Source organism: Bos indicus, chromosome 6 (assembly GCF_029378745.1).
Source record: "Bos indicus isolate NIAB-ARS_2022 breed Sahiwal x Tharparkar chromosome 6, NIAB-ARS_B.indTharparkar_mat_pri_1.0, whole genome shotgun sequence".
Classification (NCBI taxonomy): Eukaryota; Metazoa; Chordata; class Mammalia; order Artiodactyla; family Bovidae; genus Bos; species Bos indicus.
Genome location: NC_091765.1, coordinates 12,049,770 through 13,037,365, shown reverse-complemented (window position 1 = coordinate 13,037,365; position 987,596 = coordinate 12,049,770). Strand labels below are relative to the sequence as shown.

Here is a 987,596-nt window from a genome sequence, read left to right as displayed (position 1 = left end):
CATAAATATACAATGTTTCTTTTTCTCTTTCTCACTAACTTCACTCTAGGTCCATGCACTTCTCTACAAATGACCCCTTTTCATCCCTTTTTCTGGTTGAGTAACATTTCATTGTATATATGTACTATGTCTTCCTTATCCACTCACCTGTCGTTAGATGTTGCGATTGCTTCCATGTCCTGGCCATTGTGAATAGTGTTGCAGTGACGTTAGGGTTACATGTGTCTTTTTGGATTATGCCCCAAAAGTATATATGCTCAGTATATATGCCCAGTACGGGGATTGCTGGGTCTTACGGTAGTTTTATTTTTAGATTTTAAAGGAACCTCCATACTGTTTTCCATAGTGGCTTTATCAATATACATTCCCACTAATAGTGCAAATTCAGTTCAGTTCAGTCACTAAGTTGAGTCTGACTCTTTGTGATCCCATGGACTACAGCATGCCAGGCTTCCCTGTCCATCACCAACTCCCGGAGTCATGTCTATCAAGTCAATGATGTCATCCAACCATCTCACTCTCTGCCATCTCCTGCTCCTGCCTTCAGTCTTTCCCAGCATCAGGGTCATTTCTAATGAGTCATCTCTGCCTTTTCTAAATCCAGCTTAAACATCTGGAAGGTCTCTGTTCTTGTACTGTTGAAGCCTAGCTTGGAGAATTTTGAGCTTCACATAGTGCAAGACGGCTCCCTTTTTTCCACATCCTCTCCAGTAATTTATTATTTGTAGATATTTTGATAATGGCCATTCTGACCGGTCTGAGGTAGTATCTGTACTTTTGATTTGCATTTCTCTAATAATTAGTGGTATTGAGCATCTTCATGTGCCTCTTAGCCATCTGTATGTCTTTAGAGAGATGTCTGTTTAGATCTGCCCATTTTTTGATTGGGCTGTTTGTTTTTTTGATACTGAGCTGCATGAGCTGTTTGTATATTTTGGAAATTAACCATTTGTTAATTGCTTCATTTGCAAATATTTTCTCCCATTTTGAGGGTTTTTTTCATCTTGTTATGGTTTCCTTTGCTGTACAAAAGCTTTTATGTTTAATTAGGTCCCACTTGCTTATTTTTGTGTGTATTTTCATTACCCTAGGAGGTTAAAAAAAGATCTTGCTGTTGTTTATGTCAGAGTGTTTTTCCTGTTTTCCTCTAAGAGTTTTATAGTGTCTGGTCTTACATTTAGATCTTTAATCCATTTTGAGTTTATTTGTGTGTGTGGTGTTATGTAGTATTCCAATTCATTCTTTTACACATAGCTTCCAGTTTTCCCAGCACCATTTATTGAAGAGGCTGTCTTTTCTCCATTGTATATCCTTGCCTCCTGTGTCATTGATTAGGTGGCCATAGATGTGTGGGTTTATGTCTAGACTTTCTATCCTGTACGATTGATCTATATTTCTTCTTTTGTGCTGGTACCATACTGTCTTGATTGCTGTAGTTTTATAGTATAGTTTGAAGTCAGGGAGCCTGATTCCTCTGTTTTACTCTCTCAAGGTTGCTTTGCCTATTCAGGGTCTTTTGTATTTCCATACAAATTGTAAAATTTTCTGTTCTAATTCTGTAAAGAATGTGATTGGTGGTTTGACAGAGATTGCATTGAATTTCTAGATTGCCTTGGGTGATATAATCATTTCACAATATTGATTCTTCCAATCCAAGAACATGGTACATTTCTCCATATGTTTGTTATCTTAGATTCCTTTCATCACTGTTTTACAGTTATCTGAGTACAGATCTTTTGCATCCTGATCTTTTATTGTTAGTATATAGGAATGCAAGAGATTTCTGTGCATTAATTTTGTATCCTGCAACTTTACCAAATTCACTGATTAGCTTTAGTATTAATAATTTTCTGGTGGCATCTTTAGGATTTTCTATTTACTATAGTATCATGTCATCTGCAAACAGAGACAGTTTTACTTCTTCTTTCCCGATTTGGATCCTTTTGGTTTCCTTTTTTCTGTGATTGCCATGGCTAGGACTTCCAAAACTGTGTTGAGAAGAGTAGTGAGACTGGACATCCTTGTCTTGTTCCTGGTATTAGAGGAAATGCTTTCAGTTTTTCACCATTGAAAATGATGTTTGCTTTGGGTTTGTTGTATATGGCTTTTATTATGGAGGAGTAGGAGGACATGGAGTTCACATTTCCTCATAACTTAGGGCACCTACCAGATGCTGGTGGGGGACCTTGACACACAAGGGGACAAGAGGGACCCCCAAGTGGCCAGATAGAATGTTGGGGTGGGGAGGGGTGGGGGATAGGACTGCACCCCTGAGGGGTGGCTTGGGGAGGAGAGGTGTCCCCACACCTGGAGAGGCCCCTCATTGCAAGGGGATCAATGGGGATGGGGAGAGACCTTCCAGGATTCGAAAAATCTGGGAAATGCTGCTAGTGTTTCCCCCACTCTCAGGCCCTGGGGAGCCTGCTAGGGTCCTAAGTCCCACCCCCACACCCCAGGCCCTGAGCCTAGACCCGCCCCCTCCCTACACCCCAAGGCCTTTTCTGGTCCTCCCTTTTTTTTTTTCTTTTTGCTATTGTGGTTCTGTTTTACATTCCAGTTATTTTTTCATTTCTATTTTTCCTAATATATCTGTTAGCTTTATAATTTTAGTTTTTATTCTTTTGTATCGTTCTGCTCCCTTTTGTTTGCCACACTGTGCGGCTTGCGGAAATCTTGGTTCATGACCCCTGAGCTCCTGTGGTGGGAGCACTGAGTACAAACTGCTGGACTGACAGAGAGCCTCAGACCCCAGAGAACAGTAACTGGGGTGAAGTCTTCTGAGGGTCCTCATTTTGGCACCAAGCACAGCTCTGCCCAACTGCCTGCAGAGTCCAGTGCTGGAGGCCTCAGGCCAGATATCCAGTAAGACAGGAACACACACACGCACGAATGAGATGACAAAAAAACGTGTTACAGATGAAGGAGCAAGGTAGAAGCCTAAGGTCTATTTAAATCTCACCTGGTATGAGATAGAAAGCTCACTGGATCTGGCTTATCTGCCTGGTTGATTTGCAAGATCTTCCAAAATTGAAGTACCAGATATACTTGAAGAAAAAAGAATCAACATTAAAAGAATTTTTTCCAGAGTGGGAGTGGCTGTGTGACCATCCCATGTATTTCATGTGCTGTGCTTTCTATGGGCAGGAACTCTGAGCTTCCACTTCCTTGAGTCTGATTAGGAGATTAAAGCATCAGAGAATGTTCAACGTCTTCCCATGTTTAATTATGTGATTTGCAACCCCAAATAAAAAATGAGCAGTGATTCATATCACATTTTACAGAAAAATATTTAAAATGTGAAGTTGAGGGGAACCCCCTGGATGGAGGGAAGATTATGCACATCTCACAAATGACTTGAATTCACCATGGATAGATGCAGATCACCTATATGCACATTGATACAGACTTGAATTTAAACTTGACTTGCCCTTGTCATTTATGTCACCATGGAAGTTCTGGGTGTGGGCAAGTAGATAATAAGCACACAGTAAAACAGGTAAAGAGAGCTAAACAAATATTTAATGAGAACCAAAATCATTACAAGATTTTCTTGGTTCACAGAGTAAAGATGGCCTGCTTGTTTTTATTATGCTATAAAAAAGGCAGTTGGGAAGTCTGTCTTCAGTCATCACGCCCTGTTGAAAAACTACACTGTCCTCCCTTCAGTTAAGGTATGATTTTTATTTCCGATCTAATTAAAACTAGAATTACAATCTTAGAATGAATCACCTATGTAAATATGTAATACAACTTTTTCTCACTCAATATTTAAGAAAATATTTTAAAGACCTTAAGAAAAACCTGCATTCCCATCCAATTCCTACACACAATTTAAACTATTCTTTTTTTATTATTATATTCAGACTTCCTGGGAAAAAAAGAAGTACTCCCTTGTTTTGAATTACTCCATGGGATCAATATACATCAATATATTGATCAATATACTTTATATGTCAATACACATCAATATACTTTGGGCTCAGCTGTTATGTATGAGACTTGACAGTGGTATTAAGGTCTCTTCAATCATTGGAAATGTTCAATTGATAAATCCTTGATCTGTCTCCGTGGAGCAAAGGTTAAATAGATGACCGTGAATAAGCCTGGATTGGAATCAGCCTAGCTATGTCAATATTCATGTGACTTTGTGAATAAATAGGTTTATCCACTTGAATACAATTCCCTTATGAGTAAATAAGAGATAATAATCAGTTATCCCTCATTATCCTCCAGGGATGGTTCCAGAAGCTCCCCATGGACTCCAAAACCCACAGATGCTCAAGTCTTTTGTATAAAATTGCCTGATAGAGCCAGCCCTCCAAACCCATGGGTTCTGCATCCAGGGACTCAGTGGGCTACAAACTGATCCACAGTTGGTTGAATCCGAAAATGGAGAACCCACATAAGGAGGGCTGACTGTACTTGCCTCAGAATCCTCTGGCCTTACCAGATGCAGGGAAGGACAGCAAGTCCTGCCCCACTCGTCACCTTTAATCCAGAAACGCCACCATGCCGTGTGTGTCCTGGGAGGCCATTAGGCAGGGACCCATGTGTGTGACCTTCCACCTCTGTGGGAAGGAGTGAGCCTCTGAGTTGGAACTGAAGGTGGGAGCCCTCTAGCTTAGAAAATAAAGTTTAGCCACTTCCTCCCAGAGACTCACTGGACATGCTTGTCAATTAAGCCTTTGATTTACTTCCCTTCTGAGGAAGGATTCTTCAGGATCTTTTTGTTTCTCATCAGGTCCTTAGAGCACAGTTCTAGTTTCCAATCCTTTTTCAAACTTCCCGCACATACTCTATTGGTGGTTTTCTTTCTTTCCTTTTTTTTTTTTTTTTTTTTTTCACTTTCAAAACTGCAGAATTGGATAAAACCCCTCAAACTCCTAGGTCCAACTTAGCTGCTGTAGAGAGAAGTGCTGGTAGGGGCCTGAGCTGGACCGGAGGCGGGTCTGAACACAACAGCTGTCTTCGTGGTTGTGCAGAAACAACTGAGTTATAACGTCAGCATGAAATCCTCATCCTGCCAGTTTTTTCCGGGCATTGAACTCAGACCTCCTTTAAGCCATGATGTAGGCAGGGTTGGCATGACACCATTGTAGCAGCAACTTCTGCATGAGTTGGCCTTGTGTGCATTTTCTGAGTGACTCCTAAATGTCTGATACCTTAAAGAACCACCTCCCCAACCATACTGTGTCACTCAAAGTGCCAGAGGGACAATTTGGAGCATCTGTTGTTCTAAAGATGCAGTTACTGTTTAGACTGGTGTGTTCGTTTCCTAGGACTGTGATAAAAGAACACGACATATGAGAGGGCTTGAAAAGCAGACGTGTTTTCTGGCAGCTCTGGAGGGCCGGAATCAGGTCCAGATGTTGGCAGACTAGCTTCTCTTCTCTCTCTGTTTGCCTCCTTCTCACTGCGTCCTCACAGTTTCTTTCTTCTGTGTGGAGGTAGCCTGGCATCTCTCCGTGTGTCCAAATGCCACCTTACAGCACACCAGTCAGATCCAGCTGGGCCAACTATAGTGGCCTCATTCTAAACAAGTCCCCTCTTTAAAGGCCCTGTTTCATTTTAAACAAGTCCCCTCTTTAAAGGCCCTGTTTCCAACTACAGTTACATTTTGAAGTACTGCAGCTTAATGCTTAATTATAATCCAGTGTGAATTTTGGGGGCATACAATTCCAATCACAACAATTGGGTTTAGTCTACTTTAGAAGTACAAACATCTACTTCTGCTTTATTGACTACCCTAAAGCCTTGACTGCGTGGATCACAACCAACTATGCAAAATTCTTAAAGAGATGGGAATACCAGACCACTTACCTGCCTCCTGAGAAAGCTATATGCAGGTCAAGAAGAAACAGTCAGAACTGGACCTGGAACAACAGACTGGTTCCAAATTGGGAATACATCAAGGCTGTATATTGTTACCCTGCTTATTTAACTTATATGCAAAGTACATCATGTGAAAAGCTGGCTGGATGAAGCACAAGCTGGAATCAAGATTGCCGGGAGAAATATCAATAACCTCAGATATGCAGATGATACTACCCTTATGGCAGAAACTGAAGAAGAACGAAAGAGCCTCTTGATGAAAGTGAAAGAGGAGAGTGAAAAAGCTGGCTTAAAACTCAATATTCAGAAAACTAAGATCATGGCATCCGATCCCATCACTTCATGGCAAATAGATGGGGAAACAATGGAAAAGTGACAGACTTTATATTCTTGGGCTCCAAAATCACTGCAGATGGTGACTGCAGCCATGAAATTAAAAGACACTTGTGCCTTGGAAGAAAAGCTATGACGAACCTAGACAGCATATTAAAAAACAGAAACATTACTTTGCCAACAGAGGTCCGTCTAGTCAAGGCTATGGTTTTCTCAGTAGTCATGTACGGATGTGAGAGTAGGACCATGAAGAAAGCTGAGCACCGAAGAATTGATGTTTTTGAACTGTGGTGTTGGAGAAGACTCTTGAGAGTCCCTTGGACTGCAAGGAGATCCAACCGGTCCATCCTAAAGAAGTCAGTCCTGAATATTCACTGGAAAGCCTGATGCTGAAGCTGAAACTCCAATATTTTGGCCACCTGATGCAAAGAGCTGACTCATTGGAAAAGACCCTGATGCTGGGAAAGATTGAAGGCAGGAGGAGAAGGTGATGACAGAGGATGAGACAGTTGGATGGCATCACTGACTCAATGGACATGAGTTTGAGCAAGCTCCAGGAGTTGGTGATAGACAGGGAGGCCTGGCGTGCTGCAGTCCATGGGGTTGCAAAGAGTTGGACATGACTGAGTGACTGAACTGAACTGAAAGTCTATTGGGTATTTTTAGTAGGAAAGGGTTTAATGCAGGGAATTAGTTACTTATACAAATGTTGGAAGGCAGCGAAGTTGATGCTACTTTAAAGAAATTCGTAGGTGCAGAAATCAGAACTTCAGCCACTGACAGGTTCAGCTCTTTGCAGCAACAAGTGTGGGCTGCTTAAGAGAAGGCCTGGACGTGAGTGCAGAAAACCCTTCCTCTGTCTTCTGCCAAAGCCCAGCTGCTCCTTGACAAATAAACTTTTCCTTCTCTTTCCCTTTCAGACATCAGATGAACACATATCATTGGCAGAATCTATCACACAACATGACTAGAAAGGGGGTGCCAGGAAATAGAGTTCTGAGGATCTTCCCCCAGCCTGAAAGGAAGACTGTAGAGTGGAAATGATGCTGAGTTAGCAACAAGCAGAGGGGCTGAGCCACAGAATAATCGTGTTCCTCCATCCACTCATTCCTACATTCAAGCCCTATTCTGTTCCAGGCATTGTGCTAAGTCCTCACGGTAGATGCAGGCCAAGACAATCATGAGCTTTTCCATTGACAGTCACCATTGAAAGTGGCTTTGAAACTTCTTTAATCTCTGGCAAAACCTATGAAGTAGATACGGCTGAGGAAACTGAGGGGCAGAGAGGCTGGGTAATGCACTCAAGACCAGGCAGGTAAAAAACAGCAAAGTTGGGATAAAAATCCAAGCAATGACTCCAACAGTAACCAAGCTCCATCTTCAAAGGACACAGTCTCTACCCCTTGAGTTTATAATCTTGCAGTAGATATGGAATCACTAATTTGACAAATAATTAAAAATTAATTTTCTTCTAGAGAAATATCTTGTTCCTTATTTATAAGGAAATCAGCCCTGTTCAGTACCATCCTCATTTCGGCTCTTCTGCAAAGTCTCTCTCTTTCTCTTAAAGTCTACTTTCTCTTTCTCATCTACTTCACACTCAGCTGATGACCTTGACTCTGGTGGATAAGAGAGTAGATGTTAATGGGCATGCGTTACTTCAATTCTGTAATAGGGTTCTACAGAGAAACAGAAACTATAAGATGTATGCACAAATAGAAACTAATTATAATGAATTGGCACGTATGACTTTAGAAGCTGAGAAGTCTCACAGTCTGCAGTCAGCAAGCTGAGATCCAGGATGGTGTATTTCTAGTCCAAGAGCCAACAGGCTCCAAATCGAAGAGGCGGTGTCTCAGTCCAAGTCTGAAGGCAGGAAAAGACCAATGTCCCACCTCAAGGCAGTCAGGCAGCAGACAGTGTCTCCTACTTAAGGTAGAGTCAGCCTTTGTGTTCTGGGCTGGCCTCCAACTGCGTGGGTGAGGCCCACCCACACTGGAGAGGGCAGTTTGCTTTACCCAAATTGATGACCAATTCAAAGGTTAATCGCATCCAAAAGGACTCTCACAGACACTCAGGACAATGCTTGACCAGGTATCTACCACCCAGGACCCGGTCGAGTTGACAAAAAGTTAACCATCACAAACGCTTTTCCCATTCCTACCTCCCAAATTACTCGTGCTCACTTGCTCATGAGCCCTCACGGACCTCCGCACCCATGCTCTCCGCTGGCTGTGTCAAACAGAGGCACACACGCAGCTCTTTCCCAGTTTCTGAAAGTCATCCTACAACCTCGGCAACCAATTCTCTTTCTGCCTTTCCCCACATATGTTCCCTCGTTTCCTCTTTCACTATGCTCAAGTCTGGCTTCAAAAAAAATATCTACAAACTTAATGGATTAGAAACTATGTGTCTAAGCAGAGGTCACAGGAAAACTGAAAGCCTCAAACCAGGGGACATAATTCTTCCGCCCTGAACTGCCAGATAGGAAAACAACGTGTGGATTGTCTGGGCAAAGAAAAGAGCTAGTTAGGCCTGTGGCAAAGCTAGAGTTTGCCACATGTTATATATATTGAGATATTACAATAGAAAAAAGTAAAAATACAAGATATATCCGAGCTGTCTTTTGAAACAATAATACAGAATTGCCACTAACATAAATAAGAAGTCAAAGAAAAAGCAGAAATGCGCAGTGTTAAGAAAGAGAATGGATGAATGTGATATTGTGATATATAGTAAGAAATATGTTCGATCTTCATCTGTTTCTGGCACAGAGCTCCCCAAACCTTGGGAATTTCCTGAAGGACAAGAGCAATGGGAGCATCTTTTGTTATAATATTTGGTCGCAGTTCTTTAAATGGCTTCAGAGCCATAAACATGAAATGGATGTCTTGTTATTCTCAACAAGCCCTTTCCACCACACCTGAGTTTAGATTAATGAGGTGACTTTTGCAAAGTACCTAAGGATGGGGGCTGGTTGTCAGGGGAACCAACCATGAATATTGTTGCTTAGGAGCTAAGTCATGTCTGACTCTTTTGCAACCCCATGGACTGTAGCCCACCAGGCTGCTCTGTCCATGGGTTGAGTAGAGAGGTGGAATACTCAGTCCCACCCTAAGATTTCCAGGGAGAAGCGAGCGGCTGGAGGTTAAATGAGTTACCAACAGCCAGTGATTTAGTCACTCATGCTGTGTAGTGAAGCCTCCATAAAAAGCCAAAGGAAGGGGTTTGGAGAGTTTCTTGGTGGGTGAATGAACCCTGGCAGATGTGGGGAGACTGGGCACCAGGAAGAGAGGGCATGGAGGCGCTGTGTCCCCTCCCACACCTCGCCCCATGCTGCTCTATCCGTTGGCGGTGCCCGAGTTGTGTCCTTTTATAATAAACCAGTGGCCTAGAAAGCAAAATGTTTATCTGAGTTCTGTAAGGCACTCTGGCAACTTAATCGAACAGAACAAGGGGCTTGTTGGAGCCTCTATAGCTGGTTGGTCAGAAGCAGAGGGAACAACTTGAGCTTTTGACTGGTGTCTGCCGTGAGGGCAGAGAGGGTGGGTGTGTGGGAGAGAACAGTCTCATAGACAGGGATCTCAACCTGTGGGGTCTGATAGGGTCTCTGGGTAGGAATAGTGTCAGAATTGACCCCATCCAACTGGTGTTGGCGGATTGCACCCTAAGTGTGGGGAATCCCTCCAACACACACACACACACACACACACACACACCAATTGGGAACACAATCCCTTTAGGAAGAAATATTTCCGAGGGAGGAAATAATGATAAAAAAAAAAAAGTACCTAATTTTATGAAAGTAAATGTAGAAACCTGAATAAAAGAGATGATTTTGTTTAAAAATTGACTGCAGAAGAGATAGTAACGGTAAACCCCAAAGGGATGGTTCATTTTATCTGTCAGTTTGCCTGTGCTAATGGGTGCTCAGAGAGCTGCTACAACATGTCTGGGTGTCTGTGCAGCTGTTGGTAGTAGAGCATTTGATGGGTAGACTAAGTGGCATTTGATAAGGAGACCCCGCCTCACCCACGCAGGTGAGGATCATCCATTCCATTAAGGCTTGAACAGAACGAAAGGCAGAGAAAGGGTGAGTTTGCTTTAGCGGGCGTTCATCTTCTGCTCTTAGATGTCAGTACTCCTGGCTCTGGGGCTTTGGGGCTTGGGCCATACCTTACACAATGGACCCTCTGGTTCTTGGGCCTTTGGGTTTGGACTGGAGCCCCACCGCTGGCTTCCAATGGCTTCCAGCTTGCAGACAGCAGACCTCAGGCTCCATAACCGGGTAAGTCAATTCCTCACAGTAAATCTCGTTCTGTCGCAGAGCTATCGGACGCAAGAGGATGGTCAAGCCCCAGGTCTCAGGTGGGTCCCCAGGAGGGCTGCCCAGTGAGGGGCTTTTGCAAGACTGAATTCAAGAGCGAGTGAAGTGAAAGCAGGTCTGTGCAGAGAAATAGACATTCATAGATAGAATGAGGTCCAAGTCAGAAGGCGAGAGTGGCGTGGGATAAAAGGGCAGGGAGTTGTAATGGGCTGGGTAATTTCATAGGCTAGAAAATGGGAGGATTATTCCAGTTATTCTGGGGAAGCAGAGAGGATTTCCAAGGATTGGGCCACCACCTACTTCATGGTTTTTATGGTCAGCCTGGGAGCTGTCATGGCACCCATGGGTGTGGCATTTACAGGCTAACTAATGTGCTACAATGAGCATACAGTGAGGCTCAAGATCCACTGGAAGCTGAATTTTTCACCATCTTGAATCCAGGTGGTTCTAACCAGTTTATGTCATATCTGCCATGGCTGTGTCATTTTTTTAGAGGTTGTCCCCTGCCTCCTTCTCTCCTGTCTGATTTTTATTTATATATATATCCAATTGGTTCTGTTTCTCAGGAGAACACTGATTAACACACCCAACAATCATGAAAGAAATCAAGAAAATAGCCAAAGATTTGACCCCACAAGAAAGCTTTAGATCATCGTGGTGTCCCCAATGGATTATACTATGTTTTCAGTAAACAAATAATTCCAATACCATTTTAACTGCCACAGGGCCCTGGGAGAAAAGAAAATTTCCCATTACTATTATTTTTTTTTTTAACAAAGCATGTATATCTTTGGACAAAATGCAACCAAAAAAAAAAAAAAATCCAAAATAACAACAACAAATAAACCTCATAGACCAGTTTTACTAAGGCGTAACTGAAATGGCAACCCACTCCAGTGTTCTTGCCTGGAGAATCCCAGAGACAGCAGAGCCTGGTGGGCTTTCATCTATGGGGTCGCACAGAGTCGGACACAACTGAAGTGACTTAGCAACTTAGCAGCAGCAACTATGCAAAAACTCACAAAATAACAAACATAATTTGGCACATACTTTTAAAAATAATAAACTGTGACCAAGTGGCTTCATTCCAAGACAAAAGTGGCTCATTGCTAATAGCTCTTAATATACTGCTCATGTTCTATGTGCTCAGTCATGTCCAACTCTCTGCGGTCCCATGGGCTGCAGCTCACCAGCCTCCTCCGTTAATGAATTCCCTGGCAAGAATACTGGAGTGGATTGCAGTTTCCTACTCCAGGAGATCTTCCCGACCCAGGGATTGAACTCATCTCTCCTGCATTGGCAGGCAGATTCTTTACCACTAGGGCCACCCCTGGGAAGAACTGACTTATTGGGAAAGACCCTGATGCTGGGAAAGATTGAAGGCAAAAGGAAAGTGGGGTAGAAGAGGATGAGATGGTTGTATAGCATTGCTGACTCAATGGACCTGAGTTTGAGCAAACTCTGGGAGATACTGAAGGACAGGGAAGCCTGGCATGCTGCAGTCTGAGTCAGATATGACCTAGAAACTGAGCAACAATAACAACAGTGCTTCCCAAGTGGTGAAGTGCTCTTCCGGAGGGTTCTGAAGTCAAGAGCAAGTTTTACAGAGCGTTACAGGAGGCAAATCAGGAAAAGGGCATGACTGGCAAGGAGGTCGAGGATTTCCTTATAAGGCTGCTGCTGCTGCCAAGTCGCTTCAGTCGTGTCCGACTCTGTGCGACCCCATAGACGGCAGCCCACCAGACTCCCCCGTCCCTGGGATTCTCCAGGCAAGAACACTGGAGTGGGTTGCCATTTCCTTCTCCAATGAGCCAGGTGAGCCACCTGAAGCCAAGTTGAAAGGTTGTGATTGGTAGCCATTCCCTTCTCCAGGGGCATCTTCCCAACCCAGGGATTGAACCCACATCTCCTGCATCAGCAGGCAGATTCTTCACCATGAAGCCACCTGAGGAGCCCCTTGCAAGCAAACCAAACCTAAAACTTTGAGGGTTGTGATTGGTATATTAGCTTTTCTTGACAGTAAGGTGTTTCTTGGAAGTGTGGACTGACAGATTTGTGACATGGCTCAGACCACTGGGGCAGCCTCCACTCTGTGGGTCCCAGTGTAAAAATTTCCTTTACCACCAGTGAAAGCACTTTTTCCTTTTTTCTTCCCCTCAACCCCCAAGGCTTTTTTTTAATGAGATTTTTAAAAAATTGACCTGTCATACAACCTAGATAGCATATTCAAAAGCAGAGACATTACTTTGCCAACAAAGGTCTGTCTAGTCAAGGCTATGGTTTTTCCAGTAGTCATGTATGGATGTGAGAGTTGGACTGTGAAGAAGGCTGAGTGCTGAAGAATTGATGCTTTTGAACTGTGGTGTTGGAGAAGACTCTTGAGAGTCCCTTGGACTGCAAGGAGATCCAACCAGTCCATTCTGAAGGAGATCAGCCCTGGGATTTCTTTGGAAGGAATGATGCTAAAGCTGAAACTCCAGTACTTTGGCCAGCTCATGCGAAGAGTTGACTCATTGGAAGACTCTGATGCCGGGAGGGATTGGGGGCAGGAGGAGAAGGGGACAACAGAGGATGAGATGGCTGGATGGCATCACTGACTTGATGGACGTGAGTCTCAGTGAACTCCGGGAGTTGGTGATGGACAGGGAGGCCTGGCGTGCTGCGATTCATGGGGTCACAAAGAGTCAGACATGACTGAGTGACTGAACTGAACTGGTGTACAATGCTATATAAATTTCAGGTGTATAATATAGTGATTCACAATTTTAAAGGTTATATTACATTTTAGTTATTATAAAATAATTGCATTAGTCTCCATCTGTACAATATATCCTTGTAACTTAATATTTTTTAAATTTATTTTGGGCTGTGTTCGGTCTTCGATGCTGTGGGGCTTTTCTCAGGTTGTGGCAGGTGGGGGCTACTCTCCAGCTGCCCTGTGCAGGATTCTCACTGCAGTGGCTTCTCTTGTTGCAGAGCATGAGCTCTAGGGTACTTGGGCTCAGTACTTGTGGCACGTGGGCTCAGTAGTTGTGGCACGTGGGCTCTAGAGTGCAAGCTCAATGGTTGTGGTGCACAGGCTTGGCTGCTCTGTGGCATGTGGGATCTTCCCAGATCAGGGATTGAACCCATGTCTCCTGCATTGACAGGCAGATTCGTTACCTCTGAGCCACTAGGGAAGACCTATAGCTTAATTAAGACCTTAAGACCTATAGACTTATACCTAATAGTTGTACCTCTTAATCCCATCTTGTCCCTCCTCCCTTCCCTCTCCCCACCGTAACAGTTTGTTCTCTATGTCTATGATCTGCTTCTATTTTGTTTTATTCACTATTGTGTATTTTTTTAGATTCCACATACAAGTGATATCATACAGTCTTTGTCTTTCTCAGTCAGAATTATTTCACTCAGCATAATACCCTCCAAGTGTATCCATGTTGCTGCCAATGACAAAATTTCATTGAAAACATACATTTTTCATTTGTATCCAAGCTTGTCTCTCTGTAAGATGATGTCATGTATGGAATATTTATGAATCCTCACATGTAAAAATTTCAATATTAATACATTCATTAAATTATTTAAAGCGTAAGAACAGAAAAAATGTGCAGCAAATTTTGTTATGTATGTAATGCAGATAGAAAGAACTCACTTATGTTCTTCACAAATGATGCTGCAATTTTAAGCAAAATTTGTGCCTCATAGAAAATAACTTTTATTTCATTGCACAAGCTGATTTTTTATTTATTTATTTTTTTGATTTAAAAAAATATATATATGTTAAGAGCACAAAGGGGACACACCATAATTCATCTTGTTTAATGTTGAACACTGGGAATATTCCTATTTTAAAACTGTGAACAAGACAAAAAAGTCCATTATTTCCATTACTTCTTGATCAATTCTAGGTAGTATTAATGCAAATTCAAATGAAAAACAAAGAAATTAAAGCATAAAAGTTGGAAAAGAAGGAAAAAAATTACCAACTTATGCAGATAATATATTTGTGAAACCAGAAAAACATAGAGAAACTGAAAGAAAAATTAGTCAACAATTTTGTCACTTTTTTCAAAATTAACATAAAAAAAGTCCATTACTTTCTTTAACATAGAAAATCTCCAGATTAAAAATAAAAGTGAAAGAAATAGTAAATTTAATTTATAATAGCAACAAAAATGATTAAAATGTCTAATTATAAATTTAACAAGAAATCTACAGAGCCTATTAAAAATGTTTTAAAGGCTTTACTTAAATAATTGGATACATATAAACTGTCTTGTATGTAATTATAAAATATTGTAAAGGTGTCAGTTTTCCATTAATTTGTTTCCTAATATTATTACAATAAAATTTCTTGTAGAATTTTATTTTAATTTGAGTTTGTACGACAAAAATCAAGCATGTGAAATTAACCAAGATTCTAGGGGTTAAAAAAAAGAAATATCTATAGCAAGGTAGACCTACTAGATGCTAAATGTATTTTAATACATTCTAAAATAATATTTCTTTTTAGAAGTGGTGATAGTCTACGACTTCTAAAATAGTGTATTATTTGTGTAGCAAGTGACAGCAAGAGCAATGAAATAGCATGGGGAATCCAGAAAGAGAAATTGATCCCCCTCAAAATTGAAATTTTGTATATGATCAATGTCGCCTTTCAAATCAGCCGGAAAAGAGCAGATTATTCTATATAGTGTTAGGTCAAATGACTCATTATTTAGGGGAGGGAAAAAGCTAAATTCCTATTTGTTTGCTTCACAAAAACAAATTAGAGATAGCTCAATTATTTAAATGCCAAAAAAATTTTTAAAAGAAACCATATAAATAATAAAAGAAAGTGATAGCAAAAAAAGAAAAAAATCACCTTAAATAAAAAAGATCTTTGTAGACAAGAAAAAAACTCAGAAGCTTAGGTGAAACAAAACCCATACATTTGACTGTATAAATATCTAAACTTTCTATGCAGAAAAAACATTATAAGCAAAATTAAAAGATAGATGGGAAAGTATGAATTCACTCATTGTATAAGGAGACTGCACATATCAACAACCTAACATGAAAACAGAAAAGAATGTGGAGAGACTTCACACAGGCACAGGAAAAAATTCAAATAACTTGTTTACCTGAGAAAAAAGCCCCATCTGGCCTACAATTAGACATCATAAATTAAAACAATAAGATGCTATTTTTAAACCAAGTTGGATACACTTAGAATGTTCATTGGGCTTCCCTGGTGGCTCAGATAGTAAAGAATCTGCCTGCAATTCAGGAGACCTAGGTTTGATCCTTGGGTAGGGAAGATCCCCTGGAGTGGGGCATGGCAACCCACTCCAGTATTCTTGCCTGGAGAATCCCCATGGACAGAGGGCCTGGTGGGGTCCACGGGGTCACAAAGAGTCTGACATGACTGAGCGAATAACCACAGCACAGAATTTTTATTAAGACCTAGTATTAGCCTAGGTCTTAAGGCCTAAAATTAGACCTAGTATTCCAAATGCAGAAACATGGGGCTCTTATATGCCAGTGGAAATGAAAAATAATTTACAAAGCAACACCTTTCAGGATTAAATATGTACAAATCCTTTGACTCAACAGTGTTACCTTAAGGGATTTATTGATGGTCTCCATGGGAAAGGAAAATACTATACTTAAAAAAAAAAAAAAAAAACAGGAGACAAATTTTATATCCATAATAGGATACATATTGGAAGAGTATGTATCTGTTATCTTCAAGAATGTCTTTCATGAAGTAAAGTCCAGAGGAAGGGGAATGTTAATTGTATGCCCACATCTGTGTACAACTTAATTTATATGTGTTGGCGTGAGTGGGTGAATCTGTTGGCAATATTTTCCCAGGTTGTATGCACAGGAGACTAACCTAGCTTCTGGCTGTGTTTAACTTCTTTCTTCTTTTTCTAAAAACCACCTGCTGTTTGAGAGAGAGGATCCAGTCATTGTACAGGGAATTAAGCCCACGTAGAAATAGATAGGCTTCCCTAGTGGCTCAGCTGGTAAAGAATCTGCCTGCAATGCGGGAGACCAGGGTTTGATCCCTGGGTTGGGAAGATCCCCTGGAGAAAGGAAAGGCTACCCACTCCAGTATTCTGGCCTGGAGAATTCCATGGACTGTATAGTCCATGGGGTTGCAAAGAGTCAGACATGACTGAGCAACTTTAATTTACTTACTTGTGTATATTAAACACATTTTTGACTTACAATATTTTCAACTAACGATGGGTTTGTCAGCAAGTTAACCCCATTGTAAGCTGAGGGCAGTCTGTATACAAAAGAGGAATAATCTTTTAGGTGTGTGGAAGAATTTTAACTACTTATAAACATAATAAAACATCTAGTAATTTTAACTCTCATTTTATTATAGAGACCATGTATAGAGACTTTGGTCCATGCCTGTGGAGCTTTCTACAAAAAAAGTTCTTGCTATAGGGTCAACCTTGAACAACATAGGTTTGAACTACGCGGGTTCACTTAGCTACAGATTTTTCTCATTAGTGAACACTGCAGTGCTGCATGATTCTTGGTGGAGAACTTTGGATTTGGAACTGCAGATACTGAAGACCAGCTACAATATATCCCTGAGTTTTCAACTGCTTCTAAAGTTGGCACCCCTAACAACTGCTCTCTCATGTTCAAAGGTCAACTGTAATATCGTTGGGCTTCCCAGGTGGCGCTAGTGGGAAAGAACCTGACTGCCAAGGCAGGAGGCATAAGAGATGCGGGTTCGATCCCTGGGTCAGAAAATGGCAACCCACTGTAGTATTCTTGCCTGGAAAATTCTATGGACAGAGGAACCCGGCGGCCTGCAGTCCACGGGGTTACTAAGAGTCGGACATGACTGAAGCGACTTAGCACCACTATCCTTAGTACAAGATTCTTATCTATTAGCGTCCATAAGGGCGTCTGTGGTAGCTCAGCTGGTAAAGAATCTGCCTGCAGTGCATGAGACCCCGGTTAGATTCCTGGCTTAGGAAGATCCCCTCGAGAAGGGATAGGCTACCCGCTCCAGTATTCTTGGACTTCTTGGTGGCTCAGACAGTAAAGAATCCTTCTGCAAAGAGGGAGACCTGGGTTTGATCCCTAGGTTGGGAAGATCCCCTGGAGGAGGGCATGGCAACCCACTCCAGTGTTCTTGCCTGGAGAATCCCCATGGACAGAGGGGCCTGGCAGGCTACAGTCCATGGGGTCGCAAAGAGTCGGACACGACTGAGCGACTAAGCAAAAGCACATGGTAACTAAGAAAAATTCCCTAACGTGCCACAAGAGGGCAACAGAGGATCAGTCATTTGCCCGACTGCGCCAGGTGGCGGCTGCCACAATAGAGTGGAAATCTCCCAGCTCAGGAGCTGTGCGACTGGAAAAGTTCGGGAACTTTTCCAGTCTCAGTTTTACCAGTAAAATGGGGAGGGGCTGTGAAATAAAACCTCTGCTAGGTCTAACAGGACGTTATTGTAACTCGCAGTTAGATTCACTTAGTGACTGTAGCAACTATTAGAATTTAACCTTGTTAAACTTTACCCATTAAATAAACAAACCCGATTTAAGCCAAAGTCTATGTAGATACGATTCTATTCCTTTGGGGGGAAAAATGCTAACAGTTACTGATAGCATTTTATGAGCCAGGTACTGTTCTAAGCCCTTTGCTGGTACACAATCTTCCATTTACTGCTACCCAAGTGCTCCCATTTTGCAAAAGAGAAAGTTTGGGTATAAAGAAGTGAGATAACTTGCTCAAAGTTTCTCAGCCAGGTGGGGTAGGGCCGGAATGTGAGTGTTCTGATGCCAGAGGCTGTATTTATCATAACTGCTCCATCACACAGGAAACCTGTGCAATGAAAGGCAAACCCAAATGTCTAATAAAATGTTATTAATTGCATCTGGCTGGCAATTCATAGTTTTGTCTTTATAGAAAATGACTTTCTTGGGAGCTTTCCTAAGGCACATTACCATGCAACTGCATCCCATTCCTTGCTATTTGAGCACTGTTTTGTTACCAGAAGAGCACTGTAATCTGTCCATTGCCATGGCTGTTGGTCTTGGAAGCAATCTCTCCCCACCCTCCTCTCCACAGCATTGGCAATGTCCCTTTATGGCTTTTCTTAGCCCAACTTAAACTTGACTACAATCTGCTATTTCCCCCAAATACATTCCATATCTCTTCCTCCCCACACTTAAGGCCAAAATGTTTACCTGCTAATCTTGGATGGGTGGAGAGGAGCCCCTGAGGAATGTAAAAGCACCCCCAGGGAGGTGGGTGCAGGTGAGGCCTCTGCGGGGAATACGAATAGTTTTCACGACAGAGGAAGCTAGTTTTGGGGAACGATGAGAAGTAAATCTGAAAAGGTCTTTTTTTAAAAAATTAGATTACAGAAAGCAAGAGTTAGGGTTGCCAAACTGGTTTCTCAAGCCCAGACTGTCCTGGGATGGAGAGATGGCCAGGTGCCTGTAGTTCCTGCCTTCTGGGCTCACAAAGGCTCCAGGCTCTGAGTCAGCAGAAAACGACCCTTTAGCATCTGAGACACACACACTCACACACATATGGGTACACACTCCTGCTCACACTTACAGGCTTTCATACTTACACACATACCTCACATACTCATGAGGAATGGCAAGATGGACAGTAGTCATCTGTGAGTACAAAAATTAATTCTTATTCTTTTTCTTTCTGCTTTTCTGTGCTTTTTAACTTTTCTGCCTTGAAAATATATTTCACAAGTAACAAAATATTAAATATTGTAAAATGTAAGAAAATAAAGGCAAAATTAATTCTATATAATTCACTCAAATTTGGCAAAACTCCTCCGGGAAAGAATATTTCCTCCTGTATATGTTTAATGAGCCATTAGACTCATTTCTATTTGTGAAACTTTATAGTTTCATTCTTTATGTTGAAGAAATCTTACTTTTGTAATACAAAGTAGTGTACAAAGCTGTGAAATATTTATATATGTTAAGTTATTACACCTTTAAAAAGACTTTACAATTGTGCTGATTTCACCTTTGGTTGAAAATTCAATTTGGGGCTTTATAATGCATTAGAAATGAGTATGGTTCATAAATATTTATTTACAAAATCTGATTAAATCATGATTGCTCTTTTCCTTCGAACAGTCACAACAGGAGCCTAGAATCACACACATGACGTCAGCAGAACTTCACCCCCACCCCTGCTTATCTCCACACAGACTGCGGTTTCTGAACGTCCCCTCATTCCGGCCGCATGTGTCACAGGCAGCCACCAAGTCATCACCAGTGAAACTCACAGGTGATCTTGGATTTGGCCAACAACAAACTCAACAAACCATTCACAAGGGATATTGGAATTTCCACTTTCAAAATGAATTTTTGAAAACAGTTTTCATAAACCAAATATCTGAGTTTATGTATAAGGAAGTGAATATTCTTCCTTGATCATCCACCCCCCTGCTCGCAGCGAGTCACATCTCCTCTCCTCTGAGTTCTCAACCAGGTGGGAAAAGCTGCGGAGTGAAGATCAGCTTCACTTAGGCAGCCAGATAAGGTAGGAGCAGGCAGGGGTTTGGGCCAAAATTGGGCTTCCTTACTCTGTTCCACTTTTCCTTACTGATTTTTCCACCCAGTGTGAAAGAGTGGGTGGAGAGACTTACTTTTCATGTGGTGGCAGCATTCCTGATCCAAACCTGGGTCCCCTCACCCCTCCCAGGAAAGCCAATCTACTGGCATTGGGTTGTGGTGAAGGAGAGTGTGGTGTTTATTGTAGGGAGCCATACAAGGAGTCAAGGCAACTCATGTTTAAAAGGCCTGAACTCCCCTAAGGCTCTCAGGGGGCTTTTTAAGACAGGGTGAGGGAGATGGTGGTGGGGTGTGTGATGAGGTCATAGACTTTCTTCGGATTGGCTGGTGGTGAGGTGACCAGGGGTCAACATTTTCAGTCTTCTGGTTCCAGCTGGTCTGGGGTCTGTCTGTGTATTTGTGGTCAGCATACAGTTAACTTCTCCTACCTGGTGAGGGTTTCAGAATCTGCAAAAGATCTCAAAGATATGACTCAGAATATTATCTATAGCCCTTGAGGAGGAACTAAAGGTCCTCGACTTTGTTTAGTGACTAACCTATTAGTATTTTGTCTTCTTGACTATTTTCCTTTGTTTCTGGATTTTCTCACTTCTCTGATTAAATTTATTCTTTGGAACTCAGGAAAGGCCTGAAAATGAAAGTGTTAGTCATTCAGTCATGTCTGACTTTTTGAGACCCCCATGGACTGTAGCCCACCAGGCTCCTCTGTTCATGGAATTCTGCAGGCAAGAATACTGGAGTGGGGTGCTATTTCCTTCTCCAGGGGACCTTTCTGGCCCAGGGATCAAACTCAGTTCTCCTGCATTGTAGGCAAATGCCATCTTGAGTCACCAGGGGGCCCTGAAGCAGGGAAGGCCTAGGAGGGTAGAGTTTTACTACAGACAAGAAGCAGGGAGAGAACGTGGGTGCAGTGAGGTCTGACCTGGGAAGGCCCAGTAGGGTCCTGCTTGGTTACAGTATGTGTCCTGCAGGAGGATATGTGTCCTGCAACCTTTCAGGACCTGCCAAACCAGGGTGAGAGGAAAAACAATCATTTTCTTCAAAAGCTGTTCATTCACAGGGAATAGAGCTTGCCTCATTAACAATAGGAGGAATGTGGTAATAAATATCATGCTTACAACTGAACATATCTGAGTTCTTTCTTCCTGTTCCTAAAAACATAGGACTCTGTATATGAAATGGGTTTTATCAGTGGATTGCCTCATGCAATGTCCATGGTGTTTGTTTCAATTGCACTTACTTAGGATTTTATATATTTCCTTCCTTTGGATTAAATAAATGGATTTAATGATCATTAAAGTGAAGAGGGTAAATCATGAAGGGTTTTAAAATAAGAGTTCAGTTTCAGGAAGAGCTAACAGCAATGTTTATCGGGCTTCCTGTTTGGCTTAAGAATGAATGGAGTAAACAGATCATTATGGCCTCATGTCCTCCCCTATCAGGGAGAGATCTGGTAACTGAACTCTTCCTGAAACAGCCTATGAATCTTGCAACAAATGGAAGCTGATGAATAGAGGTTTTATTTGTTTCTGGCCTTGATTCCTCAATAACAGTCCAAGATTTTAGGCAGAGAACTGAGGTTTGGTGTGGATCCAGGGTTTTGTGTTAGGAGCCAATTTGAATCAAGAGCCAAGAGCTGAGGAAAGGTCAGATGCCTTGATTAGGGAGGAAGGCTGGGAGTGGAGACAAGGAAGAAGGCTCTCTGTTCAGCCTCTGTGTCCACAATGGCCCGGATCCTCCCTTGCCCTCAGCTCCTGCACTAGTGGAGGCCGACCTTGTCTCACAGAACACAGACAGATGTTCCATACGGGTAAAGTTCTTCATCTTCAAGGAAAAAGAGGAATGTCAACACTCTCAGTTCAGTTCAGTCGCTCAGTTGTGTCTAACTCTGCAACACCATGAACCGCAGCACGCCAGGCCTCCCTGTCCATCACCAACTCCCGGAGTTTACCCAAATTCATGTCCATTGAGTTGGTGATGCCATCTAACCATCTCATCCTCTGTCGTCCCCTTCTCCTCCCGCCTTCAATCTTTCCTAGCATCAGGGGCTTTTCCAATGAGTCAGCTCTTTGCATCAGGTGGCCAAAGTATTGGAGTTTCTGCTTCAACATCAGTCCTTCCAATGAACACTCAGGACTGATCTCCTTTAGGATTGATTGGTTGGATCTCCTTGCAGTCCAAGGGACTTTCAAGAGTCTTCTCCAATACCACAGTACAAAAGCATCAATTCTTCTGCGCTCAGCTTTCTTCACAGTCCAACTCTCACATCCATACATGACCACTGGAAAAACCATAGCCTTGACTAGACGGACCTTTGTTGGCAAAGTAATGTCTCTGCTTTTGAATATGCTGTCTAGGTTGGTCATAACTTTTCTTCCAAGGCACAAGTGGCTTTTAATTTCATGGCTGCAGTCACCATCTGCAGTGATATTGGAGCCCCAAAAAATAAAGTCTGACATTGTTGCCACTGTTTCCCCATCTATTTGCCATGAAGTGATGGGACGAGATGCCATGATCTTCGTTTCCTGAAGGTTGAACTTTAAGCCAACTTTTTCACTCTCCTCTTTCACTTTCATAAAGAGGCTCTTTAGTTCCTCTTCACTTTCTGCCATAAGGGTGGTGTCATCTGCATATCTGAGGTTATTGATATTTCTCCCGGCAATCTCGATTCCAGCTTGTGCTTCTTCCAGCCCAGCATTTTTCATGATGTACTCTGCATATAAGTTAAATAAGCAGGGTGACACTATACAGCCTTGACGTACTCCTTTTCCTATTTGGAACCAGTCTGTTGTTCCATGTCCAGTTCTAACTGTTGCTTGGTGACATGCATACAGATTTCTCAGGAGGCAGGTCAGGTGGTCTGGTATTCCCATCTCTTTACAGTTTGTTGTGATCCACACAGTCAAGGCTTTGGCATAGTGAATAAAGCAGAAGTATATGTTTTTCTGGAACTTTCTTGCTTTTTCGATGATCCAGCAGATGTTGGCAATTTGATCTCTGGTTTGCCTTTTCTAAAACCAGCTTGAACATCTGGAAGTTCACGGTTCACATATTGTTGAAGCCTGGCTTGGAGGATTTTGAGCATTACTAGTGTGAGATGAGTGCAATTGTGTGGTAGTTTGAGCATTCTTTGGTATTGCCTTTCTTTGAGATTGGAATGAAAACTGACCTTTTCCAACAAACACTGAATCCCTAGCACACAGTATGTATTCGATAAATGCTTTTCTACTAAATTGAAGTAGTTTGGAAATGGCTGTTTGAGTCAGGAGGACCCTTGTCTGATTCACTGCTGACTAGCACATGAACAATTATACAGTTATATATATATATGTGTGTGTGTATGTATATATAAAATCTGATATATATAGATGTATAATATGATATATATATATGTGTGTGTGTATATATATATATATGATAGATGGTAAAAAAGGAGATTGAGATGGTAAAATAAACACAAGCCTGGTCATTACTCCTTAGGACTGCTGAAAGCAGAGTTGATGAGTTGCAGCTAAAATGCACTTAGAACTGTTGATAATCATTCTTTGTCTCCTCCTGGTCTCATAAGCACAGATATTTGAGAGATGTCTGTGATATTAAGTAATGCTCTGACTTTATCACATATTCATATTAAGAGTTTAATTTTTTTTTCCTCTGTGTAACACTGTGTTACTATGATTTATAATGAGAAATACGTATTTGGTTAGCAGCAGAGCCAAAATGAGTTCAGTAGATCAAAGCTTCCTTTGGAAGCAGGCACCTTTATGAAAGATATCAGTCTCACATTGTCCAAGAGGATCCTCAGCCACGGTGACCTTGAATAGGAGGTGTGAGCCCCACTTTGCCCTGTAGAAATCCCAGCCATAAGAATCCGAGGTCTGTTAATCCCAGCAGGGGGAAAGCAGCTCTTTGGGACTTTGCATGTACATTAACTGACACATGGTGGGTGCTCAGTCGATAGAGAAGAACTCCTTTAAACATGCCCCAGAGAACAGCAGATAGCGGGTTTTCTGCACAAGGCTGGGAGAAAAGCCATTTCTCCAATAAACACAGAGAGGATAGGATTTGGTCTTAATCAATCCATCACATCGTTAGAGGGAGTCCACGAAAAGTTGGGAAAGACTTAAAGGTCATGCTCACTTACTCTCTTGGCGTTCTGATCTCTCCTCCCTTCCTACATGTGTTCCTGCCTTTTTATGTCCCCTTGTCTGTGATCCATGTCATAATCACTTTTCAGGAAATTTCTGATTCACTCATCTCACTAAGGAGAAAATAACTAAGAAAGCATTTATTTTATATATCCCGAGTATATCTGTCTTTTATTGGGGTTGGACAATGGAATAAACTGTAATCCAAAGTATGTTTCCAGCAGTGGAACTGAAGGTAGTGTATAAATTGGGACCAGCTAAACCCCAATGTACATGATCAAATACAACAATTTTTCACAGCCGGTTCACACAGCAGTTCAGTGTGTATGCGACTGGATAGCTTTCCTTCATATGGTGATTCAGAGACCCACACGTTGGGCCTTACTGGTACACTCAGACAGCAGTGGAAGGGAAAGAGGGTGGGTGCCCTGCTGCTCTGAAAAGTCTGGCCCATTAGAGTCTTGTCACCTTGGAAGAAAAGGGAGGATGGATTTGGGCAGACGACCAACAGTCTCAGCCAAAATCCCAGAGCGGGGAGCTCTGTTGCTCTAGCGAGTGCAGACATGAGGGAGGCTGATCTTTTACCAGTCAGGAAACCATGTCCTGTAACCAGTCATCACCTAAACTGGAGCCTCTTGCTGGTGCTGTGCTAAAATTCCCAGGATTTTCTGGGCAGATTCACTTAATGTCATTTAAACCTTTGTAGTTTTCCTCAGGTTTGTAACAGTAGAAAGTTACAGCATGGACCTGTGTGTCAGTGCCCACGGGGCCCAGAGCTGCTCACATTTCCTCCACTGCTCCCAGCAGATCCTGAATTCAAAGAGTAAACCCCATGAGCCCCTTGACTGCATGGGGCTCCTGCCCCCCAACTCAGGGCCTTTGCTTGTTCAGGACCAGCCTGACACCAGATTTCTCCTCCTTTGTCTGTTTCTTCTCTTTTCAACTATTTCTTCTCAACTACTTTACTGCTAATAAGCACCTGAACCAAATGCTGACGAGGCGCTGGAGATGAAGTAAACAAGCCTGTTAATTACTTCTTAACTTGGCAAAACTAATACAATTATGTAAAGTTTAAAAATAAAATAAAATTAAAAAAAAAATCATTACTTCTTAAATCTGGTGAAAACAATTGACCAGTTGCAGTTGAAATGCAGTTAGAACTGTGGATGAATCATCCTTTAACGCCTCGCGGTCTCCTAAATGCATATACTTAAGAGGCGTCAGTGATATTATTTAACGCTCTAAATGTATCACATATTCATGGGAAGAAGAGTTTAATGCATTTTTTCTCACATTGTGATACTGTGATTTAAAATAAGTCTATTTTATATCTTTGTCCCCTTTTTTGCTCAGAGCTCCTAAAACCATTAGAATTTCCTAAAGGGTAAGAATACAAGGTATTTTATTATGTTAATGAGCTGACCTTCGCAAAGCACTTAAGTGTTGAGGGGGTTGCCAGGTGGAGCCAATGAAGTAATTAGGTTAGAACTTTCAGTCCCACCCACTACCTTCCGGGGAGGAAAGAAAGGCAGGAGGTTGCGTCAATCATCATTGGCCAATGGACCCGTCAATCATGCCTGCGTACTATCACCGCCATAAAACCCCCAAAAGGGCTGGGTGAACTTCCTGCATGGTGCAAGGTACCTGGAGAGGTTGTGGAACCTTACCTTATGAGTCTTCTATGTGGATGTTCACCTGTATCCTTGATCACATCCTGTAAGAAGGCCCAGTAAAGGTAAGTAGGTCTTTCTGTAAATTCTGTGTGCTGCTTTGGCAAGCTAAATTCAAGGATGGAGTCTTTGGAAGCTCTGTTGTTAGTAGGTCAGAAGCACAGGTGACATCTGGGTTTGCAAATAGCATCCCAGTGAGGGGCAGCAGTCTGGTGGGACTGAGCCCCGACTCTGTGGAATCTGATGCTGTACTTGAGTAGATAGTGTCAGAGTTGAATTAAACTGTAGGACACCCAGCTGTGCTGGAGAAATGGGTGGTGTGGGGAAAACCCCAAGATATTTGGTGATTAGAAGTGTCAGAAGTGAAGTGTGTTTTTTGTTGTTGAGTAGTAAAGGAGATACACAGGAAAGAAAAACACAAGAGAAAGAGGCATAGGAAGAAAGGGCTGTAGGAAAGAACTGTAGGTTTTTCTTAAAGTTATAGCAAGAAATCATTGTAACAAAATCATAAGTGGGGTGCGGCTACTCCCTGTGCAAAAGTCAATAAAGAGGCCAAGCTGGTGGAAAGGGAAGTGTGCTTTATTTTGGATGCTGGCAACCTGTGGTGGGCTTGTTGGGCCCATCCAGAGGCCAGCTTCTTCCCATTAACAATCAGTGGGTAAGAGCTTTTATGGACAGAGTTGGGGAGAGGGGGGCTGCGTGCAGAAAGAGCACAGACAGCTCTGAGCGTCATCTTGAAATTGGTCACCTGTGGTCTGACCAGCATCATGTTGATTAAGTATTATTCATTTTCAATTCCAGAGTCAGTTTGTCCCCATTTCTTTCAGGCCAAGTCTCAGAATCATGGCAGCTTATGTCATGGTTACAGTTTGGTCATCATGTCGTTAACTTCTTCCACCTGCTGGGGGTTTCAGTATCTGTAAGACTGCTCAAAGGATGTGGCTCAATTTTATTTGTAGACTTTGAGCTGCGTGTATGCTCAGTCACTTCAGTTCAGTCATTCAGTCATGTCTGACTCTTTGCGACCCCATGAATTGCAGCACGCCAGACCTCCCTGTCCATCACCAACTCATGGAGTTCACTCAGACTCAGGTCTATCAAGTCGGTGATGCCATCCAGCCATCTCATCCTCTGTGGTCCCCTTCTCCTCCTGTCCCCAATCCCTCCAAGCATCAGGGTCTTTTCCAATGAGTCAACTCTTCGCATGAGGTGGCCAAAGTATTGGAATTTCAGCTTCAGCATCAGTCCTTCCAATGAACCCTCAGGACTGATCTCCTTTAGGATTGATTGGTTGGATCTCCTTGCAGTCCAAGGGACTCTCAAGAGTCTTCTCCAACACCACAGTTCAAAAGCATCAATTCTTTGGCGCTCAGCTTTCTTCACAGTCCAACTCTCACATTCATACATGACCACTGGAAAAACCATAGCCTTGACTAGATGGACCTTTGTTGGCAAAGTAATGTCTCTGCTTTTGAATATGCTATCTAGGTTGGTCATAACTTTCCTTCCAAGGAGTAAGCGTCTTTTAATTTCATGGCTGCAGTCACCATCTGTAGTGATTTTGGAGCCCCCCAAAATAAAGTCTGACACTATTTCCACTGTTTCCCCATCTATTTTCCATGAAGTAATGGGACCGGATGCCATGATCTTTGTTTTCTGAATGTTGAGCTTTAAGCCAACTTTTTCACTCTCCTCTTTCACTTTCATCAAGAGGCTTTTTAGTTCCTCTTCACTTTCTGCCATAAGAGTGGTGTCATCTGCATACCTGAGGTTATTGATATTTCTCCTGGCAATCTAGATTCTAGCTTGTGCTTCTTCCAGCCCAGCATTTTTCATGATGTACTCTGCATATAAGTTAAATAAGCAGAGTGACAATATACAGCCTCAATGTACTCCTTTTCCTATTTGGAACCAGTCTGTTGTTCCATGCCCAGTTCTAACTGTTGCTTCCTCACCTGCATACAGGTTTCTCAAGAGGCAGATCAGGTGTTCTGGTATTCCCATCTTTTTCAGAATTTTCCACAGTTTGTTGTGATCCACACAGTTAAAGGCTTTGGCATAGTCAATAAACCAGAAATAGATGTTTTTCTGGAACTCTCTTCCTTTTTCCATGATCCAGTGGATGTTGGCAATTTGATCTCTGGTTTTCCTTTTCTAAAACCAGCTTGAGCATCTGGAAGTTCATGGTTCATGTATTGCTGAAGCCTGGCTTGGAGAATTTTGAGCATTACTTTACTAGTGTGTGAGATGAGTGCAATTGTGTGGTAGTTTGAGCATTCTTTGGCATTGCCTTTCTTTGGGATTGGAAAGAAAACTGACCTTTTCCAGTCCTGTGGCCACTGCTGAGTTTTCCAAATTTGCTGGCATATTGAGTGCAGAACTTTCACAGCATCATCTTTCAGGATTTGAAATAGCTCAAATGGAATTCCATCACCTCCACTAGCTTTGTTTGTAGTGATGCTTCCTAAGGCCCACTTGACTTCACATTCCAGGATGTCGGCTCTAGGTGAGTGATCACACCATCGTGATTATCTGGGTCATGAAGCTCTTTTTTGTACAGTTCTTCTGTGTATTCTTGCCACCTCTTCTTAATATCTTCTGCTTCTATTAGGTCCATACCATTTCTGTCCTTTATCAAGCCCATCTTTGCATGAAACGTTCCCATGGTATCTCTAATTTTCTTGAAGAGATCTCTCGTCTTTCCCATTCTATTGTTTTCTTTTAGTAGTGAACAATTCTTTGTGACCTCATGGGTTGTAGCCCACCCAGCTCCTCTGTCCATAGGATTTCCCAGGCAGGAAATACTGGATTTGGTTGCCATTTCCTCCTCTAGAGGGTCTTCCTAATCCTGGGATCGAACCCACATCTCCTGCATTGCAGGCAAATTTTTTTTTTAATCCCCAAGCCAACCAGGGAAGACTGTAGCCCTTGAGAAGGAACTAAAGCTCCTTGACCTCACTTAGTGACTAAATTATTATTATTTGGTCTCCTTTGACTGTTTTGTTTCTGCATTTTCTCACTTCTCCAATAAAATTTATTCTTTGGCTAAATTTTTTTCACAGGCAAAAGGCAGGCTGAGGACCTGGGGGTCAAGGACCATAGGGTCCTGCTCCATTTCAGTTAACAGTAAATGTTTATGGAGAAAAATGTTTATGGAGAAATTCTGTGTCCAGCATGGTCTTAACTATTTTATGTACATGGTTTCATTTAATTCTCACTACAACCTTAAGTGGTAGATCCTTTTTTGCCAAATCATACACACCTAATAAGGGGTAGTGCTACCTGATTCAGAGCCCAAGAGCTGAACCTTTGTATTATTTACCCTCCATACTCTAATAGGCCTTCTCTGGTGGTTTAGTGGTAAAAAGTCTACCCACAACGCAGGAGACACTGGTTCGATCCCTGAATTAGAAAGATCCCCTGGAGAAAGAAATGGCAACTCACTCCAGTATTCTTGCCTGGAAAATCCTGTGGACAGGGGAGTTGGGCGGGCTACAGTCCATGAGGTTGCAAGAGCTGGACACGACTTAGCCACTAAACCACCATACTCTAATAGGAAACCATGGCATGCTCAATTTTAGGGAAAAAAAAAAAAAAGTATGGTGAATATGTTTTTTTTTTTTTTGAAAAAGTGAATTAATCTGTGAAATTAATCTTTTCTTCACAAAGTGAGAGTGGAATGAAATATTTCAACAGCTGAAATTTCCTATTCTGTGTTGATAACGCAGTCATTAAAGCCACACTCCCTAGACAGGCTTCATCAGAAGAGTGACAGTAGAGTACAGGCGTCCCGAGTTTTCCTGCAGTTCAATTCATGGTGCTTTGCAGATACCATGTTTATAAATCGAAGCTTTGCAGCAATCCTATGTTGAACAAGTCTTTCAGAGCCATTTCTCCAATAGCATTTGCTCACTTCCTGTCTCTTTCACATTTTGGTAATGCTTTACACTTTTTTTTATTACTGTGTTTGTTATGGTGATCAGTGATCTTTGTTACTATCTGACTCACTGACAGTTCAGATGATGGTTAGCATTTATTAGTAATAAAGTATTTTTTTAATGAAAGTGTATACCCTGTTTTCTTTAGAGGTGATGTAAATATAGCTTTTATATACACTGGAAAATAAAAAATTTTGTGTGACTTGCTTTATTGGGATTCTCTTTATTTTAGTGGTCTGAATCAAACCACAGTCTCTCCAAGGTGTGGCCATGTCACGGAATTTAGACAGCCCGGCCTACTATAAGGGGGAGAAGAAAGTTCACAGCAAGCGACAGTGGTGGGCAGAGGGAGGGCGGCGCCGTGTATGTGCCTTTGTCGCCCCAACAAAAGACAAAACTGTTGCCAGTTCTGTTCACTGGTCTATCCAGCTTATGAAGGAGCTCTCCTGAGAGGTGAGGTGGCCGCTGCGGGCTGCCATCGAGCCTCACACTAAATCCTTTTCTGCTCTTTCACTCCTGCAACTCAACAGATTGTAACCATTTCTCTAGCAGGCACTGAAGGAAGGCACAGTGAGGCCAGAGCAGGCAGCCGGGGTCACCTGGGGCACGCCAATAGCTGTGCCTAATGACAACATCGGAAAGCCCAGTCAGGCTCCAGAAAGTTCCCTTGAGCAATCCCTAACACTGTGAGGGACTTTTGTGAGGCCTCCTCAGTGTAGGGCACCTGCAAAAAGGCTCATTAGCTACAGGAAGTCTCTTTTGCTGTTCAACTGCACCTCCAGCTCAGAAACATCAGACTCTTGGCAGGTAGAGCCTGTCAGCAGCTCAGGGAAATCTTTCCTTTGGTTTCAGTTCATGAGGTTTAGCAGCCTCTTCAGTCACCCATGAAGGAACTGAATACCCACAGTAAACTGCAGTGAACTCATCTGTTTATTCGTATAATAATGACCATGCACACTGTTGTAGAGTTCTGAGCACTGTAAAGCCCTTTTGAGAATTAGCCTCTAGATTCAAATATAGAATTTGTATGTTTTTCTCCCCCACAGAGCTTGCCCTTTCTTCTTTCCTATAACATTAAAAATTACATTATCACATTTATTATCACTATTTGTTTTAGTTTGTTTGACTTGTCCTGCAAATAATTTTTTATGATATATTTTTCCTGAATATATACAGATATTCTTCACCTTACGATGGGGTTATGTCCTTATAAACCTCTTGTTGTAGCCACGCATTCCGGGAAAGTAATTAACCTCCAATTAAAATAAATAAATTTATATTAATAAAAGAAAAAAAATAAAATAAAATATACTGTCATCTCTTATTCAGTGACCAATAAATTCTTCTTGTGAAAATTTTTTTCAATTAAAAAAAAAAAGGACAATGCAGATAGTGGAGTGCAATTTATTACACCTGCGGGCCCAAGGCAGTCTCCTCTTAGCCAAGGACCCCGACCAGCATTTGTGAAAATCTTTTATACCCCACGTGGATGTGTCTGAACCCACCACTCCAAATTCCTTGAGACTTACATAAACCAAGGAAAATACAATCCCAATAACCCCATCATTCACGTGCTATGTACTCATGTGCTCAAAAAATCAAACAGTTAGCCAATAATCAATAAACCTGAGGTTACACTCCGATTGATACAGAAAAATTTACGGCCTGTCTGGAGGAAGGGGTGATTAGTGTATGTTTTCTCTTAAGCGATGAGTAACCTAGATATGATCTTCAAGGCTCCCCTGTCTGGAGGGGGTCTTATCCTTCTGTTGTTGTTTTCATAGGCACTAAACCCAGAGTTCAGAGTCCATTGGAAAGGTAGCCGAGCATGATCAGCATGAACAGGCCTAAGATGGAGTCCAGGCCCTATGAATTCCTTCTTCATTGTAAGTTCAAAGTATCCTAAGTGAAAAATACATTGAATACACCTAAGCTACCTATACATCATAGCTGGGTTTACCCATGCTCAGAACACTTAGATTAGCCTGCAGTTGGGCAAAATCTTCTAAGACAAAGCCTATTTTATGATAAACTGTTGACTATCTTGTGTTATTTGTTGAATACTGTGCTGATAGACACAAAATGCTTGCATGCGTCCAGAATGACTCAGTATGTTGGTAGTTTACCCTCGTGGTCACGTGGTTGACTGGAAAACTGCAGCTGCCACCCAGAATCATGAGACAGTGTGGTAACACATATTGCTAGCCTGGGAAAGATCCAGATTCAGAACTTAACATACGATTTCTACTGAACACATACAGCTTTCGTACCACCACAGAGTCTAAGAGTCCTTAAATGGAATCATTCTAAGTTAGGGACCATTATAGATTCCATTCATAGTAAAGCGACTTCAAGGATGATTGCAAAGCACATTTTCCAGTAAACAAGTCTCTCCTTCCGTCACACAGTCAGTCTTTATTTCCCGCATATTATATGTCTATATTCTTCTAGATCCTGGGAATATAACCGTATTTTGGATTGACTGGGCAGGGAAGGTTTCACTAAGGTGACACTTAAGTAAAGATATGAGGATTTCCCTGGTGGCCCAGTAGTAAAGAGTCTGTCTGACAATGCAGGGGACTCCAGTTCAGTCCCTGGGTCAGGGAGATCCTACATGCCACGGGACAACTAAGCCTTGCACCACAGCTGCTGAGCCTGTGCTCTGGAGCCACACACTCAAGAGCCTGCAGTCAGCAACGAGAGAGAGAAGCCACCACGGGGAGAATCCCGAGCATTGCAATGGAGAGTAGCCCCCTCTTGACAAAACAGAGAGAGCCTGTGCAGCATTGAAGACCTGGCTCAGCCTAAATAGATACAGATTTGAAAGATGCAAGAGTGTGGTTTACAGCTTGAGGGGAAGATGGGCTGGCCAGAGAGAAGAGTCAGTGTGGTTGTTTACATACACGGGTTGATTCCCTTTGGTCCTTGTGTTGCGAAGGAAGGGAGACAGTAGTTACATAAGGATTGGCTGTGTTTATGACTGAAACCTACTGCAGTGGATTGTGAGTTTGTGCCCCCCTCCCAGCCCCCAAACTCATACATTGAAACATCCCAATGTAATGGGTTCTCTAAGAGGTAATTAAGGGCTTCCCTGGTGGCTCAGAGGTTAAAGCGTCTGCCTGGAATGCAGGAGACCTGGGTTCGATCCCTGGGTTGGGAAGATCCCCTGGAGAAGGAAATGGCAATCCACTCCAGTACTCTTGCCTGGAGAATCCCATGGAGGGAGGAGGCTGGTGGGGTACAGTCCATGGGGTCGCAAAGAGTCGGACACGACTGAGTGACTTCACTTCACTTCAAGAGGTAATTAGGTGATGAGGGTGGAGCCCTCGTGAATGGGATTTGTCCCCTTACAAGAAGAGGCTAGAGAGCTCTCTTGCTCTTTACTTGCCTCTCCGGATACAATAGAAGTTGGCAGATTGTAACCTGGAGGAAGGTTTCTCTGGAACTGTACCATGCTGTCACCCTGATCTTGAGGTCTGCAGCCTCAAGAACTGTGAGAAATGAATTTCTGTTGTTTATAAGCTACCTAGATTATGGTAATTTGTTATAGTAGCCCCCAAAAGACTGAGGTACCTATATAATTAACTAATTGGTTTGGAAAGGTAACATACTGTGAAGAAATTTCAGAAGTGTTGGTCTAAAATGGCTATATAAACAAACTTGACTGTTTTATTTCAAGGCTTTGTTAAATTCAGAAAAAACCACTGTTTTATCAAATAACTGATTCAACTGTATTTCCTTTTGAAGCAATTATTTTTATGACAAATAACAGAAAAGCTGCTCTGTAGAGAGAAAAAGTATAGGTATGAGACAGTGATCAATAAATTCAGGTAAAATAAGAGAGTAAATCTCACGTTGAGTATGCTTCACTTCAGTCAGTCAGTCATGTCCAGCTCTTTGTGACCCCACGCACTGCAGCATGCCAGGCTTCCCTGTTCACTGTCTCTTGGAATTTGCTCAAACTCATGTCCATCGATTTGGTGATGCCATCCAACCATCTCATCATCTGTCATTCTCTTCTCTTCCTGCCTTCAATCTTTCCCAGCATCTGGGTCTTTTCAAATGAGTCAGCTCTTCGCATCAGGTGGCCAAAGTATTGGAGCTTCAGCATCAGTCCTTCCAATGAATATTTAGGGTTGATTTCCTTTAGGAGTGACTGGTTTGATCTCCTTGAGTCTCCAAGGGACTCTCAAGAATCTTCTCTAGTACCACAGCTCAAAAGCATCAATTCTTTGATACTTAGCCTTCTTTATGATCCAGCTCACATCTGTACATGACTACTGGAAAAACCATAACTTTGACTATATGGACCTTTGTCTGCAAAGTGATGTCTCTGCTTTTTAATATGCCATCTATGGGGTCACACAGAATCGGACACGACTGAAGCGACTTAGCAGCAGCAGCAGCAGCAAGGTTCATCATAGCTTTTCTTACAAGGAGCAAGCATCTTTTAATTTCATGGCTGCAGTTACCATCTGCAGTGATTTTTAGCCCAAAAATAAAGTCTCTGTTTCCATTTTTACCTGTCTATTTGCCATAAAGTGATGGGACTGGATGCCAAGATCTTAGTTTTTTGTATATTGAATTTTAAGCCAGCTTTTTCACTTCCTGTTTCACCTTCATCAAGAGGTTCTTTAGTTCTTCTTTGCTTTCTGCCATAAGCATGGTGTCATCTACTATCTGAAGTTATTGATATTTCTCCTGGCAATCTTGATTCCAGCTTGTGCTTCATTCAGTCCAGGATTTCTTATGATGTACTCTGCATATAAGTTAAATAAGCACGGTGACAATATACAGCATTGATGTGCTCCTTTCCCAATTTTGAACCAGTCTATCGTTACACGTCCGGTTCTAACTGTTGCTTCTTGACCTGCATACAGGTTTCTCAGGAGGCAGGTAAGGTGGTCTGATATTCCTGTCTCTTTAAGAATTTTCCAGTTTGTTGTGATCCACACAGTCAAAGGCTTTAGCATAGTCAATGAAGCAGGAGTATGTTTTTCTGGAATTCCCTTGCTTTTTCTTTTTTTTTTCCCCTTGCTTTTTCTATGAGCCAACAGATATTGGCACTCTGGTTCCTGTCTCTTCTAAATTCAGCTTGTATGTCTGAAAGTTCTTGGTTCATGTATTGTTGAATCCTGTCTTGAAGGATTTTGAGCATTACCTTGCTGCTGCTGCTGCTGCTAAGTCACTTCAGTCATGTCCAACTCTGTGCGACCTCATAGATGGCAGCCCACCAGGCTCCCCCGTCCCTGGGATTCTCCAGGCAAGAACACTGGAGTGGATTGCCATTTCCTTCTCCAATGCATGAAAGTGAAAAGTGAAAGTGAAGTTGCTCAGTTGTGTCTGACCCTCAGCGACCCCGTAGACTGCAGCGCACCAGGCTCCTCCGTCCATGGGATTTTCCAGGCAAGAGTACTGGAGTGGGGTGCCATTGCCTTCTCCGATTACCTCACTAGCACGTGAAATTAGCGAAATTCTGTTGTGATTTGAACATTCTTAGGCTTCCCTGGTGGCTCGTGGTAAAGAATACGCCTGCAATGCAAGGGCACAGGAGACACCGGTTTGATCCCTGGTTCAGGAAGATTCCCTGGAAGAGGGCGTGGCAACCTACTCCAGTGTTCTTGCCTGGAGAATCCTCATGGACAGAGGAACCTGGCAGGCTACAGTCCATAGGGTCACAAAGAGTTGGACATGACTGAAGCAACTTAGCAGGCATGTTGAATATCCTTTGGCATTGCCCTTCTTTGGGATTGGAATGAAAACTGACCTTTTCCAGTCCTGTGGCCACTGCTGAATTTTCCAAATTTGCTGACATATTGAGTGCAGCACTTTCACAGCATCATCTTTCAGGATTTGAAAGAGCTCAACTGGAATTCCATCACCTCCACTAGCTTTGTTTGTAGTGATGCTTCCTAAGGCCCACTTGACTTTGCACTCCAGGATGTTTGGTGCTAGGTGAGTGATCACACCACTGTGGTTGTCTGGGTCATTAAAACCTTTTTTGTACAGTTCTTCTGTGTGTTCTTGCCACCTCTTCTTAATATCTTCTGCTTCTGTTAGGTCTATACTGCTCTGTCCTTTATTGTATCTATCTTTGCATGAAATGTTCCCTTGGTATCACTAATTTTCTTGAAGAGATCTCTAGTCTTTCCATTCTATTGTTTTCCTCTATTTCTTTGCATTGTTCACTTAAGAAGGCTTTCTTATCTCTCCTTGCTATTCTTTGGAACTCCACATTCAGATGGGTATATCTTTCCTTTTCTTCTTGGCCTTCCTCTTCTCCTCTTTTCTCAGCTATTTGTAAGGCCTCCTCAGACAACCATTTTGCCTTCTTGCATTTCTTTTTCTTGGGGATGGTTTTGGTCACTGCCTCCCGTACAATGTCGCGAACCTCTGTCCATTGTTCTTCAGGTCTAATCCCTTGAATCAGATCTAATCCCTTGAATCTATTTGTCACTTCTACTGCATAATCAGAAGTGATTTAATTTAGGTCATACTTGAATGGCCTAGTGGTTTTCCCTACTTTCTTCAATTTAAGTCTGAATTTTGTAATAAGTTCATCATCTGAGCCACAGTCAGCTCCTGGTCTTGTTTTTGGTGATTTTTCAGTCCAGTCGCTCAGTCGTGTCCAACTCTTTGCGACCCCATGAACCGCAGCACGCCAGGCCTCCCTGTCCATCACCAACTCCTGGAGTTCACTCAAACTCATGTCCATTGAGTCGTTGATGCCATCCAACCATCTTATCCTCTGTCATCCCCTTCTCCTCCTGCCCTCAATCTTTCCCAGCATCAGGGTCTTTTCAAATGAGTCAGCTCTTCGGTGATTTTTACCACAGTAAAATAAAATGTTAGAAAATGAATTCAGGTGAAAGTCTTCCTTCAAGGGCAAATTAACCTGACTTCATTTTCCACCTTCTATTTATGAGTCAAATAAATCTAATAATTTGAGAGTGTTTCATTTTGCAAGCCTGATATGATCTATATCTCTGAATCTTCTGTTAATGGCTGTGAATATCCCTAAACTGTCTTATGTGTGGAGGCAAGCATTCTAGTCATCCTCCCCATATCTGAATAACCACAACAGGAGTCCTTCATTGCCTGTGCATTTATTATCCAGTTTTCCGATATGAGAAACTATAGGGAAGGAAATGGTAAGAAAACAAGGGCACTCTAAGCCTTCAGCTGGTTTTGCTCGATGGTGACATTGTCAAAGTCCCAGGAAGAGAAGGTAAGCACCCTTCATATCTGCCCTGTGTTGCAGAAGGATCCACACTGTCCTGGGCTTGTGAGGGTCCATCACCCCCTCACCTTCTTGGAAGGTCAGTACAGTTTCTGCCCTCAGCATGTGTTCAGGAAACTTTTCAGTGTGGACACAATGATTAATTTTGTCTTCGAGTTCAAAGGCTGGTTCTGTCATTTTGAGTGATGGTCCAAAGAGTGCAGGAAGAAAAGAAAAAACCTAAAGACTGGGATCCAGGCTCTCTGGCAGGGCAAAGAAGGTTCCAGATAGGGCTGTGCGGTGTGGTCAGGCCTGACCTTGTAGGCTCTGCCCCCTGAAGCATCTGAGCATGCAAGGTCACAAAAGGTCATGAGCCACCAGGCATTTAAAATCTCTCATTTAAACAGTGCCAACTTCCAGATAAGAATGTTTATTTTTTATTTTTCTAGCTCCTTTTAAACACAGTCGGTATTTCTTACTGTTTGGGGACAATAAAATTGTAATGGCCTCTTCCTTTGGTAGGAAGTTAAGAATCTGCCCGGATTTTCAGGGACTTCATGCTCTCCAGCAGTGGTTTTAAATTTTTGTTTTTCTGTGTGTGTTTGCTTTTAATCCAAAATGCGTTATGTGGCTTGTCATCTAAATGGTTCTCTCTATCTGGTGTGTTGTTCTTAACGATCCTCTGTGGCATCCTTTCCATTCCTCACTCCCCAATCACCAGAAGTTAATAACGGTAGAACTCTAAACAAATGAGCCATTATTTCCAAGGGACCATTTCTGCCAGCATTAGATTATTTTTGTATTGTATGAGATGGTTGCCTAGGAGGCTTTTATTTTCAGTAACCACAGTTTTTGTTGTTTCTTGATTTTATGGATGGTAGAAAACAGTTTTGGATTCTACATAGAAAAATTGTCTAAAATCTTCAGCTACACAGCATATGATTTCCTGTAAATTTCTTACTGTGAAAAAAAGAAGAGCCTTTTAATGGAAATAATCACAGGGGCTTTAATACAAAGCTTGTAGTGGAGAGAGCTTCAGTAAGCTAAATCCTGTATCTTAGAGCCCCTTTAAGCTCAGTGGATGAACTAACTATAATAATATGATTTCAGCCTGTAGACAGTAATTTTTCCAGACTGTTTATTCACTTGAGAAAGTCTCTAATGATGGAAAATGACTCTTAACTGGTGAGGTAACTATTTTTTGCAGATCAAAAATGGTAGAAAAGTAGCAGTTTTATAGGCCCGATTTTATAGAAGACTTAAAATGATAGTTTTTTTTTTTTTTTAAGGACAATGCTTGATGCATTCAAAGACCCGGAGAAGTGGGAGAGATGGGAACTATAAAAATAATACGTATTGAGCAATTGGGTGACCAGGGGCTGAGTCTCCAAATGTCTGCTCTTCTGCATTAGTTCAAAGTTCAACGCTCTCAGATTTTGTGGAACATTTACAGTGAGCTAGTTACTGTGCTAATTAACCTCTATGTGATCTACACATGCTGTTTAGAGATACAGTCTATCAGTAATCTGTAAGGTTTTAGGACAGTCAATCTGAGATATTTTTATTTTATCTATATGTGGGCTTCCCTGGTGGCTCAGATGGTAAAGAGTCTGCCTACAATGTAGGAGACCTGGGTTTGATCCCTGGGTCGGGGAGATCCCCTGGAGAAGGAAATGGCAACCCTCTCCAGTATTCTTACTTGAAAAATTGGGCTTCTCTGGTGATTCAGACAGTAAAGAATCCGCCTAGAATGCAGGAGACCTGAGTTCGATCCCTGGGTTGGGAAGATTCCCTGGAGGTGGACATGGCAATCCACTCCAATATTCTTGCCTGGAGAATCCCCATGGACAGAGGAGCCTGGTGGGCTACAGTCCATGGGGTAGCAAAGAGCTGGACATGACTGAGCAGCTAAGCACAGCAAATTATAATGCTGTGTTAATTTCTGCTGTACAGCAAAGAGACTCAGTTCCACACGTATGTATCATATGTATTCTTTTTAATATTCTTTTCCATCATGGCTTATCACTGTGTTTTTCACTGTCAGAGATGAGGGAATTGAGGTTCCCGTAGCTAAAATATCTCACGAGGCCAGACAGCATTTAAGCCGCGTCTGATGCTGACGTTTCTGCCCTGAATCGTTACGCCGTTTTTGTCTTGTGACCAGAAAGCAGGAGAAAGCCTGGGTGCTGGGGAGGTTTGTGGGGGGCTTTGCTTTGTGTGTTATCAAGAAGGAATCTACCCCCAGAGGAAATTCTATGGGGTTTCTCTTTTTCAGGCTACTCTTCTTTCTTTTCTGCATCAGAGCATTAAAACCACCAGGTGTCAGTCTTGCAGATTTTAAAGAAATCATTCTATTTCCTGCTGCACCCCGTAGATTTCTTTATTACAGCTAGGTGGTGCAGTGGTAAAGAATCTGCCTGCTAATTCAGAAGACCAGAGTTCGATCCCTGGGTGGGGAAGATCCCCTGGAGAAGGAAATGGCAACCCACTCTGGTATTCTTACCTGGGAAATCCCATGGACAGAGGAGCTTCGTGGGCTACAGTCCATGGGAGTCAGACATGTCTTACTGACTCAACAGTATTACAGTTAAAGGCTCAATTACAAATGCCAGCATTTATTTTTCTATTTAGGATGTATCAAAAGTAGATAACATAGCTCAGCTTCAAGAGTTATGGTTGGATGGGAATGGGGCAAGAGAATGCTAGGGAGACAAGTTTTCCTTTCCTCTTCTTGGTAAAAGTGTTAGTCGCTCAGTTGTGTCTGGCTGTTTGTGACCCCAGGGACTGTAGCCCTCCAGGCTCCTCTGTCCGTGGAATTCTCCAGACAAGAATACTGGAGTGGGTAGCCATTTCCTTCTCCAGGAGATCTTTCCAACCCAAGGATCAAACCCAGGTCTCCTGCATTGTGGGTAGATTCTTTCCACTCTGAGACACTAATGGGATTGTCTTCATTTCATTCCAGGCTCCTGGGGCACGAAGAGCATTTTAGGAGATGGTGGATGATAAACTCTCCCAAATCGCCATATTTCCTTTTCCAACTTATATCCAATTCATATTGTAAAAAAAATACAAATGTATTATACAAAAGGACACAATGTTGTCTGAAAATGGAGGAAAGAAAAGCCTTCAAATTTTTTTAAAATTTAAATTTAGTTTTTATTGGAGTATAGTTGATTTAATATATTGTGTTATTTTCAGGTATACGGCAGAGAGAATCAGTTACACATGTGTATACAACCATTCTTTTTAAGATTCTTTTCCCATACAGGCAATTACAGAGGGCTTCCGTGATGGCTCAGTTGGTAAACAATTTGCCTGCCAAGCAGGAGACCCCAGTTCAATTCCTGGGTTGGGAAGATCTGAATGGAGAAGGCTACCCACTCCAGTATTCTCAAGTTCCCTTGTGGCTTAGATGGTAAAGAATCCACCTGCAGTGCCGGAGACCTAGGTTTGATCCCCGGGTTGGGAAGATCTCCTGGAAAATGGAACAGCTACCCACTCCAGTATTCTTCTCCTATACAGACCATTACAGAGTATTGAGTAGAGTTCCTGTGCTATGCAGTAGGTTCTTACCATAGGTTAGTTATCTGTTTTATACACAATAGTGTTCATATGTCAATCCCAGTTTCCCAAATTCATCCCCCACTTCCCCACTTGGTATCCATATATCCATTCTCTATGCCTCTGTCTGTCTCTGTTTCTGCTTTGTAAGTAAATTCATCTGTCTTATTTTTCTAGGTTCCACATATAAGGGATATTATTAGATTTGTTTTTCTCGTTCTGATTTACTTCACTTTGTATGACAGTCTCTGGGTCCATCTACATCTCTGTAATTTGCACAAATTTGTCCCTTTTATGGCTGAATAATATTCCATTGTATATATGTATCATATCTTTATTCTTGTATTGATGGACATTTAGGTTGCTTCCATGTCTTGGCTATTGTACATAGTGCTGAAATGAACACAGGAGTGCGTGTATTTTTTAAATTATGGTTTACTCCAGGTTTATACACAGGGTTTACTCCAGGTTTATGCCCAGTAGTAGAATTGCTAGGTCATATGGTAATTCTGTTTTTCTTTTTTTAAGGAACCTCCATAGTGGCTGATTCAGTTTACATTCCCAACAACAGTGTAAGTTTCTCTGTACCCTCCCCAGGATTTATTGTTTGTAGATTTTTTTTTTTTTTTGATGGCTATTGTGACAGGTGTGAGATGATGCCTCATTGTAGCTTTGATTTGCATTTCTCTAATAATTAGTAATGTTGAGCATCTTTTCATTGTTTGTTGGCCATCTGCATATCTTCTTTGGAGAAATGTCTATTTAGGTCTTCCATCCATTTTTTCATTGAGACTTTTTTTGATTTTGAGTTTCTTGATCTACTTGTGTATTTTTGAGATTAATCCTTTGTCACTTGCTTCATTTGCAAATATTTTCTCCCATTCTGAGGATTTTCTTTTTGACTTGTTTGATTTCTTTTGATGTGAAAAAGCTTTTAAGTTTAATTAGGTCCCATTTGCTTATTTTTGGTTTTATTTTCATTACTCTAGGAGGTGGGTCAAAAAAGATCTTGCTTCGATTTTATGGCACAGTGTTCTGCCTATGTTTCCCTCTAAGAATTTTACAGTATCCAGCCTTATATTTAGGTCCTAAATGCATTTTGAGTTTATTTTTGTGATTGGTGTTAGGGCGTATTCTAATTTCATTCTTTTACATGAAGAGGCTGCCTTTTCTTCATTGTATATTCTTGCCCCCTGTATTAGGCAACTGTAGGTGTGTGGGTTTATCTCTGGGCTTTCTATTCTGTCCCATTGATCTGTATTTCTGTTGTTGTGCCAGAACCATACTTTTTCGATGACTGTAGCTTTTCAGTACAGTGTGAGGTCAGGGAGTCTGATTACTCCAGCTCTGTTTTTGTTAAGATTGCTTTGACTATTCGTGGTGTTTTGTGTTTCTATAAAAATTGTGAAATTTTTTGTTCTAATTCTATGAACAATATCATTGGTGATTTGATATGGATTGCACTGAACCTGTATGTTGCTTTGGATAGTATGATCATTTTCACAATATAGATTCTTTGAGGCAAAAACATGGTATATCTTTCCATCTGTCATCTCTGATTTTTTTCATCAATATTTTAGTTTTTTGAGTAGAAACTTTTGCCTCCTAAGGTAGGTCTTTTGCCTCCTAAGGTAGGTTTTCTGCTGCTGCTAAGTGGCTTCAGTCGTGTCCGACTCTGTGCGACCCCATAGATGGCAGCCCACCAGGCTCCCCTGTCCCTGGGATTCTCCAGGCAAGAACACTGGAGTGGGTTGCCATTTCCTTCTCCAATGCATGAAAGTGAAAAGTGAAAGTGAAGTCGCCCAGTCGTGTCCTCCATCCATGGGATTTTCTAGATAAGAGTACTGGAGTGGGTTGCCACTGCCTTCTCCAAGATAGGTTTATTCCTAGGTATTTATTCTTTTTGATGAAATGGGATTGGTTCCTTGATTTCTATTTTCTGATCTTTCATTGTTATATAGGAATACAAGAGAATTCAGCGTATTAATTTTTAAAGATTTTTCATGTGGATCATGTTTAAAGTCTTTATTGAATTTGTTACAACATGGTTTCTGTTTTATGATTTGATTTTTTTCATCTTGAGGCATGTAGAATTTAACTCTCTCACCAGGAATCAAAACTGCAACTCCTGCACTGGAAGGCGAGGTCGTAACCACTGGACCACCCCGAAAGCCCCTGTGTATTAATTTTGTATCCTGTCACTCTACCAAGTTCACTGAGCTCTAGAAGTCTTCTGATAACATCTTTAGGGTTTTCTCGTATGGTGTCCCATCATCTGCAAATAGTGATAATTTTAGTTCTTCTTTTCCAAGTTGGATTCTTTTGATTTCTTTTTCTTCTCTGATTTCCATGGTTAGGACTTTCAAAATTGTGTTGAATGATGTTGTCAAGAGTGAACATTCTTGTTTTGTTCCTGATCTTAAAGGGCGTGCTCTCAATTTTTCACCATTGAGAATGATATTTGCTGTGGGTTTGTCTTATATGACCTTGATATGTTGATGTAGGTTCCCTCTGTGCCCACTTTTTGGAGATTCTTTTTAATCATAAATGTATTGCATTTTGTCAAAAGCTTTTTCTGCATCTATTGAGATGATCATATGGCTTTTAGTCTTCAGTTTGTTGGTGAGACGGATCACAGTGATTGATTTGTGGATATTGAAAGATCATTCTATTCCTGGGATAAATCACTTGATCATGGTGTATGATCCTTTTAATGTGCTGTTGGATTTGCTTTGCTAGTATTTTGCTGAGGATTTCTGTGTCTGTGTTCACCAGTGATATTGGCCTGTAATTTTCTTTTTTTGTGATTTTTTTTTTTCTGGTTTTGGTATCAGGGTAATGGTGGCCTCATAGAATCAGCTTTGGCGTGTTCCTACCTCTGCAATTTTTGGGAAGAGTTTCAAAAGGTGTGTGTTAACTCTTCTCTAAATGTTTAATAGAATTTGCCTGTGAAGACATTTGGTCCTGAACTTTTGTTAAAAGATTTTTAATCAATTTCAGTACTCGTGATTGATCTGTTCATATTTTCTCTTTCTTCCTGGTTTATTCTTGGAAGACTGTACCTGTCTAACAATTTGTCCATTTCTTCTAGTTGTCCATTTTATTGGTATATAGTTGCTTGTAGTCTCTTATGATCCTTTGTTTTTCTGTGATATTCATTGTAACTTCTTCTGAGGAAAGGGTTTTTAAAAATTAAGGTCTTGAACACATCCCTAGTATATAGATTTATAAATGTAAATTCAGTTGTGAAAGGTTAGTTTCAGAAATTTTATAAGCTGTGAGAATGCCTTTAACTTCCCACCTACCACGCACACACGCATACACATTCCCCCTTCATGCGTCTAAGCTTGCCCTTTACTTTGAACATCTCATGTTTGAGAGTTGAAGTTAGATGTCTTTCTAAATCTTTCCTTAACCCATCCTTCCAAAACAAATCTAGTGAAGCAGATGCAATGCAGGGCTGAGATGTGATGGACCAGTTGGGCAGCAGCATGGGTTTCTGTACGGATCTAATACAGCTGGGAAAACTAGAAATTTTCCTAGAAGCTTGCGGGAGAAACTGGCTCTCCTTTTTCAGGAGGTTGGTTTATTGATTCATTCATTAGACGATTGGCTTTTTCATCGTCTCCTTTAAGTCAGTCGTTTTGCCGAGAGTTGTGGATACACAGATGTTCTTGACGTAATTCCTACCCTCAGTGAGAAATGACAGTGGGATTCAGACAAGTAGATTGTCAATGACACAGTATCGAGGGGGCTAGAAAGGAGCGAGGGGGCAGAGGATGCTACACTGCACCGTACAGGGTCAGGGGAAGCAGCTGTGGGGCACTGAGTTAAGAGGTCTTCATACAGAAACCTCACCCCTGGTGTCATGGCGCTGTCTACCGGGTACTTTCCTTCATGTGCATTATTTTTGCAACTGATAAAATAAATGCATCCAGGTGGCTCAGTGGCAAAGAATCTGCCTGCCAATGCAGGAGACTCAGGAGATGCAGATTCAATCCCTCGGTTAGGAAGATCCCCTGGAGGAAGAAATGGCAACCCACTCCAGTACTCTTGCCTGGAAAATCCACGCACAGAGGAGCCAAACAGGGTACAGTCCATGGGGTCACAGAGAGTCGGACACGACTGAGCTGCACAAACACGCACGACCGACATCAGACAAATGTAAAGACAGGTGACATATGGAGAAACAACAAAGAGAAGTAAGCAATCTTTTTAACTCTAAACACTTTTTCATTCATACGTTGTCAGTCAGAGAGAGAATAGACATCCTTAAGAACTGTAGCCAAGGGGTTGTATGGACCGAAGAAAAGAAGTGGTTTGAGTAACTTGTCTAGGAATTAGTGGCCATCTCTTCTACCCAGGGAGGGGAAAAATCCATCAGCCCTTTCGTCTGTTTCTTAGTAGCTAGTGAACCATGTAAGACTCCATTTTTGTACAGCAGGTTGGCTATAAGGAATACTTAGGCAATTAGCAGTAGTCAGCACCTAGAAGCAAACATCTCTTGACATAGTATGTGCTCAGTCGCTCAGTTGCGTCAAACTCTTTGGGGCCCCATAGACTGTAGCCCACCAGGCTCCTCTGTCCATGGGATTCTCCAGGCAATAATACTGCAGTGGGTTGCCATGCCCTCCTCCGGGTGATTCTTCCTAGCCCAGGGACTGAACCCAGGTCTCCTACATTGCGGGTGGATTCTTTATCGTCTGAACCCCAGAGAAGCCCTTGGCATGGTATAAATCATCTTAAATGGAATTAGTCCCTATCCTTCATGTTTTTTTCCTAATGTTAGGTCCAAGGACCAGCTGCATCGGCTCCATAGACGATGCTTGTTACAAGTACAGGTTCTTGGGTCTCTCTTACATTTGCTTACTAAGAATCCGTTTGGATAATGGCCCAAACATGCATTTTAAAAATAAAATTCGTTGATTTTATGCACACCACAGCTTAGGGAGTACTGGTACGGCAGTTTACAATCTTAGAGTACAACTTGGCATAGATACACAAAGAAGGTGATAACAGAGAGAGAAATATAGGGAATATATTTAACCCATGATAATAAACGTGGATAAAAAGAATAATACTTCCTATACTGCAGTTCCAGAAACCACTGAAGCAATTTATATTGAGCAAAAATGCATGAAGGAAACAAAATGATGCTTCAGAGTTTTTCTTGGACTTAAGATTATTAAAAATATCTTTCAGCTGGACTTGAAAAGAGTCTGAAAATCATTCTTTACTGAATTTTCTGAATCATAAAATAGTTCCATGCATTTGGCATGAAACTTCTAGACATATTGCATACATACGTGGTGGGAGGAAGGTTTACCATGGGTGAGAACAGAGACAAACTCTTCTTCCATGTGTCTGTCATGCCTTTCAGAGGAGGAGCAAACAATTTTGAATACACTACATGCCTTTCAGCATTAGAATCCTCTTTACTAATAAGTGCTAAGCACAGAGATGCTAATTGCTTATCAGTCTCAGATCCAGGAACTTCAAGTAGATTTTTCTGGTGAGCTTAATTGGCTTTTGTACTATGTTTCTCTTGCTAGTGGTAAGTTCAAGGTGTATTTCACAGCGCTTTATTGTAAGTACAAATTTCAAACCAGAGCCAATTTATTCCATGACAATAGGCTGGGGGTGAGGGGGGTGTCCCATTATAACCAAGAAGAATTGTGCAAATTTTAAAAAACATTTTTATTTATATTTGTATGGCTGTGCTGGGTCTTCCTTCCTGGGTGCAGGCTTTTTCTTGTTGGGGCGAGCAGGGGCTCCTCTCTAGTTGCAGTGCCTGGACTCCTCATTGCAGGGGCTTCTCTTGTTGTGGGGTGCAGGTTCTAGACTCAATATCTGCAGCATGTGGGCTCAGTAGTTGTGGAGCGTAAGCTCTGGAGTGTGGGTTCAGTAGTTGTGGTGTGTGGGCTTCGTTGCTTCTTGGCATGTGGAATCTTCCTGGACCAGGTATCCAACCCACGTTCCCTGCATTGGCAGGTGGATCCTCTACCACCAAACCACCAGGGAAGTCCAAATTGTACAAATTTTATCAGCAGCTTTACAAGCAATTTTTTAAACTAGCCAAGCCTAGGTTAATGGACTTGCAAGTATATAATCTCCACTTTCCTTGCCCACTATTCATTTCATGCTGATTCCTCTCTCACTTGCACTTAACTCTCCCTCTTTCAGGGGTTAAGCACTACATTTTTCTAGCCATCTGATCCACATTGGCTGAAGCTAACTTGATGAATGAGATAATTAAAAGGAAAAACAGAAAGCTTAAAAGTCTACATCAAGTTCTTGGATTTTCATATATAAAGGAAGAAAGAGTGGAGGAAGGGGAAAAGGAGAAGAAAAAGAAAGTTATATAAATATGAAATGAAAGCAAGATTATGCCAACTAGACATCAGATGACATTATCATTTTATAAAGGTCAAACTTGGAAGAGGAAATATTTTTACCTGTTATTAGGACTAACAGTTTTTCCCTTTCATTTCATGATTTGAATTGTGTGTTTCAACAATGAAGATGTGGAAGTCCTAATCCTCAGTACGTGTGAACGTGAATTTATTTGAAAATAGGGTCTTTGCAGATCAGATTAAGATGAGGTCGCTAGGGTTAGCTCTATTCAATATGACTGGTGTCTATAAAAAGGAAATTTGGGCACAGAAATAGAACGTGATAGAAAGCAATTTAAAGACGCTGGAGAATGCCTGAGGCTACCAGAAACTAGGAGAGACAGGGAACAGTGTCTTCCTTCCAGACCAAAGAGAGAACCAGCACTTCCAACACTTTAATTTGTGACTTCCAACCTCCAAACTATGAGACAATACATTTTTGTTGATTAAGCCAGCCAGATCATGGTAGTTTATCATGGCAGCCCCGGGAAATGAGTATACTTCTTGAAAATATTTAGAATGAAAAAGAATAAATTAAAATGTCATCAAATTGTAGACCTTTGCTCTGTGGGACATAAAAATTTTCTAAATTTTTTGGTTTGGTAAATGGACTGTTAGAAATGGAGAGTGGGCAATAAGGTTGATAGACAAGTTTGTAACTCAAGCTGAAGTCAAATTTTCTGAAAAGCAATGAAGATAGAATTACCATGTGCTGAAATAACAACACAAAAGCTCTGAGTCTCAAGTAAATCTTGGGCTGGATGTGGATTGACAGAACTGAGATGGCTATTAGAATCTGGCACAAACAACCCCTTCGCACATGAGGAAATGGAGGCCCGGGGAAGTTAAATTACTTGGCCAAAAAAATAACTCTTAGCTTACAAAGCTGTCACGCTGGATATATGAACAGACACTTGACACAGCAGAGCCGATTCCATATACTTTGTTACACAAGGTGGTTAACCCAGCCAGGCGTCCTCGTGTGCGCATGTGATTCCTGAATCCAGCCCAGGCTTAGGAGGCAAGGGCATTAGGTTTCTGCTGGGAGACTTTCAGTCAGTCATTAGCTATATGCCATATTTACTCAAAGGAGCAAAGAAATCAAGGTTTTAAGGGACAGAGGAGAGTAATTATTGCCTCTGTTGTCACGTTTGCTTGGAATGAGGCATGAAGATAAACAGGTGACGTCTCCCTCCTTACCTTCCTCCCCGCTTCTTATCATTAGATAATAAGCAGAAACTGTTTCAGAATCAACCAAGATTCATGGACATAGTGTAAGAATCTCTAAAATCTCAGATAGGATGGCTGTTTTACACAACAAAAAAAGGAAGTCTCGAATGCTACAATTGAATGTGAGCCCCATTTATCCGGTCTCCGTGTTTGGAAGTACTTGTTGGACATCGATGTAGAATGCCAAAATCATAATTTGATGAAGCGGTGGCTTCTTTTCTGAACAAATGCTAGTATTCACAAACTGTACTGGTATGCCGGTGAGTGCTTTGCTGAGAAAGTCTCATATTTATCAGATGTTTCCTAAACTAATCACTTGGTTCTAATTTTTAGGAGCTGGGCCTCAAAGAAATATACTTTTTAGGTTGACTATCCCACTGATAATGGTATTCTATACACATGTGTGTAGAATTAGGGCAGGGATTCTGTAATTTGGTCAACTTTTTTCTGTCAGAGTAAACTTTCATAACCCCTCTGTAACAGTAACTAAACAAACAAACAAAAACCCCTTATTTAAGATTTATAGGAAAAAAAAGTATACAAAGAGTTTCTGTATACTTCACATCTAATTTTCTCTGTTGTCATTAGCATCTTACATTAGTATGGTACATCTGTTAGAATTAATGATACAATATTGATACAGTAATATTAGTTAATTAGCTTATATACATATTAATTAATTAGCTTGCTCCTTGGAAGAAAAGTTATGACCAACATAGACAGCATATTAAAAAGCAGAGACATTACTTTGCCAACAAAGGTCCGTCTAGTCAAAGCTATGGTTTTTCTAGTAGTCATGTATGGATGTGTTGTTGGACTATAAAGAAAGCTGAGCGCCGAAGAATTGATGCTTTTGAACTGTGGTGTTGGAGAAGACTCTTGAGAGTCCCTTGGACTGCAAGGAGATCCAGCCAGTCCATCCTAAAGATCAGTCCTGTTCATTGGAAGGACTAATGCTGAAGCTGAAACTCCAATACTTTGGCCACCTGATGCGAAGAGCTGACTCATTTGAAAAGACCCTGATGCTGGGAAAGATTGAAGGCAGGAGGAGAAAGGGATGACCGAGGATGAGATGGTTGGATGGCATCACCAACCAAATGGACGTGGCTTTGGGTGGACTCTGGGAGTTGGTGATGGACAGGGAGGCCTGGCGTGATGTGGTTCATGTGGTTGCAAAGAGTTGGACATGACTGAGCGACTGAACTGAACTGATACATTTGAAATACGGTTAGATTATATAGTCACATTCTGCAGTCCATCTGTGGATCCCCTGATATCCTATGTGATAAATTTTTTAAATTTGCTTTATGATTCATTCTGTACTGTAAAATTCCATAAGTTTTGACAGATTCAGTGTCATTTATTCACTGGTGCAGTATCAATACAGAATTGCTTCATAACCTTAAAAAATGTCTTATGTTTCACCTGTTCAGTTCATCCTTAAACCTTTGCCAACCATTGATTTTTTGCACCATTGCTAGACATTTATCTTTTCCAGAATATCTTATAATTGGAATCACATATGTACCTTTTCAGACTAGCTTTCACTTAGCAATATAGAACTAAGAATTATACATAATTTTTTGTGATTTAGTACCTTGTTTTTAATCCCTCCACTAAAAACACATTCTATTGTAACACTGTAGCAGTTTGTTCAGTCATTTACCTTTTGAGGATGTCTTGGTTGCTTGTAGTTTGGGGTATGAATATTGCTATAAACCTTCTAATATAGATTTTTGAGTGGACATACATTTTCATCCATCTGGGTAAATATATAGGAGTGTGATTGCTGGACTCTGTGGTAAGACTACGTTTAGCTTTGAGAGAAACGAACGCACTGTCTTGTAATTTGTTTTACGGTTTTATATTCCCACCAGCAAAGAATGAGAATTCCTGTTGTTTCACATTCCCATCACCAATTGGTATCAGTTTTTAAAAAATTTTAACCAAATTGAGTGTGCAGTGCTGTCACTTTGCTGTTTTAATTTGTGATTTCCTAATGATATATAATGAGTCATATGCTCATTTGCCATCTGTATACATACTTTGAGGTGTCCAACAGTTTCTTGCCTATTTTTTTGCACTTACAGTTTATTTTATGATAGCGGATACAAAATTATCCTCTAATTTAAAGTGACTGTTTAGCACAGCAACTGTAATTTCTTGCAATATTATTAAAATGGGAGTATAGTGCTTTACAGTATTGTAAATTTAATTCCTTTTAATTGCTGAATAATATCACAATAATGAACGTTCCTCTGTTGATGGACGTTTAGGTTCCTGCAATGAACTTTGAGGTCTCTGTGTCTTTTTGAATTATGGTTGTGTTTTTCTGTTGTTGACTTTTAAGAGTTTTTGTGTGTTTGGGGTCCAAGTCCTTTGTTAGATATGTGTTTTGCAAGGTTTTTCCTCCAGTCTGACTTGTGTTCTCATTTTCTTAACAGTGTTTTTCACAAAGCAAAAGTTCAGCTGACAGTTTTTATGGACAGTCTTTTCATGTTTTATCTAAAACAAAAAAAGTCACCAACACAAAATCACATATATCTTTTTCTCCTAGAATTTTTATATTTTTAGAGGAAACTCGGACACTACAGAAGAAGTGCTATAGCTTTCCATTGTTTGGGGGAGGGGGTTATGATGCATTTTGAGTTAATTTTTATGAAAAGTATAAGGTCTATGTTAAGTTCATGTTTTTGCATATCGACATTCAATTTGCTTCAAATTTAGCATCCTTTGTTGAAAAAAAAATCCATTCTCCATTGGATTGTCTTTTCTCCTTTGTCAAAGATTCATTGACTCTATTTGTTTGGGTCTGTTTTTTGGCTCTTTAGTCTGGTCCAGTGATCAGTGTGTTATTCTTTCACCAATACCATGCTGTTATTGATTACTTGATTGTGTGTGTGTGTGTGTGTGTGCGTGTGTGCGTGTGCATGCACACGTGCTCAGTCATGTCCGACTCTTTGTGAGCCCATAGACCGTGGTCAGCCAGGCTCCTCTGTCTGTAGAGTTTTCCAGACAAGAATACTGGAGTGGGTTGCCATTTCCTACTCCAGGGATAACTTGATTACTGGAGCTTTATAAGAATTGAAATTGGATAGTGTAAGTCATCCACCTATGTTCTTCTTCAGTATTATGTTGGCTATTCTGCGTTTTTTGCCTTTTCATATAAAATGTAGAATCATTTTGGTATATATCTACAAGTTATCCTCCTGGGGTTTTGACTGGGTTGCATTGAAGCTATAGAACAAGTCGAGAAGAAATGACATTGTAACAGTATTAAGGCTTCCCATCCATGAAAGTGTCAAAGTGTCAGTTGCTCAGTCATGTCCGACTCTTTGTGACCCTCTTTGAGTCCACCAGGCCCCTCTGTCCTTAGGATTTTCTAGGCAAGGGTACTTGAGTGTTTTTCCATTTCCTTCTCCAGGGGATCTTCCCAACCCAGGGATGGAACCTGGGTCTCCTGCACTGCAGGCAGATTCTTTACCGACTGAGCTATTACAAACATGGAGTATCTCTCTGTTAATTTATATCTTTCTTGATTTCTTTCATCAGAGTTTGTAGTTTCCTGTATACAGATCTTGCATATATTTTATTAGTCTTTCGTTACTATGAATAGTATTCTTTTAAACTTCGCATCTCACATTGTCTATTGCTGCTAGGTAGGCAAGCAATTGAATTACTTGTATAGGAGAAGGCAATGGCAACCCACTCCAGTGTTCTTGCCTGGAGAATCCCAGGGACGGGGGAGCCTGGTGGGCTGCTGTCTATGGGGTCGCACAGAGTCGGACACGACTAAAGCGACTTAGCAGCAGCAGCAGCAACATTGTATTCTGCAACCTTCCAGTATTCACTTATTTATTCCAGGAGTTTTCTTGTCAGTTATTTGGGGGTTTTGACATCAGCAATCTTGCCATTTGTTAAAATTTTTTTTTTCTTTCTTTTTCCAATCTGTATACTTTTTGTTATTGTATGAGTTCCTTATGTATGAGTTTTTATGACAACTAGGAGTTGTGAGGAAGCACATCTTTGCCTTGTTCCTAATCATAGGGGATGTGTGTTCAGTTTTTCACCACTAAGTATGATGTTAGCTGTTGGTATTCTGTAGATTTCTTTACCAAGTTGAGAAAGGTAATTGCTTTTTCTTTTTCCCAATTTTTTATGATATATAAAAGTTGTATAGTTAGGTTGTACTATACGTTTTGATATTCATATACATTGTGAGATGACTACCACCATCAAGGTAATTAACATATTCACCAAGAGTTACTTGCACCCTTTTTGTGGTGAGAACATTTTGTCTTTACTCTCTTGACAAATTTCAAATGTATAGTGTTGTTGTTCAGTTATTAAGTCATGTCTTACTCTTTGGGACCCCATTGACTGTAGCACACCAGGCTCTTCTGTCCTCCACTATCTCCTGAAGTTTGCTCAAATTCATGTCCACTGAGTCAGTGATGCTATCTAAGTATCTCATTCTCTGCCACCGCCTCCTCCTTTTGCCTTCAGTCTTTCCCAGCATCAGAGTCTTTTCCTTTGAGTGAAATTTTCCATCAGCTGGCCAAATTATTGGAGCTTCAGCATCAGTCCTTCCTGAATTAGAACTTTCTGAACATTCAGGGTTGATTTCCCTTAGGATTGCAAGGTTTGATCTTGCAGTCCAAGGGACTCTCTGTCTTCTCCTGCACCACAATTCATAGGCATCAGTTCTTCAGCACTCGGCCTTCTTTATGGTCCAGCTTTCATATCTGTACATGACTATTGGAGAAACCATAGCTTTGAGTATATGAACCTTTGTTGGCAAAGTATGCAATGCATTATTATTAGAATAGTCATCATTAAGTCCATTAGGTCTCTAGAACTTATAACTGAGAGTTTGTCCCCCTGACTCACATCTCCCTTTTCCTCCTAGTCCCCAGACCCTGGTAACCACCATTCTACCCTGCTGCTGCGAATTTGGTTTTTTTCTTAGATGCTACATGTAAGTGAGATCAGGAGTATTTGTCTCTTGTGTCATACATGGCAATATTTCTTTCTTTTTCAGTCTTTACAATGTTCTGTTGTGTGAGAGTGTATAGTCTTTATCTATTCACCCATAGCTGTATTCTTAGATTGTTTCCATATCTTGGTGACTGTGACGAGTGCCTCAATCAACTGGGTGTGCAGTTATCTCTTTGAGATGATGATTTTATTGCCTTTGCATATATATCCAGAAATGGGATTACTTAATCATATGATGGTTTTATTTTTAATTTTTTGAGGAAAATCCACTCTGTTTTCCATAATGGCTATAAAAACACCAACAGTATACAGGGGTCCTATTTTCTACATCCTCACCAACACTTATCTTTTGACATTTTGGTAATAGCTGCCCTGACAAGGATAAGGTGGTACCTCATTGTGGGTTTTATTTAATTTTCCTTATAATTATTGATGTTGAGCATCTTTTCATATCAGTTCAGTTCAGTCACTCAGTCATGTCCGACTCCTTGCGACCCCGTGGACTGCAGCACACCAGGCTTCCCTGTCCATCACCAACTCCCGGAGCTTGCTCAAACTCATGTCCATCGAGTTGGTGATGCCATCTAACCATCGCATCCTCTGTTGTCCCCTTCTCCTCCTGCCTTCAATCTTTCCCAGCATCAGGGTCTTTTGCAATGAGTCAGTTCTTCGCATCAGGTGGCCAGAGTACTGGAGCTTCTTCCAATGAATATTCAGGATTGATTTCCTTTAGCATTGACTGGTTGGATCTCCTTGCAGTCCAAGAGACTCTCAAGAATCTTCTCCAACACCACAGTTCAAAACCATCAATTCTTCAGCACTCGGCCTTCTTTATAGTCCAACTCTCACATCCATACATGACCACTGGAAAAACCATAGCTTTGACTAGATGGACCTTTGTTAGCAAAGTAATGTCTCTGCTTTTTATTTTTTAGCTTTTTATGATTCTTTTTTATTTTATTTTTTTATTATTATTTTTTTTTTCACTTTACAATATTGTATTGGTTTTGCCGTACATGCATGTCTCTGCTTTTTAATATGCTGTCTAGGTTGGTCATAGCTTTTTTTCCCCCAAGGAGCAAGCATCTTTAAATTTCATGGCTGTTTCATATAACTGTTGATTATTTGTATGTCTTCTCTGGAAAAATGTCTATCCTATTCATTTGTGTATTTTTAAATTAGCTTTTATTTTGGTTTTGCTATTTTTTAAATTGTTTCCTTTGCTGTGTAGAAGTTTTTTATTTGATGTAGCCCTAATTGTTTTCATTTTTTGCTACCTGTGCTTTTGATGTTAAAGTCAAAAAATGCCTCCGCCAGTGTCAAGGAGATTTGCTCTATGTTTTCTTCTGAAGATTTTACAGTTTCAGGTCTTATATTCAAATCTTTAAATAATTTTGAATTGGTTTTTTGTGTATGGTGTGAGATAGGGGTCCACTTTCAGTCTTTACCATGTGGATAACCTGTTTTCTCAACATCATTTGTTGGAAAGGCTATCCTTTCTCCATTGCATACTTTTGGTGCCTTTGTAGAAGTTTAGTTAACTATATGGATAGATGGCGGAGAAGGCAATGGCACCCCACTCCAGTACTCTTGCCTGGAAAATCCCATGGACGGAGGAGCTTGGTGGGCTGCAGTCCATGGGGTTGCTAAGAGTCAGACATGACTGAGCGACTTCACTTTCACTTTTCACTTTCCTGCATTGGAGAAGGAAATGGCAACCCACTCCAGTGTTCTTGCCTGGAGAATCCCAGGGACGGGGGAGCCTGGTGGGCTGCCGTCTCTGGCGTCGCACAGAGTCAGACACGACTGAAGCGACTCAGCAGCAGCAGCAGCATGGGTAGATGGATGGCTTGTGATGATGTGCCTGACTCCTTGCGACACCTTGGACTGTAACTTACCAGGGTCCTTTGTCTATGGGATTTTTCAGTCAAGAAATACTGGAGTGATTTTCCTGACCCAGGGATCGAACCTGCATCTCCTGTATTGCAAGCAGTGTCTTTACCTGATGAACCATGAGGAAGCCCAGTTGATCATATATGCACGGGTTTATTTCTGAACTATTCTATTCTACTAGTCTCTGTGTCTGTCTTTTTGCCAGAACAATACTGTTTTGATTGCCCTGGCTTTACAATAGAATTTGAAATCAGAAAGTATGATGCCTCCAGCTTTGTTTTTCTCGCTCAAGAGTACTTTACCTTTTAGGGATCTTTTGTGATTCCATAAAAATTTTAGGATTTTCTGTGAAGAATGCCATTGGAATTTTAATGGGGACTGCATTAAATCTGTGGATTGCTTTGGGTAGTGTGGACATTTTAATAATATTCTTGCAGCAGATGAACACAGGATATTCTTTCATTTATTGGTATCTTTAATTTCTTTCATCAATATGTTGCAGTTTTCAGTGTACAGATCTTTCACCTACTTGGTTAAATTTATTCCACATTTTTGATACTCTTGTAAATAGGATAGTTTAAGTTATTTTTCAGTTAATTTGTTAATATATAGGAGTGTCACTGATTGCTGTTTTTTTGAGTGCTTTCCTTGTTCCTTCCTCTCTTGCTGTCTGTCTTTATTGTTTGATTTTCTGTAGTGGTATGCTTTGATTTATCTTTTGTGTATCTATTATAAGTTTTTGCTTTGTGGTTTCCATCAGGCTTGAATAAAACACCTTAGAGCTGCAACAGTGTTTTTTGTTTGTTTCTTTGTCTGACCTGCCATGCAGCTTGTCAGATCTAAGTTCCATAACCAAGGATCAAACTGGGCCGCCCTACAGTGCAAGTCCAGAGTTATGAACTGCCAGGGAATTCCCCTCTAACACTATTTTAAGCTAATAATAGCTTTATTGCATACAAAAACTCTACCCTTTTAGTCCTCTACCCACATTTTATGTTTTTTATGTCATACTACTACTACTACTACTAAGTTGCTTCAGTCGTGTCCAACTCTGTGCGACCCCATAGACGGCAGCCGTCCAGGCTCCCCCATCCCTGGGATTCTCCAGGCAAGAACACTGGAGTGGGTTGCCATTTCCTTCTCCAATGCAGGAGAGTGAAAAGTGAAAGTGAAGTTGCTCAGTTGTGTCCGACCCTCAGCGACCCCATGGACTGCAGCCTACCAGGCTCCTCCGTCCATGGGATTTTCCCGGCAAGAGTACTGGAGTGGGGTGCCATCGCCTTCTCTGTTTTTATGTCATAATTTCTTTTTATATTGTATATTCATAACTAATTATTGTAGCTGTTATTTTTGAACGCTTACTTTTATTCTTGTTTTTAATACTGTATACTACAGTTAATAGAGATTTACACATTATTACAGTATTACAGTATTCTAAATTAGACTATATATTTACCTTTACCATTGTTTTATACTTTCATATGTTTCATGTTAGTTATTCTCTTTTCATTTCAGTGTGAAAAGCTCCACCTGTTAGCATTTCTTCTAAGGCACGTCTTGTGGTGATGAAATCCCTCAGATTCTGTTTCCCTAAAAGAAAGCTCTATCGCCATCATTTTTGAATATAATTTTTAAAATATTTAAAAATTTTTATAGGGATATAGTTGATTTACAATGCTATGTTAGATTCAGTTGTATAGCAAAATGGTTCAGTTATACATATACATGTATTCATTCTTTTTCAGATTCTTTACCCACTCAGGTTATTACAGAATATTGAGTACTTCCCTGTGCTACACCACAGATCCTTGTTGGTTACCTATTTTATATATAATACTGTGTTTATGTTTTTTCTTCCCCCCATCTTTTCCCTTTGATAACCATAGTTTTCCCCCCAAATCTGTGAGTTTGTTTTTAGTTTGTAAATAAGTTTATTTGCATCCTTTTTAAAATTAGATTCCCCATGTGAGTGATACCATGTATATGTCTTTGTCTGACTTACTTCACTCAGTACGATACGATCTAGGTCCATTCATGTTGCTGCAAATGGCGTTATTTAATTAATTGTATGGCTGAGTAACATTGCATTGCATATGTGTACTGCATCTTCTTTATCCGTTCCTCTCTCGATGGGCATTTAGGTTGCTTCCCTCTCTTGCCTGCTGTAAATAGTGCTGTTATGAACATTGGGCTGAATGTATCTTTTTGACTTATGGGTTTCTCTGGATATATGCCCAGGAGTAGGGTTGCTGGGTCATATGGTAGCTCTATTTTTTGTATTTTAAGAAATCTCAATACAGTTCTTCCTATGGGCTGTACCATTTACATTCCCACCAACAGTGTAGGAGGGTTCCCTTTATCCAGCTTTTATTTGTAGATTTTTGATGATGGCCATTCTGACAGTTGTGAGGTGATACCTCACTGTAGTTTTGATTTGCATTTCTCTGATAGAGATTTTGAGCATCTTTTCAGATGCTTTTAAATCCTCTGTATGTCGTCTTTGGAGAAATATCTATTTAGATCCTCCACCCATTTTTCATTTGAGTCATTGGTTTCTTTGTTTGTTTGTTTTGACCTAGAGCTGCATGCTACTGCTGCTAAGTCACTTCAGTCATGTCCAACTCTGTGCAACCCCATAGACGGCAGCCCACCAGGCTTCCCTATCCCTGGGATTCTCCAGGCAAGAACAAAGGAGCGGGTTGCCATTTCCTTCTCCAATGCAGGAAAGTGAAAAGTGAAAGTGAAGTCGCTCAGTAGTGTCCGACTCCTAGCGACCCATGGACTGCAGCCCACCAGGCTCCTTCATCCATGGGATTTGCGAGGCAAGAGTACTGGAGTGGGGTGCCATTGCCTTCTCCGAGAGCTGCATGATGGCTTGCATATTTTGGAGATTAATCCCTTATCAGTTGCTTTGTTTGCAAACATTTTCTCTCATTCTGGGGACTGTCTTTTTGTTTGCAGTTTCTTTTGATGTGCAACAGCTTTTAAGTTTAATTAGATCCCATTTGTTTATTTTTATTTCCATTATACCAGGAGGTGGGTTAAAATATTCTTGCAATTTATGTCAAAGAGTGTTCTGCCTCTGTTTTCCTGTAAGACTTTTATAGTATCTGGCCTTACATTAAGGTCTTTAATCCATTTTGAGTTTATTTATCTGTGTGGTGTTAGGGAATATTTTAATTTCATTGGTTTAGATGTAGCTGTCCAGTTTTCCCAGCACCACTTATCGAAGAGACTGTATTTTCTCCACTGTATACTCTTGCCTCCTTTGTTATAGATTAATTGACCATAGATGTCTCCTTCATTTTGGAAGGACATCTTTGAAGGTAAAGTATTCTACAGTCACTTCGGTTGCTTAGTCGTATCTGACTCTGCAACCCCATGGACTGCAGTACACCAGGCCTCCCTGTCCATCGCCAACTCCTGGAGTTTGCTAAAACTCATGGCCATAGAGTTGATGATGCCATCCCACCATCTCATCCTCTATTGTCCCCTTCTCCTTCTGCCCTCAATCTTTTCCAGAATCGGGGTCTTTTCCAATTTGTCAGTTTTTTGCATCAGGTGGCCAAAGTATTGGAGCTTCTTCCAATGAATATTCAGGACTGATTTCCTTAAGGATTGACTGATTGGATCTCCTTGCAGTCCAAGGAACTCACAAGAGACTTCTCCAACACCACAGTTCAATTCTTTGGTGCTCAGCCTTCTTTATTGTCCAACTCTCACATCCATACATGACTACTGGAAAAATCATAGCTTTGACTAGACGGACCTTTGTTGGCAAAGTAATGTCTCTACTTTTTAATATGCTGTCTAGGTTGGTCATAGCTTTTCTTCCAAGGCACAAGTTTTTTTAAATTTCATGGCTTGATTTTGGAGCCCAAGAATATAAAGTCTGTCACTGTTTCCATGGTTTCCCCATCTATTTGCCATGAAGTGATGGGACCAGATGCCATGATCTTAGTTTTTTGAATTTGAGTTTTAAGCCAACTTTGTCACTCTCCTCTTTCACTGTCATCAAGAGGCTCTTTGATTCCTCTTTGCTTTCTGCCATAAGGGTGGAGTCATCTGCATATGTGAAGTTACTGATCTTTCTCCTGGCAATCTTGATTCCAGCTTGTGCTTCATCCAGCCTGGCATTTCGCATGGTGTTCTCTGCATACTCCTTTCCCATTTTGGAATCAGTCTCTTGTCCCATGTCCAGTTCTAGCTGTCGCTTTTTGACCTGCATACAGGTTTCTCAGGAGGCAGGTAAAGTGGTCTGGTATTCCCATCTTTTGAAGAGTTTTCTACAGTTTGTTGTGATCCACGAAGTCAAAGGCTTTCGTGTAGTCAATGAAGCAGAAGTAGGTGTTTTTCTGGAATTCCCTTGCTTTTGCTATGATTCATCGGATGTTGGCAATGTGACCTCTGGTTCCTCTGCCTTTTCTAAATCCAGATTGTACATCTGGAAATTATTGGTTCACATACTGTTGAAGGCTAGCTTGGAGGATTTTGAGCTTTACTTTGCTAGCAAGTGAAACGAGTGCAATTGTGCAGTAGTTTGAACTTTCTTTGGCATTATTCTTCTTTGTGATTGGAATAAAAACTGACCTTTTCCAGTCCTGTGGCCACTGCTGAATTTTCCATATTTGCTGTCATATTGAGTGCAGCACATTCACAGCATCATCTTTTAGGATTTGAAATAGCTCAACTGGAATTCCGTCACCTCCATTAGCTTTGTTCATAGTGATGCTTCCTAAGGCCCGCTTGACTTTGCATTCCAGGATGTCTGGCTCTAGGTGAGTGATCACATCATCGTGTTTATCTGGGTCATGAAGATCTTTTTTGTATAGTTCTTCTGTGTATTCTTGCCACCTCTTTTTAATCTCTTCTGCTTCTGTTAACCATTTCTGTCCTTTATTGTGCCCATCTTTGCATGAAATGTTCCCTTGATATCTCTAATTTTCTTGAAGAGATCTCTAGTCTTCCTCATTCTATTGTTTTCCTCTATTTCTTTGCATTGATCACTGAAGAAGCTTTCTTATCTCTCCTTGCTATTCTTCGGAGCTCTGCATTTAAATGGGGTATATCTTTCCTTTTCTCCTTTGCCTCTAGCTTCTCTTCTTTTCTCAGCTATTTGTAAGGCCTCCTCAGACAACCATTTTGCCTTTTTGCATTTATTTCTGGGGGGGATGATCTTGATCACTGCCTCTTGTGCAATGTTACAAACCTAATCCCTGTCCATAGTTCTCTATCAAATCTATCCTTTGACTCTATCACTTCCACTGTATAATGGTAAGTATTCTTGGTTGGCAGGTTTTCCTTTTAGATTTTTGAATGTATCATCGTATTCTATACCGGTCTACAATGTTTCTGCTGAAAAATACACTAATAAAATGTAGTGATAGCTTTATGGGATTTCCTTATATGTGAAGTTTCCTTTCTCTTGATGCTTTCAAAATTCTTTTTCTTTGATTTTTGACAGTTTTATTACAATGTATCTTAATGAAATCCTCTTTGGATTGAACTTGAAGACCTATGAGCATCATGTGCATAGATGTCAATGTATATCCTCAGATTTGAGATACTTTCAGCTATTCTTTCTTTAAATATGCTTTGTTCCTTTCTTGCTTTTACTTTATGGACTCCCATCCTGGTAGGCTGCAGTCTGTGGGGTCGCTAACAGTTGGGCACAACTGAGCGACTTCACTTTCACTTTTCACTTTCATGCATTGGAGAAGAAAATGGCAACCCACTCCAGTGTTCTTGCCTGAAGAATCCCAGGGATAGGGTAGCCTGGTAGGCTGCTGTTTATGGGGTCGCACAGAGTTGGACATGACTGAAGTGACTTAGCAGCAGCAGCAGCAGCATAATGTGTTTCACTGGATAATCCCCAGCAAAGTCCATATGTTTTATTTACACATTCATTTTTGGGGGGAATTTTGATCTCTTTGTTGAACTTGTTTGTGTATTGTTTTCCTGATTTTATTTCATTTTTTTTCTCCTCTCTCTTGTAGCTTCCTAAGCTTCCTTAAGATGATTATTTTTAATTCTTTGTTCAGCAGATCTTCAATCTCCATTTCTTTGTAGACAGTTACTATAAGTTATTTTGTTCCTTTGGTGTTACCATTTCCCTTGATTTTTTTCATGTTTCATGTAGACTTGCCCTTTTGTTCACACATTTGCTGGAACAGTCATCTCTTCCAAACTTTATGAATTGGCTTTAATAGGGAACGATCTTTATCTACCAGGGGGTGTGAGGGAAGGGTGTGGCGTGTCCAACACTGGGGAGGGTGTGGCAGCGTAGTCTCCATGCCCGTCTGTCAGCAAAGCTCCAGGGCTGGGGTGTGTGCTCTTGCTGCAGAGCTCATGCTCTGGTGTCCTAGGCACAGGCATTCGTGGACTGGCTGGCTGCTGAGTCAGGATTTATGGCATGGGCAGAGCAGCCACAGAGCTGAGCTCTTGAGTGTGGACATGCGCAGTGGCTGCAGCCTCAGACCTGGGGCATGTGCAGGATTGTGGGCTGGAGAAGGCCTGGTCCTGAGGTGGTGTAACAATGGCTTCTTCTTGGGAGTGGGTGAGCATGCAGCAATGTCCCCCTCTCCAGGGATCCACCGCAGTGATGGCTGTCATCGCGTCAGTGGCAAAAGCTGCTGGAGCAGGCCACTGGGCTTGACACTGATGAGCTCCGTGGAGCCCTAAGCTGTGAAAACTAGAGGGTGTCTGCAGCTGTCAGTTGTCACCAGGGCCACTGGAAACCAGTGTGGCACCTGATGCATGGCCGATACTGACAGTCTCCACATCTCTGTTTTTGCTCCTAAAATCAAATTCCAGGAACTGAGAATTCCACAAATCTTAGTTATGCTGATCTCTCCAGAGATCTTGGTTTGCAGTTACTCTTTTTCTTTCCGCACTGTGTTACTGCAGGTCCTTATTGTACTCTCGAGTCCTCCCAGGGTTATTTTCATTCATAAATAGCTGTCTCATTGTTGGGTTTGAAGGAGGAGCAAAGGCTTATATGTCCTTCTCCATCATCTTGCTGACATCTCTCAAGAAAGCCACTTCTCTTCCTACTTTGCTGAGACTTATTGTCATAAATGCGAGTTGATTTTTGTCAAATGCTTTTTATGCAACTAATTATGTTTTAAAACATTGATATGATGGGTCACATTAATTTTCAAATGTTGAAACAACCTTGCATATTTGAAATAAACCATTTGATTATAGTAAATAATTTTTACTGAGTCATTGGGTTCACATTGCTAATATTGTATTGAGGATGTTTATATTTATATTCATGAGGGATATTGGTCTCTAGTTTTCTGTTCTCATAGTGTTCTGGCTTTGATATTACGATAATGCTAACCTCATAGAATGTGTTAGAATGTGTGCACTCTGCTTCTGTTTTCTGGAAGAAACTATGGAGAATTTGTATTTTTCTTAAGTGTTTGGTAGAATTCACCAGTGAAATGGGTCTGGCACTTTTTTGTGTGACTTTTTGAATTATGGATTCAGTTCCTTTAATACATACAGCTCTATATAAATGATCTGTTTCTTTCTGTGAGTTTTAGTAGTTTGTGTCTTTAAAGGGAAAAGTCATTTTAATCTTTGTTATCAAATTTGTGCACAGAGAGATGTTTATAGTTTCCCTTTATCATTCTTTTGACATCCATGAGATTGGTAGTAATGACTCCTTTTTCATTTATGATATTAGTAATTGGTGTCTTGTTTTTTTTTCCCTTTGTAAAGGCAATGGCACCCCACTCCAGTACTGTTGCCCGGAAAATCCCATGGATGGAGGAGCCTGGTGGGCTGCAGTCCATGGGGTCACTAAGAGTCAGACACGACTGAGCAACTTCACTTTCACTTTCTACTTTCATGCATTGGAGAAGGAAATGGCAACCCACTCCAGTGTTCTTGCCTGGAGAATCCCATGGACCGAGAAGCTTGGTAGGCTGCAGTCCATGGGGTCGCACAGAGTCGGACACAACTGAAGCAACTTAGCAGCAGCCACAATAGCTCTAAGAATCTCTGAGTTTTAAAATTTATTTCTATCCAGGAAATCATTATTCACCTTGTCAAAATTTCTTTTATTTTAAAAATAAGCTTCCTTATGGTTTGTATTGGAATGGGTACCTCTTGATAAGATGCACAGTTCTTCAGATACCATTTTGTTCCAGGGTAAGGAGCATCCACTAGAGATGGATTCTAGACTCACACTTTCTAATCTACAGCAAATTAAAATCCCACTTAACTGAAGAAACATCACAAATAACCCTAACGCTTTTAATAAAGTGTCAGGGCATGTTTTTTTAGACTATATTCATTAAGTCATTTTCAGTCCTACTTTCTGGCATATTAAATCTTAGTGTAAAATATCTTCCCATGCATGCCTCAAAATGTTTGAAATTGTCTAAAGAAAAAAATAGTCTAAAAGTTTGTACAAATCCAACAATCTGTTGGTACATATATCTTACCTTTGTAAGTCTGTCTACTTGTAAAGTTTATTATACCTACATGCAAAGAAAATTTAATATCTTCAACTGGAAACATTGAACCACTGCCTTAATTCTCTTCAGATTTTTGGATTTCAGTGAATAATTATGTTATTATGCTAGTTGGGTGGTAATCTGCTTCCCAAAGTAAAGAACTAGATTAAAACTTGATTATCCAAATAAAATCAAAATGAATAGTTAGAAAATATGATTTAAATTCTCTTAAACCTCATGGAGGATGGGGCATGTAAAATGTGAAATCATCATATCGTCATACATAGTTAATTTTAGAACGGTGCCACTATATTAACACATGTGTTTTGTTCTGTTTCTACAACACAGGTAATGTACTCATGAAGCAAGTCTGGAATCAGAAAGAGATTGAATCATGGTTTTGATATCACTAACTCCGTAGTCCTAGACAAATTACTCAGTTCTGTCTAAACCTAAATTTTATCATACATAAAGTGGTAAAGTGAGTAATTGGTTTTAATGCATAAGGACATTTTTATTATAAGGTAAAAGAGATAACAGACTGAAAGACAAAAGAGATCTGGTCTATAAACCAAGAAGATGGAATAGATGGAGCAAAATCAATAATGGCAGCAGCAACAACAACAAACCCAACGTAAACAGCAATCCAAAAAAAAATTTAACTGAGAAGTATCCCTGCCTTAACGTGGAAGCTCATACAGAGTTTCAGAAATACTAAAGTCATGACAGCTCCCTCTTTGTCTATAACTAATATATACTAGTCTATAACTAATATATCACTAAAGTCTGTTTTTTTTTTTTAACTTTTTCCTTTATATTGGAGCATAGCTGATTAACAATGTTGTAATAGATTGAGGTGGACAGCAAAGGAGCTCAGCCATACCATCCATATGCATGTGTTAGGTCTCCCCCAAACTCCCGTTCCATCCAGGCTGCTACATAACACTGTGCAGAGTTCCTTGCGCTATATATATGGTAGGACCTTGGTTATCTATTTTAAATACAGTAGTATGTATATGTCAATCCCATGCTCCCTAACTGTTAGTATCTCTTCCCTCAATTCCTCAAAAGTGGGGAAGCAAATAAGTGTTGGTTGATATAGAAATGAGATAATGGATGCAGTGCATTTTAGATGAGTGCCTATAAATATTCATGATGATGATGACGTTGCTGATCGTAATGATGATTAATTGACTATGTTCAGACAAAAAACAAGTACATTTGCCTACCACACTTTAGTGGTGACCCTTGTTAAAACATTGAAATCTACATAGCAGACTATAAAACTCATTGGTTTAAACATTAAATTGGATGGTTTTAGTGTGTTTACAGAGTTGTGCATCACAACCATTGAAGTTTAGAATATTTTATCATCCCCAAAAGAAACTTCATTTATATTAGCAGTCATTTTCCTCGCCCCACTCCCAACCAAAGTCCTAAGCAACCACCGATCTGCTTTCCGTCTATATAGATTTGCCTATTCCAGATATTTATATAAAAGAAATCATACCCTTTGTGATCTTTTGTTGTTACTGTTCATTCGCTCAGTTGTGTCAGACTCTTTGCAACCTGTGGACTGCAGCATGCCAGACTTTCCTGTCCTTCACTATCTCCCAGAGTAGTTTGTTCAAACTCATATCCAGTAACCAACCATCTCATGCTCTGTTGCCCCCTTCTCCTCCTGCCTTCAGTCTTTCCTGGCATCAGGGTCTTTTCCAGTGAGTTGGCTCTTCACATCAGGTGGCCAAAGTATTGGAACTTCAGCATCTGTATTCCAATGAATATTAAGGAGTGATTTCCTTTGGATTGACTGGTTTGATCTCCTTGTTGTCCAAGGGACTCTCAAAAGTCTTCTCTAGCACCACGGTTTGAAAGCACCAGTGCTTAGGCTCTCAGCATTTATGGTCCAGCTCTCACATCCATACATGACTACTGGAAAAACCATAGCTTTACCAGATGGACCTTTGTCAGCAAAGTGATGTCTCTGCTTTTTAATATGCCATCTAGGTTTCTCATAGCTTTTCTACCAAGGAGTAAGCATCTTTTAATTTCTTGCCTGCAGTCACCATCCATAGTGATTTTGGAGCCCCCCAAGATAAAGTCTGTCACTGTTTCTGTTTTTTCCCCATCTATTTGCCATGATGGGACCATATACCATGATCTTAGTTTTTTGACTGTTGAGTTGTAAGCCAGCTTTTTCACTCTCTTCTTTCACCTGCATCAAGAGGCTCATTAGTTCCTCTTCACTTTCTGCCATAAGGGTGGTATCATCTGCATATCTGAGGTTATTGATATTCCTCCCGGCAATCTTGATTCCATCTTGTGATTCATCCAGCCTGGCATTTCACATGATGTACTCTGCATATGTTAAATAGTCAGGGTGACAATATATAGCCTTGACATCCTCCTTTCCCAATGTGGAACCAGTCCATTGTTCCATGTTGCTTCTTGACCTGCACACAGGTTTCTCAGGAGGCCGGTCAGGGACTCTGGTATTCCCATCTCTTCAGAATTTTCCACAGTTTGTTGTGATACACACCTAGGCTTTTGTATAGTCAATAAAGCAGAAGTAGATGTTTTTCTGGAATTCCCTTGCTTTTTCTATGATCCACCAGATGTTGGCAATGTAGTCTCTGGTTCCTCTGCCTCTTATAAATGCAGTTTGCACATCTGGAAATTATTGGCTCACATACTGTTTAAGGCTAGCTTGGAGAATTTTGAGCATTACTTTGCTAGCGTGTGAGATGAGTGCAATTGTGTGGTAGTTTGAACATTCTTTGGCATTGCCTTTTTTTGGGATTGGAATGAAAACTGACCTTTTGCAGTCCCGTGGCCACTGCTGAGTTTTCCAAATTTGCTGACATATTGAGTACAGCACTTTCACAGGATCATCTTTTAAGAATTGAAATAGCTTAACTGGAATTCCATCACCTCCACTAGCTTTGTTTGTAGTGATGCTTCCTAAGGCCCACTTGACTTTGCACTCCAGAATGTCTGGCTCTAGGTCAGTGAGCACAGCATCATGATTATATAGGTCATGAAGATCTTTTTTGTACAGTTCTTCTGTGTATTCTTCCCATCTCTTCTTAATCTCTTCTGCTTCCGTTAGGTCCTTGCCATTTCTTTCCTTCATTGTGCTTGTCTTTGCATAAAGTGTTCCCTTGGTTTCTCCAGTTTTCTTGAAGAAATCTCTCGTCTTTCTCATTCTATTGTTTTCCTCTATTTCTTTACATTGTTAACTTAAGAAGACCTTATCTCTCCTTCCTTTTCTCTTGAACTCTGCATTCAGATGGGCATATCTTTCTCTTTCTCCTTTCCCCTTCACGTCTCTTCTTTTCTCAGCTATTTGTAAAGCTTCTTCAGACAACCGTTTGCTTTCTTTTTCTTGGGAATGGTTTTGGTCACCACCTCCTGTACAGTATTACAAACCTCTGTCCATAGATTTTCAGGCACTCTGTCAATCAGATCTAATCCCTTGAATCTATTTGTCACTTCCACTGTGATATGGGATATGATTTAGGTCATACCTGAATGGCCTAGTGTTTTCCCTACTTTCTTCAATTTAAGTCTGAATTTTGCAATATGGTGTTTATGACCTGAGCACAACCTGCTCCCAGTCTTATTTTTGCTGACTGTATAGAGCTTCTCCATCTTCGGCTGCAAAGAATATAATCAGTCTTATTTTGGTATTGATCATCTGATTTTGGTGTTGGTCATCTGGTGATATCTATGTGGAGTCATCTCTTGTGTTGTTGGAGAGGGTGTTTGCTATGACTAGTGCATTCTCTTGGCAAAACTCTGTTAGCCTTTGCCCAGCAGCATTTTGTACTCCAGGGCCAAACTTGCTTGATACTCCAGGTATCTCTTGACTTCCTACTTTTGCATTCCAGTCCCTTTGATGAAAAGGACAATTTTTTTCTCCCCACTTCAGTGTTCTAGAAGGTGTTGTAGGTCTTCACAGAAATGTTCAACTTCAGTTTCTTTGGCGTTAGTGTTTGGGTCATAGAGTTGGATTACTGCAATGTTGAATGGTTTGCCTTGGAAATGAACTGAGATTGTTCTGTTGTTTTTGAGATTGCACCCAAGCACTGCATTTCAGACTGCTTTGTTGACTATGAGGGCTACTTCATTTCTTCTAAGGGATTCTTGCCCGTAGTAGTAGATATAATGGTCATCTGAATTGAATTTGCCCATTCCCATCCATTTGAGTTCACTGTTTCCTAAGAGGTAGATGTTTGTTCTTCCCAACTTCCATTTGACCATGCCTGATTTACCTTGATTCATGGACCTAATATTCCAAGTTCCTATGTAATATTATTCTAAACTATTCTATTTAGAATTTAAATATTCTAAATGTTATTCTAATATTATTCTGGACTTTCACCACCAGTCACATCCACAACTCTTGTTTCCGCTTTGGCTCACTCTCTTTATTTCTTCTGGAGCTGTTTCTCTTCTTTTTTCCAGTAGCATGTTGGACACCTACCGATCTGGGGAGTTCATCTTTCAGTGTCATAATTTTCACACTTTTCATGGGGTTCTCAAGGCAAGAATGCTGAAGTGGTTTGCCATTCCCTTCTCCAGTGGACCACATTTTGTCAGAACTCTCCATCATGACCTGTCCGTCTTGGGTGGCCCTATATCACATGGCTCATAGTTTCATTAAGTATACAAAGCTGTGATCCATGTGATCACTGGTTAGTTTGCTGTGATTGTGGTTTTCGTTCTGTCTGCCCTCTGATGGATGAGGATAAGAGGCTTGTGCAGGCTTTCTAATGGGAGGGATTGGTTGTGGGGAAAACTGGGTCTTGCTCTGGTGGGCAAGTTCATGCTCAGTAAATCTTTAGTCCAGTTTTCTGCTGGTGGGTGGGGCTATGTTGCCTTCCTGTACTTTGGCCTGAGGCCACCTCTTGCAAAAGACTTCTGTCAGCATGCTGCACCTCCCAGGACTCCTGTTGCCTGTGCCCCGACCCTTCGGCCAGCCCCTGTTGGCTCACACCGCCACTGGAGACTCCCAAAGCTCACAGGAAAGCCTGGCTCAGTCTCTCAGGGGGTCACCCCTCCTCTGTCCTGGGTTCTGGTGCGCACAAGGTTTTGTCTGTGCCCTCCAAGAGTCTCTGTTTCCCCGAGTCCATGGAAGTTCTGTAATCAAATCCCACTGACCTTCAAAGTCAGATTCCCTGGGTTTCTCCGTCCCTTGCTGAATCCCCAGGTTGGGAAGTCTGTTGAGGGGCCTAGAATTTTCACAACAGTGTGAGAACTCCTTTTGTATAATTGTTCTTCAGTCTGTGAATCGCCCACCTGGCAGCCCTATGGTGGGGCTAATGGTGACCTTCTTCAAGAGGACGTATGCCTCCCGCTGCCTCTCCCAGAGTCCCTGTTGCCGTGGCAGCCCCCTGCTGACTTGTGCCTCCACAGGAGACCCTCAGATACTCACAGGCGGGTCTGGCTCCATCTTTTTGGGTGGGTAGTTTCTCCTTTCCCTGGGTCCTTGTGTGCACAAGATTTTGTTTGTGCCCTACAAGCGTCTCTGGTGAGTATTTTGTTGTTTAATTGCTCAGTTGTGTGCAACTGTTTGAGACCCCATGAACTGCAGCATGCCAGGCTTCACTGTCTTTCACTATTTCTTAGAGTTTTCTCAAACTCTCCTTTGAATCAGTGATGCCAGTCAACTATCTCGTCCTCTGGTGGGTATGAAGTTTGATTTTAAATGTGATTCTGCCCCTCCTACCATCTTGTTGTGACTTCTCCTTTGCTCTTGGACGGGGGGTATCTTTCTTTGGTGGATTTCAACATTCTCCTGTTGATCGTTGTTCAGCAGCTAGCTGTGATTTTGGTGTTCTCGCAGGAGAACATGAGCACACGCCCTTCTACTCTGCCATCTTGTTCTTACCGCTCTGCTGTGGTCTTTTGTGACTGGCTTCTTTGACTTAGGCTTATGTTTTCAAGGTTCCATGTTGTAGCATCCATCAGCACTGAACTCCTTTTCATTGCCAAGTGATATTCCTTTGGGTGGATACACCACGTTGTATTATCCACTCATCAGTTGATGGGCATTTGGGTTGTTTCCTCTTTGGTACTATTACGAATATTTGTGTGGACATATGAGTCATGACCATTTTTAAGAGGAAATTCAAAATTTCCCTTTGATAAATGTGAAGAAGCACTGTCCAGATGCCTTTTGAAGAAAAATTTGCCACTCAGTTTGTGGAAAGTGTGATTACCAGACAATCTGATAATCTGTCAGCTCCTTCAAAGTCTGCCTCGTTGGCAAAGAAACCCCTCACTTAAGTCCATGCCCTTCCCAGGGCAGCCCACATAGAACAACTGACCAGAGAAGAAATACAAAAACCAGGCATTTCAGTTCAATGTGTGACATCTTGACAGGCCACGTTTGCTCAAGAGTTTCTGGTCTGCTTGGCCACGGTCTGCTGGCAAGTCCATTGTAGTTTCACTTCTTCCTATCCCCAGATCTATGTCCTCTCCTTTCCTTCATAGCTGTTGGTTCCTAATAAATAAATATCTTGTGCTCCAGCTCCATCTCATTGTCATTTTCTTGGCAGTCCAACCTGGCAGATTCTGGATGGGGATGTTATTGAGAAATAATGACAGTGATCACTTGATGATGAAGATCATGAGTCCTTCCTATCTCCGGTCCATTGATTCCAGGATCACTTTCAAATCATAAAACTGAGATATTCTGAATGGTGCCATTTTATAATCCTTGGTTAAAAGTAGAATTGAGAGATTTCAGATAAAGAGATCCTTACATATCTAATGGCAATGTAAATAAAAATGAACATCAAAACTACAAAGCAAAAATAGACCCTGGAAAATTCAAAGGATAAATCTGAGAATGGACTGACTTGGTTAAACATTTGCAGATCCTATGGAACAGTCCTTCACAAATTCAATACTGCTTGACTCCTCAAACTTCCTAACCTTAGTTCTATTGATCCAGATGATGCTAATTAGATATTTACCAGGAGATAAAAATGTAAAGATTATCTGAACTTGTCTTAGAGTCTTGTACTGCTTCACATAGGGCTTCCAGTTCAGTTTGTTAAGAAACAAAATGAAGATTTTAGACAACTAACTGTTTACCTGCTATTGAATATATCTCATGTATGAAAAGGGATTTCTTCCTGCATTTGTGAACATGCTTTATCTATGAAACAAACACCATATCCTTGATTTAGTTGGAACATCTATTCTCCTCTGAAGATCTTATGTAAGGTGGGTGAGGGAGAGAGAAACACTGATAAGCAATTCAGTTCAGTTGCTCAGTCATGTCCGACTCTTTGTGACCCTGTGGGCTGTAGCATGCCAGATTTCCCTGTCCATCACCAGCTCCCAGAGCTTGCTCAAACTCATGTCCATCGAGTTGGTGATGCCATCCAACTATCTCATCCTCTGTTGTGCCCTTCTCCTCCTGCCTTCAATCTTTCCCAGCATCACAGTCTTTTCAAGTGAGTCAGTTCTTCACATCAGGTGGCCAAAGTACTGGAGTTTCAGCTTCAGCATCAGTCTCCCAATGAATATTCAGGACTGATTTTCTTCAGGATTGACTGGTTTGATCTCCTTGCAATCCAGAGGATTCTCAAGAGTTCTCCAACACCACAGTTCAAAAGCATCAATTCTTCGGTGCTCAACTTTCTTTATAGTCCAACTTTCACATCTGCTCATGACAAAGTAGTGTCTCTGCTTTTTAATATGCTGTCTGGGTTGGTCTTTCTTCTAAGGAGAAAGCATCTTTTAATTTCATGGCTGCAGTCACCATCTGCAGTGATTTTGGAGCCCAAGAAAATAGTCTGTCACTGTTTCCATTGTTTCCCCATCTATTTGCCATGAAGTGATGGGACCAGATGCCATGATCTTCATTTTTTGAATGTTGAGTTTCAAGCCAGCTTTTTCACTCTCCTCTTTCAATTTCGTCAAGAGGCTCTTCAGTTCTTCATTTTCCGCCATAAGAATGGTGTCATCTGTGTATCTGAGGTTATTGATATTTCTCCTGGCAGTCTTGATTCCAGCTTGTGCTTCATCCAGCCCAGCATTTCTCATGATGTACTCTGCATCTAAGGTAAATAAACATCAGTTCAGTTCAGTTCAGTTGCTCAGTTGTGTCCGACTCTTTGCGACCGCATGAACTGCAGCCTGCCAGGCCTCCCTGTCCATCACCAACTCCCCGAGTCCACCCAAACCCATGTCCATTGAGTCGGTGATGCCATCCAACCATCTCATCACCAGTAGCATATTGGGCAAGTTAAATGCGAGTCTAAATAATTCAGATAAGCAATTAGCTATCTGAATTTCCTAGACAGGGTAGATATCCCAGGAAATGAAGTAAGGGGTTGCCAGTAGCCCTTAACATGGACAATGGGCTGTTAGTAGATCTGAGATACCACAGATTTTATCATCTTTACAAGCATTTTGCCATCAATCCCATCTTGTTAATATGCAGTCTTATTTTTAACTGCTGTGCTCTTTTCTGTGAGAAATTGTATATCTATTCAACTCAAGCAAAGTCAGACTGCTTTAGGAAATGTGAAATCCAATTGACTAGTACATTTCAGACTAAATATAGTCAAAACTGGCTCTTTATTCCTGCACTTGTTTAGTTTACAATTCACATTTGGGTTTTATCTCCTCAGTAACCACATTTTGTTAGAGGTCTCTGGAGCCTGAGTCTATTTTGTTTATTGGATTTCTTCCAGTGCTTTGTTTTGAGACACAGAGATAACTTTTGTCCAAGCAGCTGGGAACTAACTCACTGTTGCCCATTCAGTGTGTCTTCGACCTTAGAGGACCCTCTAAGATGCTCTCCACTCGCACGTGTATATGGCAGCTCTCAGCGCCATCCTGGATAGACTCCCTTTTGCTTAGCTTTTCTGTCCTTTTACCAAATAGTTCTATGTTGTAATGTTTTTGAGAATGAGATCATGTTCACATGAGCTCTTTAAAGATGCTCCTAGCTCTTCATAATTTCTGTTGACAAGTTATTAGCCTCTCCTTTCATCCTAATGAAGAGTCTTGCTGCTGCCATCTCAGTCCACAAGACGGTGTCTTTGGAACCAGAATCATTAGGAAAGGCTTCCATACAATAATACTGGCACAGTTGCTGTATTAGAGATTATAAAATTTTAGAGTGTCATCTTTGCAAGAAAAAAAAAAATGAGGCTTCAATTAACTGCTTGTGCTGAAGGTTGCCTATACATTTTTGTAGGGGGTGGGTAGTGGAAAAAATTGCTAGTTTGAACTTTGTATTTTCTATGCTGTGTGTCTGTATTTAACCCTGGGAAAGTCTGATCACTAAATAAGGATATTGGACTAATATTTGATATTTAGTCAAATATCCTTATTTAGTCAAATTTGAGCTGAACAGTTGCATTTTCTTATGGTCTCAGTTCAGTTCAGTCGCTCAGTCGTGTCCGACTCTTTGCGACCCCATAAATTGCAGCACGCCAGGCCTCCCTGTCCATCACCAACTCCCGGAATTCACTCAGACTCACGTCCATCGAGTCAGTGATGCCATCCAGCCATCTCATCCTCTGTCGTCCCCTTCTCCTCCTGCCCCAACTACCTCCCAGCATCAGAGTCTTTTCCAATGAGTCAACTCTTCGCATGAGGTGGCCAAAGTATTGGAGTTTCAGCTTCAGCATCAGTCCTTCCAAAGAACACCCAGGACTGATCTCCTTCAGAATGGACTGGTTGGATCTCCTTGCAGTCCAAGGGACTCTCAGGAGTCTTCTCCAACACCACAGTTCAAAAGCATCAATTCTTCGGTGCTCAGCCTTCTTCACAGTCTTATGGTCTAGCTCCGTCTCTTTCATGTATCTTCTTTTATTTAACAACATACCTACTGTTCCAAAAGCCACAAAGTTGCTTCTGAATGTTCCTAACTGACTCCTGTCCTCACAAAACTGTTACTGGGCTTCCCATTTCCTGTCCACTCAACCCTCCATTTCAGCAGCAGCAAGACACAGTCTCTCTTCTAACTCCAAATCCCTTTCGAAGAGGCATATTCAATTGGGAACCCTTCATGATAACAACCTTGTTTGTCCTTCAGAGATAAGTGTATGTTTAAATCAACATTTTCTTCTAACAACCAGGTGCCTCTGCTTCTTTAAAGAGCTTGGATTATGTATTTAAAGGGTTAATGTAGCTTTCTAGAGTTGTGGGTTTTGTCTTGTTTTTTAGTTGACCTTTCCTTCATCCAATGCAAAGTTGAGATTTGGAGTTATTTGCCATAATTCTCACTGCCTGGCTGCCCCATTTTACTCATTTGTTGAACTGAATTCTCTTTTTTTTTTAATACCTGGTTGTTAGCAGACATAAGGGCTATACCGTGTTAATGAGGCCAAAAACAGTGACTCATCCCTTGTCTGGAAGTACTGATTTTACCCTCCCGGAATTGAGAGCAGAGACCTCTTTAGTCAGAATGAGATGATCAGTCTTGCTGCTATGGTGATGGAAGCCTGTTTTCATAGGCAGGCAGACCTGGATGGCACTGCACCATCCCCCTGGGGAGAAAACACCGCTGCCAGCAGCTCCACCCTGATCCCAGGCGGTTTCAGGAACCAACTGCTTACGCCGGCCGGCGAGGGCTCTCGATTGCGAGTCACAGCAGTATTAGGTCAGGCATGTCTGGAAAGCTGCTGTGTCAGCCTTACACTTTTAAAACTGTGCCTGAGTAAATTTCATTTTGGTATTACTTTCCAATCACTCTTATTTTAAAAAATGACTTACTCATGAAGTTGCTTTTTATTGAAAAAAGAACATCTTCGAGCACAACTCTGAAAAAGCACCTGTATAACCCTCCACTTCTATCACCAACCCCTGGGAAACTAAAAGCTACTGTGTGAGAGCCTCATTGGTAATTATTATTATTATTAAGTAGATATTTGTTGAGAACCTACTATTTGCCAGGACATAGTAGTAATGGTTTATGTCTTAGAGATATTCACATCTAGTTATTAATAGCAAAAAATCTTAAAAAAACCCTTTTTCCTTATGTCAAAAATATCTTAGTGTAGAGCATTTGGAAAATTCAGAAAAGCATAAACTGTGACAGGAATTATCAGTAATACCAGTATTCAGACATGTTTATTAATATTTTAATCAATATTCTTCCATGTTTCTTCTATTTATATGGATGGTGGTTGTTACAACAATGGCATGATTATTCCATACATATGTGCTTATACTGCTTTTGAAATGAATGTATCAAATGTTGCTATTGATACATATTTTCCATCTTTTATAATTAGCCCCATGCATTAGTTAGAACAATACTACCTACTATTATAAATATTGGAGAAGGAAACAGCAACCCACTCCAGTATTCTTGCCTGGAGAATCCCATGGACAGAGGAGCCTGGCAAGCTACAGGACATGGGGTCGCAAGAGTCAGACACAACTTAGTGACTAAACCACCACCACCATTATAAATATGCTACCACATCTCAGTGGCTTAACCCAAGAGAAGTTAATATCTACATTGCCTGTCAAACCACAGTGAGAACCTCTGGTCTGTGGGCAGCTTTTCAGATGTAGACTCAGACATTTAGGCATCTTCCCTTGTGACTTGGCCTTTCTCTAGAGTTCGAAAATACTTTTCCTTCAGTACCAGAGGAGAAGGAGAACATGGAGAATGCACATCTGTTTCACAGATTTCCACTTTGAAAGTAAGCTGCCTCACTTCTAGTCTCATGGCATTCACATTCCTGGGACCAGTCCCAAGGCTTTACCTACCCTTGCAGGAAGATGGGAAATGTGGCCTCCAGCTGGGCAGCTGTTTCACAGTGATGATTCTAGGCCATGGAAGGGAAGCCCAAAATTTGTGATGATCAGGTTAAGTGTTTCCTGCTTGTTCCACCCATCTGGGCAGCCAGTATCCACATTCGAACTTCTTTCTAAACACAGAATAGCCCTACTCCCTCCCCAGGGAATTTTCAATCAAGGCATCCCCCACATCTTAGATCTCTGGATGAGGAATGTCTTCTTCACAAGTTTTTACGTTGTTCCTGTTGGTCTGGCAACATTTCAATTAAAAGCCACTCCCTGGCACCCATATCATGGTAGAGCGGGTACTGGTTAGCTAGGATAGTGAGAACTGAGACCTTGTGTCAGTGGGACTTAACTAAGCATTGTGGGCCACAGTTTTGTTGTCCGTTCCAGGAAGACTCTGACCTGGAAAGACGTGGGTGTAAATCAAGAAGTAATTTGATGGTTTGCTTTAGGAAATTCCCACAGATTTTTTGTTAAGATATAATGGTCTTGTCACCTGGGTAAATAGCTCAAATGTTGTAACATCTTACATATCAAGGATGTGCTTCGAGATCTGCCCTTTCACTGACATATACCTCTCCTAGACTGATCTAGCACCACTGTGCCTTGTCTCAAGTACTTCTTCACCTTGAATGACCTGCCCTAAACCAATTGATCCCAAACTTTGAAACCTATCAATATCCCACTTCTGACTTCTCCCTCCTGAGACACTCAAAACCTCCATTGAGGTAATCGTCTTTTTTTAACAGAAAAAAAATTGTAACATTTATTCACAATGCACAAGTTAAGATGAATAAAACAGCTGGCACTGGCATCTTTCTTCTGAGTTGGATTTATAAAAATATTAGTGATATATAAATATAAAAATATAATATAAAAAATATATAAAATATAAAAAAAATATAAAAATATAAAAATATAAAAATCAATTTGCTGTATTTTGCTGTTTCATTTGGGGAATGATGAAGAGAGTCTTTTATAATTATAAAGCTTGAAGCTTTGATGTCATTTATCACAGTATCATCTGGAATTCTGAAAATGTACTGTCTGGGACAACTTGGACATTTCTGGACTTGACATTTGAAAGAAGTTGGGTAACCAAATATCATATTGGTATCTTTTTCGTATGTATATATCCTGTCATTCAAGAAATGGAGTTTATCTGCAATGTCACTGCCAAATAAAACCAAAAACAGTCTGGAGGTATAACGATGCTGAGCCAAGAGCAAGTATGATTCCTTTTTCCTCCAAGACACATACCAACCATAGGTTTCTGCTGTGAGGGTTACCTGAAGAGTGCCTTCCTCTGGGTTTCAGTAGTCCCATTCAGGAAAATCCAGGAACTTCCTGAGACAAGCAGGGAGTTTGTCATTGGAAGTTTTCCTGTGCATGGCCTAACACTGCTCCTTTTCCAGAGTAACCACTTCTGAGCTCATAGCAATAGTTCTGAAGTCAGGCAAAGAGGTCCCCAGAGGCTGGAAGAGGAAGTACAGATAAAATACTGGTGCCGACTGGGTGTGTTCACCCATTAGGTTCTTCCGTAAACTTGGATTTTCTTCCATGGCTGTAATACCATCTGGTTCACTTTTCAGTCAATAGTAAATGATACTGAAGCAAGTAATTAAGTCCTTTGCTTTCCCATCATCAGAATTAAGTCCTCACCAAACCAGGGAAAGCCCAGACGCTAGAGCTGGGGTGATCAAGGGTTTGGAGTGTATAGATCTTGAAAAACTAAGAGTCCCATGCTAGCGTCCTTAAGTTCATCTGGGCCTCTCATCTAGCCCACAGATATGTTGTGGTTGCCTGGCCTTTCCTGGCCCCATGTGGAGCTCCGGCCTCACGCACACCACACCTAAGTTTCCCAGCTAAGAGTGCAATGCACCGGAGCAAGGTCCTGGACGCCCAGCCCCGGTGCTCGCCCTGCGCCCAGGTGTTCCGTGACTACAGCCAAATTCCGGCGTGGCAGGATGGCACCAGTGATGACCGCTTTTACTGCAATAAGATCTGAAAATTTTAGTTTTGTTTTAACAGACCTAAAAACACTGGGGCATTCAACGATTCAGAGGAAAAATGGGAGTCACACAGCAGTCCCTGCTCCCTGGCAGAGTTGAAATCATGCTGAGTTTGTGACATTGTGAAGTCCCTCTGTGCTGGCCAGGGGGTGGGTGGGAGGTGAGGGAAGTGTCTCTTGATTGAATATGGAACCAGCTCTCTGGAAGCAATTCTACTGGTGGAAATAGCCATGATGGAGTGAATGTTGGAGAATGTCCTTTGCCTCTGTTCAGCTTGCTGTTTGTGTAAATTTGGGGGTTTGAGGATAATGCTTAAAACATTCAGCAGGATTTTTTTTCATGGGCACTGAACTATTATTTTTTTTAATTTTTATTTTATATCGGAGAATAGTTGATTTACGTAATGATAGTTTCAGATGTATACATAGTGATTCAGCTATGTGTATACATAAGCAAGTCGCCTATAGACAAACGAGGTCCATTCCAAGAGTGTGTTTGTAAGTCCAGTTTGTTCATAAGTCCAACAAAATTTGCCTGAGTACCAAACTTCTACAGATAATGCCAGAAACATGAACTAACTTAAGTGATTGGACTTTGTGAATGCGCTTTTATGTCTTAGAAAGTTTATCGCTTGAAGGTTCATATATGGATAACTTACTGTATCTATTCTTTTTAAGATTCTTTTCCCTATAGGTTATTACAGAGTTTTGAGTAGAGTTCCCTGTGTTATACAGTAGGTTTTTGCTAATTATCTATTTTATATATCAGTTCAGTTCAGTTCAGTCACTCAGTCGTGTCCAACTCTTTGCGATCCCATGAATCGCAGTACGCCAGGCCTCCACCATCTCCCGGAGTTGACTCAGACTCACGTCCGTCGAGTCAGTGATGCCATCCAGCCATCTCATCCTCTGTTGTCCCCTTCTCCTACCACCCCTAATCCTTCCCAGCATCAGAGTCCTTTCCAATGAGTCAACTCTTCACATGAGGTGGCCAAAGTACTGGAGTTTCAGCTTTAGCATCAGTCCTTGCAAAGAACACCCAGGGCTGATCTCCTTCAGAATGGACTGGTTGGATCTCCTTGCAGTCCAAGGGACTCTCAGGAGTCTTCTCCAACACCACAGTTCAAAAGCATCAATTCTTCAGTGCTCAGCCTTCTTCACAGTCCAACTCTCACATCCATACATGACCACTGGAAAAACCATATATAGTTGTGTGTATATGTTAATCCCAACCTCCTAATTTATCCCTCCCCTGTACCTTTCCCTTTTGATAACCTTAAGTTTGTTTTCTAAGTCTGTGAATCTGTTTTGTAAATAAATTCATTTGTATCATTTTTTTTTTAGATTCTACATGTAAGTGATATCTAGTGATACTTGTTTTTCTCTGTCTGACTTCACTAGAAGAATAATCTCTAGGTCCACAAATGGCTTTATTTCATTCTTTTTTACGTGTGAGTAATAGTCTGTTGTGTATGTACCGCATCTGTATCCATCCCTTTATCAAAGGACATCTAGGCCGCTTCCATGTCTTGGCTACTATGAATAGTGGTCCTGTGAACACTGGGGTGCATGCATCTTTTCAGATTCTGGTTTTATCTTGTTATATGCCCAGGAGTGGGATTGCTGGATCATATGGTAGGCCTATTTTTAGTTTTTTAAGGAAACTCCATACAGTTCTCTATAGTGACTGTACCATAAACAACATTTTAATTCAGCATTCTGGGTTCTTTGACAGTATAACTTCCTCCCACCATAACTTAAAGTAGCTTCCTGTTCCAGGCAGTTTCATAGATGAGAACGTACGTCTAAACATTTATCCCAGACCTCATTCTCTGGTATGCTTTATTTCCTAGCTTTCTTGCCCCACATCTTTCTCTTAACTTAATGATGACTATCTTAAATCTATCTTAACAGGCTTAGATGGAAAGGAAATGTCCTTTATTCTGATTTTTGTTCCAGAACTAACTCATGTTGTTTAACTGAAAACATAAAGAACCTCTACTGTTCAAAACCTTTTCAGTTGCCTATTAGTGTTTGAGTTCTAGAATTAGGCAGACTTTACAATTGTGAGAAAACCTGGATAGCTGCATTCTCTGTATTTCCTTTCATGTTTGCTTGCAAACTGGTCAGTTCTTGCCTGAGTCCATCTTTCTTCCAACAGTGTGCTAAAAACAGCCAGTAATGAGCTATCACAACATTCTAATTTAGAGCTGCAAGTTTGGCAGGTACTTAGTTATTGGCAGCCAAGTTTCTTTCCAAATCAGTTGCCACTGCATAAATAGCTCTCCATCTTTCCAATTTCCTCCATCAATTTCTGCCATCCCCTGAATGATGGCGTTTGTTGCAGGATTCTGTTAGAAGAGCACTCTAGTTGCAGGACCAATTTTTAGGGTGAAAATAAATGTCTCAAAATAAGTGATCTGAAAAACACAAGTGTGTTTCCTGCTCCTCACACAGACCTATGTGAGTGTTCTGTGTCAACAAGTCACCTTTCATGTGGAGAATTGAGGACCTCCATTCATACTGTGGGGCTTCCCAGGTGGCTCAGTGATAAGCAATCCACCTGTCAACGCAGGAGTTGCAGGAGTTGCAGGAGCTGTGGGTTTGATCAATGGGTCGGGAAGATCCTCTGGAGAAGGAAATGGTCACCCACTCAGCATTCTTGCCTGGAGAATCTTACGGACGGAAGAGCTTGATGGGCTACAGTGCATAACATTGCAAAGAGGCAAACGGGACCAAAGCGACCGAGCGCACATACTGTGGCCCTGCGCCTGCTGCCCGCCCGCCACCTGGAGCCTCAGGATTCTCACTCAGCAGAGGACGGGACGAGTGCAGAGTGCACACCTGGAGTTTCAGGTCTTTGCCTTGGAAGTGACACACAGCGTTTCTGTTCACATTCTGTTGGCAAGGCGCAGTCACATGACCACTCCCGGCCTGAGAGGTGGGGAATGAGATGTGTAATCCCTCCTCAGGGTCAGGCAGCTGCTTTCCAGTGACGGCATTGTACTTAGGAAGGAGAACAATTTGTAGTGGTGAGTTGGTCATCTACCATATTCTCCCTTTTAGGGCACATTTCTTTCTGATCTGGATACCAGAATCCTAATTTTCTGTTACTGTTCAGTCACTAAGTTGTGTCCGGCTCTTTGTGACCTTGTAGACTGTAGTACTCCAGGCTCCCCAGTCCTCCACTATCAGCCGGAGTTAGTTCATATTCATGTCCACTGAGTTGATGATGCCTTCCAACCATCTCATCCTCTGTTGTCCCCTTCTCCTCCTGCCCTCAATCTTTCCCAGCATCAGGGTCTTTTCCAGTGAGTGGGCTCTTTGCATCAGATGGCCAAAGTATTGTAGCTTCAGCATCAGTCCATCTAAGGAATGTTCAGGGTTGACTTCCTTTAGGACTGACTGGTTTAATCTCCTTGCTATCCAAGGGACTTTCAAGAGTCTTCTCCAGAACTGTAGTCAAAAGCATCAGTTCTGTGGTGTTTAGCCTTCTTAATGCTCCAGCTCTCACATCTGTACATGACTACTGTACAAACCATAGCTTTGACTATATGGACCTTTGTTGGCAAAGTGATGTCTCTGCTTTTTAATATGCTGTCTAGGTGTGTCATAGCTTTCCTTCCAAGGAGCAAGCATCTTTTAATTTCATGGCTGCAGTTACAGTCTGCAGTGATTTTGGAGCCCAAGAAAATAAAAATATGTCACTACTTTAATTTTTTCCCCTTCTATTTTCCATGATTTGATAGGACAAGATGCTATTATCTTCATTTTTTTGAATGTTGAGTTTCAAGCCAGCTTTTTTACTCTCCCCTTTCATCCTCATCAAAAGGATTTTTAGTTCCTCTTCACTTTTCTGCCATTAGGGTAGTATCATCTACATTTCTGAGGTTGTTGATGTTTCTCCTGGCAATCTCGATTCCAGCATGTGATTCATCCAGCCTGGCATATTGCATGATATACTCTGCATTAACGTTAAATAAGCAGGGTGACAGTATACAGCCTGCCATACTTCTTTCCAATTTTGAACCATTCATTTGTGCCGTGTCCAGTTTTAATTGTTGCTTCATGACCCACATACAGGTTTCTCAGATGGCAAGAAAGGTGGTCTGATTTTCCAATCTATTGAAGAATTTTCTACAGTTTGTTGCAGTCCACACAGTCAAAGGCTTTAGCACATTCAATGAAGCAGAAAAGGTGTTTTTCTGAAATTCCCTTGCTTTTTCTGTGATACCGTGAATGTTAGCAATTTCATCTGGTTCCTCTGCTTTTTTGAAACCCAGCTTATATATCTTGAAGTTCTCAGTTCACATACTGCTGAAGCCTATATTGAATATTTTGAGCATTACTTTGTTAGTATGTGAAATGAGTGCAATTGTGTGGTAGTTTGAACATTCTTTGACCTTGCCCTTTGTGATTGGAACGAAAACTAACCTCTTCCAGTCCTGTGGCCACTGCTGAATTTTCCAAATTTTCTGGCATATAGACTGCAGCACTTTAACAGCATCATCTTTTAGGATTTGAAATAGCTCAGCTGGAATTCCACCACCTCCATTAGCTTTGTTCATAGTAATGCTTCCTAAGGCCCACTTGACTTCACATTCCAGGATGTCAAGCTCTAGGTGAGTTACCACACCTTCGTAATTATCTGGGTCATTAAGACCTTTTTTGTATAGTTCTTCTGTGCATTCTTGCCACCTCTTCTTAATCTCTTCTGCTTCCATTATTCCTTACCATTTCTATCCTTTATCAGGGTTAATTTCCTTTAGGATTGAGTGGTTTGATCTTCTTGCTGTCCAAGGGACTCTCAAGAGCCTTCTCCAGCTCCAAAATTAGAAAGCATCAATTCTTTAGCACTCAGCCTTCTTTATGGTCCAATTCTCACATCCCTACGTGACTACTGCTATTCTCTGGAACTCTGCTTTCAGTTGGGTATATCTTTCTCTTTCTCTTTTGCCTTTCACTTCTCTTCTTTTCTCAGATATTTGTAAAGCTTCCTCAGGCAACTACTTTGCCTGCTTGCATTTCTTTTTCTTGAGGATGGGTTTGGTCACTGTTTTCTGTACAATATTGTGAATCTCTGTCCATAGTTCTTCAGACATTCTGTCTACCAGATCTTATCCCTTAAATCTATTTGTTACCTCCACTGTATAATCATAAGGGATTTGATTTAAGTCGTACCTGAATGACCTAGTGGTTTTCCCTACTTTCTTCAATTTAAGCCTGTATTTTTTAATAAGGAATTCAATCTGAGCCACAATCAGTTCCAGGTCCCGTTTTTGCTGGCCGTATAGAGCTTCTTCATCTTTGGTTGCAAAGAATATAATCAATATAATTTCAGTATTGACCATTTGGTCATTTCCATGTGTAGAGATGTCTCTTGCTGCTGGAAAAGGGTGCTTGCTATGACCAGGGTGTACTCTCCATAAAAGTGTTAACCTTTTCCCTCCTTCATTTTGTACTCCGGGGCCAAACTTGCTGTTGGTCCAGGTATCTCTTGACTTCTACTTTTACCCCCAAACCCCATATGATGAAACTGCTAAGTTACTACAGTCGTGTCCGACTCTGTGCGACCCCATAGACGGCAGCCCACCAGGCTCCCCCGTCCCTGGGATTCTCCAGGCAAGAACACTGGAGTGGGTTGCCATTTCCTTCTCCAATGTGTGAAAGTGAAAAGTGAAAGGGAAGTCGCTCAGTCCTGTCCGACTCTTAGTGACCCCATGGACTCCAGCCTACTGGGCTCCTCTGTCCATGGGATTTTCCAGGCAAGAGTACTGGAGTAAGGTACCATTGCCTTCTCCACATATGATGAAAAGGACATCTTTTTTGGTGTTAATTCTGGAAGGTGTTGTAGGTCTTCATAGAACTGGTCAACTTCAGCATCAGTGGTTGGGGCATAGAGTTGGATTACTGTGATGTTGAATGGTTTGCCTTGGAAATGAAATGAGATCTTCCTGTCATTTTTCAGATTGTACCCAAGTACTGCATTTTAGACTCTTTTGTTGACTTGAGAGCTACTCCATTTCTTATAAGGGATTCTTGCCCACAGTAGTAGATATAATAGTCATCTGAATTTAATTTGCCCTTTCCCGTCCATTTTAGTTCACCAGTTCTTAAGATGTCAGTGTTCATTATTGTTATCTCCTGATTGACCATGTCCAATTTACCTTGATTCATGGCCCTGACTTTCCAGGTTCCTATGCAGTGCTGTTCTTTACAGCATCAGACTTGACTTTTGCCACCAGACACACACACAGCACAGTTGTTTCTGCTTTGACCCAGCCGCTTCAATTCTTTCTGGAACTATTTGTAATTGCTCTCTGCTCTTCCCCAGTAGCATATTGGCCACCTTCAAGAGACCTTGGGGGGCTCATCTTCCAGTGCTGTATCTTTTTGCCCTTTCATACTGCTCATGGAGTTCTCACTGAAAGAACACTGGAGTGGTTTGCCATTCCCTCCTCTAGTGGATCACGTTTTGTTGGAACTCTTTACAATGACCCATCCATCTTGGGTGGCCCTGCACAGCATGGCTCATAGCTTCATCGAGTTATGCAAGCCCCTCTGCCATGGCAAGGCTGTGATCCATGAAGGGGGTAACTTTCTATGGCTGCAAATAATAAATATCCAGTTAATTCATTGTTTTTTCCTCCATATGTACTGTTATCACCAGGGCTCAGGAGTTTCCATCATTCACCTGGGGGAACTGCCTTAAATTCCTAGTTGTATGAGTTTCCTACTGCATCTGTAAGAAACTCCCACCAACGTAGTGGCTTAAAGCAGCTCATATTTATTTTCTTACAATTATGAGAGTCAGAATTCTCCTTGGACTGAAATCAGTGTGTACCTTCTGAGGCTCTCTGACAGTATCTGCTTGCTTGCCTTTCTCAGCTCTTAGAGACCACTTGTGTTCCTTGCCTCCTATACCTTCCCCCATTTTCAAAGCCAGAAGTATAGGGTCTTCAAGTCTGTCCCTCTCTCTGATAGCTGGTTCTGTAATCACATCTTCGTTAATTTTTCTGCCTGTGTTTCTCCCTTTTTAAGGACTCTTGTGACTATCCTAGGTCCACCCAGGTAATCCAGGGTTACCTCCCCATCTCAAGATCCTTAATTTATTCACATCTGTCTCTTTTTTGCCATATAAGATAACATATTCCCAGGTCCTAGGGATTAGGACATGGGCATGTTTAGATGGTTATTATTTTGCCTACCCCAGAATCCACATCTCTCATCTTGACCCACTTCAGTATATGCTCCACATTGTACCAGAGTGATCTCTCTAAAATACAGAACTAGCCAAATCATTCCTTTTTCTTTTTTTTTAAGTAGTACATTTTATTACTAGACTGGTGAATTTTAGAAAATGACTTCTCAAAGCAAACCTAATGTGAAGAGTCAAACAAGGTCACACCAGTTGGAGAAAATGTATATAGGATATAGAAGCAGAAGCATTTTTAATTTCTCAGTTTACTTCATTGTGTCCTATATACACATGATTCAAAATTATTTATATGAAGTATAATCGATATGAATAATTATATTAGTGTCAGATAAACAGCAAGGCAATTTGATATTTGTATGTATTACAAAATGATCACCATAATATCTATTTAACATCCATCATCATATGCAGTTATAATTTTTTTTCCTCATAATGAGGACTTTTAAGACTATTCTTTTAGCAGCTCTCAAATATGCTGCTGCTGCTGCTGTCACTTCAGTCGTGTCCGACTCTGTGCGACCCCATAGACGGCAGCCCTCCAGGCTCCCCCGTCCCTGGGATTCTCCAGGCAAGAACACTGGAGTGGGTTGCCATTTCCTTCTCCAATGCATGAAAGTGAAAAGTGAAAGTGAAGTCGCTCAGTTATGTCCGACTTTTCGAGACCCCATGGACTGCAGCCCACCAGGCTCCTCCGTCCATGGGATTTTCCAGGCAAGAGTACTGGAGTGGGGTGCCATTGCCTTCTCCGCTCAAATATGCAGTTCTGTTTTGTTAACTATGGACACCATGCTGTATATTACATCCCCATGGCTTATTTTACTTCTAATTGGAGGATAATTGCTTTACAATATTGTATTGGCCTCTGCCACACAATAACATGAATCAGCCATGAGTATATTATGTCCCCTCCCTCTCGAACCTTCCCCCCACTCCACCTTGCCCCTCTACGTTGTCACAGAGTACTGTGTTGAGCTCCCTGTGCTGTACAGCGCATTCCCATTAGCCATCTATTTCACATGTGGTAGTATATATGTTTCAATGCTCCTCTCTCAACTTGTCCCACCCTCTTCTTCCCACGCTGTGTCCAAAGTCTGTTCTCTGTGTCTGTGTCTCTATCCCTGCTCTGCAGATGGGTTCATCGGTACCATTTTTCTCAATTCCATACATACGTGTTAATATATGATATTCTGTCTTTCTGATTTACTTCACTCGTATAACAGGCTCTGGTTCATCCATCTCACGAGAATTGACTCAAATGACTGAGTAGTAGTCCCTTGTATATATGTACTACAGCTTCTGTATCCATTCATCCGTCGATGGACATCGAGGTTGCGTCCGTGTCCTAGTGATTGTAAATAGTGCTGGGTACGTGTGTCTTTTTCAATCATGGTTTTCTCAGAGCATATGCCCAGTAGTGGGATTACTGGGTTATATTTATTCCCAGTTTTTAAAAGAATCTCCATACTGTTCTCCATAGGGGCTGTATCAATTTGCATTCCCTCCAACAGTGCAAGAGGGTTCCCTTTTCTCCACACCCTCTCCGGCGTTTATTGCTTGTAGGTTGTTTTTGATAATGGCCATTCTAACTGGTGTGAGGTAGTACCTCATTGTAGCTTTGATTTGCATTTCTCTAATGATGAGCAATGTTGAGCATCTTTTCATGTGTTTCTTGGCCATCTGTCTGTCTTTTTTGGAAGAATGTCTGTTTAGGTCTTCTGCCCACTTTTTATTGGGTTGGTTGTTTTTCTGGTATTGTGCTGCATGAGCTGTTTGTATATTTTGAAAATCCTTTGCCAGTTGTTTCATTTGCTATTATTCTCTCCCATTCTGAGAGTTGTCTTTTCATCTTGTTTATAGTTTCCTTTGCTGTGCCAAACCTTTTAAGTTTAATTAGGTCCCACTTGTTTGTTTTTGTTTTATTTCCATTACTCTAGGAGGTGGGTCAAAGAGGATATTGCTGTGATTTATGTCAGTGTTTTGCCCATGTTTTCCTCTAAATGTTTTATACTTTCTGGACTTACATTGAAGTCTTTAGTCCATTTTGAGTTTATTTTTGTGCATGATGCTAAGTGCTCTAATGTCATTCTTTTACATGTGGCTGTCCAGTTGCCCCAGCACCACCTACTGAAGAGGCTGTCTTTCCTCCCTTGTGTGTTCTTGCCTCGTTTGTCATAGATCAGGTGCCCATAGACGTGTGGGTTTATCTCCGGGCTTTCTGTCTTGCTCCATTGATCTATATGTCTGTTTTTGTACTGGTACCATACTGTCTTGATTACTGTATCCATGACTTATTTTATGACTTGAAGTTTGCACCTTTTGATTCTCACCCATTTCTCCTACCACCTCCCTCCACCTTCATCCAATCCGTTATTTGTATCTATGAGCTCAGTTTTTTTTTTTTTTTTAAGATTCTACATATAATCATTAGCAGGATGCCCTCAAGGTCCATCCTGTTACAAATGGCAAGATTTCCTCTCTTTTTTATGTCTGATAAACATTGTGTATATATACACCATGCTTTCTTTACCCATTTATCCTTTGATGGGCGTTTTGTTGCTTCCTTATACTGACTAGTGTGAATAGAGCTGCCATGAAAATGGGAATGTAACTATCTTTTTGAGTTCGTGTTTCTGTTTCCCCTGGGTAAATGCCCCGAAGTGAAATGACTAGGTCATATGTTCTATTTTTAATTTTTTGAGGAATCTCCGTACTGTTTTCCATGATTGCACCAATTTACATTCCCACCAGCAGTGTACAAGAGTTCTCTTTTCTCTCCATTCTTAATGCCTATTATTTCTTGTCTTTTTGATAATAGCCATTGTAACACGTCTGAAGTGATACCCCATTTTGGTTTTGATATGTGTTTCATTGATTAGTAATCTTGAGCATCTATTCATGTATATCTGTTTGCCATCTGTATGTCTTCTTTGGAGACATATGTTTAGAACTTCCACTAACTTTTTTTAACTGGATTGTTTGTTTTTTGTTATTGTGTTATATGAGTTCTTTATAGATTTTGGATATTAAGCCCTTATCAGGTAGACGATTTGCAGCTATTGTCTTGCATTTGGTAGGTTGCCTTTTCATTTTCTTTGATTTCCTTCGCTCTGAAGTTGATATAGTCCCACCTGTTCCTTTTGCTTTTGTTCCCTTTGCTTTTGATGTCAAATCCAAAAATCCTTGCCAATGCCAACGTCAGGGAGCTTATCACCTGTTTTCTTCTTAGGAGTTTTTATGGTTTCAGGCCTTAAGTGTTTAATTCATTTTGAGTTAATTTTTGTGTTTGGTGTAAGATAGTGGCCTATTTCTGGAGAAGGCAATGGCACCCCACTCCAGTACTTTGCCTGGAAAATCCCATGGATGGAGGAGCCTGGTGGGCTGCAGTCCATGGGGTCGCTAAGAGTCAGACACGACTGAGTGACTTCACGTTCACTTTTCACTTTCATGCATTGGAGAAGGAAATGGCAACCCACTCCAGTGTTCTTGCCTGGAGAATCCCAGGGATGGGGGAGCCTGGTGGCTACCGTCTATGGGGTCGCACAGAGTCAGACACGACTGAAATGACTTAGCTTAGCAATGGCCTATTTCATTCTTTGGCATGTGTCTGTCTGGTTTTCTAACACCATTTATTGATGAGATTGTCCTTTTGCCATTATGTATTTTTGGCTCGTTTGTCATAAATTAATTGATCATATAGTTTGGGTTTATTTCTGGGCTGTCTTCTGTTCAGTGAATTTATGTATCTGTTTTTATGCCAGTACCATAGTGTTCTGATTACCATAGCTTTGAATATAATTTGAAATAAGGAAGCATGATGCTTCCAACTTCGCTTCTTTCTCAAGTTTGCTTTGGTCATTCAGAATCTTTATAGTTCCATACCAATTTAAGGATTTTTGTGGAAAATGCTATTGGAATTTTGATAGAGATTACATTGAATCTGTAGATTGCTTTGGGTAGTGTGGACTTTTCAGCAATATTCTTCCACTTCTTGAGTACGGAATATCTTTCCATTTATTTATGTTTTCAGTTTCTTTCATCAATATCTTAGTTTTCAGCATACAGATCTTTTTCTTTCCTGGTTAAATTTACTCCTGAGTATTTTCTCCTAATACAGCTGTAAATGGGGTTGTGTTTTTAATTTTTCGTCTCATCATTTTTGGTGTATAAAAACACAACAGATTTTTGTATATTGATTTTGTATTCTGAAATGTTATTGAATTTGTTGATTAATTCTAACAGTTTTTTTGTTGGCATCTTTTGGGTTTTCTGTATGTAAAATATCATGTTGTCTGCAAATAGTGACAGTTTCACTTCATTTTCAATTTGGATGACTTATTTTTCTTGCCTAATTGCTCTGGATAGGACTTTGAATACTATGTTGAATAGAAGTGGTGAGCATGGGCACCCTTGTATTTTTCCTGATGTTTAGGAAAAATACATACATACCATACCCATACATCATTGGATATGATGTTAGCTGTGGGCTTGCCATATATAAACTTTATTATGTTGAAGTACATTCCCTCTATATTCACTGTATTGAGAGTTTTTATCACAAATATATGTTGAATTTTGTTAAATGCTTTTTCTGATCTATTGAAAGGATTGTACAATTTCTATCCTTCATTATTTTAATGTGGTATGTCATGTTGATTGATTTTCTTATGTTAAACCTTCCTTGCATCCCTGGAATTAATCCCACTCAATTGTAATTTATGATCCTTTTAATGTATTATGGAATTTGATTGCTAGTATTTTGTTGAGGATTTTTTCATCTGTGTTCATTCATTGGGGATATTGGCCTGTATTTTTCTTTATTTGTAATGTCCTTGTCTGGTTTTGGCATCAGCCTGATGCTGGCCTCATAAAATGAGTTTGGAAGTGTTTCCTCCTCTTCTGTCTTTTAGAAGAATTTAAGAAGGATTGGTATTAATTCTTCCTTAAATGTTTGGTGGAATGCAGCAGTGCAACTATCTGGTCCTGGACATTTGTTTCTTGGGAGGTTCATCACAACTCCTTAATGTCTCTCTATCCATTATGTATAAGTAAGTTCCATTATTCTTACCATACATTACGATGCATGTTATTTGCCATCTGCTACTTTTAGTAGATTTACCTGCCAGAAGAAAATGCTAAACCATGAGTCTCTCTAGTATTATTCCCTGGTACTTTCCCTGCTCTTCTAATTTTTGCTTCAGCAACTCTAAACTTCACATAGATTTCTGAATGTATCCTGACATTTTCGTCTTTCACTGTTTCTCCATATGTTGTTCTATCTACCTGAAACTCTTCAGTTCTGCTAGAAAGCTTCTATTAATATTTCAGATTTTAACATATGTATCCACTCAACTGAAGTTTTAGATAATTGCCTTGCATAAGCCCGACTAAACCCAATTATTGATTTGCTCAATACCAGCACCCACGCAGATGAACATAACAGGAGAAAAACATTTCACTGTGCTGGCGTCTCATATTTTGTGACCGTAAACTCTAGTGTGCTCTCAGAACTTCCTGTCAATACAACCATACCTCCCTAGTGTGTGCCCTCTTCTTATCCTCCCTTCCCCAACAATATTTCCTACCTTCTGTTCCTCTCAAAATCTGATATCCCTTCTTCCATCCTCACACTAGACTGGGGATTTCGCTTCCTCTATAAATCGAAACGGTAGGAACAAGGCAAAGAGAATTTCCTGCTGCTCATCTAAAACCTACTTTCCTGTATGTAGTGAGTTACTGTTATCCAGTTTTCGTTCTGTTATGTAAAAGATCTGTCAGTGCTCCCATCTGAGTCAACCCTCCTTGTGGGCACTGAAACCTCTCCTTTCAATGACTTTGTTCCTGCCGTTTCTCTCCACCCCGAACTCCTGTGTCATACAACCTGCAGATTGAGAAGCTCGTGAGCCCTGAGCACAAGAAACATAAAGGAAATACACATCACATCCAGACTGATATGGTTATATTTTTAAAATCAAATTAGGGGAATTTTGGCAACAATCTCTTCAGTTCAGTTCAGTCTTTCAGTCATGTCCGAGTCTTGTGACCCCATGGACTGCAGCACGCCAGGCTTCCCTGTCCGTCACCAACTCCCGGAGCTTGCTCAGACTCGTGTCCATCGAGTCGGTGATGCCATCCAACCATCTCATCCTCTGTCACCCCTTTCTCCTCCTGCCTTCAGTCTTTCCCAGCATCAGGGTCTTTTCCAGTAAGTCAGTTCTTCGCATCATGTGGCCCAAAGTATTGCAGTTTCACCTTCAGCATCAGTCCTTCCAATGAATATTCAGGACTGATTTCCTCTGGGATTGACTGGTTGGATCTCCTTGCAGTCCAAGGGACTCTCGAGTCTTTTCCAACACCATAGTTCAAAAGCATCAATTTTTTGGCATTCACCTTTCTTTATAGTACAACTCTCATATCCATACATGACTACTAGAAAAACCATAGCTTTGACTAGGCAGACCTTTTTTGGCAGAGTAATGTCTCTGCTTTTTAATATGCTGTCTAGGTTGGTCATAGCTTTTCTTACAAGGCAGCTTGTGCTTCATCCAGCCTGGCATTTCACATAATGTACTCTGCATGTAAGTTAAATAAGCAAGGTGACAGTATATAGCCTTGATGTACTCCTCTCCCAATTTGGAACTAGTCTGTTGTTCCATGTATGGTTCTAACTGTTGCTTCTTGACCCGCATGCAGATTTCTCAGGAGGCAGGTCAGGTGGTCTGGTATTCCTGTCTCTTGAAGAATGTTCCATAGTTTGTTGTGATCCACAGAGTCAAAGGCTTTGGCATAGTCAATGAAGCAGAAGTAGATGTTTTTCTGGAACTCTCTTGCTTTTCCTATGATCCAGCAGATGTTGGCAATTTAATCTCTGGTTCCTCTGCCTTTTCTAAAGCCAGCTTGAACATCTGGAAGTTCACAGTTCATAGACTGTTGAAGTCTGGCTTGGAGAATTTTGAGTATTACTTTGCTAGTGTGTGAGATGAGTGCAATTGTGTGGTAGTTTGAACATTCTTTGGTATTGCCTTTCTTTGGGATTGGAAACAAAACTGACCTTTTCCAATCCTGTGGCCACTGCTGAGTTTTCCATATTTGCTGGCGTATTGAGTGTAGCACGTTCACAGCATCATCTTTTAGGATTTGAAATAGCTCAACTGGAATTCCATCACCTCCACTAGCTTTGTTCATAGTGATGCTTCCTAAGGCCGACTTGACTTTGCATTCTAAAATGTCTGGTTCTAGGTGAGTGATCACATCATCATGGTTATCTGGGTCATGAAGATCTTTTTTGTATAATTCTGTGTATTCTTGCCACCTCTTCTTAGTATCTTCTGCTTCTGTTAGGTCCATACCATTTCTGTATATCTCTTAAATAATCTCTTCAAATTTTTTTTTATTTCCTTCTATGGAAATAAATCTCTTTTTATGAAGATTTCAGTTACACATGTTTTAGGCTTCCTGAAGTTGCTCACAGCACATTAATCAACTGCTCATGATTTTTCCAGTTGGTAAAGAACCTACCTGCAATGCAGGAGACACTGGTTCAGTTCCTGGGTTGGGAAGATCCCCTGGAGAAGGGAAATGCTGCCCACTCCTGTATTCTGGCCTAAAGAATTCCATGGACTGTATAGTCAATGGAGTCACAAAGACTCAGACATGACTGAGCGACTTTCACTTTCAGTGTTTTTTAGTTTTTTCCTCTGCTTCATTTTGCATAGTTTGAACTACTTTGTCTTTGTTAATTCATTTATTTTGTAGTGTTTAATGTACTCACAATCCCATCCACTGTATTTCAATCCCAAACATAGTTGTTTTTGTATCTCGAAGTTCTTTTTGGAACTTTTCCTATATATATTTCCTAAATATTTCCACTTAACATGCTCAAATCTTTCTTTTCTTGAACATATGAAGTATAGTAACTGTTTTAATGCTCTTCTATACTCATTTTATCATTTTGTGCCCTTTCTCGATCTCATCATTTTTGTTGATTTTTCTCCATATCATGGTTTGTGTTTTCCTGCTTCTTTGCATGCCTGGTGATTTTTATCATATGCCAGACACAGTGAATTTTACCTTATGTATTGCTGGGTATTTTGTACTCCTATAGTTAAAATTTTTTTCTGTGACTCAGTTAAGTTACTTGGAAAGAGTTTGATTCTTTTTGAGGCTTGTTTCTAATGATCTGTTTGTTAGGTGGGATCAGAAAATCCTTTAGGCTAATTTTCTCCCACTACAGGGCCAAGTACACTTTTGATACTCTATTGACACCTGAGTACTCTAATTCACAGGTGAGTCCACAAGGACTTCTCACTCTGGCTATTGAAATACAAACTATTCCCAGCTCCGTGTGGCCCCTAATGATTAGCTTTTAGGAATTTTCTCCCAGCCTTGCTAATGCTTACTCAGCTGAAGACTCAAGGAGTATCCTCTGCAAATTTCCAGCACATTCACTCTACAGTCTCTTCTTGGAACTTGACCCCATGAACTGGACTTGCCTTGGCTACCCTGTTCTCCTGTTTTCTTCTCTCAACTTAAGGAGACTATTGAGTAATTCTTGGGCCCCCACTCCCGCTTTGTATTATGGTTGGAAACTCTCTAGGCACTGAACTTGGGTAATCATAGGACTTACTTTGTTTCTTCCTGTTTCTCAGAGATCACTTCCTGTGGCAACTAATACCCAATGTCTGAAAACCATGGTTTGTTTTTTAGCCATTTTGTCTGTTTTTAAAATTGTTTCAAGCTAGAAGGTAAATCTAGTCCCCAGACTACATCTTGGCATACTTAATTTTGAATGCTTGACTTTTTTTTTTTTAATATAAAGACGCATAACCATATCAAAGTATATATTGGCTTTTTGTTGGTGTTCAGTCACTTGGTTGTGTTCAACTCTTTGTGACCCCATGGATTGCAGCATGTCAGGCTTCCCTGTCCTTCACCACTTCTGGAGTTTGCTCAAACTTATGTCCATTGAGTCAGTGATGCCATCCATCCATCGCATCGTCTGTCGTCCCCTTCTCCTCCTGCCTTCAGTCTTTCCCAGCATCAGGGTCTTTTCCAATGAGTAAGTTCTTCGCATCAGGTGGCCAAAGTATTGGAGCTTCAGTTTCAGTAATAGTCCTTCCAGTGACTATTCAGGGCTGATTTCCTTTAGCATTAACTGGTTTGATCTCCTTTCTGTCCAGGGGACTCTCAAGGGTCTTCTCCAACATCACAGTTCAAAGGCATCGGTTGTTCAGTGCTCAGCCTAAAGTTCTCACACTGCTGTGAAAGTTCTAGGTCCCACAGTAGACTTCTCATCCTGGGGATCTGGCAAAGGGACTGAGTATCCCGAACAAATCTGACTTTGAAGGTCAGCAGGGTTTGACTACAGAACTTCCATAGGACTGGGGAAGCAGAGACTCTTGGAGGGCACAAACAAAACCCTGTGTTTACCAGGACCCAGGAGAAAGGATCAATGACCTCATAAGAGACTGAGCCAGACTTGCCTGTGTGTGCTTGAGAGTCTCTGTCAGAGGTGTGGGTGGACAGTGACCTACAGGGGCGGGGGCCTGTCAGGGGCCCTGACTGCAACAGTCCTGGGAGGCCCAACTTACTCGCATAAGTCCTTTTGAATGAGATTGCTCTTACTGTCATTACCCCTACCATAGTTTGGCCTCAGGCCAAACTACAGGGAGGGAACACAGCCCCACCCATCAGCAGAAAATTAAAGACTTACTGAGAATGGCCTTGCCCACCAGAACAAGACCCAGTTTTCCCCACAGCCAATCCTTCCCATCAGGAAGCTTACACAAGCCTCTTATCTTCATCCATCAGAGGGCAGACAGAATGAAAACCACAATCACAGCAAACTAACCAAACCAATCACTTGGACCACAGCCTTGCATAACTCAGTGAAATGATGAGCCATGCTGTGTAGGGCCACCCAAGATGGAGAGGTCTGACAAAACATGGTCCACTGGAGAAGGGAATGGCAAACCACTTCAGCATTCTTGCCTCGAGAACCCCATGCACAGTAAGAACAGTACTGGCTTTTTAAAAATTAGTAGATGTTTTGGTTGTGCTAGGTCTTCCTTGCTGTGCACGGGGCTTTCTCTAGTTGTGGTGGGCAGGGGCTGCTCTTGGCTGCAGCACATGGGGCTCTCACTGCGGTGGCTTCTCCTGCTGTGACCACGGGCTCTAGGTGCACTGGCTCAGTAGTTGTGGCTCGCAGACTCCAGAGCCTGGCTTCAGTAGTTGTGCATGGGCTTTGTTCTCCATGGTGTGTGGATCTTCCCAGACCAAGGATCAAACCCACGTCCCCTGAACTGGCAGGCAGATTCCCACCCGCTGTATGACCAGGGAAGCCCGATGCTTGACTTCTTTTCCATCTTCCTCTCATTCTCCACATATCATATTCCTCTAGTCAAGTTTTGTGTTTGGCTGCATTTTCTCCCTCCTTGATTCTATCCAGATATATTTTTCATCTGATCTTATTGATAAATGATGACCTGTACTTTTTCTCATCCAGAGAATTAATTAATTCTCTGTTTAGTATCTAATCACCGTTTGTGTTCATCACCATAAATGTATTGGGCGAGAGTGGATTCCAAATAGCTTTGTTTGTGAAGCCTTCATTTCTGATTAGTTACTACACACTTTTTTTCTGATTTTTAAAGACCCAAGAACATCTGTGGGATCCCCGAGACATTTTCAAGGATTGTATAAGGTTAAAACTATTTTCATAATACTATTAAAGTCTTAACTGTTCTATTTTCTCTTGATGGCAATAGAATTTTCTAAAGGCTGTGTGATATCTGGTGACATTGCTCTAAGGGCTAATGGATGGTGTGGTGGTGGTGGTTTAGTCACTATGTCGTGTCTGACTGTTGTGACCCCATGGCAGGCTCCTCCGTCCATGGGATTCTCCAGGCAAGAATACTGGAGTGGGTTGCCATTTCCTTCTCCAGGGGTTCTTCCTGACCCAGGGATCAAACCCAGGTCCTCCTGCATTGCAGGCAGACTCAGTGCATTTGCACTGAGACTTCAATTGGTATTTTCCTGCCTTCTGACTTGAATGGAAACATGATTTTTCTTAGGTCTCAAACTCCTTGGCTTTCAGAGTTGAACCAAACCATTGACTTTTCTGGGTCTCCATCTTGCAGATCGTGGGCCTTAATCAGTCTCCATAATTACGTAAGCTAATTTTTTGTAATAACTGTATATATGCATATATCCTATTGGTTCTATTTCTCTAGAAACTCCAATTAATAGAACAAAATTAACAAGAAGAAGTTTTAATGGATCATGGGTTCTTTTGAGTGTTTATGGTCACTTTCACCAATCTGTCATTCCCAGACTGATAATCTAGGCTGATTAATTCCATCAGGACTTCCTAGGCCTGTCTATGTGTACTTGCCAGCCTAATAATACTTAAAAGCAGCTAAATGGTATTAGAAAAATAAATGTGTCAATTTTAAAGGACAAGTGGAAGAGAAAAAAAAAACAAACAAACAGAAAACCCAAACAAGAACCTAAACAGCAAAGTCCATATGCAGGAATATATGGAGATGAATGTAATTAAGTGGAAAGAACAAGTATTTCAAAACTAAAACTATGACTAGTAAGAATGTTCTGGAATTTCCCACCTATGCAATACCTGTCCTTCCACTATGGTGACCAAGGAGCTTTAGATGATTCGAGAGTAGAACATACACTAGACAAGAAATGAGAAACCTGGATTTTAGATACAATTTTGCCACTGAGAGAGCTTGGATATATAATTTAATGTATTTGATTTTTGCCATATAAATTATAACTGCTTTGTGAGACTAAAATTAAATGGATGACTTTTTTCTCTGGTAATTTTCTAAGGAAATAATCAAGGATCTGTGCAAAAAGTTAGCTATGAGAAGTTCATTACTTACTGTTGATAGAGTAAAAATGAAAAGAAGCATACGTACAACAATAGAGAAATGGTTAAATAAGTGGGATACCATTTAGGTAAATAGTGTGAGGTCACTAAAAGTAATGTTTATAGAAGCATACTGAAATGAAATATATTGTATGCTAGTAAGTGAAATGTGTCAGTACATTTGGAAAACTCAGCAGTGGCCATTGGACTGGAAAAGGTCAGTTTTCATTCTAATCCTAAAGAAGGATAATGTGAAAGAATGTTCAAACTACCACACAGTTGCACTCATTTCACATTCTAGTAAGGTAATACTCAAAATCCTTCAAGCTAGGCTTCAGCAGTATGTGAACGGAGAACTCCCAGATGTACAAGCTGGCCTTAGAAAAGACAAAGGAACAGAGATCAAATTGCCAACATTTGTTGGATCGTAAAGAAAGCAAGGGAATTCCAGAAAAAAAATTTACTTCTGCTTCATTGACTATGCTAAAGCCTTTGACTGTGGATCACAACAAACTGTGGAAAATTCTTGAAGAGATGGGAATACCAGACCACTTTACCTGTCTCCTGAGAAAAAAGCTGGCTTAAAATTCACATTCAAAAAACTAAGATCATGGCATCTGGTCCTATCAGTTCAGTCCCTTAGTCGTGTCTGACTCTTTGTGACCCCGTGGACTGCAGCACACCAGGCTTCCCTGTCCATCACCAACTCCTGGAGCTTGCTCAAAATCGTGTCCATCCGGTCAGTAATGCCATCCAACCATCTCATCCTCTGTCATCCCCTTCTCCTGCCTTCAATCTTTCCCAGCACCAGGGTCTTTTCCAGTGAGTCAGTTCTATGCATCAGGTGGCCAAAGTATTGGAGCTTCAGCTTCAGCATCAGTCTTACCAATGAATATTCAGGACTGATTTCCTTTAGAATGGATCTCCTTGCAGTCCAAGGGGACTCTCGAGAGTCTTCTCCTACACCACAGTTCAAAAGCATCAATTCTTCGGTGCTCAGTTTTCTTTATAGTCCAACTCTCACATCCATACGTGACTACTGGAAAAACCATAACTTTGACTATACAGACGTTTGTTGGGAAAGTAATGTCTCTGCTTTTTAATATGCTGTCTAGGTAGGTCCTAGCTTTTCACCCAAGGAACAAACATCTTTTAATTGCATGACTGCAAGTTACCATCTGCAGTGATTTTGGAGCCCCAGAAAATAAAGTCTGTTACTGTTTCCATTGTTTCCCCATCTATTTGCCATAAACTGATGGAACCAGATGCCGTGATCTTGATTTTCTGAATGTTGAGCTTTAAGCCAAGCTTTTCACTCTCCTCTTTCACTTTCATCAGGAGGCTCTTTAGTTTTTCTTTGCTTTCTGTCATAAGGGTGGTGTCATCTGCATATCTGAGGTTATTTATATTTCTCCCGGCAATCTTGATTCCAGCTTGTGCTTCATCCAGCCCGGCATTTCTTATGACGTACTCTGCATATAAGTTAAATAAGCAGGGTGACTATATAGCCTTGATGTACTCCTTTCCCAATTTGAAACCAGTCTGTTGTTCCATGTCCAATTTTAACTGTTGCTGTTTGACCTACATATAGATTTCTCAGGAGGCAGGGCAGGTGGTCTGGTATTTCCATCTCTTTCAGAATATTCCAAAGTTTGTGTGATCCATACAGTAAAGGCTTTGGCATAGTCAATGAAGCAGAAGTAGATATTTTTCTGGAACTCTTGCTTTTTCGATGATCCAGCAGATGTTGGCAATTTGATCTCTGGTTCTTCTGTCTTTTCTAAATCCAGCTTGAACATCTGGAAGTTCACAGTTCACATGCCTGACTTGGAGAATTTTGAGCATTATTTTGCTAGCGTGTGAGATGAGTGCAATTGTGTGGTAGTTTGAGCATTCTTTGGCATTACCCTTCTTTGGGATTGGAAAGAAAACTGACCTTTTCCAGTCCTGTGGCCACTGCTGAGTTTTCCAAATTTGCTGGCATATTGAGCGCAGCACTTTCACAGCATCATCTTTTAGGATTTGAAATAGCTCAACTGGAATTCCATCACCTCCACTAGCTTTGTTCATAGTGATGCTTCCTAAGGCCCACTTGACTTTGCATTCCAGGATGTCTGGCTCTAGGTGAGTGATCACACTATCATGGTTATCTGGGTCATGAAGATCTTTTTTGTACAGTTCTTCTGTGTATTCTTGCCACCTCTTCTTAATATCTTCTGCTTCTGTTTTAGGTCGATACCGTTTCTGTCCTTTATTGAGCCCCTCTTTGCATGAAATGTTCCCTTGGTATGTCTAATTTTCCTGAAGAGATCTCTAGTCCTTCCCATTCCATTGTTTTCCTCTATTTCTTTGCACTGATCACTGAGAAAGGCTTTCTTGTCTCTCCTCGCTATTCTTTGGAACTCTGCATTCAAATGAGTATATCTTTCCTTTTCTCCTTTGCCTCTAGCTTCTTTTCTTTTCTCAGCTATTTGTAAGGCCTCTTCAGACAACCATTTTGCCTTTTTGCATTTATTTTTCTTGGGGATGATCTTGATCCCTGCCTCCTGAACAATGTCATGAACCTCCATCCATAGTTCTTCAGGCAGTCTATCAGATCTAATCCCTTGAATCTGTTTGTAACTTCCACTGTATATTCTTTAGGGGTAATAGAGCTCATCATGTTTCTAGTAAGCTGGGAGGGGAAAGAGGAAAGAAACCAAATCTGTTAAGAATGAGAGCGGCCATTGGTGATCATGAAGCAGCCAGCAAAGCATTTTCTTTTGTCAGTGAAAATAATAAACAGTCTTCTATTCTTATTATAAAGTGTTTTATTTGAGCCAAACTAAGGACTAGCCTAGAAGCCTGCTTTCCAGATTACTCTGAGAAAATGCTCTCAGCACTTTTTGAGAAGCAGTTTTCAGCAGTTTTGTATCTTGTCAAAACAAAGAACATTAAACATGTCAGTGTTACATCAGGGTTTCTCAAGGTTTCAAAAGAACAGTCCAGCATGTACATAGCAAGTCAGTCTGGGCTTGCACCTGGGAAGAGAGTTATTATCCCCAAAGGAAGGCTGGCATTGGCATTCCAGAAAGAGGCATTTAATCTTTAAACGTGCACAATCTTTGTTTCTTGTCAGTGTTTTTTTGTTTAATAATTAAAACAGATGTACAATGCAAGTTTGATAGGCCACAAACAGGAACTTTAGTTAGCATTGAATTCAAGTTAAAGTGTTAGTTGCTAAGTCATGTCTGACTCTCTGCAACTCCATGAACTGTAGCCCGCCAGTCTCCTCTGTCCATGGAATTCTCCAGGAAAGAATACTGGAACGGGTAGCTGTTCTCTTTTCCAGGGGATCTTTCCGACCCAGGGCTCAATGTCTCCCGCATTGCAGGCGGATTCTTTACCCACTGAGCCATCAAGGACCCTGAAAAGGACCCTGATTTCTGTGCTGTCAAAAACCCTTGTATAACTTACAATTGGCTTTCCCCATAAACTTGGTTCTTCTATATCTGTAGTTCTGAATCTGTGGATTCAAGCAGTGGGTATCCTATAGTGATGTAGTATTTACTTAAAAAAATATATCTGTTGTAGCAGACCCATGCCCTTCAAACCTTGTTCAGGGGGCAGCTGTCCAAGGTGAGAATGCTTCTCCAGCCTCAAGGTTGAAACCCTGGGGATGGCTCTTAGGGGAGGAGTAACAGATTGGGTGGTGAAAGACCTCTTTCCTGACGTCTCCCAAAAGTAAGATGTGTTCACTTGCGTGAATTTTAAGGAGTCTGGTGGCCTTAGCATGAGCTGGAGAGCAGGGGAGCAGATAAAGAACGAGGCAGAAGCCCACAGTGGCAATTTCCCAGCAAGGGGCCCTCTCCGGGACAGGTTTATCACTGAGCCGTGACAGAGTGTTTCCTTCTGTGCTTTTCTCCTGCCTGTAAGGACATTTTGTCTTTTTTTGTCTTTCCCACTCATCACGTCTAATTGCCAGTGCAGTGCCTACTGGCCATCCCAAAGGCTTCATTTCCCTCTCACTTCATGTCTGTAAGCTTTGTTGTTTGGCCACTAAGTCATGTCCGACTCTTTTGGGAGCCTATAGACTGTAGCCCGCCCAGCTCCTCTGTTCATGGGGTTTTTCAGGCAAGAAGAATATTGGAGGGGGTCACCATTTCCTTCTCCAGGGGATCTTCCCAACCCAGGGATCAAACTCATGTCTCCTGCATTGGCAGGCCGGTCCTTTATCACCGAGTCACTGGGGAAGACTGTCTGTAAGCTCATGCCTATGTGTATTCAGTGTTTCCTCTTTCAGCAGAGTGGTCTCAAGGTGGATGAGCTAGTTTTCTTCCAAACTGAACGAGAGGAAGGTAGGAGATGGGGTTGATTATCACTTTTCAAATTGGTCCTCTTAGCCCTGTGCCCTGGAGGGAATGCCTCCCTCATAGTTTGAGTAATAGGGAATCGAATTCTTTTGGTTAGGGGTGAAAAAGGTCCTGAAAATATTCAAAGAGCAAATATGAGTGGAAGGTCAAGTCTGAGGAATTGAGGCTTTTGGAAGAAGGACTGTGGTGACTCCCCAGGCCCATCTTTAGTGGAAGATGCCTCCGAGTCCCCTGGATTTGTGACAGTGATACAAAACAGGGCACTGTACACATAACACCGCGTGGCCACGCACCAGTCAGCTGAGCGCTGCTTCCCACACAACAGCAAGTTGTTGCTTCAGCCCCTGCAGGAACAGGGTCTGGAGACGAACCGTCTGTCCTTTTGTTCGCTTTGTGAGCGGAATCTCGTGGGTGGATGGTGGATGAGATCTCTAGCGTTCACTTAGCTGTTACACTCCCCTGGCACCACACCCCACTTTCCTACTTTATTTAAAGTAATAAAAGAGAAAAGCAGAACTGAAGAAAACTGATTACTAAATGTGGTTTCAGGCACAGAGTGCCTTTTACTTCCTTTTTTTTTTTTTTTTTTTAAAGCTTTTCATTGAAGTTAGGGCAGGGCAAAGGGGCATCTGGAAGGGGAGGATGCAATCCTGGCTTAATGGGCCCTTTGTGGGACTGGAGTTTTTGGAAGAACTTCAAGTGGAATGAAATGACTAAACTTTTCCGGTTCCAAGGAGTTTTGTTGTGTGGGGTGGGGGGAGGGGGAGGGAGGGGAGAAATCCCCAGCATGGAACTCACTGGCACATTAGGAACACAGTGCGAGAGAGAACACAAAATACATTTGTGGGTGCGATGCAGAGTCTGGAGGAGATAATGACTATTTTTTCAGCGTTCCTGTTACATGTATAGCATAGCAGCTATAAAGGAGGACAATAAAAACAAACTTTTTTTTTTTTACTTTCCCAGTATACTTATTATATCAGACAGTGTTTCCTAAACTTCTTGAAAAAAACCAGTACAATCTGTGCAGCTCTCTTCCCTTCCCTGAATACCCATATGCGTGCTAAGTCACTTCAGTCACGGCTGACGCTTTGCGACACCATGGACTGTAGCCCACCAGGCTCCTCTGTCCATGGGTATCTCCAGGCAGTACTGGAGTGGGTTGCCATGCCCTCCTCCAGGGGATCTTCCTGACTCAGGGATCAAACCTGCGTCTCTTAAGTCTCCTGCATTGGCAGGCATGTTCTAAGGGGAATAGCCCACTTCTAGCTTTGGGGTACATCCTTACCATTCTAAGCTGAACAGGAATATAGCATGTGACCTAAGAAATGTTTCTTTGCTGAGGAGAGGGGGTAAGGGGTTAGGTGTAGAGGAAAGGAAGCAATCTTACCTTCCACTGGATGCTGTCCTGTCTGGCTATGACACTAGGGACCATGCCATGTAGTATTTTGGATGATGAAGTCTTTTAACCTGGATGATAAAGTTTATACTCTTGGAAGGACAAGCTGAAAAATGGGAAGAACCTGGATCCTTGTTTATATTGTTGAGTCACTGAATTTACCAGGTGGTTTATCTAGTTTATCAACCCTAGAACTAACTCATCTCTTGTTCTGTGAAATAATGTATTTTCCTTGTTAAAGTATTTGGACTTCAGTTTTCTATTTCTTGCAGCTTAAACAAGTTTCAGATTTGTGTATTGATGCTGAAAGTTTATTCTGTATAATAATATTTCCTTTATTTCCCCTTAAGTAATTATGATTTAGGCAGTTTACAATCCCTGGGGTTCAGTTCAGTTCAGTTGCTCAGTCGTGTCCCACTCTTCATGACTTCATGAATCGCAGCACGCCAGGGCTCCCTGTCCATCACCAACTCCCGGAGTTCACTCAAACTCAAGTCCATCAAGTCAGTGATGCCATTCAGCCATCTCATCCTCTGTCGCCCCCTTCTCCTCCCGCCCCCAATCCCTCCCAGCATCAGAGTCTTTTCCAATGAATCAACTCTTCGCATCAAGTGGCCAAAGTACTGGAATTTCGGCTTTAGCCTCATTCCTTCCAAAGAAATCCCAGGGCTGATCTCCTTCAGAATGGACTGGTTGGATCTCCTTGCAGTCCAAGGGACTCTCAAGAGTCTTCTCCAACACCACAGTTCAAAAGCATCAATTCTTTGGCGCTCAGCTTTCTTCACAGTCCAACTCTCACATCCATACATGACCACTGGAAAAACCATAGCCTTGACTAGACAGACCTTTGTTGGCAAAGTAATGTCTCTGCTTTTGAATATGCTGTCTAGGTTGGTCATAACTTTCCTTCCAAGGAGTAAGTGTCTTTTAATTTCATGGCTGCAGTCACCATCTGCAGTGATTTTGGAGCCCCCAAAAATAAAGTCTGACACTGTTTCCCCCTCTGGTGGGACCTCCATGAAGTGATGGGACCAGATGCCATGATCTTAGTTTTCTGAATGTTGAGCTTTAAGCCAACTTTTTCACTCTCCTCTTTCACTTTCATCAAGAGGCTTTTTAGTTCCTCTTCACTTTCTGCCATAAGGGTGGTGTCATCTGCATATCTGAGGTTATTGATATTTCTCCCAGCAATCCTGATTCCAGCTTGTGCTTCTTCCAGCCCAGCATTTTTCATGATGTACTCTGCATATAAGTTAAATAAGCAGTGTGACAGTATACAGCCTTGATGTACTCCTTTTCCTATTTGGAACCAGTCCGTTGTTCCATGTCCAGTTCTAACTGTTGCTTCCTGACCTGCATATAGGTTTCTCAAGAGACAGATCAGGTGGTCTGGTATTCCCATCTCTTTAAGCATTTTCCACAGTTTATTGTGATCCATATAGTCAAAGGCTTTGGCATAGTCATTAAAGCGGAAGTAGATGTTTTTCTGGAACTCTCTTGCTTTTTCGATGATCCAGTGGATGTTGGCAATTTGTTCTCTGGTTCCTCTACCTTTTCTAAAACCAGCTTGAACATCTGGAAGTTCATGGTTCACGTATTGCTGAAGCCTGGCTTGGAGAATTTTGAGCATTACTTGACTAGCATGTGCGATGAGTGCAATTGTGTGATAGTTTGAGCATTCTCTGGCATTGCCTTTCTTTGGGATTGGAATGAAAACTGACCTTTTCCAGTCTTGTGGCCACTGATGAATTTTCCAAATTTGGTTACTTTCAGACAACTCATATGAACCAGGAGCCTCAGCTTTTCTAACTGCAAAGATGAGAGCAATCCGTTATTTGTTCAACTGAAGATATTTTAGTTTATTATTTAAATATTTATTATTTATAGTTATTAGTCACTGTGTTCTAAACACTGTGTTCTAGAAGCTTGAAGTACATCATGAACAAGAGGGAGAAAAATCTCCACCCTCATAAAATAAACAAAATGAGGAAACATGTCAAATAGTAATCGTAAGAAGGAAAAAAAATTCAAGGAAGGAGGATATGAAGTCCTGTAAAGGAGTTAGGTGTTTGAAGTCTTGAATAAGATGGTTTGAAGTCTTATGGATAAGATTGTCAGGGAAGGCTTTACTGAGACAGTGACTTAATTTTGCAAACAAGTAAGTGGAGACAGCTGCTCGGATCTCCGAGGAAGGGTCTCAGCAGCAGCACTGAGGTGGAAGCAGCCCAGCACGTCCACAGAAGAGTGGTGACAAAGGTAATAGGGAGCAGTGTTGGGTCCAGCCTTGAAGGCTATGTGCAGGACTTTGGGTTTCACTCTGAGTGGTAAAGGGAACCACTGGAGGGTTTTGTGCAGAGAAGTGACGTGCTCTGACTTGTTTTAATAAGCTACTTAATCCCTGATGGCTGAATGGTGAAGAATCTGCCTGCAGTGCAGGAGATGCAAGATTCTGGTTTGATCCCTAGGTCAGGAAGATCCCCTGGAAGAGAAAATGGCAACCCACTCCAGTATTCTTGCCTGAAAAACCCCATGGACAGAGGAGCCTGGTGGGCTCCAGTCCAAAGGGTCACAAAGAGTCAGATGACTGAGTGACAGAGCACACACACACCAATAGTAAACAGAAGAGAGGTAAGGGGAGTGCCTGAGAGTCCAGGGAGGGGACTATTCCAACAGTATGGTCCCCTTTCCCTTCACTTTCTTACTTTCCAATAGTATAGAGAATATGATGGTGATTTGGCCCAAGGGAGGCAGCAGAAGTCGTTGTCGGAAGTAGTCAGATTCTGGTTGTAACTTGGTAAAAATAATGGGATTTCAAATGGTTAGTGTAATAAAGACACTGAGATTTCTGGCCTGATCGAAGGAAGAACTGAATTGCCAATTCTTGAGATATGAAAGATCGTAAAGGGAGCAAGTTTTGTCACAATTAAAAGCTCAGCTTTGCACATTCTTGCCTAGTAGATCTCCAATGTAGATTTCAGGTAGGCAGTTGGATCTACATGTTTGGAATGTACGAGTGATCTGGGCTGGAGAAACATATTTGAGAGTCAGTAACATAACTTAAAGCCATTGAGATTAGGGCCAAGTATTCTGAGAGTGAGTGAAGGTAGAAAAAAAAAGTTCCAAAATGTAAAAGCCAGGTTGAGGAAAAGGGAACAGTTAGAGACTGAGGAGTGCAGAGAATGGTAGGAGGAAAATTAGGCCAATGTACTGTCTGAAAGAGGAAAATGTTCTCTAAGATTGAGATGGTAGACTGTGTTAAATGCTGCTGAGAGATCGGGTAAGATGAAGACTAGACATTGGCCCCTCGAATTAATGACACTGGTAACTTTGGGTAGACTGCTTCGTGGATTTGTGAAGGAAACTGGAGTGGGCTTAAGGGGCATGAGAGAGAGAGGTGGCAGACAGCAAGCACACGTAGGCCTTTGAAGGTACCTGGCTGTGAAGAAAAGAAACGGGGCATTAAGTAGAATGTCCAGTGCAGAAGAAATGATTTATGACAAGGTGGGCTGGGGTGGGGTGGGGGGGACTTGTAGTGCCTGCCAGCAGGGGTGGGGTCAGCTGGAGGAGAAGGGTCTCAGCCTCTGCCAGGTGCATGAACTACTGATCCCCAGCAACAGGAGAGAAGGCAGGGTGCGGGGTGCAGACGGAGATGCAGAGATCATTTCTTGCTGTGGAGGCAGAAGCTGGGTCCTCGGAAGAATATGCCAGCTTATTTTTGAGAATCGTTTTGACAGAAAGGTAGAAGTACTGTAACTACTTCATGCTGCTGCTGATTATTCAGACCACGGACACATAGTTCAGTATGCTGATGTCCATTATCTGTCTTATCTGTTCGCACTGTTATCTGACGCAGACAACCATGGAAACAGTGAAACATTTGTATAAGTCAGTAGAATTTTATTTAACGAGATCACTCATTCAAAAGGTTGTGCTTTCTGTGTTTACTCTTACATTATATATAGTTTTTATTTATACAGAGATTCAAAACTTCAGTTACTTAAGGCCAAAATTCCTTGAGAATTTCCCCAGAATATACTGATTTACTCCCTTTCATTTTCCCTATTTTCAGCTAGATGACTACATCATTGTTTCTCATTTTTCTGCTGTAACACTTGAGCATATCCTTAGCAATATCAGTAAACCAACATAAACAGGGCAGCTCATAGCAAAATAAGAGTTATATACACGTCTAAGTAAGGAATAACCAGAACATTGGGAATATTAGTATCAGTGATTGGAACAATTATAGCTGCTGCTACTTAATATTATCCACCAAATATTATTCTAGGTACTCTTTATCCATTATCTCTAAACCCTCACATATCCTTATTAATTGGTATTTTTTCATTTTATAAATAGGAAAATGAAGGTTCAGAGGGAAGAGGCAATCGCTGAGAGTGTCAAAGACAACAGAGCCAAACGTTAAATCCAGGACTCTACACTGTGAGTTCCCCGGTTTTGGTTTGCCCACGGTTCAATAGTTACTAACATCTCATGTGGGTTCACAGATACACACACACGGTTCTTGCCTACAGAGAAGACACAAATAAAGATGTATTTCCAAAACCAAGGTGCTGGGCGGGAGAGGTGAACACCAACCATTATGCAAGTATTGAGAACGAGTGAGCTTACAGCATGGTCTAGGGAGGTTTGCTGGAGGGGATGTTATTCTAAATTGAATTTGAAAGAATGAGTATGAATTATGTTGAAGAAGTAGGGGAAGCATATTCTAGGTTAGAAACAAACCTCGTGTGGTAGGGCGTTTAATAAACTGAACAAAGTTCACTACTTATGTACACTCAGATTTAAGCTGGAGTAACAGGAGATGAGGTGCTTGCCTGAATATTGGCGATGATCCAGAAGTGTTACATAGTCAGATGTCAGATTTGAGTTAAAAGTGGAAGCGGGCTAGCAGCCATCAGGAGGAGGGCAAGTTCAGAAATTTTTAGGACTCTTGTGTCAAGTGCTTTGTTCTCAGAAAAACTTTCCTAGGAGAGACTGTTCTTTTGTGCACACAAATAACACAGTAAATTGTCATTATCGCCAAGTTCATTCTTAGAGGGAAGCTCAGTTCAGTAACTTCATCTTAATGTCAAAGGTGAATTCTGTAATAATAAGACCATATAGGATGTGTGGCCATTGGCACTAGCCAGCCTCACACATGCAGAAATAGAGTATCCCTGAAGAAATAAAAGTGGACACATTGTCAGCAGAAATCACAAATTTATTAAGTCTTAAATATATCAATCAGTCATTTACCATTATGGCAAGAAATATATACAGTGTCCCATGGTAAACTGCAGTGTTTCAAAATGAGAGAAGATAATTGTGTAATTCTGTTGTGGTGGAGAGAACAAATCACAATTTCCTCACATCTTAGTGTGGAAGACAAACTTGATCTACAGTAATACTTCAACACCACATGCTTAAAGTGTAAAAAAAAAAAAACAAAACTCTATACCTAGTATTTTTCTAAAATACATGTATGCCACGTATAGCCATTTCACAAAAAGGTAAAAGAAATTAAAAAGGGAAAAATGAGGCGATTACTTTTTCACAGATCTCATTGGCAGGTTAACATGGCTCAATACATTTACTGTATATATTTAAATATATATTGTTTTAAATTGTGTAATAATTATCAGAAAAGCTTCAATCCATCTACCATACATCCACTAGTAACAACATCTAAGGTGATTAGTAATCAACACAGAAACGTGAAATGAGGGAAAAGAGGGAGGGTTGATTTTTTTTTTTGTTTGTTTTTTTTTTTTTTTTTGCTTCTGCTTTAAAAATAGGCTTCTGAGGATTGTGAATTACTGCTGTTAAAATAAGGTTGATGAAGATACCATGCACTATAAAGCATTTCAGGGAGGAGAAAAAGCCCCACAGGAATGGAATAAACAAGGGAAAAATGAGAAGCACAAAGGAAACAGGGACATTTCCCTTTTTTTTTTTTTTTTTTTTAAGCAGGAAAATCCTAACAACTCCTAGAAGGGAAGCGTAATTTTACTCAGACTTTGAGAGTAGCTACAAAACCACGAGTCACAGAGATCGTGTTCAAAACACTCAGAGAGGCCTGCAGTGTTCCCCATCCTCTGAACTTCCAAAGCCTGGCAGTGATCACGCAGGAGGGGCGAGGCAGAAGAAAGTGCCTCTGCACAAAATCCAGATCCATGACCAGCTGGGCGCTGTCCTGGCAACTGCTCCACTCAGTAAGACATGCTGCAGGTGCAGGAGGATCCTACTTGCTTTCCTATACGTTTAAACTGTTCTAATATCTCCAACTTAGGATCCCTATGTCCGAATTAGAGCAGAATTACAAACCTTTGAGCGCTTCTTGACCTCATCTCTGTGGGCCCTGAAGATGCTCGAAGTATGAGTCCAGCCACCTCCAAGAGGCCTCAGTTTTTATTTTACCTCCATTATGCAAATTTCACTTTATTCACACTACTAAACAGGAAAAAAAAGATAAAGAATGAAAAAAAAAAGATACAAAAAGAAGCAAACAAAAGTGATAAAGAAATAGGAGAAAATGAAGAAAAAATTAAAAAGCACAGGTTTGAGAAAAGAACAAAAAAATTCAATTCGGCAAATTTCACCAGAACAGTAAGCGTATACCCTAAAGTGATCAAACTTGTCAGCGATGGGAGTTTTTCCAGTTTATGTAGTTTGACCAAAAAAGACATGACTTTAGATCATAGCAAACCCACTAATTCTCACTCCCACATTCATAAATGATTCAACCCACTTTGTGTAACAGCAACACAGCTTTCAGTGAAAAATCATCCATTGCAGCCAGGATCACACCAGGAAACTGAAGGTCAGTTTTTGTTTTTTTGACTTTTTTTGTTAAACAAGCTAAAACATATGAACAGCAAAGAGTTTTTAAAAATTTACTTTTCTCTTACAAACTCTCATTCAGAGAATGGTAATTCTGAAGTCTGTTAAGTCTTGGCATAAACAGAGAAACTGGATGACTAGATTGTACTCAGGAATATTGCGGAGTTTTTTTTTTTTTTTTGCTCACCTCCCCCTATTGTTTGCCGACAATGATTGAAGTTTGCATGGAACATCCCCGTAGTTGAAGTGTAAACAATGTATAGGAAGGAATCTATGACAAGGTGATGCATCACATAGGCATTACACAGAGGACCTTCACAACTTCATGCACTCGGAAACATGCATGAAGAGGAGGGAGGACGGCTCAGCGCTACCATCCAGGTGCCTTGAGAACAGAGGACTGCAGAAGTGGCACTGCTGATGTTTAGCTGCAGAGAGAGAGGGGAGACATAAACTGTTTTATGAAGTATTATCAGATTGCTTTGCCAAAGATGAGGCGAGGCTACGATTTTTATAGCTAAGTAATAGACTGAAAATACTATGTATAAGAGATCTTTGCGGCCGTTAAGAGAGAAAATGATGTTAGACAATACTGATTTCCTGCATTAATCTGTCAATTTGTTCACACAGAGCAAAGCTAAAAATACTCAGGCTGCAATCACATGATTAAATATACAGTTTAAGCAGTCATGCTTACCAGATAAATTAATAAATGAATCGTATTATTTGGTTGAAAGAGACTAAAAGTTTAACTTCGTCTTTTAGCTTTCGTCACTATTCTTAGACTCCACTGGATGTCAACCCTAAAAGTCAATTTTACAGCCTCAAGAATAGGGAATGTGGGATTACTCTTATTTAACCAGAGGTCTTCTTTCTTTAAACCAACAGCTGGGAGCACTATTTCTTCCAAGCTTGGACAAAGTTCAGGGCTTTGACTGGGGAACAAATTCACAATGCTGCCACATGTATCTGAATCCTTCCAATCCAAGGTAAGAAGCCAATCTTAAACAACAACACAGGCATGAATTTAACTACAGTCAACTTTCAATTATCCTCTGGAATTACTCACTTTGTGAGTTCTAAATTTCAGCCTGACTTCCTCTTTGTGGTCAAATACCATTAAACTTGGCCAGGCACAGCAAATTAATGTACTTATTAACCTTAGCTAAGTGCAGAACAGGAACTGTAACCTCCTGAAAAAACAGACATCAAAGGATCCTAGAGCCGGATATAAATTAGATCTGGATAATTGAGAGTTGTCTGAATTGACCCAGATAGAATTGACTTTTGATGTGAGAACTCCACAATATTTGAAATGCCACGATCTATATGCTGAAGGTAGGGTCTTTTCAGCACTTAATACCTTGAAAATAAGGGTTATGCTACACAATGTTGCCAAACGTTAGACTCAAGAGCTCATGCAGAAATGCTGTGGATTCTCAAAGACCTTTTATGGTTTTCATTGACTACAATGCAAGAAAATATCCTCAAAGAGAGGAAAAACAGCCATGCAGCTTTTCAGTCATTAGCTCCAATCACAAAGTATCACGGAGCGAGATGTTACTTACAAGACCCATATGTGTGAATGGTTTTCAGGCCTTAGATGTATTGCCACAAAGAGGTGCTTCCTGAGAAGTTTTCTTTCCCATTTGGAATACAAGGTGGCCTATTAAGAGAAGCCTCACTTAAGCCACCTGGCATAAAATGAAATTTTCTCAAGTAGGCTCTATCCATAAACACTACAGGGAATTGTAGAAAAACTAACCTTCTAGTACTGAATGAAAGTAATCCCTTCTGTAGTAGCTGGCAATTGGTACTGTACCTCTTTGGGGTAAAAAACTCAGAAATGCACAAAGATAGGCATCTTCATTATTGTTACAGTTCTCCTGTCTTTTAATTACTTATATATATATTTATATATATATTTTTTGGAGTGAATTTCAACCTTTCTTTTTTTTCCTTCTTGACCCACTTTGGACAAATCCAACACTGATACATAATAAGGCTAAACAGAAGGCCATGTGAAAACCACTGGTGGGACATTATTAAACTAAGACATCTTGATTCTCTGGAATGCATTGAATGGCTGTTTGTGTGGTTTTGACTACCCATCCCAAGGCCCCCAGATATGAATAGGTAAGAGAATCTGAAATGAGGTCAGCAGCTGGCTGAACTTCTACCGAGTCTGAACATGCTTTCTTGTCCTCATCTCACTACTCTTACTCGACACCACCATAATCCCCTTTACGCCACCTGGAGGTAGCCTCCTGGACCCACAGTCCTACCACAGGGAGCTGATGGCTGATGCTGAGCTTTTCCTCTTGATGCTCCTTGAACTTGGACTGTGTTCCTTTTGTTCTATTTTGCTAAATTCCACTCCTCACTTGAGACTGCTCAAAATTCTGTCTTCTCTACAAAGCATACTTCCAACTTGTTATAAGCACTTTGCTGCATGGGTTATCCATTCCCTTCTACTCTGAAGCTGATTATGAAGCTTTATTTTTTTCTTTGGTATTGGTGATATAACAGTGTCTTTCACCTTGCATTTTATCTGGCACAAGGTAAGCACCTAGATGATATAAATGGAAGAGCAACCATGCCCTCTGAGGTAGAGTGGTATAGTGAGAAAGATGCTGAAATATGTAATAAATACTTGCATTTTAAATGCTATGTTCCATAAGTTTCTAATATCCTAATAGAGTGCCAGTAGAAAAATCTATGAAATGAAGCTCCTTATATGATACAGTCAGCCCATAGTATCTGTGGTGGATTGGTTTGAGAGCCCCCAAGGATACCAAAATCTTCAGATGCACAAGTCATTTATATAAAATAGTGTAGTATTTCATATAACCTGCACCCATCCTCTCATGTACTTTAATCTCTAGAGATTACTTGTAATTGTTAATACAATCTAAACGCTATGTAAATCATTTACCTGCAAGGCAAATTTAAGTTCTTCTTTTTGAAACATACTGGAATTTCTCTACTACTGAAATTTTTTGATCCAAGACTGGTTGAAACTATGTGTGAGGAACCTTTGAGTAAGAGGTTTGACTGTTTTGGCCATTTTAGAAACTTTTTCCTTCCACGTCTCCTTCCTCTGCCAATATGTGACAATGAAGTTGTATAAATTGTTTGCCTTATTACATGAATTCTCCCTGATTTAACCCTATCTAAAATGACTGTATACTTTCTAGGGCAAGTTTCAACCAACAAATAGCTAGTCTGATCTTCCCAGAGAATTATAGACTGCTTCTTATGAAACATGGACTCCCACCAGTATAACTAACCACTAGCGTTAAATAACAGATGCTGTGCTATTCACAATGGAATACGTAAAAGACGCTGACCATGGGCGTATTAACAAAGAAGCTGACAGCCTGGAAATATTTACTTGATGGGTACTGTTGGCGACCCCGAGCGATGAAAATGAACGTTCTGCCACTTTCCATCCCGGCGGTGCCACACACGTGTCTCTTCCGACTGCATTGTTTTTGGCATTCCACTGCCATCCATGTACTGGGTGAGCCTAATGTACGCTATGCAGGCAGCATCGTCGCCCACCAGGTGCACATGAGGGTTCAGGATGATGGTGTGGATGGGTTTATTGCTTTTGGACAAAGCTGGAAGAGAAGAACATGGAAAAGAGAGCTTAGTTTCTATGCAGAGTAAACCGAAACCAATAACAACTTCCCTTGGGACCAATAAATAGAATGTCATTCATTCATTCAACTATTCACTAACTCAAAGAATTGAGTGCAAAGTATAAAGAAAAATAGCTGAAGTAGATACAGTCATTATTTTCTTTGTGGGTAAATTGTACGCCACTCAAACTTTGGGTGAAAAAGCTGGAGAGACATAATTATTTATAATGGGAAGTGGTTAGGAACAAGCCATAAAATGAACAGAGGTGGAGGAGGGCTGGCCCAGGTGCACAGAGCAGCTTATTTTTCCAATAAAGAACCGCTGGGACAGTTGACAGGATTTCCTGTGGGCTGTTGTTTTTTTTTTCCGCCAGTTGGTAAAGTACTTGGGGCAAGGGAAATACATCATGTATTAAGCATGGAGACTGCTGTCTTCTAAATAGGCTGGCCATGGTGTGAATCAGTTTCCCCATCTCATCCAGTGGCTCCTTTATTTAGTACAGTCCATTCCAGTAGTCCAATTATGGTTAGCCAGTAAAAATCCAAAATTTGGTGTTGGCCATATAGCCTGATTCTGATCCTCTAGCTCTCTCCTTGGATTGAGCAGCCCTCAGTAGGCTCCGTGCTTGCCTGGTGGCTCAGACGGTAAAGCGTCTGTCTACAATGCGGGAGACCCGGGTTTGATCCCTGGGTCGGGAAGATCCTCTGGAGAAGGAAATGGCAACCCACCCCGGTACTACTGCCTCGAAAATTCCAAGGACAGAGGAGCTTGGTAGGCTACAGTCCATGGGGTCGCAGAGTCGGACACGACTGAGCGACTTCACTTCAATAGGCTCCAGCCTTTGTTGTTTTGACAACATCTATTTATTCTGACTGTTCAATGACTAAGAGAGATGAAGATTTAGTGCAGATATTGATTGATGCTACTCTCTTTGATCACTAAAACAGGCAGAACTGTTTTACCTGTTATCCAAACATATCCTTCATTCTTAGGAACAATCTGAATTAATTACTTACTGCTACAGTCTGATAAAAAACAATATCCCATTATTATGAATATGTATTTATGGAGAGTAATGAAGTGCAGTGTTATGTTGAGGTAGGTTACAATATTAATGGGTTCATTATTCGTTTACTACAGATGAGGTGGTATCAAGCTACAGCCTACTGAAGGAAACATTACGACATGCTGTCAATCACAGCACGAAACAGAGAATATGAGAACATTTATTGAAGTTTTGTTAAGGCCAGTTTACCACATAATTATCTTTGTTTCCTTGCAAATATCTAGTGCATATAAGAAAAAGCAATTCATTGAATGTGAAAATGCGTGCCAACGCAAATATTCTTGTTAATGCTTATAATTACTGGACATAAACCTGATTATCTGAATCATTACTATGATTCCTCTTTAATTCATAAAAATTTTATTGCAAAAGGTAAATTTACTCCCTGCATCATGCAAATACCTTATACCTAATGTCTTTAGGAGAAGGATAAGAGGAACTTCTCTTTTATAGTTTTTTTGGTGACCTGGAGGATTTCTGCAGGTGTTTCTTTTATTTTATCTGATACCATTAAAATTCTTGTAATCTGAATAAATATTTACCTCATTACTCATCTTAATACACATTTTTACCTTGGAAATGAGCACTGATTATTATTCTTGAAAGCACCCTCTATGGCAAATATTCTGGCATGCTGTAGTTTCTCTTATTTTTTCATATAAACAATGTTTTGAAAACCTAAAATAATTAAATACTTTTTGGTGACTCATTTCACAGCGTATATTATATATTTACTGGGACTTCTATGGAGTGTATATAATCACCATCACTTTTTATATAAAATTAGGTATTTTTCAAAACATACCAAAGCTTATGGCTATTGTGTTTTTTTATTTCAAATTACAAAATTATGATGTAGGATGCTGGACTAAAGTAAGAATGCTCATTGCAGGAAAGAGCCAAAGAATCTAGAAATTCTGGAGAAGTTCAGAGAAGCTGGAAAAGGCATGCTATTAAAGTAAATGTACCATTTTCAAAGTAGAATCGATGAAAGTCCATCCCTTCCACTAAATTACCCAAAGCTTCGGGTTCAAAAGCAGTAAGGCCTGGGTCACAGATTTTTCTGTAGGAAAAAAAAATAAAATAAATGAGTTAATGTATTTTGTTGTTTCACACATATCCATTTTTAATTTATCAAACAGTCACTGAAGGAAAGAGTCTTAAAAAACAGTACAAACATAAAGTTTCTATCACAGGCCTTCCCAGGGTGGGTTGAAGAGAAAACCCTAAAAAAGAATTTTGCAGTGACCTCAGATAAGGGCAAGATAATACAACCAGTTCCAGCAGCTGATGATCTATAATGCTTTAGGAGTTTCCTTTGAAACATTTCTAATTTTTAGTTTGCAAGGGGAGTTCTCTAGGCTTTCCCGTTTTTATAATTCCCTAGTTTTCTAGTTATTATAAGTTTATTTTTGAAATGCTCTCCAAGTCTGAGTCAATCTCTAAGTCCTATAAAATACACTTTGCCTTGGAAATTAAATATTTTTGGAATAATGTGATACTATCTACATCATGCCAAACAGTCATTTAGACTGATGTGAAGGTAAGTGTCACATCTTGCAGTTTCTGGCAATGTCCTTAAACTTTAAATACAAGCTTAATTAACTTTTATAATTGAGAGATTCAGATGCACATTAGTTTACTTTTTAATCCTAGAATTATGATTCAAGAAAAAAGATACCATTTTAATGGTATATTCAGGGAAAGCCAATAGGCTTTCTTGAAAAAAATTCAACAAAGCATTTGTTAAATACCTACTATGTAGCAAATATTCTTTGAAAGAAACAGTTAATACTTGAGTGGAAATAAACACAAAGTGCCCGAAACCCAGGTCATATGTGAGAAAGGGAAGATTTAAGAGAGAATTTGAGCTGCACTTTCTGCAGTGAGAGTTTTCGAGGTATGTGGAGGGGTAGGCGATCTGGATTTCAAGAATTTAGTAGTTCACAAACTTAGATAAAAAGAATGCATACTGAAGGATTTGGGACCGTTAATTTAGTGAGGCTTCATCTAATTTCCTACAGAAATTCCCCATGTGGGAGACGAAAAGTTAAAATGTTTTTAACAAGAATACAAGTTTTAAAAAGATCATTATGGTTCTTAAAAGTACAGCTCATAGAATTTTGGAACTGATTCTTTTAAAGAATAGTTTTAAAGTAGAAAACACTCTTTAAAGTAAGATATCACAGTGGTTTATTCATTGTGGTAAAGAAAGCCTCAGGTGCGGATAGGGTGGGAGTGGGTAGAGATTTTAAACTTTAAACACCTCAGACTTCCTGGTGGGCAGGTATTAAAGCTCAAAGTTAAATATCTCTAAGAAGCAAAATGGCAAGAACAGCGTTCCCGTGGTAACGGGGCTTGTTTTCTGCCAGGGGCTATTACATTCTCTATAAATAGACTTTTGGCTGTCAACATTACTGAATCAAAATTTTTTATTACTTTATATCAGCACCAAAATCATCTGAGGATCACTGTACTATGATGGCTCTTTTTACCCAACCACTGAGTTTTCAACATAGTTGAAAACCTGTTAACGTGTTCTTTCTCTCTGTTTCTACGTAAGTAAGTAATGAATGTATCTCTCTCTCCTATCACAGGCTTTGGACTAATAAGAGTCACAAACTGCTCCTTGACCCGTGGGGGTACACACTTCAAACAGGTGTTCTAAAGACCAGCTGACAGCTTTACCAATACATCCTACCATCCCCAAATGGAAGGTGCTCTGGGTTAACTACTGGACCTGAGTATACAAAATCAAGCCAGAAGGTAGGAAAAGGAATTAGTGAGCTGAGGAACTGAATTATTTAAAACACCCTATTTTAAAGTGTCTGAGAATGCAGCAGGTGCTGTATTTCGCCACTATGGCCTGGCCAGCAAACTCCACTATTCCACAGGGGAAAGCTATCGACATATTTTCTTTAAGTGTATGTTTGATGAATCATATGGGTCTAACAAAGTTATATCAACCAAAAGAATAAAAGAGAGCTGGTCCTATGGTGCAGGATTCTAAACAACTCTTTAACAACTATTCACCTGTTTAATTTTCCAACAACAAATAATATGTTTTAAAATCCATTTTTTACTATTTATTTCATTCTAAATATACTCTTACTGGTGCTACTGCTGCTGCTAAGTCACTTCAGTCGTGTCTGACTCTGTGCGACCCCATAGACGGCAGCCCACCAGGCTCCCCCGTCCCTGGGATTCTCCAGGCAAGAACACTGGAGTGGGTTGCCATTTCCTTCTCCAATGCATTAAAGTGAAGTCGCTCAGTCATGTCCGACTCCTGGCGACCCCATGGACTGCAGCCTTCCAGGCTCCTCCGTCCATGGGATTTTCCAGGCAAGAGTGCTGGAGTGGGGTGCCATTGCATTAAATTTAACACACGTTAAATTTATAAGAGGCAGTCCTGGGATTAATTTAGTTCTTATATTCAGTTACTGTCTTCCATACTTTATATTTGGTTATCTGTTTGTAACTGATAAAAAATATCTTATTATATAAAATTTGGAAAGAAGCAAAAAAAAAAAAAAAAGCCCACAGTTTCATCTCCTAGAGGCAGTATCTTTTGTTCACAATTTTTGTCCCTGTTTAAAATTCAAAATCCATGCTCCTGTTAAATTTTTATAACTAGAAATACAGGGTTAAAGTAGTAATCTGGACCTTTATAAAATTTCTGGTATATAGTAATTGTGACCCACCACCATGGAAGTGTCCCCATTATACCCCGTCAACGGTGGGAAAGCCACTGGTGTCCTGCCCTCTGTGGTTAGCAGGGGTTTTGTTCCTGCTCATCTGAGGGGCAGAGAACCTCCTACATTCAGATCTGCACTTGATTAGTGGGCATCAGTAGGATCTCATTTAGTTTGTCATTTATATTTCCTCTTTTGCTAATGGTCAGATCAGGTCCTTTACCTATTTTTTCCACTTTCCAATCTTATTGTCTCAATATAAATTAATTTTAGGTACATTTTACAAATATTTTGTTAGTTTTATTTTGGCTTTAAAAATTAAAATAGGTAAGTTCTCACTCTAGGTAGCCCAATCATTTTCCTTTCTCATGTCTATGAGTCCCCTGCTTTTAAACTTACACCTTTCCAACCAGAGAGCAATCTCATTTTTTTAACATCTAACCCTTTCATTCAAGAGGACCTATCAGTTCAGTTCAGTTGCTCAGTTGTGTCCAACTCTTTGCGACCCCGTGAATCTCAGCATGCCAGGCCTCCCTGTCCATCACCAACTCCCAGAGTTCACTCAGACTCACGTCCATCAAGTCAGTGATGCCATTCAGCCATCTCATCCTCTGTCGTCCCCTTCTCCTCCTGCCCCCAATCCCTCCCAGCATCAGAGTCTTTTCCAATGAGTCAACTCTTCGCATGAGGTGGCCAAAGTACTGGAGTTTCAGCTTTAGCATCATTCCTTCCAAAGAAATCCCAGGGCTGATCTCCTTCTCAATGGACTGGTTGGATCTCCTTGCAGTCCCAGGGACTCTCAAGAGTCTCCTCCAACACCACAGTTCAAAGCATCAATTCTTTAGCGCTCAGCTTTCCTCACAGTCCAACTCTCACATCCATACATGACCACAGGAAAAACCATAGCCTTGACTAGACGGACCTTTGTTGGCAAAGTAATGTCTCTGCTTTTGAATATGCTGTCTAGGTTGGTCATAACTTTCCTTCCAAGGAGTAAGCGTCTTTTAATTTCATGGCTGCACTCACCATCTGCAGTGATTTTTGAGCCCCCCAAAATAAAGTCTGATACTGTTTCCCTGTCTATTTCCCATGACGTGATGGGACCAGATGCCATGATCTTAGTTTTCTGAATGTTGAGTTTTAAGCCAACTTTTTCACTCTCCTCTTTCACTTTCATCAAGAGGCTTTTTAGTTCCTCTTCACTTTCTGCCATAAGGGTGGTGTCATCTGCATATCTGAGGTTATTGATATTTCTCCCAGCAATCTTGATTCCAGCTTGTGTTTCTTCCAGTCCAGCGTTTCTCATGATGTACTCTGGATATAAGTTAAATAAGCAGGGTGACAATATACAGCCTTGACGTACTCCTTTTCCTATTTGGAACCAGTCTGTTGTTCCATGTCCAGTTCTAACTGTTGTTTCCTGACCTGCATACAAATTTCTCAAGAGGCAGATCAGGTGGTCTGGTATTCCCATCTCTTGAAGAATTTTCCAGTTTATTGTGATCCACACAGTCAAAGGCTTTGGCATAGTCAATAAAGCAGAAATAGATGTTTTTCTGGAACTCTTCCTTTTTCGATGATCCAGCGGATGTTGGCAATTTGATCTCTGGTTCCTCTGCCTTTTCTAAAACCAGCTTGAACATCTGGAAGTTCATGGTTCACATATTGCTGAAGCCTGGCTTGGAGAATTTTGAGCATTACTTTACTAGTGTGTGAAATGAGTGCAATTGTGCGGTAATTTGAGCATTCTTTGGCATTGCCTTTCTTTGGAATTGGAATGAAAACTGACCTTTTCCAGTCCTGTGGCCACTGCTGAGTTTTCTGAATTTGCTGGCATATTGAGTGCAGCACTTTCACAGCATCATCTTTCAGGGTATAAATGGAAAGTTGAGAACTGATTTTTATCTCCACTCAAATAGCTAACTTATAGACCCACATTCTTTGCACGATAATCCTCCATGCCCTATTTATTTGAAAGTTTTATTTGTATTTGCTCAAAGTGACTTCCTCTATACCTATAGTGTACTTTAACATTAGAACCCTTTCTTTAAAGAACATTTTATTTAAGAGACAAACTCCTAAAAGAGATGAAGATAAAGTTCAGCTGTACTGGATGTTGCCTCCTGATCTCTCTCTGTCCCATCACCTCTGCAGACGGTGAGGAAAAACACGCCTAAACCCAGATGCACTTTTTCTGTGCTTTCCTGTTGCTTGTGTTTTTAACCTCATGGACTGCTCTGCTTGGAAAGCCTTCTCTCACATGGAGATGAGCTCTGACAAAGAAATCCCCAGTTTTCCTGTCAGAAGTCTAATCTTCTCTGTCTGCATTCTTAAATACACTTGTTTCTCTCCTGGGGCATTATACCTTGAAATGAAGCTACTGTATCAAGCCTGGGTTGAATATACATGAGTTCAGGTACACTGAAGAATGCATTCATATAGAAAACACTTAGTCATATGCATGAAAGCAAAATAAATGTGCCTCTACTCACGTGTAAGCTTCAAAGTCCCCATTGTTGATAGCTTCGATCAGTTGTTCAGTGACTTTGATAATCTCTTGCTTTCGTGCTAAAGGCAAAGACAAAGAGTTGGGTGAGAATAAAGGGTAGAAGCCATATCAGATTATTCTAATGATACTGCTATTTTCCTCAAACAGGGTACTTCCCATTTAAGACAGCCCTCTCAGAATCGCGGTGTTTTCCTCTCTACAGTCTTGCTGCCCAGAGCTCTCAGATCAATGTTAGGTCTTTGTTCCGAGAGCCTGGCAGAAACAGCAAGAAACTGTTCTCAGGCCCTACTTCAGACCTGCAGATGCACAGTCTAACTTTAACAGGACCCCTGAGTGAGCAGGTCCATGTTGGGCAAGCACCACTGCATCCCCTTTGTTAGAAAATGACATTCACCTGGAAGGTCAAGGCTGTATTTTTTTTACAAATTAGTTTTTATTATCTTTATCTCAACATGATTGAGTTTATGAACCTTTTTCTCTTGCCATTAACAACTGTGTTATTTAAAAAGACAAAGTATCATGTTACTAATATGTCTTTCTTCATAGTATTGCTGAAATGCATTGAGGCATTTAATTTATATAAAATTATTTTACTGTTTAGCTCAACTAACTATGAAAGGGGACGCTAACACTGTAATTGCCCTCATATGTAGATAAATGGCCTTCCGTCAACTGTAAATTGGAAAAACAATGTGTGAATTAATGCTATGGATGGAGCTAGAAACCTTCCTATATAGCTGTCAACACTAACATCAAACATGATTTGCTTCTATTCCAAGCCCACAACTGGTAAAATTGTTAATATAGTTGACTTGGCTCAAATTCCACCTATTTCATCTGCCTCAAGTGTTCTTTTCCTTTTTGGAAAGCCTACTTTGTATTATTTGGCAATTAAGGATATACTGTATACCATGACAATTTCTTTAGTTAAATTATTACTAAACTTGGTTGACTCTCTAATGTCTTCCTAGTTAGATTAAAAGCTCCCTGTGGGCAAAGAACATGTTATTTCTTTGTATCCTCTAAAAAGCTTTATCCAATGTCTTTAATAAAACAGATGCTCAATAAGTTTGTGAATTTGGTCAACTGATGTTGAAAACCATTTCCTGATTTCAGAACATTATTCTCTTACTAACGAAATAAAAGCATGAAATATTTTAAAAATTAAATTTCACTGAATTTTAAGAACATTGTGGTACTTCCTTAAGTCACTGGAAATAAACAGGGTAATCACTAAAAGTTATTTCCACTCTATTATAGTGAGGTAATAGGGCTGCTGTTCATCATAGAAAAAACTGAAGTCTGGTTTTAGTTCTTACTGATTAAAGGCAACCAGTTTGCATTTTTAATGAATCTGATCTTTTTAAAGTACATTCTTAACCACAAACTTAAATGTTTACACTCACTTTCAAAACTCCAGGTTATCTAGGTTTAAATATCCCTTATTTAAAATAAATGTTCTGCAAAACCTAACTTGACTTCATTGAGACTATCTGAGACTACCTTATAAAATATGGTTTGTTGATAAAATGGTTACTAACAATGTCAAGGTTGATAGTATAAATAATTATCACCATATAGGGTAGATTCCATACTCAGTTATTTCATTTACATTGAAAAAAAATAACATAGAGTTTCTTAGTTCCTAAACACACTTAAAACATTTCTTTCCCATGCTCTTTTGATGAATAAATAGCTATAATATACCAAATATGAAAACATACTGACAGAGTTAGTGTCAGGGAATAATTCTATAACACGGATGGTGCCAATGGCATATTTTAGCTTAAATTTATTTAGGCAATAGGAACTTCCCTGGTGACTCAGATGGTAAAGCGTCTGCCTACAATGCGGATCTGTCTCTGGCCTCAACAGTGTGAACAACATCTGGCAAAAAGGCATGACAGCTGACCCGATTCCAGAATATACAGGACAGTGATGTGGGGGAGCTCAGAAAATGAAATTAGGAAAATGTGACTATACAAAACTTACTCCTTGTATTAAATCCTCATTTAAAACTAATAGATTCCCTAAGACACAGTGTGGCTAATCAGTAAAAACTATAGAAAACAATGTCAGTTTTTTAGAACAAAAAAAAAAGGAAAAACGGATGTAAGATTACTGCCCTTTGAAGAGCCTCATTAGGCCAACTTAGTTTACAAACTGTGAGAAGTTCAGAGTCACTCTCTGAAAGTCTCTGGGTTCCTTCACAAGCATAGTATGGTATTAGAAACACGGGGTATACATGGCCTCGTCTCACTCTGAACTGCTGTGCAAATACTCACTAGCTCTTCAACAGTTGGCATCCCTGCAACTGGCTTAATCTTCATCCTGCATAATCAAAGTGACACAAGTTGCCTTCTTAGTTCTTATGTTCAGAAACAGTGGTGCTGGAGGTGGCAGGACTGCAGATGGGAGGTGGCCAGGATGCCTCTGTGCTGCATCATCATAAAAACGTGAGGCTCTTGGCTTGGGAGGGGCCTGGAACTCAGGAATCTTTAGAGTGCTTATTTCCCCAGAGCAAAGGCGAGTGAGTCAGGGCAGCTCATGACAGCTGACTCTTTAAAGGAAAGCAGGAGGCTAGGGATGAATCATTTGTATGTAGTAGTCTGTTGTGGTTGGAATGGTTGCCACAGTGACTTAGAGGAAGATGGAGGGTTTGGTTCTAGCCAGGTCTCGTCTCCTCCGCAGTGAGGCTGAGGGATGCTCGCTGGGTGAAGTGCCTCAGTGCCTCCGTTCTGTGGGGAGGGCCATTTTCCTCTAGCCCACCCTCTCCCTGAGAGAACGTGATGGCCACTATGGAAGAAGTCCAAGTGGGGCATCTGGGATGTGTCACTAACTACACTAGAGGTGAGGGAAGAGTGTACCAGGAAGGTGTTCCCTGAATACCCGAGGCTTCTACCTTGTGGCTAACCATTTAATCACAGAGAACTGATTACTGAATAGTTTTAGTGATAGAATTGAGGTGCTCAAGCTTATACCCACAGGTCCTAAAGGAGACTTCCAGGTTCCTAGGGGAAAGGCAGGAGAGAAAAGCAAATGGGAGAAATATTCCAGATCCTGAGTACAATCACATCCCATGCAGTTCTGCAAAAGAATTGCAAATAGCGTCATGTTCCAATTCATATTTTTTGGCTCTTTATTGTTCTAAAGAAGCCTGGAAGAGTAAAGAGTGTGAATGGTCCAAGTATTCAAAACAAAACAAACATCCCTAGGAACTGAGAGTGATTATATGATAAAATAACTAATAGATTTCAACATTTCTCAAGCAGTATGAGATCTGGGCATCATGGCAGTTCCCTGAGATACGCAGACAGATGTTACCCCTCTTGTCAACAAAGAAGTCGAGAATACAGGTACTGCCCAAAGCCACAGAGCTTGCTGATTAGTCCCTTACACCATCTTGAAATATTCTCGTTTCACTTCTCCCAGCTTTTCTTATCAATCATCTGATCACAGCATCTCACTCACATTTGCCACATGGACTTTAAATGTTTCAGTTCCTTTTAAAAGGCACAGTCCGAGGCCCTCTTACCATATACTGTTATCCCTACAGTTCTGTCTATACCAGCGCTTTAAATCGCTGAATATCCCATGACTCCCAGGTTGTTCTAGACTGTTCCTCTAGGTCTGTATGTCAGCGCCTACTTTGGAATTTCCATTTGGATATCTCAAATGCATCTTGAACCCAACATACCCTAAACTGAGCATATGAATTTCTGTCACCTATTTGCTCTTCCAGGGACCTCATCCTGGTGAATGGCAACATCATCCATTTACACAAGCCAGAAAGAAACCTGAGAATCATTTTTGATTCCCTCATCCCACCTCTCCCAATCCAGTAGTTCAAGCCATACTGAGTTTGCCTTTTAAAGGCCTTACACATTAATCCACTTCTTTTCTTCTCATCACTCTAGTACAACCAACCATCATTTCTTACCCAGAATAAATAACTAAAGAGGGACTATTAAACCTTGTAAAATCTAAACCAGGGAAGCCCAGTTGTATATGTGTGTGTATAGATATACACTCACAATGTATACAAGTATACAATGGAATACTACTCAGCCATAAAAAGGACACAATAATGCCATTTGCAACAACATGGATGGACCTAGAGATTATCACACAAAGTGAAGTCAGAAAGACAAACGCCGTATGATATCACTGATACGTGAAATCTAAAATACGACACAGACGAACTTACCTATGAAACAGAAACAGACTCACAGACATAGAGAAAAGACCTGTGGTTGCCAAGGGGTGGAGGAGGCATGGATTAGGAGTTTGGGACTACAGATGCAAGCTATTATATACAGAATGGATAAGCAACAAGGTCCTACTGTATAACACAGGGACCTATATTCAATGTCCTCTGATCAACTATATGGAAAGGAATAGGAAAAGAGTGTATACGCATTATAACTGAATCACTTTGGTGTACAACAGAAATTAACACAACATTGTAAACCAACTGTAATAAATTGAACAAATATTTGTTCTGTTTAACTACTACTTCCACATTCATGGAGTTACTGGGTACTTGCCTGCCAGAGACTTGAAGGACACAGGTGTTGAGTGACTTGTTCAAGTCATCCAGTCAATTCAAAAGCTGTGCCAGGACTGGAACTTTATTTGGCTGAGGTGTTTGTCTGCTGTTTAATTCACTAATCTATGTTCTTTCCAGCCCACAGTGCCTAATTCAATATTTTGAAATCATAAACTTAAATGAACCACCTAAATGCCTTTGCACTTTCTCTGGCAAGGTGACTGACAACTTAATTACTGGGCCAGAGTTGTAATTAATTATTACACCAATTCAAAAAAATTGGATGTCCCATGGTTTGTCTTTTTCCATGCTGCCATTAACAAAAACAATGGTTTGGAATAGTTATTATCTTAGGAAAATATACAAATTAGGATCATTCTCATGCTCTTGGTAGTTTTATCGAAAAAGGTACCTGTCAACTCAGCTATGTTTGGAGTTTCCTGTGGAATTAACAGCTTGTTTCTTAGTCACTTTTTATTTCACTAATTTCATATATTATTAACAGTTGGGAGAGTAATTTCCATTATTTTGGCTTTTAAAATCAAAGTCAAGGATTCTGGAGTTGATTGGGTTAATAATTTACAATATTTTATTCAAATATAACACCTGGAAAGTACCAAATTTCTATTCAAGATTGCTTTCAAGTAGCTCACTTACCCAAAAATCACCTGTTCAATAACATCAATATTTCAGCCTTTTAATTGCTGGAGATCTTCAAGATTTAAAAGATACATTATTCAAATCATCTATGTACTTTGCTCTATAAAAAACTACTCTTAGTTTCAAAGTATAAATTGTTAATTGGGGAAGAAGTACTATTTAGTCCTGTTACATTGCTATGGCCTGATAATAAATGATTAACAAATATTTAAAAACAGAAATGTATGGCACTGAAATCATTTGGTGTAAGTGAAAGTATGTTTAGATTTTTTTAAAAAGGTTTGTGACAATATCATTGGGTTACAAAATATGGCTGTGTCGATGAGTTTGAACCTGAAGATGAAAAAAATTTACTATTTACTACTTTTTAAAAAGGATTAAAGTATTTGTAAACTATTTATGAGGATTTTCATTAAAAATGGCTTAGATACACGTTTCAGAGGCTAAAGAAGCTGTATGAGAGCAAATAGAATGTCTGCTGATACGAGAGCACTCAGTGCAGCCACACTTAAGTAACTGGGTAACAATTCTGCCACCCCAGCTGACCTGCAGAAGCTAGAAACAGGACAACATTATGAATATATTAAGATGTTTTATTAATAAGATTGGTGTCACACCACTTCCAGTTAAGAGTTGACTGGTTCAAAGATTCATGTCAACTGCTTAGATTGAAGATTAAAATTGTACTCTTTAAGTATCAGGCTTATATACTTGCATAACAAGAGAAATATTAAGCATTCTCTAGAGGTATTTCTTTCTTCCACTGCAGAACTAAATAAGGTGACAATCAAAACTATTGTCTCAAAAGAAAAAATCAGATTTATAGAAAAGACAATGAGAGGGTTTTTAAATATGTGGAAAGTTCTTTTTAGCCTTTTTTTTTTTTTTTTTTTTGAGGTGGTGTATTGTCATGAAGGAAATACAGCTTTTCCTAAATCTTGGAACTATAACGATTCCAACTAACCCCTCCAATCAATTTTACATGATATTAGCCAAAACAGGTCAAAAGTTAAGGTCAACCTGCTAATGCTCTGTCCTTCCGTATGAATATGCAGCAGTGTCAAATACTGAGAAGGGTTAAAATTCTGTGCAGCCATGAGGATAGGTATATTCTTCAATGATTTCTACTACTGTTGCTTAGCTTATAATTAATTTATCTTCTTTTAAATAACTTATTCTTTTATAAAAAGTATAAAATTAGTTCACACAAACACCGAGTTCAGTGAAAAAGAATTCACTATATTCTTAGACAAGTTTATTTATAACTACACCTTCCTGAATAATTTAATTGGTAGATTCATGAGTGCTCCCTTGCAACAAGAATGCAGGAGGGTAGTAAGACACAATCCTCTGTGTTACAGAACCATCTTATATCTTTTTTCATTTTGCAAAAGACAAAAATAAAAACCAACCAAACAAAAAGACCCATCAAAATTAATTGAAGTGTGGTTATCTTTGGATTTTTTTGAGAAAGAGCTAGTAAAGAATCCACCTGCAATGCAAGAGACCTGGGTTTGATCACTGGGTTGGGAAGATCTGGAGGAGGGAATGGCAGCCCACTCCAGTATTCTTGCCTGGAGAATCGCATGGATGGAGGAGCCTGGCGGACTGCAGTCCATGGGGTCACAAAGAGTTGGACACGATTGAAGCGACTTAGCACACAGAACAGCACAGGCTAACTATAGTTATAAAAATATGTTACTCTGTGACATTTATTGAGTCCCATATGATATTTTTTAAAGGTCTGTTCCCTGTATTTCCAGCTTCACCCAAGTTACTAATCATATTTCAGCACTGCTCGCACCAGTGTGCCTCCGTGAAGTTGAAACTAAGCAGTTTTCTCACCCACCACTGTACAGATTACACAAATACTTTAAGAACAGCATTATACTTTCTTGTGTAAAATAATATTCATCTCATTTTGACCCATTCCCCTTGACAAGACTGACAAGATAACTCAGCAGATTTTACTACCACCCAAGAAAACTCAGCAGCATCTGCTGTCATTGTAATCCCACACTTTCTTGCTAAAAATTTCTCATCTTCAGCAGCTTTCATTGCAAAGTCTATCATTATCCAATTCATGCTTCCTGAAGCAATGAATGGGAATTGCAAGGGCAGATCATGTCTAGTGTGGTGGAAAGAATAGAGGCCAATTCACAAAACATGTCATAAAACCCAGTCCCACCCATACATTTTTTAAAGACCTAGAGCATCTACAATCAACAGTAAATTAGGGAACTAATGAAAAAAGTTTATGGAACAAATAACATATTTAAACAATTTTTTTCAATTATGGGAAAATAATAGACTCTCAATATGTCAATTGTGTTAAAAAAATGAGTTTGTCAATGACATTGTAGATCCAAAGGCCAGGGCCCAATGTAATATATGGGCCTACATGCCTTAACTGATCATCTGAAGAATTTTATAGCCTTCTGAGATGCCACGCCATAGACTGAAAAAGCCCAGCAGTAGTCAGTCTGGATAAACTTATAATGGCTTATCACAACTTGCAAGATATACTTAGGTTTGGGAGAAAATAACTTCCCATTTTCACCACACACACAAACATATACACACATTCACAAAATGATGTGAGTTCCTGTGATTCTTCTGAAGTCCTCAGGCATTTGACAGAGAGCAGTGATAAGACTCTGAGGACCAAGAGTCATGTCCATGGTTGGTTGCTACATTTTTTTAAAACTTAATTTGGGAGGGTGAAAACAGCCTTTCAGACCAGAAGTTCTTAAATGGGTCCTCATGGCTAATGGTTTTTTACTAAAGTGATACCTCACAGTGGACTATGTCACCAGTTTAGCTCTGAGATTCTCTGCTCAAAATTCAGCTTAGAGAATTCATTTCAAATATGTGGACCCAAAATGTTGCCTGTCATTTCAGTAAAGTACCGTTGAGTAATTGTTGCTGCCATCAAGCCATCAGCCACTGCAGCCACCCCTCATGATGTACCCTGAGGGGAACACAGGATGGAAAACACCAGAACACTGACCCTAGATAATGACGATGCATATCAAAAGGAGAATTTTACCAAGTTCAGACTCCTGCATCTTCCCATACACAGAAAAGCACTAAAATCATTAACTTGAGATGTCTGGGTTTTTTTTATGATTAGTAGTAATCTTTTGATGTTCCACCACATTTCTTTTACTTTTCCAGCAAAAACTAGCTACCCTTCCTCCTTGCTTACTTCTTGAGAGCAGTTCCTCAGCACTATCTGAGAGGTTGCCTCCCAGGCTGCAGTCCTCAGAAAGGTCCTCAAACAAAACATTAACTATCAGCTTTTAAGTTATACATTATTTATCTAGTCAACATGTATTTATTGGAATATCCTGGTTAAATTTTATGGGACCAGTAAAATTACTCTTGTTTTAATCAATGCAAGTACAGTAAGAATTAAATTTATGATTCATATATCACTGAACTAACAGCATATGACTGTTTTATTTATTCTGCTGCTGCTGCTGCTGCTAAGTCGCTTCAGTCGTGTCCGACTCTGTGCGACCCCATAGACGGCAGCCCACCAGGCTCCCCCATCCCTGGGATTCTCCAGGCAAGAATACTGGAGTGGGTTGCCATTTCCTCCTCCAATGCATGAAAGTGAAAAGTGAAAGTGAAGTTGCTCAGTCACGTCCGACTCTTAGCGACCTCATGGACTGCAGCCTACCAGGCTCCTCCGTCCATGGGATTTTCCATGCAAGAGTATTGGAGTGGGGTGCCATTGCTTTCTCCGTTATTTATTCTAGGATGTGTTATAAATATAAATGATGGTAAGATGTAATTTATAGTAAATACATATTTGTGAATATGAAATACTGTTTTTTATTTGTTGAATTAAAAAAAGAACACTAATCAAAGACACCATTTAGGTTATTTGATGAATAATTAACAGTCCACAAATATAAATTTGGAAATCCCAGGAGGAGAGACCACTGGGAATGCCTATAAAGGTTATCTTTAGCACTTGCGTAGACAGATTATATACAACACATCACAAACCATCAAAGAGGAAATTCTTCAATAGTTCACAGCATGCTCATGTTAGAAAATTCAAGTTGTACTAGAATTTTAGACTCTAAGGACCTTAATACTCAGATACAGGGTCTTGAATATTTATCCCAAACAAATGTTTTATCTTCCATAACAAAAAGCACATTTCATTTTTATTAACTATTCATATATTTAAACAGCATTAATAAAGACAGTATGATATTGGCACAAAAACAGAAATATAGACCAATGGACCAGGATATAAAGCTCACAGATAAATTCAGGCACCTATGACCACCTAATCTATGACAAAGGAGGCAAGCACATACAATGGAGAAAAGACAGCCTCTTCAGTAAGTGGTGCTGGGAAAACTGAACAGTGATATGTAAAAGGATGAAATTAGAACACTCCCTAATACCATACACAAAAAGAAATTCAAAATGTGTTAAGGAAGTGAATGTAAGGCCTGACATTATAAAATTCTTACAGGAAAACATAGGCGGAACACTCTTTTGACATAAATCACAGCATGATCCTTTTTGACCCAACTCCTAGAGTAATGAAAATAAAAATAAAAACTAAGAAACAGGACCTAATAAAACCATAAACAAGATAAAAAGATAACCCTCAGAACGGGAGATAATATTTGCAAATAAAGCAACTGACAAAGGACTAATTTCCAAAATATACAGATGGGTCATGCAGCTCAATAAAACAAACAAACAAACCCAATCAAAAAATAGATAGAAGACCTAAATAGACATTTCTCCAAAGAAGACATAAAGATAGCCAACAAACACATGAAAAGATGGTCAATATCACTAATTATTAGAGAAATGCTAATCAAAACTACCATAAAGTATCACCTCACACCCCTCAGAATGGCCACCATTAAAAAATCTACAAACAATAAATGCTGGAGAGGGTGTGGAGAAAAGGGAACCCTCTTGCACTGGTGGTGGGAAGGTAAATTGATACAGTCACTACGGAGAACAGTATGGAGGTTCCTTAAAAACTAAAAATAGAATTACCATATGACCCAGCAACCACACTACTGGGCATATACCCAAAGAAAACCATAATTCACAATGACACATGAAACCCAGTGTTCACTGCAGCACTATTTACAATAGCCAGGACATGGAAGCAATCTAGATGCCCATCAGCAGAAGAATGAATAAAGATGTGGTACGTATATACAGTGGAATATTACTCAGCCATAAAAGGAACAAAACATTTGCAGAAATGTACATGGATCTAGAGACAGTCATAGAGTGAAGTGAGTCAGAAAAAGAAAAACAAGTATCATTTATTATAATGCATACACATGGCTAAGGTCCATGGGGTTGCAAGGAGACGTAACTGAGGAACTAAGCACAGTGGAATCTAGAAAAATGGTATAGATGATCTTATTTGCAAAACATAAATAGAGACACAGACACAGAGAAGAAATGTATGGATACCAAGGGGAAAGTGAGGAGTGGGATGAACTGGGAGATTGGGATTGACATATATGCACCATTAATACTATGTATAAAACAGGTAACTAAAGAGAATCCATTGTACAGCTCAGGGAACTCTTACTCAGAGCTCTGTGATGACCTACATGGGAAGGAAAGCCAAAAAAAAGAGGATATATACATATGCTGTACAGTAGAAACTAATACAACATTGTAAAGAAACTACACTAAAAATCAACTAAAAAATAGCATTAGTAAGTTGCAACTTAGTCTCTTTTATTATTTTTTTTAACTTATTAAGGTTATAAATGAAGAGCTTCTATTTCTTGAACAGAGATTTAAAAACACGGTTTCACATGCTCACACTGTTACTACACTGGTCACAAAACCTCTAAAAAAAAATTACAGGAGTCTCTTTGAAGTAAGCCATCTTTTCTGTCATTGAAGACTGTTAATCTTTTCAGAGGTAATTTTTTAGCAATATCTTTACATTTTTTCACCTTAACTCTATATAATACAATATTTGGTTACAATATTGTAATTCTCAGTAAAGTAGGCTAAGTGGAGAGTAAAAATACTCTGCACTCAAAATAGCTATCACCACAGCACGTTATTTCCCCCAGCTGAAAACATTTTCAAGTTCAAACTGAAAACAAATGACATTTTGGAGCAGAATTTCTTTCTTTCAAAATTTGAAAACACATAGTGATGATGGGTTTTTGTCTATTACTCAAACTTGCCCATAAATCTAAAATTCTCTTCTAACATTTGCCATCTGTGTTTTGCTTCAGATATAGTGTAAATAACCACATGTAGTGATGTTAACAAAGACACCAATAATCCTGTAATGAATTATTTCAAGAACCAACAAATAACAGATCTTCTACACTTAAGCTGTTAACTTCTGTCATGATGGTTTGCTTCTCTCTGAGGAATCAATGACTTGGGTAATCAGTCTCTAAGAGGGATATTTTATGTTATAGTTCTCGAGAGAGTTTGCTTGAGAAGTAATTTGGCATAGGCAGGCTCCTTTTAAAATGTATTTTACTTTTGTCAAAAACAATCAGTCTACATACTTTTCTTTTATTCTCATCAGGGATAATCAAGACACACTCAGAATAAGCCAATTTTTCAAAACACCTGAAAACATTCAGGGATAAAACAATCAGTTTAAATGAGGGAAGACAGAGTCATTACTTAAAATATCTTCTGTTTAATTAAAAACAGAATATGTCTCTCAAAAATTTTAAGAGTTTAAAACAAAATTAATCCAAAAACCTTATAATTAATTCATTAACTTACTAAGTGCCTACTATATGGTATCATGGAGGCAAAAAATGGTGAATTAAAATAATCTGTGTAAAATTCATGACAAGTTAATATTGTTACCTTAATAAAAGCTTTTTAAAAATATTGGCTTTTGTTTTAACCCAAAAGTGAATTTATTTTCTGTACGTGGGCAGCTTCTATGTTTGCTTATATATAGAGACTGGCTGGATTCTATATTGTGGATCTTAAAATTTACTTATCAAAATAAATGGCTTACAATATAGAAACACTGAAGCTACAGTGAAAAACACAGATCCCTTTAGATTTATAGACTCTTTTAATAATGAACTTCTGTGTGTATGTCATGTATTCACAGGAAACAATGGCCAGAGATCATGTAATTAATTTTGCTATCATGGGTCAGGCATTTAACAAATATCTGCTCTAGTCAACATGACCATGTTTTGATATTGTTATCATTGTTAGGTTTGAACCATATGAAATTACCACTTTTGAAGGTAAAAAATGGTTAAGTACTGAGACATCATTACCACCACTGTACACAGTGTGACTCAGAGAGGTTTACATGGGCAGCTGGATTGCTTCGCTGATAAAAGGCTGGCTGTAATTCAAACCTACTATATTTGACACAAAAACACCTGCTCCATCCAAACAGGAAAGAGGATCCTGTGACTTTTTCAATTTTCATTTTCTATATTTTTAGTTCCTAAATTATGGGGTAGAGGCAGGGAACATGTAGACAAAGGTCTATAAAAATAAAAAAGTTGGGATGTGATCATAACTTATAGAGAATTCTAGCCTTTTGAGTGGCTACTAGGACATGGTATAGTTGATTGTCCATCATGTTTCCTTCCTCCTTCAATTAAATACTTATTATTCCTACTATCAATAACCTCAGATATGCAGATGACACCACCCTTATGGCAGAAAGTGAAGAAGAACTAAAGAGCCTCTTGAAAGTGAAAGAGGAGAGTGAAAAGTTGGCTTTTAAAGCTCAACATTCAGAAAACAAAGATCATGGCATCCAGTCCCATCACTTCATGGTAAATAGATAGGGAAACAGTGTCAGACTTTATTTTTCTGGGCTCCAAAATCACTGCAGATGGTGACTGCAGCCATGAAATTAAAAGACGCTTACTCCTTGGAAGGAAAGTTATGGCCAACCTAGACAGCATATTAAAAAGCAGAGATATTACTTTGCCAACAAAAGTCCGTCTAGTCAAGGCTATGGTTTTTCCAGTGGTCATGTATGGATATGAGAGTTGGACTGTGAAGAAAGCTGAGCACCGAAGAATTGATGCTTTTGAACTGTGGTGTTGGAAAAGACTCTTGAGAGTCCCTTGGACTGCAAGGAGATCCAACCAGTCCATTCTAAAGGAGATCAGTCCTGGTTGTTCATTGGAAGGACTGATATTGAAGCTGAAACTCCAATACTTTGGCCACCTCATGCGAAGAGTTGACTCATTGGAAAAGACCCTGATGCTGGGAAAGATTGAGGGCAGGAGGAGAAGCGGACGACAGAGGATGAGATGGTGGGATGGCATCACCGACTCAATGGACATGGGTTTGGGTAGACTCCAGGAGTTGGTGATGGACAGGGAGACCTGGTGTGCTCTGATTCATGGGGTTGCAAAGAGTCGGACACGACTGAGTGACTGAACTGAACTGATTCTTACTATTGCCAAACACTGGTCTAGATACTGTGGCTAAAGATATGGACAAAACAGTCAAAAGTCTGTGCCCTGAAGAAATTTATATCCCAGTAGGGGAAAAGAGCCAGATAATGATATATCTAGGAAAGGAGGAAAGCAGAGAAGGAGAATGGCAACACTGGATTTGGAGGCTAACAGTTTAAAATTAAAGTCATCTAGGAAGATCTGAGAGGATATAACATTTGATCAGAAACTAAAAAAAGAGAAGCAGCAGCAAGCACATGGAATCTATATCAGGACATATCAGGCAGGAAATGGCAAGTGCAAAGGCCTTGAGGCAGCAACCTGTTTGCTATGTGTCAGGATAGTGTTCCTGAGACATAATAGGAGATGAAGTCAGATAGTAAAGAGAGGCATGACTGGAAGAGGTCCTGATCTCTGAGCATCCTATAATCCATTCTAATTGCAATAGTAGCCACTAAAGAATACAAACCAGAAACAAGACATGATCTGACATACTGTAAAAGCATCTCTTTGACTTTTATCTTGTGAACTGACCACAGGAAGGTAATACCAAAACAGGCTGACTGGCTAAGGAGTCATGTCAATAATGTAGGCGAATGATGTTCATGCTGTTGTGGACCAGGGTGCTGGAAATAGGTCTAGTGAGCAGCAATTAAAAAAAAAAAAGAACTGAGTGTACACCGATTTGACAAACAGGAAAATCTATAGGATTGACTGATTGCCAAGCCAACAGGATTTGCTGATATGATAGACCGGGTGTAAAAGCAAAACTGAGGAGACCAAAAATCCTCCAATACTTATAACTAAAACTGTCTTTTTGTAATAAATACAATGCTACTTTTCATATGATGTACTGGCAAACTTAACACTGACCAATGGAAAAATGTCACACTATTAAACATCAAAAGAAATAGAGACAGACTACCTAATTCACTAAGCGTTAATAAGGACAGACATCTTATTCGTGTATCTTGGAAGAAATAGTCTTTAACATAGAATAAAATTTGAATGCAAAACAGCCATTCATTAGGGAAATACATTAGCAGATATGATTTCATTAAACAATGTACTAGATGACTGATAACTCCTTGAGGGAAAGGGTAAGCCATCTTTTAGTCTCAGCCTAGTCTATCGTATCCAGTACATAGTAGGTGTTCAATGATTTTTTAAAAAAGAACTGCACGAATCCAGATTTTTCAAATATTTTGTTAGGAATCACATTTGTTACATGCAACTGAAATTTTCTGTACTTCCTCACATATGACTATTTGTAGCTATGTTCTTATGTTTATTTTTCGATGAACATATTATTCCTTGTTTCAGAGTTATCTGGATACAAGCCAAAAACAAAGAAACTATGTTATCATGCAGAATCATCTTTATCTTTTCTAGGCCTGCTCATGAGGGCAAGAAGTCTGGCTGGTGCCTCCTTAGTGCTCCTTACACTGTAAGTGTGGTGTATTTGTTGCACTAAATTAAATAATGAAAATACTATTCCAAAATAAAATAAATAAAAACCATTCACTTCTAGACCGTCTGCTCTATAAAGCATCTTCATTCAGTAATGCTTTCTCTGCTTCCCCTGTAATATTCTCAATATATGGGTCTGAAATGGACGGATTTATAAGCTGGTGGAATGGATTAAAAATGCACAGGACCAAGATTTGTTTCTCTGACCACTTTAGAACTAGTTTCTCCTGAAAAAAATCAAAGAAACTATTTTGCAGAAATCCATACTAAAAAAAAAAAAGCAAGGCCATTTCACTGACAAGATGAATCACTAAAGAATATAAACATATACTTTCACATAACTTCTAGATATGTTTAATTAGTAGAGAATAATACAAACTCAGCAAAGGACACTAAAGTGATTATTTTACTAAAGTAATTATTTTATTCTAATAATTTCAGAATTATAAAGCTTATAGTTAAAAATATTATTTAAATTCTGTATAGAAATGCATAAGTCAAATAATAGTTTTAGATATTAAGTAATTTTATATAGTAGATGTTTTAAAAACATGAAATATACCCCCAATAATAATTCTTACTGGAATTTAATTAAAGTACTAATTTTATAGTCCATTAGTACTATAATAACTTTGGATATACAGGTCAGTAGACAATTTTTTTCCCATTTTAATAACATTCCCTAAAACTGCAGTGATTTATTCCTATAAGCCCAGTGATCTAATTCAACTTTGAATTAAATGTCTATTTATAATTATTCTCAACAGTTTATATTATTAACATATATTACTTTACTATATATTATTTTATAATGTATAACTGAAAATACTTTTAAAATATGGACCTTACTAGTACTGCATTAAAGTGGTATAGGAAAAAACCCCTGCAATTCTGTATTATTGATTTCATCATCTCTAACCTGGGGAAAGCAGAGCCACAGAGAAGTTATGCAACTTGTTTAACGCAAGTTGTATAAAAGCTGGAACTAGAAACAGAGTGTAGACTCCAGATTCTACCCTGGCGAATTCCAGCAAAAATCAGATCTTTGCTGGTGTTTTTATATCAGTTAAAGAAAGTAATTAAGTTATAATCTGAAAAGATAAGGAGCCAGAGGGGAGTAATAAAATACTTGAGAACTTGTACATATTAACTTTAGCAGCTTATTAAATTTTTATCAGGTAATGGGAAAAATAGATAAGATAAAAGTTTACAATCAATATATGCAGCTGTATTATAATGTAAATTAGATCTTTAAAACTGATCACTAAAATTTTGATTATATAAACTGAGTTGATTACCTCCTATTATTTCCATATAAAGTAATATCTATGAATAGTAAATGTTGTATTTTTAAACTCTGAATTTTGAAAATAAATTCAAAGTTAAAAACCTGATGGCTGAATCAAGATTTAAAAACTGATAGAAGGGATCTTATAACATACGCTTTCAGAATTTATGAGGATTTAATAAAATAATGCTACATTTTCCCTGTGGAGTTTTCTAAAACTGCACACAAATATTTACAGACTTGCTAAGTAAAGCCATTTAAAGAAACTTTAAACTGAGGAATGGTATTACTATAGAATGAGCTTACGCTTTTCTAATGATAAAATTAGTAGCTACATGTTTTTATTGGTTGGTTTCATTTGCTTTGATTTGATTTCAGACTTTGTTTTAAGCTGGGGTTGGCAAGAGCTTTTGACCCCATACTATTTTGTCAGCAGGGCTAAATAAAGCTGAAGCTATCACTGACGAATTTAAGATTCAAATCTCACAGAAGGCAAAAGAGTAAAGAAAAGAAAAGCAGAGTGAGTACAGTGGTAGAGTGGAATAAATTCTGCATCAGTTCTGTAAGTTACTGATCCTGATACAAAAGATAAACAGGTAGACACACAATTTGCAAACAGAAATTTTTCTTACCAAATCTTTTTAAAAATCAAAGTTTGGATTAGAAACCTAAAAGAAGTTACTAATACACTGTTCTGGGCTTCCCTGGTGGCTCAAATGTTAAAGAATCTGCCTGCAATGCAGGAGACTCAGGTTCAATCCCTGGGTCAGGAAGATCCCCTGGAGAAGGGATTGGCAACCCACTCCAGTATTTTTGCCTGGGAAATCCCATGGAAAGAAGAGCCTGGCAGGCTACAGTCCATGGGGTTGCAAAGAGTTGGACACAACTGAGCAACTAACACACACACACACACTACACTACAGGTCTTCTAAGATACTTTCAACCTGATGGAGCAACATAATTATCCAAAGTCTTTAAATAAAATATCCACGAGTTGCTTGATTTGCAGATTCTTCTGAATGCATGCAAAGCAAGTACTGAGTTTCAGGCTTCATGAGGATGGGAAGGAGACTGGCACCAAGAGGGCCTCTGCCCCAGGAAAGCCTACACAGAAGCCCTGATCTGCACTAAACAGTTGAATCTGAGTGTTTAGTCATCACACTGTCTACTCATGCCCGGATTTACAAAAGACACACACAAAAATCTCAGGAGTCAAGTGATTCTGTGGATTAGCTGATACCATGACATCCAGGTGTCATCACATACCAGGCCCCACTCAAGAGATAAGGCTGTCAGCTCCTGTGCCCTTAAACTGGGCCTTATGCAAACATCCTATGCAGCTTCATTACCTGTGATTCTATGCAGCATCACTTGCTTGTCAGCAAAAGGAAAAAGAGGAAAAACAAGCCTGAAGTCTCCACATAGTGAAGTGAAAGTGAAGTCGCTCAGTCGTATCCGACTCTTTGCGACCCCATGGACTGGGGCCTACCAGGCTCCTCCCTCCATGGGATTCTCCAGGCAAGACTACAGGGGTGGATTGCCATTTCCTTCTCCAGGGGATCTTCCCAACCCAGGGATCGAACCCAGGTCTCCCACATTCCAGGTAGTCGCTTTAACCTCTGAGCCACCAGGGAAGCCCTGCTGCTGCTGCTGCTAAGTCACTTCAGTCGTGTCTGACTCTGTGTGACCCCATAGGTGGCAGCCCACCAGGCTCCCCCGTCCCTGGGATTCCCCAGGCAAGAACACTGGAATGGGTTGCCATTCCCTCCTCCAATGCATGAAAGTGAAAAGTGAAAGTGAAGTCGCACAGTCGTGTCTGACTCTTCACGACCCCATGGACTGCAGCCTACCAGGCTTCTCCATCCATGGGATTTTCCAGGCAAGAGTACTGGAGTGAGGTGCCATTGCCTTCTCCGAGGGAAGCCCTACCACAATACATTTTTGCTTGTAGTACAGAGCTCCACTGGCCTACAGCTGTAACAAAGATGAAATGCAGCAAGAGATCCAGGAGGCTGCTGAACGGTGAGCTGAAGTGAGATGCTGGAAGCAGGATGAGTGGCAGAGGGCATGTACTGGCGCAGAGGAGCTCAGTGTCGACAGGTGCCACACAGCTCTGGCATTTAGGGAAAGAGCAGCAGGTGGGCCGAACTGTAGCACACCTATTAGGAAGAAGTAGCTGGCTCTGAGCAATGGTGCTGTGCAGGCTAGGACGTGGAGAGGCACTGCAGCACACAAGGACAGGCCCGGGGCGATGGCCACAAACCATAGGATAAGTCTTGACATGTACACAGAGTTGAAAGGGCCACTGCTCCGTAGCACAGGCCTTAGGTACGCCCACAGCTATGGACAGCAGTACTGTCAGCACTGCCACTTCCTCATCAAAGGCTGCTGCCGCCAGCTGTTTGATAACACTGGAAATTAATTAACTCATGAGTTGCTAGAAATATATTCAAAATTGAATGACTATTTCAATAATTACGGACCTAAAAAAATCATATTTTGAAAACATAAATTCTATACTTCTTTAAAGTATATAATGGTGTGTTATCACAGTGCTTCTATGGCAATAAATGCTTCATTAAGATGCTTATTTGTTTTTAAACTATTAATATCTCTCCATTACACTCAGTTTATTGACATAGCATTAGAGATAATATTTGGTTTTTGAATCCAGGGCAAAATTAGGAAGTTGCTCACAAGGGCAATATTAGGAAGTCAAGTTGTTGTGCTGGAGAAAGAAAACACAGGACCAGAAGCTTTTCACAAACAAGAGCTGCAGAGCAACTCCAAGTTCCCTGAGGGTGACCATGAGCTTGGGGAGGAACATGTTGTGGTTCTCACTAAATGCTGAAGGTTTTTAAGGAAAAGAAAATAAAAGGACTTTTAGATATGAAGTGCCCATATCTTGGGCCTCACTTTTCCAGTTAAGTTTCCTTGAGATTTATTGAACTAAAAGTAAAAAACAGCTTAAATTATAGCACAGATTTATGTAAAGCACACAGAAGAGTAATTTGACTGAGTTGCTGAAAGCTCAACTAAAACTAGCTTACAAAGAGAAGTGGAGCTCAGACAAATAGCAGGCATTTAATAAATACTCCATTAGTGAATGAAGAAACTGAGATAGCCTAAATACAGATCAAGAGTAACAGGGATTGAGACCACTTGAAAGCCACAGGCCATTTTAAACGGAAACTAACAAGCAGAGTTGGAGGAAAATGGGTCTGTTCCAATCCTGGCTTTCCAGGTTCCACTGAATGGAAAGGACCATTAATCATCCACCAATTAAAAAAAGAATCCTATGATAAACCATAATGGAAAAGCCTATTTAAAAAAAGTCTGTGTGAAAAATGACAACTAATGAGAATTTTCAAACATCCGTAGATCCTATTACTGTAAATGCACTTCAGGTAATGTCGCGACCCAGAGAGTTAAAATAATTTAAAAAAAAGCTACACACAACTGCTAGTCTTTCTCTTCCTCCAGAAGAGGGCAGAAAATGGCACTCTGTCACTGGCTCCCCTGGTTTCCTCCTTCGAGTAGGTCACCATGCTGTGTTAATGTCCCCCACCCCGTTTTCTTTACAGCGTCCCCGCCAGGTTGGTCCTTGGGGACGGGACAGAATGTGATGCCACTGGCCCAGGAAGCATGTGATACAGTGCTCAAAGGATCAGCCATCAGCATGGGAAGATGCGAGTCTAGGTGCCGCCTTAGGTAGGACAACCAGAAGGAGGGGATGGGCATATGCGGCTGCACAGAGGAGTGTGCTATGGGACTGTGTCTTGAAGAGCATGTTAAAAGGTGTGGTGCTTCCCCTGATAACAAGGTTGTATACAGAAAGGAAAGAGCTGAAAAGTGTGTGATTGGAAGGCATGCAATTTTGTGGACAGGAGACAGTCTTGTAGTGAGCATATCATTTTGCTCAGGTTATACACCTGATCGGTCTCTGTGAGTTTCTGGACATTGTATGTGTACCTTTGGGTTCTAACAGAGCTAGGCCATAAACATATTGCCTACCAAGCTATTCAGAGCTACGGCAAACTCTGAGGTAAAGAGAAAAAGAGTACAGTCCTCAGATGAATAAATATATTAGGGTCTTCCTGAAAGACAGTGCACTGATAAATGCAGAGATCCCCACAGTCATATCATCACCATAGTCAGTTCAGTCAGTTCAGTTCAGTCGCTCAGTCATGTCCGACTCTTTGCGACCCCATGAATTGCAGCAAGCCAGGCCTCCCTGTCCATCACCAACTCACGGAGTTCACCCAAACTCATGTCCATCGAGTCAGTGATGCCATCCAACCATCTCATCCTCTGTCATCCCCTTCTCCTCCTGCCCCCAATCCCTCCCAGCATCAGAGTCTTTTCCAATGAGTCAACTCTTCGCATGAGGTGGCCAAAGTATTGGAGTTTCAGCTTTAGCATCAGTCCTTCCAGTGAACACCTAGGACTGATCTCCTCTAGAATGGACTGGTTGGATCTCCTTGCAGTCCAAGGGACTCTCAAGAGTCTTTTCCAATACCACAGTTCAAAAGCATCAATTCTTCAGTGCTCAGCTTTCTTCACAGTCCAACTCTCACATCCATACATGACCATTGGAAAAACCATAGCCTTGACTAGATGGACCATAGTAAATATGTTAAAAATATTTGACAGTTTTATATACCACCTGTCTTACAGTAAAAATGACAGCCTGAGTGATCGTTCAAAGAAGTTTTCTAGACTTAATGTTTTCTGATGTCATTCAATATTAAAAAGGTTAACCGCCAAAAGGCTGTTGAGTCTTAGAGAGAACACAAATGAAGCCTAATGCATTGTATCTATGACTCTGTGGCCACAACCACCCTAGGAAAATGAAACAGACATGTAAACTTATTCACTGAGTTCAAGGAAATGAACCAAAGCATTTTGGGCTCAGTTATCAGCAGGACATTTCTTTCGATCTTAATATTATGCTTAATTTCTCTAACATTTGGTGTGTGAAGACTCAGCCTAACTATAACGACAAATACTGTCTCAATTTGTGAAATCCCAGAAGAAAGACGAAACCCATATCATTATGACTTCAAGAGAAGAATTGTTTTCTGAGAAGTACTGACATAATTTCATTTCACCGAGTAAATATACGCTATGAAAGTGAGACTGTCAGGGACTCTGCTTATATATTAACATTTTCACAGATTAAAAGCAATCACCCTAAACTAATATGCAGCATAGTGAAGAGTCTGATTCAGGTGAGAAAGACCACATATTGTGATCACCTAAGAATAAACATATTCCTTGGAGGATGACTTGCATACAGTAAGGTTTTGGTATTCTCCTAATTTGATTCAGTTATTTAAAGATTCAGTCTCACCAGTGGATAATGCATAAGTTATTTCTTCCTTTTGAATCTTGCTCAAGAGAAGAATGTAAAAGTCATATAAACATTTTGCTTGACTGAAAAAACTAATGAATCCAAGATACTTATAAAGATGATGCTTTCTGAATCACTGGGAAAGCTTATTGGCACATCTGCTTAAAAAAAAATCTTTTTATCTAATATGACTGGAATCAATGATTCACAAAATTACTTCAGTTCAAATTTTAACTCAGAGGCAAGAGAGAGATGAATAGACCTACCAAATAAAATCCTTTTACAGCTATCCACCTTTCCATTGTAAAAAATAATGACTGACTACCTCTAGCAGAGCTAGGTCAGTGCGCTAGTAATATAGAGACTACACTTCAATAGTGTCAGCTGTTCTGCTTGACCAAAGAGGAAGAAGTCAGCAGAGGTGACTTGTGGTCTGTAGTCATTTTAATTTCCCAAATTGCCTGTATGTCTCCTTGACCTGAGAATTTCCAGGTTCTTTATTCTGCAACATGAAAACAAATCTTCAAAACTGTATCTTACCAATGCCACCTAAAGAATGAAAGCCTATGGTGATACTTTTGGTGATAGGTAATAATCTTTCCAGACAATATTTAATTATCTGATGAATCATTCCTCTTAATTTGTGTTTTACACTTCTTTTCCTTTAATACTTCTATTTTAAATATCCCCGTTTTTAACCATTATTTTTCTGGAATCACTTTTAGAGAGCAGCCTGTAGAAACTGCAGTTACATACAATAAATTGAGAAAAATAGAGTACAAAATTGCAGAAATAATTGCAGTGGAAGAATCTGCCCAACAATGCAGGGAACACAGGTTTGATCCTTGGTCTGGGAAGATTCCACATGCTGTGGGACAACTAAGCCCACGCTCCACAACTACTGAGGCCATGTGCCCTTGAGCACATGCACTGCAACGGGAAAACCCACTGCGATGAACAGCCTGTGCACCGCAGCTAGGCAGCAGCCCCTGCGCGCCACAATAGGGAAAGCCCAGATAGAGCAGCAAAGACCCAGCGCAGCCAAAAATGAATTTAAAAAGAAAAAACACAACTGCAGCAAGATTAACTTCTAAAACAACCCTGAGGCCCAAAACAAGAAAATTAATTGCAAATGTGTGTTTAGTATGCGTGTGCAGAGTCCCTGAGAAGACGCTAGTAAGGGCACAGGCAATGACTCCTATATGGAGCTAAGAGAACCTGTGAATGGAGTGAATGGCAAGTGAACTGAATGGAGATCAAGAATATAGTAGAGAAGTGCATCAAAGTCTAGGTTTAAAAGGCTGCTAATTTCAGAATTTCACTGAAGGCCACTTGAGACCACTGAAAGTTTAGAAAAAACGGTTATTCTCATACTCCATTTTTGAATGTAAGTTATTTTCTAGTCAGGCATAAATCTTTTGTGTTACCTTTTAGACTGATACATTTACAATTTGATATTATGATCCCAAACACTCATTACTAGTTTTAAATCACAATATCCTTGAATATACTACATGTTATATATTGTTTCAAGATAGAGAAAATAATATGAAGAAAATGGACAAAATCAGGATATATAATTAAAATAATGTACTTATTAAAAGAAAATTATTTTTGTGTTTTAGAATAGGCCTAGTTCCTAAACTTACTAGTTATTTGAAATAAATACTTTTCTTCTAATGTATATGTAGCTGAGTTGGGATTTTCTATTTCTGATTTAATCATACCTTTCACGTCTTCATCCTCAATTGTTGTATTTGAGCTCTCAGTTGACTCCTGTTGAGAAGAAAACACATTTAAAAAGTTGCAAATCATGAATAGCTTGACTTTTCTTTTTTTAAAAAAATTGGCGAGTGATGTATGTATCATGCAAAATTCTTCAGCAGGCTGTGTGCATATGCTGACATGCAAATGGACAAATCTGTTACGTGGTCTTAACAGAAATAAAATGCCAAATGCTGCAAACATTTCAAAAAGGAGTACTCTGGTTGCCTAATCCCTGAAGCATGATAAATTGAGGCGATGTGTAGAAGCAGCCAAAGTATGCAGCTTATTTTAAGAGCTGTGGAAGGACGTGCTGTGTTGCAGTGCCCCATAAGGTGCGCTTCCATACGGACTTATGAGAAGTGGAATATAGCAGACTAATGAATTTGAACCTTAAAAGGAACAGTTTTTTTCCCCGAAATAATTAGCAATTAGCCCCCTCTTTGTCTAAGGCACAACATCAAGCAGTAAATTTGTAGGCTATTTATCAGCCTGACTTCTTTGTAGAGAGAAAAAGCATTTCATTGAGTCATTTGATGAAAAAGTTAAGGGTAGTACTAAGAGAAACTGAAAGTGCTTTTGAGAAGAATTTCCATGTTTGTGATCAGCACAATGGAATTATATGAATAATTTACTTTCAAGGAAAATTAAATTTTTTCCCATTCATTTCTAAATCAGAAGCTGGCTGTTCTTGATAAGAAACCCGCTCCCATTATGAAAAGACAAAGCTATTTCTTTGTAAAACTACAAATGAAGCTGCAGATTTATAAGCACACTTAAATGGACACTGTAGCTGCCAGTATTAAGATCTGTTCCTTAAAATGGTTGATAAATTTTTTTCATTAATAACGTAGTAATAAAATATTTCTAGCCAAGAAATTTAGTAATATTCATAAGAAAGAAACAATTTTCTACTTAGGATGATTAAAGGCTACTGCTGAAAAAAATTGGAAACTTCTAACCAATAGATATATAGTCAGTGATGAAAAACAAATTTTGGAAAATGATGCAAACATTCAGTGCACTTTTAGAGATTCAATATTCAAAAAATGATTTATGTAACTATGATATATATTTACTCCAAAGGGACAGACTAATCAAATATATATCCAGAGTCTCCACACACACAGAACCAAAGCAAAGAGTCTTCATGCGTTTCTTAATGTGACCTAGTATTCAAATTTAAACTCAGGATGAGGGTAAACCCATGCACTGTAAAAATAAACTAATTCATGTAAGCAAGAAATATCATGCAACAGCGCTTACAAATGACATAGCTAGAATTATCCAAGTGTCCGCTCCAGCTGCTATGCTTGGTCTTTCACTTGCTAATGATATTGAAAATAATTGTTCTTATGTGTGATGCTCCTGACTATCTGGAGTCTTTCAGGGACTTTAGAACATTTTAAGTGTCATGACTCTAAAATACATCTCATGTTAAGGAATATAACACTTCATTTTTTTTTTTTACTTTAATGATTTTAATGTTGACCAACTAAATGTTCAATCAGAAGAACTGTTTTCTAAGACTTTAACACTGTTGATAATAGTAAGGAAAAGTAACCAGTGACTATACTTAACATTTGAGAAAGATCTGATGAAGTATTTTTTCCTTCCCTTAGAGATGTAATAATGGATGAGAAGTAATAAAGTGAAAAGATGGAATATATTCAGAAACTGTCTACTTTCATACTACAGATGTACTGTGCAAACAATTTACAGTGAATAGGAAACACTCTGGGGAAAAGTTTGGATTAGCCAAAAAATTCATTTGGGTTTTCCTGTACCATCTTCATGGAAAACCCGAACGAACTTTTTGGCCAAACGAAGAGTTAACTGTCTGTTTACTGAAATGCATATACTTCAACAAAAAACAAACATACTTCACAAGAACTGAAACTCCCTGATTCTCCTTAAATTCGTCCCAAACAACAAAAACACCACCAACAACAGGGAATTAAAAGAAAAAAAAACAACACTATGACAACAGAATTAAACTCAAAAGTAACATTAAATTTAAACAAATAACTATAAACTCAAGTTTTTTTTTTTTTTTTTTTGAAGACAGTGGAATGACATAGCAAGAAATTCTAAAATTTCATGCAGAATACATTTAAGATACAATGCACAGACAGGCATGGAAGGAAAAACAGATGGAATTGCTTAAGATACACAGTCATCTCGACATAAAGACTTGTAAACTGGACTTTTCCTGACTAATGGTACCATTCATTTCTCTTTTACGATGTCATTCATTTTTGTTTTGAAAGAAGTCTGTGTATAGTTCCAGATAAATCAGGCCCAAGAGAAAGTAAGGTAGAAAAGGGTAAGGATTTTCTATCCTAATTTGAGATAATGAATTAATTCTGCTTTGAGTATTTGATGAGATGTGTAATCTTGTTAAAGCGAGATGATGTTGGTTCTTTCTGAATACCTTGTTTCCATCAGGGTTGTGGATTACAGTAGTTTGGGGCTCCTGAGTGAGAACAAAATAGAGAAAGAAACAGTTCGCATTGGTAAGTACATTCTTAACTAGTGTAGGGACAGGGCAGAGTGAGCCAGCTGCCACAACTAAACAGTGACAAGAGCTTAAGCGATGTTAACTACCGTCAGAGGCTGCGGCTGGCAAGATCTCTGAGGAAAGATCTCCCTGGTGAGCCCACGAGATACAGTGCTTTGGTATGGAGCAGCAGCATGCAAAAGACCTTATTCGTGATCAGCAAACAGACAAGGCTTTGAAGTCTGGAAACCTAAAGAGGCACTTGCTGTTTCACAAAGTCCTATTAACAGACAGAGCTTTCCTTTCTTCTTTCACCACCTGGTAATATCTGTCCCATGGAAAACTGGCACTGGAGATTAGAACTCTCTGAGATGATCTCAAATTGTCTGTGAAGACATTTTTCAGCTGTATTAATCTGAGAACCAATCATGCTGTCATAACACACAGAAAAAAACTCTTAGAAAACCTAGACTCATTGGATCACACTTTGAAAAGGGCTACTGTAAAGAATGTATTTCAAAAGTCCATAAGAAATTATAAGGAACGTTTAAAGTGTTATGGAACTAATCATATTAATCACTATGATCTGAGATGTATTGCTGTTAAACTGTTAGTTGCTCAGTCGAGTCTGACTCTTTGCAACCCTATGGACTGTAGCCTGTCAGGCTCTTCTGTCCATGGAATTCTCCAGGCAGGAATATTGGAGTGGGTAGCCATTCCCTTCTCCAGGAGATCTTCCTGACCCAGGGATTGTACTGGGTCTCCCACACTGCAGGTAGATTCTTTACCATCTGAGCTACCAGGGAAGCCCCATATTGCTGTTAAATCCCACGTTAATTTATATGTAAGAAATTTCTGCTTTATAGATTATATACATGGAAGATTTGTCTGTGAAGTCATGCTTTTCCATGAAGAAAATATTATTATTTTTCCTATTGTTTCTACTAGAAAATTGAAGAAATATTCCCAAGTGGAAAATAATAATTAAATAACTGGTGTAAAAAAATATTCAGTGTCTATACATCAGTGGCATGTTCGGTACTTTCATTACATGATGCCTCAGTAACTGGGAGTTACTGCAACCCACAGAGAATGTGCTTCAATCAGAAGCACTCTGCCCACTCAACCATCTCATTGCCACCAGTTTATGCTGCAGTACTTTGAAAGCATATTTACTGCTTCCTTTCTTCCCTTCCTTGGCTAGAGGTGTGATCAACCTGTTTTTTTGTTAGTAAGTAATCTTGATGAGTCTGTCCTTCCTTCAGATGCTTTCAGGTTGCGCCTTCTGGTTAACCTTAGGTGAAATAATCTCATAACATTATCCATTCATTTGAAATTAACAGTACAGAGGACAGTTTAAAAAAAATAAAAAACATGTCTGAAACTCATAAGTCAAAACATGGAATAGTTTGGGGGATATATTATGGAAATAAGAACACTGAATGCCAGTATTCAAACTTTGAATTTTAACATAATAGGGTCTCACAGTATTACACTGATTGAGTTGTTAATACTGTGAATTTGATAGAAATGGACTAAACTCATGCCCATTGATAATTCAAAGCTCGGAGCTACGCAATTTCATTCTCTGGATTAAAGTGAAACAGTGATAATTTAATTTAAAACACAGCAAACAAAAAGCTTTAAATTATCCAGTGCCTCTTTATCTCAGAAAGTGAGGTCTTACAAAGCCCTGTTGTCTTAATAAGAGAGAATGGGAACTCTGAATAAGGTCTACATTTACTTTCGTCTAGCAATAGTCCTTTTAGCTCTTCTTGATGTCAACAGTTGCGTCATGAAGAGAAGAAACCACGGTTTGCATATCTACAGCTATCATCAGAAGGAGAGCTAAGAGAACCAAAGCGCATTCTACTGTATTTCTAAGGCAGCATGCAACACTTGTAACTACAGAGACCACAGCTATCATCCATACAATGGTCAACAATGAAATGAGATCATCTCATGTTAGAAACACACTGCTTGACAACTACCTTAACAAAAAGGAAAGAAATGAACTTTTTTTCATATCTTACAAAGCAAAAACAAGAACAAAATAAAAAAAATAAAGTAAAATATATACGTATTTATAGAGTGAAAGCAAATGAGAGAAACAACAAAAACAGTAAAGAACTTAAGAAGGGTTACAAAGAGTCCAGGTATACCAGCGCCGGGGTAGGAATATTTTCTTTGGGGCTGGTTACCACGTTGGCTTTGTTGTTTATCTGTAGGTATGCAGAAAATAGAAACAGAGATGCCTTAAACCCCTTGGTAGCCAATGTCTCCACACGCAGCATGTCTACATGGAGATATAGACATGAAAATAAAGAGCCACTGAAGATGAATGTGAAAGACACCGTGATGACTGACAGGAATGACGATCAAGCCTAGTCTCCGATGGTCACACCCAGGCTAGGACCACGTCTGTGATGGTGGAATGAAAAAATGGACTTGGCTGCCTTGGCTGAGTCACCTTAGCAGACAGACAAAGAGCTGCTTCAGCAGAGCTCAAATCAAGTGTCAGAGTATGAAATGAATGTAAACATTTTCATACTCTTCAAGTTGGATTCTGTTTCCCAGCTTCCAATCGTTCTCTGTTATGAATACATTGCTTTTTTTCATTTGATTCTTGAGCCTGAAGTCACACATAGACTGTCTTTCTCTGGGAAGCCATCGTCATTTTGTTTAGTAGGTATCCAATGAAAAACTTAGATCTTCTGAGGAAATGCAGGCTTTATAATAAATTTCTTAAAATGATAAAGTCTGGGTCTCCTTTAAAAAATACATCTTCAATTATAAATGGGCAAACTGAACTGTTTATTATGTGCTGGATGCAAAATGACTTTATTTTTCACAGTTGTTTGAGAGGAAACACCAAAGTGCTATGGCTATTGTTGAAGACTACACTGGCCATACCATTCCCTTGCTTTAACATAATTGGTTTTGACCTTAAAGAAAGATAATTATCACTACGGAATCCACGCTGTGAAAACAATTCAGGAGGGTCAATAATTATTGTAATGGCCCACAGAGAAGACTGTTGACAAGTGGCAACTCAAAAGTGAGTTTCAAGTACTGGATTGAGTTTGGGTACTAAAGAATCAAAGACTAATAATCAACATTCATTTGAACTCATGCATGACAACTTACATTGTGGTTATCAAACAAATGTAAATTAACATTCATTTCTTGCACTCTATTACCTATTTTCTTTACATATTATCATCTAAAAAGACATGCCATGATTGTAGTATAAATATACTTAAGGACTTAAAGAGAAAAACATTCTGCATAAAATAATACCAGATGAATACTTAGGATCAGTTATACCAATTTAATTGTTTAGACTTTCTGGGAATCCTTTTTTTCATATTTTATACCTATGGATCATATTTAAAGTAATGCCAAGAGGAGGATAGAAGGTTTAAAAAATTAACTTGGGTGTGTAATATTTTGCTTTTCTGTTCATTCCTATGTGTGTGATTATTTGGTGTCAGTACTATTTAAATAAGCTATAACACTGTGCTCGGTGACATGCAGGAAAAGAGAGAAAACTTGGGGCTCTTTACTGAAAAACTAGGAAACCATCAATCTATATTTTGTGCATAGTTTAAATTTTTTCCTTAAATAAAAGTGCACAGAACTTAACATAAAATTTGTGCAACAGCCAAAACAAAGAGATAAGAGAGAATGGAGTTTATTAAAGAGGGGTCAAAATTCAGTATTTACTTTGGTATAGAATATATAAGAAGAAGGATACACATGCAAATAATTTTCTATTTAGGAAGAGCGTTGGCAAAACACAGCTAACTTCTTACCAAATGATCAGAAGCACTCACGATTAAAGCACATGTGTATTTAATATACATTTAATTCATATCAGTGGTTGCAAAGAATTAAAGAGGAATATACTGAGATATTTTCTGTTTTGAGATATGAGACTTGATTTTTTCCTAGGATGTGCTTGTCAAGAACTGTTTTGTTTTAGTGGAAATGTCCCGTGTGCACACCTCTGCACACAGTTATCCGTACAAATGCACATCCCTCAGCACACCCCCCGACATGTGTTCACACATAGCACACACACACTGTCCTCTTTTCCAAATGAGGGCCATCCTGTCCGGATGAGCCATCCTTTATTGTCAGGCATGGCAAATGTTAGTTAAATGAATATGTGCCTCAACCACCACTTTTACTTGTGTTTAAATGTACAACTAAAAACTTTTGTTAAAGATCAGCTTAATGATTTTTTTTTGACTGTAGAAAATATTTTGAAGGTTTTTATAACATTAATTAAAGACAACAGGATAATTTCTAGGTAAAAGGTTAGGAGTATTTCCTTTTAAAGAGTTGAATATCAAGCATGGGCTCAACCACAGCTGCCTTTTAAATATACAAGAGCTCTGGCACTTTTGTCTTTGAAATGTATTTATTTTGTATTATGGATGCAGAGTATTATTTAAAAAATTAAATGAAATCAATATTTAAATGATGCAGTGAGTTATTCTTACAAGGCAGGGGCAAGATATTCCTATTTTTCAGGTGCTGAGTTCATTTAGTTTTGAGGTTAATAATTTTTTTTTTCAAAAGGTGCTTAACTAGATTGGGTCCATGGTAACATCACTTTCATGCTATTTATAGAACTCCATGGTGGATGCATTATGGTTTATCTGAGCTAAGAATCACTGCTATTTTGGTAATCATGCTTAACTATTTAAAGACAATCCTATAGTAGTTTTTCACTTTTCACAATAATTATAGACATTAACTCTGTCATAGTCTTTAGTTTTATAAAAAAATTGCACTGTCTTGTAAAAGACCCTTTAATAATATATGGATGACAGTGTAAACTTTTTACATGTTTCAAAAATTCCATTTCAAAGAAAAAAATGATTGAAGATGGGCACTGTGTTTTGATAGTTAATTACCATTAACTTGTAATGGTCCTATACTTTCTCCACTTACACTAACTTAGGTAAACAAGACTAGTCTATTCCTAAGCGTGAATTTTCACAGAAGGAGAAATCTGGCAGAGATCCTCACCATCATCTGAACACTCGAACTGGACTTCCTTTTCTGAATTGACCAGTCAAAAAGAAAGGAAAAGAAAAAAAATATGACCGGTTGAATTTTTAAAGTATCAAAGCATGGAGCACAGAATAATTTTGTCTTTAAAGAGGAACTGTAAGTTGACTGGAAGAAAAAAGTTCTGGAAATGTTTCTTTCTATATAAGAATAGTAGTGAAAATAAATATCTTAATAGAAACTATGAGCTCTGCATCACTGAATACCACAGAAAAACAGAGGAGAATAAAACATTTGGAAAATTTAAAATACCACATTTCCACCAATGTAGCACTGGGGAAAAAGCAGACATCAACAGTCATTACTGAAATTTCTGTTGAATAAACTAAGCAGAAGGAAGAGAATATTAGATTGAGGAAAGGAATTAGTAAAAGGTAAATGCCATCCTAATGGGAATCACAAGTGCATGATCATCATAGCTCTGGAAATTCCCAAGTCACACACAGACAGGTGGTGAAGAAATGACTGGGCATGAACATAAGTGACAGATGATATTCTCTGTTCTATATTCAAAATGAACTGACCACTTGACTTTGGGTCAAGTTCAAATGTTAGAAAATTAATTAATTCCCAAGAACGTTGAAGTGTTCATGAGGAATGTTGGCATCTGCCATTGGAAGAGAAAGAAAAAGATTAAAGAAATAAAACATTGAGGTAATACTCTAAAAGATAACACACATAATTCATGTATAAGGTTATATTCAATCAAAGGTAAATTCCCACAGGAAAAAAACCCCAGCATCAATAGAAAGTAAATTGTATTATTTTGTTTGGAAACCCAAAACTTTTAGAAAGTAAAAATACTCTGCTGCTGTCTTTCTTGGGGAAATGTCCTAATAATTGTTCAGAATATTCATGTCAATTCTGTCTCAAAGTCTTACGACAGAAGAATAGGAACAATTAAGACCTTTATAAATACTGTCCAAGCAGAGAAAATAGATTTTTGAATTTTGATTTCCTAGACTTGATTTGTTTTTTTCAGTCTATAAAATTCAGCAGCCAGAATTTTAAAAGAACACAACATAACTATTTGGAAAAACATTTGGTTTTCATGAATTTTCAGGTCATCATGACAGTTGGAGGCTATAGTAAAGCAGACAGGATTTACACACTCAATTTCTAAAGTAACGCCATATAAAGTATTGTTTTGTCATGATTATTTAATATATAACAAGTAGAAAAGATGTAGCTTTTCTTGGTATAAATATCAGTCATTTCTGTATATTAAATTATTTTATATTTCATTCTGCATCCTGTATCAGGAACTATAAAAAGTATGAGCTACAATGATTTAGAACTTATATTTAACATTTAAAAATGATCCAGCATCTGAAAGTCAGAAATGAGTTTAGGAGCAGCTGTTTAACTTACCTTTACTCCATCCGGTTTCTTCAACAAACTCTTGGCTGCTGCAAAATGAGGGTAAAAATCAGTTTAGTGAGTTATCCACAGAAACCCACAGCCAGGCAACAAAACAGGTTATTGTCTCCTTCTACTACCTTTACTGATTTATGGCCAGCATATGCCCGATTATCAAGGTCACACTGATGAGCGCGAGCTTATAGGACATTGAAATACAGTATCACTTTTCTTGGTCTTGTCACATCAAATTTAGAACTGAATTCTTATTTAGTTCATTGAAAATAATTGGACACTTTGTCCGTTACATTACTGGACTTTATTTCACAGTTGGTTGCGAAAAGGATACTGGAACTTTAACTGGACTATGCTTTTGTAATCCAGAAAGTTGATTTCAAGTCTTCAGACATCAGCTCACAGATTGTATTACATGTTCATTCACACCGAAGTATGGTGGCCATGTCAGTTCTGCCACTTAAGCCCCTCTTCCTAGAGGTTTAAAACTCATTTGTGAAAATCTGCTCTGGCTAAATAGCATTCTTTTTAATATGTATATTTGAAATCAGATCACTTCATTTTTATAAAAATATTATTAATAATAACTTTATTTTAAAGGAAATGGTATATTATTGGCCTAGAGCAAATATTTCACACACTTAGTGTATGAACTTTAAAAAAAGGTATTTTTTTTTATGCATCAAAATCAGAATACAAAGGCTTCATAAACAAAAGCCTTTTATGTTGAAAAACTAAAAAATCACAAAGTTGAGGCATGAAAGGAAACAAAACGAAATCTTCAGAGAATTTCTAAAGTGCATGGTCTTTTATGAGACTTCACTTTTTGGGAGGGAGCGTTCAGCATTCCTTCTGTTACTGAACTCCTTGAGTATATTAAAGAGCAATGCTGTCCTTTCAAAAAATATACTTATGAATGGGTACATACACAGTGAACAGATTATGTAACTGTCAATGACAATTAGTAGATCAAGTTTAGAACATTTACAAATATGTAGGACAAAGTACACATTTATGCTTCAATTTAATGTTAATTATATATATTTAAATATATCAGAATAGAATTTGGTATCTGAACTGGAAGTACCTAGCTATGATAGAACTGCATGAACATGTAATTTCCTGACATCTGTTTGATTTGGGCTGTTGTTTTGCTATCACGTTGGTACAATTTTAACTTTAAAGATACAAACATGTTAATTTTATTTAGCTTTTAGCAACAGAGCTATTAATTTATTATTAATGAGACTATAAGAAATAGTAGCCTTAGCACTAATGCTGTGTGCCTGGAGCTAAAAAGCAGTATTAAGTAAATCCTGTGGCAGTTAATAGGTTAGAAAGCAAACTCAGAATAATTAGAATTGCAAGAGCAAGCAAAGAGAAGACAATGAGTTGGGATAAGCAGCGATTTGGCCTGGGAGATGCAGAAATGTCCCTTTTGGTTACTATTTACCTTACCTCACAAGAAATACATTCCACATAAAGGGAGAAAAGAAAAAATAAAAACAACTTTATAACCATATACTCATGGACAAATTACTTTAAAAAAGAGCATGTTTGGCAATGAAACACAATGAATACTCAAAACTAAAACGCAATATAAACCACGAGATGCAGCTGAGTCTAATGTTATTCAGTTGGTTTTGAAATGATGGATTAAAAAAAAAGTTTGCTTTTCATGCTAAGACATTCAGAAACGATATCAAATCCACATATTAGTCATGAGTTTTTAGTTTACACGATGATGAAAAGAAAACAAAAAGTGAGGTAAACAAAAAGCGTCCATACATGGGTGTATTTATTAATAAAGGCCCAATTTATGCCTAACAGTGAATTTAAAATGGAAACAAAATATACAATCTTAATTCTGAAGTTTTTGCCCCTGTTAGTCTGTCATTAACTATATATATCATACCATCCTACGTTTTAGTGATTCACTAATTACTGGGCCACAGTGAAATATTAATTTATTTGAATATAGCACATATCAGTTAATATTTAATGAGATGACATTGAATTCACCCATATAAATGTAAAATATATTAATCAGCTGTTCATAAAACAGGTAACTTGGCAGCAGCAGTAACAAGTTTTACTACACCAAACAAACTGGACAAAATACATACAGCTGACTAACACAGTCCCTCAATTTGCAGCATTACTCATTGCGTCATCATCATTGGTGTTGTTTAACAGGTTAGTTATTCTTTGAAAAGCTTATGAAATCACATTATATACAATGGGGGATTAAAGGTGACCACCTAATAACATGGTAAACAATAAACAGAAATTGGTTGAGCAGCTTGGAAAACATGATCACGATACAGGTCACCGCCTGAGATCATACGACACGCAGGTGAGGTGTGCAGCAGGGATAAAGCACTTAAGACATAGCTGGGTAACTGGACGCTGCACCGCACTCTCATACAAATAGTAAGCAAACGAAAATGGTAGAATTTTTGGTACGATTGTCTGACAATGGTTCCAAGTCTAAATAGCTAAACAGTAAGTTTTTAGCTGTCTTAACGCTTCAGTCCCTCCCCATACATAAGACTGATTAGCTTTTACCAAAATTTAAGTTTTGGAAACCTGATCCTTTGAGGTAACCCATCAAAGAAGGGGGGCTCCAAAACTCAATTTCTGGAAATAGTATATACTTTATGTCAATTCTGGAGAGTCACACCTACAATAAAAGAAATAGTTTAGCTTCTTTCAGTCTATTATTTAAACAAACTTATTTTTACCAGGAAATCATTTCAAAGAATGTTTATTACTGGGGGATAGGTTCTTTGTAAATTCTTAGGTTTAGATACCTTTGTAAGTTGTCATCATTCTTATAGCATGTAATTTCAAAAGAACTTAGGCCTAACAGGACTGGGTTCCTCAATAATGGTCTTCTAAAAATCTTTCTTTTTGTGATTCCCTGAGAGAATGAGACACACGCAAAAAGACACTATTCATAGTTATTACTTTATGAGATATCAGTTAATTCTACATTCAAAATACTGAGCTTCAAGCTGGGAGAGTATAGTTACAAACTGTGTCAGCTTCAGCATGGAAGACAGCTGGGTTTCGAGCTCTGCTCCAGCGCTGACCAGTGGTGGGGCCCCCGGGTTGCTCGAGGGAAGAGTGTAGTCGTGGGCTAGCTAGCACCTCTGTGAGACAGCACCCTCGTAAAACCCAACACGGCAGTCACAGGTGTGGAAGGAACCCATGCCGCCTCTTTGCCATCCCTGAACAACAGTGTCTTATGTAATCACTAAAAATTTTAAATTCCAAAAAAAGCTACTAGAGAGGAGAGGAGAAGGAGCAGAGTTCTTAACACATGTACCTGAAAAATTCCTCGTAGCCAGCATAGTGGTCAAGATGGCACCCTGTCAGAGCAATAAGAATATAAAATTAATGCTGCTTTTGCAAATCTTTAACCTAACAAGTAAGTGTTTTTGATAACAAGTCTTCTCCTAATCTTACTTTCAGTCAGAAGATTTTTGTTTCTCTTCAGTTTTTGGTTTCCTCAGAGTAGCAGGCCTATGTTTCTCATAATAATGCTGGGACCACCCTGGTGGGTGCGGCCAGGTTCTGATTATTAATTTGCACAGATGTTTTTCACTGAATGGAGGGATCACATCACCAGTGATCCTAGCTCTTCAGGGTAGTTTTAATTCCAGTGATATTCCACTTCCCCAAGATCCAGAAGAAGAAGAGTTTTGAGGTTTAAACATTTTAAAGCCCTTTCTAATATAGTTCTGTTCCTCATACGGAATCCCACTTCTCACTCTGCCAAATTTCCCTCCACACAAAAAAGTAAAATTTCTTACCTTTAGTTTTCTTCTCGCATTGAATTTCTTCAAGCAGTCTACAGTCTCCTGTCTGTGCATCATGGAAGCAACAGTAGAACGTTGCTGGAAGAGGAGAAAAATAAACTTAATTGAGGCTATTTAAAAGATATTAAGCATAACAGTACCCTCAACTTCATCAAATTTTCATTAGTGGTTTCTGTACCCATCCGATGAACTTATAAGTATTCAATTACAAGAGTTTCCTAATAATGAAAAACTGATTTTTTCAAGATTACTTGTTAAAAAAAAAAATCAAAGGAGAGTATATTTTTCACTTCAGCTCTTGGGGTCTTTGGGGCACGGTCACTTACACAGATCCACGGGTGTTTCAGTGCCTCTGAGGCCGTGATGCGCTTGGCAGGGTTGATAGTAAGCATTTTATTGATGAGGTCTTTGGCTTCAGGAGTCACGGTGTCCCACTCTGGTGACGGAAACTTTAAAAATACAAGTTTATAAAGAGTTTAAAAAGATACACTCAGTGGGACAGGGAAGAGCCAAATATACTAATCATTTCCTTAAGTAGTGTGTTTCTTCATCAATTTACTTTTTGTAGAAGTTAAATTGTATCTACATGTAGACAAACTTTTTAACTTTTTAGTTTACATTGGAGGATAGCTGATTATCAGTGTTGTAATAGTTTCCCGTGGACAGCAAAGGGACTCAGCTATAGGTATACATGTAGCCAAACTGACATAGGTATGTATCTATTCCCTCTCTATGTATTTATCTATATATTAAGATATTGAGTGTAACTATAAGGGACAAAGATGTACACTAAATTGCCATGTTATAACTAGTGATACATTTTTAAATTTGAAAAAACAAAATGAATCTTCTAGTCCTCTAAAAAAAATCTTTAATCTGCGAATTCAATTTTATGCAATATTTCTCATAACTATTTATGCAATTTTACAAAAGTCAATAAAGCTGAGAAGTTGTCACATCATCATGCTACTATGCCAAGGTTCAAAATGATGTATTACATACTTCCACATCTTGTAAGCAGTAACAGCAGAGAAAATAAAACCGTTTCAATTCCTGTTCCAAATGGACCTATTAACTGTCACTATTTGGAGTACAGCAGTGAGACGAAATTTGAGACTATAAGAGCCCAGCAGGATTTCATTTTAATACTTCAAAAAGGTTAATCTACTTAATTATAAATTTCATCAGAACTAAGTTCATGAAAGTAAACCAACTCTCATAACTTTTATTAGTAACCATTTATAGTCATAAAGTAATTTATTTTAAATTTCTGTGTAAGCTTTTTGTTGATAACTATGCCACCTCATATTCACTTAATAAGCATATTTAGTAGAAACACTATTCTTGATGGGTTAAGAAGGATGCATATCCCATTGGTTTCTTACAAAATATTAGGTGGTTTTCCCAATTTATGAATTTGTATAGACAATCCTGAGAAAAAAGCCGTTGTCACTGTGCCCTAACGGACTTCAGCTGGTTCACTTTTAGGAGCCACGTGTGACTTGTGACGTGCGATTGTCAGTTGTGATCACGTGCGTTTGTGATCCACTGGCAAAATGAAACACAAGAAAAATGATACTGACTCTTTAATACTTGCACATTTTCGCCAGTTTAATAGCTATCATTTTAATTCCAGAAGTTTCCTTTGGCCAGTTGTAAAAACTTGCTAACCATCAGGAACTACTGAGGAAACACTCAAGTCTGCTTCTTCATGATGTGGAGATTTTCTGACCACAAATGAGGGCTGAATTCACCTAGATAAAAGTGGGTCCTTCTCTGAGTTTTCTAACTTTCACAAAGGCATTTCTTTACATCCACCAAGCAGTGAATGTGTAGAGTTATGTTTTTCGGGTGAAAAGTGAAAATGTTAGTGACTACTCTTTGTGACCCCGTGGACTGTAGCCCGCCAGGCTCCTCTGTCCATGCAATTTTCCAGGCAGGAATACTGGAGTAGGTAGTCATTCCCTTCTCCAAGGGATCTTCCCTACCCAGAGATTGAACCCAGGTCTTCTACATTGCAGGCAGCTTCTTTACCATCTGAGCCACCAGGGAAAAAGTGAAGCGAGGGATTCCTAGTTCTAGCCTGTAAAGATGGTGAATGCACTAAAATGGCCAGGTAAATCACAATTTGGATTAATTATGATTAGTCTGGCTAGAATGCAATGCTTCAAAATTATACATTTTAAATACCTGTGATACATCCATCTATCTACATGTTACATTTAGTCAGGGGAGTCCATGATACCTGATACAATACAATATAGCCTTCTCATAACTTCTCTCTTTACCACACTGCACTCTTAACTTGTGCTCACAAGGTGGACCCGTTATCGCCTACCCCTTAGTTAGCCCACTTAATAATACAGGAAAAGCATCTCCAGACCTGCATTCTGACTTCCAGAGGGCTGTGTGAGGTAAAATCAGAGGAAGTGGTAAATCATATTTATCAGAGGAGAGAAAATTACATCAAAGAGCACAAAGCTAAGCCATAAAGACAAAGTAGTTAAGGCCTTACTCTTCAATACAGACCTTCATTCATATGCCTAGTTTAAAATATACTAATGGTAAATTAAATGTATTGGAACTGTGATTTTCCAATATTTTTCAATTGTGAAAACCATTCTTCAATGAAAGGTTTCACAGAAGCTCACTAGATAAACAAAACAAAAACAGTCAAAGCTGACATAAAGGAACAATGTTCTATTTGATACATGGATCACTGCAAAATATTGTTAACATATAATTATGCAGTAAGCATTTGAAAATATAATTCAGCTAACAGGTAGTAACCAGTTCTAAAGCAAAAATACTTTAATTTTTATATATTTTAAAATGCACTAAGATTTAAAAGCTTTGACAAACAAGGTACTTCCTTAGAGACTTCATACTGTTTTCCTTTCGATTTTATGAAATAAAGGGCTAGAAGGAAATAGAAATTAAATATATATGTTACATATCTTATTCTTTTTTCCCAAAAGAGAGGAAAATAATAAGGGATATTATTAAAATAGCAATGAAAAATCTGTTTTTGGTAAATAAAAAAACCAAACCCAAATATAAAGCTATATGAATATTTATTACATACGTCATAAGCTCCAGCCTTGATCTGCTGGTAGAGTCTGTGTTGGTCTTCATCCCAGAATGGTGGATATCCAACCAGTAGAATGTAGAGGATGACTCCTGGAGGAAATGAGCATATTAACACAGTGTTAAGTCCCAGAAACTCCGAGAAGTTAAACAGGGCAGATCCACAATGATATTAAGCCACATCCGTTCGAAGACAGAAAACTAGATGATTGGTAAACTTCAGAGACATGTTATGATGCACTCTGAAGTGTTCCGTGGAGGGTGAATGCTGCTCCTCCTTTGCTCAAGGGCTCTGACAACGTGACAGTCCAATGCGTGCACCAAAGGATGAATTCTAAAGATGCACAGCAGAGCAACACCTCAATATGAAGCCCACCTCCACTGTGGCGACACCTGTGGCCTCCCTGAACCCTGTGTACACATGATCTCCCTGTGCTCTTATCTATTTAGATACCATGTGATTTTAGTCACTTTAGAGGTTGACATTTAAATATATAACATGTTATTATTTCCTATTAGTCATTTTGCTAATTAGGACAGTTTGTAGAGCAATGGTGCCCTGGTTACAGATTCATGCTCTAAATATCCAGGGTGCCTGGGAATGTGGGTACCATATAAGAAGATGAAAATCTTTTCTTCATTAATAATCTTAGTCTTCAAAGACAGCTTCTTCAATAAAACAACTAAACCAGTGATACTACAGAAGAGTATATACTACAAACAGGGAAAAGATAAGACTGAAATTGTGCATAAAATTCAAAGAGTTAAATGTTCAGCTTTAAGACAATGTAATATTTTTTTCATAAATATGTAATTATTGAGAAATTAATCAACATCCGATTTAATCTTTAAACAAAATTCTTGTATCCGGTAGTTTTTAACTTGCCCTGAAATCGAATCTGAGGTTTCAATGTCTCCTTGGATCATCGTCTTTGTCACCACATGTGCCTTCCTCCACTTTTGAAACATTTTATGACCCTGCTTAAGATCTTTCATTTCTAGCCCGCTGTCCCAGAGCAAAGTCTGCCGTTGCTCTGCTGTCTCCTCTGCTTTTCTCTGGCTGAGCCCCTTCACCAGGGAGGCCTGGGAGCCGTGGTAAGAGAGGTGACATGCTGCCTGGTGGGCCTGCATCTCCTGTCCCCCACAGCTGGTCTCTTCATTTCCTTACCTTTACTCTGTTAGGGACACTTAGCCCTGCTCCTGTTCACCAGACCCTACATATTTACATGACAGGCACTGTTGCAGCTAAGACGGCTTTAAACAAGGGTTTAATCACCCTAGGATTTTCTAACCTGCTTCAGGAAGACCCAGTTCAAAAAGCTGATCATGATCAGAATAAAGCATTTTAAACAACATTCTTAAATAAAAACCCAACAACGCTTTAAAATCAAGATCGAAAGGGACTTCACCACAGTAGAATTAAAAAAAAAGGACAGTGCAGAAAATCAAATATAATATTGCTACCTTACTTTGTAATACAAAAATGTTTTTTCTATCTTTCACTATATCACTCTTAATGTTCATTCATTTAAATTTATTTTCATATTTTTCCTATCTGATTTAACAGATGCATTTAATGATGATAATAATTATGATAATGAGTGTCTGGATGCAAGTAGAAAAGAGGATATACCTAATTAGCTTTAACCCTTTGCTATGGTTTAGGGGGTGAAGAAGAAAATCAGCTTTGCAATGGAAACAGTCTATAGTCATTTTAAAATACTCATTTCTCTAATAAACATCTGGAGTTAGGTTGTTATAAAATTATAAAACAGAGCCACATCTGCAACATTTAGCATTCTGGACCTGGGCATGGCCTGCTTCTGAAGCTTTGTTCTTGTGGGTTACATCTACTGGTTGACACTTGGTGTGGTACTTTTCTGGGAAGGGAGGCTCACAGACATTTCATTCCCTAAGAATCAGCACCCACTACGTTAATAAATGCTCATGATTTGTTTGATGGATGTCTACAAAAAAATATACTTTAAATACAATCACAGCATAAATATAGTAGATTTAAAAATACTTTCAGGCTACAAGACATCATTGAGCAGACTGATGTGAAACTGTCAGTTAGAGACGTGGGTTTGATCCCTGGGTCAGGAAGATCCCCTGGCGTAGGAAATGGCAACCTGCTCCAGTTTTCTTGTCTGAAAAATCCCATGGCCAGAGGAATCTGGTGGGCTACAGTACACGTGGTTGCAAAGAGTAGGACACAGCTGAGCACAGTTCTACTGCGCCTTCCTTAGTCTAAGAATAACTTATTTCATCAGCTGTTTGGTTACCCTGAGATCTGGCTCACAGAGAAAAGATAGGGTAATTAGTTTTTTCCTTCTTTAATAATCAGCTTTCAAAATAACACATTGGTTCCCCAAACATCCTCCAAAGGCCAGAATTTAGGTTGTATTTTGATTACTATTACTATGAGTGCATACATAAATTTAAAATTTTAATCCATTACTGTTATTTTTCTTATTTATCTTCTAACTGTCCTATCTTTAACCAGTCGAAGGCACTTCCAAGTGGCTCCTGAGTCCTGTTAATACAAGCTCTGTAGGCTTTAAGAGTTTCTGTTCTTTCTGGTCTCACCAGATGCTCTTGGATCATTACTTTTCCTAATCCAGATTTGGCATTAGCCACTTCTACAAGGAATCTTGACTTCTTACTGTGGCAAACAGTATACAGAGAGCAGACTGAGAAGTCTGAGGTGTGCTCTGTGGGAACTACACGTTTCTTCAACAAATAAATTGAGAAACAAGGAAAGAGGAGTGAGAAGAAGAGGGGGAGAGAGGAGCAGACCTTACAAATAACAGAGACTTAAGAGACCAACCTGGTAATGAAATTATGAGACAAAGGGGCAAAGAGCAAAATTACTACATATTTGATTATTTTAAACAATTACTATTACATGACATTTAAAAATATTTCTATATTATTAACATGTTTTTTAAAAAGTCATTTTCTTTTAGAGGTATTCATTAAAATATTATATTATTATATGACATTTAAAAATATTTCTATTATTAGCATGTTTTTTAAAAAGCCATTTTCTTTTAGAGGTATTCATTAAAATATTTATAGATATATTGATATGATGTTTGGATGTGACTTAAATAATCTTGGGGTGGAAGACTGAGTCAAGTGATGAAGACGAAATAAGATTAGCCATCAGTTCAGTATACTATTATCCTCTCTACTTTTGTAGAGAGAATTTTCTGTAACAAATTTTCCATAAAAGCTAAACTATTTGACACAGTCCACTTCATATAGCATTTTTTAAAAATGAAAATTAAAACAAGTTTTCATTATCTTATGTACACATTTGTGCTTGGAATATGCTAAGAGATGTTTGATTAATAAGAGTTGAGAAGCACTGATTACTGATTAGGTAGAAAGACTATATTATCAAGAACATTCAAAACTGATTTTAATAAAAGCTACAGCTTATAATCACATTAATGATCAAAACATTCTAAAGGCTGTTCTTATGAAAAAAAGGTGAAGCAGCAATGCTGAGAAACTCTTGGGAAGCCAGTGGGAAGTTAACGGAGCAGTCTAACAAGCACCCACTTCAAACTCTCAAAAATAAAGGGCACACCACGAGCTTATGTGCAAAATGCAGGTGGAGTTTGGAAATTAACTAGTGAGGGATAAGAACAGCTTCCTTTTATCCCTTACGCAAACCCAAAACCAAAACACAAAATAGGGAAATACTCTGGGACGTAAGGGGCCAGTGATGGGTAGAACAAAAATCTAAAAGATCAAGGCCAACAAATTAGCAAATTATTTTTCAGATGATGAAAACTATTTCTATCATGTGGTAGGGGTGGCAAACTGACAGGCTCTCTGGCATCAGGCTAAGGTGAATGCCCGTGCCTGCCGGGCAGGAGGGAGGGAGGGTGCCAGGGAGAGCCTGTGTCCATCTGTCTGGCAGTACAGCAGCCATGTAAGAACACAAGCATCTTGCTATTTGTTCTTTAAATTACTTTAGGGAAGCCAGAAACTGATAATTTCCAAAGAAATCTCCTGATAATTATATAATTTATTATATAAATTTAAAGATAAATGCCAATCCCCACCCCCATAAATGGTCCAAGTGTCTGGTCAATACAGCTGTAGATCACCTGTTTGCAATTTGTGCTCTACCGTCTAAGAATCCTAAATCTGCTGCCCCAAAGGAATTCGCAGCCAGCTGTGTTATGCAGCTCAATGGTGGTGTGCATCAGAAAGTTTGTGGAAATGCAAATTCCTGAACTTCATCACAGAGAATCTTATTCAGTGGTTTCATGGGTGGGCCCCAGAAAATTGTATTTTTCATAAGCGCTCAGGTAGGTCACCTTGAAGCACGTGGTCTGTGATCCACAGTTTGAAAAATATCAAGTCAGGGAAATAAATAAATACTATATCTAGAGAAGTATCTGAAAGTATGTCAGTTCAGAATAAGAGCATGTTGGTAGAGATTATGGGAAGAAAGCTCCAAGGGTTGAACACTAATGAAGACATGGGTTGTAAGGGATGAAGGCAGAGAGCCTTCTAAATGTGAGGCACAGCTGGATGGTCCAATGTAAGAGCCACAGAACTGGCGAAAGGAACACATGGTCCAGCAGGCTTGAGATTTCCAAAGGCAAATACTTTCTAAGAAAATGCTTGATGCTGACTTATTCCGGCTGAAATATGAAATGCTAAGGCTCAGAAATCACACAACTGCTGGAACTAATCTGGCCATGAAAGGAAACAAGGAACACATCCTCCTAAGATTTCAAAGGTTTGTTACAAGTTACAATATATTCTGTGACAGCCACTAGTTTATTATTACTCATAACTGTTCTGATATCTAATGCAGGTAGAGAAGTAACAAGACAAGCTGTGTGTCCACTATATTTTCAGACTTACATTTATTATTTTTTAAAACAAAGATGTAGAAGGAAGTTCAGTTAAAAACCAGTCATTCAGTGACATCTATAAACAACATTTGCTCACCCCACTATGGAATTATGAAAATAGTTATATAAGCAAGAAAACTATCTAAATCAACTTACTGTTGTTAACGGCAGAACACAGGACTATATTCTTGCTTCATTAATGTCTATCATTTACTTTCCAGTAATGGACTAGTAGCTTTCAAAGCCCAGATGTAAGTCAGGCTATATTCCGTGTGAGATCATTAAAGTAGTGGTGATAAGTATTTAAAATTTTCTGTGTATGGATTATTGTAGGTTTCTAATGAAAAAACTGCACAGATTTCTTTAAGCCATTATACCAAAGCCGTACTTCACTCTGTTCTGGGTCAATTGCCCAAAGGCAACCATGGTTGAGTACTTACAGAGTTTGATTCACAAAGATTACTTGCCATATTTCCTTTCTTTTCTGGGTTATCTCATTTTTTACCATACTATCCAATGTCTGCCTTTGCAAAGAAGTAGTTATTAAGAGCTAGTGTTGAGGGATGGTTGAAAAATAGATTCTCTCAAGATCTGCCATTACCTAAAAGCAGTAAATAAAGTATACATTACTTTGGCAGCTATTACAATAGGAATGAGAAAAGGTGTATCATCTTGTAAGTAAAGTGAATTTAATGTAACCTTCAGGACATATAATAAAATGATAAAACTATTCCAAAGAGCAGAGACCCAGAAATGTAACAAAAGGCATAAAAATCTCTTATTATGTTCCAGGTAGTGGGCAGTGTGTGTGTGTGTGTGTTTGGGTAATTTCCCCCAAATATGTAACACTATAATATCTAAGACACTTCTGCAGTTAACTATGTGATCCTAAGGACATTTTTCAGCATGCAACTAAAGGATGCCAAACTTTCTACAGAAAATAAGGGTTGGTGGCCCTAAATAGGGCAGGCTTGTCACAAAGGGATTTGGCTGTTTATAAAAAATTAAAAAAGCATGTAAAAAGAAAAGCTAAGGAGAGAACTGAGCAAAATGGAAGATAAGCCTATTCATGGGAAAACGAGCTGAAATCTGAAAGATGCCCTGTGGCTCTGAGTTTCTAGAGTCATTCATGAGATGTGTGTGTGTAAAAATTCCTCTTGGTAGTTCGAGGAGGCAAGTACCATTATCATCACCATTTTAAAAGCAGAAGCTGAGATACCGAGACTCACTCTGGTCTGGACCTGTCTGTACCACATCCTCTCTTCAGTGCTGGGTACCCCTCTAGCTGCCCCCCACCGCCCCAATAAAACCCATCCGCATCTGTCAGTCTCTTAACAGATCTGTGATGGAGGCTGATTTCTTACAAACAAAATATTTTGAGTTATCTGCCATTAACATGTAGACTTGAACAACAGCATTTTGTGCCTGTGCTTTCACCAAAAGGATTTTAGAGTTCCTGCTTAGGAAACAGTCTCAGGGACGAAGACAGAGCTTGGAGCTCACCTAAGACACTACCCTTTAAGTGACAATTCCAACTTTTTAGAATAATAATAGCCGTTTGCATTTCAAATTGCTTTATAAACTCTAAAAACCCTATTTGACCCTCATACAGATCTATGAAGGTCAAATACTTCTATTGTACAGGTAAAGAAGCCAACTCAGTGATGCTAAGGAGATGGGGTTAGCCAGTGCAAAGCAGACTTGAACTCCGGCATTGTGACTCTAAAAGCTGTGCTCTTCTCACATCTGCCTTCTTAGGCGTGGAAGTAACTCTAGAAGCCAAGATACACCCAGCTGGAGATCACACACCAAGTTGTTGGTTGTGCTAATGACACAGTGTCGGAAGCCTAGAGGGTTAGCTCCTGTCCAGTAACTCCAGCAGAAAATATTTCAGAATACCCCGAAGTACCCCTTTCATTTCAGTCTCCCACCTATTTGAAGTATATGCTGACACAGAAATTCTGCTATAAAAGCTGTGGTGGAAACTCTCCCCATTCTTTGAGCCTACACAGGCTACGTTTTGATTAGAGCTTGTTGCTAAAGGCCAGGCCTAAAACAGAGCCCAGTCCCCACAGGGCAATTTCATTCCTTTCCAAGATTCACTCATTTTCTCCTAATCCCTGCTGAGCATCTTGTGTTGCAGACAGGACAGCCGTGGTCAGGGCTCCCTGGAGGAGTTGAGAGGAAAGGAGCATAAACCCCACGCCCTCTGTGGGGGACACATTATGGCCCTATCTCAAAGTGCCTCCTGGGCCTCAGGCTTCAGCATCACCTGGGAACTTGTTAAACACGTGAACACTCTCGTCCCAGACCTACTGAATCAGAAACAGCAATCTGCTTTAACGGGCTCTCCAGGCGACTGTTGTAGGCTAAAGTCTGAGAACGTAACTCTTAAGTTGATTGCTAGAGAACATCAACCTCAGATTTGACAGATACTATTTTCATTGTAACAATAGTGGCATGCTGCAAACTTTGCATGAGGATGATTCCTTACCGCATGCCCACATATCCACTGGCTTTCCATAAGGATCTTTACGTAAAACTTCTGGAGAAAGATATCCAGGTGTACCAGCAAAACCTAGGGAAAACAGATGTCAATGAATGAAAACCAACTTGGCAAAACCAATATGAAATGGCGAAGGAAGAAAAACTTCTTTGAGCTTCTGTATCTGTTGATCTGTTTGTCAAGATAAGACAAGACTCTTAGGGAAATAAAATAACGTGGACGAGTTTCTCTCTGTAGCAGTCTTAACATCAATCTGTCCTGCATTGTAGCTAATTAGAAGAAACACATCTTTTTTTTTCCCCCAGATAGAAAAACCTTTCTATGGAGCGGCACAGTCAGTGTATATACTTCAGACTACTTGGTCAGCAGTTCTGATTCCTGTTCATGTGGAAGTTAAAACAAAACCTGTGAAAGGGTCAGAACATGCTACCCTATACCTGGGAAGAAATTAGGAGAAAACTGCAGAAGATGATACTTATCATGATGCCTACATAATATATTATGAGAGGTTGCTGTTGTTGAGTTGCTAAGTCATGTCTGATTCTTTGCGACCCCACAGACTGTAGCCCGCCAGGTTCTTCTGTCCATGGGATTTCCCAAGCAAGAATACTGGTGTGTGTTGCCATTTCCTTCTCTAGGCAATCTTCCTGATCCAGGGATCGAACCTGTGTCTCTCGCATTGCAGGTGGATTCTTTACCGCTAAGCCACCAGGGAAGCATTATTATGAGGCATATTTATCTATAAAGTGGGGCTTGCCTGGTGGCTCAGATGGTAAAGAATCTGCCTGCAATGCAGGAGTCTGGTTTCCGATCCCTGGATCAGGAAGAGCCCCTGGAGAAGGGAATGGCTACTCACTCCAGTATTCTTGCTGGAGAATCCCACGGACAGAGGAGCCTGGTAGGCTACAGCCCATGTGGTTGCAAAGAGTCGATATGACTGAGTGACTAACACTTATCTACAAAGTACAAGGATCCAAAACATAGATCCTGGGGATAAATTTAAAGCAAATTTTCAGTAAATATTTTTGATAGTGAGGTAGTCCATGAGAGGGGGTTGGGGCTGAAAGTAACTGAAGAACTCACTAGGAAAAGAAATGGGCTCATAATATATCAAAGAGCTCACTCTGTACTAATAAGCAATCACTGTGTACTTATAAGTGGCAACTGAAGAGAAGACTCAGGAATATTTAGATGAGTCACTACTGAACAAGTATCAGCTAGACTTTTAAGAGATGAGGTATGCGAAACTAGATGGCTAAAGAAAGTTTCCTATTAGATAAATCAGTACTTCCAAGAAGGTATACTTAAATGATAATTAATAGCTAGCATCTAGAGTAAAATACTTATTTATGAAAATAATGGTTTTCAAATAAAAAATATTTACTTTAAAAATTACCAAAAATAGCTATTGCTATTTGGAAATTTTCTTTAAAGGCATACGGAAATTGGAAAGTGTTCTTTAAAAGGATATATAATCAGGAATTTCTCTGACTACAAACCAGTGATGAAGCACATTGTGTATCTACTGGGACGCAAAGCATGCAAGAAAGGAGCTTTTCCCCGCCTCCAAAACAAATCTGTACTTAGAAACAAGCATATATGTAACAACACGGTTACAACAAAATTACATTTTGAGGCAAAGGATTTTGGATTTCACTTTTACCCCCTTTTTCATTGCCTGTCCTCTCCTCTGTTTGCTTTAGAGGAGGATGAGGAGGACAGTGAGAAGGAACTTCAAGAAAAGACCTGTATTGTTGTAGTTTAAGCTTTAAATGGACCACAGTGGATTCACCTCTACCTCAAACTTTGATAGAAATGTTTGTTCGGTAGTTGTGAGCTGGAAAGAACTATTGAGCAGCAGCGGTGGGTCCCCTGACTGACGTTCAAGGATTAGCTGAAGGAGTGATGTGGAAGTTTGCTACTCTAAGGTAGAGACAGGCACACTAGTTTCCAAGAGCTTTCTGGGGCTTCTCACTGCCGTATCTGCTCTCTCATTCCGACCATTCCTTTCCAACTCCTCCAAATGTTGAGACACAAAGGGAATCCAGTGGGAAACAGACTCCAAAGACCAGATTAAAGACAGGTCCCACCTGGCATTTTAAGATACTTTATCATCTGGTCCTACCCACTACTTCCCCTTCATTCACTCAACATAATATCTTCCTACTTCTGAGCACTTAACCTAAAAAATCTCTTTCAGATTTCTTGAAAATAAACTTTCCATTTTCACCCTTAACGATGCTTTTTCTGTTTCTTGAACCCTTGATTTTTTTGGTGTATGTGTGGGAGGGAGTACTTTTTCTCTAACATAGGGTGACTCTAAATTACTTCCATCTGCTACAGTTCTCAGTGGTCCTCTCTTTCTCTGAAGTGTGACTACCCTTTATATGCAATCTATAACCTCCCATCTAGAATTGGTAACCTTTAATGTATGTCTTAAATAACTTGGTAGAATACATGCCTGGAGTAGGAAATATTAACACTTCATCGAGGTAGAAAAGATAAAGAAGAAACCACTATGCAAGAAATGAAGTGATAATCCTAAGTGTAAATTATTATAAACCTCTTCTGGAGACTAAAATGCTAAGAGACACTTGCTCCTATTGAGCACAACCATCACTTGAGCAGTTAGGGGTCCTTACCCCTAAGAATAGCGAAGCCTACATCTACAATGCACAAATGTTAAAACAGTGCACTTTACAACGTGTTCTCATGAATACAGAAATACTGAGGGGAAGACAAACTAGGTTTGTTTTAGCATGAGATTAAACTCCTAAAACTCTAGTTTATTATGATATATACTATCAACGGGAATTTAATGGGAGCTTGCCTTCTTTAGAGACAGGGTATGTTTCTCATTCTGAAAAACCAATACGAATACCAGAAAGGATCAAAGAGAAAACAGAATTACTTACATACAGAATCCACTGCAACATACTGCCGTTAAAAAACCCTTAATATTTAAACAACAGACATAACAACATAATAGCAACCAAGCAAAATAATTCTTCCATAAGAAATAGATCATGGCAGTTATCCTTTTTTTCCTAATAGCAAAAAAAAAGAAAGAAAGAAATGGATTGCAAACAGCATATCCAATCCCACAGGAGAAACAGCTTATTCTCTTTGGTAAATCTCCTAGTCTACCTCACACAAGTGCTACAGGGTGCTACTACTTCTGGCCTTTTTGGCTCTGTACAAAAAAGACCGAAGAAGTAACACGGGAAAAACAAATATCTGAACTGGAAAATAAGGGAAAAAAATAACTGAACACAATAGAGAGCTTCTAGAGCGGCTTGAATAGTTTAATTTTTCTTATATGGAGTAGACCTCAAATTTATTAAAATAAAACTCTGTAGAAGCTCGAAACTCTGGCATTACACATAATGAAAAAAAGAGTTCTGCTTTTTTCTTATTAAAATAAATGTTTCCCCACTCAAAACCTTTACATCTTTTAAAATGTAAAATTAACCAAATACATGAGACTATGGCAGAAAACTGAATAAATATCAAAACAAATCATTCATACTAAAACATGCCTTTCCTCCTAAAACCTATCAGGCAATATTCCCAAAAGAAAGGCAGGACATCACATGCCCTTCACTTAGTTATCCAGGAGGAGTCACTGAAATTTGAGTTGAATGTGCTCAGTTGCTTGTTATGGCTGACTCTTTGCAACCCATTAAAAAAAAAAAAAAACAAACGTTAAAAGAAAGCTAAAAAAAGTATTCTCCTAAGCTTAGAAACTATGTTTGTTTATACTTATAAAATGATGGATTTTCTTAGACCTTAAAATGCATCCTTTAAAAGTCATTACCCTAATAGGTATCTTAGTAGGAACTTAACTGACTATCACCACACCAAAGAAAAAATGGGAATTTTACTTCCCATCTGTCCTTGTTTCTCTGAGACCAGCTTGCCTTGAGAAATGAATTATCACAATTTGAAAATTTGTGTACTTTTATATGGATGCTATTGCTTTCACTAGCCTGATATTTAGTCATTCACTCAACAACTTTTACTGTGTAGGCTGGTTCTGTGACCTGTTTCATTCCAAGACAGTTCTGAAAACTTACTGAATAGCTTTGAGAACCCAGGCATATTCCAATAGTCTACTTTAATGGTCTCGTCTCATAACAGCCTCATGAAAGAGTGTTTATTATTTCCATCTGCAAAAAGGACACTGAGCTTACAGAGTTAAAGCGACTTGCCTAGTGTTATGTAGTTGTTAAGAATCAGAGCCAGGATATCAGCTGCAGTATTTTAATTCAAAAAGCAGAAACTTTGTAGTGCACACAGTCCCTCAAACAGCTTGTGATCTAGCAGAAGAGATGAAATCTCACCCAAACAAGTGAGATTTCAGGAGCTCAACTTCAATACTTTTATAAGCATCATCCAAGTTGTCAGTGTTAAATTTGATCCTTGGCTCTGTAATAAGGCTTCTGGCTTATTCCTGATATCCAATTATCATCTTGTACATAGTTCTGGCAATCACATCCCTGCGCCCAAGTCCCTTTTTTGGTATCTTGTAAAGTGGGGTCCTGCTTTGTTCTAGAAAGGACTAGAGTTCTGTCTTGGAACCCAACTTGCAGGATTGTGACTTCCTCTACACAGATTCCCTTAAAATTCAGGGTTCTTGTCCTTTCTGCTTGTCACCTGGCGCTTGCTTGCTCCTGGGCACTTCTTAGCTCAAGCTGTCCTCAGGCGTACTTTGAACGCCCGCCTTATCTTAACTGGCCCCTTGCCTGAAGGCTATCCTTAAAGTCACCCTCCTACCAAATCTTTACTTAACAGAAACCCACTTATGTCCTCCTCTGCTCAAAATTTTTCACCAGATTCCTGAAACCTCTAAGATAAATGCTAAATCCTTCACAAGAACGTAAAATCCTTTCCTACTTCATCAGCTCCCCATCTTAGTATACCTTCTACTTTAGCTGTAATCAACCTATTGCTATTCCTGAAATAGAAAAAATTGTTTCATGCCTCTGAAATTTTGAATGTGCTGATCCCTCTGTCTGGAATGCCTTTATCTCCTTGCATGCCAGTGAACAAAACTCCCATTCAGCCACCAGAAAGGGGGAAGCCTTGTCCCAGTCACTGAAATTTCCACAATTCTTCTCTTGTGCTCCAGAGCACCTTACACCTGCTTCTGTTAAAGGTGCTCCCACGCTGCCTGCTAAATACTTATTGATAGGCAAATAGGAGTGTTTTGAAGGGCAGGACCTTCTAATTCATTTCTATATCTCCAGTGATTTGCTCCGCCCATCTTTGTGATAGCCCCAGTACTTCCTATTGGACCCCAACTCCTATAACTGTATGTTCTTTATCAGGGTAAATTATACTCTTTCCTAGGATAAAATGATGTCTCTGAATCTCAGATTTACAGCACTAATTCTAGGTCTACCTCCTTTCAGTTTGCAGTTAGTGGAATAGCTTTGTCCAGTTATATGACAAAATATGACACAACAAAGGACAAATTGGGAGGTATTAAGTTCACCTGGTAAGTGAGGACAACCTTAACGTAAAAGGCAGTATTCAACAGAGGTATCAGAGACAAGGATAATGGTCAGGCACCTCTGAAGCAGGACCAGCAGCACAAGATGAGGTCCTGAATTAGGCTGCCTTCAGAGGAGGTGGATAAGGCTGCCCCACCAGCCACTCCCGTTAAGTGGCTGGGGCAGATGAGAGAGAGACGGTGAATCCTGGGAGATCTGGGTGCTTTTCAGCACATGTGTATGTTTAGGGATACAGAAAACTACTTGTATAGAAAACAAAAGAAGCAAGCATTTCTTGAGCTCTCTTTCTATTTGTTGTTATTGTTTAGAGGATAAGCAATTCAAATTGAAGGGCATTTTGCCACTGGCCACAATGTGGATGGACCTAGAGACTGTCATCTTGAGTGAACTTAAGTCAGACAAAGACAAATATACGATATAGCTTCTATGTGTAGTTTAAAAGGTACAAATGAACTTTTTACAAAAGAGAAGTAGAGTCACAGATGCAGAAAACAAACATAAATTTGGGGTAAAGTACTGTAACATATTGGAGAAGGCAATGGCACCCCACTCCAGTACTCTTGCCTGGAGAGTCCCATGGACAGAGGAGCCTGGTGGGCTGCAGTCCATGGGGTCGCTAGGAGTCGGACACGACTGAGCGACTTCACTTTCACTTTTCACTTTCATGCACTGGAGAAGGAAATGGCAACCCACTCCAGTGTTCTTGCCTGGAGAATCCCAGGGATGGGGGAGCCTGGTGGGCTGCCATCTATGGGGTCGCACAGAGTCGGACACGACTGAAGCGACTCAGCAGCAGCAGCAGCAGTGTAACATATACACACTACCGTACTGCGAGTGGTAAAGAATCTGCCTGCAAATGCAGGAGACATAGAGACAGGGGTTTGACCCTTGGATCAGAAAGATCCCCTGGAGGAGGGATCACAAAAGGAGCCTGGCAGGCTAAAGTCCATAGGGTCACAAAGAGTCAGACACGACTGAGGTGACTTAGCATGCACGCACATACACACTGCTATTTATAAAACAGATAACTAATAAGGACCTACAGTATAGCACAAGGAACTCTACTCAATATTCTGTAATGGCCTATAGGGGAAAAGAATCTAAAAAAAGAGTGGATATACATATATGTATAGTTGGTTCACTTTGCTGTACATCTGAAACTAACACAACATTTTAAATCAACTATGAAAGTGAAAGTGAAGTCGCTCATTCATGTCTGACTCTTTGCGACCCCATGGACTGTAGCCTACAAGGCTTCTCTGTCCATGGGATTTTCCAGGCAAGAGTACTGAAGTGGGTTGTCATATCCTGCTCCAGGGGATCTTTCCAACCCAGGGATCGAACCTGGGTCTCCCACATTGCAGGCAGACACTTTACTCTCTAAGCCACATCAACTATGCTGCTGCTAAGTCGCTTCAGTCATGTCCGACTCTGTGCGACCCCATAGACGGCAGCCCACCAGGTTCCCCCATCCCTGGGATTCTCCAGGCAAGAACACTGGAGTGGGGTGCCATTGCCTTCTATGCACATCAACTATATTCCAGTTCTAATCTCAATACATTGGAAGCGAGAACAGAAGTAAGGTTGAAGCTTGTGGAGAGGTTATATTTTAGGACACCACGTGAAAAAACGGATTAATACTCGGAAATGGCAGAAAGAGAAGCATAAGAAATTCAGTGGGTAAAATAATTTATTTATCAAAACAATTCATAAACTTGAAATAATATAATCCAGAAATATTTAATACTATATATAATATAAATTTGTTTAATCTTGTCCTTACTTGCAAGGAAACAGAAATTTCATCATATAGAAATTTCAAAATTGTAGAGCAGAAACGGGCACTTTGATGAAACTCACACACACATATATAGATACATAACACCACGTATTATGTAAATTTCTCTATATATACTTTATAATATTTTAAAAATATTTCTAATCACAAAAGATGCAAAATATTGTGCAAATATGTACCTAGTTACATAGGAGATTTCAGCATCAAGTGAGGCTGTATTTGGACAATCAATTTTCTCTCAAATAAAGTACTCTTTGAATACTGCAATCCACCTATTAATTAATACAGCACCCATTTTTCATCAATTCTTTAAGAAAAAAAGTCTGGGTTACTGGCTTCTATTATATTTTCCCTTATTTTTAGACTTATACTTTTTTAATGTCACTAAAATTAGGTACTTATAAAAGTCCACTATCTTAAGACTAGCCAAGTTGTCAGAATGAACATTTCCGCTTTGTCGCGGCTAGTAAGTGGGATGGGACTGCAGCCCGAGAGTGAAAACGGCACGTGGGGGGAGAAGCCCTACTCACCAAACCACGCCTGCTGGTCTCCTTGGACTTCTATGGCTAAGCCAAAGTCGGCGAGTTTCACAGCTGCTCCCTTGGATTTGCTAGCTAAAAGCAAATTCTCAGGCTTTATTTAGAAAGAAAAGAGAGACTGATGTGAGAATCTATTTTAAGTGACTCTTCAAAACTAACATTTTGTAAGATTAGGAGGAAAAAAAAAAGTCATGCACTGTCCTCTCTTCCAGAGACTGTCATTCCTAAATCCCAGGGAAAATATGGTTAGAAAATGATTACAAACGATCATGTGTGCAGGCTTCAGACAGATGCATATATGTCCTGGAGAGATACTGGGCTGAAGAGAGGATACACTTGGGGAGAGTGCAAATGAATGGGAGCACCTGTCTTGACCTGCTCACATGCTTCCAAGTGCTGCTTGAAGTCCAGGCTTGGCCACGGACATTGGCTTAGAAGCCTAACAGAGCACAGGCATTTTTCAGCAGAAGGGAACTTGGCAAAATGATAACAAGAGTTGGACCAATCTACAGACATTTGGCAAATGAAACTGTGCAAATTAAATCCTAGTTGACTTCAAGAGTTTGGACCCAAATGTAGTGATTTTCATTCCTCACTGTTTCCAAACAATTTCTGTACAAATTTTGGAGTCTTATTCTGATTATGTATTAAAATTGCTGTCTTTAAGAATCTGTTTATTCTTAAAGGCAGAAAGCGTCTACTCTTATGTGCCAAATGTTATAGTTGGCTTTTTTTTCCCATAAGCTAGTTTTTAAAAACATAATGTATATGTCTTCAAAATATTAGTTATATATTTATTTTCACATGTCAGAATACTATAAGAGAGACACATTTTAATTTTCTCAGGTATTTATCATTACTCAAGGACACTCAAGGACTGCTAACTCAATCCTGGAATAAGGCTGTGTCTACACCACTGTTTCCCAACCGGGTCATCGAGACACATTGGTACTTTGAAAATAAGCACCATGACAAATTCTTGACTTTCCCTGGACAGCCTTTGTGGGTTTTAAGAAATGAAGGGAAAAGTTGGTCAGGAAAAGGAGGCCAATTAATGCATAATGTAAGTCTATCATCCTTGGATCCTTAGGTATCCGGATGAATGTCTTTCTGGATTGGTATGTGTATTTGGGAGAGTGGTTCAATATCTTCTAACCTTGGGCTAAAACTCAGCAAATTTAGAGGTGTCTCAGACTGAAAAAAGTTGGGAAACAATGGACTCTCCAAATGCCAAAACAACTGTCTGAAACATTTAAACATTCTGTTAATCAAATTGGTTTTGTTTGTATGTTAACAAACAACTGATTTCAATTTTTTTTCATGAAATTTGCTACTTTTTTTCCTTACTGAATTAGTCAATTCTGTTGTTGTTTTGACCTTGTGTAAACACAGCCTAAACCAATATTTAATTTATTAATTAAGCCAGCCATGCAAATTAGCAAAGACTCATAACCAGAGCTCAGAAGAAATTAGCTTAAGTCTACAAGAACTGAAGTGTAGGCAAGTAAGTTTTAATTGAGTACCAGACTTCTTCGGGCTATTGCTGCTCACTGCCATCAGATTCACCACTGTTATGACAAATGGTAATTTTAAGGAAAACTTTATAATGTTTTAGGGCTGACAGGGTTTAAACTAAATGCTAAAAACATGAAAACTTAATTTGGATGTTGGGATGAATATGTCTTATGAATATGAAAGATCCCCACACTAAAATAACTTTCAGTAAAATCTAACAATCAAAATTACTTGGAATTCTTGTGTATCTATTACTATACTATAGTATCTAACCAGGCTATATGATTAATATTTAACATTTTATTTTCACAACTAAAACTTATGGTCACTTCATTTATATACCTTTTCATTTAATCAAGAAGTGATTGCCAGCTATTAATTTATGGAATAAATACCTTGGAAGAAAACACAAACAATCGGTAATAGTTTATTTCTCTGTGACCTTCATATTCAAAAGCATTGAGACGTCAGAGATCTCTGCTAATACCCATCTGTCTTAGTTTGTCAAGCACAGACTCATTTAGGGAAAGAGTTCCAATTGCTTTAGAAATAGCAATCATTTTAGGTCTTTTCAAGTGGTATTTAAGTTTGTTGACCAAATGCCAGTGTCATCAATGAATAAACTTATAAACAATTCAATGTGCCTTTATTCTTCTTAATAAATCAAACAGTTCTGGGCAGTGCTGGGTGCATTATGCCCTTGTACACCAAGTATCTGCCAATTCAGAAGAAAGGGAACGCCTTGGAGTTTTCTGATGCACAGTCTCTGACTGAGGCAAACACTCATACCTAGAGACGATCTCTGTGACTTATCCAGGAAATAATAAATCCATCTGGATCAGTGTTTCACCTTATACCCAAGAAGACTGTTCAGCTGTAGTTATGCACAGGAAAAGGCACGGCTATTTCAAGGTTACTGTAGAGATTAAAATATTAATAGCACTGAAATGACTTCATGTTTAAGCATATCTTTTAGGCAAACCTAAAATATAGAATTATGGAATACAAACTGAAAAATGAGGATGATTACTGCCTTTATTAAAGGATTACTTGCTTTATAAAATATTTTATCACAAGATTGCTTCTAATGGCCAGCATCAAAGAAACATTAAAAATATCACATACTTTTGATTTATAGTCAACTCTTTGGAATATGTTTGTTTGAATAATCTTTTTATCATGTTCTGCAAGGATACAGGAGATTTAATCACCAAGATTTTCTAAAGCAGCATTTAAACCAGGGCAGTACACATTTATCCTGATTTTAATTGCTACCATTCAGATAGCTTCCAACTTAAGAACATATTGCACTACAAAAGTTCATTGGCAAGTAGATAAATTTAGATTATGAATGTCTACAGAAAGTAAGATAATTTGTGATTATATTCCACAAAAGCTGAAATAGTAGAATCTCTCACCAAATTAGTGGCTACTTCCTTATAGAAAGGGTCACCATTACACTATTAATTGCTAATATTCTACTATTCTGACCTTCTAAAACAAATCAGAGAGGTGAGATCAGAAACTCCAGTCTTCCAGCACAACCGTGTTTGAACATGGGGGTACAGCACTATGATCTAGATAGAAGAGGGAGACATGGGTTTATGTCCTGGGCCTGATTCTTACTAACTATGTGGATTTGGGCTATTCAGACCTTTGAAGCTAATTAACCAGTTCTTCATCTCACAAATGAACATTACAAATATATATTTTTTAAAATCTTATAACAGTATGTATAAAGTTATAAAACCCCATTGGATTTTATCACAGGGGTTTGTCCTTTGTAAGGGACATTATATGCATTAGTGATCAGCTATTACACTCCAGTGCAGCTGGCCATTTCAAATGTGCAGTACACTTAATATCTGTAATGAATGCTCATGACTTGAGAAACGTCTGCATTTCTAAATTAAGTGCAATCTATTATGTTAATATTTACACATTGAGATTACCCCTAGATTCTTATAATGCATCACTGTTTAGATTGGTTTTTAAATAGATTCTACTGACATTCTCACACACAGGTTCCTTCCCCACCCCATTGCTTCCTAATGATGCAGGATTTTCCACGACATCTGGTCTTGGTGTCAACAACCATTTATAGCATATCAGCTGTAATGAGCAGCAACTGTTTGCAAGTTTTGTTCTGTACTTCCATATGGATACAATGGCAACTTCTTTCATTGCGATTTGGGGTTTTCTTGAAACTGTTCAAGTATCTCAAAGTCCTGAGGCAAGTTTCTGGAATCACTTTCAGAATTGCAAGAGACTTGGGAGATAAACTAACTCAAATCCCTCTTTTTCTAAATGAGGTAGGGAGGTTCAAAAAGATGAAGTAAGGGCTTGAGGTCAGATTTCCTGATCCCCTCCTTTTAAAGATGTGATTGTGAGATATAAAAATCATTCATTTTCAAATGGTAATCCATTCAGTAGATATTTTAAGAAGAATTTAAAGTACTCAAAAATATTTACTACACATATTCAAACAAAACATGGGAAAACTTATGAAAAAGGCATAATTTAATCTTTGCTTCTTAAAAATATCACAAACATATCATGAGGATTTCTAAATTAGCATGATGTTTATTAAAGAACTGATTTAGCAGAGGTGATGATCATCTTCAACGTGGGTCATATAAACATCTTCAACATTAGTCATAAGACAGATTTATCCATGCACATGCATGATAACTAGCCAGTAAACTCAAACATATGGATCTTATGTTTAGTGAAATCATGTGTATTTTACTTTCTTTAAATGTTTTGTTTTTTATGAATATTATAAAACAGCAAGCTATGAGTTGTATTATTCTATATGATTTGATTCTTACACCCCCCTGGATATTGGCTTTTAAGAAGTGAAAATCTTTTTAAATTTCTTTCCTCTAGTGGAAAGTATCAATATTCCAATATGAAGTTAATCAGTCAGTGCTTTGGTGTGTTTTCAGTCACTTCTTTGCCAAAGAAGGTGTGAACAAAGCTCCTAAAATTCAACTAAAGGAAATCTTGCATGAACTGAAAAGCCGCGTCAGGCTCTTTCCCACATATGGTGGAGGTCCTCTGGTGCATATGGTACAAGTGACTTTTGCTTTGATTTTGCTTTGCTCTTCACGTGGTGGATGCCTGAATTTATGCACTCAGCATGGGGACCTTCCAGCTGAGGAATGCGCTCTAAGTCTGTCACGAGGAAGTTCTGTTTCTATCACTGTGCATATATGAGCAAGTTCAAAAGAATCACTCTGTATTACATTCCTGTTTCTTGATGTACTTCTAACATTAATTATCAGCACACACTATCAAGTAGATGAGAGAACCAGAGTGTAACCACAGTGGGACTTCACCAATCACCTACTGTTTCTCCACAGCCTGACATACACCAAGTACTTCATAAAGGAACAGTAGAATGACTAATGAATTATGGAATTTGTCACATAGTTTGTAATGTATCTAGATGTACATTAAAGACTGTGATATAGTCTTCAAGCTTTTATTTTTAAAGATGATTCTGTGAAAAGTGAAATACTTGTGATTTTGTAATCAAGGAAAATGCAGAAATCATTATTTCACATAGCTACCCATGGTGACAAGGATTTACTGACTGCTTGTCACATTTCCAGAAAATGAACTTCTTTTCTGGTCATACATTTAATTTTGTGTCTATGAAAGTGTTAAAAATCCTCCCAAATTTCCAGAATTACTATCTTCACTAAAATATATCTATCCTTCTATCTATGGACAGGGAAGCCTGGCGTGCTGCGGTTCATGGGGTTGCAGAGAGTCAGACACGACTGAGCAACTGATCTGATCTGATCTGATCGATTTTTCCATTAAATAACACTGTTCTTCAAGAGGTAGGCTTTAAGAAAACAATATTTTCTGCCAAGGCAATTCACCAGTGCCTATTTGTTGCTAAAAGACTCAGTTGTATGTATACAGCCTCTTATCCGGAGAAGGCAATGGCACCCAACTCCAGTACTCTTGCCTGGCAAATCCCGTGGACGGAGGAGCCTGGTAGGCTGCAGTCCATGGTGTTGCTGAGAGTCAGACACGACTGAGTGACTTCACTTTCACTTTTCACTTTCATGCATTGGAGCAGGAAATGGCAACCCACTCCAGTGTTTTTGCCTGGAGAATCCAGGGACAGGGGAGCCTGTTGGGCTTCCGTCTATGGGGTCGCACAGAGTCGGGCACGACTGATGCGACTTAGCAGCAGCAGCCTCTTATCCAGAGAGCTGCTCGTGAGGCGGTTTAGTAACCACTTCTGATACACTTTGAGCTGAAGAAATTTTACTACTTTGTGTGAAAAATGGTTATTTGAAAAAGTACAGCTATATAGCTGTCTCTTTTGCCTTACTTCCTTCTGTCAACTGATTCACAGAAATTGTATTCTCCAGGCTCTTACACGAGACAACTCATCTGACTTGATATTCATTTCCTGTGACATGGAGAGTTGTCACTTCTTACTGCAGCCTCTTTTCGACCTAGTATATTTCTGGAGGCAGTGCCTATCGGATGTACTTTCGTCTTCCTGGGAGGAGCAGCATGGATATATCTTCCACGTATGTTTAAGTGATCTTTAACTCATTGGCCTGTATGTTCCATGTACACAAGGTTTGTTTTTGTTTTGCTGTGTAATATATGCCTAAAGCTAAGACAGGGCCTTAGTAAGTGCTCGAGAAATACTTGATTAATGTTTGTTCTTCTCTTTTGATACCTGAATTTTTAATTATCAGTTTACACAAATATCATACCACATTACAGTAATCCTGTCTTCATAAATGATCTGCTTTTTAAGGACTCCAAAATGATTGTCTTGATGTGGCCTAAATTAAGTGTGGCAAATCCATTTCATTCTTCTCGATGTCTCATTTTCCAAAGGCTGTGGACAACGCCACCTTACTGATTTCCTAAACAGAACATTTTCACTTTTTACACTAGTCTTTTGTCAAAATTTATGTTTCCTCCTACTCTACATTATGTCTTAATTATTCCTTATTCTATTACTAATGATACAAATTTTGTATAGTTCTGAAAAGCCACAGATGGAGATTATTTTAATCTCTTGATTCACTAAATTTAGACCCATTCTCCCAAATAACTCTTAATGTTACTGGTAAAATTACTTTCCCATCACTGTTTTGAACTCTTCTTTGGTATCTATAAGGGTTTTCAATTCATTCATCTAACTGAACTGAGAAGTGATAGGGATTAAGCTTGCAGACCCTGGAGCCCAGCTGCTTGGGCACAAATCCTGTCTTACTAGCTATGCGCCCCTGAACAAGTCCTTTTCCTCATGGTTGCTAATCTCCTCTTAGGTAACATGGAGACAATCATGGTACCTTCCTCATGAAGTTATTCTGAAGATTTGTATGATAATACAGGGCAGGGTATAGAGCAACTGCTTGATAAATGGCAGCTATGGCCCTTTTATTTTTTAGTAGGTTCTGCCTTGATCCAAAGCCTCTCATATCCCTGAACTAGAGTCCTATGACTACGTCACCCCTGCTGGACCTCCCTAGTAGATCTACATCCACTGGCCTGACACTGAATGCACCCTAGACAAAAGACTGTGGTCCAGGAACCCACTGGATGCTGCCTGGGGCGGCCTGACATGTCTCCAGCGTCTCACCACCCTGACCTGTCTCCTGCTGTTGTCTCTGGGACACCTTCAAGTTGCCTCCTGTGCCCTAGCCTTGTCTCTAGGTCCTGGTAAGTTTCCATTTGGTGGAGTCTACTGTCTAAAGAGCCCCTCAAAGTGGCAGTTATTAAAATATTAAAAAAAGAGATCTTCATGTTACCACTGAATCAAAGAGGATATGCTTATCCTCTTTTATTCAGCATTAATTAATATGTCACAACAGCCTGTTTTACTCAGTGTTGGCTTTTAAGTGACAAGTGTACTTTGGGTTGAACTTTATTCATTCCTGAATTGAAGGACTATGCTGCAAGTGTTAACTAGGGACAAGGTCCCATGTTGGGTACTGGAAAGAAACACAAATGGCTATTATCCTCAGAGGGGTTTATAGACAACCTGTACAGTACTCCTGTGCTCACAGGTGCCTGATGATGATGCTGATAAAGGTAATACACCCTGTGTCTTTATCTCACTGATATGGACAAATTACACTGTGTCTATTGTACATGAATTAACATGTGAATCTTGCTCTGGAAGCAAAAATATATGGCCTAATAATTGTAAGGGCAACATTTTTGCTTCAAGCCTGATAATAGATTTCAGCAGCTGATCTTTTTCATTTTAATATATTAGTAAATGTGCTGTTACAAGTGGTATACTTATCAGATTATGCATCGTGGGTATAAAAGCCACAAATCAAAGCCAGCGACAGAACACACTTAAGCTGCCCTTTGTACACAGGTTCGGGCCTTTGTTAGTAAGTTTATATCATGGCCTATTAAGAACTAGACTTAACTGAGGTTTATCCAAGTCAGCGATTTGACAAAAACTAAGACAACAATTACAGAAATTATAACAAGCTTCATCAGAGGTTCATCTCTATCGTCTCCTTAAATCAGAGTAAGAATGGAAAGCAAAAACACTTTCCTCCCTTGAACGAAATCTCTGGGGTGATGCAGCAGGCTAATTGCTTTCAGCAGTAGCCTCTTCTGGAAATCACCCGCCGGAGTTTTTAACTAGTGACTTTAGCTCATATGTCAGAAAGTATCTTTTTCTTCCCACGCCACAGCCTAGGCTCACTGCCACCTCTGATAAAAGTTCCAGTCTTTGAAGGACTCAGCTGGGTTTGGACATTTACAGAAGTGCAATATCAAGACCTCAAAAAATATATTTCGAAAGTCCTGGAACAAAATGTGCATTTTTCATCATGGCTTTTAGAGTATACTTTTAATTATATAAAACGAAGTAAACTATCTCAAATGATAAATTTATTACACAGTAAGAACAGCACAAGCAAGGTGTATGTCTACGTACAGTCACTTAAAAAGGAAAGCAGCACTGTGAGCTCTAGGAAGTCACAGAAAGGGACACTGCTGTTATGTAGCTGCTAGGCAGTTTTTGAGGTGATTGCCATTTATAGGAATTTTCAAAGGAACACATTCTTTTTCCTTTTTCCTGATGGGTAAATTTGGCACAAGCTCTCAGACTCAGACTGAAATCAAAGGAAGGTTCTAGAAAAGGCAATGCTTTGCTTACAGATCACATCTTCAAGTAACTTGCTCTGAATCACTGAAGAAATATTCTTCTAGAACACAGAAAATGAACGGAAAGTACGGTGACAAAGGAAGTATGCCGAGGTCCTGCACACATTACAGTTTAAGACATTCTGACCTACCCTTTGCCACCTTTGTACAAAAGCCTGGAAAAGGCTGAGGTTTCAAATGAAAAATCACAGCTACACAGTGATCCCCTGCGCTGTGTTGCCCACCCAGGATTTTTCCTCCATTTAAATTTCTAGGTGTTCACTATTTCTCTGAAATGTCATCAGTAAAGCTAGAATGCTGAGAGAAGAGGTCAGAGAATTAAGAACAAGACAGTCATCTCTGAAATGTTTAATTTCTAAATGATCTAAACATTTCTCATTCTCAATGGTTATCAGAAACTGAGTCAAGTCTTAAAAGTACTAGTATGTAGCTATATGTTACATATATACTATTTGATAATAAGATTTGTTTTACCCTTTTTCCATCTGTTTTAAAACACAATAGTATCTTGACCCCTAGAAATATAAATAAATAAAAAAATAGGAAGACTCAGTGTCCTCAGAATTCCTGGGACTAATGTTAAGGGAAAAGACTTTACTACCCATAATGGAGGCTGTTAGCACCAATCTCGTGGGCCAAAAATCTACCTAATACATTCATCTCTATTAACTTTATAATTTTGATAACCACTTACAAAATATAGGTACATAAAGTATGAGTTTGATCAACAAACATGCCAATACGTTCACAGAACAAGTTTAAAGAGAAGAGGAGATCATCAGTCCTACTCAAAGTCACATTAAATGCTGTATCCTGTTTTTGGAGAAAGAAAATATAACCTGCTTATTGTTCGTGTTAGGAGATGATGTCTCTCTGGATGAAATGGGATTTATATAAGTCTCAACTGTGCATTAGAGAACTGTGGCGAGGGAAAGTGTTTTCATTATGTGTTGGAAAGAGTCCGCACAACTTTATTGCTCAGATTTTTGCCTTTACAGGCATAACTGCAGCTGAACAGTCATTAGGAACTGTGTGGTGGTTTGTCTTCTCCAAGGGCATTACTCACCTTCAGGTCCCGATGGACTACGCCCATCTGATGGCAGTGTAGCACAGCCTCCAGGATCTGCTGAATGCAATGACTGCATGCAAACACCAGGGGGCGTGTGTTAGTTCCAAGCTTACACTCACTGTCTGTATACCCTCAGAGAGACTGGGTTAAAGTGCAAAACTAGCAGACAACTGGGGTTGTGTTTAAACATCTTCAGTCACGTAAACATACGCTCGAGTAGAGTGACTACTACCTCAGGACAATCAGGATCTTGCCAGATGTGGGCCAAAATGTAGGTTCACTTGTTCTAGAAAAATCCATCTTAAAAACTTCGAATTCAGGAGCTCTTTTCCCAGTTATAAATCCTCACAGGAAATGAACTGGAACACAAGTATAGTTTTTATAGATTTTGTGTTCACCTTCACTCCACAAAAAAACAGCTGTTTCCCTCTTCTCTCCCATTTTTCTCGTATCATTTGAAAGCTGTCACATTAGCAGTCAAGGCTCCATTAAGGTTAAATTAGGATACGTAATGAATTTTTGATAAATCATTAACTTCGCATGCTTTAATTTAGCTGGCAATTATTATCTCTTGCCTGAGGGTTCATCGGACTCAAACGGAGCAATGAGGAACCAGTTGTTCTGCTACAGCAACCCATGGTCTCAGAACAGAAGTGGTGTTTAGCTCTACAGGCGGACATACATCACAGGCCAGGGTTATTTCCAGGCCAATGCTGGACATCAGGAAAGCCTGCCCCCAAACCGTCTCTCTGGTTTACTCCTCGGAACCTTAAGAGCTGTGTTTCCAGTGCTGTCCTTCCCTTTTTGCTATGATGTATATTTAGCCTGTAGATGAGCAAACTGAAAGAGGCATCATGCATTATTATGTCATCATTTAGTCATTTTAAGGAAAAGTTGGGAAAGGCAAGGGAACAATTGTACAACACCCACCCTCTGCCCTTTCCCCAGAAAAAAACAACACTTCCTCTGATTCAGATGTACGGACTCCATATACTGACCTTCAGATCCCTGTGCACTATGCCATTTAGGTGACAATGATTTACACTTTCTAGAATCTGCTGTATACAATGACTGCAAAGATACAAGGGCAGAATGGAAGGGAGAACATTTTAAAGGCACAGAATCACACTGAATACAAAATAAAATGAAAATCTGAACGAAACACAAACGAACAAAAATTATATTTTCCACATTTTTTAGCTTTACACTGGAATTAAATAATGCTGGATAAAGCTAATTCTGGCAGTAACAAAAATGACATCCAACACAGAATTTGTGACATGTTCAGACAAAACAATTTGAGCTGTGTTTTCTTTCATTGCAACTCTATTAATCATTTGTTTATAGAAGTCAAAATTTCCATATTCAGGGAGAAAACTTTTATAAATAATTCTAGGAAATTTTATAAATAATTCCCACCAAGTTCTGGGAAAATTCTTTAGTGAAATAAAATTTATGGGTATTTCTTATACACATCTAAACTGTTTAAAATCTGAGGTCACAATTAAACATAGGTGTTGAAACAAGAGGGTAACACAAATGAAGTGGCAGGTGAGACAAGGGTTAAAAAAAACGGAGGGAGACATTTACCATTTTGACTTTAGAAATGGTGCTGCTTATATAATACATAATAGGAAAACTAATGCACATCTCCAGTAATGGAAGGAGAATTTAAAGTAAATCCATGGTATTAAAAAATCCCCTCTTCAGTATAGCCATACTTTGGGGTAGAATAAAAACTTAAAAAGTAAAAATAAAATTTTCAATCCCCTGGAGCACTGGTGGTTGTCTGACACATTTCCATCACCTCAGTGAAAGAAAACTTTTATTCCTATGGTAAAATGTACAATTTATGCTATGTCAAATAGACTGCTAATTAAATATGAGGGAAGACATCACTGATGGGCATCGATAAGGTCCCATGAGCTGTCATCTGACATACAGTAACGCAGGACATATCACACTGATGAATTCTGCACAAGTTCACTGTGTGATTCAAACGCAGGTATATTATAGAACTGCATTCATTCATTCAAGGATTAAGCAAATACTTTAGCGAGGACATTTTCAATCATTTAATGTACAAAATACTACTACTCCAAAGTAAATTACTGAATTAAAAAAAAGTAATCATCTAACTGATTTATTACAACATAAGTGTCACAGTGATCATGATTGTGATTTTCTAGCTCTAACTCGATTTAAGTGTACCACTAAAAGAGCTTGAGATTGGTTGTTTTTGACTACACAGCTTCCTGGACTGTTGGTAATTATTTGCTAATCATATAGCTTTTTTTCCTTCTACAGTAATGTTCACATTATACTTCTTGTTAGGAATACTTTACTCTTTCATCTCAAGCCATTGGTATAAGTTTTTAGTCCTAATGAATAACAGAAAATAGAGAAGTAAACAATAATTAATATTAAATAAGCTTCACCATATGTGACTAGTGAGAATGAATTCAATTCTTAACTTCTTGAGGGCTAGTGCTAAACAGATTTTTACAACTTACTTACTCTTTATGCATATGGTTGACAAGAGAATGTTTCTTCTCCTTAATTATGTGTGAGACCTATCCTAAACTATCCTATAGTAAATTTCAAAATTTAATATAAGCATGTATATGAAATGATCCAACACTTAGGGTCTATCCTGTTATCTTAGGGCTGAAAATAGTCTCTAATTTCAACCAGTGTTTTGAAACACAATAACAACCTATTTAAAATAACTTTGAAAAGCAAAATAAAGGACATTTCTTAACTTTTTATTACCTTGATAAAAAAGATTATTCTCTTGGCAAGTGGGAAAATAGTTACTTCCAAGGTTATTCTGAAGTGCTTTTCAGAGGCCTAATGGGAGGATTTGGCTTAGACTGAACAAGCGATGATTCACTCATCCTAAGTGACATGGAACTTTCTATTTGACTTTGGCAGTAGAAATTCCATTAAAAAAAAGTAAGGAGTGTAGTCAGGTACAGATAAGATTCATAAAATGTCATCAACAGTAACATTAAACCAAGAAGGTGAATGAGAAGTTCAGAAGTGAGCCTGGGTATGCATGTGCTACTGTGGAGGGGTGGGGGCCTGCTACCGGCTGACTGATGCCCCGGGCCAGGCTGCCAGGGAGGCAGCAGCCTTAGGAAGCTCTGAGAGCGCGGGAGAACACAGGCAGGCACAGACCACCGTAACTGAATACACATAACCTCGCATTTACATGGCTAGTAAGGAGCTAATCACTCATGGCCAGATTTTTCAAAACGGGTTCTAACTACAGAATATATATAAGAAATGCCAAGGAAATTAATACCATGCAGTCTAAGTAATGTCTCCGCAAGTAAATTAATGTTATTTCACTCCAAAAACATTGCCTTTGTATAGCCTAGGAAGGCTCAAATGAGACAAAATGTTAGCCATTTTTAACTTCTGTAAAAATGTTGCCAATTAACAAGATTGGGAAATCTTCTTGAACCCTCTGAAGTACCTGAGTAAATATTTTTTCAAGTGAGAGTTCCAAGGACTTAAATGAAATTTCCAAAGAGTTAAATAGTTCATAATGTTTTAAGGAGACCCCTGGGGCTTTTGGAGTCTGTTTCTTTTTATGATCTGTGATTGGACGTGGGCTATTCATGGAATTTTCTGTGATGAGGGAAATGCTTTATATTTGCTATGTCCAGTCAGTTGCCACTAGGCACTCATGTAATTAAGCACTTGAAATGGGGCTAGTGCAACTGAGGAACTAAACTTTTTATTTAAAGTAATTGAAACTGAAATTAAAAGTCACATGTATAAACAACAAAGCCCTATTGTATAGCGTAAGGAACTATATTCAATAGCTCCTGTTATTCAGTTGTTAAGTCATATCTGACTCTTTGCAACCCCATGGACTACAGCACTCCAGGCTTCCTTGTCCTTCACGATCTCCCAGAGTTTGCTCAAATTCATGTCCATTGAGTCAGTGATGCTATCTAACCATATTCAAGATTCAAAAATTCATATTCATATTCAATATTCTAACTATATTCAATATCTTGTAATAAACCATAGTAGAAAAGAATACAAAAAATCACTTTGCTGTATTGCAAAGTATTGCAGAAATTAATACAACAATGTAAATCAACTATACTTCAATAAAATAAATTTTTTAAAAAAAGAGTCATATGTGACTAGTGGTTATCATACTGGGAAGCCTAGCATCTAGAGACCAGACAGAGGGTTTCAATTTTTTTTTATTCTCATAACTTTGATAAAAAGTATATTTCTTTATCAGAAGTCATTCCAGGTAGGCTTTTAAAAAAATAAATATATTCTAACCATAGATACTAGTTAAAAGTAAAGTTTACATCAGAGTCATAGATTTTTTTTCCCCAAAGAACCATCTTGAAAATCCTTAAGAGAGAGAGGACTTGTGAAAAGTCCAAGACGACATTATGAGATTCTCATAACCCTAAGTACCATGATATATTTGTAGAGATGTACTGAACAAGCATCACGTGAGTGCTGAGTCTTCTATCTCGTCCAGGACAAGTCACTTACCTGGCATCAGCTTCACTGTAATACTCTCTTGCCACTATGTCTTCAAACAGTTCACCGCCAGTAACTCTGTGAAGACAAACAAGATTACATTAAAAAAGAAGAAAAACCTAGGCATCAATAGATTTGCACCAATGTTCATATAGAATGTTGGTTTTCATATTATTATATAAATATAAAGTATAATAAATTATTATAAAAACATAAAGTATATTAAAATATTATAAGACTCCATCAGTTCAGTCACTCAATCATGTCTGACTCTTTGCAACCCCATGAACCGCAGCACGCCAGGCCTCCCTGTCCATCACTAGCTCCCAGAGTTCACTCAAACTCATGTCCATTGAGTCAGTGATGCCATCCAACCATCTCATCTTCTGTTGTCCCCTTCTCCCCTCGCCTTCGATCCTTCCCAGCATCAGGATCTTTTCAAATGAGTCAGCTCTTCTCATCAGGTGGACAAGGTATGGGAGTTTCCACTTCAATGCCAGTTGTGAACATTCAGGACTGATTTCCTTTAGGATGGACTGGTTGGATCTCCTTGCAGTCCAAGAGACTCTCAAGAGTCTTCTCCAACACCACAGTTCAAAAGCACCAATTCTTCAGCTCCTCAGCTTTCTTTATAGTCCAACTCTCACATCCATACAGGACTATTGGAAAAACCATAGCCTTGACTAGATGGACCTTTGTTGGCAAAGTAATGTCTCTGCTTTTTAATATGCTGTCTAGGTTGGTCACACCTTTTCTTCCAAGAAGTAAGCGTCTTTTTATTTCATGGCTTCAGTCACCATCTGCAGTGATTTTGGAGCCCAAAATAAAGTCAGCCACTGTTTCCCCATCCATTTCCATGAAGTGATGGGACAAGATGCCATGATGTTTGGTTTCTGAATGTTGAGTTTTAAGCCAACTTTTTCACTCTCCTCTTTCACTTTCATCAAGAGGCTCTTCAGTTCTTCTTCACTTTCTGCCATAAGGGTGGTATCATCTGCATATCTGAGTTTATTGATATTTCTCCCAGCAATCTCGATTCCAGCTTGTGCTTCATCCAGCCTAGTGTTTGTCATGATGTACTCTGGATATAAGTTAAATAAGCAGGGTGACAATATACAGCCTTGACGTACTCCTTTTCCTATTTGGAATCAATTTGTTGTTCCATGTCTAGTTCTAACTGTTGCTTCCTGACCTGTATAAAGATTTCTCAAGAGGCAGGTCAGGTGGTCTGGTATTCCCATTCTCTTTCAGAATTTTCCACAGTTTATTGTGATCCACACAATCAAAGTTTATTGTGATCCACACACATAAGATTCCATAATGGCTGATTTATATTCATCTAAACATTTTCCTATTTGCTTATGCATCACTAGATCCTGGCACACACTTTTCTGTACACCATAAAAATATTCAGACACATCTCTCATAGAAAGTGGTTTCTATGAAACTCATCAATTCTCTAAGGTCTGACAAAGTGTGTGCAACCATTCAGGAGTATTTTCTGAACAGAAAGAGAAGATTATACATATCATGGATGTAGAGTGTGAATTTGCAGGCTGTATTTCTTTGGAGGGAATTGTTTTTTTAAACTGCAATGGACATGTCTTTGTGGGCTAGAGGTGGCCTTCCAAAATGCATGTCACTTGGGGGCTGAGTGCTCACTTTCCGTGTAAAAACACCCTGATCTCCTTAGTCCAAGTCTTCACCAGTAAATAAGACTCAGGCTTTGGCAGTGTCCTGGGAGTCAGCGGTGATCCCTTTCCAACTAGGAAGGAGTCTATCTGTCTGTCCTTTTTAATAAAGTGAAGACTTTCCCACAACTCAGCAACTGAATTTGGTTACTCCAGGAAGTTCATTCAAATCATGGACTTTGAGGCTCTCTAGCGAAGGTGATGTAACTCTCTTTGGGATTCATCTCTTTTCCAGGTCTGATAGATATAATGATTTGTGGCCAGAATTCCTTAAGTGGTGATTCTCTGGCTTACGCTTTTTTTTTCTCCCTGCTTAAACAATGATTTTAAATTTTAAAGTCACAAAACTTTGTAGTAAAATTTTAAAAATATGGAAACATACCAAGTCCTCTCCTATCTCTGGATCCCAATTCCACTCTCCGGAATAAACTAGTTTTAACTTTGTGTGTGTCCTTTCAATTTTTTGTATGTCTTTTGACATTTATACTTCTCCCTTTGCAAACGCACACAAAGAACATTTATCTCACTAAAGTGCAATTGTGCAACCACAAAAAGTAGGTTAATTGTGTTTTTCATTTTACATTAAATCATGGGCACTCTTTCACGTCAGAAGCATTTTCCCCCTATTAAACTAAGTAGTGTGCGTGCGTGCGTGCGTGACCATGTGCATCTTTCAGAGTATTTCTAAAAGATAAATTCTTATAAGTAAAATTATTGGGTCAAAGAGTACCCACATTTAAAATTTTGTTGGGAAGACAAACTATCCCAACTTTGCTGGGAAGGCACATTATCTTCCCAAATCGTTGCACCTCCAATATTGTCAAAGTGCTGACAGGCCCCTAGATTGACTAATGATGGTTATGGTCAATTAACAAAAATGCCTATCTAATTGGGGAAAAGTTAGCTCATGTTAATAGGAATTTTATTATGAGTGAAATGAATTATTTTCTTATGTATTTGTCAGTCGTTCTTCCTTCCTTATTACGATCTGACTTGATTTTAAAAGAAAATTTCTGTTTTGGAGTTTTTTTAATTTTATTTTATTATTTAACTTTAGAATATTGTATTGGTTTTGCCGTATATCAACATGAATCCGCCACAGGTATACACGTGCTCCCCATGTTTTGGAGTTTAATCTTAAAATAGCTAACATTTGTCAAGTGCTTACCATGTGCCACACAGTGTGCTAAGCTTTAAGTTCATTGAGAAATTCTCATAATTTATGACGGTTTTACTACCAGCCCAGTTTATTGATGGGAAAATGGGAGTACAGAGAAGTAGCTTGCCCAACTTTACACAGCCCTGAGTGGCACAGGCGGGGCGTCCACTCCACAGCCCGCACTCGGCACCACTACACAGTACAGCTTTTCCAGTCATCACACTGTTCATCTCTCCAGAGGTTTAGAAGGTATGAGTCATCTGGTCAAGCACTGGGTGAAGATGTAAGGCTTGCTGTATGCAAGTGTGAGATAAAGTTACCCTAAAACTGGTTTTTTGTCGCTGCTCTTTTTTCTTTTTGCTTAATAAATTCTGAAACATCAAATGAAAACATTTTCTAGAGATCACCAGTTATTATTCTCTTCTGTATTTTCCTCTCCTACATGTAAAGATGTGATGCTAAAAACTATAGATTTGAAAGTTTATGTAACTTTCCCCCAGCTCCACTGCATTATGGATATTTGTAAGTTCTTTAATGTTGAGGTTACAACTTTTGACTCTATTATTTTTAGATATAAAATGGACACCTAAAATTATTTAAAGCTTCATAGGTGCAGACATAGAAAACGGACTTGTGGACACAGTGGGGGAAGGAGAGGTGGTAGGAGTTGAGAAAGTAGCCTGACATATATACACTACCATGTGTAACATGACAGCTAGCGGGAAACTGCTGCGGAACCCCAGGAGCCCAGCCCGGCGCTCTGGGACCACGCAGAGGCTGGGATGCAGGGAATGCGGGAGGCAGAGACAGGGGAGAGATAGATACACATAGTTATGATCGGTTTGCGTTGTTGTAGGGCAGGAACCAACACAACACTGTAAAGCAATTTTCCTCCAATTAAAAAATAAACAAACACAAGGAAAACAGAAAAAAAAATCCTGTAACAACAGAAAAGTGTCACATGAGCTTGTTATGAAAACTATGGTTACATATACATATAACTGCATTTACTGGCACAGCTAAGCTTTTCTCCCAGTTATAATCTATGATAATTTGTGCCCTAGACAAATTATAATACTAAGTAATTAAATATTAGAGAGAAAGTACTTCCAATAAATCTATTGTCTCTATAACGATGATAACAGTTTTGTGAGATTTCTTTCTTTGAATGTGACCAACATAGATATGATGCATTCTCACATTTATCCTTGTTTCTGACCACAGGTACCAAGAAAATCTGTATATATTACATACAATCTTGGATTATTAAAGTGCTTAACAAATATTAATTAAAAAGTCTACTGTCATTAATCAAATTGCTGCCGCATATATAGTAGCTCCTTAAATAGATTATCTGCTCCATGAGAACTGCTGGATCCTAAATTATTAATACTAGGATCAGGACTTACTGAGCTTCGTTATCTTAGTGCCTACCCTAGCAACTAAGACGTAACATTTATTCAATTAATGAGTACTGAAATAGTGATCAAATGAATTAACCAAGTCAGGAAACTATGCTACCCATCTACTATTACAAGTTTAGAATTTACATGAGCTCAAAAAGAAAAAGTAAATCCCACTAAAATTTAGCTACACATGATAATAGGTTCTATTTCTTGAGGGTTCATATCTAAAGAAGAATACTGAAAAATCAGGTATAATTATTAAACATATAAATATAAGGGGTATAGAGTTCTACACTGAGTTGGAGATTAAGTAGTCAACTGTCTCAGAGTACTCTTTCGCATTTTCTAGCATTCGTTTTTCTCATTATTTAAAAATATCCTTGTGCAGTGAAGCCATTTTATCATTTTGACTATATGTATGACAAACGTCTGAGAAGGCAAAAATGGAGTTCTAATAGAACACAATGCCTTAAAAAGAAATTACTATACTTTTTTCTATACTCACATTACTTGTTTATTTAATAGAGCACAAAATTAAACAGGAGTTATTACTGATTTTGGAAAATTTTTAGTGTGTGAAGTTTCATAAAATTCACAAATTAAATCAGTCTGATGAATAAATTGTTAAATTAATTAGAGATTTTGTGAATAAATTGATGTTAGGGATCTGTACGACATGAGGTATATCAATTATATATTTGAATCATTAACTATCCTTTATGAACCTCCAGAACATTAGAGCTTACAGGAAAAAAAGATAATTCTGGAAGTATGAAAAGACGAGGCTCCACATATCTTAGAGATGAATATTTTTGTTGTTGCTTTCGTTATTTATTGAGATGCTAAATCATTCTCTGTTATCCAGCAAGAATGATTTGTGCTCCTAGTATATTTGTGAGTTATATCAGAAATGCTTAAAAGTAGTTTCATCTTAAATAAAACCCTAAGTTTCACAAGGATTATAGCTTTGACTATGACACTGAGCAGCCGCTGGAGTCCAAGATGTGCAAGACTGGGCTTTGGAAGGGAACACGGGGCCACCCTGAGTCAGGAGCCAGCACTGCTGCAGAGACGGGCCCGGTGCCTGAGGTGGCAGGCCAAACCCAGGGAGCTCGGGCTGCAGTCACGCCGGGAACAGGAGCCCAGAGCGGGGCCCGGCGGATGCACGGTGAGGAGGCAGTGTCTCCGAGGCAGGGCCAGGAGTGTCTAAGGAAAAAAAGGAGTAATTCCCTATGGAACTCTAAGTACAGAGTTGAAGAACAAACCCAACGAGCAGAGGCCACCAGACCCGAAACCCAAGGCTGTGAACAGAGCCAGCAGGAGTCACGTTAGCGAAGAATCACCAGGGTCAGATGTTTGCCTGTCTGTCCCAAAACATTTCACGTGCTCCCTTGCACCTGGGTGACGGGTGTGTGATCTAGTGATCTCCAGGGTAGAAGCTGTGACGCTAACGTGTTTGTACATGTTACCTGCAAGGTGCCTGGCACACTGCTTTCCACACTGGTGAACAATAATGACACACACCCACTGGTGCCCACCACACACGAAGCCCCAGTACGTTCTAGGTCTCTTCGGGTTCTAACACAACCACCTCACGAGGCAGATACAAGTGCTCCCATTTGACACGTGAGCACACTGAAGCGGTGGAGGTTAAGGACTTCCCCAAGAACGCACAAAGTGAGAGAAAAAGGTTTGCGAGTTCTCATCGTGCTGCCCTAATCGCTGCCCCTTAGACACAACCTGCAGGGCAGGAGAGGGCGGGCCAAAGATGTCTGGAGAGCCCAAAGGATCACGTGGAAAGGCTGGGAATCACAGTGACATAAAGGCATTCCCACTTCTCTCTCTCTCAAATCCTGGACTAAAGGCAGACCAGATGCTGGTAAGGGCTGGTCAGAGTGAAGCTGATCAGGGTTTATTTACAGGAGTGTTACTGGTTGTTTTGGCCAGACAATCCTTCACCATGTGGACTGTCCCTTGCGTGGCAAGACTATTGGCACCAGGCCACACAGCAGGTGCTAGCGACACTACCTTGGCAGTGCGTCAACCCCACTACTTCCACCAGTCACCCCAAGGCTCCCCCGAGGCCCCCTTGAGGAGAACCACTGAGCTAAGGGAACAAAGTCTATGGAATACAACTGAAAACTCAGGCCTTCTTAACACATCTAACATACACAGTCAAACAAGCCAATCAATGGGCTTCCCTGGTGGCTCAGCTGGTAAAGAATCTGCCTGTAATGCAGGAGACCTGGGTTTGATCCGTGGTTGGGAAGATCCCCTGGAGAAGGGAACGGCTACCACTCCAGTATTCTGGCCTGGAGAATTCCATGGACTCTGTAATCCACGGGGTCGCAAAGAGTCGGGCACGACTGAGCGGCTTTCACTGTCACTTTCACCTTTCAAGCCAATCAGTGGTTCAGGGGCCTTTTGGGCAGACACTATGATGAACATTGTATCTTCAGTACCTTACAGAAGTACTGCCTGGCAGCAGAAAGCGCGTCATGAATCTTTGCTGGGTAAATAAATTATTAAATAATCCAGTGGATTAATGAAGACATATGCAGCTGTCCACAACTTTACGGTTTAACCTGTACTTAAGGTAAGATCTGAGGGGGAGAGGCCCAAGTACCTTTCATGTTATTTATCTACCAATCTCTAGACAAATCCTGCTGACTTTATCTCTAAAATGGATCAAGACTTCTTTCCATCTCCACCACAAGGTCACCGGTCCACGTCATCACTCACCTGCACCACTGCAATGGCCTCCTAAGTCACACCATGACCTCTCTTGCCCCTCTGCCGTCAATTATCCAGATAGCAGCTTTAAATGCACGTTGAATTTTATCTCATGCCTCCAGGATGCTCTTACATACCTGCGCAGCGCTCCTTCAGGCAAACTCCTCGCAGGACCTGCCTGTCTCCTGAGCCTCCCTGGCGCCCCTCTCTGTGCTGCTCCGACCACACTGGCCTTCCTCCAGTTCTTTAAATACACCAAGCTCCTTCTTACCCCTGAGCCTTTTCATGTGCTTCTCTTCTAGAACTTTCCCTTACTCTCTATATCCATTGAATAAATTCCTCTTATCCTTCAAAATTTGGCTTAAATTTCTTATCCCCAGGCCTCTACTCATCCAAGTTATCTTATTGCCTTAGAACCCATTTTATTCTCCGTAACACCAATCACCAATACTTATCATTACGAATTCGTTTGTGTTTGCCCTTGTTTAATGTTCGTCTCTCTACCTGTATGGTTGCTCTGGGAGGGTAATTTGCTCCTGCTTTTCCACTATAAAATATAAAGTGCTGACTCACAGTGCCTGTGACAAGCACATTAAATGCTTATTAAATGAATGAGCCCAGAGTTTTATATTTCACAGACAGCCAGATATGTGGGATGATTACATATCAATGCCATTATGTTGATATTCCTGACATCATATCATTCACCATTACGTTTTATAAGAAAGCAGGGATCTCTCAGGCAGTTTTTCCCTAGAAACCACGTATTTCACTTTTGGACTTACAGTATCTTTCCCATAAGACAGAGTTTGTCAGTGAAATAATCATGTCTGATCACAAATGCAAGAAGTATTTGTTGAATTAATTATAAAGGCACATACTTGGATTAGAGATTGAGCAAGATAACTAGCTATGCTTATATTTTATTTTTTGAAGAACTGAACCCATATATGTCTTTATTTACTATAATTGAGTAAACAGACCAGGAACATCTGTATGTTCAAATTCTATTTGACATTATGCCCCTCTCATATGCTCAGAAATGTTCAGAATCCTTGGTGAATGATGCGTTTTAAGACGAGTCGAGTGGTGTGGCCACGACCAAGCACAATCAGATGTGTCAGACAGTTCTGACAGGGTGGCAGTGGTGGGCGTGGGGGTGGCTGATGCAAACTGGGGATGACTGACGCAAAACACAACTCTGGTTCACTGCTAATGCCATTATTAGTATCCTTTTTTTTTTTTTTAAAGCTAAGATCAATTTATTCTGTAAGTTACTTTATAGCTGAATGTCCAGTATCTGATAACACCTCTGAAGTAGTAGATTATTTGAGGTTGTCCAGAAATGTTTTTCTGAATGAATTCCAAATTGTATGATGGAAATCAAAAAAGGTAGAGAGTTGCTTTAACAGAAAGTCCAAAGAGTTTCTTATTGATTCTGATGGAGACAGATTTGCTGAGTCATACTAAGAATTAGAATCAAGATGATGAAACTGAGACAAGCCATTGGAAGTGTTTCATACAAACCCAAATCAGGCCAGGAGGAAAGGCGCCGTGCTGGAGGAGGCCCCGTGAGGGATATTAGAAGCAGGACTGTGTTCATGGACACTGTCTAGCCTGAAGTGTCATGCACAGTGGAGCAGTGGAGTGGGATGGCAGGATCCTAAACTCTTCAAAGGAGAGCTTCCTTTACTCCCACTTTTCTAATCTCTGGTGGCTGAATCTACCCTTTCAATATCATTCTGGATTTCTGTAATCTCCCTCAGTTGTAAAACTCATGCCAGTTCTACTATACAATCCCGTCCTCATTCCATCTTTCACAAATGTAGGTGAAAAACTTGGACCACAATCAAAAGTTCATATTCTTAAAGTTGCTTTTCCTCTTTGATGAACAAGAAAAAGCATGAATAAAAGCAGCACTGCTAACCACAATTAAGGGCACATGGAATAAGGCAAACTTCCCTGGTGGCTCAGACGGTAAAGCGCCTGTCTTCAACGCAGGAGACCCGGGTTCGATCCCTGGGTCGGGAAGATCCCCTGGAGAAGGAAATGGCAATCCACTCCAGTACTATTGCCTGGAAAATCCCATGGACAGAGGAGCCTGGTAGGCTACAGTCCATGGGGTCGCAAAGAGTCGGACACGGCTGAGCGACTTCACTTTCAAAAATGAGATAGGTTATTGTTGTTCTGTTACTATCACAGACTTCTTCAAGTAAGCAAATCAGCCACTAAGCTTATTATATTAGTGTGTTTGTGTGGTTTAATAAGATACCTTAATCTAAGACTAATTAAATGCTCAGGCAATGTATTGCAAAGATGTATATATCAAAATGGATACTTCCTGAAGGCAAGAAATAGACTGTAATTCTATGCATTAAAAAAAGTTTGATGCAAATTAACATCACAGTGAGATACCAACTCACAGCCACTAGCGTGGGTTACCACAAAAAAACAGAAAAGAATACGTGTTGGTGAGGATGTAGAAAAACTGAACACTTGTACACCACTGGTGGAAATCCAAAATGGTACAGCTGCTGTGGAAAACGGTATGACAGTTACAAAAAGTTTTAAATAGGATTACCATATGAGCCAGCAATTCTGCCTGTGATTGTGTACCCAAAAGAATTGGTTCCTGAAAAGATATCTGCACTCCCATGTTCATAACTGTACTACTCACAACGGTTAAAACACGTTCATTGGCTGATAAGAGGACAAGCAAAATGTGGTAAATGCCGTCAATGAACCTAAAAAGGTAGTAAGTTTTGACATATACAACAACATGGGTGAATCCTGAGGACACCATGCTAAGTGAAATAAGTCAGATACTGATAATTTCACTTACATGAGGTCCTCAGAGTAGTCAAAATCAGAGAGACAGCAAGGAGAATGGTGATCGCCAGGGACAGAGGAGAGGGAAGAATGGGGAGTTATTATATAGTGGATGTAGAGTTGCAGTCCTGCGCAATAAAAAGAGTTCCAAAGATGGATGGTTGTCCAACAATGTACATGCGCTCAATGCCACTTAACTGGACACAGAGATGGTTCAGCAATTTTTATGTTATGTGTATTTAAAAAAAAATTAAAACAAATTATTTGATGATAATAATATGAGGACAATGAAAAAGAGTACAATGTGATGAAGACTAAATAAATATTGCTATTTCCTATTCCTTTATGAGTTCCAGAGAGATTCAGAAAGTTCTCCATACAAAAATCTTGAGTGCTAATGAAAAGTTCTATATCAGCTAGTTGTTAAAAGTGATAATTTGTTCCACTGTTACTTTTCCCTTTAGGCAGCATGCTCACGAGAATGAAGCAGATTCAACATAATAACTGGCTTGTTATTAGCCAACTGTGTGAGGTCAGGTCAGGCCAAGATTTTTGTGTGCTGTATTTTGCCTATTCATAAAATGCAAAGAGAAAATACAGCATTTTTCCCCCTATTCAGAGCCATCAGATAAGGGCTGTTACAATTTGTGCTCTACACAAAGGCACACGCCAAGGGAGCAAAGGGAGAGCTCTGACGCAGCCTTCCTCTACTCTCTAAGCAGCGCCTGTACCCGGAGCTTTCAGAATGGCACAGAAACACCAACAGGCTCTATATCTGACAAAGTTCCATGAGTAATTCAGTCCAGATTATCCCCTCCTCACCAAGACATGGCCACCACGACCCCAAAGCCTCTTCAGAATACCCAAAGACAGTCAGTGAGGCACACAAAATGTTCACGTCCTGGGAATATCCAATGTGAAAGTAAATGGTCTTTCTTCAGTGTCTGTGTGAGTCATTTCTACAATCCTTTGTAAGTCCTAACGGAAATCTTAAAACTGAAACTTAAGGCTGTGCAAGCTGTCTTTGGAGATCAGCAGAACCGTGTGCCCCTCTCATGTCTTATCATAGAACATACCTTTTTTGACTTGGGGTTGGTATCTTGAGGGTCCTGACCTAGGGATGGAGCCTGGGTCTCCTGCATTGTAGGCAGACTCTCTACCATCTGGCCACCAGGGAAGCACCCTGGCATACTCAGGGGCAGACTGTCTCTTTGGCAACTGAGGACTCGCAATTACACCGTTTGCACCAGTCCAGTCTTAGTTCACCAAAATCCTGCCTGGCACCTGAATGTATTTTCTGAGGATGGACGAGCTGGTGTAATAATACACTCACATCCCCAGAAGAAGACACAACAGTGGACATCACAGTGCCCGTGCCTATCTAAAAAGAAAAAAAACTGACATAACTGACAATCCGTCCAGGCAGACGCGGTGAGAGCCCTACTGAGGCATCAGGCTTCCTTGCCAAGCAGGGGCTCTGGTTCCTTAGATTTCCAGTCCTTGGAGCTGAAGCTGGGCCCAGGCACAAATGTGTAAGACATTCTTGGAGGTGAGGGATCCGGCTGAAGGGAGTTGGTTACAGCCTGGACCCCCCAGTTTGGGAACAATAATCTTCAGTTGAAGATACAAGAGCAAAGGAGAAATGTTTTTCAACACTCAGGTAATCTGCAGTATAAATAAATCGTAGAGAGAAAAATTCCATTCTTACTTAATTTTCTGCTTCACCTATCCAAGCTAACTGCATATCCTGGTCACATTTTAAAGAGAAGTCAATTTATATATTTATAGCAAGTTTTTTAAAAAAAATAATGAAGTCATTGATATTTTATGACATCAATATTTTTAGTAATCTATAAATTATATATATTAGTTTTGCATATATCAGATGTATACACACATTTTAGCTGTTTGTTGCTAAGTCGTGTCTGACTCTTTTGTGGCTCCGTGGACTACAGCCCGCAAGGCTCCTCTGTTCGTAGGATTTCCCAGGCAAGAATACTACAGTGGGCTGCCATTTCCTTCTCCAGGGGATCTTTCCAACCCAAGGATCAAATGTGTGTCTTCTGCATTGATGGGCAGATTCTTTACCACTGAGCCACCAGGGAAGCCCATATATATGTATAATGTCCCCCTTATAAAAAAATATATAGATTCTCATTTTAAGAAATGAGATTTCTAACATATCATACATGTATGATCAAGATGTATTTACAACATACTTGATAGGCCATACTCTAATGTGCATAAAAATAAAAACCAAAAACAAGAATGAAAGCAATCACCACTTATACATTTATATATCCTATAGATATTCTGAAGAATCATAAGAGAAAATGTACAAAGGCTTCCCTGGTGGCTCAGACGGTAAAGCGTCTGCCTGCAGTGTGGGAGACCCAGGTTCGATCCCTGGGTTGGGAAGATCCCCTGGAGAAGGAAATGGCAACCCACTACAGTGTTCTTGCCTGGAGAATCCCAGGGATGGGGAAGCCTGGGGGTCTGCTGTCTATGGGGTCGCATAGAGTCGGACACGACTGAAGCGACTTAGCAGCAGCAGCAGCATAGATATTCTGAAGAATCATAAGAGAAAATGTACAAAGGCTTCCCTGGTGGCTCAGACGGTAAGCGTCTGCCTGCAATGCGTGAGACCCGGGTTTGATCCCTGGGTTGGGAAGATCTCCTGGAGAAGGAAAATGGCAACCCACTCCAGTACTCTTGCCTGGAAAATTCCATGGACTGAAAGGCTCCCCAGAGCCTGGTAGGCTACAGTCCATGGGGTTGCAGAGTTGGACACGACTGAGCAACTTCACTTTACTTTACTTCACTTTATGTTTTTAAAAGAGTGTAAAAATCTACCTGATTAGAAACAGTTTGAGTACTGGGGAGAAATTCTCTATTAATTGAACAACTGGAATTCAGTAAAGCTATCAGAAGTACCACTACATAAAAGATAAACTAAAATCTTGATACTTTGCTATGCCTTGTCATTTACTAGAGTAAGTTTCAAGCACTACGACACGGACAAGATTATTCTAAATCTGCAGGTGTGCTAAGTAGCTTCAGTCATGTCCAACTCTTTGCAACCCTACGGATTGTAGCCCACCAGGATCCTCTGTCCATGGGATTCTCCAGGCAAGAATACTGAAGTGGGTTACCATGCCCTCCTCCAGGGGATCTTCCTGACCCAGGGATCAAACCATGTCTCTCTCTTACATCTCCTGCACTGGCAAGCAGGTTCTTTACCACTAGCCCCACTTGAGAAGCCCATTATAGATTTAGCTTCATATTAAAATCACTGCCATTAAATAATCTCTTGCAATACCACCATTTTTTGCCCATATTTTGTTATTTATTATGCCTGGATAACCAGAGAAAAATGATAATCACTTAAAAAAAAAAAAGATTCTGCCATTAACACTCTGATGAATGTTACTAAGTGATCATCATCACCTCATAAACTACAAATCATTAATCTTTTTACATATACGGAACCAGCCAAGGATTGCTACTGAGGTTCTACTGGATTTTCCTGTCAATTCCTATTTTCATTGTTAATGCCAAGACAACTGCCTTTGACTGAAAATATCACTGCAGCTACGTTTGGTTTCACAAGTTAATTGGACTGAAACAGTTTGTTTATCTCAGTGATTCATCTAAAAGTTGGCTTTAGCCACCAGAAGAATGGGCCTATATTTAGCCACAAAATGCTTGGATCACCTTATGAAAGCAGGAAAGTGACTGCAAACGATGGGTGAATTTATACCCCAAACCCAAATTCTAACATATTTCTGACCAACATTACTCCAGAAAGACTCCTGGACCAGAGATGACAGATGGGGGAGCCTAGTGGTTCAATGATTCATCCTTGTAAGACAATGCTCTAAAACACTGAGGTTTTCCAGGATGCCAGGTCTTGAATATTCAGAAGACCAGCAGACTCTCTGCTGGAGAGGACACAGTGTTACTGTTGATCCCTCTGGGTGTGCAAATGTTTACAAAGGAAGGACTCAAGCTTATGTGGCTGCAAGCTATTTACTGGTGGTTATTGTTTTGTGAATTCAGGGAATAACAGGAATTTCCCCACTGAATTCTCCAGTTAGAGACAGATGTGTTCTAACTTCTTCTTCCTGATAGTACAAATAACTATGAGGAGTTAGGCTTGTCACCTATACCTCAGAATCTTTTACAAGCTAATTTTACAAATATTACTGAACTGTATCTGTGATATGTATGAGGCTTGCCCATACCAACAGATAAGGATTTAAAGAATCAAATTGTAAGTTTTATCATCAAGCATTTGTTCTACTGAAAAAAGCAGAAAAGTAAATTGAAAATTATCTTTCTGTGGAATATGCTTCAAAGCATAGGTCTGTTTTTAAATCCTTAAGACCTGGCAAATCCTAGTAACTAGAAAATCTTCTCATTTACACAGGAACCACGTGCACCTGTAAGTAAAAAATGCTTCATCCAGTACTCATCTATTTTGGTGTGATGAAGAAAAGTTAGCATGAATGTGGACTCTGTTAAGAGCATACCGATAAACAAGTACCATCCACCCTGGAATACTACACTGATGGGTGCCCAATGTCAGTAACCCTGGGGGTCCTTTCACAGCTTGTCACCTGATGGAGCTTATGAACAATTCCTGCCACTTTCTCCATTTTCACAGAGGGCTTTACACTACTGCTATATGAATTCAAGAAGTCACACTCTTTGTATACAGGAAAAGTGAAAAGACAGGAGTGGGTAATCAAGTCACAGAAGAGAGAATTATAAATTCTTTCTGGGGGTCAGAGAAACCTTCAAGACTGAGAGGTTGTTGGAGAAGGCATTTATTAACACATAAATGAGGAAGAGCAGGCCAGGAAGAAGCACGGGACAGTAATGCCAAGGCAGAGATGGGAGTTTAGCTGGAGAAAGATGGAGAGAGAAAGGGGTCAAAAGGATTGGAAACAGGAATCTCAATCTCTTCTTATTGGGTCCCTACATTGTTTCCGTCTGTTGTTCACAATGGATACTCTGTATATACCTTATTAAAGGGATTTCCAGGTGCTAAAAAACTCCCTACTTTTAACAACATTCCTTTTGGTATGCTCTAGTGGTCATGCTTTCACACTGGAAACTAGTCATAAATTAATTTCTAATATCACAACATTTCCCCAAATACATGAATAAAGACTCAAACTAGAATCTAGTGTGTTTTTTCAAAATATAATGCTGGATTAATTTTCACACAGGTTACAGAAATAATGCTTCTTGAAGGGATGCCTGGGAGAGTAACCTTATTTTTACAAGTATACCAAGAATTAGTCTTGCTTATATTCCCAACTCTCTGATGCAGTCAATGGCAAATGAGTAATTTAGTACCTGTTTCCAGGTCTAGCACTCATCCTCACGAATTCTTCACGTTTAAGCTTGAAGACTCTACTGCCAATGCACCACACTTATTATTGGACAATGGACTTCGTATGTTTTTACTTTGTATTTTTTAGTTGGGTCTCTGGAATACTACAACGATTAATTGCACATGAGTATGCACACACTTGCACACACACCCCTTTACTTCATAAGTGAGAAAAACACAGAGCTCCATTTGCTATGGTAATGTTATCTAACTTTTTATTGGCTATACAATGCTCAATGAATTAAAAAAAAATGAGAATCATGGTAAAGCTATAGGAATTCAGAATAATTAGCTGAATAGCCACATTTCTAAATTATGGATTTTTTTCCTAAGGAAAGGAAGCTACATTTCTTTCAGATAAAATGGAATAGAACATTCTTTGCATCCTCTGCAAATGAGAAGCAACTCCTCTGGTTTTGGTAACTTTGTCAGAATTCCCTTAAGAAATAGCTAAGAATCTTACTTACATCAAAATGCTACAGGCAAATTATTGTGTTAAGTACTTGTTTGAAATCTCATTTATAATTACTTTCTTAGCATGTTGTTTATCTAGAATAGAAAGACCTAGATCATTCAATTACTGTCAATTTAAAAAAATGAATCACCTATTTGTGTATTTGTGCATTACCTATACTACCTTCCAAAAGGGATGTAAATCAGCTTATTATCTGTCAAATTACCTAAATTATCAAATTTTCTCACCTGAAGTCTAAGTGCATGTACTAATGTTTCTTATTCAAGCTAACATACAAAAGGAGTAACAAATTTGTACTTAATTGCTACCTACAAAAATCTACCCAATCTTAGATTGCCTCCATTTTTATCACAATAGCTCAGTAAGACAGGTGCTTAAATTTAATAATTAATTGTTCACTGAGTAAAAAATATTTGTTGCTTATTATGCGCAAGCTGCTGTGTTAATGCTTAATTTATTGGTTTAATCATTTGGTTAATGGGTTTTTCCTAAAATATAAAATTAGCCTCTCAGGAATATAAGGTTTAATTTAATTAATTACTGCAGAACTACAACTTCCTAATTCACAGTTAGTAGTAGTTCTATCACTAGTCATTAAGAAGACAACATGATCTTTAGATGTGCATTTAAAGATGAAATATATTCTTACATACATATTAAACACTGTATTTGTAGGACTTATTAGTGATAACAATTCATCCCTGGAATATAAATGCTAAGTAAGCATAATGCTAATCAACTTTAGCATGATGCCAGATGAAACCACACTCAGACGCTCTGGGCCCGAGGTTTCATCTGACACGTGGGTTTCCTTCCCCCAGAGCGTTCTCTCTGTTTCTGACACGCCTCACTTCTTCTTCCTCCTGTGCATCCTTCCCCTTCCCTGTCTCCAGCTCCACAGGGAAAAGGGTGTTGCAGACATACTGAGCCACTCTGTGGGATCCTAGGAAGGGAACCCCAGGATGCTTCAATGTCCAGCTCTGAGATGGTGGGTTGCTAGATGGGTATATTGACAGATGGTTACTCTGAAGTTCCCTAATGTTGAAAAGAAGGAAAGATGATTCATTAGGAGACACCTCTCAAGATCAGAGGGAGCAAAGGTAGTAGCGGAATCCTGTTTTAGTTAATTCAAGTCTGTGGTGTACCTATATTCAACTCTGTATAAAGAACAAGTCAGTGGGGATTTATATATAATTATGACTGATTCGTGATGATATGCAGTAGAGACCACCATAGCATTATAAAGCAATTATCCTCCAATTAAAAAAAAAGAACAAGAAGGAACAAGAAAATTCAGCATAGTGTCATAAATCCCCTAAATATTACTCAATGTTAAGATTTGTATTTTGCTTAAGCAAATTTTAACATTAGCAGTCCTTGGAAAAAGGGCAGGGAAGAATTTAGTGAAAAATATAGACTGTGATGGTGTAAAAGGAAGCCAGCCTTAGAATTTAGCAATCTCTTAGTGAAATCTATGAAATAAACACTCATGCTTCTTTTAAACTTCCATTTGTATCTATTAAATATCTACTTTTCCATTTATAAAATGTTACCTTATATTAATTCTTTACACTAAAACTGTAGGAAATTCTCCAAGAGATGGGAATACCAGACCACCTGACCTGCCTCTTGAGAAACCTATATGCAGGTCAGGAGGCAACAGTTAGAAATGGACACGGAACAACAGACTGGCTCCAAATAGGAAAAGGAGTACGTCAACACTGTATACTGTCACCCTGCTTATTTAACTTATATGCAGAGAACAACATAAGAAATTCTGGGCTGGAAGAAGCATAAGCTGGAATCAAGATTGCCGGGAGAAATATCAATAACCTCAGATATGCAGATGACACCACCTTTTTGGCAGAAAGTGAAGAGGAACTAAAAAGCCTCTTGATGAAAGTGAAAGAGGAGAGTGAAAAAGCTGGCTTAAAGCTCAACATTCAGAAAACTAAGATCATGGCATCTGGTCCCATCACTTCATGGCAAATAGATGGGGAAACAGTGTCAGACTTTATTTTCGGGGGCTCCCAAATCACTGCAGATGGTGACTGCAGCCATGAAATTAAAAGATGCTTACTCCTTGGAAGGAAAGTTATGACCAACCTAGATAGCATATTCAAAAGGAGAGACATTACTTTGCCAACAAAAGTCCGTCTAGTCGAGGCTATGGTTTTTCCAGTGGTCATGTATGGATGTGAGAGTTGGACTATGAAGAAAGCTGAGCGCCTAAGAATTGTTGCTTTTGAACTGTGGTGCAGGAGAAGACTCTTGAGAGTCCCTTGGACTGCAAGCAGATCCAACCAGTCCATTCTAAAGGAGGTCAGCCCTGGGTGTTCTTTGGAAGGAATGATGCTAAAGCTGAAACTCCAGTACTTTGGCCACCTCATGCAAAGAGCTGACTCATTGGAAAAGACTCTGATGCTGGGAGGGATTGGGGGCAGGAGGAAAAGGGGACAACAGAGGATGAGGTGACTGGATGGCATCACCGACTCGACGGACGTGAGTTTGAGTGAACTCTGGGAGGTGGTAATGGACAGGGAGGCCTGGCGTGCTGCGATTCATGGGGTTGCAAAGAGTTGGACACGACTGAGAGAATGAACTGAACTGAACTGAACTGAATTGAAGGAGGCAAAAGACCTGTACTCAGAAAACTATAAGATACGGATGAAAGAAATCAAGATGACATAAACAGAAAGATACACCATATTCTTGGACTGGAAGAATCAATATTGTGAAAATGACTATACTACCCATAGTGATCTACAGATTCAATGCAATCCTTATCAAATTACCAATAGCATTTTTCACAGAATTGTAACAAAAAACTTTACAATTTGTATGGAAACACAGCCATCTCAAATAGACAAAGCAATCATGAGGAAGAAAAACACAGCAGGAGGAATCAGATCAGGCTCCCTGACTTCAGACTATACTACAAAGCTACAGTAATCAAGGCAGTATGGCTCTGGCACAAAACCAGAAATACAGATCCATAGAACAGGAAAGAAAGCCCAGAGATAAACCCATACACCTATGGTCACCTTATCTATGACAAAGGAGGCAAGAATATACAATGGAGAAAATACAGTTTCTTCAGCAAATTATGCTCGGAAAACTGGAAAGCTACATGCAAAAAAAAAAAAATTAGAACATTCTTTAAATACCATATACTCTTTATTAAATACTATACACAAAAATAAACTTGAAATGGAGCAAAGTCCTAAGTATAAGACCAGATTTATAAAACTCTTAGAGGAGAATATAGGCAGAACACTCTGACATAAATGTTTTTTGATCCATTTCATTTATTAATGGAAATAAAAATAAAAGTAAACAAATGGGACCTAATTAAACTCAAAAGCTTTTGCACAGCAAAGGAAACCATAAACAAAACAAAAAGACAACTCACAGAATGGGAGAAAATATTTGTGAACAACGTGATAGATGGAATTAGCCTCCAAACTTTACAAAGAGTGCATGTGATTCACTATCAAAAAATAATCAACCCAATCAAAAAAATGGGCAGAAGACCTAAATAGACATTTCTCCAAAGAAGGCCTACAGATGGCCAAGAGGCACATGAACAGATGCTCTAACTGTATCAGAGAAATGAAAATCAAACTATAATGAGGTATCACCTCACACCAGTCATAATCACCATCATCAAAAAGTCTACAAACAATAAATGCTAGAGAGGGTGTGGAGAAAGCGGAACCCTCCTACACTGTTGGTGGGAATGTAAATTGGTACAGATTGTATGGAGAACAGTATGGAGGTTCCTTAAAAAACTAAAGAGTTACCATGTGATCTAGGAATCCCACTCCTGATTATATATCCAGAGAAAAACATGGTTGGAAAGGATGCGTGCACCTCAGTGTTCACTGCAGCACTGTTTTGCAATAGCCAAGATGTGGAAGCATCCCAAGTGTCCATCAGGAGATGAATGGATAAAGATGTATAGCGCAATATTACTCGGCCATTGAAAAAGAATGAAATAATGCCATTTGCAATAATGTGGATGGACCTGGAGATGACCATGTTGAATACTAAGTGAAGTCAGTCAGACAGAGAAAGACAAATACCATGGTATTGCTCATATGGGGAATCTAAAAAAAAAAAAAATAAAAGATACAAATGAACTTACTTATAAAACAGAAACAGACTCACAGACTTAAAGAATGAACCTACAGTTACCAGGAGGAAATGGTGTGGGGAGGGATAATTAGGGAGTTTGGACTGACATGTACACACTGCTGTATTTAAAATAGATAACCAACAAGGACCTACTCTTTAGCACAGGGGGCTCTATTCAATATTCTGTAATAAATGGGGAAAGAATTTGAAAAAGAATAAATAGTTGTAGATGTATAAGAGAATCACTTTGCTGTATACCCATAACTAACACAACATTGTTAATCAACTATGCTCCAATATAAAATAAGAATTAAAAAAGCACCCCTGCGTCTCGATTCATTCCTCCAAGCCCCCTCCTGATCTGTGATCTCATCGTCCATGCCACACTGAGGGGATGTCGCCAGAACACTCATCAGCACTCTCGCATCTCATTTATGTCACTCTGCACCTTACACTGGGTCTGCACTGCTTTTAACACTCCCCACCAATAGCTCCATATTTTCTTGTTTCCATGAGAGTCTGCTTCTAGGAATTTCCTATCTCATTCATAAACACTCCTTTGTTTTCCTAGCAGTCACCTCCTTAAATTTTGACATGGAATAAGATGATCTTTTGTGAAAACAATACTTCCTATGATTCAAACTGGCTATGCACGACAGTGAATATGGAGCTTGGATGTCCCAAAAGCACCTTAAATTCAATTAACTGTATTGTCTTTATAACAAGACCTGCTTCTCCTCTCATATCCCAAATCTCATTAAATAGTACAATGAAGTTAACCAAGCCAACAACCTGGCTAATTATGCTTGACTAACTTTATCCTTTTTTCTCTATCAGTTAATAAGCTCTGTTAATTTTGCCTTCTAAATATTTCTTGATTCACTCTAATATTTTTTCATTCTTCCTACTGCTGCCACACTCACATAATCTCTGAACTAGAGAAATACATCAGTTTTGTGACTGGCCACCCTCTTCCATTTTTACCTTGTCCCACATTGCAAGCAGCACAATCTGCCAAAAAAAGCAAATATGATCCTGTGACTTCCCTGCTACAAGCTCTTCCATGGCTACCCATTCTCTACGTCTTCTTACTAGGGGCGTTTTGCACATATGGGCCTCAAGAGCAATGTCAAGGCATGACCACTGACCTTCTTCCCTAAAGCTAAGACTCATTCAGTTCAGTTCAATCACTCAGTCGTGTCTGACTCTTTGTGACCCCATGCACTGCAGCATGCCAGGACTCCCTGTCCATCACCAATTCCCGGTGCCTACTCAAACTCATGTCCATCATGTCAGTGACGCCATTCAAATATCTCATCCTCTGTTGTCCCCTTCTCCTCCCGCCTTCAACCCTTCCCAGCATCAGGGTGTTTTTTAACGAGTCAGTTCTTCGCATCAGGTGGCCAAAGTATTGGAGTTTCAGCTTCAGCATCAGTCCTTCCAATGAATATTCAGGACTGATTTCCTTTAGGATGGACTGGTTGAATCTCCTTGCAGTCCAAGGGACTCTCAAGAGTCTTCTCCAACACCACAGTTCAAAAGCATCTGTAGCATATAGTTTCAAGACCTAACCACTGCATACACAGATCTCATGGGCTGGCTCTCTTGCAGAGCTCTTTTTATTTCACATAAATTGCCTTAGACTTCAGCTACATGCATTATATCTCCATGTGTTTTTAATGATTCCCTGCTGATAATGCCTAGATGGCCTATATTCTGTTTTCTTTCAGTTTACACTCTTCAAAAAAGAAGCCCAAGGCTTTTCCAGGAAGGCTTCCCTAAAACCCACTAACAACACACTGTGCTTGTTTGATTTAAATTACACATGACACTGAGACCATCTGCTCTACACCTAAATCCCTAACTGTATCTCAAGATCAGGAATGGCAAAGACCATGTCTTATTCATTTTTTTTCGTATCTCCTATGAGATACCCCAAAACACAGAGTAACACCAAAGTGTAACAGAATGCCCGAGACATATTAGTAGCTCAAAAACATTACTTGAAAAAGAAGCAGCTTAATAAACATTACTGGGAAAGAGTAGATGCAAATATGAAATCATTTAAAACAGAGAAGTGGAAGTATGGAGAATTTCTGTTATTAAAATTTTCCTTTAAAGAGGGGATATAAAACTTCTGTCTTTCCAGTCACTTGCACATTTATTTTTTTTTAAAACAAGTATTTACCAAGTGTCTACGTATGAGACATATATTAGTAGATGGATATGATGATCCCTAACCTTAAAAAACTAGAAAATATATAACATAGTAGGACATCATCAAGTACAATATAACCAAACACCCATGTCATATGTAAAAATACATCAATTCAAATTTTTGAAGCATAAATGCTTAGCTATTACTATAAATAAGTCAGTGGAAATATGAAATGAAAACAGTTAAGTTTAGAATCTTCAAAAAAAGAAAAAAAAAACACACACAACATTAAACCACAGGATGTGGTCACTCCCCAATCAGACCACAAATACCTTACCACTAGGTCACTAGATGCAGATAAGCCTATAATTAAAAATGTTTTCAGCTGGTGCCACAGTGTGCTGGTTTGCAAAGGAGAATCAACAGGGTAAGGGGTTGGTGATTAGACAGGGTCGTGGTCTGGTAAATTTACTCACATTTAGAAGGGTTATGCTTTTTTTTTTTTTTTTGGTTGCCAAGTATCTGGCAGAATACCTTTCACACAGAAGTGATATAATAGATGAACAAATGAATGTGTGCATGAGAGACAAATGCCACTGGACATGATCTCTGCCACCCAGAGAACAGATTCATTTAATCTGAATCACTTCTGGGAGTGCTGGACAAACAGTAGAGAAGGAGCTTTTCTGAACTCAAGAGCTTGACTTCCTACAGAACAGAAAAATTTAACACAGGCTAGTAACGGTTCCCAGATGTACCTCTGGAAGACTGTGTTGTGTTTGTTATCTGATATTCTGAAATACCAGAGTTTCTATACACTTTTCTCATTGCAAAATGTTTTAAGCTCTTCCAGTTATCCTGTGAGGTTGTCACATTTTCCTTTCAATATTATCTTTGGTTAGGACTAGGACAGAGACTCAGTCAGAAAAGGGAAGGATGGATGGAAGGGAAGGTTCTCCCCAGGGAAAATGAGCTGACGATGCTGTGCTGTAAGTGAGAAACTTGCTCTGCAGTTCTGCCCCAGTAAAAGGAGCAGGAATCCCGTTCTTTTAAATTCCTGTCCTTTTCTAAGCTCTGAATGTTCTCTATACATTTACTATATATATATATGTGTGTGTGTGTGTATATATATATATATATATATATATATATATATCTACAGTTCATTCCAAAAACTCCAATTTACCTTCTCAAGATGACACTGAAGTTTTTCTCTCTTTCTCACCTGCCCTTACTCAAATCACTATCTTTTGTTGTTGTTGAACTCCTGCAGTATCCATTTCCCCTGCTTCCATCTGGCCTCCTATAGCTGCTTCACCACACTACTGTGAAAGAAACAGATCCTTAACGTCCCAGCTCTAAGCTTTCCAGCGGTTTCTCACAGCACACAGCACAACAGCAGGTCTACTTTGAACTCTGGTGTTGGAGAAGACTCTTGAGAGTCCCTTGGACGGCAAAGAGAGAAAACCAGTCCATCCTTAAGGAAATCAACCCTGAATATTCATTGGAAGGACTGATGCTCAAGCTGAAGCTCCAACACTTTGGCCACCTGATGCGAAGAACCAACTCATTGGAAAAGACCCTGATGCTCGGAAAGACTGAGGGCAAGAGGAGAAAGGGACGACAGAGGACGAGATGGTTGGATGGCATCACCGACTCAATGGACATGAGTTTGAGCAAGCTCTGGGAGATAGTGAAGGACAGGGAAGCCTGGTGAGCTGCAGTGCATGGGGTCTCAAAGAACAATTCTCTTCTTTGGCCCTCAAGGCCTTTTGAGCTCTGTCAGCGTACCTATCTTATGCATTACTTTACAACCCTGTCCCCAAGTCCTTGTGATATTTTAAGCACTGACCTTCCTTTGACTCCTCACTGAGGTCATTCTTAGAACTGTGCCTGTTGCTTATTGTGGGTAGAATCTCTACTTCCAGATCTTCTCAGGCTTTGGGCTTCTGCTCCTAACACCGCACAGTGGCCCTTCCCTGGTCATCACCTTCAAGTCAGCCCCCAGTCACTTGCCACATACCATCCAATTTTCTTCATAGCACTAAAAAATGATCTAAAATTACCTTACTGGCTTTACTTGCTTATTTACTTATCTATTTCCTCTTTCCTCAACTACTACAACATAAGTTCTGTCTCTTCCATCACTGTATTTTCAGGGCTAGGAAGAACATATGCATATGGCAAGTATGAAATCTCTTGACTGAATTAATTAATGAATAATCAGATTCACTGGAATTAAGATTGGTCAATGAGGGGAAAAAAACAAATCAGAGCCAAAGAATGAACATTATAGCAAATACTGGATGGAACTGAAATTGGTTAAAATGACAAGCTTAGAAGCTAGCCATCTTGTGTTACAATTGCAGGTCTGCTACTTAGCTATCTCTGTGATTTAGGAAAGTTACTTAACCTCTCTGAGCTTTAGTGTCTTTACCTATAAAATGACCAAAAAAAAATAAAAAGTCCCTAGTACTATTGATGTAAGCATTAAAGAGTTAAAGTAGTTGAAGAAAACAAACAGTATCAGGTACCCAATGAACATTAGCTATAATGATTATCATTTCAACATAGTATGTCCACTTTTGTTCAGTTCAGTTTAGTCGCTCAGTCGTGTCTGACTCTTTGTGACCCCGTGGATTGCAGCACGCCAGGCTTCCCTGTCCATCACCAACTCCCCGAGCTTGCTCATACTTATGTCCATCAAGCTGGTGATACCATCCAACCATCTCATCCTCTATCATCCCTTCTCCTCCCACCTTCAATCTTTCCAAGCATTAGAGTCTTTTCCAATAAGTCAGGTCTTCACATTAGGTGCCCAAAGTATTGGAGTTTCAGCTTCAGCATCAGTCCTTTCAATGAATATTCAGGACTGATTTCCTTTAGGATGGACTGGCTGGATCTCCTTGCAGTCCAAGGGACTCTCAAGAGTCTTCTCCAACATCACAGTTCAAAAGCATCAATTCTTTGGCCCTCAGCTTTCTTTATAGTCCAACTCTCACATCCATACACGACAACGGGAAAAACCATAGCCTTGACCAGACGAACCTTTGTTGGCAAAGTAATGTCTCTGCTTTTCAATATGCTGTCTAGGTTGGTCACAGCTTTTCTTCGAAGGAGCAAGCGTCTTTTTATTTCATGGATGCAGTTACTATCTGCAGTGATTTTGGAGCCCAAAGAAATAAAGTCTCTCAGTTTCCATTGTTTCCCCATCTATCTGCCATGAAGTGATGGGACCAGATGTCATGATCTTAGTTTTCTGAATGTTGCATTTTAAGCTAACTTTTTCAGTTTCCTCTTTCACTTTCATCAAGAGGCTCTTGAGTTGTTCTTCACTTTCTACCATAAGGGTGGTGTCATCTGCATATCTGAGGTTACTGACATTTCTCCAAGCAATCTTGATTCCAGCTTGTGCTTCATCTACTCTTGCATTTTGCATGATGTACTCTGCATATAAGTTAAAAAAAGCAGGGTGACAATAACAGCCTTGATGTACTCCTTTCCCAATTTGGAACCAGTCTGTTGTTCCATGTCCGGTTCTAACTGTTGCTTCTTGACCTGCATACAGATGGTCTGGTATTCCCATCTCTTTAAGAATTTTCCACAGTTTGTTATGATCCACACAGTCAAAGGCTTTGGCATAGTCATAAATCAGAAGTAAATGTTTTTCTGGAACTCTCTTGCTTTTGCGATGATCCAAGGGATGTTGGGAATTTGATCTCTGGTTCAGACTCTGATGCTGGGAGGGATTGGGGGCAAGAGGAGAAGGGGACGACAGAGGATGAGATGGCTGGATGGCATCACTGACTCCATGGATGTGAGTCTCAGTGAACTCTGCGAGTTGGTGATGGACAGGGAGGCCTGGCGTGCTGAGATTCATGGGGTCGCAAAGAGTTGGACACGACTGAGTGACTGATCTAATCTGATCTGATCTGATACAGCAACCACATAACTAGGAATCATTGTATGAGTATTGTAAGTTTATAAATTCAAATGTAGAAGTAGTTAACAGCAGACTGATACTTAAAGTACAAGGTTTATAAATAGAATACATCCATATATTGTGGATAGATGTCTAACTTTTTTTTTACAGTAAAGTGGTTTTTCGTGGTGATAAAATATGCATAACAAAAAAGCTATTCTTTCAAGTATTTTCAAGGGTACAACCTATTGGTATGAAGTGCATTCACAGTATGTGACCATCACTACCATCCATTGGAGAAGCTTTTTTTCGGGGATACTGTTTTTTGTTTGTTTGTTTAATGGGTACCAGAACTCTGTATCCATGAAACAAAATCTCCCTACTGCCTTCTCTCCTTTGGCCCATGGCAACCTCCAGTCCACATTCCCCTCCTATGAATCTGCCTAACTACTTTGTATTGTGGAACTATATAGAGAACTATTTTTCCTTTTGTGTCTGGCTTACTTCACTTAGAGTAACATCTTCAAAGTTCATCATTCAAAATTTCAGTTATTTTTTAGGCTGAATAATATTCCATTTTAAGTATATAACATACTTTATTCATCTTTTTGTTTGATGTTGGACACCTGAGTTCTATTTTATAGCTAATAATACTGCTATAAACCTTGATATACTATTATCTGAGTCCTTGCTTTTAATTCTTTTGGGTAAACACTGAGAAGTTAATTGCTGGATCATATGGCAACTCTATGCTTCATTTTTGAGGAACTATCAGTTGTTTTCCAGTGGTGGTGGCACTTTACATTTCTGCCAGTAACACACAAGGCTCCCTAATTCTCAATGGCCCTGACAACACTTGTTATTTTCTCTTGTTTGTTGTTTCTCATATAGCCATTTTAGTTGGTATGAAGCAGTAACTCATGGCATTCTGATTTGTATTTCCCCTAAAAGTTAGAAATGCGGAGCATCTTTTTCATGTGATTATTGACCACTTGTATATCTTCCAGGAATACTAAATCCAATGTCATTAAGATTTTACCCTATATTTTCTCCTAAGAGTTTTACTGTTTTAGCTCTTGAATGTAGGTCCTTGGTACATTTTGAATTCATTTTTATATATAGTGTAAGGTAAAGGTCCAACTTCATTATTTTACATTGTGGATATCTAGATAGGCTCTAATAATTCTGGTATGCCATAGGAAAATGGTTGAAAGGCGATTAAAATTTTTATATGTCTATAAAGATTCCCAGGTGGCTCTGTGGTCAAGAATCCACCTGTCAATGCAGGAGGGTTCAATCCCTGGGTTGGGAAGATCCCCTGGAGTAGGAAATGGCAACCAACTCCAGTATTCTTGCCTGGAAAATTCCATGGACAGAGGAGTCTGGCAGGCTACAGTGCATGGGGTCGCAAAGAGTCGGACACAACTGAGTACGCACACATGTGCTAAGAAATCTTCAAGTTTCTATCCATTTATCACTATGGGACATTCAAGTGTTACAAAAATATGGCTATGGTGTTTTATTCACTATAATCAAATTAATTTTAGGGAAATAATATTATCCTTTTTTATGAAAAGACGTTAAGTATTAATAATCATCCTACAGAAAGACAAAACAATCAAATCCATTTTGAGATGTTTTATAAGACTGACTGATAAGAAGCAAAGCTATCAACAAGGAAAAAGGCATTCATACTTAGAGTAGCACAAATAAGTATAAGGAAGAGATGAACAGAAAATACAAAGATGAATGCCACCTAGAAATAATCCAGTAATAAGATTTAGTCACCCTGAGTAGCATTCGGAAGTGCCTGTCATCCATGGGGTGCAAGCTAGAGTTGGCTGAATGTTTGCACTACCATTTATTGTTCTCAACCTCTCCATCATTTGTATGTCAGTAGTTATTTTGGGTTTCCATATGATAAAGCTTATTAATATACACAGTAAACTACTTTGCATATATTAAGAGCTCAACAGTGTTATCTATTAAGAGCTCAACAATGTTATCATTATTACAATGTTAGAAAAGCATGGACTTTTTCTGTGTCAACCATCACTACCTCTTGCTTCTTTTCTAGATGCTTGAATAGAGATTTACAATAAAAAAGCTTATTTATAAACCAAATAGAATAAATTTGTGCAAAGGGAAGATTTAAAAAGAATATTATATCTTGTTCTAAATAAAAATACAAAGAACCATACATTTTTAGAACTTTTACCTGATCTATAATTTATTCCATTTGCCTTATTTAGCCAGAGACACTATGACACAGAGAGAAGATGGTACATCCAAGGACATACAAATAGGCTACATATTTATAATAAGCAAACTTATTTTAATCTCAAGGTTTCAAACTTTCACACTTTCTTTCTGGTCAGATTATCACAATAAAAGAAGTATAAAATGCAAATGTCTATATCCCCAGAGATCCATCAACACAGAAACTTATAAATGGGTATCCAACCTTGGTAATTATAAATACATTACTTCAGAGCACAAGAATTTCATCTTTCCTTGGTCCCACCATTGCTACAATTTTTTGTATCCAAAACTACATATGTGTATCTAGATGCCTCTTTCTCATTATGTTTTTTTGTTTTTGTTAGACCTATCAGCTGCTGAGAGACAAGCAGCTTGAATGGCTGAAAACAGCCAAATACCTGAGGTCTTTTGAAAGACTGGCCTACACTTGCTTGTTTTGGCCCACTTTCTGTGTCCTAAGTGGGAAATATACATACTTCTGCTCCCACAGCTGAGGAACTGAGCTGGTAGCCAACTATCAAATATGACTTTATGTTCTGAGGGTATTTTGCCATAACAGCCAACATTTAAAGACACAGATCAAGTTTATTAAACACTTGGCTTTCCTGGGTACTTTGTAAACATTTTCTTACTTTGTTCAAGCATCTTATGAAGAAAATAATATTTGATCTATTTTAGAGATAAAAAACATGAAGTTTGGTGCAGATAAGTTGCAGAAAATGACATAGCTGACCTGGGACCAATAAATGGGTCTTAATTTATGTAGCAAGCTCATAACCAATGCTTATTGCATCCTACTATGAATTACTTAGTTTTCACCATATTCCTAGGCATGGGTTCTTAATCTGGGCTGCTGCTGCTGCTGCTAAGTCACTTCAGTCATGTCCGACTCTGTGCGACCCCAGAGACGGCAGCCTACCAGGCTCCCCCGTCCCTGGGATTCTCCAGGCAAGAACACTGGAGTGGGTTGCCATTTCCTTCTCCAATGCATGAGAGTGGAAAGTGAAAGCAGGAAGTCACTGGGTCGTGTCCGACTCTCAGCAACCCCTTGGAGTGCAGCCTACCAGGCTCCTCCGTCCATGGGATTTTCCAGGCAAGAGTACTGGAGTGGGTTGCCATTGCCTTCTCTGAATCTGGGCTATATTATATCTAAAACCTCTTTTATATAAACTATAAATTATATTTGACACTAGAAAAAATATAGAAAATAAAAATGAAACAATTGTGAACTCTAAAATGAACATGAGGCAGAGACATTATAACAGACATTTATCTTGAAAGCTGGAGCCAATGTCAAAAATAAAATGTCAATGTCTGAAAAAGAAAAATCAGAACGTAATTATCAGAGTTCTGCTGTAAACAAGAGTCCTATACAGCTTTGCTCATGTTTCAGGAGGGAATGTAGTTTTGATAAATGGACACGTAAAGGTGACTGCTCAGCCTGAACTATGGGTGTTTTGCCTTCGAGGCTTAGGTTGACACTTCAACACTATCTCTTCTGCATCCTACCTTCTGACTGGGAAAGCATCTAGGTTTCAAAGGGGCTTCAGGCCCAGTGACCCTGTACATATAACAGGTCTTTATTCTCTGCAACCTGTATTAGTCCCCTAAGATCTTCAAAGAAAGGCATATTTAAGACCTAAGAAACTTGTAGGTCAGGTTGCTTCAAAGTGGCCTTGCAGAAAGTGCGTCGGACAACTGAAAAGATTTCAGATTAAAATCCTTATAGAAATAAAAATAAAGATATACTTTGTACTTTTGTATATATGAACAAAGAAAACTAATTGTTCTGAGATCTAGCCTCTGAATATTAACATAAAGAGTGCCAACTTTAAAAAGGCTGATAATGATAGGAAGAGTGCATTCATTAGAAGTTTATGATTTACACTAAAATCCTTTCCTTTATTAAAGTTATTCTTTTAAGTACACAGTTCAAAATTGCTAACAGTTCATCATCTAAATTGATAGGGAATTAGAAAACTCAATCTGTAAATGTTCATAATAAGTTAATAGAAAAAGTCCTGAAACTACATGAAGTTAAACCAAATGATTATGTTTCCCAATGGCAGTCACAAAAGCAGAAATGACAAGTAAAAAAAAAAAAATCACTTTAAAATTTCAATTATTTACAGACAGGTTTCTAATTTCTTTTCATAAAATCTACGTAAAGGTGTCTTGTGATATGCATGTAGACATACATACTTATGTATGTCTGTTAGTCTAGTTATCTATATTACACTTTTTCTATGGAGATGCTAATTTCATAAATGTTATTAACAGAATACAGGCTGCACTCAAGAAGTGGGAAAACCCATCTGGATGCAATAAATTCAATTAACTAAAAATACATATTCAAAAAACTTCAAGAGACCACATTAATCTTCCTTAGGTGGAGAGACATGTTGTCCCCAATTGCAACAAAATGATTTTACTTCAAAACAGGTAAAAACCAGGACCACCAAACAGTCCTTAAATGAAAAATATAAGTAACAGTCTCAATATCGATTATTTAAAAAAAAAAAATCTTTGGCTCTGGTATCCTTTAAGAGATGGTGCTTTCTTCCTCTCCACAGGATGGCTTGCTAAACCAGATACATTTATATATGAACTGTTTTACTTTGGAAACAGTTGGCAGATAAAGGAAAAAGTGCCTGAAAACACATCATTAGTTGACAAAGACTGGTTGAACTTCAACTCTTACTTTTACAATGAAAGCTCTCTGAAACCATTTAAAAGATTCAAAAAGTACAGCAAAAGTGGCTGTAACTCAGACCAAGAAAAGGATGCGTAAAATATTTACTGGTAGCAATTTCAATCTGGTAGCAACCTACCAGATTGATAAATTTTTTATTAAAATGCACACACACTAATTAAATTGATTTTATAAAAGGGAACCAGATAGTCTGAGGTGATGCTTGGAATACTAATTTGTTCAGAAACTATAATTATGTTTCTTGATTTTCCTGAGCATTTTAGTATTGACTTCAATTTTCTTCTTTTCCGAAAAACACAGTATATGAGGGCTTGAAGGAGTTACTAACCATTTCCTCAGCTGAACTCTTCCCCTCTTGGCATATCTTGGATATTACAATAAAACACTAGGACTCTGAAGAACCTGCTGCTGAGAGTCAGGGAAACAGTGAAGACTTTGGCTCAGCCACGTGATGGACAGTGACTCCAAACCTTTAGACTCTGTACGCTTAAGCAACCAGAAGCTTCCAGATAATACAGAGGTTTTGTAGAGCTTTGTACGTTTTCTAACTCCCACCTCTGAACTGATGTAAGCCCAAACTCACTCTTCCCACCTACCCTCAGGCAAAGAAGTCTCCCTCCTTTCAAAGTTAGAGGCTTCAGATGTATGAGTTTATTCCCGCTTTCTCCTTCTGAATCTTTCTCTTCAGTTTCCCCTGATTCTCACCTCTTTTTTCCTGGTCTTCAATATCCCCGTCTTCACTGATTCCTCATTAGCCTATCATGAGTCTTCCAACCAAATCTGTCTACTCTCAGTTTCTCTCCCATTATTACTCTCTCATCTTTTAACTAGCTCCAGCCAATGTCTCAAGGACATTTCATACTGTACATACATTTATTCATTTTAATCTACATCCTCGTAATGGACCTACTATTTACATAGCCCCCACTGCAGTCAAGCCAAGTCCCAGTCTCTTTCCTACCAGAGCATTCAGTGGTTCACTATGTTCTGCTCACCTCTAGTTCCAAAACACCTCTGGACTTGATCCTCTCCTCTCTGCTCCGTCCCAAAGTTACAGCTTCACCATGTCTCACGCAGACTAGCAGACAGCCTTTTATCTCTAAATTCGTCTCTACCTTCTCCAAATACATTCTCCACATTTCTGTTATAGTTACTGTTTTAAAAAGCAGCATGACCATGTTAGATTCCATGAATAGCCTGTGAATAAATTATAAAGTTTTAGAGTCCAGAAAGGGCTACTGAGATCATCTATTCTAGTAAGGAATAGTGGGGTAATATTTCTAATCACTAAGAAATCTCCATTAGAACTCAAATGTCCTGATTCCTCACTGCATACATATTAAAGCTTATTTTCAAGACTGAGTCTTAGTTTGTAAGTTGACATACTTCTTTCTCACTTTAAATAGAATGCAATCAGGTAGCACAGTGGTAAAGAATCCGTCTGCCACACAGGAGACGCAAGAGATGTGGGTTCAATCCCTGGGTTGGGAAGATCCGTGGAGAAGGAAATGGCAACCTACTCCAGTATTCTTGCCTGGAAAATTCCACGGACAGAGAAGCCTGGTGGGCTACAGACCATGGGGTCGCAAAAGAGTCAGATACAACTGAGTACCAACTGTTAAGTGCTTGGATCTTAGGAAGGTTTTGACAAATGTGTTGTCACTAGACAAATCTCATTGACGACAATCTTTCTCTCCGTTGATGTCATTGGAAAATCACAGACTACTTGCCAGCTCTCAAATTCTGTTAAATTTGCATTCAAAAATGGTTAGAGATCATTGTAAATGGAAATAATAACCTGATAAGCAGCAGAAAGATGCTGTCATTCACCATGATTAGATTTGAGAACTTCACAAAGGTTTTTATAAGCCCAGTTCTACCAGGATATGTCTTCCTTTGTCAACAGCATATGGCGTGATACATAGGTGGAAGGATTTGAAGAAAAAAATAAGCAGAGCATCTGTGCACTCACTTTTTCAAGTTTTAACAGCCAATTAAGTTTTCTACGGTAATATTTATAGCCTCACAAAATTCAGGTAATAAATGTACTCATTTTTCCCTTATGGAGAATGTAGGTTATTAAACTATGAAGTAGAGGGGTATATTCTATGCATTTTCTGTCTTAAGGAACTTAAAAAGAAGGGTAATTATTTATTTGAAGATTACCATCCACTACTTAGAAAGAGAATAGACAAGACTAATGCTATGTGCCTGTATGCTAATTGCATTGTTTTCATGCAACAAAATGTAAAACAATAATTAGAGAAATGCCTCATTTATTCAGCATCGTTAGGAGTGGGGATATTCAAGTTATTTTTCCAAATAATAAAAAAATTACTCCTTTAAGTTCCAAAATGATTTTTATGGGCATATCAAAATATAATTTAAGTATCTCTGAATTCTTAACTTAAATATTGCTGTTATTGTTCAGCTGATAAGTCATATCTGACTCTTTGTGACCCATGGACTGAAGCCCTCCAGGCTCCTCCGTCCATGGCATTTTCCAGGCAAGAATACTGGAGTGGGTAGCCGTTTCCTTCTCCAGGGGATCTTTCCAATCTAGGAACTGAACGCATGTCACCAGCATTGGCAGCTGGATTCTTTACCACTGAGCCACCAGGGAAGTCCCTATTTTAAATATACAACACATGATGTTTTAATGACTCAGGATCATAATTAGGATTATGGAATTCTGTGTTTTCTACAGTATGTGGTGCTTAAGAACTACAGAGGTGAGTAGAAAAATTTACTCCTGTGCTAAGTCCTCTCAAACCATGATGATGCTCTGGCTCTTGTTTCTCTGTTTTTTGTTTATTTTCTCCTCATTTAGAATTTGCTTACTTCCTCGCTCAGTTAGGCAGTCAGCTCTTTTTCTTCTTGTTACTACAATCACTCTATCACCTATCACTCTTTGGTCTGTACTTCTCCTCTCCAATTTCTAGCTTCTAATTATCAGAGGATTGGGGTATTACATTATAAAACCTGTTAAAATATATAAAAGTCAATATATTCTGGTGGAAAATCTAAGATTCTTTATAGGAAAAGAGTGCATGCATTTTAATGAATATGCTTTTTGACAAAAATTTTAATCACATTAAATATTTTTTGCTTACTGACTTCCTAATACATGGGAATATGAAACATAAACTATATGACTTTTATTTTTGAGAAGCCTTGCAGGTCTCTAATAAGTATCTTCTAACTAAAGTAAGATGATATCTAGACATGAGCTACTAAGTCCTTTTAATATTTTAACTTTTGACTTTAAAAAAAAAAAAAAAAGAATGGAATAAAACCCTACATTCACAGTTTCCCAAAGTTTAATCATGGTAACACCTTAACATATTGATGCATTTGCTTGCAACCTATCTTCAGTCTGTCTTTACTTTAAAAATAAAATAATAATTGCTCCATTATTTTCAGAACTCACTCAGTGGACATGAGTTTGAGTAAGCTGGTGATGGACAGGGAGGCCTGGCATGCTGCAGTCCATGGGGATGCAAAGAGTCGGACACGACTGAGCAACTGAACTGATTTTCAGAAGAGCTAGATATGCTCAGTACAGAGAATTAAAACAATGCAGAAAAATACAAAATAAAAGCAAAAAGAAGGAAAAAGTTATTCCAAACCCACAAACAAGAAATTGCATATGTGTGAGGGAATGTTCATGTATATACGTGAAAGAAGATAAACTGATGAACACAAAGACATTTTAAAAAATGGGACTCATCTGTTTATTAATCTTAATTTATAGAATATCACTTAAATTTGAAATGAATAGCAGTAATCAAACTGAATCTTAAAAACTGTTAGCAGGTATATTTCTTAAAAGACCAATTTTTTAAAAAAAGAAAATTTTGAAAAAAACTAAGACTAGAATAGTTTCTAACTACATGTTTAGTTTAGTTGGCATCAACTAACTCCCTGGTCTCAATGAGGGATGAGGATATTAGCATTCTCATGCTTCTTCCAAATTCTCCTCTGTAACTTTGCTATTTTGTTAATTATATTACCATTTTTAAATTGTCTGGATTTATATATTTATACTCTCTTGGTTGTCAATTATTCCCCAAATTGTTTAACATTCACATCATCTCAGAGAGGATTAAATGCTCACAGCCACATCTTTTATACAGTTTTTTCATTCATGAATTCTTCATTTTGATTGATTTACTGAATTTTAATTTTTTAAGCAATTCCTCCAGCTCTGCAAACCCCATCACATCCTTAAATACACACACAGTAAGAGTTCAGTGAATTTTGTATTTTTGGAGTATTTTTGATTTTGACAATTTTTATCACTGTCTTTTCCCTTTGATAGCATTTTGCTGCCTGAATGTCTAAAGAATTATTTTTCTTACGAGTGTATCAGCTTATCTAGGACACATCTCAAATTCATGTTCTGATTATAAATTTCCTGAAATATACTGTGTTTTTTTTTAATACACAGATTCAATGCTTCATTTTAAAGAATTCCTCCTATATTATATGATTTATTCCATATTTTGGGTCTTCCATTCAGGGACACAAATTACACTTATGTTGAATTAACTTTAGCTGTGTTGCATACCTGTAAGGTTCTCGAAAGCCAGTATTCTCATCTGTTTCATTCATATACACTATCATTATCACAGGTGATTTTACTATGTCTCTAAGACAATCCGGTGTTTACCTATTACCTCATATTTGGTTAGTCACTTAATCAATAATGATTTTCATTTGGTCCTCAGTTTGTTTCCTCAGATGTATTATGATATATCCCTTTTGTCTTCTAGGCTTTGGGATCTGACTTTATTGAATATGTGTTCTTATTAATTTGTTCTTTAATGTGAAGCAACTGTGAGATTTTCTTTGGGCTATTTGGGTTACAGTTTTCCTCTGGATTTTTTGGTGTACACTGTATTTATTTCATTTAGCTCTAGCAGGTTTGTATAACTGTTTGCACAAGTGCTATGATATAGATATATTTTTTGTTTTCTTCCTTCTGCACATGGTTGGTTTCAGTCAAGGTCTTGCATATGCTCTGAAAGACTGTACCTGATTTGAGTTTCTCTCTGGGCTTCCCTTGTAACCCAGTCGGTAAACAATCTGCCTGCTATAAACCTGTGATTCATGTCAATGTATGGCAAAAACCACCACAATATTGTAAAGTAATTAGCCTCCAATTAAAATAAAGAAATTAATTGGAAAAAAAAAAAAAAAGAACCTGCCTGAAATACAGGAGACCTGGGTTTGATTCTCTGGGTCAGGAAGATCCCTGGAGAAGGAAATGGCAACCCACTCCAGTATTCTTGCCTGGGAAACCCCATGGACAGAGGAGCCTGGCAGGCTACAGTCCCTGGGGTTGCAAGAGTCAGACACATGACTTAGTGACTAAACCACCACCACCATTAATAAGACTGGTACACTTCCCCCCCACTCTCAGCTACTAACTGATGGCTGATTCTGGTGCCTCACAATCCTACCATCTTTCCATAGCTTGGAAGACCTATACGGAGAAGAGGGATGTAGTTTAGCTATGTGGTGGTTATTCTTTAGTAGAATGATACCTGGACTCTAAGTAGATGCTTTCTACCAGAGTCCCACCCAGCTCACTGGGGAAAGATATTCTGCTTCTGTGGAAAGATATCCTCATACTTTGGATCATTTTCCCAGCAGTAAAACGCCCATTCAGTTCTTATCCACGTCTTCCCTTTCATTCATTTCTAGTAGGTCTCTGCTTCTAGTGCTTAGTCAAAAGAACAGAAAGATAAGGACCCACAAAATGTATTTCTCTACAAACGAGTATTTGTGAGAAGTATCAGAACTTAGTCAACTCAGTGGTACAACTCTAGAAGTACAGAGCGGATTTAAGAACTAAGCAGCACTATACTTCTCTGTTCCAATTCAGAGCTGTTCGTTTTTTAACTGGAGACAAGAGTTTCCCAAGTTGCTTTAAGGTATGGCTTATTATGGCTTCCCTGGTATAGCTCAGTCGGTAAAGAATCTGCCTACAATGTGGGAGACAGGGTTCGACCTCTGGGTCCAGAAGATCCGCTGGAGAAGGAAATGGCACCCCACTCCAGTATTCCTGCCTGGAAAATCCCATGGACAGAGGAGCCTGGTGGACTCCAGTCCATGGGGTCTCCAAGAGCCAGACATGACTGAGCAACTAACATTCACACACATGGCTCATTAGTTATTGATTCATGTTAGTTAAAAAAAAAAAGTTTAGCTCGTTTTGCTTATTTCATAGGTATTGAGGGAGAAGGGGAAGTTAGATTTTATGCTGTAGTTTCAATACCATACCTTAGGCTAGAAAATTTAATCATGTAACTAAAGAATTTTTCATAGAGCTAAAGAGAGAATTTAAAAATAGATGAATCCAAAGTGTTTTTTTCTTCATTTTTCTTAGTGTTCAAAAAAAAAAAGGTTACATTTTTAACTGAGAAATTTAAGAGGAAATAAGAGTTAAAGGCTATTTTCATGTCAGTTCACATCTTCCGAAGTAGTGAAGAATAATTTGAACAGGCTTGTCCTTGCCTTTCACAGAAAGCAACACGGAGCTATAGTTTGCTACCGCTGTTAAATGATGATTGAGTTAGCACTGCAATCATTGTACAGTAAAGCTGAGCTCATTTGAAGAATGAAAACTGATTTATAAAAACAAATCTTAGAAAATAAAAACTCCCTGGAACTTCCCTGGTGGCTCAGGGGGCTGAGACTTCATGCTCTCCATGCTGGGGGCCCGGATTCTATTCCTGATCAGCGAACTAGATCCCATCGGCCACAACTAAAGAGCCCACCTGCCACAATGAAGATGGAAGATCCTGCACTTCGCAACTAAGCCCTGGAGCCATCAAATAAACAAATAAATTAAAACGAAAACAAACCTCCCATTCTCTCATAAGTAGGGAGCTCCTCTTAGGTTTAACTATGAAAGCAAAGGACAAAAAGCACACTATAAATTAGAACAGAGGCCTGAGTTTTGTGTGCCAACTGCTTATATAGGTCAGTTAAAAAATATATTATTCTATTGAATGTTTCTAGAGATAGGAGTGCTGAAGACAACCTTCTCTGTGGACGGGAACATCTACACAGCAGTACACAATGGGCCTGGCACTGCTGCGTCGTTTCCAGTTTTGGGGGCCCTTTTCTCTGTCAGCACACCCATTTTTGAAGCAACATCAAGCTCTCCCATTTACTTCGCCTGTATCAAGTCAGCATTTTGGAAATAGTCTGACATTTTCAAACGGAAATTTAAAAAAACAAAATTTTTCATTAAAATATTTACTGAAAAATATTTATTTTATGAAATATTTCATTAAAATATTTTAAAAAGTCAACTTCCCCAACTCTAGGTTCCTCTTCCCAAGACTCCCAGCTGACAGCACAGAAGAGCTTTTTTTCACCCAAGTTTCTTATCCTCACACACAATTAAGGCCATACTTGATAATGGAGCTGCTTAAATAACTGTTGGGTTTCCTCCTCCCCTAGGTCCCAGGATCCACAATGAAAGACACTATTTTATTTTCGAAAACAAGGGAATAATCTCCTGATCATTTTGTTTTATTTCAAGGCCAAATACCATGACCTTTTACTAAACTTTTTTGCATTCAAATTTGACACACTTAGCCAATTTAAAAAGCAGTAGAGGATGACATCTTTGATGCCCTAATGATAATCTAATGCTCTTTTTTTTGGGTTCTTTAACATTTGGGATATTCTATAATGTCACAGTTGATAAATATTATCTGAAGATATAATTTATACACACAGTGGAACATATATAGAAATGGTCTTTCAGGGCATGCTCATTAATTTCTGTAACATACCGGCATACCATAAAAGATAAAATAATAAATTTAGCCCTGGTTTTATAATAATCACTAGTTGTGAGACTGACTACAATACATCTTCTTACACAGGATATAACCTTCTCTCTAGTTAAACAAGAGATTCAGAAAAATAATTAAAATTTTAAAATGACCTGATAATTTCTTCCTTATCTCTAATACACTAACATACTTTTTGTTGTGGTTAAGAGGTCAGAAGAAGATCTGTTTGGGCTAAAATTCAGGTGTTAAAACTTACTACTGTAAAGCTATAATTAACTTACTTAACTTCACTAAGGCTCATTATCTGTAAAATAATGATAACAGCAACCGCTTCATCAAACTGTTAGGAGAATGAAATGCAATCTGTATTCAAGGCCCTGAGCGGAGTGGCTAGCACATATTAGACACTTAACTCAAGTTGGTTATAATTAACTCTTAAAGCTACACTCCAATCTTTAGAGAAAAAAAAAAATTTTTTTTTAATCTTGTTTTGTTTTCAAAAAATGTATCAGTCAGCAAAAACCCTGTGTGAAAGTAGAGGTAAAATGGTTTTCTCACAAAGAGAATTTTATTAAAAAAGGCTAAAATCAATCACTGTGACTCTCTTTTACATTTTTGTATCTAAATAACTTTCCAGAAAGAAGAAAAGATACTTGACTTAAAAAAAGTCTGAAATTTCCAAATGAAAATTGAGCTGACAGAAACAGCGCAGGCTTCTGCAAAATTCCTCTTTCCTACTACCAGAGACATTTATTTCAGAACTATAAGCGGTATTTTATCAAAAATTGGTGTTTGTCTATACTTTTAGATGGAGAATATCATATGTAATTGGGTAATTTTCCTGTTCGTTATATAAAAACCTTGGAACTTCCCTGGTGGCTCAGACTGTAAAGAATCTGCCTGCAATACATTAGACCCGGGTTCGATCCCGGGGGTTGGGATGATCCCCTGGAGAAGGGAATAGCTACTCACTCTAGTATTCTTGCGTGGAGAATTCCATGGACAGAGGAGCCTGGTGTGCTACAGGCCATGGGGTCACAGAGACTCAGACATGACTAAGCGACCAACACTCTTACTTTACTTCACTATATACAAACCAGAACTGACCCTCACTCTTAGGCACACTCACTTGCCCAGTGACTTTTAAAGCACAAATATTGACTCTGGCCCCAAATCTATAAGAACTGACAGTTTTCAGACTCTGGTCTGTCTTGGGTCTAAATTCAGGTTGACCTAGCTCCAGTTAGGTGTCCACACCTAACCCAGTAAACTGTGCCCAGAAGGACAGAAGCATGTGGCATGCATAGGGGCTCATGCTGAGGTATTGGGAGGATTTGTTCTCCAAGAACAGGATGAGAGAAGGAAGGAAATTTGTGTATAAACCATATAAACACATAAGGCACTTAAATCTAGGACACATACTTCCATTTAGTATAGCTATCTCTTTGACCTGCATTTATCAAGTTATAATTTGCATGTGGCAAAATTCATCCTTTTTAGTGTACAGTTCTATAATTTTTGATAAACGCATATAGTCCTGTAACCATTCCATGTGATTTGGACAGAGAAAGTTTCCATCATTCGTTTTTATCAAAAAATTCTCAAAATAAATAATCTTTCTTCCCTTTAAGAAACAAGCCAATAAACAGCTATTACTTAGGGCTTTCATCCAAACAATTTAGTCTTTAAGGAATGACATAAAAATTGTATATATTGATACTGGGACTCAAGTGATGGGATCATAAGTAAAACAAAACAAAGGCTATTTCTACTCATAGTCTACTTCAGGTTGTTATTTACATAAACACTGAAGAAACTACCTTAAGGCTTCATGAAACAAAATGTGTAGGAAGTCCCACTCTCTAGGGATTGACTGACTTGCGTCTCAGGTAAAGTTTCTCTGTGGTATACATAGTACTTATTGTTATAAGTTTAGACAATGTCTGAATTTAGACTACAGCTTGCTGACAAATATACACTATCCCATGGCACTCTGCCAGTGGAGAGGTAGAAAAGCTTGGGAGATAATCAAAGGTCATAGCTTTATTTAACATCATCACACACCAAACAGGAAGACAAGCATTCCCTATTGGGACAAAGACAGTGTGTCCTCCAGTGACTGCTCAGCCCTTTAGCAGAGTCAAATCCTGCCTTTAAAAGGTGGGGCTCACCAAGTGACCTAAAACAAGTCTCATCTTTCACCAAGGGCTTCTAATTTTAAATTGCTGCCATGCTAAATTTCATCTTGAATATCTCTCTGAGTCTCCACCCACTTTGTTCAGATCAAACACTGGTTTTAGACAAGAATTTCCCAGGACTGTGGATTTCAGTCTTTATTGTTTAATGCACAGCCTGCATGGGATACAAAGCAATACAAGATGATTAAGAATTTGAATCAAAGCCTTATATACCCATTTTGAATATATATCATTAGTATACATAAGTTAATTTACAAAAATTCTCACCTCTGCTGCTATCACTGTGATAACAGAATCCGCTAGGAAGAAATTCACAACAAATACCAGTTTCCTAGGGCTCAAATTAGAGGTCCCTAAATGCTGTTTAGAAGTGCACTGCAGCAGTGTTATGGGTTGCTACTTGGACTCAATTGGTAAAAATGAGTAATATCACATGATAGGAAACTCAACCCCTCTAAAAGGCAAGGCTGCAAGATTCCTCAGGATAACTTTGCTCAGGACTAACATGTCTCCAGTACTACTGCCAGTGGGAAAATTCAGTTGATACTTACCATTAAAGTATTTATGACCTGAAATGGAATCATTTAAGAGAAAATGAAATTTCCAGTTTTATTTGCTACAGTTAAACTTACTAAAGACAATAGTACAATCAAAATACAGTCCAAGAGACATAGTTCGTACAATCAGCTACCCATTCAATTTTTTTTTTCACGTGTTACAGAATTCAGAGTCCAGCACACAGATTTATCTCACCTGAGCATGCATTTTATTCCATTTGTGGACAAACCTCCCAGTGGCTCAGTGTACAGTGTAGACAGACTAAAATGCCTGAATCAGGGCCAAAATCACTCTGAGGTGGCATGCTACACATGCCTGGTATGGACCTAACAGAAGCGGGAGATAGTAAGACGAGGTGGCAAAAATACACAGAAGAAATATACAAAAAAGATCTTCATGACCCAGAATAAGCATGATGATGTGATTACTTACCTAGAGCCAGGTATCCTGGAATGAGAAGTCAGGTGGGCCTTAGGAAGCATCACTACAAACAAAGTTAGTGAAGGTGATGGAATTCCAGTTGAGCTATTTCAAATCCTGAAAGATGATGCTGTCAAAGTGCTGCACTCAATATGCCAGCAAATTGGGAAAACTAGGCAGTGGCCACAGGACTGGAAAAGGTCAGTTTTCATTCCGATCCCAAAGAAAGGCAATGCCAAAGAATGCTCAAACTACCGCACAATTGCACTCATCTCATACGCTAGCAAAGTAATGCTCAAAATTCTCCAAGCCAGGCTTCAGCAATACATGAACCATGAATTTCCAGATGTTCAAGCTGGTTTTAGAAAAGGCAGAGGAACCAGAAATCAAATTGCAAATATCCACCGGATCATCGAAAAAGCAAGAGAATTCCAGAAAAACATCTATTTCTGCTTTACTGACTATGCCAAAGGCTTTGACTGTGTGGATCACAATAAACTGTAGAAAATTCTGAAAGAGATGGGAATACCAGACCACCTTACCTGCTTCCTGAGAAATGTGGATGCAGGTCAGGAAGCAATAGTTAGAACTAGTCATTGAACAACAGACTGGTTTCAAATCAGGAAAGGAGTATGTCAAGGCTGTATATTGTCACCCTGCTTATACAACTTATATGCAGAGTACATCATGCAAAATGCTGGGATGGATGAAGCACAAGCTGGAATCAAAGTTGCCGGGAGAAATATCAATAACCTCAGATATGCAGATGACACCACCCTTATGGCAGAAAGTGAAGAACTAAAGAGCCTCTTGATGAAAGTGAAAGAGGAGAGCGAAAAAGTTGGCTTAAAACTCAACATTCAGAAAACTAAGATCATGGCATCAGGTCCCATCAATTCATGGCAAACAGATGGGAAACAGTGACAGACTTTATTTTTGGGGCTCCAAAATCACTGCAGATGGTGACTGCAGCCATGAAATTAAAAGACACTCACTCCTAGGAAGAAAAGGTATGACCAACTTAGACAGTATATTAAAAACCAGAGACATTACTTTCCCAACAAAGGTCTGTCTAATCAAAGCTATGGTTTTTCCAGCAGTCATGAATGGATGTGAGAGTTGGACCATTAATGAAGGCTGAGTGCCAAAGAATTGATGCTTTTGAACTGTGGTGTTGGAGAAGACTCTTGGAAGTCCTTGGACTGCAGGGAGATTCAACCAGTCCATCCTAAAGGAAATCAGTCCTGAATATTCATTGGAAGGACTGATGCTGAAGCTGAAACTCCAATACTTTGGCAACCTGATGCGAAGAACTGACTCACTGGAAAAGACCCTGACGCTGGAAAAGACTGAAGGCAGGAGAAGGGGATGACAGAGGATGAGGTGGTTGGATGGCATCACCGAAGCAATGGACATGAGTTTGAACAAGCTCCGAGATTTGGTGAAAGACAGGAAAGCCTGGCGTGATGCAGTCCATTTGGTCGCAGAGTCTGAAATAACTGAGCGACTGAACTGAGCTGAACACATGCCTTTACAGACCTGAAAAACCTAAGGTACTCGTCAGTGAAATTTAATCATTAAGTTGGGCCGTGGAGAAATCTGATTCTTGTATCTGCATTATAAGGTCCAGTGGAACGCAGTATACGGGAGTATTTCCGGTATTTCCAGCAATCTCTCTCCACTGTCAGTAGAAAGGAGTTTCTCATCTATAGTGGGTCAAGAGTTGCCACAGTCTTTCATAGCTCAGAGGAATGCATCTTCTGGAATTTCAAGCTCTCAGCATCACAGTTTGGTAAGGCTGTGTAAAACCTCATGGGAATAAAGTGTGGAAGATGAGAAGGAACCTGGGAGTCTAGTGGTTGCCAAAAGCAGGGCTAAAGAAGGGCATAATAAAGTGAGTTCAAGTGGATTCAAAGCACCAGCATTGTGTGGGTTCTAGGATATGGCCAGAGGAAGTTCCTGGGCCTCCCCTACACCCCTGATGATGACGGGGCCTTTGCTGGCAGGCCTCCTCCTGGCCCCAGATGAATGGGGTAAAAGGCCTCTTTGGACAAACCTATTTATTGTCACCCAAATAAAATACACATCAATTCTCACTCTGGCTCAAACTGATCTCTGACTAGAATTCAAGATCACATATAGGTAATGCTTTTTAATTAATCCTCTAGTTTTAAAAAAAGGTTTTCTCCAAACTTCATGGTCACCTCTTATACATTTCTTATGGAATCTTTCTATCATGCATTATATATTACTACATCAACTACCAAAATCATATATGTGCAATTTGATGGCAGAAACAGTGCTATCATTTTGTATTCCCTACACCACCGAGCACAGTAACATCATGCATTAGGTGCTCAATAAACATTTACTGACACAATGTGGTAGATGCAATAGAAACTCTTTTTCCCTACACAGAGCTCAGACTGACAGTCACAGGTAATACCTATTAAGTGCAGACCCTGTCAAGTTCTGTTCTGGAAGTTTTGTATCAATCAAATCATTTGATTCTCACAGAAGTCTCAGAAGTCACGCAGTATAGCTATTTATGTGTAACAAGCAAGGAAACTGAGGCTCTGAGAGGTTAAGCAAATTGTTCAAAGTCAGACAGGAAGTAACCGCCAGAGCCGGGGGTCTGGTCAAGTTGGTGTCAAGAGTCTGGAGGTCTGTACCTAACCTGTACTTAATTCACAGTCTGCTTGGTAGACTAAGGACAAAGCTGGAGGCAAAACAGTTATTTCAGAAGAAAAGATGAAAGATAGCTCCTTAAGACTAGACAGGCTGAAGGATCATTTTTCTTCATTTTTCTCAATTTGCTTATTCTCTTCTCTGCTTTTCCTTTCTATTCTATCTTATTCCCTTTGCATTTCCTTCTGTTTCAACTAGGCTCTTCTGGTTGAAGGCCACAGAAAGCAACTGGCTTCTGTAGGAAGGAAAGGGGTCCACTGGCAGGATATGGAGCAGCTCACAGAATCAAAGGGAGGCCTGAAGAAGCAGGGTCAGGAGTCAAGAACCTGGGCGCCTTCCCCTTCCCAGGCCACTGGAACTGCAGCTTCCCTCCTAGGCTGCACTCCTAAACCACCGCAAGTCCACTCCTACACCATCTTTAGTCTTTTAGTTACTTGGCCCAGGTTTCAGATTGCAGAGAGAAGGGGAAGCACCTGACAGTCCTAACTCAGGTCATGTACCCACCCCTCAGCTAAAGGAGAGCAAGACACCTTCTAGAACAGAACCACGAGGCTAGACACAGTTGGCCCTCTATACTCACAGATTCCACATCTGCAAATTCAAACCAATGGAGGCTCAAAAGTATTCAGGAAACAAGAAAAATTCCAGAAAGTTCCATAAAGAAACCTTGAATTTGCTGTGCCCTGGCAACTATTTACCTAGCGTTTACACTGTATTTACAACCATTTATACAGTATTTACTTTGTATTAGGCACTATAAGTAATCTAGAGGTGATTTACAGTACAGGAGAATATGTGTAGGTTACATGTGTAAACTACACCATCTTATATAAGGGACTTGAGCATCTATCTGTGGATTTTGGTATTCAAAGAGAATTCTGGAACCGATCCCCTATAGATACTGAGAGACAACTATATAATGCACAAGGGTTGGTCGCACAGTTAAATTGTGACATTTACAAAAAAAAAAAAAAAGGCAGAAGTAAAAGATATTCACGATGCCCATCTTTTATCTTAAAAAAAAAAAATTTGTTGTTTAGGTCTTTATCCATTTTTGCATAATGAGCCACTGAAACCAGTGACGGCCTTATTCACTACTCACAGGTCCCTATGGAAGATGGAGCCACAGGCTGAGTCACTGTCTGCTGCTGGTTTTCTGGGTCCCATCCTGGCCTGCAGGCCTTTCTCATCAACATCACTGTAGATCAAACATAACTAGGGACTTCCTAGCTTATTAGAGTGGCATCATGTTAGTTAAACATGATGTTTTCAACTTCTTAAGAGTCTCCACAACTTTTTCACTCAAAGAGAGGAAACAACGCAGTCTAGAAATCTGACCTATTTGTTGACTGAATTATCTAGAGACTAAAATAAGACCAAGAAATGCTTGGATTTCAAACTCAAACTGAGGAATACATTTTAAAATTAACAAAAAATACTATATTTTGGTATGATCAGTATGAAATTTCAGGCTTAAAGATGAACCTCTAAAGTGATTTTTTTTCCCTATGTCTCACTGAATCTCTCTTCCCACCCTTTTGTGCATATATGGCACATACAAACATACATGCATACACCTATATACATGTATAGATGTAGATGCACACGTGTGCTCAGTCATTCAGTGGTCTGTCTCTTTGCGAGGCTCCTCTGTCCGTAGGATTATTCCAGTAAGAATACTGGAGTGGGTTGCCACTTCCTACTCCATGGGATCTTCTGATGTAGGGATCGAACCCATGTCTCCTGCACTGGCAGGCAGACTCTTTACCACTGACCCACTTAGGGAACCCATACAGATGCACATATATGTACATATATATATATATATGTATACAGATACACTATACAATAAAAAGTATACAACAGACCCAAGATAATTCACAGGTATTCTCTGATTTCATAAATTTTTATGTTACTTTATACATCTTCATTCTTTGACATTTTGAATCAGAAAGTCATATGATGAGAGGAAAACGCATTAAGCAGAAATCCATAAAGTCGTCTGAGTTTATCTAACACTGTGTAAACTAAATATGGGGGCTTCCCTGACAGCTTAGTTGGCAAAGAATCTGCCTGCAATGCAGGAGACCCCAGTTTGATTCCTGGGTCAGGAAGATCTGCTGGAGAAGGGATAGCCTACCCACTCCAGTATTCTTGGGCTTCCCTTATGGCTCAGCTGGTAATGAATCTCCCTGCAATATGGGAAACCTGGACTCGATCCCTGGGTTGGGAAGATCCCCTGGAGAAGGGAAAGGCTACCCACTCCAGTGGCCTGGAGAATTCCATGGACTGTATAGTCCATGGGGTCACAAAGAGTCGGAAAGGATTGAGCGACTTTCACTTTCAAACTAAGATTTAAAATTCCCAAGTATGATTTAGCACATAGACCTTTATGCTTAAAAACATAAAAGCAATTTAAAAACATTCATTTCCTGTTCTGCAAAGAGAACTTATAAATATCGCCTCCAGTATCAAACTGGAAGCCACCGTGTTTAAGAGGATGTCAACTGGCATGCAGCAAGCCTTGCTCTAACCTCCCAGCCCGTCTTCTCCAAACGCATTTCCCTCTTTGGTTTGCTTCCTGTCCACCTCTTCTCTTTGCCTGCCTGCTGTGGATCTCTTGTTTTCTGCCTACCTGCAATTATTTCTTCTCTGTTAACTGTACCCCTTTTCCCTTTCAGTAATCTGGCTTGACCATCCTCCCTTTTCAGTTCCAAAGGCTACTGTGTCATTACCTTAGTCAGAATAATTGGTTCAGGGATGTACAACACAACTCAATTTTGGTACGACTGTTGAAATTAAATGGAAAAAGAGGCTTTATTTGCAATGAGACTTAATACTATAAGAAAAATCTAAGCCTGGAATTCTGAGGGCCACCATATTGGGAGACTGTGCCTGAACAATGAACCATAAAAAACTGGGACTAGCTGAACTTGGGTTACTTTTGAGCCACATTTGAAACCAGATTTACTTTCACAACTTACTGTCATTACTTTTTGGCGAAACTCTCCCAGATGCTATCTACCAGGTGATTCTAGCTCTCATGGCTTTGTTCCCACTTCTCTCAACAGAAAACAGCCTTAGGATGAGAGGATCAGCTCAATTCCTCTTTACTCAGGCATCTTCTAGTTATGTGCATTTGGATTTAGTTCAGATAGGCCCAACTGTCATAAACTTAGGGTTTACCTCTGTACTCCATGAATGAAATATCTCTAATACTATTGATTGAGGGTTATAACATTCAGAGGCTTACAGAAAATCTACTTTTTTATAAACACTTCCTAGTTATAGTAAAAAAAAAAAAAAAAAAGCATGGGTTGGGGTGAGGATGAAAAATATTCTATTAGCTCCATGTTCAGGGCATGCAGTTAAAAGCACAAGTCTATGGAGTGTAAGAGGAGTGTACAAGTAGAGTCTGAATGAAAAATATCAGACTTCAGAAGGTCCCACATTAATATTTGGACTAAAGGTGGAGAAGATAAGAACAAATCATCCAAAACAGGTGCAAATATATGATACTCCAACATTTAAGCTTTGTTAAGTACAGAGCAGTATTTCACAGTGGCTCATAACACTGTCTTCAGTGTCAAAAAATCCGAGTTTAAGTCATAGTATAGCCACTTACTCTGTAACCTTGGACAAAGCAATTAATCTTTAGTGTCCCAATTTCTTTCCCTGTAAAGAAGTAAATGTTCCAATTTCCTTCCCTGTAAAGAAGTAAATAATACTATGTACCTCATAGAGTTACTGTGCAGAATAAAGGAGACAACATGTAACAACACATTTTGGGAAAGGGGGTTCATATTGCTTAACACATGTTAGTTCTGATTAAGTCAGGCATTCATTTTCAAAACCCAAATGATTTTCCAGTAATAGGATGCATTGATAAGGGCAGCTGAACAATACTCATTTAAGCAAATTTTACTTTCATATATACCATTTATTCAGTTTTAGTCACATACTCGGAGAAGGAAATGGCAACCCACTCCAGTGTTCTCGCCTGGAGAATTCCAGGGACAGGGGAGCCTGGTGGGCTGCCATCCAGGGGGTCGCACAGAGTCGGACACGACTGAAGTGACTTAGCAGCAGCAGTAGCAGCAGTCACATACTCTGTAACTTTGTTTCATATAAACAATGAGTACTTCAAATCAGCAGAGACCAAGTCAACACCATAGGTGTCCCTAAAACTCTCTTTATACTGCAACACTGAAAAGTGTGCCTTTTGTTTTTAATCCCTTTTTGCTTCTTTAGGTAAAGAGATTATATGAACAACCAAAGAGAATCTCCACATTGACGTGGCCAATAAGAGAAAGTTAATGATGAAGCACGGAGTCACAGAGGCAAAGCTTTAAGTCTGAGCACATAAGAAATGTGTTTTTCCTCCTCTAGCCTATCGGCAACTATCACTTACAAGTTTTTCCAAACTCCAGGGATAAGTTTCAAGAGTCTAAATATTGCAAGTCCTAAGGCACTATGCCTTATCTATTTATCATTTCACTCTATTCATGATCCCCAAGTGTTTCGGGTTTTATGACTGTCAGCCAGGCATGCCCTTAGTAAAAGTCCATATCATCACTCATTCTAGGACCAGAAACCAAATGCTGATGATGTCGATCATCCAGATCAGTAGCCTCTTTGTTCAAGTAAGAGAAGGAAAAAAGGATTTCTTACGGCCCATGTAAATGCCCCAGTTGGGTCAACGTTTCTGGAAAGGACTAAATAGTTTTCAAATTCCAAAATAAGAGATTAAAAAAGCAAACAAAAGAGGCTTTCTTTCCTCAGAGTCCAATGAAGAATGTGACCACTAAAGAAATGTTAGGCCGTGAACACACTGCATGTTTCATTCTCGGCACCTTGCAGGTCTGAGAAAGAGAATGACAGTGACTTCAATTGTCTAAATAATTATAGCCATTAACATCAGGCTCCCAGGGTAACTGAATATCTTACTTTGCTTGCTGGCTAAAAATAAGTAACCAAAATGTTCCCAAGAAAAAGTCAAGGTAGATGGTAAATATCAATTAATTAAGCATCATAATAATCAAGAAAAATTAGTATTTGAATTTAAGTACATCCTAATCATCATGCTGGAGAACATTACATCTGCTTTGATCACAGAGCCTTAACTACTTCACATTTCTTAAAACGTGTGTCCGTGATGTCACACTTGCTCCAAAGTAGATACTCAGCTAAACAAAATCTCCAATTTTAGTTTTAGTTAAAAATCCATCTCTATGACTCTGAGTTTGCCAACTATATTTAGGCAAGAACATACATGCTCAGTTATGTCCAATTCTTTGTAACCCCCTGGACTGTAGCCCACCAGGCTCCTCTGCCATGGGCCTTCTCAGGCAAGAATACTGGAGTGGGTTGTTATTTCCTCCTCCAGGGGATCTTCCTACCTATGGATCAAACCCACAACTCCTGCATTGCAGGCATATTCTTTACCACTGAGGCACCACAGAAGCCCTTATTAAGGCAAGAAGATCTTCAAATAACTAGCACTGTGGCACCATAAACACCCAAAGTAGCAAAGTAAATGAACGGAAACCTAAAATATTCACTTTAAACTCTCTAAACTCTTTACAAAATAATTTGGTATTCTTTCCAGAAGCTTCCTCATATGCTCTCATGCAAAGATAATTATTGAATACCTACTGTGTACAAGAACTATTCTCAGCATTGGGGGTAAAATAAAAAAGAGAAAAAGTCCCTGTATTCATGGTGCACTCTTGTGGGCGATGCAGAAAATTTGACTATATATATTAAGGTTAGTTTTTGACAGATTAGACAGTGATGAATGTTAAGGAAGGCGGGTGGGGAGCCAAGAAGGAGTTGGGAAGAGTTGGTAAAGAAAGAAGGATGACATTTAGGGACACAAGGAAGGTCTCCTAGAGAAAGAGACCTATAAGCAGAACCCTGAAGGAAGGGAGAGGTAGGTTTTGCTAGAAGAACACTGGGGGCCAAGGAAACAGGAAGAATAAATGTCTAGTTTGTCCTAGGCTATGATGAAGGCAGTGTGGCTGGAGCTGAGAAGGCAGGAGGAGAGGGGTAATCCATGGGACAATGTAATGCTCTAAGTTGTGTTGAGTGGAGATGCAGAAACACGGAGACTAGTCAGGATGCTTTTACAGTGATCCCGGCAAGAGATGACAGTGGTTTGGGCCAAGGTGGTACCAGAGCCATGGTGAGGCCCACTAACATGGTGATGAGTTACCAAATTCTGAATGTATTTTAAAACCAACAGGAGTTACTGACGAATCAGATACAGTATTTAAGAAAAAGAAATGAGTCAATAATTACTGCAATGCTTTTGGCCTAAGCAACTGCAAAGATGGAGTTGCCACTAACTGGTAGGAGTGAGTTTGGCAGTAGGGAGATGAGGAAGTCAGTTTTAGAGATTTTAAATTTGAAATGATAGTTAGATATCCAAATGGAGATGATGATTAGGTAACAGCACATGTCTGGAATTCAGGTCGAGGCTAAGCTGCTTAGTTTACAGATGAAACTGAATGAGAGTACAAAGAGAAAATGTAAGATGCCTAAGGAATATGTTCTTGGATCACTTATCAAGGAGATGAGGAAGAACCAGTAAAGAAGACACAGAAGGACAGAACAAAATTTCCTATACGATACATCTGAATGACCTCTATGGTGTTTTGAATATATGTGTGTTGCTTTAAGAATATTTAAAAAAAGCTTCAAATGCCTTCAGGAGAGGGACAAAATCTAACCCATTGTGGGCCATAAGGATCAGTACAGTATCAACTATATAGTAAACACCAAACATATTTGTTGAATGAATAAGTGAATGAATAAGTAAATTCAGGATTTTGACAGGTTCAGTTGAACTCAAAAAATATTTCCTGAACACTTTCTAGTTTCAGAAATTGAGCAAGACACTGAGAAAGAAAGATACATAAATAGACACCTGTCTGACAGAGAAGACAGATGAGTAAGTTGGTAGCGAACTGGTTTAATTTCCTGCCCAGGGCAGCATCAAGCTAATAAACATAAACATATCAGATATGGTTAAAAATAGTATATTCTTTAAAGGGAATAAGAGATCTCCCTTTAAATAACTTATTTGTTAAGATCTGATTCCCTACTTTCCTTTTTAGTAAGACACTTGAGAAATTACAGTGAAAGTCAATGGATAAAAAATCATAATTCAAGATATTAAATCCATATATAAAACTTTTCAAAAACCCTTCTATCATTACACTAAAAGAGCAAAGAATAAAAATGAACAAGATCATGAATTATTATAATTTTCATCAAAATTTATGTTGAAGTTTCTTTTGAGGGTTCAATAATGGACCTGTCAGGTTACTGATTTGGAATTCAAAAAATTCAAAAGCATTTGTGAAAAATCAGACTCCTATTTCTCACTCAAATATATATTTTTTTAAACAAAAGAGACATCTTCCTTGAAACGATTATTCTTGTCTGCCAACATCTTAAATTGATAGCCATACCAACACATACGAAACAAATACTGTACATAACAGACGCACACAAACAAATGGCTTGCTGGATGGCTAGAGTTTGGTGGTTAAACAGGAAGAACGGTGGGCTGAAAGACAGACAGACAGATACACAGACATAATAAATGTTTAAATACTCATACTGAAATTATATTATTAGTCACATATTATCCACAGAATTATTACTAAATCATGAGTGGCCATTTAAAATATTTCAGTTCTACTTTTCTAAATTAAATCAATTAGCAAACTGATAATTTATGTAAGTTTTATCCAGACTACTGAGAAAGAGTAACTCTGTTCAAGTAGATACCTGCCCTGATCCCCTCACAGAACTGGTACAACCCAGTATATACGTATACATCAAGAATGAATATATGCAACTGAAACCAACATATTTGATAATTGCTTCTATATTTTTTACTTACTTAAAATGTCAAATATTCAAGTCATTTATCCAATAAATATTTACTGAGTCCCTACTATGTTTCAGTACTGTCTATATCCTTGCTTTGGTTGGTAAAGACAGGATTTTTTCCTTCACAATGTGCTTGTTTGTCAAAAGTTACATACTTTTAGATGTTTTACTTATTTTATTCACATAGTCAAAATTCCAAAACACTGATCTGGTAACTATTTCTGAGTCTGCTAAGTGTCTTTTAACAGAACGTCATTGTTTTCAGTTCAGTCACTCAGTCGTGTCCAGCTCTTTGCGACCCCATGAATTGCAGCCTGCCAGGCCTCCTGGTCCATCACCAACTCCCGGAGTTCACTCAAACTCATTTCCATCGAGTCGGTGATTCCATCCAGCCATCTCATCCTCTGTCGTCCCCTTCTCCTCCTGCCCCCAATCCCTCCCAGCATCAGAGTTTTTTCCAATGAGTCAACTCTTCGCATGAGGTGGCCAAAGTACTGGAGTTTCAGCTTTAGCATCATTCCTTCCAAAGAAATGCCAGGGCTGATCTCCTTCAGAATGGACTGGTTGGATCTCCTTGCAGTCCAAGGGACTCTCAAGAGTCTTCTCCAACACCACAGTTCAAAAGCATCAATTCTTCGGCACTCAGCTTTCTTCACAGTCCAACTCTCACATTCATACATGACCACTGGAAAAACCACAGCCTTGACTAGATGGACCTTTGTTGGCAAAGTAATGTCTCTGCTTTTCAATATGCTGTCTAGGTTGGTCATAACTTTCCTTCCAAGGAGTAAGCGTCTTTTAATTTCATGGCTGCAATCACCATCTGCAGTGATTTTGGAGCCCAAAAAAGTAAAGTCTGACACTGTTTCCACTGTTTCCCCATCTATTTCCCATGAAGTGATGGGACCAGATGCCATGATCTTCATTTTCTGAATGTTGAGCTTTAAGCCAACTTTTTCACTCTCCTCTTTCACTTTCATCAAGAGGCTTTTGAGTTCCTCTTCACTTTCTGCCATAAAGGTGGTGTCATCTGCATATCTGAGGTTATTGATATTTCTCCTGGCAATCTTGATTCCAGCTTGTGCTTCTTCCAGCCCAGCATTTCTCATGATGTACTTTGCATAGAAGTTAAATAAGCAGGGTGACAATATACAGCCTTGACGTACTCCTTTTCCTATTTGGAACCAGTCTGTTGTTCCATGTCCAGTTCTAACTGTTGCTTCCTGATCTGCATATAGGTTTCTCAAGAGGCAGGTCAGGTGGTCATTGTTTTAACTGTTCTCAATTATACAGCTATCAATTAGCCAGTCAATGCATTAAAGAGATTAAAATATCCTTTTCTCTAATCAGATTACTGTAATTATTTTAGAAATGGAATTTTCAAACCAACAGTAGGCTTCAACAGAAGAGATTCAGGTCCAATTAATCACCATATATTACTTCTATCTCTTAAATTGCATGCAAAGCAGCTTTCCACGTTCTGCATTCCCACTGCTGTGCTTAGCTCCAGAAACTAGTATCTCATGTTAGGATGCTAGTGTTTCCCAACTTGTATCTGGGATGACTTTCCTAAAATACCTCATTATACCTCATTCCCCTTCATTCTCCCTTTTAGAAATCAGGTTTTAGTTCAAGGAATGAAAACGAGGAACGGGTTTTGAGAACTGGCCCCTGCCTGTTTCTTGAGTCTCACAGCCTCATGGTGCTTTCTCCCCTCAAATCAATGGCTCATCCAGACTGAGGCACACATCTACAACTGTCTACAGTCTCTTTCCTCTGGGGCACTGCACATGCCATTCCTCTTGACACTACAGAAAGGACATGGAGTCTGTGGCTGACTAAATTCTCCTTCTCCTGTAAGCCTCAGCACAGTCACCCCCCCCTCACCCCTGCGATCATCAGCACCGCTCTTTCCTATGAGCTCACCACATCTCAGGGCTCAGGGTAGTTTATTGCCTCTCTTCCTCATTAGGCTCTAAGCTCCTGGTGGGCAGGGACTATGTCTTATTCATGGTTTTAACTCTAGTATTTAGCAAAGTGCTTGGCATATAATTAGCACCCAATCAGTATTCTAGTCATTGGACGAATGTATGATAATAGCAAATCTATTTACAGAAAATGTCTAATGTGCCGAAGCTTGGGGGGAAACTAACAGCAAGCCAACAGCAGCACCTGCCACGCCTGGGTGTCTCAAGCAGAAGTGAAAAGCAAGCAGGGATCAAGTGGGACCTGGGCTTCCTGCCTACAAAGTCCAGGCTGGGAGACGGAATGGATGAGAGCATGGCAGAAAATATCATCACATCCTGAAGAAGCTGACTGCTAAACTTAGTCCAACATCTTTTAAACTGTAACTTTTCCAGATTCTCTTACGTAGCAGAATGTCACCGACAGTCCAGAGATGCTGTCTCTAAAATGACAATTAATACCCAAGATAGCAATTCCAGCTTTGTCCAAGGAGAAGCATCTGACTCAGGAGCTGAAGGGCATTTATTAAGAAGGCAACACTTTAATAAGCATCCAAGATTTTTGTTTAACAAACTTTTTGAGAAAACTGTGCTTTCAAAATCTGGATGAACAAAAAAGGCAGTAAATCTCTTTAATGACTTTGGGCAACAATTTCCAATGAAGTGTGATTAAGAATAATTTTCAGCTGTTTATTCTATCAATAAATAATAAATCTTGGTGGCTTATAGCATATGAGAAACACATAGCTCAGACCTCTAAAAATCTTAAAACGTGTCTAAAAAATTTAATTTCTAGCCTTGATTTCTGACCTCCAGCTGATAAATGACTATGCCTTGCTTGTCATTTCAATTCCAAACAATTTAGGAGTTTTTAATTAATTTTATAATATTCAAGTTTGTTTTTTTTTTTAAGTGTAGGGTTTTCTGGTTTTTGGTCTGACATGTAAGGAACTCAGAAGTTGTCACTTTGTTCTGAAAACAAGTAAAAAGTTACAAAAACTAAAAAAATTAACAATGCTTCATAGACCTGTCAAATAAGGTCACAAGGCAGACTGCTAGCCCCAAAACTGAAGAAACTGACAGGCACATACAGAAAACCACAACTTACTGAAACAGGAACCTCTGTAGGAACCAGTGTCAGAGTAGGAAAATCTGAACTATTATCGACAAAATGCTGACGGCTCAGGGTGGACGAGCCTGGAAGATAAAACCCCAGGGGCATCTGGTCATGGGAGGCCCCCGGTTATTGAAAGGCGGACTTCCAGGAGTTCTAGCAGGTCGTCACAGTGAATACTAGAGGAAAAATCTTCCTGTGCTTCCAGCAGGGAGATGGAAAAAGGAGCCATTTCGAAATATGGCAGAGCATTCTGTTCTTTTCAATGAGGGCTGCCTTAATTTTCTTGGACTCCAAAATCACTGCAGATGGTGACTGCAGCCATGAAATGAAAAGATGCTTGCCCCTTGGAAGAAAAGCTATGACAACTTAGACAGCATATTAAAAAGCAGAGACATTATTTTGCCGACAAATATCCATCTAGTCAAAGCTATTGTTTGTCCAGTAGTCATGTATGGATGTGAGAGTTGGACCCTTAATGAAGGCTGAGTGCCGAAGAATTGATGCTTTTGAACTCTGGTGTTGGAAAAGAATCCCTTGGACTGCAAGGAGATCAAACCAGTTAATCCTAAAGGAAATCAGTCCTTAAAACTCATTGGAAGGACTGATGCTGAAGTTGAAGCTTCAATACTTTGGCCACCTGATGGGAAGAACTGACTCATTTGAAAAGACCCTGATGCTGGGAAAGATGAAGGCCAGAGGAGAGGGGGACAAGAAGATGAGAAGATAGGATGGCATCACCGACTTGATGGACATGAGTCTGAGCAAGCTCTGGGAGTTAGTGATGGAGTTGGTGAGGGAAGCCTGGTCTGCTGCAGTCCGTGGGGTCACAAAAAGTTGGACATGACTGAGCGACACTGAACTGACTAAACTGAACGAGGAAGTCTTACCAGAGTCTGACTGACTCAGGGAGCAATGCAAATGGAAAAAGGGAAACATTGAACTCCAGCATTCTCTAGCCATTTTGTTCACCTGAAAGGGTAGGGGGGAATAAATAAAACCAAGAAGCACTGGTGAAGTTAACAGTCTAAGAGATAAGGCTCACCAAAGACTAAGACCTAATCACAGGACTATAGAACACTTCCCCTCCCCCAACACCTTACCAATACATTACTAAAGGTCCACTAACCACAATTCCTTTTACTTAGTACATCACATCCATCTTCCAACAAAAAATTATAAGACGTACCAAAAGGCAAAAAGCCCATTTTAAGAAACTTCCCCAGTAGCTCAGATGGTAAAGAATCAGCTTGCAGCAATTCCTGCAGCTCAATTATGAAAAATAAAAGACCCAATCAAAAAGTGGGCCAAAGAACTAAGCAGACATTTCTCCAAAGACGACATACAGATGGCTAACAAACACATGAAAAGATGCTCAACATCACTCATTATCAGAGAAATGCAAATCAAAACCACAATGAGGTACCATTTCACACCAGTCAGAATGGCTGTGATCCAAAAGTCTACAAGCAATAAATGTTGAAGAGGGTGCGGAGAAAATGGAACCCTCTTACACTGTTGGTGGGAATGCAAACTAGTATAACCACTATGGAGAACAGTCTGGAGATTCCTTAAAAAACTGGAAATAGAACTGCCTTATGACCCAGCAATCCCACTGCTGGGCATACACACCAAGGAAACCAGAAGGGAAAGAGACACGTGTACCCCAATGTTCATCGCAGTACTGTTTATAATAGCCAGGACATGGAAGCAACCTAGATGTCCATCAGCAGATGAATGGATAGGAAAGCTGTGGTACATATATACAATGGAGTATTACTAAGCCATTAAAAAGAATACATTTGAATCAGTTGAAATGAGGTGGATGAAACTGGAGCCTATTACACAGAGTGAAGTAAGCCAGAAAGAAAAACACCAATACAGTATACTAACGCATATATATGGAATTTAAAAAGAAGGTAACTATAACCCTGTATGGGAGACAACAAAAGAGACACAGATGTACTGAACAGTCTTTTGGACTCTTTGGGAGAGGGCGAAGGTGGGATGATATGGGAGAATGGCATTGAAACATATAAAATATCATATGTGAAACGAATCACCAGTCCAGGTTTGATGCATGATACAGGGTGCTCAGGGCTCGTGCACTGGACGACCCAGAGGGATGGGAAGGGGAGGGAGGTGGGAAGCAGGTTCAGGATGGGGAACACGTATAAACCCGTGGCGGATTCATGTCAATGTATGGCAAAACCAATACAATATTGTAAAGTAAAATTAATTAATTAATTAATTAAAAAAACAAAAAAAAAGAATCGGCTTGCAATGCAGGAGACCCAGGTGCAATCCCTGGGTCAGGAAGATCTGCTGGAGGAGGGAATGGCTACCCACCCCAGTATTCTTGCCTGGAGAATCCCATGGATGAGGAAACTGGTAGGCTACAATCCATGGGTTGCTAATTAAGAGTTGGACATGACTGAGCAACTAAACATGCACACATGCAAGAAACTTAACAAGAAGCAGACCCAAAATCAGATGTGGCAGGAATGTTAGAATTAAAAGACCAGAAATTTTAAAAACTATTATTCATAGGTTAAAGACATTAATGGAAAAAAGTAGACAACATGCAAGAATGTATAGGTAATGTAAGCAGAGAGATGAAAATTCTGAGAACAAAAAAGAAACACCAGGATAAAAAAGAAAACATTGTAACAATAATGAAGAATACCACTGATGAACTCATTAGTAAACTGGACCCAGTTGAGGACAGAATCTCTGTTTGGGGAAATGACAATAGAAACTTCCAAAAGAAGAAAAAAATGTGGAGGATAACAGTAAGAATATGGGAAGGAACAGTAACCAATATGGTACATATTAATTCAAATATATCAATAATCACTTTCCAGATACATGAAAAGAGACTGTCAGAGTGGATCAAAAAAAGGCACAAATAACCACAGTCAGTAAGCAATTCACTATGATTATAAAGACACATACAGATTAAGACTAAAACAATGGAGAATTATATGTCCTACTAACACTACGCAAAAGAAAGTGAGAATATTTATATCAATATCAGAGTAGACTTCCAGGCAAGGAAAATTATCAGAGAAAAAGAGGGGCATCACTTAATGACAAAGGGGTCAACACTCCAAGAATATGTAACAATTCTTAATGTGCATATGCCTAACAATACAACACCAAAATATATGACAAACACTTACGTGAGTATTACTACTCCTGTTTCTTTTGCTTTCCATTTGCATGGAATATCTTTTTCCATCCCCTAACTTTGCAAGGCAATCCAACCAGTCAATCCTAAAGGAAATCAGAAATATTCACAGGAAGGACTGATGTGGAAGCTGAAACTCCAATACTTCGGCCACCTGATGCAAAGAGCTGACTCATTTGAAAAGACCCTGATGCTGGGAAAGATTGAGGGCAGGAGAAGGGGACAACAGAGGATGAGATGGTTGGATGGCATCACCGACTCAATGGACATGAGTTTGAGTAGACTCCAGGAGTTGGCAATGGACAGGGAGGCCTGGCGTGCTGCAGTTCATGGGATAGCAAAGAGTCGGACACAACTGAGAGACTGAACTGACTGAGTTGAACTTTCAGCATGTATGTGTCCTTAGGTTTGAAGTGCATCACTTGTAGGCAGCATATACACAGGTCTCGTCTCTATATCCACTTAGCCAGTCTGTGTCTTTTGGTTGGGGCTTTTAATCCATTTACATTTAAGGTAGTTATTGATATATACGTTTCTACTGCCATTTTCTTAATCATTTAGGATTTGTTTTTGTGGGTCTTTTCTTCTCTTATTTTTTCCTGCTAGAGAAGTTCTTTTAGCTTTTGTTGTAAGGCTGGTTTGGTGGTGCTGAATTCTCTTAGCTTTTGACAAACACTGATAGAACTGTAAGAAAAAACTGGTGAATCCACTACTGCAGTTGGAGAGTTTAACACCTGTCTATCAGAAATGGACTGACCCATCAGACAGAAAATCATTAAGAACATAGCTGAACTCAAGAGCACCATAAATCAACTGGATATAACTGAGATGTATAGACTACTTCATCTAACAACAGTATAATACACATCTTTTCCAGCCCATATGGAACATTCACCAAGACAGATGACATCCTGGGTCATAAAACACGCCTTAACAAGTTTAGAAGGTTAGTAATCACACAAGGTCTGTTCTCAGAGTACAGTGAATTAAACTAGAAAACAGTAACAGAAAGAAAACTGAAAGATCCAAATACTAGGAGATTAAAAAAGACCTAAGTCAAAGAAGAAATCACAAGAGAGGATTTAAAATATTTTGAATTAAATGCAAATGAAATATAGAACTTATCAAAATTTGTGGGATTAACTATATATAGGGAAATTTATAACACTGAATGCAACTTCAGAAAGGAAGACATAAAATTAATACTCTAAGCTTCCACTAGGAAATAAGACAAAGAAGAGCAAATTAAATGCAAAGTAAGATGAAGTAATAATAAAAATTGGAGCAGAAATCAATAGAATTCAAAGTAAGAATTCAACAGAAGAAATCAACAATAGCAAAAAAGTTAGTTCTTTGAAAAGATCAATTCAACAGATAAATTTACTATGATAAAAAGAGAGAAGACATAAATTATTAATATGAGAAATGAAGGAGCAGACATTATTACAGATATCACAGATATTAAAAGAATAATAAAGGAATATTATGAGTAACTCTATGCTCACATATTCAATAACTCAGATGAAATGGATCAATTCTTTGAAAGACACAATCGGCCAAACGTGCACAAGAAGAAATAGACAACAGACAATCTGAATAGTCCTATCTAATAAGGAAACTGAATCAATAATTAATAACCTTCCAAAACAGAAAGCAGATGGATTCACTGGTAAGTTATACCAAACACTTAAAGGAAGAAATGAAACCACTTCTTTACAATTTGTTCCAGAAAACAGAAGCAGAGTGAACACACCGCAACACATTCTATTAGGCCACCATTACTCTAAATATCAAAATCAGATAAAACTTCTACAAGGAGGGAAAATTTAGGCTGATATCCCTCATGAACACAGATAAAAAGATCCTCAACAAAATATTAACAAACTGAATACAACAATGAATAAAAAGAATTATTCACCACAAGCAAAAGAAATTTATTTCAAATATGCAAGGCTGGTTTAACATTCAAAAATCAAGGTTATCCATCAATTACATCGACAGGCAAGAACAGTAAAATCACATAATCGTATCAGTTGATGCAGAAAAAGCATCCAACAAAATTCAGCATCCATCCATAACAGCAATTATTAGTAAACTAGCAACAGTTCCCCAACTTCATAAAAAACATTTTAATAATACCACAAGCTAACATCATATTTAACCGTGAGAAACATGAAATTTTCCCACTGAAATCAGGAACAAGGCAAAGATGTCCTCTTTCATCATCCCTTTCTGACAGAGTAGAAGTCCTCGCTAATGTAATCAGATAAGAAAAGGAAACAAATGGTATACAAACTGGGAAGGAAGAAATAAAATGGTCTTTATTCACAGATGACATGATTGTCTATGGAGAAAAACCCTAAAGAATTGACAACAAAATTCCTGAACTAATATAAGCAGGATAAAAGGTTAACATGCAAAAATCTATAGCTTTCCTACATGCCAGAAATGACCAAGTGAAATTTATATTAAAAACACTTTACCATTTACATTTTATTCCCTAAAAGTGAAATACTTAGATACAAGTCTAATAAAATATGTAAAAGATTTTTATAAGGAAACTACAAAACTCTGATAAAGACAAAAATAACTAAATAAATGAAGAGATATTCCTTGTAGATGAGTAGGAGGTCAAGATGACAGTTTTTCCCAACTTAATCAACATAATCCCAATCAAAATCCATCAAGTCCTTTTGTGGATATCAAAAACACGATTTTAAAGTTTATGTGGAGAGCCAAAAGACCAAGCATAATCAATGTAATATTTAAAGAGAACAATGACGCACTCACACCACCGACTTGAAGACTTACAATAAAGCTATATCCGAATAAAGAAAGTGTGGTATTAATGAAAGAATAAGCACAGATTACAAGAAAATAAAGCCCAGAAATGAACAAATATAAATGTAGTCTCTCATCTTTGACAAAAGAGCAAAGGCAATACATTAGAGAAAAGAGACTCCTGAACAAATGATGCTGGAACAGACACATATTAAAAAAAAAGAAGAAAGAAAAACCTAAATCTAGACCTTACATCCTTCACAAAAATTAACTCAAAATGAGTCACAGACCTAAATGTAAAACTAACTATATAAATAGAACTATAAAAATCCTGGAAGATAACATAGACTATCTGGCTGACCTTAGACATGGGGATGGCTTTTAGATACAACATCAAAGGCATGATCCATGATAGAAACAATTGATAAGGTGAACTTGACTAAAAATTTTAAAATTCTGCTCTGCATTAGACACTGTCAAGAAATGAGAAGACAAGTTATAGACTGGGAAAAATATTTACAAAAACATCTGATGAAGGACTGTTATCCAACTATACCAAGAATTCTTAAAACTGAACAATAAGAAAATGAACAGTCTGACTTAAAAATTGGCAAAAGATCTGAAGGATACCTCATCAAAGAAGATATGCAGATGGAAAATAAGCATATGAAAAGATGCTCCACACCACACATCACTAGGCATTTGCAAATTAAAACAAGATAACCACTACACATCCATCAGTGTGGTCAAAGTCCAAAACACTGCCAACCTTAAGTTCCTGCAGGATATGGAGCAACAGGAACTCTGCATTCATTGCTGACGGGAATGCAAAGTAATGCTGCTGCTGCTAAGTCGCTTCAGTAGTGTCCGACTCTGTGCGACCCCATAGACGGCAGCCCACCAGGCTCCTCTGTCCCTGGGATTCTCCAGACAAGAATACTAGAGTGGGTTGCCATTTCCTCCTCCAATGCATGCATGCGTGCTAAGTCGCTTCAGTCGTGTCCGACTCTGTGTGACCCCATAGACGGCAGCCCACCAGGCTCCTCTGTCCACAGGATTCTCTAGGCAAGAATATTGGAGTGGGTTGCCATTTCCTTCTCCAATCAAAATGATACATCCACTTTAAAAGACAGTTTGGCAGACTGTGTGGATCACAATAAACTGTGGAAAATTCTGAAAGAGATGGGAATACCAGACCACCTGACTGGCCTCTTGAGAAATCTGTATGCAGGTCAGAAAGCAACAGTTAGAACTGGACATGGAACAACAGACTGGTTCCAAATAGGAAAAGGAGTACGTCAAGGCTGTATATTGTCACCCTGCTTATTTAACTTCTATGCAGAGTACATCATGAGAAACGCTGGACTGGAAGAAACAAAGCTGGAATCAAGGTTGCTGGGAGAAATATCAATAACCTCAGATATGCAGATGACACCACCCTTATGGCAGAAAGTGAAGAGGAACTCAAAAGCCTCTTGATGAAAGTGAAAGTGGAGAGTGAAAAAGTTGGCTTAAAGCTCAATATTCAGAAAACGAAGATCATGGCATCTGGTCCCATCACTTCATGGGAAATAGATGGGGAAACAGTGGAAACAGTGTCAGACTTTATTTTGGGGGGCTCCAAAATCACTGCAGATGGTGACTGCAGCCATGAAATTAAAAGACACTTACTCCTTGGAAGAAAAGTTATGACCAACCTAGACAGCATATTGAAAAGCAGAGACATTACTTTGCCAACAAAGGTTCGTCTAGTCAAGGCTATGGTTTTTCCTGTGGTCATGTATGGGATGTGAGAGTTGGACTGTGAAGAAGCCTAAGTGCTGAAGAATTGATGCTTTTGAACTGTGGTGTTGGAGAAGACTCTTAAGAGTCCCTTGGACTGCAAGGAGATCCAACCAGTCCATTCTAAAGGAGATCAGCCCTGGGATTTCTTTGGAAGGAATGATGCTAAAGCTGAAACTCCAGTACTTTGGCCACCTCATGCGAAGAGTTGACTCATTGGAAAAGACTCTGATGCTGGGAGGGATTGAGGGCAGGAGGAGAAGGGGACGACAGAGGATGAGATGGCTGGATGGCATCACTGACTCGATGGACGTGAGTCTGGGTGAACTCTGGGAGTTGGTGATGGACAGGGAGGCCTGGCGTGCTGCGATTCATGGGGTTGCAAAGAGTCGGACACGACTGAGCAACTGAACTGAACTGAAACATACTCTTACCATATAATCCAGTAATTGTTTTCCTTGGTATTTACCCAAAGGAGCTGAAAACTTAAGTCCACACAAAAACCTGCACATGGATGTTTACAGCAACTTTATTCATAAATGCCAAAACTCAGAAACAACCAAGATGTCCTTCAGCAGGGAGTTGGATGAACAAACTGCAGCTCATGGCTGGAATTATTATTCAGTGCTAAAAAGATACGAACTATCAAGACATGAAAAAACATGGAGGAAACATAAATATATATAGCTAAGTGGAAGAAGCCTATCTGAAAAGGTTACATGCTATATGATTCCAACCATGACTTTCTAGATAAGGCCAAACTATGGAGACAATATAACAATTAGTTGTTTCTAGTCAGAGAGAAGGGTGACATGAAGAGTTGGAGCACAGAGGATTTTTAAGACAATGAAATTATTCTGGATTAAACTACCAAAAAAACCCAGTCAGTGTACAATACCACGAGTAAACCCCAATGAAAACTATGGACTTCGGGCAATAACGGTGGGTCACTGTAGAGCCCTCAACTGCAACAAATACACCACTGTGTGTGGGAAGTCAACAGTGTTATGCATGTTTGGAGATAGGGCTATTTGGGAATTTTCAGAAACTTCTGCTCATCTTTGCTTTGAACCCAAAACTCCTCTAAAAAGATATCTTATTAAAAGTATAATAGTTAAAAGTTTCCAAAAGTCCCAAATTGCATAATGTTTTCCCTACTTTATAAAGACAAATATGAGAATTGATATAGTCTCAAGAAAATCCAGATTTACATTAAAGAATGAAAATTAATTAAAGTGAACAAATGAAACAGCGATTAGTCCTTTGGAATTTAACACAATTATCCCTGACAATAATTCTAAAGAAGCATCAGATGATATTCATTTGAAGAGCCTCCTTCCTCCTGTACGTTGTCAACTAAAAAGTACTCATGAAACGAGGTTGCATCTTATCCCACACAAACTCGGTGTCTGTTAACATTAAAGAATTATGATGTGTGGTGAAAGGGTTGAGTTTGCCACCTTGGAGCAGCACCATAATACATGAGAAAAGTTGAGTGTTAGTTTTTAGCCTTTTACTCAGAAAGGAATCAAAAGCATATGAGTGTCTCTACCCCTTTCTATTCAAAGTACAGGATGTCAGTCATTTAAAATGTTTTTTGTTTTTTCCTAAAAAATGCACAGGCATACCCCCTGAAATACTGCAGGCTCTGTTTCAGACCACCACAATAATGCGAATATCACAGTAAAGCAAGTCACATGAGTTTTTTGGTTTCCTAGTGCATGTAAAAGTTATGTTTGTATTATTCTGTAGTCTTTTAGGTGTCCAATAGCATTATGTCCTAAAAGAAAGAACATACCTTAATTAAAAAATACTTTATTGCTTAAAAATGCTAACCTGAGCCTTCATCAAGACATAATTCTTTTGCTGGTGGAGGGTTTTGAAATACTGTGGGAATTATCAAAATGTGGCACAGATATATAAAGTAAACAAATGTTGTTTGAAAAAAATGAGACTGATAAACTTGCTGGATGCAGGGCTACATAAATCTTCAATTTGTAAAAAATGCACTTTCTTCGAAGCACCATAAAGCAAAGTAATAAAGCAGGGTATGCTTGGAACAGAATCATTACCATTTTATTAATTCTCCAAGAAATAGAACACTGAAATTATTTAGTATAACCTTGTGAAACCTGTATTTTCCCATCACTGAACTTCTACAGTTCTAGAATTATAGCTTTCTGCTGGAATGGACATTAAATTTCATTTTAATAATAGCCAATATGTTTTGATTTAAACACAATTCTGTTTTTGAAAACAAATAAAAAATACAATAACTTACAGCATCCAGAGTTTCTTTGTCATTAAAATACCCTCCATTTTAAGTCGACTGACTGTTTCTTACATATAAACTCCCAACTAAAAGCAAAATTCCACAGACTCAACTTTGTTCTAAAAAATATTTTCAGACAGATTTTACAGTCATCCCTCAAGATCTGTGGGAATTCCCAGCAGATACTAAAATCTGAGCATGCTCAAGTCTCTTATATAAAATGGTATCCTACTTTGCTTTGTGCTAGTTGCTCAGTCATGTCCAACTCTGCAACCACATGGACTGTAGCCTGCCAGGCTCCTCTGTCCATGGAAATTTCCCAGAAAAGAATACTGGAGTGGGTTGTCATGCTCTTCTCCAGGAGATCTTCCCAACACAGGGATCAAACCCAGGTCTCCTGAATTGCAGGCAGATTCTTCACCATCTGAGCCACCAGAGAAGTCCCCCATAAAATGATATAGAATGATCTTATACTATATGCATGTGCTCAGTCACATCTGATTCTCTGCGGCCCATGGACTGTAGCCTGCCAGGCTCCTCTATCCATGGAATTTTCCAGGCAAGAGCACTGGAGTAGGGTGCCGTTTCCTACTCCAGGGGATCTTCCCGACCCAGAGAGCGAACCTGTGTCTCTTGTGTACCCATGTCTCTTATGTCTCCTGCACTGGCAGGTGGATTCTGTACCAAGAGCGCCACCTGGGAAGTGACATACTATACATATATTCTCCATTATACTTTAAACCATCTCTTGATTACTTATAATACCTAATAAAATGCAAATACTTATAGTTGCCAGCTGCAATAAATTCAAGTTTTGCTTTTTTGACCTAAGATTGGTTGAATTTTGGGATGTCGAACCTGAGGATATGGAAGGTCCACAGTACCTTTTTACTTTATTCCTACCAACACCTTATACATTTCAGGGACTTACTATCGTCCACCTGGATGTTAGTAGACCAGGGTTCATCACGTTCACTCTTTTCTTCAATATGTGTACATGGCACAATATCATGGCACAAGGCAGCCTATGCTATAATTATTGATTTATTTTCTTTCTCTTGACAGGACTTTAACCTAGAGACTTGTTCTCAAGTACTGTTTTACAACAGAAAATAGTCTTCCACAGTTTGCTTCCACATTTTGGTCTGAGTGTGAAATTATTTTGCTACTATTGTTTGTTATCTACAGTGTTCTAGAGATGTAAATTAAAGGAAATATTATGCTTAGTAGGTTTTAAGGCAGATAAAATTTTCTGTGAATAAAAACAAAAGGTATTCAGAAAAAAAAATTAAAACTAGCCCTCCACCTTCCAAAAGAATTAATACTCATTGGAAAACATATGCCTTGTGAAATACTGGAGAGTATTATCAGCATAATAGAATTTTACCACATTACCATAAAAATGACCAAGTGACTAGGAGTATATACCAGATGTTTTAAGACACTATGAAACTTGTTATATTTGTGTGTGTGTTGTAAATTCTGCTGACCTGTTGGTTATATAACCAAAATATTCTAGTATATGATAAAATGCAAGAATATTTAGTTATGTTTTCTCGAAGGCAAAAAGTGGTCATCTGCCTTCCCTCCAACCAGCTCATCTGCAGAGCCTCGTGCAGAGTGACTACATACCGAGTGTTCCTTCAGCTCCCCACTATACGGGGTGTATTTTGAAAATTTTTAGCACTGTAATTTGAAATTTGTAAAAATTAAAAATATACATGTTTTCCTAACAACCACAAAACATGCAATTTGACCAGGACTTCGGACGAGTACATATATGATAAAATGGGGCAGGAGGACGAGGCACAGCATCTCTCAGAGTATTTCTTTTTGAATTTATCTAAATGGGGCATTTATTTTAAAATGCTCAAAAACACTGCTTTCTTCCTCTCTAAAGCATTAGACAAAGTATCTTGCTCTTAGCAGGCATCTATCACACATTTAATAAATAGAATTTCTTATCTGGGGACAAAAACACAAATGCTTTAAAACAGAGGGAAAAAAGTACTTCACGTATGAAGATGTGTGTTCACTAGGGGAAAAAATTGTTCTTTTCAAAGACACAATGATATCATTTTTCTCCAATAGTTAGGACTCGTAAGAAATTTCCTAATATTTAAAAATGGCATCAGGAGTTCCATTAATTCTACCAGAAATCTCAAATGGATGCAAAAAGCATTCTGGCTTCATAGAACAGAAAAGAACTTAAACGTCTAACAAGTTTTTCATCTGGTCCCATGGCCTCATTCTATTTGAGAAAAATGAAGCTTAGAGAAAAGAATGTAAAATGTTTAGCCCCAGGTAGCTCTGAGCCTGAAACTTAAATCTTTCCATTCTGGGTCAGCAGGCTTTCCAGTAAGCCTTAATTTAATTATTCTCTTAAAATATTTACCTATGAGTGTGATGTTTCTATACTTCATTGTGTATATTCACCCACCAAACACACAATACAGATCTCTTCTGACATGCAGTTCCTGAAATATGTAAGTCATATTCAAATGACTGCCCTTGTCAAAGCCTTATTAGCCATCAGTCCTAGAAATGGACTGGATCTGCTCTATTTCCTAAGGCCGATGGCTCTGCCTTTAGGCCCCTCCCTGAGGACTAGAATTCTAGCTCCATTACTTCACTGTCTTACCTTCCCTTAGATTTCAGATAAACCCACATCTCTTGCCACCCGGAGTTGCTGAGGTGTGCCTAAAAACCAGCTAGGGACAGACCTTGAGGAATATGATTCTAAAAAAATAAAGCAGTTCAGTATTTGCTGTGAAGATATCTTCACTTTCATGAAGGCCTTTCGCACTGATTCCTGAGTCTATTTGTAAAACTGACAATTAATACTTTGTAGTTGGAAACTAAGGACAGATACTTGAATAAAAAATGTAAATAATAGCAAAAAGAAACTAAGAACTCATGGCCCTTTCTGTTCTGCTTTTTAGAAAAGGAGAAGTATTCCACTAGAAGAAGCCTCAACACACCTATAAAAATAGAACTTCCCATTAGATTCTAAATAGCTGACATTCCACAGGAAGTATGCACAAGTACCACACTGCCAAAACCATCATCAAAAGGACAAACACAGAGAACATTCCATCTTTAGGAATTTAAGTAGTTATTTTATCTTGGAACTGATTGGCAAAGTAACTTCCAGTTTTTTCCATAAGTATTTCATCGATATCTTTAAGATTATACTTTTCTTAACTATGTTTTAAATGTGCATTTTTCTAAAGCTACTTTTCTTCTCCCTAGAATACCACCACAAATAGAGGATTATTTATATCTGTTATAATCTCTTTTTACTCACTGAACATCTATACTTTTAACTATTGTTTTCCAATTGTCTCTAAAGCTTGATGCTAACTTACTGGACTGTGTTTAACTAGTTTATTAATCTCACTTACTGGAAAAGGATTTTGATGAGAATTGTTGATAACTCTCCTCTTAAACTTTAAACATTGAAGAATAATTGCAACACATTTCATAGTAACAGCAGACATGTCTGGGTTCCTATCCCCAATAAGCAAGACTTCCCTTCCTGCTATGGACTGAACTTATGGTTGGTCAATGCCAATCGCTATTATTCTATCCCCTTTAATACTACTTGGTTCAGATATGTGCATCAGAAGCAATTCTAAACAATAATGCACTATCAGATATCTTCTGAGGGACTGCTGGGAAAGGTTTTCCCTATAAATAAAAATATATGAATGGGATTAATATTCCCTTTTTTCCCCTGCCTTCGCAAGTCACCATGGTAGCTGAAATGAGGCACCAAATGTGAGAACGTAAGAGGTATCTGAGAGTGAGGATAAACCCACAAACTACAAGGAACAGACTGAAAGATGGAATGAACTTGGTTTCTTAAAGACATCATTGGAGGACTGAACTAACCAAACCTAGTATTAACCTGTCATTAGACACATTTTAGATGAAATGATATTTTTTTCTTATCTATTCCCCAAATATCCCAATAAATGCTCGAGAGTAGTTCATCATATGAATGCACTATAATTAAGAAAACTGATTCTCCATTATTGGATCCTTAAGTTGGTTTTCTTCCCCCTCTTCCCAGCCTCCTATAAAGAACAATGCAATAAACATCTTTCAAGCTTTATCTGAATTTAGAGTAACAAGTGTCCATGGACATTGTTCCAAGAACCAAAATTACTAAGTTATACAATACGGACATTTTTGATTTGGAGTATCAATTTGATTTTCAGAAAGTATATTCTTATTTAACCCCAAGAAGTATTGTGTGTGGCCTGTCTCACTATATCCCATTCAGCCAGGTGGGATGCTATGGAGTGCTCCCCAAGAGCATGGTTTTCCCTTTATTCTTATTAATAGAACCTTGGTCTCCAATTCTTAGTGTAAGTAAATTTTGGTGTTTCCATTCTTCTTGCCAGTGACTGGTGAGGGGCAGGCATGTGACCTAGTCCTGGCCCATGAGGTGAAAAATGGAAGGCTTACTAGATGAATTGTTCATTCTTAAAAAAAAATACGGTACAATATCTTCCAGTTTAGGTTACCATGTCTGCATGTAGTAAGTTGAACCATGCCAGTCTGAGAACAAAGACAGTGAGCTGGGGTAAAAGATGGGAGTTTGATGATGTTGTAGAACCCCTGAAATAACACACCTCAAGGGTTCTTGAGTCTTCTTTTTATGTAAGATAGTTACAAATACTTTTACAAATTCAATGGAAAATTATACTTATGTACACTGAGGTGCATCATTGTTCACTCAGTTTACATTGTACATTGTAAACTGAGAACTACTTATGAGATCACAATGAACAATCCCAAAGGAAACCCTCTTAACTATTTCCCTTAGGAAGATTAACTTAAATTTTAAATAAACGATGCTGAGTATTCACCTTTTTTCAAAAGAATTACATTTGAAAATATTATCAGGTCATTAATTTGGACTCCTACTTGGAGAAAAAATGATCTTTAACTCAAAATCTTCAAATAAATAGCAAAAAACACACCAAACACAAAGTATGCTGTACTTACAAATCAAACACCAAGTAATGGAAGCCCTCTTCTGATATGCTGTCGTGAAGTCGCACTAAAACGGAAGAAAAAAGGAAAAAGAGAAGACAGTTTGTGTTATATGTATGCCAACAATCAACTTTAAGCCAGGCATTGAATAGGCATCTGTCTCCTAAATTAAAATGTGAGCAACACTATTTTAGCCTCTGATGAGTCAGAATCCTTTATTAGCAAGGCTTGGGTTCACACAGATCCTAGGTTTAAGTTCTGATTCTGATAATTATTAACTGTGTGATCTTAAGCAAATTAATTAACTTGCAAAGATAACAATACCTACACTTTACAGAAAGGTTGAGAATATTAAATAAAGGTAAAATAATTTGCATACTGCCATGTGAAAATTAAACATTAATAATTGCTATATCTCTGTATGTTCAAAGTTACCAGGCTTTGGGCCATTCGACCTCTGAGAGCCTCTCCCTGGCCATTCCCTTTGCTATCATCCTAGTTCGGGTCTTCAGGAGACTAGCGAGTGGTCTCCTTGCCTCTGCTCACCCTTTTTTCTGGGGAATTTCTATATAGCACTCCCCAGCTAACCTGTCAAAACAGTTTTTTTTTATTACGCTACTTCTAAAGTCAAGTCACCAAAATCCATTTAACAAGTCATCAGTCAAAAATGTAAAGCTAGATGGGGGAGAATGGATGCATGTACACGTATGGCCGAGTCCCTTCGCTGTTCACCTGAAACTGCCACAACGTTGGTAACCGCCTAGACTCTAATACGAAAGGAAAAGTTTAAAGTTTTAAAAATGTACAGCTAGAACTTTTAATAAGATAATCTACTAGCTCCTCAAATTAATACTTTAAAGTTTTCAGAGAGCTAAACAGAGAGAAACCAAAGTTTCTCTCTTTTGAATTTAAATGTGCTCATTGTTTACTATAAGATAACCACACATGTAAAACTCCCGTACTGTTCTTCCTTCTATTTATTTCAAATAAGCCCCCTGACTCCCCCAACTCACCCCCATAGATGGTAAATTCTTCCTATTTATATAATCACTTAGGGTAGCTTGGCTTTCACTGGGAGCAACAGAGGCCAGGAAAAGCAACCAACTCATAGGACACAATGCTTTTCAAAAGTCACCACAAAAGGATCATGACATCTATTAATATTGTGACTTGTCCTTAGTATGATCCTGGTGCAGTGATGACCACCATATGGAAAATGTGGTTTCACTAGGACACACACTGTCACACAAGCTATAGTAATCCACAAAGGGAGTCTGTGGTACTCATGAAACTCCCAAGCCCACAGGCTTAGTAGAATGTCCATTCTTTATAATCCAATTTCATCCCCTTAAGATATCATCCTTGGCCCACTATTAAAGTCTATTCTGAATTCCTCTCCAGAAACTTCTCCAAAGTAGAGAAAGAGAGGCATTTATTCCCCCATAATTCTGGGTTATCATTTGTAAAACGTGGATTTTCTATTATCACGAACGTGAGGAGGGGGCCCATATGACAGGCACCTGGGCGTGTAGCCGCTTCAGCGCAGCTCAGCTCCCCTGCTTGTCTCTTGAGCACACGGAATGTAAACATGCTGAAGCGTCCCTCTTACCTTGTTTCTCATAGTGTCACCTTCGAATTTAAGGATGCAGCCTATTTTATTTTTATTAACAAACTCGAATATCTGTCCTTTCTTTAGTACGCAGAATTTCTTTCTCAACAACACTACCAAACAGGAACCATATTTTAGAAGTCTTTGCATCCCACACAGACTTGGCAAATAGTAGATGGTCTTTCATAAAATCAGTTTTGAGCATTTACTATGTCACATGTTAGGCATTCTTCCCTCTTTTTGGATAAACATTTTCATCAAAGCTCAGTATACCTATAAATATCTAAAACAAAATCATCAAAGCTCAGTATACCTATATATGTCTGAAACAAAATGAGTAATGTGCAATTCTCTTGTAACTTTAATTGTGTGACAAGTATCTTTCAATTTGGCAATATCAGAAATCACAAGCTTCATCCATAAATTTGGAGTGACAAAGATGAAGACTGCTGTGTGCTTACATCTCAGGCATCTGTTTTTAATTTTCCTGCTACCTCTGCTTAAATTTATTCTGCCAAAGAAAATCAAAAGTTCGGCTCGATGATGAGTCTTCTGCTCATAGTCATTCAGCACAGTAAGGAAAGCCACACCATGGGTGATAACTCACTGATTTTCTTATATGACATAGTTGCACAGATACCTCATTGAGTGGCTATAACACAATCTGTGGGCTTTTTATATTTAATTTTTAAAAACTTTTTTATTTTGTATTGGGGTATGCCCAGTTTTAACAATGTTGTGAGAGTTTCAGGTAAACAGCAAAGGGAGTCAGCCATACACATACATGTATCCATTCTCCCCCAAATTCCCTCCCATTCAGGCTGTCATATAACCTTGAGCAGAGTTCCACGTGTACGTTGAAATAATGGTATGGCTACAGAGGTAGAAATTTCAGGTACAAGTGGAGAAGCAGTACTAATTTCTGGTTATATCTGGAATAACATTTCTTAGATTACCACTACCTTATTAATACAATACCTGGATATAATTATCATTTGGAAATGAATCACTTTTTGAACAAGTCAAGAGTTGCTCAAGCCTGATCATCAAACTTACATTATGTGGGGTCAAAACAAGTTTCACCAAAGCATTTTGTCAGGAAGCATATGATAATGGTTAAAAATAAACCATGTGATGAAGTTCAATCATTTTGCATTACACAACTCTAAAATGATCTCTACTATTTCTAACCAGCCATTTGACCAGGTGAGATTAATTGTGAATGAATTCTGCTATTGATACAGCAGGAAAAAAAATTAGCATTATCTTTACATGGGATAAATACACATTTTCTTTATACCTTCCCCATGATTTTCCTTCCTTCCTTCCACTGCCTTTTAAAAATAAACAACTAAAAACACATAACTAAATGAAATTACAATTTTCATTTATTAACAAAACTATGTCATACAGTCTTCACATGGATGTGCCATACGTGTACAATTGCTCTGAGGAAGGGTTTGCTTCCGTTTAAAACTTCTAGCTCTTCAACTATTAGTCTCCTGTTATTGATATGTTTGAGAGCCTGGAGATGGTGTTTTGCATAGTCAGACATCTCTCTTTCTCTCAAGCCTTCTCTGTCGGTCAAAAGTATCCATTCTTTTATCCTTTTTTCCTGTTTAATAGTTGCTTATGGGTTGAAAATCGTATTTACTTTTACAAAAGCTTACATAAATAACCCAATTCCTTTTCACACCAGAGGAATTATGGGATGCTCTGTTCACCACAGCTGGCAACCCAGACTGCAGAGCCAGCCATGAGAGCACCGCAGCTGCCGCACTAGGAGGCAGGCTGCCCCGGTTCTTGCTATGACTGCTCTATGCTATCGCCACAACCGGCCCATACGGGTGCACACAGCTAACCTAGTTACAGTCAGCCCCAAGATGCCTTTAGAAAGACATTTTAAAGAAGTTAGTGAGAAAAGTACTTGAGAAAAAAGGTTATCATCATTCTTTCAGCAGTCCTTTTTCCTTGACAGACAGAGTGTGTGTGTGCATTTAGTCCGGGCAAGAACACTGGAGTGGGCTGTCATTTCCTTCTCCAGGGGATCCTCCCGAGCCAGGGACTGAACCTGTGCCTCCTGCGCTGGCAGGTGCATTCTTTACCACTGAGCCACCTGGGGACCTTTGGGAAGTTTGCTCAAAGGTAGAAGCAAGTGTAATAGTTATCCAGGATAGACAGTTAAATTCTAAGGCATTAAGTAGGAGACCTATAAGGGTGGAAAAGGAGCTTCTGAGGCTAAAATGTTTCCAAATTTAGCTGACCCAAACCCTAATACTTTTCCTCTCTCTCTTGAATGATATTATAAATCCCTAAAACTAAACACAGTAGGGCAAAGTTATCATACTACTAAAAGAGTCACTCATGCAGAACAGACTGTATTGCATCCTCATAGTCCCTGTTTGTGAGTTCTGAGCAACAGTCCTGGTTATAAATGAGGGGAGCTCTGCATTTTTAGTTTTCTCTGTTGCGAGGATTGAGGTTGTAGATTTGTCTCACATACTGGGGTGCAAAAATGACAGCTTGTAAGTCAGGTACTTTTTATAGTATCACTGGCAGTTAATTACATATATTTCATGACCAGAGCAAGCATTAGCTAAGTTCAGTCATGCAAGACACCAAGTCTTCTCAAAAAAGTAAAAGTTTGAAGTCAAAGTTGCTCAGCCGTGTCCAACTCTGTGACTCTGTCCAATTGTATAGTCCATGGAATTATCCAGGCCAGAATACAGGAGTGGGTAGCCTTTTCATTCTCCAGGGGATCTTCCAAAACCAGGGATCAAACCCAGGTCTCCTGCATTGCAGGAGGATTCTTAACCAACTGAGCTAACAGGGAAGCCCCTCTCAAAAACAGGAATGCCAATATTTAGTTCATTTGTTAATTTAAAAACATATTTATTAGTCTCAGAATTATAACAGTCAAATGGCACTACTCTAGATAGAAATTTCAGCTCAACCATTACTCTTGGCTCTTGTGACAAAGCTTGTCATTTCTAGACAGCCAACTTCACAAATACAAAACAAAGAACCACCCAAAACCAAATGCAAAATAAAAGCAACATTTCTAGAAAACTGAGGGCAAATCTGCATAAATGCTTTGTTTTTCTTAATCTTTCTTATAACATGAGTAATACATTTAATAAAACACCATTTTAAAATTTTGTAATTAAATTTTACTTTTAGACAATTTGCTATGTAAATTATGTTAGCTTTCGTTCCTATGTACCAAAGGTAACGTTTTGCAAAACTATAGTACAACATAACCGGAGAAGGCAATGGCACCCCACTCCAGTATTCTTGCCTGGAAAATCCCATGGATGGAGGAGCCTGGTAGGCTGCCGTCCATGGGGTCGCTGAGGGTCGGACACGACTGAGCGACTTCACTTTCACTTTTCACTTTCACGCATTGGAGGAGGAAATGGCAACCCACTCCAGTGTTCTTGCCTGGAGATTCCCAGGGACGGGGCAGCCTGGTGGGCTGCCGTCTATGGGGTCGCACAGAGTCAGACACGACTGAAGTGACTTAGCAGCAGTACGACATCACAGCCAGGATGTTGACATGGATCCAGTCAGGATACAGAAACAACTCTAAGGATCCCTCCTGTTGCTCTCTTCAGGCCCTCCTAATCCCAGCCAATTACTAATCTCTTTCCCATTTGTACTGTTTAATCATTTCAGGAATGAAATAAAAGTGAAATAATGTATGTAATTTTATGGGACTCTCATTTTCATTTAGCATAATTCTCTGGTGGTTGTCCCCCGGTTCGATTCTTGTTTCTGGAAGATCCGCTGGAGAAGGGATAGGCTACCCACTCCAGTATTCTTGAGCTTCCCTTGTGGCTCAGCTGGTAACGAATGCGCCTGCAATGCGGGAGACGTGGGTTTGATCTCTGGGTTGCGAAGATCCCCTGGAGAAGGGAAAGGCTACCTACTCCAGTATTCTGGCCTGGAGAACTCCATGGACTGTATAGCCCACGGGGTCAGAAAGAGTCGGACATGACTGAGCCGCTTTCACTTTCTGGTTGCTGTGTCCATCCACAGCTCATCCCTTTTTACTGCTCATTATATGGATGTGCCATAGTTAGTCAACCATAGAAGGACATCTGGGCTTTTTTTTTTCCCTCTTAAGTTTTGTTTTTTCTGTCAATAACTGTTGTGAAATTTTGTGTGTATGTTTTGTGTGACCCTAAGTCTTCAGTTCTATGGGATAAATGCCCAGGATTATAATTTTAATAGTTGGCTTATATGACAGTTGCATGTTTGATTTCTGAAGAAACTACCAAACTGTTTCCCCGAGTGCTGGACCCTTTTTCATTCCCACCAACAACGTATACGTGATCCAATTACTCTGCATCTTCCCCAGCACTTGTGAAAACAGCATTATTTTAAAAACTGCCCCAGGATAAAAATATTAATTTAGGTTGTATGGATTTGAAAAATACATGCCCTCTATTTCTTTGAAATATGAATCCATGTATATATAGTTTATTTTATTTTAAATTAAATAAAAAGGGAAAGCACATAAAGATATACAGATATTTCTTTTGTTATTATTGTCAAAGTCAATAGTCATATACCATTCATAAGTTGATTTTTTCCCACTTGTCTTAACAAGAAACTTCTAAAATTTGGGTATAAAACATTTGGAGATTTGATTTAGCTGTCAAAGGCAAACAAACTGATCAGACACAAACTATAGTTTATTCTAATTTTAGATATTGGAAACATAAATTTCTAAAGTTGCTTGAGTTATGTATTTTGACAATATTCTGAGCAATATGCCTCATTAATAAATGCAAAATAAGCCACTATTCAGTACTCAAAAGTAAAATAACTTTAAAACCAGAAATTAAAAAAAATTTTTTTGGCTGCTTACTGTGTAACCTGCAGGATCTTAGTTCCCTGTCCAGGGATCAAACCAGTACCTGCTACATTAGAAGCACAGAGTCTTAACCACTGGACTGCCAGGGGAAGTCTCTCAGAATTTATTTTAATAAAACTTCAAGTTTTTTTCTGAAGTGACAAGAAAATCTTTGTAAACTTAGCATTAATTAACATTTAGGGCTTCGTTGGTGCTTCAGTGGTAAAGAATCTGCCTGTTAATGCAGGAGATGTGGGTTTGATCCCTTTGTCAGGAAGATCCCCTGGAGAAGGAAATGGCAACCCACCCCAGTATTCTTGCCTGGGAAATCCCATGGACAGAGGAGCCTTGGAGGCTATAATTTACAGGGTCGCAAAAGAGTTGGACATGTCTTAGGGACTAAACAACAACAATTAACTTATATTGTATTTAAAAGCAATTCATCACTAATACTTAAGACAAAGGAACTACAATAAAGGACTTATTGAGAAAAGTAGATATAATTATTATATGAAAATTCAGTGGGGAATGCCATCCATGTTAATTTTAAAACTATTCTATTTGTACACACAAAAACCCATTGGAACACAAGATCAATCCTTGAAAGTCAGAGCATATCAACTCTGTTGACCATGATCTCCATCCTTATTCTCAAATTCCCATCTGATTTCCTGAAGCTAATCTAAACTTGACTTTAGATTAGCTTCAATATCTATAGGATCAGGTTAGTAACATCCAGGGCTGACTAGAGGAAATCACAGTGTCTTCTAAGAGTTCAGATCAAGTTACAAGCTCACATTATGCAAAGGAGCTTCTGGCTGGTCAAAGAATTACAGTCTGGGAAGATGGTAAAAGTGAGGAGAAATGACCAATAACCACAACCTATATGGTCACCAGCTACACTGATCACATGACATCAAAATAACAGAGCGAACAATTCTTTTGCATGAAAGAACAGAATTTCCGAGATGTTTAATGAAATAGACAAATGGATAGTTCTTTTAATATCAGTTCATGCTCATTTTTAAAATACAAATATATATGTGAGAAGTTACAGACACTGTTAAACTGAGTAATATCTAGAAATATTCTTCGTTTTTTTTGAAGAATAACTTGAGATTATCTGGTTGTACATAGTCACTTCTTGGAATAGTCAGTCATCAATTCATGTTTCTGGTATTTAAAAAAATCTTCCCTCTTTCAATTCTGCATCAATATTATTGGTTTATATATCTAAATAAGTGATTCCAACTTTCTTCATTTTCTCTCTTTTTGCCTTATTTTTCTGCTATTCCACCTTCTAATACTTATGCAAAGCTAATCAGAGATCATTCATGTATCTCTTCAAGTAATAGGAATATTAAAAAGAAAAGAAGAAAAGCTATTGTCATGAGATGACTTGCATATTAAAGAAATCTCAAGATAGTGCACTTTCATATTGCACTTCAATTATAAGGTGTTAACAGAGGCTTGAGTTAATACTGTATTTCTGATGGATTTGTACAAAATGTGCACACCTATCTGCTATGTATTAAATGGGTAAGAATGTCCGGTGAAGAAGACAAAAATTGGCCATGCGTAATCCCTCTGTCCTAAGTACCTGAAGAGCACTGCTATAGTTCCCACTGCAGAGCCCAGTACTGTTCTACCTCTCAGCCTGCTATACTCTGGGTCAAAAAGAGAAGCCTGATTGCTGATCACTGCCCACCAGGCTGCTCACGGGGCTCTATATTTCATCAGCAAGACACCGACACATTAAATGTCTTAAAGTATTACAGTACTAAGCTACATTTAAGATTAAACAAAAGCTATGCTATTTATGATAAACTAGGGATATCACACTCGAAGGATTCTGCATCATGCCAAAGAATAGACCAGATAAAGATCCACCCACTCTTTTTTTTTCCAAAAGTTCAGATCAAGGCAGTATTTAAAATAAGAATAAAATATACTGAAGTGTGTTTCACATTTAAAGGTAACCACTTAAGCTTTGGGAAACTTGTGCTTGAGTTATATATATATTTTTATATACTTAAAAAAAATAACTATAGATCACAGAAAAATGCTTGATTAGTACTGGGTTATATGATCCTATTGGGCTTCCGCCTGCCAATGCAGGAGATAAAGGAGGCATGGGTTTGATCCCTGGGTCAGGAAGATCCCCTGGAGGAGGAAATGGCAACCCACTCCAGCCTTCTTGCCTGGAAAACCCCATGGACAGAGGAGCCTGGTGGGCGACAGTCCTTGGGGTCACAAAGAGTCAGACATGACAGCGACTGAGCACACGCACGCACATGAGCCTATAAGAGGATCCAATGTGAAGGAACTGCAAGTACCACTGACATACACACACTACCATGCGTGAAACAGATGGCTAGCAGGAAGCAGCTACAGAGCGCAGGGGGCTCAGCTCAGTGCTCCGTGACGACCTGGAGGGGTGGGGCAGGGGTGCAGTGGGAAAGAGGATCAGGAGGCAGAGTATCTACACACACACACACGTATATACACACACTACCATGCATGAAACAGATGGCTAGCAGGAAGCAGCTATAGAGCACAGGGGGCTCAGCTCAGTGCTCCGTGACGACCTGGAGGGGTGGGGTGCAGTGGGAAAGAGGATCAGGAGGCAGAGTATCTACACACACGCACACATGTATATATACACACTACCATGCGTGAAACAGATGGCTAGTGGGAAGCAGCTATAGAGTGCAAGGGCCTCAGCTCAGTGCTCCGTGACGACCTGGAGGGGTGGGGTGCAGTGGGAAAGAGGATCACGAGGCAGAGTATCTACACACACACACACACACGTATATATACACACTTACAGCTGATTCACATTGCTGCACGGCCGAAACCAACGCAACCGTGTAAAGCAATTATCCTCCAATTAAAAACTTTTAAAAAATTAAAAATATTACATTTTATTTTGGATCTATTTTAATAAATAACCAGAGAGAAAAACTTAAAACATTTCTTGCAACCAATTAAAATTAAGTCCTTTTAAAAAATGTACTGAGCAGATGCATTGCTTTTCTGATAATATCCCTTGGAGAACAGAATAAATGGAAAACTTTATTGTAAGTCATCCTCTCTTTGCAACTTAATACCATATTATCTTAATACTTGCAACCGACTTTTCCCTAGAGATTCACCAGCCCAAATGCTCTCATCTTTCAAACCCCTTTCTGAAATGCATTTCTTGAGTAAAGTATTTTTCCAAATTTTATTCACTCCATAAGCAGGAAATGGTCCGTCTAGTCAAGGTCTAGTCAAGGCTATGATTTTTCCAGTAGTCATGTATGGATGTGAGAGTTGGATTATAAAGATAGCTGAGTGCTGAAGAAATAATGGTTTTGAACTGTGGTGTTGGAGAGAGTCCTTGAGAGTCCCTTGGACTACAAGGAGATCCAACCAGTCCATCCTAAAGGTAATCAGTCCTGAATGTTCATTGGAAGGACTGATGCTGAAGCTGAAGCTCCAATACTTTGGGCACATGATGAGAAGAACTGACTCATTTGAAAAGACCCTGATGCTGGGAAAGATTGAAGGTGGGAGGAGAAGGGGACAGAGGATGAGATACTTGGATGGTATCACCAACTCAATGGACATGAGTTTGAGTAAACTCTTGGAGTTGGTGATGGACAAGGAGGCCTGGTGTGCTGCAGTCCATGGGGTCTCAACGAGTCGGACATGACTGAGTGACTGAACTGAACTGAAGCAGGAAATACATGAGTTTAAAATTCTCCTAAAATTATAAAAAAGTGCAATGTAAAACTGTATCCATATTATGGTATTTCTATATTTTTATGTAACTACTTTTATGCTGAAAGTACTTAAAGATATCAGTCTATCTCCTCTGGATAATATACACAAAACACAAAGCACATGAAAAAGAACATTCTCTAATTTTAGGTTCAAAAGTGAGGGAAAACATGAAAATTATTTATGAATTTACTCAAAAGTTAGATATCATAGTAATAATAAGGGATATTCATATATATAGCCACAGGCACTGGTATACTAGTCAGTGCCAGTAAGCATCAGGTGAAAGTGTGAAGTGTTTAGTTGCTCAGTTGTGTCCGCCTCTTTGCAACCCCATGGAATGTAGCCCGCCAGACTCCTCCCTCTGTTTATGGAATTCTGCAGGCAAGAACACTGGAGTGGGTTGCCATGCCCTTCTCCAAAGCACCAGGTACCTGTTAATATATTTTTGGTTAAGCATTCGATGGAACAGCTAGTTCACCTAGGTCAATAACTTTTTCTTTAAAGAACTGCCCATTTATCATGCAATTAAGGAAGTTATAACAAGTGTCAGACATCGCAAACATCTGGTGCATTTGCCTGCCTCATACACATCTCATATCAAACAAGCTCAAGGAACTTACACATGATCTTTTCCCTAAATCCTGCTCTATTCAGTGTCTTCCATATCTTCCCTGTTACTCAGGATAAAAATCCTCAATGTATTTTTGACTCATTTCTCTGAGGTCCAAAATCCAATCTGAAAGCAAATCCTTCAAAAGATATGTGGTGGGGTGGGGGGGCTAGGTTTCAGTCCTGCCTCCTCACTGTCCTTAGCACAGCAGCCAGAAGAAACCGCAGCTCAGTTCAGTGGCTCAGTCGTGTCCGACTCTTTGTGACCCCATGGACTGCAGCACACCAGGCCTCCCTGTCCATGACCAGCTCCCGGAGTTCACTCAAATCATGTCCATTGAGTCGGTGATGCCATTCAACCATCTCTTTCTCTGTCATCCCCTTCTCTTCCCACTGCCGATCTTTCCCAGCATCAGGGTCTCTTCAAATGAGTCAGTTCTTCGCATCAGGTGCCCAAAGTATTGGAGTTTCAGGTTCACCATTAGTTCTTCCAATGAATATTCAGGACTGATTTCCTTTAGGATGACTCTGTTTTTGCTTTGGCTGCATCCCTTCATTCTTTCTGGAGTTATTTCTCCATTGATTTCCAGTAGCATATTGGGCACCCACTGACTGAGGGAGTTCATCTTTCAGTATACTATCTTTTTGCCTTTTCATACTGTTCATGGCATTCTCAAGGCAAGGATACTGAAGTGGTTTGCCACTCCCTTCTCCAGTGGACCACATTTTGTGAGAACTCTCCACCACAACCCGTCTGTCCTGGGTGGCCCTACATGGCATGGCTCATAATTTCAATGAGTTAGACTGAGGGGGAACCTGGGTCTTCTTCTGATGGGTGGGGCCATGCTCAGTAAATCTTTAATCCAATTTTCAGGTGATGGGTGGGGCTGTGTTCCTTTCCTGTTATTTGACCTGGGGCCAAACTCTGGTGGAGGTAAGGAAGATAATGGCGACCTCTTTCTAAGGGCCCATGCATGCACTACTATACTCAGTGTCCCCAACCCTGCAGCAGGCCAGCCCCAACCCACACCTCTGCCGGAGACTCCTGGCCACTCATGGGAGAGTCTGGGTCAGTGTCTTGTGGGGTCACTGCTCCTTCTGTTTGTGCCCTCCAAGAGTCTGTTTCCACAATCCTGTGTAAGTTCTGGTGCTTCTATGGTGGGGTTAATGGCGACCTCCTCCAAGACGGCTTATGCCATACCCAGGTCTACTGCACCCAGAGCCCCTGCCCCTGCGGCAGTCCACTGCTGACCCATAACTCCACAGGAGACACTCAAACACAGTGTGGGATCTCTGGGTCCTGGTGTGCACAGAATAAACCTATTAAGGCTTAAATCTGATTAACTGCCCCCCACCCCCCCGCTCAGATTCTTCCAATGGCTCTCCAACTGCCTCTGTATAAAAGCCAAAATCCTACAGCCTATAAGGTCCCCCAAAGTCCAGCTCCATCCCCACACTGATCTGTCTGGCATCCGCACCACCACCCCTCCCCTGGCTCATGGCACTCCCTCCACAGTGGCCTCTTGGCTGCTTTTGGAGAAAGAATTCAGGGCAAAGTCCCGCCTTAGTCTTTGCAGTTGCCGTTTCCTCGGCCTGGAACTCCTTCTCCCCAGCTGTGGCTCACTATCTCGTTTCTTTCAAGTCCCGACTCAGCCTTTCACCTGTTTTTTGTAAATAAAGTTTCACTGGAACACATTGGTTTATATATTATCAATTGTGTTTTCAAGCTAGGACTGCGATATTTAGTAGTTGCAACAAAGACCCTATAGCGATGAAAATGAAATATGTCTATTTGGCCCCTTAGAGGAAACAGTCTGCTGATTCCTGAGTGGAAGGAAAAAAATGTTGAAAAGGAGAAGATAGCTTGTGAGAAGCCAGAGTGTGGCACAATCTCCATGACTAATTAAAGCCGCCAACAAGGATGGTTAGCAGTGGGGAATGAGAGACCATAGTAAGTCAGCTTCTATATGATACAATTCCCTGGAGAAGGAAATGGCAACCCACTCCAGTATTCTTGCCTGGAAAATCCCATGGACAGAGGAGCCTGGTGGGCTATAGTCCATGGGGCTGCAAAGAGTCATACACGACTGAGCACACACAAACACATATGATACAATAAATGGGGGTGGGAGGGGAACCAAGACAATGGCAGGAAACCGTGGCATTGAGAAGCATAAGATGTTGTAATCCGAGAAAACATGTTCAATGATGGGGTGCTGGAGCAGAGGAGGCATTAACAGTGGTTTTGCAAAAGCAGTGAAGAGCAAGAAAACACCTATGAACTCCCAGGTTCACAGGTACGTGGTGGACACAGAAAACAGCCGACACTTTCCAGCACACAACACACTCAGAAGAAAGCCAGACCGCAGTGAGCACAGGAAATGAGCATTCAGAGACCACCTGCCAAAGATTACGACACAGATTTGTTATTTTATCAATAAAGGGAAAAGGAAAGCCAACAAAAGGTGTTAAAGCTGGCAATTTGAAGATACAGCTTTAATCTGTTCTCAATGAAAACTACATGGCATTATTTTTTACTTTTTAACAGAAACTGGTTCTGCCATCTCTTCTCCTAAGCAAAATGTTGTCACATCGACCTTTAATCCTGAGCAAAAATATATAAATATATATATATATTTGAAATATCAATACATTTCCAAATTTATTAAATATTTTTACCTCTATAATCTTGACCATAGTCTTTATTCAGACACTCTAAGCCAATGGGATAAATGTTTAAGAAGTTTTATAAAGGTTGAAGCTAAGATTTTTAGGAAACAAAGTTCTTTGTAGAGGGGAGGAGTTCATTCCTTCAGCTGTTCAGCCCACTCTCCTGAAACTGCACGCTGGGGATGTAACTGGCAACAAAGTCAGCAGTGGTCTGACCCTCGTACACTTTTCAGTCTTTGGGACAAAACTGTCTTGCTGATTTTGTGACTCTAATTCTAGACGACCAGAGTCACAACTAAAGCATATCCCAATAGTTTCATTTTATGGTCACCTCATTGCCCACACCTATGGCAGCATATCAACATGTTGCTACGTGGCAACACATCTAAACAGGCCAAGGGCTCTAACCAAGTGCCCTATAGAATGTCTCCATCTATACCAGGCTACTAGAACAACAGTTTTTTATCCAGTGATCAATTGATTTCATCAAACATATCTCCCTGATTTTTCTTTTTCCCTGAATTGCCTTGCTATTGAGAAAACAAGTTATTTAACCTGAAAGACACATTTCCTAGTAAACATCAATTTAACATCCCCCGTGACTTACCAAATCCATATCCACAAAGCAGCCATCATTTCAAAATGCAAATCTGATTATATCATCTTTGCCCAACTTAAAATTCTTCAATGGCTACGCAGCCATTTGATTTGATGTTAAGGAGCAAACTCCTTGACATGACCCATTTATCATATAATTTATCATCCAAACTGGGACACTTTGAGAGTGAAAGAGGGTGATTAATTGTCACATCAGTAAACCAGGACGGCCCTGGAAAAGAGGTTAGCCTGGTCACCCACCCAGAAGCCTCTCCCTCTTCAACTTCTCTCATTTTTTCCCTCCAGGGACAGAGGTCCTCTTTCAGCTTAGACTCACCTCAGTTTCCTCCTGTAACAAGTCACAGTTTCACTGTGAACTCTGAAGCTTGGCATTCTCTTTCTTCCTCTCCAGGTTATTAATCCTTATCTATCCTTCACAATGTATTTTAAGCATTACTTTATCAGGAAAGTCCCCTCTGGCTCCCAAGGAAGCACTCAGAGCACTGCCCATCTCTCCTTCATAGGACTGGTCACACTTGCAATGATATCTTTGATCACATGGTCACTTGACTAACATTGTCTTTTCTGCTGAAGTGATCCCCTCAGATGACTAGATTCATGTGCCCTAAGAAATATTTTCATAGCATCAGACATCTGTTACAAAAATATATATACTCCAAATAGACAAAATGGATGTCAGTAGGAATGACTCTTATCTGATGGCAATGCAAATGAGTGTTGTGATATATTAATGTAAATGGATTCACAAAGGTTATAGTTTTATTGCCTGTAGAGCAATAATCATTTTAGTACTGCAGCGGTCTCATTCCAGAATTCTTTCTTTCCATGGCTATATTTTTTGTTATTTCTACATGTTTTTGAACTATCTTTGGCATCCTGCTAGTTCCCTCACTGATTAGTTAAATGAATCTTTGATATTACAGACAGACATGTAATGCTTTAATTGGTGTACAGTATGAAGTTGCCAACATTTGCTAGATCAAAGAGAAAGCAAGGAATTCCAGAAAAACATATACCTCTGTTTCACTGACATACTAAAGCCTCTGACTGTGTGGATCACAACAAAATGTGGAAAGCTCTTAAAGAGATGGGAAAACCAGACCATCTTACCTATCTTCTGAGAAACATGTATGCAGGTCAAGAAGCAACCGTTAGAACCCTGTATGGAACAACTGACTGGTTCAGGATTGAGAAAGGAGTATGACAAGGCTGTTTATTGTCACCTGGTTTATTTAACTTATGCTCAGAGCATGTCATGTGAAATACTGGGCTGGATGAGTTACAAGCTGGAATCAAGATTGCCGGGAGAAATATCAACCTCAGACATGTGGATAGATGGGGAGCTGTTTCCTTCAGCTAGAACAATCTACCAGCATCTAACTTTAAGAAATACTTCCCATAACACTGATTACAGAAAGGAAGATTTAAGCTTTTCTATGGAAATTTATTTTTTAAACGTTTTAAAATAATAGGCTTAATTCTACCCATGAATAAGGCAGCAGATTGTCACCTGGAAACTTTCCCTTATTTTCCTTAAATTATTAATTGCCAAAAGATGCTCTCTTTGAAACTCAAGGAAGTGGAAAAAAATACTTTTCAAATAACTATGCTATTTGTTCTGTGTAGAAATGCATTCCCTTAAAAGTGATTCTTTCATTTCAAACCAGTTTTCCATAAATTTTCACTACAACAAATTTAGATTGCTTAGTACAGTCACTTTTCATTGTTTGAAACAGGTGTGTTCTACAAAGTTGTTGCAAACATTGAGTTAGCAAATACTGAATCACTGCTCCCAGGTGAAATAATAGGCTTAGCTTCCTGTAAGCTTCCAATCACAACATTTTGGACAGCTAATATAGGACCTTGCTTTATGGATGTTTCTATTGAAAGACATCTTACTGAGTACATATTGCTGATTTATTAACTTTGAACTCATGGTCAACAGCACTATAACTCATGTCTTAAAGCAGCTGCTGTATAAAGCTTATCTAAGACATGTATTCCCTCAACTCTTCTCCATAAGGCACATCACAGCCTTTCCGAGCTCAGAAACGCTAGACAGCCCTTCAGCCCTATCCTTTGGGGCCATTTAAACAGCAAAACCAGCCACTACAGAGGTGGCGACAAGGCCTCCTGGCTTCAGCCCGAGAACTAAGAAGGCAGAGTGTCCGCTGTCAGTCCTCACTTGGGACTGCCGGGCACGCCCTGGCACACCAGGCGGCTCCAGCTCTTTGCTGCTCGGGTTATCTGTGAAGGTCTGAGAACGAACATGAAACCACCCTAAGTATTGATAAAATTACAAATGAATTTTAGCAAGGAGGTCAATTCACAGATATGGAACCTGCAAAAATAACCAACTTGTTTATTTCCTTGGTGGTGTAGTCACTAAGTAGTGTCCGACTCTTGCGACCCCATGGACTGTGGCCTGCCAGGCTCCTCTGTCCATGGGATTTCACCAGTAAGAATACTGGAGTGGGTTGCCATTTCCTTCTCCAGGGGATCTTCCCAACCCAGGGATTGAACCCACATCTCCTGCATTGCTGATGGACTCTTCGCCAACTGAGCCACCACGGAAGTTTATTTCTTTATGCAACTTTAATTGATCATGGGTCTCAGCTCTTTTATTATATTTACCTGCTCTTTAACATTATAATTGAGTGTTATTAATAAACACAAACAATCATTTATGAATATATTAAACCTATGTAGTTAACCATTTATAAATTAAAACTTTTTTAGACATCAATTATCATCTGATCAATCTACTTTATAAGCTTACATTTTCCAGAAAGAATCTTCCTAAATACTTCATTTTTTATGTATAATCATAAACACTATTAAAAGACTGGCTATGTATAATGACGCTTGTTAGATACCACATTAGCAAGTTACACTGCAGTTTATAAACTACTAAAAGATTGGCTTCCATTCAGGAAACAGAAGAAAGAGTAAAGGAGTAAGATACACAGCCTGGTTAATTTTAAAAAGCCATCTTTAAGATTAATATGATCTATGAATAACACTAAAGTGTGAAAACTGCACTTAAAAATGAGCAGTAAAGTCAGAAGTCTGGGTGACCTTTCTCCTGGATTCCTGCCATGGAACAGTGCCGTCTGAAGAGAGCTTGATATCCATCACCTTCTCTGATCCCTCTCAAAGGACTTATCTTTCTTGCTACAAAGCCTTTGAGCTTTAAGATTATTCATCATTTCATGACATATTTGGGGCTCCTTGGCAAAAACAACTCTCTAAAGAGGATGCATATGAATAAAGAGAGTAGAAAAGAAGGGTATATTATATAATTTTTTTAAAAAAGGGAGGTAATTTTTTCTGGTAAAGGTGAATTGCCTTCTTTATTATTTTCATTTTTTTTTTTCCCTTTTTAAGGGCAATGAAATCTTAGAAAATAAAATGTTATTTCAGTGTCATTTTGGAGAAGTCACAATTCTTATTATCTCCTAAACAGAAAGGCTTTTAAAACCAGGCTGAAGGCTTATATGCACAATCTGAGAACAGAAAAAAAAAAAGGGCAGCTGTATCTGGTCCTCGTGCTTCAAGTGAGAGTAACACAAAGCACAACAGCATCCAACAATGTCAGGCACGGTTGGAAAGCCACATCCACCAACCTAAAAAGTCCTATATTTCTAGAACTGGACGAAACAAAGTCTAAATAGTTTTAAAAAAAATCTTGGAAATCAAGGACTTGGAATTAAAGGACTAATGTTTTTAATTTTGAACATATTCTTTCAGTTACATAATTCAGTAAACACAAAAAACAGTGAGGAAGAGACTGTGCTCACTGCCAGACTGAACAGAGCTACCCAATGGGCTGAGTCTCAGAAAAGCTTTTATACGCTGCCGATGTAATTGAATCATCTGAATAAATAAGTTTGTAGCAGAAATTCCTAGAACCTAGGGTAATAATTTCTGTTGTGAACATTTGTGCCACAGTCAATTTTGAAAACCAAAACTGAACTCAAAGAATTTTAATAATTTTGCTTTTAAAGGAGCTATGTAGATAATCTTAACTAACTAAAAGTAAGCTTTTGGTCTTTTAAACTTTTTTCAGTAAGAAATGACAGAAAAAATTACATTTTATATAGTACATATATAAACAGAAATGCACACTCCTACACACAGAATGACACTTCACCTTACTACATGTAATACCCTCTGCTGTCAGTTATGTTTATTTCATTTCATCTAGTCGCTTCCCTGGTGGCTCAGACAGTCAGGAATCCGCCTGCAATGCTCCCACGTTGCAGATCGACCTGGGTTCAATCTCTGGGTTTGGAAAACTCCTGAGGAGGGTATGGCAACTGACTCCAGTATTCTTGCTTAGAGAATCCCATGGACAGAGGAGACATGGGACATGGGACAGAGGAGACTGGTGGACTACTGGGATTGCAAAGAGTCGGAGACAACTGAGCAACTAATCGCAGCACAGCTGTCACTAATGCACTGCTCAAAACACACTGGACAACCATATTTGTCATCTCTTTCCTTGTTTGGGGCCTCAATGCTAGTAGTGAATTGACTTAAGAGTGAAAAAGAATTTCATCTCTTCCAAACTTCCTTAGATGACAATATTAATGTATGTCATATAAATTTACCCTTGTCAATTAGATTGTGTTCTTAGTAAAAACTACAAAGGATGGAGAAACAAATTCTCCATTCTGCCATTTTACTTTGATAGTGTTCAAGTGCAACTTCCCTCAGGTGCACTTACATGAAGGAAATTACGTAGAATTCACAATGTTAAAAAAGCTCTTGGGTAGAAATTTGGGATATTGACTTAGAAGAGCAATTTAATTTGGAAGCATGATGAATCAGACCCTTGTTATCTATAAACTAGATAATTCAGACATAAATTCAACACTTTACCTAGGCTCACCTTCATCTTTCTTCCTATTCACATCTAATTCAAAACACTGTACTAAACAGCCATTTGTTGGGTAGCAAAAAATGAGTGTTATTTTCAATGGAAAGAAATGTTTACAGAGTTGGGGTGTGAGGGGACAGAGAATAAAGCATGTATAGAGGCAGTTTTGTGTTGGTGTAAAACTGTTTTGGAAAGCATTATCAACATATGTTCCGTAATGCTTACAGTCAGAGGTCTCACAAATACATATTTATGTCACCTTTTATAGTCTGTTCATTAATTCATCCACACTAAAATGATCAATACTAAATTATCAGATATAAGATATGTGGTCTTAAAGAAAAATGACAACACATTTATTCAATCAGGGTTCTTAAGACCACTAACTAGAAACATTTGAATGCACTCAATCTAAGAAATTTATTAAGGCAGCTTCCAGGATTGTTGAGAGGGCTCAGGACTAAGGTTCCAGGGGAAAAAAATTCCCAAACCAGGCTCCAGAACTGGCTCATATGAGAAAACAGCTGCCACTCTATCTGCCTCCATTCATACTCATGTACTGTAACTGCCAATGCCTCCAGGATGAACGTCGATTCTGTACCAAGAATTAAACATTACACAGCTGACACCTCAAACCAGAGCTGTCTACTACTAAACTCACTGACAAAATGGAAGTGCTTGTTTTCTAGTATCAATCCTCCAATTCAGTATGGCAAAAATCTGTCAGATTAGACATACCTCGGAGTCATGCCTGCAGCCCAGTGGGAAAGGAGGCTGGGAATTTGATTTTTGACTGCCCTGCCACATTGGTAAGATGGGACTCATAATGCTGTGATTTCACAACTTTAGAAAGGCTACTCAAAAGGTCATGGGATATGGCAGCTGTCCACCACACGTGTATTTTGTGTGACATACTGTTAACAAAGTATTTTTTAAAAATCAAGTCCCAGAATTTTAGACCTTACAGAGACCTTAAAAGTCAACCACAATCTAGCCCTTTGTTGTTCAAATGGAGTCTAGGGTGTTTTTTTTAATCCATTTAAATCAGAGCCACACACAGTTATTCCAAAGCAGATGATAAATTTGCATTTGACCATTCAAAAATTTGGGCTTCCCTGGTGGCTCAGATGAAGAATCCACCTGCAATGCAGGAGGCCGGGGCTCGATCCTTAGATTGGGAAGATACCTGGAGAAGGGAATGGCCACCCACTCCAGCATTCTTGCTGGAGAGTCCCATGGACAAAGGAGCCCGGTCATGGGTTCACAAAAAGTCAGACACGACTGAGCAAACACTTTCATTCAAAAATCTTCTCTTACTTCCCCCTGGCGCTGTGAGCAGATAATGGCTCAACTGAAAACACCGGTAATTATGTGGAAGGTGGTATATCTGATTTTAAACAGTATCCAGACTGGTTTCAGTTGATACCTCCAACATCCAACTCACACTGCCCTCACCTGAGAGACTCTGCTAGCCAGTGATTTTGTGAGTTGTTGCCAAGGAGTTAGAGGGCTCCTGGAATGCTTCTACTCCCACTACTCACCAACATACAAAACAACAAGTGAAATGACTCAGAGGGATGGTCCAGAACAAAAACAACATGTTAATTGGGTAAATACTGTCTTTGGCATCCATTTGCCTTTCATTAGGTTGGAACTGGGCTGCAGCTTCAGGGAGATGAGTCAGGGGAGGATGGAGGTGAAACTACGGTGCCTGCAGCCTGCTTGCAGTTAGCAAGAGGATATAAAAAGTAATTTAGAAAACGAGTATATGCACACAGTGAGGAGAGAAGCAAGTGTTCTAGATGACGGTCGTGGTTTCCTCCTATGATGGCGCAGTGAGAGTATCAGTAGACAGTCCTATTTAATTTCAAAGTTTTTAAGGAAAATACAAAAAGAGGACTCCAATGATAAAATGTAGCTAAAAGCCTACTTTTGTTAGTTTGAAGCATTATTATGTACAACTGGGAGGATAATAAGCATATGTTTGTGATGCTTTCTCAGGAGCTTTGGCATAGTAAGTTATGGAATAAATATAGTGGTTATCATTTTTATCCAAAGTTTCTATGAGGTAAACAAAGAGGTTCCTGAGCAAATTGAAAAATTTCCCCAAACCTATAAATTTCTTATCAAACTTCTTGCAGCTTCCCTTTCATTCTTGACACTAAGTGTCCTCATGTTTCTCTCTGGTTCTCAAATCCTTTTCTCTGCTATCAACTGGAGCATGAACCCCAATGGGACATTAAGGCTGAGCTTATTTCTAAATAGAGACAGAACTCACAGCAAAAAAGGAAACAATCTATCATCCATTATTCTCTGTGTTAGCATAAACTTTCATGCTCCCTGACTCAGAATTAAAATCTTTAACTTGCAGTAATTCGATTCACACATTTATAGGTTCTGATCATAAATGTACAACTTCAAAACATTTTGGAGTACTTTCAATATGAAAATAGACAGCCAAATACACTCCCCACCCTACACCCCCCAAAAAATCTAAAGGAGGTACAGAGAGCTAATAAAATACTCTTATGAGTTGTGAGTCATCATCCTGCCATAATGTGGTCACTCAATGGTACTTCTCCTGCTAGGTCTCAAACACTATAAACACTGAAAAATGCTTTTAGGAAGAAAAGCAATAAAATCTAGACAATTTCAGGCCCCAGTACCTAGGTCCTTCTCAGCATTGACTGGAATGTGACAAGACTGGCAAAGAAAAGTATCACAAAGCCATGGTCAATGCGTATTTCCTTAGGATGGGGAAATAATCTTTTCCGAGGCGTACGGCATATACAGTTTTCAGAAGGTAGCTCATTTCCTACAACCATCTGCTCTATGTGGAAGAACTTGTTGCTTTCTCGTGCAAACACCAAAGTGAGGAAATCTGGCCGTAAAACTACAAAGTAAATTCCACTGAAGACGATATTAGGGATTTCACAAGCAAGCTGGTATGAGAAAACCCAATCTAGGCAGTAAAAAGTACCCATAATAGAAGTTTTCATGGTTGTAAGATTATATATACACAAGAATAAATTTTTTCAAGTCATCTAATTCATTTGTCCATCTCTACCATTTTTGGCGTGTGCAGGGGGACAACCAAAATGCAATTCTCACTGCATGTGGGTATGGTCTATTTCCATTTGAAGGCTCTATCACCAGAGTTGCCACATTTACCTAGTTACTTATGAAGGCTACTTTCAAAGGACATGATTAAAATAGCCGAACATAGAAAACATTGCCAACGTGGAGAGGGGAAAAAGCCAGAGCATCGACTGCAACAGGACACCGAGCCCCATACCAGCAGTCACAGCTCCAAACACTGTCACTTGTAAATCAATTAAAAGCCGGATTCATAGAAATCAGACGCTCATTCAGTTTAACCAAACATAATCAAATCACACTTCCAAGGGAAATTAATGTCACAGTATATTACTACTACAACTGTCCAACAGGATAAACAAAGTAATCCCAAGCCTCAGCGCCACCACTGAGAGACACAGCGCAGAGCCGAGTGTGGGCTCTGCAGGCGCAATGCCAGCCTGCAGCCCCAGGCTTGACCACTTGCTGGGTAACTGTGTACAAGGTGCTTGTAGGCCTGAACTCGTTCCTTCATGTGTTAAAACTGAACATAATAACATAGCAACATATCTAGTGTGACTCTTACACAAGACAACGTACACAGTGTATTCGGCACAACGCCTGACACACGACATACACGCAATGCACTTTGAACAGGTGTAATGGTTTCAAGAATTAGGTTCAAAGAATTTACAATCACTAACAGTTGGAAAGGCCGGGGTAGTGTACATAGTTTATTAAGAAACCTTTCTGGAAAAAGCCTTTGTTTTTAAAAACAGGACAAAACGCACAGAAGACGACATACTATGATCCCTAACAGGGTCCTACAAAACACTGAAAATTTTTCACAGCCTTCCAGAGTGCTATTTGCAAAACAGCTGCCCCCAAGGTTTTTCTGTTCTTCTCTCCCTTTTCTGAGGCTCTATAGCTGTCCACATTTCCACATACATATTGTGGAGAAGAGTCGGTCTGAATCAATCATTGCTATGTCCACTGTTAGGCTCTGATATTTTTATTTAGGCTTGTCTGACCCATTAGAAATGAGATCTACTTTAAAGAGGGCCTATGAGTCCCTTCAAGGAAAGAAATCTATCTAATAGAAGAGAGAACTGAACAAGAGAGAACAGTGACTCAGTAATAAAATGGAGAGTACAGTATTTTCTTTACCTCTTTTACGAGGGAGAAAAGTAAGTAAAATTCATAATCTTAATGACGAGAGGAAAAAAACAGAACACTCAGTGCAACAAGACCATCAACAGTGGCAGTCACCGCTCCAAATAATGCCATTTGTAAGTCAGAAGCTGCACTCACAAAAATGAGATACTCACTCGGAGTCTGCCTCCCTCAAAATTCCACACAACAGTGAGGTACAATAGCTACTGATTGTATGCTTTGCTTCCATGTATTAATTTAACAAATTCTGAGCTCCAGTTTGTGTCAGGAAACTTTCTAGATATTGAGGAATCAACAGTAAGCAAAACCGTCTATGACCTCACTTTCACCCATCTGGGAAGGCAGCCAAGGCATTCTCCCCACCCTTCCCCAGAACAAAGTGGCATTAAGGACTAGAATGCACAGGATCTTAAGAAGCTTAGAAATCCAGACCCTCTGCTACTCAACACACACATGTACCTGGCCCTGTAATTAGCCTCACAAATGGGGTACTGCAGGGATTCCCAGGTGGCACTAGTGGTAAAGAATCTGCCTGCCAATGCAGGAGATGTGACATGTGTTCCCTCCCTGGGTCAGGAAGATCCCCAGGAGAAGGGAATGGCAGCCCACTCCAGTATTCTTGCCTGGAGAATCCCAGGGACAGAGGAGGCTGGACGGCCACAGTCCATGGGGTTGCACAGAGTCAGACACAACTGAAGTGGCTGAGCATGCACGCAGCATGGTACACTGCACTGGGCCCTGAAAAATCCGGGCAAGAAAGAAAGAGAATCCATGTTCTTATACCTTATCAACAAAGGGGACTCATTCACAATCACTGGGCAAATGCTGGGGCAAGCAAATATTTACATAAAGCTATAACTGAAAGCTAACACAGAAAGAGAAAGCACCTTTTCAAGTCTGATTCATGAGAAAGAACTAATCAAAATAAAGGTCTTTCCTCTGATAACCACTGATATTTCCTTTCGGTGAATATGGGTGTCCAAATATGAGTAAATATAAGCCCAAACACTTCTGAATGTAGGTTAGGTTCTAAATCCAACTTTGGTGGTATGACTATTGCTAATAATAATTCACTAGTTATTACTAAGAACAGAAGAGAAGGTAAGGTCCCTTCAAATCTTATCATAAATAATGGGCACTCTGATAGATCTTTTACATTTAGTGAGATAATCTTATTTTCAGTTTCACAGATTTTTGCTTTCAGTAAAAGGAAGGAAAAGGGGCTTGTTTCTGCAAACACAGGTTGTAGAATGGAAGATACAGGATTCCAAGTACTGGTTGGTTGTATTCAAAAGCCAGTACTTTCAAACTAGTCTTCAAAAATGTGTTAATACATTAAATGTTTCTATTTAACCAATTCCTAAAGGAAAACAGAATGCACATAATATGAATCAGGGAGTGGAAAAGTGAGAAAATAAATGTATTCTGCTCATACTTTTATTTTTAAGGGAAATGTATATTTATGGTGTGTCTGTAAAATTTAGTGTTTATCTGTAAAGACAGAGGGCCAAGTGGAAAAGGATGTCTTTGTCAAATGCAACCATATGTTAGGCTGATATTCTGCTGATAGGGAGCTGCTATGTCTATTGTTAAGCCTGGCACCTGTCCTAACTGGTTGGTTGGTACTCAGTCCATTCTAGTAGTTAAAGTATCATTCCAGGTTGCATGCTGTCAACTCCTGATTTTATATTTCCAGCCCTGACTTCCCAATGAACTTCAGACTCATATCTAATGACTATGTGACATCTCCACCTGGAAGTCTAACAGGCATTTTAAAATCTACGTGCCAATAATTAATCCTCTCATCTTCCTTCATAACAAGCTCCCACCCCAGTCATGCCCATCTCTACCTGGGGCAACTTCATTGTTCCAGCTTCTCAGGATTGATCATTGACTCCCCTCTGCCTGGGACAACTCAAATCCAGCCCTCAATATATTCAGATAGTCAAAGGTATGGTTTTTCCAGTAGTCATGTATGGATGTGAGAGCTGGACCATAAAGAAGGCTGAGCACCAAAGAATTGATGCTTTCAAAATGTGGTGCTGGAGAAGACTCCTGAGAGTCCCTTGGACTGCAAGGAGATCACACCAGTCCATCCTTAAGGAAATCAATCCTGAATATTCACTGGAAGGACTGATGCTGAAGCTGAAACCAATACTTTGGCAACCTGATGCAAAGAGCTGACTCACTGGAAAAGATCCTGATGCTGGGAAAGATTGAAGGTAGGAAGATAAGGGGACAGCAGAGGATGAGATGGTTGGATGGCATCATCGACTTGATGGACATGAGTTTGAGCTAACTCCAGGAGATAGTGATGGACAGGGAAGCTTAGCGTGCTGCAATCCATGGGGTTGCAAAGAGTTGGACACAACTGAGTGACAACAACCACCACCTTCAAAACAATTCTGAATCTTACCATGCTGTAAGATTCCATCTCCACTTCTGCTTTCCCTGTGCAACTTACTGATCCCAGTCACTGCCTCCTCACAGGTCTCCCAGCCTCTGCTTTTGCCCTTGCAGCCCTCCAGTGACGTGGAAGCCAGAGCGAGGTTCTCAAAACAAGTCAGATCAGCTCCCTCCTCTTCTCAGAACTCTCACAGACTTCCCATCTGTCTCAGTCAGCTCTAACAGTCCATAGCACGTTCTCACTTGCAGGGAAAGTGAAGGCCTCACCACACTCTCCAAGCTCCTGTCACTCTTCTGGTGGCAACGCTACAACTTGCTGTCCCCTCACTCCACACCGTGCCATGCCACACTGGCCTGTGTTACTCTCAGCTACGCCGGGCACGCTTCCAGCTCACATGCCCCAAAAGGCTCTTCCTTTGGGTGTTGCAAAGCCTGTTCCCTCATTTCCTCTTGGGCTTGGCCAACTTATCACAGTCTGACCACTGACAGGCTTTGTTTGTTTATCCCCAGCCCTGCTCCTGAGTATAAGCAGTAGGCAAGGGATTTTTGTCAGCTTTGTTCACTGTTGTAATATAGTATCTAGAAATGACCTAACATGTTAGATATATTTTTTTAAATATCAGCTAAATAGATGAAAAAAAAATGAATGAGGCTGATTCTGCAGGCCAACTATAATTCCAAAGCTACAAGGATTTTCCTACAATTCTTGAAATAGTTCTACATCCAAAATCGAGTATATTCTCAAGTGTTTAATTTTTCAAAAGAACGTAAAATAAAGTATACCAAGCAGAATAAAAGAGCTGAGGGAGAATAAAGTATTAAAGGGAGTTATTTAAAATCCCATTAGCAAGTTTCATAACTTGTGAGCCCTTATCTTTGGTTTCATTCATGTTTGATTTCAGAAATCCTCACTGAAAAAGCTAAATGCATTCTTTTGTTTTCGTTTGGGCACATAGTCAACAATCTTTAGCAGCAAGCAAGCCATAATCTGGCTATTCAGAAGATTCCTCTGAAAACTAGTCAACAGACCTACTGTGGGATACAACTTGAAGGCAAATCGCTAGAAAACATCTATCAAATAAGATGTAATCTGAGTTTTTTTTTTTTTTTCTTCAGAAACTGAAAGTGCATTTTCTTTGTCTGCAGGTTGATTTCTAGGCCTTTAGTTGCAAGCCTAGGCTACCTGGGCAAACAGAGTTGAAATGCTCTTAAAGTAATAATAAATCCTAAATCTTCAGAAATCAAGTCAGATATCAAGTCTTTGAACTGGTCAACTAGGCTCTGTGGCAGTTTGTGGACCAAAATAAAGAAAAAAGAGCAACACATCCCTGTCCACCCTGAGACAGAGACACAGCTCTCCAGTCCACCCTCCCGAATCTCATTTTAGTCATTCACCTCTTGTGCCTCCCAATTTGTAACTGCAGAGCTTGACCCACCAGTCATTCTTCAATTTCTAAATCCTCCAAGCAGAAGTAGGTGCTAGCAGTGTAATCAAATAATTCTGTATGTTTGTTCAGGCATAATATAAAGACACAAATTCAGAAGAAGAAAAGGGAAGCCTGATTGGAAAGATGAGGTTGAAAACTATGAAGCTTGAACAGCAACAGAGAAAATAGCTTTGGCTAGAAAGACAAGGAGCCGTGTGTGTGTGTGTGAGAGAGAGAGAGAAAGAGACTATGAGAGCCAGGGTGAAGACCTCTGGAGTACCAGAAGAAAAATGAGGTAGGTGTGAGAGAATGTGACTAAGGATCAGAGAGCTAAACAGGAAGCACCCTCTTCTCTCTTCTGAGGTGTGATTCCTACAGGTGCCCTCTTTCTCGGGGAAGGTGAGGTACTTGAAAGGTCATCATGTTTACAACATTCTCTCAGTTTTGTCAGATGCACATTTAGGAGAACAGTTTGGAGCTTGTGAGAGGTCGGAGGCAGCTGGACCAGTTTAGGACCTCAGCCAAGAGAGATGTAAGAAAATAAAGGAAGTTTGCTACACACATACCTGCTTCCATAAAGGAAACCCGTCAGGGCTGTGCCCCTGTCCAGCTCACCCTCGAGCAGCTCTAGAGAAAGTACTATTCAAACATCTCCCAAATCTGCTCCCAACTCAATACAGCCAACAAGAAAGAAAAGACTCAGAAAAACACAGGGAAGATCCGAAGTGTGCTGTTAGGGAGAGAATGGTGGTAAAGGCAGGGCTTCCCAGGTAAAGTAAAAAGTAACATTTTAGTTGACTTCATTCCCTTCCCAGGTAGCTAAGGAACCAGGCTTATTGTGAATTAAAAATTCATGGATTAATTTTTAAAATCCACAGTAAATTGTGAAAGCAATATTCATGAACAGCCATGATTACATGTCCCAGTTTGGCTAGGTTAATGACAATGTATGTGCTAGTCTCTGAAGATGAAATGTGACTGAGGTTCCTAAGGCCTAGAACCTGTCTTGGCGGGGATCTGGGTCTGTTGTAACCGGCACGGTGGAGCCAGAGCTGCTCTGGCCAGCACGGCACTTCCTGAACACTAAGGAAAGGCAGGCCTGTATCAGTCCTAACGCACCCCTTCCACCAGGCACTTCTGTCCACTGAACGACCTTCTTCAGAGGACCAGCGAGCGGTCAAGAGAGGCAGAGGGCTGAGTTCAGAGACAAGGCCTGCAGAAAAAGGAGGAAAGTATCCGGACAAAGGAGAAGAAAGAAAGAGCACTGCCCACCAAGAGGATAAATGAAGAGGCATCAAGAGAAACGGAAAGGCTTCCCTGGTGGCTCAGTGGTAAGGAGTCCACCTGCCAACGCAGGAAACATGGGTCCAGTCCCGGGTCCAGAAAGATCTCACATGCCGCAAAGCAACTACGCCCATGAGCCACAGCTACTGGGCCCTGCCCGCGCTACAGCCTGTGCTCGGCAGCAGGGGAAGCCGCTGCAGCGAGAAGCCCACACACCTCAGCCCGAGAGCAGCCCTGCTGGCCGCAGCTAGAGAAAAGCCCGTGCAGCAATGAAGACTCAGCACAGCAAAAGACGAATAAAATTTAAAAAGAGAGAGAGAGAAAATGGAAAACCAGAAACTGGGGTTGAAGGAGGGGAAGTGGTCTATGTGACTAGAGAGTAGAGGGCAACAGAGGGAGCTGAAATGTACCAGTTTCGCCAGAGTCAGGATTTTAGAATTTAGCCTTAGCAACTAGGGAGCCATGGAAAGACTGTAAGGGAAGGAATGACAGACAGATGGGATTTGCATTTTAAAAGTACTTTCTCAGAAGCAAGGTGAAGAACGGAGGACAGAAATGCTTATTTGAGCTTGGCCTGTGGTATGTGGGTAAAAAGAGGGGGAGAGACTTAAGAGCCATTAAGGAAGCTGAAGTGAGAGGCACTACTAAGTGATTATGTAAGTGGGCAAAGGAAACAGGTAGACCAGATGGCACTAGGTTTCTGGATTAGGCGAGGCTGTAAGGCTGAGGCAGGAATCCTAAGCAGAGGAGCAGGTCTGGGTAGGGGCGGGTGGAGCAGGGCTAGAAAACAAGGCCCCGTTCACAAGCAGCATTTCACCAGTAGGGTACCAGTACAACATCCAAGGGAACATTCCAATATGTAGTGGGAAGTGTTTTGGAGAGAAATGCTAGGCTATAAAAAATAGATTTGGGGATAAACACCTATGGTTGAGATGCCCCAGTCAGATTTAAGGGATAGACAAAGGTGGAGGAACTTGGGAAGGAAATTGAGAATGAATTGTTAGAGACAAAGAAGATATCCAGAGAACACTAGTGTTACAAAAGCCAAAGCAGGTGACTCACACTTTCAACTGTAGAGAGACATCAAGTAAGACCAGAAACTCAAAGCTTCCACTGGACTTGGGAATAAGGAGGCAACTGATAACCATGATGAGAGCAATTCCATTGGACCACACGAGGCCTGAGTACAAGGCAGATGGAATGGAAAGAGTGCTCCTTCTTCACAAAGTATTCAATGCAAAGGAAATAAGGGGGAATTAATTACATAGATAAATGGGCGTTAATAACCTCTAAATTGTAGAAGGATGACTGTTGTTATTGTTCAGTCACTAAGACACGTCTGACTCTTGGAGCTTCAAGGACTGCAGCACACCAGGGTCCTCTGTCCTTCACTATCTCTTGGACTTTGCTCAAATTCATGTAGTTGAGTCAGTGATGCCATCTAACTATCTCATCCTCTACTGCTTTCTTCTGCTTTAGCCTTCAATCTTTCGCAGCATCAGGGTTTTTTCCAATGAGTTGGCTCTTCACGTCAGGTAGCCAAAATATTGGAGTTTCAGCATCAGTCCTTCCAATGAATAGACGGGGCTGATTTCCTTAAAGATTGATTGATCTCCTTGAAGTCCAAGAGACTCCCAGGGGTCTTCTCCAACACCACAATTCGAAAACAAGTTTTTGGTGCTCAGCCTTCTTTAGGGATTTGCCAGGTGGCACTCGTTGTAAATCCTGCCAATGAAGGATATATGAGAGACACAGTTTTGACCCCTGGGTCGGGAAGATCCCCTGGAGAAGGAAATGACAACCCATTCCAGTATTCTTGCCTGGAGAATCCCATGGACAGTGGAGCGGCAGGCTACAGTACATGGGGTCACAAAGAGTCAGCCACGATTGAAGTACTTAGCATGCATGTAGCCTTCTTTGTGATGACCATATGAAGGGTGATTACCCAGCATTACTCCCAGAACAGACTCATTTCAACTTCCATGGTATGGGGGCAACATTGCTCCCAGGCCCTTAAATGTGTCCTTCAGGATATTCAAATCTGTCCAATATCCTGCATAAAACATTTCACATACAACACGGGAGCCTCTCTCTTCTCTATGTATCTAATTTGGGCACGTAATTTCACGCTCCCTTGAAATGTTAAGTGTTTTCTTGTGTAAATGTCCCAACTTCCTGCACAAGTAGGAAACCCCTTCCATGTCAACAATATTTGGTACCACACTGGTCACACTCTAGTGCTTTATTTAAATAAATAAGAAGTAATGCAGCTGCACAGAGAGCTCTCATGGCTTCAAGCAGAGGAGGAAGTGAAGAACAGGCTTGTGCAGTAGAAACCTGAACTTTGGAATCAAACAAATGTATTTGAATCCTGGTTCCACCCTTCATAAACTAAGTAGCCTCAGGCAAATGAATCAATCCCTTTGATACTCAAACTCTTCATGAGTGCAGTGCTCAGTATTTATTAGAGTCACTCAAACAATGGAGGTAATATTAATACCTGCAGAGCAACTGTTGAAAAAAATGAAATAAGGTGAGCATGCTAAGTGTTTAGACACACTAGGTTTCAGGTTATCACTACCTAAGAATCTTTTTGAATGATTTCGTTCTCTAGACTCAGCATGGAAAAGAAAGAATTCAAACTGGTGATTCACCACAGTTGAATACAAGTTTACTGGCCCAAAGTTTTACTGGGGATTTAGCTCTTTGTAACATCATCTCTAAAACAATACCATTTGTAAATGGAGGTCCCTGGAAATCTGTATCAGAAACACTTGGTGCTTGACTTAGGCAATAAGTAAATACACCAAAAAAGTAAGCAAGTAAATAAACGGCAAATTCCAAGAGCCCACCCATGGTTAATCTGTGATAGAGAAGCCTACAAATACGTATACACTTTTATCAAAGGAGTATTTTAGAGCCACCCACTAGCAGTCCAGCTCACCCCTGACTGTACTGTGTTCCAACAATACCAGGAAACAAGTTCAGTTTTGTGGTTTTGAATTATTCATTAGGATTCCTAACAGGATTCTGTAGAGCTCTACAGAGTTACTTTTATCTCAAAGAAGCCAGAATCTTCAAGATGGGTGAGAGGTAGAGGGATGGATATGAAGAACACAGAACTACAACCTTTGGAGTTGCAGCAAATCAAGGAGCATCTGGTCATCATCAGAACCTTCACTCTCCTGCCTCCCACACACATGCAAACACCATCAGAAACAGATAAATGAACAGCTCAGGCTGAATTAAACCCAAATGGATGACGTGCATACTCAGAAGGGAACTTCCCTCAGAATCCCCAGGATCTTCCTGGGTCAGGTGTGGCAGAGGGAGTGAGCCTGTTTATCTTTCTCTTCTGTGCAGTGTTCACCATTCAGCCTAAAGACTTATTTTCTTTTCCACAAAGAGGTTGTGAAACCAGAACTTCCCTCAGCTGTCTCTGGGAGCTGGTGAAGCTAAGAGAAATCTTCCTTTCACAAAGGGCACAGGAAGATTTCCTGATCCTAGATACAGCTGGAAGCCAGATCCCTCTTCCTGATCTCTGATGAAAAGGATCATCCATTTGGTGGGACAACCCATGGCAGCATAAGGAACTTAATTAGCTGATACAGATTAGAAGATTAGATTAATAAAATATCACTTATTGGAATGTATATTTTCAGTTCAGTTCCGTTGCTCAGTCATGTCCGATTCTTTGTGACCCCATGGACTGCAGCATGCCAGGCCTCCCTGTCCATCACCAGCTCCCGGAGCTTACTCAAACTCACGTCCATTGGATCAGTGATGCCATCCAGCCATGTCATCCTCTGTTGTCCCCTTCTCCTCCCGCCTTCAATCTTTCCCAGCATCAGGGTCTTTTCCAATGAGTCAGTTCTTCGCATCAGGTGGCCAAAGTACTGGAGCTTCAGCAGCTTCAGCATCAGTCCTTCCGATGAATATTCAGGACTGATTTCCTTTAGGATGGACTGGATGGATCTCCTTGCAGTCCAAGGGACTCTCAAGAGTCTTCTCCAACACCACAGTTCAAATGCAACTATTTCTTCAGTTCTTCACTCGAGAGTTATTAGTAGCTTTTTAGATCCCAAAGTTACCCAGTCATTCGCCAATATAACCATTTGAATGTCATGTGATATTGAAACACTCTATGAATGATTTTCATACTCTCCCAAGATACCTCTTAGAAAGGATATTATCTTTAGAAATAAAATGCTGTCAGGAAGTCTCAAATAATAGTAGAAAACATAAACACAGTAAATTTGCTATTGACAACTTAATAAAAATCATGATACAATTTGTGCTAGGCTAAGTAATGACCCACTCGTGGTGATTATTCAAGTTCTTGATTTGCAAAATGAACATAGGGCTAAAGGTGAAAATATATCTGTGAAATGAGACACACAACTTAAAATCAAGAACACGAGAACACTATATATAAATGCACACACACATACATATGTACAAACACACACACACATATACAATTGACACTTGAACTTCACCCACTGAACAGGAGTAAGGAATACCAACCCTTCTTGCAGTCAAAATTGCTGTATAATTTTACAGTTGGGCCTCCATATCTGTAGTTTCATATCTGCACAGTCAGTCAACCTCAGACTGTGTAAGTAATACATACTTACTGAAAAAGATATACCTGTAAGTGGATGCACAAAGCTCAAACCTAAGTTGTTCAAGGATCAACTGTTATACATACATACACACACAGACACGGAGCAGGAATAATCTCTATATTGTATAACTTAAGAACTAAAAAGTAATCTAAATACCAGATAAGTAAATTCACAAAAGTGAACATCCTTCTCAGAAAACGAGTTATATTTCTTCAGTCTATATATATTCAAATATCTGGTTAAAAATGTGATGTTTCAATGGAAATGAATAATTTTGTCTCCCAGGATATCAGAGGCAGACAGGGTAGAAAGGTCAAGCAGGGACAAGAGCAAGGACAAAAGTGTGGAGAGTCGGAACAATGGAAGCTGGATGCCAGAGACAGTTATCACAGTTTCAGGTCACAAATAGGGCTATCTGCAAAGTCATGCCCAGGGGCTCGTAAGCCCAGACTTTAAGAGTGTAGGACACATGGTCCGGGGCCCAGGAAGAGCAAGTCAAAAAACAAGAACCATGCCAACAGTATCAATCACCTGAGGCAGAACAGGGTCTGGGACTGTCAATGGTCTTTTGAGGCCAAGGAATTCAGATAAGTTGTCACACAAAGAAAGAATTGTTGACCGCTGCTGGCAGCTTGCAGTCTGCATTTACACAGGAGTAAAAGAGAGCGGGTCAGCATTTCCCACAGCAGAAACCAGCAGAATCCCCGTCCACTGCCCATCTTGATAGCCTGCTGGGATGGCTCGGGGCCTAGTTGAGGTTTGCTCATTTCCCTCGCCAGGGACACCTGTGCGCTACCTGAAAGGCCAGCGTGTTCAGGAGGCATCACCCTCCCTCCCTGAGCGATACCAGACCCTCTCAGCGCTCATGCTGCCCTGCCCCATTCCGAGTAACCTAGCAGAGTGTTTAAGGGAATGCAGGTCCGTTTCACAAGTGCAAACAGGTCCAAAGGATAGAGGGGATTCCCTCCTGATATCTCTGCACATGAAGATGAATATAAGATGCTCTCTTCTGCACTCTCGGAGAAGCAGTCCTCTATTTTACCAAAATTAGTTCATTATATGTTTTGTGTTATTAAGAAAGGCAAGCTCTCACTGAGGCCATTCCTCCTTCCATTTTATAAGTGGCACAGATTTTAGCAGACTCAGGATATTTCAGGAAGGATGGGGGAAAGATTAGATTCATAAAGAAAAACACCTCAAAAATATCAGAATAAACAGAAAAAATAATCTCCCGTCAGAGTCACATCCTAGAAGGCAGCGAATCTGTCAAATATGGACAAAGCTGGCCTGGGTTCTGTGTAATCCAAAAGTTTAGAAAGATGAAAAAAAAGTGAGGGGTCAAAACTGTTTTAGAAATAGTACTTGTATGTGTAAATACAAAGGTAATCTGAAACAGACAATCATGTTTCAAGTAAAAAAGGAATACACGTAAGCTGTGAGTGATGTCAGCCCAACCTCTAAACCAAATCCAACACCGACAGGTTACCTGGGTGTGATAGTTGGTGGACAAGCTGGACATTGGTGAACAGCTATCCAGAACCTCACTGCAGGGCAAGAAATCCAGGCAAGAGTCAACTAGGGACAAAGGAATCAGCAAGACCAACAGCGAGACTGAGAAGAAACTGAGCAGCAGAGTCAAGGCTTTTCATATCTCAAGAACAGACAGACCAAGAATCGGGAAAAGCACCACATCAGGAACCAGACTTGATGTGCAACTGTTTTCTGGAATTAGAGGAATTCAGATATGGAAAGCCATACAAGTCATTATTGCACTGAGATGTTTTAGCTTCTGTCCTCTGAGATTCAGAATATACAAGCTGGCCAAGAAATCAAGATGAAGCTGTTTCCTAGGCCCAGGAGAGAAAGCACTGGGGAGTCAAGCAGATATCTGAAGTCCAAGCAACCCACCCAGGAAGGTCTCCTAGACTCCAGAGTAGGGCTTAGCAAACTGCGGCCCAGAGACCAAATAAAGCCTGATGCCTAGTTTTGAATGGTCTATAAACTGAAAATAGTTTTTTGTTTGTTTTTAATGGTTGCAAAAAAAAAAAAGTCAAAAGAAGAATAATTTTATGACATATAAAAATAAATGTCAGATTTCAGTGCCTGTAAATCAAGTTTTATTGGAGCACAGTCATGCCTATTCATTTAGGAAGTGTCTATGGCTGCTTGGATAGCAAGGAGATCAAACCAGTCAATCCTAAAGGAAATCAACCTTGAATATTCATTGGAAGGACTGCTGCTAAAGCTCCAATATTTTGGCCAACTGATGTGAAGAGCTGACTTATTGGAAAAGGCCCTGATGTTGGGAAAGATGGAGCGCAAAAGGAGAAGGGGGTGACAGGATGAGACGGTTGGATGGCATCACAGACTCAATGGTCGTGAGTTTGAGCAAACTCTGGAAGATGGTGAAGGACAGGGAAGCCTGCCTGCTACAGTCCATGGGGTCGCAAAGATAAAGACATGACTTAGACACTGAAAAACAACAAATGGCTGCTTCGCATTACAATGGCAAAGTCAGAACAGTTAGGACAAGAGAAGGCATGGCCAGCAAAGTCTAAAATATTTCCTATTGGGTGCTTCATAGAAAAAGTTTGGCAATCCTTGCTCCAGGGAAGGGCTCCCAGAGGCCCTCAAAAGAATCACTGAGGACAGGACAAGCCTATTACAGAAGCAAGAGTAAGAAAGACAACCAACCCTCTTTCTTTACTCAGCAGTTTGGCAATTTCATCTGAAAAGTAGGCTTTTGCTTTGAAGAGTGAAGTAGTCAAATTAAGGGGTAGCCCATAAATGTCTAAGAATGAGGTTCACAACCAGATCAGTATGTGATCTGGCAAATGGGCACATTGGTGGCATTTATTGCTAGAACAGTTCTGCTTCCTGGGGTATCAACAGAATGCTCCCCAGGAAGATGCAGAAGCAGCCAGCAGTTGTAGGTGTCTGCCAGGGAGACCCTGAAACTCCAACAAAGATGCCTAAGATTCTCCACGCTGCACTGGAAATACTTCAAACGTCACCAAGAGGGGTATGGGCCAAGATTCTAGGCCACATGGTGGGGACTTCAGACTAAGTGACAAGGGATTATTAGGAAGACCAGGCAGGAAAAAGAGGTACGCTGCCATATGGTGTTTTGATCTGCCCAAAGAGATAGAAATCTTAAGTTTGCTCTCTGGTTTTAAAGTCTGTGTTTAGCTATGGTCTTGCCCTAAGCCACTGATATTACTTTAGCCAGAAGGATTCCAAAATTCTATAGATGAACTCAGTGCTTGAATAAAATAACAACATCGTAAATTAAAATTTATGTTTTTCTCATATTAATAGAAATCCTTCCTCAAAGCTCAGCTGGTAAAGAATCTGCCTGCAATGCAGGAGATCCAGATTAGATCCCTGGGTTGGGAAGATCCCCTGGAGAAGGAAATGGCAACCCACTCCAATATTCTTGCCTGGAGAATCCCACGGACAGAGAAGCCTGGCAGGCTACAGTTCATGGGGTCGCAAGAGTTGTACGTGACTTAGCGACTACACCACCACCACCATATTAATGGAAGGGTGTGTGTTCCCCTCTAGATGATCTAAACTTAAGAATATATGCAACCATGCATTGTTTAATCTCTGAAACATTTACTGAGCACAGACTCTATGTCAGAGGCTATTTTAGATACAAGGACATATAATGGTTAAAAAGCAAACTCCCTGTCTTCATGGGGTTTTAAATGCTGTGCTGTGCTGTGCTGTGCTTAGTCGCTCAGTCGTGTCTGACTCTGCAACCCCATGGACTGCAGCCCGCCAGGCTCCTCTTCCTTGGGGATTCTCCAGGCAAGAATACTGGAGGAGGTTGCCATGCCCTCCCCCAGGGGATCTTCCCAACCCAGGGATCGAACTCAGGGCTCCCACGTTGCAGGTGGAATTTTCACCTACTGAGCCACCAGGGAAGCCCTTTATATGCTAGTGGGGAGGAAATAATCAAAACTACAACTAAGCATACAGTATAGTGCTAAGTGTGAAGGAGAAAAAGGAAAGCAAAGAAGGCAGGAAAGAGTGTGTGGTGGGCATGTGGGGAGGAGGCTACCCTTTTACACAGAGCTGTTGGGAAGGCTTCCTCATGAGGTGATGGTTGACTAGAGGTCTGAGAGAAGCAGCCTGCAGGATTTCTGGAGGGCTAGTGGAGGCAGCATCCTTAGAAGGAACACAGGGCACAAGTGAGGAACCAAGAAGCCCAGAGCGGGTAGAGCAGACCAGCCCAGGGGTTGGGCAACAAGTGGAGCTGAGCCAAGATGAGGAAGGGAAAGCGGCTGGTGATCCCTGTGCAGAGGTTCAGGCCATCGAGGGGGCTGTAGGGCTTGTTCCCTGAGAAGCTGCTGAGCAGTTTCGGAGCAGAGGACAGACGTGGTCAGACCCACAGCAGACAGCGTAATCCTGGTAAAATTCACTATTGAAACATGAAAATGTTCCCAAATTAAAAACAACTCACTGCAACACAACATTCCGTTCATTTAGTCTCAAAAAAAATAAATCAATAACATTTTCCAGTTTACGGGAAGACCTCAGGAGAGTTACATTTTTTTTCGGTTTTATTGGGAGATGCTTTGCAACTGTTACATCATAGTAATGCATCACTGATTCAGATTAAATGGGAACAGGACCTGTCAAAATTAGTTAGAAGGCAGAATTATTCTATTTTATTTAAACAAATTTCATTGCCCTTTGGTATGTGAAGTAAGGAATCAGGTTTGCCAAGGTTGCCTAATAAAACTTGTTTTAATGAGCAGATTTTTAAAGGATTGCAATTAGCATATGTCAGCACCAGTCTCTGGTACGTTGGCTGCTGCTTACATTGCAATTTCTAGGCTTCACTTTAATTAGATACTTCTGAATTGTTTCAACAGCAGTTTATTCTCTTCACTAGATGCAGACTGAAAATCTTACATTATTCATTTTCTTAAAAAATTCTTTGGGGGGGATTAATAATCTAAAAGTACAAATAGGCATAAATAAATGTGAGATTAGCTTAGTTCCTGTCTAGGAGTTTATTTCTCAAATCAACTGTGTGGTAATTCTCCTTTTCACAGGCGGAAGCCCCATCTCAAAATGCATGCTTTATTACGATGGGAGTTGAGGTGGAGAGAACTGTGCAAATCATTTTATGTGAATTACAAGATCATTAAGAATAACATAAAAGTTACGTTTAAGAGTAAAAGGAAATTTCTTAGAAATAATTTTTTTGTTTTATTATGAAATCTATGGTTCAAAGGTCCATATTTAGGTTTTATTGATCTCTGTAAATACTCCAAACTATATGAAAATTTTGACGTCAATATGTTATTTTGTGAAGAGAATCTATAACCTATAGAAATTTATCCAAAGGCGGTTCAAGATCCAAAAGTGGTAAGAACCACTGTTCTAAATGACTCACAATGAAGACAAAATTATTTCACTAGAGAATTATATTTCTTTTTAATCTCCATTTATCTGATTCTTGGAGGGTATTGACATATAGTTTTCACTTTGTTTTAAATAAAAAACATTTCATTATACAAATACCCTTCTTTTAAAAAAAAAAAAAACTTAGAAAAAACAAAATCCTAATCGGTATTTCATCTTATTTACAGTTGACATTTAAACTAGTTCTTTTTCTACTTTGTTGTTGAAATATTTTAGAAACTTTTGCGTGCAGGATATTCTGTGCAAGTACCATTGCCTACTTGTCCTTCATTTAAGGGGACACATTGATTAAACTTTTTTAATGTAGGAAATTACAAGTATCCAGAGTTACAGCTAGTCTGGCTATTTGTCTTATTGTTAATGTTGTCACTCTTCCTTTAAACTGGAGTCTTCCAATCTACTCAATTTCATTTTAAAAATATTAAATTTTTAAATATTTATTTTTAATTGATTGAAGATTGATATACAATACTGGTTCGATTTCTGTCATACATTAATATCAATGAACCATAGGAAAATATGTCCCCACCCTCTTGAATCTCCCCCCCAACCTCCCGCCTTTTCCCACCCCTCTAGGTTATTTCAGAGCCCCAGTCATAGTTCCCTGAGTCATACAGCAAATTTCCATTAGCTATCTATTAACATTTTAGACCACATAATCCATTATCGTGAGGGGCTGTCTTTTGAACTGTGGGATATTTAGCAGCATTTGTGACTTCTAGTCAACTGATGCCATATGGGCACCCTCAACTGTGACAACCAAAACACATACTGCTAAACAGATCCAGGAGAAGGAGAGAGAGAAGGGGACAAAACCACCCCAGGCTGACAATCGGTGATTTTAAATCACTGATTCTTTGGCTTTCTGAGGGGAAAAAGGCCTTGTTTTATTTCTCTTGTCCATATTATGAATGGGTTATTAGAAAGTGATCAGGAGATGTAATTTGAAAGGAAGATTTGGATAAAGAATATCAAAAGAAAAGATCACTGAAATAATCTACACATATAAGAATGACATATGTTTTGAAAACCACGTTTTGTAAGAGCTCTTTTAGAAAGTTCCTAACAAAGAAATTTAAATATATAATTGGAATTACCAGCTTCTAAGTGAGAAATTGTTTGGGGAATGGCAATTGGCTAAAGAAAAAAATACCATCTTCAATATTGTAACTTCCTTACAGCTCCAATAAGTTTAAGCCTGTTAATAAAACATAGTCTTGGTAGTTACAAGAGTGAATTGATGTAAGTCTACCTAAAATCAACACATTTGAGCTATTATTGCTAAAAATGAAGTCAATATTACTTTCTTGTATATTTCTAAATAAGTTGTCCCCATATATAATTTCCTTTTATTTATCTAGGAAATTTAGTTATTTTATATAAACATTTTCTTAAAGCACATTGAGAATAAAGATAGTCACTGTTAAAACTCTTTTGAAAAGAAGTTTTTCATGCCCTTTACAAGTAGGGATTTATCATCATCTGCCTTTGGCCTCTTGATAATCCTCATACCACTGAGTGTGTTTATTCACTCTCACTATCCCCTACATGAGTGTTCATGCTAAGTTGCTTCAGTTGTGTCTGACTCTTTGCAAACCTATGGACTGTAGCCTGCCAGGCTCCTTTGTCCATGGGATTCTCCATGCAAGAATACTGAGTGGGTTACCATTTCCTTCTCCAGAGAATCTTCCCAATCCAGGGATCAAACCCGCATCTCTTATGTCTCCTGCACTGGCAGGAAGGTTCTTTACCGCTAGCGCCACCTGGAAAGCCTATCCCCTATATGTTCAGTTCAGTACATGTAGGCAAAGTCGGGTCCGACTCTCTGTGACCCCATGGACGATAGCCCACCAGGCTCCTCTGTCCATGGAATTCTCCAGGCAATAATACTGGAGTGGGCTGCCATTCCTTACATGTAAATGTCTCCAAATACGTATTCACATTTTCTAGAGCCCTCTGTCATGTCTCACGTGTAAGTCAGATAAGATATATCCAAATTAAAATAATTAAAGTCCTGAGTCAATAAAAGATACATGTTTGGCTGAGGCTTGAGGGACTAGTGAGAAATGAGCCTCGTTGAGAGACATGGGAGAAAGAACATCCTAGAAATGCTGAACCACACAGTTAAGTGACAGAGCGGACAGAAACTATCTTCCTTGTTCAGAAGACACTTGGAGAACACCTGACTGGTTTGACTTCCTCCATAAAAACAAAAGACCCCAAACCAAAAGTCTAGCTATAGTCATGCACTGGTCCAGGAGGGACGGTCATAATCACTGTCAATCACTTCCATCCTGAAGAGGAATGCCCAAGTGCTGAGAGGCTTACACTTTCTGGCAAAAAGGGATCAGGTTTTAGGTGGTGTTGTGTGCTCTTTCTAGTTTCCTTTTTTTTTTTTTTTTTTGCCCATGGTCCCCCAAAGGAGATACTTTCCAACCTTTAAAAAAATAATTTCATGTTCTCAAATTCAACTAAATTTCTAATCTCGCCCAACTTTCTTTTCCTGCTTTGTTCCCTAACTAGATACCTCTACCATGGTTCAGGAACTCATCATGTCTTATACATAAATTAATTCAAAAGACTCTTAAATGCTTTTCAACACATTTCTCCTGACACTAAACAATTATGTTTATTATTACCAAATTTGTCTTTCGGGGAAAACTGAGATAATCATGTGTGTCGACTAAATAAATCTTTAATTATTTCCTATTTTCTATAGATTAGTGATCAAATTCCCTGGCATAGAAAGTCAAGACTCTCCATTATTACTCCCAATCAATCTTTACAACCAACACACAAGATACACTCTAATCATTCCAGAGTTTCTATCATTCCTCAAGTGTGATAAGAACACGTATATCTGATCTTTCCCTTTGATGTCCTTTCTGTAATGTTATTGGAGTCCGATCCCTACTTCTTTATGGCAAAATTCTGTTCATTACCCAACGTATTTCAGTTAAACGTTTTAGCTTATTCCTTAGTGTTCTCATGGCCCTTAGTAATTGCTTCATTATAGTACATAACCACATTTTATTTTAATTGCATACATCACTATCTGCCCTCCTAAACTGTAAATTCCTTGTGGTTAAGGACTAGGTCTCACTCATCTCTGTTGCCTTTCAGTATTTTAAGTGCCAAATTAAATCAGTATCTTTAAATAATATTTTTAAAGGTAAATATTTTCAGAGCTAATCAAAGTATAAAAACACTGTTCCACCACTTTGATTTTAAAGAGCTTTGCTTTTAATACAAAATAGATCAACAAAGCATTGTTTTATTTATTCATTTTCACAAATAATCTAACCCAAAGTCATTTGAATATGCAAAACCACTGATACTCAAGGGAATCATAATTATGACTCTCTCTACAGGGGAACTGTTTACATAAGATTCCCCGTTAAATATCGGAAAGTAAAATTATTCATTTTCAGAACAGAATGAATGAAAGACAAGATTTTCTATACATCAAAATAACGGACTCACAAATTACTGCTATCCTCTTTGGAGATTAATTTTTTAGGCTACAGAAATTTTTCTTATTCTAAGCATTTTGTTAAAACTCACACGATATACTTATTACTGAAAACTTTTAACAGTGAGCTACTGAATTTCAATAGTGTGAATGAAATCCTATCAAAAGATTTGTGTCATTTCATAGACAGCATACTGTAAATAACCACTGAAATACAAAATATGAAAAAATATTTTAAGAATTGAAGTCATATTACTTACTGTATGTATCTATTTCCTTTCCTTCAACACAGTCCATTAGCTTTTTAAACTAAATAATCAACAAAATTAACATATCAAAGAATAATCTGACACAATCATCACTCCAGGGCGAGTTAATCAAAGCTGGGGTTGTTTTTGTTAAGCAGATGAACTACAAACCAAAGTCAAAAAGCAAACACCTCTACCTTTGAGCATTTGTAAAGAAAACCAATCCCTATTTTCAAACTTAAGGAGAATGAGATTACAGCATTACCAAAGTGACAACTTTTTTTTTTTAAACCAAACTAAACCACAGCAAGCATTATAAAATGGTAGAAATAACTGTTAAACTTGAACTCTAAACTGTACTTTCAAAAGTTATCTTAAAACTAAATTACTATTGCTGAATATAGTCTATTAAAATAAGTTATAAGCATTGGCTTTTTAAAACACATGTCCACTTGAGGATTCATCTGATCTTAGAATCCATCATCCTGTAAATGTCCTGTTCTAATTCATTTTTTACAACTTAAAGAATAGTTTTTTAAAGTTTGTTTTGTCCTGTTACACATCACCTTAACTACCACTGCTAGTTTGTTAACTTTCATTGTTTACTGACAGATATTTATAGTAAAAGGTTGTCTGGCACAGCAAGCAAATTATTAATACAGGATCAAAAATGACCATTAAAATTTTTTTCACCAAGATATAAAAAATTACTGTCAGTAAAATCAAAGCAAGAGAGTTCCAGAAAATCATCTATTTCTGCTTTATTGACTATGCCAAAGCCTTTGACTATGTGCATCACATAAACTGTGGAAAATTATGAAAGAGATGGGAATACCAGACCACCTGACCTGCCTCTGCAGAAACCTATATGCAGGTCAGAAGCAACAGTTAGAACTGGACATGGAACAACAGACTGGTTCCAAACAGGAAAAGGGGTATGTCAAGGCTGTATATTGTCACCCTGCTTATTTAACTTATATGCAAAGTACATCATGAGAAATGCTGGGCTGGAAGAAGCACAAGCTGGAATCAAGATTGCCGGGAGAAATATCAATAACCTCAGATATGCAGATGACACCACCCTTATGGCAGAAAGTGAAGAGGAACTCAAAAGCCTCTTGATGAAAGTGAAAGAGGAGAGTGAAAAAGTTGGCTTAAAGCTCAACATTCAGAAAACGAAGATCACGGCATCCGGTCCCATCACTTCATGGGAAATAGATGGGGAAACAGTGAAAACAGTGTCAGACATTATTTTTTGGGGCTCCAAAATCACTGTAGATGGTGACTGCAGCCATGAAATTAAAAGACGCCTACTCCTTGGAAGAAAAGTTATGACCAATCTAGATAGCATATTCAAAAGCAGAGACATTACTTTGCCAACAAAGGTCTGTATAGTCAAGACTATGGTTTTTCCAGTAGTCATGTATGGATGTGAGAGTTGGACTGTGAAGAAAGCTGAGCGCCGAAGAATTGATGCTTTTGAACTGTGGTGTTGGAGAAGACTCTCGAGAGTCCCTTGGACTGCAAGGAGATCCAACCAGTCCATTCTGAAGGAGATCAGCCCTGGGATTTCTTTGGAAGGAATGTTGCGAAAGCTGAAACTCCAGTACTTTGGCCACCTCATGCGAAGAGTTGACTCATTGGAAAAGACTCTGATGCTGGGAGGGATTGGGGGCAGGAGGAGAAGGGGACGACAGAGGATGAGATGGCTGGATGATATCACCAACTTGACACATGAGTCTGAGTAAACTCTGGGAGTTGGTGATAGACAGGGAGTCCTGGCGTGCTGCGATTCATGGGGTCGCAAAGAGTCGGACATGACTGAGCGACTGAACTGAAAATCAAATTATTTCCATAATATCTGTATCTGCTATGAGTGTTTCAATAATCTCATGATGATATTTCCCCTCTGGGGTTAGAAATAAAGATAAATAGTAAAATTACACAATATCTCTAGGAAAAGGTCTTAGTCTACTGTTATTTTAATGAATCTTCACAAAACTTGGAGCTTCTTTTCTCTACTTATTAAACAACAGTTTGAGTGATCCAAAGTTAGAGCATGGACTGTGAGAGTATCAGTGGCATCTACAGGCTTGAATTCCAGCTTGACTGCTTACAGCTGTATGACTTTGGTAAACTGTGTAATCTCTTTGGGTTTTAGATTCCTGGTCTGTAAAATGGAGATAAGAAGGGCATGTGTTTGTACTGTGGATTAAAAGACCATGAGCATGGAGAGTGCTCAGACCAGTGCCTGATAGCACAGCTAACAGTTCTGTTAGTAACTCTGGTGACAGAGTTTACTGGAATGTTTCTTTTCATTCGGCCCATCTTCAAATCTTAACAGAATAGCTTTCTATACCTAAATTTATTTTTATTATCGAAGCTATCAGAAGACAGGGAGTACAGCAATGATTTTTAAGTGATTAAAAGATTCCTGAGCTCTTTTCATGGCTTCCTGACTACTGTTCTTGCCTGTGGTGAGGGCAGAGAGAGGAGATGATTCCAACCAACTCAAGTCCCAGGAAAACAAACGAAGAAAAGGGTGCAAGTAATACTTGGAATTATTTTTCTTTCAAGTTTTAGCTTGGGGTCTAATTCTGAGCCTGAGAAACTAACACAAACTTCCGGTACTCTGTTAGGGGACTCTGACCCAAAACTAGGGAAAATGGGACAAGGAGGAGACAGAATAGGCTTAGAAGAAAAATCAGGAGATATGTTCCGGTAAACAATATGCATTGACAGATCAACGTGTACTACCCAGTAAGTCTCAATCACAAATTGTCCTTCGTTTGTAACAGGACCGTTTTCTCTATCATTTCACACACAATCCAGCTACTTCTGGTGTAACTCAGGAGCTGGCTTTTTCATTTGATGGATGGGAAAAATAACTTACATAGGAACCAATAACAAATGGACTCAGATCCAAACTCACTAATTAAAAGAGAATCTAAAATATTATCTTGAATCTAGAGTTTTTACACCAGTATTTTATCTTTCTACTAAATAAGATGTTTACTCTTAAAGATTATGAATTTAACTTTCAACCAAAAATTATAAAGTGTATATTACTGGCCATATTAAATAAACAAAAAGGAAGGAAGGAAGGAAAGGAGGCAAGGAGGGAGGAAAAGCTAATAGATAATGAGTATTTTTGAAAATATTTATTTGGTGGGAGAAAAAAAAGTTTGTGCTACATTTGTTAGAAGAGGATAATCAATTCTGCAGACAGCAAGACGTTCTAAAAAGTAACTTAGCCTTCACACCAAATAATCAAGCAAAAGAAGTGAGATCTAATCAAATAAAAGGTGAAGATAAACCAAGAGTACTTTGGTTTTTATTATTGAACAGTGTTAAATTACCTTTTATCTGTTGGACAGTTACTGGAGAAAGTTGGTTAACAATAAAAATGATATATTCTTGAGTAACTGCAAACATGAATATTAGGCCTAACTGCCAATAGTGAAGGAGGTCATAGAGAAAAACTACTTAAGTATTATGTGCTTGGAACATTGTTGAATTTCTCACAACACTGAAAAAAACTTTTGACTGTCATTCACAAAAACATTTATTTTGTCTTCTCAGCACACCAATTCAACATTTACTTACATGAGCTGTTCTTCCCCATGTGACTTTTTAAAGGGTTCAAAACCAAAATCTTGTAGCAACAGCCATGTAAGGCAGTTTAATCATCTGCTAACTACTGGGAATGTCTAAGATTAGTATTTGCTGGGACCTCCCTAGTGGTCCTGTGGCTAAGACTCCAAGCTCCCAGTACAGGGGGCTGGGGTTAGACCCCTGGTCAGGGAACCAGATCCCACATATAGACCAGACCTGGCACAGACAAATCAATAAATATTTTTAAAAAGATTAATATTTACTGAATTTAAGCTTATACGAAACGTGATTGGATTGGTTTCTTATAAATTCTAGAAACCTGAAAGAGGAAAGGTAAAATTTTGTTAGAAACATAAGAACATGAGACTATTAATTTTATCTTGTACAAATTAGAAGGATGCTAGTTGACCCAACAACTTTTTGAAAAGACTAGGGAGATCTAAAAATGAGGTTAACATATTACTTTTACAGTATGACACCATACCTCCAAGATCAAGTAAAAGAAGAGACAGTACATGCACAATGAGGTCCTAAGCACGTTGTACATTTATCATCTCTTTGGAGATCTGTGAGGGACCTTGGGCATATTTCCCTACTAAAACTTCCACTCTCTATCTGTAGACTCTATATTGGGCTTAAATAATTCCTAAGGACTCTTCCAGTTTTATATTTTAGGAAAAGGAAATTATACATACCCTCGATGTCATAAATTATCACTCACAGGCATGGGAAAACTGCTTATATAGAAAGAAATGTCTATATATATTCTTTAATTTCTACCTGTCATTGAATGTAATTTCATGTATTGTTATATATGTCAAATTACAAAACTCGTTCAATCAGAGTATCTTTCTGATTCATACCCGGGCAAATATATAAGGTATAACTTATATTCACCAAAACTTACTGAATTTTCTTTTCTTGTATTAGTATTGGTAGTTTTTAAACTTAAAGTTTACCCTATATGAGGGGAAGACTTATTTGAACCAAAAACATCATCAAAATTCTCCTAGAAAGGAAAACACAAATAACAATGACTTTTCAAGCATATTGCTACAAATCAGGTTCCTAAACACCAATACCTCTGTATATAGAGGGTATGATCAATTTAAGTTTGTCAATGTCATTAAAGAATTGTGACTTTGGATTAAGTCATATAGATTTAGAAAATGTTAGTTTCATTAATGGTTGAAAAAAATAAGAGTTTGTACTGATAACCTATGAGAGCTCTTTCACTGCAATATTGATTCTGATTATTTATAATATGTATATTATACATAATATGATATAGATACACAGACAGTTTATATCATACAAATAATACACAACAGATTTTGAAATATATTTTCCCACTATTGAGTACATATACCTCTCAGGAAGAAATTACTAAATATTAAGAAATGATTGTATAATATCACTTAATTATGAAATCTAAAAAATAAAACCAGTGAATACAACAAGACAGAAACAGACTCAGACACAGACAAACGCGTGGTCACAGTGTGGGGTGAGGGGGGGTGATAGCAACAGGGTTTCAAGAGGTGCAAACTACTCTGTATAAAGCAAACAGGCTGCAATGATATACTGTACAACACAGGGAATACAGCCAATATTTCATAATAACGATAAAGGGAATATAACCTTGAAAAAGTGAATCACTATGTTGTACACCTAAAACAATATGGTAAACTAACTATACCTCAATTAAAAAATAAAATGATTAATTAGGTAGTTTCTGGTAAGTGATGCTCCATAATAATTTTTTCAGTTGTTTATCTACATTAAATAGCTTCCAAAGTTTATTAACTCCTCACCAAAATGACAAGATGCCTTATTTAATTCTAATAATTCTCAGAAGGAAATAAAAAGATCAAAATCTTCTCTTCTTTATAATGAAAACAGCTAGAAGTTAGTGAGCAGACAGAACGTGCTTTGGCACTTCACAGAACAGATCAGCACAGAAGTAGAATAAAGCGGGGTCCACAAGTCTATAGAGTTTTCCATTAATACTACATCTTTAATTTTCTATTGCACTTTATAACGACATATCAGTGACTGTGTTTATGTGTTCTAGGGTCGTGGCTATGAGAGACAGTAAAAAGGACGTAATCATGAAGAGATTATGATCTCAGGAAGGTTAACTCATTGTAGGTGGGGTCCCAGGGCTCTAACACAGACTAGACTTGAAAAGGCCACATATCCCTTCCATTGACTCTCCGGCTACTGGGCTTCGCTAAGCCTCATCAGTAAAGGCTCCCCTTAAAAGGTGATGCTGATCCTCTACAAATAGAAATGTTCCTTCCAACTTTCAAAAACTTGTCTTGCACTTTCCAACATCTACAAAAAGGGTAAATTCAAGTCCTTAGAGAATGGGATAACCCAGTAACAAAATCTTGTCATACCACTAACTGCAAAGTTGTCTCAAATACTGATCTCCTCGGAAATAAAGGATTGTAAGTAGGCATTTTCTCACTGAGGGCATCAAATTTATCAGCTCTTGATATTTTCTCTTTTCTTTCCCTAGTCCAGTTCTTTTCAGATTCGTATACCTGAATTTAATGAGTATATTGCTTCTCTTCCTAGTTTTTCCTTACTGTTTTTAATTATTTGGGCTTCACTACAGGTTTCAATAAATTTCTCAGTAATAATGCTGATCAAAGATCAAGCACAAAAGCAATGGAAATACAGAATCACTTTGAGAACGATTTAGCTATTACCTTAAGTATCAATATTTTATTTCACTACCTTAGTGGCATTTTCCCCTGGTTTAGTAAATACGTTGACAAGTAGCTCAAACTATCTGGCTTACCACAAATCTTTTCATACCTCAAGAGAATATAAGCCATTTTATTCAAATAAGAGATGAACAATCGAAAACAAGCTAACTAACAGAAGCATGAGGTCAGACAATCTCCCCAAATTTCATCAATGCTGTGGTGCCAGTTTAGAGTTAGCCATCAATATAATCCTTCCAGTTTGTTCAAACAAACTGACGCGCTGCTTCAAGGTCAGAGAAACAATGGGGCTACTGAGGAAACTGCCTCTACTTTCACATTAGTGGCGTCAAAGCATGCATGGGGCTTTTCAGAGACTACACGGCGCACACAGAGAAGGGCGCCATGCTGGAGCTATTGCAATTCTTACCCAAGACAATGGAGCCAAGGACACTAGGGTGATAAAAACGGGATTTTGGTGAACTGGAGGAGCACTATTATTTCTGACTCTGCTTAGGTGACTACAACCCGTTTCACACACCACAGACAGAGCAAATCGGTCTGTGATTTGCTCCTCTCACTTGGCTTCCCATTGCACTTAGAATAAAACCCAAACCCTCTAACCTGGTTTAAAAGTCCTCCCACCAGGTACTACTATTCTTCTGACTCATCTAAGGGCACCTCTCGTTCCCCCAGCACAGGGCACACGCTGGAGCCTGACTCCCCGCCCAACAAGAGAAGCTCCTCTGCTCACAGTCCTTCCTCTCTGAGCTTTTCCATGACGGCTTCTTCCCGTCATGGAGCTATAACTTTAAATGTGACCTCCGCATACATACTGTGCCAGACAAGCCACTCTAAAGTAATGACAGAGACTCTTTCCTCGACCCAGGTTTAGGCTCATCTGAGAGCTGGACTATGAAGAAGGCTGAGCACCGAAGAATTGATACTTTTGAACCTTGGTGTTGGAGAAGACTCTTGAGAGTCCCTTGGACTGCAAGGAGATCCAACTAGTCCATTCTAAAGGAGATCAGTCCTGGGTGTTATTTGGAAGGAGTGATGCTAAAGCTGAAATTCCAGTACTTTGGCCACCTCATGCAAAGAGCTGACTCATTGGAAAAGACTCTGATGCTGGGAGGGATTGGGGACAGGAGGAGAAGGGGACAACAGAGAATGAGATGGCTGGATGGCATCACCGACTCGATGGACATGAGTTTGAGTGAACTCCAGGAGTTGGTGATGGACAGTGATGCCTGGCGTGCTGCAATTCATGGGGTCTCAAAGAGTCGGACACGACTGAGCGAGTGAACTGAACTGAAGCCCTCTTTTCAACTAGGTCATTTACTTTGAGGTCCTGTTCTCAAACTAACTGAGTGAGTTTTAGCAAAGAATCCCGGGAAGTCATCCTCCCACCTTTGATATTTGCTTACCCTTGAAATCTGATCAAGTTCTTCACCATCTATCCTTGATATCTAAGTCCTCAGTCTGCCTTTAATAAGAATTTTGTTATTCTAGGCCACTTTAGCAAGAATCCCCCCTACTTTTGATAGCTCTTCTTAATAACTTTCCACTCACTGACCCCTCATTTTACTCCTTGGTCATAAAATCTCCAGTTGTCTTTGCTAAAATCAGAATTTAGCTCAGCTTTTTCTTCTACTGCAGTAATACTGAATCAAATCTGTCTACTGACTTTAACTGTGTGTGCTGTGTCTCTCTTTGACAGTATCAAATTACCCTAATTGAATTCTCTGCAGAGAACCAGTTCCCATGACATTATTCCCAAGGTTTATTTGTTTACGGCCTTTCTCCTTCCATGAGGTTCCAAGCCTGGGGAAAAGCAGGGATATTATCTTTCTTGATCACTGCTTCATTACCAGTATGTTAAGCCTAGAACATGGGCTGGTGATAGCTTCACACTCAATAAACTTTGTTGACAATTAGAAATTATATTTTCATGGTTTGTCTAAAGGGGAATGAAAGGTATACAAGAGCATGCTGGAAATTAGCATACACAGAAGATGCATTATAAAAAGGCAGACATGAACAAATATTAAAAAGTTGTTCTCACTGGTTTCTTCTTCCTATATAATTGTGTTTTCCAAATTATCTACTAAATGTGTGTATTACTTTGAAAATCAAAAAAACATGAAAAAAAAAAACTGCTGAAGAAAAAGTGGTTTAGTGAATGACCACTTTTAGTTGGTTTAATATGTTTCTTTGGGAGCAACATTTCAGTTGCTGTAAATCCTCAGATTATCGATTCTGGGCCAAGAGAAAGACACACAAAAATAAAAATGCACCAAGCCAATTTTCACAGGGGAAAAAATCATCAGAAATAGTATTTCCGTCCTTGAAGTTCAAAAAACCTGACAGATTTAAGAAAACCAAGCAAATAATAGAACAGAGGAAGTAGAGGAGGATAAGACTCTCATATTCTTTAGATACCAGATTATCTATTTCAAGGAAATCAAGACCAAATGCTATGACTTTCCTGGTAGTTCAGTGGCTAAGACTCCACGCTCCCAAGGCTGGGGGCCTGGGTTCAAGCCAGATTCCATATGCTGCAGCTGAAGAGATCCCATATACGCAATGAAGAATGGAGATCCTGCATACAGCCACTAAGACCCAGCACAACCAAAGAAATACATGAACACATTAGAAAAAGAAAAGGCCAAACGCTGTCTTTCCTTCCAGAACGAGTAGCAAGTAAGCAAGAGATCCCTGTGAAGCTGTTAACGACCTCAACAGGACCACCTGCCAGTCCAACAGCAGGTGTCCACGGTAGCAACTATCTACAGGGCACACTTTGCCTGTGGTGCCTGACCATTTTATATTACTGTTGTTCTTGTTGTTTCACCATTTGTCATTACAAGAGTAAATGCAACATTGTCACATTACATAGCATGGAGCTCCATCAATTAAGATAAAATAAAAACGACTCATCCTCGTTTCTCCAATCAGGGGAAAAAAAGCTTTGGTGGAGTCCACGGAGCAAGTGCCTGCCTCAGGGCCTGTTTGCAAAGGCAGTTTGTTCCCTCTGCCTGTAGAGCTTTCTTTTCCCAAAGAGTCTCTTCCCGCAGACTTGCCTCCTTCTGTTTCTTAGGTTTTCAATCAAATTTCATTCTTAATAAGTCATCCTGATCAGTCCTTTAATTCCCCATCATACCCAATTTCTTTTCCCCTGCTTTCTCTCCCAGTAATAACACAGCCTAACGTCCGCCATGTGTGGTCTGTCTACCCCAGCAATGCAAGCTCCACAAGGGGAGGAATATTAGACTGCTGTATTCTCACTATATTCTCAAAATATTAATTTGTTGAGTAAATGAATGATACCTGAGAGAGAGAAGAAAACCTCAAGTGCAGTGACCAAGGACACTGGCTGCCACGGACCCTTGAGAAAACGCTATTTTGTGTCCGAGTGTGTTGATGGCGCGATGTCACAAGACTTTAGAACTTTCCCCAGTGTACAGCTTCCCCTTTTTTGGTAAGGCTATTCTGTACGGGAGTCAAAATGAAAATCATTCTTGTTTTACTTTGGGTTTCTTTGGTTCATCTTTGGTCTGCTATAGGAAATGGAGGCAACTACTTTCAGTATCTACAGAAGTTGAGTTTCATAGAAGAATCCCTATTAAAAACAAATAAGCAAAAACAACTTTCCTTCATATGAATAACAAGTTCAGTAAACTACGATTTCATTTACCTTAAACCTGAGTGAGAAACACAGTCTTTTAACTATAATCAGTTTGTACTGTATAAGTCCTCTTTAGTCAATATTATGAGCTGAATTGTGTCTCTCCAAAATTCATGTTGAAGTCCCAACTCCCAGTTCCCCAGAATGGGAGGATATTTGGAGCTAGGGTCTTTAAAAAAGTAACTGAGGTTTTAGGAGGGACCTTAATCCAATGTGATCAGTGCCCTTAAAGAAGAAATTAAAGTAGAGACATTATACAGAAGGAAGATCATGTAAAAACATAAGATGACAGCCACCAAGAAGTCAAGGAGGCAGGTCTCAGAAGAATCCATGCCTCCCCACACCTTGTTCTCAGACTTTTTGTTTCCAGAATTGTGACAAAAGATATTTCTCTAAGTTACCCAGTCTGTGGAACTTGGTGTTATGACAGTCCTAGCAAAATAATCCATCCAGTTAAGAAATGCCATAGACTTTTATTAGGGTAAAATACTTAGAATGAGGCATATTCACATTTCAGAAGTTGTTTTGTTCTCTGTAACCAGAAGGCTCTTATTAGACAGCCACTAATTTGTTAATGCTTCAGATTTACTTGTGTCTATTTACTCAAGAACCTAAGAAGTACCTACAAAAATGAACGATACTAAAAACTTCAAGGAAGGAACAGAGCCAGAATGGCTTTATACATAAAAATAGAGAAACTTAGATCTTGTCAATGAATGACTTTGTTATTTTTACTGCACTGCGGCTCCCTCTTCCCCTTCTCCCACATCAGAAACGTTTTGGCTGACAGTAAAACCAACAGAGTGGGGCAGTAACATTTTTCAAAAATAATCAAAACTATTGTCACAGAATGTGGCATTTTCTTTTCCTTTCCTTTGTTTCTTTCCTCTATTTCTCTTACATTCAATTATTTTTCAATTTTGAACATCATGTTATTATATTCATGAGGGATAATATTCTAAAATAATTATACTAGTTTCTAGAATAGAATCAATGATTACAAAGTAAACATTTTACAGGAGAGGTGAAAAGTAACTTAGCTGACTAACATAATGGCTTAAGTTCTGTCTCTCCATAAAGTAGCAGCAGCTGAAGAATCGTTAAAGATACATAAAAGCACTATTCAACTAAAATACCTTATATTACTTCTAACGTGCTGGTAAGAAAGAACTGCTACCTCTTGAAAAACTTTCAAAAACTCTGAAGAATCAAATGTAACCGATATCAAAAGTTAGGAACCTATTAATTAATAATTAAAAATAATATTCTAGTTTATGAAATATCTTAAGTTGTGTAAAATTATGTTATGTAAAATTTTAATATTTAAAACATGCTGAAAACATTTCCTTACCAATATTGGGGTGCTTCAAAAGACGGCAGATTCTAGCTTCCCTTTCCAGTTTCTGATGATCTATTAAAAAAAAAAAACAGAAAAATAAATTACATTTCACCAAAAGATGAAGCAATGATAAACAACATATTAAAATGACATAAAGACTTTATATTTATTTATATTTTGGTTTCTTTTTTTAAGTCATTTGAGTTAGGAATTAGGTAAACACAATAGTTTAATAATCTAAATATTTTTATTGGTTTGAAGTTTGATTGCAGTATAGAACAGTGTTGAATTTAGATTTGAGCTGGGGAAAACAGTAAAAATGGCACAAAACAATAACATTCTTTCTTATCATTACCCTATGTATATACTGTTACAACAACTTAAGCCAATATGGACATACACATTCAAACAAAAGATATCTATCTAGCAATCAGAATGCCAATGGAACCAGTGCTAAACAGGGTTAGTAACAGTTTATTCCTGACAACAAAGTGTTTCCTGTCCAGACATACTTTCTATCAACTACTCCACAGAATTTCTGGTTCAGCTTCCTAGGCATACGATACTTTTCCATGTATCATGGACTCTCCAAACACCAAACTGCTTGCTCGTCTCCACCCTTCTCTGTATCCCTAAGCATTTCTTTGAAGGGGCACAGAGATGACTGTAAACTTGCATTTTAAAAACTATCTGATACTCTTCTTTGGTTTCTTTATAGTAGTTCATATGCACATAATTATAACCAAAATCACTAGCCAAAGCACAAAATAAGTAACAGACAGAGAAGCAAAAACATAGCAGAAACACACGCTGCCAGTAAGAATAGTATTGTAGAGTGGTCCTTATTGAAAGACCGGATTTAAACCTTACAACAGCCCTCTAAGACAGGCAATCTTATTATCCCTACTTTACAAGTACAAAAACTAAGGCAGAGAAAGTGTAAGACCATAAAATGAGTTACTGGCATCTACCAACCTGCTCTCACTAAGTAGGGCCACAAGACAGCCTCGAGAGACTGAGGGGCATCCACCTAATCACCCACACAGCTTATGCCACTGTCCTCACGCTCTGGTCTCAGAACCCCTTCACACTCTTAAATTATCTGGGAACCCCCCAACAAAGCTTTTGACTATGTGGATTAGATCTATTAATGCTTATTAGCAATAAAACTGAGACAAACTTTAAACAGGTATTTATAAATTCACTTAATATAATAATGAACCCATTATATTAACATAAGTGACTGCATTTAATTTTTAAACATTTATTAGGAAATAACTGAAACTTACAGAAAACTCAAGGACCAAGAATAGTTCCCCCAAATCCTAGGTACTGTTTATTCAGATATATTATTAACATTTTACCTATTTTTTTTTACACAATTTTACATGCCCTCCATGTATATGGTCATGTGTATCTACACATATTTACCTAATTGACACATGTATATACAAATATATACGAATGTTTATAAAAAAATGAACCATTTAAAGGTAAGTTAATAAACATTAAGGTCCTTTACCCCTAAAATTTCAGTGTGCATTACCAAGAATTGTGAATATTCTCTTACAATCATAGTATGTTATCAACTTCCACAAATTTAACAATAAGACAATAATTTACCATTCACACTCCCACTTTGTCAATTTAACCCAAGGATGTCCCTTATAGCATTTTTCTCCTTTTAATGCAAGATCCAGTCTAGGGTCAAATATGGCATTTAGGTGTCACTTCTCTTTAGCTCCTTTATCTGGAATATTTCCGCAGTTTCCCTTATCTTTTGTGACCTGACATTTCTGAAGAATACCATCATGTCTATTTTTTAAAGAGAATATTTCTCATTTTGGTTGTTTGGTTTTGTCAAATGATCGCTCATGAGTTGATTAAGGCTATGTGTTCTCAGCTAGAACATTATCCTTCTCAGGCTCTCATATCTGGATGTGCACACTGTCCAATCGCTCCTCAAAAGTAATGATAACCAGATCAAGGTGCTGCTGAATTTCTTTAATTATCTTTTTAATTTTCTTTTGTAACTAACAAGTATGTGGGAATACATTTTAAGATCATGAAAACATCTTGCTCTTCATAAAAATTTCCCTCTATATTTAGCATTCAGTGATAACTCTTGCCTGAACCAATCTTTAATTTGATGTGCTTTTGGGATCAATAGGCACTTAAGTGCTGATTTTCTAACTCCAGCATATACAAATGAACACAAAATGTTAAACTAGATTTTGAAGACGCATCTAACACCATGTTAAATACTGTAGAAGTAATACACATAAAGCATATGGAAAGCATATGCTTATAGGAATTATAATTTTTGTAATGGAGACAGGAAAATGAAACACATATGCTAAACTATGTGAGCTATATATCATCTGATACACCTACAATTATGTGAAAATGAAGAAGGAGGTAGCAAAAGACCTTTATGGACAATAAGTGAGTGGTATCAAATTTTAGCTGTAAAGATAAACATAGAATTTTATATAGCCTATTCTTATGGGCTGACTGTGTCCCTGTAAAATTCCTATGTTGAACTCCTAACCTCTAGTACCTCAGAATGGGACTGTATTTGGAGACACTGTTTTTAAAGGGAATAATTAAGTTAAAATGAGGTAATTAAGGGTGGACCCTAATGCAATATGACTGGTGTCCTAAAAGGAAAAGGAGTTTAGGACACGGACGTGCCAAGAGGGAAGACCACGTGAAGTCACAGGGAGAAGATGGACATCTACAAATCACAGAGAGGCTTCAGAAGAGACCAACCCTGCCAATTCCTTGGTCTTGGATTTCTAGCCTCCATAATTTGAGTAAATAAATTTCTATCATTCAGGCTTAGTCTGTGGTACTTTGTTATGGCAGCCTCTAGCTAACTAATAGAAGTATTAGCTTTCCATCACTATAAAACAAAGTACTACAAACTTAGAAGCTTAAAACAATACGTATTTTTAATCTTGCATTTTCTGTGTACCCGGAACATGGGCATATTTTAAGTGAGCCCTCTGTTTTAGGGTTTCTCACAAGATGCCATGAAGGTATCAGCTAGGGTTGGGGTACCATCGAGAATCTTGACTGGGCAGGATCTGCTTCTAAGCCCATAGCCGGGGGTAGTATTTAGTTCCCCAAGAGCTGCTGAGCTGAGGGTCTCAGCTTCCTAGCTGGCCACTGACTGGAGGCTGCCCTCACTTCCTTGCCACATGCCAACATGGCAACTTGCTTCATCAAAGCCACCAAAGGAAAGAAACTGCTAGCAAAAGGAAGTCCCTATTTCGTCTAGCCTAATCATGAAGTGACAACCACCACACTTGCCATGTGTGCTCGGTTAGAAGCAAGTCAGTAATAGAAAGCCCAGAGATAAATCCACGTACCTTATCTTTGACAAAGGAGGCAAGAATATACAATGGAGAAAAGACACTCTCTTTAACAAGTGGTGCTGGGCAAACTGGTCAACCACTTGTAAAAGAATGAAACTAGAACACTTTCTAACATCATACACAAAAATAAACTCAAAATGGATTAAAGATCTAAACGTAAGACCAGAAACTATAAAACTCCTAGAGGAAAACATAGGCAAACACTCTGACATAAATCACAGCAGAATCCTCTATGACCCATCTCCCAGAAAGGGAAATAAAAGCAAAAATAAACAAATGGGACCTAATTAAACTTGTCAGCTTTTGCACAATGAAGGAAACTATAAGCAAGGTTAAAAAGCAGCCTTCAGAATGGGAGAAAATAACAGCAAACGAAGCAACTGACAAATAATTAATCTCAAAAATATACAAGCACCTCCTGCAGCTCAATTCCAGAAAAATAAATGACCCAATCAAAAAATGAGCCAAAGAACTAAATAGACATTTCTCCAAAGAAGACATACAGATGGCTAACAAACACATGAAAAGATGCTCAACATCACTCATCAGAGAAACACAAATCAAAACCACAATGAGGTACCATTTCACGCCAGTCAGAATGGCTGCGATCCAAAAGTCTACAAGCAATCAATGCTGGAGAGGGTGTGGAGAAAGGGGAACCCTCTTACACTGTTGGTGGGAATGCAAACTAGTACAGCCACTATGGAGAACAATGTGGAGATTCCTTAAAAAACTGGAAATAGAGCTGCCATACGACCCAGCAATCCCACTGCTGGGCATACACACCAAGGAATCCAGAATTGAAAGACACACATGTACCCCAATGTTCATTGCAGCACTGTTTATAATAGCCAGGACATGGAAGCAACCTAGATGTCCATCAGCAGATGAATGGATAAGAAAGCTGTGGTACAAATACACAATGGAGTATTACTCAGCCATTAAAATGAATACATTTGAATCAGTTTTAATGAGGTGGATGAAACTGGAGCCTATTATACAGAGTGAAGTAAGTCAGAAAGAATAACACCAATACAGTATACTAACACATATATATGGAATTTAGAAAAATGGTAACGATAACCCTGTATGCTAGACAGCAAAAGAGACACAGATGTATAGAACAGTCTTTTAGACTCTGGGAGAAGGTGAGGGTGGGATGATTTGAGAGGGTAGCATTGAAACGTGTATACTGTCATATGTGAAACAGATCACCAGTCCAGGTTCAATGCATGATACATGGTGCTTGGGGCTGGTGCACTGGGATAGCCCACAGGGATGAGATGGGGGGTGAGGTGGGAGGGGTTCAGGATGGGGAAACACATGTACACCCGTGGTGGATCCATGTCAATGTATGGCAGAACCATTACAATATTGTAAAGAAATTAGGCTCCAATTAAAAAAAAAAAAAAAAAAAAGAAGCAAGTCACTAAGCTGGCCTACTTTTTAAGGGGAAATAGTTACACAAGAGCAGGAACAGCAGGAAGTAAGGTTGTCAAGGCCACCTTAGAGGCTGCGTGCCACCTCTGACTACGAGGACTGAGGTTTCACGAGTCTCTTTCTGATACCTGCATTCACTTACTTTTTCTTCCATACAGTCACATAACTTAGTGATCTCCTATGAGTCGCAAGGCATTCTGCACGCTTTCGTTGGGAGATGTTGTGACATCTCAAACATGATGATTGAGCTAAAGTTTTCATTAAACGGAAATGTGTGTTGCCTGGTGTGCTCCACATTCAACATCAAGTTCGTGACTTTCAAGGGAGTAGGTAGGTGAGGAGGAGTCATTAAGCACCTATTATTACCAAAAGCACACTTCTGTATTCATTCTGCTAAAGAGAAGAATTAGTTTTACATTTAACATTTCCTTTACTTCTCATTCAGGGGGCAACAATAATTATACACCCTACCTCATCCCCAGCAATTACAACTACGATGGTAAGAGGCAAAAACAGATCAAAAAAGGCAAGAAAGATATCCATAATACTACATATCACCATTTGAAGATTTTCTTTTATTATCCACACACCCTGCAGCTAGTGCAGAACCAGCTTCATTTATCATTTAATATTTATTAAAGTACTCAACCTATAATAGTTTGGGTTTATTCTTCTTTTGAAGCTCAAGTCCACAATATGAATAAACGTATAACCCTTCAGGCTGCAATCTTGTCAGGTGTGACAAGGTACATGATGTTAGCAATACATGGTTGAAGACCCATCACATAAAAATGCTGGAAGGAAAATATATCATTGTCCAGTTTAGACACAGAGTAAGTGGGGACTAGTATTACCCAGTACAGAGAACTCTAGATATTACAAAAGTTTCTGAGAATTTTGAGAAAATGTAGTTATTTATTCCCAGTTTTAAGGTACTTTTTAATACTTAAGCTTCAGATGTTTTATTTCAAGTGAGGTCAAAAATTTGAATTTGGACCTAATGAAATACATCCTTCACTCCTGATTCAAATAAAATTTTAACCTTTATGAAAAATAACTGATCACAAGTGAACTTAAAGTGCTATCCTTGAATCACCTTCACAAAGCAACAGGAGTATTACTAAAGCTACATAGAGCAGCAACTTACTTATCTGGCAGCATCAGGGAATGAGTTTTTATCAGGAAGTAAATTTCAAAAGTAACTGTCCCACAAAAATGACAAAGTTTTAAAAGGTTAACCTCTTGATTGGGGAGGGGGAGGTTAGTCTTTTTTCTTACACTGAGGAGATACAATTTAATATCTTTGACACCACAGGGTCACCATTTTAGCTTTAGTTATTATTCCGCTGTATTTAAGTGCCGTCCTCAGAGGCCTGCTGAGGTGTGAAAACCCACAGGAAGCTGCCCTGTATCCCTGTCTGCCCTGTCCCTCTGTGTGGAATCATGTTGCAGTATGGGCAGTGCCAAAGGATGGTTTGGGCAGTGGCTTGAGCTCAGTCTCTAATCATCAGTCACTTACCACCTCCTTCCCCAAATGCACCCACCACCACACACAGGCACACACACGAACACACATACGAGTGTAAACCTACAGCCTAAGGAAGGCATGGATCTGCTACGCCCAAGAAGGTTTAACTCTTCCAGTTCCTTCTCCCTACAAACAGATCGTCACCCTTAAAATAATCTTATATGAAAATTAAGCAGGGGTCACCCCCGAAGCCCAGGAAAGTGGGAAGTTTAAAATCCAGCTCCATCCCTCCTTTCTGTTCTGCTGGCCTCCGGGACTCCCATCCTAAGCTGTGGCCTTCACTACTCCTGTCTCCTTGGCTCTTCCTTGGCCCTGAGCTCCAGTGGGAGACCAGTGCCTCAGATCTATCCATTTTAATCCTGCTTCTCTGGCTTCTGCACTACAACCAGCCCAACTTGATTCTCAACTTTTTTCACATTTGTTCAGTTTCTAAGAAACTACAGCCTCAAATAAGAGACTCTCCTATTCTCCTTGTAAAACCAAGCCTGACTGGTTCTCCACTCTCAGAAGGTAGATGAAACCTGTTATGTAAACTACTGTACAGTGTGCACTCCTGTGTCTGTTCATTACAGTTTCTCTGGTTCTTCACACTTTTTTTTTTTTTTTTTTTTTGCTGCTGCCATCTCTTATTGCTATGAGTTTCTCCAGCAAGGATATAAAAATACAAAGCAATCACAAATAACCTGGCAGTAAGCACGTGAAGAGATCTTCTCTGAATAAAAGATGGACTCTAATATACAGATTCTGGAACTAGTTACGTGGTTACTTAGATAGAAGTCTTATTCCTGGAGGTTTTGGAATTACATTCTGAATACATTTTTCTTGTTAGAGAGATTACTTCTCGTTAAATGAGGCCTTCCTCCGGTAGAAAAATAAATTCTGTCCATTTAAGTAGGTCATATTTAAAACTGCATTGTAAGTTAAAAGGAACTATTTAAAGGTTCACTTCATTACAAAACCTGAGCATGATGTATATGGATTTGAAGCTGTCATATTCATTTAATAAAAGGATTTTTAAACTCATAATTAAACACTATACTTCCACATCACTCTTTTATTTTGGACTATTTTTAATCCGCACCATAAAACTGATTTTTTAAACTCTGCACTTGACCTAGATTCTTTCTGACATCAGGTATTGGTCACTCTCCATCAGTTCTGTGCCCACTAATATCCCAGAGGGAGAGGAAGATCTCAGGTTTTAGAGCAGAGCAGACAAGAGTTGCTCTCTGGTTCTTCCACTTACTATCAACTGGATGTCAAAGTTCCCAGACCTCTCAAAAAATTGTTTATCAAATGGGCATAAAATATCTAGCATCAGGTACAGCATCTGGAAAAAAAAGTAGGACATCAATAAATTATAGCATCATTATTTAAAAAAAAAAATCTGTCCAACTTTAAAAGAACTAGATTTCTAAAAGATACATGAAACACTATACTAATTCCATCAAATATTATTCATTCTACATGTATTTTAATATAAAAATTGATTTTCCATAAAATCATATGATTATGTTATTCAGACCATTGATAACTGAAATAGTGAGAGAACCACTGATATCAATGGTCAGACAGAGACAAAATCAATATGGTAAAATATGGACAAAAACTCATAGTTATTCAAATTCATGCTGTACTCTAAATAGCTCAAAATAAAGAATACAGTCAGTGGCATCACTGATTCTATGAACATGAGTTTGAGCAAACTCTGAGAGATGGTGAAGGACAGGGAAGCTTGGAATGTGCAGTTCATGGGGTCGCAAAGAGTAGGACATGATTGAGCAACTGAACAACAAAAAGAATAAAAGAAAATTTATTTGCATAAATGTAAAACTTTTAAACAAATTAACCAGTTACATATAAACTAATGATATTCTTTCATCCATTTCACACATCCAAAATAAATGCTGTTCTGATAAATAATTTATCATATATTATTATTTTAGAGGGAGTTGGTAGATGATATATTTCGCCTATTTGCTATATCTGTAAAGGAATAAATAGTGAAATCTGATACAACCATTCTAATGCTGCCCTCCAGGAGAAAAACTTCCCTTTTCCACCACAATAACGGTATTCATTCAGAGACATGACATTCTATCTGCTATGAAAATAATGCTTTAAACAAAATTATGCAAATGTAAGACCAAAAAAAAAAAAATCCCTATCTTATCACACTTCTGTTCAGCAGCATTTTAAATGAGAATGCAATGTTATAGACCTTTTAAAACTGCAAAGTAAACATTAACTTACACAAAATATTTTCATATAAATGTTTAATATCTGATTATACAGAATATCTACATAGCTACCAAAAATATAGTGAGGAGATGGAACACTCCATTCAGACCTAACAGAAGTCTTAGGGGAGTCTCTTAGTAAGCCTCTCACTAGGTGTGGGTAACCAATCAGCTGAGGAATTTGAACTGAGCTGTTATCCCTTGGGACGGGAAGTGGGAGTGTAACTGTGTAGAACCCAGACACAGGGCTCTAAACAGGAGACTGTCGCTGGAGTGTGGATTTCCTCCAGATGATAAGTGGGTGGACAGGAAGCCCCGATGGCGCCCTTAGAGCACTAAGTGAACTCAGCCAGCTCTCCTCCGAGATCCACAAGCTCTGATGGCACTGCCGTCTCCCTCTCAAGGGGGTGCCCCTGCCTGCCTGTGTGTCCACTGTTCTGCTAAGACGGCAATATCACTCGCCGTGTGTTCTAGGGCATCGCTCTAGTACTGCAAGGATCGCCAGCAGTCCATCAGGAGAAGCAAACCAGAAGCCTAAGAAAAGAAGGGTGGTATCCAGAACAGGCAGATAGCCAGGAAAAGTCCCCACAGAAGGCAACGATCAGGACTCGTCCACAGAAGGAGAGCAAAATGTGCCAGGGTGACATTTAGGACACGAGGTGTCAGAGCTCACACACAACATATGGCTGCCTGTCAATGGTACCATTTTTAAACTATTATGTCTTAAGAGATTGTTAATATAAAAGACAAATCACTAGAGAAACAAGTTATGAGGGTACTATTCCATACATATACAGAATTAAAGATATTTTCATGCATCTCTATATTAATTGTACACCAATAATTTAATCCATACAAGTTTTTTTTTTTTAATATTCTAATTATACTCCTGCAAAGAGGCAATGAAATAAATTTTATATATCATTCTGCCTTCAGTTTCCACAAGTTGGTCTAGACCCCAGCACTCGCCCCAGGTATAATTTTACTTGTTTTGGAAGGAATTGCTGCACAATTCCAATTTCCTGTTTAGGAAATAGAGTTAAATCACTTGAGACGTGTTGCATTAAATCTTTCAGACTTACTACCTAGAGACTAAATGGACCCAGAAGGGAAACAAAGCATATGCAATCCACACTGTACCATTTTTTTCCACTGGCCCAGATGATTTACAGGCATATGCACAGTAAAACAAGAGAGCATTTACATCATGGATGTGCTGTTCATTTTTAGCTTTTCTTATTGTGGTAAACATATTTTGCTGTCCTTAAATATGTTTTATCAACATCCGTTGGATCACTGAAAAAGCAAGAGAGTTCCAGAAAAACATCTATATCTGCTTTATTCACTACGTCAAAGCCTTTGTGCGGATCACAACAAACTGTGAAAAATTCTGAAAGAGATGGGAATACCAGACCACCTGACCTGCCTCCTGAGAAATCTGTAGGCAGGTCAAGAAGCAACAGTTAGAACGGGACATGGAACAACAGACTGGTTCCATATCGGGAAAGGAGTATGTCAAATCTGTATATTGTCACCCTGCCTATTTAACTTATATACAGAGTTCAGTTCAGTCGCTCAGTCATGTCCGACTCTGCGACCCCATGGACTGCAGCATGCCAGGCCTCCCTGTCTATCACCAACTCCCGGAGTTTACTCAAACTCATGTCCATTGAGTCAGTGATGCTATCCAATCATCTCATCTTCTGTCATCCCCTTTTCCTCCTGCCTTCAATCTTCCCCAGCATCAGGGTCTTTTCCAATGAGTCAGTTCTTCACATCAGGTGGCCAAAGTATTGGAGTTTCAGCTTCAGCATCAGTCCTTCCACTGAATATTCAAGACTGATTTCTTGAATCAGTTGGATCTCCTTGCAGTCCAGGGGACTCTCAAGAGTCTTCTCCAACACCACGGTTCAAAAGCATCAATTCCTCGGTGCTCAGCTTTCTTTATAGTCCAATTCTCACATCCATACATGACGACTGGAAAAACCATAGCTTTGACTACACAAATCTTTGTTGGCAAAGTAATGTCTCTGCTTTTGAATATGTTGTTTAGGTTGGTCATAACTTTTCTTCCAAGGAGCAAGTGTCTTTTAATTTCATGGCTGTAGTCACCATCTGCAGTGATTCTGGAGCCCAAGAAAATATATATATGGAGCCCAAGACAAAATATATGCAGAGTACATCATGAGAAATGCTGGACTGGATGAAACACAAGCTGGAATCAAGGTTGCTTGGAGAAATAGCAATAACCTCAGATATGCAGGTGACACCACCCTTATGGCAGAAAGAGAAGAAGATCTAAAGAGCCTCTTGATGAAAGTGAAAGAGGAGAGTGAAAAGTTGGCTTAAAACTCAACATTCAGAAAAATAAGATCATGGCATCCAATCCCATCACTTCATGGCAAATAGATGGGGGAAAAGTGGAAACACTGACAGACTTTATGTTGGGGGGGCTCCAAAGTCACAGCAGATGGTGACCGAAGCCATGAAATTAAAAGACACTTGCTCCTTGGAAGAAAAGTTATGACCAACCTAGACAGCATATTAAAAAGCAGAGACATTACTTTGCCAACAAAGGTCTGTTTAGTCAAAGCTATGGGTTTTCCAGTAGTCATGTATGGATGTGAGAGTTGAACTATAAAGAAAGCTGAGTGCTGAAGAATTGATGCTTTTGAACTGTAGTGTTGGAAAAGACTTAGAGAGTCCTTTAGACTGCAAGGAGATCCAACCAGTCCATCCTAAAGGAAATCAGTCCTGATATTCATTGGAAGGACTGATGTTGAAGCTGAAACTCCAATACTCTGGCCACCTGATGCCAAGAGCTGACTCACTGGAAAAGACTCTGGTGCTGGGAAAGACTGAAGGCGGGAGAAGGCGACGACAAAGGATATAATGGTTGGATGGCATCACCGACTCAATGGATTTGAGTTTGAGTAAACTCCAGGAACTGGTGATGGACAGGGAGGCCTGGTGTGCTGCAGTCCATGGGGTTGCAAAGAGTCAGACAAGACTGAGCGACTGAACTGAGCTGAAATATGTTTTTCTAATAATTAAGTATACAATTTATTCAAAACATGAAAAGTATAAAATATTTACACATTTTTCCTTTATCTGGTTTAATACTAACATTAAAAACAGATGAAAGAATGAGTTTGGATAGTAATTTAGAAGAATGTAAAAAAGAAATGTAAGAAACATGGATTCTTATGGTTCCTTTAAGCATCTGGAATATTCAGTTACTCACATTTTTCCCTCAGAAGTAACGGAAGCTAACAAAACTTAAACCTCAAAGCCTTGCAGATGCACTGGCCACCAAAAGCATCTTAACAACACAATCATATGTTTTCATAAAACCTGCCAAACAAGATGTTTTAACATCATCAGTTAGGATCATTATTTCTTTCCAGACCTCCTTCTGCTCCATCACACTTCTCCGTGCATTGAGTGATACTGAAATGGGCATGAACTGTTTTGAGATCTAGCTAAGGGGAAGCTGAGTTGAAGATATAGTTTTATTTGGATTTAATGATACATTTACATTGTTCCCAGTCACTTCTGGGTATAGTTATGTTCTTGCTAGTCATCCCAATGCAGGGCTGCTACCAGGAATACATCTGCATCCAGCCGGCCGTGAGATGACGGGACACCCAGAAGAGGCATCATGATACAACCTTGTACTGCCATTCACCCCACAAGTAAGGATACAGAGAAGGGAGAGCAAGGTTTATTTTTTCTGTTTTTCTGGATTTTATTGTGCTTTGCAGTACCTGTCAGCTTTAAAATTTATAATTTCTTGTGACTATTTTTATTCTAAATGTAGATTTACTTTTGAGTTTAATTTTGTGTTTGTAATTTTGTTTTCTTTTCCTTAGAGAGAATTTCCAAACTGCATAAGCTTCAGACCCTACTAATCCTGAATCCTCACTCCTTCTTATACTTATGAAAAAAAAGAAGATAAATTATTGTTTAAATTCTAAACATAAAACAACCACAAATAAAATACTTCACAAAATGTATATTAACTTTCTCTTCTATGTAAGTATAAACTCATTTCTATTACTAAGACTGGTCATTAAAAGTCATATACGTATCAATCATGAGTGACGAACCACAGTGAAAAGATCACCAAGTAGAAAATTAGGAGGAAAAAAAAATGGCTTTCACAACAGAGGCTCTGCCAGGAATAAGGGCAAAATTCAGCACATCTTATATCTGTAAAAAGCTATGCTTATTCCTTTCTATCCTAGCAGAATACCACAGATTTGAGATACCTTATCTTTATAGTTGGGGGGAAATCCCTATGTCAGATGTGGTACTTAAGCATATTTATTAAGCAGACACAAGACTCTGAATGATGTTTTGAAGGTAAAGTAACTTATTACAGTCTAGCTACTCATGAACTTCGAATTAAACTAGAAATGATTGGTTTTAATAATAAAAATACCCATCGAATTGGAGACGTGACACTATCATTTATTAGTGTACGCCCCAAGTAAAAAAATTCAAGGCACCTTCAATTCTTGCCACTACATATTTTAATCATATATTCCTAGTTCATCACTTATGGGTACTTTTATTTACTAGACTGCACAAATATGAGATTTAATGTAACCATCTAACTGAGAGTTTTAAAAGCACTATTACGATAAGATATTAAAATGAAAGGGTCTCAGTTTTAGCTGAAATCCTGAAAGCTAAAAGCAGCTGTCGGTTACAGGGTGCTGACCGTATATTCAGGACTTATGAAGAGGTCAGTTGAAGCCACTCTCAGTCATGAGCCCACTGCTTATTTCCAGCTGAACTGAAGCAGATAATAAGACCACTAGGGAGAACTGCTCCAGATAGAGTCATGAGAACACTCTGCATCTCCTCCTACCCAACACTGGAATGGAGCTTACCCAAAGGTACCGAATTAAGGAAAGAAGGGGTGACTCAGAAATATCAGATGAGGTGCATCCCTCTGATTTTGAGAAAAATAAGAACAGCTACCCCTGGAATTGTAAAGCAAAGAGGTCCATCATCAGGTTATACTTCCACAATGCTAAGACCAGGTTTCTATGAAAACAGACTGTGAGCCCATAGGAGGGACTGATTGTTTTCTAATAGACGATCCTGAAGGGGTTACCCAGGGAGGCACTGTGATCCTAACAGAGGGGTGGAATGCCGGAAGCCCAGGAGCAGGAAAGACGGTTAAAAACAACCCAAACATCCTGCCAGGGGAAGCATGGCCATCATCAGCATAACTATCCCCAGAGGTCCCTAAGAGGAATTGTTGACGTGCCTTGAAAGCTAGTTGGCGATCTTGCATCCATCAATAGTAGCAGTGCAGATTACAACTGCACCACTGGGATGAGACTTGCATGGCTCCTTACAGCTCTGTCCCCAAGGGCCACAAACAGCAATCAGTGACTAGAAGGGGAAATAAGGTTAAAAAAAACAAGTGTTAGGTATCACACCCCTTCTCTGGTCCATGGAGGCTCTCAAGCATGAAACAGGCTTGACTTGAGAAGTAGGGTGGGTGGGTGTGTGTGCTCTTAAGTCGCCCCCCTGGACTGTAACCCACTATGCTCCTCTGTCCAGGGGATTTCTCAGGCAAGAATACTGGAGTGGGTTGCCATTTCCTTCTCCAAGGGATCTTACTGACCCAGGGATTGAACCCGTGTCTCCTGCACTGCAGGTGATCTTTCACCCACTGAGCCATTAACCCTAAAATGAGAGAGGGGACAAGTTTTAAATATGACATCGGTAAGGACTTCTACATTTCTGAAATGAGACTGTTCTTGTGACTAAGAGGAACTGCAAAGCTCTGAAATCTGACCAAGATTTCATCAAGGACAAAAGTGAATATGTACATGGGTTCGCAGGAGCTGAGAAAGGGTAGTTTCAGTGCGAGACAAGTGATCTGATTTAGATTATAAATATTTTCTTTAAAAAAATCTGCAACCATCTAGAGCTTGGATTTACTATTAATAATACTGTCATAGTCTTTCCTTCGCATCGTCCACTCCTCTGCTTTCAGAGTACCATGTTTAGTTTCCTTGGGAAACAGAGTTATGGAGAATAGTCTAGGTTCTCATTACATGAGAGCATTTCATGCACTTTCCAATTACCTCAAAATTTTCTAGGTAACGTACACTTTAAAAATGTACCATCTTATTCTTTCTGATCCTGAAACTGTAGGACAGCGTTCCCTGGACTTATGATGAGTGGCAGGCAGTCTTAACCCATTGTCATTCCAGATGGAAGTCTTCGTCATCCGTCAGGAATGAACATTTATCTTTTACCTAGAATGCTCTGTCTCAAGGAAGTGCTGCATCATTTAGGACGTGGGTTTGGCATTGGCATGGCATTACAAACTGGGCCAGCTCTAAAGCAAGAGCTTTTTGCAACCCTGCCTGGCCCAATGCCCACAGTTTATAAGGAGGCATATTAAATGCCACCTCAATTGACTCTGGTGACTCCTAAACTCTGAAAGAGGAAGATATCAGTCTCTGTGTGGTGAACTTTAAAGCTGTCAGGCAAAAAAATGTCCTGGGCTGACATGTGAAGTTAACATCCACTTCCATGTAAATGAACAGACCCACTGCCCAGCTGCTGTAGACAGAGTGACACTGAAAACAATTTCTGATTTGTGTTAATCCACAGGTATTATCAGAATCAAAGCACGGCTCCCTAACAGCTATACAGGGGGGCAGGGGAAACCCCAGGAGCTTACTGAGGTTTTCAGCATCACAGTTAAAAATCAACAGCTAAACCTCTCCTCAGGGAATAAAACGCCAGAGGCACTAGGGAGAAACCCATACCAATTGCTCCTTTAAAACCTGAGACTCCAGGAATTCTGCCAAGTGACCTGGAAATGCGGGGCTGTGACCAGAGGCCAACAGAAGAGAGCATTCTGCATTAGCTCTTGCAGCAGAAGCGAGTACACGGCCACAGTCCACCCTGCGTATCCCTCTTGACAACTCATGCATCTCCTACACAACATCTCCTCCACCTCACCTAATTATTTCTGACTTGTCGCCATCCTCATTTCTTTCACTCTAATATTATTTTTCTAAAAAATCTTATTGTAAAAATGATAGATTCTCAAAATGTTCCAGGGTTCTCTTGTTCTCTCCCTGTTCCAACCCTGGAGCCAGCCATTTCTCTAAGAAACTTTGGCATCTTTTCATTTTTTTGGAAAATTATATTTACAGGATAAAATCTGTTAAAACTCCACTACCCAGGGAATTTCTGGGTGGTCTAGTGGTTAGGATTCGGTACTTTATAGCCTGGATTCAATCTCTGGTTGGGGAACTGAGATCCCATGGGCCACAGGGATGGCCAAAACATAATACAAATGAACAAAAACTCCACCCTACCCAGATATACCATTGTTTACATTTTGATGCACTCTTTGCTACTCTTTTCCTTTGCATATACCTAAATATGACTTAAAGTTATGTATAAGCAAAGGAAGAGAGTAGCGTATGAAGTATGATTTAAAAATCATTCTTTTGTAGACTGCCTGAGTCCCCCAGGCAACTGCTTTAGAACAGAGGCGTGACTGACTGACCGGCTAGATGAATGATAAAAGCCTACAAACCAGAATTTGGGGAGAGGAATATCCCTTACAGATGAAATATATCCAAATTAGACCACTGTGTGCCCCTCTGTACAGTATCTGTCAAAATGATGTGACTAACTGGCTCCTCAAAATACTGAGTCAGCCAGAAAAGTTCGTTATGGTTTCCCATAAGATGTTATGGAAAAGCCCGAATGACCTTTTCGGCCAACACAATACTTGCATCAAAGGTCAAGTTCTCATGTAAACAGAGGAAAATGAATTATTCAGATCTTATGAAATGTTTACTTGGATTAAGTGGTTCCCCCTACCCCAATAATTCAGTCTGTTTTATTTATTAAGACTTGGCATCTAGCCAGTCTTCTACTTCACCCAAAGTCTGTCATCACAACATGGTAGGCTACTTCAACACACACACGGATAACTAGTCACAGACTTTCGTTTCCTTGGCCTCTCCGTCTCTGGTGATCTTCACCTCCACTCCAGTCTGGTTACCACTTGTGCAGTCATTCCCTGAAACTTGGCTATCCTCCTCCGGAATCAGGAAGGGAAAAATTCAAATCTCTAACCACTAACTACTGACTTTCCAAAATGTTCATTCAACACTTCCTAGGTAACTCTTCTCAAACCATCAGGAAAACAGGTCACCAAGTCCTCTCCTTTTCCTAATCCATCATTTACTTTCCTCCATATTTGTCTGTACTCTATTCCAGCCATACGGGCTGACCTTCTTTGATTTCTTCATAAGTGCCATGAATTCTCCTGCCTCAGGATTTTGGGGCAGGTACCCCACCGGCTGGAAACTCACTCCACCTCTTTTTGATTTATATTTGGTTATTCTCCACATACTAAAACAAGTATTTTCTCTTCAAGGGAGCATTTTTCTAACAGGTTGAAATTCCTTATTATTGCTCACACATAGCAGAAATTCCACTTCATAGTTATTTGCCACAGTTGATTTTTTATTTAGTTGTAAGATTTTTTTTTTAATGATCTCTCTCTGCAATAAATGGTAAGATCCAATAAAGCAGGATATGTCAATTTTTGTTCACCATTCTATACCCTACATCTAAGACAGTGTCTGGCACATGGCAAATAAGCAATGAAATTTTATCGAATGAATTTGTGAATAAACAGGGAAAAATAATATAGAACAAACAGGAAAACAAAAATAAGAATAGAGACTGCTCCTGATACAACTTGGCTTACTTCCTTCTCCAGGTGGCCACAGAGATATGAAGATAACATAGTCAGTATATCCAGAGGCTGTTAGAAGAGTCAGACAAGACTCTGAGTAAGAAAGCCTTGTGTCAGCACTGGCCACGGGATGAGAAATGAGCCTAGAGTCTAGAAAATGCAATGCTTGTTGGATTAAGATGGGGATACTCACTAGATTATAAGAAAGCTATGATCGAGTTTAGTTTATATATCTGTACACACACATACACACGTATATACATACACAAACATATGTATATGTATCTATATACAAATTGTAAGTCATAAATTAAGGAGAGTTATCATTCAAGTAGAAATAGCCCCATGTGTACAGAGAAAAAAGTGTCTTTCATGGTGGCAGAAAACAAAAATCGAAAGGGGATCTCTTACAAGGTTATTTATGTAGGAAATTTATGTATAAATGTGCATAAAAGAGTATCTTGACTCAGATTCAAAGATCTTCAAAAGCTCTTTTTTAAAAACAACCATGAAAATAATAGCTAAGTGACAGGACAGCTATCACTTGGTAAACTTTCAAACAAATGGAATCTTTCATAATTTGATAGTTCTGGGCAGCTGAAAATCAGGTTACCTGAGGGTTAAATGAAAGACACACTTTCTGCTTGAGTTGTCGTTAGAAGCCTTTGTAATAGAGTCCTGCGAAGGAGCTGCTTTTAGCAGCAGACCAGTACAATTCATGCAGAGGCAGCAGGTGGATCAGGGTGTTCTCCAGCAGATTTGGGGTGGGGGGCAGTCCCTGGGCAACTTACTGGGCCTCTCTGAACACCACTCCCCTTGGCTGTAAGAAGTGAAATCACAGTACCACAGGACACATGCAAGACTCCAGAGTCTTTTAGGCTCATGATGTCAGTGGGCTAGACGAAGATTTTTTCCATTTGTGTGATTCTGTACTCAATTCTGGGATTGCTTCTTGTTGTTTGTGGCTAGAGTTCATTTCTTTGTTTTTTGGATATGCGATTCTTAAAAGTCTAGGTAGCCCAAGGGAATTTTCCTAGCCTGATATTTTAAAAAATATGTTTAAGTATAAAATACAAACAGAAAACTACATATGCCATAAGTATATTGTGCAATGATGTTTCGCACAATGAACACACCCATGAAACCAGCACCCAGATCAAGAAACAGAACCTCATCAATACCCAGAACCCTCTGATACTCCCAGACCCCACCTCCCACACCACAGTAACCACTATCCTGACTTCAAATCACATAGATTTAGTGTGCTTCTGTCCTTTACATGAAAGGAATAACATGGTATGCATTGTGCTTTGGTATTTTACACCTGGAATACATTCCATTCATGTAATACTGTTCTGGGGTCTGATGTTAGCAATACCATTAAGAGCTGAAAACTTGTTAAAATGGATGAATGGGCAGATGAAAAAACAAATAAGGACATATGAAGGTCAGTTAATGCTACAGAGGTAAACTTTCAAAGGCCTGATGTAACTGACATAATTTACTTTCTCTCCACAACATAAATAGTGAATAAAATCAAAAGCAGCTTATATTTACTAAACACACATATGTCAGAATTCAGTCTCTGATCCTCTTCTCTTCTGATACATGCTATTGTCATTTAAATGCTTCCTTCTCCAAGCCCCTTTTCTTTAAACTCTTCTCTATATGTCTGCCATGGAGACTAGTTACATATTTCTCAGTCTCTGCGTCTCTGCTCTAAGTTAAAAAATCAACAATAATCAGGAATCCCCTGGTGGTCGAGGGGTTAGGACTCCGTGCTTTCAGGGCTGAGGGCTCGGGTTCAACCCCTGGTTGGAAACTAAGATCCCACAAGCTGTGGACTGTGAACAAAAAAAGAAAAGAAAAATCAACAATAACACATGAAAGAAAACAGAAATACTGAGTCATATCCTCTAAGCACAGATAGGGAGAAATCAAATTTTTTAAAAGTTACATTGAGTTTTGACAACTCTAAAAATATGAAAAGATATAAAATTCAAAATATAAAAAAGACAAATCTCCAAATGCAAATTTGAAATTAAAGCACAAGAAAGGAGACATCAACTCCCTCATTACAATGTAAAATTGAATTTCTTAAAAATGCCCAGCACATATTCTTCATAATGAGATCAATTCCATAGTAGCTGTCAGACTCACTGTTTTTTAAGTCAAAAATAACAATACCCAAACCACTAAGGAAGGAATAAAGAAAAAGAGAAGGAAGAAAGGAGACAAGAGCAGGCCTCAGTTATACCCAAAATGATGTATTTGAAGAATAGCTAAAGAACACTTTAAATATCTCTAATGCACACAGGAAAAAGCTGTAATATTTGCTATTTATTTCTTTGCAAGAACTAATAGTTAATTATACAAAAAACTTAATGAAGATATATTTAGGGATAAAGAATGGTGATTTTAAAACTACGACTTACTACAAATATCACTAAAAGAACTAAGTAAGGACTTTACTTGTCAAAGGCTTCGCTCATGTCCAGTAAAAAAAAATCCTATATAGTTATCTATATAAAAATCACAAATCTAATAGTGACTGAACTTTTCTTTTTTGGGTATCTTCATTTAATCTGAAAATATTACTTCCAAATTAATAAATTACAGAATATGACAGGTTATTATTAAAAAGTGTATTCATTTGTGACTTGAGGAAATTCCTACTAGTCCTGTTCTCACATGCTTAAGTTCTTCTCACTGACCAAGTTCTGTGGAAATGGAACCAGAAGCTATTTAGAGAGATCAGTCTCATAAAAGAAAGGGGAAGGAAGGAAGATCAGGCAGAGCGAGACATGAAACTGTTAGGCAAGGCCAACAAGGCCTTGGCTCACTGGACCCAAGACAAGAGATCTCTGCAGCTGAAGTTAACACCTGCCCCCTTTCTCTGCCCAGCAAGGCCCCCCTCCAGAAAGGCCTACCCCAGCGTCTGCCACACTTCCTTAATAGCACATGAGCTTAAAAAAAGCTTAATAGGTTCAAGAAACTGGGTGAGACAAGAGAAGCGAAAGGACAAAATGAGAGCAACTCCAGGGTAATTCCCTTTAGGAGTCACGGGGCTGAGGGCTGCTGCTCTCACAGATGAGGACACTGAGGTCCGCAGAGATGGCAATCTGCCTGGTCACACAGAACCAGAAGAGAAGATGTTCTCTGTGTCACGGGAAAACCTGTCCTTGGCCTGAATGGAGGCGACCTCCCGTCAGGATACGGAGTGATGGCACCATCCCGCGCAGCGATGTGAGACAGGGGAAGGCCTCCTAATGACAGGGCTGCCCCTTTCTCTGGGGCAGTGCTGGGCAACTGGCCGGCATGGTATAACTAATCTTCACCATCTCCCTGTCAGATAGGTAGGTTACAAAGAGCATAGCCCTAAATTAAGAGCCACTGAGAATGAAATACAAAAAGGGATCCTGTAGTTTCCCTATAATCATTCAGTAAATTAAGGAAGCACCAGTAGAAGATCAGGTATCAGCTCCCTGCTGACCGCATTTTCCGAGGCAAATACAAGAGCTGTACTGCAAGCTGTATTTAAGCTTAAGCTACTTCTTCTCCTTCCCTTCCTCCCATCTATCACAGATGATACTTCTACATAAAAAATGAAAAATGAGATAAACTGTACATTCAATTTTCAGTGCAAAGATAGTGATATGACCAATCCCAGAAGGTCATTCAACAGCCACAGAAAACTCCAAAGCTGTTCTGAGAAATAAAATCTGACCTTAAATTTTATCCCAAGTTCATTCCAAATTACAAGGACCATGTGTGCTTATTCGCTCAGTTGTGCCCAACTCTTTGTGACCCCATGGACTGTGGCCCGCCAGGCTCCTCTGTCCATGGGATTCTCCAGGCAAGAATACTGGAGTGAGTTGCCATGGCCTCCTCCAGGGGATCTTCCCAACCCAGGGATTGAACCCAGGTCTCCTGCATTGCAGGTGGATTCTTTACCAGTTGAGCTACCAGGGAAGCCCAAGAATACTGGAGTGGGTATGCTATCTCTTCTCTAGGGGATCTTCCCGACCCAGGAATCAAACTGGAGTTTCCTGCATTACAGGTGGATTCTTTACCAGCTGAGCTATCAGGGAAGACCATATGAGTGATCATATCGAGAGTTAAAAATCATAGATTAATACCTGGTTAGACCACCATTTAATCAAATCCTATATTAAGATTTAAATAACTGCAAAATGAAATATTTTATTTAGACAGATGGCTTCCATTTAAAATATACCAAACGATATACCCCATATAAAAAAATGGCCTTTCCATTTAAAATTTGCTATTTAATTAGTTTTGTAACTTCAGTATGTTTGTTTCCCTAGCTCAAGGCATTTTTCTGAAACTGAAATTCTCAATCCAGTGAAAGGAAGCATGAGATACAGGAACTGTGGACCCAAATTGGAATCCTGCCCTTACTTTCTGGGGCAATGGCTGAGCTTCCTTTTCTGTGCTTACATGATGGAAGATGAAAATGCTTTATAGGACAATTGAGAGACTTAAATTAGATTGCATGCATGGAAACTTCCATCACAGAACATGAGATCAATGTTTTAGTTGTTTTGATATGGGAAGAAGAACAATACATTAGATCTTTGTTTAATAATTCCTAAATATGAAATACTTTAAAAAGAGAATAAGGTAAATGAGAAAACTACACACAGAGATCTTTATAAATTGATTTAAAAATATTAGGTCCCTTAATTTTTCTAAATTGCAGACTATTTTCATTTAGATTCATTTTTTTAATTTGTAAGTCTTGACAATCCAAATCCCTAATTTGTTGCAGCATCATTCAGACTTTAATTTCTAGTCCAACACTGACTAAAATTATAGCACAATTATGAGTGGGCCACGTTTTTGTTCTTACTTTTTCCTTCTCTACTACATCCCGAATGCCTAGAGTCCTCAAAAAATCTCCATCTCTCTAACCCTCTGTTCTAGTGAAACCATGCAAAGACCTTTAATTTGGCTTTTAGTTTCAATTAAAAATAATATCATCTTTAACATTTAGTAAAGAAAAGTGCTCCTCCAGTATTACTATTAAATGTTTCAATTCAAACATTCTTCAACTAAAGTCAAAATGAGTCATCAACGTTTTGCTGGATCAAAGAAGGGTTAAAGTACATGGTGCTCTGTGACTGTAATAAACCTCACTGAATTCACTTCTTTAGAGAAACAAAAGGCTCTTAGTTTCACCATATTCAATCATCTGCCAGTTTCTCTAAATGTACTTGAGTCAGATGATCTATAATCAAGAAAACAGAATGAAAGAGGGTACTGAGGAATTAGTCAATGCTCATCCAACATCTGGAAACTGACTTTCTAAATTAAAGTGAATAGAAAAATAAGAAGCAAAATATTTTAAACACAACTTGTATGTGCTATTTTATTCCATTCATGACATTTAATTGGCAACCTCAACTCCCAAGAAATGGGCTGTGTACACTAATTTTTTCCCACCCACCTCTTATCATACCCCGACAAGAGAAACTATTTTAAGTGGGTGTAATGGTTTGGTTTCAGGCATTTCAAAAGCCTCCACCACCTGTACAGGAGACTCTGAGAGCACAGTACCCAGGACACGGGAGTGGGTGTGAGGGCTGAGTCTGCTTAGGAGACGGTCACAGGAGATCAGCAGGGGCCTGGTACTCCCAGCGCCTGACATGTTTTCCTCTCAGTAGACGCTGCTGCCAGATTCTGGTTGCCTCAACCTTCTTGCAATTCTAGGAAGCAAACTGATTCAACGTTTAATTTAATTAAATACTGACAATATTTCTTGAGTGCTACCCATGAATCTGGCTCTATGCTAGGTGTGTTGAGGATACAAAGACAAGAAAAATGGATCCCAGACCTCAAGAAGCCCTGCAGGTCAAGAAGGAAAAACAAAGATAGATAAACAGCACCATACAATGAGGGAAGCACCCAAGCAGAGTTACACATTCAGTACTGTGGGAACAAAACGTGAGAGAAAAAGAGGTGAAGTCCCATCTGGGCTTTGAAGAATAAGTATGGGTTTTCCAGTGAGACAATGATGAAGCAGATTCTAGACAAAAAGCATAGCATAACTAACACTACACAGTCAGCAAAAAAGTATTTGGAATGTTTGGAGAAGAGCAAATAGTTTAATATACTTGCTGTGAACAAAGACCTCAAACATGACCTAGGGAGAACCTTAAAGAGCTGACAAATTACAGTTGACCACTGAACAACACGGGTTTGAGCTGTATTAGTCCACTTATATATACTGATTTTTTTCTCAGTAGTAAATATTACAGCAATATACAATTTGCCATTTGTTCTATTCACGGATGTGGAGGAACCTCAGATATAGAAGGACTGGAGCTCACACACAGATTGTCAATGCACACAAGATAGGTGTCTCTAACCCCCTTGTGCTGTTGAACGGTTAACTGCAATCCAATACTGACAAGATGGGAACCATGCTGCAGAGAATGTGGGCTTTAATTAGAAGGGTGAACTCAGGTTTTTTTTATTTTTGCAAGTAAGTATAATACAGTGGTTATGTACAGAGATTCTAGAGTTAGACTGCTGCTGCTGCTAAGTCGCTTCAGTCGTGTCCGACTCTGTGTGACCCCATAGATGGCAGCCTACCAGGCTCCCCCGTCCCTGGGATTCTCCAGGCAAGAACACTGGAGTGGGTTGCCATTTCCTTCTCCAATGCATGAAAGTGAAAAGTGAAAGTGAAGTCACCCAGTCGTGTCCAACTCTTAGCGACCCCATGGACTGCAGCCTACCAGGCTCCTCCCTCCATGGGATTTTCCAGGCAAGAGTACTGGAGTGGGTTGCCATTTCCTTCTCCAATGCATGAAAGTGAAAAGTGAAAGTGAAGTCACCCAGTCGTGTCCAACTCTTAGCGACCCCATGGACTGCAGCCTTCCAGGCTCCTCCCTCCATGGGATTTTCCAGGCAAGAGTACTGGAGTGGGGTGCCATTGCCTTCTCCAGAGTTAGACTGCCTAGGTTCAAATACCATCTCATCCACTTACCACAAGGTTTGTGACCTGGGGTAAGTGCTTTGACCTCTTTGTGCCTCAGTTTCTTTTTATAAAAAATGAGGATATTAATAGTACCAACTTCATGCAGTTGTAGAGAGATTTCTATATAAGAACAGAACAGTGTCTGGCATACAGTGAGCAGTACCAAAGTGCTGGATATTGTTATTTTAGAAAAATTAAGTTGATGGTATTATAGAGTATGAAACCAAAGGAAAAAAGATTGACTATAGGCAAGGATTTCAATTAAGAGACTAATGAATATTGTATCCGCAAAAATTAAAATTCATGAAGACATTTCTCCAAACAGAATAATCATGTATCATATAAATTAACATATAATCAATCCAAAATACACATACACACACACACATAAAAAGTTACTGTTCATTCATTCCAAATGAGACACAAATAAGTGCACGTGTGTCTCCAAATTCCTGGGCAAACTAACAGATATGCCATGTTACAAGTTATAAATATATTCCCTATAGCCAACCTAGTAGGTATTGTATGTATAAATGTAATTTAAAATTTAGTAACTTGGAAAGCAGAAAAGAATGAATGCTTCTTTCTTTGTGCATCTGGGGACTCGTTAAGAATGAGGGGCAAGAAGATCACACATCCTCTCCAAGACATCTCCCAGGCCCAGGATTGGAGACGAAATTCAGCAGGAAGAGGGTAAACATATGGCTTCCCAACTATCCTTTTTGGCTAGCAAGTCCCATTTACTGGAAAAGCTTCAGAAACCCTTACCAAAAATCCATTTAAAATCCCAAAATTCTACTTCTCAGAAAAATAATATTTCTCTTCAGTCTAGAAATAACATCCAGGCCTCAAAGTGCTATACTGTCATTACTTCTAAAAATAAACTGAGAGATCAAAATCTTGAGGTCAGTTTCAAATACTGTGCTGCAGCAGCTTTAGAAGCTGTGGCCCCACGGCATCCCACTGGAGGCGGTGGGCTCCCTGAAAGGACAAACCCGCTCGTCCTCGTCTCTGATGCACACACCTGCAGAGAACCAGCAGCAGAGAACCGGACAGGCCTCAGAGGCAGTAGAGGCCGAGCCAAGTCCTTCACTCTGTTTGACTGCCTTCAGTAAGGCGCATCCGGAGAGAGCACACCAATCAAAGGGCTGACTCTTCAAACACAGCAGCTTTTCCAAATGGCAGCTGAGCCCATCTCCCAGAATCCTGTAAATGTCCAGGGCCCGCTATCCTGTGTAAGAGCCCCTGCTACCACCTTGCATGGTTTGAACAGATACATATATAACTTACATTCAGATTTCAAAAAGGAAACTCATGAGCTTATAGAGGACAGTAAAATACATCTATCAACTATGAAAATAAACAAAAACAGGCAATGCGAGGCTTCCTTAGTGGCTCAGACAGTAAAGAATTAGTCTGCAATACAGGAGACCCAGGTTCAATCCCTGGGTTGCGAAGATCCCAGAAAAGAGAATGGCTGCCCACTCCAATATTCTTGCTTGGAGAATTCCATGGACAGAGGAGCCTGGCAGGCTGCAGTCCATGGGGTCACAAAGAGTTGGACATGACTTAGCAACTAACACTTTCACTTTTCAGGGACATTTTTACGTCAATATAATCATGAAACTTATTAGAATAGGCATTTTTGAGAATCAGAAGAGATAAACATTGAGTTACTATTTCCTAATTCTTTTCCTTGAAAAATACAATTAAAAGATAAAGTAAAAAAAATGAAGAATGAATGAAAGGCAAGTCACTACAATGTACTTGATTCTAAGTAACATCCTTGACACTAAAATTTAAATAAACTTTTATCTCAAAGGTAATGGGAAGAATTTATCAAAATATTTTCAGATAAGAATGTCCAAATAATTCAGATGTGTTTATATGAACAAGTACCCTCTGGTACACCTCTGTAGTATCAGTTGTTTAGTCACTAAGTCATGTCTGACTCTTTGCAACCCCATGCACTGTAGCCCACCAGGCTCCTCTGTCCATGGGATTTCCCAGGCAAGAATACTGGACTGAGTTGCCATTCCCTCTTCCAGAGGATCTTCCTGATTCAGGGACTGAACTCAAGTCTCCTACATTGGCAGGTGGATTCTTTACTACTGAGCCACTAGGGTAGCTGATAGTATCCCGTCAGCCTTTGTACCTTTTCTCAAATATTTGTAAAAATATTCATAAGCAATGGTACTAAAAGGAACATTTTATTTATCCTATCTTCCCAACAACAAAATCTTAAGTTATTTTTCTAAATGCCATGATTTGCACATTTTGGGGAGATCTCATCTTGCTAAAGAAGGATTTTTATTAGACCCTTGAGGTACTGACCTTTAAATTTAAGAAAGAAGTACACATCTTAGTTCTGGAACCACTTTCTTTCCCGAGTAATTAGAAATTTGGGGAATTAAATTTGCCAAAAAAAAAACACAGAAACCGGCCACAAGCCAAGTATTTAAAGTCCTGTAATGCTCTGGATATAACTGATGCTTTTGAACTGTGGTGTTGGAGAAGACTCTTGAGAATCCCTTGGACTGCAATGAGATCAAACAAGTCAATCCTAAAGGAAATCAATTCTGAATATTCTATGGAGGGAACGATGCTGAGGCTGAAGCTCCAATACTCTGGCCACCTGATGTGAGGAACTGACTCACTGGAAAGACTCTGATGCTGGGAAAGATTGAAGGCAGGAGGAAAAGGGGATGACAGAGGGCGAGATGGTTGGATGGCATCACTGACTCAACGGACATGAGTTTGAGCAAGCTCCAGGACATGGTGAAGAACAGGGAAGCCTGGCGTGCTGCGGTCTATGGAGTCACAAAGAGTAGGACATGACCGAGCAACTGAACAAAGATTTATTTTTAATATGATCATTGAGGGAAAAAAAGCTTTCAGCCCTGATTTCTCAGTAAGAGAACCATTCTTATCCATCCTGGTTAGTTTAAGTTTATCCCACAAGTCTTAATACCAACATAGTAAACTCCTTTCTTGTTTTAAATACATGTACGTACATATACACACACTAGATTGCTCAAATAATAGTTTCACAACACACAAATCCAGTATTAATGGAGATACAAGTTTCTCAGTTCACAAAATTCACCTGGGAACTAGCCAGGAGCACTTATGTTCTCTTCTTTGAATCTGTGTATTGTGTCCTTTCCTAAACGGAGCACAGGAAATTATCAACAATCCTCACCTATTTTTCCCCCTTTCTGCATTTTAGGGAAATAAGTTCATGTTAAATTTTAAGCTGTGTGCTACTGAAGGGGAGAAAAACATTTTAGAGCACACAGTAAGTAATCATTTCCTATGTTCCTAGGTAATCTGTTATAAATCATTGCTTAGATGTGATCAACAGTAACAAACCCCTAACAGTACAACATCCACACAGATGTGCAATATATCAATATAAATGTTTATTGACCATATAAATATCAACTGGTCTTACGTGCCATTTTATGTGGCCTGTGTCACAAACCATCTTCCTAAGGGCAAGCCAGGGCATCAATCAAATCCAATTCAAATAGTTTAGCCAGCTAGGATGGAAAAATGGACAGCCTAAAAAGCTGCGAGTCCCTTTATCAGGAGCACCAGTGACCAAAATGGACTGATGGGCATTTAGAACTAATCATAAAGCCAGACAAAGGGCAATAAAACTGTCTGCTACAAGTAATCCTCAGGTTTGTCTTATGGCTAAACAAGGAAATCTTCAGTCTCCAAAGCTTTTTATCTGGCATATACTTTATAAAAAATAAGAAACTTAATTCCTTAGACACCCACCCACCAGCTGAAAATGGGTAGCTTCTGACTGTTCTTGTCAATAACACGAGAGCAGCAAAACACAGATGAGATATTTTTATTCTCCCTTTACTCTTAACATAAAATAGTAAATCATCAGGCACTCTGCCTGTTTCCTACACCCCTTCTTGGTTCAATTATCACAAAGAATCTCATACAAACTTTATAATTTTCAAACCGTTCTTTGTTACAAAATTATATATGAATTAAAACTTAAAATACCATTTAAGAATAATGTTGACATTTTTAAACTGAAACACACACACAAGAGAAAAAAAAAAGCTTCACACCTTATCAAACAAAACCGTTAGGTAGATGAGGCTCAGCAAAGGAAAAACAACTCTCTTAATTACTAAATGATGACTGATTTCTCTAGTTGCTAACAAGTCTTCCAGAAGATTCTGCACGCCAACGTTAGCCATCAAAACCATGTCTATTGCAATGAGGGTCCAAAACTTTTACCATCCCAAAGCATCATGAGGCAAAGTAAGTAGACTTCTCCTTTATATCATGTATCTATCAAACCCGTGCCCTTCACGAGGACGTCTGATCTCAGAAATTCATCCTTTTGAACAACCTTGTTCAAAAGAGCTTAGATACCCTGTGGAAAGGGAGGAGTCAGTCTCTTTTCTAACCATGCCCAGTCTTTAAATATGTGAAAATAAAACATGTTCCCACTATTTTCCAGTTAAATGACATTGTTTCTGTTACATGTACTTGACATTAGAAATAGCATAGTAAACCATCTATTTACACAATCAGCTTTCTCCATGTAGATGTTTCTGAAATTCGTGTCTCTAGCATGGTCTCTGTTCTGATTTCCAAACATCTCCAGCTGCCAGGTGTCCATCTTCACAAGGCTGTCCTCCAGGGGCTTCTGAAACATCCTTCACAGACTGGAACTCCTCCTCTTCCGGCTCCTGTTGCCCAGACTTGCTCTGTGCCCTTTCACTCCTGACTTTGCTTCATCGGTGTACTCAGTCCCACTGTTCAGCTGTCAACTTTCTGACCCTGAACTGTCAAGTCCAACCCACATCCATCTCATCTTCCACTTCCACTGCCCTAAGCCACATCGTCATTGCTTCCTGTCTGGATTTATAACCCTGTCTCTCAGTCTCTTTCGATCCTATACCAAAAACTGACCATGAAAGAAAAAAGAGCAAAAACAGGTTAACATACAAAGAGAGGAATGAATACATTTGGAAAAAAATAGTTAAAAGGATAAATTAGAACAAACTAGAATATGTAGCTCAGATGGTAAAGAATCTTCCTTCAATGCAGGAGACCCAGGTTCGATCCCTGGGTTGGGAAGATGCCCTGGAGAAGGAAATGGCAACCTATGGCAACCTACTCCTGTTCTTGCCCAGAGAATTCCATGGACAGAGGAGCCTAGTGGGCTACAGTCCATGGGGTCACAAGGAGTTGGACGTGACTGAGAGACTAACACTTTACTTCTAGAACAAGAAGGGAGGGGAGAAGATGGGAGATTCTTCCTTATCCCTATCACTCTTCCTATCCTGTTCAGCCTCACTTTGAATTAGAACAAAGCTGTTTGCTGCTGAATGCCCTCCATTCCGAGTTCTGACCTTAAAACTCACAGGTGTACATATATGTTAATGAGAGAACCTCACATACACATGCATAATTTTACATGTGTGTAAACTAGGTCTGTTTTCATCTCAATCTTTACCAAGTACAGCTGACCCTTGGATAGCACACGTGGGTTTGATGCACTTACATGCAAACGTTTTTCAGTACTAAGTACTGTAGTTCCACACGATCCATCGTTGACTGAATCCACAGATACAGAACCACAAAGAGGAACTACAGATACTATGGGCCAACTATAATTTATACTCAAATTTCCGACTGCACATAGAGGATTGCCATCCTAACCCCCACAGTGTTCAAGCATCAAATGTATTTTAAAACATATGTAAACGGCTTTGTATACCAAGCTGAAGCATCAATATTGACTGTGATAAAATGTGGTGATACCCGCCTTCAGGACCCAGGCACTCATTCCTTAGTTGCTGGGATCTTTGGAGGTGGCTGGCTCTCAGCTGAGTCCTTCTCCAGGGCCTGTGAATGGCATCTACTGAGGCTCCATGCACAGGTTTAAACATTCAACCTCCTTAGCTAAAGTGGGACTGTTTTGAAGGGTCAGTCCCACTCTAGGGTCCACTGTAGATACACTAAGGCCTGTCCTGGGGTGCATTACAGTCCCACTTTTAATGCTGCCCAGTCCTTCGTTTTCACTGCCTCAGAGATGCTGATCCAAGTGTGACTAGGTAACTTCCCTGGGACTTTCCTTCATGTAAATCTCCATCCCAGACTTTGTTTCCTGAGAACCTAAGATAAAAGGCCTCTAAGTTCCTATCTAAACCAATCACTCCCAATCTTCCCAACATCATTTCAATCCACTCAGTCCACATACACTAATGGCCTTTCTTTTCCTCCATCTGTCTTTCTTATTCTTGTTTCAGTGGATTTTTTTCTTTTTTCTCTCTGGCTTAAATATTCTTCCTGTGGCTTTTTCCATGGGAAGCTCAATCTCATCATTCAGGCCTCTGCTCAAATGTTACTGCCACACCTCTTATTACTCTTTCCCAAGCAGCTCCACTCTCATCCTATTAATCTGAATCACATCACCCTGTTTATTCCCTTCATAACATTCAACACAATCTGAAATGATCATATGTGTTTATTACTTGCTTAAAATAAATCTATTCCCATCTCCTACCATTCTCCCACTCTCACTAAAATATTAACTTCTTGAAGGCAAGGACCTGTGTGTTCAATAGTGTTTCTCCAAAGTCTAGAAAAGTGTCAGGCACATGGTGGGTACTCATTCCTGGATTCACACTGGTGCAGGTATTGATAAAACTGTGAGAGGAGAACAAAAAGTCACAGGTCTATAACCTCTACCACCCTGGCCAACAGAACATCTCATCTAAACTCCTAAGGCTTCCAGCAAGAAATCTATAAAGAAAGATTCCAGAATGTTAAGGATGTGATGTATGAAATAAAGCAAAATGAGCCCCCAGATGTGAAAGGCTCTCCTAGCAGATCTGTGCCCATCCTGATTATGGTCTTATATATAAGTCTGTAAAGAATTATTACCTTGGAGAAACTAAGGAAAAAAACAATGGAAATGTTGTTATGATATTCATTTTAATAACCAAGGTTATATCTTTCAAAATGTCTATTGAATGATTTCCACATTACTAAGCAGTTCCCAGCAACTGCCTTCACCTTTTGCCATGTGTGATGATGACTGGACCTCTGCCCCACTTTAAAATACCTATATTTTCCTAAAATGTTGAATGATTTCCAGATTGGTCCTAGGCAGGCTTTAATTTAAACATACTCAACACATAATCACAGATTTCACTGTGCACTGTGTATTGTGGTCGCAAAGAGTCGGACACAACTGAGCGACTGAACTGAACTGAAATGTAAGACTGAAATTCATGAACAGTCTTTCTATATATGATATTAGTTGCTCTTCAATCTTGAGCCAGTTTCTCTCTCTGAATACTGCTCTACTGATACTGGTAATAAATCACATAGGAAATATGAAAGGGGCTGTTTATGAATGCTCTGAGGCCTAAAATTCTTAGACACAAAATAAGAATATTTTACAATGCTAGAGAAGTTATTATTACAAGCACAGAGTAAAATTCATGATTGTCTTGTGATATACAACACAAAACATTCCTTAATATAAAGTGTTCTGCTTTCACAACAACCCTAGTGCATTAAGGCATTCATTGTCATTACTATCATAAAAAGGACTTTTAAAAAATGGAACACTCTCCATTAAAATTAAAAGTACAAGGATTATCCATCACAACACTTAAAACTGGAAGACTGAAAACCCTACTTGCTCTGCAGAGAGTCCTAGACTTAGGTACCATATCTGTTCCACTAATAATTTAGAACATGAAAGCATATACTCTTTAGAACATTAAAGCTAACTATGCATCCTAAATCGAAAAACTGGTTGAAAGAAGTACACAGTCTGATGATGGGACTAAAAGCAATGGCATCAGGTTTCGTAGATGTTCCTGGGCTATATTCAATGGCTACATTGACATTTTAAAAGATTAATCAATGTTCGCAAAAGCAGACAGGGGAAATCCCAATTACATTCACCACACTGCTTAAAAGGGGGATGTGGGAAAATGGCCAAGTTACACAATGACTCTTGGGTTCTGTTTTGTGTTTGATGAAATTTTCTTTCTACTCCTGAGAAAAGGACAGAAAAATAAGCAATACATGAGAAAAATGAAGTCAGCCATGAAACAATTCCATAAGCATGACTTTAAATGCTACTGAGGAAGTAACTGAGATTCTTAGCAAGGATGCAAATTATTCAATCTTCAACCTCTTGTTCTCTAAGAAAAGATTATCTCCAGCACTCAAAAGTTCTTCATGAATTCCAGGTGCCTTGTCCCTGCACAAGAGTTCTCTGCTAACCTTACTTCTTTTCATTCACACACGAAAATACCAATTCATCTTAAGAGGATAAAAACAGGTATCCTCACTCCTCCTGATAAAATAGACTTAAAATGAATATAATATCAATTTGGTAACATCATTCACTAAATAAAAGTACACCCATAATCTTCAGTTTGTGAACTCTTTGAGTAATATTATTTTTGATGATTTACATAGAGAGTTAATTCCTTTTGCAACAAATGATTTACATATACAGTTAATTCCTTTTCCTTTATAGAAAACATACTTGCGTAAAATATTTTTGTTACATATTTCATGCACATGGGTGTATGAATTTTACATTATTCTTAGGAATATTATCTTCACTATCATTTAAGATGAATTTTGTTTTCAAGTTCTATTAATATAATTTGCAGAACTGCTTATAATGGTTTTCATAAAGCACAGTATTCATGAAAGTTTTTAATTCCTTATTCAATTACGAACCCATAGGAAGTCATTTATACTCTCTCTGACCCACAGGAGATGTGCTGCTGCTGCTGCTGCTGCTAAGTCGCTTCAGTTGTGTCCGACTCTGTGCGACCCCATAGACGGCAGCCCACCAGGCTCCCCGATCCCTGGGATTCTCCAGGCAAGAACACTAGAGTGGGTTGCCATTTCCTTCTCCAGTGTATGAAAGTGAAAAGTGAAAGTGAAGTCGCTCAGTCGTGTCTATAAAATCAGTCTGTAGCAGACTAGTTAAAAACTGGCTAAAAACTGACTCTCAGCTAAACTTCCTGATAGAGACCATCCACAGAACAGAACAACTGTCATTGTTTAGTCATGTCCAACTCTTTGTGACCCTATGGACTGTAGCCTGCCAGGCTCCTCTGTCCATGGGACTCTCCAGGCAAGAATACTGGAGTGAGTTACCATTCCCTTCTCCAGGGGATCTTCCCGACCCAGGGGCTGAACCCACGTCTTCTATATTGGAAGGCAGAGTCTTTACCACTGAGCCACCAGGATAGTCAAGAATAATTCTGAGTAAAGGGGTTGGATGAGAAAGCCAATCCTAAATAACATCCCTAGGTAGCATTCTGGAATTTCCGATGTGGTTTTCATTACGTTGTCAGAATCAATATCTGTAAAGTTTATGGGCACCAAAACTCCCATAAAAAAATTCCTAGGAGCCTGCGAGTCAAGAAAACCAAAAAAAGACTTAGCTAGCTTGGCTAAATTCCAAAATGTTAACAGATTTGTTAAAGATTTTATTAGTGTCAAGTATTTGGAGATTTCCCAATAAAATACTGTCTTTTATTGGTAGCTTCGGTTAAGCCCTTGCTAAAAATCAGCTTCTCATTTCCTTAGACTCAAATACTCCTCTGCTGATCGTTACAGAGAAAATGGAAACATCAAGTAGAGACAGCAAGCGGCAGAGCAGAAAGAATTAATGCTCTATTTCCCTTCTCCTTGGATCTATTAGTTACTCATATTCCTTGCATTCCAACTGGGATGGAAATGTTTGATTTTTGAAAGGTTAATGGGGCGCTATTGGAAATTTTTGTTCAGGTCCTAAAAATTTAAAAACATTTCTGTAAATTCTGAGGTCAAATATAGCTATAAACAAATATAACTACAAAAATAAAATGATATCAATAAAAATGTTTTCACTTGTCTAGATTATAGCTTTTGAGGGGTTAGCTAAAGGAAACATTTTAGACTTTGTTATACTACCTAAATAATATTTTCTAATTTTAAAATCTACTAAAATGAACCCAATTAAGAAGACTTTATCTGCTATAAAACCATTCTTTAAGATTCCAAAGCTAAATGAAAATGAATTTAATGTATCCACTCTTTCTCACTTACTCATGCTAGAGTAGATCACCAAGCAAAAGCCAAAATTTTCCCCCTCCATGTTAAAAACCTCTCCTGTTTTTCAGTCTTTAAATATCTTTTATGAAAATAAAAGACTCATTCATTATCCATGTTAGCCAACTAGCTTTTCTGGGGGTAGATGGATTAATCCAGGGGTGTAAGAAACAGCCAATCTGTCCAGAGAATGGAAATACCATATGATATCATCTGACCTCAAACTTTAGGAGTTTCCTGACTCCTTGACCAATGGAGCATAGAGATATATTAAAGTCTTCAGGAAAAGAAAGATCTAGTTTCTTACCCACTGCTGACTTATTGATGAAGCACTAATACAAGCTTTCACTAATGCTCTTAGTTATTGCAATGAAGCTGTTCTCCAAGTTCCATCTATATGTTTATATTCTGAGAACAGTCAAGAATAAGAAAGAACACGCAACCCACTAAGAAAGAATGTTTTATGTCTCTCTCAAAAAGTAGGTGTTTCTATGAATGAAAAGTCAACTTCTGGGTTTACAAGAGGCATGTGCCTGGGAATGTGGGTCACATGTTCATTAACTTAGTGAGAAGGGGCAAACAGCTTTGACTCTAATACTTCTTAAATACTTCTTGCAGGCATCACCATGATCTGTGGGATGCAGGACAGACAGAGAAGGACAGAACCCTTTACTCTGGATGCCCTCTTGCCCTGTGCTCTAATCCATCACATATGATGGAATGAAAACAATTTATCAGAATATTGTCAAAAACATCAAAAGGTTCAAAAGCTTAATTTTAATTTTACTACTAAACTACACAACCTAAGGTATGACTAAATATTGTCTGACATTGTGCTCTAATTGGTTCACCTGTGTGAGTCTAGGCTCTCAACTGACTGCCAAGTTTCTTAAAGCCAGAAACTCTTACCAACACATCTATCATCCACAGCACAGGTACACAGTGTGCTACACATGTTTATAGGATGAGTCACAGATGGGTAGCCCTTGATTAGCACAGCTGATGCAAAAATAAATATCTCTAACAAAAGGAACAGGAAACCAAGTGTCCAACTTTCTATTTAGAACATGATCTGATCATAGGTGGACTCATCAAGAGAGCCCTTCATCTTACTGAAATAAGTGTTTATTCTGGCTACATCTCAAAATGAGAAAAGTAGATGTTACTTCACCTCCCCAGAGCTGGATGATAAGTGTCAATAGTACTGCCATTTTAGACTTTATGAGATATGAAGATGGGTAAAAATGAGTAGAAAAAATAGAGAAACTAAATGAAAAAGGGTGTAGGGAGGTCAGGGGGAACTTACCATCTATATATTGACAAATACAACTTTTTATCTCCAACCCTGACCTGTCCCCTGAATTCCAGATGGTAGCTAAGGGTCAGTTCTTATTTCTGGTCACACATCTGAAAAATGCCCATTTAACACATCCAAACTTAGCTCTTGTTCTTTCCATTCCAACCTACAGTTCCTTCAGTTTTCCCCATTCATGCATGCTAAGTCGTTTTAATCGACTCTTTGCAACCCTATGGACTATAAACCCACCAGGCTCCTCTGTCCATGGGATTCTTCAGGCAAGAATACTGGAGTGGGTTGCCATCCCCTCCTTCAGGAGATCTTCCCTGACCCAGGGATGAAACCTGCATCTCTTATGTCTCCTGCATTGGCAGGCGGGTTCTTTACCATTAGCATCACCTGAGAAATCAGTTTCCCCATCTCAATAAATAATACCTCCAGCCTTCTAAATTGCTCAGGTAAAAGTTTTATCCTCAACATCTCTCTTTCCCTCATATCCTATATCCAACTGTTGGCATCTCCCACTGGCTCTGCTTTCAAAATATAACCAGAACCCAGCCACTCTTAGCACCCAGGTCCAAGCCGACATTATGTCTCACCTGGAACACTAGAATAGCCTCCAGTTTGTCTCCCTGCTCCTGCCCTGGTTCCCATCAATCCATGTTCAACACAGAAGCCAGAATGATCCCTAAGTCAGATAAATACTAACCCCTGCACACAAAACCTTCCAAAGGTTCCCCATCTCACACAGCATAAAAGACACAGGTGTTGTTATGATTTACACTGTCCTGTGTGATCTGTGCCCCAGCTCCCATCCCCACCACCCCCCACTCACACACACACTCTTTATCTCATCTTTCTCTCCCTGGCTCCAAACACATCGGCCTCCTTGCTGTTTCTTGAACATATCAGGTATGCTACTGAATCAGGATCCCTGAACCTCCTGCTTCCTCTGCTCAGAAAGCTCTCCCCACAGGTATTTATGTGCTTATTCCCTTACCTCCTTCAGAACTTTCTGTAAATATGCCATACTAAGTGAGGTCTTTCCTAACCATCCTATTTTAAATTACAATTCATATACCTCAACAGATACACATACCCACACCTATACACATATACTCCTTGGCCCCTTCTCTTCATTTTTTTTTTTTCATGGCCCTTATTACCAACTCTTATATTAATACTTAGATTTATAACTAAAATGTTACCTCCATGAAGGTAGGCATTTTCTTCTATTTTGATTTCTGCTGTATCACCAGGACCTAGAAAGGTACCTGGTACATGGTAAGCAATGAGTAATTATTTGTTTAATAAATAAGTGGACCGCTAAGAAGCAAGAGAGAAATACTGTCCATATACTCGCTCAGGATGGATTGCAGTCATCTCCCTTGCACTCTTGAGTACTATAATCATCCATCATTACCAGTAGTCCATCCATCACTAATTCTCTATTAAGAGCAGCTATTAAGTAACTGTATTTGTGTGGTCCAGAAGCAGCTGTGATCTTCTCATCTCCATCAGAGATGAGACAAAATATAAGCAAATCAATCGTAAAAGTTAATTCTTTTTGAATGCTTACAATATACCAGGCACTGTGTTAAGCACTTTAATGTGTTATTCAATCATCATAATATTCTAAAACACATATTTCTTTCTTTTTAAGAGGAAGAAACTGAAGCATAGCGACTTTTAAAAAATTAAAACTACCATATGATCCAGCAATTTCACTTCTGGGTATTCAAAGGAAATGAAATTATTGTCTTGAAGAGACACCTTCACACCTATGTTCACTGCAGCATTATTTATAATAATCAAAGCATGGAGACAACCTAAGTATCTACTAATGGATGTGTGAATAAGGAAAATGTGAGATATACAGATATATATTCACTTATATCCCAAATTCATAAAAACTGAGAGTAGACAAGTAGTTGCCAGAAGCTGAGGGGAGGGGAAGTAGGGAGATTTTAGTCAAATGGTAAAACTTCTAGTTATAAAGTGAATAAGCTCTGGGGATCTTATGTACAGGATGTGACTATGTTAAAAATACCATTCTGTATGCCTGAAAGTTGCTAAGAGTACATCTTAAGTGTTCTTAACACAAAAGAATAAGGTAATTACCTGAGGTGATGGATATATTAACTAAATTTATTATAAACATTTTGCTATATATATCAAATCTTCACATTGTACACCTTAAACTTACATAATGTTATATGTCAATCATAGCTCAATAAAGATTGGAAGAAAAGAAGGGGAAAAAGAAGACTTTACAAATTTTATCATGGCTAGGAAGTGAAAGAATAAGGATCTGAGTTTGGATCACCCAGACGCCATTTTTCCCCACCTGCATCTAACAGAAAGACGCTCCCCTCGTGCAGAGCAGGGAAGGTAACGTGTGAGTGCACTTTGAGGCAGTCCAGTCCGACAAACAGCCTAGTGAAAGCTGACACTTGGCTGTACAAGGGAGCACAGCGTTCGCAGCATCAAAGGTGTCAGACCTGGTACTGGAGGCAAGGGGGCCCCATTGTACCCGAGTCAGGAACTCGGTGATACTGACTGACAGTCTCTGCAGAAGGGGACTGACTCTGCAACAAAGGTTTGGAAAAGGCTCAGGAAAGCAAAGGAAGGCAAAAATCTACATATGGAATATAGATATATGCAAGAGCATGGAGACAGAAACAAGTGCATTCACTCACTCATTTGTTCAACAGTGGAAGCTCCCAGTGCTACAAACACTGTTACACCTATCGGGGACACAAGGAACAGACGATTCCTGTGCTTAAGGAGTTCATCTTCTGACAAAGGCAGTTATGGAGGAACGATTGAAAAGCCAGCCTGAATAGGCCAGAAGATGCACAGCGAGTTTTCTGGAGAACAGTGAGGGAAGAAGTTAGCAGATAAAAAGGGAAGAGATTACGGAGGATTTTGAGGGTCAGAGGAGTTTGAGTTTGGTTGTAAAAATATATTAATATTAGTTGTAGATTTCTGACATACAAAATAAACATCCATTGAACGGAAGGTCACAAGTTTAAAATGCATTCAAAGCCCTGGCCTGGTCACTATTTTTCTCCTTTATGCACTTGGACAACTACTGCAAGACAGACAGTCATTTGTTAGCATCTCTCAACCCACTAATAATTCTGGAAAATACGAAAAGGATTTTTTCTTACTATACTATGCCAGTTCTTATGAGAAATGACTCATATAAATAATATCTCTCTGTTTTGAAATACCTACAAAAAATAACAAAACATGGCTGGTTTTCTTCCCCACTCCCCCCTTCCCACTCCCGGAAATGACTTTCTCAAATAGAAGTCCTTGGAATTGATCAAATAGCTCATTTTCTCCTTGAATTAAACTCCTAAGAACCACGGTAGAAGGCACAGGGTAAAAGAACCCATCTTCCCTTTCCTTCCTGCTCACAAAACTAGCAAGTCACTAGGTCACAAAGGAAAAGTCATTTATAAATGTCAATATTCATTCAATACCTATGCCCAATGCTTTTATTTGACTCTTTCCTAATACACTGACCTGGTCACATAACCACAGATCTCTGTGCCTCATGTTCACCATCCACAAAACAGAATCACAACAGAGCTACCTGGTTGGGTTTCTGGGATCATTTAATGATTAAATGTGCCACTGCTGCTGCTAAGTCACTTCAGTCGTGTCCGACTCTGTGCGTCCCCAGAGACGGCAGCCCACCAGGCTCCCCCGTCCCTGGGATTCTCCAGGCAAGAACACTGGAGTGGGTTGCCATTTCCTTCTCCAATGCATGAAAGTGAAAGGTGAAAGTGAAGTCACTCAGTCGTGTCCGACTCCTAGCGACCCCATGGACTGCAGCGCACCAGGCTCCTCCGTCCATGGGATTTTCCAGGCAAGAGTACTGGAGTGGGGTGCCATTGCCTTCTCCACACATGCCACATGGGTACAATAATGCCGGCCCACTGTAAACCCTCAGATACTAGATTTCATCATTGTTCCCACTGTACACATCTTTATTTTTCTGTCAGTGGTTTATATTTAAAATTAAAAAAATATTTTATAAATGTCATTTGCTGCTAAAATGATTCAAACAGTACAGAAGAGAAAAAGTCGAGATGAAAATTCTGTCATTATCACCTCTGGCTCCCTTAATCCTCCTCTTCAGCAGTATCATCGTCTGTATGTCCTTCCAGACGTATTTTGCATCAGGAAATAAAACTATATACCTGGATACTTTAATTTACATATATCAGATCACATTACAAAAACTGTTCTGCAATCTGCTCTTTCATCTGATGATATGTCTTGTACACATTCTGTATGTTTGTATCTTTTTAACACAGCAGTTAATTTGGACGCACTTGGCACCACAATTTATTTAATTGGTCTCCAACTGATAGACGTGGAGGTGTGTCCAGTTTTTACTATTAACGAACAATGCTTCAATAAATATTTATATGTGTTGTTACACATTTTGGTGATTTTTGTCAATCTGAAGTACATTTGCTGGATTAATGGCTATATTTATATTTCAATTAGACACTAATTGAAATATAGTTAATATCTTATTATACAACTGCCAGACTGCCTCTAGGAAATTATATACCTCAGTGGTACACTTTTGAAGTCTTAAAGATTAATCTAATATGGATAGAAATACATGGGCTCCAGCAGCTTGATCCCTGTGCTTATCTACTGGTATAGGTAGTTACAGGAGATTAAGGAATCAGCCTGAACAGACCAAAGCCCCAGAAGATCTTTTCTGGGAAATACTGGAAGGAGCATTCTGTTACACACCACGAAATTAATAAAAAAGAACCATCATGTAAAATGCTACTTTTATTCTGCTTATCCGCTATCTTTGTCTTATTGTTGATAACACCACTTGCATAATTATGCTACCAAGATACTACTTTTCAGACAACACAGTCTCAGAAAAACACTGACATATTTAGGTGGTGTAAATACCTTTTAACAGTATGTTTTGGATACTCAAGGATACAAGCTAAGGTTTATCCAGCAGTTAACCCTGACCTACCCACAGTCTACAAGTTGGAGAGAAAGTAACACAACCACATTCCTTCTCCCTTCCATTCTGCCCCACATTCCAATCTCCCTCCATGCCTAAAAAGAGATTTACGTAATCCATACTCATCTTATTCCCATCCCCAACAAAGATAATAAGACCTATGGGGAACAAAAAAATCAGCCCTACATAAAACAACCGTACTTTGGAAATGCCAATATAGTTACATAGAGAGTATACACAAAATATTTTGAATCTAGAGACCAAATCATTTCAATACAAATTTAAATTAAGAAACTCTTTTCTATGCATCTATTGTCTAAAATATACACATCTTAACTTGTGTTTTGATAAACCAAAGGCACCAACTTTTAGGAACAGATTTATGAAGAAGAGACAGTCTTAAGAAAATTATCAGATGCTTTCATAATACAAATCCTGCTGGGAAATTATGAGTCATGTTAAGAAACTAGTTCTAGTATTTGTTTATTTCATTTCAAATGACTATGTACTTAAGCATCCTACATTCCTGCTTGTCCATAACATCTCCATCTGGTACTTTCTGAATATCAAATTTTACAAAATTGTTTCTGTGGAAACACAAGCATATAATATTCAAAGGGCAAATGAAACTGAATTGATTTCAGAGGTACTAACCAAAGACCGCCAAAATTGAAGGTACTTTTTATAAAACGCCCTGAGAAATTCTGCCAGCTTTAAACAGGGAGCCATTTCACTGCCCTGTCAAAGGGTTATTTTTAATAAGCTCATAATTGTATGTTGCCCATCTTTGTTTTTGTCAATGAAGTTTAAGCAAATTCCACCAATTCATAATAAAGGCCAAGGGAGGATAAACCCTTTGGTTGAGAAAATTACTATATACAGAATATAGTATTTCTTTTCCCTCCTGGTTCTTGGTGGAGCTACAGCACTGAAAAGAAAGCAAGCTATTTCAACTCCAGAGGGGTCACGGATACTGGCTCTGTCTGCATAATTCTAAAGCCATACTTCCCAGCCCTGCTAACAAACGCTTCTTCTCTTTAGCTCTAAATAGCATCAGATAACTGACCCCTTCAGGAGAAGAAACAATCACAGAAGTAAAAACACCTCCCTCCAAACCAAACAGAGAGATGTCAAATTGTGAGGGTAACACACGGGGCCCGGAACAAACTGGGCCATCTACCTATTCAGGAAGCCCACCCAGTTCAGCTTTCCTCGCCTGATTCTAGCTGTGGGCAATGTTGTTTCCCTGTGGAAGAGCTGAGAGCAGTCAGAGCAAACTCAACTGGCAAGAGTAGGCTCAGCTGTGTCAGCTGGTATTTGGAAAAACTGGAGAAGGTAAAATGCCAGGCAACCCTTGGATGAGCCCAGGACACTCTAGAAGGGCACCGTTCCTATCCTCTTCAGGAATAGACTAAAGGCAGGAAACCGGATCTGGCCTTCGGAAAAGATCCAAAAGAATACATTGCCAGCATAATTTCAAGTTCTTAAATCTCAATTAATAAGGTTCTAGTTAAACGATGTCTTCCATCAGCACTGACTGGCCACTCACAAGATCAGGCACTGATGGAAAATCAGCACAGGAACAGATATATTGTTCTGTAATAATTCTGTTTCCTATCATCCACAATTCTCTTCACGAGATAAATTCCCCTACTGCACTGTTTCCTTCGTGTCACACCCCTGCTCTTCTCCCTAGGGGAAGGCCCTTTTGGCAATCCTACAGTCTGCCATTTCAAACATAAACACTCTACAGGAACCAGGTAGTTAATTTCACTGTCCCCAAACAGAGCTTTTACCTATTCTTGCTTCTGTTCCTTTGTTCCCACAACTCATAACAAGTAGAATACTGTTCACCTTTTTGCCTGAAGCTGGATTCTCTGGTTAGCCGACTGAGATGGAGTTCAGTAATCCAAACATATATTAGAGAATGCCCTTAGTATCAAAACCTGAGGGAAGGAGAGGAAGGATATGGAACTGGGTAGAGGGGGAAGCTAAGCGATGACACGGCTCCAGCAGCCTCAGCCAACACTCTGAGGATATCTGTGGCTAAAGTGGGCTTGCGGAGCTGCCTCAGCTTTGCTGAAATGGTGAGGCCTTTATATTCCACCCTGATGACTGTCTGCACATCGGCCGCCATGGAAGAGTGTGACCTCTGGTGATGTGGCCCTACAGACGCGATCCCTGAAGGGGTTGATAACATTCCCAGTAGCTGAGACAGCAAGACCTTCTTTGAAGGGTGACCTGGCAAGGGTGACATCACCATACACACCACTCTTCCTGCCCCAATCATTTCATCTGTTAAGGCTCACTTCCAGTCCACTTCTACATCATACAGCCCCTGAACACATATTACAAACACTTCATGAAACTCTAATTGTGCTATGTAATACTTCAAAAATAATATTTCCCTAAACTACACAGGTTGCTGGAGGGAAAAAACCATGAGTTATGTATCCTGAGAACTTGTTTAGAACAGGGATAAACACATTGTATGTATTAAAGGCCAGATAGTAAATATTCTAGGTTTTGCACATCACATATGGTCTCTGCGGAATACTTTAAAAAAAAAAAACAAGCACAACTTTAAAAAAAATGTAAAAACCTTTCTCAGCTGATAGGCCATTTATATATAGGTCAGATGTGGCCCACAGGGTATCAGTTACCAACTTTTGCTTCAAAACAATAACGTCAAGTGGCAATTTTATGCAAGTCACAAATGCAAACCACATATGTAATGTTAAATTGTGTGCTACATTAAACAAGCAAAAAGAAATCTGTGAACTTAATGCTTTAATCAAAAATATTAAAATATTATTTCCACATGGACTCAATATGAAAATATCAATGAGCTATTTTACATTCTAAGTCTTTGAAACCTAGTGTGTACTTTATATTTACATCATATTTCAATTCAGACCAGTCACATTTCAAGTGCTCATTAGCCACAAAGAGCTTGTGGCTACCACACAGGATAGTGCAGCCAAGCAATACAAAGGATGGTGTTTTTGATAACTGTGAGTTGGTTTATTTAAATGGCATTTACTGTGTTCTAGCCATTGAGAATACAGAACGGTTTGTGCTAAATATGAGAATATAGATTTAATAAGAGTCAGTTTTTGCCCTTAAACAGCCCAGAGTTCAGTGAAGGATAAAACAGATGATAAAATAACACTGTGATACGGTAGTGGCCTACAGAAAGTGGTACAGTAAATTTCAAGACAAGGAGTTAGATTTCCATTGGGCACCAAGTCTATGAGAACTTCTTCAATGCACTATAGATTCTTTAACATCGTAATTTTTTAAGTTAAAATACTTCAGACTTTAAAAAGTAGTATTTTTCTCCTTAAATACCCTCTGTATGAGGGAAATTTGGGTTTTCCTGGTAGCTCAGCTGATCAAGAATCTGCCTGCAATGCGGGAGACCTGAGTTAGATCCCTGGGTTGGGAAGATACCCTGGAGAAGAGAAAGGCTACCCACTTCAGTATTCTGACCTGGAGAATTCCATGGACTGTCACAAAGAGTCGGACACAACTGAGCAACTTTCAGTTTCACTTTCATGAGGGAAATTAACTTCATATGCAACAGAAGAACTCTACCACAGCTAGGTAAGAAGTACATAACCTCTCATGATCATTCTATTTTACAGAAGGCATAAAATAGAAGGTATTATTTCAAAAATATATTTTTGAAAATATATTTCAAATTTCTACCAGAGGTGCATCTTTCTATTTCTCATAACTTTTTTTTAAAGGACCAGGTGCTTCATGTTGCAAAATTATGCCTTCTGAAATTTTAAATAGTTGAAAAGCTTTTCTTCTCATTTTTGTGCAATCAAATTTTATTATTCCCCAAAAATACAATTGATATAAGAAAGCCTTAGAAATACAGTATTATTCCTGAAGAGATAAAATAGGGTCCATTTTCTCTACAGTTTTTATCTGGGAGTCAGACAGATACGAAAATAAAATCTGAATATCTTCTATAAATATCAGGTTCCCTGGTGGCTCAGATTGTAAAGAATCTGCTTGCAATGCAGGAGAGCCGGGTTCGATCCCTGGGTCAGGAAAATCCCTGGAGAAGGGAATGGCAAGCCATTCCAGTATTCTTACTTAGAGAATTCCATGGATAAGAGGAGCCTGGTGGGCTACAGTCCCCTGAGGTCACAAAGAGTCAGACACGACTGAGCGACTAACAACAATTTCCAACTTCTATAAAAATCCAAGATAAGCATTCCCATCACGTTTTCCCCCCAATAATCTAACCAGGTTCCCAGACATTTTGTCTTTAATACTTCTAGCATGAAAGTAACATAACCTGTAATTTTTACTCTTTGTGCCTACTGAAATTTAATGGTTATAAGCTATTTGATTATACTGGGATATTCTGGTATATGTGACTAACTGTAAAAAATGAACTTTACTGTTATAAGAAAAGGGGGTAATCAATTTTCCTGTTAGCATTTAAACTTTATTAACCTAAAGTAACCATATTTAAAGTAAGTTCATAACTAAATTTTATTCATAATAGAAATATGAATATTCTAATACATACTGAAAGACAATAAACATACATTTAAAATCTTATTAGTAATGTGGAATGTCAGCCTAATTTGCTTGACATTTTCTATGCTATCTTTCTCACACTGGAGCAGAAAAGTTACTAATCTGGGGATGGAGGGAAAAAGCAGGGAGTAGTTATAGACACTGGTTAAAAAAAAAATTTCATAAAATCTATAAATCCTCTTCTCGGAAAAATTCAAATTTTCATACACACTATACGCTCATAAGGAATCCATAAAAGTTCATTTACTCCAAGCTAAGATCCTTTCAATTAAAAAGTAGACCAAATTTACCAGTGAAGAATAAAGTACTGAAATTAAGCAAGAAAGTATCATTGATGAGTCTTTTTCTAGTACTGCAAGTTAATGCTGCATAAGAATAAGGTGCCTCAATAAGAGTATTCAGAAGTTACAGCAGGCATCAAACCACAGCAGGTAAATCAAAGGATGATGAGCAGATTCTGAGCAGATTCTCTGACACTCAGTCACTGTTACCACGCTGTATTGATTAGACCTAGGAAAAGTGCCAGAAATAACCACTCCCTTCTTAAAAAGCAGTAGATGAAGCCTAGCACCTCCTGCTTCAAAAGCGTTTTCAGACGCTTCAGTTCCTCTCCCTCCTGCTCCGTGTCAGGGCCAGCAGCTACTCCACACTACCTCCATCGAAAGACCCTCAGCCATCTGAAGGATGCTTTGTCTAAAAGGCAGGCAGTAGCTAGCTTTGCACCTTTAAAATGTGGCCAGGATCTGGACTGTAAGTAGGAGATACTGTAAGCTATTCTGCCTTCAAAAGTTGCAGCTTTGAACTAAGTGATGGGTATATGAGGATATTCTGCACTATCTTGGCAACTGTCTGGTAAATGTCATATTATTTCAAAATAAAAAGTTCTAACAAAGGAGTTCTTCTGAGAGATTACTCAGTAGTAGCATTTGTTTCAGAGAAGGCAATGGCACCCCACTCCAGTACTCCTGCCTAGAAAATCCCATGGACGGGGGAGCCTGGTGGGCTGCAGTCCATGGGGTTGCTGAGAGTTGGACATGACTGAGCGACTTCACTTTCACTTTTCACTTCCATGCACTGGAGAAGGAAATGGCAACCCATTCCAGTGTTCTTGCCTGGAGAATCCCAGGCATGGGGGTGCCTGGTGGGCTGCCGTCTATGGGGTCGCAGAGTCGGACACGACTGAAGCGACTTAGCAGCAGCAGTAGCAGTGTTTGTTTGCTCCATAGACCTACACAGGCTGGGGACTGAGTTTTCTTAAAAATTGATGGTGGATGGGATTTAAAGGAAAGAAATATTACATCTGGCTTCAAAGTGAGAGTCCCCAACATATTTGCAAAAGTAAAGAAAGAATTCAAAGAAAACCATTCTATCAGTCTCTGAACAAAGCGTTCCCGGAGAATAGGAACACCGGCAGAGTTGTCAGGAAGGGCCATGTGTAGCTGTGTCACGCAGCCCACTCCTGCCTGTGGCGGTGGAAGACACAGGCAGCACCTAGATGTGTCAATATCTAGGCTAACAAGAAAAAACTGCTATGTTTGAAAAAACTGTCCAATTTAATGGGTCATTCATAAGTAAAGCAGATGCTAATCAACTGGTAAGACATTAAGTGATGTTGAAATGATTTTACAATAGCTTCACTGAGTCACAAGTACTTTTATACACAAAATAGCTTATTTTAGGGATACATTTTATAGAAAGAAGCTAACTTTTATCAAGAATTGATTTAATGTTATTAAATCAGTGATGAACGTCCTCTCAAGCACTTTACATAGCACTTACTGAGTGAATGTAAACTTTTAATTAAACTAAATAAAGCATGTGTGAAGAACTCCAACTCCAAATTGGCAAATTTGAAACACTGCAACAACAGAATAAAAATGGTCGGTCCACTACTAGGAACTCTCCCATCTAAGTTAGAGGGAAACAAGGCATTCCCTAGCTAAATAAAAATAACTTTGACTCCTTACCCAAAAGAGGAAAGGTAAAGTAATAGCATGAAGTTGAGCAAAACAGTGAAAGTGAAAGTTGTACAGTCGTGTCTGACTCTTTGTGATCCCTGCCCGGCTCCCTCTATCCATGGGGTTCTCCAGGCAAGAGCACTGGAGTGGGCTGCCATTTCCTTCTCCAGGGGATCTTTCCGACCCAGGGATCAAACCCGGGTCTCTTGCATTATAGACAGATTCTTTTACCAACTGAGCCAACAGGGAAGACTAGCAAAACAAGCAAATCGAAAACTGAAAAAGCACTAAAATAATAACACCTCCCAAGAAACAAAGTGATTTTTATAAATGACAAATGTTCTTATGTGGGAAGGAAAAAGGCTGGCTATTTTAACAAAATGGACACCTTGGAGTGAGTTTAAAAAATAGTATGGCTTAAACTTGGCTTGTTATTTAGTTGTATTTAATATTTCCTCAGGAAACAGCGGAGAAGGCAATGGCACCCCACTCCAGTACTCTTGCCTGGAAAATCCCATGGACGGAGGAGCCTGGTGGGCTGCAGTCCATGGGGTCGCTAGGAGTCGGACACAACTGAGCGACTTCCCTTTCACTTTTCACTTTCATGCATTGGAAAAGGAAATGGCAACCCACTCCAGTGTTCTTGCCTGTAGAATCCCAGGGACAGAGGAGCCTGGTGGGCTGCCATCTATGGGGTTGCACAGAGTTGGACATGACTGAAGCGACTTAGCAGCAGCAGCAGCAGGAAAACAGTGTAATAGATAGTAAGCTTCTTGAGTTCTCCGAAAACAAGCCAGAACTAAAGACAGAACGTTGATGCAACTCATAAATGCAGCTGGTATACTAGAAAACCCATATGTTATTAAATGACTGAGGCAAAGGTATATTTGGATATGTTTGAAATGTTTCAAGACCCCATTGAATATAAAGAACAAAGTATTCTCAATCACTTTGAACGCTTTTAAATTTTTTCTTTTTAATTTTGTATCAAAGTACTCTTTATACTTACGCAAGTATTTTCTGTCATTTTGCAATACAACATGTTGTGGAATACAAAACACAGCATATACAGATAGCTGGGCCACGTGAAATAAGTAAAATACAGCAGAGGAAAATAAAATCCTGCACCATCGCAGACCTATAAGGGGAACGTGATAACAGGTCACCATTCTTGCTGTGTTTTAAGCAAGCACATTACAGGGGTTCATAAATAGAAAATTAGTTTAGAAACTCTGAGGTAAGCTTCTTATTTTACTCCTCACTGCTTGACTCATGCTGGACACCCATGCCCGGTTATGATCTGCACATCTGAAAGGGAATGCAGAGAAATAAAAGGAAAGGGAGCCCACACAGATGATGAAAGGGGTGGAAAAAGAAGAAAGACCCAAAGGATACAAGTGTGCAGGCTGCGAAGAAAGAGCTGAGGGGAGACTTTTTAATGTCCTTGAAATATAAGGACCATTATATTGACAATGGTAACCAGCTGTTCCCCATCTCTATTTAGGGCAAACCAGAAGAAAATGGCTTAAATCACAGCAGTGACAGATTTGGGTTACTAAGGGAAATTGTGAAGTCTTTTCCAGAATTATTTAAAACTAGACAGATATTTAATGACCTAAGGTGGTTAACATAGAGGAGTGAGAACTACAATCTGATTTCCAAGACTCTTTTAAATGCTAATTTCTACCTAACTTTATCAAGACATATTAAAATGCATACAGAACTATTAGATATCATTGAACACAGTCAAATATTCTGAATTATAGAAGGCAATGAAAACTGCTTGGGATCAAACCATAATGTGAGACACTGGACAAGATTTTTAACCACAGGACTCTTCAGTTTTGTGGAACTATTCATCACCAGAAAGGGACTATAACAGTATTCACCTTGTAAAAGTACTGTGCTAATTTAAAAAAAAAAATCCGTGTAAATGATCTGATACAACTCTTAGACATATTAGATGCTCAGCTAATGTTAGTTCTCTTTCACTGCCTTAGATGCAATATATAAGGTTTTGGATTTTCCAAAAGGAATAAACATATATACCATGAAACTCACCCGAATTGTTGTTGTTGTTGTTCATGTTAGTCACAGAACCAAAAAGTAGGAAAATACAAGTACCAGCAGTCAAAAAAGACTTCTCTCCATTCTATAACTTCTCTCATTCTTTCCTCTTCCTGCCTCTCACTTTTTCTCTGGAGTTCACAGGTCTGAGTCTTATTTTGAATATCATGTTACTCTAGTATAGGCAAATTATGATAAACCAAAAGGAATCCACATTTTCCATTATAGGCCTTCACCGCTCATTCTTCAAGGGGTCCATGATAAGCTCAATGCTGGTATAATCTGAAGGCTTCTGAGGTGTTTCAGCATTCAGAAAACACAATTTGGAGAGATTCTCCAGGAACAACTAACTCTGCAAACAACCCCAGGACCTATGCTGCCTGACTGGAGAGTCTCTGCTGATAATTAAATAAAAGAAGAATTACAGCTCACATCTTTTAGCCTTGTTATCTTGTTGCTTGGTAACTAGGGTTACTTCTGCACACTGATCACTTCACAGATGCTACAGTAAAATTATTCTAGCATGCAGTTCACCTGGTGATTTTCACATCAAGAGTGGGAGAAAGTTTTCTTCACAGCTTTAGGGATAATCTTTTAAAAAAGTTAAACCTTTCTGAGTCTATAACCTACCCATAAAAAAACATGTTATCAAATTGAGTATGTTTTATTCCCTTCAAAATAAAAAGTGTTTTTTGGGTTTTGTGGGGTTTTTTTTAATGGAACCAAACTATAAAAATTTTCAGGACAGGAAAATATTGATACAGTCAGCTGATTTGGCTATAAACACAGGAAATTGTTTTCCTATTTTTATGAATAAATCACTCCATCACCTGTAAAACAAATTATATTCCCTCAGAAATCATCTTATTTTTCTAAGCAACTAGTATTATGATCCAGCTTTTTGTCAGAGAAATTTTACATGTAGTCAAAAATACTTTTTTGATTCCAGAGAAATTAAGATCAGTGATCATTTCTCTGCAGTGTAAGAATGCAGTTTTTATACATTTAAATATATTAATTGCTCACTGAATTACATCAAGCTCAGAACTGAAAGAAGTACTTAAAATATTGGTCCTCTATTCCAATTCAACTAGAATGAAGGACAGGCAGAACTAGTAGAGAAGACTGGATATGGTCAAAGATAAAAGGTAAGAGATACAGGTTGGAATGATTTAACTGGGAACTGACTGAATGAACCTAAGTAGAGCGCACCAAAGAATCACTGTGGTCTGATGTCTTCCAAATGTCCTGCACCCTGGATCCAAAGTGTCTGAATGACCCAAATGCCACAGGGTATCTACATAGATAGATGAAGTGCAACCTGCTCTCTTTCAAGAAGGCCTTTGCCTGTGAAGTACAAGTAAAAAGTTACAGCTATGAGAGAGAGAGGCATATATAAGAGAATTCTCATAAATGAACATAAACATTCCAGAATATAAACAGGAATTAACTTTTCATTTGCGAGTAAAAGCAACCCTGGGTTTTGGTATGGCACTTATTTTTACTTTAATGCCTTGAGGGGAGAAGGGCAAACCTGCATGTTTATCTTTAACTATTTATTTCCATAGTCTGATGTTGATATGAGAAGTAAAATATAGAAAGAAATTAGAGTATTTAGAAGGTAACAGTTTAAAGCTCCAACCTTTTTGGTATACCAGATCTCAGAATTACAGATTTGCAGAGACATTTCAGGGTACTTTAAAAATTAGTATACTTTGACAAGACATGCACATATTTGTGAATAAATCTGTCATTTTTTAAAAGGTCAAAAGATTTCGATGACATATATGTAGACTAAAACAGATTAAGCTGTATTTATTTACTAGGATACAGGACATAAGCTAGGAACTCATCAACTCGCCTGATGAAAGAGGACAATTCTAGAACTTAAGAGGACAGGGTATTGATAACTAGTAAGTCCTCGTCTGGGTGTTGATTCCCATCAGGCCTCTGGCACAAACTCAAGATGTGCAAATGGTTCTTTAAGGCTGGAAGAATGAAAGCCAAGGAACTACAGCTGTAAATACAGAGAGATCCTAAGCTCCCAGGACTTTGAGGCCACATGCTTCTGCTCCACTTGAAGAAGACAAAAACACCTTACTCTTTGGCACTTACCTGAAGTTACTATTCAAAACATCTGAACACACACACACACGCACACACACCCACCATCACTCCCAAGTGTCAATTATTTCTTTTCTTCATCTATTGTGGGAAGATGAAAATAGAGGGATTATAATTAAGGGATAAATATTTTAATTGGTACAGCAAACAGCCTTGGTAGAATGTGCCTTAGTAACCAAAGCTGAAGCAAGTCTTAACACCTTGGGTGGCTGCAGTTCCATCCCCATGGACTATTTCTACTCGTCTGTTGCTGCCGACTCAGCGCTGCTGCCACTACAGTTTCAGAAGCTAGAGGAGGAAAGGAAAGACGGGGAAGGCAAGTTTGTTCTATTTTCAGAGAAAATACAGTATCAAAGACTGCTGACTTAAGGTATGCTAAATTCATTCTGAGAAATGGGAAACTGCCCAAATAAGCAGTAGGGCTATCGATCCAAGCGTACAACTTCTATAGGAAGAGATCGAACATTTCTCTAATGTATGCCTTTTTCTGGATTAATTCTGAAGTGTGTTCTCCATATAAATACTTTCCAGCAAATACTCTTTGAGATCTAAATCCTGTGGAATGGCCAGAAGTTTGGTTTATAGTAGTTTTAGTGTGTGTGTGCGCGTGTGTGTGTGCGCGTGTGTGTGCGCGCGCGCGCTCAGTCATGTCTGACTCTACGACCCCAGGGGCTCCTCGTCCATGGGATTTCTCAGGCAAGAATACTGCAGTGGGTTGCCATTTCCCTCCGCAGGGGATCTTCCCAACCTAGAGATAGAACCCGTGTCTCTTGTGGCTTCTGCATAGGCAGGCAGATTCTTTACCACTGGCACCACCTGAGAAGCCTGTAACATTTAGTAATTTGTTTATAGTAGTTTTAGCTTCTTAATATCTATTTGAGATTTTAGACTTTGATGAATTTACAAAAAATTTACTTGATTTAATATATGTTAACATTTCTACATCTAACATTTATAAATATATAAATATACATATCTATTTTTTATCTATTGTATCATATAAAGTTGAACATATATATATATGTATGCATAAACACATGTATGTATAACAATGAATTTATATTTTAGAATTTCCCAACTTATCCTTTGCAATACACTTTAAAAATACTAACATGAGCATGAATAATGCCACTAAATCTCCCATTTTTACATAAAGTGTTTCAATGGAAGCTGTAACAAACTTAAAATACTGAGGAATTCAAACTCTATGCTCAAGGTAAAATATCTACCTATATAGGTATGAACGTGTTTCTACTTAAGACTTTGTGCCTATTTGAGCTAAAAACTGAGTTGATAAAGTTTGGCCTCAAGGCAACTGCAAAACTAAATTGAAATAATATAATAATATTGATTTACAATGAAGTGGTTATTCCCCAAAGATTCATATCAGCTTGAAACTAGCCTTTGAGTTGATCTATGAAAATAAATGATCTAGGAATTTATTTTTAATGGCTATCACAGTGAAATGAACCCTACAGTCAGCTTATTAGATGCTAATCACTGGGCCTTCACTAACTCTCCACTATGTCATCTCTTGAGCCTACAAATACTTCATTCTATGCATGTGAAGAATATCTGATATTAAATATTTTTCAAGGTGAAGAGGTGTGATTTCTTATTTGTTGCTAGTTGGAATTTAAAAAAACTATCATTTCCACTAAATATACTTTTCCCTCATTTTATTTTCCTAGTTAAAAAGAAGTATTCCTTCATTTCCTAAGTATAGCATATACTTTCTAGGTATGACAGATTTGAGATGTCATATGAGGGCCTTGTCAAAACATCTACCCCCACTCTACTGAAGGAAGTCTTAACTTTTATTATACTTTTATAAATTCATTATTTTGCTTAAGTTTTGAACATCCTCAAAACGCAAGTATTATCTGGAAAGGAACCTCATTATTCATCCTCACACACTTATCCTTGACTGCGTGTGAATTTGTGAACTCATGACAGTAAACTTTTCAGTAAAGGATATAGTCACCAATTCCTGAGGAACAGAGGCAACCATGAGGAACACCTGAGGTGGCCAACAATTAACTGTGACCTACTTGAAAACATGCCCAAGACCGAGCCAGGAGGACTGCACTCGTTAGCCGTTACTGTAAATTACTCGTTATCTTTAGAGTTAGCTTCAAGTTCATAGGGTTATATTTTAAAGCTGATAAGAGAAACAGTGTTTTCCAAACTGGATGCTAAACTAGATACTGTACAAGTACACTTCTATTTAAAGACTATAATGCTTCTTAAATACAACTGCTGGCAAAGGCTATATGCCATTACTTCTTTTACCTCAAACTAGACAATTTGAACATAATAGACAATTTGAGGGTGCACTCAAGTAGCACTAAGACACTAGCTACCTTTCTAGCAACAGCAAAAGGCTCCTCCTTCCATGTTTCTCTACTCCTAAACCTGCAAAAGGTCAACTCTCTGTGAACACTTTTTAATTTTTAATTCTATAATTATATAGAAAATAACAACAAAATTTTTACCCATTCCCATGTTTAAACCAATATTAACATTTCGCCACATTTGTTTTCAACCTCTTTTGCTTCAAGAAAGGAAAGAAATTCATGTTTTTAGGAAATATCCTCAATTCCTATGGAGCACTATCATCTCAGACACTGTAGTAGTTTCTGTGATAAAATGGCTTTGGAAAACGAACTATCACCTCCTCCTTAGAAATTCACAACGATGTCACTACATATTGATTCTGAGATATCCTAGAGTAAAAAATATATATATTGAAATATTTAACAAAAGTTTCCCAAATTCACCTGGACAAATAACTCTCTTTTCTTAGACTGTGATTTCCAGAGCATCACTGAACCACAAAACACCGGATGGGAGATCTTGCTTTGGAGTAATTTTGAGAGTCATTAAGCTTCACACACACACACACACACACACACACACACACACACACAGAGGTTTCACCATTATTTTTCTCTGAAAAACTCAAAGGTCAGAGAAAAGGCCATTCTCTTGTCACCTCACAAGAGTCTAAAGTTACCAAAGAGTTTGATCCCAGATTGCCTCAGGTATTGACAAAAAGCCTCTAAGTGTGTATCTGCAAGTGTTCCGTCTCAGTCGTTTTCTGTGGCATAGTGAAAATATGGATCACAGGTGAATCTGTCATACTAAACTCAGCCTACACTTCGAACCAAGCCTTTGGCTTTTAGGAATAAAAACATGAATTTGAAGAGCAGAATACCATTCTATTACATGGCATGAAGAAATGGTCTGTGATTTGACACTGTCTTGTTATTTGATGAATGTTGAACAAATCATAAGAACTCACCTCCAGGCTAAAATCTTTCCTTTTAGATATTTAGTAAAGTGATTGCATAAAACAAACGACATCCAACAAAACATACCAGTGAAATAAGCAAGGACACTCACTAAAGAACAAAATGTTCAGTTTCATGTGTTCCTAAAATGAAATCCCTACAAACTCATGCTTGGTTCCATTTACAAGTGTTTTGTGAACCAAAAGAAAAATAACCCAATGATACTGCTATGAACACATAAAAGTAAACAAGTGAACAGAGTTCATAAAGTTCCTATTATTTTCATTTTTCTAGAATTAGAAGTTTGAAAGGATTCCTGTAAAAAAAAAATAAATTTTTCCAGCCTATTTTACCTTGTCTAACTTTAAAAAGTGTTCTCTTCTAGCATTTTGCTGAATAAGCCACTGGGATATGTCTTCTCTGTCTCTCTCAGAATGGCACTCATTGTCATAAATTAATAAGGAAAGGCAAACATCTCAGAAAGCAATAAATTCTAATTTACAAGAAGCTCATATTTTCCAGCATTGTCTATCTTTTCTATTCATCTTAAAGATCACTTAGAAATAGTATCAATAACCAAAGAAAATGTTTATAAAAACAAAATAAAACATAAGAGACAAAAATCCCACCTTGCTGGCAGAAAAACTGTCTTGGCTAGTCTCTACACAATATGAATTTTAAAGATACAGATGGTAAAATAAATGGCTTAAAATTTTTATAGAAACCTCTTGGAGAATTTAGTATAATGAGTTTTATGAGTGTACTCATAATTAAGTTCTCAAAAATTTCAAGGACTTGATAGTACTTGAAAGTGATGTTATAAAATTCTCTTTCATTGTTACTTGTATTATGCACACAAGCAAAAGAAAAACAAATCTTTCTCTCTAAAACTGAGTGTTGAGATAAAACAAAATTGTGTGTGTGTGTGTGAATGCATCTTGAAATGATTCCACTAACTCTCCATGTTCTAATTTTAAATTACAAAGGCAGTGAGAGAAGGATTAATTTGCATTCCTAAAATCTTTGATTATTGGATAGAAAACCATTCATATCATTATTATCATTATTTCCTTCTGGAATAATATTAAATAACATCTGAAAGTTATAGTTATAAGGCAATATTAAAGTTATATTCAGCCCACTGACCTCAGTTATACTGCAAAACTAAGAGAATTATATCTTATATATCATGGTTATTTATGCTGATAACCTTTAAATATTATATCTTGCCTTTGAGCTTCCATTAGCTTTTTTCAAAACAGTCTTCAATAAAATAAACTTGTTAAGGGACGTAACTTAGAAAAGACATACTTTTAGCAAATATGTAAGAATTAATTTTCAAGCAAAATGGAGACAAAAAACAGACACAATACAATTTTAGACAAAAGCACTTAATGACAAATTATGTAATTTTAGAAAGAAAACTAAATAACATTAAACATTAAGAAAAGCTGGTAAAGACCTAAATGAGTAAAAAGAACAGATAACAATTTAAGAAAAGTATATGCAAACTATTATCCTCGTCCAAGAAGTGGCATGATAACAGAATACAGGATAAATGCAAACTGCTTATGAACAATTAAAATGATTATACAGCCTTGTACACCTGTCATCTTCTAATCTCCTAGAATATTATATCCATTAATCCTCCCAGCATTAGTCTGAAACAGGATGAAAGGCAACACAACTCATATAGAACTAAATAGAGTTTATAAAATTGAGCAAGCCAACTCCAAAATTTTAAGGCCACCCTTGAGAGGAATAAGAAAGAAATCTCTAATATTCTTGTTCTCGTTTTTTAATATCTAGTTCAAATCCTAAATTTAGGCAACACTATGAGAGTTTTTCTTTTCATAACATCTTGATCAATGTATTATCCTTCTATTGATGTAATTCCTCTGGTTTTAAAATTTCTTTTTCTTTTCAACGAAATGTTAAAATCATTGACTTTTTCAGACTTCGATATGCTAAATCTGTTTTCCACTCATTTGATCCAATTTTGCATTTTAAAAATATATGTTTTCCTCATCAAGCTTTCTAATTTCCAAAAGATCAATCTCTGAAAAAAATATTTTAAACGCATCAAAATCCTCTTTAATAAACTTAAGATGTAGGATTAAGAATGAATCATATCAAATGAAAATTACAGCAGGTAAGAATTCTGAAGATAGAAAATGAGAGAAAGAGTCTCAAATAAGTAGTACCTAAATCCTGTGTAAATCTAACTATGTTTTTCTTTTTTAAAGATGAATGGCTAAGAATGTAAAGGCACATCACATTTCTGGAAGGTTTCATAGATAAACAGGGATCATTTTTGCAAAGTAGAGGCAGGGTTCGATGAAGAAACTATGTCTTCACTGTAACTTTTGGCTATTTAGTTTTTATTCATAAAGGTAAATTACTTAAATAATATAAAATGCTGTTTTAAAATAAGTATATGCTAACTCTTTGCTCTGAATCAAATTTACTTTGCCTAAAAAGGAACAAGTCTTTATGCCTTTCTAAGCCGCTAACATGAAGTAAAGCAGTCTAGCCCTAAATAGTTCACAAGTAGCTACTAATAGGTCTAACTTGCTTATAACAAATCACTTTAAAATTTATCACCAGCAAACATATCTGGGGTGACTATAAAGCACTGGATACAATTTGGGCACCGTAACTGTCCATAATTTAATTCTTTTATAGTGATCCTAAACACTCTTAAAAAACTAAAAGATGGGCTTCCCTGATAGCTCAGTAATAAAGAACCCACCTGCCAACGCAAGTGACACAGATCTGATCCCTGATCCGGGAAGATCCCACGTGCAGTGGAGCAGCTAAGCCCATGTACCACAACTACTGAGCCTGTGCTCTAGAGGCTGGAAGCCCCAACTCCTGAGCCCACGAGCCACAGCTACTGCAGCCCTTGTACCCTAGAGCCCGTGCTCTGCAACAAGAGCAGCTGCTGCAATGAGAAGCACACTCACAGCAACGTGAGAGTGGCCCTCGCTTGCCACTAGAGAAAAGTCCATCAGCAACTAAAACTCAGCACAGCCAAAAATAAACAAATCATAAACAATGGGAAGATTATCTCCTTACATGTATATACATACCTATGTCTTCCCACCTTTAAAGATGACATTTTATATAATCATAAGTATACCTTGATTTGGTTGGTTGGAGAAAATTTAATTTCTCTCTTTCTCTCACAGAAGACTCCCATGAGTGCTGTCTTCCAAATATATCAAAAATCCAACCATTTCTCACTACTGAATAACTGACTATCCTACACAAAAGCAGTATCTCTTGCTTTGATTATTTCGATCATTTCCTGACTATGCCGATTGTCTATGCTCTTCTCTAGTATAACTTACCTTTCACACAATAGCCAGAGTGATCTTTTAAAAATATGTATCTCATAGAAAATCCCGGAGAATATACCAAAAAAAGGTATAGGATACAAGATCAACAGGTATATGGATACAAAATGCAACCATATTTCCATATGCCAACAATGAAGATGTAGAAACTGAAATTTTAAAAATACCACTTATAATTGCTAAAAATAAAGAAAGTGGATTCCCTAGTACAAATATAACAAAACATGTATAGGACTGGCATGCCGAAATTACAAAACAATGATAAAAGAAGTCACAGATCTAAACAAAGGGAGAGACATATTCATAGACTGGAAAACTCAAAAAAGATGTTAATTCTCCTCAAATTGATCTACAAATTTAGTTCCTATTAAAAATCCAGTAAGATTATTTTTGTAGATATTAGACAAGAGAATTTTAAAACATATATGGAAATGCAAAGGAGGAGACTAGCAAAAATTATTTTGAAAAAGAAAATAAAGTGGGAAGAATAATTCTAAACGACATTAAAATGTAGAGTAAGTCAGACACTGTGGTACTGGAGAAGAGTCAGACATATGAATCAGTGGAACAGGATAAATAACCCCAAAACAGATCCATACAATATGGTCAACTGATTTTTGAAAAAGGTATGAAAGCAATTCCATGGAAGGATAGCCTCTCTTCCACAAAAGGTGCTTGAGTAATTATATACACGAATGAAAAAAAAAAAAAAAAATGAGCCTCAATCTAAACCTCTTAAACAAAAAATTAACTCAAAACGAAAACTCCAAAAATTAAGAGAACATTTTCAGGATCTAAAGCTAGACAAAAAGTCTAAACAAAATGTTTTAGACTTGATACCAAATACACAACCTATAAAAGAGTGATAAATTGTTGGGGGCCAGAGTGAGGTACTCCGCCCGTGACAAAGGTCATGAGGAAGGAGGCTCGACATACGCAAAGGCGGGATCGAGCCTCAGGAGTCCCCCTGGAACTCCTCGAGCATCTACCCCCATAACCAGAGCCTGCCTACTTTACTACTTTGTGCTCACCTACACCTCTGACTTTACGGGGGGCTGTCCCCCACCACCTCTTTTGGAGAAGGAGTTAACTTAGAGCTCCAGTTTATAATAATTCCTGGGCGTGATAAGAGTGTTTTAACCTACAAACTCCTCTGAAGGTTCTCTAGCCTGCCTGACAGGCTCGTCCGGCCACATGTGATTGCTCACAGCCTCCCAACCGTGAGAGGCACAAGATGCTTTAAACCCTCTAAAAACGGGTTCTTTAGAGAAGTTAGAAAACTATTAGTATAAGTATAACGGGCTAATTAGAAATTGTATTGGTGAAGGGTTTTTCATTTGTTGAGCCAATGTTTGTTGCTAAGTCTCCACATCCCCTGCCCTTACACACATTAATGAATATATAGAAGAAATAAGTATTAACCTTTGATATTAATCACGTTAGACCTTAGGCTAAGTAAATTCTTTCCTTAGCTAAAACCCACTACACCCTCACCCTGTAGGAATGTAACTTTACTTGGGTGGCGTCTGTTTTGAGAATAATCAGCCCTGGAGAAATAAGTGTCCTGATTGACTGACCGCTGTCACAAGGAGAGGGTCGTAAATTGTCAGCAGGCCCCCCTGGCCAGAAGATGATGTAACACCCCTAAGACCTCTGTATACATTTGTGTGAAGCACCTGACTTTAATAAAAGTCAGGACTGCTGTCCCCACGTGACTTTTGTATAACATCTCAGTGTATAAAAACAGACTCTGGAAAATAAAGAATTGGGATCAGTTTCTCGAAATACTGGTCTCCCCATGTCGCTCTCTCTCTCACTCTGGCTGAGTCTCCATCTGGAGCGCGGAACCCACCATGCTTACTAATTATGCCTGGGCTTCTAAGATCCGACCGGGGAGGCCTCAGTGTCTCCTCTCCTTCGGGAGAACGGAAGGACGCCTGCGGCCTACGTAAGTGGTGCAAGCTTCTTGTCTTGAAGTTTTATTGGTCCCCCGCGTAAACCAAGCTACTCAGCCTCTTTTCTCCATTGAATTTTCCTACTGAGCTATCCTCATCCTATTACTCTTTATATCTTTGATAAAATATTTAAATAAATAGGTCGCCGACGCCGTCCCCGCTTCGAATACCCTGGATCAGCCGGGGCAGGACCCCGGCAGGTGGCGCCCGAACAGGGACTTTCGAAGGTAAGCTCCCCAAAGCAATCAGAGCCATCAGCCCTATTGCTCCCCGTTCTCGGAACAACTGGGTCAGCAGCCCTCTTGTTCCCCCACGGAGCAGTTTGGGTCACCAGCCCTACTGTTCCTCCCCCCGGAACAATCTGGGCCATCAGCCCTATTGTTCTTCCAATGTTCGGGACGGCTAGGACCCCACTCGAGGGTGCCGCGGACCCCCCTGTAGGATAGACAGGGTGAGAGGAGTGGGAAGTGTTGAAAGTGTTAAAGAGTTAGAGTTAGAAAAAATGGTTTCTGAAGTTAAAAGGCCAAAGAAAAGCCTGATCTTTTGAAAGCTAAAAGCTTTATCTTCTATTATATTTAACTTTCTGACATGGATAACACTGAAACTAAGAATGGCAACTCTTTATACAAGTAATCTTGAAACTGTTAAAGCTACTGTTAATTTAGATACTTGGGTGAAGGTGAAAAAAACAACTGAACACTTATCCTATAAATATGATTAAAAATGTTCTGGACCCTCATCATGAGGCTGTGGGATGACCTATGGGAGAGGCTATAGCGGTGGATGGTAGTGGGTCTCCACCTTCTGTGCAGATCATATTTTCTGCCATTGACAAGGAAGAGGAGGGACACTGTGCTCTACCTCCCGAGGAGTGAGAGGGCTTACAGGACGCTGCGGCCGGGCGCCCTGGCGAGCCCCCTCCCCCTCTACACAAACCTTTAAAAATTTATCCAACAATTTCTGATTTAAGGCGACTACTCCACCTCCGCTTGCACTTCCCAGGGCCTAAAAATTCCCCAGTTTACATCCAAAGTCTCCCAGAGCATTGCCTAAGGTTGAAAAAGATAAAAAAGTTTTCTTTTAAACAAAGGAGCTTTTAAAAAATACACAATATACAGAGCCTACTCCTTGCAGAAAAACCCCCTCAGGGGGGCTTCACCCAAGCAAAAAAAAAAAAAGAGAAAGAGAGAAAAATAAAAAGAAAAAAGAAAAAAAAAGTGAAAAAGAAAAAAGGAAAGAAAATAGAGAAAGATTTAAAGATAGAAAAAGAACTAAAGAGTGAAAAGGAGAGAGGAACGGAGGAGGAAGAAATCAGGGAATGCAGCAAGATAGAAAAAGGAAAAAAGGAAGTTAGAAATAGAAATACAGAGAGAAAGAGGGTAAAGGAAACAAAACGAAAGAAAGAGAAGACAGTAAGAAGGAAGAAGGGAGAATGAAAGAGGGAAACAAGAAGGAAATGATAGAAAGTAAAAGAGAAGAGAAGAGGAAGGAAAAAAGATAGAGTGAGGGAAAGAAAACTTGAGAAAGATTTAAAGAGAAGAAGGAAGAAAAAATCAGAGGAGAGGAGAGGACTTACAGGACACTGTGGCCAGACGCCCTGGTGAGCTACCTCCCCCTCTGCGCAAACTTTAAAAAAATTTATCCACCACTTTCTGATTTGGGGCGATAGCCGCCGCCTCCGTTTGCGCCTTCCAGGGCCCAAGAGTTCCCCACTTTGCCCCCAAAGCCTCTCAAAGTGTTGCCTAAGCCTGAAAAAGATAAAAAGTTTTTTAAACAGTGGAGCTTTTAAAACAGACTGCGTGCACAATATGCAGAGCGTGCTCCTTGGAGAAAACCCCCTCAGGGGGGTCTCACCCAGGCTAAGAGAAAAGCAGAAGGTAAAGGGATTTAGCAACAATATTAACCCTTGATGAGGTTACTCCAGCTGGCCCCCTACCTGAGGGCATTGTAGGACTTGTGCTAGGGCGTAGCTCGCTTTCTTAAAAAAAAAAAAAAAAAAAAAAAAAGAAAGAAAGAAGAAAGAAAGAAAAAAAAAAGAAAAAGAAAATTTCGGTGGTGCATGGTGTAGTAGATTCTGATTATATTGAGAAATTAAAGTTTTGTTCTCACCGCCTACTAAAACTGTGCAAATTAATAAAGGTCAAAGAGTAACACAGCTTTTGCTTTTTACCTTATTATCAGACAAGAAAAAACCTTGACTTCTCAGGCTAGGAGCCACAAAACATTTGGATTTAGTGATCTAGCCTTTCGGGTGCAGAAAATTACAGCTCCAAGGCCTTTAAAAGATCTTTTAATTCAAGAAAATAAAATGTCAGGGCTATTAGACACAGGAACAGATGTCTCTTAACATTGCTGGGAAAGACTGGCCTAGTTCCTGGCCCACATATAATACTAAAAATGAGTTGGTGAGATTAGAGAAAGTGATATGCGGGGTGAGAATGCTGTAGAAAAAAAAAAGGTGAGGGAGAGTTTAAAACCTTGAAGAGTAGTGAGTTCCCTGTTGCTGGAAGTATTCAAGCAAAGATTAGATGGTTACTTGTCATCTAAAAAGCTATAGACCAGATTTAGGTTACAAAACAAAAACTGGAGAAGCTTATAAAGATGTTGTGCAACACCTCTTTACTTGCTTCTCATATTTAGGTGTGCCAAAAGTTTTAAAAACTGATAATGCCCCTTTGAAGCTGCGGAGAGATTGTTTACTAACTTTAAATGATTTCCAAAAAGTATTAGGGGACATTAATTGGATATGCCTACATTTAAAACTGACTACTGCAGATTTAAAGCCTTTATTTGATTGCTTAAAAATTGACCCTAATTCCAGTTCTAAGTTGACTAGTGAGACAGAGTTAGCTCTTGTTGAAGTGTATGAGACTTTAAATGATCAGTTAATTAGGATTAATATTACCAAAAGATGAGATTAAATTATTTTTGCCACGAAACATACACCTTTTTGTGCTTGTGACAAAAAGGCCCATTGGTTCCATCTACCAGTGACCCCAAGAAAAGTAGTTTTATCTTATCCCAGCTTGCTGGCACAATTAATTATAAAAGGAGGAAAAAAGAAATGTGGAACTTTTTAGAAAAGAAGTAGCAAATATAGTAATTCCACTCAATAAGGATCAACTGCAAGTCTTTTACAAAATAGTGATGATTGGCAAGTTGCCCTGATAGATTTCAGGGGTCAAATTTTGCTTCATTTGCCCTCAAGCCCCCACAGTAGTTAAAAGTTCAAAAATGTTAGATTGGCAGTTTGAAGATACCTGTGGAACTTTCCAACCCTACGTAGTTCCTACGCTCCCCTTTACCCTATGGGGGAGGGACATGCTGTCTCAAATAGGAGGTACTCAGAGAAGGGTTTTCTCAATTTCTTAGTTATCAACAGGCGGTACAATTAATAATACTATATATATTATTATAAATACATAATATAAATATATTTGCCTAATTGCAGTTCGCCTAATTAGGTATGGGTATAAATAAAATATAATAGAGGTATACCTAATTCTATTTATAGATCTATACTTAATTAATTTGTATATAATTAATATGTATAGTATATATGCATATTATATATATACTGTATAATCAAATATATATTGCAGTAATATAATGTGTGTGGCTGATATTAATTGGTATGGATTGATGTGCTGTGATGATATATGTTCTATATACTGTATAATTATATGTGTGTGACATGTATTATTGCAGTACATTGGTTTGTGTTGGCTGGTATTAGCTGTGTACGTGTTGTATTGCTGTAATATATATTAATTAACATATTAATTATAAAGATTAATTCAAGTATATTGATTATGTCAATAAGTTTATACTTGTTGCCATGTATAAATACATATATAAATACATTTTGCATTTAGATATATCTGTATACCAAAATGAGATAAGGAGATTATGCATTTATTATTTAAATTTATATAGAGACTTAAACTAAACATTAGACCTAAATTAACATATCCCAAAATTTATGCTGTTAAAATGTAAATTTTAAAAATTTTAAAAATTAAATTGACAACTGCTTGACAATTCTTTTACCATAAAACCCCCATAGGTGTAATTGGGGTAGCCAGACAAAAAATTGGTTTTATGGCAAAACGGCCCCCTAGAATGGGTCCATCTCCCCGCCCAAGCTAAAAAGGTAGCGGCTTCTTATCCAGGACTGATACCTATGTTGAAATTAAAAAGGAAAAAAGCGGAGCATTAAATTATTTGGTAAAGAGCCATCAGAAATTGTAATTCCATATAATAAGGAACAACTTGATGCTCTTCTAATGTTTGATGAGGACTGGCAGGTTGCCATAGGAAATTATTGTGGTCAAATTCTGCATCATTTACCTTCACATGTTTTGCTGAATTTTATATCCAGACATCCAGTTATTTTTCCTGTCAGATGTAAACAATCTCCTATTCCAAATGCTCAGATAGCCTTTACTGACGGGTCAACAAATGGTAAAGCCTCCATAGTTACTAAAAATCACCAAAAGGTTTTAGAAACACGGGAAACTTCAGCTCAAAGAGCTGAAATAACAGCAGTCATAGAGGCTTTTGCTATGTTTGCAGATGAGGAATTTAACCTTTATTCTGATTCTCAGTATATTGTCAGGTTGTTTCCACACATTGAAACTGTGGTTTTTGTCTAAAAATAAAACTACCATATTTCATTTGTTAACTAAATTACAGCAACAAATTTGGAAAAGAAATAAAATATTTTTCACTGGACACATTCGGGCTCATTCCGGATTGCCCGGCCCTTTAAATGCCTTTAATGATTTGGCTGACTTAACCAGAAATACAGTGGCTACTGTGATTGAGGAGGCCAGAGCCTCTCACTCACTTCATCATCAATATGCTACTGCCTTAAGATATCAATTCCAAATTCCCAGAGAAACTGCTAGGGAGATTGTGCGTTCTTGCTTATATTGCCCCACTGTTTATAATAGTCTACCTATGGGAGTTAACCCTCGTGGTCTCAAACCTAACATACTCTGGTAAATGGATGTAACTCATATCTCTTCATTTGGAAAACTTTTCTTTGTTCATGTAACTATAGATACCTTTTCTCATGTTATTATTGCAACGTCTTATACCGGAGAGGCAGTTAAAGATGTTATACATCTCTTTACTTGTTTTTCATATTTGGGCCTACCAAAAGCTCTGAAAACTGACAATGCTCCTGCTTACACTTCTAAGTCTTTTCAGGAATTTTGTTTACAGTTTCAAATTAAACACAATACAGGCATCCCTTATAATCCCCGGGGACAAGCCATTGTGGAAAGAGCACATCAAACATTAAAGCTTCAAATTCAAAAATTAAAAGAAGGGGAGTTTAAGTATAGTTCTCCCCATCAAATCTTGCAACATGCTCTTTTCGTAATAAATATTCTAAATGCTGATCTGGCTGGAACTACTGCAATGCTTCGTCATTGATGCCTGGAGCAATTAAATGTAAAACCATTAGTTAAATGGAAGGACCTCCTCTCAGGACAATGAAAGGGTCCTGACCCATTATTAACTAGCGGTCGAGGATGTGCTTGTATTTTTCCACAGGATGCAAATTCTCCAATTTAGATCCGGGACAGGTTGATTCTCCATGTTGCAGACCCCCAGACATCCAGTTCCCCCATTGCTTCGCTCACAAAAGAGGAGCCCGCCGGCAGGGGAGACAAGATAAACATCGAGATCCCGGCGAGACTGACAGGGCTGCTGCAGCATGAACTCCAACCAGAAAATAATTCTACTTATTCTGTTTTAGCTTGTCCACCCTCGCCTTATGTTTTCCTTTTTACTAATGACTCCAACAAACTTAATGTAGGCATGAATTATTCAGGTGGACCTAACGTAGTGACTTGTGAACAATGTATGCTTTCATCTTGTTTAAACCCTCAATGTAATGTTTGCTCCTTTGTGGTGTTACAATGCCCATCCTATCTTATGGTGCCTATATGATAGCTATGGTCTTACTGTGTTACAACAACTGCAGGATTTAATGCGATCGCGACGGTTTGTGGTCTTGCTTATCCTAGGAATATCAGCTTTGATAGCAACAATTACTTCTGTTACTGCGGCAGCAATATCATTGACTCAACAAGTGCATACTGCCCAATATGTTGATACCATGTCTAAAATTGTTTCTTTAACTCTAGCAACACAGGAAGCTATAGATAGGAAATTAGAGTTAAGAGTAGACGCCTTAGAAGAGGCAATTATGCATATTGGGATTGAGTTACAGGCTTTAAAGGTGAAGATGGCTTTGACATGCCACGCTGATTACAGGTGGATATGCGTGACATCTTTGAAGGTAAACGAGACAGATTATGAATGGGAAAAGATTAAAAATCATATCTCAGGTGTTTGGAACAGTTCTGATATTGGCCTGGACTTAGGGAAACTTCATAATCAAATACAGACCTTGGAACACTCTCGACTGGATTTTACCGCCACTGGAGCAGCTAATGACTTTTTTCACACCTTCTCTAACTTTATTTCTGGAAAAAATATTCTGTCTAATATCCCTAGTCTCTAATTCTACTTCTCATAATCACTCTTCCTTGTATTGTCAGGATTCTTCGGCAGAGCATTCGGAAGCTCGCGACTGAGCTGCATCTGGTTGTTTTAAGAAATAAAAAAGGGGGAGATGTTGGGGGCCAGAGTGAGGTACTCCGCCCGTGACAAAGGTCATGAGGAAGGAGGCTCGACATACGCAAAGGCGGGATCGAGCCTCAGGAGTCCCCCTGGAACTCCTCGAGCATCTACCCCCATAACCAGAGCCTGCCTACTTTACTACTTTGTGCTCACCTACACCTCTGACTTTACGGGGGGCTGTCCCCCACCACCTCTTTTGGAGAAGGAGTTAACTTAGAGCTCCAGTTTATAATAATTCCTGGGCGTGATAAGAGTGTTTTAACCTACAAACTCCTCTGAAGGTTCTCTAGCCTGCCTGACAGGCTCGTCCGGCCACATGTGATTGCTCACAGCCTCCCAACCGTGAGAGGCACAAGATGCTTTAAACCCTCTAAAAACGGGTTCTTTAGAGAAGTTAGAAAACTATTAGTATAAGTATAACGGGCTAATTAGAAATTGTATTGGTGAAGGGTTTTTCATTTGTTGAGCCAATGTTTGTTGCTAAGTCTCCACATCCCCTGCCCTTACACACATTAATGAATATATAGAAGAAATAAGTATTAACCTTTGATATTAATCACGTTAGACCTTAGGCTAAGTAAATTCTTTCCTTAGCTAAAACCCACTACACCCTCACCCTGTAGGAATGTAACTTTACTTGGGTGGCGTCTGTTTTGAGAATAATCAGCCCTGGAGAAATAAGTGTCCTGATTGACTGACCGCTGTCACAAGGAGAGGGTCGTAAATTGTCAGCAGGCCCCCCTGGCCAGAAGATGATGTAACACCCCTAAGACCTCTGTATACATTTGTGTGAAGCACCTGACTTTAATAAAAGTCAGGACTGCTGTCCCCACGTGACTTTTGTATAACATCTCAGTGTATAAAAACAGACTCTGGAAAATAAAGAATTGGGATCAGTTTCTCGAAATACTGGTCTCCCCATGTCGCTCTCTCTCTCACTCTGGCTGAGTCTCCATCTGGAGCGCGGAACCCACCATGCTTACTAATTATGCCTGGGCTTCTAAGATCCGACCGGGGAGGCCTCAGTGTCTCCTCTCCTTCGGGAGAACGGAAGGACGCCTGCGGCCTACGTAAGTGGTGCAAGCTTCTTGTCTTGAAGTTTTATTGGTCCCCCGCGTAAACCAAGCTACTCAGCCTCTTTTCTCCATTGAATTTTCCTACTGAGCTATCCTCATCCTATTACTCTTTATATCTTTGATAAAATATTTAAATAAATAGGTCGCCGACGCCGTCCCCGCTTCGAATACCCTGGATCAGCCGGGGCAGGACCCCGGCAATAAATAGTATCTCATCAGATTAAAAACTTTCACTCTGTACAAGACCCTCCCCGCTGTTAAGAAGATGACAAAACATGCTATAGAGGCAGAAGAATATATTTGCAAACTTCATACCTAACAAAAGATTAGTAAGTACTGTACAATATACAAAGAACTCTCAAACCCAAGAGTAAAAAAAAATAGTCTAATGAGAAAATGGTATGTCCAAAATACACTAAGAACTCTTACTATTCAACAATGAACAATCTTATTTAAAAAAGGGCAAAAGATATGAACAGATATCTCACCAAGAAAGATACACGACTGGCAAATAAACATGAAAAGATGCCCAACATCAGGTATCATTAGTAAACTGCAAATTAAAACAACAATGAAATATACCATGCACCTATGGGAATGATCAAAATCAAAAATACAACACCAGATGCTGGCAAGGATGTGAAACAACAGAACTCTCATTCACTGGAAACGGGGATGCAAAAGAGTACAGCCACTCTGGAAGTTAGTTTGGTGGTTTCTTATAAAAATAAGCATACTTTTACCACATGATCCAGCAATTGTACTCCTTAAAGAGCTGAAAAATCCAAACAAAAATCTGCACATGTATTTTATAGCAGCTTAATTAATAACTTCCAAAATCTAGAAGCAATCAAGACATCCTTCAGCAGGTGAATGGATAAACAAACTAAGGTTCATCCAGAGAATCCAATAGTCTTCAATGCTAAAATGAAATGAACTATCAAGCCAGGAAAAGCCACAGAGTAAACATGTGTGTTAGTCACTCAGTCGTGTCCAACTCCAGCCCAATGGACTGCCAGGCTCCTCTGTCCATGGAATTCTCCAGTTAAGAATACTGAAATGGGTTGCCATTTCCTTCTCCAGGGAATCTTCCAGAGCAAGGGATTGAACCCAGCTCTCCTGCAATGCAGGCAGATTCTTTACTGTCTGAGCCACCAGGGAAGCCAATCTGAAAAGGTTATGGACTGTGTGATTCCAACTGTAAGACAGTCTAAAAGGCAAAACTGTGGAGACAGTAAAAAGACCAGTGGTTTCTAGGGTTTGCGGTGAGGAGGGAGGGATGAATAAGCAGAGCACAGGAGATTTTTAGGGCAGTGAAACTACTCTGTAGGAAACCATGAAGATGAACACATGTCATTATGCATGCGTCCATACCCACAGAATGTACATCACCAAAAGTGACTCCTCTCGTGTAAACTACGGGCTTTGGGTGACTATGATGTGTCAGTGGAGGTTCATCGATTGCAACCAATGTACAACGGGTACAGCATGCTGATGGTTGCTGAGATGTACACACTGGGGCAGGAAATATATAGAAAACCTAACTGCTCTAAAAAATAAAGAGGATGAATAGATGGATAAACAAACATTCATCTTATGGACACAGACAGGTTTTAAAATAAAAAAACTGCCTTTTTGCAATAACATTATACACAACACTCCCAGAATTTTGTATATATCCTCACAATTTATATTAATAAAATGAATCCTAACACTTCAAACAAACTTGTAAAGAAAATTGTATTCAGTCCACTGAGTTCTGTTTTCTCAAATACTACTGATAATAATAGCACATTCTCAGATCAAACACCCCACTGCTTTGGTTCTGAAACACACACATGTAGAAAATGTGGCATGTTACTTCTTAAGACTTGAAGAATTTATTCTGAACACTTACTGTATTTCAAAGCAATTTCAGTAATACATATAAACATATATATAGGCTCACCATACCCACACACACACATATATAGTATCCTTTACTTTTTATTTTCCAGTGAAGGGGGGAAAAGCTTTAGTTGACCAATATACTTAATCACTTAGCTTTATTTGGTAGAAATAATAAACTATCATCTTAACAAGAACTTTTTACTCTCAAAGGAAGGCGTAATGTGAAAAGTTGGTTATTGCTCATTTTTAAAATGCAATTATTTTCATATCAGAGACTAACACATTAAGCATGCTAAGAAGCATTTCATTTAGATCATCTTCCTCAGAAATACCTTAAGTTACACATGTTCTTTAGCTTGAACCATATCTGGCTTTTAATATTCAAATTGTAATGAATCTGATTTTATTATCTAATTTATTTATACCAACTGTTTTCTTAAAATCTTTATATTACAATAACTACAAAAATTAAAATTAAGCTATGCTTACATAGCCAAAACCCAAAATATAAGAAATAAAGAACCTACTTTATTAGGTAGGTTCAGTTCAGTTCAGTCACTCAGTCGTGTCCGACTCTTTGCGACCCCATGAATCGCTGCACACCAGGCCTCACTGTCCATCACCAACTCCAGGAGTTCACTCAGACTCACATCCATCGAGTCAGTGATGCCATCCAGCCATCTCATCCTCGGTCGTCCCCTACTCCTCCTGCCCCCAATCCCTCCCAGCATCAGAGTCTTTTCCAATGAGTCAACTCTTGGCATGAGGTGGCCAAACTATTGGAGTTTCAGCTTTAGCATCATTGCTTCCAAAGAAATACCAGGGCTGATCTCCTTCAGAATGGACTGGTTGGACATCTTTGCAGTCCAAGGGACTCTCAAGAGTCTTCTCCAACACCACAGTTCAAAAGCATCAATTCTTCGACGCTCGGCTTTCTTCAAGTCCAACTCTCACATCCATACGTGACCACTGGAAAAACCATAGCCTTGACTAGACGGACCTTTGTTGGCAAAATAATGTCTCTGCTTTTGAATATGCTGTCTAGATTGGTCATAACTTTTCTTCCAAGGAGTAGGCATCTTTTAATTTCATGGCTGCAGTCACCATCTACAGTGATTTTGGAGCCCAAAAAAATAATGTCTGACACTGTTTTCACTGTTTCCCCATCTATTTCCCATGAAGTGATGGGACCGGATGCCATGATCTTCGTTTTCTGAATGTTGAGTTTTAAGCCAACTTTTTCACTCTCTTCTTTCACCTTCATCAAGAGGCTTTTTAGTTCCTCTTCACTTTCTACCATAAGGGTGGTGTCATCTGCATATCTGAGGTTATTGATATTTCTCCTGGCAATCTTGATTCCAGCTTGTGCTTCTTCCAGCCCAGCATTTCTCATGATGTACTTTGCATATAAGTTAAATAAGCAGGGTGACAATATACAGCCTTGACGTACTCCTTTTCCTATTTGGAGCCAGTCTGTTGTTCCATGTCCATTTCTAACTGTTGCTTCCTGACCTGCATACAGATTTCTCAAGAGGCCAGTCAGGTGGTCTGGTATTCCCATCTCTCTCAGAATTTTCCATAGTTTATTGTGATCCACATAGTCAAAGGCTTTGGCATAGTCATAAAGCAGAAATAGATGTTTTTCTGGAACTCTCTTGCTTTTTCGATGATCCAGCGGATGTTGGCAATTTGGTCTCTGGTTCCTCTGCCTTTCCTAAAACCAGCTTGAACATCAGGAAGTTCATGGTTCACATATTGCTGAAGCCTGGCTTAGAGAATTTTGAGCATTACTTTACTAGCGTGTGAGATGAGTGCAATTGTGCGGTAGTTTGAGCATTCTTTGGCATTGCCTTTCTTTGGGATTGGAATGAAAACTGACCTTTTCCAGTCCCGTGGCCACTGCTGAGTTTTCCAAATGTGCTGGCATATTGAGTGCAGCACTTTCACAGAATCATCTTTCAGGATTTGGAATAGCTCAACTGGAATTCCATCACCTCCACTAGCTTTGTTCGTAGTGATGCTTTCTAAGGCCCACTTGACTTCACATTCCAGGATGTCTGGCTCTAGGTCAGTGATCACACCATCGTGACTATCTGGATTGTGAAGATCTTTTTTGTACAGTTCTTCTGTGTATTCTTGCCATCTCTTCTTAATATCTTCTGCTTCTGTTAGGTCCATACCATTTCTGTCCTTTATCGAGCCCATCTTTGCATGAAATGTTCCTTTGGTATCTCTGATTTTCTTGAAGAGATCTCTAGTCTTTCCCATTCTGTTGTTTTCCTCTATTTCTTTGCATTGATCGCTGAGGAAGGCTTTCTTATCTCTCCTTGCTATTCTTTGGAACTCTTAATTCAGATGTTTCTATCTTTCCTTTTCTCCTTTGCTTTTCGCTTCTCTTCTTTTCACAGCTATTTGTAAGGCCTCCCCAGACAGCCATTTTGCTTTTTTGCATTTCTTTTCCATGGGGATGGTCTTGATCCCTGTCTCCTGTACAATGTCACGAACCTCATTCCATAGCTCATCAGGCAAAGGCACCCTATCTATCAGATCTAGGCCCTTAAATCTATTTCTCACTTCCACTGTATAATCATAAGGGATTTGATTTAGGTCATACCTGAATGGTCTAGTGGTTTTCCCTACTTTCTTCAATTTAAGTCTGAATTTGGCAATAAGGCGTTCATGATCTGAGCCACAGTCAGCTCCTGGTCTCGTTTTTGTTGACTGTATAGAGCTTCTCCATCTTTGGCTGCAAAGAATGTAATCAATCTGATTTCGGTGTTGACCATCTGGTGATGTCCATGTGTAAAGTCTTCTCTTGTGTTGTTGGAAGAGGGTGTTTGCTATGACCAGTGCATTTTCTTGGCAAAACTCTATTCGTCTTTGTCCTGCTTCATTCAAGGGACCCATAAATCTGAGTCTAGTGATAATACATAATGTTAAGGAGAGTACTGGGAGTGAAATTCCATTTTTAAAAATGTTAAAAATGTTAGCCTAAGTATTAGACAAAAAGCACTAAACTATATTCCAATGTATTCCTTTCTCCTTTCCACCCTCCCTATTCCATCTCAGACTTAAACTGACAGCTAATATCTACATTTAAAGTCTCTTATGTCTGTAGCTAACTTGTACCAATTAGCTCCACATTCCAAATGACACCATAAAAGATGATGTGATGTAGTATCTTACAGATGAATATGGTAAAATCCAGCTATTATGTAGGAATTAAAAGTCAAAAATAATACACATATAGTGCTAAGGTAATAACAAATGCCATGAGACCATAAATTAACCACTACCACTGGACACAGAAAAAAACTGATGGAGTTCCATTCCAATACATTAGCAATAATTTCCAGTCTAGTACAAGAAAAAAAACCCTTCAAGTAAAATGGACAGTGATACACACACACACACACACACAGGCACAGGCACACAGGCTTCCCCCAGTGGCTCAGAGGTAAAGAATTTGCCTACAGTGCAGGAGACATAGGTTCGATCCTTGGGTTGGGAAGATCCCCTGGAGAAGGAAATGGCAACCTGCTCCAGTATTCTTGCCTGGGAAATCCCAAGGACAGAGGAGCCTGGCGAGCTACAGTGCATGGGATCGCAAAGTGCCAGTCACAACTGAAGGCCAACAACGGTGTAGTTTACTTGATGGGCAGGCAAGACTCAAAACCAAATCAATATTTGAAAAAAGCAGCACTTTTACAAAGAATCTCACTCTAAGATCTATGATAGCACTCTAAAGCAAAAGCACAAGAGATTCTACAGTTTGAATGCCTACACCTAGAGCTTGTCCTGGATCAAGATACAGATAAAGAGGGACCTCCCTGGTAGGTCAGTGGCTAAGAATCTCCCCTGCAATGCAAAGGACCTGGGTTCAATCCCTAGTCATGGAGCTAGGGTCCCACAGGCCATGGGGCAACTGAGTGTGTGTGTCCCAACGGGTATGTCCACCACCACTAGAGTCTGTGCTGCAACAAAAGACCAGCAAAACGCAACTAAAATCTGTTTGACACAGCCAAACAAATATTAAAACAAATTTTTAATAAAAAAAGGATACAAATAAGGAGACAGAAGTTTGACAATCGCTAGGTCCAGGTAGGAAGGGGTGGGTATAAGGAATTAGGAAATTGGGATTAATATATACACAGTATTGATACTATGTATAAGATAGATAACTAATGAGAAACTGCTGTATAGCTCAGGGAATTCTACTGGAAGCTCTGTGCTGACCTAAATGGGAAGGAAATGAAAAAAAAGAGGGGATAGCTGATACATATAGCTGATTCACTTTGCTTTACAGTAAAACCTAACACTGTAAAGCAAGTTCAAGGCAATAAAAATTACTTTTAAAAAGAGAAGTCTATTGAGAGCTTACTTTATGCCCAGCAATGTACTCAAGTACTCAGCACTTGACATACACTTCATGCTGCAAAGCTCCCGATAACCCCCCCCATGAGGTACACACAATAACCCCGTGAGGTAACTCTTCCGGTGTTACATATTGAAAGATGAATGCTCTCAACTGCGCTTTATTTTAATCACCACTGGCACAGTCAAATTCCCAAAGCTATTATTTTCATTATTTATAAGGCAAACATATTTCTCCTAAACTTAGAAAATGTAGCCATATTCATTACTTTGAGAGACTTTCTGACTGCCTCCACATAAAATAAATTGCACCATTTGCAATATTTCATGAGAATACTAGTTATCACAGACCAACTTATTAGGTAATTGAATTAAACCATGAGAGATCATACTTTCATTAGTGCAAAACAGAAATTAGTAGTGAAAGACCAGTTGTGGGGGGCAAGCAAAGTTTCTTCAGAACCAAATACACAGGGAATTTTTAACTACTCCTCACGATGTAATGAAACATAGTCTTTTGTGAGATAGACTCTTTTAATATGAAATGTATATTGTCTAAGAATTGGTGTTATATTAGACTTAAAAGAGAATTCCCTAGCTCCACTAGAGTAAAGTGATCATACAGTCTGTCCTATGAAATAAATGGAGAGGTAAAACCATGTATGCAGGTTGGAAGACTTAATAGGTCAATTCTCACAAAATTTATATACAAGTTCAACACCATTCAAATAAAAATCCTGGTGGGTTATTTTTGTAATAAAAATTGACAAGTCATTTCTAAAAGCTATATAAAAAAATTAAAGAACCTAGGAGAAATAAAACTAGTTTGAAAAAGAACAAAATTAGACAACATACACTATCTAATTAAGCTATAAACAAAATATTGTGGTATTGGCATAAAGACAGACAAATGAATCAGGCTACTGTCCAGAACTGACCCTCTCATATACAGTCAATTGACTTGACAAAGGTGCCAAGGCAATTCAATGGGGAAAAGTCTTTTCAATGAAGGTGCTGGAACAATGAGCTAAACATGAAACAGATGAACCCTGCCCTTTACCACATACCATATACAAAAATAAATTCTAAAGGGATCAAAGACTGAATTCTAAAGCTAAGATAAATCTTCTAGGAGAAAGCACCGTTGTGAAGCAAAGATTTCATAAGACACAGAACAGTAACTATGAAAGACAAAACTGATAAACTGGATTTTCATCAGGATTAAACATTTCTGCTCATCAAAAGACACTACTAGGGAAATAAATGAGCAAACTACAGTCTGGGAGAAAACAGAAATACAAATAATCCAAAAATATTGAAAGAACAGAATCCCTGAACACTCAAAAGCAACAACAGAAAAGATGTACAAATGGTCAACAGATACAGCAAAAGGTACTCAACATCATTAGTCATTAGGGAAACACAAACTACAACCATGAGATACCACTTCACACTGGCTGCTGCTGCTAAGTCGCTCAGTCGTGTCCGACTCTTAGCGACCCCATGGTCTGCAGCCTACCAGGCTCCTCTGTCCATGGGATTTTCCAGGCAAGAGTACTGGAGTGGGGTGCCATTGCCTTCTCCACACTGAGCCTCTGCTGCTGCTGCTGCTAAGTCACTTCAGTCGTGTCCGACTTGATGCGACCCCACAGACAGCAGCCCACCACGCTCCCCCGTCCCTGGGATTCTCCAGGCAAGAACACTGGGGTGGGTTGCCATTTCCTTCTCCAGTGCATGAAAGTGAAAAGTGAAAGTGAAGTCGCTCAGTCGTGTCTGACTCTTAGCGACCCCATGGACTGCAGCCCACCAGGCACCTCTGTCCATGGGATTTTCCAGGCAAGAATACTGGAGTGGGGTGCCATTGCCTTCTCCGTCACACTGACTAGAATGGCTAAAATGAAAACACTGACAATACTAAACATTGATGTAGAGAATCCAGCTACTGCAATTTTCATACAGAGTGCCAGTAGGAAATAAAATGGTACAACCATCCCGGAGAACTGTTTGGCAGCTTCTTAAAAAGGTAAATATACATCTTACTTATGAACCAGCAATCCTACTTCTAAGTATTTACACAACAGAAATGAACAGATATTCTTGTACACAAATGCTCACAGCAGTTTTATTCACACACTAGCACAGAACTAGAAACAACTTAAATCCCTAAAAGTAAATGGGTTCATACACTGATACAGTCGATATAGTGATGCAATCGTAACGAAATACTGCTCCTTGGCAATAAGAAAGAATAAGCAACAACATACGTGAGTCTCCAGAATGCTATGTTGGGTGAAAGAAGCCAGACACAAAACAATACAGTGTCTGTTTATTCACATGAAGTCCAAGAAGAGGCAAAAACAATACATGGTGATGGAGGCCAGAAAAAATAATTGTTTATGGGGGTGGGAACTGACTGGAAGGGACATATGAAACATTATGTAGTGACAAAAATCTGTATTTTGGGGAGGTGTCTACATAGATGGACACAACTGCCAAAATTCATCGAATGACTCACAGGATCTGTGTATTTTACTAGGTGTAAATTGTTTCTAAATAAAAGGTTTGTTAGTTTTTTTATTAATAAAAAAACTATTTTAGCTGTGGTATCAGGGAGAACTAGGCTCAAATTTGAATTGCACGTTTCTTCCCTGTATGACCTTGGAAAAGTTCCTTAACTTCTCAATCCCTTGGTTTCCTTACTTTGAATATGCAGATAACAGCAGTAAGTACCTATGTCCATCACAGGATTATTGTGAAGTTTAAATGAGATAGTGGATTAGAAAACACTAAATGAAGTACATGAAATAAAAGTCAGCTAAAAAAAACCTGCACTATTATAATTAATTATTAATCAAAACTTTCCAAAGAGCATGCCTAATACAATCATAGGTAAAGACATACAGGGTTTTCCATCTAAAACTAATTTCTTGCCACAGTAAGTTACAACAAAAAGCCTCTTATGGTATTATAGTTTTGATTAAAAAACAGTGATTATTGTAAAATTGCTTTCCAATGGACAATAGAGAAACACAGGATTGAATTTGCAGCAATAATAACTGTAGATTACAGAAAAAAAACAAAAACCCTCAAACCCATATTCAAATCATCATCCCTTCCTGCACTATTTCAAATAGTCTCCTAACTAGTCTTGAAGCTTCTATTCTTGGATGTTTTCTCAATCTGCTACCCTACAGAAGCCAGAGTGACTGTTTTATAAACATAATTTAGACCATGTCATGCCCTGCTTAAGTTATTTCAATGGCTAAGCAATGCTCTCAAAATAAAATCGGTGACTCTCCATGGACCGCAGGACCCTCCACGATGGAATTCTTCCTTACCTGTCCACCTGAAGTCAACCCCCTCTACGCTTCCTAACTGCATGTGAATGACCTTTCTGTCCTTCCAGCATGCCAAATCCTGTTTTAACTCCTGGCTTTTTCACTTGCCATTTCTTTCGCTTCATATACTTATGCTCAACTTCTCCTCTTTCTGTAAGCCTCAATTCCATGGCTCATCCTCAGAAAAACCTTTCCTGGCCACTCTGTGTAAAGCTGGCTTTCCGGGATCAGTTTCTATCACAGCCCCTTGGTAACACTTATAAACTCCTGCACACAATGGAGGTATTTCTCACCACTAGACTACAAGCTTCATGAGAACAGAAACTGTCTCATTTTCACCCAGCATCCCGTGTCTCTCACAGCAGTAAGTGCTCAATACAGAATCGATATATTAATGAATCCATAAGGGTGATTCTAATTTTTTCTTAACTTTTCAGCTAGTACTAACAGCAAATTCACCTCCACAACACACTCATTGGGAATTTTTTTCTAAGTTCATTTTTTAAAGATTCTGTTAAGTTCTTATTCTCATGTCTTTTTTCTGGGTAGTAGTTTGTTCTAAGTGACAAAATGAATTAAAATGATGAAGGCAAGGTCTGCTGAGATGAAAGAATTTCATATAAAGGCAGAAAGTATTTCCTATTTCTTAGAGATACTTCACTAAGACACTCACCAGTGATACTGGCCATATCCTTTGTTTCATTTGCTATAGAAACTTCTTCCATAAACTACAAACACATATTGCAGAGGAACTGTTACCTTGAATAGGTTCATCAAGGACTCAGTTACAGAGGGACCAAAACTGCAACATTATTAACAGAACCAGGCCTGTAGTTGAGGTCCCTTTTTTGTTTATATGACATTACCTTACTGAAATTCATAGAATTCTGGGCCTTACTGTAATTCCCTCACCTGGCTACAGAAAGGATCAAAAGTACTGCTATTTAAATCACTTTCCTCAGAGCAACTTTCCTCTACTGGGTCTCCAATTCAATTGGAATTCAATTCACTGACTTGACCCTTCTTCTGCAGAGTGAATGCACAACTGAGCTTTTTCTAATCTTATGTAATCCTACGCCACTCACATACACAATGTACAAGGCACCAATTTACACCTTCTCTTGCCAACTTACATGACATTTAAGTTACCACTGAACTGGTAAAGTCTTATCAGAAAGTCACGTATTTAGCAGCTACTGTGGTATCACATATTTCAAGTCATTGGCTTGAAAAAATACAACATATATAACCCTTGGATGTTAAGTCATCAATTTCAAAGCATTTACCAATTGATTCTTTTAAGACATGCTACAAAAATCAAAACAGACTGGCATTTCAACTTCTTTCCTATAAATATGCTCCCTCACTAAAGAAACACAGGAAAGCAAAAACATGCCACAAAATTAAAATATAAACAATGGACATAAAATAACACTGATGATTAAGAGACCTAGATTCAAAAACTAAGAGACCATAGGCCATTCATTTCTGTTTAACAGGATTCCCAAGTCTTAAAAGAGCTCATCAAACCCTCCTTAAAGTCTGTTTCTCAAACTTTATAAAGATATAAAATTATATTTATAAAAATTACTTCAAAAAGTTTAAGAGTATTATCAAAATGATGATTCTGCTATCATAGTAAGTTTCCAAGGAGTAAAAAGTTAACAGCGTAACAGAAACAATTTCCATAAATACTATATAACATTATCTTCCCTAATCGAGTTATCCCTTGCTTCTTACTCCCCAATGGTAAAAAACAAACAAAAACACTTCAAAACATTTAAAGTAATCTAAGAAAAAATTACTGCTCTCTTTATATCACTCCTTCTCACAAATTCCATTCCTCTTTGTTAGGTTCATTGTCATTGTTATGCTGTGCTCAGACACGTTGGACTCTTTGAGACCCCATGGACTGTAGCCTGCCAGGCTCCTCTGTCTGTGGGATTTTCCAGGCAAGAATACTGGAGTGGGTTGTCATTTCCTACTCCAGGGGATCTTCCCAGCCCAGGGACCAAACCCGTTGCCAGGCAGATTCTTTACCACCACACCACCTGATACTGTAATAAGTTCATAGTTCTATGTGATTCTAGAGCCACAAACACGAGAGTTGTACTCTCATCTTAGCTCTGATACTCTCCACTGTAATGTCGGGGGGGTCATTTCACTTCCTTGGGCCCAGCTTCCTCATCTTTAAAAGTAGGCAACTGCACTCCTGCAGTGGTGCCTCGACTCCTGAGGCATCGGCATCCACCTCCAATGTCAAAACACCCAACTATCACATGACCGTGGTGGAGGGCCTAGCATTATTGGTTGAGCTTGTATGAATTCAGTGAAACTTTTAAATGAATTTGCTTTTAATCAAAATGGCACTCATTCACAATGTTGTCACGGTCTGGGAGTTCACATATCTTCACACAGGTTAACCAGTAGACATGGATACAAAGACCTCGAGAAGTAATTCAATGACAAGGGCCCTGGGCCTGCGATATGGGAACTTTTGAACTAGAAGACCATTAAGAACTCCCCCATCCTGCCTTGTGCCCTGTGTGATGACATGACATGATCCTATACAAAGGAGGGAACATAAGTTAAAAGGTACAGTATCTATATCCACAGCCGAAATTTCAGCAACACCCACAGGGTAAGTTAATGAGTTAAAGCAAATGCTAGCTCTTCTGAATACTTCTTCTTAATATATCCCTTTTTAAAGACTTGAAAATGTTTCTTTCTATAGCTATCTTTCTTTGGCCATCTTTCAAATGTGACTTTTTACACAATATTCAAGCAAAAGGAACAAAATTTGAGTTTTTATTAGACACTATGACTCCTCCTTGAAGAGTCCGTGCCTATTTCTTTAAAACATAAGTACCTTGCCCATATAGCACGTTGTCTTAAAAAATGCATGTCAAGAAATCATGCTCTATGAGAAGTGCTAGGCAATACAAATGAAAAAGATGTATGAGTAGTTATTCCCCAATTTCCAAGTAATCTCAAAGGATAAAATTAATAAAAATAGGTAATAAATATAAAGTAAAAGAGCCCATGTAGGACAGATTTACAAAAACTATGCCCACTAAAGAATGTATAAATTTTGAAGGGAAATACAGGTAGATTAGGGGAGAGGCATGAGAAAGAGGCTTCAGATCGTTAAGAGTTGTATGTGCAAAGAGACAGACTGAATGACAGAGCAGCGTGTGAATGACTCCTGGTTATTCAGCAAACCAGCATCAAGAAAAGCACCATCTCTTGAGGCTTCTGGACAGTTTCAAAAGAAATCTTTGTAACTCTCCCTTGTACACCTGTAATAGCGGTTGCCTAATAATTATGGGAGGGGCCTCCCTGATAGCTCAGTTGGTAAAGAATCTGCCAGCGATGCAGGAGACCCCAGTTTGATCCTGGGTCAGGAAGATCCACTGGAGAAGGGATAGGCTACCCACTCCAGTATTCTGGCCTAAAGAATTCCATGGGTCCATGGGGACACAACTGAGAGACCTTCACTTTCACTATACTTACGGAAAGGAGTCTCAGTCCTCGGTGTCTTTTCTCCTGCAAAAGTGTTTTCTCTTTGGTTAGCTTTAAAATGTCTTGGCATGAACACCACAAATGAGAGATCAGAGAGGAAACTAAATGCTGGTCTGATTTTAAAAAAACTTCTCAGCAAGTACCTGTCTTTCTTAATTGCCAAACTGAACATCAGTTTTATTCCTACTTTTTTCAGCTACTTTTAAATGAGTTAAATGAGCTAAAAATCCACAAGTAAAGAGAATAAGAGTCAAGGGATCAGGGAAAATCATCAATTTCAAATCAAAAATCATAAAGACAATTTCCATAACATTGAAATTACCAAAAGTTACTTTGCCACTCTGTTGAAAGTTTGACTATCACTCTAAAAGCAGAGACAGAGAAAAAAATAGTTTCTAAACATGTTTTTACTTAAAGGTAAAGGGCCATTTCACTTCTTAAATATAGAAATACATGCTCTGCTCAAGCATGTAGTTTTTAAAGTATGAAATTATATAAGTGTCATTTTCTTCATGAGTAAACTCTGATGCATACATATAATTATAATAGGCCTTTTCATAAGGTGATTACTTGACATCTGCCTTTTAAAACACATAGCACAAAGTAACTGTGTTCATGACTCAACCACTGGTAAGCCAAAGAGTAAGCCAAATATGTACAAATGAGAACAAGTTTCCATTCTGCCTTTCAACAGAACTGACAAGAGAAAAAAAAAATTTAAGGAAAAAACAACTTTTATTTTTAAATATAATATTTCCACCTGACTTCTATAATAGAATGAAAAAATGGGAATTTTGTTTAAAATTCTCATGCTTAGCGATTTTTTTTTTTAATAAGGGTAATTGATGTGTTTTATCTTTCATCTGAGGGTATAAAAATCTTAACACACAAAATCTCTATGAAACACAGAAGATCAAGAGTAATATAAAAGCCCTATTCTAGATGTTGGTTGTAAGAGATTAGTCCAGTTGTTTAAAGTTCCTTATTTCTTTTGTCTTAGTTCTTTCTAAAATGCAATGGGATATGGGCATGGAGAATCTGTGATGATTTTTACCTGATTTAATTCAGACTTGATAACTGAAAGAAAAGTCATAGAACCTCCTACTAAATCACAACTAACAAATTTCCAGGATAATATTGTACTATATTCTAATATACTACAGGGCATACTAATTAGAATATAATATAGAATATCACTCTTTTTCATTGACCTCTTAGATTTAACCTTCTCAAAAATAAGTTTTCCAAATGGATAGCATATATACAAAGCACTTAATGAGTATGCAAACCAAATAGTTCCAATTGTTCAATCTATCTACTGACAATAAGAGAGTGGGAAGTCCAAGCGTTAATGACAAAGCAGCTTCACTATTTCAAGAACTAGCTGACAGTCTGGAAAGACTGGTTATTAAAGTGACAACACCTTTATAATCAACAAGATACAACAAATTTGGAAAGCTAATGTGAAAACATGTTTTACTGTGGATACAGCTATATTTCTCTAAACGCAATATATACATTTACGTTAATACAAAGGGAAAACAAGAATAAAATGTGAACACCCCACTTTTTAAAAATGTCTCAAAAAAAAAAGGCAGAAAAAAATCAACTTAAATGAACCAAGATTTTTTATTCTTTTATATGACAAACTTGCAGGTTATAATGTATAGTCAAATTAATAAAGTAGATGCTGAAAATGATCCACAACACAGAAGCGCGCGCGCGCGTGCACACACACACACACGACAATGAAATTACTTGCCTATTAGAGAAACTGTAATACCAATAGCATATAGGAGCCTAAGACAGAATAACACACAGGGGATATACTTAAAATTCTGCCTTTAAAAAGGCAGAACATATAATATGTGATAAATAACTTATAAATAAAATGTATAGGGGTGCTTCACAATTTGCAGAATGTTTCACATTAAATTGTTTGACTTTCACAATAACCCTGAGAGAGACTCAAGGCAAGGGCTATTAATACCTGTTCTAATAATAAAGAGTTGACGCTCAATAAGGTTAAAGTTTGATGCTTTTGAACTGTGGTGTTGGAGAAGACTCTTGAGAGTCCCTTGGACTGTAAGGAGATCCAACCAGTCCATTCTGAAGGAGATCAGCCCTGGGATTTCTTTGGAAGGAATGATGCTAAAGCTGAAACTCCAGTACTTTGGCCACCTCATGCGAAGAGTTGACTCATTGGAGAAGACTCTGATGCTGGGAGGGATTGGGGGCAAGAGGAGAAGGGGACAACAGAGGATGAGATGACTGATGGCATCACCGACTCGATGGACCTGAGTCTGAGTGAACTCCGGGAGTTGGTGATGGACAGGGAGGCCTGGCGTGCTGCGATTCATGGGGTCGCAAAGAGTAGGACATGACTGAGCGACTGAACTGAACTGAACTGAAGGTTAAAGTATAGTTGCAGTAACTTAATAAACAGCAATTTTCTAAGAAACAAAAGGTGGCTGAGAAAATTTTTACATTGAAAATAAAACAATTAGGAGGAAAAACAAAAGGGAGACAAGTAGACATATAAAACCGCATGACATTAGAGAAAGTATATTTACATAATGCATTAGCATATCACCTCTGCTAACAGCAACAGAATATGAGTTCCCATAACTTCCTACAAAATGGCTAAAATTAGAATATCAGAAATGATAAAAATGTAAAGTATCCTTTTATTTTCTTTGTTAGGACAGATTTTTAAAGACTCCACCAGCTTTATATAAGTACTCAAGAATATATAGAGAGAGATCATTTAAGAAAAAGTATCTCCTCATTTATATCTCATATTGAATGAAAAGTCTACTGATTCATCACTAGAATAAAAAGAATCCCACCCATTAACATAGTTGTGCTTACTGCCATCTTTAAATAACAAATATCACTTAGAAGTGATGGAGTTATGATCTGATCATTTGGTCCAATAAATCATTTTAAAGATACAAAAATAAAAACTAACATAGCAAACTTCAAGGAGACTTTTCAAAGAGGCTTTCTTTCCCACTTAAAATGTCTCTTTGAAATATTCACAGGCAATCAGATCTTCCAAGTCATCCAATTTATTTCAAAGGAATTTTAGATGCTGCTACTTGATACTGACATATTTTAAATACAGTTTTATTGTATGTAGTATTAGACATTAAAGGTACAACAAAATATTTTAAACCTTAAACTCTCCACCTAGATTAGTCCCAGAAAACAACACTGCATACCATACTTCAATACACCCAAGCACTTAAAAGATACTGATTTAGAAAGGCAATTCACTACAAAAGTTAATAATGGGATTTAATCAAAGTTTGTTTCATATTTGTTTTAAAACAAGTGAAACAAAAGAAGAAGGCAATAAATGGCATATACTTCCTTTTAATATCTAAATTAGCACCTGCAAAATTTGAATGAAGTTTGCAGACACCTTGCAAGCCTAGGGCACAGACAGCACTCCATATCACTGCAATGAGGTACTCAATAAACCACAATTTTTCAAAGTATTACTACAATTAATAATGGCATTTAGATTTGAAAACATAAATAGTATGGTCCTTCATTCATGCTAAACTTAATATGATAAAACTAGTCAAATGAAAATTATGAAAGCCAGGCCAAAGGCTAGAGAAAAAAAACTTTATAAACTGCAAAGGTAAAGGGTTAAAAAAAAAAGTCAAAAATATCCCCCTCACTTCTTTTGACTCATTATCACATTATCATATACTAAAAAAGTCAAAAAGGAAATAAGAGTTTAGAATTGGCAAACCCTATCATAATGCCAAACATACATATTATTAAGAATGACATTTTTGCCTTCAGGTAAATAAATATACATCATAATATATACTGCAACACTCCATGTAGTAGAACATTCATGGTAACTAGCTTATAAAATATAAATATCCTTGACTAAAATGACCCCACACATTACTGTGTACAATACAGAAATCAAAATTATAAACACGTTCTATTCCTTTGTTTTTCACCCAATTAGAATGTTCAATTTAATGGTCATATAGCCTTTTGGATAGACTGTTAAAAATCCCTACTATGTTCACAACAGCCAAAAAAAATGGAAGTAACCTAAGTGTTCACCAACAGATAAACGACTAAACAAAATGTGGTATGTACCTAGAATGGGGTATCATTCAGCCGTAAAAAGGAAAGAAATTCTGACACATGCTACAACATGGATGGACCTTGAGGACATCATGCTAAGTGTCATAAGCCAGTCACAAAAGTACAAATATTGAATTAGTTCATTAGTTCACTTGTAGGAAATACATACAAGAGTCAAATTCATGGAGACAGAAGATCAAATGGTTGCCCAGGGCTGAAGGGGAGGGGAAATGGAGAGTTACTATTTAATAGGTACAGAATTTCAGTTAGGGATGATGAGAAATTTCTGGAAATGGACACCGGTATGGTTGCACAACAATATGACTGTTCCTGACAGCACTGAACTGTACAATTAAAAATAGTTAAAATGGTAGATTTCATGTTATGTATATCTTACAATAACCTACTAATTACACCTATCCTTGTCTCTCTTTAATGTTTTTGCTAAGGAATTAATAGCATTTCCATAATTCTTTAGTAAACATTTTGTGTCATGCAGTTAATATATTCTTTACACTAATAATTAAACTTGGAAATAGGTCCAAAACAAAACATTTAGCTCAATAATAAATGAGAACATGCATTGAGAAAGAGTGGAAGGAAGATCACATTTGGGTCATAGTTGCAATGTACTCTCTCCTGGGGAGCTACAGTCAGATGGAATACACATACCTACAACAATGTGCTTTGTAGGTTCCCTCATTATTTTTCACAACTCTAGATTAGCCTTTCAAATCATGAACAGTTCAGCAAATTACCTAAGGTCATCTTGCTGATTTAGAAATCAGTTTCCAACTATCAAAGAACTAACATCACAACTTTCAGATATTCCAGACTCATAAGAACAAGTGAAGAATCAAGTATCTCTCTGAAAATCACTACTGCAAGGCAGACGATTAAGTTAGATGAATCAATGAATTAAACTACTATCTATGAAATTACTGCACTTTGTTTTCTGATAGTTCTTCATAAATTAGATCTGAATATTATACAAAATGGTCTGTACATGATCCCTTCCAATATCCTCCATAAATAATGGTTTCATGAGGCTGTTTAAATATAACCATATAAAAACCCACAGGGGAGAAAGAATGTGTGGGAAAGTTAACCAGTCTCATATTTCTAGTTGACTTACCAACCTGATTTTATTTAATAAAAAATACAATGTTGCACCATGGGTGAATGCAAAAAAAGTATCTTTTATGTGCTGTCTTTCCCTTTAGATTCTGGCAAACATATCTGGTACCTTACTCAATCCCTGTATTTCTTCCTTTGGAATCCTGTCCATCTGTCTGGCTATCTACCTGGTTTGAATGAAAATACTAAAATACATAATAAAATAACATGAGCAGATATTAACTATTTCAAATATTAAAGCAAGCTTTTCCAATATGAATTTCTGCACATCACTAAAAATTTTTTGAGGATAGTCAAATCTGAAAGGCAATTCATCCAACCTAGTTTCCAAAACTATTAAATAATTAAACCATTTTAGGAAAGATGTCATGTGGAGAACAATACTTATCAATTCTCTTGGAAATATCCATCAAATAGTAAACATACATGGCAATACAGAATCCATTCAACACATGTCTTGCCATTAATGCAAAGTGGGTTTTTGTAATGTTGTAAACAAATATTAACTGAATTAGAACATCCCTTTAAAAAAGAAGTTTCTTAGCTCTTTTTTAGCACTTAGAAGCACAATACATGAAAGTAATCCACAAACGGGTTAATCTTACGTTGCCAGATCAAGAAAATATCAATACATTGCTGCATAAAAGAACTGAAATTCATTACTCAAATTTCATGAGAAAGAAAGGCAACATTCTTGGGCTTTTAGTGCATCCTAAATTCAGTCTTCAATTAAAAGATGAAAATGGAAACTTCTCACTAAAAATCCAAGTTAATCTGGAATTTTAGTGAAAGACAACTTCAGTCCACTTCTCAGCAGCCTCTAATCTCCCAATCATTTCCCCAAATAGCTCCCCACCACAAAAGCAAAATATCTAGCAAGTTATTTTGTCCAGTGTCCACAGACTGTGGGTATTCACCACAGCCTGGCAAGTAATGGGCAGAAACAGACTTCTTTCCTACAAAGGGGTAACAAGAAGGGGTGGGGCTAGTAAAAGAATATTACCACACTTCCCGTTTAAAAGAAAAATACATATTTGCATCAGTATTCTAATAAAAATCCATGATGAAAATAGAGATCCCCATGCCAAATTCTTTCTAGTAACAGTTGAGATGAGTAAGGAGATCATATAGGAATAGACAGGTTGGACTGATGATTTTTTGACATGAAACAGATGTTCCTTTCAACTCTGGGCACAACTAATTTGAAATAATGATAAAACAAAGCCCATCTTACTTGGTGTGATGTCTATTCCTCATACATAAAGGAAGATGGTCATAATTCACTTTCTTCCTTTGAAACTCTACTTCTATTTCTTTTTCACACATCAAAATATCTAAGTTACAATATTTTCTTACTCATGTGTTACACGTACATATTTTATAATGAAAATTATCAGGTTCGTAATCAATTTCTATACTATACCATAGGGAACTACTTTTTTAATACATTCTTTATTTTTTATTCCTTGAATGTATTCTGTGTGTGTATATAATTTTTTAGACTCCTAGGCACATACAGAAGATAAGTAAAAACACAAGTTTACACAGAAAACTTAAACACAAATGTTCAAGGAAGTATTACTTATACTAATAGTCAAAAAGTGGAAACAACCCAAATACTCATCAACTAATGAATGGATAAACATATTGTGGTAGATCCATACAACAGAACATTATTCAACAATAAAACATGCTACAACATACATGAACTCTGAAAATATTATGCGAAATGAAAGAAGCCAGTCATAACACACTACATAATGTGTGACTGTATGTCTACTGGGCTTCCCCAGTGGCTCAGCAGTAAAGATTCTGCCTGCAGTGCAGGAAATGCAGGTTCGATTCTTGGGTTGGGAACATCCCCTAGAAGACAGCATAGCAACCCACTCCAGCATTCTTGCCTGGAGAATCCCATGGACAGAGGAGCCTAGTGGGCTACAGTCCATGGGGTTGCAGAGTTGGACACAACTGAAGCAACTGAGCACACATACATTTATAAAGTTCCTAAAATGAAAAAATCTATAGAAACAGAAAGTAGACTAGTGGCAGAAGTTGGCAGGGGAAAGAAGGGAGGTGGGGATGGGGAGTAAGTTGCTAATAGGTAAGAGGTTTCTCTGGGGGATGAGGAATCTTAGATTTAACACATCAAAAACCTGAACTCTCAATTTCCCACCTCAGATCAGATCAGATCAGATCAGTCGTTCAGTCGTGTTCGACTCTTTGCAACCCCATGAATCGCAGCACGCCAGGCCTCCCTGTCCATCACCAACTCCCAGAGTTCACTCAGACTCACGTCCATCGAGTCAGTGATGCCATCCAGCCATCTCATCCTCTGTTGTCCCCTTCTCCTCTTGCCCCCAATCCCTCCCAGCATCAGAGTCTTCTCCAATGAGTCAACTCTTCGCATGAGGTGGCCAAGTACTGGAGTTTCAGCTTTAGCACCATTCCTTCCAAAGAAATCCCGGGGCTGATCTCCTTCAGAATGGACTGGGTGGATCTCCTTGCAGTCCAAGGGACTCTCAAGAGTCTTCTCCAACACCACAGTTCAAAAGCATCAATTCTTCGGCCCTCAGCCTTCTTCACAGTCCAACTCTCACATCCATACATGACAACTGGAAAAACCATAGCCTTGACTAGAAGGACCTTTGTTGGCAAAGTAATGTCTCTGCTTTTGAATATGCTGTCTAGGTTGGTCATAACTTTCCTTCCAAGGAGTAAGTGTCTTTTAATTTCATGGCCGCAGTCACCATCTGTAGTGATTTTGGAGCCCAGAAAAATAAAGTCTGACACTGTTTCCACTGTTTCCCCATCTATTTCCCATGAAGTGATGGGACTGGATGCCATGATCTTCGTTTTCTGAATGTTGAGCTTTAAACCAACTTTTTCACTCTCCACTTTCACTTTCATCAGGAGGCTTTTGCGTTCCTCTTCACTTTCTGCCATAAGGGTGGTGTCATCTGCATATCTGAGGTTATTGATATTTCTCCTGGCAATCTTGATTCCAGCTTGTGTTTCTTCCAGTCCAGCATTTCTCATGATGTACTCTACATAGAAGTTAAATAAACAGGGTGACAATATACAGCCTTGACGAACTCCTTTTCCTATTTGGAACCAGTCTGTTGTTCCATGTCCAGTTCTAACTGTTGCTTCCTGACCTGCATATAGGTTTCTCAAGAGGCCAGTCAGGTGATCTGGTATTCCCATCTCTTTCAGAATTTTCCACAGTTTATTGTGATCCACACAGTCAAAGGCTATGGCATAGTCAATAAAGCAGAAATAGATGTTTTTCTGGAACTCTCTTGCTTTTTCCATGATCCCACCCCAATCTAATTCTATTCCACTACTGCCTATCTCAGTTAACAGCACCATCACTGGAGAGTTGATCTGGCTATAAATGTAGTTAGCCATGCCTCTCCCCTTTCCTTCTCACTTCACAATCTTTCCATCAACAAGTCCTATATTTTCTCCTTCCAAAATAAATCCTTCTTCCTATATTTACTGCCACTTTCCCATCCCTCACAGGCTTCAAGAGTCTTCTAGTCTTTTTTTTCACTCACACATCCAATTTTTTTTTTTCCCATATGGTGGCCAGAGAGAGATTTTTCAGACAAAATCTAGTCACATCACTTCCCTGCTAATCCTCAATATGGCTTCAGTCAGTCAGTCAGTTCAGTCACTTAGTCGTGTCTGACTCTTTGTGACCCCATGGACTGCAGCACGCCAGGCTTCCCTGTCCATCACCAACTCCCATTGCCTACTCAAACTCATGTCCATCAAGTCAGTGATGCCATCCATCCATCTCATCCTCTGTCGTCCCCTTCTCCTCTTGTCTTCAGTCTTTCTCAGCATCAGGGTATTTTCCAAGGAGTCAGTTCTTCACATCAGGTGGCCAAAGTATTGGAGTTTGAGCTTCAGCATCAGTCCTTCTAATGAATATTCAGGGCTAATTTCTTTTAGGATGGACTGGTTGGATCTCCTTGCAGTTCAAGGGACTCTTAAGAGTCTTCTCCAACACTACAGTTCAAAAGCATCAATTCTTTGGCACTCAGCTTTCTTTATAGTCCAACTCTCACATCCATACATGACCACTGGAAAAACCATAGCTTTGACTAGACAGACCTTTGTTCGCAAAGTAATATCTCTACTTCTTAATGTGCTGTCTAGGTTGATCATAGCTTTTCTTCCAAGGAGCAAGCACCTTTTAATTTCACTGCTGCAGTCACCATCTGCAGTGATTTTGGAGCCCCCCAAAATAAAGTTTCTCACTGTTTCTATTGTTTCTCCATCTATTTGCCATGAAGTGATGGGACCAGATGTCATGATCTTAGTTTTCTGAATGTTGAGTTACCACTGCTTTAAAATAAGATTTGAACTCTTTGATACTGGCTGAAAGACTCTACCCAATCTGCCCTCTGCCCACCTCCCGAAGATCACTGTGTACTTCTCTCCTCCTAATTACACTCTAGATGTAATGACTTTCTTCCTACTCTTATGCAAGCTCATCGTCACCTTGGTCTTTTGACTTGGAATGTCCCTCTCTCATATTTTCTCATCTTTTGCTTCTTCTCATGATTAATGTCTCAGCTCAAATGCGAACGTCCTCAGAGAGGCCTCTCCAAACTAACCCCACTTGAACTCACTGTCTAACTTACAGCCCTGTTTTATTTACTGCAGAGCACTTACCTATACAAATGGCTCCTCCAGCCTCTCTCATATCAAATTTGCTCACATCTATATTTTTAGAATCTAGAACTGTGCCCACTCATAGGGGCTGCTCAACACATGTGTGTTCAATAAATGAGTGAATGAATGAGGACTGATATAATGGGGTCAAGTTAGACATAAGACCCTTTGGGAACTAGAGAAACAACATCCAGGGCATCAAAAAATTCAGCATAAAAGATACCAAATTTCTAAAATGGTGTAAAGATGTCTTCTAGAGCTTAGAAGTTAGAAGTGAGAACTCAAGACACAATGTTGTTTGTGGGAAATCAGGTGGTAAAGGAAGAGAAAAGTAGGGGTAACTACTGAACATCAATAGTAACAGCAAAGGGAGAAAGAACAGGGAATGAATACAGGTGTGGGAAAATCTTTTCTGTAAAAAGGAAAAAAGAAACACATTCTGATCACATCTACCTCTACCACAATCTTTGGGTTCACTGCCTCCATAGTGAACTTAGAAAAACTGAAACATGACACAGACTTTTAAGAAAATTAGTCACTATGTCAATGCTTTAGGGAAATCTTATCTAACCCAGAGGGGGAGGGGGTGGGCGATGGGGGTGGTTCAGGAGGGAGGGAACAAGTGTATACCTGTGACTGATTCATGTTGGTGTGTGGCAAAAACCAACACGATGTTGTGTGACAATTATCCTCCAATTAAAAAAAACAACTTATCTAACCAAAAGTCCTTATCATTACAGTCAATGAACCAGAAGTATGCAGATAGTAAAGTAAGCAAAAGCACATAAAATCCAGTGTTCATGATAATAAACCTTATTAAAGGTTGGCAATAAAACAGCCAGGATGAACTAGCTTATCAGTTCAGTTCAGTTGCTCAGTCGTATCCAACTCTTTGCAACCCCATGGACTGCAGCACGCCAGGCCTCCCTGTCCATTACCAACTCCTGGAGTTTACTCAAACTCATATCCATTGAGTCAGTAATGCCAACCAACCATCTCACCCTCTGTCATCCCCTTCTCCTCCCACCTTTAATCTTTCCCAGCACCAGGGTCTTTTCAAATGAGTCAGTTCTTCATATCAGGTGGCCAAACTATTGGAGTTTCAGCTTCAACATCAGTCCTTCCAATGAATATTCAGGACTGATCTCCTTTAGGATGGACTGGTTGGATCTCCTTGCAGTCCAAGGGACTCTCAAGAGTTTTCTCCAACACCACAGTTCAAAACCATCAATTTTTTGGCACTCAGCTTTCTTTATAGTCCAACTCTCACGTCCATACATGAGTACTAGAAAAACCATAGCCTTAACTAGACAGACCTTTGTAGGCAAAGGTCTTTGCTGGCAAACTAACTTATGTCTTCAAAATATTTTATATTCCTGATCTGTAATAATTTTTCTCCATAAGCAGCGGTTTCCTACTGATGAAATGATATACAACTCAAACATTAAAAGCTGCCTGCAGGGTGTTTTGTTTATTTAGAGAAATTGAATAAAACTGATAGAAATAGCTGATTTAGATTGTGAACTGAAGATTCCCCAGGCTTCCCTTTCAGGTAGGAAAAGAAATCTGCTACCAAACATTCCAAAATGGTATAATTCTGGCTGTCATTCCTGTAGAATAAAATTTTTCTTCCCAATTTTCTGCTTTCTGACTTCCTCCACACCTCCTCTGTCCTGCCAGATCCACCCTAGAAAGAACAGAATAGAACAACAACAAGGGCTTTTGCTTTACTTAGGGTTCTCTGGTGGCTCAGATGGTGAAGACTCTGCAATGTGAGAGACCTGGGTTTGATCCATGGGTCTGGAAGATCCCCTGAAGAAGGAAATAGTTACCCACTCCAGTATTCTTGCCTGGAGAATCCCATGGGTCGAGGAGCCTACAGTCCATGGGGTCACAGAGAGTCAGACACAACTGAGTGACTTACCACTTTCACTTTCAGTTCAGTTGCTCAGTCCTGTCCGACTCTTTGCGACCTCATGAATCGCAGCACTTTCAGGGCTGGATTTAAATTCTAGGTATTCTATTCTTACTGGCTGTACAAATTAACGTGTTTTTTTTGTTTGTTTGTTTTTTAAAGGAAGCGAAACCTTCCCCTTTAAACGTTTAAAAAGTGCCAGCATCTCAGTCACCTGACCCTGTGGAGCCCTAGGCAGTCTGGGGCTAGATTCAAGGCCGTGTTCACTGTACCTGCTAATGATCTACTGCACACTGCTTTGGGGGGACCCCCTCACTGCAACCCCCAAGGGCCATCTCAAATCTGTTCTCTGAATCTTGCTTCCATTTCTCCTATTGTCAGCTGAACTGCAGCCGTCTTCTCCACTCCCAACATCTTGCTCCTTGAGAAAGAAGAATGTCCTTCCCCCACACATGCCCAAAAACCTCCAGGACTCCACCCCATACATTTTACCCTCTTTCCTAACATTGTTATTTTCCAGGGATTCTTTTTCCTCTTCCTTCAAATAAGCTTCAGTTTTATTTATCACCAAAGTTAATTCCCTTGACCTGGTTAATCCCTGAAATCACCCCTTGGCATGGGTGTCTGTGTCTCTCTTCCTGTTTTATTAAACCAGCAGGTTTTACATGTTATCTCCATTTAATCTTTAATCCAAAGAAATAGGGTTTTTTTCCTTTATCCACTTGGGAAATATTTATTAAATACCAATTATATTTCATGCAATATGCTCAGTTAGGAGGAGGTAAAGATGAATAACAGACTAGCCTGATCCTCATGACTGCTTCTTTCACAGGACTGAAATTCTGCCATCTGGAAAACCAAGGCCTTTTCTCAGTCTTCATTTCTTTCCATTTCTTTGTAACATCGAACATGACTAGCCATCCCCTCCTTTGCAAAAAAACTCTCAGAGTTCAAAGCACTGCATTTTCCTTTTCTGACATATCCTTTCACTTTTGAACTAATTCTACTTCCTCCTTTCATCTATTAAAATGAAGGTATTCCCCCAACCACGGTCCTGTACTCTCTTCTCTTTCCTTTCTATCTTCTCTCCTTTGTGATCTTTTCCACTAGTATATCTTTTATCATCATCTCTGGGCAGACAAGTCACAAATAGCAGCTAAACTGATTACTGCAGTTTATTACAGATTAAAAACAAACAAACAAAAAACACGTTTGGAGAGGTTAGGAAGTTAACCCAAGATCACAAGAACTAGGAAGTGGTAAAGACAAGTCCTGAACCTTGGCAATCTGATTTCAGAGCAGGTGCTCTTAACCCATCGAGTACACTGCACTGCTTCCTGTGGCTCTTCCTCAAGGACCCCACTCAATTTTCCATGGTTCTTTAGGCATTTCTACCTGAAGGTAGATTGGGGGCTTACAGGTGGCACTAGTGGTAAAGAACCCACCTGCCAATGCAGGAGACTGAAGAGATGTGGGTTCAATCTCTGGGTCGGGAAGATCTCCTGAAGGAGGGGATGGCAACCCACTCCAGTATTCTTGCCTGGAGAGTCCCACGGACAGAGGAGCCTACAGCCCAAGGGTTGCACAGTCGGACGTGACTGAAGCGATTTAGCACACACACACAGGTTAAACACATGTTGATTCATCATCGTCCTTCATCAAAATCAGTCCTTGATTTTGATTTCTCAATTTGCTTTATGAAAATTACAATTTTCCCCACAATTCAACTTGAAACCCCAGTCAGCCTTATCCTTTATTATCTTAAGGTTTCAGAATTTCAATATCTTATACTCTATGCTAATCTATCGTGCTTACTCACTGCTGCCAAGTAATGTCTTATGTGCCCTTTAAAGTGGTGTCTCCATTGTATTTCAGACGTTATCAACTTGACAGAGACCTTCATGTTTTCAAACTTTTCCCCCCTAATATCCCACAGATCCTCTATCTTTTGCCCAAGCATTACACGCCTTTCTGCATCTGTGTGCTTTATCCTTCTTCCTTTCTTCCATCCATCTTAACTTCTACTTCCTCAACATTACTTCTGCTTCCACAACTGTCACTACTAGGTCCAATGAGTAACTCCATTCTGCTGCTACTTATCTTTCTCTCTTCTATAATCATGTGTGTCTCCTATTCTCCAAACCAAGCTCTAAGTTTTTTTGTGGGAACTGAGCATATTCTGTTATTTTCATGCTGCCTACAGGTTGCTTCTTTACAGGCGTAACAAATGGTTCTGCTCTGACATCTTTTAGGGAAAATGCTAACCTTGCTTTCCTTCCTCACCAGTAATATATATAGGCCACAGTATTCCTCATTATTACGTGTGAAGCTCCCAAAGGTACAAAGCCTTACAGAGGAAAAGAGGCCGACTTTACTTCCCCGGGGATAAAGCAGGGTATGTGTACGTACTCAATCGCCCAGTTGTGTCTGACACTTTGCAACCCCACAGGCTCCTCTGTCCATGAGATTCTTCAGGCAAGAATATTGGACTGGGTTGCCATTTCCTCCTGAGGGGATCTTCCCCACCCAGGGATCGTACTCGCATCTCCTGTACTGCAGAAAGATTCTTTACCATTGAGCCACCAGGGAAGCCCAAAGCGGACATAAAATGTTTTAATGAGAGAATATTTTTTATAGGAATTAGGGCTATTGACTCAGAAAATGAAAGTCTCTCAATCGTGTCCGATTCTTTGCAACTCCATGAACTATACAGTCCATGGAATTCTCCAGGCCAGAAACTGGAGTGGGTAGCCTTTCCCTTCTCCAGGGGATCTTCCCAACCCAGGGTTCAACCCAGGTCTCCCACATTGCAACATGAATTCTTTACCAGCTGAGCCACAAGGGAAGCCCAAGAATACTGGAGTGGGTAACCTATTTCTTCTCCAGTGGATCTTCCCAACCCAGGAATGAACTGGGGTCTCCTGCATTGCAGGCAGACTCTTTACCAGCTGAGCTACCAGGGAAGCCCATTGACTCAGAGACCTAGCCAAATTCCAGTCCAGGTAATTCATGCCTTGCTCCCTAGATCCCTCTGCTATTTCAGCTGGGTATGCTGGCTCCTCCACTCCCTAGCCCGGGTGGGAATGTGATGTGCTCTGTGAAACAGCTGCAACAGGCCACCCAGGAGGACGGGTCTCACAGCACTAGGCACAAGAATCCTGAGGGTCCCTTACGCACACCCTAGAAGTACTGTGGGACCTAGTTAGGGAATGTCTGAAATCCCAGAAGCAGAGATGCTAAATAAGCATTGGTATGAGCCACAAGAATTTTTCAACAGACATTTCTCACTTCCCTCCACCCTTCCTCCCCAAAGCTTGCTACAGACAGTATGAATGAAACACTTACGTCCAGGATGGAGGAGAAATTATCCTCTCAGAGCTAAGTGCTATTTTTAAAACTCACCCTTTGTGTGTTCACTGTATATTTCTAACCCTGGTATCTATAAATTTGGATTTAGCTGGTTTAGGTTAAAGCCTCTACCTAAAATAGTCTCCTACCTAAAATAGTCTCTCAAAGTTTGTAAAAGGTCAACACATACTTATTTCATCTTATAAAATCATTATTACTTTAAAAGATCAAGTATCTCAGTGATACTTTGGCCATTCCTGTCCATGCCTGAAGCGCTTTCTCTTTACAATGTCACTGGCAGATAACATATACTGTGACTACGAGCATCAAATGGAGCACACAGTGCTGTAAGTACTGCAATAACTGGTTCTCTGTCAAGGTGAGACATATACTTTCTTTCAAATAGACTTAAGGTTAACAATTTTTATTTCCCCTGTTCCTGATCATAAATACATAAGAAGCAGGGGGCAAAGTCAATCCAAAGAATATTTTTTTCCTAAAGATAATTATGTGCAAAGCACACAAATATCAGTGAAAGTGGGTCTTAATCCTATTTATACAGGAGTCAAATAATACGCTGACACTTTTTTCCTTCTCTAATTCTACTAAAATGAAAACTGGCCAGAAATCAGGAGCCCTATGCTCAGATAACAGGAGTAGACTTTGACCTTGAAATCCTGCTGACAATCTGGAATTAGGATTTTTCCCACCCTACTTTCTAACGACTATACCAACCTTGAGTCACTGCTTTTGAAGTCAAAGAAGGCTTCCTCCTTGACAAAGCTCCTATGTCAACACAAAAAAATTCTACTCTAAATTATATATATATGTATACATATATATATATATACACATACACACACACAGAGACACACATTGAGTAAAACAATATTATCCCCCTTAAACAAGTAATATAATACTTAAAACAAACCTGGAGAGATCTTACAAATTAAAATGTTTTATAGATGCTTCCCTGTAATAATAGGGGGGAAATATTGCACAGTTAAGCATTGCTAGGGAGGTTAATAAGTACTTCAAGTTATCTTCTTGATAAATGTGAGTTTTTTCCCATTATGTAAATGAAGGGAACAAATGACTATTTTCCAGCCATCAGCTTGTGCTGAATTATATGTCATATCAGAATTAATCTGCTAATTTTCTTGAAACAATATAATGTACACAAATCTAAAAAATTCTGGGTCTCTAAATATGTATTCATTTACCATGATATGATATAGTTTTAGAAGTTATTTATTCATTCATTTATTCAATAAATGAGTTGCTTCCCTTGTAGCTCAGTCGGTAAAGAATCTGCCTGCAGTGCAGGAGACCTGGGTTCGATCCCTGGGTTGGGAAGATCCCCTGGAGAAGGAAATGGCAACCCACTCCAGTATCCTTGCCTGGAAAATCTCATGGACAGAGGATCCTGGTGGGCTGCAGTCCATGGGGTCGCAAAGAGTCGCACAACTGAGTGACTAACACACACATTTATTCAATAAATATGTGTGAAGGGTGCCAGGCACTATTCCAGACACTGGAAATTCAGGCAGTGAATGTCAATACCACTTTTAGACACCTTACTTACCTTTGGTTTTAAACCAAAACCTACATTTTAAAAACACTTATCAATGCAATATCACAACTGCAGTAACTATCTAGCTTTTCTTGTTCATAAACACAAATGGGATTACTTAGGGCACTTTTAATACTGGTTAACTTTTTAAAAAATCCACTCTAATTATCCTCCTGTCCTTTCTCTTTCACTTAGTCACTCTTTTTTTTTTTTTTGTATTTGCCCCAAAGCTACATAAAACAAAATGTAAGGTAGATAAGAAGTTGTTATTCCTCTCTTATCAGCTGTTCACACCTAATGACTCAGGGCTGTAAAATCCCAGAAACCCACCTTATTTAATACCTTCCCCCAGATTTTGTTGCACTTAAGTGATTCACTTAAAGAAAAAAACTGCACCTGTTTCCATTAGTGTTTGCATGCTTTCATGAAACTTTATAAACCATAAGTTGATCACTCAGGGTTAAAAAAAATTACCTATTTTCCAGTTCTCTCTCTATTAGCACTTACTGATTTTCTTGCTTCTCAGTATTGTATCTTTCCTATCCCTCTTTAAATTTAAAAGTGGTCATTTTCATAATACAGTTCCAAGATCACCTCCTCTGAAGTTCTCCCTTTCCTTTCAAACAACAGTTACCTCCTTACACCCCAGAATGAGTAAACATTTGCATTGTCTCACTTATCAACATGCCTTGATAACGTATTTGACTCCACATCTATTTTACCTTGAAATGAAGGACCTTTATCTTTGTATCTTTGTTTATCTAGCAGGGGTGTGGAACAAGGTAACTGTTCTTTTGCTACATTGAAATTAAGAATCGTGTTCCCTAAAATTCAGTTTTACTAGCAAATTTAAGTATTATTGGCAGAAACATACAAAGCTTGGAAAATGCAATCTGGCAACATTTATCAAGAATTTTGATAATTCAACCCTCTAACTCATTAGTTCTCCTTTATGGATACTCCCGAAGAAAAGAACTAGAAATATGAAAAAGTTTTACAAAACAACGTTTACTATTATCATTTATCATAGCAAAGAATAATAATAAAAAAAAAAAAACCAGCAATTCTAAACTGATGTTTTCTTAGTGAAGTGTAATTCAAAGGATTTGTAGTCAGATAGGTAGACTTTGTAAAATTAAGACAAAAGACAGGACAAAAAATTGTGTATTTAAGTCCAGTATTCTGACAAACTAAGAAAGAAACAAACAAAATCTGTACCATGTTTGGGGTAACTTAACTTAGAATGTGTCTTCTGTTTTTCTGTATTTCCCCAATTTGGTAACATTTTTATAATATTTTAAAATACTTTTATCTAAATTGGTAACAAATAATAAAAACTGGATTTTAGAGGTTTATCCAAAGTGTACAAGTCTCTCTGCAACAAATATGATCTTTATAATCTTTATACATATAAATCTTTGATATAAAAGCATATACAATTTGTTCTATTAAAATAAAAAATTCATCATAAATAGTTTCTACAAAATGGCCAGAATGAATTTCACAAATCACTTCTCCTATATCTGACCTTTAAACTGCCATTTAAAAATATGATCAAAATCCTTTCACAAAAAGAACGTATCATATAACAAAATTATAAAGTTACAGAATTGTGAAATTCCCAATTTCCTATTACATATCACACAAGAAAAAGTTCCCTGAAGAGGAAACACAAATAAATGCTTTAAGATGTGTTCCCTTTTCTAATATTGAAACAAGTACACTTCCCAGTCCTTTTACCAAGTTTCAGAACTGATAGACGCTGCGGCCTCTAACTGCCTTTATTGAAATATCCAATAATCACTCTAAGCAAATAATACCCATGATTCGCATATCCAAAACTCATAAAATATCACCAAAATGCTTTTTAAAGTGAGCTCTGTTAAAAGAAAAGTGAAAAAGTAACAACCTTTGGAGGACAAATTGAAAATTTTAAAACCCTTTTTTTAAAATGTAATAATGCCATGAATCTGGCATTACTGAAGAGGTACTGATGGACACACAATGAAAATGTTACCCCGTATTATTGAATCACTTCACATGGTTTTAAAAAAAGAAAATGCGCTAGGAATTTGTACATAGTTGCCCCCAAATTTACGGAATTATACAGAACTCCAATGAAGGATAATCTGTCATCTGAAAACTAATGGAATGATTAGAAAATTGTGAATAACTGGGAATTAATTCATTCAGTTAATGAATGCCACCTGACATGAAGCCTCAGGTCAATGATTTATTTCATGTCACAGTCTTTGTTAATCATAGGTCTATTTCAAGAGTCAGAATCTTATTTTTTACCCATTCAGTTGTCCATTTATTCAACAAACACAAGTATATTCAATACTGTATTACTATGCCAGGCACAGATCCAAAGATAAATTTTAAAATGTCCACAAAATGCTTGAAAGTTACAGCATAAATAACGATAATATAAGGGGAGAAGTGTGACAAGTTCCTGAAGAAACATGAAGAAGCTATTCAGGGGATGAGAAAAATAATCATATCTGTCTAGAGAAGCAAAGGAGGTGTGGAGAAGTCAGAGACAGCTTCACAGCGGAGGCAATGCCTGAACTGAGTCTTAAAGGAGAGAGGATTCCAACAGTACCAGGTGTCCTCACTGCATCTGCAGGGTAGACCAGGGCTTTCTCTTCCTTTGAACAGGCTGCTTTACTCTGACTGGCCAAACATTTCTCCCTTTTCTGTCAGGCACACTTACCATTCCAAACACAATCTCACCCATGAATCTCTTCAGGAAATCTATGATACCAGTCACCTCCAACCCATAACTATTATACACGGAAGGCCCTGTGAATACCTCTAGTAGAGCCCATAAAAGCTACGGGCACAATATTTATCAATCGTATCAGATTCAGGCTCCTCTGTCCATGGGATTTCCCAGGCAAGAATATTGGAGTTGGTTCCATTTCCTTCATACCTTTGTACTATTAGTGGGTTTGATCCCTAGGTTGGGAAGAACCTCTGGAGAAGGGAATGGCAACCCACTCCAGTATTCTTGCCTAGAGAATCCCATTGTCAAAGAAGCCTCAGTTCAGTTCACTCGCTCAATCATGTCTGACTCTTTGTGACCCCATGGACTGCAGCACACCAGGCTTCCCTGTCCATCATCAACTCCCAGAGCTTGCTCAAACTCATGTCCATCAAGTTGGTGATGCCATCCAACCATTTCATCCTCTGTCACCCCCTTCTCCTCCTGCCTTCAACCTTTCCCAGCATCAGGGTCTTTTCCAATGAGTCAGTTCTTCACAATAGGTAGCCTAAGTATTAGAGTTTCAGTTTTATTATCAGTCCTTCCAATGAACACCCAGGACTGATCTCCTTTAGCATGGACTGGTTGGATCTCCTTGCAGACCAAGGGACTCTCAAGAGTCTTCTCCAACACCACAGTTCGAAAGGATCAGTGCTCAGCTTTCTTTACAGTCCAACACTCACATCCATACATGACTACTGGAAAAGCCATAGCTTTGACTAGACGGACCTTTGTTGGCAGAATTGTCTCTGCTTTGTAATATGCTGTGTAGGTTGGTCCTAACTTTTCTTCCAAGGAGTAAGCATCTTTTAATTTAATGGATGCAGTCACTATCTGCAGTGATTTTGGAGACCCCAAAAATAAAGTTTCTCACTGTTTCCATTGTTTCCCCATCTATTTGCCATGAAGTGATGGAACGAGATGCCATGATCTTAGTTTTCTGGAAGTGGAGCTTCTAGCCAACTTTTTCACTCTCCTCTTTCACTTTCATCAACAGGCTCTTTAGTTCCTCTTCACTTTCTGCCATAAGGGTGGTGTCATCTGCATATCTGAGGTTATTGATATTTCTCCCAGCAATCTTAATTCCAGCTTGTGTTTCATCCAGCCCAGTGTTTCTCATGATGTACTCTGCATATAAGTTAAATAAGCAGGGTGACAATATACAGCCTTGACGTACTCCTTTCCCAATCTGGAATCAGTCTGTTGTTCCATGTTCAGTTCTAACTGTTGCTTCTTGACCTGCATACAGATTTCTCAGGAGGCAGGAAAGGTGGTCTGGTATTCCCATCTCTTTCAGAATTTTCCAGTTTGTCATGATCCACACAGTCAAAGCCTTTGGCGTAGTGAATAAAGCAAAAGTAGATGTTTTTCTGGAACTCTCTTGCTTTTTTGATGATCCAACAGATGTTGGCAATTTGATCTCTAGTTCCTGTACCTTTTCTAAATCCAGCTTGAACATCTGGAAGTTCATGGTTCATATATTGTTGAAGCCTGGCTTGGAGAATTTTGAGCATTACTTTGCTAGCATGTAAGATGAGTGCAATTGTGCAGTAGTTTGAACATTCTTTGGCATTGCCCTTCTTTGGGATTGGAATGAAAACTCACCTTTTCCAATCCTGTGGCCACTGTTGAATTTTCCATATTTACTGGCATATTGAGTGCAGCATTTTCACACCATCATCTTTCAGGATTTAAAATAGCTCAACTGGAATTCCATCACTTTCCACTAGCTTTGTAGTGATGCTTCCTAAGGCCCACTTGACTTGGCATTCCAGGATGTCTGGCTCTAGATGGGTGATCACATCATCATGGTATCTGGGTCATGATGATACTTTTTGTATAGTTCTTCTGTGTATTGTTGCCACCTCTTTTTGATATCTTCTGTCTCTGTTAGGTTCCTACTATTTCTGTCCTTTATTGTGCCCATGTTGCCTATCAGGCTATGATCCATGGGGTCGCAAAGAGTTGAACATGACTGAAGCAACTTAGCACGCACTACTTGCTATACCTAAGAGTTATTTTTCCAACAATAAAAAATTTAACAGTTTTGTATTTGACTTTCACTTGCTACACTTCAGTAGGAATTGACACACACAGCAGTGCTGTCCAAGAAGAAACAACGCAAGAAGCATCTGTCTTCCATTCTTTACTGGTCAGACAAAGTGAGCCAGAGAAGGAGAATGCCTTTATCAGCAGGTTTCTCTGGGCTTTGGTTAAGGGCTGAGTGCTTTTTTTGAGCAACAAGTAAATCATTTAGAAGAAGTAATCCTAGGAACTCATTGTATATTAAGATATTTTTAATCAGTTAATATATTAAGTTCACCAAAGTATCTCATTCTTCTGTAATCACTTTCTACCATTTTAATAAGATTTTTCACTACACTGTTTTCCTTTCACAAATTAGCATGGGGATGCCTTTTGAAACTTCCATTTGATCTTCTGTTACTGCAGCAATTAAAACACTATCTTCTCTCATAAGTTGGAACCTGAACAGTCAATTCCATACATTGTGTTGGAAATATAAAATGTATAAGACATAGTCCTTTTTATAAAGGAACCTGAAGTTTAGCGGGGAGATAAGTCAAGCACATACAGATCAGTACAGAAAGGTTAAGTTTTCTGTAACAACAATGAACAGGATTCGTGATGGCAAGATTCAGGCTTTAGAGAGACAGAAAACTGGGCTAAAATTCTTGACTCTGCCATTTAGTAAGAGTAACTCATAGTAACTATTTATAAATGGAGATAATATTGCCTCTCCAAAGGCTGCTGCTGCTGCTAAGTCACTTCAGTCATGTCCAACTCTGTGTGACCCCATAGACAGAAGCCCACCAGGCTCCCCCGTCCCTGGGATTCCCCAGGCAAGAACACTGGAGTGGGTTGCCATTTCCTTCTCCAATGCATGAAAGTGAAAAGTGAAAGGGAAGTCACTTAGTCGTGTCCGACTCCTAGCGACCCCATGGACTACAGCCTACCAGGCTCCTCCATCCGTGGGATTTTCCAGGCAAGAGGACTGGAGTGGGGTGCCATTGCCTTCTCCGCTAAAGGCTGCAGTGTGGATTAAATAAGTGAAGTGAAGTGGCTCAGTCATGTCCGACTCTTTGTGACCCCGTAGACTGTAGCCCACCAGGCTCCTCTGTCCATGGGATTCTCCAGGCAAGAATACTGGAGTGGGCTGCCATTTCCTTCTCCAGGGGAATCTTCCCGACCCAGGGATCGAACCCAGGTCTCCCACATTGCAGGCAGACGCTTTAACCTCTAAGCCACCAGGGAAGTCTTAAATAAAATATTAAATAAAATATCTTGTAAATATATACATGCCACTTAGAAGGTGTTCTTTAAATAATGGCTATAACATCTCTATTAGTTTATTATTATTATTATTGATTTTGGTAGTAACAAGCAACCTCATATGTTGTTAACATGAGACAGTGTTAGAAAAGGGGTTCACCTATCTAAAAAAAAAAAAAATCAATTATAATGTTCTGTGATTGTGTATAAATAACAATGCATGCTAAGTCACTTCAGTCATGTCTAACTCTTTGCAACCCTAAGGACAGTAGCCCGCCAGGCTCCTCTGTCCATGGGATCATCCAGGCAAGAATTCTGGAGTGAGTTGCCATGCAATGTACTGGAGGGGATCTTCCAGGACCCAGGGATCAAACCTACTTCTCTTATGTTTCCTGCATTGGCAGGGTGGGTTCTCTACCACTAGCGCCACCTGGGAAGCCCCATAAAAAACAATAGTTGATTTCAAAACCAAACAACAGAGCTGTCCTCTCCCTCCTCCAAACCTATCAGTTTCTTTATCCTAAAGAAAGAGTTAAGCAGATGAAAGGTCTACGAGTTCACCTTAACAAGCATTGAGATACCTACTTTAACTGGAATCATAACCAGCTATAACCTAAAAATCGTAACCTAAAAAATTTCCTACAACAAAAATAACTTTTTACTGATAGTTTTAACAAAAGTACCATATGAATAAAACAACTTTCACTATAATCAGATATCTAAACCATTTTGAACACTCTCCAAATTGTTTATTTAGACTTTGGTACTTGAACCCGTCTGCATTATGGTTTTAAATATTTAAATTTATATTATATAAAAGCCTTCCTTCATCTCCCTTGGCAGAAACAATCTTTCCCTCCTTAGAAATTCCAGAGCACTTTATTCACGCTAGACTTAGAACACCACTTATATCTTCTATGATGTCTATTTGTGTCGACGGCCTTATTATTCTTAACATTCTGCCCATTTTAATCATTAAATATTTATCAAATAAAAACATAAAATGAGGTCACCTTTGTGAAGGTGCTTAGTAATCTATAAAGTAATATAAAATATAAAGGTATATTTCAGAGTAAAAATATTTTGCTAAGACTCCCATTTAATATATCACAGTACAGTTCACTAAATGATACTATTATGACTTAAAAGCTTTAACACAGCTTTCCATGTAAACCACCAATGAACTAATAATTTATGGGGGGGAAAAAAAAACACTGTACACACCATATGCCAATAAATGAGAAGGGTCAGATATCTTTAAAAAAAAAAAGAAATACCAAGCCAGCCCTAGAGACACTAGGAGTTGGCCTGCCTCTGTATCAGCCTAAGGAAAAGACTCACAAATTAAGATTCTAGTTAACAAAAGAAGTTAAATGTCCAAGAAAATCCTATTATGTGCTTTATGATAATTCATGATGGAAAAAACTCAAATTACTATATTTTAATTTTTATACTGAGTTGATGTCCTTACTCAGGAACATAAATGCAGAATTCAGATTTCATAGCTGAGACCTAATTTTGTGTACATGGGCCAACAGTTCATGAAATCCTGATTCATGTTCTAGTTCTATCAATCTAGGAATTAACAAAACCAGCAAAGATCAAAATTATCCACTTGCATTGTATCTGAAATTTTACATAAATATAAAATGAAATCCCTTTTTAACTTCAGCAATAGAGGTAAAATATACTTGTAATAACATATTATTTCAAGCTTCTACTGTACTTTTTAACATTTTACAAAACAACAACATGGTGTATCACAGACTATATAATAAGAAATGGTTTCTAAAGATCAAAAAATTCATCAGGAGATGAACGGCAAGAAATCAGTAGTGCCATAAAAAATCATTTACCACAAGTTTTAAAATGAGAAAATCACATGTACTATTTCTAAAGACATCTAACCATCAGAAGCTTCAATCCATTGGATTCTGAACTGTGATCACAGTCCTTCATGGACTTTTCATAATCTAACAATAACTTAGTTATAAGAACATCAACATAGACAAAAAAATCAAAACAGCAAGGCAAATTAGTATTTGTTAACTACTAACCTAACTGATCAAAATGATAATTTCTAATTCTCATCCTAATAATATGAGAAAATTCTATTATCACTACCCACTATTTACTAAGCATGTCTTCTTAGCAAATGTTAGCAAACTAACGAAAAAAATTTTAGAGGACAGAAGTTACATATAAAATCTCACATGCTTGAAACATATCTACACTATTTTTTCTTCTAAAAACAAGTCAACTATATTGGAATGTACCTCTCTCTCTGATCCATTGTATAATGAATGCTCTTTGAACATGTTAATGCAAAAGGAAAGAAATTCTTCAACACTGAGTCTCCCAAACATGATGTATGTGACTAACAGCTGGGAGGTAATGTGACTGAAACTGTTTGCTCGAAATCCACTAAGTTCAAGGCACATAAAAATGCACAGGTGACAGTACAGTTGGATGTGCAAATTTGTCCATGAATGTAGCCAAATTTTTGGCAATTCTCTAATGGTCTTAGATGTACAGACAATGGCCTTTCTTCTTCAGCTGTAATGTTACACTTAAAGAACATGGAGTTGGAAGGCCTGCCTGGTCTTTGAAACAAACAGGCGTAAAACTGGGATTTACAAAAGGCATGGCATTTCAAATACAAACAAAAATTTGTACAAAAAAGTTACATGTTTCACAAAATCTGCCATGTGCAACCAAAAAAAAAAAATTTTCATTACCTTGGGGTGAAAATGTTATTTTGCATTTTATTCTAATTTCCCCTTAATTATTTAAAATTTTTTTCTGCAAAAGAAATTTTTTAAAATCATAATCTGGGAAGGGAGTGCTCTGAAAGGAGAATTCATATTTTTAACCACGAGCTCTTAGTGTACAACCTTACAGACTTCTTTACATCCTGTATTTGCTTATTCTTAGGAATGAACTAGGTATCTCTTTTACAAACCACCTAACAGCCACATGTGATTCTCGTCACTCCGTAATGAGCCCCTCCTAATGTCCTCAATGGGGTAGAATGTTATAGTAAAAAAAATGAAAGCATAGTGTTTTTCCATTAAGACTTTATAGCTTGAATAGAGGTTTAACAAATGTATACATGCATAGGTACAAATATTCTATAAACTAATCAGCACGACAATACAAAATAAATAAATTGAACATTTTGAAGGAAAAGTACAATATCTTATAGGTGAGCAGTAACAGATAAAACTGACACAGCATTTTGCATTTTAGAAGTGATTCTCATAAAATTCACTGAATCCTCAAAACCACCCATGACACCATACGGGGATTTTTTTTTCCCCCACTTGACTAAAGAACAACCCGAGGTCAAAAAAGTTATGTGACAGAACCAAATTTACATACTGAGTACACTAGCAATAGAGCCAAGATTCAAATTGGGTTCTCACAGCTAAATCAAGGCTTCCAACTAGATTTATAATTTAAACTGTCACAATTTAATTTAATCTTTACAACAACCCAATGAGATAATAGCAGCTAATATTCATGGAATGCAGCTTAAGCCACTTAATTGCCACAAAAACCCTATAAAAGAGTGATTACTCAATTTTACGGATGAGAAAAGTGAGGCTCATGGAAAGTGTGTAAACTGCACAAGATCACACAAATCACAGGTAGAGGAATCTTAACTTAAATCCAGGGCATCTAGTTAAAGAGTCACCTTCTTCACCTCATTCTTCAGCAGATTAAGAAACTTGCTCAAAGTCACAAGAAAACTGCAAAGGGAGAACATAAAGCAAGCATTTTAGCCCTAACTACTTTCCTAAATATAACTGAAACAATGAAGATCACTAAATCCAGAAGGGGCAAGGTAGCTGTGGGGTACATTGTTCTTGAAAGCAGATTGAACAAGTGAGGAACATCAGCAGAAAAGCAGCAAGGAGTTTCAGCAGCCTAAAGACTTATCTTCATACGTTTGAAGCAAAAGTAAAATGAAACCTATGTGAGCAGAGACAGGGGTGTTTACCATCCTGGTGTAGCCAGTATGAAAGGTGGTGGATGAAAAGGGACTTCTAATTAAGAAATTAGTAAAAATGAAACACATTTAAGAGACAATGTTAAAGCCACAGAAAGATAGGAGATAGGTGTTTTAACACCTCTAAAAGAACTGATACCCCCACTCTTGCCAAAAGTACCAAGCATACAGGAAGATATTATACAAGCACTGAAAGAATCTGACTACATTTTTGCACTTTTCTTTTCTACACTAAACTGTCATGTACAATAGCAACTCCTTTTCACCATTAAAAATCTTCCTGTGGAGTAGAGAGAAGTGGAAAAAGAGAACATAACTGAGCATAAAGTGTATTCCATTAGTCCTCCTGTCCTGAATCTATGGTGCTGGTTACTTTTACACATAAGATGGTCCTCAGACTCATTAAAATCAGGTGAAAGAAATACAAACTTTCACTTAAATGAATAAACTGAAATGTCAACCTAAAGTACACATTAAAAGCAGAATCTGCAACAAAGAGGAGAAAAAAAAAATCATGGCAGAGACCAGACACAATGATACCAGATACTAGGAAGCAACACTTCTTAGAAGACAAATTAAAGAAAGAAAAGCAACCCTGATGGGATTTCTTTTCTCATTACTTAAATCAGGTCACTGAAAGGGACTTACACTATGGCGTTTTCTTCATTTTAATTTCATCAAACCATAAATTCCCATGAAAATATTAATACCTTAGACACGTGCTCACAATAATTGGAATGCCTAACCTTTCAGTATAAGTACTTTTGCATGAGTTCAACAAAATAAAAAGAATGCAATGAGACCCCTCCAAGTTTTTTGCTTATGTCAACAGCTATTTTATGAGTATGAATTATCTTTGCAGTTATAAAGCATATGTAAAATACATTACATGAGTGAGAAGTCTTACTGCAGATGATCAAGTAAAGGTCTAAACTGCACTCAGAAACATCAAAATCAAGCTGAATTTCCTGGAATATAGCAACTATAAAATGTTCCTCCCAAAGCCGTTACTGTTAAATATACCTTAATGAATTAAGTTCAAGTGTAACTACAATTGAAATATACGATTTAACTGAGTTATGACCTATTTTTCCCCTCAAAAGCAAAAGGGAATAATGACAGTTGTGAGACTTACATTTTTCCATTCCAGGGTTTTTCTGAAAGTTATTTAACAGTGGAGCTAAAGGCAAATTGCACTTAGTGACATTTATTTGCTTTAAAATATAGTTATGCTATTACCCACAGAAAAGATAAGATTTTAACAATTTATCAAGTAACCATTGTATTTGGTCACATTTTTAAAACTGCACAAACCAAGAAGCACTCAGGCAGGAAATAATCTCAAAAGGTAATATGATACCTACAGCTACAATTATAACTAAATGACTTACTTACAGAGAACACAACCAACATACAACAGAACCGATAACCAACGTGACAAATGCACAATTAACATATATGTGGTTGAAAATACCCACCCCTAGCAGAAAGCTTTTTGGTGTTGATAATTTTGGCAGCATATTCTTGTCCAGTAGGGATTTTCATACATCTTCTCACCACTGAGAATGCCCCCCTGAAAACCAATAATTAGCAGGTCATCAATATAATCAGCTTGATATTCTATTAAAAACTTACATCTGAGTATTTTTATTGAATTTAGTGAACTGTCAAATATCAGTGCACCATATAGTAATATCTAGAAAACGAACAATTCTTCCTGGAAACTCAGACCTTCTTTAACGTTGAAGAACAAAAATAAATTTTACTTAACTGGGAGCACACATTATTAATCAACAAAATGAAAGGAACTGCCAATTATGACGACTCTTGTTTGCACATGAAATTTGAAAACATTTTACAATTCACACTCACACAGCACCAAATGCTCTGAGAAAAAAATCCTGCAAAGAGCTGAAGAGGAGCAGCAAAAATCTGCTGCCTATTTATTTTGGTAGGAAAAAAAAATTAATGTGGCTCCAAGTAAGTAAATATGGCGATTGTTTTCATTAAAATAAATCTTAGGAACATTTGTGTGTGGTTTAACAAATCCTGCTGTGGTGATTTCTCTCTGCCCTGTTTTGGGCTGGGGGAGGGGAGAGATTTGAATTAAGCTGCTCTTCCGACATATTCTCCATGTTTTAACAGCAGACAACATAAATATATAAGGATATGATCTTCATTACATTTAAAAGATATTTACACATCCTTTAATTCAACTGTAGAAAACAACAACATACACATAAATGCACCTCTTTCTTAAGTAATGTTCGACATTAGCGATAGAGGAACTGGGGTTGGGTTTGATGCTACATAAATTAACGTTCACGGCTCGGCCCCTAGGTTCCTTTGCACAGGTTCTCAGTAGGTCTCCTGCCTCCTTCCTTAACACTGCCAAGTAGTCCTGTCGGTCAGGTGTAGAAGGTCGTTTTTAAACAACATACGACGTTAGGTTACCCCTGGGAAGCACTATCCCGGTCTCCAGAGGGCTTTTCCACTGCCTGTGTAAATAAATCCTCCCATAGAACTCGAAGATGATCACGTAAATCCTAGGAAGGGTGATGATGAGCGAGTAATCTAGTGCAAGGAATAATAGTGGATATGGGACAGGGGGTCGAGTTCCTTTGGGAGGCTCTTTTCCTGGACAGAACAACTACTGGATGCGAAACAGACTCTACGCCAAGTTGAACTTTCGGCATCAATAAATATGGCACCGTCTGGGGCAGTGAGTTCTCATTTGAACGTGGGTCGTATGGCTGACTCGCCGGCGAACCCGGCGGCATCTCTATTTACAGAAAACGTGATCTATGTTGCATTTTACATGGGTTCTTGTTTCCTCTCCATACACACACGCGCACGCGCGCGCGCGAGCTCGCACACTTCTCAGGATGACAGCTACAACTGCAGGGATCGTAAATCCACTAAGTCTCTAGTGCAGGGGGGTGGGGGAGCGGGAGAAGGTGGGCTAAGGATTATCAGAAAGGGCCGCAGCCGGGGTGGAAGGTCGTTCCCCTTCGTCTTCCCCTCCTCTTACCAAGACAACACCTTCCTCCGAGCCAACACACCGGGGGCCCTCTTCCCTCTCCTCCCGTCTCCCAACTCCCTCGCCCCACGCGGGAGGCCCGTGGGTCGGGGGTAACGCGACCCGCCCTCTGCTGGAAAGGGGACGTGCGAGTACCCGGCAAAGGCGCTTACTTTCCGAGCTCCTCGAAAAGCTGATACTCGTCCGTGAACCTGGTGCAGGTTGTAGTCGAAGCCATCCTCGGTCCGGGCTGTCCCCCTGGCTGGGAGCGCGGCGGACCAGACGAGAGCAGACGCGCGGCTTCCCCGGGACTCGCCCCGCGGCGCTGTCACCCAGGGCCGCCCTCACTTTCCTCGTCCGAAAGTAGCTCGCCGGCGAGGGAGTGTGCGCAGGGGCGGGGCGGGAGGGGAGATGACCAGAGAGGGTGGCGTGGGGTCTCCTCCCTGCTGTCCGCCGATCCTCCTCCTCCTCCGGGCCTCGCTTCCTTCTTCTCCTCCCGACGCTCTCTCCGACCCCTTTCTAGACCCTCTCCCCAGATGCAGGCGCAAAGTACTCAAGAAGAGGGGCCGGGAAATGGAAAACAGCCGGGCACGGGGCGAGAGGCGAGCAGTTGCGAAACGATCCGCACCGGGGCAGGAGGGGTAGAGGCGGAGGGGAGGGAGTCCGAGGGGGCGGAGGCCGCGGAGCCGGGAGCGGACGGCGTGAGCCCAGCTGCAGCTGTCAGCGGGCGCGGGCGCGGGGCGCGCCGGAGCCGGCCTCTCTCCCGCCCGCACCTCGGCGGCCTCGCGCTCCACACGAGCCCGCGGCGGCTCCGAGACTGCGCGGCGAGAGACAGAGCGCTCCGCTCGGGCGAAGCCTCGCCCGCCGTCCCCGGGCCTCCGCCTCCTCCCCAGCGCCTCCTCCCGCCGCTCCCTCCGCCTGCCAGCACCCCCTCCCTCCCGAAGCCCCCTCGTGCTGGTCCTATCCCTCCCGCTAGCGACTCTCACCCTGTCCCTCCGCGGATTCCTCCTTCCCTCCCTCCCCGGGTCTCACGCGCGCACGCCCGTCTAGGGAGAGACCAGGTGGGTGGAGGAGGATGTGCGGGGGAGACGCCTGGAGAGGGTGTAAGTGAAGGAGGCGAGACAGGAAAATTACAGTTAAACCCGCAACTAGGCTTCTGCCGGAACGTGGGGCCGACTTAGCGGGAAGAAGCGGGGCAACTCGTGGACTGCGGAAACTGCGACCGGGGGTCGCGGGGGCCCCCAGCCTGGGTGCGGGCGCCGGGCACCAGGGACCGCCTCCCAAGCCGGCGCCCGAGCCGCGGTGCCCTGGTAGGGCCAGAGGTGCAGGCGCTTCGTCTCGGCTTGAGTCGGTGTTGACACAGTGGGGGCCGGATGTGGGCAACTGGCTGCTTCCAGAGAAGGGTCCCGGCCTCCCCCAAGCACCGATGATGGTGCGCCCGCCCCGGCAGAAGCCACTGCGCCCGCTCCCGGGCGCTCTGCGCGGGGTTCCTCCCTCCCCCGCGGCCTCTTCAGCGAGGGGCGACGCCCGCCGCGCCACGTTTCACTTCTGATATGACGGCCGCCTCACTCTCCACCTCCGCCGCCGTTTTCTAGACTGGGTTGCTCAGACTCTGGCAATCCCCAAAAGCCTCTGCTTGGGCCATGAACGTGAACAGAAGGAAAGCAAGCACTCCGCCGCCGAGCCACACCTTCCCTCCTGAGTAACTCCCCGGTAACCTCCCGAAGTTCTGATAGTAAGGCGCTTTCTCGCGAGATTTCCTGCTCTGGCGGCGGGGGCGGGGTAGTGGGAAGGTTAGATGTCGGTCACGCGACCTAGTAGGGGCTGACGTCACTCGCATCATGTGAACAAGTCTAGTGCCTTTCGCTTTGCAAAAGGAAAAAGGGAAAGGAGAGGTTGCATGTGCTCTGCTTGTGTGCTCAAAGCTCTGATCGGATAGTGACACCTGGCTATACTCTGTTCATGGCTGTTTGAAAAAGCACATAGCAGTCCAGGAACACGTTATTATTCATCAGCATATCTGTCACTGTTTACAGTAAACAGGACAAAAATATTATCCATTACATTTAAAATAGATGAATTGCTGATAGCCGAAACTACCCATGGGCCTTCCTTCCAGTCCTGTGTCTTTAATAAAGGCAGACCAAAACAAGAAGTCTTCTCCAAATTATTGCTTTTTGTTTTATAGCATGGGGAAACTAAAAACCTTGCAACTCGATTGCTGTTCGTTCATCCTCAGCATTATGTCAAGAACTCAAAATTTCACAGCTGGAAGGTGAACCATAACTAGGAGGTACAGAGAGTCTAAGATTGAAAGGAATTACTTACTGCTTGCTCCCAAAAGTTGCTTTTAAGTAGTGAATTTGTCCACGGTCACACATAACTTAAATCCATTTCCTGGTCTGAGGAATGCAAGTCTGCCAATAATAGCTTATACGAGAGTTCTCAAAATGTTTACCGTTTTTAATGCTTATAACAAAATTGAACTTTGTACATATTTTGATTCCTAATCATAAAAAGCAAATACTGTGTAAAATGAGCAATACAAGATGATACCAAAAACTATATGAAGAAAAGAAACAAGGTGTCTATTAATAGTTTGCCTAGAAAGATGAAAAAAATCAATGTGGTCTAGGCTAAACATTTTTAATACATACCTTAAAAATTTGTCATCATGGTTCCAAAAGTTATACTGTAATAATTTAATGTTCTTCTCTAAATCTAAAAATTAAGCAGGAGAAGTAACATTAAAACAATAAATAAAGATAGAATTTTACAACTTGGGAAGAAAATTGTTTTTTAAATATTCGAGTACTGAGGCCTACATAATTACTATATTTATCTCAGTTATTTAAACTACCCACAATTGTAAATGGTTACAATAATTGTGATACAATAAAACAAACATAATCTAGTTTTAATACTGATAGATTCAGTTCAGTCGCTCAGTCGTGTCCCACTTGTTGCGACCCCATGAATCACAGCACGCCAGGCCTCCCTGTCCATCACCATCTCCTGGAGTTCACTCAGACTCCGGTCCATCGAGTCAGTGATGCCATCCAGCCATCTCACCCTCTGTCGTCCCCTTCTCCTCCTGCCCCCAATCCCTCCCAGCATCAGAGACTTTTCCAATGAGTCAACTCTTGGCATGAGGTGGCCAAAGTACTGGAGTTTCAGCTTTAGCATCATTCCTTCCAAAGAAATCCCAGGGTTGCTCTCCTTCAGAATGGACTGGTTGGATCTCCTTGCAGTCCAAGGGACTCTCAAGAGTCTTCTCCAACACCACAGTTCAAAAGCATCAATTCTTCGGTGCTCAGCTTTCTTCACAGTCCAACTCTCACATGCATACATGACTACTGGAAAAACCATAGTCTTGACTAGACAGACCTTTGTTGGCAAAGTAATGTCTCTGCTTTTCAGTATGCTATCTAGGTTGGTCATAACTTTTCTTCCAAGGAGTAAGCGTCTTTTAATTTCATGGCTGCAGTCACCATCTGCAGTGATTCTGGAGCCCCCAAAATAAAGTCTGACACCGTTTCCACTGTTTCCCCATCTGTTTCCCATGAAGTGGTGGGACCAGATGCCATGATCTTCATTTTCTGAATGTTGAGCTTTAAGCCAACTTTTTCACTCTCCTCTTTCACTTTCATCAAGAGGCTTTTGAGTTCCTCTTCACTTTCTGCCACAAGGGTGGTGTCATCTGCATATCTGAGGTGATTGATATTTCTCCCGGCAATCTTGATTCCAGCTTGTGCTTCTTCCAGCCCAGCATTTCTCATGATGTACTCTGCATATAAGTTAAATAAGCAGGGTGTCAGTATACAGCCTTGATGTACTCCTTTTCCTGTTTGGAACCAGTCTGTCGTTCCATGTCCAGTTCTAACTGATAAATTACTAGACAATAAAAGTGTGCTTTTTAAGCATACACTGCTTAATATATATTTTCACTGTTCCCTGATCTATATTTTGTATTACTTAAAGTATATCTTTTATTTACCAAAAACTGCTGCTGCTGCTGCTAAGTCGCTTCAGTCTGTCTGACTCTGTGCGACCCCAGGCTCCTCCATCCCTGGGATTCTCCAGGCAAGAATACTGGAGTGGGTTCCCATTTCCTTCTCCAATGCATGCATGCATGCATGCTAAGTCGCTTCAGTCGTGTCCTACTTTGTGCGACCCTACGGACAGTAGCCCACTGGGCTCCTCTGTCCACAGGATTCTCTAGGCAAGAATAATAAAAAACTGAAGATATGTCTAGTACTTGGACCACCTACGACAATAATCCTTCTGAGGTTACTTACACTTGAAGTCCACATGGATTATCTTCTCTTGCCTCCTTCCTGGTCTCTGGCTTCTGCGCTCACCTCCTCTCCTTCAAGAGCCAGAATGATCCTCTTGAAACCTCAGTCAGAACAAACCATGCTTATGATCAAAACCTGCTGAAGGCTTCACACCATCTCAACTGGATGAAAAACAAAATTCTAAAAATGACTTATAAGGCCTTAGAGGATCTCTCCTCCACCCCTACTCCACTAGCCTTCTTACCTCAATTGGTGCCCTGGCTCACTCTCCTCTGGCCACACTGGCTACTACTGTTTCTGGAGTAGAGACTTTGCATTTGCTGTTCTCTGCTTCCCAGAATGTTCATCTCTTAGTTGTCCTATCTCACTTCTTCACCTCCTTCCAATATTTTCTCAAATATTGTCTTATCGTGGTGGCCTTCCCTGGCTGTTCTATCAATTACTGCAACTCTTTCAAACATGATTTCCAGTCCCATTCCCTGATTTATTTTCCCCCTCAATACTTATTACCACCTACAGTACTACACATTTTTTCTTGTTGATTGTTTATACTTCCTAACTAAAATTTAAGCTCCCCAGGGGCATGAACTACTGGCTGTTTTGTTCACCGCACTATTTCTAGCGACTAAAACAGTTTCTGGCACATAATAGCTGCTTGATGAACTTTGTTGAATGGACAGATTAATTATTTGGGGGTTTAGATTAATCACAGGTTTTATATTAAGGTCAGAAGTTGATAATTAATATACCATTAAGACTTCTTACTATGAGGGTGATCATTTTCAAAGTGGTCATAGTATCCCATCATTAAAAGTGTTTATGCACAGAAATGGATTTTTAAAATACACTAATAATTGACAGCAAGGGAAAAGAATCTAGTACTAATTTACTTGTCAAGGAAGAAGGAATGTGTTTCCTTAAATATATTGGCCTTACTAAATTTTATATTGTAATAAAAGGCAGTGCCAAAGGTTTTAAATAACTAGATCTCATTGTGAAGACAAAAGTCAATGTAAGGAAATGAAAAATGTGGCTTGAAATGAATTTTTCATGTGCAAAATGGACAAAAAATTTCTAAATAGAAGCTTATTTGGTTTCTCAATTGGTTTAATCACATAAAAATTGAGATCACTTGGTTTATTGCTTCCAGCTTCTAGATTTCTACTTTGCTTAAGGTGGAAGCAAAATATTAATAATAATTTTATTATTATGATAATAATAATTATATAAATAATAATTTTATCATCTTTTAAAATTCACCCATTAATACTAGAAAGGCAATAACAGCAAATAAAGGAGAAGGGGTATGGGGTGGTAGATGGTTGGACAACTGTTGGTTTGAAAAATAATAGTAAGCAGAGCCCTGACTCTACCTGGATTGCTAGACTTCAGTCACGTGAAATCATATCGGTGCCAAGAGGAAAAGGAAATCTTGCTGTAAATGTATCCCATCCTTTTTTTGTGATAGCATCAGCTGACAAACAGTAGCAAAGAGATAGAAGACCTGAAAATGGTCACCATATACAAATACAAAATGAGAATAAAGGATAGAAATCTTGTAATTAAACATTGCAAGACTTCAGTAGCCCTACTAGGAAGGGATAAGTTTCTAATACTTAAATGAGCAAAGTGGATATTCACAGGTATTGATTTCTCCTTGCTACAAAGTTGCATACAGGAAACAATGAAATGATGACTATTTCATAGCTCCCTCAAAAGCAGAATCCATCTGTAATAGGTAGATTTCTGTGAGAATTTTAGCAGGCTCTGTATTGTAAGCCACTCAGTAGATTTAGAGCCAAGGGGGAAAAAGCAACTCGCCTTTGCTTTTTTTCTGTTAAAGCAATCTGCTATTGCTTTTTTCAGTTAGTCTTCCTAAGGTACAATAACCACATCGAGTCAGACACAAATACAGTCTACAAGTGAGTAGATTTTCTGTTCACCCTAACATCCATTTATGCAAGATAAACGTGCAGATGAAATTAACTATTTATAAAACAAAAGATAGTAACAGAAACGTTTGCTTTGTTTCATCGGGTGCTTTTTTTTTTTTTTTTTTTACTAAAAATAAAAATAAACGTGCAACTAAACAAAATAAGCAATATCCAAAAAGTAGCTCTTTCCCATCACTTTCAAGTATACTGGTTAGTATACTTGATGCTTCATGAACATATATGCATACCTACCACTGTTAAAAGAATTGTAGTAAGAAATTGTATTAAATACGATGGGTAAATTGAAATAACTGGAGTCATTAACAAACGAAACAAATTAGCAGATGCTGTCTTCCTCTTGAAACAGAGCAGGACCCTGTGGGGCTCCTAAACTCGGGAGCCTTTCTGTCCCCCATTTTCCTGTTTGTAGAGAATGGACTCCAGCTTCCATGACTTTCCCTGAGTTTCAAAGAGCAGATGCGAACAACTGCTAATCAAGGAAGGAGCTGCCAAGAAGCCACCTGAGGCTACATTAAAGGAACCAGAGAAGCTCATCAAGAAGATTTGTTATTTGGTTGCTCAGGCCCCTCTGTCCCTGGGATTTGCCAGGTAAGAATACTGGAGCAAGTTGTCATTTCCTCCTCCAGGGGATCTTCCTGACCCAGGGATCAAACCCCATCCTCCTGCATTGCAGGCAGATTCTTTACTGTTGAGCCAATAGGGAAGCCCTGTCAAGAAGATTACTTGAGAATAGCTTAGAGGAGTGCATGCCCTGCACACACCCTCATCATGTCAGCATCCTCACCCTTGAATCATTGCTATGAAATGCCTCATCAAATCCTCCCAGGATGGGACACATAATTTTTCAGGGCAGGAGCCACTGTGTCCCCCTTTCTCTGGAAAAACAATAAAGCTATTCTTTTCTTCTTCACCCAAAACTCTGTCTCCAAGACTTAATTCGGCACCATTGCACAGAGGCCAAGCTTTCAGCATCAGTCTGCACTGGTAATGACTCACTTACTACTGTTGCAACACTTACCACTCCGACAATTAGTGTATTGGTCCCTTCGTGGTAAGGAACAGCTATTCAGTTCCTCACCACGGCACTAGCACAGGACTTGTACCTTAATAGATGCTCAAAAATACCTTTTCTTTTTAAAAATGAGTATATGTTATCATTAGTCTTTATCTTCCAAAGTATTAAAAATCTTCAATCTTTAATATGGTATTGAGTCCTCTTTGTTGCTGTATTTAGTGGATCCTTTTCACTCCTTACATAACTTGACCTCTCTGTATCATTTCATACTCTTGACCTGAATTCTCTGTCAGTTTCCATGTCTGATAACCACATTCTGCATTCACAGCAACTCACTGCCCCAGCCCATTTCTCTCTGCTCTTTTCCTCAGGCTCATTCCTGGCTGCTTTTCTCTATCTATATGGTAACTGGTTGCTCTTTGGTGTCCACCATCTTAGGCAGCTCTTTTTCTTATTTTACACAGCTTTCCCAGGCCTCCTTAATAACTCTTATTCTCCTGATTATTGTCTGGCTTTTGCTTCTCCAGGTGTAGGTTCTTACACAAGGGGAGGGAGTTATTGTGGCAAAGTTATTGTCTCAGAGAGAAGGATAAGGAAGTAGAGAAGCAGGATAAAAACATAAACAAAAAACCCAGTGTGTGCCTTCAGCAAAGTCCGAGGCTCAGCCTGATCTACCAGCAGCTTGGAGTGTTTCAGGCGAGGACTCTCCTGATCCTTCACCAGGCAGTCATTGACCACCAGCTGTGGGGGAAAGGAGAAAAAAGGGATGTAAACTCCCAAGGGGTCAAGTAGGGCTCTCCTTGCTTTCAGGCACATGGAAAATGAAAAAGGGAAAAACCAAGTCTGCTAGATATCAAAATGCTAATGACTGAAATCTTTATCTCCAACTCCCACCTCTCTGAGAGCTTCAGATGTGTGTTGCCAGTCCCCTTTAGAAAATTCCTTCCAGAGAATCTGCCTCTATTTCTGATTAATCTCCCAGACTCCCTCTCTACCTGCACCTCCTCCATATCTCAGCAAAACTTGAGGGTCGCCTGTAACAGTCCCTCTAACTTCCTCCCACAGCCAATCATGAGTCCACACACCTCATGTCATTCCCACTGTAAATGTTTTCTTTTAGGCCATCAACTTTTCTCACTCATATTAAGGCATTAGGTCACCCTTTAGTGAATTCACACTAAAGAAATCTAATGTATCCTCAGTGTGGATACCATTATTAACTCAACATATTAGCTCAACTTCTTTAAAAAAAAAAAAAGGCCCAAATCTTTAGTACACTCTACCATGCATTTTCTGGCTGGGACCTGGGTAGTTTCATAGATTCATCTCTCTTGTCGCTGTCCCATACCTTGTTTCAAACATTCCTAGAATTATCTATGCACTGCACTTCATTTCTTATCGCTGGCATTCTAGACCAAACCATCATTATCTCTTAACCAGTTTGCCAAAACAATCTCCTAACTGCTTTAATTTGTGCTCATTGAAATTCACCTTGATAAGCATCTAACTATCTAGTGGCCCATTCATCTAAAGCACACAGAGCTTCATCCTGTTTTTCATTCTGAATTCCTTTCAGGGTGCACTGCCCGCAAGCCACTACAGTGGGTTGTGATTTAAGCCTTATACAACTGGATGATGAGCAAGGCCCTGCATTCTTTTTCCCTTCACATTCTCCATCCTCCTCCTTTAGGTCGTAAATTCAACCAAGGTTCGGGAGGCATTTAGTGACTGATTTGTCTAATGGTGCTAGGAAGGCTTATTCTTAGGTCAGCCAAGGATTTTGTTGGTAGGCCATTCATGTGCTATGTCTAGATTAAGCCCTGTTAAAAACCTAAAAATCCTCTAGGATGTCTGCCCTACTAGTCTATTATGATCCAGAAAATGTTCTCCCTTGTTAAATCATCCCGTACATAGAAAAGCACTAAAATCACTAAGATGTCTGTTTTGTAATTAGCAGTAATCTTTTGCCAAGATGTTTGCTTAACTATGGGCTTCCCGGGTGGCACTAGTGGTAAAGAACACACCTGCCCATGCAGGAGCCGCAGGAGACGTGGGTTTGATCCCTGGGTTGGGAAGATCCCCTGGAGGAGGGCATGGCAGCCCACTCCAGTACTCTTGCCTGGAGAATCCTATGACAGAGGAGCCTGTTGGGCTACAGTCCATGGGGTCGTAAAGAGTCAGACACGACTGAGGTGACTTAGCACGCATGCACATCCTCAGCCGTATGTATTTCTTAGCCCCCAAATTCATATGTATACCAGTTCCTTTCCTACCTCTTTGGAACAGTTCCTCAGACCTCTCTCCTTGGCTATAGTCTGCAGTAAGACCCTGAATAAAATGTAAACTCATGTAGTGTGATTTTTTTTTAAGTTGACACTCTTTTAATTTAAATATCTTCAGAGGAAGGTAGCATCTCTTCCAACATTCTTCATTTTCAAAACTTTACTTTTTCAAATAATCAATGGTTTAAACCTGAAGTTACCTTTGCCAAAAGTTGAAATTTCTTTTTTCATCATGTAGGACAACACCAAGGATTTGCTGCACGCTATATATCAGATAGACAACACAAACTGGACTCAGAATAGATGGTAAAATATACGCAATTTACTACCAGCAACCCTGTATAATTACAATAATTTCTGTCCCATTTGCATGATAGGTCCTGTTAATTTATTACTATTTATTATAATTTATTATTCAGATACTATTTATTCATTTCCTAGATCATCTAGGCATCTGATATTTCTTATCTCTCTGATTATTTGCTTCACAGAGTGATAGCTTACAGTGAACAATGTCAGATTTGTGATCTCCGAAGAACAAGACTTAGCTTCGGGACCAGGGACCAGGCTTGAACACTCAAGAGTTTTTGTGTAGCAGAGTTTTATTAAAGTATAAAAAGGGACAGAGAACGCTTCTGACATAGACATCAGAGAGGGGCTGGAGAGTGCCCCCCTCGCTAGTCTAAGCAATGGAGTTATATACTTTATAATTGGTTATTATAATAAATCAAAAGAATGTCTCAAGGTTGTAAAGAGCTGACTAGACCCACTCCCACATTTTACATTTTAAGATAACAGGATTAGCCAGAAGAATTTTAGGAAGGAGAAACTGTCCTCAAGCAGGATACATTGTTGTTGTATAATCCTTCAAAAGTGAAGTCACTCAGTTGTGTCCCACTCTTTGGGACCCCATGGACTGTAGCCCACCAGGCTCCTCCATTCATGGAATTTTCTAGGCAAGAGTACTGGAGTGGGTTGCCATTTCCTTCTCCAGGGGATCTTCCCAACCCAGGGATTGAACCCGGGTATCCCACATTGCAAGCAGACGCTTTACCATCTGAGCCACTAGGGAAGCCCTGTATATTCCTTAATACAGAATTTAAACTGAGTTGTTTGTGGTTTAATCATCAGTTCCAGGCCTAAAGGAAAAAAAAAAAAAGTTTTAGGTGTCTAAGACTAAGGAATGTAGAGGGAAAAAAGGCATTTGTCCTTTCCTCCTCCTTGAGAATTTCAGAGCCCTATCTCCTCTTTGAGAGTTCCAGATCCCCCTCTCTTTCTTGGGGACCCTGGACTTCCTATCAACCTGCCTAGGAATTGACTCTCTCAAGAGCTTGATTGACATGCTCATTTATTCCTTCAAAAAGCAGAAAGAGAAGAGGCTTTAAAAATCTATTTGCTCAATGAGATAATGCATGTGACCAAACCTACCCACCAAAATCTGTACTATTCTCCTTCTACAGAAACATGGGTGGATCTGAACACATAGGCAGAATATATCTTCCAGATTTCCCTGCCTCCAGATGATGTTCTTGGCAAAGATGTGTGAGCCGAAGTGATGTATGTCACTCCAGGTTTTGCCCCCTCTGCATGTTCTTTAATGTTCTTCACGTTTCCTAAATGACTTAAACTAATTCTGATAGCAGTTTGTAATCATCATGTTGAAGACAGCAGAGCCACTGTCAGCCTGGGTCCCTGAGCATAAGGGCTGAGTTGCTGCTAACCCAGAACTCTGCTCTAGATCAAAGAAATAAACTTCCTGTTTTTAAGGGAGCTGAGTTTTGAGGATCCTATCTTTTTTTTCTGGGTTGGTCTACCATATCAAAAACAAAGTATGTAAATAAAACTCTTAAAATCAAAAGTCCTGGACAGATAGAAAGTATCACTATAATTCAAAGATTATGAGTAAAATTACAAATGAATGAATGAATGGAAATAGGTGATTTGGGTTATGACCATATTTTGTTTTTTCTACATCATATTAGTTTCCACTAGTGTGATAACTGAGAGTTAGCTTTGTTACAGAATGGCCCAACTCCAGTCAGAACATGTATCTATACGGTTCAAGTTAAAAAAGAAATATTAATAAAAGAACCAGTTTACCCTTCTCACTTCCTACTACATACACACATAGTCCTATTTTCATTCAAAAGAACATATTTTTAGAATATCTGGAAGCTATAGCAATACTCTGGAAAGAGACAGGCACGTTTCTCTCTAAAACCTCCCATTTTCAATGCTTTATTATATCTGTGGGGAAAAAAAAAAAAAAGAGCTTCAATTAGTAGCTTTTTTGTGAACAACACTTCTTTTCACAATTATTTGGCTCATTTAACAAACAAGACATGCCCTCAAATTAAGAGTGAAAAGGTGTTTTTGAAGGTGAAGGCAATTAAGCTGGGTGCGTTATCAAAGCACACAGGAAACAAAACAAAGAACTCCTGCAGCATAAACGTGAAGCCTTGTGCCACTGATTGAGAAACATTTATACTACACATTGTGTGTTTGTGTAGTGGGCCAGAGAGTCTGAGGATGTAATGTAGAGCAAAGTAAATAGTGTCCCTACTTTTATAGGGCTTGCTTTTGAGTCGGGGAGATAGGCATTAAATCACAAATAGGCATTAATTATTTGTAAAAAAATTAAATAATACAAAGGAAGAATATAGGGAGCTATGGAAATGTATAATATTTGTCTTGGAGAAGGATGAGCAAAATGAGATCTGAAGGATAAGTAGGAATTAACTATATAAAAGAAAGTACAGGGAAAAGCATTCCAAGAGATGGAACACCACAGATTCAAGGAACCAAAAGAGGTCTATTGGATTAGGTTGCAGTGAACAGAATAAGGCCATAGAAGTGGGTCAGAGAGGCTCTCGTGGGGAACTTAAAACCATATGAAGAACAATATGTAAATACTGAAAAGGTTTTAAGAATGGAAGTGACATTCTGCGTCATAAATTCATTCTGACTGCCTTGTGGAGGAAGAGTGTTAGCAGTTGAAAGAGATCAGCTTAAAAGGCAAGGTAAAGGAACGTAGAGGCTTGGATTTAGGTGGTGATACTAGTGATAATAGAAATAAATGGATATATAAAACATACTTGAGAAAAGTAATATTAAAAAGGTGAAAGATTTATATGATCTGAAGAGAAACCAGAGTATAGGGAAAACTAATTAAAAAACAAAAACTTTGATAATTGAAATCAACTGTGTTAATATGCATTAGACAAAACTGCAGGCTATTGATGTTAACAATATGTAAATTTATTGATGTGACTTAGGTTTTATTTTTTGTTTTAGGAAAACTCTGGCTAGGTAATATAGTACTATTGCTATTGCTAAGTCACTTCAGTCGTGTCCGACTCTGTGTGACCCCATAGACGGCAGCCCACCAGGCTTCCCCATCTCTGGGATTCTTCAGGCAAGAACACTGGAGTGGGTTGCCATTTCCTTCTCCAATGCATGAAAGTGAAAAGTGAAAGTGAAGTCGCTCAGTCATGTCCAACCCTATAAATCAATAAATAACTTTACAGACTGCTTCAGGAACTCTCTTCACATCAAGTTTTTAGAAACATTAATCTGCTGTCCTAATCAAGCAGCTTGATCATCAGGTTAGTTGTCCAGACTAATTTCACAGTATCCACCAGTTTTAAACTTTGCCCAGTTCTCCATTTCCCTTCTTGAAAGATTGCTTATACCTCTTCAGGCCAGACCTCAAATCCTATAAATATCTCACCTCTAAGTACCTCTTTCTGAAACACTGCTAAGGCCCTGTCAAGATGGTATTCTCCCTATTTTAATGAGTTGGGAGTACTTTATTAACATTGTCTGAAGATATTTTGAGGAACTCAACAACAAAGTATAGGAAGTAGTTTCACAAACATTGGCTTAGTCATACAATGAAACATATGAAGTATTAAATTATGTTGCAGCAAAGTACTGGCATTGAACAATATCACAAAATATTAACTAAAAATTCAAGTTACTAAAGATTTTACTTTAACCCCAGTGTGATATGCTTGGTTGTTTGGAAGGATAAATAGATAGAGAGAGAGAGAAAATTCTCATAGGACAACCTTCTAAATTTTAACTGTGCTTATCTTTTGGGATAAGAATATGAATGATTTTTTCCCAATATTTTGGAATTTTTCTTCATTGAATACATTTGTGTAATAAAAGTAATGAATGTTATAAAGAGATAAAACTTTTGAATGTGCATATATTTGGGAATTGAAATATGTATTCCAAAATCAAAAAAGTTAACTCTGTGGTTTCTTCCTTAAAGTTTTCTTGTTTCGGTGATGGAGAAAATGGATGGAGGAATAGTAATAACTACTCCTTCCATGGTACAGTTTCACAGTAATCATGTAAGACAAATGATACTTTTCATCTTATGAGTGAAAAAATGGGACTAATTTAAATAACATTACTTCTCACTAGAAACAAGGGCCAGTTCAAGTTTTACTCTCAAGAGTGTCTAAAATACTAATTGGTAGCATCTGTTGAGTATTTACCATGACTCATGACTCTCTGAGATAGTTTTCTTTTGCATTAATTTTACAAATGAGTCAACAGGAACAGATCTGTTCGTCTCGAGGAAGTGACAAGTAAGATAAGGAATCAAACCCAGGTAAGCTGAGCCACAGAGCCTGTATTTTTAATCATTATATGTTATCTTCCATATTTTTATTTATTTTTACTTTACATGCCACAGCTAGACACTCATACATATATTTTATATTTTTCAAATGGCTAACTCTGAAAATACTTAGCTACTTAGGACTGGCTGCTCTTTAAGGAGAGGGACAGTGTGGAAAGAACAAATGGACTACAGAAGTCACTTGGCTTCAGGGGAAAAGCAGCTGAATTTTCTGCTTCACTAATTAACTACACCAATCCCCAAGTGTCAAATAATATCAACCAGTCAACAGTTGCTTTTCCAGAGAGCTAGGTGACTCATTTTCTAAACATACTGCTTATGTAGCTATCACCTCCTGCTGCAGAATTTTGGCTGAGCCCAACCTTCCTCTCTCTCTTGGAGGTCTCATCTCCAGTTTTGCTTCTTCCTGGCGCTGGTACCCTCATTCCTCAACTTAGTTTCTTACTTAACCTCAGGGCTAATCCAGGTTAGGCTATATCTGCAACTGTGACTAAATGTTAAGATGGGGAATTTAATGATAGTATCCTAAGTCTTTGTTATGTGACAGCCTGGATGGGAGGGGAGTTTGGAGGAGAAGGGATACATGTATACATATATATATATATATAGAGCTGTGTCACTTTGCTGTCTACCTGAAACAACATTGTTAATCAGCTATACTCCAATATAAAATTAAATGTTTTTAAAAAAATCCTAAATCATAACTAGATATTACAGTGACTAGAGGGAAACCCCTTTCCTAAGAAATGTTGGAAAGAAGAATCCTTGGAGGCCATCTCATTTCCTTAGCACATTTCCAAGGTCTTCTTCCTGAACTTCAATTCAGGCTCTTCCAACAGGCTGGTAAAGCCATATTAAAGGTCTTTTATCAACAGCGACCACTGCCACCTGCTAAAGTCTACGTGATCTGGTAGTGTCTCTATCACTCTGAGGGTCCTACTAATAACCAAGGACTCCCAGTGACTGGAGCTTCCCTGGTGACTCAGATTGTAGGGAATCTGTCTGCAACGTGGGAGACCTAGGTTTGATGCTTGCGTTGGGAAGATCCCCTGGAGGAAGAAATGGCAACCCTCTCCAGTATTCTTGCCTGGAGAACCCCATGGACAGAGAAGTCTGGCCGGCTGCAGTCTGTGGAGTCGGAGAGAGTTGGACATGCCTGAACAACTAACCCCTTCCCAGTGACTAAATCCAGGCAACTTGACCCAAACATCATCTTCATGGGAATCTACATAACCAATTATGTAGATTTTCTTAAAACTGGCTTTCTTTGACCTCTTCAATTCTAGTTCTGGTTTTCTCACTGCTACTCATCATTCATTTTTCTGCCTATTCTTCTTTTCTTGTTTTCTTTTTCCTTAAATGTAGGCCTTTCCCACTACTTTGGAGTGGATAACACTGCTAAAGCCCTTGACTCTTGCCTCCATGTAGATAACTCCCAAATCATGATCCCAAGCCCCATAGCTCTCCAGAAATGCTCATCCTTATATCTCATTTCATGCTTTGATGCCAAAGTGTATCCTTCCCAAAGCTTCAATTTATGTTAATGGTACCATTTCCCCACTATTCAAAATCAATCCTTGGAGTATCATTTGATTTCTTCCTTATAGTTCCCACTTCCAACATTATCACAGCCTGTAGATTTTATATTAGGAATATCTGTATTAAAAATACCTGTAGGGATTTTATTTCTTCCCATTTACAAGCCAGCATCATAGGACTGTTTTACCCACTGAGCCTTCTCCTCTAATCATCAGCCCATTTTCCCCAGTCTTCTATGATTTTGATTACTCATCTTCTATATTAAAAATATGTGTGTTTGTGTTAGTCAGTCAGCCACGTCCAACTCTTTGTGACCCCATGGACTATAGCCTGCCAGGCTCCTCCATCCATGGGATTTTCCAGGCAAGAATACTGGAGTGGGCTGCTGTTTCCTTCTCCCAGGGATCTTCCCAACCCAAGGATTTAACCCGGGTCTCCCGCATTGCAGGCAGACACTTTACCTACTGAACCACCAGGGAAGCCATTAAAAATGCTGCTAAGCTGCTAAGTCACTTCAGTCGTGTCCGACTCTGTGTGACCCCATAGACGGCAGCCCACCAGGCTCCCCATCCCTGGGATTCTCCAGGCAAGAACACTGGAGTGGGTTGCCATTTCCTTCTGCAATGCATGAAAGTGAGAAGTGAAAGTGAAGTCGCTCAGTCGTGTCTGACCCTCAGCGACCCCATGGACTGCAGCCCACGAGGCTCCTCCATCCATGGGATTTGAGGCCATGGTAAAAAATGAGACCTTAAAATAAATGTTCAGGCTCATCTGCATTTGTCCCATAATGACTATTGTTTATTTAGGGTCTTCAATGTGCCAAACACTTTGCTAACCACTTTATATATATTGTTTTTAATACTTTCAATAATCATGAAAAGTAAGGTTTATTATATAATACCTAGTATACATTTGGGCAAACAATTCAATTAACGGGATGTTTGCTTCCATAAGGTCACACCTTAGGAGGCAAATAGAGCTATCCTTTGATTTAGGTCTCTTGAATTCTAAAGCCTGTTCTGAGAATTTAATACATGACACTACAAACATGTATAAACCAGATAATAACTGGTTAAAAATTAAATTTTTGTTTTATATGTTACTGTATATCAGGAAAAAATTAAAGGTTAATCCCATGAAGTTAAGAAACTTACTCCTAGAATTCTTATTGATACAGAAGGAGGTTAAGTAAAAATAGAAGAAAATAGATATCACTGTGCTGCTGCTGCTGCTAAGTCACTGTAACCTACTCTAAATTTCTTAGCTTAGATTCAAGAAGTGGTAATTTCTTTAATCTCTCCCCGATGGTGAAAGTGCTGCACTCAATATGCCAGCAAATTTGGAAAACTCAGCAATGGACACGGGACTGGAAAAGGTCAGTTTTCATTCCAATCCCAAAGAAAGGCAATGCCAAAGAATGCTCAAACTACCGCACAATTGCACTCATCTCACATGCTAGTAAAGTAATGCTCAAAATTCTCCAAGCCAGACTTCAGCAATATGTGAACTATGAACTTCCAGATGTTCAAGCTGGTTTTAGAAAAAGCAGAGGAACCAGAGATCAAATTGCCAACATCTGCTGGATCATCGAAAAAGCAAGAGCGTTCCAGAAAAACATCTATTTCTGCTTTATTGACTATGCCAAAGCCTTTGACTTTGTGGATCACCACAAACTGGAAAATTCTGAAAGAGATGGGAATACCAGACCACCTGACCTGCCTCTTGAGAAATCTGTATGCAGGTCAGGAAGCAACACTTAGAACTGGACATGGAACAACAGACTGTTTCCAAATAGGAAAAAGAGTACATCAAGGCTGTATACTGTCACCTTGCTTATTTAACTTATATGTAGAGTACATCATGAGAAACACTGGGCTGGAAGAAGCACAAGCTGAAATCAAGATTGCAGGGAGAAATATCAATAACCTCAGATATGCAGATGACACCACCCTTATGGCAGAAAGTGAAGAAGAACTAAAAAGCCTCTTGATGGAAGTGAAAGAGGAGAGAGAAAGTTGGCTTAAAGCTCAACATTCAGAAAACTAAGATCATGGCACCTGGTCCCATCCCTTCATAGCAGATAGATGGGGCAACAGTGGAAACAGTGGCAGACTTTATTTTTTTGGGCTCCAAAATCACTGCAGATGGTGACTGCAGCCATGAAATTAAAAGACGCTTACTTCTTGGAAGGAAAGTTATGACCAACCTAGACAGCATATTCAAAAGCAGAGACATTACTTTGCCAACAAAGGTCCATCTAGTCAAGGCTATGGTTTTTCCAGTTGTCATGTATGGATGTGAGAGTTGGACTGTGAAGAAAACTGAGTATAGAATTGATGCTTTTGAATTGTGGTGTTGGAGAAGACTCTTGAGAGTACCCTGGACTGCAAAGAGATCCAACCAGTCCATCCTAAAGGAGATCGGTCTTGCGTGTTCATTGGAATGACTAATGTTGAAGCTGAAACTCCAATACTTTGGCCACCTGATGCAAAGAGCTGACTCATTTGAAAAGACCCTGATTCTGGGAAAGATTGAGGGCAGGAGGAGAAGGGGGCAACAGAGGATGAGATGGCTGGACGGCATCAGGCGACTCAATGGAGATGAGTTTGGGTAAACTCCAGGAGTTGGTGATGGACAGGGAGGCCTGGCATGCTGCAGTCCTTGGGGTCGTAAAGAGTTGGACACAACTGAGCGACTGAACTGAACTGAACTGAATTTCTTTAATGACCATGTGTTTATTTATACTCAAACCATGATTGTCACTGTAAGAAGGAAAACTGTCTACCTCACAATTAACAAGGGCTGGGGCATCCTCTGGATAATGTGCAAAATGGATGCTTGTCAACACACGATTATATGAAAGATTATCTGTAATTACCCATGTGCTAGAGTGAGTTTGCCTCTCATGTAAAATAACAGAAAGACAGCACAAAATAAATAAATAAATAACTCCCTATTTGGCCACCTGGGAGGGAAGTAAATATGTCTATGAACATGGTTCTGTGAAGACTCAAGATGCTACAGTTTATGAAAAAGCAGAGGTTTTCTCCACCCTATAAAAATGAAACAAAACAGAACAAAACAAAAAGCTAGTGAGGTATACGCTACTTCCCAGAGAGGTCTTACTAATAAATCAAGTGGTTCCATTCTTGCTGTTATTTATTCCTTTGTTTCTATTCTTTTTTGCCTTCACGTCATTACACTGTTTTTATATAAAACTTCTGATTCCTTCTTTACCACCTTTCAATTTTATGTTTATAGATTGTTCTAATGAAAGAAAAGGCATTTTATATCAAGCAGTACAGTCTATAGTCCACTCTGAGGAACTTATTATGCATAGGAAGTTAATGAAAATTAAATTCACTCTGGATGAAATTGAAGGCAATCCTTTTTGTTCACTGAAGGATCTGTTAGCCTCTGAAGCCAAGATCAATCCAGAAGTAAAAAGAAGGCACATTGGTGTATTCAAATGTCAGTTGAATACAGATTATTGCCAGAATTTTATCAGACTGCATCAGTGATTCCTAAGATATTATTTTAAAGCCATTATTTATGTAACTAATTACAATTTTATCTTTTCAAGTGTCAAGAATGAGCTTGAACTATCTTAAGCAAAATGGAAGAATTTATTACACAAATTCAAGGATATTTTACAAAACACAATAGGAATAAACTTTTGTCCCAGAGAAGTTTGGAATTTAGAAATGAAAAAACCATCAAAGAGTTAGCAGTATTCATACTCCATCTCTCATTTATACATCTTTCTGTGTATATATTCTATTTCGCAAGGCATAAAATGGCAAGGCAATCACATGAAATTGTATAGGTTGCTGACAACACAAAGATGTCCAGCGTTGGATACAGTCGAAAGCACAATCTAGCTCTGCTAGCCAAGCTGTGAACCCTCAGGGTTGAGTTGTCCTAAAAAGGGTGACTTTTTCTAGTTTCTAAAAGGCAGCATATGGGTAAGTGGCTGCTGCTGCTGCTGCTAAGTCGCTTCAGTCGTGTTCGACTCTGTGCAACCCCATAGATGGCAGCCCACCAGGCTCCCCTGTCCCTGGGATTCTTCAGGCAAGAAAACTGGAGTGGGTTGCCATTTCTGTCTCCAATGCATGAAAGTGGAAAGTGAAAGTGAAGTCACTCAGTCGTGTCCAATTCTTTGCGACCCCATGGACTGCAGCCTACCAGGCTCCTCCGCCCATGGGATTTTCCAGGCAAGAGTACTGGAGTGGGTTGCCATTGCCTTCTCCAATGGGTAAGTGCAGACCCCATCAAATGCTTCGGCTTTGCATATTTCAGGTCCAGTCACACAAAGAAAATATAATCCAAACTACAAATCTCTAGTAAAGAGATTTCAGTTGAATGTGTCATCTACTGCTGGTTCAATTAGCTATGATTTAGAAGGTAAGGATGTATATTTTAAAACTGTGAATTAGTCTCTGGTGGGTAGGGCAGTTATCCACAATACCTCTAAATTTTTACATTTCAGACTGCCCATTACCCTCTAACTCTCAGAGATTTCCTGAGTCAATTATTTATGAGATTTATATCAGAATTAAAAGTATGCCAGGAGCAACAGAAACAATCTAGATTTGGAGCAAAACTAGTCCTTTTCTTCTCTCCACATATGTAAAATTCTTCAGGGGTTGGCTTTGCATTTCTAGGGGACTGGAGATCCATTGATTCTTCAATTAAAATATAAGATGCGGGTTTTGAAATATTTGTTTTGTATGTTTCCTCCAAAATAATTTTTGTCTGCCTCTAATGGTTACCAGATTCAGCAAATAAAAATATAGCCCACCAGTTAAATTTTAATTTTACTAAATATCAGGTAATGAATAAGTATGCCCCATGTATGAATTTCAGATAAATGAAACTCCAATATTTTGGCCATCTGATTCGAAGAGCAGATTCATTGGAAAAAATCCTGATGCTGGGAAAGATTGAGGGCAGGATGAGAAGGGGATGACAGAGGATGAGATGGTTGGATTTCCTCACCAACTCAATGGACATGAGCAGTGTATATGAGCAAACTCTGAGAGTGAAGGACAGGGGAGCCTGGTGTGCTTCTATCCATGGGCTTACAAAGAGTTAGACACATCTTAGTGACTGAACAACAACAATGTATGAATTTCAGATAAATAATGAATAATAAATAATAAGCATGCCCCGTGTAACATTTGGGACATAAATGTACTAAAAATTATTGCATAAAATAGACACTGAAGAATCATTCATTGATAATCTGAAACAAATTGACTTGAGATAGCGTCACTGACTCGATGAGCATGAGTTTGAGCAAGCTCCAGGGAAGCCTGGCGTGTTGCAGTTCATGGGGTTACAAAGATTCAGACACGACTGAGCAACTGTACTGAACTGATCTTTCATTTGGCAATGACAAACTTACAATCTTATTTCCTTTTTTTTTTTTTAATAAGTAGAACCCTGGAGAATTGCTTTTAGACATTTTTAAGATCTAATTTTGGCAGAGGGATGGAGCTAGAAAATAGGAACAGATATTTAGCTTTACACATGAAGAATATTAAAGCTTAACCTGGTGGCTTTACAGTGAAATATGATAAATGGTTGCCTGATCCACATAAGTAAAAATGTCTATGTTCTCTTTGGGGGAAGAAAATGAATGAAGGCTAAGTTGTATTATTTTTATAGTATTTACACATACTCAGTCACATAATGAACCAAGGATATTTTATAAGTAAAATATAACTAATAAAGTAGTACATAATTTCATCAGAAAGCCAATTTACATTTCTAGAACTAAGAGAAATCAGATGATTTTCCATATATTAATACTGTCAATCCCTTTTTACTACTCATTTTCATTTAAATTAATTATATAGAATGACTTATAGATAGTAATATAAAAAAAATCATCTAATATTGCCTTTAGTCCTTGAGACTTAGTCCTGCTTTTAAAAAATGGCACAATGGTTGGTGTCCTTGGTGGTCTAGTGGTTGGGAGTCCACCTGCAAATGCAGGGGACACGGTTGGATTCCTGGTGAGGGAAGATTCCACATGCCACAGAGCAACTACTGAGCCCCTGTGCTGCATCCTCCGGAGCCCACGCTCCACAAGAGAAGCCACTGCAATGAGAAGCCTGCACACCGCAACTAGATTATCGCCCCTGCTGGCGGCAACTAGAGAAAGCCCACGAACAGCAACACGGGCCCAGCACGGCCCCCCACCCCATGGCACACTAGTAAGTGTGTTAAACTTGAAAACTTAAATCATAGAATTCTGAAAGAAGGTAACTATCTTATTAAGTCATCTACAACTTAAAAGTTGGAATAATTATTATTTAAGTACACATAAAATGTACTTGAGTTTAGATTTAATCAAGTAATTACAGTAAGAGTATGATTTTTGAAGAAATTAGAGAAATATCTTAATTTTCCTTTATTACTCAAAGGTAACACTACCATGATTCTTTTAGAGATTTGAAGAGCAAATGTTCTGTTCCATACAGTACACTAGTCAAAATATACATTTTAATCTTGTTTCTTTTTCATAATTTTTGCTTCCCTGGTGGCTCAGATGGTAAAGCATCTGCCTGCAATGTGGGAGACCTGGGTTCAATCCCTGGGTTGGGAAGATCCCCTGGAGAAGGAAATGGCAAGCCACTCTAGTACTCTTGCCTGGAAAATTCCATGGACTGAGGAGCCTAGTAGACTACAGTCCATGGGGTCACAAAAAGTCAGACACGACTGGGCGACTTCACTTTCATAAAGTAGATATTATTATCTATGTTTTTAAAAAAGCTATTAGAAACTGAAATTTAGAAATATTTATTAGCTCCTCTAAGCCACACATATAAATAATGTGTTCATATCTGGTCCTAAAGCCTATATGATATATACATGATAAAAAATTGAACTTATTGTGTTACTAAAATATTGGACCCACACTCAAGGCAGGAGGTATTGATAAATTATCTTGGGTTCTCAATTCTTTTTTACTATAATAGAGATAAATATATGATTTTAGGAACAAATTAACATGAGTATTCAACTTTTTTTGATAGAGTGAATTACTCACCTCAAACATAGTAAATTGTTTAAGGGACATAAATAGTAACCTGTCATCTTTTGGTGGAAATATTTTTATAAGTTAGGTAATTTTTTATCTTTGGAGAATACCTTCAATCTTAAAAATTGATCAATATGGTGTTGACCACTAGAGGGCTTAAATTTTGCAATCCTTGTTAGTAATCTAGTAGCCCTGATTGACATTTTATGAAGGGCTTCTGGTAAATTTTGAAAAGTGAAATAGACTGACTGAAACTGAAATAAACTGACTCAATGGAGCTCATGTGACAAACAAATGTTATAATTAAATCTAACTTTAATATTTGTTGGCATCTTTACTTCTAAACAATTATAGTATTAGGGCATTTTCCAATTACAATTATTGTAAAATTGCAGAAGTATTTTACAATTGCTATTTGATAAATTTCCCAGAGAATCTTAGTGAAATTGGAATATAATGTAACTGAAGTATTGGAATTAATAATATGGAGAGGACCTTAGAATGCCTACTGAGAAAAGAAGCCGATAGAAGCCTGAAGGAGAACCTCTGGAGGGTAGGAAAGCAATAGATGACAAAGAAGCAAATAAAACCAACCAAAAAATTTGAGTATTCTTCACTTGGAGAGGGTGGCCTGTGCTTGGTAATGTGAAGCCAGGGGTTGAGTGATTGATTTAAGTAATAATTATAAAAGTGGCATTTATTGGATTTGTTCTATGCCAGGCCTCTACTAAGGCATTAACATATATTAACTTACTGAAACGTCTCATACACCTCAGATATCTTCTCTATTCTTCTTTTTATTTTACAAATAAGGAATCAGACCCTTTCTTCTTAGACCCTTGCCCCGCCACCCTAAAATAAGAAACATTTGGTGAAGGCTATGGCAAATACAAAGCACTTTCCTAAGCAGATGAATTCTATAAAGACTCAAGATATGTAGCTTATTGAGTTCAAGATCATGAATTCTATAAAGACTCAAGATACGTAGCTTATTGAGTTCAAGATCATGAATTCTATAAAGACTCAAGATACGTAGCTTATTGAGTTCAAGATCATGAATTCTATAAAGACTCAAGATACGTAGCTTATTGAGTTTAAGATCTAGGACAAAGCAATGGCCTCGGAGGAGAAACATTCTTCATGAGCTTTGGGAGAACTGAGGCCAGGGCATTGAATAATATCTGATAGTAAGAATTAAATGTCATGAAAAAATATCTGATCATTGGAAGTTGGGAAATTGAACATGGTCTAAAATCTTGTTTGTGGGCCAAGGGGGAGAAAAATACATCTAGACGACACTGTTAGATGACCAGACATTTAAAAGCTGGTCTTGCCACAAGTTCTTAATGGCTTTATATAATGAAACAAAGCAAAATACAACAGAAACAAATGTCTGATATACTACTTATGGTTTTTGTAGCAGTTTCTGGCAATTAAATTTCTTGGCCAAGCTAGCAGTGAGGAAATCCTGTATTTTTAAAAAAATATTTATTTATTTAATTTACTTATTTGGCTACATTGGGTTTAGTTGGGCATGGGGGATTTTTTATTGCAGCACAAGGGCTTCTCTCTGGTTGCTTCTTGCAGCCTTCGTTGCCCCACAACATGTGGGATCTTAGTTCCCCGATTAGAGATTGAACCTGTGTCCCCTGCAGTGGAAGCTGGGAGCCCTAACCCCTGGATTTCCAGGGAATTCCCTTATGATGGTTTTAAATGCAAACACACTCAAGGCTATCATATAAAGTATGAGTAATATACCTAGAGAAAAAAACATTTCAGAGGAGAAAGTGATAAAGACATTAACTTAGTCATTGTCTCTGGCAAAAGGTCATTCATGGATGATGCCAATAAACATAATTATGTAATATTTGCTAGGAGTATTCAGCCACTTAAATGCAGGAACAGATTAATAGATAGTTGGATCTGACTCTAGTTTAAGTTTTGCTAGGAAAGAATGCTTGAGGAAGAAAGGGAAAAGGGAGTTAAAGACATTTGTTGGGAAGCAGTTACAGGGCGAAATTATGAAAACAAGCTGGATTGAGTGACATGTGAAGACACGGGATTATGATGAATAAGAGTAAGTTACAGGGTCAATGAATTGATGGTCTTGAAGAATGGAGTACTAGAGTGAGTAGACTGAGGATGATAGAATGAAATGATTTAAAACAAATTCAGAGATGGTACAGTTGATGACAAGGTCTAGGTGTGACATGCGAGTGGTCGGTAATTGGAACCAAGGAAACAAAAGCATTTAGAGGCTAAGGTGCTAGTCGGATCATCTAGTTGGATTTTGAAAATAGATAGCCATGATGACAGGTAAGCAAAATGACATAAGGAGCAAAAATCAATTACTCAGAGGTCCATACACATCCAATGAGGAGGGATACAGAGTGGCAAAGTATGAGACTTGATGTTTCAAAAGACATGAAAGTTCTGAAGGGGAAAAGAGGAGGGACAGTTTGGAGCAGAGAGGCCACTCTCTTAAGCTCCAGGCATAAATGGTACTTAGAGTATGAGAGGAAAATGTAAAAATAAACCCTTCATTTGAAGGGCTCGAGGGAAAGCGGTGTTTCCAAGAGTCAAAGTTAAAATTCAGCAAAACTCTGAAGGAAATGTTCAGTGAAGAGGATAACGAAGAAGTTTTCTGACGACAGGAAATAAGCTTGGGCAGAAGGGCTTAGGTGGCCAAGAGTCTAGGGGACGTGTGGTCAGACCAGCAGGGCTAAGAGAAGGGTGGGGATGAATATCTGCCTGAAACTGAGCGATCTAGGAAGCATGGACTTCTCATGGGTGACACAGGAAGACGAGATTTGGAGGTTTGGAGGGATTCGTTTCAGAAGCCACAGGACACAGTAATTAAAGGTCATGGGGTGGCTTGTTTTGCCTGCAGTTGCAGGCGGGACTGGCAGTGGAGCCACAGTCTCATTTCTGGGTTTTAGAGCAAGTGGTAGCTGTAGATCTTTTCTATACAGTTCATGAGGTTCTCACGGCAAGTATCCTGGGCTGGCTTGCCATTCCCTCCTCTAGAGGCCTGGTGTAATGCCATCCATGGGGTTGAAAAGACTCAGACACGACTGGGCGACTGAACAATAACAACAATAACAACAGCAGGTGGAGATCTTGGGCCCTAAGTTGCTGGAGTAAAGCAGCAATTCAGTGCCCTTTGCTTCCCATAAAGGGCCCTCTTTTCTGTGTTATTGCATATATTAGAAAAAAATCTACATAATCTATAAGACTAAATGTCCTCTGCTCTGTGAACCTTTCCATACTTCCACATCTCATAGTTAGTCATTTCCTTTATAACCCAAGTCACTTTGCATAAACAGCTCTTTGAACCTGTATGTCATCTTATTGTAATTATTTGTGTATATCTGTTTCTCCCAGTATACAGTGAACTCCTTGAGCCACAAATTGTGGCTTACTTTGTATCTGTACTACAAAATAGATCATAATGGCAAAACTCAGGAATAAATTTAGAAACTATTAAGTGCTTTAATAGCTTTGTAGAAGTGACTTAAAGTGAATTATATATTGCTGAAGCCTGGCTTGGAGTATTTTGAGCATTACTTCACTAGCGTGTGAGATGAGTGCAATTGTGCAGTAGTTTGAGCATTCTTTGGCATTGCCTTTCTTTGGGATTGGAATGAAAACTGACCTTTTCCAGCCCTGTGGCCACTGCTGAGTTTTCCAAATTTGCTGGCATATTGAGTGCAGCACTTTCACAGCATTATCTTTCAGGATTTGGAATAGCTCAACTGGAATTCCATCACCTCCACTAGCTTTGTTCGTAGTGATGCTTTCTAAGGCCCACTTGACTTCACATTCCAGGATGTCTGGCTCTACATCAGTGATCACACCATCGTGATTATCTGGGTCGTGAAGATCTTTTTTTGTACAGTTCTTCTGTGTATTCTTGCCATCTCTTCTTAATATCTTCTGCTTCTGTTAGGTCCATACCATTTCTGTCCTTTATCGAGCCCATCTTTGCATGAGATGTTCCTTTGGTATCTCTGATTTTCTTGAAGAGATCTCTAGTCTTTCCCATTCTGTTGTTTTCCTCTATTTCTTTGCATTGATCGCTGAAGAAGGCTTTCTTATCTCTTCTTGCTATTCTTTGGAACTCTGCATTCAGATGTTTGTATCTTTCCTTTTATCCTTTGCTTTTCATTTCTCTTCTTTTGACAGCTATTTGTAAGGCCTCCCCAGACAGCCATTTTGCTTTTTTGCATTTCTTTTCCATGGGGATGGTCTTGATCCCTGTCTCCTGTACAATGTCATGAACCTCTTCCATAGTTCATCAGGCACTCTATCTATCAGATCTAGGCCCTTAAATCTATTTCTCACTTCCACTGTATAATCATAAGGGATTTGATTTAGGTCATACCTGAATGTTCTAGTGGTTTTCCCTACTTTCTTCAATTTCAGTCTAAATTTGGCAATGAGGAGTTCATGGTCTGAGCCACAGTCAGCTCCTGGTCTTGTTTTTGCTGACTGTATAGAGCTTCTCCATCTTGGGCTGCAAAGAATATAATCAATCTGATTTTGGTGTTGACCATCTAGTGATGTCCATGTATAGAGTCTTCTCTTGTGTTGTTGGAAGAGGGTGTTTGTTATGACCAGTGCATTTTCTTGGCAAAACTCTATTAAGTCTTTGCCCTGCTTCATTCTGTATTCCAAGGCCAAATTTGCCTGTTACTCCAGGTGTTTCTTGACTTCCTACTTTTGCATTCCAGTCCCCTATTATGAAAAGGACATCTTTTTTGGGTGTTAGTTCTAGAAGGTCTTGTAGGTCTTCATAGAACCGTTCAACTTCAGCTTCTTCAGCATTACTGGTTGGGGCATAGAATTGGATTACTGTGATATTGAATGGTTTGCCTTGGAAACAGAGATCATTCTGTTGATTTGAGATTGCATCCAAGTACTGCATTTCGGACTCTTTTGTTGACCACGATGGCCACTCCATTTCTTCTGAGGGATTCCTGCCTGCAGTAGTAGATACAATGGTCATCTGAGTTAAATTCACCCATTCCAGTCCATTTGAGTTCGCTGATTCCTAGAATGTTGACATTCACTCTTGCCATCTCTTGTTTGACCACTTCCAATTTGCCTTGATTCATGGACCTGACATTCCAAGGTCCTATGCAATATTGATCTTTGCAGCATCGGACCTTGCTTCTATCACCAGTCAGATCCACAGCTGGGTATTCTTTTTGCTTTGGCTCCATCCCTTCATTCATTCTGGAGTTATTTCTCCACTGATCTCCAGTGGCATATTGGGCACCTACTGACCTGGGGAGTTTCTCTTTCAGTATCCTATCATTTTGCCTTTTCATACTGTTCATGGGGTTCTCAAGGCAAGAACACTGAAGTGGTTTGCCATTCCCTTCTCCAGTGGACCACATTCTGTCAGATGTCTCCACCATGACCCGCCTGTCTTGGGTTGCCCCACGGGCATGGCTTGGTTTCATTGAGTTAGACAAATCTGTGGTCCTAGTGTGATTAGATTGACTAGTTTCCTGTGAGTATGGTTTCAATGTGTTTGCCCTCTGATGCCCTCTTGCAACACCTACCATCTTACTTGGGTTTCTCTGGATTCTTTACCAGCTGAGCTACCAGGGAAGCCCTCAGTCCTAGTTTATCTAATACTAAAGTCTTTGAGTTCTACCAAATTGCTCTCTTGATTCCATTTATGTTCTCATCCTAAACTCCTAAGATATAGGAGTTTAATTATTGCCAGCGTGGATATAATACGGCAGTGACAAACACAGAGAAAATGAAGATTGTTAATTTTATTGTTATATTTACTCTTTAATAATGTGGTTCTTTTTTTTTAAAAAAAAGACTTTCTGGAGAATAAAATAATACAAAAAGGAAAAAATGGCTGATATAATTCAAATTTGATCAAAACTTAACTTTGGTTTAAACGCCAAAATATGCAAATCATACTCTGAGCTAGGAATATGCAAAGAACTCTCAAACACTAATTTCACTCAGACAAAAAGAAAGATGGAAATGTTCCAGAGTGTCATGAAGTTTCACAGAAGTTCTGACATCGGCAGTAAAATATGAAACTATTTTGCATTTAAATTATTTAAATTATAGCACTTTTTTTTTAAGAATAGGAGAGAACAAGTAGCCTCATGCACTTTTAACTTTGTAACACTCTTCTCTAAGTTGAAAGCTGGTGAGTATCCTGAGTCCATGTTGAGTTTGCCCAAATCGAAATCCCAGAGAATCTCTGAAGTGAATTTTGTCTTTAAAGTGACACAAGAAAATCATAGAAACTTCCTTCATTCGTCATAGCTTAGGTATGCAAGGCTAGAGCAGGCGTTTGCTGTCATTTCGGAGAGAGGAAGATTTGAGCACATCTTCAGACTTCAGAAGCAACAAAGCATCCCATTTCTTTATTCTTATCTTCTGGTGTATTTATAGGAACATCAGGTACAATTGGACAAATAAAAGAATTCCAACTATGTACTCGGTAATCAAAACATTCCGTTGCTGGTACTGTACATGTAACAGTAATTTCACTGAACCTGAGAGATAAGAGAAGATACAGCAGCAGCAGCAGCAGGTCTTTTTTGGAACCAAGGATGTTTGTAAGGGCTGGTGTCCATGAATAGTCCTTAATAGGTGCAACGTTTATTTAATTACCTTGATCCAAGTTACCAACTAAATCAGACAATTCCATAAAATAACTAAAGCCTGAAAAACACTAGGTCTTGAATTAGTAATACACAGTTGGGGGTTCATATCCAGGTATGCAGATAATTTGCAAATATTCACTTCATTTGATTCTTCATGGGCATACAACCCACTCCAGTGTTCTTGCCTGGAGAATCCCAGGGACAGGGGAGCCTAGTGGGCTGCCATCTATGGGGTTGCACAGAGTCGGACACAACTGAAGTGACTTAGCAGCAGGGCATATGTTGAGGTTTAAGGACACATGGAGCAGTAGTTGGTTCATTAGATCATCAATAGCCTTTTGAAGAGGCCAGCCAGACTATCAAAATTGGAATCTAACTCTGTGGGTCACAACCTCTGATAGAACATCACTTGTTTCATTGGCTAAGCTGGCAAAACTACTGGACTCTGAAAGAACCTTCAGGAGCTTACTCAGGTTTGACTCTTTTAACACTCAACAGTTTCTGTCTAGACTAAGTAAAATCAGGTACATTCTTTCACATAACTGCCGGACACATCTCAATAGAATTTATTGCACGGAGTTTTTAAAAAAGTTGGGTAGAGGGAGGGGAGAGGAGGGAGGAGGGAGGAGGGTTCAGGATGGGGAACGCGGGTATACCTGTGGCGGATTCATTTTGATATTTGGAAAACTAATACAATATTGTAAAGTTTAAAAATAAAATAAAATTAAAAAAAAAAAGAAAACAGGAACGATAGTTACTAGGTATTATTAGGTATTACTAAATTTATCAACTATGGTCTCAGATTCCTATCTTTACCTTTAACCTTCACTTGCTGATTCTGTTAACTATAGCTTTAAGCCTTTCCCTAGAACCAACACTCCTGCTAAGGCTTGAATGCTGAGGGAGTGGGGTAAATTAGGAGAAGTCAGGATTTGGGGCTGACCATATGGGAATGATGAGGAGGGCATGGCAACACACTCCAGTATTCTTGCCTGGAGAATCCCATGAACAGAGGAGCCTGGCAGGCTACAGTTCATGAGATCGCAAAAAGTCAGACACGACTCAAGTGACTTTGTACACACATTGGAATGATACTGGCTGATATTAAATAACAAAGGCGAGAGCTTGTGTTTGGAGGGGTCAACTGAAAAACAGAAAGCTAATATGAAAAATTCAGAGTTTAGAACTGTCAGGTGGTAGGGAGCAGAATACCAGGCAGAGAAAGTGGAAGATCAGAGACCTCGAAGGGATGGAAAATAAAAATGGGTCCAGTACTTATGAGTATATGTAGCCATAGGCCAGACTGGAAAGCACAGAGTATAAATAGTTGTAGCTCATTATCAGCAGTAAGAGCTATTCTTAGCTATTTTTGTTAGCTTTATACTAAGACTACTATAGCAGAGATTCTTGCAGAGCTTTCATGTAAGGCCTCATATTATGAAAATATTGGGCTTGAATGAATGGTTAGTTAGAGGCCAGTAGGACCTTTATGGAGTAGGAGAAATGGAGGTGGGCAGCCAGCCAGTTTTCCTATCTATAGGACTCCAGGAGGAAGTGGACTTCAGTTTGCATTCCAGCTCATCACATTGCTTGTTGTTTAGTCGCTCTGTCAGGTCCGACCGTTTGTGACACCATCTACTGTAGCCTGCTGGGCTTCTCTGTTCATGGGATTTTCCAGGCAAGAATACTGGAGTGGATTGCCATTTTTGAATTAAAATCATTTAAATATCTCTATATTTAATATACTGGGTTGCTGTGATAATAAATGAAATACTATATGTAGCATGTATGATTTAGAAGAGCCATCTGGTAAATGTTAACTTCCATTCCTCATCTACCACTTCAGCTCAGTTCAGTTCAGTCGCTCAGTCTGTCCAACTCTTTGCAACCCCATGAATCGCAGCATGCCAGGCCTCCCTGTCCATCACCAACTCCCGGAGTTCACTCAGACTCACGTCCATCGAGTCAGTGATGCCATCCAGCCATCTCATCCTCTGTCGTCATCCCCTTCTCCTCCTGCCCCCAATCCCTCCCAGCATCAGAGTCTTTTCCAATGAGTCAACTCTTTGCATGAGGTGGCCAAAGTACTGGAGTTTCAGCTTCAGTATCATTCCCTCCAAAGAAATCCCAGGGCTGATCTCCTTCAGAATGGACTGGTTGGATCTCCTTGCAGTCCAAGGGACTCTCAAGAGTCTTCTCCAACACCACAGTTCAAAAGCATCAATTCTTTGGCACTCAGCTTTCTTCACAGTCCAACTCTCACATCCATACATGACCACAGGAAAAACCATAGCCTTGACTAGATGGACCTTTGTTGGCAAAGTAATGTCTCTGCTTTTGAATATGCTATCTAGGTTGGTCATAACTTTCCTTCCAAGAAGTAAGCGTCTTTTGATTTCATGGCTGCAATCACTATCTGCAGTGATTTTGGAGCCCAGAAAAATAAAGTCTGACACTGTTTCCACTGTTTCCCCATCTGTTTCCCATGAAGTGGTGGGACCGGATGCCATGAACTTAGTTTTCTGAATGTTGAGCTTTAAGCCAACTTTCTCTCTCCTCTTTCACTTTCATCAAGAGGCTTTTGAGTTCCTCTTCACTTTCTGCCATAAAGGTGGTGTCATCTGGATATCTGAGGTTATTGATATTTCTCCTGGCAATCTTGATTCCAGCTTGTGTTTCTTCCAGTCCAGCATTTCTCATGGTGTACTCTGCATATAAGTTAAATAATCAGGGTGACAATATACAGCCTTGACGTACTCCTTTTCCTATTTGGAACCAGTCTGTTGTTCCATGTCCAGTTCTAACTGTTGCTTCCTGACCTGCATACAGATTTCTCAAGAGGCAGATCAGGTGGTCTGGTATTCCCATCTCTTTCAGAATTTTCCATAGTTTATTGTGATCCACACAGTCAAAGGCTTTGGCGTAGTCAATAAAGCAGAAATAGATGTTTTTCTGAAATTCCCTTGCTTTTTCCATGATCCAGCGGATGTTGGCAATTTGATCTCTGGTTCCTCTGCCTTTTCTAAAACCAGCTTGAACATCAGGAAGTTCACAGTTCACGTATTGCTGAACCCTGGCTTGGAGAATTTTGAGCATTACTTTACTGGCATCTACCACTTAAACTTCCCTTATAGAACTAAGTATAGTCTTGTATATCTCACTACACTCTTTATTGTTTGATGATAGGAAATATACTGTCTCTGCAGGTCTGTATTTGTTTTGGATTTTTTTGGCTGTGCAGCTTGTGGGATCATAGTCCCCCCGACCAGGGATGGAACCCTTGGCAGTGACAGCACGGGAGTCTTAACCACTTTACTGGCAGGGAATTCCCTGTGCTGTCTTTGTATCACCAGTATCTGCCTTGAGGTCCAGATGATCAAAACTGTAGTCCACAAACTTGGCATGTTTGGAAAGTACTCTCCTCTTGAAAGACAGACACCAGGTTGATGAAATGGACAACATCTAAAATTTAAGGCATTCAAAAATTTGTCAAGAGGTTTTAAAAAACCTATATAAGCATTATTTATATCTCCTATGGTAGATATCAATGAGATTTATTTTAGAGTACTGATGGAATTTTCTTCTGGTAGGAATTGGAAATAAAGTCAATTAAAATACCCTGAAATGGGCCTGCTCCCAATTATATTAATTAAAAATATGAGACATTTGCCTTCTCAGCATCCTTTGCTGCTGATGTAGAATTCACTTAAAAGATGCTGGGGTGAGGAACATCTTGTGGGAGGGAAGAAAGTTGAAACATACCAAAATAAGTTGATACTTGAATGAAAAATTATTTCTAACAATATTAACAGGGATAACAAAGAGCTATGTCAAGAAGATAAAGTGTGTATAATAGATACAAAATTGAAGATGGAATATTAATGAGTCAGAAATTTTGAGTTTGGTGCTCTAGGAGTAAAGTCCCACTGGTTTGGATGAGGGTGAATTCAGAGAGAGAGAAGAGTCAAATATAACCGATTATGTAAGCATCACTCCATGCCTCAGTATGATTCCTGGTTGCTCCCAGAACATACCCGCATCCACATATTCCAGCACAGCTGCCCTTCCATGTCATCACATTTTCACTGGCTGCTGGATCATCCAAATGAGCATACACATATACTATAATATCTCTTACCTAACAAAACAACGGCAACAAAAACCCTGCCTGTTTTTACATCTTCTGTTCATATTATACCCCATTTATAGAAAAATTCAAGGAAGAATTGCCTAGTATCTCTATTTGCTATCTTCATATGTTTTTTTTTTTAACTCACTCACAAGTCTTTCTTCCCAATTCAACTAAAATTACTCTTGTTAAGGCCACTTGAAACCTTTTGTTGCTCAATCTAACAACTTTTAATCATCAAATTACTTGACCTCTCCTCAGAGTTCGGCACAGTTAATTATTTATTCTTTTTTTAAAAGCACTTTATTCACTTGGACTTTTGGACAACATTCTCTCTCCTATCTCGCTCATCGTTTTTTCCCCTAACTCCTGAGGGTCCCTCTTCACTTTCTCAGTCTCTAAATTTTGGCATTTCCCAACACTCAGTCCTTGGAACACCACTGTTCTTTAATTACACTTAGTCCTTTAGTGATCTCAAACCAATTTTATGACTTCAAATTATATTTATATGTGATAGATTCCAAATTTCATAATTCTAGCCTAGACTTTTTTTTCCCCCTGAAATTTACTTTTATATACTCAGTTATTTGCTTGACTCCATGTTAATCTCCACTTGGATTAGGATGTCTCAAACAGTGCTTGTTTCAAATTGACTCCTGATTCTCCCATCAAACATTCAAATCAGCTCTTTCAGTGGTCTCCTCCATAAATCATTACACAGTTAATGAAAATTCCATCTTTGCAGTTGCTTATGGCAAAACTCTAAATCTTCCCTGCTTTTTTTACTGTATCTCACATCCCATCCACCAGCAAATTTTGTAGGTTATATTTTAAAATATATCCTGAATCTGTTCATTTCTCAGCCTCTCCATTGCTATCACTCTGGTTTAGGACATCATAAACTCTCACCTGAGTTACTGCCAGAGTCTGTAACCAATCTCCTTATTTCTGTTCTAGATACATAGAATCCATTTTCCATCAGTATTTGGTGTGAATACGTGTCAGATTACGCCATCTGTTTCTGTACTGAATGAAACTCAAAGCCTCTATCTGACCCTCAAAGCCCTACATAGTTTGCCTCCTGCCTCTCCTTGAGTCCAGCTGCTCCCACTCTCTGCTTTGTTAACTGTGCTCCAAATATACTGGCCTCCTTGCTATTTCGTTACCTTTGCCTGAGACATGAGATAGCCAAAGCATGGTTTTCTGCCCTCAGTTCCTTCTTGCCTCTGTTTAAATGTACTCTTATCGTGAGGCATGAACATTCTTCCCAGACCCCACCCGTCCATGGAGAGCTCTAGGGCACTGGACTGCAGTCCTCCCTGACATTGGCTTAGAGCCTAGGCCTCAGAAGTTGATCGAGTACCTGTCTTGCAATTTATCTTTCCTGACTCCAGTTAGCCTACAGCTAGCTGCCAGCCCTACCCGTGGTCCTGCCTAACTTTGACCAGAATGAAAACCAGCTGTCCACTGGGGCACTTCCTCCAATTTGCAGCTCAATTCTCTGACCTGTTCTATCATAGTGCTAGGATGGCTACTGTGCCTCTGAACTCTGATGACGAAAAAAGGCATCTGCCTGGGTGGTAGGAAAGACAGCAGTGAGTAAGAGGATAAACAGAGAATTAGATGGCCCAGTTGACTAGGCTTGGCTTCAAAATAGGCCTTGGATTGACTAGTCTTTTCTTAGAATTTCTTTTGTAAATCAAATGAATTATACTTGCCCAAGAAATAAATGCTTTCCTTTGACATAATTCCAATAATATATTTCTCATAAATGGAAAGTGGAGTTTATAGCACTGGGAATTGAACAAAGTAGAAAATTACTTTATTATCCAAGAAGAGAAGAGCTTAATCAGTGTTAATTAAAGCATGATGATTCATATTAACATTCCCAGATTATATAAAATTAGAAATAGCATGGGCAGGTATATTAAAATGAATAGTCTATCGGTGTTCATGGTGACTTTAAGTTCAAAGATAATGAGCCAAATGGAGAGTTGGAATGATAAAGATTTTTTTTTTTAATGCTGGTCAGAAAGAGAGGTTTCAAGAAAATTAGAGGAAATAAATTCTGATTTTTTTTTTTATGGCCCAAATACTTTTACACTGTTGTTTGAATAGCCATTTAAATGGCCTTTTCTGTTGCCATTATTTTTCCTCTCTTCTCCCTCTCTATTAGCAAACCGTGATTTGTCTGCATCATGTCATTGCCGTTCTTAAAAGTATTGATATCTGCTGTCCTTCAATTCCCAAAGAATCAATGCCACAATCCTTTGCATGGCATTCGCACGCTTACTTCTTTAGAAGTATTTCTAGTTGTCCACTTCTGTATTTCTAGTTGTAAAATAGGAGTCTCCTAACTGTCCAGGAAATTTTGTTCTTTCAGGCCTTTGCTAGGGTTATTTTCCATCCAGCAATTCCTGTATCTTTCTTTCCTGGCTGGGAAAATCCTGCATATTTTTAAAGTCCAGGTAAAAACTCACTCCCTAAGGAAGGTAGTTACTCTCCTCAAGCAGGATTTTGTTTGAGTTTTCCTCATTGACCAAGGTGAAATGATAGTTTAGATGTTAAAACAAAAAGTTGGCTTAAATCTCAGCATTCAGAAAACTAAGATCATGGCATCTGGTCCCATCACTTCATGGGAAATAGATGGGGAAACAGTGGAAACAGTGTCAGACTTTATTTTGGGGGGCTCTAAAATCACTGCAGATGGTGATTGCAGCCATGAAATTAAAAGATGCTTACTCCTTGGAAGGAAAGTTATGACCAACCTAGATAGCATATTCAAAAGCAGAGACATTACTTTGCCAACAAATGTCCATCTAGTCAAGGCTATGGTTTTTCCTGTGGTCATGTATGGATGTGAGAGTTGGACTGTGAAGAAAGCTGAGTGCCAAAGAATTGATGCTTTTGAACTGTGGTGTTGGAGAAGACTCTTGAGAGTCCCTTGGACTGCAAGGAGATCCAACCAGTCCATTCTGAAGGAGATCAGCCCTGGGATTTCTTTGGAGGGACTGATGCTAAAGCTGAAACTCCAGTACTTTGGCCATCTCATGCGAAGAGTTGACTCATTGGAAAAGACTCTGATGCTGGGAGGGATTGGGGGCAGGAGGAGAAGGGGACGACAGAGGATGAGATGGCTGGATGGCATCACCGACTCGATGGACATAAGTCTGAGTGAACTCTGGGAGTTGGTGATGGACAGGGAGGCCTGGCATGCTGCGATTCATGGGGTGGCAAAGAGTTGGACATGACTGAGCGACTGAACTGAACTGAAGTCTAGTATTTGCAACATAAAGAACACATGCCATGCTTACATAAAATTTCTCAATTCACAAGCTTAAATTATTTTATAAAGAATGAATTCTTTTACCTCCAGAGTAGGAAAACAAAATGGAGTTAAATGTGATGATGTGATAAAAAAAATACCCACTTAAATTCCACTGGATGTTTAACACACCAATAACCCCTAGGAATACATTATACTCATCCAAATGTTTCCAAGAGTCTGAAACAAATTATGATCACTGAAGCAATTCCTTATTTTTGGAAATGTTCAAAAATATCTGCAAGGTTCATTTAATTAACAGTTTTGTTTTGTGTGTGTTTAAAAGTTCTCAGACACAGCTAAAAACATTCAGGTAAAGGACACAATGATGGAATAAGACAGTCACCATGCTGCACTCTTCTCTTAAAACTGGCTGTTCATGTGGCCTGGTATTGCTTGCTAGCATGGTCAAAGATGAAGAATCCTGAGAATCTGTTGAGTGGCCAGGTAGAAAATCCAGCTACCACCCCGAGTTCATCTTTGTCTTGATGATTCTTATGTTATAGCCAGAGCCAAACCTTCAAATAAGAGCCCTGCTTCCTGCGTGCTGGCGGGTTCTGGTTAGCTGGCAGACAGGTCTCTGGCAAAACTCAGACCTCTCATGTTCTAGGAAAGAAAAATGTTTTTTATGGCTGACCCATAGGCCCTGATTCAGGAATAGTCTGAGTCATGATGGATGTATTTTTTAAAAAATTTATGCCAGCACTGGAGCTATCTATTTCAAACCTGTTAAAAAAGAAAAGAGAGAGAGAGAGGGCACAAGAGTAGAAAAGCAGCTTTAATGACATCTGCTACCCTGGACACACCAGTGAGTGCCTGTTGTTTTCCTTGTTAAAAGGAAAAGCCCATTAGACAAAACCATGACACAGGAAAAAAAACCATGATGTGATTTAACAAGCTTATTGGTAGTTTTTGTTATAGATGACATGTTTTCCAACAGAGCTATGAAAATGTCAGAAGATACACAGGGCTCTAGGTAGAATTATTTCCATTAAATTTAATGGCTATGTTTTACAGTTCAGGATATAAGCATCTTAATCATTGCAATAAATATTTGTAATAATATACAGTTTAACTCATTTCCCTTCCCAGTTTCATTTATCACCCTCATATTAAATTCTTAGGGACCTTATGTCTATTAATATCCAGAAGAATTTATATGCATTACATATTTCAAATACTATTATTTATCAATGTTATTCTAAGAATTTAATTAAAAATGTAAAATATCTTAAAACAGTCCAGAAAAGTGGGTATATATAAATTTTTAAAAATACATATATTGCCTAGGGAAGAAAAAAAGACTAAAGTTGTGATGGGACCAAACTGCTTTTGGGAAGACTTGACAGAAAGGGACTCAAATCAGTATAACATAAATAAATGAAGTTAAATTTAACTCTAGTGGTCAATGTTTGATAGAAAAAACAAGGTGACATTCGGATACATAAAGAGACAGCATGTAGGAACCGAGTTTCTATTTTTATAGTGATAATTACTCTGGTTTTATACCAAAGTCATGATAAATTTGGGTTCTGCAATTGCTCTGTAATGTAGAAATTTTGCAATGAGAGTCAAAGACCAATCCATTTACAGCTTAATCCTGAGGAAAAATTTCTTGGGTTAAACACCACAACCAAGGGGTCGAGTGGTGAAATTGGGGAGGTCCCCTAGAAATCATGTATCTGTTCATTCCTTTGAAATTAACAAGCTTTCTTCTGTTGTTGGTATTTCTAGTTCCTCTTGTATTTAAAAGCACGGATGTTAGGAGGGCCACTTCAACACTTCTGTGGATCAGAGATTCTATTTCTTACTCAATTACCTGAATAATTTTTAAAATTAAATTCTAAATTCTATACAAAATCAAGAAAACTTTTCACTAACTGGCGAAATTAAACATCTTTTAAGGGTCATATACTTTATAGTGGATTATACTCTGCATTAATTATCTATTGCTGAATAACAAATAATCTCCCCAAATTGTGCATTAAAATAACAAGTTTTTATTATCTCTGTGGGCGAGGCATCTATTCATGGCTTTGCTGTGTGCTTCTGCCACAAACACTGTACAGAAAATGGAAGTCATGGGTATGATTTCTTCAAAGTCTTGACTTGCAGAGGATGTAATTTCAAGTTCACCTATGTGGTTGTTGGCAAGATTCAGTCCTTTGTTGACTTTTGGACTGAGGTATCATCTTTCTACTGGCTGTTGGCTGGTGATCTCCTTTAGTTCATAGCCATGTGAGTTCCTCTAAAGGGTAGCTCACAACCTACCAGCAGCTTCTATCAGAAAGAGTGAAAAGGCAAGTAAGAGAAGGCATCAAGGCAGAAACCACAGTCTCTTTGGAATCTAACCTTGAAAGTATCATTCCATTGTTTTTGCAATATTCATTAACTAGAAGCAAGTTAGCAGGTCCGGCCCACAGTCAAGATGAGAAATGTTACATAAAGGCATGAATATGAGGAGGTGGGATCACTGGGGCCATCTTAGATGTCACTTGCCATACGCCCATTTATCAATAAGAACACAGAACTTTAGTAGCATTTTCAAGCAAAACAGTGAATGTAGAAGCCACAATTAAAACTGAGGTCTGATTGATTTCCCAGAGTGTTTCCATTGCAACACATTGTACCCTTGTGATAATGAAAGAATAATTCCAAGTGACCTAGGAAAGCACTGGGCAATCAAAGCATCAATGTTAATAAAAAATTTTTTAAATGAGCTACACTGTAGCAAAGAGTTAAGCCGAGGAAAAATGTATTACTTTTGCTTATAGAAGATAAAGAAACCAAATGTATCAGATGACATGGTTCGATATAAATTAACTGAGCTGTAATTTCCAGGAAAATTATATTAAGAAAATAAAATAAAAGTTCAATACTATTTAAAGAAGCATAGCAATTAAATATCTAGTAGTAAATATAATGAAACATGCAAGACCTACATTTAGGAAACTACCAAACCGTTACCGGGAGAAACTCAAGAGGACCCAACTAAATGGAGTGATATGCCATGCTCATGGTTTGGAAGGCTCCACAATGTAAAGAAGCTACTAAAAGTCTTCCCAAATTGCTTTATAGAGTAAATGCATTCCACATCTAAATGCCAATGCTTTGTGAGCGTGTGTTCAGTTCAGTTCAGTCGCTCAGTCGTGTCCGACTCTTTGAAACCCATGAATCACAGCACGTGAAGCCTCCTTGTCCATCATCAACTCCCGGAGTTCACTCAGACTCACGTCCATCGAGTCAATGATGCCATCCAACCATCTCATCCTCTGTCGTCCCCTTCTCCTCCTGCCCCCAATCCCTCCCAGCATCAGAGTCCTTTCCAATGAGTCAACTCTTCGCATGAGATGGCCAAAGTACTGGAGTTTCAGCTTTAGTATCATTCCTTCCAAAGAACACCCAGGGCTGATCTCCTTCAGAATGGACTGGTTGGATCTCCTTGCAGTCCAAGGGACTCTCAAGAGTCTTCTCCAACACGATAGTTCAAAGGCATCAATTCTTTGGCGCTCAGCTTTCTTCACAGTCCAACTCTCACATCCGTACATGACCACAGGAAAAACCATAGCCTTGACTAGACGGACCTTTGTTGGCAAAGTAATGTCTCTGCTTTTGAATATGCTATCTAGGTTGGTCATAACTTTCCTTCCAAGGAGTAAGCGTCTTTTAATTTCATGGCTGCAGTCACCATCTACAGTGATTTTAGAGCCCCAAAAAATAAAGTCTGACACTGTTTCCACTGTTTCCCCATCTATTTCCCATGAAGTGATGGGACCGGATGCCATGATCTTAGTTTTCTGAATGTTGAATTTTAAGCCAAGTTTTTCACTCTCCTCTTTCACCTTCATCAAGAGCTTTTTAGTTCCTCTTCACTTTCTGCCATAAGGGTGGTGTCATCTGCATATCTGAGGTTATTTGTGCAAATTAATCACCTATTGTAAAATGTATATGGAAATACAATGGGTCAAGAATGACCACAATAATCTGGAGGAAGGAGAATAAAGTGGAGGATTTACCCTTGATATAAAGCTCATAAAATGACACGTGGCATTGGTCCAAGGTTAGTACACTATTCAATCAAAGATACAAGCCCCCAAACAGACCCACACATATATAATCACTTGGTTTTTAATAATTTTGGCACTTCAGAGCAATGGATAAAAGAGTGTCTTTCCTGGAAAATGGTACTTGAATAACCATATGAAACAAAGTGAATCACACCATACACAATTATCAATCTGTAAACATAAATTTGGGCTTCCCAGATGGTTCAGTGGGTAAAGAATCTGCTTACAATGCAGGAGACAGGGCTTCAATCCCTGGGTAGGGAAGATCCCCTGGAGAAGGGCATGGCAACTCATTTCAGTGTTCTTGCCTGAAAAATCCCATGGACAGAGGAGCCTGGTGGGCTACATTCTATAGGGTCTCAAAGAGGTGGACATGACTGAAGCATCTAGCATACAGGCACACAAATATAAATTTAGAAAGTAAAACACTACTGTTTTAAAGGAAATCATTGGCACATTTCATCACAAATTTAGAATAGGCAAAGATCATGAAGGATACATTGCTGCATTGGGCTACAGTGAAATTTAAAACTTCTATTAATCAAAAAAGCAGTGAACTTCCAAATGTTCAAGCTGGTTTTAGAAAAGGCAGAGGAACCAGAGATCAAATTGCCAACATCCGCTGGATCATCGAAAAAGCAAGAGCGTTCCAGAAAAACATCTATTTCTGCTTTATTGACTATGCCAAAGCCTTTGACTGTGTGGATCACAGTAAACTATGGAAAATTCTGAAAGAGATGGGAATACCAGACCACCTGACCTGCCTCTTGAGAAATTTGTATGCAGGTCAGGAATCAACAGTTAGAACTGGACATGGATCAACAGACTGGTTCCAAATAGGAAAAGGAATACGTCAAGGCTGTATATTGTTACCCTGCTTATTTAATTTATATGCAGAGTACATCATGAGAAACACTGGGCTGGAAGAAGCAAAAGCTGGAATCAAGATTGCCAGGAGAAATATCAATAACCTCAGATATTCAGGTGACGCCATCCTTATGGCAGAAAGTGAAGAGGAACTAAAAAGCCTCTTGATGAAGGTGAAAGAGGAGAGTGAAAAAGTTGGCTTAAAGCTCAACATTCAGAAAATGAAGATCATGGCATCTGGTCCCATCACTTCATGGCAGATAGATGGGGAAACAATGGAAACAGTGTCAGACTTTATTTTTGGGGGCTCTAAAATCACTGTAGAAGGTGACTGCAGCCATGAAATTAAAAGATGCTTACTCCTTGGAAGCAAAGTTATGACCAACCTAGATAGCATACTGAAAAGCAGAGACATTACTTTGCCAACAAAGGTCCGTCTAGTCAAGGCTATGGTTTTTCCAGTGGTCATGTATGGATGTGAGAGTTGGACTGTGAAGAAAGCTGAGTGCCAAAGAATTGATGCCTTTGAACTGTGGCGTTGGAGAAGACTCTTGAGAGTCCCTTGGACTGCAAGGAGATCCAACCAGTCCATTCTGAAGGAGATCAGCCCTGGGTGTTCTTTGGAAGGAATGATGCTAAAGCTGAAACTCCAGTACTTGGCCACCTCATGTGCAGAGTTGACTCATTGGAAAGGACTCTGATGCTGGGAGGGATTGGGGGCAGGAGGAGAAGGGGACGACAGAGGATGAGGTGGCTGGATGGCATCACTGACTCAATGGACGTGAGTTTAAGTGAACTCTGGGAGTTGGTGATGGACAGGGAGGCCTGGCGTGCTGTGATTCATGGGGTCGCAAAGAGTCGAACGCAACTGAGCGACTGAACTGAACTGAACTGACCTAGAAATCCTAGGTTTACACCAAACTAAAATAGCACAGAATAAATAACTTAATAATATTCTTTCAGTATAATATTAATAGCCTCAAACTGAAAATAATCCAAGTATATATCCATAATTGGTGAAATGGACAATCACTATAATACAGCAAGGAAAAAGAACCAACACTACTGCTATTCAAAACAACATGGATGATTCTACAAACATTTTAATGAAATGAGATAGCAAGCAATATCTTCTATGTCATTTCATCTATATAAAGTTCAATAAAAGGTGCTGGCATTGAGGAAAAAGATAATCTAGTCAATGGATATCTAGAAAGATAATTGAGAGGTCAGATTTCTAACTATTAGAAGAAAAATTAGTTCCATTAAAGAAATGCTGATATGGAAATGACAAACCAAATTAATGAATTAAATAAAATTAAGTCGATTAAAAAATGAATATTAAAATTTTTCCTATTACATAAATATCAGCAGTTAATGTATTCAGAATTTTTTCATTTCTATACAGTAGTATTTAAAACTGTCTCGACCTCTTTCATTTTTAGTGGTAAATTTTTTATCTATGTGGACAAGTCTGATGAATACACTTGAAGATTTTTAAAAAGTATCTAAAATGTTAGAGAGTCATAAATTAAATGAAGTGAATATTCTAAAGTAAAAGTTAAACTACACTAACCTTTAATGACAACTGTATAATCCTAAGATTTGATAGCCAACTATTTAGTACATGTCACCAATGCAAGTTCATGGACAAAGCATAAACATGGTTACAAAGATTAGTATATAATATTGTCTTTTGTGTATATGTGATGGGTGATTAAGGAGTGAGTGGCTATTCATTATGAGAGATTTAATGAATTTATAGACAGACTACTAGGTCCTGACAATGTTCTGCTGCTGCTGCTGCTAAGTCACTCAGTCGTGCCCGACTCTGTGCATTCCCATAGATGGCAGCCCACCAGACTCCCCGTCCCTGGGATTCTTCAGGCAAGAATACTGGAGTGGGTTGCCATTTCCTTCTCCTGACAATGTTCTATCATATTTTAAATATTTCTGAAAATAAATATCTTTAATTATGATATTAGATAATTGCAGTTCAGTAATCCAACTTTCGGAGAAGGCAATGGCAACCCACTCGAGTGTTCTTGCCTGGAGAATCCCAGGGACGGGGGAGCCTGGTGGGCTGCTGTCTATGGGGTCACACAGAGTTGGATACGACTGAAGCGACTTAGCAGCAGCAGCAGCAGCAACCCAACTTTGGGACTTCCCTGGTGGTCAAGACTCCATTCTTCCAATGCAGAGGATGCCAATAAAACTCCTGGCCAGTGAACTAAGATCTCAGTTGCCTGGGCTTCCCTCATGGTTCAGACAATAAAGAATCTGCCTGCAATGTAGGAGACCTGGGTTTGATCCCTGTGTTGGGAAGACCCCCTGGAGAAGGGAAGGAATGGCTATTCATTCCAGTATTCTTATCTGGAGAATTCCATGGATAGAGGATCCTAGCGGGCTACAGTCTATGGGACCGCAAAGAGTCAGACACGACTGAGTCACTAACACTTTCACATTTTGGGGGCTTCCAGGTGGCTCAGTGGGTAAAGAATCTGCTTGCAATGCAGGAGACCCAGGAGATGTGGGTTCAATCCCTGGGTCAGGAGGATCCAGGAAACACACTCCATATTCTTGCCTGAAGAATCCTATGGACTGAGGAGCCTGGTGTGATACAGTCTATAGGATTGTAGAGTCAGACATGACTGAAGTGACTGAGCACATAGCATGCAACCCAATTTTATAATGTCTCTATAACTCTCTCTTCTTGCATGAAAACTTATATTTTGTCTTAACAAAAGAATAAAGTATTTAAAAAAAAGAATAAAGTATTCAATAGCTAGCAATTTAAAGCTTCTCTTTGCATGTGGCATTTTACCTGAACAAGTACGACAGAATTGTGCACATAATTATTATCTAGAATCCTGCAGAGCATCCTAAAACTTGTTGTCATTGTTCAGTCACTAAGTCGGGTCCAAATTTGTGACCCCATGAACTGGGTATCCTGGTCCTTCACTATCTCCCAGAGTTTGCTCAAACTCATGTTCATTGAGTCAATAATGCCATTCAACCATTTCATCCTCTGTCACCCTCTTTTCCTCCTGCCCTCAATGTTACCCTGCATCAGGTCTTTTCCAATGAGTTAGCTCTTCGCATCAGGTGGCCTCAGTATTGGAGTTTCAGCTTGAGCATAAATCCTTCCAACGAATATTCAGGGTTGATTTCTTTTAGGATTGACTGGTTTCATCTCCTTGCAGTCCAAGGGACTCTCAAGGGTCTTCCCCAGCACCACAGTTTGAAAGCATCAGTTTTTTTGATGCTCAACCTTCTTTATGGTCCAACTCTCACATCCATACATGTCTACAGGAAAAACCATACGTTTGATTAGATGGACCTTTGTCAGCAAAATGATATCTCTGCTTTTTAATATGCTGTCTAGGTTTGTCTTAGCTTTTCTTCCAAGGAACAAGCGACTTTTCATTCCTTGGCTGCAGTCACCACTCACAATGGTTTTGGAGCCCAAGAAAATAAAATCTGCCATTGTTTCCACTTTTCCCCCATCTAGTTGCCATGAAGTGATGGGACCAGATGCCATGATCTTCGTTTCCTGAATGTTGAGTTTTAAGCCAGCTTTTTCACTCACCTCTTTCACCTTCATCAAGAGGTTCTTTAGTTCCTCTTCAGTTTCTGCCATTAGAGTAGTATAATCTGCTTATCTCAGGTTGTTGATATTTCTTCCAGCAATATTGATTCCAGCTTGTGATTCATCCAGCCCAACATTTTGCATGATGTACTTTGCACTGCAGTTAAATAAGCAGGGTGACAATATTTAGTCCTGATGTACTCCTTTCCCAATTTTGAACCAGTCCTTTGTTCCATGTCTGGTTTTAACTGTTGCTTCCTGACCTGCATACAGGTTTCTCAGGAGGCAGGTAAAGTGGTCTGATTTTCCCATCCCTTTAAGAATTTTCCACAATTTGCTGTGATCCACACAGTCAAAGGCTTTAGCGTAGTCAATGAAGTAGAAGTTGATGTTTTTCTGGAATTCCCTTGCATTTTCTATGACTCAACAGGTGTTGGCAATTTGATCTCTGGTTGCTTTGCTTTTTCTAAATCCAACTAGTATATCTGGAAGTTCTCAGTTCACATTCTGTTGAAGCCTAGCTTGAAGGATTTTGAGCATTAGCTTACTAGCATGTGATATGAGTGCAATTTTACAGTAGTTTGAACATTATTTGGCATTGGAGTGAAAACTGACCTTTTCTACTCCTGTGGTCATTGGTGTGTAAGGGCATATATATGTCTACTCCTGAGGTAGTGTCAGAGATGCCAGCAGGGAAAACATTCTCTACCTTGGTCATCTTATGTCTGGATAAACATAAAATAAGGAAGCCTCTTAGCTTTTCTGCATCTTATTTCCCATTTATTTCCCTTTCCTGGAAACATTGACATAATTAACACAGTAGTATCATTTTAGTGTGTCTTACTTAGGGATTTGTCATGCGTCAGAATAAGCTGTCTGTCAGCTGTGTGACATCTAGGTCCACATTGTCTTTAAAGACCAAGTTAACAGAAGCAGCTAGCGTTGTTTACCAGATGCATGTGAGGAGTGTGCTGAGAGTCTGACACCTGGCTTTTTTTTTTTTTTTTTTCTCTTTCTTTTTTATTTTTTAAAATATGAAAGTATGATAACACATTTATAGGAGACTTGGAAAATACAGAACAGTTACATATAGTTTGAATACATATAATTATTTTAAGTAGATAAATCAATGTTTTAGTTGGAGTTTCAATATCAACCTCTCAGAAATTAATAGAATGAATAGATGGAAAAGTAGAAGGATATAGTAGAGCTGAAAAGAACTATGAGCCAATCCAAAATAACTAAGGTTTATACAATTTTCACACCATAGCAGGATACAAATTCTATTCATGTTTCCACAGACAATAAACAAGGAGACACTGGAACATACCCAGGGACATAAGAGCAGGCTAACACCTGCTCTTGGATCTTGACCATTGACCTCTAGCTATGTCCACATGGGCAAAGCAGTTCTCATCCCCGAACCTTATTTTTCTCAGATATAAAATGAAGGTGTTGGGTTCATTTAAACAATTTAAAATTATCATCTTACTTTATAAAATTAGGTTATAGCCATGTGATAAACAGTCTTTATGACCAGAAGGCCAAAATTTATATGGAGGTCCAGAAAATGGGTAGAACAATCAAATATTGGATGCAGATTTAAGAAACAGAGAGTGAATCCCACTTCTGTTGCTATTAGCTTTGAAGAGACGAGAAAGTTACTCAGTCAGTTCAGTTCAGTCACTCAGTCGTGTCAGACCCTTTGAGACCCCATGGACTGCAGCAGCCAGGCCTCCCTGTCCATCAACAACTCCCAGAGCTTGCTCAAACTCATGCCCATTGAGACAATGGTGCCATATAACCATCTCATCCTCTGTTGTCTCCTGCTCCTCCAGCCTTCAATCTTGCTTTACAGAATTTTGTTGTTTTTTCTCAAACCTCAGCATAAATCGACCATACTTATACATATATCGCCTCCCTTTTGCACCTCCCTCCCATCTCCCTCGCATCCCACCCCTCTAGGTTGATACAGAGCCCCTGTTTGAGTTTCCTAAGTCATACAGCAAATTCCTGATGGCTATCTATTTTACATCTAGTAATGTAAGTTTCCATGTTACTCTTTCAGTTCATCTCACCCTCTCCTCCCCTCCCCCCATGTCCATAAGTCTATTCTCTATGTCCGTTTCTCCACTGCTTCCCTATAAATAAATTCTTAAGTACCATTTTTCTAGATTCCATATATATGTGTTAGAATATATATATATATATATCAGTTCAGTTCAGTTCAGTTCAGTTGCTCAGTCGTGTCTGACTCTTTGCGACTCCATGAATCGCAGTATACCAGGCCTCCCTGTCCATCACCAACTCCCGGAGCTCTCTCAGACTCACGTCCATTGAGTCGGTGATGCCATCCAGCCATCTCATCCTCTGTCATCCCCTTCTCCTCCTGCCCCAAATCCCTCCCAGCATCAGAGTCTTTTCCAATGAGTCAACTCTTCGCACGAGGTGGCCAAGGTATTGGAGTTTCAGCTTTAGCATCATTTCCTTCCAAAGAACACCCAGGGCTGATCTTCTTTAGAATAGACTGGTTGGAGAGATATATATCTATCTTTCTCTTTCTGACTTACTTCACTCTGTATAATAGGTTCCAGGTTCATCCACCTCAGTAGAAAAGACTCAAATGTGTTCCTTTTTATGGCTAATAGTCCACTGTGTGTATGTACCACAACCTCTTTATCTATTCTTCTGTCAATGGACATCTAGGTTGCTTCCATGTTCTAGCTATTGTAAATAGTGCTGCTGCTGCTGCTGCTAAGTCGCTTCAGTCGTGTCTGACTCTGTGCAACCCCATGGACGGCAGCCCACCAGGCTCCCCTGTCCCTGGGATTCTCCAGGCAAGAACACTGGAGTGGGTTGCCATTTCCTTCTCCAATGCATGAAAGTGAAAAGTGAAAGTGAAGCCGCTCAGTCATGTCCGACTCCCAGCGACCCCATGGACTGCAGCCCACCAGGTTCCTCCATCCATGGGATTTTCCAGGCAAGAGTACTGGAGTGGGGTGCCATTGCCTTCTCCGGTAAACAATGCTGCAATGAATATAGGATATATATATCTTTTTCAATTTTGGTTTCCTTAGGGTATATGCCTAGGAGTGGGATTGCTGGGTCATGTGGTGCTTTTATTCCTAGTTTTTTTAAGAAATCTCCATACTATCTTCCAGGGTGGCTGTATCAGTTTACATTCCCACCTTTTCTCCAAGTCTTCTCCAGCATTTATTGTCTGTAGACTTTTTGATGATAGCCATTTGGAGTGGTGTGAGGTCATATTTCATTGTAGTTTTCATTTGCATTTCTCTAATAATGAGCAATATTGAGCATCTTTTCATGTTTGTTAGCCATCTGTATGTCTTCTTTGGAGAAATGTCTATTTAGGTGTTTTCCCCACTTTTTGATTGGGTTGTTTGTTCTTCTGGTATTGAGTTGTATGAGCTGCTTATATATTTTGGAAATTAATTCTTTGTCAGTTTCATTGGCTATTATTTTCTGCCATTCTGAGGGTTGTCTTTTCATGTTGCTTATAGTTTCCTTTGCTGTGCAAAAGCTTTTAAGTTTAATCAGGTCCCACTTGTTTACTTTTGTTTTTATTTGTGTTACTCTAGGAGGTGGGTCATAGAAGATCTTGTTTTGATTTATGTCATCAAGTGTTCTGCCTATGTTTTCCTCTAAGAGTTTTATAGTCTCTGGTCTTACATTTAGGTCGTTAATCCATTTTGAGTTTACCTTTTTGTATGGTGTTAGCAAGTGTCCTAATTTCATTCTTTTACATCTAGCTGTTCAGTTTTCCCAGCACCATTTATTGAAGAGGCTATCTTTGCCCCATTGTATATTCTTACCTCTTTTGTGAAAAATGAGGTACCCATAGATGCATGGGTTTATTTCTGGACTATCTTGTTCCACTGGTCTATATTTCTGTTTTTGTGCTAGTACCATACTGTCTTGATGACTGTAGGTTTGTAGTATAATTATGAAGTCAGGAAAGTTGATTCCTCCAGCTGCATTCTTCTTTCTCAGGATTGTTTTGGCTATTCTGAGTCTTTTGTGTTTCATATGAATTGTGAAATTTTTTGTTCTAGTTCTGTGAAAAATACCATTGGTAATTTGATAAGGATAGCATTGAGTCTGTGGATTGTATTTGGTAGTATAGTCATTTTCACAATACTGATTCTTCCTACCCAGGAACATGGAATCTCTCTTAATCTCTTTATGTCATCTTTGATTTCTTTCATTAGTGTCTTATAATTTTCTGTGTACACTTCCTTTGTCTCCTTAGGTAAGTTTATTCCTAGATATTTAATTATTTTCGTTACAATGGTGAATGGGATTTATTCCTTAATTTCTCTTTCTGATTTTTCACTGTTAGTAATATAGAAATGCAAATGATTTCTGTGTATAGATTTTGTATCAAGCAGCTTTGCTAAATTCACTGATTAGCTCTAGTAATTTTCTGATACTATCTTTAGGGTTTTCTATGTACAGTATCATGTCATCTTCAAACAGTGAGAGCTTTACTTCTTCTTTTCCAATCTGGATTCCTTTTATTTCTTTTTCTTCTGTGATTGCTGTAGCTAGGACTTCCAGAACTATGTTGAATAATAGTGGTGAAAGTGGACACCCTTGTCTTGTTCCTGATCTTAGGGAGAATGCTTTCAGTTTTTCACCATTGAGAATAATGTTTGCTGTAGGCTTATCATATGTGGCCTTTACTATGTTGAGGTAGGTTCCTTCTATGCCCATTTTTTTTTTAAGAGTTTTGATCATAAATGGGTGCTGAATTTTGTCAAAGGCTTTTCTTGCATCTATTGAAATGACCATATGGTTTTTATCTTTCAGTTTGTTAATATGGTTTATCAAATTGATTGATTTGTATATATTGAAGAATCTTTGCATCCCTGGAATAAACCCAACTTGATCACGGTGTATGTGCTTTTTGATGTATTGATGAATTCTGTTTGCTAAAATTTTGTTGAAGATTTTGCATCTATGTTCATCAGTGATATTGGCTTATAGTTTTTTTTGTGTGTGTGTGTTGTCTTTGTCTGGTTTTGGTATCAGGGTGATGGTGGCATCATAGAATGAATTTGGAAGTGTTCTTTCCAATTTTTTGAAAGAGTTTTAAAAGGATAGGCATTAGCTCTTCTCTAAATGTTTGATAGAATTCTCCTGTGAAGCCATCTGGTCCTGAGCTTTTGTTTTTTGGGAGATTTTTGAGCTCAGCTTCAATTTCAGTCCCTGTAATTGTGTTGTTTATAATTTCTATTTCTTCCTGGTTCAGTCTTGGAAGATTGAACTTTTCCAATAATCTGTCCATTTCTTCCAGATTATCCATTTTATTGCCATATAGTTGTTCATAATAGTCTCTTGTAATCCTTTGTATTCTGCATTTTCTGTTGTCACCTCTCCTTTTTTATTTCTAATTTTGTTGATTTGATTCTTCTCTGATTTCTGCATTTTCTGTTGTAGCCTCTCCTTTTTTATTTCTAATTTTGTTGATTTGATTCTTCTCTCATTTTTTCTTGATGAGTCTGGCTAAAGGTTTGCCAATTTGTTTATCTTCTCAAAGAACAAGGTTTTAGTTTTATTAATCTTTACTATTTTTTCTTTCATTTCTTTTTAATTTATTTCTGCTTGGATCTTTATGATTTCTTTCCTTCCACTAATTTTTTTTTGTTCTTCTTTTTCCAGTTGCTTTAGGTGTAAAGTTAGGTTGTCTATTCAATGTTTTTCTTGTTTCTTGAGGTAGGAGTGTATTGCTATAAACTTCCCTCTTAGAACTGCTTTTGCTGCATTTCATAGGTTTTGAGTTGTCATGTTTTCATTGTAATTTTTTTCTAGGAATTTTTTTGATTTCCCTTTTGGTTTCTTCAGTAACCTGTTGGTTATTTAGAAATGTATTGTTTAATTTCCATGTGTTTGTGCATTTTATTTATTTTTTCTTATAATTGATATCTAGTCTCATAGTGCTGTGGTTGGAGAAGATGCTTGTATGATTTTGATTTTCTTTAATTTACTGAGGTTTGATTTGTGATCCAAGATATGGTCTATCCTGGAGAATGTTCCATGTCCACTTTGAAGAAGGGGTATTCTTCTGCATTTGGACGGAATGTCTGAAAGGTATCAGTGAGATCCATCTCATCTAATGTATCACTTAAAACCTGTATTTCCTTATTAATTTTCCCTTTGATGATCTGTACATTGGTGTTATGGGGGTGTTAAAGTCTCCTGATATTGTTGTGTTACTGTCAGTTTCTCCTTTTATGCCTGTTGGGGTTGTCTTATGTATTGATGTGCTCCTATGTTGGGTACATAGATATTTACAATTGCAATGTCTTCCTCTTGGATTGATTCCTTGACCATTACATAGTGTCTTTCCTTATCTCTTGCAGTATTCTTTATTTTAAGGTCTATTTTGTCTCATATGAGGATTGTCATTCCAGCTTTCTTTTGCTTCCTATTTGCATGGAATATATTTTTCCATCCTCTCACTTTCCGTTTATATGTGTCTTTAGGTCTGAAGTGGGTTTCTTTTAGACAGACTATATGAGTCTTGTTTTAGTATCGATTTAGCCAGTCTGTGTCTTTTGGTTGGAGCATTTAATCAATTTACATTTAAAGTACTTATTGATATATCCTTTGCTTTTTTTAAATCCAGCTTGAACATCTGGAAGTTCATGGTTCAAGTACTGTTGAAACCTGGCTTGGAGAATTTTGAGCATTACTTTGCTAGTGAGGGTTCAGTTAAGTCGCTCAGTCATGTCCGAGTTTTTGCAACCCCATGGACTGCAGCATGCCAAGCCCCCCTGTCCATCAGCAACTCCTAGAGCTTACTCAAACACATTTCCATTGAGTCGGTGATGCCATCCAAGCATCTCATCCTCTGTCATCCCCTTCTCTTCCTGCCCTCAATCTTTCCCAGCATCAGGGTCTTTTCAAATGAGTCAGCTCTTTGCATCAGGTGGCCAAAGTATTGGAGTTTCAGATTCAACATCAGTCCTTCCAATGAATATTCAGGACTGATTTCTTTTAGGATGGACTGGTTGGATCTCCTTGCAGTCCAAGGGACCAAGAGTCTTCTCCAACACCACAGTTCAAAAGCATCCATTCTTTAGTGCTCAGCTTTCTTTATAGTCCAACTCTCACATCCATACATGACCACTGGAAAAACCATAGCCTTGACTAGATGGACCTTTGTTGACAAAATAATGTCTCTGCTTTTTAATATGCTATCTAGGTTGGTCATAACTTTTCTTCCAAGGAGTAAGTGTCTTTTCATTTCATGGCTGCAATCACCATCTGCAGTGATTTTGGAGCCCCAAAAAAATAAAGCCAGCCACTGTTTCCACTTTTCCCCCATCTATTTGCTTGAAGTGATGGGACCAGATGCCATGATCTTAGTTTTCTGGATGCTGAGCTGTAAGCCAACTTTTTCACTCTCCTTTTTCACTTTCATCAAGAGGCTCTTTAGTTCCTCTTCACTTTCTACCATTATGCGTGGTGTCATCTGCATATCTGAGGTTACTGATATTTCTCCTGGAAATCTTGATTCCAGCTTGTGCTTCATCCAGCCCAGTGTTTGTCATGATGTACTCTGCAAATAAGTTAAATAAGCAAGGTGACAATATACAGCCTTGATGTACTCCTTTCCTGATATGGAAACAGTCTGTTATTCCATGTCCAGTTCTAAGTGTTGCTTCCTGACCTGCATACAGATTTCTCAAGAGGCAGGTCAGGTGGTCTGGTATTCCCATCTCTTTCAGAATTTCCCACAGTTTATTGTGATCCACACAGTCAAAGGCTTTGGCATAGTCAATAAAGCAGAAATAGATGTTTTTCTGGAATTCTCTTGCTTTTTTGATGATCCAACGGATGTTGGATTTGATCTGTGCAATTTGATCTCTGGTTCCTCTGCCTTTTCAAAGACCAGCTTGAACATCTGAAAACTCACAGTTCACGTTATTACTGAAGCCTGACTTGGAGAATTTTGAACATTACTTTACTACTATGTGAGATGAGTACAATTGTGCAGTAGTTTAAACATTCTTTGGTATTGCCTTTCTTTGGGATTGGAATGAAAACTGACCTTTTCCAGTCCTGTGGCCACTGCTGAGTTTTCCAAATGCTGGCATTTTGAGTGCGGCACTTTCATAGCATCATCTTTTAGAATTTGAAATAGCTCAATTGGAATTCTATCACATCCAGTAGCTTTGTTCATAGTGATGCTTCCTAAGGCCCACTTGACTTCACATTCCAGGATGTCTGGCTCTAGGTGAGTGATCACACCATTGTGATTATCTCGGTTGTGAAGATCTTTTTTTTGTACAGTTCTTCTGTGTATTCTTGCCACCACTTCTTAATATTTTCTGCTTCTGTTAGGTCCATACCATTTCTGTCCTTTATTGTGCCCATCTTTGCATGAAATTTTCCCTTGGTAGCTCTAATTTTCTTGAAGAGATCTCTAGTCTCTCCCATTCTATTATTTCCTTCTATTTCTTTGCACTGATCACTGAGGAAGGCTTTCTTATCTCTCCTTGCTATTCTTTGGAACTCTGCATTCAAATGGGTACATCTTTCCTTTTCTCCTTTGCTTTTTGCTTCTCTTCTTTTCACAGCTATTTGTAAGGCCTCCTCAGACAGCCACTTCTTCAGGGATCTTGCCCATAGTAGTAGGGACAATGGTCATCTGAGTTACATTCCCCCATTCCAGTCCATTTTGTTCACTGATGCCTAAAATGTTGATGTTCACTCTACCCGTAACTTGTTTGAGCACTTCCAATTTATCTTGATTCATGGACCTAACCTTTCAGGTTCCTGTGCAATATTGTTCTTTACACATTGGACTTTACTTCCATCACCAGTCACATCCACAAAAGGGCATTACTTTTGCTTTGGCTCTGTCTCTTCATTCTTTCTGGCGTTATTTCTCCAGTCTTCTCTAGTAGCATATTGGGCACCTATTGACCTGGGGAATTAATCTCTCATTGTCATATCTTTTGCCTTTTCATACTCTTCATTATCCTAAAGTCACTACCCTATAAAATTTTTAATTTTGTTTTCTTTAAAATTCTCCACCTCTAGGAGCAAGTAGTCTCTCTCAAAGTGTTAGCTGAATCTCAGTACAACATACTTATAGGGAGAAAACTTACTTATTCTTTTCTAATTTTTCCCAAAGGGTGTTTAAGATAATTTGTGTTAACTTCTGCTGCTTTTCTCCTCTCTCTTAATTTTATTTAACTTCAGGTATAAGAATCAGAATCTGCCCTCTTTTGATGTGAATTGCTAGACCTCTACATTTCTATATTTGGTGAATATTTCTGGTACCTTACTGTCCTCATGTAATAACATATTCAGTGACATGCAGCATTTTAAGTTATCTATTTTTTCCCCATAGCAGCTCACGAGTGCTATTTCATGTTACTTGTATATAACTTGTGGCATATTCAGTGCACATCTAAAAAAATTTTTAAAAACCCTCAAACTGAAAGCATGTTAGATAAATAAATTAAACTTAGGCTCAGATGGTAGAGCCTGCCTGCAATGAAGGAGACCCAGTTCTATCCCTCTGTTGGGAAGATCCCCTGGAGGAGGAAATGGCAACCCACTCCAGTGTTCTTGCCTGGGAAATCCCACGGACAAAAAGGAGCCTGGTGGGCTATAGTCCATGGGGTTGCAAAGAGCTGGAAATGGCTGAAGCTACTTAACACTTGCACACAGCAACTGTGCTGGAGCCTGGGAGTGCAGCAAGGGGAAGTGTTGAAATTGCTAGTTTGGGGTATTGGTTGCTCTGCCTGTGGACAACCAGACTTTGTCTCTTATTTAAATTCTGGTGAGGTAATCTGATTGGTGTTGCTCCGCCCACAGCCTGCGTGTAATCGAGCCAGAGTCCAGCGCTGGAAAAGCAGTTGTGGTTGGGGTGGTGGAGTTAAATTACAGAAGTGTGGCCACCTGAATTGCCCACAGACAGTGAATGGGATAGTATCCAGTGAAAGGGGCCATGAGTGGGAGTATACTCTCTGAGGAAATTGCTTAGCATGGTTTAATGTGCCCAGTATCATCTAGTGGAGTCTGAAGACAAAAGATGTTTATGATTTGCCCAAAGCTGAAAAAATAAGAATGCTAAACATTAGTAACTGTAAAGGATCTGTGAACTCCCAATTGCAAGTTTAAACTCAAAGACTGCATATGTTTTTGGAGTGCAAATTATATATACTGTAATCATTCTCTGCTATGCCATTGATGTGCCAGCACTGATCATATTTTCCTCATTTAGTTCCACTTATCATGTAAAAAATTAAACATACATGAATACATTTCTAAGTTAAAATTTGCCCAAGTGTTAAAAAATCTGTTTTTTCCCCACTGGAGTTAAAATTTTGGAAACATATAATATACTTAGAATATAGAAAGACACAACTAAAACTCACGTGAATTAAATATGTTTTAATTATTTCTTAAACTAAAGTCCAAGTTATGATTATGTTCTAAGTGGAATATATTGCTTACTTTCATAACCTCACTGAGTTTCATAGATACGGTCTTCCAGCATTTGTTTGATTTTGAAACCCAGGAAAAGAAAATGAAGGAGACTGTTTTTCCTAGGACGGCTGCAGAACAATAAATTATGCATGGTAGCACCAAAATGTTGGCTTCCTTTATATGAATTCAGAACTGACCTAAATAACTCAAAAAGCCTAAAAAATTCTCATAGCTACCAGTCTTCCCCTAGTAGTGAGTAGTGAAAGTTGCTCAGTCATGTCCTATTCTTTGTGACCCTATGGATTACACAGTCTGAGGAATTCTCCAGGCCAGAATACTGGAGTGGGTAACCTTTCCCTTCTCCAGGGGATCTTTCCAACCCAGGGATCGAACACAGGTTTATTGCATTGCAGGCAAATTCTTTACCACCTGAGCCGCAAAGGAAGCCCAGTCTTCCCCTAGGGTTGCCCTTTAAAAGGGAAGTAGGAAAAAAGCTCTTAGAGTGAAGAAGGAAAGGTTGCTGAAGGTCAAGGAGTCTACTGCTGTCCTCAGATGGGGCAGCCCCTCTCTTCCCCACCTGGTCACGTAGGGCCTGTGGCCAAGTGTACTCTCACCAGGTAAGTGGACTGTGCTTGTCACCACTTTAAGGCTTTGACCAGCCCCAAAGCTGGCATGCTCTCTGTGAGATATCTCTTAGGTATGGCAATGTTTTATCTGCCAAATTAGATTTGCAGCTGCAATCTCATTGGCCCTTCAATGTTACCCTTTAAAAGAGAAGAATAGTTCTGAAAGGTACCCAGTATGATGTTACAGGGAAGATATTTTTTCACCCAGATTCTTTTTTAAAAAATCTGAATTTGTATAAATATAGGGAAAAAGTTGTTTATTAGAATACATTATTTTATGAACAAGAATTCATAGTGTCTGAATTCCCACTATTAGTTATTATTTTATAGATACCAAGCTTTAAAATAAATTCTAATACATTCCTTTTTTGTTGTTAAATTTTGACAATTTTTTTAAATTTTTAATTAGAGGATAATTACTTTGCAATATTGTGGTGGTTTCTGCTATACATCAACATGAACTGGCCATAGTTATATATATGTTCCCTCCCTCTTGAACCCCACTCCCACCTCCCTCCCCATCCCACACTCTGGGTTGTCACAAAGCACTGACTTTGGGTTCCCTGTGGAATTTTGACAAATTCTTTATGCTTGACTTTTCAAGGGAGAAAAAAACCTTTTCTTCCTAGAGAGTAATACATAACAAAAACCTTTTCATGATCTTGAGAAATGGTAAGCATAAAATTCAAATTACAGCAGTTTTCAATGTAATAACACTGAATAATCACCTCATTAGTAGTGATTATCTGGATATTAATAGAAGTTCCTGACCCACAGATTCTTTTTGCAAATGTTTAGTATGATTTGCAACAATGTGTATCAAAAATGCAGCTATATATTTTTTCCTTTGCTTTAGTATTGAAAGGGTGAGTCACACAAGGATTTATGAGATACTGCATGATGTAAAATTTATTGACTGTCAAGAATCTTGTCTTAAGGAATTGCACTACTCTTTTTACTTCTGCAACCATTCTGATGCATTGGAAATAAGAGTGTGTGTGTGTGTGTGTGTGTGGGTGTGGGTGTGTGTGTGTGGTGTGTCTTTCTTCATCATTTGTTTTCTTCTTTGTATTATTACACACTGAATCAAATTACATACTGAAATGGATACTACCCTTAGGAGAAGTACTGCATTTTGGTGGAGAGTGATTTTGTACATTATAAATGGTTAGTGGTAACTCTCTTGTTGTTATTGAAGGGTTTTCCCGTATGTGAAAATTTAATTTTTCAAATACTGAAAGGTAGAATTTCTTTTCCATCTGTTTTATTGCTTGTTTTGTTTTAAAAATAAAAAAAAATTTGTGTTACTAAACACAAATTTCTCTTTGCTAATTGCCTCGGTAGAAATAATTTGGTAGTAATGTGAGCCAACATATTGTCTGCAAAAACATTTCCCCCTTTCTACAGGTAATCATTTTCAACAACTAAACCATTCAAAGATACTATTTTATGTTCAGAGATAAAAATTAAAACAAAATATACTGTTTAATTGTTTATCCTCTGCTTGTTCTTTTGCCTTGACTAATATTTTAGCACACTTCTTTATGATGTTATTACTCATTGCCTGAATTAAATAGGAAATTCACAGGAAGAAAACAAGTAAGAAATGAAAATATCTAGTTGTCGTATTTCTAACACATTTTAAACATTTTATTTGCTAGAAGCAAAAGCCAAGAATTAAATCTTCCTTCTTTAAAAGTTTCTTTAAAATGTTTATATGAGTCAAATTTAGTGCTTCGAAAAAGACCCAGGAATAATTACATCATGCATGAACCTTGGAGTCATCCCCACATTGGTTGAAATGAATACTTATTGTGTGGAAAGTGTTTTGGAACAAATGTGTTAGAAAGATGCATTTCAGGGAGATAGCTGGCAAAGCACTTAGCATTATATAACCAAAGCTTCTCCTTAAATGCATCTTTATTCTGCCAATTCTATCACATAAAATTTTAAATGTCTCTTTACAGAACCAATTCATTATATCTCCCCATATACTTTTTTTTTAAAAATAAGCTGTCAAGAATATCAAAAGTCTCCCAAATGCCTGTTAGGGACCATCTCCAATGGTCCTTTATGTGGTTTTACTGAAAATTAGATAATGTTCTGCCAACCTTAGAAATCAATCTGATTTAAGAAATCTTTCCATGGCAGAGTAGTCTTTATTTAGAAAGGCAGAATTCTCTGAGCTCCCCTCTCACACCTTCAGCTTTCCAGTTTCTTGTGACATTTTTGGAGAAAACCTATCAAGAATAAAGTTCAACATTGGAAATCTAAATGTGGATTCTGAATACCTTTTAGAAAAGAATTAATTCACTTCTGGAAGAAGACCTTGTCTAGGCAATTTGCAAATGCAGTCAAGTGTCATAGGCTGTTTGTTTTCTTGTCCCAATGATGCAAGAAAAATATGAAGCAATCTTGGGCCAACTCAGGAATAATGATAAAAACATGAAACTGGTTAAGTATTCTATTTAAAAACAAGGAAGAGATTATAATGAAAGGAAGAGATTACAATGCCAGCAGAGAGTCCACAGGATAAACCTTTGTATATGCTAGATATTTAACAAACCACTTGCAAATAGTTTTAGAACTTTAGGGACTGTTGCATACAGATATAAATTAAGTTGAATTATAGTTCTGTTGACACAGACAATTTGTCAGCATTTAAGAATAAAGACTTGGCAGGCTTGTAATGAAAACACAGGTTGCACTCTCTGAAGTGGAAAGTTACAACATCTGATCATTGATTTTCTGCCTCTTGTTGAAGAGAGACAGAAGTCTGAGGAAAGCAGGAGTTGAAACATCAGTTATCAGGAAATAAGTTTAGTTTCTCCAAGGGATGAGCACATTTACCTCCAGGTCTGGGTTTTCTTATTTCTTTTTAATGTTTAAATATTTTAAAATTAACAGATATGTACTCAAGTATGCAAGTCGTGTGGAAAAGTTGAGAGGAAACCAGATAGAAAATTAATTTTCTCACACAGAAGCAAGGGCTGTCCTCAAGAATTGATTGGACACAAGAGTTGTGTCAAGATGTGCTTTGAATTATTGGTTTTCCTGAATATTTTCTAGTCCTGTATTATTTTAAATTATTTTCCTAGAGACAAACCAACAAACATAAACAACCACAATGGAAAAGCTATCCAACCCAAACTCTAGTTAGTCTGACTAGTTAGTTCCTTAACTCAGTATTTTGACCCCTAATGAATGCAATATTAAATAAATTTCCTTTGTACAGCAAACTTAAACTAGGAATTGGGACTCATGGGCAGCAATATTATCTTTATTTTGATTACTGGGATGTTTTGGAAGATTATCATATTCATTGGATAAGCATAGGGATCATTTCAGGGAAAATTAGTGCTTTTGATCCATAGTAATCTACATGTAGCCTTTCATGATGTTTCCTATGTTGCTGCAATTTAATACTCTTCAATTATTTTAAAAATTGAGGCATTTGAAAAGAGAAATGAAACTTTGATATGACCTTCCTTTTCTTTCATTATATGAGCTTCCCTGGTGGCTCAGATGGTAAAGAATCAGCCTTTAATACAAGAGACCCAGGTTTGATCCCTGGGTGAAAAAGATCCCCTGGAGAAGGGGAGACTACCCACTCCAGTATTCTTGCCTGGAAAGTTCCATTGACAGAGGAGCCTTTAAAAATTTAAGTATTTGAAAAGAGAAATGAAACTTTGATATGACCTTCCTTTTCTTTAATTATATATGTAAAGATAAATGAGACCTCTCCAGATGTTTGTTCTTGTCAAGAAAAGGAAAGTTGAGATCTCATTCAAAATCCACAAGATCCTAATATTTTAAGCAGTTGGTGAGGAAAAACAATCATCTAACCAACCAGTTAAAGATACTTTGTGAAGAATTATGATTATTTACTGCCTTGAGAACATTATTCAAATAAGTTCAATTCTCAAAACTAATCTCTGTAAAAAAGAAAAAATAACAGTGGAATCTACTTCATTGGATCGTTGTGAGGATTAAATGGGATAAAGCATGTAAAGTAAGTTATATATATGGTAAGTGTGTTATCTGTCATGATGATGATGGTGATCATGTGGAAAAAAGTTTATCTGGACTCTATAAAGACCCCAGTCTCCACTTCCCTTGATTGATTATTTTTTAAAGGTAATTAATGATACAACTTAAGGTTCTCTGAAATGTACGTATTTTATTTACTCTCTTATCTTCCACAATGAGTAGTCCTAGTTCTATCTATGATCAATGCTCAAATTATAAATAAAAATGTGACTTTGTGCTTACCTTTCCTTGGATTGGCTTCTTCATCCATCTACTCCACAGCCTTTCTCTATTTCTACTTTATTATCTTAGCCATTTTTCATACCTATTTTGAAAGTTAATTCTATGTCAAAGTTTAAAGAAAAAGGTTTGTTCATTACATTTTCTATATGTAAGTATGTGCACTGATTGGGCTTTAACCCACTTGGCTGCAAGAACATGTATGTTCTTTGATCAGGGCCAAGCGAAAGGACTTGCAGTTGTCCAGATGAGAACGCATGGCATACGCAGCTCTTGGCTTACTAAATGTTGATTCTTTGGATTATTTTGTCTATTCTCAAAGCTGATTAAGTTTAAATATTGAAAGAATAAATATTCTAAATATTTCATTAGCCTCTCACTGTGTAAATGACAGAAATGAAAAAGCTATATCCTACCTAGAGTATAGGTGGGGCAGTGGTAATTAAGAAAAGTAATTCAATGAGAATGTACTTTGGGGCACTTCCTTGCTGGTCTAGTGACTAAGACTTCGCACTCTCCATGCAGGGAACCTAGGTTTGATCTCTGACCAGGAGACTAGATCCCACATCCCGCAACTAAGAGTTCACTTGCTACAGTGAAGACTGAAGATCCCGCATGTTACAACTAAGTCCTGGTGCAGCCAAATAAATAAGTAAATATTTTTAAAAATTAGAAAAATTGCTTTTTAATACCAAATGATGCACTTCACTATGTGTATTGTACAATGTCACAGTAGATTATGAAAACTTTTTAAATTCTAAATACCAATATGTGGTTAAAACCAAATGCCCAATTTCTCTTGCTCTTTCTTTCCTGCTCTCTAACATGTACAGCAGTACCGAGGACTAAGAAAGAAACATCAGGGAGAAACTAGCCCGTGTACTCGCCAAAGGTTGTTCAACCAAACATCAGTGGTTTACTAATAGCAACAACTGCAGGATAATATTTACTGGATGTTTTCTGTGAGCAAAACCTGCGAAGGGTTAAGGAAACAGAAATGTACTTTTTACAATAGTTCACTGATATCATCTCCATTTATATATTAGGTTACTAAAGGGTACATGCTCAGTTGTGTCTGACTCTTTGTGACCCCCTGGACTGCAGCCTGTCAGGTGCCTCCATCCATGGGACCCTTCAGGGAAGAATACTGGAGTGGGTTGCCATTTCCTTCTCCAGGGGATTCTTTCTGACCCGGATCAAACCCGCGTCTCCTGTGTCGGCAGGCAGATTCTTTACCACCGGGCCACCTGGGAAGCCCAACTAAGCCATAAAGAGATTAAATAATTTGTCCAAGTTCACACAAACTGTATATTGATTTGAACCTGGGCTCAAATCCAGCCCACAAGAAGCAGCCTGTCTAGTAATTGAGATTAATATGAACATAAAAAGATACCACAAAAGGCCCAGTGGGATTTTGCTTAGTAGTATACGTATTGTTTGAAATACCTCTATCTGGGTCACTTAAGAAATACTAATTACTAACACAGCTAGTGGAGGTGATGAAATGCCAGCTAGCTACTTAAAATTCTAAAAGATGATGCTGTTAAAGTGCTGCACTCAATATATCAGCAAACTTGTCAAACAAGGCAGTGGCCACATGACTGGAAAAATTAGTTTTTATTCCAATCCCAAAGAAGGGCGCTACAAAAGAAAGTTCAGATTATCAGACAGTTACGCTCATTTTGCATGCTCATGGCATCTGGTCCCGTCACTTCATGGGAAATAGATGGGGAAACAGTGGAAACAGTGTCAGACTTTATTTTGGGGGGCTCCCAAATCACTACAGATGGTGACTGCAGCCATGAAATTAAAAGACGCTTAGTCCTTGGAAGGAAAGTTATGACCAACCTAGATAGCATATTGAAAAGCAGAGACATTACTTTGCCAACAAAGGTCCTTCTAGTCAAACCTATGGTTTTCCCAGTGGTCATGTATGGATGTGAGAGTTGGACTGTGAAGAAAGCTGAGCACTGAAGAACTGATGCTTTTGAACTGTGGTGTTGGAGAAGACTCTTGAGAGTCCCTTGGACTGCAAGGAGATCCAACCAGTCCGTTCTGAAGGAGATCAGCCCTGGGATTTCTTTGGAAGGAATGATGCTGAAGCTGAAACTCCAGTACTTTGGCCACCTCATGCGAAGAGTTGACTCACTGGAAAAGACTCTGATGCCCGGAGGGACTGGGGGCAGGAGGAGAAGGAGATGACAGAGAATGAGATAGCTGGATGGCATCACTGACTTGGTGGACGTGAGTTTGAGTGAACTCCGGGAGTTTGTGATGGACAGGGAGGCCTGGCGTGCTGTGATTCATGGGGTCGCAAAGAGTCAGACATGACTGAGAGACTGGACTGCCTGAAGGTTATGCTGAAAATCTTTCAAGCTAGGCTTCAGGAGTACCTGAACTGAGAACTTCCAGATGTACAAGTTGGGTTTGGAAAAGGCAGAGGAACCAGAGATCAAATTGCCAACATTCATTCATTGGATCATAGAGAAAGCAAAGGAGTTCCAGAAAAACATCTACTTCTAGCTTGATTATGCTAGAGCCTTTGACTGTGTGGATCACAACAAACTGGAAAATTGTTAAAGAGATGGGAATACCAGACCACCTCACTTGTCTCCTGAGAAACCTGCATGCAGGTCAAGAAGCAACAGTTAGAACCTGACAGGGAACAACTGACTGGTTCAAAATTGGGAAAGGAGTATGACAAGGCTGTATATTATTACCTTGTTTATTTAACCTCTATGCAGAGTGTGTGTGCAAGTGCTAAGTTGCTTCAGTTCTGTCCTACTCTTTCCAACCCTATGGACGGTAGCCCACCAGGCCCCTCTGTCCATGGGATTTCCAATGCTCTCCTCCCGGGATCGTCCCAACCCAGGGATCGAGCCCTTATATATGCAGAGTACATCATGTGAAATGCCAGGCTGGATGAATCACAAGCTGGAACCAGACTGCCAGGAGAAATATCAACAACCACAAATATGCAGATGATACCACTCAAATAGCAGAAAGTGAAGAGGAACTAAAGAGCCTCTTGATGAAGGTAAAAAAGGACAGTGAAAAAGCTGGCTTAAAACTCGACATTCAAAACACTAAGTTCATAGCATCTGGTTCCATCACTTCATGGCAAATAGAAGGGGAAAAAGTAGAAGTATTGACATATTTTATTTTCTTGGGCTCCAAAATACCGCAGTCAGTGACTGCAGCCAAGTAATGAAAAGACGCTTGCTCCTTGGAAGAAAAGCTATGACAAACCTAGACAGCATATTAAAAAGCAGAGATGTCACTTTGCTGACAAAGGTCCATCTAATCAAAGCTATGGTTTTTCCAGTAGTCATGTATGGATGTGAGAGTTAGACCACAAAGAAAGCTGTGCACCGAAGAATTGATGCTTTTGAATTGTAGTGTTGGAGAAGACTCTAGAGAGTCCCTTGGATTGCAAGGAGATGAAACCAGTCAATCCTAAAGGAAATAAGTCCTGAATATTCATTGGAAGGACTGACCCTGAAGCTGAAGCTCTAATACTTTGGCCACCTGATGAGAAGAGCTGATTCATTGGAAAAGACCCTGATGGTGGGAAAGATTAAAGGCAAAAGGGGAAGCGGGCAGCAGAGGATGAGATGGTTAGATAGCATAACCAACTCAATTGACATGAGTTTGAACAAATTTCTGGAGACAGTGAAGGACAGGGAAGCCTGGCATGCCGCAGTCCATGGGGTCACAAAGAATCAGACGTGACTCAGTGACTGAACAATAACTATATGAAAATTTTTTTTTCTTTCCTCAATGCAAATATGCATTAAATAAGGCTACAGAAAATAATCAATGAGAAATATCATATATTTAGCAAATATCTGTGAATTCTGTTTGGAAATTAATGATGCCTTCTACTGAAATCACATTGTGGAGAGGCATTATGGCCTAGTGGTTCAGAGCAGGATCTTAAGTCAGTCAGTCACCTATTAGCTTGAGTAAGTTACTTAACCTTTATAGGTATCAGTTTTCAGTCTGAAAAATGGATATAATAATAGTACCTACTCACAGAATTGTTATAGATAAATGAGGTGGTAAGACCTAGAAAATAGCACAGTGGTTGACACATAATAAATACTTAAAAATTAGTTGTTGTTATTGTATTATCATCATTATATCTAAGTAATTTATAGGAAAAGAGTCCTGCTTTTCTTACTGTTTCTTTCCAAGTTTTCAGAAACCATAGTGGATGTTCTCTTCAGTATTTGGGGCATGGGCATCCTAGTGACATTCTTTTGCTTTCCTGTGGCTCATTTCCTTTCCTGGTTAACATCACTTTTCTTCCTCGTTGCCACTGACCTATCCTCTCCCTTTCTCTGGGGAAAAAAACAGCCCGACAATAATGACAACAGCTTTTCTCTGCTGCAGGTTGTTGCCCAGAGTCTGGCAGCACCAGACTGTCCTACTGGCAGCTTTGGAATTCTCCCTGTCCTGTCTCCTCGGATTCCCTGAATTTCACACAGTGATAAGAGCAGTGCCCGAGGGAAAGCACATAAAGTGCAGAATAAGTTAGAAAAGGGAGAAGTTATTTCCAGGTGGGAATTTTAAGAAAGCCTTCGTCGGGGGATAGATCTGAGCAAAACTGGAAGAGCATTGTGGAAAGTGGACAGACAATCTCATTGATTGTGCTACGAGTTTCCTAAAAACTTTGGAAAAATGATCAAGTGTTATTCCATACAGAAACTGTACAACTTATAGTCCTATCAACTTGGAATAAGTTAAGTCCTTGCCAGTTGACTCCTGGCAAACTGTTTAATGTTAATAGCTGTTACTATTAAATTTAATTGATTACTAAGCCAAGAGTTGACTCATTGGAAAAGACTCTGATGCTGGGAGGGATTGGGGGCAGGAGGAGAAGGGGACGACAGAGGATGAGATGGCTAGATGGTATCACTGACTCAATGGAAGTGAGTCTGAGTGAACTCAGGGAGCTGATGGACAGGGAGGCCTGGCGTGCTGCGATTCATGGGGTTGCAAAGAGTCGGACATGACTGAGCGACTGAACTGAACTGAATGTTTCTATACAATTAATACCTATACTATAAATAACACTGTTATTCCACTTTCCAATCACAAAATGATCTTATGTAACAACTTGTTTGATTTTTAAATAATTCCATGGAAAACTTACACAGCTAAGCATCATTTTGCCATTTTATAATGAGGAAACAGAAGGCTACTGATTTAAAAAGAAAAAAACATTTGGCTATGGAATGGCAGATCTAGGACATAAATTCAGATATTCTGATTTTATCCTTGTGTTTTATTACTATCCTTTCTGTGAAAAATGTGAACATTCATAAGAAGAGTCTGGAGTCTTACCAGATTGATTCAACAAACATGTGGAGCCCTACAGTAATTCAGACACTGTACTAGACATGGGAGCTAAAGCAGTGACCAAAAAAGATATTTCTATGGTACTTAAGCTTGTGAACTACTTGGAGGAGAAAATAAATAAAAAGCAAATTAATACATAGGGTTTTTATAGACTGTGGTAAATGCTATCTATGAAGGAAATAAACAACATGGTAAGATACTAAGGAGCTAGAGGAGGGCTTTTATGGTAGGATGATTAGATGATCTGGTGACACTGACCAGTTAAAAGATGGGAATACATTACCATTTAAAAGACAAGTAGACACAGATTCCAGGCCAAACTGAAACTAGAAAGACTTGAATATAAGAAAAGACTTGTTATCAGAGAACAGATAGTAAGCTACTCTGGATGGATTTGTGGGCAGTAAAGGAAGAGAGTGGTGGGAAGCTGGAGAGGAAACAGCCACATTAAAGAGTAGCTATAGCTGGTACATTTTGGAGGGTCAGTCTAGCGCATGAATGCTTTCTTCACTGCATCCCGGATTCAGTGCACAAGGACAGACCCCTGGCCGCCACATCTGTGCATGAGTCTACTTGTCTGGCCACAGTTGATCAGACCATTCATTCATAAAGTAAACATTTATTGAACATTGGCTATGTGCACTTTGTTATAAGTTATCAAAACACACCCAGTTACTGCCCTTGTGGAGTGTTGCAGTTCAGTGTGAGTGTGTCAAGACCCAAGCAGGGTCAATTAGAGTTTCTTACCCAGCAGCTTAGAACTGGAACTAGAGAGGGATTCAGTTTCTGTATGACTGGAGCTATAACATGCAAACTAGGAACTGCTGACAATCAAAGTCTGCCACATTAACTAGGGAGTCCGAAGAGAAGAATGAAGCACACAAAAAGAAAGAATATTCTCATGATTACTAATAGGTTTACATTTATGGGTTTTAGTCCTTCCAGAAGCTGGGTTGCATTCACCCACTTGTTCTTTGAGAAGCCCTACAAAACTAAAATAATATTCATCTTCCTAATATGTTCTGAGCTATTTTGTTGTTGATGCTGCTTGCAATAATATGAATTTAATTCATATTCTAGACTGGATAACTAAGGTAGCACAGACTCAGGGGAAGAAACAGGCTCTAGGTTTGGGGTTGAGAGTTGGGTGAAATTTATAATGTTAGAGAGTGAAAGAAATCTCTTCATATGGTTCATACAAACTCAGAACCTCAAGTAGAGGGAAATAATATTTCAAGAAATGAAGTACTCCATTGATGATGATTATATTAATGGTACTGAATGTAATGAGAGGGTGACTTACATCTGCTAGATTGGGACTAAATGTAGTGAACCCTTTTGAAACATCTGCCAGGCTCCAAATCACCTCCCTATTTGTACTCAAAAACTCTTCACAAGGTGGGGAGATTCTACAGGGAAATATTTGAACTCCTACCTTCATACTTGATAGGTTTTACACTCATTAAACAGATACTTATTGAACACTTAACATAATAGAGTGGTGAGTCAGACAGAACACAGTTTTTGTTCTCATGGAGTGGGCATCTGATCCAAGATCCTGTGCTTGATGTTTTAGTGTATATTCACTCTAATCTTCCTTATAATCCTTAGAAGTATTGTTATTATATTTATTTTACAGAAAAGGGAGCTGAATCCAGTTTCTTCCCCTTAGGATCCAAGGGAGTTAAGTCACTAATGACTGCAAAGCAAATAAGAGACAATGGCAGAATGCAGGACTCAGATCTGTTCTAAACCTACGCCATTCCCATGTACGTCACTCAAGCTTCACAGGCAGGAAACGGAAGCACGTAGCTGTGGTCCGCGGGACAGAAAGGCACAATTACTGCTGCTGCTGGGAGGAGAGGAAGCTTTGCCCTGCATTCCTTCATGAAGCACTGGCTTCCCAAAGTCAGCTCAACTGACCTGTCCATGTGTAGGAGAGGCAAAAGCCTAAACATCTCCATGACTATGCCTGTCAGCAATAGCAAACTAATGAGCCTAAAAATGGCTTCCTCCTCACTTCTGCCTTCCGCCGTTTTGTGTAAGTTCAACTTATTGTTAGCGCCTAATTTGTACTCAGAGTCCTAACTGCAAAAGACTCTGAGTAAATGTATCGATGCCTTTCTGGTTTCTAGCGTATACATGATGACATTCCAGGAGGAGGGGATACACCCTGAGCAGGCCAGTCCTTCGTGTTCGCCATTCCATTACCTCATGGTACCTTTTGTACTTCACGCTTGAATGTTCACTCGGAAAGGTGATACTTCTTATGGGTAAGTCTGGACAAGTAGAAGGTTTGTCTGAGGTCTTTTGGGGTTTGGGTTACCGACATTTTTTTCACGTAATTAATTGCCTGCAGCATTTAGAAGTAAGGTGGACTTCACCATCAGATACCTAAAAGCAGAGTGGAGAAAGGACTGAAGTACCTCAGAGTCAGAAACCCGAAGTGTGTGTGTGTGTTTTTTTCCCTCCAGGCTCCCAATAACCATGTGTCACCTACAACAAGATATCTAACCTCTCTGGGTTTTTCAGTGTTTTTTTCCACTATAACAAGAATAATGGTTCTCGTCATTTCCCTGCCTCTAGGGGTGTTGTCAGAATTAATGAGACACCAGGGTGAAAGCTTTCCACTTACTTTTTTCCCTTAGAGAATGCAGAAATGTAAATAAAAGTAATATCTCTATTTTGTGAACACTTTTTTTTCCTTCTGCATGTCTTAATAACATTCAGAAAAGATTTTTTGAAGCAGCAGCAATTACCGTAGGTGTTACATATAATAAAGGAACTGTATCTGCCAGGAAAAACAAAGGAGGAACCAAAAGCTTGAGTCAGAAAAATCTGCTCCTGGCTTACTCTTTAATGGAATCAGTAGGAGGGCTGGGGTAATCACAAGTAAAATATTGCTGTAGAGAGAGCATACGAAAGTAGGAGGACAAGCCACTAATTGAAGTTGCCATCCTAAAAGTAAAAAGAGAAAAGAGATGCTGACTCTGACATGTTGCCGAGATGTTCTTAGTCATACTGGAGACAAAAGATGAGAGTTGGAGGTAAAAATGTTTGTGGATTATGGTTGAACCAGTCAAAGCAACCAGAAGAGTCTCACTGCCCAATATATCCAGCTAAGAGTTAAACTTTGATGAGATAAAGATGTTCTCAGCAGTGTCTTTGATTAATTAGCCATGAATTGTCTGTTAACACAGGCAACACATACTATATCAATTCTGTCACTTTCATGGAATACAATTCTCTGGTTTTGATTGATGTAATGATGTCAGAAATCCACATCTAAAAAGATTTATTGTCCATCTGTAGGTGATGAATTTCTAAATAAAGCCATTCTCAGGGATAGAAAATAGTCCACTTCTCTTGTACGTCATGAGTCCAGGCACAACTTAGCTGGGTCCTCTGCCTGGTGTCTTAGAGTACTGCAGTCAAGGTGTTGGCTGGGATGCATTCTTATCTGGAGGTCTGAGTGCTAAAGAATCGACTTCCCAGGTTACTCAGAATGTTGGCCAAATGTCTTTGTGGTTGTAAGGCTGAGGGTCAGAGACTTTCTGACCATGAGCTAGAGACTTCCCTAATTCCTAGAGGTAACTGTCATCTCCTAGAGGCTTCCTGCAGCCTCAAAAGCCATTTGAGCTTTTCTAGCCTGACTACGACTGAAGCGACTTAGCAGCAGCAGCAGCCTGACTCCTTACTTTATTAAACTAGCAAAGACTAGAGTGATATTGCATCATCTTTGCTATACTCCGTTGGTTGAAAGTAAGTCACACAAAAGAGAAATGTATACAAAGATGTGAACATCAGGAGCCATCTTAAAATCAGTCTGTCTCAATTGGTAAAGAAAAACCACTCTGAGGCCGTTGTGACTTTGAAAATTTCCAGGATGACAGAAAGAATCTGATCTAATCTCTGCAGACTATGTTGCTTTATTGGACTATGCTTGAGTAATTTCTTCATTCATGGGTTGAATAGGGAAGGGAACCTACACATACTATGTGGATAGAAAGTAAAGAGGGATAGGATAGGGTTAGGTGGGAGATTGAGGATGCCTCCCAAGGAAAATCTGTATTATTGATACTATGCAGGAAACCGATGTTCATATTATGTTGTTTATAGGACCTGTGTGTGTGTATACACACTGTCCTGTGCTGTGCTTAGTAATGTCCGACTCTTTGCAACCCCATGGACTGTAGCCCACCAGCACCGTGGGCTGTCTGTGGGGATTCTCCAGGCAAGGGTCCTGGAGTGGGTTGCCATGCCTTCCTCCAGGGATCTTCCCAACCCAGGGATTGAATCCAGGTCTCCCGCATTGCAGGCAGATTCTTTACCATCTGGACCACCAGGGAAACCCAAGAATACTGGATTGGGTAGCCTATCCCTTCTCCAGGGGATCTTCCCAACTCAGGAATCAAACCAGGGTCTCCTGCCTGGCAGGCAGATTCTTTACCAGCTGAGCTACCAGGGCAGCCCATATACACACTACATAATGTATTTATATATAAACATATATTCATTTATGTTCAATAATTGCATTATCATGTATGAAGAAAAGTTCACACATAATTATGATACATCTGTATTTATCAATTGCACTCACCTCACACTCTAGGAAAGTAATGCTCAAAATTCTCCAAGCCAGGCTTTAGTAGTACATGAACCATGAACTTCCAAATGTTCAAGCTGGATTTAGAAAAGGCAGAGGAACCAGAGATCAAAATGCCAACATCTGTTGGATCATTGAAAAAGCAAAAGAATACCAGAAAAACATTTACTTCTGCTTTATTGATTATGCCAAAGCTTTTGACTGTGTAGATCTCAACTGGAAAATTCTTCAAGAGATGGGCATACCAGACCACCTGACCTGACTCCTGAGAAATTTGTATGTGGGTCAAGAAGCAACAGTTAGAACCAGACATGGAACAACAGGCTGGTTCCAAATAGGAAAAGGAGTACGTCAAGGCTATATATTGTCATCCCGCTTATTTAACTTATATGCAGAGTATATCATGTGAAATGCCAGGCTGGATGAAACACAAGCTGGTATCAAGATTTCTGGGAGAAATATCAATAACCTCAGATATGCAGATGATGCCATCCTTATGGCAGAAAGCAAAGAAGAACTAAAAAGCCTCTTGATGCAAGTGAAAGAGGAGTGAAAAAGTTGGCTTAAAACCCAGTATTCAAAAAACTAAGATCATGGCATTGGATCCCATTACTTCATAGCAAATAGATGGGGAAACAATGGAAATAGTGAGAGACTTTAGTTTTTTGGGCTCCAGAATCACTGTAGATGGTTGCTTGCAGCCATGCAATTAAAAGATGCTTGCTCCTTGGAAGAAAAGCTTTGACCAACCTAGACAGCATATTAAAAAGCAGAGACATTACTTTGCCAACAAAAGTCCATCTAGTCAAACCTATGGTTTTTCCAGTAGTCATGTATGGATGTGAGAGGTGGACTATAAAGAAAGCTGAGCATCGAAGAATTGATGTTTGTGAACTGTGGTGTTGGAGAAGACTCTTTAGAGTCCCTTGGACTGCAAGGAGATCCAACCAGTCCATTCTAAAGAAAATCAGTCTCCAATACTTTGGCCACCTGATATGAAGAACTGACTCATTTGAAAGTCAGTTTGATGCTGGGAAAGATTGAAGGTAGGAGAAGAAGGGGACAACAGAGAATGAGATGGTTGGATGGGATCACTGACTAGATGGACATGAGTTTGAGTAAGCTTTGGGAGTTGGTGATGGACAGGGAAGCTTGGCATGCTACAGTCCATAAGGTTGCAAAGAGTTGGACATGACTGAGCCACTGAACTAAACTGTTTTTAATATTATATTACATATACAATATAGTATGTATATTACATATACAAATATATAGCATGTAATATGCATCATAAAATCTCTACATTATATACAATTATACACAAATACACACACCCAATATTTGACATAATTGGTCTATATCAATTTTAAATAAGAAAAAGTAAGCATTAAAAATTGTTGTGACATCAATCAGTATTTTATAATCTTAGCTAAGGATGTATAAATTTTAAAACAGTAGGAATAAACATGCATTTAGATGAAAACTTTATGTTTTCAGGCCTTGACAAATACTAAGAAAGCATGAGTTTCCAAAATTAGATCAATTATCCTTTATGCACCTAAGTAAATGATATATGAATTGAAACACTTAAATGTAATACTGGCTTAACAATGCTTCAAGTAAGCACACTGAGCATAATTTAGTGGCTCTTTGGAGCTATTTTCTTATCTTAATTTTTTGCATGCTTTTGAGAATGGAAAATAACAAACTTGAAAAGTCTATTATATTTTATAATATGAATTTGAGAGAAAAAATGTTTTCATTCATCACTTTTAAAATCAAGTCATTTAAAAAGAGACAAACCGAGGGGCTCCCTGGTGGCTCGGTGGTAAAAATCTGTCTGCCAATTCAGGAGACGTGGGTCTGATTCCTGATCTGGGGAAATCCCGCATGTGGTGGAGCAACTAAGCCTGTGCCCCACAACCATTGAGGCTGTTGTCTAGAGTCCAGGACCTACAGCTATTGAGTCCCGTGTGCCCTAGAGACTGAGCTCAGCAATAAAAGAGCAGCCCCCGCTCTCCACAGCTAGAGAAAAGCCCGCACAGCAATGAAAATCCAGCACAACCACAAATAGAAAGAAAGACAAAAAAGAAACAAATGAGAATTAAACCCGTGGTTTCAAATCATAGCATGGAAGGAAATTTCTGAGATGGTCAGAGAAGCATTGACTGAATCTTGAAGAACAACCATTCTCACAGAGCAGTGACATTAGTGTGGAGAAGGGGGCAGGAAGAATCCTGATAGCATGCATTCTGTCCTCTCAGTGCTTTTTTCCCCTTTTTTAAATTAATTAATTTATTTATTTTACTGTACAATATTGTATTGGTTTTGCCATACATTGACATGAATCCGCCATGGGTGTACATGTGTTCCCTGTCCTGAACTCCCCTCCCACCTTCCTCTAGGTCATCCCAGTGCACCAGCCCTGAGCACCCTGTATCATGCATCAAACCTGGACTGGCAATTCGTTTCACATATGATATTCTACATGTTTCACTGCAATTCTCCCATATCATCCCACCCTCGCCCTCTCCCACAGAGTCCAAAAGACTGTTCAATACATCTGTCTCTTTTGCTGTCTTGCATACAGGGTTATCATTACCTTCTTTCTAAATTCCATATATATGTGTTAGTATACTGTATTGGTGTTTTTCTTTCTGGCTTACTTCACTCTGTATAATAGGCTCCAGTTTCATCCACCTCATTAGAACTGATTGAAATGTATTCTTTTTAATGGCTGAGTAATATTCCATTGTGTTTATGTACCACAGCTTTCTTATCCATTCATCTGCTGATGGACATCTAGGTTGCTTCCATGTCCTGGCTATGCCTATGCAAATTTTCTGGCAATTGTTATACCAGTCCCAATAAGAATTCCTGTTTTCCCTTCCCTATTCCCTTTCTCTCTTTCCCAAATTGCAAAGTTGTTTAAAGTAGATTGAATATAGAAGTTTGAGTTAAAGATGATAAAGAGGATTGTGGAGAAGGAGGGAAAGTGCAACATTCTACTTTATTTCTTTCTCCATCTCAACTTAAGCAGAAAAAAAATAAACCACAAAGACAAAACAACTAAAACAAAACATTTCATTAAGAAGAGCTTATGGAAAGATGCCTGTACTGCATGGCTAATGTGAACGATACAACTGACAGCTGCTTTATAAGAGCAGAATAATTGCTTTTGAGTCCCTTTCTCTCCTTAACAAGTATAAATACTTATTTTGAGATTCTAAAAGATCTAGCCTGGCTTTAAGCCCTTTGTCAAGGAAAGAAAAAAAAAAAAAAAAAACAGTCTGGTTAGCTGGGCTTCAAGGTCAAAGGAGGTATGCCTGGCTTCCATTTAAGAGTTCATATAAACAACTCCTTTAAAAATTACTCCTATTCAAACAATTCACACATCATTTGATTAAGTGCTTCAAATAACAAAAAAATGGAACGGAATCAGCTTCTTTGATATTATCAATGTTCTATGATTTCAACTATTCAAACTGGCTGCAAGAAATACTTAGATAAATGAATAAATAATTTTTAAAAAGAACCTCTTGAGATAGTTAAAAAATGAGTTTTGGAACAGAACCTAGGTGTGGTGGTTGGGAGCAACCTGTGTTGGCTGACCCTAGCTTCTTACAGAACACTCGGCTTACCCAAACTTGGAATCGTCTGCATTTAGGTACCGCATGCTCAGTTCTTTCTGCCAGGACGCTGCTGGTGTTGCTCTCCCTCACTGCGCTCTATGCTGGTGGCCTCCAGGTGGTCGAGTGCTTCTATTTAGTTCAAATGTGTCTGTTTTACGGTGCCTGACTAAGGCACCGTTTAATGAAGTATTATGACTACACCAAAGTTGTAGTTGAGGAAAACTCAAACAAAACTATGAGAAAGTATATAATATACTGGTGGTCCTATTAGTTAACTTAAGCATACATGGATAGCTAATTACCTCTTCTTGACTAACTTGTAGTCTCTTCACATTAATATCATTTATTTTTCATACTACATACATTCAACCAATATTTGTTGAATGCCTACTATGTGTCAGATACCATTCCAGGTGCCTGAGACACAGTGATAAGTGAACTGGACCCAGTCCAGTCTGTTCCTCAGGAAACATAGCCTGAATTGGAGAGAGGCATACAGTAATCCAACAGTCAGACACAAATGTAAAAATCACAATTCCACAAAAAATACAAAGGAAAGGTGCAGAGGTAGACTTTTCAGGGCACTGAAAAATAACTGCCTTGATTGTGGGTCTTCTTCTGACTATAGCCGGGCAGTAAGTTTTCACCATCTTGATTCTGCTTATGCGGGTTCCTGACCTATTTCACCCCCCACTACTTTTCCCAGACTCCACCCACACTTTGAAGACTCTGGCTTCTCCACCCCTTCCTCTCTAGTCTGAGGTGCCTCTCAGCTTTCTCAATCAGAATTCCTCCCCTCTCACAGACTCTGAATCATCTTGTGTCTAGGAGCAGAAAAATTCAGCCTTCAACTTGACTTTTAAATCTTTCTGTCTCAAACAGTGCACAGTGGCTTTTTTCTTTGGGTCTTGGCTCGTAGGGGCTGTGGGTTAGGGAAAATGCCCTCAGGATACTATTTAGAAAGAGAGGACGAAAAAATATTCAAAATATACACAAGTAAATACCTTAAAGGATACTCCAGCCATATTAGTAAAGCAAATAGGTTCAGAAAGAGGGAAAGTGAGTGAAGTTTAGGTATAAAGATAGAGTTCAAAGCAATCAGAGATGAGCCAGTTCATGGGAGTGCAAGGTCAGGATGGTAACAAGATGGATCCTTAGTTCCATAACTACATGAATATATGAAGTTCTGATATGCCTCCTAAATATTCTAATGGTTTCCTGTGTCAGGAACAAATCCTATTAGACTCCCTTTGATAAAGTAGGCAGAGCAGGTGACTGAGGGTGTTTAGGAGATGAGGGAGAATGAGGATCAGCCAAAACTCCTAATAAAGACTTTTAAAGATCATTTGGTCCCGAAAGTATCTAAAGCTTTTGAAATAATTATCCTTTAATGCTGGATTAAAAGTAAACCCCTTTCTCAGAACACTTTGGGAAAGAGAAGGCATGATAACTGTATTCAAATAATTAAATACATGATTGTAGTAGTATTCAGAAACATCAGGGCAATTGTTTAAGACTCTAGAGGACAGAAGTAGAATTTTGTTCAGCAGAGAATTTTCTGACAGTGGAAGCTGTTTGAAAATAGAAGTAGTTACCATATTAGGCACCTCATGGCAAGGTTCAGAGGCTGCCTGGCCTTATCAGTGGTGAACAGAAATTCACACAGCAGCCAGAGGTTTGAAATGAACTCTCAGCTTTCGTCCCACCCCATGACTTCTAGTGTGGACACTCCCAATCAAAAAAATCTTAAGAGGACAATGGTTTTAAAATATTTTTTAAAGCACACCTTTAAACCATTTAAGAAGAAGTAACAGCTAAAAATGACTCATTTTGAATTTTAAGTTTCTATAGTGAATTTTTCTGACTTTATATTGTACATATGAGGCTGGTATGCTTTAGGAAAGGAGTTGGAGGTTGAATAAAAAGTAGGAAAGTATTTATTTTTAACATATAATGTTCTAAATGATGTTTTGTTTTGCTGAAATTTCATAAATTTAGTTCTCAACTCGGTTATAAGCCATAAATTCAACTTACCATTTCACACAACACAGACATCATGTTTTTTGGCATGAAGCATGGTTATAGTAGGTAATGTAGAAAAATTTGGAAGTGATTGCCTCTCTTTCTCTCCAATGTTGACTGTTAAAGATCCAGCAAATACTCTTTAATTAAGATAGACTCTCCAAAATAAATCCCTTTCTGCTTGAGTTGTAGCTTCTGGAAGATAAATAATTGAACACAGTCACTGATGACTAATATGTAACACTATATAAAATGGCATATCATAAAATGACAATTCAAGCTTTACAAACTGCTCATTTCTATGATTTATATAGCTTTCTGAAGGTATGCTCGATGCCTGAATTTCTCTTTAATGCTCATTCAAGCAGTGTTTGATTTCCTACTATGTGCAAAGCATTATTTTAGATACTCTAAGAAATATGAAGATGTATAAAAGATGTATAAAGTATTTTCCTTTCTAGTGGTTACAGTGTTACAGTAGAAAATAAGACAAACACGCAGAACTAGAACTTAAGGTAGTATCAGATAAGCACATTAATAGTAGTGTGAACCAAATATTCTGGAAATTAGAAGAGGATATGCAGATGACACCACCCTTATGGCACAAAGTGAAGAGGAACTAAAAAGCCTCTTGATGAAAGTGAAAGAGGAGAGTGAAAAAGTTGGCTTAAAGCTCAACAACTAAGATCATGGCATTTGGTCCCATCACTTCATGGGAAATAGATGGGGAAACAATGGAAACAGTGTCAGACTTTTTTTGGGTGGGCTCCAAAATCACTGTAGATGGTGACTGCAGCCATGAAATTAAAAGACACTTACTCCTTGGAAGGAAAGTTATAACCAACCTAGACAGCATATTCAAAAGCAGAGACATTACTTTGCCAACAAACGTCCATCTAGTCAAGGCTATGGCTTTTCCAGTGGTCATGTATGGATGTGAGAGTTGGACTGTGAAGAAAGCTGAGCACCGAAGAATTGATGCTTTTGAACTGTGGTGTTGGAGAAGACTCTTTAGAATCCCTTGGACTGCAAGGAGATCCAACCAGTCCATCCTAAAGGAAATCAGTCCTGGGTATTCATTAGAAGGACTGATGCTAAAGCTGAAACTCCAGTACTTTAGCCACCTCATGCAAAGAGTTGACTCATTGGAAAAGACCCTGACGCTGGGAGGGATTGGGGGCAGGAGGAGAAGGGGACGACAGAGGATGAGATGGCTGGATGGCATCACTGACTTGAGGGACATGAGTTTGGGTAAACTCTGGGAGTTGGTGATGGACAGGGAGGCCTGGCGTGCTGTGATTCATGGGGTCGCAAAGAGTTGGACACGACTGAGCAACTGAATTGAACTGAACTGAAGACTTCTTCTTAAAGGGAAAACTCAGTTGGGCTTCATGGAGGAAAGAGCATTTGATTGGAGCTCTCAATGATGAGTAGGATTTCATAAGTAAAGATGGGTGTTAGATTTTTATGCAATGACATGAGAAAAGGCAGAGGAGAGAAATGTAAGAAGTAGCAATTAGTTCAGCTTAGTTGGATTTTTTACAAGGGAGTAATATAAAATATGTCTCAGGGTAGATCTAGCATATGCTTGCAGCATCGGGTTAAGGGGTTTAGATTTGAGTTTAGAGAATGGGATGACTGAAATAGTTCTTTAGGAGGCTCAGTCTGGGAACAATGTTCAGGGAGAGAGATGTGAGTAAAAGTGAAATTTGGGGAGGCTACTATGGGAGAACAAGCATGAGGAAAATGGTAGAAGAAATGGAACGGAAGCTCTGGGTGGGAAACATATTGGGAAGAGTGAATCTATAGAATTTAGTGTCTGGGGTTGGGGGTAGTGCAAGCAAGTTGGAGAAGTTTATAATGATTCTGAGGTTTTAAGACAGAACTACTAACCAAACATTAATATATTAATAGAAATAGTGAAGAGAGGATAAAATGTTGGCTTGGGTTTCTGAATCTAGATATCATGATTTTGAGATGCTGATAATATGTCCATAAGAAAAATTTTAAAGCATAAAAATAAGGTGATCAGGCCCTGAAATAGGACATACTAGGACTTGAATGCTTCCTCTATCTACCATAAAATAGATAAATTGCTTTACCTCTCTGAAGTTTAGTTCCCTTTTCTGTAAAATGGGGATAGCTTTTTCACCTAGTCATAGGTTTGTATGTAGATAAAATAATTTACACAAAATTCTTCTGGGGCTTGGTATAATGTGTCTCAATAGCAGCCAGCTGTTCTTGCTCATAACCCTGTTGTTAAGAGGAAAGTGGAAATGTGGATCTAGAAGCCAGCACTAAAAGTGTAGCTTTATATCGTCTTTGGCTGTTTTTTTTTTTGGATTGGTAGACTCATTACTTTATTTTTTTATTTTTTATTTTTTTTGCTATTTTTTTTAAAATTTTATTTTATTTTAAAACTTTACAATATCGTCTTTGAAACATGACTGGTTGATGCCATTTTAATGGATGACAACAGATTATCAAACCTTGGGAAAGTAGCCACAGTTAGGAGATGGGAAAGAAGAGGATTCATGAAAAGTATCAGAGAAAGAGTAACAGGAGATACTAGAGGGAAAATTCTTAGAAAATTCATGGAAACCTAAATAGATGCATTTTTTAAAAGAACTTGTAAACAGGGTCTGATTTTGCTAAAATCTTAAGAAGGATGTGGGTGGATAGGAGGCTATTGAATTATTTAGTTCATCATATCATTTGCACTTATCAGAGGAGTATGTCTCTGGATTTTGGCCCTTGGCAAGACTTCCTGCAAACTGTATTTAATTGGTGGCCTCACATTCAGAAGCTTTGATTATGCCTGTCATTCACCACCTCATACCTGAAAGTTTTAATCATCTGAGTTAAGCCATATTCTAGGTTGAAAATTTCTAAAGCCTTCTAGAAACCTTCCGAAGGCATCAGAGATTCTTTAACAGTAACCATCATTCTTATGTTTGGTTAAAATGAATGTAATACTTATACTTTGTAGCTGATTGGCACTTTCTACATTTAATGCATTTTTACTTAGACTAGTCAATTTTATTCTTACAACTACCTTATTAGTAAGGTAGGGGAAAGTATTATATTTCCCCATTTTATATGCAAGGAATCTGAACTTTCAAAATGAAAGAAAACGAATACATAAAAACACCTGGGGACTGAATGTAATGCATAGTCAAGGATTTGCACCAAAACATACACTGATCCATTGCCTTCCTTATTAACCTTCTCTTTCCTTCTTTGAAATCCTTCCCTGTATTCTCATTTAACAAGGTCCTCTCTTCCTTCTAACATCATTCTTTTACTTCTTATTCTCCTCTTGATTTTGTGAGTAATCATTTCAGACCAGAGATGTGAGTCCAGGGTTTATGTTTTATTTGACGTGAAGAAGAAATGATGTGCTCTCTATATAAACCTGATTTTGGCTTTGATAAAGAAAAGACAGAAAGAGAAAGGTGGGGGGAAAAAAAAAACAACCTCATGATTAGGGGTTTAGCAAAAGCACTAGATAGTCTTGGTTGTCATGGAGACCACGACAGCCACTACTTTATATGCAGATAATGTGCAGGAAGGGTAGACAGGAAGATTAGCTATAGATACAGCTCTTGAATACTGAAATGGAAGCAATAAAAAAGCTTCTGGCCTCAGGAAGTAGGAAGAACTAACACAGGTCACAGCAGGAGAAGAGTCAGAACCAAAGGTTGAGGTAAAGGGTTTATCTAGGATGCCCAGACGGGCAATGCCCATGAAAAAGCTTGTGTGGTAGTCATTAGTGCTAATTCCCAGGTTTTTCTGGATCTCTTTCTCTAAAATGCACGATAGGACTAATACTTCTGGCAGCTGTGTGTGGGAGAGAAGCCACATGACTAGTTCTGGTCAACAAGTTAAAAGAAGTGGCACATGTCATTTTCAGTGTTAACATTTAACTGCTGGTACAAGCTGAAACTCCAATACTTTGGCCACCTGATGCAAAGTGCCAACTCATTGGAAAAGACCTCGATGCTGGTTAAGATTGAGGGGGTGACAGCAGATGAGATGGTTGGATAGCATCACTGACTCAATGGATATGAGTTTGAGCAAACTTAGGCAGATAAAGAAGGACAGGGAAGTCTGATGTGCTGCATGGGGTTGCAAAGAGTCGAACACAACTGAACAATTGAACAAGAACAACAAGACCCTCTAGAACTCTATTTGCCTTCTAGCCCAGTGACTGGCGTCATCTATTAGCTTGAATCCCTGAGTAACTGTGATGAGTGAGCTTCACAGTTGACCCTCAATGGGTGTGCAGTGTGAATAAGGAATGTGCCTTTCTTATTTAAAACTGCTGTAATTAATTTTTTAGATTAGTTCTATTTCTTTATTTAACCCCAGTGTTTCCTATCAGAATACCTATAGCTCAGATGGTAAAGACTCTGCCTGCAATGCAGGAGAAACTGGTTCGATCCCTGGGTTAGGAAGATCCTCTGGAGAAGGGAATGGCAATCCACTCCAGTATTCTTGCCTGGAGAATCCCGGGGATGGAGGAGCCTGGTGGGGCACAGTCTATGAGGTTGCAAAGAGTCAGACACGTCTGAGCGACTACTACTACTAGTGTTACCAAGCCATCCTGGCTGATACAGCTGGTGAGTGGTAAGGGAAATATGGCAGGCTGTATGTGAGAGGGTATGTAATAAACCACCCCCAAATTTAGTGGCATAAAATAATAAGTGTTGTATTACACTCATGGATTCCATGAGGTAGGAATTCAGAAAGGCAAAGGGGGGCTAGCTTTTCTCTGGCACATAGTGGCCGGGACGACAAGGATGGCTGGGGGTTAGAATCCCCTAGGGACTTCTTCACGCACAAACCTGGCAGTTGGGCAGGATGACTGAAGGACAGGTGAGGCTGGGCCTGGCCACAGAAGCACCTACCCATGTGTGACTGCTCCATGTGGCTTGGGATTTTCACAGTATGGGAGCCAGAATTTGAGAGGAAGCATCCTGAGAAGGAGCATTCCAGTAGGCCTGTGTGGAAGCTCCATGGCCTCTTACTAAACACAGTGTCAGATCTGTGCATTCTATTAGTTAAGAGAGTCATAAGAACAACCAAGAATCCAGTGTCAGGACGTGTGAATCAGACTTCACTTTTCTGTGAGAGGAGTGGCTAAGAATCTGTAGCCATTTGCAAAGTTATTGTGGAAGGGTAAAGGAAAGCTTGCACAATCATGGAAGCAAACGGATGTGCCATGTGGTCAAATTACAGTTCAGGTCATAAAAACAAGATCCCATCTCTGTACAGTGTTCTTCAGTTTATAGTACATTTTCATTTGCTTTGCCTCATGCAATCCTTCCAACAATCCCATGCTGTAATGTAGGACTTTTATCTCTAGAATATAAAAAATTAAAACTGATGCTTTTTAATAACTATGGAAAATCCTTAAAGAGATGGGAATATCAGACCACCTGACCTGCCTCTTGAGAAATCTGTATGCAGGTCAGGAAGCAACAGTTAGAACTGGACATGGAACAACAGACTGGTTCCAAATAGGAAAAGGAGTATGTCAAGGCTGTATATTGTCACCCTGCTTATTTAACTTATATGCAGACTACATCATGAGAAATGCTAGGCTGGATGAAACACAAGCTGGAATCACAAGATTCCAGATGAAACACAAGATTGCCGGGAGAAATATCAATAACCTCAGATATGCAGATGACACCACCCTTATGGCAGAAAGCGAAGAGGAACTAAAAAGCCTCTTGATGCAAGTGAAAGAGGAGAGTGAAAAAGTTGGGTTAAAACTCAACATTCAGAAAACTAAAATCATGGCATCTGGTCCCATCACTTCATGGCAAATAGATGGGAAAACAGTGGAAACAGTGACAGACTTTATTTTTTGGGGCTCCAAAATCACTGCAGATGGTGACTGTAGCCATGAAATTAAAAGACCCTTGCTCCTTGGAAGAAAAATTATGACCAACTTAGCATATTCAAAAGCAGAGACATTACTTTGCCAACAAAGGTCCATCTAGTCAAAGCTATGGTTTTTCCAATAGTCATGTATGGATGTGAAAGTTGGACTATAAAGAAACCTGAGCGCCAAAGAATTGATGCTTTTGAACTGTGGAGTTGGAGAAGACTCTTAAGAGTCCCTTGAACAGCAAGGAGATCCAACCCATCCATGCTAAAGGAAATCAGTCCTGAATATTCATTGGAAGGACTGATGCTGAAACTCCAATAATTTGGCCACCCAATGCAAAGAACTGACTCATTGGAGAATACCCTGATGCTGGGAAAGATTGAAGGCAAGAGGAGAAGGGGATGACAGAGGATGAGATGGTTGGATGGCATCACCAACTCAATGGACATGAGTTTGAGTAAACTCCGGGAGTTGGTGATGGACAGGAGTCCTGGCGTGCTGCAGTGCGTGGAGTCACAAAGAGTCAGACATGACTGAGAGACTGAACTGACTGACTGATAAAAGAGTAAGATAAATTCTAAGAGGAACCAGAACTAAATAAATACCATACCACTTAATGAATAGCTCTTTACGTCTATCTTCTAATGTTTCCCTACACCTTATTCTGAATTAAGCACATAATACTGAATACTTACTAGATATGAAGCACTCTCTTAGGTGCTGTGAATATGCATAGACAAGCAAGCTATCTTTGTAAGCTAGTGGAGAGGACAAAGTTAAACACAGAAAATAAAACAAAAGAGGTGACTGATAATTGCCCAGTGACAAGGACATACAGAGGGACATTTAGTTGGGACTCTGTAAGTATTTTTAAGCTGAGTTTTAAAAAATGAGAAATATTTAGATTGGTGGGAAAAGGGTGGCCAAATTGCTCCAGTGTGAACAAAATGTGAACTTAAACATTCAGAGTTCCAGAAGAATAAACAGTGGCTGGAGTATAAAGCAAAGAAAGAAGAGAGGAAATCTCACATTGCACATTAGTCAATTCACCTTAAATTGTCTCAAGGCTACCTTTGATGTCTTTATTCTGAGAGCCATGCAACAGGAAAGATTAAAGTTTTCTCATGTATACATCATTTCCATCTCTGGGGCTTAACTCATCATCACTAACCTCTTCACGGCCTCATAAAGTTCTTCAAAGTCATCTTTCCATTGATGGCGTCACTCTCATTGAATGCTACTCTTTTTGGTTACAAACCGCTTTTCCTTCTGACAGAGTCTTTGTTAGACATTTACCTCCTTATATAGACTAAAGCAGGAATTAATAACAATTTAGGTGGTCTTAAAATTTTCCAGGAAAACTTATTGAAGGAATAGAAGGTGTTATTACAGGAACAGATAGGGACTTGTTAGCTAATTTTATAGAATCACTCCTACTATGATCTAACTCTAAAATAACATTGAAAAAAGTCAAGCATATTCCTTCTAGGCCAGTTTCCAAAAGGATCGTTTTTCTATTCAGCCCTTAACACCCTTCTCTAAGCTGCAGCCTCTTGCCCCACCCTCTCCTCTCTCAAATGACTCACAATCCATTACCTACTTGTCTATTTCCTGTCACCCACCAGTAAACGCTCTTCTGATTACAACCGGGATTAAAAGCTTCGCACTTACAGAAAAATATTATCTCACCAGGATTTTGCTTTGTAACTTTTCATGACCACTAGGAGATAGTGAGCATGAAATGATTAAACAGAAATGACTTTGAACTACTGTTGTTAGGAATACTTAATGCATTACATTGAAAATATAATGGCACTGAGCACATGGATCTGGTTTCATTTTATGCTCCAACAGGAAATTACTTCCTCGCCGAAAGGCGTTTAAACCCTTGTGAAGTTCCCACAGCATGGAAAAGAATATTGGGTCCTGCAGAGACAATGAAACAATTAAAGCAGAAGACACTGATCTTGGCCCTAAGAACAAAGCATCATTCACGTGGCCAGTGTGTTAGAGCAGATATGACAAGCGCAGACCTTTCTGTAGAAATCAACTGATTCTGAGAAAATCAACAAAACTGCAGTATCTGACACATGATAGCAACCAAATGATTATCTATTAAGAGAAAAACCAAAACTGGAAGGCTATATTTTGGGCAAGTACATAAACATAATTAAAACCTGTTAATAAGAGCCTGAAAGGTTAAAAACAGATACCGTAGCCCCAACTTAGTAGGACAGTGAACCACCGGTGACATAGAAATAGAATTCAAACCCTACACACCATAGTAAATCAACTATATTTAAGTAAAAATAAAAAAGAAAGAAATAGAATTCAGTCTAGCAACAAGAGTTTAAAAAAATATCAAATCCTTTATGAGAATGTGCTAATATATCATGTATGCAGAATGTATATATAAGGTTACATGTTAAACTTGGCGTATGTTCAGCTGTGTCTGACTCTTGTGACCCCATGAACTGTAGTCCACCAGGCTCCTCTGTCCATGGGATTTCGAAGGCAAGCATACTGGAGTGGGTTGCCATTTCCTTCTCCAGGGGATCTTCTCAACCCAGGGATCCAACAGAACATGGGTTCAGTTAATTTAAATAAACATTTTGGTCATGTTCATTAAGCTCATAATGAAACAACTCATTGTTTAACATGGATTCCTAGATGCAATGATCATCAGTTCAGTTTAGTCGCTCAGTCGTGTCCAACTCTCTGCGACCCCATGGACTGCAGCACGCCAGGCTTCCCTGTCTATCATCAACTCACGGAGCTTACTCAAATCCTGGAGCTTACTCGGTGATCATAACTGCCATTAGATTTAAGATTCTGGTGCTTGGATTGGCAAAAGCAGGAGAAAGAAAGTAATAGAATTAGGTCTTTATGCTACATGTAATTCTGTTAAATTAGAGAATAACTTGAGGCTTGGACAGGTAGCTTGTCCAGCGTTACCCACACTTGTCAAGGAAGAACGAGTCTCTAGGAACAGAACTGTCTGGTTCTAATGCTTAGGCTATTTCCTGAATAATGGAGAATAACGCTGCTGCTTCAAGTCCTTGAGCCTGTTCTGTGTATAAGGCACTACTCACAATAATTTTCCTAGTGGATAGAAGCAAAATTTCTGTATTTACACACTAAGTATTTTTGTCTAGACATTGGCCCCTCTTGATCGTTAGTTGTAATATCACACTATTTTTTTTTAAAAGAATTATCCACTTGTGATGATAAGAGTTTACAAACAATGTTGCTGAAAATAACAATTCTTCACTTTAAAATTTAAGGAAAACAGTGCAATTGCATATCTATCAGCATGCTTAGAACTTTACTGTCTGGCTAAGTGTAAAGTCTTATGCTGAATGTCTGACTGAAAACGACATTCAGCAAAAATTAAAGATGGTGATAAATATAATAAATTCTACCTCTGAAAGGTCATTTTGGTTCAGAGGAGAGCATCTTCGCTTATGATTACATAATTATGCCAAAATGTTTTTGCAAGAATGAATAGGCAACTATGTCTCCATCTTAAGAGTTATGACTTTGGCAAAATGCATAACTTTCAGGGACTTTTAGGATCTAAGGGAAAATTATTCTTTAAAACTGTAGACATTAATAATATCTAGCGGGAAAGATATTTTCAACAGTTAGCACTTTTAGAATAGGCATTAACTTAAATGTTTTTAAACTATTCACATAAAAGAAAATATATGTCACATGCTCAAAGCAATGATTTTTCTTAAAGTCTTGCATTAGGGAAATGATACAGACCAAATTAAGTACAGAAAAATAAGCAAATTGCTTTAGTGTCTCTAGTCTCTCTCTTCCACTTTTGGCAGCATCTAATTTTATGTAGTTAACTTCAACGTTAAGTCAACCACTCATTCTTTTCCACAAATACACATGAAAGTCATATGGTAAATATTTTTTAGGGCATGTTTGATCTCTTGGGCCAAATTCTTGACAAACTACTCCTATAATAGTCCCAAGAGCACTAAAGAGGTGTCTGCTGTTTTCAAGGGCAATCAGCTTATTAGCAGTGGACCTGCCGTGATCAATTTCAGGCATTTTGAAGTCAACCCCGACTGAAATGGACACACTGGATTATCTTGCTGAATTTCGCATAGCTAATTCAAATGCAGTTTAATGATTTACAGACAAAGCATCCCATCTTGTTAAGCAATGTAGGTGGACATCCACTGACTCGGGAATCGTGTCATTCAAGAGCAGCCAAATGTGTATGTATACATCAAAGGAAAGCATTAACACACTATGATAAAGATTAACAAGTAGTCTTTAAGACTAAGTATGTTGCAGATGTGTGTTTGTATCAGTAAATATATTTTGGTGCAAGCTTTTTTATATTTCTTGGTTTAAGGAAATGGCAACTCACTCCAGTATTCTTGCCTGGAAAATCCCATGGACTGAGGAGTCTGGCTGGCTATAGTCCATGGGGTTACAAAGAGTCAGACACAACTGAGCGACTAAGCACGCATATAATGAAAATGTAATTCACATGCCTATATGTAACTTAAACAGGTTGATAAATAGTATCACATTGAATTGTTTTAAATTAAGAATATGCTGTGTATGGTTGTAGAAACTTAGATCATTTGGGCCAGAAGGAATACTGGTCTTCAGTGCTATAGAATAATGGGAAAAGGGAAGAAGCTGGGGCCAGGGCTGAGGAAATTCACCCCATTTTGTGCCTGGGTTCCTGGCAGAGGGATGGCTAGCATCCAATATCTGCTGTTCAAAGGGTAATGAAGGCAGCCTGAGATCCCGGCTTGACAGAGTAAGGCAGGAAGGGTTTGCAAGAAGACCTGTAGTCAGCACAGTGTAGATGGCCGTGTCGTGGTTCCAGATGGCCTCTCCCTAGGCCAGGATTACAGAGAGCAAGATGCAGCCAGGACCCCACGCTCTAGTCTCAGTGGGAGACAGTGCTGTTAAAGGCCAGAAAAATCTCAATTGTTACCAGGGTTGTGGGCTTTGGAGTCAGTCAGACCTGGATTATAATCCTGGCACTCCCAGCTACTCATCGTGTTTTGTAACCTCTTTAAACTTAACCTCTCGAAATCCCAGCTTTATCACTGGTAAAGTAGAGCTAATAATATTTATTCCAAAAGAATTTTTTGGAGACTAAATGATGTATAGAATCTAGTGACTAAATGATGTATAGAATCTAATGACTAAGAGGAAGCACAGCAGGAATTAAGAATGGAAAGATAAAAAATGTAGGTTTGGAGCTGGACTCCTTGAGTTTGGATGCTAGTTTGTGTTTTGGGGGCAGTTTACCCTCTTTGGCCTCCGTTTTCTCATCTCTGTACAAAGAATGCTAAGTAAACCTATCTTTAGGGTTTGTTGTTAGAACAGTGCCTGGTATATAGAAGTAATTAATGAAGTTAATTATTTGTAATGTTAAATCAACATACAAAATATTTTTTATTGTTGCTATTATTTTGGTTAATAGGGCCAGTCATATGGAGAGCTAAACATGGTGCTGATGAGGGGAAAGCTGACTAGCAAGTATCTGTGAAACCAGGGCTCTGTCTAGGTTGAAAAACCACAAGGCTCATCCTAGCTGGATGAGGAATCTGTGCTGTTCATGTGCTATTTGCCATCACCAAGAAAGAGCATGTGAGTAGTAGGACACACTGCTAAATGAAATGTCCACCAACTAAGACTCAGCAGGGTAGGGGAAGTAAGGAGATAAAGACCATGTAATTGATCAGCATTGTAGTCAAGGCTATGGTTTTTCCTGTGGTCATGTATGGATGTGAGAGTTGAACTGTGAAGAAGGCTGAGTGCTGAAGAATTGATGCTTTTGAACTGTGGTGTTGGAGAAGACTCTTGAGAGTCCCTTGGACTGCAAGGAGATCCAACCAGTCCATTCTGAAGGAGATCAGCCCTGGGATTTCTTTGGAAGGAATGATGCCAAAGCTGAAACTCCAGTACTTTGGCGACCTCATGCGAAGAGTTGACTCATTGGAAAAGACTCTGATGCTGGGAGGGATTGGGGGCAGGAGGAGAAGGGGACGACAGAGGATGAGATGGCTGGATGGCATCACTGACTCGATGGATGTGAGTCTGAGTGAACTCTGGGAGTTGGTGATGGACAGGGAGGCCTGGCGTGCTGTGATTCATTGAGTCGCAAAGAGTCGGACACGACTGAGCGACTGAACTGAACTGAACTGATAGTTTTAAGAAGAAAACCACATGGGTCTGCTTAAAATTTTGTTATTTCTTTCTCAGAATTACTGCTTCATTCCTGGCTTGTTCTCTGCTGCTAAGAGGCTCCTGAAGATGCGTCAAAATAAGTCGTTCCTCACTGGGACCATCACTTTAATTGCATTTTTAAAAAGTGTATACTAAAGAACATGGTTATACACTCAGTTTCTCAGTGTCCTGGTTTCCTTAGCTATAAAATGGAGGGATTGAATGAGAAATTCTGTAATAACCTTTCAATTCGTAAATTATATGATTCTATGGTCATATACCATATTTGGCATTCCTTAGGCCACCTTCAGAGACTAGGACATATGATTGTTGTAACCACCTTTTAATAAAGTCCTTATGGAACTCCATGTAACTAAAAACCTTTGGATTAGGTCCAGGGTCATTAAAATAAATTTTGTGATACAGTGGGCTCTATTCTATAGAGATTTTAGGTTATAACATGTGTGCTTTAAATAAAGTCATTTATAATGAACTAAACCCTGAGGGAGATCTGACTTTTTCAATATGTTCTGTCTTACCATGTTCTATTAGATGGTGGAAATGCCTACAAAGGAAGTTACCTTGACACTTATATCAGTGATTCCTACTGGAAGCTTCTCACTTCACCTCATTCTTTAAGTCTTTAGCTGTTCTGAATTCTGTGTCAGGCAAACTCTGAAGTACTCGGCTTTATAGATATCACATGTCTCAATAATTATCATTACTTTTTCAAAAGCATTTTACTTCTTTCTCCTATAAGGCATTAAGTCATGGTAATAGTAGCTGACATCTCCTGGATGTGTGGTGTGTGCCCAGCTCTGTGCTCAGTGTGACCCATTGCATTTGCTCATTCAGTCCTCAGGAGAACCTTTCGAGGCAGTATCGTTGCTCCCATTTAAGCCTTTGAAAGGTTGAAAGTCTTGTTCCAGGTCACATAAGTGGTTAAGTCAGCTACCAATTTTATGCTTTTCATCACACAGCTTTCTTGATGAGCATGAGGAAGAGGCTGACAATGAGGATGTCAAAAGCTTTTGCATTTAGATATCTGATCTTCACTAAGAGAAAAATCTCAAGATACGCAAGTGTACTTTATTTGAGCATTGTAGCTATTTTGTAGAAATTGTGGATTCTTTCTTATGGCAAATATTTTGCTTTCCTTAGGTCTGTTAACTATATTTTTTCTCAGATAGAGTTTAAATCTATTTTTACAAAACTATAATTCATCCATGCTTTCAGAAAGTTTGGCTTATACAACTTTCTATTTGGAAATGGCTTATACAACTTCCCTGGAGAATCATTCCCTTTTATACTCTTGAAATATAAATTATTTTGAGTTCTCTCTATCCTCAAAGAGCTATTATTACTAACTGAATCTTTATCATCACAAATAGGCCAAAGGGTAAGAGGCTTTTATTGATACTGTTCATTAAAATATTCATAACTAGGAATTTTAGATGCATTCCCTGTTGAATGTAATCAAGCTATGGTTGCATTTGTGTGTCTTTTACCTACTTATTTTTCTTAAAAGTAATTTTCTAAAGTATAAAAAGTATTAGACTTTACACACGTATTTTTGTTTTGATATAGGATGGGTGATGGGAAGAGGGCATGTGATATAAGATTTTTTTTCCTCTGAGATGCCTGTCAATTAACTATTTAAGCAATAAATTGAGGCATTTGGGTTAGATATAGTGGTAGATACATGGGAATAAAAGAATATTTGGTCTGTAGGGCAACAGGATATATATTTAAAGGAATAAAGTGCAACTTGCAATGTGGCAAAAGAATACTGACATTATTATATGTTTCTAAAAAAGGGGAATTTGTGTAGGGTCATTATGGAAGATAAAACAGAAAAGGTAAGAATTCATCTTGTCCATAAAGGGTGAACATGAATTTGATTATGGGAGGGATACAATGAACTAAAACCACAGGCAGGACCATGACATAAAGACATGCTCAGGATGGCAACTAAGTCCTCTTGGCTCACAGGGAAAGTATATGCAAAGGCCAAGTTAGAGACAAAATGAGAAGTGTAGCTTGCATTCGGATAGTAAAGAAGTTTGAATGATTAGTGATGAAACTGGATCCTAGTCAACAATTTTAATTCAATTCTAATGTAGGTGGGGGTTTCCCACATCAAATAATGTTCCAACAGCAGCTGGGTGTTTATAATTCAACTCCACTCTGACACTAATTACCCAAAGATGGAGTCAGATCTCACAGGATGAGGGCTCAGTCCTGTAAGACTGCCCTCTTCCTCCTACTTTAGATGTCAAATGCAAGTCCAAGTTGCCACCGATGCTTCTGATGGATCAGTTACAGATTGAATGTTCCAATTACTCCTCCCTGGGTTTTATTAATTTGCTAGAGTGGCTCACAAAACTCTGAAACGTTTTACTTACTACACTGTCAGTAATTATTATACAAGGATATACGACTCAGGAACAGCCAGATGGAAAGATGCACAGGGTAAGGTACGGCCATGCCACCTCCGAGTGCTGCACTCACTCCACACCTCCACGTGTTCGCCAGCCTAGAAGCTTTCTGAACCCCTCCATTTGAGATTATATGAAAGCTTCATTACATCAGCATGATTGATTAAATCGTTGGCCATTGGTGATAAATTTGACCATTAGACCCTCTCCCTTCCTAGGAAATCAGGGGGTAAGATTGAAAATTCCACCCTCTATTTATATGTGGTTCCTCTGGCAACCAGCTCCCAAATCTTAGGTGCTTTTCAGAAGTTACTTCATTAACATAAACTCTGATGTGATTGAAAGGGCTTTGTTATGAATATTAGGACACTTGTGCTAGACACTTCCCTTCCAGGCGTTAGTTCCTATTATCCTCATGGGATTCATTTTCAGGGGGTGATGCTACATTACCCATTCACCAATGAGGAAACTAAGAGAGTGTGTTACTTGTCAGGGCTCACGGACCCAGTGACATCAGAACCAAGACCGAGTTCAGACTTGTGACTTGAGATACAGCACAGATTCCACCAGACTCTACTGCAACTTACAAAGAGTGGAAGATTCTCAATGATGGCTTTTTCAAAGGAAGGCAGACATAGGATGAGGGTCACAGTGAGAGATATTGCTCAGAAATTTGAGGATATTGAGTATTTGGGGATACGGAAATCAAGGTGCACAGTGAAAGATAGATCATTCCAAGTAGAGGGTCAGGGCGATTTGAACTCCAGAAAAAAATGGATAAGATATTTGATTTTAGTATCATATCTTCGCCAAGCATCATATCTTTCTTTTGGTGAAAATCATTATTCTAATAGTTAGGTTGGTGGTCTATGAAATACAATACATGACTTCATACATGTCTCTGCCACTTACTAAGTTGTTTAATCCTGAGTGTCGTGCCTGCTCTGCCCTCAACTGTAAAATAGGGATGATAGTTTCACAGTGTGTGAGGAATCAGTGAGTTAAACTGTAAAGTAATACTTAGAATGATTCCTAGAACTTAGTAAGCATTCAATGAATATTTACTAGTATACCTATCATTAATTATAGTAATAAGACAATGCACTTTCCAGAGTATTTGAACACTTTGGGGTTGTCTTAGTCAGGGTTCTCCAGAGAAACAGAACCAATGCGACATATATGTAAAGATGTTTATCTTGAGGATTTGGCTCACACAACTGTGAAGCTTTAGTTAGTCCAAAATTCAATGGGGGAGGCTTGGCATGCTGGAGACTCAGAAGAGTTGCAGATCATGTTCAGTCAGTCATGCTGGAGATCCAGGAAGAGCAAATACAGCAGTTGAAGTCCAATTGTTTCTTGTTGGAGAGGTCAGACTTCAGTTCCTTTCAGGACATCAAGTGGTGGGATGCAACCCACCCACATTATGGAAGGCAATCTGCTTTACTCAGAGTCTGCCAATTTAAATGCTAATTTTATCTAATAACAGCCTCACAGAAACATCTGGAATAATGTCTGACTGATATCTCAGTTCATTCATGTTGTTATAACAAAATACCATAGACTGGTGGCTTAAACAACAGAAATTTATTTCTCATAGTTTTGGAGGCTGGGAAGTCCAAAGTCAAGGTCCTGGAATATTCAGTGTCTGGTAAAGGCCCTCTTTTAGGTTTGCAGTTAGCTGCTTTCTTGCTGTATTTTGACCTTCTGGGGAGAGGGAGCCAGAGACAGTGATAAGAGTCCCTTCCTCCTCTTGTATGTGTGTGTGAGCTCAGTTGTGTCTGACTCATTGAGACCTCATGGACTGTAGCCCACTAGGCTCCTCTGTCCATGGAATTTTCCAGGCAAGAATACTGGAGTGGGTTGCCATGCCCTCCTCCAAGAGATCTTCCCAGCCCAGGGATTGAACCCACGTATCTTGCATCTCCTGCATTGGCAGGTAGATTCTTTACCAGTGAGTCATCTGGGAAGCCCCTTCTTCCTCTTATTAGGGCACTAACCCCAACATAGAAACTCCATTCTCATGACCTCAATGAACCACATTACCTCTCAAAGGTCCTACCTCTTAAAACCATCATGTCAGGGGCAGGATTTAACATATGAATTTTGGGCAGGGTGGAGCATGAACATTTATTCTACAACTGATATCTGTACACTGTGGCCCAGCTAAGTTGACACATAAAATTATCGATCACAGTAGTAAATCACCTTAGCCTTTGCATCACAGGGTTTGCCTACTTGGTCCACTTACTTAGTAGCATAGAAAAATGTACCTATAATTGTACCCTGGAAGTCAACTATCTATTGACAGAGTATGTCCTTCAGAGTATACTTTTTTATTCTTTTGTCTCATGATTTTAAAAGATTTTTTTCCTCACTCCTAGTATATTTAACTAGTGGGACCAGATATTGAATCTGAGGTCTAGCTTTCTGGGGAGGAATTCAAAAGCATCTTCCTTAAAATACATGCTGCTGCTGCTAAGTCGCTTCAGTCGTGTCCGACTCTGTGCGACCCCATAGAGGGCAGCCCATCAGGCTCCCCCGTCCCTGGGATTCTCCAGGCAAGAACACTGGAGTGGGTTGCCATTTCCTTCTCCAGTGCAGGGAAATGAAAAGTGAAAGGAAGTCGCTCAGTCGTATCCGACCCTCAGTGACCCCATGGACTGCAGCCTACCAGGCTCCTCTGTCCATGGGATTTTCCAGGCAAGAGTACTGGAGTGGGGTGCCAGTGCCTTCTCCATTAAAATGCATGCACACACACAATTAATGTTTGTTCCTTTAAAATAATTCATAATGAATCCACCAAGGAATACAAGCAAATGGAGCTAATGGAAATTTGTTCAGATTAGATTTTAACTTTCTGTATTCTCGTGTGTGAAATCTGACTATTCTATATGCAAAGTTAAGACCTCCAAGACAAGAGGTTTATATCACATGTGATGTTAGCGTTGCGTCATTTTATAATTTCATTTGCGCAATCTTTTTTTTTTTTTCCCGACCAGGTTTTTTCTTGAGCATAGCTGTTCTCATTCTTCAACAGAGTCCCTACTACAGGAATGGACATGAATCTGTTTATCTGTTAATCATCCTGAGTCCTTATTGAGTGACTCACCCTTCACTCAGGGGTCTCTGGAGTCTCTGTCACAGCCAGTATGCTGGCTCTGTGAGTATCCTTTCTGGTATGTGTTTTACAATGACAGTCTCAAGTAAGAAATTATTATTTTTTTTCCCCCGAGGTTAATAAAAGGGCTTATGATAGAGTTTGTAGTTCAGCTGAAGTCCAATAGTACAGTTATTTTTCTTTCTTATCACCTGGTTTGCAGTGTTTTTCCTGGGATGTTGGCTTGATGCTAATTTTTAACATCTTTTTCTTTTCTGTTTTAAATTGTAAAATTAATATCTTTTCATTGTAACTAGTGAAATGATAAAAAAATTAATAAGGACAAGCTAACAATTTCCTTCCACTTCCCCTGAGGAGACCAGGGCAAATAAGTTTTTATGCATTTTTTATCCTTTTTCTAAGGTTATGGAAACACACACACACATTAGTATTGATTGTTTTTATAAAAGACATTATGGACATTAAGCTGCAATTTGTTTTTCTTTGTTTAACAATATGCTATGGACAGCCTTCCAGGTCAACAAATATATTTCTCCTTTTTAGCACAGCTAACTGTTTTAACCTGGGTTACCTCCCAAAAGTCTGGGACAAGAGCTTGCCTGCAGGCAGTTTATTCTGGAAAGTAATCCCAAGGATCAGGAGTGGAGGATTGGAAAGAATCAAACAGGGAAGGAGGACAAGTCAGCCAGTGGTTTGTTTTCAACCTGATCAGAACTGTGGGAAAGTGAGAATTCTAAGGAGCAGTGTAGAACACATCTCATAATCGTTTGCTGAAGGGACAAAGGAGAAACCACACGGATGCTGGTTCCAGCTCCCTAGTGGTCAGGATACGCCCTGTGCCCTTTTTGACTTCAAGTTTTCAGCTGTATTGGAATGGCTGCATTCCTACAAATGTCTCAAGTGTTGATGATAAAGAGTCTGGACACAAAGCGAGAAATATGTGATGCAGCTGAAAGAAAGTGCTGTCAATTATACCTCTGAGCAGCTGGTTACTACAGCAACAGCTAGAGTAAAATGTGAACGGAGAGGATGTGAGATGATACCCAGGGGATACCTAAAACAAATGCATAATGTTCCATAATGTGTATATGCCATATTTATGTAACAATACACAGTGGATAGGTATTTGTGTTGTTTCCAGTTTTATTTTTGCCTTCACAATGTGGCACTAAACACCCTTATTCATATATTTTTATTAGCTGGTGCTTTGAGGTCTATATAATTCCCCAAAGTGGAATTGCTGGTTCCAAGCACTTTTAATCTGTTAACTGATTCCTTCCATAGCATAGTTATTATCATTGTCCTCCTTTCTCACATGAGGACTCAGGCACACGTAGAAGTCTAGTAAATGAAAGCAGTTAGAATTTTTATTTGGTACTCAAAGATTTAAACTCCAAAAAATTCTTAGACCATATAAAAGAAAAAATTTTAATATTATTGAGTTAATGTGGTTTATTTCTTTAACCTGCAAATCATGCTTTCTTGCAGCCATTTAAACATCATATTTCCAGAGAAGGAAGGAAGGTGCGCGTTACTCCCCAAAAGAGCAGTTTCTGACCTAGAAGAACTCTTTAAGCAGAAACCTTAGAGGCAGTCTTCCCTGTCAGGTCACCATTGGGGTGGGGTCAGGGGAATGACCTTGAGCTGAGGGCTGCAAGGTCGACTGCTTGAGCTGTAGCTTTTGGCAGACCTACCTAGATAAGAGAATCCGTGTTCATGAACTCAACTTCTATACTAAAAGCATGGGAACCAGCTATCAGGCAGACCCAGGAATGGGTAAGTTATGGGGCACGTAATTGGACCTAGATTACAGAAATCTTTTTACAAAAAAGTATCTCAGTTTGTTGAAGTAGCCCTTGATCAAAATATCTGCGGTTCTTGGAAGCTCAGTATGTTCATTCTGTGGCCCTGGTGCTAAGGAGATGCTCTTCTCTCCCAAGCACGGAGGACGAAGCGCTTATGTTCAGGTGGAATTAAGAACAAATAAGCCACAGTGTGAAGGTCCCTTATGGGGCAGAGATGGTGAATCTAAAGATCTTCCAGTCAATGCATTCCACTTGACTGCATGGATTCTTGAGTCAGTCGTAATCCTAAGCCTCACAGATAGATGACACAAGACTCCTCGACTCAGTGAGCTGAGCCTCTAATAATTACAATCAATGCATAAAAAACCAACTGGAACATTATCTAGTATGTTGCATTAGTTTTCTATTGCTGCCAAAATAAATTACCACAAATTTAGTAGCAACACAGTTTGTTTTCTCACAATTTCTTTAGGTCAGAAGTCCAGGTGAGCTCAGCTGAGTTCTTTGTTCAAGATTTCACGAGGCTAAAATGAATGTTTGAGCTCAGCTGCATTCCTTACTGGCAGCTCTAGGGGAAAATCTGCTTCCAAGCTTATTCAGATTGTTGGCTGAATATACTCCCTGTGTCTGTAGGACTGTCTCTGGTTGTTGTTGTTTGCTGGCCTGTCATTCAAGGGCCATTCTTTGCTCCTCGAGTTGCCTACAATTCTTTCCCATGTAACTCCTTTCAGCAATGGTAGACCAAGTCCCTCTCAAGGTTTTAATCTCTGACTTCTTCTTTCTCACACATCTCTGAACTCTAGCTAGAGAAAGAGCTTTGCTTTAAGGGCTCCTATGATCAGATTGTGCCCACATGCATAATCCAAGATAACCTCTTTAAGGTCTGTAAGTTTATCTGCAGTCTCTTTTGCCATATAGTGTAATATATTCACAGGTCTCAGGAGTTAAAGAATGAGCATCCTTGGGGGTTCATTCTGCATACTCTGTATATTATAATAAAAGTATGAACAAAATATTAATGGGAAGGCAGAGCAAGGAGATGGAAATTCTGTCTGGAATAAAGGTGGTAGAAAGGCTTCATTGCAGGGGTAACATTTGAATTATATTTCTAAGGAGGAATGTGATTTCATCAGAGAGAATGGGTACGTAAAGTTTATTTCAGGCAAATATAAAATCAGGAAGACATAAAGACAGTTATGTTTGGGATTGGCAAATAATCTAGTATAACTAAAGTATGTCTGAGTTTAAATCCTAGCTATGCTGTATGACCATCTGTGTAGTCTCAGAGAAATCCCGCTTAGTCCTCATTTCTTCTGTGAAATGGGGGTAGTTCGTGATAGTACTTATTTCACAGAACGTGAGGATTAAGTATGCTAAAATACCAAAGCGCATAATGTCGTGTCTTCCACATTATACATGCACATCAGAGACAGCTATGAGTGTTTACATTCCTGTTATTCCTAGAGCCAGAGCAGATTGGTAAAAAGTGAAGTGGCAGGAGTGAGTGAGGCTGAGAGTGTAGGCTGTGGTTGGAGTGTGCAGTCAGAATGGAACTGTATTGATCAGTATTATTTTTGAGTCATTATTTTCTTCCAGATATTCTGACATCACTGTTCTATGAGTTTTATCTTACTTTCAAAGGCTTCATCTTAATTTTTTTGAGTGGGTTATACTCCAAGTCCCCCAAATCTCTTACGACATTATGTCCTTTCTCTAGAAGACTTACCCTATTTTCTGTAGTTTTAGCGACTATTTCTGGCCCCAACTTCTCCCCTGAACTGAGACCTGCACTTGGACGTTTCAACCTAAACACCTTCCTCCTCATTCATTGTTCTCATGTCTTGATCACTTTCTGTCTTCTTGCCACCCCATTACCACCATCTCCCTACCACATACTATTTGTATTCCACCAAGAACTATTCATATTCCACTGTTCTCTGTCTTAGTTCTTGATACCAGTATTCCCACCGATCAAAATAATTGCAACAGACAAGTCCTGGAGTGTGGTTTCATTCTTATGGACTCTCTATATTCCATTTCATTTACTTGGCATACCCATTCCAAGCTCAGATACCTTCCACTCTGAAGGCCCTCCGTGCTGTTTCCATACTTTGCGCATGATTCTGTGGTGGCACATACTGCATTGCATTGTGAATAACTATCAACATGTCTGACTCTCCTGGAAGTTCACTGTGGGTACCTTAGGAGTCCATGCCTTTTCATCTTCGTATTCATCATACTTAGTAGACTGTAAGGCTTCTAATAGCAGAGACTAAAAAAAATAAAAGGATGTTGAATTGACTTTGAGCTTATCTTATAGGCAATAAGTCAGTTTTTAAGTCAGTGAATGACATTATCAGGTAAGTGTTTAAGCAAGGTAATTCTGGCAGGTGTATTAGATGGATTGGTGGGGAATGAGACTGGCAGCAGTGAATTTATTCAGGAGGTTTCTTTATAAACCACATGAGAGATTATAGCAGTGATGGTGAAATGAGAAAAAATGAACAAATTTGAGAGATTATTACAGGCAAGATTTCTATGACTTACTGGCTGATTAGATAATATAGATGGGGGAGAGATGGGTACAGGACAATGTTGGAATTTGGGACTGGCCAAGGGAAACAAATGGTGGGTTAGGGAATTTAGAAGGAAGACTTTGTTCACAGATAAAACAATACAAGGTTTGGTTTTGAGCATGTCAAGACAGAGGTTCTGACGGACCCACTGGAAGAAATGTCTAATAGGCAGTTAGAGATCAAGTACATATTTTGTATGTTTAAAAACATTTTTCCAAAAATCTATATCGATTTTAAGTGTTTAAACAAATTGATGAAGCATTTATCTCGTATTTTCTAAAATAGAAGCCGTTATCTGCTTACGCTGTCTAGCCATGGTGTGCTCAGCTCCACGTGGTGAATCAATAGGAACATCAAGGTGACAGGTGTTGGCGCCTCTCTGCCTCTCCTTCACTCTGGCACTCTCAGTGAGCAGGAACAGAAACACCATGATCACCATGGAAGCAATGGATACACAGAGGTCAGGAATGGGATTTGCTCTAGGTCTTATGGAAAATAACAGTGGAACTTAACTACATTTCCTGACTCCTCAAATGTTTATCTCAAGAGAGCATTAGAGAAATGTAGTTTGAATTTCTCAGAAGATTGTGAAGAATTTCTCCTTTCTCTCCCATTTAAGATCCAGCAGTAATGGATTCTTGAAAGGCTGTCTTAATGATATGGTTTCTAGAGAGTATTAGGCTGTTTTGAAAACCTAAGACATTAGTCCTTTACTTTATCTGGATTCGTTTAGGGCCACCTGTCCTCTATGACCTGTAATCAATGGAAGAGGCTAAGTGGCACATGTTTCCCTGAACAGGAAGGCAAAGAGAGTCATGAGGGATGTAGCAAGCAGCAGAATCATTTCCCTGTGGAGTGCGATTGCATCATGCAGGTTTTGTGTCTGCTTAATGTCTCCAAATGTGGATTTAATTGTACTGTGATAGCATGTTCATACTGAGCAAGGAGAGAAAAACAAGTAACAGCTTTCTCACCAGTAAGGCATCTTATTTACCTATCGCTTCCTGGCTGCATGGAAACCACAGACAATAAATCTCTCTTGAACATTTGTGAGGTTTCTTCTTAAAATGCAGGAAATGTAACCCTCCTACAGACTGCAAGCAATTCTAAACTCTTTTCCTGTGAGATTTCTACTTAAACTCTTTGTGCCAAAATGCAATTTATTTTGAGTACTCTTGAGTTTCTTAGGAGTTTAATGAGTTTAATGAATGTTTGCAATGATTTTTCACGTCAATGCCATGAGCTTTACAGGCTAGTTTTTTACAGTGATCTCCCAGACCAGCTCCCTCTGTGGCTGGCAGGTAAACATTAGGCATTTTAAAAATTTGACCCTGAATGTCATAGGTACAATAGTTCAGTTAAGTTCAGTCATTCAGTAGTGTCCAACTCTTTGCGACCCCATGGATTGCAGCACAACAGGTTTCCTGTCCATCACCAACTTCTAGAGTTACTCAAACTCATGTCTATTGAGTCAGTGATGCCACCCAACCATCTCATCCTCAGTCATCCCCTTCTCCTCCCACCTTAAATCTCTCCCAGCATCAGGATCTTTTCAAATGAGTCAGTTCTTTGCATCAGGTGGCCAAAATATTGGAGTTTCAGCTTCAGCATCAGTCCTTCCAATGAATATTCAGGACTGATTTCCTTTAAGATTGACTGGTTGGATCTCCTTGCAGTCCAAGGGACTCTAAAGAGTCTTCTCCAACACCACAGTTCAAAAGCATCAATTCCTTGGCACTCAGCTTTATTTATAGTCCAACTCTCACTACTGGAAAAACCATAGTTTTGACTAGATGGACTTATGTTGGCAGAATAATGTCTCTGCTTTTTAATGTGCTGTCTAGGTTGGTCATAGCTTTTCTTTCAAGGAGTAAGTGTCTTTTAATTTCATGGCAGCAGTCACCATCTGCAGTGATTTTGGAGCCCCCAGTAATAAAGTCTGCCATTGTTTCCACAGTTTCCCCATCTATTTGCCATCAAGTGATAGGACCAGATGCCATGATCTTAGTTTTCTGAATGTTGAGTTTTAAACCAACTTTTTCACTCTCCACTTTCACTTTCATTAAGAGGCTCTTTAGTTCTTCTTTGATTTCTGCCATAATGGTGGTGTCATCTGCATATCTGAGTTTATTGATATTTTTCCCAGTAATCTTGATTCCAGCTTGTGCTTCATCCAGCCTGGCATTTTGCATGATGGACTCTGCATGTAAGTTAAATAAGCAGGGTAACAAAATACAGCCTTGACGATAGTAAAAGAACCTAATTTACTATGCTATATGGCTGTAGTCCATGGGGTCGCTAAGAGTTGGACACGACTGAGCGATTTCACTTTCACTTTTCACTTTCATGCATTGGAGAAGGAAATGGCAACCCACTCCAGTGTTCTTGCCTGGAGAATCCCAGGAATGGGGCAGCCTGGTGGGCTGCCGTCTATGGGATCACACAGAGTCAGACACGACTGAAGTGACTTAGCAGCAGCAGCATGGTGAATATCAAAAATAGTAATAATGAATTCATCGAAGTGTAGACACTTGCTTGTCCCTTCTCATTTGTATCTCTCAGAGAGGAGGAAAACAAATAGCCATCAAGGGCCACTGTGGACACAGTAAGGTAAGCGTACAAAGATGGGTCTGTATACATGCAGCTGACGGGTGGGTGCAGTAAAGGTGACGTGGCACCCAGATCATGGCAGACTAAGGCTTTTATGGGAGCAGTCAGGAGATTATTAATGTCAGAGTCCTGGAGGTTGATTTTCTTCATTTGTTATCTGACTAATGGCTCTGAGGTTTCCCAGGTGGCTCAGTGGTAAAGTATCGGCCTGTCCATTCAGGAGACACAGTGATGTGGGCTTAATCCTTGGGTCAGGCAGATCCCATGGAGAAGGAAATGGCAACCCACTTCAGTATTCTTGCTGAGAAAATCCCAGAGACGGAGGAGCCTCGAGGGCTATATATAATCCATGGGGTTGCAAAGAGTCAGACACAACTGAAGTAACTTAGCATGCACGCACATTTTGAAAGGATTACCACAATGAAGCTATATATCCATCACCTTACGTAGTTATCATTTTTTGTTTGTTTGTTTTGTGGTAAAAACATTTAAGGTCTACCCTCTTTGCAAGTTTCAGTATATAATACAGTGTTAACTATAATCACTGAATTAGATCTCCAAAATTTTCTGTCCTGCATAACTGAAACCCTTGACCAATATCTCTCCATTTCCCCTATTCCCCAACCCATCCAGCATTCTATTTGCTGCTTCTATAGTTTGGCTTTTTTAGTTTCCACATATAAGTGAGGTCATGCAGTATTTGTCTTTCCATACCTGACTGGTTTCATTTAGCAAAATGTTCTGCAAGTTCATCCATGTCATCCCAAATGGCAATATTTCTATTTAAAGGCTGAATAATATTCTATATACACACTTTATCCATTCACCCACGTGTAGACACTTAGGTTGATTCCATATCTTGGCTGTTGTGAATACTGCTTCAAAAAAAACATGGGGGTGCAGGTATCTGTTTGAGATACTGATTTCATTTATTTTGGATATATATTCAGAAGTGTGAGTGCTGAGTAGCTCTGTTTTCAACTTTTTGTGGAACTTCTATACTGTTTTCCACAATGGTTGTATCAATTTACACTCCCAGAACACTGCACAAGAGTTTCTGATCAGGATACACTTTGATTCAGTAGGAAATCTTGATTTTAGTGAATTAACCATATATGAAAGACAGTGAAGATCAGACTCCCAGGCTTAGTTTGGCTCTAAGCTTGAAGAAAGAATGGCAAGAGGCAGACCAGGTAGTCCTTGAGGCTCGAGGACTGTCTGATGGTTTCATAGGTTATGAGAGAATGTAGAGATTTGAAAAAAAATCCATGATTCAAAATGAGGAGTATACCTCGGCCTGAGCTGTCACTGGACTCCAAAGACCAGCACCCATTCAGCTGAGGAGGGAGATGTCCTCACGCGTGACAGAGTAAGCTACCAGGAACAGCAACATCCGTAAAAACCCTCACTACATACTGCAAAATGGAAACAGAGCTTGTTTCAGAAAAAGATAATGATGTACCTGATTTAGATATTCTTGTTAAAAACAAAGGCAATTAGCAAATTTGTCATGTGGTATTAGAGAAAAATTTCCCTGTTCAGCTCTAGTATTCTTCAAGACAATTTGGTTTCCACCTGACTACCCAAAGAGAATTGTTCAGCTGCTACAGTAACTGCGTCCCTGGATATATGGCAGTTGACAAAAACACTCTTTGTATGCTGATTTTTATGCTTAGAAATGTAGGCTGGGCTGGTGGGTAGGTAAAATTACAAGCTGGATGATGAAATTGCTGTAAGGCAATGTTATAGCACTCCTTTCTCTGTTTCATGCCTGACATCCCAGCCATCAGCAAATCCTATCAACTCCATCACTCCTACCCTGGTCTGAGCAGTCACCATTTCTCACTGGGATTTTGCAGTGGTTTCTGAACTGTTGTATTTCCTCTCTTGTCTTTTTCCCTTCTACTCTCTAAACACCTGTAACAGTGATCTTTAAAAAATATAATTCAGATCACTATTCCTTTGATTCAAATTCTCCAAGGGGACATTATTCAGCTCTTGCTTCAGTAAGGACCCTTAAAAACCACCCTGACTCAGAAGTTTTCAATAGTAAGCATTTGTTTTTCCTGTTTTCAGGTCAGCTGGGGCGGCTCTGCTTTAGGCTCCAGGATGGGTTCTGATTGCTCCCTGAACATTACTCTGGGCCTTGGCTGAAGGCACATTGACTTCCTGGAGCCCACTCTTCCAGTAGTAATCTGAAGGGGTCCCAGAAACCAAGATACCTCATGTGAAAACCAGAGAAGGCAATAGCACCCCACTCCAGTACTCTTGCCTGGAAAATCCCATGGATGGAGGAGCCTGGTGCACTGCAGTCCATGGGGTCACACAGAGTCGGACACGACTGAGCGACTTCACTTTCACTTTTCATTTTCATGCATTGGAGAAGGAAATGGCAACCCAGTCCAGTGTTCTTGCCTGCAGAATCCCAGGGACGGGGGAGCCTGGTGGGCGGCTGTCTATGGGGTCACACAGAGTCGGACACAACTGAAGCGACTTAGCAGCAGCAGCAGCAGCATGTGAAAACATTTAAGGCCACTGTTTGCGTCTCATTCGCTAACATCCATTGACCGCCGGTGTGAGGAAATAGTCTCTACACGTGGGGAAGGATGCTGTAAAGAAATGTTGCCAAGGGCGTGAGTGTATAATCCTGTTACCCACAGCTGAAAAACTGGGACCAGTAAGCAAATCTCTCCAGGAGGGCTTTGTATGGCACTCAGAAAAGTCCCCAAACTACAGCCCTTACCACAGTTTATAAGGACCTATATGATCTGGCTTTGGCTACTCTTCTGAAATAATTTCCTACCACTTATCTCCTTTCTCTTTCTGTTGTAGGTGCTCTGGTCCTTTTTTAAAAATTCTTTGAACCCTTAGAGCATGTTTTTGTCCTGAAATTTAGCATTTATTATTCCTTCTGCCTGAAATTCTCCCCACACCCCAGCACAGCTTCCCCTCATCTGGCCTCTGGTCAAGTGTCTTTTCCTAAGAAAAGCCTTCCCTGGCCACACTGTTTAACATAGTAGCACTTGCCAAGCTCTTTTTGTTCTTAGCGGCTTTAGTTTTTTTTTTTTTTTCCTCACAGTACTTAGCATAACCTGTCATATATTCTAAATTATTTACTGGATTTTTCTCTATTTTTTCCATGAGCTCTGTGAAGACAGGGATGTCAATATTCCCAGCACAGAGTGGACAATGGGAAAATTCAAAATGTAATTGTGAATAAATGAATAAACTGAATTGCAGGATCTTCCCTGTTACATTCATTTTCTGTTGCAGCACACAACCTTTGAAGTCTTGGGAATATAGCAGCATCTGGCCATGCAGAAAGGACATAAAGCACTCATAGGCAAAGGGAAAACTTTTTTTCCTCTCTATAGATTTTTACATATAAACTTTCTGCACAAATGGAAAATACTGATCTGAGTCTTTTTTTTTTTTCCTTATATTTTTCTATTCCAAGGAGTTTTTGTCAGGTTTTTGAAATTAAAGAAAGCCTAAGGATTTTGTATGAGCTTCTACCAACTGTTGCTTGAGTCAAGGCACTTTGGATTGCTTGTGTGTTTCTGTCAGGGATTGGCCAACTTTTAATATTGGGTGCCAAGTTTCCAATGCCTGCTTTTTCTTGGTTTAGTTTTACTTTTTTTTTTTTTTAAGATGTGGAAGTTCCCTGTCATGAATACAATATGTGTATATTTAAGTGTGGCCTTTGGAGGTGGCGCAGTGGTAAAGAATCCACCTCCCAATGTAGGAGACGCAGCAGACACAGGTTCAGTCCCTGGGTTGGGAAGATCCCCTGGAGTAGGAAACGGCAACCCACTCCAGTATTCTTGCCAAGAAAATTCCATGGGCAGAGAAGCCTGGTGGGCTACAGTCCATGTGGTTGCAAAGAGTCAGACATGTCAGAGCACGCGCACACACACACAATACAATTGTGAAAATACAGTTGATATTATTCCACGGGTCTGGGGGTTTACTGGGAGTAAGTAATCTAGTCCTTGAGAGGGTATTAGTCTCTTTCAAAAATATAATCTCTTTAAAAAGAGGTATATAGGTAATCAAACTTTTGCACAGCAAAAGAAATCATCAACAAAATGAAAAAGCAACCTACAAAATGGGGGGATGACATCTGCATGTGACTGACAAGGGCAACAACAAAAACCAACCCAATCAAAAAAAAATGGGCAGATCTTAATAGACATTTCTCCAAAGAAGATGTACAAATGGCCAGTAAGCACATGAACAGATGCTCAAAATCACTAATTATTACAGAAATCCAAATCAAAACTACAACGACGTATCACTGCACACCAGTCAGAGTGGCCGTGATCAAAAAGTCAAAAGTAACAAATGCTGGAGAGGGTGTGGAAGAAAGGGAAATCTCCTACATTGTTGGTGGGAATTGGTGTAGCCACTATGGAGAACAGTAGAGAGTTTCCTTAAAAAAAAAAAAACTAACACTAGAACTACCATATGATCCAGCAATCCCACTCCTGGGAGTATATCCAGAGGAAACTCTAGTTCACAAACATACAAGCACCCCAGTGTTAATAGCAGCACTATTTACAATAGCCAGAACATGGAAGCAACCTCAATGTCCATCGACAGATTGATGACTAAAGAAAATGTGTTTGCTGTTGTTTAGTCACTAAGTCGTGTCTGACTCTTTTGGGACCCCATGGGCCCATTTACCCATATATAATGGAATAAGGCTGCTTTGGTAAAGAATCCACTTGCCAATGGAGGAGTTCAATCCCTGGTTTGGGAAGATACCCAGAATAAGGAAATGGCAATCTACTCCAGTATTCTTGCCTGGGAATTTTGCCTGGGCAGAGGAGCTTGGCAGGCAACAGTCCATGGGGCTGCAAGAGTCAGACACAACTTAGTGACCAAACAGCAACAATAAATAATGGAATACTAAATACCATATGATATCACTTATATGTGGAATCTAAAATATGATACAAGTTAACTTTACCAAATAGAAAGACTCACAGACATAGAAAACAAACTTATGCTTACCAAAGGAGAAAGGGACTGGGAGGAGATAAATTAGGAGTTTGGGATTATCAGATACAAACTTCTACATATAAAATAAACAACAAGATCCTACTGTATGGCACAGGGAATATCCTGCAATAAACCATAATGGAAAAGAAAATGAAAAAGAATATATAAATATGTATAATATGAATCAATTTGCTGTACACCAAACACTAACACACATTGTAAATAACTGTACTTCAGTTAAAAAAAAAAGAGGTACATAGGGAGGACTGCTGATGGCCCAGAGTTCCATTTCCACTGCTGCTGCTGCTGCTGCTAAGTCGCTTCAGTCATATCCAACCCTGTGCGACCCCATAGACGGCAGCCAACCAGGCTCCCCCGTCCCTGGGATTCTCCAGGCAAGAACACTGGAGTGGGTTTCCATTTCCTTCTCCAATGCATGAAAGTGAAAAGTGAAAGTGAAGATGCTCAGTCATGTCTGACTCTTAGCGACCCTATGGACTGCAGCCAGCCAGGCTCCTCCATCCATGGCATTTTCCAGGCAAGAGTACTGGAGTGGGGTGCCATTGCCTTCTCCACTAAGGATGTCCAATAATGACATGCACACCTTAGGCAGATGGTATTTCCCATATGTAAGCCAAGCCTACAGTATCTGGTACCTATTCTGTGGGCCAGCCCTACCGAAATATCAGCTGCAAGGAAATGGTATGTGTGGGAGAAGCATTGGAGTCATTTCTAAAAAAAGAGCTCCTTATCAGGGTATAATTTGAGATGAAGTTAGGAAGAAGAACTGTGATTCGGAGTGCAAGGAATGAAGCCAAAAGTCTGGAACTGGGATGGCAGCCAATCACTGTGTCAAGAGTAACAGCAAGGGAACCAGGGAACAAGTGAAGGTTAACCGTAGGATAACAAGAAAAAGACCAAGCGATGGCGGGGCAGTGCGGAAAGGAATGCAGGCTGCGGGCCATGGCATTCCTTTTAGGCACAGCTTGTAACTGAGCTGGACCGGGGATGTGAGATATGTTGCTCTGTGTTTTTGTAGGGACTATGGTTCAATTTGTTGTTTTGTTTTTTTTTAGTCACCATTATTATTTAGGTAGAAAGGTCACTTCAGGGTACTTCACGAGTCAGATAGCATGTGTATTAATAGTTTTTGGTATTTGAAGGAGTCTGAGTTGCAAAAAACAAAATTCAACAGTGTATTTAAAAGTTCTACCTCAAGTCATGCGGTCCAAGAACACTTCGTCCTAATAAAAAGCAGGATTGATGCTCATTATCCCAATTAAAGGTGAAAGATAAAGGATGTGAAAATAGATAATTGGGACGGTTTCTAAGCCCAAATTTCTTCTTTCAGAACTCTACCAATATATTTAGATCCTAATCGAAGTGACATTTAATGAAATAAATGTCCATTTATTCCATTTATAAATGGACATTTATAAATTATTAAAGTACATACATGGTTTAAGTAAAACATTTTTGTATATAACCAATAAATATTTCAACATCTTTAAATTTTAATTTATCATTATTGTATCTTTCTTTGTAGTTCTAGTTTAGTATGCTGAGATAAAGGACAAAATTTTGAAAAAAGTAAGATGTAATTATATTTGCAACATTAAAGATAATGGTAAGCAAGTAGGCTTATTGTATAGTTGTTTTAGGCTTCAGGTAGTTTTAAATCAACACGTTTTAAATTTGTATTTCACTAATTCAGACCGGGTAATCCAATTTTTATTTTTTTCTCTTAGTGGAAATCATGTAGCCCAGGGGAAATATCTTCTGAGACACTGATAAGGCACATTTTCTAGAATTGTCTTGGGTTCATAGAGCTACTGTTTCTATTCTATTCATAGAGCTACTGTTTCTATTTTCCTGTATTTTCTCTCTTTCTAAATTAGTTTAGGCAGAGAATGCTTTCGTATCAATTGTTTTGAATAATATAAGTACTTCCTTGTTTATTCATGTTAAATCTTTATCGGGGTGTCTGGTACAAAGTAAGTATTCTCTAACATTAATGGTCATACTGTTTCCAGACTTACACATTTCCCTGTCATTTTTCCATGGTCCTTCATTCAATAAATATCAATTGAGTGTGAGACAGGCTCATTAAAAATTGCTTTATAATGAACTTCCCCCGAGGGTTGTATTATTTCAGAGTCAAAGTCAAGATTATGATCAAGTTATATGGTCCATTTATATCTCCCAGTATTTCTATCAGAGTTGTATGTTTCCAGGTTTAGTCTTCAATGGTTCTGTAAGAAAAGCTCTACTAATTTCCCTAATCCTGCTACTGATTTCCCTGAAATAAAGAATTATGATTCATTATTCATTAATATGCATGTATATGAATTTTTCATTATATAACATTCATTTGTTTCAGTATCATTTTATTAGTTATCTATTGTTGTATAACAAATTATCCCCAACATCTAGCAGCCTAAAACAAGTATTTATTATCTTGCCAAGTTTCTGAAAGTTAAGAATCCAGAAGCAAGTTCAGTTCGGTTCAGTTCAGTCGCTCAGTCGTGTCTGAATTTTTTTGACCTCATGGACTGCAGCACGCCAGGCTTCCCTGTCCTTCATCATCTCCTGGAGCTTGCTCAAACTCACGTCCATCAAGTTGATGATGCCATCCAACCATCTTATCCTCTGTCATCTCCTTCTCTTCTCACCTTCAATCTTTCCCAGCATCAGGGACTTTTTCAATGAGCCAGCTCTTCGCATCAGGTGGCCAAAGTATTGGAGCTTCAGCTTCAGCCTCAGTCCTTCTAATGAATATTCAGGATTGATTTCCTTTAGAATTGACTGGTTGGATCTCCTTGCAGTCCAAGGGACTCTCAAGAGTCTTCTGCAGCACCACATTTTGAAAGCATCAATTCTTCCGCACTCAGCCTTCTTTAAGGTCCAACTCTCACACCCAAACATGACTACTGGAAAAACTATAGCTTTGACTATACAGATCTTTGTTGGCAAAGTAATGTCTCTGCTTCTGAAAATGCTGTCTAGGTTTGTCATAGCGGGTCTTCCAAGGAGCCAGCTTCTTTTAATTTCATGACTGCTGTCACTGAAGCAACTTAGCTAGGTGATTTTGGCTCTGGGTTTCCCACGAAGTTACAGACAAAATGTCAACCAGACTGCATTCATCTGAAGGTTTGATTAGGCTGGAGGATCTGCTTCTAAGATGGTGCTGTCTCATGATTTTTGGCAGGAGGTCTCAATTCCTTTGGCAGAAGACCTCTCCACAGGGCTGCTTGACAGAGCATCTGTCTTCTCCCAGAATTAGCAATCCAAGAACTAGGGAGCAAGGGACAAGCAGCAATGTTTTCATGACTTAGTCACTTCCACCCTATTCTATTCTGAGTGACTCATTAAGTCCAGATCAATAGTCTCCACTCTGAAAGGAGGAGTGTTGTCTAAGAATTTGTGAACATATTTTAAAACTATCACACATCATAGAATCTTCAAAGCTATGAGTCATTCTCCTACCTTTATAAATGAGGAAACTGAGTCCCAGAGATGTGATGATGTACAAAATCTTTTACCCTCACACTTCTGCTCTGCATGCATGCATGCTAAGTTACTTCAGTGGTGTCTGACTCTTTGTGACTCTATGGACTGTAGCCTGCCAGGCTCATTTTTCCATGGCATTCTCCAGGCAAGAATACTGGAATGGGTTGCCATGTCCTCCTCTGGGGAATCTTTCCAACCCAGGGATCCAATCCGAGTCTCTCATGCCTCATCCATTGGCAGGCAGGTTCTTTACCACTAGCACCATCTGGGAAGCCCACACTTCTGCCCTATATAGAATTGAACTCTTTTCTTTTTCACTCAAGGTCATTGAACTTTCTGGCTTCTGGTGTTCCTTCTGATGTTCCTTCTGTCCATTTCACTGCTTTCCAGCTTATATATAATTAACTAAATAATAATACATATTTATCTAAAATATGTTATTCATAAGCAAAGAACATTTATTAATCATATTTTATATGAGTAACATGCTAATGCCTAGTAGTAACTAATATTTGTACTAAGCTGGTAAATACTTGCTCACCTCCCAAATGGCATGTGTTTTAGGTGGGTGTGCTATTATTTGAGGTCTTAGATTAAAACTAGCCAAAGGATATCTCTTAATTCCATTTTACAGTCCTTAAGGATGTGTACATTTGATCATGAAGATGTTGAGGCAGATAGCAGCAATAGATGAGAAAAATGTTCTTTGCCTGCCGTTATTTTGCCAAAGGAGTCATGTGGTAGGAGATGAAAAGGCAGACTTGTGAAAGTGAGTGAAAATATTTAATGGGCCCATAAATGGCTATAGAACTTAAATTGGTAACATTAAATAGAATCTGATTATCTAAAAGATGAGATCAGCCACTTCTCAGAGGGTTTGCTAGCAGCTACGGTACACACCACCATAACAGTAACTTGGTAACAGCACAAATTTTGCTCAACAAATGAATGTGAATGAAGACATTGTGTGAAGGGAAGACATTGTGTTTTCTTTCCTGGTTCCTATTCCCTCTACCAGAGTGGAGCAAACTCGCAGAAACATGATAACAGTGTTGAAATAAGTCTACACGCAAGAGCTAAATCTTCTTATCTGCTGCTAGCTGGTTCCATCCATCTTACGGCTTTCAGGGAGCCCAGGCTAACTCCAAACCAGGTCTCTGAGACTACTAGGGAAAGAAATCTCCAGAGGGAGCCTGGGATTAGAAGCAACTGGGCCTGGACTCCCACTGTAGCTCCGTCACTTTGTTCTCTCTAGTGAGATAGCTTCTAATTGCTATGAGCTGTCACTGATGTATTCATTTAGTCATTATTTGTTAAGCACTATAAACATGATAGACATTGTATGAAGGACCTTAAAACATAAAAACTATCAATAAGACACATTCTATGGTACTAGAGACATGCTATCTGCTTGTGTGGTGTTTTCCAAAAGCCAAGATAATTTATGCATCTGACATACATTCATTGACATGCATCGTAGATACGATCCCCATTTTATAGAGGAGGAAAGCAAGACTTAGAACTTTTGAAGGATTTGTCCTAAAGGATTTCAAGCGAGGAAGTATGATATTTGAGCTCAAATTTAGGCATAGCACCTAGCATATAGCTGTCTTTGAAAACATCCATTGGTTTGAAAACAAGAATATGATTATGAAAATTTAAGGATGTTTAGTGCTAGATGAATGTTGCAAACAAATGTTTTTCTGGATTGCAAGTATGGAACATGAGATCAGTTACATATTAGGATAATCTATTCAGGCCTCAGCAGAGAAATATGGGGGAAAAGTTTCTGTAGACCTACAGTGTCCCTTAAGAATCTTTTTTGTTGTTGATGTCTTAAACACTTAAAGAGTATGCATTTGGTATAGTTAAAAATGTATTTAGTCCCTTTATCACTCATCCTTAATTGTTATTTTCTTTTCCTTTTATTCATGATCTTGTTTTGCCTACTTTCCTTTTTTTTTTGTCTTAGTTCCAAAACGGAAGAGAAAATTGGCATATAAAAAAGGTGTTACATTACTTAAAAGTGGACATTTTTCCAAATATGTGCAGTTTTAAAAACATCTTTAACATTAATTTCTCATTTTGATGTTAATTTCTCATTAAATGCTTTCTTCTCTGCAGTCACCCTTCTGTGTTTTTTCAGTCTTTTTTGAAAACTTTATTGAAGCTTCTAATGTCTATGTCAAAGATCTTTCTTGGTAAATGTCACACTGCACTTGAAAATATGTGGATTATTCACAAATATCTCTTGATATTGATTTCTAACATAATTCCACAGTGATAGGAGAACAGACTCTGTATGATTTCAATACCTAAAGACTATGAAATTTTTGCACCTTGTTTTATGTCCCTGGATATGTTCCAGGGTCTCCTGGTTTATAGTCTATGGGAACTTGAATAGAATTTGTATCCTACTGTTGTGTGAAAAATGTATAAATCTTAATTATGTTGAATTGGTTCATAATGCTTTTCAGGTCTGCTATATCCTTCAACTTTTCTGTCTATTCATTCTATTAATTTTTGAGAGTCCGATATTGAAACTCCAACTAAAAAATCTTAATTTATCTACTTAAAAATAATTATAATGTATAGTGGAACTATCTGTAACTTTGTTTTGTATTTTCCAAGTCTCCTATAAATGTGTTATCATACTTTAATAATTTAAAACAAACGAAAAAAAGAAAATAAGAGAGTGTAAGATGGAAAATTTCTTCAGATGCATCTTACCTTTTATGAAAAAGAAATAACAGATGCAAAATGGAGTCACTTGTGCTAAGCCTCACATCAGCACACCAAGATTAAATATCTAACCTAATTCTAGGCTCTCCCAGAAATGTGATCTTTAACCAGTCAATTTGGATTTACTTGATCAGCACTAATGAAGTAATTTACCTGATAGGCCTCAGCCTTCCCCCAGTGGAGGGCAGCCTCCCCTGAAACAACCCATTCTTTGCCAGAGGCTTCCTTTTCCCACCCTCTTCTGCCTATAAATCCTTCCATTTTGTACAGATCCTCAGAGCTCCTTTCCATTGATATTTGCTATATGCGATGCTGTCTGACTCATGAATCCTTGAATAAAACCAATTAGATCTTTAAATGCACTCAGTTGAATTTCTCTTTTTAACACCTGGTGGCTATCCATGTTTTATGTATGTGAGAGTATCAGGTATGTGGGAGAACATGTTCTTAGGTATTTTTGATTAAATGAGCTATTCATATAATGCACATATAAGAAAGTAATAGTGTTAAATACAACATATATATTTGTATTACATAAAATTTAAAAATCCAGTATCTCTAGTTCAGTTTAAGACTTTTTTTTTTAAATGTTATTTTCCCTGGAGAGGTAGAAATGGCATCTTGAGGTCCAAGTGGAAATTACTTCACAGAAGCTATGTAACTTAATTGGATTTATTTTTAATAATGTGTGACATGAGAAGGTTAATTTGAAATTTTAAGAAGCAGTGAATTGCTTGAAAATTTCACTAAAAATTAGCTTTACTTTACAAATTATTTTGCTGTACTGCCTTTCTTGCCTGAGGGTCATTTGGTACTGAACTCTAAGCTAGTAGGTATAAAATAATTAGAAGAAATAATATCACATAAAAAAGACAAAATTTCACATTCAAGTGCCTGTTATAAATTAAGTCACCATTTAACATATTTTTTCCATTACCTCCTGTTTTCCCTAAGTTTCAGAGCATATTTAAAATTAAATGACCAGAACCTTACATAGTTCAGTTAGTAATCTGATAAAAGAAAGGAGAATTAGACTTAACATACTAAGAACAGTTTTCATTCGCTTTTTTCATTCTACTGAATTCCGTTTTGATTTAGCTTTTTGAATTATTCCTTCATGTGGTTTTGAAATATTTCCTTCAGTACATTTACCTGTATGTTTTGGAGCTGATAAAATAAACTGAGAAATGTTTAACACTCCTGGTCAGAATTTAAATATGTTGTAGTAGTGTTTCAATAAAATAACTATTTTCATGTCAAACATTTCACTATTTATTGACCCAGTAATGTCATCTTATAATTAAAAATATCAAGTACATAACTTTAATATCACTTATTAATTCATTCACCTGTCAAATACTCATCAAATCTTTTTGTTCTTTACAAAAGTACATGATCAATTTTATACTGCATGTCAGTGTAAAGCTCTACTAATACCTATACTAAGTATTAGCAGATAGGACTGTTAGTACTTTTGTATTGCAAGAATTTCCTCTTGAATATTAACAAATTCAAGCAAGTTTCGTCAATAAAATATATCCCTTCACAACTACCTATAGTAATGAAGAATGTGAGCTTTTGAATCCTATAAAGTATAAAGGGAAAGCAGTCACTGGCTACAGAGAGACTCAGATCTAAACTGGAAAAGCCAAGATGTAGGATTGCTCAGAGCAATAACACATTCTTATTAGGTAGATATGGTGAGCCTATAGAATGCAGGCGCAGACTCTAACTCTACTGCCAGTGTAACAGTGGGCAGATCAGTTCACTCTCTCAGCTTGCTTCCTTTTGCCGGGAACTCAAACCATCCTAGAGCACTCTTTCGGGGACTAAACAGTGTAATATATGGAGACAGTCTCACTAAAAAATAGTCTTTGCTTATTCCTTCATTTTTCACTCAGTAAATATTTATTGCATACCTTTATATTAGGCACTAGACTCCCATATGCTCATGGATGAAGCAGATGGGGCCTCTTCTTTTAGGAACTTTACCATAATGGAGGAGAATGCTGTGTGACTAGTTGCTCAGCATTATGAATGGTTATTAAAGTATTCCTAGAAAAATAATAAGCAAAATGTTTAGGGTAGTCACATGAGACAAAGGCATTTCTAGATTTCAGCAGATTTCCATGCTAATTCAAACATTACTGTTTTCATCTAAGGTTTATTATTGGATTTATATTATTATATTCATATTCTTTGGAAATATGAAGTGAAGATAAAGCTCTGGGTTATTGATAATTATTTTCCAAATATAGAAGCAGCATGACACACCAGCAGATACCAGATAAAAATTTAGGAAAAACGAATTTTGATCAACTTTTCTAAGACTATTGCAACCATAAACAATTTACTTAATCTCCTTGTCACTTGGGTTAGGCTGTTATTAAATGAATGGCTTGACCAAGCTGATTTAAAGAAACTCATATCAATAAATATTTATTCTGTGTACAAGGTATTTCACTATATTCTGCAGGTTATAGAAAGAAGGAAAAAGCAAGAGGGTTTTCAAAATGAGGCAGAAGTAGAAGATATGATGAGAAATGCTTAATTGCTAAATTAATGGTACATATAATATGTTCCATAGGAACTAAGATGGGAAAATATTAGATCATAAAGAGCAAAGAAAGATTTGTAATAAAATGGGGGAGGGCACTAATTCTTGAAAATTAGACCTTTGAATAGATGAAGAACATTCAAGTGGAGAGAATTTCTAAAGATACAAGGAAGAAAGAAAGTGAAGTCACTCAGTCGTATCCAACTCTTTGCGACCCCATGGATTGTAGCCAACCAGGTTTCTCTGTCTATGTGATTCTCCAGGCAAGAATACTGGAGTGGGTTGCCATTTCCTTCTCCGGGGGATCTTTCCGACCCAGGGATTGAGCCCAGGTCTCCCGAATTGTAGGCAGACGCGTTTACCATCTGAAGCACAGGGAAGTCGCAGGGAAGACAACAAGAGGATCTGTAATTCCCTTGTGTCCGACTCTTTGTGACCCCACGGACTGCAGCCTGCCAGGTTCCTCTGTCCATGGAATTCTCCAGGCAAGAATACTGGACTGGGTTGCCATTTCCTACTCCAGGGGATCTTCCCGACTCAATGACCAAACCTTCGTCTTTTGTGCCTCCTGTATTGGCAGGCAAATTCTTTACCACTGCACCACCTGGGAAGCATAATTCCCTTTAGGAACTAGAAAAAAAATTTCCAGTTTCTAGACTAAATGGGTAGACAGGGCATGTTTTCTCAAACAATAACTAATCTCTAACAAGTTCTTTGTAATATGCCTTTGGAATTTCTCACATGCTGCTAACAAAAGGACCCAAGTGTACAAACACATACATGCCACATCATTTCCTAGTCAAATATTTAGTAGTGAGTTATGCCGTAGCTTAGCATTTTTTATTTGTTGGCTGGTTATTGCTGACCTACTAAAGTCCATTTCTTATTTACAAATGAAATTATAATCTCCTCAAATGTTCTCTATCAGTAGTTCGGACTATGAATGTTGAAACTGGACTGCCTATGTTTAAATTCTCCTCTTACCACCTACAATATATGTGACTTTGGACAAGTTACTTATCTCTCTGCTCCTTAGTTTTCACTTTAATAAAATGGGGATAATAATAGTATGTATTACACAGGGTTGTTGGAAAAGTTAGTTAACATATATAAAGTAGCTAAAAGGGAGTCTGGTGTGCAGTAAGCCTTATATGCATGTGAGCTGTGTATATACATACATATATAAATATATAAGCATGTACAAGTCAAAACCACATTGAAGTATCACCTTACATCAGTCAGAAGGGCTATCATCAAAAAGGCAACAAATAATAAATAAATAGAGAGGGTATGGGAGAAGGCAATGGCACCCCACTCCAGTACTCTTGCCTGGAAAATCCCATGGAAAGAGGAGCCTGGTGTGCTGCAGTCCATGGGGTCGCTAGGAGTCGGACATGACTGAGCGACTTCACTTTCACTTTTCACTTTCATGCATTGGAGAAGGAAATGGCAACCCACTCCTGTGTTCTTGCCTGGAGAATCCCAGGGACAGGGGAGCCTGGTGGGCTGCTGTCTATGGGGTCGCACAGAGTCGGACACGACTCAAGCGACTTAGCAGCAGCAGCAGAGAAGGTATGGAGAAAACGGAACGCTCGTACTCTGTGGGTGGAAATGTAAATTGTTGTAGCCACTATGTAAAACAGTACGAGGTTTTTCAGAAAAAGAAAAATAAAGCTGTCATGTGGTCTGACAATTACACTCTGGGGCATATATGTGGAAAAGACAAAAATTCTAATTTGAAAATATACATGCACTCCAATGTTGATTGCAGCACTATTTATAATTGTCAAGATGTGGAAACAACCCAAGTGTCCATCAACATATGATTAGCTTAAAAAGATGAAGTTATTGATATTTCTCCTGGCAATCATGATTCCAGCTTGTACTTCATCCAGCCCAGCGTTTCTCATGATGTACTCTGCATATAAGTTAAATAAGCAGGGTGACAATATACAGCCTTGACATACTCCTTTTCCTATTTGGAACCAGTCTGTTGTTCCATGTCCAGTTCTAACTGTTGCTTCCTGACCTGCATATAGGTTACTCAAGAGGCAGGTCAGGTGGTCTGGTATTCCCATCTCTTTCAGAATTTTTCACAGTTTATTGTGATCCACACAGTCAAAGGCTTTGGCATAGTCAGTAAAGCAGAAATAGATGTTTTTCTGGAACTCTCTTGCTTTTTCGATGATCCAATGGATGTTGGGAATTTGATCTCTGGTTCCTCTGCCTTTTCTAAAGGTATCCAGCTTGAACATCTGCAAGTTCTTGTTTCGCGTACTATTGAAGTCTAGCTTGGACAAATTTGAGCATTGCTTTACTAGTATGTGAGATGAGTGCAATTGTGCAGTGGTTTGAACATTTTTTGGCATTGCCTTTCTTTGGGATTGGAATGAAAACTGACCTTTTCCAGTCCTGTGGTTGCTGCTGAGTTTTCCAAACTTGCTGGCATATTGAATGCAGTACTTTCACAGCATCATCTTTTGGATTTGAAACAGCTCAACTGGAATTCCATCACCTCCACTAGCTTTGTTTGTTTGTGGTGATGCCCACTTGAGTTTGCATTCCAGAACGTCTGGCTCTAGGTGAGCAATCACACCATAGTGGTTATCTGGGACACGAAGATCTTTTTTGTATCGTTCTTCTGTGTGTTCTTGCCACCTCTTCTTAATATCTTCTGCTTCTGTTAGGTCCATACTGTTTCTGTCCTTTATTGTGCCCATCTTTGCATGAAATGTTCCCTTGGTATCTCTAATTTTCTTGAAGAGATCTCTAGTCTTTCCCATTCTATTGTTTTCCTCTATTTCTTTGCATTGATCACTTGGGCTTTCTTACCTCTCTTTGTAATTTTTTGGAACTCTGCATTCAGACGGATATATCTTTCCTTTCCTCCTTTGCTTTTTGCTTCTCTTCTCAGCTATTTGTAAGGCCTCTTCAGACAACCATTTTGCCTTTTTGCATTTCTTTTTCTTGGGGATGGTTTTGGTTGCCGCTTCCTGTACAATATTATGAAACTCTGTCCATAATTCTTCAGGTACTACATCTTTCTACTTCACCTTCCTGAGATGGCCAACATATAGATGCACCTAGAGAATATCATAGTAAGTGAAGTAAGTCAGAGAGAGAAAGAAAAATTTACGATATCACTTGTATCCTTATATCCTTGGAAGGAAAGCTATGAAAAACCTGGACAGTGTATTAAAAAGCAAAGACATCACTTTGCCAACAAAGGTACATATAGTCAAAGCTATGGTTTTTCCAGTAGTCATGTACAGATGTGAGAGGTGGACCATTAAAAAGGCTGAGCACTGAAGAATTGATGCTTTCAAAGTATGGTGCTAGAGAAGACCCTGATAGTCACTTGGACAGCAAAGAGATCAAACCAGTCAATCCTAAAGGACATCAACCCTAAATATTCATTGAAAGGACTGATGCTGAAGCTGAAGCTCCAATACTTTGGCCACCTGATGAAAAGAGACAACTCATTGGAAAAGATCCTGATGCTGGGAAAGATTGAAGGCAGAAGAGAAGAAGGCAACAGAGAATATGATGGCTGGATGGTATCACTGATTCAATGGACATGAACTTGGGCAAACTCCAGGAGATAGTGAGTGACAGGGAGACCTGGCATGCTGCAGTCCATGGGGTCACGAAGAGTTGGACATGACTGAGTGACTGAAGAATAACAATAATCACTTATATGTCGAATCTAAAAAATAATACAAAGGAAACTATACACAAAATAGAAACAACCTCACAGACATAGAAGAAACTTAACAAAGAGGAAAGGGAAAAGACAGGGATAAATTTGGAGGATGGGACTAACAGATACAAACGATGTAAAACACACAAACAAGGATTTACTGTGTAGCTCAGGGAACTGTATTCAATATCATGCAGTAACCTATAATGGAAAATAATCTGAAAGGACTAAAAGATATATGTGGCTAAATCACTTTTCTGTATGCCTAAAACTAACACAATATTATAAATCAACTATATTTCAATTAGAAAACATATAAGCATTTCTATATTTAAATGTATAAAACATAAGCATATATGATCATTGCTAGTCCCCTTATATATATTTGTTTATATATATGAAGAATGTGAGCAAATGTTAAATTATAATATTATAATTGTTATGCTTAATAAAAAAATGATCAATATTGAAAATAATGTCAACACTTAGTAAGAGAGACAAGGATGGAAATTAGAAGCTTTGCAATAATGCATTAGAAAAAAGGTAACTTGAAATATGTCCAGAAATACTTCCAGTATTGGCCCTGTAAACCACAACATGGTTTACATTTCTTATCAAAACCATAGTGTTTCTGAGTCAGCTCTAGAGCCATCTGAATCACTTAATATGCACTTAACCTCAGGCGGCAGCATAAGCTGATGGCATGTCTGGCTTTGTTCACTTAGAAATGTTTTAAAATCTCATTGGTTTGGGTGAACTTTGCCATCTTTAGCAGGTCCTTCTCTCTTATTCACATTTGCCTAGATTAAGTGAGACTATAGACTTGTAGAAAAGTAGGTGTTTTTCTTAGCAGCTTTGGGTTCACTATGTAAAGTGAGCAAGAAGTCAAGCTGGTATTTCACATGCATTTGGCCACTAATGAGTGAAGCAAAGTTTCATATTTTATATCTAATTTGTTGTGGTGAAAGGCCTGATTCAAAATACAAATATAACCACAGAACCACTGTTCAAAAAATACATGATTTTTTATGACATTTTGTTTCTATGAAAGATAGCTGATATTATTTGGGAAATCATTTTTAAAATTAATTTTTTTAAAAATATACTGAGGCCAGGGAAAAAGCTATTTAGTTTATTGGTCAATCTTAGTTATTATTTATATTTTTTTCTGGCCATTTATGCTCCCTCTGGGGATAATATTTCATTAGAAAATTCTCATTTATTTCTCCCTTTATCTCCCCAGGCCCTTTATAGGGAACACAATAATACCAAGCTTGACAAACATAAAACTCTTCTCCTGATGATATATTTTGTCATATTCCTTTTATTATACAGTACTGTATCAGTGTAGAATTACCCCCATCATAATTGTTGAAAGCTAAATGAATGATAACACGATTAACTGTGTTAAATATCCGTATCCATGTTCATGCAATAAAAAAAGCTGTTTCATGCTCATGACACAATTGACATGTCATGAATATGCCAGATTCTTTCTTCACAAAATGCTTAGAATATATCTGTTCTATTTTAAAGAACTGAATGATACAAGTAATCTCATTTTATCATCTTACTATTTTTGAGTATGCAATGAGTACTTTTATACAACATTTGTCCACTGCATGCTTGCTAAGTTGCTTCAGTCATGTCTGCCTCTTTGCAAGTCAATGGACTATAACCTGCCAGGGCTTCTGTCACGTGGGAAACCCATTTGTCCACTAGTACTAGCCAAAAGGAATGCCTTTGCTTGTCTGATGGCATACTTCTTAATTTTAAATAAAACAGATTAGAAAACGATTGGATCTGAGCTCTAAAGTTACTCAGAATATATTTATACAGAATTTCACAATTTCATGACTGAAATTTTTAGAAAATAATGCTTTATTCCTGATCCACTCATTAGAATAAGGGATAGTAACATACACAAATCCAAGAATTATGACTCAGAATAAAATTCATTAGCTATAAAATTAGAACAATAATGGAATTTTAGAACCTGTTTCTTTAAAGATGTTTCCTTCCAGACCAAACACACAAACTCCTAATGTCAAAACCAGTGGTCTAGACTAGAGAATCCTTTTTTTTTTTTTTTTTCTGTTTTTAAATCACTTTTTACACAAACTGACAACTAGAGTTGTTAAAGACTTTTGTATATATATTGAAAATTAAACCTGTTTTTAAAAGTTTATGATTTTAAATCTGTTAACCACACTTTGGGATTAAAATTTTAAATGGTGAATACAACATTCACATATACAACTTTAGATGTTACTTTGACAATAAAGGCAAAAAATGATACCTTCTGCCCACTAGTCTCATATTGATTAACCCTACAATTGTCTGAGTTAAACTTTGCATACACATTAATACTGAAATCCTTAGTTTCATTTGTGTAGCTATAATGACTTTACATTCCCATAATTAACCCATTACCAAAAATTGAAGAGAGGTTGTTCTGAGTTTACTCCTTAGAAAATCCTGAGTGATGACAAGCATGAACATCCTGCATATAAGCAGACTAAAAATAAGATTTCTTGATAAAGCCTCTGTGCTTCCTGCTGCTTTTCACCACCAGATCATTCTTTAGAATAAGTCCTTCAGTTCAGCTGTACTTCTCATTTATTTTTGTTCTCCAAAATCACAGCTCTTTGGTTGGAGACTGAGAAAGTTGGTGGGTGGAAATGTTGTGTATGTAAGTGAACACATCCTGTTCAGCTCACTCTCCATAGACAAGGCTCCAACAACACACTGCATCATTCATCTCTCCATTCATCAAACACCCAGTGAATACATAATATTTGAATTTCTGTGCTGGGATTGCAAAGACCAAAAAAGAAGAAGAAAAAAAGTGGTGTGAGGAATTTTCCCTGTGAAAAGTCTGAATACTGGTATAGGAAATGTAATTACAAAAACAGAATGAGAACTTCGAACAATCATGTGGTTCTGAAATTACAAAATGACCTAATTGTAGCACAAATTAGGACCCAGAGAAGGGCTGATCACTCACTAAATATCAGTCAAATGAACAAGCATATCATGACACTCTTCTGGGATGCGAGCCAATGTATAAGACATTAAACAGAAAAAAAAAATAAGATTTTTATTTTGCAGTGAATGAGACAGAAAATATTTATTTTCTGGCGATACAGTATATACCAAGAATACTGAAGAAAATTATTTGAAAACCCTTAGAAAGCAGACAATAACTCAATAAAAGGATCAGGTGTGTGAAAGAAATGAAAAACAATAGCTTTTCATTAAATAATTATCACTTAGCAGATATAATGAAAAAAAAGTATTTCATTCCAAACAGCAAAAAATACTACCACGGGATACATTCTGAGAAGAAAAAGCATGATCCACATTAAGAAAATTGAAAAAATTTACTAGAAAACAAGAAAAATTCTCATGCGTACAGGCATAAAACTTTTTGTGAGAATAGTTTAATCATGTCAGTTCTTCCCAAATTAATTCATACCCTTCTTATAACTCTAAGTGAAAATAATTGTAAGATCATTCAAAAACTTTAAAATACACATTTGAATATTTATTTGGAATGGTTAAAAAGAGAAAATTGAGAGAAACCAAACTTTTTTTCTTTCTTCCTTTTTTATTTTAAGCGTGGAAAAGTTGGACTGGGATCTTACCCTAATAATGAATAGATTTTTAAGATACACTAATTAGATCATAGTATGTGTGGGTGTGTATATGTGTGTGAGTGTGTTAGTCATTCAGTTGTGTCAGACTCTTTGTGACCCCATGGACTGTAGCCCTCCAGGCTCTTCTGTCCATGGAATTCTCCAAGTAAGAATACTAGAGAAGGTAGCCATTCCCTTCTCCAGGGGATCTACTTGACCTAGGGATGAAACCCAGGTCTCCTGCATTGCAGGCAGACTCTTTACCATCTGAGCCGCCAGGAAGCCCCACATATATGTATGCTGTTGTTTCTGTGGTCAGTCATGTCCAACTCTTTGCGATGCCATGGACTGTAGCCTGCCAGGCTCCTCCATCCATGAGATTCTCCAGGCAAGAATATTGGAGTGGGTTGCTAAGCCCTCCTCCAGGGGATCTTCCCAACCCAGGGATCAAACCCAGGTCTCCCATACTGCAGGCAGCTTCTTTACCATATGAGCCATCAGGGAAGCCAGCTATAAATATACAAAATATTATGTATTATAATTTATACATATATATGTAGTTGTGGATTGATGAGTTCTTCAATAAATGGTGTTGAAAAACAGCCTTTACTATGAGAGGATGTGTTAGTTTAAACCTTCTCATTTCATCATATAACAAAATAAAACCCAAGTGAATCAAAAAGTTAAGTAAAGAAAATTTTAAATTATACTAGAAGAAAATTTAACTGAAAATATCTCAGGATGAGGGTAGAATATATGAGGATATATATGCTGTGGGAGAAAATATAAATGAAAATATTGATAGATTTCAAAACTAAAACATTTTTAAGTTTTTCTGTGAGAAAAAAAATCAAACAGCAGATGAGAAATTAGGAAAACATAATAAACCAAGTTAAACAAGAAGTTAATATACTTTTCATAGAGAGATTTTTAAAGATAAATGAAACACAACTTTAGTTCTAACAGATAAACTGGAAATGATGCAGACAATTCATACATGAAAATATACAAAGGCAGAAGGGGAAGGAGAGGGTGGGATGAATAGAATGTAACACTGACAGATACATACATGTGTAAAATCGATACCTAGCAGGAGTCTGCTGTATAGCACAGGGAGCTCAGCCCAGTGCTCTGTGATGACCTAGAGAGGTGGAGTGTGGGGGAGAGGGGTGGGGAAGACTCAAGAGAGAGGGGGTATATGTATAGCTACTTCATGTTTTCTCCAATTAAAATAAAGTATACAAACTGCCAACAAATATAATTTTAAACTATCAAACTCACTATTAATAAAAGGAATGCAATAAAAAATAAGCTGTTATAAATTTTAAAAACTGCAGAAATACCCAGTAGTGCTGAACATGATTAGAAAGGCTGTTATATAAATTGCTAGACAAAGTCTAAAATACATCTCCTGGAAAGCAATTTTTAAGAAAACACATTTACCTTTATTTATATACATTTATCTTTGCATGATTTAAAGAGAAAAATTGTAAACAACTTAAATATTCAATTATAAGGAAATGGTGTAACCCTTTTGTTGCATCTATATAATGGAATATTAGATCACTGGTGAAAATTCAGATTTTAAAAAATTATTTGTTATTATTTTTTAATACAGAAGTAATACCACTTTGTGGAAAATCAGAAAATAGTTTAAAGAAATACCTAATAAACAAACAAAAAGATTACTGATAACCTAACCATACAGAGAAATATTTTTTTTCTGTTTTAAATTTAAATATAGTTGACATACAATATTATATCAGCTTCAGTGATTTGATGTTTATATATATTAGGAATTGATCAGCATGGTAATTCTAGTAACCATCTGTCACCATATGAAGTTATTAAAATATTATCAACTGTATTCCCAGTTCTGTGCATGATATCCCCATGACTTATTTATTTTATAACTGGAAGTTTGTACCTCTTGATCTCATCATCTATTTCCTTCAACTCTCCCTACCCACTGCTCCCTGCCCCAAGAAGACTTTTTCAGGTGTAATTTTTTCCTATCTTTAAAGTTAAGATTGACTGTAGATTTAATGCTTAACCTATCACTTTGTATAAATTTATCCTGGAGATTATATATGAGTGTTATGTGTGGTAAAGAGAGGGAGAGAAAGAACAGAGCTAGAGGGAATGAGACAGCTAGAGGATGAGAGAGAAAGAGGGAATAGGAATTCCTTGGTTAAAAAAGAGACTTGAATTAAGGCAGACCCTATTGTTGCCTGGCTGTTTTTTGATCTACTACAGCTTTCTGTAGACAGTGATTGGAATAAGAGCATACATGTGCATTGGATTATTTGTGAAGATGGCTACCCCAAATTCCTTCCATCCCTGTACACGTACGTACACCTCTCCTTCCAACTAGAGGTCGAATTTGTTTTCTGCTGCCCTTGAATCTGAGCTGGCCCCAGCAGTGGCCCCAGCAGTGGCCCCACCAGTGGCTTTGACCAGTGAACTGTGACAGTGGTGTTGGTTGACTTCTGGGCGTATATCTGAAGAGACTTTGCAGCTTCTGTTTTTTCACTGTCTTAGAAGCCAGGCATCATGTAAAGAATTTTAACTATCTGGCTAGGAAAAGTTCATGGGGAGATAGGGATGGCCTTGGAGGATGAGAAATCATAAAAGAAAGGAGAGAGACCTAGTCAATTCCCAGTCATTCTCAGTGCCCAGATGACCACCAGGTTTGTGCGTGAAGCATTTTGGATCCTCCAACCACAAGTGAGCTGACCCCATCACCTGGAGCAGAGACTAGCTACCCCTAGTGCAACCGATCCAAACCTATACAAAGGCAGAGTTGTCAGCCATTTCATTGTTGTTCTAAACCATAAAGTATTGGGATAATTTGTTATGCACTACTGAATTAGCTGAAATACTATATGCACTAGATTTGGCTAATGAAAAGAGGGGCTTCTAAGGCACAGGGCCAAGGGTATGATCCTTCCTCCCCTTGTTTTTTTTCCTTCCTGAAATATGACAGTTAGAGATGCAGCAGCTACCATATGAACAAGGTGATGAGAGTCAGGATGAAGCCTTTTATGCTAAGTATAGCAAGAAGAAAGATGGAAAGCTTGCTGATGGCATTTTTGAACGACTATAACTGCCTTACATCTGTCTATCTCTAGAATTCTTGTAGAGGAATAAGCCCTTGTGTGTTTAAATGTTAAAGATATCTGTTAGGTTTATTGTCCCTTCCAGCCAAATGTAATTTAAACCAACTTAGAAATCAAGAAAGGTCTATTTGCCTATTATCTATCTATCTAGGTATATATCTACCTATCATCTCTCTCTTTATCTAGCCGTCTATCATCTATCAAAATGAATAAGTGAACAAAAATGGGATGTAATACATCAAAATCCACTTTCACCTTTTGTGATTAGTGGTCCACTACTTTAATCACAAATAACTTCACTGAGTTTTGCTTTCTTCACTTATAAATAAGGGTAAGCAGTGTAGTTGCTATGCAGTGTTGTTGGGAGGTAGAGAAAATATATGTCAGTTCTTAGATTTGTGTTCATACTTGTAAGCACTGAATAAATGCTAGCTTATAATTGTTTTATAAAGTTTTCATTTTCATTTGTCTATTTTGCTTCTTCCGTTTTCTACAATAATTAATCTTAAAATCAGAAAACAGAGAAGAGCAAAGAATTTTGTAGAAAAACCTCTAGATGGTACTTACATTGTTAGATGTTATGGAAAAACCTGAACGAACTTTTTGGCCAACCCGATACAATATTGTCTACTGTATAAGGTAATACCACCTTACCTGCCTCCTGAGAAACCTGTATGCAGGTCAAGAAGCAACAGTTAGAACTGGATATGGAATAACAGACTGGTTCCAAATTGGGAAAGGAATATGTCAAGGCTGTATATTGTCACCCTGCTTATTTAAATTATATGCAGAGAACATCATGCAAAATGCTGGGGTAGATGAAACACAAACTGGCATCAAGATTCCCGGGAGAAACATTAATAACCTTAGATATGCAGATGACACCACCCTTAGGGCAGAAAGAGAAGAACTAAAGAGCCTCTTGATGAAAGTGAAAGAGGAGAGTGAAAAAGCTGGCTTAAAACTCAACATTCAGAAAACTAAGATCATGGCATCCGATCCCATCACTTCATGGCAAATAGATGGGAAAACAATGGAAACAGTGAGAGACTTTATTTTTTGGGTTCCAAAGTCACTGCAGATGGTGACTGCAGCCATGAAATTAAAAGACTCTTGCTCCTTGAAAGAAAAGCTATGACCAACCTAGACAGCATATTAAAATACAAAGACATAAGAGAACAAAATGGCGGAGGAGTAGGTGGACGTGGAGTACATCTGTCTCCATGGATACATCAGGAATACACCTTCAGACACAGAAGTGCATGCAGAACACCAGCTGAGAGCGGACAGGAGTACCTGACCAGCGGAAAAGAATATATAGACCTAGGAGAAACTGGGTAGGACAAAGGCACTAGGGGGAAAAGCAGGAGTGTTAGTAGGACTGGGCCTGCCCTCAGCGGGTGGGGGAGCTGAAGCAGGGGCCGATCCCCACAGCGGGGCAGTTGTCTGAGTCAGAGGAGAAGCATTTAAGGCTGAGAATGAAACAGCTGATCTGTGACAGATAGCCTAAATGGAATGAGAATCAGACAGTCCTTACCACAGCCATACATACTCTGGACAGCGACGCAGGGAGTTTAGGGATTGTGGGGCAATCCCAGGGCAAGGGCTGCTATTGACTGTGGAGAAACGGATCCAGGCAATGCAAGCGAGGAGATTGTGGTGGGAATGCCAGGGGAGGAAAGCCAGGCGGCCATGGAAGCAAGGTGATACTGCTAAGTCACGCAAAGCGGGTGGAGCCATCACCATAGCCTCTCTCTCTCCACATGGCAGCATCCGCAGCTGAACAAAAGAGAGACCAGCCCATCAAATACCTACAGAATAGGACCCCACCCAGGGTGCCGCTTTAAATGCCTGACATGCAGATCTACAGAGTAGGACCCCAGCCACGGGGGGCCCTGTATGTGGCTGATGCACCAAACAACAGAGAAGGACCCCGGGTAAGGGAGCACTCTAAGTGCCTGAACGAGTGGAGCTACAGAGAAAGACTGGCCAAAGAGGCCTTCTGATCGCCAGCTACAAAGAGGCTCGAAAAAAGACTCTGATAGGGCCATAACTCCTGTGGTGGAGGCAGTCTGTGTTGCTGCAAACTTGGTGCCTCCAGAATCCCTGCAAGCCAAGCAGCTGTGCCACCTTCACGCTCAACTCTCACTGGGGCAGAGCTGCCACAGGAAAAAAAAAAATTCTTGCATCTACGCATGTAGGGTTGCTTCTGTAGTGTCTGACTCTTTGTGACCTTGTAGGCTTCTGTCAGCAAAGGGGATTCTCCAGGCAAGAATACTGGAGCGCATTGGCCAATACTGCTTGCCATACCCTTCTAGAGCACTGTATTTCCTGCTGCCCTAGCCACCAACTCCCCTGAGTACCTGGTGCTGCCAAAACTCGGGCAACCCAAGCAGCTGTACCACCTCCACACCTGGCCCTCACAGGGGCAAACCCAAGCCCTCCAGGGCATCCTGAGTAGCAAACCCCAGTGAACGACCTACATGCAGAGGTGGAAATAAAACCACAATTGAAACCCAGGGGCAGTGTGACTAAGACCCAAAACCTTCCCACCAGCTGTACAAGCTGAAGATTAAATCAACATGATCAACTAGGCAGACTCTGTCTATGGAATATATAAAAGGTCACTGAGAGCTCCCACAAAAGAAAATGCAGTAATTCTGATAGCTGTGGATGTTGGAGGCAAGAACACACAAGAGTAGGACCAGATTAGAATCTGAGCTGCCCCCACAGCAGGTCCAGAGACCAGGACAGTGTTGGAGGGCATCCTAGGGAGGTGAGGTGGACTGTGACTCCCAGTGAGGGAAAGGACTCTGACAGCAGTGACTCAAGATAAACATTTATTATTCTTATGTTTTCACTTGTTCCGTAGACTCTTTTGTATTTTTTTTCTTTTCTTCTCTCCTCCCCCCGCCCCCCACCCCCTTGCTGTAGTTGTTGATTTTATTGGCAGTCAGTTCAGTTGCTCAGTCAGGTCTAACTCTTTGTGATCCCATGGACTGCAGCACACCAGGCCTCCCTGTCCATCACCAACCCCTGGAGTTCACTCAAACTCATGTCCATTGAGTCAGTGATGCCATCCAATCATCTCATCCTCTGTCATCCCTTTTTCCTCCCACCTTTCATCTTTCCCAGCATCAGGGTCTTTTCAAATGAGTCAGTTCTTTGCATCAGGTGGCCAAAGTATTGGAGTTTCAGCTTCAGCGTCAGGCCTTCCAATGAATATTCAGGACTGATTTCCTTTAGGATGGACTGGTTGGATCTCCTTGCAGTCCAAGGGACGCTTGAGTCTTCTCCAACACCACAGTTCAAAAGCATTCATTCTTCAGCACTCAGCTTTCTTTATAGTCCAACTCTAACATCCATACATGAGTACTGGAAAAACCATAGCTTTGATTAGACAGACCTTTGTTGGAAAAGTAGTGTTTCTGCTTTTTAATATGCTGTCTAGGTTGGTCATAACTTTTCTTCCAAGGAGCAAGTGTCTTTTAATCTCATGGCTGCAGTCACCATCTGCAGTGGTTTTGGAGCCCCCCCCCCCCCCCCACCCTGTCACTGTTTCCACTGTTTTCCCATCTATTTGCCATGAAGGGATGGGACCTGATGCCATGATATTAGTTTTCTAAATGCTGAGTTTTAAGCCAACTTTTTCACTCTTCTCTTTCACTTTCATCAAGAGGCTCGTTAGTTCTTCATTTTCTGCCCTAAGGGTGGTGTCTGCATATCTGCATATCTGAGATTACTGATATTTTTCTGGGAAACCTTGATTCCAGCTTGTGCTTCATTCAGCCAGGCATCTCGCATGATGTTCTCTTCATATAAGTTAAATAAGCAGGGTGACGATACACAGCCTTGACATACTTCTTTCCCGATTTGGAACCAGTCTGTTGTTCCATGTCCAGTTCTGTTGCTTCTTGACCTGCATATAGATTTCACAGGAGGCAGGTAAGGTAGTCTGGTATTTTCCACAGTTTGTTGTAATCCACAGAGTTAAAGGCTTTGGCATAGTCAATAAAGCAGAGGTAGGTGTTTTTCTGATACTCTCTTGCTTTTTTGATGATCCAGTGGGTGTTGGCAATTTGATCTCTGGTTCCTCTGCCTTTTCTAAAACCAGCTTGAACATCTGGAAGTTCACAGTTCACATACTGTTGAAGCCTGGCTTGGAGAATTTTGAGCATTACTTTGGTAGCATGTGAGATGAGTGCAATTGTGTGGTAGTTAGAGCATTCTTTGGCATTGTCTTTCTTTGGGATTAGAATGAAAACTGACCTTTTCCAGTCCTGTGGCCACTGATGAGTTTTCCAAATTTGCTGGCATATTGAGTGCAGCACTTTCACAGCATCGTCTTGCAGGATTTGACATAGCTCCACTGGAATTCCATCACCTCTACTAGCTTTGTTTGTAGTGATGCTTCCTAAGGCCCACTATGAAATCCAATTAAGCTTTTGAGCTTTTTTTTTTTCCTCAGTCACATTCTTTATTGTTATTGTAAACCTCTACCTCTAAGTTGGGCTTTTGTAGTTCTATGGAGTTTTATTTTTCTTTTAAAAAATTTTAAAATCTATTATTATTTTTCTACATTTATTCCTTTGTTTGCTTTTCCTACTGTTCTTTTCCCCTTGCAGTTAATCTATAATGTATATATAAATCTTCTTCATCTACCTCAATTTGACTTTGCATATCTATTGTTTCTTTCCTTTCGTCTCAACATATTTGTTAGTTTTATTTTCATTGTTTTATTCCCCAATTGGCACCTTACTTTAGTTTTGTTTTCCAGTTTGTGCTTTAGTTAGTTTTGTTGTGGTAGATATAATTTTTGGTTTCCTTCATTCGCCAGATCAATCTATTGTACTTTATTTTTGTTGGACTGCTTTGATTTTGCTTTTGGGTGTATATGTATATGTGTATATTCAGTCACACTTTTTATTGTTATAAACCTCTGTCTCTATGTTGGCCTCTTGCAGTTCTGTGGAGTTTTCCTTTTTTCTTTCTTTTTCCATTTTTTTCTCTTTTCTCTCTTTTTTTAAAAAATAAATTTAATGTTTAATTTTTTAAAACCTACTATATTTTTTCTACATTTATTCCTTTGTTTGCTCTTCCTACTGTTCATTTCCCCTTACAGTTAATCTCTAATGCATATAAATCTTCTTCATTTACCTCTATTTAACTTTGCATATGTATTCTTTCTTTTCTTTCTTTCCTTCCCTCTCAACATATTTGTTGGTTTTGTTTTCATTACTTTATTCCCCACTTGGCACCTAGGTTTAGTTTTGTTTTCCAGTTTGACTGCTTTAGTCAGTTTTGTTCTTAGCTGGTAAATATAATTTTTGATTTCCTTTGTTCCCTGGGTCAATCTACTGCACTTTATTTTTGTTGGACTGTTTTGACTTTGCTCATGGGTGTATATGTATATGTGTAGATTCCATGATTTTAGTTAATATTTGCCTGATTTTGTAGTTTCCATTTGTCTGGGGTTCATCTTTGGTTTCTCATTTTTGGATATTCATTTTAATCTCACTTAATGCCATAACAAACCACTTGTGTAATGTTTGCTCCTGACCAGGGATCAAGCTCTGAGCCTTTGGAGTGGGAGCACTGACTCCAAGACCCTAGATTACCAGAGAACTAACCCTACTACTACTACTACTACTAAGTCACTTCAGTCGTGTCTGACTCTGTGTGACCCCTAGACGGTAGCCCACCAGGCTCCCCCGTCCCTGGGATTCTCCAGGCAAGAACACTGGACTGGGTTGCCATTTCCTTCTCCAATGTATGAAAGTGAAAAGTGAAAGGGAAGTTGCTCAGTCGTGTCTGACTCTTCGCGACCCCATGGACTGCAGCCTACCAGGCTCCTCCATCCATGGGATTTTCCAGGCAAGTGTACTGGAGTGGGGTGCCATCGCCTAGGTTGTATCAAATAGTGAGAACTCACACAAAGGAAAATACTTGAATACAAGACCAGGAATCACCCAACCACCACTAGCACCATGTGCAGAACACCTCATCTAAACAACAAACAAAACAAAAATACAAACCCAATCTTCAGCAGACAGGATTACCTCCTCAGCCTTGCCCATCAGAGGAAAAACAAACAAACAAAAACTCAGCACAATCTCACCCTATATGAAGCTTACACAAACCACTGACCAACCTTAGGAGGGCAGAAACAAAAAGGAAGAAAGATTTCAACCTTGAAGACTGGGAAAAGGAGACTTCAAACACAGTAAGTTAAAAAAAAAAAAAAAAAAGGCAGAGAAATACTACACAAATGAAGGAACAAACTAGAAACACAGAAGTCCAAATAAATGAAGAGGAAATAGGCAAACTACCTGAAAAAGAATTCAGAATAATGATAGTAAAGATGATCAAAAACCTTGAAAACAAAATGAAGAAAATTTAAGAATCAATTAACAAAGACCTAGAAGAATTAAAGAATAAACATACAGAGACAAACAACACAATTACTAAAATTAAAAATACTCTAGGAGGAATCAATAGCAGAATATCTGAAGCAGAAGAACGAATCATTAAGCTGGAAGATAAAATGGTAGAAATAACTTCTGAAGAGCAGAATAAAGTAAAAAGAATGATAAGAACTGAGGATAGTCTCAGAGACCTCTGGGACAATATCAAACATACCAACATTTGAATTATAGGGGTCCCAGAAAAAGAAGAGAAAAAGAAAGGGTATGAGAGAATTTTTGAAGAGATTATAGTTGAAAATTTTCCTAACATGGAAAAGGAAACAGCCAATCAAGTGCAAGGGGCACAAAGAGTAACATACAGGGTAAACCCAAGGAGAAACAAGCCAAGACACATACTAGTCAAACTAACAAAGACTAAATACAAAGAAATTATATTAAAAGCAGCAAGGGAGAAGCAATAAGTCACATACAACCAAAATCCCATTAGCTCAACAGCTGATCTTTCAGCAGAAACTCTGCAGGCCAGAAGTGAATGGCAGGATATATTTTAAGTACTGAAAGGGAGAAATCTACAATCAATATTATTGTACTCAGCAAGGATCTCATTCAAAATTAATGGAGAAATAAAAAGCTTTTCAGACAAGCAAAAGTTAAGAAAATTCAGTACCAGCAAATCATCTGTACAACAAATGTTAAAGGGACTTATATAGTCAAGAAATACAAAAGAAGAAAAAAGATCTACAAAACCAAACTCAAACAATTAAGAAAATGGCAGTAGGAACATATATATCAATACTTACTTTAAATGTAAATGGATTAAATGCTCCAACCAAAAGACTCAGACTGGTTGAACGGATAAAAAAACAAGACCCATATATATGCTGTCTACATGAAACCCACTTTAGACCTCAAGACACATATAGACTGAAAGTGAGAGGATGGAAAAATATATTATATGTAAATGGGAAGCAAAAGAAAGCTGGAGTAGCAATCCTCATATCAGACAAAATAGATCTTAAAATAAAGAAGATTACAAGTGATAAGGAAGGACACTACATGATAATCAAGCGATCAATCCAAGAGGAAGACAAAACAATTGTAAATATCTATGCACCCAACAAAGGAGCACCTCAATACATAAGACAAACGCTAACAGACGCAAAAGGAGAAATTGACAGTAACACAATAATAGTAGGGGACTTTAACACCCCACTCAAACCAAGGGACAGATAATCAAAACAAAATTAATAAGGAAACACAAATCTTAAATGATACATTAGATGAGATGGATCTCATTGATATCTTCAGGACATTCCATCCAAATGCAGAACATTCTCCAGGAGAGACCACATCTTGGGTCATAAATCAAACTTCCATAAATTTAAGAAAATTCAAATCATATCAAATATCTTCTCCAACCACAATGCTATGAGACTGATATCAATTAGAAGAAAAAAAAGTGTAAGAAACACAAACACATGGAGATTAAACAATACATTTCTAAATAACCAACAGGACAGGTTACTGAAGAAATCAAAAGGGAAATCAAAAAATTTCTAGAAAAAAATGACAATGAAAACAGGACAACTCAAAACCTATGGGATGCAGCAAAGGCAGTTCTAACAGGAAAGTTTGTAGCAATACAATCCTACCTCAAGAAACAAGAACATCGAATAGACAACCTAACTTTACACCTAAAACAACTGGAAAAATAAGAACAAAAAAGCCCCAAAATTAGTAGAAGGAAAGAAATCATAAAGATCTGAGCAGAAATAAATGAAAAACAAATGAAATAAACAATAGTAAAGATTAATAAAACTAAAAGCTGATTCTCTGAGAAGATAAACAAAAGTGACTAACCTTTAGCCAGACTCATCAAGAAGAAAAGAGAGACGATTCAAATCAACAAAATAAGAAATGAAAGAGGGGAGGTTACAGCAGACAATGCAGAAATACAAAGGAATATAAGATCCTGTTATGAACAACTACATGGGAATAAAATGGATAACCTGGAAGAAATGACAGATTCTTAGAAAAGTTCACTCTTCCAAGACTGAACGAGGAAGAAATAGAAATCATGAGCAACCCAATTACAAGGACTGAAATTGAAGTTGTGATAAAAAATCTCCTAAAAAAACAAAAGCCCAGGACCAGATGACTTCACAGGAGAATTCTAGCAAACATTTAGAAAAGAGCTAAGGCCCATCCTTCTAAAACTCTTTCAAAAGATTGCAGAGGAAGGAACACTTCCAAACTCATTCTACAAGGCCACCATCACCCTGATACCAATCCAGACAAAGACAACACAAAAAAGAATTTTATGGGTCAATATCACTGATGAGCATAGATGCAAAAAGCCTCAACAATATTTAAGCAAACAGAGTTCAGCAACACATCAAAAAGCTCATACCCCATAATCATGTTGGGTTTATTCCAGGGATGCAAGGATTCTTCAATATATACAGATCAATCAAGGTGATATACCATATTAACAAATTGAAAGATAAAAACCTTATGTTCATCTCAATAGATGCAGAAAAAGCCTTTGACATAATTCAGTACCCATTTATGATTAAAATTCTTCAAAAAATGGGCATAGAAGGAACCTACCTCAACGTAGTAAAGGCCATATATGATAAGCCTACAGCAAACATTATTCTCAATGGTGAAAAATTGAAAGCATTCCCCCTAAGATCAGCAACAAGACAAGGGTGTCCGCTTTCACCACTGTTATTCAACATAGTTCTGGGAGTCCTAGTTACAGCAATCAGAGAAGAAAAAAGAAATAAAAGGAATCCAGATTGGAAAAGAAGAAGTAAAGCTCTCACTGTTTGCAGATGATATGATACTATGCATAGAAAACCCTAAAGACAGTATCGGAAAATTACTAGAGCTAATCAGTGAATTTAGCAAAGTTGCTGGATACAAAATCAGTACACAGAAATCACTTGCATTTCTATATACTAACAATGAAATATCAGAAAGAGAAATTAAGGAATCAATCCCATTCACCATTGCAAAAAATAGAATTAAACATCTGGGAATAAACTTACCTAAGGAGACAAAAGAACTGTACACAGAAAATTATAAGACACTAATGAAAGAAATCAAAGATGACATAAACAGATTGAGAGATATTCCATGTTCCTGGGTAGGGAGAATCCATATTGTGAAAATGACTATACTACCAAATGCAATATACAGGTTCAGTGTGATCCCTATCAAATTACCAATGGCATTTTTCACAGAACTAGAAGAAAAAAATTCACAATTCATAGGGAAACACAAAAGACCCTGAACAGCCAAAACAATCCTGAGAGAGAAGAATGCAGCTGGAGCAACCAACCTTCCTGACTTCAGATTATCCTATAAAGCTACATCCATCAAGACCGTATGGTAGTGGCATAAAAACAGAAATACAGACTAATGGAACAAGGTAGAAAGCCCAGAAATAGACCCGTGCACCTATGGGTACCTCGTTTTTGACAAAGGAGGCAAGAATATACAATGGGGCAAAAATAGACTCTTCAATAAATGGTGCTGGAAAAACTGGACAGCTAGATGTAAAAGAATGAAATTAGAACACTTGCTAACACCATACACAACGATAAACTCAAAATGGATTGAAGACCTAAATGTAAGACCAGAAACTATAAAACTCTTAGAGGAAAACATAGGCAGAACACTCGATGACATAAAGCAAAGCAAGATCCTCTGTGATCCACCTCCTAGAGTAACACAAATAAAAACAAAAGTAAACAAGTGGGACCTGATTAAACTTAAAAGCTTTTGCACAGCAAAGGGAACTATAAGTAAGGTGAAAAGACAGCCCTCAGAATGGGAGAAAGTAATAGCAAATGAAACAACTGACAAAGGATTAATTTCCAGAATATACAAGCAGCTCATATAATTCAATGCCAGAAAAACAAAAAACCCAATCAAAAAGTGGGAAAAAGACCTAAACAGACATTTCTCCAAAGAAGACATACAGATGGCTAACAAACATATGAAAAGATGCTCTTCATTGAAGAAATGGAAATCAAAAGTACAATGAGATAACACTTCACACCAGTCATAATGGCCTTTATCAAAAAGTCTACAAACAATAAATGCTGGGGAGAGTGTTGAGAAAAGGGAACACTCTTGTACTGCTGTGAATGTAAACTGATACAGCCACTGTGGAAGATTCCTTTAAAAACTAGGAATAAAAGCATCACATGACCCAGGAATCCCACTCCTAGGAATATACCTGAGGAAACCAAAATTGAAAAAGTCACATGTATGCCATTGTTCATTGCAGCACTGTTTACAATAGCTAGAACATGGAAGCAACCTAGATGTCCATTGACAGATGAATGGATAAAGAGGTAGTGGTATATATACACAATGGAATATTATTCAGCCATAAAAAGGAACGCATTCAAGTCAGTTCCACTGAGATGGATGAACCTAGAACCTATTATACAGAGTGAAGTAAGTCAGAAAGATAAAGATAAATATTATATCTAACATGTATATATGGAATATAGAGCTATGGTACTGAAGAATTTATTTACAGGGCAGCAATGGAGAAATGGACATAGAGAATAGACTTATGGACATGGGGGGAGGGGAGGAGAGGGTGAGCTGTATGGAGAGAGTAACATGGAAACTTACATTACCATATGTAAACTAGATGGCCAATGGGAATTTGCTGTATGGCTCAGGAAACTCAAACAGGGGTTCTGTATCAACCTAGAGGGATGGGATGGGGAGGCAGATGGGAGGAAGGTTCAAAAGGGAGGGGCTATATGTATACACATGGCTGATTCATGTTGAGATTTGACAGAAAACAGCAAAATTCTGTAAAGCAATTACCTTCAATAAAAAATAAATTAAAAAATAAGCAGAGATATTACTTTGCTGACAAAGGTCTCTCTAGTCAAAGCTATGGTTTTTCCAATAGTCATGTATGGATGTTAGAGTTGCACTATAAAGAAAGCTGATCACTGAAGAATTGGTGCTTTTAAACTGTGGTGTTGGAGAAGACTCTTGAGAGTTCCTTGGACTGCAAGGAGATCCAAAAGGAAATCGGTACTGAATATTCATTGGAAGGCCTGATGCTGAAGCTGAAACTCCAATATTTTGGCCACCTGATGAGAAGAGCTGACTCATTGGAAAAGACTCTGATGCTGGGGAAGATTGAAGGCAGGAGGAGAAGGGGACGACAGAGGATAAGATGGCTGGATGGCATCACCAACTTGATGGACGTGAGTTTGAGCAGTCTCCAGGAGTTGGTGATAGACAGGGAAGCCTGGTGTGCTGCAGTCCTTGGGGTCACAAATAGTCAGACACAACTGAGAGACTGAACTGAATTGAACTGAACTGAATACAGTATTGAACTCCAAAGCAAATATAAAATTCCATTGAAAAGTGGTTGAGTTTCAAAGTTTTGCAGCTTGGAAATATTTATTAACTACCTGAAATATTCATTGGTATTATTTAAATATTTTGTTTAATATTAAATTGCAAAATGAATCTTTACATTATGCTCTTCTATATATTCTCGACTAAATGTGTGTAGTTTAAAATTATCACAATACCCCACCCAATAAAACTGCAGTATTTCTAGATGGTTATTCAGAAAACATCTAGTTGAACTTGCCTAAGATTTTTCTGAGCATATGGCAAAGAGCAGGGAGCTAACAGTTTCTGTTACTTATACTCACTGGATTTTTCTGGGTTGATATATTTCTGGAACTTTAATATTACTCAAAATAAAGTAGAGAAAACAGCACAAGGAATTTGATTATTTCTGACTGGTGCTTAATCCCCACTGTTGATGGAAATCTGGCAGTTGTAACATAGCAACAGAATCTGATGGCTTTGAATTTTAAGTTATTTTATAACTTAAAGGCGGATGTTTCAGTTTCTGTTCTGCTAATAACTGGGTGCCTATAATTATCACATTGTCCTGGTTTTTTAATGTGCAAAATTGGGTTATAATGTTGACCTTTTCTTTGTGTTTCTCTTTTTCAGAGTATTACTGTTTTCTAAATTTTTTATAGTGGAGTATCACAATGCATATAATGTATCTGGATAAAATAAAAATATATAACTAAGAAAACCACCACAAAGGGAATATTGAAATGAGAGAAATAAAATGAAATGGGGAGTAGTAAAATGTTTGCCAAGAGATACTGGGAGCTTGTTGGATATGGGCCATGATTTTGACTCTGTGTTCTCTAGCAGCCAATGAAAAAGCAATGGTTTACATAATTTAGAGAGTCAATAAGATAAAGCTGACCATATCAATAGCCATACCAAAAAAAACCCAGTGGCCCCAGAAGCCCTGTGCTCCCAGGAACTTCTCCACAGTAGATGCATTAACACTTTCATAGGGCAATTTATTATACAATTCTTCAAAATAGGCCAATGAGAGCACACCAAAGTGTGATTTTGTGTGATCAATCTAGATGGGACTGGAACACTAAAATTCAGGCACCAACTTTTGGATGGAAGCACCTAGAGAGACATGGAAGGATTACACAACTTTTATGCAATCTTTAATCAACCATGTTTCTTTCAAATGAATGAGTCTTTGTTAAGAACTGGATTGCCTTTACAACACACTGCCAGTTACATTTCAAGTTTATTGCCAGTTAAGTTTCAGTGGAGCTGGCAAGGAGAAATGACATTCTCTTGTTCAAGTTGAGTTCAGCAAGGACTGTGTGAGAACAGAGAGCCACCCTACCTATACACGCTGATGGGGTGAGGAGTCATCTGTGGGCAGGACCAGGACTCTCCTCATGACCATGAACCATGGAATGATATTGTTTAACAGAATAGAAAAAAAAATTAAAGTGAAATCATAAGTGAAGAAACAGACATTTAAATAGGTGAGGTCTAAAACAAAAAAGTAGAAATAAGGTTTAATTTAAGGTAAAAAAATTTATAAAGACAAATATAATTTTTAAAATATGAAAAAAGCAATTAAATTAAGAAAATGAAAGTTGAAAATAAATAGATGTCAAAGAGGCTAGGTCTAAACAGTAAAAAGTTAAGAAAAAGATTATTAAGACTAAAAGTTTTAAGACTACAAAATGAAGTTACATTACATTAAAAATGTAGGAATAAGTTTTTAAGTCAAAAAATAAGAAACAGAAAATCTAAAATACAAAAATAAAATAAATTAGAATAAAAATCAGGAGTAAACATCATACAAGTTATTAATAGTAAGTTTTAAGTCAATATTGAGGTGATGGACCAAAGAAGTCATTTTTCGTTCAGGCAGAAAACTCAGCCATGCTGTAGGCAGGCTGGCAGGAGGAGTCCTTAGAGAGGAGAGGTGTGTGGTTAGAGGTAACCTCCCAAGTTAAGTCATCAGAAGGTGTGTCCTTCCTGAAAGAGCAGAGCTATGCAAATTCTTTAGCCTATATTTTTAGTATAGAGCCTCACTCTTGTTAGAAACATTCAGAATCATGAACAAAACTGTGATAAACATTTGTGTATCTACATCTTTAACATACATTTTTACTTCTTAGGAAGAGTACTGAAGGTTTAGTTGATTATGTACACATTTAAAATTTTTTAAATAATACATAGTGTCAATTTTTCCTCCTGTGGCTGATAGCAGTTTATATATAAATTAGCAGTGCATAAAGCATTGATTTCACTTCCCCCTTGGCTAACCTGGGTAATATACACTGTTTTCTTTGGTAATCTGATAGTTGAAAAATACCTTGTTTTAAATGGTATTTCTTTGTTATTGAGATTGAGCCAATTCTCATGAAAGGAAAATTTATTTATTCAGAACTTTTCCTTCATCTTTCCTCTGTCTGCTAATCTTGACATAAATATTAGAAAGCTTCTTGCAAGGTAGATAACTTAACTGGCAGATAACTTTGGAATAGTCAATACATGCAAAACATATTTGTCCATATTCCTTTTGCTAAACAGGTCTTTCCCAAACTTCCTGATCAATAGTTCTCAAATCTGGCTTGATTCCTAAGAAAATTAAAATAATGATTAATTAGTGACAATAGTTGTTTGAATTCCCAATGTTAGCTGGTAACATAAAACACATTGACTCTTATGAGCATCTAGCTAGTTTAATTATAATAAAAAACGAGGGACTTCTCTGGTGATCCAGTGGCTATGACTCCTTGTTTCCAATTCAGGGGGCCCAAGTTTGACAGTAAAGAATCTTCCTGCAATGCAGGAGACCTAGGTTTGATCCCTGAGTCAGGAAGATCCCCCAGAGAAGGGAATGGCAATCACTCCAGTATTCTTGCCTGGAGAATTCCATGGATAGAGGAACCTGGCAGGCTACAGTCCATGGGGTTGCAAAGAGCTGGACATGACTGAGCGATTAACACCTTCACTTTCTTCACTTTCACAGGGAACTAGATACCACGTGTTGCAACTAAGAGTTCACATGCCACAACTAAAAAAGGTCCCATGTGCTGCAAGGAGGACCAAGATCAGATCTCTTGTGCTGCAATCAGGACCTGGTGCAGCTAAATAAATTTAAAAAAAAAAAAAATTAAACAGAGAGGCTACAAATTAAACTCAAACTGCTCTATTGAATAATCAAGAATAGTTGTTTTTATAATAATTGAGCTGTATTATCAATTTTGGTTTTTTTTTGGTATTATCAGAACTTGAAAATTAAAACAAAGTGACAAAATTGATATTTAAATTGCAGATAATATACATGCAATTCAAATTTTATTTTCTGAATATAATTTAGGAACTACACATTTATATTCTTGTCTACTACATATTGAGTTTTCTTTGTTTGGCTTTGAAATGTTTTCTTACCACCCATTTAGAGGATATTGAGTATTCAGCAGATAGGGGCAATGGCTTCTATATTCTAAGATCACTGAATGAGAAAATATTAAAAATATTTACATCCCTAAAAAAACAGTTCCGATATTGAAAAAGGAAGACAGATGTTCTCACATTTTAAAATTAGATTTCAGATTGCAATATATATAACTACAGGAAAAGTTTTAAATTTCTCAGAGAAAACAGTAATTACAAAACAAAGTTTCTAAGTAGCTTGTATGCTGGTGGCAATTGTTCAAAATGCATAAAATTGTTTGAAAGCCCTAAAAAATTTCAAGATTAAAATTTCATTAGATACTATTTTAGGGGTTTTTGCCTTTGCTTTTAATAGAATTTGCTGAGAATAATTTTCAGAAAGCAAAGAGTCATTACAGTGTAAATCTAAGACTTTAATTTTAGAAAAAATGTTTGACTAGTTGAGCATAAAAAACACTCCTAGCATCAGGTGCCTGAAATAATTAGTTAAGTGTTAAAAAAAAAGTTTTAAAAAATCATTGTTACTGTGGTAGTAAATGAAGAAAAACCATCAGAGAGCAGAAGTGACAAGAAAACACAAATCCAGAGAATAAATGAGCACTGGAGTCACTGTTTGTCTAGAGAGAACCTAACAATTGTCAATAGTCCTGGGCCTGGATATTAAAGTTCCAGGCACCCAGGGAGGCTGGAGGCAAAGCATGGGTCTAAGTGTCATAGAAGGCTGGGTCAGAGATAACTTCAAAAATGTGAGACCCCACTTCCCAGAGGACAACACCTTTAGTGACTGAACTTGAGGAGAAATCCCCCTTCAGAGGAAGATGTTGAGAGTACTTGCCAGTCTAGCCTGTGTATTGTGATTTTTACTATTTTATGATACTTTAATATTTTGGGGTCTTCCTTATCTGGGAGAGACTGCCCTGCCCAGGGCTCCCTAATTCCTAGAGTCAGCGAACAACTACCTGAGAGCATGCCTTTCATATGCAAACCAAATGATCCTGAGTCCATATCCTCAACCACCTCCTTTACCTAACTCTCACACACCAAGCTAAGATTCCTTTTTCCTTACATCACCCCAAGACCATGGATATTCATACTACTGTGTGACTTAAAATCCAAGCCAATAATTAAGCCAAAGTGATTCTGGACTGGTAGTGACCCCAAGAGCCCAGCAAAAGAACATGCAAATATTCTTTGGGGAAGAACTTACATTTTTCAAATATTTCTCCGAATTCCAAAGAATATCACTTCCTAATAAAATGTCATTCAAAACATGAAGAAATAAGCCGTTAGCTGGGAGAAATATCAATAACCTCAGATATGCAGATGACACCACCCTTATGGCAGAAAGTGAAGAGGAACTAAAAAGCCTCTTGGTGAAAGTGAAAGAGGAGAGTGAAAAAGTTGGCTTAAAGCTCAACATTCAGCAAACTAAGTTCATGGCATCCAGTCCCATCACTTCATGGGAAATAGATGGGGAAACAGTGGAAACACTGTCAGACTTTATTTTTCTGGGCTCCAAAATCAGTGCAGATGGTGACTGCAGCCATTAAATTAAAAGACGCTTACTCCTTGGAAGGAAAGTTATGACCAACCTAGATAGTATATTCAAAAGCAGAGACATTACTTTGCCAACAAAGGTCCGTCTAGTCAAGGCTATGGTTTTTCCTGTGGTCATGTATGGATGTAAGAGTTGGACTGTGAAGAAGGCTGAGTACCAAAGAATTGATGCTTTTGAACTGTGGTGTTGGAGAAGACTCTTGAGAGTCCCTTGGACTGCAAGGAGATCCAACCAGTCCATTCTGAAGGAGATCAGCCCTGGGATTTCTTTGGAAGGACTGATGCTAAAGCTGAAACTCCAGTACTTTGGCCACCTCATGTGAAGAGTTGACTCATTGGAAAAGACTCTGATGCTGGAAGGGATTGGGGGCAGGAGGAGAAGGGGACGACAGAGGATGAGATGTCTGGATGGCATCACTGACTCAATGGACGTGAGTTTGAGTGAACTCTGGGAGTTGGTGATGGACAGGGAGGCCTGGCGTGCTGTGATTCATGGGGTCGCAAAGAGTCAGACACGACTGAGCGACTGAACTGAACTGAACTGAACTGAAGGTTAGCAGAAACAGAATGTTATGAACCATACTCGCAAAGCCTGCAGATATTGAGATGTCAGGGGAGCGTGTAATTTCCCTGGTTCTGTCTCGCCACAGCAAAAATTTGAAGTGGTGGATCAGTGTTACAGCTCGGTTACAGCTCAGTTTTACTTAGCAAGCAAAAGATAGTACACCCTCGAGGCGTGAGGGCAGGCTGACCCCAAAGTAGAGGCCTCAGTCCATCTTGGCTTCTTCCTTTTATATGTTTGTCTCCTCCCCTGCCCTGAGCCTGCCCTGTACAAACTGGGCTAGCCAAGAAGAGGGTGTGTTTGTTTCACCTGAAATTCTCACTCCAGTCCATGGATTTTCTTTTGCTTCATTTTTGCAGGCTTTTCTCCTTCTTTGGGTTATAGCCACCACCATTTTGGACTCCTTTTTCCTATTCTAACTACCTAACAGTAATAATCAGAAAAATATAAATAAATGAGTATTTTTTAATTCCTTAAAGAAAAAGAATGAATCAAAAATATAAACAAAGACCAAATTACTGTTGATAAAGAACAAAACAGAAGATCTACAAATTAAAATATAAAATTAGATTTAAAAACCTGATTGATGGGTAAAATACTACACTACACAGTTGAAAAAAGAAATCACTAAATGACAAAGAAATTACCTGGGGTGCAGCAGAGAAAGAGAAGGAAATGAAAATATGTTTAAGAGAGAAAAGAGGGAAGTGTTCCCACATGCTCCTAATGATAGTTCCAGAATAATAAAATATAAAGATGGTGTAAAGAAACTATTTGAAGAGATAATTACCATTTCAGATACACCAATATCAAATTCAGGACAACCAATGAATTCCAAAGAGGTAAATAAAGCGAAGAGAAGTTTGCTTCATTATCTCTTGTGGTTGGGGGTTCTATCCTAGACTGTACTTCTCTTAGGGAGTGCTGGTAAAATAACTCTGTGTCTAACCTGCTGCTGCTGCCAAGTGGCTTGAGTCCGACTTTGTGCGACCCCATAGACGGCAGCCCATCAGGCTCCCCCGTCCCTGGGATTCTCCAGGCAAGAACACTGGAGCGGGTTGCCATTTCCTTCTCCAAAGCATGAAAGTGAAAAGTGAAAGCGAAGTTGTTCAGTCGTGTCCAACCCCTAGCGACACCATGGACTGCAGCCCACCAGGCTCCTCCAACCATGGGATTTTCCAGGCAAGAGCACTGGAGTGGGGTGCCATTGCCTTCTCCCCTTGTAACTGTGGGAAACAGGTATCTTTGCTACACACACAGTGGGAGTACAGGTCATGTCCCCTTGCAGTTGTCTCTCCTCATCTTGTCTCTTGCTCTTCTCTTCTCTTACCAGTTTTAAGTCCAGAAAACCAAGTACCTGCTGGTTCAGTAGCTTAGAAAATTTCACAAGGTGGATGACTGTGGCAGAGTCACATTGAATTAATTCTCAGAGCCACACAGTATTATGAGAGACAGAGCAGGGAGAGCTCGCAAAAGAGCACCTTTCTGAGAAAACACTGAGTACATATTTATTGAGTCTCCCTCTTGGACAAGGGAGTCATAAAGTAAGGCTTTGAAGATAAGGAAGTTTGTTCTGCACACCGAACACCCGCTGAGGCTGATGAATCAGTCAAGATATCTGTCTTAAGGGCATGAGAAAGAACACGTAAGGAAAGAGTAAGACAAAACAGTCTCCAGAAAACAGGGCCTTGAGAAAGTAGCATTTATATCCCCACAGATGATCAGCAGCCATAGTTTAGTGGAAAGAGTAAAGGTTCTGGCATCCTCAACATTGTAGGATGGGACAAAATAAATGAAATACTCCTCCTCATGGACTGGAGGAGTACGGAAAACAGCTTCATCACCCCTGATTCCTTTAAAAGATGACTTCCAGCCTTCCTTCTTTTTATATAGTGCAGAGGAAGTAGAGAGGTGGAGGGTTGGGGTGCTGGATGGTTCCAACTGAGCTGAAACAGTGCATCTCAGCCACCCTCTCTTCAAAGTGGTTGGCTCTGAAGCTGATAGTTTTTTGATTTTAGAATTTGATATTACTTGACATAATGTGAATTTGGACATTTATTCTGGGAAAATAGGAAAATATACTTGCCTCACTTGGCGTTATACTGTGAACCCTAAGGCATTAATTCTGGGACAGTAATAAAGTTTTCCAGTGGTGGTCTACCAACACCATGTTATAACATCATAGCTTATCATCATTGACAAACATTGCCTTTTCCATAAATCTGATTGTAAACATCATCGACAATCATTTAGTTCTCTGTACTATATTAAAAATTAATGTTTGTAGTAAAACAATACACATTTTAAAATATGGACAACAGTAGTTGCTAATAACTTCTAACTATAAATAGCATTAGAAATACACAGTGAAGGTAAAGTCTGTACAGGTAAATATAGATAAGAAAGCCCTGTGGTTTGCTGAATTGTTCAGAATGAACAGTATATAGAGTTACTCAACCTGAGAAACTTTTAGGGTGCTAATTTCCTTCATACATTCAATTTCATTCTTCCAAGAGACTTATTCTGAGTCCTAAACTATGTAACACTTAGAAAAAAATTCATTTTCTATTCTCATTTCTATTTCCTCTATACTTAATCAAATTAGTATAGAACACAATAGTAAAAAATTTGGCTATGTGAAACATTTTAATCTAGTCTCTACAATTAGTATAAGAAAAAGGTAAGTTCTTTCTATCTAGAATATTCAGCCAAGGTATAATTAAATAAAAAGTTGATTCAAGACCTTGCCTTCTCACCTGATGGTCAAAGATCAATTGAGTTTGTTTTTATATATTTATTTCTTCATAAATTCTTAACGATTTTATACTAACTGTTATTTTCAGACTTTGGTCCTTCAAGAAAACTCAAATCCCTGTCACATCTAACCTCGTTCAAAGCCATTATACTTCTTCAGGGGGGAAAAATGATTAAGAAATCCTAACTCAAAGGTATGTCTTACCCATTGATAAGCTTCTTAGTAATTAAAAAGTAAGGAATAGGTGTGATGAATGAAGTTTGATTTTGATGTGATGCTTAGTATATATCTATGAATGAATTTAGCACACTTGTAGTTGATATAATTAGGAAAAATGACAGCTCTTGGAAACATAGCTAAGCTGACTCTTGCCTTCTGATGCAACATTAAGCTCTCTAAGGAGGCTTGATCACACATATCTGCATTATATGAATGACTGCTGGCTAAATGAAATTTGGCAATGATTGGCCTTTCCCTATCATTTCCATAGTCAGTTAAAATAAAGAACAATATTTTTCATAAATCCACAAAGCCATACTTCAAGGAAAAAGAAATATTTTTTAAAATTTCATTTTATGGAAGAAATATATCTCTAGGATATACTATCAGAACTTCATTTTGGAAATGTCTTCTAATTATTCAAAATAAACATATATGAAATGGTTCCCTCATTTACTGATTTTTTATAGTAATTAACTGGCTAAGATGCATAAGAAAAAAATAGGTCCTCTGACCTCTTTCCCAAGCTACCAATTTAAAAGTCCTATCATTATAGAAAAGAACTAACTTTAAAGTTCCTTAAGATGCATTATTCAGTCTTGAATATATTAGAGGAAAGGGCAGGACATTTTATTGACAAGAACTATTGCTTCTAATTGTCTCTTCTTTTTGAGAAAATTCTATTGTTGCATATGATTTGTTTCAACATGCAAAGAAAAACACTATTATGAAGTTTCTCTTTTGTAATCTGTTTGCCCTTTTAACATTTTCATAATTTTGAATAAGCTAAAATATTATGCTTCACTATGTTATTTGTGAACATACTTTTTAATGTTCAGTATGTGTTAACGAAGCAAGCAGACACTTCTTGGGTCCTCTGGTGTCACTTCTTGCCTCTTGCAGTCACATGGAATAGTCTAATGTATGATTTAATGTCAATATTACTGTTTCTGATATTATTTGCCTCTAAATGTAATCCAGAACTTCCTGAAACATAGATGATTGTACCTCTTAGGAATGGAAAAATAAGAATAGGCTTGCCATATCTTAAATGTTATCAAACCCTAAGATCAGTTCAGTCAGTTCAGTTGCTCAGCCATGTCTGACTCTTTGTGATCCCATGGACTGCAGCACCCAGGCTTCCCTGTCCATCACCTACTCCTAGAGCTTGCTCAAACTCATGTCCATCAAACTAAACTGATCACATGGATCACAGCCTTGTCTAACTGCATGAAACTATGAGCCGTGTTGTGTAGGGCCACCCAAGATGGATGGGTCGTGGTGGAGAGTTCTGACAATACATGGTCCACTGGAGAAGGGAATGGCAAACCACTTCTGTATTCTTGCCTTGAGAGACCCATAGACAGTAGGAAACACAAGATGCTTTCAGAAATATCTGAGGTAGTATGGAAAAAGACAAGCGGTTAGTTTGTGAGAGGGCTGCCAGGGGCCAGGATTTCAATTTTAATGTCAAAAGGGAAATAAATGATTACAGTTGATTTGAGCATGTTAAGCAAGTTAAAGGAGATAAGATTCTGTGATGAAATAAAAATAGCACAAGTTAAAAAGTGGTTGTAACACTCATACATGGTTCCACTGCTTGTACAAAAATGCAATGTATTAACCTCCATTCCTTGAAGATTTTACTAACATATACTGAAGATTTTATTAACTATAGGATTTTAAAATACAAAAGTTGATCCCTCTTTATTTTTTAATGAAGATAAAAATTTTGACACAGACATATGCAAAAGATGGGAAAACTACCATGCTTTCAAGGTGGGGAAATGCATTCAAACTAGTCAATAAAAATAAAATATCAGCGACTCAAAGGAAAACAGTATAGATCGACAAGACTGCGAAAAAACAGGAAAAATAATGAGGAAACTGCAGAATCCTTGCATTTTAATAGCACAAAAGTGAGGCCAACCAAGAATACAGAGGGAATTTGTCCAGGTAGCGTAGGTTTTAAGGAGACAAATTGTGCTTTTAGGTTGCCCTGGCAACAGGTGTGTCTTCTTATGCGAAGACATTTTAATGAGAAAACCACATGAACATGAAGTAAATTACAAATAGAGGTGGCCCTATCTTTCTTGGAGATAGGTTTGGAAATGAGTTTGGAATGGGTGTACGCCATCAACTAAAGATGAAGTCATGAGACTGGAGATTTGAATGGTATCCCAGAGTGAGAAGTTGTATGCTCACCAGCTTCTGAGTATGGCACAAACCTCTTGTTCTTTTTTTTTTTTTACTGATTTCAGTTGAAGTCAGGAAAAATAAATAATGTACACACATACTCACTTCATTACAATCACTCCTGGGAAGGAAACTTGGACTGGGAAACCGTGGGAGGTCATTTTTCTGGTTGTCTGTGTAAGGTGGTTTTGGACCCAAACTACTATATAGCAGTCTGGGCTCTGGGTGACTCTCCTGGCTCCAATTAACACACCAGGTCTGGATATACCCCTCACGTGTAGTGTTTCACTTCTGTTAGATTTATTTGAATAACAGAAACACAGTGTTTCTTGAGTCTACCACGTTGCACTGACAGCAGCACGAAATGCTAGAAGGTTCTTGCTTATATTGAGCCAAAATTTTCTTGTCAGTCATTTCAGTCTGTTAGTCCTATGCATGCAGTTTTAAAAACATTTTAATCTAGTCATGAGCTCCAGTGAGTTTAAACTGTCTCTCAGAATATGTTTAACAATGATATGCCTCCTAGTAATCCTTTTTCTGTTAGTAACCCTAATGAATAAGAATGCATGCCCTGTCCAAATGGTCTAAGAGAACACAGTTTTCCTACAGACTTCTCCTGTTTCTCATGTTGCAAAAAAACAAAATTAAAGACCTGGATCCGAGTAATAAAATTTTTGTGTTTCTTGTTTTTTCTCTGTAGAGGATATATATATATATATATATATGTATATCTCAATAATTTGAAGCTTCCAGATAACTACTTTTCTTCTACTTATATATCAGGATTGGGTTTCTGATTCAGAGAAAGGCAGTAAAATGAATATAGTTAAGTTATTAGTGTTTTTATGAAATAGACATTTCCTCTATTTTCACACACAATTATAGAAAGTTCATTCAGTAACACTGGTTAAATTTTTGATTCCTGGAGAATTTCTAAGTGACACATTGTGAATGTGAGAACTAGGTGAAGGGTTTTAGCATGGCAAATTCAATTGTATTGTTCATTATTTATATCCTTCAAGATTTACTCAAATCTTGAAGGATACATCAAAGTTTTAAAAAGAGATATTAAATAATAATAGTAAGAATATCAGTAGTGTATATATATAAGATAAAAGGATAAAACCCTTGAACAATAGCTGAAATCTATTTGTTCAAGTTTCTTCACTTCTTGAAGTGGAGATAATAGACTTTAGAAGTCAGATATCAGAAATTTATATCTTGCATGGAAATAGTACACAATTTTTTTTTTTTTTTTTTAGTGTAAGAGAAAAGACAAGTAATGATAAGAAAAATTTCCAAGGATTTACTTGGCAGTATTTCATAAGCATGGACAACATCAAAATCAACTAATGAAATGGTTCAGATCAGTGACTGGCAGCTTAAAAAGACATTTTAAAGACAAATGTCAAAAGAGAAAGATGATATAAAGAAAAAATAAATTATGAAGTAAATTAGTATGAATTATAAGGAAATTAAAATATTTCCATATTGACAAAAAAAATCCAACATTTATTTAGAATTTTAAAGGAAACAAAATAATTCATGGTAGAAAAAATATTCAAATGATGTTTAGAGGGAAAAGGAGGACTATAATGTATTAATAATATTAAATTTATTGAAACTATAACTTCATTTTTAATAGGAAGGGTTAGGTGAAATTTAGACATAGGATTAGGTAACTCATGAAATAGTTTCTTTAAAATTGTTAGTCATAATTTAGACTGTGTTAATTGTTTAAATTGTGTCAGTCACAACTTAGAATAATTCAAAATATATTCTACTGAAATTATCCTTTAACACAACCTGTTAGGTAATTGACAAATGCATCAATTCTGAAAGTGAATAGGAGATAATTTAATAAACTACTTCATGATGGAAAGAATTAATGCAATTTAATAGAAAAATGGTAATTCATCTTTTGTTCATAACTATTTAAATCTTACATTAATTTTACTTACAAAACTGAACATAAATATAAAAATATTGGCAATTTAGGCAAGCAGAAATAATATAAATATTTAACAATTCATAATCTATAAAGCAGAGACTTGCTTATTGTTTTATTATGCAGGGTAATAATGTGAATCCACTTAGAATTAGTTATAATTTTATATAACTGTCAGTATATGCCCTTTTCCACTAGGAAATACAAGACAAATTTTTGAGCTGCAAACACATTTCCTCATTTAAGGGCCAGTAATAGCTGTAATTAGTTCTGTAACCATAATTCAAGCAAACATTATATGATTATAATTAAATCCAGAAATCCACACACAAAAATAGTTGTGAATCTGGTACTAGTAAATAAAGTCATCTGTGTTGAAATATTATCACTACCTTGATTGTAGGTAAAAATACAAATTTCAATCAGTAGTCTTGTTCAGTCCCAGATTAGGTTGGAACATAAACGGCAATTTGGAATAGACTCTCCTAAACATGAAAGTTTGCTCAACGACTTTCTTTAAAGATAGGTGATCGGAACTAACAGGAGTTAACATTAAATTTCAACAAGTGGGTTTGTTTAGTGTTTTAGAGAAATTAAATATATTATATTTATTGAAAGGTGGGGAAGGTTAGGAAAGTACGAGAAAGAGGACAGCCTAAGGGGAGTAGGAGACAGACAAGTGGGCAGAAGAAAAGAGGCAGTGGTGGAGTGGGGCAGGGCAGAGAAACGAAAGGGTAGTCACTGCAGAGATAACGACATGGAGAGATCTGAGGAGTATTCTAGTTTCCTCGGTGGTGTATCATACAATTAGAAAGTCATATATGCATATCAGCATGCCTTTTTATTTCCGTTTATATTTATTAGCAATTTTGGTCAGAATTGAATTTTAATCATGATGATTAGACATGGATCAATTGTGAGTGAAATGTATATACAGATTTAATTGTAGTTACCATTCAATATAAAGTAAAAAATCTGCCAGCAATGCGGGAGACCTGGGTTCAATTGATGGGTTGGCAAGATCCTCTGGAGAAGGGAATGGCTACCTACTCCAGTATTCTTGCCTGGAGAATTCCATGGACAGAGGAGCCTGGTGGGCTACAGTCCATAGGGTTGCAAAGAGTTGGACACGACTGAATAACCAACACTTTATTTCTTTCTTTTTTTTTAAATTTTATTTTATTTTTAAACTTTACATAATTGTATTAGTTTTGCCAAATATCAAAATGAATCCACCACAGGTATACATGTGTTCCCCATCCTGAACCCTCCTCCCTCCTCCCTCCTCCCTCCCCATACCATCCCTCTGGGTCATCCCAGTGCACTAGCCCCAAGCATCCGTATCGTGCATCGAACCTGGACTGGCATCTCGTTTCATACATGATATTTTACATGTTTCAATGCCATTCTCCCATATCTTCCCACCCTCTCCCTCTCCCACAGAGTCCATAAGACTGTTCTATACATCAGTGTCTCTTTTGCTGTCTCGTACACAGGGTTATTGTGACCATCTTTATAAATGCCATATATATGCGTTAGTATACTGTATTGGTGTTTTTCCTTCTGGCTTACTTCACTCTGTATAATAGGCTCCAATTTCATCCACCTCATTAGAACTGATTCAAATGTATTCTTTTTAATGGCTGAGTAATACTTTCAACATTCATCAAATCATTCACATTGTGTCACTTTCCTTCTCCAGGGGGTGATCTTCCTGACCCAGGTATCGAACCCAGGTCTCTTGCATTGCAGGCAGATTCTTTACCATCTGACCACCAGAAAAGCTCCTGTTTTAAAGGATTTGACTCAAATAACTAAAAGTTAGTTACATATGGCTTCAACCAGTTGAAGGAAACTTGTTGGCATGACACTTGGTGGCAGCCCTCTATAATATGTAGCGGGTAAGATGTTTATTTAGTTTCCACTAATTTCCACGTGTTGGTTAACATGGTAGAAAAATGATTAAAATATCAAGTGATTATATTAGGCCTTTTTTGTTCTGTGTTCAATATTAAGTAAATACTACAGTGTTCAAAACGTTTTGCTAGGTATGTACTGGTTTGATCACTAGCTTGGGATAAATATCCGGGACTGGAGTTGCTGCATCACAGGGTAAGTGCGTAGTAGACACTCCTACTGTCAACCAAAAGAAAATAATGCAAGAAGCTGCAGATAAGGAAAGAGTTTATTTGGGGTCAAAGCCTTTGACTGTGTGGATCACAATAAACTGGAAAATTCTGAAAGAGATGGGAATACCAGACCACCTGATCTGCCTCTTGAGAAATTTGTATGCAGGTCAGGAAGCAACAGTTAGAACTGGACATGGAACAACAGACTGGTTCCAAATAGGAAAAGGAGTATGTCAAGGCTGTATATTGTCACCCTGCTTATTTAACTTATATGCAGAGTACATTGTGAGAAACGCTGGGCTGGAAGAAGCACAAGCTGGATTCAAGATTGCCAGGAGAAAGATCAATAACCTCAGATATGCAGATGACACCACCCTTATGGCAGAAAGTGAAGAGGAACTCAAAAGCCTCTTGATGAAAGTGAAAGTGGAGAGTGAAAAGTGGGCTTAAAGCTCAACATTCAGAAAACGAAGATCATGGCATCCGGTCCCATCACTTCCTAGGAAATAGATGGAGAAACAGTGGAAACAGTGTCAGACTTTATTTTGGGGGGCTCCAAAATCACTGTAGATGGTGACTGCAGCCATGAAATTAAAAGACGCTTACTCCTTGGAAGGAAAGTTATGACCAACCTAGATAGCATATTGAAAAACAGAGACATTACTTTGCCAACAAAGGTTTGTCTAGTCAAGGCTATGGTTTTTCCTGTGGTCACGTATGGATGTGAGAGTTGGACTGTGAAGAAGGCTGAGTGCCGAAAAATTGATGCTTTTGAACTGAGGTGTTGGAGAAGACTCTTGAGAATCCCTTGGACTGCAAGGAGATCCAACCAGTCCATTCTGAAGGAGATAGCCCTGGGATTTCTTTGGAAGGAACGATGCTAAAGCTGAAACTCCAGTACTTTGGCCACCTCATGCGAAGAGTTGACTCAGTGGAAAAGACTCTGATGCTGGGAGGGATTGGGGGCAGGAGGAGAAGGGGAAGACAGAGGATGAGATGGCTGGATGGCATCACCGACTCGATAGACGTGAGTCTCAGTGAACTCCGGGAGTCGGTGACGGACAGGGAGGCCTGGCGTGCTGCGATTCATGGGGTCGCAAAGAGTCGGACACGACTGAGCGACTGAACTGAAATGAACTGAACCAAATTGTATACAATCCCCTATGTCCCCATCTTTTGAAGTAAACAACTTTTGCTTTAGTGTCTCGGGGCCTCCCCTGAGTCTCAAAAGCTGGTTCAAGAGTCAATAATTAGGAATGTAAACATGTAGAAACAAAGACTAGCTGTGGGGCTGGGGAACTGGTAACAAGTGGGACTATAAATCAGCCACATGGCAGAGTTACCAAACTCCCACTTCCATCAGAGATATAGATAAAGGTCTGACACACATTCCTAAGTTGTCTTCACAGAAACCAGATCCCCACCAGATGAAAACTGCTGACCAAAATCACGTAGACCCAGTTCAGTTAAAACCAGAAGACTGACGATGCTAGAAATTTCACCTTGATGTCAACTAATGCTAGAATCGAGCACAAGGTGATCAGGCACCCCGCAGCAACCCCTCACACTGCCTTTGAAAACCCTCCCCTGAAAACCACTATGGGGAGTTTGGGTCTTTTGAGCATGAACTGCCCATTTTCCTTGCTTCAGTTCAGTTCAGTTCAGTTCAGTTCAGTTGCTCAGTCGTGTCCGACTCTTTGCGACCCCATGAATTGCAGCACACCAGGCCTCCCTGTCCATCACCAACTCCCAGAGTTCATTCAAACTCATGTCCATCGAGTCAGTGATGCCATCCAGCCATCTCATCCTCTGTTGTCCCCTTCTCCTCCTGCCCCCAATCCCTCCCAGCATCAGAGTCTTTTCCAACGAATCAACTCTTCGCATGAGGTGGCCAAAGTACTGGAGTTTCAGCTTTAGCATCATTCCTTCCAAAGAACACCCAGGACTGATCTCCTTTCGAATGGACTGGTTGGATCTCCTTGCAGTCCAAGGGACTCTCAAAAGTCTTCTCCAACACCTCAGTTCAAAAGCATCAATTTTTCGGCACTCAGCTTTCTTCACAGTCCAACTCTCACATCCATACATGACCACTGGAAAAACCATAGCCTTGACTAGACAAACCTTTGTTGGCAAAGTAATGTCTCTGCTTTTGAATATGCTATCTAGGTTGGTCATAACTTTCCTTCCAAGGAGTAAGTGTCTTTTAATTTCATGGCTGCAGTCACCATCTACAGTGATTTTGGAGCCCCCCCAAAATAAAGTCTGACACTGTTTCCCCATCTATTTCCCATGAAGTGATGGGACCGGATGCCATGATCTTCGTTTTCTGAATGTTGAGCTTTAAGCCAACTTTTTCACTCTCCACTTTCACTTTCATCAAGAGGCTTTTTGGTTCCTCTTCACTTTCTGCCTTAATAGTGCCCTACAAATAAGCTATACTTTTCTTCACCACAACCCATTGTCAGTAGGTTGGCTTTGCTGCACTTTTGATGAGTGGACCCGAGTCCAGGTTTAGCAACATCCAGAACTGCAGTTTGGGAGACACAGAATCTGGTAACCTGAAGGAAGGCAACTGGTGCAGTCACTATAGTCAGTAATGAAAATGACGACTGATCTCTCCTCTGGAAGCTTCATGGTTGCTTTCTGGATGACAATGAAGAAATATAGGGAGTAAAAATATATCAGTTTTGCTGACAAGGATGGGTTCCTGTTTGAAACATGATTTGCTGAGAGAGACAGAGGAGATCCCCATAGGCTGACAGGATTTGAAAGAAGGTCACAGAAACCAGTAGCCGACAGGTTGAAAGGACTGAAAGACATTTGCTCCCCAAGGACTGGGAGGTAGGATTGAGACAAACAGTCTAAATGGTGCTGTTGGGTTTTACTCTCTCTCTTTCGGGCAAGGGAGAGCTTCCCAGGTGGCTCAGTGGTAAAGAATCCACCTGCTAATACAGGAGATGCAGGGTTGATCCCTGAGTCAGGAAGATCCTCTGGAGATGGCAGGCCACTCCAGTATTCTTGCCTGAAAAATCCCATGGATGGAGGAGCCTGGCAAGCTACAATCCATGGGGTTGCAAACAGTCAGGCATGACGTAGCGACTAATCAACTGGCTGGTAGCTCTACACACGCATCCCTTTATGCCAGGAAACTTCAGGATGGGACGGATTCAAATAACAATCTTTTGGACACAGGCATCTATGTGCCTAGTTCTAGGGCAGGAAAGGGTGTGGGACTCCGAGATGGATAATAAAAGTACCATGAATGTAACATGTGGAGCCATGGTTCTATGTGAAAGGACAGGAAGAAACAGTCCAGCGACAGTCCAGGTGCTGGGAAGTGCGTAAGCATAGAGTCCAAGGAAAAAAGGAGGGGAGAACCTCTCCACTTATCCTCCCCACCTACACAGTCACTTCAAACTCCTCCCTGCAGGGAGATGATAGCTTCGTGTGACCTTTGAAATGCTAAGTTAACTCTTACAGCTCTGAACAAAAATTGAAGAAGAGAAAAACAAATTTAATAGAAAGACTATATTTTATTTTTACATGTACATGGGCACCTTCCCAGGAAAATGAAGACCCAAAGAAGCAATTAGAGCTTATGGCTTGGGATGGACAAAGGATAGTAAACTGTGAAGACGTGACAAGGCAAAGGGGTTTGGGCTAGCACAGTGATTTGTGGAAATGTGACGAGGAAGATGAGGATTGGTTTAACAAGCTCATTGGTACCGATTTCTCTCAGCTTTAACTTCCCATCTCTGGTGATAAGAATGTCTTCTTTCCTCCTGATACAGAGAAGATTACTTTCACCTGCGATTTTTGTCTCCTTTCCAGAAGAAAAAAGGAAGACCAAAGTGTCCTGCTTGATCTGCTGCTTTTAAAGTGACTTTAAGTCAAAATAACTAACATTCCAATATGAGGCATGTTTTGGAACGACCTGGTCTGAACGGCTACATTTTGTTGCTGTTAAGTCTGAATGAGTAGTAGATAATGTGGGTGTTATATGCGATAATTCCCTACCTTCTAGGTGCTAGAGGGGATTGATTATTCCAATCAGGAAAACCTTAAAATAGAGGGATATTAGTGGGACACATATTAGAGACAAAATGAGTCTATGACTAATGAGTTTTGCCATTATTTTTGCTGAAAAGGAGCCTCTGGAAGTTCTGGTGGTGGTGACATAAGAATATAGTTTCAGATAATTAAGTAAAATCCAAGTTTTGCTTTACTTTTTTAACCTTGGTTATAAAAACATTCTTTCCCACAGTTGTTTAGAATTTAGATTTCAATTGAAATTACTCCCCAGTCATTCACATCTCTTAAGGCTGAATAGACTTTAATTCTTAAAGTATTATTTCCAGAGAAATTAATATGTCATGTTGAAAATTGTTTTTGGACGTTTATTCTAAATTTTATTTCTATTTGGTTCATTAGATAAGATACTATAGGCTTCCTTGGTGGCTCAGATGGTAAAGAATCTACCCTGCAGTGTGGGAGACCGGGGTTCAATCCTTGGGTCAGGAAGATCCCCTGGAAAAAGGAATGGCAACCCACTCCAGTATTCTTGCTTGGAGAATTCCATGGGTAGAGGAGCCTGGTGTGTACGGTTCACGGGGCTGCAGAGTCGGAAACCACTGAGCAACTAACACTTTCACTTTCTCCACTAATAAGTGGAGAAAGCTAAAGGATTAACAGCTAAAGGATTTCTGCAAAGAGTGAATAGATAGATATTTTTAATAAGCATTTGTTATTTTCTTACACCTTTTCATTTGTTAAGATTGATTTTATTCAAAGTTGCATAACCCAATTGAAAAAGAATAGTATAGGATTGTAGAAAGTTTGAGAGGGGAAGGAAATTTCTAATCATAGATATAAAATGGAAAGGTAAGTATATGTGTTCAAGTTTGCCTGATTCCCAACGACAACACTGGCTGTCATGTGTTTCATATTGTCAGTCTAATCAATGGACTCCACAGAAATGCTACAACCAATAAAATACGTAAGAAAAACTTACCTTTAAAGAAGCACAATTCTTCCTCTGCCAAACTGGAGAGTTTCTTAAGATACCCAAGGATGTGAGATATAGTCCATTTTGCTTCATAATTCTATGAAGAAACAAAGGTTTATTCGCCATTTATATTTTCTCTTTTATGACTTGCTACAAAAATTATTCATAATTTAAATCTCTACTTCTCCTTTCTGAAAACTCTCATTTAAACTACTGTATTCTGTTATTTTCAAAGTAGTATTACAATAATTATGTTCTGCCCTGTTAGATAATAAAGATAAAATATACTCTCAACTTTTTGTGATTTTGCTTGGTTTTTGCTGTACTATTCTGTTCCTTAGCTATACATTATTAAGTTAGTTTTCTCTAATGCTAGATAGACACTTTTGCATTTTATATCATTGCTATTATTGTGAGGAATGGTATTAGAGTATTAGGGATGACTAGTTCTGTTTTTCAACAGTGAAATTCCTACCCAACAATGGAAGTGGAAACCCAAGCAAATGTAGTTGACGTGGTTTTTTTTTGGTAATTATTTTATCAATTCACTCAAAAAAAATAGATCTATATTGAATGTTGACCAGGAGCCAGGCATTGTTTTACATACTGGCCATACAGATGGAGACTAGAGATAAACTACTTTTCTAAAGAAGCTAGAGAAGAAATAAAATATGTGAGTAAAGTATGAAATATATTAAAGGGTGATAAGTCTATGCTGAAAGAGCAAGTAGGGGAAGAGAGTGGAGAGGAGGGTGTTTGTTTATTTGACTGACGGCTGTGTCTCCCAGGAGCATAGACATACACTTGCTGGGAGACGGCTGTGTCTCCCAGGAGCATAGACATACACTTCCTGAAGACAGGGACTCTTCCCTGTGTTGCTTGTCACCATATCCCAGTGTGTATCATTAGATGTGGCACTTACCAAGTGTTGAATAAATGGATGGATATACCCGGTGTTAAATAATTCCTCCCCCTATCCTGATCTACTCTCTCTTTTTCACACTACTTTATGTAGAATGTAATTTACTTATTACTTATGTTTATTATTTATTATCTGTGTTGCTGGGCTAGACAGTCACCTGCACAAGCAATAAGAAGTTTTACTTATTTTGTTCACTGATGAATCTCAAGCACCAATATTGCCTAACAAGCAGGCAGTAGGATTTAATAAAAACTTATTGTGTGAATGAATTTTAGTAAGTGATTGCACTAAAAGGAATCAATGAAGTTATTAACTTCTGACAAAAGAATTCTGTTTGCTACTTTTAGCAAGCCAGTTTATTCCTGCCAATAACACACATTCTGATGGCTACTGACAAATTCACAATGTACATACCCAAGAATCCTGGGAATAAAATGCTTAAGAAACTAATTCTGATGCCAAATTCTGATGTACCTTGGAATATCAAATTCTGATGTACCTTGGAATATCAAATTCTGATGTACCTTGGAATATCAAATGCAGGTCAAGAAGCAAAAATTAGACATGGATATAGAACAACAGACTGGTTCAAAATTGGGAAAGTAGTATGACAAGGCTTGTCACCCTGCTTATGTAACTTATGTGCAGAGTGCATCATGCAAAATGCCAGGCTGGATGAATGACAAGCTGGAATCAAGATTGCAGAGAGAAATATCAACAATATCAAATGTACTATCTACTCATCCAACTATCGAAGGGACAGCTTCTCTTCTAAAGATTTTTAAAAGGGAAAAGTGAAAGAAAAGTATGTAAATGAAACAAGACTTGACAGTCCTGGTGTAGATTCTTTCAGTGATTGAAATGTACCACAGAGTTTTGATTTTTATTTGAATAAAATGATTTTGATCCTTTCCTATACAAGACACATAAGCCACATCCACCATTTATTTTCTGACAAAGCTAGGGGGATACTTATATTTCAATCCAGGAATTTCCTTTGTTATCCTAATAAAAGGATCAGAGGTTTTAAAGAGGTGCCATCTACACTTGGAAAAGCCACAGGCAACTCTAGAAGTACAACCTAAGAATCAGAGTTCAGGAAAATGACACCTGCAAATAAATGCCCCATATGATCATAGTTTTAATGCTTATGGCGTAGAAGTCAAGTGCACAGTATTTTTCTCCCTGGATATCCTGAAACACCTAGTGATTTGCTGAAACATTTTGGAAACATTTCTGTTCATTACTTATACATGACTACTATATTAGATTTTAGTTCCTTAAGGGCAAGACATAGACTTCTAAATCACAGCCTACCCAGAGTCACGTGTGGGGGATGGGTACTCTCTTAAAAACAGTGAACTTGTGGAATCCAGAAAAATGGTAGAGATGATGAAGAACAAATATATGGATACCAAGGGGGAAAGGGCAGAATAGGAGGAATTGTGGGGCTGGGACTGACACGCAAACACTGTTGATACTATGTTAAAACAGAAAACTAATGAGAACATCCTGTATAGCACAGGGAATTCTATTTAATGCACTGTGGCGACCTGAACCAACAGGAAGCCCAAAGGGAGGGGATATACGTCTATGTGTGGATGATTCACTTTGCTGGACAGCAGAAACTACCACAACATCTTAAAGCAACTACATTCCAGTAAAAATTAGTTAAAAAAAAAGAGTGAACATCATTGAAATCATTTCCAGGTAGAAAACTGTGGGTTATTCTCCTTGCGAAAGTTATGGTCATTTATAGAGAATTTAAAATCCCACCATATTACATAATAGCCACTGGGCTCAAATGTGAGCAATTTTTATGATCCTAATTTGCCTTTTGCTCCTTTATGTCTTGCTTGGGACTTCTAGAAGATTCTATGCTTACACTAAAAATTTCCAAAGTCTGTTTCACACTTTGTCTAGTCCTATGTCAGTTGCTATAGACAAGGGTTTTATGATGAAGTAAATTAGAAAACATTATATAAAAACTGCCTTCTGTTAGAGGTTTACAAGGCAAGCTAGGATTTTAAAAACTTAAGAAAGTCTGCATAAATGGACCCCTTTAACCTTGTTTAACTTCACATTTCCCAAACTTGTTTTTTCTCAGAACTCTTTTTTAATGTAATAATAACTCTATTTTTGATGTTATAAGACACCATCTATTTTAAGACAACTCATTAATTTATGTGCCACTAAGAAAGGAAAACACTGACAGCATGCCTTTGATTTTTAAGACTCATTTAAATATACAGTTGACAAAGCACAAACTCAAATAGTACTTTATTCTACATAATAAAATGGAAATATATATATTTTCATGAAAAATTAAAAATTTTAAAAGTTGTATTATTGTCCATTTTAGTAATTTTGGCAAGTCTATCAATTCTTTTATATATTTCCAAAGACTGGCAGAAGCTGTCTTTTGAATTCTGATATAAACACATTTAATAGTATGCTACCATACCACCTTGAGAGACCTTGAGAGTCCCTTGAGAGTCCCTTGGACAGCAAGGAGATCCAACCAGTCCATCCTAAAGGAAATAAGTCCTGAACATTCATTGAAAGGACTGATGCTGAAGCTGAAACTCTGATACTTTGGCCACTTGATGCAAAGAACTGACTCATTTGAAAAGACCCTGATGCTGGGAAAGATTGAGACCAGAAGAAGGGGACGACAGAGGATGAGATGGTTGGATGGCATCACCGACTCGATGGACGTGAGTCTGAGTGAACTCCGGGAGTTGGTGATGGAGAGGGAAGCCTGGCATACTGCAGTCCATGGGGTCGGAAAGAGTTGAACACAACTGAGTGACTGAACTGAACTGACCATACCAACTCAGGGGCTTTCCAGGCAGCTCAGTGGTAAAGAATCTGCCTGCCAATGCAGGAGCCGCAAGAGGCATAGGTTCGATCCCTGGGTTGGGAAGATCCCATGGAGAAGGAATGGCAAGAAACTCTAGTATTCTTGCCTGGGAAATTCCATGGACAGAGGAGCCTGGCGGGCTACAGTCTATGGAGTCTCAAAGAGTCAGACATGACTTAAGTGACATTAAAACAACAACAATATCACCTCATACATTTCTTTTTTTAAAATTGATTTTTATTGGAGTACAATTGTTTTACAAAGTTATGTTAGTTTCTGCTGTACAGCAAAGTGAATCAATTATACATAAACATATATCTGTTCTTTTTTAGATCTTTTTCCCCATATAGGTCATCACAAAGTATGAGTAGAGTTCCCTCTGCTATACAGTAGGTCCTCACTGGTTATCTGTTTTATACATAGTAGTGTATATATGTCAATCCCAGTCTTCCAATTTACCCCTCCCCTTGCTGTTTCCCCATTGGTAACCCTAAGTTTTTTCCTACATTGTGACTCTATTTCTGTTTTGCAATAAATTCATTTGTACCATGCTTTAAGACTCCATATACAAGCAACGTGATATGACTCTGTCTAATGCACTTCACTCAGTATGACAATCTCTAGGTTTGTCCATGTTATTGCAAATGGCATTATTTCATTTTTTTTTTTTATGGCTGAGTAAAATTCCATTGTTACCTCAAGAAACAAACAAAAAATTTGCTTACATTTCTTTAATCACAGTTGTAATATCACACATCATGGTTCTAACTCCAGATTTTTCAAGTGTAAACACTTTCAGACTTACAGGCAGTATTAGGAGAAAGCACCTTAAAGACAACTCCGGGGCTGACAGGGACCACACCAACTTGTCCTCACTGATCACTCATGATAAACTTCACTACACATCGTGCTCCTTTAAGCCGCCTCATGATGTCTGCATGTGTGAGTTTCAAACTAGATGTTTAACTACTCTAGGTAGGAGCCATATTTTCACTTCTTTGTATCTTCCCACCATGGTCACTTGGTGTAAGAGTAGGGTCATTATAAATTGTATTTATTAACAAGAGAATACTCTTCTCCATGCAATAACCAGGTGTAAACACCGCCTATTTGCAAAATCCATTTTATGTTACTATGTTTGTTAGCATATCATACTTTCATTTGCCTATTGGTAAAGACTTTTGTTTGTTAAAATGACTAATGTAATTCTATAGAGACATTAAATCAGAAAAGCCACACAATTTTCTGGTGCTAAAAAATATGTCATTTTAATAATTAAGATACATAAATAAAGTGTTTATGATAGAAACAATAGAGCTGTCTCTCAATTCTATACAAACACTGAATTTCCAAGCCATTTGTAAGGAATATATTCATCTTCTTACATTCACAATAATGGTTGAACAATGATGTTTATAATTTTTTAATTTTATATTCTACAAATTCACACACAATTTGTAGTATTACAGTGCTTGATAATCTTGACAATATGAAATAAAATTCTTATAATGGTACATAGAAAATAAAATAAAATAATTAAAATTCATTTGTATAACTTTTTATGAAAACAAAATAATATTTCTTCTGTAAAAATAAATTATGTACTTTGTGTTGAAACATCATTCTATTAAAGTGTTTAGAAAATAGTTACATTCACGTTTTGGCAGTGTGCTGAAACATTCTTATTTGCCATTCTCTCATGCATGTTAAAGTGAGGTGCAAGCTGTTCACATGTGAGAAAAACAGCTTATTTTCACAGGAAAGGAAATGATGTATGAAATAGAATTCATAAAAGACCCAAGTGTCCTGTGATAGAAATACAAAAATTCACTAAGAAAAGAGCATTTTTCAAGGCCTTTGAGGTGATACAACTTTTGACTAGACTTATCAAAGGTGGTTTTTAATCATGTTACCCTGTAACTTCCATTAAATTAGCATGTCCATCAATTGCCGGTTAAAGTTAATGATATAATTTAAAACATAGTGTTTGGTCAACTGACGGAAGCACAACAGTTGAACTCATCACAGACCACCTTTCATAAAGGAGCAAGAGAAACAAACATCTCCATTCTGCTTTAAGCGTGGCTCCCAAGAGTAGCACCTTTAGCTTTGAGCACAAGTTTTCCAGCTGGCAGAAGTCTCTGGAGTAGCACAATATGAAAACTGTCTGGTGCTGATGGCAGGGATCCTATTGAGTCAAATTTGCTGGTTCACCTAGAAACTGGTGAAAAACCTGGCACTGATTTAAATTTAACCAGAGAGGAAAAATCCGACAAAGATCCAACAAAAATCCAATGGATCCAACAAAGATCCGTCTAGTCAAAGCTATGGTTTTTCCAGTAGTCATGTATGGATGAATGTGAGAGTTGGGACTATAAAGAAAGCTGAGTGCTGAAGAATGGATGCTTTTGAACTGTGGTGTTGGAGAAGACTCTTGAGAGTCTCTTGGACTACAAGGAGATCCAACCAGTCCATCCTAAAGGAAATCAGTCCTGAATAGTCATTGGAAGGCCTGATGCTGAAGCTGAAACTCCAATACTTTGGCCTGAGGCAAAGAACTGACTCATTTGAAAAGACCCTGATGATGGGCAAGATTGAAGGCAGAAGGAGAAGGGGATGAGAGAGGATGAGATGGCTGGATGGCATCACAGACTCGATGGACATGAGTTTGAGTAGGCACCGGGAGTTGATGATGGACAGGGAAGCCTGGCGTGCTGCAGTCCATGGGGTCGCAACGAGTCGGACACGACTGAGTGACCGAGCTGAACTGAACTGAAGACAAGAAAAAAATTTGTACTTATCCACGAGAAATCCCTGAATGGCAGTTTGGAAACGAGCGCTCTTTCTGCTGTTTCTTTTTCGTCTTACTTTTCTTCTGCTTTTTCTCAGCCTTCTTTTTGCCTGGCTTCTGTTTCTTGCTTTCCTCTTTATACCATGGCCCCCAGACTCCTCCATTGAGCCGAGGGTTACTTCTGGGGTCTTTCGGGGGGTACCTGACAGGTACTGCAGTTTTGTTGAACTGGGAAAGCCTCCGGAGGAGCTGCTTTACGATCCCGGGATACCTGTTGGAAAGGTCTACTCTCTCATAGGGGTCGGCTGTAATGTTGAACAGCCACACGCTTTTTCCCGTTGACAAGGTAATTCGCTCATTGTGCCACCGGTTTGGCCCCAGGTTGCTGAAAGACTGAGGGGGCACCCAGTCACTATATCCTGGGTTCCCTGTGAGCAATTTCCAGTGTTTCACCCTGATAGCAGACTGAATGGCAGTGTTCCAGATCCCATAGCCTGCAGCCCAAGAGCCATTTTTCGCCTTGGTATAAATGGGGTCAATGTTGTGCAGAATGTCTACACGGGGAGAACGAAGGCCTTCGCTTATGGTCTCCCAGACATCATAGCCATCCAGTTGAATGTTCTCATCAATCTGCCCCTCAGCCAGTGAAATCAGAGTGGGGTACCAGTCAGTGATGTGCACGAGCTCCTTACACACGGTGCCCTTGTTTTTCAGGAGCGGGCTGTGCACGAAGCCAATAGCCCGGATCCCCCCTTCCCAGTAGGTTCCTTTGCTACCTCTCAGGGGCCAGTTGCTTCCTCCTGCTGTGGGCTGACCTCCGTTATCTGAAGAGTATATGATAATGCTGTTGTTGTAGAAACCGTACATCTTTAGAGCCAGGGTCACATTATTAATTGCTTCGTCTAAGCAGGAAAGCATGGCAGCATACCTGCGTCTGTTAATGTTGACAATGGATCTATAGTGTTCAAAATACCTTCCAGGGGCTTGCAGTGGAGAGTGCACAGCTTGGTAGGCAATGTATAAAAATATAGGCTTTCTGGGGTCATGGGAAGCTAAGATTTGCTGTACTCTCTGAGTGTACATCTGTGTGGAGTATACGCCATTGTCGTAGTCCCAGGCAGCATTGTCATTTTCATACAAGTCGTAGCCACACATTCCAGGACTGTCACATTTGTAGTGTGTATAGTAATCACCACTTCCCAAGAGGGAACCAAAAAAGGTATCAAATCCTCTCTTGGTGGGCATACATTCTTTTCTATAAAAACCCAAGTGCCATTTTCCAACCATATGTGTTGAATATCCAACCTCCTTCAGCTTCTGAGGTAGGGTTGCATTGTCCAGAGGTAAGCAGTTGGGCTGGGTAGGTCTTATGATAGAATGTTGAAGTCCGGTGTGTATCTGATACCTAACAAAAGAGTAAAAAATGTGTCAGTGCAGGATAAAAGAGAGATTCCACAGAAAACAATGACTCTTCTATTAAATAATGTTTCTTTGAAGATAAATGCTACCCCAAATAAAATATGATCAATTCAGTATTTCTCCTGTTGACCCAAAAGTCCTGCCATAATTAGCTACACATTTAACATCTGAAATACATTTTCACTTTAAATCAGTACTTTTGAAACTAAAATTTCATTACTTATTTCAAAGTCTTTTTAAAATTCTTATAACAGAATTAATTTGAATAAACTTTAATTATTCAATTAATTATATGATGCACCAAACTAACATGATCAAGTAAAGAATATAAATTTAAGTGTTTGTAAACAAGCAGGATTCTGTGGATCCTACCATACGGTTGTGCTCATTTCACATGCTAGTAAGACAATGCTCAAAATTTTTCAAGCTAAGCTTCAGCAGTACATGAATGGAGAGCTTCTAGATGTACAACGTGGATTTAGAAAAGGCAGAGGAACCGGAGATTAAATTGCCAACATCCTTTGGATCATAGAAAAAGCGAGAGAATTCCAGAAAAAAAAATCTGCTTCATTGACTACACTAAAGCCTTTGATTGTGTGCATCAGAAGGAACTGGAAAATTCTTAAAGAGATGAGAATGCCAGACCATCTTACCGGTCTCTTAAGAAACCTGTGTGCAGCTCAAGAAGCAACAATTAGACACGGACATAGAACAACGGACTGGTTCAAAATTGGGAAAGTAGTATGACAAGGCTTGTCACCCTGCTTATGTAACTTATGTGCAGAGTGCATCATGCAAAATGCCGGACTGGATGAATTACAAGCTGGAATCAAGATTGCAGAGAGAAATATCAACCATCTCAGATATACAAATAATACTATTCTAATGGCAGAAGGCAAAGAGACACTACCTTTTGATAAGGGTGAAAGAAGAAAGTGAAAAATTTGGCTTAAAACACAACATTCAATAAACTAAGATCATGGCATCTGGTCCCATCACTTCATGGTTAATAGATGGGGAAGCAATGGAAACAGTTACAGACTTTATTTTCTTGGGCTCAAAATCACTGTGGACAGTGACTGCAGCATGAAATTAAAAGATGCTTGCTCCTTGAAAGGAAAGCTATGACAAACCCAGACAGCATATTAAAAAGAAGAGATACCACTTTTCCAACAAAGGTCCATATAGTCAAAGCTATGGTTTTTCTCTTGGAGAAGGCAATGGCAACCCACTCCAGTACTCTTGCCTGGAAAATCCCATGGACGGAGGAGCTTTTCTAGTAGTCATGTATGAATGTGAGAGTTGGATCATCAAGAAGGCTGAGAGCCGAAGAATTGATGCTTTCCAACTGTGGTGCTGGAGAAGAAGACTCTTGAGATTGCCTTGGACAGCAAAGAGATCAGACCAGTCAATCCTAAAGGAAATCAACCCTGAATATCACTGGAAAGATTGATGCTGAAGCTGAAACTCCAATACTTTGCCACCTGATGTGAAGAGGCCAATCATTGGAAAAGGCCCTGATGTGCTGTCGGACACGACTTTGTGACTCAAAAATAACAACAACAAGGATCCTATGGGGCCTTCTCAGGACAGACCACACTCCCCCTCCCCACCACTCCCACACTCCCATGTCCTCTCCTGCTTCTTATTTGTAGGAAAACTATACCCTTCTCACTTCACTAAGTCACTTTAGTCGTGTCCGACTCTGTGCGACCCCATAGACGGCAGCCCACCAGGCTCCTCTGTCCCTGGGATTCTCCAGGCAAGAACACTGGACTGGGTTGCCATTTCCTTCTCCAATGCATGAAAGTGAAAAGTGAAAGTGAAGTCGCTCAGTCGTGTCCGACTCCTAGCGACCCCATGGACTGCAGCCCACCAGGCTCATCCATCCATGGGATTTTCCAGGCAAGAGTACTGGAGTAGGGTGCCATTGCCTTCTAGGCCTTCCCCAAATTCCAAAGAATATATTTAATCAAAGAAGTGAGAAAATGTAGAAACAAAGGAGAACATTCAAGTATGAAAAAAATAATAACTTAGCCATTAAACAAAGTCAAAGAACTTTAGTTTCTCCTCAGTGGCCATAAATAATATTCTGAGCTTTATCTTTTAGCTATTTTGTAGATTCTGAAATCCCCCACCAGGTGGAAGAAGTTAACTATATGTTGACCACAAGCACAAAGAACCCAGACCAGTTGGAATCAGAAGGTTGAAGATGTTGATTCCTGATTACATCACCATCAACCAATCAGAAGAATATTCATCTTGGAATTTGGGTCTTTTGAGCATTAGTTGTCTGGACTCCTTGCTTGGGGGCCCTGCAATAAACACTTTTTCCTTCACCACAACCCAGTATCAGTAGATTGGTTTTACTGAACCCAGGTGAGGGGATTCAAGTTTGGTTTCGTAATATGCTGTTGCTGTTACTGTTGTTTTTGGTCTAAAGACCTCACTGATGCTGCTGCTGCTAAGTCGTTTGAGTCGTGTCCAACTCTATGTGACCCCATAGACGGCCACCCACCAGGCTCCCCCATCCCTGGGATTCTCCAGGCAAGAACACTGGAGTGGGTTGCCATTTCCTTCTTCAATGCATGAAAGTGAAAAGTGAAAGAAGTCACTCAGTCGTGTCTGACTCTTAGCGACCCCTGGACTGCAGCCCACCAGGCTCCTCCGTCCCTGGGATTTTCCAGGCAAAAGTACTGGAGTGGGGTGCCATTGCCTTCTCCGAAAGACCTCACATTAGCTCCTAAATCATTTTTCTGAATAATTTATTTCAAGCTGATTTGAAAGTACTAAAAATACATATAAAAATTATATAAAAATCTCCTGTTTGATTGTCAAAACCTGTTAAATCTATGTAGAGAGAAACAGAACATCTCTGAATCACAATATGTTGTTGTTGAAAAGCCATTTTAGAAAGTGTTTTAGCTAGCGCTAAGGAAAGATTACATTTTTCTAAGAACAGTAGGAAATGAATCCTTTCATATGTTTCCCACTGTCTCTTTTTAAGAAAATTACATTCACTTACAATTTAGTATAAGAAATAGAGGTAACCTTTCTATACATTAAAATTAAATATATGTTGATTTCTGGCCTTGTTCTCTTCCCAAGGATATTTGCCAAGGGCTTTTATCCCCCGCCCCCCCCCCCCGAGAATGGTTATTATAACACGATTGAGTGAGTGAAGTCACTCAGTCATGTCAGACTCTTTGCGACCCCGTGGACTGTAGCCCCCCAGGCTCCTCCGTCATGGGATTCTCCAGGCAAGAATACTGGAATGGGTTGCCATTTTCTTCTCCATATTATTACATAAGTGTATGAATTTTCAATTGGGTCAAGATATGCCCACTAGTTCATGCCATCTTAAAAATGATTAATTCTATAGTTTTGTTATATAAGTTCAAAACAATTTTTGAATAGGAAATATAGACATTCTGAGAAAACAAAGTTTGCAAAAAGGGTTAGTGTAAAAATCAAAATATTCCTGGAATCAAATTACAAAGAGTTATACTGAGATAAAAAAAATAACTTTAAAAAATCAATTGAATAAAGTCCAACATGTTATATATGCCTTGGATTGACTAGTTTATCTTTAAATGTTCAAATGATAATATAATGCAACTGTGAGTTCTTTCAAAGTGTCAAGTGCAGTAACAGGCTGAAGGTTTACAGAAGCTGTAGTAATGTCCAGGCAGTATTCATATGGGCCCCATCTACTCTGCTTATCATTTAGCTGTTGAAGTTCACGATGAATACGGTAATGAACTCCAAAGAAACAAGGTTTTAATAAATATAATTTAGTCCTAAATTCATAAAGTATTATTGCTCGAGAGTTTCTGATCCAGTTCAAGATCTAAACCATTAACTTCTAAAGCCACTAATTTCTGTATAAGCACATGACAAATTGATAGCACCTATCAATATAAACATTGCTGCCAAGTCACTTCAGTTGTGTCCGACTCTGTGTGACCCCATAGACGGCAGCCCACCAGGCTCCCCCGTCCCTGGGAGTCTCCAGGCAAGAACACTGGAGTGGGTTGCCACTGCCTTCTCCAATGCATGAAAGTGAGAAGTGAAAGTGAAGTCCCTCAGTCATGTCAGACTCCTAGCGACCCCATGGACTGCAGCCTACCAGACTCCTCCGTCCATGGGATTTTCCAGGCAAGAGTACTGGAGTCGGGTGCCATTGCCTTCTCCATCAATATAAACACTGAGGATATTTAAAAAGGAGAAATCTGTATGTTGTGAGACTGTGGGGAAGGATTTGTGGACATGGGTTACTAATTGTCTTATGTAGAAAATGTAGTTGGCCAGAGTATCTATTTAATTCATTGAACAGCTAACCAACTGAAGTCTTTCTAATTAAAACTGGGCACTTTTGCACATGGTACTAAGGGCAAAGAGAATTGAGGCTTTTGAAAAGTGTAAAATACAGAAACTGTTCACACACAGAAAGAGTAGGAAAGAGGTCTGCTGCTTTCAGAAGATGGTACAGTGTTGGCAGACACAGAAGAGAGTACAGAGCTATTAATCAACTGTGTGGTCTCTGTCTTCTCCAGCATAGAATGGTTTTCATATTGGAAAATTTAGAATCAACAATATAAAGGTTTGTCAGCAGTTCCTAACAGAATAGAGCTTTCAGGGAAGCTCCTGCTTAAATGAGTTCAAGACTCTGGGACCAAAGAGATGTTTGATGCAGCATCAGAGATAGGGGTTAAGGGTATGTTTTATTTTGGAAGTCAGAGAAATTAGGGTTTGAATTTGTTCTACTGCCTATTAGCCGTGTGACTCTGAGCAGTACTTAACCCCCCCGATTCTCCATTTCCTCATCTGTAAAAGAGGGATAATAATATATACTGGATTGCTGTAGCCCTGAAAGAGAGCACAGAATCTGATAAAGAGAGTGCATTCAATAAGTCATAGGTTTTACTATTGTTATCCCAGAGTTCTGAATCATGTTACTAACATATGTCTTTCAAGTTTTATAACCGACAGACCTTTCGCATGCATTTTGTGTTTAGTCCTCGTTACAAGGGTGAGAAGTAGGATTGTTTACACTCATTTTATAGATGGGAGAATAGAGATACAGAGATATCCCCCCACCTCCTCCAACCTGCTTCACCAGGCTGTGATACGGGCTCCTGAACAACACAGGTTAAACTGGATACTTTTCCTGTCTCCTCAAGAGTTAAGTCCAGCACTTCTTAAGAAATCAAGGAGCAGAGGAAAGATACTGTCAGTCTTGAGAAGTTAATCTAACTTTCTAATTAAAGACAGGAAGAATTTATAAACCAAATAATGAGGCTTATGCTGATCCTAGAAAAATTTGAGAACGTATTTTTAAGTAGATAATTTTTGAGCGTTTTTCTTTTAAAGCAAATTAGGTAGGGTCAAAAAGAAAAGTCCTGCAAAATTAGCTTCATTTTCTTTCTAAAAAGGAGGAGAATTAAGAAAGTAGATTAGGAAAATGATTTTGTTGTTGTTCAGTCACTAAGTTGTGTCTGACTCTCTTGCAACCCCCTAGACTGTAGCCCACCAGGCTCCTCTGTCCATGGGATTTCCCAGGCAAGAATACTGGAGTGGGTTGCCCTTTCCTTCTCCAGGGGACCTTCCCGACCGAGTATCAAACCTGCATCTCCTGCTTGGTAGGTGAATTCTTTACCACTGAGCCACCTGGGAAGCCCCAGGAAAATGACAGGCATTTGAAAAATCTGCCCTTAATTTTTTCTTTATAAAATAATGGAAAATCAACTGGATGACAGCCCTGCATATTCACAATAAGAATGATCTTATTCTTTCATATCAGTTAATTGCAAAGAGAAAATTTTCATTAACATGATCTTCTCTGGTTTCCAGAACTGTGTGGAACAGTCAGGGGGGTTCCATTTATTAATTCCATCGAACAACAACAACAACAATAAAAGAACACCGAAACTCAGAGTAATTTAGGGGCTTTCCTAAGTTTTATTGCTGTAAGTTTTGAGTTTTGTACTGGAATCCAGACTTTGGGCTTTGGAAACTTTCTAGTGTATACTTACAGCTACAGTTAGACCCATCAGATATGCAGATGACACCAGCCTTATGGCAGAAAGTGAAGAGGAACTAAAAAGCCTCTTGATGAAAGTGAAAGAGGAGAGTGAAAAAGTTGGCTTAAAGCTCAACATTCAGAAAACGAAGATCACGGCATCCAGTCCCATCACTTCATGGGAAATAGATGGGGAAACAGTGGAAACAGTGTCAGACTTTATTTCTGGGAGGCTCCAAAATCACTGCAGATGGTGATTGCAGCCATGAAATTAAAAGACGCTTACTCCTTGGAAAGAAAGTTATGACCAACCTACATAGCATATTAAAAAGCAGAGATGTTACTTTGCCAACAAAGGTCTGTCTAGTCAAGGCTATGGTTTTTCCAGTGGTCATGTATAGATGTGAGAGTTGGACTGTGAAGAAAGCTGAGTGCTGAAGAATTGATGTTTTTGAATTGTGGTGCTGGAGAAGACTCGAGAGTCCCTTGGACTGCAAGGAGATCCAACCAGTCCATCCTAAAGGAGATCAGTCCTGGATGTTCATTGGAAGGACTGATGCTGAAGCTGAAACTCCAATACTTTGGCAACCTCATGAGAAGAGTTGACTCATTGGAAAAGACCCTGATGCTGGGAGGGATTGGGGGCAGGAGGAGAAGGGGACGACAGAGGATGAGATGGCTAGATGGTATCACCGACTCAATGGACCTGAGTTTGAGTAAACTCTGGGAGTTGGTGATGGACAGGGAGGGCTGGCGTGCTGTGATTCATGGGGTCGCAAAGAGTCGGACACGACTGAGTGACTAACTGAACTGAATTGAAAGTTTGGATTAATTTATCTGCATTAATCTTCACTATTTATTCATTTCCTTAGTTAAGCAGTATTATTGAGTTTATGATGTGTGCCAGGAATTAAGTTTTTGTTTTGTTTTGTTTCTCCCCCTGCTCCCAGAGCTGTTATATTAAGTTGGCTGTAAGTAACGATCCTACTAGCAATGAAGGTATGAGTTCTCTGAACCCTGGGATTTGGTGGAGTCAGCACTATCAGTCATGGAGAACAGCACTGAATGTTAACAACTTTTCTTTTTTTAAGGAGATGGTTGGGATCTAGGGAAGTTCTTGATAGAGTCTTTGGCTTGTCAGTGACACTGACTTGGCAACAACCAACTGGAAGGCCAATCAGATAATTCTTCACAAAAATTACAAAATAGCACATTGATTAACATTAACTAACTGGTTGAGAATTCCCAATCCGGAAGGTAGTTTCTGAAACAGCACAACTGGACCCTTTCTTTGGCTTCAACTCATAGATTATTATTATCTACGATTGGAATAAAGAAATAGAAGACATGTTTATTATCTAGGAGGAATAGTTAAAAGTGGATAATGAAAACTCAAAGTAATCTAAGTGACCTGAATTGTTGTTGAAACAAATACAATGAAATATAAAGTTAAGGAAGGGCTTAAAGACTGAAAGGGAATATATAAAAAAAATGTAGAATACTAAATTAAGGAAGTCTTAATGGGCCTACTCTGGGACAATGCAAGGATCAAAATAAACAGTGATAGTAATAAATTACACCCACTGAATAGAACAGGAAACCTTGAATTCATACTAATATGAATGAGTAAACAGGAAAAGTTTGATATGTAATATGATATAAAAGTACCTCCCCACAAAACACTTATTAACTGTTTATATGCAAAAGAGTAAGCACACAGTGGAAGTGTTCAATTAACACATCAATCAAATGATCAAAGTTAACATCGTCAGTAATCGGGACAAATCAACATCATGTGCTACCAGGTAAGGTGCAATGAGAAGAACATGGCATTGATTCCACAGTGTTCTGCTCGAAAGTACATAATCTGAATCCAATCCTCGGTAAACATCAGGTAAAACCAAACTGAGGGACATGCTACAAAAAAAGTATCAGGATTATATAAGACAAACAAGGACTAAGAAACTTCCAGCTTGAAAGAGACTGAGGAGTCATGATGAATAAATGAAATATGTGATTCTGAACTGAAATGGTTACAATAAGAACATGGTTAAACTGGCAAAACCTAAATGCAGCCTGAAAACTAAATGTGAATAAAGTGTTTTCGTGTTCTTGATAGCTGTGTTTTGGATAATGTGGGTAACTATCTGTGCAGGACATACACAAAAAAGTACTGGATATCATGGGGCATCAGGTCAGCAATTAACTCTCAAATGGGTCAGGAAAAAAAAGTTATTCATGTTGTGCTCTACTTGAATATGTTCTGTAAGTACAAGATGGTTTCAAAATTTTTAAAAAGAAAATCTAAACAAAAGGCATTCCATATTAATTAAAAAAAAATCAACTGCCCACATGTTAGTTACATACAACATACATAAATAACTGTGGAAAGTTGAATCTATCAGACTATGAATTCAATAGAAAGCAAAAAAGAAAAATAAGAGCTCAAGTATATACACTGTACTATTTTATTAATTATAATAATTATAGAAATGTATACAAAATAGAAATTAAATTAGATGAGGTAAAAATAAATATAAATAGAATTTCTGGCATTTCTTCTTGCATTCTAATGAATTATCCTGCATTGCTCTGGGGTGTCAGGACTACATTTGCAGATCACTGGTATAGAAAGGAGATTGTAGACAGATGAAAAGCAAAAACACAGATTTTTTTAAGGCTATTGAAGTAGTTTGGGTCAAAGATCATGGTAGCTTGGACTACCATCTAGTGGCCATAAAAATGGGAGTGGATAGATCAAATGGATGCTTTGGACTTAGAACTTTTAGGGCTAAATCAGTGAGGGAGGGATGATGGAAGGACAAAGGAAGAAAAATCAAGAATGACTTCTGGATTTGTGGCTTTCAGTACTTGGTGAATGGTAGATGGACCATCTGGTCTCTGTTTCTGTAGTATATAATTGGGACTGATGGGTAACAGTGCGAGGAGGCAGATTTCAACTCAAAGCGGGGGGAAAAAAATTCTAAGAAAGAAAAGAAACAAACACCAAAAAAAATCTACCAAAGATATTATAAAAGGCACAACTGAACTGGAAAAGAAGTACTAAATGACATTTAAGGTTCCTTCTAGAAAAATTCATGGGTCAAGGACTGCAGCTTAGTGTCTCCATAAAGAATTCCATATAAGCTCAAAGCAGCTTTACAAAACCAAGTTTATATTACGTACAGCCAACTGACAAAGAAGTTTCCACAATGTATCAATATATATTTAACTTCTTTTGAACAATATAAAGTTAGATTAAAAGATAGGTTTTTCACATAATGTGTTCTGAATACACACTGTAATTATATTTGGTAAAAAATAAGTTAATTTTGAAATTTAGTGGACTTTTTTTTTGTCTCCATCTGGCTACCATGTGAAGAAAATTTCATATGAACAATAGTAAAACTAGAGTTGATGCCAAATCTCGTTAAATCTACAACCACCATTCTCACTTTCCGCCAACTTAAAAGAAAAGAGCTAAGTGGACCTTTCAGCGTGGCATTAGAACACATGAAAAGTTTTGTAATTTTTTAAAATATTAATTTATATTACTGAGTGCTGGCAGTGGCAGTAATTTTTGAATTCTCCTTTCTAAAAAGTGTCTAATATTAAAATAATAATCCAATATTATTATTTTAATCCAGTTACACATTTAATTTTGCCTTATAAGTACAAGCACAACAATGAAAGAAATGAATCCTAATAGTTTCACGCAGATTCTAAAGTCCAGGATGGTCACAGGGTACAAAAGCAGCCAATAGTGCAGTAAGAAATTGAAGGGAAGGAGACAAGTACAAATGATCACAGCTTACGAATCAAATGTCACGCAGATATGTATGTTAGGAATATATATTCTGAAAGGTGTTCCTTTATTACTTCCTTCCAAGTGGCATCCTTTTTTTTTTTTGGTCTCAAAGAGTATAACTATTTACAGGTGTAATTTCATGGTTTAGGTGGAGGGTGAGGGTGGGGGAGGGGTGTCACACCAAGTCTGTGCCTTGTCTTTCGTCTCATGAACAAACATCCACTCGTTTATGAGATGAAAACGCGGCATAGTTTAGATGAATTACTTATTTACCACTCTTCTACCCACCCTGAGTCAGACACTGCTAGTTTGGGGGATGACCAAGTTGAATAAGATGGGTCCTGCTCTCAAGGATCTCAGTCTACAGATAATAATGATCACGACTGGAGTAAAAGCTACAACACAGACAGCCACAGCTTTCTCTGGGTACTCACAGCAGGGTCAGGGAATGCTCCTAGGAGGGACCATGTTAGATCTGAGTGTAATCATAGGAGTATCTGGGTGAATTTGGGAAAAGGACAGATATTTAAAATGCAACAACAGGGACAAAAGCAGTTTCACAAGGGAACATGACGCTGAGATGATTCTTGAGAGAGGAGGAGCCATCCAGGTGAACAGCTGAAAGGAAGGCAAAGAGAGTTTCAGCAGGAGAAGCATGATGTTCAAATACAAAAAGGGAGAGAGGGTTTGGCCCTCTGAGAACACAGATTCAGACAAATTGGCAGGAGATGAGAGTATATAGACAAGTAGGTTCCGAATTCCAGAGAGTGCTTCGACAGCCTCCAGCTCTGCTAAGGCTTTTGTGCTTAATGGAGTGCTCACAGGAATCCAGAGAAATGTTTTTGAAAAGAGAATAACATAATAATGAGTTTTGCATTATAAAAAGCACTCTAGTTGTAATGTGAAGAATGCATTGGGATGGAACAGGACTTAAGCAAGGGGATTTGTGCTAATCTAAGTGATAAATGTTGATAGTCAAAACGAAGATGGGTAACAGAAAGAATGAGAGAAGATTAGAGATTATAAAGAGGGACTTTTAATAGGGTTACAGGCTATATGTGAGAAGCACGGGAGAGGGAAATGTTGAGAATGAGTTCAGAATATCTGATCAGGGTGGCTGAGGGAAAAGAAGCTTCTTGTACTAAGAAATCCTGGAAGGGGAGCAGGAATGAGTGGGAAGATGGTGAATCCTGCTCTGCATTACGTTGGAGGCACGTGTAAGATAGTTCACAGGATGAAACAACAAAGATTTGAGACTCATTAGCATATAGGTCGGAGAAGGCAATGGCAGCCCACTGCAATACTCTCGCCTGGAGAATCCCAGGGACGGGGGAGCCTAGTGGGCTGCAGTCCATGGGGTCGCTAGGAGTTGGACACGACTGAGAGACTTCACTTTCACTTTTCATTTTCATGCATTGGAGAAGGAAATGGCAACCCACTCCAGTGTTCTTGCCTGGAGAATCCCAGGGACGGGGGAGCCTGGTGGACTGCCATCTATGGAGTCGCACAGAGTCGGACACGACTGAAGGGACTTAGCAGCAGCAGCAGCAGCATATAGGTCGTACGTGAATTCACCACAGCACGTGACACCATCTAAAGACAGAACAGAGACTGAGAGCCAAGGAAATGCCAACACTTAGAATTAAAGCAAGGAGCACCAGGGAGAGTCTGAGATGAAACAGCTACTGTGTGAAGTAGAGTAGCAGAGGGGAGTTAGAGTCACCTGTTTAACAGAGCCATAGCATTCCATACTGTGAAAGAGCCAAAGAAGGTGAGAACTGAGCAGGGTCACTGGATTTTACGAGCATGTGTGACCTGTTAAATAATATTTTAGTAGAATGGTGTGGGAAGAAGGCCAGACTTTTGTAAGCTATGACTGGAAAAGTGAAAATGTCTAGATGGTGAGCACAGACTACTTCAAGACTATAAGTGAAAAAGAAACAAGAAAAGAACATGTGTGGCTCTAAGCACTGACGTGGGTAAGTGCATTATTATCTCTTTATAATAAAAAGCATTTCAGTTCCATGAGGGCAGGGTCTATTCATTGCTGTATCTGCACCACCTAAAATAATACTTAGTTCATAATAGGATCTCAGTAAGTATTTTTTTTTTTGAATGAACGAATGAATAAATATAAGTGTGAAAGAGAGTGGAGAAGGAAATGGCAACCCACTCCAGTGTTCTTGCCCAGAGAATCCCCAGGACGGGGGAGCCTGGTGGACTGCCATCTATGGTGTCGCACAGAGTCGGAAACGACTGAAGCGACTTAGCAGCAGCATTCACTGAGAGAGAGAAAGAAAATGTAAAGATACACACCAAACCCTCAGACATGATTATTTCCAGAGGATAATAATTGTGGGAGAAGAAGAAGCTGTCACTTTCTGTTACATAAATTTATATATAGACGAAATCCAGATGAATCAGTCTCAAAATAACTAGCTTATTCTACTAGGACTAATTATTAATATGGGACTAATTTTACCAAGGCATTAGTTAGCCTTGGTAAATAAAAAAAGAAATCTAAATGCCAGTTGAATGGAAACACTAATTCATTTTATCAAGGAATTTTCTTCTCAGTAAGGACATCTACTTGGGAGATTACCTTTGGAACAGAAGAAAGAGGATGGTATGTGCTAAATGAATTCTGTGCTCATAGTGACCCCACAGACTATAGCCCACCAGGCTCCTCTGTCCATGAGATTTCCCAAGCAAGAATACTGGAGTGGGTTGCCATTTCCTTCTGCAGAGACTCTTCCAGACCCAGGGATCTAACCCGCTCTACTACATTGGCAAGCAGATTCTCTACCACTACACCACCGGTGTCTCCTTTTACTAAACAAGGAAAAGGATAACTTATCACATAATTTTAAAAACTCATGCCTCTGAATGGTGTTTGCTGGTCATCAGAGCCTGCTGTTTATCCTTGGAAGGCACTTGCTACACTGATTACAGTTTTCCTGGTCTCCTAAAACACATGGCTGCAAGTCACACGGTAAGTGGTTTCTTTCTGAAAACATTCTTTTTACTCTCATCTATAGTGTGTGTCGGAGAAGGCAATGGCACCCCACTCCAGTACTCTTGCCTGGAAAATCCCATGGATGGAGGAGCCTGGTGGGCTGCAGTCCACGGGGTCGCTGAGGGTCAGACACGACTGAGCGACTTCACTTTCACTTTTCACTTTCGTGCATTGGAGAAGGAAATGGCAACCCAGTCCAGTGTTCTTGCCTGGAGAATCCCAGGGACAGAGGAGCCTGGTGGGCTGCCGTCTATGGGGTCACACAGAGTCGGACATGACTGAAGCAACTTAGGCAACAGCAGCATAGTGTGTTTTTGTTAATTTGTTAATAATAAATTTTTGTTAGTTTCCATAAAAAAAATAAGCTTCGTCCCTAACTACAGAGACTTTGCCATGACCCCCTTTTCCTGTATTATCTTTTGGATGTATTCCTTTTAAAGACATACTGGACTTTCTACACTTCATTATTTTAAAAAAAATAAAGTTTAAAACATAAAGACTGTCAAACATCTAACTAAATGAACATTCACTTATATAGTCAATTGATTCCTTATTTGTGAAATTATTTACAGAGTAAAATTTAACAGGGAACTCCAGAGTACATTTAAAATAATTTAACTTACAGAGACTTTTTCAAGGACACACGTATTCCGTCAAGCAAAGTGTTCCCATACTGTCAAAATAAAATTTCTATTTTTCTTGCTATTTTCACTACTACCATAGAGTATTATTAAATCAATGTAGAAAAATGTGATTTATCTCCTCTGTTCTAAACACCAAATGTGCTTAGAGGTGTAGAACAGAGAATAGCTTAAATATTAAACCACATTTCATGTTACCAGTTTTGCCCTAGAGACAGGATGTGTTAAAGAAAATATCTTTAGCTAATATTTTGCTGAAATTTTTCAATGTAAAATACAGCTTCCTTGTTAAACAATCTTTTAAATATTTTTTGAAACTATGAATACACTTTTCTCTGTATTTATCAGTTCATCATTTAGTTAATTCCCTTGAAAACAGAACTGCCATATTTTCAAATGTTGGTAAAGTCCAACATATTCTTTATGGTTCTGACTTTGGAAAAAAAGAAAACTTAGAGCTTGATATTTCTGTTCCCCAAGTGTCTTCTGGAGAAATTGGACCAACAAAAGTGTGGGGACATTCTTGCATCTTTGAGCAGGATTACCTCCTCCCACCCATGGTTTGGAATTCTCTTTCAAATAACTGAGTATCTTTGCACCTGAAATTAGCCACACAGTGATGGTTGGGTGGCATCACCAACTCCATGGACATGGGTTTGGGTGGACTCCAGGAGCTGGTGATGGACAGGGAGGCCTGGCATGCTGCAGTTCATGGGGTTGCAAAGAGTTGGACACGACTGAGCGACTGAACTGAACTGAATGATAAGCTCCTCTTGTTACTTCATGACAAACTCATGTGGAAGACATCAGTGTCTTAGCTGCAAGCCATGGCTTGCAGTGGCTCAGTCGAGAAAACGATGGCAGTCTTCAGACAAATTCACAAATTCGGTTTAACGAGAATGATGTTTATGAAGAATTTACAACATTCCAGGCACTGAACAGTGCAGGGGACAGATAGCGAGAACTTATGGTAAATGACTCTATGGGGCATTTATGATATACTAAGAATCAAAAGTAGAGAATGATTTTTATGTTTTAGGGAAGCTTAGAAAAGAGTATACTCGATAATTCCTCGAGGCAGTTGGTTTATGCACTTTCAATAAATTAGCATTATTTGTAAAGGAAGCTTGTAATTCTGTTGTAAAGCAGTTGCAACTGAAGGTAAAGACAATTACTGAATAAAAATTCTATTAACTGGTATAACTAAATTCTCAAGGCTAGAGCCGTGTATTTTCATGTAGCCATCATTAGAAATAGAACACAGGTACCAACTGACATGTATTAAATATTTTCTTTCCTAGAAGATAAACTTATGGACTTCTAATCTATCTGTGGCTTTGCCCTTTTATTGGTGGCTTTGCCCTTTTATTGGTGGCTTTGCTAACAGTGACGACTATTGATTCTGTCCCAAATACAGATATTGAACTATTTTAAATAGCTTAGGACTTATTATTAAAGTGGCAGTATTAACAAGCAATTAGTGCTGGCAGATAAAAAAGTGGAATTGATATTTTATATTCTGAGGTTTGAACTTTGTAAGTAGTTAAATGAAAGAAATTTAGCAAATTTAAACAGACTCCCTTGCCCTAATCATTCTTATAGATCATCTTTCTTCTACCCCATACATAAGAATAAGGTTACAACTGACTTAATTTTATATAATAATTCCTTTGATTCAGTTTTTTCCTTTGTGTAGAAAAATACCCAGAGTATTTGCTAAATTATTCTTAAGAAGTTCTAGTATGCTTGAAATACTTCATAGTAATAATAATTCTAAAAATTGGAGATAAAAAAGAAAAATAAACATGCCCTGAAGACTACCTACACATGGTTTTGTTTTGTTTTCTTTTCTTTTTTGGTTAAGATTATAGAAAATAAAATACAGAAAACATACAGAACATTGTGAAATGTTACACAAGTGTTGGGCTTCCCAGGTGGCTCAGTGGTAAAAAATCTGCCTGCAATGCAGGAGCCACAGGAGAGGAGGGTTCAATCCCTGGGTTGGGAAGATCCCTTGGAGTAGGAAATAGCAACCCATTCCAGTATTCTTGTCTGGGAAATCCCATGGACAGAGGAGCCCAGCGGGCTCATCCATGGGGTGAAAAGAGATGGACACAGCTGAGAACCGGCATACACATGTTAATTTTAACTATTATTGTACCTTCTCTCTTCTATGCATTTCCTGTCCATGAACTCCTTAACTCCACGTCCTTCTCCCACTGCTCTGTTGTGTGCAAATGATGAAACCAAGCAAAGCAAAAGATAATGTCATCTTTTGGGACGAGGGAATTACTGTCTTGCCCACTGTCTTTCTTCCTGACAGTCAGATTGGAAATTTCAATTGTCAAACTGAAGTTTACCCCATGTGGTTGCTTATTTTCAACCTTACTTGACTAATTTGTCGATTCCTTTAAATGTCTATAGAAGAATGCAAAGAAATAATTCACATTGATCTATAGGGAAACTCAGTTTTACTTTTACAAAATAAATGTTCTTAATAGAGACAGTTTTGTAAGAAGAAGGATTGTTGTTGTTCAGTTGCTCAGTTGTGTCTGACTCTTTGCGACCCCATGGACTTCAAAAAGCCAGGCTTCCCTGTCCTTCTCTATCTCCCAGAGCCTGCTCAAACTCATGTCCACTGAGTCAGTGATGCCATCCAGCCATCTCATCCTCTGTCATCCCCTTCAATCTTTCCCAGCATCAGGGTCTTTTTTCCAGTGAGTCAGCTCTTCGCATCAGGTGGCAAAAGTATTGGCACTTCAGCTTCAGCATCAGTCCTTCCAATGAATATTCAGGATTGATTTCCTTTAAGATTGAGTGGTTTGATCTCCTTGCAGTTCAAGGGACTCTCAAGAGTCTTCTCCAACACCACAGTTCAGAAGTATCAATTCTTCAGTGCTCAGCATTCTTTACGGTCCAACTTTCACATTCATATATGATTACTGGAAGAACCATAGCTTTGACTAGACAGACCTTTGTCTGCAAAGCAATGTCTCTGCTTTTCAATATGCTATCTGGGTTTGTCATAGCTTTTCTTCCAAGGAGGAGGTGTGTTTTAATTTCATGGCTGCAGTCACCATCCACAGTGATTTTGGAGCCCAAGAAAATAAAGTCTCACTCTTTCCATTCCCACCCCCCCTTTATTTGTTTTATGAATGCTGAGTTTTAAGCCAGCTTTTTCACTGTTCTCTTTCACCCTCATCAAGAGGCTCTTTAGTTCTTCTTTGCTTTCTGCTATAATGGTGGTATCATCTCCATATCTGAGGTTATTGATATTTCTCACTCTATTATGTTATTAGAGTGTTCAATACACTTATCAATAACTCTGTGATTCTATTACTTGCCCTTGTCATTAAGGGTTATTTTACTTTAAATTTACTATCCTGTAAAACAACAGAGCTGAGGATTAAAATGGCAAATTCACTGCAGAGAATCTCTACTCACCAGTTTCCTCATTTCTATTTTTATGCCTCAGTTTACTCAGTTGCTTCAGTAACCTGAAAATGAGGTTAATATTAGCACATTTCTCATTGAGTTATTATGAGGATTAAAAAAGCTAGTATATGCAAAGTACTTGGAGAAGGAAATGGCAACCCACTCCAGCATTCTTGCCTGGGAAACCCCATGGACAGAGGAGCCTGGCAGGCCATAGTCCTTGGGATCACAAGAGTTGGACACAACTTAGTGACTAAACCACCCCCACCACCCCCACCATGCAAAGTGCTTTAAGCTGTGTCTAGCACAGAGAAACACAACCAAAAAAAAAAAAAAACCAAAAGGTTCAATGGAGTTACTAGAGTTTTGGCAGACTTAACTCATTTCCAAACCTTTGATTGTTGTGTGGTCTCCAATAATTACCACCTGTTGAATTTTGGTGTCGTAATGAAGAAGAGTATCAAAAGTATCTAAAAATATGATTTGAATACATCTCCCTTTTTCAGCTATATATCTTTAAAAAGCTAAGTTTCCTTCACATACTTCAAATATAACAACAATGAAAATCCAATTGTCTTCTATTAAGTCAGGTATTAAAGAGAACAGTAAAATTAAAAATAATGCTACCTTTCTCACTTCTTTTTAGAAGAGCATGCTGCTGCTGCTAAGTCACTTCAGTCGTGTCTGACTCTGTGTGACCCCATAGACGGCAGCCCACCAGGCTCCCCCGTCTCTGGGATTCTCTAGGCAAGAACACTGGAGTGGGTTGCCATTTCTTTCTCCAATGCATGAAAGTTAAAAGTGAAAGTGAAGTCGCTCAGTCATGTCTGACTCTTAGCAACTCCATGGACTGCAGCCTACCAGGCTCCTCTGTCCATAGGATTTTCCAGGCAAGAGTGCTGGAGTTGGGTGCCATTGCCTTCTCCGTTAGAAGAGCATAGTTATAGTCATAAAACTATCTTATTTATGTTAATATGTAATTGGTTTGTCATTTTAAAATAAATAAATATTTTAAGATATTCTCAGTTTTTATTTCTATTATGGCAAAAATCAACAGTATTAACTCAAATAAGCAAAAGACTTTGGAGTCTTCTGTGATTTTGGGGAGTGCAAAAGGGCCCTGAGGCCTAAAAAGTTTGAGAACCATTGATGTCTTAATATTCTCTTAATTATTCTATGATTAAAATTTTCTGAATAGATATATCAATCATTACCAAACCTAACTAACAAATACTTCTCAGAAATAGTATTTTGTGGTAAAAAGAACAAAAGATTAGGAGTAGAAATTCTAACACTGACTCCACTGTTAACTCTCTAGTAAAGTGAAAAAAATGATTTTTTAAAGCCAAAACAGTATTTCTGGTAAAATTCAGTGGTGAAAATTTTCTCTATTGCTTTCTTCAGCTTCTGGAGTAGCTGCCTTTAGTTTTTCCAAAAAAAGTAAAATAGGTAAAGAAAGAAAAGACTATTTTTCATTATCTGGTTTGCACTGAAGCTGAAAGGTATATTGTCCTAGGAAGAAGATGAAATTTAGCTGAGATCAGGGCTCAGCTCTAGGAAGAGATGACCATGAGACTGTGTGAACCCCTAGTAATTAACAGAAATCCTTGGGACACCATAAGACTCCCCACAAAGAGATGAAATCAGTTTTAGGTAAATGAAATCTCAAAGAAAAGGGTAAAGCTGAGCATTAACAAACAGGCATTGGCTAAAGTAAGTCAATTCTCCATGTGTCCACATCCGCTTCTTCAAAATGGAAAGATAATACCTCACAGTTTTATTAAAGACATTAAAATGAGTGTACATAAGTAAAATGTCTATGTAAACTATAATGTGCTAAATATTGATATTTTTAAAGTAACAAGTGGAGCTCTGGATCTGTCCTCGGAACACATGGCTTTCAGGTCATGCTCCATCACTTGGATCCATTGCTTATTGTTCCTCTACCTAAGTATCCCCTCCTGTGTGAGGAGCAGGGGTAGTTAGTGAGGTGGCGAGCCAGAGAGATGGCAGAAACCTGTTGCTATGCAACACGACCCCACGTTTTCAGAAAAGTTAGTAAGCCCTCAGAATAGTATTGGGAATCTTATGGAGAAAGGAGAGGGCAGAAGTTCATGGGTCAGCGACCAGAAGAGGAACCTGGAAGATGGACAGATGCAGGAACACAGCCTAGGAAAGGCAGAGAAATGATGGGAAGGGCCTTGGCCAGCCCTGATTATGAAAGAGGGTGTGGTGGTTACCTAAATGACTGCTCCAAATGACATCTGACATTCACTTAATATGATCTGAGTTGTAACACATGTCTTTCTCTTGAGGTTGCTGTGAAAGTTACATAGGATAATATGTACAGAGGCCCTCTAATAGAGAATGAAGTATTATACAATTTTAGTGCTGCTGTGCTGTGCTTAGTTGCTCAGTCGTGTCTGATTCTGTGTGACTCCATGGACTGTAGTCGGCCAAGCTCCTCTGTCCATGGGGATTCTCTAGGCAAGAATATGAGAGTGGGTTGCCATGCCCTCCTCTGGGGGGTCTTTCCAACCTAGGGATAGAACCCAGGCCTCCCACATTGCAGGCAGATTCTTTACTGTCTGAGCCACCAGGGAAGCCCTACAATTTTAGTAAACATTATTAAGTAGTATAAGAACAAAACAGAGTCCTGTTGAAAAAATATTAAACTTCATCCTTATTCTAAAAGAATAAGATCACTTACAGAATCCTGCAGATACCTCTCATAGAGACAATCTGGGTGTTGAAACAGCTTTGCATCTAACAGGATTCAAGCTCTGTAAAGTGAGTATTGTCATGTTTTATTAAAGATTTCTAGTAGGAACTAGAAACATACAGTTCTATGGAACGGAAGCACTTCCTTCTGTATACTGAACATTTTGTTCTATACCCCTTTGCATTTTAATAAAGAGAAAGTAACTTGATATTCCCTTGTATAAAAGCCAACAGCTAGTTTCTGGGAGTTAGAAAAAAATGATACTACCATTCTGCCAAAGATCAAAATTATTCTCTAGATCTTCTAACAGGGCAGTTTCAGTATGAATGGTAAGGCTTCTATAGAATGTTTACATAAATGTAAATTTATGTAAACATATATAATGTTTACATAAATGTTCAAATCTCATAAAATACTCTTTAGAAAAGTGTTCAGTAGCTATTGGACACAGGTGAGCACACAAAAGAAAAAAAAAAAAAGTCGGTCAGTCATGTCAGACTCTTTGCGACTCCATGGTCTGTAACCCACCAGGATCCTCTGTCCATGGAATTTTCAGGCAAGAATACTGGAGTGGGTTGCCATTTCCTTCTCCAGGGGATCTTCTTGACCCAGGGACTGAACCCAGGTCTCCTGTATTGGAGGCAGATTCTTTATCTTTTGAGCCACAAGGGAAGTCCTGAACACAGGTGAGCAAGCAAAGTACACATTTATAAAACAAGGCAGCAAACATGAAAATTACTCAGGATCACTTGCAAAATCACTGTGCATTACAGACTACTGGTACATTTGCAGAAATGGGTTAGGATAACTATAGGTGTTACATCTAAAGAAATATACTAGCCAAATCAGGAAACTCCTTTCACAAAACTGTAAAAGTTCTTATATAAAATAAGGAATATGGAATTAGGAAGTCTCCAGGGCCTTTCTGTTCTAACAATCTATGAATCAGTAACTTTTACTAGCCATTAGAAGCTGGAAGATGGCCTGAATTCTCCTAAAATGAAAACTTTAAGGAGACAAATCATAAAGAATCTGGAGCGGCACAGACTTAGAATCAAAGTCCACACCAAATGTAAGTCCCCATGGGGCATGAGTTATCACCTTGACCTGTTTTGAATGCCTACTGTGAGAAAGGCAATCTGCATTCAATGTACCTTATCAAACCTTTTAGAATAAGAATGAACTTGAACATTTTTTGAATAGCTTTGAGGTCCAGAATAACCAGAAATGTCACATTCTCAGTCTTGAACAATTTAATCTGGGCCACTGCCAAGTTTAAGGAAGGTATTTGATAAAAAGCAATAGCACCAGTAATGATATCCTGGAGTATTAAAGCTGGGGTTACTGCAAGACTGGGACGGCTGAACTGTGTGGACATTCTATGGAGTAGAATTCAACTCACCAAACAAAGAGAGCAGAATATTGTTTAAAATTCTCTGAAATAGATGTACAGCTACACATTTTTAAGTAACCATAACTGTGAAACCACTGGGAAACCCAAGTGTAGAAAGAAAAACTGTTAAGTTTTAAACTTTTGAGTCATCTTTGGTTAAAATGAAAAGAAAGGATAGAAAACCATGGTATTTGATGACAAGCCCTGAGTGAAAAGAATCTTGTTGACACAAGAGCTTTGCCACTTCCATAAACGGTGTTGAGTATTACTCATTCCAGTAATAGAAGGAAGAACACAAAGAACCAGGCTGTTAAGAGACTGGGAATTGGGAGGTGTGTGCAAAGGATTTAGAGAAGATTCTTTTAGCTTATGCACTCTTTTTCTTATTATCTTGAATGACAGCTCCTATGTTTAATGTTTATTGAGAGGGGACAAGAGGGTCTCAGAGTTATTCACCTGCAAGTATAAAATTTGTTTAATCTACCAGGAATGTAACTTTTAACCAAGAGACTAGGTTAACCACAAAGCTGATTAAAAAGGCTTGCTTATCTAGGCTGTAAACGAAGCCACCAACTTAGTGATTATTAACCCGTCATTCTAGGAATAATCTCACCAGCCTTGTGTTAATTAAACTCAACACATGGCATAGCTTCTGTTCTTAGTCAGAAAGCTACAGTTACTTGAGTTCAGCTTTCCGTTTTGCAAATTACTAAAATAATAGCTGCCTCTAGCCGTTTCTAATCCAAATGTAACATAAAATTTCATCCTTCACAACAGCCACATTACAGACAGCCTGATGGACAACAACCAGGAATGAGGTGTCTTGGTGAAAACTTCAGGTGGACAGTGAGTCTAAATATCTAAATATCAATGAATTCTCAAATAATTCTAAGAAGAAAAAACTAATAACAATCACTATGCTTGTACAACATGAACAGGACAGATGTTTTCTTTCTTGTGATCCATCTTCTTCATTCAAATATGAAAGACAGCAATGTCAACATCAGAGTTTGTGAAGGAAGTAATGTCTGCTACAGAGAAAAACACTCAAAACTGCAGGAAATATCTATCTACTTCTAGCTCAGACGGTAAAGCGTCTGCCTATAATGCGGGAGACCCGGGTTCGATCCCTGGGTTCAGGAAGATCCCCTGGAGAAGGCAATGGCAACCCACTCCAGTACTCTTGCCTGGAGAATCCCATGGACCAAGGAGCCTGGTAGGCTACAGTCCATGGGGTCGCAAAGAGTCGGACATGACTGTGCGACTTCACTTCACTTCTCTTTCCAAGGCAGTCCTTTGCTTAAGTAAAACTTCATGCTTTATTCAAAGATGCTCTGTTAGAAAAGTACTGAGCCAAAATCCTTGGTATGAAATTAAAAATAAGCCCAAATCAAGTATTGTTATTCATTTTATTAATTCCAATTACTAAGAGTTTGCAGTCAATGAAGAAGTGTAATTTAACACTTAAGTTTTATAAGTGTTTTATGTTTTATAAGTGTTTATAAGGAGGGTTATTAACAAATATTCTAATTATTCTTTTATGATTTGCTAATTGTTCCATGTTTAATTATGGGATGTATAACATAATATCCCATTAGCGCTATCATTATGCTTTTCCCCAAATATATTAGTTGTGTTCTGTAGTTGTTTTATGAAAGTAATGGTAGATTTAACTCCCATCAATCATTATGATATATTCAATATGGGAAAATGATAATATTTACTTCAGTCCTCATATTTTTGGGCTTCCCAGCTGGCTCAGTGGTAGAGAATCCACCTGTCAATGCAGGAGACGTGGGTTCAATCCCTGGGTCAGGAAGATTCTCTGGAGAAGGAAATGGCAACCCACTCCAGTATTTTTGCCTGGAAAATTCCATGGACAGAGGAGCCTGGAGGGCTACAGTCCATGGGGTCACAAAGAATTGGACATGACTGAGCGCTCCTCCTCCTCCTCACACTTTTCCTCATATACTGTAGGAAACAAGAAAGTAGTATCTGATAGTAATGAGACAGCATGAAAGAATTTTAGAATATTCTGAAACAACTAACATTAAGTTAGAATGCTTTATCTGATGATCCATTAAACCTGTCAGTTTTGTTTGAGTTTATGAAAGCAATTCAATTTATTACCAAATTCCTTTCTAGTGTATCTACGGAACAATGTAGTTTGTTGTGTATTGCATACAGAAGTGCTGAATGAACTATGTGATGATTAATTTTTGTGTCAACTTGGCTAGGCCATGGTACCCTGATATTTGGTCAAACATTCTAGATGTTTCTGTGAAAATATTTTTAGATGAGAGTAACATTTAAATCAGCAGATTGAGTGAAACAGATTATCCTCCATAAAGTGGGCAGGCATATTCCAAGCACTTGAAGGCCTTAATAGAAAAAGACTGAAGTCTTCTGAAGAAGGGGGAAGTTTCCCAGTATAGTGCCTCCATACTCAACTGCAGGGTTTATAGCCTGGTGGCTTATCCTGAAGATTTTTGGACATGTCAACTTTTTAAAATCATGTGAGCCAATTATGTAAAATAAATCTCTCTGCAGCTGTTTTTATTAAAAGTAATTAAGTTAAACTAAACTAATTGATGCTTTTGAACTGTGCTGTTGGAGAAGACTCTTGAGAGTCCCTTGGACTGCAAGGAGATCCAACCAGTCCATTCTGAAGGAGATCAGCCCTGGAATTTCTTTGGAGGGGATGATGCTAAAGCTGAAACTCCAGTACTTTGGCCACCTCATGTGAAGAGTTGACTCATTGGAAAAGACTCTGATGCTGGGAGGGATTGGGGGCAGGAGGACAAGAGGATGACAGAGGATGAGATGGCTGGATGGCATCACTGACTCGATGGACGTGAGTCTGAGTGAACTCTGGGAGTTGGTGATGGACAGGGAGGCCTGAAGTGCTGCGATTCATGGGGTCTCAAAGAGTTGGACATGACTGAGTGACTGAACTGAACTGATACTAAAATTCAGTTTCTCATTTATAGCCACATTTTCAAGGTTTCAACAGTCACCTGTGGCTAGTGGCTGCTGCTGCTGAAGCTGCAAAGTCACTACCATACTGAACGACACAGATATTGAATATTCTTATCACTGAACACAAGTTCCACTGGACCACATTTCTTTAGCATAAAAGTACCTAGATATACATTTTGAGGGCTTATTACCAATGTGAACTTTGTGCATTTAGTTTCCTCTTATGTAATATAATAGTAGTAGAATTTATCACCTAGGGTTGTTTTGGGCAATAAGTTTTATAATTTATGTAAAGTACTTATTTTTTGTAAGCATTCAGTAATTCTCAGATTTTACTGTTAGTAATATTACCATAGTCCCTAATTCTAAAATACTCATTTTTCATTACTTAACTATTTCAAAATTAAGTATTTTATAATTAACTTACATATTTAACATGATTTTATTTAATATATTGGGCTCTCTACTATTAATGGCATCTTATAATCCATAAAATATGAACTATCTTTCCAGAGCAATGTATGTGTTTGAAATTTGCATATCAAAGTGGTATAAAATTCTAAAAGCATCATAAGATGTAAATTAGGCAGGAATACTGAGATGAAGAGGTTGGAACAAAGATAATTTGTTTTTTATTTTATAACAATAAAACTTCAAATTTATGTCCTACTCTTCATATTTTATGAAAGATTTCCAGCAAATATTTACTTATTTGTTTAAAGATAGACGACCCAGAGTTCTCTAGTTTTCTTCAGTTTTATAGTTAACTTCCTCCTTCTCTCCCCTCCTCCCTCCCTCCCTCCCTCTCTTTCTTCCCAAACAATGTGCTGCTTAAACAAAGGTGAGTAAGACCTAGTGGCTTATATCAAGGAGTTTACAGCCAAACAATAAAAGGTAAGGTAAACATCCAGGTAATTTCAATTCAGCCAGTTAAGTGCTTAAATAGGGGTGATGGCAGTGTGATATGGAAAGTCAAATGTTGGCATTTCAAGAAAGTTCAAAGAAATATTCCCTGGGTCTTGAATATAGAACACAAAAGTGAAGAGGGTAGGAATAAACTTTTCAAGCAGAGGCTTAATGATGTGAACTGGCACAATGGTGGAATTTTAAGTAGCTCAATCTGGTAGGCAAGAGCCAGGGTTGAGGATGTTGGCGAGGGTTTCGAGTGATAAAGGACAGGTAAAACTAGCTAACTGGGGTGTCTGATGATTGGACTTTGCCAATAGAACTCTATTGTCTTCAAGATATGTTAGCTTTCGAGTGACAGCATGAGAAAATTCCTCTACTAAGGAATGGGGAAACATAAAGTTTCAAAATATTGGAAGTGGGGGACACAGGCATAAAGCCCAGGAGCTGTCCTCAAAGGGCAGGACTGGGCAATGAGGAATACCAACAGGGCACTGCACGATGGTGCACTGGAGCCCCCTGCAAGGGAGTGTGTTGAGTCACTCAGTCGTGTCTGACTCTTTGCGACCCCATGGACTGTAGCCCCCCGGCTCCCCTGTCCATGGAATTCTCCAGGCAAGAATATTGGAGTGGGTTGCTATTCTCTTCTCCCAGGGATCCTCCTGACCCAGGGATCGAACCCAAGTCTTCTGCATTGCAGGCAGATTCTTTACCATCTGAGCTACCAGGGAAGCCCCATTATAAAGGAGGGAAGTACTGAAATAAAAGGTTGGAACACTGGAAGCCAGCTTCATATACCCTACTTTTGACAACGTCTGGGGAAAGTTATGACCAACCCAGAAAGCATATTGAAAAGCAGAGACATTACTTTGCCAACAAAGGTCCGTCTAGTCAAGGCTATGGTTTTTCCAGTGGTCATGTATGGACGTGAGATTTGGATTGTGAAGAAAGCTGAGTGCTGAAGAATTGATGCTTTTGAACTGTGGTGTTGGAGAAGACTCTTGAGAGTCCCTTGGACTGCAAGGAGATCCAACCAGTCCATCCTAAAGGAGATCCGTCCTGGGTGTTCATTGGAAGGACTGATGCTGAAGCTGAAACTCCAGTACTTTGGCCACCTCAAGTGAAGAGTTGTCTCATTGGAAAAGACTCTGATGCTGGGAGGGATTGGGGGCAGGAGGAGAAGGGGACGACAGAGGAAGAGATGGCTGGATGGCATCACCGACTTGTTGGACATGAGTTTGGGTGAACTCCGGGAGTTGATGATGGACAGGGAGGCCTGGCGTGCTGTGATTCATGGGGTCGAAAAGAGTTGGACACGACTGAGCAGCTGAACTGACTGAACTGACTGACTGGGCAATCAGAGGATGTTCCACAGAACGAGGAACAGCTACACTGCACACAATGCAACAGTGTGGACTGCTCTGAAGCGGGGAGTGAGAGCAGCATCTCACAAACTCAGAAGAAAGACCAAGCTGTATCCTGTCAGAATTAAAGTACAAAATTAACCAGGTTAGGGAAGAATGTTGGTATCTATACAAGTCATTTGATGGAGACGCTCACTGACATCTGACACACTGACACAATTACCCGTGACATTCACACCTATATAAAAAGGACTGTGTAACGCAGAACGAGGACCATTGGCCTGCAAGTCACCCATAAGAAGAGGTGAGAGGGGCAGTCTTCATTCTTGTGTCTCCAAGGCTGCTCTGCTATTTAAGTGCCTTGGATGTCCAGCTCTTCTATTTTCGGGTAACTGTGACAAGTTTCGAAGAAGGCAATGGCACCCCACTCCAGTACTCTTGCCTGGAAAATCCCACGGATGGAGGAGCCTGGTGGGCTGCAGTCCATGGGGTCGCTAAGAGTCGGGCACGACTGAGCGACTTCACTTTCACTTTTCACTTTCATGCACTGGAGAAGGAAATGGCAACCCACTCCAGTGTTCTTGCCTGGAGAATCCCAGGGACGGGGGAGCCTGGTGGGCTGCCGTCTATGGGGTCACACAGAGTCGGACACGACTGAAGTGACTTAGCAGCAGCAGCAGCAGCAGTGACAAGTTTACCTCTACAGCAAAGCACTTGGTCAGTGGTTTCCAAGCTAAGGTGTCCACCATGGGGGAGGTACAAGGCATAAAGAAAAGATTAGAAATACTGTGTATATTTAAAAATTCTTATAAAGTTTCTGATTTGGGAGGTATTATTTCTTATAATACATATTAAATAGTATTTATACATGTAATACATGATTAAATAAATATATATGCATATGTTGGGGGAACCTGCTAATCTTTTAATTCCAAGTTGTTTGCAATCAGAAAATAAAACTTGAAAGCCATAAAACATTAGAATCATAAGCATGTCCAAGTTGTTTGCAATCAAAAAATAAAGCTTAGAATCCATAAAACTTAGAAAGCTATAAAACATTAGAATCATAAGCATGTCCACCAGTTCTAGGCTCACTAACCATTTTCTGCTTATAATTTGGCTTCCATCAAGCAGAGAATGAATGCAGTGGTTATGTCAACACAATAGCATTCTATACCATATGAAAATTTGCATTTTAGGATAATAAATAATTACTTGGTCTATGTGCTTATGATGCCAGCTACTAAGCATCTATTTGTAGGAAAAAGATCCATTTTCAACGCAGTGGCTGAAAACTCAAATACTACACTCTGAACCGTGAAAACTTGAGTTAAATATCAGCCAGTTAAGTACCAATAATTAAATACTGCTTTTTAGTGTGATTTTTCAATATGGTTCACATATGTTTCTGAGATGGAGCCAACAGAAGTATAAATAAATATGCATAAAAGTAAAGACTGTCAGCGGCTTAGCTTCCTTTGGTTTGGCCCAAATTCAATATTTTGAATAAGAGGAAAAATAAGAGTGAAGTTTTCCTATTCTTTAACAACTTACTCTCCTCTGGAACCTAGCATGATTCAAAACTAAATGGAAGGAAAGAGCAAAAGCAATTAATGAGATAACCAAAGCTATAAAGGGTAAAGAAGAACAATTGAGCATCTTTCCCCAACTGTTTAGAAGAGAGGAAAGCCACTTAAAGAACAGTCATACTCCTGTCTACTCCATTCCTCATTTTGTTACTATGTGCATGCTAAGTTGCTTCAGTCATGACCGGATCTCTGTGACATCATGGATTGTAGTCCGCCAGGCTCCTCTGTCCATGGGATTCTCCAGGCAGGAATGCTGGAGTGGGTTGCCATGCCCTTCTCCAGGGGATCTTCCTGACCCAGGGATGGAACTCATGTCTCCTGCACTGGCAGGCAGGTTCTTCACCACTTAGTGCCATCTGGGAAGCCCTATTTTGTTACTGAAATTTATTTAAATAGATGTTAACAAACCAGCGATTTCCCCCTGGTTATGGTTCAAAATAATTCTTGGATTATTTTAGGATAGGAGAAGCTAGTATCTTTCTCCTCTGAGGAAGTTTTACATGTAAGCAAGAACTCATGTCAAGGTGTTCAGAATATTTGCAAGAAAAACGTAATAATTGTAAGAACAAATAAATAAAAATTAGAACTGAATTGAAGAACAAGGAACATCTCAATCCAGGAGAAACTAAAACGCAATTTAATATGCTGAATCAAAGTAAACTGAAAGGTAAACAAAGGGACAATGAAATTATTAATCCCAGCCAGAAAAGAATGATGAGAAGTAATAAACCAACAAAGAAACCAAGACAGGAACTGAACATCACAGCCTCAAAAGTGGCAACAAGGAGAATCCACTAGAAGGCAACAAGGGAAAGATGCAAGAAATGCGAGAAAAAGAAACAGCTCAGTGATGTCAACAATTTGCTATTACTTAGATTGCAAGCGGTTACCTGATTTTCACTCTTAAGCAGGAGATTTAAGAGTATAAATGTATTTTTAAATAATTAAAACTGATGCATGGGCCAAGAAATTTATTCACTCAGCATACTCAGTCCCCGTCATAACTACAATAAAGTAAAATATTCGTAGTGAAGCTTAGACTCTGGGAAACTGAAGGGAAATAATGGGGAGGGGATACTATCTATAAATTGTGTTATGTGAAAATCCAGACTTTCCCAAGAAGTTAATGACAAAACATATATCAATTCCTGGAACCACAATATCAGCCTAAATCTGGCAAAACTCATAAAAATCATTCCCTAAACAAGCCTTTTCCTTTATAAGGTAAGAAACATCATAGACTATATTTCTATAGAATATCATCAATTTGTAAATGATCAGAGTTTTGTAGCAAAAATCAAGACTCTCTATTCACATTCTACCTTTCTACTCATGAACATCAAGACCACAATCTCATGTGTCAAGCATGTTTGCTGATAGTATATTCTTAGCTCTGCAGACCCCTGGCAAGACCCTTCCCCTCAACTCTGACAGGTGCCCACCACGCTCTGGCTCAGCTCCACTCCTATTAGGTCTTTTATTCCTATTTAAGTCACAAGCCAGATGGAACCTGAGTTTCCTCACATCACTGTCTCCAATTTCATGAAGGCTCTGTATATTCATTCATCCCTTTGCTCCCATTTTCAACTTCTCCCCAACACCATGTGTCTTCTGGAGCCGGCGTAAGTGAAGTTAATTTAATCTTCAATCTTTTCTTGAATGTGATCTTTATCTTCTTGTTGCCACTGACAGCTGGCTCTCCTCTGACAGCACTCCACTCCTTGTAGCTCCCTCCAGTGGTGGCCCTTCTTGCTTCCATCTGCTCCTAACACTCAGGCAGAAAGCAGGGTAAATGCCCTACCTGCACTTCATTATTACTTCCAAACAGTTCTCCTCCTCCCCATAAACCTGAACACTGAATCCCATGTTATCAGACTAGATAAGATACCAAACTTCAGTTTTTCTTCTCCTTCAGGTTTACAGATTTTTGGCTCTTGGTTTACTGCAAAACACTCTTCAACTCAATTTCAATATCCACACGAATTATTCTCCAACGTCCTGAACTCAGTTCCTTGACATCCTCTATTCCCATGATCTTGTCCCCGCAGCTACCAACTCCTGAGATCATGTTTTAGATCTTATCATTACCATTCATGGGAACCCCACTCAAGTCACAATTTCAAGCACTGCAGGCTCTAAGCACTGAGTTATTTTTTTCCAGCTCATTCCTTCTAGCACTTAATTTTTTTTTAATTCTGTGCTCACTGAGACCAGCTATCAATTCATTTTACTACCTTTTCACTATCCTTATACTATTGCCTAGTATGAATCCCATGTGAAGTCCTTGTAATTACCTTTTTGTACATGTGTGAAACTCTTCTTTCCTTCTAACTTTATCACATTCTTTTAGTAAACTTCAGTGCTAATCTAAATCCAATTTTCTGCCTAAGCCATTTCCTGAAAAAAAAAAAGAAAAAGAAAAAAACTAAAATGATGTGTGCTAGTCAATGGCACCCCACTCCAGTACTCTTGCCTGGAAAATCCCATGGACGGAGGAGCCTGGTAGGCTGCAGTCCATGGGGTCGCTAAGAGTCGGACACGACTGAGTGACTTCACTTTCGCTTTTCACTTTCATGCATTGGAGAAGGAAATGGCAACCCACTCCAGTGTTCTTGCCTGGAGAATCCCAGGGACGGGGGAGACTGGTGGGCTGCCATCTCTGGGGTCGCACAGAGTCGGACATGATTGAAGTGACTTAGCAGCAGCAGCAGCAGCAGCAGTCTCACTTTAAAGTCATTATTATGAATTGCAAGTGGGCCCCTTGGTGATAGCCATCAATTCCTACTTTATTTTCCATGTTCATCACCTCTCTCAATTCCTTAGATAAAATATTTACACTCCTCCTCTCAATTCTCTAATAGCTCTCCCTTCAGCCTCACTCTCAGCTTGTAAAGTTACTTCTTGATTCACAGGAGGAAGCAGAACCACTCAGGTTCTATTCTAATTTCCACAGGGTACTCATTCCAATCTACCAGCTCCCTGCTTCTGTGCTCATATACTGTGTGTTCCTTCCTCATTCACGGATCCAGTCCTCCACCTGGCACAGTAGATCTCATGACCTCTGTCATCTACCCGGGAATCATCTTTTCAGAAATTCTGCCACCCTATCTTTAGCATCAGCAGATTCTTCCTTTCTATTGAACCAATCCCACCAACTTACATAACACTGTTGCTGTTATTTATTCCATCTTACACAATGTCTTTTCTTGACACTACTTCCCTTTCCAGGTACTGCCCCTTGAAATATTTGTTGACACGTATTTCCACCTAGTTTTCTCCCATTCTCTCTTGAACACATTTCTAGTAGGTTTTTCTACCCACCATCCACTGAAAGATCACCACTGACCTCCATGTTGTTAAGTTCAATGGTCAATGATCAGTCCTCCTCTCTCTTGATTCCATGAGTAACTTTCAGCAAGTTGATGAGTTGCTTCTCCTTTACATTCTTTGTTCTCTTGGCTTCCAGAACACTCTCTCTTGGTTTTCCTCCTACATCACTGGCTGCTTCCTTTTAGTATCCTTTTGACTCCCTCCATCTACTACTCTTAACTCTGGAGTGCTCAGGCTCAACTTTGGATCCCATATAATCTTATGGCTTTCAATGTCTTTCATTTATATCTTCAGGTATATAATTTCTCTTCCAAACCCCAGCTTCTTGTATTTAATTGCTTACATGATAACTCCACTTTAACATCTAATACTTGCCTCATACATAACGAGGCTCAAATAAAACTTTTTATTTACCTCCCTCCTCAAAAGTCACAAATTCAAAACAATAAACGTAAATTCAAAACAATAAACAATTTAAAATTGTATATTCTAGACCGTGGAGTTTCTCTTTTGTTCAACTGGAATATGAATTGATCCAAGAAAGTAAGAGCAAACAAAACCAGTTTTCTGGTGTAAACCTGATTCAGGGCTTCTCTAGGTAGCTCCAGTACTTTGGTCACCTGATGCAAAGAGCCAACTCACTGGAAAAGACCCTGATGTTGGGAAAGATTGAGAGCATGAAGAGAAGGGGGTGACGGAGAATGAGATGGTTGAATGGTATCATTGATTCAATGGACATGAATTTGATCAAGCTCCGGGAGACAGTGGACAGAGGAGGCTGGTGTGTTGCAGTCCACGGAGTCATAAAGAGTTGGACATGACTTAGCAACTGAACAACAACAAAACCAAATAATTAGGGAATGTGTTGTCCATTATATCCTCACCATAATTCACAATGTAAATAAATACAAACTATGATGCTTTAAGCTCGAAAACACATAATGATCATACGGGTAATAATTTTGACTTAGTCTGACCTTCTCCTCATTCATAATAGACACATATTGAGCAATTTCTATGGTTAAGGCACAACTTTAGATGCCATGATGAATGCCAAGATATATAAGTAATAAAGGGCTAAGTAAGGAGAACAAGACGTAAACAGAAATACATGCAAGACAGAAAATTATTTGTCTGCCCTTAAGAAGAGGAAACTAATTTTGCTTGGACAAACAGAAAGGATGTCACATGGTTTATAATTTACTAGAGAGTAGAGTCTGAGTTTTTGAACTCAACATTCACAAAATGAAGATCATGGGACCTGGTCCCATCACTTCATGGCAAATAGATGTGGAAACAATGGAACCAGTGACAGACTTTATTTTCTTGGGCTCCAAAATCACTGTACATGATGACTAACTAGACAGCATATTAAAAAGTAGAGACATTACTTTGCCAACAAAGGTTCGTCTAGTCAAAGCTATGGTTTTTCCAGTAATCATGCATGGATGTGAGAGTTGGACTATAAAGAAAGCTGAGCGCTGAAGAATTGATGGTGTTGGAGAAGACTCTTGAGAGTCTCTTGGACTGCAAGGAGATCAAACCAGTCAATCCGATCAACCCTGAACATTCATTGGAAGGACTGAAGCTGAAGCTATAATACTGTGGCCACCTGAAGCAAAAAACTGACTCATTGGAATAGATCCTGATTCTGGGAAAGATTGGAGGCAAGAAGAGAAGGGGACAACAGAGGATGAGATGGTTGGATGGCATCACCGACTGGATAGACATGAGTCTGAGCAAGCTCTGGGAGTTGGTGATGGACAGGGAAGCCTCGCGTGCTGCAGTCCATGGGGTCACAGAGAGTCGGACATGACTGAGCAACTGAACTGAACTTTCTAAAAAAGAGGACGTTTCCATGCAGAGGTAGATAGATTAGACCGATGTATTCCAAAGGGTAATTTGGTTTGGCCAGCAAAAAAAGAAAAAAATTGAAGAACATCTGAAATGCACAACTTTCATTAGGGAGCTGCTTTACACACTTCACATCCAGGCACTTGAGTTTGTAATTCCGGGTGCACATAACTCCTACTTAAGAAATAAATATATTGAATGAATACACACACAAGTGAAGGTTGAACTTTAAATGGTGTTCTCTGTCAACTCCACCTGTGCATTTCCCACCTAGCATAATCTGAAGTTACCTTCTCATAGGGTTATTTGTTCCCTATCACTGTGCACTGGAACTAGAATGTAAGTTCCAAGTTCTACTGGAACCAAAATGGAAGTTCCATGCGGTGAGGGCCCTGCCTGACTTCTTCATCACTACCTTTTTGGTGCACTACAAAGCGTCTGGTGCAGAGTATGAAGTAGTACCAGCATGAGTGTTTACTACAGGCCTGTGGCAGAATGAAGACCAAGGAATAAGAATAAAGTTAACTATTACAAATGATGAAAGCTGCTTGGAAAAATGGGCACACTGCTAATGACTGGTACTTTGTGAATATTCACCATTTATTTGACATTGGCAGGATGCTATATGGGATTTACACACTAAAAAGCAATGAATATAAAAATTATAGTGTCCTTTACCTCTTGCATAAGATGAAGACAATAATATGATCTTCCTCATCATAACCCACACAGAAAAATGCATTTTTCATCAGACATAGAGAATTGCTTAAAGAATTACTACATAAAGAAGAGAAAACTAATAGCTAAAATTAAAAATAATGTACTAATTAAAAAAATAACTTGGTTTCTACTTTTTATACTACACTGAAATAAACTAACCACAAAATTAATCATTAAAAAAAGAAACTAGTACATATTCTTTTACAACCAGACTTGAGATTCACTGTAGGTTTTTTTAAATCTAAAAATAATTAGAAGGGTGCTGTCATTAATCACAGAGGTGAAGATATTTTATTACAGCTTGAATTTTTGTTTTGGAGCTCATAAAAGAAGAATAATAATGAAGCAAAATAACTTTAAAAACATCTTTAAGAATAAAGTAAGTATTTGGCTATTTCAAATGAAATATTAATGTGCCTTTAGTATCCTCTGTTCATAGGTTCATATCTCTACTTTTAGTTATATTGCATTGAAGTCTGTGAACAGAGGAACATTAATGCATCTGTAAAATATGAAAACCTTAGTGAGATAAGGTCCTTCTGGATTAAGCAACAGGATAATACTGAATGCCTAGAAAATGAGGATAAAGACAGAGAACTCAGAGAAGGAGGTGGAGTTACCAAAGATGGATTTTTATCCACCTTAAAACTTCATCTAGAACTGGCTCTAAGAAAAAGTTAAAGAGTAAATTCAAAATGGAATACAAATTTAAAATGAGAGAAAATTTTTTCCAGTTAAATCCAAGTATTATGACAGGCCATAAAAAACCCTACTCTTGGGGTAAGGTTCTTACGATTCCCTTGCACAACTAACTGATTTCCTTTTTCTTTTCCAGTTTCTACAAGGCCCTCCTAAAGTAAACCTCTGGATTTCAGAAAAAAATGGAGATAGCCTTCCAGCTGAGTAGCCTTTGAAGGTATATTAACAGAGAGCAAACAGCTCTTTCTATTTGGTTCTTCATCTGAACTTTTGTGCTCTTCACAGAGTCAGGAACATTGTAGAGGCTCATAAATATTTCCAGAAAGAACAAAATGCCATCTTTCCAGATGAAAATGTGAGATACACAGGGACACGAGAACAGCCTCTATATTCTGAAAATAAGATACACTAGTCAGAGTTCCTAAAGCCTTCAAAAGTTGTATAACAAAAAAACCCCACTTTTCAGTTACATACATAAGCAAGCCAATGTGTAGTTCTTTGGCATTTCAGAGAATTTAAAATAATACAAGAGTTGCTTCTGTGTTCATGTTTGGTTCATCAAATATTTATTTGTTTCATACCACATGGAAGAAATCCTAGGAGTTTAAAAGATGGGAAGGCATGCCTAACCGCCCTCAGATAACTTACAATGAAATAAAGTATTGGATATAGCTGATTCCCCAGAAGCCCCCAAATAATCACAATCCAAGACAAATGTGCTGTTAAAAACTGTTAGTTGTCACTTAATTCAAAATAAAACATGAATTAAATACTTAATGTATAAGGCAATATAAGAAACTCTGTGATGGAAACAAACAAACAAAATATATATATACAACTTACACTTTAAATTATAATCTAGATGAAGCAAATAATTCATGTATATTCACATACAGTATTCATGTATAATATTCATGCAAGACAAAATCTTAAATTAATATTGCCAAGTCAAAAGCACAGCAATTCAAAAATAAGAATACTCAAAATATTTTTATTCACTATCTACTGTAGCACAATTCTTAGATTTATTGTTATTGTTACTGCAGATTAGAAATCAGAGGTTTAGAGAGGTAAGAAATGTATAAGAGGTCATTTTTCCAGAATGTGGATTTGTAGGGATGATAGCGGGAACAGGTTGGAGAAAGTGTCAGGGATCTGACTTTCCTGAAATATGATTAAACTGTTGAGATGCTGAAGGAAGAAGACTGGATACCAATTACAAGGAATCTTGTTAGGTAAATGCGAGACGAGTAGTGAGCAAAAACGTAAAGAAAGATTAGATCCTGGGGTGACTAAAAGACCTAGTCAAATGATGGTAACAGCCTCTGAATTCATGTTTATACCCTTCTCACTTTCTCTGTTGTTCTACTCAAATTAATTTATTGAGAAGCTTCAGGAGTAATATATTACAAAATAAAGCCCAATGATATAATCTTGTTGCTAAAAAAAGTTACCTGCAAAGTACACATAATATAAAGACATTGCAGAACATGAGGCACTTGAAATAATAGCTGCAAATCTTCAGAGACCCAAATAACAAGGACTCATCTTGTTATTGTTCCAAATAAATCCCAAACAACATCACTCCTGTGACTTTATTCAAAATGAATCCTTGTTCTGGAACCACTTCCATATTTGTTTTTTCATATTTAAAGGCCCAATGTAATTGCCACCTCTGCCATGGATCTTTCCTTTCTGCGTTAACCACAAAGTAGAACACAATAAGAATGCCTAGGGAACGCTCTTAGATTCGGCAAGAAGTGGATATGAGTGATCTTTTCAGATCTTCATTTTAAGTTGGCATACATAATGGGCAGTGCTGCTAGAACTTCAGAACTTATTCTATAATGAAAAAGTCCTAAAATATGAAACATATTTCCCACATGTTTATGTAAATAGCAAGTCTTTATGTAAATAGACCCAAGACTTATGTTTATCATAGCCTTAGAATAATTAACTCTTTGGTGGAAATAATAGAACTAACACCCAAACGAGATGTGCTTTTCATCATAGGTCTGGAATGCAAAATGCGGAAGTCAAGAGATACCTGGAGTAACAGACAAATTGGCCTTGGAGTACAAACTGAAGTAGGGCAAATGCTAACAGAGTTTTGCCAAGAGAACACACTGGTCATAGCAAATATCCTCTTCCAACAACATAAGAAACAACTCTACACATGAACATCACCAGAAGGTCAATAGCAAAATCAGATTGATTATATTCTTTGCAGCCAAAGATGGAAAAACTCTATATAGTTAGCAAAAACGAGACAGAGAGCTGACTGTGGCTCAGATCATGAATTCCTTATTGCCAAATTCAGACTTAAATTGAAGAAAGTAAGGAAAACCACTAGACCATTCATGTATGACCTAAATCAAATCCCTTATGATTATACAGTGAAAGTGACAAAATAGATTCAAGGGATTAGATCTGACAGACAAGAGTACCTGAAGAACTATGGACGGAGGTTTGTGACACTGTAAAGGAGGCAGTGATCAAAACCAGCCCCAAGAAAAAGAAATGCAAGAGGGCAAAATGGTTGCCTGAAAAGGCCTTACAAATAGCTGAGAAAAGCAGAGAAGCTAAAGACAAAGGAGAAAAGGAAAGATGTATCAATTTGAATGCAGAGTCCCAAAGAATAGCAAGGAGAGATAAGAAAGGCTTCCTCAGTGATCAATGCAAAGAAATAGAGGAAAACAATAAAATGGGAAAGATTAGAGATGTCTTCAAGAAAATGAGAGGTACCAAGGGAACATTTCATGCAAAGATGGGCACAATAAAGGACAGAAATGGTATGGACCTAACAGAAGCAGAAGAAATTAAGACGAGGTGGCAAGAATACACAGAAGAACTGTACAAAAAAGATCTTCACGACCCAGATAATCACGATGGTGTGATCACTCACCTAAAGCCAGACATCCCGGAATGTGAAGTCAAGTGGGCCTTAGGAAGCATCACTACAAACAAAGCTAGTGGGGGTGATGGAATTCCATTTGAGCTATTTCAAATCCGAAAACATGATGCTGTGAAAGTACCGCACTCAATATGCCAGCAAATTTGGAAAACTCAGCAGTGGCCACAGGACTGGAAAAGGTCAGTTTTCATTCCAATCCCAAAGAAAACAATGTCATAGAATGTTCAAACTACCACACAGCTGGACTTATTCCACACACTAGCAAAGCAACGCTCAACATTCTCCAAGCCACACTTCAACAGTATGTGAACCATGAACTTCCAGATGTTCAAGCGGGATTAAGAAAAGGCAAAGTAATCGGAATCAAACTGCAACATCCATTGTATCAATGAGAAAACAACAGAGTTCTAGAGAAACATCTACTTCTGCTTTAGTGATGTGCCAAAGCCTTTGACTGTGTGGATCACAATAAACTGTGGAAAATTCTGAAAGAGATGGGAGTACCAGACCACCTTACCTGCCTCCTGAGAAATGTGTATGCAGGTCAAGAAGCAACGGTTAGAAGTGGACATGGAACAACAGACTGGTTTCAAATTGGGAAAGGAGTATTTCAAGGCTGTATATTGTTACCCTGATTATTTAACTTTTATGTAGAGTACATCATATCAAATGCCAGGCTGGATGAAGCACAAGCTGGCATCAAGATTGCCAGGAGAAATATCAATAACCTCAGTTATGCAGATGACACCACCCTTATGGTAGAAAACAAAGCAAAGCAAAGAGTCTCTTATTGAAAGTGAAAGAGGAGAGTGAAAAAGTTGGCTTAAAGCTCAGCATTTAGAAAACTAAGATCATGGCATCTGGTCCCATCACTTCATGGCAAATAGACGGGGAAAGAATGGAAACAGTGAGAAACTTCATTTTCTTGGGCTCCAAAATCACTGCAGATGGTGACTGCAGCCATGAAATTAAAAGACATTTGCTCCTTGGAAGAAAAGCTATGACAAACTTAAGACAGGATATTAAAAAGCAGAGATATTATTTTGCCAACAAATATTCATCTAGTCAAAGCTATTGTTTTTCCAGCAGTCATGTATGGATGTGAGAGTTGTACCATAAAAAAAGCTGAGTGCCGAAGAATTGATGCTTTTGAACTGTGGTGTTGGAGAAGACTCTTGAGAGTGCCTTGGACTCCAACAAGATCAAACCAGTCCATCTTAAAGAAAATCAGGCCTGAATATTCATTGGAAGGACTGATGCTGAAGCTGAAACTCCTATACTTCGGCCACCTTATGCGAAGAGCTGACTCATCTGAAAAGACCCTGATGCTGGGCAAGATTGAAGGCAGGAGGAGAAGGGGACGACAGAGGATGTGATGGTTCGATGGCATCACTGATTTGATGGACATGAATTTGAACAGGCTCTGTGAGTTGGTTGATGGACCGGGAGGCCTGGTGTTTTGCAGTCCATGGGATCGCAAAGAGTCAGACACGACTGAATGACTGAACTGACTGCCTGATAGATAATAGATGTGGGTGAAGAAAGTAGCTGGCTTAATGAGTCAGAAATTTACCTAGATAGTAAAAAACAGTAACAACTAGCGGTCAAAGCACCTTTTTATTAAGGATCCCAAGACACTCATTCACAAAAGTAGACTCTGAACTTTAGAGGATCCCAACACATGTTCTCAAACCCAAGCGGTCTCAGGGTTTTTCCAGAAGCTACTAACATCCGTATAGCAAAGTTCACCATCGTGGGCTTGGAATTGCTCAGATGTTTGTTAAAAGTTGACAGAGAAGAATCAGTATTTGCAATAGGCTCCAATTTCCACCCTCCCTGCTCTTGTTCCTCTCTAGGGCTCCTATGATCCTGAATCCTTTTTTTTTTTTACTTTACAATATTGTATTGGTTTTGCCATACATCAACATGCATCCGCCATGGGTGTACACGTGTTCCCTATCCTGAACCCCCCTCCCACCTCCTTCCCCATACCATCCCTCTGGGTCATCCCAGTGCACCAGCCCCAAGCTTTCTGTATCCTGCATCGAATATGATATGATACATGTTTTAATGCCATTCTCCCAAATCATCCCCCCCGCCCACAAAGTCCAAAAGACTGTTCTATACATCTGTGTCTCTTTTGCTGTCTTGCATACAGGGTTATCGTTACCATCTTTCTAAATTCCATATATATGCGTTAGTATACTGTATTGGTGTTTTTCTTTCTGGCTTACTTCACTCTGTATAATAGGCTCCAGTTTCATCCACCTCATTAGAACTGACTGAATCCTTATACTTCACACTTTAGCTCACAACTGAGGACTGACTGGTGCCTCTTGCTCCTAAGGAATCTACTGAAGACCTGTGCAGGAGACTCTGTCACCATTATGCTCCACTGTGACATGGAGGACTAGACTGATCACCATGCTGAGTACCATCCTGTGATGTTCTGACGCATTCGATGGAGCGGAGTCATTCTCCACACTGAGCAGAAACTCCTGTATAAATATCTCAAACATGTTTACTGGGGCTTATCTATGCTTTCTTTTAACAAATACTAGTTGAGCATTCCTTTGGGCCAAGCACCAGAGTATACATGAGACATAGTGCCTTGCTCCCCACCCCCAACCAGGGGAGTCAGATAATAACAATTCAATCAATTAGCAAATAAGAAAAATCCAAAGAGTGATAACTTCTATGGAAAAAACATAAAACAAACTAATGGCAGAGGGACTGAGAAAAGATATATCAGGTAGGGGGGAAAGCAAGACTTTTTTGAGGGTGTGGATTTTGTGCTGACACCTGAATGATGAGATGAAGCCAAGTAAAGATATGGAGAAAGTCTCTCGAGCAGAAGTAAGGGTAAATGAAAGGGCCCTGAGCTGGGAAACAGAGAGAGATATCCATAAACAGAGAGAAGGACAGTGTGGCTGGGCACAGGAAGGAGGGAAGATGGCAGGAGGGGCCAGAATATGTTGGGCCGTGTAGACTGTTTCATAAATTTTGATTTTATTCTAACTGAAATGGGTTTAAAACCATTGTAAAGCTTTAAACAGGGGAGTGATATGATCTGATTTAAGCTTTTCAAAATCTCTATGGCTAACTTGTGTAGAATGCAATTATGGTGGCAAAAAAGGAAAGAGTGAATGCTGCTGTAATAATCTAGGCAAGTGATGTTTGTGGCTTGGAACCAGGAGACTTAGAGAACTGATACTTAGGAAATGATTGGCTTATAGATCTGACAGGGCTAGATAGGGGATGTGTATACGCACATGTATATGTATAGTTGGGATAGAGCAGATCTTGGGCTCCAAATCACTGTGGACGGTGACTGCAGCCATGAAATTAAGACGCTTGCTCCTTGGAAGAAAAGCTATGGCAAACTTAGCATATTAAAAATCAGAGACATCACTTTGCCAACAAAGGTCTGTATAGTCAAAGCTATGGTTTTTCCAGTAGTCATGTATAGATGTGAGAGCCAGACCATAAAGAAGGCTGAGCACTAAAGAACTGATGCTTTCAAACTGTGATGCTAGAGAAGACTTTTGAGAGTTCCTTGGACATCAAGGAGATCAAACCAGTCAATCCTAAAGGAAATCAACCCTGACTATTCACTGGAAGGAATGATGCTGAAGCTGAAGCTCCAATACTTTGCCTACATGATGCAAAGAGGTGACTCACTGGAAAAGACCCTGATGCTGGGAAAGATTGAGGGCAGGAGAAGAAGGGGGTGACAGAGGATGAGATGGCTGGATGGCATCACTGACTCGATGGACATGAATTTGAGCAAACTCCAGGAGATAGTAAAGGCCAGGGAAGCCTGGCGTGCCGCAGTCCATGGGGCTGCAAAGATCTGAACACACATAGCGACTGAGTGACAACAACAAAGATGGCTGAACAGGAGCCAAGATTATTTCTAGGATTTGGGATTAAGCAACTGTGTGGACAATGGGAAAACTAGAAAAGGAACATCCTAAATGGGAAGGAAATACAAAAAAAGAGGGGATATATGTATATGTATAGCTGATTCCCTCGATTCACTTTGTCGTACAGTTGAAACTAACAGAACATTGTAAAGCACCTATACTCCAATAAAAAATAAAAGAAATCAACAGCTCTGTCTAAAGGACTGGACACTGCCATTTTAATCTCATAGCTTCTCATAAGGCAGATGTCTTGAGGAAAGATTTCCTCGTAATTTTGGAGTTTTCCAGTCACCAAAAGGGATTTACTGCCTAAAAGAAAAAAACAGCTAAGACCAACTTGTTCAGTAAAATTATATACATTGTCAAGGAAATATTGTTCAAGATCTGGAAATGGGCAAAAGAGTTCTTTCAGGGGTATCTAGTATTCTATGGGATCCTCTGGAGACTATCAATTCTATGGGGGGGGTGAGTCTTACAACTGACTTGGCTACTGTACACATCTGTAGGGGTTAGAAGTTAAGTGGTAGAAAATTGAGGGTAATATAAATGGTTCTTTTCCATAGCAATGCAAATGAATTTTGTCCAGTCGAAATACAACCGATTTCTGTCCTATAAAAAATATGATTCCAAACATTATATTTTATTGCCCTCTGAATATTAACCAGTTTTATACTTATTAATAAATTGATTTTAGCATTCATGATTGCATATATAATCATTTCACATTCTCATTTGAACTAATATTGACATAGTCATGTTTCTCTCCCTAATTAACGACTTTAATAAAATCTTTGACATGCTTATTTTACATATAAGAAACAGTAAAAAATTTTATCTTTTGAAATTACATGTATTAGAAAGCAGACAATCAGCCCCAAATGGAGTCACTTGTGCTAAAACTTCATGTCAAAAAGCCAACACAACTTAATTACTGTTTAGGCTCTCCCAGAAATGAATCATAAAACCAGTCAGTGAGGACTTGCCTGATCACCACTAGTTGGGTAATCTGACTGACAGACCCCTGCCATTCCCCAAAGAAATTAACTTTGCAATAACCAGTCCACTGTTTATCCCCCAGTGTAACTTCCTTATTCTGCTCCTTTTTGCCTACAGCATGTTTCACTTTGTATAGGTCCCTCTGAACTCCTTTCTATCTGCTAGACTGGATGTTGCCCAATTTGATTTGATTTTTGCTCAAGTAAAAAGTTCTAATATCCCTCAGTTTAATCTTTTAACATGCATTAAAAAACAGTGCATTAAAAATCAAGAGATATTTTTGAAATCTGAATGGAAATTTATCTGCTGAGATTAGTTCTTTCGTGATCTCTCTTAAAATGTCCATTTCTGACAATGAGACAGGAAAAGACAGAAATAAGTAAACTTTGAATAGTTAGTATTATAACTTACTAGTAGAGACATGCGTCATATTGGTATTTTGATTGAGTATACGTGGAATTGTTACTAAGATACTCATATTCTAAGGGATTTTGGGTTTTCGTTTTTTGATCATCCTTCAAAAAAGGCATTGTGAGCAAGTATGAGAAAAGTAGCTTAACTGCCATTGTAAGTCTGGACCATTGCCACATTTCCATATTAAAATCCTTAATACAGTTTACCTTTATGTATTCGACATTTATATAAATAGATATAACCATTGTTTATAAGTACCCTATGTATTTACAGTTTGCCTGTTCTTTGATTCCTTTTTACTCTCTTCCTTATGAAAAGAAAAATAATTCTCCCAGTTTTCACACAGCTTATTTTCTGATTTGAACCAACAATCTTGGTTGTTGGGAGAGGATCTTTGGGGCTTAAAAATAGCAATCTGTTCATAGATGCAGGCAGAGTGATCTAGGAAAGCAATTTCTCACAAAGTGCTTTCTTCTATTCTTTAATTCCTCCCACTAAGAATCACTTCTTGGTATAAAATAATGTGTCTTGTGGTTACTGGGATGAGTAACCTAAAATAAGGGAGGTACGAGTCACTTGTAACTACACTCCCCAGGTTAGAGAAGAAGTAAAAAGTGAGCTGGAATTTACTCCTCCATTCTCCTAGACGTATTTCTCACCCCTCTTATCAAAGCTTCCTTCATGCTTTCCTAGAACTGGAAACCACAGGGATTGTGCTTGCTCTACAAAATTAAAGTGAAAATAAATCCTAAATGTTGTAACCACCATCTTAGAATGACTCAAACCACTGAGTCTAAATACAACAATACAATACAGGCATACAGAAATTTCACACAGAGAAGATTCCTTTTCATAGCAAGTACCATTTTATAAGGATAAAAAAATGTACTGAAAGGAGTAAAATGGTGAGATGTTGAAGGTAGCTTAAAAATGCCATATTTTACACTGGATCAGTATACCAAGCTTTGCACATGAACATTTTAGAGTAAAAAACAAATCAAGAAATGTAATATATACACACAGATCACATCAGATCAGTCGCTCAGTCGTGTCCGACTCTTTGCGACCCCATGAATCGCAGCAGGCCAGGCCTCCCTGTCCATCACCAACTCCCGGAGTTCACTCAGACTCACGTCCATCGAGTCAGTGATGCCATCCAGCCATCTCATCCTCTGTCGTCCCCTTCTCCTGCCCCCAATCCCTCCCAGCATCAGAGTCTACACACATATAGGCACACACACATGTATGTACACACAAACATGTAACTACGATTTATATAGTTAATATGCCAAACTCTTCATGTTCATAAATTTACATTTCTCCTTGACCTTAATAATAGCAGTAACACTGCATCTATAACATTTTGTATTTGCATAAATTATACTATGCATTTTCACACACATTATTATAGTTGAGTTCAGTGGGTAGTCAAGAGGAAGCAAATGCAGTATTAAAGTCATCTTGGTAATTTGAATTATAGCTGTTTTGTTTTCACATGCTGTGGTGCTGGGTTTTTATTTTCTATTCCTAAACACATTTGCTACTTCTTAATTTTACAAATATTAAGGATACTGTAATAATAGTTACAGGTTATTTGTGTAATTTAAAATTTAATATAATCAAATTTTTATCCATCATCAACAAAATGAAGTGGTATTCAATATTTGATGATTCACTAAAAAACTGTGATGAATGTCATGTATTGATTCCATGAACTAAGTGGAAAACATTTGAATTTTATTTTTATCAATAAGACATTTCATACAACATTTGACAAATATAGTCAAAATTTTCAAACTGTTACGTATAGGTACTTTAATTGTGATTTAAAAGTGAAAAAATAGCTGTATCTTTATTAAATAGAAAACAAACTGCCTTAATTAAAGAAATTATATAAACTGCATTTTACAAGTTACTTAAATTTTGCTTTCCATTTTGATCATTTAGCTTGGGAAACCTTATACTTACTTGGGATAAGTGTAACATGTAAAACATATCACTAAATTTACCTGATACAGAGTATTTTCCTCAATTACAGCTTTTGGAAAGCAAGTTTTGAAGCTTTTTATCTAACCAAAATATATTAAAATATAGAATTTTGTATTATTATATTATGAATGATGGGGTTCAGGAAACACTACCCCAAAATATGGCAACTTAGTAGATTGAATACTTTAAGCTTGAAAGAGTTTGAGGAACCAGCAGAAGCAGAAAGGTCACTCTGAAATTCCTGCTTCTTCCCTGAAAGCAGGAGATAAGCCTCCTCTGTGAAAGGTGCCCCCTCTGCCAGGAGGTAGGGAGACATTCTTATCACCAGAGAAAGGAAATTTAGAGAAGGTTGTATAAGCATCTGGTTGTTACTTCTTCACCATTTACTATCCACAGCCCAAATCCCTTTGTCTGTCAATTCTTCACAAACGTGTTTTTGCCCCAAAGGTATAAAAGCTTCTTGCTCTGGTTACTTCCAATCTCCGTTCTCTTGTGAAGGGTCCCATGTACATGTAAACATTCAGTAAATTTTGTACACTTTTCTCCTGTTCATCTGTCTTACATCTGTTCTTAGGCCCAGCCAGAGACCCAAAAAGGGTAGAATTTTTCCTCCTCTGCAGAAGAAATATGCTTGTGAATTATTTATGACTTCATTCTACTATCTTATCTACAGGAGTCTGAGTGGGGAATTACTTGATGAAATGTATATTCTTTCATACTATAGATCAGTAAACTCAAATGGTTTATAATCACCAAGAAATTTGAACCAGGAAAAAATGGAAAATTATTACTCTTGGGAATCTTCTTTACAATTAATCATTGTAGATTTGAACATTCCCTGGAACCTTAAAACTATGCAAAATGCCATATTTTGTAATATCTGTGCAGCTTCACTTATTTTGAAATGAACCATGTAAGCTTTTTATGCCTTGATAATAGTCGCAAGCATGCTGTACTCTAGGATTTTTTCCTAGCTTACTGTTAATGTTATCCTTATAGCCTTGAATTTTACTGTGCTTTACTGAGTTTATCTATAGATGTCTAGGCAATCATATTTTAGACCCAAATTCCAAAGCTTATTCTGGGAAACATAGCAATTCTATTGCTATGAATTATACAGCCCTGCACAGGAGAAGGAGATGTGTACAGCCCTGTGCTGTTCTGCATCTTCTTCCAGGCTTCTTGGGTCTCTTCATTTCTGTATGTCTTCATTTGGCTTTGCTCTTCATTTTTTTGTTATGTCTTCATTGCAACAGATGTTCAATGAGTTCTTGAAGTCCATCTTTAAGAAACGTGCAATCTCATCTATGGCACTTTTTTTTTTTCTTCCCCTGCCTGGAAGTGAAGATATTGTGAAAACCAGAAACCATCTTTGCTATATGCTTGACTTTCATCAAAGGAGGAGGAAAAAAGCATGTGGATGAAAGTTAAGGAGGCACACACTAGAATCTGCCATTTCTCAACAAAGTTTGTAGTCTGCCCACAGTGAACTAGGGCGGGTATTCAAAGACCAGCTCTCATTGGACTAATACTTACTGATGCCCCCTTCCGAGTCCAACTTAAAAACAGACAAGAATGATGCTAACAGCCGAGCGTTAGTGAGGTTTGATTTCAGGCTGTCCCTGTCTAAGGGACTTTCCTTCTTCCTATAAGTTTCTCATAATGACCCCATGGGTTATATACACTAGTGTTATTTTATATTTGTTTACTGCCATGATGCATAGCATGTATGATCTTATTATCCCAACCAACGATTCAACTCATGCTCTCTGCAGCGGAAGCACAGACTCTTAACCACTGGACTGTCAGGAAGTTCACTGGTGTCATTTTACATATGGAAAAATGAAGGCATAAGAGATGAAGCTGATGGTCTCGTGACTAATAAAGCACTTTTGAAATGTGTAGAGTTACCCCACCCCATATATAACATATTAGTTCCTCGTGCCTCCCACCACCCCTGCAAAGCAGATGAAGATCATTGTTATTATGGCTCAAAGCCTCTTCTCCACTTGATTTTTAAAGGCTCTCTGGAGGAAAAAAAAAGTTAAGGGGAACTTTCTTTCCTAGGTTTTTCCTATGTTTAATCTGGGAATGGAGTCAGATGCTGTAAATGCCAGGACTCTCGGGGTCCACAGAAATGTATGCTACACAGATGCAAACTTCATGGTTTCTCAGGAAATAAAAAGAAGTTCTAATAAAATGTACTGAATTGTAAGATGGGGTTGTCTGAAAGGAGAAACCTGCTTCTGAAAGAACAGCTTCTCTATGTCCCTCCCTTCGAAGCAATTTCAGCTGTCCAGCGCTGTCCTGAAGGAAATCCACTGCAGAGAAGAAAGGAGATTCCTCTTCTACACCCTCCTCGTTCCTTTTATGCTCCCCCTAAACCTGCCTGCCCCTGCACCTCATAGCTACTTTACTGCCAGCTGGTGAAGGGAAAGCTCTTCCTAGCACAGCAGATGTACAAAGTACCAGCCAGATGAGCCCTGGACCCCGCAGTTGGCTTGGTTTGGTTATAAGGAAACGGCTCAAGAGAAACACAGGAATGGGGCACCACTGAATCATTCTGCAACAGCTGTGAGAAAATCTTGAATGAAAGAGGAAAAATGGAGCAGAGGTAGGAGGGAATAAAAGGAAGACAAAGAGAGCAAGGGGTGGGGAGAAAGAGATTGATTTTATTTCAAAGGGCCTGCAAATTCTGGAATTACATATATTCTATTTGGTTCTGTAACATGAATATCAAAATACTGCTCACCAGCTCCTTAGGCTTATGCGAAAGTGTCTGTATTCTCTTTATTTTTATAGTCACTAAATATAAAGGCTTGCATATTAAGAGGTTATGCTTTTCTGATTATCCCATAACTAGGCATAGAAACAGGAATTGTTTTCTCTGGAGTCTGTTGAGAGACAGCATCCTATTCTTAAAGAAATCTACATACAATGGAAACACTGGCATACTGGCTTGGCCAGGATACTATGTAATTCTGTTTACAGCACTTTCTCATCCAACTTCACAAATCCGGGAGCACGAACTGGGGAGTAAAAGAAACTAAGTGAAGGTTTCCATGTTTAAAGAAACAAATATAAAAGAGGGAAAGGAATCAGAATCATAGACGTTAAAAGATATACAGGAAAGGCATGTAAAAGCCCAACGAGTAAAGTTGTCAAGAGTCATACCTGTTTCCTAGTCTCACTGCCTGTTCTAGAAAGCCTCCAGAGATGGGAGTTTCAGTTTCTCAAGACAGCTCATTTTTTTTTCTGAGGAGTCTGCTAATAGAAGGTTCTTATTTGGATTGATTCAGGCTCTACTTACTTGTCTGGAATCTTAATAAATGCAGACTCTCTTCTACATTACAGTTCTTCAAATATGTGAAGACAGTTGCCATGTTGCAGAGCTGTGTCAGCTCTTCCAACCTATCCTCACACTCAGCAGTTGCAGATCTCCTCCCTGGCACGCAGTCCAGCTCATCAATGTCCTTCTGTAAATCGGGTACTGCGAGGTGAACATAACACTCCAGATGTGGTCTCAGTGCAAAGTTCAGCAGGACTATTACCTTCCTTGATGTGCAGTCTACACTTTTGTGAGAAGTCACATCAATTTATTGGCAGTTCACATGGCTGGCACATGATGAGTTCACAGGCAGCTAAAACCTTAAGTTATTTTTCTCATGTTTGATTTTCTTAAGCCAGATTTCCTGCATCTTGTAGAAGAACAGTTTAATTGGTGAATCTACACAGAGAATTTCCCATTTCCTGATTTTTTTAAAAATCTCATTCTTCTTGCCACTTGATGACCCAGAAGATACTTGATTCTGTTGTCCAGTATGTTAGCTAGTCCATCCCTGTTAGTTTTGGTAAACCTGATTCATGTGTTAAAGACTTTGAGGGGATAGCATTAACTCAGAGCAAAGGCTCATAAAATGTTACTGGAGACCTGCCCTCAGATTAACTTTGATTGATTTCACAGTTCACTTTGAATGGCTCACTCAACGTTTTACTTATCATTAAGTCTATTTTTTATTTAAAAGGATTGGCTTTTCCATAAAATTTGTTGAAGCTGAGATATTGTATACCTGTAACTTCCCTGATGTTGGCATGCCCAAAGAAAATTAAGTGAGAGGGATGTATTCTCAATAACTGTGGGATAGATTTTAATGATCGAATCTTACTCAATAACAATTAACTGTCTAGTCAAGCAGAAATTTTAATCAGGTCACCATAATTAATTAAGCACTCTTGCTCCTAAAATCCAGACTTTTCTCTTTTTGACACTGGGATGCTACATACCTTCAGTTTCTGATGCATTTACTTCTCAGTTCTCAATGGAATGGCTGCTTTCCAATTTTTTCACACATATGTTACTGTTCCAAATATGCCAAGTAATTTAATCCACTGTGGAGTCTCAATTCAACCAGTTGTTGTTACAATTTCTTAATCCAGGTAACCAAGTGCATCAGTACAAGGATAAACCCTTGGATGAGGTAGTGCTGAAAGCAGTCACTAGAGGGCAATAGAGGGCTGAGAAATAGGGAGTGTACTGGGTGACGGCTGGTAGGACAAGATACCTATGGGCTGAAGGCCAGTCCTTTGTAGGAGAAGCAAATCTTTTAGGCTTATCTAAAAATTCCAGTTTATATACACGGTTCACATAACTGGGGTACAATTGGGATGACCAAGATGGATCCGCCAGTCAGCACTCAGATGGAGGACACAGCAAGGACACAGATTTTTAGGAAGTGTGATTTCAACATCAGAAATATCCTCAACAACTGGCGTCTTGGCATTATGGCTGAGGTCTGTATTCAAAGCTAAGATCAAAAATGGCACAGAGTCAGCAATGATACATACAATTTACTGAGTGTTTACTATATATGTCTAGTAATAAAGCAACACCATCTCCCATTCTTGGAACAACCTTTGGAAAGTAACAGCATCCTTATTTCATAAAAAGGAAATTATGTGCAAAACTGGGATCTGAAAAGAGGTCTCTGGAGCACCAAAGCATGTATTCGCAATGCTGAAAGACTATAGAGCATCCTGACTCAATCATTAGAACTCTGGGAAGAGAGCATGGCAAAAACCTGTGACAATTGACTTCAAGGTCCTGGCCTTCTCTCTTAAATCTGTGGAGAGGGAACACATTTACCTTGGGCTTCTATTTGCTAGTAATCGTAATCATGTTTCATTAATTCTTTACAGTTTGAAGCTCATTGTGCTTTTTTTAAGCAGGATATAAACAAAATACATTCTATTTTCTTTAAAGTCTTAAGGTAAATGTATAGTTTGTAATAAATCATTTTTTTTTAGTTCTATGGATTTAATACAAACTTTGTGCAATAAATATTCTCACCAACAGTTTGAATTTCAAATAGGATCAGGACCTTTTGACCCAGATATTGGCCACAAAATTTAGCACCAGAGCAACTTAGTGAAAATGCATACTAATAAATTAATGGAGGAAATATTTAAAGAGGTAAAAAAGGGTTTATAATTTTAGTATCTATAAAGCAAACAAAAAAACCCCCACCATGATTAGTGGTAGCATAGAAAAGGATTTTAAAACTGCTGAGTGTTAAATAACTTAGATGGAAATGAAGATAAAGTGCTCTGGGGAGGAAAAAGATGCAAAAAGTAGCAGAAGTGATGATAAGGTCACTGATGTCAAAGATGTGTGACACAGTTTGAACAAAATTGTTTCAAGAAATGTGAGATTCAAAACGCCAGTGTTTTTAAGTATATTGAAAGCATTCTAGAACAAGATTTCAGTTCAGTCACTCAGCCGTGTCTGACTCTTTGCGACCCCATCAATCGCAGCACGTCAGGCCTCCCTGTCCATCACCAACTCCCGGAGTTCACTCAGACTCACGTCCATCGAGTCAGTGATGCCATCCGGCCATCTCATTCTCTGTCGTCCCCTTCTCCTCCTGCTCCCAATCCTTCCCAGCAACAGGGTCTTTTCCAATGAGTCAACTCTTCGCATGAGGTGGCCAAAGTACTGGAGTTTCAGCTTTAGCTTCATTCCTTCCAAAGAAATCCCAAGGCTGATCTCCTTCAGAATGGACTGGTTGGATCTCCTTGCAGTCCAAGGGACTCTCAAGAGTCTTCTCCAACACCACAGTTCAAAAGCATCAATTCTTCAGCGCTCAGCTTTCTTCACAGTCCAACTCTCACATCCATACACGACCACAGGAGAAACCATAGCCTTGACTAGACGGACCTTTGTTGGCAAAGTAATGTCTCTGCTTTTGAACATGCTATCTAGGTTGGTCATAACTTTCCTCCCAAGGAGTAAGCGTCTTTTAATTTCATGGCTGCAGTCACCATCTGCAGTGATTTTGGAGCCCCCAAAAATAAAGTCTGACACTGTTTCCACTGTTTCCCCATCTATTTCCCATGAAGTGATGGGACCAGATGCCATGATCTTCGTTTTCTGAACGTTGAGTTTTAAGCCAACTTTTTCACTCTCCACTTTCACTTTCATCAAGAGGCTTTTGAGTTCCTCTTCACTTTCTGCTGTAAGGGTGGTGTCATCTGCATATCTGAGGTTATTGATATTTCTCCCGGCAATCTTGATTCCAGCTTGTGTTTCTTCCAGTCCAGTGTTTCTCATGATGTACTCTGCATATAAGTTAAATAAGCAGGGTACAATATACAGCCTTGACGTACTCCTTTTCCTATTTGGAACCAGTCTGTTGTTCCATGTCCAGTTCTAACTGTTGTTTCCTGACCTGCATACAAATTTCTCAAGAGGCAGATCAGGTGGTCTGGTATTCCCATCTCTTTCAGAATTTTCCAGTTTATTGTGATCCACACAGTCAAAGGCTTTGGCATAGTCAATAAAGCAGAAATAGATGTTTTTTCTGGAACTCTCTTGCTTTTTCGATGATCCAGCGGATGTTGGCAATTTGATCTCTGGTTCCTCTGCCTTTTCTAAAACCAGCTTGAACATCTGGCAGTTCATGGTTCACGTATTGCTGAAGCCTGGCTTGGAGAATTTTGAGTATTACTTTGCTAGCGTGTGAGATGAGTGCAATTGTGCAGTAGTTTGAGCATTCTTTGGCATTGCCTTTCTTTGGGACTGGAATGAAAACTGACGTTTTCCAGTCCTGTGGCCACTGCTGAGTTTCCCAAATTTGCTGGCATATTGAGTGCATATTGAGAACAAGATTTAGGACTAAGTAAATGAGTGTGGTTCTTCATAACTTTACTGTTCTGAGTTTCTAATGACTTTCTCAGCAGATAAGTAATTAAAATAATATATGAAAACCAAAATCTATTTTAGATTTTCTGAAAGGATGTCTTTTGGTTTCCTAGTCACTGATATCTCGTTAGATAGCTGAATATATCCATTATATCTGAATACATGGAACTCTGTTAACAGTGGGGTCTCCCTTCTTTTCCCAGCACATAAAAATATTCCTTGCAATCAAGAAAGATTTTTCCTTGATATTAATGTGTTTCCATAGTAGCGTTCTCTGATTTTAAAGAAATACAATCTGCAACTGGTATGAAATAGAACAAAATTTCAAGTTCATGTAACACAAATCTGTAATTCATATTATTTGCCTGTTTTCATCCTTTATGAGGATACAGATTTCAAATGCTTATCAAAGAAAAAAAATATAATGTTTATTTCAAATTCTGCTCCAAATAAAGTACTTAGGAACATCTGTTTCAAAAAACTGAAATATCTTCATCTCATTGAAAGTTAAACATAGACTGTACTTTAGAAGTCCATATCTATCTCTTTTAATTCGTACCACACTAACTGTTCCAAGAACAAAGACTTCCAGTTACTATAGGCATTTTTTGATGTACAGGTGGGAATTTATCTCACAGCAGCGAGAGAGATGAAGCCAGCTCACACTGGGCAGCCGAAAAAGGCAATGGCAACCCCCTCCAGTACTCTTGCCTGGAAAATCCCATGGACAGAGGAGGCTGGTAGGCTGCAGTCCATGGCGTCGCACAGAGTCAGACACGACTGAAGAGACTTAGCAGCAGCAGCAGCATACCAGGCAGCAATCTTCTAATGGACCCACTTGCTGAAAATAGAGCCACGCCTTTTAAATTTGTGCTGTTTCTGCAACGTCCATAAACATTCAACACCTATACTCTGGGAGCCAGATGGACGCCCTTAGAAATAATTGCTAATTTGTTCTAATGCAGTAATGCTTCTGCTTTGTTATTTTCTATACACTTATCTGTCTTGAATTATTTTGGTTTCCTCCTTTTCTCCTACAAACAAAGCTATGTTCTTTTCTATTCTTCTCTCAGTTTCTTGACTGTTTTCTTTACCATATGTGAGCACACAGCATCTGTTTTTGAGTCTATGACAGATGGATGAAATTAATCATTGGAGAAATCTGAGGAAAGAGAGATCATAGGCAAGGGATAATAGAATGGTAGAGCAGGAACTGCAAAATGGAAACACCCATTACTGGGAACAGGCTAATGCCACTTTCAGGGTCTTATTAGATCCAGTGGCACTTAGGTCCCGTGTGAGGAAGTCCTTGAGCAGTCATGGCAGATATATTACACTTATTTGCCCCTACCCCCCCAAATTATTGTTAAAATCTATCAAAGTAACTGGACAGACTGGTTATTATTTGTATGTTAACTCAACCGATTAGCTAACTTCTTCCAGGTCCTAAATCTACATGGACTCATGGTAACCATATCTGAGTGATTATATAACTAAATAAGCAGTTTGGTAAAGAGAATCAGCTGAAATACTCAGAAGCCCAGGTTTCACACTATCTTGCAGGGGCTGTGCCAGAGTTTTTATTATAAGAGAACCTACTAGGATGTAGCCTATTAAGTTTCTCCAGGCACCAAGCTCACAGGAGTAAAGCTCAATAAATCCCATGAAAATAATAATGATTAACATGTGCAGAGTGCTTTCTAGTCTACACGTGGCTTTGTTTAACCTTCATAATTGTTATAATCCTCATTTATATATAAGGGGACTGAATCGTATGGAAGTAAAATGCACTAGTTAAGATCACATAGTAAATATACAATGGAATATTACCCAGTCATTAAAAAGACTGAATTTGACTCAGTTCTAATGAGGTGGATGAACCCAGAGCCTGTTAAACAGAGTAAAGTAAGTCAGAAAGAGAAAAACAAATATCATATAATAATGCATATATATGGGATCTAGAAAAATGGACTTGATGAACCAATTTGCAAGGAAGGAATGGAAACTCAGACTAGAGAATGGACTCGTGGGCACAGTCGGGAAAGGAGAGAATGGGATGAATGGAGAAAGGAATATCAACATGGATACACTGCTGTGTGTAAAACAGATAGCTGGTAAGAATTTGCTATTAATATATACCATAGAGAGCCCAGCCTGGTGCTCTCTGATGACCTAGAGGGGCGGGATGTGGGAGGAGAAGGAGGCTCAAGAGGGAGGTGAGATATGTTTAACTGTGACTAATGACACTAAGAATCCGTCTGCCACTTCAGGAACCTCAGGAGTCACGGGTTTGATCCCTGGGTTGGGAAGATCCCCTGGAGTAGGAAAAGGCAACTTGCTCCAGTATTCTGGTCTGGAAGAGTCCATGGAAGATGAGCCTGGAGGGCTACAGTCCATGGGTTCTCAAAGAGTCAGACATGACCGAGGGCGTGCACACACACACAGCTGATTTGCATTGCTGTGTATAGAAACTAACATAACATTGCAAAGCAATTTTCCCCCAATTAAAAATAAACTAAAAAATAAAAGAATAGTAATATCACAAAGTAAAAGACAATGTTTAAAACCATAACTTTCAAATTCCAAAATGAGACTTTCTGATTCCAATTGTAGTGTTATTTATACAATGTTGTGATGCCTCTTTTCAAAAATATTTGAACAAATTCTACATTGGAGGTAAAATAATGTTGTGATTATACTTTTTAATGTATTTTAAAGAAAATATTGCCTTTTAATATCTTCCAGCAATAGGTTTTATGGTTTAATATTTCATGAAGATAATGTTTTTGAGCCATTTGTAGTATAGAAAGAGTCTTTTTAAACTGAAACTTTGGCTATGTTATTGAAGTCAACTTAAATGTTTTTGTTTAGTTCCACTTTATTTGATTCTATCTGAACTTTTTTTCTGTGTACTGAAAATTGCAGTTTGGGTAGATTATAGCCCTAGCCAATCTAAAACCTCATCCGGGGATCCTCACGGTCATTGACAAGTACTCTACACAAAAGTGCCAAGAACTCAAGAATAATGTTATGCCTCAGAATAAAGATCACTGCTTTAACAAGTGTTAAGAAAATAAAGTTTCAAAGCATACTAACTTTGATTACTTTTGATTAAAGTGCTGTTACAATTATAAAGGTTTCTGAACCAAAAGATATATATTCATTTCAGTGAGGGAAAAATAGATAACCATGTCTTTAATTAGATAAGAAAATGTAATCTCTAAGAGTAGTTAATGTGCTTTCACATGAAGCCTGTTGGAGCTCACACTTTTTATAAAAAGGCCTGTAGCATCTCTATAGCAGAAATATTCCAAAAAAGTTAAAAGCAATGCTCTAGCTTGGAGCAACACATGAAAATATTTAAACAAGGAATAGCTTATGAAGTTCTGAGTAGCTAAACTAAAACTGCTTTTTATTTTAATCACAAACGACAATTTTGTAATTTTAACAGAAACAAAGACGATAATGAACGAGATTTTGATCTTGTGCAGAGGCCAAAATAAACGGGGGCTCTTTGGTCCCACTGACCCCCTCACGGCAGAGCCTCAGTGATGCACTAGAAATGGTCTAGGAGCTGTCCACCTTTGACGAGGCTCTACCTCTACCAAATGCTTCCACTGGTGGACTGGGTTGAGGGACAAGGTCCCTGCACTACCAGATGGGGCCTTTATAAACAAGCTGTGGAGGCTGCTACATAGCGAGGAGTGGTGGTGGTCTCTGCTTCTGAACACTGGGTTGGGTTTAGGGTAGGACTGGGGAAGCCTGCCTCGGAACCACGGGGAGTCGGACTACATTCGTGCACGTGCGTGAGCCTGTATTTTGTAGTAGAGGCTTGTTTGGGGGTCAGTATTTGCTTCTGTGGACCAGCTTCCCTGGGCCTAGCTCAGTATTCAAAAGGCTATGAGTAGAGACAGCAAATCTTACTCTATCCTGGGAGACACATCATCCTTTGTGAATCTGGAGTCTTCTGCCTCATATAGTCTGAGTGAGAAACTCAAGACAAAATGCATCATTCTGAAACATAAATTAGATCATGGCACATCTGCTCAAAACCTTTTTCGTGGCATCTCATCGCTCTTGGGTTAAGTCTCAAGGCCCTTATTATGTCTGGCCCTTGCCTTTGCCTCTGTTCTCAATTCCCACCACGTTATGCTTCTTCACTCCACACCAGAGTCCTGGCCATTCCTCAGCCACGCCGAGCTGACTGCCTTTGCCACTGTCGTTCCATCAGCCTGGATCAATTGTGAAATTACTTTGTCCCTCACTTCATTCAAGTTGCAAATGTTTCTTTGTCACAGACAACTTCCCTGAATGCCCTATAGAAATAGGCCAATTCCTTTTATTCTTTTTCCTTAAGTTGCTTTTTAAAAAATATTATCATCTTAGCACTGTATTGTCTTTTTGTTTATATATATATAAGGTATAAAAGCACCATTAAAAAGTCCTAATATGAGAAATTTAAATGATACCACCTAGTAGATAACATGCAATCTCTTTATCTTCATTGATGCTTTTTTCTTTATGTGAAAAAATTTCATGTAAATCAGTTCTATTAGGAAGAATGCAATGTTCGCTGAATTATTGTATTTTATTTTATCCAGTCTATATTAGTTTATTTTATAAGTTTTATTTTGTTGGAGATTAGCTAGTCACAAAAATGTGCTTTCTGAATCACACATATTTATTATATAAACAAGAGTATAAATATATCTGTATATACCATTATCTAGCTTATGAAAACTAAGTGCTTTGCTAACATTTACTTCATGTCGAGTTCTTAATACATGTGTAACGCAGTCATGAGGAAACAGAAAAACACTCCACCAAAACAAAAGCTTCAGGGAATAAGGCTAAAGAATGAATAAAGGTATTTATAACTTACGAAAATGGTAGCTCAGGGTAAGCAGTCTAATTCCACTGACCGTGAAGAAGCTTAACTGGTTAGGTAGGGGAACCTTGCTGCTTATGCAGTTGAAAATAACTATGACTTTTTAAAATCAGAGAATGCTTTGGATGTTCTCTTCATTATTTTTTTCAGTAAAAATTAACTTTGGGAAATTCTTCAGCTATCAGGTAGCTCCAACTTAACATAAAGCAAATAGATTCTCCAAAGCTGCTACAGAAGGAATAAAACTCATTCCCAGATTGTTCTAGAAAATAATACATCATCTTACTTATGAGAAGACAAAGTACATAACTCAACCTCTCCCTATTATATCCTGATTTTAATCAGAAAGTTAATATGTTAAGGAAATGTGTAAAATAATCTTTCCACTTATATTAAGTAAAATTAAATTATTCAGTAAGGATAAAACAGTTTTATAACTTTAAAAATTCTGATTAGAAATTTATTGTAGAGATATAACTGTTATTCCACAGAACATATTAGTGAGAAATCCAAATGGACATAAAATATTTGGAAAAATGAACAACATATATTTAGGCTTCTTTGCCAACTCTGCTCAAATGGTAGCTATTTGGCATACAGTCTGATAATAATTTCCCTTTTTTTCTCTTTTCTTTTTTTTGCCTTTATATTTCCAACTGCCTTAGGTTTCTTTCTAATTATCTGGAACAAGATATAATTTAAACTATAACCAAATATTCATTGAACCCCATCTCTTAACCAAGATTGGATACATGGGAAAGGTTAAAACAGACATGCATTGAATATTTTTTCAAGTCAGCATTGGAAAAGTTGAATAGTCACTAAGCTAAAAAAATTAAAAAAAAAAATCTTTTAAAATGTCCTTGTCCAAAAATATGAGAATACTATTGGAGCATATAGTAATTTTGAAAGAGAGTGAGATAAAGCCTGCTGTATAAAAAACACCTAAAACAAAATAATTGGGATCCAAAGGAACCTCCTCTCTTTATAGGTGTAGTTAACATATATTGTTCCCTTAGAACATAAAGAATTAAGAAAAATAGGAGACAGGGATCTAAGCTAATGAAAGCAAAAATATTAAGAAATATTACAAATACACTAAAAATCAGTAAGACATATACTCACTTAATAGATATTCAGTGACTGTTCACTACATGCCAAGCAGTTTCACATATTGAACAAATTTAAATTTTTAAAGACAAGGCCTATGCTTTTGAAGAGCTCAAAGTACAATGGAGAATATGGTGATGAGAGCTTAGTACTGGTGAGTGTACATAAAATACATGAATTGAAAAGGAGAAACCCATCTGCAGAAAGAGGCCTAAGAAGTAAAATCTGACTTGAGTTTTTAAGGATAAATCACATATACACAGGATAAGAAAGGTAAGAGGCTCTTCAGGAGGAACAGCATGAAAAGGCATAAAAGTATGAGAAAGAGGTAAGTTCACGAAATGGCGACATGATCAGACATATAAGTAGATTAACAGGGTACTTGGAGAAGAGATGAGAAAGAATTCTGGAAAGACAGCGAGGGACTAGTTTGCGAGGGGTCTTTTGTGTCACGATGTAGGCTCCCTGTTGTCAAGAAAGAGCACCATCCAATATGCAACTGAGTGAGCGGATTTCACTGGCTTAAGGGAAAAAAGTGGTGGGAAAAGAGAATGGTGCCCATGGACATTTCACAAGCTGTTGCAATCGTACAGGTAAGATGAACCTACAGAACTATGCGTGTTGTCACACAGATAATACATTTTACTTTAGAATAATTAATGTTTTTAATAACTATGAGTAGATCATAATTATGAAATGTTTTTGGGCAGGGCCAGGCTTGGGGAGGCAGGTCTTGAAGGGGACTCATTACACAGTAAGTTAATAGCATTAAGGCTTCTTTAAGCATCTGATTTTTAAAAGTTAATTTCAGAGTCCCCTCCTGAGAAAAGGGAACACAAAAATAAATCTTGTATGACTGCAAAGCTAAGCAATACATTTAAAACGTAAAATTAAATCAACTATTTAAGAATGGCAATGGGTCTTTAAAGTTCTTCTGCAACAATGTGACTTTTAATTCCATCAAGTAGGAAAATTTCAAATCAATCTTTCCAGGATATAGCATTGAAAGACAAAACGTAACAACTCCAAAGTTCTCTTTCTATCGCTGAATACAAAGCCGTACTTACAAACGCACAACATATCTTCTCATAGTTCATGGCCACTGATTTGTTTGTATATTGAACACAATGGTTTGTTTCTTTAATTTTTTTTTTAAGTAACATTAACTTGTAAGAAAGACTCCAAATTGCCCATGTGAAGAAAAACCTTAATAGTCAGATAGAATTTCATCCACATGGCTTAAACACATCTTTTAATCTTATGATGTAATGGCAGTCATAAAACTTTTATGAATAAATAACAAATTGGTCAAGCACACAGACCTTCAAAGACATCTCTTTGGATATCGTCCCTTAAATCAGGAGCCAGTGATTACCATTCTGGAAAAGGGAAAGGCTATCCAGTCCAGTATTTTGGCCTGGAGAATTCCACGGACTGTATAGTCCAGGGGGTCGCAAAGAGTCGGACACGACTGATTACCATTCTATTCTCCATGCTAAGGTGCTCAAGAAAACCATTTTGTACTGAGTGACATATACAAGTGCAGAAAATCTTTTAAAATTTGCAAGTTGTTTTGGGAACCTTTTTAAAAGAAACTGTAAGCCAGCATATGGAAAGTTATAAATGTGGCCCAAGTCTGCCTGGAATTTAATTAGAGATGCCTTCCAGCTGTTGCTGGTGCCTGTAACCTCTGTTTCCTCTTACTCTCTCCTTCCAAACTGCCATGGAAATGAAAGCTGAACAGCAGTTCTTCTTCTGCAACTTGAACTGAGTGAGGCTGCCCAGTAAAAAACGAGGTGAAGAATCAGCCAACTTACTCAGTGTCCCTGTGCATAAAGCACTGCAATATGAAAATCCAGCCGAACTGGAGAGAGCTACAGAAGCAAAATTAGTGTCAAATAAAAACTTGCATGCTTAACCAGGAGCAAGAACAGTGTTATCAAGGTTATGATTAAAGACAGAATGCAGTCTAATATTTCACTATGTGTAGAAAGATTAAGGAATGCATTAATTATTTTTCTGTTTGTACTAGATCTCCCAAACCAGACACCTATCATAATTAAAGAAGGTCTGTGCATCATTAGTGTTAATAAATATCAAGCCTCTGCATTATAGATTTGCTATTTTTCTCTTTATATAGTAACCTGAATATTTTGTCTGTAGCTCTTATACATACACACCCACACATATACACACACACATGTCTTTATATACCAAGGCTTAATACATAGCATATTTGGAGGACACTGATCTGGATCCTTAAGAATAAGTAATATTTCAAATAGGCTGCGAAGAGGATGATTGTGGCATAATTTTACCTCTCTCACTGGTTTAATCACTTACTTCCCACTAAACTCCCCTCTGTTTTCTGCTGTGCCTTCACCCACCTCTTCAAGCATTTGTCCCTATCTTGAAAATGCCCTCTCTTTGAACCTGCTACTTTTTAAATTACCACATATTCTCTCTTGCTTTTGTTTCAAGGCCAAAGCCCTCATACAGGTTACACACACTCTTTTTATTACTATTCCACTGACCCTTTTAACAACCTCTCCAGAATCAAAGCTTTTTGAGTTTGGAGGGCAGATAAAATGTCTTTCTTCTGAAAATAATGATTTTAAAGGACCATAAATATTGTAATAATAACTAGAACTAACTGAAAAGAACATTTCTCTTCAGGCAAATGTTGTTAAGAAATCTGCCTCAAATTGCTGCAGACATATTTTTGAATGGCTTATCTAGAACACACACCTCAGAAGCCAACAGTGCACTGCGGGGGTTGGGGAATGGAGAAATGATTTCTGTTTATCCTCAGTCCAGTGCTCCGTCACATTAACAGCTTTACTTCTAAATATGCACGGCATTTCCTTTTAAAAATCTTCTGTTTAATGTTTCAAATGCACAGAACAGTCCTGACCCAGCGAATAAATTTCCTAATGCTGAATCATTCTGGCCAAACGTGAGTCAGAGTAATAAAGTTCCTCAGGACACTCAGCTATTAGAACATCAGGGACTTTTGTGAACCTGTGAACAATTTCACAGTCTCAAGGGAGACAGAGTGTTTAACTTTTATGAATGGCCAGGGTAAGAGAGAAATCACAATAAATTTGTTTCATGTCTTTTTTTTTAAATTGAAGTATAGTTGATGTATATATTATATATGTTACAGGTGTACAATAAAGTGATTCACAATTTTTTCATGTCTTATCTTTTCTGAATTTCAACATTTATTAGAGGAACCTCAATTTGCTATCCTTTTTAATTTATGTAGGTACAATGATCATGTATAGCATTTAAATATAAATTTTACAGATGCTATATTTCACTTTGTATTCATTTAGTTTGATTTTTTCAGACCATTTGGCAACTATAATTAATTTAAGGTTAACTCACCGGAAGATTGTATATGGTCGCATAGTAGCAAATGGTATTTGGTTTCTGAAAATGGGAGTCCAAATATAAAGCCAAAGAGCATGGTTTAAAGTTAGAATATTCCCCACCTTGAATTCTGATTAATTCTTATTTTGGTTAATGTTTCTATGATCTCCCAGTCCTCTGAATAGAACTTTTCTGAAAATCTTCTAGTTTCTCCTCCACTTCAAGCTATGTTCATTCAGGTACTAAGTAATGTCCATTCTATCAATATCTGTCTCTTGGAGCCCTGGAGACTGAACGGAGGGGCTGTGAGCCTGCATTAGAAGGAAGGGGTTGAGGCTGGGAACTCTCTCCAGCAGCAGTTCTGCTTTCGTATGTTTTGTATACGGGGCTATTCCATCAAAGAATTCACTTGAATAAAAAGTTCCACGGTTAAAAAAAAAAAAAAGTCTGTAAATTACAGAGCAGGTTTTAAGTCCAACAAGGAAATAAACCAATTTACGTATGGCAGACAAACATGCATGAACTGGCCAGCTCCTTGAGGTCAAAAGCAAGTAATGGAGAAAGAGACAGCCGTCCAGTTCCTGTGTAGACAGCCTGGGATGTGTACTCAGAGCCTGCTTCTGAGACCAGGAGAAGGCCTCTAGCACTTGGGAAGTGAAATAACACTTACGTGACAGGACAATGTGGCTTGGCTACAGTTTCACACAAAGACTTAAAATTAAGAGACTTAGAGGAGGGACTGGAAAGATTCTTTATATTCAGCATTCTTTAAGAAACAAATCATTGAAAATTTTCTTTCCCATCAGTAGGAGATTTTTTGCAGTGCTTGTTCTTAAAATCCAAGAAAGGGAAACATGCTCTGGTATAACCTTTTGATCTCAGTTGTAGGGGGTTAACTAAGGTGAATGCATGGCCACAAACATTCCTCTCACCATAGCTTTTCTCAGTGTCTGCACAGCTGTTGACTGACTCTTTGGTCCAGAGAAACAACAGCAGAAGTCAGCAGTAACACAACTTACTGAGGTGGTTTATAAGTTATTCAGGAAGAGTTTTACTAACGTGAAGAGCAAAAAGAAGAGATCACCTAAGTGGAAAATTTTCCTAAATGGCTATTTTTCTAAAAATAAAAGCAGATCTTCTACTTTTAGCCATTTCAAACTGAGACGCAAAATGGATGTAAATGAAAACCACTGTATTACAAGAAGCAAAGCCTTAACATCGTAACTCTAAACTTACAGGTGCAGAGCTAAGCACAAAGCATTGTCCAGACCGAATGGTCCTGACAGTGATCCAAGAGAAAGGGAGAAACGTGTGACTGCATGCGTGTTTGCATACACTTGACACCCAGTGTGAAGTAGCAGCATTTTCAGCATGACAGAAACCGAGAGGAATATTGAGTTCATACACCAGGTATGAACTTGTTGGTTTCTTGTTGGTTTCCTTTTTTAAAAAAATCAACCATTTAAGACACTCTACATGTGCAGGGTTTGTGTGGTTAAGTGACAGGAATGATGAATTCACCCAGTCAGTACCATTCTGGGACAGCCTTGGGGCTGGACAGCCATCCTTGCTCTAAAAAGCCCCCTCTTCCACACTTATCTAAGCTGCTTCAAAGGTCTTTCATTTGAAGTATTAGGAAGTGGCTAAATTAGAACACAAATGCAGATCTTCTGACCACCATTTACTACTCTTCGCTTAAATTATACCATGAAGTGAAGTGAAGTCACTCAGTCGTGTCCGACTCTTTGTGACCCCATCGACAGTAGCCTACCAGGCTCCGCTGTCCATGGGATTTTCCAGGCAAGAACACTGGAGTGGGCTGCCATTTCCTTCTCCAGGGGATCTTCCCAACCCAGGGATAGAACCTGGGTCTCCTGCATTGCAGACAGACACTTTACCATCTGAGCCACCAGGGAAGCCCCTAAATTATACCATAAAATGAAATATATATATACATGTATATAATGAAAATATACATATTACTGTAATCCTTCAAACATCAAGGAGTCAGGCAAAGGAAGGAGAATGGAGAAACAGGCTATTTTTTCACCAGTGGGCTTTGAAGTGTACAAGGTAATTGTTAAAGAGGTTTCTCTAAATTATGACTTAATCTGCTTGAGTGAGTACTTGTTTCTGTTTTTGTGTTTTTGCTAGCAGCAGAATGAATGACCTTAAAGTTGTACTTAATTCATCTTTTTCTTTCCAATCATACAACCCACTTGTAGTCTACCGCAAATTTCTGCTTTGCCTCTGAAACGTGCTCAGAGTTAACCCTCTCTGTCACCCCTCTCCACAGCCCATCATCTCTCAAACAGGTTAGTGCTACGGTCTCTTTACTAGGCCTCTAGGTCTTCCTGCTGTAAACCTTATCTCTAGGATCTACCCTCAGCACATCTGCCGAAGCAATTCTGTTAACACCCAAGGTGGGTCGTGTCACCCCTCTGCTCTTCACTTAAGAGTGGAAGTCAGAGTCTCTGCCTTCGTCAGCAATGCACTACAGGACCTGGGTCCCTTGACCACCTTGACCTCCCCTCCCCTTACTCTCCCCTGCCCCTGTCTGATCCAGTCAAGCTGGACTGGCCTCTGGATGGTAAGTGAGCAGACCAGGGGTGCTCCTGTCACGGGGCCAGTGCAGTTACTGTTCTGTCTGCCTGGAGCAGTGACGTAGGAGGCTCCGTCCTTCACCTCCTTCTTAGTGAAGCCTTCCCTGACCTCCATGATATTGCCCTCTTCACCCTTAGCCCTTAATCTCTTAATTTCTGCCCTGTTTCCTGGTATGTTTTCCTTTACAGGGCATACGGCCTCCTGTGCATGCTATGTCGTGCACACGTTTCAGTCATGTCCCACTCTGCGACCCCATGGACTGTATGTAACCCGCCAGCCTCCTCTGTCGATGGGATTCTCCAGGCATGAATATTGGAGTGGGTTGTCATGCCCTCCTCGAGGGGATCTTCCCGACCCAGGGACCAAACCCGCATCTCTTATGTCTCCTGCATTGGTAGGTGGGTTCTTTACCACTGCACTATCTGGGAAGCCCATTCTGCCCCCAGCACACTATACATCTGATCTAGATGTGTCTCCTAGGACTAGAATATAACCACCACGAGAAAAAGGAGTTTTGGAGGTTGTGTTGACTGAAATGTTTCCCAGTGCCTAGAACACTATCTAGCAAAAAGTAGGTGCTTAGTATTGAATGAATGAATAGATGAATTTCAAGGAAATAAAAACAAGAAGCCCAACCACATCAAGGATCGTTACCTCCTGAACTATTAACTGGTAATGGGAAGTTTTAGGAAGACTTACACCAAGTCTGACAAATTAGTCAATGCATAGTTTCTCCCCTATAGAATGTCTAAGGATTTGCATTTGACTTTGGGGATTTCCTTTACAAGACTGAGAAATATTTTTAACATTAACCTCAATGTTAAACATTAACGTTGAGGTTAATGTTCAATATGTAACGTTAACATTCACCTACCTCACACATTTGTGATGTGGACTGAGTGACAATATAAACATTTGCCTCAAAAAAACCTCTAAATTACCTATTTTTGTTGTTGTTGTTATTTTGACATCGGAGACATTCAGAGCCACACCAGAAAGGAGATCTGCAGGACTTCCTTGGTGGTCCGGGGGTTAAGAATCCGCCTTCCAGTGTGCTCTGGAGCCTCCGTGCCACAACCAGAGAGCAGCCAATGGCTAGAGAAGCTAGAGAAACCTGTGTGCCACAACTAAGCCCCTACAAGGCCAAAGAAGGAGAGAAAGAAAAGCGATCGGAAAAGTGTTATTGTTAGGACCAAGTCATTAAATTATTTTAGCAAATCTTGGACTCCTGATCCAAATGCCTCAACTTTCTTTTAAAGGTAAGTGATGACAATGAATTCCTCAGCTGTGTTAGAGTGTGTACAACCTTGTAGAAAATTAGGATATACATGTATATGAAACTGATGCCAACTTGATCAAATTCATAGTTTGAGTTAAACAAGACCCCAAAATAAATGTCTACTTTCTTTGGGTTGGCCTTGTAGTAGAAAGGTTCTACAAGAAAAAAGCAACGTGTCCAAATGCCTACATTTCCTAGCATCTTTAATTTCAGGATGCATAAAGTGACTGCTACATAAATGGTTAAAAAAGTAGAGAGAGAGATACAGATGGTAATACACAGTCATGGAACATTAAATGCCCAAACTGTACTGTCATCAATCAATGTATTATCAATATGTTATCAATGTAGTTCTCAGATGCACAACTTCAGCATTACCAGGCGGAGTGACAGAGATGTGGCATCTCAGGGCCCACCCTACTACTCCTACTACTACTACTACTAAGTCACTTCAGTCGTGTCCAACTCTGTGCCACCCCATAGACGGCAGCCCACCAGGCTCCCCCGTCCCTGGGATTCTCCAGGCAAGAACACTGGAGCGGGTTGCCATTTCCTTCTCCAATGCATGAGAGGAAAAGTGAAAGTGAAGTTGCTCAGTCGTATCCGACTCTTAGCGACCCCATGGACAGCAGCCCACCAGGCTCCTCCGTCCGTGGGATTTTGAAAAAAATATCTGAGGAAGCGCCCAGAGGAACGAAAGGAATGAAGGCTTTAGCAAATTCTCCAGTGGTTAATATTTAGATTAATAATTTAAGTATTAAAAATTCTGAAAGGTAAACTCATAACATTATCCTTAATTTATATATAAAACAAATGAAGAACAAGAATGAAGCCCAGTTTTCCCAAACTGAATGGGAAAGCCAGTTTTAAAAGAGTTCTGGTTCTTAGAATAACTATATTTAGCTCTTTGTTGTTGAACAAGATACTCATTTATTTCTACTCTAAAGATAAGCTGTACAGCTAGCTATACCAAATCCATCCTGTCAACCATCTGTGTAATGTAGTGGAAAATCATAGTTTTGGGGTTGGAATTCTAGTCTCATTACTTACCATAGGACTTTGCCAAAGGCATTTTACTTCTGAGAGCTTGATTTTTTTCTTATGTAAAATGTGGATATTAATATTTATACACAAATTATAAGGCTTAGTCAGTTCAGTTCAGTCGCTCAGTCGTGTCTGACTCTTTGCTACCCCATGAACCGCAGCATGCCAGGCCTCCCTGTCCATCACCAACTCCCGGAGTTCACTCAGACTCACGTCCATCGATTCAGTGATGCCATCCAGCCATCTCATCCTCTGTTGTCCCCTTCTCCTCCTGCCCCCAATCCCTCCCAGCATCAGAGACTTTTTCAATGAGTCAACTCTTGGCATGAGGTGGCCAAAGTACTGGAGTTTCAGCTTTAGCATCAGTCCTTCCAAAGAAATCCCAGGGCTGATCTCTTTCAGAATGGACTGGTTGGATCTCCTTGCAGTCCAAGGGACTCTCAAGAGTCTTCTCTAACACCACAGTTCAAAAGCATCAATTCTTCGGCGCTCAGCCTTCTTCACAGTCCAACTCTCACATCCATACATGACCACAGGAAAAACCATAGCCTTGACTAGATGGACCTTTGTTGGCAAAGTAATGTCTCTGCTTTTGAATATGCTATCTAGGTTGGTCATAACTTTCCTTCCAAGGAGTAAGCGTCTTTTAATTTCATGGCTGCAATCACCATCTGCAGTGATTTTGGAGCCCCAAAAAATAAAGTCTGACACTGTTTCCACTGTTTCCCCATCTGTTCCCCATGAAGTGATGGGACCAGATGCCATGATCTTCATTTTCTGAATGTTGAGTTTTAAGCCAACTTTTTCAGTCTCCTCTTTCACTTTCATCAAGAGGCTTTTTAGTTCCTCTTCACTTTCTGCCATAAGGGTGGTGTCATCTGCATATCTGAGGTTATTGACATTTCTCCCGGCAATCTTGATTCCAGCTTGTGCTTCTTCCAGCCCAGCGTTTCACATGATGTACTCTGCATAGAAGTTAAATAAGCAGGGTACAATATACAGCCTTGACGTACTCCTTTTCCTATTTGGAACCAGTCTGTTGTTCCATGTCCAGTTCTAACTGTTGCTTCCTGACCTGCATACAAATTTCTCAAGAGGCAGATCAGGTGGTCTGGTATTCCCATCTCTTTCAGAATTTTCCACAGTTTCTTGTGATCCACACAGTCAAAAGCTTTGGCATAGTCAATAAAGCAGAAATAGATGTTTTTCTGGAACTCTCTTGCTTTTTCGATGATCCAGCGGATGTTGGCAATTTGATCTCTGGTTCCTCTGCCTTTTCTAAAACCAGCTTGAACATCAGGAAGTTCACAGTTCACGTATTGCTGAAGCCTGGCTTGGAGAATTTTGAGCAGTACTTTACTAGCGTGTGAGATGAGTGCAATTGTGCGGTAGTTTGAGCATTCTTTGGCATTGCCTTTCTTTGGGATTGGAATGAAAACTGACCTTTTCCAGTCCTGTGGCCACTGCTGAGTTTTCCAAATGTGCTGGCATATTGAGTGCAGCACTTTCACAGAATCATCTTTCAGGATTTGAAATAGCTCAACTGGAATTCCATCACCTCCACTAGCTTTGTTTGTAGTGATGCTTTCTAAGGCCCACTTGACTTCACCTTCCAGGATGTCTGGCTCTAGGTCAGTGATCACATCATGGTGATTGTCTGGGTTGTGAAGATCTTTTTTGTACAGTTCTTCTGTGTATTCTTGCCATCTCTTCTTAATATATTCTGCTTCTGTTAGGTCCATACCATTTCTGGCCTTTATCGAGCCCATCTTTGCATGAAACGTTCCCTTGGTACCTCTAATTTTCTTGAAGAGACCTCTAGTCTTTCCTATTCTGTTGTTTTCCTCTATTTCTTTGTATTGATCGCTGAAGAAGGCTTTCTTATCTCTTCTTGCTATTCTTCGGAACTCTGCATTCAGATGCTTATATCTTTCCTTTTCTCCTTTGCTTTTCACTTCTCTTCTTTTCACAGCTATTTGTAAGGCCTCCCAGACAGCCATTTTGCTTTTGTGCACTTCTTTTCCATGGGGATGGTCTTGATCCCTGTCTCCTATACAATGTCACAAACCTCATTGCATAGTTCACCAGGCACTCTATCAGATCTAGGCCCTTAAATCTATTTCTCACTTCCACTGTATAATTATAAGGGATTTGATTTAGGTCATACCTGAATGGTCTAGTGGTTTTCTTTACTTTCTTCAATTTAAGTCTGAATTTTGCAATAAGGAGTTCATGATCTGAGCCACAGTCAGCTCCTGGTTTTGTCTTTGCTGACTGTATAGAGCTTCTCCATCTTTGGCTGCAAAGAATATAATCAATCTGATTTCGGTGTTGACCATCTGGTGATGTCCATGTGTAGAATCTTCTCTTGTGTTGCGGAAGAGGGTGTTTGTTATGACCAGTGCATTTTCTTGGCAAAACTCTATTAGTCTTTGCCCTGCTTCATTCCGCATTCCAAGACCAAATCTGCTTGTTACTCCAGGTGTTTCTTGACTCCCTACTTTTGCATTCCAGTCCCCTATAATGAAAAGGACATCTTTTTGGGGTGTTAGTCCTAAAAATGTCTTGTAGGTCTTCATAGAACCGTTCAACTTCAGCTTCTTCAGCATTACTGGTTTGGGCATAGGCTTGGATTACTGTGATATTGAATGGTTTGCCTTGGAAACGAACAGAGATCATTCTGTCGTTTTTGAGATTGCATCCAAGTACTGCATTTTGGACTCTTTTGTTGACCATGATGGCCACTCCATTTCTTCTGAGGGATTCCTGCCCGCAGTAGTAGATACAATGGTCATCTGAGTTAAATTCACCCATTCCAGTCCATTTGAGTTCGCTGATTCCTAGAATGTCGACATTCACTCTTGCCATTTCTTGTTTGACCACTTCCAACTTGCCTTGATTCATGGACCTGACATTCCAGGTTCCTATGCAATATTGCTCTTTACAGCATCGGACCTTGCTTCTATCACCAGTCACATCCACAGCTGGGTATTCTTTTTGCTTTGGCTCCGTCCCTTCATTCTTTCTGGAGTTATTTCTCCACTGATCTCCAGTAGCATACTGGGCACCTACTGACCTGGGGAGTTCCTCTTTCAGTATCCTATCATTTTGCCTTTTCATACTATTCATGGGGTTCTCAAGGCAAGAATACTGAAGTGGTTTGCCATTCCCTTCTCCAGTGGACCACATTCTGTCAGATCTCTCCATCATGACCCACCCATCTTGGGTTGCCCCATGGGCATGGCTTAGTTTCATTGAGTTAGACAAGGCTGTAGTCCTAGTGTGATTAGATTGACTAGTTTTCTGTGAGTATGGTTTCAGTGTGTCTGCCCTCTGATGCCCTCATATAATTTAGAAAATTGTATTATATATTAATATACACATATAAAATATATATGCCAAATAATACTTAAGTTCCAAATAAATGTCACATCTCTACGTCTAAGATTTTATCTTCAACTAAATCATTTAGCTATAAAAATGTATAGTTATATTAATTTTATAGCATTATAAAGACACCCAAACAAGACTCAAAGTAAAAAACTGATTTTAGGTATTTGAACTGATACTTTTAAGAGTGTTCAAAAAATCTAAATTAAACTTTAATTGATGAATATGAATTACTCAGTTCACATAAATTTATTATATATTTATTATGGCTTTATCTTCTGTAAGAACTTGATGTGTTCAAAAGATATAACATGGTCTTTAACCTCATGAAATTCAATCTCAAAGATAATTATTAAGTCTAATAAAGCAATTAAAAACTTCTTGAGTTTTTCAGATCCAAGATTATGGCATAATCTTTCTGTAAATTTCTAATTACAGATTGAAAATCTTAAAATTTTGATCACCTATAGTATACATTAACATTATAGTATACATTATTATGGCATACATTAATACAATTAACATTATAGTATTAGATTATATTATCACAATTGTAATAAACATTGATAATTATAATATTGCAATATATTTATAACTATAGTATAATATCGATTGATAATTATTGATAAATGTAGATTGACAGATTTAACTATAGATTAATGTAGTATGAATTAATAATTTAGAATGGAGTTCCCAAGTATAGATAACTCATGAATTTTTGCTAGGTGGGAGAGCAGAGAAATTGGGTCAATTAACTTTTTTTCATGTTTTTGTTTGTGGATGCAAGGAACTAAAATTCATTCACATGCAGATGAAAATGATTTTGTGGAGATTAAAACATTTAACAATAAAAGAGAAAAAGCGTAAAATTTAAGAATCAAGTGTCTAAGGAGGCAAGGAGCTCTGGGAGGTGTGTGTCTGACAGATGCAAGTACTTCAGTGCCTACTGGAGGAAGGAAAGCAGACAATGTGGCTACTGCTGCCACTGGGTTCGGAAATTTTGTACTGGTAATGTGAAAGAATGGCACCCCACTCCAGTACACTTGCCTGGAAAATCCCATGAATGGAGGAGCCTGGTGGGCTGCAGTCCATGGGGTCGCTAGGAGTCGGACACGACTGAGTGACTTCACTTTCTCTTTTCACTTTCATGCATTGGAGAAGGAAATGGCAACCCACTCCAGTGTTCTTGCCTGGAGAACCCCAGGGATGGGGGAGCCTGATGTGCTGCCATCTCTGGGGTCACAAAGAGTCGGACACGAATGAAGTGACTTAGCATAGCATAGCATAGCAATATGAAAGAGATAATTCCCTATTGCTTCTTTTCTCTCAATGGAATTTTGAAGTAAAGCAGTGAGCTGATGAGGGGATATTGGCAGCTTGAGATGAGAAATCTTGAAGAATTGGACACAAACTAGAGGATACAATTCTGAAGAACTGGACACATACTTGAAATCTTGAAAGTTCTGAAGAATTGGGCACACTGAACAGAAAAGCGCCCAGTGATTAAAGGATCACTGGGCGTTCTTGTGTGCATATTTTGGATCTGTGATCATGAATTTAATTTAATCAAATACTGGCTGTCACTCAGACATCTGCTTCTATGCCCACTTACTCACTTGGACCTTCTCAGACACTGAATGTTGCCAAATTATGCTTATCCAGTTTGTCTGGACACTGTGCATGGAACAGTCCAGTACTCTCACAGGATCTTGTCCGTTTCCCCAGCCTTTTTCTCATCCAGGGCTACTTCCTTTCTTCCTCCAACAAGTTGGAGAACAACCAAGTATTGAGAAAGCAATCAATGTACTCCTCAGCAAGAGGACAATGACTTAATAATCATTTTCTGGCTTTTCTCTCCGCCAAGCCCAGGTACTTGGTAGACTGATACTCACCATATGATAGAGACATGATCTGGTCAGTGGAGAGAAGAGTCCCCATTCATTACTTTAAAATGATCAACAATGTTCTTTGTTGGAAAAAGGTGTGTGCAACATGCCTTTGAATTCTAAGAATTTTATCACTTGTGTACTGACTGCTGCATCTTATATAGGCCCAAAAACGTGTACCTGTGTATAAAGGTGTAAATGATCAAAGAAGTGATGGAGGGGAGATGGGGGACGTAGATGGTCGGGAAGGATGCAATTGTATTTTTCCAGGAGACAATGAAGAACATTCTAGAAAAGCGAATTCTGCTTAGAAGGGAACAGGGCTTTAAGGGGAATAGCTTTGGTATCCTGGCAGTGATAATCCAAAGAGGGTATAAAGGGGAAAGTGTTAGGAGACTGTACCAGAATCTTGTCAGAGGCCAGATTTTGAAGGTCCTGATATGAAATAGTTAGGAATTGGGCTTTAGTCTACAGGTAATGGCAGCTTCTAAAAGATTTTATGCAGCGAGTGGCATAATTTTGACTGTGTGATTTTGACAGAGATTTCACTCAGGTCTTAGTGTGCACTGTGGATTCAAATGGTGCAGGCAGTATAATCATTTAAGAGGTAATGAAATAGTGATCATAAAGCACACGAAATTCCAGTCACCACGAAGCCTAGAACAAAATCTTAATTCAAAACTCTTTATTGCACACCTACTGAGTGGTCATCCCTGGGTTAAGCTAAGCTAGCACGCAAACATAAATAAGTTACAGAATTATATTCAATAAAATGTTTTTAAATTACTGTTGATTGAAGGAATTTGAAATAATTAATCACTGGCCTTTCCACTACCCAACTTTTAATTCTCATTTAGTGTGGTACTCTTAATGTTACTGTTTAAACATACATCTGGCTTTGCTTGTCACAGGCTTAGCAGGGTTCCAACAGATTCTGCCAAGCATGATGAGAGCAACACGCCAAGCGTGACAACCAACAGCAACACGTACAACCTCCAAGTGCAGAAACTTAAAAGAAAAATAGAGCCCTAATCACCTTCTTGGACATTTCAGAACTAAAAATATCATATGAAAAACTGTGATGGATAAAATAGATTAAAATTGAAATATAAGGGATTTACTTGAAAATTTTTGTACTTATAGATTGAAATTGGAAAAGAGATATGAGTACACACACAGCTTTTCAAAAGAACAAGTAGTCAGTTCTTTTAAAGTCAGTGATTAAACATTAAGGAGATATAGTTCTAAATATAGAGGAATTTTTACTTAAAAATTATATAATACTTGAGAGTTTTCCAATTATTTTCCTCATATGTTATCTCAGTTAAACATTAAGGAGCTATAGTTCTAAATATAGAGGAATTTTTACTTAAAAATTATATAATACTTCAAAGTTTTCCAATTATTTTCCTCATATGTTATCTCAGTTAAGTGCTACAACCTTTGAGATTGTCATTACTCCTATTCTATAGATAAAATCATAGAGTCTCCAAAAGATTAAATTACTCATTCAAGGTCATAGTCTGGACTTTCCTAAATCAGAACTGTAATTCAGATTTCCTCACTATATTCTGTTATTTCTGCTGTGTCACATGGTCTGCCAGAGGGAAATACATAATTGTTTATTCATCTTTTCATTCATTCATTCTTCATGCCTGTTTGTACAAAGCACTGGGTTGGCTGCTGTGAAATTTATGGAGGTAATAAATCAGCCTTGCCACTCAGGGGACCAGCGTGTGAACGAGGTGGAAAATCGTGCCTAATAAGACAGTAACAGAAAGAATTATGTAAGGTCATCACTGGAATAAATATTTCTGGCTAAGGAATCATGGAAACCTGTATAGGAAAGGTGGTATTTTAGCCGAGTCTTAATGAGCGACTGGCATTAGGGCCAAGTGAGATAGGATGTGAATTCCAAGGAGGGGAAACAGTCTGTGCAAAAGGAGGGAGAAAGTCACGTATGAGACATGCTCGAGAAACAGTGAATCATTCTTTTCGCTGGAGTACAGAGTTTAAAGATAAAGAAAGATAAGGCTAAAATTGTTTTCGAAGACCGGACTAAGGTATTTACAAATTTCATGGCAGAAGGAATGCGGTGATGAAAACAGCAGGGATGTCGTTGAAGCCACACGAGTTTAGATTCCAATACATGTTCTGCTGCTTAGAAGCTGTGTGAACACCAAAAACTTACATAATTTCTCTAAAACATTCAGATACCTATAAAATGAGGGTATTTGTTAAATATTTGATAAATATTTGTCAAAATTATAAAAATATTTTACCCTCAGGGTGATGTGAAGGTCAAATGACAGGATGTTTGAAAAGCAACCGGCACAAGGAAGCCCTCAGTAAAAATCACTTTCCTTCCCCATTCTGCGGTAGTCATTGGGAACTAGAGACCCTAGTTTGCTGAGGCTGGTGATATAATGAGTCATGTCCCAGTAAAGTAAATGTGGTGGGTGAATTAGGGAGAGAGAGGAGGAAAAGCAGGAGGGACAAAAATTCTTTTTTGTAATAAAGCACACAGGGAAATGAATGTCTCAATGAAGTTACACTCTTGGGAATATTTAATATCTGGAATGAGAAAAGAACATTGCTACACACTCTAATTATATCAAAGTAAAATACAGAAAAAGACTACATAAAAATGAATTCCATAATATTGCTATAGTAAAAAGTCCAAACGAAAGGAAACTTTGAAATAAAGTTTCCATGCTGAGCTCCTACTAGAAGCAGGAGTTCCAAGCCTTTTGGTTCCTCCCTTGTCTTTGATCTCTGGGAGAGGTCATAAGGATGAAACAAAATGATCTGAACTTCAGCACCTGGATAAATTTACACCTTACAGGACAGCCATTCAGGAAACTCATCAGATTTACCTGAATAGGAATTCATTTCAAAGGGTGTCTTTTTAAAAAGACTCATTTATAAGTAGGGTCTTTGATCAGAAGGGTGTGCAAGATAGCTTACTTGACTCTGATTCTACTGCCAGGAAAATCCATATGGTAAAACAGGAAGAGACAGCTATTTGTTGAATGGTGTCATCTATTGAGCCATTCTTTTTGAAATGGATATGTGAGGTTTTTAAAGTCACGCAGGCCATTTGCTATTAACATTCATGTTCCAAAGCCAAAGTGTTCCTTCCAAACTTCTCCAACTACAAACATTTTTCTAAATGTTTACGTATTATTTAAATATTTATGAATGCAATAAGTGAACTCTTAGTAACTGGTATTTATTGTGTACTTTTAGGGTGTATAACACTATTTAAAACTAGGTCTTGGAGAAAAGAAATGGATGGAAGAAGCATGCATGATCCTTGATGTTTACAATCTAAGTGTGTGTGTGGGGGGTGGATATTGTGTGTATGTATCACATGTCTGTGAAATGGAACGATCAAGAAACCTTTGCTTTCTTGAATCTTTCTCCCAGGCTGGGTCCTGGGACTCTTTGCTTCAGGGCTGTAATGTTTGTACCTGGACACACCTCTCTTCAAGCTACAAAATATAAAGAAACAATATAGGACTAAAAATAACTGTGTGCCTGTGCCCCTGGGGCAAATTCTGCACAAAAAGATACAAAAAGACAACCCTCCCCCCGCCTACCAAAACTGCCATTTCTGAAGAGCCAGGAGCAAAAACAGGGTACTGTGCATGCACCCTGCACTCAATACCACAAAGGGGTGGGCAAACCATCTAAGCCACTCCTCCAGTCTGACCCCCCTGGACACACCCCTACCTTCAATCCATATAAGGAATAAGCCTGCCCCCTCTCCTTGGGGGAGGAGCAATGGATCTTGTTACTTATTTTGCTCCGTCCTGCAGCCAGCACAGGAGCCCCAGTAAAGCCTTGCCTGAATTTCTTATCTGGCCTTTAGTCAATTTCTATTGACTGGAGAAGGCCAAGACTCTGGTTGATATCAAAAGAGTTCAATTACTCTTTCAAGGTTTTCATTACTGGGGTAATTGTTAGCTGACAATTTCATATCTGAAACCAATAGTTTCTAAACTACTGGAAGACACATTCTCTTGCTGCTACAGCCCACTGCAAAAAGCCAACACAGATCTTGTCTTTCTGGACAAAACCCCCAGATCTGACTGTGTGCCTGACTGTACAGTGTGGCTGCAGTAGCTGGCTATGGATAGGGAGGAGGCCCCGCTCAGTCAATCTCTAGAAAGAAGCTGTAATTACAACTTGACACATATTTCCTAAGAGATCATCTGGAAAAATTCTCACCATGCTTTTCAGCTCCTTTTATTTCCATCTTCACAAGAACTGCAGTCTTTCTCCAATCTTTACAATGTATCTTTCACTCAGAGTCTAATCTCTCTCTATATATATCACTGTATATTCTCTGCTCTGATTAAATCCTTCTCCCCTCTTAACTCCTTCTTTCCAAAGAGCCTTCTGTTACTAAAAATCTGTCATCAGCAAAATCCTCTATGACCTCATCTGTTTCCTGGACATTCCTTCCATCTTGTTGCTCTGGCTGACTGCTGGTTATCCTCTCAACTTAAGATGATTCTTCTACCCACAGGCCAATTATCAAGCATTCCGAAGCAGGGATTGGGTATTTTCCTAGTGGCACTTCTACATGGTTTGGCTCCTATTTCTTTTTAAAGGCTCAACTTTTTTGAAAAGTCAGGCAACAGATCAGAGGCTCATTATCTTTCCTATTATGGGCTTCCCCGATGGCTCAGTGGTAAAGAATCTGCCAGCCAATGCAGGAGATGTGGGTTTGATCCCCCTGGAGAAGGAAATGGCGACCCACTGCAGTATTCTTGCCTGGAGGATTCCATGGACAGAGGATTCCGAGGAGCTACAGTCCATGGGGTCACAAAGAGTCAGATACAACTTAAGAGAACTAAACAACAACAATCTTTCCTATTAGAGTCCTCCAATTCCAGGCCCTGCCCTCTCTCTGCTTCCAGTCAGATTCCAGCAACTAGCTTACTGTGCTCTTTAATACAATTTCTCCCATTGTTCTTAATGGTTCAAATATCCACCCAAGTGATCCATCAACTCCATGTCTGTCTCACACCTTGCCTTCACTTCTAAAGCTTTATCCTCCATCTCACGATTCTCCTATCATTTCTAAAAACTGCACTACTTATAAAATTTTGCTTCAGCATGCATTTCTTCAACCATCATTATCTACCTTTCCAGTTTTCCAAGTTGACTGTAGTGTCCTCACTCCAACCCTAGACAGACAATCCATTGACCCTGGCACTTTTTAAAAGAATATAAACTGCTTATAGTCTTCCTCTTTCCTTTGCCAAGTTTAGAGTCTAAAGACCTACTCTATTCGCTTGGCAAAGCTCCAAATCTAGTGAAATCCACCTCTTCAACAGAGCTTCTTCTGCACTCACACACCTGAACATGGTGTAAGAAAAACAAGCGAGGACTGGTCTCTGTTTAAATTTATGGCCGCAGATCTCAAATGCGTTCTCGTCGTGGCCCCAGTATTTTTACAGCACTTCTCTACTTAATTCACTTTCTCACTCTCCTAGAATATTTTCTATCTGTCTTTCAACCTTAAGATTCTCATTCTCATCTAATGAACTCATTTATTATTTCACTTAGAAAGGAGAATAATCAGAAGAGAACTACCTCATATTCTCCAAAACCAAATCCTTCAACTTCTTTGAATCTGTACATCTATACCCTCCCTTCTTTCATATGAAAATGAATGAACTAGTAAAGAATAGCTTAGGCAATTTGGAAGAAGAGCAAGTAAAAGGACTTACATTACAAATATCAATATTTATTATAGAGCTACAATAGTTAAGGGAATGTAGGATTGGCAGAAGAATGGACAGCGTTAACGGTATAGATGCTTTTGAACTGTGGTGTTGGAGAAGACTCTTGAGAGTCCCTTGGACTGCAAGGACATCCAACCAGTCCATTCTGAAGGAGATCAGCCCTGGGATTTCCTTGGAAGGACTGATGCTAAAGCTGAAACTCCAGTACTTTGGCCACCTCATGCGAAGAGTTGACTCATTGGAAAAGTCTCTGATGCTGGGAGGGATTGGGGGCAGGAGGAGAAGGGGACAGAGGATGAGATGGCTGGATGGCATCACTGACTCGATGGACGTGAGTCGGAGTGAATTCCGGGAGTTGGTGATGGACGGGGAGGCCTGGTGTGCTGTGATTCATGGGGTCGCAAAGAGTCGGACTCGACTGAGCGACTGAACTGAACTGAACGGTGTAGAATAGAGTCCAGAAACAGATCCAAACACATACCTTTTCTGGTTTATGAAAAAGATGACACTGTGGTAAAGTGGAGAAAGTATATTTCTAATAAATAGTGTGGATTAAGTGAGTTTACATATGGAAAACAGTTGGTTTGAATCCTGATTTATACCACATTAGAAATTAATTCCAGATGAATTATAGATGGAAACAAAAAGAAGACTATAAAAATTTTTTAAAAGACCATTGTAATGATCTTGATTTAGTCAAAGATACCTTAAATAGGACATCAAGAAAAAGATTATAAATAAGCCTATAATAAATTTAAAACCCTCTGTTCATCAAAAAACATTAAGAAAGTGAAAAAAACAAGTCACAGAATGGGAGAGGTCATTTGCAATTCAAATATCTGACAAAGGAATAGAATATAAAAATAACTACCACAAATCAATAAGGAAAAGCAATCACCTAATGAAAACTCAGGCAAAAAATCAAATACAAGTAAATATCCAGTCCATAAAAATATGAAATATGCTCAATTTCTTCAGTCACCAGGGAAATACAAACCAAACCATAATGGTATACCAGTGCATAATAACCAAAATGACTAAAATGAAAGAGATACCAACCAGTGTTAGCAATAATGTGAAGCAAACTTTCCATCGCTAATGAGAATATATGGTGGCTGAGCCACTTTAGGTAAGTGCTAGGAAGTATCTACAAAAACTGTGTGTGTGTGTATATATATGTGTGTATATATATATATATATATATATATATATATATATATATATATATATATTCCAATTATCCAGTAATCCTGCTTTTTGATAGATACCCTAGACACATACAAATATATTCACCAAAAATATATGCAAGTATGTTTATGGCAGCACTATTAATAATGGCCCAACACCAAAAAAACCCACATGTCATTCAACAGAATGGAAGAATAAATATAGTATATTTATATAAAAGAACACTATTCACTGATGAGAATAAGTGGATTATAACTCCAGCCGACAATATGGGTGAATTTTACAACAAAATGTTAATAGAAAGAAGCCAGACATTAAAAAATACCTTTTCTACCACTCTATTTATATGAAGTTCAAAAACAGGCAAAATAAAGTGTTAGAAGCTGGGTTGTGATTACCCTTGGCGAGTTGCAGGGGTTGTTTTTTTTTTTTTTAATTAATTTATCAAATCAAATATCGTATTACAAATACACATTATTTGGTTTATCTTTACATTTGTTAAATGATCATCATGGTATTTCAAGTGGGAAAAAATGAATAACAAAATAGTCAGAACAAAAAAGTATTGCCAAAGATATATATTCAGCTCAGATTGCCAGTTTTTTCAACTCTGAAGTCTGCATGAAACACATCTAAATTTTGCAAAATTTATAATTCTTCTGAGGCCTTCATTATATTCTCTTTAAGAAGAAATGATGTCATTGCTATATGTCTTTATTTGAAAAACTATTTTTTTTAAAGGTGGGAAAATTACTTTGAAATAAATCAAATGTAGGCAGCTGCTTTCTCAATCAACCTTTCTATCTCCAGTCTAACTTTGAACACTTACAGTGTTGTTTCTCAAAGCCCAGTACACAGAATGTCTGCATTACTCTCTCTCCTGGAATCGACTGCCACATCTACTCAAAGTAGGGATAACAGTAACAACCACCTCATAGAACTGTTGGAAAGATTCAATGAGATAAAAATGCATTATCTCGGAACACAGGAACTGCTCAGTAGATGCCAGTGTTTAATATTAACACTCAGTTTATATTAGGATCATTATTGGAATAACTGGATACGTTTGTTAAATTACTATTAATTTCTGGGCTCAACCCCAGACCACTGAAGCTGGAAGACTATACTTCAGCTACTAGCAGTTGGGCTGATTCTTTTTGCACAAACTTGAGAGTCACGGTCCAGAGCTTAGGGCTTACTTCTTTGCTCCTCACAGTTCCAGTATAGGCATCTGTACACAGTGAATGCTTATTGACAGGCTGGCTTATGTTCAATATTGCCAGACTGATAGGATGTAAATTGTTAAAGAAATTGGAATTTATCATAGCTATGTACAGTATAAGGGAATAGATTTTTACATTTTGACTCCGGCAAAATATAAAGGCAGGATTGTTTTGTTAATAGTATCAAAAGTAGCTCCAGCTTCAATCACTTCAACTCTTCCTTCATAAATGTGACAGTCTTTGAATTTTATCATATTCCACATAACCTGTTCTTTCCCTTAATGTAATTCGTTAATTTAGGTTTTCTATTAACTTTAGAGGATCCAGAAATAATAGAAAAGTACCCATGTAGAGGACAAATGATCATATTTTCTGGGCTTGCATTATGAATATTAGACCCAGAACCAGGCTTCTATAACCACTTTCTTTCTTACATCTGTGTTCATTTAAGGAAGGTTCCAGCAATTTGTCTAAAAGGAGAACTGAAAGTGTAAACGTCTTCAACTGTTTAATTCAAACAGAAATTTAAGTCAAATCACAGTAGTAATTTGAACTTTTTTTCTATAAAACAGTTACACAACTTGTTACACTGAACAGAAAAATTTAACAAGGAGAATCAATCTTTTCCTGAGGTGTTTGCATTGAAAAGACAGGAAAGTCAACCTTTGACAACAAAGAAAAATGAGAATTTATTTCCACCTTGACTTCTGCTTCCTGTCATTAATTAAACATCAAGATTGAAAGATAAAAATCTAGATATTTTATCAGTGCAAGATAATGCTTTAGGAACTAGATGTTTTTTGATGAAAAAAAAAAGTCTTAAATGTTCTATTGTGAAAGATAAATTAATACCATTTAGGTATATGTTTTTCAATTACTCTTAGCTATCTGAATAAATCCAAATTCTATAAATTTAATCGAAGAGTTTCAGTGAAGCATTTACGACAAATTTATTTCAAATACCAAATATAAGGATGTTTGGGATTAGATATAAAGAACTTGACCCTCAGGCCATCAAATGGACTTGTTATTTTCTAGCCAACAGTCTGCTACTTTATAAATACCAAATGCCCCTGACTTTCTGATGCCACAGTTAACCTTTAGAATGACTCTTAAGTACAGTGAGTCTTCTTTACTCTCACTCTCAAGACAGGAAATGATTGGATTTTTTTTTTTTTTTCTGGCAGTGATGCTAACTTCTGACAGTTTGCTAAGCAGTGGAAATCGGGTAGTAAGCAAAAGTCTCTGCAAGACAGAGATTCCTACAAAATAGTCTTTATTTTTCCAATGGATACTGGCTACTCTTACAGGAACCAATTCCAAGAACAACTTCACTGAAGCAAGTCTACCCTGAAACTGAAATCACAAGACTCATTCACTGAAACCTCTAAGGCTTTTCTTCTACCTCTGTCCACTAGCTAAACCTCTGGGTCTCCTAGTTTATCTCCATTCCACAGGCTGAATTTGGACCAGCAAACTAGTTATAGTAACCTATATTCGGATAGGATAGAGTAAAAATATGAATGAGTGAACGCCCTGAGTAGGAGATTTAGCTATTTAGCAAAGTAACAATAATATTAAAAACACTTTCTTAAGCATCCAAATAATCTTATCTTTCTTAGAGTTAATCAGAAAATCCCCAGACATGTGAGGTACAGTGGAAGACTTCGGATGAATTTTAACTCATACTGAGCATTTTCCACTGTATTTTCTCCCCTTTTTGAGAACTGTCCTGGTGATTACATATTGCCTTCCCCAATGATCTTGTAAGAGAAAATTACCTATCAAAGACCCAGAGTCCCATGTACACTGACCAGATTTTACACTGCCTTCCATAAGTTTCTTTGCCCTTCTTCTCTCTGTGCTTACCTGTGGCTTTGATTATTCAATCCTAGATTTACAAATAAACCAAGAGTCCAGAAAAATTTTGGTCTATTTCTCTTACCAGTGACGGTGACTAGGAATTCTGACACCGGAAACAAAATCTAAGAGAGCTCAAAAGCCAAAATCCATTTAGAAAGGAACACTTCTGGAGATCTCTGGTTGGTAGATGGGAGTTTATAAGTTCTGATCTCATTTTAAAACTCTGAACGCACTTCACAGCGGGCTGAGAGTAAGGAAAATGAGACTAATCTAGCGAGGAGACTTTCAAGATCATCAACAGGACATCCATTTTAATACCCACCACAGCTAAATGCATTAAATCCATCCATTCATTCACTCATTCATTCATTTAGTTTCCCATATTTACTGCAACTCCATTAAGTTAGGAGCTGCATCTTAATTAAATGCTTAAGATATCTGCAAAGAATAAAGTAACACTTACTTTCCAGTAATAAACTGACTCCTGGACGGTGTGCAAATAGGCTGGACATAGTAGTTCTCCAGTTTAACTCCTTCGGCAGCAAGCTTGTCAAGAGTGGGAGTCTTTATCTCTGATCCATGGTAACCCACATCTCTAAATCCCTGATCATCCGCTAGGATGAAAATGAGATGGGGCTGGGACAGGGCAGTTACGCTGGGCTCCAGTCTCTCTCCAGTTTGAGCTCGCAAAGCCCCTTCTTCCTCCTCCTCCAAGCCCTGGCCCCAGGATAGGTAACCATAAGTGAGGAGGCTGAGAACCCAGAAGCCTGCCAGCGCCCCCATGGCTAGCATCTTTCTGGGCCAGACCCAGGTCTGTGGAGAAGGTGGCGGAGGCAGAGGCCCCGCGCAGCCCCTGGGGGCCATTCACTCTGGTCCCAGCTGAGACTCCAAAGCAGAGCAACGCACCCCGCGCCGCCGCTGGCGCACACATGCACGCAGGAGGAACAGACTCAACAGGCGGTGGAGGGGCTCCACCTGGAAAGAAGTCCTGTTCTCCTCTCAGCTGTCCCCACGTCCAACAACTTTAATCTTCTAGAAGTGGTGGCTTAAGGGACGGGACGTGTGAGAAAACAAGGAGTCGCTTTTCTCCATCAAATTGCACTTTCCCCCCCTCCTCGCTCCCCAAAGTAGCTTCCACACAAAAAGTCAAAGCCTCCACCCAAAAGTTCCCAAGAGGAAAACAAAAAAATCAAGTAAGGAACTGAAAATCACCTTGGGCAGGAACTACTCGTGGCCGGAACTTTTCGCCCTCGAGGATGAGGAGTTGAGGAGGGTCTTGCGGAGTTGGGAGGCGCGCGCACTGAAGGATGTGGGATCGACCGTCGGTCTAGAAGTCCCCTCAGCTGCAAAGTACTGGGAAGCTGAACCGCCGATAAAAAGCACTAGCCAAGGCAGATAAAGAGCTGCAGGCAGTGAACCGGAGTCCTGATCACTTTCTCCACTCTTTCAGGGCTCTGTTTCTCTTTCCTCTCCCAGGCGTTTGCCAATCTCTCCGACACTCTCCAGGCGGCCAAATCAGTAAAAAACACCCCGCTTAACCGATCTCCCTCCACCGTTGACCAGCCCTTCGTTGTAGGAACTTCTCCTCGCCCCTGGAGCCCTCGGGGCGCAAATCGGTCCCTGACCCCGCGCCTGCTCCGCGCCAAGCACGCTTGGTCTCCGCGGGGTTGGAGCACCCGCGGAAGCGCTGCAAGCTGCGTGCGTTTTGTCAGCTAACCAACTTAGTTTTGGCACTCGGAGTTCTTTGCTGCCTCCACCCTCTTTTCTCTCCAGTGAATCACAGAACCGTACTTTCTGCTTCAGCTCCCCCAGGAAGAGGGGGAGGGGTAAAGTCGGTTTAGAGGTTCGATCTTGCCTTTTTTCCCTTCCGGGAGGAGGATGGAAGAGGTAGGGGAGGCTTTGCCAGAGAGACAGTGCTGCTCGCTGCTTGAGCCCTGCGGGATCGCGGTCTACAGCTTCCCTGGGTCTCCAGGAGGACTGCCTTCCGTCCTTCCGAGAGGGGAAGACGGCTGCGGGAATGGGGAAGAGGGAAGCGGGCGCTTTTCCTCCAGGGTCTGCAGATCAACATCCCGCTCACCCATCCCGAATGCTGCGCCTGCAAACTTTTTCTAGCTTCTGGAGGGAGAGAGAAAGGAAGCGCAGGAGAAACAACAGAGTGCGCAGACACACTCTCTTTTCTGATTTTCCTTTACTAGCCTCCCCCTCCCCCAATTTTCCTACTTTTATCCCCGCCTCTTTTTTTTTTTTTTTTTTCCAAACAGTCGCGACTACAAGTTGAATTTCCTTTGGCTATTGCTGGCTTCCTGATTTTTGGCTATTGCTGACTTCCTGATTAGCGTCTCTCTACGTGAAGACACTGAAATCGCCTTCTTCCATCTCCCCAAACTTACCCACAGCTATCTCCAGCCAAGAACACGGAGAGGAAGAAGAGTTGCACGTTTCACCCCCAGGAACCACGAGGCCGGTCTGCACTCCTGCAGTAAAGAAACCACCATTTCCCATCTAGAAATTCGGGCAACTCTGCCCCCCTCCCCCTTTTTTTTAAACTGTGGAGTAAAACAAAAGCTTGTCTTGATTGTGAAGATACGCCTGCTTTTACTAGAGTAGTGTTTTTAAAGCCCTGCTCCAAGACAGGAAGGGGGTTTATAGTATCTGATGGGGAGGCAATCAAGGCCAGGAGCCACTGAGACATACTTTCCCCCTCCCCAAAGTTATTCAGCAGCTATTTATTGGGCACCTACTATGTGCTGGCACATAAAATGTCAGATTCTCTTTGTTGCCTAGATATAAATCTAAGTTTTACTTAGCTATTTATTTTTGTGTATTTACTTATTTATTTTATTGAAGTATAATTGGTTTACAGTATCATATTCCACCATGTTGCTGAAGTTCCTGTTAAGTTTCTAGGCGAAATGTGTAAAATGGAAACTTAACACCTTTGAAACTTTCTATGTGCTCCATGCAGGTAATTTTGCTAACACATGTAGTCTTCCATTAGGCTGTTCTCTTTTCTGAGGCCATTCTGGTTAGTCTGTGGAGACATGGGCAGTTTTAGAAGACTGCTTGGGAATGTGATCTTAGCAGGTCTGTGAGTTAAATCACCAAATATGTAATGAGAGAACTGAGTATTGGGAGACTGAAAGCACTGTGAGGTAATGCTCCCAGCTCTGTGGCCTAATCAGGTGCTTCAGTAGAAAAGAGGCAAATGAACATTCAGATCAATCCACTACTTTTAGTTGGGGAGAGTCAGTGATATAACACAAGAAGTGTCTGTGTTGCTACTGCAAGAGGGAGGGCTATTTTCAGTTCAGATTTCAAGCAAGAATAAAAAAATAAATGTTCAGTTCAGTTCAGTTCAGTCGCTCAGTCGTGTCTGACTCTTTGCGACCCCATGAACTGCAGCACGCCAGGCCTCCCTGTCCATCACCAACTCCTGGAGCCTACCCAAACTTATATCCATTGAGTTGGTGATACTATCCAGCCATCTCATCCTTTGTCGTCCCCTTCTCCTCCTGTCCACAATCTTTCCCAGCATCAGGGTCTTTTCAAATGAGTCAGCTCTTCGCATCAGGTGGCCAAAGTATTGGAGTTTCAGCTTCAACATCAGTCCTTCCATGAATACCCAGGACTATCTCCTTTAGGATGGACTGGTTGGATCTCCTTGCAGTCCAAGGGACTCTCAAGAGTCTTCTCCAACACCACAGTTCAAAAGCATCAATTCTTTGGCGCTCAGCTTTCTTTATCGTCCAACTCTCACATCCATACGTGACCACTAGAAAAACCATAGCTTGGACTAGACAGACCTTTAACCAAATACCATGTACTAACCGTAGTACTCTGTGTACTGATAAACACACACTCACACACACACATGCTCTAAATATTTATATAGTGTTTTACACTCTTTACCTCCTCTCCTTCTCCACCAGCCTTATAAGGAATTTACCCATTAAACAAATATTTGAGGAGTTGGGCCAGTGCTATAGGCTGGAAACAATGGTAAACTATGTCTGGCATAGCTTTTGTTCTGAAAAGTGTTGGTCAGTCATGTCTGACTCTTTGCAGCCCCATGGACTGTAGCACACCAGGCTCCTCTGTCTGTGGAATTCTCTAGTCAAGAATACTGGAGTGGGTAACCATTCACTTCTCCAGGGATATTCCCAACCCAGGGATCAAACCCAGGTCTTCTGCATTTACAGGCAGATTCTTTACCGTCTGAGTCACCAGGGAAGCCCCACTTAAAAGTGTTAGTCACTCCTATCTGACTCTTTGCAACCCCTTGGACTGAACTGCAGCCCGCCAGGCCTCTGCTCTCAGTTCATTTCAGTTCAGTTGCTCAGTCGTGTCCAGCTCTTTGTGACCCCAAGAATCGCAGCACACCAGGCCTCCCTATCCACCACCAACTCCCGGAGTTCACTCAGACTCACGTCCATCGAGTCGGTGATGCCATCCAGCCATCTCATCCTCTATTGTCCCCTTCTCCTCCTGCTCCCAATCCCTCCCAGCATCAGGGTCTTTTCCAATGAGTCAACTCTTCACATGAGGTGGCCAAAGTACTGGAATTTCAGCTTTAGCATCAGTCCTTCCAAAGAAATCCCAGGGCTGATCTCCTTCAGAATGGACTGGTTGGATCTCCTTGCAGTCCAAGGGACTCTCAAGAGTCTTCTCCAACACCACAGTTCAAAAGCATTAATTCTTCGGCACTCAGCCTTCTTCACAGTCCAACTCTCACATCCATACATGACCACAGGAAAAACCATAGCCTTGACTAGACGAACCTTTGTTGGCAAAGTAATGTCTGTGCTTTTGAACATGCTATCTAGGTTGGTCATAACTTTCCTTCCACGGAGTAAGCGTCTTTTAATTTCATGGCTGCAGTCACCATCTGCACTGATTTTGGAGCCCCCGAAAAATAAAGTCTGACACTGTTTCCACTGTTTCCCCATCTATTTCCCATGAAGTGATGGGCCCAGATGCCATGATCTTCGTTTTCTGAATGTTGAGTTTTAAGCCAACTTTTTCACTCTCCACTTTCACTTTCATCAAGAGGCTTTTGAGTTCCTCTTCACTTTCTGTCATAGGGGTGGTGGCCTCAGCTCTAGTGGAACTTAAATTGTGGTGGGGAAGAAATATACTGATAAACTAATCATCACCAAACTCTAATACCTATTATTCTGTGGTGTTCTGTATAACTATTCAGATAAGTATTCAAAAGTGAAGAAACAATTCAAAGAAATTTTAAAAGAAAGAAAGGTGTCTTAGACTGGGTGTGGTGGTGAGTGGGGTGGTACAAGAAATGACCTTCAAATCGAAGGTGATGTTATTTTGCTTGTTATCCCCTTTATGCAGGAAATTTAGACTTAGAAATCTGTATGACTTCAAGACCCATGTTTTTCAAAAGATATTCTTCCCATAAGTGGTTTTAAGATGTTTTCCAGCCACACAGGACAGAACACAGCTGCTAGAGCTGGAGAATTCCAATTCCCACACAAGGCATGCAGACAATCCACACGTAGGACGGAAAGGCGGAACTCAGCCCTAAAAAAGCCACTTCTGGAATAAACAGGACTAACACAAAAGGAGAATAAGAACTATTTACAATTGGTAGTAAGAGCCAAGAAACAAGAATGGTCATGCCATGGCAGACCAACTGAGATGTGACTTGAAGGGTAAAATCCATCAGCTGGGTGCCCTGCCCACAGTAGGGAATAGGTAAGGGTTATACCCACATCCATAAGAAAGACTTGAGAATAAAATCAGAGGCAGATTAATGGTCTAGCCTTTATTGTACCTTTACTGATATTTTAACTATATAAACTTCACATTTCTAATTATAGGATTGGGTTTCATGTACTCTAAGCAATAGTTCTAACATCCTCATGAAATCCAAAGTTAAAGACCCCCAATAACTTCTACTTCTTTTCTGAGCTGGTATTTTGGTGTTCAGGCATCAGCTTCCCTATGGAATCACATCTTAGGTTTATTTTGGCTTGGATGTGGTCACATTGCAAATATACTCCTCCAGTTATAGAATGATTATACAAAAACTAAAGGTATTATTTGGTTCAGTTTAAAAGATGAGAAAAGCAGGATTGCTTAGAGATGAAATTAGTGTGAACTGATTATTCATGCAAAACTTAATCAAGAGGTGGGACTAAAGCTATGTCTTAAAGTATGATGGAAATTTGGGAAGGAAAGAAGAAGTTAAAGGAAGGACATTTCATGAAAAAGAAAAGAGAATACCAACCAGCCGAGACACATTTGGACTGGAGGAGTTTGGGAAATAATGTTAGAAAGTTCAAGTGACACCAGATATTGAAGAGTTTTGAAAAGGTATGAAGGGCTGGAACTTGATTCCAGGGGCATCAGAAGTGATGAGGTCCTTTAAATAGGACATGGCATGATAATATATTCTATTAAATCTTATTGAGGTTATTTCTGGGATTTATAGAAATAGACTACGAATGAATTGCCTCAGTTGATAAGTTTGAAGAATTGTAGTTTCACCCTGAGAGTACCGAGTCTCTTGAAGATTTTTGTTTTAGAGCAAGAGATGATGAAAAATATAGGAAAAGAAATCCCAGGATGTTTTTAGGAAGAGATTTTAGGGAGTGACGACTAGAGTCATGCAACTGTCACGATGGGTAAAATTTCTACAGTAATATATTCCTTAGGATAAAGAATTATGCTATGGCTCTGTCCTCTGACACCATTTTCTCCTTCTGAGGAGGAAGATGAGATGGTTGCATGGCATCACTGATGCAATGGACATGAACTTGAACAAAATTCGGGAGATGGGGAGGGACAGAGAGGCCTAGCATGCTGCAGTCTATGGGGTCACAAAGAGTTGGACACGACTGGGCGACTGAACAACAACAAATGGCTATGTCATCTGATGGAAGAGAGCATTCATTCAAAGTTTAGAAGGAGGAAGTAAATCAACTAAGAGGAACGCAAGGGACAAAGGCACAAGAGACACAGATATGACTTCATTTAATTGCATAACATTAATGGAAAAGTTTGCTGGCAGGGAAAACTGGGTAACCCGGCAGGATCCTCACTACCAGAATAAGGTACCACAGCGTGGCCTGGAGCTCCTCAGTGGCCACACCAAGGGTATTGGATGGTCAGGGGTGAAGGGTGGAACGAAGGAGTGGACGTGAGAAGCCTATCTGTAAATGGAGAAGCTAAGAAAGCCACAGATGAGCAGAAAAATGGGGAGTTGCACCAGGATATCTTTGAAATATTTATATTGCTTCTCATCATAAATATGACATTTTCTGTACCCTCCCCAATGTGGATAGACAGAATTGCCCTAACTTGCAAACCACATACCCCTAAACAAGATTTTGTTTGTTTTGTCTTTGCCTAGCAGGGACGGGGGAGCCTGGTGGGCTGCTGTCTATGGGGTCGCACAGAGTCGGACATGACTGAAGTGACTTAGCAGCAGCAGCAGCAGTAAGACAGCATGCCTGTTAACGCTATTTTCTTTTTTTCTGTAGATTATTTATTTTCACCTAAACATGTACTCAGACACTTAACAGATACAGCCACTTTTTAAATGCATTTTTAAAAGATGTGAGCAACCCCACGTCCAAAGAGTGGTGGCTGTGTGGGCGCAGGAGGGCCGAGAGGAGCTACTCCACGTTCAAGGTCAGGAGGGGCGGCCGTGAGGAGATACCCCTCGTCCAAGGTAAGGAGCAGCGGCTGCGCTTTGCTGGAGCAGCCGTAAAGAGATCCCCCATGGCCAAGGTAAGAGAAACCCAAGTAAGATGGTAGGTGTTGTTAGAGGGCAGCAGAGGGCAGACACACTGAAACCATAATCACAGAAAACTAGTCAATCTAATCACATGGACCACAGCCTTATCTACCTCAATGAAACCAAGCCATGCCGTGTGGGGCCACCCAAGATGGGTGGGTCATGGTGGAGAGGTCTGACAGAATATGGTCCACTGGAGAAGGGAATGGCAAACCACTTCAGTATTCTTGCCTTGAGAACCCCATGAACAGTATGAAAAGGCAAAATGATAGGATACTGAAACAGGAACTCCCCAGACTGGTAGGTGCCCAATATGCTACTGGAGATCAGTAGAGAAATAACTCCAGAAAGAATGAAGGGACAGAGCCAAAGCAAAAAGAATACCCAGTTGTGGATGTGACTGGTGATAGAAGCAAGGTCCAATGCTGTAAAGAGCAATATTGCATAGGAACCTGGAATGTCAGGTCCATGAATCAAGGCAAATTGGAAGTGGTCAAACAGGAGATGGCAAGAGAGAACGTCGACATTCTAGGAATCAGCGAACTCAAGTGGACTGGAATAGGTGAATTTAACTCAGATGACCATTATATCTACTACTGTGAGCAGGAATCCCTTAGAAGAAATGGAGTAGCCATTATGGTCAACAAAAGAGTCCGTAATGCAGTACTTGGATGCAATCTCAAAAATGACAGAATGACCTCAGTTCATTTCCAAGGCAAACCATCCAATATCACGCTAATCCAAGCCTATGCCCCAACTAGTAATGCTGAAGAAGCTGAAGTTGAACGGTTCTATGAAGACACCCTTATGGCAGAAAGTGAAGAGGAACTCAAAAGCCTCTTGATGAAAGTGAAAGTGGAGAGTGAAAAAGTTGGCTTAAAGCTCAACATTCAGAAAATGAAGATCATGGCATCCGGGCCTACCACTTCATGGGAAATAGATGGGGAAACAGTGGGAACAGTGTCAGACTTTATTTTTCTTGGCTCCAAAATCACTATAGATGGTGACTGCAGCCATGAAATTAAAAGATGCTTACTCCTTGGAAGGAAAGTTATGACCAACCTAGATAGCATATTCAAAAGCAGAGATATTACTTTGCCAACAAAGGTCCGTCTAGTCAAGGCTATGGTTTTTCCTGTGGTCATGTATGGATGTGAGAGTTGGACTGTGAAGAAGGCTGAGCGCCGAAGAATTGATGCTTTTGAACTGTGGTGTTGGAGAAGACTCTTGAGAGTCCCTTGGACTGCAAGGAGATCCAACCAGTCCATTCTGAAGGAGATCAGCCCTGGGATTTCTTTGGAAGGACTGATACTAAAGCTGAAACTCCAGTACTTTGGCCACCTCATGTGAAGAGTTGACTCATTGGAAAAGACTCTGATGCTGGGAGGGATTGGGGGCAGGAGGAGAAGGGGACGACAGAGGATGAGATGGCTGGATGGCATCACTGACTCAATGGACGTGAGTCTGAGTGAACTCTGGGAGTTGGTGATGGACAGGGAGGCCTGGCCTGCTTCGATTCATGGGGTCACAAAGAGTCGGACACGACTGAGCGACTGATCTGATCTGATCTGATCTGATGAAGACCTACAAGACCTTTTAGAACTAACACCCCAAAACAATGTCCTTTTCATTATAGGGGACTGGAATGCAAAAGTAGGAAGTCAAGAAACACCTGGAGTAACAGGCAAATTTGGCCTTGGAATGCAGAATGAAGCAGGGCAAAGGCTAATAGAGTTTTGCCTAGAGAACGCACTGATCATAGCAAACACCCTCTTCCAACAACACAAGAGAAGACTCTACACATGAACATCACCAGATGGTCAACACCGAAATCAGATTGATTATATTCTTTGCAGGCAAAGATGGAGAAGCTCTATACAGTCAGCAAAAACAAGACTGGGAACTGACTGTGGCTCATATCATGAACTCCTTGGTGCCAAATTCAGACTTCAACTGAAGAAAGTAGGGAAAACCACTAGACCATTCAGGTATGACCTAAATCAAATCCCTTATGATTGTACAGTGGAAGTGAGAAATAGATTTAAGGGCCTAGATCTGATAGACAGACTGCTTGATGAACTATGGACAGAGGTTCATGACATTGTACAGGAGACAGGGATCATGACTATCTCCAAGGAAAAGAAATGCAAAAAAGCAAAATGGCTGTCTGAGGAGGCCTTACAAATACTGTGAAAAGAGGAGAAGTGAAAAGCAAAGGAGAAAAGGAAAGATATGCCCATCTGAATGCAGAGTTCCAAAGAATAACAAGGAGAGATAAGAAAGCCTTCCTCAGTGATCAATGCAAAGAAATAGAGGAAAACAATAGAATGAGAAAGACTAGAGATCTCTTCTCGAAAATTAGAGATACCAAGGGAACATTTCATGCAAAGATGGGCTCGATAAAGGACAGAAATGGTGAATAGCTTACTAAAGCTTTTTTCTCATGTGTTTACCAACGTTGACAATGACGGAGCTCTAAAGTTTTAAAGTATTGATAACAAAGTAGGTTGAAAAATAAAACAAAGTTTTAGTCCAAAATCTATAAAGATAAACTCTGATAATCATCAAATAATATATATTTCAGAATAAACTAGATGAGATGTGTGGCATCCTTATAAAGAAAAGTATATATTTATATTAGAAGATGAAAAAAATAGAATATACGGTTTTGACTAAACTTTCTTTTAAATGAAGGCTCAAATATTGTGAAGATAGTTAAAAGCATGTACTCTGGAGCCATTCTGCCCATTTGCTAGCTAGTAAGTTACTTAACCTCTCTTTGCCTCATTTTTTCACATTTTTAAAATGGTAATAATAATAGTGCCTATTGAATATTGTGGCTTATTACTTAGCTGTTGCCAAACAATACTGCTTAACAAACCACTCCAAAACTCAATGGTTAAAAGCAACAATAATTTACTCTTATAATCTGTGCATCCATTGGGCCATCTTTGCTCTAACTGTTTCCTGGCCCTCCTGGTTCAGTGGGATAGAAACATATTCTTCTTACGGCAATGACTGGAGCACAAGGGACCAAGCTAAGTTGGGAAGCATATTTCTATACTCAGCTTATCTCTTTCCATCCTACTCACCAATGCAAATCTTATGACAAAGTCCAGAGTCAAGGGGTAGGAAATACATCCTTCCCAGGATTCAGTTCACTTCAGTTCAGTTGCTCAGTCATGTCCGACTCTTTGCAACCTCATGAATTGCAGCACGCTAGGCCTCCCTGTCCATCACCAACTCTCAGAGTTCACCCAAACTCATGTCCATCGAGTTGGTGATGCCATCCAGCCATCTCATCCTCTGTCGTCCCCTTCTCCTCCTGTTTTTTGAATGTTGAGCTTTAAGCCAACTTTTTCACTCTCCTCTTTCACTTTCATCAAGAGGCTTTTTATTTCCTCTTCATTTTCTGCCATAAGGGTGGTGTCATCTACATATCTGAGGTTATTGATATTTCTCCTGGCAATCTTGAATCCAGCTTGTGCTTCTTCCAGCCCAGCGTTTCTCATGATGTACTCTGCATATAAGTTAAATAAGCAGGGTGACAATATACAGCCTTGATGTACTCCTTTTCCTATTTGGAACCAGTCTGTTGTTCCATCTCCAGTTCTAACTGTTGCTTCCTGAATCGCGTATAAGTTTCTCAAGAGGCAGGTCAGATGGTCTGCTATTCCCATCTCTTTCAAAATTTTCCACAGTTTATTGTGATCCACACAGTCAAAGGCTTTGGCCTAGTCAATAGAGCAAAAATAGATGTTTTTCTGGAACTCTCTTGCTTTTTCGATGATCCAGCAGATGTTGGCAATTTGATCTCTGGTTCCTCTGCCTTTTCTAAAACCAGCTTGAACATCAGGCAGTTCATGGTTCACGTATTGCTGAAGCCTGGCTTGGAGAATTTTGAGTATTACTTTGCCAGCGTGTGAGATGAGTGCATTTGTGCGGTAGTATGAACATTCTTTGGCATTGCCTTTCTTTGGGATTGGAAAAAAACTGACCTTTTCTAGTCCTGTGGCCAACTGCTGAGTTTTCCAAATTTGCTGGCATATTGAGTGCAGAACTTTCACAGCATTAGGCCATGACAAAGCTGTGGATGATATAGTAAGAGTTGAAGAAATAGGGCCAATAATTAAATAGATCAAAGTTATTCTGAGAATTAGATGAGTTAATATTTGAAAAGCACATAGAACACTGTGACAATTGTAAGCATTTTAATATTTGTTTTAATTTTCTTTTATTATGATAATTATTCCTAAATTATAACTTATTTCTAAATTTAATGTCATTCAATCAAAACCTCAACATGAGGTAATTTCAAAAAGAAGAGCAATGAGAAGACCCAGCCTAACCAGATAATAGAACATATTATTATACAATAATAATTAAATGCTGATTAATGAAAGCAAGGAGAGGCCAAAAATGGATACATACATGAAAATAAACTTTTCAAAATGGAAGAAAGGATTAAAAACAGAGAGATAAACATACTTGGATAATTATGTAACCATAGCAAAAAAAAAAAAAAAGAATAATTAGCACACACCAAGGCAAAAACACATCCAGTTGAAGTTGGAGAGCTTAACAATTTAAATGAAAGAAACTCCAGCAGAAAATTTAATTGACTATACATCAGATATATGGGGAAACTATTCTATTTTCCGTATTTAATTGATACAGAAATTTCGGTGGTAAATGATTGATTATGAAATACTTTTAACAGAGTATTAAATCAGAAGTTTTAATAGAGGTGCCAAGATTCAAGCTGTGATTTTCCAAAGAGGTATGCCAGAACAAGATACCAGTTCTCAAAGGAGATTATTAAAAACCAGTTTGGCAACTCTGAAAATTTTTACCCATGCCAAGGCAATAAAGGGTCAGGGTGTATGGAGATTGAAGAGGATTTGTGAAGACATATTTTCATAAAGTAGTTGGCATGCCCTGAAAACACCTAACCTGCCTATGTGGTTCTAAGGTGGGACATACTGACTCTGAGGTTCTGTGGTCTGCTATTTAGATGTTGCTTCAGAAAGCATCAGGACTGGCTGTCAATGAATAGCATAGGAAGAGAAAACTCTGGCCAGTTCTCCCAGAGATTGTGTGGGCAAAGGATGCTTGAGAGTTCCCTGGGAACCAGATGTGGGCTACCTGTGAAAAGAAGCAGGCCTGGAATTATCTGTCATGTTCAGAAAGGTCTCCTACAGGTTCAGGCAGACCTCCATAAAGAGAATCACACGGTAGCTGTCCATTCTGAGAGGGTGCCTCTTTAGAACAGACCTCTTTAGAATAGATGCCTGTTCCCATGTCAAGAGAAATGCAGAGAAGTCACTGCAGGGAGTCCATATGAGGAAAATCACCCTGAACACCTGCTAGGCCTAGATGCAGCACAGGGTTCATTCTAGAACTTACCTGACTCCCTTCTCTGTTCTCCCTCCCTGCACACTGATCCGAGAGGAGCAGAATTTGAAGTTAACAAGCTAGGGAGGGAGAAGTGGAAATACTAGGCAGGGAACACAGAACTGGAAAACACTCTTGGTTTCCAGACTGAAGTAATACTGATCTGGGGAAGGGACAAAAGATTTGTTATATGATGAAGTTCAGAGTTTTCCTAATTATATATGATTGAGCATCCTAATTCTGAGTTAAGATCGGCTTTTGTGATATATTGGCTTCCCAGGCGGCTCAGATGGCAAAGCATCTGCCTGCAATGCTGGAGACCTGGGTTCCATCCCTGGGTTGGGAAAATCCCCTGCAGAAGGAAATGGCAACCCACTCCAGTACCTTTGCCTGGAAAATCCCATGGACAGAGGAGTCTGTTAGGCTACGACGGTCCATGGGGTCACAAAGAGTCAGACACGACTGAGTGACTTCACTCACTTTTGTGATATACAGTGACCACAAGATTATTTGTTATTCGGGAGTGAGGAAATCTGTGTGCAAGAGACATCAGGTTCATAGAATTTAAAGAAACACTTAGAAATTAAAAACAAAGTCACAAGAACTTTGTTATGCTTGTTCAATGTAACATGTATAAATTTTAACTGTATGAAAATTAGTTACTAAAGCTAAACCTTGAAATGAAGATAAATTGGTAAAATATTTCTCATATGATAGCAGGAAATGGGGCTTCCCAGGTTGCTTATGTGGTAAAGAATCTGCCTGCCAATGCAGCCTTGAGCCTCAGAAGACACAGGTTTGATCCCTGGGTTGAAAAGATCCCCTGGGGAAGGAAATGGCAACTCACTGCAGTATTCTTGCCAGGATAATCCTATGGACAGAGGATCCTGGTGGGCTACAGTCCATGGGGTTGCAGAGTCAGACATGACTGAAGTGACTGAGCATGATAGTAAGAAAAGAGATCATACACCTTTCATATAGTTAATTTGAATTTATAAGAAAAATATCTTGACCACCAATAATAAGTATGTAAGAATTTGGGCAAACAATTAATGCAAGTAGAAATTGATCAAAAGAATATAAAATTAATTATCTTTTTGTAATGAGGGGAATATAAAGTAAAGCAAACTATCATACATTTTCATACCTATTAAATTAGTAAAAAGAATCACATATGATATGTAATATTAGTTAAGATTGGAGTGGAATAGGTACTCTGCTGAGAGAATTGGTTTGATATATCCCTAAAAAGCAGTATGACAATAGATACTGCAATACTGTATCACAAGCCATACAAATATCACAACCCATTAGATCAGTAATAGCATTCTTTGACATTTATCTTAAGAAAATAATTCAGTAGAATAAAAAAGGTTTATTGATGAAAGAGTCAGTAAGTAAGTGTTAGTCACTCAGTCGTGCCCGACTCTTTGTGACCCAATGGACTGCAGCCCACCAGGCTCCTCTGTCCTTAGTCCATGAGATTTTCTGGGCAAGGATACTGGAGTGGGTTGCCATTTCCTTCTCTAGGGGATCTTTCCACCCAGGGATCGAACCAGGGTTTCCTGCACTGCAGGCAGATTCTTTACCAACTGAGCTACAAGGGAAGCCCACTTTCCTTGTGATGAAAGAGTCATGCAACCACTATTTATAATACAAGGGATGCAGAGAGAAAGGAAGCCTCAGAGTTCTGAATCAGATGGGGTTTCATGGTTAAATTTTTCTGTCTTTTTGTGATTAAGGGCAATTCACTTAACTTTTCTGAGCTTCAGTGACATCAAGTAAAAATTAAGAGTAAGAAGAATTCTAGCCCTAAAATGATATCCTTTGTTTCATTTTTATATTGCTTTTCTCTCTCCTTAATAAACACATAGGATTTCGAGGCCTTCATCTGTTAGAACCAGCTAAACTGATGAAGTCAAAAAGATTTCGAAACAGAAGCTGAAGAGTAGAATTTGTCTTTTCAAAGAGTACTACATCATCTTCTCACAGTGAATTTATATATAGTTATTCGTTGTAGGTTTTCATATCTTATGTCATTAAAATATATCCTCAACATTTGTAAATATGTTACTTCTTTCCTTACTTGAAAAATGGATTCCTTACTTGAAGACTAGATTCAAGTTCTAGGTCTGGTATCCACCATAGTGCAAGCTCTCAATTTTTTCAGCTGTCAAGAAAGAAAAGAATACCTCCCATCTACTTGCACATGGCTTCTCAGTTGGCTCAGTGGTAAAGAGTCTGCCTGCCCAGGCAGGAGACATGGGTTGGAAAGGTCCCCTGGAGGAGGAAATAGAAACCTGCTACAGTATTTTGCCTGAGAAGTCCCATGGACAGAGGAGCCTGACAAGCTACAGTCCATAGAGTCACAAAAGAGTCAGAAACGACAGAGCTACTGAGCACTCACACATCTACTTGTACAGTGTGGTTCTAAAAACAAAATTGAGATGATAAAACATAAAAGTGTTTTAAAAGCTTCAAGCACCATATAGGTCCTTCATCTCACCCCAGTTTTCTTTACTTTTCTGACTTCAGAAAAACCCTTGGCCTCTGGAGACTCCTGAGAAAATGAATGGCTCAGTATTCAGCTGATAAGAGTGGGTGGAACTCTAAGCCTAAGCGAGTGGTTGTGGAACAATCTGGTTAACTTTCCATGTAAAAGTAAGAGTAGTTATGGATACTAAGAAATCCACAACCAGTCAAGATCAACCCGTAGTGAAAGATCATTACAAAATCATAGCCTTCTAGCATAAGGTAAACATCTTGGCTAGGCCCACCCCTAACATTACATAGCTGGTCTCAAGACTGAAACTGGATACCTATGTGTCATATCTGAATATTCAATACTTACATCATGCTGTGCTGTGTGCTCAGTTCAGTTTAGTCGCTCAGTTGTGTCCGACTGTTTGTGACCCCATGAATCACAGCACGCCAGGCCTCCCTGTCCATGACCAACTCCCGGAGTTCATTCAGACTCACGTCCATCAAGTCAGTGATGCCATCCAGCCATCTCGTCCTCTGTCGTCCCCTTCTCCTCCTGCCCCCAATCCCTCCCAGCATCAGAGTCTTTTCCAATGAGTCAACTCTTCGCATGAGGTGGCCAAAGTATTGGAGTTTCAGCCTCAGCATGAGTCCTTCCAATGAACACCCAGGACTGATCTCCTTTAGGATGGACTGGTTGGATCTCCTTGCAGTCCAAGGGACTCTCAAGAGTATTCTCCAACACCACAGTTCAAAAGCATCAATTCTTCAGCACTCAGCTTTCTTCACAGTCCAACTCTCACCTCCATACATGACCACTAGAAAAACCATAGCCTTGACTAAACGGACCTTTGTTGGCAAAGTAATGTCTCTGCTTTTGAATATGCTATCTAGCTTGGTCATAACTTTCCTTCCAAGGAGTAAGCGTCTTTTAATTTCATGGCTGCAATCACCATCTGCAGTGATTTTGGAGCCCAGAAAAATAAAGTCTGACACTGTTTCCCCTGTTTCCCCATCTATTTCCCATGAAGTGATGGGACTGAATGCCATGATCTTCATTTTCTGAATGTTGAGCTTTAAGCCAACTTTTTCACTCTCCTCTTTCACTTTCATCAGGAGGCTCTTTAGTTCCTTTTCACTTTCTGCCATAAGGGTGGTGTCATCTGCATATCTGATGTTATTGATATTTCTCTTGGCAATCTTGATTCCAGCTTGTGCTTCTTCCAGCCCAGCATTTCTCATGATGTACTCTGCATATAAGTTAAATAAGCAGGGTGACAATATACAGCCTTGACGTACTCCTTTTCCTATTTGGAACCAGTCTGCTGTTCCATGTCCAGTTCTAGATGTGTGCTCAGTTGTGTCCAACTCTTTGCGACCCCATGGACTGTAGCCCACCAGGCTCCTCTGTGGGATTCTCCAGGCAAGAATACTGGAGTGGGTTGCCATTTCCTTCTCCATATGTCATGCTAATAGACTGTTAAATAAAATAGCTTCTACTCTCCTCTATACAATGAATTCCTTTGGTTTGAAATCTCTGACTTCTTCAGTTTAGCTGGTGTCTACTTAGCAGCAGCAGCAACTTGTCTGTGCCCTAGAAATCCTGCATTCTCTTATTATAGGAAGAACAAGAGAATGTACCTGGGAAACAGAGATATCATTTGACTCCTTTATTTTTTGACCATGCCACATGGCATGCAGGATCTTAGTTCCCCAACCAGGTATGGAACCCCTTCCCTCTGCATTGGAAGCACAATGTCTTAACCACTGGGCCACCAGGGAAGTCCCAAAGATATCACTTGAGAGCTAGCATATATATTTACCTTCAGAATGATCTGGAAGCCTATTTAGAATTCCTGAACTTGTCAGAGTTCCCTGTCATAAGTTGGTGGTTCAGGAGGCCCCAAGTCCATGTTCATGCCTTTCTCTTTCTGTCCAAGCTCCTGCACCAGAAGGCCTTAGATACTTGGTGTGCAGACCCTCCAGACCACACAGGACCAAACTGTATCCTGCTAAATTGGCTTATTCCCACCTTGATCCAGGGAGCATACTCTTGTTGTGTTGCCCACCCTCAGGATAACAGATCTGTAACAGGATCTTTGCATGGAATTTTGTGGTCCTGTATATTCCACATGTGATCTAAAAGAGGGTATGTGGACTCTGAGTAGATTTCCTGCCTTCTGGGAAGGAACAGAACTGGAAGAGAGCCAGAGAGCAGGTCCTTTACAGGGTGGGACCTGGAGTGGGTGCCCCTCTTGCTAGGTCTACAGTACTGTTTCTGGCTTTTTAATTTATCAGTCTCTTCAACTGCCCAATCTCTTTCCTGCCTCCACAATAATCACCCTTAGGCTTAGTTTCACTTTGGGTCCCCTAATCCCTCAAAACGACAAGTCTTTGCTCATGCCCTATTTCTACTCTTATTCCTACCAAATATATTCTTGTTATAATTATTTCAGTGGATGATCATTTCCTTTCTTAACATGTGACCAGGCTCCTCTACTATGTATTCCTTCACTTCGTTCACATCTTCTCAATCCATTGTTAATGTGCTTGTTTTACATCTTTGTTTTGTCCTTCCTCCTGCCTTGCCATTCCTTCAACTATCCCCAGTCGAGGGTCCGCTATTGCTCAGTCATTGGAAATACATACAACAGAGCATAAGACACGTATTATCCATGCTTTCGTGGACATTGCAGTTTACTGGGAGAATTGATAATGGGTAATTAGTTACAATTGTGATGAGTGCTTTGAAGATGATATCTCTAGTCCTATGAGAGTCTAAAACAGGGGCCTAATCTATATGGGAGAGTTTCCCAGGTGGAGCAGTGGTAAAGCATCTGCCTGCCGATGCAGGGATGCAAGAGATGGGAGTTTGATACCTAGATTGGGAATATCCCCTGGAATAGGAAATGGCAGTTCACTCCAGTATTCTTGCCTGGAAAATCCCATAGACAGAGTCTAGCAGGCTACAGTCCATGGGTTGCAAAGAGTCAGACACAAGTGAGCGTGAATGTGCACTCGTGTGCACACACACATGCATGCGCATACACGCACTCTCTATATGGGAGCAATCATATCCCAACTTAGGTAAATTCAGCACTATTTTATTTACTTTGGTTTCCATGCTGTTTAATATTATTTGATTTTATGCTATTCAGTCTCAGCAGGGATTTTTCTTGCTCTTTAGTAATTCTTTTAATGATTTTGAAGCTCCTCTTCCATACCTTTCTGAAGTCTAAAATGTAATCAGTGTAAAGTAGGCTCTGATGTAATTGTCATCTACATGTGATAAGCCCACGCCAGAAGGATACAGCCAAATTTAATAGTGAAAACATGACAGATGTAGGTTTCCCCTTCATTTTAGAGCCTAGACACTCTCAGCTTCTATCTGTGTCTGCATGAAATATCTCCTGAGAATCATCATACCTATTTGCCTTGAGTGATTTCTCACTGCTTGACCTTTTATTACTATTTAAATTACAAGGAATTAGAAAGCATTTACCTTCACTAGCAAAGACAGCCTATTTGGCTACTGAAACTATAATAATAAATTCAAAAAATAAACTAGGATTTTTGAGTTTTTGATCATTTTCTGATAGTTTTGGTTAGTGTAAATAACACATAAATTGCTAATCTGCTCACATTTGGATGAAATAATACAGCAGAGCTAGGGATTCTGCACCCAGCATGATGAGACTGTATCTTGAATCTATATTAACATTACTGGCATCATAAAATGAGGATGCGCTGTCTAGTTTCAGGTTTACCTCTGAAACTGCTTCTTCTAAAACTTTATCAACTATGGATGCGAACAAAGAAAGGGAGGACTGAAAGTAGATCCCTGGAGTTTCTAAGTGCTATGATCTGAATGTATCTCCCCAAAATGCATTTGCTGAAATCCTAACCTCTCAAAAGGTGATGGTATTAGTTGGTGGGGCTTTTGGGAGGTGCTTAAGTCACGAGGGTGGAAACTTCATGGGAAACAATGTCTTATAAAAGAGATTCCAGAGAGATCCCTGTTTCCACCATGCAAGGACACAGCAAGAGGCACTAGATAGTAAGAAATGGAATATTTCCTGTCACATCAGTAAACAGAGGATGCCACAATCATCAGCAGTTGTGACCACCATGGATGGTGAGTTGGTGAGTCCTAAGGGAATTCAGCCATGAAATTAAAAGATGCTTACTCCTTGGAAGGAAAGTTATGACCAACCTAGATAGCATATTCAAAAGCAGAGACATTATTTTGCCAACAAAGGTCCGCCTAGTCAAGGCTATGGTTTTTCTAGTGGTCATGTATGGAGGTGAGAGTTGGAGTGTGAAGAAAGCTGAGTGCTGAAGAATTGATGCTTTTGAACTGTGGTGTTGGAGAAGACTCTTGAGAGTCCCTTGGACTGCAAGGAGATCCAACCAGTCCATCCTAAAGGAGATCCGTCCTGGGTGTTCATTGGAAGGATTGATGCTAAAGCTGAAACTCCAGTACTTTGGCCACCTCATGTGAAGAGTTGACTCATTGGAAAAGACTCTGATGCTGGGAGGGATTGGGGGCAGGAGGAGAAGGGGACAACAGAGAATGAGATGGCTGGATGGCATCACTAACTCGATGGACATGAGTTTGGGTAAACTCCGGGAGTTGGTGATGGACAGGGAGGCCTGGCATGCTGTGATTCATGGGGTCGCAAACAGTCGGACATGACTGAGCGACTGAACTGAACTGAAGGGAATTCAGGAAAGAAACAATATCTGCCATCTAGCAGCCATCAGACTGCAGTCACTCGCTCTGGTGAGTCCTGGGGAAACTCAGGATGTGACAAACACAGGAAACTGGACCCAGAGAGCTGAGGTGCATGTTGAAGGAATGCTTACTGTGAACCCAAACGCCCGCATCTTCCCACACATAGAAAAGTGCTGAATTCCTTAACTTGGGATATCTGGTTTTCTCTAATCAATAATAATCTTTTGATGTTCAGACTACCTGCCCTTTGTTGCAAAACTTCTATATAAACTGGCTCCTCCCCTTGACTCCTGGTAGCAGTTCTTTCAGGGTTACTTAAGATGCTGTCTCCCAGACTTGAAGTCCTAAAAATTCCCACTGAATAAAATATAACTCTCAACATTTAGACGGTGCATATTTTTTAAGTCCTTGATAGGAACCAAGAAGAAGGTCTTCACGAGAACACAACAATGCTGGCACTTCGATCTTGAATTCCTAGCCTCCAAAACTGTGAGAAATGAAGCTACCCAGTCTGTGGTATTTTGCTATAGCAGCCCAAATGGACTAAGACTCTAAGTAATGAAAAGAAGTGCCCATTTTTGTTCCACATATAATTTAAAACATCAGGATCCTATATTATCTTAAGAAAATCCAACTTAGTACTGATTTTTTCCATAATAATAACTTTAATGCCTTTTTGAAATTTCCAATATCAAAAATTTCACCTTCCCCCTAATATTTGTGATACATTGGCTTCTATTTTTAGGCTCAGCCTTTTGTGCAAACTGGTCATAAATTCTTCCTATCTCTCTGTATGCTGCTCTTTGCAAAGGTCCTCCCATCAGGAGAAGGAATCACTATTCCCGTCCTTGAATCTGAGCTTGACCATGTGACTTGCTATGTTCAAAGGGGCCCAAGCACAATTAATATAAATGGAGGTATAAAAAGGGCTTGTACTTGGGGACTTGTCTGTTCTGTTCCCATTTTTCAGAAGCTCGAGAAACCAGAACTAGACTACTGGAGGATAGGAAACTACATGAAGCAGAGATTAGTTGTCTGTCCTTCCAGAAATGAAGCCCACTAGGCCTAACTCGGAGAAGGGAATGGCACCCCACTCCAGTATTCTTGCCTGGAAAATCCCATGGATGGAGGCGTCTGGTAGGCTGCAGTCCATGGGGTCACTAAGAGTCGGACATGACTGAGCGACTTCACTTTCACTTTTCACTTTCATGCACTGGAGAAGGAAATGGCAACCCACTCCAGTGTTCCTACCTGGAGAATCCCATGGACAGAGGAGACTGGCAGGCTACAGTTCATAGGGTCACAAAGAGTCCGACACACCTGAGTGACCACAGGGATCTGTCAAGCTTGCACAGACAAGAACTGCCCAGCTTACTCAAGAAATCATGAGCAAATAAAGTGACTATTATTTTAAGCTACTCAGTTTGGGTGTTGCTTGCTAGCCAGCATTATCACGTTGCCAAACCACCCTGTGGTAAATTTGGCTCTGCCTGTACCCAGGCCATGATTCAAGGGCTGACAACAAAAGGTCAGGATTGAAGCATGCTTTTCCTAAAACAGAAGCATGCTGAACTGAGAATGGAAAGACCAACAAGGACTGATTCCAGGTACCGAGGTGAGGAGAAAAACGAGTTGAATGGCTTCTTAGAAAGGAGATGCAAAACTAGAGGGCAACAGGCAGCTGGGAATAAAAGTCATGAATCTAATGGACATAGTAGAAAGTCTATTCTGACCTTAACTTTTGTCATATAGTAAGCCTTTTGTGAAAGAAGTTCCTTCAATATTATACATACAGAATTTCAACATATTTCTGGCAGTATTTGTGGAAAAGAAGTAAATTCAATGAATATTTTTCCATTAGGATATTTCAAGATGGATAATTTCTGAGTTTCTCCGCGATTGTGGGTCTCCTACGGAGCATGTTTATCGCGAGACTGTCTCAGTAGCTCCTACGTATCTGCGGCTGTGCCGCTTTTCTTATTTCCTCCCATGAAGGAGCTAGCTATTCAGCTAGTTTTCAGGTTTCTGACAGAGGCCTTGCTCCATATGTAGTTGCAGACTTGGTGTGTCGCTGGGAGGAACGATGCCTCCCTGGACCTTCTACAGCCTGGTGCCGCGTGTGTGGTGTTGGCCACGGCGGAGGCGTCGTGACGGAGCACATGCCTTTTGGTCCCATACAGGCTCAGCCAAGCCCAGCTGACGTGCATGTATGTGACATGGGAAGATCCCACCCAGACTCATGGACCCTGGAAACAGCTGGTAACTATAACTTTGTATTTGCTTCACAGACAAGTAAAGCGAGGCTTTGAGTTGTTAGTTGACTTCTCAAGGTCACATCGCAGATCCCAGACACAATTGGCAATGAAAAGCGAGGGGTCTCTCTTGTCTCTGCTTTCAAGCTTTCCTTTTTTCATGACATCATGCTCCCTATTATTATTTTTAAAAGTAGAGGCCTTCCTTCTTTTTTATAAATTCAATACTGGAAGATTTTGATTTAGAAAAAGTTAAAAAAGCATAGCCCTCTGTAAAAATATTAATGAAGTCAGTTCTTATATTCAGTTATTCAGAAGGAATTTAATTTTCAGAAAGTGGAAAATAAGTGGAATTGGTAATGACTATGCTATATTTAGATGGAATATAATATAATGCTTAGCCCCCCACTGCCCCCACTCCAGTCTCTTAGGAAGCGTTTGATTCTTAAGTTGCTGGGTCAGCTGTAGCAATACTAACAACGTTGTTTGGTGATACTAAAATACATGCAAATGTTTTATATTATTCTTAATCCAAAATGGACACATTTTACTGATAAGTCTTTTTAAATATCTTTTAAAATTGCATTCCATATTTTAGAATGTTGTTTTTCAGATTTCCATATGAAAATAATACTACGGGAAAGGCATTTCATTGCTTTACATATTATAGTAATTGATGTAATTTCCTTGTGATACCAAAGATTCAGCTAATAAAAATAAGGTTTTATAGGTCATGTTTTCCCTTGTGGCTATTTTCTGTTTACTTGTCACAATAAATAAAAAAAAATAGATTTTCTGCAGACATTTCTCTTAGCATATTGAGAATTCTGAGCTATAAGGTCTGCTTATGAAGTACAGTCTGATTCTAGTTTATAAAAAAATCCACCTTAAAAACTTTTGGAAATAGAATGTATTCTGTCTCTTTTAGTTTAATACTGCATGGAAACTAGTTTTGTAGCAGTCATAAATTTCTTTGGGTGTGAATGAATTTAAGGAGTCGACACTTCCTTTTTAATATGTTAATAGTTTGAGCAAAAACTTACATGTAAATATACATTAAATCATATAATATCTTTTTTGTGAAACTATCCAGTGAACTTATGTGTCTCTGAATTCAACATAGAATAATGTATAATTATAGGTGTGCTGCTGCTACTGCTGCTAAGTCGCTTCAGTCGTGTCCGACTCTGTGCGACCCCATGGACGGCAGCCCACCAGGCTCCCCCGTCCCTGGGATTCTCCAGGCAAGAACACTGGAGTGGGTTGCCATTTCCTTCTCCAATGCGTGAAAGTGAAAAGTGAAAGTGAAGTCGCTCAGTCGTGTCTGACCCTCAGCGACCCCATGGACTGCAGCCTTCCAGGCTCCTCCATCGATGGGATTTTCTTACGACTAGTAGGAGCTTTTCAAATTTATAATTTGATAGGTGGGAAATAATTATGATTTGATTAAGCATTCTTTCCCTCAATGCTATAAACTTTAATGACATTTGTAGTGAGAAAATTTCTAGTTCTTATTTTGTGAAGTAGAAAAAGTCAAAATGTAAGGGAAGGAAGTAAATACTTTAAATGCTAGAAATGTTAGACTGTATAGGGAGTGGTAAGCAAGTAATGGTGTTTCAAATAATTCGAGATTAAATGGGAAAAGATTATAGCAGAAAAATGGAAGGATAATTAAATATTTAGAGAAAATAAAAATATATAATGGCAAAAACCACTATAATATTGTAAAGTAATTAGCCTCCAACTAAAATAAATAAATTTAAAAAAAGGAAAAATATATAAACATGGAAAGAACTCACTTTCAATAAAAAGGTATCTTTTCCCATACTGTTCTAATTTTAACATGTTGATGTCGTGTCTATTAGTTGAATTTCTTAAATCAGTGTTATTTTCTGGAAGTAACTAGAGGAATCTGTTATGAAAAAGTATATTTTGTGTTGTGGTTCCTATTAAAGATCCATGTTGTTGAACTAATGCATTGATTCTGAAATAACAAGCAGCTGAATGTAGTTCCACTGTTACCATATCCTGAAGTTTTATAACACACACGACTACAGCAGGTTTAACAAGGGGTACTTGCCTCCCACCCACTGAGACCCCACTCCAGTTAAACCATGCATGAAAATAATACACAGTGAAACATCAAAAGTACCTTGAGTGTAGAGTAATTTTGCCTGGGTGCTGCCCAGCTTATATGTTTTCCTGTGTAGAATATAAAATTTATTTTTCAAAGTTCCAGACAAGTGCACACAAGATGAGGTTTCTTCTGTGTATATTTTCATTAATCTAATATTAAAAAGTCAGTTACTTTGCACAATGATGAATTACTTGGGTTTCCTCCAATTGATTTTCTGCATTCAGCAATTATATTAAAAAAAAAAAAAAAACAGATCTGTTTCTTTTGTGTTTGTCTGTCTAGGACATTAAGTGCCTTTTGTCCAGAATGCTTATTTTAGCTTATAACGATGGTGCATTTGATTGATGCCTGCCTCCCCAACCCCACTGCAGTAGTGAGTAGGTCAGGCTTTGCTAGACTTAGGGCTTAGCACAATGTCTGTTCTATAGCAATACTTAATGAATATCAGCTGAAGGAAGAGTGCTCATGGATATTGATGTTACACAGAATCAGGGTCCTTTCTACATTGTTTTAATTATCTCAGTGAATATTAAGGTTCTAGGATCTTTGATATCGCTTCTTAACTTTGAAAAATGTCTCAGTTAACTCTACTTCTCCAACACCCCCTCCCAGCCCCGTCCCCTTGCCCCTTTGGAAGTGAGAGACTGATTGGGAAGTTATGAGGACTCCCAAAGTCCATCAAATGTCTGGCTGAAAAAAATTGCTTTTATCTTTCATGGGTACACTGAGATAACTCATATTTATTAATTTGTTCTTTTATTATTTCTTCACTTAAATATTTAAGAAGTATGCTACAACAAAAAAGTGTTTTCCTAGTGGCTCAGTGGTAAAGAGCCACTACATTGCATCCCCCTGCAATGTAGGGGATGTGGATTTAATCCCTGGGTTGGGAAGATCCTCTGGAGGAGGATATGGCAACCCACTCCAGTATTCTTGCCTAGAGAATCCCATGGACAGAGGAGCCTGGTGGGCTACAGTCCATGGGGTCACAAAGAGTCAGACACGACATAAGTGACTGAGCATGCGTACACGTGGTACAGCAAACACTAGAATAAAGGGTAATGAAGTTTTGACTATGTAGCTAGGTCTGCTTTTACAATCGATAGTATGGCAGCAGAAAGCAATGGTACATTGGCTCACAGGCCAGTTTCCTTGCTTGAGAGTCACTCACCTGAGAGGACTGTGTTACTTTTTCAGAAGGGATGAGTTGAAGAATTAAAATGCAGCTTAACAGGCTGAGCAGGGGTTCTTTCCTCTTTAGGAATATGGAGCCCAAATTGAAAAATAACCATACCAACCCCACCCCTTCATCTCCTTCTGGAAGATTAAGATGAAGCCCTGTTCAAATCAGCTTAAATAGAAGGCAATGGATGTATTTGGTTTTCTAGTGCACAGTTAGCCAAATAAGTTGTTAACAGCTGTGCCCCAGGAGACAAGATTTCCATTAGGAATGCCATCGTTAACTAGGAGGATGAAAGCTGAAAGTCCATCTGGGTGACTGCTGGGAGAGTTCCTCCTTCCTGCTGAAGGTGAACACCAGCATCATAAACAGATCACACAGCATGCTTGAGAAGGAGAAAGGGCTTAAGGAGTGTTTCTCCACACACTATAGAGGTCTAGAGATGGAAGAGTTGCTGGAGTTAGTGGAGGAAGTGAGAATAAAAGAGGACAGAATGTGAAGATTTCAGTAATATGAAAGGAATACACATCTGGCAATAGGAGAAACAGAAAGGAAGAGGAGAAAAGGGGAAGGAAGAAAAAGAAAGAGTGAATATGAAGGAGAGGGAGAGAGAGAGAGAAGAAATTGACAAGGGCACAAAGAAATGCCATTCTGTACCCTTGGAGACATTCTTTGAAGGCTCTCTTTTATTTATTTATTTATTTTGAAGAATTCCAAAACAACAAGAAACATCCCCAACTCTGAAAGCTGCAAGGAAATCTGCAGTATACTGGTCCTGTGAGGAAACAGCATTTATGATAGCTGGTGATACTGAGTATCGTCTCTTGGGGAGGTTGGGGGCTGCTTCTTCAAGCATATCTCTAAGACATGCAGGATCAGATTCAGATGTACTGAATCTTGGCTGTAGGTAAGACCTTTAGTAATGTGTTGAGCTTCTTTAAATAGCCTGGTTTCTACATGAATGGGCTAATGTCCTTTATAGTTTTTTATTGTGAGGGTTATATGAAACAATCAGCATATCACAGAAGCATCAAAGTGTGATTTCCATGTTAATGTGTTATTTCTATCTTCCTAAGATTTTTCGGAGATCAAGTGGTGATACATAGTTGATGTGGGGGTAAATGATAATCTCATGAAAAAAACATGGAGGTATATTTACAGCATACAATTTTTCTTGTGTAGGAAATTCAAAAGTTTGGATTTATAACTGAAGTTTGCATTCCTACTGACAGTTGAATCTTTCAGACAGAGAACAAGTGAAGAGTGAAAGGTCTGTTTTGCATATGCTGTAAATAGTAGTTTTCTGATGTACTCCTGGCTTTTAGTTAGGTGTGGGGTTAGGGATGGAGTACAACCAGAAAGATCAGCTTTCATTCAAAGGTGTGAATGCCAAGAGATGGGGATCACTGGGGTATCTTAGAGACTGCCTTCCACAATAACCAAGAAAGAAAGAAAGTGAAGTCACTCAGTTGTGTCCAGCTCTTTGTGACCCCCATGGACTGTAGCCTGCCAGGCTCCTCCGTCCATGGGATTTTCCAGGCAAGAGCACTGGAGTGGGTTGTCATTTCCGTCTCCAGGGGATCTTCCTGACCCAGGGATTGAGCCCGGGTTACCCGCATATTGGCAGACGCTTTACTGTCTGAGCCACCAGGGAAGATCCCCCAGTAACCAAATCCTACTTTTAACAAGCCCATAAAGATAGTTGGAATTACTGCCATTGTCAGGAAGGACCCTGTGTTATCACTGCATATGTAATGTTGCCTTGAGCTAATTGCAGTTTACACTTTCTGAAATGTATGCACTATTTAATACATTTGTAGACTTGACCATAGAATTTCCTTTTATGATCTTCTTTGTGTATTTACTGTCTTTCTACATTTTTAATGGCATTTTGTTCTTACCAGTCCTTTGTTCCCACTGCACCATCCTCCCCTGATGGAAAAGAGAGCTGTAAAAATGTTTAAGAACAACTGACAGAGGAACTGAATAGGGAATTGGATACTGTATTCAGTTTAGGGCCAAAAGCAATAAATTATAAGTTGACAATTTGAACACCAAAGATCTTTCCCTCTAAAACAGGGGTCCCCAGCCTCTAGGATCTAGTGCCTGATGACCTGAGGTGGAGCTGATGTAATAATAATAGCAGTAAAGTGCACAATAAATTTAATGTGCTAGAATCATCCCAACCTCCCCAACCCTAGTCCATGGGAAAAGGTCCAGTGAATTCATAAATAACAACAAAAACAAAATAAAAGTAATATAAAAAACAAATATAAATACAAGTAAAAAATAAGTAAAAATAAATTTAAAAGCAAATAAAAATCAGTATTAAAAAACATTTAAAAGCGACAGAATAAAATCAAAGTATATAGTTGAAAGAGAGTCTTAGAAATGATTTACTCAGTCTCTCATTTTAAAGGTATGGAAAGTGAGCGGTTTCCAAGCTGTTGATCAAGGATACCCCAAACATAGTAATGTAAAACCAGACTTCTTACATTCCCTGCAAACATGGCCCATTTCAGTCAATGGCGTTTGCAAGCCCTGAACCTGTAGGTCCCTATGGACGCTCTCATCGGCTATATCCAATTCGTCATAAAATTTGGTTCATTTCACTCCTCAAATAAAGTGTATTTGAATCCATTTACTTTTCTCTCTCCTACTAAACATCTCTCTGGTCCAAATGATCATAATCTACATTCTGGATTCCTGTAAAGTTCTTTTCCCTCGTTGTGCTTTTACACCTTTCTAATCCATACTCCACAGATTTGGTGCAGTTTTTTAAAATGCAAATCCAATGTCATCAATTCTATTTTTTTTTTTTTAACATTGCTGTTAACTTTGAGACCAAATTTGCTAACGAGTCCTCCTAGATTCTGCAGGATCTGGCCTCTTTCTATCATATCTGGTACTGTCTTCTCCTTACCTAAGGACCTAAAGTTCCGTTTTAAACTACTCTGCTGCTTCAGTTCAGTCGCTCAGTCATGTCTTACTCTTTGCGACCCCATGGAGTGCAGTACGCCAGGCTTCCCTGTCCATCACCAACTCCTGGAGTTTACTCAAACTCATGTCGATTGAATCAGTGATGCCATCCAACCATCTCATCCTCTGTCATCCCCTTCTCCTCCCACTCTCAATCTTTCCCATCATCAGGGTCTTTTCCAATGAGTCAGTTCTTCTCATCAGGTGGCCAAAGTATCAGAGTTTCAGCTTCAGCATCAGTCCTTCCAGTGAATATTTCAGGACTGATTTCCTTTAGGATGGACTGGTTGGATCTCCTTGCAGTCCAAGAGACTCTCAAGAGTCTTCTCCAACACCACAGTTCAAAAGCATCAATTGGTGCTCAGCTTTCTTTATAGTCCAACTCTCACATCCATACCTGACCACTGGAAAAACCATAGCTTCAGGGCCTTTCTTTAAAGACTTTACTCTGCCCAGACCAGTGTTCTTTGCTCTGTGTGTCCAACCTATTCATATCTTGGGTCAGATATCACTTCCTCTAGGATATCTGATGCACATATTAACCTTTCAGATGTATTCAAACTTTGCCTACATTTGTAATAATATTTTTAATTTGTGTGATTATTTGGTTATTTGTGTGATTATTTGGTTATTAAATAAAAATATATTTAATTTGTGTGATTATTTGGAAGTCCCGGAGATGGGGTACCACGAAGGGTGTATTCTCATGCACAACCGCAGCTCGGAATTTCAGCCCACACAGCCCACACACAGCTCACCACATTGTGTTAGGACTGAGAAAATGAATGTTTTGTGCACTATATTATTTCAGTATTGGGCACAGAATCTGAGATCTAGAAACACTTTTATGAATGGTATCTGAATGAATGAGTTGGATCCTGGACTCAGGAATTATTGTACCAACTCAGGATCCTGGTCGCTTAAGTCAGGTCCAGTGTGATTTCTACCACGTTTACCTGCCTTTTCCTCCCTTCTTAAATAAATAGTACTGTCTTTTAATTGAAAGTGAGAGAAGCATGGGAATTTTAATTCATAGTGACTTCTTAAAGTGGAAGGTGAATAATCACTGAAATGAAAAAACAAGGTCTGTTGTTCATAATGGAGTTTGTAAATAGAAAACCTTATTGGACACAAGTCTCAGTGCTAAAAAGTACAGAGGAACATGGAACAATAGGGAAGATGAATTATTTTACCATTATCATGATAAAATAAAGGCAGGGACTATAGACATAGAAGCCCAGTGTTTCCCTTTGCCTGGCGAAGCAATAAAGCTATCCTTTTTACTTCATACTCCCCACCCAAAAAAGTAACAATATTAAAAGCAGGGACTAAATATGTATGTTATTATAAGTGGACACAGTGTAGAAAGTAAGTTAAAGGACACAGGACTGGAGAAAAAGCACTAGTCACGCTACCATTGCTGGCATACCTGAGCGAGATGGGCAAAGCCATGACTTCCTTTTAAGCTGTAAAATGTAGTATCACAGACTTTTCACTTTTTTCTAGTCAGTTCTCAAAAACTTTAGAAAAACTGATCACGTTGATATTTGTGTGTGTGTGTGTGTGTGTGTGTGTGTGTACAGGTGTGTCAGTTGCTCAGCTGCGTTCCACTCTTTGTGGGACGTCCACTCCCGCAGTCCACTCCCATGGACTGCCGCCCACCAGGCTCCACTGTCCATTGGATTCTCTAGGCAAGTGTACTCGAGTGGGTTGCCGGTTCCTTTTCCAGGGGATCTTCCCGATCTTGGATTGAACCCAGGTCTCCCACATTGCAGGCATATTTTTTACCGTCTGAACCACCAGGGAAGCCTTATTGATATTTGCTTAGAGTATTCCCCAGCCCTCTCACCTCCTGGAAATATTAGCTTAAAGGAAGGGAAAAATAGTTTCAGTGACCTACTAACCTCGTTAGATTGTTAGAATTAGACTTTGTCCACAGAAAGCTTCCCTGTGATTCATACTGGGCTCTGAATAAACATTCTAACTTTTGGAAGTAGTTTTTTAAAAATCACAATATTTTCCCCCCAAACAATGAGAAGCTCTATCTTGAATGTTGTAACTAAAGAGCTTGGAATTCTGCTGTCCCCTGTGGAAGAAGCAAATAGAAAAGACTGCCAAAAATATACCAAACACCTGGAAAGGATGGGCTTTAAGCCCTCTCTCAGGAAGTGATCATGCTGTACATCTCCCACCTGGATGGAAATATGCATTCTTGCTAACTTCCTGAGTAGGACTGTGTTATTTTAAAACTGACAAACGAAAGACTTGCCTAGACCATATCTGATTGTGTAATTGTTGTTAAGGATGATCACTCTAATAAGAAATTGCTGTTGCGCCAGCATTTGCAGGTACTGATTCAATATTTTTTGGATTCTATACAAAAAAAGTAAAGTAATAAATATAATTTAAAAAGTACTTATATTTGGAAAAAGGAAAAATTAATGACTAGAGAGAAAAGAAGAGAAAGATATCTGTATCTTTTTTACTTCATACAAAAATCTTTGCTATTTGTATATGGTAGGTGAAAAGTTTTCAAGTTTTCTTTATGATTTATATGAAAATTTGTTAATTTCTAATGGAGGTTTGGGTTTGACCCTGAACACATAGGCACATTGTTTTTAACCTCAAGGGAACAGAATATATTAAATCAGGAATTGTATTTTAACTTAAAAAAAATCATTAATTGGAGACAGAATTTTCCTTTGTTGTTTATTTTACATTACATAAAAACCCTTCAATAAGTAGTTTACTTATGATATTTGAACAATGAATATCAGTGGCTTTGTTGAATTTAAGGTAATAATGTTCAAGGCAAGTTATTTGTGTTTTGGGAGCTTCAGTGTCTTAATCCATAAAATAAGGATAGTTGTTTGTGAAGATATATGCCTATTCTGACAACTTTATATAACTCAGTATTAAACAGCAAAATTAAACTATAAAGGAAAACTAAAGGAGTTAGAAATTAAACACACCGCAAACACACACAGAAAGCAACTTTCCAGGTTTCCCCATCTTTTTGCTATAGGAGAAGTAAACACATTTTTGGCTTTCAAAGGTATATTTTAGAAATATCATTTTATCAGTGACTATAAATGTTAAGCAAAAAGAAACATAATAAACTTCTCAATGTCATGACTTGATTTAATTTGTCTTTCATGTATATCTCAATGGAATGTTTTCTATATACAAATGCCCTTTCTGAAGGCTCTATGAAGCAGAGTTGGGCATCCTCTGTCCCCACTCCCCCAACACCAGTGAAACTGTTAAAGCCTGTACCCTGCAGGAGAGAAACCACAACAGATAAAGTAATAAATGTACCTTTTTTAACTAAGAAAATTTATGGTGTAAGGAGATACTATTGTTTAAGTTGAGGATTTGATTATTCTAACTACTGATTTGCAGATAAAACTTCAGCAAGTCACTAGATACTAATTTTATGATCTATAAAATAAATTGATGAGAATTCTGAAATGCCTTATTCCAATTTCAAATTATAAATGGAGGATTTATAAAACCATCTACCAAGCTGTTACAACTTGGTAGAGGACAATCTACCTCTAGATTGTCAAAAGAGGAAAATCTTTTGACAAGGTATAAGGCCCAACTGGCCACCTGATGGGAAGAGCCAACTCATTGGAGAAGACCCTGATGCTGGGAAAGATTGAGGGCAGGAGGAGAAAGGGATGACAGAGGATGAGATGGTTGGATGGTGTCACTGACTCAGTGGCCATGAGTTTGAGCAAACTCAGGAAGATAGTGAAGGACAGGGAAGCCTAGTGTGCTGCAGTCCATGGGGTCACAAAGAGTCAGACACAACTTAGTGACTGAACAACAAAGTCCGTGGATTTTATCAAGGCAAAAAAAATTAGAAGCATTCTCATTTTGCTTGACTCTCTAGGGAATAGACAGGTAACTGGTCTTTCTTTATTTCTGAGATTTTTTATCTGATAGTTTGCTCTGGGTAGTATGATCAATGGAGAACTAGAAAATGTCTTATTCCTTTTAAATTCATATTACTAAATGTCAGGGCCGTAGCCATTTGCTAAAATGCTCAAAGTTTTAGCACTTAGCACCTTCCTGCTTTGTCTCAATTAAAAATGCATTAGTTGAATATGTGAATGAATAATTGTCAGAAATTCAATATTGGCTCATATGCTGAATTTCCATCCTTGAGAAAAGATACCGTTTATGTTACATCTTGAGATCTCCCTCTTAGCCAGTATTTTGAAGTTTACAAGGGGCACAATACCAGACAGGAGATCAGAATTTAGAAAAACACGGTTTCTCTGTTAAAGGAACACAACAAAAGAGAGTAAAGTATGTCTTACTTATGGAAATTAACCTGCCCCAGCAGCTTATCTGGCCTAAATCAAATTTATAATGGGCATTTTCCAAAGTGGGGTGTATTCTTCTGGTTTCCCATCTGCCTGGTCCTCCTGATTTGGTGATGTGTTATGGACTGCCACCATTTGCAACCATTCTGATTCATTTCCTGGCTTTTAAAGTTCTTTCCTGAACTAGTGCCTTCTTGGGCTGCCATCTCAGAAGCAGACCTCTCTTCCTTCTTTGGACTTACTCCAGTATCAACTACATGCAGCTCAGGCCTTTTTTGTGATGACTTGATCAACCAAGGCCCAGATCCATTTACTTTTCAGCTCTAACAGATAACCAGACAAAAGCAAGATTCCTTCTTTGGATCTCCTTTACTTTGGACTTTAAAGCATCAGTTTTTAAATTATTTTACTGACTTGTAGGGAAAACATAACTGATAGCATTGACTAAGAAGGGGAAGCATGGCAAGCACATTAATTCAGCATCGTGAGGCACTTCTGTGTCCAGTGCAGTCTCTGGTCACACATCCTGGGTCTTCTCCTTGTATCTTCCAGTAAATCCTTGATTCAGAGGATTTCCGGCTTGTCTTCATACCTCATTTCTATCCCTTGTATGAGTGAGGAAAAAATTATGGTCCCTACCATGTTTGGTAAAATAGCTATCTAGTTGTTTTGTTCTCCTTTTAAAAAATTCATCATTTGAAGATTTACTCACTATTCCTCTAAAACTTCTCAAAGTTTTAAAAATACATTTGATGTAGAGTACCAGAAGCAAAAATAATTGCAGCTATCCTATGTATCAATCTTCATTAAAACAAATTGACCCTTGACTTCAAACTGCTAAGCACCTAGAAGGTTTTAGTGGAAAGAATTAATGATTTTGTTTGCTTCTTGTTTTCAGTTGGAATATAGTGACACAAAAAGTTTATTTTAAAGTTAGGGAAAATATTTATGGTTTATTTTAGTAGAAAGATTCATTTTAGAATAACTAAAGTTTGATCTATTTATGCAATATAATTACTTATATTTTTGTGCTAGTGACTGTAGAAGAACATGCTTGCATCTTATTATTATTAATATGTTTTCCCAACACATTAATGGAAACTTGATGTCCATATGGTTATGACTTTATGGTAATGATTCTTGTCCTTATGTAGGTCTTCCAAGCCTATAGAGAAAAATTCTCATTCCAAGACTACTGGTATTAACCAGCTACTATTCAGATTTGAGGTCTGGGTAAAAAGAGGAGAAGAGAGAATGAGAATAGCATACAATCCAGAATGTGTATAATATTCGTCATATAAGCAGACTGATACGTGGAACTCCTCCGAGCAAAATGATGCCTTGTGAATCTGTAGGACACTGTCGATTTTAAAAATGATTAAAGTTTCATTTCAAGGGTGGAGCACCCCACAAATAGAGGTTACAGTAGGCTGGTGGCAACGGGTGCAGTGAATTGACTCCCAAGCCTGGCTCATTGTTGGAATCTCTTGGTGTGGCCCAGCAATGCCAGAATCAGAAGTTCTATGATACATCCTGAGAATTCTATTTTAAGAGCCTTTCTAGTATGTGAGCTATCCTCCTAATGGTCAGAGAGTAGACATGGAGTCAGAGAACCAGGGTCTGAGATTGTCAAGCCTCACTTTTCTTTCACTAAATATAGAGAAATGATACTTTTCCTGTAGAGCAGGTGTCTGCAAATCCCAATACCAGGCCATGGTCTGTTAGGAACCAGGCTGCAGAGCAGGAGGTGAGGGATGGATGAGCCAGTGAAGCTTCATCTGTATTTGTAGCTGTTCTCCATTGCTCACATTACCACCTGAGCTCAACCATCGAGTTGCAGGAAAACAAGTTCAGGACTCCCTCTGATTCTGTATTAGTGAGCTGTGTAATTATTTCATTATATATCACAGTGTAGTAATAATATAAATAAAGTACACAATAAGTGTAATGCACTTGAATCATCTCCAAGCCACCCCTGATCCATGGAGAAATTGTCTTCCATGAAACTGATCCCTGGTGCCAAAAAGGCTGAGGACCACTGCTGTTGAGTGCTGCAATGTGAGAGTAGATCACATACAAAACACCTGCCCCAAAATTGTCTCTTAGAGGATAACCACTATTTTTAAAATTGATAGTAAATGTTATAATCCAAGGTGAAGAACTTAAACAAGGAGAACAAGATTTATTAAGTAGAACTAGAAGAGTTTGGAAGCTGAGGGTTAAGAAATAATATAACAAATTAGGAAAATGGTGCACAAGGAATTAGATGAACAATTCAGAGTGATGATGGAGCTGCTGAAGGGGAGGCATGAATAATGAAGGTCAGAACTACTGAGAAAGTAAGAACCAAGTGGTCAAATAGTGTTGAGGACTGGCCTGGAGAGGAAGCCAACCCAGAACTCATGGAGAAAGTCCCTGAACCCTAGATCAAGAACCAACACAAAAAGCCGGAACAGCAGAGATCAGAACCTTCCATGTGTGAGAATGTGGCATATGGTTCAGAGCTAAGATACTGCTAGGACAGCCTCCCTAGATTTAGGGTATGGGAACAAGGAATGAAGAGCACGTATTTATGGATCATAGGTGAGCACAGGCAGGGCTGGACCATCGTGTCTGAGGTGACAGTACAATTTTCTCCAATTGCTTTCCATTTTGTAGATATTAACAAACTGATCAAAAGACCAAGGCAGTTGACATTCTCACATTTGAACAGAATGTGAAGAAATAGATGTCTTTCATGACCATGACATGACACCAGATTATGCATTAATTATTAATTATGATAACCATCACCATCTTGTTTATTAATTAGCATAGAAGATTTTTCTCTCAATGCAAAGGCCTGTTAGCTCAGATGGTAAAGAATCTGCCTGCGATGCAGGAGACCTGTGTTTGATCCCTGGGTCGGAAAGATCCTCTGGAGAAGGAAATGGCAATTCGCTCCAGTATTCTTGCCTGGAGAATTCCACAGACAGAGAAACCTGGCCAGGCTAGAGTCCATATGAGGTCACATCGGACATGACTAGGCAACTGTCACTTATCACTTGGGTCTGAGAAAGGCAAAGACTTTGCTTGTGAGAAAAATATAAACTGAGACTCGGCTAAAAGAAACAGCATCCTTTCAGGGGGGAAAGTGGTCAGTCAACAGAATTACTAATAAGTTGGAAGTGTACACAATGATTGAATATAGAACAATTAGCATATTATTGCTACATTTATTTGGATGTTGTACTTAATGAAATTTTGCTACCTACTCCAGATCATAGGGTAATTTTAGATTTAAAAAAGCCAGTTTTTGTATTCTTTTTTCATATTTAATTTTGGTAAAGTCATTTTATTCCTTTGAGTTTCATGAAATTATTCACATGGTTTTAATCCTACCGTTTAATTATGTAAATCCCAGACAGAACTAGAGATTAATTTCTTGCTTGAATATTGTTCACTCAAAATGTTTAACAGTGTCATTTGAATACTTTGGCTAAGGCATGACCATTTAAAAGTCTTCATAGAATCTAGGAAATTTTAGAGATCTGACTTTCTCTTATAACAAACACTAAGATGCTACCACCTTCCACACTAAATATTTATACATAATTAAATAAGTTGGGTCTCAATGCAATTGAATAGTTGATATAACATACAATTTTGTACATATGGTATTATCAGTTAATAATAATTTCAATTTATAATTTTCTTTTCATAGTTTTGAGCCCATAAAACTTTTAAAGAGTCTTAAAAATCTGCCAAGCCCAAGATGTGGTGTTTTTAAAGATTTATGGAAAAACAATTGGCTTAGGAGTAAGGATTATTTTACACATATAGGATAACTTCTTAGAAAAAGCATCTCTTAAGATTCATTACAAAGAGTCAAGAGAATGTTGATCCATTAAATATCAGAATAATAGAATTTAGTGATTAGTTTGGGGGCGGGGTTGATATATTTACATTTATGTGGCTTCTTTCCTAAAGTACTTTGTAAACTTCTTAAGGCATAGTTTTCCTTTTTAGGCCTCATTTTAGCCTCAAGATTCATCTAGTGACTTCTACTTAGTAGGAGTTTATAGATTAATTATTCCTTAAAATGTAGCCGCCTCCTTTTTTTTTTTTTTTTTTAACATTGTGAGTATAGTTTCTGGCAGAAATCATGAAAATGTGTTACTAATAGATTTATTGTGCAATACTTAAGGATTTACTGTGACTTCCTATATTCTAACCAACAGAAAAAAAAAATAATGGTCAGCATTTAGGTCTTTGTATTGAAAATAACCTTCTCAAAGTTTACATCTTTGCATATTACTGAGTTAATGCCAGTGCTGAACTAATACATGAGTAGAAAAAAGAATATTCATTTCACAGACTTGCTAATAAAATTGTTACAAATTAACTGGTTCATTTGCTAAGAATTTTCTAGTATGAAGAAATTTGTCTTTTTAAACAGAGTAAAATCCAATGTATATATTTATGCGAGATCTAATTTCATCTACTTTTCCTTTTCAACTGGCTGTTTAAAATCAAGTAGTGTTGAAAGGCATTGTGCCACATCTAAGTCTGAAATGCCTTAGAGCTGTAACTTGGGTGGAGGTGGGAAAACAAAACAGTTCACAGGAGGTTTATTGTGAAAAGGCCACCAGGACCACTAATTTCATGTTGTAGGGCAGATTCAGAAAGCTGCCTAAGGCTACAACACTGCTGTCTTCATATAGTCAAATCAAAAGATTGTTGTTTTTCAGTTGCTAAGTCATGTCTGACTCTTTGCAACCCTATGGACTGCAGAGTGCCAGTCTAAACTCGTGTTCATTGAGTCAGTGATGCCATCCAACCATCTCATCCTCTGTTGCCACCTTCTTTTGCCCTCAATCTTTCCCAGCATCAGGATCTTTTCTAATGAGTCATCTCTTCACATCAGGTGGCCAAAGATACAGTTGATAATATGGTGGAAGAATGGAATGAGTAACATGGGCATAAATTTCCTAAATTATTATTAAATTGTGGAACTGACTTTCATTTTGAAACTGTTTTTCTCCGTTTTTTAATTTAATAGAAAAATGATATTACTTGCTAAAACATCACTCATTTGGAAAAATACAAAAAATATACCAGACATATTATCTCTGTATGTAATTGTGAGGGAATAATTAAAAATATTATTCTACAATATGCCATTTGGGAGCAAGAAAACAATGACATCATTTAGCAGATTCTGAGTTTGTAAAAACATAATGTGACAAAAGAAGCCAACGTCTCTAGCCAACTTAAATCATCACAGATTCTTACAATATGTCTATATTCCTCGGAAAGAAACATAAACGAATGTTAGAGGATGACATATACCATCTTAGTCATAACTTTCGATATGTTTCCTTTAACAAGTTTTGGTTACATATAAATGCTTCTATATAGGAGCAAAACAACTCATTAGATTTTTGCCTGAGCATGTGCAAGAAAGTATTTATTCGCTAGAGAAAAGAGAGGGGAATGAAATAGAGTGCAAAGAGAAACAAGGAAAAAGACATCTGTGTGGTGTGATAGGATAATGGGATACAGAGTCCTGAAGAGAGATCCCTATGGATTTGAGAAAAAGCTGGAACCCCTGACAAAAGCTTACTCTAAGTAAAATAAAAGCACTGCCAAATACAGAGGCCATAGATTAGGGTCCCAGAGTGTATTTACTGAACCTAATTGGATAGCTTATGATGTATTTGAATATCTGGTTCATGTTTTAAAGAAAAAGCACTGTTAAAAAAAATCTGTAGCTGCTGCTCTCCTTCCCCAAAGTTGTTACCATAGAAACCACACTCCGCTTTTAAACAAGTATGAGTGTTTTGGTCTCACATACATAGTGACACTCTTTTGGAAAAATACAAAAAATATACCAGATGTATTATCTCTGTATGTAATTGTGAGGGAATAATTAAAAATATTATTCTACAATATGCTGTTTGGGAGCAAGAAAACAGTGACATCATGTAGAAGATTTTGAGTTTGTAAAAACATAATGTGACAAAAGAAGCCAACGTTTTTCTTTCCCAAACATGAAAGCCCAGATGCTGATGTAGGAGGTCCTGTGATGAAAAGACAAGGGCTCACCAACTATCCAGGATCAAAACTTAGAATTCTTCTGAGCAGAGGGGAAAGAATTTGGAACTAAGAGTTAAAGAATTTTGTTAGGCCAACAATTTCTGTTTATTTGTGTGTGGGTGCTCTGCCTGGCTAAAGAGCATTATCTCTAGCTGCAAGTTGGAATTTTCTAGTATTAGGCTGGAAAAATGACGATAGGAAAACAGGTCACATTAGAACTTTTCATGGCACTTACTTTCCAGAAGAAACTTAATTTTAGAGAACTTTTTGTTCTAAACTTTTTGTTTAGGACATCATAATCAAGGTCTTGAAACCTTTTGTTAAATGGAGATGAAATACCTACCTTTTAGTATAGCTATGAAGATTAAGTAAAGTGATGTTTTAGAACAGACTAGTATAATAATTGTGATAATAACACTAATAACAACTGTTATGATTGAACTGTGAGAAGGCAATGGCACCCCACTCCAGTACTCTTGCCTGGAAAATCCCATGGACGGAGGAGCCTGGTAGGCTGCAGTCCATGGGGTCGCGAAGAGTCGGACATGACCAGGCAACTTCACTTTCACTTTTCACTTTCATGCATTGGAGAAGGAAATGGCAACCCACTCCAGTGTCCTTGCCTGGAGAATCCCAGGGACGGGGGAGCCTGGTGGGCTACCGTCTATGGAGTCACACAGAGTCGGACACGACTGAAGTGACTTAGCATAGCATAGCATAGCATAGCATGATTGAACTGTAGTATCTTAGAATGTGAATCTATTCAGAAATAGGGTCTTTTAAAAGGTCAGTAAGTTAAAATAAGGTCAGCAGGGTGGGTCCCAATCCAGTTTGACTAATGTCCTTATAACAAGAATAAATGTGGACATGATGGAAAGACAGCAAGCATGCTCCAGAGCAGAAGAGAGACCACGTGAGAACAGAGAGAGAAGGGGGCCACCTGCCAGCCCCGGAGAGAGGCCTCAGAAGAAATGAAACGTGCTGACACCTCAGTTTTGAACTTCTAGCTTGCTGTACTGTGAAAAAATGCATTTCTGTTGTTTAAGCCACTCATTCTGCAGTATTTTGTTATTGCAGACCTAGAAAACTAATATAATAACAGGGAGTGGAAACTTAGAGTGTTTAATTGTAAAAAGCGTTTACAATTAGTACTATTTCTTGGGACAGTTGCTAAATCCATGTAGAGTACAGGTGAGGCTGTGAAGGGAGTGAGCACTCCTCTGCCTTTGCCCTTCATATCCCAGCAGACCAGCTGTAGTTTAGGCAGTTAATTTTGTCTTAGTATTGCAAAAACAGAGAGAGAACCCATCTCTGACAGTACCTGACAGGGTCTATCACAGTTTATCTTTGGTGTGTCACTTAGTTCTAGATGGAATTTACCTAATTATCAGATAAAATCTGCATATTTTCTTGAAGTTTTACTCATTATTCTTCCTATGGAAATTTAAATTCACAATAGTGGCTGAGATTTTTTCCTCGCTTTCAAATTTTCTTTCTTTTAAATTTGAGCATGGAAGTAATGGAAATGAAAATCCATTCCATAGAACGTTTGCAAGGCATCCTTCATACTGGTTCAACTTGGAAGACCTATAGCTCTTTCCTCTCTCTTTAAGTATGGCCAGTTTTCTTTCTCACATTTAATATACATTTCTTTATTCTGGTGAATATGGATATGTTTATTCTTAGCAAACAGGAAGAAGTCTGAACCCCAAATCAAAACGCAAATTTAGTCTAAGTTCAAACTTGGGGGAACCACTAAATAAATGTGCCAAAGTATTATGATGCTTTGGGCTTCTCAGTGGCTTAGTGATAAAGAATCCACTTGCCAGTGCAGGAGACACGGGTTCCTTCCCTGATCTAGAAAGATCACTTTGCGTGGAGAAACTAAGCCTGTGCACCACAACTATTGAGCCTGTGCTCTGGAGCGTGGGAGCCACAGTTTTGAGCCCACGTGTTGAAACTGCTGAAGCCTGTGTGCTCTAGAGCCCATGCTCTGCAACACGAGAAGCCACCACAGTGAGAAGCCCATATGCGCCTCAACTCGAGACTAGCTCCCGCATAGCAACAAAGTCCCAGCACAGCCAAAAATAAATTAATTCAAATTATTTTGTAAAAAGTATTATGATGCATTAAAAATGTTATTACAGTTTCTCTTGGTTAAGATTTCTGTATGTGTGTATATTATTTATGCATATATATATGTATTATCAGTTATATATTAGAGATAACCTTTACTGTATGTTTTTCAACCCACCCATCTGTCTATTATTTTCTATCAAATTCATTTTAGCTTAGGACATATACACAGTTAATGCAGTTTTCTAGGCAGGAATACTGGAGTGGGTAGCCATTCCCTTTTCCACGGGATCTTCCCAACCCAGGGACTGAACCCAGGTCTCCTGCATTGCAGGCAGATTCTGTACTGTCTGAGTAACCAGGGAAGCCCTAAATACAGATTAAGTGATAATTAAACCTTAGAAAATTAATTAAAATAGTTCTTTCTATGAGATTACACATATCTCAGGTTAATAGATACCAATCCACATGTTTTCTGTGTTGATGTTTTCCTTTAAAGACCAAATCTGATTACCATTTGTAAATTATTTTTAAGATAGTTACTTGACTAATATCTTGGTTCATTTACCTGAGAGAGAAAGCAAAATTGAGAAGATTCATTCAAAGGCATATATATTGACTACAAATTGTGGTAATGCTAGAGTTCCTAACAAAAATCAACTATGTATGGTTTAGTTATACAAGTTACTAATTCCTTGGGGCATCTTAAATTTGCAGTATGTGTATACTAGTTTTTATGAAATTTAATTGAATAAGGCATACTTTGTAACTGGCTTGTTTTGGTTACTGTTAGTTTATTCATGGCTCTTCAAGTTTTTATTCCATGGTCGTTAGTTTTTCTATGTTTGTTAAAACACATGTTTAATCTCCAAATGACATCATATAAACCAAGGAACAGACGTCTTTCACAGACTATCCTAGTTCTACTAAAACTGTGATAATTTTGTGTTTTCTTTGCCGTGTATTTTAAAATAAGTTTTGACAAGTCCTTACATTTATTTTTCTCTAAAACTGCATATTTGTTATTTTGAAGTCAGATAGTATTGTTTATGTACTTCGGTAAGAGAATAATTTTGGAATATTAAAGAGCAGGTGGAACGTTTAAATAGTTTTGTTTTTGCATTGGAATAACTTACTTGGAAATGTAATCGGTATCAACAAATATTTTAAGATTTCCTGGGTGCTTAATGCATAGTAGAATTCTAGTAGTTTTTGTTGTATGAATAAATGAACAATAATAATTTTAAATGTGACTATCATAATTTAGACAAAGCCTGAATTTTTAGTTTGTATTTTTTTAAAGAATCATACCTGAGGCCTACCACTTTTATACATGTTTTAGCTAGCAGGTTCTTTTCTCAAACACTGGTTCATTTGTACTGTGAAGGTAATGTTTTATTGAGAATAAGTTTCAATAACCCATTGATTGTAGCTGCCTCCCATACTGTGACTTATACCCACATTCCATGTGAAAACTGATTACTGCCACTGGTACTGAAAGTACCTGCCTTTAGAACATAAGAATACCAGGTACATTATTTTCCATATGTTTCTCCTGAGTCTGGCCACTGGCCAATGACAGTGCTGTGGTGGTCGTATGGAAAGGTGTGGTTTCTCTTCCACACCGTCCTCAAAAACTGAGGGCTTGCTTTCAATTACTTCTTCCCTCCATGTCCTCTTTACTCTCTCTCCTTCCTTTCTAGTGTATATGAATATCATTTTATATATCCATCATTGTTACAAATATGTACACAAAAATGTCTATTTATAGTAAATACTTTATGTTAATACATTGAAACCTTTCTGACCTAAGCAATTGTGTCTCATCAAGTTTTTTCTCCTACTTATATCCATTATAGGTTTTGAAATCAATAGCTTATATTGATGGAGAAGGCAATGGCACCCCACTCCAGTACTCTTGCCTGGAAAATCCCATGGACGGAGGGGCCTGGTAGGCTGCAGACCATGGGGTCACGAAGAGTCGAACACGACTGAGCGACTTCACTTTCACTTTTCCCTTTCCTGCATTGGAGAAGGAAATGGCAACCCACTCCAGTGTTCTTCCCTGGAGAATTCCAGGGACGGGGTAGCCTGGTGGGCTGCTGTCTATGGGGTCGCACAGAGTCGGACACGACTGAAGCGACTTAGCAGCAGCTTATATTGAATATCTGGTGAATGAATGATTGGCCTGAATATCCTTCCAAGAAGCGCTCCTTTATTAGCTGTATGCGGTAATGCTTAATTTGTTTTAAATTATGCTTTCAAGTTTTAAAGCATAATCTTTTCACCCAGTATTCCAAGACAGGTGAACATACATTATAGATACCATTTGTATGTTTTTAGCAAACCTATAAACTCATATCTGGAGTCAATAAGATTAAATTTTCTCTGCTAAGAGAACTGGGCAAAGACTGAGTGGAGTTGCAGAAAACTAGAATTACTGTGTATAGACTTGAGATTGCAATTTGAGAGAGGCGCACCCGAAGGGTAAAATGTAGTATCTGCATTCTATGAGCTTACTACATGCTTACTAAATACTTACTAAATACCATGAAACAATAAATTACATGGGTATGAAACAGGTCGTAGACTTAGTTGATATATAGTTAAATAATCTGATAAATGGTATAGGTATTAATAGTAAGTGCCATACGAGTTCAGACACTGTGGTCTGGAGGGGTGGGAGGACAGTTTCACTGAAGGAAGTGGGACCTGAGAAAAGTTGGAAGCTGATGCAACACTATATGGTTCAAGGTCCTGGGAAGCTGCTACCATCCCGTGCTGGCATCACACTGTCCCTAGACTTGGGGGCCATTGACTATGCATGGTCTTATTAGTCCAAGTCTTGTGGGATACCTATCTAACAAGCTTCCATACCATCAAGGGTAGTGCTTTTGTACCAGATTAATAGTTTTGGTTGCCCTTCTTCCTCCAAGAGTTGAATCAATGCTGTCATATGTCATATCCCTGTTTAGCTCTATCATAACTAAAAATTTGATTACAAGAATACTCATCTTCACAAAAACTCTCACCTTTGTACCATTCTGTCCAGCACTTAATTTGATCCTCTCACTCCCAACCTATTTCCCTTTAGAGGCCTTGTTCTTGATCAGAATACTACTCTATATGTTTCAGTTCTTCTGGGAACATTCTCTTAGATTCTTGTGTTGGTGAAAACTGCCTGTGCCTTAATAGCTGTTAGCTTTAATGTGGCCCTCTCAAGTAAAAGCTGCTTGTTCTTTCTCACACTGATTAAATGAGGTATAAGAAGATATAATGAAAATTCAAATTTTAAGGCAAGATAAGAACTTGAACATAAAATTTTTCTTTGCCATTTGGGCTTCCTCCCTCCCCTCCAGTGTGATTATGCATCTGCATTATGTATTAACTAGACCTTCCCAATGGCAAAAATACATGCTCAACCGTAAGGATCAATTTTTCTCTTTCTGGCACCAGCCATATAACTCCTGAGATGATAACATTCCTTAAATCCTGTAAGGGGTTGTGATGACCCAACACTCACTTTGTAGGTGCATACATCTTTTGTGAACTTTATGTACAGTGCCAATATAGCTCTTCCCTTAGAGATAGTGATTGGTGCAGAAAAGACTGGGCAGAAGACCTAGGCAGATACTGCGCTGTACCTGATGGAAGTTCTTAGGTTAAACACTTATGATCTTATCAGTGTTACTAGCTGCCTTACTTGTATTCTGCCTGTTTTACAAGATTATTGTTTCTTGCATTACTAAATGTGTGATGGAGCCTCAGATAAAATTAATGATGACAAAGAAAGAAAAACAAGTATTGTATATTAACGCATATGGAATCTAGAAAAATGGCATTGATGAGCCTAGTAGAGAATGGACTTCTAGCCACAGTGGGGGAAGGTGAGGGTGGGATGAACTGAGAAAATAACATTGACATATGTGCACTCCAATGTGTAAAATAGCTAGTTAGTGATAAGTGGCTCTGTAACCCAGGGAGCCCAGCCTGGCCCTCTGTGCTGACCTAGAAGGGTGGGATCGGGGGAGGGGAGGCTCAAGAAGGAGGGGATATATGTATAATCTGACTGATTGGCATTGTTGTATGGCAGGAAATAACATTGTAAGGCAATTTTCCACCAATTAAAAATTTTTTTAAAAGTAATGATGATTTGAAACGATTAACTAAACATATAGTCTATAAGATCAATCAGTCACAAAATGCCTCCCAAACCTTTTTTGAAATTAAGACTGAAAAGGGAAAGGATTATAAAATGAAGACTGTTGCCCATCATCTAGCTCTACAAAAATCAAGCCGTTAGCTACTACAGGCACTAATGTATGATAGATAAACCCTGAAAGGAACTGAGGGTGAGGGTCAATATGAGGCCCTTTGTGCCCTGGGAAAACTTGCAGAACTGGCCCTCAGATACTTTGAAATTTTCGGGAGAACATTTTATGAACCCAGTTTCTTGCTCTTTCCATAATTACAAAAGCACCAAAACCAGTAACAGCAACCGTCTGCTGAGATGTGTGCTTGAATGCACACGCCTCCTTTGCCAAAATCACAGCATACTAGCTTCCCCACTTGCCTCACCAAAACAGTTCTCAGAGCTTTCTGAGAACTGTCTCTCAGGTTATAATCCTCAGGTTGACTTGAATAAAAATTTCCATTTCTTTCTCGGATTGACTGTTGATTAATTTTTCAATGACAAAAAGATTGGGTTGTTGTTTTCTTTGGTTTTTATTTCCTGTACCAGCTCTTCATTCTTTTCTTTCCTGCAGATGCCCACTACTACTTTTGAGGCTCGTGGCACTTCCATAATATCCCTCTTCCATATTTTTTGTCATAGCTGTATATTTACCTACTTATTCAAGCCCTTTTATTCAAGAATCTAGATTCCTTAATCCTGTGTATTTCTTTGTGACTTCAGAACCACGTAAATAAATCATCCAAAATGATACAGATTTTTGGTTCTTTCTTTGGTCTTCTCATCTTTAAATTTCTTTTTATTTCTCTTGGGCAGCCTCTTTTATACAGGATCTTTTCAGAAAATATACCACTTCAGAAATCTTGGTTCTCAATAACCGAATCACCCGAATCACTATTTTTCTAGAACATTTATTCAAGTACCTCTATTGCCAGAATTCTCCAAGCACATCAAGATTCTAACCCCTACTCACATGTTTTAGTGGTCCACTCCAAGTTTCATTTTTTCCCCTCCTATTCCACCTACTTTCTCTCTTCATTCTAATAACTTTGTTGCAATTTTTCTTCAACCCCTTGGCCCTGTGTTCTTCCATTTCAATTACCTTGCAGAATTCTGCCATTTGCTTTTGTAATTGAACTTCAGTTGGAAAACTTTGCTAGGGAAAGATCCCATGGCTCTGTGATCTAAAATCTCAAACTTCCACTCAATACCGCTCATTGACTCTGCCTTTTTCTTCTAGTGGGATCATGTTTCCACTTCAAGATAAGACTTGGCTATCTCCCCTCTTCAAGCCACCTGTAACATCTTCTTCACTGTCACTCTCAGTGGATCATTGTGCTGTTTCATTTCTTCCCCTTCCATTTTCACTGAAACCTACTGTTACTAGATTTCCATACCCACCAGTCTGTGCCCAGCATTCCACTGAAATCTTAGCTGGGTCAACAATAACATACGACTGTCTGCATCTTGCTCAATTTGCCATTGATAGATAATTACTTTTTCTTCTTTTCACTCACCCTTTTCCTTTGGCTTCTGCTTCCTGACTGGTATTGATATTTTAACTTAATGGTATCATCATTGTTTCCTCTACTGGCTACTTCTCCTCTATTAGACCTTTAAATGCCCAGACAGACCCACCTAGATCTTCTTTGCATCTTAAACATACTTTTTCTAAGTAATCATTTGACATAGATACTAATTCATTTTTTATTCTGATGACCTTGAAATGTTTATATTTATCCCTGAGCTCTTGACTTGTATTTCAAACTACTTATTTAAATCAAAATTGGATGCTTCCTACACTTTTCAAACATAACCTATTTTAGGAAGCAGAAATACGTGGGTTTTCCATTCTAAATCTCTTGTTTAAACTTCTCTCTTTCTTTGCCACTTTAGCAAATAACGTCAAAATCCATCTAGTTGTCTCTTCTAGAAGCAAAGAATAACTTGTTATTTCTTTCTTTTTATTGCAATACCAATCTACCAGAAAATGCTATTGATTGTGTCCCCAAATTATTCTCCAAATTTGTTTACTTCTCTTCGTCTCCACTTTCCTATATCAGATCAGATCACTATACCTTTTTTGCCTTAAATATAGATACTTCCTTTTTTTAAAAATGTATACTATTATTCCCTTCAGATCATTCCCTACAAAGCTGTATAGTATGACTTGGAGTCTAATCATGCCATTTGTCTTCTTAAAATCCACCAATGACTTCTAATTATTCTAAGAATATAAAGCAGACTTCTTTCCATGACCTAGAGAATCACACATGCTCTGGTCTCTGCCTGCTCTTCAAATCCATTGCAAGCCACTCTCTGGATAATTTAACATGTTACTGATACTGTAGTCTTTTAAAAATTTAATTAGCCCATCAAGGTTTTTCCCATCCATATTTATTTGTAGTCCTTGCTGCATCACTGTGAAACTCTTTGCAGGCTTCAATTTTAACACCATAAAGGTTGCATCTTTGTCTTTCTCATTCCTTGTTGATTTCCCAGTGCCTAGAATGGTGCCTGTCACACAGCAGGTATTCAGTATGCATTTACTAAGTTAAATACATGAATAGATTCATCCCTAAAGGTTTAGATAGAAATTCCCCTCCTCAGATGGGCTTTTGCTAAATACTGTTTCTGAGGTAGCTCTTACCCCAGATTAAATTACATTTAATCTGTCCCTTATTACTTTAATAGTATTCCATAGCATTTTAATTTTCTTCAAAACAGTTATTTTAATCTGCAATTATCTTGCTTATTTATTTACTTGCTTGATTATTACCTGTGTCCTCTAGTAGAATATAAAATCAGCAAGGGCATTTTCTGGCTTACTTATTTATCACTGAAACTTTAGTGCCCAGCATGATATCGGCACACAATAAATCTGTACAGAAACCCCCAGTAAATACTATGAAACAAACTAATGAATAAGAGGGGCATTCCCTCATATGATATTGAATCTGTCTGCCATGTGGGAGATCCATGTTCAATCCCTGGGTCAAGAAGATCCCCTGGAGAAGGCATCTCCAGTATTCTTGCCTGGAGAATCCCACGGACAGAGGAGCCTCGTGGGCTTCAGTCTATGGGGTCGCAAAGAGTTGGACTCGACTGAGCAACCAACACTTTCAGTGCCCAGCATGATATCTGCACACAATAAATCTGTACAAAAGCCCCCAGTAAATATTACGAAACAAACTAATGACTATGTAAAGAAACAAAAAGAGCAATGCAGAAAGATTTCTGAGGAAAAGATGAAAGACAATGAAGGCAGACTATGGTAAACAAGTTACGTGAAAATAAATGTAAAGACTGTTGTTTACTCCCATTAAGATTACTTATAAAAATGCCACATTGCACAGGTTCTTTTATAAACTCATCCAGAGAGTACAATTTGTTCTTCCCCTTTATTTTCCTCCTTTTTCTGAGCCAATTTCTTACCCATGACAAATGTGCTCTCAACCTCTAGTCATGGTGGAAATATTTTTTTCCAGCCTTTGATGTGGAAATTTTTCAGTGGTTTTGGAAATTTAAATAGATTAGTCAGACGTAGTTTTTTCTTTTTTTTTCTTCTTTGCTAAACCAGGAACACATTCCTTCTCAGATAGGATTTTATCTGGATGTTTAGTAATCTCACTTTTTGTACATGCCTGAACTTAACTCATAGCTGTCCCAATGCTGTATTGTGGTTGTCAAGCTTTTCTACAAAAAATATTGTCTTCTGTGGTTTTGAGTTTTTAATTTAAAATATCCATTCATCAAAAAGTGCACAAAATGTGAATGTAGAACTCCACCTTCCAGATCAAGAAATAAAAAGTTGCCAGCACCACAGAAGACCTACGTCTAATGCACTCCCAATTTCTATCATTTCCCTCCTCCATTACAGTTTGGTTTGATTAAAATTCATAATTCATATAAATAGAATTATCAAATATGTATTTTTGTGCCTGGTTTATTTCGTACAACATTATGTCTCAAAGATTCATTCATGCTGTTATGAATAGCAGTATTTTATTCTTTGTTATTGCTGTTTTTTGTTACACTGGACACATTATCACGATTTATCTATCAATTTCATTATTGATGGCAATTGCTTGTTTACAGTTTTTGGCTGTTACAACTAATGCTGAGAATTCTTCTACATGTCTCTTGAGATACATGTGTAAGCACTTCTCTAAGGGATATCCTGGTATTAGGGTTGCTATCTTATAGGGTATGTATATTATTCAGTTTTAGAGAATACTATTTAATAGATTTCCAAATTCTTGACAACAGTTGAACACTAACCAACAGAACATGAGAATTCCAGTTGTTTCATGTTTTTGCATATCTTGATACAGAAAGTCCTTTAATTTTAGCCATTGTAGTGGGTATGTGGAGAAGGCAATGGCACCCCACTCCAGTATTCTTGCCTGGAAAATCCCATGGATGGAGGAGCCTGGTGGGCTACAGTCCATGGGGTCACTAAGAGTCAGACACGGCTGAGCGACTTCACTTTCACGTTTCACTTTCATGCATTGGGGGAGGAAATGGCTACCCACTCCAGTGTTCTTGCCTGGAGAATCCCAGGCACGGGGAAGCCTGATGGGCTGCCGTCTATGGGGTCGCCCAGAGTCGGACATGACTGAAGTGACTTAGCAGCAGCAGCAGCAGCAGCAGTGGATATGCAGTAGTATGTAATTATGCTTTAATTTTCCCAATGACTAGTTCTGTACCACACTTTTTCATCGATTTATTGGTCATTTGGATATGTCTTTTGCCCATTTTTCTTTTGGGTTGTGTATTTCTCTGTTATGATTTTTCTAAGTATGTTTTGTTTATCCTGCTTATATGCTCCTTCTCAGTCATATGTATAGCAATATTTTTCTCATTTTTTGGACTTGTATTTTAACTTTCCTAATGCTATATTTTGGTGAGCACAATTTTTACATAGTAAGGTGGTTTAATGATCATATCTCCCCCTTATTCTTAGACCTTTTTGCTTCTTGTGTAAAAAATGAGCTACCTGGCTCAAGGTTGTGATATATGACTTTGTATTACCTTATCAAACTGTATAACTCTTTTCTTATCTAGATCTATTCTCTATCTAGAATTGTTGTTTATGCGAGAGATATGGGTATCATTTTTTTACCCATGCCTCACACATCCATATTCATTTTTCACCCATACCTCATGGATGGTGGGTATCCAATTAAACTAGCACCATTTATGGAAAAGTCCATCCTTTACTCACTGTGTTTTAGAGCTAATTTGGCATAAATCAGGTGAGTATATTTATGGTCTCTCTGTGCCGTTACATGGGTCTATTTTTCTATCCTTATGCCAACAAAACACTGCCTTAATTATTTCAACTTTATAATGTTTTGATTTTGGTAAAACAAGTCCCACCTTATTTTCCTTCAAGAGTGCTTTGGCTCTTTCTCTTTTCCTTTTTTTTTTTGAGACTTTTTTTTTAGAGAAGTTTTAGGTTTACAAAAATATTGAGAGGAAAATACTGAGATTCTTCATATATTCTTTACCCCTATACATGCATAGCCTCTCGCATTATCAACATCACTCAGCAGAAAGGTAATTTTTTGTTTGTTTGTTTTACTAAGGATGACCTTAAAGTGACTCACCATAATCATCCCAAGTCCATTATTTACTTAGGGTTCACTTTTGGTGTTGTACATTCCATGGGATTTAGGCAAATGTATATTGACATATAATCATCATTATTATATCATTCAAAGCATTTTCACTGCCTTAAAAATTCTCTGTGTTCTGTCTATTCACCTCTTCCTTCCCTTTTCCCCACTGGCAACAACTGATCTTTTTATCATCTCCACAGTTTTGCTTTTCAAGAATATGATATAGTTGAAATCGTACAGTATGTAGCATTCTCAGATTGGCTTCTTTAGCTTGGTAGTAAGCATTTAACACTTTTCCATGTCTTTTTATGGCTTGCGACTGATTATTTCTCTTTAACACTGAATAATATTCTATTGTCTGGATATACCAAACTTTATTCATTCACCTGTTGAAGGAGGTTGCTTTTAGGTCTTGCAATTGTGAATAAAGCTGCTATAAATATCCACATACAGGTTTAGGTGTGGACACAAAGTTTTTCACCCCTTTCAGTAAATAGGTTCCTTCTGAGGAGAAGGAACACTGAATTGTATGGAAAGAGTGTGTTTTGTAAGAAACCATCAAACTCTTCCAAAGTGGCTGTATCATTTTGCAATCCCACTAAGAATACATAGAGAGAATTACTGTTGTCCACATTCTCACCGTCACTTGATGTTGTCTGTGTTCTGGATTTTGGTCATTCTAATTTGTGTGCAGTGATATCTTGTTTCAGTTTGCTTTACTGTAATGACATGTGATGTGGAGTATCTTTCTCATGCTTATTTGTCATCTGTATATTTTCTTTGGTGAGATGTCTGTTGAGGTCTTTGACTTTTTTTTACTTGAGTTGTTTGAGCTTTTATTGTTCTTAAGCTTTTGTGTTTTCATATAAATTTTTGAATCAGCTTGTCTAGCTCCACAGAAGAAAACAAAGAACCTGTTGAGATTCTGATTGGGACTGAATTGATTTTATAAATTAATCTGGGGAAGTTAACTTCTTTATCATATTGACTCCTCCAATATATTATTACAGCATTTCATTTTTGTAGGTCTTTTAAAATTTACATGCAAGATTTATAATTTTCTATGTGGAAATGTTGCACATGTTTTGTACATTTATTTTGAGTATTGATATTCTGTGCTATGTAAATAGCATCTTTACATATATTTTAAAAATTATGTTAAAAAATCCCTTTTTTGAAGAAACAATGGTAGGCAACAGACAGACCATGTAGAATAAAGGTAACACTGAATATTTTAAAGATAAAATTCACATAGTTTTTGATGTTGCTTGTGAATCATTCATTCATTCAAACTTTAATGAATGCCTACCACTTACCAGATTCCATGAGACTCATAAGGGAGATGAAATGGTCCAAATGCAATGTAATAATTCTATAAAAGAGGCATGTATACAGAACTATATATACATATATTCTCTCTCTACATATACACAAGGGTATATATATAATATATATACATATTATATATCATATAACATATTTTATACATATATATACATATAATATATACATATTGCATATTATATAATATGTACAAGTCATATGCATATATACATATATGTATACATTATGTACATATTTTATAAATGTATTTATAATGTACATATGTAAATATATTTATATATAATTTTAAAATTTATAAATTATTTTTTCATATGTATCATCTAATTGAATCCCTTTGACAATCTTGTGAATTTAGTCTTGTTAATTATTGTGGTAGGAATAGGAACTCATACAGGTCCCACAGATTATAATTATGGGGCTGGTACTCAAACTCAGGTCTTGGACTCTGAAGGAGGAGCTCATCCCTCTGTTTCATAAACTTTCCCTGGCAGTGAAGTCCTACCAACTTATAAGGTACAGGGTTCCCAGGGGAAACATTCTAATAAATAGAGATCAATGTTGAGATCAACATGCATTCTCCTGGAACGTAAATTCCATGAGAGCACATGCATAGTAAATGACATGGCAAGAGAATGCTCTGCACAAATGAAATAATTACAGACATCTCTTTGATCTTTAATGGCAAGTTTGCTTTTCTAAGTTGTTTTTCTGCAGCTTCCAAGCTAGGCTCTGAGTCATCCCACAATAAAGCAGTTGAAAGAACATTTTAGTTCAGACTTAAAGATGCTGAAAGTAATCATAACAAGTTTGAAAGCAAAGAGTGAATCATTTTTAGATATCAGTTTATTCAAGTCATTTACTGTAACTCCTTGTAATATATGATTAGCTGGCTTATCAACTCATCTGACCCTCAACAGATTTGAGAAACTTATAAAAATATGTATTTAATCTGAAAGGAATATAGGACTGTATCCTAGTTCTCATCCACTAGTACTTTGTCAAAACCTTGGGTACATAAATTACTCTGTTTCAAATCAATGGAGTAATTTTAGAATTAAGTCTTCCCTGGTGGCTCAGTGATAAAGAACCCGACTGCCGACACAGGAGATGCAGGTTTGATCCCTGGGTTGGGAAGGTTCCCTGGAGAAAGAAATGGCAACCCACTCCAGTACTCTTGCCTGGAAAATCCCCTGGACAGAGGAGCCTGGAGGCTACAGTCCATGGGGTCACAAAAGAGTCAGACACGGCTTAGCAACTGAACAACAGCAACAACTTTAGACATAATTTACTTAATCTATTAGTTCCATATAATATGACAACAATAATCGTAAATTTAATTCAGAATTTTAATTTACAAATTGTTATAGAATCATAGAAATGGATTGTTTTTTATGTGTAACTGAATTTTTCTAAGTTTTCAATTCTGTTTCCCAGGGCTGTTAATTTCCACCCCAGTGATACCAGACTACCCTCATATTTATAACTTTTTGCATTTTTAGGAATTGAGGACTTCCCTGGCGGTCCGGTAGTTTCACTGCTAGGGGCAAGGCTTTGATTTCTGGTCTGGGAGGTAGTTCTGCATCCTGTGTGGTGTGACCTCCCTCTCCCGCCCCCCCCAACAAAAAAAAAGAAAAATAATTCAGGTAAAATTAACATAACATGAAATTAATAATTTTAGGACATACAAGTTACCCACATTTAGTCCATTCACAGTGTTGTGTAATCACTACCTCTATCTAGCTCCAAAACATTTTCATCATCCCCAAAGAAAATCCCATATGCATTTAATAGTTCAGTCCCAGCCCCTGTCTCTCTAGACCTTGGAACCATCAATTTGCTTTCTGCCTCTATGGATTTACCTATTCTGTATATTTCATGTATATGGAATCATATAATAGGTGACCTTTTGTGTCTGGCTTCTTTCATTTAACTGTTTAAATGAAACTGTTTTTAAGGTTTATCCCTATTGTAGCATGTGTCAATGCTTCATTCCTTTTTATAGTTGAAAATGTTTCACTCTATGGCTATACCACATTTGTTTGGTCATTCGTCAGTTGATGGACAAGTGGATTGTTTCCACCATTTGGCTGCTGTGAAGTGCTGCTATGAATAGAATTCTCTTTAAAGGTTACTTATTTTTTTAATCTCCCACCCACTGCACTATTGCCAACATTGGTCAAATATACTCAATATGAGTCCAATGGGTTCTTTTTCTTATTTTTTAGTTGTTAAGTCTCATGAGGCTACCTCATAAAAGAAGCTATTCCAGTATTGTTGTTTAGTCACTAAGTTGTGTCTGACTCTTTTGTGACCCCATGGACTGTAGCCTGTCATTTTCTTCTCCAGGGGTTCTTCCAGATCCAGAGGTCGAACTGAAGTCTTCTGAATTGGCAGGTGGATTCTTTAGCACTGAGCCACCACGGAAGTCCTAAAACGCAGAACCATAGTGTATGGATAGGGACTTGAACCCTGAACCCTCAGATTAAAAGTCTGATGCTCTACCAACTGAGCTACCCAGGCTCTATTCCAGTTTTAGTCAACAGTAATTGTTGGATAATTCTCTATATCTAGCCAAATATTTGTGTTTTCTAATTCTATTAAAATCACTGTAAAATATATATGCATATAAATCACTCAAAGAAACTGAAAAAACATACTTTGCTGCATGTATTTAAAAAACAACCAATTTATCTAATATTTTTATATTTGAACTCCTTTTTGCTTTAATGAGAAATCTTTTATGTGTATGGCTCACAGTACACAGCACTGTGAACCTTGATTTCATTCACTTGGTAATTCCTAGAGATTTCTTCTCAGACTATTCCCTGCATAAACAGGGGTTTTTTATTTTTGTTTTTTTTACAAGAATTTTTGAAAGCTATCTTTCTACTTACAGCTGAGAATTCTGAAGTATCTTCTAAAGGATTCAGATTTGTTTGTGTGGAAAATGAGGGAGGCAGGAAGAGGGAACCAATTCTCATAATATTGCAGAAAGGCCACTGTTTAATACTCTTCTCTAAAAATGTTCCCAGCATGTTACAGGGCTTCCCTTGTGGCTCAGATGGTAAAGTGTCTGCCTACAATGCGGGAGACACGGGTTTGATCCCTGGGTCCTCGGGAGAAGGAAATGGCAACCCACTCCAGTACTCTTGCCTGGAAAATCCCATGGATGGAGGAGCCCAGTAGGCTACAGTCCATGGGGTTGCAAAGAGTTAGACACTACTGAGCAACTTCACTTCACTTCACTTCTCTAAAAATAAATGCAAACCTCCAAACTTGCAGTTTTTCCCCCTTTAACCTTGAATGCATCACATCCCGTCAGTCACTGATTGACATTATTTATCATCCTAGAATACTTTATAACAACACATACGTCTGAGCCACTTCCCCTAATAAGGGCTTTAGATGGACTGTGTAGGAACAGTAATTGCAGTTGGTTCAAAGCAACAATTGTGAGAAGCTTGATTTTTAAAGAATAACTATATTTTCTCTTACTAAACTTCATTATTGGAGAAGGCAATGGCACCCCACTCCAGTACTCTTGCCTGGAAAATCCCATGGATGGAGGAGCCTGGTGGGCTGCAGTCCATGGGGTCGCTAAGAGTCAGACACGACTGAGCGACTTCACTTGTACTTTTCACTTTCATGCATTGGAGAAGGAAATGGCAACCCACTCCAGTGTTCTTGCCTGGAGAATCCCAGGGACAGGGGAGCCTGGTGGGCTGCTGTCTCTGGGGTCGAACAGAGTCGGATACGACTGAAGCGGCTTAGCTGTAGCAAACTTCATCATGGAGGTTTCTTGCTTTATCACCATTACTTTTCTAGGGTTGTCTACATTTGCAGCCTGGCCAAAGAAAAGTTCCAAGTTGTATGCAAATATCCAACAAGCAGTGCTAAAACTATTTGCAAGATAGCCTTTTGGAAAATAGTGCTTTCTATTACAAGCTGTTTGTGTACCCCAAACTCATGTTGAAACCCTACCCTCTCTCCTCATGTCATGGTATTCCAAGGTAGGGCCTTATGGAGGCAATTAGGATTAGATGAGATCATGAGGATAGAGCCCTCATGAGTGGGATTAACACCCTTGTACAAGAGTTTACTCTCTTTTTCTGCTCTGCCATATGAGGATACCAGGAGAAGATGGCTATCTACAGCCCAGAAGACAGTTCCCACCACAACCTGACCATGCTGTCTCCCTGATCCCAGACTTTCAGCCTCCAGGACTGCAAGAAATAAACTTGTGTTGTTCATAAATCATTCCATGTATAGTACGTTTGTTATAGCAACCTGAATGAAATAAGACTTTGCTTTCCACTTAGAGTCTCTATTTCATTATGGTTGCTAAAACAAAAAGAATGTTCTTAATAAGCCATTTAGTGCATTTTATTTTATTTTTTAATTTATTTAATGTCTATTTACTGAATGTCTACAACTTACCAGGCACATGTGTTAACCTTTTTTTAAAAAAAATAAATTTATTCATTTTAATTGGAGGCTAATTACAGTATTGTATTGGTTTTGCCATACATCGACATGAATCCACCACGGGTGTACATGTGTTCCCCATCCTGAGCCTCCCTCCTACCTCCCTCCGCGTCCCCTCCTTCTGGGTCATCCCAGTGCACAAGCCCCGAGTACCCTGTATCATGCATTGAACCTGGACTGGTGATTCATTTCACATATGATAATATACATGTTTCAATGCCATTCGCCCAAATCATCTCACCCTTGCCCTCTCGCACAGAGTCCAAAAGACCGTTCTATACATCTGTGTCTCTTTTGCTGTCTTGCATACAGGGTTATCGTTACCTTCTTTCTAAATTCCATATATATGCATTAATGTACTGTATTGGTGTTTTTCTTTCTGGCTTAAATCACTCTGTGTAATAGCCTCCAGTTTCATCCACCTCATTAGAACAAATTCAAATGTATTCTTTTCAATGGCTGAGTAATACTCCATTGTGTGTATGTACCACAGCTTTCTTATCCATTCATCTGCTGATGGACATCTAGGTTGCTTCCATGACTTGGCTATTATAAACAGTGCTGGGAGGAACATTGGGGTAAACGTGTCTCTTTCAATTCTGGTTTCCTCAGTGTGTATGCCTAGCAGTGGGATTCCTGGGTCGTATCGCAGTTCTATTTCCAGTTTTTTAAGGAGTTTCCACACTGTTCTCCATAGTGGCTGTACTAGTTTGCATTCCCACCAACAGTGTAAGAGGGTTCCCTTTTCTCCACACCCTCTCTAGAATTTATTGCTTGTAGACTTTTGGATAGCAGCCATTCTGACTGGCGTGAAATGGTACCTCACTGTGGTTTTGATTTGCATTTCTCTGATAATGAGTGATGTTGAGCATCTTTTCATGTGTTTGTTAGCCATCTGTATGTCTATTTGGAGAAATGTCTGTTTAGTTCTTTGGCCCATTTTTTGATTGGGTCATTTATTTTTCTGGAATTGAGCTGCAGGAGTTGCTTGTATATTTTTGAGATAAATTCTTTGTCCATTGCTTTGTTTGCTATTATTTTCTCCCATTCTGAAGGCTGTCTTTTCACCTTGCTTATAGTTTCCTTTGTTGTGCAGAAGCTTTTAATTTTAATTAGGTCCCAAAAAAAATTTGTTTATTTTTGCTTTTATTTCCAGTATTCTGGGGGGTAGGTCATAGAGGACCCTGCTGTGATTTATGTCAGAGAGTGTTTTGCCTATGTTCTCCTCTAGGAGTTTTATAGTTTCTGGTCTTACGTTTAGATCTTTAATCCATTTTGAGTTTATTTTTGTATATGGTGTTAGAAAGTGTTCTAGTTTCATTCTTTTACAACTGGTTGACCAATTTTCCCAGCACCACTTGCTAAAGAGATTGTCTTTTCTCCATTGTATATTCTTTCCTCCTTTGTCTAAGATAAATGTCCATAAGTGTGTGGATTTATCTCTGGGCTTTCTGTTTTGTTCCATTGATCTATAGTTCTGTCTTTGTGCCAGTACCATACTGTCTTGATGACTGTGGCTTTGTAGTAGAGCCTGAAGTCAGGCAGGTTGATTCCTCCAGTTCCATTCTTTCTCAAGATTGCTTTGGCTATTCGAGGTTTTTTGTATTTCCATACAAGTTGTGAAATTATTTGTTCTAGCTCTGTGAAGAATACTGTTGGTAGCTTGATGGGAATTGCATTGAATCTATAGATTGCTTTGGGTAGCATACTCATTTTCACTGTATTGATTCTTCTGATCTGTGAACACGGTATATTTCTCCATCTATTAGTGTCCTCTTTGATTTCTTTCACCAGTGTTTTATAGTTTTCTATATATAGGTCTTTTGTTTCTTTAGGTAGATATATTCCTAAGTATTTTATTCTTTCCGTTGCAATGGTGAATGGAATTGTTCCCTTAATTTCTCTATTTTCTCATTATTAGTGTATAGGAATGCAAGGGATTTCTGTGTGTTGATTTTATATCCTGCAACTTTGCTATATTCATTGATTAGCTCTAGTAATTTTCTGGTGGAGTCTTTAGGATTTTCTATGTAGAGGATCATGTCATCTGCAAAGAGTGAGAGTTTTACTCCTTCTTTTTGAATCTGGATTCCTTTTATTTCTTTTTCTGCTCTGATTGTTCTGGCCAAAGCTTCCAAAACTATGAATAGTAATGGTGAGAGTGGTCACCCTTGTCTTGTTCCTGATTTTAGGGGAAATTCTTTCAGTTTTTCACCATTGAGGATAATGTTTGCTGTGGGTTTGTCATATATAGCTTTTATTATGTTGAGGTATGTTCCTTTTATTCCTGCTTTCTGGAGGGTTTTTTTTATCATAAATGAATGTTGAATTTTGTCAAAGGATTTCTCTGCATCTATTGAGATAATCATATGGTTTTTATTTTTCAATTTGTTAATGAGGTGTATTACATTGACTGATTTGCAGATATTGAAGAATCTTTGCATCCCTGGGATAAAGCCCACTTGGTCTTGATGCATGTATGATCTTTTAAATATGTTGTTGGATTCTGTTTGCTAGAACTTTGTTAAGGATTTTTCCATCTATGTTCATCAGTGATATTGGCCTATAGTTTTCTTTTTTTGGGGCATCTTTGTCAGGTGTTGGTATTAGGGTGATAGTGGCCTCATAAATGAGTTTGGAAGTTTACCTTCCTCTGCAATTTTCTGGAAGAGTTTGAGTAGAATAGGTGTTAGCTCTTCTCTAAATTTTTGGTAGAATTCAGCTGTGAAGCCGTCTGGTCCTTTTGTTTGGTTTGTTTGCTGGAATATTTCTGATTACAGTTTCAATTTCTGTGCTTGTGATGGGTATGTTAAGATTTTCTATTTTTTCCTGGTTCCATTTTGGAAAGTTGTACTTTTCTAAGAATTTTTCCATTTATTCCAAATTGTCCATTTTATTGGCATATAGTTGCTGATTGTAGTCTCTTATGATCCTTTGTATTTCTGTGTTGTCTGTTGTGATCTCTCCATTTTCATTTCTAATTTTATTGATTTGATTTTTCTCCCTTTGTTTCTTGATGAGTCTGGCTAATGGTTCGTCAATTTTATTTATCTCCTCAAAGAACCAGCTTTTGGCTTAGTTGATTTTAGCTATGGTCTCTTTTGTTTCTTTTGCATTTATTTCTGCCCTAATTTTTTATTTATTTATTTATTTTTTTAATTTATTCCTTTATTTCTCATGTGTTCCCCATCCTGAACCCTCCTCCCTCCTCCCTCCCCATACCATCCCTCTGGGTCGTCCCAGTGCACCAGCCCCAAGCATCCAGCATCGTGCATTGAACCTGGACTGGCATCTCATTTCATACATGACATTTCACATGTTTCAATGCCATTCTCCCAAATCTTCCCACCCTCTCCCTCTCCCACAGAGTCCATAAGCCTGTTCTATACATCAGTGTCTCTTTTGCTGTCTCGTATACAGGGTTATCGTTACCATCTTTCTAAATTCCATATATATGCGTTAGTATACTGTATTGGTGTGTAAGATTTCTTTCCTTTTACTAACCCTGGGGTTCTTATTTCTTCCTTTTCTAGTTGCTTTAAGTGTAGAGTTAGGTTATTTATTTGACTTTTTTTCTTGTTTCTTGAAGTGTGCCTGTATTGCCATGAACCTTCCCTTTAGCACTGATTTTACAGAGTCCCACAGGTTTTGGGTTGTTGTGTTTTCATTTTCATTCATTTCTATGCATATTTTGATTTCTTTTTTGATTTCTTCTGTGATTTATTGGTTATTCAGCAGCATGTTGTTCAGCCTCCATATGTTGGAATTTTTAATAGTTTTTCTCCTGTAATTGAGATCTAATCTTACTGCATTGGGGTCAGAAAAGATGCTTGGAATGATTTCAGTTTTTTGAATTTACCAAGGCTGGATTTATGGCCCAGGATGTGATCTATGCTGGAGAAGGTTCGGTGTGCGCTTGAGAAAAAGGTGAAATTCATTGTTTTGGGATGAAATGTCCTATAGATATCAATTAGGTCTATTTGGTCTATTGTATCATTTAAAATTTGTGTTTCCTTGTTAATTTTCTGTTTAGTTGATCTATCCATAGGTGTGTGTGGGGTATTAAAGTCTCCCACTATTATTGTGTTATTGTTAATTTCCCCTTTCATACTTGTTAGCATTTGTCTTACATATTGCAGTGCTCCTATGTTGGGTGCATATATATTTATAATTGTTATATCTTCTTGGATTGATCCTTTGGTCATTATGTAGTATCCTTCTTTGTCTCTTTTCACAGCTTTTGTTTTAAAGTCTATTTTATCTGATATGAGTATTGCTACTCCTGCTTTCTTTTGATCTCTATTTGCATGGAATATCTTTTTCCAGCCCTTCACTTTCAGTCTGTATGTGTCCCCTGTTTTCAGGTGGGTCTCTTAGAGACAACATATATAGTGGTCTTGTTTTTGTATCCATTCAGCCAGTCTTTGTCTTTTGGTTGGGGCATTCAACCCATTTACGTTTAAGGTAATTACTGATAAGTATGATCCCGTTGGCATTTACTTTATTGTTTTGGGTTCGAGTTTATACACCCTTTCTGTGTTTCCTGTCTAGAGAAGATCCTTTAGCATTTGTTGGAGAGCTGGTTTGGTGGTGCTGAATTCTCTCAGCTTTTGCTTGTCTGTAAAGCTTTTGATTTCTCCTTCATATTTGAATGAGATCCTTGCTGGGTACAGTAATCTGGGCTGTAGGTTATTTTCTTTCATTACTTTAAGTATGTCCTGCCATTCCCTCCTGGTCTGAAGAGTTTCTATTGAAAGATCAGCTGTTATCCTTATGGGAATTCCCTTGTGTGTTATTTGTTGTTTTTCCCTTGCTGCTTTTAATAGTTGTTTTTTGTGTTTGATCTTTGTTAATTTGATTAATATGTGTCTTGTGGTGTTTTGCCTTGGGTTTCTTGGACTTGGGTGATTATTTCCTTCCCCATTTTAGGGAAGTTTTCAACTATTATCTCCTCAAGTATTTTCTCATGGTCTTTCTTTTTGTCGTCTTCTTCTGGGACTCCTAGGATTCGAATGTTGGGGCGTTTAACATTGTCCCAGAAGTCTCTGCGATTGTCCTCATTTCTTTTAATTCATTTTTCGTTTTTCCTCTCTGATTCATTTTTTCTACGATTCTATCTTCTGCCTCACTTATCCTGTCTTCTGCTTCTGTTATTCTAGTTGGTTCCCTCCAGAGTGTTTTTGATATCATTTATTGCATTATTCATTATATTTTGACTCTTTTTTTAATTTCTTCTAGGTCCTTGTTAAACCTTTCTTGCATCTTCCTTGTCTCCAGACTGTTTACCTGTAACTCCATTTTGTTTTCAAGATTTTGGATCATTTTCACTATCATTATTCAGAATTCTTTATCAGGTAGATTCCCTATCTCTTCCTCTTTTGTTTGGTTGGTGGGCATTTATCATGTTCCTTTACCTGCTGGGCATTTCTCTGACTGTTCATCTTGTTTATTTTGTTGTGTTTGGGGTGGCCTTTCCGTATTCTGGCAGTTTGTGGTTCCTCTTTATTGTCGAGGTTCCTCGCTGTGGGTGGGATTGGATGGGTGGCTTGTCAAGGTTTCCTGCTTAGAGAAGCTTGTGTCAGTGTTCTGGTGGGTGGAGCTGGATTTCTTCTCTCTGGAGTGCAATGAAGTGTCCAGGAATGAGTTATGAGATGTCAGTGGGTTTGGTGTGACTTTGGTCAGCCTGTGTATTAGGCTCAGGGTTATGTTCCTGTGTTGCTGGATAATTTGCTTTGTATGTCTTGCCCTGGAGCTTGTTGGCCCTTGGGTGGTGCTTGGTTTCAATGTAGGTATGGAGGTGTTTGATGAGCTCCTATCGATTAATGTTACCTGGAGTCAGGAGTTGTCTCGTGTTCTCAGGATTTGGACTTAATCCTCCTGCTTCTGGTTTTCAATCTTATTTTTACAGTAGTCTCAATACTTCTCCTTCTACACAGCACTGTTGATAAACATCTAGGTTAAAGATGAAAAGTTTCTCCACAGTGAGGGACACCCAGAGAGGTTCACAGAGTTACATGGAGAAGAGAAGAGGGAGGAGGGAGATAGAGGTGACCAGAAGGAAAAGAGGGGGAATCAAAAGAGGAGAGAGCAAGCTAGCCAGTAATCACTTCCTTATGTGCTCTCCACAGTCCGGACCGATCAGAGATGTTCACGGAGTTACACAGAGAAGAGAAAAGGGAGGAAAGAGACAGAGGTGGCCAGGAGGATAAAGGGGGGAATCAAAAGGAGCGAGACAGATCCAGCCAGTAATCAGTTCCTTAAGTGTTCTCCACCGTCTGGAACACACAAAGAGATTCACACAGTTGGGTAGAGAAGAGAAGGGGGAGGGAGGAGATAGAGGCGACCTGGTGGAGAAAAAGGAGAGTCCAAAGTGGGAGAGAGCAGTCAAGCCAGTAATCTTGCTCCCAAGTAAAAATAGGTACTGAAGATTGGGTTCTTAAAGGTACAAAGTTGATAACAAATACCAAAAAGAAAAGATTAAAAATCTAGGGTAGAGTTTGAATTCTCAAAAATACAATATTAAAGAAAAAAACAAAGTAATAAAAATTATAAAATATATATATATGAAGTTTGCTTTAAAAAATAGGGTCTTTTTTTTTTTTAGCAAAGTAATAGTAGGTTATAAAACTGAAAATTAAAGGAGTAATAGAGGACTTAAAATTTAAAAAAAAAAATAAAAAAAGATTTTTTTTTGTGGTAAATTTAAAAAATGATAATAGTAAAAATATATCTAGGACTTTCTCTGGTGGTGTTGTGGGCAGTGTGGGGTCAGTTCATTTTCAGATAGTTCCTTGATCCGACTTATACTTCTCAAGATCTATAGGCCCCTTCCTATGTAGTCGGTGCTAGCTGCAGGGTTTTAATCTAGTTCACCTGTCACTTCCAAAGCTGTTCCCTATGTTCTGCTTCTTCTGTTTGCTGATCTCTTCAGTTTCTAATTTCTGCCCTGACACAAGGGGGTGGTGGTGGTCACTTTTTTAGGCTCACTTGTTCAGTCGTGCTGTGGGGAGAGAGGAACTCTGCAAACAAATAACACTGGCGTGTGTGGGGAGTGTTTGCCATGTCTCGGCCACACTGGGTTTGCCCCCACTCACAGCGTATGTGCTTTCCCAGTCTATACTGCTCAGGCTCTAGGTTGCTCTGCCAGGGAACTGTCTGAGGCAGGCCCCGGTTTCATGCACTTCCCAGGTCTAAGCCGCTCAGGTTCAGGTTCTCGGGTACTCTACAGAGGCACAGACTTGGTTTGGGCCTGTGTTTTGTGCCCTTCCCAGGTCCAAGCAGCTCAGGTGACCAGGTGCTTGGCGAGCACAGTCGCTGCAACTTATCGCCTCCCCTGTCCCTGCTGCTCGGTTTTCTGGGTGTACAAACCGCGCACCTTCTCAGGTATGCCGTGTGTCTCTTCTGGGGAGCTGATCTCTGGCTGCGACCCTCCCTGTGGATGTCGACCATCCAGAATCCCAAGAATTCTTGGTTAGTAACAAAGCCTGCTTGCAGTTTGGTGGATGATGTCTCTCTGGGGCTGTGGTTGCCCCCTTCTGGCTCTGGCTGCCCTCACCTGCCTGTCTCTGGCAGAGGATGGGCCAGTCCACAGCCGGCTAGTTCTGCTCAGTCCTTTGTTCTGTGAGCGGGCCTGGCAGTGTCTTAGGTTAGGGCTTTTCACAGGATAGCTATCCCACAGTCTGGTTTGCTATCTCAAGTTAGTTCCCTCGGATTGCCCTTGGGGCATTCAGGCCTGGTCCTTACTCTAAGCAATGCAGCCCGTGCCTCCCTGCCCAGCCCCGCTTGCTAGTGGCAGATGCAAGCATCTGAGCTGCTTCTCCACTGGGAATTGCCTTAGGCACATAATCTGTGGGTTTTATTTATTTATTTATTTATTTTTCCTCACAGTTATGTTGCCCTCTGAGGTTCCAAGGCTCACCACAGACCTGCCAGTGAAAGTGTTTCCTGGTGTTTGGAAACTTCTCTATTTTTTAAGACTTCCTTCCCGGGCCGGATCTCCATCCCTACTAGCTCTTTTGTCTCTTTATCTTTTATATTTTTTTTCTACCTCCTTTCGAAGACAATGGGCTGCCTTTCTGGGTGCCTGATGTCCTCTGCCAGTATTCAGAAGTTGTTTTGTGGAATTTACTCAGCATTCAAATGTTCTTTTGATGAATTTGTGGGGGAGAAAGTGGTCTCCCCATCCTATTCCTCCGCCATCTTAGAACCGCCCTCCATTTAGTGCATTTTAAAGAACAGAATTATTTATCTGTTTCCTCTCATGTTTGAAATTGTCTTATATCTTCTTTGGTCAACAAAAATCAAGTCAATGTTTTGTGGCTTGAGTGTAGATGTGGTGTATACCTCCTGCACACAGGATAAAGGTCTGTAAGTGATGCAGAGTTTTAGAAAGAGATATGCATGAGTCCCTTCCGTCCTCATGCTGTGGATGTAAAATGAGATGAAGTGACTTGCCCGAGGTGATGAATATACTCACTGAAAATACTGGCAGGAGCATAATATCTACACATCCCAAGTGTTTTTTTTTTTTTTTTTTTCCACACAGTGTTTTTGGTATGAAGCCATAAAGAATTGCACGGGGCATGGCCGGGGCAGACGACATCAATCTTGAAGTGATTCTCCACTTATGTGACAGTTGACTCCACCGAGAAATAAAGAGTGGTAGTTGTTTTACTGTTAAAAATTGTGTAAACCTGAAGTTTTAAAATAGTCTAGCTTTTTATAATCAAGTTCTTCTACCTAATATTGTAGAAAAGAAAGGTGAAAATGTACAGTAAATTATAAAATAAGCAGTGATAGAAATTTGATAAATAGATTTTGTATTTCATCTAAGCATTGCTCCTATAGATAATACATAACAAGAAGAGTGGAATAAACCATCTGGGTTGAAAACTGTAGAAGAAAGGCACTTAGTTGGAAGCTTGTCTATTAAATGAAAATATTTGTACTAGAAGGGTTTGATTTTTGAGTGCATGATGTGATGACAGGCAATTAATTTCTTGGCTATTCTAACTCATGTTTTTTTTTTTTTTTTTTTTAATTTGAAGCTAAACATTGGGCATTTGAAATAATTCTTTAAAATGCAACTTATAGATAAACCTACTTAGAATTCAGTAAACTGAGGGCATTGGGTAAATAGAGTTATGAAAAAACATATGTTTGTAAACACCATGATGTCTTTCCCTGCCCTCAACTCTCTTCCTACTTCTAATGCATCTCTCAGGGGACTTCTTTTCAAGCAGTCATTTAATGAGGGGTTACTATGCACCATGTTATCATACTAGGTGATTTACACAGATTATTTTATTTAGTTTTCAGAACTACCCTGTGAGTGAAGGCTAACTGGAGCTAATATGAAGCCTTTTATGATGTGGAGCCCACTCTGAACTCACAACTCAAACCCGGTGTACTTTGTTCCAGAATCCAGAAAAGACCCAGCAAGCAGTGTGCCTCTCCCTTCGTGGTAAGTGATAGAAGATATAGCTAGTTTCTGTCACTTTCTAAGTAATATCCTGACGTTGCCTAGTCATAGACCTCTGAAACTTCTCTAGTTTATCTTCCACCCTCTGGTGTGCGTGGATCTTATTAAAGCATCTAGCTTTCTTTATTTCTAATCCCAAAATGCATGTAATACATGTGGTTGTCAGTATAACAAACAATCCAGTATAACATTCCACAGCATATAAAGATTGTAGGGACTATGTGATGAGAGAGGGCTGAAAACAAAATGGTAAAGGTACACTTTGTCTCTGAGAAGCCAACTGCTTCTAATCATCTTTGTTAGATTTTCAAAATAATAGGTTAAGTTGATAGCTTTATACTAGCTATTGGGGACCACAGTGATTTTTCCTTATCCAGAACTGCAGATTAAGATTGTGATAAGGCTCAGTCATTCTCCAAGACTTATCAAGCTTTGCACCAGCCAACTAGGCTATTGAAATGGACATATGGTATGAATCAACTTCTCTGCATTAAAAAAATCTTTTATTGTGGATTTAATGTTTTCAGTTCACTGAGGCAGTGGTATCACTTTTAGATTTCTGTATTTCGAGGAAGGTGGGAGAGAAGGGGTGAGAGGAGGGGAAACTTTAGTGAAAGCAGAGAGAATAGCTGTATGGAGACGACAGCCTGACGGAAGCTGCAACATTCAGAAGCGATGGCGCCAACTCCCAACCTCCAGCAAGGACCTGGGAGAATACGCAATGCCCTGAACTCATCTTTCTCTAAGACCCTCCCAAAGTGCTGGTGCCTCCTATCGGCCAAACCAGCCAGAAGGCAGAGGAGGCTGCAGCTGTCACTGCATAACGATCAGCCTCTGGGAGAGCAAGCAAAATAAATAAAAATGGAGAGCATGATGGATGGGAGCACTGATTACTGAAAATAACCAAAACTCAGGCCAGTCACAGTGATAAGTACACTGATGCTAGCTGTTAAGAGGGAAATGAACAAGGCTGTAAAATTATAATGTTTACAGCATCTTGCAGATTTCTTTCAAGCATGAATCTTGGTCTACATTATACTGACTGTTCTTAAATGTCACTAGAAGCTCAACTGAACTTCTGTGTCCAGTTTTGAATTCTGTACTTAGGATCACCTCTTCCATCCTTCTCTTTGTTTAAAGCTGGTCATTTGACCCATTCCTTCAGAATGGCCATATTTTAAAGCATCTAGATCTGAAGATGCAAAATAAATAAAATAAAATAAATTGCTTTGGTTTCTAGAATCTGGGTAACCACCTTTCTGCCAAAGCTCTTCTCCATTAAAAATCTGCTCATATCTGTCTTTTTTCCTCAAGGTTTGACTAGGGATTATTTCTGTTTTCTCGTTTGGTTGGATGAAAGTATTTGAGGATGACACTTGGAAGTACATTAGCCATTTTTAAAATGACGGTATTTGCTTGTTACTATTTTCTGTGTCGTGTAATCAAATATTTACCTTGTCCACAGCAGCAATAGCTGTTCTTAAAACCATTTATTTGCCTCTACAATGAAGTTGTCCTGACCAATTCTTTTTTTTTTTAATGTCCAAAGATGTATGTCTTACAGTTACATGTTGGAGGGAACTGGTGCCAACCAAGTGGTATGCAGTGGAGAAGTTTTTGTTCTGTTTTGTTCAGTTTTGTGTTTCTAGGTGGGTTTTTGAGCTAATAGATCTTGAAATACCAAAATCATATATGTGGAATCTAAGGAACAACTATTTGTGAATCATAAATAAGCTGTGAGTAGTAAACTGAGATTCCAAATACTTCAAGACATAATAAAGCAATACCTCTTTAATTATCCATTTCAGAGAAAGCCCATCACCATCAAATGTTGTTTATCTCACATTGAACTCTAAATAGTGCAGGGGAATTGACATTCCAGAAGAAAGATACTCTGAAGACTAGCAAGAATCTTCATTCTTTTCTAGATTTATATAGGCTAGATTTTAATAGCTAAGTGAAAATTTAAAGAAAACATATTAAAACTTAGAACATATATTTTCTCTTGCATTGATTAAGGGACTTTGGACTACAAAAGAAAAAAGAAAAAAAATTATGAACCATGATAAAACATCTGGTTGAATTTTGCTAGTTATTTATATTTTAAACATTTCAGCTTTCCTTATTTGAATGAATAATGTTTATGTGGGATAATTGTTATCGTTGATAATGCTGATCTTTCAAAAGAGAGCATTGCATTGTTTGTGGGACCTTAATAATGTGGGAAATTGTTTTTTTTCAATTTAGTTTATTTGCTCAAACTTTTTGGTGAACATTGCATACCCTAGCAGATATGGTGTGGTTTAGAAAGTTGATATTCTAGTTCTCAGTGATTCAAACTCTCTATTCAGCCAAACCCAGGGTGACAGTGTCTGTTTGAACAGAGAACTTCTTGTCCAATAAGTGCATCCCTTAAAGAAAGGAATTTGGGCAAAGTCTGGCAGAATTGTAAATAAAACACAGCGTTTACTTACATCAGGATGGGCTCCCACAAGAATTAAATGAATGCTTGTCCCCCAGGGGAAACTGCAACTACTAAAGACAAAATTTAGGGCTGTTTTTAAGCGAAGAAGAATAATGTTGTTTGATTTTATTACATACAGATTTTGCTTTTACAAAATGTGGAACAGATGGAAAAATTCAATTACCATCATAGTTGTTTTTACATATCTATTCCATTTGAAAGATAAATACAAAGATGAAGATAATTTCCAAATTACTGTTAATTTATGTGTTTTAGTGAAGATCAGCTGGTATATTATTCCTTAGATAATGAAGCATTTTAAAAGAATTTTTTATTATGGCAAATTTTAATTGCATAAAAAATAGAACAGTATAATGAAATCCCATTACTCATCATTAAGCTTTAACAATCTTGAGCATAGAATTAATATTTTCCTAACATAATTTCAGAAAATTTGAGAACTATGAGGTCTACAAGGTATCAGTCCAACAGTATGACAGTATTTTGCAGATGTGGCTGTTGAGAGCTAAAGGAGTTGAGTGACAGCCACGTAAGGGCTTAGATCCATTCCTGGAAAGTGGTAGGTCACCACTGCTATTGGTAGTAGGGAAATTTCAGCTTTGGTGAAAAATCTGTCAGAAGTAGAACTTAGGGAAATAGATGAGAAGCATAGATGTCTAAACCCCCAACTGCTGCTGCTGCTAAGTCGCTTCAGTCGTGTCCGACTCTGTGCGACCCCAGAGACGGCAGCCCACCAGGCTCTCCTGTCCCTGGGATTCTCCAGGCAAGAACACTGGAGTGGGTTGCCATTTCTTTCTACAATGCATGAAAGTGAAAAGTGAAAGTCAAGTCGCTCAGTCATGTCCGACTCCTAGCGACCCCATGGACTGTAGTCTACCAGGCTCCTCCGTACATGGGATTTTCCAGGCAAGAATACTGGAGTGGGGTGCCATTGCCTTCTCTGCAAAACCCCCAAAGGAAGGTGGAAACATCAACAGTGGAACCACCAGCTCTCAGAGAGGGGCAATCTGAAGTGGCCATTGTGCAACCAAATCCCCAGATCCAATAGTTCTGTAAGCTGGACATCGCCAACAGGCTGACACTCAGGACTGGGCACTGCTCTGGTTTGTCCTAGGAGCCAGCTCCTCTGTGCTGGAATTATGGGTAGAGAAGAGCTGATATGGAGAGAGACAAATACCAAGGGGAAAGAAAAGAGAGGCAGAAGCTAAGATCAGAATCAGAGATCAGTTTTGATTTCTCTCCTACCATTTTAAAAAAATGCTGTCTAAAAGAATTTTGGACTTTGATGATTTCCTCCTTGTTTATGCATGAATTTTTTTCTGTAAATGTCAGGTGGTATGCAACTTCTTGTAAGCTAGCAACATTTGGAAGCCAATACCTGTGCTTGTGTAGTAGAATCTTCACTGAGATTTTTAATCTGGGGGAGGTCCTAAAGTTCCAGTAAATAGGGCTGGCCCAAAACTCTGACATGCATGTGCCAGTCTACTTTGAATCCAAGGTGCTAGGATTGTTTATGTACCAACTTCCTTTGAAGATAGAATGAGACAAGTTAAAGTCTCATGTGTCTTTTATAGGGACCTCCAGCCTTTAAAATATTACTTTTCTCTCTAATTTTTTTTTCTCTAAAAGTGCTCATTAGGTAATAATCTCTTAGGCATGTTTTCAGATTTCCTTTTTCAAATTATAAAAACTGGATCATTTTTGGCCATTTTCTAATTTCACAAATGAAAACATAATGTTCTAAAAATAATATCACCCTATAAAACAAAATACTTAAAATCTGGCCAAATACTTTGCTTATTTTTTCTGTTTAAACACATGTGTTTTATAAAATCTCAAATCCTGTTGTAGTCCCTGCGTATTCATAAAGAAGGTTTAATTTAGGCTACTATTTAGTCAATTGGTAGGAAACATCTTACTATTAATACAGTTTACTGTTTTAGAAACTCACACCAGTGTATTCAATTCAGTTCAGTTCAGTCGTTCAGTCGTGTCCAACTCTTTGTGACCCCATGAATTGCAGCACGCCAGGCCTCCCTGTCCATCACCAACTCTTGGAGTTCACTCAGACTCACGTCCATTGAGTCAGTGATGCCATCCAGCTATCTCATCATCTGTCGTCCCCTTCTCCTCCTGCCCCCTACCCTTCCCAGCATCAGAGTCTTTTCCAATGAGTCAACTCTTCGCATGAGGTGGCCAAAGTACTGGAGTTTCAGCTTTAGCATCATTCCTTCCAAAGAAATCCCAGGGCTGATCTCCAGCAACATATAATTCAAAACTGAGTCTTTTGCAGTTTGTTGTTGTTCAGTGGCCCAGTCATGTCTAACTCTGCTACCCCATGGAATGCAGCATGCCAGGTCTCCCTGTCCTTCAGCATCTCCTGAAGTTTGCCCAAGTTCATGTCCATTGCATCGGTGATGCCATCCAGCCATCTCATCCTCTGACGCCTTCTTCTCCTTCTGCCCTCAATTTTTCCCAGCATCAGGGACTTTTCCAATGAATTGGCTGTTTGCATTAGATGACCAAAATACTGGAGCTTCAACTTCAGCATCAGTCCAGTGAGTTTTCAGGGTTTATTTCCCTTAGGATTGACAGGTTTGATCTTGCTATCTAAGGGACTCTCAGGAGTCTTCTCCAACAGCATAATTAGAAGGCATCATTCTTTGGCACTCCGCCTTCTTTATGGTTCAGCTCTCTCAACCATACATGACCACTGGCAAGACTACAGCCTTGACTACATGGACCTGTCAGCAGGGGTAATGTCCCTGCTTTTCAACACACTGTCTAGGTTTGTTGTAGCTTTGCTACCAAGAAGCAATTGTCTTCTGATTTCATGGCTGCACTCACCATCCGCAGAGATTTTGGAGCTCAAGGAGAGGAAATTTGTCACTATTTCCACCTTTTCCCCTTCTATATGCCATGAAGTAATAGGGCTGGATGCCTGATCTTAGTCTTGTTAATATTTGGTTTAGGCTGGTTCTTTCACTCTCCTCCTTCACCCTCATCAAGAGGCTCTTTAGTTCCTCTTTGCTTTCTGCTGTTAGGGTGGTATCATCTGCACATCTGAGGTTGTTGGTTTCTCCCACTTATTTTGATTCCAGTTTGTAACTCATCCAGCCTGGCATTTCTCATGATGTGTTCAGTGTATAGATTAAGCAAACAGGGTGGTAGCAGACAGCCCTGTCATACTCCTTTCTCAGTCCTGAACACGGTCCCATACACGGTTCTAACTTTTGCTTCTTGAGACAGTTTAGGAGTAATTAAAATCAGACAACAGAATTTTTATGAGAGTCAGAGTATCTAAAATGAAACTTGAACACTTACCAAAAAACAAACGTTTATCTTTGTTTCTTTGTATAGTTCAACAGTTCAAAAAATATGTGAAGCAGTCAGCAGACATTTGCACAGTTTTCTGGTGCAGTTTTTCTAATTAGTCCTCTCTAATTGGAGCATAACCTTAGGGAATGGCTCACAAGGTGTCACAGTTAGTTGGAGAAGACAACACATGGGTCAGGGGACATGGATTCCATCAGTGTTGTTTAGCTGTACGTTGCTCAGTGACATCTGATGAGGAAGTCATGGAGAAATACAAGTGGGTTTGGAGACAGTAAGAGAAGGTCAAAGATACGAAGTGCATGTATGGTACACAGACTTCACTTAATTTGCACTTGAGCCTTTGGCTGATTTTATTAGTATAGAACATTTCCATGATTTCCCCTGTTCCTTGATCTGCTACTGTTATAATCCAGACATTGATTCTAATGCCTTGTATGAACCTATTCTCCAAGTATAAGCACTCTACTCTTTTTCCTAAGCTTAGGAGGAACTGCAGAGAAGACGATGGCACCTCACTCCAGTACTCTTGCTTGCAGAATCCCAGGGATGGGGAAGCCTAATGGGCTGCCGTCTATGGGGTCGCACAGAGTCAGACACGACTGAAGTGACTTAGCAGCAGTAGCAGCAGGGGGAACTGACAAACTACACAATCACACTTAAAAACTTGACTTTGTATTCTTTTGATCCAATATATCCACTTTTCTTACTCAACCTCATACCAAGATGGAATTAAAACTTTTTTTAAAAAAAGTTTCCTTCTGCTAATAAAGCTTTCCTTAGTAAGCATTGGTGTTGAGGACAGAAAGCAAATTACATCACTATTTCTGTTTATTTTGCTGCTCTGTTTCTAATGCAGGATGCTTATTCATTCAGGTACAGTAGACAGAAAAGGGAAGGGTAGTTCCAGCTGTGAAAAACAGATAATCTGAGCTTTTCTTGGACTAGAGACTGATGAGTGAATTAATATAAATGTATCTGAATATTTATGAAACTATATATTCTAGATTTTGATAGATAGTTTGATTTCTTAACTCTTAACTCTTGCTTAACTCTTTCCAAGTGACTGAGTAACCACTTGATGTATGAGAACCTTTAAAGAAAAGGTGAGCAGAAACAGACCCAGAGTACCTTTTCTAAAAAATCGCAGTGTATGCCACCTTTGTATATTTTTCTCTACCTTATCCCCCACCCAGGTTAAAAACATTCATCAGTCATTTCTACTTTTACCAGATTAAACACTGATGAATTGCATGCCATGATTATACACTAAAATGCTATAATGTTAGATTGAATATCATGTAGAAATATCTTTATTACTTAAAAACTCAACTCTTCAAATATGCAGAACGAAACTGCTGTATTTTTACATTGATAAATTTTTAAATGTGTCATATTAGAAAGTAACTAATAGTCTTAGAAAATATATCATTAGTATTTATGTCTGTCTGCCTCTAACTTGCTTCCTCTATTTGTATTTGTGTAAATATGTATACGAATGTCTATAATATATACTAAGTATGTTTTGATATTATAAATATATCAAGAAAATATAAAGATTAGTTTATGATCTAAAAACAAAATGTAGCAAATATTTGAAGTGTGTTTTAACATATATGTGAATTCATTGAACCCAGAGGTGAAAAGGACTTCTCATTGTAGTAGAGTCAGTTCTGGTCTTTCTTTGTCTAATGAATAAAATGAACTGTTTCAGAGTAAGGAACATTTCTAAACTCATTCTACGAGGTCACCATCACTATGATACCAAAACCAGACAAAGAAAACACACAAAAAGAAAACTACAGGCCAATATCACTGATGAACATAGATGCAAAAATCCTCAACAAAATTTTAGCAAACAGAGTTCAGCAACACATCAAAAAGCTCCTACACCATGATCAAGTTGAGTTTATTCCAGGGATGCAAGGATTCTTCAATATATGCAAATCAGTCAATGTGATACACCATATTAACAAATTAAAAGATAAAAGCCATATGATCATCTCAGTAGATGCAGAAAAAGTCTTTGACAAATTCAGTATCCATTTATGAATAAAACTCTTCAAAAAATGGGCATAGGAGGAACCTGCCTTAACATAGTAAAGGCCATATATAAGCCTACAGCAAACATTATTCTCAATGCTGAAAGCCTGAAAGCATGCCCCCTAAGATCAGGAACAAGACAAGGGTGTCCACTTTCGCCACTGTTATTCAACATAGTTCCTAGCTACAGCAATCAGAGAAGAAAAAGAAATAAAAGGAATCCAGACTGGAAAAGACTGGTAAAGTGCTCACTGTTTGCAGATGACATGAAAAACCCTAAAAATAGTATCAGAAAATTACTAGAGTTAATTAGTGAATTTAGCAGAGTTGCAGAATACAAAATCAATACACAAAAATTACTTGCATTTCTATATACGAACAATGAAAAATCAGAAAGAAAAATTAAGGAATTAATCCTATTCACCATTGCAACAAAAAGAATTAAATATCTAGGAATAAACTTACCTAAGGAGACAAAAGAACTGTACACAGAAAATTATAAGACACTAATGAAAGAAATCAAAGATGACATAAACAGATTCAGAGCTATTCCATGTTCTTGGGTAGGAAGAATCAATATTGTGAAAATGACTATACTACCAAATGCAATCTACAGGTTCAATGTGATCCCTGTCAAATTACCAGTGGCATTTTTCATAGAACTAGAACAAAAAATTTCACAATTCAAATGGAATCACAAAATACCATGAACAGTCAAAGCAGTCTTGATAAAGAAGAATGGAGCTGGAGGAGTCAACCTTCCTGACTTCAGATTATACTACAAAGTCACAGTCATCAAGACAGCATGGTACTGACACAAAAACAGAAATATAGACCAATGGAACAAGATAGAAAGCCCAGAAATAAACCCATGCACCTATGGGTACCTTATTTTTGACAAAGGAGGCAAGAATATACAATGGGGCAAAGACACCCTCTCTAATACATGGTCCTGGGAAAACTGGACAGCTAGATGTAAAAGAATGAAATTAGAACACTTGCTAATACCATGTGCAAAGATAAATTCAAAATGGATTAAAGACCTAAATTTAAGACCAGAAAGTATAAAACTCTTAGAGGAAAACATAGGCAGAACACTCAATGACATAAATCAAAGCAAGATCCTCTATGACCCACCTCCTAGAGTAACACAAATAAAAACAAAAGTAAACAAGTGGGACCTGATTAAACTTAAAAGCTTTTGCACAGCAAAGGAAACTATAAGCAAGGTGAAAAGACAACCCTCCGAATGGGAGAAAATAATAGCAAATGAAACAACTGACAAGGGATTAATTTGTAAAATATAAAAGTAGCTCATACAACTCAATGCCAGAAAAACAAACCCAATCAAAAAGTGGGAAAAAGATAGACATTTCTCCAAAGAAGACATACAGATGGCGAAGAAACACATGAAAAGATGCTCAACATCGCTCATTATTAGAGAAATGCAAGTCAAATCTACAACGAGATATCATCTCACAGCAGTCAGAATGGCCATCATCAAAAAGCCTACAAACAATAAATGCTGGAGAGGGTGTGGAGAAAAGAGAACACTCTTGCACTGTTTGTGGGAATGTAAATTGATATAGCCAGTATAGAAGACGGTATGGAGAGTCCTTAAAAAACTAGGAATAAAACCACCATATGACCCAGCAATCCCATTCCTAGGCATATACCCTGGGGAAACCAAAATTGAAAGAGACACATGTATCCCATTGTTCATTTCAGCACTATTTACAATAGACTCTAGTGTTAAGCAACCTAGATGTCCATCAACAGATGAATGGATAAAGTGGTTGTGGTACATATACACAATGGAATATTACTCAGCCATAAAAATGAATGCATTCAAATCAGTTCTAATGAGGTGGATGAACATAGAACCTATTATACAGAGTGAAGTAAATCAAAAGAGAAAGATAAATATTGTATTCTATGACATATATACAGAATCTAGAAAAATGGTACTGAAGAATTTATCTACAGGGCAGCAATGCAGAAACATACATAGAGAATAGACTTATGGACATGGGGAGAGGGGAGGAGAGGGTGAGATGTATGGAGAGAGTAACATGGAATCTTACATTACCGTATGTAAAATAGATCGCCAATGGAAATTTGCTGTATGTCTCAGGAAACTCAAACAGGGGCTCTGTATCAACCTAGAGGGGTGGGATGGGAGGGAGAGAGGAGGGAGGTTCAAAAGGGAGGAGGTATATGTATATGTATGGCTGATTCATATTGAGATTTGACAGAAAACAACAAAATTCTGTAAAGCAATTATCATTCAATTAAAAAATAAATTTAAAAAATGTACTGTTTCTATGGAAACTGCATTTGGAGAAAACAATAACTAGTATTTTAGGTATTAAAATACCCATGGTATCTAAAGTCAATAGAATGGTTTCTTCTTTAATGATAGAAACACTCTAACATTTAAAATATATTGTATATTTTGAGGATAGCACATATTTTATGGCTTAAAGCTACATTTCAAGTAGTTTCTTTTGTTATTAAAATGAATTATAAACTGAGTGCCACTCCAAACATCTATTATATGTTGATTTTAAGAAAAATGCTTGATCTATTGTGTATAATATTTAGTAATAAATTGTGAGAAAAAATCCCTTTGACTACAGTTGGTCAAAATTTGTCTCAATGGTGACACCATAAGAGAAACAAAACAAAACTATATTACTACAAAAAACAGACAATTTTTGTTGGAGTGATTTTTACAGGTAATTTTTAACAGATTAAATATGACATAGCTGTTTTCATGTAATTTAATTGTGTAACATTTGGTCTTTCATTAAGCCAGATATTACCTATTCTTTGCTAAATTAATATGAACCATTTACTATAGTAATGCTCACTCAATGAAAGTCAGATTAGTATAACATGCCTTCAAAATTTTTTACCAAGAATTCTAGTTAGCTTGAACTAATTCTAGTAATTAGTTTAGCTAATTTTAGTTAGCTAAAAAATTAAACTATGATTGCAAAAATAAAAAAAGTATTTCTATACCAAGGCAAAACCTCGAAAGGAAAGGAGAAATTTTCTGCATTGAAAAAGATAGCAAATAACAAGAGAATGTGATATTCATCTTAATGCCTTTAATATAATATCAAATTTTATATACTGTAAGAAATCCAAGAATTTGACAAATCAATAACTGTAGCAGGAGCTTTGAAGATATTCCTCTGGATTATGGCTTCTTCCCCATTTTTATATCTGCTTTTTGAGTTTCAGAGATTGGTTACTATATTGTATCTGTTGATAAATCCTGTGCTCACCTATTCTCTTCACCATTCAGTTCAGTTCAGTTCAGTTGCTCAGTCGTGTCCGACTCTTTGTGACCCCATGAATCGCAGCATGCCAGGCCTCCCTGTCCATCGCCAACTTCCGGAGTTCACCCAGACTCATGTTCATCGAATCAGTGATGCCATCCAGCCATCTCATCCTCTGTCGTCCCCTTCTCCTCCTGCCCCCAATCCCTCCCAGCATCAGAGTCTTTTCCAATGAGTCAACTCTTCACATGAGGTGGCCAAAGTATTGGAGTTTCAGCCTCAGCATCAGTCCTTCCAATGAACACCCAGGGCTGGTCTCCTTTAGGATGGACTGGTTGGATCTCCTTGCAGTCCAAGGGACTCTCAAGAGTCTTCTCCAACACTACAGTTCAAAAGCATCAATTCTTTGGTGCTCAGCCTTCTTCACAGTCCAACTCTCACTCCATACGTGACCACTGGAAAAACTGTATGTAACCTTGGATGGACCTTTGTTGGCAAAGTAAGGTCTCTGCTTTTGAATATGCTATCTAGGTTGGTCATAACTTTCCTTCCAAGGAGTAAGCGTCTTTTAATTTCATGACTGCAGTCACCATCTGCAGTGATTTTGGAGGCCCCCAAAATAAAGTCTGAAACTGTTTCCACTGTTTCCCCATCTATTTCCCATGAAGTGATGGGACCAGATTCCATGATCCTAGTTTTCTGAATGTTGTGCTTTAAGCCAACTTTTTCACTCTCTTCTTTCTCTTTGATCAAGAGGCTTTTTAGTTCCTCTTCACTTTCTGCCTTAAGGGTGGTGTCATCTGCATATCTGAGGTTAGGGGTTGTTTACTCTTTGAAAATTAGTTTTCTGCCATTTAATATTCTCTCAAGAGGGAAGAAGTCCATTATCTTGACCTAAAATTTAGAATCTTTAGGTTCCTTTATCAAAATGTTTGAAGTAGATTTGTGGTTTCTATCTGGCCAGGACTCATTGTGACCTGCTGTTTGTATTTCTATGTCACTCAGCTGCCTGATTTCAGTATTTTGCTTCAGAAGTAGATGATCATCTTTTTGAATGGGTAAGCTTTCTGTGTTCACGATGTTAATGTTTTTATCTTGGTAAATATTTCTTAATATGATGATAGTGCTCTTCTCTGACTCAAAATTTTAAAATATAAAAAATTAAAGGCTATTATTGCACATAATTCTATAAAATGAAACACACTATGGTGCTATTGATACTTTTGAGTGTGAAGTTTGTGGTATATAATGATGGATAAGGCTGGTTGTCACAAATCTATTTCTCAGCACTGAAACTTATCCCACTTAAATTGTCCAAAGAAATTCCAGAATACATAATAAAACCTTTCCTGTTCATTTTTGTATGAGACGAAAGGAAAATACTGCAATAAGGATTTTTGCCAGCAAATACGTCAGAAGATCCATTATTTCTTAGTTTTTATTCTGTTACATTAGCAATGAAACAAAGCTTTAGGCAAACATTGCTTCACTAGGTTATATAATTTTTTGACAGTAAGTTACATTATGGGAGCTCCCTCCTCTGCAATAGGTATATTCTTAAGAGTCTTTAAGATGTTTAAAGTCTCTCTTCACAGATTGGCTACTATAAATATATAAAATTAAATGCTTTCTATAACAGTATCATGTGAACTTCCTCACCAGAAGCCTCACAAGAACCCTATAAGAATGTTAGTCATTACCCACTTCTTTCAGAGGAGGAAATTGAAGCGTCAGAGATTAAGGAGCAAGAAAGGGTACTAACCCAAACCTAACTGTCTGTGGGGCTTCCCAGGTGACTCTAGTGTTAAAGGATCCACCTGCCAACACAAGAGACTCAGGTTCGATCCCTGGGTCGGGAAGATCCCTTGGAGAAGAAAATGACAACACACTCCAGTATTCTTGTGGGGGAAATACCATGGACAAAGGAGCCTACTGGGCTACAGTCCATGGGGTCACAAAGAGTGGGACAAGACTGAGTGGACATGCACATACACACCACTGTCTATCATCGTGGCCGTGGTGAGGCATGGCCCACATGCAAGTGCCCACATGGCAGGAGGAAAACACTTCTATAGAGAGGAGAAGGAAGTTGGGAGGACTATCTAGTAAACAGAATATGGCATTTCATTGCGTTCTTTCCAGGAAAGAAGCAGGGTTTCTTTCCTGTTGACTCTGTTATCCTTATAGGGCATGAAAGTTCTCCCAACTCTATTTGACTGAGATTTCTGTTTATTAATTTTTTACACCATTTGTTGTTCATCACTTAGTTGTGCTCCACTCTTTGCAACCCCGTGGAATGCAGCACGCCAGGCTTCCCTGTCCATCCCCGACTCCCGGAGCTTGCTCAAACTCATGTCCATTGAGTCAGTGATGCCATCCAACTATCTCATCCTCTGTCATCCCCTTCTCCTGCCTTCAATCTTTCCCAGCCTCGGGGTCTTTTCCAATGAGTCAGTTCTTCGCATCAGGTGGGCAAAACTGAAGTTTCAGCTTCAGCATCAGTCCTTCCAATGAATATTCAGGATTGATTTCCTTTAGCATTGACTGGTTTGATTTCCTTGCAGTCCAAGGGACTCTCAAGAGTCTTCTCCAACAATTTAAAAGCATCAATTCTTCAGCACTTAGCCATCTTTATAGTCCAACTCTCACATCCATACATGACTACTGAAAAAACCGTAGCTTTGACTAGATGGACCTTTGTTGGCAAAGTCATGTCTCTGCTTTTTAATATGCTATCTAGGTTGGTCATACTTTTCTTCCAAGGAGTCTTTTAATTTCGAGGCTGCAATCACCGTCCACAGTGAATTTGGAGCCCAAGAAAATAAAGTCTGTCACTGTTGTCATTGTTTCCCAATCTATTTGCCATGAAGTGACGGGACCGGATGCCATGATCTTTGTTTTCTGAATGTTGAGTTTCAAAGAACTTTTTCACTCTCCTCTTTCACTTTCATCAAGAAGCTCTTTGGTTCCTCTTCACTTTCTGCCATGAGGGTGTTGTTATCTACATATCTGAGTTTATTTACACCATTATTCAGGTTCAGGTCTCCTTTTTAAATCTTCTTTGTTGCTGCACAACCTCAAAACATTTACTGAATCCTGTTATTTAATACTTGTCTTCTCTACAAAGCAGATTTTGTGTCTTGTGAAGGAAACACCACTTTGGTCTACTGATATGTCTTGATAAGGCACGTGCTTTGGCTACAAGAGTTACATAATAAACATTTGTTAGTGCAATGATTTTTTTCTTCATATTTCCTCTTTTGAACACCAAAGCAGATAGAGCCTCCAAAACATTTGCAGTCACTTTACCTTGGTTGAGCTTTCAGTCTTCAGCTTCTTTCTGTTCCTCCAAATTACCAAGCACGTTGCTGCTCAGGGCCTTTGCACTTAACTGTTCACTTGGAAGAAACAGTCTTCTCCCAGAGGGCCACATTTCTTACTGCCACATCTCTCTTGGATCTCTGATCAGATGTCCTCCTATCAGTGAGAATGCCTGCTTAAAACAGCAGCCCCTCTCCACCCATGACTCCCTGTCTGGTTATTGAAATTTCCATTCTTCTGTTTAAAGTTCAGCTTAATTACTTGGATATCTCAGACTGATATCAGTGGGATGAAAGTGCATGTAGGCACAGAAGTAGGGGGTCAAATCGTCCAATGCCTGAGAGATGTTTTGAGAATTATAACTTTTTCTATGAATGGGAGAAGGAGACATTGAAGGAGAGAAATGAGCAGGGAGATCAGTTAGAATGATATTTACTACTCTAGGTGAGAGAGAGAGAGAGAGAGAGAGAGATGTCTTGGAACTAGGTGTTAACAGAGGAAGATACAGATAAATATGTCAGTGAAATAGATGTAAAGCGTGAGAGAAAGAGAGGAGTCTAGAATGACCTTAAGGACTATGGCTTGAGAAATTTGAAAGGTGGATTTTTTATTTACTAGGTTGAGAAAAACTTTAGGGGAAGAGTTGTTAATGGGTGATAAAGATTTCAATTTAGGACATGTTAAGTTTGAGAAATCTATTTGATATTTAAGTTGAAGGTGACAAACAACCAAATAGAGGAATGAAGTAGACAGTTACATGTGAAATTCTGACATTTAGGGAATAAATCCAGACTTGGGACATGAATATAGGAAGTTGTCAATGTGTGTGATGTGCAAAGCCATAAGGCTGGGAGAGATCACTGAGGAGTGAGGTCAAATAGAGAAGAGCTTGAGACTGAGCCCTAGGACACTTCAGCACTTAGATAAGAAGAAACCAGCAAAGGAGACTAGGAGAAAACAATTGCTATGATGGGAAGAGAAGGAGTGGAGTGAGCTGCCTCAGAAGACAAGAGAAAGTGTTTCAAGGAGAAAGGGGAGATCAGCTGGGCCAGTACACAGTACATTTTACAAAATATTTTAGTTTTAATCTTATTTAGCAATGTTGTTGATCGTTTCATGCAGACAACAAAGGGCCTGAGCCATACACATACATGTTCTCCCCTAAACTTCCTTCCCATCTGGGCTGCCAAAAAACGTTGAGTCCCCTGTGCTATTCAGTAGGTCCTTGTGGGTTATCTATTTTAAATATAGCAGTGTGTACTGGTCGATCCCAAACTCCCTAACTATCTCTTCCCTCCATCCTTCCTCTGGCAATCATAGTTCATTCTCTAGGTCTGTGAGTCTGTTCCTGTTTTGTAAATATGTTCATTTGTATAATTTCTGATTAGATTCTGCATGTAAGGGATGTCCTACAATATTTCCTCTTCTCTGTCTGACTGACTTCTCTTTGTTTTACAATCTCTAATTCCATCCATGTTGCTGCAAATGGCATTATTTCATTCTTTTTATGGTTGAGTGATATTCCATTGTATATATGTGCCACATCTTTATCCATTCCTCTGTTGATGGACATTTAGGTTGCTTCCATGTCTTGGCTATTGTAAACAGTGCTGCAATGAACATTGGGGTGCATGCATCCTTTCAGATCATGTTTTTCTCCACATATATTATATGCCCAGGAGTGGGATTGCAGGGTTGTATGATAGCCGCATAATTTTTTAAGTAACCCCCATTCTGTTCTTCAACAAAGGTCCATTTAGTCAAAGCTATGGTTTTTCCAGTAGTCGTGTATGGATATGAGAGTTGGACTCTAAAGAAAGCTGAGCACCGAAGAATTGATGCTTTTGAACTGTGGTGTTGGAGAAGACTCTTGAGAGTCCCTTGGTCAGCGAAGAGATCCAACCAGTCCATCCTAAAGGAGATCAGTCCTGAATATTCATTGGAAGGACTGATGCTGAAGCTGAAACGCCAATACTTTGGCCACCTCATGCGAAGAACTGACTCATTTGAAAAGACCCTTTTGATAGGAAAGACTGAAGGCAGGAGGAGAAGGGGACGACAGAGGATGAGATGGTTGGATGGCATCACCGACTTGATGGACATGAGTTTGAGTAAGCTCCAGGAGTTGGTGACAGACAAGGAAGCCTGGTGTGCTGCAGTCCATGGGGTCAAAAAGAGCTGGACACAACTGAGCAACCGAACTGAACTGAACTGAACTGAATGCTGTTCTCCATAGTGGTTGTATCAATTTGCATTCCCACCAAGAGTGTAGAAGTTTTCTCTTCACAGCCTTTCCAGCATTGTTTATTGATGATGAATCATGTAAGGTTTGGATTGAGAAAAATAGAGGTCTTTTCCAGTCTTTAAAAGGATAGTTTTAATGGAGGTGACAAAATCCGGTGTTCGAAGGATCTGACAGGAGGTAATCCGAGAAAAGAAAATACATACACAGAGGACGAGAGTGTGAGATAGATTTTGGAGACAAGTACTTCCCTTTCTAAATAAGAATGAGCAGTTCCTTGCCATTGACAACTCATTACTTGGCATACATGTGGGATGCATATAAGTATGCATATTTATGTGTGTGTGTGTGTATGAATATAGGCCAAAGTTTAAGAGTAGGACAGTAACATGTCCAAAATTATGTTTTAAAAAATTATGGTAGTATCAGTATCAGCAATGAATTTAGAAGACATAATGATCTCTCTAAGGCAATAGTGAACTGAATTTTAAAAACTAAAGTTGAATTCAGCTTAACATTTCTCATGTTTCTTTAGATTTTTATTCAAACAAGCAGAGTTGACAGAAAACAGTCTTGAGAAACATGGGTAGTGAAATAATTGAAAGTACATGTTTTAAGCATGAAATTAAGGAAAATCAGATTACAGACTTAGATTTAATGTTTGGGTGTTTTATAAAATCTGAAAAATATATAGAAAACAGTCATTTTGAAATTCTTGAGAAAATTATACTTCATAATTTATGGCAAAGATGTTTACTAGTTCACATAATATAAAAGTAAATGTTTAACTATTTCTATTTCTGCTTTATTGACTATACCGAAGCCTTTGACTGTGTGGATCACCACAAACTGTGGAAAATTCTGAAAGAGATGGGAATACCAGACCACCTGACCTGCCTCTTGAGAAACCTGTATGCAGGTCAGGAAGAAACAGAACTAGGCATGGAACAACAGACTGGTTCCAAATAGGAAGAGGAGTACATCAAGGCTGTATATGTCACCCTGCTTATTTAACTTCTTTGCAGAATACATCATGAGAAACGCTGGGCTGGAAGAAGCACAAGCTGGAATCAAGATTGCCAGGAGAAATATCAATAACCTCAGATATGCAGATGACACCACCCTTATGGCAGAAAGTGAAGAGGAACTAAAGAGCCTCTTGATGAAAGTGAAAGAGGAGAGTGAAAAAGTTGGCTTAAAGTTCAACCTTCAGAAAACGAAGATCATGGCATCCAGTCCGATCACTTCATGGCAAATAGATGGGGAAACAATGGAAACAGTGAGAGACTTTATTTTTTTGGACTCCATAATCACTGCAGATGGTGACTGCAGCCATGAAATTAAAAGATGTTTACTCCTTGGAAGAAAAGTTATGACCAAACTAGACAGGATATTAAAAAGCAGAGACATTACTTTCCCAACAGAGGTCCATCTAGTCAAAGCTATGGTTTTTCCAGTACTCATGTATGGATGTGAGAGTTGGACTATAAAAAAGGCTAAGTGCTGAAGAACTGATGCTTTTAAATTGTTGGAGAAGACTCTTGAGAGTCCATTGGACTGCAAGGAGATCCAACCAGTCCATCCTAAAGGAAATCCTGAATATTCATTGGAAGGACTGGTGTTGAAGCTGATACTCCAATATTCTGGCCACCTGATGTGAAGAACTGACTCATTGGAAAAGGCCCTGATACTGGGAAAGATTGAAGACAGGAGGAGAAGGGGGCGACAGAGGATGAGATGGTTGGATGGCATCACCGACTTGATGGACATGAGTTTGAGTAAACTCTGGGAGTTGGTGATGGACAAGGTGGCCTGGCATGCTGCAATCCATGGGGTTGCAAAGAGTCAGACACGACTGAGCGACTGAACTGAACTGACTGAAATGTTTAATGACAAAAAAGTGTTTCATATGTGGTCTGGTGAAATTGCTGTGAAGTGATCACTCCCTAAAATATGGTTGTGTTTGTATTTTAATGGTCCATGAATCACTAATATAAAGCAGATTTTTAACAGACCTTGTGCATTGGACACCACTGTCATGGGGCAATGTATCCATATATGATCAGTGGTATAATCATTTGCTGTACATGTTAATGTTTAGTAACTTATACCCAAAAACTAGTGATATTATAAACTGATTTTCCAAAATCATGATATAGTGATCGGAACATTGGATTAACTGTCAGGAAAATTAGATCTGGTTAACAACTCTGGACCTCAGTTTCATTATCTCAGAAAAATTGTATTTACCTTGTCTACATTTTAAGGTTGGAAGGAAGGATCAAAGAAAAAAGATACAGCCTCTTTCAATGTGTCATTAATATTTCTTAATATTTCAATCCTAATTTACATTAATAAAATATAAATTAATTTCTCTTATTTATCAGTATTGTAAATTGTGCTAAAGTGTGCATATTACAATGTGAATGTATATGTATGTGTGTTAAGAAATATCAGTGGAACAAGAAAGGATATTTTGGTATCTCAATTTTATTTGTTTCAGCAGATGTATTAGATTTTAAAATAGTAATATGAAACTCAAGCTAGAAATGAGTTGCTGAAATATTTTATAAAGTATCTTATTACAACCAAAATCAGAGGTCAAGTGTCACTTAGCTTTAGAAAACAAGCTTTGTTTATTAAAAGAAAACCAATCCATTGCTCTTTCATAATACTAATGAGAAGCCCATGTTATTTTCCCTCATATGTTTGCTAGATTTCTTTTCCCACCCTATATGTCATGTCTTAAATTCTGTCATTTATGCCACATTTGCAGCCAGATCTTCACTCCCTCACCTGGTCAGAATGCCTATTGTTTGCCTGCTAATCTCTTTCACACATTCATTTTTTCACCTATTCTTGAGCTCCAGTCCTTCTTGATTCATATACACATATCCTTAGCACACTCTAGACACACTGGAGAGAATTTATTCTTTTGGCCCTTGATGAGTGCCCTTTCCTAAGAAGACTTATGAATACGTACATTTCATAAATAAAAGTAATAAAAAAGACAGATTATCTTTAAGAAGAAAAAAAGCATAGGTGGGTGTTGGTGTCAACCCAACTCTCTGTGGTCTCCTGTATTATCTGCATGTCTTGTGAGCCTTGGAAGATAGACATAGTGTCTCCCTCTTGAATGAAAGGCAGTAAAAGTCTCCCTCTTGCTCATTATAAAAAGTTCTAAAACTGAACTAAAAGTTTCTTTCCTATAATGCAACCCATATACAGGTGTCACCTAGCCCTACTTTCATCATCCTGTGGGAACTAGGGCTTAAGGAAGCTACATATATGCAGGGTACTTATTGCATGCCATAGATTGTATGTTTGTGTCCCCCTAAAATTCATATGTCAAAATTAAATCCCCAAAGATGTCCTTTTCATTACTGGGGACTGGAATGCAAAAGTAGGAAGTCAAGAAACACCTGGAGATGTAGCAGGCAAATTTGGCCTTGGAGTACAGAATGAAGCAGAGCAAAGGCTAATAGAGTTCTGCCAAGAGAACGCACTGATCATAGCAAACACCCTCTTCCAACAACACAAGAGAAGACTCTACACATGGTCATCACCAGATGGTCAACACCAAAATCAGATTGATTATATTCTCTGCAGTCAACAATGGAGAAGCTCTATACAGTCAACAAAAACAAGACTGGGAACTGACTGTGGCTCAGATCATGAACTCCTTGGTGCCAAATTCAGACTTCAACTGAAGAAAGTAGGGAAAACCACTAGACCATTCAGGTATGACCTAAATCAAATCCCTTATGATTGTACAGTGGAAGTGAGAAATAGATTTAAGGGCCTAGATCTGATAGACAGACTGCTTGATGAACTATGGACAGAGGTTTATGACATTGTACAGGAGACAGGGATCATGACTATCTCCAAGGAAAAGAAATGCAAAAAAGCAAAATGGCTGTCTGAGGAGGCCTTACAAATACTGTGAAAAGAGGAGAAGTGAAAAGCAAAGGAGAAAAGGAAAGATATACCCATTTGAATGCAGAGTTCCAAAGAATAGCAAGGAGAGATAAGAAAGCCTTCCTCAGTGATGAATGCAAAGAAATAGAGGAAAACAATAGAATGAGAAAGACTAGAGATCTCTTCAAGAAAATTAGAGATACCAAGGGAACATTTCATGCAAAGATGGGCTCAATAAAGGACAGAAATGGTAGGGACCTAACAGGAGCAGAAGATATTAAGAAGAGGTGGCAAGAATACACAGAACTGTACAAAAAAGATCTTCACAACCCAGATAATCACAATCGTGTGATCACTCACCTAGAGCCAGACATCCTGGAATGTGAAATTAAGTGGGCTTTAGGAAGCATCACTACGAACAAAGCTAGTGAAGGTGATGGAATTCCAGTAGAGCTCTTTGAAATCCTGAAAGATGATGCTGTGAAAGTGTTGCACTCAATATGTCAGCAAATTTGGAAAACTCAGCAGTGGCCACAGGACTGGAAAAGGTCAGTTTTCATTCCAATCCCAAAGAAAGGCAATGCCAAAGAATGCTCAAACTACCGCACAATTGCACTCATCTCACATGCTAGTAAAGTAATGCTCAAAATTCTCCAAGCCAGGCTTCAGCAATACTTCCAGATGTTCAAGCTGGTTTTAGAAAAGGCAGAGGAACCAGAGACCAAATTACCAACATCCGCTGGATCATTGAAAAAGCAAGAGAATTCCAGAAAAACATCTATTTCTGCTTTATTGACTATGCCAAAGCCTTTGACTGTGTGGATCATGATCAACTGTGGAAAATTCTGAAAGAGATGGGAATACCAGACCACCTGACCTGCCTCTTGAGAAACCTGTATGCAGGTCAGGAAGCAACAGTTAGAACTGGACATGGAACAACAGACTGGTTCCAAATAGGAAAAGGAGTACGTCAAGGCTGTATATTGTCACCCTGTTTATTTAACTTATATGCAGAGTACATCATGAGAAATGCTGGGCTGGAAGAAGCACAAGCTGGAATCAAGATTGCCAGGAGAAATATCAATAACGTCAGATATGCAGATGACACCACCCTTATGGCAGAAAGTGAAGAGGAACTAAAGAGCCTCTTAATGAAAATGAAAGAGGAGAGTGAAAAAGTTGGCTTAAAACTCAACTTTCAGAAAACTAAGATCTTGGCATCCAGTCCCATCACTTCATGGTAAATAGATGGGGAAACAGTGGAAACAGTGTCATACTTTATTTTCTTGGACTCTAAAATCACTGCAGATGGTCAATGCAGCCATGAAATTAAAAGACATTTACTCCTTGGAAGGAAAGCTATGACCAACCTAGACAGCATATTAAAAAGCAGAGACATTACTTTATCAACAAATGTCCCTCTAGTCAAGGCTATGGTTTTTCCAATAGTCATGTATGGATGTGAGAACTGGACTATAAAGAAAGCTGAGTGCCGAAGAATTGATGCTTTTGAACAGTGGTGTTGGAGAAGACTCTAGAGAGTCCCTTGGACTGCAAGGAGATCCAAGCAGTCCATCCTAAAGGAGATCAGTCCTGGGTGTTCATTGGAAGGACTGATGTTGAAGCTGAAACTCCAATAATTTGGCCACCTGATATGAAGAGCTGACTCATTTGAAAAGACCCTGATTCTGGGAAAGATTGAAGGCAAGAGGAGAAGGGGACGACAGAGGGTGAGATGGTTGGATGGCATCACTGACTCATTGGACATGGGTTTGAGTAGACTCCGGGAGTTGGTGATGGACAGGGAGGCGGGTGTGCTGCAGTTCATGGGGTCGCAAAGAGTCAGACACAGCTGAGTGACTGAACTGAACTGAACTGAATGATATTTGGAGGTGGGGATTAGTGTACTTATAAAAGAAACCCTTTTATACAGAAGGAAAAACTGCTCCCTTGCTGCTCTTTGCATGTGAGGACACAGAGAGATGACCATCTATGAAATAGGAAGTGAGTCCCCGCCAGGCTGATGTCTGCCTCTGGAGCCCTTCTCTGAGTATGATGGGGAGCTTCAGAAATGGGAGGGACTCAAAGTTTTATAGAATTGTTGGACACAGGCAATCTAATGTTATTCTACTCTGTCCCATATTGGGTGTGTATGTGTGTGCTCATTTTCTCAGTTGTGTCTGACTCTCTCTGTGACCTCATGGATTGCAGCCCACTAGGCTCCTCTGTCCATGGGATTTTCTGCACAAGAATATTGGAGTGGGCCGCCATTTCCTCCTCCAGAGATCTTCCCAGCTCAGAGATCGAAACCGTGTCTTCTGCATCTCGTCTTGGCAAGTGGATACTTTACCACTGTGCCACCTTGGAAGCCTCTCATGTTGGTGAAAGTGAAAGTGTAGTTTCTCAGTCATGTCCAACTCTTTGTGACCCCAGTGGACTGTAGACCACCAGGCTCCTCTGTCCATGGAATTCTCTAGGCAAGAATACTGGAGTGGGTTGCCATTCCCTTCTCCCAGGGAACTTCCTGACCCAGGGATCGAACCCAGGTCTCCCGCATTGCAGGCAGCTTCTTTACCATCTGAGCCACCAGGGAAGCCCTCATGTTGGTAGGCGCATCCAACTTGAATTGATGGGGTCTGGGCAAGTTCCACAGTCATGATAGGAAGATAATGTAACCTCATGGGACTTATTCCATGGTAGTGATAGAAAGCCAGTGTAATCTCATGGGACTTGTTTTATTAGCCAATTCAGTGTTCCACTGTTGCAGATTCTGATCTGAATGTATAGTAGTAATTAATGTAGCATATGCCTGTGTATCTCTGTGTCATGAGTGCCGGAGAGGAGCCTGACAATCAGCAACAGCTGTGTGTGGAGAAATGCTGATAATAATTTTGGGGCTCTATAACCTAGTGATCCTTTTGAGCTAAATGTTTCTGTGACTGATTATTTTGATGGTTTGCCCCTGGCAGTGGGAGCCAGCCTTCATTCAGAGGCATCCTTTGGGTTTTATATTTGTCATCTCCATGACACAGCCACCAGGCAACCTTTCAAAATGCAACAGTTAGCTTGCTCCGGTGGTCTTATAGAAGTTGAATGCCTGATCCCAGGAGTCCTTGTCACTCTCTGGTCTGATAGTCTCATTTTGGGGTTGAAGAAATTAGACTCTAACTTCAGGTATGGGAAGGGCCCAGTACTCCCCTTTGTCAAGTGAGAATGGAGTATCCAAGAGCATAACCGAGCTGGCCCCAGTCGCATCGCAGCTTTTTATTATAAAGTGATAATTACCCCCATAGGAGAAACCTTATCCTTACAAAGACTCTTGAAATAAAGTTGCTGACTCAATATGGCCGTCAGTTAATAGAGATTCCTCTAAATGTGTGAGCCTAGCTAGAATGGTATTATTTAATTTACTTCTTCAAATACTGGTTCAAAACCTATTCTGATTTTTACCTTTTTTGTATGTGTGTTTTAGTCCCTAAGTTGTGTCTGACTCTCTGCGCCCCCATGAATGGTAGCCCACTAGGCTCCCCGTCCATGGAATTTCCCAGGCAAGAATACTGGAGTGGGTTTCCATTTCCTTTTCCAGGGGATCTTCCTGACCCAGGGATTGAACCCTCATCTCTTGCATTGGCAGGCGAATTCTTTACCACTGAGCTGCCTGTGATGCCTTTTACCTCTTATATTCTTGGTACACTGGCTGAAAAACTATTCTGCTTTTTTACCTCTTACCTCCTCCTGGTCCCCACTGGTCCATCTGTAACTCTGTTTTGTCACTGAATGTGGCTGTCCCTAGAAAGGTATTATTTTTTCTTGCATGTTCCCTGGGCATGCTGAGTTGCTTTAGTCATGTCTGATTCTTTGTGACCTCATGGACTGCAGCCCACCAGGCTCCTCTGTGGGATGGGATTCTCCAGGCAAGAATACTGGAGTGGGTTGCCATGCCCTCCTCTAGGGGATACTCAGTTGAATTGTATTTCCTAAACATGTCATGCCTTTAGTCATGTCTATCTGGAACCTTAGGATGTGAACTTATTAGGAAAAAATTGGTCTTTGCACATATAATTTTGAATCTTAAGATAAAATCATCCTATAATTAGAGTGGGTACTAAATTCAATGACTGGTGTTTTTATTAGAAGGTTTGGACACAGAGAACATAGCTTCACACTGAGGAGGGCCCTGTGAAGTTGGATGCAGAAATTGGAGTTGTGCTGTCAAAAGCCAAGTAATACCGGGAGCCAACAGAAGTTAGAAGAGGCAAGGAAGGATTCTTTCCTAGATTTTTCAGAGGGAGCATGACCCTGCTTGATTTTAGACATTTAATATCCAGAGCTGTGAGAGAATAAATTTCTGCTGTTTTCAACCACCAAGTTTGTGATCATTAGTTATGGCAACCTTAGGGAACTAAGGCTGAGATATGATCCAGGACAGGGTGGTGGTTCTAAAGCCAATTTTGAAAACTTGGGATTCCAACCTGGCCTTTTCTGGACATGATGCTCCTTTCTTTACCTTAATTGCAACCCCAGGTTGGCCTGATTTGTACATTTTCCAGGTATAGCATAGCCAAAAGAGGGGCTACTATATTCAAACGTAATGCTGGTTCAGCCATCTACATTCTCCTGTGGAATTGACATGGTCCTTGGTCATAATTGGAATGACCATTCGGCTGAGTATACCTGCTGGCCGAGTTCTCCTCCACAGTCTCATGAGGGCCAAAGCAGGGACATAATGGGTCTCTGTAAATTCTTTAGGAATGCTCTTGTCCCTGGCCTAACTCTTATAGATGAAAAGTCTAGGCATGATTGGGAGAAGGTAAACTTAGAACTACTGGAATGAAACACATTGATTTTGTGGCAGTAGAGGGAAAACAGTAATTTTGACATCTGGAAATGGAATTGCTCAGACTCTACATGATGCAGGAGAGGACAGACACTAATAACATATTTCTTTTACTTTTTAATTTTTTAAAATATAAATTTATTTATTTTAATTGGAGGCTAATTACTTTAAAATATTGTATTGGTTTTGCCATACATTAACATGAATCTGCCATGGGTGTACACGTGTTCCCCATCCTGAACCCCCTTCCCACCTCCCTCCCCATCCCATCCTTCTGGGTCATCCCAGTGCACCAGCCCCAAGCATCCTGTATCATGCATCGAACCTGGACTGGCGATTTTTTTCATGTATAATATTATACATGTTTCAATGCCATTCTCCATATTTCTTTTAGAATCAGCCCTGGAGACTTTCTCACAAAGGAGAAATGACCTGGTGTTGTTTTCCTAAATGGTTGAAATAATATTTAACTTGTTTGTGGATCTGCCAGACAGCTCTCGGTATAATTTGACCTTGAGATTAACTCCTCTTAATCTTACTAAGAAGCTTATTAGAAACAGCAGGGGATGGTCCAGTTTTTGTACCTTCCATGCAAAACATCTATCACCACCCATGAGTGTCTGCCCAAGCCCCATTCCTGTACCTGTTACCCAGTCAATTCTATGAGGCACACAAATTCCCTCACCTTGGTGGTAAAGGGCAAAATGACGGATTGGGCTGGCTGCCTTTACACAATAACTACAAAATGAAGGTCTGGACTTAGTTATGGAACTGAACTGTGAACCCTAAGGCCCATCAGCTAGAGATGAGGCCACCTTGGAGGCACTATCAATCTGTGCTCCTCAAACTAATACAGGGCCAACAACTGTAAACAGCATTTCCTTTCCGAGCTTCTGGTGTGGAAGTCAGGCATTAATTTGCCTCCTTCCTGCAAATACAGCTACGCTTACCTTTGAGGTTATCATCTGAGACCTTCTAGCGTTTAAAGAAGCGTCAGTAGATCAGGTGGTCCTCAGACGGCTGTGGTGGTCTCTCCTGTCACTTTCTCTGTGCAGCTTCCTGGAGAGATAGCTGACTCATTATCTACATGTACCCTGATGGCAGTTATCCTTGTGGTGTGAGTCATCCAGTTAGAAAAAGTACTGAGATTCCACCCATCACTGATATCATATAGTATTTGCCTTTCTCTTTCTGACTTACTTCACTTAGCACGATGCCCTCAAGATCCAGGTCCATCCATGTTGCCACGAGTGTCAGGATTTCCTTCTTTCTCATTTCTAAATTTTCTTTCATCCATTCATCCACTGATGAGCACTTACATTGTTCCATATCTTGCCTATTGTGAATAATGCTGCAGTAAACATAGAAGTATAGATATCTCTTCAAATTCGTTTTCTTTGTATACATACCCATGGATGGAATTGCTGGATCCCGTGGTAGTTTTAGCTTTAATTTTTCAAGGAACTTCCATAATGTTGTCCATAGTGACTGTACCACTTTACATTCTGACCAATAGTACTTAAGGATTCCCTTTCCTCCACGTCCTTGCCAACACTTGTTATTTCTTGTCTTTAGAACAGAGAGTAGAATGGTGGTTACCAGAGCCTGAGAGGTGGGGGAAATGGGGAGATTTTGATCAAAGAGTAAAAACTTCCAATTATAAGATGAATAATTTCTGGGGAGCTCATGTATGGCATGGTGATTATAGTTAGCCATAATGTATTATATATATATAAAAGTTGTTAGATAGTAAATCTTTAAAGTTATCATCCCCAAAAGAAATGGTAATTGTGTGACATGATGGAGACATTAGCTAACACTATGGCGGCAATCATTTTATAATCTGTAAGTGTGTCAAATCAACCAGTTGTGTACCTTAAACCTACGCAGTGTTATATGTCAATTATATCTCAGTAAGGCTGGGGGTAAAAAGAACAAAAAATCGTGGAGAAATTTGTCCCTCACTTTAGCTGAAGCCCTGGAAGGCATTTGTATTAGTATTGTATTAGGCATTGTATTCTAGGCATTGACCAGAATTGCCATAGATGATAGAATTATCCTTATGCACCAGCACAGAGTCTGTGATCACTAATACTAATTACCACCAGTAGGTCATTCACTAATCATCCTGCTATATCTGGATTAAGGCCTCTGGACAAGTGGAAAGATCAATACCTAAAATTAAGGGGAAATCTACCTTATTTTCTGTCATGGGCTGAGTTGTGTTCTCACCACCTCCCCCAATCTAGTTCATAGGTTGAAGTCCTAAGCCCCAGTGCTGCATGATGTGACTGTATTTTGAAATAAAAATTTAAAGATCTCTTTGAGTTAAAATGAGGTGGGGCTCTAATACAATATTACTGGTGTCTTTTCAAGAAGAGGGAGAGACACCAGGGATAAAAATACACAGAGGAAAGGCCATGTGAAAAGTTGGCCATCTGCCAGCCTAGCAGAGAAGCCTCAGGAGAAACCAAACCTACTGACACCTGGATCTTGGACATCTAGCCTCCGGAAATGTGAGAAAATAAATTTCTGTTGCTTAAGCCATGAGGTCTGTGGTAAAAGACATACTTCATTGTATTGCACTTTGCAGACATGTTTTTTACAGATGGAAAGTTTGTGGCAACCCATATTAACCAAATCTGTCAACACCATTTTCCCAATAGCATTTGCTCACTTCATGTCTCTGTGTGACATTTTGATAACTCTTACAATAGTTCAAATGTTTCACTATTAGTATATTTGTTATGGTGGTCTGTGATTGATCAGTGATCTTTGATGTTACTGCTATAATGTGAAAGTCGCTCAGTCATGTCTGAATAGTCTATGGAATTCTCCAGGCCAGAATACTGGAGTGGATAACCATTCCCTTCTCCAGGGGATCTTCTCAACCCAGGGATAGAACCCAGATTTCTGGCATTGCAGGTGGATTCTTTGTCAGCTGAGCCACCAGGGAAGCCCAAGAATAGTGGAGTGGGTAACCTGTTCCTTCTCCAGTGGATCCTCCCAACCCAGGAATCAAACTGGGGTCTCCTTCATTGCAGGCAGATTCTTTACCAGCTGAGCTACCAGGGAAGTCCTAAGTCTATTTATACCAACAGAGCATTTTAGAATTATGGTATGTACATTTCTTTTAGACATACTGCTATCACACACTTAAAAGACTGCAGCATAGAACACGACTTTTTATAAGCACTGGGAAACCAAAAGATTCCTGAGACTCACTTTATTGCAACATTTGCTTTATTGTGGTCGTCTGGAACTGAACCTACAATATCTCAGAGTTATGCCTGTACTTTGTGATGGCAGCCCAACTGACTCATACACTTTGTAAGACAGACCTTAGAAATCTGTGGTATTTGTTAAGCTGTTTGGTTGCAGGACCCAAGGAGCCTGGTTGAGGTCAGTACCACCAGTTTTTCTCATCCTGCCCCAGGAGCTCTAATGAGATGTTTTATGGAACAAATCAAATGGATCTGGTTCCAGTCCTTGTGGTCAGATTAATCAGAGTGGGTGATGGAATGGCTCACTCATGAAAAATTTCACCAGATGAGGAACGGTTATTGTTGGGAAATACTATGGTTGTCTCATGTTTCTGAAGATCTTGTGAGCAGAGGCACTGACTTGCCATTTTTGCTCACTGTCTGTGCTTGGATGTTTTTATAGGAATAGCCTCGAAAGACAGATAATGTCTCCCTCTGACACAGAAGGCAGGCTTACTTACTGGTCATAACAAAAGATTTGAATTCCCTTAGCTCAGGTTTCTTTCCTGTGTTGTAACCCACCACATGTGCAGTTGTTATTCAGCCTTTGTGTGGCCCTCTGGAAACTGGGACTCTAGAAACTGCTATAAAATATGCTAATGCTCACACTGCTTGCAGTGTCTTGAGTAACTAAATCTTTGTCATTGACCCAGGAGGTTTGTGTCTTTGGCCGAGCATTCATGAAACATTTAGCTTCTAAACAGTGTAAACTCTTAGACCCTTCACAATATTTGACAGCTGGAGGAAAATTCTGCTGCTTATTGAAAGGGAAAAAACGCAGGAAACAATTGAAGTCTATTTCAAATAATCTATTGGTCAGTTGGGGGCCAAAGTCCCCTTAATATCTGGGGAAATTTAAGGGTTTTTAGTTATCCCTTCCATTTTCTGCTCATTCCTAGATCAGTTGCAATGGATGCCTCTGGACTCCTACATAAACTTGATTCATTCTCTGAATGTGTTACTTATCTTTATTGTTAAGATGCTTTTGTGGGCACATACACATATCAAAACTCCTAAAACTGTACACTTTATATATATGCAGTTTTTGTGTGGCAGTTACACCTCAATAAAACTGTAAAAGAAAAGTAAAGTTTTTTTGTGTATGTGTGTTTTTTGTGACTATCCTGTTGGATTACACATCTCAAAACCCACTCATACTTAGATTTTCAATAAAGTAAAATATATGTAAAAATAATTTTGAATACATATATATATATACATATATTTTTGAGCTGAAGAATGGGACAAATATGGCAGAGAAGGTAAATTCAGAAGGTACCTTCAAAAATTCAGAAGGTAAATCAGGTTATTCAGGAGACTAGAAAATCACAATCCAACTTTTTTGCCAGCTTTTAATACTGTGTATTTTCCTTCTCCATATGGTTCTAAACCACTAAATATGTTATTACTTTTCTTTAAATTTTTAAATTATTTTTTAAAAGGCAATAAAAATAAATTTAAAAGCCTTTTACATTTACTCACATCTTTACCATTTCTTCTGTTATACATTCCTCAGCAATCAAACCTCCATCTACCTATCATTTTCTTGATGCCTGAAGGACTTTATATAGAAATAAATTTCAATATATATTAATATTAAGTTATAAAATATGTACAATACATTATTTATTGTGTAAATTATATGTCATATTATAGTTCAGATCTACCATTAAGCTTTTGTACATCTGGGAATGTTTTTATTTTATATGTTTTGGAAATTATTTTTACCAAATATAGAATTTTGGTTGCCATTTTCTTTTCTTTCAGTATATGGAAGATGTTGCTTTCCTATTTCTGCCTTGCTGCATTCTGACATGAAATCTTCAATTATTTGTCTCTCTGTAAATGATGTGGTTTCCCCCTGCCCCCTGGCTGCTTTTAAGATTTATTTTTACATATATTTTTAAGCAATTTAATTTTGATATGCTTGGTATAATTTTATTCACATTTGGTACTTGAGATTTATTGGGCTTCCTAAGAGCTGTGGCTTATGCTTTCATTTAATTTCAACAAGTAATTTGGCCATTACTTTTTGTCCTATTTCCACCCTACCCCTTTCTTTTGGGGACTTGAATTACATGTACATTTGGTCACTTTGGCCACCTGGTGTGAAGAACTGACTCACTGGAAAAAGACCCCAATGCTGGGAAAGATTGAAGGCGGGAGGAGAAGGGGACGGCAGAGGATGAGATGATTGGATGGCATCACCAACTCGATGGACATGAGTTTGAGCAAGCTCTGGGAGTTGGCGATGGACAGGGAGGCCTGGCGTGCTGCAGTCCATGGGGTTGCAAAGAGTCAGACATGACGGAGCGAACAAACTGATACTGAGAGGTCACTTGAAGTTGGCCAGCAGGTCACTATTCTTTTCTTTTTTTTTCAGTCTTTTTCTCTCTCCATTTCATCTTGGATAGTTTCTATTGCTATGTGTTAAAGTTTACTAATCATTTCTTCTTTAGTGTCTCATCTGACACTGATCTCATGCAGGGTGCCTTGGGGTCCTAAGTGGGAGTGGGTAGCAGAGAGGGGACCCAGAAGCTGGTATAATCAAACATGGCTACCTGTGGGGTGGAAGCTAGTGAAGCTGCAGAAGGTCCCTGGCCACTTTGCTAGCCTTTTGTTGCTGCTTCAGTGGTGAAAACTGCTGGGTTTATCTGTTCAAGCCGTTCACTGTTACTGGGTAGTGTGGCTGTTGTGCTGTGTGACTTTTACAGGTAGTCTCTGCTTTTCTTCCTTGTTTCTATGATTCCTTGTATGTCTTGGCTTTGCTGGTCTGGATGCGGTAATAACCAAGTGGGACCTTCCTGCCCTGGAAGACTGGGGAAGCTGATTAATTACCTGACTTGTTCTCCCTTTTCAAGGAAGAATAACTCTTTCTAGCTGGGGATATCCCTCTTGGCTCTGAGAAGTTTGGAAAACGGGATGATGCAGCTGAAATGAAGCTGTCTTCTCTTTCCGTGTGGTTTTTCTCAGGTTTTTGTTCTACTATGTTGGTGAAGTTTTTGTTGATCTTCATATGAAGATGGTGAGGGGGATGTTTTGGTCTCTTGGTTTCTTGGCCATCTTGGTCTAAAGTCTTCTAGAAAATAGGTGTTTATGAGAGGAAACTTATTGGATCAGATTGTTAATCAATTTAAATTATTTAACCATGTCTTTTTAAATACTTCATCTAAGGAAACTACTAAACCATTTTCTGGTTATTACTATTGACTGTAGTTCAAAGTTAGCATTAAAGACCAGTATGTAGCAATGTAAAACTCAGATTGTATGTTGTTTTTAACCACAGTCACATAAATTAGAATCATTAGTTCCTAAATTTGAAACATATTCTTTTATACCATATTCAGCATGAATATGTCTTTAATATAGCACTGAGATCACTTATTTATTATTTATTGAATTTTTACCCTTTTTATTATCTTTAATTTAAAACCTCTTCCTATAATCTCCATGGTTGATAAAGAGTATTTAGGAAGAATGCATTCTTTACTCAGAATAAGGCAGCAGGCAAAATCTTACTGAATCTTAATGTATGTGAAGCATTTTACACAGGCTCCCACACTTAGTTCTCATGAACAAGCAAAATAGATATGACCACTTCCTGTTTATAGATAAGAAATTGGATTAAATGAGTCATACAGTATCATGCACTGGTTATAGCAAACACCTCTTCCAACAACATAAGATGACTCTACACATGGAACTCACTAGATGGTGAATACCAAAATCAGATTGATTATATTGTTTGCATCCAAAGATGGAGAAGCTCTATACAGTCAACAAAAACAAGACCAGGAGCTAACTGTGGCTCAGATCAGGAAGAACTCCTTATTGCAAAGTTCAGACTTAAATTGAATAAAGTAGGGAGAACTAGACCATTCAGGTATGACCTAAACCAAATCCCTTATGATTGTACAGTGGAAGTGACAAATAGATTTAAGGCATTAAATCTGATGGAGTGCCTGAAGAACTATGGATGGAGGTTCATGACGTTGTACAGGAACCTACGATCAAAACCATCTGCAAGAAAGAAATGCAAAAAGGCAAAATGATTGTCCAAGGAGGTCTTACAAATAGCTGAGAAAAGAAAAGCAAAAGGCAAAGGAGAAAAGGAAAGATATATCCATCTGAATGCAGAATTCCAAAAAATAACAAGGAGAGATAAGAAAGCCTTCCTAAATGATCAGTGAAAATAAATACAGGAAAATAATAGAATGGGAAAGACTAGAGCACTCTTCAAGAAAATTAGAGATACCAAGAGAATATTTCATGCAAAGATGGGCACAATAAAAGAAACGGTATGGGCCTAACAGAAGCAGAAGATAATAAGAAGAGGTGGCAAGAATACACAGAAGAACTATACAAGAAAGATCTTCATGACCCAGATAACCACAATGGTGTGATCACTTTCCTAGAGCCAGGCATTCTGAAGTGTGAGGTTAAGTGGGCCTTAGGAAGAATCACTATGAAAAAAGCTAGTGGAGGTGATGGGATTCCAGATGAGCTATTTCAAATCCTAAAAGATGATGCTGTGAAAGTGCTGCACTCAATATGCCAGAAAATTTGGAAAACTCAGTAGTGGACTGGAAAAGGTCAGTTTTCATTCCAATCCCAAAGAAAGGCAATGCCAAAGAATGTTCATATTACTGCACAAATACACTTATCTCACACGCTAGCAAAGTAATGCTCAAAATTCTCCAAGTTAGGCTTCAACAGTATGTGAACCAAGAACTTCAGATGTTCAAGCTGGATTAAGAAAAGGTAGAGGAACCAGAGATCACATTGCCAACATCCGTTGGATCATAGAAAAAGCAAGCGAATTCCAGAAAAACATCTACTTCTGCTTCACTGGCTACACTAAAGTGTTTGACTGTGTGGATCACAACAAACTATGGAAAATTCTTCAAGAGATGGAAATTCCAGACCACCTTACCTGCCTCCTGAGAAATCTGTGTGCAGGTCAAGAAGCAACAGATAAAATCGGACATGGAACAACGAACTGGTTCCAAATTGGGAAAAGAATACGTCAAGGCTATATATTGTCACCCTGCTTATTTAACTTATCTGCAGAGTACATCATGAGAAATGCTGGGCTGGAAGAAGCACAAGCTGGAATCAAGATTGCCAGGAGAAATATCAATAACGTCAGATATGCAGATGACACCACCCTTATGGCAGAAGGTGAAGAGGAACTAAAAAGCCTCTTGATGAAAGTGATAGACGAGAGTGAAAAAGTTGGCTTCAAGCTCAACATTCAGAAAACTAAGATCATGGCATCTGGTCCCATCACTTCATGGGAAATAGATGGGGAAACAGTGGAAACAGTGTCAGACTTTATTTTTGGGGGCTCCAAAATCACTACAGATGGTGACTGCAGCCATGAAATTAAAAGACACTTGCCCCTTGGAAGAAAAGCTGTGACCAAGCCTAGACAGTGTTTTTTTTCCCCCAACATTTTTTTAGGTTATTTTTTAAAATTAATTTATTTTTTATTGAAGGATAATTGAAAGCAGAGACATTATTTTGCTGACAAACATCTGTCTAGTCAAAGCTGTGGTTTTTCCAGTAGTCATGTATGGATGTGACAGTTGAACCATGAAGAAAGCTGAGCACCAAAGAATTGATGCTTTTGAACTGTGGTATTGGAGAAGACTCTTGAGAGTCCCTTGGACTGCAAGGAAATCTAACCAGTCCATCTTAAAGGAGATCAGTCCTGAATATGCATTGGAGGGACCGCTGAAGTAGAAGCTCCAATACTTGGCCACCTGATACGAACTGACTCATTGGAAAAGACCCCGATGCTGGGAAAGATTGAAGGCAGGAGGAGAAGGGGACGACAGAGGATGAGATGGTTGGATGGCATCACCGACTCAGTGGATATGAGTTTGAGCAAGCTCCAGGAGTTGGTGATGGACAGCGAAGCCTGGTATGCTGCAGTCCATTGGGTTGCAGAGTCAGACTCAACTGAGCCCTTAACTGAAGAAACTGGCAGTGTCATATAGGTAGAAAAAACAAACTCTATTTTTTTATACTTGAATCAATAAATATTTGTTTCTTTTATTTAGAGAGGGTGTTATAAGTTTTTTTAAATTGGTTCTCAAAAGCCAGTCTTTACTCATGATGATGTACACTACTTTAGTTTTTCAGAAATATTGCAAAAACCAATCTTTGTATAAGAATTGTTTTAAACTAGATGTGATATTTTTCATTAATATATTACTACTGAATTTTTTTCCAAGAGTCTGAAAAGAATGGTAATTGTTAGGGTAAAGCATACTGAACAAAAAGCATAATCAATTAAATAATGGAAGAGGGAATTTTTCGGTGTATAATAGCATTTTAGAGTTGATATCATAAAAGAGTTTTTTAGACCAAATGTAGACACTGACAGCTTCCTTATTAAATAATTTCTTTAAACTTAAAGGTTTTGGAGACATGTTCTGAAAAGTCCCTCAGAAGTCATCTAATTTTTCCATATTTGACTTTGGGGAGTTGTAATTTGCTGTAAATTGCCATGTTGTCTATGAGCCATTTTCATACATCTTTTTTGCTGTCTTTCCCCGTAACTCTCTCAGTGGCTCTTCCTTAACAGCTGTCTGTTGTCCCAGATCTCATACAAGCTCAACAGCTCCCCAGGTCATCTTGAATCATTATGCAATGCTTATGATGATTTCTTTTTGTTGCTGTATAAATGAAGGAACAATGAAAGTGTAAAAAAAGTCCTGTGTAAGAAATAGATTTCTTTCTTTGTGGTGGTCGAGATTCCACTCCAAAACAACGTTTTGTCATAAACTTGTTTCATATTGTACTATGTAATATTTTATTCATATAATTCTCAGGAGTGCACTTACTTTTCATATTTTCTCTATTCCTTTAGGCAAATCCTCCCAGTTTTTATTTTTCTTCTGTTTCCAAGGCTCTGCATTCATTTTCACATTTCATTAGTAGTTAATTTAAAAATGCAATTAGAAAGAATTCCTTTGAGGATAGCAGGCAAAAATTGGCTTCTTTCTGCTCAATTCTTGTTAAAGAGCATGGGAAGATTCTTTTCAACTAAGAACGTTTAGAACAGAGGCCAAAAAAATATCTCTAGCAAATTATTGCTATTTTGGCATTAGTATAGTTTTGCCCCCTACATTTGTCTTTTAGGTGGATTTAGCAGTAATTAACCCAGTTGAATGGTAAACTTTTGATCCCTGGGTTCTTTAAAAGTAAAAATAGCACAGTATGTTTCAGGTTCTCTTTAACAAAATATCAGGTCATTTTACTCTGTGTTTAATCCCCAGCTTTGAATAGTGTACATGAAACATGACTCTTGAGTTAAGAGAGTCCAAAGTATCCAGGAATGTTTTGTAAAATTATCCAGGAGACTTTCTTAAAATACTCCAAAATGCACCAGGGTCATTTGCACAACTTCAGAATGTCTGTAGGATATGCCAATGTATCAAGGTATGTTGCTGCTGCTGCTAAGTCACTTCAGTCATGTCCGACTCTGTGCAACCCCTGAGATGGCAGCCCACCAGGCTCCCCCGTCCCTGGGATTCTCCAGGCAAGAACACTGGAGTGGGTTGCTATTTCCTTCTCCAGTGCATGAAAGTGAAAAGTGAAAGTGTCCAACTCTTCGCAACCCCATAGACTGCAGCCTACCAGGCTCTTCCGTCCATGGGATTTTCCAGGCAAGAGTACTGGAGTGGGGTGCCATATGGCAGCTTCTAATTACTGACTTTGATTTTATAAGAGAAAATTATTCTGGGGAAAATGAAGTAGAAAATTGTAAAAGCATGGAGGTCTTTATAAGCATGTCAAAGAATATCTCAGGGAAGCTGCTGTTGACCTTATTAATAATAAAAGGGAAGCTTAAAATCAGAAGGATCTTGACTGTTAGCAGCTGATTAGTTGTTTTGTCAAGATGGTAGATAGTCCTTGTTAGCCAAAATTCTCTAGTTGATGATTCTGTGTTGAAAAGTTCTCCGTATTTTTTTAAGAGTTTTGTTTTATTTTATTTATTTGTTTTTGCTGGGCTGGGTCTTCGCTGCTGTGTCAGCTACTGTCTAGTTGTGGTGTGCGGGCTTCTCTTGTTGTGGAGCCCAGGTTCCAGGGCACACAGGCTTCAGTGGTTGCTGCTCATGGGCTCGGTAGTTGTGGCTCACGGGCTCTAGACCACAGTCGCAATAGCTGTGGTGCACAGACTTAGTTCCTCCACTGGTATGTGGGATGTTCCCCAGTCGGGGACCAAACACCTGTCTCCTGCATTGGCAGGCAGACTCTCCAACAGTGAGCCACCAGGGAAGCCAATATTCTCCATACTAATGGCCTGGGCTTGTGTAAGGAAAATTGAGAAGTCCAAGAAAGTCTTAGCCATTAACAGGTACCAGAGAGCATAATTGTAACCCAGAAAGGAAGAAAGATTCAGAGATTATTTCCTATGATGATGCTCCCAACTCCAACATTGGTCTGATACATTGATTCACCATTATGGACTACATATTCAAGATTTGTAAGAGTGACTGAGTGTGTACTCTGGTGTGGGCTTGCTTGTATTCAAACACTAGCTCTGCTACTTAGTGTATCATCTTTGTTCCAGTTTTCATATCTGTAAAATGGGGTCCTAAGAGTATCAGTTTTATAGTTAGCTATGAACAGTAATGGATATAAACTTGGGCAGACTTTGAGAGATGGTGAGGGACAGGGACCTCAGATATGCAAATGACACCACCCTTATGGCAGAAAGTGAAGAGGAACTAAAAAAGCCTCTTGATGAAAGTGAAAGAGGAGAGTGAAAAAGTTGGCTTAAAGCTCAACATTCAGAAAACAAAGATCATGGCATCTGGTCCCATCACTTCATGGGAAATAGATGGGGAAACAGTGGAAACAGTGGCAGACTTTATTTTTTGGGGCTCCAAAATCACTACAGATGGTGACTGCAGCCATGAAATTAAAAGACGCTTACTCCTTGGAAGGAAAGTTATGACCAACCTAGATAGCATATTGAAAATCAGAAACATTACTTTACCAACAAAGGTCCATCTAGTCAAGGCTATGGTTTTTCCTGTCGTCATGTATGGATGTGAGAGTTGGACTGTGAAGAAAACTGAGTGCCAAAGAGTTGGTGCTTTTGAACTGTGGTGTTGGAGAAGACTCCTGAGAGTCCCTTGGACTGAAAGGAGATTCAACCAGTCCATTCTGAAAGAGATCAGCCCTGGGTGTTCTTTGGAAGTAATGATGCTAAAGCTGAAACTCCAGTACTTTGGCCACCTCATGCAGAGTTGACTCATTGGAAAAGACTCTGATGCTGGATGGGATTGGGGACAGGAGGAGAAGGGGATGACAGAGGATGAGATGGCTGGATGGCATCACCGACTGGATGGACGTGAGTCTGAGTGAACTCCGGGAGTTGGCGATGGACAGGGAGGCCTGGCGTGCTGCGATTCATGGGGTCGCAAAGAGTCGGACACGACTGAGTGACTGAACTGAACTGAAGTGAACTGAGGGACAGGGAGGCTTGGTGTGCTGCAGTCCATGGGGTCAGAAAGAGTTGGACATGAGTGGGCAAGTGAACAGCAACAACATGAGCAGTAAAGCATGCACTGATGCAAAGCACTTAAAGTAGTCTGGTGCAAAGGTACTTAATAATTTTTAGTTTAACTATTACACTGAAATACAAAGTTCTAAAATACGATTCATTACTGCAGTTTCAATTTATTTCTTCTCAAGCATTTTTCTGTGTTGGTTGGGAACAATTAATGTTCTTTGACTTGAAACCTTATATGCTTGAATTTCAACATCAGAAGAGTGACGGTAGAACATGCCGTAGAATTATGCAGGGAGCTTAATATCCCCTGGAGATGCTGCTAAGATCTTTTGTTGGTAGGATCTGACAGGGTCATCGAGCAGGGCTTTGGATCAGTAGAGAAAAGACCTGAGTTCTAGTTCGAACTCTGTCAATGAGTATTTGACTTAGGATAAATAATAAAATTTAATGTGACAATCATTATGGCCATGACAAGCTATATAGCCTCTCATTCTAAAACTTCTGTTGAAACACATAGAAGTATTTATATACCTCAGTCCAGTAGTAACTGTATTAGACTATCATAAATATAATTTTCTTTTTTTTTCTTTTATGGGTATGTGTTGTCTCCAAAAAGTATACTTAATTATTACATTTTTTCAAATTTATTCTAATTTTAAGTATAGTTGATTTATAATATTATAGTTTCAGTTATATAACAGTACTTAAATATTTTTCCAGATTATACTCCATTTAAAATTATTGTAGAATACTGGCTATATTTCTTGTGCTGTAGCATATCCATTAAAAAAATTTTTTTTTATTAGAGCATAATTGCTTTACAATGCTGTGGTGGTTTCTGCTATACATCAGTGAAAATCAGTCATAATTATATGTATGTCTCCTCCCTCTTGAGCCTCCCTCACCTCCCTACCTATCCATTTTATACAGAGTAGTTTTTATCTCTCAACCCCCTACCCCTGTTCAGCCTCTCTCTACCCCTTCCACAGATAATAATCACCAGTCTGTTGTCTATACCTGTAAATTTGTTGCTGTTTTGCCATATTCATTCATTTGTTTTATTTAAAAAATCTAAGCTCCATTTTAATTTTTCTTTTGTTTGAGTATAGTTACTGAACAATATTATATAAGTTGTTGTTGTTTAGTTACTAAGTAGTGTCTAATTCTTTTGCCATCCCATGGATGGCAGCCCACCAGGCTTGTCTGTCCTTGGGATTTCCCAGGCAAGAATCCTGGAGTGGGTTGCCATTTCCTCCTTCAGGGGATCTTCCTGACCCAGGGATTGAACCCAGGTCTCCTGCATTGCAGGCCGATTCTTTACCATTGAGCCACCTGGGAAATCCATTATATAAGTTACAGGTACAATATAGTGATCTGCAATTTTTAAAGGTGAGAGTTGAACTATAAAGAAAGCTAGCACCGAAGAATTGATGCTTTTGAACTGTGGTGTTGGAGAAGACTCTTGAGAGTCCCTTGGACTGCAAGGAGATCCAACCAGTGCATCCTAAAGGAAATCAGTCCTGGGTGTTCATTGGAAGGACTGATGTTGAAGCTGAAACTCCAATACTTTGGCCACCTGATGCGAAGAGCTGACTCATTGGAAAAGACCCTGATGCTGGGAAAGATTGAGGGCAGGAGAAGGGGACGACAGAAGATAAGATGGTTGGATGGCATCACCAACTCAATGGACATGAATTTGAGTCAACTCCGGAAGTTGGTGATGGACAGGGAGGCCTGGAATGCTGCAGTCCATGGGGTCGCAAAGAATCGGACACGACTGAGTGACTGAACTGAACTGAACTGATACTCCATTTATAGTTATAAAATATTGGTTATATTCCCCACATTATACAGTATATCCTTGTCATTAGCTTTTCTTTTTTCGATTCCACATATGAATGATAACATACAGTATTTGTCTTTCTCTAACTTATTTGTCTAAGCATAATACCCTCTAGATGCATCCATGTAGTTGTGAATGATAGAATTTTATTCTTTTTTTTTTTATGACTAACAGTCCATTCTATGTATACATGACAACTGTATCCACTAATCTGTTGGTAGACACTTACATTGTTTTAACATTTTGACTATTGTAAATAATGCTGCTATGAACATTGGGGTGCATGTGTCTTTTTGAATTTGTTTTATTTTCTTTGGATTTACATCCAGGAGTGGAATTTCTGTATCGTATGGTAGTTCTAGTTTTTGTTTTTTGACGAAAATCTCAAATACTCTCTTCTACAGTGGCTACACCAATTTATATTTCTACTAACAGTGTACTAGGATTCCCTTTTCCTACATCCTTGCCAGCATTTGTTATTTGTGGACTTTGTTTTGACAGCCATTCTGACGGGTATAAGGTGGCATCTCATTGTGGTTTTGACTTGCATTTCTCATGATTAGTGATGTAGAACATTTTTTCATGTGCTTATTGACCATCTGTATGTCTTCTCTAGGAAAAAATCTACTCCAATCCTCTACCCGTTTTCTAATCAAGCTGTTGTTTTCTTGATATTGGATTGTATGCGCTGTTTATATATTTTGGATATTGGGCATATTATTTGCAAATAATCTCTCATTCATTAGGTTTCAGGAAAGCAGCCAGAAGCCTGGGCAGTTTCAGTCTGTTTTCTCTGCCATGTTTTGGGAATAAACAAGTGTGTGCATGCTCTTCACACACAGAGTCTAGGTTTTTATTACAGCCCCTCTGTAGGCCCCATTGGTTTTCAAACCAGCTAAGGGGACATGTCCTGCTGGTGTTGGACCCCAGAGCTGGGGCACCCAACATGTGGATGGAACCATTCACTCTCTAGGGAGAATGTGTGGGTCCTGTAACCCCTCTCCTCTTCTGTGTCCTCTCCCAGAGGTACAGGTCCTGACCTGTTTGTTTCCCTTCCCTTCCTACCCAATTCAGCTTGGATTTTTCATACAGTCTTTGCTGTAGACGGTTCTTTCATCCAGTCTCCAGTCAGTTTTCAGTGAGAACTGCTCCACATGTAGATGTGTTTTTGATATGTTCATGGAAGCAGATGAGCTCTATGTACTGCTCTGCCATCTTGACCACCTTCATCCATAAATAAAATTTTTAATGCTGATGGTGTTTAACTTTTCAAAGTTCTTTATAATAGCCAGGACATGGAAGCAACCTAGATGTCCATCAGCAGATGAATGGATAAGAAAGCTATGGTACATATACACAATGGAGTATTACTCAGCCATTAAAAAGAATTCATTTGAATCAGTTCTAATGAGGTGGATGAAACTGGAGCCTATTATACAGAGTGAAGTAAGCCAGAAGGAAAAACACCAATACAGTATACTAACGCATATATATGGAATTTAGAAAGATGGTAACAATAACCCTGTGTACGAGACAGCAAAAGAGACACTGATGTATAGAACAGTCTTATGGACTCTATGGGAGAGGGAGAGGGAGAGGGTGGGGAGATTTGGGAGAATGGCATTGAAACATGTAAAATATCATGTATGAAACGAGATGCCAGTCCAGGTTCGATGCACGATACTGGATGCTTGGGGCTAGAGCACTGGGACGACCCAGAGGGATGGTATGGGGAGGGAGGAGGGAGGAGGGTTCAGGATGGGGAACACAGGTATTCCTGTGGCGGATTCATTTTGATATTTGGCAAAACTAATACAATTATGTAAAGTTTAAAAATAAAATAAAATTAAAAAAAAAAAGAAAAAAAAAACATTTTAATAGTAACCACCTTAAACAATTGCATTACATTAGTTTAGGTATGGCAACTCTACTGTTAAAAATCTTTACACTTTAAAATTCTTCACTGCTTTTCGCCGCTGTGGCAGCGGCCACGAGTACGCTCAGGCTTCAGAAGAGGCTTGCCTCCAGTGTCCTTTGCTGTGGCAAAAAGAAGGTCTGGTTGGACCCCAGTGAGACTAGTGAAATCACCAATGCCAACTCCCACCAGAAGATCTGGAAGCTGATCAAAGATGGGCTGATCACCAGAAGCCTGTGGCTGTCCATTCCCGGGCTCGATGCCGAGAAGGTAACCTGGATGAGGAGGATGAGAATTCTGTGCCGGCTGCTCAGAATGCTCGATACCGTGCATCTAAGAAGATTGACCTCCACATGTATCACAGCCTGTACCTGAAGGTGAAGGGTAATGTGTTCAAAACCAAGCAGATTCTCATGGAACATATCCACAAGCTGAAGGCAGACCAGGCTCGCAAGAAGCTTCTGGCAGACCAGGCTGAGGCCCGCAGGTCTAAGACCAAGGAAGCCCGCAAGCGCCGTGAAGAACGGCTCCGGGCCGAGAAGGAGGAAATCATCAAGACTGTCCAAGGAGGAAGAGACCAAGAAATAAAGTTCTCCCCCTCTTCTCTGTACACAGTGGCCTCAACAATTGCATAGATCACTCATTCAATAAAAAACAAGCCTTTATCTGCCTAAAAAAAAAAAAATCCCCATCATTTAGTTTTTAAGTAGAATTAATCATTTTGCATCAATTCATTCATTCAGTGTCATAGTTTTCTATACTTTCCCTCCTACCCCTCTTTTTCACATTTATTCAATGTTGAATGCATACTATGAGTTGAAAATTATGTTACACAAATTATTAAATTCTTTGAATTTTCACAATGATGTCTAATCTCCACAAGAATGTAAGAAGGGAACAAATTATCAAAGGTAACTTTAAAACAAAAAAGATGAGGACATCATATGCATTTTGAATAAGCTAAGTTTGACTCTGAACATGAACTTTGAATTTATGCAAGGAAAGAAGAAGACAATATTTTTACAGAAAGAAAAATGGGGACTAAGAATCCCTTGCACTTATAAATTCTAGTCACATTGCTCTCGCTACAGTTTTTAAGTTTAGTGCAAGAGTCCGTTAAATGTTGCTGACGAGACCTGATTAAAAATTGACACAGGCCATAGATGTTTAATGTCTGGCACTTATACTAATCTTAATTTTGTTTCTCTGTAAAGAATGTATGAGGAGGAAAGCCTTATTGAGTGAAATCTAGGCCAAGCAAACATATGGTGGCGGGATTTCTTTTAGATGAAGTAATTTAAAACTGAGATTCTCAGAGAAGAATTTTTTTCCCTGAAGACTTTTATAACAGTATCCTTAAAATCTGGTCATGACAAACTGGAGAAAATGATCCTTTAAAACCTGAAAATATGCTCAATTCACTTCTCTGAAATCAGTCCTGGGAAAATGTCCATATCATTTTGGAATAGCAAACAGATTTGTCCGGTGGAATTTTGCCAGAGAAGAAGTAATGTAGACATGTTAGGCTTTACTGTGGGGACATGAAGCATCCCTCTCTGCTAATGATTCACGAACAGGAAGATGAGGCATCCTTACAGCTCTTACCTCCTTTCTTAAGCTGAAATACCGTGCTGTTCACGTCATTGTATACATGTTTACATTGGTTTAAATGTGTTGTTACTGTATATTATTATACACAATCATTAGACTCCTATTTGAAACAAAACAAAACAAAATACCATTACATCACACAGCACTAAGTCTTTTAACTATTACTTCAACCTAGCTGAACTTCTACATTAATATTACCTTGGTTACTAAGATAAATTTTATTTAAAAAAAGCAAGCATTTGTAAGACTTGCTTAATTCTCTGCCACTTAATAGTTAGACATTATTATTACAATGGATAGCATTAGTAATAACGATTATCATACAATTGCCTCATATAGGAAGATAATCACTGCGTTCGTCGTATGGTATTAAATAAGGCACTTTGTTTCTATTATCTTATTTAATCTTTCAAACATTTCCAAAATACTATTTTACATATGAGGAAATTGCAGCACAGAGAGGTCAAGCATGTGGCCAAAGTCACACAACTAACAATTAACAGAGCTGTGATTCAAACACAGGTAAGCTTTAATACAGGTTAAAGCAATAGGAGAAGACTTATCGGAGGAAGCATCTTTAAATTGTTTTAAAAACTAGTCATGATTCGATGAGGAGAACACATTTCTGATGTGTGGAATAATGTGGCCACCAAAGGGGGCCATTAAGGCAGAAAATTTGTGGGAAATACATGTGTATGAACAAACGAGAAATGGATGGTAAAGAAATCAGAGAAAAATTCTACATCACTCAAGCAATACAGTGATTGTCTCTGCAAGAAAGAAAATTGATTGTGAGGCTAATATAATTACTTGGAAAAAAATCTCAAGCTTTGAGGGGAAAAATCTTTGAAGAAGATTACCTGTATTTCATGTATGAGGACAACTGAAAGATATTTGCAGAAATTTGTGAAATGAGAAAGAATACCACTCCCATAGTCACCCTGGAGAAAACGAAAAGAGAATCCCTGAAAAAATTTGCTAACTGGGGGAACAAAGTTCTCAAGATTGGGATGGGTGTGCTTAGTAAAAAGAAATCAGGGATGGGAGCAGTGAAACTTAAAGTTGTTGTGTAAAAGTTTTTAACATTATTTAAGATAATGCAGATGTCAAATAGTTCATAAAAGTAAAGATAAATAGTGTAAAGTAGTAATAAAATCCAAGCTAAGTTCTTGAATCATTCCAAGAAAACAACAACAAAAAGGAAATATTAAGGAGGTGATTAGTGATAAAGTAAAGTTTTATTTCAAAATGAGGGAGTGAGTAGTTACTGCTTCTTTCTTGATAATATTAGAAAAATACATGTTCACATTTAAAAATATGAATATTATTATTAATAGAATTAAAAAGAAGATATACAACACCTAACTCATTAAAAAACAGCATGAGTTCAACAACCATGTATAATACATGAAAATAAAAATAAAAAAGTATAAAAATTGCATAGGAAATATAAAATAAAATCAAAAGTAAGTTAACATACAGTTTTACAATAAATATGATTGAGTATAGATTCTTATTAAGATGAATGTTATACAATAATTCAATGATATGCTATCATGAAACAAAAATGAAATGTCACCCTAAAGCAAAATTAAAATGAATGTTGATAGTATTACCTATTCATTGAAAGCAGAAAGAAATTAAGGGCAGAAATAATAATAACAGAACATATAATAATTCAAGGGAAATGGATTAAAAACATAAGAGAATTATATATATTTGAAAATGTCCAATCTACAATAAAGATATAGTGATCACAGACATTCATGTTTCAGATAACATAGTTCCAAAATGTGTGAAGCAAAATATTAACAGTAAAAAAAAGTAAAAGGGAAGAAGTTACAGGCAAATAAAGTAGGAGGTTTTTTTCTCTGAGTCTTTTTTGGGTGAAGTAGACAAAAAAATATGTATATATTTACACATACGTGGTACAGCCCTTGTGGCTCAGCAGTAAAGAATCTGCCTGCCAGTACAGGGGAAAAAGGAGAGGTGGTTTTGATCCATGGTCCAGGAAGATTCCCCAGGAGGAGAAAATGGCAGCCCACTCTAATTTTCTTGCCTGGGAAATCCCTTGAACAGAGGAGCCTGGCGGGCTATAGTCCATGGTGTTGCAAAGAGTGAGACGCCCCTTAGTGACTAAACGTCAACAGCAACAATACACATGTATACTCACCCAGAGCCAGGCATCCTGGAGAGTGAAGCCAAGTGGGCCCGAGGAAACATTACTACGAACAGAGGTAGTGCAGGTGATGGAATTCCAGCTGAGCTATTTCAAATCCTAAAACATGATGCTGTTACAGTACTGCACTCAATATATCAGCAAATTTGGAAAACTCAGCAGTGGCCACAGGACCGGAAAAGGTCAGTTTTCATCCCAATCCCGAAGAAGGGCAAGACAAAGAAAGTTCAAACTATCATACAATTGTGCTCATTTCCCTCAAGCTAGGCTTCAGCAGTACGTGAACCAAGAAATTCCAGATATACAAGCTGGATTTAGAAAAGACAGAGGAACCAGAGATCATATTGCCAACATTTGTTGGATCACAGAAAAAGCTAGGGAGTTCCAGACAAACATCTACTTCTGCTTCATTGACTACACTTAAGCCTTTGACTGTGTGAATCACAGCAAACTGGAAAATTCTTCAAGAGATGGGAATACCAGATCACCTTTCCTGTCTCCTGAGAAACCTGTATGCAGGTCAGGAGGCAACAGTTAGAACTGGACATGGAATGATGGACTGGTTCCAAATTGGAAAAGGAGTACACCAAGGCTGTATATTGTTACCCTGCTTATTTAGCTTCTATGCAGAGTACATCGTGTAAAGTGCTAGGCTGAATGACTCACAAGCTGGAATCAAGATTGCAGGGAGAAATATCAACTACCTCAGATATGCAGATGATACCTCTAATGGCAGAAAGTGAAGAAAAACTAAAGAGCCTCTTAATGAGAGTGAAAGAGGAGAGTGAAAAAGCTGGCTTAAAACTCAACATTCAAAAAACTAAGATCATTGCATCTGGTCCCATCACTTCATGGCAAATAAATGAGGGGAAAGTGGGAACACTGCCAGATTTTATTTTCTTGGGCTCCAAATTCACTGTGGACAGTGACTGCAGCCATGAAATTAAAAGACATTTTCTCCTTGGAAAGAAAACTATGACAATCCCAGACAGCATATTAAATAGCAAAGACATAATTTTGCTAACAAAGATTTGTATGGTCAAAGCTATGGTTTTTCCAGTAGTCATGTACGGATATGAGAATTGGACCATAAAGAAGGCTGAGCACTGAAGAACTGATGCTTTCAAATTGTGGTATGGGAGGAGACTCTTGAGAGTCCCTTGGATTTCAAGGAGATCAAACCATTTGATCCTAAAGGGAATCAACCCTGAATATTCATTGGAAGGAGTGATGCTGAAGCTGAAGCTCCAATACTTTGGTCACCTGATGTGAAGAGCTAACTCATTGGATAAGACCCTGATGCTGGGAAAGACTGAGGGCCGGAGAAGAAGGGGATAAGACAGAGGATAAGATTGTTGGATGGCATCACTGACTCAATGAACATGAGTTTGAGCAAACTCTGGGAGACAGTGAAGGACAAGGAAGCCTGGTGTGCTGCAATTCATGGGGTCCCAAAGAACCGGACATGACTTAGTGACTAAACTACAGTGACAGTGTAATATATACTTTATAATTCTGTTTTATATGGGCTTTGGTCCTTGTCCAATATTTTTATATGCATTACATAAAACTATCTTTAAATATGTGAAAGACCAGTAAACAGAGATCCACTGGTTATTACTAAGATCCTTGCTCCTGAAAGAGTGGAAGAGATAAGGTCGACTGGAGACAAATATAGAAAGTGTACCTATTTTCTACTTTCAAAGGCTCTCAGTTGTAATTTCTAGTGAGTCTAAGGGCAGTATAAACCAATTGCAACTGGACGTGAAGTAATTCACTCCTGTAATCTAAAACTTTTGGATGTTATCCTGTGTGTTGGTTGAGGACTATTATTGATATTTACTATAGCAAAAGAAATATATTTGTGTTCATTTTTAATCTAATATTTCATCTATTTTCAGTTTCCATTCCTATTGGAGGTAAATTCTCTTTAACAGTACATATTTTAACTCCTGTTTCCCAAGATGTTTGGCTGTCGAATGCTGAACCAGTGTATTAATAAAAATATCGACCACAGTCAGACCATAGACACAGAGGGCTCAGATTAAATTGTCTGACTAAGGAATCTAGAATAAGAAACATACTTGTCAGTACCAGCTGAATGGGATAGCCATATTATGAGATAAGCAGAAAAGGAACCAGAGCAGAATGGTCAAAGCTTAAAAATGCCATGGGTCCTATGTAAGAAGTGGCTAAATCCTAATATCAGAATTATATTTTGTTCATTCTTTTTAGTCACTTTATATATAACCATAGAGTGTAGGTTCAGTGAAAGTTAAAGCGTTTTGGTTTTTAGGTGGCGAAATGAACAGGGAGGATCCTCCCTGACTAATAGGGAAGCAATTCTGCTGCCAAGAGTAAGGAAAATCTAGGTTAATGGCATTCCTTAAAGAACAATCTTAATGAGGCCTTTTTGTTAAAAAGAGGTTTCCATTTTCTGCTTCATTTCATAAACAAAGACAATAAAGAAGTTTCCAAGATCAGTTATTTCATATTCAAGAAAAACTAAGCAGATAGCACTGTCTGTGGAGGAGCATAATCTCTCCTTATCTGTAGAACCTGGTTGCTTTTGGGCTTGCCACTGAAGTAAGCGGAATCTGTGTCTGAAAGCTTAGAGCTGCCACACTGAGAATGTTCTACAAAGGTATATTTTCTGAAGTCTTGACAGGAAACTCAGAGCAAAAGAAATCACAATAAAGTCTCAATGTCCAAGTTTAGTATTTCTCACTCTGTCAAAAAAGAACTGATTTCAGAAAAAATTTAGGAAATGTTAAAGCAAATGGTTCATTTGCTGTATACTGGGATAGGCAGTGTATGCTCCTACATAGCTCTAGACTCTCATTACACAGTCATGCTCTTGGAGAATTTCAAGTTTATAGCATTTCAGTGGGGTAATTTCCATATTTGTAAAAGGTTGTTAGTTATTGTCATATGAAGGAAAGTATGGGAATTGGAATAAAACAATTGTTTTTCATTCTGAAAAAAACATGATTTTCCTGATAGACCAGGTAAAATCCGTATAATACTTAGATGATGCCATTTGGTTTAAATATGATCTACCTATACTGTATGTTAGTAAAAGAACGACAAAGAAGGTGTGCTTATACAAAATACAAATCGCAACTTAATGTAAAATATTTGATTTTGTAAGAAAAGTGTGAAATTGACCTTATCAGTGCAATAAACTTTTATTTTAAAATCGTTAGCTCCAATTTGTCTCCACAAGTGAAAGGAAAAAGGGATAAGTGAATTTGTAATTACGAAGGTACATATTCAGAGATACCTTTTTCTTGAGTATACGTTTCACTACTCACAGAAAATGAAAAGTAATTGGCAGTATTTGTTGTTAGCTCTTACACTGATGTTCTCTAGTTACTCTTTTCCAATTCCAAAATCAATTAAAAGAAAGCTTTGCATATATATTTTTTTTGTGATTCTTTCTTATCAGTTATTTCTTATGTTATTTCCTCTGTTAGATTAAAAAATCTCAAATATAACTACCTAATCATACTTCCCTTACAGTTTAGTAAGCTGCATTTACACTGGCAAATCTCTCAACTACCATTTATTAAGTTTAATGTGGCCACTAGTAACTGTTCAATAGTGTAACCATTTTCTAATATGTACCATAATGTATAAAACCCAGAGGACTAAAAGGAATTTATGGTGGAATAGCATGACATTAACTTGATAAGGCTTTCCATTCATCTTCGATAATTTTTTTAAAAAAAATTTAAACACTGGTGACTCTGTTTCAACAGTGTGGAATACGAGAAGTAGTTTTTCACTCTGGTTAAATAATGTCTTGATATTGTAGATTCTTCTGAGAAACTGTACACATGTGTGCCTAACTGTGTTTAATGTGTTCAGGAAATGTTCTGGGAAAAATGCCTTCCTTGTATTATTGGTTACAACTTACATATTTCAAGTTGACTGTTACATAGGACTTTCAAATATTTATTATTTTTTTCCTTTAAAGAAGAATGCTGAGATAGAAATGTTTTTTAAGAATTTTCTTCATTTGGTTTCAAAAAAGCCTGAGAAATTTAATTCTAATGCTTTAAAAACTCTATCATAAAGAAAAGGATAAAGGAATAATTCCATTCTCAAAGAAAACCCTTGGATATTTGGGAAAAAGTTAATAGGATGTATATAACTTTATATAAAGGGCAGACAGTATGATAATACTTCTCCAAATAATGCACATTATTTCCTTCTATTTCCTTGATCATTTTAATTAAAAAAAAAAAAGCTAGAGTGCAGAATCAAGGTTTAATTCAGAGAGAAGAAATAAAAAACTTATCAGGAGTAAGGTAATTTGTAGACACTCCCTAAATGCTGCACAATAAAAATGAAACTTACAAATATAGAATTAATTTTGTGAAATATTTTAATTGATAGCTGTCTTTATTCCCCTCCCTAACTCTGTAAAAACCTGAAAAGCAAATTATTAACAACTACAAAAAGTACTGCAGTCTAAGAATGAACTGAGCAAACTGAGGGACACAGTTATTTTAATACCACATTTTAACAGGTTTTGGAAGGCAAGAAGAATGAAAAAAAAAAAATCAGCCAAAAATGTAATCTTGAAAGAAATAGAAAAGCACAAATATTCTTTCTTTTTAAAAATATGTTATTAATAATACTTTATTAATGCTATTCTTTTAGTTTTGCTGCATTTACTATGGTTATATCAGATGTCAGCATTAAAGGAAGCTTCCTGAAGGGTGTATGTGAACTGTTCATTCTATCTTAGCAATTCTTTTTTTTCTCTGTTACCAATAACCATCATTTCAACATTGGCCATAATGAGAAACAGTGCATGAGAGTCACATTAAATGTGTGGAAAGCATAAATTTTTAAAGGCACAAGTTTTCCACAAAATATGGATTTTTTTCTAGTATCAACAAATATTTTAATATTCTATTTGTTTGTAATATTATAACAACATAATCCTTTAGTGCAAATATTTGAGTTGTTTTAGGATTGTAAACAGTTCCAACATAGATTTTGTCCACTTTTCTGATCATTTCTGTTGGATTAAATTTCTGTAGGAGTAAAATTAGTAAGTTAAAAGGTATAAAAACTTTGGAATTAAAATAAATTGTATCTCTTGTCATATTGTTTGATGAAAATATGTAAACAATATCCTGTTCCACAATCCACCATAGAGTGTAAGGTACCATTTCCCTAAACTCTTTGTTAGTTTGAAACATGAAAATTATTATTGCATTTAATACATTTTCATTGTTGGATATATTTTTGACTAGTTGTATTTCTTTTTATAAATTATATATTAACCACTGTTTCTTATTCTGTTAGTGCATTTATCATTTATATTGACTTATGATTGCTTATTTATAAAATATACTAAGGTTTATATCATTAATATTTTCAGTGTGTCTTTTACTTTTTATTTGTCATTTTTAAGGTACTAATATTTCCAATTTTAATTTTAAATCTATAAGATTTGCTTTTAATGATCTCTGACATTATTTCATCTCAAAAGATCTTTTCCATTACCAATAATACATATGTTCAACTACATTTTCTTTCAGTTCTTTGATTTCTTTGTAAACCTTTTTACTGTACACATGTTCTAGGAAATAGCTGATGGACCAGTGTATAAATCTCTGTCCTTTAGATTCTGAATCATCCATACTATTTAATTATATCTCACAATGACTAATTTGAGTCATCAAATTAGTGAAGGCTAACTGTATGTGGTTTCAGTTCAGTTCAGTTAAGTTGCTCAGTCATGTCCGACTCTTTGAGACCCCATGAATTGCAGCATGCCAGGCCTCCCTGTCTATCATCAACTCCCAGAGTCCACCCAAACCCATGTCCATCGAGTCAGTGATGCCATCCAACCATCTCATCCTCTGTCATCCCCTTCTCCTCCTACCCTCAATCTTTCCCAGCATCAGGGTCTTTTCCAATGAGTCAGCTCTTCGCATCAGGTGGCCAAAGTATTGCAGTTTCAGCTTCGACATCAGTCCTTCCAATGAACCTTCAGGACTGATTTCCTTTAGGATGGACTGGTTGGATATACTTGCAGTCCAAGGGACTCTCAAGAGTCTTCTCCAACACCACAGTTCGAAAGCATCAATTCTTCAGTGCTCAGCTTTCTTTATAGTCCAACTCTCAAATCCATACATGACCACTGGAAAAATCATAGCCTTTACTAGACGGACCTTATTTGAAAAAGTTTAGAAATTTGTATGCATGTCAGTAAGCAACAGTTAGAACTGGACATGGAACAGCAGGCTGGTTCCAAATAGGAAAAGGAGTTCGTCAAGGCTGTATATTGTCACCCTGTTTATTTAACTTATATGCAGAATACATCATGAGAAACGCTGGACTGGAAGAAACACAAGCTGGAATCAAGATTGCCTGGAGAAATATCAATAACTTCAGATATGCAGATGACACCACCCTTATGGCAGAAGGTGAAAAGGAACTAAAAAGCCTCTTGATGAAAGTGAAAGTGGAGAGTGAAAAAGTTGGCTTAAAGCTCAACATTCAGAAAACGAAGATCATGGCATCCGGTCCCATCACTTCATGGGAAATAGATGGGGAAACAGTGGAAACAGTGTCAGACTTTATTTTTTTGGGCTCCAAAATCACTGCAGATGGTGACTGCAGCCATGAAATTAAAAGATGCTTACTCCTTGGAAGGAAAGTTATGACCAACCAAGAAAACATATTCCAAAGCAGAGACATTACTTTGCCAACAAAGGTCTGTCTAGTCAAGGCTATGGTTTTTCCTGTGGTCATGTATGGATGTGAGAGTTGGACTGTGAAGAAGGCTGAGCGCTGAAGAGTTGATGCTTTTGAACTGTGGTGTTGGAGAAGACTCCTGAGAGTCTCTTGGACTGCAAAGAGATCCAACCAGTCCATTCTGAAGGAGATCAGCCCTGGGATTTCTGTGGAAGTAATGATGCTAAAGCTGAAACTCCAGTACTTTGACCACCTCATGCGAAGAGTTGACTCACTGGAAAAGACTCTGATGCTGGGAGGGATTGGGGGCAAGAGGAGAAGGGGACGACAGAGGATGAGATGGCTGGATGGCATCACTGACCCAATGGACGTGAGTCGGAGTGAACTCCGGGAGTTGGTGATGGATAGGGAGGCCTGGCGTGCTGTGATTCATGGGGTCACAAAGAGTCGGACACGACTGAGTGACTGATCTTATCTTATCTTATGCTTCATCCAGCCCAGTGTTTCTCATGATGTACTCTGCATATAAGTTAAATAAGTAGGGTGACAATATACAACCTTGATGTACTCCTTTTCCTATCTGGAACCAGTCTGTTGTTCCATGTCCAGTTCTAACTGTTGCTTCCTGACCTGCATACAAATTTCTCAAGAGGCAGGTTAGGTGGTCTGGTATTCCCATCTCTTTCAGAATCTTCCACAGTTTATTGTGATCTACACAGTCAAAGGCTTTGGCATAGTCAATAAAGCAGAAATAGATGTTTTTCTGGAACTCTCTTGCTTTTTCCATGATCCAGCGGATGTTGGCAATTTGTTCTCTGGTTCCTCTGCCTTTTCTAAAACCAGCTTGAACATCTGGAAGTTCATGGTTCACGTATTGCTGAAGCCTGGCTTGGAGAATTTTGAGCATTACTTTACTAACATGTGAGATGTGTGCTATTGTACAGTAGTTTGAGTATTCTTTGGCGTTGCCTTTCTTTAGGATTGGAATGAAAACTGACCTTTTCCAGTCCTGTGGCCACTGCTGAGTTTTCCAAATTTGCTTACACTCCCAGAATTTGTATTAATATTAGCATATTAATGGAAAGGCAATCTTAGACACCTTTCAGAAAAAGAATATTAGCTGTTTATAGAAGTAAACTTAATAAAGAGATATATAACAAATATTCACTTTACTATGCTGCATCATTAATGCTAAATAGCTCACGGAGTCCTTGTACTCTTGGTTTCTGCAGATCTTTCTGAAATTCATAGTAGGGTTGGAACATAGGTTAGAGAGGAGGTGGGGTGAGCTCTGATGCCCTAAAAGCCGTAATTGTTGCTATCAGCTGTCCTCAAGCTCAAGCTCGTTTTAATTCTTGGTCCTTCACTGACTTATTTTTTTTTTAAATATTGTTCTGGCTTTTTATGGCGACTCTTATCTTCCATGTGTTTTTACTGCGACTGTCTTGGGTCTTTTTTTCACCTTTTCGTATTGGTAGGGTGAGTTTTACAACTGTCTAAGAACGATTCAGGATCTAGTATCAGCCATGGTCCAGTGGGGAAACAAAAGGGACACCATGCATTTGAACAGAGAGAATTCTGTACCTATTGTTAGGGGAGCATAAAACTATTAGTTAAATAACTGAGAGGATGAAAAGGAGCTATAAGCTCTAATGGAGGTAGCAGATCCAAGAAACACCTACCACCCTTCTGAAAGAGGCTGGAATTACTGAAACTTAATAACTTGGGAACCAGACTTTGTAAGCTGGCTGACACTAGTGTCTCTGAGGAGCAGAAAGTGATGAAGCTTGTTCTGCAAGTTTTGGAAACACTGAAACCTGGATTCAGTATTTTCTATGGGTCAGAACCAGAGAAGGCAATGGCACCCCACTCCAGTACTCTTGCCTGGAAAATCCCATGGATGGAGGAACCTGGTAGGCGGCAGTCCATGGGGTCGCTAAGACTCGGACACAACTGAGTGACTTCGCTTTCACTTTTCACTTTCATGCATTGGAGAAGGAAATGGCAACACACTCCAGTATTCTTGCCTGGAGAATCCCAGGGATGGGGGAGCCTGGTGGGCTGCCGTGTAGTGGCACCCCACTACAGAGAAGGAAATGGCACCCCACTCCAGTACTCTTGCCTGGAAAATCCATGGATGGAGGAGCCTGGTAGACTGCAGTCCATGGGGTCACTAATAGTCCAGTCCAGACATGACTGAGAGACTTCACTTTCACTTTTCTCTTTCATGCATTGGAGAAGGAAATGGCAACCCACTCCAGCATTCTTGCCTGGAGAATCCCAGGGACAGCAGAGCCTGGTGGGCTGCCGTCTACAGGGTTGCACAGAATTGGACACGACTGAAGCGACTTAGCAGCAACATAGATATAACTGTGTATATGTATGCCTAACACGGATATAACTGTGTATATGTATGTCAAGACTGGGAGCTGACTGTGGCTCAGATCATGAACTCATTATTGCCAAATTCAGACTTAAATTGAAGAAAGTAGGGAAAACCACTAGACCATTCAGGTATGACCTAAATCAAATCCCTTATGATTATACACTGGAAGTGAGAAATAGATGTAAGGGACTAGATCTGATAGATAGAGTGCCTGATGAACTATGGAATGAGGTTTGTGACATTGTACAGGAGACAGGGATCAAGACCATCCCCATGGAAAAGAAATGCACAAAAGCAAAATGGCTGTCTGGGGAGGCCTTACAAATAGCTGTGAAAAGAAGAGAAGCAAAAAGCAAAGGAGAATAGGAAAGATATAAGCATCTGAATGCAGAGTTCCACAGAATAGCAAGGAGAGATAAGAAAGCCTTCCTCAGCAATCAATGCAAGGAAATAGAGGAAAACAACAGAATGGGAAAGACTAGAGATCTCTTCAAAAAAATTAGAGATACCAACTAACATTTCATGAAAAGATGGGCTTGATAAAGGACAGATATGGTATGGACCTAACAGAAGCAGAAGATATTAAGAAGAGGTGGCAAGAATACACAGAAGAACTGTACAAAAAAGACCTTCATGACCCAGATAATCACAATGGTGTGATCACTCACCTAGAGCCAGACATCCTGGAATGTGAAGTCAAGTAGGCCTTATAAAGCCTCACTATGAACAAAGCTAGTGGAGGTGATGGAATTCCAGTAGAGCTATTTGAAATTGTGTAAGATGATGCTGTGTAAGTGCTGCACTCAATATGTCAGCAAATTTGGAAAACTCAGCAGTGGCCACAGGACTGGAAAAGGTCAGTTTTCATTCCAATCCCAAAGAAAGGCAATGCCAAAAAATGCTCAAACTACTGCACAATTGCACTCATCTCACACGCCAGTAAATTAATGCTCAAAATTCTCCAAGACAGGCCTCAGCAATACGTGAACCGTGAACTTCCAGATGTTCAAGCTGGTTTTAGAAAAGGCAGAGGAACCAGAGAACAAATTGCCAACATCCGCTGGATCATGGAAAAAGCAAGAGAGTTCCAGAAAAACATCTATTTCTGCTTTATTGACTATGCCAAAGTCTTTGACTGTGTAGATCACAATAAACTGTGGAAAATTCTGAAAGATATGGGAATTCCAGACCACCTGAGCTGCCACTTGAGAAACCTGTATGCAGGTCAGGAAGCAACAGTTAGAACTGGACATGGAACAACAGACTGGTTCCAAATAGGAAAAGGAGTACATCAACGCTGTATATTGTCACCCTGCTTATTTAACTTATATGCAGAGTACATCATGAGAAATGCTGGGCTGGATGAAGCACAAGCTGTAATCCAGATTGCTGGGAGAAATATCAATAACCTCAGATATGCAGATGACACCACCCTTATGGCAGAAAGTGAAGAGGAACTAAAAAGCCTCTTGATGAAAGTGAAAGAGGAGAGTGAAAAAGTTGGCTTAAAGCTCAACATTCAGAAAACAAAGATTATGGCATCTGGTCTCATCACTACTTGGGAAATAGATGGGGAAACAGTGGAAACAGTGGCAGACTTTATTTTTTTGGACTCCAAAATCACTGCAGATGGTGACTGCAGCTATGAAATTAAAAGACGCTTACTCCTTGGAAGGAAAGTTATGACCAACCTAGACAGCATATTCAAAAATAGAGACTTTACTTTGCCAACAAAGGTCCGTCTAGTCAAGGCTGTGGTTTTTCCTGTCGTCATGTATGGATGTGAGAGTTGGACTGTGAAGAAGGCTGAGCACCAAAGAATTGATGCTTTTGAACTGTGGTGTTGGAGAAGACTCTTGAGAGTCCCTTGGACTGCAAGGAGATCCAACCAGTCCAGTCCATTCAAAGGAGATCAGCCCTGGGTGTCCATTTGTAAGACTGATGCTGAAGCAGAAACTCCAATACTTTGGCCACCTCATGCGAAGAGTTGACTCATTGGAAAAGACTGTGATGCTGGGAGGGATTGAGGGCAGGAGGAGAAGGGGACGACAGAGGATGAAATGGCTGGATGGCATCACCGGCTCGATGGAGATGAGTTTGGGTAAACTCCGGGAGTTGGTGATGGACAGAGAGGCCTGGCGTGCTGCAGTTCATGGGGTTGCAAAGAGTTGGACACGACTGAGCGACTGAACTGAACTGATGTCAGTCACCCGGTCTGTCAGTCACAGTCTGACTCTTTGAGACTCCATGGACTGTAGCCTACCAGGCTCCTCTCTCCTTAGGATTTCCTGGGCAAGAATACTGGAGGGTGTTGTCATTTCCTTCTCCAGGGGATCTTCTTGACCGAGGGATCAAACCTAGTCTCCTGCATTGCAGGCAGGTTCTTTACTCTCTGAGCCACCAGGGAAGCCAAACTAGCAAAGCAGGAATGTGGGTTACCCTCTCAGATTCAATATCAGAACACAGAGATGAAAAAGGTGATTTGGAGTAAAAGGTAATTAGTAATTAGCACAGGGTTTTCCCATCTACCATGGACTGTGTCTTCATTCATTCTTTCCTACTTTTAGAGCTCTTAACACTGACCTGTCACATTTCCATCCATACAACTTCAATCCCCTGCTTTGCATAAAACATCCTTACAGAGGTTTGCTCATTATTTCTAGTTACTTCTTGTGATTTTTATGTTAAAATACTTCCTAATGAGCTGGTTTACTATATAGGAAATCAAATTTTACCCCTGCATGGGAATGAAATAGGGTAACCTAGGTTGGCTGCTTTCTCAAGAGTTCTATCGTGGATTACCAGGATTACCACTTCATACAGAATAGCGAATTGAGTAATCCAGTAGGGCAGTGAGCAAAATAATTGTTGGGAATCTCCTGGTGTTAATTATCTAGACAAAGTTTATGCTTCTGCACAAGTGAAAAGTGGATTAGGCAAGGTATATACATTATTTTGTTGGCAAAGTAATGTCTCTGCTTTTGAATATGCTATCTAGGTTGGTCATAACTTTCCTTCCAAGGAGTAAGCGTCTTTTAATTTCATGGCTGCAGTCACCATCTGCAGTGATTTTGGAGCCCAGAAAAATAAAGTCTGCCACTGTTTCCACTGTTTCCCCATCTATTTCCCATGAAGTGATGGGACCAGATGCCATGATCTTCGTTTTCTGAATGTTGAGCTTTAAGCCAACTTTTTCACTCTCCACTTTCACTTTCATCAAGAGGCTTTTTAGTTCCTCTTCACTTTCTGCCATAAGGGTGGTGTCATCTCCATATCTGAGGTTATTGATATTTCTCCCGGCAATCTTGATTCCAGCTTGTGTTTCTTCCAGTCCAGCGTTTCTCATGATGTACTCGAGTGCCGAAGAATTGATGCTTTTGAACTGTAGTGTTGGAGAAGACTCTTGAGAGTCCCTTGGACTGCAAGGAGATCCAACCAGTCCATTCTGAAGGAGATCAGCCCTGGGATTTCTTTGGAAGGAATTATGCTAAAGCTGAAACTCCAGTACTTTGGCCACCTCATATGAAGAGTTGACTCACTGGAAAAGATTCTGATGCTGGGAGGGATTGGGGGCAAGAGGAGAAGGGGACGACAGAGGATGAGATGGCTGGATGGCATCACTGGCTCGATGGATGTGAGTCTCAGTGAACTCCAGGAGTTGGTGATGGACAGGGAGGCCTGGCATGCTGCGATTGATGGGGTCTCAAAGAGTCGGACACGGCTGAGGGACTGATCTGATCTGATACATTATTTTCTTACTGTGTAAGGGTGTTGATTCATTGTGTCTACAGAGTTCTAGCTAGAGAAATAGACACAAGGGTATGAAAAGGTTGATACCCCTGGAGGAGCATGATGTGTAGGTAAGCAGAGTGGAAAAACTTTAAGCCCTGTTCAAAGAAAATCTTCAAAGCCAGTAGCTGAACTCATAAACAGCAATAAAATGATAAAGTGTAACAAAGCTGTAGCAATTATCATATCAATTTACCCATGTATTTCTCTAATCCTTTCCGCATATATCATTATAGCAAAATATCCAGATGTAATAATAACAGGAAATTTCAAAGTCCTTTGGCAGAATCTCCAGAAGACTTTGGCCCATTCAGAGTCTTACTGCATTAGCAGAAGGCAAGACCTATTGGCTTTGATTCAGTTTTTAAGTGACTCTAAGGGAAATGTCTTACTGGGCTTAATTGCTATGAATTGCTATTTCTGTTTAACCAGAGCACATGATTTTGGTAATATACAATGCTTAAAGTATATAACTAATCATTATCCAACTGTGAAGTGGAAACTGATACCCTTGCTTAACATGGCAATAAAATCTGTCACTTTTTCAATTGTGAATATTTCAGTTTTATGAAAAAATGGAATTTTTGCAGACTATATGAAAATATTTTATTGCTCAGAAAGTAACACTATATCACTTAATATTTTAAAATTATTTCAAATATAAGAATTCAACTGTTAGTTAATTGGCATGTAATTGTCACATAAGAGTCTATAAATAACTAACTCAGGTCTGGATGCTTAGTTTCTTAGGTTTTGACAGATAAATAAAAGGAAACAGAAAGAAAACTGTGTGCATGCGTGCTTAGTCATGTCCAACTCTTCGTGACCACATGGACTATAGCCTGCCAGGCTCCTCCGTCCATGGAATTTTCCAGGCAAGAATATTGGAATGGATTGCCATTCCCTTTTCCAGAGGAACTTCTTTACCCAGAGATTGAACCCGTATCTCCTGTGTTGGCCGGTGGATTCTTTATCACTGAGCCACCCGGGAAGCCCAAAGCAAAAGTCAAGAAGTATTTGTTGACCTTGTATTGGTATTGTATTGATCTTTGAAATTTAAACTCCTATGTAGGTAAAACAACTTTTTTTTTTTTGGCTTTGAGGAAGAATCTAGGAAAGGGAGTTAAAATATGTATTTATTTTCATATTATGATCAACATGGTCAATAGCATTAATGAACCACTGAAAACATAGCACTAAAGCTAATCAACTTATAGTGGGGAAAAATTTGAGATATTAATAGTTTTATATATTAATGTAATGGCATGTGTATCAGGATATTAATTGGAAAACACTAAGTGAAGCAGAAGGGATTTAATGAAGGTAACTGGTTACATATGTGACAAAAGAATTAAGAAGGCATCAGGTTGGCAAGGCAACTCAGATTTAACAGCTACAAGACGCCACCATTCCTAGGTTGGAGGGATACAGGACATAGGTAGTTTTATCAAAGCTCAGGGCACAGGGGTTACCTGCGATAGAATGCAATCACAATAGACCTATCAGAGTTGAAGAGAGAGAGAAAAATTAATTGGAAATGCCACCTGTGATGCAGAGGAAGGAATATGGCTGGCTGCCTCTCTGCTTCTTCCCTCTTTCAAGTGACCTGCTAGTGCTTTCCTGAATCACGATGAGCCAGGGCCAAGAGACATGCACGTCTGGAAATGAAGCTGGCAGGACTCAGCTCCCCATACTCCTAACCCACCTCACCCCACGATACAGAGGCGGGCAAGGAAAACAGCAGGAAAGGGTCTCGGTGCAAACAAAGCCAGGGAGGACCAAGATGATTAAGTTAAGTGTAGAACTTAGGAGCCAAAGGTCAATGTTTCATGCATCCCTTATATATTCACTCTTTATTGGTACTTGGGGCTTCCTTGGTGGCTCAGACAGTAAAAAATCTGTCTGCAATGCCGGAGAGCCAGGTTTGATCCCTGGGTTGGGAAGATCCCCTGGAGAAGGAAATGGCAACCCAGTCCAGTATTCTTGCCTGGAGAATCCCATGGACACAGGAGCTTGGTGGGCTACAGTTCATGGGGTCACAAGGAGTCAGACATGACTGGGTGATGGACATACACACTTCATTGGTAGTACTTGAATATTTAGAATACTTTAATAAAATTTATAGGCTGTCTATTTTTTTTTCCTAAAGACTACTTAATTTTGGAAGGGGGTAAACATAAATTTAACAAAATATGTAGAGAAAAAATAAATTGTGTCTTCTGTAAAATTTTATAGTACTCTATGAACTTTTTAATGGACATGTGATTTATTTTTTTCTTGTTTGAAAGAGAGAAAAATCTAAAATAAAAGCACAAGGGAGGTCAAAGGACTGAGGGTGGAACTGTTTTTGGCATTGCATGAAAAAGAAGAGGTCAGAGGTCACCATAGAGTCCAGCGGGGTGATGCAGCTCCATTTTGATCTGACTGGTGTCATAACCAGAAAGGGGAACCTATAGAGTCACACCTCAGAATTGATAGAAAATGCTGGACAGCCAAGAAGTTGGAAACCAAAGTTAGAAATTAGTGTGCTGCAGTTTCACTGAAGAGAGAGACAGGCTTGTAGAGACTAAGTTGCCCTTCAAAGGCTCTGATTTCTTTCTGAAGCTCCCAGTCTTGCTGACCTGGGGAAGTGAAATTTTATCAACCCGCCTCCAACTGAAACTTTATATCTGGAAATAGGGTTCTAATAGCAACCAGGTGGTCACTGTATGGTTCTAAGAGCCCTCTGTCCTGTTTATGGCTGACATCTGGCCTGGATAAATCACTCTATATTCTAGGATGAGTCAACAGAGGAAAAAAACACCTCAACAAACTGAGGGTATGGAAATACTTTATAGCATTAAGAAGGAATATAATTTAGAAGAAGTGGAAAAAACATATACTTGGAAAAGATTTATTATAGGAAAAATTGAAATACATTTTAAAAACTTTCTGCATTGAGTTAGTAAAAACTTTTTAAAGAATTAGACTTTATGAAAAGAGTGAGGAAGTATCCATTTAATATAAAAGGTGGAAGTTAAAAAGCAAGCTGGGGAGATGAGAAAACTGCAGTTTTTAGTAGGAAATTAAAAATAGAATTAAAATATGCATTAAACACTAAAGAAGAGAATAAATATTATGCAAGATTAAATCAGTTATTAATAAACTTGGTAGATGTCCCAAAATAGGATATGACAGAAGAAGAATAATGATAGGGAGATTATTCTGGATAGATAAGACTTCATTTAGTATTGTATTTCTGAATAAGAAAACAAAACAAGTGCACAAAATAAAAATGCACAATATGATAAGAGGAATACATTCTGAAATAAAGAATACCTGAATGTGATTTAAAATTTTTCCTTATTTACCAGGAGAACTTAATGAAAAAAATACCTTAGACATATTATGGTTAAATTTTTTATTTCAAAAAGATTAAATAATTAGTCATGCACACAAACAATTTAGATGGAAGAATTTAGCTTTAATGTGTCTTTGTATCTCCAGTTCCTCTTTTTTTTTGATTCAGGAATAAAAATTTGTTTTGTTATATACTTTATGTTGCCATCAGAAAGTACCTGTTATTATTAACTTATTGGTTCACTCTTTTTTTAAATTTTTTTTATTTATTTTTTACTTTACAATATTGTATTGGTTTTGCCATACATCAACATGCATCCACCATGGGTGTACACGTGTTCCCCATCCTGAACCCCACTCCCACCTCCCTCCCCATACCATCCCTCTGGGTCATCCCAGTGCACCAGCCCCAAGCTTCCTGTATCCTGCATCGAACCTGGACTGGCGATTTGTTTCTAATATGATATTATACGTGTTTTAATGCCATTCTCCCAAATCATCCCCCCCTCGCCCTCTCCCACAGAGTCCAAAAGACTGTTCTGTACATCTGTGTCTCTTTTGCTGTCTCGCATACAGGGTTGTCGTTACCATCTTTCTAAATTCCATATATATGCGTTAGTATACTGTATTGGTGTTTTTCTTTCTGGCGTACTTCATTCTGTATAATAGGCTCCAGTTTCATCCATCTCATTAGAACTGATTCAAATGTATTCTTTTTAATGGCTGAGTAATACTCCATTGTGTATATGTACCACAGCTTTCTTATCCATTCAATCTGCTGATGGGCATCTAGGTTGCTTCCATGTCTTGGCTATTATAAACAGTGCTGCGATGAACATTGGGGTACACATGTCTCTTTCAGTTCTGGTTTCCTCAGTGTGTATGCCCATCAGTGGGATTGCTGGGTCGTATGGCAGTCCTATTTCCAGTTTTTTAAAGAATCTCCACACTGTTCTCCATAGTGGCTGTACTAGTTCTTCTTATTGAACATGCTCTGTTATCCCCATTTATAGATGGAGATACCACGATTAGAAAGATTATTTTCTTAAAGTCATGCAACATCTGCTCCACAAATATTACCTTGGTAAAGCTGGAAGGATTTATAATGTTAAACAAATTTAACATTTGTTTAAACATAGGCAAGATTCTTAAAGATTCTGAGTATATTAATCCCTCTAACATTAGAGACAGATTCCCAAAATATATGAAGGAAAGTCATCATAAAGACAAATAAATATGTCTCTGCATTCAGTTGAAGTGCCAGCCTGCTCCACCAAAGAGGCTGACTTTAAGAATCAATGGCAAGAAGGCTGAACTGCTAGAAACTATTCCCGATGAATTCATGGCATAATTAGGGTAAAGACATAAGAACTTGGAATGTGAAATAGTGTGTTAAATAGTACACAAGGATTCACAATAAAAAGCAATAGTCCATGCCCTTCCCTTCTCACCTATAATTCTCTTACCCAGAGCAATGTTTTTAAGCATTTGTTTCAGTTCTTTTGGCACACGCTCTTTTCCTTCTCAGATATAGGTACACTTAACAATCTTTTTATTATCTCTATTGGTTAAATTTATGTAGGTAGTCTGCTATTTTGAAACCATTAAAATAATATCTTTTTATTCCCTTTTCCCCTCCTATAACAGTTCCATCATCATCAGTCAAGGGGTGGAAGTCAAATGGAATATGGAGAATATGTTGTAGACGAATGCATGCCAGACAGGAAGGGGAGTAAATGAAACCCTTTGTAGTCAGTGGACTGTGGGAAAGAGAAGAGCGAGAGAGGCAGTAGAAACACCTGTTTGCATGCGTTCCCCTAGCTTCTGGCCCTGGGGATGGGGGGCGGAGACCTGTGTGGTTGAGGGAAAGCCAGAGAGTGAGGTCTGCAGAAATGTATTCGTGCACAAACCCTGAAGGATACATGTGGAGGCTTTGTGTGGTTACAGAGAGAAAGAATGTAATTTATGGCTCTGTGATACAGAATCGATTCATACGTTCCTCTAATCTCCTGGGGACAGGGAAGTAGCTGAGATGGAAACCAGCTGGCCTGCTTCTGGGGCCACAGCAGGAAGGTTTGAGTGTGAACTAAGCAAGGTGCTGGAGGGGGTCTTTGCTGAGACATGAAGGAGGGGGCAGCCAGAGAGAGCCGAGGCGCAGTTAGGTCAAAAAGGCAAGCTCAACAGGCCTGACAGAGCCAAGAGAACAGAACACAGTTCTTCACTGCAGATGTTAACAGGGGAAGTCAGTGAGTGCCCAGATGAGTAGGGAACAGCACTGGGGAGGCCCAGTGACCTCGGAGCTGACACTACCTTCTACGAGATTCCATATCAAGTTAGGCTTGGAGGGAGGGAAAGTAAATGAGAGGGAAGAAATCTTACAGATAGGGCATTTACCTCGAATAAACTGAATTATTTAAAAGAAACAAGTTTAAACTAGCACTGAGTTTAACAGGAGCTTTGTTAGAAATATTAGATCAATTTTAGAAAAAACTACATGATTTTGTACTGCTGAGCAGTAGTGGGTCTATATTTCTACACAAATTATGTATTCAAACTTCTATTCATTATTCAGTGTCTTTTATTTTCTCAATTTTGACCATCATTTCTCTTTTGTCTTTCCCTCTCCCTTTCCTCCTTTTTCCATCTCCCAGCAGCTGTCCCTGTTTCTTTACATACATATTGCCAATTTGGTAAAAATTGCAGTATATTTTGTGACCATAAGGAATCTTTTTAGCTTTTCCTAAACGTTGATTCCAAAGGTAGAAAATGTGGGCGCCATCTTCCTGCTCTGATGTATGTGCTGTTATTGTTGTTGTTCAGACACCAAGTCATGTCTGACTCTTTGCAACCCCATGGACTGCAACACGCCAGGTGTCTCTGTCCTTCACCATCTCCTGGAGTGTGTGTTTCATGCCCTTAATTGAAGGTCATTGAATTCCTTTTTTGGTTTGAGTAGTTTCTTTATCTTTGGACTCTGATTATCTTGTATTGCTTGTTACTTTCCTGAAGTCTTAGCTAGTTGCTCTTTAGACCTACTGAACACTTGAATGCTGAGACTTCCCTTTATTGAGCTCTTTGATTAGATTCTTTGTTTCCTATTTTATGTTTATACTTCCATTTTTTCCCCCTAGAGTAAATCCTTCAGTAAATTATGGAGAGAATAAATGTTGGAGATAAATATTCTAATGCTTTGCATGTCTAACGATATCTCTATTTTACCAACAGATTTAATAATGATGTAGATAGATATAATTGTGGACTAATGTGATTTTTTCTACATTTTTGAAGGCATTGGTTCATCATGCTCTAACTATAGTATGTCAGTTGGAAACAGAGATACCAATAGGATTCTAATTAATTTGAACATAAAGCTTTTTTCCCCTCTCTTTCTGGATGATTTTATTCTTTTTAAAGATTGAGATGTAATTAACATACAGTATTATATTAGTTTCAGGTTATAACATGATTTGATATTGTATTTACTGTAAAATGATCACCATGATAAATTTAGTTAACATCTATCACTACACATAGTTAAAATTTTTTTCTTGTGATAAGTACTTTCAAGATTTACTCTCAGAAATTTTCAAATATACAATACAATATTATTAATTATAGTCACTATGCTACATGCTTTGAGGAGGGCATGACAACCCACTCCAGTATTCTTGCTTGGAGAATCCCCAATGGACAGAGGAGCCTGGAGGGATATAGTCCGTGGGGTTGTAAAGAGTCAGACATGACTGAGTGATTAAGCACAGCATACACACAGCACATACAATGTGTTATATCCCCGTAGCTTATTTATTTTATAATTGGAAGTTTGTACATTCTGACCCCCTCACCCGTTTCTTCTATACACCTACTCCCAGAGATAATATTATTTTTGATGTACTTAAGTTTCATGTTTCTCTAACTATGGGTCTTCTTTCATTTGTCTTTCTTTTGAGAGCTCATCCCTTTCAATCTGAAAGCTTATTTCTTCTTGAACTGGGAAACTTTTGCTTATTTTATTTTAAAATAGCTTCATCTATCTTAATTTTCTGTTTTCTGTTTGTTGTATTTCCTAGATTTATCTTCCAGATCTCTTATTTTTGTCACATTTTTCTTCACTTGATTTTGTTTTCACTTTCCTGAAGCTTTCCTAAACTTTATATTTCAACTATGTATTTTTCATTGACCATGATTGATTTAATATATAATGCTAGAAGTATTCTCAAACTGAAAACGACTCACATGCTATCACCAATGGGATTAGTGCCATACAGTGCAATATAGTGGAATTCAAGACTGCCGGGAGAGACATCAGTAACCTCAGATACGCAGATGACACCACTCCTATGGCAGAGAGAAGAACGAAAGAGCCTCTTGATGAATGTGAAGGAGGAGAGTGAAAAGCTGGTTTAAAACTCAACATTCAAAAAATGAAGGTCATGACATCTGGTCCCATCACTTCATGGCAAATAGATGGGGAAACAAAGCAAACAGTGACAGACTTTATATTCTTGGGTTCCAGAATCACTGCAGATGGTGACTGCAGCCATGAAATTAAAATATGTTTGCTCCTTGGAAGAAAAGCTATGACCAACCTAGACAGCATATTAAAAAGCAGAGACATTACTTTGCTGACAAAGGTCTGTCTAGTCAAAGCTATGGCTTTTCCAGTAGTCATGTATGAATGTGAGAGTTGGACTATAAAGAAAGCTGAGTGCTGAAGAATTGAAGCTTTTGAACTGTGGTATTGAAGAAAACTCTTGAGAGTCTCTTGGACTGCAAAGAGATCCAACCAGTCCATCCTAAAGGAAATCAGTCCTAAATATTCATTGGAAGGACTGATGCTGAAGCTGAAACTCCAATACTTTGGCCACCTGATGCAAAGAACTGACTCATTGGAAAAGACCCTGATGCTGGGAAAGATTGAAGGCAGGAGGAGAAGGGGAGGACAGAGGACGAGATTGCTGGATGGCATCATGGATTTAATGGACTTGAGTTTAGGCAAGCTCCAGGAGTTGGTGATGGACAGGGAAGCCTAGTGTACTACAGTCCATTGGGTCACAAAGAGTCGGACATGACTGAGCCTCTAACACAGCTTGCCATCTGCCTCTCTAAGGATTAAGTTATGTGCTGCAGATGCTGATTTTCAACATCGCCTGAGAAGAGTTTAGGGCAGAGAGCAGAGATGAGGCACTGTGCTCAAGGAAAAACTGGCAAGACAATAATAATTCAGGTAATTAGATATTAATATTTTCAGGAGTTGATTTTATGAACCATATTCTTGTGCTGTGTGTGCTGTGTTAAGTTGCTTCAGCCATGTCCCACTCTTTGCGACCCTATAGACTGTAGCCCACCAGGCTCCTCTGTCCATGGGATTCTCTAGGCAAGAATACTGGAGTGGGTTGCCATGCTCTTCTCCAATTCTTGTACCTCCCCATATCTAGAAATGCACTAATATCCTTCATGGTAACTTTTCCTTGTGACAAGCAAAAGCTTCATGAGACTAGTAGGTGCTTTTGGAAAAATATGTGCTTGATTGCATGTATTCCCCCTCCACCAAAATCTTGTATGTACTGACCTTCTCCACCTACCTCTTTGGAGCAGTTTCTCATAGCTACCCAAGGTGTTGTTTCCCAGGCTGCAGTCTTCATTTTCCCCCAAATAACACTGAACTCTCAACTCTCACGTTGTTCCTTTTTTTTAAGTCAACAGGAGGAAAAGCGGACTAGGGGCAGCAAAAAGGTCTCTGGGTGTCCCAGTGCTGTCTTTCCATATGTGGCTGCTAATTGCACAAATGTGTACAGTTTGTAAAAATTCATCAAGCTGCATGCACTTTTCTTCACCTATACTATACTTGAATGGAAAATTTAAAAGGTAGTGATAAATTGGTAAAAATAATATTGGCAATGCATTTTACACAAAATGTTAATTCTTTACCATTTAAAGAAAGCTGTTCAAAATGAAACAGAAGTGACTATAATGGCTGAGATCCAAAAGTCTACAAGCAATAAATGCTGGAGAGGGTGTGGAGAAAAGGGAACCCTCTTACACTGTTGGTGGGAATGCAAACTAGTACAGCCACTATGGAGAACAGTGTGGAGATTCCTTAAAAAACTGGAAATAGAACTGCCTTATGATCCAGCAATCCCACTGCTGGGCATACACACTGAGGAAACCAGAAGAGAAAGAGACACGTGTACTCCAATGTTCATCGCAGCACTGTTTATAATAACCAGGACGTGGAAGCAACCTAGATGCCCATCAGCAGATGAATGGATAAGAAAGCAGTGGTACATATACACAATGGAGTATTACTTAGCCATTAAAAAGAATACATTTGAAACAGTTCTAATGAGGTGGATGAAACTGGAACCTATTATACAGAGTGAAGTAAGCCAGAAAGAAAAACACCAATACAGTATACTAACGCATATATATGGAATTTAGAAAGATGGTAACAATAACCCTGTGTACGAGACAGCAAAAGAGACACTGATGTATAGATCAGTCTTATGGACTCTGTGGGAGAGGGAGAGGGAGAGGGTGGGGAGATTTGGGAGAATGGCATTGAAACATGTATAATATCATGTATGAAACGAGTTGCCAGTCCAGGTTTGATGCACGATACTGGATGCTTGGGGCTGGTGCACTGGGATGACCCAGAGGGAGGGTATGGGGAGAGAGGAGGGAGGAGGGTTCAGGATGGGGAACACAGGTATACCTGTGGCGGATTCATTTAGATATTTGGCAAAACTAATACAATATTGTAAAGTTTAAAAATAAAATAAAATTAATTAAAAAAAAAAAGCTCAACATTCAGAAAACTAAAAAAAAAATAAAATAAAATATAAAAAAAGCAAGAATTAAAAAAAATCACAAATGAATATATGCAAGGAACTAATAAATATGTTGAAAAGGTTAAAATTCATTGGTAAATAAATGCAAAGTAAGATGGCTATGACATGTACCTTAAATTGGTAGGAATAAACTGAGGAAAATGCTCCATGTTGGTGAAGGTTTGGGAACATGATTCTTCTGAAGTATTGCAGAGGGTATGAATACTGGTAGAGAACTGTCATGAGCTGGCCATGACAACAAAAAGTCGATTAAAGAGAATACTCCATAGCCTGATATTAAGGTCTAGGAGTTTATCTTTAAGAATTAATTATGAATGTCATAAATATTCCATATTTCGGTTATTTATCAGAGCTTGATTTATCAGAGTTAAAAAATTTTTAACAACTAAGCCTATTAGAAATGGGCTAATAAATTTGTGTTAAAGTTTTTATAATAGAATTTTGTGGGGCTTTTAAAAGTGATGCTGTGGATGATTTAATTGCATTCAAAGATGTTAAGGATACATTATTAAGAAAAAGGTTAAAAAACTATATAAATTTGTTCTGGTATACTTTTTCTTCCCTGAAAGGGAATGGAATGAAACTCATCAAAATATTGGGCTGTGTCTCTCATAGGTGAATTACAGATCATTTTAATTTTCTTAATTTGTTATATTTTCCTGATTTTCAAATGTTTCTATAATCAACCAAAAAGCACTTGTCATTTTTATAAAAGATCTTCTAAAACTTCTTTACATGATAAATTATTTACATTTATAGAACTCTCATTTTTGCTTTTCTATGACAGAGTGCCTTGATTATTTTCATTCATATAGTTTCTGGTGCTACCAAGCCCATCATTTAAATTTTCATGTGCCACAGGGTTATTTTATTTCATTCAAATTAAAATAATTATAATTTTAGAAGGAATAAAAAATCAAGAAAAATTTGTCTCATGTGCAGAGAGGAAGCCAAATTACATAATTCTAGCACAGAAGCAGTGATCAGACATTAATTTTGGGTGTCTGTGCCATTTAAAGGAACTATAAATACTCCTTTCAGTTCCTGGGTTAGATACAGAGGCCAGATATAACACTGCAGGCTACAGAAAGACTTGACCAGGCTTTGGGCTCTGCATCTTTCTTTGGATAATTTAGGACTTAATCAATGACATACATCAGGCCCTAAGAGGAATGGTATTCCTAACTAAAAGCTGAAGATTTAGTTATACAATCTTGGTAACAGTAGAAAGTGTGATTTTGAAAGTTCAATTTATAATTGCAAGTCTGAGTTTCTTTAGACTTTATACAGCATCTACATTTCACCTAATTTTTTATTCATATGCAATAAAACCACTGATGTAAAACAGTCGTGCTATTGCATGAATGATGTTAAAAGTGTATTCTACAGGTGCATAAAAAACAGGACAGTCTCTTGTAAGGGTAAGAGAGAAAGTGCAAGAAGTAACACTGATAAGAGCATTTCTTACAAATGACCATATATTCCAAAATAGCAATTGATAATGCTAAATTAAGTCAGCCAACTATGATATTTCCTCTAAGTTGTCATTTTTTCCTTCTAAATCTGATAAATACAGTACTTATATAAATATAGTCTACCCTAAAGTTAACCTGACTTTAAATTTAAGCTACATTTTGTTGCCAGTGTGAATTTTAGGCTGTGTAATATTTTCTTTATTTGTATTACTTAAATAAGTTTTAATTTTCATTTCCCATTTTACCAGCTGATAGGAATTTAATCTTAGTTCAAGGTTCACACACTCCCTGGCCTGGCTTCCAATTAAATTCCAGAGGACTCACAGAGTGCCAGGTCACAGGAGGGGAAGGGCATCTGCTACTCAGTGTTCCCTGTACCTGACGGCAGCTGCTGGAGCATCGTCACTGCCATCTGGCCTTTAGTCACTGGTCTCTATAGCTAGCTGTGAAATCATCCTTTGTCCTATGCACTCTGCCTTGCCAGTTTTCCAGCTACTTCCCAAACCTTTCTAAATACCATTGCACTTTAGGAAACTGAGTCTCTCTAAGTTTCATTACTACTCGGGGATGTGTAGAATCATTCTGCTCCTGGGGTTTGGAAAACCTGTCTCCCATATCTCCACATGTTTGTTTGTAGCTACCACTAATAGGTTTCATAAGTACTCATGAAGATTTTAAATAATCTTCTAAATTTCTCTAATCTTCTAAAAAAAACCTAGTACAGTATTTCTAAAAACAGATTTTCTTTCCTTTTTGCCTTCTCTGAAAGTAAACATATTATAGATCCTCTGATATGTGAGGTATTATGGTAGGTATTATATGATATAAAATCAGTATGGCATTTCTGAGAATGTAGAGTGTTGGATATAAAGTTAGGGAAAGAATAACTGAATGTCTGTAGTATTTTAGACATAGTTCATTATATGTATTTTTTCCACCAAACTCATATAATAGATGCTATTATTTTTATTGTAAAGAAAATTCATGCCCTGAGAGGAGTCTTACAGCTGAAAGACACTGAGCCATAATTTCACACAAATGTATCTGATTCCAAAGTCAATGCTATTTCAAGTTAACAGCTCATACATTAGTGTATATAATACCATTAAGAAGCAGATTCTTCCATCCTATCCCTAGAGATGTAGACAGTCAAAGGGGGCCCTAGAGTAACAAACAATCAACTAATTTGATGACCCAGTCTGTAGACCACAGTCTGAGCAATTATATTAAAAGATATGTCCTCAGAAAGTAACAATCTCACATGGGATCATCAGCCCATGCACAATTCCAATAAAGGTCAACTGAGCTAACTGTATAGCTAACTGTATAACTGCCCTTCTTTGACAAAGGAAAACTTTGGTTGAAATGTAAATCTGGAAGGTGGGTAATCTGGGTATTAAAAGTTGGCTTTGAGTTGACAGGAGGATGTGATTATTAAAGGATCATGAACATACGCACAGAGATAATAGCACATAAATGAAGTTGAGCATGGCTAGAGATTATAGTGCAGGATAAGAAGCATAGGAGATGGTAACGTTTGCAGTTAGGTTCTGATTAGGTCACTCACCCAAGATAGATCTGTGGAAAAATTGTACTGTTTTCAGAAATGTGAAACTTTTTTTAAAGGACAGTAGTGATGTCAATCAGATGTTGTTTTAGATGATGATAATTAAGGAGTGAGACTAAATGAGGCTGGGGTTATAATTCACCTTAGGAAAAACTTGGTTTTAGACCAATAAATATAGGAAAAGTATCTGAGAGAATGAATAATAGTGAGAGAAATGAAGGGAACAAGTCTCAGAATGTTTTATGTTAAAATTGGCTGGATGTGTTAACTAACTGTAGTAGCTAAAGGAAATGTTAAGTATTTCTTTAACACTAAATCAAGGTGTCTGGAAGTGTGGTAGTGCCATGAACTCTGAAAGGATACCTGAGAGAAGGAAAAGTTTTGAATGGAGCATGTGAGTCTGGGCTTTGATTTAATGTGTTTGAGGTTCTAACAGAGTATCACTGTGGGGCTAGTGTTAGAAGTTAGAAATACAGACTTGGAACACAGTGAGGAGATCAAAACTGACACTTGGAAGTATACTTCATGGTGAGTTTGTAGAACTATGACTGTGGTTAATATTAAATTTGGTATATCAACTAAGATTTTTGTCTCCTGAATTTGGGGAAATAGGCTTTAAAGAGATAACTAAAGAAAAATTAGCCAGTAAAGAATGTAGAATTAGAGTCCCTCAGAAAGGCATGAGAAAAAATATGAAAAGAATACAGGGTCACAAAATTATAAGAGAGAAGATATTAAAAAGAGCAGAATGTTGCAGCATGGTCAGGATTTATGGGGTCATCTGATTTGACAAATAATCATTAAGCAGCTTTATGAAGGTTTAACTTCATACTTTATGAAGGTTTCAACACTCAAACAACTAAGATCATGGCACCTGGTCCCACCACTTCATGGCAAATAGATGGGAAACGGAGGAAACGGTAACAGACTTAATTTGGGGGGGGCTCCAAAATCACTGCAGATGGTGACTGCAGCCATGAAATTAAAAGACACTTGCTCCTTGGAAGAAAAGCTATGACAAACCCAGAGAGTATATTAAAAAGCAGAGACCTTACTATATGGACAAAGTTCCATATAGTCAAAGTGATGGTTCTTTCAGTAGTCATGTATGGATGTGAGAGTTAGACCATAAAGGATGCTGAATGCTGAAGAATTGATGCTTTCAAACTGTGGTTTTGGAGAAGATTTTTGGGAGTCCTTTGGACTGAAAGGAGATCAAACCAGTCAATCCTAAAGGAAATCAATCCTGAATATTCATTGGAATCACTGATGATAAAGCTGAAGTGCCAATACTTTGGCCACCTGATGTGAAGAGCCAATGCATTGTAAAAGACCCTGATGCTGGAAAAGATTGAAGACAGGAGGATAAGGGGAAGACAGAGGATGAGACGGTTGGATGGCATCACCAACTCAATGGACATGAGTTTGAGCAGGCTCTAGGAGATGGTGAAGGGCAGGGAGGCCTGGTGTGCTGCAGTCCACGGAGTCGCAAAAAGTCAGACACCATAGAGTGACTGAATGACTATGAAGCAGCTTTAATAATGAAAAATTTTAGCACAGTGGACAAAAAATCCTGGTGTCAATGGGTTGGTGAGTCTAGGTTAAGAAAGACAATGTAGTCTGCAAATCTAGAAGACATCTTAAGGAAAGCAGGAATGTGAGTTAGAGATAAGGAAAAATGGTTTGAGGAAAACACAGGGTAAGGACAGGACATGATTTACTTTAAGAACTGAATAAATTTATTATGTTTATAAACTGAGATGAACATAATTAGTCAAGCAACAGATTGAATTAAAGGAATAGAAGAGGAAGCAGATGACTGGACAAATGAAAAAGAATGAAATTAAGAGATTAAGTGAAGGGGAAAAGATAGAAGTTTTTGAATACAGATAATCACCTATGGGGTTTCCCTGATGGCTCAGATGGTAAAGAATCCTCCTGCAATGCAGGAGACTGAGGTTCGATTCCTGGGTCGGGAAGATCCCCTGGAGCAGACAATGGCTGCCCACTCCAGTATTCTTGCCTGGAGAATTCCACAGACAGAGGAACCTGGCAGGCTACAGTCCATGGGTTGCAGAATCTGACAAGACTGAGTGATTAGCACTATACAATACTGATGAACTATAGACTGAGGTTTGTGACATTGTACAGGAGACAGGGATCAAGACCATCCCCATGGAAAAGAAATGCAAAAAAAGCAAAATGGCTGTCTGAGGAGGCCTTACAAATAGCTGTGAAAAGAAGAGAAGTGAAAAGCAAAAAGAAAAGGAAAGATATAAGCATCTGAATGCAGAGTTCCAAAGAATAGCAAGAAGAGATAAGAAAGCCTTCCTCAGCAATCAATGCAAAGAAATAGAGGAAAACAATAGAATGGGAAAGACTAGAGATCTCTTCAAGAAAATTAGAGATACCAAGGGGACATTTCATGCAAAGATGGGCTCGATAAAGGACAGAAATGGTATGGTCCTAACAGAAGCAGAAGATATTAAGAAAAGGTGGCAAGAATACACAGAAGAACTGTACAAAAAAGATCTTCACGACCCAGATAATCACAATGGTGTGATCACTCACCTAGAGCCAGACATCCTGGAATGTGAAGTCAAGTGGGCCTTAGACAGCATCACTATGAACAAAGCTAGTAGAGGTGATGGAATTCCAGTTGAGCTATTCCAAATCCTGAAAGATGATGCTGTGAAAGTGCTGCACTCAATGTGCCAGCAAATTTGGAAAACTCAGCAGTGGCCACAGGACTGGAAAAGTCATCAGTTTTCATTCCAATCCCAAAGAAAGGCAATGCCAAAAAATGCTCAAACTACCGCACAATTGCACTCATCTCACACGCTAGTAAAGTAATGCTCAAAATTCTCCAAGCCAGGCTTCAGCAATACGTGAACCGTGAACTTCCAGATATTCAAGCTGGTTTTAGAAAAGGCAGAGGTACCAGAGATCAAATTGCCAACATCCGCTGGATCATGGAAAAAGCAAGAGAGTTCCAGAAAAACATCTATTTCTGCTTTATTGACTATGCCAAACCCTTTGACTGTGTGGGTCACAATAAACTGTGGAAAATTCTGAAAGAGATGGGAATACCAGACCACCTGACCTGCCTCTTGAGAAACCTATATGCAGGTCAGGAAGCAACAGTTAGAACTGGACATGGAACAACAGACTGGTTCCAGATAGGAAAAGGAGTACATCAACGCTGTATATTGTCACCCTGCTTATTTAACTTATATGCAGAGTACATCATGAGAAACGCTGGGCTGGATGAAGCACAAGCTGGAATCCAGATTGCTGGGAGAAATATCAATAACCTCAGATATGCAGATAATACCACCCTTATGGCAGAAAGTAAAGAGGAACTAAAAAGCCTCTTGATGAAGGTGAAAGAGGAGAGTCAAAAAGTTGGTTTAAAGCTCAACATTCAGAAAATGAAGATCATGGCATCTGGAAATAGATGGGGGAACAGTGGAAACAGTGTCAGACTTTATTTTGGGGGGCTCCAAAATCACTGCAGATGGTGACTGCAGCCATGAAATTAAAAGACGCTTACTCCTTGGAAGAAAAGTTATGACCAACCTAGATAGCATGTTCAAAAGCAGAGACATTACTTTGCCAATTAAGGTCCGTCTAGTCAAGGCTATGGTTTTTCCTGTGGTCATGTATGGATGTGAGAGTTGGACTGTGAAGAAGGCTGAGCACCGAAGAATTGATGCTTTTGAACTGTGGTGTTGGAGAAGACTCTTGAGAGTCCCTTGGACTGCAAGGAGATCCAACCAGTCCATTCTGAAGGAGATCAGCCCTGGGATTTCTTTGGAAGGAATGATGCCAAAGCTGAACCTCCAGTACTTTGGCCACCTCATGCGAGGAATTGACTTATTGGAAAAGACTCTGATGCTGGGAGGGATTAGGGGCAGGAGGAGAAGGGGACGACAGAGGATGAGATGGCTGGATGGCATCACTGACTCGATGGACGTGAGTCTCCGTGAACTCCGGGAGTTGGTGATGGACAGGGAGGCCTGGCGTCCTGCGATTCATGGGGTCACAAAGAGTCGGACCTGACTGAGCGACTGAACTAAACTGAACTGATATGAATTAGCTGTAGAGTGCTCTGTATCTTTACAGAGGTCTTTTAATATCTCTCTTAATTTTTGCAATAACTTTAAGATGTATATTTTTATACCTATTTCACAGGTGAAGAAACTGAGGTGATAGATGATTGGCTTAAGGATACCCAGTAAGAAAAATAGCAAATCATTATTATTATTTTTGTTGTTGTTGTTGTCTCCTTCTTTTGTGTCAGAAGGTAAATAGCAAAGAATGGGGAAATAAACATTAGAGAAAAAAGAAAATAAATTTGAAGGAATTTAGTTGCATACTTTTTAAATAAACAAGAAGGTGAAGTTATTTGATAATAGATTTGGCTGTATCTAAAGATGGGCAAAGGTTGAAACTAGTGGAAGAGGTTATATAAGAGATAATATGTTTGAGATAAGTAAAATAATAATTAACAATTAATATTCATTATTCAGTGCAACTAGATTACAGGGTTTATAGTGCCTTCAGCTGGCACAATAATGTGAATTTTCTCTCCTGTTCTACTTAGTCATTTCAATAGATATGGAGAAATAGCAGTACTAACACAGATTTGGGAACTGCTGAGGTATGTAAAGCAGAGATCAATTCTTGATGGCAAGGTTGACCATGGTCAGGATGGGTAAGAAATTGAGTGAGATCAGAAGAGGAACTGGGAGATAGGACTATATGAGAGAGACTGGACACACAGGAAATGTCAAGCTTTGAAGGATTCACATGTTGGAAGGTTTAATGTGGGCAGCTGAAATGGAGATGATGGTCCTTAGGGTCAAGATGTTTTGAAACTTACGGGCTCTGCTGTCACAAATGTTATCAATGTGAGCATTCATATAAATTGTAGTAGAGTGAAGAGTGGACATTAATTATGTAATCCAGTTGCCAAAACTGAAGATTGTAGAGTACTGGATTGGTAAATAGATCATTTAGATGATGGTCAGAGAAAGTATTGTGACTATATATGTAATTATGAAACAGAGGAAATGGAAAGAGAATAGAGAATAAAAGGATGTCAGCTTGTTATTCTTACGAGAAGAAAATTTATATGACATATAAAGCAATTTAAGCAAGTGGTAAATTAACTTATCCTTAAAATAATTGTGAAGGCAGCAATTTCTGATGAATTAAAGAAGAACAGTTTATTTATAGAGTTACTTAAGGCTAGATCTTAATATGTGAATGCAGGGGAATTAGATTGGTATTGAGGCATTTAAATTACTTCCATTAATATAGATCATTGCAAAAATAACCAAGTGGAAATTTTGTGGTCTTCAACTTATAAGTAAATTAAGTAAGAGTGGTGAAACTGAATAGACAGTAATGGTCAAGAGTGTGAGTTAAATATTGGCTCTGTTACCTTGGATCCTACTGAATGACTTAAATTATCTTTCTAAAAGCTTTGGTACTGAGTATGTTTAGGGTAAAAAATGTGACAAAGATGTTTACACTATCCTTTTTTCCTTTTTCTTTTGAAACAATTTCAGACTTACAGAAAGCTATGAATATTTTATAGAATTTATATATGCCCTTCCCCTGACCTTCCTCTTGTTGTTGTTTGGTCATTAAGTTGTGTCTGACTCTTTTGTGACACTATGGACCCGACCAGGCTTCTCTGTCCATGGGATTTCCCAGGCAAGAAGAGTGGAGTGAGTTGCCATTTCCTTCTCCAAGGGATCTTCCCTCCCCAGGGAACAAACCTGGTTATCTTGAATTGGCAGGCAGATTCTTTACCACTGACCCAGCAGGGAAGCCTGAGCTTCCTCTAGTGTTAACTCTTTATATAACCATAGAACAGTTAATGGCAACCCACTCCAGTACTCTTGCCTGGAAAATCCCATGGACGGAGGAGCCTGGTGGGCTGTTGTCTGTGGGGTCACACAGAGTCAGACACGACTGAGCGACTTCACTTTCACTTTTCACTTTCCTGCATTGGAGAAGGAAATGGCAACCCACTCCAGTGTTCTTGCCTGGAGAATCCCAGGGACGGGGGGCCTCTTGGGTTGCTGTCTATGGGGTCACACAGAGTCGGACAAGACTGAAGCGACTTAGAAGCAGCAGCAGCAGAACAGTTATTGTTAAAATTAATGTAATGCTATTATCTAAATTATAGACTTTATTCAGATTTAGTCTAAACTATAGATATTATTCCAGTTCACTATTTTTGTGTGTGTGTGTGTTTCCTTACATTAACTTTATTATTATTTTTTTTTTACTTTACAATATTGTATTGGTTTTTTCTGCTAATATATTTGCTTCCGTACCAGAATCTGACCTAGTGTTTTACGTTGCATTTAGTTTTTGTTTCCATATTCCTCTTCAATATGTGACAGTTCCTCAATTTTTTCTTGTGTTTCACTCTTTGACTATTTTGATGAGTACCTATCAGTTGTTTTGTAGAATGTCTCTGCATTTGACTTTGTCTGATGTTTTCTTGTGTTAGGTAGTTAGCATAGGAAAAAGAAGTCCAGAATGGCGGTGGCTAAAAGACAAGGAAGGGAAAAGCCTGTGAAACAGAACAAAGGAAGGTCTAAGGACCGGAGTGAGGACTTCAGGTACTCTTGGCTAGCCCAATTTACATAGGGCAGGCCCAGGGGGAGGAAAAAAACATATAAAAAGAGGAGCCAAAGCGTCAGGGGTCTCTCTCTCTCACGCACACACACTTTCTCTCACTCTTTCCCACTCTCTTCTCTTCATGTCTTTTGGGTCAGCATGCCCTTATGCCTCGGGGATATATTTTCCTTTATTTTCTAAATAAAACTGACCTGTAACACGGAGCTGTGACACTGGTCTGTCTGAGGGCTGTAACGCTGGTCTGACGCTTCAAATTTTTGTTGCGATGAGACAGATCCGAGGACATTACACAACCCCCTACATCTATGGTGCCGTGACTCTGATTTAACCTGGCTGAAACAACCTCAGAGTGGACCCTGCAAGAAGGAGGCCAAGCACAGCAGGAACCCAACTCAGTGAAAGCTCCCACGGTGGAAGCTGAATGTGAAGAAAACCCAGCCCAGGGAAAGTGACAAGAAGCTCAGTGTGCTGGAAACCTGGACAATGAAAAACGTACTCAGCAGAAAGCTCGTGAGGCTCAGTCTCAGATTCCAGAAGACCTCTGGTTAAGGTAGGAGGTCCTTGCTCCTATGGCTGGAAGGACATATGCCTAGGAAAATCTTAATTCCTTTACAATCATTTCTTGTTTCCTTGAACCCCCTGCGAACAGGCAGGTGGCAGTGGGTGCAGTTGAGGGACTCTGGAGAGGCTACTCCTCAGTGTGTCCTGAAGACTGCACTATCTGCTGAGCCCCAGGAGTTGTTACCAAGGCTGGAGAGGGTTCTTCTGTCCTTAATCTTCTTTGTGCCAAGGATCAGGCCAATGAAAACTGTGAGCACAGATCAGGTATTTAGCAGATTTTCCAGCAGGTTATGAAGGGGATTCCTTGGCATGTTTTTCCCACTGCATTTTCCTCCCATCCTTCAGCTCATCTCTCCCGGGACTTGAGCCTGGCCAAAACCCATGATGCCTGGCTTCAGGACCTAATGAAGCTCAAGTTCTTGATGTCTCATTGCAAAAATTCAGTTGGAGACACAGTGATAGGTAAGAGGTGGATTTGTTCAGATTCAGAGAGAAGCACACTCTGCAGGGTGTGGGCCATTGCAGAGGGCAAGTGTTTCGGCCATGGAATATGGTGTGGCTAGTTTTTGCGATCTGGGTGAATTCATATGCTAATGAGTGGGAGGATCATCTCAACCATTGGGGAACCTCCCACTCCTCTGTCTCTTGACAGTGCCTGGGAACTGTCCTGCCACCTCTGGGTGTGTCATTTAGCTTACAGATGGGGGATCAAGGTTTCATTGAATCTGACTTGTCACCTTAGACCCATTGATTTTAATCAGTTTATGCTATGCCCTTGTGCTGTGTCATTATTTCAAAAGTTGTGCCATGCCCCCTTCCCTTCTCCTTCATGCTCTTTTCCTGAGCCACATCTGGGCCCACAATGTTGCCTCTACAATCTTCTGGATGGTCAACCAGCAAATAGCTGGCCTTTGGGGAGGATATTCTGTATAATATTCAATCCCTCTAGATATTCAGGCCTTCATCTTCCACGTTTCTTGCAATATGTGCAACAACAGTATCTCTCAGTGAACCCGCTAGGGCAGGCAACAGGCACACAATGCCTACTAGAAGTCCATCTGTCAGCATCCCTTCAAAGGCAGTTGGGCTTCCAGGGATAATGTTTGCCACTTTGGGAGTTAGCCCTGCAGGCCGTTTGGGCACAAACCCTGAATACCCTTCTCCTAAAGTTACAAACATACCCCCAGACCAAATCTCCACTCCACTCTTATGGGACATCTGGTCTGTTGCCTCTTATCAATTTGTTCTTAAGCCACTTACTAACTCCTACAACCAGGACCCTGTCCCCTTGTAGGCAACATTGCTCCAACCCACTTACTATTAAAATACTCTTAATGTCCCTGACAGGGCCAGATAACCCATTCATTTGTCATTACTTCTGTTATTACCTAAAGTGGGTCTATGACAATGAAATGTTTACCATTGGAAAACCCTAAGCTGCTCTTATGGAGGACTAGGGGAGGAAATCAGTGACTTAAAATCCCTTAGAGCAGTAAGAGGATAAGGCTTATGACTATTTCACCAGGTTCTCAGTCTCAGGGCACAGGCTTGGATTGCTTTACATCATGATATCTATTCCCATCTGCAGTAAACAAACTGGCAATGAGTTAAAATTACAACCCCTTAATCCTACCCAGCACTGGTCACACTGGAGACCTTGGGATTGCCCGACTCCAGTCCGGGGGTCCCAGGAGGTCGACCTGCCTAGGCATCTGGTCCTCGAAAGGTTATCATGCCTCAACCTGCTCGAGGATCCACCAGTCCAGGAGTCCCAGGAAGTCATCATGCCTCGACCTGCCCAGGGACCCAATTCTCAGGAGGCTGACATGCCTCGACCTGCCCAGGGATTCAATCTCCAGGAGGAGGTCACACCTCAGCTTGCCTGGGGATTTGCACCCTGACCAAGGGATGCCTGGCTCTCAGGTTGCAACAGGAATGGGAGAAGAGGAAAGAAACAAGGCAACCCAGATATTGGCCACCCTCCAGGGAAGCCCTATGGCAAACCTCGAGTCCTTAAATGACAAGGCATGAACAAGCCAGATGCCTAATCTGTGGACAGCCGAGGCATTGGGCCAAAGAGTGTCCAAACCATGACAAGTCTCCTGAAACAGCTTGCTACAAATGCCATCAATGGAGACATTGGGCGGCACTCTGCCCTCGGGACCCAAGAGCCTCAGGGTCAAGCTCCAAGACTTATCTCATGATGGTTCAACAGGACTGAAGTGGCCCGCCTGTCATAGGTAACCATCACAGAGCTGGAGCCAAGGGAGTAACTGGATGTGGCAGGTAGGTCTGGAATTTCTTGGTTGACACAGGGACTACCTACTCTTTCCTGACCTCCTACCCTGGAGCCTTCTCCTGCCAAACCTGTACCATTTTGGGTGCTACAGGAAAAACAATTACTAAAAGATTCACCCAGGCACTTCTTTGTTGTTGGGATGGACAAATATTTTCCCACCAGTTTCTTGTGGACCCTGAGTGTCCTACTCCCTTATTGGGAAGAGATATACTCACTAAACTGGGGTCCACCCTTGTGATGGGAAGCTTTTTAGCCCCTAGAGCCCTACAGCTTCTGGTTACTACTGAGGAACCCACTACACCCTCTTCAATAGAGAGGGACCAAAAACTATGGGAGGACAAATTTAACCACCAGATATGGGACCAGGGGACTCCTGGATGAGCCCACCGAGGTGAAGCAGTCATCATTGTCCTCCGAGATTCAACTCGGTTTCCTAACTGGAAACAATATCCCCTCAGAAGAGAAACTCTGGAGGGACTACAGCCTCAAATAAATTCCTTGCCTGTGGGCTATTGGTCCCCACCAATTCGCCATGGAACACTCCATTTTTGGTGCCCTTTACAATGGGAGACTGAAACCTCAGCTGGCAGATGGACTGCCTCCAGGAGCCTAAGGATTTGATCACCATATTTGATTGGGGATCCTCGGGTAGTCAATTAGCTTCTTTCTTTCCAAATAGCAGCATGTGCATGTAGCACCAGAAAGGCATTCTTGGAGTCGGTGTCAATGGCTACTCTTTTTCCTTTTCCCAGCTTTAAAGCTTGAGTTAGGGCTATGAGCTCAGCTAATTGGGCTGATGTACCTGGTGGCAAAGGTTTAGCCTCTATGGTCTCAAAATTGGAGACTACTGCATATCTGACTCTTCTTTTTCCATCCAAGATAAAGATGCTTCCATCAATATACTAGATATCCTCAGGATTGGTCAGAGGATCTTCTGACAATCCCTATCAGAGTTTTCTCCAGCGGTCCAAGGTTTCTAGGCAAGAGTGAAAGGGGAGAGAGCCCTCGGGGGTAGGCAGGAGGGTTGGCTGGGTTAAGAACCTTACAAGGGGATGTAGTGAGGCCTAGATTTTCCATTAGCACTAACATCTGATGTCTGATCCTTTGGTCAGATATCCATAAATGGCCTCTCCAATTCAGGAGTTGTTTCACTTGGTGGCTGCTAAAAATATAATTAGTTTGCCTCCAAGAGACAGATATAAGCATCTTCTATTAGGATTGCAAGATATCAAAGGCAGGGAGGCCAGCCTTGGGCGGTTAGGTTGAGCCTCTTGGATAAGTAAGTTACAGGCTGGGGCTCAGCCTGTAGCTTAGATCCCAACCTTTGAGTGAACACTCCCAAGGCTATTCCTTCTTTTTTGTGGTAAAAGTTGGGATGCTTTTTCTGCATCTGGCAACCTCAAGGCAGGTGCTTGAGTTAAGGTTTGTTTTAGTATAGCCTCTGCCTTCTTCTGAGGAGTTCCCCACATCAGTGGGATTGAATCATCCCATCCCTTCTTCATATAAGGGCTCGGCAATTAGACCATAGTTGGGTATCCAGATTCTACAATATCCAGTTAGCACCAGGAAAACTCGCAATTGTTTTCAAGTCGTGGGAGAAGACACCTGGAGGATTCCTTGTACTTGATCAGAGCACAGCTTCCTGGACCCATGTGTAACATGAACTCCCAGGTAAGTGACCTTTGTCTTGACCATCTGTGCTTTAGCATGAGAGACTTTATATCCCCTATCTACCAAAAAATTTAGAACCTGAATTGCATGTTATTTGGCATTTTTCTCATCTGGAGAGCAGATTAGTAAGTCATCTACATATTGTAATATTTTCTCATTAGGTCCCAGGTCCAGATCTAGGAGATCCCAGCTGAGAGCCTGCCCAAACAAGTGGGGGCTATCTCTGAACCCCTGAGATAATACTATCCAAGTCATCTGTTGGTGTTTTTCTCCTGTAGCCTCCCACTCGAAGGCAAAAAGATATTGGGATTCTTTAGCCAGTGGTATGCAAAAGAATGTATCTTTGAAATCCAGGCCTGTAAACCACTTGGCACTGGATGGGATTTCTCCCAAGATTACATAGGGATTGGGTACTGTGGGATGGAGAGGGACTACAACTTCATATATGATCCAGAGATCTTGAACCATTTGCCAAGTTCCGTCCTTTTTCTTTACAGGGAGAATTGGGGTGTTCCATGGTGAATTTATGGGGACCTATAGCCCACAGGCAGGAATTTATTTATTAGAAAAGCTGTAGTCCTTCCTGAGGGGATGTTGTTTCTGGTTTGGAAACTGAGTGCAATCTCAGAGGACAATGATAACCAGTTCACCTTGGTGGGCTCATCCAGGAGTCCCCTGGTCCCATACCTGGGGGTAAATTTCTCCTCCTATAGCTTCTGATCCCTCCCTATTGGAGAGGGTGTAATGGGTTCCTTAGTAGTAACCAGAAGCTGTAGGGCTCTGGGGCTGAAAAGCTTCCCACCACAAGGGGTGATCCCCAGTTTAGTTAGTATATCTATTCCCAATAAGGGAGTAGGACACTCAGAGACAAGACGAAACTGGTGGGAAAATATTTGTCCACCCCAGCAACAAGAAGTGCTCAGATGAATCTTTTAGTAATTGTTTTACCTGTAGCCCCCCAAATGGTACAGGTTTGGGAGGAGAAGGCTCCAGGGTAGGAGGTCAGGAGAGAGTAGGTAGTCCCTGTGTCAACCAAGAAATTCTCGGACTTACCTGCCATATCCAGTTGCACCCTTGACTCCAGCCCCATAATGGTTATCTGTGACAGGCAGGCTAGCTGGAGTGGGCTGCTTCAATCCTGTTGAACTATCATGAGGGAAGGCTTTGCACTTGACCTTGAGGCTCTTGAGTCCCGAGGGCAGAGTGCTGCCCATTGTCCCCACTGATGGCATTTGTAGCAAGCCGTTTTAGGAGACTTGTCATGCTTTGGACACTCTGGCCCAGTGCCCTGCCTGTCCACAGATTAGGCATTTGCCTCCTGCCTAATCCTTCAAGGACTCAGGGTTTGCCATAAGGTTTCCCTGGACGGCGACCAGCATCTGGGATGCCTTGTCTCTTTTCTTTTCTCCCTTTCCTGGGCCTTGGCCTCCTTCTCCTGTTCTCTGTTATAAAAGGTACTGGTGGCTATCTGGACCATCTCATCTAAAGAGGCAGCAGGGTCTTGCTGCTGTAGCTGTTGTAACTTTATCCTGATGTCTGATGCACATTGGGACAGGAATTTGTCTTTCAAAATCACCTTTTCCTCGTAACAGTCTAAGTCCAGACGGGTAAACTTTGGGAGGGCCTCTTTTAGCCTTTCCAGAAAGGCAATGGGGTTTTCGTTGGGTTCCTGAATTATTGCTGAGACCTGGGCATAGCTGGTTACTTTTTGCTGTGGTGCTTTTAGTTCTGCCTTTACACAGATCAGAAAATGATCCATTTCCCAGATGTGCTCAGGGTCATTATAATTCCAATTAGGATCTGAAGAGGGGACAGCAGTTTCCCCTACTGGGTATTTTAACATTTGATATGTTAAGCCCTGTAGCATACCTTCAGGCTTCCTTTAAGACCGTAGCATGCTCAGGGTCAGATAAAGTTTGACTAAATATGACTGTGATGTCCTTCCATGTCAAGTCAAAGGCCAAAGTAATGTGTTGGACTGTATCTATATATTTGCCTGGGTTATCTGTTTAGCTTCCTAAGTCTTGTTTGATCTATCTTGGTTCTAAGTGGGAGAAGGGCTTATGGACCCAGGTTCGTCCAAGTTTTCCTCCAGTTTCAACTAAGGGACATACTCAAGTTGGCTTTTGTGGAGGGGGTGCTCCCAGATATGGGGGCATGTTTGGATACGAGGAAGGGGCACCAGGCAACTCGGGAGCCATGGGAGGTGAGCCTTCATGGGGGGCTTCCTTCTCTTGGTTGTCTGTTCCTAACAGCATTTGCCTAGTAGGCTAACTTTTAGGGCATACAACAATCCCATACTTAAGACAGAGTTCCTTCATATCTCTTAGAAGAAAATTTGGACATAGGGGATCTCTGTCCATTTCCCTTGTCTTTTGCAGAATAATTCTAGCTGCAGGATGGTATTGTAATTTAAACTCCCATCCTCAGGCCAGTGTTCCTTGTCCCCCAGAGGATGCTATGGCCACACAGTGGCATAAAATAATTTTAAGTGACTTCTCCTTAGAGGAACAGACATCTTCCAATTATCAAAGATGCATCTCAAAGGCATCAGTCAGGAAGTGGATTGGTTATTTCCCATCTGAAAGACAGTGATGACAGGGAGGAAAGGAAAAAAACTAACAGGCTTCCTTCTATAAAGGGTGGACTTCCTTAGGGGTGAGTCTTTGTGAAGCTTATCCTACCCAGTAATGTTGCAACCTGAGAGCCGGGCATCCCCAAGTCAGGGTGCAGATCCCCAGGCAGGCTGAAACATGACAGCTCCCTGGAGATCAAATCCCTGGGCAGGCTGAGGCAGGTCAGCCTCCCAAAAACTGGGTCCCTAGGCAGGTTGAGGCATGTTGACCTCCTTGGACCCCTGGACTGGTGGATCACCGAGCAGGTTGAAGTGTGACAGCTTTCTAAGGACCGGATCCCTAGGCACGTTGAGGCAGGTTGACTTCCTGGGACCCCTAGACTGGAGTTGAGCAACCCCAAGTTCTCCAGAATGACCAGTGCTGGGTAGGATTAAGGGGTTGTAATCTTAACTCATTGCTGGTTCATTTACTGTGGATGTGCATAGATATGATGTAAAGTAATCCAAGCCTGTGCTCTGAGACTGGGAAGCTGGTGAAACCACCATACGCCTTATCCTTTTATTACTCTGAGGGAACATAAGTCAGTAATTTCCTCCCTTAGTCCTCCATAAGAGCAGTTTAGGATGTTTCCAATAGTAAACATTTCATTGTCATATTTAGGCAATAGCAGAAGTAGTGACAAAGGAGTGGGTTATCTGGTCCTGTTAGGGACATTAGAGTATTTTAATAATAAGCGAGGTGGAGCAAAGTTGCCTATAAGGGGGCAGGGTCCTGGTTGTAGAAGTTAGTAAGTGGCTTAAGAACAAATTGATAAGAGGCAACAGACCAGCTGTCCCATAAAAGTAGAGTGGAGACTTGGTCTGGGGGTAAGTTTGTAACTTCAGGAGAAGGGTGTTAAACGTTTGTGCCCAAATGGCCTGCAGGGCTAACTCCCAAAGTGGCAAACATTATCCTTGGAAGCCCAATGCCCTTGAAATGATGCCACCAATAGATGGACTTCTAGCAGGCATTGTGTGCCTGTCAGCCACCCTAGTGGGTTCACTGAGAGATGCTGTTGTTGCACATGTTGTAGGAAACACGGAAGATGAAGGCCTGAATATCTGGAGGGATTAGATGTCATACAGTATTTCCCTGCCAAGGGCCAGCTATTTTCTGGTTGACCATCCAGAAGATTGTAGAGGCAACATTGTGTGCTCAGGAAAAGAGCATGAAGGCACAACTTTTGAAAGAATGACATAGCCCAAGGGCATACCATAAACCAATTTAAATCAAATGGATCCAAGAGGACAAGTCAAATTCAAATAAACCTTGATCCTCAATCTGCAAGCTAAATGACACACCCAGGGGTGCCAGGACAGGTCCAAGTCGCTGTCAAAAGACAGAGGAGCGGGTGGTCCCCTGATTGTTAGAATGATCCTCACACTCATTAGCATATGAATTCACCCAGCTAGCAAAAACTAACCACACCACATTCCATGGCTGTTGCACTCCCTTCTGTAATGGCTGACACTCTTGGAGTGTGCCTTTCTTCGAGTCTGAACAAATCCACCTCTTACCTATCTCTGTGTCTCTCAGTGAGTTTTTGCAGTGAGACATCAAGAGCCTGAGCTTCATTAGATCCTGAAGCCAGGCAGCATGGATTTTGGCCAGGCTCAAGTCCTGGGAGAGAGGACTGAAGGATGGGAGGAAAAAGTAGTGGGAAAAACATGTCAAGGAATCCCCTTCATAACCTGCTGGAATATCTGCTAAATACCTGACCTGTGCTTACAGTTTTCATTGGCCTGATCCTTGGCACAAAGAAAATTAAGAACAGAAGAACCCACACCCACTTGGGCAACAGCTACTAAGAAGCCCCTGCCACTTAGTGAGAAGTTCCTCAATTGCACCCGCTGCTGCTAGCCTGTTTGTGGTGGGTTGGAGGAAACAAGAAACAAGAGATTGTAAAAAAAATTAAGATTTTTTTTAGCCATATGTCCCTCCAGCCATAGGAGTGAGGACCTCCTTCCTTAACCAGAGGTCTTCTGGAATCGGAGACTGAGCCACGTGAGCTTTCTGCCAAGTTTGTTTTTCTATCCCAGTTTCCACTATGCTGGGCTTCTTGTCACTTGCACTGCACTGGGTTTTCTTTGTGTTCATCTTCCACTGTGGGAGCTTTCACTGAGTTGGGCTTCTGCTGTGCTTGGCCTTGGCCTTGCCAGGGCCAAGCCAAAGTTGTTTCAGCTAGGTTAAAGCCGAAAAACAGTACCATATATGTCAGGGAAGTTTGTAATTTCCTCGGTTCTGTCTCGCAGAAGCAAAAATTTGAAGTGATGGGCGGACCAGTGTTACAGCTCAGTTTTATTTGGTAAGCAAAGGAAAATACATCCTTTAGGGTTGAAGGCAGGCCGACACAAAAGATGTGAAGAGAAGAGAGAGAAAGCTCAATTTTGGCTCCTCTTTTTATATGTTTTTTCCTCCTCCTCCTGAGCCTGCTCTGGGTAAATTGGGCTAGCCAGGAAGGCTGTTCACTTCACCTGAGGTTCTCACTCTGGTTCTCTGACCTTCTTTTGTTCTATTTTCATGGGTTTTTCCCTGCTTTGTCTTTTAGCCACTGCCATTCTGAACTCCTTTTTCCTATTCTAACTACCTAACAATAGGAATTTAGGTTAATGCCTCATTACTGGAACCTCTAAAACTACTTAATACTATTTCAGCATGGATTTCAAAAGTTGAAATAATAATTTAGTCAAGCCCTTTTATAATAGTTTTGGCTCATTTCCTAGAAATCTAACTTGCCGGGGTCCAGCCCCAGTGGATCCAGGGAATTTGAAGGGGAGACGGCTTCGGCAATCAGGATATGATAGAATTAAAGATATAACGAGTGGCTAAATAGGGATAGCTCAGCAAAGAAATTCAGTGAAGAAAAGAGGCTTAATAAACTTGGTTTACGTGGAAAGCCAATAAAACTCCAAGACAAGGAGTTTGCGTCACCTACGTAGGCCGCAGGTGTCCTCCCGTTCTCCTGAAGGAGCGGAGACACTAAGGCCTCCCCGCTCAGATCTTAGAAGCCCAGGCAAAATTAGTAGGCTTGACGAGCCTCCACTCTCCAGATGGTAATTCAGCCAGAAGTTGAGAGAAAGAACAACACGGGGAGACCAAGCTTCGGTGAGCAAGGCCCGCACTTTATTTTCCAAAGTAGTTTTTATACCTTAAGTTGTGCATAGAGGATAATGGGGGAAGGGGTAGAGTCATGCAAGGACAGCAGTCCTTGATCCTTATCGAAGCCAGGCTTTCAAACTTATCATATGCAAAAGTTTAGGTGATTTACATCATCTTCTGGCCAGGAGGCCTGTTAACATTTTATGACCCTTTCTTCAGAAAACTTATTTTTCTCTAAAGGTGGTTATTCTATTGTCAGGCGCCACCCTCCAAAAGCATTAGATAAAGTTGCATTCCTATAGGGCAAAAGTGTGGTGGGCTATAACAAGAAAAGAATTAACTCAAGGGTCCAAGGTTACAAACATTAAAGCTACTACTTAAATTCGTATACACCAATTATATTAATCAATACACTCCCAGGGACACAGTAGGTAAGGGATATGGAAACTTAGCAGCAAACATTGGCCCAACAAGTGAAAAACCCTTCACCAATACAATTTCTAATCAACCCACTATACTATACTAATAATCTTCTAACTGCTCAAAGGAATCTGTATTTAGAAAGTTTAGAACATCTCGTGCCTCTCACGGTTGGGAGGCTGTGAACAATCACATGTGGCCGGAAGAACCTGTTCAGGCAGGCTAGAGAACTTCCAAAGGAGTTTGTGAACTAAAACACTCTTGTTGCACTCAGGAACTTTATTAACTGGAACTGTAAGTTGACTCTTTTTCAGAAAGAGGTGGTGGGGGACAGCCCCCTGTAAAGTCAGAGGTGTAGGTGAGATCACAAAGCAGTAAAGTAGGCAGACTCTGGCTTTGGGGGTAGATGCTTGAGAATTTCCAGAAGGACTCCTGAGGCTTGATCCCGCCTTTGCACATGCCGAGCCTCCTTCCTCATGACCTTTGCCACGGGCAGAGTTCCTCACGCTGGCTCCTAGCACTAACTGAATGATTATTAGAAACTAAAAAGACTCAGATTGGCTATTTGAAATTTTTAAATATGTGTTTCATTAAATCTCGTGCCCATATGCCCATTTGCTTCATAAGTGCAAAATGCAGATATAAAGTGTCTGGTAATATTATTGTTCAAAGATGGTCTCTTCAAAACAGACTTTCAAAAAATGTTTAATAAAATAGTGTTGAATGAGTTTGAATTAATAAAAACTAAAGATTTTTTTCTTTTCCACATTAACTCCAAACATTAGGTGGTTTTAATTGACAAGCAGCAGTACACATATCAAATGTAATTCTCAAGGCATGAAAATAAATATTATTTAATCCTATACCAGTATCTCCACATAATGATACCTAGTTTAAGATTCTAAAAATTTTAAAGTGGGTATTTAAATACTTCCTGGGCATGGAGCTTTGTCATTCTGGATAGCTTTATATCTCTTTTCCTGGCATTAATATCTTCAAATTCAGTGTCCCTATATAAAAATTTTTAAGAAGACCTCAGCACTTTGTTAATTATAAAACACATACTCTTTAAATTTATCTTAAAATATAGATTTTTATATTATGGTTATGTTTAATAGTTATGTAACTATGGAGGCAATCTTCTTCTGTTTATTTTATTTTGGATGAAAATATCAAATATTAACAGATAGAGATATACGTTTGCACCTATTTACATGCTTTTTTTTTTTTTTTTTTTACTTTTTTGATGCCTCTGTAAACACTACATAGTACAAAAGAAATCACAAAATAGAGATATCCCAGAAAGTTACCAGATTTAATGCTGTTTTTCTAATAACAAAAGCAATCTATTTAAAGATATTGCAATTGATATATATAGTTGCTAAGCAACAGAATAGAAAAACCTAGAGCAAGTTTAACTCAGAATGTGTGGCTTGGTCTTCATTAGCCTCTGGCAAGGTTATACTTTGGGTGGCAATATCAAATTTTCAGGAATATATTTTGTATCATTAAAATATTGACATCCAGTTCTAGAATAAGATGCCATAGATTCATTCCCCACTGTTTCTCCCCTCTAAATATGACTAAATACCCAGAAGATCATTCAATAGACAGTAATAAAATGATTCTGGAAACTTGAAAGAAGAACACGAACTGCTTAGGAAACTTAGGAGTTGAAAACAGGAAAATGATAGAGGAATTCAATAAAATTAAGGGCCAATTCTTAAAAAAAAATGTCAATACAATTGATAAAACTCTACCAAGATTGGCAAAGATAAATGTTGAATTTTTAATATTCACCTTCATTTCATTTTATCCTATGCACATGAGGAGTTCTGGATTATAAACAAGATTTCTCATTAAATACCTTATAGCAAATAAATGCATCCTATTTACCCCCTTCCAACATTTTCCCTCATCCACATCCTTAGGGAAATGTGATAAATCAGGTAAACTGTCTTACATGAATAGATAGATACCCTGCAGGTGGGAGAAAAGGCAGAATGATTTTTCACTGCTTAATAGAAGGAAAGGAGGCAGCTGCTCCCCTTAGTTTACAGAATATCTTCTTACTGCGACTGTTTGATATGTAAATAATGTCTTTCCAGAAGCCAGATAGCCCTATGTGCCTCATACCTATAGATGTCTCCAAGTTTCTAGCTTCATTTCTTATTGAAATATAAATATCTAAGGAAATAATGTTGTAGAATTCCTGGACTTTTGGAGCTTAACCTCAGAACCTAGTTCAGGGCAATAGCCACCAGCTCTATCTAGAAAATGAAAGAAGTTTTTAATCATTCTTCCTGATCACTGTAATTAGCAAGGGCCAAAGAATATAGATATCATTATTGTGATAGGCAAAATATTTCAGGAGGCTCAGGTTTTATTCAGGAACTTTATTTAGGGAAGTCTTATTTCACTATGTAAGATAAGAGGAGACACAAATAACCAGTGTGAGGAATGAAATGGAATAACAGAAGAATCCTGCAGCCATTAAAAAGTGAAAGTGAAAATGAAGTCGCTCAGTCGTGTCTGACTCTTTGCGACCCCATGGACTGTAGCCTACCAGGCTCCTTCCCTCCATGGGATTCTCCAGGCAAGAGTACGAGTGGGTTGCCATTTCCTTCTTCAGAGGATCTTCCCAACCCAGGGATCGAACCCAGGTCTCCTGCATTCTAGGCAGTTGCTTTAACCTCTGAGCCACCAGGGAAGCCCCATTAAAAGGACTATTACAAATATCTTTATGCTCGTGAATTTGACAATTTAGAAGGAATAGACGAATTCCTCAAAACAGACAAACTATCACAACTCAGCCAAAATTGAATTGATATCTTGAATAGTTCTGTAATTATTAAGGACATTGAATTTTAAATCTACTGTAAAGAAATATCCAGGCACAGGTGGTTTTAATGAAGAATGTTTTACCAAAACATTTGATGAAAATTAAAAATATGCAATGTCTTCCAGTAAATATACGTGTAGGGAATACTTCCTAACTTATTATAAGGCAAGTATTACCCTGATAACAAAAGGCAGCATACACAAACACAAAAAGCAAACCACAAAGCAATATCTCTCATAAATATAGATGCAAAAATTCTCAATAAAATCTAACAACCAGAGGTGATAAAAATAAAAATCTAGCAACCTCTCCCGGATAAAAAAATTTCTCCCTGCAAAAAATAGTGGAGTATAAAAATCATCTCTCCAGTAAAAGTGATAAGGACATTGGCAAAAACCATCAAAACCAACTTTTCAGAAATTTAAAAATTAACTGGTCTTACCTGGTGGCTCAGTGTTAAAGAATCTGCCTGCCTGTGCAGGAGACATGAGTTCGATCCCTGGGTCAAGAAGTTCCCTCGGAGAAAGAAATGGCAACCCACTCTAGTATTCTTGCTTGGGAAATACCCATGGATGGAGGAGCCAGGTGGGCTACAGTCTGTAGGGTCACATAAGAGTCAGGCAAGACTTAACAACTGAACAAGAAAAATTAACTAGGCTTGCAACTATCTGTGGACAATCTATTCAAGAAAAAATATAACCAAATCTTGTGAAATTTATGGCATTTTATTTTGCCCTATTTTGATCCTTCCCTCTCCTCTCCAGTTCTGAGATAGCCTTGAAAGCTAATAGCTCAGAATCACAGTGAAAACTGTTAACCTGGTACACAATGGAGCACTCAAAAGAGCAGTTGCATCTCTTTCAAACACTTATTTTCAGGAAATTGTCATTTTTTTTTTTAACCTGTCTGGCAGTATTCAGGAAATCTCCATTTCTAAGGATTTTATTTATTTGACTTGACTCAGAAATCACTTAGTGTGAACAGCCTTTTCCCCCAGGGGCATTTGTTGAAAACAATCAGTGGCAATTATTTAACTTCACACCTTACTGCAGTGGTATTAAAAGTTGGGGCAAACAATTAGCTAAAAAAAAAAAAGGAAAAACTGAGTAGTGAAATTTCCAGAGGAGGCTTTGATAAGTGTTAACATATTCTTGGATATCTAAAAGGCCACACATAAATAGGATTCTGCACATTCTCAGAGAAGACCCAATGAGACCCTATGCTCTCTCACCTTTGACTGATCTTGAGACACCATAGAAAATGAAGATTAGGTCAGAGGAGTGACCTGCCTAGCAAAAGTGTTGAGGGTTTGCTCTATCACATGAACAGAACCCCTTAATAAAGACTGGGAGACTTTTTAGCTCTTTACATTTAAGGAAATCTTTGTCTAATATAAGTAGCTGGCCGCTAAGCTAACCAAGCACTGACTTCAATGAGTTTACACAATAGAGATTGGACTTTACAAAGTTAGTTCAGAAAGTGATTAAACAAACAGATGACAACAAGTCTTGGGGAGAGGGAAGAAAAAATTCCAGATTTGTCTCATATTTAAAATATCCAGCTTTCCACAACAACAAAAAATACAAGACATGTAAAGAAGCAAGCATAGAGGAAATTCCTCTATGACCTAACATAGAGGGAAAAAAGGGAACTATCCCGGGGGATGTCTAAGTATTCAACTTACTAGACAAATACTTTAAAAGAACTAAAGAAAAGTATGAGAACAATGTTTCCTTAAATAGAGAATGTCAATTGAGAGGTTGAGCCATATTTAAAGACAATAGGTTTTGTGGAGTTGAAAAGTATGTTAACTGGAATGAAAAATTCAGCAGGGGTCACAACGGCAGATATAGGCAGCCAGAAGGAGGAATTTGCAAACTGGAAGATAAGGCAAGGCGTTTGAGATTATCTTCTGGGAACAGAAAGATAAAGAATAAGGAAAAAAAATAAACAGAGACTTAGAGACCTGTGGAATGCCATCAGACATACCAACATAAATATAACAAGAGCCCCCAAAGGAGAGGAAAAACAGAGGCAAAAGTAATGTTTCAATATTATTTGAAAACTTCTCAAATTTGGTAAGTAAAATTAATCTGCACATATAAGTAGCCCCATGATCTCTAAGTAGAATAACCTCAAAATGACCACCACCTACATATCATAATTAAAATGTTGAAAGCCAAAAACAAAAACAATCTTGAAAGAAGCCAGAGAAGTGACTCATCACATACAAACAACTCAGTAAGATCAATAGCTGTTATACAGTCAGAAACGATGGCAGCCACAAGGCAGTGGAATGACATAATAAAAGTGCTAAAATTTGTGATGGTTTTATGAAGCTATACAACTGGTAAAATTCCAGGGTGCTACCTACATAAGTATACACACACGTAAGTGCATATACAACTGGTAAAATATGAATAAGCTTCATGGTTTATACAAATGTCAAATTCCTATTTTGGTACTGTACTATAGTTATACAAGATGTTGACACTGGGAAAGTCTAATGAAAAATGTAAGGACCTATTTATAAATTTCTTTGTAATGTTCTATAAATCTATACTTAGTCCAAAGTGTATTTAAAATATGTACCAAACTTTAATTTCATGAGTACTCCATAAAATATTACTGTTAAAGAGAGAATTCTCAAAGTTCCTGAAATAATACTCATCAAAGCTGAGGCCAGTTGCCTTAATTTTACTTTTGTTTCTGTTCTCTGAAACTTTTAGAATGAGACAGTAAGTATACCATCAACCCAATGCCAAGATGCTACTGTTACATTCCTGAAGCTGTGCTTGAATTGTAGTGTGACCTTAAGCTAATCATTGAATTTATGTATCCCTAAGAATATTCAGCTGCTTCCTAACAAATGATTCTACATGTGATATTAGTCAACATGTATTTTAGTTTTTTGAAAAGAAATGGCATTTTATAAAAAGATTGATAGTCAAAAAGATCTTTTGAATAAAATTAAATTTCTACTTACAGTAGAAAATTGTCCAACAATGTGCATAGAAAGTAAAGGCTTTCATGAACAAATGCTATGTCTCAGTGATACTGACCTATTTCACTTTATAAATTGCATGATATTCAAATCTGTGACTCACAGTAATCTTAGTTATCTCTCTTTTGTTAATATTTTTCATAGGATCATTGAATCCATAGGCTTCTCTTTATCCCTAAAAATTATTTTCTGCTTTTTAAAAAAAAATTCTATGGTGTTTAATTTTGGAATATTCTGATGCAGCCTTCTCACTTTAATTTAAGTATCACATTAAATTAAAATGCTTTTGATTTCATTAACTGAGCTCTTACCCATCAACACAGCAAGGCAAGTCATAACAAAAACCACAGTTTTTGCCTAAAATCTTAGCAGTTCACTTACAGTGTTTTGGGAAAATTTTAATTTACATAGCGACATGAAAAAATTTTGATTGCTTTTGGAGACTTTGAGAATTCTTTGATTGACTGTCATGATCGAACTAAGAAGATCATGGAATGTTCTTGCTTACATGATTTTCTCTTTACCCAATAAAATAAAATATTCTCCAAATTCTAGACTAAAAATGCACCTATGACACTGCTCAAATCCTATTGAACGTGAAATGAAACAGGTTATCTTCAATAATGTTCAATTCATGAAACATTAAAAAAAAATCTTTATAGTGCCTTCTCCCTTGTGATGTCAGAAATTCTTTTCCTTCCTTTTGTAAATCTGAGCTTTAGACTTTTCAAAGTTTCAGGGTCAGAAAAAGAAAACAAAAATCTAGTGCGGTCACCTTTGGAATTTGAAGAAAATCCAAAGTATGCTAATATATTGGTCTTTATAGAACAAATGTTTCTTTAGAACAAATGTTTTATTTCACATTTTAGAATTTTTCTCTGCTTCTGATTTAATTTGTCCTTCTGACCACTTCAGGATAATCGGCACAATAATATAGTCATTTTTGGTGAATATGTAACTCAGAATTAGTACAAGATCCAGGAGCATTAATAGGTGGTCCTTACAGGAAGTCAATTTTGGAGAAATTTATGATTGGAATCTAGTTTCAATGAACACAAGAATTTGTTTCAGGCTTAAAACAAAGATGGGCTTTTATGCACAAGAAAATCTTGAGAACTAAGGAGACTGCATTTTCTGAAAGATGTATGTAAAATATGACCCTTAGGAAAGAAAAAAAAAGACTTGTAATGTCCTTTCTTAACCAGAGTGACATTGTGTTACTGCTTGAGAATGTATGAGTTGCATTTACTGAAATTGCAAACACCAAAATATCTTTTAAGTGCCACCATGAGTGCTAAGTGCTAGGTTTTTTTTACAAAGTAGTGTTTTAAACAGTGCAAAAGTTGTTTTTCATCAGAAGGTATCCAGTCACTCAGTAAAGACCTGACCTAGTAGAAAATTCAGATGTATTATTATTTATATCTAGTGTTCATCCTGCTATATTAAAGGTGTGGTATGAATAGACTTCGGAGAAGGCGATGGCACCCCACTCCAGTACTCTCGCCTGGAAAATCCCATGGACGGAGGAGCCTGGTAGGCTGCAGTCCATGGGGTCGCTAAGAGTCAGACACAACTGAGCGACTTCACTTTCTGTTTTCACTTTCATGCATTGGAGAAGGAAATGGCAACCCACCCCAGTGTTCTTGCCTGGAGAATCCCAGGGGCAGGGAAGCCTGGTGGGCTGCCGTCTATGGGGTCACACAGAGTCGGACACGACTGAAGTGACTTAGCATAGCATAGCATATGAATAGACTTTGCAATTATAATCCAATTTTCATGATTAAGAAGTTCCTTGTATTTACTTTTGCTTCTATTATCTGTTTTGTAGAACATCTCGTTCATTCTCTTTGAAAAAGTGGAGTGAAAAGTGCATTTGACCTATTCTCCCTATTCAGGTATTCAGAATTAGTTTAATAATTAGCCTTGATTCATGACACACTGTCATCAGTGAGCCCTGCATGGCCACATGGAAAAGTTTTATTTTTGTATGACACAGATGAACCTATCTATGCAACGGAAACAGACTCACAGACATAGAGAAGAGACTTGTGGTTGCCAAGGGGGAAAGGGTGGTTGGAGGAAGAATTGGGAGTGTGGTATTAGCAGATGCAAAATAATATATATAGAATGGATAAGCAGCCAGGTCCTACTGTACAGCACAGGGAGCTGTATTCAATATCCTATGATAAACCATATGAAAAAGAATACATATATGTATAACTGAGTCACTTTGGTCTATAGCAGAAATTAAACACATTGTAAGCCAACTTTAATAAAATTTAAAAATTTTAATAATGTAGTTATAATAATATTAGTGAATGTACTACCAAATTAAAGATCTATAGGACTGACAATAACTTACATTTATTGAGATGTTCCTTCTGCTGAGTAAAGTTTACTTAAGAAGTTTTTTGTTGTTGTTATTGGTTGGTTCAACTTTTTATTGAAGTATAATTTATTTAAAATACTACATTAATTTCAGATAACACAGTAATGATTTGATACTTTTATACATTACAAGATGATCACCACAAAAGTCCACATAGTTATTACAATGCCACTGATCATGTTTCCTGTGCTGTGCATTACATACCTGTGACTTGCCTAACTGGAAGCTTGTACCTCTTAATTTCCCTCAGATATTTCACTCATCCTCCATCCCATTCCCCTCTGAGAAACCTCAGTTTATTCTCTGTATCTGTAGTCTGTTTCCATTTTCTTACGTTTGTCAATTTGTTTTGTTTTCAGATTTTGTGTATAAGTGAAATTATACAGTATAGTCTTTAAGTGTCTGATTTATTTCACTTAGCGTAATATGTTCTAGGTCCATTTCATGTTGTTGTAAATGGTAAGATTTCATTTAAAAAATTTTAATTCCATATATATATATATATATATATATATATGGAATCTTACTCAGCCATAGGAAGTATATATATTTATATATGTAAATAAATATATATATGTGGTGTGTGTGTGTGTGTGTGTGTGTGTGTGTGTGTACACCACATCTTCTTTTCATTCATCTATCAATGGACACATAGGTTGTTGCCATATGATGGCTATTGCAAATAGTGCTGCTATTGAACACTGGGGTACACGGATCTTTCTAATTTATTTTTAGTTGAGGTATAGTTCATTTAGAGTGTTGTGTTACTTTCTGGTGTATAGCAAACTGATTCAGTTATACATATATATACATATTCTTTTCCACTATGGTTTTTATAGAATATTGACCACAGGTCCTTATACTATGAAGTAGGGACTTATTGTTTATCCATTTTACACATGTATCTTTTTATTTTTATTTATTTTTAAATGTTGATTATTTATTTTGGGGTGCTCTGGGACTTCGTTGCTACGTGTGGCTTTCTCTATTTGCAGCTAGTCGGACAGAGCTCTAGCTGCTGAGCTTGGGCTTCACACTGCGTCGGCGTCTGCTGTTGCAGAGCATGCGCTCTATGGCACGTGGGATTCAGTAGTTGTGGCTCATGGGCTTAGTTGCTCTGTGGCATGGGAAATCCTCCCAGACCTGGGATCAGAACTGAGTCCTCTGCATTGGCAGGTGGATTCTTAACCACTGGACCACCAGGGAAGTCCCACATGGGTCTTTTTGAACTAGCATTTTTTTGTTTGTTGTTGTTTTCTTTGGCAAATACCCAGAAGTGGAGTTGCTGGATCATATATGGTAGTTCTATTTTTATTTTTTGAGGGACTTCCATTCTATTTTATCATGGTGACTGCACCAATTTACATTCCCACAGCGCACGAGGGTTCCGTTTTCTCCATATCCTCAAAAACACTTACTGTCTTTTTGATAATAGCCATTCCGACAAGTGTGAGGTGATATCTCATTATGATTTCAATTTGCGTTTCACCGATGATTAGCCATTCCGAGTATCTTTTTACATGTCTGTTGGCCATCTGTATTTCTATTTAGGTTCTCTGCCCATTTTAAATTGGGTTGTTTGTATTTTTGATGTGGATTTGTATGAGTTCTTTACATATTTTGGGTATTAACCCTTTATTAGATATAGCACTTGTATATGTTCTCTCATTCAGTAGGCTGCCTTTTCATTTTGCTAATAACTTCCTTCACTGTTCTGTTTTGTATCTTTATGATCATACCTTGAACTCTTTTTTTTAAATAATTCGCTATAACTATTAATGGTTATCCTTCCTCTGTAATATATTCCTCATTCTTCCTAATTCTCTGTGCTTATTTCTGTGTGTTAGGGATGTTGTTTGCCTTTCTGGATTTTGTTGCGGTGCCTTTATATAGGAGAAATCTTTATGGGGACTGACAGCACCTTTCCCTCTGGTCACCAGAGTTCTGTACCCCAGGGGTGCCCCCTGTGTGGGCTGGGTGAGCCCTCTTTTTCATGATGAGGCCAGATGCTGTGGGCATGCCAGTAGGTGGAGCTGGTCTCTGGGCCAGTTTGCTGCTAGGCCTTCCTCATCAGAGGATGCTGGCCCACTGGTGGGTGGGGTTGGTCCCCCAAATGGCTGGCTGCTTGCCTTGGCGGCGGGGGGGGGGGGGGTCTTAGGACTGCTGCTGACCTGCTGTTGAGCTGGTAAGCCCTTGGCACTAATAGGCCAGAGAGAAGACTCCAAAATGGCCCTTGCCAAACGGCGTCCTCATGTTAGAATGAGCTCCTAAAAATGGCTGCTGCCAATGTCTGTTTTCTCGGGGAAAGTCCCCTTCTCCCTCTCTTGTTGGGGAGCCCTCCAGGACTAGCAGTGGGTTTGACTGAGGCTCCTTTCAAATTATTGCCTCTGTGCTGGGACTAAGAGCATGTGAGATTTTTGCATGCACCTTTTAAGAGATCTGGCATTGTACAGTCTCGTCCTGGTTTCCAAACACAATTTTTGTTATAGAGAAGAGAGCTTCCTTTAGAATCCTTTTTTTAATTGGTATTCTGAGTGCTACAGAACACCACTTTGTTTCCAAGACAGCTTACGTTGTGTTAATACATGTGTCTCTTGTACAAGTCCACATAAAGGAGCACACATGAATGTATAAATCCACATCTGTATACCTCTGACTTAAAAGCAGACTTTCATAATGCTATTTACCCGAGAGTTAAAAGCAAGGTGTGCTTCTCCTTATGTGTTTGTTGTTGCTTTTGCATCATCACCATTTCTTATTGATTGCCAATTTGTTTTCCTTTGCTTTTTCAGGCCTAAAGATTGATGCTGTTTTGGGGTCTAATTACCCAAGCTGTTCCCAATTACCTTTTCAATGTATTTTTTCTAAAATGCCTGCAGTTTATGGCACTACCCCAAATTGCCTATTTAGCTGAGGTGCTTGCTCAGCATGTCTTCCTCCCACAAGCGTGTCACCTTCAATGAAGTCTCACTTCCCTACAGAATACTTTTTATTTGCATTTACATATGTCAGCCAAATCCTGTCCTTCTTTTGCACTTTGCATTTTAATTAGGCTTTTTCACCATGAAATAACCATAATTTACAGGGAATTGGTCAGAAAATGCAAAGGAGAAATTAATGGGAAGAAATATTTTAATGAACCAATATTTTTCCGTTTTTTTATTAAAATGTATAAGTAATGTTTTTCAATCTAAAAGTGTTATCTTATTTCATAGTAATTGCATTTTCCTAGTGTTTCTTAATTAAATGATACATTTAAAAATTCTTTTCTTAAGGAATGTCTGTAGCAATAGAATAGCTGAATTTTCGTCTCCTCAAAGGGACAGTTGTATCCGACTCTTTGTGACCCCATGGGCTATATGGTTCATGGAATTCTCCAGGCCAGAATACTGGAGTAGAAACAGTATTTCTAGTCAGAATACTGGCTAGAAACAGGAGTGTTACCTGTTTCCTTCTCCAGGGATCTTCCCAAACCAGGGATCAAATTCAGGTCTCCTGCATTGCAGGTGGATTCTTTACTAGCTGAGCCACCAGGGAAGTCCAAGAATACTGGAGTAGGTAGTCTATCTGTCTCTAGCAAATCTTCTCAACTCAGGCATCGAACCAGGGTCCCCTGCATTGAAGGCGGATTCTTTACCAGCTGAGCTATCAGGGAAGCCCTTTTCACTTAGGTATATATGATAAACTGTATTTAAGAGTATTGAGGAAAAATTACAGAAACAGGAAACATAGCTTTGAGTATCAGTTTAGCTTCTAGATCCTGGAAAGTGATATTTATTCCCTTTGAGTGGTGGGGGGTGGGGGGTATGTTATGAACAAGAACTGGAAATTTTAGAGGATTTGCTCAAAAATTGTTGTGTCCAACACATAAAATATATGTAAAGGTATGGAAAAATTCAATAGCAATGTTAGTAAGCCTGTTATTATATATATCTATCTATATATATAGCTAGTATATATATTTGTGTGTGTATATATAATATAGAATTTTTTTTCATTTCAAGCACACATAAAGTATTTACAATCATTGATAATATGCTTGTCCCTCATAAAAACCCCAACAATTTTGAAAAGATTAATCATACAGGCTAGATTCCCTAATCAGAATGCATTAAGATTAAAAATCAGTAATAAATGGCTAGCTGTCAAATATACTATGTACTAGAAACATTTAAAAAATACTAAATAACTAGTTAAAGAGGATGTCAATAGTTAGGTTACTAAAATTTTAGAACCAAATGGTGAGGAAAGCATTTTATGTCAAAATATATGACATATATTTAATTTAGCACTTAGGAAAAGTGATACACTTCTATGTATTTTAAGGTGCAAAAATAACTGAAAAAAATGAGATACATGGTCATTTCAAGAAGACTAAAAAGGAGTGACGAGTGAACTGAAAGAAATAAGAATTAAAAAAAAAGTTGCAGATATAAATTTCTATTGATTAGATTGACCAAAAAGTTACAAAATTAGTTAATATTAAGTACTGGCAAAAATGTTGGGAAGAGGGACCTTCATTCACTGCTGTTGCAGTGACAACAGGTGATGAGATTCTGTAAAACAGTTTGGCGGTTACTTAGTGAAGTGATGTCTATATATGTATACGTATAAATATATTTGTTGTTATTTAGTTGGTAAGTTGCATCCAACTCTTTTGCAACCTCGTGGACTGTAGCCTGCCAGGCTTCTCTTTCCATGGGATTTCCCAGACAAGAATACTGGAGTGTATTGTCATTTTCTTCTCTAGGGTATCATCCCAGGAATTGAACCCGTGTCTTCTGCTTGGCAGGCACATTCTTTAGCACTGAGAAACCTGGGAAGCTCATAGATGTATAGATACGCACACACACACATATATCTTACGTCTTTAGTGTAAACTGAGAAACTCAAAACTCTTGCAAAGGTACACACTGAGAATGTGCAAGGATGTTCACTGCAGTGCTGTTTAGGGTAAACAGATGGAAATTGAATGGCATTTAAGAGATAATAACCTTTATGTATTTTTAAAAACAACATTAAGACTGTTATTTCTTTTTTAGAATACACACATTTAAATAAACATATAGACAGTGTTTAGAAGTTGTATTAGTGAAGGGACAGGCTAGACTGCTACTAAAAAGGGACTGCAATGTACAGAGACACAAATTAAATCAAAGTTTATTTTTGTCCTCAGTAGAAACCCAGAGGTAAGTTGTCACATGCTGGTAGTGTGGCTCTGCCATTGATACCAGGCTCCCAAGGTTCCGCTAGCACCACCATCCTCCCAGAGGTAAGAATGTATACTTTTGCAAATGTAAGACAAGTAACAGGGATTCTTCCTCTTCCAGCAGACCCTTAAGCATGTTTATTCTTATTAAACTGCTATAAGTCTGAGTGCCTGTAATGTGTTCTAATAATTGAATGACTATCAAGAACAACCAACCAAGTATAACTCAGTTCTTCTAAATTTTCTTTCCTGTGAAAACCAGCATTAATAAGACACAAACATGTTTAATCTGCAAAGCTTTGGCATTTATGATATATTCGTGTACATGAACTTATTTCACTGATTTGAGAACATGAATAGAAAGCATTCATAATGCAGACATTTGCAGAAATCTGCTTTGAGTGTCTACGGTTTAGTATATTTCTTATTTGAAGAGCATCTTGGAATGCTACTTATGCTTGGTCAATCAGTATGCTTCACCCTCCAGCTAAGATGGGTCCTCTTGCTGACTCTGATGTTTTGTGTATATAGGGCAAAAACACAATTTACATAAAATTAAAAATCTACCTGGCTATCATAGACATGTCAGAGAGAAGTAAGCACAGAAATCTTCCTTCTAATAGTGTCAAACTTCCGTCTAGCTGGTAACACAGTCCCTACCGTGTCACGGCATAAACGGTTCACTGGTTGGTATCAAGTCCACACTGACTCTGCCAAGTCATTAGTCAGTCAGTCAATTGACTGATAACTGTCACCCAGTGAAGGGCAAATTAGTTTGGTGTTTTATGTTCTGCCTCTATCTCATGTTTGAGCATCCTGTTAATATGTCATAGGACATAAGGAAGCAGGTTAGAAAAAAAAGATACAGAAAATTAATACACTTGAGAAGCAGCTCAAGGAGAAGTGCTTACAAATATTTGAAATTTATAAAGACTTGTAAAATATTTGCCTACATCACTTATGTTTGATATGATCAGTTTAGTCTGTTTATTTTACTTGATTTTTCCCTCTGAGGAAAATATAAGAATAACATGTGTTGACCCTGATTTTATTTATATTTGTGCCATGATTAATAGCACAAATAGTTCAGTTTATTTTCTTTGTCAGAGTAGTTTTGATAAATGGGTTGCCCTGATTGTATGATATGGACCTTGCTTCTCACTTTTCTCAGTCATAAGTCTACCTCTGAACAAAACAGATTTATTGGTGACTCTCCAATTAGGTGAATAGATCAATAAAATAAAGATGACTGATAGAGACCAAAAAACCTTATAAGCTTTCCTTTGGCACACTTATTTCCAAATATGGGGGACATTTTCTGATATTCTGTCTATTCCTGGCTTTGTAATGAATTTTACTCTTAATATAAGACTTCATCATAAAACATGTTTGAATTATTTTTCTTACATAAGGACTGAAGTGAGCTATTATGCATATTAGAATAGAGAGCAATGAAAAAAGAACAGAAGCACTGGCTTTTACCTCTTGTAGCTTTCTTGACAAGGCAAATTGCTCTAATAGAAAGGTGCTTGGAATCTGAAGAAGCCTGTTATTTATGCAGGGCATGGACCCCTATGGGCAGCCACAGGGGTACAGTTAAGGGGTACAGAGAGGTTTTGTTAAATCCTTTAAAGCTGGGCACATCCTGAGGATATGTCAAAGGGCAAGACAACCTTGTTTGTGAGGCTTCTCCTGTAAAGGCTGTCTTTGCACCCATACCGACAAGAGAATGTGCTTAACGTGGGAAAGGGTCTAGGTTAGTATTTAGCTGTATAATGTCTTTTTTTCAGAGAAATGTTGGGTTAGGTGGCAAAGACAATGTGGACACTGAGACTTTTTGCTTCTGACAGTATTATTTCTATTTCCGAAAGCAGAAACCACTCCGCCCCCTACTCCTCAGGCAAGAGTAGCATCTCCTGAGCAGCAGATGGGGCTTCTGTGTCTTCACACGTTGCCCTGCACTTATCTTCAAGGGACATTTTAAATGCTTATCTTAAATATATTTGTGTCAAATGGAATAATGAGAAAATGTGTACATTTACGTATACTTGCTGTTGTTGAAAAATGAAGTTTTCTATATGAGTGGTTTTTCCAGATCCCTTGTAATATACTCACTGAAGATCCCCATGTTTCCTCTAGCATTTACTAATGACAGTTTATGACAACGCTTTCCATCATCCTTCTTTCTAAAACTGTGACATGAAAAGATCTTGAGCTCTTCCCAGTGTCTCAGTGTGTTATACTCCTGGCTTGGGTGGTGGCAGGAAGGGACCACCAGGCTTGTGGTCAGACAGAGTCCTGGCAGTAGAATGAGGGTTGCTGTCAGCAAGCAGTGGGAGAAGGTTGGGCAAGAGGAAAGTGGGGATCAGTGATGAGCCTCCAAAAGCAACCTGCTCATACAGATAGGAGACATCACACTAGACCTGCCTGACAGGTGGCAGGAGTTTCAAATCCAGGTAGATGTGACTGCGGCAGCAGGGAGTTCTGACCAGAAAGAATGGGGATTGGGCCACAGAGAAGGATCAAGCATCCATGAAAACAGAAGAATGAGGTAAAGTCCCAGAGATTCTAGAGCCCTGAACACAGGCCAGGCCAGCCACTAACGTGGAGAATAAGGCCAAATCCCCTGTGAAAGGTGAGAAAGGATCTAGAACATCAGTTTGGCTCCTCAAATCCCCATTACACTGGTGGTGGTGGTGGAGGTCTCTATGTCATGTCCAGCTCTTTGCGACCCCATGGTCTGCAGCCTGCCAGGTTCCTCTGGCCATGGGACTTCCCAGGCAAGAATACTGGAGTGGGTTGTCACGCCTTCCTCCAGGGGATCCTCCTGACCCAGGGAGAGAACCCACATCTCCTGCATTGGCAGGTAGATTTTTACCTGAACCAGCAGGGAAGCCCAAGATTAGGAATCACAAAAACCAAATTTTCCAGTTTAGAATTTGGAAAGTCTTGAAGCTACAGGCAATAGTTTAAGGGGTTAAAGTAACAGAGGGTTAGCGTTGATAAGCTGGTCACTCCACAGATGCGTTATGAACATCAGCTTCCTCATTCTACTGGGACGGAACTATTTCCAGGGGCTCTAGCTACCTACCCACAGTCTATCAAGTATCACGTCTATCATCCAGCTATCTGTAAAGTACTGTTTCACTTCTCCCAAGCTTCTATACCCCACCTCTAATTTTTTTTTTTTTTTAATTGAGCCCATTTTTAGGTTCGGGTAGAGTCTATCTTACTGTTGATATTGGAATAGTGGAGTGGGTAGCCATGTAGCCATTTTCTCTTCCAGGGGATCTTCCTGACCCAGGAATCAAACCCACGTCTCCTGCATTGCAGGCCCTGACATAATCTAGAACTGGTACAAGGAAAAAGAGGCAGTTACTCTAATCTAAATATTTTTTCAAGAAAATTTCTTCTAGGCTAGTACTGTTAGCCTAGTTCATTCATTATATCATTTATCTTCAGAAGTTTTGTCTGACAATTAATAGTGAATCTGCAATGGATGCTATTTTGAACTTTGGAATGATAACACAAAGTTATCTAAGAGGTATACTTGATTGTTCACATCCTGCAAGTCTTTATATTTCAGCCTAAAAGAAACAGACAAAAATAACACCAAAAATGATGATTAGCAGGAGTAGAAATGTCAGCACAGGGAAGTATGGAATCGAGCAGTTAAAACTGTATAATTAACAGGTTTAGATCTTTCCCTTCATTTTATTTACTTTCCCATACTTTCCAGTTTTTCTCATGTATTCACTCTGCTCTTCGTTGTTTTGTTCCTCATTATATTATTTCCAAATTTCTCTTTCTTCTTTCTTTCAAGAAAAGCATTTCCTTTAAACATGCTTTATCATTATTTTATCTTATCCTATTCTACTTCTTTTATATTACCTTTTAGTTATTTTTTTTATTCTATCTTTTCAAAAGCTGCATCAAGGATCAAATAAAACAAAACTCAGCAGTAGTTCAAAGCTGAAAATATTATTAAAACTGCTAGCCTCAAGGAGATATTTTACATAAATATGTCTTACAACCTGACCTCAAAGTCGGCCAACTGGGCATTTTGCCTGGCTGAGGGAGGCAGAAACTTGAAGGATGGGAAAATTTTGTGGGTTTTTTCATCTGCAGGCATATGCTTCTTTTAGCCCAGAGGTAGCAATGGGAAAGGGTAGATATCAGACTATTAAGAGTGGGTTGTTGAAATCGTTGGAAGTTTAAATATATATTTATCTGCAGCCATCAGTTCGGTTATCAGTGTGCTTAAATCCCCAGAATATCAATCTTGGTTGTAGTTATATAAGTACCTTTAAGTCAAACCCAAGACTTCTTCAGTGGGTCAGAAATGATCTTTAGTACAAAATATTTTGAAACCACTAAGGAAATTTGGATTGGAAAAAAGTCGTGGGAGAGTATTTCAGATGACTAAAATTTGTGGCTAAGATCATTTCCTTCATGTCCTCAGTTGGTAGGGTTACTGCCTTGTCTGTCCAAAATAACCCTTTAAAAAAACAGCAGACATGCTGCTGAGGAAGCTGTAACAGCAGTGGCCTCAACTCGCTCCTCCTCATTCGCATTCGCATTCTGGACTTCACCTTGTTTTCCTACTTTCTTAGCACGTAGCACCCCATGCAAATGAAGCAAAAGGTGTTGTACATGATGAAGGTATGATACACACGTGAAGAAGGCAGTGATAATGGTGTTTCCCTCATCCCTGAGTTTAGAACACTGGCATAAAGATTTCTTTCCCACGTTGGCATTAAAGTGTGGATGGCGATGGATTCTGTACTGGCTCTAGCACTGAGTAGCTGGGTGAACCTCAGCAAAAATCTTTATGTTATTAAAGGAGTAGTTTCCTCATATATAAAATGAGATGATTGTAGCAGATGATTGCAAAAGTTCCTTCTAAATGTAACATAATGTGGTTCAGATGCAATACAGGTAGAATGGACAAATTAAAGATAAATTATTTTTAAATTATTTAAAAATTTTTTAAATCCTTTTGAAGAGTAAATTAGTACAATGTCACTTCCTGAATGGTGGCATTAGAAACTTTATGGATCTGTCCCCAGGAAGGCAACAATAATTGGTAGAAAATCTTAAAAATAGCACATTTTTAAATCGCTGGAAATTGTCCTGCACACACACAACAAATGAAGAAATATTTATTTGAAGAAAAAAACAAAAAACAAAAAAACACATCTGTTTGACCAAATATTATGAAGAAGAGTGAATGTCTGTGGCACTTGAGTCATGACCCTCTCCACTCCCTCCAGGTATGTGCGGCCAAAGAGAGGACCCTATAGGTGTCCTTGGCTCCCTATCAAGCGATGCAGTATCTCACCTGAGAGGCAGGTCACCGGCATTTCTCATTCTCTCCAATTCCAAATTTAAGAGACAGAATTATGAAAAAATGAGGCCAAGAGGCTGTGAGCTTCTTTCTCTCATTCCCTTTCCAAGCATGGATTGGAGGCTCTAGTCCAAGTGTGGCAAGCTGAGAACATGCGGACTCGGATTGCCCCAGCCCAGGGCAGCCATAGAGTGGACATTCCATGCTGGAAAAGGGGAGTTTAGAAGGCCAGATTCAAAGGAAACTATCAAGAAAGGGGAAAGACAACCCATAGAATGGGAGAAAATACTTGCACACCATATCTCTGTTTCACACTTAGGAAATGGCAACCCACTCCAATATTCTTGCCTGGGAAATCCTGTGGACAGAGGAACCTGGCAGGCTACAGTTCATGGGGTTGCAAAGAGTTGGAATGACTGAGCACAACTTAATAAATAAAAAGACAATTCAAATTAAAAGTGGGTGAAAATCTGGATATGTCTCCAAAGAAAATGTACAGATGATAAATAAGCACGTTTTCAGCATCATTAGCCTTGAGAAATGCAAATCAAAATCTTCACATAACACTTCACAAAGATTATAGCAAATGTTTTCAAGTATATGAAGAAATTGGAGCCCCCCTGCACTTCTAATGTTCTGTAAAATGATGTAGTCACTTCGGAAAACAGTGTGATGGTATCTCAAAAGTTAAAAAATAAAACTACATATGATCCAGCAATTCTGCTTCTAGATATATATCCAAGATGAATGAAAACATACATCTACACAAAAAATTGTACAGAAATGTTTTTAAACTGCATTATTCATAATAGCCCCAAAGTGGAAACAACTCAAATGTCCATCAACAGATGAATGGATAAAATGTAGTATATTCATATAATGAAATATTATCAATAAAAAGGTTGTCAATTAAAAAATGAATCTTTGATTGCATGCTATGCTACAGCATGGATGAACCTGGAAAATGTTATGCTAAATGAAAGAAATCAGTCACAAAAAACTGTAATATATCATTTTTATGGAATACTCAGAATAGGCAAATCTATAGAGACAGAAAGAGGAGCTTCCCAGGTGACTCAGTGATAAAGAATCTACTTGCCAATGTAGGAGCCACCGGAGATTGAGATTTGCTCTCTGAATCGGGAAGACCCCTGGAGGTGGAAATGGCAACCCACTCCAGCATTCTTGCTGGGATAATCTCTTGGACAGAGGAGCCTGGCAGGCTACAGTGGGGTTGCAAAGAGTCAGACTTGGCTTAGCGCCCACACACACAGAGACAGAAGGTTGCCTAGGGCTAAGGGAGCTGGGTTGGAATGAAATGAAGAGTAACTGCATGTGGATGCAGGGTTCCTTTTGGGGTGATGAAAATATTCCAATATTGATTGTTGTGATGGTGCAATCCTGTGAATACACTAAAAACCATTGAATTGCACACTTTAAGTGAATAGTATGGCCTGTGAATTATACCTTAATAAAACTTTTATAAAACATGTAAATTAGTACCATGACCCGTGTGTTGTAATTATACACCTTTTCATTTTACTATTTGATTTTGTACTTAGTTTATGATATTATTGCCATGCAAAATTCTGATTCAGTTGAAATTATCAATGTTTCTTTGTGGTTTTTATATATTGTATCTTACTTTAAAAAGGAGTTACCTAAAGCAAGATTGGTGTCAAGTTTCCGTTTTTTGTTCTAGTACTTTCACTGGTTGTGCTTTTTTTTTTTTTAAGTTTAAACTTTTTAATCTATCTGGAATTAGTTCTTAAAAATTCTTTTCTTTCTGATTGAACCACCTTTGCCACCGTATACCACTTTTATCATATACTCCCTGCTGGCACTTATTTAGGATGACATATTTCTGAAACTCTCCACCTAATCATGAAACTACAGCACATTTTTTAAATGACTATAGCTCTCAAATGAATTTTGAGTAACCATTATCATAAATTACATGATCTCTAACATTTCAGAATTTTTATGGCTTTCCTTGCATACTTATTTTCACTGTAACTTTGTAATCAGCTAATCTACTTTTAAAAAAATAGATATTGAATATTCTCTTGGTGTTTTGTTGGAGTCATATAAACTATGTAGACTCATAGTTTTGACGTCTTTAAAATACTGAGTGTTCGTATGCAATAAGAAGTTGCCTTTCTGTTTATTCAAGCCTTGTTTTATGGCTTTTAGAGATTTAAAGTTATCTTCAGATGGAATTAACACATGGCTTAAGCTTATTTTTAGGTTCTGTTTATTTTCTCTTGGTTTTGGTGGCTTATAAACGGGGTTTCTCCCGACTTACTCTCTATACTTATTTGTAAATAGAGAAGCTTGACTCCTGTATATTAATACCTAGGTAATTATTTTTTCTAGAAATCTTACTTGATCATCTTGGATTTTCTAGTTACAAAACTAATAATTTTTTTCTTCTGTTCAATTCTTAACTGTTCTTTTTCCTTTCACTTCTCTATATTGACAGCTACATCCAGATAAAACTCATAAAATACTGGTGAAGATGTAGGCAACCTTGCACTGTACCCTAATGGGGAATGCTTTTAGTGTCCATCTAGTAAGTATGATATCAACTTGTTTAAAAGCATGTATTTTATTTCATTAAGAAAGGATTCACCTATATCACAATTTCATTAAGAAAGTCTAATGGCTGTCTCCAGGGGTCCACAAAGTACTACCTCAATCCTTGTTACAAAGCAGATTCTCACTCCTTGCCTCTCCTCCTGCTTAACTCAGTTCCAAATTTAAACTTCAAAGTCTGATTTGCATGTCTGATTGGCAGAACTTACATTGTCCCCACCTTGCTAGATTCATGTGCGGCTGGACAATGGAGATTTTAGACTTCCAGCCTCTAAGGACAAGAAAAGTATGCCTGAAGGAGGCTTAAATGGTTATTGAGAAAGACAGTCTACAAAGCCTGCCACATTATTAATATCATGAATTATATTAAGATAATTTTATATTAAAACAATTTGTTTTCATATTTCAAAATTCTAATAATTTCTGAGGAGTACAGAAAATTATATTGACCACTGTGAGACAGGACAACTAGTGGAGCTATTTGGCATCCATCTCTGTCTGGAGTTAACTTTTCCCACCTTTATTGAGAGGCCTGAAATCTGTCTAGGCCCAAATACCACCACCTAGAGAAATCCTTCTTGGTTGACTTTTCTTGGCACTCACTCTTCTGTCTGATCCTTCCAGGTAGCAGCTTGGGAACCCCTGGACTCACTGGGCACCCTGTGCTGTGCAGCTCAGGGGCGGGAGCCAGCCCCCTGCCCTGAGCCGGTCTTCCTGTGTTTAGAGGACCGTGATGTCCTCTCTCGTCTTCTTGAGAATAGCCATTCTAACACATGAGAGGTGAAATCTCATTGCACTTTTGATTTGCATTTCCCTAATACTTAATGATGAAGGTGAAAGAGGAGAGTGAAAAAGTTGGCTTAAAACTCAACATTCAGAAAATGAAGATCATGGCATCTGGTCCCATCACTTCATGGAAAATAGATGGGGAAACAGTGGAAACAGTGGCAGACTTTATTTTTTGGGGTTCCAAAATCACTGCAGATGGTGACTGCAGCCATGAAATTAAAAGACACTTACTCCTTGGAAGAAAAGTTATGACCAACCTAGATAGCATATTCAAAAGCAGAGACCTTACTTTGCCAATTAAGGTCCGTCTAGTCAAGGCTATGGTTTTTCCTGTGGTCATGTATGGATGTGAGTTGGACTGTGAAGAAAGCTGAGCGCCAAAGAATTGATGCTTTTGAACTGTGGTGTTGGAGAAGACTCTTGAGAGTCCCTTGGACTGCAAGGAGATCCAACCAGTCCATTCTGAAGGAGATCAGCCCTGGGATTTCTTTGGAAGGATTGATGCTAAAGCTGAAACTCCAGTACTTTGGCCACCTCATGCAGAGCTGACTCATTGGAAAAGACTCTGATGCTGGGAGGGATTGGGGGCAGGAGGAGAAGGGGACGACAGAGGATGAGATGGCTGGATGGCATCACTGACTTGGTGGACGTGAGTCTGAGTGAACTCCGGGAGTTGGTAATGGACAGGGAGGCCTGGCGTGCTGCGATTCATGGGATCGCAAAGAGTCGGACATGACTGAGCGACTGAACTGAACTGAATAATTAATGATGCTGAACATCTTTTCAGGTGCCTGTTGACCATGTCTATGTCCTTTTTGAAAAAATACCTGTTCAGATCTTCTTCCCATTTTAAAATCAGGTTTGTTTTTTGCTGTCCAGTTGTTTGAGTTCTTTTGTATATTTTGTATGTTAACCCCTCATTGGATATATGATTTGCAAATATCTTCTTTCATTCAGTAGTTTGCCTTTTCATCTTGATGATGGTTTCTATTGCTCTTCAGAAGCTTTTTAGTTTGACATAGTCCCATTTGTTTATGTTTTCTTCTGTTCCCTTTGTCTTTGGAGTCAGATCCATAAAAACATTGCTAAAATTGATGTCAATAAGTTTACCATCTGTGCTGTCTTCTTAGAATTTTATGGTTTCAAGTCTTTTAAGTCTTTTTCTATTTTCAGTTAATTTTTATGGTGTAAGATAGTAGTCTAATCCTCTTTTTTAACATGACTGCTCAGTTTTCCCAACACCATTATTGAAGAGACTTTCCTTTCTTTATTGTATATTCTTTCCTCCTTTGTTGTAAATTAATTGTTTATAAGTGTGTGGGTTTATTTTGGGGTTCTTGAATTGTATACCTGTTTTGTGCCATTTTCATACTGTTTCAATTACTGTAGCTTTCTCTGTACAGTTTGCAATCAGGGAGTATGATTCTTCCAACTCTGTTTTCTTCTCATGATTGTTTTGGCTATTCAAGGTCTTTTGTGGTTCTACATAAATTTTAAAATTATTTGTTCTAATTCTGTGAAAAATACCATTGAAATTTTGATAGAGAATGCACTGAATCTCTAGATTGCTTTCACTAGTATAGACATTTTGATAACATGTATTAATCCAGTCCATGAACACAGAATATCCTCTTGTTTGCTTGTGTCTTCTTCACTTTCTTTATTGATGTAGTTTTCAGTCTACAGGTTTTTCACCTCCTTGGTTAAGTTTATTTCTTGGTATTTTTTGATGCAATTGTAAATGGAGTTTTTCTTTAATTTCTTTAATACTTTATTATTAGTGTATAGAAACACCACAGATTTCCATATATTGAATCTCATATTCTATGACTTTTATATACTAGCATTTCATCTGCAAATAATGACAATTTTACTTCTTCCTTTCTTATTTGAATGCCTTTTATTTCTTTTTCTTGCCTAATTGCCATAGCTAGAACTTCCCATACTATGTTGAATGACAATGATGAGAGTGCATATCTTTATCTTTTTCCTTATCTTAGGTAACTTTCAGCTTTTCTCCATTGAGTATGATGTTGGCTGTGCATTTGTCATACATGGCCTTTATTATGTTGAGGTATATCCCCTCTGGGAGAAGGCAATGGCACCCCACTCCAGTACTGTTGCCCGGAAAATCCCATGGATGGAGGAGCCTGGTAGGCTGCAGTCCATGGGGTTGCTAAGAGTCAGACACGACTGAGTGACTTCACTTTCACTTACCACTTTCCTGCATTGGAGAAGGAAATGGCAACCCACTCCAGTGTTCTTGCCTGGAGAATCCCATGGATGGAGAAGCCTGGTATGCTGCAGTCCATGGGGTCGCACAGAGTCAGACATGACTGCATCGACTTGGCAGCATATCCTCTCTATATCCACTTTGTTAAGTTTGTTTTTCATAGGTGGATGTTGAATTTCATCAAAAGCTTTTACTGCATCTGATGAGATAGTCATATGACTTAATCTTTCATTTTGTTAATGCGATGTGTCATCAGCATGATGACATTTGCAGATATTGAACCATCATTGCATCCCTGGAATAAATCTCACTTGATTTTAGTATATGACCCTTTTTGTGTATTATTGAATTCAGTTCTCTAATATTTATTGAGAATTTTTGCATCTGTATTTGTCAGGAATGTTAGCTTTTAATTTACTGTTTTATTACTAACAGTATATAAAGAAGGTTGTTATCATGTGGTCTAATCAACAGTGAATATTTTCAGTATTTTAAATTATACTTTATTACTTTGATAGGTATAAAATGATATTTTGTTTCTATCTCTATTTCCCTTTTGATTGTGTGTGTATGTGTAGTTATGTGGTCAGTTTTTATTTTCCTGTGAATTTTTCTTTTCCTTATTAATATGTAGAAATATTTTGCAACTTCTGGCCATTCCTTCTCTGCTGTATAATTTTAGTTGGATATTATCAAACTTTTTTGTTGTTGTTTGTGATTTTCTTGATAACATGATTATTGTCAAGAGCTACCAGATATCCAGTTGGTCAGCTAGAATAATGAACCAAACTGAAACTAGCAATTAAACCTTTATTCACTTACTTAAAGTGCTGGCTCCCTCAGTATCCCATTTTTCCCCCCATTAGTTGGCTCCAGGTGAGAGTCAGTCAGATGAGTTGCAATGCATGTGGATGAAATTGTGTCTTTACAGAGGGAGCCCTGTACTAAAGTCTCCTGCTATTTTATGAACCTGAGTCTTAAAGGAGGGGCCAAGAATGGAAATGGAAATTGAGTCATGGAAAAAAGTGCTTCAGGGACATTTCCCATCCCTTGAATGGGAAGTCTCAGTGTAGGCACCTAAAAAACTCTGACCAGAGACACTCTCTCTCTCTCACTCTTCAATAAGGCTAGGAATGCAGATCTATGTATGAGCACGTCCAAGAGGGTGATCCAGGGGCTGAGAGACTGAGTTTTTGACTCCTCCTTCTGAGAGGGAGTCTTCAAACTCCCTCTGAATGCACTGGCTCTGCACCAAATTTGAACTGGAGAGGACAGCTTTCCACACATAAGAACTGCTAGGTAAAGGTTTTAATTACTGATGCTTGGGCTTGAAAGATCACACATAGGATTTTGGCTTGAAGCCAAATTATAAATAAAAATTACTAGTCTTTTGTTTTCGCTAGTGTGTGTGTGTGTGTGTGTGTGTGTGTGTGTGTGTGTAAACACTTAGTTCTTTACATTTTCTGGAATGAATCTTCCCATGTTGCAGTAAGTAGGGATCTACTTTACATTGTTAAGTCTAACACTCTATTTAAAGATTATTTTAATTTACATATCTGTAAGAAAGAAAAAATACTTCCAATTAACCTATGACCTTTCATTAACTGTAAGATGCAGACTGATTTCAGAAATAATAAAATATGAAAAGCTGTGAGTCTTAGAATCAATGAAATATAGTAACTTATTTTTTTTACTAGTCTATTATCAGTGGTCTCTCTCTATACCAATTGTTAAATACATGCTTTTATCACTAATGTGAAATATTTAACAATAAATATGTCCACATAAACATAGTTTTTTTTTTCTAATTGAAAAACATTGCAATATTGTATTGGTTTTGCCATATATCAACATGAATCTGCCACAGGTATACATGTGTTCCCCATCCTGAACCCTCAAAACATAGGTTATTCTGAACTCTTCTATCTGTTCTCTTACTCTTCCATTTAGTATTATGTTAATCAATTCAATTTTAATTTTGTATTTAATTTATTCTTTAAATGCTGGATAGTGTCTTTTCTCGTTATTGTTTCCTCTAACTCTACTAAATTTCTTGCATTTTTGTATAATTTTCTCTTACATATAAAGTTCAAAGTTTTATAAAAATAATTTATTCAAGCTTTATAAAAAAAATATTAACTATGATTATTATTTCTCTGGATTAACACGTAATTTTGGATAGAATTGACATCAACAAGCTTTCCAATAGATATTTAAATTGTTCCATTTTTTCAACTTATAGTGCATATTTACATTTGTGTAAGCTAAAATTTTGTATTTATGGTAAAGTTCTGAAAGTGAAATTGTTGAGTCAAAGAATATGTAATTTTTTTCTTTCTCATTTAAATATTTTTGTAATTTAAAATTTTTATATATATTGCTAAATTTTTACTCTAGAACTTGTTTTAATATCCCATCAGTAGTTACAGAGGTATTTGTTTTCCCACACCCTCATTAACACTGAATACAATAAAATTTAGAAACACTTTATACATATCTAATAGTTTTAAAATAATATCCTATTGTAGTTTAATTTGCATTTCCCAAATAATGCATGGAACTGAGAAGCTTTTCATATTCATATTCGTACAGTAAAATATCTACTTTACCAGTTGGAGTATTTATTACTAATTCTGATTGTTCCCCAGCTGATCAACATGTTATTAATAAACAACTTTATTTTCACTTAGTAGGAAAACCCTTACTGTCTCCTTCATTATTCTACATATCAAATTTGTTACTCTACCCTCATTTTCATATTCTGGTAGCTGGTATCTTTTTCCCTTTGAAAGTTTTAATCTCATTATCACAGATGGAAAAATAAAACATTTTGAAATCTGTGATTAAACCATTCCTTTGGGCCAAGTTTGCCTCAATCATGACTGCTCAATATTCCTGAGGCAGTTGCTGAACTCCTAGTTTATAAATATACACTTGGCTGGTCACCTAATAATACGGCAGGTCCATCTGGAAATGATTTTCTCTTTTCATATACTCCACCAAAGTTTTCCAAAGCACAACTTGTTAGCATGCATACCAGTCCACTACACTTCCTATTACAGCGTTTGACCTTGAATTCACATATCTTGGATTTTGTTTGTTCATGTTGTTGAAATCCATCCTAATCACTTTTCAATGTATCAATCTTTCCCCCACTACAACAAGGTTTATTTAAGGCCTTTTTCAGAATAGTCACTAATACAGCCTTGAGACTGTTTATGCCCCAGGGGCTGAACTCCTGGACAACCCCTGAGAAAAGGAGGTATTATTAATCCCTACCACAGCCATCTCACATTGCTCTGTGTCAGTTGGTGTTCACTCACCCAAGTCTTACCCACATTCAGCTGGAGGTCTGTGCTGATAGAAGGAAACGTAGTCGCTTCAGTGGTGTCGGATCTTTGCGACCCCATGGACTGTAAACTGCCAGGCTCTGCTGTCCATGGGATTCTCCAGTCAAGAATACTGGAGTGGGTTGTCATTTCCTCCTCCAGGGGATCTTCCAAACCCAGGGATTGAACCTAGGTCTCCTATGTCTCCAGGACTGCAGGTGGATTCTTTACCCACTGAGCTACCTGGAGCAGATAAAAATGGAAAAGAAAATGACTTAATGAAGTCATGGAGACACTATTATCATAACAAAGGTATAATTCTGGAGTGCAACAAGATCATGTAGGAGTTTTGCTTTAATAGCCAGCCTATGCTGTAGCCTATTGCTGTCCTAGGGACATTGCTGTAGCATTTCAAGTAGCTCATCACGTTGCATCTTACCTCAAAGCAGTCACTGATGGACAAGACAAAATTACCACGGTAGAGTAAAGGCACTAAAATTCATCTCCAATTTCTTAGAGAATATCAAGTTCTTAAAACCCCTCAACACCAACAGGACTTCAATCCAGAGGAGCTGAGTGGTCCTCTAATAATGTTCTGATGCCATGGATTATGGTCACACCCTGCATGTTATATCCCTCCTTACCCAAGAGTGCATGGACCTTGACAGATTACACTATTCTGTTGAGTTTTACTTAAGTCTGTGGAAATACTCAAACAGATGAAGAATTTTAAGAAAGATTTTTCTTTTAATTCGGGATATCTGCCCACCATAAGGTCTAAGATAAAGCCTATACTCAATGCTGTATTAAACTTTTGGTTTCTAGTAGGTATTCATTCTCTGCAATCTAAACAGAAAACAGAATGCTTGAGATTGTTTTAATGTATATTAAAAATACCAACTAGAAGTGGAAAATTAGAATGATTTAGTGGATACTTCAGGAGGGAGATATCTTGGGGCAATGAATAGAATGAGACCAGCAAGGAATACCATCTGTTTTTTCACATCATTCCAGCAGCCTGCCAATATTTTGGAAGAGTTGTGAACCATGATAGAAGGATCCTACTGTTTCAACACCTATCTGCTGTGTTCCAGGCTTCCTCAGTGGCTCAGTGCTAAAGAAGCTGCCTGCCAATGCAGTTGATGATTTTGCCTGATTAAATTTATAAGTACCATTGACGATTCTGAAATCGAAAGCTTGAACAGCCACACTTAGTGTTCTCTTTAGGACATATCTTCTAATGTTTTTGTGATACAGAGAAGTTGAGAATTTACCAAACCCCAAGTTCTGGTTCCTTGTTGCTTAACGATTCCTTCTTCAATTCATTTCTCTCTTTACACGTTTTACTATAAAGCAGTCAGAAAGGATCAGGCACTTCTCCAACACTTTGCTTAGAAATTTCCTCAGTTAAAAATCCAGTTTTATCACTTGCAAGTTTTGCTTTCCACAAAACACTAGAACACAGTTCAGCTAGGTTGTTTGCCACTTTATAACAAGGATCATGTTTCCTCCAGTTTCCAATAACATATTCCTCATTTATATTAATATTCCTGAAACCTCACCAGAATCATCCTTAATGTACATCCTTCTAGCCTGCACTCAACACTCTTCCAGCCTCTACCGATTACCTGTTTCCAAAGCCATGTCTACATTTTTTCGGTATTTCTTATAGCAGCACCCTATTCTCAGTACCAAAAGCTGCCTTCGTCTGCCATAACAAAATACCACCGATTGAGTGGCTTAAACAGCAAAGATTAATTTTCTCACAGTTTTGAAGGCTGGAAGGCCTAGATCAGTGTTAAAGGTTCCAAAGTGATTGGTTTCTGGCGCTAGAACTCTTTTCCTGGCTTGTGGGTGGTTACTTTCTTGCTCCCTCTTTGCCAGGTGAGGATACAGGGAAAAGGCAGCATCGACAAGCTGGGGAGAAAGCCATCACAAGGAAGCAATCATGCTGCCACCCTGATCTCAGATGTCCAACCTCCTGAACTGTGAGAAGATACACTGCTTTTTAAGTCCCTGGTCTGTGGTATTTTGTTATGGGGGCCCAAGCAGTTTAAGAGACTCCAATTGATGTTTGGTTTGCCTTAATTTTCATTCTGTTGAACTTCCTCAACTCCTTAAAATTATAAAAGTGGTGAATTTTAGCTTCCTTCCATGTCTCTACATGTGTGTCTTTTGTCTTGTATAGGAATGAAAAGTTGGGATGAAATATTCTGGACCATAGTTCTTTCCCCTAGAAATCTATTTTCTTAGCTTCCATGAGAAACTTGTTGCTGTTTTGATTTTCTTTCTTCTGTAAGTAATCTATTATTTCCATCAGTAGGCTTATAAAATTTTCTCTTTATCTCTTTCAGAAAATTCTTTACCTACCTCCTTTGAAATTAATCTTGTTTTAAACTCAGTGGGCCTTGATATTGACAATTTAAACTTTCTATTACTCAGAGAAATTTTCTTCCATTATCTATTTGATTATTTCTTCTTGCCCAGTTATCCCTTTCTCTTTTTAGAAAGCCCTGAATCAGTTCCATTACTCTTATCTTTTGATTTGTGATTTATGTTATTTTTGTTCTGTTTTCCTTTGACTTCCCACAAAATAATATGATTTCCAGCATATTTAAGCTTCATTATTGAAACTAAAAATTTTGAAACAATACTCCTCTTTCCTTAAACTATTTATTTTGTAGTCCTCTGATTATTCCACTGTGCTATGTTGTAAAACTTTAAGAATTTACATTATAGCTCATTCAAGATTGTCTTTTATTTTTCCAACTAAATATATTGTCACTGGTAACCACTGCTCTGAACACTTGGCTGGATCTAACTCCTTAAAATTAGTGTGTTCTTATGATATGTAATCTTTCTCCGTCTACTCATGTGTTTGGGTGAGGGTTTCCTCAAACATACTCTTAGTAATCATTTCAGGTTCTCCAGGAAACTCATTTGAAATGATTAGGGATACAGAATGTGCTTCTTTGCTGTTAGACAAGCAAAAACTCTAACGGCTCCTAGCTACACTGAAGGAGAACAGTTGATTCCAACAGTCACTTTCCACTAAAATATGCTTAACTACATCCTGATTATTGAAGTTCTATCACGACTATACATATAGTGCATGTCAAAATCCTTTAGAGGACCTATTCCCTGAAAAGAAAACGGCATATCCCTTGTCCTCCCCCTCCACTGTATGTAACCTACAACAAAAAAGATAAGTGTAAGAAAATCCAACCACGTTGTGATCCTCATGTGACACTTTAAAATCAATCAGCAAATACTATTAATGTTTAAATTTTCACATAATCCCTGATTTACTATTTCACTCAGCACTTGCTTGTTTGATGAAGAAATTAACCCAACAGCATACATATTGTGAGCAGGCTGGTGGTTCATCTATGTCTGTTGAGGGAATCCACCCAGTTTTCTGAGCTGGAATGCACTAGCAGCTGTGAGGTCAAAGTTTTGTTCAGATCCTAGCAGGAAGGAAGATCTCCCAGGCCTCAAGACATGAGTCCTCCTGGGCGGCTGTAGGCTGGGGCATTCTAATGCTAACTTCGCCTGGCATTAATTGCCCTGTTCTCTCTGGAGGAGAAGCTTCAGATGTGTTTGAGAGCCCTATTACTTTCCAGGAATAAGTTGCACTTGAAATACAAGTTGAGCTCTCTCTAACAGAATAGGGAAAGAAAGGGAGTCATAGATATCATAGATATGTGCTTAGGCAGCTATTTTTTAAGGATTTCTGAAAACATGCTTTCAATGTAATCTTTAGGAGAGAACATCATTCAATTTCCATAAAATGAAATGAACAAGGCTCATTTCTAGTTCGACAATTTGCTGTCCACAGAATATTTCAACATTACTTGAATTCTTTCCTTTATTGAAAAAAAATTATCTTAAGAACTAGAGCTGGAATGATGCATAAAATCATGTAGCCTCAAGTGCTTTTTACAAGAGTAAGTGTTCTTCCAGGACTAGATTCAATTAACTACATTAGTTTAAAGAGAAGTCCAATTTCCTATCTACCATCTTTGATGATCAGAATTATACTAAAGTTATCTGTATGAAACCTGGTGATTAGTACAGGAAATTGACTTTACAATTGTTCAACATTTTGAAATTCTAAATTGCGAGTTTCCTTGGAGATATGTGTTGATTGCATCTTTGGTATTTTGGAATGATAATTACCTTTTCATCAAAACTATCAAAATGGACATGTACTTGAGCCTCTATTCATTGCATCTATGCCTGTTTCTCTCTGACTTACTCAGATTCCTATTGGAGAAGAAAGTATAGTCAGCAATATTGGCTTCTTCCCAGGTTGATTTAAGGATGTAATTTATCCACATCTGACTCTTCCCAGAGTCAGAGAATTCCGAATCAGTTTTCTGCACTCCCTTTACCCTCACTTTTCAGTTACACTCAAAAAGGTAAAAAATAACTTCTTATAAAAAGAATGGGGGCAACTGTTAACATCAGGATATGACTCTTTCATAGCTTTTTGCTAAAATTTCATTCTCTATGTAGAGAATTAGTCACATGTTTATTTAGTACAGTTGAGTAACGCAAATGGTTGAACAATGGTCACAGAGAAGACAGTAGAAATGATTCTCTTATTACAGAGAGATTTTACTCATACTGACTTAGAATAAAGATGTCAATTCTTTTACAATATCTGAAGAGGATATATAATATAAAATAATATTAAAATAGAAGGAAGACAGTTTTTATTCATTCCCCACCTGCAGAGGGAAAGCAAATTACATTCAATTAATCAGTTTAGGAGTCACTTCTGATTCCTCTCTTATCTCTGTTTTTGTCTTGTTCCAGTGGGAGGAGAGATATCTTTTTGTACTTGATGAGACTGGAGAAAAACATTCTTCCATTATGTCTCTGTTATATCAGAATACAAGTAAAACATACGCTTTCTCTGCTCTTGTTCCTGTTCGTGCTCCAGAATGAAATGAGATTGAGCGGTTGAGTGGGAGGGTCAGGAGTTGTGATGCTGCTCTGTGCCCCACTGGAGTAGGCTGTGGTTCCCCAGCTATAGGTAAAGCCATTCAGTTCAGGAAGATAGAGGTCAAAAACCAGATATGTGTCATCTTAGGGCCTTTGCATTCATTGTCTCCTCTGCCTGGAATGCTATTCTCTCAAATATGCTGGCATTGTTCGTGTCTTTGCTTAAATGCTCCTTTTTTAGTGAGGTCTTTCCAGATCTCCCTACTTAAAATAGCAATCCTTACCACTCCTTAATACCTATTCCTTGGTATGGCATGTGTGTGCTTAGTCGCTCAGTTGTGTTTGACTCTTGTAACCCCATAGACTGTAGCCCCCAGGCGTCTCTGTCCATGGGATTCTCCAGGCAAGAATACTGGAGTGGGTTGCCATTTCCTTCTCCAGGGGATCTTCCCGACCCAGGAATCGAAGCCAGGTCTCCTGCATTGCAGACGGACTCTTTACCGACTGAGCTAAGAGGGAAGTCCTGATATGGCATATAACTTGTTATTTCATTGTTGCATTTCCATACAATGTAAACTCCATAAGAATGTGAGTTAACTGCTCTGTTCCCAGTGCTTAGTTTTCTTAGTTCCTGGCATACCTCTTTTTTAAGAAAATTTATTTTATTGATGTATAGTTGAATGTTGTGTTGTTTTAATTTCTACTTTACAGCAAAGTGATTCAGCTGTATATATATATATGCTGCTGCTGCTGCTGCTAAGTCACTTCAGTCGTGTCTGACTCTGTGCAACCCCATAGACGGCAGCCCACCAGGCTCCCCCGTCCTTGGGATTCTCCAGGCAAGAACACTGGAGTGGGTTGCCATTGCCTTCTCCAACACATGAAAGTGAAAAGTGAAAGTGAAGTTGATCAGTCGTGTCTGACTCTTAGCGACCCATGGACTGCAGCCTACCAGGCTCCTCTGTCCGTGGGATTTTCCAGGCAAGAGTACTGGAGTGGGGTGCAATTGCCTTCTCTGATATATATACACACACCCATTCTTTTTCATATTCTTTTCGTTGTGGTTTGTCACAGGATATTGAATATAGTTTCCTGTGCTATACAGTAGGCCCTTGTTCTTTGTCTGTTCTCTATATAATAGTTTGAATTTGCTAATCCTGAACTCCCAACCCACTCCTCTCTGCCCCTTAAATGCTTTTTGAATAAATGAGTCAAAGTGTTCTATTTTGGTCTTTCAGTCAAGATGTGTTCTTAAAGTTAGTTTTACCACAAAAACTTGAACTTTGGAAAATAAAGTTAGTACTACATTCTAGTTCCTATGTAGCTTTTATGTATATTTCTCAAATTTGTTAGACCCTTTGGTGAAAAGGATTGTGATTGATGAATATCCCTAGGCCCCAAGAATAATATATGAAAATTATAGACTGTATCAGCCAAAGTTTGCAAGTTTTATTGGGAAGAGAGTGGGTAGAAGACACTATATAGGGATTTGGTAGATTCACTTTCATTTTTGAATTTGATAATTATATATACATGGCATAATTATATATATGGCAGCTATCTTGGAGTTAAAGGATTATGAGTTTCCATTTTCATTGTATTCTTGAGTAGTTTACTTCAAATTTTCTAAATGAATATACATGGTCTATGGATTTCACAGGAAATGGTAAGCTCTAGTGAAGAATAATTCTAAAACAAAGGGGAGGAGCTTCCTTTGGTAATAATGTATTCCACTTGGCATGTTGAAAAGAACTTCCTGTCTTCTGTTTGCCTGATAGCAACCCTGCCTGCTGGAATGCTGTTACATGCAGAACACCTGAACTTCTAGACCTGAAACTGAGCCCAACAGTTCCCATGTTCACACAGCACATTTTCTCAGAATAATGCTTCCTTCATAGCATTACTTTACTATTTTCCAGAATAGGGTAGCCTTCTAATGGGAGTAGTTTGTCATCTAATTAAGGTGACTGGCAGGTTGCAGACACATAGTCCATTTTTAAAAGGATTTGATTTGAATTTAAACTCTAACCATACTCTGCAAAAGATTTCATTAGCTCAATATTATGCAGAGCCAAGATGTTTGTACTTGTTCGCAAGAAAATAGATTTATTAATTCATTAAAAAATGTACTTATTACCTGCTATGTTTCAGACACTAGCTTAAGCCCCAGCAACATGGTGTTGACTTCAAACAGACATGGTCCCTGACAGATTTTACTGTTCTCAGGGGAGCCTGCTTAGTTCTCAGGTAGCCCTCTCTTCCACTCATATAGTTTCAATAGCATTTCTTTAGTCTCAAAAGCCCCTTTAGAATCCCAATAACTTTTCATATTTCTCATGTATTTTTTTTTGTTTTATAAATTTTGTTTCAGAGCCAGATATGGCAATGTTAGCTGATTTCTATGATTTTTTTTTAAAACAGTGTTCTTTATAATGTGAAGAATACACATGTTCCTTGAATTGTGTAAGAAAAAGCCAGTTACTCTTCTGCTGTTATTTTATGCTAGAGCCATGTGCCAGTGTAGTTAAAATACAGGCACACATACATATATCACTTTCAGACTGGGGTCTTATATTAAACATTTACTCATGTGTCTATTACGCTTTATTCTCTATCTGAAATTTCCTCTTCCTCATTCCATTTGCTTTTTCTCAATCTTCTCTCAGGTATGCCCTGTTCAGTCCATTTAAAGCAGGTTTGTCTCCTTTCTGAGGCCCTAAAGCACTTATGTTGTGCACCATATGGTCATTTGGAACTTGCGGTGGGAAGAAATCATTGTCTATCACTGTTATTCACAGTTGCCTTCTGTTTGGCGTGCAGCTATGCAAGCTATTTTTAATATGTTCAGCAAGAAAAGTATCTGGTGTTTTTAAAAGTAGAAACAAACTTACATGAATCTACAATTTGGTACAGAAGTTAAATATATTTAATTTTAAATCCTTGAAATGTGAACAGTCTGTTGCTGACTAGAAAAAGATAGTCATGAAGAAATATGCCAAGCATAGCCATCATTTTTTTGCTGTTCCTTTTTGTCCCCAATTATAGGAGTGGGTGGTTGCAAATGATGTTTCTTCCTTTTGCAGAACTATAGCTAAAGCATTTGTAAAAGCAAAACTTGGTATAAATGCTCAAATCAGTGCTGTAAGAGACCTGTTTCAGGGGAATAGGCTTAGGTGGCCCTGTTAGTTGAGGCTGTTCCAAAGGAGGCTTTAGGCACCAGATGAGTTTTCTGTGTTTTCCCTCAATATGGTTAAAATAACCTATTGAGAATGGTTAAGTGTTGATGATGGTAAATTTAATGTGATGATGCCTCACCATACATAGTATAATAAAGACTGATTCCACTTTTTTGATGTGTGACAGTTGACAGTTTCTAAGCCCACCGTTCTCTTTCTCTTTGCTCAGCTCTGGACAAGCTGATAAGAAAGCCTAAGTGCTCCGTCCTTTGGTCCTGTTGATTCAAACCATGGAAACTCCTGCCTACGCATAGGAACCTTCTTTCAGCCCTACCAGCTAACTATATTAAAAACCCCAGTCCTCTTCCTTTCCTTGATGTCTGAAGCCATTTCAGACTTTCTTGGGAGGCCTCCCTGCTCTGCTTTGAAAAGCTTCAATTATGTAAGTAATAAACCATTTTCACCCTCCTGGTGTGTGTAATGTCATTGATCTTGACATGAACCAAATGGAGGGGTGACGACATCTGCTTTTAGCAAGGTAGCCACAAAAGCTAGGGTTTGAACTCTAAAATTTTGCCATAGATTGCATTTGCTTAAAACAATTGACTTTAATGTGTTTCTGTTTTTTTAATAGTAAAAACATAGATTATTAGTTTACAATGGCTCTTATGTATCTAAACATATGAGGAGAATGAGATGCACGGGTCATAAAACATAGTATAGAGCCATAACAGTGCTCACCTGGTAACTGACTCTCAAATTACAATTGTGAGTCTTAAAGAAAACAGATCTATTCATCCATGTCATCTTAGACACTTAAACCAAAATAGGGGCTTAATGTGCTATTCTTAGAAACCTGTAAATATTATGATGGGAATGTAGAGGGCCTGCCATAGGGCTTGTTAATGGCTTTGTTAAGTTTACATATAACCTAATCAACCAAGTGACTCTTGAAGTCAGGGGATCCTGCCAATGTAATTTCCGAACAACCTAGTAATAGTAATTCTGCTCCTAAATAACTTATCATTTGTTTACCACTATGTTCTAAGCATGTTGATAAACTCTTTTCATCTATCAGCTTGTGTGGTTCTCCAGGAATCTTTATAAGGAAGGTTTCAGAGATATCACTTATGAGCAGACGACACTTGTATCAGATATTCTCCAGTCCAGAGCTGCACGGGTATGTCAGGTCTGCTTGCCTCCAGAACCTGCTTTCTATTAACTGCCTTGTGCTTCAGACCCAGTCTCTTGTGTGTGCTCTACTCTTGGTACAGCTGAAACTTACTGGAAAATTATGATTACTTTTGTATGGACCATGCTCACAGAGAATCAAAGTGGCATTGTAAGAGTAGTGAATAGGTATTTGCACCCATAGCTTTGAGTTTCCACCATGCTCTATACAATTGGTTGTCTGGAAAATGTACCCTCCTAATGACTTTATTCATTCATTTATAAAATTACAGAGTTTGATTAGGTCAGGGGGTTTCTTTTCCTGGGATTCAGAGAACCCTGAAGTAATAGGAAAATGTTATTTTTATATGTGCATATGCATTTTTCTAGAGACAGTATTCATAACATATCTCTTTCTCAAAGGGCTTCATAAAAAATTATAAGAATGCTCAACTGAATGATTAAATTCTCTTGCAGTTATAAAAATATTATGACTCCTTACAGCTTGAGGATGATAGACAGAGAGTAGAAAGGATCAGGAAATGATAAAGAAAGAACTAGATTCCATATTTTTTAAACAATAACATTTGGCTAACATTTTTTCTAAGCCTGGAGTTTAAAATAAATTAAAAAAAAAACTGTAGGAATTTCTTTTTAACATAGCCCAAATCTACATCTTTATATATATAAGTGGGAAGAATAATAAATCTGGTTTGACCAATATCTAAACAAAGAGAACTTAATGGTGGTGTTATAAAGTATAATCCATTTCAGTGGAAAAATATTAAATTCCATAACCATTCCCTGCTTGAACAAATCAGTAGTGTGTTTAGTTTGGAAAATAAAGGTGGAGAATTATCTATTACATTGCATTAGCTGAACTTGAATCTTGTGTCCACTTGACTTTAGAGTTTATATATCCAATTATTAAGAAGTCATTTCCTTTTCTCTTTCAAATAAATAACTGAAAATGCTGAACTCCCTGATTATGTGGAGCTATGGACGTTCAGGGGAAATAAAGAGCTTATTATCATTCAATTCCTCATATTTAAAAATAATGACATCCTGGGGGGATAATAACAGAGTACATGTATCCTGATCATATATGAAATGACCACCGGAGTGAGTACAACAGGGAAGAGGCTATTTAATAGCCTTGATTGCTTTCCACAGGTGCAGAAAGTTTCAATGAGAAAGCATCAGCTTCTTGCTAGAAATTTTTCCACAGTCAAAAGTTTATGGGAAAAAAATCTTAAGGATCATAGATAGCACATAATGTCATTGTCTGGATTTATTAATTGTGCATGTCATCTGTCCTTGAAATACACTATTGCCATTAGACTGTAGTCGTACTTGTAAGAAAAGGAAGTTTGTCAAAAGGATTATGATCCTTATTCCAATTGATTTACATAAATTTAACCAAGTTTTCTTCTCTCGTGTTGTTGGAAGAGGGTGTTTGCTATGACCAGTGTGTTCTCTTGGCAAAACTCTATCAGCCTTTGCCCTGCTTCATTCCGTGTTCCAAGGCCAAATTTGTCTGTACTCCAGGTGTTTCTTGACTTCCTACTTTTGCATTCCAGTCCACTATAATGAAAAGGACATCTTTTGGGGTGTTAGTTCTAGAAAGTCTTGTAGGTCTTCATAGAACCGTTCAACTTCAGCTTCTTCGGCATTCCTGGTTGGGGCATAGACTTGGATTACCGTGATACTGAGTGGTTTGCCTTGGAAATGAACAGAGATCATTCTGTTGTTTTTGAGATTGCATCCAAGTACTGCATTTCAGACTCTTTTGTTGACTATGATGGCTACTCCATTTCTTCTAAGGGATTCTTGCCCACAGTAGTAGATATAATGGTCATCTGATTCCATTCCAGTCCATCCTAAAGGAAAGCAATCCTGAATAGTCATTGGAAGGACTGATGTTGAAGCTGAAACTCCAATATTTGGCCATCTGATACGAAGAGCTGACTCATTTGAAAAGACCCTGATGCTGGGAAAGATTGAAGGCAGGAGAAGAAGGGGATGACAAAGGATGAAATGGTTGGATGGCATCACCGACTCAATGGCCATGAGTTTGAGTAAACTCCGGGAGTTGGTGATGGACAGGGAGGCCTGGCATGCTGCAGTTCATGGGGTCCCAATGAGCTGGACATGACCGAGCGACTAAACTCAACTGAACTGAACCAAATTTTCAAAAAAGTAACAAATGTTCGTTTCTGTGGTCATTACCCATTCACTTTAAAATTTGTTGTAATTTGGCTCTTACATCTCAAGCACCCAGTCTTTATTCCCTCCTTCATTCTTTCCAACTTGTTTTTCCTACTTGTTCATCAACAAATCTTGTCATCAATTTTAATAGTTATTTCTGAGTGATTGACCTCTGTATGTATTCAGAAGACACTACTGATCTCTAGCTCCTTTTAAATAACTGTTTTGTATTACTTTCTGTGATTATTTTTACTCCTCTGGTTCTTCTCTATTCTCCTCATTTATTTTTCTTCCACTATCTAAAAATAGATTTTTCACTAAGATATTTTCAGTCCTTTCATTCTCTCTAAACTTCTTTCTTAAGTGATCTCATTTTAAGGGTAAATTCCAAGTGAAACACAATCAATGACCTCCTATATATTTACTAAAGCCATAAAATATTGTGATTTAAGTGAACTATGGTGGTTGTTGAATAAGAAGACTTAAGGTTGCAATAACTTGTCCAAAATGCACTAGTAAAAAGGCGAAATGAGACTCAGATGTTCTGCTTCTAAATGTGATTGCTGTTTCATTATACCAGGACCCAGAGGTCACAGCTCAGAGAGGTAGAGATGGAGCCAAACACAGTCATAGGTAAGGCTGCTCACTGTACTTTAATTGTTTTAGATTAGATACAAAAGAGATTGCTTTAGGTGACAGTTTGTCGAGATGATGATTTATTTTCTGTAATTAATGCTCCATGTCTCTGGTTGGTTGTTTTCCCTTCTGTATTGGCATTTGCTATGTCTCCTTTTCTCTTGGTTTATTGAAATACTCTACAGGTCTTCCAAAACATTTCCTTTCTTTTCTTTCTTTCTTTTTTTTTTTTTTTAAATTAAACTTGTTTATTTATTTATTTTTATTTAACTTTACAATATTGTATTGGTTTTGCCATATATCAAAATGAATTAAAATTCTAAGTTACTTTCAGCAAAGGAAACTTACGTAAGATATACTTGGTTATTTCAAATTGAGTAGAATATAGAGCCTCTCCTCATTAGTGTAACTTTTACTGAACCAGGTTCATTTTGCCCAATATACAGCAAGCCAAAACTCTGAGACACTGAGATTTGCAGCAAAGAGAGGGTTTATTCACAAGGCAGCCATATGAGGAGATGGTAAATTTCAAATCTGTCTCCCTGAAGGCAAGGGGCTGAGGGTATTTATGGCATAAAGAATAAAGAAGCAGGGTGATCTGAGGAGCGGGGAGCATGGGTAAAGATGGTTAGACAAGTGTTCTGTGCAGCGGTAACTAAGTTATGGACCTCTGCACTTTTAAAGATGGAGGCACTTAGCATAATCTGAGGGGGGAGTTTTCAGCTGTCTGCTGACCAAGTGGACATCCCCACATGCCTGGCTAGAGGCTCGGTGGTCCTATCTAATCTTAACTGGCTCATCTGGAATTGGATACAGCTCACTCTAAGTTCTTGGAAAACGACTTAGACAAATATCTTTTTAATTAAGCTATGTGCCACTCAAAGGACATTCAAACCTTTTGCAGCAGCAATTAAAACAACTTTGATTAGTGAAGGCAGGTTACAAGTGAAATGGATTTTACTAATGATTATGCTAGGTTTCATAACTTAAATTCCTTTGAATGGGACTACTAAAATAAGTATTAAAGAATCCAATACCTATCTACTTGGGTGCTTCACAGGTTTCCATTTGTAGTTGTTACGTTACCTAAGATTTTCTTTCCATAATATTCACATTCTCACTTTCTTTATTAAGAAGTCACTTTCTCAGTGAAGCTGATACCATCTTTTCTAAAATTTCAACCCCTGACCCTTCATATCCCTTTCTCTATGTTTTCTTTCTTTGCAGAATGCATACTGCTATCTAACATACATCAGATTTCCCCTTTAGACTGTCAGCTCCCTGGGGGAAGGGTTACTGTCAGTGTGGCTCACCCTTCTACCATCAGCAATAGGAGAAGTGCTGGATCCTGGCAGGTGCTTCTCACAGGCACCACTGTGTTCCACACAGAAGCCTTGTTCACTTCAGTAAGATCAAATGAAGAAATTATGCTTCTAGAACAGGATGCAAGAAACTCAATTTCTTAATCAAAAACATAAATAAGATGTCAATGTTGGAAGAGAGGACATCTACATAGTATGAAATACTGAAGTACTATCTTCCACATCAAAAGTCACTCTCTTTAGTGACAGTCTTTGCTCTTGAGATCCTGATTAGCAATTCTATCCTTACTTTCGGTCGTCATTTCAAAACACTGAATACCTGAGATTGTGTATGTTTTTTGTTAGGAAACAAATGCGTCTGTCAGTGCTGCCAAATTCCAGGATAAAATCAAGGAAACAATGTTTTTCTATTCCTTTTCATGTTTTCTTTTCTTAAAAAAAAAAAAAGTACAAGTAACAAAGGAAGTGTGGGTTGTTATCAGAATTTGTTATCCAGGCATAAAGAAATTCAGATGTCAGGAAGCCAGCATGAATCCTCTCCATTCTTGCTCTTGAACCGGGTTGGAGGACAAGGTCAGCTGGCAACTTTACTTCCTTTTTCTCACGAATTTTCTGATGCCTCCTCAGAGAAAATTTTAAAAAATGACTCTCTTAACTGCAGTGTATCGCAGTGTATAAAGTAAAAATTTTCAGAAGAAAAATGACCATTAAGGTGGACTCAATTCACCTAATATTACACCAGAATTTGTAAAAGTAGATTTTGATCTCAGAAAAGGCAGAAAATCTCATGGTGTTTGTATGATTCTGAACTACATACCTTCTTTTCTTTGCTTAGTGTAGCAAAAAAGAGCATAAACTTTGAAGGTAGACAGACTGAGATTTCAGTCTCAACCTCAGAGTGAAATAGCTTTGTTACCAGGGACAAATTATTTTACTTGTTTAAATCTTAGTTTCCTACCTGGGAATTTTGCTTAGCAGATCTATTAGGACTGTTGTGACTATTAAATGAGATCATTTATATGATATATATGATATAAAGTAGGCAAATAAATACATAAAATTATTTCCTTCTTCTAACACACATAGGGACACACATCCATTCTTCTTATAGCATTAATGTATTGGGATGGCCAAAAAATTTGTTGAGGTTTCTCATCTTATGGAAAAACACGAACAGATTTTTTTTGGCCAACCCAATGTTTCATTCTGTTACTAATTTAAAGAAAATGGTGTCAGAGAATTTAATTTTTGACTATATTCTAGTCCTGTCCTACTTATTTGGCTAAGTATTTTGACAACTTGCTGACAATGGCAAAAAACAACTCAGACATTTTTTAAAGGGGTAACTAAACTTGTAGGAACTGTGATCAGAAAACTGGATCAGAATTCCTAGATTTGTTTTCAGTGGCTAAATGTTGAGGTTTTGTGGTGAATTTCTATAACATTGGTGCTTTCCCAAGACATTACTGTCTTAGCATGTCAAATTTAATGTGCTTGAAAGTATTATCCTTAAGATTACTACTGTACTTTTTTAGAGTAAATTACTTAGTTACTATTTTTCATTTTGGGTGAAAATGTGTTTCATTTATTATAGTTTTCCTCAGCAAAAGGATTTAAACTCCCTGAAACTCTGTTCTTGCTCTCTGTTCTCTTAGTTCTCAACAAGTGAGAAAATAATTCTGTAAGCCTAAATCATCTGAACGTAAGTCTTACATAGCCCTTTATGGGATTTCTAATTAAAACAGATGACAGAGGCTAAATTAGAAATAGATCTTTTGCTTAATGCATTCATTATTTTACATATTAATATAATTATTTAAATAAATATTTGACAAATATAAACATATAATATCTCTTCTTTGGTCATGTTCCATGACTCCAAGTTTGATTACAAATACACCACATTAAGACTGAACAAGTACTGTGGTGAAGAATGTTTTATTTATTAATGTTCTAAAGGGCTTCCTTGACCCTTCTAGAAAGAACGAAGTCATAGGTGTTAATTAGTATCCTTGTCAAACTATCAAGCAGTTACCAAAATAGGAATAAAAGGATTACTGAGGCAGACAGAAAGTAGAATCTTTAAATGTATATTAGTTAGAAAATGAAGACTCAAAAGGGCTTGTTTCAAACAGCAATTTGTAGCTTTATTTTCTTTAACCTAAAAAAGGTCTTAAAGATCTTCTAGTTCAACACCAACACATCCCTCACTCCCCCTCTGCAGGAGTGCAGTGTCTCACAGCAATCCCCCTAGGATTCCCTATTCTAGCTCCCTCTGCTCATCCCCCAGCTACTGGCTGCTTTCCTGCAATCTTTGGAGGATTGCAATGGAACTTTTCACAGGTAGAGGTTGCTGGAAGTACAGAGAGGTCTTAGAACATTCTCTACACGCCCAGCCCCCATGGTCTATGATTGGTACAGGAGTACAAAAGCCCAGCTTCTTTGCAGAAGTGTGTGATCACCTTGAGATATAATTTACTCTCCAGAGACGCTCATGGTTTCAGGCCATCTAGGAATTCTCTGAAGACTCTTTGCACGATTTGTCTCTCTTCCCTGGTTCCACTGTCCTCACAGTCTTTCTGATTATGCCTGCAAGCTCAAGTTACATTCTTTCACTGGAATCCTTGTCTTAGGTTAGCTTACAGAAGAACTCACCCTATGTCGCGTTCTATAACAGTTTATGAAGAACTATATTAGATCTAAGCAGGTTAAGTGCCTAGATACAATCATGAAATTTGCAAAATGAGAGTGGGCAGAGGGTGCATATACTCCGTGTTTAAAAGGCAGCAAAATCCCTAGAGCAGTGATTTTAGTTGTGGATGCCCATTAGAATCACATAGGGAGTTTTAAAAAACAAAAAAAAAATAATGCAAAAACCATATTCTATACATACTAAATAAGAACCTCTAGAAGTGAAGGTATGGCAGTGGCATTTTACGTGCCCTGGGTGATTCTAGAGTGTAGCAAATACTGAAAACCACTGCCAGAGAGTTAAAACACCTGGTAACATATTTAACAGATGTAGTGAAATTAGAGGTAGGGTTGGTTAAGGTGAAAAGCAAGGGAAATTTGAATTTGGCAGTGTTAGATATTCTGTTTATTCCTTCTGATTTGATAGGGAACCAGGAACAGATAAATTTTTTAAAGCAAAGTTTTCAGTTTTGCCTGGCATGGATAAATGAATAGAGCAGACAAGACTACTCTTGCAAAACCTTTGTTGTTTGATATTGAACCTGTAGAAACAAGTCTATACTTCCACCATATGCCCTTCCCCTCCCTCACCCACTGTATTTTGAAATACATGGCCCTCTCTGCTGACCTTCTGTTTTCTTATTTTTGGCAGAATATGGACACTGAAAGTGTTTCTTTTTGTTTATTCTCTACTCTAAAAGCATTAGGCCGCTGACACTTGTCCTCCAGCCAGCAGAAACCATAGGAAGATGGGAACGCCCTAAAAATGATGAGGACACGGTGCAGCATCACTCCAGGGCACCGTTGTCTTTGGGGAGCTCAGAGCCAGTGGCTTTGACTGTTTTAAGAGACCAAGTGTCTAGATTTTAGGAAAATCTGCATATATTTAAATATTTACAGATGCATGATTATATTTACATATATATTTATGTATATATTTAAATTTAAGAAACTGTGATGACTGACATGGTTATCAGAACCTCTGAGATAAATTTGTGTGCTGAGTTTTTCCTGTGGGTTACCAGTTTTCCACCTCTGAGTTAAGGTATATTTGTGTGTGTATACATGCTCAGTTGCTTCAGTCCTATGCAACTCTTTGTTACTCCTTGGACTGTAGCTCGCCAGGCTCCTCGTCCATGGGATTCTCCAGTCAACAGTACTGGAGTGGGTGGCCATTCCCTCCTCCAGGGGATCTTCCCAACCCAAGGATTGAGCCTGTGTCTCCTGCATAGCTGGCAGATTCTTTACTCACTGAGCCACCTGAGAAGCCCTAAGGTATATTTATAAATACATAAAATTTTTGAAAACTATTAATTTAATTCAAAATTTTATTTCACATTACTTTATTACCTTTCAGTGATCTGTAAATTTTTCTAGCTTCATATGAGTCAGTCTTGCTCCCCTGTACACTATACATTTATTTATGTATGCTTATGGACACAACATATAATATATGTACATAGAAGTAAGCATGCACATATATCATTACTTTACATACCTTCAAAGATGAAAATTTCCACTACCATCTTCTGGAAGGAAATATGCTAATAATGCTTAAGTAGGCTCTATGTAGGGTCAAACTAAAAGATCTTTCTGTGAAATTTTTATATTGCAGCCACACTTCTTTTTTTTAATTTTTTTTATTATTATTATTTATTTTTTTTAATTTAATTTAATTTAATTTTTTTTAAATTTTATTTTATTTTTAAACTTTACAATATTGTATTAGTTTTGCCAAATATCGAAATGAATCCGCCACAGGTATATCTGTGTTCCCCATCCTGAACCCTCCTCCCTCCTCCCTCCCCATACCCTCCCTCTGGGTCGTCCCAGTGCACCAGCCCCAAGCATCCAGTATCGTGCATCGAACTTGGACTGGCAACTCGTTTCATACATGATATTATACATGTTAAATGCTATTCTCCCAAATCTCCCCACCCTCTCCCTCTCCCACAGAGTCCATAAGACTGATCTATACATCAGTGTCTCTCTTGCTGTCTCGTACACAGGGTTATTGTTACCACCCTTCTAAATTCCATATATATGCGTTAGTATACTGTATTGGTGTTTTTCTTTCTGGCTTACTTCACTCCGTATAATAGGTTTACATAATTGTATTAGTTTTGCCTAATTCAGCCACACTTCTTATGTACTTTTTCCTTCCTATTTCACAAAGCTTCTTGCTAATCAGTAATCTGTAGCTGTTCAATATATATTTGTTCAATATATATATTTTATGTGAGTTGGAGGTAAGAAGATAGAAGAGAAAGGGAAATAAGGATCTAAAAATGTAAACAACTGTAGTCCCTATAAATCAAAATGTAAACCAGGGAGAAAGGTTTGCATCTCTGAAACAACTTATTAAAGGACAAAATTTATGAAAAAAAGAAAAATGTTTTTTGATTTTAAATGTAATCAGGTCCCAGAGGAAAGATACATAGGAAGAATCTTTGTAGCTATAGAAGAAAAATGAGACAATAGCTTCTCACATCTGCTTATTTATCATTGCAATTAAATATCACAATACTGGAAAATTGAGATCCGTGTAGAAGCAAGATACAGGTGACATATATTTTCTGTAAGTCTGTCACATGAATAAATGGCTTATTTTTCAAGGAAAAGCTTAATGTTTGTAAAGAAAAAGAATAATAAAGGGATGGGAAGGGAGGGAAGGCTGGTTAAAGAGCAGCTCTTGCTCAGTTAGTGGTCAGGGATGGAACAACAAATAGGAAAGCCTGAACAGTCTTTCATGTCCATTAATAAGTGTCTGAGTGGGATTGGGGTGCAGAGGGAATTACGGCAGGAAGTGTACATCGTTACATTAGGTGTGTTTCCAGATGCCAAGAAGGGCCCTATGTAGAGATGCTTGTAAAATAGGTGTGATAGCATTTTGAATTCACACCAGATATTAAATAATAATCTAATCTATGAGAAGACATAAAGCTGTAAAATATATTAACAATAGATTAACTTTTTCATGTTTACAGTGTTACATATACTTGTATAAGACAGTTTGCTTTCGTTTTTTTTTAATGAGGAAGAGTAATACTTGATCACTATTTTTTGTTTTTTTGGTTTTGGTTCATATGAAAACATATTAACTGCAAAAGACCTTCAATTGCTATTGCCATTTTCTTTTCCATGTTTTTGTTTTACTTATTCTTCTCATCCTCATCCTCTTTCCCCTATTTTTCTTTCTTCATCATTTCATTTTCATAGTAAGTGAGATAGTGTGTGGATTCTACTTCCAACAATAAAGAGTGTGCATTTGTCTGGGATATTATCTGTTCAAAAAACAATATTTTACATAAAATACATACTTCTGTGTGCATTAAAAATATGTAATAGGTATGCAATGGAATGTTCATCATAAAAAATGAGGAAATCTTGCCATTTGTGACAACATGGATGAAACTTTATTATGCTAAGTGAAATAAGTCAGGCAAAGACAAATATTGCATGATGTTACTTCATGCAGACTCCCAAAAACATGTAAACAGAGAGTAGATTAGTGGTTTCCAGGGACAGAGGATGGGGAAAGTGAGTTGCTGATCAAAGGTATAAGATGAATAAGTCATAAGATGAATGAGTTCTGAGGATCCATTATACAGCATAGTGACTATAATTAACAACATTAGATTGCATACCAGAAAGTTGATGCTAAGAGAATGGATCTTCCCCCCATAAAGGTAATTATGTGCAGTGATGGAGGTGTTAGCTAACCTTATTATTGTGGTAATGATTTCACAATATGTTTGTGTACAAAATTATCACATTGTACACCTTAAATTTACACAATGTTGTATGTCAATTATATCAGTAAAGCTGGAAAAAAAAGAAAAAATTGTGTCTCTTAATAATATTGATAATTTACAGGAGAAAATAAGAGTAAGATATAGCAGACTAATTCAAACAGATAAGCAGAAATAAGGAAGAAATGATAGCAACAGGCTTCCTACTATGAGCAAAAAGAAAACCATGCATATTAAAAAACATGCATATGATTAATAGATCAGTTCAGTTCAGTCGCTCAGTCATGTCTGACTCTTTGCCACCCCATGAATCGCAGCATGCCAGGCCTCCCTGTCCATCACCAACTCCTGGAGTCTACCCAACCCATGTCCATCAAGTCGGTGATGCCATCCAGCCATCTCATCATCTGTTGTCCCCTTCTCCTCCTGCCCCCAATCCCTCCCAGCATCAGAGTCTTTTCCAACGAGTCAACTCTTCACATGAGGTGGCCAAAGTACTGGAGTTTCAGCTTTAGCATCATTCCTGCCAAAGAAATCCCAGGGCTGATCTCCTTCAGAATGGACTGGTTGGATCTCCTTGCAGTCCAAGGGACTCTCAAGAGTCTGCTCCAACACCACAGTTCAAAAGCATCAATTCTTCAGCTCTCATCTTTCTTTACCATCCAACTCTCACATCCATCAAGTAAAGAACTCATTAGACTGGTAAAAACCTATAACACCTGTAAAAACAAAATGATTTTAGGAGATAAATAAAGTGATGTTAAATATCATATCATATAAGATTCAGGATTTGGATTATTTAATAAAATTAATTATACTGAATATGTTGATAAATATACATATATGCATTTCATGTATTATTTAGGTAAATATTCATGGATAAACAATTCCTATACATTAATAAAATAAAAAGACACTTTGTTGTTGTTTAGTCACTGCTACTAAACATAAAGATTGCACTTTAAAATTATGGATCCCATGTCCCGCACCTGTAACCAGTAGGAAGAATGACTGTGGTCACATATTTTAGACAGCTCTTTGTGGGTCTCTGTATTCTCCACCGCAATGGCTGTATCTCCATGGTGTTGGCACTAGAATGGCACATTCTCTGCTCCCCCAGCCTCACCCGTGGGGAGTAAGGGAGAATGCAGAATGTCTGCCCTGCTTGGACTTCCCTCAGCTTTGGTTAAACACTGTGGAAATGCAGCTAGTTTTCCCCTTGAGTCTCCTTGAGAAAAGTAGAACATTTTCTTCCTTTTGGGGAATAAGTACAGTAATACTAGGTTGCTTTCAAATGTTAATAATCATTTGGAACATTGCTTAACATGGAAGGAGAAGAAAAATCCTCAGCAATCTCATGCATGTACCTCAGGCTTACAATTGTATCTATTCTTTTAATACATTAATTTACTCCTTTATTACTTATGTTATATCTACTCTGGAATAAATAAGAAATGTTCTATCAGTTAGAACATAAATTAATTAAAAATTCAAATTATTTTAATGGAATCATTATTGGTAGAACACAGACATAAGTAGGAGATTTCAATATTTTGTTTTCAATTAAGGATAGATCAACCAGACAGAAAATCAACAGGGAAAGAACTTGGGGACTGGAACAACACCACAAACCACAAAATTCCTAACAGACATACACAGAACACTTTACACAAAAAGAGCAGAACTAACATTCTTCTCAAGCTTTATATGGAGCATTCTTCAGGATAGATTATGCGTTAGGTCACAAAGTTTATCTGAACACATTTATAAAGACTACCATGTTGTCTTTTCTGTAACCAGTGGAATACAACTAAAAATTAATAATAAAATAGAACTGGAAAATTGATAAATATATGACAATTAAACACACACTTTTGAAAAACCAGTGTGTAAAAGAAACCTCAAGAATATTGAAAATGAATGAAAATGAAAAGACAGTAAATCAAAGCATGGGATACAACAGAAGAAGTACTAAGAGGAAGTTTATAGTGGTAAGTACATCACAAAAGAAGAGAGATCTTAAATAAACAACTGAATTGTACATCTTAGGCAGCTAGAAAATGAAGAGCAAACTAAGGCCAAAGTTAGCAGAAGGAATGAAATAATAAAGATTAGAGTAGATAAAGTAAGAGAACAGAAAAACAATAGAAAAATGAACAGCTGAGTTGTTTCTCTGAAAAAAGTCAAAACTGGCAAATCATTAAAGTGAACTAAGAAAAACAGTAGACTACTGGCATGAGATGGTTGGATGGCATCACCGACTCAATGGATATGAATCTGAGCAAACTCTGGGAGATGGTGAAGGACAGGGGAGCCTGGTGCGCTGCAGTCCATGGGGTCCCAAAGAATCAGATACGACTTAGCAACTGAACAACTGGTTTAAGACAAGTACATAGACGGACGAACAACGTGGAGAACCAGAAATAAATTCTCACGTTTATGGTTGAATGATGCTTGGCAAAATTGGTGATCCTACTCAGTGGAGAAAAAGTAGTTTCTTCAACAAAAATAGTAATGAGAAAATTGGATACCTACATGTGAAAAACAAAACTGAGCCCTTGCCTTATACAACATGCAAAAATTAACTTACAGTTGATTAAAGACTTATATAAGACCTGAACTCCTACAAGAAAATAGGGGAAAAGCTTCATGACACTAAAATTGGCAATGATTTCTTGGAAATGATGCTAAAACACAGACTACAAAAGCAAAAACAGACAAATTGGACTACATCAAACTTAAAAACAGGGCAAAAACACAACCTTTGGAATGGGAGAAAATTTTTACAAACCATATATCTGATGAGGAGTCATATGTGGACTATATAAAGAAATCCTATAACTCAAAACCAAAAAAAAAAAAAATTGCTTTAAAAATGGGCAAAGGGCTTGAAGAAGTACTCCAAAGGAGAAACACAAATGCCCAACAGGCATATATAAGTATGTGCAACATCACTGATCATTAAGGAAATTAAAGTAAAAACTGTAGCTAGATTTTGCCTCACACAAATTAGGATAACTGTTATTAAAAGACAGACAACAACATGTGTTTGTGAGGATGTGGAGAAATTATAACAATTATGCAATGTTTGTGGGAATGTGAAATAGTGCAGTCATTATGGAAAGCAGTATGGAGTTTCCTCAAAAATTACAAATAAAACTACCATATGATCCAGAAATCCCACTTCTGGGTAATTATCAAGAAAATCAAGATCTTGAAGAGATATCAGCATCCATTACAGCATTATTCACAGTAGCCAAGATGTGGAAACAAATATTCATGGATAGATGAATGGATGAAGGAAAGATTATACAATGGAAAGGAATATTTGGTCTTAAGAATATAGGAAATTCTGCCGTATATGACAACATGAATAAACTTTGAAGATATTATGCTAAGTGAAATAAGCCAGTCACAAAGAAGGCAAATACTAGATGAATATTTATACTTCCACTTATTTGAGGTATCTTGAATATGCAAACTCTTGGAAATAGAAAGTAAAATGGTGGTTGCCAGGGGCTTGGAGGTAGGAAAAAAGTAAGACTATTGTTCAATGGATATAGTGTTTCATTTTTACAGGATGAGAAAGTTGTGATCTGTACAACAATGTACATATAGTTCACATTTTGGGATGGTTAAAAGTGATACGTTTTATGTTATATGGATTTTAATCACATTAAAAATGTTAAGTATTATCAAATGAAGAGTACACACACACACCCCCTTCAAAGAAAAAAAAAAATTAAATGAGAAAATAATGAAATAAATAGAGCATTTAACACAAAATATATTATATGAAGTAAGATAAAATTAAGAATATTTGTTAAATTTCATGATGGGATAAACATACTCTTTAAAAGAATAATTCTCTGGATCAAAACCAATATCCAGTTACCAGGAAAAAGAAGTACATCTACAAATGCTAAATCCATTAAAAATAAAAAGAACTCAGGATGCTTATAATTTCCATCTATATACAACATCTTTAGGATGTTCCAGCAAATTTAATAGGTCAAGTAAAAATTATATTTATACATATTGGCTAAGAGTAGATAAAACTAGTTCTATTGACAACCTGTAAAGTTTTTAAGCTGCCTGTGCTGTGTTGTGCTGTACTTAGTCGCTTAGCCATGTCCACCCTTTAATATCCTATGGACTGTAGCCCGCCAGGCTCCTCTGTCCCTGGGGATTCTCTAGGAAAGAATACTGGAATGGGTTGCCACGCTCTCCTTCAGGGGATCTTCCCAACCCAGGAATCAAACCCAGGTCTCACGCAATGCAGGTGGATTCTTTACCATCTGAGCCACCAGGGATGTCCTATTAGCTGCCTACCGAAAGGCCATTTGTACCATTCTTTTTTACTACAAAACTGCAATCTTATTTGGTACACTCCCATTTCCTTGTTACTTATGATTATGGATTGTATTAATAAAGTTTTTGAATACATTAATGATTCATGACATAATATATATCCCAGAGGATTTGTTTTAGAAGCCTCCATACCCAAATGCAGATCAGGAAGCAACAGTTAGAACTGGACATGGAACAACAGACTGGTTCCAAATAGGAAAAGCAGTATGTCAAGGCTGTATATTGTCACCCTGCTTATTAGACTTATATGCAGATTACATCATGAGAAAGGCTGGGCTGGATGAAGCACAAACTGGAAACAAGATTGCCAGGAGAAATATCAATAACCTCAGATATGCAGATGACACCACCCTTATGGCAGAAAGTGAAGAAGAACTAAAGAGCCTCTTGATCAAAGTGAAAGAGGAGAGTGAAAAAGTTGGCTTAAAGCTCAACATTCAGAAAACTCAGATCATGGCATCTGGTCACATCAATTCATGGAAAATTGATGTGGAAATAGTGGAAACAGTGTTAGACTTTATTTTTTTGGGCTCCAAAATCACTGCAGATGGTGACTGCAGCCATGCAATTAAAAGACGCTTGCTCCTTGAATGGAAAGTTATGACCAACCTAGACAGCATATTAAAAAGCAAAGACATTACTTTGTCAACAAAGGTCTGTCTAGTCAAGGCTATAGTTTTTCCAGTGGTCATGTATGGATGTGAGAGTTGGACTATAAAGAAAGCTGAGTGCTGAAGAATTGATGCTTTTGAACTGTGGTGTTGGAGAAGACTCTTGAGAGTCCCTTGGACTGTAAGGAGATGCAACCAGTCCATTCTGAAGGAGATGAGTCCTGGGTGTTCATTGGAAGGACTGATGTTGAAGCTGATACTCCACTACTTTGGCCACCTGATGCGAAGAACTGACTCATTGGAAAAGACCCTGGTGCTAGGAAAGATTGAGGGCAGGAGGAGAAGGGGACGAAAGAGGATGAGATGGTTGGATGGCATCAGCGACACAATGGACATGAGTTTGAGTAAACTCCGGGAGTTGGTGATGGACAGGGAGGCCTGGCATGCTGCAGTCCATGGGTTGCAAAGAGTCAGACACAACTGAATGACTGAACTGAACTGAACTAATAGCCAAATAAAGCCATATCACTCCAAGTTCCTTTAAGATGGAATTTCCCAAACTGTGCTTCATTGAGAGCTGATGTTTTGTTAGATATTTTGTGTGTTCAATCATTCAGTCATATCTGACTCTTTGCGACCCCATGCATGGACTGTAGCGTGCTTGGCTTTTCATCCATGGCATTTTCCAGTCAAGAATATCAGAGTGCACTACAGTTTCCTGCTCCAGGGGACCTTCCCAACCAAAGGATCGAACCCAGGTCTGCCACCTTGCAGGTGTATTCTTTATCAGATCTTCTCAACCCAGGAATCAAACCAGAGTCTCTTGCATTGCAGGTGGATTCTTTACCAGCTGAGCTACCAGGGTAGTCCTTGTTAGATATTAATGTGTTACAAAATATTTTTCTTTGATTTCTAGAAATGCTGGGTTAAATGAGATTTTTTACTACAGGATTCTAGATTCTTTAACTGCAGGACTCTAGATTCTTTAACAGCTTATTATATAATGTGAATCTTCTGGAGAAGATCATACTATTTAACATAGCCTCTGGATCACAAAGCTCTCTTTATGGAACACCCCCTACCATCCTGAGTGACACCTGTGTTCCAAATCCATACTTTGGCAAACAAGCTTAGGGCATTTGGCTATACCTGCAGCAAGGTAATTAAAAGAAATGCCAATTAATAGTTATCAGAATCATTAATCTTTATAAGTTATATTAAAATTTCTTTTTCCTTCTCTGAGATCCTTTATTCACAAGGTAGCTTTGTTTTCTCCTTTTGTTGGCTTCGAAATTGGAATATAAATTACACAGTCTGTAGAATAATTTCACATTGCTTTTATTTTGGAACAAAGATCAAGGTAACAGAAGCAGGATGTCGTCATTTCTTCCTAAGTACATTCATTTAGCAATAACTAATTGAGAATTGTTTGTGTAAAATCTTAGCGCTGTGGGAGATATTAATTAGTATTATTCATGGTCTTTATGCACAAGAAATCTGTAATATAAAAGCAGGCATAAACATGTATGCAATAATTGCAGCACAACAAGCAGGGAATAAGTACCATATCAATGGAACAAAATGCCGTAGGAATTAATTGGAAAAGCAGATCACTTTTTCCTTTGATGCATAAACATAGAATACTTAATAAAGAGATAAAATATAATAAGTGAAGTGAGAACTTCAGCTTGACAATCTTAATTATTAACGTCATCAATAAACAAGAGAGCAAGATTACCTGAAGACCTAGAGTGTGGGGGAAAGTCAGGCAAGAGAATTGAAGATGAGAGAAGGTTTGGAATTTGAGTTGTAAGGGATAGACTAATTTGTCATCTAGAGATGAGTAATAAGATTGTCAAGGAACTTTGAGAGCCCAATTGAACATAGTCAGCCTGAATTTATGGTAGGTCAGTCAGCATGGTTCTATGATTAGCAAAGTCCAATGAAAGGAATGCTTCTCTTAACTATCTGTGGCAGACAGTGTGGGCAAATTTAACTCTTTATTTGAGCACAAAGTCTATTTTGAACTATAATAGGCCATTAATCTTCATTGTTACTTCCTCAGGTCATTGGACTTTAACAGAGAGCCTGGCGTCAATATCAAAGAACCATGCGCTTCAATGTATGTTTCAGAGTGCCTTCAGGGTGCTGAAATATAAAATAATAAGAGGACTTAGACTTTATCTCATGCTCCAGGTGCTTTTGGTTTTCTGTAAATATTTTACAGTGAGAAGGTAATGTCTTGTACAGTTGTATTTCACTCAGAATACGGTGTCTTATGTTCTAAGTGGTTACACATGATTTATAACTGTTGGTAAGATGTCTGTCATGCAAATGGTGTTATGGCTTATTTTCACTTATCACCTTCAATAAATCACTTAACAAAGAGGGAACAACATAAAGGAAGCAGTACAAAACAGCACTTAAAAATTCATTTGCCCTAATGTCGTATTATGCAGGGCTTCAATTTGTTAGGAAAACTAAATGGATTTTTCCCTCTAAATATCAGGTATACATCCTCAATATTTCTTGGCCTATTTCCATTAAAGGGCTAAGAGAGCTGGGATTATATTGCATTATTTTATACTTTTATACTTCCTATTCTTGTTGGATATTTCCAACTCTGTAACCACATAAACTGTGAATGCACACTGTAACTCCAAAATGGCCTCTAAAATGAAAATCTTCAATAAGAAATTTCACATTTTTTTAGTATTGCAGTTTGCCATTTCTCTTCCATTCACCATCTGTGCATAAGTAGGAGGAAAGAGAAGGAAGAAAATCTTAAGAGGGAAAGAAAGAATGTGTTTTTTCCTTCGTCTTGACCTGAAGAAAGGAGCCATGCCCTATGTGAAAGTGATCATTTTTCTAAGAGGATTAAAACCATTTCTCTTATTGGGGATTGCTAGTACAGAAGTCAAGAAGCAGTCCTTACTTTGATCTAGCAGCCTCCAAGAACATGGACTGCTCGGTAGACCACTGACCCTGTGCAGAGCATGGGTACCACCGCATAGTGTGACGCACACAGAACCAGAGGGGCTGCCCTGCAAACACACTGAGCCCGAGACACAATTCCCAAGGGTGTGGCAGCTGCTGTTGTGTCATCTTTTTCTGCTTGCACCCTGATACCCAATGCTGCCTCTCTTCCCCTCCATGGACAGAAGACTTGGTGACTTACACAGCCAAGCCCCGGTCTTAGAGATGGTTCAGACCAAGAGATGATCAACGTATCAGATAGGAACAAATGCCTTCAAAACCTATAATATCCAGACTTTTTTTCTTTCCTAGTTCAAACTTCATGACAATTACCTCTACATGTTCTCTAGATTCCGTCTCTGCTCATCTCCTCAAACATCTTGTCTACATTGAGTGTCCTCTCTCAGTTCTGAATTACCAGTATTACCTCTCTGCTGAATTATTCTCTTCAGCATACCAACGTGGTCTAGTTTCTCCCATATTTAGAATAGAAAAAAAAAATCCTGGCTTCTTATCTTTTTGAGCTAGCAATACCTTTTACTTCCTTATGATATAGACAAACTTTTGTCTATAGTCTGCTGCTTTCAAGATCACAAAGGACAAGCATATTCCTTGCTTTTTGGCTTGCTTTGGTGCTTTGTCTCTTCCCATTCTGGGTGGCTTGGCAGAGAGTTGTCTCCACAGCACTGGGCTAGCTCATCAAGAGAACACAAAATATCTCCAGTTCATAATGATCACATTAGTAAGTGACCTCTCCTAAATTACTTTCTTACAAGGCCATATCCCAAGCTAAGGAACTTTCATTATTACATGGTTGACCAGAGTCCCTTGAGTTCCCTCAATTGTCCAGTAAATGTATGTCCCACCACAGGGAGAGAGACCTTCTCATGCAACTCTTTCCAAGTTGTGTCCAGCAGGCCCATGGTATGATGAATAGAAAGGGAATTTGTCCGTCCACTGACTCTATTGCCTCTGCACTTTCCCTAATGCATCCAGTCATATCTGTGCATCTGTGGCCTTTGGGTGATAATCTCCAGTGACTTCCATGCTCAGCTCCAATGGACACACTCATGTCTTCCTCTTACTCAAGCTCTCAGTAGCATTCAACGTGTGAACTATTCCTCTTTCTTTTTTCCTCTTTTAGTTTTCGTCACTCTAGAGCAAATGGGTCTCAAACTTGAGAGCGCCTCAGAATCACCAGACATTGGCTGGGTGCTACTCCCGAGTTCTGTTTTAGTGGGTCTGAGGTCAGTCAGTCAGTTCAGTCATGTCCGACTCTTTGCGACCCCATGAATCGCAGCATGCCAGGCCTTCCTGTCCATCACCAACTCCCAGAGTTTACCCAACTCATGTTCATTGAGTTGGTGTGGGCCTGTGAACTTGCATTTTGAGCATGTTCCTAGGTGGTACTGATGCCGTTGCTCTGGGAACCACACTGTGAAAACCATTCTACATTCTCATGGAAACTTCTTTTGTCTTTACAAAGTTCCCATTACATTATCCCACTATTATATTTGCGTCATCTTCTTTGTCAGATTAGCCTCCCTCATATGACCTCTAATTTCTCCTCATAGTTAGTCCCTTCCTTCAGTCTTCATCCTGTCTTATATAGTTTTAGCCATGTTTTTTTTTTTTTTTTCTTTCCCTAAATCTCTGGCCTACACATTTTGAATAAAGTTGTCTAGACTTTAAGCCTCAGTCATCAGGTGGTGTTGTGGTGAGGATTAGGTTGTAAACTTCAATGAATTTGGCCAAGACAAAAAAAGGTGCCATGATAATAAAGTAGGAACACAACTATGATAATCAGCCATAGACTATTATTTAAAAGTAGATCTTTAAAAGGTAAATACAGAACCTAAAGTATTCTTAGAAATATTAATTTCTATATAGGCAATTTCTGTAAGTTACATTTCCATAGCATTGACTATTATGACATTCCTGTTTAATATCTATAGCATCATTCATGGCTTAAAGTTTTAATATAATTAATCTGACTATTTTAAGTTCTGTTTTCAGTCATTGCCAGAACAGATTTATATAAGGCAGGCATTCTATCAAGTTTTATAATTATTTATTATATAACTTTATCCAATGCTAGAAATTTTATTAGTAATATGTCTGAAGAGAAGCAGTTACTTAGCAAAGTGAAGATGTAATTATTCAAACAAATGGCTTTTTCACAGCATAATTCTTTCATGTTGGACAGAAACACTCATCACATTTTTGTGTGAGGAAAGTGATATTTATTTCTAGAAACTCCTTATAATTGCATTATTTTTTTGAAGTTATATAATCATATTTTTCACATTGAAAAAAATCTGGCATGGCCATCCAGCTCACCTTATTGCATACAGGCATGAAGTAATATAAATTATCAAGAATTCCTCATTCCTTACCTTGTCTACCTTTCTTTTTCTTTTTAATAGTTAATTAATTAATTTGATGTCTTTCTTCGTGTTCTTCAGATTTCCATGACAATGTTGATTAACAAAGTGCTACTGTTTATAATGTACTGGAGTAATTTTATGCAGTAGGCAGGTTCTTCCAAGTTACTTGTAAAATGATTCATTTGGAAAATGTGAAGTGAACTTTAATATTTACATGAGATTTATTTTTCAGTAAAATTATTCAAAAAGAAATCACCTTTCTGAGAGACGATTTTTAAAACCATATGTCTGAAAATTGGGCGTATAGTGTATATTGTGTGGCTACCTAACAGAGGTTAACTCCAGTTAGTTTCCTAATTGACCTGTGATGAACACTAGGTATAAGTAAAAAATAAATATTTCTGTTTTAAGCCACTGGTATTTTGAGAATTGTTAGTCAACACAGTATAATTTATTCTATCCCAGCTATGTCAACAGGCTGTTTGAGGGGTTTGATCATGGACCCTTTTGTTTAAAATTTTCATTTCTCTGCATTAAAAACACTACAACGTGCTACTAACCAACAAAATATATCAAAGGTGACAGGAGATACTTGATGATCTTCCATGATATTGAAATATTTATCTTGCTAAGAGACTTTCTCCTTTACTGGTTTTGAATAAAAAAAATCACTGTGTTGTAAGATGCCATATGAACAGAACCAGACTGCAGGGAGCTAAGGACAGACTTAGGCTGACAGTCAGCAAAAACTTGAGACCCTCCTTCTGGTAGCCTGCAAGCAACTAGAAGTTGCCAGTAACTGTGAGCTTACAAGTAGATTCTTTCCCAGGTGGCCCCAGATGAGAACCTAGTTCTGTCTGAGACTTTGTGGCCTTGCAGGGGACCCAGCTAAACCATGCCTGGATCCTTGACCTGTGGTGGTGGTGGTTTAGTCGCTAAGTCATGTCCAACTCCTGTGACTCCATAGACTGTGGCTTGCCAGATTCCTCTGTCCCTGGGATTTCCAGGCAAGAGTAGTGGAGTGGGTTATCATTTACTTCTTCAGGGGATCTTTCCGACACAGGGATCGAACCCAAGACTCCTGCGACTCCTGCATTGCAGGTGGATTCTTTACAGCTGAGCTACCAGGGAAGACTCTTGAGAGTCCCTTGGACTGCAAGGAGATCCAACCAGTCCATTCTGAAGGAGATCAGCCCTGAGATTTCTTTGGAAGGAATGATGCTAAAACTGAAACTCCAGTACTTTGGCCACCTCATGCGAAGAGCTGACTCATTGGAAAAGACTCTGATGCTGGGAGGTATTGTGGGCAGGAGGAGAAGGGGACGACAGAGGATGAGATGGCTGGATGGCATCACTGACTCGATGGACGTGAGTCTGTGTGAACTCTGGGAGTTGGTCATGGACAGGGATGCCTGGCGTGTTGCGATTCATGGGGTCGCAAAGAGTCGGACACAACTGAGCGTCTGAACTGACTGACTGACTGACCAGGGAAGCCTGTGTATGTATAGTTTTCACCTGCAAAGTTCATGGTACCATTGTTATATAGAAATATATAACTAAACCAATTGAGGATCTAGTTCTGTGATATTTTTCTAATTCAACAACAAGGAGAGATTTTACTGCTTTTGTTGAAATGACTTCCAAGAATAATAAATTTAATGGAGGCAATTATAAATTATTCTGAAGGTTCAATTTAATTTAAATAGGTTTGTGAGTCTTATGTAGCATTTATTATCATAAATTATATAGAAGATTCAATGTTTGATCTTTTGAATAGTTAATGTTCATTGAAGAATATTTTGAACTGTGTCACTATTTATGTCCAGGTTCATTGTCTGGCTATGAGTACTTTATGAAATAAACACTTTTATGTATGTGTATTGTTCTTCAGTGAAATGTGGAAAAGTATAGTCATATTGGTTTGAAGTATAGATAGTCTCTATATATATTTTTTACTGAGATCTACAGAGAATGTAAAATAAATAGAACTACTAAGGCAATTTTAATATCACAATTAATAATTTTACTCTAGGATTTCTAAAGGCTGACATCTTTGAAAAATAAAGCAATGTCAGAAAGCAATAAGTTAAAATTAAAGCTTCGACAGATAAATTGATCAATGGATGGATGGATGATAGATAATTTGTTCTAGAATAGTATGTTTTTCTCTTTTGACAGTAAAAGCTACAGGTGTTTGGTTTTACAGGTCTTCTAATTAATTGTATCTTCAAGTTCATATCTATTGCTCTAGTCTAGTCTCTTAATTTCCTAGGTTGTCATTTTAATCTAAGGTACTTAAAAAGATATTTTTACTGTTATTTTCCATACCCTGTGCTTTAGAGTAATGGCTTACTGGTTAATTCTGTTATATATAGTCTCCTTTCATTCACCTAGCTTTCCAAATAGGGAATGCTGCTAAAGAATCACTGAATCACTTTTTATTGCAGAAATTAGATCATGATTTCATGTTTAGTAAAAGTCTTGTTGCTTTGCTTAGTTTTATGTGTGGTGCAATATATCTTCCCACAGCTCACAACTGAAGAATAACTGCATAATGTATTATTGTGGGATGCTGGGAAAATGCACACGAGTCTACATCTATAAATCATTATTCGAAAGTCTTCATCTCTGGATCTATGAGGCATATTATCAATCTCAGCTGAACCATAGAATGGTTATTGTATCATTGTCCTTGGTGAAAGTAATTGATGACACTCTTGGCAGGTTTTTGGTAGAGAAAAGGTACATAATTCTCAAGCCTTTGAATTCATGAATTTGTGGAGAACAGTGGAATGGACTAATCTCCCAAAACTGGTGGGTTTCATATCATGCAGCAGGTTACTTGGGATCCTTTCAGTAAGCTCTCTGTATATTTTTGCTCCCAGGCTTTTATTCACAGAAAGGTTCTAACTTTCCTTTCCCCCAACCACACATTTATCTCTAGAATGTGTGTGTGTGCTAAGTCGCTTCAGTCGTGTCCAACTCTTGGCGACCCCATGGACTGTAGCCCACCAGGCTCCTGTGTCCATGGGAATTCTTCAGGCAAGAATACTGGAGTAGGTTGGCATGCCCTTCCTCAGGGGATCTTCCCAACCCAGGGATCAAACCCATGTCTCCTGTATTAGCAGGTGGGTTCTTTACCACCAGCACCACCTCTCTAGAATACATAGAGTGATTAAAAAATCACTGCTTACCTGTCCTTTAGGATACAATTTATGTTTCAACTTCTTCAAGCACTTTCTTGGACTTTATTGTCTCCCCTTTATTAAGTTTTTAAACTACTCATCTCAAATGTGTGACTTGGAATTTATTAATTCCTGCACATATACTGGCCTCATTCTTTTTCAGTGATTTAATCTCAAGATAACTTAGAGTTTTAAATGGGGTGAACTTTGTATATACTTAATCATTTGTGTTCACGCTAAGTCGCTTCAGTCATGTCTGATTCTTTGTGACCACATGAACTGTAGTCTGCCAGCTACTCTGTCTGTAGGATTCTCCAGGCAAGAATGCTGGAGTGGGTTGCCATGCCCTTCATCAGGGGATCTTCCCAGCCCAAGGATCAAGCCCACGTCTCTTACGTCTCCTGCATCAGCAGACAGGCTTTTTACCACTAGTGCCATATGTTGAGTGCTTTAGTAAGCACCAGGCCAGATTGGTCGATTTTTTCCCCCTTTTCTTTTCTAGTTAATGCTTACTATATGTATGAGGCACAGACAGGAGTGTATAAAGTAGTTATAATGGACTACCTACCTAAGGAATTCCTGTATAAGAAATGCATGTGTGCTAAGTCACTTCAGTCATGTTTGACTCTGTATGACCCTATGGACTGTATCAAGGAGACTACATCAAATTTCATTTTCACAAGCATCCCTCGGCTCCCTGGGAGAAATCATCAAGGGGATTGTGAGACTGAAATTAGGCTTTCAACCCTGTATCATATATCTTGCAGTTTGTGTGTGTGTGTGGGGGGGGGGTGGCACAAAGGTGACTTGCTCTGTGTGTTTTTTAGGGAGATGGAGAGCTCTGGACACGCTCAGTGTCTGACTTGTTGTGACCTCATGGACTGTAGCCCACCAGGCTCCTCTGTCCATGGAATTTTCCAGGCAAGAGTACTGGAGTGGGTAGCCGTTCCTTGCTCCAGGAGATCTTCCTGACCCAGGGCTTGGACTTCAGTGTCTCTCATTGCAGGCTGATTCGTTGCCCTCTTAGCTACCAGGGAAGCCCCCTGGAAACTTAGGAAACTTTTAAATTAGGGGGGGAAATCCAAACACACATGCTCAGTAATAGAGTGGATAGAACAGTTTTGTATTGGTTATATGAATTCTAGCTCAGAATTAAAAAAAAAAGTTCTACATTTCTCAGTGGGAAAGACCTTAAAACTGAAACAATAATACAATCTGTTGAGGAGTAAATTACCCACATTCTGTCCTAAAGAGTGGCTCATCCTTACATAAAGATCTAAAGACTTTTGAAGGAAAGTTGCTTCTCTCAAGTCCTGAGGATGCAGTGTCCCTGGCAGAGGGGACCCAGAGAGAACTGAGGGTCAAGAATACTCAGAAGAATTGAAGAACCAGTGAGAGCGTCAATGAAGAAGGCAGGGCCTTAGGGTCAGTACCACCGAAACTGCTCCCAGACTAGAATAAAGGACATGGAAGTAGCTAACACTTTCAGTTACCTACTCTCGGACTAGCATCTGTTACTAGCTCTTTGCATATTTTATGTTACTTATTTTCTTATAAAGCGTCTGATACAGGCACTATATCCACTTTATAGATTCAGAAACAGAGGCCACAAAGCATTACCCAAGCCCATACAGACGTTGGGAAAAATCCGGAATTCTTAAGCTAGTCTCGTACACAGAGGACTCCAGCATCTAGTTCCTGCCCACCTCTCCACACTTATCTTCTTTTACTTTCGCCTCAATGGTAAGCTTCCTGTCTCCCTGCCTCCCTATTTTTACTAATGTTGTTTCCCATTATAGGAGCACCTACCCTGCTCCTTGTTGTCCTTCCTTCTTGCTTGAAACTCACAGCAGTTACCTCCTCCATAAATATTTACTAGCAGACAGGGTTAGCTGCTTCTAAGATCATGTGACACCCATGAATATCTCCAACACAGCATTTATCTTCACTGAATTGGAATACCAAGCTGAGCTGAAAGCAGGAACTCTGTTTTAATCTTTTGTGTAACATGTGCTTGACATGAACTGGGGGGGTTAAAATTGGAATTTAAATCAATGACTCTGTGATTCCAGTGTTTATTCCAAAGAAGATATACTTGTTCATAATAATTCTTGCACAGTGCAGTGAAATTATTGCACAAAGTTAGTGAAAAGCTCCATCAACAAAGTTTAGATAAAATGCTGTGGGAATTCCTAAGTGTAGAATTCTCTAGACTAGAAGGAATTTGACCCATCTTCCTAGTATCCTTCTTTTTCCACAGCTAAATATTTCTTATCCCAAATTGTAGAATTTCCTTGTCATTAACACGCCCTGGACACAGAAAGAATTCATAGGAGCTAGCCAACACCCTTTCTTCAATTGAAGTGCACTTCTTAATTTAGTGGTGGAGTCAAAATAATTATTTTCTTACACAAATTTTTTCCTTTGTTACTTTGTTACTAGAGGCACAAAAATAGATTTGTTTTTAAAAATTGGAGGATAATTCTTTACAATGTTATGTTGATTTCTGCTGTACAACAACACAAGTAAGTCATAGTTATATATGTATATATATTATATATAACATATATATAATATATATATATTCCCTCCTTCTTGAGCCTTTCTCTGACCTCCCATCCCACTCCTCTAGGTCATCACAGGCACCAGGCTGGTTCCTTGTGTTTCTTCAGTAACTTCCCACTAGTTCTCTATTTTACACATAATAGTGTAAATATGCCAAGGCTATTTCTCAATCTATCATACTATCTCCTTCCCCTACTGTGTCCACAAGTCCATTCTCTACGTGTAGTTTTGCATTCTTTAATTGTTTTATGTCAACATTTTGACCTAGTTCCACTTTTATGAAGATTCTGTTCCTTAATAATTCATCATGATACTTTTGACAAATGTATTTTGGTATTGTGAAATGATATTTAATAATAGCCATTTCCAATGGATGTTATTTTGATTTTACTGAAACTTCTTGGGTTTAAAAAGACTTTTTTTAGAAAGGAGAGCTAGGAAGAATGATTCAATTCCATGAACACTTTAAGGAATAGATCCACTACTTTTCAAAAGAGGAAGTGGAAAAAGCTTTAAATTAGATCAGGAAATCTTTGGGTTAAATAAATAAAAAAAAAATCCTGACAGTAAAGTATGTTATGCATGAGGAAAAAAATGATGGACTGGAACTTTCGAGCCTCATTGTCATTAAATGAGCATGCAGATTCCTGTCTGCTTAGGATAGCTAAATTTAGATAATGTCTGCCAAGAAGTAGATGAGGTGAGACAAAAAGGATGGCATTAGCTGATGACTTCTAGAAGAACCTTTCAAGATTGTTGGAAGGGTTTTTGAATGCTTTAAATGAATACAGTAAATTAATAAGCTACAAATGTCAAACAATTCTTTTTTTGTTTATCCTCTGAGAAATTTCAGGGACTGAAACAAAGGATATAGAAATTTAACTCCTTACTAGATAGAAAAAAAAAACCTAATAACCAGTATTTTATAGGAAAAGAAGTCAAAAGAAAGAGTTTAGTATTATGTACCTATCACTGATTAGGGTTATTTTAAGTAGTAATTCATAAAAATGAGTCTTTATGTAACTAAATATTTTAAAAGAGATTTTTGTAAGAACAAATAATGACCCTCATTGAGGTATCAGTAAGGAATATGCCTGCAATGCAGAAGACCCAGATTCCATCCCTTGGTCAGGAAGATCCCCTGGAGAAGTAAATGGCAACTCACTCCAGTATTCTTGCCTGGAGAATGCCATGGACAGAGGAATCTGGTGGGATACAGTCCATGGGGTCGCAAAGAGTCAGACACGACTGAGCTACTAACACTTAACACTTAATGATGCCTATATCTTAGTCCCCAGAACCTTTGAGGATAGAAGAAGGATACTGGAGTGGGTAGCCTATCCCTTCTCCAGAGGATCTTCCTGACCCAGGAATCGAACAGGGGTCTCCTGAATTGCAGGCAGATTCTTTACCAACTGAGCTATCAAGGAAGTCCTAACTTAACACTTAATGATGTCTATACCCTAGTCCCCAGAACCTTTGAGGATAGTACCTTACATAATGAATGGGATTTTGCAGAGAGAACTAAGGTTACTAATGAACTGACCTTACAAAGGAGAGGCTATCTGGATTGCCTAGTTGGTTCCAGTGTAATCAAAGGGTCACAAAGAGCTGGACATGACTGAAGTGACTTAGCACGCACAGGAAAGAGGAAGAGAGAGGACTCAGTACAAACTATAGCCAGGAAAGGAGAAGCAGGAAAATAGTCAGTATGAGAAGACTTTGGCTCACAGTTGCTGGCTTTGAAGATGGAAGAAGGAGGCTATGAGGCCAGAAATTCAAGTGGCTCTAAACAGCCACCAATGAAATGGGGATGTTGCTGTTGCTCAGTTGCTCAGTCATGTCTAACTCTTTGCAACCCCATGGACTGCAGCACACCAGGCTTCCCTGTCCTTCACCATCCCCTGGAGCTTGCTCAAATTCATTTCCATTGAGTTGGTGATGCCACTGAACCATCACATCCTCTGTTGGCTCCTTCTCCTGCTTTCAATCTTTCCCAGCATCAGGGTCTTCGCCAGTGAGTCAGCTCTTCGCATCAGGTGGCCAAAGTATTGGAGTTTCAGCTTCAGTGTCGGTCCTTCCAAAGAATATTCAGGATTGATTTCCTTTAGGATTGACTGGTTTGATCTCCTTGCTGTGCAAGGAATGCAAAAGAGTCTTCTCCAGTACCATAGTTCAAAAGCATCATTTCTTCAGTGCTAACCTTCTTTATGGTCCAACTTTCACATTGAAATATGACTACTGGAAAAGCCATATGCCTACTATATGGACCTTTGTTAGCAAAGTAATCTCTCTTATTTTTAATACACTGTCTAGTTTTCTCATAGATTTAGATTTGTCATAGATTTTCTTCAAATCTTTTCATCTTTTAATTTCATGGCTGTAGTCACTGTCTGCAGTGATTTTGAAGCCCAGGAATATAAAATCTGTTACTGTCTCTGTTGTTTCCTCATCTATTTGGCATGCAGTGATGCCATGATCTTACCTTTTGAATGTTGAGTTTCAAGCCAGCTTTTTCATTCTCCTCTTTCACTTTCATCAAGAGACTTTAGTTGCTCTTCACTTTCTGGCGTAAGTGTGGTGTCATCTGCATTACTGAGGTTATTGATATTTCTCTTGGCAATCTTGATTACAGCTTATGCTTCATCCAGCCTGGTATTTTGCATGATGTACTCTGCATATAAGTTAAATAAGCATGGTGACAATATATAACCTTGATGTACTCCTTTCCCAATTAAAGACCAGTCCATTTTTCCATGTCTGGTTCTAACTGTCGCTTCTTGATCTGCATACAGATTTCTCAGGAGTCTGGTAAGATGGTCTGCTAGTCCCATCTCTTGAAGAATTTTCCACAGTTTGTTGTGATCCACACAGTAAAAGTAGCCCTTATAGTCAACAAAAAAATCTGAAATGCAGTAATGCTATCTCAAAAAAGACAGAACGATGCCTGATCATTTCCAAGGCAAACCATTCAATATCACAGTAATTCAAGTCTATGCCCCAACCACTAATGCCAAAGAAAGTGAATTTGAATGGTTCTACGATGACATACAAGACCTTCTGGAACTAGCACTAAAAAAGATGTCCATTTCTCTGTAGAGGACTGTAATACAAAAGTAGAAAATCAAGAGATACCTAGTGTAACAGGCAAGTTTGGCCTTAGAGTACAAAATGAAGAAGGGCAAAGAATAACAGAGTTTTGTCAAGAGAATGGTCATAACAAACACCCGTTTACAACAACACAAGAGACAACTCTATACATGGACATCACCAGATGGTCACTACTGAAATAAGATAGATTATTTTCATTGAAGCTGAAGATGGAGAATTTGTACACAGTCAGCAAAAACATGACTGGGAGCAGACTGTGGCTCAGATCCTGAACTCTGTATTGCAAAATACAGACTTAAAATGAAGAAAGTAAGGAAAACCAACCAGTAGACCATTCAGGTATGACCTAAATCGAATCCCTTACAATTATACAGTGAAAGTCACAAATAGATTCAAGGGATTGGATATGATAGGCAGAGTGCCTGAAGAACTATGGATGGAGGTTCATAACACTGTACAGGTTGCGGTGATGAAAAACATCTTCAAGAAGAAGAAATGCAAAAAGGCAAAATGGTTGTCTGAAGAGGCCTTACAAATAGCTGAGAAAAGATGACAAGCTAAAGGCAAAGGAGAAAATGAAAGATATATCCATCTGAATGCAGAATTCCAAAGAAAAACAAGGAGAGAAAAGAAAGCCTTCCTATGTGACCAATGCAAAGAAATAGAAGAAAACAACAGAATGGGAAAGACTAGAGTTCTCTTCAAGAAGATTAGAGACACCAAGGGAAATTTTCATGCAAAGATGGGCTCAATAAAGGACAGAAATGATATGGACCTAACAGAAGCAGAAGATATTAAAGAGAGGTGGCAAGAAAACGCAGAACTATGCAAAAAAGATCTTAAAGACCAAGATAACAACAATGGTGTGATCCCTCACCTAGAGCCAGACATCCTGGAATGCGAAGTCAAGCGGGCCTTAAGAAGCATCACTAGAAATAAAGCTAGTGGAGGTGATGGAATTCCAGTTGAGCTATTTCAAATCCTAAAATATAATGCTGTGAAAGTGCTGCACTCAATATGCCAGCAAATTTTGAAAACTCAGCAGTGGCCACAGGACTGGAAAAGGTCAGTTTTCATTCCAACCCCAAAGAAAGGCAATGCCAAAGAATGTTCAAACTACTGCACAATTGCACTCATCTCACATGCTAGCAAAGTAATGCTCAAAATTCTCCAAGCAAGGGCTCAACAATATGTGAACCCAGAACTTCCAGATGTTGAAGCTGGGTTTAGAAAAAGCAGAGGAACCAGAGATCAAATTGCCAACATCCATTGGTTCATAGAAAAAGAAAGAATTCCAGAAAACTATCTACTTCTGATATATTGATTGCGATAAAGACTTTGACTTTGTGGATTACAAAAAACTGTGGAAAATTCTCCTAGAGATGAGAATACCAGACCACCTTACCTGCCTCCTGAGAAATCTGTATGCAGGTCAAGAAGCAACAGTTAGAACTGGACATGGAACAACAGACTGATTCCAAATTGGGAAAGGAGTACATCAAGGCTGTATATTGTCACCCTGCTTATTTAACTTATATGCAGCGTATATCATGCGAAATACTGGACTGGATGAAACACAAGCTGGAATCAAGATTGCAGGGAGAAATGTCAATAACCTCAGATATGCAGATGACACCACCCTTATGGCAGAAAATGAAGAGGAACTAAAGAGCCTCTAGATGAAAGTGAAAGAGGAGAGTGAAAAAGCTGGCTTAGAACTCAACATTCAAATAACTAAGACCATGGCATCTGGTCCCATCACTTCGTGGCAAATAGGTGGGGAAACAATGGAAGCAGTGACAGACTTTATTTTCTTGGTGTCCAAAATCACTGCAGATGGTGACTGCAGCCATGAAATTCAAAGATGCTTGCTCCTTGGAAGGAAATCAAGGCAAACCTAGATGGCATATTAAAAAGCAGAGACATTACTGAGAAAGGTCTATATAGTCAAAGCCATGGTGTTTCCAGTGTTCATGTATGGATGTGAGAGTTGAACCAATAAGAAAGCTGAGCGCTGAAGAGTTAATGTTTTTGAACTATAGTGTTGGAGAAGACTCTTGAGAGTCCCTTGGACAGCAAGGAGATCAAACCGGTCAGTCTTAAAGGAGATCAATGCTGAATATTCATTAGAAGGATCAATGCTGAAGCTGAAACTCCATTACTTTGGCCACCTGATACAAAGAACTGACTCATTGGAAAAGATCCAGATGCTGGGAAAGATTGAAGGCAGGAGAAGTGGACGACGTAAGATGAGATGGTTGGATGGCATCACCAACTCAGTGAACATGAGTCTGAACAAGCTCCAAGGGCTGGTAATGGACAGGGAAGCCTGGCATGCTGCAGTCCATGAGGTCACAGAGAGTCGTACATGACTGAGCAAGTGAACTGAACACAGATAAGGCTTTTGCATAGTTATGAAGCAGAAGTAGATGTTTTTCTGGAACTCTCTTGCTTTCTCGATGGTCCAACAGACGTTGGCAATTTGATCTCTGGTTCCTCTGCCTTTTCTAAATCCAGCTTGTTCATCTGGAAATTCTCAGTTCACATACTGTTGAAGCCTAGCTTGGAGGATTTTAGCATGACCTTGCTAGCATGTGAAATGAGTTCAACTGTGCCATAGTTTGAAAATTCTTTAGCACTGCCCTTCTTTGGGATTGAAATGAAAACTGACCTGTTCCAGGCCTGTGGCCATTGCTGGTGTATTGAGTACAATACTTTAACTTCATCATCTTTTAAGATTTGAAATAGCTCAACTGGAATTCCATCACCTCCACTCATTTTGTTCATAGTGATGCTTCCTCAGGCCCACTTGACTTCACACTCCAAGGTATCTAGCTCTAGGTGAGTGATCACACCATCGCGATTATATGGACTGTGAAGATCTTTTTTTGTATAGTTCTTCTGTGTGTTCTTGTCACCTCTTCTTAATATCTTCTGCTTCTGTTAGGTCCCTACCTTTTCTGTCCTTTATTGTGCCCATCTTTGCATGAAATGTTCCCTTTGTATCTCTAATGTTCTTTAAGAGCTCTGTATTTTATTCTATTGTTTTCAAAACATTCTATTGTTTTCCTCTATTTTTTTGCATTGTTCACTTAGGAAGCCTTTTTTAAAAATCTCTCCTTTGGAACTCTGCATTCAGGTGGGTATATCTTTCCTTTCCTCCTTTGCCTTTTGCTTCTGTTCTTTTCTCTCTCTTTATAATGCCTCTTCAGACAATCATTTTGCTTTTTTGCATTTCTTTTTCCTGAGAATGGTTTTGATAACTGCCTCCTGTACAGTGTTATGAACCTCCATCCATAGTTTTTCATGCACTCTGCCTATCAGATCTAATCCTTTGAATCTATTTGTCTTTTCCACTGTATATCATAAGGTATATGATTTAGATCATACCTGAATGGCCTAGTGGTTTTCCTTACTTTCTCCGATGTAAATTTGAATTTTGCAATAAAGATTTTATATCTGAGCCACAGTCAGCTCCTGGTCTTGTTGTTGTTGACTCTGTAGTGCTTCTCCATCTTCAGCTGCAGAGAATATAATCAATCTGAGTTTGGTATTGATCATCTGGGGATGTCCATGTGTAGAGTCATCTTTGTGTTGTTGGAAGAGGGTGTTTGTTATGAGCAGTGCATTCTCTTTGAAAAACTCAGTCCCTAAATGAAATAGAATTCTGCCAACAACCTGAATGAGCAAGGAAATGGATTCTCTCTAGAGATTCAAGATAGAAATGTGACCCTGCCACACCTTGAGGAGATCTCTTGAGCCTTCTGACCTACAGACTATAAGGTCATCAACGTGGGGATTTTTTAGGTGCTAAATTTGTGCAATTTTGTTGGGTAGCATTGAAAACTAATGTAGCATTCAACCTGTTATACAACATCCTGTTATACAACATGTAAGTATTTGTAATTCATGACACAATGAATATTCTCATTAGAGTACCATGCTGTTAGTTTTATGATTTATAAAAGATGGCTCAAAATATTAAGTGAAAATATAAATTTTCTCCTCCTGCCCAGAGAATGCAGCCTCTGAAGAATCACAGAGCCATGAAAATGGCATAAGTGCTGCCAATTGTTCCAAAGTCAGGAGACAGTTGTCTGAATTCAGGGCCCCATATGGCGACACAGAGTCATCTGGGCTGATGAATGTCAGGATTCTAGGTGTTAGCAGAATAGAATGGGAGAGGAGGGAAAATGATGATGCCCTCCTGGGATGGTGCAGCATAATTTGAAATAGAGATTTGATATGTGCACCACTTATCAAAGCAAAGAGAGCTTGTACAAATACCCGCCTTTCAGGCATGTATCTGATCTCCAGAGCTGCTGAGAGTATTTGGCCAGAAATGATATCAGGGCAGCTTTTCTCACATACTTTCCACTTAGACTTGGGCTGCCTTTAACCCTGGTCTGGCTGCCCTTATTGCCTTCATCATTTTGAGATGTCACTTACTCTCCTTTCATGCCACTTCCATGCTGACTCATTCATTGGGAAGAATAAAGACAGCGCTAGACAGTGTGGTATATAGAATATGCCAGATGCATACGTAAGCCTGTGTTAGCTGGAAGATGTGCGTTGCTCTCTGGGCTCAGGTCTGCTATCTGTGCACTTATCAGGGTGGCAAATGCCAGAGATGCTTTCTGTGCTTTAGTGTCAATATAAATGCAGCATTTGCCATCTGGCTCTATACTTTCCATACTTCATCCCTAAGACGTTTCTCCAAAGGGAAGGAGCAGCTGAAAAACACAAGACACCAACTCTTGAACAATAAGCTTTACATAAACAGCTAAGTTGCAGAATTAATAACCTAAGTCATTTGCTGTAGAAATTTCATCTGAACATAAAAAACAAAAAAAGAGTTTCTTCTCATAGTTGCTGATATTACTACTTTCCTTTCTAATTACCTCAGGAATCCATGTTTCCGAAAAGATGCAGCACAGAGAAGCATTCCACTTGAAACAAACCTCACATAATTATTTCTAAGCACGAAAAAGTGCATATTGATCATGAAAGAAAGTGAATAAATTGTTCTTCACTGTAGCATAATTTTCACGTGGTGAAACCTTTTACTTACTGTGCTGCTGCTGCTGCTAAGTCACTTCAGTCGTGTCTGAGTCTGTGCGAACCCATAGATGGCAGCCCATCAGGCTCTCCTGTCCCCGGGATTCTCCAGGCAAGAACACTAGAGTGGGTTGCCATTTCCTTCTCCAATGCATGAAAGTGAAAAGTGAAAATGAAGTCGCTCAGTCGTGTCCGACTCTTAGCGACCCCCTGGACTGCAGCCTACCAGGCTCCTCTGTCCATGGGATTTTCCGGGCAAGAGTACTGGAGTGGGGTGCCATTGCCTTCTCTGTTATTTACTGTACTCCTGCTCAACATATAATTCTGCTGTACCATGAAAGCTACTGTGTATGTAGGGTATTTTCTGATAGCTTAGATTCTATTACAAATCTATTTTAGTACTCTTTTACTTCAATACTGAGTACTTTAAAGGGATTTTCTTTATTGTAATATGATAATAAGCACATGAAATATTGCATTAAAATGACAGAGGTTAACAATGGTTAAAATGTAGGTGTGAATGCTATACGTATGCTAAGTTGCTTCAGTCATGTCCAACTCTTTTGTGACTCTATGGACTGCAGCCCGCCAGGCTCCTCTGCCCATGCAATTCTCCAGGCAAGTCTACTGGAGTGGCTTGCCATTTCCTCCCCCAGGGGATCTTCCCAACCCAGGGATCAAACCCACGTCTCTTATCTCCTGCATTGGCAGGCGGGTTCTTTACCACTAGTGCCACATGAATGTTATATACCCATTTAAAAGAGAGGGTATAAGTCAGGGTTTATTGAAATCACTTTGGCCATCATATTGAGAAAATTAAGAATAAAATATAAAAGATGAGGATTGGACAGAAGGAAAAGTAAGCATTTTGGGACAATAATGATAAAATTCCTGGATCTAATCGATCTTGGACACAGGCCTTCTTGACTTAAAATAGTTGGTACCCCCACTACAAAAATCACAGAGCTGACTGCTTAAGAGTTTGCAGCAAGATGTGCATTAGCCCCAGAGTTTAGGAATGAGAACATGGATGTGTAAAACATGACCATTTCATGTGTCAGGATGCCTCATCACACACAGACTTAGGTAAACAAAGTGTGTTAAAATGATTTCAGGAAAAGGGAGTACATCTGTAGTTGGAGATGTGGTTAAAAGGTGAATGAACAGCGTTGCATGTTCTCTACAATGGTTGGTATGATGCAAGTGAATAAAGGGAAAATATTTTTAAAATTTATACCTCTGTTGGATCTTAACTAGGATGGTATCATATCCTATAACAGTTTTTTACTAAAATCATTACCAAAAAAATCACATCTAATAAAAATTTCTCTTTTCAAAACATTACTATTTTCAAAAAAAGTTACTAATATATGTGATTAAGGTTTTTAGAAAGATTGAGACTTCCCACATTTTTCTTGTGCTCTTAAATCTTGTGCTCTCATTCTTCCATTTATAAAGCTGTCCGCTCTGCAAGACTTTTCTCTGCTTATTCATCTTCTTACAAAAGGCCCAAAGCATGCCCCAAGCCCAGGGCTCTCTCCCTTGTTCTCCCTTCAAGGAGGGAATTCATCTCGGGTCTTCCAGTGAACCCTTGCTCTAAAGGAGCTGAACTCAGCATTCAGTTATGTTGAAAGACCTTTTATGACATTGCTATTAGTTTAGGGCCTGTGCCTCTCTCTTGCCAGGAAGTGTACAAGCATGTTAAGCTTCTCTATTCACTGTAGCTCTTGGGTACATGCAAGGCACACTCCTGCACCCTGGAATACCTGACCTAGTCTTTTCTAATGAAGGTACAGACAATATGCAAGAAAAGAATACATCATTGAGAATGGTAGCACTGAGATGTTTGGGAACATGTAAACCCAGCCTGACTAAGAAAGAAAAATAAGAACTAGAAAGCTGTATTCATGGATTTTTAGCAGGATCTAGAGGATTCCAAAAATAAAATTCTTATAAATCCTTGATTATCCTTGGGAAAGATACATAAATTGTGCTAAAAATGTTATATTATGTGCCTATGCTCATGAATTCCCAAATAAAAAATAAGCAAAAATAGGTGATACTGACTTGCCCTAATTAATTAATCTGGTAAGTTTAATTGATTTGATGTTCTACTAATAATTAATTTGACCTGTGATTTTAAATCAGAAAATAAAATAGCAATTTTTTATTATTGCACATCAATTAATTGGAAAATAATTGGTATTATAAGTAGAGCTAGCTGTATACCTTTAAATTAAAAATACCAGTTTTTAAACAAATTCATTAATCATAAATTTAAATTTAATAATATTGAGAAAGTTAAGTGCTCTGAGGAAAATTATGCCTCAGAAGTTCTACGAACCTTTATCACTTCAAATAAGGACTCCTTTATATCAGTGCCTAGATTGTCATTTCTGATTAGGCCATGATTTTTTGGCCCAATTTCATATTATTACATAATTTGGATAAATGAAAGACTACATGTTACATCCATGTAAGTGCTTTCTCCACTGCCTCTTCCTCCTATATCCCCTCATCCTCACTGGAAGATAACCAGTTTCTTGATGTTTGTGTTTATTGCATTCTTTGTGTTTGTTAAACTCATTTCATCACACATTCATGCGTCTCTTAACAATACATTGTTTAGTTTTGCTTGTGTTTGAGCTTTGTAAAAATACTATCATTAATATATGTAATTTTAATGACTTTGTCTATTCAAAAATGTGTTTCTAGGATCCATTTCATTGCATATGGCTCTTTTTCATTGCTGTGTAATATTCAAATGTGTGAACATGGCTTGGCAAAAAAGTTTGTTCGAGTTTTTCTGTACTATTTTACTGAAAAAAAAAAAAGAATGAATTTTTTGGCCAACCCAGTATCACAATTGATCATTTAATTCTCCTATTTTTAGATGCCAATGCTGCTTTCAATATTTTTCTGTAATGAGTAGTTATGAATGAGTGATAATAAGTGGTACTAAGATTTTTATGTGTGTTTTTGTCTTTTGATACACACTTCCAGGAATTTCTCTAGTGTGTACTGAGGAGCTGAATTGATGGGTTACAGGTGTGTGAATATTCATTAGAAAATAGTGTTAAATTGTCTTCCAAAGTTGCTGCATTATTTTATATTCCACCTCAGTGCATTAGAGTTCTTTTTTTTTTATTTTTAAACTTTACAATATTGTATTGGTTTTGCCAAATATCGAAATGAATCCGCCACAGGTATACCTGTGTTCCCCATCCTGAACCCTCCTCCCTCCTCCCTCCCCACACCCTCCCTCTGGGTCGTCCCAGTGCACCAGCCCCAAGCATCCAGTATCGTGCATTGAACCTGGACTGGAGACTCGTTTCATACATGATATTATACATGTTTCAATGCCATTCTCCCAAATCTCCCCACCCTCTCCCTCTCCCACAGAGTCCGTAAGACTGTTCTATACATCAGTGTCTCTTGCTGTCTCGTATACAGGGTTATTGTTACCATCTTTCTAAATTCCATATATACTCAGCCATTAAAAAGAATTCATTTGAATCAGTTCTAATGAGATGGATGAAACTGGAGCCTATTATACAGAATGAAGTAAGCCAGAAAGAAAAACACCAATACAGTATACTAACACATATATATGGAATTTAGAAAGATGGTAACAATAACCCTGTATACGAGACAGCAAAAGAGACACTGATGTATAGAGTTCTTGTTCATCTACAAACTCTCCCAACTTCAGTGTTGTAAAAGTATTTTTTTTCCCATAGTCTAGCACACATAAATCATTTTGGTTCCTGGTGGCTCAGATGGTAAAAAATCTGCCTGCAGTGCAGGAGACTCATGTTAGATCCCTTGGTCAAGAAGGTGCCCTGGAGGAAGGCATGGTAACCCACTCCAGTATTCTTGACTGGAGAATCCCCTGGACAGAGGAGCCTGGTGGGCTACAGTCCATGGGATCATAAAGAGTCAGACATGACTGAGTTCACTTACATTTCTATGATTACTGAGAGTGAATATATTTTTATATCTCTATTATTTATTTTTTCTTCTGTGGAATAGCCATTCTCTTACTCCTTCTTTTATCAGATATTTGTATTTATTTAAAACCTACTTGAACATTTTCTTTATGTGTTCTGGTTTATGAATCATTGGCTATATATATATAAAATACCTGACTCCAGTTAGTAGTTTATAATTTCTTTTTTGTGTGTGTGTGGGTAGGGGGAGAGAGATATCTTTTATTGAAGAGAATTTAATTTTAATATAAGCACATTTATTAAAATGTTAATGGACAGTATTTTTTTAATATAAATTTATTTATTTTAATTGGAGGTTAATTACTTTACAATATTGTATTGGTTTTGCCATACATCAACATGAATCTGCCATAGGTATACACATGTTTTGTGTTCCGTTGGAAAAAGGATTTTATGTGGAGAAAATGACAAAGGAGTTTTTTTCTTATATTTTCTTCTAGAAAGTTTAAACTTTTGCCTTTTATATTTAAGCCTTTAATCTATCTGAAACTGATTTTTATATTGCTGTGAGGTTGATGTTTAACTTCTTTGTCCTTCTTGCAAACTACTCCTCTCCGCATAATTTATTGAATATTCTCTTCTCTCCCTGCAGTGTATCTTTTGTCATATGTGATATCCATATATCTTCTGGACTTTTTCTGAGCTCTTTTCTTGGTCTAGAAAGATTTTGATCTGTTAAAGGCTACACAACCATACTTGGCTTCACTTTATTGTACTGCAGATATATTGTGTTTCCTACAAACTGAAGGTCTGTGGCAACCCTATATCAAGCAAGTCTATTGGGACTATTTTTTCAGTAACGTTTGTTCATTTCCTATGTCTGTGTCACACGTTAGTAATTATGGTAATATTAAACCCTTGACCAGCAAAAAGATTACAACTCTTTCAAGACTCAGATGATGGCTAGCGTTTTTAATTAAAATGTGTACATTGTTTTTTCAGACATAATGCTATTGCACATATACCATAGTACATAACTGAGACACCAAAAAAATTTGTGTAACTTGCTTTGTAGGATCTCCAAGGTATGCCTGTACTTCATTCCTGGTCTTCATCTGGGCATATCTATGCCTCTCTTTTAACTCTGCCTTCTTGACTATCTAGTCCAGGATTTAACTTGTAAGAATACTAGTGTTTTCAACATTTTCTTAATTAAGAGGAGAAAACTCACGTGGACTATTATTCTCCTGCCATACTATCTTTGTTTCTATGTCCTTTTGCACACTCTTCAACAAATGCTGAAAACTCAGGAGCAAATTCTTCCTATGAAAACATGCTCCACTAACAACTGCAAAAACTAAAGCCAAAATATTCCTCAGTTAGCACTGTTGATAAATGCCTCATCCTTCATAAGTAGGAGGCATTTTAGACCTTTCTTTCAGTTTAGTTCAGTTCAGTTGCTCAGTCATGTCCAACTCTTTGCAACTTCATGAACTGCAGCACACCAGGCTTCCCTGTCCATCACCAGCTCCCAGAGCTTGCACAGACACCAGTCCATTGAGTCACTGATGCCATCCAACTATCTCATTCTCTACTGAACCCTTCTTCTCTTGCCTTCTATCTTTCCCAGCATCAGCATATTTTCCAATAAGTCAGCTTTTCATCAAGTGGCCAAAGTATTAAGTTTCAGCTTCAGCATCAGTCCTTCCAATGAATATTCAGGACTGATTTCCTTCAGGATTGACTGATTTGATCTCCTTGCAGTCCAAGGGATTCTCAAGAGTTCTCCAACACCACAGTTCAAAAGCATCAGTTCTTCAAGGGTCACCTTTCTTTATGGTACAATTCTCATGTCCATAAATGACTACTGGAAGAACCATAGCTTTGACTAGATGGACCTTTGTCGGTCAAGTAATGTCTCTGCTTTTCAATATGCTGTCTAGGTTTGTTGTAGCTTTTATTCGAAGGAGCAAGTGTCTTTTAATTTCATGGCTGCAGTCACCATTTGCAGTGATTTTGGAGCCCAAGAATAAAGTCTCTCACTGTTTCCATTGTTCCCCATCTATTTGCCATGAAGTGATGGGACTGGATGCCATGATCTTAGTTTTTTAAATGTTGAGCTTTAAGCCAGCTTTTTTACTTTCCTCTCACTTTCATTGAGAGACTCTTTAGTTCCTCTTAACTTTCTGCTATAGGGTGGTGTTATCTGCATATCTGAGGTTATTGATATTTTCCCTGCAATCTTGATTCCAGCTTGCACTTCATCCAGTCTGGTGTTCCACATGATGTACTCTGCATATGCCAGGAAGACACTTGAGAGTCCCTTGGACTGCAAGGAGATCCAACCAGTCAACTCTAAAGGAAATCAGTCCTGAATATTCATTGGAAGGACTGATGCTGAAGCTGAAACTCCAATAATATGGCCACCTTATGCGAAGAACTGACTCATTGGAAAATATCCCAATGCTGGAAAAGATTGAAGGTGGGAGGAGAAGGAGGTGACAGAGGATGAGATAGCTGGATGGCATCACTGACTTGATGGACATGAGTTTGAGTAAGCTCTGGGAGTCAGTGATGGACAGGGAAGCCTAGCATGCTGCAGTCCATGGGGTCACAAAGAATCGGACACGACTGAATGACTGAACTGAACTCGGAATATAAGTTAAATAGCAAGGTGACACTATACAGCCTTTTGTACTCCTTTCCCAATTTGGACCAGTCTGTTGTTCAATGTCTGGTTCTAACTGTTGCTTCCTGACCTGCATATGGATTTCTCAGGAGGCAAGTAAAGTGGTCTGGTATTTCCATCTCTTGAAGAATTTTCCAGTTTGTTATGTACCATGCAGCCAAAGGCATTCACATAGTCAATGGAGCAGAAGTAGATATTTTTCTGGAATTATCTTGCTCTTTCTATAATCCAGTGGATCTTGGCTCCTTAAGAAGCTCATTATATTATTGTTTTCTATCTTCTAACATAAATATATCCTTGGATGTGGCAGTGGAACCCAAAAGTAGGTTGTGAAGATTTAATTGGTTTTCAAAAACATTGGTGCAGCTTAACTATTGACTAAAGTGTGCTGGCTGTGACAGATCTCGCAGAAGCGTGGCCAAGAGGCGCTACCCCATGTCCAGGGTCAAGGGTGGCAGCTGTGAGTGCCAGGCTGTGACGGCGCAGGAGCAGCCGAGAGAGCTACCCCACTTCCAAGGTCAGGGGTGGCGGCCGGGAGGAGCTGTTCAAAAAGCAGTGGCTGCGTGGGCGCAGGAGGGCCGAGAGGAGCTACTCTGCATTCAAGGTCAGGAGGGGCGGCGGTGAGGAGATACACCTCGTCCAAGGTGAGGAGCAGCGGCTACGCTTTGCTGGAGCAGCCGTGAAGAGATACCCCACGTCCAAGGTAAGAGAAACCCAAGTAAGACGGTAGGTGTTGCAAGAGGGTATCAGAGGGCAAACACACTGAAACCATACTCACAGAAAACTAGTTAATCTAATCACACTAGGACCACAGCCTTGTCTAAGTCAATGAAACTAAGCCATGACCCTGGGGCAACACAAGATGGGCAGGTCATGGTGGAGAGATCTGAGAATGTGGTCCACTGGAGAAGGGAATGGCAAACCACTTCAGTATTCTTGCCTTGAGAACCCCATGAACAGTATGAAAAGGCAAAATGATAGGATACTGAAAGAGAAACTCCCCCAAGTCAGTAGGTGCCCAATATGCTACTGGAGATCAGTGGAGAAATAACTCCAGAAAGAATGAAGGGATGGAGCCAAAGCAAAAAGAATACCCAGCTGTGGATGTGACTGGTGATAGAAGCAAGGTCTGATGCTGTAAAGAGCAATATTGCATAGGAACCTGGAATGTCAGGTCCATGAATCAAGGCAAACTGGAAGTGGTCAAACAAGAGATGGCAAGAGTGAATGTCAACATTCTAGGAATCAGCGAACTGAAATGGACTGGAATGGGTGAATTTAACTCAGATGACCATTATATCTACTACTGTGAGCAGGAATCCCTCAGAAGAAATGGAGTAGCCATTATGGTCAACAAAAGAGTCTGAAATGCAGTACTTGGATGCAATCTCAAAAACGACAGAATGCTCTCTGTTTGTTTCCAAGGCAAATGTTTCAGTATCACGGTAATCCAAGCCTATGCCCCAACCAGTAACGCTGAAGAAACTGAAGTTGAACGGTTCTATGAAGACCTACAAGACCTTTTAGAACTAACACCCAAAAACGATGTCCTTTTCATTATAGGGGACTGGAATGCAAAAGTAGGAAGTCAAGAAATACCTGGAGTAACAGGCAAACTTGGCCTTCGAATGCGGGATGAAGCAGGGCAAAGGCTAATAGAGTTTTGCCAAGAGAACACTCTGGTCATAGCAAACACCCTCTTCCAACAACACAAGAGAAGACTCTACACATGGACATCACCAGATGATCAACACCGAAATCAGATTGATTATATTCTTTGCAGCCAAAGATGGAGAAGCTCTATACAGTCAGCCAAAACAAGACCAGGAGCTGACTGTGGCTCAGATCATGCACTCCTTACTGCCAAATTCAGACTTAAATTGAAGAAAGTAGGGAAAACCACTAGACCATTCAAGTATGACCTAAATCAAATCCCTTATGATTATACAGTGGAAGCGAGAAATAGATTTAAGGGATGAGATCTGATAGAGTGCCTGATGAACTATGGACAGAGGTTTGTGACATTGTACAGGAAACAGGGATCAAGACCATCCCCGTGGAAAAGAAATGCAAAAAAGCAAAATGGTTGTCTGGGGAAGCCTTACAAATAGCTGTGAAAAGAAGAGAAGTGAAAAGCAAAGAGAAAAGGAAAGATATACCCATCTGAATGCAGAGTTCCAAAGAATAGCAAGAATAGATAAGAAAGCCTTCCTCAGCGATCAATGCAAAGAAATAGAGGAAAACAATAGAACGGGAAAGACTAGAGATCTTTTCAAGAAAATTAAAGATACCAAGGGAACATTTCATGCGAAGATGGGCTCGATAAAGGACAGAAATTGTATGGACCTAACAGAAGTAAAAGATATTAAGAAGAGGTGGCAAGAATACACAAAAGAACTCTACAAAAAAGATCTTCAAGACCAAGATAATCACGATGGTGTGATCACTGACCTAGAGCCAGACAACCTGGAATGTGAACTCAAGTGGGCCTTAGAAAGCATCACTATGAACAAAGCTAGTGGAGATGATGGAATTCCAGTTGAGCTATTTCAAATCCTGAAAGATGATGCTGTGAAAGTGCTGCACTCAATATGCCAGCAAATTTGGAAAACTCAGCAGTGGCACAGGACTGGAAAAGGTCGGTTTTCATTCCAATCCCAAAGAAAGGCAATGCCAAAGAATACTCAAACTACCACACAATTGCACTCATCTCACACACTAGTAAAGTAATGCTCAAAATTCTCCAAGCCAGGCTTCAGCAATATGTGAACTGTGAACGTATTGTTCACGGTTCAAGCTGGTTTTAGAAAAGGCAGAAGAACCAGAGATCAAATTGCCAACATCTGCTGGATCGTGGAAAAAGCAAGAGAGTTCCAGAAAAACATCTACTTCTGCTTTATTGACTATGCCAAAGCCTTTGACTGTGTGGATCACAATAAACTGTGGAAAATTCTGAAAGAGATGGGAATACCAGACCACCTGACCTTCCTCTTGAGAAACCTATATGCAGGTCAGGAAGCAACAGTTAGAACTGGACATGGACCAACAGACTGGTTCCAAATAGGAAAAGGAGTATGTCAAGGCTATATATTGTCACCCTGCTTATTTAACTTCTATGCAGAGTACATCATGAGATGTACTGGGCTGGAAGAAGCACAAGCTGGAGTCAAGATTGCCAGGAGAAATATCAATAACCTCAGATATGCAGATGACATCACCCTTATGGCAGAAAGTGAAGAGGAACTAAAAAGCCTCTTGATGGAAGTGAAAGAGGAGAGTGAAAAAGTTGACTTAAAGCTCAACATCCAGAAAATGAAGATCATGGCATCTGGTCCCATCACTTCATGGGAAATAGATGGGGAAACAGTGGAAACAGTGGCAGACTTTATTTTTTTGGGCTCCAAAATCACTGCAGATGGCGATTGGAGCCATGAAATTAAAAGATGGCTACTCCTTGGAAGGAAAGTTATTACCAACCTAGATAGCATATTCAAAAGCAGAGACATTACTTTGCCAAGGGTCCGTCTAGTCAAGGCTATGGTTTTTCCAATGATCATGTGTGGATGTGAGAGTTGGACTGTGAATAAAGCTGAGCACCGAAGAATTGATGCTTTTGAACTGTGGTGTTGGAGAAGACTCTTGAGAGTCCCTTGGACTGCAAGGAGATCCAACCAGTCCAATCTAAAGATCAGTCCTGGGTGTTCCTTGGAGGGAATGATGCTGAAGCTGAAACTCCAGTACTTTGGCCACCTCATGCGAAGAGTTGACTCATTGGAAAAGACTGATGCTTGGAGGGATTGGGGGCAGGAGGAGAAGGGGACAACAGAGGATGAGATGGCTGCATGACATCACTGACTCAATGGACGTGAGTTTGAGTGACCTCCGGGAGTTGGTGAGGGACAGGGAGGCCTGGTGTGCTGCGATGCATGGGGTCACACGGATTCGGACATGACTGAGCAACTGAACTGAACTGAATAAGGACCTCCCAGCTTAAAAATACATTAATTTGAACCTCTGTGCTGTGCTTAGTTACTCACTGGTGTCCCACTCTTTGTGATCCCATGGACTGTAGCCTGCCCGGCGCCTCTGTCCATTGAATTATCCAGGCAAGAATACTGGAGTGGGTTGCCATTCCCTTCTCCAGGGGATATTCTTGACCCAGAGCTCAAACACAGATCTCCTGCTTTGCAGGCAGATTCTTTACCTTCTGAGCCATCTCTAGTCTGGGAAAATTTTAAGATTATAGTTTACTAAGGAACATAGTTTGGCAAAGATTTTTCATTTAAAACTTGTGTGTTATTTCCCTTCTTAACCTTTTTGAAAACTGTAAGAAAAAAACACTAAGTATCTAATATAAATAAGTTATAAGCAAACATTGGAACTAAATGCTAGATTCAAGTGTGAGCTGGTAGAAGAATGTGCTGTGGTTGGCATCATCTTGGGTCCTCTGAGTTTTGGTACCTTAAGGGGTGTTAATCAATATTATCCCTATCTCTAAATAAGATAGGAAAATTTTCTTGGGCAAAACTAAGCATGATTCGAAATATGGGTCCATAAAGAAAATTTGACTCTAATGGCCCACAAACTGGACTTTGTCTAAACAAGTCTATTTATCAAAACTACTGTATCTTTTCTGGCTTTCTGCATGCCATTCCCCTCATTTCACTGTAGTTTAAGGTGAATCTTGAGAGTTTTCTGAATTAACTCACTCCCTTCACTGCCACCTCTCATTGTTTACTTGATTGTGCAGTTGAAATTGCTTTTGGAAAAGTGTTCGATGATTACAATGTTATTTGACTATATAATTATCACTTTTACTTAAAATGGCTAATGTCAGAAATGTCTCGAATCGTGCTACACACAATCGCAAATTGCACACGTGTTACCTGTGAATCTTCTGTTCATTTCATGCTGAATATCATGATCCATATACAAGGTTTTATCTTCACTACAACAACATCTCAGTGCACCAAGTGCATTAAAAATGAAACTTCATTTCTGCTAAAATTATTTTTTAATCTGATAAATGGATAGATTATTTTACAAAACAAACCAAAATTAAAGTTATGTAAAGTAGAATTTTACTTAGGTAACCAGGAGACTAAATATCTTAAAAAGTCAAAAGTTAGAAAATCTAATTAAAATAAAGAACTAGCTTGTAAAAGATGAAAAGTTTGCCAGGCTTTTATTCTCACTTATTATTAATTGGTTGATTAATACTAATCTTGATTCACCCACTCACTATGAGTGTTTATAGGGATTAAATTATGACACTGCCTCTAAAATTTATGTTTAAGAAAAAGTGTGCAAATCAAGTAGCATAAGTATAATATAAAAATTGTGATATACAGCTGTGTTACGTGTATAGACTGATTTAAATTATATTGACAAAAAAATACCCTGTGTATAGACAAATAAATGGAAGAAAATAATCAGAAGTTATGAGTGATTCTTTATGATTGGTGTGTCTATATTTATTATTATTCATTTTACTTTCTTTTATATTTAAAAATTTTAAAATATATAATATAAGTTATCAGTCATATAGCATGCTGAAATACATAAATATTCCAGTATTTATGATATATGCAATCACAAATGTGTACAAATTATGTATCTATCTTTATATCTTTCTACAGTCAAATAGAAGTAATTTCTCAGTGTAACAAAGTATTTCTAAAATATTCTGAATTATCAACTGCAACTTTTCTGTCATTCAAAGTGGTATTACAGTTATTCATTAAATATAAATGGAAATTGTTATTGTACAAAAGTCACTTAGATTTCCCATAGCTGCACATAAGGGATAATTAGATGAGTCTGGTATGAAATAATAATTTTATTAATACTTAGGAATAAATAATGTTAATTTGAATTTTGATTACAAATTTATGAAAATGTTTCAACATATCCAGAAAATATATTTGCATGAGTAATATTAATATACATGCATAATTGTTAAATAACAATTAAACTGAATAATATAGCTGTTAATGTAGAACCAGGCTGAGTTACTTTACGCAAATTGAGTAAGAAATTTTGAAAGATATAGAAGCATGTGAAGTAAAAATACATAGGCAAAAATTCTCAGAGGGAAACATTTTTGACATAGAAAATGTTATATATTTTACCAAAATGAATTTTTCAAATACTTTGTTAGGTGAATTAAATATTAGATGAGTTGCATTTAAATAAAAAACTTTACAATAAACCTCGAATAGCGAAAGCTATCTTGAGAAAGAAGAATGGAACTGAAGGAATCAACCTGCCTGACTTCAGGCTCTAGTACAAAGCCTCAGTCATCAAGACAGTATGGTACTGGCACAAAGGCAGAAATATAGATCAATGGAACAAAATAGAAAGCCCAGAGATAAATCCATGCACCTATGGACACCTTGTCTTTGACAAAGGAGGCAAGAATATACAATGGAGAAAAGACAATCTCTTTAACAAGTGGTGCTGGGACAATTGGTCAACCACTTATAAAAGAATGAAACTAGAACACTTTCTAACACCATATACAAAAATAAACTCAAAATGGATTAAAGATCTAAACGTAAGACCAGAAACTATTAAACTCCTAGAGGAGAACATAGGTAAAACACTCTCCAACATAAACCACAGCAGGATCCTCTATGACCCACCTCCCAGAATATTGAAAATAAAAGCAAAAATAAACAAATGGGACCTAATCAAAATTAAAAGCTTCTGGACAACAAAGGAAAATATAAGCAAGGTGAAAAGACAGCCTTCAGAATGGGAGAAAATAATAGCAAATGGAGCAACAGACAAAGAATTAATCTCAAAAATATACAAGCAACTCCTGAAGCTCAATTCCAGAAAAATAAATGACCCAATCAAAAAGTGGGACAAAGAACTAAACAGACATTTCTCCAAAGAAGACATACAGATGGCTAACAAACACATGAAATGACGCTCAACATCACTCATGATCAGAGAAATGCAAGTCAAAACCACAATGAGGTACCATTTCACACCAGTCAGAATGGCTGCGCTCCAAAAATCTACAAGCAATAAATGCTGGAGAGGGTGTGGAGAAAAGGGAACCCTCTTACACTGCTGGTGGGAATGCAAACTAGTACAGCCACTATGGAGAACAGTGTGGAGATTCCTTAAAAAGCTGGAACTAGAACTTCCATATGACCCAGCAATCCCACTGCTGGGCATACACACCATGGAAACCAGAATTTAAAGAGACACCTGTACCCCAATGTTCATCGCAGCACTGTTTATAATAGCCAGGACATGGAAGTAACCTAGGTGTCCATCAGCAGATGAATGGATAAGAAAGCAGTGGTACATATACACAATGGAGTATTACTCAGCCATTAAAAAGAATACATTTGAATCAGTTCTAATGAGGTGGATGAAACTGGAGCCTAATGTACAGAGTGAAGTAAGCCAGAAAGAAAAACACCAATACAGTATACTAATGCATATATATGGAATTTAGAAAGATGGTAATGATAACCCTGTATGCGAGACAGCAAAAGAGACACAGATGTATTGAACAGTCTTTTGGACTCTGTGGGAGAGGGTGAGGGTGGGATGATATGGGAGAATAGCATTGAAACATGTAAAATATCATATATGAAATGAATTGCCAGCCCAGGTTCAATGCATAATATAGGATGCTTGGGGCTGGTGCACTGGGATGACCCAGAGGGATGGGATGGGGAGGGAGGTGGATGTTCAGGATGGGGAACACATGTACACCTGTGGAGGATTCATGTCAATGTATGGCAAAACCAATACAATATTGTAAAGTAAAATAAATAATTAATTTAAAAAAAACCTTTAAGTGTATTCCTAGAGCCTGATTTGAGCAAGATCTTAAAGAATTGATAGGGTTTTAGGTAGATTAGTGGGAAAAGAATTCAGTAGAAGAGAAGCATTGTATGTATCAGGTAGTTGGGGCATTACTAACAAGCTGCATTTTCTAGTAAGTTAATGAGAAGAAATATATGTGGAACCCAAAAAGTGAGGAGCTGAAAATATCACTATACAAGCCTCCAAAATTGATTTTCTACTATGGAGAGTAATGTGTCCAGTATTCATCCATTTATGCTACATGGATCTTACAACCCATTGGGAAAAACACACATTGATTATTGAGCAATTACTACCTACTGGGCTTGTTTCTATACCCTCAAGAGTGAGCAAAACAAAACAAAACAAAAAAACAGTGCCTGCTTCATAGATCTTATATTCTACGTTAAACAACGTTTCAATTAGGACAAAAGTTTTGGGGGAAGGGTAGTGATGTGAAAGTAGGATTTAATTTATAAGACAGACCAGAAAGTGGTGTAAAGACAAAGGCTTTTATTATTTTATGATCATCTGAAGGATTGAGAACAGATGGATAAACAGGTAACCTTGTGTGATATCTGGACATTATTATATATCTCTGAGCAATATATGAAATGACCATGGTTGATATAACAAGGAGTACATCAAGGCTGTATATTGTCACCCTGCTTATTTAATCTATATGTAGAGTACATCATGAGAAACGCTGGGCTGGAAGAAGCACAAGCTGGAATCAAGATTGCTGGGAGAAATATCAATAAACTCAGACATGCAGATGACACCACCCTTATGGCAGAAAGTGAACAGGAACTAAAGAGCCTCTTGAGGAGAGTGAAAGAGGAGAGTGAAAAAGTTGACTTAAAACTCAGCATTCAGAAAACTAAGATCATGGCATCCAGTCCCATCACTTCATGGCAAATAGATGGAGAAACAGTGGAAACAGTGGCAGACTTTATTTTTGGGGGCTCCAAAACCACTGCAGATGGTGATTGCAGCCATGAAATTAAAAGATGCTTACTCCTTGGAAGGAAAGTTATGACCAACCTAGATAGCATATTCAAAAGCAGAGACATTACTTTGCCAACAAAGGTCCATCTAGTCAAGGCTATGGTTTTTCCAGTAGTCATATATGGATGTGAGAGCTGGACTATAAAGAAAGCTGAGCACTGAAGAATTGATGCTTTTGAACTGTGGTGTTGGAGAAGACTCTTGAGAGTCCCTTGGACTGCAAGGAGATCCAGCCAGTCCATAAAGGAAATAAGTCTTGAATATTCACTGGAAGGACTGATGCTAAAGCTGAAACTCCAAGACTTTGGTTACCTGATGTGAAGAGCTGACTCATTGTAAAAGACCCTGATGCTTGGAAAGATTGAAGGCAGGAGAAGGGGACGACAGAGGATGAGATGGCTGGATGGCATCACCGACTCAATGGACATGGACTTGAGTAAACTCCGGGAGTTGGTGATGGACAGGGAGGCCTGGCGTGCTGCAGTCCATGGGGTCGCAAAGAGTCAGACACGACTGAGCATCTGAACTGACTGAACTGAACTGATATAAGAAAAAACTGAATGCAGAATTAAGAAACTGGAGAAGCTAGGTGATGCAAAAAGCAATCTTTACTACTTATGCATTTGGTGTAAATACGCTGATGTTTCTTGATGTTTTTAAAGTATACGAAATTTGCATGTGTGCTCAGCTGCTTCAACTGTGTCTGACTCTTTGAGACACTATGGTCTGTAGCCTGCCAGGCTCCTCTGTCTTTGGGATTCTCTAGGCAAGAATACTGGAGTGGATTGTCATGCCCTCCTCCAGGGGATCTTCCTGACCCAGGGTTTGACCTGGAACCTCCTGCCTCTCTTGCATTGCAGGAGAATCTTTTAACTGCCAAGCCACTGGGGAAGCCCATTAAAAAAAAAAAAAAAAGATTTGATTTAAAAAAAAACCAAAAAACAAACAACTTAATTTGGACTTCTCATTTCAGGGCAGGACCTCATCTGGGACATGTTGAATACCATTACTTCCAATCTATGCTTGGTTCCTTTAAGAAACAAAGACTACAGAAGCCAAATTCACTGAATATCATTATACTTCAAACCTACTCCTGGTAAGGCTTGCTCAGAATTTTAAAAAAAAATTATTTATTTAATTGGAGGATTATTACTTTACAATATTGTGATGGTTTTTGCCATGTATCAATATGAATCGGCCATAGGCATTCATGTGTCCCCCTATTCTGAACCCCCCTCCCACCTCCCTACCCTTCCAGGTTGTCACCAAGCACTGGTTTTGAGATTTGCTCAGAATTTATCCTTTGTTTTTATAGCAGTGAACTGTAAACTCTGTAAGAAGATGTCAGAATTCTCATTTCCACTAAGCCTCATCTGAGCGCTCTGTAGGGCCTTGACAAAATATCAGAGAAATTACCTCACACTGACAGTTTAATACAACCTTTAGTAACTTCCTCAGCAGGCATCACTTGCTCCCTTGCCTGGTGGCCCACCATTAAATGGAGCTCTGTCTACATTTAACTGGCCTGTTATGTGTTTACAGCACTTATTTCACTGCCTTGTGGATTACATATAGTACTGTAGATTAAAAAAAAAAAAACTTACATAGGTTTCTTCTTTCTCAGACTTCACATTTCAATATGGAATCTTTACATTTACATACCATTTAAGTAAATTATGTCTTTTCCTTTAAAAATTTAAATACCGGATGCACAGAGAGAGGTGAGGAGCAGAAGGAGGCAAACAGAAAGCATGAAATCTAGTCATGGCATTTATCCTGTTCATCCTGCTCTGATATCTATGACCCAGTCATGCTCTTCAAATGCTCTCTCCATTATCCATTATGGTGTCACCTTAGCTTACTGCCAGCCTCTCAGGTAGAGAGGGTTCAGCTGCTCTCCGGTAACACTTAAGCCTCAGGACTTAGACACCATGCTTTGCTATTCCTAATTTATTGTGACTGTGCCATGAGGAATTTCTTGTTAGACTACTGGCCCTCAGAATTCTGAATAAGAAATGGCTATTTGATCCAAATTTAGCTGAGAATTAAGGTCATTGAGATCAGTCCTGGGTGTTCTTTAGAAGGACTGATGCTAAAGCTGAAACTCCAATACTTTGGCCACCTCATGCAAAGAGTTGACTCATTGGAAAAGACTCTGATGCTGGGAGGGATTGGGGGCAGGAAGAGGAGGGCACGACAGAGGGTGAGATGGCTGGATGGCATCACCGACTTGATGGACATGAGTTTGGGTGAACTCCGGGAGTTGGTGATGGACAGGGAAGCCTGGCATGCTGCAATTCATGGGGTTGCAAAGAGTCGGACACGACTGAGCTACTGAACTGAACTGAAGTGATTCCCACCTCTCACCTGCATTCCAGAAACACAACCAGGAGCGGTGGAAGAATTCACAGGCACCCCCACCAAGAGTGAAATATCCTCCAAATCTCCTTCAACTCTTTTTCCTTCTCTCATCTTGGAGAATCTCGCATGCATACGTGATTCACTTATGAGAAGACTCTTACTAACTCTACTGGATGGCATCTTCTCCTAAGTCTTCTCATCTTACATCTGATGGTAATGCTTTTCAACCTGCACACATGTGGGGGGAGGAACAACTTCATGTCTTTCACTTCAACTGAGAATTGACAAAATCTTCCCATGATCCTCTAGCCAAACCTCTATCTTTATTATTTTTCTTTTTCTGCCAAACTGGAAAAAGACAAAAACAAAAAGACTATGGCATCCTCAGTGTCTTGTCTCCCCTACCATTCTTACCATCTACTGTCGAAGGCATCTTTGTGATGCTGACTCTGACAGGTCAGGTCATCTCTTTATCCTAAAGCATCACAGACTTCCCATTGCTCACAGAATAGTGCTTAGCCTCATCATTTAAAAATTCAAAATCCTAAATGATCTGACCCAAATTTGACTTCCCAACTCTATATTCTACCACTCTCTTTAATTTCTGCACTCTTTGCAAGTTTGAATTCCTTAATATTTTCATATATGTTATTTTTACATCCATTCCTCCATGCCTTATTAAATATAGAAGTCTCTTTATGGTACTATTTTAGCATGTTTGAATTATAGTGCATTTTCAGAGTTAAATTAAAAAATTTCCCCAAATTGCCAACACACACACACACAGAGGGAAACTTTTTATCCAAATTGTCAAAATCCTTTCCTTATACTTCTCTACAGTACTTATTCTGTATCTCATATTACACCTATTTAAGACCAAGTCAACTCTTTTTTTTTTTTTTTCACCTGCAAGATTTACTTTTATTGTGTTTGGAACTTTTGATTCCATAGTCTCTCATATTTCATCTGCTCTCTGTATTGTTCTATGAAAGAGTCTGGGAACTGCTGACAAAATTGCCTGGTTATGTCTTCTTCTTCTTTTTCTTTTTTTTAACCTAGCACCTCATTTTTGTTTTAAAAAGAATAATTGACACATAAATGCTAATAGAATTACTCTTTGTGACCCCATGGACTGCAGCACGCCAGGCCTCCCTGTCCATCACCAACTCCCAGAGTCTACTCAAACTCATGTCCCTTTAGTTGGTGATGCCATCCAACCATCTCATCCTCTGTCGTCCCCTTCTCCTCCCACCTTCACTCTTTCCCAGCATCAGGGTCTCTTCCAATGAGTCAGTTCTTTGCATCAGGTGGCCAAAGTATTGGAGTTTCAGCTTCAACATTAGTCCTTCCAATGAATTTTCAGGACTGATTTCCTTTAGGATGGACTGGTTGGATCTCCTTGCAGTCTCTTCTTCAGTGCCACAGTTCAAAAGCATCAACTCTTCTGTGCTCAGATTTCTTTATAGTCCAGCTCTCACATCCATACATGATCACTGGAAAAACCATAGCCATGACTAGATGGACCTTTGTTGGCAAAGTAGTAAGACCAAGACAACTCTTGTACTAGACTACACTTTAAGTTTGTTAAATTTAAACAATTTTTCATCAATGCATCCCTAGAAAAATGAGTAATACTGTGTAAAATGTAAAATAGTCAATACACATTTATAATAAATAAATGATTAGTTTTATATTTGAATTATTTTCTTAGTATTATTTTGGCATTGCATCACAGAGAGATTTTGGTGAGGTTTTATTTTGCCTAAATCAGTTATCGCATATCATTCTATGTGTGTGCACACAGACATACCATTGTAAAACATTTGAATGATTTTGGCTCTAACAACAAGCTAGGAAGTCATGTTCTAGTTTTTGGAAACTTTAGACAGTAATAGGAAAAATAAAAGGCTACTTTTCATTTTAGTAGTTAATTTACTTTGGCTTTTAGAAGCAAAGACAAACTTCACCTTTTTATCTCCATTAATCTTTTTTGACCAGCCTCACCATATGCTGCATTAATTTAATTGTATTACCTAGCAAGAGTGTTCAGCATTGTCAATCAGCCCATCAGTATGATATGAAATAAGCATGCATGTCATCTTTAGGACATCTCCTTTCTAGTTTGGTCTCAGTTTATTAAAGACATTTATTCACTCATGAAATTGTAATGAACCAGATTTTCATACTCTTTACTAGAATTGGTCCATGGAACTTAACAAATTAAGGTGAGCAAGGTGAAAACAAAATTTAGTATTATGAATGATATTTTAAGTCCTTAAGTTCAGCTCAGTCACTCAGTCATGTCTGACTCTTTGCGACCCCATGAACTGTAGCATGCCAGGCCTCCCTGTCCATCACCAACTCCTGGAGTTCACTCAAACTCATGTCCATTGAGTCGGTGATGCCATCCAGCCATCTCATCCTCTGTCGTCCCCTTCTCCTCCTGCCCCCAATCCCTCCCAGCATCAGGGTCTTTTCCAATGAGTCAACTCTTCGCATGAGGTGGCCAAAGTATTGGAGTTTCAGGTTTAGCATCAGTCCTTCCAATGAACACCCAGGACTGATCTCATTTAGGATGGACTGGTTAGATCTCCTTGCCATCCAAGGGACTCTCAAGAGTCTTCTCCAACACCACAGCTCAAAAGCATCAATTCTTTGGCACTCAGCTTTCTTCACAGACCAACTTTCACATCCATACATGACCACTGAAAAACCATAGCCTTGACTAGATGGACCTTTGTTGGCAAAGTAATGTCTCTGCTTTTTAATATGCTATCTATATTGGTCATAACTTTCTTTCCAAGGAGTAAGCATCTTTTAATTTCATGGCTGCAATCACCATCTGCAGTGATTTTGGAGCCCCAAAAAGTAAAGTCTGACACTGTTTCCACTGTTTCCCCATCTATTTCCCATGAAGTGATGGGACCAGATGCCAAACTGAATGTGTAATATGAACTCCATGAAGTTAAAGGGTGATTTGCAGAATTAAAGAAGTGAGGGGAAAAGGTCCTGGTATGTAAAAGGAATAAAGTCTACACAGAAGGGATTGGTAGATTAAACTGTGAAGAGAGGGAAAGTAATAGAATTGGTTTGGTGTTAGTAAAATAACTTAAAACGTAACATAATAATCAAGACTCCTAGGAGACAGTGAAAGAAAGCAAACAAATCAATGAACAATGAACAGAAAGAACCCACATGGGAAAAAGAAAGACAAATGCAATATTCCACAGTGTTCATACAGATCACAAAAAAATACTGAAGGTTTAGAACTCTGAGGTTTAATTTCCTTTTTTTTTTTTTTTTTTCAGTATTAGAATTACTGTTTACCTGAGTCATCTAGAAATATAACTTTATCACCAAAGAAGGGGATATAATGAACCTAAGTGTTTTTCTTAAAGATCTTTTTACCAGATCTAAGCTCTTGAAAATCTGTATCATGAAACAATAGTAAGAAAAGCAGAAGCTGAAGGAGCCATCCAACTTATGCTTCTCTTTGAAGGCTTTAAAAATAACAGCTTTGTTTTAATTTTATAACTGTTGTTTGCCTCACAGTACTCTATCTGTGTTTAGATTCAAAATACGGAAACATTTTTTAAGGACTGTTCATGAAGTTTAATGATAATCTACTTCCTTTATTGTTTATCTTTGTGAGACCCGCTGAATTTTTCTCTACATTTTTTTTTCCCCATGGAAGGGACGACAAGGAAGGTCACTTTACCATATTGAACAGATGGATGCAAATAACTGAGCAATATTGAATGCTTTAGCTACTGGCTATCCTAGCAAAATAGATTTAATATTTCTCTAGGGCTTAAAGGGCATCATGTTGTTTCATTACTTTTTTTTCTGCAAATTAAACTTTTCAAAATTTTAAAGGAAGAAATCAGAGTAGACATTGGGGAAAAAATGTATTGAAAAAAGATAAGGCATGTTCACTGCTCTGCTGTGAGGCCCTCAGTGAAGATCTGTTGATTCTTGGGTTTGATTATATAAAATTTTATTTAATGCTATCATATTATGTTTCAGTAATTTGGTATTGGGCTTTCCCAGTGACTCAGTGGTAAAGAATCTGCCTATTATTCAAGAGACCCAGTTTCAATCCTGGGTTGCAAGATCCCCTGAAGGAGGAAATGGCAACCCACTCCAGTATTCCTACTGGGAAAGCCCCAAGGACAGAGAAGCCTGGAGGACTAGAGTCCATAGGGTCACAAAGAGTTAAACATGACTAAGCAATTGAGCGACAACAAGGAATTCACATAACTCCTGTACATCATAATTTACTAGGATAATTATAAAAATGCAGTATTTTTAAAGTATTCATATCTATTCTTTAGTCAGAAGTATTTTCTGAAAGTTAGACTTACCTTGCAAAGTTATACCCAAAGCAGACTGACTGATAAGGCAGCATGATTTACATTATGATTTATATTACATTATACACTATTACTGAATAAATAGTTCTGTCTTATCTGTAATACTAAGGTCACAATTTTCAAGCACTTATGGCTTTCCTTGAAATCAGATTGAATATATTCTTTGCAGCCAAAGATGGAGAAGCTCTATTCAGTCAGCAAAAACAAGACCTGGAGCTGACTGTGGCTCCGATCATGAACTCCTTATTGCAGAATTCAGACTTGAATTGAAGAAAGTAGGAAAAAACCACTAGACCATTCAGGAATGACCTAAGTCAAATCCCTTACAATTATACAGTGTAAGGGACTAGAATAGACTCAAGGAATTAGATGTGATTGACAGAGTGCCTGAAGAACTATGGATGGGAGATTGTGACATTGTATAGGAGGCACTGATCAAGACTGTACCCAAGAAAAGGAAATACAAAAAGGCAAAATGGTTGTCTGAGGAGGCCTTACAAATAGCTTAGAAAAGAAGAGAAGCTAAAGACAAAGGAGAAAGGGAAAGATATACCCATCTGAATGCAGAGTTCCAAATACCGAGGAGAGATAAGAAAGCCTTCCTCAGTGATCAATGCAAAGAAGTAGAGGAAAACAATAGAATGGGAAAGACTAGAGATCTCTTCAGGAAAACTAGAGATACCAAGGGAACATTTCAAGCAAAGATGAGCACAATAAAGGACAGACATGCTTTGGACTTAACAGAAGCAAAAGAGATAAAGAAGAGGTGGCAAGAATACACAGAAGAACTATACAAAAAAGATCTTAATGACCCAGATAACCACGATGGTCTGATCACTCACCTAGAGCCAGACATCCTGGAATGTGAAGTCAAGTGGGCCTTAGGAAGCATCACTACAAACAAAGCTAGTGGAGGTGATGGAATTCCAGTTGAGCTTTTTCAAATCCTATAAGATGATGCTGTGAAAGTGCTGCACTCAATATGCCAGCAAATTTGGAAAACTCAGCAGTGGCCACAGGACTGGAAGCAGTCAGCTTTCATTCCAATCCCAAAGAAAGGCAATGCCAAAGTATATTCAAACTACCGCACAATTGCACTTGTCTCACACACTAGCAAAGGAATGCTCAAAATTCTCCAAGTGAGGGTTCAACAGTACATGGACTGAGAACTTCCAGATGTTGAAGCTGGATTTAGAAAAGGCCAAGAAACCAGAGATCAAATTGCCAACATCCATTGGATCATCAAAAAAGCAAGAGTGTTCAAGAAAAACATCTACTTCTGTTTTATTGACTACACTAAAGCCTTTAACTCTGAGGATCACAGCAAACTGGAAAATTATTCAAGAGGTGGGGATACCAGACCACATTACCTGCCTCCTGAGAAATTTGTATGCAGGTCAAGAAGCAACAGTTAGAACTCAACATGGAACAACAGACTGGTTCCAAATCGGGAAAGGAGTATGTCAAGGCTGTATATTGTCATCGTGCTTATTTAACTTACATGCAGAGTATATGATGCAAAATGCCGGGCTAGATGAAACACAAGCTGGAATCAAGATTGCCGGGAGAAATATCAATAACCTCAGACATGCAGATGACACCACCCTTAAAGCAGAAAGTGAAGGGGATCTAAACAGCCTCGTGATGAAAGTGAAAGAGGAGAGTGAAAAAGTTGGCTTACAACTCAACATTCAAAAAACTAATCATGGCACCTTGTCCCATCATTTCATGGCAAATAGATGGGGAAACAATGGAAACCATGACAGACTTTATTTTTTTAGGCTCCAAAATCACTGCAGATGGTGACTTCAGCATGAAATTAAAAGATGCTTGCTCCTTGGAAGAAAAGATATCACCAACGCAGAAGCATATTAAAAAGCAGAGACATTACTTTGCAGACAAAGGTCCATCTAGTCAAAGCTATGGTTTTTAGTGGTTGTGTATGAATGTGAGAGTTGGACAGTAAAAAGGCTGAGCACCAAAGAATTGATGCTTTTGAACTGTGGTGTTGGAGAAGACTCTTGAGAGTCTCTTAGATAGCAGGGAAATCAAACCAGACAATCCTAAAGGGGATCAGTTGAATGTTCATTGGAAGGACTGATGCTGAAGCTGAAACTCCAATATTTTGGCCACATGATGAGAGAAGCTGACTCATTTGAAAAGACCATGATGCTGGGAAAGATTGAAGGCAGGAGGAGAAGGGGGCAACAGAGGGTGGGATTGATGGATGGCGTCACCTACTCAATGGACATGAGTCTGAGCAAGCTCTGGGAGTTGGTGACTGACAGGGAAGCCTGGTGTGTTGCAGTTCATGAAGCTGCAGAGAGTCGGACATAACTGAGCAACTGAACTGAACTGAACTGAATGTGTTTGGTGAAACATACTTAATGAAGAATTCAAATTGATGTTATGCTAAAAGGAGTTATAAAACATTTTATAAACATCTTGCATATTGATGTTAATGTTTTTGCACTTTGAATTTTGAAGAAACTTGAAAAATTTCTCAATATTAACAGGCAATTCTAAAGCTCAGTAGTATAGACAAGGGTTCTAGACTTGTGCAATCTTGGTTTAATCGTTTCCTCTGCAGGTCATTTTTCTGTGTTGTAAAATTAGAAAATTGAAGTAATTGATACGCAAGGTTTCTTACAGATCTATACACTTTAAATTCTTGTTGTTTTATCTAAAATTTTAAGAATTTTAATGAACTTTTATTTCAGAGTATATTTATAGTTAAAGAATAGTGTAACATTGTACATTAGTATGGTATGTTTGTCACAGTTAATGAACCAATTGATACATAATTATTAACTAAAGTGCTAACTGTAGTTATATGCCCTTTATTCTTACCCAATGGTCTATTAATATTTCAGTGTCCCATCTAGGATATCATATTACATTTAGACATCAAATCTCCTTAGGGTTTTATAGGCTATGACAAGATTCCCAGACTTCTATTTTTGATGACATTGATGGTGTTTTGGAGGATTGGTTACATCTATTTTCCTCTGTTGGGGTTTGTCTGATGTTTCTCTTATGATTCAGGTACATTCTAGGTTTTGGTAGGAAGACCAAGAGGTAAAGGGCCATTTTCATCACATCGTATCAAGGGTACATATTATCAACAAGATACTTCATTGTTGATGTTGACTTTGATGACCTGAGAAAGTGTTCCATCTTCTTGAGGGTAGACTTTCTACAATAATTGTTTGCAATTATATTGCATGGGATATTTTTCTCATCTAACTCAATTTCATATTTCATCAATTCTTTATACCAATATGGACTCAGGAACATTTATTTTATAATTTATGTTTTGATATAATCTTATTTATTGTTCAAATTGTTCTGGCTTTGGTCATTAGAAGTTCTTTCAGTTGGCTACTATATCTTTTTGATATACCCTCATCATTGTGTGTGCGTATTTAAGTACTTTCTGGCACTACAAGATGTTTGAAGTTCATCTTACATATTTCCTGCCCCAGGTTTACACAATAAACCATTTATCCAAGAAACTTTGGTTCCTTTTATTAGAAAATGGTACTAGAAATCAAAGTCTGGGGCTAGTATGATTTGTTGCTACTAGTTGTTATTGCTTCTAGATACTTTCCGCCTATATATATATACACGTGTGTGTGTGTGTGTGTGTGTGTGTGTGTGTATGTATATATGAAAGTGAAAGTGAAGTCGCTCAGTCATGTCGGACGCTTTGCGACCCCATGGACTAACCTACCAGGCTCCTCTGTCCATGGGATTTTCCAGTCAAGAGTACTGGAGTGGGTTGCCATTTCCTTCTCCAGGGGATCTTCCTGACCCAGGAATCAAACCCAGGTCTCCCACATTGCAGGCAGATGCTTTACCGTCTAAGCCACCAGGGAAGCCATGTATGTATGTAATACATCTGTATCTACATTAAGCTAAAACATGAGTTCGTATAGTCTTTGCCTATAATCAGTTACCACATGAATTATTCAAGCCTTCTCCCCTTGTTTGTCTAAAATCTCCCATTTGAGTGGTGATAAACCTGGCTCCTACCATCTGCCATCCATCTACTTACTCAGTTCCAGTACACATGTTCCGTGGTGTCAGATTTGTTAACCTATACCCCTGTAGGGAATAACTTTGCCAACTAGAATTTTATATTTATGTCAAGTTCCTTTTCCTTTTAGTCTTATAGATTCCAGTCATTTTCAGAGTTACTTTGGTCAACAACTTTTTTATCTGCTCCTTCAGTGAGGCTGACTCATACATTTGTAATACAGTTAGATAATTTTTTTGGTCACATCATGTGATGCTGGAATCCTCTGACATATACATAATTTTTTTAAAAAATCTGCACACATTGTTTTACACATTCTGCTGTAAAACACTAAGAGTTTTAACAAATGCAGTGTGGCTTGTACAGCCCGCCCTTAAAAATCCCATGTTCTACCTATTCAGCAACTTAACCCCAGGCAACCACTGATCTGTTTGCTGTTTTGATCTATAGTTCTGTCTTTTTCAGAAAGTCATATAAATGTAATCATAAAGTAGATAGCAATAGCACTTAACAGTATGCATTTGAAGTTCATACTTGTCTTTTTGTGACTTGACAACACATTCCTTTTTAATGCAGAAAAGGACTCCACTGTGTGGATATATCATAGTTTGTTTATCCATTAACCTATTGCAGGACATCTTGTTTGCTTACAGTTTGGGGCAGTTAGGAATAAGATTGTTGGAAACATTTGTGTACAACTTTTATGTAGATATAAGTTTTTAAATCAGTTGGATACTTGGGAGTATGATTTCTGATCATGTGGTAATAGTGTATTCAGCTTTGTAAACGAACTGTCTTCTAAAGTGGCTGTACTATTTGTATGGTTTGTATTGTATTTCCACCAACAGTGGATGAGGGTTCCTATTGCTCTGTGACCTAGTCAGCAGTTGGTATCAATTTTTTAGCTCTTTAAATAGGTTTGTAAAGAATGGTATATGATATATCTCATTATTACTGTAATGTGCATTTCCCTATTGATAAATTATTTAGTACTTTCCCACATGCTTATTTCTATCTATATAGTTTCTTCGATATGGTCTCTGTTCAGATCTTTTGCCTATTTTTTAATATATTTTTTAAATTGAAGTATAGTTGATTTACCATGTTATACGGTTTCAGGTGGAGAAGGGTATGGCTACCCACTCCAGTATTCTTGCCTAGAGAATCCCATGGATGGAGGAGCCTGGCGAGCTACAGTCTTTGGGGTCGCAAAGAGTCAGACACGACTGAGTGACTAAGCACATACAACATTCAGTATTTTTATAGATTATATTCCATTTAAAGTTACTATAAACATTGGCTATATTACCTGTGCTCTGTGTTATATCCTGTGTCTTATTTATTTTATACCTAGTAGTTCATACTTCTTAATCCCTTTCTCTCAACTTTCACCTCTCCCACCCCACTCTCCAGTGGTAACACTAGTTTGTTTTCTGTATCTGTAATATTCCATTGTGTATATATGCTGCAACTTCATTATCCATCTGTTGATGGACATCTAGGTTGCTTCCACATTTTGACTGTTGTAAAGAATGCTGCTATGAATATAGAGTTTGTATATCTTTTTAAATTAGTGTTTTTATTTTCTTCAAATATATACCCATGAGTAGAATTACTGGATCATATGACAGTTTTATTTTTAAACTTAAATTTTTTAATTTAAATCTCCACACTGTATTCCACAGTGACTGTATCAATTTACATTTCTACCAGCAGTGTACAGGGTTTCCTTTTCTCCACATACTTGCCAGCATTTATTATTTGTTGTCTTTTGGAAGGTAGCCATTCCGACAGATATGGTGTGTTATCTCCTTGTGGTTTTCATTTGCATTTTGATTTGATTAGCAATGCTTTTAATTGAGGTGTTTGTTTCTTATTGTTGAATTTTGTCTTTGTATTTTTGTGTGCCTAATTTAAAAGGCATTATATCAAGTAGTATAAGAACTATAATCATTAATCAATTTTTAATATCAGAGAAGGCAATGGCACCCTACTCCAGTACTCTTGCCTGGAAAATCCCATGGATGGAGGGGCCTGGTAGGCTGCAGTCCATGGGGTCGCTAGGAGTCGGACACGACTGAGTGACTTCACTTTCACTTTTCACTTTCATGCATTGGAGAAGGAAATGGCAACCCACTCCAGTGTTCTTGCCTGGAGAATCCCAGGGATGGGGAAGCCTGGTGGGCTGCCGTCTATGGGTTCGCACAGAGTCGGACACGACTGAAGTGACTTAGCAGCAGCAGCAGCAAGCCTATCTATTCCCAATAAAATAAGAGCCCCAGATATTTTTAAAAAATCCAAATGAATACCTCAAGGGATCTGATGATGTACATGGAGTCATAAAACAATTATAACAAAACAAATAAGCAAACTTTTTATTAGTGCAACAAATTATTCCATATACATTGAATAAAATGAATGCATGGTTCAACCTTTCAACAATCTGTATGATTTCATCTCTATATAATTATGATTTTCATATTATATACTCTGTGAATCTTCAAAATCATGGTTAAATGTTATAATGTTTATGTATATGTGCCTGTGTTATAATATTTATGATGCTCTGCTGTATTTTCAGGAGTCTGAAATGATTTCAAGTTTGTGAAAGCAGCATAACATTTCTCTGAGTTGGTCTTCCCTGGTAGCTCAGTTAGTAAAGAATCTGCCTGCAATGCAGGAGATCCCAGTTCGGAGATCACTGGAGGAGGGATAGGCTACCCACTCTAGTGTTCTTGGACTTCTCTTGTGGCTCAGCTGGTAAAGAATCCGCCTGCAATACGGGAGACCTGGGTTGGATCCCTGGGTTGGGAAGATCCCCTGGAGAAGGAAAAGGCTATCCACTCTAGTATTCTGGCCTGGAGAATTCCAGGGACTATGTAGTCCATGGAGTCGCAAAGAGTCAGACACGATTGAATGATCTTCACTTTATGCTAACATTTCTCAGATTCTTATTTCATGTTATAGTAATTGCAGATTCTATTTGCATACAGTTTCAGCCAGCGTGCTTTTTTTACTTTATCCTAACAGAGTTGAAAGAAGATTTTGACTGTTGCTTTAATGTCTCACTAAAAACAGTTAGTGTTAGTGAAATGTGTCTAAGAAGAGAAAGCATATAATCTAAGTCCGGAAAAGAGATATTGCATAGTTTCAAAAGTAGAACAAGAGCTGGTTTTAAAGATATTTTCTCTTAAGATAGAAGCCACTATACAACCTGTACTGACAACATCAGCATGCCCTTGGGAACCAATTATAGAAATGCAAATTCAGAGGCCTCACTCCAGATCTATTGAATCAGAAACCCTGTAGGTGAGGCCTAGTAATACGTACTTTAACAAATCCTCCAGGGATTTTGCTTCTCTAAAATTTGAGAACTCTCTGACACTGTCGTTGCTGTTTTCAGTCACTAAGTCATGTTGACTCTTTGTGACCCATGGACAGAAGCCCACCAGGCTTTTCTGTCCATGGAATTTTCCAGGCAAGAATACTGGAATAGGTTGCCATTTCCTTCTCCAGGGGATCTTCTAGATCCAGGGATTGAACCTGTGTCTTGTGCATTGACAGGTAACTTCTTTACCACTGAGCCACTTGGGAAGTCCCTCTCTTAAAAAAGAGGGACCCTAAAGAGAATAGTCAGCAAGTACTCAAAAGAACAAAGACATATTAGTGTGATGTCAAACTGTCTTAACCTCCTGAATCCTGTTTCTTTCTTCCCTTTTATATCTTCACTATTCTCTATTTCAATAATATATATTTCTTATTCCATTACACGTGGCCACTGCTAAAAGTTGAGTGCAACTAACTGAAGCGCTCAGCTTGAATTCTTACCTTAAGAGATTGTGTTTAACTGCAGAGCAGATACGTAATTAGTGTTCAATTTCTTTTAAAAAAATCTCACGTCAGGCCTGATTGAACGACTCAAAGTAGAATTTTACAGTTGATAGAGGGAAAAGAAGGGGAAAAGATTTATGTATTTATGTTTAGTTTGCTGCTGCTGCTAAGTCGCTTCAATCATGTCCAACTCTGTGCGACCCCATAGACGGCAGCCCACTAGGCTCCTCTGTCCCTGGGATTCTCCAGGCAAGAATACTGGAGTGGGTTGCCAAAGGCCTATTAAAATGTAAAACTTCATGCATGCTGTTAAATATGGCATCAAATGTGTATTTGTTTTAGCTTTTACTGCTACAATTATTGTTAAAAAGAGGAAAAAATTAGTTGCTTCTAGGTTTCTCTCATGGGAAGAAAGAAGTGGAAATTTTTGAAAAATATGAAGGAGTCTAAAGGGAGGAAAAGGGAGCTAATGAACATAAGAAGGAAAACATTATGAAAAAAAAATGGTAAAATATATGGAGTTGAAGCAATCTATCAAATAGAGTAATGAGAAAAGACAATGCTGGTATTTGTGAAAATAAACCACCTCTCAAATTAAGGACTTGGGCTAAGCAGACCTAATCTAATCCCAGTTTTACCATTGATTAAATGAGCTTGTTTAAATCTGTGTTTCCACTTGTCTCCTTGAAGAAGAGGGATCTTAGCATCATATGCCTGCACCTAATGCCTATAAAAGTAAAATCGTAAATAACAATACCTAAACTAATGGAGAAAAGACAATCTCTTTAATGAGTGGTGCTGGGAAAACTGGTCAACCACTTGTAAAAGAATGAAACTAGAACACTTTCTAACACCATACACAAAAATAAACTCAAAATGGATTAAAGATCTAAACATAAGACCAGAAACTATTAAACTCCTAGAGGAGAACATAGGCAAAACACTCTCCGACATAAATCACAGCAGGATCCTCTGTGACCCACCTCCCAGAATATTGGAAATAAAAGCAAAAATAAACAAATGGGACCTAATCAAAATTAAAAGCTTCTGCACAACAAAGGAAACTATAAGAAAGGTGAAAAGACAGCCTTCAGAATAGGAGAAAATAATAGCAAATGAAGCAACTGACAAAGAATTAATCTCAAAAATATACAAGCAACTCCTGCAGCTCAATTCCAGAAAAATAAATGACCCAATCAAAAAGTGGGACAAAGAACTAAACAGACATTTCTCCAAAGAAGACATACAGATGGCTAACAAACACATGAAAAGATGCTCAACATCACTCATTATCAGAGAAATGCAAATCAAAACCACAATGAGGTATCATTTCATGCCAGTCAGAATGGCTGCGCTCCAAAAGTCTACAAGCAATAAATGCTGGAGAGGGTGTGGAGAAAAGGGAACCCTCTTACACTGTTGGTGGGAATGCAAACTAGTACAGCCACTATGGAGAACAGTGTGGAGATTCCTTAAAAAGCTGGAAATAGAGCTGCCATGAGACCCAGCAATCCCACTTCTGGGCATACACACTGAGGAAAACCAGAATTGAAAGAGACACGTGTACCCCAATGTTCATCGCAGCACTGTTTATAATAGCCAGGACATGGAAGCAACCTAGATGTCCATCAGGAGACGAATGGATAAGAAAGCAGTTGTACATATACACAATGGAGTATTATTCAGCCATTAAAAAGAATACATTTGAATCAGTTCTAATGAGGTGGATGAAACTGGAGCCTATTATACAGAGTGAAGTAAGCCAGAAAGAAAAACGCCAATACTGTATACTAATGCATATATATGGAATTTAGAAAGAAGGTAACGATAACCCTGTATGTGAGACAGCAAAAGAGACACAGATGTATAGAACAGTCTTTTGGACTCTGTGGGAGAGGACGAGGGTGGGATGATTTGGGAGAATGGCATTGAAACATGTGAAATATTATATGTGAAACAAATCGCTAGTCCAGGTTCAATGCATGATACAGGGCGCTCAGGGCTGGTGCACTGGGATGACCCAGAGGGATGGGATGGGGAGGGAGGTGGGAGTGGGGTTCAGGATGGGGAACACAGGTACACCCATGGTGGATTCATGTCAATATATGGCAAAACCAATACAACATTGTAAATTAAAAAAAAAAAAATGACATTAGAAAAGAAAAGAACTTTAAACTTCGAGAGACACTAGACATTACCTAGACCAATTTTCCCATCTTAAAAATTCAGTGTGATTTTAAACCTAAAAAAGTTAGCTTAATGTCAAATACTAATTAGCAAAAAATACTAGGCTGAAATCCTGGTGATTTAATACTATCTGTGGTTGGGGGAACAATTTTGAGATCTGAAAAGAAAGTGACAGTGTTGTTCAGTCGCTCAGTCATGTTCCACTCTTTGTGATCCCATGGACTTCAGTGCTCCAGGTTTCCCTGTCCTTCACCATCTCCCAGAGCTTACTTAAACTCATGTCCATTGAGTCAGTGATGCCATCCAACTGACTTGTCCTCTGTCATCTCCTTGTTCTGTCTTCAATCTTTCCCAGCATCATGGTCTTTTCCAATGGGTCAGCTCTTCACATCAGGTGGCCAAGGTATTGGAACTTCAGCTTCAGCATCAGTCCTTCCAATGAATATTCAGGATTGATTTCCTTCAGGATTGATTGGTTTGATCTCCTTGTAGTCCAAGGGACTCTCAATAGTCTTTTTCAACACCACAGTTCAAAAGCATCAATTCTTCGGTGCTCAGTCTTCTTTATGGTCCAACTTTCACATCTGTACATGACTACTGGAAAAACCATAGATTTGATTATACAGACATTTGTTGGCACAGTAATATATATGCTTAGGTATAAATATTTTTCTTACTTAAGATTATGAATAACATTGTGGTAACAAAATATGAAAAGCAATGACAATATCTCTGAAAATGCATTTTGATTTGCCTCAAATTTATAAAAAAAATCAATTTTAAACTCTTATACTCAACTATTCTACCCTACTTAGGCAACACAAGGCATCATCCAAGCAGAATATTGTCCCCATAATATCTGTAAAATAAAGCTTTGAGAGTGAAATTTAGTTCAACTCAACTGAAAAAAAGAAAGTGTCTTGAATGCTTACTATCTTTTTCCAAGAATAACTCTATATTCTTGGTAAAGAAAAGTTGATACACCATAAGAAGCCCAGTGTTATATGCAAAATATTCATATACACAACTAATTATAATACAAGTCAAAGTATGATTGATGCTAGTATTGAAATTCACAATTATATGTATGGACTTTATATATTCATTTATGATTCATATGTAAGTTTAACATATTTCCAAGCCCAAAAGTATTTCTGTAAGAAGTAGTAAGGGAAATTCCAGGTCTAGATTTAGCAACAGTGCAAGTCACATATCATTAATGGCAGAACGTAATTGAGTAATAAAATTCTGGGTCATTCTAATTTTTGTTATTTTGATGAATGTTTCCTCAAAACTGAGCATGGCCTATATAATAGGTCCTAGACATATTCCACTGGTTTATTGCCCAGAATGTTCAAAGGTGTCAGGTAAGACAGAAAATCTGAATGATGACCCAGTAGACATGGAATAGGTAAATTTTGCACAGATTTGAGAAACATAGAAGGAATATTATAAAGTGAAGTAGACTCTGGCATCCTGTCCACTTTTTACAGAAAGTGTCAGGTTTTGTCTAGTTCAGCAAGTCAACAATGACCTCATAGATAAAAGCACAGATGAGAACAGCAGCTGTACCTGGATATGGTACAGTTCCCTTATTTAATTGTTTTTCTATGGTCACGACTGAAATATATTCACACATTCTCCCAGCATGACTTCTAATGGAAGCAGATTTTTAAAACTACGTTATGAAAGATAATTCTAAATGTCTGCTTCTCTATTCACCACATGTTGCTATTGTGTCTAGCAACCACAACAAATTCGTATGTTTGTAAGAAACTCTGGATTCCTTCCATATATGGTAGTAACAAAAAAGACATTCCATTCTCATTGCTTTGAACATGGAAAATGCCATTTTTAGAATTTTTCTAAGTATGCCAAGAAACTGTACTGTTTGGCCTGAGAAAGCTCAATGGCACGTATCTGCCAGCTCCAGCAACTATTGTGAGGTCATTGCTAAGCATTTTATAAAATGCTTATTCCAAGAGCTTTTTCATGCTTTTTAATCATACTGGTGATTAATAGGCTTTTCCTGAGAAGTAAGTTTAATACAGTACTTTTCTATTTGATTCCAAACAAATGATATCTAGAAACATAAGTCAGTATTTTCTTTTAGCCAAGTATATAAATTGTTTCAGGCATTGCATAAAGATAGGATTCAAACAGACATGAAAATATCTAGTATATCATCCTACCATCATTCAATAGGTAACAACCAGCATGACAATTGGACCATATATTAATTTTTTAGTTGATAGAAAGGGAAGGTGCAGGGCTCTGGTGTAGAAGCCAAGTAACCAAGGTAACAGTGGAACATTCAGGGAATTAGGGAGCCATTTTTGATCATCCTGAAAATTGATGTAGGTCAGTATATCCTTGATGGCTCAGACAGTAAAGAATCCGTCTGCAATGCTGGACACCTGGACTCAATCTCTGGGTTGGGAAGATCCCCTGGAGAAGAGAATGGCTACCCATTCCAGTTTTCTTGCCTGGAGAATTCCATGGACAGAGGATCATGGTGGACTAAGCAATCTAAACATGGAAAGACTCCCTGTTTCCTGTGAACTTATTTTTTTTTTCTTAGTCTCTCAGTCGTTTCCAATTCTTTGTGACCCCATGGACCACAGCCCACCATGAGATTTTCTAGGCAAGAATACTGGAGTGGGTAGCCGTTCCCTTCTCCAAGGGACCTTCCTGATCCAGGGATCAAACCTGGGTCTCTTGTATTGCAGATGGACTCTTTACCTCTGAACCACTGGGAAAGCCCTGATACACATCTCTAATTCATCATGGCACCATTCCCACTCAGTTCAAACATGGTCTCAGAATGTATTTCAAATGTCCTTCAGGGCCTCATTATCAGTCAAACCAAGGTGTATGTTTTAAGAGGAGGAAAAAAAACACAGAACTACTATTTTGGAAAAAACTACTCTGATCTGAAAGAATATAAATACATGAGAATTCAAAGGTTTCTTTTAATGTCAGGAATTTTTCGTGATCTATGTTATCAAGGAAATCTTTCTCACATCTTCCTTTGTAACACTCTTATTTCCTAATCAAAGAGAAGCTTCATCCAGATCTAAGGGCTCACTTTGATGTTCAAACAAATCTTTTTTTTTTTTTTTTAATTTAAAATTTTTTTCTCAGAATCAAACCAGTTAGCATTGTATACACAATAATTTGTATTATCTTTTAATTGTTTCATGTTTGGAAGGCTTGCTCCTTTTAGCAAGATAAACTATGGATTAATGGTTATATTTTATATTTACTATAGATTTGTCACTGCATTGTGCAAGATATACAGTCAATATTGTTACTATTTCTATTGCTTTTATTTACCATATGCATAATATGGTGCTTCCCAGGTAGCACTAGTAGTAAAGAACCCATCTACCTGTGCAGGAGACATAAGAGATGTGGGTTCAATCCATGGGTCAGGAAGATTTGGAGGAGGAAATGGCAACACACTTCAACACTCTTGCCTGGAGAATTGCATGGACAGAGGAGTCAGGCAGGCTACAGTCCATAGAATCACAAAGAGTTGAACAAGACTGAAGCGACTTAGCATGCACGCATGCATGTACCATATATATAATATACATTATGTATTGCTTATATTTACTCTTATTTATGTATCTATTGCTAATTCAACAAGTTATCACCGACAATAACTTAAAGCAACATAAATATATTATTTACAGTTATGTAGTTTAAAGTACCACATGGATCTTACTAGGCTAAATTAAAGGTGTCAACAAGGCTAATTTCTTCCTGAAAACTATAGGGGAGATCAGTTTCTTTGACTTTTCTAGCTCCTAGGGCCACCTGCATTCTCTTGCTCCTGGCCTCCTCCTGCCATCTTCAAAGTCAGCAGCAGTGGATCAAGCACTTCTGATGTGTGTTATCTCTCTGAGTTAGTAGAACTCATGTTATTAGATTGGGTTCAGCCAGTTAATCCAAAATAATTTCCCACACTTGCTTGGAAGAGTTGCTATGACAAACTTAGACACTATTTAAAAGCAAATCACTTTGCTGACAAAGGTCCATATAGTGAAAGCTATGGTTTTTCCTTTAGTCATGTATGGGTGTGAGATCTGGACCATTAAGAAGCCTGAGCACCAAAGAATTGATGCTTTCAAACTGTGGAGCTGGAGAAGACTTTTGAGAGTCCCTGAACAGCAAGAGATCAAACTAGTCAATCCTAAAGGAAATCAGTCCTGAATATTCATTGCAAGGACTGATGCTGAAGCTCCAATATTTTGGCTACCTGATGCAAAGAGCTGACTCATTGAAAAAGACCTTGATGCTGGGAAAGACTGAGGGCAAGAGGAGAAGAGGGTGACAGAGGATGAAATGGTTGGATGGCATCACTGAGTCAATGCTCATGAATTTGAGCAAACTCAAGGAGATAGTGAAGGACAGGGAAGCCTGGTGTGCTGCAGTTCATGGAGTCACAAAGAGTCAGACACAACTTAGTGACTGAACAACAAAAACAACAATCTCCCACCTCAAAGTATTTACCTTTAATATGGTAACATATTCACAAGTTTTGCACATCTCTGCTGTGTGTATGCTCGATCATGATGACTATTTGCGACCCCATATGCTATAGCCCACCAGGTTCTTCTGTCCATGGGATTTCCCAGGCAGGGATGATGGAATGGGTTGCCATTTCCTTCTCCAGGGGATCTTCCAGACCCAGGGATCGAAGCCAAGTCTCTTGCACCTCCTGCACTGACAGACAGATTCTTTACCGCTGAGCCACCTGAGAAGCCCTGAAGGTCTTTGGGGAGACATTATTCCACTTACTACAAAAACTCATTTATTCATCCTGATTCATTTTGTTGTATGCTCAGCGAAAACGAATAGATGGCCAATATCAGATGTAACTGAAAACTATTGAATGATTTTACAGATGAGGGTAAAAGGGGTCACTCTTTCTAGTCAGGAAGAGTATTTATTTTCTTCATTTAAATATATTCCAGGTCAATTTAAAGTCGAAGTTAATGATCCAGTTGAATGTTGAATTCCCTTGATGTTAAAAGCACCCATTTCTTTTCCCCACTTGTCCTGTCCCTCACGTGTCCAATTCCATAGTAAAAACCTGTAATCACTTCGGTTGGCAGCTGTTTTTCATGCCTCGCCAGTGCTGGGAAAGTTGTCAAGGTTATCTAAGGCTCTTCTCCAGTCTACTGATCACCCCAGTATGTGCTATGTGATCGGCTGTCTTTGTGTGCAAAGACAGTATGGAAGAGGACACAGGGTATTAGTACGTGAAGAGCCCTTGTATATGTTATCTTTGTATTTTTTCCTATTTTATTAAGCAGAGACCATGTCTAATTTGTCATGTCTTTCTCAGATACATCTAATAACTTCTGTGCATACAGTAGATATTTGTCAGATGAACACACAGGGCTTCAAGTCACAGCATATATTTGATTTCCATATATTTTGTGAATTTAAGTTATAGTAAATTTATTTATACATGATGAATCTACCTCATGTATACCTTCCTCAGAAGTATAACTTAATATAAAAATTCTCCCCCAACATCTACAAATATCCAGGAATTCAGCATCAATATTTAGCCAATCTCTAGTTTGAAATATTTATTTTATGGTCCTAATTTAAATTGCCTTTGTTGCCTTTAAAAGAAGAATAAAAGTGAAAGTACAAATTATTCTAGCAGTTTTCCTTGGTATATTTAGAATGATGTGATTTGTTTCCTTGGAAACAGATTGGTAAGGTGCAGACAAAACAGTAGATAAGGTCCAGGCTTAAAGGATGGGACCCATGTGAACAGCCCATGAAGAAGGAGATGGTTTCCTCTGGGCTCATGAATCATACATTCTCATTCCTTCACTCACTCCACTTTGTAACTGCTCCTGACATTTATTTTCTATTTCTTAATCATTTCTTTTATGTAAGCATACACAATGGTAGAAGTAACAGTAGAAACAGAAAATCTGTGAGATGATTTGCCTTGGTCATCAATCGTCATTTCAATGACACTGATTTCTAAATTACTCGATCTTCCAGCTATAAATTATTCTCTTTAGTTCAAAGCATAAATCTACTTGCTCTTATTACAGTCAGCAAATAAACCACACTGCCATTTTGAAAAAGGTTTCATTTCGATTTCAAAGGCATTATGCTTGTGTGAGACTGGGAGGGCTTGCTCTAAACATGCTGACTCCATAATGCTCTAGCTGATGATGGAAAGTAGCAAAAGAGGTGAACAAAACCCAGCCTATAAGGAGTTGGCATTGGCAGACTTACATAAAATCTCTGAGCATTTCATATGAAAGCTACATTAAAAGACAATTCTTTAAATATAATTTTGAAATTTTACTAAATATAGAAATCATTTATAAAATAACATATAATAATGTATGCAGGCAACAAGTAACATATAACCAAAAGATCAGACTTTGGAGTCTTTGTATTTCTCATTCTTTATCAGCCTGGACTTTGGGTAACATCACACAGTTCCTACATTCTCATTTTTATGTAGTAAATTGTGTGAGAGTACTTATCAGTCTCTGTCAGTATGTTTCTACCACTTTGCACCTAGAAGTGATCAGTCAGAAAAGAACTATCAGTTAACCATGACAAAATGTTTTAGGAATTGTTAACAATAATTGTAATTTCCTTAAATATTTGTTAACTATAAATAGATGTGATTCAGTCACCTTAATTCAACTGTGATTGTGTGTACAGGAGGCTTTTATTGGGAGTTTTGAATGCTCTAAACAGTTCATGTAACAAAACTGTGGTCTTTGAATGATGATTAGGAATCATTGTAGACTTGCTGCTGCTGCTAAGTCACGTCAGTCGTGTCCAACTCTGTGCAACCCGACAGACGGCAGCCCAACAGGCTCCCCCATCCCTGGGATTCTCCAGGCAAGAATACTGGGGTGGGTTGCCATTTCCTTCTCCAATGCATGAAAGGGAAAAGTGAAAGTGAAGTCGCTCAGTCGTGTCTGACTCTTAGCGACCCCATGGACTGCAGCCTACCAGGCTCCTCCGTCCATGGGATTCTCCAAGCAAGAGTACTGGAGTGGGGTGCCATTGCCAATTGGACTGATTCATCCTCAGTGAGAAAGAATGAATTAAGTACAGCCATGAATTAAGTACTGTGAACATGACTGGCTGAATTTCTGCTGGGTAGTAAGTAAGACCAACATGACACTGTCTTACTATGATGCTCACTGAGACCCAACTAATTAATGTTCTCTTTCTTCTTCTTCCTTTTCTGAATTCCATTCATTTTAAGGTTGAAAAAAATGAATTTTTATGATTAAGTAAATATGCATTAGCAAGCATAATAGACTTAGCATTATATATGTGGTTGATGGTATTTGGGTTTTCCTATGGCATCAGAAACCAAACCTCTAGAACTTAGACTTTATATTGATCGTTCTGGGTGTTCTAAACTAAGGGTTAACTTATGAGTGCCTATTTTTCTCCTGCACTTTGTTGAGGATTTAATAATAAATTTATTAATTCAATCAGTTCCAGAATTTGTGCCCTTCATTAGTCCATTCTGTCTCCTCATTGCATTATACTGCATATTCCAACTTTTAAAAACTACAAAGTAATTGAGGTGTTCTGTATATTGCTCTGCAAAATAGCCAATGGCCACATTTCCCCTCTTCCTTGTTCTCTTGAATGTATTCTCACACCATGTTTCACACTGGATAAGGATTGTGTATTTTCTTTCTATGAAGCCAGGCAATATAGGAGTTTTACTGCATGCTGGTCTTCTGATCATCACCTATACGAACAAAATCACACATCTCACAGTCACTGTGCCATGCTGTTCATGCAAGGACTAGGCATGTGCAAGAAAGTTTGATTTTGGAAACATATCTATATTATGATTTCCATAGCAAAATGGCCAAAGTTCTTCCTAGCTAAAACCCACACATCAGGAAAGTTTTGGTGTGTTCCAGGCCTTCTTGGGATTGAGGCACATTGAACAAAGGCTGTTCAAGAGCCTTACTCAAAAGTGCTGTCACCCTGCATTTGTTCCTTACCATTATGCCAGCACCTTGAAATCACAGCATCTCCAGTATGTTATTCTCAGTCACAGATGCTGTTGTTCCTGAATATAAAAAATTTCCAGATTTCCTCATCACAAGCCTGTTTGCCTTTCTTGCTTTCTTTCTGCTTTCTAATATTTTAGCAATAGTAACAACTGATTTTTATTCAACAATCCCCAAGCATTAAACTCCAAGTTAAGCACTTTATATGCATAATGATACTAAAGCAGTGTCTTAACCTTAAAATACAGGTCTGATGATCAAATCTCTGTTTTAAATAAAGAAACAGTGACTAAATCACTTCCTCCAGGTCTCACAGATAGTAAGAGACAGAGGAAGGACTCTGTATTGTAAGGAATAATTGTGTCACTCAAAATGGAATTTTCTGATGGTCAGTCTGGTGTAGCCACTCCAGTACTCTTGCCTGGAAAATCCCATGGACGGAGGAGCCTGGTGGGCTGCAGTCCATGGGGTCTCGAAGAGTTGGACATGACTGAGTGACTTCACTTTCACTTTCCACTTTCATGCATTGGAGAAGGAAATGGCAACCCACTCCAGTGTTCTTGCCTGGAGAATCCCAGGGATGGGGGAGCCTGGTGGGCTGCCGTCTATGGGATCATACAGAGTCGGACACGAAGTGACTTAGCAGCAGTCTGGTGTAGACCTGGGATAACATCATGGAGAGGCATATCAAGGTGAAAGTGATTTATGATGCCCATGAGTCCCAGAAGAGAAAGGCACACTGTTTTATGCCATGCTGTGCCATGCTCAGAGGGCCACACTGGAGGAGGGCCATGGGAGTGAGCTCAGCAAAGCAGGTGGGGAGAACAGAGAGAGAGAGAGAGAGAGAGGATCTGTGGGCAAGTGCCTTTACTGGGAGTCAGGCCAAGATTACAGCCAAAGAGGTGAGGGAATCTCGTTGGTGTGTTTTAATGTCACTAGGTCAGTCAAAGGAGGGCAGTGAGGGTAACTTATGGAAGAGACCAGCTTTACTGTACTGGTGCACCTGGTCACCTGGGAGGGGGACCTGTTTATGAGGATGTTGAGGCATCAGGAAAATCTGAAGTTTTAAAAATTTAGAGCATAGATTCTTACCCAAATGTGTCCAATTTCCAAGTGTCTCCTCAGAAGCACTGAACTTTCCTGCTATTGATAAAATCCCTTTGGTCACATATCTTTTCATATAATAAAATGTATGTATGTATACATATATCTTCATTTCCATGCTTTGTATTCAGTTACTTCAGATTAAATAATTATAGAATCTTATATTTATAGCCTTTTAAAAAAATCTGAAGTATAGAGGATTTACAATATTATATTAATTTCAGTGTAAAACATTGTGATTCAGTATTATTATAGCTTATGCTCCACTTAACGTTATGATAAAATATTGACTGTATTCCATGTGCTGTACAATATATCTTTGTAACTTGTATATTTTATATGTTATAGATAGTGGCTTATAACTCTTTATCTCCTACCCCTGTCTTTCCCCTCACCTATTCCCTTACTCCTTGGAAGGAAAGTTATGACCAACCTAGAGAGCATATTAAAAATCAGAGACATTACTTTGCCAACAAAGGTCCGTCTAGTCAAGGCTGTGGTTTTTCCAGTGGTCATGTATGGATGTGAGAGTTGGACTATAAAGAAAGCTGAGCGCCGAAGAATTGATGCTTTTGAACTGTGGTGTTGGAGAAGACTCTTGAGAGTCCCTTGGACTGCAAGGAGATCCAACCAGTCCATCCTAAAGGAGATCAGTCCTGGGTGTTCATTGGAGGGACTGATGCTGAAGCTGAAACTCCAATACTTTGGCCACCTCATGCGAAGAGTTGACTCATTGGAAAAGACCCTGATGCTGGGAGGGATTGGGGGGCAGGAGGAGAAGGGGACGACAGAGGATGAGATGACTGGATGGCATCACCGACTTGATGGACATGGGTTTGGGTAAACTGGAGTTGATGATGGACAGGGAGGCCTGGCGTGCTGCGGTTCCTGGGGTCGCAAAGAGTTGGACACGACTGAGGGACTGAACTGAACTGAACTGATTCCCTCTGGTAACCACGAGTTTGTACTCTATATCTATGAGTATTTTTCTATTTTGTTGTATTCATTAGTTGTTTCTTTTTAGATTCAAGATAGAAGGGATAAAATATAGTCTTTGGTATTTCAGTAAGCAGAATACCTTCCAGGTGCGTGCTGTTGTCAATAGCAGAATTTCATTATATTCTATAGCTGAGGGATAGTCCATTCTATATAAATACCACACCCATTAAGCTGTTAATGGATGCATAGTTTGTGTCTTTAATATCTTTCACATCTTGACTACTGCAATAAATATTGGGGTGCACATATCTTTTCAAACAAAATTAGTTTTGTTTTCTCCAGATATATACCCAGCAGTGGGATTGCTGGATCATATGGCAGTCCTTCTTGTTTCTGTATTGTAAGTTAATTGACCATAAGTGCATGGATTAATTTCTGCATTCTCTATTTTTCTCTTCCATTAATTTATGTGCCTGTTTTTGTTCCAGTAAAATACTGTTTTGATTACAGAAACTTTGTAGAATAGTCTGAAGTCAGGGAGTTGTGATATCTCCAGCTGTGTCCTTTTTCCCAAGACTGCTCTGGCTCTTTGGAGTCTTTTGTGATTCCAAATAAATTTTAGAATTGTTTCTTCTAGTTTTCTGGAAAATGTCATGGGTATTTTGATACGGACTGCATTAAATCTGTAGATTGCTCTGGGTGGTATGGACACTGTAACGTTCTTCCAATCCATGAACCCAGAATACCTTTGTGTCCTCCAGGCACACCAGAGTCCGGACCACTGCCAGTGTGCTGCTTCCAAGAGTACCGGCAGTAGCTACCGAGGCCCATTCAGATGTAGTGCTGCATCTGGCCAGTTCTGTTCCCCACAACTGCACGCTCTCCTCATCAGTGGCAGCTTTCATCCAAGTCGGCGGTTGTGCTGCAGATCAAGTGGTACCAGAGCACGTGGCCTGGGTTGGGGCAGATGTAGGGGCAGTTGCAGGAAACCATCCGGAATCTCAGGCAGTCTCAGTCTTCTTCCTCTCCCTTGTTTTGAGAACAAGCAAGCCTGTGTGTGCACTTTTCATAAGTGGAGTTCACATGTCTCATAGCCCCAATGCCAGTCCCACTGATCTTCAAACCAGCCAATGGGACTTATCCTCCCAGTGTCCGAACTGAGGGCGGAGGTACCCAATATGTGGCTTGAGCCACTCACTCCCCAGGGAGGATTCTAAGTCTGTGTTTCAGGTCCTGACCCGATTGTTTCTCTTTCCTTCCTGGCCAACTCCATGTGGGTCTTTCTTATAGTCTTCGTTGTATAATAGTCTTCCTACCAGTCTCCAGTTTGTTTTCAAAGAGAACTGCTCCACCTGTAGATGCATTTTTGATGTGTTCTTGGGGGGAGGTGAGCAGACCTCCCTCCTACGCCACCATTTTGATCTCCCTAGTTATCTCCTTAAATAATGATTGTTGTCTTACAATATGACATTTGAACAGATTAGTCATTGTCACAAAAGCTTTCCCAGAAGACAAAAAAGTCAGAATGAATGTGCAAAGTTTAGTCAGCTTGAAGGAGTTTGTAATCAGGAGAGAAAGAACAGAAAAGTATGACTTTATTCATGGGAGAAATAAACAGGTTTTCAAGTGTAAATGACAAGTATTATCAAAATAGCTCCTTCAGATTTTACATACAGTTTACAACAGGAACTTAAAGCAAACATTTTACCATCCAGTGTAACTATTTCTCTGAAATATTTGTTCTTGTGCATTATTGCATTCAAAGCAGAGGGTTCATTTTTAGCCACATATAATTTTGTTATCAGTGCAAAGAAACGGAGGAAAACAATAGAATGGGAAAGACTAGAGATCTCTTCAAGAAAACTAGAGATACCAAGACAACATTTCATGCAAAGATGGGCTCAATAAAGGACAGAAATGATATGGACCCGACAGAAGCAGAAGATAATAAGAAGAGGTGGCAAGAATACACAGAAGAACTGTACAAAAAATATATTCACGACCCTGATAACAACGACTGTGTGATCGCTCACCTAGAGCCAGACATCCTGGAATGTGAAGTCAAGTGGGCCTTACGAAGCATCACTATGAACAAAGCTAGTGGAGGTGACGGAATTCCAGTTGAGCTATTTCAAATCCTAAAAGATGATGCTGTGAAAGTGCTGCACTCAATATGCCATAAAATTTGGAAAATTCAGCAGTGGCCACAGGACTGGAAAAGGTCAGCTGTCATTCCAATCCCAAAGAAAGGCAATGCCAAAGAATGTTCAAACTACCACATTATTGTACTCATATCACATGCTTGCAAAGTAATGCTCAAAATTCTCCAAGCCAGGCTTCAACAATATGTGAACCGTTAAATTCCAGATGTTCAAGCTGGTTTTAGAAAAGGCAGAGGAACCAGAGGTCAAATTGCCAACATCCATTGGATCATCAAAAAAGCAAGAGAGTTCCAGAAGAACATCTATTTTTGCTTTATTGACTATGCCAAAGCCTTTGACTGTGTGGATCACAATAAACTGTGGAAAATTCTGAAAGAGATGGGAATACCAGACCACCTGACCTGCCTCTTGAGAAACTTGTATGCAGGTCAGGAAGCAACAGTTAGAACTGGATGTGGAACAACAGACTGGTTCCAGATAGCAAAAGGAGTATGTCAAGGCTGTATATTGTCACTGTGCTTATTTAACTTATATGCAGAGTACATCATGAGAAATGCTGGGCTGGATGAAGCACAAGCTGGAATCAAGATTGCCAGGAAAAATATCAATAACCTCAGATATGCAGATGACACCACCCTTATGGCAGAAAGTGAAGAAGAACTAAAGAGCCTCTTGATGAAATTGAAAGAGGAGAGTGAAAAAGTTGGCTTAAAGCTCAGCATTCAGAAAACAAAGATCATGGCATCTGGTCCCATCACTTCATGGCAAATAGAAGAGGAAACAGTTGAAACAGTGTCAGACTTTATTTTGGGGGGCTCCAAAATCACTCCAGATGGTGACTGCAGCCAGGAAGTTAAAATACACTTACTCCTTGGAAGGAAAGTTATGACCAACCTAGACAGCATATTAAAAAGTAAAGATATTAATTTTCCAACAAAGGTCTGTCTAGTCAAGGCTATGTTTTTTCCAATAGTCATGTATGGATGTGAGAATTGGACTATAAAGAAAGCTGAGCACTGAAGAATTGGTGCTTTTGAACTGTGATGTTGGAGTAGACTTTTGAAAGTCCCTTGGACTGCAAGGAGATCCAACTAAAGGAAATCAGTCCTGAATGTTCATTGGAAGGAGTGATGTTGAAGCTGTAACTCCAATACTTTGGTCACCTGATGCAAAGACCTAACTCATTTGAAAAGACCCTGATACTGGGAAAGATTGAGGGCAGGAGGAGAAGGGGATGACAGAGGATGAGATGGCTGGATGGCATCACCGACTCAATGGACATGAGCTTTGGTAAACTCTGGTAGTTGGTAATGGACAGGGAGGCCTGGCATGCTGCAGTCCATGGGGTTGCAAAGAGTCGGACACGACTGAGCCACTGAACTGAACTGAACTGAAGTTTGTTACTATCACTGCATTTTACTCCCTGTAGCCCCCCAGATTAGGTCCACTATTGGTTTTGATTAAAAATGCAGAATATTAAATGCCATGAAAACATCAAGGTCATGAAGTAAATACCCTTCTTTGAGAAATGAGGAAACTAAGTCCTAATTCCATGATGATAAAGAGTTTACATATGCATATGTCTACCCAGAATGATTTCTCAGTCTCCTTGAAGCTAAGCTCCAAGTATCTAAGCTATGTATCCTTCAACTAAAATCTGTGAATGGAATGAAAACAGAACTGTATTTTGGTAGCTTCTAGAAATCTTCCCCAAGGGACAGCTGGAATGTTTCTTTTACCTTTGCCCTCTTCTTAATTTTTTCCTTTTTTTGCAGTAGGAACTTGGAGGTCACCCGTTTAGGCAAAAAGAATGAAGGTTGCAGCCCAGAAAGAGAAGACAAAGGGAAATAAACTTTACTTCACTTAAACTGGTGCTATTTTTCTTTCACTCACAGATAAACCTAATTCCAACTAGCACACAGGTACACTGTCGGGAAATAAACATCAGTCTCTTCTCCTTGTACCCTACCACAGTCTACATTTTTACAGTCGAGAACATGGACATAAAAGAGAGAAATTTTTCTCAAGTGCTAACTGTGGGAAGCTCAGCTGGCTCAGTGGTAAAGAATCCACGTGCAATGCAGGAGATGCCAGTTCAATCCCTGGGTCAGAAAGATCCCCTGGAGAAGGAAATGGCAACCTTCTCCAGTATTCTTGCCTGGGAAATCCCATGAACAGAGGAGTCTGGGGGAGCTCCATGGGGCTCCAGAAGGGTCCATGGGGTCACAAAAGGGTCGGACATGACGGAGTGACTAAACAATAACAAATACCAACCAGTAAAATTTATGCCCTGTGAACAGTTTAGTGAGCTGTGAGAGTAAAAGTAAATAAGAGTATCTATAGCTTTATACCTGAAGGTTTTTTTCATTTTAATTTTTACCAGCTTCATTGAGATACAATTCATGTAAAGTCAATTGAAGATTTTTAAAGGATACAGTTTAACATGGTTTGATATATGTGTACACCAGGGTGGAAACCAGAGTGAGCTGAGTGTGGGACTCATCTCAGGTGCATTGTTTAAGGGAGAACAAAAACACAGTTACTAAGATAAATAATATTTTTTTAAAAGTTAAAAATCAACATGCTATACTTGTGTGCAATCCACATACTTTTGTAAATAAAGTTTTATTGGGACCAGAGCATGGAGTAGAGTGTGGTGAGTGAGATAGGGTCCTATAAGTGTGGTCAGATCTTGTCTTCATTTAAAATTTGGATGTTTTGATCATTGTGTTTTAAAAAATAATTTGAATGTTTAAAAATATAGCACTGAATATTTTTTATCTTGATTACTGCGTATTTACCTTCTCCTTACATCCGCTTCTGACATTTTACCAAGTACTGAGCTCAATCTAAGGAGAATTTACACTGCCTTAAGAGAAGGCTTGTACTAGGAATCATCATAGCTAGCCTTGTTTCTGACTGACCTTAGGGGAAGTTCTTTCCACAGCATTGTACAAAACATTTTCCTGGGATTATATGCTATTTATCACTGGAAGAAATTGTTTTGTAGTAGGATGTGTCAGGAAATGATTTCACTCTTAAATTGATATTTATTAGAAGAACTTAGGCAGAAAATAGACTGAAATTTGTACCAAACCACGTGTAGCCAATCATTAATTAGAATTGCATTTTGGAGTTTTAGAAAGTATTTATTTTAAAATGTGCTTGTATAACCAGCACAAAACCAACCTATGTAAGGCAAGAGCAATGTAATCAGGAAATATCTGACTTAAGCTATATGTATAAATATTTATGAATATATATTAAAGCTGCACAGATTTAGAGGGACTCCCTGACTCAGAATCATGTTTCTGAAATTCCTGGGCTGTTACTCATTTTCAAAAAGGTGTATGCAGAAAATAAGGAATGTTAAGTTTGAATTGTACTTTTATAATAAATACTATATTTACTTTAAACATCATCATCTTGAGTATTAAATATTGGTTCAAAGAAACTTGCACTATGGGATCTTCTGTTTCTGGGATAAATAAGAATGTGTTGAGAAGACTATAAAGTTGAGAAATATTCTATTAATGTCTTATTTTCTTGAATACAACACATCATTTTAACTTTGTATCTGTAACCCTGCACATTGAACTCCTTATCCATTTGTTCATGTATTTAATTTATTCACTAGTGTTATTTACGAAGAAGGCAATGGCACCCCACTCCAGTACTCTTGCCTGGAAAATCCCATGGATGGAGGAGCCTGGTGGGCTGCAGTCCATGGGGTCGCTGAGGGTTGGACACGACTGAGCGACTTCACTTTCACTTTTCCCTTTCATGCATTGGAGAAGGAAATGGCAACCCACTCCAGTGTTCTTGCCTGGAGACTCCCAGGGACGGGGGAGCCTGGTGGGCTGCCATCTATGGGGTCGCACAGAGTCGGATGCGACTGAAGTGACTTAGCAGCAGCAGTGTTATTTAAGAATGAAATTGAGTACTCAATAGTGGGGTAGATAGTCAGGGATGCCAGTTCCAAGATTTTGCCACTGACTTGGTCTTGTTTCACTCTTTGCTTCTCATTTTTCTTACCTTTGCCCCTTTCCGTTTGTATTATTTGGCAGGGGAAAGCATTCAAAACTGAGAACAGAAAATAGGACAGAGGAACTATGTCATCTTGATGTTGGCTGCCATCTTGTTTACTTTTCCAAGACTTAGTCTCCTGCCAGTAGTCATCACTGAGCCTTTATCAGTAGGAAGTATGTCACATGAGATTTGCTGTTATTCTACCTGCTAACCAATGAAACAGTAGAAAAGTGGAAACAAACACTGTTTACCAGCCAGAATGAATCATCACTCACTGGCAGGTGGAGTTGACTGCTTGCCCAGTTCTGTGCATTCTCTGAAGATAACCACCCCCAAGGGATCATATTCTCTCAGCTGCAGTTTAGTGACCCAGCAGTCAGAGGGTGGAGAGGTACCTGGAACAGCACAATTGCCTTGCACTGAGATCAGCCTTCTCCATTGCACTGAGATGTTTCAAAAAAAGAATAAGAAAAGATATTCCTTCCTTGTCCACCCCCACCCCTCCCCACTACCCACTCTAAACTGAACTGAAGTGTGGTTGCCGTGAAGCATTGTCCTGGAAGCATTTCTTATCTTTTGGCTACCAATTTTTGATTCATTGCTTACTTGATCATGTTGCATATATTAATATTTATCTGCATCTTCCTTAGAGTTATTTGCATTTCTAGACGAAGGCTGTATCCAAGGTGTCCTCATTCCCTGAAGACTGGAATGAGTACACATGAGTTCTCATTAGAATTTGGTGAATACTAGAAAACTCCTGGATCTTTAGAAAGGTAATGACCCTGACAAGGCAAGACAATATGACTACTTCCAGAAATGTCCCTCATTGTAGCCAGAGAATATTTGACATTTTGGAAGAGAGAGGCATAATAACTGTCGATAATGGAAATGAAGTTAACATAGAAAATCAGTAATCTATAATTACACAAACAATAGTGAGATGATATAATGGAAAAGAAAACCACACTTACAAATGGCTGTGCATGCATGCGTGCTAAGTTGCTTCAGTCATGTCCAACTCTTTGCGACACTATGGACTGTACCACCAGGCTCCTCTGTCCATGGGATTCGCCAGGTCAGAATACTGGAATGGGGTGCCTTTTCCTTCTCTAAGGGATCTTCCCAAACTAGGAATTGAACCTGCATCTCTTATATCTCCTGCATTGGCAGGCAGGGTCTTTACCACTAGTGCCATGCCACCCTAATATGAGATACACTACTTTTGAATAAACTTAAGAAATATGCAAAACCCACAAGAGGAAAACTTTAAAACACTCATGAAAACCAAAAGTAGGGTTCATTAAATGAAGACATCTGTTTTAACATTATAAAGTTGTCATGCATAATTTTATCTTTTTAGATAATATATGAATTTAATGTAATTGTATTTAAAATACCACTAAGTTATTTTTTTTCTGGATTAGACAACTTGACTCTAAAGTTTGTATTGAATAATAAAGATACAATATTTGCTTTTAAAAATCTTGAAGCAGAAGATTAATTGCAAGTGGCTGGTTTAATAGTTATTAAAATATTCTCCAAAGCTTCTGTACTTATAGTGTGTCAGAAGTAGCTCCACATCCACATGGAAATTTAGTACATGATAAATGTGGAATGTTTAGGCAATCGCAAAAAGGTAGAATTTTATTTTTCTGGCTGCCCTGCAAGGTATGTGGGATCTTAGTTCCCCAAACCATTGCTCCTGTAGTGGGAACACAGAATCTGGCCACTGGACCACCAGGGAAGTCCCACAAAAATGTAGAATTTTAATAAAAGACTTTGGAACAAACAATAGTGGGAAAAAAATTAAACTTGAAATCATAGTTCAAAAAAAAATTAAACATTAAGAAAAACTACAGAAGAACTAGAAAACAGCATGCAAATTACTTTATATTCTGGACATAGGGAATTGTCTTTCTAACTATTATCCAACCTCAGAATCAGAAAAAAAGAAAGTGGGGTAAATTCAGTTACCCTTAGAATACACTTCTGCAGGCCCCTCCAAACTCCAAATGAAAGCTACACCAAATAAATTCTGAAGACAAAAGATAAACTGGAAGGAAATAAGTGCAATATATATCATAGAAAAATAACTAATAATGTTAGCAAATAAGCTTTTAAGAATTGATGCTAAAAAGGCTAAGTAGAAACATTGGAAAAGGGAGCATAAGACTCAAAGAGATCGTTCACAGAAATTCTGTAAAAAAGAATATGTATAAATAAATATCCAGAAGTAAAGAGAGAACCTAAAATATATTTAAAGAAAAATTTTTTTCTGAATTTAATAGAAATTATCAAGCCACAGGTGCAAGAAACACAATAAAGCTCAAGTAGGATAAACACCAAGAAAACCACACTAAAGTCCATCATGCAAAATTCTGAAAACTAGTGACAAGGAGGAAATATAAAAGCAGTCAGAGTGTGGAGTGGGGCAGGGAGCATATTACACATTGCTATGGCCTGAATATGTCCTCGTCAGATTCATGTTATAGTTCTAACCCCTAGAGCCTTAAAATGTGATAGTATAAGAAGTTAGGGCATTTAAGGGAGTAATTAAAGTTAAATGGGGTCAAACTGATGGGCCCTATTGCAATTTGGTTGGTGTCTCTACAAGAAGAGGAAACTTGGACACACAAATAGACATCAGGGATGTGAAGACACAGAGGAAAGACCAGGCAAGGACACGGTGAGAAGGTGGCTATCCGCAAACCAAGAAAGTCCTGAAAAGAAACCAACGCACCTACACACTGACTGTGGATGTCTAATTGCTGGAACTGTGAAAAATAAATTCCTTGTATTTAAGTGGTCCAGTCTGTAGTATTTTGTTATGGCCACTCTAGCAAAATAATATAGGCATGAAGACAGAATGACTCCAGATCAGCTCTTCATATCTATTAATATAGAAAGGCACATCTCCTATGTTGCTACTAAGTAGAGCATTCTAAGAGCGTGGACAGAGATGGAGATATGTCGTTGGTGGACCTCATGTAGTGTATTAAAGATCTTATAATCTTGTAACTCTTGTTCAGCACCTGCCAAAGTATGATCCTAAAAACTGAGTTCTATAGAATGCGACAAACTTTTCTCTTGAAAATAGGAGCTTTAGAAAATACTGTAATTACTATAAACCAAATAGTTTTGTTGGTGTGATTGTTACTTCCATGGTTTTTATTTATTTTTTATTGAAATACGGTTGATGTACAATATTATGTTAGTATCAGGTGTACTATATAATGATTTGACATTTGCATACATTATGAGGTGATCGCCATGGTAAGTCTAGTAACCATCTGTCCCCATACAAAGTTATTATGATATTATTGAAAATATTTTCTTAGGCTATATATTACATCCCCATTGTTTATTTATCTTATACCTGGAGGTTTATGCCCATTAATCCCCTTCATGTATCTCACCCACCCTTAATCCCCGCACCCCCCACCTGTGGCAACTGCTAATTTGTTCTCTGTACCTATGAGTCTGTTTTTGTTTTGGGTAAACCAAATATTTTTCTTGTTTCAGGAAAAATGTATCTACCAAACACCATAAATAATGTGCAATGAATTTTCACCAAATTACCTAAAATCAAACAATTGAATTAATCCATTTGGACCTTATGTGTTCACTGATAATATCTGAAAAATGCAGGCAGGAAATATATTGGGTTGACCAAAAAGTTAGTTCAAACTTTTTGACTAACACAATATTTTCCTCCAAAACATGTTTGAATTACACTGATCTAATCAAAGGATAGAGTAACTAAGCAAATTAATCACTTGAAATATCTTAGTAATTTTTAAATTTATTTTTTATTGAAGCATAGTTGCTTTACAGAATTTTGTTGTTTTCTGTCAAACCTCAACATGAATCAGCCATGGGGATACATAAATCCCCTCCCCTTTGAACCTGCATCCCATCTCCCTCCCCATCCCACCCCTCCAGGTTGATACAGAGCCTCGTTTGAGTTTCCTAAGTCATACAGTAAATTCCCATTGCTATCTATTTTACATATGGTAATGGAAGTTTCCATGTTACTCTCTCCACACATTTCACCCTCTCTTCACCTCTCCCCATGTCCATAAGTCTATTCTCTATGTCTGTTTCTCCACTGTTGCCCTGTAAGTAAATTCTTCAGTATCATTTTTCTAGATTCCATATATATGTATTAGAATACGATATTGATATTTCATTTTCTGACTTACTTCACTCTGAATAATAGGTTCTAGGTTCATCAACCTCATTAGAACTGACTCACATGCTTTCATTTTTATGGCTGAGTAATATTCCATTGTGTATATGTACTGCAAATTCTTTATCCATTCACCTGTTGATGGACATTTAGTTTGCTTCCATATTCTAGCTATTGTAAATAGTGCTGCAATGAAAAGTGTGATACATGTGTCTTTTTCAATTTTGGTTTTCTCAGGGTAATTGCCTAGGAGTGGGATTGCTGGGTCATATGGTGGTTTAATGCCTAGTTTTTTTAAGAAATCTCCATACTGTCTTCCATACTGGCTGTATCAATTTACATTCCCACCAGCAGTGCAAGAGCATTCCCTTTTGTCCACACCCTCTCCAGCATTTATTCTTTGTAGAGTTTGTGATGATAGCCATTCTGACTGGTGTGAAGTGATATCTCATTGTAGTTTTGATTTGTATTTCTCAAATAATGAATGATGTTGATAATATTTTCATGAGTTTGTTAGCCATCTGTATGTATTCTTTGGAGAAATGTTTGTTTAGGTCTTTTTCCCACTTTTTGATTCAGTTCAGTTCAGTTCAGTTGCTCAGTCGTGTCCGACTCTTTGCGACCCCATGAATTGCAGCACGCCAGGCCTCCCTGTCCCTCACCAACTTCCAGAGTTCACCCAGACTCAGGTCCATCGAGTCAGTGATGCCATCCAGCCATCTCATCCTCTGTCGTCCCCTTCTCCTCCCGCCCCCAATCCCTCCCAGCATCAGAGTCTTTTCCAATGAGTCAACTCTTCGCATGAGGTGGCCAAAGTACTGGAGTTTCAGCTTTAGCATCATTCCTTCCAATGAACACCCAGGGCTGATCTCCTTCAGAATGGACTGGTTGGATCTCCTTGCAGTCCAAGGGACTCTCAAGAGTTCTCCAACACCACAGTTCAAAAGCATCAATTCTTCGGTGCTCAGCCTTCTTCACAGTCCAACTCTCACATCCATACATGACCACAGGAAAAACCATAGCCTTGACTAGATGAACCTTTGTTGGCAAAGTAATGTCTCTGCTTTTGAATATGCTATCTCGGTTGGTCATAACTTTCCTTCCAAAGAGTAAGCGCCTTTTAATTTCATGGCTGCAGTCACCATCTGCAGTGATTTTGGACATCAAGAAAATAAAGTCTGACACTGTTTCCACTGTTTCTCCATCTATTTCCCATGAAGTGATGGGACCAGATGCCATGATCTTCGTTTTCTGAATGTTGAGCTTTAAGCCAACTTTTTCACTCTCCACTTTCACTTTCATCAAGAGGCTTTTGAGTTCCTCTTCACTTTCTGCCATAAGGGTGGTGTCATCTGCATATCTGAGGTTATTGATATTTCTCCCGGCAATCTTGATTCCAGCTTGTGCTTCTTCCAGTCCAGCGTTTCTCATGATGTACTCTGCATATAAGTTAAATAAGCAGGGTGACAATATACAGCCTTGACGTACTCCTTTTCCTATTTGGAACCAGTCTGTTGTTCCATGTCCAGTTCTAACTGTTGCTTCCTGATCTGCATACAGATTTCTCAAGAGGCAGGTCAGGTGGGTCTTTTTGATCAGGGTGTTTGTTTTTCTGGTATTGAGATGTATGAACTGCTTGTATATTTTGGAAATTAATCCTTCGTCCGTTGTTTCATTTGCTATTATTTTCTGCCATTCTGAGGTTGTCTTTTCACCATACTTAAGCTATGCAAAAGCTATTAAGTTTAATCAGGTCCCACTTGCTTACTTTTGTTTTTATTTACATTATTCTAGGAGGTGGGTCATAGAGGATCTTGTTTTGATTTATGTCATCAAGTGTTCTGCCTGTGTTTTCCTCTAAAAGTTTTATAGTTTCTGGTCTTACATTTAGGTGTTTAATCCATTTAGAGTTTATCTTTGTGTATAATGTTATGAAGTGTTCTAATTTCATTATTTTACATGTAGCTGCACAGTTTTTCCAGCACCATTTAGTGAAGAGGCTATCTTTACTCCATTGTATATTCTTGCCTCCTTAGTGAAAAATAAGGTACCTATAGGTGCATGGGTTTATTTCTTGGCTTTCTATCTTATTCCATTGTTCTATATTTCTGTTTTTGTGCCAGGACCATACTATCTTTATGACTGTAGCTTTGTAGTATAATCTGAAGTCAGGAAGGTTGATTCCTCCTGCTCCATTCTTCTTCCTCAAGACTGCTTTGGCTATTTGGGGTCTTTTGTGTTTCCACATGAATTGTGAAATTTTTTGTTCTAGTTCTGTGAAAAATTGCATTGATAATTTGATAGGGATCGTATTGAATCTGTAGATTGCATTTACTGGTATAGTCATTTTCACAATATTGATTCTTCCTACCCAAGAACATGGAATAGCTTTCCATCGATTATGTGATCTTTGATTTCTTTCATCATGGTCTTATTATTTTCTGTATACAGTTCTTTTGTCTCCTTAGGTAAGTTTATTCTTAGATGTTTATTCTTTTTGTTGCAATGGTGAATGGGATTGATTCCTTAATTTCTCTTTCTGATTTTTCACTGTTAGTAGATACAAATGAAAGTGATTTCTGTGTATTGATTTTATATCCTGGAATTTTGCTAAATTCATTAATTAGCTCTAGTAATGTTCTGATTTGGGCTTCCCTAGTGGCTCAGAAGGTAAAGCATCTGCCTGCAATGCAGGAAACCTGGGTTCGATCCTTGGGTCAGGAAGATCCCCTGGAGAAGGATCTTTAGAGTTTTCTATATACAGTATCATGTCATCTGCAAACATTGAGAGCTTTAATTCTTCCTTTCTGATCTGGATTCCTTTTATTTCTTTTTCTCCTCTGATTGCTATAGCTAAGACTCCCAGAACTATGTTGAATAACAGTGGGGAAAGTGGACACCCTTGTTCCTGATCTTAGGGGGAATGCTTTCAGTTGTTCACCATTGAGAATAATGTTTGCTGTAGGCTTATCATATATGGCCCTTACTATGTTGAGGTAGGTTCCTTCTAAGCCCATTTTTTTTGGAGTGTTTTCATCATAAATGGGAGCTGACTTTTGTCAAAGGCTTTTTCTGCATCTATTGAGATTATCATATGGTTTTTGACCTTTCAATTAGTTAATATGGTGTATCACATTGATTGACTTGCGTATATTGAAGAATCCTTGCATCCCTGGAATAAACCCAAGTTGATCATGGTGTATGAGCTTTTAGATATGTTGCTGAATTTTGTCTGCTAAAAATTTTGTTGAGGATTTTTGCATCTACGCTCATCAGTGATATTGGCCTGTAACGTGTGTGTGTGTGTGTGTGTGTATGTGTGTGTGTTGTCTTTGACCAGTTTTGGTATCAGAGTGATGGTGGCCTTATAGAATGAGTTTGGAAGTATTCCTTCCTCTGCAATTTTTTGAAAGAGTTTTAGAAGGATAGGCATTAGCTCTTCTCTAAATGTTTGACAGAATTCTCCTGTGAAGCCATCTGGTGCTGGGCTTTTGTTTTTGGGGAGATTTTTGAGCACAGCTTCAATTTCAGTGCTTGTAATTGGGGTGTTCATAATTTCTATTTCTTCCTGGTTCAGTCTTGGAAGATGGAACTTTCTAAGAATCTGTCCATTTGTTCCAGGTTGTCCCTTTTATTGCCATATAGTTGTTCATAATAGTCTCTCATAATCTTTTGTATTTCTGCATTGTGTGTTTTGTCTCTGCATTGTCTCCTTTTTCATTTCTAATTTTGTTGATTTGCTTCTTCTCTCTTTTTTTCTTGATCAGTCTGCCTAAAAGTTTGTCAATTTTGTTTATTTTCTTGGAGAACCAGCTTTTAGTTTTATTAATCTTTACTATTGTTTCTTTCATTTCTTTTACATTTATTTCTGCTGAGATCATTATGATTTTTTTCCTTCTACTATTTTTTTTTTTTTTGGTACTTCTTTTTCCAGTTGTTTCAGTGTAAAGTTAGGCTGTCTATTCGATGTTTTTCTTGTTTCTTGAGGTAGGATTGTATTGCTATAAACTTTCCTCTTAGAACTGCTTTTGCCGCATCCCATAGGTTTTGAGTTGTGCTGTTTTCATTGTTATTTGTTTCTAGAAATTTTTTTATTTCCCTTTTGATTTCTTCAGTAATATGTTGGTTATTTAGAAATGTGTTGTCTAATCTCCATGTGTTTGTGTTTCTTGCAGTTTTATTCTTGTAGTTGATATCTCATTTTGTAGCATTGTGGTCGGGGAAGATACAATTGATTGATATGAGTTTGATTTTCTTAAATTTACTGAGGTTTGATTTGTGACCTAATATGTGGTCTATCCTGGAGAATGTTTCATGTGCACTTGAGAAGAAGGTGTATTCTGCATTTGGATGGAATATCCTGAAGATATCAATGAGATCCATCTCATCTCGTGTATCATATAAGACTGTGTTTCCTTATTAATTTTCTGTTTTGATGATCTGTACATTGGTGTGATTGGGGTGCTAAAGTCTCCTACTATTTTGTGTTACTGTCAATTTCACCTTTTATGTCTGTTAGTGTTTGTCTTATGTATTGAGGTGCTCCTTTGTTTGGTACATAGTTATTTACAATTGTTATGTCTTCCTCTTGGATTGATCCCTTGATCATTATGTAGTGTCCTTCCTTATTTCTTGTAACCTTCCTTATTTTAAGGTCTATTTTGTCTGATATGAGGATTGCTACTCCAGCTTTCTTTTGCTTCCTATTTGCATGGAATATATTTTTCCATCCTCTCACTTTCAGTCTACATGTATCTTTAGGTCTGAAGTGGGTTTCTTGAAGACAGCATATATATGGGTCTTGTTTTTGTATCCATTCAGCCAGTCTGCATATTTTGGTTGGAGCATTTAATCCATTTACATTTAAAGTAATTATTGATATATATGTTCCTCTAGCCATTTTCTTAATTGGGGTTGACTTTTTAGACCTTTTATCTTCTTTTGTATTTCTTGACTATATAAGTCCCTTTAACATTTGTTGTAAATCTGCTTTGGTGGTACTGAATTCTCTTAACTTTTGCTTGCCATGAAAATCTTTTCATTTCTCCACCAATTTTGAATGAGATCCTTGCTGAGTATCATAATCTTGGTTGTAGATTTTTCCCTTTCAGTACTTTAAATATATCCTGCCATTTGTTCTAGCCTACAGAGTTTCTGCTGAAAGATCAGATGTTAAGTGTATGGGGTTTCCCTTCTATGTTACTTGTTGCTTCTTCCTGGCTGCTTTTAATATTCTTTCTTTGTGTTTAGTCTTTTATAGTGATTAGTATATGTCTTGGTGGGTCTCCTTAGGTCTTGGTGTCTCCTTAGGTTTATCCTGTATGGGACTCTTTGTACCTCTTGGACTTGATTGACTATTTCCTTTTCCATGTAGGGGAAATTTTTAACTGTAATTTCTTCAAAAATGTTCTCATACCTTTTCTTGTTCTCTTCTTCTTCTTCTGGGTCCCCTATAATTCAAATGTTGGTGTGTTTTATTTTGTCCCAGAGGTCTCTGAGAGTCTCCTCACTTCTTTACATTCTTTTAACTTTATTGTGCTCTTCAGAAGTTATTTCCACCATTTTATCTTCCAGCTCACTGATTCCTTTTTCTGCTTCAGATGTTCTGCTATTGATTCCTTCTAGAGTATTTTTTATTTCAGTAATAGTGTTGTTTGTCTCTGTATGTTTATTCTTTAATTCTTCTAGGTCTTTGCTAATTGATTTTTGCATTTTCTCCATTTTGTTTTCAAGGTTTTTGATCATCTCTACTATCATTACTCTGAATTATTTTCCAGGAAGTTTGCCTATTTCCTCTTCATTTATTTGGACTTCTGTGTTTCTAGTTTATCCCTTATTTGTGTGGTATTTCTCTGCCTTTTCATTAATTTTTAACTTATCATGTTTGAGGTCTCCTTTTCCCAGGCTTAAAGGAAATTTGAATTCTTTCCTTGAAGAAGGTTGAATTCTTTCTTCTTTTTTGCTTCTGCTCTCCTAAAGTTGGTCCAGTGGTTTGTGTAAGCATCTTATCAGGTGAGATTTGTACTGAGTTTTTGTTTGTTTGTTTTTCCTCTGATGGGCAAGGCTGAGTGAGGTGGTAATCCTGTCTGCTGATGATTGGGTTTGTATTTTTGTTTTGTTTGTTGTTTGGATGAGGCTTCCTGCACAGGGTGCTACTGGAGGTTGGGTGATGCTGGGTCTTATGTTCAAGTGGTTTCCTTTGTGTGAGTTCTCACTATTTGATACTCCCTAGGATTATTTCTCTGGTAGTCTAGGGTCTTGGAGTCAGTGCTCCCAGTCCAAGGGCTCAGAGCTTGATCTCTGGTCAGGAACGAAGATTCCACAAGTGGTTTGCTATGGCATTAAGTGAGATTAAAACAAACATCCAAAAATGGGAAACCAAAGATGAACCTCAGACAAATGGCAGTTACAAAATCAGGCAAATAATAATTAAAATAATGGAATATACACATATACATCTACACCCATGAGCAAAGTCAAAACAGTTCAGCAAAAATAAAGTACAGCAGATTGACCCAGTGAACAAAGGAAATAAAAAATTATGTTTACCAGTTAAGAACAAAACTAACTAAAGCACAAACTGGAAGGCAAAACTAAAGCAAGATGCCAAGTGGGAAATAAAGCAATGAAAACAAAGCTAACAAATATGTTGAGAGGAAAGAAAAGAAAGAAAAGAAAAAGAATAGGTGTGCAAATTTAAATAGAGGTAAATGTAGAAGATTTATATACATTAAAGATTAACTGCAAGGGGAAAATAGCAGTAGGAAAGGCAAACAAAGTAATAAATGTAGAAAAAATATAATAGCTTTAAAAAATTAAAAATTAAAATTATAAAAAAGAGAAAAAAAATGGAGGAAGAAAGAAAAAAGGAAATCTCCACAGAACTGCAAAAGCCCAACGTAGAGACAGAGGTTTATAACAACAATAAAAAGTGTGGCTGAATAGACACATAGACATATACACCCATAAGCAAAATTAAAACAGTCCAGCAAAAATAAAGTCCAATTGTTTGACTCAGCGAACAAAGGAAACCAAAAATTATATCTACCAGAGAAAAACTAACTAAAGCATAAACTGGAAAACAAATATAAAGCAAGGTGCCAATTGGGGAATAAAGCAATGAAAATAAAACTAACAGATATGTTGAGAGGGAAGGAGAGAAAGACAAGAAAGAAAGAATAGATATGTAAAGTTAGATATAAGTAGATAAGGAAAATTTGTATATGTAAAAGATTAATTGCAAGGGGAAAAGAGCAGTAGGAAGAGGAAACAAAGGAATAAATATAGAAAAATAATAATAGGTTTAAAAAGTTAAAAAAGAAAAAAAAGGAAAACTCCACAGAACTTCAAAAGCCCAATGTAGAAGCAAAGGGTTATAACAACAATAAAAAACGTGACTGAGAAAAAAAAATAAGCTCAAAAGCTTAATTGGATTTCATAATGCCAATAAAATTGACAAGTACAACTGGGGGAGGTGGGGGGGAATGAAAAAGAAAAAATCCAAAAGAATCTACAGAACAAGTCAAAACATAAGAATAATAAACGTTTTTCTTGACCACTGCTGTCAGAGTCCTTTCCCTCACTGGGAATCACAGTCCACCTTACCTCCCTAGAAGGCCCTCTGACCCTGTACTGATCTCTGGACCTGCTGTGGGGACAATTCAGATTCTAATCTGGTCCGACTCCTCTGTGCTCTTGACTCCAATATCCACAGCTATCAGAACTAGTGTGTTTTCTTTTGTGGGAACTCTCAATGACCTTTTATATATTCCATAGACACAGAGTCTGCCTAGTTGATACTGTGGATTTAATATGCAGCTTTATGGTGGATGGTAAGGTTTTGGGTTTTCTTCCTTAGCCACACTGCCCCTGGGTTTCAATTGTGGTTTTATCTCCACCTCTGCGTGTGGGTCCTCCACTGGGTTTTGCTCCTGAGGCTGCCCTGGAGGACTTGGGTTTGCCCCTGTGAGGGCCAGGTGTGGAGGTGGTACAGGTTTGGGTTGCAGGGGTTCTGGCAGCACCAGATACTCAGGGGAGTTGGCGGCCTGGGCAGCAGGAAATATAGTGCTCTAGAAGGGTATGGCAGCCAGTATTGGCCAATGCACTCCAGTATTCTTGCCTAGAGAACCCCCTCCTGACAGAGAAGCTTGGCAGGCCACAGTCTACAGGGTCACAAAAAGTCAAACGTGACCAAAGCAATCCTGCACACATAGACACAAATTTTTTTGCCCGTGGCAGATCTGCCCCAGTGACAGTTGAGCGTGAAGGTGGTGCAGCTGCTTGGCTTGTGGGAACCCTGGTGGCCTGCTTGGCTTGTGGGAACCCTGGTGGCACCAAGTGTGCAGGGATATGGACTGCTTCTGCCGTAGGAGTTATGGCCCTATCAGAGTCTTTTTTCAAGCCTCTTGTAGCTGGTGATCAGAAGGCCTCTTTGGCCAGTCTTTCTCTGTAGCTCTGCCTGTTCAGGCACTTAGAGTGCTCTCTTGCCTGGGGTCCTTCTCTGTTGTTTGGTGCTCAAGCACATAGAGGAGCCACCCTGGCTGGGGTCCTACTCTGTAGCTGAGTGTGTCAGGCACTTAAAGGGGTACCCTGGGTGGAGTCCTACTCTGTAGTTAAGGGTGTCAGGCATTGATGGGCCAGCCTGTCTTTTGTTCAGCTGCGGATGCTGGCATGTGGGGAGATAGAGGCTATGATGATGGCTCCACCCCCTTTGTGTGACTCAGCAGTATCACCTTGCTTCCATGGCTGCCTGGGTTTCCACCCCTGGCATTTCCCACCACAATCTCCTCCCTCACATCGCCTGGATCCATTTCTCCACAGTCAACAGCAGCCATGGGATTGCCCTGGGATTGCCCCACAATCCCTCCAGCTCCCAGCCGCTGCCCCTTCCAGGGGACCTGCATCCGTGTCTGGGGTATGTATGGCTGCGGTAAGGACTGTCTGATTCTCATTCCATTTAGGTTGCCATAGATCACCTGTTTCAGTCTCAGCCTTAAAAGTTTCTCCTCTGACTCAGACAATAGCTGCCATGTGCGGATCAGATCCCTGCTTCAGCTCCCCCACGCCTGGGGTCAGGTCCACTCCTACTCACACTCCTGCTTTCTCCCCTAGTTTCTTCGTCCTACCGAGTTTTGCGTGGGTTTATATATTCTTTTCCTCTGGTCACGTGCTCCTGTCCGCTCTCAGCTGGTGTTCTGCATGCACTTTAATGTCTGAAGGTGTGTTCCTGATGTATCCATGGAGACAGATGTACTCCACGTCCACTTACTTCTTTGCCATCTTCGATAACCCAAAATATCTTAGTAATTTTTGACTGATTGTAGGTTTTTGCTTGTGACTAAGAGTATAAAATATCAGGGAGATAATAGTAGCATTTCTGCTTTAGTTAGATCTGCTAACTCAGTCACTTCCGTCTTATCAAATTAAATTAATTAGCTACATTTTAGGACAAGGGGAAACCAATGCTAGGAGGATCTTCTACTTCCAGTCTGAACTTTTACAACAAATTAAGGTTTTACTGGTAAGTATTTTGTGGATCATCTCCACAAAAGCCTGTCATGACTAAAGTCACAATGATGGTGGTTTTATGGTAAATGGAGATGCAAAACGTATATAAAAATTTATTTCACAATCAAAACCAACAACCTGTGAGACAGTATTCTAGTGTACCTTCATTATGACTGGGAACAGCAAGCTGCATTCCCATTTTCTTAGATCATTATTTAATGAGCTATTTATGAAGATCTGTGGTAATTCAAATCCTGTGGATTTTGCTCTTGTTGCATTTGTTTCCTCAACCTTTTAAATTTAAACTGCCTCAAATTTACTGTTGTTGTAAAGACTCAGAACACTCCCACCTGCCAGAAAGTATCATTTGTTTGTTTAAAGTGACCTTCATTTTCTTGGGAAAGAATACTATACTGATGAAATGGTTTTTCTAGGTTTCCACAGCTACTTATGAGAGCCTGTGGTAAAAAAAAAAAAAATTAGATTGATGTATTTACTTTTTAAGGCAGAGAAAATGTAAATAGTGTTGCATGAGTTTTAGTTTCATAACTCTTGCAGTCTCCAACTCAATTATTTAAATATGAATAAAAGTGAATTCCTTCAATATTGGTACAAAGCTAAATGCTTGATTGAGTAAACAGACTTATGAACAGACTTCTTAGGAAAATAAATGAGATGAAATGGCATTGAGGCAAACCAACAAATCCCCACAAATTTATAGAATGTTAGAGCTTGTATTTCCCTTAAAAAACTAGCTTTCAGATAAATAAACTGATAACTAGATAGTATAAGTGATTTGCCCAAAATTATACAAGTAGAAGATTCTAAGGGATTGTCTTGAGGCTTCAACAATTTGTGTGCCAATAAACAACTACATAACTGAAGTGTATTTCAACATTTAGGAGGCTGAGTGGTAAACTTTGTTATTAACACTTGCTATAGGCTGTTACTCCAGACTAAGTGTAGGAAATCTCTACTGTGCCAATACTTGACTTAAGAAGACCACTTATTTACAAATGATCACCTAGCCAAGGATTTACTATCTCTGTGCAACCACTGCCTTCAGAATGGTCTCCTCTAAGCCCCCTTAACAATATTCTTCTTTCTTCATTCCCTTTTCCAGGTTCCACAATTTATTATTTGCTAATTCATCTCTATGGGCCTCAGTTTCCTCATTTGTAGAATGTGAGATGAATATAAGAACAATTCCCAAAGGGTTGTTCTTAAAATGAACCATGAGCATGGATGTAAAGAGGCCTGGAGCAACATGGAGCAAAATTCTAGGAGTGATCTTATTTAAAAGGCAACCTAACTCCGTTAAGAATTTCTCATTTATATTTTTTCATGTTTACTTTTTCCCTATGAGGGGAAAAAGAAATAGTTGTCAATAAAGCATGCAGAATCTTGTTATTTTCCTTTATTATGACAGTGTTTTCCTTCTTCACATATACAATTATTTAAATGAACATGAATCAAAGGAGAGAAAGGAGAGAAAAATATTTTTGTGTGGGTGACTATTGTGTTGGGTTTTTCCTTTTAGTGGCTTTGAACACAACAACTGGAGTTACTTCTCTTATTCAAAACATGATTCTTTCCCACACAGAAACACTTATTAGTGAGTGTGTAAAAATGTGGTACAATGGTGATGTCTGTTTTTGCTCTTTCAAGTAACCTCATTTCTTTATAAATTTATCATATTTATCACATTTTATAACAATTTTGTAAATTAAATTACTGTCATTTGACAAAGTAGTTATTCAAAATAATGAGATAGGAATTTATATAACTCCAAGTTAAAACTTATTAGAACTTTTAAATTGGATGACTTATCTTATTAGTGACTCCCATCCTCTTGATTTCAGCCTCTCTGCTTGGCTTTGGAACTAGGGAAGGAAGAAATTGTGACCAATTCAAAGTTACATTTATTAATCTTGAGCATAGCTGAGTCTGGCACTCAGCTAGATCAAAACTAAAATAACCTTTACAGCCTATTCATTGTTATGATTAATTAATTTATTTTTTTTTCTTTTTTTTCTTAATTGTTTTGGCTTTGTTTTTGTAGGTCTTTTCCTTCTCTTGTGTTTCCTGTCTATAGAAGTCCCTTTAACATTTGTTGTAAAGCTGGTTTAGTGGTGCTAAATTCTCTTAACTTTTGCTTGTCTGTAAAGCTTTTGATTTCTTCCTAGATTTTGAATGAGTTCCTTGCTGTTCAGTACCTTAAATATATCCTGCCATTTTCTTCTGGCCTATAGAGTTTCTGTTGACAGATCATCTATTAATCATATGGGATTTTTCTTGTATGTTACTTGTTGCTTTTCCCTTGCTGTTTTTAATAGTCTTTCTTTAACACAAAACACTTTCCTTGTATTTAATCTTTGTTAGTTTGATTATATGTATCTTAGCATGTTTCTCCTTAAGTTTATCCTGTATGGGACTCTCTGTGCTTCTTGGACTTGATTGACTATTTCCTTTGTTGGGGATATTTTTGACTATCAGATCAGATCAGATCAGATCAGTCGCTCAGTCGTGTCCGACTGTTTCCGACTCCTAGAAGAGAAAAAGAAACGATCTGAGAAAATTTTTGAAGAGACTATAGAGGCTGTGTATTGTCACCATGTTTATTTAACTTATACGCAGAGTACATCATGAGAAACGCTGGACTGGAAGAAACACAAACTGGAATCAAGATTGCCGGGAGAAATATCAATAACCTCAGATATGCAGATGACCCCACCCTTATGGCAGAAAGTGAAGAGGAACTCAAAAGCCTCTTGATGAAAGTGTTATGATTAATTTAAAAAAAATTGTCAACCACTTTAGGAGACTATTCCCTACATCCTCGCTTTTTTGGGGAACTCCCTATGCCAACATCGTCTGATGTACAGCGGAGCCCAGTCAGCTTTGTGAGAAACATGTGACCAGAAAGGATGAGAATCCAAGAACAACATGGCAATGAATGGCCAGTGATCCGTCAGAATTTTCCATACCAATTTGAAACAAGGCAAACAGAGCTACATGATTTAGAGCTACAATGGCTGTTGTAAGCCATGTGAAATTTTGTGAGAAATGCTAGACCAGTTTGAAGTAAGAAGTAGGAGACATACCAAGAAAGGAGCCATGAGAAATAATGTGACTCCAGAGAGATGGAAAGAGTGGCTCCTTCAGGCCTTGACAGCTTCACAATGCATGACTCACTTCCACAAGGCTCCTTGTGCTTTTCCCCCATGTCTCTTCAGTAAATTTCCTCTTTGCTATGGTCTGAATGTTTGTGCCTCCTCAGTTAATTTCAGTTCAGAAGCTCAGTCATGTCCGACTCTTTGCGACCCCATGAATCACAGCACGCCAGGCCTCCCTGTCCATCACCAACTCCAAGTCTCTCCCAAATTAATAAGTTAAAATCCTAACCCCCCATGGTAATAGTATTAAGAAACAGAGCCTTTGAGGGTGATTAGGTCATGACGGCAGAGCCCTCTTGAATGGAATTGGTGCCTTTATATAAGTGGTTCCAGAAAGATCCCTCCTCCCCTTTTGCCATCTAAGGATACAACAAGAAGAAGCCTTAGACTCAGACAAGGTCCCTCACTCTGCTCGCACCATGGTCTTGGATTTCCATCCTCCAGGATATTGGGAAATAACTTTCTGTTATTTACTAGCCACTAGGCTGTGGTGTTTTGTTATAGAAGCCCAAGTGGATCAGGACACTGTTCATGTGTATGAATTTCTCTTTCTTACCTTCAAAGAAGTTTCAATACTATTCTTGGTGATACACATTGCAAAGTGATGTAGTATAGCCTGTGAATGCAGCATCATTTCAAAAAGACACTCTGGGTCTGTGTTGTTGGCACAGTGATTTAAATGTCCTACTCAGTGGTTTTAATCACACAGTTTAATTGATTGAATATCAGCAAAGTTTGATGATACTTTCTCAGGGATTGACTCTTAGAGTTAATTAATATTCTCAGGATTTTTTTGCAAATATTCAGTTCAGTTCATTTCAGTCACTCAGTCGTGTCCGACTCTTTGCGACCCCATGAATCGCAGCATGCCAGGCCTTCCTGTCCATCACCATCTCCCGGAGTTCACTCAAACTCATGTCCATTGAGTCGGTGATGCCATCAAGCCATCTCATCCTCTGTCGTCCCCTTCTCCTCCTGCCCCCAATACCTCCCAGCACCAGAATCTTTCCCAATGAGTCAACTCTTTGCATGAGGTGGCCAAAGTACTGGAGTTTCAGCTTTAGCATCATTCCTTCCAATGAACACCCAGGGCTGATCTCCTTCAGAATGGACTGGTTGGATCTCCTTGCAGTCCAAGGGACTCTCAAGAGTCTTCTCCAACACCACAGTTCAAAAGCATCAATTCTTCGGTGCTCAGCTTTCTTCACAGACCAACTCTCTCATCCATACATGACCACTGGAAAAACCATAGCCTTGACTAGATGAACCTTTGTTGGCAAAGTAATGTCTCTGCTTTTGAATATGCTATCTAGGTTGGTCATAACTTTTCTTCCAAGGAGTAAGCGTCTTTTAATTTCATGGCTACAATCACCATCTGCAGTGATTTTGGAGCCCAAAAAGATAAAGTCTGACACTGTTTCCACTGTTTCTCCATCTATTTCCCATGAAGTGATGGGGCCAGATGCCATGATCTTTGTTTTCTGAATGTTGAGCTTTAAGCCAACTTTTTCACTCTCCTCTTTCACTTTCATCAAGAGGCTCTTTAGTTCCTCTTCACTTTCTGCCATAAGGGTGGTGTCATCTGCATATCTGAGGTTATTGATATTTCTCCCAGCAATCTTGATTCTAGCTTGTGCTTCATCCAGCCCAGAGTTTCTCATGATGTACTCTGCATATAAGTTAAATAAGCAGGGTGACAATATATAGCCTTGACATACTCCTTTTCCTATTTGGAACCAGTCTGTTGTTCCATGTCCAGTTCTAACTGTTGTAAATATTACCAATATGGTATTGAGAGACTTGCATCATACAACAAAGTGGCCCAAATGAGAGTAATTTCCTATCTCCACTTGGCTTTGGTATTAAATACAAAAAGCTAACTCTGAAAGAATGTACTTCTCTTACTCAGACATTCTTTTAAACTGATTGCAATGCCAAATCAGAGACATAAATTTTTAATAAATTTAAATATATTTCTTCTTAGTGCTGAATTTAATACAAGTATCACATCTTTCACTTCTGGACTCTCCCCATTGCCTATAGGGTAAAACCTAGATAGCATGGCAAAGGTACCATAAATACATCGTTAACATACATTTTCAGACTCAGCAGTTTCACCCTGGTCACTCTCTAAGCTACAATCACAAAGAAGAACTTGCTGGTGATCTTTTATTTTTTTTCTTGCCCTACGATAATGTAAAGGGAGACCCTCCTAATGAGATTCTCTCAGAGGATGATTATTCCAGTCTATTCTCAGAGATTTAAATGAACAAGTGTTATCGTTTTTAATGGTGTCTCAGACATATTCTGTTGGTGCATTGCTTTTATGTATTCAACTTTCCTGTGAATTGAGCTGTGAGCCGAAATAGAGTTTAAACCTTTAACTGTATGCATTTGTATAATTACCTGAATGAAGGCATGAAGGTTAAATAAAGCATTTTGTATGGGGGAAAAAAAAAAAACAACAACAAAGAAGAGCTTACTACTTGCACAAAACCCCATGCTTGTGATTTGAACGTTCTAATACTATCAAACTAAACATCTAGGCAAATCATATTTCCTACCTTCTCAGTCTCAAGTGTGGAGATACACAGAGGTCAGCATTTGGGAGTAAAATACTCTACAAGGAGATCAAAAACTTTAAAGAAATATAACATCTGGTGTTTGTGGTTTGCAAGAAGGCTGATTCACTTGGGCTGCAGAGTAGGGTTATTGGAGACCTTAAAGGGAGAAAAGGGATGGCAGGCTGAACAGACACAAATATTTTCTTGCTCTTCTTTAAGGACTCTCAGTTCAGTTCAGTTCAGTCACTCAGACATGTCCAAATCTTTGCGACCCCATGGACTGCAGCATGCCAGGCGTCCCTGTCCATCACCAACTCCCAGAGTTTACTCAAACTCATGTCCATTGAGTCAGTGATGCCATCCAACTATCTCATCCTCTGTTATTCCCTTCTCCTCCCAACTTCAATCCCTCCCGGCATCAGGGTCTTTTCAAATGAGTCAGCTCTTCGCATCAGGTGGCCAAAGTATTGGAGTTTCAGCTTCAGCATCAGTCCTTCCAATGAATATTCAGGACTGATTTCCTTTAGGATGGACTGGTTGGATCTTCTTGAAGTCCAAGGGACTCTCAAGAATCTTATGCAGCACCACAGTTAAATCAATTCTTTGGCACTCAGTTTTGTTTATAGTCCAACTCTTGCATCCATACATGACCACTGGAAAAACCATAGCTTTGACTAGATGGACCTTTGTTGGCAAAGTAATGTCTCTGCTTTTCAATATGCTGTCTAGTTTGGTCATATTTTTTCTTCCCAGGAGCAAGTATCTTTTAATTTCATGGCTGCAGTCACCACCTCCACTGATTTTGGAGCCCCCCAAAATAAAGTCTGTCACTATTTCCATTGTTTCCCCATCTACTTGCCATGAAGTGATGGGACTGGATGCCATGATCTTAGTCTTCTGAATGTTGAGTTTTAAGCTAGCTTTTCACTCCCCTCTTTCACTTTCATCAAGAGGCTCTTTAGTTCTTCTTTGCTTTCTTTCATAAGGGTGCTGTGATCTGCATATCTGAGGTTATTGATATTTCTCTTGAATATCAATCTTGATCCAGGTTGTGATTCATGCATTCCAGCATTTCTCATGATGTACTCTGCATATAAGTTAAATAAGCAGAGTGACAATATACAGCCTTGATGTACTCCTTTTCCTATTTGGAACCAGTCTATTGTTCCATGTCCAGTTCTAACTGTTGGAGACACGAAAAAGAAAGGTTCTTGCTAGTGACTGACTAAACTCACCATAAAACACTTTAAAAAAATCTCTTTTCATTTGTCTGATACAGAGAAATCTCTAACAAAATTTGAGGATAACTCTATTTTTTTTTTGGTATCAGTATTGTTAATTCCTGGAATTGATATGTGGCATGAGATTGGAAGCCTCAGAGTCTGTAGCTTTTTCTTTTCAATGATTACATGTGGGTTTCTTTTTCATTTTCTTATCTTTTCTCCTCCCTTCCAGTTCTGGGGGCTAAGAGCACGATTTCATTCTTTGCGGAAAAATCAGGTCTCACTATAGCCAGAAATACGGAGGGAAAAAGCACTTTACGATTCTTCCAGAGTAAGTTTATAAAAAGAGGAGAGGCAATGTTTGAGGACTAACATAGGATAGAGGTCATAACTTCAGATTTAGCTTCTAACATCATGGAAAACTGAGAAATGCCAAGAGCTAAGCAAAGGGCTTTGGCTACCATGAGATTTGAGAACAAAGTCCATGGCAGAGGCCATATTAATTCTCATTGGCCACTGGAGGTAGAGAGTATGAAGGTTCAACAGCAAAAGCACGAGTTTTGGATTACACATGGTGAACACTTATAGCAGTAAATTCATTTTTTAATAGAATTTTCCCTTTATAGGTATTTTCTATAAATTTTTGACAACTAATATTCACAAATTGAGACCCTGGATAATGTTAAACTGAGAAGATCTTCTTTTTTTGTCTTTTCTCTATCCTCTATCTTGCTAGAAAACATCACATTTCTGGTCTTTGATGAACATGTGATGTATCAGTGCAACAAGGCTAAATCTTAAGATTTTTATTTTTGTAAGATCTGAAGAACAAATCTCTTCCTGCTGGAAATACTACCTTGAAGAATTTTGTAAACTTGAAGATTCCAAGGACTGCCATGTTGATGGTGACCATCAACACATGGCCTGCTTGTGAATTGTGACTTAAAACAAAGAGACTGACATATATTTCACAAGCAAAGACAGATTCATCTGGGATCATTAGAGAATTTCAATTCAGGGCGTGTAACTGTGGGTAGCCTTGTGCAAGTCCTCTGGCAAGGAAAGGAGAATGCTTTTAAAGAGGGAGCAAAAGAAGTTTGGAGAACTAAGGTTAACAAAGTGTCCATGCTTTTCACTGGTTGTGAGCCCTTAAGAAGAGACATATTTCTTCTTCATGTTGGACTCCACAACCCTCCCTGGATATGAGAGCTTCCCTTACTGACTCCCAATTCTACTTGAGGTTTCTGATTATTGATTTTTTACATAATGAATCCTGCTTGGAAGAATAGAGAGCCCAGGAGATGAAAAAAGGGAGAGTGAAGCTTGATGACAAGGCTTAGATCCAGAATCATTATAGATCTTTCCACTATGAGGGATAGTACATTTTGTATTTCGATATAAGCCAATAGAGTTTAATTCCTGGCTGATGCCACCACTTTGTTTGAGATAATTGAGAACTTGCATTTTTTTATCATGAGTTTTTTTGGTAGAGGACTAGTTTTCTGATAGTCTTTTATTTTCTGTTAACTATTCAGATAATCAAGAATGGAATAATGTGAAATTTGGGGTTGAATTCATCAAACCTTGGAAATATTACAGATGCTGGTTGATGACTTTGGAGTTGTCGAAAAGCAAATTAACATTCTACTAAGTTCCTAAAGTAGAACCTGTTTGCTGAGCTTCCCTGGTGGCTCAGATGATAAAGAATCTGCCTGCAATGTAAGAAACCTGGATTCGATCCCTGGGTTGGAGAAGGGAATGGCTGCCCATTCTAGTATTCTTGCCTGGGGAATTCCATGGACAGAGGAATCTGGTAGGCCACAGTCCATGCAGTCACAAAGAGTTGGACACAACTGAGTGACTAACACTTTCACTTTGCTGAGAATGAGAAAAATTGAAAGGAAGATAATTTTAGAATTTAGATTTTAATTTCTTTTTATTAATTTAGAAGATGAATTAGCTTTAAATTTAATTTTTTTTCTGTGAAATCTTAATAAAAAGGACTCTAGTTTGTGGCACTTATATTTGTCTGACATTACATTTAAACCAAGCCACCATTTGGTACACATTGAAAACCTTCCCTAGTGAATGGGGTTCAACAATGTGACTAGGCACATTTTGAAATTTATAACACATTAGGGAATGATTTTTCAATCTAGTATATGCTGAAGCCTTACAGATAACCTAATTAATGTCTGTTCAGACACATTTCTGAGGCAAAAACAGAACTTCCTATCTCTCTTTTCCTGGGAATATCTACAAAAGAGGCTGTTGTAGATTTTAGGGGAGTGGATTTAAGAGGACTAGAACAGAATTACCTTGATATACTTGGTATCTTATCCCAGTGAGGGAATGATAGGCTGGATTTTAAAACCCGGTGAGTGTAGGAGAGATGGGAGTTTGTCAGCCTTTCTCTCATACCTGGCTCACATTCTAGATTTCTGTTACTAATAATAGAAGTAAAATCTAATACGTGGGCCTTACTATATATGAGGCATCATTTTAAGTATACTTTATACATGCTTATTGATTTAATCCTCACAAAAGCCTGATGAGCTGGATAATTTTCTTATCCAAAACCATGCATGAGGAAAGAGTTTAGAAAGGCTAAGCAACTTATCCAAAGCCCCACAGCTCATAAAAGGTAGAGTTGGGATCTGAACACAGGTGATCTGGTCTTTAAAGTTCTTGTATGTCTAAGGGTTAAAAAAAGGTGCTAATCTGATGGAGAAGATATAAGTAAGCCCCCAAACTGGGCTACTGTGCCTCTTGAGCTTTTTCTGGCACAGTGTAGTTTTATCCAGAAATGGACACAAGGTCTTTCTCTCTCTTTCTACGTATCTATCTTGTCTCATCCTCTCTCTCCCTCCTTGCCCCTTCCTCCCTTCTCCCCCACCTCATTCCTTTTTTTTTCAATTTTTTCTGCTACTGAGACACATCTGAACTTGCTGGTCCCATTGTTAATATTTAACAGTAATGCAGAAATCCCCTCAGGCTTTAAGCTTAGACTCTCTGTGTATATTCTGTGTGTCCATTAATCCTTTACCAGAAATCTACATTGATATCCTTTCAGATATGAGTTAAAAGGCCATTTGATCTCTATTCTGCTTGTGTTCTTTGTAACTATTTGGAGATCAGGTGGGATTGAATTATGAGTGATTGGCAGGGCAGGATTTAAGCTCTTTATGTTGTTCAGAGTTAATACCATCAAGTGGTATGAAAACATCACTTGATTTCTGTGTTATTAACTCACCTAACATTAATCAAGACTGTTAAAGGTTTACAGGATGTGAAAAGTTATATTCATTGAGCATCAGACTGTGGGCCCTAGTTGAGTATGTAAAATATCCTGAAGTATTTCTTGCACTTGAGTATATGAATATTTTTAAATGGCACAGTGAGGGGTTCTTTGGTTATTTTCATTTATTTTGCAGCTATGCCTTACTTGTTAATTAATGAAATTCCAAGTGCATCTTTTTAAGAAGTTTCTTTTTTTTTTAATTTCATTGTCTAGTGCTTAGAAAGGAGACTGTCCATTAGTGGCTCAGAGAGAACAACTTACCTGTAACAGGCCAGAGATATAGCAGTGCTAGCTGAAAAAGCAAGCCAGATGATTACAGTCTCTGAGGTTTGGACTTCTTGAATCTGAAAATAGTACCTGGGTTTCAAACCATTTAGATTGTATATAGTTAGTCAAAGATAATGATGTCCTGAAAAATGAAATATACTTACTACGTTACTAAGACTAACTGGATAATATTGGTGCCCATTAGTCAGAGACCCGGAGAAGGCAATGGCACCCCACTCCAGTACTCTTGCCTGGAAAATCCCATAGACCGAGGAGCCTGGTAGGCTGCAGTCCATGGGGTCGCTAAGAGTCAGACACGACTGAGCGACTTCACTTTCACTTTTCACTTTCATACTTTGGAGAAGGAAATGGCAACCCACTCCAGTGTTCTTGCCTGGAGAATCCCAGGGACGTGGGAGCCTGGTGGGCTGCTGTCTATGGAGTCGCATAGAGTCGGACACGACTGAAGTGACTTAGCAGCAGCAGCAGCAGTCAGAGACCACCAAGAGCACATCTGTAGTTAAATAAACTTGGTTTATTGATATTTGTTGCAGCAGAGAAGACCTTGTACCATAGAAACCATGGGGTTCCTCAGTAAGAAGTGGTAGAAGGAACTTATTGTAGGATTTGGGCTTGTGGTAGGTGATTTGGGGGCAGGTTCAAGGAAAATGTCAGAAAGAAAGTTATTCTGTGAGTGGATATCATATCTCTAAAGCCAGATGACTAGGCTAAAGCTGTAACTAGTTTAACATTTTAAAACTCACAGTCACTCTTGTCAACTGGGAGAGAGAAAAAATTGATCATTTTGTAATTTTTTTAGTGACATGTGTATCTGTGCTCAAATATGATTATGAACTGGTTTTGGTTTTATCTTACTTCACCATTCTCATTGTCACAATTCTCTGATGTTGGTTGTCTGTGGGAAGGCAATGGCACCCCACTCCAGTACTTTTGCCTGGAAAATCCCATGGATGGAGGAGCCTGGTAGGCTGCAGTCCATGGGGTCGCTAGGAGTCGGACACGACTGAGCGAGCGACTTCACTTTCACTTTTCACTTTCATGCATTGGAGAAGGAAATGGCAACCCACTCCAGTGTTCTTGCCTGGAGAATCCCAGGGACGGTGGAGCCTGGTGGGCTGCCGTCTCTGGGGTCGCACAGAGTCGGACACGACTGAAGCGACTTAGCAGCAGCAGCAGCATGGGCTCAATGTGAGTAACAGGCCATCTCTGGGGACCCTATGTTTTAGTCAGCTCTGGTTCTTACAACAAAATCCCATAAATTGGTGACTTGTAAACAAGATAAGAGGCTCCATCTCTATAGCCTAATTACCTCTCACTTTCAAACACTATTATATGGGGTGTAGGGTTTCAATGTGTCAATTTTGGAGGCACGCATTCAGTTTGTTGTGACGTCCTTCAAAGGATGAAGTATAACAAAAACAGAAACAGTGATAATTGATAGTTCCTTTTAAAAAAATATTGGAGTTTGCTGTTTCTTCAGCTAAATGTATGGGGAAGTAAATGTTTTGCTTCAGTGTGGGGAAAGAGCTACCATACTGAAGTTAGTTACTTCAAGTTAACCAAGTAGCCCTTTCCTTTAGAAAGCAGAATTTCTCCAGTTCTGAACAAATATTCTTACACTCATCCTTTTCTATTCTTAAACTAGGCAGTGTTCACAAGCAGTAAGGCCACCGTCTTAGCAAAATAATGGATAATAGAACTCTTCAGCAAATTGTAAAATATTCTGTCTCATTAAGGAAGTCTGAACTCAGCAGTATAATATACTGATATTCCAAAACTTAGTGGAGCTTAACTGTTTGCAGTTTATTTCTTAAATCTCTAACTTTTCCATTTATGTAAGGAAAAATTGAAAAACTGCAATATTGAAATCCATTTCATCACATATGATATGATTTACAATGCTGTTTATACTAGTTGAAAAGCTCATGAGTCAATGTAGACCAAGGTTTTCATTTAGCTTAAAGATCAACTTTTTGCTGTCAAAATTCCATGTATCAGACAAGTATTTGGAAAGTGTTCTAAAAATTATTTCAGTCTTTAAGATCTTTACCTGGGAATTCAAAAATAATACAAAATAGAATAGGATTTTCCTTTAATTTGTTGAGCTGAATAATGAACTGCTTTTCACTATGTAAGACTAATTTAAGATTTCCTCCACCACAGCTCTTTTATTTTAATAGCTTTTAGCCAAGGTCATATTCAGGTCATGTTCAAATCCATTATAGAACAACAGAATATATTGTTCTTCTACTGAAAACCTATTTAGACATCTATCTGGGGTTTTAGTCCTTCAGTATAAAAAAAGTCTTGTGAGTGAAATATTCTTTGCTATTATATAGAAAAGCAATATAAAGATGTGCTTAAACAGTTGTCTATTCAGTAAAATGATCTAGAAAACTGCCTACTATCATGTGATCATTTCAATGTGTGGAAATTTTCCTTTTGATTATAGTTAAGCTCATTGCATCGGTAGGATGCAGAATGGCACCTGACTCATGGTAGCCTGCTGAACTCACAGTGTCCAGATTCTGCAAGTGCAGAAAAATATATAATCCTAATAAGAAAAATGAGCCCCTCAGTTTCCTGGAGAGTCTATGCTTTATCTAAAATGATTCATTTCTTTTATGATTGTTGTAATTTTTCATTTGACTATATTGTGGGTTTTTTCCCAGTAGGAGCACTATATCTATAATAAAGCTATTGTGTTATAAGTTGCCTGAGGGGAGAGATTGCATCGAATATCTACCAGTTTACTAGAGGTCCAAGAACAAAATTAGTTACAGATAGATCCTCAAAAGATATTGCTTCACTTACTGAAAGGTATCCTGGGCTATTGTTTGAATTCTATTTCTATTTCTATGCTTGCATTCAGCAAATTCAGATGACTGTGTGAAATCCTGTTTTATGGAGCTTCAGATATTTTCCTGGTTGGAGAGTGATTTTATCTCTTCATGATTAACTGTAAAATAGTTTAAATTTGGATCCTTTCCAATTCTTCCTTGGGACCACAGTAAAGGGTTATTATCTTGATTACTTGCAGTTGCAATTATAAAGACATGCTGAGCTACTAGAATCACAGATAACACAAATAAAATAAATTTAAGAACCCTAAAATTTCTCCTCATTTACAAATAAAACAATAGACCCAAGGAGAAGATAAACCACTTCCGCTAGGTTTTATAATAGGATTTAAAATGTGATCTAGTTCTCTCAGATAAATTACGCTATTTATTGATACAAAAATCTTCACTACTGTTGACCCATTCTCCTTGAATATGCAAAAAGCGTTATCCTTAGGGATTACCTGAAATAGGCAAGATTTTTTCACTATTAATGCAAGATACTTGTATAATATTAACATGACGTTTTTAATAATACAAAGCATGTATCAGAAGGACGTAGTTTCTCACAACTAGTCTCGTGTTGTCTCTGTGTGTGCTCTCTGCTCAGCGCTCAGTGGTGTACAACTCTTTACGACCCTATAGACTGTAACCTACCGGGCTCCTCTGCCCATGGGATTTTCCAGGAAAGAATACTGGAATGGGTTGCCATTTCCTCCTTCAGTGAATCTTTCTGACCCAGAGTTAGAGCCTGTATCTCCTATATCTCCTGCATCGGCAGGAGGATTCTTTACCACTGAGCTACCCGGAAGGCCTATAGGTAGTATTATAGAGTAGTATTATAGGTAGTATTTGGAGAAGGCAGTGGCACCCCACACCAGTACTCTTGCATGGAAAATCCCATGGATGGAGGAGCCTGGAAGGCTGCAGTCCATGGGGTCGCTGAGGGTCGGACATGACTGAGCGACTTCATTTTCACTTTTCACTTTCATGCATTGGAGAAGGAAATGGCAACCCACTCCAGTGTTCTTACCTGGAGAATCCCAGGAATGGGAGAGCCTGGTGGGCTGCCATCTCTGGGGTCGCACAGAGTCGGACAGGACTGAAGTGACTTAGAAGTAGTAGTAGTAGTAGTAGTAGTAAGAAACTAAGAGGGTGGCCTGGCAGAGATCTGCAGTTTAGCTCTTCACTAGCATGAGAGCACGCATGCTTGCATAGTGCAGAACAAACATTATAAAGGATGTTCTATCCTTATCAGCTATTTAAAGTAGACTTCTATTAGCTGCAGGCCAGCCAGTTCCTGATTTATGTGCCTGGTATAACGGGAAGCTGGTTTCCTGCTTACAAACTTCCCTATACCTGGAGCTACTTAACCTTCACCTACAGGCTCAGCTCTAACCCAATCTGTTGGATGACTTTGGCCCAAGGCAAAAAGTAATAAAAAAAAACCCCACAGATTCATAGCTTGGCAGTTCTGTATCGAATTGGCTGTATTATAATACTTTATTGCTAGAACCCTGCTCACGTTACATCCTATTATAATTCTGTCCAGTATATCTCTTTGCCTTATTCTTTGTGGATCTGCTTAGTCTTATAACCTGTGTCCATGGATTGGTTTTTGTCTTATTCTCATGAAATTAACTTTCAGTTAAAAGTAACTGAAAACTGAACATACACTATGAACAGTAATGACAGTTTATTTGTTCCCATTACTGGAAGATTCAGGATAATTTGAGTTTTAGGGATTGTTAACTTCAATGGCTCAAAGGTATTATCAAGGACCTAGTCGTTTTTCCATTGCCTCTCTGTCAGCTTGCATCAGCTCAATTCTAAGGCAAATAATTTAGTTCAGTGTTGCAATAAGTAAGTTCTGAGTTCTTAGTCACTTTACAGAGTAAAGATTCAATTCCTGCTTACGTCATCATCTAATGTGAATGTTTCTGATTGAACATCCTTCTACGTTGTCATTGAGGGACCAAGGATCTTCCCAAAGTGTGGTTCCACTCTCTTCTGAGTCCTCAGAGTTCTCTACAGTCAGGGAAAAGAGAGCACAGCTGAGGATACCTACTTTATATCATTTTCCTCAGAAGTGACACAAACACCTCAGTTTACATTGCAGTCACTGTAGTTCAGTCACATGGATATATGACATCCCTAAGGACAGAGGGTATATAGTCCCCTAAGAGGAACAGGAAACTGGTTTTGGTGATCATTCTCTGCTATACTTGACTTCTCAATAAAAAAGTAAAATGGCTGTAGCACCTCTAGGATTCACGGCGCACAAAACATCATCCTAGATTGTAGAGTGGACTGGTTTCTGGCACCAAATCAAAAAAAGAATGAGAAAACCTCTTCCCCCCAAACCCCCAGCAGGCTATCACTTGCCTCTTATTGGCACAGAGAAAGTCTTAGGTCAATACTGAGCCAGACCCTTATGCTAGGCCAGGAAAATACCATGCATTGCTTCATATTCACACTGCTGCTGCTGCTGTTAAGTCGCTTCAGTCGTGTCTGACTCTGTGCGACCCCATAGACGACAGCCCACCAGGCTCCCCTGTCCCTGGGATTCTCCAGGCAAGAACACTGGAGTGGATTGCCATTTCCTTCTCCAATGCGTGAAAGTGAAAAGTGAAAGTGAAGTCGCTCAGACTCTTCTCGACCCCATGGACTGCAGCCTACCAGGCTCCTCTGTCCATGGGATTTTCCAGGCAAGAATACTGGAGTGGAGTGCCATTGCCTTATATATATTCACACTAGAAACATAAAAAGAAATGGGATTCCTTTTACTGCAGTCAACCCTTCTCCTGGAACTAGGAGTAGGTCAACTTCACCTGAAAGACATTGACTTCATGTGGAAAGATAAGTCCTTGTATTATGTCATTGGTAAGAAAGCAGAAGGAAGAATCTATATTGTTGTGTTCCCTTACAATGAATATGCCGCAGTCTCTCTCTAGGATGGCTTTGTCCCAATCCTGCACCCTTGCGCATATCCAGTTATCATAAGACTTTAAATTAATCCTCAAGATTCCAGTTAAGAAATGGAGTATTTCCAGTAAACAAGGATGTCATAGTCATCAGCGTTTGCATCCCTCCAGTATAAGCTCCTGAGCCCTAAAGGCACTCAGGAAGGAGAAGAGCACCTGTGATCAGGCAGCCCCTAGATCACTCACTCCCTACAGTGAGCCTCAAGGGAGCTCGGGGAGTGAGCCCCACAGAATACTAGCCCCAGATAGCTGAGATACATATGAAAAGAATGATTTCAGTAAGCCCAGACTCTTGCATCTTCCCACACATAGAAAAGCGCTAAATTCCTTAACTTGAGTATCTAGTTTCCTTTAATTCACAATGATCTCTTGATGTTCAAACTACCTGCCCTTTGTTGCAAAACTTCTATATAGCCTGGTTTCTCCCCTCACCTCATCAGAGCAGTTCTCCCAGGGTTCCTTGTGATGCTGTCTCCCAGGCTTCAAGTCCTAGAAAGTCCCACCAAATAAAGCGTAACTCTCAACTTTTAGGTCGTGACTATTTAAGTTGACACAGCGTAAATGAACACTGTGTCTAAACTTCAGTGTACCTTGTATTTCATATTCTTTCAATGCCATGCTCTACTTCCTGGGAAAACATCTGCCTGTTTTCTACCAAACGCATCCTCACCCCAAGTGCTTACCCTTCTAACTCTGTAAAGACAATTTACTGACTGCCTTGATAGATCTTTTCTGGCTCTAATCCTTGCTGTCCCCAGTCTGGGCTGTCAGTTCACAATCTAGATGCCAGTACTGACATTCCAAGGAAGCTGCGACGAAGATCAATATCCTTGCCTCATGATTTAAATAACTGCAATGTGATAATCCCCAATTTCGATGGGGAGAAAGTAGAGAACAAGAAAGTAGGTAGGAAGAGGACTTGAGGAATTGCTATGTATTTATTTAATAATTTAATACTTGCAGTTATTTTTGTGCTCTCACAGATGATGGGCCAGAGAACTACATAAAAGTATTTTTATTAATTTTTCGTAACAGCCCTATGTGATAGATACTCTGCATTTTTTATTTTATAGATGAGGAAATGGAAGCTTGGCATTGCTAAATATCTTCCTCAATGTTCATCTCAACATATGTAGGCCATGAGGGATGAAGCCAGCATATAAACCCAGATGGTGTAACTAGACAAAAGACAAAAATAAGGTAAAATGAAACTCTAAACCTCAAATGTACCAACTTTTCCATTTTGTCTGAAACTGAGTCTTCTAAGATTTATTAAATTAAAATTCTTTTTATTCATTTACTATTTTGACATAGTTAATATTTGAAGTTAATATTAGCACACAGTTAAACTGTGCTAAGATTTGTAAGTAGTTGAAAAGATGAATTATACATAGGTGTCCTTAAGAAACTTATTATTTGATACAGGAAAAGAATATATGAAATGTGATGTTAAAATATTTAAAACACAGTAAATTAAATAAAATATGCTTCTGCTGCTGCTGCTAAGTCGCTTTAGTCGTGTCCGACTCTGTGCGACCCCATAGACGGCAGCCCACCAGGCTCCCCCGTCCCTGGGATTCTCCAGGCAAGAACACTGGAGTGGGTTGCCATTTCCTTCTCCAATGCATGAAAGTGAAAAGTGAAAGTGAAGTCGCTGGCTCAGTCGTGTCCCACTCTTCGCGACCCCAGGGACTGCAGCCCACCAGGCTCCTCCGTCCATGGGATTTTCCAGGCGAGAGTACTGGAATGGGGTGCCATTGCCTTCTCCAGTAAAATATGCTAGTGAGTTACAAAGAGTAAATAAAAGGTGTGGAAAGAGCACTGGACAAAAGCTGCTTTTCTAAGACTCTGAGAAGAGAACAGCCTTGGGGTAGCACGGGGTCAAAGAATTGTCACCTTTTTTAATTTAGGATTTAAGAAAGTCGAATAAATATAATTTCAGGCAAAAGAGAAAACAAAGGGAGAGCCTGAGGATTAAACAGAAAAGGCAGGGGAAAATTCAGTCACTTTTTGTTCCATGGCTTTATATAGACTGTTAATTATCTATAGTCATTGGTTCCTTCATGCGTTTTTCTTTGCCTGTTGATTTTAATCTCCTTTGGATCTCACGCTCAGAAAGTCGGGTGAATTAAACTCCTCGATTCATGCTACAGCAGCATCATCCCTGGGTCTACACAATGCCCTGCTTTTCCTTCAGTTACATTTTTATTTCTTCTTATCTTATGTCCCCCTCCCAAGTCCCTCCTCTCCAGTACTGCAAAGCCAACCATTTAAATCAATTTAACATACTCTATTGTGTTGATGCAAAATTTATCTGTATGTTGAAATTATGAAAATGATGTTGTTTTACATATTTCACTTTTTCTTTTGTTGTCTTTATCATTTGTTTCCCCTCAGCACTACATCTGTAAAGTCAGTCTTGCATGTTGCTGTGTGTTCCCCATTGCTTATATCTCCTGCGTGAGACTCCTTGGTGTGTATTCCTCCCATTTACTTTCAACTTTCCTAGTGATGGGACCACAGCGACTCCAGGCCTTCAGCTCACAAATATTACTGCAAAGAACACCCTCGAATGTATCATCTATAACTCAACATGAGAATTTTCATGGGAAAATAAATACAGAGAAAAGTTATCGAATTTCTCAAAAAAAAAATACTAGGATTGACTTAGAAAACATTGACTATATAAATTAACTTATGGATAATTGATATTTCTATGATATTATCTCATCCAAGAGCATAAAATCTCCAAATTAATTTTTTTATAAATGTTTACATATGTTTGATTCAGATCATGTTTAGGATGCTTATTCGTTTTTCTATTCCATCTTATTTTTGCATATAGTACCTTAGTTTTTATTATTGTTTAGTGATTATTCTGTTGTCAAAAAGTTCAATGTAACTGATTTATATACAGAAAATTTATTGAGCTCTCACTTCTTCAAATTAACTATTCTATTGATTTTTTTTCCTGGTAGATAATCATATAATTTATAAATAAGAAATTTTTTCTTCCTTTTTAATACTTAAATGTGTTTTTTCTTTCATTATCGCTTGGACCTGGAATTCCAGTATTATAGTAAATCAGTGATAATAAACATTTTCTCTAGCCCTTGAATTTAAAGAGTGAGTACATCATTATTTCCTCCATTATATTCAATATTTGTCATAGATTTTTTTTAATATAAAAAATTTACCAAGTTAAAAAAGTCTCCTTTTCTTCCTAGATTGCCAAAAATTTTCATCTTAAATATCAAAATTTTTTTATATGTTGATTGAGATATTCATTAATTTTATTATTTAGACCAAGGTTTCGCAAACTTTTTCAGCAAAGGACCAGAGAGTAAATATTTTAGGCAGCAGAGTACATACAGTTTCTGTCACATATCAATTGTTTTTTGCTTGTTTCATTATTTAGAACCCTTTAAAAATGTTAAAGGACCATATAAAAAACTACAGGCTGGGTTTAACCTATGGATTGTAGTTTATCAATTCCTACTTTAGATTTTTAATGTGATAAGTTATAAGAACAAACTGATGCCAAAAATTCGTGAATACTGAAATTAACACTACTTGATTATGTTATACTATTTTTAAATGACATTTTGAATTTCATGACCTATTATTATATTTTGTTTCTAGGTTCATAAGTGTAATAGACCTAAAATTATATTTTCTCATATTATATTTATGACTTTGAATCAGTATTCACAAGTCTAATATGAAATCTCACAAGACATATGAAATCTCTACAAATAAGATGAACTATATAGCTTTCATACTTTTTTATAAAACAATATTAGCTAGTTATTTACATCTTGACTGTATTAAACTATAAACAGAACAGGTGTAAAGTTTAATAAAAGGGGAATATTCTCATTAACACTGCAATCATTTAATACTTTTTGGTCTATTTGAGTTCCATATTTTTCTTAATCCAATTTTTGGTATTTTTAATTTTTCTAAAAATTTATTCATGTGATCCAGTTTTCAGATTTGTTGGTGAATTTGAATGGTTTCTTGCTTTTTTTTAATCTTTATGTTTCAGTGGTGATTTCCTATTTCCATCCTGTAGTTTGTTTATTTGCATCTTTTCCATTTTTACACCCCCTTTCTCTCTCTTAATCGGATTTACCAGCCATCTTATTATTTTTTTTAATGAATATGATTTTGAATTTGTTAATATTCTCTATTCATTCTTTATTTTATTTGTTCCTGCTCTTGCCTTTATTTCCCACCTTCTTCTTTGAGTTCAGTTTCTTATTCTATTTCTAGCTTCTTGATTTGAATATTTAGCTTACTAATTGTACTTAACACCTGGTAAAAATATTTTAAAATATCAATATTCTTGAAGTATGGCTTTAGCAGTTTGCTGATATATATATATATATAATGCTGATATATGAACTATATAATGCACAATATGAATATATATAACTATTATGTATCTATACCAATATGCAATTACCTATTACTTTTCATCACTAAATTGTAACTATCTTTATATTTCATTTATATTTTTCTAGCTTTGCCAGAGATTATTTAGGAATATGTTATTTAGTTTAAAAACATATGAGTTTTTCTTAACTGCATTTTTATTTATCTCTAATTTTTTTTCAAGCTGGTTTTATTTTTTTAATTTAAACTTATTTATTTTAATTGGAAGCTAATTACTTTACAATATTGTATTGGTTCTGCCACACATCAACATGAATCTACCACAGGCATAACGTGTTTCCCATCCTGAACCCACCTGCCTCCCTGTACCATCCCTCCGAGTCATCCCAGTGCACCAGCCCCAAGGATCCTGTATCAAACCTGGACTGGCAATTCATTTCATATATGATATTATACATGTTTCCATGACATTCCCCCAAATCATCCAACCCTCTCCCTCTCCCACAGAGTCCAAAAGACTGTTCTATAATCTGTGTCTCTTTTGCTGTCTCGCATACAGGGTTATCGTTACCATCTTTCTAAATTCCACATATATGCATTAGTACACTGCATTGGTGTTTTTCTTTCTGGCTCACTTCACTCTGTATAATAGGCTCCAGTTTCATCCACCTCATTAGAACTAATTCAAATGTATTCTTTTTAATGGCTGAGTAATACTCCATTGTGTATATGTACCACAGCTTTCTTATCCATTCATCTGCTGATGGACATCTAGGTTGCTTCCATGTCCTGGCTATTATAAACAGTGCTGCGATGAACATTGGATACACATGTCTCTTTCAATTCTCGTTTCCTCGGTGTGTATGCCCAGCAGTGGGATTGCTGTGTCATAAGGCAGTTCTAGTTCCAGTTTTTTAAGGAATCTCCACACTGTTCTCCATAGTGGCTGTACTAGTTTGCATTGCCACCAACAGTGTAAGAGGGTTCCCTTTTCTCCATACCCTCTCCAGAATTTATTGCTTGTAGACTTTTGGATAGTAGCCATTTTGACTGGCATGAAATGGTACCTCATTCTGGTTTTGATTTGCATTTCTCTGATAATGAGTGATGTTGAGCATCTTTTCTCTAATTTCACTTCATTTTGGTAGAAGTGAAAAGGACTGATGCTTTGGAATGCAGTCTCTTGTGACCTAATACATAATCTATTTTTTTTAATGTTAGATGTATTATGGAAAAGAGTCTGTATTTAATGTCCATTGAGTAAAGCACAATAAACAGAGAGAGAGATCTATATACATACTAGTTTAAGGTTTTTCACTATATTTTTTAAGTCTTCAACATTAATGTTTATTTTTGGTCTACTTGTTCTATCAGCTTCTAAAAAAGCAAAATGGCTGTATGAGGAGGCCTTACAAATAGCTGTGAAAAGAAGAAAAGTGAAAGGCAAAGGAGAAAAGGAAAGATATACCCATTTGAATGCAAGTTCCAAAGAATAGCAAGGAGAGATAAGAAAGCCTTCCTCAGCAATCAATACAAAGAAATAGAGGAAAACAACACAATGGGAAAGACTAGAGATCTCCTCAAGATTATTAAAGATACCAAGGGAACATTTCATGCAAAGATGGGCTCGATAAAGGACAGAAATGGTATGGACCTAGCAGAAGCAGAAGATATCAAGAAGAGGTGGCCAGAATATACAGAAGAACTGTACAAAACTATCCAAAAAGATCTTCATGACCCAGATAATCACGATGGTGAGCCAGACATCCTGGAATGTAAAGTCAAGTGGGCCTCAGGAAGCATCACTATGAACAAAGCTAGTGGAGGTGATGGAATTCCAGTTGAGCTATCTCAATCCTGAAAGATGATGCTGTTAAAGTGCTGCACTCAACATGCCAGCAAATTTGGAAAACTCAGCAGTGGCCACAGGACTGGAAAAGGCCAGTTTTCATTGCAATCCCAAAGAAAGGCAATGCCAAAGAATGCTCAAACTACCGCACAACTGCACTCATCTCACACGCTAGTAAAGTAATGCTTAAAATTCTCCAAGCCAGGCTTCAGCAATACGTGAACTGTGAACTTCCAGATGTTCAACCTGCTTTCAGAAAAGGTAAAAGAAACAGAAATCAAATTGCCGACATCTGCTGGATCATTAAAAAAGCAAGAGAGTTCCAGAAAAACATCTATTTCTGCTTTATTGACTATGCCAAAGCCTTTGACTGTGTGGATCACAATAAACTGCAGAAAATTCTGAAAGAGATGGGAATACCAGACCACCTGACCTGCCTCTTGAGAAACCTGTATGCAGGTCAGTAAGCAATAGTTAGAACTGGACATGGAACAGCAGACTGGTTCCAAATAGGAAAAGGAGTACGTCAAGGCTGTATATTGTCACCCTGCTTGTTTGACTTCTATGCAGAGTACATCATGAGAAACGCTGGACTGGAAGAAACACAAGCTGGAATCAAGTTTGCCAGGAGAAATATCAATAACCTCAGATATGCAGATAACACCACCCTTATGGCAGAAAGTGAAGAGGAACTCAAAAGCCTCTTGATGAAAGTGAAAGAGGAGAGTAAAAAAGTTGGCTTAAAGCTCAACATTCTGAAAACGAAGATCATGGCATCCGGTCCCATCACTTCATGGGAAATAGATGGGGAAACAGTGGAAACAGTGTCCGACTTTATTTTGGGGGGCTCCAAAATCACTGCAGATGGTGACTGCAGCCATGAAATTAAAAGACGCTTACTCCTTGGACAGAAAGTTATGACCAACCTAGATAGCATATTTAAAAGCAGAGACATTACTTTGCCAACAAAGTTTCGTCTAGTCAAGGCTATGGTTTTTCCAGTAGTCATGTATGGATGTGAGAGTTGGACTATAAAGAAAGCTGAGCGCCGAAGAACTGGTGCTTTTGAACTGTGGTTTTTAAGAAGACTCTTGTGAGTCCCTTGGACTGCAAGAAGATCCAACCAATCCATCCTAAAGGTAATCAGTCCTGGGTATTCACTGGAAGGACTGATGTTGAAGCTGAAACTCCAATACTTTGGCCACCTGATGCAAAGAGCTGACTCATTTGAAAAGATCCTGATGCTGGGAAAGACTGAGGGCAGGAGGAGATGGGGACAGCAGAGGATGAGATGGTTGGATGGCATCACCGACTCGATGGACATGAGTTTGAGTAATCTCCAGAAGTTAGTAATGGACAGGGAGGCCTGGTGTACTGCGGTTCACAGGGTCTCAGAGTCGGACACGACTGATCAACTGAACTGAACTGAAGAAAGTTATTCAAGAAACCAAAAGCTAAAATTGTTCATTTATAGTTGTCTTTCTGCAGTTTAGGTGTAACTTTTATGTATTTAGAGTCAATAGGATTAGATAGACATATGGTTATGATAGGTATATCATCTTGCCCTACTGTATTTTTATAGAAATAATCCCCTTATCATATCTTTTTACATTAAAATCTATTTGATCAGGGTTCTCCAGTTTTCTTTTCGTTTTATTTACCAAGTCTAGTCAAGGCTATGGTTTTTCCATTGGTTATGTATGGATGTGAGAGTTGGACTATAAAGAAAGCAGAGCACTGAAGAATTGATGCTTTTGAGCTGTGGTATTGAAGACTCTTGAGAGTCCCTTGGACTGCAAGGAGATCCAACCAGTCCATCCTAAAGGAGATCAGACTCCTAAAGGAGTCCTTCATTGGAAGGACTGATGTTGAAGCTGAAACTCCAGTATTTTGGCCACCTGATGCAAAGAGTTGACTCATTGGTAAGACCCTGATGCTGGGAAAGATTGAGGGCAGGAGGAGAAGAGGATGACAGAGGATGAGATGGTTGGATGGCATCACTGACTCAATGGACATGGGTTGGGTGGACTCCTGAGTTGGTGATGGACAGGTAGGCCTGGTGTGCTGCAATTCATGAGGTCACAAAGAGTCAGACATGACTGAGTGACTGAACTGAACTGATCCAAGTATTTATCTCTCCATCGTTTTAATGTCACCCTGTTTGATATTTTTAAGCAGATCTCTTATAAATAATACATTACAGAATTCTGTTTCTGAATGTCACAATTGCTATATATAATTTTTCACATTATCAGGCAAATTTTCTGACCAGTTTCATCTGTAAATCCTTAGGGACAAGTGAATTCCAGCTCTATGTGTGGAAAGGGAAGTAGTAAAGGAACAAAAATGTAGACAATCCACATCTTTCCATCACCTTAGCAGGGGTTTTGTCCTCTCTAGCTATTAATCCATCAGAATCAACGTCAGCAGTCAGGGATATTGCTGCCAATTTCCAGTAATAAAGAACAAGCAACAATTATCCAAAGGCAACAGGGGGAGAATCAAAAGCAAAATTTTATAAATATTTTCCTTAACCACCACAGTCAGTGATCTCAGTAATTTCCAGCAAATTTTCAGCCATTCACCATCCAAACACATACTGATATAAGAATTATCCTTTGACTTTTTGGCCTAAAAGAAATTGCCTAGCCCCCATTCTCAAATGGGCTTCCTAGGTGGCACTAGTGGTTAAAAACCACCTGCCAATGCACTAGACATAGAGACCCAGGATCGATCCCTGGGTTGGGAGGATCTTGGCATAGCAGGGCATGGCAAACCCCTCCAGTACTCTTACCTGGAGACCTCCATGGACATGGACTTCTTGTCCCTGATGGGCTTCAGTGCATTGGGTAGCAAAGAGTTGGACATGACTGAGTGGCTAACACACACACACACACGCATATATATACATATTCTCGTTGTTGCATATTGCACTGAATAGAATCTCCAGTACAATGTTGAATAGAAACAATAAGAGTGGACATTTTTGCCTTCTTCCTGATGTAGAGCATTCAGCCTTTCCTCATTAAGGTCAAGGAAGTTTCCTGTTTTTTATTTGCTGATATATTTTTCAAATGCTTTTTTCTGCATCTAATAAGATGATCATACATATATAAATATCTGTGGACATGTAAATTACAGTCATTCATTCTTAAATATGAAATAAAATCTGTATTTCTATAATAACACCCATTTGACCATCATGTTTATTTTTCATACAAACCATTGGAATAGCTTACTAAAAACATATGAAATTTTGCATCTATTTTTGTCAGGATTTATGGTTTCTTATTTATTTATAAATAGTCAATTAATATTTTATTTATAGTCTAGTCAAGGCTATGGTTTTTCCTGTGGTCACATATGGATGTGAGAGTTGGACTGTGAAGAAAGCTGAGTTGATGCTTTTGAACTGTGGTGTTGGAGAAGACTCTTGAGAGTCCCTTGGACTGCAAGGAGATCCAACCAGTTCATTCTAAAGGAGATCAGCCCTGGGTGTTCTTTGGAAGGAGTGATGCTAAAGCTGAAACTCCAGTACTTTGGCCACCTCATGCGAAGAGTTGACTCATTGGAAAAGACTCTGATGCTGGGAGGGATTGGGAGCAGGAGGAGAAGGGGACGACAGAGGATGAGATGGCTGGATGGCATCACCAACTCGATGGACGTGAGTGTGGGTGAACTCCGGAAGTTGGTGATGGACAGGGAGGCCTGGCGTGCTGCGATTCATGGGGTCACAAAGAGTTGGACACGACTGAGCTACTGAACTGAACTGATCTGAACTGATTCTTACATTTTCTTGGATATCAGAAAAATACTGAGTTTGTGGGATGAATTGTGCAGTATTTTCTCTGCCTAAGTTTTCTGGAAGAAGTCATGTAAAATTGTTATTATTTCTTCCTCAAATATTTGGTCAAATTCATCAGTGAAACTGTTCAGGCCCCAGATTTCCTTTGTGGGAAAGATTTGTATTACAAATCCAACATATTTAATAAATGTAGAGCTGTTCTGTTTAACCATTTCTTCCTGTGTGAGGACAGATAAATTAGTAGTTTCGTTGTGGCCAAAATCTTGGTTTTCTCTGCCCACTGAAGCTGAATAAAAAATATGGAGACAGAGTTTGGAGGAAATAGAAAGGTGGCTTTAATCTTCAGCTGGCAGAGGGGAGAACACAGTAGGCTCCTGCCTCAAGAACTGTGTCCCTCTCCATGAGAAATCTGGGGTATTATATAGTTGAGGGCTCGCAGTAACGGGTAGGTGATGAGGAACAAAGGTGTAAAGATCTTGTATTCATCTTCCTCTTGCATTGTTTCAAAATCAGTCATAGGCTGGTGTCAGGTAGCCCAGTAATTGGTTCTGGCAGTCCTGTAGCCTGGGTTGTTGTTGTTCAGTCACTTAGTCATGTCTGACTATTTGCCACCCAATGGACTGAACTGAACTGAACTGGACTGAAGCATGCCAGACTTCTCTGTCCTTCAGCATCTCCTGGAGCTTGCTCAAACTCATGTCCATTGAGTCAGTAATACCATCCAACCATCTCATCCTCTTTTGTCCCCTTCTCCTCCTGCCTTTAATCTTTTCCAGCATCAGGGTCTTTTCTAATGAGTTGGGTTTTTGCATCAGGTGAACAAATTATTGGAGCTTAAGCTTCATCATCAGTCCTTCCAATGAATATTCAGGATTGATTTCCTTTAGGATTATTCGGTTTGATCTCTTTGCTGTCCAAGGGACTCTGAAGAGTCTTCTCCAACA

At 38.8% G+C, this 987,596-nt stretch overlaps 2 protein-coding genes, 2 long non-coding RNA genes, 2 other non-coding genes and 3 pseudogenes across 23 annotated transcripts; 4 read left to right on the top strand and 5 right to left on the bottom strand.

Moving 5' to 3' along the window:
* The first annotated feature begins 19,922 nt into the window (after positions 1 to 19,922).
* LOC139183583 (uncharacterized) lies at positions 19,923 to 107,367 on the top strand. 2 transcript variants are annotated; one of them, XR_011567061.1, is made up of 2 exons: positions 19,923 to 20,030; positions 106,591 to 107,367. It is a non-coding gene; the product is annotated as an uncharacterized lncRNA (long non-coding RNA). The 2 variants fall into 2 exon arrangements; XR_011567060.1 differs by lacking the exon at positions 19,923 to 20,030 and adding an exon at positions 73,771 to 74,452.
* TRNAS-GGA (transfer RNA serine (anticodon GGA)) lies at positions 32,907 to 32,978 on the top strand. The gene has a single exon. It is a non-coding gene; the product is annotated as a tRNA-Ser (tRNA).
* LOC109559979 (popeye domain-containing protein 3 pseudogene) lies at positions 76,372 to 76,928 on the bottom strand (annotated as a pseudogene).
* Positions 107,368 to 107,434: 67 nt separating the features above from the next.
* Positions 107,435 to 424,535, bottom strand: CAMK2D (calcium/calmodulin dependent protein kinase II delta). Of its 17 annotated transcripts, none has more exons than XM_070791027.1 (22): positions 423,995 to 424,535; positions 422,281 to 422,375; positions 313,009 to 313,068; positions 259,487 to 259,541; positions 188,911 to 188,976; positions 184,375 to 184,447; positions 174,606 to 174,708; positions 166,750 to 166,833; positions 159,371 to 159,465; positions 156,612 to 156,734; positions 156,280 to 156,363; positions 155,793 to 155,835; positions 152,459 to 152,496; positions 151,046 to 151,078; positions 148,168 to 148,227; positions 145,940 to 145,981; positions 143,469 to 143,517; positions 119,970 to 120,045; positions 114,754 to 114,848; positions 112,469 to 112,697; positions 110,643 to 110,740; positions 107,435 to 109,502 (listed from the first exon to the last, which is right to left on the bottom strand). In XM_070791027.1, the coding sequence occupies exons 1-21, from the start codon at positions 424,057 to 424,059 to the stop codon at positions 110,674 to 110,676; spliced, it is 1,635 nt and encodes a 544-aa protein (XP_070647128.1). In that variant the 5' UTR covers positions 424,060 to 424,535; the 3' UTR covers positions 107,435 to 109,502; positions 110,643 to 110,673. The 17 variants fall into 17 exon arrangements, with proteins under 17 accessions (XP_070647128.1, XP_070647130.1, XP_070647127.1 ...); XM_070791029.1 differs by having other exon boundaries at positions 152,459 to 152,493; positions 423,995 to 424,533; XM_070791026.1 differs by lacking the exon at positions 184,375 to 184,447 and adding an exon at positions 185,376 to 185,448 and having other exon boundaries at positions 423,995 to 424,527.
* A 1,811-nt stretch (positions 424,536 to 426,346) lies between these two features.
* LOC139183582 (uncharacterized) lies at positions 426,347 to 672,961 on the bottom strand. Its single transcript, XR_011567059.1, has 4 exons — positions 671,490 to 672,961; positions 580,765 to 580,855; positions 428,120 to 428,220; positions 426,347 to 427,608 (listed from the first exon to the last, which is right to left on the bottom strand). It is a non-coding gene; the product is annotated as an uncharacterized lncRNA (long non-coding RNA).
* On the bottom strand, positions 584,788 to 671,491 carry ARSJ (arylsulfatase family member J). Its single transcript, XM_019962277.2, has 2 exons — positions 670,741 to 671,491; positions 584,788 to 588,739 (listed from the first exon to the last, which is right to left on the bottom strand). The coding sequence occupies exons 1-2, from the start codon at positions 671,139 to 671,141 to the stop codon at positions 587,341 to 587,343; spliced, it is 1,800 nt and encodes a 599-aa protein (XP_019817836.2). The 5' UTR covers positions 671,142 to 671,491; the 3' UTR covers positions 584,788 to 587,340.
* A 52,328-nt stretch (positions 672,962 to 725,289) lies between the features above and the next one.
* On the bottom strand, positions 725,290 to 725,362 carry TRNAK-UUU (transfer RNA lysine (anticodon UUU)). The gene has a single exon. It is a non-coding gene; the product is annotated as a tRNA-Lys (tRNA).
* Positions 725,363 to 766,787: 41,425 nt separating this feature from the next.
* On the top strand, positions 766,788 to 779,495 carry LOC109559978 (large ribosomal subunit protein eL19-like; annotated as a pseudogene).
* A 126,132-nt stretch (positions 779,496 to 905,627) lies between these two features.
* On the top strand, positions 905,628 to 906,524 carry LOC139183524 (craniofacial development protein 2-like; annotated as a pseudogene).
* The last annotated feature ends 81,072 nt before the right edge of the window (positions 906,525 to 987,596 follow it).

Coding starts and splice junctions, on each gene's coding strand:
- CAMK2D (XM_070791027.1), bottom strand. CDS start 424,059: ATGGCTTCGACTACAACCTGCACCAGGTTCACGGACGAGTATCAGCTT. Junction 112,698..114,753: donor TCGATTCTACTTTGAAAATG/GTACATTTACTT, acceptor CTTCTCTTCCAG/CTTTGTCCAAAAGCAATAAA. Junction 110,741..112,468: donor TCGCCAACAGTACCCATCAA/GTAAATATTTCC, acceptor TTCTCTTAATAG/GCCACCTTGTATTCCAAATG.
- ARSJ (XM_019962277.2), bottom strand. CDS start 671,141: ATGGCCCCCAGGGGCTGCGCGGGGCCTCTGCCTCCGCCACCTTCTCCA. Junction 588,740..670,740: donor AGTCAGTTTATTACTGGAAA/GTAAGTGTTACT, acceptor CTCTTTTGTTAG/GTATCAGATACACACCGGAC.